The sequence below is a fragment of the Falco cherrug genome, chromosome 3 (assembly GCF_023634085.1).
Source record: "Falco cherrug isolate bFalChe1 chromosome 3, bFalChe1.pri, whole genome shotgun sequence".
In the NCBI taxonomy this organism is placed as follows: Eukaryota; Metazoa; Chordata; class Aves; order Falconiformes; family Falconidae; genus Falco; species Falco cherrug.
The window spans coordinates 29031332-30010911 of record NC_073699.1 but is presented as its reverse complement, the minus strand read 5'-3'; the positions used below and the strand labels follow the sequence as shown (position 1 = coordinate 30010911).

General features: G+C 39.1%; 11 protein-coding genes and 4 long non-coding RNA genes across 48 annotated transcripts; 6 read left to right on the top strand and 9 right to left on the bottom strand.

The window, feature by feature from the left end:
• Positions 1-53485: 53485 nt before the first annotated feature.
• VPS13B (vacuolar protein sorting 13 homolog B) lies at positions 53486-531852 on the top strand. Of its 10 annotated transcripts, none has more exons than XM_055706070.1 (62): positions 53496-53650; positions 54376-54553; positions 62142-62285; positions 103039-103162; positions 107957-108124; positions 109300-109481; positions 113614-113788; positions 123838-124106; positions 126784-126879; positions 127244-127366; positions 129369-129506; positions 130890-130977; positions 134952-135143; positions 135752-135921; positions 138621-138815; positions 140441-140565; positions 160891-161075; positions 205432-205566; positions 206422-206595; positions 264685-264794; positions 281004-281148; positions 292506-292633; positions 300060-300294; positions 309452-309672; positions 314071-314277; positions 329272-329443; positions 330448-330562; positions 332711-332852; positions 334655-335063; positions 340736-340847; positions 365962-366165; positions 374910-375036; positions 376755-376898; positions 413326-414028; positions 423268-423405; positions 434733-435140; positions 447350-447549; positions 450510-450717; positions 451063-451247; positions 467649-467845; positions 475153-475334; positions 477124-477473; positions 483551-483712; positions 493580-493735; positions 495068-495331; positions 495486-495569; positions 495736-495911; positions 496411-496581; positions 497252-497453; positions 498455-498643; positions 499060-499206; positions 500314-500597; positions 502148-502275; positions 502878-503077; positions 505588-505706; positions 506914-507737; positions 512153-512329; positions 513269-513439; positions 520094-520270; positions 522739-522841; positions 523522-523771; positions 529792-531852. In XM_055706070.1, the coding sequence occupies exons 2-62, from the start codon at positions 54407-54409 to the stop codon at positions 530035-530037; spliced, it is 12102 nt and encodes a 4033-aa protein (XP_055562045.1). In that variant the 5' UTR covers positions 53496-53650; positions 54376-54406; the 3' UTR covers positions 530038-531852. The 10 variants fall into 10 exon arrangements, 8 of the variants coding, with proteins under 8 accessions (XP_055562049.1, XP_055562047.1, XP_055562048.1 ...); XM_055706071.1 differs by having other exon boundaries at positions 281001-281148; positions 329287-329443; XM_055706068.1 differs by having other exon boundaries at positions 281001-281148.
• A 2916-nt stretch (positions 531853-534768) lies between these two features.
• Positions 534769-540744, bottom strand: LOC102059877 (cytochrome c oxidase subunit 6C). Its single transcript, XM_055706075.1, has 4 exons — positions 540589-540744; positions 539472-539596; positions 537715-537836; positions 534769-534895 (listed from the first exon to the last, which is right to left on the bottom strand). Exons 2-3 carry the CDS (start codon positions 539583-539585, stop codon positions 537717-537719), a joined length of 234 nt encoding a protein of 77 aa, XP_055562050.1. The 5' UTR covers positions 539586-539596; positions 540589-540744; the 3' UTR covers positions 534769-534895; positions 537715-537716.
• Positions 540745-553381: 12637 nt separating this feature from the next.
• Positions 553382-615968, bottom strand: RGS22 (regulator of G protein signaling 22). The gene is made up of 26 exons (XM_027814168.2): positions 615906-615968; positions 613353-613415; positions 605071-605292; positions 601217-601302; positions 599216-599381; positions 598696-598867; positions 595584-596265; positions 594863-595024; positions 592215-592395; positions 590458-590597; positions 589831-589936; positions 587859-587984; positions 586183-586284; positions 580098-580292; positions 575781-575873; positions 575095-575261; positions 571808-571970; positions 571041-571199; positions 569202-569264; positions 567037-567198; positions 563893-564072; positions 562231-562371; positions 558441-558548; positions 556654-556759; positions 555784-555893; positions 553382-553622 (listed from the first exon to the last, which is right to left on the bottom strand). The coding sequence occupies exons 1-26, from the start codon at positions 615966-615968 to the stop codon at positions 553551-553553; spliced, it is 3990 nt and encodes a 1329-aa protein (XP_027669969.2). The 3' UTR covers positions 553382-553550.
• A 15377-nt stretch (positions 615969-631345) lies between these two features.
• FBXO43 (F-box protein 43) lies at positions 631346-639283 on the bottom strand. Of its 2 annotated transcripts, XM_005445376.3 has the most exons (5): positions 639218-639283; positions 634121-635649; positions 633114-633219; positions 632050-632235; positions 631346-631960 (listed from the first exon to the last, which is right to left on the bottom strand). In XM_005445376.3, exons 2-5 carry the CDS (start codon positions 635599-635601, stop codon positions 631712-631714), a joined length of 2022 nt encoding a protein of 673 aa, XP_005445433.2. In that variant the 5' UTR covers positions 635602-635649; positions 639218-639283; the 3' UTR covers positions 631346-631711. The 2 variants fall into 2 exon arrangements, with proteins under 2 accessions (XP_005445433.2, XP_055562366.1); XM_055706391.1 differs by lacking the exon at positions 639218-639283 and having other exon boundaries at positions 634121-637693.
• Positions 639284-643363: 4080 nt separating this feature from the next.
• Positions 643364-646601, top strand: POLR2K (RNA polymerase II, I and III subunit K). Its single transcript, XM_005445375.4, has 4 exons — positions 643364-643486; positions 645078-645141; positions 645909-646001; positions 646439-646601. Exons 2-4 carry the CDS (start codon positions 645081-645083, stop codon positions 646459-646461), a joined length of 177 nt encoding a protein of 58 aa, XP_005445432.1. The 5' UTR covers positions 643364-643486; positions 645078-645080; the 3' UTR covers positions 646462-646601.
• A 1364-nt stretch (positions 646602-647965) lies between these two features.
• SPAG1 (sperm associated antigen 1) lies at positions 647966-693122 on the top strand. Of its 4 annotated transcripts, none has more exons than XM_055703982.1 (19): positions 647966-648015; positions 649364-649505; positions 650077-650236; positions 650584-650709; positions 655313-655380; positions 657541-657659; positions 658169-658274; positions 663839-663969; positions 664634-664740; positions 667131-667293; positions 673434-673859; positions 674244-674343; positions 677453-677605; positions 681890-682065; positions 684804-684945; positions 685860-685986; positions 689231-689395; positions 691378-691746; positions 691881-693122. In XM_055703982.1, exons 1-19 carry the CDS (start codon positions 647991-647993, stop codon positions 692028-692030), a joined length of 2955 nt encoding a protein of 984 aa, XP_055559957.1. In that variant the 5' UTR covers positions 647966-647990; the 3' UTR covers positions 692031-693122. The 4 variants fall into 4 exon arrangements, with proteins under 4 accessions (XP_055559957.1, XP_027669962.1, XP_027669963.2 ...); XM_027814161.2 differs by lacking the exon at positions 647966-648015 and adding an exon at positions 648033-648343; XM_055703983.1 differs by lacking the exons at positions 647966-648015; positions 649364-649505; positions 650077-650236; positions 650584-650709 and adding an exon at positions 651546-651591.
• A 7753-nt stretch (positions 693123-700875) lies between these two features.
• RNF19A (ring finger protein 19A, RBR E3 ubiquitin protein ligase) lies at positions 700876-759290 on the bottom strand. 3 transcript variants are annotated; one of them, XM_055703986.1, is made up of 11 exons: positions 758196-758312; positions 746503-746614; positions 720021-720777; positions 714488-714696; positions 712357-712501; positions 711602-711764; positions 708070-708184; positions 705822-705983; positions 705087-705300; positions 703514-703657; positions 700876-703114 (listed from the first exon to the last, which is right to left on the bottom strand). In XM_055703986.1, the coding sequence occupies exons 3-11, from the start codon at positions 720635-720637 to the stop codon at positions 702424-702426; spliced, it is 2460 nt and encodes an 819-aa protein (XP_055559961.1). In that variant the 5' UTR covers positions 720638-720777; positions 746503-746614; positions 758196-758312; the 3' UTR covers positions 700876-702423. The 3 variants fall into 3 exon arrangements, with proteins under 3 accessions (XP_055559961.1, XP_005445431.1, XP_055559960.1); XM_005445374.4 differs by lacking the exons at positions 746503-746614; positions 758196-758312 and adding an exon at positions 759239-759290; XM_055703985.1 differs by lacking the exon at positions 746503-746614 and having other exon boundaries at positions 758196-758345.
• A 33829-nt stretch (positions 759291-793119) lies between these two features.
• On the bottom strand, positions 793120-845529 carry ANKRD46 (ankyrin repeat domain 46). Of its 5 annotated transcripts, XM_055703998.1 has the most exons (5): positions 845391-845529; positions 831832-832180; positions 830368-830526; positions 809946-809990; positions 793120-809181 (listed from the first exon to the last, which is right to left on the bottom strand). In XM_055703998.1, the coding sequence occupies exons 2-5, from the start codon at positions 832140-832142 to the stop codon at positions 809043-809045; spliced, it is 654 nt and encodes a 217-aa protein (XP_055559973.1). In that variant the 5' UTR covers positions 832143-832180; positions 845391-845529; the 3' UTR covers positions 793120-809042. The 5 variants fall into 5 exon arrangements, with proteins under 5 accessions (XP_055559973.1, XP_055559969.1, XP_055559970.1 ...); XM_055703994.1 differs by lacking the exons at positions 793120-809181; positions 809946-809990 and adding an exon at positions 823731-825790; XM_055703995.1 differs by lacking the exons at positions 793120-809181; positions 809946-809990; positions 845391-845529 and adding exons at positions 823731-825790; positions 845324-845345.
• On the top strand, positions 825797-829092 carry LOC129735541 (uncharacterized). Its single transcript, XR_008731237.1, has 2 exons — positions 825797-826824; positions 827530-829092. It is a non-coding gene; the product is annotated as an uncharacterized LOC129735541 (long non-coding RNA).
• Positions 845530-846978: 1449 nt separating the features above from the next.
• SNX31 (sorting nexin 31) lies at positions 846979-877739 on the bottom strand. Of its 9 annotated transcripts, XR_008731236.1 has the most exons (16): positions 877593-877739; positions 877443-877517; positions 871026-871140; positions 869885-869949; positions 869490-869589; positions 864552-864580; positions 861632-861742; positions 858556-858646; positions 856807-856894; positions 854868-854937; positions 854228-854320; positions 853411-853665; positions 852787-852882; positions 852521-852666; positions 850884-850961; positions 847107-847166 (listed from the first exon to the last, which is right to left on the bottom strand). XR_008731236.1 is itself a non-coding variant. In XM_055703987.1 (15 exons), the coding sequence occupies exons 1-15, from the start codon at positions 877656-877658 to the stop codon at positions 847071-847073; spliced, it is 1428 nt and encodes a 475-aa protein (XP_055559962.1). In that variant the 5' UTR covers positions 877659-877739; the 3' UTR covers positions 846979-847070. The 9 variants fall into 9 exon arrangements, 8 of the variants coding, with proteins under 8 accessions (XP_055559962.1, XP_055559963.1, XP_055559964.1 ...); XM_055703987.1 differs by lacking the exon at positions 852521-852666 and having other exon boundaries at positions 846979-847166; XM_055703988.1 differs by lacking the exon at positions 852521-852666 and having other exon boundaries at positions 846979-847166; positions 853411-853614.
• A 6735-nt stretch (positions 877740-884474) lies between these two features.
• Positions 884475-901072, bottom strand: PABPC1 (poly(A) binding protein cytoplasmic 1). Its single transcript, XM_055705590.1, is given in 16 exon segments — positions 884475-884916; positions 886222-886317; positions 886607-886737; positions 886914-886998; positions 887325-887479; positions 888346-888456; positions 888636-888729; positions 888917-889189; positions 889613-889708; positions 889809-889946; positions 891536-891630; positions 892984-893123; positions 895139-895254; positions 895356-895549; positions 900300-900462; positions 900464-901072. Coding segments are annotated over 15 exon segments (1914 nt in total). The 5' UTR covers positions 900494-901072; the 3' UTR covers positions 884475-884916; positions 886222-886224.
• Positions 901073-901442: 370 nt separating this feature from the next.
• LOC114017597 (uncharacterized) lies at positions 901443-938117 on the top strand. Of its 5 annotated transcripts, none has more exons than XR_008731470.1 (5): positions 901443-901859; positions 902842-905729; positions 906797-906869; positions 914688-915125; positions 915218-938117. It is a non-coding gene; the product is annotated as an uncharacterized LOC114017597 (long non-coding RNA). The 5 variants fall into 5 exon arrangements; XR_008731473.1 differs by having other exon boundaries at positions 914688-925173; positions 927524-938117; XR_008731471.1 differs by having other exon boundaries at positions 914688-925173; positions 925362-938117.
• YWHAZ (tyrosine 3-monooxygenase/tryptophan 5-monooxygenase activation protein zeta) lies at positions 937205-965100 on the bottom strand. The gene is made up of 6 exons (XM_055705591.1): positions 964944-965100; positions 962107-962410; positions 945665-945788; positions 941796-941959; positions 941606-941701; positions 937205-938253 (listed from the first exon to the last, which is right to left on the bottom strand). The coding sequence occupies exons 2-6, from the start codon at positions 962398-962400 to the stop codon at positions 938194-938196; spliced, it is 738 nt and encodes a 245-aa protein (XP_055561566.1). The 5' UTR covers positions 962401-962410; positions 964944-965100; the 3' UTR covers positions 937205-938193.
• Positions 965101-966543: 1443 nt separating this feature from the next.
• Positions 966544-968512, bottom strand: LOC114017580 (uncharacterized). The gene is made up of 2 exons (XR_003562719.2): positions 968213-968512; positions 966544-966883 (listed from the first exon to the last, which is right to left on the bottom strand). It is a non-coding gene; the product is annotated as an uncharacterized LOC114017580 (long non-coding RNA).
• On the top strand, positions 966700-976463 carry LOC114017581 (uncharacterized). Of its 3 annotated transcripts, XR_003562722.2 has the most exons (5): positions 966700-966822; positions 967220-967372; positions 971023-971139; positions 974405-974465; positions 974595-976463. It is a non-coding gene; the product is annotated as an uncharacterized LOC114017581 (long non-coding RNA). The 3 variants fall into 3 exon arrangements; XR_003562721.2 differs by having other exon boundaries at positions 971023-974465; XR_008731474.1 differs by having other exon boundaries at positions 971023-974875; positions 975543-976463.
• The last annotated feature ends 3117 nt before the right edge of the window (positions 976464-979580 follow it).

Below are 979580 nucleotides of genomic sequence, written 5' to 3'. Positions count from 1 at the left end.
TGAGTCTCATTTGCCTAGTTAAAAGAAAAAACATACTCTAGAGGCACAAAGTTTTTAATGGAAAATTGGACTGTGATGCAGTCGCATGGTCCTGTCCTTTCCTGGGGGCACAACAGGCTGAGTTCCCTAAAATCACCCAATAAATCCAAATGAGCTGGGATTACAGTGCAGGATCGAGGGCTGTAGGTGGGGACCTCTCTGCCTTCACCCAAGTCTAGCCCTACAGGGGCAGCATTTGTTTGTTTGCTTCAACAGGGTTTTCCAACTGGGAAGTGAGGATACAGGCAGATGAACAAGTTACTGCAGGGAAAACAGGGGGTGTGAAAGTTCAGCATCTCAGCTGCTGCCAAGAAACTGCTCTTATGTATTCTTTAACCCCCTCATAAACACAAATACACTTCCCCTCTCCTACAGCGGATGAGATACCTGGCTTTTGCTACACGGTACTGCTGGGTAAGAGGCTGCATGTGGACACTTGCCACCAAAGAGACCGAGCTATAGGTTGATGCTACCTTGTCCGGCACTTAGTTGGTTGTCTCCCTAAACTCTGGGGCACAACAGGTTAATTTTCCTAAAAGCCCCACAGCAAAGACCTTAATCAGATGAGGGAATGGCACGGGAGCTTCCTTGCTCTACCGCTCTGTGGCCTTTGCCCCACAGCCACTTGCAGGCAGCAACCTGGTTTGACTGAAATTCTTCAGGTTTCAGCAACAGGAAATTGCAGATGAGAGAACGCGCTGTAAAGTGCACTTACACAGTTTCAGTCGCAAGCTGTGAAAAGTAGCAGCTCCCTGAGCTCTCAGCTTTAACACTGCTATTAATATACCATTTTTTCTAATAGCATTGAGATCAACCAAGGATCAGGGCCTCGTTGTAGTAGACAACCTCCCAATGGCGTTCAAGAAACCCCTGTCCTGCCATCACATGGTTCGTTGTCTAAGCATCCCAGCAAACCACCGAGCCCATTATGGTGTCCTAGCCGCAATGAAGAGGGTTAGGAAGGTGGCTTTATTTTTAAATCTAGTTTTGAGGGGTTTCCTCTGCCAGGCACCCTGAAATGCTCCTCACAGCAATTGTAGGTGATGTTCAGGGGCCATGAGAGAAGAAATTGTGGTTTTGGCCAGTGCATTATTCCTTCTCCCTGGGGAGCCCCACGGACTGTTCTCACACAGGTGTGGGCTGGAGTGCTGGTGAAGGAGGAGATCCCTGCCCCAATATCGAGTGGGCTTTGCAAACTGCCCCCAAGGACTTAACACCACTCTGGTTTCCATGCTGCGCTCACCAGTAATTTAGACAGTCTGTGGTAGCACAAAGGCTGGTCAAGATGGTTGAATAAACTTCCAGGGCTCCCCACAGCACTGGAGCCTGGAAATATGTTCCCCCTGAAGCAGCCAGGAAAAGGGTGGGTGCGTGGCCGGTAAGAGCAAGGGTTGGTTTCTGCCCTGTGGCAAGACAGGGACCCTTCCCGCTCCCCGGGGACAATAGGCCCCATCCCGGGAGTGGACTGGTTTCAATATAGGGCTCTCCATCTTGATCCAGTTTGGATGGGTCAAGACATGTTGAGACATGCCCTTTCAATATGCTGCATTTTATTAAAAACAAAGTAGCTGTGGGCCAGATTGTAAAACTAGGTGGGCCTCATTTGTCTGTCCCTACTGTAAGCCAATGAAACCTTCAACATATCCAAACTCTCACCTTTTTACCCATTTGAATGAAAAAGCATCACTAATAAAAGAAAATGACTCACCTAATGCTAAACCTGAGCTCTGTAGATCAGCTTTGATCAAATTCACTGACATTTGGATAACTGCATTATTATAACTAAAACATCTTTTAAAGTTTTTTTTTTCCAGACGCTCATTCTTTAAACTTTGCTTTGATCACTGTGCATATCCTTTTCAGCAGAAATTTGTCCACAGAGGGTGAATTTTTTTCATTTGTTTTTCATATGGATTCTCTTTCCTTTGTTCATATTTTAAATCAGTGAAGCTACCCTTCGAGCTAACCCTTATAATAAAAATGCAGCTACTGTGTGGCTTTTAACAACTCATTTAACCCATCTGTGTCTCAGTATTCTTGTTAGCAACCCAAGGAAACTAACACATATTTATGCAACGAGGCTGATCATGAGGCTTAATTAGATAGGCTTTTTTTGTAGGATGAAGTAAACATTTCAGAAGGGCAGAGCAGGGAAGTGGTAGTCTCTGTTATGGTGGTCTAACACCACTAATTTGTAATATGTTACAACAGTAGTGTTACAAAATGCTGCATAAAAGAATATTTCTTTCAGAAAGTACTTTTGAATTAGTCCAAGTGCTCCAGCTTCCAAATAAGAGTCACAATCTGAGACGATTAAAATTAAAAGCAGGAATGTGTCAGGACAATTACAAATGAGAAGACTGAAATCAGTGGAGCTGGAAGGGCAAAAATTTGCCTGTGTATAAGTATGTGTCTGTGTATGAAGCTCAGCTTTGAATGCTGAGGAGGGTAAAGTTTGGCTTTTTCTATTGAAAAAAAATCACACATATACGATGAAATAAAATTTAGTTTAGCATTGGAAAAATGCATTTGTAACCAATTTTTTTCTTTTGAGCATGCAGGAAGACGGTTTATGTTTTACTTTGCTAATTATCATTTATTGTAATTTGACCATCCAGCTGGGGAAGGTAGACGCTGATCGCTCATTCCCAAAGTGGGCGGCTGTCAGGCTCTAGAGTCAAGATAGTACCTATTAGTGGTTTTTTACAACATGGGCAGAGTTCTTGTTATAGCTTGTAACAGAGGTGGATTAACCGCAAATAATCTTCAAAACTTTGAAGTCTAAAGCTGTAGCACCTTTTACCGTATTCTAGAAAAAAGTGAACATGTTCAAATAACCTTTGCTGGCAAGATTCTTCCCCTGTCTCCTACCAAAGTGCAGTCTTTCATACTCGTAGGACTGCCTGCGCGGCCATTTTGCAAACACGTATGCATGTCATCTGACAGAACGAGCCCTTAAACTCTGTACGGCTTCTGTCACGAATAAAACTATTTATGAGCACACACATTTGCAGAGATCAGGTCCTGCAAACATTAGCTCCACATCAAGCTTCTTAGGGATGGCTTGTTTTCCCAAAACACTTAAGGCTGAGGATCCCTATTAATATAAATCTGCTTTAAACAGGAGATATAGTCATTTTTTAATGCCGACATTCTCTAATAATTTCATGATGTGGCTCATACCTTAATAGATAGCAGTTGTGATTCAGATCTAGCCGTATAGCCCACAGTTGCATAACATATTTGTGGTAGTAAGAACCCTTGCAGACATGGAAAATTAATACTAAGAAAATTAATGTAAGCAAAACCTTTAATGGGCTTTTGTCTGTGTGTAATGCAATTTAGCAGTTAGCAGGAGGAAGGAATTTAGCACCAGGTGAGTAGCCAGCTCTTCAGAAATCATGCTTCGCTGACCACATTTTAAGACCTGCTGTTTTGACTTAGCGCATCAGGACCAATATCTGCTTTGTAAACAACAACATGAAGCATCTCACTCAGGATCCCGCCTGACAATCTCGTCTGTCAGAATCTTACCCACAAGAAAAAGTCCCTTGGCACAAATGCTTTTCATGTTGGCGCCCTTTCTGCCAGGGGAAGTGTTTTGAAAGCTCAGAAACTTCAGCAGGGCAGGAGAGCGGATCCCTACTCAAACCCACCTACCAGTGGCAGGGTGAGAAGCAATGTTATCTTTTCATTAGCAGCATCTGTCAAGTCCTCTGGCAAAACAGAAGTAGCAGTTATGGGGATAACTGCTACTATAGCAGTTAGTAGCCTATCCTGATAGGCTGCTCTGTGTATTTATTGCATTTTCACAAAGCGTAGCGTCATAGCAGCAGGGCAGCGTGCAGGCACGGATCGGCACAACAGGGGAAGAAATCCTGGGCAGGGACCGACCTCCTCTGCCTCCCATGCCAGCCTCTTGCGCCTGCTGCCCTGACAGCTCACAGCTGCCACCCTGCCAGGGAACGCTACTGTTGGTACCAGCTTCTGTTCAAGGTGATCTGTAAAAGGCCGAGTGGTTTAGGTGTTAGGGTCTTTTGTTGCCTAGATTTCTCTTGAATCAGGTATGAAGTAAGTCTGGCATATTTTTCCGCTTTTTGCTGCTAGGAAAGTAGGTACTAACCCCCTTGATTTCCTGGGGACTGTGGACATTAGAGAAGATGGAAGCACAAGGTATCTGACATGACGTGACAGAAGTCAAGGGGGCAAAGAATTCTTGGAAGAAAAGCCATTTTTTTCAATTCAGACAGCTTGAAATTGTTTTGTTATGTTTAGCTCCTACCTAAATTCCTTGAAAATAATGCTTAGCGAGAGGAAGGTATTTCTTCGTAAACATTGTGTATTGTCTGCTGTTTTTCAAGGACTGGGCAGACTCCTAACAGCCTTCTGAGTCCTCCCGGAGAGACAAGAGTTGCAAGAGGAAGGGTTGTATTTGATTGATAAAAAACCTCTGTGTGTGCAAATAAAAAGAGCAGCAAATCCAACTCCCTTATCTCCTTTCCTTCTTGCACGCAAGATCACCTTCAGCATCAGCTGCTGATTTCAAGCTGGTCACATCGCCACCGCCTGTGGTTGCTGACCTGCTCTGGGTACAGAGCCTTGTCTTTCCAAATCCCTTCCCTTCACCCTTTCATTCCCACAGCCCAAAGGAAGTGGAAAATGAAAGTCAATTGCTTTCTGCACTTGTTCAAAATAAAACAAACAGTTCCCAGAAGTCCTCTGAACATGAAAGACAATAATTATTTTCTAAAACACTGACATAACCTTTTTTTTTGAGAAAACTTCTGCTGCTCATCCTTTTGTTACTGAGAGTGCATGTAGGTGCAGAGGACAAGGCTTGTTTTATCACAGAACCAACTGTCTTCCTGGAAATCCCAACGGATGCATAGAGGAATGTTAGAATGAAGGATCTTTCAGGATTTGGATAGCTTGTTTTACCCAGTTCAGAAATAATTTATTCTCCATAAGTAATTCAGAGAATCTTTAAACCAGATTGACTAGCAACGTGCTAATATACATCATAATCTACAATATTGGCAGTAGCTTGAGTACATTGTTCAGAAACAATATATTTTTAAAACATGCTTATAAAACATAAATATTGGTGCCATTCTGTGCTGTGCATGCCCATATCATTTATTTACATCCCCAAATATTTCAGATAACTTCATTTTGTAGCATGTGCATATGAAATATGTGCATATGAAATATGAATAATTCATAATTCATATATGAAAAGAAACAGTAATGTAAAACACTGTAATTTTTTCCCCCCCCGGAAGGCTGATATAATTAAAATCAACTACTGTTAGTTGTCTATTTTTTTTTTAGAGAGAGTAAATAACACATATATATTTGGACACATATACATTACCCACGCCCCCCAAAATATACAATGTTTTGTGACTAAACCAGTTGCATTTGTCATCAATAATAGCAAAACATGGATTCAATCCAACAGCTTTGCAGTTTTCTGTCACAGAAATGCAGTAAAGAAATATTAAAATCATATATAACTATACTCACCATGCTACAGTAGGAAGTTTTCTGTCTAGATTTTGAACTCTATGCTCATGTCCACTAGAAACCACTATTTTATCTTGCTTTACCATGTCCCTTTCTTGTCAGAAAATTACCACTTATATTCTCATAAAACATTCAGCAGACCCATAAAGGTAAAAACGTGCACAAAGAATAAAACTAAAAGGTTCTTTTATCAAACTATATAATTATATATATATAATAAATATATATAAAACCCATATATTTTATCAAAATATTTTATTTTCAAACAATACATATAAAAGAGAAGAGACCCACTTCCCTTTTGCTACCTCCACCTACATATTCTAACAGTAATCAGATCATTAGTACATCATTGCTAGTAGCTACAAGTGGCTTGTATTAATTTCTTCTCATTCAAAATGATTTTTTGTTAAATTTTTAACCATCCTTACAGCAAAATAACATGCTAATAAACATTTTAAAAAGTTGATAAAGTAGAACTTTTAGTTCTTGTCAGGTGGACCCAAAACCAAAATCACATCAAAAGAGAGGAAAATCTAAAATTTCAATTAATCTTAATCAGAAGCTCAAGCAATGAGAATATTGAAAAGGCTTTGTAATACCTAATATTCCCTGAAAATGTTTAAAATCCACATGTGAGTATAAAATAACTTCTTGCTTGACTTCGTTGACACAAAACTGTCAGTGGAATAAAAAGTTCAGTAATTCCTATAGGTAGCAAAGTGTGATTTGCTATGATTTCAGCTTAAATTATCTGTTTATCTGTATCTGCCTTTTCTCTCTTTCGGAAAGCAGAGAGGATTTGTTCGTTCATGGTCTTTAAAAGCACTGTCTTATTTTCATTAAGCTAAGCCCACTGCTGATGTAATTCTTGCATTACAAAGGTCTTAATTTAAACCATGACATAAATGCTTTTCATCAGTTGATTTTTTGTTCTTTGTGCCAAATTTCTTGCATTTTTAAAATAAAGAATATGGTGTATAATAACTGCTGCGGGACAGGCTGCTTTATTCTTCAATATGAAAGACAAATGGGGTGTGACATGCATACGTTTCAACATGCAGCACTTACTTCTTCAGGACCTTTACTTTTTCCACTGTTTTCTGAGTAGACTATTTCACTTCCTTTGAATCAGGCCTAACGATAACACTGGATTTGAAGCACGATTCTCGGCGTTGAGCACACTGACGGGACCAAGAGGTGAAAAGTGTTTCTAATCTCTCTTCTCTCCCCCTCCCACCCCTTCACCCCCTCCCTTCTCTTGCTCCCTGCCTCCCTCTCCTTCCTTCCTCCCTCCACTAAAGGATTTGGGGTCTGCAGATGATAATTTACAGAACATTTTGGAAGAAGGGTGGGGATGCATTCCTAACACCCCAAATCCTGGTTTGCATTACACATTAGGGATTTCAAAGCACACCAAGATTTAATCATAATCAGAAAGTAGAGAAATTGTTTCTACAACATTCTGCAGCATCGAGTACTTTTTTTTTTCTTTCTTTTTTTTTTTTCTTTGGTATCACTGTAACTAATATAGCAAAATAGTATCGTCATCATGTCCCACTATCATTGCAATGATCGACAAGCTATGCTAATGCATCTGGGACAACTGCATAACTTGTTTAGTTTGGATATTATTTCAAGTTTAGGAGCTTGGTTAATTTTCAGATGGAGTCAAAAGACACCAGCTGTTTCTCTACTTAAATGTGAAAGTACAGAAGAGATTTTTCTTGATTAACATTACTACAAACGGATCAAGATTACAATGGGATGGGTGCAAATATTTTATTTAAGCAAAAGTTTTAATGTGATCTACGCTAACAGCAAACCACAGTGTTAGTTGATTGATCTCCACGAGACAGTATTGTCAGATACAGAACAGATTTAGAAAATCTCAGATGAACTTGCAGAAAGAATAAAGTCTTTTCATGAACTCCGCATCTACTGCATTTTAGAAAATGTTGTCCTGATACTTCTATACTTGTCCTGGCTTTATACTTTGTCCTTAAAGAAATGCTCCTAAAAATTGCTGTAGACAGGATACAGTGATAGATAGACCTTTAGTCTGTCAAGTTTCTTGTATTGTGCAAGACATTAAATGAAATGGAAAAGATTTATTTTTTATTCAGATTAGGTATCTCTGATTAATTAATTTTACTTGAAGTAAAGTTATTTAAATAGATTAATTTTATTTCCTGAATAATAGGCATCTCAATAAAATTGAAGCTAAGGAAATAAATATTTTTGCTATTAAATACTTAGAACTACAGTATGTTGCCTATTTCTAAATAACAGACTGTATCTGTAAGGCTAGATATTATTTAGCTTGTTATTTTTTCTTTACTCCTTTATTCACATTATTGTCTGTGCAAAATTCCTTTGCACGGACCTGAGTAGAAGAGCAAAGAGGGGCTATTCTTTAAGGGTGTGTTCATCTTTACATTTTTAAAATCTGTTTTGATAGATTCATACCAGGGCTGAAGTAATCCACTCGGGACAAAGCTTGGCATCAAAACTTTTAAATACAAGCACATTTTTCTTTCGATATTTTTTTTTTTAAATATTTAAAAATCAGTCAGCATGTTCTTAAAGGCAAAGGTTTAAGTCCTGATCCATTTGAAGTCAATGGGAGTTTTGCCATTGACTTCAGTGGAGCCAGGACTTCCTTCAAATGACGGAAAGCAATTACATTTAGTATTTTCAGATGGAAAATTTGTGCTTGTATAAATTAAGATTGTATCTTTTTTTTTTGGGGGGGGTTACATATTGTATAATCTGTAGCATGAACTCATCTCTGGATATCTTTTTGTTAAGCGACTATCTTTTTTTCATTAAGATAAGTAACAGTTCAACATATGTGGTTACTTAAGAAATTCCTCAGGATCTTTAGTGGAGTCTTTTGGGATAAGAAGTGGAATCAGCCATTGTCATTCATGACAAAGATCCCACATAATTTTTTCGAAGGGTTCAGCATGGCAGCAAGAGTGGGTAAGCGTGAGTGATCGTATTTTGCCCGTGCACTTCCCATCTGAGGTTTGGATCCAAAGCGGGACTTTTGCCTTTCCTGCCCTCAGCTGCTGTTGGGTATCACTTTGTGTTTGGTGACTTACGCCTCTAGCCAGGCCAGAAGAGACATGGATTTAGCTGACTTGCTTTGCTTCATGGAAAGACGAGGTTATTGTTGGCAAAATCCTGCTCACCTGAATCCGAGGACAAAGCCTGACCCCGGAGAAGCTGCTATGGACTGCCTCCGTGATGTACCTGCAGGTGAGACCTGACGTCCCGCCAGACTCTCTCCCAGGTAAAGCTTTTAAAAAGAGATTTATCATACTGCAGACCTGTTGTCCCCTTTCACCTGGCCACGCAGCTCCAGCTGGGTTCCAATACTGGTGATACTAAAGCTATCCGAGGTAGATGACACAATTTCTGTACCACAGACAAGCAGTTCGGCCAGTCGCCCCAGACTCCCTGCCCAAGCCCTCTGACACCCCACGCTCCCTTCCCTGGGGGTGTCACCCCACATGTGGAGCCCTGGGGCCGAGCCAGGCTACTGTAGAAAGGGAAGCTCTCCCCCCAGTGCCGGTGGGGTGGGACAGTGTCCAGTTCTGCCAGTCAGTGCTGGTATTCCTGCAAGTGTTCCAGGACATTTCAGATACTGGACCAGCTGTATTGTCATGGACTGGCCTGAGAGGTGAGCCAGCATCTAAGGCCTTGTTGGGTGTTTCCTTTGGATATGAGATTGATAATAATTCTCTGGTGTAATCCTGTTTATTTACAAAGAATAAACAGTCTGCTTTCTTGAACCCGAGGAGGGACCGGCAGCAGCATGCAATGCCTTTGCCCGGAATCCCTGGCCAGCCCTTCCAGGGAGTTTTCTGCTGAAAGGCAGCTCTGCTCTCTGCTTTCTTCCCTGGCTCTGGGGCCAGTACTCACCCAGCTTTGCCCCAGCTGCTGTCCCTCTTAACACACAGATCGATGAGGACCTTTCCATTGCCTGTACACCTTGTGTTGCCTTTGCTGAGCTGCATGGGCCGTGCAGCCTGGGGAGACCAGAGCTTCCACGTGTCTCCCTCCTCCACAAAAATGCTGTGAACCTGAACAAACTCTGTCAGTGGCACCACGTTACGGCCGTGCCCTCCCAACCTGGGCACAGCTATGACAGAGCTGCCCTTGGCATGTGTACCCTGGCAGCCTGCCCTTCCCAAACACTCGGCAGAAAGCTGAGTGACAAGTGTCACCTAACTGTCCAAATAAATAGCTCCTTCTGCTAGGTACACATGTAGCATGGCCTTTCGAGCTCACCTGTGTATACTACTGTGCTCGTGATGAACAGGCAATATTGCAAAGGCTGGAAAATGCAAGTGCTGACAGTGAGCGCCGAGGTGAGGCGGAACAGTAAGTCGGACTCGGCTGAAGTCAGCAATTGCTCTGTGAGCAAACACGGAAACGGAGCCAAGAGAGCAAAACACTCAGCTTTAATTCCTTCCTCCACATATAATGTTCTTTCTTACCAAGCGCTTTCTGCAAATGGAGTCCCTGTATGCCTTGGCTGTTCTCTGCGTGTAAATGTACTATTGCAGTGTGTACCTGCTTCCACACATATGCTTCCATCATTATATTCCTTTCATCCTTTTTTGGGGAATAGCTACATTACATGTTACTATTATCAATAGCTTGTGCTTTGATAATTATATTCTTTTCCTTCTTTTTGGGGGAATAACTATGTTACACATTAATGTTATCAATATTTTTCATTGTTAGCGTTCTATCATACTCCCATAAAATTGAATAATAATTTCATATTTATAAAATATAACTCTACACTCCCAATCTGAATTTATGTATATATGACCACACAGCATTTTTTTGCTGTCTAGGTAAAACATTTTCTAAGATTGTCTAAGGCTGGTTTTTTTCACATCAGTGTGCTCTACAAAGCCTAACATAGATCCCACCACAGCTAAATGTTGCAGGCACTGCTGGGCAGCCCTATGGCAATAAGATGTTGACTTGTGCAGCTGTCTTTTGTGTTACAGTGTTAATATCACCTGATTCTTCACTGGCATAGCGTTTCCATGCCTGTCTTTAGAAAAGGGCTGTCTTCCCACCTTTGGTCTCCACATTTATGATCTAATGTGTTATGGCTATGACGAGATACATCTGGTTGATGTATTTGCAGTTTCAGTTAAATATATAAGGTGTTTATCAATGTGATGAGAACTTGTCATTGCAATTTGGGTAGCTTCTAATGTATGCAGCTATAATGCGCTTCTGAATGGATCTCCTATTTATTAAATATTGTAGCCTTCTTAGTTTGTTGCTCGGTGTAAACACTGGCCTCTGTATACCTATCCTGCTCTCCATCTGGTATTCTGAGACTGCAAGCAGTAGTAAAGGTGGGGCTACAGACATCAAAGATACTCATATGTCTTGAAACTAAGCGCTGTGCTAAACTCCCTTTAATGCTTCTGTGGGAAACTGTCTCCATATGTCATTCCATGTATTTTCTTTGCTATTTAAAGTATTGCTTAATAGTACACTAAGCTGGTGGAAAACTATTTGCTTTGTTGGGTTAGTTCTACTCTGGCTTAATGCAGGGCTGGGTAAGCACCAGAGCCGATGCACTGGAGCAAGTAGGACCAGGAGCAGCTGGGGTGGGAGGAAAAGGGACTGGGGCACCTGGCAGGCAGTGGGGGTTCCATTGCTGGGAAGCCCTCATCAGCCCAGCTGAGAGGAAAAATCCTTGGCTGGCTGGGATGTGTTCAAGTGGGGATGTAATTGGACTTGCACTTCATCAATTACACTAACTTGCTGTGAGTAAATGGGGTCTGTATCTGGGAAGTATTTTCAGACCTCTCCCATCCGCATTTCCTTAGCCTGAGTCCTGCTCCTTTTGGACTTTGGACCATCTTTGTGCTTTCTCTTTTCTCCTCAGCAATTAGACCATCCTCCTGCAGTTCTGTCCTCTCATTTCTTGTCTTCTTTCTGTCTTCTTGAGATTCTCCTAGCTCTGCAATCACTTATCTAACAAGTCCCCTGGAAATTCCTTCTTATGCTCCCCTATCAATTTTCAAAGGGCTCTTTCAGGTTTTGACTTGGATTTCCTTTCCTGGTTTATCTGCATTTCATCTCTGGACCACCTCCTCCAGAAACAGAAATGTAGAAGTCATTATTGTGCTTATGATTCATAGACCTACGGTACATCTCCTGCTTCATCCTCCTGCTTTTCACTTTCATTGCCTGCTTTCAAACAAAAAAAGCCCCCATCCTTTCCCGTTTCTTAAATCTGGGCCACCACATTAGCCGGGAACGTGGAAGTCATTAGATCAGAAACACAGTCACTCCTTTAGTCTAGTTGTTTCTCTGGGCTTTTGAGTCAACTTCCTTTAGAACCTCAGTTTTTTTAATTTGGGTTTATCCTTCCCCCCCACCCCCCCCCACCCCCCCCCGCCCCCCCCCTTTATAACTACAGATCATATGCCTTGTGAGACTTTGTCCATCTTGGAGTTCTTATTTCTTTTCACTCCAGCACACAGTGACATCTGTTGTGTCTTGCCAGCTTCTGCAGCTTTGGAAAGTCAGTGTCTGACAGATTCCCTCCCAGCTGTTTTTTGACACTGGGCTACTGTGCTTTCTTGGGTGCTGCCCTGCTTTTGCAAGACACCCCAAGGAAGAAATATGGTTGAGAGGTGGATCCTTAAAACAATATAGTAAGACTGATAAGACTGTCTTTTGACTCACAGTCCAGTTATTACTGGATCAGCTATCTTACTTGTGTTATTGCAGCAGTCAGGAACCTTACTCATGCACTAGGACTTCTCTTGTACAAGAGAGGGTTATGTTAGTGAAAGCCTTTGTAGAAAAAATTGTTCAGTTCAACCCTAAACGTCTCCGCTATGCTCTCCTCCCTGTCTTCCTGCAAGACACGATTAGAGTGCACCAGGCTGTTCGCATGAATGCTCTTGGTACAACCCTGGTGCGTGTTGCACAGCTATGCCCTTTATGTCAGTGGCTGCGCTCAACCCCACGTGCATTTTCTTGTTTACAGTACCCCAGGATGAAAAGTTAGAAGCCTTCAAATACCATTTTTGAATGGAAATAAAGGTGTTTTTTCAAAGGTGACTTTTAAACAGAAGGTAGAAAATTTCAAGGCTTCTGCTAGTGTTTAACTATAATATGGCATTGATACAGAGGCTACAGTATCAAACGGTGGTGAACTGCAATCCTAAAGGATGTGTGTGGCCACCAGTTACAGTTATTCTGAGGACTTTTTCTGAATCTTTCTGTTCATGAACAGTGGACTACTCAGGCTTGCCATATAGAAAAGCTGTCTCTCGTTTTCTCTCCCCTCACTTATATTACTTGAAATATAAAATACATGTCATAATATGATTTTAATATAAAAATATATAATTATATTTCCTAAAGACTTGCACTTATGGAAAAATAATTTTGACCATACAGAAACTGAGCACCCATTACCTGTTATCCAAAGGATCTCATAGTATTTGAGTCTGAAATCGGGTCTCACACCTCCTCATGAGGCAGCCTGTTACTGTGATGCGAGAACTGTTTTGCATTTGGGGAGGCTGAAGAAGAAGGGATTTGAGCAAGCTAACTATGTACATTCAGGACTAGAAAAATGGTGGTCCATAAATTAAAACTTTTCAGGGAAATCAAATTCTACTCATTTTGTTGCAAGTGCAACTTTGTTTCTAGCCAAAGGAACGAGCACGGTCAATCTCTCTACATTTAGTTCTCTGGGTTTGAAATTTCAACTACAAGAGAAAGTATCTCTCTGACTCTTCTATCGAGGGACCCATTTTCCAGCACTGATTTGAGAGGGGATGTACCAGCATAAGTGAGGATAGCACTTGACTTGACCCCGTGTTCGTGCTTATATTATTGCCCCTATTCGCAGAGTGGAAACTTGCTGGATTTTTTCCATTAGGAGGAGAAATTGATGATAGGAGTCAGGAATGTCTTTGGTTTATTTACAAAGCATGTACTCAGAATCTTGTTTCTCTGAATGCAGTCGAAACAAACAACAGGCACTTTTCTTACTCAGAGTTTCCAAGCTTGCTCCTGTAGTGCAGCATGTTCCTGGTAGAGCCAGGCCGCTCTGGTTTGGGCCCATAACAGGACTGCTTCCCTGGATGCTGTTTCTTACGGATAGTGAGACATGCACACACCCTCCCCATCTAACCAGACGGCTTCCTAACCGCCACAGGCCACAGTGGATTCGGCTTGAGCTCAGCCTACTTCTCATCAGGCTGTGGCATGATTTGGGTGGCATCTCGCATTGCCTCCAGCCTCCTGTTCCTGAAGGGGCTACATTGCTCTTTTCATTTAGCTCGAAAGACAGACACCTGCATTAGGTTTTCTGAGGTATGTGGTTGTAGATTAAAAAAATCCACTGCCATGAAAATTCTATGTAATACAACCTACACACGCACATGCATATGCATGCACACAGATGCACACACACAGCTTCTGAGCCTTTGGAACAGCTGAGTAACTTGTAGTATAAGAGAAGTACAAAATTGTTTCATAGTTACGTAAATAACTTACAATTCTCAGTTCCTTTATCGTAGGCAAGTTTTCACAGTAGTTTTGCAACAGCATAGCTTGCCTCAGATCTGTGGCGTGAACTTTTTTCAAAGGAAAATAAATACAAGACGGCAAAATCTTGACAGCTAAGTATGATTTCTGAATGCCTGCAACAAGACAATGTTCTCACATTTCAAACAAGTGCTAATTTTTAAGGTATTGAGCCAGTGACTCTTTAGCTCTGCTAATCACATTTTGATAGGAAGATTCAGTGCATAATGTCAGAAAAAGATTTTTCCTCCCATGAAAAAAATTCCGCAAGCATTTCAAATGAAAAAGGTGGAGACTACAAGCAGGCACAGTTCCACTTCACTGTACTTCTCAGCTCACAGTCTTAAAGCTCTTTCCCGTCTCAAGTAATATTTACTTGTAGCAAAGAACATTAGAATAGTTTTAATGTGAAGCGAAAAGCAGCTTCTCATCAGAATCCACTGTGCAAAGAGTGGAAAGCTGCTGGAAGTAAATATTCTCATGGAATTGTAACTTTGCAATGTTTCCATACTTTCTTTCCAGGACAAACTGCTTATAACCTGAAGTGCACAAAGGTTCACTTTGTCTCTGGTCTCTACAATTCCCTGATATCTGTAATTTCCATATTTTCATATGAAAAATTGATGAGAATAATTCCATTTTAGGTACATATACACTATTCTAAAACAATTTTAAAACTATTTGTAGGGTGTGATAAGCATCACATTTATCACATTTGCATCAAATAAGAGAATAGGTAAGTTTATGAAAAAGATTCTTTGAATCTGATGTTTGGCCAGTAAGAAAGGGATGTTTTCAGTGATTCTTTTCATATGTTTATTGGATACACACATTGCTTGTATTTGTCAATAGCATCGAAAGCTATGACTAGATAGGACAAAATAAACATTTTTAAACATGAACAGACTGCATTAGTAGCAGTGGAATGCATCCAGTTAACTAAAGACATTGTCCTCAGGCACTAAAGAGATCATAATTACAGTTGCAACTCCACCTTCTGGCTTATTTTGCTCTGAGGAGTCCAAGAGTTTGGATTCTTTATTTTGAATAAATGTGGATACTTCCTTCAGGGTCTGAAAAAGGAAAAATTGACAGCTACATTCCAAAGAAGGCTTAGCTGGATGGAAAATGACTGCTTGCAATACTAATGTGCTCTTTGTTTAGTGGCACAAATCAGTATCATCACTTTAAAAGTGTGTAACTAGGATAAATATTGGATATGAAAAGAGTTCTTTTCATTTCATGAGTTAAAGATTTCCATATGAAAATAAGTGTATATGTGTGAAATCATTTTATGAACAACCTTCAACACATGTATGGGAAAAATAGAGTGGAAAGCTCTTCTAGCCAGTGGTGTTTGGGCTACTTCAAAGAAACACTGTGGGAAAGCTAAGGTAAGTTAATCTAATGGAGATGTAGAGTGAAAAAACTACATCCTTGACTAATTTTGTTCAAATTCAAAGATTATCGTTGTCCATTGTTCTCTCCGTATTTAAAAAGCTAGGGTACTGCCACACTCTTCTATACTAAAGACAGTATTTTTAACATTTAGTATTCCTCTTTGCCACACCTATCTGTAGCAATTAATTTCCCATTTACTCTCAATGGCTTCAGTGCAACATCCAAACTCTTACATTCTTGGTCAGAAGGATTTTTAGACTGTAGTTCTCTTTTAAAAAAGGAACCATGCACAGATTTGGTTATAAACATCTTTCTGCATCCTTAGAAGTCAATAGGGACTGAGAGTCAGACATGGGAATTAATGGAAAAAGTAATAACCCTGTGTAAAGACAAGCACCAGCAGTGGAACAGTGATAAATGAAGCTGCTCAGGCTCCCTGGCATGTGGATTCTGTGGAGTACATTTCACTGAAACAGTTTCCATATCATGTTTGGCCTCATGAAAGTTCAGTAGTTTGGTAGAGGCCAAATCCTGTCCTCAATCCACTCTCTGCAATTCCCTTCAACCACGTTGCAGCTTTCATCTGTTTTCTTGTATCAGATTCTTTCACAGGAGTTCATCTGTGCCAAGCATCTTGAAGTTGTATTACCAAGAATGTTTTCAAGCACAAATCTCTTAGCCTCATCATTGAAGACAAGTGCCTTTGCCCAAGTGCAGAAAGGATTGCTTTGCCCTAAATCCAAGGGAAAAACTGGCAGTTTTGCACACTTTGAGCTGACATCTTGGCCTTTAAAGCTATGGCATAATTATAGGTGTTGAACCAAAGCAGGGTTTCGACTTTGGGAGAGGAATCAGTGTCAGTAGAAATCTGTGAAATGTTTCCAGGTGAAGAGAACATTCTCCAGTTTGTCCCTGGCCTGGCCTGTCTGCAGAGCTTGGGGAAAAACAGCATCTTAATTTTCTCCACTACAACCCACTTTCACAGACTGAAATTATAGCTGTGCATTGGTCTGATCGCTGTTTACACCCTCTCCCTCCCCAGGGTGTCAACCCTTTCTCCCTTCCCTCTGAGCAGAAATGAATGGGAGATCATGGAAGCTTTTGTTATCTCGGCTCTGTGCTGGCTGGGGCATTAATGGGCTAACCAAAGTGTCAAGACGTCCCCAGAGGAGAAAGAACTAACCAAAAAAATCCCCAAAACCCAACAACAAAACACTCGTGAGGTGCAAAGGCAAAAAAGGGCAGGAGTGCAGGGGCTGAGGGCTCACAGGTAGATCAGGAAGGTATCAGGGAACCACACTGAGCAGAGGACCCCCCAGAATGCCCACCAGTCCACAAGTATCTGAGTCACCACTCAGCCCTTCACGTTTCCTTGGCTAGACTGCTGCACCTTGACAAAAAGCCTTTCCTACTCCTGTCCCACATGCTCCCCTACCTCACTGCGCCAGTCACCACCTGCGTGCCCAGGGGGCATCCCCTCTGCTCCTGTCCTGCTCCCCTGGCAAAGTGCCCCCTTTGGCTCCAGGGAGGGCTGCTTGCCTCTCCCTGCTAGCCCCAGGGTGACCTGTGTCTAAAAATGATCCTGGGTGAAATGATGTGTTTTCACAATGCTACCATGTTGTAAATCCTGTTGTAGACAAACCAATGCAGGAACACTGCCTTGCCGGTGCTGGGAAATTTAGAGGGGCATGGAATGGATTTTGGGGTGCTCAAGCACATTCCTAGCTGGAATCTCTCCTGAGGGAAGCTTCAGGGTAGAGATGGGAGTGGGTGGAGGAGGCAAGGAGGGAAGCCTAGGAGAAAAAGCAGCTGATGGCCAGCAGTGAGGAAATGAGGAAGGTATTGTCTCTTTCCCTCCTGAGAATGGGACCATTTCATCTGAAGAAGAAACATCTGAGAAATAATTTTAAAATACTGTCTCATAACAGCTAGAACCAGCAGACATCAGTCAGGGGAAATCTGTCTTTAAGTTCCAGGCACTGGAACTGTATTTCTATTGTGTTTGAACCAACTCAGTCAACCCCACTTAATTTCCATTGTTGAAGGAGTCTAAAAGAGGCAGGAAAGAAAGAAAAAACCAAAGTTTACTGGAGAGATATGCTGAGAAAGAAAAGAACATTCTGAGGAGGAAAAAAGCAGAGAATTGACAGGAAGAATAGAAAATATAGCTAGTGAAGTAATTTTTTGGTAATTTTTTTCTGTAAAGATTTTGTCATCAGACTATTGTAACCATCCACCTGTATCATAACTACAAAATACACACTGGACATAACAAGCTAATCTTCTGACTTTTCTTTGCGTCACCTCTGTGGGGAAAATGCCACAAGAGAAATTTATCTGACATGTTGTCATATCTCTTTGCGTTTTAAACCTGTCCAAAATGAAAAAATGAAGCAGTTTGTTTGAGTTGCAGAAGGGGTTTTGGCTTACTCCCCATGAAAATATGATTATAAATTCCTCCTGCGTTTACTGTTGGCATATTATAAACAATTGAGTCCACTGATTACTGGGTTACATAAGAATTCTTGTGTTATTTGAGACTTAATACATCAGGCACCGTGTAAAAGTGACATACCTATTTTTTAACATCTAAAATCCAAACTAAAAGGAACTTTTTCTCTTCTGTGGGATTTTTATTGCTGGCTGGGGGAGGATGGAAGAAAACTGTGGGAGTTCTTGCCTCATACTCCCAAGCTGATTGCTTTCAGTGCAATTTTTACCCATTTGCAGCTGGGCTGTGAGTATTCTTGCCCTGTGACAGTGATGTCCCCATCCAGATAGTCAAAAATGTCAGTGTCCTTATTTAAACCTCTGGGGTTCAGCCTCTGCATTTGATTCAAGATTTTGAAAGCCTTGGCATTTATCCTGGTGCTTCTTGATGAGTTGTAAGACATGAAAGAAACTGTATTTTGACCATTCCATTTTACCTTAGCTGTGGCACAGCCACATTATCTGTCACTGATGGGAAAAAAACATGCGAATGAATGTAATCTGTTTATTGGTTTATGGTCACAAAGTCCTCAAGGGAGTGTTCCAAATCCAGAATGCTGGATTTGGTATTTCAGTGAGTTAGCAGAAAGACATTGCTTCCTATTAACTATATGCCCAGAAGTGCTTAAATTTTAAGTAAAGTCACCAGAGGTGCAGAGCAGTCACATATAAAAGTATTCGTACCAGACATTTTTACAAATAATTGATTTTTTTGGAAAAAGCTTTCTAAGATCTTCAAAATGCTATCATAGAAGAGATCATCTGTATGAGGATGATCCAGCTGAAGAACATATTTTCAGAAAACATTACTATAGCGTACTACGGAATACATAGCTCTATGCATTCTATTGCACTCTGTTGGTGTTCTACAGTATTTGTCCTATTCTGATGTGTTCTTACAAACAAACTATTTTTTTGCCTATTAATAACATACCAGGGCAAACCTAAACCTTAGGTATTTGGATAAGTGAGAGTGAGGGTATTGTGTATTTGCTTTTTCTGCAAAGCTGCTCATAGGTTAAAAGTTTCCTTGAAGAAAAAGTAAAGCATGCGCAGTTACAGCAAAATGGACTCACATTGTCCCTTAAGTTTGCTTCAGCTTGATCATGAAAGGAACCTTGATGTTAGTAAGATGCATCTTCATTCTTTCCGTTTGGCTTGTTAATTGTGGAACCAGTTTTTCTAATATAAGGACATTTTCCTAGTCAGAAAGCTGTGGAGACTATCATGTTCATTTGCTGGAGTCATGGAGCATCCAGCAGTATTTGGATCTCTCCAGGTCACACTGGATTCCCAACATACTACAAGCACATAAGGTGTTTAGAATGGATCACAGATCCCATTTGATAAAATGTGCAAGTGAGGCATAATGTGTAACTTATTAAACTGATAGCTCAGGAATCGATTACTCATTGGTAAGAGGCTCATACAGCAAAGTAAGAACATACGGATGAAGACCATCATTAAATAGATTTCTACAGGCAGGCTGTGTGGTCCACAGTGTTAAAAGAAGACACATGAAATCCTGTGTTCCACCTTTGATTCCACTATCAGCTATTTAATGGCGTTGTTCATTAATATTATTTATGCAACAATGTCACTTAGAAGCTTTAAATACAGGACCTCAGCTGAGTCATTTCATCTCCAGGGTTCAGTTTCCCTATCTCATAGTAATATTTTAGAGCTATGTTAGGAAGACTTACCAATGTTTGCTGAGCACTTCGAAGAAATGAAGCAATGTATTAAGGTATAAGGAGGGTTGTTATTTGAAAATCTTCATTATTTTTCCAAAGCAAATAATTTTGGCAAGATGATAAATGGAAGAAAGAAAGGTGGAGTGTAGGACTGAAGACAGTAAGTTCATTTTCTTCTCACGAAACAGTAAACTCTTTAAGGAACACTATATTCTTTCATTCTTATTGTTCTATCAGCCAGCCTCTTGCACTCAAGAGCAGTCATTTCATATCTGTATTTACACTTCTCAAGCCATACTCTGTGCTCGTGCTTTTCAGCACTTTATACATTTATTTAAGGATCAACTTGGAGCACTTATTCCTCTTATTAGGAAAACACGTCACACTCACACATCACAGGCTGCAACTGCAAAGCTGTTATAAATCATAAGATATCACTGACATCCCTCTTTCATCTTCTCAGTGATGCAATGCTCTTTTCAGGGGTTTTGTTTTCATTTAGGTCGCTTTGCTACTTCTTCCTTGGGACTGAAATAATTAGTCTTTCATTTCTTTTCTCAGCTAACAGATTTTTTTGTGTCCTGATAGTGCACACAGCGTGATTGTTCGTTGTTGGTGTAGGCAGGTCAATCCATGCATGTTTGGCAATCAAAAGCTATACTGCAAAAGATAACTCCTTTACCAAAAGACAATGCCCATATCAAAACCATTAATCTAATCTTCTTGTGCTCAAATTGTTACATTACGTCTATCAGCAATATATTTACTGTACATTTTCTTTGTCTTAACATTAGTTTGGGGATGAAACCCAAGAAAGTACAACTCATTTGTGTGTTGTGAATGTTGACCTTGCTTCCAGTCATTTCAAGATGAATTCAAGTAGTATAAATTAGGTCAATGTCCAGTGAGAGGAAAAAGTAATTCAACCTAAGGAAAAACACATAACACAGAAGAGACAATGTCAGGAATGGAAGGAGGCTGTCTAGAGGGGAAGGCAGTGGGAAAGTGTCATAGGCAGCCAGAAAAAGGATAAGATTTGGAGGATGTGACGGTAGAGATGCAGTTAGGATGATTAAAAAACAGCCAAACCGAGGAAGGTATTACCTGTTTAGAGCCCTGCTGGTAATTCTGTAGCATACTTAAACTTCACCCACAAGTTGCTGCTTGCTGGCTCATTAAGTCAATCCACTTGCCTTTTTAATCTCCTGTATTGCTGATGATAAGCATGTAAATGTTTTGTGGCAATATTATGTGACATTTACTTACCATCATTTAAAATATTATCTAGATCTGAAGAGAAGGTGATCGATGAAATTCCACAGCTCTTTTGAAATTCCTTGTTATGATTATGAAAAATAGAATTATGATTTTTAAAGATATGGTAATCCCTCATAACTTTAAACAAATAAGTAACAAAGAGCCTGATCTGGACAGTTTAGATAAATTCAGCTGGTGTGAATCAGTGGATAACATGACACAACTGGCCATGTGGTATTTCAACAAAGGTCTTTCTATTTTCTGCTTAAAGTCACTGTTAAGTCCATTGCTTGTTCTTAGCTATGTGATTCCTAAACATTGTACATTAGGTAAAAAGATATGTTGTGTGAATCTGGTCACAAGACACTGACTTGACTGTGCAAGAAAAACATGCTGGAGATTAGCTATTTGTCTGTCTTTCTGCCTAATATTGAAAGGTCCAACTCTGTAAATTCAGTTAAGTCAATCTATGTGGCATAGGAATTTATCTTGTTTTAAAAGTCACTTTCTGAAAAGATTCATTTCCTAATCTATAAAGGGGAAATGGGCTCTTTTTGGATTAGAAAACATTATCTTCTTCAGGGTTTGCAGGATTATGTCTCCACTGCGTGAACCCAGAATTCACACAGGATTGTGTAATGGTAAAAGTATTTGGCTGGAACAGCCAGCTTTATGATTGACTGATGATATTCTACTGAAGAAGATCTAAGTGAAGATAACATTTTCAAAAGAAAAATATTGCTGGCACTTGACTACCTGTTCTGTACAGCATTTATTCGCACTTGTCAGCTAACCAAAATAAAACTAATGCTGCCAATTTGTGACCTTCTTTGCCGTAAAACAGTGTTACTAAATCAGCACTTCTCTGCTGTCTGTGTTTGTCTTAAACCTTTCTGTGAAACAGTATCTGCCTCCTTAGAGCCATTTACTGCCCTTGCTGTGTACGCAATGAGAGTTCTGTGCAAAGATCAAGGGGACATTAGGTGTAGTTACATCCAGGTGATAGTGATGCAGGGTTTACTTTAGGGTTGCTCATTTATTAGGATACATTTTGTGTGTTCTTACTGAAGGACAACTCAGCGGTATGGGAGCCTGAACTCATTGTTCCCAACGTTTAAATGCTTTTTACGCTGAATAGTTAGGATGAGCTGGGTAAATGTTTCGAGGTTTTTTAAGGTAATGAGTTAAAGGCACATGAAAGTACAGTTACGTTTTACCAGCTTAATACAGCCATAAATTGTAATGCCTGATTTATCCTGATGAAATAATGAGAAGATGTTAACATTTCTTAGAATAATCGGTGATGAATAGGAAGTGTTTTTGCCTATGGCTATATTGTGCTAGGGTCTGATTATATCAGAGTTCATAAATAATAAAGTCAGAAGGGACCACTGTGATCATCTGGCTTGGCCTCTTTTATGATACAAGCCATGGGACTTCCCTGAATTAATTCCTGTTTGAACTGGAGCACAAAGTTTAGAGAAGCAGCCAATCTCAATTAAAATATTTCCAGTGATGGAGAGCCCACAGCAACCCTTAGTGAATTGTTTCAAGGAATAACTATTCTTGCCCTTACATTTTTGTGCCTTATTTTTATTTTGAATTTGCCTTGAATCAGCTTCCAGCAATTAAATCTTATTATGCCTTTGTCTGCTAGACTAACTCATATTTATCAAAATCATATCCCTACCATAGATACTTATGGTCTGTGATCATCTCATCTCTTAGCCTCTTCTTTCTTAAAACAACAGATTAAATTCTTTCAGTCTATTGCTATAAAACATGTTTTCAGATTTTTTTAATGAGTCCCATGGCTCTTCTCCATAGTCTGTGTAATCTATTAGCATCCTTTATGGACTGTGAACATCAGGAATGGACAGCTGTATGTCACTAGTCCTACTAACACTAATTGTAGCAGTCACATAAGCTTACACTTCATATGTGCTCCTGGATCCCTTTTGGCTGCAGCACCCATTGGGAGGTTACATTCAGCAGGTTACTGACCTTCAACATTCAGAGGCTAAGTCAAATTTTCAAATGTTATGAGTAATTTAGAAGTAAAAAAAAAAAAAAAAAAAAAGTATATCAGAAGAGATTTTAGCTTCCTTGTGTAGGATCAGATTATATCCAAGTTGAACATAGCTGGACATGGGTGCAGGGAAGAATTCCCCTAACTGTCTGACTCTCATATATGCTTATGCATGTGGTTGCATGCAACAACTTTAGTGCTTTGTGGAGCAAAAGGGCTGACCTTCAGGAGCTCCACTCCAGAGCATATCAAATGCTAAAGGAAAAAGAAGAGACAAAGCAGTGGCTCCACCCAGTAGAACTTGCTCTCAACCATTCTAGAGTGCAGTGGAGATGGGCCAAGGGGCAGGGATGTCCTGTGGCATCCCCTCCCTGAGCACCACTGGTCCCAGGAGGTTGTAAGGAGGGAGCACATGGGGAGGCAAAGCTGTGCCTGGAAGCAGATTTCTAAAAATCTACAGGACAGTGAAAGCCTGGGATCATTCAGTTTTTAAGCAAGGGTAGAGACAAGACAATTCCATAGCCTGGCAGTATTCCTTCAGCCTTGCATGCTGTCTCCTCTGAACAAGCGCCTCCTCAAAGTCATTTTCTGCTTCATTTTGGAGAATGAGTAAGCATCCTCACAGCACTTCAGACAATGTCATCAGTCATTTGTGACTTGCACAGGCACTTACATAAACCAGCCACTCACCCCTGGGAGATTTGTAAAGCTTGTGCTAAACCTTGTTCCTGTGCATAGTCACTGTCATTGCATGAAATACTTAGATTAAATCTGATGTAGGTACTGCTGCTGATACTGTCATTGTGTTTACTGTGGCAGCGTAGATAGGCCTTCAGTTCGTACATGTTATTGATATCAACCAAGAGTACAGGGTAAGGATGGACGTTTTCTATAGTAAATTACCCTGTGACAATGTTGTTATAGGGATTATGTTTATAGTAATGTCCCATTTACTGCATTTATTTGAGATATAAGTGCAAATACCATGGCCAATTTATGTGCTTAGCATCCTCTTACACACCCTTGAAGTCTTAAAGTCATCAGCATCATACATATTTTAACACACTCATGTCTCTATCTCTTTCCTTAACTGTGTGTGGGATCTAAGATATTTTCCTCAGGGCTTGGAGAGATGTTGCTTCACACTGTGCTGTAGCACAGAGTCTTGGACATACCCCGTAGGACTTTAATGAGTGTTTATCTTCTGATAGTGCCAAAAGGCTGTCTCGCATTCAGTCCTTCCAGTGGCTGTAGTTTTTTGATGTAGTGCTGATCATATCTCAGTGGAGGTAGATTTTACTACCCTTCATAGCAGTGCCAATGTCCCAGTGTTGTAATAATGTCTTGGAGAAGCACATGCTTGCTCATTGCTGCATTATATCAACAAGAATTTACTTCTTCAATGCCCTGAGTATTTTCAAGATCACAGTTTGTCCTGCGGAGATCTCCAGTTACAACAAGGTCTCCTGTTTAGAAGGCAGTTAGGTTTTTGGTGGCAGCATGTTCTTGTCTTTTCACACACACCATTCTTCCTCATCCTCTCATCACCACTAGTAACAGCAATGCTAGGGCTATGGATGCAGAAGTATGCAGACAACATCATGTGCAGCCTCAAGATGTTGTTCGGGCTCTTGGTACATGTATTTCCTTATTCAGGAATGGCTGACAATATTTCCTTCACTTTTTGCAGAGATACAGTCTCATACTGTGGTCAAGTGGTGGTGCCACCCAAATTAACACACTCCTGGGTTATGTAGGGTCTCTCATTTGTGAAACAGTCTCAATTCACAACATGCAGCACAAACCCAAAGTAATATGGGCTAAGTTTAAACTCAAGTGTGACAGTGGCAGTGCTTTAACTTTGCATCTGCATTTGCAAGAGACATATGAATACTTACTGTGTAAGTAACTTTTAGCTCAAAATTGTAACTTCTTGTGGTACATTTTCTCAAAAGGTCCATTACTACTATGCTCCAAGGCCTGCTAGGGATGCCGCAGTTTTTCATAGTCTCTTTTGCTCTTTGGACCACATTTCCCCGCATGTCTCACATCTGCTCACCAGGTTCCTGGATATCCTTGATATAGTTTGGCCAGTTTGCTGTGCCTCTGGCTCTCCAGATACAGACTTGTCTTCCAAAATGGCTCTGCTTTATTCTCAAGAGTTTCTATTTTCAGTCATCCAGCTGCCCTTACATACACTGTCTTCTATGCCCAATTCATCTTGATAGCTCCAATATTCTTGAGAGGCAAGCGAAGTTTTTCCCTGATGTCTGACTACCCTATCAGAAAGCTAGACACAAGCACTTGTAAATCTTTGTCTTGCAAAGTTTCTTTTCAGATATTTTCCAAATCCCTGCCTTGAAACCAGCTGTATAAGAATGAAAAAAAAGAAAACAATCCACTTCACACATGCATTGGGCAGAGGCTCACATTTTTTTTATCCCTGGTTAAAAATGGTATATAGCTGGATTTGCTATCTGTTAGAGTACTTCTTGTTAATTTTCTCTGTTTTCATGCTTCAGGACTGCTCTGGCTAAAGTTTAATTCTGTATATATACAAAAGTAGTCTAGTTTTGCAGTGTCAGAAGCTTTTGTTAAAAGTTGTCTATGACTTTCTGCCCTTAAACATACACATGCAACTGTACTGCCACACACTCTTCCCACTCATGTTTTTAGCCTGTTAGTAATAGTGACCTTGACACAAAAGCCATGGAATATTTCTATCTTCAGTGCAATACCTCAGTTCTGTTTCCTCATATTATATGCTTGCCTATTGGCTATAGTAATTACATTTAAAGGCATGAGTATGTTCCCTGCTAGGTGTGATGGCAGCCTCATGCTTAAGTTGTTGTCTCGCTATAGCATCTTTCTCCAGTAGCTGCACCAAGGGTTTCCCACATATTCAAGAGTCTTGGAAGAAGAAATATCAATAGATACTTCTTCTAATCTAATAAGAGAAAGGAGAGAAAATAGTATGGAAAAGCATAAACATATATGTAAAGAAGATGATAAGAATAAAAGAGAATGTAATGGAAAAGATTAGGCAGCAGTCAGCCTTCCTTCCCTTTTCTGCATCTCCTTCTGCCCACCACCACTCCTTGGGAGTCAGGTACTCGTTAGCATTGTCTCCGTGTTGAGCCCAGCAGTGATCCCTCAGCTTGCAGTGAGCCACGTCAGCAAGCTGGCACGGCACAGATGTGCAAATGAGAAGACAGGGTCTGGCAGCAGGATGGCGTAAGGCAGAACTCGTTCGTTCAGGCACATTTCTACTGCTTATCAACCCACGCTAGCTGAGGCAGAAGTTTCATCAGCAGTATAGACATGTCCTAGGCTCCTGGACTTTATCTAATGCAAGAGGCTAAACAATGTTTTTGTGGAGCTTTCTGTGAGTTCAGACCTCAGGGAAATTCTGTGTTCCTGCTTTTTCACACACATCATACAGGAGGAAGCAGCTACTATGCAGTTTTGAAACCAAAGCCATATCAAGCCCTCAACAGAACCCACTGGATGAGAGTCTGTTCTGTGGCATAACTGGCATACAGGTGAATCAGTCTGGAAACTGCTTACCATAAGAAAAATTAGGTGAGTGTAAAAAAGATGTGACATCATTTTATGCAAATAAAAACTAGTTCCTTAGAAGGTGGCTGGTATTTCATTCTGAAATGATACAAACATTTAATTGATGGTTTAGTCCAATTGCTATCAAAGACTGGCCATAGTTGGCTGTAAGACAAGCACTGGATCTCAGAGTTGCTGTCCAAGTCTATCCTCCTTCCTACTCTTGCTTTATTTGTAAGACAGAAAACACTTTGACATTCCTGGGGCACATGTAAGGTGCAAGTCTTTCAACATTGCTTGCTGACAGGCATTGAGAGCTTCCCTGGCTGGCACCATGAGCTGAGCTTACCTCTAAACTGGTGGCCCTGGAAACATTTTGGAGTTCCTGAAATTAAGCAAGCAACATATCTGCATAGGAATCCCATATTAAGTTTGGCTCTCACTACATATCACTTTCCTCCTGAGCTCCGTTGTACCTCCATTTCCATCAGAAAGAAATGCAGGCACCCTGTCCAGAAGAGAGCTGCCTTGTGTTTTAACCAAATCCCCAGTTTTGATCTGAGGAACCAGAACCCTGGGGCACACCAACCAGGATGTCTAACTCCAGTATGAAGAGCTGAATAGCACTTTTTTCCTTGTAAAAATGTCCCAGTGAAGCTGAGGAGTAAGTTAGATTGGTATTAGATTGAGTGGAGAGCCTGAGAATAGCCTGAAGGCTGAAGGCAGCAGGTGTGCATTGGAGCACACAGTTTTGCTGTGTGGTGGAGGCATTGAACAGAAGAAACACAGGGCGACAGGCAGGTCCGATAAACTTCCATCAGGATTCTACTTTTCAGTGAATCAGTGATCACCAAGGGGAAGTCTCATGGGAGCTGAGAGGGTGCTGGCAAGGGGAACATTGCAGAGGCCAAGAGTCACAGTTCTGAAGTTCTTAAGTTCCAAGTACACTTGGAAACGCTTCCTCCGTATCTTCACTAAGTAGCTGGTGTGTGCCACCTGCTGAGGCTCTGGCTCACCGGTGAAGTAGACTAAGGGCCCAGCCAGACTAAACCATGATGTCTGTCAGTGCTTGCCTTTCTCCTGTGATGTAGATTGGAAATGTAGCTGCAGTGCTGAGAGCGCTCTGCTGACCTCCAGTACATTAGGTAGACTGCATAAAACTGTTGCAGCACAAAGGCTGGAAGTCACACCTCTGCAGTGTCCTTAGCTGGGTGGGCAAGAGGAGGGGACATTACCTGGAGAAAAGTTGCAAAATATTTTTCTCCAAGTTCTGATAAAATCAGACTCTTTGTAAGGTGTGTGAGCCTGTGCCACTTTGCCAGCCCTGAGAGGGGATGGTAGTGTTGTACCATTTGCACCTCAGTCATTAGTCACATAGCAATCAGTAGTTATGGTTGTCCTTCTTTGCACTGCTTTGAGGAACCTCACTTCTGTCACAAAACTGCTCTTCTCTTAGTTTTAAGTTTCTTCTCTGACATGCCTGAAGGCAAGCACAAAAGCCTAAACCCAAGTGTGACAAAAGCATGTTATAAACACTGTCCTCTGAAAGGTTGAATGAGCTTTCTCCTAACATTAAGTAAGGATATTGGCCAAGGCCAGTTGCTCAGCAAGCTGCTACCAAAACCCTGCTTTTCAAAACAAAGATGCTACTTGTTCCTTTCAGGAATAAAATCCCCAAAAGCCTTCTCCTAGGAAAACAGGAGAGTTTTTCCAAACCGGAGGAGCAAACCTGTCCCCCACAACACTCACCCAAGTACTTTCTCTCTAACTGATACCTTATAACTCAAAATCTGAACCTCCTTAAAAGTCATCTGAGAATAGTTCAATCAGGAAAGGAGAAAACACATGAGAAGGAGGTTCTGTGCACATGTGGAAAACCAATCTAGAAGGAAGTGGGGTGCGTGTGCTGAAGACAGGTTGAACGTATGTTTCAGTAGGAGATTGTAATACAATTTCCACATAAATTGGGACTGGAATAAAGCCTATAAGCAAGGTTTGGACAGATTTGTGGAGCCTGCATGTATAAACACATGCTGGGGAAATCTGAAAGTATCCATGTATTTGTTGTAGTTTTGAAGTGCTGGTGCAAGGTGCGTGCACAGGGGAGAATGAAAGCACATGCAAGTGGGAGGAGAGAGAGAGGACAGTTTCTGTGGCGATGCCAGCAGGGCATAAATATAGAATGTGTAGTGTGGGAAGAAGCTAGTACAGAAGACCTGTATGCTGTTGAAAATACGGTGAAACATCAGAGTTAAAATATTAATACAAAGAGAGAGCATGAAGAGTCAGGCTGAGTAACACAGGAAGGAGAAAGAGTGATGGGAGTGATCCAGAGACACAGAGAGGGACAGCACACAAAAGGCAGGGGGGTGACCAGCTCTTGCACATTCTAAGAGGAAACATCTTAAAAGAGTAAAAGGTAAGAAAATTACAAGGGAAGAAATAGTGTGAAGGCATTGAAGAAATACAAAGAGCCAATTTTTAAAATTGCCTTTGATAACGTGGAGTTTTCTAGGGTGAGAACTTTCTGCTTGGGAGTTATGGCTCTTTTGGTGTAAAATGAGCTGCAGTGACAGAAAAGTATTAACAGTCAGTCCCAGCTGCTCGCTACATCTCTCGTGATTTTGGCTTTTTTTTTAAATTTGGGCAAAATTTTTCTTCTTTGCCTTGGCAAGCCCCCTCAAAGAGCAGTGGGGCTTTTAGCTGTACCTATGCACTGCCCCATTGACTTACCAAAAAAAGATTCCTGTCTCTTTAAAAGTTTCACAGATTTTGCCATGTTGTGGGAAATTCTCTGTCATTCCTCATGTTGTTTATTCTCTTCAGGCTCATTGCAGGGAAACATAAGAGCAGTTTCCCTCCTGGGCTTACTTGAGCTATTTCTATACCATTCAGTCAGGGTTTCCAAGTACAGGTGGGTTATAAACATAAAGGGTGCAGTGAAGGGGAGCACCAGCTAGAAAAGGGGAGCAGAGAGCCAGGAAGAAGAAGGATGTGGAGGTGAATAAAACAAGCCAGGGCAGTCAGGAAAGAGGCTACAAAAAGTGGAAGAGAAGAAACCCAGAATATAGAATCAGAAGAACTTCCTAGGCAGAGGAAATAAAGTGACATGAAACCTGAAAATAGAGTAAAAAGTATGAAAGGAGAAAATTAGTAGGGAAATGGAAATACAACAAAATTTGTACAAGAAATCTAGAATGGTGGTAAGAAATTAAAGGAAACAGTAGGGCAAGATAGGCAAAAGTAGAGAAAACAAACTAAGTAGAAGAAAAGCAGAATAATAAGCCAGTGAGTAATTTTTTGAAGAGTAAAAATTGACTGAAGTCCATTTATTTATAGGTATTGTTAGAGAAGAGATGCACTATATTTTACGTAAAGCCTGGGAAGTTGGAAACAAATGTTTAGACAGGCGCTCCTGCTGGAAGTTGGATTTTTCTTTTCCTTAGGCCTTTTATTAACACACTGTTAGGTCTCTGTAGCTAATTACACCACTGCATTACTGATAATGTTATGCAGAGTATATTGACATTGAGAGAGGGTGGACAGGAGGCACAATAGGTTCAGTGATGTGTATATAAACATTTCCAACTACACCTTCACAGGATAAAGTTCCAACTCTCTCTACCGAGGAAACAAGTCAAGACAATTGAGAAAGTAAGCACTAGAGATAGGTCTAAGATGCAGTATTTTTAATCCTGTCCAGCAAGACAGAAAGGGATGCTGTGGAAAGAAGTTTGGCTTAGTTTCTTGGTTCCCACTTCTATGTATAAACTAACACCCCCACCCCCCATTTATTTTACTGCAGTGGTTCAGATCTTTGGCTTTTCTTGGATTAATTTCTAACCAGAACCATGTCCAGTTACTCTATATACTTTTTACCCCAGTTTTACAGCATTATCTGCATTAATAAGTACTTAAGCATGTGCATGCGAGGATTGACTTTGTTCATGTGTGTAAGTGCTCACCGTTGCTAATAAGGCCTTCTAAATGTTTTAATTCACAGGATAAATTGCTCTTTTGGTGTTAAACCGTACTTTTTATTGGTTAAACACAAGCAGCTGGATGGTCTTTTTATGTGTTTCTATAAGGACAACGAAACTACTCTTTTTTTTTTTCATTTTCTTGTGCTTAGATTGTATTCTCATTCTTCTTATTTCCTATTTACAGTATTTAATGTAGATAGTTTAAAATGCTTATAAGAGTGAGGCAGGGAACAGTTTAACCTCTGACAAGGGCAGGATTTTAAAATTCAACTGTAAGCACTTAGTTAAGAAAAATCTGTTTCCACTTTCCTGACGGCATCCCTTTAAACAAAACACAGGTTAACTACATACAGCAAAGCTGTGATTTCAGCCTTGCCAGAAAAGGCCAAATCCTGCAGATACCTATTCACATGGGCAGGCCTTCAAATTGTGAAACTTTTTCAAGTAGAAAGGAATAATCATGCGATTTTAGGATTTGCAGAATTTGGCCTCCAGCTAACTGCTTGGCAAAACTTGTGCCTTCACAATATTTGTAGTCCCAAGTAAAACCTCCTAAGTGTTTTTTGATTCCTTTTCAGTATTAAACTCCTTCAGAAAAAAAGACTGCCAGGTGATGAACTTTCCTTGGATTCAGAATGTTTGCTAAAAATTATAACAAAACAAGTCCCTAAAAGCTGAGTCATGGAATTTAGAAAAACAAAGTTTTACAGCGGTGTAACCTAGGGACTAATGACTTCATCTTACTTCCTCTATGGATTTACATGAATGTAAACAAGGAAAAGAATTTGGCTTGGAAAAGCTGATTGAAAATTGAATATAAACTAGTCATTTTTAATGCGTTGAATTCTGTAGCACTGCTAGATCAAAATTCCCAGTGTTGTCATTTGATGTTGAAAGAGCGTTGCCTGGCTCAGGGCTGTGGCTCTGTAACAGAAGATGCCCATCCACTAGAGTTAGACTTTTTATTCCCTTCCATAAATATTTTCAGAAGTGAAGCAAAGATTTTCCTTTCCTGTGTTGAAAGCAGAGAAGGATTTCTCTTTTTCCTCTTATTTGATAAGAAGTGCTGCACCACACCACTGTCTCTTCTTGCCTGCTGCAATGACAATGTCTCCTCCTTCAGACTACTTTGTTCAGCAGATGCTTGAGAGAAATATGTGTGCTAATCTCTCCGGTGATCCTCTCGTGGCCAGTAATGTCACTTCATATGGCTTCATTACATTACAAGCCAACACAGAATGGAACTGCATTCAGAATCCTACTGGGAAGGAGAAGACAAAATCCTCAGAGCAGGCATTCCTCAAGCAAGGTTCACAGTGGACAAAAATAAAACAAAGCTACTGTAGATTCACAGCAGAAATACAACTGTTCAAAACTCCAAGGCATCTCCATTCGATTATCCAGAAGGATTTGGCAAATGTCCAAAAGGATTTATATGGTTGTCTACTTTTATGGGAAGAAACAAACTGGATAAGGTTAATTTCTTTTAGTGACAGACATCTGTGAGTTTTTACTGGGTTTGCCAATGAAACTAGTTCCAATATGCTAGAGTTAACAATATAGTCCTGAAGTACCCTGCATCTGAAAGTTAAATATTATTTTATTCTGAATGTATTTGCACTCTGTTCTGAACTCAGGCTACCGATTTTGCATGAGTCAAATTAGACAGCCTAGTAGGGAACATTTTATGATTAAGAATACCCTGCCCCACAAAATAGCTGCTCCATGTTTCATAATGCCATAATTTTGCATTCTGCTATCTCTAGAGCTCTCCCTCTCCTGCACTGTTCCATCCATTGGATTTATCTCAGATGCATCACTAAATACCACTTTACCCAAGACCTGTGCTTGTTCCACCTCTGAAAAGGAAAGGAAACTTTTATCTAGCAATTTGTATTTTTGGTTATTTGGTTCTTGATTTATTTCAGGATGCTTCACATTAGTGTCAGAGGCCTAGATGGCATACAGAGAAGAAAGCCGGTGAGACAGTTCATGATAAATGAAATTTATCTCATGAATATCAGCACCTCATTTGTGTACATGTGTGTTTTCCCCGTTGCTGAGTTAATTATTCTTGGTAATAATACTGCGTCAGACAGCTGAATGTATCATTGCAGACAAACCCATGTTATTTATGCATTTTCACTAAACTAATCCTTGCCACAGGCAAGATTTTAACCTTGTAAGGGGTTGCAAGCGGCTCATGCATGTAGTTGCTATTCCCAAGGAACAGACTGTGAAAAAATGTAGACTCATAGTCCCAGTTCATGCCTTGTTCTCCCTCTCCTGTGGGGAGGAGTGAGAGACAGAGCCACAGCTGTTTTAAAATCTCTGGCGATTCTTTGGTACAGATGAAGTTTTACGTGAAGATCATTTAAGAATAATAATCCTGGGTCGAGGAGCACATCTTTCTTAAAGTCACTGTAATTTCTTTATTAGGGACAGGAAGAAAGAAAGATAGCAGCTCTCGTTTATGATGAAAATATTCCCAGCCGTCACGCAGCTGCCCAGGAGAGCTGAGTCCTGTTTGCTCCAGTGACTAATTCCAACTAAGCAGAGCACATCTTCTCTCTGCTGGCATTTCCATTTGAAGGACCTTACTACCCAAAACCTAGTAGCTCTTTCTTTTTCCTTTCCCTCCAGCAGGGAAGAGCCCAGTCCGGTGGTGCTGGGAGCCGGGGGTGCACCTCTGTAGGCAGGCAGAGCCAGATGCTCGCTGCTGGAACGCAACGCTGCTCCAGCGCTGAGTGCTGGTGGCTTAAAGCAGAGTTACAGGCAGCAAAGTTGCTACACTAAGGCACACACTCTTACTCAACAGAGCCGTTCCCTGCATACCCTGGAATTAGAGCTGCTTACTTTTCTGACCAAGCGTCTGTTTTTACTATTGTTAGTACTGCAGAGCCATGGAGCTCTGGGAGGGTGAGCTGGCTTCTATTCTGTTTTGCACATCATCAACAAAATTGTCAGCTAATTTCCTATTGCAGAATCTTTATTACCAGCAATGACCTATGAGGCAGAATGAATATTTTTTACTTACAAATCTCAGGTGGAAGCTGCAGGTTGGCAGCTGGAAAAAAACAGATTTTTGACCTGTAAACTCAGCAAATAAGATATGGAAGTCTTAAAAAATGAAAAATAAGGTTCTTAATTTTGTCTCTGTTAAAGAGTAACTGAATTACAAATGTCTGCATGTTTTTTCTTTTCTTTCTTTCTTTTTTGTTTGTTTTATTTTCATCGGCTGTTCTTTAAGGCTCTGTTAAGTTCACTGTTTTCAAACTCACATTGAAACATACCGTTTTGCTAACCTTAAGACTGGCATCCTACAGGCATCAAAAATAACGAGATTGGCTTAAAAATCTTAAGTTCCAGAAAAAATAAGGTGGATCTTTTAAACTTCTAACCTTTTATCAAATTTGTGTTTGTATTTTCAGATGTTACAAATGTGAGGGGTAGAAACACACTTAAAGAAAAAGAAGCTTAAAACGGTCAGGGGTTCATGCACGTCCAAGTATGGCAGTTATAAAGGAAGAAGCAAATATTGAAATTTAAGATAAAATCTTGAGACTTTTCAAAACTGAACACCACCATCCCCCTAGACCAAAAGCATTTCTTATTCTGGAGGTCAGACTGTAAGTCTCCGCTAAGAAGGTAGAGCAAAAATACAGCAGAACAGTGTAATTTCTTAAAAAAGAAATTAACTTTTAAATAACCTGAAAGTAAAGCCACTTCAAGCTCAGCAGCTGGTGTGAAAAAAACCTGAAGCACTGGAAGACTTGCAAGTGCAAATTAAGGTATACTTCTTTCTCCTAGCCATTCCTTAAGTGAAGCAGTTTTGTCTCCAGTCCTCTTTTCCCAGTGAATACCCTTTTTGAGGTGAAGACAGTTAAACCCGCCTATCTCCTTATGGTTTGTTGAGGTCAACAGGAGTTTTAAATGTGAAAGGGCTGCAGCACTTAGTCCTTGTCTAGTTAGCCATTATAGCAAGACCTGTTGACCCTGCAGCTCCTTACCCTATGCTGATATTGCAGGAAGTCCACAAAAAAGTTTGAATTATTCTGAGATTAAGAAAATCATAAAGCAGGAAAGCATGTAACTAGAAAATAACAGTCCTAGGGGAAAGTGGACTAAAACTTGGGTACCAAAAGTTTTCAACTGTGCTGTCAGAAGAAAAAAACAAAGTGAGACATTTGCACAGGTTGTACCTTACAGTACAAAAACCTGTCCCAGGCAAGGATCTGGTGGAAGGGAATGTAGTGCAATTAGAATTTGAAAAAAGGGAATAAACAAGGGTTGAATTCAATTTCTAATAGAAAGCTCACTGTAGCTCTAATTCTACAGAAACTAGAGCCACTCAACATAATAAACAGCCTACAGGTGGAGATCCTAGTGCAAATTTAAAAAGAACGAGAAAAATGGAGATTATATGAATGATTCCTCAACCCCCCAAAAAAGAAACACTGAAAATAAGTCATTGGTGTAATGTGGAGTAGGTGTTCACTCAGAGAAAACATGAAAATTTATAGTTCCACAGGGTATAAGGTTCTCCTGACTAGAACTCTTCTCCAAGGTGTAAAATACGTTTCAAAGAATTACTTACCCTATTGCTCAAAAATGAGCTACTTTTGCTGATACAGAAGCTCAGGACATGCAATTTTATCAAAGGTTTGGCTGAAAACCAAATAAATTGTTCTGTGTGAACTTCTGTATTTTTATCAGCTTTGCCATACTCTGAAAAGATAAAGTCAAGATATAAGACTAATCAAACAGAGCGAGCTTTTTTTGCCATCCCTAAAGGCAGTGTACTAACACAAAGTTAGTAAAACTAACATGGGTGGAAGCAGTTTGCATCAAATTATTGTCAGCAACTTTGCTCAAAACACAAAGTAATTTTTTTCTGAGATTCGAAGTGCCTGTTACATTGCTGAGAATGACTTTATTCCTTTACTACTGCCTTTGCTCCACTTACTTTTGGCTGGGGCCCGAATGTACAGAATGGCTGACTTTCTTGTGTGCTGAGTACAACCTTAAGCCAAACCAGACATAACATTTTTGACAGCTATTCCCTTGAGTTTTCCAGCCCAGATCTTCATACTCATAAGAACCTGATTGTCGGGAGTTCTTCCAGGCTGAACTCCTGACAATAATTGCAGGGAAAACAAAATTATCATACTGTGTTCATTTTATTTCAGAATACATGACTTTTTTGAAAAAGGCTAATAGAGAAAAGCTTCAAAATAGCCTGTATTTGACAACCTTTGGATTTGTGATGCCTTTGTTGCATACTTTACCTTTAACTTGATGAGAAATTATCTGTCTCCTGAGACTGTGGCCATTTTGTTTGCAGTTGCTGTTAGGCAAAAGAGGTACACTCCATTTCCTCCAAGAACAGAATTACTTTTATTTCTTGGCTTTCATCTTGAAATTAAAACAAAAACAACTTAAAGACTGAGAAAAAAGTGGAATGTTTTTCTGTACATACATACATATAAAATATATAAAAAACCAAATACATATATATATATATATATAAAGTAAATAAACATAATGTATAACTATAGATGGTGTTATTATTTGGTACTTGCCTTCATTTTCATATACATTTTGTAGGAGAGAAGGTAAGAAGCCCTGCACAAGCAGATGTTGCAGAGCTGCAGCGTGGTGTCCACAACACCCTTCTCCAGAAGCAGTTGAATACACAGAAATTCCAGGCTTGATCCCTTATAATCACATCAGGTGTCATCATTGCTTTGCAAATCACCGGCACACATAATCTTAGTTTTAATCAACCATCCAGCTATAGACTTCACTAACGAAATGACTCAAATTTTGAGCAAAAAATTCGGACTTTGACTGCCAGTGCAAAACTACATTTTCTGTGACAGCTGCTGACTTCCAGAAGTGCAACAAGGGAAAGTCCAGAACGTGGTAGAAAAGCCCTTTCCCTGGTACCCCTATCGAGCGAGCCCATTTTGTCCTTTGCAATAATGCATTGTATGGTATTTTCTACCTTGTTTGGTATTTAGACTGGGAATTTATTGCCAGGCTTCCTGGCAGCAAGCTGTGCAGGTTGCAGGCGGAGGCTGATGGAGGTGAGTGAATTAATGTGGTGGCTGTTTGGAATGTCGTTCAGCTGCCAGGGAGAATTATGTTTGTTTGCCTTTGGCACAAGTGTGAAAGGAACAGCCATAGATTTCAGAAGTGTGAGTCTACATTTTTATATCTCACACTAATGAATACATTTTTTTGTATCCTATACATTTTGGGAAATAGTAGATTTTATTTGTAGATTTTATTTACCACTTGTGTGGTAGAGGGGGAATGTTTCCTCAGAGACCGAACTTGTACTTTAGAGAAGAAAAAGGACAAAAAAAAAAGAAACAAAGCAAAAAAAAAAAAAGAAAGAAAAAACTTGACTAATCCAAACCAGTGTCAGTAAATGTTACCTTAATTTCACTATTTTTACAACTATATCTAATGTCAGATCAAAGGATGGGGAATTTCAGCCTGAAAAGTTCTTCATGTAACATTTTTTTAGGGGGGCGGGAAAGCCAATGAAAGACATAATTTTGTATTTGTTTTCTGCTGGAATTTTATTCCTTCCAGTTGGATCTTTCCTGTACCTATAACCTGTCAGTTATTCCTACCCTAACCTCCTGTGCTATCAACAGAGGGATGATAATGCTATTTGTAATGTGCTCTGATGTGAAAAGTGCTATAGAAGATTGAATTGTTGTTGCTGATAGGACCAGAAATTTCCCCAACTAGATCTGTCAATAGCTGACACTAAAACAACAAGGTACAAAGTGCATTTGAAGACTGTCAGACACCATTGCTTTTTTGTTTTCTTTAGCAAACTATTCCTTAGATAGCTGACTTGACCTAGCGTTGTTTAAAAAGATCAAGGGCTCAGTGGCTCAGAAAAAAAAAGATGGAAAAGAATAATATTAGTTACTCTATACTATGTAAAGCCTAATGGTCTCTTGTTCCATTATAGTATGTAAATAGAACTGTCACTTACATCTCTTCTGTTTGCCTTAATAATATAGAAACAAAAACGCTTTTTGGTTTTGGTTAATTACTGAACCCAAAATAATAATCTGCAAATATTTTTTAAAAAAATATTTATTTGCAAAAAGTCACATTGTAGGACAGATTTTAAAAAAGAAAGCAATGAATACTTATACCTAGCTTCTTAGTTTGTGTGTGCAGAGATGTAACTTACACATATGATCAGGAAAATTGCAAATGAAAGTAAGCTTTGCAATTTAATTTTAATGCTTCTAAATTTATTGGTTATATGTTAATTGATTGCTGTGAAGCCTGAAATATACTATAACATAATTCAATGACTATTTAAGCAGAAGCAAATGTATTAAACATTAAAGAGAAAATAATTCTCTGAATTAATATTCCTTAAACCCTTGTTTAATTCTAACCATTTTGAAAAATATGTTTGCAACCTTGATCAGAGCCTCTTCCTTTTGAGGAAGGAAAGATGTATTAAGTGGCACAACCAGCAGGAGAAAGAAAAGTAGATGTGAGTTTGTAAGCAGGACTATTTTCTGGTAGGATGAAGATGTGAGATATCACATTGAAGATGGGATTAAGGGCACAGAGGCAGGGAAAAGAAAAAAGAAGAGGAAAGCAAAAGAAGGAAAATGGCAGGGGGGGTGTAGCTAAAGGAAATAAGAATAAAAAGAACAATAGAAAATGGGGTGTGGAGGATAAAGAATGTGACTGAGAGAAAGAACAAAAAATAAGGGTCAGTGGGGGCAGAGGGAGCACAAGAAGCCAAGGGGAAAGAAGAGAGAACTACAAAAAAATAAGCACAGGGTGAAAAAGCTAAAAAGAGAGGGAGAGAAACCTCCTCAGATGTGTGCAAAGCTGAAGGGAGAATGGTAAGTCCTTCTTGGAGCGATCAGTGCTTTCCAATTACTCACATGCAACCCCTCTGAGGCACCCTACGGTCATAGCTGTGCAGCCTTGATGCCAAGATAACTATTTGGATCTGTGGTCCAGTGGCAGAGGGAGCAGGAAAAGATGGCAGGAGGAGTCCCGTGGCAGCAAATCCTGACCTCTCCTGAAGCCGAGTGCTCTTGCCAACAGACCCAGCTGCAGCCAGCTATGGCTGGAGTCGCTTGGTGCTTGCGCTGCGAGCAGGGTGAGCCACCCAAGAGCAGCAGGGGTGTCACAGGCAGCCAGCCCTCTGCAGCTTCCCATCTTTGCACACCAGTGCCTAAGGAGGTGAGGGCAGGAGGACAGCTGGAGAACCAGCAGCAGGAGAAAGGAAAAGTAAAACCTGTTGTAAAAAGGTCACAAGAAGAGGGCAAAAGAGAGTGAAAGAGAAAAGCAATTAATAGTCATGGCCTCTGCAGAAGGGAATGACTCGTGCTCCATGCAGAAGTGATCCCTGTGTGAGCTGTGAGTAGGAGAGGCAAGGCAAGGAGCCTGCCGTCGCTCTCATGAGCCGAGTGATGTACACGAACGCACAAGAGTGACACATCTTTGTCTCAAACCCAGCCGCTCTTAAACATGGAAATACTTCTGCCAGGGCAGTTCAATGGGGTATGTAAGTATCAGTTCCTTTCTGATCAGCTTTGACCTTTTCCAGAAGGCAAGCCCGGATTTATCTTCTTTATTTATTTTGCCAACATGGCTGTATTTGTCAGCAGGATAATTAGTTGAGCCAGTAGAGCCCTGGGAACAGCCTTCCAGTTGACATGCACTCCCTCTTCTGGTTGGCATTTGCCTCTACACACCAAGATCAAGATAAAGGCAAATGTTTCTCCAGCTTTTTCAAAGCAAGGGTTTTAAAACATTCTGCTTACTCTGTTTTTATATTTATATTTTATATGGCGGTGAGATCCCTGCTGCTCATACCACGCTTGGCGAACCAGTAGCACATGAAGATGGATGCTTTCCGTCTTTCAAGACAAGAGATTTTACAGCCCACAAAGTCCATTCATGGATTTGTTAGAACGGTGTTCCTGTTGTTTTACTGATACGAGTGGGCATTAGTGCCACTTTTTTCTTCCCCACAAGGAGGGTCGTTCATGCTCCCTCACACAGCTGTTCCCAGCTGAGCTCTGGAATGCAGGGCAACCAAAGCTTGGGTTTGGGGAGCTCTGACACATGATCAGCTGGGAATTATTGCAGGTAGTCTTGCCAGATCACTTTATCTGCCTGCACATAGTGGGGAAATGCAATGCTAAAATACATCCTTGGTGAAACAGGTCAATCCCAGAATGTCTCTGAAAAGAAATCATCTTCTGCTTTGGCTGTGGCCCGGTGCAGCGCAGCCACGTGAGCAAGTACCCACAGCAGGTAGCGGAGTGGATCAGTTTGGAGAGCCAAAAAAATGGTGTATTCAGAGCTCTGGTTGTTCAGGCTGGGTGGCCTCCGGTGTGACCACCAGCCACAGGAGCTCCAGATACTAGCAGCGTGCCTAGCAGCGTGCCTAGCGGTCTGAGTTAAGGAACTAAACTCGATGGCAATTGACTCCTGAATTCTAATCCTGTCGCTAACACCAAGTCCTGGTCAAAATCTAGTTATAATCTTCCTGATTTTCTTCCATATCTACAGAGTGGGAATAATCCATACTTGTAATACTTACCAGGCACACTGAAGCAGATCTTCAGGATTTACACTCCATATCATCTGTTAAGCTGCCCCTGCTTGACTAGGTCGTGCCTCTTTGGTGCTACCACATAAATGTTAAAAGTTAAACATCATCTGATTGTTGAAGAGGGCAGCTCCAATTTTTTTTTTTTTTTGTGGAAAATTACTCTTTGAAATACTGTTTTAATAAAAAAGAACAGAAGAAAAGTCTACTTAGCCAATTCTTATGTCAAGATCTAGGACAGATTGCTGGATAGTATTTTACATTCAGACTGGAATTATTACTTTGGCCCTTAGGCAAAATGTACCAGAAACTTGTCTTGGGTCATGCTACCAACAAATGATGAAGAAAGCAAACATATTTTATTTTAAATGCAGTCTGATTTTTTTTCAAACAGAGAGAGTACATTTAGATAAACTCAGAGAAAATTTAGAATTTTTTTTCTGTTCATCAGTTTTATAACTGTCAAATTTAAAATAAGCATTATCAGCCAGTTGCTATTTCCTCTTTGAAAAAGTTTTTTTACTGGTTTTAACAGTTTCCTATCATTATCACAGTTCAGTGCTTGCAGACAGTAAAGCAGCCAAACAGAATATGCATCCACTACTATTTCCAAGTCTTTTTCAACCCACAGGCAAAGCCATATTCCATTTGTCCATATGAATTTCAATCAAGCTTGTTGAGATTTCTTTTGGGTTTTAATTACATGAAATCAATATTCAAATACATATTCAGTTAAAATAAATTATCAGCTAATGTTTGCTAGAGGTTATATCTAGCCTGGAAAAGTTAATTTTTATAGTATGATCCAAATAGAAATGTAATTTGTGTGAGAATTGCTTTACTATCATTGTCTACAACATCACTGCAGAAAAAGTCAACGCAATGTTATGGCATTATTTTTAGGACAGAAAATGCTCAGGGTACACTTGAAAAAAATTGCTGATATTGCTATTGCAGTGATACAGGTATATCTCAAATGCGTAAGTATCTCAATATGTATCTCAAAGTCTTTATCAACACTGTATTGTGTTAAAGAAATAAATCAAATAGTGCTAACTTTCCTTTGAGAGGAAATAAAGCAGAGCTGATGGGGTCCATACTCATTCAGCATTTATTTTCTAACCAAATACCATTCATCAAACACAAAATTTGCTCTCTTGGATACCTGATTCCTTGTAAACCCAGAGAAAAGCTGACACTTTTGGACAAACATTTTGCAGCTATAACACACAAACAACTCCAGTGACAGGAAATCTTGTGGCACGTTATTAAAAGCTGAGATATAAAACCATTGTCCCAGCCCTTCTGCTTACATCATTGGTCCCCAAACTCTGCTTCACGAGTGCCTGCTGAGTGGATGGTGGCTGCTCAGGGAATACCACTGGACACAGGTTTACAGAGTCCTGCGAGGCAGCAGAGTACGGCACCACGGTCTGTCATCTGCCCTGTGATAAAATACATCACATGGGTCCCCTGGCATACTCTATACCTCTCAGCTAGATGATGCTCCACAAGCAAAAGGCTTTTTGAACAGTGCTGCTTGTCCTGCTGAGAGAGGGAGGACCACAGCTGCTCACCTGAAGGTTGGAATAGAATTTCAGTCAAAATGAGGAGGAATGGCTTAACACTTGCTTATGGACACCAAATAATGGGGTAGCCAGGAAATTCATCTTGCCCAGGGCACATTCAGGTTCAAATCACTGCTGTCAGTTTTGAAGCAGTGTCTGAAATGGGGATTCACCACGACAGGTAACTAACTACGTAGCCTCAGTGGCGTGTCTGTCTGTCTGTCTCCTTCTTGGACTGTCTTGCTTTGAAAATGCACTGAAAAGTCTTGATTTCACCCTGCATCAGAATGAAACCAAATGCCAAAACCTCAGAATTTTTCACGAAACAGAATCCTTGTTTCCTGGCCAACCCTATTATTGAACCTTAATATGATACAACATGTGTCCATATTTGCACACATGGTCCACAGCCCTTACACATGTGTAAATCCTACTGAAGTCATGTATAAAGGATCAGGCTCTAAAGCTGTTATAGAAAAAGTTCATGTTTCACTGACTTTTTGGTATTCTTTGAAGATATTACATTAAGAGTAAATATAGAGAAGTACATGTTATATGCAAGATTTTCAGAGAACATTTAACTTCCACACCAGAAGGTCACATCTAAGGCAATATGGTCTTGGAACAAGTTCAAAGGTGTCACACTTGATAAAAATAGCTTAAAGGGCACATTACTGTGCTGGAATACGGGAAAACAGTGGAACATGAGAGGGATAATGATTGAAGGCCCATTACTAATTATGTACATACTTTGCTCCCATTGAAAGCTAGGTTTCCAAGCATGTATGTAATACTAAAGTTAAATAGAAGTGGACGCAATTAGAAGTATAAATTCTTCTGCATCACTATATTTAAGGAAATAACATTTTACAAATATAATTCTCTAGAATAATAGAATTTTTTTGTCAATAAACAGAGGATGCATGAACTTAGTTTCAAGTGTTAAAATTATGTTTATACCCTTACATTTTTGCATTACTTATTAATCTTTTTGTAATGCTTTCTTGAAAAACAAACCCTATATATTTATTTCACTAATATAAGAAACTACGTTCATTTTTTAATGTTTCATTTGAAACTGTTGTAATTATTTTGTAAGGAAAAGTAAGTAAAAGTTTCTTCTAACATCCTGAAAGAAGGACAGATTTACCAACAAGGACCTGAACTTTAGGAAAACTTAAATTATACTGGAAGATGGGCTTTTATAGCACAGTATGTGGTACATCAAAACCAAAGTCTACATTAAATTGCCTCTTGAAATACACACTGTATCAGCTTGGCAGTCATTAGCCATTAGGATTGTGTTCTATGTATTGGATACTTTTTAAGCCAAAGGCAAGCCACCTGATGATGCTTCAGCCATACATTTAAGTGAGCATAAAATAAGGTTCTGTAGCCCTTCTGCAAAGTAATTCACAGGTGTGAAAGTCTCACTAAAGGGGAGGTTGTTTCACAACTAGCAGGACATTCAGTAAGTCATTGGTCATATATGTGTCCTACACAGAAAGAAACACCACACATCTTCCAGTTTAATGTTTTGATTTATTGTATTGTCATCTTAATTTTGTCTCTGTAAAGAACATGTCATGCAGAGGAATCTTTTGCTTTGCCTTTGATTGAGGTGTTTGCTATATTTTGCACATACCTTTTAATGATTGATGGCATGGTGCAATCTTTGTGCCAAAACTTCAAAAAAATTAATGCGTGATGATTTTGTAATACAATACTTTTGACTCAGTTCTAGCCAGAATTACTACATGCAGGGCTCAGTCATGTCCTGATCCTGCTTACCCCAGTGAGGCTCTTAATGATGAGAGAAAACAAAATTGCTATCTTCCATGCTTGGAAACAAATTTTTTATTCATCCACTTTTTTCCCTGTAGAGAAACTGCCTCAGATACAGGGGATTTTTTTGATCAGGTTTTGTCTCATAGAAGACTAATGTAAATTACCGTGTAAGGGAATTTATTTTACAGAATCAGCCCACAAAAAGTATGTTTTGTGATGGCAACACTTCTTTTGCCATAGCAATGAAGTACTTAAGAATTGAAGGTATGCTTTCAACCAGAGGACATCCAAAAGCAGAGGTATCTCATGCCTCCAATGATACAAATAGCTAACAGAAACATTTTATGTCTTTGATGATTAGAAAATAAATGATAGGAAAAGTGCCTGCAAGGCACTCTAATGGAATGGTAGAGAACTACCAGACTCCAGGAGGTGCACTGGGCACATAGAACTCTCCATACCACTCTTAAAAAAAATGTATAACCAGGGAAAAAGGTTACATTATACTACAGCAGAGAAGCAACAATGTAATTTATGCTGCTCAGTTTAAAAGCATCACTTTTTTATACAATAACAAAAAAGCAGAGAGTCTGAGTCATTAGAAAAATACTTGCACAGCTGGTAAATTGTATTTTCTATGGACCTTATACATGTGATTCTAAGCGCTAAGTATACACATTATTAGGGTCAATCCAAATCCAGGCTGCTGAAAAATCCAAAGTGTTGGAGGATTTAGGATCTTCCTGTGGATTTTGTTGTAGCCTCTACAATCTATGCTTTCATTAAAATAATATATGTTCTAACTTCCCAGGTTCTGAAAGGAGCCTTTACAATGTTAACCAGTGCACTGTCTCACAGACTGTACAGCCGACAGATTGAAACAATACTACTAGGATATGTAGAATAATAACAATATTTATTCTGAATTTTTGTCTTTTTAGAACGGATTGACCACTGACTCAGAAGCAAAGAACTACTGTGATATGGCTTTGGCTTCTCACTCAGTTGGAGATAGTAATGTTTCAGTGGTTTTAGTGCTAACCATCTATGAAAGAGCACAAAAGGTAGCACACCCCCGGAGAACAAGATGATCAGGATCTGTGTGTCTGCTACAATGCTGTTAAGAGGGATTGTACTACTCTGTTCTTTCGTCTTTGTAAAGTGAGAGTGAAACAGTCCATCAGAAGTTTGCTCAGCTGGGAAAAGTGACACATCTGCTGTCCATTCCTTTTTGCCTCAGTGTCTGGAAAGAAGTGCTTCATTTCTTGTTGCATCTGGACAAAGACAGACCTACTGGAGGTGCTCCCAGCTCCCTGAAGTTCTAGGATGTTTTGGTTTAAACTCCTGCTCTACTCAGACTTGGGTTCATCTACTTTCCAGGTCATATTTACATACTGCTTTTCTTTTGGCTGTATTTCTCTACAGTCACTATAACCCTGCCTTTATCTAGTGTACAATTCTGAGAACTGCATCGAACAGGAAGGCTTTTAGTCCGCTTGCCAGTTCACATAGTCTGCTGCTAGGAATCCCTTGAGCTGGAAGAGCTTAGAAGACATGTAATTCTCCATAAGCCAATGCCCCCATGCTTTTAACTCAAATGGTTTTAAAGACCATCCAACTAATGCAAACTGGATTTACATTATTCCAGTCCAATGGGTTGGATCTCATTGAAAGGATTTTGCTACCAAAATTATTTGCATTGCTGCAGAGCTAAAAGCTGAACTTGGGAATCAAAGTACTATTTTACAACACACTGTAAAAACCCAGAACAAAATGGTGGTCCTTGCCTGAAAAATATACAACATGAAGGTGTCATCTGGCTTTATGCTTTCCCAAGACATAACAATTGGCATGTGTTTTGTACATCAGCTTTGCCACAGGAAAAAATGTTGCACCTAATTACATCCTAAGGTAACAGATAACATGGAGATATGACTGATGGATGGGGAGCCCAAGGACATAATCGTATGACAGTGATCCACCAGGCAGGAGGGTGTCAGTTCCCTTGCTTCTAGCTGTTGTCATTTTGGTAGACATCCTGGTGACAGTGTGTTTTGAAAAAGGAGATGGCAAAGTATAGTGAGGGTCTTTGTAGATGTTTAAAACATATTGTCTCCATGTACAAAGGACTACTTAGGTGATATCATACACAGAGCGAAAAACTTGGTGTCGGGAGGATGATTTGCATCACTGCCAGAGCAGAAGTGAGTATGGATCTGCTGCAAGGAGGGAAAGTAAGGATGATGTACTTGAAAGAAATGCAAAGCATTGAAAATTAAATCCTCCATATCTATTGTGATTAGACAACGTAATGCAGGGATGCAAAGAGGAGGTTGGTACTTTGTAGAGTAGAGAAATGGTGTAGATTTGCAGCTGTCAAGGGCTTTAGAAAAGGATGCTGTGATACCTGCGACATAAGATGGTGAGAACATGAACTTAATCTTTGCTAATTAGTAGCAGCTGCCCCTCCTTTAATGGAAAACTTCCATTAGTAAAGTTTAGGTTACCTTGATAATTACTTTGTCCAGCTTCCCTAAAACAAGTATTCATCCTTTCTCGGCATCAAATTTGTATGTCTGAAAGAAGCAAATACACTTTCCTATGAAATACAACTATTCCTCATTTTTCACACAGATTTGTTTCTTGTTGAAGAAGAAACTGTGTGAAACATGAGAGAAAGCAGAGGTACGAAGAGAAAATAGCCTAAAATGGCTCAGTTTTTCCAGGTAATTTGTGACCAGAATTAAAATCAGCAGCTGTGTTCTGTTAGGAAGAGAATATCTTTTCAGTATACTAAGTTATTAGGACTAATTTGCATTTCTAGAAATGTCATGTGTTTGTCTGAAAACACAATAAGGGTGATGATAAAACATCTGGATGTAAGGGTATGAGATCTGTTACCATAAACCAGGTGATTCATGTTGTGTCACCCTTTGAAATGAAAACTAAGAATTCATTTTTGAGAGTTCGTTCCATCTCACAGTGTCATACGTATTTGTTCTTAGGCATGAGGTATCTACCTAAAGCTTGAACAAGCTACCAGAAATGCAGTGTTCAGTTGTCACCAAGCTTTATTTTTGCAGTCTGTGTCACAAATGTAAATTACTAATAGAATGGGTTAGTCACGTTTTCTTCATTTCTCACATAGACCTTCAGAATTTCCAAGATGGAGCAAGATTCAGAAAAGAGTGAGAGCCATCACTAATAAAATTGTTTGCAATATCTTTTACAGAACTTAAATCATGCTATAAACATTTGTGTGCTTTATAAAACAGTCTCAAATTCTGGCTACCATTAATACCTGGGGTGAGTCAACACTCTTCACATCCTTTCAGGTTTTAGATTATATGGAGAAAATAATAGGTGTATACCGTGTAATTGAAATGGCAGCAAGAACACTGATTTGAACTAAAATTCAAAAAAAGTCTAAACTGGGTGGTATAATTATTGGTCTTTGGACTAATAAATGATATTTCTCTGGCTATATAAGGGCTTGCCAGAGCACAGAAGTATGGACTGGAGAAAAAAAGTCAGTCCTTGGAATAAAACGCAAGATAGGCAATGCTGCCAACACAGTGAACTTAAGATTCAGAGGAGAAATTTCCACTTCCTCCAACTTCCTTTTCATATCTGGATTAATGTTGTTAGTAATATTGAACATGGACAAAAATTTACATGAATGAAAGGAAAAACCCCAGGAAATCAAGCAGCTGATAATGACTGCCTAGACAGTAAGGGGCACTTGCTGAAAAGCAAGAACAAATCCACAGTGTCTCAAAACTTCTAACCAAAACAAAAACGTCTCAAAACTGCAACCTATTGAACAGATGGTGTATCCATCTCCTAATCACCTTTTCCAGGTCTCTTCTACACCTTCTGAGCTGTATTCACCTGCTGTGTCTTCTCAGTTTAAAACTCAATCGAATCATTAGGCTTCTGGCTTTGAGCATTGGGGCAGTCTCCTTTCTGGTGTCAAGGACGGTCACTCATTGCCCGTCTGTTCAGGCTGCCGCTATCTCCACACCTCTTGTTGTGTGCAGACAATTTTTCCCGACTCTACATGTTGTTTTTCAGGAGCAGAGAGAATCCTGAGCAGTCATTCCATCAGAAGTAGGATCCGTGCAGAACTTTTATAGCCTGTGATTTTTGGAGAGGTGTGAAACAGCTACTTAATTTCATGACAAAATACATCAAGTCCTTTAATGTTAATGTCTGTAAATTTAGAGAGAAAGAAATAAGCCTACCTAAGGCCTGTAAGCTATATGCTAGGACAAAAAGCTAAAAAATTACCAGAAGTTCTGGAAATGACAAAAAGCCTCCCTCACAAAAAAGATCCAAGTATCTCAATTATATGCTTTACACATTCTCTTTAGCCTTTTGTCTCTTTCACAGTCTGATTTCAATTTATGCAGACTGATTTCAGTGTTAGGACCCATGTTTACTTTACTATAAAGTCCAAGAAATCCAGGAGATCAGCGCTGAAATAATAGATTTTATTTACACGGAGCTGTGGCTGCCAATCAGGTTCCAATAAATAACAAAAAGAACTGGATTTTAGCATAATTTAAGCAAAAACATTCCTGAGCTTTGCCATTTCTGTGTTCTTCCTCTAAAGAACCAAAAAATGATACAGAAATAAGCTGTCAGTTACTTTTTATCTTTTGATAACATATAATATTTTTAAAATCAGGAAAACCTATAACAACAGAATGATATTCATAAATATTTATTTGATTTTTTATGGTATATCTATGTATTTCATATTTATTGAAAATTATAAGTACAAACACATGTAAAAATAAACATTTGTAAATTTTTGTAAATACAAATCTATACATATAGGAGAAAAGTGATCATTTAACTCTTGAAAAGCAGTACTATTTTAAAAGAATGTGTGCTAAGAAATTGTCATTAGAAATACATATGTTTTGCATGAACAGTACAGCAACAGTCAAGCAAAAACCTGTGTGAAACTTTCAGTGCATAAATCTCCTCATGCCTGGAGGCAGTAATAAATTACATTTTTCTTTACATACACATTTTAAAATTGTCAAACATACATTTCATGTACTGGAACCAGAAATAATATCTTCTTGGCTGACTTTTTTTTGATATATTTCATAATTAGGTGTAGAAGTCAAAGATACCTCTTTACACCCAAAGGATACATAATCCCTTTAAGCATATTGGAACAGGTCAAATATCTTTATATACCCTAAATTTTCACTACTGCAAGACAGGTAGTTGCTCCCCTTTGTTACCAATTCAACAAAAAACTTGGAAAACACTTTCGAGTTTTAACTTTCCTGGTTTAGCTGGGCACACATGTCTTTCATGATTTAACTGGAAATTATACTCCTAGAAGACCAAAACTGCATTACTTGTACATTCTCACTCTGTTCCATTCAGGTTTTCTATCTTGTCTTTCATTCAGTCTGGTGCGTGAATAAAAAAGTTCGGTACCACAGGTATTCCGGAGATGCAATATAGCCTCTGTACTGGAGGTTTAATGATTCCCAAAGCAATCTGAATATATGTAAAAAGTATTTATGTATGCAGTGTACATTTTAAAACACCAGTTACTGTAGTTAAATTCTTACATTTGAGTGCACCGTCACTGTCTGGACCAGACCCTTTCCAACCCAACCTTGCTAACTCTGCTTGAGTTGGTTGTTAGTCCATTGTGCACCCTTCTAAAGAGGGGGTTTGTCAGACGTTTGCCCTGTTAACTCAGAGCAAACACTCACGGACAGAGGAAACACTGGGGGAAGCTGGTACAGCCCCTGAGCTAGGTTAGCACCCGAATCTGCACAGATGTGCCTTGCTCCACAGTGCCCTGAGCATTCTGTCCCCAAGCTGCTGCAGGATTTAAATTTACCAGAAAGTGCTGGGAAAAGCAATTTCATAAGAAGCCAGATGAGGCAGCGATGAGCTGGGATGATACAACAAAAGAGACTTGCTTCCAGAACTTTATGACCTTCGTTCACTAAACTGATACTTTTCAGTTTTCCTTAGTGTGAACTTCATTTTTTCAACAAACTCTCACTCATTATCACAGTTAAAATTTCTAGATTTATTTTAATTTTTTGAACATTTTTTTCCATTTTAAAGGTGCCACAGTTCAGTCGATTTTCATTAACACTTGAAGAAAATTTATGTTTCAAGCTTACAGCTGAAAGTTTTTTCAGTATGATTTTCATGCAAAATTTAGGGAATAGAAGAACGAAGAAAACATCCAATAGACAACCATTTTCACCTTCAAATCTAGAATATACCTAACATCCACTTTTTTTGTTTTAATTTGGTTTTAGTTTTTCTAAATGCCAAATCTGTGTGCATTTTGGTGAACTTGAAAATAACCCCACAATAATAAAACTGGCATGGCAATTTTTGTTTCCTGTCTTTTGATGGCTATATATGATTTAATAATTAGATAACATGACAACACTAATAAGCTAATTCTGATAGTGAAACAGATTGATTTATATTGCATGCTTTTGTTGAGGAGTTTTGAAATATCTGAAAAATATAAGAAGATACATAATTTTAGTCAATTTAGTCATGAGCTCAGGAAATTCCCTTTAAAACAGAGAGGGCAAATTGTAATATATTTATAATATGTTTTAATATATTAGAATATATAAACATTTATATAGATATAAATAATATACAGTATAATTTAGTACAAACAATAATTTGTAGTAAAACCAGAAAAATGAACCAACAAGGAATGTTACAAATTATCTAGTCCAAGTTTTAGCACCTAGTGCAGGAGAGGAGGAAGAAGCCAAAGTAATTTTTATTTCCTTCACATATGTTTCTAAAATATCTCTATTAGCATTGACTATTTAGGACTACCAACTCTTTCATGCCATCAGTCTAGTGCTATGGTGCACCTCAGTAGGCTATAAAGAATCATAAAATAGCAAAGCCTTCTCCCACGTGAATAGACTGAAGGTTCCTGGGACCAACTGCCCACATCCATGCTGCTGTATCTGGAGGCATTGGAGCAGGACAGGCATAGACAGCAGTTTGCTGGGTCAGTTAACCCAGTGAAAGGATCCTATGTTAGCTTAGGGACATAGTGAAGGAGAAGGTTAGAGGACTGAAAACCTTTTTTCAGTGCAAAAAGGAGTTTCTCACAGGTTGTCTTTCAAGTCTCCTTCTCAGTAACCTCAGATTCTCTCATGTCTATTCTTTCATGTCTTGCAAACAGCCTGGACCAAACATTTAAAAATCTATATAAATGTCTCATTTCCTTGTGTTGTTTTTTTTTTTTTTTTTTTTTTCTCTTGACTGCAGCCTCAGGTAGTGAGATAGTCACTTAACCATCCTCTACCTTTCCTTGACTTTCCTCGTTTTTTATGAACTCTATTTTCCTCCTCCATTTTGCACTTCATTGATCCTGTTTTCTGTTGCAGAAAATGGCAGATCAGCCACAGCAGCCACAACATGGAAGCTAGAAACACACCAACAATCTCTTTCATCAAGATACAGTCCTCTGCAGGTAGATACATTTCCCGAGGACTCCCTTGAAGTCCTGTCCAATATTCACTTCTGGCCAAATGTTGTATACGCTTTCCCAGTCTCCAGGTTAAAATGTATCTACTTTTGTTAACTTTTAAGAGATTTGGAATTGCTCAAGTTACATGAACAAACAAAATGTGCATACCACTACATCTGCACATTTCAGTTATACATATCCTGCATGTTTGACCGAGTTGCTTAAATATCGAATAAATTGGACTAGCTCAGGCAGCTAATATTTCCAGCAGACATGCCCTCGTTGCTTTAGTATGCCCAAATTCATTACTACACACCACCTGTTACCTGCAAATTCCCGGTGTACTCTGCTCTCATCCTTTATACGGCAGGGACCTCTTGTAACTCTCTCCAGCTACTTTTGTTTCATGCCACCCATTTCCTTTCTGTCAAAGGCTGATTCCCACATGAGTCCTTCCTCCCATTTTTTTTTTTTTTCTGTAGGAAATAAATTACTCAGGGCGTCAACATACTTGAACTGAACTGAGATGGAGGTAGTTATAATGAAATGCTAATAACTGCCAGGAAAATTACAGAGCTGTTCTGAGCTGCTAGGTCTGCCAAGCAGCTGCCAGCAGCACTACGTGTCTCCCCTGCTCTTCTTCTAGTTTACTGATTTTTCACCAAAATAGGGCGTTGTTCTTCAATTACAAACTTTCAGAAAACATTCCAGTGTTGATAGCATGTGTCATTCAAAAGTAATCACATAATGGACAAAGACACAGAAGAATGTTTTTTTTCTGTTGAAATGAGGTCTTTTGATGCATGCTGAGGGTGTGCTTCAACATTACACTTATCTGTTGGCACATCCCCTCTCTTCTGGCAATGCAACTCTATAAGGAGGCTGTGCTATAAACAAGGTTGCTTCCATTAACATAGATTATTTCACTAAGCTGGCTTGCAGTGCAGACTCCCAAAAAGTTTTAGCAGTAAAACACAACACTCCCATAACTCTAGCAGAAGGATGGAAACATGCAGTGGTTGTGTAAACTCTTCAAGAATGTTAGCACTAGAGAAACTGTAAGTCAGAAGCACATCCTTAATTAAGGACCACTGATTCTGTTAAAATGTTTCTGTCTCTCACCTGCCTTCTGTCACCTCTTAGCCACAGGTTACATGCCACAGCTGCTGAAATTCAAACATATGCTCGAGTATGAGCTGCGGGAGTGGTGACTATCCTAAGAGGAAAAGCAGTCCAAGCTGCTGCCTCAACTCTTTGTGAGGTGAACGCTGTCTTACCAGCTGTGATTCATGAGTGAAGATGGCAAATCAAGCAAGGCAATGGTGTATGTAAAACGAGGGTAGGCTCATGATTAACTCAGCGTGTGTATACCAGAGGCAGAATAGGCAGCTAACCCATCAGGGGCTGGAGCCTTCAGACCTTGATTAGCTCAGCCAGATTTCAACATATGTACTGCTACAGGAGGTAGACTCCTACCTGAGAGCTCACCCCTTGGTTCTGCTTCAGAGGAACCTACCCAACACGCCATATATTGCTTTCTTTTCTGTTTTCAGCCACTTAACTACAGTGTGCAGATTCAACACACAGGATTTGGAATTTCCAGGAGGAATATATAACTCAGCGAGCATATGTCAGGCTTTTCGTTAAAACTCAGGGACTTTTGTAAAGGGTTATTCACTTTGTACATCAAAGCCATGCCCACAGGCATTGCCTACTGCACTTCAGCTTGGGGAAAAAAAAAAAAAAAGGGCCCAGCTCTTTTCCAGACCATCCACATGCCAACCTCGGCGGAACCATTAACTCACACCTTGCCAGGGCATTTCCTTGCAGCCAGGAGCAACCCAAAAGGGCTCGGGGCTGTTGGGGAGGGCTCTTCTCTGTCAGCAGCTCCTGAGGAGAGCTCTGGGCACACGGAAAGGCGAAGGTGTGTCGGAGTTACTTTCTTCTCACGTTCGAAACGGTGAAATTCAGAACCTAAGCAGAACGCCACGCAAAAGCAAAACAGAAAAGGTCCATCTTTATTAAACACAGCGGAAACAACCAAGGCGTTTGCCATCACGCAGGTGTGCCCCACACGGCCCCCCGTCGGTGTAACAGCGCGAGTCGCCATTTGGAGCGGCCGTCGGCAGAAGCCACAGAGCCCACGATAACGCCCCTCAGGCTAACGCCTGCCCTCCCCGAGCTCCTCCGCGCCCTGTGGGGAGGCGGGACGCACCCCTGCCCCCCGAGGAGGCGGCACACACCGTGCCCGGGGACCCGGCAGGCTCCGCCCCCGTCCCCGTCCCCGTCCACCGGGACCCACCTCCCCAGCGGCCACCCGGCCCCGCCCACCAGCTCCGGCCGGCTTCAGTTCCGGCTTCCGGCCCCGCCCCGGCGCTGCCGGCAAATCCTTCCGGCTGAGGCGCAAACCCCGGGACACGGGGGGCGGCTGTGGGAGGGAGCGCGCACACGCGCCGGCGAACCCGGAAGTGCCCGTGCGGCGGAGCCGGAGCGGGAGGGGCTGCCTGCGCGGGGCTCGGGCGGCCCGGCCGGCCCGGTGGGGGCGGTGGCTGGGCGGGGGGCGCGGAGCCTTCGGAAGTGCTTGGAAGGGCAGGTAAAGGGGTCCTGAGAGGGTGTGGGGCTGGGGAAGGTGTGAGGGGTGTCCTGGCGGTGCAGGCGGGGGGTGCCCGGTAGAGGCTGCGGCAGTGATGGGGGCGGGGGGGGTGGTGTCTCCTCAGGACGGCGGGGGTGCTGGAGAGGGTGCGAGAGGAGCGGTGGGCAAGCCCTGGTGTAACTTCAGCCGGGGTTGTGAAGGGTATTGCTTTGCTGAGAGGCGAGGGTGGCGCGAAGCGGGCACCTGTGCCGTGTACGCGACGCGCGAGGTACCGGATCCGGGAGGTGTATCTCAGCTGATGTCTAAGCACGGGCTTTTATCGGTTAAATGTGACAGGGTTTCTGTCAGGTAAGTTTTATATGGAATCATGGTAGGCTGTTTTACCTCCTGGTTCTCTTTTTTTTGTTTGTTTGTTTTTTGTTTTTTGTTTCTTTGGCTTGGCTTTTCTTTTGGTAGCGAGCAAGCCAGTTACTCGTTCCCATATATATGTGTGTATATATACATGTAAGCTGTAAATTCATAAATGTAAATATGTATGCTTTCATCTTTGCGTGTAGGTCATTTTAGGTGTAAGTACATGTATGTCTATGTATAGACATGTATGTTTAGAAAGCAGAATTTGAAATTCAGTTTTTCATACATCCAAACAACGTGACTGTTGCTTTATTGAAAATCAGGCTGACAGATTTGTAAGTAATATCTCACTGTCTTGTCTTTTTTCGTAGTGCTTGACCTGTAATACAGATATCCTCCAGAATGCTGGAGTCCTATGTAACTCCTATTTTGATGAGTTACGTGAATCGCTACATAAAGAACTTGAAGCCTTCAGATCTACAATTGTCACTGTGGGGAGGAGATGTTGTACTTAGTAAACTTGAGTTAAAGCTGGATGTACTTGAACAGGTATGTTCTGTTTCCAGTAGTTACAGTCTGTGCCTTTGATCTAAAAGAAATTGACGACATTATTTAGGTTGGTCTGCACAGATAAACGTTTGTTTAGTACTTACTGTCTTTCTGCTTATGCAAGTCCTTTTTTTTTTTCCCTGCAGTTAGTTATTCTTACATTCATTCCATGCTGTTTGTTTAGTAATGAATGGTAATTCTTTGCACGTTCTGTAAGTTATGGGGTGTGAAGAGAAAGGCTTTGTTGTAGACAGTTTTCTTCTTTTAGTAAGCATTATTTTACAGTACGAACACCAACTGAATTGCTTTTGCAGTCATATTTACTAATTGCATAGAGTAATTAATTCAAAATGTCACAAACTAAAGGAGGATCTCTTTTTAATTATGCATACTAAACACAGATTTGTGTTCTCTATATTATGGCTCCAGTTTTCATCATTTCAGTTGTATCTAAACCTAAGTATAATTGAGGGACAGACTTGATCAGTTGGTTTGTGTGGATTAGATCAGAGGCTCTGTTAAACAGCCTTAAAGACAAGCCTGACCAAGTAAAACACTTGGTACAGAATTTGGAATGTGTTGTCAATATGAACTGGTTTAAGTCTTAGCAGAGGGATCGTTGGTTTCTCTGCTTATCTAGTTGACTACTTATGGAGTTGGGTGTGTGAGACAGATAAAGCTGTTTTCTGTTGTGCATGGTGTAGCAAGTCTTGCCTAGGGTCCTGTGTCCAGATGTAGTCCAAGTGAAGGAGCTGAGAGAAATGCAGCAAAAAATAATGTGAGATTTGGACAATATGGCCATTGAAAGAGGAATAAAATAGACTGGAAACGTGTTTCTAATAAGTGAGATGAGACAGGGCAAGAGTTATATGGATGACAAGAAAGGATGGAATAAATCATACTCAGGGAATCTTAGATTGGATGTCAAGGAAGATTTTCTCATGTTTTAATTGGGTTATGAGTCACTAGAAGACTGAGGAGACTGCATGGTCTCTATCATGGGGATACCTTTTAAAATGTGAAATAATTATAGTTAACCAAGTATTTCTGATCCTGTTCTGGAAGAGGAGAAAATCTTTCAAGAGACCCTGTCCTGTTTTCTGTGCTTCTGTAAAGAGCCTGATTTGTCTTCCTTCAAGTATTTGGTGGCCTCTGTATTTTCTCTCAAGACTTCTAGTTCCTCATTTTCTTGGTACAGCTGATGTGGATATTAGATTTCGGTTGTATAGGGTGTGTTCCTCCTGTGAACATTCAAAATCTTTTTTAATGTGTATATTATGGAATCAAAGAAGAGCTGATCAGAAAGGAATAGATAACCTCTAGAATTTCAACTGTGCTGAGCAGGGCTGTTGCCAGCAATATGTCAGATCAGCTTGTGTTTTTTTCCAGTTGAGTCTTGAAATCTCCTCTCTTGGTTGTGAAAACCTCCTCTTTGGGTAAACTGTTTCAGTGCTATACCAGATGGAAAGTTTGTCCTAATAACAAATGATGACTTCGGGATGGATTTACCAAATTTGCTATATTACCTGGTGCCATTAGGATTTTGCTGCTGTCATCTATGTTGATCCCTTTCAGATAGTTGCAGTTTGCTGGTAGGTGATTCCTGGCTTCATCTTTGCTTATATATCAGCTGGGTACACACATATCCAGTGCAGTCTTTTGGTGTTGTGGCTCTTGTACAGGCAAATGTTGTCATATATAACTGTGCTCATGTCTTACCAGCTTGAACAGGGATGCAATGCAATGAACCTAAAATTTAGCTCAGGTGTTTTTTTTTTTAAATACTTTATTGGCTTTGTGTTTGTAAGATGCAGTGATCTTTATTTGGCTCTTATTATTCCTTGAAACTTGCCTGGACCCACAGGCTGTGTTGGGGTGTCTTTGGTTTTGGTATTTTTTATTTTTTTAATTCTTTTTTCAGAAGAGATGTTGCTTTAACAAAACTCTTTAAGTGTATGTAGTATGCAGTAATCGAACATCCCTAAGCTTTTGCAGCTGGAAGGGAGCTCCGTTGAAAAGCTAAAGTCTTAAAAATTACCAGTATATATTATTTTATTTGGGTTCTCTGCATGGGTGGATTCATAATATCTATTGTTGGTCACCTTAACTGCTCTGCTCTTCTAACATCCTTTCTGTCCTGGGCTGTTATCTTCAGCCTGGTTCCCTGTTTCTTATCTGGCATGAATGCAGCCTTAACTTCATGTTTTGGGCTTTGGATGCAAACGCATATACCCTGGATATCTTTGTCTGGAGCCTTAAACATTTTCAGAGGTTTCTAGCTTTTGTGGAACTCTACATGATTATTTGGGAACATGGGCATAGGCACCAAGCTATCTGGACAAAGCACCTTATAACAGATTTGGGAACGAGCCTGTGCTTTCTCCCCTCGCTCCTTGCACTTCAGCTGATGTTAGCATTCCCATGTCCCGCTGTGCTCTTACAGACCACCAAACAGAATCCCAGAGAACAGGCAAGATTAGAGTGTAAACTGCTGTCTGTCTTCTAGAAGATCTAACTTTATTTTTGGGACCAAGTTGGAGGCAATACCTTTTGAAATAAGATTTAAAATAGCTGATGACATAGAACTATCAAACTCAAAGAGAATGCTTTAGTACCTGAAAATACTTTGCATGCTTTTATGTATATTTGTGTACATTTTATATTCTCTTATTAAACTAAGCTGAATGTTATTGCAATAACTCTTAGCTCTGAATCTTCTGGCTTTTTTTTTTTTTTTTGTCCCCTTTTTTTATTTCAATATCAGTTCTGTAATGAAAGTACTAGTTTGTACTTCGGTTCAACCTTCTAGGTACAGTGCAGCTTTTGTACATAATTATGTCACTCTTTGAATAGCCAGTTAATTTTATAATAATTAACTTTAATTGAAGGTTAGATCTAATACAATTTTGATGTTAGTTTTTCTCCTGTCTTGGATGATTCAATTACTAGAAGACTAATCATTCCAAGAAATTGTCCATCTAGGCATAGTAACTAGCACATTGTACAAAAACTACTTAAATAAAGTATTTTGTAATTAAACTTTAAATATTTTATTTTTTTTTATGGAAAAGCCTTTTAAGTACATTTGTGTGAAGTCACTATGGTACCAGAAGTAACAGAACTACCTATGAACTTGGTAATTAGCTTGTATATAATTTTTTCTGTTAACACAGTGGCATCAAAGTGATAAGATACATGGTGAGCTCTTTTTGCTGCTAATGTATATTTCTGTAGCATTGTAGCTGCTTATGTTAACTGTTTTACAAACTCAGAAGGGAAAGATGAAGAGGTCTTTGATTGGAAGACAAAGAAGAACTTGATCTAAAGATCATTGATTTGTATCGTAGTGTGGATTTTTCCTATCTGAAATAATTTAGAAAGAAAGAAATATGAAAAATGCTGATGTACTTAAAATTATTTTAAGGAAATGAAGGAATTAAAATACCTTTACTGTAAGTGTCTGTGTTATATGCCACTGCATTACTTATGAAATACAGCCTTGAATGTGAAGAAAAGGTATTTGAGATAATACTGAGGTGGTAGAAAAAGTACTTGCCTTACCACCCCAAAGCCTGGGAGATTTTAGAGCAAGGGGAATTATGATCATCTAGTCTGCAGCCTAGCATGACATCCAGGATTTTTTCAGCCATATGGTAATTACTTAGGAGGATTTTGTAAAAATCTAAAACGTAAAGTCTAATCAGTCATGAGTACAAAAGATACGTTAAGAATTTCATGCAGTACTTAATGAAAGGGGAAGGATTGCACAAGAAAGTAGTAGGAATAAAAATGGTATTTGTTATGTTGTGTTATGAAGAAGTTACTAAATTTGACATGCACTTTCTTTATATTGTCTACTGAAATGGCACAACAAAGATTTCTGTGCAGTGCCTTAAGGAAACTTGCTCATGCAATTAGGATAGTGTCAGACGACACTGTTTCTAAATTCCTTTGAAAAAGAACCACTGTGTATTCTAAATAAGCTGTGCATTTGGTTGTATCCCCTCATTTTGAGGGAATTCCTACTTCTGTTTATTTCAATATTTACAGTTAACTAGACAGAAATGAGAATTTATTATATCAGTCCAGCAAACAGTGGAAAAAGATCTATTCTAGAATATCTTTTGAAGTAAACTCATAACATACACTTGTGAACACAAGTCGGGATCTAAATAGACATGAGTGATGATGAGTGATACGGATTACATATCTGCTAGTCAGGAAAGGGAATTTGTTTCTATGACTGTTAATAGTGATACTTTGCTGTCTTAATTCATGAAAGCATTGTCTCTTAACTTGTAATGCATTTTTGGATTGCGTGTATTTTTTTAATCATCTATTTCTGTGTCCCCTGCACAAAACTAGAGTACTTTTTCATTTTTTCTATGACCAGTGTAGCAACATCTGTAGCTAAACCGCCCAGTACTTGCTTTTCAGTGGCTTAACTGAGACTGTCTGGATTAAAATTTTATTTGTGTTGATTGTAAGCCTAAGGCTGAATTTTTAGGAGACAGGCTTTTAGCTAAAATACTTCAGTATATTAGTGAGTGAGATGAATAAAAAACACTTTGTAAGTACAAATTAACAATTTTCTTCAAACTGTTTTTATGAGAGTCTGTAACTGTCATTGTTTTGAATGGGAACTTGAAATTATATGTGGCTTTGTGTAAGCATGGTTGAGGTAGGACTCGAGTTTCCTTGAATGAGATGGGTGTGTTTCTTTTTTTTATTTATTTTTAATTTCATTAACAAAAGTTCATGAAACCCCAAAAACTAATTTACAAGCTGAAAAATGTACTTTGCAAAAATTCAGCAGTGAATATACTTCATCTACTCTTGGCTCTTGGATGCAAGGTGAAATTTTTCATAGTATCAACAGAAAGTCTGAGGAGGTATCAGCTGCAGAATAGAGTGTTCCTTAAAATTGGTCCTGTTAGCAGCTTTTGTCACTGTGATGGTGCTGGGTATTCACAGGTAAGAGTAGTTCTCTTTTGGGTGACTAATTAGAGCAGGGGTCCTCAAACTTTTTAAACGGGGCCGGCGCATGGATGAAGTGGCAGGCAGTCATCTGCGGCTGCTTGGGGGGGGGGGGGGGGGGGCAGGGGGGTCTGTAAATACCGGAGAGGCGGATTGAGGACCCTGGGGGGGCTGTATCCAGCCCGTGGGCCGTAGTTTGAGGATCCCTGAAGTAGAGGCTCTCTCTAGATGCTAACCTGTCACAGTTGCAGCAGGGTAACCGCTTGGAAAAAGATTATAGTGGCCTTTCAAAACATATCACTAAGATCTGATACAGTTTCAAGATGTTAGGCAAATAATGACATTAGTTAGCTTCACAGCAATATTGTATAGGTAGACTTTATAACATATCAAGTACTAAATGCAATCCACTTGTCGTTTTATTCACGTAGAACTTCAATACAGCAGTGATAGTTCTAGGGTCAAGTGGTGTAGGAAAACAGGCTTTCTGGATCCACTTGTAGATGTTAGAAATTGACTAGGAACTTGGCTGCCTGACCTTTGAGTTTCATGGACCTTCTCTATTTCACTTTACTCATTCATAGGAGTACTGAGTTGAAGCATTTAAGTACCTAAAACTGAGCCAAGGTGCAAAGCTGCTTAAGCCCTGTGTTGTTCAGAATTTCCCTAGCAAAACTGGCCAAAGTCCTGAACAAAGGTTTATGCCCCTAAGTTTACTAAGAAACACCACAATTGAGAACCTGGGGGTGCTGGTGACAGCAGGCTCAGCGTGAGTCAGCAGCGTGCCCTGGCAGCCACGGGTGCTGGGTCACCCTGGGGTGATCGGACACAGCACAACCAGCGGCCCCAGCGGCGCCTGTCCCTGCGTTCAGTGTCGCTGCGGCCTCACCTTGCGCACTGTGTGCGGTTCTGGGGCCCACAGAAAGGCCCAATTTCAGAAGGATGTGAAGGTCCCTGAACGCCTTCAGAGGAGGGCAACGCAGCTGGTGAGAGGGCTGGAAGGCATGTCCGATGAGGAGCGGGTAAGGGCTTTGGGCTTGTCCAGGTTGGAGAAAAGGAGGCTGAGGGGTGACCTCACCGCTCTCTATGGCTTCCTGAGGAGGGGAGGTGGAGAGGGAGGTGCTGAGCTCTTCTCCCTGGATCCAGTGACAGCACATGTGGGAATGGTTTAAAACTGCTCCAGGGGAGGTTTAGACTGGACATGAGGAAGCATTTGTTTACTGGGGTGGTCAAACACTGGAACAGGCTTCCTAGAGAGGTGGTTGATGCCTCAAGCCTGTCAGTGTTTGAGGGCATTGTCCAAATGCCTCTTAACAACATGCTTTGACTTTTGGTCAGCCCCAAACTGATCAGACAGTTGGACTAGCAGATTGTTGTAGGTCCCTTTCAACTGAAAATGTTCTAACGGCCAAAACTCTCACCCAGCTTCTAAGAGACTTAAGATTCACACCTGTTGTTCTCCGTGTTGTAAGATAAAGATGCAAACACCAGGCTATAAGCCACTCCAATCTGTTGGGTTTTTTTCCCCATTAGATTTTTAAACATCTATCCTGACATTTTTGGCTATAAGAGATCAGAAAGATAGGAAGATATATCATCATTAAAGCCTTATCATTAGAATACCTAATACTGAGAGTGCTGACAGCAAATTATGACATAATATCAAGTATTTTCTTTATTTCATACTGCAAATTATGACATAATATCAAGTATTTTCTTTATTTCATACTAAGTACTTATTTTCATTATTCTAAATCTTGGTAACTAGCTCTAGGACCAGGTCTCTAGCCTGACTGTTCTGTTACAAGCTTTAAGCTCATACTTCCCAGGAGAACCCCTGAAGCTACTGGGGAAATTGCAACACTTTGTATCCAAAGAATTTATCTAAACCTTGGCACCTTTTTTTCTGCAGAGGCGCGGCTGCATGCTGTGCATGAGCAGCTGGCTCACTGGGGCTATCCTACAGAAATGTGATGTGTAAATTGGGTGGAGTGCTAGCCATTTGTTGGGTGATCTGGACTGACTAGTACCAGTTTTTAAAAGCAGTGTGACATCCATGTTAGGCCTTGGTGAGGAGGAGTGTGGTTTTGCCGATAAAGAATTTAATAACTTTGTATTTACTGAGCAGTTTGTTGGGAATGGGGCAACAACAGGCCAATCTTAAGAGCACTGAGCTCTTGCAACTCAAAGTACTCAAATGTTTTGGAAGAAATTGCCTTGCTGTGGCTTTGCCAATGTTTAATTCCAAATTTGTGTTCTTCAGAATAATGCAGCTCGCATATAATTTTAAATATTTGCTTTCACTTCTTTCACTTCTACTTGTCCCTTGAATAGTGACACATTTTGCAGTAGCTTCATGCAAGAGAGGTGGTTTTAAACTGTCTTTTATTATCAAGGATGTGGTAATGCAAATGTCTAATTTGAGCAGACTAATTGTAATGTAAGTGTGCAAGTGATTATAAAGCCTGTTGCTGAGCCCATGGCACACTGCTGATTTGAGGGGGGAGAATAAATTTTGAATTATGTTTTGTGTTAACCTGTACTACTTTACATTACAAATATGTCTTGAATTTTGATGTTTCAGTGGTTAATTTGCCCCTCTCTTTGTTAGGAGCTGAAACTACCGTTTACTTTTTTAAGTGGGCATATTCATGAACTTCGGATTCATGTACCATGGACAAAATTGGGATCAGAACCAGTTGTCATCACTATCAATACAATGGAATGCATCTTAAAATTAAAGGATGGAGCTCAGGTAAGAAATATAATGAATGCTTTTCTAACATTGAGAGGTTGTTATGAATAATAGCTTCTATAGGTCACTTTATTTAAAACCATCTGAAGAATCAGACATGTGAAGTCGTGGACCCTTTTGTTTTCTGAGAGGCTTATATTCTTGTTCTCATCATGGCTAGTATCTTCCTTTATGCTTATTTTTAATTCTTTATTAGCTGTAGCTGTGTTCTTGCAGATGTAAAAGCGTGTTAGTAGTGCTCTGCCAGAATTTTCCTATGACTAGACAAGAAATTAATTTCAAGAGCAATATTGCATCCTGCATGCTTCCAGCAGAAGCAGTGCTAGTTGCTTGAGATAGCTGTGTGTAGCACTGCTGAGCATTGGGTATTTTTCAAAAGGTGTTATTGAAGGAGTGCTTTAAAGATCCTGGAGCATAACTCTTCCCTTCAGAAGTTACAGTACTTGCTTGAGTGTACTTGGAAGACTTCTTACACGTAGAGGTCTCAAAGGGCTTCTGGTTTAGTTGCTTGCAGTAAGTTGTCCCTTATACTGTTTCACAGGGTCAGGAAAGACCTCCTTCTGACACAATGAAGCTGAAATACACAGTGGCTTGATTTTGTTATATGTGAAACGTAGTTAACAAAAAATACTTGAGTATGTTGATGTTGAACTTTTTTTTTTTTTTGTAGTTAGGGTGGTGTGTGTTGTTTTCTTTGTTGTTGAGCCTTGTTCACATTTAAATTTCAACATGGAGTCCTCTAGTTATATTAAGGGTCGTGCAAAGCTCCCAAGTGTTTGTTAGGGTACTTGCTGAGCTGTTAACATTTGTCCTGGTTTCAGCTGGGATGGAGTTAACTTTCTTCGTAGTAGCTAGTACGGTGCTGTGTTTTGGCTGTGATGTGAGAACAATGTTGATAGGACACTGATGTTTTTAATTGTTGCTGGATTATGTTTATACTGAATCAAGGACTTTTCAGTTCCTTGGGCCCTGCCAGCGAGAGGGCTGGAGGAGCATGGGACATTGGGAGGGGACATGGCCACAACAGGTGACCGAACTAGCCAAAGAGGTATTCCATACCATATGATGTCATGCTGAGTGTATAAACTGGGGGAAGAAGAAGAAGGAAGAGGAGGGCATTTGGCATTATGGAATTTGTCTTCCCGAGTAACCGTTACACATGAGGGAGCCCTGCTCTCCTGGGGATGGCCGAACACCTGCCTGCCCGTGGGAAGCAGTGAATGAATTTCTTGCTCTGCTTGCCTGCACAGCTTTTGCTTTACCCGTTTCCCCCCCCCCTCCCCTTTTTCCATTTTGTTACTATTATTATTGTTACTGTTATTATTTTTGTCCTTACCTCTTTATTCTGTTTAAATTATCAAATTGTTCTTATCTCAACGCCTGACTTGTACATTCGTTTCCGATTCTCCTCCCCACCCCTCTGGGTGAGGGGGAGTGAGCAAGTGGCTGCGTGATGCTTAGCTGCTGGCTGGGGTTAAACCATGACAGCGTTTAACATCAATGAGGTATAAGCCATCAAGAACACTGGAAAACACTTCTCATTATGTTTGATATTGCTTGTAATATTCTTCTACAGTTCCAGAGCTAAAAGACCTTTGTTACTGGAGTAGAAATCTCTAGTCCTAGGTGTGCCATCCACAAAGTGTGTGCTTGCATTCTGTAGTTACAGTTAATCTATGTGTATACGTGCATGTGCATATACACCCATGTATGCACACAAACAGCCAAATGCTCTGTACCTTTCAATGTTAAGGTAAGATTTCGAGGTTAGATGTTCCATGAGAAATGTGTTTTAGCAGCAGCAAATTGCAACTAATTATGGAAGTTGCAGAGAAAGATTTGTAGCCCATAACTTTGTGCAACCCAGAACTAATATTTGATATTGGACCATGCAGATGGCTACTGCCAGAATGATGAGATTTCCTGCTTGCATGGTATTTGAACCTTAAATTTTGTAGTGCATACAGCAAAAGGTCAAGTGTCATGCATGTAAAGCACTTTCAAAACAAGTATTTGTTACAGATGTTTAAGATTCAGAGGCAAGAAAGGATTTTTGAAAATTGCAACTGACATTTGAACAAATTATTCAGTGGCATGTACGCTCAGGAGGGTAAAATTTGGGTCTGTGCCATTGAAGGATTATCTTTGACTAACAGGAATGTAAATGAAAACTCTTTTATGCTGTTTTCTGAGGATATGGTTTAAATAGATGACAGCTTGAATTTTATTTCTTAAATTACTATTTGAAAGTGTTTTATCAAAAGAAAATGTTCTGACAAATTCTTTTGTGTACTTGGTTAAAAAAAATTGTCATTGTGCAACTGTTAATTGTACAAAAGTCTCTTTGTAATAAATGAATTAAGAAACCTGAATGAAATAAAATATTTCTGTGGAAGATGGTAGTAAAATGAACTTTCAGTGAATTTAGCTCCAGCAGGAACTGTTCTCCTAAGAACTTCATATCAGTGAATAGGATGATCAGCAAGAAAGTTTAGTTTAGTTCTCAAAAATGGATTGGCTTGATCCTGCATTTCCTTCCTCAGGTGAAGCCTCTAATGAGCACATGTATAACTTCACCTGAGCGAAAAAATAAAGGTTTCTGACCTCAGTTTAGTGTGACATGTATTCTTTGGAAACAAGCTATTTAAAAACGTGTATTTGGAAGATGTATGGGAGTTAAAATACATTACATTATTTCAAGCTATTGTCCAGTGGACCCTGCAGATTTTGGGGAACAAAAAGCTCTCTGCCTTTGTATGTTTTTGAAGAGTATCAGCCCTCTGGGAGTGCTTTAGTACATCTGTACTTTACTGTGATGCTCTGTCATTGTTTGTTCAGTTTCAGTGTTAGTTTTGGTTTTTTTGTTGTTTATGCTATTGCAGTATCTCTTTAGCTGAGATAAATGTCTGGAGTAGACAGCAACTGCTCAGCTTCTAGTTTTATGCCACTATTCTCCTTTTCTAAGCAGAAATGTATGTGGTAAGTTCACCAGTGATACGCAAAACCCACAGTGTAGAATTAGTGGTGTTTTCAGTTAATTTTGACTTTTGAGTGTTTTGAAGGTCATTGCTTTTCCCCTCTTTTCTGTGCTTTTCTTCTTTTCCTTCTCTACAGGTGATACTAGTACTTCTAAACCCACAATGTTAAATAAATATGGCTACTTTATAAGAAAATGACGCTGAAGTGCATCAGGAATAGAACTTTGCAGTGGTGAAAGTGGTGTTCTGTTGTACGTGCTCTTTTGGTTATGAATTTGGTCAGTGCCAGTAATTGAAGTAGAAATTGGGTGTGAGGCATTTTGTATTTCTTTTTGATGTCTGTCAGCTTAATGCAACTGTGTCTGTTTTATTGCTCCTGAACATAATCCTTTGCAGCACTGAGCTTTAAGTATGACCGTTTATTTCATGTGTTTGGTACCAAACATATGGTGGTAAGTACAGTTTGAAATAAGTTCTTACACACTTAAACATGGTTCTGAAATACACTTGACTTGTATTTGTTAAGTTATAGTCATTGACTCCCATGAGGTTTTCTTTATGATTGCTATGTATTGTTTTAGAGGGTGGTTGAAGATCTATTTTTTTTCTTCTTGGGACATTTATCTAGAATTGAAATTCCAATGCTAAACCTCTGTTGATGCTCTGTTTCTTCCTAGGATTTTTCTCTTTTTTTTTTTGTCCTTAACTTTTTTTCCTATGCTTTTTTTGTTGTTGTTATATAAAGCTGTTTGAAGTTTTTTGCTCATTTCTTTTCCCCACTCCATGCCATCATATTTCAGTGCCTGAACCAGAGGCTTAAATTCAGACTGCAAATTGGGAAGGACAAGACTGTGTCTGTTTCCTTCACCTTCCTGACATCATAACTAACCACAGAACTAATCTTCCTTATATTCAACCTTGAATTCTGTGGTTTTAAGTCTTGGTACTGACGCAAATGAGGAGACTCAAGGAGAAATGTATGATCTGTATTACTATTTCACTTTGAGTCATTGCCTTTAATCAGCATATATTAATCAGCATATATTTAATCAGGAATATGCTGATGCACTATGAAGATGAAAACTCTTTCTACCCCAAGGATAACTAAGAATGGAATCGGGGAAGACTGTTAGATACAAGCACAGGGAAACCAAGAAGTTGTTTGGATCAGCATACAGACAATTAAGCACTGTTCCTTTTATGAGGCATTACAAAGAAGGTTTTGAAGGAATATAATAACTTTGTGGAAACAGTGGAGAAACAGCCTATGAGCATGCATATCAGAATAGCAGACGCATATTCTTATCTGACAGTCAGTAGAGACTGCCACCAAAGAATGCTGAAAGCAGAAATTGATCTTGACTGGGAAATGATTAAGATGGTAGATAGGGTGTGCAGGCAGGTTATGAAGGGCTTTGAAAATGAAGACAGAAGGCTTGTGTTTGAGGGTATAATTATATGAAGTTTTTGCTTGGGTGGTAAAGCTAGCTCCAGGTCTGAAGCAGTGCTTTGCTGTGTTTCTTCTCACCTGGGTTGTAGTAGTTCAACTGAATGTGGCTGTATGGACAAATGGTACTGTTTTTTCTGTTTGAGTGTATATGTATGTTGTTCAGTGACGCCAGAAGTATGGTAAGACTTAAGTCAGAGGACTAACAGTCTTTAGTGGCCCACCTTTCTGCTTTTCATTTGCTTCTGTAGAAGCTAGAGGTCTTTGTTTGAAATATTTTCATTTGGTAATTACTCATTTTCATAATGGTATCTTTAGTCAGTAAATCTGATATGAAATTTTAACACTTGTATGCAAAGTTTAAGGTGAAGATTAAAGTACAGGAAGCAAACTGTTGTTGGCTAATATTGAATTATAATCGCAGGTAAATTATGAATATGAAATTAATCATTAATCAGCCAGTTCATGCTCCTTGTATTTGTTTTAATAGCTTAATTTAACAAAGGGGATTTTGTCTGTTTCTGTGTGTGCGTGCATACAAATATGTATATATAAGTAACAAGAACAGTTTCCCATATTACTTTTAATTGCAACAAAATCCTTTGTGTAAATGGACTTGTAGTTTAATCTTTTCCGAAGGTTTGGGAGGGACTTTGGTTAGGTTTTATGCCATTTTTTTATATGTTTTCTATGGATTGTTTGATGTGAAAAGAAGTATTTTTAGGTAGGAGATTCTCTTTCAAGGATATGATCTTTCTAAGGGACAAATACCACATCCCACAAATCTCTTGCAAAAACATGTAGCAAACTTACTCTTCTAACAGAGGAAACAGTAAAGGCAGGCTGTAACAGCTGCTAGAAAAGGCCTTGCAGCATTTGGTTCAGACATTTGTTGTCTTTGTATTTCCAGTGTTTTCAGTTGAGTGGCTGAAGAGGTGATACTGAACAGTTTTGCTTAAAGCTGAATTAATATTCATATGTTCTAGCTGGGCAAGTAAGAGGGACCATTAGTTTACTTCCCCCCCGAGCACTTTCATATGAAAGACTTTAAAAGCAAGGTATTTGCCATTTTAGATTGCAGTAATTTTGCTTGCAAAAGAAGAAATTGCCTTTGTGAATTTGTTCAGAAGGTGCTTGTGGGCACATTTCTTAATACTCTAGCTGCAGAAGCCCTTCCACTTCCATTCTGTTGCCTCAACCTGAACAGCTGGCTTGCTTGCCTAAGTGCCAGTTACCATGTTAGTAATTCTGGATTATTTTCATGTGGATTTGTCAGCATATTTCTTTTCGAAGTCCTTTTCAGGGCTAAGTAATGGTGATTTCAGATGTCTGACGCTGATTATGATGAAAGATATCAGTGGTCCCACTTGATTCCTTCTGTACTTGTGCCTGGCTCCTAGGAGAGCCTCTGATGTTGGCAAGCTGCCTACAGACAAAGATAGAGGGACAATCGGGGCCTAATCCTAGTGATCAGTCAGTGTGGGCGAGCCTTGCTTATAGGTGTTCCTGCTAACAAAGACTTAGGATAGTAAGCACTATTTGCTTTCTTTTCCATGCAATACTGGGTGATGTCTTCATCCACCGTGTTGTACCTAGCTCCTAAAAACACCCATCAGGACAAGGCATGATAAACTGTCCCAGTATCCTGAGAATACATGTGATGCTTTATGTGAGAAGGATATGACTAGGAGGATACTTTTCTGAGCAGCCAAACATTGGACTGAGCAAGGCAGGGAACATATGAGTACCCATTGTAACTGAACTTTCTGGTTGTGGTAACATTTTCCCAGTCTCTTTATTGTGACAGTACACATATAATGAAGATGTATTTCCCTTCCTCTCTGCCAGCTTGTCTCCCACTGGCTGAAAATTAAATGTTTATTAGAAAGATTTAAAACTTGATGGTTTCATTCCTTGAAATATTTAGTCCTGCAAATGTGAACATTGTATGTGTTTAAAAAGAGAAGCTAAATACATTGTGTTAGGCATGTTTACTGTGGTAGCAGATTCAGGAACAGAAAAGCAGTCAAAAATGTAGTTGGGGCTGTATTCTTATTAAGGAGCTCAGATTTTGAATGCGGTTCATTTCAAGAGTGATCTTGTAAAAATGGTTGGACTTGCTCATATTAAAGGCCCTTTCCAACCTAAATGAATCTCTGACTCTAAAATCAGTCTGGTCATTGTTACAAAATGTATTTGAGATTGTGTAACACCAATGATTTTCAGTAGGTGGGTTTTGTTTTTTTTTTTTTTTTGTGCTCAAATGGATGCATTTTGCAAACTATGAAGTGTAATGAAGAGAATGCAAGGCAAGGGTATGGCTCTATGTTGGTGTAGGTGTTGCAAAATAAGGAGGCTTCCAGGAGCTGTCTCTGTAGTTCAGTTTTCCCTTCAGTGCTTGTAGCAGCTGGAGTAATAGTATCTAGTAAGTAAATGTTGCCCCTTCTCAGTGTGACTGTTGTTTTCTGGAGAAGACCTTCTCTGCGTACCTCTTTGTGGTGTAGTAAGTTTGTGCTTTTGAAGAAATCTAGTTGTCCAGGCTTACTGTTCTTTGACCTCCATCATGGGGTGGTCTCAAAACTAATCAGCTAGATATCTTTTGGGTGACACTAAAAAGAAAATATACTCTAGGCACATGCTGATGAGCTCCGGCTGCTAACTGAAATTAATGAGAACAGTTGTCTTGTGTGAGTTGTGAATAGAATGGGTACTCTGTGATCACCAGCCATGGTACGGTCTGAGATTAGGAGCATGGTGAATCCCGCTAAACCAGTTGCGTTTTTTTCAGAAGTGTTCTGGCTGTCTAGGTTCAGAAAGTCTATATCTAAACCACATTTAATCCTGCTTCTATGCTTTTCATAGTTAGCGTGTCTATGACAGTAGTCATCTCGTGAAACATCTAATTATGGACATGATGCAAGCACCACTTCTGCTGTCCCTTTTATAAAAACACATCCCTCTAGTATTTTCTGAGACTGTAGTAAAGTTATGTCCCTGTTTTCAAAGGGTTCAGGAAAAAGTTTACGTGGTAAGAAAGCAGAATCTAGCTTCCAGAATGATAGATTTTTATCACTGTTCATTTTCTAATGAGTTCAGTAGCAAACATTCTGCTGACATTCTGGAATTGCTCTCTCAGAATGCAATCTCTCTCAAACTAGAAAAAGGAAAACTGTCTGTGGTAGTCATGCAGGTCCCATATTACAGGCAAGTACCAGCACTTGATATCTATGTATTTGGAATGGAGGAAACAGCAAATTAATATATCCTACTTCCAGCAGTGTCTTCAACTCTATAAACAGCAGAATGTTCTGGTATGAGATTATTTGCCAAGAAGATTTCAGAGTGAATTGGAAGAATTTTAGGCATATGGGGATGTAGTGATTAACAAAGAAGGTAACGGACACTGGCACAACTTAGCAGCACAGCAGCACTTCAGATTGTCGTGATGGAATGTCTTTGTTAGGCATGAACAAGTCCTTATGTTCTTCATAGTGACAAACCTCAAGATATGGTCTCATCATGCATAGGCACCTCATAGTGTTGCCACAATTTTTTTGTGCTGGGAAGTACTGTGGGAACCTAATTCAATACCTGTAGAGAGTAGGAGGTTTCTACTTTTCACAATACAGAAGTCTAGCTCTAAAATCCCGTTCTCTTGCTTCTGTCCCCCGAGTTCTTTTTAAACTGATGGCTTGCTTCAGTTTGCAATAAAACGATTGAAACAGTCTTCATAATGCAGTGCTGGTAGCTGTAAAGCTATTTGGATGTGGACATGCAATCTTATAGCTGCTATACTGGTGGAGGACCACTGTTCAAAACCAGCTTTTTTCTAGAAGTAGTAATGCCTGTCAACTCTTGGGGTTTTGTTGAAGTTCAAGACGTCAAGTTCCTAGTTGCGTTGCCATGATTTGTGGCATTTCATATCTTTTAGTGTACTCATGCAGTGGATTTGTCTTAGGCGTGTGGACTAGGCTTCTTGTGATATATTCTGAATTGCTTTTTTACTTTTCTAAAACTTAAAATATATAGGATTACAGATTATTTGTGTTTTTTGTTACTGTTTGGCTATATTGGCCTAGACTGGCTCATTGTCTTTTAAGATGTCTGTTGTGTGTTGGGAAACGTGGTCTTGGCAAAGAAGAAATAAAGCTTCTAAAGTTTTAAAACATCTCATTGCTCTCCAAAAAAACAATTCAATTGTCCTTTCAATTCAAGGACAGAAATATATTTACTTATGTATAAACGTGGGTTATATACATTAAAGTTTTAATTCTTTATACATATAAGTGCACATGAACTTCATTTTAACTTCCAAATTGGTGTCCCAGGTCTGGAGGCTAAGCTCTTTTTCACGTGCTTGTGTGGTGCTAGCTCTGTATGTCATTTAATATATGACCTTTCTGTAGGCTGTTAAACAACCCTGCAGTGGCAGAGACTCTAGCTCCAATGTTCTTCCTTCAGCAGGTAAAGTCTGAGTTAACCGGGTGGTTGCCTGGTATGTGTGTTTCCAAGAGAGCTCTTTTGGAGTCCTCTCTGACTTTCTGTAGAGTCCCAAGCCTATTTGCAGAAGTAGGCACTTCACAATCTATATCAGATTTAAGGTGGTGTTAGCTTAGCACAAGGAATGTGTTTGGAGCACGCCTTTTGAAGTTAGTTGGTCTTATGTGGAACATCAGTTGAAGATGGCTGGGTTTCCCAAACAGCAAGAGGAAAGGATAATTCGGAAAGGTGTGGCACGTGGAGGAAGGCTGGGGCAGCCAAATGAATAAATAGGTTAGGTGAGAAAACATTAAAGCCACTTGATAGGTGTGGGGAGGAGGGGTGTTTTTTTGGGTAGTGATCCTTTAGGCTTTCATAGCTCTTTACAGGTAATTCCAAATACATTGTTTAAGCATGCTGCCCTCATCTGATTACATGCATAATTTAATTCATTTGCCTCGGAACACCTGACTAGCTGAGAAATCTCTCATTTGTTTTGGTGGGACCTTGTCAGGATGCCCTGTTTTGGAAAGCTACAATCCTAATTTTGGACACATTGGAGTAGTTTTCCACATTTATGAATCTTTTGGGGAATAGTGCTGAATTTCTTGAAACTGTGATAATATTTCAGTCTTAGTTTAATATATTTTCTCCTATGCTTTGAAAACTATTATTATTTTTTCTTCAGAGCAGATTACTAGAACACAGGTATTTTGTTTCATATTTCTAAAACAGATGTGGATATGGGGCTTGCAGTTTTCTGGATCAACTCATATTTCTGCAGAAATCACGGTTTTGTGTGATGCGTTTCTGATTTTGTACTTCTTAAAAGCCTTTGGTTTTTGGGCAGACACTTCATTTCCCCCTTTATTTTTGTTTATTGCCCCATTTTTTGCTTTTTATTTCTAAGGGTTTTTCTTTTTTAACTCTGAAAATGTGGGCATTGACTTCCTAATTTGTTTCCTCCTTTCTGCTTGGAACTCCTGTTTAGCTATAATTGTGCTTTGGTATTTTGGCTGTAGAAGTAGATTCCTCTTTTTGTAACCTCTTCAGTCTTCCATGTTGGGAAGACTGACAGAGGAAGAAGAGACTTAAATTCTGTAAAATAACATTTCTTAAGTTTTTGCCAAAACTGTATCTCAGCAGCTTTTCTCAGGTTTTTGAGTATTTTGCCTTGATTCTTGTCTGTCCTTCAGTTTACCTGTCTGATGGAGCTCGCTCAGTGCCTTCCATTTTGCTTCCAGCTTTAGCCTACTTCCCACATGCACTGGCATGTGTCTTACTGTAAGGAGAATTGGACAATTTGCTTATCTTGCAGAAAACAGGATCAGCCCCCATATTGTGAAGTTGCTTGATTTCTTTCTTTGTTGTGGGTTAGTATGTTGAATTAGCTTGCTGGGTGTTCCAGGGAGGGTCAAAGATGGCATACAAGGAAGTGTAGGAAAGGCTCAGCTCTGCTTAGCTCTGTTGTCTGAATGCACCCTTGTCTGATCAGTCTCATCCCACGAAATTATATATGGAGTGGCTGTCAGCTGACCTACTGAACTGACCTTTCAGAATGATAGCCAACGTTTTTTCCCAAAGAAGCTTCTTCTGGGACTAGAGAATATTCAAGACCTGCTGTCTGTTTATTGCAATGCCATGTCACTTAGCAATTTCAGCTCAACTAGAGAGTGAAGAAGCAGACCAGATCCATTTTCAAAACTGAGCTGGTTGATAAATAACATGGTGAGAATTCAGAATCTCAAAATCTAGCATTAAATCAACAAATGTTTATAAACATGTTCATGTATTTCTTCTCAATACTGTATTTGTTGATGGAAAATAATTCTTTTTATTTGCTGAAAACTGAAGTGTTACGAGCTTGTTGAATATGGGCTACAGTTTCTGAAAACAAGAGCTAGGTATCAATCTGAGACTTTCCCTGGAGCTGGAGTGTATTAGGAGTAGAGATTTGTTGGTATAGAAGCCTGGCTAAAGTGTTTCACCATGCCTTAGCTGTGGAAACTCACATATTGTTGAGAATATTTAATTGTTATTAAATAGGGTGCAAGTTAATAGTAATTTTAATCCATTTCTCGCTGTGTCTCTCCCCCCTTCCTCTTTTTATTTTTGCTTCCATAATTCTCTAAAATTGATTCTAGTATTTGACTGTAACTTGCCACTGGCAACTTATATTCTATTAAAAAAAACCCAATAAATGAGAAATCAAATTATGTATGCCAATAGCCAGTAATACTGCCTGACCCCCAAATATGCATATTTCTCTTTAGTCATGTACGTGAAAACTTATAAACCTATGCCAAATGCCAGTGTTAACAAAATCTGTATTATTTATTTTAACTGAAAGCAGGTGCTTCTGTTTTCTGTGTGGGTAATCATGTTTCTGTGCTCATCTGAGTTCTGTCCTGCAATAGTGTCACTTTAGTGAGCAGTCTTACACATTTGTGGCACTTAACAACCATAGATATCGCCCTTCTGTTGTTTTTCCCACTTTGCTTGTGGAAATAGTTCAAAAGTTGGCAGTTCAGTGTGTTGCCCATGTGGAGAGAAAGAGCTTGCATCTCAGAGGAAGCTAGTACTGCTTCTTTTACTCATTTAAAACCATAGTTCCCCATTTTCTGCTTTGTTGCTTTAGATTTCTTTGCTTGGGGGATTGTGATGTTACTTTACATGTGAGGAAGCAGCATTGTGCTGCATTGGTGTAGAAAGTTGGTTCTTTATACATGTGTGTGTGTATGTATCTATGCATACTAACGACACCGTCCAATCTGAGTGTTCTCCATTACTGCTTGGTGGTAAGGAGGAACAGTTGGGACAGGAAATATGAATAGAACATAGTACATAGATAAACAGTTGCTTCATGTATTTTCATATATGTCATATGTTACAGTCATAATTTCACTGTTATTCCACTTTTTAGTAAGGTAATGATAGCAGTGCAGGGCTGTTTTCTGACTTTTGTGGGTAGGCACTGTGACATATGCCCAGCTGATTGGTAGTCAAATGTATATTTAACTTCTTCCCTTCCTTCCCTCAAATCAACCAAATAATTTTTTTCTTCTGGAGGTCTTTCATAGACCATCTTCACGTTTTCTGTAATCACTAGAAAAGTGCAGACCCCAGACAGAGTATTTACACTACGTAGTACAGCTACATTCTAGAAAGTTTACATTAAGATTGTGAATGATATGGTTGTTTATAGATCAGATCAGCTGAATTTACTGTGTGGGGAGTGAAGGGGAGGGAGATTATGTAGAGGATTTCTACCTGCAAAATGAACTTGGAAACGATGTCAGGTTGAACCCTTGGCAAATGGTATCCAGTACCTTTTCATTGTTTTTCCCCCCTTCTCCTTTTAAACTAGCTGTGCTGCTAGGGAATTGAAGGGGTTACATGTAGCAAACCAAAATCATAGTAAGGAAATGGATGGCATAATACGTTAAATATGAGAGCTAATGCAGTGATGACCATTGTAACTTGGGTTTTAGAACTTCAGAGTACGTTTTAAGTCTCAAAGTTGTAGTGGATTGAATATGAATACACTAGAATTGCTTTCAGTGTGCAGCTTAATGTGGTATGTTTAAAAAGAAAAGTCAACAGGTTAGTAGGTAGAAAAAATTGTTAATACCTCCCACTGACACTAGTGATTTACACATGGTCATAGATTTCAGATGAGGTTACATGTGTTAAATTTAAACTATTTGCTATCTCTGGGATATGTATGAGTACAAAGAGGGTGTGTCTCTATGTACAGGAGTTTTTTCTAAAACCAACTCTGAGCGCTCATGTTGGAGAATCACAGAAGGGTCAGGGTTTGAAAGGACAACCCCCTGTAAAGCAGGTTCTCCTGGAGCAGGTTGCACAGAAGAATTGTGTCCAGGTGGGTTTTAAATGCCTCCAGAGAAGGAGACTCCACAACCTTTCTGGACAGCTGGTAAAAAAAAATTATCAAATTTATTGGTACCTCCAAAAGGTGACAGGGCTGCTGGTTTCCAGAAGTTCACTTCTGACATAGGTACCCTTGAAGATAGTCCTTTGGCTCTAGATCTCATACTTTTAATGTCTTGCACTTCAAAGTCTTTTAACCTCTAAAACACAGCTGCTTTGGCAGGTCATACATGGAGGTGTGCTAGAGTTTAACAAACTGTTGCATTGCGAATAAACTTAAGGAAACTGCTAATAGGAGTTGCTTCAGAGTGATTCTTTTGAGTACAATGACACATGCTTCTGAGCTTATTAGTCTTTCTATGATACTGCCTGTCACATATAGATATGTACAACTATATCACATCAAAGTTGCAGGGAAAATGGCACAGCATCTTGCCAGAAACTTGCATGTTACATGTTTCCAAAATCATTATGTATTAAGTATCCTGAGTGCCAACATTTAAAACTATAATACAAATCTGTCAGTTTGTTTTGGGAGACTATCTATGGGTAGAGCTAAGAGGAAGATACAAAATATCATCTATTTGAGGAAGTGTGCTATGGGATAGTCCTGGGCAGGTAACTAACCAAATCGGTTTGTGTTAGCCAGCCAGCAGACCTGTTACTCACTGTCATAGTCTATTTGCTTCCTTGAGGTATGGACTAAGGTGTTTAGAGGGTGGAAGCTGGCTTGTACATCACTGATGAAAAACCGAATTTAAAATTTAAGGCCAAGTGGCATTGCTAGCAGTTACACAGCTTGGGGTTCAAACCTGCACCAGCTGTTCTCAGAACAAGGTTGTCGCAGCATAAGTCTTCACTGTTTGTGGTGATGCATCAGCTAGAAGTTGGTTGGTTCTTTTTTGCTGTGGTTAATTTGGTGAACTGTTACTTGGGGATGATGTCATCCTATGTTTTCTTGAATTTTTTGGAAAAGAACCCATTTTCACAGGAGCAGAGACACAGTGATTGCTGCAATACTGTTACTATGGAATTAAATTTCAGAGCAGAAGTTTGGTTTTTTTTTTTTTTCAAGTTTTAAGAAAACAACCCCAAGGTTAGTCTTTTCAATACACTTGATTACTGAAAGTAGAAACCAACAGAAGTATTTATTTATTTTAATTCTGCAGGTGGGCAAGTAGATTTAAGGGTTGAAACTCAGATCCCACAACTTTGCTGATTTACATTCCAGAAAATAGGTTTACTAAGGCAGGTGCAAATACTAACATTTAAGTGGTATATTTACCTTTATCAGGTACAGAGAAACTGTTCTGCTGTGTAAATACAGGTGTATAAAGCAGAAAGATTAAGAGTAATCCTTGTACTGTTACAGATTTTAGTTAGCTTTGTTTCTGAACTACTTACAGCAAGGAAATGCAATGCCAATAGTCAGTGTCTTTGTTCCAAGGTATAGGGTGAAAGGATTTATATATAATCTTTGGCATAATTCCTAGAAGTCTAGGGTCAGATTCTGATTCAGCTTTCCCTGGCGTAAGTCTGGAATACCTCACTTGATTTACTTTGGAGTAATTCCAGATTTCTCCCACTCCAGCTGACATGAAATCAGGACCCTACAATCCAGCTTTGTTTCATGTAGTTGGGTGAAGCATTTGGATTGGTTTGGTTTAATGGGGAAAGAGGTGAGGTAATGCATTTAAAAATATTTCCTTGGAGAGGAAGTAGTTTTTCCTCGTTTGTTGATAGATTAAAGAATAGTTAAATTTGTTGGAATGTATTTTAGCTCCTCATTATAGCAAACCCTACTATTTCAGAATGTGCATGATTACAGATTTTGTAGTGGAAAAACCCCGTAATTTATCTACCTTTGGTAAAAGCATCTTTAAGTTCCAAAAGACAAAATACTTTTAATTTTTTCAAGTACAAAATGTACTCTGAAATTATAGCTTGTTCCTTTTGGAAAGAGTGGTGTTTTCTCTGAAAGGGTGTGATTCGATTATAATTTATTAGATACATTTATTGAACTTAAGCAGAAAAATTCCCTTTATTCACTTATCGCTTGTGACTTACCACTCTAAGTGCAAATGTTGTAAGGTTCCTGCTAAATAATTTTGATGAAAAACTAATGTAGATTGTGTTTTATTTTGAATGTGTATGAGCCATAATAAGCTATATCCCAGTGAGTTGTGCTTCTTCCAGAAGAATGGGGAAATGTTCAGGTTTAGATGTGTACTTCCTTTTCTCAGGAAAAATAACTTGTCTTACCTTTTTACAGGCCATGGAACCCCAGGGAAATTGTACAGTACTGCTGACAATACCCTGGGCCATCTGGTTGTCTCAGTCATATTCCTAGTTTAAGTCTAACTTTTGAAATAAACATGAATTTAACTGTAAATATTTATTTCTTTGCCTGTGGAGAAGATGGAGCAAACCTGATCCTTTTATTGAGAAATGAAATTTCTTTTTTCTTTCTTCCCATCCTCTCATCTCTTTGACATGTTTAGTGGTTCTGCCGCTGACTTGCTAAGAAGCAGTGTCCTGAGGCCATCACTTTGGCTTACTGTGGATCCTCGCTTGGTTTCCTTTAGTCGGGCACCTGTCAGCTTTGGACTGGTTGGTGTCTAGCAGAGCTATCTGTCAAAATGCAACGGTCTAAAAAGCCCAGAATGTTGTCAAGTGTTGTCCTTCATTTTCAATGTAAATCCTTATGCATTGTACCTGATTGGAGGATGAATAACGCAAAGCTACTTTACCTTTTTTTATTTTATATGCATGAATCATTCTTCTGGAAGATTTTGTCATATCAAGGGCTTTATTGATTGGATTACTTGATTTGCAAATATTTTCAGTTAAAGCTGAAAATATGTTTTGGCTTTGTGAGGTAGTGAAGTGTCTTCCCTACGACCTTTGTGTGGTTTTTTTTTCTTTTTTTTTTTTTCTTCTCCCTCTCCTATCAGCCTGTCAGCATTATTTCAGGTTAGTGTAGGATTGCCCAGAATGATTTAACAGCAGCTGCAGCAGCAGTAATATATAATCGTTTAGAACTAGGCCCAAAGATCATCAGTCCTGGTATTTTAGAATTGTGTTGATAATAAGGACTACTTTTCAAAGAACCACCGTGGTTTTCCATGCAGTTCTGTGAGGTGAGGGGTCTCCGGATCGATGCAGTCCGTGCTGCTCTGCTGCCTGCTGTGGGGAGCAGTTGGGTTCTGTTTGACAGCTCTGCGGGCGGGTGGGCGGGCTTCTCTTGGGTTTGTTTTTTATTCCCAGTGGCAGGAGAGTGTCATATTTCATGGCTTCTGGGACACTTTCTGTAGGTGAGTATCATCTGGACTGTGTTGCATCCATGTGTAGTTCTGTTGCCTTCTGGAAGCCTCTGCCTTCCTGCATCTCTATGGGATTCCAGGTGTTCAATTTCTGCCCTGCAGTTTTACCTCAGCAGGGCTTGATGAAGACTTGAGAAAGATGGCAGACAGTGTGTGCTGCTGACTCCATACAATTCATTCAGCCTGTTCCTGACAGTCCTCTGCCATGTGTTCCTCAGATGTGAACAGTGACCGGGTTGTGGGGTAAATGCATTGTTCTGGCAGTGGGAAGTGGCCATCTTTCCTGGAAACTCTTCAACCCTTTTCCCAGTGTGCATTTAAAAATGGGCTCATTATATGATGGGGAGAGATTACAAGACTCCTAGATAAAATGGTCGTGGGGAGCAGGCTGCCTGTTCCAGTGCAGTCGTCTGGTGTGCAGCTGAGGCCTTAGGAGAGGAGACCAAAGGGAACAAGCTGGATGAAGTGTCCTGCTATACTGCATATGGCCTGTGGGCTATAGGTTGTTCATGCTAGATATTTGCTTCTGATTGTGAAGAACATTAAGATTTTGCAGTAAAACTTTAGAAAAATACTTAACAGCATGAGAAAAATCTGCTTAAGCCACAATGAACTCTCTTAATTCTTTTTACCAGCCTTCCACAAGGAGGGAGCATCTGGTGGACAGAATAGATCAGAGTCCTGGGTGCATATGCTAGTGGTTTCATTGTCATCAGCAGATGTTACATTTTTGTTGATTTATTTTGTGCAACGAATAAAACTTCATTTCCTGCTCTGTTAAGGATGTTCTACTTTGCTTGACTTGTACAAAAATGAACTATGGTTGTATCCATATAAAAGTTGAAAGCAATTGGGTGGCATGGAGTTAATGGTGGACATCTTTTTTTATCTACTTATGCATATACAACAGTTCTTTACATCTGAAATTCTCTAGCTGTTGATGATGCTAAATCTGCAGTTGACTTTCCCTCCTTAGGACTGTTATCTAAAAGGCAAGATAACTTTCATCTTTTCTTTGTTTATTACATATCTAAGAGTATTCCACTCATAAATGTGGCTTATAAAACTGTAGTTTATTACCCATATACTGATTGTTTAAACACTTCTGTTCTCAGTAAATTAAAACCAAGTGAACTGTGCACATAGTTGTTGGAAAAGCTGAGGTTAACTTCTGTCAGTGTGTGTATAACCCAAATTAACGTGAAAAAAGAGCATGCTATAGCTGCTGAGTCATTTTACTCTTGGCATTTTTGATGAAAACATAATTTCTGCAAAATTGTGTCGTCTTTGTAGTGAAATTCCAGTATTGTTTTTTAGCCTCTCTTTTGTCTGGGGGAAGAAAACAGGAAACAAGATACTGAGTTTGGGAGAACACAGAGCAGTGTTGACCCTCACATTTTTGGGACTTTTCAGTGTTGAGTTATATCTAGTTAAATTGCTGCTCTGCTGGTGTGACTTCTAGCTTGGATGTCTGGGTTTCCATTCTGGCCGTGTCTCCTCAGAAGCATTACTGTCTTTTTTTTTTTTTTTTTTTTTTTTTTTTTTTGGACTGAAGTGCCTAATACAGTACAGGAGTCCTGTGGCTACAGGGCACCACCAGGGAAATGTTCTTTTGAAGGAGAGAGAACTGGTCACATCCAGAGCTAGTGTGTCTCAGGGCCACGTTTCACTTGAGGTGGGTGATACTTTGTGTGTGAAAACAGCAGAATATTTTGATGGGAGAAAAGAAAGTTGTGTTGCTTTCAGGAGTGTTGGAAACATTTATTTGAAAGAGAAATACCAAAACACAGGTGTGTTAGAAATCTGAAAGTAGACTTGGGTGCTTCCAATTAAATGATTTTCCCCCCTACCCCTCTGCCCTGACTTCTTGTCTTGATCTAGTACTAAAAGCAAGTATCAATGCAGCAAGACCCCAGGAACCTGATGACAGTGAATTGGCCAGTGTTGTAACACCTGGTGAGGGATAGACTTGATTCAGAATCGCTGGCTGGCAAGCATTCTTCTTCCCTCCAGCTGTGCTGACCTGGCTAGAGGTTGATGATTCTGGCCCACAAATTCTTAGCTTGGGATGCAATTATATGTTTCTGAGTCTATTTGAGGGTAAACTGCAGCTAATTTGAAACTAATGCTTCATGTCTTTATCCATTGTTAAACCAATCTGGTGATTATACCACTAACAAGTTCCTATCCAGTCCTGGGCACCAGTGGGACTGGTACGAATCCTTGACGTTGCTTGCTCATGGAAGATGGATGCTAGCTCTTGAAGTAATTTTTTATGATCTGCTGACACTGGTATTTCATGATTTCTGATTTAGTAGGTTTCTGAGCTGTCTTGAGCAGAGAACTATCTGATGTGTTCCTTTCTCATCTTCTGTGGAAAAGAACTGGGAGGCAGTTTGCTAGTTCCAGAACAAATGATGGGTAGCGCTACAAGGAGAGAGAAAGCTCCAGGGATTGCTGCTAGCAGTTCTGAAGAGATCCCCTGCTTGTGAGATTCCACTGTAACAGAAGCACAAAGGAAGTGTGGTCTGGTGGGATTGAGCTTTTTATGAGTGATGGTGTCCTTCCTCTTTAAACTTTGTCCTATCCTGCTCTGCTTGAAGACAGTCAGAGAGCAGCACCACACACAGATGTATTCCTTATTCCCCACTCCCTTGTGCCTCATCTCAAACTCATTGTTATTTTTCATTCACTCTTTTTTTTTTTTTCCTTTTTTTCCTGTTTGTTCTAGTGTTTTTGACTATTGCTTACTTTTTGATGCGTGACCTGTGAGGTTTTTCCCATCTGAAATATCTGGTGTATGACATCTTACATTTTATGAATATGTAATTTTCTTGGCTGTCTTCACCCAATTCAAAATCTCAATAGTGATGATACATAAATGTAAAAAATGCAAGTTTTATGCTATTGTTTTTTTCATTTGAAGGAATGCATTTCTTAGATCTGTGCAAAAGGCATATGTGTAATAATCTTGTATAGGCAGAAAGCAAGGACATACTTGAGTGTTGTGCTGTTTTCAGTGTCTGTCCCTGCCTCTAGGGAGACATATAGTGCTTTAAGCGATTTCTAAAAGTAACCTCATGCACACATTCAGATCATAATAACATAAGAGCTTCCTTAGTACAAGAGAATTTTTTAAATTATTGAGCACTGTTGTGATTAATTGAAGTGTGGTATGTTCCTGTCATCTGTGCTGTCTTGATACAGCTTCTTGCATGAATAAACCTCTTTTTGGTATTTATTTCTATTCTTGAGTATAAATTCATGTGTTCTGTCATCTTTATTCTTACTATTGAATAAGAAATGATTTTGTTCATGCAAGGCTATCTGTTCCATCTTTCTGCAATTTAAGAAACACAAGTATACTCCTAAATAAATGTTCTGTCTTTACTCTGGTTTTGGTTTTCTGCAACATGCAGCCTATTCAAAAAGAAACAGGGGCTTGATCTGTGTCCTGTTCTGCTTCTGAAAGGCACCATATTGTGTAAAAGTAAGCACTGAAGTATGGTGCTTCTTGATCTCAAATATATACTGATTGATCAGTAATGATTCTGAATGAATAACAGATTAGTCTTGCATGGTGTGGAGTTTGGGTTTGGTAGTTTGTTTTTTGTTTTATTTTATGCCTGCACTACAATTACAAATCTTGTTTTAGAAATGGTAGGAGGGCAGGCAGGAAGATGGGCAAGGGAAGCCAGGGATGCTTATTGATGTCCAGGTCAGCCCTTGCATGTAAGTTTTCTGAATGCTACTTAAGCTTTATTGCTGGAGAGGTCTCATATGTTTCAAATTTCTACTTATTTACTTTAGGTCACCACTTGCTATGCTGCAAGGTGCTGTTCTCCACCTGGGCTGTTTTCTGCTACCTGAGCTTATGCTTTGCCATTCAGAACTTCCCTTTCTTGCTCCAGCCACCTTTCTCACTTAAGAAACCCTCAGTGCTTCAATTGCTACTTCATTTTGAATGTTGATATGGATTTATTGGAGCTACTGCATCATTCATTTGGCCTTAATTGAAGGAGTGCAAGACGTCAGTTTTGGAAAGGGTTCATGTTGTGTTTTGAAGATGGATAGCATCTAAGTGTGCTTCTCATCAGAAAGCCGGACCTTACAAGCTTGTCCTGTAGTCCTGTACCAATTTCCATAAATATTTGTTTTACTCACAATTGTTGTCTAAACTAGGCTGAAAATTAGATTGGCACCTAATTTGAGGACAAAGGTGGCTTTTTATCAATGTTCACAGTGCTTGGAAATGTTTCCTAAAGACTAATGAGTCTTAAAGATTAACAGGTGCCTATCTGACAAAACCAGTTATATATGCTGTCTCTTTGAGTTGAAATTTATAAGATAAAAAAAAATTAGATTTGGGTACCCTTAGAATAGTACAATTCCTTCAACAGACTATTTGGATTAACCTCATAATTAAAAAAAAGTCAAGCAGTGTCACAATTTCTTGTGGGAGTTTCAAAGTATTTTCTTTCAGCTTGGTAAGCAGAGGCAGTGTGCATAGAATTTTCTGATATAGAGTTTTATTCTGACAGTAAAAATGCATGTATTGGTAGTCTTTATGACACTTTATTTATAAATAGAGCTGATTATAAACTCACTTGATAAAATTTTTAATGGAAAACAGTTTAGGAAGAATTGCCTTTTCTTTACTTTCTTGGGAATGCTACCCTTGTCCTGTTCTTCCATGTGTTCTTTTGGGAACTTTTAATTTCTGAAAAAATGTTATTCCGTGAACTGTTTAAATACTTGATGTTTTGTCCAAAGCTTCTCATATATGTGGGTTTATAGAATCATAGAATTATATATTTTTCACTAGAATGTCAAGCATTTAAGACTGAAGTCAGTTCATCACTGGAATGTCATGCCTCTTATGATCTGTTTTCTTATTTGAGTCATTACTTTTCCAGTCTCTTAATTAAAAATCACCCCTTCACATGGGAACATTGCTATATGTTTTATAAGTACAAATTGCTATAATTTTCATATATATCATTATGAAATACTAGAAAATAGTATATTTATTTAACATATTAGTGATATGTAATGTGTATTTAAAATACAATAACAATATAAAATGCAAACACTTTTCTACACTATTATAATTTTTGCCATAGTGTAGGAGAAAAAAATTATTGGCAGTCATGTACCTTGTGATTTGGTAGAAGGAGGGTTCACAGTATGGTTTTGGCTGTGTGGTGGGTTTTTTTGTGTGTGTGTGTGACACTGAAGATAGTATGTTCCCATGTGTTGTGAGTTAACACTATCTGCTCAGTCAGTCATTTCTTTTGCTCCTGTGTAACAGCAGCTGTGACAGACTTCTAGCAATGTGTAAGTTGTTGGGAAAAGTCCCTGATAAAACTGGTAAGTTTTTATTGAACTTCAAAAGTAGTCTCTAGTACATGTATGTATTCTGTGACACTACTCACTGGGGCTTAGTCTCTATTCTGTTGAAAGTAGCTGCCTGTTGGTGTTTGCTGTGTAGCTAGCCGGTTTTCTTTTTTGCCTGGGCCAAACACTAGGTTATGCAGAAGGCTTCTTGTTGCCACAGGGTTTAAGGTGCAGCCGGAGATCAGCTTGGGGGCAGCAGTGTTGCTGCTTCACTGCTCATGTGGTACCTGCTGAGAAGTCTGCAAAGCCCCTGACTCCCTAGGCTGGCCACCTCATCCATTGCCATCCATAGCCCTTCCCTCACCTTGTGTGTGGCCCAGTAGGTTCCCCAGCTGTCAAAACCCACATGTAGTTCAGTAGCTTTACCCAATGTGTTTCATTGCTGCAGTATGTGTTGCTCTTAATGCAATTGTGAAACCATTGGTTTGGTTGCCCAAAGATTAATTAGAAAATATTTTGCCATTTGAATTTCCTACCCGAGCAGTGGCATCTGCACAAAATACCATGTGAGTAGCAGGTAGTTTAATGGTTCTCTGGAGGGCTACATGATTCCCTGGTTTGCTACAGCTGTTTTTGCTGTACTCTTATTCAATAAAATGTTTTACTGAATATCTCATAACAAGCTGCTGTTACACAGTCATGGTGGTATTTTGTAATATATCTACAATAATCCACCTGCATGAATTTCAGCAAAAGGTGTAATGATCTGAGTCTTGCCCCACTGCTGACTGCCTCCTACCTTCCCACCCCGAGTTGGAGAATGTCCCAAACTCTACTTGAAAGGTAATACTGGGGCAAAGTAACCTGGAAACTTGGACTGCTTCCACCTGAGAAACATAGCTCCTTCCTCCAGTAGGTGGGGGGAAGGAAAAACCCCCAGCCTCGCTAGGTATGTAGAGTTAACAGACATGCCTTTCATTGCTTATCTGAAGTACTTGAACACAGTATCTTCATTCTAACTATATTGTCTTACGTGGTCCTGTTACATCGAGAACAACTGGATGTATCTGAGGTGCATACTGGCACCTACTTTCTGAACATGGATTGTGCTGTGGGGTATTCAGATGGTTTAAAAGGTAGTCATCTAAACAACTGTATATTAGTATGAGGGAAAACCTGTTTCCAATAACTTTTATAGATCTTACGGTATTTAATACACATCTAGTAATAACTGTGTATGTAATTGTCTCTATGTGATCAAAATCAATTATTGGACATACTTTTCCATTTAGATGCCAAATTAAAATTTACTGTCAAATGTGAGTGAGGTTTCTTTTTCCATTTAATAATGCTGGAACTAAGATTTACCACTCTGTGTGTAGTTCAACTTAGTATGTTGTAGCTGATTGAAGTATTGCTGTGAGATGCTTATGGGAATTTTCTCATGCTAAGTTGGTTTGGCTGTTGTTCAGAGACCCGTTTTCATAACTACTTCCAAACAATTTTGGTAAACTTAGAGATCTTACGTATAATAAGCCATTTCGTAAATTTTAGTCCTTTTAAAGTCTTGCAGAGAGACAACCACGCATTTGAGTTTTACATAGCAAAAGAGATATCTGTGAAAGGGAGTAATGGTAATGTCTGCTACTTTCACACACACCCCCACCTCCCACCCCTGCCTTGGATAAGCCAGGTGGCAGGCTGTGCTGTGACTTGCACTCTTTGATGAATGTGTATTTCTTGTGTGTTAAAGATGCTGTTTTTAAGGAGCGTTTTTGTTTATACCACTCTGCTTTCTTGTTTCTTTTGTCGGCTTTGTTGTACTATTCCACCTCCATTTCTGATCATTTATTAGTCTGTCCTTTTTGGCAATATTCAGTAGTCAATATCAGAGTAAGTAATTATTGAGAAATTTCCTACTATCCCGGATGAGTAGGCTTTTAAGACCAACAGGAGCTTTTTAATTATCTAATCTGATTTTCTTTTAAGAAGGTGTCTACAAATTACACTAGTTTTCCCTGATCTTTAGGGCTACTGTGAATCTACTGTTTCTTCCTTGGGCTAACATATGGCACCCCAAAAATTAGTTCGGTGCCTGGAAGTGTTTCTTGAGTAGACCTATGAAGGATTTCTTAAAAAAGAATCAGGATGTTTGTGGGGCTAGCAGCCCTAAGAAATTGAATATGTCTGGCCTTGTTATTGCACACTTGGAAGTACAAGAGAAAGCTTCAGCTGGTGATGTAATGATTCTGTCTGAGGTATATACTGCCACGGGGCTGGTGCTTGACCAGATGCATGCTCTGGGCTAATGGCACATGCAGCAGGGGAACAACAGAAGACTCTAGGGTAGAAGACAAAAAGACAGAGTACTTTCTCCCTTTTTTCTTTGGGGAGGATTAGGAGGAGGAGGACTATTTCATGTCCAGAACTTGTTACACAGGTTGGGACATTGTAATTTGACAAGTTTAATGGTATTAAATATAGCAGTAAACTTTAGTAGTAAACATTACTTGACTGACCTTGTGGTCTGGGACTGGTGGATATTTGGCAAAATGAGCTATGTCAGTTTTGGGTTGCATGAATGTGAGTGGGTGGATGGACTTAAATTAAGCCAAGTGTAATATTTGCATAGGAGCAGTGAGGGAGAAAATAAAGGGGGTGGGGACCAGAAAAGAAATGCCAAGTATGTTGGAGTCCTCTGGTATGTGGTGTGCACTATGTACTCCTACGTATTTGTTTCCTCATCACTGTGTGAAACATGCCAGATTTTTAGACTGGATAGGCAGCTCTTGTGTGTTGAGATTTTTTTTTTGTTGTTGTTTAATTCAACTGAAAAGCCCCACTGCTTTTCACTGCTTGCTCTTCCATTCCTGCAGTTTTCTGTCCTTCATGCCACTGATGGAGCAGTCAGCAAAAATTCCTTTTGGCAGCTCTCAGTTTGTGGTGCTTCTGAAGATACTTGAAGTTGAGGTTAGAGTTAGTTAAAATATTTTTGTGAAGATTTAATCTTGTTCAAAAAATTAAAACATAGAGGTGTTCTGTGTAAGAGAAATGCTCCTGTTGTCTTCGGTCATTTGCCCCTTGGAATAGAACCCAAAGCTACGGTGGGATGTTACTATATACTTGTTTTCTGCAGCTGTAAATGGAATTGATAAGGAAGGAGTAAGAAGGTGCAGTACCCTGAAACTGGTAATTCCCAGCCTTTTTTATGTGTGATTCTTCAGCAGCCTAAAGTGCTTTCCTGCTTTTAGGAAGGTGTGAATAATCTAAATGGTCACTATCCATAAATGTCTTGATGCAACCCCTTGAAAATCAGTGCTGTGCAACTTATTTGAACATACCAATGAAAGGCAGTGATTTGCAGGAATGAAAGCTCTGAAAGTGAAAAGCTAGTGTCTCTGTATGTGGTCTCCTCTTTAGTGTCTAATTACAGTACAAAGCTTTTATTCTAGAGCAAATCCCAGCTGGCCCTATCAAGTAGAAACAAGAGAAATGTGTTTAGAATCTTCTGCTATCTCACATCATGCTTCTTAAGTTTTGAGACATATAGGGTTTTTTATGTTTGGAGCTTAGGAAGTCTTCAGTCTGATATCAGAAAAATGTAATATTCAAATCCAAATACATGTAAGTAACTGTTTTTGTTGCGATTGACCTAAAATGATGTGGCGAGGATGGTTTGCATTTTAAAAGAAAAATCTATGCCTGTGCTTGGTTTTCTAAACCAAGCGTATTCTTATGTAATAAATAAGGTTTTCACTGTATATTTTGAACACTTTCTATAGACTAAAAAAGTCTATAATCTCTATAGGTTTTAAAAACCTTATCATACAGGCAAATGCTTCACACTGAAGTGTAAACCTGAGTGGGGGGAAATAGCAAATCAGGCAAAGATCTTTACAGAAGTAGATATGAAAAGTTATGGATGTTTATTACAAAAGTAACAGACCAAAAGTAACAGACAAAAAGTATTTTCCATGGCCTGTAACATACACCACATGCAAAGTTTTTGATTAAATACAAGGATACTTTTCTAGTAAAATATAACATTGTGAGCACTACAGATGAATACCTCTTACTTGATACTTCTCACGGAAAAGATTTTCCTACACTGTTTTGCAAAGCTGAGTACAGGAACACAGATTACTTGTGGAAAATGTTGTGCTGTATTCAGGCTATCTGTGTTTTTGTTTTAAAGACTGAATTTAGGGGAAATACTGCATAGCATTAATTTGGTCCATGCAGATATCTATGGGACCCTCTTATTTGTGCAAGTAGTTGTAAAATGTCTTAAAGTGTCAGATATAAACTTTTTCTTAATAGATAATGATATAAATATATATAGTGTGTATATCCATACACACTCATATGTACATACGTATCAGTTTAGCTATAAGTATATCTCTATATACTGTGTGTGTATATTAATTTTTTTATATACTACACTGATGAGCATTGCCATAGTACCTTCATAAAGTAGTCTTTCCTGGGAAGTAATTAAAGAATGTAAAATAGTACATTTGCACATAGGAGCAGAGGGTATATGATAGGCAAGTGTGCACATAATGTGATTATAATCCAGGCACAAAAGAACAGCAGAGGTGGAAGTATCTTTATTTTTTGAGATCTTATGCGTGGCATGCTAATTTGTAGTTGGAAATGATGTTTTAGTAAGCTGCCTCTGTATATCTAGAAGTATTCATAACTTAAGTTTATAGATAAGTTTGGCATTGACACTTGGGATGTAAAAATTTATAAGGAATTTAGATGATAACGCTGTGGCTAGTGTTATTTTTGTCAACTGGAGTTTTAATGAAAATCATAGAAGTATATATACAATCAATAATTTTACAATATTCTGTATCATGATTTGGCATGAAGTTTTGGCTTCATAATTTAGGTGCTCTTTGTTGTTAATATGTATTCTTGCTACTTTATTTTTCAAAGAGCTACTAAAATCTGCAGGTTATCTCCAGTATTGCATCTCTTGTTTTTTAACCATTACACTAAAATTGCAACTCCTTAATTGTATTTTAATTTTTATATTGTTTCTTCTATTTAAATTTATTCATCCTAATGCTGGTAAACTGTGGGATAGTTTAAAAAAAAAGACTGCATGTGGATAGAAAACAGCTGTTTATCATTTGGTAGGAATGCTTGCCTTGCCTACATGTAAGTGCCTGTGTGCTTCCACGAAGGAAGCAGGATTAGGATGAAGTTCTAACTGGCAGACCATGTTTCTAAAAACATACAGAAAGTCACAATGTAGGAACCACAGTTCAGTATATTAAAAAAGATGGATATATAGATGTGTGACTCATATCAGTATGATGCACGGTCACAATTGTGTCCTGTGGTAACTTTCTTGATATGTGGTGTATTCTTTAATTGAACCTCGTATTATACCTTAGAAACTTGTTTTGAGGCTCACATAGACATAAAAGGACTATTTAAGCGTTCACTGTGAAGTGGAGGTGTGTGGTTCTTTGCCTCCTGGCTTCTTGACCAGGAAATTTGGAAATAATGAAGTGCCAGCCTGTTAACTATATGAAGTCTAGATGATTTTTTTTTCTTATCAAGTATAAAACAAATACTTAATCTCTTAGTGCAATGAATCACAAACTTGTGTTCCCCAACAGTGAGTCTTGAGAAAACAGCTCTCAGAATCAGTTGACCACTCTTATTCAAGATTTCAGAAAAAAACGTGGCTCAAACTGATATGTTTCAGAGCTTTATCTTTCCAGAGCACTTTAACAATATGTATGTACCAGTACTTTGTGTTGAACAAACATAGTTTTTTAGGATGTTACTTGTTTATTTATTCACTTTAAGGGTGTATCATTCAGAAGGGATAGCTGCATTGTCCAACTTTGTAGGCACAAGTATGATATAGCTCAACCTACTCTGTGAAATGTAGGGTAAATATCTGGCCCACAGGCTGTCTGGGGGGGAAGGAGGGGAAAGTCAGTAGTGAGGAGACCTGCCTGGAAAGAAGTGGAGGGTGTCTGTATATGGTGGATTCAGGAGTGGATGAACTGTGGTCTGTGCCACAGGAGGGTGCTAAAGCATGAACCTGATCCCTAGGTGATTGCCATGGGGTGGACAATCCTGAATTGTTTTAATCTTTAAATTACTTGTATTACCTACAATTCACATCAAGACTTTTCTTTGTAAAGTGAGGGATTTGCCTTCTGAATAATGGAATTACTTGTTGCAACTGCTCTTCAGGACTGCAGATAAAAAACGTCAGTCGAGGAAAATGCTCTTTTCATTTGGTTTGAATGCAGTTGCACTTAAATGACTTCATAGTTTTGCAGGTAGTATGCTTTTAAGTTAGTTTTTGGAGAAGATAAAACTATCCACCGTTCCAACAAATATATACCATGTAAAATGATAAATATTGGAGAAACTTGAATGAGCTGATGACTTAATGGTGTGTTACCTGTACTCATAACAAACAAATTGATATAACATATTTCTTAACCTAAATGAATAGATAAAACCTGATGAATTATAGATTTAAGATAATATTTTTGAGTTTAGCTTTAAGTATGTTCCTTGGCCTACATTATTCAGTAGTTTTGTTACAGATGATGTTCCGTATTTTGATTTGAAACAGGATACGTTATTTTCTTCTTCCATAATAAATGCTCTCTGAGCTTTCCTGCTTGGCATTATATGAGATTAGAGGAAGTTTCCAGGCTTTTAACTTTCCCACACACATATTTTTTCCCCCAAAGTTCTTTTGAATCTTATTTCTTCACCCTGTTGTCCAATTTTTTATCTTTTTTTGCATGTGGCTAGAGTGTACAGTTGAATACAAACAGTAACAGTCCAGTCCCTCCAGCTTCTTTCAGAATATTTATGTTTTGTTCCCTTGGGCACTTAACTTCATTTCTTGCTGATGTTCATTTTCATCCCTCATTTTAAACCTGTACTCATTCTTTCGTTGCAAGTTAGATCAGGGATAAAAGAAAAAGTATTTTCCATTAAAAATTATTTGGACAGATTTTGGAGAAGGGGTTTTGCTTTTAATTTTATTCAAAAAAGAAACAACCCCAAAAACATTGTGATTAGCTTGTATCAGGGAAAGAATATTCATTTGAAGAATTTTGAATGTCAGGATTTGTGCAAGGAAGTGGCATGCACACAGCAGTTTCTAGAAGGACTAATAAATGCTGGATCCTGATAAAAAGTTCCTACTGTCTGAGAGGAGGCATGCTATATTTTAGACCAATATGATAAAAATTGACATGGTGTATTGTAGTTACTGAGTTCTTTTGTAAAACTTCAAAACAGTTACAATGTATTGTTGACAGTTACGCCTCTTAATATATAGCGTTCTGGTGGTTGTGTGTCATAGATTGGTGACTATTTTAAAAGATAAATTATTGTTTGTTCAGATTTAAGGTAATGTTTGAAAAGCTTTCTTATTTGAGAAGCGGTGCATTTTAAATAATAAAATCCTTGAAAAATAGTGTACACACATAGACTGACAATTGCAAAAGAAATGACTGATAAGTAAAAACTCCTTAATAAACATATTTTGAGTAAGTTACACCTATGTATACTTTTCCTACATTGATTAACCAGGAAGTTTTTGCAACCATCCAGCCAGCTTTGTAGTTTAGTCATTTTGTTAACTAATCTTATTTAGATAAGATGTAATTGATAAATTACATTTGGTGAAAATCTATTCTTCTGTGTAGTGGTGTTGAAGCTAACTTAGAAAGAATAAAACTAAATAACAAAATTTTAAGTGAGTTGTTACAAGTACAGTAGGACTATTAATGTGTAATTGAAAGTTTAAATACAAGCACTTTGGTAAAATTATTCTTGTTTTTATGGAAGATTTTGCTTGAGACCACTAAATAGCTGGAGATAATTGGAACCCTTCACTAACTCAGCTTCCATGTTTAGAATTTGATCAGCTGAAAAGTTAACAACTATGTAAATTAGGACAAACCATGTTTCAGCTGGGCATATAGAAGTCTCTAAAATTTGACATACTATTATACTCACCAAACAATTTTTAATTTGTTAAAGCTATTCAAATATGCATACATTGCATTAATAATACAATTACATAGTATTACATGTATGTGCATAGAATGCACAAGAAGTTTACTGCATGAGAATGACTATTGGAATAAAGTTAGGAAGTGAAGTTTTGTCTTAACATAGCACTAAAGCCATGAGTGTTCTTTTTGTGAGGATTGTGCCTAGTTCTTAAAAAAGGGGAAGTATTTTTTACTGGTGTCATGTTGATGTTCTAATCTGCTGTAGATCATACTTTACGCTGAGATCTTACTTTTTCTTTAATGAAATTCCCCATCTTTTGTATTTGCGGAATGTAATGAAAACTGTAGAGGGTTTCAGTATTGCAGTGCCTATGGCTGAGAAATCTCTTTCCTGTTTGAACCTCCCTGTACTGATAAAAATATCCTGAAAAGTACCATTCCCAGCTCAGGAAGAATTCCCTGGTGTGTGTTCTGTGGTGAATGGCCACAAGCTTAAGTCTGGCTTGGACTGATCTCAAACAGTAAGTGAGGAAGAAAGGGCTGCTAGACTAAAATCTATGACCCCAATGCTTTTCAGTTGTGTTGGGTTTTAAGCTTGATATCTTAGGGAAAGCAGATGTGCATGATTTTGTCTGTCATTTAGTTTTTTCTTCCTCTTCTGTTTTCACTGCTCCATTAAATTTTGAACCTACAGACTATTTCAAACAGTTTTGATGGAGAATTAGTCAAGTGAAGGATAATAACCTATAAATTTGTGAATATCAGTGGCAGCTGGGGAGACCCTAGTCAGTTAACTCCTTCTTCTGACATTGGCATAATAATCCACTGCCATTTCATTACCTCCTTTCCTCTCTTTCCATTCCCAGCAGCTGCCAAAAGCCAAACATTGCCCAAATGATGCTCAGCAATGAAAAGAGCTTGCTTGGACAGCAAGTATTCCAGGCAAAGCTTTGTGCCTCAGGCCTTTCCCTGTCATGTGTCAGAGGTTTGTTGTGATGTTAGAAATGTGAGACCTGGGAATTACTCAATTTGCTGGGGCCCTGCTGTAGGTATGCTGCTCAATACTGTTTGGGATTAGGAGAAAATTTGGTCTGGACAGTATTCTGCCTTCCTCTGAAGGAAGTGGGTGGCAAGGTTATGTTGTAATAAAAGTTATTACTACATCCTTGGCAGGTGCTTGGTGGAGGGAATTCTTGCACATGGGGTCTGGCTCTCTAATAAACTGCAGTAGGAAATGTGTTGGGGGAAGGTACCGCTGAAAGAAAGTGTGAAATGGAGCTGCAACTACAACCCACTTGGTCAGGGAGGGGGAAAAAAGTACCTTTAATAATGTGCCACCACAAAGGAAAGTGATGTCTTGGTGAAGAGTTTGGTGCCAGCTGAAATAGGGTTGGGGTCTAGTGGTAGCCCTTGAGCAGGTAGAATTGATGACAAGAGTGACCCGAATGGACCAAGTGTTTGCTAATAGTTCCCAGATGTTGTCTGATGTATCAGTGATGTGATCAAGCCATTCTTGGTTTGGTTTTCCTGCAGTATTCAGGACAACATAATTGATAAATGCTTAGAGAAATAGTGCTTAGCTACTCTTAATTAATATTTCAGGGGACCTGTAATAAGATGAGAGTATGTCCAGTCTTTGGTCCAGAATTTTCACAAATAGCACAGAAAAAAATGTAAACTGGCTTCAATACTGTTACTCTGCATAAAAGAAATGCAGTAGTGTAAGGAAAAAAAATAATGTTTGTGGTGCTGACCAGTTCAGTGGCTGGACCTGTCTGTGGGTGAGGTGGTCCTGTAACAGCCCCTGAATTGTGCATTAGGCTGGATGACAGCAGAACAGTCAAACTGTTCTGGAGTCTTCATGTGTGGATATAAAATGTTTCAACTTGAAATACATACTCTGTTTTGTTCAGACTTAATGTTTAGGAGAAATGTAGATGCCAGTTCTTTTAACATTCTTATCATTCTTATTAGGTTTGTGTTTTTTTTTTTTTTTTTTTTTTTTTCCTGAGCACAAGTTGGGAAAGAGTATAAAAATGTATGTCGCTTCTTGTCTCTTCTTATGTTTGCAGTCTGTTCTGTGGAGTGTGTTTCCTGTCACTGTTTCCTCCCAGTCCTTCAGGGTAAACTGTTCCAGCCACTCTTCCATCCTGTTTCCAGGCACAGAGACTATGTAGGGCAGAATGGTGCGTTTTAGGCCACATCCATCCTATATCAAGGATGCCCCATATCATCGATTTTTCTGAAGGAGCTCACGTAACATTAGTCTTTCTGCTACATCTCTTTTCCTGTCAGATCACCCTCGTGTGAGAATTACTTAGTTCTGTGCACTATGAGTTTTGTGGAAGAAACATTTAGGAGCTGCCTTTTTTGTTTCTTTTTTTCTTCTTCTCTGTTTCTTTTTTTCTTCTTCTCTGTTTCTTTTTTTCTTCTTCTCTGTTTCTTTTTTTCTTCTTCTCTGTTTCTTTTTTTCTTCTTCTCTGTTTCTTTTTTTCTTCTTCTCTGTTTCTTTTTTTCTTCTTCTCTGTTTCTTTTTTTCTTCTTCTCTGTTTCTTTTTTTCTTCTTCTCTGTTTCTTTTTTTCTTCTTCTCTGTTTCTTTTTTTCTTCTTCTCTGTTTCTTTTTTTCTTCTTCTCTGTTTCTTTTTTTCTTCTTCTCTGTTTCTTTTTTTCTTCTTCTCTGTTTCTTTTTTTCTTCTTCTCTGTTTCTTTTTTTCTTCTTCTCTGTTTCTTTTTTTCTTCTTCTCTGTTTCTTTTTTTCTTCTTCTCTGTTTCTTTTTTTCTTCTTCTCTGTTTCTTTTTTTCTTCTTCTCTGTTTCTTTTTTTCTTCTTCTCTGTTTCTTTTTTTCTTCTTCTCTGTTTCTTTTTTTCTTCTTCTCTGTTTCTTTTTTTCTTCTTCTCTGTTTCTTTTTTTCTTCTTCTCTGTTTCTTTTTTTCTTCTTCTCTGTTTCTTTTTTTCTTCTTCTCTGTTTCTTTTTTTCTTCTTCTCTGTTTCTTTTTTTCTTCTTCTCTGTTTCTTTTTTTCTTCTTCTCTGTTTCTTTTTTTCTTCTTCTCTGTTTCTTTTTTTCTTCTTCTCTGTTTCTTTTTTTCTTCTTCTCCGTTTCTTTTTTTCTTCTTCTCCGTTTCTTTTTTTCTTCTTCTCCGTTTCTTTTTTTCTTCTTCTCCGTTTCTTTTTTTCTTCTTCTCCGTTTCTTTTTTTCTTCTTCTCCGTTTCTTTTTTTCTTCTTCTCCGTTTCTTTTTTTCTTCTTCTCTGTTTCTTTTTTTCTTCTTCTCCGTTTCTTTTTTTCTTCTTCTCCGTTTCTTTTTTTCTTCTTCTCCGTTTCTTTTTTTCTTCTTCTCCGTTTCTTTTTTTCTTCTTCTCCGTTTCTTTTTTTCTTCTTCTCCGTTTCTTTTTTTCTTCTTCTCCGTTTCTTTTTTTCTTCTTCTCCGTTTCTTTTTTTCTTCTTCTCCGTTTCTTTTTTTCTTCTTCTCCGTTTCTTTTTTTCTTCTTCTCCGTTTCTTTTTTTCTTCTTCTCCGTTTCTTTTTTTCTTCTTCTCTGTTTCTTTTTTTCTTCTTCTCTGTTTCTTTTTTTCTTCTTCTCTGTTTCTTTTTTTCTTCTTCTCTGTTTCTTTTTTTCTTCTTCTCTGTTTCTTTTTTTCTTCTTCTCCGTTTCTTTTTTTCTTCTTCTCCGTTTCTTTTTTTCTTCTTCTCCGTTTCTTTTTTTCTTCTTCTCCGTTTCTTTTTTTCTTCTTCTCCGTTTCTTTTTTTCTTCTTCTCCGTTTCTTTTTTTCTTCTTCTCCGTTTCTTTTTTTCTTCTTCTCCGTTTCTTTTTTTCTTCTTCTCCGTTTCTTTTTTTCTTCTTCTCCGTTTCTTTTTTTCTTCTTCTCCGTTTCTTTTTTTTCTTTCAATCCAGCTGCCAGTTGCTACTGTAATATTTCTTACTGTTTGTTTTCTTCTTTGTATCTTTGACAGCTCTAGTCTAGGATTAGAACTTCACTGTGCTAGGTATCACACACAGAATAATCTTACAGAATTAAGATGCCCCTACCCATATTCCCCCAAACAAAAGCACTGGGCAAACTTCCTGTAACATGAGGAAGACTGAAATCTTTAAAAAACTTCTCCTAGGAGAAATTGCAGAAAAGCCATTTTGAGTTATTTCTATTTAAAAGCACTTACATCATGGTAGTTGGCCTCATAATTATTTAAAAACCAAAGTAAATGTATCAAAAACTTTACTGGATTTTCAGCTAGCAGTTTATAATATAATTTTTTTAAAAAAATATGAAGAAGATATTTGTACAAGTCACTTCCCTCACAATAACTTGCAAAGTAATTTTATTTCTTCTCTTGTCTTTGTTGTTGAGAAATTGAGGTATATTTCTGAGGAGCACTTAGTGGGAATAGCCTGTTTTATTTATGTTTGGCTCTATGGCTTCATCATAGGCTTTCAGACTCTTGACAGCTCCCTGTTGTAAACAAAAGCATGTTCCTCCCAAATACCTCAGATAATCAGCTAATCAAAACAGTAGCAGCATCACAGGGAGATGCTATTGCCCGGGAATCAATACACACAAAACACACATCCTGCAGTATCAGTGCAACAGACATACCACAGGCTTCTTGGTTTTCATTTGGGGCTGCTGTGGCAGCATTTTAATCTGTCCACAGCTTTGACATGGTTTTTTTTTAACTGATACTTCTATTTCAGAGTGCATTGTGCTATGCTAATAGAGAATTAATAAAGCTGATAACAGACTGAGAGATGTATGTAACTTCCTGATCTAGTGCAGGTATCTTAGTGTGCCTTGCTGGTCACTGCTACCATTAGTTTCTCTGATGCAACAAGATGCAAATGCCTGCTAACACCTTGTTAAATTATTTCTTATTGCTCCATTTTTGTCCATTATTCTTAACCAGGTTATCAGTGTTTATTCTCCCTACTCATCAAGGTGCTTTGCCACTGCACCTCTGCCCCAAATTCCTTGGTACTTCTTCATAGTACGTAAATTAAGGAGTTGACTTTGGACATGTGTCTACATGAAATAGTACTGTAAAAAAACCACCCTAAGTAGGAAAATAAAGACCTTGCATCATGTTCTCATCTGCCTTAGAGAAAGACGGAGCTTATCGTCTGAGTACTCACACTGAAGTATGTGTGAACTCCTTAATTATTCTACAAAATAGTAGCACAGTCTGATTTGGCTAGATCTTCTTTTCAGTATTTTTATATCATTATTTTTAAGTATGCATATATGTATATAATTTTAAAGTTAGTGTGCATTAGACTATTAACTCATACCTTCCAGAAGATTTACAGGTGTCATGTTTAGGTCACTGATTTTTCTGTTTCAGTGTTGTTATGCATCTAGTTTGCTGTTCACTAGAAAAATAATTAAATTCATTTTCTGTTGCTGTTTGTCGTTAACTCTTAGTAAAATCTTCTTTGCAGCATAACTGTGCAGTGAAATTATTGAGGCTGTATTAAGGTTGATTACTCGTTTGTAAGTATTGGTCTACCTGTGCTAGCCAGCAGAAGTGTCGCTGCAAGTTTAGACAGAGGTGTAGTATGAATTAATTTGTGTACGTGTATGTATATAATGCATATTGACAGTTGTACAGCAATGGAACATAGATACCTTTTTGAAACCAACATCTTAGTGCTTACAGTTTTAGTAAAACTTGTAGTGTAATTTTAAGAGAACATTTTTAAAAACTTGTATTGCTTTTTGTTTCATTTTTGCATGGAGAGAAATCATAGAGCAGTTTGGGATGCTGTCTGGAGATGAACTATTCCAACCTCATGCCCAAAGCAAGTCCAATTAGAGCAGGTTGCTCCAGGGTGTCACCGGTCAAATGCTGAATAGCTCCAAGGACGGAAACTCCCATCACCTCTCTGGGCAGCCTGTTCTAATACTTGATTACCCTCCTGGTGAAAAAGTTTTTGCCTTGCTTGGAATTGCCTGTATTTCAGATTTGTCAGAGGCGTACCGTGAGAAGATGAGTGGCAACAGACACAGAGTCTGGCTGCTTCTTCTCTGTACCCTCCCATCAGGTAGCTGCAGACAGCAGTGGGATCTCCTTTCTCCACGCTCAGCAGCTGCAGTTGTCTCTGTCTCCCCTGAGGGAGAACTTATGTGCCCCATCCCCCTAACCACCATGGTAGCTCTCCATTGGATTTTGGTTCTGGTACATCCATGTTCTTCTTGTTCTGGAGGGCCTTGGATGGGGTGCAGTACTCCACACAGTGTCTCCCAGGGGTCAAAGAGAGGGGAAGAATCATGACCCTGGCTTCACTCTTGCTGACACGCCCCACCACACAGTTGGCTGCCTTTGCAGCAAGGGCACACTGCTGGCTCACGTTCAGCATGCTGACCTCGGGACCCTTGGATTCTTTTCTGCAAAGCTGCTCTCTAGCAGTTTGGTTTTTAGTCTGTAGGGTTCCACAGAGTACCTCCATTGCAGGCATGGCGCTTGGTGTTCTCGTCTGGACTTCGCTGAGTTCCTGACAGCCCATTTCTTCAGCCTCTCCAGGACCCTATCAATAGCAGCTCTGGCCCTCAGCTCCTTCCCCTAGGTTGGTACCATCCACAGCCTTGCTGAGGGTGCGCTCTGTTCCATCTTCCAGGTCCTTAATAAGCCTGTCAAACACCGTGGGCTTGGTACTGATCCCTGAAGGATGCCACAAGTAACCAGCCACCAGTTGGACCCTTTGAACCCAGTAATCCAGCCACTTTTTCACCCAACTTATCTCCCACTATTCAGCTGGTGTCTCAACAGTTTGGGAATAAGGTCTGTGCGTAAGACTGTATCAAAGGCCTTGCTAAAATGAATTCATTCTGAATATTACTTTAGTCTTGCCACAGGCAGCTAACTATGTAGTCGTATAAGCACAGTCTACTAGTGGGAAATAAGTTCCTCTCTTGCGGTTTTTGCATCTTGCAACTTTAAGATATGCTTTACAGCAATAGAAATAGGTATCTTTTACTGGTTTGTAAAGAATATTAAGCTCATTGTTTTAGAAATGACAAAGGATCAGAAAAGGCAAAATTTTGTAGAGGAAGATAGAAAATGGTGATGGAGAACTCTCTGCAAGGTTGTGCAGTAGGTACTTAAGCTGGGTTTGGGTTTTAGAATTTTAATTCATAGCGGTTGGTTTTACACATTTTCCTATGTGTGTTTTTTAAGAACTCTGTTTTCTTTAACTTGATTTGATGAAAGCAGAGGGACAATATTTGCATAAATAGCTAAGTGATTCCCAAGAGAAAACATTATTTTCTCATTAAGCATACTTAAGAGGCATTTTGGAAGTCTTGCATATTAAATAGTTTATATGTATTTTAAAATGAGAAATTCTCTTTTTAAAGAGAAGAACAACTACGTATTTTAAATGTAGAAAACAGAGTAATGAATGAAGATGATAAATTCCACTTATTAGGAAAGATCATAATAAGCCTCATCTATTGTGTGTTCAGGTGTTGTCAATTGTAATTTGCTTTAAGTCTTGCAATAACTGTTTCATATTGCAGTAGAAAACTGACTGAGGAACTCGCATGTAAACTTACTAGCCTAGGTGTCTAGCTCGTTACTTGTGACTTGCATGGTTTTAGAAGTAACCATAGTGCTCTATAAAAGTGCTTCAGCTGAGTACCTGGTCAGACACATTTGCCAAAAGGGAAAAAGGAGCCTGGTTGTGCAAATTTCTGTTTGTCCCGATTCAAGGTGTATTTGTATAACACCACCCGTAAGCTGGACTTCATGTTAAATTTTTTAGGTATTTAGGCTTTACTTATGATGCAAGTTAGTGGGAAAAGATATTTTTGTGACTGTTATTTTCGTTACAAGTCATCTCTCTAGATACATCATGAGTATTTTTAGTTTTCCACTTTTGTGACTGTTGTTTGGAGTCACTCTTGTTAATGCTCAAATGAACAGGCATTTACCAAATCTCATGCTGTAACTATAGTTATTAGCACTTTTAGAATGTAACTCCCTTCCCACCCCCAGTATAATTTTGACTTCAACTTTAAAATGTTTGTCGTCTGGTGTGAGGTGGATTTATGGGAGCGCAGTAGTTTTAGTGCCTTTTGGCTGGGTGTTTCTGATGACATCACTGTGATCTAGACACAGTGTGTGACTCTAGTTGGTTCCAGTGTTAAATAGTTTCATAATTATGCTAGTTTTGGCAGTTTGCTTGGAACTTTTTCCCATCTCTTTAATGAACATGTTTTAGTTCTGGGCTTATGAGACAGCCACATGTTTGAAAAATTAATAGTGTACTCTTAAAGTTAACGTTGAGCAGAAGCGTGCAGATGCAGAAAGCTTTTGGATATACGCATACAAAGGAATGTAGTTCCTATAAGGTCGTGGCCACTGTTATCTTCTGGTGATTAAAGAATGCAATGTTTGTTTTGTAATGTATCAATAGCTGTTGTGAAAAGCGGTTGGTGTGCATGCTCAAAAAAGCTGCATGCAGCTCAAACGTTTTTAATAATTGCGTAATGTAAGGAGACGAATGGATATTGTCCAGGATGAAAAAAATGTTTTTCAAATGTGTGGTCAGGTTGAATTCTGCTTTAAAGTACGTGTGCTGTGTTATTTCATGTGGTTTAAGTCACATAGGTATATTTCTGAGATAAAATTTTGTGTTGCATTTTGGCACCATCTTGGAACATGTAAATTTTTTGTTTTGATTACACTTAGGTCCAACTTTCTCTAAATGATTGAAACCATTTTCCACCACAACAGACTTGTGGCTCAGGGAAGTATAAAAAGGTTATTGTATTGAATTTATTTCTAGGTTAAGATTTGAGACTTTCTTTCAAAATTAGCACAATCTAAGAGTTTTCTGCTCCTTTCCTTTAAAACAAACACCCCCCCACACCCCCAGCCTAGTGTGCTGGTGTGTATTCCTAACTCTTATGAAAGTGGTAAAAGCTTAAACCACTCTTACATCATATTTAAGCTTTAATCATATACAGTATTACTAAAACGTTGCATAGATTTTGCGTGAAGTTATGAGAAGATTGATTGTGTAACTACACAGATAGAAAAGTTAAACCTGAACGTAGTCAGGCTTCACACAGTCAGCACTCCAAAAATAGAACGCCTTCCCCATACCCCTGCCTGCCCTTTCGTTTTCTTATAGCCAACATAGATATTAAGAGGCAAGCATAAGTGTGATCCTATCAGATCAAATCGTTAAATAATTGCACCGCAGCATTCTGTACAATCCACAACTGAGAGGAAAGAAGGAAATGTGTTAATTGAGGTGTTTGATCACACTGATGTCTCATGTGGTTTTTTTAGTTTTTTTTTTTTAAAAAAAAATCGAAAAATAAATAGCAGTATGGTGACTCATCTGAAAAAAATATTTTCATGCTACATGTGAACTAATTTCCAAGGCAGAGGGTATGGTTAGAAGATATTTCAAAAAGTTTAGCTTAAGAGTCTATGATCTAATTCTCAGTAACCTGGAGACATGAAGGAGAGGTGAGCCTTTCTCATTAGAAAGTATACATGCTGATGAACAGACTTTCATCACCCTTGGTTTAAAAATAAAGCAAAAGCTGTTGTTATTGCTCAGGTATGCCATGAAGAAAGGGGTGGCTTTCTAATGAAATTGCACTGTAGTTAAAATTCTGAGAGAGTCTTCAGGAGACTTTTTCCTCGATGAAAAGCATCAGAAAGTTCTCAGAGATAAGAAAGCAAACAAATGCCCTCCAAACAGAGTTTATGCTTAACACCCGTTTCATTTTTTCATGCGTTGGAATGGGAAACTCCTCTATGAATGAAATGGCCAATTAACCATAAAATAAAAATCAAGAAACAGCTCATTTCAATACTGGATTGATGTCTGGAAAACCTCAAATACTTTATTGTAGCTCACCCTCCTTTAGAAGCTGTCTTCTACCCTTCTAAAGTATGAATGGGTTTGTCTTCAGCAATTTCTCCAAATAAGTTCAGTCTTCTATTCCCTCTCCTCCCCAGGCTAAGATTATCTTGCTTTTTTTTTTTTTTTTTTTTTTTTTTTGTTGTCTTAGTGAATTGGTGTTTCCACTTTATCAGAGAATTTTCCTTTGCATTCTCTTTTTCTTTACATGGAGTGGAAGGGAAGAAACTGTTTTCAAGTGTTTTTGAAGTTGTAGACTTCTACTTGAAATGTATCATTACATGTAACTTTTTTTTTGTATTGCAAAAAAAAATTAAGAAGCAAGTAATGTGAAGATTCCATTTTGTAATTTCTCTGAGATGATTTAAAATGCTAGCTAGTGTACAGGGAAACACATAATCTATCCTGTAGAAAAACACAGCACTGTAAGCTGTTTGCTTTTTGGTGGTTAGAGGACTTAAGAATATTATAGCTTCATATTGCAGTACTTGACATTTGTTCCCCAAAGCCGCCTTCTTGTGAACATGTTGCATGATCCTAATAGTGCTATGACCCAGAGAGCGTTTCACTCTTTCTCTGCAAAAGACTACATCTACTGAGAGATAATTTGGCTTGGATCAAAAGTTGTAAGAATTTGCTTCCTCTCTAACTTGCTTTTCTAAAGAATATTTGCGTTACTTTTCTTGGCTTTCTTGCACTTGAGTCTTGTAGTTAAACTGTCATTCTGGAATGTAATGGGAATATTAGTGGGGTATTTAAAACTCTGAATTCAGCTAATTAAGATCTTGTGTATGCGAATTTCAACTTGTAAGGCTTATATCATATTATCTAATTGAGCCATGTTTCCTGCTTCTGAATTCCTTAAGGTGAGTAAGCAGTATAAAAGCTCAAGATGAGCTGGTTCCCTCTGTTCACTTATCTTTTCTGGGGCCATGTTTTACTGTTTTAGAAATATGCAAAAATACTTTGTTCTGTGAACTGGCTTCAGTTAGCTATATTAGGAAGGACATGACTGATATCTTGGAACTGTCTGAGCTGGTTGCATGAGCAGGCATGTAAGCTCATAAAATTCAGTAGTTTCTCATATTTGTTTTGGTAGTCTGCAAGGCACTGTCTTTGAAGGAATGTTTCAGCAGAAATGCAACTAGATGAAATGTGTTCTGTTGAAATTAATAATTGACTGAGGTGTTTGGGTTTTTTTAAATAAAAGTGAAAATATTAATTATAAATAATTTTTTATGTTGCCCAGCTTGTTTTGTAATACTTTCTGTAGTTAGACGCGTGTACAGGATTGAATTGATGGGAAAACAGCAACAGAAGTTTCATTTACCAAACCTTTACCAAGTCATTCTCCCCACATTTATTTTATTTGTGTTTGGTTGACTCAGTTGCTTTCTGTTCTTTTTAGCAAGAAGACCATGAAAGTTGTGGTTCCAGTTCAACAAACCGCAGTACCACAGAAAGCATCAAGTCAGCAGTAAAACCACGACGAGTTCAGCAGTCTGCTTCTCCTGACTCCGATTTACCTCCAGGTAATCCGTAATTTCAGAAGCTGGATTGTATTGAAGTTATAGAAAATACCTAAATTTCATTCAGGTGACCACAGTGTCTAAGTTAAACTGCTATATTTCTCTCCACCTACAAATCACGTAAAGGTGAGTGAAATACACAAATATTATGAAATGGAACCACATTGCAAAAAACCATAGTTAATCCTTTTATCTTTTTCCTTCCATTTTGTTGAATTTTTAAATTTACAGAACTAGTTTATAACACAAGTTAGATCAGTGTGAGAAACATACTACAGGGGTAGTGTGTTGGATTTTTATCTTCTGCTACTCCGGTTCTTCTGTTTCAGATCACTCTGTTTTCTACTGCTCATTAACTGCTCAGTGGTTCACATTAAGCTGTTTCTTGTATGTTTTCAGACATTTTGTTTTGAGATTCTTATAGAGTTGTTTGAAAGGTAAGGTTCTTCCTTTATAAGGGTTTGAGAGTATTAATTCTGAAAGATGTTTCTTATAGAGGTCTTTACCTACTGGTGGTCACCACTTTCCCCCCTTACCCTCACCCTGGCCCTGAATTCGGCTCAATTGAACTTGGAGGTATTTCTATGATAAAAAAATGTCTGAGGAACTATATGTATGATTACTGTTGATTCTGAGTTTGCACAGAAACTTGGGAGTGTTTTTTTGTGTAGAAAAATGAAACTGGAGAGTACTGGGAGGAACTGCAGTTTGGCTTCTCGTGGCATGTCATTTTAGAAGGGTTACAAGATGTGACAGTTTTGTGTTAGGCTTTTTTCCTGTCTTTCGTTAAGAGAAAGTTTATACTTGCCTTGAACAAAGGAGAACATTGTAATTTAGTGTGTGGAATATTATATACTACAAAGTATCATCTTGCTTTGGAATGAGTACTTGAGGAGCCAAGTTTGGAGGCTCTCAAAGCTCTGACGTCCAATAAACTCCAGTAGCTTGGATTTGCAGGACTCTTGGCATCCACCATTTCCTACCATGGACAGCACTGCAGCTCTGCCAGTGCCTTGGCTTTGGTTCTTTGGGTCTCACCTTGAACAACTGGAATCAAAGGCTTGCCAAAGAATTAGATGGCTATGTTGCCTTCAGTGACAGTTTTAGGGTTTTGGTTGCCCAAGGTTGTTTCTGTCAGGGTTACCTGTGGACCTTCCAGAAAGGTGTGGTCTTAGTGAAAGGCTGGAGGTCTGCTTGTTGTAATGTCAACATCTGATGAAGTTAAAACATTTCAAAAGGTATGTGCTTCCACAGATCCAGATGCAAGATGTGCATTGAAAATTGGTTTGAGTGTTGTCTTTTATGAATAGTTGTGGTTCTTAATAAGTGTGCTCATATGAGTTGCACATCTTGTATTTGCAGTACCGTAGCAAATTACCAGGTCTGATGCCTTCCTATATTATTATTTGATAGATTCTGTCTATGTACTTTGTGATTCTGTGAAACTGTAAGGCAGTATCACCTCCTTCATTGTAATCACATTGCTTCTGCAGCTGTATAGACTGTGTGGGTAGGGAAGTCTAATGATTCAGAGGGCAGTAGTGAAATCTTACCTTATTGAATGGACTGTGATTTATTTTCCGTGTGGTGAAGTTCTCTAAATACAATTGGTTGTGGGTTTTTTTTGACGCATAAATAACGCTGTTTAATATAGAGGTTCTATGTAGTAAACAGCTTCCATGAGGACTAGAGGCCTCCTTATAGGAAGATTCTATTCTCTGTGGTATAGGATATGCTTTGCTAAGCTTTTACTTGCACGTCCTGGGTTTTAGTAAGATGTTGAGTCATCTGCTTAATTTGTTTGATTTCGGAGGACATAGGCGTTATGCTACTGTTGTAATTTGTTGAAAGATTTGTTCTTTAGCTCCGCTATTCTTAGAGATGGAGCTGGTTAAAGCTTAGCTAAAGATAAAGCCTTGGTAATAATAGAGCACTGCTAAACGTAAGGTATTTAGATGTGACCAGTCTGATGATATCAAGTGTAGTACTACCATGTTTTGGAGAGTTGGATCTGGAACTGCAGTTGTAGTTATTACTGTGCAGTGCAGCCTGCTGGGTACTGGAAAACTTGGAAAAAGCATACATGTGGATTTTTACCTCGGGAGAGGATTTACCTCTACAGATTTTTCTGATATTTTTAGTCACTTCATCATAGAATACCTGAATTCTAGGTGAAAAGATGGTCATAGATACTTAAAAACTACAGGAATAAGAAGCAACCTCCACCTGTTTTTTTCCCACTTGTACTTAAAACAACCCTTTTTTTTAAACACCCGTCGTCCCCCCCCCCCCCCCCCCCCCGTGTTTTACATGAACTTGTTGATGTTCTTGTTACTTTGTTTTGAATAGTAAGAATTACAATTTATATTAATTTTCTTAAAAGACTGATCCTCACTCATGAGAATCTGATTCTAGTATATTTGAAGATAAACTTAATTAGACATCTGGTACCTGTACGGTATTTTTAACAATATACTGTGCCAGTAGTTTGTAAATGCCTTGCAGAAGTGTGGAAAAAAAAAGTTTGTTTCAAATCTATGACCCCAGTTTCATTTGGAAGATATAATTCTGTTCCTTCTTTCATGCTTTTGGGCAAAAGGACACATGAAAGAATTGTTGCTCTTCTCCTACTGATAGTTTTTAGCAGTATTCAGAACTTGTTGGTTGGTTTCTTTTGGTTGGGTGTGGGTTGTTTTGCTTTTTTTTGTTTTGTTTTTGTCCCCTTCCTCCAGCTATGTTGCTGGAATTGTAGTGTTTGTCATTCACAGAAGGAAAACATAAATCAGATTGACTTTGAAAGACCCTTGAAAGTAGGATATCCAAAAAACTCTGCAGCTGCATAGGGACAGCTTCACCTCAATGAAATTAGTAGCTTGCTTTAAAATAGTAATTAAATTACTGGTTATGATTTTATAGTCACTAGTTACATAGTCTGCAAAACATTTCTATGCTGAACTTAAAAGCAACTAAATGCTTTGTGCCAGCTTCTATTTATCCACAGGTCAGTTTACACTGCTCCGGTGATGAATATGGGTCTCTTATGTCCCTTAATTATTGAAATAATCCATCTGGTTTTCTGAATTCATATAACCTAAAAATAAGTTACCATTTTAAGAAGTCGGTGAGAAAATTCCTAAAACCTAGTTACTGTAATATTTTAGGATTGATATGCAAAAAAGGTAAATTCACTTTGTTAGAAATCTGACAGTATAAGCTGTCAAAATTTTGACTTCCGCTGCATTTCTGAATTTCCTCTTTCTGTAGACAATGGTCTAAAAATTTTAGAGATTTTATTCTAATACGATTATAATCCTAGTGGGAGATGTTAAAAGGCTAGTTCTGTCCTGTTGCAAGTAGCTTACCTCAAAGGGTGATGTATGCTCAAGAACAGTATAAAATTAAGAAAGCTGAGTTACGGTAAGAAATGAGATATCTGTTTTACAATTAAGATTTTAATATTTAAATACTTTTAAAACATAGAAATGTACATGTTCAAAATCAAAATAATCTGCTAATGGTAGCTGAAAGAATCTTTTGCATTTAATAAAAGAAGAGATTGGAGGCTTTGAACGCTGAGAAAGGAAAATGTCTTATGTCAACTGTGTAAGTATGCAATTGTGGAACTCGAGGAAATCACTTAAGTAATGGTAAAATGTTCCATATACTTCAAGGTGAAAGTAATATTTGAGTGTGAAAATGATGACTATCTAGAAGAAGGAGAGTAAAATGGAAGTAACAAAGTGAGTCTGCTGTTATTGATCTCACGATGTTTCAATGTTCATTTTAAGTTTTATATGAATTGCAATTGTTGATATAAGTGAGTCTCATTTATTGCTAGCTTTTGAAAACTGTATATTGTTAATTGCCTTTATTCAGCACAGTTACCAAACTAGAACTCTATAGCATGTATTAAACACATTTTTGGATAAAATGTGAGTAATGTTATAAATTTTAAATAACAGAGATTTTAAGTCCTGGTTTGTGTGGTTTTTTTTTCTTTTTTCTAGCACAAACAAGTTAGCTTCATAGTTACATTTAGTATACGTAAAACATGAATATGGGTAGTATTTAATTTCTTTACCATATTGGTAAAATATGAATGTTTACTGCATACTGGGAGCTCACAGGCAAGATCATTTTTCCAATCACATTATGTCTGAAAAAATTTAAATTAATTTGTTCCCAACAGACTTCAGTGCAGGTGCTTGCTATTTGGGTTGTTGACAGAAACTGATTTTGTTATACCTCACAGGGGTCTTACTGAGCATGATGTGGATATATTAGCTTTTAGAGTGAGAAAAGGTACTAGGCGTATTTAATGTTTAGTTAACTTACAAAAAATAAGTGAGGGGGCAAATAAGTGTAATATATGAACACTTGAAAAGTAACCTAGCAACTGTTGTTTGATTTTTCCAAACTTATTTCTAAATATCTTCCAAGTAAAGAAGTTAGTAATTTAAATTCTTTGTCTACAAAAATCCAGAGTCTTCTGTTTTCTTAATTAGTTTGAAAGTTGATTGATGCCACCAAAAATTCATCTCTTGTACTATATTATATTCCTGGTATTTACAAATTTTTTTCCCTACAGTTTATTGCTTTTCCAGGATTCTGATAGATTTAACTGCACTGATTGTTAACGTTTTAAGTCCTGTGACTTTTTTGATAAATAAAGGACAATGATACTTACTTTATTTTGATTTAAAAAACGAATACAAGTTGGAAATGGTGACTTCAGGAATAAATGAATTTGGGACCATGTCTTCCTTACAGCTCCTAAGAATTTGTTTTGTTTTACAGGTTATGTTCAGAGTTTGATTAGGCGTGTTGTAAACAATGTCAACATTGTGATCAACAATCTCATATTAAAGTATGTGGAGGATGATATTGTTCTGTCAGTCAACATCACTTCTGCAGAATGCTATACAGTGGATGAGTTTTGGGATCGAGCATTTATGGACATATCTGGTGAGAAATTTTTGTTGTTGTTGGTTTTATGTAATCCCAGTGGAGGTACTTTTAAAATAATCTGGAAATTTGCAAGTGTAATAAAATTGGCTTTTTATGTTGAAAGGAAGATACTTTCTGCCTGTCTTCATTTCTTAACAGTTTTTCCCTTGTCCTTCGTATTAGAGTCAATTATAATAATATAAATTGATTCTTAACGCATACTTGTACAATCACATATAATTATATAGAGTGTTTTGTAGTCCTCTCTGCTCATACTTGTCATCCTTTTGTGATTACATTATATTTTGTGCTTGTGGGTAGCAGTGAGTGCTTAGGCAATCTGTTTCTGTTTTTGTGAATGTGCAGTGGCATCTTAAGGCATTCCAGTGTAATTGTTTGTGATGACCTTAAAATTCTTTAAACAGGCTGGCTAGAGAGATAGTAAAACATGCTGCACTGTAGTGAGTGTGGCATACAAAGTGCAAGATAGGCTTTGTTATGCTGCATGTTTTCAGGAAAAAACCCACCCTACTTCTTGATTTTTATCTTGGTCTGCAGTATCTGAATGTCTCAGTTTTTAAATTACCAACATTCACCTATCAGTCTAGGTGTTCTTACTGACATTTGGCAGAGGTGGAATTTGGGCACAGTAAGAATATTTCAAGATCACACGGAAGATCTCCAGTGGATTGGGGAATGTAATGTATGGTTTCCTGACCACTGGACCGATCTCTTTGTTCTGGCTAAAATTATTAGAAACTAATATGTCAAAATTACAATATATGTTTCATGTTAAGATTACTATAATAGCTCTTGTTTACTTTGGAAGATTTTAAAGAAATCTTTTGGGGAAAATATGCAAGACCTTCTGGGAGAATAATGAGAATAATATTTGGTCTTATGCTTGCACGTGAAGCAGTACTCGTATTTTATAAACAGGTCTGAGGCATAGTGAATGGATTAAAATTTGAGTTGCATGTAACTAATTAGTCCTCACTTTTAAAGTATTCAGCTGAAAAAGTCTATGATGCTTAAGTGACTGAAGACAATAATTTAATTTAAGTACTCTGCTGATGATTTAAATAATGACTACACAATTATCTTGATTTCTTTTATTCTAGATAAAATAAGTTATGCATAAATGTGTTTTCTTATGCAGTATGTTTTTTTAACCTATATACTTGTTTTAAAAGCCACCGATCTGGTACTGAGAAAGATGATCAACTTCTCTGACTGCACAGTATGTCTTGATAAGAGAAATGCTAGTGGTAAAATTGAATTTTACCAGGAACCTCTGCTCTACAAATGTTCCTTCAAGACTCGTATGCATTTTACTTATGACAACCTCAACTCCAAAATGCCATCTATTATTAAAGTAGGTATCCAAAATAATTTTTTTGCTACTCATTTGTGAAGCTGAGTTTTTCAAAATATACTTTGAAATGTAAAATGAAAAGCTAATGCAGTTTTTGTTAAAGGAGAGGTTTTTTTGATTTTTTTATTCATATGATGCAATTAGTCTATGTACAGTAATAGCATGTAAGCTATTACTGTCTAAGCTTTTCTGTTTTTCCTGAAGTTTTAAAACAGAACAATAATTATAAGGAAAAAAAAAAATGTCTGCAGGCAATCTCGTAAAGAAAAAAACGCAACCTGTATTCTTTAATATGCCTGCAATAAGATGGAGAGGATTTTTTACTTACTGTTTCAAATGCAGTTCAAACTCTTATAAATAACAAGAAGTTTCAGTGTATTAACACTATTTAGGGAACCATGTGAAATGGATTAGCAAGCCAAGCTCAGTTCCTAGTGAGCAGTGGTGCAGTATTACTCGTGGACATCTGGCACTGGTGGCATGCTTATGTTTTGTAGTGCAGAAGCAAAATTGAGGGTTGGAGGGAAAAAAAAAAGAGTGGGAGAGACTAAATATGTAAGGTTCATCTTCCCTCCGTCCCCCTCTCAATGAATGCCAGTGGTGCCAATTAAATTAGTTGAGAACTCTTAAATTAAGAGGCAGACTTCATATAGGCTTTTCCCAAGTTTTAATAAAAAATAATATTCAGGTGTGTAGTTTAGTTTGTGTGTATATATATATATATAAATTATGTATTCAAGAACTTGTATATTAAATGATATTAGGAATTCAACCATGTGCCTTACATTTAGAATCTATATGAACTCCAGTAAGGAGTCGTCATATGATTGTCTATAAGTTCATCAGTTAAGGTCTTCACGTTCTGTGGTGACAGTATGATTACTGCATCTAGACAGTAATTGTTAAAAAGCCTGATTTTTAAACTAGCTGAACAGTTCTGTGAATTTTGGAGAAGTAATCTGTACCCAGCGGAAGTCCTATATACCAGTTTTGCAGAGCAAAAGTTTGTGATCAGATTGCAAGTCTCTGACAGCACAGTTCAATGGAAATGCTGACACAGCCTTCCATATAGTTTAAAATGATACTATTGTTGTAAAAATGACAATGATTATATTATTACTTAAAATTTTTAGTGGAAACTGGCGTAAAATAAAACTCATACTGGAATGCACTGAGGCATTAGTTACTTGATTAAAATGGTATTAAACTTTTCTGATTACCTTTGTTGGTAGTCATTTATTGCCTCTGCCCTTTTTTTAAGGCATGCTTAGTTTTGTTCCAAGATGTCTTTAATCTTTTTTCTATATAGTCTGAATTTTTTTTTTTTGTTGCACATAATTTATCTTTCTTTTTGTCTTCCTTCTAAATTTTGTCTTTTAAATTTTTTCCTTACTTTTTCTTCTCTTCAATCTTTAAACATAAAATACTGTTTATGAATATATTCAGAAATGTTCTCAAATCAAAACATTTATACATGATGCTAGTTTAATATTGAAGTGAATTAATAACTGTTTGTTATGATCCAAAGAAGAATTGTCCAAAGGTAGTAATTTTTTAATCTTAAGTCTTTTGTAATATTTCACTACCGTGCCATTATGCAATAATTAGATCTACAAACCTGTTGACCCTCACAAATTTTACATTTGCTAACTTTCTGATTTGTTGTATGCGTGGAGATTGTGCACTGTGGATGATCAGGGTGCAGTTTTTAAAAAAGGCCATCTTTAAAATACTGAATGGACATAGCTCTGTTTTCTTACAGTTGAAGTAAAGACAGCTATCAGTAAATAGAACAACTTCATTAATGCAATTAATTCAAGGATGCTTCAAGCTTTTTAAAGTCTCCACTGCAATAAATTTTTTGTAGCTTCAGGGTGTCTGAAGGGTAGATCATGGAATGCCAGCAGCTTGGGTTCTGGTGGCTTGTTTCCCAGCTAAAGACAAAAGCAAGCAGCACACAGTCTTTCTCTCAAAATCTGTGAAGACCTTTATAATGAAAATTTTCATACTCTGTGTTGTTCTCTTGGTAAAGAACATCTGTTTTTCAGTCCTGAGTGAAAGTTTCCAAGACTTCCATGTTTGCAGTAGCATGTGGTCTTTTGTTTTCTTGTTAGGGACTAGAATGTTTCTATAACCTGTATAATTTTGACTGCTCTGTCTATTGCAAAATTTTGGCCAAACTGATCTTCATGAGTTTAAGTTGAGACTTCTCAAAAGGAGGGCTTGGGTACCTGGATATGTATTTGAATGCTTTTAAGTTGGTAACGTTAAGCTCCTATTTTCAATTTTAGAATGGGAATACTATACATGGGAGGAGGAGGCAAAACATATGTAAAATGATTTAAGTTTTAAGCTTTGTGTTGCTGTTCTTGTTGAAATCATCATGGTATGAGACAACCATGAGACAGACAAACTGACTTGCACTGAGGATGTCAGTCCTACCTCTTCCTATTTGCAGCAGTACTGACATTTGTCTCACCTGTCAGTCCTCTAAATCAACTCACCGTGTTGACAGAAGGCTAACTGGATGAGAAGAAAGAGTTTTCTGCCAGTTTTAGTGAGATGAGGCAACTTAGTGAGGGGCAGATGTGTTTCACTGGCAATGTAAGAGCAGGCTCACAGTGGGAGGGTAGTACCATGTAAGAAGTCTAGGAGTGTAAGATAATTATATAGTGGGTTCATTGGCTGCAGTGCTACCTAGTGTTCTGGTCCTTCACTATGAAATATGCCCCTTGTGTGACTTCTTAAAAGGCTTCTGAACAACATAATTTTTTTTTTTTTTTCCTTTCCATATTTTGAGATAGTTTTACACTCCTTATCCTTCCTGTTGTCTGTCTGCACAGACAAGTTTTATTATTGGTAACTTATAATCAACTGGCCCTGAACATTGGTATTAAAGGATTAATTTTTCATGTAAAAAATGTATATTAGGATTTTATGTGCAATTTTCTTTCAGAGAATTTTAAATAGCAGCAGAGTTCTGATACTGAAAATCTCTCCTGTAGTCCATCTAAATGGCTGATACTATATTGTGACTCATTCTGTATGAGTAAGGCTGTGGCTTTATTAGTTTACTCATATAACCTGCGTTAGCAGGGGAGTTGGACTAGATGATCACGAGAGGTCCCTTCCAACCTGCACCATTCTGTGATAAATTTGTTAGTGTGGTCTTAGTATGATAGTATATTTTTATACAATTATTTATTTTAATATTGTATTTCTACCTGCTTGTGGTTGTGCAGTACTGTTTACGGTAATTTTTCATGTTCCTTGAACCAGATTGGAAGTAACCACATATCAGTGTTGGCCTTATTATTTCCGTTATTTTAATCCACAATATTTAGAAACTGGACCTGGAGCTAGAAATATGTCTAATGTTACAGAAAGTATTTTATTACAATAATTTTGTTTTATGCAGCTCTTATTTTCATGGAAGGTAGCTTTCTTATCAAGTGTTTTTGTCATTGTGGCATGATCACATGCTCATAACAATATTCTGAAGTATTGAATAAAATAGGTAAAATATTTTAAGAAGGATAAATTTTCTTCCTAGTAATTACAGTCTTACAAAGCTTGCGTTCATTTAGAGAAAACTGCTTAATTGCATGTTTGAACTGGAATATCCAGAGAAGTCAGTTTTATGCACTTTAGTTAGAATGAATCTTTCCACACCCCAGGCCGTTACTTGTCCACTTGCAGCAATTTTGGGAGTGGGAAAGAACCAAAATGAAGGACCTTCTATATTAAAACCAGCACACCTAGGTTTTCTTTAGCATGCAGAGATTTTTATGTAACTATAATGAAAAGTTTAATCAGATGTGCTTATGTGACTTATGTTTTAGAAATGTATTCAATAACAATTGTAAAAAAAATATGTATATATACTTTTTTATATGCAAAATCCATTGCATTTGACTCTTCAACCTGAAGATCTCTTGTGTAGCGACCCAAAGAGTGTATGCTTTTGACAGTCATTGTTTGCAGCTCCATGCCTTGTGTTGTACTGCAGCTTTTGTTTTTAGAAATTAGAATGTACTTACAAAATTCATGTGTTGTTGTATGGTTTAGAAGTTGGCTTTAATGATGACAGAGCTTTGTTATAACTTGTTTTTTGTTCTCTTTCATCTTATAGATTCACACATTAGTTGAAAGTTTGAAACTTTCCATCTCTGATCAGCAACTTCCTATGTTTATACGTGTAATGCAACTTGGGATTGCTCTTTATTATGGAGAAATAGGCAACTTCAAAGATGGGGAAGGTGAAGATTTGATTTGCCACACTAAAGATATATTGGGAAATATCACAGGTAAATACAATTTTTACATTTAGAAAAGAAATGTTAAAAACATGAATTTCTTAGTTTTTAACAAATATAAGTGACCAAGGCTAGTCATTGCAAAGCATCTCTGTAGTGCTATGACATCTTTTTCATGTTATGTTCTGAAAAGTATTCTGATAGTCCTGAGTAAATTGAGTTTAAACTTTATCAAAAAGGACCGTTTTAGGACTTATGACACAGCAGGGTGCTTTAGATTTATCTGTTGCTATATTGTGCAATAAGGCAGCTGTCCTTAGGCAACTTTGACTTTATTTAGTTCAAATGTGGCTGCTGCTGGTTCCAAGTGATGTATTTTTCCATCCTCCTTGGAAACTTATTGAGAACTAGGTATATCAGCATTTGTTCTAGACAGCAAAGTGTTACTTTGCACTATATTTTCTGTTCTGTCCTTTTACATTGTTTTCTCTCCTCTGCTTTTTTTTTTTTGGTATAACATGTATTTCCTCTTCTACAATGAAATTTCACTGTAACTTACTGTGTGTGACATGATCTTTTGAGGAGCATTGCACTGATGAAAGGGGAATTCTCTTTAACTTGGTGCGATGGCTTCCCATCTGCTGCTTCCCAAATATTGTTAGGGTTACAACAGTGATGTATTTTGAGCTGTGAACCTTTCATTCTAGCCTCAATTTTATGTGGCTTTGTTAGGAGCTACCAACTTTACTATTGTTATTTTATTTTTTTTTTCCTATTTGTGTCATGTCATGTATTTGAGTGTTCAGGTTTTATATTGGGTGAATTGTTAGGAATTTGCAGCAACATAAGAAAGGCATATAGGTGTCTAGTTTATATTAAAATCTAAGGGAAATGTAAGTCTAAGTAGACATTAGAACTTAAATACTTTCCTGTTTATTCACTTCTATGTGAAATACAGACACAGAATGTTCAAGAGTCAAGCAGTCCTATTGGCTTATGTTGTACTGTCTTTTTAGTGATTGAACATCCAAACTTGAAACTGTTTGCAATCTATCAAGCACTAAATAAAAGAAGGAGAATGGACTTCCATTCAAAATTCTGAATCTTCTTGGTTTTGTGCTTTTGTAGAGCAGAAGTTAGTTCACTTGTAAAAACAGCAAACTTGTTTAGAGATTTGTGTTTTAATTTTAATCTCTTCAAGACAGTGTCTTGGATATCTTTCCAAGGTTGAAGTTGGATCTGTGAGAGCAGGAAGAGTTACTTATCACGCAGCCAAAAGCATGATAATTTCTAGAAATTCTTAGAATTATATGTGAAGGTGATGCGGCACTCTTAAGCTATGGTTATGTTCATAGTATTATGACAGTTTGAAACTTTTTGTAAACTATTAAATTCATTTTGTTCTGTATAAGAAATACATTTTCAATTTACATAATAAGTTTATATATATTTTTTTTTATCCTGTGTTGCTGTCTTCTCTGGCTTCAAGCAATAAATACATTATTGGAAGAATGGCTGCAGTGGAAATTTTTTTTTTTTTTGGAAAATTACAGCCTGCAGTGTTGGTTGGCGCAGATAACAGTTTCACTGTCATGACAGATGTAGAATTCTCTGCCATGCTCCTGCTATGTGGAACTGAGCGAGTAAGAAGTCTGTAAATAGTTCTCCTGTATTTTCTCTAAAGCTCAGTTTTCTGTACTGGAAACTATTTGCCTTACAAGGAATGTGGAGGTTTTTTGTATAAGACATATGATTAGAAGTACTCGATAAATATTCTGAAAACGCTAACTTAATTTTCTCCTGAGACTTAAAAAGCATACAGTTTTTAGAAAAATCATTAGTATGCATTGTAAGAACTCCTTGTATCTAACAGATGTTTTGATTGTGCTATTTGCACAAGAAAGGGTTAAGAACTTTTCTATGAGGAGTTGCATTACCCTTACTTTCAGAGGTTTGTCTTTGTACCATGAATATTTATCTTTTGTCCCCATCAAAGTTCACACAAATTTGGCCAAGTTTTCATACCATAGAGAATTATGATGTATTAAGAGTTGCTTGAACTTTGTAGCTGTGTTCCTGTAGCTACTAAGGAGAGTAGCATAATTGGAGTATAGGAAAGACATTGAAAGACTAGAGAAATCATATGGGTCAATATGAAAACATCTGGGACTGGTAGGCAGTGAGTTTCAGATGAAGAGAGCTAAGGATTGGAGACAAAGATTAGCTGGGTAATGAGAAGACTGGGACGACCAGCTGTAGCTGTGGAAGACTATGGAAGCTGGATAGGAGAGGTATGTGGGTTTGCCTGGCTTTTGGCTAGGGTGTGAGATGGGTGCTGAAACAGAAACACAGTTTCAGTGAAGATTAAAGTTAAAACAAAAAGCATCTGCCTACCGAGTCTTCTGCATCTGGAATGGAATTTGAGATTCTAATGTCCAAATATGAGTAAAATCTTTGGCTGTGCATCTCTTGTCATCTTTATTTCTAATGTATCTCCTCAGGAAGGTTGAATTGCAATTGCTGTTTGTAAATCTGGCTTGTATTCTTTTTTTGAATAACTATGAATGTAACTTCCTAGTTTTTCATAAAATTGCCATCTAAAAAAGAAATAATATCATGTAACTTCGCATTGATGTACCCAAGAGTTGTCAGAAGGGTCAGAAATCAGACTAAGGTTTACAATGCCAAGAACAACCAAGGAGGAAATCTGTCATTTTCTATGCATTTTTTTGTTCAACTATGCTGTGCTCAAACGTTGTCGTTGTACTTAATTATATGTTCATATCTATTTGACAGAACTGTCTCCTTCAGAACACAAAACAGATGGCAATTGTTGGGTGGCCAAGCCAGAGCTGTAGAAACAGTTCTAAACGAATTCATTTCTATCTTCACTGCAAAATGCTTTGCCACGTACAGGCTAAAACTGTTACCAACTGTTTTCCTTCATACTATTTATGCTTGTTCCCTGCATAGTTTAGTATATGTGTAGGCATGCGTACAGACCCATAAATAAAACTTTAAATTATCTAATGATTTTTTCCTCTTCTTTAGTGCAGTTAAGCAGGAGTGCCAAATTCACATTAACCAGGTTACCTGTACCATCAGTTTGCGAGTTTACTTTTTTCTTTTTCATATTATATCTGTGTATGAGAAGGAAGTAAAACCCCACTTCCATGGTGCATTTGTCATCCAAATTTCTAACCACAGGTTTGGACTTTTCTGAGGGAACTTCAAATGTGCTACTAATTTCAGAAAAAAATATGTAATCAAGTACAGTAAAAAATTACATGTATTATCTGCCGAGCTATAGGAGCCACATTTTTTCCAAGAGTAACACTTCATGAAATCCAAGACTAATTCTGATGGAATTGTGCCTAAATCCTTTACAGTTTAATAATGTACAGACCTCCTTTATAGATTATATTTTTATAACTCTTTGAAAGGGTTCTGAAAATTCATTGAACAATTTAACCCAGCATTTATTACTAAGCAGTCCCCACTCTTTCAGTTAAAAGAATTTACTGGATTCAGTAATCACTAATTCTTAGTCTTTTGGACAGAACTTATTTTTATTGTGTCATTGTTGACATAATTGATTACCTACCTCTGTCCAAGAATATTCCAGCAGCCGTTTGTTTGTTCTTATATATCCAAATGTAAGACCAAAACTTTGAGGTTAGGCAGCAGGGTAGCCTGTGTCACGAACATTTCTTTTGCTGCCTGAGTAAAGTCTGCCCAAATTCTGTTAGGCTGAAAGCATTCAAAATACACAAGTAAAATTACAGGTTAGAAATACAGGTAGAAACTAGTGTCAGTGTGGTGTGTAAATTCACTTAGTACTGTATGCATACTGGACCATGCTGCTGCTCAGGGCTGGACAGCGTTTTTGCTTCTGAGGGGTTGAGGGCTCCCTGCACTGTGGGCTTGGATGTCTGACTGTACTGGTAGTGTGAAGGAGGAAATGGATGTATTTCAGTGCAGAGAGACAGAAAAGTGAGAAGGGTTTGGGCAAGAGCCTATGGCAGAACCAGCAGTTGTAGTTGTGGTGGGCTGTGACTTGAGAATAAGCTTTTGGTTTGTGGTGGAAAAAATGGACTAATGCTAATAGAAATGAAAACAATTTAGGCATGAAAGGGGACAAGAAACCAGGATGCAAGGGAGAGCTGGAATTCATTTGGATGGAGTTGCTGAGGTTGATGATCTAAGGCTGAAATACTAGAGCTGGTTAAGTAAAGAGTGATCTGAGAGGTCTGAAGAACAGAAGAAGTTTAAGCAGAGCAAGTCTAGCACTTGCTGGGCAAAGAAAGACAATGGACTGAAAATGAGAAGTTGCATGGCTGAGGGAGGGGATGCAGGGCAGTTGAGCAAGCAGCTGGGATGGGTCCGCATGCTGATGTTAGGAGATGCTAGGGAAGAAGCTTGAGACAGATGTGAGAAGCTGGAATCATGATCAGTATGATCTACTGAGCTTCTGAGTTGTTTTACGGTTCCTGGTGCTGCCGCCACTGAATGATTGCCTTGAGATTCTGTATTATGAATTTTTTTTTTTTTTCTTTCATGAAATGAAATCCATGGCAGATGTGATTCCAGCATATGAAGCATGTTTCCCAGGTGTAAAATGGCAATATAATGGTATCCTTCTATCCCAGAGGAATATTGTGAAATTTTCTAATATTTGTAAAGCACGCTGACCTTTTCATGATCTTTACTCTCAAAAAACTAAATGAAAGTAAAGCAAGCCTTTGTGTGAATATGAGTAAACATGTTTACAACACGAAACAGAATAAAATGTTGCATAGACCCTATCAAACTCAAATTTGTAGTGGGCTGAAGTGCTCCTTATTGAAAACTTGGTGGTAAGTGCAGTAGTGTAGGGAATTTTTTTGGGATACCAATGGAACAAAGAGCAGATCAAGAGAATGAGTTTAATATAGCTTTGGGCTGAATATAAGATTTGAGTTGACTGAGAGAACGGATGCAAATAATTTGTGACAGCAAGAAATTCTAGGTGAACATTAGTTGTTGGAGAAGCAATTGACTCTGCAATATTCTGTTAGGATAAAAATGGGAGAGATTAGACTTACTTATCCATACTTGACTGAGCACCTGTGCACTGTGTTAAGGAGTTCTGGTAGAGGAGAGTTACTCCTAAACAGTGGAGAAAATGATCCCCAGTTTGACTGAAACTATGTCAGGATGAAAGGCTACGTGTGCCAAATTACACTTGCCTGTGTATTTTTCATCCGTGCACTTTTTGTCTGTCTTCTCTTGAGGTTTAAAGAGATGGAGATACACATATGATCTTTGTACTGAGGCAGATAATATTGTTTCAGCTCTCAGTGTGTTCACATGTTTTGTGGGCTAAGTGACCTGTGCAGTAAATCCCACAGTCTCTTTTTTTTTTTCCTTCCCTCTACCCCCCCCTAGTCACCTAGCTCCACTATTGGAGCTTCTTCCTTGTGTGTACATGCAGATATCCTCTCAAGGAACAGTAGGTATACTTGCAATCCATATTTCAACAGACTGTAAAGATGCAGCATAGACAGACACTTCCATAACGGGGCTTGTGGGGTCAGTGCATCGTGCAGCTGTCTTAACGGCCAGTGTGACAGTGAGTAACTTTGTTTCAGGCATCTGTAATAGCAACCAGTTACAATGCACTGAGATCCCATATGCTGAGAATTGGTATCGAGCTCATTTATGGAGATGTTCAGATTTCATTAATTTGCAATACTGTGTGTTTAGGCACATAGAATTGCTTACATCTGTTAACATCAGTTAAATGAGCAGCAGTTAAAATGAGTAGCAAATAAGTCAAGATTAAATCTTCCCTGAATTGGGGAAATTAAATTTATATTAAATATTTTTATTGTTGTAGGAACTATAACGTTTTTGTAGAGAATAAGATTTTTATGAATGCCTTTTAAACATCCATGTCATGTTATCTTGCCATTTTCTTTTTTCTTGAAAAACTTTAATACTCTTTCTAAAGTATAGACCCCCAAAAATCTGATTAAATCTTTGAAAGGCATGTGTTACAGGTGACCTTTTGGTTTTACTTATTACATAAAAGTTTAAATATCAGGCCGGTTTTCTGCTGCTGATTTTAAAAATGGCTTAATGTAGATGGCAGAATGCAAGCAAATTTTTTTTTTTTTTAAGTGCTTTCAGTAAGCAAAGTTTATTTCCAGTTGATCCACTTGAACTTGTATGTGGGATATGAAACAAAACCACGTTTTGGATTGGCATTGTAGATAACTAACAACTTCCTCTCCCTACTGGGTGTCTGCAGTTATATATCTAAGATTAATTGTCCTGTGACTGGTACCTCAATCCAGAGGCACTTGCGCTTTTGTTGTGATATTTCACATTGTTTAGTCTTCTTTGCCATTAAAATAGAAAATAAGATATCCTACCTCTTGTCCTGGCTCTGCTGTTATAAAATCACTGACATTTGTTTTGTAGCTCACCCTTCAATAGCTCATACATCTGATTCTAATTTTATTGAGGTTGGGATATTGTTTAAGTAATTGGAATTAAAATAATTGATTAGCAACCCCAAATAGTATCATAGGGAGCACTCCAGGCTAATTGTTGGTGTTATTTCAGCACTTTAGGATTGTTGTGGCATGATTCTTTATTCGGAATTTTCTTTACAAATTTGGAAGGTGATTCGATCTCTCCTTCCTGATCCATCAGTTCTTCACTAGGGTAGTTCCAATTTACAGTAAGACAAAACAGGTAGACTAGGAGTAGAAGCTTGGGGATGCTTGTTTAATAGATGGAGGCACATACTTCGAAAGAGTGGATTATCTAGAGTGAACTTGAAACTGTTTTATGTTAGTCACAATCCATATCCAGTGGACTGTACAACTCGGCAGTAAAGGAAGTTATGTTTTCCCCTCCCCCCCCTTCATTTGCGTTTGTAAGGTGGGAGCATATTTTGGTCTAGTAGGTTTCAGAGCCTAAGGAAGATGATTTCCTCAATGCAGAAATAAGACAAAACCTTTAAGTCTTACTATTTTGCAGTACTGATTCATGGCTACCCAGATCACTGTAGTGGGTTCTCTTGTACAAAGTAAGTGTGATACCTCCTAGGTGTGTAAAAGTGCTGTCACTTGAGTGTGTGACTTCTTTGTAATATTGTATTCATGCTATAATTATGATGGGATCAGATTTTCAACTACAAAGTGTTGGTGGTACACTTGCTTTCAAAAGGAAATGTGGAATACCTTTCAGATGAGAATTTGGTATGTAGGATTTTACTTTCTGCTGGTGTTGGTATCATTTCCAGTTGTGTGCAATCCCCTTCATCGATATTGCTGTGCGAGTGTAATGTCTGTGCATAGATCATGAGTCCCACTGTTTTTTAAGATGTACTGTGAAGTAAAACTAGTTAAACATAAAAAATTTAAGCTACTAGCATAGTAAATATGAGTTATCTTGTGACAGTCAATTTATTGTCTTTCTATGGTATAGATCCAAAATTAGCATCTTCTGAATAAAATGTAGTTTGGCAACACAGTCACTAAATAGTATAAACATATTAGGGGGGATTTTTACGAACATTGAACTTTTTTTTTTCCTGTATGTTAGTAATTTCTGTGCATTCCTTACGTAATAAATATATGCAAAGGAAAGGCATACAGAAAATATTTATTGCACTGAAAGCATATGTTGTTACATCTGAGATTCTCCAAGGAGAGTTCATGCTGCAAGGACAGATTTTAGGGCTATTGCATATTCAAAATCAACACCAAACCTGTTGTTATTGGCCAGATAACTCTGGTTCCTTGCAAATTTATCTGTTTGTTTGTTTTAAAACATGATTTATTCCATAAGTTTTGTATTCATAACTAATGATAATGTTTTCTTAGCTGTGAGTTTGCAGTAGTTTCTTTAGCTTATAGCAGGTAAAATATGGAAGAGGAAATGGATTTTAATACTTACATTATTTAGTGATACAAGAATGAGCATCTACAGCTGTGCTTGTCAAGTACTTACCAGGTTTCATTTATGCAGTTTCATGGTTGATTCAACCTGATGAAAATTTATACTGTTGCCAGCAGGGATGGTGATGCATTCCCTCTCTCTTAGTGCCAGCAGTTGTATTTATGTAGCCACAGGCTAAGCTGGATCAGCTTTACCTGGCTGAAGGCTAACACAGGCAGAAAAATAAATAAATACTAAGGGAGTGATTTTTCTACTGGGTTGGTTCCAGACTCATGGTGAGAGATAGCAGGTTCCAGACTCTTAGAGATAAGTATCTCAAACTCTTTAAAAGAAAAGAGGGTGACTTTCTGGAGATCAAGCTTGATTTGAACATGGAAACAGTGAGATGCAGTCACACTGCAATTCTGTAATTGATATTAAATGTGCTTAACTGGAATTACTGCCCTGCACTGTGAAGCAAGATTATTCCAGTGTGATCTCGCTACGGGTTGCTAGCAAGAGTGAATTTAGAAACCTGATGAGTAGGAGCATTTTGTCCTTTAACGAACTCATGTATGTAAAACAGGAATTTTACCCAGCACTTTGCTCATGTGCATTTGTTCCAGAGTTTGATTGTTGATTACATAACGGTTGTAGTAGTTTCAGTTTAGTGATAGAAGATACACCTATCTTCTGCTTTTTCTATCTTCTGTCGCACAGTATATAGATACCGTCATTTTAATCTAGCTGCTCTTCTATCTGATTGTAATAGCTTCCAAAACATTAATAAATATTATAAACCAAACTATTATTTGGCACCTTGTACTGCTGTCTCTGTGTGTATGCATACCGCAGCAAGTGGTGTGCTAAATGATGGCTTAATCTTATGGCTATGCTGACCCAGGTCCTACACCTCCACATGTTTTTTTTTCTCTTTTGACAGACCTTCTACCATTTCTTTTGTGCTTGCCAACAACAATCTGGGCTAAGCTACTTGAGTCATGCTCCATATCAATTCTTTTTCCTTCTGCCTCTTGGCCACTTCTGAGACTTCATGTACACCTCTTCTGTATTTCCTGTGTTTCAAGATTTACATTTGGAATGAAATCTGATCTCTGGCATCATTTTATGATGAGGGCAGGAAGGAAGCTTGCATTGCCCTTGTGGGTGGAGGTGTCCTCTCCTCTAAGCATGTGCAGAGAATTCTCATGAGTGTGTTTTTCTTTTTATTATGCTTTCTCCCATTACACAAGTGTATAAATAACTAGACTGAAAGACTAAAAGCTCCAAAACTTGTAAGAATGGGATCTCCATTTTTAAAAAAAAGTAAATCCAAATATGGAATATGCGTATTTCTGTTCTCTGTGTAAGTAATACATTCAATATTGTTCCTCTATGGGAACAGTACTGCATCCTGTACTGTCTATGGGAATTCTCAAGTGGTTAATACCCCTTGGGAGTCCAATAAGAGTAATGATGAAGCCAGATAGGCTAAGTTAATTGTGCTGTTAGTACATGCACAGTGTTACCTATTTGGATCGTGAATCTTAGACTTGTATCTTTTGTTCTGTATGCTATGTCTAGTATTTTTTTCACAAAGACCAGCATTGGTTTTTTTGCCTTACAGGTGGTGTACCAGTTTTTTTGAGCATAGATAAACCTGTGTCTTTGAATACTTGAAAAGCTGACATTTAAACAAAGGAGATTTTCAACCTTAATTTTTGGATCTGTGATACATTTACATTTTCTTTATTATGGCTTCTTCAATTGAAATCCTTTTTTATTTCATTTTAAAAATAAAAACTAAGACTGTAATATATTGTTATTTAATAGGGTTTAATTTGCAACTTCAGAAGGGCTCTAATGGAAGAAATCTTGAAAGTGTATGGTATATATGACAAATTCTGGTCTCACTGCAGATGCATGATAATAAAATGACTGCAAAACCTCTTAATATTTTATTGGAGGAAAATGTTAATGAATCAAGTGTTTGGAAACATTCAGAAATTTAGTATTTCTACTTATTTTCTATCATTATAAACCAAATATCAGAGAATGGTATGTGGAGTACTGTCCTAGTTAAATTTCACATACTATAATTTTGAGTATACTAAACTAATTTTTGAGCATGGTTGGTTTGAAATTTGACTTATTTTTTGTTTTAAAAGGCACAGAAGATGAAACAAGCTCTGTGATGCAACATTCTACACATTATATTAATCAAGATCCTTATTTGCATCAAGACGATGACCAGCAGCAAGGGTGGGTTTCTTGGGCTTGGTCTTTGGTTCCTGCTATTGTGAGTTATGATGATGAAGAGAATGATTCTAGTGGAACTGATGATGGAACAATGCTACATCAGCAGAAATCTCAGTCCCTCAAGGATCCCGTTATTTCAATTGGGTTTTACTGTACAAAGGCAACAGTGACATTTAAGGTAAGTATTTTTCTGTGTCTTATAGGATTTATTTGGCTTCTTGAGAAAGTACCTAAAGATTATCTGAGTGCTTGTATACCATTTGATTTGAGATGGAATATGAAATTAACAAATAACAACCAATAATGTCAAGAAAGCTCCTTTTGCTTCATAATGTGTTGTTAATTGCAGTGTGCATTGTTAATTGCCATTTGAGCTAGAATGTGAGTGCTAACATTTTAATCTTGAAGGGAAACCACTTAATTTACTTAGACTGGTATTTTTTGATGGGAGAGAAAGCTTAAAAAACTTTCTATGAATGTTTATTGCAGTATTCTATCCATCAAGTTGATGTAAATATTTCTATACAAAAAAAGCTTTAGCTTCATATAACTTCTGAATTGGAGGAATGCTTTTTTTTTTTTAAAAAAACCCTATAATATGTGCGAATATGAATTTAAATTGATAATGTTTAAATTATTTTCCGTGGGCTGGAACTGAATTAAAGAAACAAAGGATAAATTACACATATGCTCTGAGCTATAAACTATGTATGCAGAGAAAGATTTGAGTATTTTCTGTAAACAAATCTCAGAATAGTTGTTGGGCTTCTCTCTATTCCTTCCGTAAGCTTGCAGAAGGGAATATGAAGAGTCTGAGTAAGATATTGAGATGTACTGACAGAAAGTAAAAATCAGGGTTCTGAATTGGCAAAATACTTATAACGTGCCAAACTATATGCAAGAGATTCTTTGTGCACAACTATAATAGAAAATGTCTCTTGGTTTTACAATCAAACATATATAGAGCACAGTCAGAACTCTTCAGAACAGGAAATACTGTTTCTACGAGGAGCAGAATAACTAAGGCTGATTTTTCTGACTTTGAGCCTTTCACATTAACGCAGTAATTCCATAACCATCATAAAATGTTTATGGGCCTGATTATACACTCAATACTATTAGCAGCTTCCTGTCCCTTTATTGCCTGTTTGGCTTGTCATCTGTGCACAAGAGAGTTTTGAGGAGCATCATGGCTACTTTCTCTTAGCATTTTTTCTCTGGTGGTATAGAAGAGCATTTAGCTGCTTGGCAACTGTTAGAAAGGATGAGGCAAGTGACTTTGGGAGCTGGAGGCATTCTCTCAGGAGGTTGATGTTTTAAGCCTTCAGTCTTCTGGCACATTTCGTTGCAAAATTTGGGGACATCAACAAATATCGTGTGCCTTTGTGTCAATCTGCTTCAGCCTTCATTTAAAAAAATCCAAACAAACAAGCAAAACCTAACCAAAAAACCAAACAGCAAACCAGGCTAAAAATAAATAATGGAAAATCTTTTCTTTCTCCTTTAATTATAGCCCTGGGATACCACTTAAAAATGAACAAACAACCAAAACTACTCATTTGTCATGGCTCAGCATCTTTCTTTTGTGCTTTGTCATACTGTAGTAATTTTTTGTGCTCTTTCCTTACGTGAGAAAATTCATTAAAAATAGTATGAACATCTTGTTTTGAACATGACTGGCTGGATTTGGCTTCCCTAATTTTTCATTGGCAAGTTTATACATTTTATATTAGGAAGTGATAAAAAGTACTTAAAACGTAACATCTTATACTCTATAAATTTTAAATGTGAAGTGATGTATGATACTAATATGGTGACAATTAGGAGGAAAATAGAATTCATTGTTCTGTTTGCATGCAAAGAATGTATGGAATTAATTTGTGGTTTGTATTTTGGTTGAAAAATAAGGTCAAGTTTCTGCATTAGCATTCTGAACAGTTGATATCGTTCCAGCTAAAAATCATGCCAAATTAAATGTAGCATTTTCTAATAATGGTGAAAATTATTCTTGTAATGTCTGAGTTCTTTTAATCAATTAATTGCTTTTCCTCTGCAATAATCGCACACAGCTGAAGGGTGATCAGCGATTTTTTTTTTTTTTTTTCATCCAATTTTCTTGGGCATTTGGATTACAAATTAAAAATTTGAAAAAACATCCATGTGCATCCACTCTTGAAAATAATGGAAGTTGTGGATATTTTTATATAAAAAAATAGAATTTGAACTATTTAAGCTGCTCAACATAATAAAACATAAGTATTTTTTAATGCAAAGCATAAAACCTTCACTATTTTGTGCCTCTTTTCTCCTTTTTCTTAGCTGCAGGTTATATTCTTTTTAGCCTGTGTATTTTACTACTTTAAATTTTCATATAGAAATAATGCAAGAAATATAAATGCATATTTCTCTCAATTGCTGTGACAAGGAACAAAAATGAGTATGGTTGTAATCAAAATGTTTCCTTAATGTTATCATGATGTTTAATTATTTGCTGGGAAGAATAAAGAATGTATTTATGGATTTTTACAGCAATTTATAAGCTAATTTGATATCATATTAATAATGCAGCTGTGTATCTGTTTCATCTTTTCACATAGTCTGTCTTTAGATAAGCAAGCTAAAAATACTGAAGTGGATTTAAAACTTTCTATTATGGCATCCTTCAACCAGAAGTTAAATATTAGAAGTTCTAATATGGATAATGCATTACAGCTGTTTAACTGCACCTGTTTCCTGCTTGTTAATAAAATGTCCCATAGTTTAGTTTGTCATCTTCAGTTCCATATATTAATGACATTACTGCTGTTAAATAATAATATTGAATAATATAAGGTGTTTATCCTATTGTTTCATAGCTCACTGAAATGCAAGCTGAAAGTAGTTATTACAGCCCTCAGAAAGTAAAATCCAAAGAAGTTATATGCTGGGAACAAGAAGGAACCACGGTTGAGGTAATGTTCTATTATCAGGGTTTTTTGATTCATCGTAAATAATGTAGTAAATAGGTACCAATGAAGTATTTTGAAAATATTTCGTTACTGGTTTCTTATGTTCTGCTATATTATGTTTATTATTATTGTTATTTTTATATGTTTATTGTAACAATCAAATAGATAATTTTACCTAAATTTTTACTGCTGATCAGACACTAAAGTAATCCCTTCCTTCTAAGTGCCCTCTCTGATTAATTTGCTATTTATTAAAGCTCTAAATGTATAATCCTAAACATATTTGGGTTCACTTGTGTCCATCTTTTCTATTTCTCATGGAGTCAAATGCTTCAAAATATCACTTTTTATTTTTTCTCCTCACTAGGTCCTTATGAAAGGTGAACTTTTCTTTGATTGCCAAATAGGTTTTGTTGGTTGCCAAGCTATATGCCTTAAAGGAATAATGGGAATTAAAGATTTTGAAGACAACGTGAGTAGGAGTGATGAAGTGAGTATACTGAAATGTCAGTTGACTTGCTGATTAAACAGTGCTGGTATGCTTTACTAAAAATATTTGATTGCAAGAATTGGAAAGGCTGCTGTTCCTATGGTGATTTAAATTTTTTGAGTATGTCACTGGAATATAAAACTCAATGTCCATTCCTTACAGTTAGAAAGACAAATATCTAAGAGTTAGAAGCTGCAAAACATTAAGTTTTTTTGACAGCTCCACTACTCGCTATTGTTATGTATGTCTGCATACTTTGATCTTGTATAACAAATCAAAACAGTTGAAAACCTTTGAAAGTACTTAAATCCACTGAAGAGTGGAAGGGAAGAAAAGGGAACACTGTATGCTAAAGATAATAGAAGTGTGGCTCAAATTGAATTAGTGGTTTTTACCTCATTTTTCAGTAAGGTTGATGAGAGCAGTATCAAATGAAAGAGTAAAACAATATTAATTTCTATATTTTACATAAAAGCAAAGCTTCAATTATTTAAGACAAAAATCATGTATCCATGTGAACTACTCTTAAAATGTTTAATGAAGTTGTGCATGAAATTCTAAATTCCATAGTGAGGATTTTTGTTTTGACTATAGATAGAATAGTGTCCTAAAGTACTGGAGAACAGCAACTATTATCCATGTTTAAGTTAAAACAAATCATGCAGCCAACAACAGACCTGTTAACTTCATGTTAGTGTTCTGTGAAGTCTTAGAAAGTATTTTAAGGAGAAAAGAATATGGAAGAAAATATGAAGTGACTATATTAATGTCAAATATCTCCTTTGGAAAATGATCATATACTGGACTATCATAAGTATGACGGGACAGGTTCTTATACTTCCCTTGTGAGAGCAGCATGGCTTGGCATCAATCTTAAGCGTTTGTATACAAATATATGCAGCACAGAAAACAAAAAAGAATAATTAGATATCCTTACACAGCTGTAGAGTATGACATTGTTGGGATTATAGAGGTGTGGTGGGATGCGTACTACATGACTGGTGTGTTGCTGTGGATAGCCATTGGCTTTTCCAGAAAGGTAGGCTGGGGAGGCAAGGATGAGCCAACTGTAAAAGATGTTCTGCTAGCATTGTTAGATACAAGGGAGATATGCTGTGGATGGCAGCCTTGTCTGCAACAGCTATGAGATTGTGAGTTATAAGATCATGGGAGAAGTGATTTTTGGATTGAGGTGGGTGGGTGAGTGAAGGAGTTGCCTGTAAGCTAGTACATAAGGAGCGGCTGGGTTTTTGCTCTTGATTTTTCCGCACCCTCTAGGGTATGATTTTAAGAAAATCTCTGCTTTTGTGAGAATGGTGGTGATGTTGATACCACCTCACCTGTTTCCTTTCTGAACTGCTATAGTTGGGACTGTGCCTTTCCTAAAGCTTCCAGCTTTGTTCTATGTGATGGAGAATAGATGGCTGAAAACAGTTGACCTTGTATGAATAACTTTTTTTGAAGAAAAACTCTTGATGTTAAAGTTGTGTTGATTTCAGTAGGATAGAGGGTCTGTCATATGGAGAAGGCATGTAAATATCCAGATTAATGAGGAAGAGTGATAAGGTAGCCGACAGGTCATACATTGAAGGAACTGTTTATCATGAAAATGACAGATAAAACATCTGAAAGGCATTGGTCCGTCAGAAAAGTGGAGTATGTAATGACAAAATCGTGTGTAGTTATGAGAATGAGGCAGAATTCAGAGTAACAATGATCTGAGGTTTTTTTCTGTTAAAATTAAACTAGTATGTTCTGTATCATGGGCTATATAATATTCACTAGCTCAGGCCATTTGGAGTTTGGAAATGGGGGAGGGAGTGGACATGAGCTTCAGTGTTGTTTGAATGAAGTTATTTTAATTATCTTCATTCATAATTAAGTTAGTTCTTGAGGGCTGCTACCGTGTCATTAGTGTGTTATGATGGAATGGAAAGCACTCTGTTGACTTTAATGTATTTTTCTACCCTGCCTTATTACTATTTTCTGCTACCTCATGAAGGAGGCCTACTTCTTTAACTGTGGAGAAAATTTGAGCGCAAAAGGGATGACATACCTTACCAACTCACTATTTGATTACAGAAGTCCAGAAAATAATAGTATACGTGCGGAATTTATATTGGATGCAGCTCATCATAAGGTCAGAGAATTACATTTTTCTTAGAAAAAAATTTTCTAATGCCTTCTAATGAACTTCTAACAAATATTTAGATCTGTGTACTGTTAGAGGGCTGATTTTCATTACTGTGCCGTGTTTAATCGAATCTTACTTTGCAGATGGCCAAAAAAAGGTAAACCTGTTTGTGTTTTTTTAAAAAAAAAGTAATAAAAACACATCCAAAAGAAACCTCAAACCTCCCCTCCTGTTCCAAAAGCTGATTTTAATGCTATAGTTTCCAAAAGCATTAACTACAGGACATCTGCAGAGAAAAACAGATACGAGAGAATTCTAGCAAAAGGTCAAGCTTTACCAGCACATACTTCTTTAAAGCCAAGCAGTAAGTAGTTCGTAGTCTTCAAACTAAGAAGTGCTCTCTTTGAAACCAAATCTTGGGGAATGTTAATTTTACTGCCTGTGTGCTGTATTTGTCTACTTAAAGGAAGTCTTGCTAATTCTGCCTTTAGTAGAGGCAATCTTTCAGTCACTGATAGTCTCTGTTGTTCTAAATTGTGCAGTAAAGTTTACAACAACAGAGACTATCAATGACTGAAAGATATTCCCTGATTGTCTGCAATTATTAAGTACTGGATACGATGACCAAGGTGGTCCTTTCCAGGTGTGTTCATAGGTGGAGTTCTGTGCTATTGTACAGGTAAGCCATTTGCAATTTTGAATACATCTCTTTTCTTTTAAATTTAAATTTTACTATTTTCACCTTTTCAGTTACTGATGAAGTGTGACCCTGAAGAAACCCATAAAAAATGGAACTGATTAGTGAAATCACAAGTACTTATAGATGTTCAAAAGTTTTCTGTAGTATGTTGTAGTTTTAAGCTTTACTCTTTCCTTGGTCTGTTTTCGCTGCTTTTATGATTTGCCTATTTTTTGGCAAGAGGGGAAACAAACTTGCTGTTTAATAATGGATCATATTATGTATAAATGTCAATGATGGCATGAAGTCTTAATAAGTTTCCTATTCCTTCCTTAAATAAAAATGCAAGAATGAATGAGCTTCACTTTTCAGTGTATTTAATTAGGCAGATCTGTTGACTGCAAGAGGTAAAGTGAAGAATATTTACTCCATTAAAGGTACTAATTAACTAGATGTTATTGATGAATTGGTCACCATGTCCACTGGAATTATGGATGTGCCTTTGTGTGGCCTCAAATAGAAGTTACATTACCTATCGGAAAGGTGAATTCTTTGGGATAACCTCTGTCCTTTGTTTTGATAAGCCTTTCCGTGTGTTGATGCACAAATCCAAACATAAATATATCTCCCTCATACCAACCTATCAGTTGGTAATCTCAAGATTCTTTCCTTATACAACGTTTTCTTTGTTTGCTTTGCTTTGTTGGTAGGAGATGTACACAGAGGTAGCTGGAATGCAGAGGTTTGGGGCTTTCTACATGGATTACTTGTACACAATGGAAAGCACCAGTAGCAAAGGTACCTCTCTTCATTGTTTACCCTGTTAAATAATAGAAACAAAGACTTTTCATGCCCAACTGGTCCTTAGCCAACTGTCCCCTAACTTACCTTAGATTGACCATCAGATTCATCATTAAAATGGTTTCATCTTCATTGATGTGTTTGAGGTTAGCTGTTGATTGTTGTTCTTCCCTTTTTTTTTTTCTCTATATAAGTAATAACAATGGTATCTTTTGTAGTCAGTTGCTAAACTGAAAATAATTTTCTTGTAGCAGTGGTAAAGTTCTTAAATTATGTCTTTTTTTTTTTTAAAGTTGTCATTATTGACTTTGAAAAAAATTAGAAATTAAAACTTTTGAGAAATCCTGGTATGAAGTCAATCATATACCTCTTGCAGAAGATGAAAAGGACACTCATTTTCTCCTATGAAGAAAAATGAAAGGATGAGTGATAGTGCAGATAATTAATCTTTCAATATACATATCTGAACAACTTTTTGAGCAAATATTAGCCTAAACCATGCAGACATACATGTTGGCTAATTCTAATTAATTTTTCAGATTCCTATCAATACTTTTCTAAACCTGAGACAATACAGTTGACTCAGTGCAGTAAGTGTATCTATTTTGAGTGCTACAAACCAGGACAGAGGAGTTAATGTATCAGCAAGCAATATGTATATATTTTTATACATATATTCTTATCATGAATTGTGATGTGATTTTCCCCCACCCTTGGGAAGATTGTCATCCATAGCTGCTGCTCTGCAGTTTTATTGCCTAATAATGCTTTCTTCCCCATCTGTGTGTGTATCATCATTAACACTATTCCAGCGGAGATCTGTTTGGAACTTCTTGCTATTTTGTGACTAAATGTTTATCTGGTCCTTGTTACCTAGTCCAACTCATCTGGTTTGTTTTTTTTTTTTTTTTTTTAATGTATTTGCTCTTATGTAAGAGAAGTCTCAACTCCTAATGTTTTTGTTTTCTGGACTTGTTGGACATTAAGTATAAAGGGAGCCAGAAATAAAAGCTTCCAGTTTGGTTAGAGGATGGATCATGCAAAGTTTATGAAAAGAAATAAATGATGCTGTTGCCTTTGATAAAAGGGATACACTAGGTAATTTACTCTTCCCTGGCTTTGAGGCTTCCCTCTGTACCATGAGTGTCATGTGAAGCTGGGAAAATGTACATTAATTCAAGCTTCTGCTGCAGCCTGCTTCTGGTTTTAATCAAGAATTAACTGTTCAATTGTGTGCAAAGCTTTTTTGTAGAAAAGCTGAAGACCTAGGGTAAGCCTTACCTCCTTTTTGAATTTTAGTATAGAAATTTGAATATGCTCAGATAATTTGATCGTGAGGAAAAATGGATTTTGTGGAGTATTTTGTCTTGTTCCTCTGAATGCACAAGGAGCATAATGACATATCTTTTTCTGACTGTAATGCTTTTTCAGAAGTTGCTGAAGTTGGAAACACTTTCCCCCCTCAAAGCCAGGTTACTGGTATTTTCTGACTGCCTTATCCTCTGCCCGGCTTCTCTTCTGTTTCTTTCACTTTGTTTTCTCAGGGCCTTGGCTTTTATTTTCTGCATCAGTCACCAGGAAATCACATCAGAAGATGTAGCTTGGCTTCCTATCAAGCCTTGCTGTGTGGTTCAATTTCATTATTACTCCTCTAATTTCAGCTACCTGTCTACATACAAGAATGACTAGATTGATTATTTTTTCATTAATAATTTAAATGCTTGGTAAAGCTGTAGAATAAAGAACTTAAAACCTGAACTTTTAATTTTTTTTTTTTCTTCACAACAGCAAATGGGACGACATCTGCTAGTTATTTTCTAGCTTACTTTTTTGTATTGTGAGTCAAATATGTAATTATTAAACAGAACATGAACAAATAGGTGTAAATTATTTCTTTAAAATGAAGGTATAAATACCTCAAGATTTTGAAAACTACACAAATCTTGCTACATTTTTAATACATGGTGCTTATATGAAAGCATTTATGTATAAGTTTACATTTTACTGTTTCTTGTTTTGACATTAACTATGATTTTAGTTACAATCAGTGCACACCACCTTCCCCTAAAAAACCTAACTCAGATTAAGTTATAGGTGGCACTTACTGTGATTGTAAGATTTTTATCTGTCAAGGCAATTTTGGTTTGACACATTCTTTGCACCTTTAACCTTTCCTGAAGCATAGGATTACTGATTAAACCACAAGTGCCTCCTGGATAACATTAACCTCAAGAGTTTCATCTGTCACTTATAGAAGTGCATTAATCACTTCTAGTATTTTGAATGAAAACAAGATAGATAGTCATGCACAGTAGTCTTATTCTGAAATTCTGTCTGTCCTTCCCTTCTAATTTTTAATTTTTAATTTTCTATTTTGTGTGGTATATTTCAGTACAAAACAGTAATTTCCCTGAAACACTGTGTGGTCTGTCAGTTCCCCGATCACTGATTTGCATGACCTGCAGACCTAATGCAGCGTGCTTTTGAAGTTGTTGTACTTAAAATGTGTACCTATTTATTTTGGTGGCAAGTTCATTATGCAGCACTCTAGTGTTAAGATTTTTTTTTTTTTTCCAGTTAGAGTTAGACATAGAGTTCATGGAGACTTGAATACTCCGTGACGAGAAATTATTTTCCTTTATGCTTCTGTGAAGTTTCAAAAGTAACCTGTCATCATCTACTTCTGTAGAATCAGTAGGTTTTCTATCGCATTCTCTTTGCACTTAGTTAGAATTAAATGGAACTATTCTAGAAAGTTTTTTGTATAAATTCTGTCACTTCAGTATATTGTTCATACACATAAAATATATACAAATGGGTCTTCCCCCTCCTTCACCTTTTTGAAAGGGTAGGCTGTTATTACTTCTAAAGGCTTTTGGCCTGGATATTTTTTGGTTTTTACACTGCTTTATAGTGTTCATATAAACTGAATACTGTGTAGAATAGGAAGGATAAAAATGGATGCTAACTGTGTATTAAATAAAGCATACTATGACAGCAGGCTGTATGCTATTGTTTTTGTTTTTTTTTTTTTAATATCTTTTTCAGGATTTATTAAAAAGAGTTGTAACTTCACTTCCATTTGAAGATTTGAATAGGTTTTATAAAGTGATATCTTTCTGTCCTTTTTTCATTTGCTTTTACTTTTTCTTCTCAGAAAAGGTAAGCAAAACACAAAGGGAAGCAGAGGCTGTAGATGTTCTTACCATCAGCTGTTGTTGGGCTTTTAGGGACAAAGTTAATTCCTCTGCTGAGTGTATAGGCCCGTAGAAGTCTATAGATTGTTAGGCCAGCTCTGTGTCAAGTTTGGCATAGTCTGGGTTTATTCAAGGACCTTTCTCCTCACCAGTGCTTAGAACCAATCCAGAACATTCTATAGAGTATGATTTAAACATGAGGGAAACCCCCTATCCTTCCTTTTCAACCAAGCCCCCTTCCTCCATTAAAAATACTGTTTGAATGAGTATAGTAAAGGATGGAGGGAAAAGCGAATGTTCCCCTGAAGGGTAAAACTTCTCAGGCACCAGAAATAAAACATGCTTTCTTTCAGTTGCCTTTAAAGTAAGGTTTGCCTTGAAGCTGTGAAGCATACCATCCCAGGCTGCTTAACCACAAAGCCTCAGCTACTCAGAAGTTGACAGATCCTACATCTCTTTGACAAAATGTCTGCAGGTCAACTGTCCACAGCAGCTGCAGCTCCCGCTGCCCAGTATTGACAAGCTCAGCTTTTCTTGCCATTTATGTTAGTATGGACAGATTGTGTCAGTGAAGGAAGATGCTATAAAGAGAATTTTAAAACATGTTAAAATACATTAAACCAGTCACTGCATATTTGTTTAAGTTGCATTGGTATATTTTCTGTTTATTTATAAGCCTGATCACAGCATTTGAAACAAAAGTAACTGATAAAAAATTTTTTTGATGTCCAATTGTTTGGTGTAATTTGTTGTCATTTATGAAACTTGTTGTAGTTTCTGGAAATCAGCAAGACCTTTCTTCAGTAAAGAGTGAAGAATTTGGAAATGTTCAGGAGATGTCTACAAAAAACCTTATTGTGGGCCCACTCAATCTTCGATTGGATAGCAGTGCGGTACACCGGATAATGAAAATGATAGTTTGTGCTCTGGAACATGAATATGAGCCATACAGCAGAACTAATCCAGGTTTGTTCCTGTTGTATATATACAAATATACAGAATTAAACCAGACAAAATTCAGTTCCTTTGAATGTGCAACTTCCAAATACTTAAACTCCAGATCTGCCAGGGGATTTTGAATCCTAAGGACAAAATTTAAAATAAACATAAAATTAACATAAAATTAATAAAATCCCTATCAGTGTTGGATATACCTCCTGAGGTAATTTCTGACACTTGGGAGGGTATTTGTTTCAATTACAAGCCTCTTGCTGACTAAGGAGTGCTTATTCCCTTGACAGCTCTAGCTTGCTTTCTTTTCTAAGACTACAAAATTATTCCTGTTGGTATGTATTTATTAGTTTGAAATAATAGTTGTACAGGATAAAAATTCAGGGAAACTAGCTATGGTAAACAGGATGAGTTTCTGAGAGTGCACTGTACAGGTTTCAAAGTAAGGAAGGTGTAGTTATGATTGCATTTAGCCTTAGGTAGAACCAGTGTGGAATAAAAATATGAACTGTTTTGAAACTAACTTTCAATTTTTTGCTAGTCCCTAACTATTTCTGAAACAGCAGCTGTGGGAGATTGTTTATGTATTCTAGTCAAATATATGTAATCTTGATTTATTTTAGATATTATGGATGGAAACAGAACTATGCCAAGCTCGGAGGAAGTAGTATCATTGGAGGAATACATTCCCACTCGACTTACAACATTCACTGTTCTTAAATGTACAATTATAATCCCTGTGGCAGAATTCAATTTGCTAGACCACTTGATGCCTGTAATCATGGGTGAGAAGGTATGTATGCATTGTTTTTTGATTTGGTTAGGTTTTTTTTTAAGATGCGGTGACACAATGACATTAAATTATCTTGATAGTGTAATAGATGACACTCCCCTAGTCAGCAGATATCTAACTTGTGCTGTATTTTCTTATACAATGTGCTTATTTACAGCATGTTTATGTGATTTGAGATCATATGTGTATGTGCAAGAGTGTGGAAAATGAATGTCTTAATTTATGGTGTTACAGTGTGCTTGTATAGCCATTTTCATTGGTGAAGTGAAATACACTAACATACATAATACCTGGATCACTAGTCTCAAGGCTGCAACATATGTAAAATCTCAAGTATGTGCCATTTATTCAGTGAGTGTACTTCAGGAGTGTGTGTATCGTTTTCTTAAATTTAGGCTGCTTTTCAGTTAAGCTGCCTGGAGTGGCTGAACTGGTGACAAATCTGTTGTCTCTTGATGTGTTACGATACATTCAGAAGTTTCTAATATTGGAAAACAGGACATTGCCAGGTGCCTAATGGGAAGCATTATTTCCTTTCATCCCAGAATATCTCAGTGGACTGTAGTGCTTTTCACTTTATGGGCATGAGCAGATGGTATTTTTATAATGGAAGAATAGCCCCATATTTATTGTATATTTGGGGCAAACAAGTTGAATTCAAATGAACTTTTTGGTGGTGTGGTGGGTTTTTTTGTTTGTGGGTTGTGTTGTTTTTTTACTTGACGTTTCAATTTGTTTCCTGAGTGAAGCCAAGCCTATTTAAAGTAATAATAATTTTGAATTTTAGATTGAAAGTTTATATACATCAACTTACTGTCATATTTTGATACAAGTTTAAATAATTTTTTAGGTTCATAGTGTAATTTGGATTGGAAGAGATGCCTGGAGATGATTTCTAGTAGTCCAGCATCTTGCTCAAAGCAAGCCCAAGTAGAGCAGGTTGCTCTGGGACTTGTCCAGTGAAGTGCTGGATTCCCTCCAAGGACAGATAATTCCATAAAAAGCTTGCACATAGGCGTGCTTGGAATTGCCTGCATTTCAGCTTGTGTCCTTTGCCACGCGTCCCCTCACAGTATACCTTTGCCAAGAGTCTGGCTCCCTCTTCTGTGTACCCTCCCAGCAGGCAGCTGTAGATAGATAGCAGTAGGATCTCCCTTTGGCCTTCGGCAGGCTGAATGACTCCAGTTGTCTCAGTCTTTCCTGAGAGAAGACAGCTCATGTGCTCCAACCCCCTAACCACTTTGCTAGCCCTCCAACAAACTCACTGTGGTATGTCCAGAATCTTGTCTGTCTTGTACTAGATAGAGTACTTATTTTTCATCATACCCATTAAAAGTATAGTTGGATGTGTAAATTTTTGGGGTTTTGGTGTTGGGGGTTTTTTTTGGTGTGGGTGTTTTGTTTTGTTTTGGTTTTTTTTTAATGACATTATCTTCTGTCGAGATGTCTGGTATGACTGAATATGTAATAATATATGACAGTGTAAAGGTTAGGTCAGCATGAGTTTAGTATGGTGATAGTGCTTTGGAGTGATAAAAATGTAAACACATATTTTAGAGAACAAAATATTTTCACTTGATATATTCTTGTAGTGGGTTGACCTTGGCCAGTTGCCAGATACTCGCCCAGCTGCTCTTTCACTCCCCCTCCTCATCAGGATAATGGTGGTGGTGCTGGTGGGGGGGGGGGAGTAGGATGGGTCAAGATGATAACGAGGGGGAGATCACTTACCAATTACCATTATGAGCAAAACAGACTGGACTTCAGGACAATTTATTTAATATATTGTTAATTGATATAGATAGTGAGCAGCAAAACCAGGAATCAAAATAACACCTTTCCCCCGCCCCCTCTTTTTCCCAGGCTCAACTTCATTCACTCCTTCATTCCCTGGTTATTCTACCTCCCACCCTGCAACTCAGAGGGATGGAGAATGGGGGGTTGCGGTCAGTCCATGACAGTTGATCTCTGCCACTCCCTCTTTGTCACCGTTTCCCTTGCTCCAGTGTGAGTCCTTTCCACAGACTGCCGTCCTTGAGGAAAAATCTGCTCCAGTGCGGGCTGTCCACAAGGCTGCAGTGTCCTTCAGGGCATATCCCTCTGCTCCAGTGTGGGATGCTCCACGGGCTGCAGCGTGAATATCTGCTTAGGTGTGGTCACCTCCAAGGGCTGCAGGGGAATCTCTGCTCTGGTGTCTGGAGCCCCACCTCCCCCACCTTCTTCTCTGACCCTGCTGTTTGTATTGCTGTTTCTTACTCCCTGTCACCTGAGTCCTTCAGCCTGTGTAGCATTTTTGCCCTTTCTTAAGCCTGTTTCCATAGAAGTGTGACTGGCTTGGCTGAGGGACTCAGCTGTGTCCTGTGATGAGGCTGCTGTAGCACTGGCTGGAACCAACTGTGTTGGGGATGGGGCAGCCTCAGTCTCCCATCACAGAGGCCACCCCTGCTTGCCAGTACCTGGACATGGGTGCTCAAGGCAATTCTGGATAAAAAGTTTTATACGTGAACTTTAACCTTGAAGAAATTATTCTGAAAACATTTGAGGATTCGTACTACAATGACCATAAGACCATGGTATCTGGAGACAGCTTATTTTACATGTAGATTTGCTTGTATGTGTGTGGGGGTAAAAATATGTAGATACAGTAGCTAATACATCTGTAGTGTAATAATTGCATGTCTTTTCCACCTCTCTCCTAGAACTTAAGTGGACTGTTAAATGCTGCAAGCTTCCAGCCCCTGCGGCCTTTACCTTCCATCCGAATTTTGGTGGATAAGGTTAACCTGGAGTACTCAATGCCAATGTACGCCGAGCAACTGGTGCATGTGGTCAGCAACCTCAGCCAGCCATCTGACAACCTGCTTCATTACTGTTACTCACACTGCTATCTGAAGGTAAAAGAAGGCTTGAGATCTGTTTCTTACTGCAGTGTGCTGAGGAAAAGTGAATATGCCTAGGTAATCCCAAGTGTTAGCAGGTTTCTTGGGAGAAAGTTTTCAGCTTATCTAAAAGGACACAGAGTAAATAGAGTTCACAGGATGCTGTTTGGGATTGGTGCTTCTGACCTGTAATATGAGCAGAGAACTTCACATGAGGAAACTACGCAGACTGAAGCCTCAAGGTCTTTGTGGCAAGATTGAGTTAAAATAATTTGGAAAGAAACCTTTCCCCTCTTAGGATAACACTCATAGAATATGTAGGTTGCAGTGAATTACAGTTAGAAAATTGATAGGATATTATGAGATAAAAGCATCACTTCTAGTGGTATTGATAGAGCAAAGCCATGATAGTGAGGGTGTGCGATAGGAAACTGTTGCCAAATATTTTCATTGTTTTTATTATAAGAGGAAAACCTCTGAATGTTCTCCGTTAAAGACCCGTTACGTGAAAGGAGTTCTTATTGTGAGGTTGGGGGAATTTTAAAAAGCTACTGAAAAATTACTTTGAGATTATTCAATTGCCATCTGCTGAGATTTTAGTAGAATGAAAAAGTGAAATTTCAAGAGGAGTTTTAAAATAGGCCTTCCAACCTTTTAGGATGGGCTTAGGCTGTTTGAAACCTTTTGGGTGCTACTAAAATGTGAATATTTGCTACTGGTACTGTTAGCTTTGCTAAATTTTCCAGTTATCCATTTGCTTCCATGCTGTTATCTCAATAGAGGTTTAAACCACAAAATTGTTACTATCTGTGTAAAAAAAAGTCTGTCCCAGAGTTGCATGGCAAGCTTTGAGTTTTCTGGATGACATGTTTACTTTCTTTCACGTTTGAAGTGATTGGGGTGGCAATATTGCAAGTTATCTGTATGTTCTTCAGTTTGAGGGGATTTTTTTTCTCTTCAAAAAGTTTTTTAGCAGCTGTTTGATCAATGTTTTGAAAATGTGGAATTCTGAGTCTTAAACATGGAATTTTGATACTTAAAAGGTTTATTAGCTTGCTCTAATATAGGCTGCAGTGTCCTGTTACATAAATGGTGATACAGCATGTTAAAAAAATTGACTCTGCAACCATTTGTTTTCCATTGAACGGGGGAAAAATTATAAAGAATAGTTGTGATGAACCTTTCTTTAGATGTTCGTATTAAGAAAAAAGCTTTGAAGGCAAGCTTATAATTTCCTAAAACACCACTTTCTTTTTTTATTAGGCCAGTGTTATTATAATTACAAAAAGTGATTTTATTTTTTTTATGAAAGGCAATGTGTAGTCTGCAAATTTAAAGGACATAGAATAATGTATTATAGTTGATAAATTATAATTCAGCACTTTTTTTTAAATTCATCAGAACATAGTTAACACTTATTTTTGAACGAGGGAAATATTTTTATATTTATTCCTATTGGGACATTATTTTAGATAGATTTTTCTAGTTACATTTGTGTTTTGGAGAAAAAGAATTATTTGAAAATAATATACTTTTTAATATTTATTGAGTATATTTAAAAATGTGTATATTATAAAAGTAACTTGGAAGCGATCTAATTAAGTGATAGTATACCCTTTGACCAACTTACTTTGTTTCAGATATTTGGTTTTCAAGCAGCACTGACTTCTTTGGACAATAAAGGATTGTACTGCATGCCTGTTTCAGTTATCCCCTCATTCAGTACTGCTGTTTATGGCAAGCAGATCAAGTTTCCTAAATATTGGTGAGCATTAATTACATTAATTAGTACCTTAATGTACTCAACTGCTTTTACATTTCTAATGAATGATTTCAAAATGTCAAGCGTCATATATATCCCTAAACTTCTGTGTCGCTTCTGTCATATTCTACTCTTAAGTCTGTTATCATGAATAGATTTCTTTGTAAGGATGGTTGTTATTAAACATTTCGGACCCTTGTTTGGTTGAGAGAGCAGGCTATGCAAGCCCTGTAGTAAATGGCTTTCTTCTAGACCTTGTAGAATTCTGTGAACCGATTTCCATTCTTCCTTGAGTGAATAGAAAATATGAAGTTACATACTGATGGCAAGCTTGTTGTATTTAACTGAACAGTTAGCTCCTTCTGTTTTAAATGGAACCAAATAAAAAACAACAAAGGGGGGGGGGGAAGCAAAACACCCCAACTCCACAAAAAGGTAGCCTCTGCTAGCCACTTTTCTTTTTTCCCTGTTACTCATTACAGTAGGAGGTGTTTTTAATGTTGTGACCAGGTATTAAACTATTTATAGTTGTTCAGATTCAGATTTTAAATGCAAACACTTTTGTTCTGAAAACAATTTTGTACTTTATTATAAAATGAGCTCTACAAATTTTATTTTTAGTGACTTCAATGCCGTGGAAATTCAGTATTTAAACTTAGCTCTGCTGTTGAAACTTGTAAAGTAAATATCAGTGTGTAATTTATTAATAAATTGTATTTATAAAAACGATTTTCAAGAAAATGGGTTTTGGCAATACTTTGGGCAGGACATTAATTTTCCTTATTTGAGCAGTAGCTGTCTGCAATACTACTGTATGACTAAATCCATGCGAAGAATCTCAGATAAAATGGCAAGATAACAGGAAAACAGGTTAATGTGTTAAAATACTTTGACTTCAAACATTGTGTTGTATAGCTAATTTGTAAAATTCATTTGCTTGTGAAAGTTTAATGGTTTATAGATAAAAAAGACTACATCTAGGATTGTTCTTAGTGCTACATACAGAATATGCTAGTGTGTTTTTTCTCACAAGCTGTGATACCATGTTAAGTGTTAAGAGGTTTTTAACATAAATAGCACACCACCAGGTGGTAGCAGCCTAATTGACTTTCTCATATTTTCCATCAATAGTTCAGAAAAGTACCTACCACTTCAAATGAATTGCTGGTCTGCTGCAGCATTTTGCAAAAAAATAATAAATGTTACCATGATAACCCATAATCACCACTAATCAGTGTACTTCAGTACTCTGGTAGGATTGACAGCCTTTCCTGACATGACCTCACATTTAACACTAAGCTCTTGTTAGTGATCCTTGTTAGCAAACTCTAGAATTAGTGTTTAATGGTAATCTTAAATCTATTTACTAGCATTATAAAATGCCATGTTAGTATTGCACAATAAAATAAAATTTAGAGATGAAAAATAGTTAAAAATCTGTCTGGGAAATTCATGGTTTTCAAGCAGTAGTGCTTTCTCATGAGTGTACTGGTACTCTTCTGTGTATGCTTGTGCTTGCTGTGCTCATTCTCTTGCTTGCTTATGCTTGGTCTCTCATGCCTTTTCAGAAGCACTGTTGCATGCTTGCCATCATGCTTTAGCTCATGTGTGCGTGGTCTTGCGCTCACATTCTGTCTCTCGTGTACTGTGCTTCTCTGATGCTTTCAGTTTTGCTCACTTTCTCTCCTTTCTCTTTTTTGAAAATACATTGTATTATGATACCTGCGCAGCTGGAAAATAGAGTATGGTAGACTAATAATATAGAAAAATAAAATGAGCAGTAGTTTTGGGGAGTGGAGGCGGGGGAATGGTCCTGCCTTAAAATAGCAAGTCATCTATCAGCATTTGTTAATAGATTTTATAAGGCCAACAGTTATTGTGGTCTAGTATATTACACAATACTTTTAATACTTTTCTCCCTTATTTCTGTGATATGGTATCTTTCTAAAGCTTATTTATTTATTAACAGTGTGAAATAATTATATAAAACTAACTTATTCCAACAATTTATCTAAACTAAGCAACACCAATTTGCGGGTAATAAAGTAGAAAAACAAATGAGTACAGCAGCAGCCTGGTTAAATGAAGTGTAGTTTGAAGTGAATAAAACTCCAGATGAAACGCATCAAATAGCACTTGAACTAAATCGAAATCAGCATGAGGACTGAGGGCTTCATTGAAGTCATGCAGTGAGTGAGAATTAGTCTGGTAGGATAACCTGGTAATGTCATTAAACTTAATTTCAGTCTTCCCCCCCCCCCTCAAATTATACCACCTGCTTTATTTGGATTTTTAGATTTCGCATTCCATGGTTTCTTAAAGTACACACATCTGATGCTACATGTGTTCTTCTGTTTCTTCACAGAAAATATATACTACAGACCATACCATTTAAAAACAAAGACATTTTATGAACTGTTATGGAATCCCTCAGGTAGTATGTTTTGAGTTAGCAGTGAAAATCTCAACTTTATTTCTGACATAAATCAGTAGAATAGCTTTCTTTTCTAGTTTCTATATAATAATCTCAAAATGTATACGATGTATAAAATACTGCAGTAATTATTTAAACTATTTTTTAAAACTAGCTGATAAAAGTTGGTAGCATGTTCTAACAGATAAAATTTCAGCAATATCAGCCCAGTAAATAACCATAAATGTTACAAAAGTGTTGTTTTGTTTCCCTACTAGATTGATGTCTGTTTTAATTTCAGTTAATACACTTTCTTCTCAAAAGAAATATGTTCAAGCTCACTAGTTAACTTAGTCTTGGACATCTTTTAAATTGTATAGCTAATCTATTTTTATATGAAAGTAAAAACATCTGGTCTTCTGTTTTTGTCAAGCATAACAAGATGCAAAATACAATGTTAATGTCAATATTTTACAACTGCTTTACATAGTGTTGCATGCCAGATTGTAAAGCAGCTTTCAAAGCTTTCAGGAGGATGTCTAAAAACAACTGAGAATTAGCAGAATATGGTTAAAAGCCCAGAATGAATGACAAGAATGTTTATTGCTAAACAGAAATCTTGAGAGGAATTAGCTGATTTTTTTCCCATTTTTTTTTCTTTTTGGCTACAATATCTGTGACAACAGATGAGGTAATCTAGTGTAAGACACTTCAGTGTTACAACCATCAATCACTTATAAAATATCACTTTATTTTACTTCTGAAGAATATTAAAGTAACTTTAAAAAGATAAATACTGAATACCCTTCCTTTATTTTTCCGGTATATGGATTGATAGTGAAGGGTGTCGTCTACATATTTTGAGCTAGATATTCATCCAGTTATGTGTTTTATTTTATTGCTTTTCTTCGTTTCTTGACCAGTGTTCTTTAAATTCCCTTCCTTTGACAAGTGTTCCAGTCTCTCATTTTTCTTTATCAGATCTGTGGGAAGGTTCTCACTGTCTCCACCGGTGACAGCTTTTGAGACTCTAAACACTGGTGGAATAAGGCTATAAATGAGGATGACATGAGCTATCCCTGCATCCTTTCTGTTAAGCTTCTTGGTCCAGTAGTCTGCTTTCAAGGAGTCTGTTTCCTTGATAATGAGTCTCCTCTTTCTCATTTTGAAACCAGAACGATAGCTGCTGGTTTGCTGTCTGCAAGGAAGCCCCAGTATGGCCTTGACTGGTAGCTGGTTGTGTTAAATTTGAGGGTATGAATGAACCTTTTATGAATGAGTTGAGGACTGGCTGGGTAAGTTAGTATATAGGCTTTCATGGCCTGTACTTTAATTATTGAAAGTACAGAGAAGTTAATAGATTGTTCTTGAGTTGTTGTTCTGTCAGAACAAAAATCTGGAATAGAAACTTGCAAGTAGATGTAGATAGTTACTGGTAAATAAACCAACAAAAAAATCTTTGAGACTAAATGGTTATAATTTTTGTAAAGGTTCTTTCTTTTGAGCTTTTCTCCGCAGGTACCGTGTTGGGCAATAAATTTCAGCTTAAACATAGGCAATGTGCAAATCTTAGTCAAGCAGTTTGAGGAAGAATTCTTGACAAAATGATATTTGATTTGTGTTGGCACGGTATCTCCTTCCTTCAGTGTTTTTGTTGAAGAGCTAATCATTATTGACAAAAGCTGACAAAAGGATAAAATTTTCTCTGCTTTTAAAGTCAGTCACATCTGTCATGCTGGGCACCTCAGCTTCTCAGAGATATGATGTCACTTGTTTCACTTTTGAATGCTGTGGATTACAGTCCTGACATAGCTAAAATGTGTGCCTTTACAGTACTCAAACATCACTGTAGAAATCTAGATACAGGGATCCTCACATGGAATATATATATTTTCTGTTGGCTTTGTTTTTATGAACCCTTAAGGACATTAATATAGCTGGTTTTAGTATTTCAACACAGATTTAACTGTAAAGGTAATTATTTACTATGTCTCTAGAATCTGTTACATTTACGTTACATTGGCACGATAGGTCATAACCTCCTGTTGGCTAGCTGTTATACAATAATATTGAGAAACATACTTTGCCATCAACTTGAACATTAGCATTTTGAGTTTTTTTTACCTGACTTCCTAGCTCTTATTTTGACTTTGTCACTGTGAAGTTGCCAAATGGTTGCTTTGTACACATAATTTAGTTTAAGTTTTTAAAAATTTCTAACTTGAATATTAAACATTACAAAAACTAAGGGTTCTAATGACCTTGTGTTATTGCTGTTTAGGTTTGTGTAATTTTTGTTACTGTAGAGGTGTTTGTATTTTTATACAGCTTTACTTCCATTTTCTTCTGTCATATGTCCCCTTTTACCAGGTAGACATCCTTCTGTTAAACAATCCATGTAGTGGTGTGCCATGTGACTGTATTCATATTGATAGTTAATTGTTTGACTTTGTGTGTGATGCAGTAGGCTTATGATAAGCTCCTATATGACTCAAGATATGCACCTTGTCATGTCTGCTTTATGGGTCATCTTGAAAATCCTGTGTATGTTTAATGGTATCACAATGAATTGACCAAAGTGAGAACAATTTACGTTGATCCACAAGCAGTGTGGTAGACGAAGATCTGGCTTCTTGTATGGTAAGAAGCTCTTTAGCAAGGAAATAGGCTCCTGCTGACATGATCTTTACCAACAAGGTACTACTGTGATGACAGTGGGAGATTTTAGGATTTGCTGCTCACTGAAGAGAGGATTAAAAGTGTATAATGGGGGATCAGATGAATTACTTGTCTTTTGTTGTTACTTTTTTGATTGAAACATCTTTGCAGGGCTCATCCAGTGGAGTAATGCTGCTTAGAACTAGAAATCACAGTAGATTTGTGAGAGTCATGAGATGTAGCTGTCAAGCAGTTCAGCGCAGTTGTGCTAGTAAGAGGCAAGTGGACCCTGCTGGCAGGAAGCAGAGCCCAGATATCCACCAACTGCGAACATTAGATCATTAGATCATAAATCTAGGAAGTTTTCCAATAAACTGACACTTACACCTTGATTTTGGCAGCCTGTTTTATTGACTAGTCACAGTAAATCAAGAGTTATGTCAGTTTAGATTGGGTGTGGATTGTGTTTCACATGGGCAGTTGAGGGGCATGCTTGTTTCCTGGGTCAGAAGCAGAAACAGGTTGAAAACACAGGAAACTCATTTTGTGGCATTCAGTTGTGACTATTAGTTATGTCAGTAATTAGATATAACTGCCAGATGAAAATTCAGAATATCCTTCAAAACAGAAAAGATCTGAGAGTGCATGCCTGAACAGATGCCCAGGAGAGTTTCAGCCACATCAGCACCATTTGAGTCAGAGCTAGCACATGTAAAAAACTGTTCAAACTATTGGGGGATGCCAATGACATGGAGTGTGCAAAAGCAGACAGAAACAGTCATTCTCTTGGGTTCTGCAAAGGTGGTTGTGTAGAATTGCCTCAGATGTGAATAATCAATCAGTCTAGGGAGTTTGCTGGATTGCTTCAGCATTGTGCACTTCTCTGCCATAGCCTAGAAAATGCATCAAAGGACATAATACTAAATCAGATTTGTTGTTTTTCTTAATTTATTGGTAGCTGGTTTTGGTACAGCTTTGTGAGCAGTGGATTTGACACTTTCAGAAGTTTGGTTTACTGTGCATCTTTGTATTTGAGGAGTAGGTATGTCAATATATCAGAGCAAATTGTGAACAGTAATACAGGGTGGTTTAACAATTTTAACAGGAGAATGATGTTTCATTGATAACATGGTATAACTTACCTTTCATTATAAAAGTTAAAGTAGGCTATGCTTGTGTATAAGGATGAAGATGCTTTAGAAAGTGTTCTACACAGTTCCTTATCTGCAATGATATTAACATATCAAGTTGCAACACAAACATTTTGGGGCGCTTCTTAAATATACGCTTCTGGAAGGAGCTGTTGTCAGTCACCAATAACAATCCTCTGTCCAAGAGGGGTTTTGCATTTTGAGTACATGACTTGCAGCTTGATTGGTGTGACTACAAATTAGCTTCAGTTGGAAACCTCTAGTTTAATTTTTTTTAATCAGGTCCAGATCTAATGTTACTGCTTCTCAGCAGATGTGGCAGTCAGCATTCAGCAGATCTGTTAAAAGTGCACTTTTAATCAATGTAAATTGGAAGCAGTTGTATTTTTTGTAGTATTGTCCATGAGGAGGAAATTCAGCAGAGTTGACAGTGAAGGGTGGTCATCTGTAATGTTTCCAGTGTAGTTATTTAGACTAATGAATTGTCAAGGCTCTTCAGTGAAATTAAGCCTATTAACTAATATCTGTCCAGGGAAAGTGATTGCACGTGGTGAATACTTTTTCCTGGTTGTTTTAACTGTTGCCATCAGTATTTGCTGTCATTTGTACTAGAAACAAGCAAAGGGTATTTATTTTAAAATGTGTAGGACTTTCAGGGTTAAAGCTACATTTTGCTTTATTTGAGACTGGTGGAAATGTATGAAAAACTTACTGTCTTAAAGCTGAAGTGCTGTTAGGCAACATAAATACTAAAGAAAATTTGAATCCCTAATATATATCCCTTCTGTATTGAATGTATTTGGAAATTGTTTCTCTTACTTAAGTGTTACCACTGTCTGTAGAAAATACCTGGTTAGGGTTTCAGCGATATCCTCAGTTAGGAGGCTTTACCCGTGTAAACCCTGGGCCAGAAAGATCGACTGGTGGCCATTCTTCACAGAGAGGGTTTGTCCTTTATTTCTCCTGCATTTTACCTGCAACTGATGCCTTTTTTTTTTTTTTTTTGGCCCTTTTAAATGTATCTGTGAATCACACAGAGAAATATGGGTTCTGAGCTGGCATCCATCTATCCTACTAAACAAAACATTCAAGAAATCAGTCTGTGGCCTTGAGACCTGGTTGCCTCTTGTGGCTCACATGCCTACCTGTAGCTTTTGTAACTTTCCACTCCCCAAAGGGGGTTAGGAATTAAGGCTAAGAAGCTTGTGGGAAGAGTCCAGACTGGGGACAGCTTCTGGCATGCTTGGTCTGTCCCTTCAGCATTGTTTGAGAAAGTGCCAGCTGCCATGACCTGAGACTGGCAGGGAGCAAGCCAACAGGTAAACAGTATGCACAGCCCCAGTCTGTTACTGGAGCCGACACTTGGCCTTCCTTAGGTGGCAAATAAGCAAGTAACTTGCTTGCAACTTGCACCCTGAAACTGAAGGGCACCTGTTTGTGGCATCTCCATTCAGTCCAATATTTTAGTTCAGATACTTCTTTTTTCTGATGCAGACGAGCACCTTCTTACCTCTCTGACCTTTGTGGTCTAGATATAAAAAAAATCCCAGAATTTCAAACAACCTTTTTTTCTCTTGCTGTAAGTGCATTGTCTTCCACCAGAAGATTTTATCTATTCATGAAACAAAACAAGTAGTATGCTAAAGTATTTTCTAGAAGAAATTCACAGAAAACCTCAGCCTAACCAACTTACCTTTCTGGACAAAGTTTCTCATTCAGATAAGCTGTTAGTGTTTACTTGAAGTTGGGGTTGTGTTTGGCTCTTGCATCTTCAGCAGGGAGTTTGACACTGTGTTAGTTCCTGAGAAGATCTTTGGACTTTCCAGAGAGGAAACAAAATGGGATTTTTGTGCTTCTTTCAGTGAGTTGTGGACCATCTTCTAACAACTTTGCAGCTGTTAATAATTGCCAGGAAAAAGAATGTTTAGGCAAGTTTATCTACATTTGGTCACTTTTTTTCCTGTTTCACACAATTTTCATGGGAGTACTTAGAGGTGAGTTAAGACAATGTATTCAAAAAAGGTATATGTGAGAAATTTGCAAAGAGGGCAGTAAAGAGGGTGGTGCGCTTTAGTGTGTGTATGAGTTAGATATGAGTATTTTCTTTCTGTTTCCATTATCATCGTTTCATTCCACAACGATCTTCCTTTTAATGCTCTAAATATAATTTTATTTTTCCTGACCCCTACTTTAAGTTTCCAAGCACTTTGAAAGAAGTTAGTCATACAGCTTCTTCTCCTCACACGTGCCTTGAGTTTCTTCTGTTCTTACATTCTTCCCATTTTCCAAGCATTTTTTTGGGAATACTCTAAAAATACTTCTTTTCATTTGCGTTTTTGTTTCTTGTTTTCTTGGTGTCTCTTCTCCATCCTTCTGCCATAATCTCAAATCTATTAATTCCACTGTATTGGTTTTTTTCTTCCTTTTTCCTCTTGCCATTTGAAACCTGAGAGAAGATAATTCTGTGGGCATTTTAGTGCCGCTTTCCTTCTTAAATGACACTGTCAGCTTTTGTCACTTTGTCTTCTGTTTCTACAAGGGTTGGGAGAGTACTCTGCAAGTTACTTAGCTTATTGTGAGATGGCAAAGTCTGTGGATCTGCCCTTGTGACTGTTCCTGCTGGAAGCAGTTCCTCTTCCTTGCTCCCCAGAAAGAAGCTCCTGTCTCCTATCTCGGTTAGGCTTTACAAGCCACTGTTCCTAACTTTCAATGCTGGCTAATATCCTTGCTTTAGGCAATATCTTTAGAGGAGAAAAGAACAGAGCCTCTGTTCACCTGCATTCTTGAGTCCCTTGCTTCTGTGCTGTTTGGAGAAGGGTCAGACTTCTGGGATAGCGACTTCTCCTCTGCATAAAATACAGCTCTAAACTCAAGTTTTTTTCTCCTACAGGATAGGGTCACATCTGGTCAGCTGTGCTGTAGAAAGGTTCTCACCATAGACAGAGCCTATGATCTGGGCTGCTTTCTCATAAATGTGTGTGTAATTTTTGAACATGTTTGATAATTTCTGAGGTGTTTTAAGAAATAACAAAGAGGAAAGTCATTGCAAATTTGGGGTAGGAAAAGAGTTTGGTATTTAAAATAGAATGGAATAGACCATGAAATGAAATATCTGCAGATTTTGAAATGAATTTATTACAAGATAACTGATTTGTATTTAAGATGCTAAATTTTGCAGCTCTGCTGGGAATAAGAAAGGTAACTTGACAGTAACTTTAAAACCTTACTCATTTTGTTATTAAAGGTTATATTAGATAGAAATCTATATAAAAAAATATCCTTATTTGTGCTCCTAGTAATTCAATAGAATTCTTTTCTATAAAATCAAATCCTATATCCTACAAAAATATCTTGTATTAGCTGCTGAATTGACTGTGTCAGTTTCCCTCAGACTGACAGGACAGTTTCTGAGAGCTGCTGCTTGTAATTCTGACAGCTTGAAAAGGTGATGGAAGTAGTTGCTGTTCTCAGGGCTGCTGTAGTCATGACTCTTGCTCCCTGGTAACACCAGGTTAAGCATGGATCTCCTTGCCAAGTGGAAGCATCCTTTGTGTCCTATTCCTGGTTTGCGGCATCATGTTCAGTAGATGACTGCGTTTGTCAGTGCAGCTCTCTTCACTGAGCACCAGCCTGTTTCTGAGCCCTCCTGGCTCCCTGTTTTACCTGCTAATGGCAACCAAATGGCTCGGTGTGGCAGATTTAGAGGATTGATTTAATGGCTGTTGCTGCTCTTTCTGGGAGCGTGTGAAGGGGGAAGGAGGGAGAAGATGAGGTTGCTTCTCTGGAGAGTGAAGCAGGCTGTCCTGTGGGAAGGCAGTTCTCCAAACACCGTTCCACCCCTGTGGCTATGGAGATTGGATTACACTGGTATGCAAAGCAATGATACTGGATTTAAAAAAGCTACAAAATAATGTAACACTTGTTTTGTTTTAATAAAATAAACGCAGATCTCTGCTCTTCAGAAGCTTATGGCCGCTGACAACCTTTACATGGTTAACTCTGGTGGTTTTGGTGGTCTTGCTCATCTGCAGCTGTTCAGTTACAGCATCTCCAAGTTCCAGCTGGTTCCTCATCACACACACACCTCCATCCCTCCCCACTCCCAGGAAACTATCTTTTACCAGGAGGTAAATGATAATGATCTAATTCATTTTGACCTTGCTGCTTTCCAAAGCAGGAGCTAGTTCTCCTGAAAAGATGTAAGGCACAACTCAAATAGTAGATGGAAAAGTGCTCTGCTTCTGGTACGATTCCCTCTGTTCTACCTTCATCGAGCTAGTGGTTCTGTTTAGAAAGTCCTTGCTTCCTCCCCGACTCCTTTCTGGGTTCTTATTTTTGGTGGTGATGGTTTGTTTTTTTTAGTACGTTTTGACCTTTAGTCACTGTAATGAGTATCTATTATTTTTTCTCATGGTCCTTATATTTGGATCTCATTGAACATAATGCAGCTAAATGTCATAGCCCTTCCCTCGTCCCCACTAATATCCACAACCAATGACAATAAGATTCTTAGATCAAAGTAAAAAAGTTACAGACCTTCTCACAGAAATAAAGAATGGATGTTTAAAGTGTAAGAAAGAACAAAAGTCCTGAATTGTTATTAACTGCATTCCATGAAGAGAGTTTCTTATCCCTTGTTTTCTGATTTCCCCCGTACATCTTGTGGAGTTCTGAAGATGCAGTTCTTCAAAGATACAACTTAATGCACAGAAATCAGTTGGTTGATGATGATTGTAAAGCTAATCATATATATTAAGCACATAAAGAAGACTGATTACTATTGTAATCACCTTAGAGCAGAAAACTTGGAAGTTTATTCTTTTATAGATTGCTCATATGACTTCAATGACTCTTTCTGGAGACAAGTATTGACTAGCGATTAGAAATTTTTTTTTTTTTTTTTTCTCCAAAGGAAGAAGTAGCAATTAGTGACAGACCTCTACTTGCAATTTGATGGGAGTTCAGCATTTGTCCCATTGTTGAGCTTTTTCAAAGCCAGTAAGCTGAATTTGATCTGAACATCCTAAGTGTTTCTCTAATGTAGCTGCAGGTTTAACATTTTCCTTTAATATAGTTTCAGCAGCCTTCTTAGTTTATCATGTGTCCAAAAATAAGACTGAAAACCCAACCCCTTGTTGAATTATCCTTTGTTGGTATCAAATTTTTGTTCAAATCTGTCACATTTTGAGGCACTGACTTAAGTGGAGATAGTCTGCTCTCTTGCCTTCTTTCTTAAACTTTTAATTCAGTGGACAGAAAGACTCATGCTTGGTGTGACTAGATTAAAGCTGATGGAATTTAGGACTTTCCTACCCTCACGTTCCAGGTCTTCAGCGTTTTTTGCGGCTTTTGGCATTTTTCTCTTGGTGCCTCACAGCAGATAAAGTTACAATAACGATCCCGCTCGGGTCTCACTGTTTCTCACTTCCTTGTTGCTTAACAAACCAGTGTTATTACTTGCATGTAACAATGATTCTTTTTTAATCTAATGATCATAACTTTTGATATCCAGGTATAATGAACCAACCTAAATGATTTTAAAAACAATCCAAGTTTAGAGCTCTTAATATATATGTCTGGAGTCTTGCATTCTTTGCTTCACAGGGGTTTTTTTACAAGGTTTCTTCCTTTTAGATATTTGCATGATTTTTTTTTAATAAATTTTCTTTCGTTCTTGGAATAATGCATTATTATTTTTTACTTTGCTGTAATGCTATATTTTATTGTTCCATTAAAACACACTCTGTACTGAGAATTGAGAATGGGTAATCTCTGTTCATGTTCGAAGACATACTGAAGCTTGTACTTTGTCTGCATTGTTTTGTTTTTGCAATTGGTTCAAGGAAATCTGTGTTTTTTCTGAAGTTCACATATGAATTAACATTTAACAAACACTTTTAATCACTGACAATTTTCATTCCAGAACTGATGTTAAAAAATAATATGCAGTAGTCAGTTTTGAAATGATCGTGTTGTTCCCTTCTAATTCCCTATCTAAAATCTTCAGAAAGAAAAAGTTAATTATTTTTAGATCATTGAAAACAAGAAAAAGTTGTTGAATATGACGTTTATTGTTTTCCCACTTGTAGTAAACTGTGTGATTAGCAGTGTTTCCTACAAATAAGAGGCAAAAGCAGCTGAAGCTGCTGAAAATTCACGTGTGTAAAAGATGACATAAGATGTCAGGCAGCCTTTAGTGAAGTCTGTAGAAGAGCAGGAGATGTTTAGAAGACATCAGTCTTGGAGGTGTTTTTGGAATGAAGTGTTCCAAAGAGGGTTTAATTACTATTTTTTATAATAATTAACTTAGTCCTCTAGCACAAATAACCATATGTTGTTGCCTGAAGACTAAAAATTGTGTTAGCATGTGCAGATGTGTGAGATGACTTTTAAAATTGTGAGTAGTTGTGACTGAAGTCTTGCATTTAAAAAATATTAATTTGAAGACACTAGTGGTTAACTTCCTTTCCTTTTCTTCATCTCCTGGCATGCTGCTTTCAGAGTTTTGATACTTGTCATTAAGTAGTTAGACATTGTTTCCCTTACCTAGTAATAGTTGCTTTAAATGTTAAGAAAAAGGATCAAAATAGTTACTTTCTTTAAGTTGATAAGATCAGATAAATAGAAATATGGGTATGTTGTAGATACATAGATGAAGCCTTTGTTTGTGTCAAATATAAAACCAGCATACATTTTCTGTTTGCCTTAGAGGAAAGGTGTGCAAATGCTGAATGAAATTATTTAGGCACATAAATTACATTCAGGTTCTTCGAAGGCACAGTTGCTAGGTTCTAGTAGCAGGTTACTGGTTTTGTTATTTTGGAAAAAATGAACTAATCGTATTTTACTGTACAGGATATGAGTAATAACAAAAATTAAATTTTTGGAAACGTTTTGCAGGTTCCAGCTTTGCAGTTGGGGACTCTCTATAAACCTCTGGACCCAGCTGTTCACCACTATATTCTTTCAATCACTCTGAGGTGTTGATTTTAAAAGAATGAGTTGTGTTACTAAAGTCTACAAACTGAAAATATTTCATAGCAGGCCAGTGAACTTACATGGATTGGTTATATTGGTGCCTACGCACCGTGTATAATAAGGACCAATTCCTGTTTTCATTCAAAAACAGCAAAGAAAACTATTTTATTTAATGGTATGCCAGATTTATCAAAATATTTCAGCAAGTCTGTATTACAGTTTGTCAGCAAACTGGGTACAACCAAAGAGTATTTAAAAATCATTTAATTAGGACAGATTCATTTTCACTCCATGCCACTACACAGCAAGACTTGCTTGTTCATATTTCCTTAAATTTATTCTGGATCTTGTCCAAGTTCAGCTTTAATGAGTAGCCTATCCTGCTAGTTAGGTTAGGATTTATTTTCCCCTAGAGAAGAGTGTTAGAATTGGTAGTTTTTTAACCTGTTCAGTTAAATGAACATATGTTCAGAACTGCATCTTAACTCTTGAGTGTAAAGATTTGAGAAATAATTATTTCTGTTGTTGTTACAGTTTTAAAGTGCAGTTTAAATAGTGGTTTTAGACTCCAGCTATGTGCCATAACTGTTTTAATATGGTGATGAGTTTTGGTGTGAAGTCACATTCAGTTGCTTAATACAAATTTAATGATACAATATAGAAACACAGGTCTGACTTGGTTTACTGAAAAAAATCATTTGTACTTGTATTTTCACTTATTGCTTTGAATATATCTCTTGGGTCATAAAACTTGGTTAAATATAGCTCAGTACCTTATTAATGATGGATTTTCTGTATTAACAGGTGCAGTTTGGTAGCAAACTTGTATTTTAAGTTCTTCTAAACGCATTATTTGTGTTTCAAAACTATTATAATAAATCCTGAATTATAAATGTACTTTCATCACTAGCCAGGTCTAGTTAAAATTTCGTTTAAGCAACATTTGCTGCACACATGTTACAATACTTCCCCTGCCTTGATTTTTTTCTATAATAAAGGATTTATTTTCTTCAACTTCCCGTCCCTCCAAAGTTATCTCAATAGGACTAGTAGACTTTATTGTTATAGGATTGTTAAAGTACAATAAGAGTAGAATTTGCATATGTTAAAAAAAAATATCCATACACTGTTATTACCCATCAGGGAGTATTTTTATGTGAATCTTTTAAGTTTCAAATTTAGCATAGTTCAGTACAGTAGCTGTAATACGCATTAAATGAGTAGTCAAACTTTTCAAGTGGTATCTTTTCCACTGTCATATTGCATGCTGTGATTGTTAAAGCTCTTTACAGACACCCCCCCACCCCCCCCCACCCCCCTTGAAGTACATGAATTTGCTAATATAAATGTGTTATTTTAGGTGGAATTATTTGTGGAGTTATATTTGTCCTGAATTTTGCTGTAAAAGGTTTTCCATTTTCTTTCTTCCTTCCTTCCCCATTTTACATTAGGGAACTTGACTTTTTGAAATATTCAGGCACTTTTTACTGAAATACTTAGTTTTAATCCTGCAAATTAATATTCAGAAATAAGAGGGAAAGGTAGATGATGTAAGTTATCTGAAAGGGTAACAAAAAAGAAAAAACAGAAAGGAAAAATGTTACAGTGTACTTCTGTAATGAGTTAAATAATAAAAGGTCTCAATACATGACTTGGAAAAAAAGGAATACTAGGGAACATTCTGATTGATATCACCATGCATTCCATTTCTTTCCATGTAATGCCTGCAAAAGCTTTGCTAATATGCATGTCTAGTTTTCCAACTTCAGTTCTGCATAAAAGTGGTTTGTGTTGTTTAATCTTGAGTTTTAAAATATTTTTTTGATTTATTGTGTATATAGTATTTTGTTTTACAGGGGTGGATTTTCCCAAGTACAGAACCACTTTATATACTCCTTCAGTTACAGAACTAAAGTGCACCTTTTCTGTTTACATTGATAAATTACAGAGCTTGGACTTACACTCTAGGGAATTCTTAGAAAGCAAGTTCAAATTCTAACTTGGGACCAGCATTAGAAAAGGCCATGGTGTTGCAGTCCCTCCTGTGCTTTTCATGGAACCCAGAGCTTTTCTTCTAGTGACTATATGAATATATACACATTTATGTGGAGGAATGTCTGTGTATCTGAGGAGCTGAAATGGGAGATACGTTTTAGCTAATTGTGTCCACAAGAGAGTGATCTTCATGTGATCTCTTGTGCATGTTGTGTGCTAGAAATTGTCAGAACATGTTCCAGCCTGTTAGTTCCTTTTGGCTGTCTGTGTGAGTGAGAGTATTTTTTTTTTTTTAATTATTTTATTTTTTCTCTCCAACCAGGCAGCATCTTTCCCTGTTTGCCTGACTTAATACTGGTATTATTTTCAGCTTTTGTTTTGTCTCTCGTTAAAGTAGTTATAATTTTCTAAGTAGCTTATGTTTGGAAGTGTAGACAAAAAAATTTTTAACTGGCTTTCTGGCATCGACAGATTTCAAATGTGTTCAGATGCATTCTTTCTCAGATGGCCACATGTTGTTTGTACTTCTTGGGGCGTATGTTACATTGTCAAGAAAGGTGTGTAGTGTCTTTGAACCTCAAACTGAGAAACAGGAAGAGCTTCAGGAGTTTTGTACAGATACTTCTTTCCCCTGTGGTGACCTACTGTGCTACAGTCGATAGAGTAGTGATCTTGGGCAGCAAAACCGGCACGTAGTCTGCTCCTGTACACTAGAAACGTGTTTGCATGGCTGTCAGCAGTAATGGCAGGTAGGAGATGCTTAGTTCCCCCAAACAGGACAAACACAATTTTTCTTGTTCTCAGTTTGGTGTCAGTGACTGCTATTAAAAAACCTCACACCAAACAACAAACCAACAAGGCTAATAGAGGATTTCCTCTGAAAAGGCCTCTACTGTGTTTTGATTTTTCGTAGCCACAGGGGCTGTACCAATCCAAAGTATGATATATCCAAACTTCAAAGACTGATAGTGTCATTCAGACAGTAAACTTTTTTTTTTGTCCTTCCATTCTGAAGGAAATATCTACTACCAGATACAAGGCTGAGTTCTCTCATATAATCACAAAATGTTTTTCCTTCATCCATGTCTTTTCTGCAAATGGCATTTGAATCTAGCAGCACAGATTGTCATTAGCTTCAAATGAGTTGCAATTCAGAGGTAGTCTTGTTTCTGGATTCCTCTCCCTTCTCAACATTTCTGAGACAGGTAATCCTGATTTCAGGTTTTGAGGTTGAAAAGCCTTGGTCTAAGGAATACTGATTACTTTTACAGAAGGCTACAACATCTGGTTTTGTTTGTTCGGTGTCCTCCATCTGTGTTTACATCCATTTTCAGAGAATGTTTCATGAGTATCTTCTTTAATAGGAATCAGTTTTTCTTTTATTCCCTTGGTTTTATTTTTAGTAAGGAGCAATGGAATTGGCTTTTGTGGATGGGCTTTATCTGTGAAACTTTGATCTATGGTATAGACATCCACAGTTGAGGTAATTATCATAATCTCCCTTAATAGGCAGTGGGCAGAAATGGTGACCTACAGAAAGCAGTTCATTTAATTTTCAGGTCTAGAATGAATGGATCTCTGTTATATATATAAATATGCAGTGCTCTATTCTTTCCATGTACCTTAAAAGGGTCTATACAGCCATCTGGGATATGGATGTTTGTTTATACTGTAGATATCTTAACACTTGATGAGATAAATTAAGTACCTCGGTCTACTCAGGCCCCTGAGCTGGGAGGCAGGGATGAGGAGCAGAACGAAGTCCCCATAGTCCAGGAGAAAACGGTCAGTGACCTGCTGCTCCACTTGGACACACACAAGTCTATGGGGCCACGTGGGATCCACCCAAGGGTGCTGAGGGAGCTGGCAGAGGAGCTCACCAAGCTGCTTTCCATCATCTGTCAACAGTCCTGGGTGACTGGAGAAGATGGGAGGTCAGCCAACATGATGCCTATCTAGAAGAAGGGCAGGAAGGAGGATCCAGGGAGCTACAGGCCTGTCAGCCTGACCCCAGTGCTGGGGAAGGTTGTGAAGCAGATCATTCTGAGCTTGTGCATGTACAGCTACGGATCAGGCCCAGCCAACATGGGGTTTTGAAAGGCAGGTCCTGCTGTACTAACCTGAACTCCTCCTGTGACCAGGTCTTGCACTTAGTGGATGAGGGAAAGGCTGTGGTTATCTACCTGGACTTTACTGAAGCCTTTGACACTGACTCCTAAAGCATTCTCCTGGAGAAACTGGCTCCTCGTGGCTTCTATGGGTGCACTCTATGCTGGGTAAAAAGCTGGCTGGACAGCTAAGCCCGAAGAGTGGTGGTGAATGGAGTAACATCCAGCCAGTGGCTGGTCACAAGTGCCATTCCCCAGGGATCAGTGCTGGGGCCAGTCCTGTTTAATATCTTTATCGATGATCTGAACAAGGGCACCCGCAGTAAGTTTGCAGGTGACGCCAAGCTGGGGAGAGTGTTGCTCTGCTGTTGGGCAGGAGGCTCTGCAGAGGGATCTGGGCAGGCTGGACCGATGGGCCGAGCCCAGTTGTAGGAGGTTCAACCAGGCTCAGTGCCGGGCCCTGCCCTTGGGTCACAGCAGCCCCAGGCAGCGCTGCAGGCTGGGGCAGAGCGGCTGGGAAGCTGCCTGGGGGAAAAGGGCCTGGGGGAGCTGGCTGACGGCCGGCTGGGCATGAGCCAGCAGTGTGCCCGGGGGGGCAAGGGGGCCCACAGCATCCTGGCCTGTATCAGAGAGTGTGGCCAGCAGGACCAGGGCGGTGATCGTCCCCCTGTACTCAGCACTAATGAGGCCGCCCCTCGAATGCTGGGTTCCCTTTTGGGCCCCTCGCTTCAGGAGGGACATTGAGGTGCTGGAGCGTGTCCAGAGAAGGGCGACAGAGCTGGTGAAGGGTCTGGAGCACAGGTCTTGTGAGGAGCAGCTGAAGGAGCTGGGGTTGTTTAGCCTGGAGAGGCGGAGGCTCAGGGGAGACCTTGTTGCTCTCTGCAGCTGCCTTGAGAGGAGGCTGTAGGCAGGTGGGGGTCGGTCTCTTCTCCCAGATAGCAAGTGACAGGACAAGAGGAAATGGCCTCAAGTTACACCAGAGGAGTTTCAGATTGGATATTAGGAAAAATTTCTTCACTGAAAGGGTGGGAAAGCACTGGAACAGGCTGCCCATGGAGGTGGTGGAATCGCCATCCCTGGAGAAGTTTAAAAAATGCATAGATGTGGTGATTAGGGACATGGTTTAGTGACGGACATGGCAATGCTGGGTTAATGGTTGGACATGATGATCTTAATGGTCTTTTCTAACCTAAATGAGTCTTTGATTCTTATTCCTCTTGATCCAGAGAAAATGGTTTTCAGTTAGGTGTTTGCTGGTACTAACAAGGAATTGAGGGAGGAGATCTGTTTGTGACTTAAGGTGGATGCTTTTATGTGTAAATCCAAATTCAAGTGATGACATGACCTTGGGGTTTACTACTTGTCAACATGGTAGTTGATACATGTCTTCTGATGTTCAGTGTCTGTGTTTCCAAGCCATGTTTCATATGTCACACAGTCCTTATCCAGCGCTTACAGGCCAAAAGTGTTAGCAGCAGAATATTTGCCTATTTTTCTTCTATATCATGATGATCATGGGTCTGAGAAGTGGTGAAACATTTTTTTTCTTCACAGTTTGCTTGGTGAAGGGCTACTCTCCTAATCAGGTGCTGAATATGCAATGAAGTCTGCTACTTGTTGCCAGAGTTTTGTGTCACTTCATGCTTTTACAGATTTTTAGAGTTTGAGCATCAAGAATGGCTCGTTTCTGACTTCATGGAGCCTCCTGCAGAGTCGCTACTGCAAGAATGATCTGATGTGTGTTAGGTCATATGGCTGTAAGCATTTTCTTGCGGAGCCGAATAGGAGATGCGGTGTCCTCTTGACTGCTTGTGACAGATTCTTGGAAGGCTTCGATTTTGTGGATCTAAAGAGCCATTCACTGTATGCAAGGGAATGTGTTTACATTGTCAGTGTCTCGTACGTGTTGGTAAAGGATGCTTTTTTTCTGGGGTAGGGGATTTTGCTTTCCCTTATTTGAGGTTTTGATTCCCTATGGAACATTAACCTACTATTTTTAATTTTCATGTGGATTTAGGCTTCTCCCTAAAATCTTCTCATGGAGGAGGTTCTCCAGAATGAGAATGAACTAATCTGTGCACCAGTGATTAAATTTTGTGGACATTAGGGAAAATAATGCTAAATAGCACAAAATACACATTTCGGTGATGGAATAGGAGTCAATTAGGGCAGGAATAATAATGTTATAAGCATGCTGCAGGAAGAGGCTCAAAATTATTAATAATCTTTGCAGTTTTTGTTGAATGTAGCAAATGAAACTGTTGCTTAATTTTAGGCATTAGTATTTATAGTAGGAAGCAAAAGTAACTTGCTGACTTCACTACAGTTGTGGGTAGAGCCTTTGTGTTGATAGTGGGCTGTATTGTCACAGAATTTATTTCCAAAGAGAATGTCCTTTACCTTGTAGTACTCTCCCTTGCCTCTCCCCACGTGTTCCTGCTCCCTAATTATAAGGCAAAAGGCACTGAAAAATATTAGAATCACTTAGTGAGGTCAATGTCAGCCAACTATGGAATATTATGAGAAATGTGGAGGTCTTTGTATTTGGTTGTATGGATATTGTCTGTATGTTTTATTGGATCACTAGACATATCTCAATTAGTGATTCATTGTAAGGTTTTAAATAAAAAAAAATTCAGAAAATTCCACTTCTGAACGGATTTCTTCTGTGTTTTTAAAAACTGCACAATTTTATGAGTAGCTCTTATTTTGGTGGGAGCACTTGGGATTGCTTTTATTAAATATTTTAAAACCAAGAGATAATTAGATTAAAATACATCACTTTTCCTGTCATGTTTTGGAAGGAGATGTAAAGTTAAATCTTTTAACAGAAGTCGTATTTTGGGTGAATTTCAGTCTAAGTAGAATTAGCTCCTGCAAGAGGAAACTGAAGACACACAGTTCCAATCTTACAAACTACCAGTTGATAGTCTGGTATTCTGTGTCTAAGTTTTTAAATTGTTGTTGTTATACACCAAAATAATGATTTTTTTTCTTTTTTCTTTTCTCTCAATATTTTAAACAGGACCAAGCGAGCTCATGTCCCACTAACAGAATGCATATTTGAGCTTCCTAATTTAACAATTCAAGCAACTAGAGCTCAAACCCTTTTACTTCAAACTATTTATCAGAGCTGGTGTCATCCTGTTGGAAATGTCAGTTCGGTGGTGGTAAATGAAGCTTTACTGAATGAGGTTTTCCAAACTTCAGGTAAATATGTGATGCTTTTGGTTAAGTATGTATTATGGTAGAGAGTACCGCTAGTGAATTTGCTCACAACTATATACTTTAAATCCAGGTTTTTACTTAGAGTAGTTAACAGACAGAATGTTTTTTGTGTGTATATGGGTATTTATAGCTTATCCAGGATGTAAGCTAAGCCACCAAGCTTCACTCCTTGGCACCAATTTCTGGATGCATTTAATTTTCCCATACAGGATAATTTTTCCATGCTTCCCTCATCTGAAACATCCACCCTTGCTCCCTTATATGGTGTAATGTTGTAATTTAAGATCATTCAGAGGTGAAGCTGGATTATTAAGGGCTTTATTAATGGCATAGAATGAATTTTTTTAAGGGGCTGCAGATGTTTCTCATCCAGTTTCATAAATAAACGTTACTTAATGTTGTGAAACTGCTGAAGATACGTAGGTCTCCATGATGATGATAGAAGTAATGAAGTTGGTTACCTACCATCCTTTGGCAAAACACCCATGGATTTTGAAAGTATAAGGATTTTGATCAGCTGAGAGACCACAGTCTTCAAGTGCATAAATGTCATCCAGGAGAAAATAATATTTTTCTTCATATTTCTGTGCAGGCTAGAATGATTTAGATCCACTATCGTTTATCTGTTGTGTATAAACACATAAGAATAATTGAGATATTTTGGAATCTCCATCATTACCAGTCTTAACAGAGACGTGTGAGGAGAATCATTCATATGTAGTAAATCATAACTTGAAATAGAATGGTAGATTAGACTGCCACTGTAAGTCTTTCAGTCCTGTTTTTCTCAGTCCTATTTTCCTTTTTCAGTCCTGTAGGTGTTTTTAAAGTTGAGTCTATGTTGATCTGGTGGTGCAAAAGAACTGTTATATTTTCAGATGTGTGACCCTTGAAATAACCGCTTTAAGTGATTAGTTTTTCCTTCTTTCCCGAAAGTCCCTGATTCTCTTAATTTCTTTATTCTGTGGGGATCACCTAAGGATGAGATTGTGAGGTTTTTTTGTTTGGTTGGTTGGGTTGTTTTTTTCCAAATACTGGTATTTCTGAAGGCTGGAGAAATGTGAAAATATAGTCATTTGATGATTTCTGATGGTCTTAGGGTTTGCACAGTTCCAGACTTAACATGTTCCATCATTTAAGATGTTTCAATCCTTCGGGTCAATGAACTGTGATACCCCATGCTAACAATCTATCTATGGAATAGAAATCTGGAGCACACATTTTAAGTACTTAACATACAGTAAATGAACAGTATAGTACACTTATTTTGATCTTCTCTTTTTTGTTGCTTTTAATTTGACTTGGTAAATTTTATACCTCTATAGCAGTACTTAGCATTAACTAGCTGAAGGCAGCTTTCAGTGCAATGCTATGAAATGATTGCTGTCAACCCCTTTCTCCCTTTGTTCTGATTCTTGTCTTGGTTGATTCTGTAAGTCTACTACCTTTTGTTGGAATACCTTTGTGTAAAATACAGTATTGTGCCTTCTTGAAAATTATCCTTGTACTTAGTCAGTTTCTGTATACTTTAACAGTAATGTGTGTGTCTAAGCTTCTAAAAAAACCTGACTATAATTGCACAGAGAAACTGGAATTTCAGTGTATTAGGTTTTTTCTTTTTATTAAAGTAACTGTGAGGATAATGTAGTCAATAAGGGACTTTTCAGTAAATAAGGCACATTTGTTAATCACTGATATTCTTTTACTGACAATTCAGATTATTTTCTACCACATAAAAGAATAGCTGATGAATATTCCTTGGGAGTACATGATTTGCATTCTTGCCTGCCATTGCATGCCCCCATGTTCTCTGGGCTTGTGAAGATCAGCTTTTGGGCTGATGGGCACCTGTGCTGGGCCTGAGAGTAGCCCAGCAGGGTATTATTTGGGCTTCTCCTCCTGCCATTGGGTCTCTGAGTGTCTTTGCAGGTTTACAGATGAGCTTTTATTGTATAACCTAACATCTCATGGAAATAACAGCCTTTTTGTGAATAGCATCGTGTTTTCCATCTGATCACAGCTCATTTTTAGCTATTCACAGAAGCAGTACAAAAGTACTTCAAGAAATAGCTTTTCATCCTTGTGGTATTGTAGATTAACTGTTTCTTTGATCAGTTTTGTACAAATAATGCAACTAGAAACATATTTGCTTTATTTTCTTTTAGAGCTCTTTCCCTTTGTTCCTTTTTTTCCCCCTGATACTGTTTCTACAAAATTGTAGTGTTTTTGCAGGAAAAAATAATAATTCTATTAAAGATTCCATTATCTGCACTTTCTCCTGTTTCCCAGGGGTCTCTTTCTTGAAATTCATTGCTTTCGTTCTGCTGTTACAGGAATCATAAACTGTGTGTTTCATGAGTACTGTTGCCCAAATTATCTTCTACCTTTACATTTTCAAACTTCTAAAGCCATCTTTCTAAATTATTAGAAATAATGCAGGACAAACAGCTATGTTTTATTTAGATTAATTTCTCCCTGTTAAAGAAATAAAAAAGCCCTGCCCAGACATGATGATATTCTCAAAACCAAACCAAAACAAAATAAAAGAAAGGGCTTATGTAGTTTATCTTCCTGTTTTTAATGATCTGCTGTTAATTGGAGAGCCTGCCTACAGTCTGGATCACAGGATTTTACACATTGTTGATAAAGAGTAGAACATCATGCTTTCTTGTTCTTTGTGAACAAACTGTGCCCTCCTATAGAAATGTTCCAGTTATGTGTTACCATTCCGGATCTGTTCTGCCAATTTTGGGAATATACTGAGACTTCAAATTTCACTTCTATAGTTTACTACTTGTACGTAGCTAGTCTCAAATGGGTTTACATAGCCTACATCTTTCTCAACTGCCTGTGTCTGTATTACCGCTTTTCTGTGTGGTGATTGAAGGGAGTTTCTGGGATGAAAAAGTTGTTGCTGACAACTTTGTGTCTTTATTGAGGCTTTGTGCCAGGTGATTTTTGTGAGTGATGTGCCTCCATAACATGTTCGTTCAGTCTTGGACTCAAGAGCGATACCATGAGCCTTTGTATCCTCTCAGCATAGATCTTTTTTAGCAGGAATTATGGTCCTGCTAAAAAATAGTTCTATGTTTTTTTCCAACACAGTTATATTCTGTAGTTTTAAAACTGCATCACTGAAACTGTGCTTACAATATGAGCTGAGACATGCTATAGGGAAAGAACAGATGAATTAGGGGGAAAAAGAAAGAAAAAATGGAAAAGGAGGAAAAAAAGAGGATCAGCTAATAAAAAGGGAAGAGAGATGCAGGGGAAGACAAAGCATGGAGAAACTGGTAGAAAGAGCTGAAGTAGAAAAGCAGTAAAAGTTTAGAAAGCCAAAGTTTATTATTGAAGACAGGTACAAATGCATGGGTTGCAGGAGGAGAAGAGAACATCAGAGAGCACATGACTGTTGGCCCTTTGATGTGCTGTGAGTCTCACAAGGTATGAAGGCATCTTTGGCACTTGTCTGCTGGGTAATTGCTGATAGACTTTCTCGGGCTGTAGTTTAAAAAGGGAGCTCTGCGCTGTCTGTTTCCACAAACACAGGAACAGAATTTATAGCTAGTATCTGCGGTTCTGTCCTACAGTTTCATTCAGAACTTGCTTCAAAAATAGTTCAGTCTGAAGGTGGTGTAGGGATTCAGAACAAACTCTCAAGCTGTTTCCTGTACAAATTCTTGTTGGGAATAGATTGATGGAATACTAGGAAGGGAAAATTGCTTGAAGATAAATACTCTTAGGTCCCCCATCTATCTTCCTCCCCCTGCTCTCCAGAAACCTTTTTCTCTTAGGAGAAAAACACTTTCCTCAAATATTTTGTAGTTTGTTGGTTATTAGACTTTCTGTCTTTATCAGATAGTCTCAGAGTTTCTCTTTTGATTAACAGGTCTGAAGGTAAGCTATCTGAAAAAGTAAGTTTTGAAGTCTCAAAAGCAAGTTGTGTGTGTTTGGTTTCTGGCAGAATTTAAGAATTAAGTGCCTGTACTACTTAAAATATATATTTGTTATACATATTAGTGAGGTCTGTTATCTTAAAACAACCAGTAAAATATGTGTGTGGTACTGTGACTAGCTGATTGAGCTCAGAACTGGTGGAGGACAGGTAAAATGAGTGTTTCAAGAAGGATAAATGTTTTTTACACTAGATATTTATTGTAAATTGGTTTATTGTGCCATTCTTAGTTTAAGACTATTTAATTCTGCTAAGAACACTTTTTTTAATTAGAACTGATTTGGAATTCTAAGATACAGGTAGTGGCTTAATGAGATTTTTGAAAGCACCTAACTCCCTTGGTTGCTGTGATACCTTAGCACTTTTCTAATCCATAGTTCTAAATGCCTACTTGGTGAAGGTTCTTTTCAAATGTCAGCTGGTATTTTTAGGCTTCAGAGAAGTCAAAACAATTAAAACATGTGAGATAAATATAAACAATGAAACTTATTGCTTGAATGAACAGGCTTTACCATAACAAGTACTGGAAAGATTCATACTAGCGCAAATAGGAGTTTGTGTTTTGGTTTTATTCTGTAATCCTTTTGGTTGACAAGCACAACAATATGTTACATGTCAGTTAAATAATATGGTGGTTCTTATGATAGCACATGCTTGTGAAATATTCCAATTTTGCATTTCATCCACTACAAATGTGGAAACAAACATGAAACTGAAATGTATCATGCCTTCTACGTTTTTGCAAGTAGATGTATTGATGTTAATCAAATTCTTTTACAATTATTTTTTTTTTACAAAATTATTTTTTTTTACAAAAATAAGTGTACAAAATACCCAAATTTTAGGAAAATACTGACAGTTAAGATCTTTCAGAGGTTGAGCAATATTAATCTTAGGAGTGATTTTACTGTGTTGTTTTTCATTATTTGTTAGTAGGTACCTGAAGCACTTGGTTTCTAACCATTTCAGCCTGCCAAGAAAACATACACAGTCACACATGGCTTTAGTTTACTCTGGAAAACTGGAACTTGCTACCACTTTTTCCTTGTCCTATTCAGGTAGTTCATTATTTTGTTGACAGTTCGGTTCCATTAATCTGTTTTTTTTGTGTTTTTTTTTTTTTTAAATTGCTTGCAGACCTTACATTTCTCTATTGAAGGTGATCAAATAGGCATTTGAATCCCTCATGTAAATGATGTCTTAAAGTTAAAATAAAATCTACTTTCCAGAAAGTAACTGTAAAACTATTTTATGCAAGATTTCATGTGGGATACCTTAATGGTTGAATAATAAATTTTACCTCATAAAAATGAAATTCAATAATACAGTAGCTTTCTCAGCGCAGTAGCATCTGGTTGAATCTCATGAGAGCCAATATTTTCCAACTCATTAGGATCATGTCGTTCTGTATGTCGTCAACATTGACTTAGCCAAGCTACCTTTACTTACTTAACCGCCAAACTATTAAATAGGTCTCTTGTGGAGTGAAGTCAAATATTCCTCTTATTTTGCTTTTGCCTTGGAAGAAGAGAAGAAAATGTACATACTGGAACATTTAAACATCTGGTCTAAACCACATCAGGGTAACACTGAGGAAAGTAACAGGATTCAGTATTCTTCCCAGGTGTACATATAAAAAAGGGTTGTGGAGCTGCTGCATAGTTCTTTTAACCACTTAGGAAAAAGACTGAAATAAGTGACTTGCTTTTCTAATACCCCTGTTCTGAGAACTACTTTTTTCCTCTTTACCTGCTCCCCTGCCACCAAACCCCAAAACCCAGCAAAAGCCCAACATTTCGAAGTTTAGTGGTAATCCAGGTTGTTAAGCTCTGTCACTTGCTTGCAACATACTGACATTTAATCTTTGTTCGTTCCACATAATGTGGCCAGTTTTTGCATTCATTTTGAGGACTATGACACCAAGTTTATGTTCAAAATCAAAGTGTTAAGAGTGTATTCTCTTAAGTAATTGCTTGGGAGTGGCAGGACACAGCTGCATGAAACTTGCATAGTGTAAGCATTTTACTGTCTCGCATGGGTGATGGTACCCACATGTGTCTTTGTCCTTCCTGTAGGCTTCTAAATGCAATGTGTAAATAGTGTTATTTTTATATGTTATACATTTCTGTGAAACTGTGGTAGTTTATCAACTCTAATTTCGGTTGGAAACAGAATGTGGATAAGCAACCTAAGCACAACTGGTTCTTTATCTTAATTATTTGAGCTTAATATAGTTGTGTATAATCTGTATTTGCTCTTACCGTAGACATTTTCAGTGATACTCTTCAGTCATGAACTGACTGACTATGAACATGGGATAGGTGGGATATTTTATCACTTTAATATGTCATCAGTGGGGTTCAGCTTGTTGAGTATCTCCTTAATAAATGCTCTGTCCAAAGCAATGATTCTGTAGTGGCCCAAAATGAGGAACTAACATGCATGTAAACCAGTAATTATAGTTGCCTTTTTATTTTTTCTGGTTTAATTAATATACATTAATAAGCTTTGAAAATGAAAAATACAGCATTCTGGTGAAAGAATGGTGGTAGGCATACTTAAGGCATTTGTACAAGCTTAACTCTCATTTGTAATGTTGTCCTAAAGAATCTCGTGTACTTAAAAATACACTTGAGGCTTTTTAAATGTCTGTTGTGGTGAAAGTGAATGTATACATAGTGTCAACAGCACAGGCAAGGAGGGAAAAAAAAGCTAAAAAAAAAAGAATAGATTGTGAAAGGAATACATGTATACATGAAATTGATAGATACACATAAATTTATATGAGATTTTTAAGTTGAATTGTGTTTCAGCATTGCAGGAGAGCTCATTTCAGCATGTATGTTGAAATTAACAGCAAACTCTTGTTGGGTATGTTGGTGGGCTACCAAAACCAAGACACCTAAGCATAGAGCTATAAATAGTGCCCTTCCTCCAGAGTCTGTAGTTTATTTGCACAAATAGCAATGGAAGCTGTGACTAAGAGCACCTGTTTTATTTGTTCAGCTGTTAACTTTATGTTATTTCTTGTTCTATTAAGAAAGGTGTGTTTGGACAGCAGGGAGGTAGGCTGCCTTTTTGCTTTGTTCTAGCTGCCATGGTACTGCATCAGGTGAAAAAAATCTACAGGGAGGTTGAGGTGGTGGCTTCTTTTCGAAGAGTAATAGAGCACATTGAGACTAAGCTACTGGTATTCAGTGTTAGGATGAGAAGACTGGGAAGAACCTAGGTCATGAATTTGCTGCATAATAGGAGCTGGGCAATTTCTGAGAAGAGCTGAGAGCAGACACAAAAGAAAGCTTCAGAGATAACAGAAGGAAATGTTCTTTTTTTGGGGAGAACCCAGAGAAGTTGGTCAAATTTTTAGTGAACCAGGAAGCCCTCAGTGGTTGCTGAAAATAAGAATAAAGCATGAATCAGAAGGCCTTGGTCTGGGTTTTTTTGTGTCTGATTTAATAAAAAGGTGCATGCAGAGGTCCTGCAGCAGAAGTATTGACCCCAGTCACGCTACCGTTTGCTGAAGAAGTGCTTTTCAGAAGAGCAAAAGGGAAGTGTTTCTTTGCCCCTGGCAAAAAATAATAGGGTCACCAGAAAAACCAAGTTGGAAGGGACTGCAAGAAGTCTCTAGTTCAATCTTCTGCTACAGTCACAGTCAGTTATGGGATCAGATGGAGTTTCTTAGGGCTTTATTCAGTCAGGCCTTGAAAATCTCCAAGGGTAAGAATGGCCTAACTCCGTGCAACCTCTAACTGCTTGACTGTTCTCATAGTGAGAAAGCTTCTCCTCCTATCCAGGCAGAACCTTTCTTGTTTCAATATATGACCATTGTCTCTTATCCTCCTACTGTGCACCACTGTGAAAAGCCTGGTTCAGTCTTCACCACAACCTTCTCGTACATACTGGAAGGCAGCTAATGAGTCAAATGTAATACGGTTGTTTTTCACCTTTTCAAACATTAAAGCAAAATTGTAACTGAGGAGTCTTAGTGGTGAAACTTGGTGATGGTGCCTCTGGAATCTGTTTTGTGTTCTAATTCTCATGCGAACTAGATTTAACCTGAGCTTTGATGCTATCGGTGCATACAAGCTCAGTCACACTGTTGTCTGATTAATAACTATGCTAATGTATGACATTGAATGCTTCCAGCTCAGATGGTCACTCTGTGGTAGTTTGAAAATTATGGAAATTTCAGAAGTTGGTATCTCTTTTTTTCTCTTTTAGATTAGAGCCCTGCTTTGTAGGAGATAAGATCAATTTATATAGGGAGATATTCTGAGAAAGAAATGGGCAGGTGATACAACACAAACAAATGATCAATAATTTTTGTTTAATAATTGTATGTTTTCTGATTATGGCTTCATGGGACCTCCTTTCATATTAAAATGTAAACAAAGCTGTTGTAGGCTGCTAAAACTGCCTGTTAAAGGGTTTTGCTCACATTTCATTTCACAGGCTTCAGTAGTTGCTATTTAAAAACCTTTCGTGTGTGCTATCACGTTCTGTAGTGCTGTTTCAGTATGCCAGTGTTGGAGTGAATGTAAAACAAACAGATAACCCCCTCGCAATAAACAAATAATAGCAGATCCTTAATTTAGATTGTAAAACTGAGGTATAATATTTTCATACACACAGTCCTTCCCCTTTCTAATGGTTCTGTACTGTTCAGGTAAATGCCATGTATGTGCATTAAAATGTCAGCTATGAATTTCAGTATCCAGTTACAGTTCAGTATAAGAACCCCTTTCTATGCCATTCATCTCTTCAAACAGCGTACATGTCTTCCATTTTCTAGTCTGTTTGGGCAAATAAAAGCGTTGTAAGTTCTCTGTGGACATGGTTGAAAAATGTGTGTACGTGGGTCTTCCCCATTTATGTCATCAGCAAGTGCCAAGAATTGTAAGCATTACAAAATAGCACAAAGATAGTGACTAGATTAGGTATTTATTCCTTCTCCAAATTATCGTAGATCCAGAAGAGAAATTTCTAGGTAAGTTTTCCCATACAGATTGTTACAGTCTCATTGGATATCTTTTCTTGGAATAAGAAAACCCACTGTCCTCAGGTTTATGCATGTGGGGGAAAAAAAAACAAGGTGAGATAAGTTTGTGTTTGTATCTCTGTTTTGCATTTTGTTTGGTCTGAACAAAATAGTTTGTTCATTTGGTAATGCTGTGCAGGTCAGCAGTTTTGTTTGAATAACAGAGCACCGGGTGATTCTTCCCGGCGCCCCGCCCCCCCCCCCCCCCCCCCCCCCCCCGTCATAGGGTTAAACTTAAAAATGCTTTGTGATCCTGAAACAACTTGGAACACTTAAAAGAACACCTTATAGCGTAGCTTTCTCTTTGTTATTCAGAGTGGGAAATTTTGCAGTTTGCAAAGTCTAATTAAAGATTCTTGATGAGGCAAGAAATATGAGCAAGGAAATTTTGAATGTAATAGCCTATTAAGGAACATGAATGAAATGAAAAAAATGTAGAGAACGTACAAAATTTAAGAAGTTGCTTGTAGTAAAAATGTTTTCTGTAGTAGTAGTCCTTACTTTAGGAAAAACCCAAGTCATAATCAGAAGTAGATACGCTTAAGAATAAGCACTTGTATAAACTATTAAACATGGTAGAAACATGTTTTCTGTTTGCAAATGTAATATTGAAGGCTGACCTTGAGTAGTGAGCTTATGTAATGTCATCTTGAACAAGAAAAAGTTGCGTTAAGTTGAAATCACATCACAGGTTACAAACAGTTGGACTGCTGCTTAAAACTTATTTTACAGTGCCTATCATACTAATAGTTTACAAAATACAGTATGCTCTAAAATTACCTTTACGTAATGAACTCCAGTGACTGACATGGAAAATTAATTTCCATTTGTGGGGGCATTTTGGCTCTTGTGACAAGATGATAAATGCCAATGGTATTCTTGCCACAGAAGGATACCAGAGTATTATGTACTGCAATAGCAATTGCTAGTCTGGTGCACCACATGATTTGTTATTATTTTAAATCAGGCTTTTTAGAAAGCCACATATGTTGTCATTATTTTAAACCTAGAGATTATAGATCCAAATCCCAGTTTGTAATTACACAGATCGTCAAGGAAAAGATACTGTTTTCCAGGAATATATCTTGTGGCAGAGTTGTTAAGCTGTTGAAGTGCAGACTGTATGAGCAGTTGTCATTGCAACCCTTGTAGTAAAGAATGTTTTTCTGACGTGTCTACTCCACCTCATAGTCATAGAATGAAATTAATGCAAGGTACATGTAATAAGGTAATGGTAAGGATAGAATGTGTATCTTTACTGGAAAATAGTAACCTGCAATTAGAGCAGTGTTTTGACCATGACTTTTTTAGGACAGTATATACCTCTAAAGGTGGGCTGTTCTTCTGGAGAAAAATTCTACCAACAGTAGAAATACACAGTAACATAAAAAGATAGTAACAATAAGGCGAAGTCAGTGACAGGTTCTCAGGAAACTAGTAAGCAAGAAAATTTTTCAATTTACATTTTACAGTTTTGATTTTGCTTATGGAGGGGAATTAGAGAGGGATAAATGAAGAAAATCAGGTGTTCTGTTACAGTATTATTTAATGGTATCCAGTGTATGTCCCTTCTGTTTGTGTGAAGCATAACAGGAAAATTAAATATGGCACAGCACATGTAACTGCTTTGATCTTGCTTTGAAGTGTTGTACTATTGTACAGAAGTGTTCCTTACTTGGCAGTGTTGTTGTAGATTTTTTTTTAGTAGAGATACATATCACACTATGTGATATGTTAATTAAAAGGTCAAATTCTAAGGAGATGTCAGAGTTCTGTGTATAACCACAGCTCCTGAATTTTGGGAGCTTTGTCTTTCATAAAATAAGAGCTCCTGCATCTGCTTAACATCCTCCAAAACATACTTTGGAACAAGGGCTGCTGTTGAATCAGAGCTATTTCTAGAAACACCTTGTGTGTTTTAGTTTTTCATCTCACTTCCTGCCCCCCCCCCCCCCCCATTTGTTTGCTTTTTTTCGGGGGTGGGAGGGGTGGGGTGTCGTTGTTGTGAGGGCAACATGATAAATAAATCCAGATATTATGCCTTCTTATGCTGATTTCTCCTGACTTTACACCTTGGCTTTTCTACCCTGAGCTGCATCTCATCCATGATCTTTTCTTTCTTATACTGTTTTTATGTCAGATCCCAGGACATTTGACCCTTTTCTTCATTATTGGACTTCTTTGTTCTGATCTTTTTCCTTTCTCCTTTAGATTTGTCTCTTTTTCTGCTTTTCTTTAATAAATAGCATGAGATCTGATCAGTTGGGTATGGGGGTGTAAAGTTCTCCTGCATGGTAGCTTCAAATGTTTTTTTTTGTTTGTTTTCATGTTAAACATGCTTTTTCTGAGCTGGGGATTTTTATAATTTTTTTCCCCTGTCCTCAGTTATTGCAGGGCATGGAGAGTGACTATGTACAAAATATAGAAATTAAGAAATGCAGCTTTCAGGCAGTGCTATAGAAATGTTTTAAATCTAGACTGATGCAAAAGTTTATTTTGAGGTATTACAGTAATTTTTCAAGTTTTCCAATTTAAGACATTGATGTGTCTTTTCTCAATCTCCTGTTGGAAGAGGAAAAGCTTCATTGCTCTAAGAGGCCTGATCTTGTTAAGAAACTACATGTAGTTCTTTTTCACATGAATTATCACCTTAGCAGGAGTCTCTGGTAGTCTGGCTCTACCTGTTTTCTGAGAGAAGTGAATACTGGATGATTCAGAGAAAGATGCAAGAATCCCAACATAATAGTAGCTAGTGATACATCCTTGCACCTCTGCAGAGGCTTTGAGTTTCCTTGTTAAGTTAGATCTCTTTTTTTATTTAGCTTGTGTGACATACCACAGCTGTTGACAGCAGTGGTTTTTTTTATAGCAACTGTTTTGTTTTTGTATTAGCATTTTTCATTCTCGTATATATAATTTCAGATTTTTGATGTAGCCAAGTCATCTTAAACTAGATATGTTAGTAATTGGAATTACTGGAGATAAATGTGTAAAGAAAAGTAATAACAAATAAAAATACTAATAAACTAGTCGCATACTTTACTGCAAGCTGACCAAGAAGAGTTTCCTTGATGACATAAAGAGGTTTTAGGAGGTCAAGGAGTCCTTGAGGCTTCCATTTTCATCTGTCTTCCGCAATGTATTTTTTTATCACTTTACTGTCTCTTCAAAGACAATTTTTCCTGAAAAATCCCCTCTCTGCTATCTCTGTATCAATCTATTTAGTGTGAGCTAGTGGACTGTACTCAGAAGCTATCTGTTTTTTGTTTTCAGTTTAGATAGCAAAACCACACCCTCCAAATGTGGTAGTATCCCACTGCTTGATAGCTGGGTCCATTCAGCTTTCTGACGTTGTATTTACTGGTATGTTGGCTGTTGAAGGACTACGGTAAATGCTATTGCTCTTGTTTAACTTACATAACAACATATAATCTCAGAAGTCCAGACCCTAATTAAATCATGGGATGTGGAATTACACTTTTGTGTCGGGACCCTCAGTTCTGTTGCTGATGTGAAGAATGTCAGCCATCCATCTGCAGTGAGCCTCAGCAAAAGTAGGAGTTAAAGGGCCTGGTTTAGTTCTTTGCTTGGTAAAAGAGAAGGTTTCAAACTTTCACACTTCCAAAAGATGACTAGAGTTTGGAATAAAATAAATGGTGTTTTTTTAGAGACACTTTGGACATCACATGACTGTTGTGATTTGCTGTCAGAGCTGAGTCCGCTTTGACCCAGTAGAAGGGAGACAAGTGGCGGCCCTACCTGCCAGAAGGGAGCAAAGGGTGGTCTTCTCTTCCATCCTTCCATCAAAAGGGTACCAAAGCAAAAAGTGATGGTTTTGGTGGTGGTTGTTTTTTTGCTTTGTTTTGTTTTTTTCTTTTTTTTTTTTTGTTATGGTCTGTTACAAACCAAGGAATCAAGAACAGTGAGAACAATGTTTTTAGTTATTGTTTTTTATTTTAAATAAACCAGTTGTACTGTGTTTCATGCTTCCCAGGATTTAAATGCAGTTTTCCTATGAGTGCTTGACAGTGAGTATTTGCTGTTTTGAGTGGTTATGACCGTGTGCTTAGTCTGCTCTTGGCAGTAAATGTCTGACTGGCAAGTTTAGAATTGTAGGGTATACAATGTAAAACACCTGTTAGATATCTATTATGCTTAATCTTTTTGCAGATTCTTTTAGAGTTCTACTTAGCTTCTAAAGAACATAGTGTCTGCGTGTATTCAACAGCTTTTCAAATGGTGTGAAATTGTGTTATGATGAAGACAATGTATAGTTCAGAAAGGTGAGCTGCAGTATTCTGGGCACGGTCTTAAGAAATTGCATCTAAAAATATACTGTTTGTGCCAGCAAACCAGATCACTTCAGAGACATTAGGAGTCCATAGATATTTGCTCTTTTTAAATTGGCTGTAAGCTTTAAAGCAAAGCTTTGAGGCACTGACATAACAGCATTTGCAGTTCTGTTGAAAGTTTATATGAATGCATCTTGCTATAGCTCTCATAGCTCCTGGTTTCATCAGTTAGGTCTGTATTCTGTCCGCTGTGCTTAGATGAGGTGGTTGTGATCACCAAAGTGCTAAGCACTTGATCTTCTGTCTTTCAAGAGAGCTTTTTATAAAACTTGCTTTGATGTGTACTTCATGTCCAGGCTACTTTCCCAGTGGGATCACTTTTATGCTGCTATCTATTCATATGTTGCAGTATCCCATATGTTATCAATGAAACACAGCTTGCCAGCAGATTTGTGCTTATCACCACGATAGTACCTCTACCAGAATTAAGAACAACTATTTCTTTAATTCATAAAATTTGCCTTCTGTAAATTTGCTGAAAGCCTTGAAAAGCTCTATTTACATGTAGAGAATATTCCCTTAAATACAGGGAAAAAACCTACATGAAAAAGGGAATAGTACTGGACCAAACTACTGTCATGATCTCAGTCTTCCCATCTGATGCCTTCCCAATTCATTTGCTACCTTCATTTGAATGATTTGCCTGAGTTTGAATATATACTTTTAGGAGAGTTTCTTCCTAACAATGTCAGTAAAGAGCTGTTCTAACTTAAAAACTGGAGAAGAATGTGGTCAATAGAAAAGAGCTGGTGATGAGTTTTAGGGCATTACAGTAAAGCACTAAGTCCACACATCTGGTTGTGAGATGAAATGAGATTCAGAGAATTCACTGGAAAATTTTTTTTTTCCTAATATTTGTGTATCAAGTAGTCAGTCAGATGCTGCATTTGGTATGGTAGCATGTGATGAGAAAATTGGGCTGCAGAAAAAGAAGCTGCAGAATTTATAATGGAATACCTTGAAGCACATGTACAAGTAAAATGGATGATTTTCTAGAGAACGAAATTTGTGCATTACCTTCCCTGTTATGTTCTGAAGCCAATCTAAGTTATGAAGTTTCTATAACATTGCCCAGTCTTTTCTGGAACTGTACAAATGCTTCCAGGGTGAACATGAGACTGTTCTATTGTGCCAGGTGGTTTTGTTCTTAATCTTTCAAAATGGCGTAAGTACCTGTATGTTAATTAGTTTTTTGGGAGATTTTCTTCAGTTTTCCCTTTCTTGTTTGCTGTAATGCAATGTTTTCTGTGTGTAGAGTAACAGTTTCTCTGTGTATCTATCACATTCCTTAATTTCCTTTGCAGTCTGCTCTTTCAGTGTTTTACTCTGTTGTTTGTATATAATTGAACATATTCTGAAGAGATGTTTATTTACTATGCATTGATAGAACATTAAAAGTTTCTACTGCAAAGAATGGAGAAACTTGAAGCTTTAATATGCCAACCTAATTATATGCCCTACTATTAACTATTTGGAATTCCAGTCCACACTTCATTTATGGAAGTATAAGCTTCTGATAGATCACAGAAATACTTAAGAAGTCAGTTTGAAAATTTTACAAAGAATAGCAAAAAAAAAATCGTTTTGAGGAGTAGGATATTGAAAAGACCCAATGGTGCCAAGAGGAGATCTGGGTTTCTAGGTTTCTTCTGCCTGAGCAAGGAGTGGCAAAGGGGGATCCAATGTGGACACCCAGCACCTGCAGAGGGGTCTGACTCACTCTTCCAGGGCAGCATCCGAGGAACTTCTTGTGTCATCCTGCTGTCACCTATCGCAAGCAGTCATCCCAGGGCAGATGAAAGACTCTCTTGGACCTAAGATTCTTGAATTTGATTACAGTGGTAGAAGAAAGGCTAAGAGATGAGTTTAAGGTGGCTGATGACTTACATGTGGGAATGAGTACTGGCTCCTCTCAAGCAGAGGTAGATGCTCCTTGAAACCATGATGAAATGGTGATTGTGTCAGATTTCTTCATGTGGTGATTTAAGATCTTGTATCAAAAATGTCAGAGTTGCAATTTGTTTATTAACTTTTCTGAAATTTGAGGAATAGTCTTTTAAGCAATTCTTCTCTAAGGCTCACCCTCCTTTTCCTATCCTGCAGTGTAACTTGCAGTTGTTACCCAAAATGATAGAAAAAATAATTGAGCAGATACAATAGGTAAAATAGGGCCATAAACTATAGTATAGCTGTCCTTAACCAACTCTGACTTTGCTTTCTTGCTGTTTTGAAACTTTTTTCATTAATAATACATTGTTTAATAAGTTGTAGTCAGTAGAGCTCTTTCTAGCATCTCATAATCTAAAGGGAAAAGATATGCCTTTCATTTCTGTAAAACTTGAATTTTCTTTTATACTTTGGAAGTCATGTTCTATTTCATTGAGATAGTACTAGTACAGAGACTTTGTTGTTGTTGTTAGTCAATTAGAAAATGACTTCTTAGTGTAGTTGTACTTAAAAACATAGTTCAGAGCCAGAGTACCCTTATGGGTGCTTCCCTGTCTTGGACACAGCTTACCAGGTGGAGCTCAGAAACTTGCTGGCCATGGTGTCAGTATGCTTTCTTCTTTTTGTAAGCCTTTGAATGATTATTTAAACTAAAGAGTGAAAATATTTATAATTTCTGTAATTTACTTTTACCTATATTAAATAAACGTATACCCCTTCGGTTAAGTCTTTTTATTCAGGTGGGGAATATCTTTTCATTCTTTTGTCTTAGTTTTTGCTGATTTTAAGTGTACAAACAAAAAGAGCGTAATGCTGAGAAATGGCTCCATGGCTGTCCTACATGAGAATACTGCTGTACGTTGTTCTGACCTCCCAGAAGCCTCGAAGAACAGCTTGGCTTCTGAATGTTGTTCAAGTCATTATCTTGGCATTTGAAAAGCAACTGATTATCTTAGGGGTCATGTGGCCTTTGGAGCGGGAGGTGATACTTGTAGCAGAAATTACTTGCAAGCCTGGAAGAGTGCCTTGTAAGAGGCAAATCTACTGATATTTGAGTCAACTGCATCATGTATTCAAAATGAAAATTTTCTGTCTAGCAAATTGAGGTTTAATAAGTTCCAGTAGTCAAAACAAATTCCAGTAAAAGATGCTTTTTAATGTTGACTATAGTTAATGACTGCAGCAACTTACTGAGACTGCAGGTTTTTTTTGATAGATTAATGCTGCTTTCTAAATACAGGAGAGGAATCCTGTGGCATGTATTTTAAAAGAATTGAGAATGGATGATGACAAGGCTTCCTTCTTTTCCTTTTCATTCTGCGTTACTTGATGCTTCACAAATTATTTTCTGTTTGAAATGTTATTTCCCCAGATCCCTAACTGGACCCAGCTGATTTCTGAACTATCCTCTCAGTCAGGCTGTGCCTTTTTAATGCAGTTGACCCTTGTTAGCTTTTGGTGCTAACTGAAGTTCTGTGTTTTGCTATTGGTTTATATTTAATTTGTATCTTGTTGAGTATATGTTTTATTTATATGAGGCTTTTGTTAATTCTGTTGCATATTAACCTAATAGCTTTATCTTTAGTGAATGGTGATTGAAAAATGAAATGTTTCATCAGTATTAGGAGAATCCAGGCTTAGGCTTACAGTACCAAGTCATAGGAAAAGTTTGTGAAGCTTGTTGACTGTGCCATGTTATAGAAGTTGTCTCATCTTTTTCTTGCTTTACTTACTGTTTAAAGTACAAGGTATTAAATTCTGTTAGGATAAACTCCATTAACTGTTTGAAGTTAAGTAAGTGTAATACAGTTTCCTAGTGATTGCCACATCATTCATCAGTGTAACATTTAAAATCCAAAACCCCCCAAACCAACAAACATATTTTGTTTTATAGTGACTCAGTTATTTCAGATGTTACTGGAAACATTCTTTACCACCTTAGGAAGTTATCAAACAACTGTTGAATAATCATGTTTATATCTATTGCAGTAATTCAGAGTTATGTTGAAATTCTAGACCTTGGCAAGGATAAATCTCTATTTTTAAGTGAAGATAGCCGGTTTTCATTGTGAGGCATTTGTATTTATCTATCTCAGAGTTTTTTTGTTTTGCACAATTTCTCGTTGGCACAGGAAACTTCCTGATAAAAAGGGGCAGAAAAAAAGTAAATAGAGAATTGTTTTGGCAGCATTCTGTTTGCTCAAGTTGTTTTGTGGAGGAGATGGCTTGGGTTTGTATAATTTCAAAGATTTCTAATACGGTTGTTCATACTTTTTCCTTGCTAGAAAAGTGAACGGGTTTATAGACTGCCATGTAATGTGGATAGAAGCCTTTTGACTTACCGGTTATCCATGCGGTTGAGTTTGAAATGAGATTGTTCTGGCACTAAACCTTTGATGTTGTGAAGGTGAAATAACAACTTCTTCACTTTCTGTCCTTGATGTGAGCAATCAACTTTATTAGCTTTGGAATCTAAATGTGTCAGATGAATTCCTTAAGCCTACTTTGAGTTGCCTGTGTTTTATCCTGCTTTTCACAGTACAACATAATGTTGTGCAGGGCTACTATTTTTATACCTTTAGTTCCACACCTGTTTCTTTGTTGGAAAAAAAAAAAAAAGACTTCCAGAATATATAAGTACCACAGAGTTGTCCTGTAGATCATTCTCATCTGTGTTAAGAACTGTTTGATATTTCAGTTGTAGGACTCTGTTTCCCAACAAAAGTCATGTGACATCAGCAGTGAGGTGCAATAAGAGCTCTCTTAGGATTACTTTAAATAGAATGGAAGACTTTGGGTATATAAGGTTGTGTGGCCTTGAATGTGATTTTTATTTGATATATGAGCTGTGACATAGCTATTGCATGACTGAGATGTGCCTGTAAGCGATGTAGTGTACAGATGGGGTTTCTCTGAAACAAAGCCAGCGACTAAATCTGAATGTGCTTGTTTAAAGGGTAAAGAATACTTCATAAAACATATGGAAACATTTCTATGTTTTTTCATTAAATAGGCTTCTTACTCCTTACGCATTTTTTATGATTGTTCATACTAATGTGTCATTTACCTGTATCAAGACTGCCTGTGCATCAGTTTGGTTTAGTGACATTTGTATAATGTTATGAATATTTTATTTAAAAACACACTAAATAGCCTTTTCTGTTCCTTATTTCAGAACTTTTCATCATTTCAAAGGTGAAATATTCCTTTTCATAGAACTGTTGGGAAAAACCTTACCATCATGCATTGCAAAATATATGATTTGGGAAGAAAGTCAAATGATAGTAATAGGGCAGTTGCACAGTATGATTCGAATTACATTGTTGTTGGGATCCACTGAAATAAAATCCAGGATTATATACGTTTGAACAAGAAATATAGACCAAATTTATACAAAGAGGATTTCACTCCTGCACATTTGCAGCATCCATACTGAAGAATCATAGCAGCCCACAACTCAACAGGGACTTTCTGTGTCATGCTATGTCAATAGGAGAATTGAGAATCCAAAGCATCTGAGCTTCTTCTGAGCATATGTGATCTGTAATTACTTACAGGGATGTTGTGGAAGAAATACATGTTATTAATTTTTATGTCATTTTATGAGGAAAAAAATCAAATCCAAAATTTCTGAACACTAGTTGGTAATATTTTTATAGTCAGTTTATTTGCATGGATGCAAGGTAGAACCTGCAAATCCTAAGTTTGTCAGTCCTGCCTACACATTTGTCTCCTCATTTCCCTGATTCGAAATCCTTAGTTAGGCTCTAAGTGCTTTAAATTCGAAACATCCTTTAGTAATATGTGGTAGTATCTTATATTATGAATCAAAATTATAATTTTTTAACTTTGATGGCAAATCATATTAAATATCATGGCAAAGAGTGGGTTTAAACACTTAAATATGTTAATGTAGTAACGATTCAAAATCATTAATCTAGCACAACAGGGCCCTGATGCTTGAGGTCTCTAGGCAGTAGCTCCAAACAAATATTTACCTTTGCAAGGAAGGATATTAAATACATTAACCAGAAACAAAGCAGTGGTTTGTATTGTTTCTTTGTAATTATTGTATCACATTTGTAAGGATTCAATTTTGCTTTGTCCACCTTCAGGCCCGTGTTCACAGTGTATTTAAGCCACATTGGTTTTTAAACTATTTTTTCCAGTCTAATCATACCCCTAATGGAAGGCCTCAAGGGTTCAAGGAATAAATGTATAAAACTTGGGTCTAGTTCTTAAAGGCATAGCCTTTTTGAAACTTTGGGAGCTGTTTAGTTTTGTATACACTATTGAGGTGTTTGAGAGCCAGATTTTGATTGTAGACATTTTCATAAGCTTGAGAGAGTTTTAAAACCTCATCTGTATTGTCTTACAAAGAATGTGATTTCCTATTATTTTTTAGCTGCTGTAGGGTCATAATACTGTGTAAAGGGGTGGTCTTCCCTTCCACTCCTGACAGCAGCTTTCGCACACCTTCTGATGATCAGGCAGATATGTGAGCAATTAGTTCAGCTTGTAGATCTAGCTGGAAATTGTGCCTTCTGGGGGTTATTTTTCAGTATATTTAGTCATTTATCTGGCTTATAATGTGCCCACATGAGCACTAGAGTCAACGCAAGGCAGAGGGAATGATGGCATTTCCCCAAGGGAGAGTACCTCAGAGCTGAATGAATTTATAAGCTGGTCTTGGTATCATGCTCTAAAGCAATCTCAAGCTCTTCATTGTAATGCATCAGCTTCTTTTATTTTCTGAAAGATGCACGATCTTGCAGGTTAAGATTTTTGCATTCTTTGTGTGTTTAAAATAATTATTAATACCCACTTATTATTTGCTCTGGACTTGCATAAATTGCATAGGTTTCTTGGTGCCTCAATCAAAAGGATGTCAAAATTGATGAAATTTTACATTCTGCTACTCTGTAACGTACTTGTGGCATTGTGCCAAAAATACTTTGTGCCTTACTCTTGAGAGGTAAAACAGCTGAAATATCTTTCAATAACATCCCTACCTTGAATATTTACAAAGCAGTTATCTGTAGTCAGTGTGTAGGTAGGATTTAGTTCCTCAATTTTGAAGTGGTGAGTAGTTTTGTGTAAAGCAAAGATGTCATTTCTTTTATATACTGCTACTATTTGGTGGTCAATTCAGAAGCTGTCACTATGTAGCCAGTCTCATATGGTGGGATTTCTGCAGATAGGCTGCCATAAAAAAATTCAGCTGTTTTTTTCTGGCCCTAAAGTGGGGTTGGGGTGGGTGGGAAATCACACTGAAAGGTTGTCGTCTTCCCTAGTTTGGAGATGTAAGACAGCAAATTTAGAGTAGGAATCAAGATAATAGAAATTTTTGATTATAGGAAAGGTATAGGTGAAGATTTTGTTTGCAAAGGGATCCTGCATCGGTAAAGAGTTGTGAAGCAAGCGTCTGTACAGCTGCATGGGTATGCTGTGCAAAGAAAATTACTATTTTTATTCAGAAGTATTTTGAGCATTAATATTATCCATGGTATAAAACTTATTACAGTCTTTTTCCTAAGACCTACCACACCTGGCCTGTAAATAATTCTTGTTAACAAGAAAAGACCTTCTCATGTAGTATCATTGGAACAAATATGAATTTATTCTGTTTGGGATTTGGGTTTTTTGGGGGTGGTAGATGGGGTTAGTTTTGTTTGCTCCATGTAAATAGGTAAGGTGCAATCTCTCGGTCACTTATGCCCTAATTACAGGATTGATTTCAGTGTTTTGCTTTATTTGATATCTGTCAAAAAATCTCTGTGCATCAGGCTGTATGGCTGTATTTTCTGCAGTTTCTTACTAAAATAAGTAAATATATTACCTCATCTCCTAATCAGCTGACTGTGCCACTGATGACCCAATATTCATGGTGTGATGCTGTCACTGTTGAAGCTCAGCCAGACTCCAGGGACCTCTCTGTAATACGCTGCTGTAGGCAATTCTTAGGGTGTAGAGCCAAATACCTTTTCCCCTTGGTTTCATTTCCACTTTCATTTCCTTTGGGACTTTTATTTGCTAAGGAAGGTTGGCCTTTCCTTCAGTTGCTTGAATTTGTAAATGGTCTACCTGGTTTGTCATCACTGGGTGCAACTGGAGCAAAAGGGAGTGTTTTCCTTTGTTTTCATCTTTCTTTCTTTATATTTCTCTTTGGTATGTCATGTGTTAGTATCAAAAATACACCTATACAAACATAGTAACTGATCAGCAACACAGATGAGATGTCTTTAGCTGGCATTTTTCTAAGATACTTACAATTACTTTTTTTGGTTTTCAAATTAGTTTATACAATTGCAGCAGAAATATTTTAGACTTCTGCAAATCTTTAGGGAATGTAACAGGATTGTTAGCTTATGTGTGGCTGGAAAGCAGCTTAATGAATTACAAAACTGCTGTGTTCCTTTTTTTAAAGAGTACAGCAGATGCATTATCTGTATGGAAGTTGCTGGAGTCATTCTGAATGAGTAGGTTTCTAAAACTATCAGCAGCCTTCACTTCTAACACTAACAACTGTCTTCTGGAAAACCAAAATTTGATCACCAGCAAGATAATTCTTAATCTTTCTAATTAAAACATCTGGATATTTTTGGCTTTACCCTACAGCAATGACATACTTAGCAGAGGAAATGAAAAAAATACCCATTCCTTTTAGAAGAAGTAAGATCTCTGTCTTGTTTTCTTTTATTTTACACATTGTGTTTAGGTGTGTCCACATCAGTGTGGACATGTGAATGTTAAGTATTAGGATAGTACATTTATTTTAGCTTTGCCACCAGTGTTAGAAATATTTGCCTTTTTTTTTTTTTTTAATTTGGGTCACTGTTATGGGGTAAACTGACTTTCGCAAATCATGTTAATATAGTCTTCCGTTTCCTTGATTTCCTGTTGTAAATACTTTATGCCTTTTCTGTATTGTCTCCTATTGCAATGAAATACTTTGGGTTGGCAAGATAACAACACAGATCTTTCCACCTGTGAAAGTATTGGCACATGTGTAGTTTCCCATGATAGGATGAAGCCTGTTGAAAATTAATGTTTTTAACATCAGTTGCCATTTCATATAGCTGGTCTACACATTGCTTCTGTGTACTCTGTGAAAAGACTATTAGTTAACTGTTTCTTCTGGGAATTCATTTGAAACACATGTCTGATTATTAATTAAGCATTCTGGTGGGTGTGTTGAAAATTTTTTTTCCTGTATTTATTGAGATTGTCTGAGGTCTTGGGAACTACACTGTCATATGTTGTGTAACCACTACAAGAAGTAGCTAATACATTGTGATCTGAATGGTGGAGCTTGACATTAGAATATTTATTCTATCATATAACTGAACTTAAAGAGGAATTTGTTCTTTCTCCCCTGCTTATATGCAAGTTCTTCAAAGCACGGATGTAGTTTGAAAAGTTTCGTTATTATTCTCCATTTGCTGCATAGGAGCTTCTTAGCACTGCAAAACTGATTTCCACTCCCATATGTGAAACTTCTGAATTTGTTGTAGCAGCATAATGAAAACTCCTGAAAGATGATGCAAGGTAAAGCTTAATTTAACCTATCTTGTAGTGTGATCTTCAGGGAGAATGTCACTTAGCTCTACTTGCCTATTACTAATTCTTCAGTGACTGCTCACAGATTATCCTGTTTATCCAGAAGAAAGAATAAAGTTCTTCACAGTGAAGGGTTTAATAGCTGAGCTGAATCTGCCATGGTGAGAAGAACCACAAGCTTGCCTCTGGAAGTAATAATTACAAATGAGCAACAATACCACTGTTAAGAGACACAGTAATTTTAGTTTTATTCCATAAGCTATTACCCTCAGAGCTAAGTTAACATGAGAATTAACTTGAGTATGGATAACCCAGACAGAGACTGTAGGGTAGAATTTGATCCTCTTCAAAAGTCAGCATAAAGAAAAGCAATATTCACAGCAATTCATAATTAGCATTTTTGCATGGACCCCTTAGCTCTAACTTCTGCAATGCTAGCATATGTGGATGTGGATTCAAGATACGTTAAATTTTTGTTTGTGTGTGGGGAAGGAGTCTGGTAAGAAGTAGTGTACTGTTGTGTGTGTTTGTTTCTTTCTGGGAGGTGATTGGAGACTATTGAGATCAAAGTCAGGCAGCAGGAATAGTTAATGTGAGGTATGTGGAAATGCATGGTAATGAAGATTCAGTATTGATTTTTTTGTTGTTGTTAGGTTCTGTACATTTCTTTTCAGAGGAAGACTTATGGCTCACATTGTTAGAATATAGTGTTCTAGACATGAATGCCATCTTTCCACAACTATAGCATATGCTTGTGCCCATAGGACAAAATTAAGGCAAATGAAATAATAAATAACTATAAGGATGCTTATTATGTTCCAGTTTTTCTGTGTTATAAAAGGAGGCGATCTTTTTTGAGTGTGACATGCTAAATATTGAATTAATTTCCAAAGGAATGTCTGCTTTTCATTTTTAAGATGGTACTGTATTTAATGCATTCTAGACATGTGAAAATGATTATGGAAATGAGCGTATGTGATCTGAGCTTCACTGTCACTTTGGTGTGCAGCGGAACTTGTGTTAAAGACCACGTTATCCAACACTTCTGCTAATAAGGACAGTTTTCTGTTAAGCACAATAATTATCTCATTTTATTTTTCTTCAGGACACTTCTGTTTTAAGATACACAGAAATTATAGTCTCAGCATTGGAAGTTGCATCGAGAGTTCCACTATTTACTTTCAAATGTTTTTATCTGAAAAAAGTGGTTTGTGTGAAAATATGTTCTGTTAATGGGAAGGTCCCGTATGTTCATTAGGTGTTTTCCCAAATAGACAATAAAATGTTTCTAAGTAGCAAACAGAAGACGGTAGCTCTTCTAATTTGGGGTGGTAGAAGGTCTGTTGCCATTTGCCTTTCCTCCTACAGATTTGTTTTGATGCTATTTCATGACTATTGTCTCAAATATCAATCTCCTCACTCTACTAATGAAATGTCTATAACTAGCAAGATTGTGGCTTGATAGTCCCTGGGGAGGAATAGCGGTGGCTTCTTGCAGTAAAGCTATGTAAAAATGACCTGAACTATTGACCATCTCTGTTTACTGTTAACTAGTTATTGTAACTGGAAAAGTTTATTCGTTAACATTGCTTAATCATAAATTAACTTGTTAAAATACAGTGTGTGAAGAACTTCATTTGGAAAGCTTGAAGGACTTAGGAGAACTGAATTTTTAGATTGAGACAGCAGCTAGTTGGACCACTAGAAAGAAATTAATTTTCACTTGTGAGTGCTCTGTCTTAAATTCTGAGAAAAAACCCTATGTTTTCATAGATTTATTGATGTAAATAGGGTAATGTGCAATTCATTATTATATAATGGAGGCAGGTAGTCCTCTTTAAGGATTTATTTTAGCTAGGCTTTAAACATAGATTTATAATTAGTATGCAAATACTTAAAAATGCTGAAGACGTAAATGGGTTTTGAAGATTCATTATCTGCTTTGTTCTTCGAGACTTTGGAAGAGTAGAGGACAGTGTTCTATTTTGGTAAATAAGCCACATAATTGCTTTGTTGAAGAAATTATGCATAAAGACTGGAGTTAAAGCTTGAAAAATCTACTGCACCAAAATATGTGCCGGGAGAATTTTTTTCTGTTGAACTGTAAAGAAAGCATTACATTAAATCCACATTTCATGGACATGTTATGGAAGGAAACTACTTATCAATGCACATCTTAGACAAGTAGGTAGTATGCAAATACTTCAGCCTGTTTTCCTCACAGTAATCTTTTCCCCAGATCTTTGAATAAGGAACATAAAAATGAAATTCTAATTTTATGGGGGAACAAAAAGGAACAGGCATTTTATTTATTGAGTTATTTTGCCTTAAATAGTATTATAAAATACAGAAGAGTGGTAGTTGCTTACCAATTTAATTACCAGTAGATGTAAGAGATAAAATTTACTACAGAAAAAAGTAAAATCTCAAAGATGAAGCAGTTGTGTAGTTTCCAGGCATGTAATACAGGACACATTTAAAAAACATAAGAAATGGTTTAATTTCATTAACTGTGGTCTAATATGTTGTGCATCCCACTCTTGGTAAACCACATCGGCATTTACTGGCTATTGCTTCAAAGCACTACTGTTTTTCATCCCTTTTCATTGGCCAAATGTGTCATAAGAGCATTAGCTGAAGTCTGGAAAACAGTTCTCATGGATTTTGCTTTAATGATAAATCTAACATATAGTGCACTTGCTGATATAATCAAGTGAATGGAATTTCCAAAATCTTGACTTAATGTCTTTTAAGTATGAAGCAATAATGTTTTTATGAAGTAGCTTTTAAATGGCATTTGGTGAAGTGGAGAGCAGCTGGATTAGAAGGGTCTGTTTCTAACTGCAATCAGCAATGATCATAGTATCGTATTACAGTCACCCTATAAAAAAGCTTGTATTTTAAGAAAAATGGGGAAAAAAAGTGGAGGTAGGAATGGAGAGAGAAGTAAGCATGGTCTGTGTGATGCCCAAAGGGGTCTGGAATTGGTTACAGTTTGATAGTGTTGCTTCAGCTGTTTGGGCAACAGTGTAGCTCTCAATATAGGAAGTTCTTTATCAGTTTAGGCTTTATCAGGTTTTTAAAATGTTGTGGAGATACAGTCAATATGCTTTTTAAGATGTTGGGTAGCTTTTTAATTGTGATGTTTACCAGGATAAGATTGAACTAGAATAAAGACTGAAATTACAGAACGTTTCGCGGTTCTTCCCTCCATTTCTCAGTGCTGCAAAAAAAATTTTTTTTACTACTTTTGCATTTGCATCCATTTGTATAAATGAATTTATTGCTGCATATCCCACCTTGGTTTTGTCTCTTTTTCAGTTGATAGGCTCTTTGAACGGGGACAGTATTTTTTCTTGCTTCTTACAGAACGTTAAGTATGTTGGTGATGGTATGTTCTAAAATTTAAAAGTCACTGTTGAGACTCAAACTCAAACTTTAGTTTAGGACACCTTTGCATCCTTCCAGGAATTGTTTATGGATTCTCTTGTTCAATACGGTATATTGATTGATTAACTTAACTTAACTGCAAGCCAAGCCTTTTTTTTTTTTTTTTTTTTTTTTTTTTTTTTTTTTAGTTATTTCAGCAGTAGCTTGTAGTTTTTCTGCAGTAAGCAAGATGTATATACTTGACTAAATTGTCAAGGTCTGCTGGCTTAAATGTTTTGCAGGGAAGTGTTTGGCCTCAATGAATGAATAAAAAATTTGGAGACATGAAATGCTCTTATTGAACAGTGCTTTCATTCATCAGTATTCTTGAGTAGTTCCCAAGTGGGGCATTCTTATATGCTTTAACTTTTATTATTGGTGTAAAAATTTGTATGCTATCTGCAGCGGAAAATGTAGAAGTTGAGCAGTGCCTTTGTTCTCCTAGATTTCTTGATTTGATTTATTCTAGAAGCGTTTGATACAGTCTTAGGCAGGATCTGATTAAGGTATGCATAATATAACTGTACCTTAATTCCCAACTAGCTAAGGTGGACAAATTGTTGAATTTCAGTTTTAATTTAAAAGAAAACGAAGGTATAGGTGATCTGATTGTGAAGAAATTCTGAATACTGTTTGACTTGTATAGGCAAAAAAAAGTGTACTCATCCCTGCCATCTAGCTGTATTAGATACATCCTTCATCACTAGAATAAGAACTGTTTCCATCCTTCTGTTCTGAAGTACTTTACTTCTCTGAGCTCTATAGACAGAGTAAAGGGTATATAGCTTGGTTTAATTGTACTGGAATGCAGTTAGTCAGGATATGGGAGCAGGCTAGGGGAAACTTGCAACATAATGTGCCTAGATTTTTTTTTTAATTTTTTTTTTTCCTAATTGGAAAGGGTTGTCTTGAAGAGCTCAGGCCATACTAAGATCCATACCTACAATAAGGCCAAGCCAAGCTCCATATTTAGTCTGCTCAGGGAAGTAGGTTCTGATGTTCTGCTGGCTTCTGTAGAACTTTTCCTTTTGTGGAGCCCTCCTACTATGAGAGTGTTCAGGCCTCTCCTTCCTTGTCTTTTGTCACTTACTAGCACATTCCACCCTCCACCCCCAGTAATGGACACTGGAACACCATTTCTTTCTAATACCAAAATGTAATGATACTCTTAGAAGGTATGATTGGGTCGGTCATTTTCATAGGTGATTTTGAAACTTTCTTTATGGAAAAGTTGAATGTGAGTGACTTGACAGCAGTGGGACTGCAGTATAACACTGCAATTGTTGTGACTTTCAGTTAATCCACATAACTTTTCTGTAACATCAAGTTAAAATTATTTCTGTATACAAGCAGAAAACTTTTTTTATTTCTACATATATAGCAGTAACACTGTAATAATTCTGTGCTGTGTAGTGATTAATTTATATAATATTAATAAAACTGTTACAAAACATGAATCCTCCCCTATCTAAGGAGTAAATGCCTCTGTAAGACCTTGTCTTTCTCTAGAGAGAAATTAATGCCCAGAAGCTGAATGTTTTTCCTGATGTTGGGCAGGAAATACCTAACAAAACCAGCATTAGAACACAAGTTTCTGACGGACAGATCCCCGTGTAACCTGTTGTATCATTGTAACGCCCAGGGAAAACTAATGCCTGTCCCCATTCTCCTCGCTCTCTCTTCCCCGCCCCCCCGCCTCTGATTTCTGTTCTCTTACAGTTAGCTGCATAATATTGATTAACACTTCTGTCCACTGTTTCCTCTTATAAAATTTTTGGTAATATTCACAGAAACTGTTCCTTAAAGATTTTCTGAAAATTCAGATTTTTGCAAAGAGGGCTAGTTAGTTTGGAAAGGCACAGTTTGACTTTGTGTGATATGAGATTATTTTGCACTCTACTATGTTGTGATCACCTTTAGTTGTTTTTCAAGAAAAATGTTTTAATGTTTTTCTGAAGTAGGGCTTGCTGATTACTCAGGAGCTCTTACATGATGGAAGATAATTTTAATTAAACAGTTATTTTTTTCTTTTAAATATGGTTTGTTTGTCACTGGTATAATATGAAATTAAATTTAGATAACTTTGCCCTAAAACCATCAGTAGGTTCTGCCGTATTTCATTTATTCTTGTATCTTTAATATGGACTCTGTCTTCAGTTTACCAGAAAAGAGTAATTCCATAGTTCAAGATTTATACATGTTTCTTTTGTACGCTGTAGACCCAGGATGGGTGCTAAGTATGTATCCCTGGAATTACAGATTTTTCTTTTTTGATTTAGAAAGACAGAGCTGTTTGCATAAAAGGAATAATTAACTTTGCTATTTCCATTTTCCCTATATTCTAAATGTCCACTTGTTTGTTTTTGAAATGTTTCTTTATGATTTTGTTACGACATGTTTTAGTGGTGCTCATACAGAGCATGGCTGAGTGTTGTTCATCTCTCTTGTCTGTGGTGCCTTTTCATCATGTAGTACAAACTGCTGGGCTTAAATCAACAGCTACCTATTATACCACATCATGAAATCACTATGTGATTGTTAGTTACCTATCAGTAGTTCATTCTAATGATGAGATCTTACGTTACCATAATGTTAACATAACCTTTATGTACATTACTGAGCCACTGATAGTGATATTCTTGGTGGCTGACAGATACATGGTCTTGAAGTGTTATTAGGGCATGTTTAAGAAAGTGACCTTTAGGAAGCCCCTTCTCTTCTTTCTTCAAATCATGCAATTAATTTAATGGAGAAAGGGCAGTTGGGATGGATTCCTGCTCACAGTGTTCCCAGGTGCTGGCAAGTACTGCTGTATGCAAGGGAAAATGTGGTAATGTTCTCGGTGCCAGTCAACGTCCACCCTACTGATGTGGTGAATTGACATCTTCCTCCCTCCCAGCACATGAAATTTGAAAGAGCTGAGTGAGTAAATATGTTATTGTCAGAAAAGAGAGTTATGGGTAAAATCTGGTAAATTTTTGTGCTTCTAAACCAGGGGTCCTCAAACTTTTTAAACAGGGGCCGGTGTGTGGATGAAGTGGCAGGCAGTCATCTGCGGCTGCTTGGTTCCCCCCCCCCCCAACCCCCGGCGGGGGGGCGGGGGGGTCTGTAAATACCGGGGGCCAGATTGAGGACCCTGGGGGGCCCTATCTGGCCTGCGGGCTGTAGTTTTAGGGCCCCTGTTCTAATCAAACACTGAAAAGAAGCAAGCACAAGTGCCTGCTTATTACTTGAACTCAAAGTTTACTGTATGAAATGAATCTAGGAATTGTCCTCATAGTGTTCATAGTTTCTCATCTTTTCTGAGGCAATTTTTAAATGCCAAAATACATACTGTACACTGAACGTTGTGGATAAATAGGTGACAGATTGTTTTAAAGGTTTTATTCGTTTTCTTACTGATTCATTTTATTCTTGCTTTTGACATATGAAGTTTCTTAAAGGAAACTTGCATAAAATTAGTCTTACTGCTTTTTCTGGTTGATTAAAATATTTTTAACATCTGTATGACCACCATGAAATTCCGTGGATGCTCATGTCTTCCAGACAGTTCTGAGAGTAATTTTTGTTTTTTGTTGTTTTTGTTTAAACATTGAAATCATACTTAAACAAGCAAGCAAATTAAGTACAGTAAAGTGTTTATTCTGTACTTCTTTTTATCAAGTCGTTTAGAAATTCACCTGTGATCTGAGCAGTCAGCGGAAAGAACATAGAGATAGAAAAATGCTATGTAGTTATAGTAAATGTGACAAAGTATAATATATAACTAGTAAGAATTTTTATGATATACTAACTATAATTGATTCCAGTGATTTGTCTGTTAAAGCCAATGCAAATAATTGTAACATCTGTCAAAAACAAACCACTAGCATGAAAACCTTTTAACGTTTTGCACTTAATAAACTATTTTATACATAAACTACCTTATTGTTTATATTAAAAACTAAAAAATATTCAGTCTGTTCCAGCCATTCTAACAAAAACTTTAATAAGTAGACATTGCATAAAAATGACACAATCCAGCAGTTATTTGGTAAGGCCAGCATAATCATAAATTTACCATCCATGCTTTTCCAAAAATACTAACCCATATTGTTCTCCCTGGACCTGTTGCAGGGATGACTAATCCAGCTGCTGAGGTCTCCCTTTATGTGTTTGATGGAACACTTGGCTTGCTAGACTACAGCTGTGTGTTTATGTGCAGTGCACACCTGCAGAGGCCTGACAAATAGCTGTAGTATGCAGAGTATACAAAATTACCCTGGCAGTGCTGCAAATAAGGAAGTTTCTGTTTTGAAGTCCATATGTGTGTGAGCTTGAGATGCCAGCTGGGGTATTTATGTTGCATTGCACAGATGTAAAACTGCCAACTGATTTTTATACCAAATAAAGGCTAATCTTTTTATACATACTTGGTGTCAGAGTTATGAAGTGGTACATAAGAATGTTCTCACGACTTAGCTCTTCTAAAATAAAAGCTGACATTAAAAATGCTTGAACTCACAATATGCATAGAGGGTAAAGATAAAAATGTACTGTATTTACTTAGATATCTGCTATAGCACAGTATCTTAAGGGGTTTATTATTAGTGATGTAGAGTTATTAGCTGCACATAATCAAGACTTGATTTATTGTATGCACATACACTATACTATATATCCTTTTTTTCCAGGAGGTCACTTCAGCTCTGTGTTGAATCCAGTTTATGGGTTCTGAAATGTGAAAGCCCAATTTATATGGCTACTTAACCTGAAAGCTTTGCTTTCCTATTTTCAAATGTGTTTAAGCACAGTGATAATTTTTCATCAAATATAATACGTATTTTGAAAACTGTGTTATTGTTAGTAGACCTTGTTTGTGAAGATACTTCTAAAGGTAATACTTACCTTCAAATACTTAGGAAATTATAGTGGGAGCACTAATTTCATTTGCTAAAACTAACAAATAGCACACATGTAAATCTAGATTGATCATTTCAGTCAGTATCTTGACTTAGTATAAACAAGTTGCAAAGACAAGGTGAAATGAATAGTTTGGTTTGATGGTTCACTGTGTATACTAAAGTACTGCGTACTTAATCCTTTATAAATGCATAAAAAGACCATTTGAGGGGGGAGGGGTTCATGTGCAGATGTGGAAGTGGACAGTTTCTGTGCTTCTGACTGCACACTTTGAAAGTTCCTTAAGCACCTAGTTATATTTTTAGGCTTAACACACTTTCATTCAGTTACTTTTTTGTTTTTTTCCCCTCATTACTGTATCAAGCAATTTTAGTTAGGTTTTTAATTTGTTGTTTGAACTAATAAAACATTGAAGATATATAGAATGTTGCTGTGGCTAACTCTGTGGCAATCTGCACTTGAAACACATCTATGCTAAATGTGTAAGAACAAAGGAAATGGGAGCAACCTTGAAGTATATTGCTATAGAATGTGTCCCAAAGGACTTAAGAATTTATTTTGGTAAATGTAATGTACAGCTTTTTACACACAGAAATGACTAGCCATCACACGCAGCTCAGCAGTCTGGTGGAGCTTTTCTAAACCAAAAGAATTTCATACGTACATACATGTGCACGCACATGTTCACCCTGAGATAGCAGTCTTGGGCTTCCTGACCTTAAAATTAATGTCTGCCAATATCCCCAAGAAGCTCAGAAATTATCCAGGTTCACAAGGTTTAGAAATACAATTTGATTACTAAAATTTAGAACAGAAATTTCAGGTGTTGATATTAGTTAGTCAAAGAGGTAATGGCATACTGCAAGCAGGAGAAGGAGGTGAGCTGTAGCCCCATAATACTGCAAAGGCATGTCATCTTGGCTAACATAAAGAACTAAGTGTGCCTGTGTGATGCTGGGGCTACCATTAACTGCTGAGAACTACTCTGTGTAGCAGAGAAGGCTGGGGAACGATGCAGAATGCCAAGTCTGAGTAAAGAATGGAAACACTTCAAAAGAAGTTCTCTCTGCTAGATGAGTTTAGGAAGTCTTAATTGTTATGTCCTCTATTTAGGAAGTGTATTTAAGACCAAAAGAGCAAAATTCTATTGGTGTGTGAGGAAATATGTTGCAAAGATGGTTTCGTATTTTGTGTCGGGGCCAGCTCTCTTACAGAAGGCTATCACTTCAAACAGATTGCCGCCACTGCAGGTTGCAAACACACAATTGAAGGCTTCTAGTTCTCAGCTCATGCACAGATGTCTTTCAATAAGTTTAGCCAGTAATTTCTTCAAATTGCTCAGTTTATCAGCAGCACATGTCATCAATCCTGGAGTGGTTGCTCAAGTCAAACTACAGAATCCTTAGCTTACAGACACAGCTGCAAACAGGTGAACAGGCAGAAAGTAATTTGTGCAGCTTGGTGGCTGTCAGACAAAAGACAGACAATCTGTGTTTAAAACAGATTGCAGGCCTTGCATGAGCCAGACAAAAGGGATTTCTACAACTGCAAATAATTCCAAGGTTAACATATTTTCCTTTCTGCCATTAGGTGATTTGTTAAAATTGGAAACAATGAGCATTATAAATCTACACAGAAACTAGAGATAAGATGAAAGAGAAAAACGGGTCGCTAAATAAGTTTACATCCTTCTGTTGAAAAGCATACAACTGGCATTCATATAGGCCTCCTTTTTAGAAACTAAGCCAAGCTATAATGCCTATAAGGGTATTCAGTACATATTTGAAATTATGGTAAGGACGTCTAATTGGCAAAAGAAACAACATTGTAAAAAGAATAAGATCATAGTAATGTTCCTTTGTATTAAAAAGTTGACTTTTCTTTTCAAATTCTCCTTTGGATATGATTCCAAGATACTGTGAAGTTTTATGAGGATTTAATTTTAAATTTGAAGTCTTCTCATCCTCAGGTATTTTAATACTGGGTGGATTTATCAAGATTTACTGTACTAAGTATATCAGAGTTAAAATTTTAACTTACTGTAGTGCTAACCTAGTTACAGTAAGTTAGAAAACATGTACTACCCACTTCTCCAATCACAGATAAGACTACTTAAAATGTGTGACTATAGAATATTTATTCCTTCCACTTCTCATGGGCTCTGTAAACTTGCCTTGACCTCAAAACTTTCTGCAGTGTTCCATGAGGTACTAATCAAGCTAATGTAATATAGCCCTTCTTCCTGTTTAGTGCAGTGAATAAGTACTTGTGTGCAGTAATATTGATAGGTAATTCTATGCTTAGTTTAAGTTATTCTGGCAAATTTTAAAACTATCAATGTACAGATATGCAGATGGAAGAGGATGCAAAGAGTAACTATCTAAGGTAGCATCTGGCTTTGTGAAGATACAATTCTGTGCATAGAGAATATATCAGTCTGCCAAGGACACTGTAATATGTTGAAATCAATGTGCTTTCTGTGCATAATATAGTAATACATATTACAATGAATTCATGAATGCAATTGTATGATTCTGGTTAATCATGCAGAAGTCTTTGCAAAAATTATTTAACTTGTCCTATCAAAATTCACTGTTGTTTTCTTAAATTAAGAACAGGAGCTTACTGAAAATAGTATGTTGTTTTTGTTACGTGGTTATGCCTGTATTACATCCTTGAGTCCAATATGAATGTTGTGGTAATTGAAGAACGTTATTGTTAGGTTATTACAAGTTTAGACTTCTATCAAAATGCAGTACTAAATAATTCTGCAGGGACACCTTATGCTGAGGTTGAGTTGAAGAATTCCGTACATTTTTGAATTATAAAGTATGTCACAAGCATGTGCTATAATAAGCCGTTGCATGGAAGTACCCTTTTTTGTGCCTTTTTTTTTTTTCCTTGACAAAATGCTGATTCCAATAAAAAAATCCAAGGTTAAATTGTGTGTCCTTAGTGTATGCTGTGTTACAGGACTTCCCTTGCATTTGGATTTTCTTCACTTTTGTATCTTAATAGACAGTAAGATTTTTAATCTCTCAGAAATTAATCACACTGGTGGAGTTTTTCTATTCTTTGGCCAAAGAAGATTATATATAAGCGTCTTTTTTTTTTTTTTTTTTTTTGGTTATGCCAACAGCTTGTGTATTGCTTGTTACTTGTGTAGGGTATATGCAGTAGATTGTAGCCTGACACTGTTATGGTGTTAGCCTGTATGGGCTTCATATATTTGCTGTGAGGGTGAGATCATCATCTTTAAAGGATGGTTTTAATTTGTGTTGGTGAATCAAGTGGATACTGTATTTAAGGAGGGGAAAAACGTATACTCATGCAGGTTGCTGTCTGCAGTCCAAATTGCTGATCAGAGAGTCTTTATACACATCGGTAATGTGCTGTGCAATATAAGCTGAAATATATTCCACAAGGGAGGAAAACGGAATAGGTTACATACGCTGTTCCTAAGTGCAATGAATATAAAACTCCATTACTCACTTTAAGCAGGTGCTTTTTATATGAGGCTTTAAAGAAATATAAAACTGCTGGTGAAATGATTGGTTTGTACAGACACGACTAAACTTCCAGTACTTTGACCAGATAAAGAGGCTAAAAATATTTCTACAAACGTTTCTTTAATGATTTCAAGGATTAAAGTTAATATCCTCCTGGTGTAAGAAACTGCCATTCCAGACATTAAATGTAGTGTTTCTCCTTTAAGTCCTCAGTAGTTGCATAGAACATTTAAAATATAAACATTTTTGTTAAATTTAGAGGACTGTGCTTTTAAGTTTATATCCTAAACAATGTGTATTTAAATTGCTGGGAGGAGCACAGTGATACCATAAAGAAATGCAGTGCAATAAAAAAATCTGAGTAAGAATGATACTCCAGATAGAAACAAAACTCATCTTTAAAGAAACTGAAATCTTGTAATTATGCACATGGTAAACTACATGTGAAAGGGTAGCCTCAGATCTTTGTGTTGTTTAAAGCAGCCTGTGGTCTCTGAGGAGGGAAATCATGGGGAGGCTGTGCAAGGTAATACTGTTATACTGTATTTTAATCTTTTTCAATGTAATCTCTATTGAGTTTTACTTGCCCACCCTGTCTGAATTACTGTGTTCTTGCCATTTCCTAATCCTTGACAGTTAGTGTCCCCAACAGCAATCTCTGTTGTCAATCTTTTAACCACACAATTGCTGCCCGCCTTCACCTCGCAACTGAAAGATTTTTATTTTTGCTTCCTACACTATCCCCACTAACTCAGGAAACCAAACTGTTAATGGTTGCACCTTAGATGTTAGCTGGGTTTTTTTGTGGTTTTTTTTTTTTTTTTGATAATGCTGTTACTGAACACACCATTTTTTCAAATGTTTATAGGTGTTTGCGATTTCCTTACTTTTAAAAGAATTACTGTGTCCATCCTCTAGAATCCTCGTTTTGTTGACCTTTCTACTTGCCCATAACTGTTCTGTCCTATATGCAATTATCTCAAATTGAGCTTGTGACAGATATCGGTTGTTAGATATTCTGTCTGACAGCAAGCAGGTGACCAGGTGCCGTCTGTGTTACAGGGAAGCGCACAATCATGTGTAGGTCCAGGCAAGAGCCAGAGTTTCTTGTCTTGTGTAGTAGGTGTGTTACATAGCACTTTAAGGTTTGTGTCTGCTCTGGTGAATGAAGCTTTTTAAGGGCAGAGGAATACAGACTCATAGGAAACCAGTCTTTATTAGTTTCACAGTTGCTAAATAACTTATTTAAATAGATGTGTTTTAGAGAAATGAGCTCCACAGGTGAAACAGATGGTGATGAGATCTCAGATGAGCTCTGGTTAATCTAAGACTTCGTTCTTTCATCCCACATTTTGCTGTCCTGGAAGGCTGTAGATGTCCTTTTTCTCTAGTTGCTATGCACCTTTTTAATAAAGGAAGAGTTGTAAAATGTAGGCTTTATTCCAGAGCCTAAGATATATTGCAACTTATGCTTACTGTTTTTGAAGATAAGTTATTGACCTTGAACTAGAGTTAATAGAAACTCAGCATAGAAAATGCACTTTGGGTTTTTTTTGTAATCGTATTAGCATATATTAATGAGGGAAAGTGTTTTAATATACTTTATGTAGTGACATTTTGTATGAGCTATTGAACTTCACCTCAGATATAGCAAAACTACTGTATTTGAAAGGGATAGAAGGCTTACATCTCTAAGATGGAAGCAACCCATTGCTTGTGCATGCTTCCACCCAAAGGGTGTGTTACTAGTGGTGGAAACTGTAAGCTCTTTCCTCTGTGCATCTGTCTGTCTTTTTCAGGATTTTGCTTCAAATACTCTATTGTGAAAGTTTCTCAAGTTCTTATTTATCTGTTTTCTGGAAGCATTGACATCCATGTCACTTGCAGCATTTATCTACTGACAGTGTATAGATATGAGAATTGATAGGATATGCTTTAGGAGTTAGAAATTCAGATTCTGCTAGTGTTTCTGTGTTTTATTGGAATACAGAAGTTACTTTAATGCATTGACTTGGGCTTCTAGCATTTGTCTCAAATGCTACAACTTTATCGGAAATGCAGCTGTTGAATTGTGCAGAAAGGAAAATCAATCCTTTTCTTCTTTTTGAACCTCAGGTACAGCAGCAGGAACAGTGCCACAAAAGCCACTTTAATCTTGTGTCCTGACCAGTGTCATGTTGCCAAATCTAAAATAATAGGTTCAATTAAATATGTTTATAGTTGGCGATGCCTGAATAGCCCGAGTGTTAGCAATAGTGAGGTTAATAATAATAATTTGCCCAAAACTACACTTCTCACAGCAAGGTTGTAGAGCTATTTGCAATACTGTGTATGTTTAAAGATGAAAGGTGGTATTCCTTCTCTAACTGTTGGCTGTTCAGATCAAAAGGAGCAGCAGTCAGGCTATGCATGGATTGTCTTTCTGTACCCTACACTGAGAGTGTTTCACGATGGTCCTTGTCCTTTTGATAGGTTGTGGGTAGTAAGTCTGTGAATGTTTGCTGGCCGGCCTGAGTACAGTGGGTAGAGTTCGGAAACATTTCCTAACTCTGGTGTATTTTCAGAAAAGTGTTTTTTTTTTCACCAGTAGCTGTTTAGTTCTTCTGTGAGCATTCAAAGTATTATTTTACCTGATTGGATAATCACTTAAAACGGATTCTCATGAAGAGTTATTCAGAGGTGCTTCTGACCTAGAATGACTTAAACATACTATTCCAAGTGTTCCATGATTTCTTCTATATTAATTTTCAGTCTTTGAATCACAGCTTAACTTTCCATTTGAAGTAGGATTTTAGAAAAATCAAGAAGTTGGTGGATTAAGGCAGATGGGGACCTGTGTGAAGGCCTTTGAGTGGAGTGTCAGAACGGGAATGTAGCAACAGGGATTTGCCAGATTTAAGTGCCTCTCCCTGTAGGTGAAAGGGTATTGTTCTTTAGCAAGCTGGGAATTTTTTTTGCAATCTGTAAATCTTCATTATTAAATGACAGTCCTATGCCTGTTTTAGCGTTTAGGAAATGGAGAAGCCTTAATTAGTTTACAGGCAGTTTAAGGATTAAAGTGGTTAGTTACTGAGATTTTAATATTAATCTTCAAGGTGGAGACCAGTGTATGACTAGCTGTGTGCTTGGCCCTGAAGTCTGCTTGTGAAAATACTGGAAGTATGTGACGAGTTTAATTTGTGTAATGTGTGTGCATGCATGCGGCTTTTGCAGCTTATGTTTTGATGGCGAGATCAGTAGATACATTGGTAAATATTTTGCATTGTTGCCCAAGAAAAAAGCAGCTTGACCTTCTTCAGAGAGTATTTCAGTCTCTCAATAACTGCTTTCACTTTTCCATGCATTTACTTTTCTTTGAGTACCATAGTTGAAGAGAAAATGAAAGCAGAATTATTTTTTAGGACAGGTTTCATTTAGGTGTGGAACTCTGTCACAAGAAGCTTAAGACAGAAGAAAATCTGTCCAATTTACATTACAGGCAAAACAAGTCAACCATAATCCTGTTGTTACATCCCTGTTAGGTCTTGGGAGTGCGTGGGGATGAAATAACCGTTTCTTTGAATAGTGGTATGTAGACTGAAAACTGCTTGACACAGTTACAAGAAAATAATTATGATAATCAGAATAGCAATAGTAATGGTAAATAAAGCTGAGTTAGGAAAAAAAAAAATTAGACATGTCCCTTGACTCCTGCTTAAAATAAGCTGCCTGAATTACTGTTTTGAAGATGAAAGAAAACAGTAGCCTGTGAGCGTCTATGTTGGGGCTGCAAAATATAGTGACAGATTAAAAATGTGTAATTGTGAACACAGTAAAGATGTTTGTGGAGCTCCATCACAAAGATTTAGTTTGACTACAGAAAAAACTGAGGAAGTATTTATAACCTGGCTTCTACGTTTGAAAAAAACCCTCCATTTTTCCAATTTAAAACAAAAAAAAAAAATACCACTACCCCCCCCCCCCCCCCCCCCCAAACCACAACACAACAACAAACACTCACACACCAAAAAAAAGAGGGGAAAAAAATCCCCAACATAAAACCCTAGTGTTTTCCCTTCAAGTGCTGTGTGTGAGGAAGCACAGTGATTCAAAGACATGTTGAAGTTCCTATGCTGCTGCTGTTTTACTGCAATAAAGAACGTGAAAGCTCATGTTCCCCCAGTGATTTGAATGTGAGAAGTAGGACTGATGCCAGTTAGAGCTGCTCTTTATGGCTTCTATTATGTTCAGACTGCAAGGAGGAAGGAATTAAGTTTGGTTTTATCTTCAAGTTCCTCAGAAGTGTCATCTCTCTAACCAAGTCCAGTAGAGACTTTCCAAAGTTTTCACTGAGGGGCACTCCTTAAGCAGGGATCAAATGCAAATGAATCTCTCTCGTGAAAGAAATGACATTTCTCTTATGCTTAGATTTTCTTACTAGCTTTTCTGTGTTAGTTATGTAAAACTTAAATATATGTTTCTGTGAAAATAATTGGATTTTTTTTCTTGATTCCAGTAAGACTGAGGCCTAAATGTTACTTCATTTGGATAATAGCTCCTTGCTTTTATTCATGGATTGATCTTTTTACTGAGTTTGAAATCATTTTGACATGTATGTGACAGTCTTTTACTATACCATGTTGCCAAACCATAGTTTATTGGTACTTCATGCTTTAAATACTGAAATTTTTCCTTCTAAGGCCATAACCTAAATATGGGGAGAATTCATGTGGAGCTGCTTCTAGAAGTTTTAGTCATGCCTTATTCATTTCCTATTTCATATTTTGCAGTTCTCTCTTTTCTGATCTTTCTAAAGGATTATTTATTATATTTCAGGGGTTTGGCGGCACACAGTCCTGACTCTTGTCCTCAGAATCAGTACCACACCTCTTTTGCTGGTTTCCTGTCTTTTCTATTGATAAGTTTAGATTTTTGTCTGCTGGTTTTTCCATTAATCAATGCAAATTTACTTTATTATGAGCAAATTAATAAAAGATGTATTGGCCACTAGTACAATGACTAATTGGGTCACTTTTTTTAAACACGCCTTGAATTCAATGATTGCTTAGCATTAATAGACTTGTAAGCAGAAATGCTGGACTGATCTATAGAAACACAATTTTGACCTGTCTTCAGGCCTTAGATAGGAGGTTAATTCCCTTCTGGTTGCACATAGAACATCACTGAATGCAGGGACTTGGGGCAAGCTGTGTAGGTGGGTTATGTACATGGAGAGGACCAAAGCCATGACCAGAAAAGTTGGGGGGAGGATGTGAATGCCTGCTTTAAAGTGTGGGAGAACCTTTGTCAATGGTGTGATACTTCTGTGCATGTTTGTAGAACAGAATGGCTCTTTGCACTTGGAGTTAAAATTAAAGTAAGCTAGTGTGCACAAGGTGTAAATTTGTCAAGGCATAGTAGAATTTAAGTTTGAAAATCTTTATGCCTACTTTTGGGTTCTGCAGTATGGAAACAACAGCTTTTTAGGTCTTTGGTGATATGTTGTATTTATGTGATAGTCTCAACTGAACTAGACTGATAACCAGCTATAAATGTGGTTACATATCAGGAAGGAAACACTTGATTCTTACTGCAAATAGAGCGAGATGTTTCCAATATGAAAATCACGCAACTAAGAAATTGTCATTTTTATCTGGAAGCAGCTGTAGCTTATATTTGGTGGAGACAGGTATATGTATCTGTCTCCATAAAGTCTTTAATTACTATGTTCCTGACAAAAATAATAAATTAGCTAAAGGAAATATGAGGTGTATGGAAAAACTACCGTTGTTGCTCTCTTCTCCAGTTTTGACTACACTGAGCAACAAAGTCAAGTAAATCAGTGTTGCTTTTGAAAGTGTGATTCCAGAAGAACGAGTACAGCAAAAATTCTATTTTGTTGTCATCCACCTTGGAAATAAGGCTTTCTCATGCTTCTTTCACAGGACTTTGAATTTGGATAATGTTGCTGTTGGAAACGATAGATTTGGTTTCCCTGGTTCTTCTTTGAGTTCAAACTCAGTGTCTTAACTAAAATCTCCTGAAATGTTTGCCTGAACAACACTATTATACTATATATATTGAATAATATTGAATTTGTGGTAGTATTTGGAGGCATGGAACATTTCTAGGGGTTTTAACATCTTCCTGATCAATTAATTCCTGAAGAAGACCCAACTTTGAAAAGTTTATAAACATTGAGGGGAGGGAAGGAAGCCTTAGTCTTCACTTGCTTAAACATTTGTTTGCTGATATTAACTATGTAAGGTGTGTTTTCACTATGTGTACAACTGTTGAGACTTTGATTTTATAATGGTATTATCATAATGAAAGATAATAAGGAACAATATTTGGGAAGAACTAACATTACAGGGATGGAAACTGCAGATAGTCAGAGGTCTACGTAGGAAACAAGGCTTCTTTCTTCTGTACAGAGCAGCTTGTCAATTTGACAAATTTATGAGGGATGGTTCATAATTTCCAAAAAAGTTCAGAGACTGAAGATGTGCTGTTTCTCTATATTAAACATACTCGTTATACATGGTTCACCAAAAGTCTCTAAACTTTCTGCACTTTGACAAAGAGACTTGTACCTAGGCAAGGGGAGTCACCTTAGGTTCAGGTGTTTGTCGTCTTCATGGTGAAAGTCTAGTTAGACATCCTAAGTTCCTTATTCTTTATTGTATGTGCTGTATAGGATTTTAATATTTAATAAATGGGTTTTCTGTGTATCCCTCGGTCCAGAGCTGTGATACCTGAGCAGAATTAATATTTCTTGCAACTTCTTCTTTATTACTGTGGTGTGCTGTGTTTATCAGGTGTTAAAACTGAGAGCAGGATGTAGAAAACCAACGTAGAAAATGAGGGCCATGATTATGCTGTGTCTTCCTAATGCTTTTTTATTTTCTTTTCAAATAATTGAAAACAACTGAGAAAGCGTTCATCATATCCCCCTAACAGGTGTTCCACAAAGAAATAGCTTATTACTGCTATCAGTTACTACTTTGTATGCATTAAAAAATAATTGTTACTTATATGGTAACATATTGAGGGTTTGTAGGTTTCTTCAAGGCAGAGGCATTCAGCTTTCCTAGATTGCCATCACGATCCCTAACTCTGGCTGGGTGAAAAACAGCGCACTGGCTAGTTTGAGCTGTGCTTTGCTGACTGTCATACACATGCTGACTGGTCAGGTAACAGGAGAAATATCCATGCGTTTTCATGAAGAGTATAGGAAATAAATATCTTTGGTAACACTGCCATACCTTGCTGAAATTCAATGAGTCCAGAAGTTATTTGGTGAGGGAGTAGGACTGAACAGAAACAAAGAGGGAGCATGATCACTTGAAACTTGGTTCCTTGTTTTCAAATACAAAATGTATTTGTTACACATGTAACAGACTTGAAAACTTCTAGTCTTAATGCAGAGGGGTTGTCCAGGGTAATGCATCTAAAGGTGGACTCCAGGATATGGAAAATACTTAGCTTTAAAAGTACTTAATCTTACATGGTGAAGTGACAGAAATGTATCGGACATAACACCTTGTATTTTGAGGCATAAGAGAGTTGCTGAAATATGAAAACGGCAAGAAGCTACCAGTTTTGAGAAGACTTGAAAGATGAGGGTCAGATTATGAACTTACATTTGTTTTGCTTTGACTGTGATCTTGGCTGCTACTGACAGTATTTTATAATCTTAGTTTTGGAATAGGCAAAAGACAGGGGAAAAGACAGGGTTCCCCCCCCCCCCCCCCCCTTCTCTCTCTCTCTCTCTTTTTTTTTGTTTTTTTTTGTTTCCCCCATACAATGGCCTCTATTAGCACAAATTTATAGGAAGTATAAAGAGGCAGAGCCAAGACCAGGAAATACCTACAGATACCCTATCTGCTTTTGACAAATTCATGCGTTGTGCCTGATACCACGCCTTAGATCAAAGAGGATTTTCAGCTTTAAAAGCAGCTTACCCCAGGCAAGACTGAGAACGAGGGTGTATTCACAGAGACTAAAACTGGTAGTTGATCTTTCAGACTGAGAACTCATGGGGTATTGTAGTAGCAGGCACAGGAAAGGGTGGCAGTGCGCGTTTTCTCTGAGCCTGAAGCCTGCCTGAGTCACAAACTGGGCGAAGGCTGGGTATACCTTAAACACAGAAGACAGGTTGAATTTTGATGAGTAAGTATGGACAGAATGTGGAACCTAGTTTTCACATGGCAGTCTGGTTTACTGAATGCCATGTGTTCCTTCATATGCTGCTTCTCTCTTCCTACCTTGGAAAGTACTTTTTATTGAAAAATTATTTTATTGTCTTACCAGAACAAAACTTAAATATATATCAGGAAGTCTGCTTACCAAATGATTCTATATGCACTACCAAATACACTTCAGGGTTTAGGAACTCAAATAGGCACAGAGAACAAAGCAGAACTACTAGCTTTAATCCTAAATCTTCTGTTTCCTGTAAATTTTTAGGAATATTTTTTTACTAGTTAATATATTGAAGGTTGTTCTTTGCGTTATGCCTTCAAGTGATTGTGCAAAAAACTGAGTTCTATAAAAAAGGTACTCAGTTTCTTTAAGTATCTTGAAATACATATCAAAATGCTTTTAATTTTTTCTCTTCTGATATTCCATAATACTTGCCTTGCATAATTATGGATTTCGGAACAAATGCTATATAATTACATATGCAAGAAAACGGTTCCATTATTATACTAATGTTTGCATAACTAACAAACTGCTGGTCATATTTGCTGACAAATTCCAACTGACTTTTGCATGAGGGGAAAAAACATTAAAAAAATGGTAACTTCTGTTAGGTTTTCCTTTCATACTACTTACAGTTGTTGAAACTATTTATTTCTAATTTGCAAGTAAATTTATGTATTTTTTTCCTGCTAGGCAGCGCTGTGCAGAATAGGAGGGCTGGCTCCCTCCACCCATGCTCTGGGGCTGTTTTGGGGGCTTCCCTTGGACTCTGCCAACATATCTCAGTCCTGACTTGTAAGATCCCCTGCTGCCTGCCACCACGGTTCTAGGCAGCTCTTCAGAAGTGACTGCCAATAGCACTGGTTCCTTCCAACCGGTGTGGTAGTTTTCTGGTGTGCACAAATGGGGGCTGAGGAAAGACCACCAAACTGATTTCCACTTGTGACCTAAGGCAAGGTTTGAACTCCAGTTTCCGTTGAAAAATGGCAAGTGTGCTGTTGGCCTTCTGTGCCGTTCAGCTGCATGGATTTAATGCTTTATGTTGCTACTGAGTAAAATGTTGTTGTCTAAGCTGAAAACAGACATTTTAAGATCCTGAAACGAAAGCGTCATAATAAAAACATGAAAGAGGGTAGTCGAGGTGGCACTTATAAAGTGAAAACAAAAGTGTGTGTAAGTGTATATATCCATATTTATTATTCCAATTTCTAAGTGGCCTTGTGTGTTTTCCTCACAGTATTTTATATATATATATATACGTATTATGCACAAATATTTGTATTAAAATGCCCATATACAGCATTCTCTCATTTCCATTTAAAAACTGTGAATCACAACAAAAATGCCATAAGAACATCTAAGGTAGATAATTAAAGTATAATTAAGTTTAAATGCCTTGGTGAAGGAATATAAAAATATTTAAATTCAACAAGCTAGTACATTTGCAGTTTTCTTTTATTAGGTGTGAAATCTAAGAATCCCCTGCCAACTCTTGAGGGCTCAATCCAGAATGTTGAATTGAAGTACTGCGGCACATCATTGGTCAAATGTGCCTCTGGGACCGTGGGATCAATAAAAATTTGTGCCAAAGCCCCAGGTATGTGCAGCTGGACCATGTAAAACTTTATTGCCTGTATAGGAGAATTGGCCTTGCTTTTTACAAGGAGAGTTACTGAAACAAGAATTTACTCATTGTTCCTATGAATCAGAGAGGTTTTTTTGTATTCTGTTTTGGGGTATTTTATTATTATTGTTAAGTGTGCCAGGATGATCCAGTCTGGCCCCAGAATAGTCAATTTTTACACTGAACAAAAAAATAAAGATACTGGGGTTTTTTCTGCTGGGACAAATATTAATCTAAAAGCACCAAAGAGGCTGGAATAACTCTGCATTTTTGTATTACACAGAGTAGTTGCATTTTGCTTTATTTGTAGTGTAATTTCCATGTATTCCTTTTTATTTTTTAAAGTGTCATTTTCTATAAAGGTATAAGTATGTATTTTGCTTGTGAAGTTTTTGAGGGCTCTTTGGTAAACAGTTTTTAAATTTCTGTAAAAATTTTTTTCTCGAAGAGCATACAGGAACTTTTCCAGTCAATGTCTGTGATCTTTTCATATATGAAGGCAGCTAATATCAGCAACGTTATAAAAATATTTTTAAAAAATCACCATGAACTCAATTTAAATACACTAATTTTTTAAAGTTGGGATGGAAATTACTGTTGTAAAGAGAATTGATTACTTTATTTGAAATCCTCCTGGATGTAACGACATTTACAAGATAACATTAAGGAAGTTGTTTAATAGTTTGCATGAGATGGCTCTTACTGTTTCCTCTTTGAATTCTGTACTTACAACGTTAATAGCTGTTCTCTTTGGACTAGTGAATGTTTATCTGTTGAAAATTTATCTTGTTACAGTAAAAGCTGTAAGGAGTGTAATCTTTATCTTAGGTGATGGTGGAAAAGAGAAGCTGATTCCTTTAATTCAAGGCCCTTCTGACACCAGAGACTTACACAGCAGTAAATGGCTCAATGAGAGCAGAAAGCCAGAATCTCTCTTAGCTCCAGATTTGGTAGCCTTTACAATTCAAATTCCACAGTATATGGACTACTGCCATAATTCTGGTAAGTGCAAAACTCTTGTTAAGCTGGTATCGCGTTACATTTTTCCTATCCAATGTAATTTTCAAAAGAGGGGCTTGACATGAAATGTACCAAATGCCAAAGTATCTTTTTCACATACTGCAGACATTATAACTCTAGCTCGCTGTGAGACACAAAACCTAAAAGCAGCGTTTTGATGCACGTGTTCTTCAACAAGGAATGTTTCATTGACTTTGGTTGCCTTTCATTTATACAGAAACTTTTGTTAACTTTCTTTGGCGGGCAGGATCCATGTTGAAAATACTAGTTTAGTTCTTTCTTCCCTTCATTTGTTGAGTTCAGCTTCATATACGGAAGTTGACATACTGAATTCAAAATGTTTCATATAAATTTGCAGGATAACTTATATTTAGAATTTTTTATCATAAAATTTGTTAATAATAAAAAAGTAATTTTTAAAATGCTACAGAGCACACATTCGCTGTCATCAAACTTGGTGTCGTGGTGGATTTAAATGAAAAAAAAGTTAATATTTACAGAGTTGTTGATTTTGTGGGTGTAAATACTCTTACCGGACATTCTTATGGTTTCTTTGGGCTTTAAGCAAAACATCGGTCTGTTTTGAGCAACATTGATAAGGATGAGGTGTATCTGGTTTAAAATAAGTATAATGTAGTTTGTGAAATGCACATGAATCTAGGTTTTGCTGTCAGTATGGTGCATTCTAATGATCATGCTTTTGTGGTTTTTAAAAGTTTATCTTGTTACAATGTGAAGAGTGGAATCAAATACAGGGAAAAAACCCAATATTATGAAATACAATAGTAAACTGACAAGCGTGCATGCTTTTTTTGCCTGTAATTTTTTTCATGTGTAATGGTTGTTGAATGTTATTAGTCTGAAAAGTAACAGTGAATTTATTACAGTCTTTGTAATTTTTATGTGCATATGTAAGCAACATTTGATTCTTATGCAAAGTAAATATTTGTAAGCACTGTGCACTCCAGCAGTTGTTAGGTTATTTTTTCAGTAACTGTACTTTATGTTTCTTGGAGAGCATCATGTTGGAAATGTTTATGGCAATGTTTTTATAACAGTTATCTTAAGTTCCTGCACCTAATACGTTACTGAAAAGAAATTAATGATTCAAGTCTCTGAATTATTCACATCTGTTTTTTTAAAAAAGCAAGAATCTGTTGCACCTGTTGTGTCACATAAGTAGCTTTTAAATGTTGATATTTGTTACTTTCATTGAATATTATGTTTTCTGCCCTTTTCCAGGACTTTTTGTTTAATTTTCTGACTTCTGTCTTAGAATATTAATTACATTTTAAAGGAGCTGTGCATAGTTACCTATACTACAGAATTATTGTCTTTGTTACAGGTCACAGTGATTTCATACATTTTAGCTCATCAATATTATGGAAAGTCCGGTTAGATAGTAGAGTACTTGGTAGGTTGTGACACGAGATGCCCGTAACAGCTGAGGCACTGACAAATGAAGTGCTGGCCAGACTCACATGCAGGGACTTTGAGAGGCAGAAAATTGGTTTGTATGATCTACCTGTTTTGTAGAGGGATGGAGATATATTTTTTTATAAATATATATATATATATATATATATGAAATGCTAAGATTTTAGAACTGAAAATTTACTGGACACTTCACTCACCCCCATAATGCCTCAGGAAAGTTGTATTGAGTGTGTGCAGTCAGTGGTAGTTGCTAACGTGCATGCTCAGACTGTAGCTCTGCTTTTCTAGATCTGTAAGATGGCACCTGTGAGTGACAATTTTTAAAAATATAAATTAAACTAGAAATATTAATGTTTAAATTAACTCAGGTTCTGTACAAAGGATGAGGGAGTTAATAAAAGCCTTTGCTTTCAAAGACTTGCTGAAGGAATTGAGGCAATTAAATACAGGAGATATGGCTATCCTTTTCATTATGACTGTGAAAATTACATGGAGAGAAAGCATGAAGTGATTTGAGAGCATAAAAATGCTTTTGCTGTCAGTTGCAGTCACTTCTGGGAATTAAGAAAGCTATATTGGATAATTTGACAGCAAATTCAACTTATGCCTCGGGATTAAAAGGGTTGTTTAAAGCTGTACTACTGGAGATGATTGTGCAGTACTGAAGTAGTGCTATTTGAGCAATTTATCCTAATAATTTTGGATACGATGTTCTGGAATAGGAATTTGAACTACAGAGAAAAGCTTAGTGCAACCTGCTTGCAGAAAGAATGAAAAAAGCTTTCCAGGAGGGGTGAGAAAAATCATCCAGAAGTGTTCATTGTTACCAGATCACTGGAGATAAAGGCCGGGGTTGGCCAAGTCAGATAATTCTGCAAAGTACATATACAGTTGTGTAACTGATGCTCTCAAAAAAGCTAAGGGGGGCAGCAGTTACAGCTTGGGGAAGACCGAGTTAGTTGTCACCCAGCACTCTGAATCCTTGTATATGGGGGGAAATAACTGAGTTTATCGGAAAACTTTGCAAACTCAATGTCAGTGGAGCTGCTGGTCATACTGTGCAGTAGGGCAGGGGGGTGCACTGGAGCTGTACAAAGCTGAAGGGTTGCAAATTCGCCACCTCCATTAAGACTGAGCGATATCATTTCTTTTTGTGTGTAAAACCAAGAGAAACAGTTGCAGGAGAATTTCTGGGTGCTCTGGAAGAATCTTGGAACACAATGCCTATGCAAGTGACTTTTGAAAATGTATTGCTTATACAAAAATGAGTGAAGGAAGAGTAATTAATTTATTAGGCTTCTATGAAGTTGTATGGGAAATGGCTTGGTCTAAAATCAGAGCAGTCGTTTGGATATTAAATGCCACGGAGGAGGTTGTACAAATGGCATGAGGGGTCTTACCAGGGTATATTTACTTGGAGAAGGTAGGGGACCTTTCCTCCTGCCCTTGTTAAGTCAGCAACTGTCTACTGTCTTGTACCACTTGAATCATATAATCCATGGTTTTCACGATGGTTGTGCATCTTCCTCTTACTGCTTGTTTCTAGGCCCTGCAAAGGCTGAGGGTGTATTTGCTATTTAAGTGGTAAAGCATTTTGCACTAGTATTTTATGTTGTGCTCCTTTAGTTGTTGCTGCTGAAAGGTAGAGGAGAAAACCCCACATGGTTCTAGTAGTGCCATACTGCATTGAGTATAACCAGCAAAGGGAAAAAAACCTAGAAAATGTAACTACAAAAAGGGTTGCATTGAAGAGTATGATGTATAGCATATACAGGCAAAGTGTCATGCATAACAAGTGCATATACTGATTGTTAGTTAGCATGGGTGTTTTACTGTTTGATTACACAACATGTCATTAGCACAGTGGAAAACTGATCCACTTATGGCAGAGGAAGTATTTGGGGACAAAGAATAAAAACATGATTTTGTTCAGTCCTTAAATACAGATTTGCATGCTGGTGCTTTTAATTTTGGGTACTTTTGTTGTATGAAAAACTGCCCCAGGTATCTGTGTGCATAGCTATAAAGACTGGGGAGCATATCCACTGGTTTTTATCTAAACTGCAGCATATAAAATAAATACAAGAGAGGAGATTATTCTATTACCCCAGGGCTTGGGAAGGTCTTCTTACTGCTTCTCTGAAATAACCCTGGCTTTATTAACCCTCAGAGCAAGCTGCAGACCTTGTTTGTTTCACCTGGCCTTTCAGAGAAATAGGGAGATTTCAGAATGAATGCTGGTGTTAGTATTTAATTATAAGCAGCTGTTAAATAGATGAGGTGAGCTGATTAAGCTCCATTTGGTTTGCCATATTGAATAATCAGAGTGTGTGCACAGCCGGTGTATGGAGAGCTTTACATATATAAATCAAGAGGAACTGAAGTAAAAAATACAATTAATAAAGTTTTTTATGAGATAAGCTTAAATATTCAGTAATGCAGCAGTGAAAGAAGGGAGTAAACAAAAGTACCTGTATTAATGTTGTGCTTGTATGTGATAAATTGATACACCCAGTGGAGCAAAGTAAGAGTGAGAAGGCTCCTTTGGTTTGTGCAAGCTGCATGAAGGCTGAAGAGCCAATATTCAACTTTAAAAGATGGTATTTAAGTGGTATTTCCCTTAAACTTCCAAAGATTTTTGGATTTTTTCTCCACTATCAATATGTTGTAAATTTAGATAAGATCATGCAATTCTTCCTCCCACTCCCCCCACCCCCAGGAAAAAATAATTTGTGAATTGAAAATATTTTTAAGACTGGAGAAATCATATCGTTGACCATGAAAAAAGTGCCATAAATATAACAGCAGGAAGATTTTTTTTTTCCTATCATAAACCAGCTGATTTCTATCTGTTAGAACTTATTTGAAAGGAGGTGAGAGTTTTTACATATGTTTGGTTTTATGCATACACACCTAAATGCCCCCAACTCCCCCTTTCTTGCAGTTTAAAAAACCTGTTATTGACTTTTTTTTGTAATTTAATTTTGACTGCTTAGACTGGGGACACTGCAAAGCCTGGATTTTAAAGCTGGAACAATGGTAATTTTAAGTTCTCAGTTCCAATATAAGTGAGTGCTTGTGCTAGTAAATAAATAAAAAACCCAAACAACTTGAAAAGAGAATTCATAAACTAATTTGAAGTATTTTAGAAAGATTTGACTCAATGGATGAGTAAGAATGCTAAATATATTGGAGTAATTAAAGACAATTCGCATTTGTGGTTTGGGTATAAATGTGTAAAAATTATACCCATCTATCTTATTACATTTCCTTTCCTCTCCCTGAGGATTTCACTATGTACTTTATCTGTAATTGTTGCCAGTTTTCTATCAAGTTCCCACTGGGCTTCTGGTGCAAAAAATCTTATCCTCTCGATGACAGAGCTTGCCTGAATGATTTCATGCTCTTAGCATTTTTGTTCACGGGAATTAGGGGCAGAATGTAACTGCAGCTGAACACAGCATCTATTTTTGTAATTTTGAAGTTTAGACTCTGTTATTGGAACTAAATGAAGAGATGCAGGTGTTCTCCAGTTCAAGTCCTTTGGGATTTTTTGATGGTAGATGCTTGAAAAGAAAATGCATGTGTTTCCAGAGTCAAACAGCAGCTGTGGACAAGGATTTATGTTTTTCTCAGAACTTTGGGATTTCAAAATGTTACATTTAATCACACGCACAGAAAGGAGAGCAAATGTTAAAGATGTTACATATAAAACTAAGGGACTGATCTTTTTACCATACCAACTAGTTGTGGGAATAGAGGAACAAAGTGATCTTTAATCTTAATATGCACAATTTCAAAAGGATTATGATAGTTGCCAGGACTCTGGTCTTTTGAGAACTGTGCTCTTGCAGCACACAACATTTATATCCTCTTAATTGCTTTTAAAATCTGGGTTATTCACTTATTTTGTCTTGGAAAAAATTAATGCTAATAGTGTAAGTTACTGAAAACAGTATTAATGTAGTCATGTTGGAGTAAGGTGAATTAAAATTCAATTTTAAGTATACATTTCTAGAAGAATTTTTCTAGTAGTGTCCTGTAGTTTTCAAAATTGGATTAAAAATAGCAGTTCAACTGCCTGACCTGTGAGGCTAAACTTAGAAATTTCCCAAGTTACAGAACTTGTGGGCAGAAGTATTTTGTGGTAAAGCAATTTCTCCCTGCCTTTCTTTCTCTTTTATTATGTTGAAATTAGTTGATGGTAGTAAACGAAATGTCAGACATCTTTTAATTTTACCAGAAGTTCAAGTGGGAGACAGTACTTGGTGGTACGGCCAAGCAGTTCAGGCTGGGAGGTTGGTGTGGGGGAAGAGCAAGGTGGCAACAGTGGTAAATGCAAGTTAGTTAATACCTATCTGAGAAAGCGAAACCCTCTTTTTAAAGCGCATTTAGTCTTGTACATTTACCAGCTTGTGTGTGCTCCATCCTCCCTCATTACCCTCACAGTTCAAAATGTTGTGGGCTACAGCTAGGTTAAGCATCAAATATTTTTCCAAACCAGAATCACCTCTATATCTGCTGTCTTACAAAGATCCCAACACTTACTACTTTTTCTAAGAGATAAGTAAATTTGTCCTCAAGTGCAGTCTGTTACTGTACTGGCTCCAATTAAAAATTGCATGTCCATGGGAGTAGCATCAGGGAGGGACATACTCTACTACGGTAACTAGATTAACGTAATTTCTGGTGGGTTGCATAATTCTGGCAACCAGCAGTGAGTTCTGATTATAGAAAGGTAATTGTGCAATGCAGGAATAAGGCAGCTTGTTCAACTTCCCATCGAGTAATTCTGCAAATGCTTCTGGGCGAAGAGGTGTTTTTTATCTCTCTGTTTACATTGCATTCAGATTCTCTCAATATGACATAAATCCTTCAGCAACACGTGTACCTTAGAATTCCAAAATGGTGACTGAATATTGATTTAGTTTTGTAAAATTATACTTGCAAAATTGATACGTAAATATATATATATATATATAAATTAAAAAAAAAAAAATTGAAAAAGCTGCATTCTGTCCTATCAGTTGTTAGGAAGTCAGCCTGTGTAATTAAGTTCCCTGAATATATTTCTTCTTTTCTGTCAAGCCTGACTGACTTTGAGATGTAGTGTTCAGCTGCACTATGGAAGCTGAGTAATGTCTTTAGCCATAGAAGTGCTTTTGCCTTTTTCCAATTTCCTTTCCTTAATAGTATCACTGAAGAGTTTGGTAATATGGCAAAGTAAGAACAAAGTTTGAACATTGAAGATTGGGACTCAACTGTAAATAGCAGGAACCTGAGACATTGCACTAGGAAATCTCTGAAGTGAGGGATTTGGAAGGTCTGATTCTCCTCTGTTTATACCTTTTTCTTTAGAAACTCATTCCCTGACTTTTTCTTTTAACTCAAAATACGTGTTGTGCCTATAGATAGTATACTTGATCTTGTAGTTCTTGGGACAGGAGGTTGTGCTTCAGTACTGGCAGCTGAAGATTTGAACACTTGATTGGTGGGTAATATGGGGTATGTGCACTTTAAAGTGTATGAAAGAAATCTCCCCATCTTGTCTTTAAACAGCACATAACCTAGAAAATTCTGTAAAAGTAACATAAAAAGAGAGTTGCTTAAAAAGCCTTTTATTTTTTTAAAACTTGAAACACTTTGAATATATAAAAGTTAGGGAATGGCAGGTATGAGATTATTTCTGCTACTTTTATTTTGCATGTGTGTTCCATAGGATCTGTGTTCACTTCGGCTCCACTAAAAAGTCATATTTAAAACTTCTGGTATGAAAAAAAATAAATATGTAAATGTGGATTCAACTGATAACTTCTGTTTCAATCACAGTGTAGGATAACGTGGCTATCCTTCATATATTTATGAAAATGCATTCACCTTTTCTACTTCCAGTCCTGTTTAATATCTTTATTGATGATCTGGACAAGGGGATTGAGGACACCCTCAGTGAGTTTGCAGGTGATGCTAAGTAGGGGGAGAGTGTTGCTCTGCTGGAGGGCAGGAGGCTCTGCAGAGGGATCTGGGCAGGCTGGACCGACGGGCCGAGCCCAGTTGTAGGAGGTTCAACCAGGCTCAGTGCTGGGCCCTGCCCTTGGGTCACAGCAGCCCCAGGCAGCGCTGCAGGCTGGGGCAGAGCGGCTGGGAAGCTGCCTGGGGGAAAAGGGCCTGGGGGAGCTGGCTGACGGCCGGCTGGGCATGAGCCAGCAGTGTGCCCGGGGGGGCAAGGGGGCCCACAGCATCCTGGCCTGTATCAGAAACTGTATGGCCAGCAGGACCAGGGCGGTGATCGTCCCCCTGTACTCAGCACTGGTGAGGCTGCACCTCGAATGCTGGGTTCAGGTTTGGGCCCCTCGCTTCAGGAGGGACATTGAGGTGCTGGAGCGTGTCCAGAGAAGGGCGACAGAGCTGGTGAAGGGTCTGGAGCACAGGTCTTGTGAGGAGCGGCTGAGGGAGCTGGGGGTGTTTAGCCTGTAGAGGAGTCTCAAGGGGGACCTCATTGCTCTCTGCAGCTGCCTTGAGAGGAGGCTGTAGGCAGGTGGGGGTCGGTCTCTTCTCCCAAGTAACAAGCAACAGAACAAGGGGAAATGGCCTCATGTTACACCAGGGGAGGTTTAGATTGGATATTAGGAAAACATTCTTCACTGAAAGGGTGGTCAAGCAGTGGAACAGGCTGCCCATGGAGGTGGTGGAACCGCCATCCCTGGAGATGTTTAAAAAATGCATAGATGTGGTGATTAGGGACATGGTTTAGTGGTGAACTTGGCAGTGCTGGGTTAATGGTTGGACGTGATGATCTTAATGGTCTTTTCCAACCTAAATAATTCCTTGATTCTACTTGTGGCATGTGGAGAAGGATTTTTCAGCAAGGTGACTAGATATTTACTGATGATTGCAGAGAGTTTTGGAAACCTGACAGGCATAGGCTCTCAGCTATTGCTGGTGCACAACTTTGGATATTTAAATATGGTTTTAATTGAGGCAATATATGTTGGCCAGCATATTGGGATAGCTCCTACTTATTTTGAAAAAATGCCATGTTTCATCTTTAACTTCCATTTGGATGCTTCCCAAACATGGGCATAAGGGACTCTAACTGTTTGCTTTCAAATAATGTTTAAACTGTTTCCAAGTTTTATAATGAAATTATATTGCTCTCACTACCACTTTGGTGATGTAAATGATTCATAGAACATAGCTATTTTCCTGTAGTGAAATGCTAAATAGATATCACTGAAAATGATGTTAAAATATAAATGCATTTTGACTAGTCTTTTTTTTTTTTTTTTTTTTTAATTTTAGTAACAGTGATTAAATAGTATTCTCCTGAACAGAAGTGTGGCACAAATGATGAAAACCAGCATTAAATGAAGTATTTCCTTTTTTTTTTTTAATGCAGAAACTAAGATCTAAATATATATTTGTACCTAAATGGATTATTTTTTTTATCAGAGATTTTCATGTTTCAGCTCTGTAATAGGTTAAAAAGAAGCTACCGGTCACTCCCAAGATTCCAATGTTCTGGTTATAATACACACAAATGTGCTAAAAGTTTCAATTGTATGGTTTAGGATGCAGTCTTAAATACACAGAGTGAATAGTCAACCACATTGTCCCCTTCCACCAAAACATTACTGTCCTGAAGTTCCCACAGAAGTTCCTTTACATGTTAAAAATAGTCATTTGTGATCACAAAATAAACTTGTGCCATTATTAAGTGACTGAATAGTTGTTTCATGTAGAAAGCAAGAGTTCGCAGCCAGGATTAGACAAAGCAGGTTAGAATCTTAGCAGTTTATTAATTTTTTTTTCTTTAATTCAGTTAGATAACCCCAGTGGTGAGCACCAAACTAAGACATATACCTATAGCTGACCAAACCGAAAATTATTTTGGACAGATTATCTTCAGGGTGTCTAACTTTGGAAACATTAATTTTCTTTATGTGCTATGAAGCTTCTCAAAAACTATCTGTATTTTTATCAAAAATCTGCAAATCATATAGAAATTAGTACTGCAGGAACCATTAGTCACTTCTAGACCATTTAATCACTTCTGTGCTGTATGAGCCGATTTCATTTTCCTTTTACCTGTGCACTGAAATAGAAGTAATATGTGCATGATACTCGTGTATGTACTTGTTGTGTAAGGTGGCAGAAATACCGAAAATTGATACAAGTAAATCAGTGCATTGTGAAACTCTTCAGTTCTATTGAATAGTTAAAAATATCCTACTTATATGTCAGCATTTAGTGTTGCAAATCTGTATATAACAGCAACTTCAAACAGAAATACTGTATATTTGAGGTATCCTCACATTCTCAGTATCACATGGAGTACTAAATCTATTTGAGAATGCCGTGGTAGGATTATAGTGGAAGTATCGTTTAATTCGATAGCTAAATATTTTAAATTCTTAATCTTAATGTGATTTACACTCTTCAGTAGAGGAAAAGGCATTTTGAAAAGAAAAAAAAATGTTTTTCTGAAGTGTCTGAGAGAGAAGATTCTAGGTGTTGCTCTAATCTTGCAGCTGGTTCGGTTAGGAAACTATTGCTGGACTCAAGTAATTTGCTGACTGAAGTCCTGAGTTTCCATTCAGACAATCTTCTGCCTCATTGTTAATACTGAGCTCCATTTTACACCAGAGCAAATTAATGCAAAGTCTAGTTTTCCTAAGTGTTTTCCTAATTCCCAACGTCTACTTCATCTTGAAAATACAGATCTGGAAAAAAACCCACCAAACCACACGTGGTTCATTCTCCAGGAGATTTACAGATTTGATCTTTTATGGTTGCAAGCAGAATAGCTAATCATTTCTGGATTGTACTACCTGAACTTAATGAGAAAGTTGCATGGTTATGCATGTAGGAGTGGGGCCCTGACAGTGAGAACTGAAGAGATGTGGAGTCACAAAAAAATGTCCTTATGGTTGGCGCAGTAAGAGTCTGCCTGCATCTGCTAACTCTTCCACTCTTAGTCCATGTGTATCATCTGTTTCTGTACAGCTTCTTGGGCCATTTGCTGGCATCAGTGCCAGGCTGGAGAAGTAGTTTTGACTGTACTGCCTCATGTCCAGAAATCTTGGGAGAATAGTTGGACGTAAAAGGAGTCAGGCTGATTGGAGTTTGAGACACATCCTTTTGAATTCAGTGTTGATAACTAACTGTCATGCCAGAGGAAAAAAGACCATGTTCTAATAATATGATACAAACCATACAGGGAAGTAAAGTATAATCTGAAAATTGTTAGATACCAGAATAATCTGAATAAATCAGAGGCTGACCGCCTCTTCCCATCTCCCCCCACCCTCAAAAGTGCTTTTTATTTCTGGAGTAAAAACCACTTAAACCATACAGAAACATTCCTTAAATACGACATAAAATATAATATTAGATCTGGTGATCATAGGGATTATTTTCCCCACCCAAAATTGAGAAAAATGGACATTTTGTAAATAGAAACAATTCTCATTGGAAAAACGAGAGCACGTATGATTGAATCTAATGAAGCATTAAATACAGTATTCGGCCCAACATTAGTGAGCAGGGTTATGCAGTGCACGTGATGGATCATCATCTCTGAATAGTATTCTTCTTTTCTGTATTTGTCCATGGTATAGAGGGTAACCTGTCAGATGTATTTAATCATCTTTTAAATAAACTGGATATATTTTCCTGACTGGGCTTTGAATAAATTATATATACAGTATATTTTTTTGTTTAGTATAACTATGTTCATGTTTGGTTGTCTATAAATTAAAGGAGAATATGAATTCTCTTCTCTCTTTAATTTTGAGCTCTCTTATAATGTCCCTGCTGTGATAAGAGGAATTCAGTATGGAGCAAACCTGTTCTCTAGGTTGTGACGTGAAAATTTAGACAAGAAAATGAAATATGTTCAATATGTCTTTGTCATATTTGAAAGATATTTCAGCCCAAGCCCTGGATTAGTATTTTTCAGACATTATTGCAAAATAGTTGCTTTGTACATGTTTGATAATAGTCATTATTCAAGAATAAGGTTAAAATGAATCTATTACATTAAAATTGTGGTTTAAAACCAACTTTTGGAAAACTTGATGGATACAAATTAATTCTCAGTATATATAATTTTCTGAAAATAGATGTGTGTATTTTAAAGTGCACATATCAGTCCTTTAAGCAGTTGCATTTTTAATCTAATGAAATAAAACTTCAGTGCAAATTGCAATCAGTTGATAAAATTTAATTTAAATCCCAGGAAATAACTAAGGTGTATTTGATTGTGTTTTGGAGTTTTAAATGTATATTTATACTCTTCATAATACTAATTACTTTTCTTGTCACAAATTTTGTAATAATTTGAAGCCAATAATACTTTTTTAATTTCTTCACTGGTAATGTAACACAGAGTAAGTATAAGCCTGTGAAAGGGATGACAACACAACTGTTGATGCACTTTGAGTGAAACATCTTTATCAAGTTAATACAAGAAGCAGTCATGCCCTACTTGAATTACTCATTTATACTGGCTGAGCAGCAGCCTGGATATGGACTTTGAAATCCTGGGAAAATAGGATGCATGCATGCATTCAAATGTCTAAAGTCTTTGCTTTAGAGCAGCTGTAAAATGTTGAAGTGAGATGTCAGCTACTAGCTGTTGCCTACATTTTTAGTCTGAAGGGAGATATGCTCATTTAATTGCTAACCAAGGTTAGTGTTATTGTAATCATTGCATCCTCAGTTCAAGACTTTCTATTTTCAAGAGCGATTTGAACATTTAGGACCTAAGAATCAGAATATTTATCTGCTTTCTGCACACTTAATGCACAGATTATTCCAACTTCACTTTAAGACCTAATTCGTTTTATTATAATACATAGGTTTTTCTCTGACTGTTATTATGCTTGTAATGAGGCAGTAGTAATCCTATGGATTTGTAAAATATTCAAATAAAGCACATGTATGTGTAGCAATTTCAAAAATGCTACCTGCATACTCACTAGAGGTATAAGAGTATAATAGCTGGTAAAAGCCATGTATTAAAAGAACATCTCTCTCTGCACTGTTGGGATGTTGCAGCTTGCACAATCATTTGCAGATGAATGCCTTGCCAGGTTTCCTTCACTTCACAGCTTGATACCCTGTTTCCCTTTGAGAAAATAGGCATGTCGGGAATTAACTGTTCAATTTTTCTTCAAATGCTTGCACAATACTGAAGAGTGTGCATCCCATTACACTTCAATCAGAGGTTTTTGATAGGAAGTGCCAGATGTCTCAAGTATCCTTACACTTCCCAAGTTAACAGTACAGAAGTAGCCACTCTTTTACTGCAGGGATTGTACAACCTGCCATGACACGAGGTGAATGAGAGCAGGAACACCCACTTCAGCTTGTTGGAGTAAGTGTAAGGGCGGTGTGAACTTTGTGTTGCGCTTTGGCAGACAACAAATGTCCATGTTATATCTGTCCAGGGTATACATACATAATCATCTTAGAGCAGTCAGTGAGACTCCAGGGGTACTTAAGGACCATTCAGGAACTGGTCAAGTAGCATTTTCCTTCTCATTTCTGTTACAAGTAGAATTAAGATTCCTTGTGCTTCGTTTCTTCAGTCTGTTTCCTGGAACAGGGCATCTCTGACACACCCCATACAAACATGTTTTTTCCTCTGCAAAATCACTATCTCAGAATTGTGATGGAAGGAACAGGTGTGTTCTACACAGTGGCAGCAAATTAACCTACAGGCTCAGAGATCATGGGGAAAAAAAGTCAAGAACAATCCACCTTAAATGTTGAAGGATGATGGTTAAAATCTTCACTAATATTTGTCCAAGGCAGCCCTACTACAGGTATCTCCAATACCTCTTAGAGATTGCTCTTTGCACAGGAGTTAGCAGGGCTCATTGAAAGAGTTTTTAAACTAGATTTGAAGAGGGGAAAGGATAAAACCAGGCTCACCAGAGATAAGCTTGGGAGCAGCATGCCAGTGTTTGAGGGATGGTGTGCTAGCAAGGTCGTTCAGTTTGCCATCTTAGTGGAAGCAGGAAATGGAGATCCATTTGACAGCAAAGATGCAAGGGTTACTGATGTGTCAGCATCAACAGAATTGCCTGAGAATGGTCATGTAGGAACTGGGACTTCTTCCCCTTAAAAGGTGACAAGATCAATAGCCCAACTGAAGTGCATCTACACCCATGCACGCAGCATGGGCAGCACACAAAAGGAGCTTGAAGCTGTTGTGCAGCATGAAAACTATGACATGGAAACATGATGGGATGAGTTGCACAACTGGAGTGCTGCAGTGGATGGCTATAAACTCTTCAGAAGGGATAGACAAGGAAGCAGAGGCGGAGGGGTAGCTCTGTATGTCAGGGAGTGTTTTGACTGCCTGGAGCTTAGTGATGGTGACGGCAGGGTTGAGAGTTCATGGGTAAGAATGAGGGGGAGGGCCAACAAAAGTGGGAGTCTGTTACCAACAGCCTAACCAGGATGAAGAGGCAGACAAAATACTCTCTAAGCAGCTGGGGGAAGTTTCACAATTGCTAGCCCTTGTTCTCATGGGGGACTTTCATGGGTTGAGGCCAATTGTATGAGGTTCAACAATGCTCAGTGCCAGGTCTTGCACTTGGGTCACAGCAGCCCCACGCAGCACTGCAGGCTGGGGCAGAGCGGATGGGAAGCTGCCAGGTGGAAAAGGACCTGGGGGTGCTGGTTGACAGCCAGATGAACATGAGCCAGTGGTGGCCAAGAAGGCCAGTAGCATCCTCGCTTGTATCGGAAAGAGTGTGGCCAGCACGACCAGGGTGGTGATTGTCCCCCTTTACCTGGGCACTGGTGAGGCTGCACCTCGAATCCTGGGTTCAGTTTTGGGGCCTTCATTGCAAGAGGGATGTTGAGGTGCTGGAGCGTGTCCAGAGAAGGGCAACGGAGCTGGTGAAGGGTCTGGAGCACAGGTCTTGTGAGGAGCGGCTGAGGGAACTGGGGTTGTTTACCCTGGAGAGGAGAAGGCTCAGGGGAGACCTCATTGCTCTCTGCAGCTGCCTGAGAGGAGGCTGTAGGCAGGTGGGGGTCGGTCTCTTCTCCCAGGTGAGAAGTGACAGGAGAAGGGGAAATGGCCTCAAGTTGCACCAGGGGAGGTTTAGATTGGACATTAGGAAAAAATTATTCACTGAAAGGATGGTCAAGCATTGGAACAGGCTGCCCATGGAAATGCTGTGGTCACCATCCATGGACGAAGGTATTTAAAAGACATGTAGATACAGTGCTTAAGGACATGGCTTAGTGGCAGGCTTGGCGGTGCTGGGTTAACGGTTGGACTCAGTCATCCTAAAGGTCTTTTCTAGACTGAATGGTTCTATGATTCTGTGTAGCCAGGGAGGACACTTATTTATCTTATGCTGTTGTGCAAAGGAGAGCATTTTGAAATGGTTTACATTGCTCTTTTCCACTGAGGTACTTTGATGGGTTGCTTCAGGATGATGGAGAGATATTTACAAGAAGGATGCACTAATCCTTGTCACCTTGACTGTGGCTTGGCTGTATTTGGCTTTAGCTGCCAGTTTGTCATCTCTTCTTAAATGGTGCAAGCTCAGCTAGCTCCAATAAATGGTTTCTTTATATTGAGGTGTGAGTATACTTCAGCAAGTGATGCCAGAACATTTGTTTTTAAGAGCATAGAAATGAGTAATTAAGAACCATGCTTCAACAAAAGTAGCATGAAGTAATGCTAAGGGAACAAAATGTTTTTCATTCATTTTCTGTGAGGTCCCATAGTGAAAGACTTGCAAGTGAATGCTGTTACATTGGGAACCACTATAACTCAGGAACAGTTCCAGCAGCATTTCAGTCCTGGATTTGAGAAATAAAGCAACATCTGAGTTCCTGCCATGCTTTCTGACATGGTGCAAACAAAGTTCTGCGACTTCTGTCTAATACAGATATCTCTGCATGTTCTGTTACTTAATGCTCTTTCTAGGGGAGGATATTGGTTGATAGCATGGCAGCCAGCATGTAGGACTGCTGTTTGTGTGCTCCTGAGCCTTTGACCTAGCCTTTTTGGATAGTTGTTTTAGGATTCACACCCTACAGGGCCATAACTCCCAACAGCATTGGAACATAGAAGGCTTCCTACCTCTCTTGCTTCAGAGAAGTAGAATCAGTGTGACAAATAGAAGCATTTATTTTAATGAATAGATCTGTGAAGCTAAATCAGCTTGCAGTCCTACTCTTACTCATTTCCAGAGAATTTTGTTTTCTTAAAAAAGAGATAAAGCTGTCGTCTTGCCATACATTTCTCAAACTGGAATGCCAAAATAAGCATTTGGAATGGCCAGAGTTGATTTCTTCATTACAGTTGAAAAAAGTGGGATTACTTAATTAGTTCTTACCAGATAGCTGTCATAATTTTCCCAAATGTCTTCATGTTTATCTGTACCTGTATATAAACGTTCATGTGTGTTAAGGGTAAGGAAAGAACAAGAGATGTTCTCGTATCTGTGAATAGGATGTTTTGAGTATTGTTGAGATTTGGGAGGAAAGCTTAGAAATACGGTGTTTTAATCCACAGGTCATTGTTTGACCTACACCTATAAATATATCAGAGAGCTACAACTTGAGAGAGAGTATAAATCTTTCTAGCCCTAGATGTTCGTGTTTCCCAGAGGATTCCAAATCCAACAGGAGGACAGTTTCTGTAATCCTTTTATCAATCCCTGTGGAAAATCTCCAGTTGGTTCTTCATACTTCAGGAAGAATGCCAGCCAAACACTTGGTGGTTTTTGATGAATTCTACCTAGTTTCTGATAGTACTATTGCAGTGCAGTTGACATTGTTTTAGGGAAATGCAGACAAACTCTTCTTATATATGGTGGGATAGAAAACAGCTTGAGGGTTTTTTGATAACTTTTTAGTAGTTTTTCCTTTGTAAGATAGGATAATAATAAAATATCTTATGACATAATAGTTTCTTAATAGTTATTTTAAGAATTCCTACATGACTCCACCTGGTCTTTTCCTGCCATGAATATATAACACCCACAATATTTTTATTAGAAGTTTGCACACCACATTATCTTATACATAATAAATGTTTTAGTTCATATAAACCTGTATCAATGCTATCAATGTAACTTTAGAAAAAAAACAGTATTTTGAGCTCTGTATGGCTTATTTACTAAATCTTTAGTGTGCTTTTATAAATTAAATTATCTTCCAAACAAATAGGCTGTACCCAATAAAGATATGTGACATCCCATTAGAAATCCTAAGACAAAAGCTGTTAAGTATGGCAGCTTGAAATATGTAAAGGAATGACTTGCATCACTGGTTTTAGTGCAGTAGTTTAAGAATAACGTTACACTCACATAGAACCATCTAACATGCCTTGCGTTCAGTGTGCCAATACAAATAATATTCTGACTTTTCTAAGGCCTTTTAACATGTTTCTTCTGTGAAGTACAGTTTAATATTTAGTTACTGATAGCATCCATTATTATTGTTATGCTTTGGATCAAGGAAAAGATAAAATAGTCTGAATTACAAACCATTCAATAGCTTGAATTTTCTGCCTAAGGAATAACAAAAAGTAGCAGACTGAAGTTCAGATTTATATGGTGAATAAGTTTGAGTAGTTTTCTGTGCCATTAGCGGAACAAATTAAACTTTTGCTGGTTGAGTGCATATACCTAAACAGTGTAGTGTGGGAGGATTATCAGCCAGTTAGTCTTATTGGTTTATTGGCAGCAGAGCAGATTTAAACCAAATTTTCCCATGGCAGAGGTACTGTATCAGTGATCCCAGAAGTTTTCCTAAGAAATTTATGAAGTGATATGAAAGTAAATTACTGAAGAGCCATCAAAGCAAGTATGTTATTAATTGACAATTTATTGACCTCATCCTTACTGCTAGTTAAAAGAAAAGAAAAAAAAATTAGGATACAGCCTACACTTTGAAAGCTGCGTGAGGTCTTTAGTACAATATTTCAGTTAAGCTGTAATTAATTAACTTAATTAAACAAATTTAGTAAAAGAGTAAAAGCACACTTATTCTGGTAGATCTATAAAAATAGTCATAAGGTCAATGTAAATAAGTAATGGAAAGTGTGAATCTGGGTCTGGTTAAGGGCAGAGTGTAAAACCAGTTATCTTTGATCTTCTGAGAAACTTAGTCCTCGCTCAAGCAAGTCTCTCAGACCTCTCTGACTAATTGCTGAAGAACTGCTGGGTCTTTACCCTTCACATTAAGGTCAACAATATATTGGTTTATTATACCAGACCATTTCTTTGTGCCTAGGTTTAACGTGATTAATTCGAATAGCATTGCAACTTGCTTTTCTTGTTTATTATTTTACCTGTATTAAAAGAATGGGCTAGTGATTAAGTAGAAAGAAGCTGTCTTGGGTTAATTCCTTTTCTTCTATTGAATTACTGGTCCTGGCTAATTACTTAACTTCTCTGTGTATCATTTCTTCTGTAAATATATGTTACCATCCATGTAAAATGCTATGGGAATTGCCATAAGAATATTTTCAGATGCTTGGAAGGTATTACACGAAGCCTGAAATATTATGGTAGTAGTAGTTATGTATTAAATGTTAGTGGATATACTATAGGTTTTTTTAAGCGTCTAATCTTTGAGATAGGTATTGAATTTCCACTACTACCATGTGGAATCAGAGGTCTCCTTAAGCACTAAAAATAACCTCAAAGCTGTTTTTCCCAGATTAATCATGTATAATTAAAATTTATAGGGGTTTTTTATGTCAGTCTTGATTAAGACATGTAGATTTAATGAGAGGAATATTTTTCCTATTACTAATAGTCCCTGAAGCCTACTGCATGTAAAACATATGAACTCTCTCCCCTTCTGCCTTTTTTGATGCCTGTGAACTTCTGTTGCTGTGAATTGCTGATAAATTGTTTTCCAGGAAGGAGGGAGAATGCTTGACTTTGACTCGGAGTTGAATTTCTTGAGTAAATATCATTCTGAGCTGTGTGTCCACAATGGGAGCTATTATAGAACAGTTTACTTCATTATTGGGTTTTTCTGTCCAGTTTACCCATGAAAGCAGTCTCGTAGAAATCTGCTTAATCAGTAATACTATTTTGAAAATAAACATTGTGTAAGGATCTGTCCTTTTCTATTAAGAGCTCCAAACATTCTAAATAAATTTGGGTTTTTTTTCAGTCATCCATGATATACTTCCTTTCTTTGATATTGTCAGTTTTACCTGCTTTGTTCATGGTACTTCAACTTTGATCTCGGCTAATTGCCATTAAATTGACACTGCTTACTGACTTGGCAAGCCAGAGCAAGTTAACACTGTTCATCATAAGGAGACCGGTTACTTTACTCTGTCCCCTCTAGGCATGTGCTTGTTTGTGTAACAGCAAAATGATTTGAGCAGTTTTACATACGTTTTCCATGTGAGAATCAATTACATAGCAGAATTCTAAAATTGAAGGTTTCTAAACATGTTTATTGCTGCACTCGTAGGTATATTTAAAGATATTTTTCATGCTTTTTCAAATGCTGCTTCTGTCCCACAGCAAGATTTCCCCCAAGGTACTTGGAACTTGTCCTTGGGTCAAAGAAGGATTTTTCTCTGTTTAGTGTAAGGATAAAGATTGTTTTTGCCTGCTCAAGCTATTAAAATATATTTAAATGAAACAAATGCAGGCATTTTTCTAGAGTGATCCCCCCGCTGCTTCAAATACCAGTGACTGATCTTGCGTGAAGAAATGACAGAGTCTCCCAAGGCAGTGTCTGTCCTGGGGCATGCTCACTGTCCTCACCCAGCTGATGTTAACTTCTGGGTACTGCATAATTTACCATCATTAATGCTGATAGGGAGAAATTAGTTTATTAAATAAATGTATTTATTAATTTAAAGTATTCTAAAAGATTAAACAGTTCTGATGAAGCAAGTATGTTGTAAAAAATTTTCTCATGTAACAACTTAAGCTTTTTTTTTTTCTCCAGAAGAACTGTGTTCACTGGGAAATCAGGTAGTGGTTATCTTTATCGCCCCTATCCAGTATTGCCCTTAAACACCTATTTACCAATAACAGTTCATTTTCCCAAAGGATGTAATGACAATGTATCTTTGAGGCAAGGTATAATGACTAATGCATTATTACTAAGCTAGGAATAAACAAAAATAATGAAGTAGATTTTTATAATGTGTTGTTAAAATTACTCTTAATTTGAAACATGTATAGCAACGTTATTACTAAATTCTCCTGAAGGCAGCTTGGAAGATGATAATAGAGGTTCAAGCGATTGCAAGTATGTTCGCTGAATCTTTCAGAACTTCTTTGACCTTAGTTAATAATAAATTTTCTGCGTTGTGAGAAGAATCTTTGGAATATAATCATCTCTTTATAGGAAAAAAAAGAAAGGGGAAGTACATTTGAAAAATCAGAACGTGTTGTTTGTAGAAGAATGTAGAAGTGCTGCTTCCCTGCCCCAGACTTTCAAATGGGATTTTTTGATTCGGTCAAAATTCTTTGTGGTTTGTTTTTTGTTTGGTTGGTGGTTTTTTGTTTTTGTTTTTTTTTTAATTTATGAGCATCTATTCTTTGGTGAGGTGTGTTTTTTTGGTTTTGTTTTGGTCACTTAGTGTTCTTTATTTCCACTTACTGATACCATCTAGCGTCTGCCTTATGTCTGCAAAATTAATCTTGCTGGAATATTCTTTGGATTTTAATCTGCCTAGACCTTCTAATGAATGTTTATATAGCTATTTGGAACAGCTGAGCTGTCTACTGCAAATATTTATATATTTTAATGATAATTATCTTTGAGTTTTCATGTCCAATGTATGTAATGAATATGAACATGTAGAGGGGGAAAAGAAGTATGATGGGAAAAATAAAGGATAAACCTGAACTTGCAGTAGGGCCCAGCAAAACTGTTGTACAATACTTCTCAAAAATACTGAAAAACTGCAGTATGGTGAACTGCATCCAGATGCAATGTTACTATTCTCCATTACTTGGTAAAATGCTAGGTTTCGGTAATTAGTGCAGTTCTGTTGTTGCTGTTGTTTTTCTGGAGAGTCACATGTCTTAATAATCAGTTTTAAAATAAGACTTTGTCATGCCATTGGTTTTCAAACAACTTCACACCGCAACAGATTGCCTGTAAAGCACATACAGTGGATATCAAAGCAGAGCTCAGCCAGGTGCCAGAAGCAACGTAGCCAACGGTGGAAGTAGAAACCTCACCTGAACTGACTTGCTCTCTTCCTTCTTATATCCCACACTAAAAAGAAACAAATGCTGCTCGCAACAGTTCTGTCAGGTGGATCTCCTAGAAATTGTGGTATGAGGGCATTAATAGTAGCCTTAACATTAAAGATTTCAAACTGCTCTGCAGATGTATTATATGTTCAGGATTGCTTTGGGTTCTTAGGGTCCTTCATCTCGTTTTGGAATAGTGTAGTGTAAAATCTTTTTGTTTGTTTGTTTTGGTTTTGTGATACAGTTTTCTCATAAGACTCATATTAATTTTCAGGAAGCAGGATTGAAATAAGAGACTGTTACTTGTTTTAGTGAAGTCTGATTTCTTTCTCCAGAAGAATAAAATGTGAAGTGAGACAGTTAAATACAGTAAAAGCTGAAATAAACTGTCCAAGCTAAAATCACTAGACCACCCAGGTCTTGGACCACCCAAGGGACCAACAACAGGCGGTTGCCTGAAAGAGTTGGCCTTTTACTGGAGGTCGAGCAAGTTGTATTGAGGATCTTGGAAATATTTGGTAGTGATTTCTGCATGCAGTTGGCTGCCTGCTGGAGGTGGTCCTTATTCTAAGTTCCCACTGTATAAGCAGTGTTCCTGTGAAAATGGCCTTCATTATTTACTTATGACCTTAACCTTACAATTATTTTTTTCCTCTTTTTAGGGAAAATGTAAAATTAGTAATTTAGCAATGTGTTGCTACTGAGTAGGAGTTGGGACTTCAAGTTACTACAATGTTTGTGTAGTGTCACATGTAAATGAGATTTTTGAACGGGGGATATTTGATTGATGCCGCTTTCAAGACTAGCAATGAGAACCTAACTGAAAGTACTCATGCAAATTATTCCTACCTGAACTGCCTTCACTGTGCTTCTGTTTGTGAGAAATGGTATAACACGAAACCAGCTAACTCAGCATTAGAATTTCTCTGTTCCCAAGCTTAAGTGGCCTTTGGAAAATATAGAAAATCTCTTCTTTGGAGAGGAGCAGTTTTTGTTCTTAAACCGCAGTAAAGTCATCTGTATGAACTGTGTAAATGTTTTCCGTGATTAAAAATAGACAGTGCTTAAAATTCCCTTGCGCTAAAGTGTTTCCTGTGGCGATCATCTTTTCAAGATGGTTTCGTATTCTGTTCTTTTAAAAATTCGTTACATAAAGTGTAAGTCATATAACTTAACCAACCCAAACCAAGATTTTTATGTACATGGTTTTGTAGCAATGCGTTACAGTGTGAATACCTAAATGTTGTGCCTATGTGTTATTGTGGATATACGGGTGTGTACACACTAATTTTGATCTGTGCATTTATAATAGTTTAATTATACAATTAGTATTCTTCATACATAAATTCCACAACTACTACTTTATTCATTGAAATGCTGGTTAAGTGTTTAAATTTATACTTTTAACTGGTTAAATGTTAAATACTGGTAAGGCAGACCCCAGAATAACAGACCTAGTCTGTTTTTCTTTAATTATTATCTTTATGTTTGTGGAGTATAAGAATATATAGACTTAGGTCATCTGCATCATCAAATGAATGGCAGATACCAGTATAATAATAATTTTAAGTCAGAACAGTTCACAAAACATCCAGTCCACATGTCCTACATGCCATAAAACCTTTCCATTTTACCACCCTGTAGCAAACTGAGGAAAAAAAAAATAAATCCCAAGATAAAGTAGTAGTATACTAATTAAGCTTTTAATTTCTTTTAATAAACAATGATAGGATGAAATGTCACTGGTGATGGAGAAAGCAGTCAGCATTATTTATAGGTATAGAGATAAGTTGTGTATTTTTATTACCAACCTTTCTAATTTTTCTGTAGCTCCATAATGCTAATAATTCATTGCAAATCTACGTAAACAGAGTCCTGATGAGCAGTTTTACTGAGGGGAATGTTCTCGGCAGGGCTTTGTTAACCTGACATTCTGTGGTTTCGCCTCATAAAACTAGCAAAGGGCTCAGTGCGTGGAATGTTAATGGAGTGAAGTAATGAATGCAGGATGGGTTGTAAGATTCGAGCATGCATAAAGTCCTTACTTGGGAGTTTTGGAGGAGATCCTTGCAGACAGTAGCTAAGAGATAAAAGCATTGGGATATATATATATTTTTTTTTTTCCCCCCTGAGCTAGCAGTTGGATTTCTTTGCTGGAAAATGGGCTTTGAAGTTTAGTGGTGGTATGAATTTCAGAAAGTAATTAAAAAGTAAGCTACATAATTTTCTGTTGATTTGGTCTTGGTGAAAGAGGCAAAGTTGAGGGTCATCCCCTTGGTTTTAATGCAGTTTTAAAATTTGTTTTTATTTCAGAACATTCTTATAAATTATGTTCTTTTTAGTTGTGCAGAAATATACTATAATGAGATTTTCTTTAAGGGGAAGGTTGCTTTTGCCATACCTTTACTTACTTTTCAAAAGTGGTACTTTGGGAAACATTTGACTAAACTAATTTAAATTCCTGGAATTTGTAATTGCTTTTCTGGGGAAAATACATTCAATACCTTCCTTCATAGTTCCCAAGGACCCAAGCAGTGAAATTTTTATACAAGTCCAGTGCTAATTAGTTACATTGTTCATGCATGACCTGATCTTGAATTTGGTGTAAAGGGAATGAAAACATCTATGGATGAGCTGTTTCTTGTTCTGTGTAACAGTGATGTTTGTTAGTTGAGGGCCCAGGTCAGGTCTGGTGAAGCAGGTGTATTTATTTGTGTTACAATAAAGCCCACCCATAACTGCCAATCTGAGGATTTTGATCAGATCCCCGTTCCTTAATGACTTGGTCAGTTCGTCCTCTCAGTACTTGAGGTGCTGCTCCATCAGAATGGTTAACCTGAAGGGCTTTAAGCTCTCCCTGTAACATTACCAGATACAGGGATGGATAATTGTGATTTGAAAGAGTTGATGCTTGTTTTGGAGGGTGTGTGTGTGTCTGGTTTTTTCCATAAGAGTGTTTTTATTTCTTGCTGAAGTACAAACAGGCAGTTGCATTAAGATAAGGTTTCATGACATGGAGTGACAAGTAGTGGTACTACAGAGAAAAGGGTACAGCTTGTTTTAGGAATAAATACAGATTCAGATTGAAGGAAAAAGAAATGACCACTAAACGGTGGGGGTATGAAAAACTAAACATTTGCTTGCTAGGTAACTTTAAAAGTACTTTAATCAGTCTTAGCTGTCTGATACTAGACAGGGGCAGGGGGCAAACCTGAAGAAACTCAAATTTGCCTATTTACTGGCATTTGTGTTTACCTACACATTTGCATCTAAGATAAATGAAAGAATGGGGTGAGCATCAGTTTAGATCACTACTTGCAATTTTCATGAAGTTTTGAGAAAACAAGTTTGTAGTACTGGAAGAATACAGGTTTTGGGGGTTTTGGATGTAGGGGGTGAAGAAAAGGGGATTTAAAGAGAGAGGGGATAACCTTTGTAGTACCAGCATGCCAGTTCTAGATAAATTATGGAATATGCATATGGAATTTCATATCCATGTGGAGCACAAGTAACGCCAGTAAAAATTGCCATGAGGGAAAGTGGAATATGAGCTGCATACTTCTGTCAGCCAAATGTTGTTAAAATGTACAGTAGCACAATAAATATAATGTTGTAATGTTGATGTAATATATGTGGGCTTGTGTAATGTACCTGTTTTAAATAATGAAGTGTTTATTAAGATTATTAAAAAGACAGTTAAGAGATAGCTTCGTAATCTATGAACAATGATAAAGAAAGAGATTTTTGAGGCTTTTCAGAATCTTAGCAAGAATGAATAGTGATTCTAGAACAATTTAAACTCAGAAGTGTATTTTAATGAAGATAATGATCAGAGCAGTATGTGAAGGGCAATCAATGTGTTCTCTGTTACTGGAAATGTTAAAACCAAATGTGGGCATTTTCAGGAGATATGTTCAAATACAGCTATGTGTTTCAGGGCTAATTCAGGGAAGTTCTGCCACCTGCTTTTCAGTAGAATTAACTGATTAGGTGGATGGATCTTGTGTTACTGCTGTCTCTCACTTAGTCCATGGTACTGATAGGTTTTGATTATTACAGAAATCCTATGTGGTAAGTTAGCAGATATAGAGCCATTACTAGTCTTCATTGGAGCTTTTCTCCTAAATTCTTAAGCTGTAGAATTCTGCAGTACTTGCTCTTCCTCTTGAATTTTAGAAATAAAAAATATATGAAGAAAAACCTTTAGAAAAGTAATATGCAACTTAATACCAATAATTGTCTTGGACATTGTTTGATATATTGAATAGAAGGAAGATACATAGTCAAGACTAAGATTGCAGCTGGCTCCACCTTGTAGGCATTCAGGTGTGCTCTCAGTAAGATGCAGTCAGTTGTCTTGCGTCTTATGAGGTTCATTCATGCTCGTTTCGGGTCATTCAGATGACTTCAAAAGTTTGCGTTTTTTTTTTTTTTTTTTTTTTCTTCTATTTGATAGCAAAAGTTAGAAGTTGATTTAAATTGTAGGCTTGAACTATTTGAATTCTAACAATCTGTTGAGCGGGTTGTATACTGTTCTGTGGAACAGGATTGCATTGCACTGATGGTACCCAGCTGCATGTGTCCCCTTTGGATAGTGCCTTTGTCAGTGCCTAATGAAGATAGAGGATTTGGATGAGAGCAAGCTGGCTGAAAGCCAGATAAGATGAGGTGATGGCAGTGGTTTGAGAGAAGCAGCCGGAGGAACCCTAGGAGGTCATGTTATTCTTTGAAGTAATGTAACCAGTGTTAATTCTCAGAGCAGAAAGTGTACCGATTAGGTCTTCGTTAAGCCAAACTGGGTTAGTTTTTGTTTTTCCTCCTCCAAAAGGAGGTAAGTGGGCTTAACGGGGCAAGTTTTGCTGACAGTGATATAACAGAGCATTTTAGTGTCAGAAAATAAAGGGTGTGTAATGGCAACTCCAAGTACTATACAGTCAGGTCTTAGAATCACATAGATAGTGTTCTTTTGGGTTTTCAAATTGCTTTATTTTATTTTTTTATATTCATGTAATGTCTTAAATAAAAACATTTTTAGTCTCTGAAATGTGGGAATGTGTCTTTAACCAAGTGTTCGCTTTTCCTTCATGATTAGAGAATGAGGGGCACTGAACTTTTTTCTTTTAACTTCCAATATAATGATGCATCAGGTTTCTTTTGATGCTCTTTATTTCCAAGATCTGCTGCTTAATTAGAATATTTTTAGTACTAAACGATTTATCTGTATAATTTGCTTCTAATGTAGTTTTTAAAGTAAAACATTAGCTAGTTACTCTTAAATTACAGCTAAGAATGGAGTAAGCAGATCTTGATAATGTATTTTGTTGTCTCTCTTTGAAGAATTATTCCATGTGCTGCTTCAGGAAAAGAAAAGAATGGTGATTACAGATGAAAATTCTAGAGGTTATACTTCGCATTTCTTTTAGAAAGGTATATTTATTGCTTGGATGATGACAAAACATAAGAACGATATAAATTAGATACCTACAATCTTTTACCAAAGGGTCAATGATATTTCAGTTTATAAACTATTGTTACTTCAAAACAGAACTTAGAATGTAAGACACAAACGGACAATATTTACTTGTGTTTACTACTCGCTTCACTAGAATGAAAGAAGCAGCATTGGTTTTGACTGGTAAAACATATAAACCTTCAGCTTATATGACATTTTAGTGTTTGTCCAGGATTAATGGTTGTGTAGCCTGATTTAAAACTGCATGATAGAGCTTGTTGTGAGAGTAGAAGCCTGAAAATGTAAGTCAACCAGAAGTGGATTAGTGCTCGATCTCTAGCTACATTTAATTAACTTGAAAGTGTGGTATTTATTAATAAACTAACTTTGTTGGCAAATCTTCATGAAAGTTTCCTTCACGTGGAATTGATGATTTGAATAGCGTTGCATCATTTGTGAAGAAGCATCGTATAGATCTGTTACATTTGGAAAAAAATGGGGTGCTGGTGGGGGTGTAAAACCGTTGTACACACAATGTGATTCTTGGGCAGTGTTACAATGCCTCCACTCCATCCATCAAGCATCCTTGAGTTCACAGTCCCCATTGGCATCAATGTGTGTGTTTGGCCCTCACCAAAGTTGTAGGGAGCTTTTAGAAGTCTTGGAACTCTCACACTCTCCTGAGCACTAGCATTTGGGGAGGATGCAGAGGGTCACTACCTATGCACTCCCAAGGCTCGGGAATAAGTTATTTCCCTCCAAACTAAAGATGGTTCTTCAGCTGTTCATAGCAAGAGCCTTTCTTTAATCCTTTTCAACTTTTCAACAGGGTGGTTTTAAGCCAGTACTAGTAAAACTTATATTTGTTTGCTGAAAAGGTCATGAACTTGGTAAGACTTGGGGCCAGAAGAGAACATAGGAAGTCTCTTAATGATAGTAGGGGTTGGAAAACTAGCCCAGCAAAAGCCAGATTAGTGTGCATGTAATGCAAGGAACCTCATAAAATGAATGTTTCCAGTATTTTTCCTTTACCTCTTTCTACTGTGCTGTCCCTTTTTGCTCCTTTAAACCCAGTGATCACTGTATTTTTACCTCATGAGTATCACATATACCTTTTAAAAAGAAAGTAAGTGCATTAGAGGGTCTTAAAAGAGAAATTGGGGGCTAGTAAGAAACTTGCAGAAACTGTGAAATTATATTGCTTCTCAAATGTAGGAAGCAACCATTTAAAATTAATCATCTGAATCCTCAGGCTTGGGGAATTAGAATAAAGTTGTGACAAATACTTTATGTTGTGACTGGCATTTAAAAAGTGTTAATATACTTCGGTTATTTACATAGATCTGCTCTGATGTTTTGGTTGAGAGCATAAATTTCTGGAAGGCATTTGATGCTTAATCACATGAACTATGACCCTGATATCATAGGAGCAAAATTATCATTCTACCATAAATATTTATCTCAAAATGTGGATTTAAAGAATTGCTCGGCTGCTTATGTTTATCCTTTTTAGCAAAGCAGAGATTCCATAATTTTTTTTTGTTTACTTTGCTTTTTATTTTATTTTTAATATACTGCAAAAGGAAAAGATGTTGGAAACTGAACTATAACCATTTGAGTTTTTTGATTGTCAGAAATCAGACACTTCTCGTGTGCTTCATGTCTGACAGAATTCAAGCTAAAACTTTAGACCTAATGTACTAATTTGTAGGTTCTTTTTTTCTTGTATTTACTAGGAAGAGCCTAAATGTCTCCTCAGATAGTACTTTTCTACCACAATCCCATAATTGAAGTACTAAGGAAGTAGAAATAGTTGGATTATGTGAAGCCTTTATCTCTCTTAATAGCAAGTGGCTGATGCTGAAAATATCAGCTAGCTGCTGGTTGGTTCGCTCTTTCTGGCTTCTTGGTTTGATAACGCAAATCAGTAATAATTCTATTTCACTAAAATGTCAAAGACCTAGATCTGTCTTCGCCTGATAAAGAGCAGGCGTTGGGGCTTTAGAGCTGTCACTGTAGTCTCATTGGATTATGCAGCTAATTTATAGATTTGTCTGTGGCATAGCTCTTTGACAGCCATGTCCTTTGTTAACACCTTTCTTATCAAGCTTTTCTTTCTCTGCTGCTTATTTGTTTCCTCTTCTGTGAGGTCTGCTAAGGAGAAACTAATAGACTTTCTGCTGCTGTGGTGAGGAATGTACTCAGTAGCTGCAGTGATAGCATTATAGCAGGGTTAGGGCAGTGCTTTAAATTAGCAGCATGAGAGTGAGTTGTGTTTTATTAGGGTAGTGTGAGAAGTTTGCCATACTTCTCCAAAAATAGAAAGAGATTGCACCCTCGTAAGCACAACACTAGACATTATTGTCTTTACAGGTCTCCTCAAGAGGTTTTTAGTATGTTAATTTGTGCAGTAGTTTGTTTAGACTGCTTGTGCTCTTAAAGTAGGTGAGAAGCACAGGTAGCTTTAACCCTGAGCACAGATAGGATCATAGAATATCTCAAGTTGAAAGGGACCCATAAGGATCATAGAGTACAACTCCCTGCTCCTCACAGGACTACCTAAAAATAAATTGTGTTTATTTTTATAATCTCTGTATGACTGAGAGAGTCATCAAGATGAGTCTTGAACTCTGACAGGGTTGGTAGATTGATCACTTCCCTGCAAAGACTGTTCCAGTGACTGATAACCCATGGTAAAGAAGAAGTAAAAAGGAGGATGATCTAAAAACGTGGCAAGTTCTTTAGTAATAGTTTTACTGTGATAAGGAGAAATGTTCTATATAACTGAAATAATAATTTTTTTGGAGGGGAAAAGGAGGTGTATTTTTCTGTTTGTGAATCCACTAGTGCAATTACTGTGCATACTAGACTTGCAGACTGCAGGGCAGGCTCCTTCCAGTGTTTTTGCAGTACTGGAAAATGGCAATACTAGCATAATTATTTATATGCTTCTGTTGATAAGATTTATAAGAAAAGATACAAAACCTGGTTACATGAATGCAACAGGCTAATTTTTCTGACCACAACTTTTATTGGAAAAGAATGGGGATGCTGAACGCTACTTACTTCCTGGAGGATAGCTTTGATATTTATGACTGAAAGTATGAACGCTTGCACTGCTTTGTCTTAAATGGCAATGATGATGGTTTCTTAATTATAATAGTATTACTGGAAAGCACTGTTACGACCTGTAAAGTGATCCCACACTTGCCATCTATTATTGTGCCAAATTATGAATAGGTCCTTGGCTATATGTTATTTCTGTGAAAGTTAATCCATTGTGATGATAGAAAACTCAACCATTATTAACTCACACTACATGTGTAAACTCATACACATTTTCCAGCCAACAAATGTTTCATGAGATTGCAACTCATGAGATTGAATATATATATATTTATTTAATGGTGATAGTGTAGAAAAGTTGCGTATTGTAGTATGGTAAATACATAAGGCTAAAACAATTCTGTTTCAAAAATCTGCTGCTGACAAGATGATCAAATAGCAAAAAAAGGTCAGTTTTCTTTTAAGTGGTTGTCGTGGTTTAACCCAAGCTGGTAACTCATTTGACGCCCCACCCAGAGGGATGGCGAGGAGAGTTGGAAAGAAATGTAAAACTTGAAGGTTGAGATAAGAACAGTTTAGTAATTGAAATAAGATAAACCAAAACCATAATAATAGTAACAGTTACAGTGAAAAGGAGGGAGAAGGGAAAAGGGAGGAAATCCGAAGGGAAGGGAGAAAAGAAAGCAAGTGATGCCCAATACAGTTGCTCGCCACCTGCTGACCGATGCCCAGCTGTACTCCAGCAGCAATCAGCAGCCCCCGACCAACCCCCACCCAGTCTGTATGTCAAGCATGACATCCCATGGTATGGAATATGATGCCGTTGGCTAGTTCAAGTCAGCTGTCCTACCTGTATCCCCTCCCAATTTCTTGTGCTCCTCCAGCCCTCTCGGTGGCAAGGCCTGAGAAACTAAGAAGTCTTTGAGCTAATATAAATGTTACCCAGCAACAGCTAAAAACATTGGTGTGTTAACAGCATGGCGCTCACACCAAATCCCAAACACAGCACTGCAGCAGCTACTAAGAAGAAAATTAACTCTATCGCAGCTGAGACCAGGACAATATCCACACCTTATTCCATACCATTTATGTCATGCTACGTTTTCTGTTAAATCTTCATCTTTTCTGTCTTGTTAACATAAATACACATGTATCATTCCCATAGTCTGTGGACCATCCCTCTGAATCCCTTTGAGTTCATTTAGTCCATGATGTTTGGCTCCATCTGTTACGAGTCTTTCTAGGCAGTGTCACCAAAGTAATTCTTGGTTAGTGTGGCAATTGAAAAGGAGTCATGTTCAGATCTTCAAATCCAGAGTGGTAGAAATGGGTGCCACAAAGTGCTAGGTGTACTAATAGGCATATGGAAGTGACAATATACAATATTTTGTAACAATTAACATCACACAGTTCATTGGCTATTTTCACACAAAATCAAACTCCCTTGAGACACGTATCAAACTTCCCCATCCCTCCTGCATTACTCACCAAGTGCTCCAAGGTCCTTGAGCAAAAGCAATCCCAGGAATAGGTTTGCCTTTGCCTTGAGGCAGGAATGACCGTTTTCCCGAGCATATTTTTAAGGTGCAAAAAACTGTGATGGGAAAAGGAGTCAGGAGTCCGGGCCCTTGTCCCACAAATGCCCGACAGCGGTGAGGCCACAGTGCTGCCAGTCCCCTCCTGAGAAAGACTGGCCAATCATCCAAGTGTCTTTCAGTTTCATTCATGTCTTTATTCTTTTTAAGTTGTTGCTGTGCATTGTGTTTCCCTGTGTCCATTGAAATTCCTCCTCAAAAACCCTTCTTTGAATGGGTCTGGTAGCAGAGAAGCAAGAGATGAAAAAGCCTTGTTAGGGCACCCAGTCAGCCTAGCTGCCAGTGAAGTGAGGGGAGGTCAGCAAAACAGGGAGGAACATTTTTGAGTTTCCTCTGACAGACATTCAAGTAACTACTGGCACATCCAAACTAAAGCCCGGCAGTTACCTGTGTTTCCTGCTGAGTACTAAATGGACCTGGTCCATGTAACCATAGTACGTATTTCAAACATCATATTATGAATAAAGCTTTGGCTTTTAATAATGACTCTGAGATCTGAAAAAGAAACTGAGTGTTCATAGTAAGAAGCAAGTTCTGTGTGTAGAAGATGTAGGTAATGGATATATTTATGGTGTGTGTCTGTTCCGATTTATAAGATGGGAAAGCTTCTCGTCCATACGTGGCATCTAAAGAAGTTAGAAATGTGTCTTACAGTTGCTTGAGACCTAAGATAATAGCCACCCTGACTGGGGAAAAAAAAATCTAAGGTGCAGAGAAAGAAAATCAAGCCTAAATAAATAAATTATATGGTACATAATTATCTCAGATGAGCAATAGATTTCATCGTTCTGTCATCCTGTAAAGGCTCTGCACTGTAGATAAAAGGTAATCTAGTCTGAACTGGTAGTTTGATGCAAGTGAAATAGTTTCATGTATTTTGGGATGTATGTAATTGTTTAACTATGTAATAAAAAAACAGGTGGGTACTAGAGATTTAAAGGGCGATGATGAGGAAGTAGGGGGGACAAAAAGTTTGACCACATGTGTATGCATGTATATAAGTGTGTTTATATATATACGTATTTATATGCAAGTGTTCTTTTGTCCCTATCCTTAACTTTATATCGGAATTTTCATTTGAAGAGAATAGGCAGGTCAGTATCTAATCCCAAAGATTTGTTGTTGGGTTTAGCTGATATAATTGGTTGTCAGCAAAAGGTTTATGTTCTGATTGATCTTTGAATATTAAAGGTGCTGTGGTTAGAAGCACACAAGTTGGTTACATCCCACTGTCTGTCAGAGCAGTCCTAGGTTGGCTTAAATACGTATGTAATCTGATTGGATAATTAATGAAATCAAAGGTACCCAATAATTTGATCCTATCCATTTGAGAAAGGGGAACCCTCTATGTCTGTTGAAATAAATAGGAATGTCTGACAAGGTTCAGAGGCAAAAATCAGTCTGCATTCCACTCAACTTGGGCAGTAAATTTTACAATAGCCTGAATTACAACCTCTGGAGCTCAGGATTGATTTATTTATTGCTGTGTGCTTACAATTGTTTTTAAACTATGAATATGCTGTCTTTTAGGTAACAGCAAGCTTTTCAACCCAGTAGGTAAAACTGGCTAGTGTGTTTTGGTTCTATGTGGTAAGGGAACTAGACTCAATGACTTAAAAAAATACATATGCCAAAGTCTTTTTTTTTTTTTTTTCCTCCTGGTTTTTCTTTTTCTGTGTTTTCTTTTTCCCTGGCAACAGTTACTAACAGAAACTCAAAGAATAGTCCCTGGGACCAGTTGCCCCATTGCTCTGTTACTTAAGGAGAACACAGTATCTTCTTGATTTAAGAAGTTAGCACCCCTGAGGTTTTACCAGGAACCCCATACACACACAAGGATTAATATATGGTGATATAGTAATATATTAATTTACAAACTAATACGTAAATATAAAAATGTGTAATATAAATATATAATTAGTGTATCTTAAAATATATATGTATATATTTATTTCAGTATGAACCTGTGCACCAGGGCTGTTTCATGTTTGCTTTTCAAAACGAAAACCCTTCAGCACATCTTTTCATAAGCAAAAATAGAAATGCTAGTGCCAAATCCAGAATGCTTATATGAGAAATCCTGATTGAATAGGACAAACAAATGGCTGGGGAAAGAATTTTATCTGATGTAGTAGCTCTGCTAGTCTAGATCTCTGTGGATATTCTGGTCAGAAGTGCAATTAAGACAGTTGTTAGCATTCTCCCTCTTTGTACAGGTTCTTGGCATTAGCAACCAAGATACTCCTCAAATGGCCAGGAAAAAAATCCGTCTGCTTTAAGAGGAAACTCCCTGTTAGTTCCAAATTATGAAGAAAGCTGATACCTTTGCAGCCATAAAGTCAACTTCATGTGTAATACACCCCACAATTCCCCCAGCTGTCGGTTGGCATGATAGCTATCAACATAATCACTAGACATGCTCTGTGGCTCTGACCCTTTTCTGCCCTTTATATAGGAAAGTGTCTGTTCCGTGAGCTAATGATCAGACACAGATAATAAGGCTTTCCTTTCCTTGCCCCGGAAATCTACTTCAAGATTGTCATTCTTTTCTAAGTAAGGGTGCTGTTTAGTCCTCATGTAGTCCCTGCTTGCCTCAAAAGTAACAGAGCTCATCCCTCCTGCTTTAAAAACTGCAAGTCAAGCTTTGATTTGACGGGTTACTTTAGAAGTGACATCAGGCTATTGCATCTTGACAGTGATTGCATGGCTCCAATGTATTTATAATTATGCTTAGTGTCTTCTCCCATCCTGTTATCCATTTTCATTCCTTTGAATTCTTGAAACAGTTATGCATCACCATTGTTGGATAACATTGCCAGAAACTAGGAAGTTTTCTTCTCATTTTCCTTTCATTTTTTTACAGAAGTCTTAAGGAAGTTATCAGACATTCTGGTAAATCCTTAGGAAAAAAAAAAGGTAATCAAATCTAAGCTATCATCATAAATTATGCATTCATTTTCTACGGTGATAAAATTACACCTGGAAGTTGTGGTACCATATGTCATTTTGCAGACCTCATTAGAATTTTTCAAAGCTAGGTTTTAAACTTTTACTTCTGTATTCTTGTATAGAGAACCAAGTTATTTTTCCTCTTTTCCAAAGTGGCTGGGAGCTCAGCAAGTACATCTTGTTGATGTCAAAACATTTTGTGAAATTGTTCCAGATTTGTATCAACTACTATATTGCTTTGTAGAATGTGTCTGCATATTTTCCAGTGTGGTGGGACCTCAGTGGTATTTAGCATTTTGAGTTCTGAGATGAAATGAGTATTTAGAAATAACTGTGATTTTTGTTTGAAATACCACTCTTGGACTCCAATTATTTATTTATTTACAGTTCAAAGTTGTCTTATTTCTAATTACTTTCCTATTTGCCTCTGCTCTGTGATTTTGTGTGAATGAACAGAAGAAAAACCTGTGGATAATTGAAAGGGTGGTTGGGAGATGTTTATGAATAGCGGTGAATGAACTGCAGAAGAAGATGGAGGAGACTGCATGGTGAAGAGGAGACAAGAAGAGACTTGGCCTTGGGAAATGCAGAGTGAGGGAGAAATAGGTTTACTTTCATTGAAGGGAAATGGGAATGATTTTCATCCTGAAATGTGTATATACAGTTGGAGGCAAAAAGGCTTCCACTCAGTTTTTCAAAATTAGATGCAAGTGTCATACCCTTTGCACCTTAAATGATATAGGTTTTAGGATATGTTGATTTTTAAGGCAATCATATGATTCCTGTTGAGTAGACTCAAGATCTTTTACCACCTAGGCTGATGTATTTAGAGCCAATTAAGTGTTACATAGTTTTAGAAGATAACCTTGATACAAAATTTCCATCTCCAGTTAGCGCAGCATTAAAAGTAGTGGTCTGGAGTTCTGTTGATACGATTAACTCCACTTCTGCATGATAACTTACGCAGGAAAAAAAAACCTGTCATTGAATCTTGAACAAAATGAAGCTTTCTATTTTACTTCTTGGTTGGTTTATAACATCACAGTATATTGCAACTTGCATTAAACCAGTGTATTTTCAAACTTCTGAGTGGTACAAAGGCTGTACTTTAGATGGCCTGTTTTCACAGAGGTGCACTCCCAAACACTTTCATGACAAAAGGTTGAATACTGTTGTGCTAGGGAGGTCAGAAGGCTGTTTGGGGGACTGTAATGGTAAGTTTTAGTGAAGGGATCAGGGTAATGAACACTGTACTGTATATTTGGTTATTTTCTGGGGTTTTATTTTTGTTGGGGGATTTTTCTATAAAACATTGCAAACATTTATGCTTCCATAGCTCGTATTTGAAGAGACAGACCAGGAATAAATCATAGAGCTGGTTGCTGTGTTCCTACAACCCTTCATCTAACAATAAATGACTTCTTCCTTGTAGATTACCAGTACATTCAGGAAGCCATTGAATAACTGGTGGCAATTTAATCATCTAGTTTCATGGAAAAGTTGTGGGTGAACCGGCTTTTTTCAGTTACATGTGATGGTGGTTTTTTTGTGGCTGGTTTGGGAATGGCCTGAGGGGTACAGGATGAAGGTTCAAAGAACATTCATTTGTTGAGTCTGATGGGGCTGTTGATTCAGGCCAGCTTCAATTCAAGGGAGAAGCTGCTGCTGCTCTGAATGTGCAGGCAAAGGTTATCCCATGGAGATTCCAGCTACTCCATGGAGGGGGAAGGCAGCTGACCTGATAGAGTAATTTACATTAAGATAAAGTTCTCCTAGTCCAGGAAGTGTTAATCTGGTGACAATCCATAATAGCTGTTTCAGCACCTTGTTCCTTCAGACACTATGGACGAGCTAGGTCCTCCCCATCTGCTGCCTGTCTTAAGACAGTGCTGCAATGTGGATACTGCTTTAGATTTAGTAAGTCCAATGTGAAAATAATGGTATGTTATTCATAGGGACAATTAAATACACTGAGAAATAGATCTAGTCTCTGGATGATGAAAAGAGCAATTATTCTCTGGTAGCCCTTTAAACAGAGTTCTGAGGAGCAGTAGCCTTCCAAAAAAATTTTTTTTAGTATTGTCTTGAGAAATCTGTGTTTAAGAAATTGTCTGTGAACAAATTAATTGAGGTGAATGCTTTAGGGTATCTTATTTTCTTTAACATTACTGCCCCCATATGGATATAGTCAGAATGTACAGTGGACATAGGGAAGGGATTTTGTATATAAAGCAGTTTCAAAAATATTTTTTTTGTCAACTCTGAGCTTTTAAATTTTAACTTGCTTTTATTTGCTCGATATCCAAACAAAATAAGTTATGGCAAGGTAGGTGTTGATGCTCTCAAACAGACAACTTGAAAAGAAATGCACTTTTAAAGTAGTTACAACTGGTAATTTTGCAAATGCACCTGTAGCCCTCAAGTTTTCTAGAAAATTAACTCTACTCATAAATAGAGATTCAACCACTTAAACTTTATTTGTAAATTAAAGCTGTAAGTGCAGCTGCAAATTTTAAAAATCCATTTCAAGATTTTTAAAATAAAATTTGACAGGTCATTTCTAACGACATTTGAACAAATTCATGTAGCTGGAACAGGTAACTGAGTTAAAAGTGATTTTTGTTAAAGGTAAGCATGGTAATAAGCTGCAAGAAATGCATCTTCTTATTTAGATTACGTAACTATCACTTAAGCTAATTTTACTGCCCGAATTATCTGATTTCTGTGAATAAGTTTTTAAAAAACCAAACAACTTACTTGTTTTCTGTACTTTCATGTGGTTCTCTGTATAGTACTGAATTTTCAATCTGAACTAGTTGGATTGAAAGATTATTTTTAACGAGTCCCATGCAGGAAAATCCAAAAATGAGGAATTAATAAAGATTTACTATTGCCACAGCAGCATTTTTTTAAATGGCCATTTCCAGGCAACTAGGGGAACAGTTAAAACTGTTTTTTTTTAATCAGTTAAAGTGTTACAGGCCAAGTTGAGTGTTCTTACAGGCCAAGTCGAGTGTTCTTTATTTATTCCAAGTAGCTCATTCAGTAAATTCTTTGAGTGTCCCAAAGGGCTTTCTGTGGAAAGGATGTTTACAAGTACAAAGTCAGTGTTATACTTACACTATATGCTTGCTTAGCTCCAGTTTGTTTTAAACATACTGATATATGTTACCATTCGCAACATTAAATTTGTTCTACACAGTGACAACAATTTGTAATCTATTAAATGCAGTCAATAATGACTTCTTTTGCTGAAAGTACCCTTTTTGGTTTCTTCAGTATTTTGAGACCATTAAAATGGTACCAAATAACAAAGTTTGCTGCATACAGCAATATTTTTTTCCTGTGTTTGATATCTAGGAGATCTTTCATTCTCTTCAGCTGTATGGAATCCTTTATTTTATGTCCATCCTTTGTGTAAATTGATAAAACTAATTTTTCAAATGGAAAGGTATTATCTTGCCTCTGAAGTGCAAATCTAGTTTGGAAAGTAGGTGATAGTGTTTGCTCATTGTCTGTAGAAGGAATAGGGGATATGTAGGCATTTACAGCAACTTTTATATTTACTGTAAACCTTTGTAAATACTAGTAAATTATCTTCTCGGTAACTTTTCAGATTTATCATAAAATTGAGGCTTTCATTTGCGATCTTGGAATTAAACCAATGCAAAATAACGTAAAGACAAAGAGAAATTACAAATGTCCTCGTGTTGTAAGGCTCGCAAGCTCTGCCTGATTATTTGTTAGCAACAAAAGTATCCATTCATTCTTGATCGTACTTCTTACCAGTTTGCCTTCCAAATAAGCAGTGCTGCTAAGTGGCAGAGATCAGCAAATCATGTGCCTGACAGTGGATGTTGTTTTTTACTGTGGTGAACAGAAAAGGAATGGAAACATTTTTTTGAACTATGGAAAACAAAATGGTAGCTTGGCAACATATTATTCATCTCCTTAATAACCTATTGATAAATAAGATGTAATATGGATTAGCAGGAGTAATAGTATTTTAGGAAAGAAATTAGGTTAAAAGGTTTACTTCTGAACCCACTGTGTAGCCAGATAAGAATCAGTCATACTCAGTGGTAATGCATCTGCTGCACTTCTGTGCCATTTTAGGGCAGATACAAAAGCCAGTTGCACAGGAGATAGCAGTAAAACGACTACAGAGAAAAGTTAGCTGACATAGAATCGAGTGGAAGAACAGCTGTTGAAGTGGAGCTGAGTGACACACTCCTTGTCTTGTGCCTTATTTTCCTTCAGAGAAAAAAAAACTTTAGATCCACGTGGTCTGAGTTCACACCATTCCTCTGAATCTGAAGTGAGAGTCCAAAATGTAGAAGTTTCTTGTCCTATTATCATAACTTGTATTGGAAAAGGATCAAAATCCCATCTTAAAGGTTTTCTCACTCCCCCTTTTTCTGAATTTGTGTTCGTTTTTATTTATGGTCCAGTTAAATTTATTCAACTGAAGAATAAACTTGAAAGGTTGTTTTCAGGTTTGGCTTACCGCATCAAAATGCATGCAAGGCAGCAAGTCTGCTTTCTTATTTATTTTTGTTTAAATTTCAAATAGAAGTAATACAGACGTAGTAGGAACTTTATAGATGATAATTATTTGCTGTATGAGACCTATATATAATGACTGTCATAAAACTTCAGTTGCCAAAATGGAGTTTCAAATCAGATTACATTAATTGTCACACTGTAAAAATAAATGGTACATTCAAAAAATAAACTGTATTACAGGTTCAGAAAACTCAGCATAGGTAAGAAACAAAACCAAAAGGGTAGGAGTAGGACAACATGTATGTAAGAGTATGGGGTATGCTGACGGGTTGAAAGTGAAAACTTTAAATGTACTTGAGGGGCTACATTTGAAGAAATAAGGAAAGATGCTGATGAGAATAAAAATATTTTTTGTGTTGGGAACAATATAACATAAGAATTGCAAGAAAAGATGAGGCAGATAGAAGGAAGCTGTCAGGTAACAGTGCATGGAAGAAAAATTAGAACTTAGCAAGAGTAACCATAGTTGGAAGTAATATGATATAAAATGTGAGTAATTATATCAGTATATTAAGAACCTAAGTTAATTATGCCTTAAAAATATATTTTTAAGCTTTTCTTTTGGGAATTCAACCTGGTAGATTTAACTGCCAATACTTTTAAATACTTTGGGTGGCTTTTGAATACTGGATTTCCATTAGGACCAGCAACATTGTCAGAATTTCACATGCCACCATTTTCCATTGTTTCCTCCAAATTTATCAAAGGACCAAAAGATAATGCCAATCTGCTGCACTTAGTTGATGTAAATCAATTAGCCTACCATGTTCTTGTGGGAACCTGCCAGGTTGTTTATGTGAGAATCTCCTACATAACTTAAAAAAAAAAAGGGGTGTGTGTGTGTGAAAAATCACCCAAGCAAACAAGAAAAATGCTTTTTGTCTCATCTTCTGAAACTGTGCGGTCTACCACCGTCATCTTCAGCGTTACGAAAGGACTGACAACTTGCAACGAGTATATTGGACACAATGCATAGTGGGGCCTTTTTGTCCCCAAATGCAACCACAATTTTTATTCATTCCAACAAAGTAGACTTTGTAGCAAAAATTTCACAGAACGGTACCAATATGTGCAAATTGGATGTGCTCCTTTGTAAAGCCCCAACAGTCCTCTAACTGGAGCTTCTGTGGGGGCACTGGTCAGTTTTTCTGTCCATGTAACACAGCTAAATTTGACCTGGATCACCAGAGGGCACTGCTGGGTCTCTTTAGGGGGCCATACTGTTTATGCCTTGGGAGATAGTCGATAACTACAGAGGATTTTTTTCATAATTTATTCCCTGATAATACTTGTTTTCCTTCTTGATCCAATAACTGCTCTGGGAGATCTCAGAAGAAAATCGTAGAAAATACATTTCCTGGGTTTTGATGTGGCTGTTCATTTTATCTTTATTATTATTATTATTGTTGTTATTGTTACTGTTGTTGTTGTTGTTATTATCACTATGATCATCATCATCATTATTATTCCCTCTCATCCCTTCCTTCTTAGCCTGGAAGCCTGACTCATGTATTCTTATTTCAGGCACCTAAGATATGATTCATGGGCTGACTTTTAGGATCCACAGTTCCCTATTAATCAATAAAAACATGCACTGTGTGTGGCAACTCAATGCTTCCATTGGACAATACAAAAATTGTGTTGCCTTTGAATAGTATCTCAGTAAAGGGAGATTATAGCTTCTCTCAATTTTTTAAAAATCTAATTTGTTATTTTACATTATATACTCACCTTGTAATGAAAGAATGATGAGGAAAAGTTGCTTCACCAAAGACTTATCTGATTGAGTTTTCAGCTTAGAGAATGTTTAAAAACATTTTCCACTAACGGGAAATACTTAAAAGACACTCAGAACTGTGGGTTGCTTCTGAATGTGGCCGTAATGGCAGGAAAGTAACTTTCATGTAATAATGATTTACATTACTTTTGAGGTTTATTATTTGACTTACACTATACTGAAGCTGGAGTACTGTGAAGTTTGTGGCTAGAATAAATGACTTTTTCTAATTCCCAGTGAGATATCTAACGTGACAGAATCCTACTGTGAAAGTTAATTTTGTAGCTTCATTTCAACCAGCTGCTTGGAGGTAGTGCTGGTTTTGGTGTTACCTGACATAGGCACTTCACAAGCAGTGTGTCTGCTATGTGTTTGTTAGCAAGAGATTGCTGCTACTACTTGAGAGTTGAAAGAATGTACAGAATTAGTATGTGCCAGCTAGCATGCCCCACCAGGGCGGGGAGTCCTAGCTAAACCATCTGGGAGGAAGGGCTACTTATGCTGGAAGGTGCTGGGAGCTGGGCATATTGGTTCAAGTGGAGGTTTCTTATCCCTTTCCTGCATGTGGTGGTCTCTTGTGACATAAGACTTTGCTAGGGCTGGAGGAGTCAGTCTGCTTATCCTGTGAGAGTGGGAATAAATATGGCATATAATTTTTGAGGAGTGTTCTAAATAAAATGTCATCTCTTCCGTTGTTTAAAAAAAAATAATAAATATATATTTATATAAAAATTCTACATCTCAGTAGTGTTCTAATCTCTTATTAGAGGAATTAATGCTAAGGGTTTTTCTGATATCAGGAAGAAACTGTTAATGATTGTTCTTCCGTAGAATAATACAAGGCTGAATTAATTTCTGAATTTTTATCAGTAGATGGTTAATTGTAAATACTAAATGGCTTACCCCCATAGTGTTCTCCTTATAATAATTTCAGAGTATAAAATGTTCTGCACATGAAATATGTGATGTTCAAAATCTCATCTATAAAAGACTGTCTTTTTTTCAGTGTCTGTAACTACTTCACTAGCCACTACAGCTGCAGAGTATAAGATATGGGCACCACTACAAAAATTCAGATTAGATCCACAGATGATCTATTACATTAATTTACTTTATTCCACTTAATTGAAAAAGTCACGTCTAATAAAGAAGTGTACAGTAGGTTCTTTGATGTTAAAAATACTCATCTTTCATGTCCGAGAACCCTTTTGTTGCCTTGATTTTTTAAGCAACAATTAGTATTTGTTAAGTTGCGGTCTAACACGAAATAGATGTTTGAGGGGTTGTTTTTAACTGGTGTATTACTTTTATACCACACCTCTTGGGCAGGAGACTTACAACTTTCTTGATTTATCACGTATTATATATTTAAACGATATCTGATTTGATTGTAGCCTATGAATATGCGAGCTAGGACAATTAAAAGTCAAGGTTTAAGTAAGGTTAATCTTGCCATCTGTGTTTATCCTAAATTTTGAACTCCAGCATCTTTTGACATTGGATATGTTTGCTTACTGTATTTTTCACAACTGAGTTTCGTTTACATTTAAATATCACTTTTGTGTTTTCTTTTAGTATACCTCTGTGATTTGATTTACAAGTATCATAGTATTTCTCTTTAGTCATTATTAGAATTATTTCAAATATGGAACATCTTTTTCTTAGTAGCTGGGAGTTTGAATAAAATTCAGTTTTAGCCTGTTTTAATCAAAAACATGCATTAAACTTCCATTGAAATCTGTTATCCTGCTCTTGTGTAGCTGAACATGTTGACAAACAAGGAGAACCAGACAATCATCTATTCAAAAACAAGAATCCTTTAGGCTTTTAAATGATATTTCTTGTAGATTTGTAAATGTGCTCCAAATTGTTAAAACAGAAAATCATAATGCAGCTTGTGATAAAGGTTTGCTGCTGTGCAGGAAGATGTTATGAGTCGTGTGGTCGTGTGAGAAGGATTAGTGTGGAATTCAGCATGTAACTTCTGAGTTACAAAGACCGTGTAAGGGTACTAGGGACGGTTGCATGTAATGAAATAACTTAGGGTGCTGTCAGGTCTTCTGAGATACGACAGATGCAGACACTAATGTAAACATGCTCTCATAGCTAGCAAGCAGCACAAGCTGCACAATAAGGTGCTTGCTCACTCAGTGTACCTTGCTATTTTCATAGCAATCCATGAGGGAGCTTTTCGGCTGAGGGTACAAGAATTTAGAACAGATTCTATTAAATAATGTACTTCTAATGTGTCCATAACTGTAGCAGGCTGCTGTTGTGAGTGTCCTTGTTTCTCTCTCTGAGGCACAGAGAAAGAAACAAACACAGCCGGATTGATCTGAATAAAAGTTATTTTCCTTAAATTAAGGAGGTACCCTAAGTTAGTTACTGTGCAAACACAACTCGGATATTTCTAGCTGTTGGCGACATGAAATTATTTTCTGGCAAATTCTCTGCATTTTAAGTAAAGACAAAGGTTATTTTCTTTAAATATATCTGTAAAATAAGAACATGAAATTGAAAACTTCCAAGGCAGTCATATTAACTACTCATCTGCTTTTGCCTTGGACTGAAAACAGCTAAGTAAACAGAGTTATTTTGAACTATTTTGTCATGTTCTTCAGTGGGACACTGTTTAGCATCTAGTTGTCACTCTGGAGATAGCTGAGCGTAGATGAATATTTACGGAAAAGTTATGTGATTTTAATAACCTTTGGACTTGGTATAAACTTACATAGAAGGAGAAACCAGCTATGCAGCAATAGCAACAAAGAAGATAGTTTATTCTACGTAAAATTAATGATGTGGTAAGGAGTGAGAAGCAACTGAAATACAGCATGTATGGTACTGCTCCTTTTGTTAGTGGTATGTATCAACTGGTTTTCTCTTAAACCGTGACTTAATGGAACTTCAAGATTATTCAGTCCATGATCCAAGATGGAGTTTTGTTAGAATGACAACTGCATGCTTGAAATGCTTATCCATCAGCCGCTTTTTAAACGATCTCACCAGTTACATAAAAAAAATCATAGACACCCCCCCCCCCCCCAAAAAAAGCCCAACCCCAAAGCAAAGTATCCACTTAGTATCACAAAACATAAAGCTATAAACAGGCACAAGACTTTATAAACATCTGCATTTTATTCCAGAAATCTGGTTTCTATGTGGAGTGTTATAATCATAATAAAGGACTATGAGGTTAATGAGCTGGTGAAGAACCAGCTGGTCAGAATTATCTCCTTTAATATCCAGAAAATGAGGATGAGGTAAACTCCTCTAGCTTTTTTCCTCTTACAGGTACAGAAATTACATAGTATGCTTGCTGTTACGTTCACATCTTGTTTTTAGAACTGGCATCTCTCCAGCCCCAGCATAGAAATACAACTCCGAGATATCTGGATTAGAAAACAATTTGCTTAGCCAGTGCTATGGTTACATGGTAGGGACCATATAGGACCCAGAACCCGTGGTGTCAGGCAGAAAATTTAAAATTGCATGGAGTATCTAAAGCATGTTTATAAGTAAACATTCCTTTTAAAGTTTGATTGCTTAGAACTCTTTTCAATTATTTTCTTATTGTTTTTACCCGATTTGGCTACTTTTTTATTATAATTTTAATAGTTTGACATGTGCACTAACAAATGCAGGAAAACTTGATCAAAGTAGTTTGTAGCAGGTACGATTTTTGCTGATCTGTAAAATATGACGCAAGAGCACATACCACTCTTTTTGGAGCACATCCCCAAAAGATCTGCTCAGAAAATTAGTTTTGTGAAGACATCATGATATATTGTTAGCCATCTGCAGGAATATTTGCTTTGTAAATAAACTCGGTGTTCTTCTAATGCTTGTGCAGATGTTTTATACAGTTTACTTAACACTTTTTTTGCTAAAAATCTTAAATGAGGTTTGTAAAATCATAAAGCTGCAGTGTTCAGCTTACTGCCAAAATAGTACTAAAGGTTACATGTTTCTGTTTATTTGTAACATTTCTCTCAGAAGACGCTGTGAAAACGTGAAAGCTGGTTTCACTTAAAAATCAGTTTTTCAAGGCAACAAATTTAAAAACTCCCACTGTGGCCTAAATGTATGACAGCAGCTTTCTGCACTTCTACTAGTTAAGAGATGCATTTTTTAATTTACCTTACCTGTGATTTTCCAGTGCCCATATTGGAGAAGTTAATGTGCTTTTAAAAAACAATAATTAAAAAATAGATAAATAATTTTTTGTAAATAATAGCCAGCTGGACAGCGTTGTTGATATTTTTAATGGAGAACCATTCACTGAAGGCCAAAAGTGAAAGTAAAATTCCTGCTTTCAGTTTAGCTAGAAAGTGATTTAAAATACTAACTGAACAAAGCAACATTTTGGCTTTATTAATCAAAATGTATATAATCAATTAAATTGTAACTTGTGTTAACTTTTAAAAAAAGTTTAGGAATGATGGGAGAGGTTAAAGAATTGATTTTAAAATAGGTATGTTTACATAATAGTATAACTAATGCTTTAAAGTATATTAAGTGTAGTTAATCTAATACAGATTTCCTATAATTCAGAAATATTAGTTACGAGATGTAGCAAGCCTGTCCCTAATAAGTTCTTGATTAGATCCCCATGAGTGAGAAGATATTGATCATGAGTCTGGACAGCATTCAAGAATGCATGTTTCAGTCTAAATGAAAATTAGTTTACTGTATTAGGTGTTTCACTTTTTTGGATGCAGCACAGCTAGCTCTTCTGAATCTTCACAGTAATTTATCTTAACAGCTGACTTAATTGTATATTCGAAGTTTACAAGCATGTTGGTATTGAGAAGGATAACTTAGTTCTAAATCAGCTAAATGATTCAGTAATTTTGAAACAACTAGTAAACTTTACATAACCGTCTCTGGGTTCACTGCAGGTAGAAACGAGCAGCACAAACTTTGGCTTTGTAGTTTTGTGCATTAATTTCTGATGTGCAAAGACTAACAGTTACTTTTTCTGCTTGCTGCATTGGAGGCTGACAGTTTTGTTTCAGGCAGAAGAATAAAGCAACTTTCTATGATAAACTAATTATGGCAATCTGGATATCCTTAATGATACTCTGAATGTAAGAATTCTTTCATTTATTTTTTCTTTTTAATGATACTTTATAAAATTTATATTGTACTGTACCATGAAGATTTAAACATCACCTTTAACTCAATCCTTTTGATTATTATGCCCTCTATATGACCTGTAAAGACATGTTTTTATTATTTGTCTGTTGGTGATCATGGTAACATTCATTACATTCTTGAGAAAAGTTTTTTCAGGAATTCAGAATTTTTGTTACATTTACTTGGGAACATTTATGAATTAGAAGATTATTTCACTTTTTTAAACTACTTTAAATATCTTCAAAATTGCCCTGAGTAATAAAGGTGGGATGATCAGCAGTCTCCTCCAGTATTACTTGTGTTGGTGCTTTGTGTTGCATCCTTTCTGTCCTGTCATTTTTAACATTAAGTACTTCATTTCTGTGAAAGAACTTTCCCTTGCCCAGCTAAGAATCTACTTTAATCTGTATCTGTAACATTCATAGTGACTGTCACCATTGCTTATAGAGTCTGAATTGTTGCACATTTCTAGTAGCATAAATGCTAGTTTAGGAAGTTATCTAATTATTATTAGAGCACAAGTCATATCAATTCCTCTTTGTAACCAGTATATGGAGTTCTTCTGGAAGGGGGTAAAATTGATACCAGTGAAGGTGCAATTTTACATTTCATATAGAGGTGACTGAATCTGTGATTCGTAGTCATTGTTTATTTGTAGGATTTATGTTTATTTACAAAAGGGTTACACGAAGGAAGCTATTTATTCTGCTGAGTTTGCTAGCACCTCAGATAAAAGTTAGACAAGTAACAGACAAAACGGCAGGGAGGGGATCCAGATTGCACTACATGCATTCAGCATGCTGTTACATAAATGCAATCAGAATTTTAGGCAATTTCACAATATGCAGCAACAGGGCATTTCTCCTTGATATTTATGCTGTGTGGGAATTTTTCAGTTAGTTACACACTGTGTATCTTGTCCTCCTTGTGAAAGTCCTCCAATATGTAGTATAGTTAATTTGAAATAATATTTCTAGAATCTTTTGAAACTGCAGCGCGTTCCCAAGACTTGTTGAAGCTGGCTCCCCTCCTCTAGGTGTAAACGGCAGTATTTCCACATCTGAGATTTCACTTAGTCCATGCCTTTTTGTGTCTTGCTACAAGCATTTCGGTATATGTGGAGCTGCTCATTTGTTCTCCCTTCTTTCTTACACTTAGGTTTTGTAAGTTGAGGAAGGCGTTTTGGTTTTACATGGCAGGTGTAAGTCTATCAAAATGGTACTGTAAAGCTCAAAATCAAATGATCTGTAAAGGACTGGAATTTCATTCAAATTTGGTGTTAACCAAATAATAAGATATGATGTTGTTAAGTTGACCTCTAAAATGTAATTTTCCTTGTTTGTGTAAATTGAGCACACATACAATGAAGTGGTTTTTTTTTTTTTCTGTGTGTACTGTCATTCACAAATACAAGCCCCTTTTGAAATTATTGCCTATGCGGATGATAGCTGCAGAAATGACCATGATTGTCCATTAGAAAACCTGACCATTTGATGTTCATAGTATCTAGAACTTGTATTTCTTTCCCAATAAGTAACCAAGCACTACAGATTTCACATTTTTCAAAGCTGTTGTTTTTTGGATTTTCATTTGTTTGTTGGTTTTTTGTTTTGTTGTTGTTCTTGCTGGGTTTGTTTGTTTGGTTGGTTTTTTTTGTTTGGAGTTTTTTTTAAGAAAATATTTGCTTTCATCTTGAGCCCTATGTATCAAGTTCTGTTGGGGTGCACATATGAAAAAAAAGTTTATAGTGGAACTGCCTGTGTAACTTTACCTCTCTTGTAGTGTCACAACTTTGACAGCGTAATGTACTGTGGCTATTTTTGTTCTGGCTCATTGTTTGGCAACTAATTTATATGCTATTTATTGCTATCTTGTATCACTGGTGTAAAGCATGAAGTCTTCTTAAACAATATACAGGAATATATGAATTAATTAGGACTTTCTGTTTAGAAGACACATAGTTTCCTATTCTTCCTCTACTTAACATTTCTGCTATAGAATAGCATAATCTTCTGTGGAATTTCTACTGTAAAGCTTGCTTGCTTTCCTATAATATTTTCTTACTTCTCAACCTCTGTGTCTGTATTCTTTTAATCGAACACCTAAGAAATTATATGAAATCTTCTCTGTGTTTCCTGTTGCCTCTGGGAAGCTGTAATTTTTAAGAAATAAGGAAAGAGACCACAGCTGTATATTACTCAAATTACTTTTAAGAGAAGGCACATGAGGTATCTACTGCTGAAAAGATTTCAGTTTTATAACTGAAAGTGCAAGACCAGTTGGTATCCATAGTCACAACACTACAAATGTTCAGCTGCTGAAGAAGGAATGAAAATAGCTCCCTTGGTGCCCTGTTGCCATAGGGGAAGAATCCTGTTGCATTTCCCAGAGGAATACTGCTGTAAGAAATTGCAAAATAGCATTTTCGCTGACAATAGCGAGGTGTTTATAAATACAGAAGCTGAACTGTATTAAAAAACATCTTGGATGTTTTTAGAGCATTTGCTGGTTTTACTTTAAAACCTGTATTATGAAAGTAATAAACAGGAGATTGTATTGAAAATCACTTAGGAGGAGATATATTGAGGCATTGCTGGCTTTTAGCTATATCATTAGTTTACAATCTTTCTGTAATGTTGTGCTACAGTAGCAGAGGTGGTGTGGTAGCACTCTTACCAATGCAGTCGTAGAGAAAGGGAGGATGCAGTCCTGATATCAGTGTGCTTATGTATATTACAATGCATGGTTAACTGCCTACAGGTCATAGAAATCATGGTTTGTAAACGAAATACAGTGAAGCTTCACCGTGCTGGGTTTTTTTAGTAGAAAGTTGAGAGGGCTAATTAGGCATTCTGATAGCTTAGTTAAGGGTCATACATTTGGATCATGACTGATACTATTCTCTGCGTGAAGAGAGATGATAGCATGTTTCTCTCTTCCCTGCTGGGACATGGACAAAACCAAGTATTCCAGCAAGGATCTATTTCCCATTATTTCAGAGCCTTGGAGCAGACCTCAGCTATTTTCTGCTTTTTAAAGCTGAATGAGATATTGATAATTGTAACGTCATCTTCCTGGCTGTTTTTCTGGCCGAGAATTACCCGCTATAGATGTCTTTGTTATAAAGTGAAGAGGAAGTCTGTCCTTCAAAGACAAAAGTGAATCTGTGCTGCTTTTCTGATGTCCTTGTGCCACATCTGACTTCACAGATGCACCACAAGTCCAGGAATGGTTCTATATGACTAATACTTTCAAACCCAGCTTATTTAAATCAGCTTTGAGACCTCTGCTCTAAGTTTCTCCAGTGTTTTCTTGCTCCCTATGAGCTATTCACCTAGAACTCCCCTGGGAGCTTGCACTCTGATCAACCTTGCAGTAAACCCCGGGTCCTCAAACTTTTTAAACAGGGGCCAGTGCGCGGATGCAGTGGCAGGCAGTCATCTGCGGCTGCTTGGTTTCCCCCCACAACCCCCGGCTGGGGGGAGGGTGTGTGTGTCTGTAAATACTGGGGGCCGGATTGAGGACCCTGGGGGGCCATATGCGGCCTGCGGGCCGTAGTTAGCAGCCCTGCACTAAACTATCTCAAAATAGGGCATATAGTTTTTCAGCCTTGTCTATCCCTTATTGAAAACATCCTCATTCACAGCAAGAAAGATCACACAAGAGATTGCTTATTCAAGTCGACTATGGTCCTCGCCCTGCTTTTATGCAAGCTTTCAGCTGGAGCATGCAGGCTGTCTTTTAGATCTTGAAGATAAGTCGTTTGTCCATCAGGATGCTTTAGTTTCAATTTCAGTCCACTACCTGGCTGTTGCAGGGTTGTTTGATTCTCGCTGTTCTTGCAGTCCTGTTGTCCTGCAAGAATAAAAAGTTAATTTAGTTAAATAGGCAGTTTGAGGCCTTCCCTTACCAAGAAAACAGTCTTTCTGATATCCAGCATTCCCTCAAAGAGGGTTGGGAATATCTACATGCAGGTAGAAGTTTTTAGGCAAAGCTGAAGCTCTCTGTGCAGAAGTTCCTGTGTGGAATTTGGAGGGTTTTTTAATCAAACTGTGCTGTGGTGATTAGAACTCATTTGTTGCATATCTGGAGACCCCCGTATCTTCATCAACTAATGTCTGTGTAAACAATATTTGAAGCACAGCTGCTGGTGGTATTTACACATTTGTATGCATACTTACCAAGAACAAGACAGTCATAAAAATCTGCAAATCATATTGCGTTTGGAAAGGAGGTTCTGCTGTTGCAGTTTGTCTAAGGCTCTGAGGTCCACATCCAGATGGTTTGGACCTGGAGTTGTTCAAAACCCATTTGCTTTGGAGTTGACTGTAGTAAATAGGCAATCATTTAGAAATGAAGAAAATTACTTAACCAGTAAGCGAAACTCAAGATACATGTGTGTATACATTTTTATTTCTGTGCTCTCTGCTCTGGGATTTGGAGAATGTATAATGCTTTTGGCATGGAGCGTAGAGTGAATCAGGGAGCATAAATACTGAATGAATGGTATTGTGAAACAAAAGTTTCCAGGTCTGAATGCTTAAAACGACCCTTTTGACTGACCAGCGATGCCTTCAGTGTTCTCAGTGTCTGCATACACAATGGATTTATGCAGTGGTATAGATGATGTTTTCTGTTTTATTGCCTCTTTCTTCCTTCCTACTGCACACTGAGCTAACCCTTTTCTAGAATAAACGGAAATGTTTTCTGAGTGAAAGCAGTCAGCTCAGTTATCATTTTATATGTAAAGCTAAGATATGAGGCAGCGATATAGTAGGAAAAGTATGTTTATCTGTATTGAATCAGGTGGGATACTTTGGAAGTTCTTCGATCAGCTCTGTTCTTGGTTACTCTGCATAGCTCAGCAGGGTTGGTCACCACATTAATCTCCTGGAATGTCTTGCTCAGCTTAGGTCCCTGCAGGGCTTTACCTTCTTCCATAGTGAAAATTACTGTGTTTTCCTATCACTTGTTTTGATCCAGGTTCAAATTATTTATCTGTTTAACTTCTTCACTTACTGCTTATAAGTAGTGTAGTTTTTTCAAAAGCCTTCTATGAAACCTTGTGGAATACGTGTAGGGAATTCCAGTAGACTACATAACTAGTCTTTGTCCTTATGACTGTTGATTCCTTAGTTTTGAGCCATCATATTTCTTATTTTATAATTAAATTTGTTCACATTTCTGTTGCAGAGTAGAACATGATCCAACATTAGCACTAGATTCCTGGGATCAAATGAAAGAAGGGATTTGCTGCTTTACTCTCATTGCTAATCTCAGTCCATTAAATACAGTAATTAGCAAAATTCTTGTTTAACAAAAAATATCCATACAAACGTTTCATTCCTAGTCTGCTTGAGAAGGCATCTGTTTTCTGTAGTTCATCAGAAATCCACTTCATGTAATTACTGTGAATCTAAAAAATGGCCACCACAGCCTTTAAAATAAGAGCAAGGAGGTCTCAGCCAAATAGAGCAAATAAAAAATTAGGTAAATTGCCTCATAGTTTCTTCAGAGCACCAAATAACTTCCTACTTAGTGTCTCCTCTTCATCCACCAGATCGAGTAACTGTGAGTTGTACTGGTTCCATATGGAAGGTGAAAAGGAACAGCCGTGACATTACAATGCCTATTTGAATTCTTCTGTCACAGAGCTAAACAAGCTAAAATTCTCAAACCTCTGTTAGTGTTCTGACAACCTGGTCAGGTATGACCGAGTTAATGTAGTTTATGGCATTAGTTAGAGGTCTAAGTAACCTTTGTCATACAGGTAACTGGTGGGACCAGATACAGAGGCAGAACTGTTGGTAGCCTGAGAGCTATCTCTTCCATATGTGAAAGTATCACGATGCTAGCAGAGCAGATCTTATCCGTGAAGTTTCATAATAAACACTGTCTAAGGATGTAGAGTCAGATAGATGATCAGATTTGCAACGTCAGATGTTAGATAGCTTTTTAGTGGAACTTTGGTGTGAAAAAAGACAAAGGGACCAGGCTTTGGTAGATACCTTTTGTAATTGAAGTGGCTAGTTGTCAGAACTTCTGGGTTTCTGAATAAACGTTTGCGTAGTGCTCTCTCCAGTAACAACCTCTGCTTGGAGTCAGTTTGGGTCACCCTACATCTTCTGGATGGAAACATAACTCTGGGCAACTTGAACGTTGTATTTCTTACACACCCCCCACCCCCCTTAAAAAATAAAAATAAGTAAAACAAAGCAAGTGTTCTAAACACTTTGTGTTTTCTAAAATGATCATTTTATTCAATTCCTGACAATATGGTTTTGAAGTCGTTATAATATATCCTTTCTACGTGTATAGTCCTTTGTTTCAGTTGAATGTAAACCTTCTCATTCTCCTTATAATTACAGATTAGTAAGTGCAATGGTTAAATATAAGGTGAATATGAGGAAATGATACTTGAATGAGACATCCTTGCATTAAAAACCTTGAAGTTAAGGAAGAGATGCTGTGCAGCTCAGCATAGGAATATTGCTGTTACATTTTCATAGAGACAGTTCAGTAATCATCTAAATAAAGCTGACATTTATGTATACTAAAGCTGCCTACACAGGTGCTACTTTTCTTGATTGCTATTGCCTATTAATAGAAATATTATTATGATTTTTATTTATATTTATATATATTATGAATACTATGAACCAACGTCACCATATTCTCTAAAGGAAATTAAAGTTTTGCTGAAATGAATTTTGGAAAACAAAGCAGCCTTTCAAGATATCTTTTTTTTTTTTTTTTTTTTTTTTTCAAAAACATACAGGGAACAGGTTAAATATGAATGTTCTTGCATTTTTGTGAAAACTTGCATCTCAACATGTCATAGCGTTTTTCCTCGGTACAACAAAATACTAAGTGGAATCAATTCCATTCTTAACATCAGAGGGCAAAGATGATATGAAATAACTGAGGGTTGTTCTACACCTTGCTTTGGATTGATTTGCAGAAATGTGGCTCCTTGTACTTTACAAAAATTATGCCTGACATACAGCCCTTTGTTAATCAGTGTATTTAGTAGTTTTGTGGTTTACCTCATTATGTGATATCTTTGACTATAATTCTGTGTTATAATTCCATAAATCAGTATATGTATTGATGGAGATAGGACTTTTCTTTAATCCTAACAATGGCTTATCAGAATGTTCAACTGAAATTGGGCCCAAGTGATTTAGTTATGATTCACACCACTACATTTATTTTTACTTCTAGTTACAGTAGGTAATTGGTTGCGCACATAACTTTAACATCTGAATTCTATCCCTGGGTCCTGCTGTCCTGCTGTGTGATTTAATAACCTCTCTGCCTCACCTTCTCTATTTTTGAAATAAAAATAATGATGCTGACCTCTTTTGTTTCAGCACTTGATGCTTTTCTGCTATAAACCTCAGCAGGAGAGTTACAAGGTCATGATAGCAATAGAGATACATTCGTGCTGAATGTTTCCAAAGATCAAAAGCTTATTCTTAAAAAGAGAAACAAACAAACAAACAAAAACAAAAACGAGAACCCAAAAGGAATAGCGTTAAAATATTGTTGTGTGTATGCCTAAGTAAAGAATAACTATTGTATGAAAGAACTGTTTGATGTTACAGACCAAAGAGCCTTAGTTCATGGGAAAATGCTACCCCACTACTTCTGTTTTAATGAAATACTCTAATACTGGTCTAAGCAACAGAACTAATTGATCTTAGAGTTATTTTAAGCACTCGGTGTACATAAAACTCCATGAAAGTACAGTAGACTTGGAGATTTTTCTCTGAGATAAAATTGAGATAATGTTTACATAAAAGGCCATCTGTAATCATTCAAGTCAACCTTGAATAGGGAGACATGCAGACATATATTTCAGTAGTTAGAAAAAATTATTAACTTATTGTAGCTGGTGTAATGTAAAAATAATTTTTCACAATCACATAAACTTTGTTGTAGCTTGAAATACCTGTTTCCCTTGTCTGACTCAGCACTTCAGGATGAAATGCAGGACTCGGTCTCCTACGTAAGTCGATTATTTTCCAGGACAATCATATTGCCTTGTTATTGGTATTCCAAAGTGGACAAAAAGGTTGCAGGTTTAATTTTTATGCTGTGAAACTTCAGTCTCTAACTCCTGCTTCAGCCCTCATCATTCAGCTTGGGATGTGACTGAAAATGGCTGTGGAGCCGTAGGATAGCTAATTGGTAAAGCCTGTTTGGAATGTGGGTGAGTGAGCCATTTTGGCAGTAAGCAGAGTAGTAAAGAGCACTCTTTTTCCCTTAGTTGACTTCCAGGCTAAAATTAAACAGAGTTAGATATTTCCACATTTAGTGATTTACAGTGCATCTGTTCTGAGTCAACTAGCAGAAAGAACTAATTACCTATATACTTTTATAAAAAAAGAACTCTTCATTTGGGTGTAATATGCAGATCTGCATTTTTGCAGTATGCCTTAGTGGAAATGCCTGTCAGAACCATAAGATAAGAAGTGAAAAGATTAATTCTTCTTTCTGTTGTCCTTTAAAATAACTGAATACTAAATTAATACTAACTCAACCTGTATCAGCACCTGCTTATCATTCGCGTATCCTGAGACATCTAGGAGCCATGAGGTCAATGCTAAAATAATTCGTGGTGTGGTTTATATAGCAAGATGGTGTAATGTTTTCTTTAGTTACTTAGTTACTAAAAATACACAAAACTTGTCAAAGTTTGTTTTTATTGTAGATCATTCCCTTTGTTCATATTTGTGATCCCTCCCAAATAGAAAGTGTCCATTAACTATAACTAAATGTCAGTTTCCTGTGGAGGTTTTCCAGTTCATTTTATAGGGGAATATCTAAAATGTGTTAAAAGTTTTTACTGGAAATAGCAATATAGATGTGTTTGGATACTGCATCCACACAGAACAGAATTTAGGAAGAATTCTGCCACGGTGATCCTTTATTACATGCAGAAAAATGTATTTTATTTCTGCAGCAAATAGCAAGGCTGCTTCTCAATGTCTAGTGCATCATAGTTTGTTACTGTTTACTGTGTTAAATGTTGAGTTTTAATAAGTAAATTTATGATTGAAATGTTATCGTCTACTCTTCCTAGTAAATTTTTTTCACTGAAATGTTGGGAGTGACTCAGTAATGCAGTTTACTCTTTCACAAAATTCTTACATATCCAAATAGACAGCTGTTTTCACCAGATGTTGCTATCTCCCTTCTCCTTCCCTAAGTGCTCATCCACCTCTGCCTTGCTCTTTCAGCACCTTGCTGCCTTCATCCTTTTCTTCTGTCTCTGTGATATTTGAAGCCCTTTTGCATTTTTTCATCACTGCTGAGCATCTCTCAGCACCACCACTCTGCTGCTTGACTCTGCCTCATTTCACCTGTCCTGCCTTCACCTCTGGTCTCTTTTTTTCTGCAGCTGCACCCCCCAGGTGTCCTCTTCTGCCTCACCAGAGGAGTACCATATTCCCTTTTTGCCCCACTTACTATATACTTGAATTTCCCTTTTGAAGGAGAGGGTAGGGCTAGAGCCCCAGGCTAGCGACCCCGCTCCTCCTTGCTCCTCCAGCAGCCTTTTGCTCAGCCGTCAAGGTGGGAGGAGCTGGCGGCAGAGCCAGCCCAAGTGCAGGAGGCCCCAGGTTATCCTCTGCGAGCCTCCCCCCCTTGCCCCTTGGGAAGACGAGTGCTGTTGCTGCAGCTGTCAGCCCAAAAAAGCTTGTCAAGGAGCTTGTCTGCAGGATGAAGAGTGCCAAGCGCAGCTGTGCTCTGCTGCCTCCTGTTCCTTCTCCTCTGCTGTCCGCCTGCAGCCTCCCCTTGGTTCGTTCCTTCAGGGGACAGCTTGAACGTTGGGGTGGAAAGGAATTATTTGCCCAAACTGTGCCTGGCAGATAACACCGTGACTCTGAGGAAATTCTCAAACGTTTGAAGATTGTGTGGTGTTGGGTTCAATTCATATTTTTAAAATCAGTTACTAGATAGATGTAATAGATAACTCTGGCAAGAGCTGGGATAAGGAAAAGGAACCTAGTATGGAATGGGACTAAGGTCTGTTTTTTCTGAAATGTAAATTCAATTAAAAGGAGAAAAGGGGAGGGGAGAAAAGAAAGTTCACCACAGTCTTAATGAAATCCAGGGAACTCAAGCATTGCATTTTGTCAGAGACGAAATAGCAATTAATTTTTTTTCTTAGATGTTGAAGGAGGCTGCTGCCAACTTACAGCTTGTTCTTCACATCAGTGAGATCTTCCTGGAAAACTGGGGGGGAGGGGGGATTCTTATTTCTTGGCATGAAAACACATGTTTGAGTTGGGTTTTTTGGGGGCAATGGGAGGAGAAAGATCTGAGAAACTTTTCTTTGTCCACATAGTTATTTATTTTGAGTAAAGCTGTTACACAGAAAACTTTACATAAGTGTTTGTTGTTAAACTGTTTGTTGACTATAGTGGCCGAACAGCAAATATGGTAGTAAATTTCAGTAATTCAGTGTGACAGAAGTGGCTTGGTACAAGGCCAAAATTACCTGACAGTCAAATTGAAAGGCAAATAATATAATTGCTTATCTGACTACTTGTGCTGCTTTTTTAGTTTTTTTTTTTTTTCCCTCCCAGACACAAACTATCAAAGACAAAAGAACTGGAAAAATAAACTATTTTGCTTTCTATTTTACCGTACTTCAGAGTTTTATGGGATTGTGCTAGTGTGACTTGATTGAAGGGAAAAGATAGTTTCAGTTCAAAGCATGACTTAATTGTATTGAACTTCTTAGTTTTAGCTAATTTTTTTGCAGTAAACAAGAAACTAAATTAAGTAACGAGCATCATGTGCTACAGTAACACTTTTTTTTTTCTTCTTCTTCTTTTCAGGAGTCTGTTATAAATATGGGATTTTTTGTTGACTTTGCCTGTAGGCTGACTTTATTCCTCACTCTTTGGGAGGTCTCTGACTCCCACTTGTCACATCACATAAACATTAAACCTTTCATTAAGTATTGCTGACAACAGGCAGTATCTCTTCAAGATGCAGGATTCTCTTATTTTGGCATCCAAGTAGCTTATAAAAGTTAATGATTATAGTGTATACTTTATCAATCCTCTGTTACCTTCTGCTTACTTTTTCTAGTCTCCTCCAGATCCCACTGCAAGGCATATTCACCGCTCTTCTTGCACATTACCCCTTGACTTTATGCTTGACATCAGCTTTGTTTTAAATTGCAGATTTATTTCTAAGGTATATTACTGACATTTAAAACCATCAGATCACATAGACTAGTCTGCATATAGGAGCTCTTCACAGTGTGTGTTCCAACTACAAGCCTGTTCTAGGCAAATGAATTATCTTTGAGTATTTCTTGACTGCCATTTTCCCATTGTATTCATCAGGCTTTGCTTGCCTTGCCCCAGGTTGGTGGGCCTTCTGCCATTTGGAATTCAGCTGGTTTTAAAATCTTGTTGTGTACAATAAAGTCATAACTTCTTTTTTTTCTGTTTACAGTTTTGGTGATGTATTATGTGTTTTGAGGCGTATGTTTTTGCTGGTTTTTGGAAAGTACATTGAATTGTGTGACAAGCTTTCTGAATTTGAGTTTATGATTGAATTCAGATTGCTGTGTAATTATATTGTGTACTACAGAGTAAATATAGTATATATTGCTTTAGGAACTGTGATTCTTTGAATTACTGAACTACTGTAATTCTCTAGAACTTGGTGTTGGGACCTTCCAGTAACCAGGATTTCTGTTTTGAATTTATTTAGTTAATTTCATTATTCCATTTACTTATTTGTTGTAAAATTGCAAAACTTCTGTCAAAAGATAGCTGCCTATTACTACTCGCTAGTACTATTTTTTCAATATAATTGATACCTCTGTATTATATTAATCTATTTGCTTCTGATTAAGTTCTGCTGCAATAGATACTTTTTCTCTGCTATTAAAACAAAACTCTCACTAATATATCATCAGACTTTTAATGCAGGTTTAACAGAAATGGTGCTTCATAAATTACGTTTTAGTGTGCTTCGCTTGAAGTATATGCTAAGATTTCTGGATACTGAGAATAGTTTTTCTCCTAATTTGAGTTTTAATGCTTCCTATGTCAGTTTTTCTTCACAAGCATCAGAAAACTAGAAGTTTACTTTTAAGAAATGAAGATACAGTAGCCCTATCTTGTAATTCTAGGACTTCAAAAGTGAGATTTAAAGGAAATAAGATAATATTGTAAAACTTAGGATAAAATCCTAAGAGCTCACAGTACTGAGACCGCCAGTATTAGCAGAGTTAAAAAATGTGCCTAATTTTACCTACCTAGTCCACTAAAGAATATTTATAACCACATTTACATGAAAAATGTTTGTACTGAGCAGCTTCGGGTAGACCACTAACCTCAAGTGGACCTGTCTTTATTAAAAGAACCCACTGTCCTAGACCAAATTGTTCTTTATTGAGGTTGGGGGGAGTCATGCATTATATTCTTCTCTTTCTGTCAAGGGTCTCATTGACTTGTTTCTTGCATAATGTTATTGTTGGCTGAGAATCTGAGGAAAGGTGTTGAGTATATTTGGTTACACACACAACTTTGTGAAAACAAGCATTTTTCTTGGCAAAAAAATTGTAATAAGCAAAATCAAAATGTGATTCTCTGCTCTTTGTGTGTGTGTCCGTGTCCATAATACCGGCAGTGCTGGCAAGTTTCTCACTTTCAAGAAGTTATTGAAGTTTATGCTTTAATTATTACTCTTGATTGGAGTTTAAAATAAATATATATGTAAGTCCAGTCCAAACAAAAAGTCTTAATCAAAGATCATTTGTTGCAAGAAAAATGAATGCATATATGGAAATTCTTTAGCAGATGGTTCACATATTTTTTTCTTTTCTACCGTGTACAGGTGCAGTACTCTTGTCCAGCATACAGGGATTAGCAATTAATGTTGATCCAGTCCTGTATAGCTGGCTTATCTACCAACCGCAGAAACGAGCTAGTAGACACATTCAACAGGTATGTATTTTTGGAGGGAAACTAGTAGGGGAAGGGAAACTTTCTCTTCTGTATTAGGTCAGTAGTACATTCGTGTTCCACTGTTTTCTCTCACCCTGTATTTTATAGTTCGCTGCACATGCTGTTGATCTTATTTTGAATTATTTAAAAAGTTAACTTTTGCATATTAAAATTTTCATTTCACAATGTTTTCATTTATAACATTAAGTTAAAGGAATAGGGAGAATATTTTTTTAATGGTCGTGGTTTAGGATCAGTATTTTTGCAACTAGTTTTAACTACTGCGACCTCATAAGCCTCCTGAATCTGAATAGTAAATCATGTTTTAACCATTTAGGTTGGTCTATCCAATAATTGCATAACTTGTTACAGAATCACTGTTCTTATTAAAACACATTTTAGTGGAGATGAACTATGCAGTTCTGAAAATGATGTAAGTGAACGTTTTAACAGATTCTGTATATAATGTCAAAACACATATTTGCGTATGAAGTGCTTGGAAAAGGTACAAGAAGTTAAGGCTGTGGGTCTGTGTGGCACAGTGTTTTCTTTGACATATTGTTGACCTAAGTTTTCATGCCTCATACTCCTGACCTGGAAAGAACACAGGTTTTACTTGATTTTAAATTTATTCTTAACTTTATTTTGGCAGGTTAGTAGAATGTTCTTAAACTTAAATTTGTCATAATTGATGAAATTAGTGGTCTGTGTAGCCTGATGTTCTGTCTCAGTTTTAAGTGGTCAATTATTAAGTGGCTGATATAAGAAACTTTTGGTATTTGTCGCATAATTACGGAACGCTGTGCACATCAGGGAAGTTTCAGATGAGGCCTTGAAATGGGAGGATTAACATGATCTCTTTCTTGTGTGTAAAGAACATTGTTAGGTAGTGATTGTCAAACGTTAATTTGAGTCCTGTTAAGCTCATTCTGCACCAGCATCATCTCAAATCCTTCAGTTTGTCAATTGCTGCTTTATCATTTTAATAACTTTACATAATTTTTAAATGTGTTGAGTTGCTCTTCATTTCAGCATCATAACTAGGGCACCACAACATTTCCTGGTATATGGCTTTTTTAAAAGAGATTTATTTACTTTTGCAGTACTGTTATGTATCCTTCCAAAATGTAATTGAGCCTGGTTATTTCAAATGTTCATATAGAAGTCTTTCATTAACATTAACATATATAATCAGCTGTTACTCAATGCTTTCTCTTTTGATTGCTCTTTTATACTGAGGGACTAGAAAGGTTTAGTGATAACCTTAGGAAACCTATTTGTCCATGGTTTTGATCACTGCACCAGTGGCAAAAATTCTAATCAATTTTTTTTTTAAGTAGCTATTTTGTGATTTGTGTCATTACCTTATAGAGCCTTCTAAATTTTTTAGTGATCTATTTCTTACTAAAATTACTGTATCACATTTCTACTGTGATTTAGAGTTCCTTAGTCATTTGAAATTATTTTAAATGTGAATTTATAAATCTGTCAACATTGTACTAGTTTCACTGTTAAACATAACTGTGGTAATAGACTGCACATAATAAAAATTGCAATATCTGGAGTAGTCATGGAGAAACTTCATTTGAAAAGGAAACTATAGCTGTATTAAACTATTCTTAACCAAAGACTTTTTTCTTTATGTAATACTATAATTATACTCAGATAAGGATTTTAGTCAAAGTTATGGCTTTGCATATTGCTTATGGGAAAAGGTTTGGCTTATTACCGTGGTGTAGCTTGTATAACAAAACAAAAATGCTCTGTATTATGTTAATAATTTTTGAACATTTAATGGAACAGCTGTAAGACATGATGCTTTTGAGCAGGTGTTATGGTCAAAATTTTATCGACTGAGAAAGCTCTTTTCTTCCTTTATTCTATCCTAGGTCAGGAGTTAGCAGGGCTTTAAACTAGATACGAAGGGGGAAAGGAATAATACCAGCCTCACTAGAGATGAGCCTGGGGGTGGCATGCTGGCGTTGGAGGCAAGATCAGTTGCACAGCTGAAGTGCACCTATGCCAACATCTGAAGCACAGACAATAAACAGGAGGAGCTGGAAGCCATTGCGCAGCAGAAAGACAGAGACATCATCTCCATCATGGAAGTGTGGTTGGGATGTGTCACATGAGTGCAGTGCTGTGATGGATGGCTATAAACTCTTCAGAAAGGATAGATAGGGAAGGAGAGGCAGTGGGGTAACTATGTCAGGGAGTGTTTCGACTGCCTGGAGCTTAGTGATGGGTGATAGCAGGGTTGAGAGTTCATGGGTAAGAATGAGGGGAAGGGCCAACAATACAGATATCCTAGTGGGAGTCTGTTATAGACAGCCTAACCAGGATGAAAAGGCAGATGGAATATTCTACAAGCAGCTGGGAGAAGTCTTAAGATTGCTAGTCCTTGTTCTCATGGGAGATCCAATATACTGGATGTCCACTGGAAATGCAACACAGCAGAGAGGAAAATGTCTAGGAGGTTCCTGGAGTGTGTGGAAGATGCCTGCCTGACACAGCTGGTCAGGGAGCCAGCCAGGGGAGATGTCCCAATGGACCTGCTCTTTACAGACAGGTCAGGGCTGGTGGGTGATGCGGTGGTCAGAGGACGCCTTGAGCATAGCGATCAAGAGATGTACTTTTGATTCTTAGAGAAGTAAGGAGGAGAGTCAGAAGAACCACTGCCTTGGACTGCCGGAGGGCCGGCTGTGGCCTGTTTAGGAGCCTGGTTGATGGAGTCCCTTAGGAGAGAGCTCTGAAGGGCCAAGGTGCAGGAAGACGGCATTCTTCAGCAAGGTGGTCTCAAAGGTGCAGGAGCAGGCTGTCCCTCTATGCCGAAAGACGAGCCAGCGGGGAAGACAACCAGCCTGGCTGAACAGAGAGCTTTGGCTGGAACTCAGGGGGAAAAGGAGAGTTTACCACCTCTGGAAGAAGGGGCAGGGAGCTCAGGAGGTCTGTAAGGATGTCACAAGGTTATGCAGGGAAAAGATTAGAGAGGCAAACGTCCAACTAGAACTCAGGCTGGCCACTGCTGTAAACGGTAAAAAAAAATGTTTTTATAAATGCATTAGAAACAAAAAGAGGGCCAAGGATTATATGCATCCTGTATTGGATGGCGGGGGGAAACACTGCCACAGAGGATGAGGAAAAGGGTGAGGTGCTTAATGCTTTCTTTACCTCAGTCTCTAATAGCAAGGCCAGTTACCCTCAGGCTACTCAGCCCCCTGGGCTGGGAGACAGGGATGAGGAGCAGAATAAAGTCCCACAATCCAGGAGGAAACAGTCAGCGACCTGGTGCTCCACCTGGACACACACAAGTCTATGGGGTCACGTGGGATCCACCTGAGGTTACTGAGGGAGCTGGCAGAGGAGCTCACCAAGCCGCTTTCCATCATTTGTCAACAGTCCTGGGTAGCTGGGGAGGTCCCAGAAGACGGGAGGTCAAGCAATGTGACACCCATCTGCTGGAAGGAGGATCCAGGGGACTACAGGCCTGTCAGCCTGACCTCGGTGCCAGGGAAGGTTGTGGAGCAGGTCATCCTGAGCGCCATCACAGCATGTGCAGGACAACCAGGGGATCAGGCCCAGCCAGCATGGGGTTATGAAAGGCAGGTCCTGCTGGACTGACCTGATGTCCTTCTGTGACAAGGTGACCCACCTAGTGGATGAGAGACAGGCTGTGGATGTTGTCTACCTGGACCTTAGTGAAACCTTTGACACTCTCCCACATAATTTTCCTGGAGAAACGGGCTCCTTGTGGCTTGGACAGGCACACTCTATGCTGAGTTAAAAGCTGGCTGGACGGCTGAGCCCGAAGAGTGGGGGTGAATGGAGTAACATCCAGCCAGTGGCTGGTCACAAGTGCCGTTCCCCAGGGCTCAGTGCTGGGGCCAGTCCTGTTTAATACCTTTATCGATGATCTGGACAAGGGCACCCGCAGTAAGTTTGCAGGTGACACCAAGCTGGGTGGGAGTGTTGCTCTGCTGGAGGGCAGGAGGCTCTGCAGAGGGATCTGGGCAGGTTGGACCAATGGGCCAAGCCCAGTTGTAGGAGGTTCAACGCGGAGAAGTGCCGGGCCCTGCCCTTGGGTCACAGCAGCCCCAGGCAGCGCTGCAGGCTGGGGCAGAGCGGCTGGGAAGCTGCCTGGGGGAAAAGGGCCTGGGGGAGCTGGCTGACGGCCGGCTGGGCATGAGCCAGCAGTGTGCCCGGGGGGGCAAGGGGGGCCACAGCATCCTGGCCTGTATCAGAGACTGTGGCCAGAAGGACCAGGGCGGTGACCGTCCCCCTGTACTCAGCCCTGGTGAGGCCCCTCACTTCAAGAGGGACGTAGTGGTGTTGGAGTGTGTCTCGAGAAGGGCAACGGAGCTGGTGAAGGGTCTGGAGCACAGGTCTTGTGAGGAGCGGCTGAGGGAGCTGGGGGTGTTAAGCCTGTAGAGGAGTCTCAAGGGGGACCTCATTGCTCTCTGCAGCTGCCTGAGAGGAGGCTGTAGGCAGGGGGGGGGTCGGTCTCTTCTCCCAAGTAACAAGCAACAGAACAAGGGGAAATGGCCTCATGTTACACCAGGGGAGGTTTAGATTGGATATTAGGAAAACATTCTTCACTGAAAGGGTGGTCAAGCAGTGGAACAGGCTGCCCAGGGAGGTGGTGGAATCACCACCACTGGGGGTGTTTAAAAAGTGTGTATATGTGGTGTTTAGGGACATGGTTTAGTGGTGAACTTGGCAGTGCTGGGTTAATGGTTGGACTTCATGATCTCAAAGGTCTTTCTCCAACAGAATGGTTCTATGATTCTATAACCATCAGTCTTACAGAACTGCAATGGAAGAAAATAAAGTACAACACTTTAGAAGTTTGATGTGTGATTCAGATATCTTAATTGTTAAGATATTTTAAATTTTAATTTCTGCTTAAAAGAGGTGTTTTGCTCTGTCATTTTGAGCAGGTCAAAATTGTGAGTTTTATCTGAAAACAGATTCTTATAATGTTTTAGTATGTTTGGTTCTGTGTACACATGCTATCAAGTAATAACATTTTGAGTTCAATAAGTTAAATTATTAATTTATTTGGAACCACAGCTATAGCCATGAAAGCTTCTGATTGTCTGGCTCCTCAGAAATAGTTATGCCTTTACGTACCGGAACTTCAGATTTGTTTACCTTTTAATCATTACTCCTGGATTCTTAGGTTTATAATGCCAGTTTGGTAGTACATATAATGTATGTCTTTACTGAAATACTCACTGTGTGTAATGTAATGGATTGGTGTCTGAAAGCACTAAAAGTTAGAAATACCAGAACATACTTAACATTGTAAGCTGAAACATGATAGGACAGAAGTAAGTATGGAAGTAAATGAGTTTTTACAAAAGATGTAAATTTTCAATTACTTTTTCCATAAAGCCATACTGTGTCTTCTTTAATATTAAGGTGATGAAGCTACCAAGAATAGTAATTCTCTTTGGCCTTCCTGATACTTTATACAATGAATAGAAGAAGCAGAAAAACTGTTGTGTTGGGGTGTGGGGTACACATGGCCCAGTAAAGACTACAGCTTTTCCTTTATTACTGTTAGACTATCACTAAAATGACTCTATTTGCTTCCCAGCAGCTAGTAATTGTAGAACTAGTGTGATAGCTGAGGCCATTATGTTACTTACTTTGTACAGATGTTACTTGATACTTTCTCCCCTCCTTTCCCAACTGTGTCTATTTTGTACATTAAGGTTACAAACTCTTTAACCGTGTTTATGTACTATCCAGTACACTATGTTATGTGTCCTTATATGTTCTGAAATGGTGTCTGAAAAAATGTGATGAATGATAAATGAGGATTTAAAAGGTCTGACTAAAGGTAAACACAAAAAGGAGAGAGAAGCTATTTAAATGAAAAGTGAAGTTGGGTACAATAATCACTGAATATTAACAGGTTATTCATATATTTAGGCTAGAAGTAAAAGATTTTAAAATCCTGGGTATTAAGACTACACTAATTTTTTTTGCTGCTTCCATTATCATTAGAAGGAAATTTTCTGACTTGTTCCTATATGGAATTTTAGGTATGACAACTGTTTGCAGGAGAAGGGGATTAACATTTTCTTTAGATAAACACAAAGTCCAGAATTTGGAAATTCACTTGATATGCAACCCTTCTACATAAGTTATTTTTCTGTATGGTGTGCAAATTACATCATTTATCCTTACATTTATTTTAAATTAACTTGCAAAATAAAATTAAAAAAAGAGGAAACATTGAAAATAGAACCAGTCTTTAAGGCTTCTGCATAATTTTTGAAATACAGTGCAATATTTAGTGCCAGATGCTTTCAGCGAATGGCATTGTAGCATATTACCTTCTTGTTACAAAATGTCACTGCATATGAAAATGTGGCTGCGGTTATGTATTTGAATAATGATATGTGTGGTTGCTGTTGTGGCTATATGGTCTAGGGTAAATGGATGTAAATATAACTTGTTTTTCTGTATCCATTCTGAATTTCAACACACATGTCTAAGTTTTCCATTGTCCCCTTTGAAGCACAGAAACAATGGGAACATTGGAGTCTAAAAATCCAATGCTTGAACGGATCTGCGTATTGCTTTTGAATTCTTCTCATGCCTACTAGAAATAAAGTGGTGTAGTTCTTGAGTTTCTTTGCTGAAGTGAAAGCATTGCATAAAATAAGCCGCTTCTGTATCTATTGGCTTGTCCATTATTACCTTTTACCTAGTTGGTGATACTGGGCACAGGTCAGAATAATGCCATTCTGAGGAGCATAACTGAATTTTCATCACGGGTAGTAGCACTTCTTACAAAATTTGGTTTGGTAGAAATGAAATAATGAGTCTATATGTACAAAACACAAAAAGAAGCACAGAGGTTTATTGCATGCTTTTGATGTCCTTAATTTAACATGTTTGTTGCAAGTTTATAATTTGTAAATTTTCCCAGTAATAATAGAGGAAACTACTGAAACAGTTTGTAGTAGTAAGTTCTGTCATCTCTGTGCATACTGTACGGTATAATGTGCAGCATGTTTTCGTTAAAAGGTGATATGGCAAAGCCAGTGCTGCTTGTGTTGATATTAGTTAGGAGTAGAATTAATATCTCTCTTTGAACAGAAGTCAAAGCAAACTCTTTAGTTTTCTTATGTGTGAAGTCTGAAAAATCCTGTTAGTTATTACAGTAAGTTGTATGAGGTCTTGCTCAATAAGGAGCCCGTTCAGTGCTCAGTCATCACCTACAGTAAAAACATGATTCTTCACATTCAGAGGGAGCTTTCTGTCTTTCAGTCTGTGCCCGTTGCTCTGGTTCTGTCACTGGGCACCACACAGAGAAAAGCCTGGCTACATCTTCTTTGCACCCTCCCTTCAGGTATTTTTATACTTTGAGGTCCTCCATGAGCCTTCTCTTCTCCAGGCTGAACCGTCCCTCGTATGAAAGATGCTCCAGTCCCTTAATCATCTTCGTGACCCTTTGATGGACTCTCTCCAGTATGTCCATGTCTCTCTTGTACTGGGGAGTCCAGAACTAGACCCAGCACTGAATAGAGGTGAAGGATCACTTCCTTTGACTTGCTGGCAGTACTTTGTCTAGTGCAGCCCAGGACACCATTCACCTTGTCTGCAGCAAGGTCAGTTTGTTGGCTGTTGTTCAATCTGGTGTCCACCAGGATGATTTCTGCAAAGCTGCTTTCCAGCTGGGCAGCGCTCAGCATATACTGGCATGTGAGGTTGGTCCTCTCCATTTGCAGGACTTTGTACTCCTCATTGTTGAACTTCATGAGATTCTTGTCAGCCCATTTTTCCAGCCTGTCACAGTCCCTCTGGATAGCAGCACAACCCTTTGGCATAGTAATCATTCCTCCTATTAATGAAGATATTGAACAGGATTGGACCCCTTGTTGACCCCAGGGTACATCACTACTTACTGGAGTCCAATTAGACTTTGCTCCACTGACCACTGTGCTCTGGGCCCAGCCATTCAACGAGTTTTCAGTCTACTTCACTGTCTGTTCTTCCAGTCCCTACTTCATGAGCTTCTTGGTGAAGATCTTATGGGAGACAGCATCAAAGGCCTTACTGAAGTCAAGGTAGACAATAGCCACTGCTCTCCCTTCATCTACCAAGCCAATCATTTAATCATAAAATGTTGACAAATTGGTCAAGAATGACTTCCACTTGATGAAGCTATGCTGATTACTCCCAGTCACCTTCTTGTCCTTCATATGCATGCAAGTGGTTTCCAGGATTAGTTGTTCCGTCACATTCCCAAGGACTGAGGCTGGCTGGCTGGGTCTTCCTTCTTGCCCTTGAAGATAGAAGTGACAGTTACGTTCTTCCTGTCCTCAGGCACCTCTCCCAATTGCCATGATTGTTCAAAGAACATCAAAAGTGACCTTGTGATGACATCTGCCAACTCTCTCGGCACTTGTGGCTGCATCCCATGAGCACCCATGGACTTACATATGTTTAGAGGTATTCCCTGTCCTTGTCCTCTTCCACTGAGGGTTCCATCTTCCTTGCTTCATCGTTTCCCATTAGTCTCCAAGTAGCTGGGTTTCAAGGCTGGTCTTGCTAGTAAAGACTGAGGTGAAGAAGGCATTCAGTACCTAAGCCTTTTGCAGGCAGAAAAGCAGCTTATGAGTTTCCTGACTTCATTTCAATGTGTATTCCCGTAGACAATTAAATGTTTCAGTTGGCTCTTTTTTAGCTCTTTTGCCCTCCCACTCCTTTCCTTTTTTAAACTCAAGTGAACACAAGGAGTTAGTTAAGATTACATAATACTTATACAGCTTATACACATTTTTTCAAAAATATTTTGTGTTGATTTCATATCTAACGGCTCTGAATAATGTACAAATGGAAGAGAATACAGTTTAGTGTCAGAAAAAGGGAGAAAAAATCCTCCACAGGTTGATAACAGAGAGGGGAAGAGGTAAGGAAAAGATAATTGTTGTCATGAGAGTGTTTTCACCTAATCACCAGCTGATGGTCTTTCCAGATAATCAGCACAGCAAAATACTACATGCTGCTTTGTCTAGAAAAAGAAACTACTGGAAGATCATCTTTCCTGTTTCAAGCGCTGTGCTGTACAGTGTGCAGTAATCACCACCAGAAGAAACCTTTGCCAGCTAGTGGGTTAAAAAAAACCCCAAACTCAGAACGCCCAAGACAGAACATATATTAAAGTGGCAGCAATTGCTGGAATTGATTTTCTTAAGCTGTATTAGTTTATTATTTATAATACTGAGCTGAAATAACTTTGAGTCTTGGTACAGAGTAAGGAATAAACGTTATAAATCAGAGTACTGCAACTTGGAGTTCAAACCTTACTTCCAAAATCCTTAGGTTTTCACTTGTATAACTAGACATATCTTAAAGATATTTTACTTCAGCACCTTCTACACATGCAGCAAATTGTTAGAAAAGAAAAAGAAAAACCACAACAACCAGAGCTTGATAGAATCACAGAACGGTTTGGGCTGGAAGGGACCTTAAAAGTCATGTAGTTCCAACCCCCCTGCCATGGGCAGGGACACCTTCCACCAGACCAGGCTGTCCAAAGCCCCATCCAGCCTGGCTTAATGTATATGATAAAGAGTGACTTTTTCATGCCATTTTTTAATTAACCTATTATGTAATAGTTCAAATGTTTAATACATTGCTTCTCAACTTTTTAGTACTTAATATGACAGAATAAATTAAAAAAACCCTCCGATTTTGCTTTCTTTCAGTTCAAAACCTGAAGAATAGGTGAAAAGCATTCTGGAGGAAGTTATTGAATGACAATTTTTTTTGTATTGACATTTGGTGTGTTATACTTATGAAATGGCAATACTAAGAAATATTTAAAGATATCAGTGTTTATAAAGAATATTATGTTGGATACATGGGTAAATTTTTTGAATGTAAATGTTTTGCTCTTCAGCTCTACATTTTAAGAATCAATGCATTAAGAATAAATCTGATAAAAATCTGATTATTCTGTTTTATATACAGTCTGTGTGACTGCTCAAAGGAAAATTAGTATGAGCCAGATATGTCGCAGTCCATCCATAAGTTCCACATCAAAATCAAGTATTTTACATTATCTGGGTGTTAAAAATAATCACTTCTCCCCCCCCCCCCCCCCCCCCCCCCCGGAATTTGTTAGCCTTTTATGAAATAGGCTTTTGTTACCAACATTGTTTTTCAGTAACTGGTAGTTATCCATGAAGCTGGAGCAGTAAATTTGAAAGACATTTTACGTACTCTTCTTGATGATTGATGAACCTGTACTTGATTTTAGCAGGGTTTAAACTGGCACAGAAGTTTGAGTTGAATTTTTTTTTAATGTTCTTCTATGTTTTAGTCAAAATTGCCCTTCATTTTTTTTAGATACTTTAGTCTGTATGGATTGTTTTTGTGAAGTGTGTAAGATGTGTTAGTGTAGTATGTGCACCAGTTGCTTTACTTTTTAAGTTACAGCTTTTTAACAGTTCTTTAACTCAACGTATCTGTAATGTATGCTTAAGCCTGTTTTATTTCTTTGGTCTGAAATCCATGTTGAAAAGCTGTGCTCTTTAATGTTTTACGAAAGGCTAATTTGAACAGAATTTGGGAAAGATACCACTATGGAGATTGACCTCTGTGAATGCTGTTTACTGCTTGTTAACATTGCCTGCCTATTAAAAAGCAAAACAAAGCTACATTTAGAGGCCTTGTTTGCAGAAATTTGATATTTTATGTTGACTATTTTTTGAAGATTTTTTCAGATGTAGCTTGTTTTATTTTTGTAAATCAGTAGTGGTTTTCATATATTTACTCTCTTATAAAAGCCCATACTTAGCTTTGCACAGATAAATATTTGAAGAGTTTGTTTTCCTTGGTAAAAAAGCATTAGCTATACTTTGATGTGAGACAGTCAGGTATGTGGTACTTTTTGCAGTCAATATATAAATGAGTGCATGTAATCTTTCTCAAATGCACATTACTGTAAAGCCTTCATGGCTGGTCAATACTTTCCTTACATTAGTCATTTCTGTGAGATAAAATAACTAATTGTAGTAAAGACTAAACTATCAAAAATGTCTACCTACACTTACATGTAGATGTATAATAGAAAGATGTATAGCTGCATATTTCTGTCATTCTCTTTGGCTGTTCTGTACACATCTGTGTGTTGCTGCCTAATTTAATGAGCATTTCAGTAATGGAGTAGATGTAAACCCAGCCGTGCAGGGAGGACCTCTTTAGTGATGTACAGGAACAAATAAGGAGAAGACATTGCGCGTCTTCCAGATTCATCATGCTTTAAAGCACTGGAATGTAATACACCTAACCAATTCCATAATCCGAATTTCTCCCTTTTTTCATGAACATCTATACCATGGAAGAATGTGTATCGCAATTCAAAACCAAGAATTTTTCATCAGCAGGGTAGGTAGATTACAGAATTGGTCATTAACAATTCAATTTAATCCATTTTTTTTTCTTCAAGTTTTTTCTCTGCTCATTTTGTGTTTTCTCTACCATTATCTTAGGAATTTTGCTGTGTTATAAAATCTTTTCGCTGCTTTATGGGAAGTGCATTGTGAGCTGAGAATATTAGCAATTCTTGATGGTATGCTTTGGGCAATTCTTCAATCAGAGGTCTCTCTGGAGTGTTTGCCTAAGATGAAATAATTTTATCATCGTGACTTGGTCAGTAGATTCATGTAGAACAATTAATTCCTCAAATTTGATCTGGTTTAGGATGGCCTTTGGAATATTGCAGATTTGTGTGTCTTTTAAGAGCCAAACATTTCTGATAATGAATGGCAGTGAATGAACGACATAATGTATGGGTACATTTCAGTACCCAAATTTAAGATTTTTTCCATGTTGTAGCAAAGTTGGCTGTGGAGGGTGGAGCTGTGTTGTCCTCCTTTAGTTCTAGTTTTTCTTTTCTACCTTGATAAATAGCAGGAAAGGCTTTGGTGAAACAAGCATGTTTCTACAGTAGACATAATTATCTACTTGGTGTGCAGAAATTGTAATAGGCTTTGATTTCTGATACTGTTTGCAGGCCAAAAGCACTGTGTTTATCTCTATTGGGATCTGTCATCTCTTACCCCAAGGAACACAAAGTTGCTGAGGGACATAAGAAAGAAGTTGCGGCTTACTTGAGGAACTAAAGCTGTACGGGAATTGAACCTTGTATCTTGTACTTTCAGATGCCCCTTGAAACTGCTGATAGAATGCTTTCATCAGTTGGTGAAAATGAGGGGGTTCTTGGCTGACATCAGTCCATAACCTAAGTTGGGAAAGATTGCAGCTAGTCAGTGATTGGGCTTCTATCCTGGCAGAGCACTTTTCTGAGCATACCTGAAACTCCTACCTGAAGCTGTGTCAGAATTTCATTTGAATTATCAAGTTCATCTCCCAGGAAAGAAAGTGCTTTCATGACTCCAAGGGTTAGGCATGCCTATTCTTTTTAATTAGGAATTAATTTAATTTTAATTAATCTAATTTCATTAATTTAATTTTAATTAGGAACTAGGCTAATGCTTTTCTTTGAGTTCTCTGAAGCAATTTAGGTGTATGCTTATATTAATCTCAGAAATCAAAGCAATGAAAAGTAACTGTAGTCAAGCAACAATTGTGACTTCGATATTAGAACGTGTTGCAAGGTGGGCAAGGTTTATTCTTCTTGCTGTTGGAACTTGTTCTGGCACAGCACGGACAGTCTTGCAGCATGTTCTTCTCCGAGGCGGATAGTAATTGCATAACAGAACTTAGATGTTCATAAAACATCTTGTCTTGACTAGAACTGTCTTCTGTCCCCATTCCAAAGACTTCATTAATTTTTCTTCCTGCTTACTGGTTTCAAGCTACTGCACATCTACACATCAGTCTGTGTGCATGCAGCATCCACCATATGGGGTAGGTGGGTTTGCTGTCATGTCAAAGATGGCTGCATCTGGGCTGATGCTTCTGAATCCAACATTTCACAAACTAGCGCTTCATTTTTTCCTTTACTAATAATATTTAAGTTCCTGTCTTGGAGTATTCTTTTGCCTTTGGTTTGTTACCAGGGAGGTGACTGTATAGGCATCACTCGAAGTACAGATACTCATCTGCTCAGTTGGTCAAGTTTTCTTTAGAATGCATTTCTCATGTTCCCAGATCTGACTGCATCCTAATTAGCCTCACACTCATGGGAAGTTACAATTTGGAAATAAAATACTTAATTACTGAAAATCCCAAGTAAAATAAAATATCAATTTATTCTACCTGGGGAAAATTTCCACTAGCCCTTTTTACAGGATATTTTAGCTTCAGTTAGTTGGCGTGTCTCCACATAAATCAGGAAATACCTTGGGTTTGGTATTTTTGGCAGGTTGGTTTTTAGCTATTGTTCTGTGCCTTTCTCTGATTGTAGATCTTTATCATTTCCAAAGGCAAGTTGAGCAATCACACAGTATGAAGTAAAAAATACAATCTGTAGCTATTGATCCACTTACATGCATAAATAGTGTATATATGTGTGTGCTTTGTGTACACATACTTAACGTGGTGTGTAATGTATTAGATTATTTGTGTCAGTAAAATTTAGATGTGGAAAAGGATAGCTTTCCTGTAGTTCTTAGCCAGCATTTTAAAAGTTAATTGTAATAATTATACTGGAGAAGTAGTAAATTTTCTTATTTTGAGTGCTGTGAATTATTACTAATCTACTAGTCAGCATACAATAGCCACAAAACATTATTGCATTGATAAATCTGTGGTCAGTAATCCAGAACAGAATCTGATTTTGACTTCACGTCAACAAAACCTGATATAAATGTTGCTATAGTTCCATAACTTTGTTAAATGTTCTTTATTTATCTTCTTTGAAACATTACCAGTTAGTAACCGTAAAGCTTACATCCTAAGGAGGTGTGTTAAACTTGACTAGCTATTACTTTGTAGCTTGCTTTTTGGATTCTTGTGATGAAATGCTTATGATAACACTTGCCTGCAATGTCTCCTTTCCCATCAGATTCATCTTCTCATACAGCTGTGGGGCTCTTGTCATCTGCTATTTCACAAGCCACAATTTCCTCATCAGTTTGTGGCTAAAACCCAAATCTTGATGATCCTTTTCCATCTAGTTCGACGCTGATCTTTCATCTTCTGCATTCTTTTAACCAGAAATCTTTTGCCAAAAACCTGACAAGATTGTACTGGGTGTCATCAACAGCAACATCAGGCTTGATTTCAGTGAGCAAAGATGAAACAGCTGTTTCATTGTCCAGACCAGCACTCAAGCACTCAATATTTGGTCATAATTTTTTCCAGCTTTCTCTGGCTGCGATAGCCTTGATGTTTTTCACTATATGACTAGTGGTGTACCATTATTATTATATTTTGCTAATCCATTTCTTCAGTGGTTCAGAAATAGATACTGCTTCTTCAGACGGTATTTCCATCCTCTTGCCTTTTGTACTGTCTTGTATTGTCTGTGTTCGTTCTTCAGAAAGCCTTGCTTCACTTTGGCAAGTCAGTGTTCTTGCAGCGTTACACTGAGAACTGCCAAATCATGGCTCAACAGTTGCTGTCATGGGAGAGCTGCACATGCCTTTGCCTTAGGAAAGGTGGTATCAGATAAACTGCTAAATCTTGAAAATAAGTGATGTAAAGTGTGTGACAAAAGTTTAGAAATCTTCAGATGCTCTCTATGCATGTGGGAAGTATTTCTGTAGTGTAAAACTCTTCTGTTCCAAGCTGGTGGGGTTTTTTGTTGTTATGGCTAGAGGACACCGAAGTGGCATGTTACTGTATTCCGGAATGACTTTTTAGTTCTTTTGGAGACAAAGCTGATGCTCGTAGGTTCAGAGAGGAGGACAAATGGGAGTTCTGTTTGTCATTGACGTTAGTATTTTCCTATTAACTTTGCATACCACTGTATATATATGTTGATTGTTTTCACTGGAGTAGGATTAAATAGTTGATTGTCCTTCTTATTTTAATTTACTTTTATAGTGGAAAATGGCGAAGGCGTTTGGAAGTAATTCTCCTTCAATTAAATGATTTTTCTGTTTGTTTTGGGGTTTTGTATGTGTGCACGTGTTGCACACTGCTTGATTCAGTGATCTGTTTTCTATTGGAGAAAATTTACAAGCACATTGCCTGCCTCACACGAATTTGTTTCCCACAGAGATTCCTAATGCAACGTGTGAGGTTTCTCATTACACAGCTATATGGATTACATTTTCACTCCAATACCAACAAAATTAAATTACACAAAAATTGATTAAGATGCATGTAATCTTAGTGTCTGATCTTTACAAAAAACTTTAGTCATCTTTAAATGGTAATCCTCTGCAATATCAACAATAGAAATTTTCTGCTTTTGTCAACTAGGATAAATCTACAATTTACATAGTAGCTAATGCTACGGCAAAATGCTAACAGCCAACTGTCCAGCAAAACAGAGAATCTAATTTTTTTTAATGATTTTGTCTTTTCTAGCTCACATTAATTTAAAAAAAAAAAAGTAACAAAGCTAATAAACTGTATTCATTTGTGGACCTCTAGTTCCAGAACCCATGTGTATTAATACACTTCACTTTTCTAATCTTAAAATATGGATGCAGTCCTTCAAACTAGATTTTAATGCCTTCAGTTTTGTTTAGCAGTGTCATATTTTGAGCATTTTCTCATTTATTGATACGCTTGGAAGACAAAACAATTCAAAATCACTAGTAGTGAGAATTAAATTTTATATTTAAGATGTGAGGAACAAATATAATAATGTATAAATATGAATGTGTCTTTTCTTTTGAAGTTCAATGATGGTTGATAAATTTCTTTGCAAAACATCGGAATCTTGACATCTGACTAAAATTTTCCAGTTTCTATTGAACATTTAGATAATTGTATAGCTTTGGTGATCATCCAACTTCAGTCACGTACATTTTGATTGGCTAACAGGCATGGTATTTTAAGTTAATAAATTTTATTTCACTTTTTTGTTATCATAGGACTTTTTTTCAGACTGACAGGACTAAAATAAAGAATTACAAGTGCAAGTCTGAATGTAGCATTTCATAATTGGTTTTGAAAATATATGTGCTCCAATCATCATTTCAGGTTGTCTTCTATACATTTCAAAATACGTAGTTTAAGACATGCTTCTCATGACAGTGACATAATTTAGTATTAATGTGTTTTGGGTTTGAGGGGTTCACAAGGCTTTTCTTTTTCTAGCAGTCTGTTGGAACTGTTCCGCTTGGTGTGTCAGTAACTCGAAAAAAAGAGGATGAAGCATCAGTTGGAAGTGCACCTTTGGCAAGGCAGCAGTCAAATCAAGCCTCTGAGTATGCTAGCAGTCCTGTCAAAACAAAAACAGTAACAGGTATGATCACTTAAAACTAGCCATTCTGCCTTTGCAACCTCCATCAATAACATTCATCCACAACTGAACAGCATCGGCTGTGCAAATACTGGAACAACTTTCAGTTTTAAAGAAATGTTCTCCCATAGAATTTGAACTTTTAAAATTAAAAAAATAGCATCAAACTTGCAATTTGGAAATACATGTTTAATTTTCTTGTCATTTTTCTTTAGGTACTATCTTTGGGGTCCTGATAATTTCATGTAACACATTTTCTAAAATGAGATAAAGGAGATGTGCTTTTGATAGAACATCTGTTTTTGGCCTTGATATTTAATGTTTCAGTCCATAATTTTATCAGACTTTATAAAGTCTGATTAATCTCTTTGATTTCAGTCAGTCTGTTCACATTGCTTAAAGTCTGGCATGTATGGAAGTCAAGATTTGTGCATAAGGAGGAAAGATTCACTGTTTTCAAAATTTGTCCCATAGAAAATGCTATTGTTGACACTTTTGTTTGTGGAGTTGAAGAAATAATTAAATTGAGGAATATTTTCTGCCCACTTAAGAGTGCTAAAGTTAAACTTAGCTATCACTAATCAAGATGTTACGGCTTTCTGGGATTTTCTAGGCAATTTATTCATATAGTACCGTCTGCAAGTAAGGAGATCATCCAAAAAAAGTGACTATCCAGCTGAGACTTTTAGTAATCCTTCTGAAATCCATGGAACAAATTCTCTTTTCCTTTGCATTGATGTTTATTTCCAGATAATCATGAAGTACTTCAAGATGTTGTCTGCTGAAACTGAGATTACAATCTTGTCTGTTAGTGATAGGCTTAATTGATACTTTGAGATTAAAAAGGACTAAAACCAGAGAATCCATTTTCTGAGTGATATGTGGGTTGCCATATTATCACTGGTAGTAAAATAAGAGTAATTTCAAAGACTTCTTTCTATTTCATTTTTGAATATCCTTTGGTTTTACCATTTATCTTTTTGTTTTTATCATTCATTTATGTATTTCCTTTATTTTTGTCTGTAATGAAATGAGTACTAAGTATATTCTTCTTTTGACTATATCATCTGTTCAGCTATATCTACATCATAAATGATATGATTTATTTCTTCTTGAAGTTAATTCTACCTGTGCCTGTTGACAAAGCACAAAGGTGTAATTCACTAGAGAACTTCTGTAATGTTGAATATTTGACATTCAAAAACCAGCTATTTGCTGGCACAGGAGGTCACTGTTTGTGGAAGTAGCTTTGCACTTGAGTTTTGGAAATTAGTGTCCCGGCCTGGTACCTGCTGAGCCTGGTAGCCAGTTTTGATCTTTAGCCTTTGTTATTTTTTACCTTGAGTAATATAATGTAATCACACTGGAATAGTCTACTAAAGGAAAATGTTATTGTTCAAAATCTAGAAATGCCATGAATGCTAGTTTTGCTTTTTTTGGGGAGGTTTGTGTGTGTGAGTGCAGAAATGATAAAATGATAAATTTATTTATAATGTCCTAAAAGCAAAAGAAGGATTTCTGTGTATCTCAACTTCTTCCACTTTTTAATTTGAGGTCAATATCTAGATACAATTTCAGTTGGTTAGTACAGCACACATTGCTGCAAAACCAGAAAGTTTGCTTTTAAGGTTTCATTTGTTAGCTACTACTTACTTTACTCATTCAGTTTATCAGATGTCTGAATTAATGAAATTATTTTAAGGGATGTGGTCTGTCTGCTTCAGTAGACTACAGAGATTTCCCAGAAAGAAAGAAAGAAAGAAAGGAGAGCTTATGTCACACTGCAGTGCCATACAGGCTTGTTCTCTGTATAGCTTCCTGAAACTTCATGTGATATTAGAACCTGTGGAGTTAGTCTTGTGCCCTCTTTGTCAGTATTGGCTTTGCAGTGGAAGATTCAGGGGACAGTAAAAACCAACACATATGTCATGTCACAAAATACTGCTTCTGCTTTGTTACAAAGCCACCAGTTACAGTGGTTAGAAAAGGTTGGATGGATGCAAGTGTGAAAGGTGAGATCTCATTCTCAGAGAAGTTTCAGTAGATCCTTTCTTTTACATTTTGTTCCTTTACAGGTATATAATGTGCTGGAGTATAGTGAATGAGTGACTAGCTTATGAAACTAAAAATAGAGTGCCTGTGATTGTTCTCCTTTCTAATTTTTCTAGGTCTGTCACTCCCACAATTTTTAACTTTTATTTCATTTCTTTTAATTTCACCTACTTTCTGTCTGCTTGTTTACAAGAATAATTTCTTTCATTATTTGTCTCACCTTTTTAAACCAGGAATGCCACACTGGTCTAGGAGGTGTAATGCTACCTACGCTACAAAAGCATTCTAGGTAAAACGCCAGCAATCCTTGTAAGCCTCGTATTTCTTCATCGTCAATGCTTTAGCTACAGATGCCTTAGGTTGTCAGAAAACTGAGATTCCTGCATTGATAGCAAGCACATATGCATAGTATTTGCAGATTGAAAGAGATTGTACTTTAAAATCATGATGTTCATTGATTTCAAATTTACCCCTTTTAAGTCTAGCATGATCTCAGCAGTCACTTCCTTGAGAACTGCTAAAAACCAACCCTGTGTATTAAATGGAAGCAGTTTGTAATCACAGCTGTAAAATGATTTAAAACATTGATCTTGAGTTCAGTTTATTAGTTAATGGCTGCTGACACCCAGCCAAAAACGAAGCATGGGAAGAGCAAAACTATTATTTATATGGTATCTGTGAAAATCCATGTTTTCTCTTCTTAAATTTCAAAATGTAGTAATTTTCAATCTCCTGAACTACACAAGCTTCAAAACCAGAGTAAGTTAATATGGTTTAAATTTCATATGACATGTCTGTGAACAAGTAAAGTGATGAAGAATATTTTAAAAAGTAGTATTTACCTCAGTTCCTCAATTCACACACTTCTCCCATTCTCAGCAATTCAGCAGCTGCCTGTGAGTTCAGCGAAGTGATTTGCAGACCCATAGGTATACATAGAAATATAGCTCTTAAATCTGTATAGTGGCAAAATGATTGCTATATGTCTGTATAAATATATTTATGCATAGCTTATGTAGCATACCTATACAGGAAGATGATATGGGCTGAAGCAAATGGATAGGAAAGCCTTTCAATGCTGTGCTGTGCACTGTTGAATAATGGATGAAGCTAAATTGTCTGTTTTCACACATCCAAGATGCTCATTCATTACTAAAATAACTTGTAGATTTTGTTCATATGACATTATTATATTATTATAATTATTTTCACTTTGAAAAATATAATAACTTTTAAAGATTAAATTGGGTTTCATTTTTTTTATTGCCTCCTAGTGAGGTCTTTTTGTAGCCATTACACCGAAATTTGATTTCACCACATCTACTGTGGCAGCCAATATTTAGCAGTGCTTGGAAGTAACCATGATACCCCAGATGCAAATTTGATACTATGTTGTGAGGTGTAACCCAGTGACTATGACATCTAATTTTTCAATAGCAATGGCAAAGTAGCCTCACACATGTTCTTTGATATGAGGAACTTTTATTGAAGGCAGCTCTTTAGGGAGGCTGCAAAGGTTATTGATTTTCTTTCTCACACAGAATCCTGGTAGTTGACTTTTCTTAGCAACTTTTCTTGGTGGGTTTTAGACAGCTTTTTTCCATAGGCCAGGTTGATCAGGTCCACAGGTCAGAGAGCACACTGGTCTTTAATTTGACTACAACTTCAGTATTACCATGGAGCATCAGTCACAAGTTCAAAGCTGAGAAGAGAATCCAGTGTTGTTTCATTCTGCAGGTGTACATATGGAGGCAAAGATAGGACATGATATAATTCCAGTTTGGGGAACTCTCTTATTCGCGTTTCTGAAACATTGATGTTTTGTTCTGTAGAACTATTGGTCTTATAGAGAAATAATTAAAGAGTTTTAAAGCTTCGTAAGTTCTAAGTTACACCTAGTCTACTATTCATTTGTATTTCAAGCAGATGGAGGATAGTGTCATAACAAGAAAGTTCAAAACTCTGTCTTAGATGGCTTGTTGTATTGTCTGTCCTGTATAAATTGTCTGATTTTGAATAAAGACACAGCTCCTGTTGCCAATTTCTCCCTTCTTCACCCTGATGACTTGATGACTTTTTTTTATTTTCCCAGAACTTGTAGAAATCTAGTATCTTTGAGCTATATATCCTGTCAAATTTTATTTATATTTACCAGCAAATGAAAAACGAATCAGAGGACGAGCAAATGAGTTGCGTGCATATGCATGGAGTATAGGATTGCGTATGCCTTCTTTCCACAGGAAACCAGGGAAAGATCCCCACCTTTCCTTTCAATCAATTCCTAACATTTGATAGTGTAGATATAATAGCATGCTTAGAAGTTGGTCATTAGATACTTAATATAACTGGAACTTCTCGGTTGTTATGGGAAGTGTTAGTAATTCGATTTTGAAAGCTTTACTCAAGTAATTCCTAAAATTCCTGCAAAGTATACACATGAGATCTTTCTGAGCCACTATTAAATACTTACCCAGAGAAGTGGAGAAAAGAGGAAGCTTTAAATGTAGACGTCTATATTATGTAGAACGACTGATGCTGTGTTCGTGTTTTTATTTGAGGTTGCATCTTAAGTTAATAAACTTTCTTACAGTACAGCGTGGCAGAATATGACCTGTACTTAGGAAAAGTGGATGCACTTGCTGATTATTTTTTCTTCTCCCTAAAGTACAACTAGAATGCTGAACTAGATTCCTGCTAAAATGAGCTCTTGGAATGCAAAAAAACTGGCAAATGTGAGAGGAGTCTGGCTGGTGAGAAATCAATGGATTATCTGAAGTATTTGAATTAGTAGGTCACTATTTCTGCTCAATGAACTGAATGATTATCGTTTATTCATGCCTGCTATGAAAGGTATGACTGACGATTTATTTGGGAGGATGAATGAAATTAAATAGATGCTAAATAGGCAAAGTAAAGTACAGGAATTTAAATCTGACACACATTTACCTTGGGTGCCTGAAAATACTAGGATTTTTGTAAATGGGGTTTAGTTCCTGAAAGGATTATTTAAAAGGAAGGTTTCCAGGCACATATGATTTAAAGTAACTTTTAAATGGCTGGACTCTCACATACCTATATTGAAAATTAATTATTGTGAGTTTTCAGAGCTAGTAAAATGACTTTAGTGTTATGATGACACGATTTCTTCAGTTCATTGTGTGGATTTCAAAAATATTAGTAACACAAAGCCAATGTAGTATATCAAACATGCTTTCTGTGTGGAGAAATTCAAAGTTGAGAAACAGTGGGTGTTTATGTTTAGATATTTAAAAGACTAATGAATTTCCAGTATATTTTTAAAAAGACAGAACACTGGGCAGAATTTCTCCTGCATTTACTAGAAAAGTTTTTGCAAATCCAAAGGCTGAAATTCTTACTTTACAGTATAAAATTTATTTTTAATGGTAAAGGATATTAAGATAAATTCAGGCATGGACTTTAGATGTGAACGCACATATAACACGTTTTTGTAATTACCAATATAGTAGCTCAGTTTTGCCTGAGAACGGCTGTTACTGATTTGTACAAAAGTGTCAGTCCTTTTTTATTTTTGTTCCCAGAACTAAATAGGTATTTTTTGCCAGAAACAGTGCAGCGATCATTAAGAATATGGTGGGACAAAATGCTGACCATAGTCATTCTCTAGGCAACCCCCACTTTCACACAGAAAGATCTTTTCTGCTTGCACAACAATGTTAATGTCACATTTGTCTTTGTTTACTGACACGTTTACTCCATAAAAAGGCATGTTGAGTAAAAAGTCAAAAGCCTGTATGTTTTGACACTTAGTCTGCTGCTAATTCACCGAATGACCATTCAAAGTTTGACACTACATCTCTCTGCTGCTGTTACCCTAGGTGTAAAGGACTTGCTCTGGTTCATTGTCAGGGAATGTGTGGCTCAATTATCATCTTGATTGATAGAAGTAACGTATTATCTGCGCTGTTAATAAAGTAGAATGCAAAAATGCTTAATGCCCAGTAAAGGAATTATTTATGCTAAGACTATTCAGTATGTGGGCAAATATACTGTGTATTTTTATAAGCTTAAAAGGACTTCCTGCTGTTATTTACATACTGCTTTTATTCTCAAGCATCCTCATGAAGAGTGCAAACATTTTTACATGCAGATCGTCATAGTCTATCCTTAGAAAAAATATCTCATTATTTTTTTGATAAATAATTCAAATATCAGTCATCCCGGAATGGGGGTAGGGGAACAACTTCTCTTAAGATTCTGAAAAAATCAAATGTGAATGTTTCTGAAACAATTCTGATGGATACCGATGGTTCTGAAAATACTGGTAAATACAGCTTTGAGCTTCACCTAATGGTTGCATTGAGCCTGCTACTTAGATTTACTTTTTATTTTTAATTGGATTGTGGGGAATAATAGTATATTAAGAGAGGAAGTATTTTTAACAAGATATTCCTCAATGTTTTTTCAGTTTCTCATAGATGTATAATGTTCTAATATTAAATCATGGAGTCATTTGGAAATGAAAAATTTCCAAATTATTAGATGGAAATGCATTCTATTTTTCTTTGGCCATCATATACATATACACACACACACAAGTGTGAATCAGTTGTAATGCTTTCATATATCTATATATAAACATATATGTTTAGTTCTGTTGTGTTGCAAACATAAAAGTATGTAGACTTAGGAGAACTGGAATGTAAACCTAAGGACAAGCAAGTTTTTTTATAATATTTCACTGAATTTTTACTTTTGCACATTATTATACATAGAAACCAAAGCCCGCTGGTTTACAGAAAAGAGCAAGTAAGTTTTAAGTAGGTGATGGGTTTGTTGGTTGGGTTTTTTTGTGGGTTTTTTTTTTTTTTTTTGCAGGGTGAGGGGAGGGTAGGTTTTGGTTTGTTTTGCATATGAAGAAACCAATTAATCTTTCACAAAGAAATAATCTGTAGGCCATTTAGATTTTTTCAGAGTTGTTTGAAGTTTGAATTTTCTCCTCCACTGCATTTTAATCTCATTTATAATCCCTTAGACCCCTTGATCAGTTCCTTAATGGCATGCATTTGTTGCAGACACCTTGGTATTTTTGTTTTTATTTCTCATAAAAAGCCATATCTAATGTATGAAAACGTGAACAGAATTAAGAAATCCCAATGAGCTTTTTGACACTATGGAGACTACTTCTAATTTTAGCAGAGAAGAAAATCTTTCCAGAAAGAGCCACGTAATAACAGTATGCTTTCCTTTGATTTCTTTCTTCTTTTAAATACTATTAATGTTCATGTGTTTTGCTGTCACAGCCTCTTAGTAACTATGATTAGTTTGCAATAGGATTTTTCTCAGCTTAACTCAGTTCTGATGTGTGAGAAGCTATATGACAGACAGATGATGTGATGTGGGAAGGAAAGCTTGCCCAGCTTGTTGAGGTCATATGACAGATGCATTTTGAGTACCGTCATATGATGGAATGGTGGAGAGGGTGTGCTGCTGCAGGCTGCTGCATGGCTGTTTGTCTGTGAACCTTGTCTTGCAGCAGGAGCCCTCTGAACTTTTGGGGATCGCTGAAATGACAGGTTTTCCAGCAGCAGGATAACCTTTTCCAACCAGAAAGAAGCTGCTGCCCTCTTAATGCGTGAGGTGTCTGAGGCATGCAGTGGGCCAGGAGAAATGCATCATTTTGTGCCAGAGGGACGAGTCATGATAGATCTGTAGCACATAAAAATTAGGAATAAGGTATTAGCATTGTATTTTACCTCCCTTTAGTTCAATTGCTAGCTGTATGGAGAGAGGAGGAACTGAAAGCGTGAGGCCAGTGGTGAGTACAGATTATCACTAGTCCTCAATCCAGTAGTGGAAAAATTTGATCTGTGGTCTTTCGTGCTTTGATTTATTTGAGGAAATGTCTATTTGCCCCAAATCTTCACACTTGAGAAGTTTTATTTTCCTTTCCATATTTCTTAGGTCACTGAATATTAATAGGAGAGAACAGAACCATTTTCCCCAAAGGTCTTTTTATTTTAAAAACTTTTATATACTTTATGGATCAGACTTCTAAAGCAGCCAGTTCTCAGTAGGCTAAAAAACATAAAGGAGGTATATGTCTATATAAGAAAGACACCTCTGTCTAGAATTTTTACCTGTAAGTTCTGCTTAGTGGCGTCTTCTACAAAGAGAGTATAATTAAGATTAATTTTGCGGGATTGCCACTTGGAACTCACTCTATACTTTGACCATATATTGTGAAATGAATTCTGAAAAAGGCTGTTTCTGGTAGCTTAATCCTGATTGATCTGATCAGTCCTTTTTAAAAACTCTGTACGTTACCAGTGTGTGTTCTGAAATTGATGGTGAGGGTGGCAGCCTTTGAGTGATTGATAGTTGATTGAAATGGTTTTAGTGTGTAATCGGTATTTTTGTAAAATATATAATGTGGGACTAAAAGATGAGAGTAGGGATGTTTTATGTTCCTGTACACTGATTTTCTTAAAAACTCCACTTGTGTAACCTGAAGGCAGCCTCCCTCTGTATTTTTTTTTCCTCATCAGTTTGTGTTTCATACAAATCATATTTTCTATCTCGCTATTGTTGACTGGCTCCTGGCTTCCACACAAGGCTGATTGCAGTGCCAGGAAATGTTCCTAGGTTTTCAGTTCAGTAGTAGCTGAGTAGCATAATTATTTTAGGAGATTAACCTTCATACCGAGACAGATGGAGCTGATCCAGTCTACATGTCTACTATAGAGGACTAGCCAAACACACGATAGCTGCAGCGGACTGCTACAGTCTCTTAGCAACTGCCATCTACTGATGGCCTTGCTGACGAGGAATTAAGACATTGTGTCCCAGCATCCCTTCAGACAAAACTGTGGGACTTAGCAGTACAGGAAAAAAAACCAAACAGAGGATGTAATTTTTCTTTTATTTTCAGGAGTTCACTTTTTTTTTGTGCTTCTTTCCACTCTGAAACACTTCTTAGTACTTCTCTACTTTCCATGATTTCTGGTTGACTGGTTCCTTATCTGTTTGTTGGGTTTCAAAGCTTGCCTTTTTTTTTTTTTTTTTTTTTTTTTTGGTGTTTTGGTTGAGTATGTGTGTTAAGGTGAAGCTGTTGTCTGTGATGGATATTCCTGGAATTTGAACCAGCCTTGCGGGTTTTAATTGTGTATATATGGAGAGAAACAAGTAGTGCTTTGGACAGCTAATGTTATTTTTAATTCACAGATAGTTGTTTATGGCATTAGAAAGTTGATTCCCCTAACTGAGAGCGAATTAGCAGAGTGTGTATTTCCCGGCACACAAAATGTGGGAGACTGGAACAAAACCTAGCTTTAGATCCTGCTCACAAGGAATGCACTTATTAAATGATGTAGGATGTTGATATTCCCTGCTGATTCTGCTGTAGAATATATGAGTTTACATTGTATTCATCTGTTCATCCTGACCTGAAGCATTCCTGCCTGTGAGATTTCCAGTGTTTCACGGTGACTTTGTATACTTTTCTCACCCCTATCCACACTTGTATTCTGGAGTACAGTGCTCCGATAACTCTTTTATTTTAATATTTCTTGATACTCAAGCTGTACCTAATTGTTATCTTGTAATGTGTGTAGTGTAGGGCCTGACTACACAGAGAAGATGGTGTGAACTGAGGTAGGGTAAGAAGTTAAAGCAGAACAGCTATTCCTCACTGAATGTCTTTGTTTTAACTTAATCCATTCATAATGTGGATGGAATACTCACTGCATGGCATGAAAGCATCCACATGAGAAAATATTATGAAATAGCTACTCCATGCTGCTTCTCCATATGAACAATTTACTTGTTTGTCTCTCCAGCACAGCTGACAACAAACAATCCTGAAATGTCATGCTTTTTACATTCTTATGATCCAGTTTTCATTATTTAGCATTCTAATAGATCCACATTTGGAGCCAGGAATATCTGAGAGGACTAATTATACTGCAACCATAAAAATCCTCTTTACTCTTTTGACCACCTCTCTTTTTGAATCTTTGATTCCCATTCAGTTTAATAAAGTTGATGTTTCCTTTTATTTTCAGATCATTAAAAATACTATTTTTTAAGGATTTTGTCTAAATATTAATCAAATATGGTCTTTTACTAGCCTTGATGAGGAAAACATCACAAATTAATTCAAGTGGCATTAAGATTGCACATTCTTGGCAGAAATTCACCTCTCAGATGTTTCATTTTTAAACCTTCGCATGTTTCCTTGCATGATAAAAACTGACTGAAGACCCAGTGGTGCATATCAAAGGGCATATACTTCTGCTTACGTGATTTCAGTTGATAGCATAATTTTGTTTTAAGAATTTTTCTGTAGTGTATGCCACAGATTTCTTCTAGCTGTATAATTGGGAGACATAAATTGTCACACTTGTGCTGATTTCAATTTAGTTTACAATGAAGTTACGAAGATTTTGTAATTTATTCCTGCAGTTTTGTCAGCTTGACAACATGTAGGCCATAACTGGAAATATTAAAGAAGCTGACAATAGTTTTGGAGGGCATCCCAAAGTGTAAGAGGAATGATATTCTGTAAGAAATGATGGGAGGAACTGTGTACCACTCATGCAGTCTTTAATGAATTGGTAGTTACTACTTGATCCCTTGCTAGTCCTCTTTTGAAGTTCTATTGTGCTCGTATTCAATTAAATGCTTCTGTTACCTAAAATCTTTTCATATTTGTGTTATTAAATAACTAAAAAAAAAAGGAAATTTCTCTTTTTACTAGAAAACATTGAATTTTGCTGAAATATTTCATGTCTTTAAGCTTGGCAAAGTAAGAAAATGATTGAAATTTTTTTGCCTTTTTTTGGAAGAATACTCAGATTTTTTAGGTGAATTTTTTAAAGAAAACAAATCAAAGGATTTAATTTAATATGGGCTGACTTTCATTTTTGTGTGAGTTTCGAAAACTGAAATATTTTTTTTTTAGATTACACTGGCAGCAATGTATGTGAAAACATCTTGGATTGCTATTCCATCACAGAATAGATTATCACTCTTTGAAAACTGTCTTAACTTGCTTAGGTCAAGCGTTCTTCATAATACTTTCTTAGCAGTTTATGTTTTGAAAAACTTTAAGCATTTCATTTTATTGTGTTTCTCACCAGGCTTAACTGATACAGTTGTATTGCCAAGTTGAAAACTAATAGTAGACACACTATTATCACATCTACAGTGAGATAACAATGAGAGAAAATCTCTCTTAGAATTTAAAATAAGTAATCTTTTTCATTGCTACCAGTAAGTACATTATTTAGTTATATATTCATTGTGTAACTGAGTTTTGTTTGCATTAGAATCTCGTCCTTTGTCACTTCCTGTGAAAACCATGCTGAACTCATCTGAAAGCTGCAGAAGTCCTGAAGAAAGAATGAAGGAATTTATTGGAATAGTGTGGAATGCAGTTAAGTGCCTTACACTTCAGGTAAGATGAAAAGGAAGTGAAAAAACCCGATGTCTTTCCAAACTTTATGGTACTTTTTATGCATCCCAGTGCTTTTTATTACAGAGTTTTTAAAGGAGCTCCAAAGTTTTATTGTCTTATTTCAGTAGTTTCAAAGTCTTACAGAATGAAAAATAAAATACAAGGTTTGGGTAAATTAAGCAAAGAAGGCTTTGGTTTTAGAATATTAGTTTTTGAAATATTTTTTTTATATCTAAGGGGAAGAGCCTTAAAAAATCATATGAAGATAAAATTCTTGTCACGCTTTCCTGTAAGCTATACACCTTTTTACCCATCGTTAGATTTGCAGAATACCTTCCTTTCTAAAAGTATTTGAGGAAAGTGTGTATGTTAAGTACTTCCTTGGGGTGTATGATACAGTATGGTGTTAAACAGATGGCTCAGCTGCTTACTTATCTACCTCTTTCATAAAGGACAAGTAGATGACCGCTCAGATTAGGCAGTTTCATCCTAGACTGCTCTAGATGGTGATTGCTGATCAGTAAAAACAGTGTTTTCATGTAGCAGTATATATGGATGTGATCCACAAAAATCTGATATCCACAGCATACTGAAGTCCATTGTTAGGACTGCATGAACAAATAGTAGATGGCTTAGAAATGCTAGAATTAGGACTCTGATCTTCGAAGTATGTATCAAGTGTATATATCAATTATTACCCCAATTTAGAATTATTATAGTCTGTGCCTTTTGAACAGTACATTCTGTGAGATTGGTATTTTATGGCACACCAGCATATAGTAGCAAAACTACTGTGTTAAAATAAAGTTTTAAAAATACACCCCCCCCCCATTGGTGACAGAAAGCAACTGTTAAATGCATGTTTCTTCCTACTAAGAAATACATTTATTTATATACAGGGGCATCTCAGAACCTATGTCTGTTTTGCTGCTTCTTCATGCGCAAAGGCCTTTGGGTTCAAAAGACTAGACAGTTTGAAAGTTTAAGTTTTGCCTGAGCAAAAACTTCAGACTTAAAACTTGATTGCAGACCATACTGAAGCTGAGGAGATGCATTCTATAACTCTAGGTTGCAGCCGGCCTCTTTCATCATTGTTTCCTGAGTATTTTGCTTGTTTTCCTTTCTTTCTTAATGTTGTTGCCACTGGAGATTAAAATAGCTAGATAAGGGGAGTCAAGAGAGATAATTTGTAAACTGTGTGGAGGAAGCAGTGTATTTTTGTTATGTGTCTGGGTGGTACCTAGCACAGCGAGACTCCCTGTATAAATGAGGCTCACAGTTTGAGTCAAAATAATAATGTGGATGATGAAGAGCTGGATCCCTTATAAATGGGGAAAATGGAATCAGGACGAAGGTATTCTGCTGGTACATTTTTGAAGGTACGCTTTGTTATGTGAGCAGCCAGCAGTCCATTCGTTTCAAAGAAATTTAAGGTACCGACCAGCTAAAAATGAAGGTTGCCTGTTACCAAATAGGAGAAAAAAAAAAAAAACCAAACCCAAAAAATAAAGGTTGTGTTCAAACCAGTGGGTTATTTTGTGGAGGTGAAAGCTGTTAACAGTGATGGGCACATATTTTCTCAGAGAGTAATTTGTAGGTATATTGCTCTTCAGACATAATACATTCAGGGATCAGAGCTAATACTGGCAGAAGATTTCTACATTTGTTTACTTTCTACAGGGTTTTTTGCTAAGGTGCTCATTCTTTCAGTTTTCATCATTACAAATATGAAACTATTTTTAGGTTTTATCTAAATTGACATTAAATGGCTCTATGAATTAACAGAACAGCTTGCTTCTGGTATGTTTCATTGGTATGCTTTGATCATACTTGGTAAAGTATGTGCCAGTGTCTTGCCAGAAGGATGTTACGTGTTACCTGCGAAAAGTTTCAACAGATTCCAAGGAAGCACACACAGGAAAAGTCCAAGAATGTGCTTCCAAACAAATATGCAGTACTCCTTCTTGGTGAACTGCAAAGGATTTATAGATATCATTGCTGTGCTTTTTCTTATTGCTAGTAGTCCCTATGTCTATTTTATTTAAATATTTTCAAGACACAAATGCATATATATAGCTTTTTTCCTTTAATACCAGCCTAAATGGGAAAGCTGAAATTTGTGCAAGGCAACGTATAGAGGATAAGATGGTGAGGGTTTTGACTGTTTTTCAATTCAAGTACTGTGTATTTATTTTATTAAACATAATATGCATTTTATTAAACACCTAAATATATATATATATGTGTAAAATTCATACAGATTTTCTGTATTTTATTATCACCTGGCATGAAAAAGGCAAATTTCTGGAATATTTTGTCTGGTTAAATACTGGAGCCACTTAGACTCTAAGTTTTTTTTCTAAAGCTATTTTCATGTTTCTGGATCTTTTATTAATGATTGTAGAACAGAAAGGTCTGTAGTTGTCGTCAGATAAAACAGAACTTCGTAACTTAAAATCATGAAAGGATTATTCTTTTAGTGGAAGTTTGAGTAAGTAAATGTGTTTGGAACCAAAGTAACTGGAAAGTTTATTTTGGATCCAAAGCTGGTACTAGCTTAGCCCTAGCCCTGGCTTGCTCATGATAGAACATTGCATGAAGATTTTGTGCACTGGAGTTGTGGTAAGCTATTAGTATTTAAGTGAAAAGACTTTCATACTTCACTATAAAAAGTTGTTTTTATTATTTAGTTGTTGTAGGATTTTATATCCAGCCTTGAAGTCTTTTTGGCAGTTACACTGTGTAGGAGGGTAATACTCTTCACGTGTTCTTCATACTAATAGTTGCTAAAATAGTGGAGCAGTATAAACACAATTATTTTTAATTGGTTGTTAATGCTGAATTCCAGTGAGAACAATGAAGGATCTGTATTAAAAGCAAATGAATTAATGAGTAATGTTGCAACGAATGCCAACTAAATAAGAGTGTAATTATTACATATAAAACTTATCCAGCTATTCCACATGCCTTTAAATATCCCTGAAATTATTTGAAAAAATGAGTCTGTTTCCTGAAATTATTGAAAATAATATTTTCTTTAAAGCATATAACTTGTACAAAATTTTAGTCAAAGTGGAACACTGATTGAAAGAACAGAAATGTAAGGATGGAATTGACTGTAGAGTTCCTGTTCTTTGAACGGTGATCTTTATTCATGGGTCAGGAAGAGATTCTGTGACTTGTAACTTAGCAGTTACAGCTATCAGCTGTTATTCAGCACTTATGAGAGAGGATGATTTCTTAAGTCACTCACTTACCACAAACAGACAAAAATGAGATTTTCCATAACTAAATAAAAACTTTTTAAAACTCAAGTTTTCTTAGAAATGAATAGAAATACTGTATAGTGCTGAGACACTGTTCTTTAAGCAGTCAGAGAAGATGCAACTGATCCTTATTATACTAATTTTTGTGTACAGATTGCCTGCTGTTCTAGTTCTCTTACTTATGTGCTCTGCTTTCCATTTATATAATTTTTACTTTTTGTCTAGCTTCAAAACATGAATTTTTGGCCTGTCTTTTTAAATGCTAAAAAATTGTGTGTGTCTGGCTCAACTGCGGATGGCCTAATTGGGAAGAGCTAATTTGGATGTCAGAAGCTGAGATGTGGTTTTATAATAATGACTGCACCAGAACCCTTATGTGAGACAATCTTTGCAGTTTTGGGAGTCGTCATGAGATGACATTCTGTACCTGAAACTCTCAGAAAAACATGTTAGCCCTTCCACATAAGAGCGTATGATGGATCATGGTTAATGCGTAGAGAGGCCACTTCCCAGGAGACATCTTTATGTGAGCGTCACCTTGTGGGTCATCTTCAATGCCTCCGATTGGTTTATATAGCTATAAAATGTGGATTAGGGAAGGGAATCTCCTTATGGTATCGCTGTCATGAAAGGCTGTAAAGACTTGTACAATCTGTCCCTCCTGCACTTGTGCAGGATTATTATGGCATGTCACTTGTTTTGTTGCAGTCTCTCCTACCTGCCCTCCCCAGCTGATAAGACCTAATTCTTTTGCAGTTTCTATTTCACTGTTCTCTTTATCAAGCAATAACCTCTTTTTTAAAAAATAGGAATCCAAAATACTCTGTTTGTTCCAGTAACTTAATCCTTTCTTTTTCATATGGGAGTCTTAAAGTCATTGCCCTTTCTTAGGCTTGTATGTTACTAAAAGCTTAGAGCAATATGGTTTGCGTAACTTTTTAAAAGTAGAAGCGAAAACACTGCTTACCTCATTGGTTTATCATTAGTGTATGTTACTTAGCATGTATGGGCCTTGACATAATAGAAATGAAAATAGAGGGTTATTCTGTTTCAAGAATTTGTAATAATTCCTTCTCTTTAACACATGAATGTGTTCAGTATTGGCAAAAGAACACGTTGCTACCAAAACTGAAATAAGATCCTTGAAACAGAAAGGATGTTGCCATGGAAAAATGAAGTAACACTCAGTGCAGCTGCGAAGCATTAATGAACAGGATATTTTTTTAAAAGATCATTTGTGTTTGGTGTGGCTTGGAGGGTCCCAACCAGATGGTTTCCATGAACAGGATCTGACCCCCAGCTTGAGGACTTCTTACTGGCAGATTACTTCATTTTCTTTCCCTTGGATTGTCAGATCCTTACATTAATGCAAGATTTACTGCTGCAGATTTATATTCAGTTACATAAATCAGTCACATTTTACATTAAATTCACAATTTTAGACACACAGTTTAACAGTTATTTAAAAAGTGTAAAAAGATTTATATGATAGCTTTAATATATGCTATTGATGTAGTTTAATTTTAAGAATTTGGATTACATATATTTTAAAGCACTTTCCGATTGGTGAAGCAATCTGCAGCACACATTCTCGCTTTTGTCCAACATATAATTCCATCATTTTAGGTGCACTCTCCCATTCCTTCACTGGAACTTGTTATTACACAGAGCTCCAGATTCTGTCGGCTACATGTACATAAATTCCATTGATAGGTGTGTGGAAGCAGAATCCGCTTCTGTGAATTTCAACAGGTGCAATTCAGTTTTATACTTACTGGGCTGCTGTGCATCCAAGTGGGCAATTTCTTAAGTAATTATAACAATGGCATGATTTGCTTTGAAATTCAGAATTCTGCCATATGTTCATTGTCTGTGCCTTTGAAACGCTGCAATGATGTTTTGCAAAATTCATTTATTCCTGCAAAAACTTTGAATGAAACACGAGTAAGCAAACCATACCTGTAAGCAAATCTGTAGTATTACATATGAAGGGCCTGATGCAGTCATGTAAGCCCTACCAAAATTCATGGTCCAGCTCCCATTAAGTTGTTTGAAAATGAATGGCAAAGTAGATAAATTTCCCTCAGCCATTTGAAGGAGTGAAACTTATGATTCCTTGTATTCTTGTATTCCTTGTATTCTTGATACAGCAAAGTAAAATAAAACAAAAATGATCTGAACAACTCATTTTCAGTACAAAGCTGTAGTAAACTGTAAATTAAGTGTAAAAACTTTACTGAGTATTGAGATCTCTTCTCAAAAGTTCTTTGTAAAGCATCACTTGTAGATCCTGCTGGTGGTAGTGCGATGAAGTATAGTATCTCTCCAAGTTGGTGCAATTTTTGGATTATTATGACCACGTGGTTTGTATATCCAGGCAGCATTTGACTTTACTAGTCATGGTTATATATATGAAGAATGGATGATTTTTTATACACTGTTTACTCAGCAAACACTCTGATAAAACAAAAGTTACAAAAGTTATACTGATCATAAGTTCTTTTGTCATCTATTTATCATTATCCCACAATGGCTTGACCTGCAGTCTATTACTAATAGACCAGAAAATGATCTAATGTGTCACTGTACAAATCTTTGCAAATTGACACAATGACTAATTTACCAGTTTAAAAAAAAATAAAATCCAAATCTATTACATCTGTAACAATACACCATTGCTTTTCATCCAGTATAAATAAAGTACACTCTGTAACCTTGGATCAATAAACTACTTATCAAAGATATAATTAACTTCATTTTACAACTCAAACAGTTCTAAAACTAGAAACAAACACAGACTTCATGTAACAATGTATTTATTTTTGCAAAATTCTACTTGTATTTTTCTGCAGTGAATTCTTGTCAGTTTGTCTAAGCAAAAGGGCACAAAAATGCTGAAATAAAGATGAATATCTGTGTTCTCTTCACTAGGCTGGCAAAGTACTTATGGTGCTGGGGAATTCCAGCTCTATTGCAAATCACTATTGCGGTCTTGAGGGACTGCTAGCCTTTAGGGGAGGGTATGGAGTACAAACATTGTTTATCAGTTTTGTGATGTCTTTAAATTATGTCAGATTGAAATACTCTGTTACGTAAGTTTACAGCAAACAAATGTTCTTTTATCACAGCTACAAATAACATCTTGTGTCCAACATTTTGTACACTAGACTTTTCCAAACAATGTGAAGAAATGAACTGAATCATAGCTTGTTCTCTTTAACCAAGTGTTCAAGGGTTGAGGCTGTTAGGGCTATTTGATATCCAGGTGCAGAATATTACTCGTAAGAGCCAAGGAAGACTAACAGGCCGGAGTTTACACCACCTCTGAGTTAACAAGTCGTGATGAGTTCAGTTCTTGGTTTGGGCTCACTCAGCCCTGCTAGAAGCTCATAAGAAGATGGCAGAATGGTCAGAAATGTTTCAGAGTAACAGCATTGCTTGAAAAGAAAGAACAAAAAAGTGCCGTTTCATATAAAATTATGCGCACCACTTGTGATTTGAAATGAAAACAGGACAAAAGCTGTATAAACTTTGTGAACTGTCTTCATTTCTCTTTGTATGTATGCACCTATCTATTTATTTTAAAGTCAGTTTTTCACTAAAGTTTATATTTTTCCAAGATTACCTGATGATTAACATTTTGTACATGCTCATTACTGTTGACTGTAAAGACAAAATTTTCCCTGAAATAGGCCTTTATAGAAGTCTTTATAGAAACTAACAGCATATAAAATGTTGATTGATTCTAGAGGCTTAGCTACTGCTAGCAAAAGCTAATGAACTGCAAAAAGAGGAGGGCTTTCTCAGCTTTATTGTGAGAACATTTTCTGACTCAGTTACACTTCTTGTAAAAAGCTGTTGAAATGTGGATAGATGTATGTTCTGTTTATATGGCAGCACCTTTCTGATCAAATTTATAGACTAAAATCACACTTCTTTCCACCCGTCGAATAATCATAATTTACAAGAATATATTGTTTTCCAACATTTTGTGTCATCTTTCCTCTTAATTCAACTAAAAGCTAAAACTATATTCAGTCAACTGTGATGGATGAGTATCCTGAGATTTTTGTACCAAGTTGAATGCTCCACAGCAGGGGGCAGTGGGGGGGAAATGGTGATCTGTTTCTGAGAGATCTTTCTTGCCTTTGTTTTTTCAGCTTGAAGTGCAATCTTGTTGTGTATTCTTTCCGAATGAGAGCCTGCCTTCCCCAAGTACTATTGTATCGGGCGACATTCCTGGGACTGTGCGAAGCTGGTACCATGGACAAGCCAGTATGCCTGGCACACTTGTTGTCTGCTTGCCCCAAATAAAGATTATGAGTGCTGGACACAAACACATGGAACCACTGCAGGAGATTCCCTTTGTTGTGCTGAGACCTATTCTGGAAGAAGGTAGTGTGATAAACTCAAAAAAGCGTACTCTTTAATTTCCATTTTTTACTGTTATGGACGTGATCTTCATTTTATTTTGAAAACTACTGATGTTGTGCTGCATTTTTAGCAGTATGTTATGTATTATTGATGGCTAGAAATATTAATGACAAGGTTTGCCCCATGGAGATTAAAGTGAAACTCATCATCAAAGAGTTAGTTCTGTGATATATTTTGTATATTTGTTGAAGCCAAAACAATTCAGAAGTGCAATTTTTACCTCCACTGGTTTTGTCGTTCAAGTTACTGTGTAGCCACAAACAGTTGATTTGACACAACAGCAGGGCACAGCGAGTTGTGAATTCCACGACAGAATAGAGGCAGGTTAGGAAACGCTTCTCATGCCACCTTTGCTGGCAAAAAAAAAAAAAAAAAGACAACCAAAGCCAATCCAAAACAAAAAAAAAAAAAAAAAAGGAAAGAAAAAGCAACCAAAAACATCCCAACCCAGTCTTGGATCTAACATTCAGACTGGAAATTAGGAAAAGGTTCCTCACTGAGAGGGTGGTTGGTCACTGAAACAGGCTCCATAGGGAAGAGATCATAGTACCAACCCTGTCAGAGTTCAAAATTCACCTTAATGATGTTCTTAGTCATATGATTTACTTTTAGGTAGTCCTACAAGGGGCAGGGAGTTGGACTCAGTGATCCTTATGGGTCCTTTCCAATTTGAGATATTCTATGATTCAATGTAAGGTGAGAAAAGAAATTAATAAATATAGCAAACTATCAAAAGAAAAGAATGAGACTTCGTTGGTCATCATGATAGTCAACAACTGTGTTGTTGACTACAATCTGTAGGGATTGTAGTAAGGTTTTTATAGAGATTTCACCAGAAAAAAATTGAGGAGGTTTGAACAAGTGTTTATGGGGGGCTGCTCTTCTGCATAGGCTGAGAAAAAGTACAGTAGTTCTTGTTTGAAAAGCTAATATTTGATAGAGGTTTGAGTTGTAGACCAATTTGAGAGAAGAATCGGCTTTTAACATTCCACGACTGATTGAGAAATGAAAGGAGGGGATAAGCTGCAAAGGACCTAGCAAGTGAAATCAAGCTGTTTATGCAATACGTTTTGGTTTTTTTTTTAAAAGAGAGCCCTCAGCAATTATCAAAGTAAATGGTAAAATGGATTTGCAGCAGTATTCTGAAGAAATACTGATGTAAAAATCTTGTTCTACAGAAATTAATACAAAAAAAGTGTGTATTGGAAATAGATGAGGCAAGTATCCTTAACAGTCTTGAGTCTTGGGTTTGGTTTTATTTTAATGGAATTCATCATAACTAAGTGTAAAATTTCACAGAAATTCACAGAAGGTTGTAGTGGTTTAACCCAGTAGGTAGCTCAGCCCCACACAGCCACTTGCTCACTCCCCCTTGGTGTGGGGAGAGAATCGGAAGGGTAAAAGTGAGAAAACTCATGGGTTGAGATAAAGAAAGTGTAATAGGTAAAGCAAAAGCTGCACATAAAAACAAAGCAAAATAAGGAATTAATTGGCTACTTTGCATCAGCAGGCAGGTGTTCAGCCATTTCTGGGAAATCAGAGCTCCATCACACATAACTGTTACTTAGGAAAGCAAATGCCATAACTGCGAATGTCTTTCCCCTTCCTCCTTCCCCCAGCTTTTATTGCTAAGCACAGTGTCATGTGGTAGGAATATCCCTTTGGATAGTTGGGGTCAGCTGTCCCAGCTGTGTCCCCCACCAGTTTCTTGTGTACCCTCAGCCTCCTTGCTGGTGGGGTGGGGTGAGAAGCAGAACAAGTGTGCAAGCACTGTTCAACAAGAACTAAAACATCCCCATGTCATCAACAGTTTTCATTACAACCCCAAAGCATAGCACCATACCAGCTACTATGAAGAAAATGAAGTCTATCTCAGCCAAAACCAGTACACTGGTGTACAGTTAGTTCAGTATTGTATTCTTGAACTATATTAGTTGGAAAGAACTGTTGCTGTTTTGTGTATTCATTCGAAGGTAAGGAGAGGGAGCTGCAGCAATTGTTCCATTGCTTTTGTGACAGCATTTTCTGGGGAAGTTACTCTGTTTACTGGATACTTATTGCTGAACTGTAAACAATTATAAAGTGTATGCTGTGAAAAATTAAGTCAAAAGCACATTCAGGAGCTACTCCTGCCTTCTGAGATTCATTTGGATTTGTAACACTCTTCCCTCTCCCTTTGTTCTGTCACTTATATTGGACCTCTCTCTGTGTGTGTATATATATATATGTACGTATATAAGGCTTCTCCTCTGCCTTAATTCACAGCAACAAAATTAAATCATAGTTTTTAATACTGAAAGTCATATTGGAGATGTTGCCAACTGAAAAGGAAAAAAAAAAAAAGGAAAGAAAGAGAGAAAGGTATATGTCTTTTTCCTAATAACTTTTCGTAGGAATTATCTAATTTGCTAATCATTGCGACAGATGAAAGATAGATAAATTTTACCAAAGTCTTCAGTTGGTTTTAAACCAATGATGTAATTTAAACCGTTTATGAAAGTAAGAAGTTATTTGAGTTTTGTCAAATGCAGATTTGGAGGAAGGATCCTAGTGAGAGAAAAGAATCCTCCTGGCTGGGATAAAGCCTATGGTAAGGAATTTATTTGTATGTGGCTTTGTGTTCTGGGAATAATGCCAAACAGAAGTTCTCACAATCTTGATATTTTTGATTCTGTAATGGAGCTATTGCCTTCTCCCATGCCAAAATGCCCCCTTAAACAGGCTATTAAAAATATTTTTTTCAAAGCTTTTAAGCACCTTCTTTGTTTCTTCCCATGTAGAGGTAATTAATTTTCATGGACTCTTATGGGGAGAGTCTCTTAATTTGCATTCTGTCTTTGAACAAGATTTCAGAGACATACCATCATTCTTAAGACATGTTACCATCCCTCTGAAATTATATTTATTCAACCTTGCTTTTCCTGGAAACTATTTTTTGAATCATTCCTTCTTTTATAAAGAAGATATAAGCAAAAAGCTTGTTTACAAGGATGCATTGTAACTTTTAAGAAAGCTGTGTGCTCACATACATTTTTCTTATTACGTGGGAAAACTAGAAGAGGAGAAGGGAGCATAGTCGCACCATCATTTGGAGATATTACAGCCTTCTCAGAGACTTACTGAACTCAGCAGCTCAACATACTTTTAACATATCTCGTACAGTATCCCACAATCAGGTCTTTCCATTTGTTTTCAAACTTCTGATAGGATTGTTTTCTGAGGTAATGGTAGTTTGTAGGAATACTTGAAAGAACATTTTAAGTACAGTACTTCAATTCAGAAACGTTCCTTAGCTCAGTCATGCTAAGTAATATACAAACAGAAATGGATTTATCTATGTAAAGAATGAGATATTCTGTTGAACTTATGCTGAATAACAAATACAACTACCTAAGTTCATAAAAAGGTTCAAATCAATCAGATGATAGATCCATGAGTTAGTATTCACTGAGGGTGTTAAAATAGAAGCGCAGAATGAAAGGGCAGCCTAGGTTGGAAGCGACCTTGAATGATCATCTGATCCAAACTTTCATGGCAAAGGGAGCCTAGATGAGATGATCCAGCACCCTGCCCAGTCGTTTCTTGAAAACCTCCACATCCCTGGAGAAGTTGTTCGAGTGAATGATTGTTCTTACTTTAAAAAGTGTCTTCCTTATATCAAGATGAAACCTCTCCCAGTGCAACTTGTACCTGTTGACCCTTGGCTTCTCCATTTTGGCTTCTTGTGAAGAGGGGAACTCTGTCCTATTTGTAGCAGCTCTTCAAGTAAAACTGTTGCTAAGAAGAAATTAAATAGTTAGAAACTCAGTTTTAGCAGAACTGATTTCTTTAGAGAAGTTGTTAGGGTGAGTCGTGACTATCTGTGCATGCTTGTGTACATCCAACTTCAAATGCTGAACAGTTCATCTATATACTCTCTAAGTCCCAAGCTGTAGTGATAAGATAAAATGTGGTAAATTTACAGTCGGGTGAGAAATGTTTTATGATCAGAACTTATGGACTGCTAAGTGGTCTTCCAAAAATTTAAAATGTTATAATAGGAAAATAAATTTAAGTTATGAAGGGAACTAAAATTTTGCTTCAGTGTAAAGCACTAAGATTTAGAGTAACAAAGAGAACATTTTTGGCATCTATGAAATCTTCCTGGGTTTGAAGTTTATTTTGATTATTAATTTAATTATTAATTAAGTATTAATTATTTATTTTGATTATTTTAGTTTAGAATCTTTTCCTGGCTTCCACTCATATCCTTAAACTAGTTACTGCTTACTGCTTTTTTCAGTCTGTTTACTCTGCTCTCCCTGCTTCAATTTCTCCCCCCACCCCCCGCCCCAAGAATCCTTATCTGGTACACGTGAAATGTTCCTCTTTAGGTTTATACCAGTAACTTTTATGAATTCATCTTTGTAAAAATGTTTGGTGTTTGGTTATGTCAGATACAGTAAGATACAGATATTCAGGTAAGACACAGTAAAATACATTTTAGAAACCAGTATTCAAAATATCTTAAAATTGTTGTTGATATTGCTAGATATCATATTCATGTTCTCATATAGATAGTAGTATACTGACAATCATGTAAATCCCTGCATTCCAAATATTTTAATCTGAGATGGCTTTTGTTTGTGAAATATGACAAATTATATAACCTTTTGTACAGATTTTTGTAGCATGTGTTTGAACTCAATTATTTGGCAATTGACTTGTAGGGAAATATTAGGGCTTCTAATAGTAGTGTGTGAATTAATTAAAATGAAATGTATTGGTCATAAACTAGTACAATATAATAGAAGCATAAAGATATAAACCTGCAAAAAAGGCAGTTAAATGTTTTAAATAGAGCAGCAGTATATTGGCATTCTTAGAAGTTATCATCTTGCATTAGAAACTGAAAAATGCTTAACATCAATATAACTGAAAAATAATTTCTGTAGATTCTGAGATTGATATTTGACATTCAGATAGCATGGTATTTCACAGAACGATAGAATTAGGTTTGGGTTGGAAGGGACCTTAACGATCATCTAGTTCCAACCCCCCACCATGGGCAGGGACACCTTCCACCAGACCAGGTTGCCCAAAGCCCCATCCAGCCTGGCCTTAAGCACTTCCAGGGATGGGGCATCACTGGGCAACCTGTTCCAGGGGCTCACCACCCCCATAGTGAAGAATTTCTTCCTAATATCTAATCTAAATCTACCCTCTTTCAGTTTATTTCAGTTTATATTCATTGTCACCATGTGTAAACCATGGTAATTATTGTATTTAATTTATATATTATGGTTAATGACTATAATATTACTACTTACATTTTTGTGACATTCTTCAGTATCAGAATAGCAATGAAGTTCTGCATAAACAACTTGTTAATGTTCTGTTCAGCTGCTAGAGCTGTCTAGGAGCTGGGTTTGAGTTAGAAAAGCCTGTGTGTTTGTGCTTACATTTGAAGTCTGTGGAACTAAATTTCATCTGCTGAAAGTAAGCTATGGACTTGGGCAGAGCCCTTAGGGCTTTTGACTGGGTGCATCTAAGATTATGCAGCCCTGCAACTGCTTCCCTGTTGCATGACTGGGAGGAGACACAACAGTGACCTAACATGTAATGTTTTGCAGTTTTGTATTTTTAAACATTGCGTGTTGCATGAGAACATAAGCGTATTGGAAATCCATGTTTCCACATGCAGGGAAGACCCTGCAGTGTGGGTACAGAAAGAGAAACTAAGACAAAGCAGTCAAGATGCATTTTGAAGATTCCAAAGAACACCTTTAGCAAGCCTGGGAATAGATTCCAGATCATATGCATGACAAAGATTTCATGATCTCTCTCCTACCATTACTAAATCTAAACAAACAAAATTTCTCTTCATACAACTGTCAATGCTGTATACACAACGTGGTGTAGAACTGCCACTTCTGTGATGCGGTTTTTAAAATAGTGTGTCACATAAAAGTGAGAGCAAACAGAACAATTATTAGTAGTTATGTACATTTATCAATATTGTATGTCCTACATATGGAAAGGCTTATTGTAAGTATTAACTCTAGCTAAGAAACAAAGTGCATCAAATAACTACCAGGGAAAGTGCTTGCACATATCAAAAATTGGTAATTATATAGACTGGAAAAATCATTCAGATACTCTGTAGGAAAGAAGTATTGCTAAGCTATTGCAAATAGATAAATGTTGAATGCCAGTTCTTAGAAACTTGTCTGATGATTAGGTCAGTCAACTCCCAAAGATCTGAAAGTTGTATTTGTAAATTTTAAGACATTATCAAAGCAGTTTAAGTGTCTTAATGGATACATTAGAAACAAATATTTTTTAAATGGAGAAAAACAAAGTTCATGCATATTGATTATAGAAACGTGTCATTAGTGTTGACTTTGTATCTGATTTTTTTCCATCTATTACAATTAATATTTTATATTTCTTGGCTGACTGAACTTGGAAAAAATATAGATCGCTAACTACTTCAAAATTTCTGATCTGAAACCTTTCCAAAGTATTTCAAGTTCCTTTGGTTGAGTTGAATTCTTCAGTACGCAATAGCTTCAAAATAAACTACTCAGGTTTTCAGTTTTTTCTTAGGATGAGACACACGGACTCTTCTGATACACAGTCCTGACCATCTAAATTTATTACTGATGCCACCTGTGGAGGAAACAATAGAACTCTTACTAAAATAATATGGTACAAAGATGTTTGCATCCAGCTTTATTTTAATTTCAAAACTTTATTTTAAAGTTTCCTTTAAGTAATCACAATTTAATTTGTGCTGTTTCTTAGTGTTGTGATTTCTCAGTGGGATGGTGTTGACCACAGGCCACAGCAGGCAGCAAATACATTCTCCATATATTGTTTAAATACACTGCTTTGAATTCTTTATTGCCCTGTGAGACTTCGAGGGCCCATCCCAGTGTACCCAAAACCTGAAATAATTGTTACGCTTTTGTACTTCTAAAAAGCAAAGAACCATATCTTTCAGGTAAAACAAGAATTACCTATGTATCTTTATCTCATTTTTCTCATATCTGTTGAGCATTCTTGGGGTTTTGGCTCAGTGTCTCTTGTAGAGTGTAAATTCTTTCTCCAGGACCCAGTTACCGTATTTGGGATTGTACTGGGTTTGTGTGGCAAGGTTTTGGTAGTCGGGGGGCTACTGGGGTGGCTTCTGTGAGAAGATGCCAGAAGCTCCCCTGTATCTGACAGAGCCAGTTCCCGCCGGTTCTGAGATGGCCCTGCTGCTGGCTGAGGCTGAGCCCATCAGTGATACTGGTAGCGCCTCTGGGATAACGTGTTTAAGAAGGGGGGAAAAAACTACTGCACAACAGTAGCTGGGAGAGCGGAGTGAGAATACATGAGGGCAACAGTCCTGCAGCCCCCCAGGCCCGTGCAGGAGGGGCAGGAGGTGCCCCAGTCACCGGAGCAGAGATTCTCCCCCAGCCCGTGGTGCAGCCCCCGGTGCGGCAGGCTGGTGACACAGGGAGGTCCATGCTGGAGCAGATCCCCACGTGCAGCCCGTGCAGGACCCCACGCCGGAGCAGGTGGGTGCCCGAAGGCGGCTGTGAGCCCATGGGCAGCCCACGCTGGAGCAGCTCCTGGCAGGACCTGTGGCCCCATGGCGAGGAGCCCGGGCTGGGGCAGGGCTGCTGGCCGGGCTGTGACCCCGCGGGGACCCACGCTGGAGCCGGCTGTGCCTGAGGGGCTGTGCCCGTGGGGGGACCCAGCTGGGGCAGGGGGGAGGCGTGAGGAGGAAGGAGTGGCAGATACAATGTGTGAGGAGCTGACCCCAGTCCCTGTTCCTTGTTCCCCTACGCTACTCAGAGGGAAGGAGGCAGAGAAGGGAGTGAAGTTGGGCCAAGGAAGAAGGGAGGTGTGAGGGGAAGGTGGTTTTAGATTTGTTCTTATTTGTCATTCATCCTACTCTGGTGTTAATTGGCAATAAAATACATTTCCCCAAGTCAAGTCTGTGTTTCCTGTGATGGTAACTGCTGTACGATCTTCCTGTCCTTATCTCAACCCACAAGCCTTTCGCCATATTTTCTCTGCTGGTCCAGTTGAAGAGGGGGAGCGATAGCATGGCTTTGGTGGGCACCTGGCATCCAGCCAGGGTCAGCCCACCACAGGGATTCTGTTTCAGTTTCCATAATCTGTATTCTCAGTTCCTTTCAATTCTAGCTGGTAGAGCTGTTGAAGGTTTTCTCTCACTAAGAAGAGTTCCTGTTGGCCTTTTAAAGACCTACCCAAATAATCCTCTCAGTGGTCCTACTTTGAAAACTTCCTTTTCTTTCCCATCTGTTGACAATTTAAAGAAAATGGATTGTACCAAACTTGCAGGCATGTTGGTGTTCAGCTGGACACTGCCAATTCCTTTATGAATTATTCTTGATAACAATTCATGTTAGGCTGCAAACCACTTCTCTGGGTAGGTTCCTTCCTAAATGTAAGAAATTAAGTGCTCAGTGTATGTCTGTAGGAATTTGTTTTTACAAAATGCATCACCATTTTCTTTGTAGGAAGTTAAGTGGAGGCAGTGGAAAGAGCTGCACTGTGATCAAGGTCTCACTTAGCTGAGCAGTGCATTGGAATAGGCTTTACTCTGTACCACCACCTTGTTGAGATGCCAGCTGTAAATTTTTGGGAGGAAGAAAATTCTCCTTTTTAGTATTAAAACCTGTAAACGTGTAAGAACATAATGTAAGGAACTGCCTCTGTCATCCATATGCTGAAATAAGTGTGGAGTGGTTTGTGGATACTCCTCAGTTTGAGGAAAATCATACAAAGCAAAAAGACTTCTTTTAAAGACTGTATTGTACACATTTGTTCACAGTATGGGATTAAAATTCCCAATGGATTTCATTTTTTTAAAAATAAACTTGCAAAAATTGTGTTACTGTTGTTTAGATTTTGAGGTATTGAATGGAATTGATGATGGAATTATATTTGTGACAGTTTGAGATCAGTTTAATGGTTGTTGATTGCACTTGCTGATTTCTAAGGGGGTTTAGGATAAGGCCTTTACTGATTTTTCAGAAAATAATGGCCTGGCTTTTATTATGCAATTATTTAACTGTTTCCCTTTTTTTTTTTTTTTTTTTTTTTTTTTTAAAATCATTAGGTGATGCTTTTCCGTGGACTATTAGTCTGCATCATTTCAGTATATATACTCTTCTCGGACAACAGATGACACTTAATTTAGTGGAACCAATGGGCTGTACTTCTACTTTAGCTGTTACTTCACAGAAACTGCTTGCTTCGGGGCCAGAATCCAGACACTCATTTGTTGTCTGCCTCCATGTCGACCTTGAGTCCCTTGAAATAAAATGCTCCAACCCCCAGGTTGGTACATTTAATTGATTTATGAAAGGAAATTAAAAATAACTTGATTTAAGTTCAATTGTTTTGCATTTGGTTGAAGAAGGTCTCTTCTATCTTAATTTTTTCTTAACTGGGCCATCAAGATCAAGGTGCTTAGATTAAGATTTGCTTTGAAGCTCTCTCATGTTTTGTAATTTAAACTCTTCTCAAAATGTAATAGCTACAGTATAAATGCATCTTTTGGCTGATGGAGTGAAATGAATTGCAGATGTACCACTAAATGCTGTGGTGCTGTTCAGCTGTCACTGTGGATTCATATATTGAAGTGGTTTAATGTAATTTTTTTACCATATTTTCCCAGAACTAGCATTTCTTCGAACATAAAATGTTTTTTAGGCAAACAATGGTATCCTATAGTAAAGGAAAAAACAAACAGTTCAATGTGTGTAAACAGAAGTTACCACCTCATTTATGTTTATTGAAAGGCAAAGGTGTTGCTAGATTTTCAGAAAGCGCACCCTGTATTTTACTGACCTAAGTCAAGTTTGTTGTAGTTCCAAATAAAGCAGGTTTTCTGTGCAAAATCGAGTAATCTTGACTGCAGCTTGAATAACAATTTCCTGAAAGTTGCAACGTTTCTAGTGGTGCTGGAGAGAACACTCTTTTTGCTGGGAATTACAAATCTGTTCAGGTCTGAGTAGGGCTCTGCATTCTTATGCTGTGTGCTCCTAAGTTTCAGCTGTAGGCAAGATTTTTCAAAGGGCGTCATGGACAAAATGGACTGTTTATTGCTTGATTTTACTTGAAAGACAGGGAAGGAACACTAAGTATTACAGTTTTGATCTGATAGACAGCACATCACGTTTGTAAAGGTTTAGGGACCTATGGCCCGGGTCTGGGAATGCAAAAGCTAAGGTGGCTGATATAATTTTAATGTTATCCCTTTTGTGTGTACTCATTACAAGATGTTTCTCGGTTACATGCAATTTTCCCCTTGCCTCATTCCATGTTCTATGAATGAAGCAAGTGATTTAAACAGTGTGTTTTATCCTCGGTGTATGGTTTCCTGCCCCATTCACCACTGCCTTCTATCAGAGTTATTTCTGACTCACTTACTATATGCCATTGTCTTTTGCACTGTATGGGCTCACGCACTAGGAAGAGGGCTGGTGGAGTAAGATTGCACTCTGGATGTGGCAAATAAAAATTTACCAGCCTCAAATAAAAAAATTGACCAGCCTTAGCAAGGTCTTCTCAGACTTGTAAAGCTCTATGACAGGTGTGTTTGCACACAGAAAGGGTTGCTGCTGTGTTATAAATGTATAAATAGGAATGGACAAAATTACGATTTTGCTGAGCATTTTAAATGTTATATTTAAAGACTTTGGAAAGCTTTGCTTTGCAACTTCGTGGAATTTCCACAATGTTTAATGAATTCATGTGTGATAATTTCACAGCCTATGGAAACTTGCCTTAGTTTGTATTAGTTTTCATAGAACTGTACAAAATTCACCTTGATATAGCAGCTGTTCAGAGAATTGGTAAATATTTTGAGATGTACATGTAGCAAACCGATTGACTACTTTCTTTACTGAAGGGGCGGTCAAGCATTGGGCCAGTCTTCCCAGGGAGGTGGTTGAATCAGCGTCCCTGGAAGTATTTTAAAAACACATAGATGAAGTGCTTAGGAACATGGTTTAGTGGTGGACTTGGCAGTCCTCGGTTAACAGTTGGGCTTGATGATCTTAGAGGTATTTTCCAACCTAAATGGTTCTGTGAAATTCATGGTAGATTAACTATAAAATTATACTTTAGAGTGGTGGGCTGTATTTTATCTAAAGATTACAGCCTTAAAGTAGGTGATGCTGAATTTGTTAAGTGGCAGCAAAGGTGAAGTATTTTACTATATGGCTATTATGATGTAATATGAAACCATGTTGTGATGGTTGTATCCCTTTAAAATCAATAGATACTTCCAGCATGCAAAATTGCCAGGGTATTGTCTTTTGTTGTAGTTTTCAATTTTGTAGTAATGTATTACTTTTTAAGTATAAACTGCTGTAGCATACTGAACTTCACAGATTTTGCCAAGTAGTCAGTGGGGTCTTACTGAGTTATGTGTGGTTTTGCTGAAGAGGCAGTGGAAGCAGTGAGAAGGGGAAACTTTTTAACAAATACTGGCAGAGTTATTCCTATTTTTGTCATACCATTTTTCCTCTCTTGTATAGAGTGTACTAAAAATAATTATTGTATATTAACTGTTATGCTCAAAAGTACTTATAAAAGAAAGAGGACTTAACACTTAACATTAGCTCTTCTAATATAATCAGAAATGGATTTTCAAAATATTGAAGCTATTCACCTGAAAAAGTGCAGCCATCAAGAGAAGTAGAAATCCTTCCACTTTAATGAGTAACAAACAATGGAATAAAATTAAGTGTATTAAAAATCAAATAGATAACTTTAGCTTGTGATCTGAAGTTTTAAAATTTTATTTACATGTGGAAACGTGCCACCTTTATGTTTTAATGAGGTTTTAGTGTGAGGCTTTTTGGTATTTTCTACTTTTTAATGTATTTAGATGAATATAATCTCCCTCTAATCCAAGTGTGCCTTTTTTCTTGGTGAATTTGTTGGTTTGTCTCTGGTTTCATAGCAGGGTAGAGTACCAGGGTCATACTACTTGGCTAGCTGGTTGCTGGCAATGTTTGGAGAAATGGCTACTGCTCTCTGAAATAGCCACTGTTTCAGAGTGGCTGCAAGGATTCTAGCCTGAGCGTTTTTTTAAAAAAATATCTCTCTCGTAACATAAGTAATTATAAGCTTTAGTGATTATAACTGTTGCAACCCCAATAAGATTTAAACTCCTTAGCACTGGATCAGCTGATGACAAACCTCTCTACCTCGTGTGAGTATGTATGTAAACACAGAATTTCTTCTTTTGTGTTATTTTGTGCCATTATGATCAGTAGCATAATTAAATTTCTGGAACCCCTTCTGTATTAAGACAAGTATAGCTTAAATTATCATTTGGTTTCTTGACCAAAAAATATTTTGTGGGAGAGGAGGTTGCAAGCATGTACGATTTGGACATGTGCCTGTATCCTATTAATTTTCTAGAGCCTGTCTTGCCAGCAAAGTGTCAACACCAGTTAATGTTATATTACTCAATCAATCAGATGGACATTATTAGTTGATGTTCCTGCATTACATGGAAAAGACTCAAGAAAACTTAGAAATATTTAATTAGTAATTTAAAGGTTACCAGTGCACATCAGAGTGAGTGCTACAGACTCAAAATATTTTACAGCGTAACTAAAACAGCTTTTTACCACAGCCAGAGTTACTGTCTTCATATACAGAGCAATCTACAGACAAACAAAAAGTGTACTGAGAAGTTTATCTCATTTAAGGAAAAATTCTGTCAAAAAAGTATATGACCTGCTCAGTGTAAGCCTTGAAACTTCAAAAGAAAATCCAAGCTGAATTAACAAGTTTTTCATAAAATTCCAGCACTTCACATCTTAAGAAAGGATTGTACCATGTACTTAGAGACTTCATCACACATTCTCACGCACAAAATCAAGTACTGTTTTATATCAAAATGTAGATTGACAACAGTGTTTTTCTGCATCTGTTCTGCCCACATAAGAAGCCAGCTTCATAGAGTAGATGTGTCCTGAGGCTTAAAGTTCTTATAAATATGAGAATTTCCATTTTTTATAATGGCAAGTTGGGTATGGTATCCAGCTGTGGATCTGCTTATATATTGTTTTCAGTTTTCTCTTAGCTGGTTTTATACAGTATATTGCACTATGTTGTCATACAAATTCAGTGATTAATGCTTATTTACAAAAACTTGTGTAAATATCTTAGAACTGAGTCAAACAATGTGCAAGTTAAACAGTGCATTTCTGAATATTGGAATGACATATGCTAGGAGACTGTTGAGTCTGATAGTGGATGTTCTTCCAAAGCCAGAACAGTTTCATATGCTCTGTGGGACCATTGTTTTAATATGATTTAAATGAATAATTTTTGCATTGTTAGTATTTCATAAAGTTTATATGTTTGCCTTTTTCTAGAGGCAGTATCTGTACATACAAAATATATGATAAATTACCTTTGTTTAATTGTTAAAATTGATTTTAGTAAACGTTTTACAAGACTATGTTATTGGTTACGGTTTTATGAGCTACCTAGCATATGTTTAGACAAAACGTGGATTATTTCTATCAAAATCACTATTCTCTAACTGATGTTAATTATTTTAATTGCAATGTAGTTGCTTATCAGAACAATATATATGGTGAGAAGTTCAATTCAGCTACATTCAAAGTCTCAGTGGAGGATTTTGATTTTCCTTCACCTCATTAAGGAAAGGTTAATTCAAGGTGGGTTGTTTTTTTTTTCTTTTAGATGCAGCTTCTATATGAATTGGCTGAGATCACAAGTAAAGTTTGGAATAAAGTTCAGAGGAAAGGAATTCTATATCAGTCTTCTGTCTATACTGAAACCATGACAGGACCTGTTCCTCCTAGCTCTCCAGTTAAAAGTAGCATTGGTACCGCTCCACCAGATACCAGCACATACAGCCCATCTGCTGACATTGGGACCACTACAGAGGTAGGCTTTCGTAACACAATGTCGTGCGATTCTGACTTAAAAGGTGTGGTGGTGTGCAGCCGAGTAAGAATCAGAAAAATCAGAAAGAGCAGTAGTGTCCCTATGGAAGGTAGCTTTGCCCCAGTAAACTAATGAAGAGTACTTCATTACTCAGTTTGGTGGAACAAGAGGAAGGAGAAAAAAGAAAAATGCTTATTGTTTCTCAGTTTATGATTTGTCTGGATTGTTTCTCTTCGAAGTGAACAAATATTAACTCCTGTCAGATAATTATGGTTAGTGTTTTCAGGTCAAGCAGCATAAGCGATTTTTCAAGTCCATAATTACTGGAATAGTAACAGGTGTTTTGGAAGTACCTGTGATACCTGTGGTGCTTGTGAGTCATTCCAGGTAGCTTCAGGAGTCATCCTCTCAGGCTGAGGCCAGTCACTATGATGCCCGAGTCAGTGAAGAGCTGCTGTGTGTAGACTGGCATATTGGCAATCCAGGGAGGTGGAGGGGCAGACAAGGCTCCCAAGGCTGGCACTGCAGGACACCCAGCGGTACCCTCACCCCAGGTCCATCCGGCTATTGTTACCCTCCATCTGTGAACTAGTTCTGGAGCTCCGCTCCTTCCCCTCTCCCAGTTGTCCCATGTCTCAGGAGTGCTTTTGTAACTCTGTCACATGAGGATTTGAGTGTGCAGCTTCAAATATAAGAAAGATTGGCCACTTGGTTTTATGTATTTCTCCTTCCTTAATTTATAGCACTGCCTAACTGCCTGGAGCAGTCTGGTACCTGATCTTAATCTCTGTGTGTGCCTAAGACTGTAAAATATTATTCTGAGGCCTGGGAAGGAGTTCTGCTTCTCTGCCATACTGAGGAAGGGAGGCTAATTCTCTTATTAACATGAATACAGTGTTAAAATTCATCCATAAGTCTCATTAGCTGTGAGTCATTAGCTATGAGTCATCAGGTAGCCGCTATGTAGTAGAACGGATGGTCACAGGAGGCTGTGCAGCTCAATAGGCCTATATATGATTTTCTTAGTGCCCGTGTCAGGCTTACTAGTCAGAATAATGAGTTGGCCTTGTTTGTGCTCCAGGAGAGAGCCAAAACTGCATGAGCTGAATGTATACCAATGGTATATCCTACATATGCAATGCTTCATTCGTAACATAAAGCTATTTAGAAAGCAGGAAGACTGTTCTTAGAGACTGGGTTTTATTCTCAGGATAAACACAGTAATTTTGGGCACACCTTCTAGAACAGTTCTGGAATGCGGGCACATACACAGCAGTCTGAATGCTGAGTGCAATTACATATTCAACAATATTTGCCCAGTACTGCTTCAACCCTGTGTATGGTTTATATTAATTCCCGGGTTTGGAGAAAAAAAAATGGTGATTGCTAGTACTTACTTTTTATATGCATCACACACACATGCACAGAGATAACCGTCATTAAAATGTGTTTGAGCTAGAGTTTCAGTTCTTAAGTTGTTTCACTAAAATGTTTCTAGATTATTTGAATACCCTTGGTTTTGGTGTATTTCTATGTGGGTGTGATCTCAGTTGGGAAAAATTTTGCCATGGATGCAGAATTGAAGGTAAGCAAATGGTGACACCAACAGTGGTTTTCCACCTACTCGCATCAAATCCCTTTCTCATGAAAATCAGAAACCATCAGCTTTATAAATAACTATTTGGTTTTGACCCTCTATATAGACAGCGGTATTTGGAGTACATGCTGTACTTGGAACATTACTTGAAACTGATTCAGTAATTGTTTTAATCCATATGTTACCAAGATTATTTTGGTAATATGGGTCTGAGTTCAGTGTTCATATCTTAGCCCTTGCAAAATGTTGTTCATCATTTATTTAATTTTCTTTCTATTCTCAACAAATGTTATACACTTGCTAAATGAATTTTCCCCGATCGAAACGAAGTTTGGTGAATTAGCCAACAAAGGACAATGTTAGAATTTGTGTTCAGTCTTTTCCACTCTGAAGCTAAGGCCATATTTCAATCTTGTTAGAATAGAAAGTTCTATTAAAACACATGGCATTAATATTGGAATTTTTTTTCACTATAGGGGATTTAGAGTTGACATAGCATTTTACAACTGAGATTTCAAAACTGCTTTGAAAGGAATGTATCATTGTGCTTAGACAGGATAAATAAATTAAGAAATTGACCATGTTCTGAGGATTTTATTAAAGACATGGGAGAGGAAAGAAAAGTACAAACAGGATAAAACATTTGTATGAAGCCATAGTTCATATGACCAAAAGACCGAGGAATAGAGCTCCTGTTGGGCAGCTCCTTTCAGAGCTCTCAGCCCAATGTGTTCTGTCTGGGGCTGTGGTAGGAAGGCAGTCCAGGAGAAAAAGCCAGCACAACAGATGGAAAAGCATACTGAGGCAGGTGTCATTTGTTTAATGGAGACAGTGAGGTGGGAGACGATCTAGACGGCCGGATTTCTGAGATTGTAAGAAGTTCTTTGTCAGAAATTGAAAATGAGAATTAGAAGGCTAATTTTTATATTGTCAGGAAAAGATTCACAGAGTTGTTGAAGTAGGAGTGTAATGTTTTTGCCTCCACAGCTGAGGAAAATCTTACTCCATTTCTGATTAACTGGGTGGGAATATTAGGTATATTGAGGTGCTTAAAATCAAAACAGTATGTAAGGTGCATGTAGTATGTACCAAAACAGTATGTAGGATTTTAATCAACAGTAAAAAAAGAGAAAGGGGAAGGTTTTTAGTTACTCTGGTTGAAAAAAGTCTTGGAGAAAATCTTCGTCATGGGAAGTCAAGCCAGCGTTTAGATGCCTATAAGACTAATAGCTACAAAAATGCTGTATTGAGTTTGTGGGTACTATTATTTGTGTGAGTCAGTGTTTACACTTGAAGACCACCTTTGATATCCATCTTGTGATTTCTTGAAAAAAGTTAGTGGTACTGTAAGGTGAAATAGAATGGATAGCCAGTGGAGGATTCATCTAAACGATTTGGTTGTTATGGGATGTAACATCTTGACCTAGTGCTTTCTTCTATTTAAAGACTGAGGTATGAAAAAAACCGAACCTCAAAAAACATAATTATGCCTTCACTCTTAGAACTAATTCCATGTCAAGCTACCAGTTGGAATGAGGTAAATCACCTACTAGGATAACCAAGTTAATATATTTATTCTAGATGATGTAAACAAAATAACATTTTCCAAACAAATTTTTATTAAGCCATAGGGACAATGATCTTAAGCACTCTACCACCATTTTAAATCAATATAGTCATCACTTCACCTGATATTTTTTGCTTTTTTAATCTTTTGGTGGCCGTCAGTAAAAATAAATCTCAGTGTTTGAAGCTTTTACAGATCATCAGGTGTAAAGTAGTTAAGAACATTGCTTCTGAGACTGCATAGTCCTGATGTCTGTGAGTTGTGTAGTGCTGTTGAGGGTGGGAAAGGGAAAGAGGCAGGAGAATCACACTTAGCCAACCAGTGAGAAACAATAAAAGGAAACATACTTTCTTCTCACATTTCTAGTAGACTATTTTAGACAATATAAATTAAATAATTTGTAACATAATGGCTGGCAGTATCTCCGTAATACATTCTCTTCTGCGGTTGGTGGCTGTCTGAATTTATTCAGTGTATTTCCTAGTATCAAAGCACAAGCTCTATTTTCTTTATAAATGACATGGTTGCTATCCTGTTCTTTGTTGACAATTTAAAAATATATGTATTGAAAAATTAGCTAAGGAATCATATAGAATCACAGAATTCTCACTTTTTCTTTTTCACCAGTGAAAGCTGTTTGTCCTTTGAGAGTAATCAGTTCCTCTGCTCCTTTTGCTAACTTAATTACTATCATACCTAGCTGTAGATAGTGTGATCATGAAATTGTGCCTCTTCTTTATTTGAAGAGGGTAGGATGCAACAATGAGAGAGAGAATCTGGTCACTTCTGCTGTCTCCAGCAGCCCCTTTGAACTACTTCAGTCTGCTGAGTGTCTCAGGTATAGTCCCTATAATGTAGACTTTACTTGAAGAAAAATGACCTCCTTAGTATGCTCAAATATGCATAGAACCCCATCATAGACATGGGGGCACATCTGAGCAGCATCTGTACAGAGCTATAACAGCTATGCCTGTGCCCCAAAAGGAGGCAAAGTAAGTCAACAGGCCTTGTAGGCAAGAAATGTAAACAGATATTTTTTTTAATTGTTTTGTTTCCTGTAAAGTACAGCAGCTAGTCCTTCCTGTCAAATTGCCTAACGGGCTGCAGATGTCAGTCTGTTATACCATGCTATTTTCAATGAGGCCAGGTTTTTCTTCTGGGGGAAGACATAGTCCTCCACAGTCTATCCAAAGTATGCATCATTGTATACAACATCTATCTTAAACAGGAGACTTTTTATCTGGAGACCCTGTTTGTTCAGAGAAGCCTAACTAATGAAATCCAAACAAGTATTTTAAAACCCAATTGCATTGTCTTGCACCAAAGTACAGCTGAGGGCTGAATATTTTTCCAGGCATCTTCTGAAGAAGTAATCTTAATTTGAAAAAGTGTAGAAGCAGGGTGGGGTGTGTCGGAGCAATCTAATGCTTGTCAGCTTCATATGTCATGGTATTCTTCAAGTACTCTTCAGAGACTGGTATAGAAAATCTGAGCCGTGCAGAGGGATTGGTGGTGTTTGGAGACAGGAAGGCAAAAGTTATCTTTAATACCTCACAGAAATGGTGACTGTAGGAACTGGCATGTCAGGGAAGTTAACCAACTGAGAATAAGTGATACTGCATGGAAGCAGAGGATGGGTGAAAAAGGCATGCTTTCAGTGAACAGTAGCAGGGAAAGGGAAGGTGCAGGCAACTGAGAAGATTAGAGTACCATTCCACCATTTTCTTGAGTCTGATTTATCCCTGTTTGTGGTTTTACTGCTGGTTGGAACTGAATCACTCCTTTCCCTTCCCACGGAGTCTGAATTCCATCAAGGGAGCAATAAAAAAAGATGAGGCAGTTATAGTGCAGGCACTCACTGGCCAGGAGATCTAACACCAACAAAACCTTGCTTAATTGCTGTCTTGATAGTGGTAGGTCTGAAAACAAGTTGCAAATACTCAGAGAAATAGAAAAAACCTTTAATTTTAATCATTTCAAATACTGTGTACTGAACATCTTGACATTCGCTAAAATGCTAGTATTGATTATTTGTAGATGCATATGATGGCCTTCATAAATTTGAAGGTACTTGATATTGGCCTAATATTACTTGCAAAAAAGCCAGTGGAAGCAAACCTAGGTCCATGTTGTTTGATTTGGAAAATACCATCCTGTATTTACAAATTATAATTTCTTTTCAGACTATTGTAAAAGTAATTTTTTTAATGAAAGAAATAGAGGAGATAATATATTAAAATCAAGTGCATCACCCACAACTTCACCTTGCATCTCTATGTTTTACAGTCATTATTGCTGATAAGCAGCAGTGAAGTATATAGAGTAATTAAACAAGAATATGTATTTCTACAGGTTTGACTTTGGGAGATTTCCTAGAAGTTAACATTTTATCAGAGTCTATATTTTGTTTATATGTTCCTCTATTTTTAAATCTTGACATCGTGAAGTCTGTCGAACAGAAACATTTTGCTGTGACTAGGTACATTTTTTTTAAGTTTAGAGATTTTACAGTTAATGTGTTATTTTGTTCTGTGGGAGACAAATGATTATTTTTAAAACTTCTTTCAGCTGCAATGGGCTTGTTGTAAATGAATCTGAAGAAAGAAAACTCTTAAAACTGTTTATATTAAAGACCCCCCAAAAAAGTAATTTGTTTATGTGATCTGTGGATGATTTATATTTTAAGTTGTGTGCGGTTCTTCTCATGCTGACGTGTTGATAGTGAGCAGCAGAGTCCTATGTGAATAAAGCTACCTAGCTTACTGAATTTTAGTCTGGGTGGTGGTAAGACAGGGAAACTTGAGTAAGAGACTTAAGTACTGGAGGGCTGGAAACAGTTAATCGTTTTTACCATGCCTCCTTTGGAACAGCAAAAGCAAAGGTAGTAGGGACTTACAACAGGCCACTTGTTACTGTTTACTTAAGGACAAACAGTGGTAGAAGTGTTTAGTCCTTGGGGAAGCTTGGTGATTGAGCAAGAACGCAGAAGTTATTTTGATAAGGAATAGCGTTAGTGTGGCCAAACTGTGATCATCCCTGAGCTTTAGGCAGGCCAAGGATGAAGGCCCCATATGTTTGGATCTTCCTGATGAACAAAGATAAATTCTGCTAAGAAAATAAACTCGGTATATTGGTCAATTTGCAACAATTGGTGAAAGAATTAAATTGTGTATTTTAGGACTTGGCATGAGAAGTTGTGGGAAAATAGTTCAGGGTTTCTGACTCTGGCTTGATTTTTCTGTAGATCTGGAAACAGAGCAGAAAATTAATGCATAAACATATTTAACAATACCACGCTGGGTGCTGAAAATCCAAAATGAAAATTGAAACTGCATGAGAAACGAGAGCACAGTCTCTATTCTCTCCAGTTTCTTAGTTTTTCACTGGAAATAAAAAAGAAGACGGCAGCCACTACTGCAGACCATCAGTTTTTCATGCCCTGTGATTCTGCCCAATGGTTCTGGTTACAGCACCATTAACAGAAGGCAAAGAAGAAATGCAGTCTCTTAATTTTTCACCTCCCAAAGGATAGCCACATAGCAATGTCTGCCTTCAGAGGAGCCTCTGCAGTGCTTCTGCTACTGAGAAAGAGAATGGGCCAATTCAACTGTTTACATATCTTTGAGTGGCAGAAGAAATTTAAACAGTATGTTCACGTTGAACTGTTGAAGTAGAGGATGGGTGGAGCGAGTAACCCAGTAACCTCTGACAGGGACATGGTATTGAGCAGCAGGGGATGTCTGCTGATAAGCTCTGCAGCTGGCATAGCTGCAAACAGAAGACATTGTCACTGAAAGCCTCGCCTTAATGCAGGTTTAGCTGTACCATCAAGCCAGCTAGTCCAAGCAGCAGTACATACAAGTGACCTGGAATACTGAATGGGAACATGGGAACCCAAGTACAGAATTGCAGTGCAAACCTAAGTGAGTTGAGGCCCTGGTTAGGACTTGGAGGCCCTGTGGTAGAACGTTCCAAAACCCTGCCAATTGCACGTACAGGTGTCTGCCTCTCGGCTCTGTCCAGAGCTTCACAGTTCCTTTATTTCTGGTATCATTGTTCTATATCAGCATGTTTGAATCTTAGAAATTCAAGGACTGGTTTTCTTTTTCAATTTCATCTTTAGAAATACTTGCATGCGGAGGCCTTACTTGTGTGTTGCTGAAAGAAGTTTTGTTCTACAGCTATGCAACTGTGTGCTAGACAATTTGAATGGGATTTAATAAAGCCACCTCACATGCTATAAAAATTAAAGTGTGAGAAATTTCTGCAGATCAGACAAGCATAAACATAAAGCACTTGGAATGATGCTAGCAAAAGCTTAGCTCCAGCAATAGTAGTTAAAGCTGCGAGCACCTTGGCCTCTTTTCCTCGCCTGTGTCTTTTTTGGTTATAGCATATCAGATGCAGGATACAGGCCTATTCTATTATGTATTTATAAAAAGGAGGAAGTAGTTTCTAATGATACATCTGGGCCTGTACCCATAACTCTTTTTTTGTAAACTTCATAGACTCGGAAGTTGGTGGGGGCACATTCCCTAAAATTCAGGATTTGCTGCTTTTAAAATTGATTGCACATTCTTTAGGTAATTTCCTTTTTATATATGTCTGGAGTTATGCTAAATAAATGCAGTTCTTCAAGAGTCTCACAAATAGTGTTATAAGTAACCTTGTGCCAAAATTATAACTGGCTGATTCTCCGAGAGGCATAGTACATCTTTCAGTATCTTCAGAAGAATAAGCTTAAAGAAAAGTGTGGGAAAATGATATCCTCAGTTTTCCACAGAACTAAGTTATCTATATACTCAAACCACTAAACAAAAACAGCTCTCTGTGGAAAAAAAAAAGTTTTAAAAATGCATGAAACAACATAGTAAATTATAAAAATAAAAGAACCCCACTATAAAATCCAAAACTTGCCATGGTGGCAGTACTTATTTGCTGTTAACTATACCCCTTTAAGGTTAATTTACTATTGCTTTCTTCTTTTTTAACTGTCAGAAATTTAAACATCTGCCAAAATATTATAACAAAGTTGATTTTCATGCAAAAAAAGTTTTGTAACATCCAGTGGGAGAGTGAGGGTGTGTATGGAGGGCAAGGAGGAGACAGTCTCTCATTCCCACCCCACCACCCCCTCCATCACAGTTTTTAAGTTACAGTTTGGCAAATCAAGTGTGCCTACTCTACAAAAAGAACTTGCAAAATGGTCCAGCTGTGTAAAAAGAAGAAAAAAAAAAAAAAGAAGAATTAAAAAATGCTTTTCATCGAAGAAAAAGAGTAGAGAGCAGCAAATCAGTCCACAGAACATCAACACTGGCTTGAAATTTGACTTGAACTGTAAATGAACATATTCTCAGGTTTAAATAATTGTTGTTTCTCATCATCACCCTTAATTGGCTTCCATTTGATACCTTGTGAAATCCATCTGAGGATCTCAGGTAAGGGAAATTGGCCTTGGCTCACTCCTTCCTTCAGAGCTTCCCCGCTGAAGGGATCCCCCTGTTTCAAAATACCATTGACTCCAATGTCTCTACAACATGTGGGGTTTGAGAACAGTCATCCCAGACACAATGAAACTCCAACTCAGAAGCATCATCTTTATAGGAGTATCATTCAAAAACAAATTATGGAGGTGTGGAAAGTAGAACGTCAAAGAACCATTTGGATGAGTTATAAGAAAGAAACAAGAAGGGAATTTATTCACAGGCATTTAAAGGTTCAGAACTGATATTGTGGTGATTGCAAGTCATGAAATAGGATGAGGCTTCTCTGATGTCAGAATGAGGACTTTGCAGTAAAGACTCATTAAAAGGGGAGACAGGATTCTCAAAGTACTGTGTTTCCAGCTGTGGAATGATACATTTTTGCTCTTGCTTTTTATAACTTCACAAGCAGGCAGAGTAGATAGTTGGAGGGGAGGCAGGCTAGTGTTTGAAGAAGGTGGACAGGTATTGTTAGAGGATGTCAAAATTGTTGGGGTAGTTGTTGCCTCCTGGCTTATGCCAGTATCAATGGAGTCTGCTCTTTCAGGAGAAGGAATAAGGAGTAACATTGGTTAGAAGTGGAGAAGTGGCTGCTCTACCTGCATCCTTTCAGATGTTGGGGGACTTCCAGGCCTGATTCCAGGACTTCCAAGGCTATTTCCCAGTTTTCATTCCTTCCCCATACTTTTCTGTTCCAAGGACAAGTGCTGGCATCCTTGAAGAAACAAAACTGAGTTTTGCTTACAGTGCTGAAAAGTTATCTACTACCATGTGTCTGTCAGTGCTGCCTTGTAGGACAATTAAGTGGCACTGGAGAGAGTAGAGTTGTTTGTGAAGACAGTAGGAAACGTCTTGCAAAGACAAGGTTAGTAAACAGTACTTGGAGACAGGAGTCTTTGGACAAAAAGGTCTCATAAGAGGCAGGAAGGATTTTGCTGGGGATGCAAATAGAAAATAAGAGTTACAGTTTTGCAGAAAGGAGTTAACCTCTGCCCTGAACATGTTATTTAGCAGGTTCTACCACCCCTTTGTTTTTTCACCTTGTTGGTTGCCGTATGTCCGCTATGCTACACTTACTTTGGAGTTGGGTGGATCTTAGTGAAATAAGCTATCTGAGGTTTCTCCGAATTGATAACCTACTGTGGCAGGCATTAAATATTATTAGATACACAGCAGGAAACAGGCTGTAGTACATTTAAAAATATAAATTTGCAGACAATGTAAGAGAAAAATGGAAGGAAGAGTAAACAAAGAAAGAGGGTCATATTAAGTCTATGGCTTGGAGAGGGATTTCAGGTGTGTTTGTATAAGGAAGTTTGCTCAATGAGAACACAATGGAGAAAAAATGCTCAAAACAGGAAGGACAAGGAGGGAAGCAGGAAGGAAGGAAAGGCATAGTGTGTAGCTGAATTAAAAAAAGAACAAGTTAACTTTGAAGGTTAACCTAAGAAGGTTCTTTCTCCCATTTTGTTTATATGCTGGCTGTTACTGACTTAAACACACTGACAACTTGGTGACAGTTAAGAACCTTTCATGGAAGAAAGGATTCTAAAAGAGAGATGTTAGAGAGATGGGTGGATAAAATGGTATAGGAAAGTTTCCTTCCGGAAAGTCTGTTTGAAGGGAACTGGATGAATCTCCTCCTTTAACTCTGGTTGTCTGTTCTCTTCTATGCTCTGTTACCACCTCTCTCACCACAGACTCATCCATTCATCTCTTGTTTCTGTCACTTGTCTTCTGTAAGTGCATTCAGAATCTCACTTCTCAAATGTATTTCCTTAAGTCCCATTATTACGGCTTCCTGCTCCTTCCATCACACATGCAAATAAATATATACATACACAGACAAGTGTTCTTTCTTTTTCTGACTAATCTTGCTGATAGTCTTCTGGTCCTTGTCCAGCTACTTCAAACCAGTCTGTACCTGACTGTCTCATCTAGAAAGCACGGTGTTTCTCATCTTAGTTTCTGGGCTAATTGCACTTCTGCCTTTATGGACTCCATGAGGATCACACGTTTAATTGATAGGCCTCTAAGTACTAATTCTTTTACAGAACAAGAACTTTATTCAGACCAAGGCATAGGTGTTTGTTTTCTTCAATTTGTTTCTGCAGGTCTTGGGTATCTCCAGCTCTGTGCGCCTTTCTTCATTCATTCATTTATATTCTCTCTCTCGATCTGCCCCTTAATAAGTGATCAGGCATTTTATAGCAGACATCTAGATTTATGTAGAATAAAGACATCACAGACAGAACCCATCTAAGGACAATAAATACATAATATGCATTCTGGTTTATTACCCTTTCATATTTAAGATGCTAGCATAGATTGCACCTTTCCAGAGGTTACTACTGTCAATACTACGTGATTTTCTTACCCTTTTATTAGTTCTCCTGAAGATGAGCTACTTATTTTTTCCTGTGGGTTGAAAGTCTCTGTTGCTTTTCTTTCATGCTTTGCAATCTCATTCCTACACGGCATTCACAAATCCGATGAGTAATATCTTTTTTTCAGTCTGACTTGTACATTGTCACCTAATGCCGTGTCCATGGTTCGTTGAAACAGTGTGACTAATATTTAAGGAAATCTTCCCAAACAGAACAGCACTTGCTTTCTGTACACCAAGGAAACACTTCCCATAGAGAATGTTTTCATTGTCATGAACTCTTCTGCAAAAAACAGGCATTTTTTTCTTTGCTGATTCACCAGTCACTGCTGATTAGTAATAATAGCACTAGTCTTTAATTCCACAGATTTACAAGTTTGAACTACTTAACTTTTAGAAACAGCAGCTCTAATTCAAGTAACTGCCAAGGTATCTTTTTTCCTATGGTGACTTCTTTTAAAACAGATTTCTTTAATACAGTCAACACAGATTTGTACATAGACAGTTTTGCACGTACCTGAATTACGTACTAGCTAGTTAGATTCATAATTAAAAGACACTATTAGATGGATTGCTAGTGTTGAACCATGGTACAGTTAGAACTGGACTCATATTTCTTTGTTTTCCTCTTCAAAATGATATCTGAAGATCAAAAGCCCACCATGATTTGAATGACATTTAATAAAGCAAAATCTAATTCCTTAGATCTAGAAACAAACAGCAACATGTGTTTTATGGACTAACAATGGTGATATTTTAAAAAATTAACAATAATATTCAAATGAACAAAAATTTTAAAAATGAACTATAATCTATAGTTATAGTTAAAGCTGTGGAAATACCACTGATTTTTCTTAAAACTCAGTTGATGAAAGTAGAATATTTCTTTTCTTTTCTTTCTGGATTATGTAATTTCACCATGGAATTAACATAACAGTGCTGTATACCATCTCCCTTCATCCGTACTTAGCCTGAAGGTTTGCCTTACTTGAACTGTGGCCTGAATTTTTTTTTCCTTTTATTTGTTAACAAAAGTGAGATAAGGTGATTGAAATGTGTATATACTCCACTAAGAAACCTTCTAGTAGTAGCAGGTAACTTTTTGCACCTCTGGAGTCTAGTGGTTTTTCAAAAGATGGTCACCTTTGGCTCTATATGTAGTCTGTTCAAAGCTTTAAGCAATAATGCCTTATATAATAAATAGAAAAAACAAATAGAAATATACCGGTTTCCTTTCATCCCTTTTGATTAATGTGAAGACACCATCGCAATATGTAATTAAAGGTGAATTGAATCTTAATTTTCATTTCAACACTTCATATTACATCTGTTGTACTGCTCTAGATATTATAGTCTCGTGTTTAGGTATTATTTTCCAGTAGCATATATTAGTTAGTTGCACCAGTTCTCCCTTCCTCATATGAATGAATATCTGGAGTGGTAAGTTTTCTATGTCAGCTAGAGAAACGTAGATGGTTTCTTACCAGTTGTAGTAGGTATCACTGAATTTTTCAAGGGTAAAATTACTGCACATAGATAAAGTTCTCTGTGTCCTCTAAGAGTTTTGCTGAGACAACAACAAAAATCAGTAAATGTTAATTTGAATGGCATAGACCTGAAAGTATGAAGCAGAAGCTGTGTTTCAGCGTTCCTCTACAAAAGTGGTAAAGGTAATCATATCTTTCATTATGCAATGAATTCTAAAAGCACAATGTCAGCTGCTCCATTTGGTGTATGTCAGATAGCCCAAAGTCATAATGAATAGCATACAAAACTTTTGTAAGGTTTTTTGACCTTCCTTCTTGTCTTCTCTTATGGTTAGGTTGGTGATAAGAGAACAAGTATCCGTGATAGAAATCCTGTAATTAAGCTGTAGGCATGAGTTGATTGAAAATGTGATTTATCAGCATAAATGCTTCCATATGAGCTTGTCATTTGGTTTGGGCTAAGTTCTACCTGTCCAGAAAATAGATTGCTAACAGAATTTACATACTCAATATTCTCCAGTCTTGGACTGCAGAGTGAGCCTATTACTGTCAGATTTCTTGCCTGACAGTTAAAATGGATTCAGTCAAACTGCAGTGCTTTCTGTGTAGATCTGATTCCAGCGTGTCTTCCATAGAAATCATCTTGGTTTGTCATTAGATAAATCTTCAAAATTCCCAAACAAGTTGTTCATAATTTACAATTCCTAATCCCCCAAACCTCCAGTGAAAGTTAAGACTTTGGGCATTTATTGGTCTGTAAATCTTAGAAACAACTTGGTCTTAATGGATCAAAGTGACAATGCACTGTTCCTTTCCTTTTGTGCTTGAATAATGAAGAAAACTTGCAACACTTGGTGGAGTTGTAAGTGAAGATGCTGGTGGATTTTTAGTGGCTTCTGGTTGACATTAGTGACTTATGTGTCCACTGCATTCAGTTTAACAGGCTGTAAACACTAGGAGCTGATGAGCAATTATATGTTTGTAACTTTCCTATTTGGAGGTAGTAAATTCCAGCAAAGGTGCAGGATGAAGTCATATGGCTAGTAAATATTTCAGTTGTGCCATCAGGAATTACCAGAATGTGCCTGCAGCACTTCTCAGGATTGATAACAGGCTTGTAACAGGATTTTTAGTATAGCTTCTATATGTCACATTCTTTTCCTAAAAAATATTAACCTTTGTGTTGTCTTTGTAGAGCCCTTATTGTTTTACAGAATAATCGGAGATAATTGATGGCACAGAAGCTTCTACAAGGTCATTTGTCAACATATCATGTATTTAAGAATAATGCAAGTGACAATCTCCTTTTTTCAACAACAAAAATATTTTATAAGTGGCAACTGAAATGTTTCCAATTCTTACAAAAACCTATTTTTTGTGAAATCATTTTCCCAAGCAGTTACAGGGAAGCAGCTAGAAAAAGGGGGATAAAAACCAACCCAAACCCAGTATGTATGTACTTGTCCTGGTTTCATCTGGGATAGAGTCGATTTTCTTCTCGGTAGCTGGTGCAGTGCTGTGTTTGGGATTTGGTGGGAGAACAATGCTGACCGCGCACTGGTGTTTGTAGTTGTTGCTGGGTGATGTTTATACTGAATCAAGGACTTTTCAGTTCCTTGGGCCCTGCCAGCGAGAGGGCTGGAGGGGCACGGGACATTGGGAGGGGACACGGCCAGGACAGGTGACCTGAACTAGCCAGAGGGATATTCCATACCATATGACATCGTGCTGAGTATATAAACTGGGGGAAGAATAAGGAAGTGGGGGACATTTGGCATTATGGCATTTGTCTTCCCGAGTTTATAACCATTAGTTGTGACGGAGCCCGGCTCTCCTGGGGATGGCCGAACACCTGCCTGCCCATGGGAAGCAGTGAATGAATTCCTTGCTTTGTTTTCCTTGCGTGCACAGCTTTTGCTTTACCTATTAAATTGTTCTTCTCTCAACCCTCAAGTTTTACATTCCTTTCCGATTCTCCTCCGTGTCCCTCTGGGCTGCAGGCCAGGGTTAAACCACGACATTTCTATACAAGTGTTACGGCCGTACTAGGTGGCTCTTCATTTAGCAGCTCCAACAACTCTTTTCTTCCTTTGCCTTTCAGATATGCACAAGCCTGTTTATCCCCTTTCCCATTACATCTCAGAACATTCCTATCAGCCTGTGTTTTTTCATTGATTATAGTATTTCATTAGTGTAGAGTTAATGAGGAAAGCTTACTATGCCAAGTGGAACGAAGTCATGGAGTGTTATACTTTTACCATGTAATCTTTGCCAGAATCTATTATCTGTACGTAAGAAAAGGGGCATGTATTTTGTGTATTTTTCCCCCTGATGTTAAAAAATGGCTTAATTCCAATATACTATTGGTGAGTCTGTATATAGTTTGGGTTCTACACCAGTCTAGACAGAAGAAATAAGAGGGGCAGTGAAAAGCAATACCTGGTTTTCCCTCAGCTATTACATCTGTTTCATAGGGTGATTCTCTTCAGGGTGGAGATGATTCTCCGTTCTCAGACTCCATTACCTTGGAACAAACAACAAGTAATATTGGAGTCTCAAGTGGACGTGTCAGCCTATGGATGCAGTGGATGTTGCCAAAAATTACTATAAAATTGTTTGCTCCTGATCCTAGAAATAATGGCACAGGTATTCATCATTTTTTCTCTTAATGTACTGTTTTAAATTCCATACAGTATTTTACAGCACAGTATTAGCTATTCAGAGCATGTATTGGCAATATTAAGCGCTGTAATGAAAAAATGGATTGGATCTATATTTTAAACTAGAGTGACAAGCAGTAGTTTATGTTAGTGCATGTAATTAGAATTCAGTGTTGTACTTTGATCCTTCCACATGGAGGGGAAAGTTTATGCCATTATATCAAATTTGAAATAAGTTGCCTTACAAGTAACCATGTTTCAATTTGATATGATTTAGTAGTGTGTTTTGTGTATGTCCACATATAGACATATAGCTCTGTATTGATAATTTGAAATTTAAATTTAACATAATCTCATAGTTAAAGTCATGGGAGATTTAATAGAGTTTGACATAGAATTTTCAACTTTTGTTGAACACAGTTTGCCTTTTTATTTTTGAGATTAAATTTGGATTATAATTTGGATCGTAATTGAAAGGTATTTGGATTCTATAAGTGTACTGTGGGACTAGAAATATTTCTTTTTTTTTGTTAGGAAACACTGCTGCTTACCAATTAATATTGTTACTGATAGAAATGAGAAAAAATATGTAGACTAATGATTAACGCTGATTTTAAAAGAGTTGTACTTGAACTTTTGACTTTAAAGAACTACATGAGCGAGAAAAAATCTCAAGTACTGTTAGAGGAAATACCTTGGCAAATGTTGTTTTACATTTTGTTCAGGAATTATACTATGAACACCTGAACTTAAACCCCCATATATAAATCTCTCTACACATTTGTATAAGACGGTTTGGATACTAGGATTTTTATTTTTTTTGGTTCCTGTCTGTGTGACAGTTGAATCAAAAAGTGATTTATGAAAAACCTTTGAGTAGAAGTAGCATCATCCTATTTACAAAACGTAGTCTCAGATATATTTCCTGATTAAAAACTTGCAAGTTTCAGATTAAAAACTAATAATTTTTATTTTCTTTGACTATTGCAGAGGTTTGTGTTGTCAGTGAATTAGAAGATCTCAGTGCCTCAGTGGATATGCAGGATGTTTATACCAAAATCAAATGTAAAATAGAAAGCTTTAATATTGACCATTACAGAAACAGGTAATTCCTGAGAGTTATTTGCTTTAATTTCAGGCTGAAAGAAGGTGGCGGGTTGTTGGGTTTTTTTCCCAATTCTTAAATCAAATTCAAAGTAATTGTTCAATGTTCATGTAATGATATTAATTTGTTAAGTAATAAATATCAGAATTATATTTTCTCAGAATTATATCTGATTCCAAAGAAATACATAGAAATCATTACAAGTCAGGAGAGTATTTTTTCACACTTACTGCTCTGTTGGTCTGTTAAATGAAATTAATCTATTTTATTGAATTTTTGAATGGGAAATTCCTTAAATATTGCTTGATAATGTATTAACAAGTGCCACTATTTAATCATTTATGGTACCATGCTCTTAGACATTAAAAAGACGTTTCTAAAAAATGGAGCTGTTTATATTGCTGTGGTTTAGCAACGCCATAATGCAGGGAACTGAGCTGATACCTGTGTCTACGTGATGTGGCATAGCATTATGCAAACACACCTGAGAAAAATTTCACGAATTAATTTTAACTAGTATATCATCAATATTAAGTACATTTAGGGTAGGTAGGTAGGCAGGTCTACTGTATGTCTTGCAACTTCAGCCAGTCTTGTTAGTTGAATAGTTTGCTGCGCTAATGTGACTATGTTCATTTGGCACCCAGCCGCATGCTTCTGTATGCAGGTTGCACGTGTTACCTTCTAGCTCATATTGGCCATTAGCACGTTAGTCTTGACAAAATAAGAGAGAGCCTATATAGTCTTTGATCAGTTGGGTTAGTTTACCATTACAGATCAACAGATTCCATTATGGGAGAGAAAGTAAGAGAAAATAGAGTCATAGTTATGTTACTCCCTGAGAGGAGGAGGAAAAAAAAACCCCACAGTTAAAAGCTCCAGAACATTTTTTGGCATTGAAAATGACTAAAATATTTGGGATCACAAATCATTTTAACTTAGGAGCCAATGTCTGCAGGGTCTTATTGGACATTTATTGTTCCCTATGTACAATAGGAAGGAGATTTAGTATCAACTTAGCGAAGTTATCACCATTTCTGAGACTTCTTTTACTGATCAGTTGTCTTAAAAAAAATTTAAATTCCTGTTCTTTTGCCCAAGTTACAAATGTAGTTATTGTCTGTACAGATTTGATAATCATTTAAAAATAATTGATTTTTAAAACTCTGTTAACGTCAAGTCATGATGCTTTAAAATGCTTTGGAATCCCAGCTAGGTGCTCTTAACAAGCTTCTTTGTCCACAGATTCTATGGAAAACTTGAGAGAAGGTACTTCAGTCCTAAAAGCCTAATGCTCCATTAGAAACATTTTTTACTTCAGGGTGTTCTTGTTTGCTAAATTTATATTGAGGCTTGAAAAAGAAAAACAAAACACAACTTATGCCACTTAACAAAATTGTTACTGTTCTGACTTATATTTCATAATGCCTTTGGAGTACCTTTTTATATTCTTAAATCTCTGTGGACTAAAACAAAAAGCAGAGAATAGATAAGGTAAACATTCTGTCTTCCAGGCCAGGGGGAGACTGGCAGTCAGGACATTTTGAAGGAATATTTCTACAATGCAGAGAAAAGCTTTTGGTGAGATTTTTTTAGTAAAATAAAGTGCTTACCTGAATAACTCTTCTTAAGCAATGTATTTTTCTTTATTCTTACATATGCTAAAAAGAATTATTACAAGAACTATGGTACAAAGCACATTTTACTACTTAATAGCTTATTTTTTCTAAGTAATACTGTGATTTTGTAATATACATGAGTACGGCTTTTCCTTCACAGTTTCTTGGTTCTTGTAATTATTCTCCTCCTCATTCTAATAAAGCTATTGGCTGAAAATCCAGGGGTAAGTCCCTTTCCTGTATGCAGAATTTAAGTATACTTTTATTCTCATGTCTCTAGACCTCTGGCTGAGGTTGTCCTTTCACATAGGATTTGATGATGTTTCTTTCTTTTTTTACCAGTTTTTTGCTTATCTGATTGAATTTCAGCTTTTCAGGAAAAGATGATGTAGGCTTTATCTTGCAGTTACATAAGACTTGCAAGTTTAATGTTAATAATTTTTTTTTTTATTATAGCAGTTGTGGTTTGTCTTGGGTTTTTTATTGCTTTTTGTGTTTTCATCTTCCATGTATCATTTATTACCTCAAGCTTTGGGGAAGATTCTTGGTCTCTGGGGCAATATGGAGGTGTGTTCCTTTCCTGTACTGACAAGCTGAACAGACGTACCTTGTTGGTTCGACCCATCAGCAAGCAGGACCCTTTCAGTAATTTCTCTGGCTTCTTCCCCTCTGTAAGAATCTTTTTGTAACAAATTTGTACTACAGAACTTCCACTAATAAATGCCACTTGGAGTAAAAAACCACAACAAACTCAAATGGCTGTAGTTCCTTGTAATCTAATTATTTTTTTTTACTGAATATATTTATTGCTTATATTATGTTAGTTGTGTTATTTCCCTCTTACCCTTTAGTAATAGTTGTTAGTCCTTTTTTAGTAGATATGGGAGTGAGGGTTGATGATTCACAACCTGGTACATAACAGCAGTCCACTGAAGTTGGTGGGGTTCGTTTATATTAAAAGAGAGCACAGAGAGTAGTGTTTGGAGACCAAATATGTAAAAGCTACTACTGAATGCTGCATTTTGCTCTTATAATTCTGATACCTTAGGGGTTTAAATACTTTATATTAGTGCAATATAACTTTATGCAATCTTTTAAAATTATTTCTATAATTATGATAATGCAGCACTTAATTTCATATTTAAGTTTTTCTTTTGAATGGTTGGAACATAGCTTGCTGATTCAGAATATCTCAGTGTGAGATATTTAACCCCTTCTTTTCTTGCTTGTTTATCCTTGGAAGACTTTATATGTTATGATATTGGGCTCTTTATTTTCACAAATGTATGGCATTATAGAATCGTTTTATGTTAGTGGAAGTTCTGTGTGTTCTGATTTACTTTAATCATGAATATTGATTGATAATACTTTCTCTTATTCTGTTTGTTTCAGTTCCTATAGGAAGTTAACTTATTAATATGTTTTAATTCACTTAGTCATAACAGCTTCCAGTTTTTCAGCATTTAGGCCATATATCCTGTTTATTTAGAAAGAGTTGTTCTTCTGTTAGTAAGGTTTTAATTACATTAAATTGTTTTTAATCAATTTTAAGATGCTGAAAGAAGCAACTACTTGCAAAATGTAGTTGCTTTTATTTGTGCTTGTATGATTAAAGCTAATATTTAAACAATCTTACAGAATTCCGTCAACATGTTTATTACACTGTTAAAATAATGGTTCTCCTGGTTACTGTTTTTACATTTTTCACTCACTAAAAATGTATGACTGAAAGACTTTCAAAGATAACATGAGAACTGTACTATACATCTTCTGGGAGTGAAGCATGTGATTATCTTTAGCTAGGAAATCTGTCCAAAGTGGAAGAATCTGCTATTTCTAAAGTACAGTGCAATGTATCTTTATTTAACTGACATGCTTTAGCACGTGGTACAGCTATTCTCTTTAAATACTCAGAGGTGATAGGGCAAAATCAGCCCAATTCTTATATAGCTGACTATGGGTGGTTTATACACCCATGTTTAGATGGAGTGAAGCTATCTTAGCACCCAGGCATTATTTTAGCACCTATGATGTCTGCACATACAGAGGGAACAATGCAAGGGAGTTAAGTCTACTTTGAAAATGTCTATAAAGTGAAGAAGAAATCAAAATATATAACTCTGTGAAATGTCATTGGAAAATTTTGGTAAATTTAGACTCTTGAATACATCGGGGGTTTTTTGGCTGATTGGATTTTAATTTCATACAATATAAGTAGTCAGAAAAGAGAAAATGTTCAGCAATTCATGGTTTTTTAACTGACACAATACACGGAAGTATGGACATACTATGGGCAAATTGTCCATTCAAGAAAACGAAAGAATTTTTTTCTGTTGTTCAGAGGCAGTGGAAGGCTATTAGACAATACAGAACCATAAACATCCTAACTAACAGAAAATATGGTAGTTGATGGATGTTATATGCATACATTTTTACAGCAGTTTATTTCTTCTTTTTTTTCCCCTTGAAACAGACAACTGCAAAACTTTTAGATGGCTCACACCAACAGCATGGATTTCTTTCTCTCACTTACACCAAAGCTGTGACAAAAAACGTCCGGCATAAACTGATATCAAGAAATGAGCGAAGAACATTCCATAAGCTATCAGAAGGTCACACTGATGGTTCTCCTCACTTTCTTCATGAGATCCTTCTCTCTGCTCAAGCCTTTGATGTGGTCCTCTGTTTTCCTTTGCTTAATGCGATTGCAAGTATTTTTCAAGCCAGGTTGTCAAGGAGCCAAAAGGAGAAAAGAAAATCACCAGGCCAACCTATGAGGACTCATGCTCTAACTTCCCGCAACTTGCCATTGATTTATATCAACACTGGTGTAATAAGAGTCTTCTTTCCCAAAAATGAGGAAGATCATCATACTACAGAAGGTACAGTATTTTATGGTAGAGATTTTTCTGTTCATTATTGTAGATGAATCCTGCAACTTAGTTAAATTGCTGGCCATTGCTATGGCCTTCAGTTTTAAGGGTCAGAGATAGGAAAATCTCACATTTATGCTATGTCTCTGCAGATCTGCTGGAAAGTTGGTTTTAGGTACTTATTTGACCTTTACTTTCCCGGTATCTATAAAGCTTGCATTTAAAATGTGGTTATTAAAAAAAAAAAAAAAAAAAAAAAAAGGTCAAGAATTGTGGAAAGAGAACTTTACCCAATTCTGCCGTGGTTATTCTTGTGTCAACTCTAATTGTGCTGATACCAGTTCAGTGTTCCGTAGATGCCTGTTCCAGCAATGGAGCGTAAGCAGGAAACCTTAGCTGTTGTAGAAATTAGCACCTAGAAAATGGTGCAATAGCAAAGCAGGTAGATATTCCAGTTGAGTTTGAAGAACATTATTAAAATGTACTTTGTGATTGATGCCTAACAGATGATACAGTTTGTAATTTATTTAGCAAGTCTTAGTTGAAGCTGTTCAGACTTGTTTATGTAACAGGCTTTCAGATATTTAGAGGTGTGGATAGCATAAGCTGTTCTTTCAGACAACAGTAAGTAGCCAATTGAACTATGGATAATCTTTTTTTTTCGGTAAGAAATTGTTTTCCTTTAATATGTAAAATACATTTACACCCCTTTTACAGACATTATATGTAAGTAAAAAGATGCTGACATTAAAATTACACCATGTAATAGCTAGTAGAAATGTGATAATTTCCATTACCAACAATTCTTTTAGAAATTAAAAAAAAAAAAAAAAAGTGTTTTAGTGGTATCATGATATGATTACATAAGTCCTATAGGTATGGAGGTTTTTTTACCATGATGTGTGATAGCACAAATATAATCCTAAGAGTATAGTCTTAAGATTTTTCTCATAACCTAATTGTGAGAAGTGCAGACAGTGAGAATTTACATAGATTGTTTTTTTGCCAGCATCCTCTACAATTTTCCAACTGGGAATGCTGAAAACACAGTAAGATAAAATTAGACTGGCTATGTTGGCAAGAAAGAATTATGATCCTAGTTGGAAGGGAGTTCTAGGGCATGCTGTCAAGGAAATATTTTTTTTTTAAAAAAAGTGTTTTTATTGCTCTGTAGCTGCATACTTCATAAAAAAGAAATGATACAGAAATTATAAAGAACTTTGTCTTGTTGCTATCCCTTGCTTGAAAATGTATGCAAAGAACAGAATTGCCATGGTTAAACATGGATGTAGGAAGAAAAATTATGTATGCTTTTAAAGAGTAATGCTAAAGATTAGCTTTACTAAATGAATAAGAAACCTAGCTAATCTCCTCCACTGGAAAATTCTAAAATATTAGCACTATGAAAATCAGTACCATCCTTGTTCATTTCTTCTTTCACCCCAGATTTTCCCAAACTCATCTGTTCTGAAATGTAAAATAAATTGCTTCTCTCTTCTACCGCTTATTGTCTTCAAGAACAATAGAAATTAGAAACAGTAATAAGGAGTAAGAGTTGAATATAACCCGTGTTACTGTTGTGCAAGGTCAGAAAAGTTATATGTTGTGGAATTATGCCCCCATAAGACCTCATTCATTGATTAAGAGAGATTTTTAATCTAATAATATTTGCATTATCACTGCAGTAAAAGTAGAACAATTACCTCAGTTTTTCATCTATTCAGTCATCTGCTGTGCATACCTTGTACCTACTGATAGCTATGAAAACTATCCTCCCAAAAAAAAGCACATGTAATTGTGACTTTGTGTCAAGTTAAAAAAAAATAAAAAGCAAATCTGTTCTATATTGTTGCAATCCAAAAGTAAACTTGCACAGTGAACTGTGGTACATAAACACTGTGAAATAATCAAAATCATGGATTTTCCCCTGAGGAATTTACACACATGCATGCACACATATACCCACACAATTTTATAACATTTTAGTTTCATGGGTTTTGCAGCAGCACCAGATGAACATTTGTTTTTCTGGTGGACTTCAGGACAGTATTTTATCCTAGACAATAAGCAATACTGCTTTCCCTCAGAGTTTATTTGTTAATATATCAGGTGTGTCTCAAGCTCTGGCCAACAGCCCACACTTAGTGAAGAAGTAAAGACAACTAGATATATAAAAGCAATATATAACAAATAGAAACAAGAATTACTGCATAGCAGAACACTATAAATAAAAAATGTGAATTGCAAAAAACTGATAAGAAGTGGTGAAGACAGGGAAAATCCACATCTGGCTGGTTGAGGACAATAGAACTTTTTTTTAGTGTGTACTAGGAGCAAAACACCAGGAATCAGTAGAAAGGACATGATAAATTTGTTGATAGTGAAAAAGAAAAGGCAGCATACTGAATAAACGTATGTCCTGCATTTGTAGAAGTGATATATTCTTGTCACATGAGCATGACTCTCTACTTTGAAGTTTGTCATAACATATGGTCTGTAACATCCTCCTTGCTTACTATTAAACAGTTTCAAATCAAGAGTAACTTGTGCTCAGGGATCTTAGTCTGCTGAGGCTAATTTTTAACACGCCTTGGAAGAGCAGGTTTTAGACAGCTGGAGGTATATTTAGTAAAATGAAAAGTGTGATTTTAAAATAAAATGAAGACAGGTGCTTTTATTAGTCTCCCTCAGAGAACATAAAGGAAAAAATCAACTACAGGATTCAGTTAATGGAGAATTACATATTTGTTACATGATAATAAACATGGTTTTATGGAAAATTAATCTTGTTAAACACATCTGACTTCCATTCTTTATTATGGTTTCAATTCTTAGCTGATAAAATGTTAGCAAAGTTTTGATACGCTCTAGAATTTTGTAAGGAGTTTGACATTGTGTCTCTTGGTATTCAAATTTAAATACATCCCCATACAATACCTGTGGAAATGTTAAATGAATTAAAAATGGCCAAGTAGAAGTCTAAAAAAACGACAAAACCAAGTTGTCAGTTGGGAATAATAAGTGGAATTGGTATTTAATAATCTGAAAGTAAGTATAAAACCATTGCTGCTAGCATCAACGTATGTTGCAAAGTATTTCCAGAAGAAAATAATGTTAAGGACTCTATAGGCCATGCATCTGGATCACTGCTTATATCACTGCTTGTTGAAAATATACTGAATCTTTTAAAGCTCATGTTAAATATCAGGGAAACAATTTATGCAGAGTATTTATTCAGGACCGGAGAGGCTCTCCTGGGAAACAGTGGGTGAAAACAGTTTAAGGGTCACAGTGGACATAGTGAAATGAAATAAGGAAGGTAACTGTATTTCTGTATGTGGCAGATAATTGAATATCATGTCCAATTTGCTTTCTGTTATAAAAAATGGGTGTTGGTAAAAGTGGAGAGGGTACAGAAGAGCACCACAAACGTTAATAAAGTGCTGAAGAAGAAGCCTTACCAGGAAGGATTAAAAGAGCATAATGTTTTTAGCTCAGCAAAGAGATGACTGAGATGAGTGGGTTAAACCAAGTGAGATTCTGAACATTATTATGCTTGGTTATGTAAGGTTTTCCAAGATTGTACTTGTGTAGCGTAGAACTTCCACCCCCCCCCCACCCCCCCCACCCCCATTTTTGTAATATATTTATAATGACTGTGGTTATGTTTACTACATCATTCATACGTTTTGAAAAGCTAATGACATCATTCATCAGTTACTGAATGGAGATATGAATTCATCATCCTAAGTCATGACTCAGATTACCACTCATTAGAAACCAGCTGAAAATATTAATGCCTGTAGTGCTTTCTGAGATTGACTTAATTTCTTGACCTACAGGAAGCTGTACACAAAAGAACCATGTCCAGCCTTGAAAAAAAAATCCTAAAATGCTTACATAATAGAGACCGTGATGAGTAGTCCTGTGTTTATTTTGCTTTGCAGTGTGTGAGAGAAAAACTAAAATTCTTAGCCTAAGATATATTTTATTAAGAACCACTTCTCAGATTAAGGCATTTTCCACCTAATTAAGATGCAATTACAATTTGAAGTATATTTAATACCTTTGCTCCTAGTTCTTATGTGAGTATCAGGAAAAAAAATCCAATATGTTAAATGTACAGTGGCAGCAATTCTAATACTTGGTACAATGCCTTATGTGTTTTTTGATGTAAAAGTTGAAGAGATGGTTTCTGATTTAGTCACAAACAAGACTTTGTTGTCAGCTTAACTTTTCTACCTTAGTTCTGGCAACCAAACCATCTGTATATGGTTTTGCTCTGCTTTGGGGATCTAAAGAATTTGACTTTGCTTTTTAAGTAGATGATATTCTTTTACGTAAATCTCTTCTGTTGTGATTTAGTTGTGTGTTGGAACTTGTGTTACCATTCTGCTGCATGTTTACTGCAGCATTCCCTACAGTTGTTTCAAAGTATTTTATTAAAATTTCTGTGAATTATGTGATTTCATATATCTGTTTAAAAATATACAGATGTGTATGTATAGCTGCAAAGCATGGTGTCTTATTCACAGATACATTAACAGGTCTGAAGAAGCCATTTTTTAAGCTCATAGATTTTGCTAATTCTTTCCACACCAGGAATTTCACTCTTCAGTGGAATATTTAAACTATGTTCTGCTACTATCGTTTTGTTTTCAGAACTCAGATATGAGAGTCTTGCAGAATTTCCTTGGGCATGGGAGTGAGTGTGATGTTGTTCCGTCCTTGTTATGTGTCACGCTGGTGTTGCAGTGGACCATTTCACTTCAGATGATGAACTCTTTGACCTTGCATCACATGTTCTCAGGGGCCTTCCTAGTTACGATGCAGTCTTCTGAGCAGAAACTTATCCAAATGCTTTCTGTATGTCTGTGTCTGCTGAGAAGGAGATGCAGTAGACTCAGTCTTTTCCTGTAAGGAAAATTTACACACTTTGTTTGCTACAAGAAATGCTGGTGTTTTCTGGGCAGAACTTTTTGGTTTTCTAGTATGACTACTGCTTTTAAAACTAAGAATTTGTACATGTGGGTGAAATTTGAATATGATAGAGATGAAGTAGAAAATGGAATTTTTTCTTCTTGGAATAATTTTTTTATTGATGTGAAATTTACTGTCCAGTACTACATCTTGTACTTTGTATATGTGTCAGATTTCAGATTCTCTTGTTTCATTCCTTGTGTTTGAACTTTTCATGTGTGTTGCAACCCATACCAAATGCTTCTAGGATGATTACATCGTAATATCCTGTAGTGTTTTACATCTAAAGGACCTAGGCCCATATTAAAAAGGGTGTATGATTCAGAGTGTGTTACATGCTAATATATCAGCAGATAATTATTGGACAAACAGACAGATCACAAAGTAGTCTGTGGGATTAACATAATTTTGAACAGAAAAAAAAAAAAAAGCATCAGAGAAAATGAGAAATCACAGACCAGGATTTAGTTGCGTGATAAAACTCTGTGGGGAAATTAAATGACAGTAGCTTTGTCTTAGGTATCACAACAATGCTATTAATTTCATGGCTTTTTTTTTTTTGCACTAGTTGTTGCTCCTGAGCAGAACTGAATCCTTAGGAGACATTCTTATTTAGATTTTTATAAGAAATAGGTTTTCAGCATTTCTGCTATGTGCATTTGACTTCTAATCAAACATATTTTCTGTTCTCCTAACTACAGCTAATCCAGCAATTAAAGAAGACACTTTGGTTCTCAAGATTGGATCTGTCTCTATGGCTCCTCAGGCTGACAACCCCCTTAGTAGAGCTGTGCTCAGAAAAGACATTTATCAGTAAGTGTTGGGGGAAGGGGTTGGGTTTTAATATATGGTCTCAGAAAAATTCATTTTTGGGAGAAGTTAATTGATCAATAAAACTGGTACGTGCAGCCTGTAAAAATACTTTTCACATACAATCTTTTGATATTCAAAAGCAGGTTTTTCTGATTTTCTTCACTTGTGGGCTTTCAAATCCATTTAGACAAATCAAGTTCTTCTGTGAAGTGCTGATGAATAACAGAATTTAAATGTCAAGTCATTATAAAGCTTAAGCTCACAGATGAGAACATTTTAAGAGGCTTTTTTTTATTCAGCTACTACTAAGTTCACCTAAGAGGAAAGGAAATTTTTTGCGACTACCAAAGTGCTCAGTAGCCATATAGTGTGAAGGAGATAGATCTTAATAATATAAATGGTAAACATATATTCAAACTGTAGGTTTCCTGATGTCATGTAGATCAAAGCTGAAAAGAAGGCAAACTTCTAAGGACCTCTTTGCCAGTAAACACATTTTCTGTGAAAATGTCATGCTCTGGATTGTGTCACTAAGTATGTGCAAACCACACTAATCATATATAGGCAGCAAAACTGGTGAACATATGTAATCAACATGATAAAAGTAATATATGATCCTTAGTAGAGTTGGCACTGTTGCCAGACATGAAAGTATGGTTGCAAATAATACCAAGTGAGAAAAGTCACAGAAATACAGATGAACAAGTGTCTTATACTTCCCGTTGGTCTGTTTTTCAGATGTGGAAATATTTTTAACTACTTCATAGTGCTCTTCAATAGAAATTACAAACATCAAAATCTTTTCCCAGCAGTAAAACATTTACTGCCTAGAAAATGACAGCAAGTTTTACTTTTTGTCAAGACTGGGATTTTTAGGAGACCATGAAATATCTCCAGTTTCACTTCTGATCACTTAGAAGTTGTTAGAGAGTCTTTTTCTTTATATTTCCATGTGGAAACATTTAAATTAGTGGGTTTGGTTGTATGTTTAGTTATAGTAGTTTATAATTTATTTTATTTTTTTTAAAATGAGCATGGTATCTATTGTATGATGGGGTTTTCGTGGATGAAACCTTGCAGCCTGGCACCAGCAATCGCTTTGGATGACAGGGCCTCATCCAACTCTCAGTGCACCCACAGATAAAAGAGATATTTCCAATGTTTGCATAGGCTCTTCCTGCTTCTGCCCTCTTTGTCCAAGGAGACTCTTGGAGAGTTATAGAACCAAATGTAGATTCTGCTCTTCTCACAGCAACCAAAAATATATCAGAAAAATCCCTTATGGTAGAGTGGAAGCTGCAAGTACCAGCTTCCATAAGGTCGTTTCTGTCACCTAGGGGAACTATGCAATGTTCCTCGTATGCATGCCATAAGTCAGTGAGTAAGCAACAGAAAGGATGCAATTTAAATCTAAAATCAATGAAGCTCTGCCAGTTTATGTGTTTGAGTCTCGTATCTTTGCATCTGTGGCTTTACCTGAAATACAGAAATTCTGTGCTTTTCAAACCAGAAGTCACTCAATTGCTTAAAGATTCTGTTGTCTTTTTGCATTATGGGTTTCTGGGTCTTATATACATAAATGTCCCAGACTAGGTTTGTGCAGTCTATATTTGGTTTTCATAGTTTTATACAGTTACAATATGGTCCAGTCCTCCTTTAGAAATCAAGACAGCAAATGAGTAAGGTAGAAATAAGCAGTGGGCCACAGACATCTCTCATCTGACTGTTACTGGTTTCTTTGTAACCAGTCTCACAACCTCATGCCTCCTGTGTCTTTTTCTGAGAAATGTCTGCCATTTTCAGTAATTTCCTCTAACTGCTTCAATGACCATTCTTCTAATTTCTCAGCAGCTGTCATATGACTCAGTCTTATCTTTGTTCCTTTAATCATCCAGTTATACTAGCTTTAGTGTTTTTAAAATAACGTCGGGGCAGAGTGTCAAGTTACTTTGCAGCATTTTATGAGACAATATTGAAGTTGGTCGTGGGTGGTCGTTTGGTTTTGGGAAGAGGGTTGCTATTTTGATCTGTTTAAGCAAGCCTCAATGCTTTTGAGCAATATAAAGAAATATTTTTTAATTAAAAATATCAAGATTCCAGTTTGGAGTTGAAGTAGATGCATTTTCTAAAACATATTCTTTGATCCAGAACATACTGTAGTTACAGAAGCATGGTTGGAGATAGCCATTCATTTTCTTACATGGCAGTCACTGCTGTTAGACCAGTGGAGTGAACTTTACCATTTGTCAATTTTTCTTCAGAAAATAAGACAATACAAAGGTTTTTGTATTGTTAGGGCAGGAGACACAGTCTGTATTCAAGGAAGAAAAACCAACAGTGGGATATTTTTAACACGAGCCTGATGTTAGTATTTATTTCTCCAAATATGACAATTTTTTTTGTAACTCAATACTTACCCTTTTCAACCTGCCCACAGTAGATGGTACTAGATAGCAAAAATGTGTAACTGGAGCTAATACAGAATGCTTAAAAATCAAGTAGTAAAATGAGCAAACCCACACAATGTGTAGCTCATGTATTTTGGTGAAAGATTTCCCAGTAAATATCAACAGAGGTACAAGTAGTACAATATCCAGCGTGAGAGGCTCTAGAAAAAAAAAAGTAATTATAGCAGCCTGTTGATTACTGAAGAATTAGCTGCTACAGCATTCTAATAATCCCAACATGTCATCTTCTGGTCTTTTCCACCCTCTCTTCTCCTGTAATTCGCCGCTGCTGCTTTTAATAGAATAAAAGAAAATAAATTGTTGTCTGAACCACTGTCTTTGCAGTGTTTCTGGAGTGGGGATACAAACTTAATTTGTGGTGTCACTTTGGTTTAAACAGTCTTCTGTTTAGGTCTGAACTACAACCACATGCAATTAATGTCACTTTTGTAGTGTTTCATGAGAAAGAAGAATTTTTGCTTCTCATTTAGAAACTGTTCTTTTAGGAAAGGCAGAGAAACTTTTTCTTGGCTAAAGGCTGAATAGAATCCCCAAATATCTTTTAAATTTGTCCCATAAATTTATATGTTAAAAACTGAATATGCTCATATATCATTAACAGAATGCCAGTGCATGAAAGGTAAATCTTGTATGGCTGCATACTAAATAAACTGGGGCGCTTCTTGCCTGTAAGCTGAAGTGGCTCCATCTGTGTCTTGGTTTACTTAACTTGTAGAGGGAACTAAACTGAAAATAGAATACTGGAAAAACAATATGTCCCAAAAGTTTGGGCACAAATATTTTTTTCAGGTGATTATTGGAAGTTGGAAAGGAATGTATTGACATAGTAACTTCAGTTTTCTTATACCATATAAAAATTAGTTTTAAAATAACTATTCCCTCTAGTAGAAAATGGATTAATTTAGTTTTGACTGTTGATACACATAATAAACAAAGATGCGTGTACCATTACAGTAAATATATGGCTCCTGAAATTTCACATTTTTAGCTGGTCACAGTAAGAGACAATTTTTCCTTTTCATTTTTTTTTCTACTAAATCCTAGGAGTTGGTTAGTTTGTTTTTAGGATTTCTTCTGAATTTCTGATTCTTAAACCCCAGCTAAGGTGTGTTTGTCTTCAACAAATATGACCAGAATTGTATGTTGCCATCAAGAAATTGCTGGTTCTGTGGAGAACTCTTGTAGATACCAGAAGAACTTGGGACAGGGCACAAAATAAAGGTGTTTTTGCATAAGGATGCAAGTGAGGCAGGTACCTAGCCTGGCTAAAGAGGGGGGGAAAGCAGTTAGTTAAAACTGGAGGAGTCAGATAGTCAATGAAGTTTCTCCTACACAGTGAAGGAGAGCGCCACATTTTTGGGGGGTTTAGCTACCTGATCATATTGAACTTGGGATTGGGGGAGCTGCTGCTCGGAAACGACTTAGCAGGCTGCAGAAAAACAAGATGATGTGGTCATTTCTTGCCTTGTGTAGTCATGCTGTGTATGAACAGCATGTGTATGTTAGAACTTGTGAAGTGGCCAAATGAATGGTCAAATACATTTGACAAAACAAAGAAAGGTCTAGCAGTTTTGGTGAGGAAGAGCGCTGAGACAGGGAAATCATGTTAATGCCCTGATGGAGTGAAAGCCAGTTATTTGGTATCCGAGAAATTACATTGGAGGGACTTTTTATAAATGCTGTAACTACAGGAAAAAACAGTGATCTCTCTGGAGGCAAAAAAAATTGCATTTCTCAGTCCTGGGCTCACTCTTGTTTGGTGCTGTGGTGTCTAGTAAGATAAAAATTCCAGCTGAAGTTTTTTTCCTCAAGATCTTCATAAAACTCTTCATCTATGGACCTTTGGTACCTAACATCAAAGATATGCTTCTGCTACAGTAGTAGTGTAATGAAATTAAGAACTAAACTGCATGCCAGCTGCACAGAGACTTTTCAGTTGTGTTTGTAGCAATGCTCTGATCACTTTGGAGGACATCAGTTACAGTTTATTAGCAGTGAGCACTTCTCTAAAAACATAAATATATGGTTTTATGTGGAGAGTGCTACAAGCAGTTATGTGGCTGATTCTGTTAAAAAAATCCAAGGGAATCAAAGAATCATGGAATAATTTCAGTTGGAAGGGAATTCTCTAGTTCATCTCATCCAGCCTCCTACTCAAAGCAATTTAGATCAATTTGCTCGAGTCTTTCTCTGGACAACAAACCTAGCAGATTATTTATTAGTTTGTTAATCACTTGTCACAAGAACAGACTTTTGATGGATATAAAGCAATTCTGAGGGCACCAGGCCAGAAGGTCCCTTTCCGTGTATGGAGATGGCTGCAACAAACAGAGTAGCATCTCCTGGGGTAGCTCAAAATGCCAAAATTCTTTCTTTGTGCGTCTTCATGTGTTTTCCCTTTGTCATTTCCTTAGTTCTTTCTCTTTTAATACAAGTGTCTAGTGTAGAATATCAGCATGAATAAATTATAATGCTTTAATGAAGTGGAACTAATCAAATGTGTCTGTAGTCATCTTAACCAGTTTTCTGCCCAATTAGCTCACATTCTGTGAGATCATTTTGTCACCTTTTTAGATTACAACAGTATTGTCCTGTATATACAAACGGTGTTTAGTGCAATTAAGCTGATCATAGTTGGAATCTCTGAACACTTTTAGTTAGTGGAAACATGACATAAAAAGGACTGAATTAAAAAGTGTGTATGTTGGGGGTTTATAACAATGAATAGCACTAGCTGTGGTAAGTACCAGCAGAACTGGACGTTATCAATAGGGTAATGGCTGAGAACCTCATCACAAAAACCAGCAATTCTATTTCTCTGACTGAAAAATAAAAGGATGTAGATGCATGGCTCTGCTTAAATATGAAGCAGCATGGAGGTGAAATAGAGATGACATTTAGTTCTACTTCTGAATTGGGATAAGGGCCCTGCTATACCAAATACTGTGCAAATTGCCTGCTTGGTTATGTAGATAATTGCCAATCATCCCCAGCATGGTTGTTTTAGCAAACTGACATGAAACACTGTTTAATAGAATTTTAGGGAGTATCCATGAACAGATAGAATGAAATAGTTTTAAGGTAAAATATTGTTAATACAAAAATGAAACGACTGACAAAGAGCACAGAGAATACAGGCTCTTTGGAGGGTATTGTGAAAAGCCTTGCTTATAAAGTTCAGAATTAATATTGCTAAACTATCAAGTTCTGAAACTTTAGTTGAAAGGAATCACAAGCTTTCCTCAGCTTGGCTAATAAAAAATCTAATTATTGTCTACACTCTGGATTCATCATTTTTGAGATCCAAGGATTTCACTCATGTCATACATCAAAGCTTAATAGTCCAGGTCTGAATGTTCCATGGTCATTTTCATGTATAGATCTTTCATAGATCAAAGCATAAAGCTGTCCTTAGACTGTTTTCAATTTATGAATGTAAATGGAAATTCTTTAAACACCCCCACCCCCAAAAAAATTACATGTAAAGAATTTAATCATGAAAAGGTAGCTGTAAATTATTTCTTATTTTTTCATAAAACTTTTCATCAATACAAGTCTTTTTTATCATAAATGTCTAATCTGCTGTGTTCATCATTTTTATAGTCTACTGTTTTCTTTTGACACTCAAACATTTACAAATAACAAAACAATGTTGTTTCTCTTATAAAATATCTGCTATTTATCTTTATTTCAAGGAGCTTTATCTAGAACATGCATGTAATAATCATGTAATGCCCACAAAAGTCCTTCAGTTAAAAAAGATGAGTAATAAACAATTTTCTGTGTCTGTGCTGATAGTGCTGGAGTGAGCGGAAGGAAAGAATGATGGAAGGAGTTTATGCAAGAAGCACATACATAGCCAGAAGTCTGTGTGGAAATCTGCTTTTTCTTTCAAATGTGGTTTGGAAAATCAACTGCTTTTCAAAACTTTTCAACAGCACCCACATCTATAAGCATCTTCTCTTCAGAATATTTTTTTGTTCAGTATTAAATTGCTTTGGGACATGTTTGTATTCAAAAAACTCTATCTTTAAATTATTGTTACAAAAATCCTGGATTTTCTGTAACTGTGGTATGAGCAAAAAGGTTCGTTCTTGATGTTTTCCTTTTAAAACCAATTAACAGTTAGAAAAAAAATATCTTTTTTCATTGAAATTTAGTATTAACAGAACTAAATGTTTCCTAGACTGCAGACCTAATATGAATAATTTCCTTTTAGGAGCTGATTATTTTATAAAGGTTCTAATGGAAAAATTCTGGTTTATTTTTTTGAATACTTCCTTGAAGCTTATTTGGTACGCAAACAAGGAGTTAGCTAATGCTGAGCGACCTGAGTTTCTTTATCTTTTTCTTTGAATAAAGGCAACAAAGATAATCAGTGAAAAAATGTATGCATGTGTAGTTTTTGATGGAAATGATGAGCCGCTTAATAAAATGTGCATATATACCATAGGGGATTAGAAAAAGTGAAAGTTACAGTGCATCATAAAATCTCTATTGCAGTTTTTCTTCAATTTCAAAAGGATCAAAACTGCAGAGGTAATGTTATATAGAAAAGAACTTTTAGGAAAAAAAAAATCTTACTATTTCAAATGGAAATATTTCTTTTATTACTGAGAGGTTATAAAACCGAGTTAAGCTGGCACCATTTTCTGTTCTATTCTTCCTGTGTTAAGTAAAAAAAAATTGTAACAGTATTTTAAACTTGTTCCTGTAATTTATTTTCTAATTTTTCAGATTTCAGACCAGGATGTTTTTATTCCTCACAATATGTCTTCTTTTTTTAACAGGGTTATATCTACATTTAATTGGGATATGCAATCTTAGATTTTTTTGCATAGATCTTTAGCTTTATTAATTGTTCAATTGGGATTTAAATCAAAATGTTCATATTAAATAGCAAGTTCTAAATACTGTCCTTTGCTATTGTACTTGAACCCATGGGGTTTTTAGCATAAGGACCTTAGGAATGTCACGTATCTTCCGTAAGAATCCTATACCTCTCACTGGAACAGGGCTTGGAAGTGAAGACTTTTCCTGCTTTACATTTCTCTCTTCTTCTATCTTTAGTAGAGAGGATGAAAAAGAAAAAAGTCTGCTTAGACCTTTCGCCCAGTAAAATATTCATAAATATGGATAGCATTACATGGAAACGCCACTCCTAATTAACATTGGCATGTTTGACTCTATTGCAACAGTTATTAATTTAAAACCCTCAGTGGAAACTAATTGTAAAATAACAGCTGGAACTGCCCATTTAGTTTCAGAAATGTAGCTTGTTAATTATCTAATACCAAAAGCTATTCAAAGCTAAATTTGTATTCAGAATTCAACTTTTAGAATGTTCAGCTTTAACTACCAATCTTATTTTTACTTGAAATTTCATTAATTGTGAGTTTTACTATAATCTGCAATAATACATAACTAATTTGCCTAAATACAGTATTTGAAATACTTTTCCTTTTAATTGGATAGTCAAAATAAATTTGTAATAAGAACAGCATTTCTCCAACTGTATTTTCTATTTAATTAATCAGTTTAATTACTGTGTGGTCAATACACATACCCACCTGATGTTTTCTCTTTCACTTAGTAGCACCGAATCTGATTCTTATAGTACATTTTAATTTCTTTGTACAGTTCCTCGTAGAAAGCAAAATGAAATATGCTTTATAGAAACATTCCTGCGAGAGAGTGCTGGCATTATTATGCTATTTAAGCATCCATTTGATGTTAGTCAAGGCAGCTCTTTTGGAAACCTTATTAAATATGTCAGGGAAAAAAAATGATCAAGTAACTGTCAATAAAGAATGAATTCAAAGGAATAACCAATTCATTCAAACAGAGCAAAGGTGAAATCTGTAAAATTGTTAAAGTTATTTTTTTGAAGTCTCCTAGTAACTCTCAAACAATGTGTGTATTAAATAAAATATTAAAAATAACATCCCTCCTCAATGATTTATTGATACTTTCAATTTTGTTTTGAGAACTTAATATGCATTCTATCTGCAAAGCTTTTCCTTTTAGTTGGTAATGCTGCTCCTACTTGGCTGAGGTATTTGCACAACTGTGTTCCTCACCCCAGCAGCATCCCAGCCCTCTGTGAGGAGGAGGGGGGATGAGGTTACTTTTTTTGAGATACACAGAGATGCGTTTTGTGCCCAATAGTCCTGCTGTAGACACAGGCAGAGATTTCGAAGAGCAACTTCACAGATTTCTCAAATTCCTTCAAATTTGACCTGGAAGGTCATGGGAACTTGCATACATGTTTGGGAGGGATTCCAGTGGTGAGGTGTGATGAGGAGAAGCACTCTGAGCTTGGGCATCTTGTGAAGGTGCCCATTCTTTAGCAGTGCAGGGCAATGCGTTAGTCTCCTCTGGCCTCATGTATCAGTGCCAGGTCAATGCCTGACCAGCTATGTCTGGCTTGCACACACACTTCAGTGGGTAAATTATGTCTTCATGCTCCATGTTCAAGCCTTATTTTGGCCGTTTGCCTCACTCTAGTCCACTTGCTTAGCAGTGAAGGAGTTGCAGGAGAGTGAAGATCTCACTATTAGTGCTTAGGGCACTGCATTTAGTTTTTCTGGTAAAGCTTTTGAGTTTACATTGTGGTTATGATCGTTTCATTATTTAGGTGTAGTTCATTCTGACACCTGTGTGTGATTTAGAACTAAATTAGCGATAGGTTTCCAGACTCCTTTCCAACTGGCCTGTAGGTTCAGGTCATGAAATTCTCAGGTCAGACAGTTTAGCTGTGAAGCTGGGAGACAGGCATGAGAGAAGCATCTCTTCAAAAAAGGAGTCTACAAAGTGTTCAGTGCCGTATTTTATATAACTTATTGTAGCATGTACTTCATTTCTTTGACTATTTAATAAAGATGCTATCATTTAACAGCTTAAGGTCAGAAGTAAATAGCAGTTGTAAAGTGAAACTTCCACAAGGGCATTGCTTTCACTGTTGAGCTAGTGTGCTATACTTTGTTCTATAAAAAGGCTTCTCAGCTGTGGGTGATCTTAACTACTGTATGTTCTGCAAAGTCAAGGCGAAGGTAAAGATACGTGGCAGCCTGAACTCAGAGTTTCCTTGATCCTGTGATATTTCTTGTCTCAAACACTGGTTTAACACAGTTCATTAGTATTTGCTCTGTGGTATATATGGAGCTTGACGCATGAAGTTCATACAACTTCAGTTTTGAAATCTGTAATATGTTTATGGTGACTGAGTGGGGGAGAGATTAGGATTTCCTTTGTACTGGTTTGAAGTGCTGTTTGACATAGTTTTTTCCATTTCCTTTTTTCCAAAAAGCTGCAGTTCTGCTGTGATGAAGCCTGTTATGGTGAAGCTAATCAAAATAAATTCAAACAAATAAAAATTTGTTTTAATTTTGGTTATTTTTAATCTTTTTGAGCTTTTCATTGTATTCTATTATCATTTTATATACCGAAATGCTAAATATTTTGAACTCCTTGCCTTGATATTTCCTAATCTTTAGATGATAAGTACTTGTTATGCATAGTTGGTTGTGGGGGCTTTTTATTGAGACCTTAAGGTTATTGCACTTCTTGTCATCTTCTCCCTAGCAAGAATAATTTCTTCACCTAGTTTCATAACCTTTTGCACATTTTAAATTAACCCCTCAGAAAACTCATGTCTCTCTCTGTTCTCAACCAGCATTGAAACACCCCTTCTTCAGGGAAATCAGGTTGTGTAATGATTTGCTTCCCTTAACTCCAATAATGGCCCTTTTTCCCATTTGAAAATATTTTTCAAACTCTTAATTCTTTCCCAAATTAATTATTGATTTACCATGGCAGAGAGAAAACATGTCAGATGTTTGAAGAGCTATTTGAATAGAGAGGTCTCTCAACCTCCCACTGAAGCAACTGATGTGCAGACTAGCCATGCCCAGTGGAGGGGCTAAAGGAGTGAAGCATGGCCCTGGGCTTCCTTGGGCAGCCCAGAGTCAGGTGGGCATAATCCTGATTTTTAATATTTCTTGAAACTATGGTTCTCTTTGGGCAATGAGTTTTGTGCCCACCTAGGTTGCAAATCTAAACTCAAGCTATTCTAAGAGACCTACTTCTCTTTGCAGCGGTGTGGTCTTGCTGGTTGTAGTTGTGTATAGTGAGCTGGCTGAGGGAGCTGATGGAGGCATCAGGCAATTTTTTCAGTCAGGTCGTTGCCCTGAGCCTATTTATTGTATAGTCACACAGGCATTAGCCCTAGCAGAAGGGTAGTATTGCAGCAGCCTGGGCTTAGGTCAGTTAATCTGCCATCATGCTTGGGGCTTTTGAAATACAGCATAGAATCTGACACTATGAACAGAATTTTAATAAAATTCTCAGATTCAGTATTAACGTTATTAAACAGACTGTAACAGTTTAAAAAAAGTAAACAAAAAAAGGCACAGAAACAAAGAAAAAGAAGACATTAAATACCATTTCAAAATCCCAGGATACCTTTCACAGTTTACATGCTCAGCAACTTGAATGCAATGAAAAATTTTCAGATGAGCTGTAAAACAGGAAAATAAAAGGTAATCTGAAAGCTACAAATATTTATGTGAGTTGTTGTATGGTTTATGTTATAAAGCAACATTATTGAAGTTTTTACATTTCTTTTCTTCTTTCAAGTTACCTCTCTTTAATCATTCCTTTTTTCTAACCAAGTAGCTTTATATTTTGCTTGTTACTGTAAAATACTGGGGGGAATGAGCAGAGGTGTTTGGGTTCCTGTTAATGTGGGAGAAAATAAATAGTTGGTCCTTGGGAATTAATGTCATTTTAAGAGTTGGAGGGGTTCCCCTATGCAAGTTACTAAAGTAACGTTAAATTATTTTACACAAACTGCTTATAGTTTCTTCCCAGGATTTCCTTTGCTGATTCTTAAAATGTATGTTTGAATCCACATATCAAGGTTACTTTTCTGTTTTACATAATGAAAATTAACATCCAAAAGTCTTGGCTGTGATAAATAACTGTTGTAAAATAATTCAGAAAAGCTTTAAAACCCTTATTATTCTATACAGTTTTCTTCTTAACTGTTTTTGAGTAAATATAATTTCAATCAGATTTGGTTTCAACAAATGTTTTGTTAGTTGTAAAGTATTTTCCAGTAATATATAAAGTGAACTTTTTTCTTTGTAGTATTTTTAATTATAACAGCATCTCAAGTTAAATATAATGCAAGTTGTGTGCTTCTGTTACTGGGAAAACCATATCCCATTTGTAATGAGACATTTGTTAACTTCTGTATACAGATTGTGGTTCATTCCATAAATATTTGTGGGTTCTCTGATGTCCCTCACAGGGTTTTATCTATGACAAATTCATACCACAGTTCTTAAACTACTTTTTGGATAGAAGATTTCTTTCTTTTGCAAAACTGTTTTCCAGTGTCTTTCTTTTCCATTTAACATTTTTAAGTGTTCCTACTTTAGTTTTCAATTATTTAACAAAAAGGATTATGAAAAATATACAGAGTGGTTACATGTTATTTGAGAATATTTCTCTATGGGATACTATTCAAAGCTCCCATGGCAAAATTAAATTCTTGTTTCTGTTATCCTGAACAACTCAGATTGTATTGTTTAAGTGAGTATGGTTCCTTGCCCTTACTGAAATTCCAAGATAACTTAGTGCTCAGCCACCTTCAGTACAGTCAAAAGTCACGTTTAATGTTTCTTATGTTTAAGCTCTTACTGTGCACACTACTTTATCTCCCACTATTACTATTAAACTTGATTATGCTGCAGTAAAAAACAGATTTAAAAGTTATTGTCCTTAAAGATATAAATACATCACTGGGGTATTTTTTTTTTTGGTTTTTTTGGTTTTTAGGACTGGTTCGTATTCTTATGGGGTTTATTAGTTGTAGGACACAAAGACAAATGTAGCATTCTTCAGCCTCTCAAAACTTTTTTCATACCCTCTGATGCGTTGTTGGGTTTTTTTTATTTCTTTGAGAAGGCAATGGCTAACACTGGTATGTTAATGGCTAACACAAGTGCATGTTGAGAGTAATAAAATACAGAGATAGTATCAGGCATCTCCATTGAGTTCAGTGTCAACGATTGACATAAATCACATATACTCCATTTTTCTGGTATGATAGTGTGTGTTCTCCAGCAATAAAAATCATATAGGTGTGGGTGGAGGTGATACAAATACAACGTCGGAGTTCATAGATATATGTTGTACTTGCAGGATAAGAACAGAAGAGATTTGAACTCTTCCTGATAACCAAAGTTATTTAGCTAGTATTTAATCTTTGTATGTGACAGTGTTTCAAGGAACAGGAAGAAAGTTGCAGATTAACAAAACCAGCTGCAAAGCAAATCTGAAATTTTTCTGTTTCCCAGTTTAAGGTTGGATGTGTATATATGTTTGTGTATATTAAAGCAAAACTCAGAGGAATGTAATCCTCTGGTATGTGTTGGTTCAGACTGTCTTTCGATATTTTATTCTTCAGACAGCTTGCAATGGTTGATTTTTCCATGTTTTTGGCATAATAAAGAAAAAAATGCTTGATATATTATGTAACTGCAAGTGTTGTAGAAGTTGCTTTCTAAAAATAATTCTAAAAATCTACATGTTGTATTCTTCACACATTGCAGCTCATAAAAAATTTAAGCAACTACATTTACTAAACTGGACTCAAACTAACTACAGATGATAGAATTTGCTGTTTTCCAAATGGGCAGTGTAGTGAGCTGGGTATTTGTGTGTGTGTGGATTTGTTTCTGTGTAGTGTCCTTGCATATTTTTTTTTTTTGGCTCCAGGCAGAAAGTAATACTCAGTTTTCTTCATAACCAGTACCATTTGTATGTTTTGGATGACTCATGGAGTCGGTTCAACTACCAGACATTGCAATCTGTAGTCTTCATGGTCAATGCTGTGAATACGCGGGGATATTATGAGTAGATGAGGATGACTTTTGCCTAATACTGCCTTGTAATTGGAGCTTACTTAAAACCTCTGTTAAAAAAACATCTCTAACAAGCTTTGTGTACATGGTGAATAGTAGGCTTTAGCTGTTTTGGTGTGAAGGCTTTATATTTAATGTTTACAAATGCAGTGGTGTATTCTGTGGCTTCCTATGGCAGGATGTAGGTTTTTAAGAATATGTTGCCTCCTGCTGCCAAAAGTTACTTCAGCAACAGTTCATAATGAATGAGAACTCTCTCAAATCTGGGCTCTGCTTGTTGTCCTTTACCTGTTCTTTCTGGTTCTCTTAAGATTTTTATGTATTTTATACTCTTGTCCTAAAGGTTAGTTTTGATGTCAAATTCCTAACAGGTTTCATTTGTTCTGGCTTTCATCCTTTAAAGCATATTCTAAATATTTTAAAAAGCCTCTACATAAATAACCTTTTTTAAGTGGTGCATCTGTGCAGATGTAAAAGTTTACTTTCAAAGAGTTCAACATATTGGTATCACAGTTTAAGATCTAGCAGTAGTATGCTTTTATTTTAGAAGTTACCAATGTATTTTTCATCATAGAAGAAACAAAAAGCTACAGTCACTTCAATCTAAAAAAATTATTTGTAAATTTAAGTTGCAGTAATTTTATTTAATAATATGGAGTAATTAGTGCATTTAAAGTTGACTGTAAGAATAGGACTCAAAATGTGTGGCTTATAGTCATAGCTTGGCTACAGATTTTGAGGCAAGAATCTATGTATCAGAATTTTGTTTGTAAACTGACCTTTCAAGCAGATCTCTTGAAGTTTTGCTGCATCCTTCCACATCTTCTGGATGTTTCACTGAATGGACTAATTTTTTCCAAACATCTTTCTTTCAGTGGTGTGCAAAATACTTCTCAGTAGCTTTAGTTTCTTTTAGAAAACCTTCCTAGATTTCTAGGAAGTTTACACCCTTTGTCAAAGTTGTTAGTTCTTGAAAACTTTCTCCAGTGGTTGTAAGTTGAGAAGAATGTGCTTGACTTTTAGGTGTGGTTCGGTTAGTCATACTTTGAGAAAGAATAGAAAAAAATGTAGTAAAGAGGAGATGAGGTCTCTAGTAATAACATACCTAAAAGCTTTACTTTGAATCCCAGAAAGAAAATACTGGTGAAATACTGTCAAAAGGTGTATCATAATCTCCATGATCAAAGTATGGTGTAGTGGAGCACTTCCTTCCTCTGCTTCAGTCCTCCTGCGAAGCCAGAACAAACTGGAAAATGCTGGTGGGGAAGTGCTTTGTTGAAGAGGGTATTTTACTTTCGTAATGGAAGAGACGGATGTTCAAAAGCTTTTTCTGAGAGGAAAGGAATCCCTATAACAGATCTTATGAAAGCTGGAAGGTTTTGGAACTATGCTTTATCGGGTTCTCAAGCAGTTGACAAAAAACCTACAAAAATCTATTACGGAATAATGCAAGACAAGGGAGTTTGAGGGCACTCTGTACTTTGTTATGTTACAAGCAGAATTCTCTAAGCAGAGAGAAGAGAATACTTAGATAAATTGTGTGTTGTCCTGTGTTTTGATAACACTATCTTGATTGTTCAAGTCCTAATATTTTATAAAAAGAAGACAGGAGAAACACCAATGTGAACAATTGCCTTTCAGCTCTTCATTTTGTCTTCAGCATTTTCATTCCTTTAAGAATTAAAATGAGCATGCCTGCCTTTACATTAAGCAACCTGGAAATGCTTATTTAGGATGTAGTTGATTAGTATCAACTTTCCTCCAGAAAGAACTAAACATGGAAGTGGAGGAATCATTTTCTATATAACCGAGGTCTTGCCTGTTGGTTAGCTTCTGTCTGTGTAGCAAGAATTCCAGCCCACAGCTATGTGAACTCAAAGGTGCAGTTGTCTCTGGAAACTGAAAGTGGTAGAACCCTTGCTATTTTGTGGGCGCTGATGATTTTACATTGACCTCTGAAGTCAGGACTTATTCATTATATAGGACATAGCTGAAGAAAAGCAGTTGAATTTAATTTAAATCATGAAATGAAAAGTTCAGACTTACAGGTACAAATATTCAAGATGTGCTTTCAGGAAAAGTAATTTTATGGAGGTATAGTATATTTAAAAAAGGAGGAGGACTGGGAAGAGTGGGAGTACACCAGATTCCTTGTCTGAAAATAAAATGCAGTCCATGCAATTATTATGCAGACATGCATCATGTCGGAAAAACGAGACTTTGGCAATTATCAAAGAAAATTGACATTCGCTTATGCATCAATATCTTCAGAAACCTGTCCATTTGCAATGTAAATTAAGAGGAAAGCTGGAAAAGAATAAAGCTTGAAAACAGTTGAAATACTGTTTTCCTATGAAAGTAATTCTACATTCAGGCAAACCTGAATTTCTCAAGTAGGCTAATTGTGTTTTCAACAGGAAGTTTATAAGCTTCTCAATTGGGTAATCGAACAGTCACTTGATTTTTGCAATGGCTAGGTGTTTTTTACTTCCTTTTCTAAAGTTGTCTTGACACCTCTTAATTTTCCACGTTCAACTGCAAAAGGATCATTTCAACAGCTGGAGATTGCCCCTTTATTCAGGATTAAAGAGTCATTCTTCCATCCAGCCTGTCTTGGTGCATTCCTGAGGCAACTTGAATCTTACTTTTCATGCTGGTAAATCTAGATAAATCTAAATATTAGGATCATACAATATGTATTTATTGCATTTCAGAGTGGAGAAACAACAACGAGTCTGGTTTCAAGACACTAGCTGTGCCGAACTGGCTGCAATTTCACTTGTGAGCTGGGGGAGGTCTATTTGAACCTCCATATTTTACTCTCCTCTGCTCAGTTTTGTGTTTAAAACTATTTTAAATAAAGTGACTCTGCATTTCTGCAGAATTCCAAATTTTCTAATAAGATCCAAAGGCATACTGGAGATAAGTTCAAGAATATTCAATTAAAAAGTAGCATGCCTTAAGCGTATCATTAGAGCCTTAAAACGCACAAAAAAGTAAAGATTCAGGTACTCCCATACAGCTTATAATGTGTGTGAAAGCTGCCATTCTTTGCCTTTGGCAGGGAATGATTCGTGTGGGATGATCAGATTCGTATAGATGGCTCTGGTTTCTTCTACAACCTGATTAGAAGAAGCTTGAAACTATACTGCTTTTCTAGTCAGATCATAATCTTTTACTTTCATTTACTGCATACAAGATAAATTTTAGTTCTTTGGGGAAATGTGAAATACATACTACTCAATATATCCTTATTTTGATATGATTAGGAATATTTTCTGCCTTTTGCAGTGCTAAGAATCACTGAAAATAAATTAAGATATTTGCATCTCTTTTCTCCACGCCCCCCTCCCGAAGTGTGTTTAGAAGTAAACTCCCCTTCAATATATCTTGTTAGCATAGATTAACATTGAATTTGGAAATGCCATTAACAACAGTTTAATGGGATTTTAAGGAAAACAAAATACTAGTTTTAACATGAAAGGTAATACATGTTATAAAGAATATGGAATGAGTTTTCTACCAGGACAGTTTCCCAGTGATATTTAAAGGGAAAAAGCAGTGCAAGGACTTCAGAAAAGAATTAAAGGAGGGAATTTTGTTTTTAAGACATGGCTATTGACATATTTTACATCATCATATACAGTATTTTAAAAAATAGTTCCAGCTTGCCATTATGAATACAATGATTCTGCAAAATGAAAAAGAAAATACAAGTGGCATCTTGAGAAACTAATTTAATTAGTGTTAAAGATAAATGTGAACTGACTTGGAAAGTTAAATATTTGTGTTTTACAGTAGTTTCTTGTTGTATTATCTATACTGTAAACAATCTGTTACAGTATACACGTGCTGAAAATATGCATTTGTACACATTGTTTAATATAAAAGAAAAGATGGTATTAATGTATTTCTAACATTCTGCTCTATTTTGTATAGAATTTGATTGATGTCCAGGTATGAGTTTGATATACTGACACAACAGCAAAAAGAAATCCTGTCACATGTCAGCTTATCAAACACACTTTGGACAGTATGTCTTCTAGCTTGTACCACTGTACCAGGTTGTACCACACCATTTAGAGAAATTCCATGCATCAGTTATGAAGACTGTTCAGTGAAACTCAACCTCAGTATTTCCAGGTGAATTTATAGAACATCTGAAAAGTCTGAGGTATTGTACCACTAAACGAGGTGAATCAACTAAAACAAAGTAAAATACAGGATGAAAGCAATAGGAAGATCACAGGTTTGTTTACAATAGCTATGTGATAAACCAAGTACACATGAAATATTTGAAAAATCAATATTAAAGACCCTTTTACTCCCAAACAACATTAAGTTTTGAGATAAAATTATTTCTACCATGAAACAAAAGCATAGAAGTCTTTGGGTTACATTGTATTTTGGCTTTTTTGCTGACCCCCAGCCCAGGCTTCCACTCCACCCACTTAAACTCTTCAGGCTCTCTCCTCACTGGCTCTGTTTAGAGAAACTCTATTCCACTTGTTTTTTCTAGAAACATATGGCATCCAAAAATATCAGACAGAACTTTCTTTGGAATTGTGCATACTTATCATTTATACAGTCTGTCAACTGTATATTTATACTGCGCTCCCTGAATTTTGGTGAATGCTTCAAAACTATAACAGGATTCCTCAAACTGTCTAAACATTAAACAGGATGAAAATGAAAAACTGATCTTTAAAAATCCAGACTTGCTCATGCTGTTATATTTGCTGAGGAATTTAAACAATAAAATTACAAAAGTAATTAAACAGATGACATCTAAATGCACAGCTGCAAACTTTAGCTTTGTTTCATTTTACACTTTTTTTTTTTTTTTAGAGACTGAAATTCCTTTATGGTTTACCATACCTTACCGTCATAGGATCATTCAGACTGTTCCAGATACAGCTCTAGAAGGCAACTGTACTGCAGAAGTTCTTCAGCCTCTTTGTTGGCAATTATTCTACTAGAGCCTTTGGAACAAGGGGCTACTTTTAAATGTGGTCATCTCACAGGATATGTAGAGCATTTCCTGCTCGTAGGACTAGAGGAAGGAAGCACAGGGCCCAAATATTTGATGTGTGATCTACTGTAACTCCTTTCATGTGTTCAGTAGCTTTTATGTGATCAGTTCACTGCTACCAATCTTAACCTTGGTGTGGTCCTGTTCACTAAAATCTGACCTTCCCAAATGGTTAGCAAGTGGAATTATAGTATTACCCACCTGGCACCACCACTATAATTAATGGTAGTGAGGGGGTGTTGTGTTTTTTTTTTTCTCTGAATATATACCTACTGGGTTTCAAAGTAAAGATATTTAAATAGTTACAGAAATAGTATCTCAATTTTTAAATTACACTAGTTAATTTTTATAGGTATTTTTTTATTTTTGCATTCCTTTAGTATTGTATATCAGATGATTTTTCTGTGCAATTAATTATATTCCAAACATCATTTTGGCATTATGCCCTCAATATATATAAGTAAGCTGTTGAAGATGTTAATTTGTTTGCTCAGAGTCACATAATAAGCAAGTTTAGAGACAATAGGAATGAAACCTGCCTCTCCTGTTTTCCTTTGGTGTGTTCTAGCCTTACAGAGCAGGAAACGTCCTGCAGGCCAGCCGGTCTCCCTAGTCCCAAACCTACTTGTGCACAGCCTATGAAGACCTGGACCTGACAGGCTTAAATCGTCTGTGTGTCCATGCATCCAGTTAGGTTTGTCACCTCGAACTCTGAGACAGCATCTTCTGTTCCTTTTGAGGGTATCAGCCACTGCAAAATGCTCACGAACCACTGAGCTCAGTTCCTTAGATTTCTTCTTCCATATGTTCAAAACTAAATATCTTCTCTTTTGCATTATGAATATATGCATTGCATAGGAAGAAAGGAAAGGTGGCTGTCATTGGGAGCTCCGTTCTGAGGAGCAGAGGGCCTGATATGCCAACCAGACCCAAAGCATAGGGAAGTCTGCTGCTTCCCTGGGGCCTGGGTAAGGGACGTTACTAGAAAACTCCCTTGTCTGGTACAGCCCTGTGATTACGATCCATTACTGGTCTTCCAAGTGGGCAGTGATGAAGTCCAAATGGCAAGTCTGAGGGCAATCGAGAGAGACATAGTGAAGATCATTTCTTTGATGACTTGTAAGTACTGAGTTCTATAATTTCTCCAATATGCTTGTTCTTGTGTTACCTAAAGATCTTCATAGCTACTTTGTCGATCGTCGTCTTTAGCTTTTTTACACTTATACCAGTTTCCTCTCTTCACCGTGATGTTCATCTGTAGATATACAGAATGAAAAAGGAACCAGGGCCCCCAGTCAGACATTTATCCAACATTAGTTTAAAATAGAGGTAAATTACCCATTATACTTGTATTTTTGCTTCACTATATCGATTGTTTCAAGCAGTCTAGCATAATCAAAAGAAATCTTTGTATATGTTTCAGTCTCTGCTTGTCTTTTTTTTTTTTAACATACTGATTGCACAAGTAATTTCTCTGAGTTGATTTATGTCTATTCACAAAAGCTATAAACACTGCAAGTTGCTATAGGGTTAGAAGTATGACCATTAATGACTACAAAGTGTGTTCAGTTAGATTTCAATTAATAACTTCTTCTTTTGTGTTAGCAATGTGATGTATTTGTCCACTATATAGATGTTTAAGCGTGGTCAGTCATTCTTCTTTGGCTCATGGAGCTAGCACTGATGTTTTCTTTTTATAAGGGTCTTCAACATCTGAGGATGAACCATGGTACCTCAACCACTTTGACTCACAGGACACCTGCCATGTGTCTTCTGTAGATAAGGCTGATGTATCTGGCTGTACAGAACCCAACACAAGACTAATCATGGAAAATGTAGTTTTCATTGTTAAACAAATTCCTGTAAAGATTAAATGTAACATTAAAATGAAAAGTGACATGAGTATAGACATACAAACAAAATAGCATCACTTGCTAATCAGTAAAGCGTTAAACAAGGGAGCCCTACTGTACGCAGTTTATACTTGTATTTAATAAAAATTTGCTGGTATCCAATTCAGAGTATGCTGCCGGCAAGCGTGGATGTGGACAGTAGTTGAGTTCTGAGGCTGAGCTGGAGAGGGGGAGAAGGAACAGCTGCCAACAAAGCCAATTGTATGTGGCATAGTTCCTGGGGAAAAGAGGCAGAAACAGTGAGAATTAAGAGTTTACTGCTGACCGCATTTGAGAGCCTGCTGTACTGACCGAGACTAAAATAAACTGCTTCTAACATCTTGGCAGTCATAAACCACTGTTGGTTAAACCACAAGTAAGTCTCCCTATGGACAGATGGCAGACTGGGGAAGCAAAGCTGAGGTTACCCTTGGGGGAAGATACAGAGCTTCCTTTTGGTGTTCCTCACAAATAGATGTTTTTAATCTCTCCAGACTTGGGCAAATCCAAGTCTTCCATCATGAGCTGTGATGCTACAGGATGTTTTTTATTCCTGTTCTAAGATCATGTCTGATGTCTGTGTATGTTCTGTGATGGTGGGGAGGTTCTGTTTCTCTCCCAGTGGTTCGAGTGTTAGTTGCCTTTCTTTGGAAGGCTGATTCCTCTCTGGGGTTTTACTCTACAGCAACTCAGCATTATCAAAGGCCAGTATTGTTACCATAGATCAGGGGTCCTCAAACTACGGCCCGCAGGCTGGATATGGCCCCCCAGGGTCCTCGATCTGGCCCCCGGTATTTACAGACCCCCCCGCCCCCCCCGCCGGGGGTTGGGGGGGGAAACCAAGCAGCCACAGATGACTGCCTGCCACTTCATCCGCACGCCGGCCCCCTGGTTAAAAAGTTTGGGGACCCCTGCCATAGATGCTCTAGGTTTACCACATTTTTCTTCTGTGCCCTTCTTAACATCTACAGCATCTCACTCCAAATGGAGCTGTGGTGGATTGCTTCTGTAAGGAACAGTTGTTTCAGTTTCCCGTGTTTGATATAACACATTTGATGGTGTTGTTGAGGAAAATACGTTAGGAAACTTCATTGAAATTAATTGGGGAAAATGCAGTTATGGAGCATTAGGTCATTGATAAATATTGCTGTGATTTCTGCACTTGTTCAGTCATGTCTCTTTCACAGTGATGGTTTTTCATGCTACATTTGGGCTGGGACCCCACAAGCTTAAGCAAAAGAGAACGTGGTCCTCTTGGACAGGCCTCTTCTATCTATATCCTGGGCCAACATGGTGCCACTGGGTTTGCTCTTGTAGACTGTTTATATTGATCCAAGGTCTGTTTCCTTTTTGAATTAGAAGAGGAAGAATCCTTTACACTAGACAAAACCTTTAATAACTGGAATCTGGATAGGTTTGTTATCTCTGTACTTGAGAGGGGAAGTGAGTGCACACAGAGATCTAGTAAATGCTAACTGAAATTGCTGTTGTGTGTAAAGTCTGTGAATATCTCTTAATCATTACATAATGTATAGTATTTAAATGCTATTTTTTTGTCATGTTTTTTTGTAGGTCTTGGGTGAGCTATAAGTGAATAGATACAACGTCTTTACAGTGGGTCTCAAAATTATGCGTATTCAGCAGCATGTAGTAACTGGTTCAACGTGACCTGTGTCTTATATAAGCACGTAAAAAGCCTGAGCCAGGCTAAGTCAATTTAAAAAAAGAAAAACATTAAAGCTGTGTTTCCTGTTACATGCTTATGGTCTTCTTTGGTTCTTTATGATCTTACTGTATTATTGGCCAACCATTGTATTCTACACCACCTGCCAAAGGGTTCAGATGGGATAGTGAAGTTGTTTTCAGAAAGGGGAAGCAATTAAAATCATAACTTCTACAGTACATTTCAGCTGGTTAAACAGCTTTTATGCTACAGGTACAGAAATCATGAATTTGGCTTACTCTGTTTCTCTGATGTTACTTGCTACAAGGATTTTGAAAGCTGCAGAACTGAAAAGGCTGCACAGTTCGTACATAGCATGTATGCTTAAGATTAGGCCAATTTTGCCACAGTTTAACTTATTCTCATCCTTCTAGGAAGTATACAACTAACAAATGGGTATGCACTTAAGAAAATAGTTTATATGGAAAACCAGAAATGAGTGCTTATGTAAATGCCTCTGTGTATATAATTTATTTGGGAAAAGGCTATATTTTGATCTTTGTATAAATCTGGCAGGATATATTTTCTGAAAGTAATAACCAGCTTAGTTGAAACATCAAGGCATTAATAACTAATCTTCATATTTTGCATGTATGTGTAGAATCTGTGTTTCTTGAAATGGGTAATTATAGAAACATGATTTATTTGCTTCGATTTTAAAGGTGTGTCTAAAGGATCAGAGGAAGAGTTTTGTATTATATGTAGGAGCTTGTTAACAGTAGAAACAGAATGAACATGCAGTTTTTATATCAGCGTGAAAGTGTTCGGCTGTGATATCCCAAAGCAGTACAAACATTATCCAGTCCTTGAGATTTTACAAAATTAATTGGATCAAATAAAAAAAGATCCAATATACAAATCTTATACCAGCAATGCAACGCACTAGTACCTTGGTCTGAATAGTATGTCTGCATATTTTGCTGCACCTAAAAATGTATGCCAGAGAGTGATTTCATTGGGTTTTGCATTTAAATAAGCAGATTCATCAGGGGAAGAAAGCCATTGCCACAACAGGAAGTTTCAGATTGGTATAATACAGTCACATTTTGCTCTAGGAATTTAGTTCATAAGGTCATGGTTGTGCTGAATGAGCCTAAGGAATATAGTGCTATATGCAACTTGATGCGAATTATCAAGCTGCTCATAAAAGATCAAATGAAAAATATTCTTTACTGTGAAGTGCACGAGAGAATTCATTATGCAGGTGAAATTAGTGTAATACTTTGTATTTTATATACTAATGTGGATTTCATATAATACAAAATTTGGTGCTTTATTTTCAGTAATATTTCACAAAACATATTCCAATATTTATTTGCATTAGACAAAGTATGTAAATAGACACTGGGTCATAGAATAATCTACTGTGGTTTTTTAAATTTAAAAAAAAGAAAAAAAAATACAGGAAAAAAACCCCAACAAAACACCAGAACTGCATTCATATTGATGAAATAATGCCTAGAAAGAATAATAAAAGACACAGTTGCTGTGGTTAGATCTCTCTGTGTATAAAGTTGACAAACACATTCTTGAGTTTTAAGAAACCACATTTAATTTTGAAATACCACTACTGACATAACAGTTTTTCAGTGTATTTCTGCTAAGCATTTGAGAAAATTACAGGGCTTCTGAACAGTGCCATCATACTGTCTCACTGGGCAGTTGCCTTCATCAAAATGGCTTTCCTGCCATTTACATGCCTCTGTGGGTAGATATGATTAATTACTTAATTTTCTTAATTGCTAGCATACTCCATTGGTGACAATGGCAATGGTATTAGCAGTTTCAGCTGTGTTTGGATTTGGGCAGCACTGGAATTGCACTTTTAAGATGGTTACATACTTTATATGTTGCATACCTATACTTATATATTGCATGCAGTGCATGCATCACAGGTTGAGATGTGCTGCTTTAATCCTTATTTTTGAATTATTAGCTTTAATGATTAAACAAACTGCAGAATTAAGTTCTCTGTGCAGACAGCAGTTGTATACTGAATAATGACTCCAGTATAAGACAACAACCTAAAATGGAACAGTAGATTGGATGGCATATGCAAATAAGAAGCTTAAGCTTCAACTCAATGTATGAAATCAATAAAGATAGACTACAATTCGATGTGATCACAGATTGAAAGCAAAAAAAAATAATATTTAAGGTCCCCATCCTCCCTTTACTGGCTTATTTTGAAAAACAATGATAAGTGCAATTGTGCATTTTTATTATAATATCAAATAAGCAGTGCACATATTGTTTGTGCACGCTATCTTGTTCCCAGTGTAGAAAGGGCAAGATAATTTTGTGGAAGATTTACTAGTGCTTATTAGCAGAAGACAAGTGGTAGTAGGAGACTCCTCTGATACTGGTCACCAGTAAAACCTAATGGTCTCAGCAGCCTCCACTCATCCAATAGCTCTTGAATGGTTTGTTGAAATTGGATGTCACTGCACTGTTTCCCAAGCTTAGCAGAATTTAGCAGAATGTGTAAGTAAAACGGTTCACTCAAAAATGCTTTTTTTCCTCACTTGTCAGAAGAATTCAAATAACAAAGCACAGTACTGAAATTCCATCTTAAAAAGATTGAGATGTTTTTCCCTCATTTTGGAACTTTTTATTTAATTTTTAATTTTCGATAAATTTTAACAGTGAAACAGTTGTCGCACAATAAATTTCTTCATAATACTGATATGTAGCTGTTCTTTTTGAGCACTTGAACGCGGCATCCTTTATCTGTTCAGTATATATGAATTAGTCCTGCTACCCCATAAGGGTGCTCATATGGATGTGATTGAAAGGGCAGTGAAGTCAATGGATTGATCTCATATTGATTTTGATGGATCTGGCTAAATTTTGGCATATATTTATTTATATATCTTCTATTGAATTCCATAGGAGAGAGGCAGTTGGATACTTACAAATATGTGGGCTTAAAATAATTCTTAGAAGTAATCAAGAATGGCAAAATTGCTATCTTAATTTTCTTAATTTTGTATGTCAATGTATATCTGATTGGTCTGGCTTTGACCTTTGCAGCTGATTTTTTTTTTTTTTTCCCTTTGGCATTACAGGAGAGCACTGAATCTAGGAATACTTCGAGACCCTGGATCAGAGGTTGAAGACAGACAATATCAAATAGATCTTCAATCTATAAACATTGGTACTGCTCATTGGAATCAGTTGAAACCAGAGAAGGAAAATGGAAAAGGAGGGGTTTTGACAGAGAGTGAAAGAAATTCTCAAAATCCAGCACTTGAATGGAACATGGCCAGTAGGTAGGAAGTTTTCCTTTAACTTATTCTTTTCTAGATATACGTAGCACAAACACCGCAGATATCATTTGCGGTATATCTGAATCAAACAATTCTGTATTGGTTTTGCTTTACATTACATGCCCATTTCCACAGAGTTCTGGATTATACATTTGAAATGTATATTACTATTATTGTTACACTGTAGTTGCTGTCTAGTTACTGTGTGCCTTTGTTTCCATTATAAGCTCTCTTCAGAGTGGCTTACTGTATGGCTGTAAAAATAACTCTGGGGCTGCAACTTCAGCTTGTCTGTCTACAAGCAATGGGATGGTTTGGAGGGTTGGTTTGTTTTTTGTTGTGTTTTTGGGTGTTGGGTGGGTTTTTTAATTCTTTTGTTTGTATTTTTACAAAGCTTGACTAACACCACTTTAGACATTTCTAAGTTAGAGAACATTTCCTATTGGTTCTGAACTGTTTTTTGCACTTCTGTAACTAAAACCAGATGAATTTTGAGAATGAGATATTTCAGCTGAGTCTCCCTTATTGTGTATTGTACGATATGTGCAGGCAAAACCCTGCCCTCTAGTTAAACATGGTTGTAAGATAAAGCATGCATGCACTTTCATGGTGTTCTGAATGTTAAGGTTTTCCGATATAAAATAGAGGAGGTTTATTGGCAATTTCTGAAAACTTGACATTTTTATTTTTGTTTTAATATAGTTAAAATTCATACAGGTGGTTTAAAACTGAATTTTTCTAGGCTGTGTAGCAAAGTTCTCTTTTTCAAACTCACAGGAATAAGGTCTGATGGTCAAGAGCAAGCTTTCAAAAGTCATTTAGTGGATTTAGAATCATCTCTGCTAGAAAGATGCCTGTCCGCACGTCTATTTATTTATTTTCATTTAAGATTCCTTTATGTCTAATTCATGTAAAAACAATCCAATTTTTTATGAAATGCATGCATAATTTTATGGTCCTTGAGATAAGATTCCTTCCTATCTGAATTGAGGGATGAGTTTCTAAAAGTGATATGGAAAAACAGGGAGAGTCATAACGAAAGTAGTGAAATATTGCTGGTTTAATTTAAAAAAAAAAAAAGGAAGATGAGAAGACACTCAGATTTTTCTGAAAGTCAGGCAAGCTGTACAAAAAGAAGCTATGTGAGGATGGCATGCAGACTGAGCTTTGTTAAGTGAAGTATTGATGAGAAATCATGAGAGCAAATAAGCTCTCTGGATGAGTGTGTGCAGGAAAAACGTGATCAAGAATAAATTCCAGTTTATCATTGAAAAACAGAGGGCAGGAAAAGCTGATCTAACCAAAGTAAGAAGTGACAGGAGTACTGATAAAAATCTGAACACAGTAGTAGTATCTGTTCCTCATTTATAAGTAGTACCAGTCCTTTCCTGTCTTTTAATGATTTATTTCTTTTTTGAACTAATAATTCCATAGACAATTTTTCTTTTACATTCTTAGCCTTGAAAAAATGTGTATGACCTTCTACTTGGGCCTTGATGTTGGGCAAGTTGCCCATGAAGTTCTTTCTTACAAGACAATGTAGGGCTGCTGGCATTTCTTGAAAGATAAGATGACATTAATTTCCAAAGGACTTCTGGCCAATTTGCAAATAAAGCTAAACAGCAAAACCAGCCACTGAGGAACTGGCTTTCTTCTTCATGCCCATTGGTGACTGAAACCATATTGGTAGCACGCTTTGGTCTGAGCTTTATGGTTATAGGTTTGGGTAGGAAATTTGGTGGGATTCCTGAAAAGCGATTAAGATAATAAGGGAAGCAGCTAGTACAGATAATCGGAGTTATCTCTCTCTCTGTCTCTCTCTGGGCCCCCCCTGCTTGGACATTCTTCCTTCAGCAGAATATTATTAGAATATATTTGACAAATAAACATATATATTTTGAAATTGCTTTTGAGTGAATCTTCTGCTTGGGTTTTAATTTATATCAGTTGTAATTAAGTGCATTAGCTTTTCCTTTCTGGTAAGCAATACAGTATTTTAATTCCAGCTTGAATTTGTTTAAAGAGAAAGTTGGTATGAGTGTTTTCTTGTCCTTTTGACTTACAATTTTACAAGTTTACTACAGTTTTTTTACAGGATGTTTGCCATTTTGCTTTTTAGTTGGCAGTCTGTCTTGCCGCATCCGAATTTATTTTATGATCTGTGGAAATGGTGGGCTGAGAAGTGGAAGAACCTGCATTGAACTCTGCCATCCACTGAGATATTTCCAGCATGCATCAAGAGGGTGGCTGCATGGTGTTTTACATGGTGCTTAGTGTTTTCAGGGCGAAGTTTATCTTAAGATTTCCTGCAACTACCACAGAAGCTTTATTCTTTGACCTAGTTGTGACACTGTTTTCTTTTTTAATTCTTAGACATGTTTAACCTGGAACATAATGATTTTTTTTTTACTGAGTTATTTTAGGATTAATTTCTTTGTTTGGTTTTAATATACTAATGTTTGTTTTTACTTATGGTTTAGACCCAGTGCTATGGTTTATTAGGTTCACTGGGTTTTAAGATTCTATTTGGAGATTTCTCCTAATTTTTTAATTCTTAGGTGATATGTGGTACAGTATGGAATCCAACCTATATCCAAATATTTCATACATACTTTACAGGAAACTTCAGCATAGATACCAGCCATTCATTTTCCATTCCCATTTCTAAAAACATTGCTATATTTTTTAAAAAATAAACTGAAGCTATAAAAATTCTGGAGTAGATTATATTGTAATTTAGTTGACTGAGTGGAAATTTGGTCTTGTTTTAAAAATCAGCATCAAACTCAAATCACTGTAAATATAAGACCTATGGATACTGTACAAACAAATACTTGAAAGCTTTTGACGTAATTTGTCATCTAAAAGCTTTAACTCTTTACACAGAAAGTAAATCCTTCAAAATTTCTCACCACGTTTTCTGGAGTTCAGTATTTCTCATGGGTCTGAATATTTTTCTTACTCTTTTCCACTGTATTTTGGAAAGCAAGCAGTCTTGCTTTGACACTAATTATTTAATATTTCAAGGTGTCTAGTGTAAAACTCTTCAAGATGGACTATTGTGAAGTGCCGGTTTGATGCCTCCTGTGCCTTGCAGGTCATCCCAAGCAGAATGGGGGAATTGGAGCACTCCAGTAGGGTGGGTGCCATCTCTCAAAAAAACCATCCAAATGCTGTGCTGTGCTGAGGATCAGGGCTCATAACTCTTCCCATTATGAAATGTTTATACTTCACTGTAGATGTTATAAAAAGCTCCCTGATGGTGTAATATATAAAAAGAATACTGGAAACAGTCAGACAGTTCTAATAAGGTTATGTACAAATGAAACCTGTCCACATTTATTCCCTTTACCAAACAGCATGTGGGGAACTGGGAGTACTTAACCAAAAGAAGTTTTCTTGATTGAAAACTGCTTTTTCAGCTTGCAGATCTCCTCCTCCCTCTCCCTCCTCTCAATGGAAAAAACAACAGCCCTGAAGGAAATAAAGAAATATATCCTCTCTTGAGGCCTCGCCCCCGTCCCTGTGCAGTCCTTCTACAGCTCCCAGCAGCAACTTCTGCTTCCTGCAGCCTGAATAAACTCTGGGTTTTTTTTTTTTTAAAAAAAAAAAAACTAATTGAGCTTAAAAGCATTACTTCTCTGTGTGGTAATGAATTGAGTGTGGCAATATACTGCATTACAGTTTTGTCCTTGGCATACCACCATCTGGAACAGCTCTCTGCAACTCTCATTGAATACACCAGGGAGCCAATGATCTGTTGTACGAAACTGAACAAAATACCACTCTTGCTTTGCAAGGATCCTCAGAAAGGTTTCCTGCAGATTTTTCTTTGAATAGTTTTCATTTTCGTCCAGCTTGCCCAGTTTTAATAAGGAAGACCAGAAAAAAGTGATCTGTAGATTGATATATAGGGAAGTAGGGGCATTCCCTATGAATCTTTTGGAATAAAATGCAATACATTTGTATTCAGTCCTGTATTTTAGTCGTGCTTGTATTCATACTGTGTACTTGTACAAAGCCTTACTCAGTATGATGGAGTATGTTATTTTCTTTACTAATCCACTGCAAAGAAATGTTGCACGGCAGTCTTAATAAGATGAAAATTAGCTTTAGTGAGGCATAATTATATAACAATAGTAATTCTGTATGGCCAGATGGTGTAGGTTTGTTTGTTGTCTAATTTTCATTATTAGATAGCCCTAAAAATGTTGCTATGCTCTTTCACTGTCTCTTGATGTGTCTTTGCAATACCTCAGAGAGCTAAAAGGATGTGAACTCTTCTGTCCACTGGGAGATGGAGATCTGAGGCATGATGATGTCATTAGTAGTTATCCCAATACATTTTTGCATCAGGGATTAACTGATTTTATAACTACATGGGAAAGGGAAACCTGCAAGAGAAAAATCTTTCCTAAGTCCTAAGGTAGCATGCTAACCAACATAACATCTTCGGGTTTGCATGCCTCACACTACTAGAGAAACTGTTTGATTACGTGGCCTATTCTGTGCTAATACATGGGGGTTTTTGCTTTTGCAATTTGCAGAATTCTTTGTGAGGATTCATCTCTTTGTAGAGAGTAAACTTACATGGCATACATAAACTGCATACGTAAACTCTTTGATTGTCATTCATGTATTGAATGTATATGAGTTTCTCCCTGACCTATGTATTTTTTAAGTATATAAGGGCTCTAGATTCAGTATGGTATTATGAAGAAAAATACTATAAGGGGAACATTTCCAAGTTTCACATCTAAGTTATGTTTAGCTTTACTGGCCAGTATTTTCTGTTTGTTTCAATTAGTTTTTTCCATATAAGAAGGCCAAATTGCAGTCCTCCTTGTGCATTTTCACAGCTTATCCAGTCTAACATCATCACACCTCCTTAATTAGTGCAGCATCATCTCTTTGGCAGTCCTTCCTCCTTGTATAAGTTCAGCTGCTTCTGAATGGATGTAATCAGATACTGATGATTTGATTTGATGTAATCAAGTATTGTTGCTTTGATTACAAAATACTGTTCTTCACATTTTTTTTCTCTTTTTTTCCCAACAACATTTTTTGTCATATTATCCATTAGATATGTCTTTGCTTTCAAGGTACTTCCAGACTCCTATGTCTATCCCTTTCCCTTTACATGTCGTTTTTCATTTATTTTGACACATCCACGCTCACTGCTCATCAGACCTCATTGTACCAGTTACCAGGGCTGCCGCATTTAATTGTCAAAGTGCTTTCTTGCTCACTCTTAGGCTAACCTGTATGTTATAAAGACATTTCCTGTGATCATTCACAAAGTTATTGCAATGTCGTCTTCCAAATCCTTCAATATTTTTTTTTCCTGTTATACTGTAATATAAAAACTCATAAGACAGCTTTCAGGTTGCCACTGTACAGATATCATTATTGATGGGGCTGTTAGTTGTTCTCTCTTACTTCTTGGTCTGCAGGTGTGGTTTTTCTTATACTTACACTGTAAGCCTTTGAGGACAGAGACCATTTTTGTTCTGTGCTTTTACAGTGTGGATACATGGTCCATAACCAGAGTTCATATTATTGTGTAGATACAGCCCAAATTCAGCACTGAGTAAAAGGCATCTCCAGGCTTTATCACAACTGCTTTGCTGCCTTGTTGCTTTGTATTAGCATATGGTCTTTCAAATGTGCTGTACTTTTAAGTGTAGATGATCAACTGCTTTAACATCTCTAAAAGTACTAGCTTTTCCTTTTTTTCCAAGACAAATATATAACAGATGCATAAATGAACCATGGAATGAATGTGCTGCAGACATAGAGCCATCATTACGCTCTTCACAATCAAGTTTTTTCATAAGCTCATGTGGCGTACACCTGTGTTAAGTTAACGCTGCACTTAGGTGCAGTGTGGAAGACTTAATAATTCAACGTGGAATTTGTTTCTTTGTTCCTTTTGTGCTCTTTCTCATATCCTCTCCCTTCATTATTTACTGTGCTCTGTTTGCCTTCTGTTTGTACTTACAATTATTTTGCTAATACTTGATTTGGCTGGGCTTCACATTCACCAACTAGAAATATGGAAAGTACTAAGTAGAGCAGGACAGGGATATCGTGTAAGGATGCTTTTTTAAAAAAAAAGATTAAAAAAAATCAGCAATGTATATTACCAAAAAAAGTACTCTAAGATGTGATGTACTAGGTATCTACTAGAATAGCATTTGAAAATGAAGAAATGGGAATATGTAAGAGCTGAAAAATAATTTGAACAATGATTGCAGAGAGCCAGTTGTGGGTTTGAGGTTCAACAAGTAACTTGCTTTTACAGCTCTTTCATGTATTGAAATCATACTTCCTAGCATTTTTATGCCCCTTCAGCTGGAAGTTTTCTAATGTATAGCTGTGTGTTCTTTCATAGTATTGTTCTGCTACTTAGGTCTTTCATTCTTCTCAAAAGCAAAGGCATTTCTGTCTCATCCTGTTGAGAAGGGGAAGTAGGAATTGGGTAGGAAGTCATCTGGTTTAAATTTAAAATGAAGGTGATGGCAGCGAGAGAAGCATTTGTAGAACTGGCAAAATCTAACACCCTTTTCTTAGTTGAAGATGTATGCTAACCACTGCTTTCTGGTTTGTGGATCTAATTAGACTAGTCTTGCTCTAAAAGTCATCATTAGATACCAGTGGAGCTACAGCTGACCAAAATGTTAGAGCTTTTAATGTAAGATGGTAGTTCTAACACTCATTAATTGGCTTGCTCTTAAGCATACCGCATACTGCTTATGGTAATGTGCAGCCTGCTCAGCAGTGTTTGTAAAGGTCAGCTGAAGCATAAGTTTTTTAGAGTTGAGCTCAGTAAATAGTAGCTCTGTGCTCTGTGGCATCTGCTGTTAACTTCCGTATACTCTTGCCCTAAATAAATTTAAAAGCTTTAAGGCCTACTGTCATCTGACAGTTTATATTCCCTTATAGATCGCCATGCTTTTAACATGTTTTGAGGACACAAGCAAATTTTTAGTAGAATTTGAAGCATCAAAATTGAAATAGTTTAAGCAGTAAGTTGTCATCTATGGATTTTGACTCTTTTGAAGCTGACTGAATTACAGTCATGTTATCTATTTGATTTCTTTTCAGCCTAACTCTTGGCCTACAAACCATCACATTTAAGATCTGTTTTTCAACAGAATCAGTTTCAGAACCATTACCTTTGCTAGGCTATGTATATAGATACCCATTCCTGAATCAAGAGATTTAATTACCTATTCCACATGCAGTCCAGAGGTTTCTGCATAGGCAGGCATATAACTATAGTGTTTAATGACATTAACATGGATAATTGTAGCTGATGGTAAGGACTAATTGTCTAATTGCATAGTTCATGCGTCTGGCTCACTTGTGTGATTTATGCTCATGTCCAAACTGCTGCATCTCTGTTACTTGAGATGGTGAGATAAAGGTAATACAGGGTTACCTAACAGACATGCAGATATATCTGTAGAGTTCTGCATAGATCTGCTTTCTTCTTCTGTATGGCAGTATAGTTTGGTCTTTTTTTTTTTTTTTTATATCATGATATTTGCATAATTTAGTGTATACTTTTAACGTGCATTTTTTCACAGTTGATAAATTTGTATTTTGTAAGCACAGGAAAATTTACCTTGGACCAATAACTTTTTGATAATTTTTAGAGTTCTCCTTCGTGAAATGCAGGTATTTAGCATTTCTATAAATGATGACAGGAAAAAGGAATTATTAACAAACTATCTGGATGGAAGAGTTCTCCCAGGAATTTGAACTGTATCCTCTTTTAGGGGCTGAACACCATCTTGATCTAATTACTTCCCCCCCCCCCCCCCCCCCCCCCCCCCCCCCGCCCCGATCAGAGGTTCTTAGATGGCATTTTGTGGCAATAGTTTATTTGACCTGACCCAGAGGATTCTGGCTATTTGGAATGTGTTGTCATAAGCTATTAGTGATCCATCTATAATAGTTGTGCCTCTAGGCTTAGTATTTGGTTAAAGGAAAAAAATAAAACACAAAAAACAAAACACTCAGATGGAAAACAAATGTAATTATCAAGTTTAATGGCACAAATATTCTTGGCAAGCAAACACTGATATTTAGATGGAAAGGTACCAACTAGGAACAACCAGTGACAGAAGCAGTGGAGGAAGACTGACATTACTCCATTTTCAAGGCATTTTAAACATCACTGACAATAGTTATTATAAAGTTAATGTGCAATCCCTAGAGCTTCATGAGATTTGCTCTTTAATTTTCCATGTCTTTGATTTTTGTGTCAGTTATGTTGTGTGCAGAATTTTTTCACCACAGAGTTTCAATGCATTAATTCAAATATTATGCAAGCTTCAGGGCAGCTATTCATAAGGTGAAGGGCAAGTTTGAAAAATACCGATAATAAAGTTTTTTTTCTTTGCTCAAATGATTTTGTATAGTTTGTTAAACAGTAGAAGCAGCAATGTCAAATGGCCAACTTATCTACCTGAAGATGGGTTGAAGTCAAATATTTAGACATACATTTTCTGTGAAATGAAAGAAAAAATCTGCCATCAGGATTGGAATTAACATGATTTATAATGATGATATTTCATGCTTATTGAGTTAGCAATGAAATGCCAAACTGGTATTGAAGCAGTTTTATGCTACATGCTGGATGTAGAGAAGAATATGAGAATTTTTTGTACCTCAACAATTTATAATGTCATCTCATCTTTTCTTTTCTTTTCTTTTTTTTTTTTTTTTTTTTTTTTTAGCATAAGGAGGCAACAGGAAAGGAGAGCAATTTTAACTCCAATTTTAACTGATTTCACAGTTCGAATAACTGCAGCTCCTGCAATTATTTTTACAAAAATTGACACTACAGAGAATTTACACCCAGAGGTTAGTATAAAATGTGAACACACATAGCATAACTTTTAATATGTGGATAATCTTAATATTTTACTCTTCCACCAGTTGAAATGTCCAGTTGTGTTTCCAAATACAAAGATCGCCAACTGAAAAGAAAAAATAAATAAATGTTTTAGTCACTAGTGAAATGTTCTTCCTCTGCTGGAGAAAGCATTTGTGTATAGTATTTGATATTAAAGGCAGCCTGTCCAGAGGTAGATAAGCCTGTTTGCAATTCAGAAAATGGGAATCCTTTAATGATTTCCAGCAATATTTTTAAAAGATTTGTGATGGAAAGGTGTTGAGAAGAGGTGCTATAGTACAGCGTTACAAAACATTGTATTCACAAGCTTCTCATAAAGCCTGAAAAAGCAATCTATACACTATCTATAAGAAGAAAATTGAACTGGGTTCTTTTAGCAAGATTTTCAAGCCACAGAATGCCACAGAGCATCCATTCCCAAACCATTACTGTGAGTACTTCAAGGTACTCCAGATTTAACAATCACTTTTAGCAGTCTGTTAATGATTGGTCTGTGAAGCATTTACACAGAAAACGTATTGGCTTCCTTTTTGGCATTAGTTTGTAGCTCAAGAATTTAAAACATTTTATGTGGGAGAAATATCAGAAAGGTTTTTTTCAGCTCACAAGGAGTATTTCTTATAATGGCTACCTTCTGGGAAGAGCAAAACTGATACAGGAGTGTGAATGGTTATTAGGTATGTGTTGCATTGCGATGTGCAGTAGGTGTATATTGTTGGAAAAAAATAGCTAATGGGTATAGAAAGAAAAAATTGACAACTTCATATTTTGTGTAAAAGATCATCACAAGGGCAGATGGAAAATTTTTTAATGTATAAAAGACAGAAAGCTTAGTAGGTGGCTAAGATGCGTAGAAGTTATTAAATTAAAACAAAAACAAACCAAAAAAAACCCCACACAACCTCTGAGCTTTACTAATGCTTCTGTTCAAAAATGTCAGTGTTTTCTGTACATGTTCCATGGATGACATTCCCTGATGAAGGGAGAGGTCTAGTTTAGACTATGAAGAGCTTGAATGTTGTGCAACCTTCTCATGAGAAGGGGCAGTACTTTTAATTATTAAGCAAATTTACTGCATTATTTTTTTTCATCTCTTTATTGCTTGCCAACAAGTAATTCTGTCCTAGATAACACCAGTAAAACAGTGGCCATCCACCCAGCTTTGCCAAGGTATTAACAATGCTTTACAGGCAAAGAGAAATCAATTAAGTTGGTTATCAGTGAGTTCCAATACATGGTTTCATTGTAAGTCAAGCAGAGTTTACGTTTAACAAAAAAAAAAAAAAAAAAAAAAAAAAAAAAAAAAAAAGTACATCCTTTTCTTGGAAGGAAAGAATTGGAGTAATTGCCAAGGAAATTAAAAAAATATATAAATCTAACAGTCCACTGTTTGATACTACCAAGAGATAGAAACAAGACCTCACTCAGGAGATGCTTTTCTTGCAAAATTTGTATTAGTAATTATGCTGTTTAAAGTAAATGAAAGAATAAGCCACATCCTTGTTTAGAAGCCTGATACACCACTTTCTCCCAAAAAGACTGAATTAATACTATATACGATGTTGAAGCATTGACTACAGCAGAGAATCACAATACAGTTATATAGAAGCTAAAAATTATTTCCCCAGTAGCTGTTATCTAGTATTTTCCCTTAATTTCTCCACAGGAAATCTTGGTATGTGGTCATTCTTTGGAGGTGAATGTGACAACAAACTTGGATTTCTTTCTCAATGTAGCTCAAGTACAACTTCTTCAGCAGCTGGTACAAGCCAATATGGTTGGACTGGAACCTTCCAGTAGCACTACCGAGGTAGGTTTTTGCTTGGTGTGCAGCTGTTTGGGTTTTTTTTAGTGTACCATAGCTCTGATCATGGGTTTGTATCGTTTAGACAAAATTATATAGGTAAATTAAATACATGTTTTATTATTGTTTGGTAGGTTAGCTTTAAAATGCATTTTAGTGTTGCTCTAACAATAGGATTAGTGTTATTTTAACAAGATTATTTTTCAGTAAATTAGATTAAAGTGGTTCTGCAACAATCATATGTACAAGGAGATTTATCTTACGTAAACGATGAAGTAAATCAGTTTTGAAGTAGTTTTTTGAGGTGGTTTTGCCATTTGACTTTACCTTTCATTGAAGCTTTGGCATCTTTTTTGAGTTCACATACTACGCTATGCTTCACTAAAGCCAGTAAACACTTTCTCTGTGCCTGGTGAACATTACTCACATTAACTGTCTTCACTCAATTCCATAAGATTCAATCCACCTCCGAATATTCTCATATTTCTTCAGTAAGAATGATGATAGGTACATCATCAAAGGTCCTTCATCTTCTGAACAATTAATCTCATATTTTTTCTGTGATCTTACAGTGTTCAGCAACTATCTCTTGACTGTGTCATTCTTTATTTTTGGAAGTTGATAGCTCAGTTTACATTGAAGGCTAGTCACTGACTGTGACAGACTTGTAAATTTAAATTATTAAACTGCTGAGCTGTTACAAAAAAAGGTAGGGGGAAAGAAAGTGAAAAATTTTCCCTAAGAACAAAATATGTATTTCTTATCTTCAGAACCAGGAATCTAGTAAGGCTGACAGCATCTTTAACACAGTAGCAGCTATTGTGTGACAAGGCACTAATTCCACTAGAATGGCTATTGGACCTATTGAGAAATCTTCATAAGTAAGAAAAAGAGTTAGGCAAAAAGTGAAAGAGCAAGTCACAATCAACTATTCCTTTCACAGAATCTGGCTAATCTGAAGAAACTGTTTCCCTTCCTTTCCTGGATCTCACAGATTCAGCATGCATGTGAATCTGGATGCAAGTGAGGAATGCTCTAGAACAGCCAAACTACTTATATTCCTTTCTGCTCACCCTGTAAAAAAAAAAAAAAAAAAAACCAACAGAATTTGTTTGTATCTGCTAATCTAGGGATCACATCACCCCCAACTCCTTTATCCCTTCCCAAGGATAGAGACAAATTAAGGGCGTCGTTTCATTACCATGCTGAAACACGGAAGATGTTGAAAAGAAATGCAGTGTATCTTTCTTTTCTTTGGATACTTTGCAGACCCAGGGCTTCTTTTGGAGATGAAATATAAATAAATAAGTATGGGAATATCTTCAATAAATAATTTGTGGAGCACTTATGGAGCACTGTTTTCCCGTTGTCAGTGGAATGGATAGAATCAGGAGATTTGAATGGGTGCCAAGTATTTTAATTTTGAGTTGGCACTGTGCGGAAGTGCTGCATGTGGACTGTACAAACTTAAAAGTAATTTACTACATCATTTCAGAAAGCTTTTTGTTGATTGCATCCCAAGATACCTATTTGTTCTTCATTGGTATCTCCCTTGCATTATTGAGATCTCCTGTGATGAGTAATGGAGTAATTTCTGGTTCAAGGTTATGTTTGCCTTCTCTTTAAGCTGTAGAACTATATCTTGATTTACTGAAAATGTAGAAGCCAATAGCTGGTTACTTTTTGTCCAGTTCTTTCTTCAGTGTTCTGTAATCTCCTGTGCCTGTATGAAGTCAACCCACCCTCTAATATATGCACATTTATTATTAACCTCATGTTTCTCCTTTAGTCAACAGAGAGAAACGTAATACACTGATTGATGCTTCTGTTTTCATCTCAATGAATGAAGCCTGAAGCCTGTACGTGGCAGCTTCACACCTGCTAATTTCATTGAAAGAATCAAAGCATAATTTAGTTTGGAAGACACCTCTGGAAGCCATTCTTTTGCTGAAAAGAACACTGCTGTCAAAGTTGGGTCAGGTTTTTCAGCACACTGTTCAGTCAAATCTTTATCTTTAGGGAAGGAGGTTGCACTACCACTCTGGGTAATTGTCCTTTGATAACAAGCCTTGCTTTGGCAAATTTTTGTCTTTATATTAATTCAGAATTTTATTTAGTAGAACTTTTAACCATTGCCTTTTAGCATTTCACTATACATCTCCAAGAACAGTCTGACTTAATCTTCTTCATAACCCTGCTTTAGGTAACTGGAAACAGCATTTTGAAACCCTACCACCATCCTTAGCGGTCTCTTTTTTCTATCTGAACAAACCTAGTGCTGTCACCCTCCTCATAAATTGTCATAAATCATAAAACCTGTGAACTCTTTTGATGATCCTCTGCACACTCAGTTTTGTCAATATTTTTTCTACTCTTGAGCTCAGAGCTAGAGCGTATTCTAGATGTGGACACACAAGTATCTAATAAAAGGAAATTATCTCGCTTCTAATCTGCTGGCTATGCTGGTACTAACAGTGCCCAAATGCTGCCCAGTAACTACTTAGACTTCAACCCTACAGGGGCGTGCAGCTATCACTTGTTCAATTTGTTGTCCACCAGGACCCTTGGGTTCTTTTCTGCAAAGTTACTCTGTAGCAGTTGGCCTCCAGCCTGTATTTAGTTCGGGATTTTTCTATCTCATGTGCAGGACTTTGCGTTAAACTTTAACCTTCATGAGGTTTCTGTTAAGCCATTCTCCCATTTTGTCAATGTCCCTTTGAATGGCAACCCAACAACCCCTCAATGTATCAGCTCCCCTCAGTCTGGCATCACCTATTTCTTTGGGTAGGTTTTGTATCATTGCCCAGGTCTTTAATAAAGACATTAAACATGATCAGACCTTGAGGAATGTCACTGTGTAACTAGAGTTCAGCTACACTTTGGAACAGTGGCCATTACTCTCTGATTTTAGTGGTCCAGCGTGGGTTTTACCCATCTTCAGTCCATGCATTCAGTTCACACGTAATCGTTCGGACACAAGTCTGCAGCGGAAAAATCTGTCTAAACTTTCTGAAGGTCAAAGCAGAGGTCATCCAATTCTCTATCCACAGAATCAATCATCTCATCATAGGAGGCAACCAGATTGTGGTAAAGCAGAATTTGCCGTTTGGTAAATCCATGTTGTTTGTTTCCAGAAACTTTTTTAGCCTTCAAATGCCTGGAATTCGCTTCAAATGTGAAAATGGGTTCTGCCACCTTCCTAGAGACTACAATGAGGCTGTCTATCAAGAAGTTCCTTGTATTCTCATCCTTGCTTTTTTTGAAGATGGTCATGATATTTACTGTTTTCCAGATATTAAAGACTCACAGACAACATGTCTGTTCACACAATAAGGAGAATCCCAGCAGTGGCACTAGCCAGTTCCTCAAACACCTTTGGATGTGTTCTGTCTGATATTTTAAGAGAAAAATGGAAGTTAGGAAGCCTTCAAAGGCTTTCCTAACATATTGCAAATTACCTAGGCTGTTATGCAGGTCATAGTGATACACAGAATCTGTGCTCTGTATCTTCTGCTGCAGTGTTCCTCTTGCATTTACTTTCAACACAGTCTTATCCAGCAAGATGATTTATAGAAAGTAGATTTAAGATCTCTTTTTCCCCACAGTGCCTATTTGCTTTGCAGACTTAGAGCTTCTTATTTGATAGCATTTGAGGATTTTCACCAGTATTTCTATTAGATGCTTAAGCATGATTAGCAGAAGAGTAGGAAATAAAAAAAAAAGAAACTATATTCCCCATGGGAAAGTACAAAATGAAATGGAGAAGCCAAGACAGTTTGCATTTCCAAATCAGAATATATGAAACCTGTCTTCCAGACCTGCCCCAAGATAGCATGGCTGTGATTATTTTTTTTTAATTGAAAGGAATAGAGCATTTTTTAATAAATATTATTTTGTTATTTTTACATTAATTTACACTATTGTTTGTATTAAGTACTTGTTCAGTTATTTTCAAGGGTATTCAGAACCTATAAACATACAATGCTTCTCTTCAGGGACTCATGAATGAATGAGTAACCACACAGTAAACAAAAGTATGTAAAAACAGTGCACACAGGCATTCTCTGAATAGGAACAGGGATAAAGGAATGCTTTGAATTTCTTGAGATAACTGACTGTAAGTGAAGTTTGGTTTTATTGATAGTTATTCCTTCTTATAGAATAATGAAAAAATTGAGATACATTCTTGTCAAAGATTTTGTTGAGTATCTGTCAAAAAAATGTAGTTATGTACTGAAAAATGAACTGTAACAGAAGCTGTAGGGTTCAAGAGTTGCTTAAAATAGGAAGAGGGCACAAATGGTAAGTTCTTCACCTGTCTGTTAGGCATTGGTGCCACTTTAAAGACACTGCAGATGAGATATTGAAAGAACTTTTAGGAATGCATTTGAATTTTTACAACTCTGACCACTGACTACTGAAAGTGGCAAAAACCTCTTGTTTCTGAAGGTGTCCATTTCGCCTCTTTAAAGAAAAAACAATCCAGCATATAGACTACATCGTTCAGACGTAGTGAAAAGGTTTAGGGAAATTTAAGTTCTGAAGGGACTTTTGAGCACTAAGGCTGGGAGGCAAAAGAAAAGTTGGATGGGAACTCAGGTTATGGATAGAATTTCATATGACAGTGACTAAAGGCAATGAGTCTGTTTCACTTTCCTTTAGGTACTTCCACTATTACTGATTAAGATAATAATCTAGATTGTGTATCTTTCTTGCAGGCAAGCTGTTCAACCACATTTAAACATGTGGTGTTTCACCTGTTTTCAGGAAGCTGTTTTTACAGTATGAGGCCTTACTTAAAGGAAAAGTCAGTAGTGATGAATTGTATATTCATCTTGTATTTGTTTCCTCTTAAAGTCTGTCCAAATACAGTTATGCATATGTATATAGTTACAGTTGAATTGGTTTTAGCATACAAAGCTTAAGGTAGGATAGAATCATGGAATAATTTACATTGGAAGGAACCTACAGAGTTCATACAGTCCAGGCCTCTGCTTACAGCAGGCCTAATTAGATCAGGTTGCTCTAGGGCTTCAATCAAGTCTTGAATACCTCCAAAGAGAAATTACACAACCTCTCTGGGCAGCCTACTTGACCACCCAAATGTTTTTTTTTAAAAAAAAAAAAAAATCTTAAAAATCCTAATATCTAATTGGAGTTTCTTGTGTTCACACTTGTGTCCATTGCCTGTCATCCTATTACCAGGCACCTCTGAGAAAAGTCTGGCACTGTCTTCTCTATGGGTTGCAATCAGGTAGTTGTATACATGCCCATGGGTGCTGTCTGATTAAACTTTTTATCATCTTCTGATGTTGCTGTCTTAATCTTGCAACCATATCAGTGCCCTTTGTTGAACTCAGTTGATATTTTTTTCTTGTCCTGTGAGAACCAAAAGTGGACACAATATTCCCTATGTCATCTCACAAGTGCTGAGTAATCAAGGCAGTAATCACTTCCCTCAGTCTACTGACCATGCTTCTGCCAATAAGGTCCAAGATGCTGCTGGCCACCTTTGCTGCCCAGACCCATCACTGGCTTCTGTCCACCGGGACTGCTTTGTAACCAGCTTGCGTCATTGCTGAGAATCCTCCTTCCTACATACAGGACTTCACATTTGTCATCATTTAACATCCTAAGGTTCCTGTTTGATGCATTCATCTACCTGTCTAGGTCCATGTGGATAGCAGCACTGCCCGTGCATATATTCACTGCTTCCCATTAATCAATACTCTCTGAGCTCAGTCTTTCAACTAGTTTTATATCCATTGGGTAGTTAACCCATCCAGACTGTAATGTCCAGACTTAGATACAAGAATATTGTGGAAGTGTTAAAAGCCTTGCTGAAGCTGAGCTAAATGACATCCGCAGCTCTACCCTAGTCCACAGATCCAGCCATTTTATTATAGAAGGTAATCTGATAGGTATCTGCTTTGTGGATTCCAACAAAGGGCAAAGCACATCAGTCAGGCTTTGCTTTGTTCATCTTAGTTTTGTCACTTAGCTGTGTTCATCTTCTTTGATACTTTGCAATGCTTTGCATTTTTTCAGAGCAAATAGTTTCTACTGCTTCAGTAAATGTCCGAGTGAAATAGGTGAATATATAAAGCTCATCTCTTTTTCTGCTTCTCTCTAGCACTCTTTCTGTAGGCCTCCCTGCTGATTCTTTGTCCAGCAAGGTGAGCACTCAAGGGTCGCAGCTGTGTGGGCTGATGACAGCTCTTCCAGCAAGCAGCCCTTTGAAGCTAACCAGTATTCCAAAGAAAGACAACGAAATATTTTGGTATTCTGGGTATGATTTATGTGGCAGGGAATGGATCACAAGAGTCAAATGCGTACACCTTGGCGGCAAGATTAATGTTTTGGAGCTGTGAAGCCACAAATATTTAAGAAGTGCAAACATCAAGGATGAGAGAGAATCGTATAGAGTTGTATAAAGAATTATAGAGATATACAAAGAGTTATATAATTGAAATGAAAGAAGACATTATTCAAGTTTGGATGTGGGGAAAATCTTATTTGGTGTAGAACATTGCCAAGGGACATGACAAAAAGATGTTGAGGTGGCATCATTTCACTGATTTTTTTTCGTATCAGAAGAGTACCTGATGTGGTTTTATGATTTAAGTGGTTCTAATGTTATTTTCTCTAAGTAATCATAACAGCCCCCTATTGTTTCCGAATTTGTGTGATTTTAAGTTCAGTAAATTCTATTCATCTGCCTTGGATTTCAAAAAATAAGCCACACTTTGTTAAAATGGCAAAAAATTAGTGAACTCCATTCTCTGAAGCCTAAAAATCATTAAGCAGGTAAATCTCTTTTTATTAGATAAAAAGATAAAAGGCGGAACTTCAGTGTATTAAGACTGCCTAGGGCATGTGGATTTACCAACAGTAAATAGTTTTGGTTTTCATTAATATCAAGTAATCATCATATTAAGTCTGCTTTAAAAATAACCATATATAAAGAATTACACATGGCTATTTTTGAAACCAGTGTTTTCAAACTAGTTTACATATTTATACTTTTTAACAAAATAAAAAACATATTTAAAGGGGGCAGGGATGAACCACATTATTAAGAAAGCCAGAGATGGGGATGCTCTTTGATCTATGTATGTATTCTGTCCAGTATCCCACAGAAAAAAACCCACTCTTGAGTCATAAAGCTAATATAACATTCTTTCCTTCTGTCAGTCTCCTGACTCCTCTGTTTCTTCTCTGTCTCCTACAGTCTACTTTGTTTCAGAAATCCACACATTAAGTGTCTTAACTTCCAGTAATCTTGACCTGACTCAGGATATTCATATGCAGTCCTCCAGTCTTTTCATTCTGCAGAGTTGCTCTGGTTTAGAAATCAAGTGATAAAAGCAAGGATAAATGTGGTTTTGTCTTCTGAAATTATTTGAAGACTTGTCCTGTTTCTCACACAGAAACAAAAATCCTTCGTAATATCATGATACCGTCTCCAGTTTTTTTTCCTGAATTTAAAAGAACCAGATCTGAAGATTTTCTTTGTTACCTTATAGTTTCACTGGCAGATTTCTTTTGTTCAAAATCTGTTGGGTTTTTCCTGGGTCATCTTTTGAAAAAGATGGCATACTTACTCCTTTTGTACCATAATATCCTGGGGCTTGGGTTTTTTTGTTTAAGTGTAGAAAGCACCACTATAAATTTCTAGCTTGGTCTTCTTGTTTTTGTAAGTACCTTCCATTTTCATGAATATTTCCTGCAACAAATTCATCAGTATTTTTAACTTACTGCACAGAATGTAAAAAGGACTTAATACGAAGATTTCACACCCATTACTAGACAAATATGATTGACATGACTAGGTAAATATAGTTGATATTTAAGGCACGTGATACAGTAATTGCCATAGTGGCTTGAACTGAGGCTCATTTATTTAGTCTTACATTAGCATATGACTTGGAAACAATATAAGAACAGATATCATTGTGCACCCCTACAATATTTTTGCAGCTGTAATGTAGTATTTGCAGCTCAGGCACTTGCAGAGATAGTGGTGATATCTATATACATGACAGTCTTCAGTGGGTTTTTTTCTCATGGATTTGTTCAGTTGCCGTTGAAACTCATCCAAATTTTCATCATCTGCAATAAACTGTGGAAAGGACTTCCATGGCTGACTATATGCAGTGGGAATACCACCACCTTTTGTTTGTTTATTTGTTTATTTACTTATACTTGAATCAAGTTATCTTAGGGAAAAAAATATATTTTTAGTCACCATCTCTGGGACGTTTTATCTTACATGCTTGGATCATACTGTGTTTTCATTGTGTCTTTTCTTCCAAGTTGAAGAATCCTAGGATATTTTTTTAACTAGGATTGTTACCTATAAACTGTTCTGTTCCATTAGTTGTTTTTGTTAGTGTTCTGGCTCTTTTTCAGTTTTACAGTGCTCATTTTTGAGGAGTAAGTGAGGCATGGTCCAGAGCAGAATTGCACCCAGTATTCAAGATACAGTCAGTCACGCATGGATTTATGTATCATCACAGTGATGTTCTCCCTTTTGTTCCATCTCCCTTTCCTGTAATTCTTGATAAGAGAATTGGGGGGCTATGTCTGCTACTGATCCTTTTCCTTCTCCTGCTACCTGACTCTTTCACAGAACTGTGTATAATAAGGTTAAGAACTTCTTTTTAGGTGACAATAGTCGACTTGGAGGCTATCGTTTTAAATTCCTTTCAGTTGGTTGGGGTTTTTTTCCTCCTGCTTGCATCACTTTACATTTACCCGTATTGTATTTAATCTGCTACTTTATTGCCCTGTCATTCAGCATTCTAGGGGTTTGGTTTCTTCACAGTTGGCCCTTGTCATTATTACCCTCGATAAGTTAATATACGTAGAAAAATTTCTCACATTGCTCTTCATTCCTTTTTCCATTCATGAATATATTGAATGTGATCAGCCCTGGCATAGATCACTATGAGAGTACAGTGATAACCATGAATCACTAAACTGGCCTTGTACTCTTACTCGTAGTCGATTAATTGATACCAATTGGTCAATTACTCATCTAGGTGAGGACCTTCTTCCTTATCCAGTAGAAACTTAGTTGACTAGACACGTACACTGCATTGAGCTCTTGTTCTCAGCTACCACATTGCTTACCAATGATGGGAATAGTTTCTCTGCGGAAAAGACTTTCCTCTCAGCTACCTAAAGCCAGAATCTTACATCATACCCTCTGTATAAAGTATTCCAAGTCTGACAAGAAGACCCATCAAAATGAGGAGCAGGTTTGAAATCAGAGACACACTTATCTGTCATGAGCTTGTTGCCTGATACAATTCTGACTTTACATGAGTCTTGCTCTTAAGTCACTGTCTAAAATAGTCAAAAATTAAAATAAACCCCAACATTTCAAAATTTCATTTGAAGTTCAGCTCAGTCAGCTGATAATATGGCTATTCCTCCTATTTTCCTCTCCCCTCCAAAACTAATCTTTTTAGCAATAATACAGCCATTCCTGTTTCCAGGAATTTTCAGTGTGTGGGGTTTTTTTTTTATTTGCTCGTTATTTTTTTGTCAGTTACAAACTCTGCAGTTTTGAGTTAAATTTGAAACATTTTCACTGTAACTTAGAAATATGGATTTTTATTCTATGCTTTATCTAATTTATTTTTCCCCGGATAAACAGTGAAAAATTATCAATAGTTAATGAATTACCTTGTAATAATATTTCTCACAATTACAATTATTTTGTAATTACTTCTCACAAGTTGTATAATTACTTGTCAGTAATATAATTACTTGTGAGAAGAGAGCCTACTGCTGACATATTTGTTTATTGGCCCTGCAGCCTCAGTTATGGATAAACTTCAGAGAACCAGCAGGTTTCTCAGCACCTTCTCTCTCTGTGGCACCTGACTGGGGCTCATGCCTAGACAGCTTTTTCTTAAATGTTTAAGCTGTTTTGTTGGAAAGAAAGCAATCTTTCCATGGCTGAGTTGAACAGCCATTTGTGGCTCTTCAACAGCAGGATTTGAAGAGCTTGTTTGTTCTTTATTTTTTAAGAAATTAAATTTAAGTATCCTTTATGCAAGCAAGCTTAGTGTATTTAAAAAAAAATTGCAGTGACAGAACTGTGACATTGCTCAAGATTCCTGTCTGTATTACTTTAAGTTGAATTCTTGCTCTTATATAATTAATATTTTATTTGCTTCTTTTATGTGTAAATGAGAGTATACTGAGGAAAGAGGTGGAAAGTTTTCAAGGGACTGGATTTAAGCAGATTGAAAGCAGGTGGCTATCTACATTGTATCACAGTTTTGGCACATCGCTCATTAAGAAAACCTATGCCACTGAAATTAATTCACGCCCAACAGATGTTTAGTACCGTAAAGCGATGTGACCTGCTTGACACCAGTCACTGGAAGGAAAACATTTTTTCTTTTGATGTTTTGCATTAGGTACCATGGATATTACACATGTGTCTCACACACTGGAAATAGAACTTATTTTCTTATAGAAATTTTACATAGATGAACACTCATCCCTTCTGGTCAACCAACATAATTAATGTTTTATAGAGAAATGTAGGGTTCTCCAACAGTGTGTGGGTTCATTTAGTAATGGACATTGCATTCAAAAACAAAGTAATTTCTGTTTCAGTTTTGTCTGTATGTACTCAGCAAAGTAAAAATCTAGTAGTAATCTAATGGGATACTAGTAATTTACCTTTTTTAAGATTCATGGTTATAGGAAATTGATATTATTTTTTTTATCCCTGCCTTTAGCCCAGGACTATATGTACATGTATTCATTTGAAGTGTAAAAACTCTGATTATTAATTATAATAACAATCCAGACTTCATTATGATAAATTTATGATGTTTTTTTAAACAATCAAGTAATTAAGACTGGAAATACCCTGAGTTTACATCAGCTGGTTTTGATGTGTTAATAAACATTTGACTTTTGGAGTCAGGGAAGCAATTGTGGTTGGTTTTTGAAGATTTTAAACAAAAAGAAAGTTTGTATTTGTGCTTTTCCTCCCCCAGCCTCCTGTGGCAGCATAATGGTCTAAATTTTATTTGAAACTCAGCTTAAGAATTTTAGGTTTAAGTCTTGGAAAGGCAGTAATCCAATAGTGTTCAGTTCAACACCAAAAAAAATATGCATGTGCAGCTCATTATTTATAGGAATAACTAACTAAAGGGAACTTCATTACGTGTCTGGCTGTGAGCAGTGATGTTCTTTCTCAAAAGAAAAGTGGGAGAATGCAATGATTGCCTTTTCCCTCTATTCCTGTTGGCTTGTGGTAAATGAGTAAGAATCAGCAGTATTACAATGGATAATTTTTCAGCGCAAACTATTTCTAACAGTTTCTGTCTGGGTCTCAGTCTGGATATAAATTATGTTTTAATACTTTGTGCTATAAAACATGCATTGTGCATTTTCAAAGTACTTTACATTCTTTTGTGAGAGTCAGTTTATATCTGTAATTTAGAGTATGCCTGTCCTAAAGAATAGATATTTCTGTAATCTCTCAGTGTTTGAAAACACGATTAGAAGCTACTAGAGTAGGTTATCTCAGGTTTATCTTACTCTTGATGAAGTGCACGGGTACTTGAAGTAAATGGAAAGAGAAATTAGCTGTTTTACCAGTCCAATTAGGGCAGTTATACTCTGGTAATGTATATTGCTATATTAATGACGTTTCTAGTGCAAGTCCTCTTTGGTGCAAAGTAGGAACAATAAATTAATCTTCTCCCCTTAAAAAGCATGCAATCAGAAAATTGCAGGTCTTTGTGCCTAATAGCTTTATGTTCCTACCAATAACCTCACAAACCTGAAAAATGTAGGCCCTGTTTTTTAAAGACTCTGTGAAATACAGGAATAGAGCAGAAGTCTCATCCTGAAATTGTTTTTTAGTATAGCCAGCAAAACTTTCCTAGCATAAGTGATCATACCGTTTTTCTGTTTTTAAAAGCACGGATGCTACTTGGTATCTGCTAGAAAGGATCTCTTTGATTGCTTTTCAATTTTACCTTTGTTTTTGCAGTGTATAAAAATGAATGTTGACCTTCAAATGAAGCCAATATTAACATTTTTCTGTTCGTACAATTACTTGCTTATGCTATTACTAGGAATCTGTTGCAATCAGTTCTTCAAGGCAGTCTTGAAAACTGAATTTGAAATTTTGCTCTTTAGGCTTGAAAGGGAAGAGCTGTCCTAGTTCTTTCATGTCTCTGGGTTATCTGACAAAGCTAGACAATTTAGCACGTTTTTGATTTGACAGTATTCAGAAGTTTATTACATGCTTTTTGCAAAGACATCTGAAGACTTTTAAAAGTATTATTAATGAAAGGTTGCAAAGAACATTCAGTAGTGCAGGAAATAAAACTCTGTATTTAGATAGAAGTAGGCTCTGCCAATTTCTCTCAGTAATTAGAATTATAATACCTTTTGTAGTATGTCTGATTTTTTCCTGAAGTATTATTATAATTGGGAATGGTCTATGTATGGGTCTCAAAGTGCAAAACCAACAGACATACCTTAATCCAGTAAACTGTAAATACTCAGTAAAACTATGACTTCTCAGAAAATGTTTTTTCTTTCAATGTAAATGTAACCAGATTAATGGATCTGATTCCACTGACGTAATATTGTTTGGTAGGGCTAGAAGATGTAATACTGAGAGTTGTTAGTTTTTATCAGACTATTACAAGTAAAAATAGAATTCTGTACTTGTGGCTTGAAAGTAAGATCAGAATGCTGTTTTAAGTTGTAGTTGCTCTAGTAGTGAAATAGAAGAGTTGAAGTTTTGGCGTTGCTGAATTCCTGGAATATTTTATTATGACTGTATAACCAGAATAATAATTATTAGAGAAATGTTTAACTTGCTGATTAGCCTATTATAATCTTCCAAGTGCCAAGAGCTGTTCTTAACTTTGTTCTTTCAACAGTTTAGCATTGCAGGTTAGAATGATATTAGGTCATTGCAGGCATCTATTAAACAAATACCCAATAATTAATTCAGTAACTTAAACTGATCTACTTGCTCTTATTTTTTTCCAAGCATGGTTACATTGAATGACACTGTTTCATCAGTCGCAATGGGTGTGGCTTCATTAAGGGATTATCTAATCATCAGTGCACATGGCTTTTGTTGTATGCATCCAGTGGGCTTTGAAGGATTGGTATTGATACTGGATTTGTTCAGTTGTAGTCACTGTTGAAGGTAGAACTAATGACTGGAATTTTTACTGATTTATGAACTTAAGTAAATTAGATTTAACAAACTTTAATGAAAATATAAATTACCAAAATGAAATTAAAGGTATCAACTGGAAAATAGATAGGGGTGTCATTTCAGACAGATAAGTCATATGAGTAGTCTGAATGAGACAAGTAGTGTTAAGGCTGAAAGAAATGGCATTAAAACTGATCTGGGCAAATAAAGAGGATGTGCTTTGGAAAGCTGTCTAACATTGGAAGCAGAGCTGACAGGTGTGCTCGCTCTTCTGTCATTAGGGGGTTTTGATAATTCAGAGTTTTATAGAATCTTTGATTAAGGTGACAGTGAAGACGACTGATTGGAATTACCTCAAATTGCAAGTTTCCTTCAATTAATTCATTTTTAGATGAGACATTTTTAGATGAGAGATTTTTAAATGATTGTCTGTCTCATAAAGGATTTTTCTAAAAATAGTAAAATCATTCAGTGATAGCGAATCCACTATAGTAATTCATAACATTTTTCTAATAACTGCATCTTATTTTTTGTTTAAAAATGACAATCTGTGATTTCAGAAATTCAATAATTGCTCTTAATGCCCAAATGTCAGAGTAGCAGTCTGTGTTACCTCTTTTCCCCTTTGCCTGGAAATGATATTTGAAATAGCTAACTAGATTTTAAAGCTGGAAGAATAAACAGAAAATATACTGGATATATACTAGCTTTGAATCTCATTGGAAAAATGTTTTTCATGTATATTGAAGGAGAAAAATGGGGGGAAATGGGGGAGAAAAACAGATTTTCAGTTGTGAAAAAGACTTCACTCTTCCAAATATTTGACTAGATAAATCCTGAGGGTTTTTGAGCAACTATAAACATCATTAATCTCAATTAGGAAGCTTGATTTCAGTGAAAGTTCTTGGTAAATAGGAGGACTGAGTAATTGTGTGCTGCCTCAAAAATAAAATACGTTGTGGTTCTCTGTATTATGCTTTGATTACATAAATATAGACAGTCATCGAAGTAGCAACCTCTTGTTTAAACTTTAAAGGTGTGATATCCAAATGGACTATATTTGGTGGTTTATAGGGCAATGTTGTAAAGACTAGTGTACACAAAAATAATAAATGATGATTTATGAGTAAATATTTTTTTCTTTTAAGTGTTTTAATATTCTGTAAAGAGTTTCATGCCAGGTCTCCAGGGCTGTGTTTTTACTTATTATAAGCCCTGGCTTTACACTTTTTTATAAATTCATCTTTGATGTACAGTAAACCTATTGTACTGACTTCTTCATAAAGTATAGTCTACTATTGCAAAGAATATTGCTTTGATCTGCCTGACAGGTTTAGAGTAGGGACGCATATGTGGTGTTTGATAAATTACCTGAGGGGCAAAGAATGTTGCTGTCTTTTCGTAATTATTCACTTTTTCAGAATTAATATATGCCAAATACTTACAAGAAGAATATATAATACCTGCACATGGACAACAGAAGCAGAAGTGTGTGGAAAAGAAATACAAATATGAGCGAAGTACAGTTCATGTTCTGATTTTGTTCAGTGATACACCTAAGATTATAGGTACAATGTTAATAAAAGGGCCATATTTCCTCATTCTTAGAAGAATTAGGAAGTACTTAGAAGTAAAAGTCTTTCTATTATAAATGATAAGTAGCTTTAATTCTGATCAGTGATAGAACAGGTGAGTTCTCAAGGAGTTAATTTCTTAGTCTGACAAGTCTGTTTCCTGGTGTCCATCACTTCCCACATGGCGATTTTTGGCAAGACAGCATTTATTTGTCATGCTAGCATTTAGAAGTGGAAAATACAAGAACTCCTATTTGAACAAGAAATTAAATACAAACAAGATAAGCATCTTGCTCTACTGCTATCCAGGTAGGCACGCATGGATAACATATCTTAGTGCAAGTCAGTAAATCTTATACTCCCCAATCAAATATGGTCATTGAAGTCATTACCACCATTATTTTTTAAAAAGTACTCTTCCATAAGCTTCAGAGTAAGGCTATACATAATATATTTGCTTAGATTTACCCTGAGGAACATTACTGTCTAATAACTATCTACATTAGAGCAATACAAAGTGCAGTTACTTTATGGGTTCCCTGAAGAACTTAAAAGGTTCTTTGAAATGCTTACTTGTTCTTCACAAAATCCCTGTGAGGATTATGGCTCTAGGAGAGAAATCAATTATACTAGTGAACACAAGATGCTTTTAAAATTCAAGTCAAGTTAAATATCTGCAGTATTTTCCAGAGGATGTAATCTAAAGTCTTCACCCATTTTCTGTCTCCTGCTGCTGTATTTCTCCCTATCGCCTCCATTTCTATTTGTCAAGTTACATGATCTTGTTTTTTTATTGTCTGTTAGCCCAAATGCATGCTTCAGTAAGCTACAAGTCCATATTTATCCCATACAATCTGCAGTTTAGATAGGTAGCTGATGTACAGCATAAGCTATATCTTGAAAGAATCGTAGCCAAATTCATCATCTTTTGCATCCGTCATTCTTTTCTTATTCACAAGTTTTTAATTGCAGTAAGGAATGCAGCACTCAGCAATCACTTGTTACAAACATGGAAATATGTGCTCACAGTATCAGTAGAAACCAAAAAATTGTCCCTGTTTTGGATCCCTCTCTGACATCCCCTGGTGCTTACTGTTGTTCTGTTATTTCTGCCTAAGCAATGAACAAAGCTTCCAAAATCCTTCAGTGTACTTACTGTTATTTTATCTCTGTGTTGCTAGCCATTAGAATACAGTAGATCCTGCACAAATTTGATGCTTAAGAAGTTATTTCTTCCCCCAAAACATGTGAAAAAAGAATTCTTGTTAAAGTTGAGGAGGAACTGTATTTAACAATTGAGCTGGTGAGGGATGGACTCTAATGTACTGGTAAAATGGTCACACGAAGAATGACCTGAGACTGAAGTGTCTAGTTGGAGTTTTTATTCATGAATGATACATATTTCAAGCCTAATTTGCAGTAAAAGCCAATACAGTAGACACAAGCTGTCATTCACCTGGAGGCAGTGTTGAGCAAAAAGGGGAGTAACCTGGTATGGGTGGATCTTTGTTTTCTTTCAGAAATTCAAGGCACAACCTGCTGGCTTATGTTTTCTGCTTTTGTAATACCTGCTTCTAGGTATTTGCCTTTTGAGCACTTCACCTAGGCTACCCAAGCACTGGCCTCAGCAGTGTTCATCAGCCTGCCAGATGATATTTTGCTTCTAGACCTGGGTTTGGGCCAATCACTTCAAGTAAACCCCACCAGCAGATATGACATGTTCCATAAGGCTAACCACAGTGTTCTGATAAATTGCAAAGACAACCCATCAGCTTCCTGAATAAATTATGTTAATACTGGGGGAGCGAGGGAACAAGGAAGAAGAAAAAGTTATTTCAACTTCAGCATTTTGTTCTTTTACCACAAAAAATATTTTTGAGTCTATCTAATGTGAAGATTGGATATTTCATAGTGAGCAGAATGTTATTTGTAATCACCCCAATAATGGGAAAAGGGGTGGGGGAGTGCAATTCCTATCTGCTCAGATACCCACACAAAATCAGCAGATGGTTCCATGAGTAATGAGCAACACACTAATTACAGCAAATTGTTAACTTAGAGGTCTCCAAAAGGGAGAAGGCATAGAAAAATGCATCTGTAGCAGCTGATTCCTTTCTAGCCTAGTTGGATCAAACTGTGTACTGATTTGTCATATTAGAGATGTTGCAGTAATATCTGCAGAAGATATAAGTCATTCTCTATCACTGCAGATTAGGCTTAAGAAAGCATTTCTGGTAAATTAGACTTTGTAATATGCTGGCTCAGGAAGTCTGGAAGAGTGTGCTGAGGAAGTATTTCTGTATGCTTGCTTAATTTATACTTCTTTTTTTTTCCCTAAGCATCCGCTTATGGCAGCTGTCAGAGAACAGGAATCTAGAAGGACATTTGGTCTGACCCAGTAGGACCATTTTTATGTTCTCTTGTAGTTTATTTCTGTTTATGGAAGTCTCATCAACCTTTTGTTGTTGCTATAACTTCACTGTAAGATAAAGAACATGATCAGCAGGAGGTACATACAAAAGTGATATTACAATTGTATCACATGTAAAATTTGAAGGAATGATAGCTAATGGAGTTTATAGCAGTCTTTCTTGCTTATGGTACTTTAACAGAGCAAGCTCTTGGGTGAAGAATAATAAAACTTTAGTCAAGGTTATCAATTTATTACTTCTGTGGAGAAAGAAAAAAATCAAATAGTACCGTATTTTTTGTTGAAAAAAGCTGTAAGTTTGTTTTCCATTAGTATTTTGTTTAAAAATAATAATAATAATCAGAAATCTGGTAAAACAAGTTCCAGATAATACTACTTAAGAAGCCAGACAGCCAAAGTGTGTGAAGTGGCAGATGCACATGTTGCACAGATGTTGTGTTGACTGGTTAGCATCCTTATGGAAAGGTTGTGTAATTTGAAGTATTTTTAGTATGTTGAAACTAAGAAGCTGGCATTCTCCTTTACAAGTTTCTTTTGAAGGAACTGTTTATCTTTTTGATTCTTGAAGTCCAAGGTAATCAGTGTTAGAGAGCCAAAACAGTCTTGGGGTTTGTGTTTTATATAGCTCAGACAATTTTAGGTATGTCTTGATATCCAAAAATGTGTTGGCACATAAAAAAAGGTAATGTTGTGTGAAGATAGCTTCCTGAGGGTTTAAAGACTTTTTGCATTATGCATTTGAAATCTGTTGCAATGACTAGAAGCAAACTTTGTGTATGGTAACAGTGACATCCCAGAAACGTCCCAATACATAGGTATTGACATGAGAACCAATAAAAATACTTCTCAGGGAATTTTGTGTTTCTTGTAGTTTGCACAATTACTGATCAGATATTGCATATCTGCTCAGTTTTGCCACATGTTTTAAGCTTTAGATTTTCATTTTAGGCAAGAGCAGATCACACAGTGTGTAGTACTGTATCTTTGATATCCTGAGCTATGAGATGCTTTCTGGTGGATTAGCACTACAGCAATTGGAGAATCACAAATCTATTGCAGCAGGTTAATCTAACATTAATATAATTGTTAACAATTACATCATTAAGTGAGAAGTGTGGGCTGCAGTTTTGCATTAATGAATCATTAAATGTAGCTTCCTTTTCTTTTCATGATTGTACTTGTGAAAGCATGTGTTTTTATAAAACTTCTAATTAGGCTACAAAGTGTAAAGTTTTAGATAACAGCCTAAGAAACAATATAGAGAGACAGTAACAGAATTTGGATTATTTAGATTTGAAGCAGTTTGACAGAGGTTCTGAAGCAGCTTGACAAAGGTTAGCTTAAAATTAGGCTTGCTTATACACACTTGTGTTTATTTTATCTTTTTGGAAATAATGGAATATTTCCAGGCAAACATTTTCTCAGATCAGAAGGATTGCAGAAAGCTGTAGTTCCTAAGCAAATGCCACAACTAGATCTTCAGAGTGGCTCTAATTTGTGTCACCAGCAATAGGAGATGTCTTAAGCTTCCTTTCCTTTATAGTGAGGCCACTTCTTTGTGCTCTAAATCCACACTATACCTTGTACACAGCATGTTAATTTGTACAAGAGAACCACTCCCATAACCTAAAAGCTCACGAAGTTTTGATAAGGAGGAGTGGCATTTCTTATCAATCTGAGTGATGTACTTAGAATGTGAAAAAGGAAAATGAAGAACTAGAAAACAAAGGAAAATCTGTTTTGCTGTAAATATATGTGGTCTTTAGTGTCTGTCCTAGAACTACTAGGAAAAAACCCAAATGTTTTAAACTGATTCTTGCAACCAGAATGGCTGTATTTAAGAGATCTTCATACTTAAATTCTGCAAATATAAAATTGAAGTGAAAAAATGGTTTGTGGTCTCTCTTTGAGATACAAAGCTAAGAAAATTTTTATTTTACAATGGAGTGTCTGTATAAAAAGCTTTCTGACTTACGTAGTTGAGAAAGATCAACAAACATAGTAAGTAAGGTAGATACTAAACTTACAAGGTAAAGAATTCTTAGTATACTAAAACCAAACTTGAAATTATAGATTCAAAATGTATTTGCTTCTTGCTAGGAACAAACCATTTTTTCTTGCTAGTTTTTGATGTTCACAAGCACAGAAACTATGTGGAAGAAAATCAAAAGTTGTATCCCATAGTCATTTAAACACCATGACTTATTCAGGATGAATTTCTCTGACATTTTCCTTAACATCTTCTGTAACCGCTTAATGTGGTAGGACATTGATGCATATCAAAATGTCACATAAAATATAGCTGTGGAGGAATTTACCCAAAACAATAATCTGCAAATAAATTTGTAAATGATAGGCACACTTTCAAATCTTCCTTGTGTGGACACTCCAAGGAATATTGCTTCAACATCAAAATATGTTTTGTGTTGTTAATAAAAGGAAAAATATATAGGGGTTTCATCAGAACACTGTGAATTCTTGTATCAATAGCATTTAAAGGCTTCCTACTTTCTTAAGGTGTCACGGCACTGCCATGCTGATATACGGCTAATGGGAAAATACCTCGTGGGGACTGTTCTTATTTTCTTATTTTCGGGGTGGGGGGGTGCAGAATTATGACAGCAAACTAAAAAACTTACAATCAGAAAAAAATGAACAAACAAACAATCAAAAAACCCCAAATGCTGATTTTCCTTTATGTTCTCATTTGCAGTAATTAACCTCTCGTGGACTGGGGGGGTTTCTCTTTCTTTTGGTATTTTTCAATGTGTTTTAAGATGGAGCCTCATGGTATAGAACAATTTTTACATGAGTTTTAAGTGTAAGTTAGGGTTTGGTCCACCTTTTCCCACCTCCCCCCAGCCTTAGCCTACAGTACTTGGTTATCTGAACCAGACTTTCTTGTCTCTGCTCAATGAATTACATTTCTTCTGTCTTGTACCCTTAGTGGAATAGAAATGAACAACAGAAATGTTCTCTCCAACCTCTTTATTGCATACTCCGCCTAGCGATATTTTGAACATAACTTGTGGATTTTATATTTGTTATCAGTAACTTAAATATTATTGTTTCTTATCAAAATAAAATGCTTTTAAAAACTAAATGGTATCTAAAGTTAATTTAAAACTTTGCCATTTCAGATCATTTAATGTATTAACCAAAAAATCTGAAGTATTAATTACAGAGATAATAAAAATATTGTTATTAAATAGGTCCAAAATTCAAATTGTTCTTTAAATTATGGAACACATGCAAGAAATCATATTGGTTCATTTTTGCAGAAAAGGATTAGAAAACCAGAAACATTGAAACTATAAGAATTATTGTAGCTTTGCCATAAGTAACAAACCTAGTTGGTTGTTGAAGCGTAGGCAGGACAAAATCAATGAAGACAACACAGTGGCTCAAACTCACCCTAAACAGAAGTGTGAGAGAACACGTGCTTGGACTTTCTCACACTGTGGACATTGAATGTGTCATAGTGATGATTTGCTTAATTGTCTGATGAGGAGACGAAAGTTTGAGTGTTAGGTCACATGATGTATGACCGAGGGTTCTGCATTCTTTGATCTTGACTAATCTGCTCCTTTAAGTCATCTAACGCTAGTATACAGTAAAGTTTGACGCTGTGGCAACGTTACCTTTAGACAGCACCAGTTACAGTTTCTTTCCTGTATGGAACATCACCTGCTTGGTAGTGCGGAAAACTTGATTCTTGACAGTAATTATAAACACATGGGTTCTCTAATTCTCTTCATTTTAAAGCAAAATAATGGTTTTTTTCTTCAAGGGTAAGCTTAAAAATAAAAGGAGAAAAGATAGTTGGAAGCTGGTAGAGACTTAATTGAAGTTACAGTCAGTGGGCGGTGAGCAATTTTGATTTTGAACTTCCCTGTTCTCTTTACAGAAAGGATCCTCACACTTTTCTGGCATTCCCTCATGAGGAAGAGTCTTTTTCATGCATTTTAACCTATTTTTAGAAGTAAATAAAGCTAACATGGTCATTGTGTATGTCAGTCTTCCTCAAATAATATGTAATATTATGTGTTCTCTGCCAAATTAAAAAGCAGAATAGAAGTCTCAATGTTGATCTCCTTATTTTTTTATCTGTTTTATGAAAATCAGGTAATAAATGGTGAGAAACCAAAACCGGTGTTGCCCACTGAGAGAAAGCTGTTACTCAGTAGCTGGCAGTCAATACTGGCCACTTGTGTGGCTTGTATGGACTCAGTTCAGTGGTCAACCAGGGATAAATATGCTGCTTCATACTGATTTCTTTAAGGCCGGAGCTTCACTTTATACTTCCCTCTCCCTTAAGAATGAGGCATAATTTTTTGGTGTACTGCAATTAATAATATTAGCTGCCTTCCTACTTTTTCAACTTTTCTGGGCAGCTATAGTCTGTTTTCAGGTTCAGGTAATGCTGCATTGTCTGAGGCTGCATAGTAGAATGATACATCCTGTAACTCATGCCAGAGATTTTGGCAGGAAACAAATGAGGGTATTTTCTCAAAAACTCATTTGTCTATTCCAGCAGAAATTCAAGAACGTTTTGTTCTGTTTGAAGAGTGACATGGATATTCATGTTAAATTTTCTTTTGGTAGTGACTTTAAGCATAAAAGAGAATAACCTTCTATGTATATAAAACTAAATGGTTGCAAAGTTGTTCAAGATGTCCAGCTTATTTTATTGGACAGAATTAAGTAATGTTTACTATTTCCTCTCAAATGAATTTGCATGAGTCTGAGCAATAATATCCTGAGGCCATTTACAACCAGTTTTGTGCTGATCAGGATCAGCTACAGTCATATTATAGTTTAATAATTTTATAATGTTTTAAACTAAAAATTTTCCGATCTATGATCAGAATTCTTTATTCATTAGACTTTAGTGAAAGGATGAATCTGAATCAGTCTTATCTAAACTGCAGCACCTTTGTAAGCTGATGAATATTTACTTGTAAGGTGGCATACATTTCCTATTTCTGTTCATGTTAAAGACCTGAAACCTTGAAATGTGAAAGGAAGCTCTATGAGTTAATTTGATGTCTGTGTGGGGTTTTTTTCCAAGTACGTAATATCACAAAGATGTGTGTACAAATTTAGCATGTTACAGACACACGTGTGTATAGAATTGATGGATGACATTTACACCATGTATAACTTCATTTTCTTAGTGCAGGTTGTTCTACAGATTAATCTTATCCACTTGGGTAGTAAGTAGATTTACTAGATTTAATCCTTTAAATTGTATGAGAGTTCTTTTATGACAAGAAAGATTCTAATAAAATTAAACCCCAAGTATCTTGATGCCTAACAAACACTTTCTTTCCCTTGAGGTAGAAATATCACTGCCCTCTTACTTTTTGTGTTGTGGTTGCTGATAGTTTGACGTGTTGTGCAGGAAGTTAAAATTGATCTTTGTTTGCTTAAGTCTGATAGCATGCAATACAGTAGAATCTTATTTCATACTATAAAGACTAGGTGGAACACTATTCTAGCAATACTGAAATTGTACCCTGTACAGATTATTCCCACTTGAATGAAAATCACAGGCCAAGGAGAAACTAATCTTGAAAATCTGTAAATGATGGTTTTGCTCCATAAAGAGTTTTTGCCTCTGGTGAATCTGAAATGGGTTCATTTCACTTGAGAAAAACTTGGTGAGGACTCCTCCCTTTCTTGGAAAGGCAAAAAAAAATGTTCCCTCATCTTTGTTAAAAGTAGATAAAAAGTTTTTTTGTGTTAGATTCTTGCTTCACAATTTCCATTCAGCCAAGTTGTTTTCATTTATTTTACAAGTTATGTGTTAGTAGTTCAGATGAAGACAGATAGACTATTTGTATTATATTGGGCAAATAGACTATGTATTATTTTGATTTGCCAGGTGGTCTAGACATTATTTTGGTTTCTGTGGAGTCTTGCATTTAATGCAGTACTTAAAATTTGTGGAATGGCTAAATCTTTTGAAACATACATGACCACTGAACTATTCTGTTCATACAGTTTTAAACATAAACTTGTAGCTTGATCATGTCAGAGAGTTTCAAAAGTGTAACTTCTTGAGAATGCCAATAAAACCTCTGATCTAGAATAACTGAATAATACTTGCATCATTTTCCTGGTAGTTTTACCAGTACTTGGATTCCCATATAGCCACTTGTCGGATGTTTTCCTGAAAATAAAGTGATCTTTGGTTAGTTCAAGCACACTAGCAAAATAATGTCCTTGCCAGTATCTTGAGTCATCACCATACCACGTTCCCCTTGTTAGGAAGTTCTTTTTCATTCTGTGAGTTTGTTGCCAAAGCAGCAGGCAGATATCTTTTTGAAGGGCTGTGCGGTACTTTTTGATACTTCCTATGAGCAAACATTTTCATTCCAGTAGAAATCTAGATGCAATTCTTGTATTAAGAAAATGGCTGTGATTTTCCTAAGACTCTTCAAAGCACACATCTTACTTTTCAGTGAAATAAAAAAAAGAGGTGAAGGACTGAAGTAAAGTCACACTAAAATAGCAAGCCTTAAGAGAAGGGGTCCATTTTGGGGATATGCAGGAAAAACATGAGGATTATTCAAAAGGACATAGGCATATATGTGGATGTGCACACATGCACAGAGGTCTTGTACAGTGAAAAACTCTTGTGACAAATGCTTTGAGTTGTGTGTTAACTTGGAATTTGTAGAAATACACAATTTAGTTTTAAGCTGCAAATCTAAGCAGTTTTTAAAATCTATTTCAAATTTCCTAGGGGAGTTTCATTCATCCCCCTGCAATGCTGCACAAGTTGCATCCACAGTCACACTGTGAAAATTGAGGTGGCTGAATTTAAACTGGATGTTTTGAATGGAAGAATAGAGTTTGAACTTTATGCTTCAGTTGAGGCTTCCAAAAGTAGACAATAATTCCCTGATTAGTATCCTCACCCTGATCAGCAGCATTAATTTCTGGGTTTATGTGGACTTCTGAGCCTCTTTAAATCCCAAATATTTGCTTTTGGTTTATGCCCTGCTTTCAGGGAAGTTCACTTTCTCAGTAATAATAATTTTTCACTTACCCTGATCATTTGAATGTTGCACTGGACTTTCCTTGAACGGGGCAGAGAATGTAATAGTGTTTCTTCCCAGATAACACTGTTCAGACGGGAAGGATAATAAAGAGCCTAGCTGTATTTCATTTATTTCTAATATGATGTATTCTACATCTACCACAAAAGCCAATATAGTAAAACTAGTGTGAACTACAGTTTAGTACACTGTCACCCTTTGGTGACAAGGCCACAAAGCATGTGCATAGGTTCTGTGGCTTCGATAAGTATGATAAAATCCAGTACTGTTTGTATTCCCATTTTAGATAGTAGAGGTAGTTGTCACACTGACTTACATTGCAGAGTGATTCTGATGGGTATAGAGGAGATTAAAGAGCAGGACAGTACTCCCAATTTTACAGCTAGCTTCACTCTGAGTTACTGGTTGCTATATCAAATGGTGAAATCATAGATTATGATTGTGATGAGTCACTGACATGAGTGGTGCACATGATGCGATGCACATTTACTGAATCAGATTCAGGTTTGCAGCTATTTCCAATTACTCTGTAGTTATTTCTGCAGGTAATTGGCCGCCAGTACCTATCTAGAGAGAAGACAAAGCTCTCAGTTGTTCATACATAGTATGCAACTTCAGTGTTTCTACTATGCCTAATGAGTTTGCTTAATAACCTTGCATATTAGCAATTTTTTTCCTCAGTGCATGTTTCTAGGCAGTATTTCCAAGTTTTCTCATTTCACTGAGACTGTACCTTCCTCTCAAATTACCTGTGACTCATTGCATGAATCAAGACTGAAAACTTCATTCTTGACTCCTCCTAAGTAAAGATTTCCACAAATTTTAACTTTCTCCATCAAAGCAGAGGAGTAATAGCAACCTAGTATTCACAGAAAAGAACAGTAACATCTATTGCATATTATTGGAAAGTTGGTTAAAACGGAGAATCTATAAAACTGAAAATCTGTTTATCTTTACTGAGTAGGGATCCTGCCTACAGGTTTCATGAAACTCATACTTGTCTGAAGAACAGTGAGTTAAGGCAGTATTTTAGGAAGTCAGGCATTTTTTCTTCTAATAGCTACAGGGATAATTAGGTTTGTGTGTTTCCATTGGTTTACCTGTGTTCTTGCAGTAACTTGTATGTCTCTTGTTTTCCTACTGGAATATGCAGTCTGGTCTCCACAGTTCAGCTACTTTTGCTGATTCCTTGCCTTCCAAAACAGGGACAGAAGAGAGTACGAGAGATTCAAAATCACAAAGAAATTATCTGCCAAACTCTTTATTTTTTTGGTGGGAGATGGGCACCTAACTGATCTACATGCTCCTGAAAATTTTTCGCCAGATAAATATTTATTACATGTTGAACATCTGAGGATTTTACCCATTGTGTCTCTTGGATCCTTGGTGTTTGTACAAAGTAATTTCTAAGTTGGCTGCTAGGGGTTGGGTGTCTCATTGAGTCTTTGTGAAGCCCAGCATAGCAAATGGATTTATACCCAGGGTCAGTATGGCCCAGCTACCAGAATAATAAAAGTCAGAAAGTTATCTTGGCTAAGTTGCACGTCCTGGCTGTTTGAACAAGGCTTCATGTATTTTTCAGCAAGCTGAACCTGAATTCAGTAGCAAGTTCCCAGATTCATGTCTGTTGCATTCTGACAGACTGGGAATTCCCCAGTAGATGCTATAAAGTTTAAAACTACTTAAAAAATAAAATTAAAAAAAATCCACAACAAAACAAACCACTACATACTTTTGTACTATATATTTGTATATATGATTATATTTACACATACATAATAATGGTCATCACTCTAAACAGTTAAAGCTTGTTAGTATTTATGTAATAATTCAAGCAGAACATTACTTCTTTATGTGGAGAGGTTTTTTTGTTCCACTCATTAATTTTATACTTCTCCCTAACTTATTTTGCTGTAGGTTAAAGATGTGATTAAAAGTAATTCATAGCTGTGTCACACCACTGCATGTACTGCGGGTTTGGTAACGTAAAAAGGCTTTAGAGACTAACAGAAAATGCTAAGATGCCTTCTCAAAGATTGTTTTTGGTAAAATATTCTGTAGCAGTATAGTAAAGGATGAACATTTCAAATGACATTTGTAGATGTCATGTTTTACCATGTGTTAAATAGATATGGCAGTTCTGTCCATCTCTTGTTCGGGCTGTCTGAAGATTCCAGAAAACAGACAATAATGAGCTTGCTTTTCAAAGGTTGTTTTTTCTGTATTAGGAATGAGAACCAATGTTTTTAAAATAGTGTGCAGAAAGGGATACTTTACATAGCTATTTGGAACACTGACTTTAAGGCAGCACCTCACAAATATATTGAAAATATGGACCACAGGTGTATTGTTCTTATGCCATGTGCATTTCCGTTTACAACAGTGCATATTTTCTGCATGGCCACTGCAGCAGTTGCATAATTTTAAAAATTATGCTTAGAATAAGATTTAAGAAGTATTTTAATAACATTCAACAAGTAGGGAAAAAGCAGAAGAAAGCAGCAATTGTTTTGTTAGTGAACCAACAGGAACTTCACAGCCCAAATCTGGAAAGTTATTTTCATGAAAAAGCAGTAAATGTAAATAATATTGCGTAATATCTACAATCTTTTTGCATCTTGAATATGCCATAATAATGCCATACAGAAGCATGTAAAGGCCAGAACTGTTTTTCGTTAAGAAGAAAACTTGTCTTTGTATCTAGGCACTCCAATTGTCTTCAGTGTTGTGTCAGCACACAGTTAGATGGCTCCAGTGAAATCCTGGTTCTGTAGTTAGAAGCTGTGAAAATGGTAGACTGCTGCAGGATGTGCTTCATAATAATTCTCCATCGATTTTCCAGTAAGGTGTAAAGTCAAATTTCGGCATGGTTTGAGTGCTGGCTGCTTTGAAGCAGCCTCCTAGCATTAAGACACCAAGACCGTTGGAAGACTGCCAGGCTTGATCAGTCAGAAAGCCTGAAGATGCAGCTCCATGTGTCATCTGCTTCTGAACTGGGCTTACCGAGGTCCTGTTTCTGACCTTTCGTTCCTGTTCCAATACCACAATTCTCCTCTTTAATTATTTTTAAATGAGTTCAGAGAGCACAATTTCGGATGCAATTTTGAGGCTCATTAAGCTAATCCAAGCTGCACTGCCACAGACTGTCCTTTTCTGTCTCTGCTTTGTAGTAGTACAATGAACCAGTGCAGGAAACAGAACAGGCCAAAAAAACCAAGTACAGTTTTTCTCAGGTTTTGGGGGTTTGGTTTTGTTGGGGTTTTTGCCTCTTGGGATTACTTTTTTGATGCTTCAAGACCCTGATCTGGCTGTTTTACACAGTCATACAAGGCACAGATGAAAAGACACAAATTCAGTCTGGTATGGAATTACATACCAAGGCTGTGACAAAAAAACTTGCTAAAAATGGGGATATTTTGTGATGGCCTTGTTACCAAAAAAAGCATATTCTGGAATTCTTAATTTCCTAGTCTTTAGTTCACATACCACTTCATGTGCTTTACTTCCTCATGTAGTCTTTTTATAAGACACTCTTGACAAACTGAAACATCATTTAGTCAAATATTAGGCTAGATAGAAGTTTATTTGGTTTGATACAGGTAAGATGTAACAACCTTAAAAAAAAAAAAAAAAAAAAGGCAGAAAAGATAATTTTCCAGACATCTGGAAGCTTTAAAATGCGAAGCAGTCTAGATCCCAGCACACATTTCAGTGAGCAATCGTGTGCCAGCAGTTGGACATTTCTCATTGGAGACTCCTGTACTGTGGATTTTTCTGCTTGTGGTCTGACTCAGTCTGACTTACATTACTGGAAATAATGTAGAAGGAAGTTTGTTTAGTTGGGCAACATTTGTACATGACATCTTCTAATCTGCTGCGGATTTAGTTACTTTAATTGCCTTTAAGAAGCTGAAAACAGATAAAGGCTATAATGTGTATTAAGGAAAATATTGTAGCATTTGATTTTGGGGATAGTTCATTTAACTGTATGCTTATTTAGTTAAAGAGGCTGCAGGTAGATTCTGTATTATGAAAGTCAAGTACCAGGTTACTTCACTGCATTACAATAATGACTGTTTCCATTGTTCATACATCCTATCCTAGAAAATGATGCCTAAATGTTCATTTTGAGGCTTTGTTGAATCCTGCTTTGAATCACTGCCAGGGTGTATTTGACACTTGCTTCTGCATCTTTTCATTTATTTACGAAACACTGAATAATAGTCAATGGGAGAATATTCCAATTTACTCCAATGGGAGTAAATAATTTTGTTACATTTCTCATCTCCAGATGTCATAACAGTGAATCATCAGATATATCTGTATCTATTTGCATCTAGGAGTTCAGTGAATTCTTACTTTAAACAGTTATCACTTGAGAAAGTTTTTGATCTGTGATTGAACACCTCATAAAAAAAACCTTCAGTGTGTAGGACCCCAGATTTTTTGCATCTAAGCCCAATATTGTGGTAGGTGCCACCCAGTAGCTCTGTGATTTCCCAGGACTGGTCAGTGGCAAGACCACTTAAAAGAATCCCACTGCAGGCTGTGACATGCCAATTCCAATGGCAAACTTGTTTATACAGCCATACTGGGCACTGAATTAGGTAATTGGTCTGTCTCTGCTGTTTGAGAGCAAGCTTTCTGTTGTGAAGCCACAGCCTTAATGACTTAAAATTATAAGTCCTTAAATGTTTTTTGTTGTGGGGTTGTTTGGGGTTTTTTTTTCTCGATGTACTTAGTCACACCAGTGAATGAGAGTTAACTCAGCTTCCTGAAAGGTTCAGCTACTTTGATGAGACAAAAGTTGCTTTCTGTAAGATCAGGTCAACAGTGAACTACCATTTAGTTCAGTGTATCTTTCTGCATGAAAGTGTGACTCAAAACTGAGACTGGTAAAACTGCAGTCTTACAGTGAAATCTTAACACTGAAATGTTAGAGAATGTTGTGCAAAATCAAGCTGAAATTTCAACTACTACTTTTTAAAATGGCCAAGTGAAATATGCAAGCAACTCCCATAGAAAAAGGCTGTTTCTTGGGTTTAAAAAAAAAAAAAAAGTGCGAAAATGAACAAACCCACACCTTGTCTAAAGTAAATATGTGTATTTTTTTAATCTGTATATTTTTATATACGAGACAAACTTAAAATTCTGAAATTAAATTTTAAAATTAACACCAAAAAACCTAATACTTTTAGAAAAAATATTAATGAAAAATTACTGTTGGACAAGCGACTTTGCCAGATTTCAGCCTGCTCTTTTTAAATTAAAAACATTTCTTTAGAAAAAGAAAATTGAAGCACAAAAGTTTCGTATTGGCCTTTCATAGGGTAGCAATATAAACATACTGTTTATATTAAGATTAAAAAAAATAATTCTGTTGTGTTAGAAAGGGTTTAGCATTTGCATATACCCATGTTACAACTGGAACATTTAGCACAGCTTTTATTTATGAATATTTGGATCACAGTTTAACAAGATGAAGCCTCTCACTTTACTTTTGAGGAGCTGGAAAAACATTGCATAAAGAAGCTGAGTTTGTATTGCTTCTTGCTATCACATCTTTCACATAATTCCTGAAGTATTGTGAAAACTACAATTGAATTCCTGTCAGGAGTATTTCTGTAGGTCTGGGAGCTCATGTACACCGCTACACTGCAAATTGGTATCATTTGTTTTGCAGCAAATTTTGGTTGAAACGAAAATTCCTTAGTAGAAAAAAATATATTTGACTTTTATGTGAAATAAACTATTTCAGACATTTCTGATATTTTTGCTGCCTCATTTTGGCTTGATTTAGTAGTTTCCTTTTTGAAGGATAGCATTGGATTCATGTTATACAGAACTCTTTCTGCAGTTGGATTGATACAGGTAGAAGCAAGTCTGTCTAGATTAAATTGTAGGACTGAAGTTTTAATTTAAAATTTAGAGAAACTTCATTAGACTGGAAGACATAATTTAGCAGTCTGATATGCTTGTATGTATGTCTTTTATTATATTTTCCATGTAAGATTAATATGTCAATTTACAAAATTTTCATAATGGTCAGAATTTCAGTCAATCTTACAACTCATGTGCAAAGCAAAATAAAATTGGTTTAGTTGAAGTGTTCAGTGGAACAATGTAGCAAACTTTGGTTAACCAAGAAAAGTTTTTTCATAAAACAACGATACATTAAATAAATTTCCAAACTGTTGAAGGCTTTGATGGAGTAGATTAAGTACTTAGAACAAAGCCAGAAAAAAACTATGCAGTGTTTTCTTTGTAATTCCAGTTTAAGCACAACGGGGAGGGGAGGGGAAAGGAACATATTCCTTTTCTGTAGCTGTTTGTGCGGTAGGCAAGATTTTTATTTCCATGAAAATATGACTACTTTTTAGCAAATAAAACTAGGTCACATGCCACAGTAACAGAGCAGATGTGATTGGCACTTTGATTCTGTGGTTTCTCACTTGTGACTCTTTCCATACGTTATGTAATGTGAAGAATGATCTCATGATTGGCGGAGGGGTTTTGATCAGTTAAGGAACGGCTGTGCAGAAGGCTGGAAATTTTACTTCAATAGTGTTATTATATAACCATAATTAATATGAGAAGCTGGAAAAATTAAGCAGATGTAGATGCTTTTGATCTAGAGCAGTTGTACTTCCAAAGATTATGTTGCTTACAGTTATTAATTAAAGAATTATCCTGTAAAGTATGAGAAAAATAGAAATGCTTATAGTGAAATTTGCACATGCTTACATTTGTTGTTGAAAACTCTTGAGAGATTAAGAAAGTGAAAATATAATGAAAAAATGTTGCCAGTTGTAAAACACCTCTCTGAGATCTGGCAAATGTGCTAATTATTAAAGTATTAGGTTGTATATTTACCTGGATGGTTTTATTGCCTCACTTTGTGGGGTGAAAACTTTGAAGACACATCTCTACCCTCTACGTACTTGTATCAAGAATGGAAAATAAATGTTACCTGGTTAAGATCGCAGTGAGCTCAGATGGGACTACTTGCCAATTTTGAAAAGCAAATATATTTATTTACTCTTGATTTTATGATGTACATATCTGTGTGTGTTCTACAGGACATGCTATTTCCAGGCCCTTCTACTAGATAGATGTGTCATATGCCCTATTGAACCCAAGGGGTTAAGCTAGTAAAGTTACCTATCTCAACATGAAAAGGAAGAATTAGCCACAGTTCCCAAGCTACTAGTGTAGCTTTCAACACCTTTTCTATGGTCTCTAGTATTGATAGGATATATAACTGTGAAAGGACAAGAAAATGCACTGAGGTGATCTAAGAAGTAAACTGTCATCTTGACATGCTTTTTCTAGATATTGAAAACCTTTCCATATTGCAACTCATTCTGAGAGTGAAACTGTAGAATTCCTCTGATTTAAGTACCATCTGGTTATGCTCAAAGCTTTAAAGCTATTATCTCAGCATAAAATTTCAGCATCCTATACTTTTTTCTTCACCAAACTATCCATTTTTAAGCCACAAATATTTTTCCAGTCCTTTTAGATTTTATCTTAAAGTATATTTTAACAGTATTTAAATAGTTCTTAAACAATAACAATTTATCTTGATAGATGACATGCTGTGTTTTTTCATTTTATTTTAATTAGCCATTGTGGAACCAAATTCCCTTTTGTTTTATTCCTTTGAATACTGTTTAATTATAGTTATCATGCCAAATATCTTAAAGGTTATTTTACCAATACAGTTTCATTTAACATAAGCCATGTGGAATCAATAGTCCTGTTTCCTAATGTGAATGCTTGGAAAATCTTACATTCATATGTTAAGAGTACACATCCTTTCCTCATTAGCTGGAAAGTACAGGGATTTTGGCACAGGTTCTGTGTGGAAGCATTGTGCAGCTTTTATATGGATTTTGTTTTTAGCCTTTGATGACACTGTTTAGAATAGGAAGTATCTAATAAGTAAAGCATTTTGTCTAATGTGCTGCCAGTGTGTTTAATATATGCCTGGAGGTCTGAAACATTATCTTCTCCACTACAGTAATATGCATTTAATTCTCTGAAAGCAGAAGGTCGAACTTTTAAAAGGGACTCAAAGTACATTTTCAACTAAAATAATTTAAAACACATGGGATAGCGGACCAGAGTAATGTACAGTTGGTTTTTATGGTTTGATCATGATCATGTTAATGCACACCAGTAGCTAATTAAAGAAAACTTTTATTGTTCATTTTAAATGGGTTATGTAAAGAGTAAGAGAATTGATATAATACAGCCCAATGATAAATGTTACCATTATATTTGCTAACAGCAAGCTGATATTGCTGTTCTTGACATCTTTAAAGTATTGGCCCATTTATTCCATAATAAAGCGACGAATCTTTCTAGAGTTGTTATACTGAGAGTCATTCTCTCTCATCTCCTTATCCCATTAGAGAAATACCTAAATGATTCCCAAGTTTATTACTAGATGCATTTTCTGTTAACTGTGAAACTTGATTGGAAGGCTTGATGCTTCCTGAACTGAAATTGATGCAAGAAGTTCCAGGGGTACTTCTGCACCTTTATTTTGTACTGAGTTGTGTTATATAAAGCTGTCTTGCAAATCATTGCTCACTTGTTCCAACCTTTAATAATATATGTTGTAAGAGTATACGTAAGTCAAAGTTTCATGTGGAACCGGGTGGCATGGAAAACCGTAATAGGATATGGTGTCTTTCACCTTTCGGGCACTGGTTCATATTCCGTACTGCTTAGTACTGAGCAGAAGTTACCATCTGACTGCTGTTTGGTGACCTGCGTGATTTGATTTGGAGTCTCGGTAAAGTTTCTGTAGTCGAATGTCCGCATAACAGGAAACTCAGCAGTTGGGACCAATTAGCACCCTTGCAGCAGTCTTCACAGAGAAACTATAGTCTGAATGGGGGTGAAGGCAGAGCTACTTTCTTACCTTTCTTGAGGTGCTTTTTGTAGAGCAGCATTTTTAATAAATAATTAGAAGAAGAGGCAGAACAAAAGAACTAGGCTTCATGTCAAATCTATTTAGAAGAGAGGATCTGGTTCAGAAACCAGAAGCACTGTGCTGTCTCACTCCACTCTGTCATTCACATGCAATGCTTTTCGTCCTGGAAGATTATAATTTAGTAGATGACATTGTCTTTTCAGTCCCTCTAGCCAAGTCAAGCATAATCTAAATGTCAGGTAGCTGTAGAAATTTCTGCTGCATAGAGGAGAATAAGAGAATACCATGTGGTACCCATAAGAGCATCATTCACTACAGAACAATGCTTTCAAAAAAGATTTTTCATCAGACTGAACTGTGCTGTGGAGCAATTAAAGATTGCCAGGTTTAGCAGCATATGCTTTCTACTTTGTTTCAGGCAGCATTTCCATGAAATGATATGGCAATATTGTTTCTCAGCTTCATCCTTTCTGCCTTCTGCTTGCCCTCAACACAGGAGCAATAAAATGATCTATACCATTTTTTTAAAGTACCATCAGTGCAGGATATGGGCAAAGGACTTTATAGTTTACCAGACAGAGAGGCTGAGGTGTAAATAGCCTAACTTTGCTTGGCTATCAGGAGGAATCAGGATTTTTTGGCTCACAATGTAGTAATTCATTAAAATGGTCCTAGTTATTTTTACAGAGGCTGCATTAAAAGTGGTATCACATTTACAACTCGGTGATACGAGTCTGCCATAGAAATCAGCCGCAAGGAATTTTATTGGTTATTTGAAAAATATGTACATGAGTGAATCTGAAAAGATTGTAACCAGAACTGGCAAAAACCCTTTCAAAGAAAATCTCAGCTAGTTAATGGTTCTGTTTTAGCATTTCCTCTGTAATACTTTTTTTCTAGTATGTTCTTTGCCTTAAAGAAAAGGAGAGGGGGTTGCTCCCTTTGTTTCATAAAACACAATATAAAGGAACCTTTTAAAAAACTGCTTTTCTTTAACTCCCCGACAGCCCAATTTCTGCAGTATATGTAAAATCTATTAATGATAACACATAAAGGCCAATATTTGAAGAAATTCAGTAATTCGCTGTCCTTCAATCCTTTAGTTAAGTTGCTGATAAGTTTTCTAAGTACTTTTAATTCTTTATTACATTTTTCAAGAGGAAGTTAAGGTATGGTTTGCCCTAGTTTGTATCTCCCTTGTCAAAGATTCACTAGAGTGGAGAAGATAAAAAGAAACTATTGAAGTAGGTCCTGGAATAAAGAAATGAAATAATTGATTCAATGTGCAGTGGTAGCCAAAAAACCCCAACAAAATATGGGACATCATCAGGATGGAGACTGAGAACAAGACAGAAGGCATCATTTTACTGCTACATAAAACCATAGTGATCCCACTTCTTGAATACTGTGTAGAGTGCTCAGGAAGCGCATAGAGGAATTACAGAAGTAGAGAAGGAAAGCTAAAATGATCAAAGGTGCTGAAGCAGCTTTTTTGTGAGGAGAGACTAAAAAGGTTTGGATTTCTGTGTCTGGAGAGAAGAAGGCTGAGGGGGGCTATGATCAAAGTTTAAAAAGTCATAGCAACAGTGATAAAGCTGAATGTGGACCTGAACTTTCAAATCATGCACTACAAGAGATCAGAGAAATGCAATGGCACTTTGTTTTAAACCAAAGGCAAGAAGAAAAAGGAAAAAAAAAAAAAAAGGAACTTGCTGCCACAGAAGGTTTGGAGGCCAGACACTGTCAGGATATTCAAAAAGAAAGTGGATGAATTAATGGACAAGTCTAGGCATGGTTACTAAAACAACTACACAGGTACGTACCACTGGCATTGCAAATGCAACAGCTGTGGATGCCTGGGAGGTAGGAGAGAAACAGACTGTTGGAAATGGCCAGGATCCGTGGTGTCTCTCCACAGAGTCTCCTAGTGCTGTCAAAAACAGCGTATTGGGCTGGATGGGTCACAAGTCTGATTGAATTGGGCATTTCTTATGTTAGCTCTTGTATGGAGCCAAGCAGAAACACTTCTGGGCAGCGCAGGTGGAAGAGTTAGTTACACTATGAAAGCGATACAGGGTGAACGCAAGACTCTAAACTCCATATGAATCCACGGAGTTAGCCATATATCATTATAATTATTATTTTTATTCTTGTTTAATTTTCTGCAGGGTTTTTTTCCCAAATATTTTAGCATATGCTCCCCACCTCATCCTCAAGCTCTTTGTAGGATTTGTACTTGTTTCATAAGCAGTATGGAACGTGTTTTCTTCCTGAAGCACTTCCTTGTCTTGGATATCTCTGTATTTTGACTCAGTACTATGTGGTCCCTGGACACAGCCTTGCAATTTTTTGTTTCACACTTGCATTTCCTGTGATAGAAGGAATGTTCTTTTTTCTGTTTGAGTGGTGTATGTTATATTTTTTAAGTATTTCTATATGAAATGATTTCTCATGTGAAAGCCTGTGAATATCACTGCCAGGACCGTATGTAGCCGTGGTGAGCTTTGGTAAGCTAAGAACTTGTACCTAGTTGCAGAGCCAGTCTTTAGATAGCAATGATGTTTCCTTCAACTTTGGTGTTTTATATAAGGCAGCTGTCATTTCCATGACTCTTAAGAAAAATATTTTTTCTATAACATAATATTTATACATTTCAGCGTACAGTTTCCATTTAGTCTTGCTGTGATTTTGCAGTAGACTAATATTACATTTTATTTCATCTAATCATGGTAAAATATTTTAGCACAAAAGAGGACTTTTTGAGTATCCATCCTCAAAACTGGAAAACAATTCTGACCAGACTTTTTATTTACAATGCATTATTTCACAGAGAGATGGTTTTATATGAAGCCATAAATTTCTTGCAGATTCTTTAGAGTTTAAGGAAAGGGTTTAAATTAAAAAGAAAGAGGTAGTTTAAGCCTAGAAATTATTACTCCTTGTTTGGGTTTGGGGTTTTTTTTTTTCCTTCACATGTTCTTTTGGCAATTCATCTGTTGTGAGTCATCATTTCATTGGAACAGACACCTGCTGTGTTTCCATGAGTGATTACTGTGTTAAAGTTAGCTTGGCAGATATTTTCTTTTATAATTCTCCTTTTTGACATCATGTTTATATAGTGATTGTTTGCTGCCACTGAAATGGAAATAGTTGGGATATGGATATCAGAAGGTAATATAATATTTTCCTTTACAGGTTTCCAAACAGGAGCAGAAAAGAATGGATGTGTCTGATGGAGGAACAGTTGAGACTTCTTCCCGTTATAGTGGCGCACAGGACAGTGGAATTGGCAGTGACAGTGTTAAGATCAGAATTGTTCAGATCGAGCAGCACAGTGGTACCAGCCAGCACCGCATTGCCCGTCCTTCCCGCCAGTCTTCCATTGTGAAGAATCTCAATTTCATTCCCTTTGACATTTTTGTTACAGCAAGTCGCATCTCCTTGATGACTTACTCATGCACTGCCTTACCTAAATCAAAATCAGTACAAGATCGGAAAGATGGTGAGAAAATAAGCAAAAGCTCCTTAAATCTTCCAGAAGCAGGCTCAGGTGGCAGCCATGGTACCAAGAAGCCCAGTCAGCCATGCATTTCCTCCGTCACAGCAGATGATCTTTTGAACAGTAACATTCCTATGTCTACTGGGAGAAAAACGGGTCTTTTGTCACTGGAAAGTCTGCATGCTTCCACAAGATCGTCTGCTCGACAAGCCCTGGGTATAACTATTGTTCGGCAGCCTGGCCGCAGGGGAACAGGGGACATAGAACTGCAGCCGTTTCTCTACCTCGTGGTGTCACAGCCCTCTGTGCTCCTGAGCTGCCACCACAGAAAGCAAAAGGTAGAAATATCAGTGTTCGACGCTGGTCTTAAAGGAGTATCCTCAGACTACAAGTGTACAGGTAAAAGCATTTAACATTCACTCCTGGTGGTAACTGCCAAAATAATTGCGCATCTCAAAGTTACTAGAGTAGTGGAAAACAGCTAGAGAGACTTCTAGGGCATCTTTGAAAATCAATTGGTAAATAGACATATTTTTAGGCTTATACCCCACAGCTGAATCAACTTAAGTGTTAAAATTGTTTGACATTAATTAAGATCTAACCTTTTAGCAGCTAGTTCTTCCTGTTCTTCAATATTACTTTCTCATTACCGGATTGCGATAGGGCTTGTTGTATTAATCTGATTTCTCAATGTTTTCTAAGGAAGTAAGTGTTGTAAGCCATGCTGATTTCATAAAAAGCATTTTTTATGACTGAATATCACAATGTTTTCCTATACTAGCCTACTGATAAAATTTAAAGATAAACATTGCAGAAGCAGTGGGTGTTTTGATCATAAACTTTAAGAAAATTACAGTGATCTTCCAAATGGCATCTAATGATGTCATGTATTTTAAGTTTTCATTCAGCTGAGTAATAGGATTTTGCAAGAATTTCCTTCTCTTAATGAATGGCTTTTTTTCTTTTTTCTTTTTTGATTTCATATGGAAAGTTTATAATAAGAAATATAGGAATAACTGTTCAGTATAAAAAAATCTGAATTTTCTTTTTCTGTCTTGCCTGTACTGCTGAAGAGAGAAATCAAAGTATTGCAATTCATTTGTCTGGCAACCACTACTGAGTATAAGAATTTAATGAGATACATTATTACAGAGTGTTACCCCAAAAAAACTGTAAATGAGGACATGAAGATCTGCAGTGGGGTTTTAAATTGTTCACTGATTGAAAGCTGTAGGTAAAAAACATTGCTCGTTTTTTCTTGCCAGTGTTCGTTCATACAGTCCAGTAGTTGTGGAAAGTGGCATGGTTTTTTGTGCATCTATACCAAATCTTTAATGAATGAGATTGTATCTTTTGAAAATTGTCATCAAAATGGTGTGCTTATGCAAAAGACTAAAAATTCTGGGTTTAATAGATCTTTTTCAGAAATCTGAACTATGGTGGAATTTTTAAGAGGGCTTAAACGCTGAGGAAGATTAGAAAGCCCAGAGAGTAGATAATTAAAACAGGGAGAAGATTCATTCTCTGCCACATATTCTTTTATCATTCTTCCATTTTCATATTTTTCTGTTGTTGCAGTCCTGTCTAAAAAGAAACACAGCTGTGTCACAAATTTGATTTACTCCAGGTTCTCATGTATGTTTGTTAAATATTATATAAGATGTAGTCATTGTAGCAATTAGTATGAAAATAATTTAAAAATCAATTAACAAAGCAAAGATTGGAGGAGAATTGGAGTAGTTTTAAGGTAAAGATCACAACCTCATTAACCTAGTGTTTTGGAAAAAATGCAGTAAGGCTTATTCATTTCTCATGTCTGAGACTTTCAAGTGTGTCCTTGTACAAGCTGCCACCACGTTTCCAATAAACCGGATAAAGTTCTCTCCATTCTGCCCATACAACTAATTTCAGAAGTCTTTCACCGTCTTCATTGTTTAAAGGAGCGATTTTAGAAAACACAAGCTGTAATAAGGTCTTCCTATAAACTGAAAGTGGATCAGAGAGTACAGAAGAATGTCAAGAAGTTTAAATAATTAAGATAGTAGGAACATACAGCCTGAGAGATTCTCAGTCACCAGCAGTTGTTTAACTGAGACACAAAGAGATAGTCTTGGAGGATCAAAGATTAGCTCTACATGAGTCTTATCCTTTCTTTGGCTTTTTGTTTCCATGTCAGGCAAAGGTAAAAGAGTATGGAGGCAGGAGTGATGTTATGTGAAGGCAGAAGTTCTGATCTCATGCTGCTGCTTTGTGGGTAGTATCGAGTACCCTACTTGCGTATCAGAGTTCTGTGCTTGTTACTGAAGCATTAGGGCTCTTCTCAAAAGAGTTTGAGAAGTGGGTGCCAAAGTTCTAGTGCCTAAAACCAGCATCCTGAATATATTAATAACTTAATAAAACTAATCCACACTTCAAGTCACACACTAATTCACACAGCAAAATAGATAGTATAAAGTTTTTATTGCCTCCTGTTTAGGAAGACCTGCTGTGTTTGTAATTGCATCGTTCAGGATTAATATTGTCATACCACTGTAGTAACATGTTAGTTTTGGAAATTTCCATTTTTTATTTCTAGCACCTGTATTTGAGGGAAAATAACCATGATCTGTTTTATGTATATGTGTGTGTACATATATACACACTCTATAGATTGCATATCATATAGTACAGCATCAGCAGCTTTGCATGGCATTTTCTTTGCTGCTGCAGTTGATGTCTTCACTACACCAACTTTTTTTGATGTTGTGACTATTTGCTGACAGTTTTATCTGAAAGATGTATCATCCAAATGAAGAACAACATGAAGTTTATTTGAAAGAAATAGGTTAGCTTCTTTCCCTCTATACAATAAGTGTGCACTATATTCCTATATTTCTCTGTATATCAAGGACTGGAGAGTGGGAAGAGGGCATAAATGACGTTTAATTTACAGTGAGTGGTGCTAAAGAGCATTTCCAGTTAGACTCTCTAGAAGACTGCTGCTCTTGTGTCTATATGTATGTATGCAATGCTTTTTCCATTATCTAAGATAAGATGGGGAAAAGGACACAAGCTAAATATAAAAGCTCTATTTTAACTGGAATATAAGAGCTGATGTAGCATTTTCCCCCTTTAAAAAAAAAAATGGAAAGAAAAAAAAGCTTCAACAGTGGGACTAGGCAAGCAGGACTGATGAAAACACTGTGCACATTACATCGCATGATGGAGACAGGCAGCAGCACAGCAGCAGCTCAGAAGGTCAGGCCTGTAACAGCAAATTTCATCACAGCCTAAAAATTTGAGACTTTTCTGGGCAAAAGGAAAAATATGTGATGTTTGTTAAAAAGTTTTATTGGTACTCCTATGGGGATGGTTTCTCGTTACTTATACTAATATGATTAAGCTTACATAGTTAAGCTATATATGGGATATGTAGATTAGATCCAAAACATGCTAATAAAAACTGTCATTTCATATCGTCATTCTGTGTTTATATATTCACACCATATATGCTGCATAGGAATATTTTAGGAATGCTTTAAAGCATGTGGAAAAATTGTTTTGAATCATTTGTGTAATTCTGAAGACTTTACTATTAGTTCAACAGTAGATTCAGATCTTATGAAAAATTGTGTTATGATTTCTTATGGCTTTTCTAAAAGAAAAAATCTAGTTCTGAAATAACTTAAAATCTTGCAAGGCAAGAAGAAGCAAATACAAAATTCTCTGGTGAAATTAGGGAAGTCTTATTTTTTGGTGGATGTTCATTCAAAAAAGACATTTAGTGTAAAGAAAAGCTGGTAGAAATTTGGATCTAGTTACATATCCCATCCTTAATCTCCTGTTACTGTATTTCTAAGAAATACATTGTTCACCTGTAAGTCAACAAAGAATACTCTAGAATTTACAAATGCTTCTGACAGGTAATTAGATGAGAGTCTGTTTTATGAAACTTTGAATAAAACAGGGAAATTGTCCTGTAAGACCGCACCAGCATGAATTTTAAAGATAATAATAGTTAATCCTGGGCTGGTGACAAAATTAAGCTTACCGCCTTATGATGGTTTAATGCTTTGAACATGTGTAGAAATAATTTTTTAATATTTTTGTGAAATCATATATATTTCATTTGGGACAAGGCTTTTGTTTTTATTTTGGAAAATTTCAAGTTAATAGAGCTTAAAATTCAGATCTTGCACATTGAGCTATCACTTTTTTTGTGAGTGGGCGTTGCACAGTGGCTGAAACACCAAACTTCATCCAAAGAATTTGGCTTCTCTGACACTAGCAGTGTTATTTTTTGCTTGCTTCCTGAAACATGAAATAAATAAGAACTGCAGAATAAAATAGAAATAAATAGGCTATTTAAAACGAAAGTATGGTTACTATGTTAATTAGCAATTAGCAGCACATTTCCATCAGGCCAGTGTCTGTATGTGGGAGCATTTACCTGCCTTGGAGCTAAAGACCTGATGGTTGTGCTTTCAATTTCCCCAGTCCTTCTGTCCAACCAAGTCCACTGGCAAGTCACTTTGTAGGAAGAGACGACTTACTAGGTTATTAAAATGTTGGCTCAGTTTTATTATGGTTGTGCTAAACTGCTTTGTTTGTGGTTTTAATTATTTTCGTAATTGAACAGTTTGATAGTAATTATGCTACTGCCAGGTATAGGAACTTCAAGTCAAAATAAAATTAGTGGAATAAATATTAACTGCTTTATAACCACCATTAAAAAGACTAGTTGCTCCCTCCGTTTATTTGTAAGATTCTATATAAATAGCCTGAGACACTAAAAAACAAGCTTTTTTTATTCAGTGCTCATCCTACATTTAATAAAAAAGCATCTGCTAACCGTTAGTTTTTGCAACAGAGCATTGGCCATTTCCACTTAAATAAAAGTGGGTGCAATTGTTTTTAATGTAATCTCATAAGCCACTTTTATAAATATTTTTTTAAATCTTTATTTGCTTTGTTTCAGGTAATGTAATCCAGATACAAAATTGCCTCATTTCCTGACCATTGTGCTCTGGGCATTCTTGAAAAATCTTTTTTCTATTTGTTTGTTTGTTTACTTTCAGAGAGGAGGTTGTGTTGCTTGGTTGTTTTAAGGGAGAGAAAATTTCTCAGTAAATATCTGTTATGCATGGAATTTCTTCAACTTCCGCCAGTGAAGCATTTGCAAAAATCAGGCATTGTGAGGCCATCCAGAATTATTCTTGATTTTTTTTTTTATTATTTTTTTTTTACACCCACGCCTTTGATGGCAGGGGGTCCATGAAGAGCAGATGCAGTAGCTAAGACCACATGTAACCTCTGATCTAATGGAAAGCCCAGGCTGCATGGAGAGCAATGCAGGCTGGCTCTGGCAGGAAGTCTGATTCACTGCCTCTCTGTCAGTCTGTGCTTCCTACAAGGCAGAGAGAGGATTTAAGGCTGTTCCCTTAGCATAGCATTGAGGGAGTTTTGCTGGAGTGTCACCTGTTCCCCTCTGAGTATATTTATTGTCCAGTACATCTGCATCCATGGATGTGGGGGGTGCAGCCCCCACCCGTAAAGACAAGCTGGCCTGGGAATGTACATTCTTCAGGTTACTGTAAGTGCTCATTTTTTAACTTCCTGACACAGCACTTGTGAGTACTCTAGTAGAAATGTTTTCCCACTTGTGTTCTTTAAATTCCAGTGGAAACCATTTTTAAACAAAGACCAAAAGTTCCACTTCAGAGTTTGAAATGCAGAGATGATTGCAGTATCGTACTGGCTTTTAAAATTGACTGCAGACCAAAATATGATTCATCCATTGAAATAAAAGCATGTTGCAGAACTCATTTGGTCTGGGTAAAGTTCCAGCTGAACAGGCCAAGTTGCTGTCCTGTGCACACGCTCGGTAGCCCCATCACTCCTGCCTGGCAGCTGTTGGGGTGCTGTGGATCACAGATTCCCCCCTATTAATGCCTCCCACAGGCTATGCCCCCCTGAGCTGCCCTGGCTCTCAGTTGCAAACTGGAAAAAAAGCACATTCTGGAGAATGAAAATCTTCAAGATGTGAAATTTCTCCTGCCTCCCTCCTTTCCTTCCCCTTCTTCAGAAGGTTGGGGTTTGTGCTTTACCATTGACATAATAATGAGGGGATAGCCAGTGAAATCAAAAGCTTGCAAATTCAATTTAAGGTTAGGAAGATATTTCATAAACTGTAAAGTTTGGAGCTGAGGTCTGGGCCTTGACAAGACCAAAAGTGGCTTTGGATGTTTGGGTAGATTCAAAAATAGTTAGAGGTTATTTTTTTCTAATAATAATAAAAAAAGCTCTGTGTGTGTGTCTCCGAATGTGGACATACTGAAGGCCTCAACTTCTGTCTTACAGATTTTAAATTACGGTCTTGGTTGTCAATCTGTGATAGTTGTCTCACCATTTTTCTTTTGCTGCCACAGACAAATTTTTGACATGGTGTAGAGGATAGAATTTCTGGCCGTCTTCACTGCTCTTCACTTCTCAAGACTTTCTTTTCTCTCTCTTGGCTTGCTGTGGAGTAATTCTAGCCTCTCCTTTTACTTATATATGCATCCCTTGGGTTTTCTCCAGCATTTTCTTTATACAAATAACTGCAAATTTAAGTGTTGATTTTTGGGAGAATCATAGAAAATGGAAATGGAAATGACCTATTATAATATATTATTCAGACCAGTTCCCTGCTGATGCATAATTGTTCCCTATTGTATATTTTATAGTGTTCTGTCAAGTGTATTTTTAAACATTCTGAATGTTTCCATCATTTCCTTGAGGGAGAAGACTCCTTTTTCTAACACCTCTCCCCATCAGGAATTCCTCACTTTTCAGCCTGAACTTTCTCTTTTTCATTTGATTGCTTCTCTGGCAATTCCTGTACCCCTGGCATAGGGATCGATTGATAGATATTGTTTTATTCCTTTCCTGATCTTTAATCCTATGTAAATATGTATGCTGTTTTTTACCTTAAAAAGTATTTTAACCAAGATAGACATATTTCAGTCTTTTGACCTTTGATGTAAATGAATTTGTCTTAGCCAGATACATTTTATAGCTCCTATTTGGATTTCCCTTCAAGTTTTTGAGATATACACCACCACAGTCATTTTTTAAACCTCTGGATTTTTAGCTTTCTTCTCATTATGTAAAAACTTACTTATTAATCCCTATCTGGCATATTTCGATGTATGGTGCGGTCTGTTACCCAGGTTCCAAATTAGCCATATGCCATATGTTTGGAAGCACTCAAATTAGTCTTTGCATAATCCTTTAGGATTATTGCCTCTAGTGTAAAATTGTGTCAATGCAGCTACCCTGCTTCCAGAATTATTTCAGAGTAACACAGTTTCACTTGAACAAAAAAAAAAAAAAAAGCTTGAAGTCAGTCAGGCCAGCGCTGTGTTAAATGTAATATGTTTTGATGGACTCAGGCAAATTTTGTGCATTGAGGTTTCTTTGTGTTGTATTCCTGATCTGCAAGTTCTTGAGTCCTTCTCATTATTTGTGTATCCCCGTCCTGCAGTGCCCCAGGTAATGAAGAGGTGATGGTACTGTGCTCCTTGGAGACATGAGAGAGCAAAATAATCTGAGTGCCCCATGGTTCCTTTTTTTTTTTTTATTCTGTGCTTACATGCTGCAATTCCCAATGCCTTGAGGGCAGGGTTTGTATAGCTAATGTATTATGTCACCCAAGGATTTTCTGCTATGTAAGTTCTTTTCATCAAAGATATTTTCATCTTTAAACAGCTGCAACTTTGAAATAATTATTAGGTATTTTATAACATAAACACATTTTAGGGTAATAGGAATACCTATAAAAGTATTCTTCAAAAGAAATGTTTGACTAATTTTACTGGATTTTCTGAAAAGCCGGCAGATGATCAAGGTTGCTATGTACAGTATGTGATGACGTCTTTCAGAAATGAGACAAAATAGTGGCATATTGCAACATTTTGCCCCATATTGGTACACCTAAACGTTTATACTAATACTTCTGAAGGAACAGTAACTTAGAGATCAATTTAATTGATTCAGTGATGTTCATTGCACAATGCTGAGTAATTTTTTACAGTGCTTTACACTATATATTCTGAAAAACATTAGTGTATTATTTATTTGTGATGAGCTGCTAGCACAGAACAAGATGATATGGTATAGATCCCTAGATTTTGCAAAAGATGTGTACTTTGGTGGTAAAGATTTTTTACTATTAGTATTTTCAGTATACTAGACAAACTCCAGACACAGGAAACAAGATACTCCCTAAAGTAGTTACTACAGAAAAGGGAGTGTGCCACACCATTCTGGTTAATGTAATTAAAGGAAAGAGCTAAGAACCATAAAAATACAGAAATTCACGTGGAAAATATACAAATCTGTTGTGTGCAGTGACAGCTCTTAAATAACTGTTGAGAGCTGACTTTTTATAAATGTATAGCAGGAATAAAGGGAAGGAAAGGCTGTAATGTATATGCCATGCACTACAAATACTGCTGTAAAGTCATTGCCTGAAAATTGATCAAATAAAAACAGAAGAATGTGCTAACTTTTGATCTTTTCCATATAGATCTAAAGTCATGATCAATTGGTTTCAGTAGGTTCTTTGAAATCACATAAGGGTTCATATGTGCCAAGTTTTATATGAATCACATGATAAGGTCAAGAAATACAAATTCCAAAGCTGGCTTTATATACCCAGTCCACATATGACTGTGATACCACGATACCATATGTTGACTATAATAGTGGGTATGTAAATAGTGCTCTTGAAAGCAATCCATTCAGTGAAATTCAAATAAAGTAATTATAGTAGGTTTTAATTGACTGATAATGGAAGAGAATAACATCAGGAAAACCTCCTTAAATCATTGCAGATGAGAGACATTCCATAATTAATGTAGCAAGTCTAGATAACAAAGAATAATTGATTATTTAGAACTTAAGACCTGTAGTGCCAGAGTTGAGGACTATTATAATGAAGTTCATGAGCTGCTGAAGATTAAAAAGCTGTTTACACTACTGGTTTTGCCATTTGTAATATGTGGAAAATGAAGAATAGCACTTGGAGGAAGTTAATTTTAATGTACTATTGTAATATTATAGACTGATCAAAGGAATACAATTCAAGGTGGTATGCAAGAATAGCTACTGATAAGCTATTGAGTGAAACTCCAAAGAGAATGATACAACCATATTGTCATTATGCTCTGTTTCTGAGATCTGGTAGCATTCTGGATTTTTAACCTTTATAATTTATCTATTATTTTCTATCTGGTGGTGAAAATACAATATAGAAGTAGCAGGTTTTGAGCACAAATTCTCTTGTAAGGACTGCTTAAGTGTCATCATAATTAATGCTAAAATTGAGTGCTATTTAAAGTCATCTTGTGGTAACTGATGGTTTTTACTCATATTTCACTTGGTATTTCTGTGGGTTTCCTATACTTTGTGTAATTACAGCTTTGCCCTCTTGTCTGTGTATGCATGCATAGTTATACACATGCATCTGTCTATAGGCACAAATGTTACGTGTAACAGCTCTATTAGGAATATTATTTACTTTGTTACAATTTAAACTTTTAAATACTCTTTAATCAATTGTCTATGTATCAAATTCCTGGAATATAATTAATGACTATGATCATTATCACCTATAGATCCTGGGAAGACTCTACCAGAAGCTCTGGATTATTGCAAGATCTGGTTGCAGACAGTAGCAGGAGAGGTAGATGCTAAAAGTGGTATTCCACCTCCTTTTATCACTGTGCAAATTAAAGACTTCCTTAATGGACCAGGTAAGCATTGCACTTCAATCTGTATTTTCTAATGTAATCTATTTGTAGATATGCACACATAGACACACACGTTAGATAATAAGAAAAATGTTGCATTCTTTGCTAATGAATGTGAAATTTTCCTCCAGCAATTACCCTGAATTGAAGTCAAAGTTGAGGAATGGTCCGTCATGGACCAGTCATAGGTTTAAGGTCTAAGTATTTATTCTCTTCCCAAGGTAAATTTAGAAATTTTACTGCTCAGGAGAGCTGAAGTTGGCACATTTCCAGTGGAATGAAACCTACCTGCTTCTAGCCCTAGAACAACTGAAATTTTATTAGTTATCTTTATAAAAGCTGGCTTTTAAAATGTTTCTGAACATTTTTGTAAGCCACATTCCTATGAGTTCTTTGGCATCTGGATACCTGGCATTGCAAATTCCTATCATCTAAAGTGCTGATACTGTAAAATTTAACAAATAGTGTTATTCTGTTTCTTTAATTAGCACAAAATGTAAGTGGTGTAGTATGAATGTGTATTAGCATTTACTTAAAATAATGTGACTTGAAGTTTCACTCCTAGAGTGTCAGAAACTCCTGCAAATTGAAATGTCATCCATTCTCTATTTTGTGAATTCTGTATCTATAACTACATTACTACATAGAATATAATTGAAGTTATATTAAAAGTTAGAAAATACATTCACATTTACCTGTGCCATCGCAATTCATTTTGTTTCTGCATATTTTTTATAATTCATTGAATTGTGTAACTTCCCCCCCCAGTATCCTTACTTCAGTCAGCATGCAGAATGAGCTGTTATCAGTCATTTAGTGAGTAACTCTTCAGTACTGTGTTTCCCTATTCATACAGTCTTACAGCACACTATCTAAACCTGCCTCTACAGCAGAATTCCATATTTCCTCTGCGTTGCTTACTGCTTTAAGATTTAAGCACTACAGAAATACTAATTTACCTGTACAACCCTCCCATGGGTGATGGAATAGTATGCCCTTGCCTTTTCACAGAAGGGAACTGAGGCACAGAAATTGAGGATTTTCTTATTATATTAAGGTTACCAATTTAAAACTCACCATTTAATTTTCGGTGGTGCTTAAAATACAGAAATTTAAATGTTGGAGACAGTTAATATTGGTTTTGGGTGAAGCAGTAATCACTTCTGCGTATCAGTCCACAGGACAGCAAATTGAAAAACCAGAGAATAAGACATACATATTTACCTGCTGACTATAAATACTTCAATTACATAACTTGAAAATCCATTTTTTGCAGGTAGGCAGGCAGGAGTCTCGAGGAAAGAATAAAGTACATGAACAACCTCATCACTACCCCTTTTTTTGTTTTCTGTGCTGCCTTAGCATTATTTTAAGAGAAGATTTTAAAACCACCTGACAATGCAAAACTTTTGTATATTGATCCCTGTTTGGCTTTGTTAATAGGACTTTGAACCTTCAGACCTACTGCATGTTCTACTGCCATTTGGACTAAAGGATTAATTGATAATATTGGATTTTCATTCTAATCGTGACCAGCACAGGAGGTGTAGAAACACCTGCTATCAGTGGCCTTTCCGTTACTGCTCCCAGATTGGTTTTCCTTTACCCTTACACACATACACACACACACCCCCTCTCCCAATTCTTTTCTGTTCTCTCTCCCCACATCTGGCAGATTCCCATATTGCCAGACCCTTTGTCTGTGCATTCCCCTTTTCTGAAGATTCTCAATGTAGTTTCTTGGCGCAGCCTTTATATTTAATTTATTACACAGCTGAAGGTTTTTCCCTGATGCTCTCCTGCCAGTAGGACAGACTTCTAACTAAACTAGCAGACGTGGAAGCTGGTATAAATTGCAAAGTATATATTCACAAGTAGTCTAAGTGTCTACTTCATTCTCAACAATTCAGTCAGATCTTGAATCGATGTTAAATCCCTCCATGATATATGACTAAATAGGGATCTAAAACCCAATAAATTAATGCATCATAAACCAGTCTGTTTATTTTCACGAAGCATATCAAACTTCAGAGATTTCCTGCAGGATCTCTTCTTAGCCAAATGGCATTGGGCTTTTTTATCACCTTTTGGCTGCTAATTGGAACTACCATTACACATGACTCAACAGTAATTACTCTGAATTTTAACGAAGTGTTTTGCTGGCATAATATAACAAAACAGCTCTGGATTCCATTGCAGATTTTTCTAACCTTAGGTGTTGCCACTGTGAGATCCTCTTCAAATGAACTAACCTTTACCAAGAAGCCTTCCTTGGTGGTTGGAGGTTTCATTGGATGAGTAATGGAAGGCACTTTCCGCATATGATTGCATCAGAATGGCACATACAAAGCATTATGAAAGCTTGACAGCTCCTCAGCAGGCTACTGGAAAATAAGTTACTAACTCTCCCGGGGGGGAAAGTCTTCTAACCACAGCTGCTTCCAGAATGAGGTAGCTTGGCCATCAGCAGGCCTGGAGAAAGTGCCTACACCACCAGATCCTGACTAAGTTGGCAGTTGTTCATTGAGGATGAGAACCTGAGCAAAACTCCGGGAAGTTCTTGTGAGGTCACCAGACAAACAATATTTGTGATGGAAGACATCACAATTAATAAATTGAATAAATAAAGGCACTGCTGAAGTATGCTTATGTTGCAGGCCTCGAGGGCCTACACTTTTTGGGTGAACATTTGGCAAATAACGCTGCTGCTAAGTGGTATGTTTTCTAAGGCATACTGTGCGTTTTCATATTCATTTATGTATCTGTGTTTTATAACTGCAATAAGTAAATTATTAAAATGCTTGTTGGGTACAGCTGATATGCTGTTTGAAAGAGTCAGCACATTTTTAGAAGCTGTGCCTATGCAGACAAAAGTCTGGATGTAGCAGCTGGGTTAACTATGTGGCTTTCTGTATAGATTATGAGTGTTTAAAGTTCAGTGGTTTAATTGTAATGTCATTTTTCTTGCAAAATACATTGTTAGTGTGCTGAGGTTAAATTTCAAATATAACTATCAAACGCCTATCTTCTGTATGATGCAAACTACTATGCAAGCAGTTAAAAGAAAAAATCTGCAAGTGGTTCCAAGTGTTTGCTGTGTTAGATAAAACTGGTACTCCTTGTAAATCGTTTGTCAGCTGAAGTAGATAAGTAGATAGTGTTCCACAGAAAAATCATATGGTTTCACCACACAGGAAACCAGGTTGTCAGTCCATATTAGCTTGGAGATCAAAAAACTACAGCAAGTAGCTAAACTTGGAAACCACTAATTAAATGAGAATAACAGGATACATTAATGCACTTCTTGCCGCATGAGTTGATTATTTTGTACATTTTTGGCAACTAAAGAAAAATGACATTTCTTCCAGATTTAAGGTAATAGGATCCTAGGAGAAATAAGCATTCATCATCAGGCCTGTGGGAACAGACCTCAACTTTAACCCCACAATGTATTAAAGGACTATTCTTTCTCTTTCTACAGTAACTAATTATTTAAAATTTTTTAAATTCCATCTACATCAGTTTACATGACCCTTTCTCTTTTATAATCAGTCTGTTTCTGGATTGTACATCTAATTCTCGTCTAATACATGTAAAAGAACTATTTATTGCTTCAGTATTAGATATTATTCATTAGGTGAGGAACAAATATGACCATCTTGTTTTAATAGTGTTTGAAAATCTATTCTCTTTACCCTCTAGTCCTTTCTTTGGATTTTTTTTAATACAACTATGCTTTCTTAGCTATAAAAGCTGCCTTTTTGATGTATTCTTTCTGCATGCAAATGATACAAAACATGTTTGTGAAGTACAGCTTCATACAAATTGCCTTAAAATACTCATACATGCAAAATATAGATGGTTTATGCCAAAGTCCTCTTCCCCCAGCAGTTTCTTGGGAAGACATTAGGCTAGGTGTAAAACAGCTGCAGTCCTTGATACTTGCTTTGCCTTTTGAAATCCTTTCTACAGAAGAAACTATGCAGACAAACAAAGAAATGCCGTGTCCCACTGAAAGATGAAGTGAGACCTGGGTGACCTGGGGGATTGCTCTTTCCTGCCAGTCCCTCTGTGGCACAGTTTGGACACCACGAGGGGCATGGCACTGGAGCTAGGTTTATGGTTAAAAAGCAACAAACAAAACCGCACCATGGTACTCTCTCTGGCTTTTTTTCCCCCCTGTTTGCAGAGGCAACAACTGTATCCATTAGCAAGGTCAGTGGTATGGAGAAGCCTGGAAAATAGCAGCTACCAGAAACCCACTAGAATAATATCTCCAGCAGGTGATAGATTAGTTGGAACAAATTGGAACCATTGCACTTCAGCAATCCTGGTTTCTTTCAAGCTGTTTTAAAAATGTCGTCATTTTAATACACAATATCAGCCCTGCGGAACAGTCCACAGCAGGTTAATTTGAATCATATGATGTATCACTGCCCTCAGCTGACATGAGCTCCATTCCATGTGTGAAGCCATAATAAATCCATTCCCAACCGAGGCAAATTCCCTGTGAGAAGGTGAACTAATCCAGGCCTCACACTGGCATGTTAGCCCTCCGTAATTGAAAGCAGGGCCACCTGTTCCCAGCACAGTTAGCCTATAGAGAGAAAATTAGCATTAGATCAGATACTTAATATATTGAAAAATCATTCATACTGCTTGCAAGTTCAGCTGTGGGCTGCTTAGCATGACATCATATATAAACCTAGGAATGTGCCCACTTGATCCCAGTTTAACAGTTTTGTTAACCATGGTGTTTGTTAACTTTGAAATGAGAATTTTTTGATTTAATGAGAGCTGACACGTGAGAAGGGGAACTAGCCAGGGTGCAGACTTTTCTAATTAACTCTGGGTCATTTGCAAAACTTTTGAGCTTTCTAGTAGGTTTTTTTTCCCTTTGCTCTTTTACAAACAAGTTTTTAAAGCACTGACACTGTAGCCATGAAATGATATTTATTTGATTAAGAAGGCAAAGAGAAATATTCCAAACAGGTGTACCAGCCTGTAGGTATTGCTTTGGTTTTGACACATCTATTGTCTGTAATACCAGTGTAATAATGCATAAAATTATCAAAGTACTTTTCTGAAAGCAGTGTCTACAACACCTATTTTAAATTTAGTTTCTTAGATGGCTAAGTACTGAAAATTAAAACTGCACACCAAAGCCACATGGATAAGTTGGGAAATATTTTCTTGGTATCTTTTCCAGTGCAGCAGCATTCTTTTAAAACTTACCTCACACATTCACTCTATTTTCTGAAATCCTCTTACCCCCCCCCCCCCCCATTTATGTCTTAATGTATATGTATTATTCAGCAGCTAAGCACATCATAGAGAGTTAGTATTTATGGGTTCTTTTCTTTTCCACAAACGTGCTCCATGATCTGGAAAAATTTGTTTCATGCCACCATATTGTGCTTCAACTTCCCTGGCTCTTTGAGAGAGTTAACATTTCCCTTAATGAGTGTTTTCTTTTCATGGTCGTGGCTCCCAATGTCCCCGTTATAGTTTTTGGCCTTACCACCCAACTCTTGACACCTTTCTGTAGGTTATTTGGTAGTTGCACAATTGCTTAATTTTAGTCAACATCCTATGAACAGCAGTAACCCGCCATCATTTATTCATGGTATCTTTGGTCGTCTTGACCTACAACAATTTATTTTGGTTCAATTGTGACAATTTTTAAAAATGAATAGAATGACATCACTCTGACCCTTGTCTGAGATCTGAAACTCAGGCACTGGCTAGCTAGAGCTGTTAATGTCTTAGTGTCACCTTTCCATAATGTCAGTGACATACTAGGTCATGGAAGTAGGAGTTGTTATTGCTGGGGAACACCCTGTATGGCTCAGGTTGATTAAGCTCCCTGAAGGCTGTAGTTTGCCATATTGGCCTTAGAGAGCTGCTTCTGTAGAGCTGCAGCACACAGACAGCAGTAGGTAGAAATACTGAGCAGTGACTACCAGCCTCTTCCAGACTAATTGGCATCTGTCTCACAGAAGCAGAATAAAAGATGGACTGCAGATGGCCTCTGAAGCCTTGTCTCAAGTTTCTCCTTTCTTTTCCCTTGATCCAAATTGGGAATGATGAATTAGAGGATAAAAACAATTCATTTGGATTCTTCTTGCTTTTCAATTTCTTTTAATTTGTCTCTCTTTTGATGCCTGACCAGGGACAATTGAGAACAGTACAGCTAGTCTTTTCTTTACATGTCTCTCTCTTCCCTATTTTTATAAATTTAATTTTTGCAATTCAGCCATTTCTCTGTTACTGAAGGGCCACCCTGACTCCAAATCAGAATCAGGGCTCAAGATTACCTTTACTTTCCTCAGATTTCCTCTGTTTAAACTCCCTACATCAGGATGGGTGGCTCCCAGAGAAAGAATATTACTGGTGGTGAAATGTTTCCTGCCTGTTGTCTGCTCCTCTCCTGTTTAGGACTAGGAAATTCAATCCTCCTAAGAGTTTAGGGCAAACAGTAGTTTCTTCTATGACAGTACTATTTATTAAGAAGTTTAATATTTTACCGCCTTCTTGGGGTAGAGGAGAATGAGACCCATGTCCACGCTGAGGGAGAAAGACCTGGTATTTCTATATTAGCTATAAAAAATAAAAGTTTCACTGCAGAATGAGGGGTATGAGAAGGGAACACATTCTTGGAAGATGCCATATTTTTCTTAACTTTTCTCATAGTCTGTGAAAAGATCCCAGTCATATAAATAAAGCTTATAAATAATTTTCATGGAGTTTACTTTCTGGTTTTTCAGATTAGGAGTATACTGTGGTAGTTTATTAGTCATGGAAATAATAACCTGGTGTACATTAAGTTATGGCATATATTAGAATAAGCCCACTGACTTCAGTAAGAGCTGGGATTGACCTAAAGCAACTTGCTAGGAACTTTGTTATTTTTGCGTTGCTTATTCTTCCTTAGCCCACCAAATAAAAAGTCCTTTTGAATAATATCATTATCCGAAGTTCACAGCATAAAATTATATCTTCACAGTACAAATCTGAATGTTATGGAGAACAAGGGTAAAATACACATAACCCTGAAATTTTCTATCTGAAGCTCAAAGTAATAAAATGACAAAGAAAGAAATTGTTTCAGACAGAAGTTTCAGAGTGCTGCTCATAGGTTTTCTTTTATAGATGTTATGATTTTGTTCAAACAGGCCATATTGAATCCATTGGGTTTTTTGTAATAGATTTCAAAATACATAATAAATGTAAGTAATATGATGACTAATGGGTCAAGTGAAGTTGGAACTTTTTAAATGAGAAAATAGCTGGAAACGGTTTTCAGGAAACTATTCCAGTTGATTTTTGGTCCCCCACAAGGTGTACATTAACATAAACTCCGTAGAATCGCCTCTGGGACCCGAATTCCCTCTCTGATTTCATTATTGCAATGTGATTCTTTCCCTTCCACTCTTAAGTCATCTCCTGGTGTGGTGTGAGCATATAATAAGTGTAATTTATTTATATTTATCTAATCACCTTTTAACTCAATAGTCATTTCATCATTCTGTTTCCTAGTAGCTGTTCAGAAAGTTGTGAAGGGCAATTAGAAACTAATAATTGACAGACATGGATTTAATGGGTAATCTAAAGAGACATAGTGAAGAAATTGAGAGAGAGAAAGAACAAGTTAAATTCTGCACTCAAATGCTACACTGTAATAAAAAAAACACTGCTCTAATACTGTCTAGTTCAGTCTGATATAAACACAATCAGAAATAACTCACTTGAATGAAATCTATTTACAAACACAGTAATTTCTTTACTATTTATTTGCTGGAAATAGATAACACCTGGCAAAATAAGTTATTGCTACTATGCCTTTAATCTAAAGAAAGCATTGGGGTATAATTGTGGTAGCAAGGCACTAGCAGCCAAAGGAGAGAGAGTATCGACAATGTAATTGTCAGTGTAATTGAGAAGTTAAAGGCAGCTTTGAGCTACCTTTTTCTCTGTCATGATTCCGAGGTAATTTTGGACAATTCAAAGAGGAGTTTGTATTATAGGAACCAGTGCTTTCCTACCGGTACAGAATCTGCACAGTGCTGCGTGATTTGCTTCCCAAGGTGTTTAAAATCATCTAAAAAGACTGTCTCCCTTGGATTTTGCACGCTGGAAATTTTATTTCAGCTGCATCTAGGTGACCGTTTACATTGAAACATCTCTTTTTAGCCCATTTTGAGTGACTGAAGAAGCTGCTGAACATCTATTTTCACCAGCTGCTATGTATAGGTCTTCATATTTCATCAGTTTTCACTGTTTGTCCATCACTTAAATATGTTTTTCTTGAAGAAATGTTGAAGTTTCTTTTACAGTGCTATGTATAAATTGTAAAACGGGACAAAGACTAAAAATATTGATTGCTCAATTGGATTTTTATTTTTTGAACATTTTACTTAAAATGCCAAAGAATCTCCTTATATAATCTTTCCCCAGTTGTAAAAATAGCCTATGTCATTATGAGATGGTTAAAATATTTGCAGTGAAGGTTCCAGAATTACATTCTCTGCAATTATGCTTCTGGCTGCCACCACCTTTGGTCAGAGCTGATTCACTGGATAATAATAACTTAATACAAGCCTTTGTCAAGCTATCAGTCATGACAACATTTTCTGTGTGACATGTGTTGTTTCCAAACAGAAAACAGGGAGTTCATTTGCATTTCTCTGGTGTCCTAGCGTCCATTTTTTTTATTGCTCTCTTAGATGAGTGTGGTGGTTGTGAAAACAAGTGACTAACAGCAGTGATAAAACACATGCCCAGCACCCCAGGTGTTGTGCATGTTCCACCACTGAGCTTCACCAGCAGCCTGTGTCTTCTCTGCCCTGGCCTGAGGAAGCCCAAGAGAGAACTATTGCTCTTGAATTCATCTCCTTTTAAATCTTTCTCAATCAGTTTATTCTCTGGCTTTAGCTTTCCACCTGTTCTATCAACTTATGTCTAAGTAGTTCTTGGGTTGTGGGTTTTTTCCTCTTCTGGGCTATACTACCGTAGGAAAGTGTTGGCAATAAAATGTGCTTTTGGCAAAGCAGTTAGCTGTGAAAGCTGTCACACCAAGCAATAAGGGTCCTTTCCTCATTTATTAACTTACAGACTTAATTATGTAGCAAAGCCAAGCACATATCTTCTGTTTTACTCCTTTATTACTACATTGTTAATGGAGAAAATTAAGTTGATAAGGGACTTGATTTGAAAGTGCCTAAATGGTTCAGAAACCCAAATCCTAGTGCAAGTTGGATTTCAGACTTGGATCATTTTAAAAATGCTGCTTGGTTTGTTCGATTGGGTTTTTGTTGTTTTGGGGTTTTTTAAAAAACTTATTAGAATAACACTCCTTTCCATTTGAGTATCGTAAGTAAATTAATATTGTAATGTCACATGGGTCTCTACTTTCTTCGTAAGTCTCCTTTTTCCATTCAAATGGAGGAGAGAACCAAGGGTGTGTGCAAAAAGGCAGGCGACTCTTGGGGTGTTCTTTAGTGCCAAGAAGGTTGGAGAGATTTTCCAAAGTGTTATGACATTTTTCTTCCCTTGGTTTTAATTAAAAATATCAGTACACAAGTATTTTGAAAAATCTTCCAAGTTGATCATGTGTGAGTTTGGGTGCCTAAAAATCTTGCTTTTTTGTAACGTCCAGCTTCCTAGCTTTGATACATGCCTTTCCACTAGGTCATGTGTTAGCTAGTGTTTTGCCACAGTTTCAGCATAGAAGGCTTTAACACAAGAGAAAGTATTTTCAGAAAACCATTGATTAAAATTGTAAGTTACAATTAAAATAGTTTTTCAGTCTTAAATCTTAGTTAGCAGTGGCTAAGTTTGGGTGTTTTTTATTCAGCTATAAAAAATCTTACATGGCCATTAATAAATTTTTCTTTGCAGAAAAATTGCTAGTTTATAAATCAGAGAATTATCTATTCAGATACTAAAGCACCTAAGGTAAATTTAGAACCCCCAGATATTTTGGGAGGGTCATAAAAGTGCTTTGTCATGTGCTTGGGACTCTCTAAAGTCAGTATAAACCTATGCTTAAGAGCAGCTCTAAAGCTCTGCTCCTGCAGCCCTTTACCATTGTTGTTAAAACTTGTAATTTACCTAAAGAGTGGAAGACAAGCTCATTAAGTTTCCATCAGCATTAAAAGTAGAGCGTGATCCTGGACAAGTTGAAACTAGGTCCTAATTTTGATGAAATAGTCATTAATCTGTGTAAAACCGTTAACAGTATTTCCTATATCTATAATGAAACTTGAAACTAAGTAGTGCTGTTTTCTCTGAACGTATAATCTAGTTTAGATAAATGCACAAAATTTTACTCATTTTTTGGTTCTTGAGGGTGAGGCTGTGGGAATGAAACAGCAAAGTGAAAAGCAGGCTTTTCCCTGTGCCCAGGGTAGCTGTCTCATTACTGGATGAAAGCTGAATCTGAAATGAAACATGTTAAAAACCTAAGTTAAAGCTAGATTTCTGTAATGAAGTATAATGTACTGATAAAAAGGCAGATAGCAGCACAGAAATGAGTTTCAGGCATCATAAAATCCTGCTTCCTATCTGTGAAATAATCTTGGTAATTGCAACTTCTCAGCTACTAAAATATCACTATTGTCAATGTTTTTCATATTAGTTGTGATTTCTAAAAATTCTGTGAGAATTTAATAGTCTGGGAAGTACCAAAATCCTTCACTAAGGAGACAAAGAACATTTTTAAAATATTAGGTTATTCCAATCTTCCTGGAAAACAAAGAAATCTAAACATATCTCTGTTTTTATATTTGCTTTTTATTTTACATTTCATCTTGAAAATGCATGGAAGAATACTGCACATTAGGTGTGTATAGGAAACAACAAAATATACATGTTATTCACTCATTTAAATGTGTTGAAAATGTTCACTGTTGTCTTTGGATTTTAGTCAAATAGATCTATTGGATGTAAAACTCAAGAGAATGTGAAGTGTATTTTCATTCTGACACAAAAGGACTAATGTATTTTCCCTCCTACACACTCAAATAATGTGTGTGTCTTTCAGTTAGCTGTGGTAATCCCTGGGAAGAAACAGGGAAATAAGATTCATGTTGTGACATGTTTCTTGCTTTAAAACTGTATATAGTGAAAATTGCTTCTAGTACTTTTCATGATGTTTTGGTTCAGATTTATTCCTAAAAACAGTTTCGTGATTTTTTACCATTGATTCTATTCTTTTAATTAAACATGATAGGAATAATGTTATCTCCACTAAATTTCTAATATTTTTACTTTGCTTGAATAATTGCACTATAGCTTCTCATACTTCTTTCTCTGATTCCCTCCTACAGCTGACATAAATGTGGACATATCAAAACCTTTAAAAGCAAATCTCAGTTTTGTCAGACTTGATCAAATAAACCAGTTTTTTAAGCAAATTGTAACCACAAATGATGATGAGCCCAGGAAGGAGGCTGCTCCACCAGCTGGCATTATTCCAGATGAAGATGTCACTTCAATAACCAAGCACTCCAGTACAAAGGATTTCCTACCTGCTGCACACACCAATGCTGTGCAAAAGGCTTCAGTACAAGAAAATTTGTGGCAGGCCCTTTCCTGCTTCCAGAAGATTTCCATTCACACTGTTCAAGTGGTTATTTTGATGGAAACCATCCCACATCCCAGTAAACCTTGTTTGTTAGTCTCTTTATCAAACCTCACTGGGAGCCTGAATATTAGAAGTGGACATAAAAGTGCAGGTAAGAGTTTTTTCCAAGTTGGAAGTGCTACTGACTTGTTCAAGTGGTGGTCTAGTAACCATTTTAAAGCATGGGCCGCTGAAGGGAACTCCTCTGGCTAACTTAATAAATCTACAACAGAAAATAGCAAATACCTAGTGGACTGCATTACCTGAGTTTCCCTTGCAGTAAGGCAGCACCAAAGAGTACTTAATTTTGTAGTTAATATCCCCTAGCTTGTAATTACTAATTTATTGATGGAATTCTGGCTGGAATAGTGGTTACCAGAACCACTATTCAGGTATTCTGATAATTCAGCACATACTTCAAAGGGCAAGATTTTGACAGTTTTCACTCTCTAACTACATTTTCTTGTTAGGACCCTATACTTCTGTTAAAAAAAAAAAAAAACCAAACCAGAAATAATTGTTCAGAGCCCTGACATATGCTGCTATGTAACTATTGAGTCATATCACTATTCTCCTCCAGGCTTGTGAAGTTTTAAATTTTTACATGCTTCCTCTGCACAGCTGAGAGTCACCCAGGGAAAACGGGTGCTCCAGCCTCATTACTGCAGAACTGCAAGGAAACTTCACAGCTTGGGTATAATTAACAGGATACCAGAGACTCATTAAAATAAAGACAATTTTAAGTGTCTTTGGAAATTGTTGTATTAGTCTTTTAATAACATTAATAAGATGGTACATTTATATGATATGGATATGAGCCAGATGTAGGTAGTTGGCAGAGTATCTTGTGAGGCAAAATGGTCTTTAGCTGAAAGGAACAAGTTGTAGGCCAAGCGAGGTGGTGATTTATTTCTTTTTCATCAGAAATATTTATCCTTAGGCCAGCAAGTTTCATGGCTTCTTTATTGTTTTAAAAGTTAAAAATGAAAAATGTAAGGTTCATAGGACATGAAAGTGTATGGAAGTGCTGGAGCCTGAAACTCTTGATTTATCCATAAATAAACAACAGCACAGGCAGGAACTTTTCCAATCAGATCACAAGCCTAGCACAGAAAGCACTGCAACTGAGGAAAAGGCCTTTCTAATGTCCTTTAAATAGTTCTAGGTTTCTTTCTGTGTAATAATCCTCTTTCCTTCCATCACTTCCCCTCTATCATTTGTACATTATCTGTCTCATGGTACATTATAGTGTCTCCAGCAAGCTCTGATATATCAAAGCTTGAGCCTGTTCTGTCACTGTACTATAAAGCAATTTGGCAAAGTCAGCAGTGCATATCACTTATCCTGGAGTTTTTCATCCTCCCAGAAAGAGAATGTACCTTGCCTTGCACGTTAAGCCTCAGAAATGTTCTGCTACAGAGTTCTGTTTCTTAGTTCTTCTGGCAGTCTGAGGAAGCCAAACTATTTTTCATGTCACAAGCTGTACATGAATCTTCAGTACATTTGTTGTCTGGCAAGCATTGTTAAGTAAAGCAACACTGATGCTGAATCTAATGAAAATGGTAATTAGTTATTCTGTATGAAAAACTTTAATAACCAAACAATAAACAGACATCAACACACTTTTCACATTTTTTTCCAGTTAAAGTTGCCTTACCTTTGCTTTATAATAAGAAAAATACATGTGCATGAGGTTTTGCATGTTACTGTGACAATGCACTAAATTGTTTTAGACACACTTCCACAAAACTGATTGAAACTGGCAAAAATTCATTTAATAAATAGTTTGAACTTTTATCTAAAATTAATAATTTGAAATGAAAGTGCTAATAGAAACCAAAATGGAAAATATACCTTCAGGAACGAAGATAAATTACTCAGTGAGAGGGAAATGGTGTTATAATTTTGTGTTAAAAATACTTCAGAAGAATACCACAGTTACTAACTAGATTTGTTTTATTATTGTAAAGAAATTATGCAAGCTAACTCAATTGGAAAAAAGTGTAGTAGTTGTGTCTTTTGAGCAAGGAGTATTTAAATGTCAGTTCTTCGCTAATTTTCTTTTTACAAAAGGCTTTATAGATATACCTTTTGAGCTGAACAGGGTTAATGTCAGATATTTTTTTTACAGAATGAAACTAATACCCAAATACTTCACTGTGTCTTTGATTTTACAGTCAAATAACTATTGTGACCATCTGCAACAGCTGCATTTTACAAATTATTTGCTGAACCAAACTAAGCACAATGACAAAAGTAGTCATCTCAGATGTACTGTTAAAACAGAGGAAGAAAAAGGAGCATTACTTGCCTTTTGTACAGTATGGCCATCTGCTGTACAGATGTTATTATATAGAATGACTTCAGATACAATAATTGTAGAAAATTTTCATTAAAACCTCAACAATTTGCACTTGTTTACTTGAATCTGCATAACTCCCCAGTGAGACAACACAATACGCTTGGGGTTTCTTTGGTTCTCACTAGCTTTCTCTTTGATCCTTTTTTATGTGCTGACTTTAATAAACATAGTTAAAAACGCTGTTCAGAAACATCATGGAAAAAACTACAAAGGAACAATTATAGCAGTAGAAACTACTCTAATCCCATACTTACGCAAGCTATTTTTAGTGAAATATGTTTTTTTACACATTTTATGTGGCAGTGTTTTATAAACACTGTAAACGACCCCTTTTCCAGATGAGTTTTAACGTAGGAGATGAAGTTGGTTTGTAAGGAATCCTATTTGCTAGGAATTATTTAGCAAAAAAAAACTCACAAGAATGTATTGTCGGCATTTTTCCTTGCTTATAGGGGGAAAACAAAAGTGTGTGACCTTGTGTAATGCTTTGATTATTATTTTTTTTTGCTGAAATCAAGACAGAAGATTGCCATATAACATTTTTTTTTAATTATCAGTTTTCCCTCTAGTCTTTCTATTTAACCATGAAAACTAAAGGCCTTCAGTTTTAACTTTTTGTCTTAATTTCTCATGAAAGTAGAAGATGTAGCTTCTAAAAAACAGAAGGGCTAATTAGTTGAATTATTTCACTTCTAATGAAATAAATTGTAAGTGTTGAACACTCTCATTGCAGTTGGATCAAATTAAAACACCTCCATTTCTACATATCCTGCTGCACTGTTATACAACCCCAAACCTTTAGTGTGTCAAGGGACTTAATTTTTTGGACATTTTTCATGTTTTAATACAACAGTTACTTATAACAACATGGTTACTATTTCTGCTGGAATACTTACATTCTCCTCCATACTCCTGGTGAAATCCCGAGTATTTGGGTTTTAGTAAAGTAATACTGTTGTAGAATGTGGTGCAGTATATTGGCAAAAAGCAAACCAAAACAAAATCCCTTTCCAAAAAAAGATGATATTCATTTTACTTTAGAAAAGGCTACCAGTATAGTTTTTCAGATACCCTTAAGGGTAGGAGTTCAAGTCATACTGATGTTAAATAAAATGGTTATCTGTATTTGTTTTATATTTTGTGACTTAGAGTTACAAGTTAAAACTTGTACCCATTTCATACAAGCCGATAACAAACATCTAGTTCATTTTTGGCAGCTTATTTGTACTGTTGCCAAAAACCCCAACTTCAAGAACTATCGTTAGACCTGGTTCAGTGATTTTCATCCTGTAAAGGATGTGGCATCTTCTACAAAGTGGTTAGAGCTCCCGAGTGCCATGTACCCAGATTTTAGACTGCTTGCTATCACACTTGAGCTATGTAGCTTGCTCTAGAACAGTCACATGCTATTAAAGCTGAAATAATTTTTAGCAAGAAATACTAGGAAATAGAATGCAATTCTAAACATATGGCTTTCAATTAATTTAGGCTTGGTGTTGAAATTAGCACTACCTACCTGCCAAAAGAGCAGATAAATGAGAGAAGTTGAGGACTGTACCCTCCCCAGAGTGAAAGACAGCAAGAAGCCTGTAGCCTCTCGGTGCAGCCTTATTTTGGTCTGGCTGGACACAGGAGGGAAGTCTTGCAGTTCAGTGTCTGAACTGAGGGAGTTAGGGACATAAAATATTCCAAAGATCATAGACAGAATTCCCCAGCCCTTTGTCCTACATGCAGAGATGATTACTTTAGCATATAAATAAGGGGGGGGGAATAAACACTTGTTGAGTGTATGATAATCACAAGTATTTTTACTAAACCTGAAAGAAATTACATACTTTACAGAAGTATTCAAAATTAAATTCAGCTATTAATTGGTGTGGAGCAAAGACCAAATTTCATTCTGGAGTTAACTGACCCTCTCGAGGAAACTCTGCTAAGGCGTTGTCATAGCCTTTGGATGCTGCAGATAGGCAAGTTAGCCCATGGGGAAATAAAACATTGAATTAGATATGACTACCTAAAATAATATGCAGCAGTAACAAGCCATTTACAACACCCAGAAGACCTTTGTTACTTTTAGAAAGAAATATAAACTCTTTCCAACACTTGAACAATAGGAAATTAATTCTTTGTCAGTAAAAGCCAGAGGACAAACTAAATATTTAAATGGCCACTGAGGATTGAGGTGGAAGTGTAGCTTGTAGACAGCTATACAAATCACTAACAAACCTTAATGAATATTGGGTGTGGGCATCGGGGTGCTGTCAGATTTGACACCATGTCCCAAGTAGCTTAAACCCAACACTCAAGAAAAGGTGGAGACCTCATCAGGTCTCTAACATCTGGGATTTTATTTGTCATTTTGGCATACCCTGCAAGCGCAAAAGAAAGAGTAAAAGGGGATTATCCTGACAGTGAAATGAGTTACTGAATCTTGTGATAATGAAAAGCAGAAGAATTCTAATTCCTTTCTATAGTCCCTGAGGTGGAGGTGCGTTTATAGTTCTGCAGGAGTATAATGTAGGAGGGAAGAACAGATGGCCTAAAATCCATGAAACAGGACACCACCTAATCCCAGGACTGAGTACCACTATTAATCCTGGTTAGATTCCCTACTGATACTTTGTAACAGGGTTCAGAATTGCTACTGATGAACTAGCACCTTAACTCACGGGCGGGGGAGAAAACAAAAAGTTAGTTGTAGGTTGATTACATTGTGCGCTAGGTTTGTAGAACTGCATTTATAGTTTAAATAACTCAACTTTAAAAGGTAGACTCCAAATGAAATTTGATTCAGAACAAATATATGGTTGGTTTTGTAATCTGCTAAACTTTAATTGTGAAAGTAATTGTGTGGGTTTTTCAGATATTTTTCTTTTGTTTTGTGGGTCCCAATGCTTTATGTGGCAGTAGTAGGTGTTAGAGCATTTTCATGGTAGTCAATTCTATAGGGTATTTACATTCATGAGAAAATACAAAGAACAGTGAAAGCTGAAAGTTTTCTTTGTACATTTTATGGTTTTGTGCAATCCCTCCAGTTCAGTCTACGTTTTGCTGTGTTGAGGTACAGAACACAGAGATCAGGCATTATTGCCCAGTCTTAAGGATCAGTTCCTTAAGTTATTTAAATTGTTTACATACTGGCAACAGATCTCTTCTTTTTTCATGACAAAAATTGGGGGGGGGGGGGGGGGGGCGGGGATCACCAGCTTGCTGCCCAAACAAAAGGTGCAATTCCATAGGAAGTTTAGGTTACTGTGGCCACACATTTCCACACTCTGCCTTGTGTTAGCTCTGTTACTCAGGCAGCTGTTCATTGAGTTGAGTCAGGGCACTGATCTGTCTGAAAAACTAACCCAACAGGAAAGAAAAGTTCCCAGCAAGATCATCTCCTTCAGCTGGCTCACTGGACAGGTACACTGCAGTGACCGTGCTGGCACAAAGAGAATTCGGAGAAGTATGTAAAGGAGAGATGGGGAGGAAGGATTGAAGAGAAGGGAAGATAGAGACATAGGAGCCTGGACCTGGCCTAGCCTTAACCCTGGGGAACCACATCCCAGGAGTGTAGGGAAACCTGTCTGGTTTGTGTGGCCTGGGTATATCTGTCAATCCTTGGACTTCCACAAGCATAATTCACTGGGTTACAGAGGCTCAAAGAGCTCAGGTTCTGCCAGGCACTATCTTCAGGATGGTTTATTTATAAAGAGCAGTTACCCTCTAGTTCATGGACTCGTTTATTAAAGCAGTTGAAATCCAGCGAATCAAGCACAGAGCAGAGGAGCAAGACGCTAACACTGTAATTCTAGTTCAACCTTGTGGCAGTTATATAGGGCTACATTTTGAGAGGCATCCACTATTTTGTAATGCTTCGTTTACTGTGCAACTGTTCACTGTCTGATTTAGTAGTGCTAAGTATTACAACTTTATAAATCAGTGACAGTTCTAGGTCCTGGCTATCTCCTGAAAATAAACCAAAGTTTTCAACCAACCACCTAAAATTAAGATGTGAAATACATAGATTGTTTTTAAATTGAAGAACCTCCCCATGCCCATCTATAAAGCTGGAGTAGGAATGTTTAGTGACTTTTCTAAAAACCGCTTATATCTAGAATTAAAGTGTCTATGATACAAGAATTACATCTATGATACAAGAATTACAAGATACAAGTAATACAAGTATTACTCACATGAATATAGCACTCTGTTTTGAAAGCTGAACTCATGGATGAAAAAATGAACGCTACTTTTGTTGTTTTCCATTATGCATTTTTTCCACTTAATTAAGATAAGGTAGAGCAATACAGAGCTTTACAAATATGTTCTAAATTATTGTATACCAAAGACAGCCTTGACCAAAAATGAAAATCCCTTTACATCTTAACTTTAATATGCTCTCCCTGATCAGGTATCACAAAATCCAAAATTACTAAATCAGCAAGTGAATTGAGATTTTTCAGCTATTTAGTATGCAGTAGTGTAATGAACATGATGTACCTGCCCAGTTTTTCTTTAAGGGAGATGAGCTCATTTCAAATAGATAACCATCTTTGACTTCTCTTCTGATTCATCACTGACCTGAACTCCGTTTGAACCTTGTTAGACACAAAACAAGCAGGATTCCTGGCCTGAGCTATAAAATATAATTAAGCCCTTTTGAAATGATGTGTAAAAGAACATAGCTTTACCCCCACTATAACTACTACCACCACCACAACCAATAAAGTTAAATCAAGCACTGCCTGTAATGGATTAAAATAATAAATGTTCCTGGATTTTAGTGTTTGAAGTACTTGAAGAAAACAGGCTCCCAGCAGCCAGGACTGCTGAATGCATGGGGACATTTATTAGTGACGAATTCAAGGGTTTGGCCTGTTTAAGATCATTACTTTCTGTTTACCGTGTGTTACACATCTCATGTTTTTACAGAGCCCACATGTGTCCCCATGTAATGCTGAAAAACTCTCTTTCACCAAAGAATAGTTAATTGATAATGTGTAAATATTGTTCTCGTGGGGAGAATGAACTATCATAAGATTCAACTCGACACTAATGAGAAATCCAGTGCAGTCAGCGGATTGTTAACTAAGTCTCTCCTGGAAAATTGTCCTTTACTATGTCTCAACATTTGTTTGCTACTGCTGTTTCCAGACTTGAATAAATTGGCTGACTTTTAAATTAGCTGCAGAGTTTCCCCTGTAATTATTTTCATAGCTTTGTTACCCTTTCTTCTCAGAAGCTGCTTTGTAAAGGGTACCTGTCAACAGAGCAGTGTAACTGTAGAATAACTACTCATTACATGATGAATCTGAAGTTCTCTTAAGAGGAAAAAGTAATGTAGATAATTCTGTCAATATGTTAGATATAACATATTTATGTATTCAAAGCTGTCTTGGTATCTTTGGCAACTTCAGGCCAGCTGCTGAAGTTGCAAATATGAAAAGTGAATGCTCAGAAGCAAATATCACAGATTATCACCTTAGTAACGTGTGGCATTAAAGCAGAAGGTAGTAAGGAAAACCACTTGCCAATTAACTTTCAGCAGCCAGATTGTATCTCTGCCGCCCAGGCTCAGAGGGCCCATGGGAGAGCCTGGACTTCTTCCTTCAGAGCGCACCGTGACCCTCTGGGTGGGAATGCAGTCTGCCAGCTGCTGCGGTCAGGGAAGACTGCATCACTCATGTGCATCTTGCCCAGTTAAAACCAGCGTGGCAGCCTCTGTGCTCTGGGACACAGTCTTGCTTCTGAGCTGCCCCACACTCAGGAAAAGTTTTCTTCCTAGCACTACAAGTTGTAGCAAAGCTACTAGCTTCCAAGAGGTTTTTCAAAAGATAGCTCAAGTACAGTCCACTGCTATTTGCAATATTTATTATAATACATGTGTTTCCATTTTCTTACAACTCTTTTCCCATGTAGAAGTTTGCCAATTAAAATTGTGCTCTATGTTGTATTAGGTGACAGTGCAATGAACCAAACAGGATTTGCAGCTATCTAAGGAAGAGCAAACGCACAGAGCGTAACAGAAGGAAAAAAAACCTCCTGCTACATTTTTACTTGTTTCATTTGGAGTTGATTCAAATATCAGTATTAAAATGTTTTTGAAAACAGAAAGTCCATAGTTAATGTCAAAACATTGTCTCTCCCTTTGTCTGTGAACCAGGAAAAATAACAGAACTCTTTCTTAACACCTGTTTTGCCTAAACACTAAGTGATTGTTACTGTAAAGCAAGGTTTCTTTTAATGTATTTTCTGCATCTGTTAAAATGGGCCAACTCTTTTTTTCTCCTACACATATAAATGGATTTATGCACACTGAAGTTTAACACACACGGAGCCTCCTAGTATTGGTAAATGCTAATATAGCTATGTTATAGTTATATACAAACCCTTAAATATCTGTATTTATAGCTAAATTAGGGTACTCGGGTTCTATGAGTTGTCTTCATAAATGTTAGCATGAATCGTCTCTACTGAGTAAAAAAGAAAGATGTTAGAATATCAAAGTAAATGTTGTCTTTTAGTAAATTTTCTTCAGTATTCTGTTGTAATGATCTTCATCTGATTTCTGAACAAGTTCATTTCTTGACGTTACTAAGCAAGTACTAGCTTTTTTTCTAAACGCTCCTGTGTTATTCCCAACCATATAACAATACCTGGATATTCCTTTTGAGTATATGTCATCATAAAAGTGATCCTTCCAATGGCATCCAGAAGCCTGGTGTAAGTTGTATTTTGCTCAGTTAGTGTGGCAGCACGTTGCGGTGCTATTGTGGGTCTGGGTGGAGTCTGACAATGGAGGGCTAGCAGCATTTTTTAAACACTGTCCAAAGCAAGTGCTTCATATTTATTAGTCTCTTGGACGAGTATTTTAAAAGTCTTGAAACTATTTGTTCCTAGAAGTAAATTATTGCACGCATTGCAAAGCGTGTTGGTGTTCATGAGCAATAATCCAAACAGAACAAATTAACTTCTACATACCACAACAATCGTTTATGAAGATATATTACCTCTGTGCGGTGCCATCTCAAGTTCACTTCAAATGGAGACTTTGATTTAATCTGTTTAAACTGAAGTTAGAATTCTACAATAGAAGTTTGTGAGAGATGTGTGAAAGGACTGACTGAAAATAGTGTGTGGGAGGGAGAAAAACAGGAGAATTATTTTGCATCTTTACCTTTCTGAGATAATTAATTGCTTTAGCCATAGGAAAGCAGCTTCACTAACTGAGCATACACTTTATTAGTATGGCATTTAGCAATCTTAAAATAAGCTCACTTCTAGTGCATACTGGTACTTCTTTACTCCCTTCCCTTATGATGTGAGATTATTTCTTTTCTATTGTCATCCTTTTAGGATTTCCATAGTAATGGTACCCCGTTAAAGCTTTCCTCAAGCCCAGAGATCTTTTCATTCACTATTGGTTTTTAGGGTTTACGCATACTTGTTCTTCATTTGTTTTCCTTAAGGTTCCTCAAGGCATCATTTTGTGCAAGTTTGTCTGAATGCACTCTGCGTTATTTATTTTTTTTTTGTTAAGAGCTTAATGTTTTCTGAGAATCTCTTTATCCAAGAGGGACGAGGGTGTCATTCTTGCATATACAAGAGCAATCTGGGTTGCAGCGAGAAAGCAAGAATCTCTTATTGAGTCCCTGAGCTTTTCCTGGTATTTGTGGGACACAATCCATGGATGTGTCCTGTATTATTTCATTTATTTAAAATTTACCAACACTTTCTTATTATTAAATGTGTCTTCATTTCTCATTTTTTACATGGCATTTGAGAAAGGCGCTGCTAATTTTGAACCAGCAGTATTATGTGCGGAATGCTCACTTCTGTTTCTAAGCCACTGAATATTGTGTTTTCTTTGTACTTTCTGGAGTTGAGATGACAACAGGAAAAGACTGCGAAGCATAATCCTTCCAAGTGTAATCCCAGTGAAAGAAAACATAAATAAAATCACTTGTATTCTGGCATTCCTTTTTCCCTTTTGTTATTTCTGCAACTTGGCACATGTTCCAATAAAACTATAGAACATTTCTGTATATTGCAGAATTGTGCAATAGCTACCAAAAATTTCTCCTCTTTATAATCAAAATTGCATGTAGAGTATAAAAAAATTGAATTTCCAGATATTCCATGTAGTGCCTCTTAAAATAACTAGACTGAGCATAGCGGGATGAGGGTGAGCCCTTCCTGTAAAACCACCTCTTTTTCTTGGTGTAAGGCTGTATGTGAAGCTGCTTCATTCCACAGTTTACAGAATCGAGTGAACCAGGACCAAAAGGAGGGGCGTCAGGGTGTGTTGACGTTAGTTTTCTTGATTATCACTGAAGTTCAGTGTCGAAAAAACACTGAATAGTTTCTGTCCTATAAACCTGTTCCACATGAGACTAGATCCAGAGGGTCAGAAGCCAGCTTAAATAATCCAGAGGTTCAGAAGCCAGCCTAAACAATCCAGAGCTAAAACCCCTTTCCCAATTGGTAACAACAGACCTTTTGGTTGGCACGAGGCAAAGGTTTGTTTGCTCGAGCCCTTGATCATTCTGACTGAACTCCAGACTGCTCAAGGGAGAGATTCTTGTTTGTGGCTCCTACTTGATCTGGGTTCAATGCCGTTACTGCTATGGGGACTGTTAGCCCACCTTCCTAGTAGAAGCTGGATTTAAAAAAAAAAAAAAAAAAAATTCTTCCATTTATAAAATATTTCTCAGTATTATGAAATCTTAACTCCCAGGATGCAGACAGGCTTCTTTCTGGATTCTAGAAGAGGTTCATGGGAGAAGTTTTAATGCATGTATTCAGAACAGCGTGTTGTGGTTTTGTGGGATTTTTCTACAAGCAAAGGTATGAAAATATAAAATGGAACTGTACCTTGAGACATCTGTGTGTAAGCCTTAGGTGGTTTTTAATTTTTTGCCTTTTGCAAATACAAAGTTTGATTAGAAAATGACATCCAGTATTCAGAGAGTTGAGTCCAGGTATGAGCACCAGAAGAGAAAAAAAAACTTAACCCAGTCTCTGATACAGTATTTTTAATGTAAATATACAAAAGGAATACAGTGATATTAAGTATGGTTTGTGTTATTAAACAGTGATTTGCAGTAAGTTAAATTCACAAGAGATGTGACATTTCTAGATGGTGTTTCTTTCCTAAAAATGTTTGCATCTTTAATGAGAGTATGTAAGTTCTGTCATAAATCTAACCTGCCATTATCATTTTTATGTTTTATAAAGCTGTGTGAAGTGCAAATGGTTGTGACATGAAAAGTTTGGATTAAACTGTTTTTTTGGTAAACAGACGTTACGTATTTTGAGTTACAGTAATTGTTTTGAATTATTTGAATTCAAACATTGCCCTTATTCTCCAGCTAAGCACTCTAAAGTCTAGCAAGGCAGTATTTTATAATAACTAACCTGAACAAAAGCAGAGAGAATCGTTCAAAATACCTATTTCTTATCAGTTTAAAATATAATCAAGCGAAGCAGCTGTTCTTGTTCTTAATACACTCTTTTGAAAAAGATTTCATGGTTTAATGAAAAATGTCTCTTCTCATAAACCTTAAAATACTCACACATGTAAAAAGTCATAATTTTTTGGCAAATAGTTTTTTGTAAGGCATATGCATGAGACATACCTGCTTCGTAACTGCAACACTATAAACTGTGCTCAACAGCGTCGGAAGAGCAAGGTAAAAAAAAACAAATCACAAGTCTTGTGGCCCAACCACGATGCTCTTGCTTGGAGAGGAGAGCAATTGTCCGCATAAGTATTTTCATGAGAGTTGAGTCAGTGATGCTACTTGTGTGAGCAATTGCTTGTGGGCAGAGATTCCCAGGCTCATGGTAAAGTGAATTCAGGAGGGCAGAGATTCCCAGGCTCATGGTAAAGTGAATTCAGGAAATAAGCACATAAATGTTGGGAGAATGCCCACCCGTGGGATTAATTGCCTCTCTCTTTTCAGGAATCCATGGATCATCTTTTGTCCTTGACATAAAAGATTTCCTACTTAAAACAAGTCTCAAAGAAAGAGCCAGATCTCTGATGGGCCCTTTTTGCTGCTCTGTTAATGTGGAAGCCAAGTGGTGTAAGCACAGTGGTGATCCTGGCCCAGAGCAATCTATTCCAAAAATATACATCGATTTGAGAGGAGGACTGCTGCAGGTCTGTATAAGTTGCTGATGGTTCTGCTATTGAGCTGGACTGGCCGGATAATTGAGATTTCATAAATAAATTTGCATGAAAACCTGTAGAGCTTTGCAGCCTACAGCAGTTCATTGGGTTAGGGTTTTCTGCTTGTTTGTTTTCAGTGGGTTTTATTTTACCTTTTAAAATAAGTATCTATTCTTTCATGTGAAGCTGTTGATTGAAAAATTATGTACAGCGTTTTGTTTTTTTTTTTTTAAATACTGCTTAAGCCATGTATTGTAGCTGTACGTGTGTGTTCCCTTCAAACTACGGGATCAATTTACTAACACTTGATATCTAGGACCCTGTTCTGATGTGTGTGTGTTTGTCTGTCCATGAGCTATGTGTCTGTAATGTCTAGGGGTAGCTTTAAGAAATACATATCCTTTCTTTTTAAACTTACACCAGTTTCTCAGGAGAGTAATTATAAACTGTTGTTTGTAGCAATTAATATTCAGTTTTCCATGCTATCGTCTCCTTCTTGAAAGTGCCCACAACTTGAATCCAGTCCAAGAAGCACGGGAGTTCTTGAAATGAAAAATAGATTCTGTGGGGCTTAAACAAGTGGGCTTTAAAATATGTCTTGTTTTAATTATTTTTATTGTAGTATCTATTCACACCAAATGTTATAAAATAAATATATAAATCAAGCATATAAAACACAGAAAGGAAATTTTGACACAGTCATGTCATTAGGTCTTTTCTCAGAATCTGCATTCAAATTTCTTAAAACCACAGTGCTGGGAATAGGGCTAATTGAATAATACAAATTCTTAAAAATTATATCTTAATAAATTAAGTCAGTTTGTTTCTCTGCTTCTTTTGGATTTGTTATTCACAGGTACCTGGCTTCACTATGTGTTCTTAATAATAAAAAGTTGGTGGTTGGTTTTTGGTTTGGTTTTGGTTGGGTTTTTTTTGGTTGTTTGGTTTGTTGTTGGTTGGGGTGGGTGGTTGGTTTTTTTGGGGGTGGGGGGGTGGTTGGGTGGATTTTTTTCCAAAAAAAAAATTGTGGGGTTTTGACAAGGACCAGAAAAATGTCTATAAATCTGCAAAAGCCATTTATTTTTAGAGTATACACTGGGATAATTAGCTTTTGCAGAAAATAATTATTTGGTTTGGCAGAATAGATTTGAGAATGCTGACAAAGGCATTAGCAATTCTGATTCAAATTAATTTATTTACAGTTAATGATTTTACCAGCTCTGACCAGGATGTCATCTTCTACTACTGTTAATTTGTATTGCAGCAGGGCCTAGAGAGCTTACGTGAAATCAGTGCCTCATCTGTGAATATGGTAGTAGGAGTTCCATGCTCTCAACTTTCAGCTGCCTAAAACTAGAATTGATAAAAATAGCGGGGAGGGAAGCATTCCTCTCCCCCTTTATCAGTGGGGGACTGAGGCCTCTGGGATCAGCTCACGTGACACAGAGCTCCTCTGAGGTGGTACTAGACCAAGAGTAGGACCCTGAGCCCAGAGGTACTCTACAAACTGCAGTAGAGAAGCGCTAAGTTAGGGAGGTGACTTGCGTAGCCCGGGACTATTTAGCTCAGGACTGGCTGTAGCTGTGATTCAAGAGGGTTTTTTTTGAGTTTTTCTGCAGGTTTACATGTAGATGCAGGCGAAGGAAGAGCTTCCTTCTTGACAGCTGTACTACACTCTCTTTAGGCACCTTGTGATATTTATTTTTTTTTCGTATTTGAAAATTTGTATTCCCTAGTGAAAAGAACTTGTACTACTCTTCATGTGCACACCTGATTTGTTACATTACTCCTGCCCCTACCATGGACTTCTACTGTCTGGCGATTTTGATCTCACCTCATGCTGGTTCTAAGTCTTATTTCTTTACTAATTGCTAGTTGCTTCCTTGTCTTCCCTGTTGCTTTTGGGCCCGCTTCTGTACCTGAAGACTAAAGGACTTGTCCCCATTATTGTGATTCTCTCAAACAGAAGTTTGATTTGAGAAAAGCAGCACTGCTTGTTAAAGCTGGAAGAAAGGAATGTCTGCTTGCCTTTTATTTTGCTGTAAAGTGTATGAATCTTCTGGATTTTTAATGCCAATTTTTATTAGATATTTTTCTGAATATCTGTTTTAAACTTCAAAAAACTTTACACTTAAACCTCACTCTGAGAACTTAAAGCACATCCAGTTCAAATGCTGTATATGCTCAAGACTTGTGTTTGAGATGGTCCTTCATAGAATCATAAACCATGCCCCAAGCACTACATCTACACGCCTTTCAAATCCCTCCAGGGATGGTGATTCCACCATCTCCCTGGGCAGCCTGTTCCAATGCTTGACAACCCTTTTGGTGAAAAAATATTCCCTAATATCCAATCTAAATCTCCCCTGGCACAACTTGAGGCCATTTTCTCTTGTCCTATTGCTTGTTACTTTGGAGAAGAGACCTACCCCGCCTCGCTACCACTTCCTTTTGTATGTCTTTCTAGTCATCTTCTTGGCGGTATCTCTTACTCAGTTTTTAATGCATCTCAGAATTCCATTTTTGGAGCAACAAGCTCTCTGAACAGGTTAAACTTTGCATTTTTAAGGTATTTTTTGTCATATTGTAAACTGCAAAACCTGTGACCAGCCCTAGCATTATGTACTGCACTCAGATGCAAGTTCTTGCATATGACTTTTAAGATCTGTGCTCTTCCAGGCAACATCAGCATCCATTGTAAGTGACAAGAATTAATGCTTTCCTTCAAATGATCACCAAATTGTTTTGTAGAAATATTTTTTTCTTCCTGTTTTTTGTTGTCACATTCAGGATACTTGAAAGCAATTAAGGTAGAACAGGCTGAAAGCTGTATAAAATTCCTATTGTTTTGGGAAGATTTTTCCTTCAAAAATTACTAAATATTTGTATGTAATTGTTTGTCTCTTCCTTTATCTTCCCCCCCCCCCCCCCCCCCCCCATTTTTTTTAAAGGTTTTCTGGGGTCAAGAGCATTTGAACTGTTTAGTTCTTCTCCGGGAGCTTCTGTGGCAGTACCTTACTAATAAGAGCAGTGTAGAGACATTCATATCTGAACGTATGCACCCCACTTGTTTTTCCACGGAAAGGAATCAAGCCTCAAAAACTGAGCATACCTCAGATGATCTGAGAACAGGCCTGTTCCAGTATATACAAGATGCAGGTAAGAAGAATAATATTGTATTATTGCTCAAGATTTATTTTTTTTTTTAGTTATAAAGAAAATACAGTAGTAAGCTATTAAAGATTTCTTGCCTCTTACAGTGAATAACTTTAGGTTTTTTGGAAAAGCAGTTGAAAAGACATCTGCTAGAATGAAAAAAAAAGAATAATACTTTTTTGATTTCTTTCCATTAAGCTGTAATCTTTTAAAAGTCAGGGAAATTACTTTTTTATTTTCTCTCCTTTTGATCCTGAGGGGTTTATTTTTAACTACTTTGGTCTCATAAACCAGCATGTTTCTTTCTAGAAATTATATAACAGATTGCAACTTTCTTTCATTTGACAGAAGCACAAAAATTGCCCAGTGCCTATGAAGTTGTGTTTTACAATGAAACTGAGGATAGTCCAGGAATGATGTTGTGGAGGTACCCAGAACCCAGAGTGCTCACTCTTGTGAGAATTAATCCTGTTCCTTTTAATACCACTGAAGACCCAGATATCAGCACTGCTGACCTTGGAGATGTTCTTCAGGTGGGTAATGAGAGTTTTCTACTTTCATTAACAAAAGAAAACGTTATTGCTGTAAAGGGAATGTTTTCAAACTTAGGTTTATTAAAAATTAGCACAAAACAAATGTCAGGAGCTCTATAAAATCAATAGGAAGTAAATTCCACAGCTTGAGCACATCTTTAGTTTTAAAACTACTTGTACAAGCATTTTAACCACTTACCTGTAAAGGTTTTCCATTACATAATAAGCTATAGCCAAATTTATCAGTTCTTGTTTGCAAGCATACAGAGTTTTTATTCTGGCTTCCTATGATTTCATCCATCAGTCTTTACACAGACTTCATTTGATTTGCAACTGAAACATGTGAGGAAAGACCTGGTCTGAAATTGCCAAGATTCAGTGGAATGATTGAACTCAAATCTCCAATCTGTCCATCCTCTCCCACATGATGGCAGATGGCTGTACTTCTTCTAGTAAGATCTACAAGGTAGAGAAAAAGGGTCTTTATTCCCTCATCTTGCTTTGAGAGGGTTGAAGTGGGCAGTCCAGTTTGCCCTTCAAAGGAGGGCTGAGCACTGCATTTATGTGACTGTGCCCCCAAAATAGACCATATCTCACAATTAGACTGATCCCTAACTCTGAGAAATTTTGCTTTTTAAGATACACAATTAGGAAGTTAAATTCTCTCCTGTCTAGTGTAATTCATTTTTATAAATTCACTTACTCCTTGCATACCTATTTTGATTTTAGCTCAATTTTAATTTTGTTAATCTGTTTCCTTTTTGTATTACAAATTGTGGGGTTTTTTTAATTTCAATCTGCTTGTTAATCAGAATAGTGTTGTGAGTCAAGGGAAACAAATATCTCCCAGTTCTTCCTATTTGTTCAGAAATGTTGAATTCTATTTCATTATTGCTATAATGTTAAAAATTGCTTTTTAAAGTGAATTACTCACCAATATGCTTTCAGTTATGGATAAGTAGGATAATCTTCCTCAGATAAATGGTATAATGTTATTACCATGCACATACTGTTAGTGAGATCATGTAAGTGTCCTGCCAATTTCTTTGCCCTCTAGACAGCCAAATGTCAGCTCCTTTCAGTTATATGAAAATTAAAATTAAATGGGAAAAAAAATCAGCTCCACTTGGCATGAGGTTTGAATCAAAGATCAAAATTGTATTATTGTATGCTGTCTTGATGACCCTATTAGGTTGCTATGAAAGCCAGCAATTTGCCTTCTTTCAGGATGGTATTTCAGAGCACAGCACACCAAGTTTTTGGTATAATTACGTTAAGTTCCCATTATAGATAACAGACATCATGAGCTTAATGTATGTGCTTGTGTAATAATATGACCTTGTTACAGGGGGAATATCGGTTCTTCTTCAAGTGGGCATACCTAGCTGGACTTACAGTAGCACACACATTCTGCTGCTTTGTGCTGCCGTGCTGCAGTCCAGAGAAAAGAAGGTAGTTGCAATTCTCTTGTTTCTTCTGCAATTGCCTCGGACAGTAAGGTAGAGACTGGGAAGCACTCAGCTACCAGTGTTCAGGTTCTGTCAGCTTCTACTAGTCCTCATGTAATTCTTCAGATTTGCGTTTAATCTTATGCACTGAGCTCAGAAAACTGTGTCCATCAGTCTCATTTTAAGTTTGTGGTCAAGCATCCCTGTATACCTTCCCACCATGATGCTTTTTACTGTAGTATGCTCTCTTCTTATGGTCTGTCAATTTTATGATTAATTAATTCGTAGTAAGTCTTATATTACTACCTTGAGCTTTTAATTACAAGAGAAGAGATGAAAGATATCAGCCAGATTAGAGGACATCTATTCAAAAACTGTGGTCTTGGGCAGCACATGGAGTGCAGAAATGCCTACAGAAGGATCCACATTTTGGTAGTGGGCCATTAATTATGGCAATAACTGTTGCCTGGCTCTAGGTGGTGATGTATAACATTTTCCACAAATGGCCGTGCACCTCCTACACAGAGCAGCTCCACACTATGTAGATAAACAGCCATTTTAAACATGGATAGTATGCATGTTTTTTATTAGTCTAACATAGATATGTGGGTAGAGTAAGTAATACAGAGTTGATTTTAAAATTTTTTAAATAAACTACATTTACCAAATACTCATCTCAAAATTTAGGTTCTGATTTAAATTAATCATGAGGCCTTCCATTTTTTCCCAAGTATGGCTATGTATCTGTTTCTTTATGTATTGAGTATTCAGCACATATGGAAAATTCACAAAATATAAAGAAAAAAAAGACAAAGCAACACATTTATGCACTTCTTGACATGAAACTTTAGAGGAACATCTGCAAGAGCTTTTTTGAAAAAAAGGATCTAAATTTGAAGACAATAATGATATCAAAGTATATTAAAAATATATTTTAAAAACTTTCCCAGGATTGTGTATATGTTCAAATGCTAGGAGAACCCATAGTTTCACCTAATGTTACTAGTCTCCTTTAATCCATTACTTAACATAAATCCAGGCAAAGGTGCACTTCTGTAGTTTGTCTTGAATTAGAAGTTTGCCAGTTGCATGTTCTTTCTTTCCAAGTAAGTTGCTGTGACATTTCATCTGACTATCTACCTTTGTTAAACTTTTGGCATATCACTTTAATCATGGGTAGGTTTTAGAAGTCTCTTTGGTTTTGTGGCTGTTCTTCAAATTCCTGGAACTTGCACAAGCTTCACCAGTAAGAGAAGTTTTCTAGATAATGAAGTTGTGTGTCATCTGTTGCAGCCAAAGGATAAGCAAACAGCTTCAGATTATAAGGGTTGATATGAACTATACAGTTTCTGTAAAACCTTGCCTTGCTGCTATTTCCAGATTGTCCCAAGAGCTTATTTTCCTTGTGCCTTTACTTGTGTTGTGGCAAAGTTAAGCAGTTTCACTGATCAAGTTTCTTTCCTTTTTTACAGTCCCAACATTGTTGTTTTTATTTGTGGAGGGAAAATGAAGAACTGATGTTTCTGCCATGGCATAGCATGTTGCCTTTTCTTTAGCAGTTTTGAAATAGCGCTTTGATATATTTGTTTGAAGGAAGTCAGCAAATCCTAGATGCACTTGCAAGAAACTACATCAGGATTATATCTTGGGAGACTGAGAGTATCTGAACTTGTTCTTCCTGTTTACTGGATGTTGCAGCCCCTTTCTATTTAATTTTTCATCCCTCATTGTCCCATTTTCACATGCTACTAATGTTCTTGACCTGCTGGCCACACTTCTTTTGATGCAGGCCAGTGTTCAGTTGGCTTTCTGGGCTGCAGGCACACATTACTGGGCCATGTTGAGCTTTTTGTCCACCAACACCCCAAAGTCTTTCCCCACAGGGATGCTCTTAATCCATTCTCCACTCAGCCTGTATTTGTGCTTGGGATTGCCCTGACCCACGTGCAGGACCTTGAACTTGGCCTTGTTGAACTTCATGAGGTTTGCACAGGCCCACCTCTCAAACCTGTTAAGGTCAATCTGGATGGCATCCCTTCCCTCCAGCATGTTGACTGCACCACACAACATGGTATCATCGACAGACTTGCTGAGGGTGCGCTCAGTCCCAGTGTCCATGTTGCCGACAAACATGTTGAACAGCACCAGTCCCAGTACGTACCTCTAAGGAATGCCCACTCATCACCAGTCTCCACTTGAACATTGAGCCATTGACAGCAACTCTTTGAGTACAACCATCCAGCTAATTCCTTACCCACTGAGTGGTCCATCCATCAAATCCATGTCTCTCCGGTTGAGAGACAAGGATGTTGTGCAGGACAGTGTCACATTCTTTGCACGAGTCCAGGTAGATGACATCAATTGCTCTTCTCTTATCCACCAATGCTGTAACCCCATTGTAGAAGGCCACCAAATTTGTCAGGCACAATATGCCCTGAGTGAAGTCATGTTGACTGTCACCAGTCACCTTCTTATTGTCCATGTGCCTTAGCATAGTTTCCAGGAGGATCTGCTCCATGATCTTGCCAGGCAAAGAGGTAAGAATGACCAACCTGTAGTTTCCCGGGTCTTCTTTATTTTCCTTTTTAAAAATGGGGGTTATGTTTTCCCTTTTTCAGTCAGTGAGTACTTCACCAAAGTATGTGTTTAAAGAAAGTATGTACACGAAACCAGAGACACAAAGCCTATTCTTCTTGCTCCAAACAGTTACATTTAGGACACTCTTGTGCAGATGATTTCTATAGTAACAACCGTGCAGATAATAGATTTGTCTCAGCAAGTATTCACATGTGAAGACCTAAGGTATGCCTCAGTTTCCCTGCTTAACAGTTAACTGTGTTCTACAAGGCAACCAGCTTATCATTATGTGACAATAGGTCTTTTATTTGCTCTGTGATGTACTTGTTACGTAGCAGTTAAAGTTGGAATCTCTTGGTCGTGATGATTCTCGTTCTTGTGAATCAGTCCATAAAATGTCTTCCACTGAGGACTTCAGAGCATGGTAGCAGCCTTCAAGCAGGATATGTTTTATAAGGTATATAGAAATGTCTCCTGCAGGGATATCGGTGTTTAGAAGATACGTGAGCAACTCAGGAACAGGAAGGAGTGTGCTAGTCTAAACTGCAGAGGAAGGGCTTCACAGTCTTTCTTCTCATCTCCCAAATGATAACATTGGCTTGAGCTGGTTATGAGGACAGCTGAAAGAGAATTTGTGGCCATTTCCTCCATCCTGATTGTTCCAGTTGCTTGGGAAATATGGCATAAGAAAGAAAGGAGTAGGAGCAATTTCTAATTCCTGAAAATAGTTACAGTTATGCAGAAAATGCTACTGTCCCAGAACATAAAGAGTAATTGAAGAAGAATTTATTCCACATCGTAAGGGACTGTATTTCAGAGCTATCAAGTAAGCTAAATTCAACCATGCTTGTACAGTTCCTTGGATCAGTCAGGCTGCAGCATTTGAGAAAGGGTAAGTGGTATTTTCTGTGGTATTTTTACAATTTGAAGGAAGGAGTTGCAGGAAAAAAAAATCTGTTAGTGATTCAACAGTGACTTTCAAATTGTACAGATCCAATAGGGAGGTAGCTACATTTAGGCATTTAAGCTCAAAGAAACTGCTGTTGGATATCCGTGCTGTGTGGCTTAAAACTGTGCTTGTATGCGTCTAGTTTCCTGAAGTCTTCCTGTGGGTTCCTACGATCTTGAGAATCTCAGATTTATTTGTCTTTGCCTCTGATTAGCCTGTGGGGTTTTTCTACTTTTGTGATTTCATCTGAGCCAGTTTTTTTATATCATTTATCTTTACCAAGAGCAAGGTTGACAGGTTTAGGTTGGGAGGGGCTCACCAAGATAGGAGAGCAACTTGTATGCCATCAAGGAGGTATTTTGCTTTTCTGTGCCAGCAGGTGAACAGGACATGCCAATGATTTCCTGTACAGCTGCAGGCCTGTGCTAGCTAGTGAACTTTTTACAGAGATCTCAGTGTTTGCCATTCCATAGCAGCATTATCTTTCCAGTAAGGGATATTGCTGGCACTGCCCCATATCTCAAACAAAAAGCTATGTGTTGTCACAAGAGCATTTACACAAGTGGCCATGGATTTAAAAGGTGGAGAAAACCATATTTGTCTAATCAAATTGGTCGTATAATGTGTAATGCTCCAAATTCTGAGCTCTCTGATTTATTTAAGCTGCATCACCAACACAGACTTAAAATTCTTTCTCCTGGATTGTCATCCAGTGAGAGATGCAAGCTGTTAAAGCTTACAAGACAAAAGGAAGATAATCTATGGCATTTGTTCTTTTCTCCATATGAAGTTAAAATAAAATATCTACTGAACTATAGCCCTAACAGGTTTTTGTATTAGAGGATGTTTCCCTTGTGTACCTGCCAGGATTCCTATTGCGTGCAAGTGTAGTCAGCATTATAATGGCTGATGAAAAGATGAATGTGTGCTAAGGTCTCCTTTTTTGGCCTTTCTTCTTTATATAGTATCCTAATAAACAGAGTAGTTAGTCATGGTTTAGAAAAGTGGTGATTAAATTAACCAAATCTCAAAGTCTACTGGCAAAAATTAGGTTAGTGAGTATAGTTCTGAGGCCGCAAGGGCTTAACTTGCAGGCTTTATTAAACAATAAAGAAAGACCAGGTAAATAAAACCACTCTGGTTAAATTTACTCAGAGCATTTACAGATATGGTGAAATCTCTTTTAGGAGAACATAAAATATTTCTAACTTCAAAAGGTGATGATTCAAAAAAGTGGTCTTTTGCATTGCCTTACATGCTTATGCTATTTAAATAAAACATTTGCAAACTCTGCAGTTGGGAATCTGATTTTTTCAACACTGTCAGCCAATAAACAGTCATTTTCTAACACCTTGTGGTTGTTTTAACAGTGGCTTAAGGAAGCATGAGCTTAAAAATGACTGACATTAGACCTACTGTAAGTCATTATTCCAGGAAGGATTTGACATGACAGTCAACAGGAAAAGAATTATGATCAATGTCAAAGACATTCATTTTTCCTTTTAACAGAGAATACCTCATTTTTGGCTGGCTCTGCTTCCTTTTTACTTTTCGTTCCCTGTTGGGGCTACAGTGTTCAGCTGGGCATTTGAGAGTCTGGGAAAAGAGCTTTTTGGGAAACCACAAATTTTATTCATGTTTGATTTATTTCTTATATTCCCAAAGCAACAACTATTTTGGAAATCCAGATGATTTGTGTGTGACAGGTTAGTGATTTAAGTTTAAGTTCATAGTGTTATTAGATAATAAGCTGTAAAGTTCAACCATGCTTATTGATAAACCTGTCGGTTTGCAAATTTTTGAATCTGCTGCCAGATGCTGAAGACAGTTCAGTACTGTCTTCAAATAATCAGACTTTTTAGACATATGATGAAATAATTTGTCTAGCTGTTGTGAATTGCTCAGAAGGCAGATTTGGTGCTTTGCCTGGGGTTCTGCTTTTTAAAACTTATATTTCTTGTTAATTCTGCCTTTTGATATTGTTAAAAATGACTGTACTAGTCATACCTCTACTATACATAGACTGTATATGGTGGGTTTATGATCTCTACTGCATGAAGAGTTGCAACAAGCTTGAAACAAAATACAGAATACAGAATAATGATTGAGCATATCTGATCATAAACTAGACTGTAACAAATGCCTTTTATTCTAATATAGGAAACTGCTTTTCTGTCAGTAGAAGCAGTGTTTACATCCATGCATGTATACAAAAAAGGATGCAGGCCATCATGTAAACAACTGGTCTGAGGGCTGTAGGCTTGCATTACAGCCTGAGCCACTTACACTTCAGATGATCTGGATGTGAGCAAGTTTTATGATGCTGGGCAGAATTCTGCACATTTTCCAGAGTTAAGACTCTGACTATTGATGATAAGTATTGTCTTAATTTTCTTGCAAGGAAGGACTTAGGGGCTAAAGGAGTTGCAGTGTTACACAGTGAGTCTTAAGCAGATGTTGAAACAGAGCCTGTTCTCTTTAGGAATTCCAGCTTTAAACATTATTTGTGAACTTCCTTGCCTGAGAGCAGGATTATCTTAGACTTTACTATTTTGTTACTGTATTTTGTGTGTATAATTTTAATTATTTTGCTGTGTGATCTTAGTGTTCACTGCATTGAGATGAGACTGTATTGTTTGGCTTACAGTTTCTGTGCAGTCTGCAGGGAGTTAAGCGTAACTCGTTGGGAATGTTAATGGAAGTTGTGCATAATTTGCCTGTGCATCACACTGAAATTTACCCTTTGGGGTTACTGAGCCAGTGAAAATTCTACCGGGTGCCAGAGGACTGACGAAACCATCAGATTATCTTAATGACAGATTTACACTCTCCTCGTGTTCTGTACTTTTCAGATTTTGTAACTCTGATTTATGAAACTTTGCAAACCCAAGCCCTTCCTGCTGTATGCTGATCTTGTGGCACTGCTTGTAGGAACCAGGCTTTACTGTGGTGAAAATATGTGGTCAAAATAGCCCATATACCAAAAATTACACAGTATTTTAGGTATTAATAGGCTGCTACCCTCAATCCCAGAGGTAACTACATTTCAACAGAATAATGCTTATATTATTAATAAATACTGAAGCTTAAAAAAATGAAACACCTTCCATAAAATGTGGAAGATTTTTCCTGTATCAAAAAAAGAGAATGAGGAGTACTGCAAGAAGTAGGTAAGTCCCTAATGTAAGATCTCCTGTCTATATACTTTTGTTTCTCAATACTTGCAACAATAAATTAAGTTCCTAATAAATTAAATACTGTTGCTTTTGCTATTAGAAAAGCAAGTGATCTTCACATAAACTCAGTCTCAAGATGAATGACAATTAGTAGAAAAAAATGAGTTTGACACTTAATACTACATACATTTTCCTGTTTAAAAAGTCATGCCGAAATCTCACTTATAGCATAGCGCTCTTCTGTGCTTTCTTAAGAAAAGCTGTTAGTGTGTTTAGAGTAATTTTCCATAAAGAAAAAAAGGCAGTATCTGTGACAGATTACATTACTATACACACCTGCATTTGCTCTGAACCTGCTAGCCTGATAAATTGATAAGTTGGTCACATGTTGTTTTAAAAAGGCAAAGAACATAGTTCCTAATAAAAGAATGCTACATATTTCTTCTAAAAGGTTAAAAAACATTTCTCAGGGCTCTTAAATTACCATATTCTGATACCAAGGGAAAATAAAACCTGGGCTTAGAGTCTTGTTTGTACTTAGAGGGCTTTCCGGACAGGAAGGCAATCTTGATGCAATTCAGTAAGCCACAATACCAGTGGGGCATTACAGGTGAAAAAATTGCAGCTGTACCCCTCACCACAATGTATTACAACTGTACAGTGGAATATTTCCTGTACAGAAATAGGGCTTGGTTAACTTTGTTTCCCAAGAGTAGATCACATTAAAATGTTATAAAATCATGATTTCCTGCATTTGAATACTTGTGGTTTCTCAACTGGTTCCAATATTACAAAGGGGTTTTTATAGCTTCTATTAGTTGAAGATGTATAGAAGCTTTTTTCCAAAGTCAGCTAAAAGGCAGTTATGTATTTTTTAAAGAACAGTTTCTCTCAGAAGGCAGGAGTTTTCTTTCATATCTCTTTATTATAACTCTATTTAATATTTATTTTATGAACTACAGTACAGATGTAAATTTAAATAAAATAAATATTCTAATTGGATCATAAATAAATTTGTTAAATGTTGAAAGAGCTGAGGTGTATGTTATTACTTAGAAAGCAAAATAGTAGTTATTTTCATTATTCAGCCAAAGACCTCAATATGAATAGGGAAAAAAAATTAAATTAAGCAGATACTGCATATTCAGTTTTAAAGTGAGTATTTGTAACTTAAATGTTCTAGAGGACAAAATTTGTTAAACCAAATTCAAAGAGAAGTATAAAAATTCTGTGAAGAAATTATATGGGTAGATTTTGAAAAATTTCTCCAGGTATGGTATCTGATTATTCCTGAATGTTGAAAAGTGAGAGTGCACCATAGAGGAATAACTTTTACTGCCCAAAAATATACAGGTATGTAACACATCAAAATGGTGTCAAAGTACAGAAAACCGTAATAAAAACACAAAGGAGATGAACTGGGGGAGCAGCAAATACTTTGTACGGCTAGAATGTTTTTAATCTTAGTACTGCTATTACTCCTAATACTACTGATACTAGGCTAAATTTTTACCTCACTGTAAACCACCATCTTTTTCCTTTATTTGGATCTTCATGAAAAGGTAAAATTGGTAGTTGACCTGTGCCGGGAGAGGCTGTTTTCCACACTGATATGACACAGTCTTAGCCCTGAGGAAGGCTGAAAAAATGTTTTCCAACAGGCAGTTCAGTTTGTAGGATGATGTCACAATGTCAGTCACATAAGCTGAACAGGAATGTGGATGTTGAATTGGCCTACAGTTGTCCAAAAATATTGTTCCAGTGGTCAGATTGGATTGTGTGTGTCATGTGAACAGGCATATTACAGAGGTTTTATTCTGTTTAATATTAATTTTCTTTTGAGCGTATTTTCTACATAATAAATTTTTCTGCAGGGTTCTTTTGCGATTTTTATATAAATAATACTTCAAAATCAAATTTAATAGTCATGTTCTTGGTAGTTATTGCCAAGAATTTTTCCCTAATAAAAATTGGGATAAAGCTTTTTATTTCCTACTACTGTGACTTCTGTTCACCTAATGGCAGAATTATATTTTTAAGGCAGTTGGCCTTAAAACAGTAAAATATCCTAATAACAGAATAGCTTTATTACAGAGCAATCATTTTATTCACACTCAGGAAACTAGAGCTAAAATCTCAGCATGGGTTGGTGTCTGACACAAAGTGCTAGTTTGTATTGTATTCTGCCTCTCATTCACTTAGGTGGCCCTGCTTGGAGTAGATAAAACACACACACGCTTCCTGCCTTCTGTGTACATTTTCTTGTACAGTAATTGTTTCTGGAACAAGGATAACTTCATTTCCAAGAGGAAGCGCCCACGATCTGAGGGGCTGAGATTCAAGAAGTGAGCATTTATTCTGTAAAAGCTTATTTTCTAGCAAAAACATGAATCAAAAGGAAGCATCACTGAAAGCAACATCAAGCACATTCTGTAACCCAGCTGTTAATCTCTTTCTTTGTCAGCTGGACAAGATGTATTTTGCAGCCAAAGAGATCTGCATGTGTATAGTTAAAAGTCCATTTTTTATATTGAGTTTAAAAATTATATGCTCCAGTACTTAAATAATAAAGCAATCATACTGTTATATAGATTCATTCAGCAACCTTAAAATAGCAGGCAGATGGCTGTAGCTTTTTCCTAGAGATAAAAAAAGATGTCTGTGCAAAAGATGGGATTAGCTAAGAAATGGAGGTATTTTACTTATTTATATCCTAAATGGCAATGCCGTCTGTGTCTGGTACCTGTTCGCATTATGACAAGATGTATAGTGAATTGTAGGTATGATCAGTTATGGTAAGGTGACAGCTTGTGGAAGTGCACTGGTGTTGGTCCTCTGCTTAGCTAGAGAGCTCAGCTAGAGAAACATACCTAGTGATGTGTGGTGGGCACCCAAGGCTTTTCAAATCCAGATTAGCAAAGCAGTCTAAAGCTGGGAGGATAACATCAGGTCACAGGAAAATCTAGAAGCATGTTGTGATCATGAAAGCCTTTAAAAAGCACATATGGATCAACAGTCAGTTCTTTCCCATTGCGTTTTATTAAAGTGGGAATAAGGAGTATCCATGTGGTAAATAGGGTGTACAACGTATGGATGAAAATATTAATACGTAACATAGTGTTAACAGAGTCTGTAGTATTTCTTGACCCCTAGTTTCCAAATAGGAATTAAATTATTCTGGTACAGGTAATGTGTGACACAAGATAAGATGAATAACAAAAAACAGGACCTATCACGTTGTAGTACATTAGTGGGAATACTTTGTGTTGGTTATTAATACTGTCTTGCTGATAGGTTAACAAGCATGCAGGAAATGACTTGAAGGATGCAAATTTATAAGAAGGTTTTTGAGTTTTTGTTTGGGGCTTGGTGTTTTTTTGTGGAAAATTACAGAGGTTTCAGCTCTGCTGAAATTGAGAGCTTTTGTAGAGAGTTGATGTATGTTCACAGAGGTGATCCTCATAATGTCTGTGTTACAGTACTATGTATTCACAGAGATTCACAGAGAACAAGAATCCACACACTCCTAATTCAAAAGATTTCTGCTCCAAGGCAATTGTTTCAGCTGAGTTGTTTCTTTGCGTCCTTTACTTATAGGGGGCAGGACTGGAACTGTCACTGGGAGGGAGCTGCTTCCCTTCCTATCAAAACTTACTAACAGACCATTTTCATTCTTCATCAGAACAGTACCATGCAGTTTTCAGATCTCCCATGTCTATAGTCCACAGCAGTAATGAGAAAAAGGAGGAACCTTCAAATTCTCTGCTTTGTTTTAGATTTATCTTACTAACAGTTTTTGTTATAAATACTCAAAGTTTAGGCTCTTTTCATGTAGCTTTTCACTTCTGCTTCTGATCTCTGTTGTTAATGCTGCTGAATAAAAAGCATTTGACTGCTGTTTTGCTCTCTGTTGCCATAATCATCCTTCTAAGTAAGTGTTTGTGCCATAGTACATGGTTTTCTTGCAAAGCAGAACCTGGAGATTCTTGGTTAAATCTGAGCCCACAGTTTTATGCACATGTAAGTGACAGGGGCTGTACAGTAATGGTTCCATTTGGAGTTTACAGGTGAATAAAATCGTAGCAATTAAAACTTTCTTTGAGACCTGGGAAAGAAGACAAAAGCTTTGGAGAAGTGTCTGTTGAAGAAGCATGCTTGCTTTTTAGCAAAGAAGTTTGTGGTTAGATATGCTTCGTTAGTATTTAGTTTTATAGAGGCAGCACTAGCCGTCACATTTTCTAAGAGGTAACAATTATCTGAATTATAGCTTAGGTTTTATTCAAATATTTTAAGGTGAAAGTACCATATTTAATTCTACATATGGGGAATTTCTTGTTGCAGCTAATTCACTTATTCCCACTGCCTATGACTCAGTTCTGGCATTATAGCCCATTTCCAGGCTTTCACAACTATTATTTTTGGCAGCTAATATTGCCCAGAGCTACCATCTTTCCTTAAACTTACCCAGATCAGGCATTTGTAATAAACCCCCTAGAACAAATAAAGCTAGATATGTAGGAATCAGAAATTCTAAATCAACTAAGTCTTTTGCAAGTTTCAAACTAGAAAGCTTACAGTTTGGACAGTCCCAAAGCATGAGCTGTATTTTATATAAGCAATCACATAAGGCATGTCTGACTTTTTACTTCTAATGTGCAGATGATGCCTTAAAAGATACTGTCTCTTACTCTGGTAGATTATTAACATACTGCAACACAATTAAAAAAAAAAATCATGAGCAAAAATAAAGAGGAAGAATCTTTTCAACGTGCTTACCAGCCTGCTTTGTTAGGTGGTATATTCTTTCTGGCTACTCATACTGCTGAGTCCAGCAGTCATTCCTGTGCCTTTCCAAATTCTTCATAATTTGCTTAAGAGGTTACCATGAAGTTCCTGAAAGGCAAATACACTATGTTATCAGAGCCTGAAGAGGAGTTATTACTTCTTTATAGCATAATTGTTCTGATCATTTTACTTTGCCACATTTTCCTCAAGATAAGTTTCAATATTTCCACCACCTACTGAGTGGGTGGAAATTTTAAAATTCCTAGTTTTCTTTTTTTTAAACAACAGATATGAAGTCGGGGGGGGAAGGAGAGGGGGTGTTCAAGTTTTGTTCTGCCTTTATTTTCGGTCTTTGTTTTCAGTCTCTCTATATCATTTTCCTCTAGTCTTACTGATAGTTTTGGTTTTCGTATTGTAGTACCACTTGTGAGAGTCCTTTTTATGCTCTTTACTTGTTCTTCCAGCTCATTAATCTTTGTGCGAATAGGTAGAATTCGTTCACCTTGTTTAGCCTCTTCTAAAATGCCCGCTACTTGCTATTCTAATCCAATCTTGTGAGAGTCTCATTAGGGAGATTTCCATATTTTAAAAAAAAAAAAAAGTTTTGTTGTGAGATGTAATCTAAAAGAAATAAATATCCTAAATAATAGGATAGCTTTACAAGACTTGTTGCACATGTGTTACTCAACAACATCAACATGAAAAGGTAACTTAAGTGTTGATAGGCAATAGGAAGCACAAGACCAAACCAAGTATTCAAATATATCAAATCAGAGTCCTAAAAAATCTCCAGGTATTATAAGGACTAAGAGTTAAAAATATGCAGAAATAAATATCGCTATATGTAGAAGTACTTGTGCAACCATGAAAGGCTGCAACCTTTTGTCAGAAATTATACAGATCCTTTTGTAATTATATAATTCCAAGACTTTATGCTATAGGAAATATGCCAACTATTGTAATATTTTAAATAAAATCAAATGTTTTATCACAAATGAAGACTGTGGAGGTTTAAAAAGAGTGTTTAAAAAAGAGTGTAAATGACCACACCATGTGGTATGAAAGATAGTGGATGATGGATGTTGCCATTGGGGTTAACATAGGAGAATACCTTGGATATATCCCTAATTGAAGGTAGGGACATTGCTATGGTATTACAATTTTGACTGTTTGTCCACAGGCGTTGCAGGTTCAACTAATTGAACACTTAGAAGTTTTGAAGAAATCTAAAACTCTGTAATGCCGCTAAGAGCAAAAACAATAAATATAGTATAACTTTGAAATATGGCTACAAACACCGTAATGTAATGTTTCATACTGCTGTTGTTGTACACAGCACCATTGTAGAGTTAGCAACGCAGAAAAGAAAACAACTTTCATCGAGCCCAGCCTGCTCCCACTGGGGCAATGCTTGTTACTGTCTCCATCTTATTAACAAATCAAGGTTTTAAAAGCAGCTGTCTTGAGCACCACGGCTGTCCTTCAACCTCCCTTTTTCTGTTCAGGTTTCTAGCCTTACACTTTATTCATAGAGCAGCTTAGTTTTGACCCATAGTTCGTGTAGACCTTTTCCTCTATTAACTGTTTGTCTCCTGAGGTGTTTGGGTAGAGCAGTCGCGTTCCTTTTGTTTTCCTTCCTTTGGTCCTCAGCCCTGCACAGATCCTACCATGAGTTAATACAGTTTTAACATGTAGAAGTGGACTTGTGTGCTACGTTCCAGATGAGGCCCCACTGGTGTCTTACACAAGTCGATTAATATTTGCCCCTCCTTTTTGGAAGTATCTCACCTGATGTCTCTCAGGATGACATTTGCTTTTTCCAGGCATCATCATACTGCCTCAGAATTTTCCAGCTGACATTTACGTATCTTCACCCTTTCCAATTGAATATGCAGCTTTTAAACAAATGCGTTGCTGTCTTTACATATGACTTGTGCTTTTCTATATTAAATCAATCCCTTTTCTCAGACTCTAATCTTTGAAATTAAATCAGCACTCCTGATTGATATTGCTATGCTACTTTATATTATATACATTACTAGCATCAGAGTTTTGCTGGTAGTTATCAGATACTTTTTTCTTTTTCCCTCCATCCTGACCTAAAAAAAAAGTTGGTGACTGTGGTTTCTTTTTTCAGTCTTCAGGTATCATTGTGACTTGACAGATGTAGTAAAAGTCCATATTTCAGGCTCTGTGGTTCCACATGGTAATTCCTCCAGAATTCTTTGATGATTATATATGTTCCCTTGCCCTCCTCAGCTTGAACCACTGAGCTCCCTGAATTTTTCTTCTTAACCTTCATTCCTGTTAATTAATCCGCCTGCTGTCGCCTCCATGTGCATTATAGTCCTTACTAAGCAACAAGGAAGAATACTTACAGAGGTTTTTTTAGCTGTGCCTAGATTTACTTGCAGATCTACCACATTCTTACTTTTTCTTGGTAATTTATGTATGTATGTCTATACACAGACACGCATAAAAAAGGTAATAGCACATACACGTGCATTTTGTACTAGTTGCTTTTTGTCAGCTTGATTTCTAGTATTTCTTGACACGTACAAGTGCAGTAACTGTGGATTTCTGTATCCTAATTCTAAAATCTTCATATCTTACTGAGTTTGCATTTGTTTTAAATTCATATTCTCATTCACTATCATGCTGTTATCCCCAACCCCAAAAAAGGAGGCCTAAGACACAACCCTTTAAATCTATGCTTTTATTAAAATTTGTTTTCTATTGTCTTAAGAAATGCCTCTTAATAACATTCTCTCCAGATCAGTGATGCATCCAGGAGTAATCCAAGTGAGTTATTTACAGACTTAAAATTAGGGATGTGATTAAACAGAAGCTGCTATGTATTTATTGGGTTTGGGTTCCCAAAATCACAGAGTTGTCTATAATAGCATATTCCATGAAAGAAAAGATCATGTGATTACAAGTACTTCATGATTTCTTCCAGGATTTTTATTCATGTGTTGGCTCACCACAAGGTATTGTGTTGTCTATCGTAATTTTTACTCTGCGTCTTTGATCATTTTAATATGAAAATAAATGGGTAAATAATACATTTATATTTTGTTATGCAATAAAATTAAAAGAGCTGGTTCAAGCAAAAAAAAAAATTAATGATGATTAGAATGTCCTTGCTACCATGATGTGATGACATCTGATGGACTTTTTGGCTGCATAGTACAAATAATGATTACTTGAGTAGTCTTTGTTATTCTTGTGTACTATGGAACAAGTAGCTATTTCTGTACCTAGTAAGAGAAGGTTTGAAGTGTTATACTGCAATGACATTCTAAAAATATTTTAAGTCAAGACAGCACAGAATCTGAGTAAGGATTACAATTCTGATATTCTATATGACAGCTTACTTTAGTTTTGCACTTTTAGTGTGTACAGTAAATCCCATTATATTTGCAATCAAGCATAAAGTAATTATGCCATCTCCCTTTTATCACAGATTCCTTGCAGCTTGGAGTACTGGGATGAGCTTCAGAAATCATTTGTTGCATTCCGGGAATTCAGTCTATCAGAAAGCAAAGTCTGTGAACTACAGCTGCCCAGTATCAACCTTGTGAATGATCAGAAAGAGCTCATAGCCTCCGATCTGTGGAGGATTGTCCTGAACAGCAGTCAGAATGTGGCTGATGACCAAAGGTAATTTTAAAGGAGGAGGGAAACAGAAATGTAACGCTACATCTTGAGAAATCTTTTTCCAGATACTTAGGAAAAAAGATACTGTTTTCATATGCAGTAAGAGTAGCTGGTCTTAAATGAGATTGACTGTAGTTCATTTTCATGCGAGGTGATGGAGTGTGCACAAAAAGAGCTTTCTTTTACAAGCAGCCTGGCAGTGTCATTTCATCCATTTTCTGAATACAAGGTTTACTGAAAATTGTGGACAAAGAGGCCATATCCTGAAACCTCTTAGCTCCACAGGGCAGTAAAATTAGCTAATTATCAAAAGAAGGCTGAGGTGTAATCCATTGTATAACATAGTAGTAAACATTCTGCTTCCATGCACTCCCCATACATCACCTTCGTTCTGTCCTCAGTGCAAGTCAATGACTAAAATAAGCGAAGTGTCTGTTTTGAATGGATTAAACAGAACTGGAGTACTTCAAGAGCGTTACATAATTATTATTCATACAGCTTGCTTACTATGCTAACAGTGAAAAAATTTAATGAGTTTTTTCAAATGCTGGGGATCCATTTTTCTTCGTGTTTTCAACTGGAAACAATGTACAATGACAGATACTCTGCCTATTTGCATTCATTCAGTTTTAATTAATAAAGTAGAGTAAGAAGAAACAAGTACAAGTTCTCTTCACAAACAGCAGTGGAATTGCTTTCAAAGACTTTCTTAACATTTTGTAGCTGGAGCAGAAAACCCCACATGACCCTTTTGGATCATTGATATTTGCTGATTGTTGCTGCCTGTGTATGAACACATGCTTGAATGAGTGTGTAGCATCCACATGTATGTTACATGCAGCTATAGAATTCAGAGAAATCAGGAAATATGAACATGTCTAACAAAATCAATGAACAAAATTGAACATCTGGTTTCCATTAATAGTATCAGGTTGGAAATGATTTCTTGATGTTAATTGTGAAAGAATGCATTTTCATCATTGAGAAGTTAAGTGTTTTAGACAAGGTTAATTCCTCTGATTGTGGGACCTTGGCAAAATTGCCTTCCTGGTCAGCTTAACACCACAGAAATGTGAACTCGGTGGGAACTGAAAATGAAGTAGTGAAATTTAGTAGATTTTTTTTTTTTCATCAGGCATTTGGCACTGTAATCATGTTTATTGTTCTCTGCTCAAATAGGGTTCATCACTATATGCAGTATTTTTCATTCAGGGAGCTCTGATAAGCTAATGAGTTGTAATCCTTCAGAAGGAGGCTAGGGTTAAAAAGAAATACAGATAAGTAAAAAAAATACAGTATAAAACCAGTCTGGACTGTGATTAACATCAGAAATATTTACAGGACATTAATTAACCTGCCTAGAAGGTCTGACCTAATGATTTTCAGCTGGGAGGCTGCAGGCCTGCTCCACAATAGTGACCGTCTTCAGTAGTATCAGGGTGTTAAGTTATAAAGGGGTAGAAATACCCTAATGGCCTTGAGGTACCAGAAGACCCTAGGGCAGGCAATTGCTCTGGCCGCAGCAATGATATTAGAAGCCCTACGTCTTCCAGTTTGTGTGTGTATATGAAAAGCTAAAGCAGAAACTACAACTGAAAGAACAGGAATTAAACTGAAGCCTTAGCAGTTCACTGAATAGAATAGGGATGGCAGGAGAGGAAAGAAGGCGGCAAAAACCATGCACCACACTACTGAAGCATTTGAAGGTAAAAAAACAAGAGAAAGAGGGAAGTCAAGGGAAAGTGTCTTGAACTGACAGCTCCTTAGGCTCATGTACAGAGACTGCAGTCACTAGTCCTGACACTTCTGGTGGCCTGAGGAATTTATAATGATGTCAAGATGTGCAGTTTACACCTACATGAACTAACAGTAGACTGGGAATTTGACGATTCATGCAGGTAAGGGCAAACTCCATCCAGAATCCTGAAACCTGAGAGGGGTACATGAGGAAAACCTCTATTTTAACCAGAGAAAGGAAAGGTTATATTCCCTGTCTCAGCAGCAGTTCCAGATAGAAATTCAAACTGATCTCTATATTCAAGCAAGGCTGCACTGCAGGCTTTCTTAAGGACAACTGCAGGAAGGACTGGTGTGGAAGAAGTAGTCCTGACCAACCTGGAGTGATCCTCCTCAGAGAAAACTAACGGGTCTGAAAAGGAGCAGCTGTTCCTCAGAGATGAGGCCTTGACCGATGGTGCTTGGGCACACTGTCTTTGTTGGAAATAGAGCAAATCATACCAGTCACACGTCACTGGCTTGGAGGTTTTGAGACAGATTGGAAGCACTGAAATACATATAGTTACAGCTACAGAACAAGTTTAAAGTAACGGTTAAGCCCCAAAGGATCACATGCTGTTAAAGGGAAGCCTTGTTTAGCAGGTGGTGACAGATACTGCGGACCTGCAGAGAAGGCCAACCCTTCCAGACCCCTAGTAGAATTTAGGAAGTCCGTGCTGGTAGTAACTTTGCTGAAAATGTGACTTCATCAAACAAACATATTGCTACCGGCATGGATATTTTCTTGTTACCAAGCACCCTAAAATGTTTTCTGGATTCTACTAGATGAAAAAATGCCAAGCTTTTTTTGGTTTTGATAGAGAGAAACTGCGCCATGTCATGGTAAATTTCAGTGTTAGGCTTGTTCCTAAAGCAAGTGTTTAACGTGAGATCTTACAGACTTGTGAGAAGAGCCACAAGGAGCTGTGCTTAAAGCTAATACCGAGTAGACCAAGGAACTTCAAGGCTGAAGTATCTGTGAGTGAGAGAGAGAAGCAAAAACTGTGTAGAAGTTGAATCTCAGTTTTCCTGGAGACTCATAATGATTTGATATTAGTTACATGCTGTAAGTGTATGACTGATTAGCAAATTTAATTCATGATTAATTGTAAAGTATAAAAATGCTGTCTTGTCAAAGTTTGTTTTCTTAGTTTGATCCTGTATTTTGGGTCAGACTCTTAACAGCTGCCATATGCATGCAGCTGCTGCTCAATGATAATATTTTTTCCTTCAAATTCTGCAGGGCTTTTTTGATATGCTATTTATTAATACCAGAGAGCTGATCCTTTGTGTTTTAAGTACCTTATATTGCTGATTCCTAACATCAGTTATAAAGTATGAAACTTATGTGGCTCATGTGACAGGAAAGCAGCAAGGTTTGTGAGAAGATGTGGATCCAGCTGATACGTTGAGCAGTAGCTGGCAGGCTGAAGTACATCAATAATGAATATGGAAAGATGTCATGATCCAGATCCTGTGGTATGCAAGCTCTTTCTGAGATTGATCAGGAAATAATTAGATGTATAAAAATGAAGGAGCTATCTGAATAGGGACATAGTATATATGTGTGTGTTGTTTATTTTGTAGACCATTATTCAATGAATGTCTACGGTTTGAATGAACATTTATGAATGTTTATTCAATGAATAAATAAATCTTAAGTCCTAAGTGAAATAATTTAGCATCCCCTTGGGGATTTACTGTAATGTCTATGGAAGGAATCATATATGACATCCATGACTGTTTATGGAAGACCTTAAAATAGGGATTAAAAGGAGATTGTTTTTATAGATTGCATTTTCATGTTGCAGGACTGGCAAATTATAATCAAAGTTACTTTTATTTATAGCTCTGTTTGGTTGGTGAGACACTGAAGCCCCTCCCTGGTTTGCTTGGGGGAGGGGTTATCATTCTTTGTTTAAATGAGTTACATTACAAGATGTTTTATATATTTGTGTATCTCCTGTGTAATGTAAACAGTATTTTTATAATTACTGACATACTAATGTGAAATAGTAATTGAAAATGCCTTAAGATACAAACCATGAAACAAGTAGAAAAACTTTTAAATAAGCATTAAATTGCTACTTTTTTAAAATTAATGTGAGGAATTGTGATCATGTTTCTTGCTAATTGTTTTAGCTTTTATTCAAAGTAAATGATGTACTGGATTTTGACCTCTAACAATTTGGGTTCAGACCAGCATTTGAGTCATAAATTAAATGAGTTAAGTGGTCTCTTTCTTCTTCCCAGTGGATATTTTCCCATGTTGTGGTTTCATCACAAATGGCAGTTTTGGTTTAAATATTCCACTCTTAAAATAACAAGAATAATGCAGGTCACTGTTAAGTCATTGTTCCCAGTTGCCATATATTTAACTTGAACTGCTTTGCATGATGACTTTGAATGTAGGTATTTTCCATTTTAAAAATCCTGATATTTCACAGGATTTAAAAAAAAATCTGTTACTAAATACAGGTCAGCTTTATTTAGAATTTCCCTTGGTTTTGTTACACCCATCCCTCAGCATGTTGTGCCAAACACAAAGCAGTAGAAGCTGGTTATTCCTTTTCTCCCCAGCTGAAAAATTGTGGACAGTCCACACTGTGTTTTGTAGCTCCAAAGCAGCCAAGAGAATGTGGGATTTTTTTGATATTTTATTTATTTGATGTCCAAATTTTGATTTCACAATCAGATCTACCTCTCATATTAATGCTCCTACTATTGTTCACCAAGGCGTAATTGAAAGTTTCCTGGGTTTTCAGCTAACACCGCTTTATTTACTTGCGCACCCAGTATGTGATGGACTGTGTCTTGATTTCTGTGCTCTATGCAAGGTAAACAGAGAAAGTAGCAGTGCTAAAGGTCTGACAGAAGTCTACCTCAGCAAAAAGTTTAAGTGGGATTTAATTTAAAATTGGAGGGTCATGGTAGTGATTTTAAGGACTAGTATTCATTCAATATAATGATCTCTTATTACAGTTCTTTTTTAAGGCAATACTATAGTAATTTGGATGCTGCTTTTAGTATATTTTGTACTGTAACTGGGTTATGGACCCCTTCACAGATAAAACAGTAACACTTGAATGAAGTCTGGGCAGGTAGGAAAGCAGTGATGAAAGAATCCCTGTTGCATTTCTTTTCAGGTGATTTCTAGAAGGTGATCTCTCTGTAGAGTGACTTTGCCTTCTAAAGCATGGTATAGCCCACATTGTCCTGCCTCTCTCAGTCCTTCACTGCCAGTGCTTGTCCCTCCCTAGCATGGGAGAGGATGCAAGGCCAGTTCTGTCCCAGGGAGCAGCATTCTCCCACCCTCATTTTCCGTTTCTCTCTGGTTAGGTTCTTTAAGCATGTGGTCAGACTTTGAATTTTCTTAGGGAATCACTCCAGTGGTGGACCCTTTTGGTTTCCAAGCTAACTGTCCATGAGAAAACAAAACGCCGTTTTGAATCTTTTTGTTCCCAGCCTCTTAAGCAGTTATGAGTGAGAAAAGACAAAGGTCCCATCACAGTAAAATGCACAATCAATAAGAAGCAGGTATATAAAATTTGACTAAATAAGAATTTGGAGGGGTTTGGGTTTTTTTATTTTGTGAAAATATCCATCTTTAAAAAACATATCTAAGGAAATAAAAAGGAATAGGTTTCCAAGGAAATGAAATCTGGAATTTCAGAATAAACCTCTAATTTCAGAAGTAAATGTCCTTCCTTTGTACTGCAGTGAGTGTTATAACTGTTGTGCAAATTAAGTCTTAATTCAGAATATCAAAATGTAATTCTTTTTTTTAAAGTTCCTCATAGTTTGGTTAACATTTCTTTGCACCTCTACCCTTTTCCTATTTTCATTCCATATGTCCCTGAACTTCAGTTTCTAATCATAATGCAATGAGCAACAATTCTTAAAATATTGACAGTTATTCTGAGAGAACTAATCAGTTTCACGGGTTCAAAAGTATTTAATGGTCTAAATCAGCATATGAATGTTGGTGGCTTTTTGATTTGCTTCCGTGCTTTGTTCCAACAGTCTAAGGAATATCCATGGCAGAGCAAAGAAAAGCATCCCATAGTCCCATAGATATTCTAGTGTGTGAACACAAAGAATAATTTTATTTCCAAAGATGGCAGTTCTCAAAAGGCCTACAACACCATTTTTGAAATGAAACAGGCAATTTGAAAGGTAAAGCACAGGAAAGCAGCTAAAAATCTGATTAAGTGATCTATCTTTCATCCTTCACCGGCTTAATTCATTCTTAATATCCTGTCTTGATTCTTTGATAATTAGGTAATACAGTTGGGTTTTACTGCTACACAAGTATTTTAATTGATGTCTACAAATCTAAAGTTGAATTTAAGCTACAATATACCATACTAGCTAGTTACTATAACACAAAATAATACTGATTAGATTTACCTGTCCATGGAATTCTACACATTGGCAGCTGAACGTTTTGAGTACCCACTATATTTCTGCATAATTTTGCAGTAACACTCATGGAATTATGAAAAATTTGGTCCTAAAAGCCTAAGACATATTCCTTTGAAAACCAGTATTTGAATTTAAAATATCTTTAAAAGTCAATGAAAATCCATTCATGGTGCTTTATGAAAGCTAATTACTTTCTGACAGAGATAGTAAGTTAGCCTTACTTAATCTTTTGTTAAATTTTATTTTAAAAATACAAGCAGTATTTGATTGAGGACATGGACTCTGTTTTCTTGAACCAAATCTATGCTTTTAAACAAAAACTCTTCACTGTCAAACTGCAAAGAAAGTGAGAATAAGGAACATTAAGCGTAGATTTGGCTTAATTTAGATAGTTTATTTGTACTTCAGTGGTGTCTTAGCAACCTATAGAGTTGTGATGTAGTGTTAGTTTCTCTCAAGGGACCAAAAGATAATGCTTGGAAATTCATGGCGTCAGGAGCACAGCTACAAAAAAGACATCAATGGGGTGGCATTTTAAATGTAGAATTAATATGTTGTAATAGGTGCTAGTAAAAGGCTCCAGGCTGAGCTTGTAACACTTGGAGATTCTTTTTAAGTGATGACTGTAGAGTGAGAAGGGCAAAGGAAAGAAAGTTTACAGGGACAGGGTTTATGCATGGAAGTAGTTTAATGGCTGTGCACTGATTTCCTTAAAATAAAATGGAAAAAAAAATTTCTCTTGACCAGATTAACTTGTTTAAAGCTCATCCTTACAGCTTTAATAGTGGTAATGTACTCTGTTTAGCTATTTCAGCAATTAAAGATACCTGATATATTTTGGTTTTATTTTCTGTATATATGCTTCACTTCTGTGATTTAAGTGTTTCAGTTTATAAATTGAAAGTGCAGTGTGATAGAAGTATTGTTGGATTGCAGTCTCATCTGCTGTGCTCTGCTTGGAAAAAAATACATACACTAACATCAGCAGTTAAAAGAAAACGATGACATTGGCCATGTCAGCAAACCAACACGGCACATGGTCAAGTCCTACTGTAAGCAATAAAATCCAGGGAGTGCTGAACTACCGCTTTGTTATCTACCTTCTGCAGCTCAGAAAGTGAATCTGGCTCACAAAGTGCATGCGATCAGCTTGTAACCCCCACCGCGCTAGCAGCCTGTACCAGGGTTGACTCCTGTTTTACTCCGTGGTTTGTGCCATCACTGAGTGTGTCGATCCAATTTACCTGTTTGGAAGTCCACCTCTGCCATCATCTTGATCAGCTAGGCACAGGTACGTACTCCTTTATGTAGAAGAATAAAACCGTATAATTCATACATGCTGCTTATTTGCTGTTTTGCTGTCGGTAGTCCCCATTTCCTCATTTAAACAGGCATTCTTGAAATAAATTATCCAACAGCCAGCAGTGATACAGACTGAAAGGTAAAACTGATGACTTCTGTGCATTGAGCAAGTACATACGGTAGGCAGTGGGACTGGCTGATCAGCCCCCTTCCTCCCTCCATAGTGGGTAACTGTAGAAGCCGTCCGTTTTTCGTAGTCTGATTAGTGACAGCAGGTGCCATTTCAGTTTTGAGCCATCCTAGTGAATGAATTTGATCTTTTAAATTTTCCAGCATATTAACAGTACTATTAAAATATTTGATGATTTTGCAACTCTTTTAGTAAGAATTCCTTGGAAGAGCTCTGAGAACTGCAGGTTTAACTGTTATTTCAATTATGATGACTTTTGGAGCTACATCTGGTTTTGTTCAGTGCTCTCTGTCATTGCATTAATGGCAAATACATTCCAAGAGATCTTTAGATTATTGTCTGATTTTCAAATGCCAGGAATGCTTTTCATGGAAGATGAGCAAATATCTTAGATAATTTTGACAGGGACAGCTTTCTTCATGAGTAGTTTTTGTGTTTCTGCAAGTATTACAATATATTCATTATCAAATCATACCAGGACTGACACTCAACATCTAGCAAATAATTTCTTGTCTATTGGCTACCTCTATCAGTACATAATCTTCCTCACTATTACACTCCAATTCCAGATGCTTGATCTTTAAAATTACACGTACTGGAAAAAGCAAAAATCAGATTAAAATCAAACCCAGCTGTTTCATTTTTCAACAGCAACTGAGTTTATGCTGATGCTGTTGTTGTTCTTGTTATAGCACCTAAAGGCCTTAAGTTTTGGGGCTCCGTTGTGCTGTGTTATATGTGAAGGGAGCATAAAACTTATTGTATCCATTATGCTTTTGTAGAATAATAGGGCTTGATCCTGGAAAGTGATGAGTGTTTTGGTTCCAAATCTGTAGAGCACTTGAGCATATGCTAATTTTAAGCATGTGAGGGGTTCCAGCAACATAAATAATAACATCAATGGAAAGACTCACATGCTTAATGTTACACAAGTGGTGTACGTGCCTCGCAGTGTCTGCTGCCACAGCGCTCAGCACTTTGCAGGACTTCAGTGAACACGATAAAATCTTTTTTATTATATATTTCTCATGCTTTAGTCTCAGGAAACTGTTTTGTTTAATTCCTAGTATTATGGGGTAATATGTTGCATCTCAGTGGGTTTGTGGTCTTGAACTCTGTAATTGCAGCAAAGACAATTTTCATGGTGGAGCCTGTTACCCTGTACAGTCACATGTCAGCAAATATTATATTGCTAAATTTTTTTTGTATTCATATTATGCTATGTGTGGAGTATCATCTACATCTACTATAGCAAAAATTCTCACAGTAATATGGTCTCTGCTCTGAATAGGTGGCAACGTGAAGTACTGTGGAATGTATACATAAAGCGGTTTGGTTGGCTGGTCTATTTGCCATGAAAGGATTTGAGTTTGCAGATACTTTTTGTTTGCAGCTGCTATTAATTACAGTTCTATTTTACATCTAATAAACAGTGTGAACAGGATTAATTTCAGATTTCAGAAATGTCAACTCTTCTATGAATTTTACTTGTTTTCATCATATGTACAAGCAGTTAAAATATAATTTACAAAAACATACAGAATGTGGCAATGGTGATGTTCTAGTCATTTGTTCTTTTACTTTTCAGCTCTGCCAAAGTTTCTGCAGCCATTTTTATCTGATAAGAACATGCCATCTGAACTAGAATACATGATAATTTCCTTGGATGAGCCTCATATATATCTTCGTCAGTGGAGCGATGAGTCGATGTTCCAGGAGATACAGTTTTCAGCTCAAGCTGACTGTAAACTTTTGGAGTGCCGAAACGTGACTATGCAGAGTGTTGTGAAACCTTTCAAAATCTGGGGGCAGACTGCTCTTTCAAGCAGCACAGTGGGAAGACTATCGGACTGCACGATAATGGTGGACCCCATTTTCATCAACTTTGGCCAATATGCACTTCATTCTCTAAATAAAGCAATTCAAGCTTGGCAGCAGGTATGCAAATACAATAATAAGAAAAAAATCTAGCTCTTGTGATTAATAGCAAATTAGAATACCAACTGCATTCATTAAAAATATTGCAAGATGTAAAAGCTTTAATTGGCACTAAAAGTGTTTTTTACTAATAAATGTTAATTCCATGATAGCAATGAAAATTAGGAGACAATGAATGCTATATGTAAAGGCAAATGTAGCCAGAACTGTTTGAGTTTCAGTGAAACTACATGGATTTATATCAGAATAATCAGAGTCTTGGTCTTGAAATGCATAATATTCCATTAATTTATGAAAAGGTGAGTGATGCGTGATACGTAAGCACAGCTCAGTCTGAGCGGTAGAGCATATTGTTTCCAGCTACTACTTCTATCCTTAGTGAAGCTCAACACTAGTTTCACATTACATTCTGTGCAAGCAGCATTAATGGCCGAAGCCAGTCCTGGCATAAGGAACCTTGCTTCTGCAATGACCCCTCGAAGGCCTGTAATTCCCTTACTCCACTATAGCCTTGAAATCAAATCATTCTCTTCATCTGCCTGAAGACCTATGTGGAGCCTGGGAATTAATTACCTATCATGGCACTACAATAACAAAGCCCCCAAAAAAGGATGAAACATCTGTTTTATATCAAAAAATTCTTTTTTAAGGGCATTCCACGGTTTTCTTGTTGCAAAAGGACATTCATAAAACAAGATCTAGTGTGATTTAAATCTTTACAGCTGGCTCAAATATCAATGTGAACAAAAATCTTTGTAGCTCCAATTGCTGGTTTTTGTCATATTTTGAACAATGCTTTTAATAAAAAACAAACATAGAAAGTATAAGAGAGTCCTTGGTAGGCGTTTAAACCCAAAATATTTCTTACTTGGTACTAGTCCCTCATCTAAGACATGTGTGGCAACTACTGCAAAATGGCCTTCAGAAAGGTCAGTTTCCTCTTAGGATGGAAAAAAAAAAAAGATTGCTCAGTCATAGCTATATATATAAATAAAATATGGTGCATAAATATTTAAATGTTTTAAACCACATCACAGTGTGAATGACTGACTGACTACTCTGTGCCTTGAAGGAATATTCTGAGCTGAAAAAGTGGAATTGTATATTTGATTAAGTAGAGCCATATGTCTCATAGTATATTGCTGACAGGTACATTCTATGAATAGTTGGTACTGATTTATACATGGATTTGGCAATGTTAACATGAGCCACAGGAGGATATACTTCTGTAATTGTTGCTGTAATTTTCTCGTTTCCTCTCATGTCAAGGGTACTTGCCACCATGTTCTGATGTGGTGGGTATCTAACCCTGAGTATTTGAGATTAAAAACTTGCATCGCTTTGAAATTAGGGAACAGTTAACACACAAGTGGGTTCAGAACAGCTTATTAAATTAATTGTTACCAAGATATTTTGTATGTGGCTTTACCTCCAGGTTTCGGGGGGTGGCACATACTGCACAGGGAGGGAGTGAATTTCCCAGTGATAAGCCCTGTTTGATGTTTGCTGTTCGCACAAAATACAGTATAAATGCTGCCAACTAGAAGCGTGAATTTAATAAGCAGGAAAGGTTATTAGAATTCTCCACATATTTTTTACTGGATTAATATCTGAAACAAGTGATGTTGTAGTCAGTGGACAGACAGATGAAGCATGAAACAATTTGGCCCTGCACCTTTAGGTCAAGAGTTCAGGATTAACAGAAGCCTCTGTCAGTGTCTTTGTTTCCTAGATATGGACTGATTTTTTTATTATTTTTTTTAAGTAATGATGAACATTTTGAAAGTAGATTAAGCTTAAAAAACACCAGGCGTACAACTTGCTTTATACTTGTAAGTCACATGTTGAAAATCTGAGAGGATTAGCACTTTTTAAAAACAGTTTCCCCTTTTGACATATTTCACTGTCTAATCTGAAATACCTGTTTAAATACAAGCAGTATCAGGCTAATGCACATCTAAATGCAAAGCTACAGTCATGGTTTTAATAATCAAATAACTGGGTGGTGAACTTCCAAGATTGTTATTAATTTAGTTTTATTATTTAATAACAACATCGTACAGAGTATCAAGTGAGATAGCAAATGCATGTCTCTGTGGGGGGAGGGTGTTTTCTCCTATGTCTTTGTGCATTTAAACCTTCACAAATTGTTTTATAGCATTAGTGCTTTGTGATGTGTAGAGACACAGGGTCAGCTGAGAAAACAGCTCCCCAGGTATGGTACTAAGTGAGTATTCCTGGGAAAAAACTATTCCTTTGTGGTCTCACGATACAAATGTTTTCCTAAACCCCTCAGCATTTATAAAAGCTCCTGGTTTAAACCTGTGTTGAACCATTAGAACTTCTTTTCCTCGAGGTCCGTATGGTGCTTAACCTTTCTGTTGGCAGTTGCATAAGTTTTCTTAATGAGCTGGGATCAGTCAAAATGACATCTGTGATCACAGTAGTTTCCCCATCTTTCTACCATAAGCACAGAGAACAAAGGAAAAGGGTACCGAAAATTTGCGTGTAGCTTCAATTTAATTTTCTAGCTGATAATGTCAAGATACTGACATGAGAATGAAGTTTAAACAATCAGAAGGAAAATGTTCTTTTATCTTAGAGGAACTTCAAGGGAGATGAGAAATTGCTGAAGACTTTCTGTCCAAAAAACATTACTAGGTACTAGAGAGGGGGGGGGTGTATGTGTGTGTGTGAGAGAGAGAGAGAAGGCTCGCACAGGTCGTCAGTAGCTTGTGAAGCACACAGAGAATAACTTTGTGCGTACAGAGAGGCCTAGGCATCTATGCTGGCGGGGTGGGAGGTGAGGTTCCCAGACCCAGAAATGCTTTGAAATAGCTGTGAGCTGAGACTTGAGCAGAAAGTCCTGAGATAAGGAAAGCCTGGTGACTAGTATTATGTGGGATGTTTTCCCCCTCTCTCAATAGAATTCACAAAATACTTGAAACTCCAGTAAAGGAGAGACACTTTCCATTCCTCTCTGAGAGAAAAGAACAGCTGAAAAGTAATCTAAAGAGCGGCAGGAAATTGTCCCCCAGCAACTGACCCTATCTTTATCTTAATCAGGCTGTTGATCTGCTACTGATTCTTTTGATTTGCTGTTTTAATTCAGAAAGGGAATTTTTTTGCTAATCCACACTTAGGTGTTTTCAGCTCCTGGAGTCATCATTCAGCCCTTTAGCATTATTGCCTCACAAATGGCCCAATTCTATTTGTTTTTATTATGTCTGGTTTCTCTACGCTCTCTTTTATCGATCCAGATTTCCTCACTCCATCCTTTTGCTGGTGGGTTGTTGTTTTATTGATTTGGGGTTTTTTGGTCCCTTTCTGCTTACCCTAGAAGCTTCTGCTGTCAGACTTCAGTAGCAAATTCGGGATCCAATTCCCTGTGATGAGTGCAGGAGCTGCTGTAGCTCCCCAGGAACCAAGAAGCATGGGTGGTGCTCTGTCTGGGAAAAATCTCCTGCATTTACCACAAGGAGAATAGGAGTTGCCTCGAACCCTGCCTGTACAGTGTGTAGTTGCCATACTGAGCTAAATATCCACAAGCTTCCTTGGTAATCCTTTAGTCAGCTGTTACTGTCATGACTTGAGGCACCCCTAGCTCTCTCTTAAGCCTGGCAGCATGGAGCAACACCTTATTATGCAAATCTTGGCATCTCTTTGATTAATACTTTGGAACTGTTATAAAATTGAGCTTTAAATACCTCTTCTGCTTAACTTTGAGAAGCGTTGCTGTTAAAAGCAGTGAGTTGTAGTAGCAAATCTGGCATTTAAATCGCATATTAGTGGCAATCATTCATCAGCACCAAAATGTGTGCAAGTCTATTAATAATCCCTGATGGGATAACATTCCCCCGGTACAATTTAGAAGTTTTATGCATGCAAAAACATGGCTAGATTCTTTTCTCCCTTCAGAAGGTGCAAGAACCAACAGTTCAAGTTCTAACTTACTTGAAACTATAGTTATTCAGGTGAGAAGAAGGAAGTTCATAATCTTCTGGTGATGTTCTTCCAGTCTCTGTGTAACCAGCAAGAAAAATGTATCGGATGAAAAAAAATAATTTCTTAAATTCCCCTGAGGTTATATCTAGGTTTGACTATAACAACATGCTGAGCTCTGTGGATAGTAAATGCTCCCTTTTATAAAGAACATTTTGCAAAGCTGTAACAGGAAAATACATATATTTGTGGTAGACTTATGGGTGTGTGGGTATGGCAGCTTTACAGTAAAAAGTCATAGATCCACCACTAGAAAATGCCAAAATAAACTCTGCGCTCTGAAGTGGCACTGTAAATGTCAGCCTTTAGCATACCCAGATCTGCTACTGAATGCAATACAGACACATTGCCCTGTAATGAGTTTTACTGCTTTGAAAAAGTGCAGTTTTAGTTATACTCACCTGACTCTTGTTTCACAGAAGATACTTGATCTTATGCAGAAGAATTCAAGAGATTTGGAGAGAAGCTTTCATCTAAATGTTCTCATGCTTAAATACTCCTAGGGTTAATATTTTTGTGCACAAATGCCAACCATTCTGACATTGTCACAAAAGGAATTCCAACCTGCCTGTAGACGCACCTTAGGTTCTTCTGAAGGTAATAATAGTAGTGAACATATCTCAAAGGATGCTAAATTGGACATATCTTGCACACTTCACTTTTCAGAAAATCTGTTCCATGTATATCACCCAGCAATGTGCTACTAGCAATGTACCAAACTGTTTTTTGTGGATAATTAAAGATCCATAGGGATCGATGAGGAAACGTTTTTCTCTCTCTCACATTTGATTTCTGAATTTCTGTAGGCTTCCAGGCACATTGTTATCAAAGAACTAGAGACCCATATGATAATAGACAGAGGAGGTGCTAGCTTCATTATGTCTGTTTAAATGTCCACTGAGAGAGCAAGGAAGGGAAACAGAGTCAGCTCTTGAAGACCGTGGAGGTCCTGTAAGTTAGAGAAAATGTTATGGGAAGAAAGGATGAGAAAAGAGCAGCTGGGCTATATTGTGGAGAGAAGGGAACCAACAAACAATAAAGCGTTGTCAAAAGTATGTGCTAGGAAAGATGGGTCAGAAGGAGGTAACAGAAAGCACAAGAAGATGAATTCTTTGTTATACCCATTAAATTGCATGAAGACTATCCAAATATTGCTTTCTGGGTGTAGATGTTATGGTTACTCGGTAGTTGCTTGTAAGTGGAAGGTGCAGCCCAGCAGCAACTACGACAGAAATACACAAGAGATGATCCCCAAATCAAATTGTCAGTCACACTTTGACCTCTCCCGTACAGGGGATTATAGTTCGTGCCTTCAGGGCCGGAAGAACTGTAGCTCTGGTAATTTTTATGACTATCATATAGTCTCATTGTATCAACAGAGTGACAAGTAGCCAGATGAAAAGCAGAAAAAGAGGGATGGAAGGATGCTGCAGGCAGGAAGAAAAAGTATTGTAAAATCTAAAATACTTTTAAAACCCATGATAGTTTTTGATTTTTCCTATTAGACTGTCAAATTGCATGATGTGTTTTCAGACTAGCCTTGTGGAGCCGTGAAAATACTCTCCCCATGTCTCCTGCTTTTTCTTTAGTTATTTTTCTAAGTGTTGTGGTATCAGGAGAGAGAGACAGTCTTCTGCTGCTGACCCACAGCAACATTTCATAGTAGAAGCAGCAGCTGGGGAGGAGGAAGTGCAGCCTGTTGGCCTGAGAGATCAGTTGTCAGCCATAGAGAAGCCTCTTCATGCTTGTAGCGCCCCGTCTGCCCTACGCGACATGTCATTTCCCACTGAATTTAATTTCATTGAAATCTTTTATATGTTAGGAAATCTAGTTTTTATTGTAGTTTTAAATCTCTAAGATTAGCATTACATAAACATAAAGTAAAATATGTTAAGTCTTAGGATATATTTTGTCAATCCAAACAGTAATTTTTGCGGAGTACTATGAGACCAAAAGCTAACGGCAAGAGATCTTGAAGCACTTCTGCGTTGTAACAGTCGCCACTGGGCAGACAGCTGCCAAATGTCTTGCAATTAATCTGATGCTTACTGGCTTTCATATCCCTTTCCTTTCAGAACCAATGCCCTGAGGCAGAGGAGTTGGTCTTCAGCCATTTTGTGATCTGTAATGACACACAAGAGACACTGCGGTTTGGCCAGGTGGATACGGATGAAAATATTTTGCTGGCTAGTCTCCACAGTCACCAGTACAGCTGGCGCTCTCACAAGTCCCCGCAGGTATGTCAGAAACAACCCTTCGAATACAGCAGTTGCTGAAGCTTACTGGTGGTTTTATGTGTTGATTCGTTGGTTTTCTGTATGGTCTCAACCATCTCTAATGCTCCAGTTCCTTCAGGAGTCACACACTGAGGCTGCATCAGAGAGAGAAGGTAAACAAAGACTGAGGAAAGCCAGAAGTGTTTAGAAGTTACTTGAGGGTAGAACTGGATGTGCACGACCGCTTTTTGTAAAACTGAGCGGTTGTGGAAACTGAAGCTTCTGAAAAAAAGCAAAAGAAGATCGCTTGCCAGGTTTTTATAACTAAGTGATCGGTGTCTGTTTTCTGTGATGTACATTAGAGGTTTGGGGAATTTTTTTTAATGAATTGTTTTTACCAGAAGCATCTGTTCACTGAAATTGTTTGCAGAACAGGGTCAAACTGGACAAGTCTCTCAACTCAGCATGTGCTTGCATTAGAAAAGATTTGAAATTGTCAGAAGCACCCCACTTATGTAGTTTAAATAATGCAGTTTCTGTTCTTGGGTGTTTTTTTAAGGATAAACACTGAAACTGAAATAAAATGTTTTAAAATTATCAACAGGAAATATTTCAATGAAACCATGTTGTTGGCTGTCTTGAGTGGTGGTGAAAAATGGGACTTTTCATCTTGATTCAAGGCAGGGCAAGAATTTATATCTCTTAAAAAAGTGTTTATGAAACAGCAAAGCTTTTTAATTTTCTTTTTAATATATACCCAGCTCCTGCTGAGTGGGAGACTAGAGACCTGTGCCACCCTGCTTGATGTGCAGCAGTGCAGTGCTGAAGAGTTACTGAAATTTTTACAGATCCTGGGAGAAGTGTAGTGGGTAACTCCCCTACAGCCCTGGAAAATGCCAGCCTTAGCATGTGAGAAAGAGGGTGAAATTTGGATGGTGATTCTAAACAGGAGCTGTGCCCACTTCCACTGCTGACAAGTTTCAAGTTTCACTGGGAAGCAGGGATGGCAAATTTCCTGTGGTTTTAGTTCATATGTCAGTTGGTGGATATGCAAAACTGCTGAGTTGTACGTGAGTGCAGTAGCCTGTGCAGAGCAAATTCAGCCAGAGTAAACAGTTGCAGTTGACACTGAAGTCAAAACTTAAGAGGAAGGCAGGCTAATGAAGGACCATCTCGCCATGGCCACAGACTTGTTATAAATGTGTATGCTGGTGTAATAATTAGAGAATTTGGTGACTTTTAGAGTCACTGGAGCACTGTACATCCCTTGTCGCGTTTTCAGAAAAGATGTATGTTTTCTCATAGAAACCAAACACCAGTGATGCCCTAGCCCACAGGCGAGCAATCCAAATGGGTGATTGTGCTCTGTGCGGTTGGGCAAGTCTCAGATTGTGAGACAGGATCCCTATTCATCAGGTGACAGTAGTTGCATTTGGGTTACAACTGACGTAACTCCTCCAGTTCTGTGAGGGAGAAATAACAACCAAGCTTATAGAAAGCTAACTAAATGCGACCTACATTTCATAACTAATTATCACTGCCTTTTGTAGCAACCACCCAAAAAATCATTTAAACCTTTTCATAAATACATGGAAAAAGAAGGAAAAGTTTAAAACAATTATATATAAAACCAAAACTAAGTAAGACTTTCCTCTTAATATTTTTCTTTAATGTTTTCAGGTTATTTTTAAAATTATTCTGTTGGGGGGAACGTCTTTTTGACCATCATTCTAGATAGTTCTACTAATGGTGTAGTTCTGATTATGCTGTATTCCTAATAATGGTGTAATTCAGTTAACGGTACAAACTGGAAAGAGTTTTGAAAATGAGGATTATTTCAAGCAAAGCGAAAAATGGAAGAGTTAAAACTGTAGCTTGTTACTGATACCTTTTGTTAGTTGCAGCCAAGCTGCTAAAGACCACCAGCACAACATATGGCATTAGCCATCTGACATCTGGAGAGCTTAAATATTAAAACATTGATCTTTAGCTTGTCCTTTTAGTCACTGACTTAAGCAATGCAAAGCATTCCATTTTCATGGCCGCTATGTAAGTTTCTCATTAAATGAAAAATAGAAGTGCAGGATGAAAGGTGGAAAAGTCCAGCAAAAAAACAAAATCACACATTAGGGAGTGGGTGTGGTGACAGTAGGAACTTCAGATTCATTTTTCAGATGTTCATTCTTCATCTGAAAGTTGGTGATGTCAAAGGGTTTCCCCATTCTGTTTCGCTCTGATCAGATTCAGATTCACTGAAGAACTGGACTGATAAACAGTCAGGAGTGTCATGTTGGATTCCCATGTCCCAGGAGATGGCAAAGCTAACAGCTGACTCCTCTTGACTCAACCACGTTGCTGGCCAGCAGGCTTTTCTAGTAGAGGGGCGATACCTCCCTTGTCCCAGCCCTTGAAATAATTTCAAGAACACTTCTGGTCTTTTAACATTTTTCAACAGCCATCTCTTGCTGGGAATTTTAGACTAAAAAATAGCACTGAGGTAATTTCACCGAAAATATATGGAAGCACAGTCTTTCCACACACTGTTGAGACAGAAGCAAGTTTTCTTTATAAAGGTCCGAGAATCTTGGTATCTATATAAACTTTGTTGATTTAGTTAATGCTAAATACAAATCACTGTAAATTTAGCGTGTTTCAGAATGGCAGTTCAGCTGAACAGCGTAAACAGCACAATCCTTCATCATTTTAGATCATATGAAATAGATTTGTTTAAATATTATTACAAATGTTGTCATGTACATTTTGTCAATGATTAATAAAATCCTTGAAATTAAAATGACGACTCAGTTAAGAGATCAGGTTGTCCCTGTTATGCTGTGGCACTTTTCTAATTGTTTCCATGCAAAACTATCTAACAGCTTGTTATCCAAAGGTCAGAATAATGCCCAAGCATGGACAAACCCTCTGAGTGTCATATTCATGGAATGCTAGATGACTTCATAGTTATGAAATTATTTCATTTCTCATGATAATTCCCAACTTGCCAAGTTAGTGAATTTTAAGAACTCTGAGAGCAGATTGTAAGATAAATGTGAAATAATCCATACTTCTGGAGTCAGGGACTTCCCTCCAGGCATTAGTTCATACTTGACTTACTTGACTTACTCTTGGGGATAAAATGAGTTAGGACAAGGTCTTAGATACCACATTCTCTTACTGGGAAAGAAAACCAACTTGCACAACTTTGGCTGGCTCATGTTTCTTGTTACACAGGCACTAAGAGGCAGCGGTTGCCATGAAATACTTTATTTAACCTCTGCAAAATGTTTTTTTAGTATGGCAAGGCAGTTCAGTTAAATGAAAATAAATAGTTTTAAAAGGATTGTATTTCTTTTACATTCACATCAGTAAAATTATCCATTTTTCTTTTGCTAATTTAGCATAGTGAGAGATGCAGTAATTGACCATTTGAATTATTTAACACAACTAAATATATATGCCTAAAATAAGCTGTTTTTGTAGTAGTAGATAGTTACATATGCGTTATTTACATTTAGAATTAATTTCAATATTAACGAAGCTACTCTAGGGTATAATTAAAAATTGTTCAACTTTTTTTATGTTATGAAAACAGCTATAGCACACCAAGGATTTGGATTTATCAACTGTTGATGGTGTCCCTCCAACTGTTTGGCTTAACTTAAAGCTCCTTCCTTCCTTCATTTTTTCCCAGCCCGGATCTTCTACATTACAGGGAACCTAACCTTTCCCTTTTAACTTTCACTCTGATTCCTGCAAGTCTCGCTAGTTTGGCTAGTATTTCAGTAATAAGTCTGAGGTCTGATGCTTGCTCTTCTACTCTGCTCCATCCCCCATGTTTTCCTCAGATTTCGTTCAATTTTGACCTTCCTTAGGTATAAGACACCCCCAACTATATAGTCCCTTTCAGAGTTGTGGTAGGTTCAAAACTGATGATGTTTGAGGCTTTAAGCAATTCGAGCAAAAGTTGCCAGACCTTGTGAGTTCCTTTTGCACATTTTAATGAAAGTTAAGGGTCTGTTAGATATCGTTACAAGGCAAGAGAAGCTACATCACTCCTGTGCTCTACAGACTGTGCTCTGCTCCTGGCTCCTACGTTATTATTGGATTCAGTCAGTCTGCACTCCTTATCTTGATCTTCAAGTTCTTTGTGGGATGGGCCCCAGTTATGTCAGAAGTCATGTTTGTCTCCAAGACAGCTGTGTTTTTTAGAAGAGCTGGAGCATACGATACGTAGGGTGAAACTCTGAAGTTAAAAGAGATCAGATCTTCCTAGCAATTTACTCAGAGTTAAGGAATTCTTTCTTGCAAGACAGTAGGCAGTCGGAGGGTCCCACTAGGGATCACAGCAAATGTAAAAACCAGCTATTCATGTAAGAGTCCCCTGAATTTATTTTGCAGAGGTTGTTTGCTTGCGAATAAACAGCAAAAATATTTTATGACATGCTAGTTATTACTAGCAATTTTCCCCACACTCAAACTTCAGCAGTGTCTTCTCAAGAAGCAAATAATAATGGATTTAAATTCATTAATTTCCTTTCTGTGCAAAAAATAATGTTGCAGAGGGGAAGTCCGCATTTGAAATACCATCTCCCAAACCTTTCTCCAGTCTTCTCCTGGGGTTATGATAACAGTCCATTTTCACTTTTCACTGTCCTTAACTTGAAGCAGCAGGTGTAGTGTGTAAAAATCAGTTCCTGTGTTGATTTGGGCAATGACTTCAATGAGAATGTGGCTGAGTTACTGGTTATAACCTGAAACAGCTCTGTGCCACTTTTTTGCTACTTATATAGATTTTGAGGGAAAAGATCTCTATCATTTGTTTTTCTGTTCTCCTCGACATACACTTACAAATTCTTGAATAGATATTAGTAGTGGTTAGTATATTAGTAATATTTTCACTGGAACCCATTTAAAGTTTTTCTTCTCTTATTTTGAATAGTGTGCCTGCAAAGCACAACTTCTGCTAGAATTTTATAAACATAATTCTTCAAGGCAGTTGTAGATTTGGAAATAAATATAAGTAAGAACCTCCTCATTCTCCTACAAAAAAAAAAAGGCTGAAGCCAAATTTTCATTTATGTTGCGTCTGCAGCAGGATCATAATTCATTGTTATTTATTTTCAAGTTACCATTCTTTCAGGTATTGGGTTATATAAAATGTAAGATGATATACAGTACTCTGTGGGTTCAAACTTAGAAACTGTGACTTGTATGTCAGTTATTACAGGGATATTTTCCTGATTTATTGTTTAGGGATGTTACAGGTTCTCTGCACAACCTTTTGTACTTTATGTAGAATCATAGAATCGTTTAGGTTGGAAAGGACCCTTAAGATCATCAAGTCCACCACTAAACCGTGTCACCAAGCACCACATCTACATGTTTTTTAAACACCTCCAGGGATGATGATTCCACCACCTCCCTGGGCAGCCTGTTCAGGTGCTTGACCCCCCTTTCAGTGAAGAAATTTTTCCTAATACCCAATCTAATACTCCCCTGGCATAGCTTGAGGCTGTTTCCTCTTGTCCTATCTCTTGTTATCTGGGAGAAGAGACCGACCCCTACTTGTTTACAGCCACCTCTCAGGTAGCTGCAGAGAGCAATAAGGTCTCCCTGAATCTCCTTTTCTCCAGGCTCAGCAACCCCAGTTCCCTCAGCCGCTCCTCACCTTCCCAGGTCATTTACAGAGCAACATCAGGAAAAAAAAAAAAAAAAGGAAAAAGTATGTTATTTTACACTGTTCAGATAGTGATAAATGTATTGCTGCTTTTCTTTGGGGTCCTGCATTAAAAATCAATGGTTATATTATATTATATGTAATTGACTTTCTAAGTAATATCTGGGGCGGATAGGGATTGATATTATTGTTGAATCACATGAACCTTCATAACTTGGCTACTGTTCCTGAACCAAAAGACTTCTTTTCCACAGTATGTAATGTAAAGCCAACTTGTTCCTGCGAGGTTCAGGCCTGCTTTGCAGGTTGTATTGAGGCTTGCAACGTGTCCAGGAGCCCACAAGGGTCAGTTTGTCTGCCGAGTGTGAACTTTTTTCTACTAACCAGCATAGGGGTGATAGAAATTGCTTTCTCCCATGCTCTGTACTGGCCTTCTTTCTTACAAGGACTGATGGCATAGAACTGGTCAGATCTCTCATGTCCTATGAATAAATGAAGCCAAACTGAAATTCGAACTCTTCTGATGGCTGCTGCAGCTGGTAATTTGCAGAATAAACATTTCATTTGCTGTTTCCTCAAATACTAATTGGTTTTATTGTTGTAAGTCCTAATCCTGGTCAAGGGCCACCTTGTATCCTGAAAACACAACGAAAAAATACGTATCATTCTTCTCCTTTAATTTTGTAATTAAAAATTCATTTAGCTTCAAGTCTTAGAATTAAGGTCCCATCTCCATGTCATTGTTTCTTCCATGCTGCTGCATCATCACAGCTTTTTATTTTACTATTTTGTACAACTGCTGCCACGCCATCAACCAGGTCCTCACTTGATTTCTCACAGTCTCACAGAGTTGAGACTAATAACCCTTATTCTTCAAAAAGCGTTTTCCCATTCCACTTAGAAGACAGATACGATGTAACTACAGTGAATCCAAGTTAACTTCAGTGGATCTGCAACCAAAGTAGAAATCAAATTTGAATCACTAAGCATTCTGAGGGCACAAGCTTTAAATTACTTACACAGCTGGAAAATGCTGCCTTTTCTGGACAGGCTCCCTTCTTAGTCTCATTTTTAATCCTCCATTTTAATCTTCATGCCTTGTCATATGACACTTAGCTTTATTTACTCAGATTGTATCCTTCACTCGCACGTCTAGCTGAAAACCTAAGTAAAATTTCAGGAGTGAATAGAAACATTCTGAGAAGAGGCATGATAACCAATACAGCTTTTCTAGCCATTCGCTCCATTAGGAGCACCTTCATCTTAGTCTGCCTCCCTGAAGGCAATTTCTTTCCCTCCCAAAAAGAGAAATTCATAATGGCTCAGAATTACAAATCCAAACCTCGGCCAAGTCTAGTCAAAACAAAAAAATCTGTTATCTGTTGATATGTTTCTGTAACAGAAAATGCAGAAATCAAATGGTTGCATGAGTGCTGATCTTCTCATATACAATAGATAGTCTGTTTTAAATTCTAAGCTATAAATTGCCACTTATCACTGGATTATATTTGTTAGAATGCTTTTAAAGTCCATTGAATATTTTTGTATCTTTTTGCAATGACTTTTCTTTTCTCCTGATATATGTACCATACTTCGCTATGCTTGTTGAACTTTTTTTAAGCAGGCTGTCTAATAAGTATTTAGGATTTACTTAAAGTTTGATAAATGAAAGGGAGTTACATGGCAATTACTGTGAATCTGCAGTATTAGGTCAGTTTTATAACATCAGAGCTCTGCCTTGTTGAGTATCTGACGCCATCTATTATGACATCTTCTGCTGAAATAACACTAACAGTTGATTACTCAATTTTCTAAAATTACTTCAATTTTTATTTCCTGCCATATATCTCTGTATCACTTAGTGTCATTTACTAATTGCTTCTAGCTTTATTCCAGAAATCTCACATTTAAATAACTGATTCACCCAGAGATTCCTTTGCATTTTTATGGAATGCAGTTTCTTGGCTCATGGCTCAAAAGTAAATGTGCACAGCACCCAATTCTTATATTGTTATGTCATTAATACATATATATTAGATATCTTTAACTGATGAGGGCTGTTCCTTTGTACGTAGCATTTACTAATATACAAATACTATGTTTATAAAATAAGAAATTTCCAATATATGATAATAGCTTTTTTTTATTTTTCTTTCTGAACCATGAAATTAAATGCAGACTAATCACAGTGCTACAAAGAAAATTAGTAAGGCAGCATTTGGCAGCTAATGACTGCTCAGGGAAAGCTGACCGTGTGTTCCTTGGGAACATTCTAACTCGTGAGCAAAGCTGTTTATACAGGGTGGGAGACATCCTAATATTGGAGCTACATACAATTCCTAATCATCAATTATGGCAGTTCTATGACATCTGTCTTTGGAGTACACCGTATTTTGTGTGCCTTCTAGCTGAAACTAACCACTTAGTACCTTTTCTCATTATTCGGCTGTCATTTCCAGCTACCAAACTCCAAAGTAAACAGCTTTCTTGTTTCTCTTGGTTTTCATATGTGATGAGATTTATTCCCAGCTGCCTCTGTAAGAACCTGAACTGATTCCAGCCACTGCAACTGGAAATTTTTGTTTTGTTTTGTTTTTCGTTTTCTGTAACTAATACTTAAGAATCAAAGAGGCATGTTTGTTTATGAGTTTGAATGTCCTAGTGCACAGCTTCCCTCAACATATTCTTGAATATAAAGCTGTGCCCACGCATATGCATATCCAGATACATGCCCATGTTCACACTGGCACTTATTAGCCTTTGTGCTTCCAGCTTAAAACTAATTTGAATCTGAATGCAACAGTCATCACTCTTGCAAATTCAAAAGCCACCCACTGAATGGATGTTATTGTTCTGTGTGTAACTTGTGCTGAGGATACCACAAATTGCAAACAGGCTACTGAGTTGTAATATCTTTGAAAGTTGTTGCTGTGGTTGGTTCTTAAAACAATGAAAAAACCCAACGTCCAGCCCTTCACTAAGTCCAACTGACCAGACCCATGGCCAGTGCTATCTCTTTCTGGAAACAAATCATGGGAGAACATAATATTTACAGGTTTCAATTTTTTTCTAGTGTAAATAATCAAACTTTGGGCCTGATCCTGTTCTCAATTACTTAAATTAATTAATGACAGATGTCCAAAATCAGAGTGAAATTCAACCCTCAAGAAAGAATTCCCACAAGGCCTTTATATAACTGTTTTAAAGGACTTAAGTGATGCTTAGGCTCTGTGCTGGCCCTCTGCAAAGAATAAATTTTACCCAGAATGCTTATTGCTTTGATCCCTTATATATAACTCACATCCTTAAGTTTGCACAGCCACAAAAGATCTATACAGAGCTAAATAGCCAGATCTTCAGCTGGCGTAAATTTATGTAACTTCATTGACCTACATGGAACAGTACCAATTTTCACTACTCTGGCTTAAAGAATCTCCATGGGATAGAGGTAAGTGCGTATGGTGGGTAAATGGATGAAAGGCTCTTCAAATGATGAAAGACTGTATTGCTCTGGAAGTGATTTAAGTTAAACTGGAAAAAAGCCACTCCTTTTCCGGAATAAATCACACAGGGAGTATAATTATGCAGTTAAATTTCTTCTCATGCAGTCAAGCTTGAACTTGCCACCACATTTGTGTAAGAAATGAAATGTTTCCCATCTCTCAGCAATACGCTAAGTTCTGCATTTAACACACATATGTATGTGACCTATGCAAGTATACCTACAAATAGATTTGCATCCTTCTTTATTTTGAAGGGAAGGATATTTGTAATTTTCTGTCTTTTTCTGATGGCCAAAAATCTGGCCTGGACCTGCATTCCATATCACCTTGCTGGTAATAAAGAGGGTGGATTTCTAGAACTATTTCAAGGGCAGTAAAATCTCTTATTTCCTGTTTTATGCTCTCTAGTCTACCTACCCTTTTTTTTCTGAACAGTTGTGTGCTGCGTTTTTATCATCCTAAATACACTGTTAAAGCAGGTAATTTATAGAAATGCATGATGCATAGCCATCTTATGGTATTGTTGATTCTTCTGCTTGTATCTGAAGTCACAGAATCACAGAATGAGGGGATCATTCAGGGAACTGGTGTGCTTAGCATTGCTGACTTCTAAACCCAAGCATATTTCACTGCCATGGGAATTCATATCCTACTGCAAGGCTGTTTTTTCCCAGTTATGTATTGAAGTAGTAATTGCTTTCTTTCCAGCTGTTACACATCTGTATTGAAGGCTGGGGAAACTGGCGGTGGTCTGAACCATTCGGTGTGGACAATACAGGGACTTTTATTCGTACCATTCAGTACAAGGGCTGGACAGCATCACTTATAATCAAGGTTCAGCAGCTCAGTGGAGTGCAAAAGCAAGTAAGTATTTGATCCAGTTTTCAAAAAATAACATGAGTAGTTTAAACTTATCTATTCATGAATTAGCTACTTTACTAGTTGTTCTCTCCATCTGAGTGCAAAAAAACCAAGTATAACAGTTTTCTGGGGTCATTTTCAGGAGTTTTTACAACTCTTTTCTTCACTTTGGTATGGATCTCAGCATTTAAAAGCTCAATTGCCACCACATATTTTACATGTTCTAGTAAACATCCCTTTGTGTGGTTTCCAGTCTGAGTGCTTGTTACACACTCTCTTGCCCATTTTAAGCTCTTGAGAAGCAGAATTCTATTTTATTTTTTTAAGAAACTGTTCATATCTTATTCTGGGTTGTAATTCAGGCCTTTGTATTGTTAAAAGAGAAAGAAGGTATGACCAAATTAACATTTGAAAATGGGCTGCTGTGCAGTACTTTTTCCCATCCTATCTTTGTCAAGAGATCTGTAATAATACTGCAGTCATTCTGCCTGCATTGGCAGAAGCCAGAGCATGTGGTGGACGTAACATGTTCAGTTCATGGATATGGCAGAGCACCTTATGTTGTGCAACAGGAATATAGCTAATCAGCCAAAAACAGTGCTTGGTGTCACTGAAAGCCCTGCTGAGATTTTGCTTGGTAGGTTGTAGTTATGGTGTGCGCCCTTGTTAATGAAAAGGAAATGAAGATGGTTGTAGCAGGGATACGTGTGGAATGCTGTTCTTTGGTATCGCTTAGAAAAAGTCAGATATATGTTCTATGTTAAAAAATTCACGCATGATGGACAGCAACAACTCTGGGTCTAATTTGGTCATTTTCTAGGTGAGTGCACTTAAATACAGAAATATGGTACAGCCATTTAATGGAATTATAAGCTTTAGAACAGCAAAAATACTGACAGGTCTGGATTACTGGATTGTGATGGGAAAGCAAGGTGAAAGAAACCTTTCTTCTGAAGTACATCGCTGTGTCTGCTCAGAAAGGGCTCAGCTTTCAGAGACCATAACAGTACTCTTAAAATCCAAACCAAAGCTATGTCAGCGGTGGGCAGTACTGCTGAGTTCAGTGGGAACAAGAGTGGATATTTTACATGTTTCTTTCAAGCCCGGATACTGCCTTAGCAATATTTCAAGTGTTTTAATGCCTAGGTTTCTATAAAATTGCACATACATTTGGCCAATAAAAATAATGTTTTACCATTCACTGCCTTCAGCAGTGCTTGGGAAAACCTGAAATAGGAAGATTATTCTTTTACAGGTTTTCACTCTGTAATTCAATTTTGACCTTTCTTTTTCACAATTGTTTATATATGAGCTGCATATTTTTGTATGTTTTAGATCCTAATCTGTGGAAGACAGACAGTCTGTAGTTACCTTTCCGAAAGTATTGAACTGAAAGTGGTTCAGCACTACATTAGTCAGGATGGACAGGCCGTTGTTAAAGAACACATCAACTGCCTTGCAGCCAAGCAGAAGTTGCCTTCATATGTCCTAGAAAACAATGAGCTGACTGAGCTGAGTGTGAAAGCTACAGGAGATGAAGACTGGTCCCAGGACGTCTGTCTAAGTTCTAAACATACAGAACACAGCACTGTCATTCAGGTATGACTAAAAATAGCTATATGGAATATAGCATTAATAAAACATCAGAGTGACGTGGGGACTTTTTTGTTTAGACTGCTATTTGATATGAAATGTTGAACATCAACATCCTGAAATAATTTTAGTGTAATGCTTCTGATCTGTCTGCATACAGGTACCATCTTCAAAGAGTTCAATTACATATGTGTGGTGCACAATTTTGACTTTAGAGCCCAACTCTCACGTGCAGCAACGATTAGTAAGTACATTTAACATCTCTGAAATCTAAATGTTTATGCCTTATATGTCATATAATGAAATAAGGGCAGAATGACCACTTCAAAGATTTATTAATAGCTTTTTTCAGCAGTTCTAATACTGGAGTAGAATTAGCCATAAATTAGTATATTGTTTTCTTTTTGTAGATTGTTTTCAGCCCTCTTTTCATTGTAAGGAGCCATCTTCCAGACCCAATTATCATACATTTGGAGAAAAGAAGTCTGAGACTGAATGAAACACAAGTCATTCCAGGGAAAGGACAAGAGAAAGCACTGCAAAATATAGAGCCTGATCTTACACACCACCTGACATTTCAAGCCAGGTAGAATACTCATTTTCCTTGAAAATGGTTCATTTCTATGGAGAAGAAGGAATAATTTACACTTTAACTTCTGGTGCATTTTTTTCGTAAAGTATGGTATACACAGAGGAGATACAATAGAACAAGTATGTGTGGCCTGAAATGCTGTGATAGGAAATATTAAATTTGGTAGAACTATCCTAAGCACTTTGGCATTTGTTTGCTTAAGCAGTCCATGTTTTTGTGTTTTGCAAAATAAATTCCTAAATGATCTTGAAATGTGTTTTGAGAATACTGAAGTTTCTAGAGTCTCAGACAGAAAGATCATTGCGGTGTCATAACAAATTCAGGCGTGTCAGCTAATGCTCAGGAACTTGTTAAGACATCATAACTTGATTCATCCGTGATTACCTTAAGAGTTTTCCTACTGCAGAGTACGCTTGGAAAGCTTCATTAAAGAAAATGTGAGTGCTACTCATGCTTGATCTTGTTGTGTGACTGAATTTATTTTCAATGACAGGGAGGAAGACGATCCATCAGAGTGTGCAGTCCCTATCTCAACCACGCTAATTAAACAGATAACAACTAAATCCCATCCAGGTGGCAATGTCAGCCAAATACTGTCCGAGTTCTATGGCACTGCTAATCCTCCCCAGCCTGCATGGCCATATAATAGAAAGGATTCAGACAGGTAATTCTTTGCTAAACCTTCTTCATGTTTGTTGCATTGCCTTTTCAGATAAACTGGAATCATGTTCAAGAAGACTGTATGTGATCAACAGTGAATGTGTTTTCAGTAATTACATGATTCCTGTATATAAGCTGCAGAATCTGTTGCAGGTGGCAAAAAAAAGTAGTTTGGCCTAGGGGCTGCCCTTGATTACACTGAGAAGATGACATCAGCAAGGATTAAAAAAATGGAACTATTTTTTTGTGAATGCATCTTCTTTACTGCAGCTCTAGAAACTGTTGTTTATTCAGAAGTTGTTTGTCTCAGTACAGAAACAGGGAGTTGCTGTAGGAGGAGTTGATGAAAAAAGAATGGAAATGTGATTTTATTTTTGTAACTACAGAAGTCACAGGTTTAGTTCTGGAGGACAGTGGTAAATCTGTTAAGGAGTTTCTTTAATTGACCAAATTTAGGTTGAGTTTGTATAGTTAAAAATACATTTTTACAGCCTGCATATAGCTAGATCTGTCTGGCAGCATCTCAGTATGTTCCAGAATGATAAGGTAAGAGGAGACTGGTTTTCTATTTCAAAATCAAAAAACCGCAAATTTCTGAAAATGACAGCTTCTTATTTGTAATCTTGAATTCATTATTCCTTTGGCTTTATCTTTTTTTGTTTGTTTTTGAACAGCAACGAACAGCTGTCCCAGTGGGATAGCCCAATGCGGGTAAAGCTGTCAGTGTGGAAACCGTGTGTTAAAACGCTGCTGATAGAACTGCTGCCCTGGGCTTTGCTTATCAATCAGTCCAAGTGGGACCTCTGGCTGTTTGAAGGAGAGAAGATCGTTCTTCAAGTACCTACTGGGAAAGTAATTATACCTCCCAACTTCGAGGTAACTTTGCCATTCACGTTAACAGGCACAGTTCTGCTAAACATGCCGATTCTGAAGAATTGCTGTTAACCCAGTTGATTCCCACCTTCCAGTCACTGTATCTGTTAGTCATACAATGAGGACTAGAAATAACAACAGAAATTTGCCGCATTCACTGAGTCACCAAGTGTGTAGGACAACGTACTTGATAGCAGTGTTTGAAGAACATGTCTTAAACATGCATAGTTAAAAATTGTCTCTAAGATACTGTAGAAAGAAGACCTGCATGCCATCTGATCCAGCAGCCCTCTCGCCTTCCTCCCTATTCAGGCAGTGAATCCACAACATGGGCATAATGTAGCAGCCCAAGTGAAGTGCTGTAAAGGCCAGATAAAGACTTTGGCCCCTGCTGTGCCAGCCTGTCATCTGGGAAGTGTTTTGACCACAGTAGCAAAGCTGACAGACAGGAAGGAATGTTTGGTTTGAGTGTTTTAGGTTGAGTTGTTTCATAGCTTTATGCTACCAAGAAAGGTTTGATAATGAGGTAGGGTGAATTACAAATAAGGAAGATTCTTCAGGCTGCCTGCCTTCCTGAATTCAGAGTTTTGTGTAACGGATCTTCTGACATACCTTAGCTTGGCCCTGCATGTGCTTTCTTATCACAACCCTAATATTTTTATTTTTGTAAGAATTTAAATAATTTGACATAGCAGCTGGTCGATTCCAATTGTACAATCTGATACTTGCTGTTTATTTTACCATCCTTTATTTCCCCCATGCATGTCTGTTAAAACAAAAGGTATACCTATTAACATGTCTCGGTGTAGGCTATGGTCTTGATTCCAGCGTGAGGATCAGTCCTGTATTCACATAGTGGTTTTCTCTATTTTTGTATCACACAGAAAGAATGAAAGGGGGAAAGGCAGGAAATGAGTTTGACTTTATACTGGAAACTACATTTAACTCTAGTAGAAGTGTATCAAATTGTTAACGAGTGATAATTGGTCATTTTTCACTTGCAGGAAGCTTTTCAGGTTGGAATATACTGGGCAAATACTAATACTGTGCATAAATCAGTGGCAATTAAACTGGTTCATAATGTGACCTCCCCGAAATGGAAGGACGCTGATAATGGGGAAGTAGTAACGTTGGACGAAGAAGGTTTTATTGAAGCTGAAATAAAACTTGGTGCTTTTCCAGGTCATCAAAAGGTTAGAAGAAAATTACCATGATTTATAACTTCATTATTTAAAAATAAAGTCATATAGCAGGTGAAATCAATCAAATGTACACAGTGTGAAAGCTCCTCCCTAATTATGTTAATACATGTAAAACATAATGAGAGTATAAACAGTGTATGAAGTATAATTTCAAGAATTAGATCACCAAAAAAGTTCTGCCCAACTCATCAAGATAATACAATATCCCCTGGATAAAGAATTAATGAATTCTCAATCTTGATGGAAAACATTGACAGATGCAACTTCAAAAGTATGTGATGTGGCTCCAGTTAGGAAGTGCACCAATATAGACAGGTTTTCCACAGTCACAGAGAAAATGGCAGTTCAGTCACTATATTTCAATATGTTTTGTGTGTGACCTCATCATCGTTTTTATTATCATACAGTTGTGTCAATTCTGCATTTCTTCGATGGTTCGACAAGGTATACAAATTCTACAGATAGAAGATAAGACAACAATAATCAACGATACATCATATCAAATCTATTATAGGCCACAGCTTTCTGTTTCCCAACCCCACTCAGGAAAAGAGGTAAGGCACTGTGGACACCGGTTTAGTTTGTCCTCTGCAGTACACGGGTGGTTAGGTTTGTATGGTCTCAACTGCTTATAGCAAAGCTTGAACAGAAATCTTTAGACATAATAATGATAAATTATTTTGTACAATTTTAATTTAAAATAAAGAATCCTGGGTAAATTCAACTCCAGTAATATCTGTGATCAGAAATCTGTGCAAAGCAGGAGATTCTTGCACATTGCAGAATTAGTTCTGCCTGTTCTCCATCTGTTCAGGCACTAATGGCCATTTCTGTAAAATAAGCAGAGTAATCCGTAGTAGCTGTTGAAATTGTTCTCAGAATTTTTACTGAGTTCGCGTGTAAAAGAGGTATATTGGCCTGGCAAGCTGAAAACTTTTTGTTATCCTTTTGGGAAGATTCCAGTTATCTGAACAAAGCTGCAGAACTAGAGACGTGCCCAAAGGTTATGTATTTCAACGAACTGCATCAAATCATGAATATCAGTTTTCGAATAAACACACAGGATATTTAAGGACTAGCTTACAGGAACCAAAATGTATGCATGGTCAATATATTGTAATCAACCATTTATACATATTTATTGAAGATTACCTTTATAGTAAAATATGTGGAAAGAATTCTCAGAGTCAAACTTGCTAGAGGAGTTGGCAGATAAACAAATTTTTAAAGTTCCTTGTTTCTGTATTGTTTTCCTTCTGCATTAGTTTTCTTCACATCGGTATGTACATTTGTGCATTATGCATTTTGTGGCAGTCTTAAGGGATGGGGAATTGGAAGAATGTTGAGGCTAAAATCCATTGTTAGTTTTATATCTATAAATGGATTTTCTTCTCACAGTTACATTACAGTGATGTAACTGTTGCTTTTGGTAGGGTTATTTTATGGAACTGAGAGTGGACTGTAGATAACCGTGCTCAGTTAACTGTGTAAGTATACCTGAAGACAGAATTTGGCCAAATAACTTTTAATGCAGTGGGCTTAGTGCAACCTTTAGTTCGTTGCAGTTATTGGCTCCTGAGGCTGTTCTGTGCAAGATCAACATGAATAAACTTCTGTAAGGAACCAGCAAGTCATGCTGCCACCATCTTTTTCCTTTCCAGAGCTTCCACTCACCAGACAGTACAGTGTTCAGCATCAGTCCAGCTGGGGCACCACCCAGTGAGGGGCTGAGTGCTGTGCCCTGCTGGGACCTGATGTCGGACACCAGTTCCTTAAATTCAGGAGCGCCTCCTTCTGAAAAACGCATGTTGCTGAGTTTCAGTCCAGGCAGCTACGGTGCGAGCTGCGAGCTGTGGAGCCTACCAGCTGTCATTAAACAAGAGCTTGCTAGACAGAGCGTGGCAGTGCCCACAGGGGTTTGTACTGAAAGTGGATTTTGTACCAGGTACTGTACCCTGAACAGTCACGAATAATGAACTTTGCTTGTTGCTGTAAAGCCTCAGCTAGTAAGAAACCATAAGAGTTTAATGCAAAAGTCAGAGTAACACATGCCCCACATATGTAAAGGCAAGTCTTACTTCAATTCAAAAATTGTTATCTTCTGATGGTTTTGATGCTTTTATTATAAATGGTTTAATGTTATGACCGTGTACAAGTTGTACAATTTTTAAAATGTATGGGCTGCTATTTTTTACATGCATACAAAAGAGCATGAAAAGTTTTTATTCAAGATTATGGTTCTCTTTAATTTATGGGTAACGAGTTCAAGGACAGTGTAAAATAATACAACAGAAAAATTTGGGGTTTGTTTATAAAAGGTAAAAATATATTTTAGTAAGAATAATAAGAAGATAAACAGAAAAATCAGAAAAGAATGAAACTATTTTGAGATTACAACAAGGAAAGATTTCCAAGTTTTAAAGCTTGAAATACCCAAATGTGCATTCTGCTTACAAAAAAATCCATCCAGCTAGTTAAAAGTAACAGTCCAATGATGTGTCAGGTGCCCAACTTCAGTTCTCAGACCTGATATCTGAATCTATTCATACTTATACTGGTATTAACAAGAAACAATCTGCCGAAATTAGAGAAGCTGCATCATTATATATTACCAGTGATATGCTGTTTCTCTTGTCTGAAGTGCTTGATATCATTCAAACCCTCATACAATTCCTCTGCAGAGTCTAAGAGGTGTCATAGTGGATACCAAAGACTCTTAGACAGTCTTCAGATTTGAAAAAAAAAATTTAATGGGAAAAACAAGAAAAGGATTCCTTGTAATTCTGAGATAGACATAAAGGATTTTCTGCTCCTAACCAAATTTTCAGACTGTTTGGATTTTTAAAATCACCATGAGGTGAAGTTTTATAGAAATAGCCAATACATTTGCACAAGAAAAAAAAAAAGTTTTTGTGTTTATGCATGAAGACGTTTTATGTAGTGAATGAGCAGAACTAAATTAATTTATTTTAATTTTAGAAATTTACTTAGTGATGATCCATATCATTAGCATTTGAAAGGGTGATAGCATTGTGGATCATTCCAGTGGAGCAGTCAGTTGCAGATTTATGTATTTGTTAAAAATATATTTCATGTGTATCAGAGAAGTATGCGTGCAAATTCTTCTGGAAAATTTTAAAGATTTATGTTGAAAATTTGGGCCTACAATCTCATGTTTTTAATTTAATATAAATCTCTGCTGGCTAGGGCTCTCATCTTGCAAACACACGTGCTCAGTTTAACTCATGAGTAGACTCTGTGAAGCAATTTCTTCTCTAATGTTGCTTTTTTTTTGCTATTTCCATGTGTCCTTCTGTTTAAATACAATTCTCAGTGGAGATATGTACTTGCCTAAATGTATATAAATTGGAACTTGATCATAAAGAATCTTACAGATGCTAGTTTTGAATGTTTTTAATTGTCCAGGGTAATAATATGTAAAGATTTCATCCAAAACATGCATAATCAAATATATCTGCTTTATTTTTTTTGTAGAGCTATAGCACTGACTTATCAAGAGCATCTTGGCGTGACATACCTAACACTTACAGAAGATCCTAGTCCTCGTATAATTATCCATAATAGGTGTTCTGTTCCATTGCTTGTGAAAGAAAACTTGAAAGGTAGGTAGTGTGCAGTAATTAGAAACAGTGCACTGTTGTAGTATAAATTATTTTACTGTATTTCCAATACAAAGTTGAGTTCAGTATGTGTTTTAGTTACAACAAGAACTTGATGGCCCTCATAAAGGTCTGTCTCAAAGTGAGAGACTCTGGAAGATACTGAAGCCTGGAAGCTATTGGAGCTAATCCTGAGGTCGGGAGTATGAACTTACATGGCTCCAGGCTTTTGGGTCTCCCTGGTTCCAGCTGTCAAGGTGACTTGGCTGTAGGAAATTAGTAGGCAGTGGAGTTTTGATGACATCAGTTCAATCCCATGGAACATTTAAATCTCCTCAGATTTGCAAATGTAACACAAAACATATTGTCAATATTCCAGTTACAGTCTGTTAATGTAATGATAAGTGGAACATTATCTGTGTAAATCTTAATGACATAGAAAAGGAAAAAACCCAAATATGTAAAATTCCAACCAATAGAAAAGTAATGTTTTTATTTATTGGTAATATTTCAAACAGAAACCGTAATTTCTGTAAGCATAGGTGAGTTTTGATTTCATACGGGTTTTAGAAAGGCCTAATCTTGTATATTTTATGAAATTTCAGATACACCGAAGTTTGAAGTTTACTGTAGAAAGATTCCAGCTGAATGTTCGGTTCATCATGAACTTTACCATCAAGTCTCCAGCTACCCGGATTGCAAAACAAGAGATTTGTTGCCCAGCATTCTGCTGAAAGTGATGTCATCCGATGAATTAGTAAATGAATGGAGTGATTTTGTGGACATCAACAATCAAGGAACACAAGTAAATCATTATCAACTATTTCCTAGTTCACAGCATAAATGGTTGTCTTCCTGACCTGCACGTTATATTGTTCCTCTGCAATAAGCATATCCTTTCTGCTGCTTTTAGGGGTTTTTTTATTTAAGTCTTGGGAGCTGCCCTTCCTAAACCCCTTCCTGTGGAAGTTTTAGAATACAGATTACCTTCTTCGCTGGTTGTTTTTAAGAATAGCTAGGTCAAAAATACAGGCTTTCTAGCACTGAAATTTTTTCACTTCTTTCTAATGAACCTGGTGTTCCCTGGAAAAATCAGTCCTGAAAATTTCTAGGCCCTGTAAGCAAAGAATCCCCCAGGATCCAGGAAAATCTTTCTGTTTGGTAACTTAATTATCACAGGATTTTTATCTTTACATCTTGTAGAAATTATCACTGTCATTCTCCCTCTGTGTCTTCACAGAAGCTACTTGTGTCTTTCTAAAACAAAACAAAAAAAAACCTTTTCTTTCCTTCTGTTATTTTTCTCCTGTTTTGAGGTAAATGAAAACTGCCTTGACTGGAGTAATTCTTTTTGATGGGAATTTTTTCCATCTTTGAAGTCATTAGTTTACATGGAATCAACATAAACTGCTTGGCTCTTTGAAAGAAATACTAGTTTCAGATGTTTTCCCTGGGGACCAATCACAAAATGCTCTTGATTATTGAGTGTTATGTTATATAGCAAGTAGTTCAGTTTCATTCAGCAAGCCAGTCAGGCAATGCAAGGTTTCAAATTTCAGTCATTAATGTTATGCCAGACCAGGGTTCTTTATAAGTATCTGGCTCCTAGAAGGAATTAGATGCTAAGACAACATTTGGGGACCATTGTCTACTTGAAGAACTCTTCAAATAAAAAGTGTAGCCTTTTGTTATTGAAGTTTTAGGATTTACATGTAGAGAATTTCCCCAGGATTTCTCACTCCATCTTTCTCTTAGGAAAATGTAAATACAAGTAAATAAGGAATAGGCTAATAGCTTCACATACAACTCTCTTCCGATTGTGAACTAACTGGGATTTAGACGATCTTAAGTAATTTGTATTCTTTCTACCTAGTCACAGATAGGTACTACTTATCCTATTAAAAAGAAGAAATTATTAATTTACTAAAATTAAAGGATTTGATAGAACCATCTGAAATTGGAATTGCAATGACCAATCTTTGATTGTCAGTGAGGGGGTTTTGGAATAATGAAGCTGTATTGAAAATTCAGTAAATGTCCTTTTTTTCCCAATGCTATCATGCAGGATTGTGAATTTCTTTCAGATAAGCAAAGGATTGAAACTGAATATCAAAATTAGAAATACTCTTATGTGTAATTCTCAGAAGAAGAAGACGTAATTTGATGAACAAAATTTCATTATCTGTGCAAGGTTATTATAAATCGTGTAACAAGAATCATTTTAAGTGCTGATCCTACTGAACTTCCAAGTGCTTTTCTTTCTGGTGACTTGTTAAAAGCAGGAAAGATTCTTCAAGACAACTGTTTATTTTACCTGTGCTAGCCTATTATATTTGTGTTATTCCTTGAGTTTTACTTTAAATTATAACTTGTGTCATTACGGTCTAGTAAACAATTGTGTTGATAGTAGACCTACAAGAAAACAGAAGCTAACTTGCTCTAACAAGGACTGCTGGGAGTTTTCCAAACCTAAAAAGACTTTAATCTTGTATATTCTGGAAAAAACACAAAACTTGCATGGAAATATTGCAGAATTAAGCTCCAAAAACAATATGTCATTTCTTTAGGTAGAATATTTATTCCTAAGGACAAATTGTTTAGAATTAAAGTTTGCACATCTATAAGCAAGACACAAACCTGTTGTCAAGTTCCCATTTTCCTGTCTTTTTAGACGTTTTATGCTTTCCAATAGACTTTTCCCATTTCTGTGTGGCACCATGTTGCTTGTGAAGGTCTTCACACAAAACCAGTTTAGATGGCTTAAAAATGTGTTCAGTGTTGAGTTGTTAAGCAAGTCTTCATGAATCCAAAATGTTATTTTGTAGTCTTTATGTGGTTTGCATCATGCTATCAGGCATTCATCTAACCAGTTCTGAGCTAGGGCATAGGAAAATTAATGTCAATTTAGGGTTTGTTTTCTGGTGTAGAAGGTGGGATTTTGCAGAGCTCCAGGAGTATGCCTTTCTCCTTAATCCAAAATCACAAATCAAAAATTCCTAATTTATTCTTTTTTTCATACAATCTCCCTCCTCCTCAGCACATCTTCCTTATTTCTGGAGAAGAAATATTATTTAACAGTATTCAGTTATACAATTGAAGGATGAGATGCAAATTTCATCGTACTGTACAACCAAAATACTTAAAGTATCAGATCTGTTATTTTCTGAAGTATTGAAATCTGTTTCTGTTTTTCCTGAACAGTATCATGATTTGAGCAAAAGATCTCAACCAGAAGGCATTAATAGAATTAATTTGAATTATGACATTAAAAACAGTCATTTCAACATTCCATGTGTTTCTAACTCTCTCCACTAGATTGTGTTCTTAACTGGCTTTGGCTATGTTTATGTGGACATTGCCCATCAGTGTGGAACAATAGTCATAACCTTGGCCCCAGAAGGAAGAGCAGGACCTGTCGAGATCAACCTCAACAGGTACATAAAGCACATAAAAGATGATAGAAAGCATTGCCAAATACTGCTGAGAGGTCAGTCAGCTTTCAAAGTGTTAACCGACTTAAGAACTTTGGATTAACTGTTTGTTTTGTTTAATATTGCAGCATGCTTTATGGCATATGTTTAGACCATATGTTATGCTTTGTATATCACAGTTTAAAAAGGACAATCTAGCATCAAAAGTCATGTCACTTGAGGGTAAACACTAGATGTGTAATACAAAAAGAAGTCCTGAGTTGTTCATTAAAAATAGACACATTCCATCATAATTAATTTTAAGCGTGTTCATCAGTTTAAAAACTATTTAGGCAGGCCCTGCCATCCATAATTGTACAAGCTCCCACTAAAATTGGTAGGAAGCTTGATGTGCAAGGGCTGTAGAAATAGTCTTGCAGTCAGTAATTACCTGTACTTATTACTGCATTCACTCCTCTTTAGAAGACTTTCCCACTTCCATAACACACTGCAGCCTGGTCCTCAGCTCCATTCAAGTGCAATTATAACACTGCCTATTTCTAAGATGCAGAATGCCTGGCCTCCAGCAATGCCATTACAATTAGACTGGAATTTGTTGTACTGTTTTTATTTGCACTGTAATTAAGTATTAATCCCCAAGAAACTGGTCATCAGCAGTACATAATAGCCCACTTGCTAGTTAAATTGGCAATGGGCAGTTAACACTGGAGGGGGGGAGGCCCTCAGTGCCATTGGTATAAAAATGCTGTGGTGGCTTCACTGGAGGGCACTTGCTGCATGTGATGTGAAGTGCATTATCCATAATAGTAACGCTCAGTATTAGCTCCCAGAAAATATTGTAACAGCTGATGCTGTACTTGAATTACCAGAAAATGGTATTTGTTGTCTGCTTCAGTATCTGGCTCTGTTGCAAATTTAGTAGGGAATTACTGTATAAATAGAGATGTTCCTGTCCAAAATATCCTGTTGACTAATAAGAAAGAAAGAGAAACCTGGCATAGATGTGTAATATCTAATTTCTTAGAAGACCTCTGAAGGTGGTACCCACTGTGGTGATTAAGGCTGCTAGATCCCATTAACGTTAATGGGACTTGCACAAGGAGTTTTCCATATATAATAGAGAACGTGTCTCCTGATAGGTTTTTGAGAAAGTAAGGTGCTAGGTCATCTCAAAATACGTGAAGTAACAAAACTTTTTCCTCCTATCTAGAATTCAAGAGCAGACCTTGTCACTGAAAGTGTTCATCAGTCAGTTAAGTCTTGCTGCTTTTGATGATATTACAAACCACAAAGTGTCATCTGAACTTCTGCGTCTCACAGCAGACAACATTTTCCTCCACATGGCCCCAACCACCAGCTACCCGAGACCCCTGTCACAGGAGTTCCCACGGGATGCCATAGAAGGCCTCCCACAATTTCATAGTCTCCAAGTGTATTGTGAAGACTTTCAACTGGACAATCAGTTGTACAGCAAATCCAATTTCCATTTTGCAGTTCTGCTGTGCCAAGGAGAGAAAAATGAGACCATGCAGTGGTCCAGAGTGAACAACCTCGTTGTTTGTAACAAAGATTTGGAAAGCTATAAGGAAAACTGCTTTATAAAACTCTGCATTGTTTTTTCCAAGGAAGAGAATTTCATGTTTCACATCAATGACCTCAGCTTTGAGCTCAAACCAGCTAGGCTGTATGTGGAGGACACCTTCATTTACTACATTAAGACTTTGTTTGATACATACCTTCCAGAAAACAAAACTGCTTGTCAGTCCATGAATACTTCAGATACTACCCTGACACTGCCTGGACAAGTGAGAGAGCATGCAAGAGCTTTAGTCAAGCCAGTGAAGTTAAGAAAATTAACAATACAACCTGTTAATCTCCTTGTCAGTATTCATGCTTCATTGAAACTGTATATAGCCTCAGATCACACCCCTCTCTCCTTCTCTGTATTTGAGCGAGGACCCATCTTCACCACTGCCAGGCAACTTGTCCATGCTTTGGCCATGCATTATGCTGCTGGAGCACTTTTCAGAGCAGGTCAGTACATTTCCTTAACGTGTAACATTTTTATTAGGGACCAGGATTCTGTGATTGTCTCTCAAGCTGAATAACCTAGATGTTTGCCGTACAATTATTTTTTTTCTGAGACAGTGTTTGATAATGATATTTTCAGACACCTTTCATGTCCTGCCATGTGACAGAAGGAAAATAAAATGGCTGAACAGACACCAATGAAGATTTGTAAAGTTGTGCTAAACATTAGCCAGTTGCCTGAAGGCTTTATGAAACCCTGAACACAGCATAAAAATGTATTCTAGCTGGCTTAGGTTTTGTCATTTTATATTATAGGACTAGTCAGAATCAACCCACATTCCTCACATAAACTCCCCAAAACTAAATTTAATCAAATTATTCAGTATGTTGCTCTGCATTCAGAAGTAAATTATAGCCTTGAATGTTGTTTTGTTGTTAAAACTCCTTTTGGCTGCAGTTTATGATTAGGAATCTGTCTTTCTTCATACAGCCTTCATGCTAAACTGGCACACAGATGTTTGTTGTCCTTTGATCCAAGAACTATGAAGTTTGCTGTTACTAACTTTTTCCCATATAGGATCGATAGTGAGCAATTATTCTATTAGGTTAGCAGGTACATTCTGTTTCCCATAAATATTAATTTAGAAGTCATGAAACTTGGTCTCTGATGTGTCTAAGTGTAGAATGGAATTTGTACCTGAGACAGGAGGAAGCTTGTCCATGATCGCACACATACTACACACTGAAATGTAGAATGTATTTTCCTGCAATACTAATGGTCAGAATGTCTGAAATCCTGATGCTTCCATTTGTGCTGCAGGCCGAGCTGTGACCTGAATTCTGTGCACAGTATCCAAAATTGTACACATGCATTTCAGGTATTTATAAATCAAAGTAGTGAGATGCTGATCTGGTCTTTCACTGTATGCATACCTGACTTGCACAGCTGATTGTGGCAACTGCATACACAATTGTGCACCAGAACATTGTACACTGATTCATTATTTTCTTGCATTATTTTGCTTGCAAAATTTGCAGGTTTTTCTTTCTGCTACTTGCTTGGATTTGTTTTGCAGTCAAATCCCATAGTACAAAAGGCGAGATCTAGTTTCTTGCTAATTAAGAGTGAAACTGTGGCCAAATATGGTCCACAGCGTGAATATTTCTCCCCCCAACTGGCTCAGAGTGGTGATACAAGTGGTGATAGACTGCAGCAGGAAATTGGGGTTATACTGGCTTTTCATCTGCAGCATCCCAGGTGAGGCACATATGCTAGCTGGGGATTCCTGAACCTGGCCCTGGGTCTTTCCTCCTGCACTAGCCTTGCAGTGTACAACAGTGCACAGGCCACCCCTTGCTCTGGGCTCATGATGTAGCTGACATCAAGCAGGTTTAAATGTTAAGAAATAAAGTCTGCTTCAGTGGAACTTCTTTTCAGGTAAATACATAAGCATATATTTAGTTACTTCTTAAATCCCACTTACAGCACTAAAACTAAAATGTATTTTTTGAAAGGGGTTATCAAGATTAAAATGGTGAATTGTATCACTTAATGTTTCCTTGGGCAAAGAAGATGCTTTATTTTGAAGAGTTTGTGACACTTGATAAAAGGCTGACTGTATCAACAAAGTTAAAAAGGAAGAAGTCAAGCAAAAAGCGTTATATGGTCTGCAAACCCTGAGTCCTTTCCTCACCGACAGCTGAGTTATACTTCTTGGGTTGGTCTCTTGTGGAAGAGGACCTCACTGTCCTGCATTTTAACCACATTAATGAGCAAAATGATGGGTTGTTTGACCCCTTTCTGCTCACCGCTGTCCGACGCGTAAATCGTAGCATCTGCACAAATGGCATTCCCATACAGCTGTTGCCTTATGCTCCAAGTGGGATAGTCTCATTTTGTCCTTAGCTGTGTGCAAGACCGTTGCTGCCCTGTGGGAGGGGGCAGGATTTGCCCCAAAGCCAGCTAGTGGGGGGTGTATCAGGCTGCCCCATACATTGCAAAGGAGCGGCCAGAATCCATATCTTGTGAGCAATGAACAGGGCTGGAGAGCTGTGCTGAAATATGCTGATTAGCATTGCTTGTCTCAAATTAGCAAAATTTGCAATGGAAGTCTCCCATCCTTTTCTAATTAAGTTGGCTTCTATTTAGCAGTTAATAAAATTCTATTTAAAAATATCACTAGTCTCAGCTAGATCTAACCCTATAGTTGCCTATAAAGTAAATGCAGTGGCTCTCTGCTAATGGAGTCATAATTATTTCATATTAGTAGATCTAATTTCTAAGCATACTTTGGGAAATGGTAATTGACATGGAGTACAGTATTCCTGACTTACTCCCACACCTTCCTCCTTGGGCTGGGTAGTCCATACTGGCAGTGAGGAGCCATTTGTTTTGCTCTGAGCATTGGCCAAGGAGCGTCCCTTTTGCTGCAGGTTGCACATTCCTCCCATGCTCCCCAAGGGTGAGGACGGTCCTTCCAGAGCTTCCCAAAACCGACAGCCCACAGGCCAGAGCCAGGCTGCAACAGCCCACTCCTGGGATAGCAGGCAACACCTCAGCTTTGTGTTTAACTGGTTTCATTGCTGGTTTTAATCTGGTTTTCATTCCTGAACACACTGACTGGCCGAACAGGTGAGTGGAGTTGGGGTCTCCGGTGTCCCAGGCTGGCAGTGCCTGCTGGGGGTGTTGCAGGGCACGAAGCCGCAGTGTCGTGCAGCAGCTTTCCATACCACCACCACCTCAGGACAAGGAATGCCAAGAATACTTAGAGGAAAAAAGAAAAAAAAAAAAGGCTCTAAGGGATTATTGCAACATTATTGATCACAAAAAGCAGAAAGAGCATCTCTTCCATCTGTACACGCCTCCCCACCCCTCCAGCTTTTCATCACTTCACACAGTGGCACGGATAATTTATTAAAAATACTACAGCGAGGGAGTCGCAGGCCCAGCCCAGAGCGCTGGCTTCCCCCGGTCCCCAGCAGGGAAGGACTGCCAGGGGGATGCGCCTTTCTAGGGCAGGCATCGTGGGGCCACAGCTCTCGTTGCCACTCCGCTTGTCGCGTTGCCAGTAGTACTTGTTTTTTAGTTTTCATAGTCCATCCCACCCTCTCCCTTATGTCCACTGTGGTTCCTGCTTTTTGTACTACATATGCTGGAGTTCTCAACCTGCCAGGGCTGAAATGTGGGACAGATTCAACAAGAATAATAGATTTTCCGGGAGCTTAGAACGATAGTATGAGATTAATTTATTTCATATGAGTAACATTTTCTCTTCTGTTCAGTTTCATGATTCAGCCTTCCACAGGAGTGACTGGGAGGGGTTAATAGAAAACAAGAAAAGCATCTGGATAGCAGGAGTTTGTGGTGATGAGATGGGAATGAGGAGGGCAGCGCAGATCAAGGGCCCTCAGCGGGAGAGCAGGAGGCCAGTCTGTCCGTCTTAGAGCCTCCTGGCTCTGTCGCGCCTTGTGTCGCTCTGGCAGTGGCAGTTGAAATTCATGGTACCGGGGCTCAAGGACCAGGCGGTTCCTCTTTAATGGTTATTGCCATTTCTGAATCGCTCTTTCTGGGCTGCCGAAAAAAAAAAAAGTTATGCAGCACTATTTCCTTAATAAATCTGCTGCCAACCAGCCTGAGAAAGGCAAGACCTGCAAACAGCTTTCCAGCAACAGATTGCTGTGTGCTTGGCCATCCAGCAAGCTGCTGGCAACCCTGCGTTTATATAGGAAACCAGATCCACAGATACCTCTCCTGGGATATGCATAAGGAATACTCCCCTATGAGTAACCTAATCAGCATGTAGATGTCATTGCTGTTTACACAACTGTACTGAGCAAAAGACATTTGTCTGGCTTTCACTGCACTCTGAAAGAAAATGATCAGCTTAGAAGGGTTGGGGTGGATTTAAAATAACTTCTTAAGCACTTGTCAAAAATCTGCATCTCCTTTCCTAACACTCCATCAAGCAATTGACCTGCACACTCCCGTAAAGCAGTACATTGTATCAGTGTAAACTCCCTGTCACAATTCTATCACTAAGGATGTGAAATCACAACGCTGCCTTATAGCATCTAAAACCAACCCAGCGCTCTGAACTTGCAGCCCTGTTCCTCCGTAACTGTGAGGCTCTAGCATCCGCCTCCCTAGCACACTTTTAGCAGAAATACGGGAAGCTCCTGGAAGGAAGTCATTCTAAAGCTATTTGTGAGTTTGCCAAAAGGATTTCTTTGATTTACGAAGTATGAAAGATTGCCATTTCTGAATTCATAGTAGATGAGTTATTTCCTGTGTTTTGCTCAAAGGAAGTTCATAATGCGATGAATTCTAGTGTGAAAAAGATAATTAAGGAATAACCTTTTCACAACTGCTGCTTCTGCAGTTTTTGCAGCCGTAACATGTGTCTTGTTTCTCCGCACAGGCTGGGTTGTCGGATCGTTGGAAATTCTTGGAAGTCCGGCTAGTCTGGTGAGAAGCATAGGGAATGGCATAGCCGATTTCTTTAGGCTCCCCTATGAAGGGCTGACCAGAGGCCCAGGAGCGTTTGTCAGTGGAGTTTCCAGAGGAACAACATCATTTGTAAAACACATTTCCAAAGGTAGAGCTTTCACTTTGTTGCTCCAACTACTGCTTTGTTGTCATGCGTTGTTAAAGGATGTGTTAAAGTTTTAAACAATATTGCTTGCAGCTTTGTTTGGCTTGCTAGGCTGCAGCAAAATGCTGGGAGGGTAACAAAGCTCACATATAACATCTTATGTATTAAACAGATCACCGCTTAACTACAGTGCATAAGAATGTTTCAGAAACTTCAGAATTTTAAACCTCCCAGTGGGAAATGGAGATTGGCTCAGCCAGTATTTCATGTGATAACTGCAGAAATATTAAAGGTGTTCTGTACTTCTGCTAACCATCAGAAATTCTACACTCTGTCGCCTCATCATGTTTATTATTTTTTTTTTATTATTTTTTTTTAAAAGCAGATGCAGTTGTCATAACTGTGTAAGTACGGGGATAGATTTTGACAGCAGGGCTGGGCTGGCCTGAGAACAGGAGCAGCTTTTGTTGTGCGAAGCCTGTATAAACAGTGCCATCGCGTGGCTTCGGCCGCCCGAGAGACCCCGGCACGGCTGCCCCAGCCCTTCGCGGCTGCTCTGGGCTCCCTCAGGACGCGGCCTCGCGGGCTCCTTCTGTAAATATTTGTTTACCTTTCCATCACACACACACACACACACACATACACCTCTCCGTTTAGATTAGCCTTACAGAAGTTTGGAAACTGGGGAAGGATGTTCGAATGAGTTGTTGTTCCCACTGGCGGGGCAAACCTGTTGCAAGCTAATGTGACAGGCGTGACGTGGACCCGAGAAGCAGGGTGGTGATGCTTAACGAATAGTAAAGCATGCTACACATGGGCGACTTTTCAATTGACTTGCTGTTCTGCTCGTAAGCTCAGTATTGCAGTGAGGCATAGAACATCTCCATGTTTTAAATTAAAGCATTTTGATCCAGAACCAAATGTCTATCTCCATGTATTTAGGTACGCTGACGTCAATTACCAATCTGGCAACAAGTCTTGCTCGGAATATGGATAGGCTGTCACTGGATGAGGAACATTACAACAGACAAGAAGAATGGAGAAGGCAGCTTCCAGAGAGCCTGGGAGAAGGACTGAGACAGGGACTCTCTCGTTTAGGCATTAGCCTTCTAGGTAATGTACTATTAAATATCAAGTTGAGTGATAATACTGTTTTCTGATCTGCTCACCAGACTTTTCTACATGTGAGTTATAATTGCGAGTTATGCTTGTTTAGGTGTTTTCTTGTGAAATAGCCTCACGGTATGTATTTGAGATAGTTTCTTTTTATCAAGGTTTAGCGGCCTTTGTATATGTGTTTTGCTGATAAAATAATTGTGGATATAGAATGAGTTTGCATTCTCTTTGTGAAATAATATTTTCATTGGTACATGATGTATATCTGAGAAGAAAAGAATAATTTTGCATTGGGCAGGATGACTTGCAACCAAGTCAGCACAAAGACGTCATCACACTGATGTTTACTTTCCAGTGCTACAGGAATGCCTACTGAACCTGCTTGGTTTTGCTGCAGTGTAGATATCGGGGATTCATGGTTCTGTCTGAAAACCACTTGAACTTAGTGCAGATGTTAAGTAAGCTTTGATGAGGAATTCTGCTTTTACAAAGAGACACAGATAATCCTGTTTCACTGTAATTACATTCATCAAGTAGCCAAGTGGTTTGGTTAGAAGTGAAGATTACTCTGCCTGTTTCAAAATAGTACCTAAAGATCTGAAAACTAACCCACATGAGAAAAAATCTCTGCACGGAGTTTTGCAGTAAGGGGCTGAATTTTCTAGGTTATTTCTACTTGTCACACAGCTAAAGAATGCAAAACTGTATTGTTTGGCAGAGTTCCTCAGTACGTATTAAAGAGTATGAATCCCTTAGAGATCAAAGTGACCAAAAGCAGTGCAGTGCAAAAGGTTAGAAGAGCTGAAGCTTGAAAGGATTTGTCCTCTTTCCTAATCTTCAGTAGTGTACACAACTAAATTTGCAACCGCAACCCTGAAAGCCCCAAAGAGGAAGTGGTAAAAATGTTACAAGTTTGGGTTAAGTTACTGGAAATTATTTTAAGCAATAACATTAGATGATGTGAAGCACTGTCATTTGATAATGCCTGTAAACCGGCAAGTGAGTGTCCTGGGAGAAATGTGCATAAAGGAGAAATTTTGTGTATTAGTAGCTACTATCCCAATAGTAAGCTGTTACTGGCGTTGCAAATCAAAGGCAGTTTGGAGAACATTTTATTTTTCCTTCTTGTTTTATTGGACTAAGGGCAGTCAGGTTGAGTAGCTGGATGAAAGATTATACTTTTAGAAGCACTGTGTCAGCCTGGTGTATATGTGCTGGTGAAATGGTGTGGTGATCTTGGCTCAGTTGTTAGAAAGACAGCAAGATAACATGGTGGCTCTCCACTGACGGGCCAGAATCCTTCCGAGCTAAAAGCATGAGCTGTACATCCTGAAACTTTGTAGCTTTGGTGGTAACAAGGCAAAGCTTCTGCTGTTCAGGAAAGCTGGGGACTCATAACGTGCATGCACGAATACGCCATGCCTGTACCTCCCTGTGCACAAGGCTTCCCTTGTTTGCAGGAGTACGCCTTAGTTGAAAACAAACTGAAACAGAGTTAGAATTTCAGTGTCCCTGACTTCCTAAGAAATCAGACTTCATGTTAGAAACTTAGGGGTTCATGTTAGCATTTCAGCAGTGTTCCTCCTCAAGCTAGGATCTTGTTCTTACTCCCACTGTTACTATTTAGAGATTCCTCCCTGCTAAATACTTCTGTTCTTGGTAGTGTGGATGCAAAAAAGCACCCGGATAAATAGTCACTGTGTTGCTGGACTTGACAAGTATGGGATCTGTCACTAAGGGAGGAATCAGAAATATTCCACTGAATTTGTATCAGGCATAATTTTTTTAATATAAACCTGATTTTTAAAAAGTCCATTTTCTCTGTATACACAGCAGCATTCATGTACATTGTCTTGAGACCTAAAGTATGAATAGAACTACATTTCAGTCTTTACCAACACATCAAAAAGCCGTTTCTGTCCTGACTATTCACTTTAAAGATTATTGTGGCTTCCCCCAAAAAAGCAGTCATAGTTGAAGGGAAGGTATCACCCTGCTGCTTGCTTTCACCGGCATGTTCAGAGTAAATACGAACATGCTTACTCTGAAAACACTGGTTCTTCATACATAATAAAATGAAGTGGGGCTGCTATGTGAATTTATTTCACAGGGATTAAGAGTTCAGATGAGCACAGGAATGCTGAGAGCAAGACCCTTTGAAGCCGTAATTTCTATGACTTTCTAACTGTAAAAATGAGAAGTGTGAAAAAGATTTCTACGATACTCACAGCACTGTCATGTTTGTAAAAGCCCTCTGACTCATGCAAACAGCTTAAAGAATTGCAAAAGTAGATTTCATGCCTAGGCACAGGCATAGAAGAGCCCTCAGTTCACATACGTTGTGGTATCTATGCAGAAACAAGAGCGCATTTCTGATTTTTCTGAAAATCTGGCTCATGGTGGCCCTGATTCAGCAAAGCACTTAAGCAAGTGCTTAAGTGCTTTGCTGAATCAGGGCCAAAATCATGTACGCTTGTCTCCTCCTCAGTTCAAGTTGTTCCCTGTGGTACATTCTTAAGTGCTTTGTCCTGTCTCGTTTTAAATGACTCAAGCACTGTCAGGGTGTTGTTTGATTTGATTGTTATCTTTGGCCGGCTGTCGTCATCTTTTCTCATTTGGGGGAGACTTCTGGGTCATTTTAGTAACATTTGTGCATGAAAAGAAGCAAAAGCTTGTGATAGGTGTGGTTATTCTTTTATACGATTAGACAAAAATGCAGTCAAATTGCATTTGAAATATTTGGGTGATGAGCACTCCCCACCAAGGAACTATCTTTTGCGTTCTGCGTGATGGGGTCAAGCTTAAAATAATAATTTATAACCATGTAAAAGAAAATATTGAAACTACAGGCTTTATTTCCAACTACTGGTCCTAGTGAAAAATACCAAATTGAAGTAGCTCCCTGTAGGAAGGTGAGCATTTGTGAATAACTGAAAAGCTGACAACGGTTAGAGAAGACATTTTGCACAATGGCAAAGGTGCTCAACATTTCAGTTTCTTCTTCCTGCTTTTGGGGAAAGTGACTTGATAGTAATACTGACTGACAGTGTAACGCTGCTGCTAGAGAAGGTAAATTCTGGATTTCAGAAGTTCAAATTTTTGTTACTAAGAGTGGTGGTGGTTGTTCTTGCTGCGCAATTATCACTGAATCGGGGCCACCCTGCATTTGCATATCTACAAGCAAGATACTAAGGGCCAGTGCTAATCCTGAAAGTGTGTGCTATTCCACACGCTAATTCTGCAAATACATTAATACACGCCAACAGGTGCTCTTTTTTTTTAGCTGTGCTTTTATGCGATGTTTGCTGTGATGAGACTACGCCTCAGCTGTATTTTTGGTGTGGAACACTTGCAGCAATCCTGGAGGACAACAGAGAAAAGAAAAGGAAGCGAAAGTGGTTTCAGCTTGGCTAGCTTCCAGTCTCGTGGCAAAGCATGGCCAGTTTCTCCTGGTGGGGGATTTTTTCCAATTATTTCTTGGTCTGAAAGTTTGTCACAAGCAACCCGAGCTTTGCTAAGCTCTGTGAGCCGTGCTGTGTTCACCAAACATTGTCAGTCTGTGCATGAACCAGTTGCTGCCTGTAATCAAATTCTTCTTGAAGTAATACAGTGATATACTCTGAACTATCTGAATTTTGTAGTTATCAAAGTATCTTTTTTATGGTTACTGAGCAACATGTATTAACCAGAGTGCATCCCATCTGATGTTTAGCAGATGTTACGGTGTGGCTGGAACCTCTTTGGTCCAGTAATGGAAGAATATGTTTTTGTTTTGTTTCTTTGGTGTTTAATTTTATTGAGGTTTTCTTTATACATACATAATCTGTGTGTACATATGTGGACATGCATATAAAATTGAATGCCTAGGGTAAGGAAGGAAAGAAAAATGGAGAATGGTTTCATTAAAAAAAAAAAAAAAATATGCAAGGGACATTACAGAGAAGGGACAGCAGTAGGACACCATAGCTGTCTCTAGACTGTGAGAATGAGAGTGGGAAGGGAGGAAACTCTACATGTGGTTCCATGCTCTGCTTCCCTGATACCCTACCGAAACATGGGGAGAAAGACCTTCTGTGGTAAGTCTATCCAGCATGGTGCTCCTACCACTGACTTTATGTTAGAAAGGAAGAAGCCACATGGAGACAGGGGACATCTGCCTCGCACAGTTTCTGGTGCTTGGAGGTGCAATGAACATCACATGTGTGTCACCGTAATCTCACTGCTGTTGGGATTTGAGGTTGCTCAGCCTTTGACCTATTTTTGTTTTCCCCTTTGCCCACACATGAAGCACACAGGAAAGGAGCTGCACAGATCTGGCTCCCCGGTGCAAGGCTGGTAGGACCAGCCACTCCTTAATGAAAGGAGTAAGGTTATAGTTTATTATGTGATTTGTGGGCATGACCACAGCATGTGAATGAGTTATGTCAGTGAGCTGCAATTCGAGTTAAGAGATTACGAAGGGTGAGCAGAGAGGGGAGAGAAGACAATTGGTTGTATTTCTTGCAGGTAGAAAGACAGGACTTGGAAAGGGATTTGAGGTACGAAAGGGCAATAGCTTCACAGACAAGTTCAGAGCGTACATAAAATGGCAGAATCACAGAAAGTGTGGAAGTACTAACAACTGGCTAATTAAGCTATACGTTATTTGGGGTACTATATAAATAATCTTATATAACACAGTCACAGCAGTTTCCATTCTGTTTCCTTGTCCTCTGGGCCTAATTCCAGCTGAGAAGTGCCTGGAGCATACCACAGGTCCTTTGGAGTAGGCTCTTATTTATTATTACCTTATAACATTGCTCAAGTGTATTGCAGTAAATAATTTACTAGTGCTAGGACTTAGGTGGATTACATTTAATAAGGCAATAACTTCTGTTCTGAAAGTGCAGTTGCTGTGGATGACCTCAATAGATAGGGTGAAGGAGGTCACAGGGTAACGTAATACTGTAACTTCACAGAACACCAAGTATTGTTTTATGCCTTCAAATGCATCAACATTGTGCAAAAGAAAAGACTGGACGAACAATCTCAATTGTGTAATGCAGTGTTGGGGTATTATTTTTGTAAAGCAGCAGGAGCAGCTGGTAAGTACTAATGAAACAGAATTGAATTGAAAATTGTATCATTTCTCTGGCTTGGCATTAAGGAAGCGTCGTGGCCTTTGTGGTACAAAGGGTGGACATTCAGTTGCACGCTCAGCTTCAGTGAGTGAGCTCAATAGAAACTGGGTATCACATTAAAAACAGACCAGCATTTTCTAGCGAAATAGTGTACATTTATCAGTAAAGGATACACATGCAGAAATTGGAATGAATCTCTCCAAGAAGCATTTACGGGTGATGCAAGTTTCTTGAATTGCTGATAGATGGTATCCCAGGGGCAAGGATCTAGGAAAATGTGTGCTGCTTCTCATCGTCATCTTTTCTTTGGACAGAATACCAGCATACAATATTGGTTCTTGTTGTTCAAAGTCAGCAACTTCTCCGTTTATCCAGTAACGGTAACTAAAACCATCTGAAAACCGGTTAGTGGCTAGCTGACTAGAACATGTCACGCTGGTAAACACATGGGGCCAAATACCTCGGCTGTGATTGTCCAGATCTGTGGAAATATGCCTGGATTTGCTTCCACATACAAAGCAGAATCTTCAGAGATGTCTAGGTTGCAGTAAAAATGCCTGGTTACCGAGGTGACACTTGGTCCTGCTCCTTAAGTAATTGCTTTATCTTGACGTTTGCAGCTGAAGGTGCAAACTGAGAGCCAGCCGAGGAGCCGCAAATTTGCTTTTCACTGAGCAAAGAACCTCGGATCAGGCAGATCGTTTTCTAACTGATGTCACTTTGTCCAATCCTTGTACTCTTAGCAATTTCCAAATAGCTTATCTATCAAAATTGCAATAACTAGAGACACGTCTGTGGTTAAGTGGCTAGTGTAAACTCAAGATCAAAGAAATGTACCACCTCACATACCTGTTTACATTTAGGAAGATTTAAGTTGGAGTTCTCTGTTGATACTAAAAGCTGGGAAGGTCACTGTGTCACTTGTAAAAGTTTGACCCGTGTGCATTAAAGTAAAATATGATCGTTTTCACAAAAAAGTAACAGAAAGTCTCAAAGTCCAATTCTGCTGATCTTAGTAATATATCAAAAGTTGCATTAGCTTATGAACATTTCTGGCAGTGGAAGAGGATATAAAAATGATCTATTGAATACAGGCAGTTTTTATTCTCATGAAGTCAGTCTCAGGCTTACGTGAAAATCTCATTTCCATAGCAAGCTCAAGTCTTCTGAAACTGCTGGATTTTATTCCAAGCCCAGCATTTTCAGAATAGCTACGCAGACTGAGCTAAATTAAACTAACTCGGCAAAAGCATGTAGCGAAAGCAGTTAAAAGATGAAAACATGCTGTCAAGTTAAGTGATCTGAATGTTTAAAGAAGTAAGATACATTTTTAAAAAGGGGGGGGGGAAGTAGAGATTTAACATAAACTGAAGCTAAGGTATTGTTTAGCTAATTGGTCGCATGTTAAATAGCAGTGTAAGAAGGGTGGGGTACAGTTGTAATCTGAGCAACATTCAGATCCAGTAGTAAGATTTCCTCTTATTCTGGGATATTAATCTTCACTAATTACTGAGGACTCTTGTTTTTTCAGGTGCAATTGCTGGAATCGTGGATCAGCCAATGCAGAATTTTCAGCGAGTATCTGAGGCCCAAGCTTCAGCTGGGCATAAAGCCAGAGGGGTCATCTCGGGTGTGGGGAAAGGAATCATGGGCGTCTTCACAAAGCCTATCGGAGGGGCAGCTGAGCTCGTCTCCCAGACAGGTTACGGTGAGTTTCTCTATTTCCAGCATCTCCATTTAAATTGTAAAATGCTCTTCAGATACAACCTGCTGTGTCTTTCTTGTTCGGCTCAGTAGCCGTGTGACTTAGAGAAAGATTTAGAAATGTCATGACCAAATAGTTAAATAAATGTTGTGCTGGTTTTCTTAAAAGCCATCATGTTGTGCTTCTCTCTTGTGTTACCGATCAGCACTGTACAGCCACAGAAACATGGAATGCAGAAAGCATGAAGTAATTCTTGGAATACAGTAGAATTAGTTTCAGAAACATATGTGCTTACAAAAGAGTTTTTTTAACGTAAAAGTATTAGAGCAACGCTCTGTCCAATTAGAGCGTTATTTTGAGATTGCTTTGTTATGGCAAGGAAAGAATTGTGCTATCTCTACACAAAGAGACAGTTATGTTCCTGGGAGAAAGAAGTGACTCATGTAGTGGGAGCATCATCCCCTTTAAACTGGGGAGCTGTGAGAACACAGTCCCGTTTTTGGATACACGGGCAACCTTTTAACAACCAGGGGTGGGTTTTCCAGCTAGGCTGAGCACTTAGTGGCAGTGGTGGTGAATCCTTTCAGATCGATATGAATGCTTCTCGATGACCAAAAACTGTAAAATATAAAAATAAAAATAGACTAGTTTCTTTGCTTCTAGTGTCATTCAAAGCTGTTGGTCTGGATATTTAAAAGAGGGGAGGGGAGTCAGGGAAGGAAAGCAGGGAGACCTGTTGATACAAGGACAGCGTGTCAATAATTTTGCTTCACTAATTAAAGCAGACAAATCTTGAAGATTGAAGCCTTTAATCACTAACAATATTTACGTTTGTGATCTGTTGATTAGAATGCAAGTAGTTCTCCTAGGGCTTAAGTTTAGGATATTGTTTCTGTGCTTCCCATTAAATTCAGAACTCATTCCTTGAAGCAGTCTATTTAAATAAATAATGAAACATTTAATTATTACAGTTCTTTCAAGTTACCTTCATCTCGTTTGCAGGAGTGTAAATAATAACTGTTCTCCTGAATTACGCATCCCATAGGTGTAAAACCCATATTGGTAAAATCAGAAACTTGTGTCTGTCGTCGGCTACCTGTGTGTTGTTTTTGCTGCCCGTGTCATTATTCTTTCTAGATTTAATTCTGCTGCAGTCTTTATCAAGGAACTTGTAAAGTAGAGCGACACTTCTTCATTGCAGATACTGTATACAAGACATCATGTTTTCCGCGAGCATGTGACAAAAAGGGTTAGCCAGGAAAAAACATAAAAACTGTATCAGTAATAGCTGACAGTGCGTGAGAGGAAAACACACAAGAGTTCAAGTAACTCTTACCCACAACTGGATTGGAAGTGGGACCATGCCTCTTGGGGGGGGACCGAGGGGTGGGGGACCACACAGAAATAAACACATGTTCTCTCTTTCTCCATCTGTAAATAACATTTTCACTCACATAATGCTGAGAACCTCGGTAAGCCAACTGTTACAACTGGGATGCTGCTTTTAAGTATTACCATCAACATGTGTGCTAAAAATTAAAGCTATTTTTTCAGCGCTGATGTTTTGTTTAAGTTATTATCCATTGTGTAAAAAGGAATCTAAGTTATTGACACCCTTATGCAAAAATGCCTTTTGCTTCAATGGAATGCCTAATTAGACAAAAGAAAATGTCTTTATTTATTTAAAGAGTAACTTTACACCAAACTGCACAACACTAGTGCTTGCTGTGTAACCTACTTCCTGTCTGTCTCGTAAAAATTTTTCAAACTACTTAATTTGTGGATTTTTTGCAGCCCACTCACTCTTTCTGGTGATTATACCTCATCTTTAAAAGTTTACAAGCCATCTGAAAGCATACATACTGTATCATCTTCAGCTTTGGATAGTCTATTTAGAAACCTGTTTAACTGCTTCTTGTAGTCTCCATTCTGTGCTGGCACTAAGAAGAATTCACAATAAACCAGATGCCCCGGGAGATCTCATAAATGTATATGGATTTGTGTTTAACAGCTGGATTAAGTAACTGAACATTTAAATACAGTATCTAGGCAAACTTGCCTTCTAATTTGTACCAATTGTGACACGTATATGGAAGTATTTTAATATTAAGCAAGAAGGTTAAAAACGGTCTTGATTTTTTCTACATAAATCTTAAGCGATGCGTCCGATCTAACTCTAAGATGATGGCCCTCAGGAGTATTATGTTTCTCCTGATTGCAAGTGTATGGCTGATTCTGAGAACATGCAGTGGGGTTTTTTTTGTTTCTTGCTAATGCAAGATCACTGGGGTTAAGTGCACAACTCTTGCATTGTAATATTTAATGAATTATCTTGACTATAGCTTCCAAAGATGTGACATCATTTTGGATCTGCACTATTTTATGAACTGCTCTAAACAGATGACATCACTGCAACATGTAACTGTGTTGTAGAAAACAACTACTAAGAAACTTAAATTCTCTTACCACAGGTATTTTGCACGGAGCTGGACTTTCTCAGCTTCCCAAGCAGCGCTGTCATCCAAATGATCAACACGTTGAGCAGGCTCCAAATAGCCACGTCAAATATGTCTGGTAAAATTATTTAGACACTTGCTCATTTTTACATGCACATTGTTTATTAATAGGTTCTGGCCTTTGGTCAAGTTAACAGGCTGCTTCCCTAGGAAAGGCTGAGTTATGGCAGTTTGTTTGGGAACATTAAACACAAAGGTAGTGCATAGAAACCCAATCTGCAAATGATGGGCTGCTGATCTGCTTCCAGCTTTGGAACTACAGAGCTGATCTTTATTTAGTGGCATTCAGTGAGTTCTTACTTATTTATCGTTGCACGAAGCCCAAGAAAAATACTGCACATCTCCAGAAACAGCTGTTAGTGAAGATAGCTTTATTTTCTGCACTGAATTTGTAAGCCATTTCTCAGGGTAATTTTTCTATTAGGATGGGAAATAGGCTGACCTAGTACAGTTATTAGGCCAATTTTGCAGTGAATGATTAAGAAGTTTTGATAAGTAACAGTTTCACATTCATTCTCTAAATCTTAAGTCTTACATCTTTCAGTAATGGAGATTTGAAATATACTCCCTGGCTTAGTTTGTATTTGTACGTGATAGCTACAGGCTTAAGTAAAAACATGAGCAATCAAAAGAAGTCAATCCAACACATAACACTGACTACTTTTCTTCTTCTTCTATTTTTCCTTTTTTTTTTTTCTTTTCTTTCCTTTTTTTTTTTTTTTTTCCTTGATAATGCAGGAAAATGCTGCAATCTCTAGGAAGGCCGGAGGTCCATATGGCCTTAGATGTCATGATTGTAAGTGGATCAGGCCAGCAGCATGAAGGCTGCTTGCTGCTTACCTCAGAGGTGCTCTTTGTGGTCAGCATCAGTGAAGACACGCAGCAGCAGGCATTCCCCGTGACTGAAATCGACTGTCTGGAAGACGATCTACAAAAAGACCTGCTGAAGGTGCAGCTAAAGCAACAGAGAGTGCCTTCTGATTTGGAGGTAAAGACTTGAGTATGATTTTCATTTGAAGATAACATTACACTGATGATGATGCTTTTGGCAACAGGCGTACTCACCTTTGGGTAGGGAGACCTGTCTTCTTGAACCTCACAGCTGACGGTGTCGCCCTTTGGGTGAAAGGGACATGTCTCCTCCCTTCTGTCCTTTTATTGATCATGACCCTTCGTATCTGTGACAGCAGTTTTCTGAGGGGAAGAAGTAGAGGAAGTCTGGGTTGTCGGTAGGCATCACCTCTTCTCTGAAGAGATTCTCATCTCTTCACTACACGTGCGTGAGGTGTTCGCTGTTTGGCAAGTCAGCGTTGCTGCCTGTGCCTACAAAGTCACAGTGAGAACAGTTCCTTTGATTCTGCTGTGAATTCTGGTTTAACAGTTCAGTGGTGCTGATGCATGCTGCTTTCGGTGTCTTTCTTACCTTGCCACTTCTGATGCAGTGGTTTGCTCGGCTGCTAGCTGTATCTAGCTTAGATCTTCTGTATGCTGGCTTAGATCTTCCTGCTTCTGCAAAAGCTAACTTTAAAATGGATCAGTGCTTTTGCTGAGATTGGATGCACCGGGTGTTCGCCAGTAAGAGCATAAAACCTTCATCTTCATCTTGAAAGATCTCTAAGCCATTTGAATACTGAGGTTTTGGATGAATTATCTTCTTTTAATGGTAGAAGAATGTTATATTTCTACACTTTTGGGAAATAATGTTTTTATTGTATTAAATTCTTAAGTGGAGTCATATGAGAGATCATTTCAAGAACGAACATGCGTGTCCCGGTTGTTTTGTTTATAAAAGTGCGTCAGGTAGTTCGTAGACTGCTATACCAGAAATTCATCCGTTTCAAATATAAGAAAAGAACATGTAAAAGCCCGTGAAGTGTGCCAAAACGTAGGGGAGGCTTCAGCACCTTCAGTAAATTCCTAACTTTACTGAAGTCACTGAGGAGTTTTGCCGTTGATTCCAGCATACCAAGGACTTCATCTGTGTCTTGACGGCACTTGGATTTTTCTGTGAAAGCTTTCTTTTAGTGCTGAATTCTCTATTTACATTTATTGTCTTTCCACTAACCTCAGTTTCACAGCGCACTGTTGACTGAAGTTGCCTTCTCTCACCACAGAGCTACATGAGGCATTACTTAAATTTTGATGCAAGTGGGCAAAGCTGAGCTTTTTTATTCCTGAGTGCTGAGTGCTTGCTGGAGGCGCACATCAGACTGAATCCAGACTATCCTGCTCAGTCCAGAGCTACTGTCCTGGAGGGAAGAGGAAGATAATTTGTTCTCCCTAAGGCATTTGATGCACTCAACCCATCCTAACCCTGATTTTAACACCAGCCCAGACCTTTTTTCATTAGGCTGCAGTGCGATGGCTCTTGTCTCTGTATCTGGCTATCCACGGGTAAGGAGCGGGCTGCTGCTCTGGGGAGAGGGCTGCTTGCCCAAAGGCTGCTGCAAGAAGGTGATGAGGCAGAGGTGCTGCCTGTCTGGAAGAAGAGAAGGGAAGGGACAGGGAGCCTAATTCTAGTCCCCACTGCTGCTGCAGCTGAGAATGTGCAGGATTTCTGGGCAAGTGGCTCCCGTACACGCAGAGCCCAACCCTACGTGGCAGGTGCGGAGTCCAGCGTTCCCACATACACTTTTTGGTACATGCCGTAAATGTGACCTGCTTTGGAGGTGCTGGACCAAATAACATGGTTGTTTCTGGAGTTCTGGATAGAAATATGGGAGTTCTACTCCGGTGGCATAGCAGTGCCAGGAGCTGTAAGCCTTGAGCCACTCCACCTCGGTACAGAATCTCTTTTGCTGATGCCAGCTCTTGAGAACACAGTGAAAATCTATGGCATGATAAAAGCGGTGAGGAGTGCCTGTGCCCCAGGTGGAGCAAAGTCAGTGACGGCAACACAGCAAAAGCTGAGCGATGTTGTACAAAACAGACCTGGCAAAATATTCCTTCAGAATGCAGGTGCTGATGCTGAAAATTTGTGTGAAAATTTAAAGAAATGTGTGATAAGGAGGAGCAGTTAAAAGTAAGGCAGACAAGAGTAAGCAAGTTTAATGGTTTTTTTATGCTAAGGCACCTACACAATACAAGATTACAAAAGCTTCATAAAGTTTTTGTAATTACCGGGACTTAAGTAATATTCTTTTGCAAGTGATGTTTATTAGTTTTTTGCCTTGCTGGATTGGGAAATTTCATACTTAGTGACTTCCTTTCTGCAGCTGAGCACGTCAGTTGTGTGGTGCTTGGGGTGCTTTGTGGTACAAAGGGTGGACATTCAGTTGCACGCTCAGCTTCAGTGAGTGAGCTCAATAGAAACTGGGTATCACATTAAAAACAGACCAGCATTTTACTAGCGAAATAGTGTACATTTATCAGTAAAGGATACACATACAGAAATTGGAATGAATTTCTTCAAGAAGCGTTTACGGGTGATGCAAGCGGGCACCGGTGCTGGTGGGAGCCAGAGCCTCCCCTTCGGCTCCCCAACAAGAGCTGCTAAAAACTCTGAACGTGATGAAGGAAAGGAACCTTAGGAGCAGCAGCTGTGACTTGCAGGGGAGCTGCCTCAGGCCTACACCTAAAGAGACACGACTCATAAACATTAGTGGCAGGCCACCTTGTTGCACTGAAGATGTCCTCAGCTGAGGTGCAGGCACATCTGTACGTGTACATTAGTAAAGATGGCCAGAATTTTTAGCTGGAAAATGCCCAGTCAGGTCAACCAAAATATTACAGAGAGTTTAGCAAAATAGAGGTAATGTTACCAAATGTAAATTATGTTTATTTTTCTGATCAATTAGTCAAAGATCCTAGAAGTAATACATCAAATTGAAACATTTTGTTTCAGCATTATAAAAATCCACTTTTTTGTCTTACTGCTCAGAAAAATAATTGCCAAAAGTTTTGTTTTAGCTCTGTCCGAAACAGTTTCTCCCCTTCCCTCTCCTCAGCTTCTTGGAACTGTTAGGAAACCAAACATGAGTTATTCTACAGCTGTAATCACCAGAGATATTATAGAGCATATTTTGACTCCTTCAGCAATAGGTTTGCCTGATGGTTTGTTCATCTCACAACATATAACTTAATCCATCTGGCTAGGAAGAGCCTGGATGGATTCTTGAAAACTCCAGCACTGACAACATTGTTATTGAAAGGGAAGCATTAATTGTACTTGGATCATCTTCCAAAGTAATTGAGACACTGCTTGCTTCCAGACACATCAAACTCAAAAGGCCTGCTCTTCCAGCTGTTCTTGGTGTAGCTCGTAACATCAAGATGACAGGAAAAAATTGAAGGACCCTGGAATCTCAGATATTCCAGAATTTCTTTGTGATGATCTGCAACAGGGTTTTCATGGTAGTGCTACATGTTATCATCTCTGGAGCTGAAAACCAGTCTCTGGATTTTATAAAACAGTGAAAAAAAACCTTAAAGAACCAAATCTTAGTCGGTGCGCACAAAGCAGCCCATCAGTGCCACGTACACATCTGGACTGCACAACAAAGGTGCTGGTAGCTACCATAGAGTCAGAATTGCTGAAGGCTTACTCTTTGTAAGCCGTAATGGGAGGTGTTTTAGGACAATTCTGGAGTTCTTAACCCAAAAGTATGGCCTCCTAGCATGAAAGGACATGGTATCTTTAAGATGCCTCTAGCAGGTGCATTAAGCAGCCCTTGATTAAGGTTTGATTCATTGAATGGTCTGGCTGTTAACATTGTAGTTGTTCAAAGCAGTGGGTTAAGACACTCAGTGACAGTTTTAGGTCCCATGTAGGAAAAAACGTACAATAACAGCAATTCCAAGTTTCTGTTGTCTTGGCAATATAAGCTAGACTGAAACTGGCTGGAGAAGCACATGGTTGCAGATGAAGTCATCTGGAAGCAGGCAGGGTCCCAGTTACTTTGGAAGACCATCCAAGTGCAGTTAATATTTCCTCCTGAATAATTAAGCTGTATCTGTGGGATATAGCCTGGGGCTGGATGACGAGTAGGTGGGTGAGATGCCAGCACCCTTTCCATCTCCTTTGATCACTTGGGTCCTTTGGTCAGTGTGGAGGCAGAGCTATAACCAGCGTCCCCTGGGTTTCCCTCCCTAGAAGCAGACATCAGGAAAAAGCGTGGAGCCACCTACGTGCAAGATTTACCCCATAACTTAAAATCTGGTTTACGTAGGTGGTACATTAACGTATTTCTCTCCTTTCGAGTGGCAAAACAGATTGACTGCTGAGGTTCTTTTTCTGTGCCACCAGACTGACGACACAGTAGAGACACCATTCTCTACTGTTAGCTCTGCTGCAGCAACCTGCCTTCTGCTTTTTTTCCCTCCCTTTAAGGTCATCCATGGAAACCATGCTCTCCTCTGCCTATTTCCTCATTTCTGTTGTTTCTAGGCATAGACCCCAACCTTGAGCTTCTAGGCTTGTTCATGCAGCCTGCTTTCTTCAGCATTTTTTGTGGTGATGATTGAAAACAGGAGTGTTTCTACTTGCCGAGCAGCAAATCCATCTCCAAAGGCACAGTAAAAAACCAGAGGGGAATGTTTTGATGTGGGTGTGACATATGTCACTGTCTATCAATCATATTAATTCTTTCTTCAAATAAGCAGTGTTTTGTTTAAAATGAGCCTTGCAGTCCAGAGATGTGACAACATCTTGATCGTGAATGTTACATTGAATCCAATGGCACTCTTTCAAAATATCATCACAGGTAGTGAGGCGTGTGTAGAAGTCCCTGAAAGACAGTCAGAAGAGAGCAGTCTTTGAATCCGCAGAGCAACGTCAGACAAGCAAAGACATTTTAAACCCTGCAAAAATGAAACCGGTCGGCAGTTCTCCAAGTGTAGACAAGGAAGCCTCAGAGCCTAGCCCTAGGACAGCTTCTGCCTTTTCGTTCATTGTCATATTTTGGAAATAACTTCTATTTTGAATGACTTTGCTAGTGATATCACTTGTAGCATCCATGGTGGCATTCCTGAGATGCGTCTTTTTGACTCCATGCAGCTAGCTGCATGCCTGCCTTCTCAAGCAAGACATAGTCATCTTCAATTTCTTCTTCAGATAAAGGGCACAGCAGAGTGATCTTCCAAAGCCAGATTTGCCCATGGCTTTTCATCTAATAACCTTATCTGGTTAGAACCGTATGGTAGATGCCACCTTTCTGTTGACCGTTACTTGTTTTACTGTATTTTTTTCCACTAGAGGTAGGTTACTTCATCGCTTTAAGCTCTTGCCTAGAGCCTTGAACCTCTACATATTTCAGCCTGTAAAGAGGCATTTGTTCAGAGGAGTCCTTCCAACTCATGGTGGTGGAAAAGGCAGTTTGTGTAGACACCTGAATTTTTTCTCCAAAAACCACACACCCAAACCATCTTTAGTTTATGTTTTAAACAAAAAAATATTTTGTTTTAAAAAAATGCAGTTGTGTGTGTCCTCTGACCCAGAATAGCTTTTTTGGTTACCAGAAGCAGAAGGATATATCCTGTCATAGAACATTCACCTGGAAGTAGCTTCTAGTCTTTATTTTAAATCAAATACATTAAGGACTTAACTGCCCAGATACAGCTATGGGCTCTCTTTAATCTTATTTTGTGAGAAAATGGTTTTGCTAATTAGAATAGCTAACTGATGAGCACAGCCAAGAGCTACTGGCATTTTTCTAAAAGGGTTTCAGATGCTTTTCCTGTCTACAAAGAAGTGATCTGTTGTAAAGACCTACTTTTGACCAAGGTGTCCAGTCCTGAAATCCTGAAGAGATACTGCTTAGATTTTCTATGGCAGAGTGAAGAGCTTCTCAGAAGTGTCCAAAAGAGCAAGGGAGAGGACTAATCGACCAAGCATTAAACTATGGGAGATCGCTGTTTATTGAAACGGCCGTTAAACTATTGTAAGAAAGATCCCGGGGGGGGGGGGGAGATTTTTAACTACAGAAAGTAATGTGGAAGTTACTTCTACCTTACTACCAAATTCCATTACAGTCAGTTACTCAGTAACTATTTTATCTTCTCCGATTTCAGGCAGATGGAGCTAGAGAGAGACTATCAGAACAGCAGTACAACCGCCTTGTGGACTACGTCACAAAGACATCTTACCACCTCGCTCCCAGCACCTCCACAGTGCCAGCGTTGCAAACTGTGGCTACGGAACACCTTCCAACCATAACAAAAACGTATCAGTATGTAGTTGATCCAAATTTTGCCCAAGTATTCATTAGCAAATTCACCATGGTGAAAAATAAAGCCTTGAGGAAAGGATTTAATTAATAATTATTTGTGGTGAGTATAGTAATACCGTTTTGAAAGTAATGCTTTCTTTGCAGTAACCTACATCAAGTCGAGATGCATATAATTCTTGAGGAAGTAGGAGATGATAACAAAGCCCAAGAGCTTTTCTAATCTTGACAACATTCCTGCATTCCAGCCAAAATACTAGTGCTGGAAGGAAAGTGTTCTAGCAAATGAATACAGTGAAAAGGAACAGCCTTGGACTATAGCTCAATCAAAATCCTTTTTCTTTTCAATAACCAAAAATCAGAGAGTAAGGAAAAATTGCATGCAGACATTTTCACCACACACGCAAAATGCGCATCAATACCTACTATATCATATTTAAGGATCTGCTAGTTTCTGGTATAAAACAGGTTTATAACTCAGCTGTAACAACTTGCTCAGGCTGAGCCTTTCCCCCCACAGACACGCTCCCCCCCAACACGTACATCCTGAGGCAAAACATTTTCCCCCACTAAATCTGAAAAACCCACTTGTGGCTGTTTTAAGTTACTAGTGACAGCTGGGGTTTAGCACCACTTTAACCTTAAAATAGCTTCTTTATTTGACTGAAGTTTTGCAGGACATTAGTCCTTCATGTAAACTAGTGCCTTTGTGTGGTTTGGAGAACAAAACATGAACTACAATGTGAATTTATTTTTAAAACTGTCTGTATACAGAAACTTTATTTTATCCACCATCAAATTTTCAGAAGGATGTTCAATGTATATATGACATTGTACATTGTCTGGTCATTAGCTGGAAGCCAGTAACATGCAGTTGAAAAATTTAAGAAACAGAGCTTAGTCTCCTTAAAAACCTACCAAAAATCTATGAGCTCAATGTAACGTAGCTGGGCGGGTGCCAAGTATAGCCTGCTGATCTGTTACCACCGCACAGTATGTGGTCACTTAAGCCCTAATTCACTTTATGCTTATCATCTTTGAACAGATAAACCCAGGGATATTTAAAAACGTGGCCTTTCAAATAAGTGCTAAGCAAAATGAGGTGGGGTTTGGTGGTTTTTTTCAAGTTAATTGAAAAGCCTGGACCCACGGGCACCAATTATATTAATAGTTAATGATGCCAACACAATACGCTTATGAATATAATGTTAAACACATCAAGACACAGAGAAAGCTTATTTGTCTTATTTTTCAGATGTTTTAGTTTGTAGTAGACAAGAAATTACTGTCTCTGGGGAGTTAAGACTACTTTATAAACCAAACGTGGCTATGGCAGTTTTGTTTTAAGAAACAAAAGCTTACCTGGTTTTCAACTATGCGTGTTACTTTTCTCCCCTTTTCCATGTACTTACGGACACGAGTTTTGTCTGGGGAATCCTGAACATGGTTGGAATAGGTGACAAGAACTGGAATAAAGTCTGATCATCATTTGGAGCAGATACATATGCTTTCTAGTTAGTAACTTCTATGCATACTTGATATGACCAAATGCACAGTAAATAAGAATGTAGTAACCGCAATGTTTTTCTTGTGAGTTTGGTTTTGTTAAATGGTATTTCTAAAAGCTGTGTCTCTTGTGTACTGAAAATACAGAAGCCTGGGATTGCACTGTCCTTTTCCGACTGTGAAATAAGCCCATCCGTTATCAACATTTCATAGAGTGATTTAATAACTTAGTCACCGTTTAAATTAACACTATTTAAAAAAAATGTATATGTATATACACAAACATGCTTCATTCCTGAATATTTTATGGAAATAGTTTAATAGTTATAATTTTGCATATTGGTGGATAAATTGTAATATAATGGAATTGTTTAAAGATAATAAAGCTATTCCTGTAATACTTGGTTTTGTGAGCTATTTGGTCATTCGGTTACAAGAGAATCAACAGGTCCCCATGTACAACAGCAAGACAGATGTACAGGTGATGCAGACCCCATGACACTCCAGTTGTTCACTGGACTTTTGTCGTGTACCAGAAAATGCAATAGATCACGGCACCACTTTGGAAGTAAAAACTGATGATCAGCTTGCTGAGAAGTTTTAGTCACAAAAGCATAACTGAACAAAACAGCACGCTAGTCACCATTTGAATTAAGACTAATCTGTTCGTTATATATGTAGTACACAAACCAGCCAAGAGGATGCAAACATACCCGTAAAAAATGCGGGAAGGCAGCAGTTTAATTTCTAAAACTTTGTAGACTGCAGCCATTGTTTGAGATACATTTGTGTTTTTCCTGAATTATATTCTCCTGAAATAAACACTTGCTTAAATTACACTCTTCTTCAGTGAATTAAGCTAGCATCTTTACTGCATTAGGCAGGTTCTTTCTCCCCCTTCTGACCACATGTATGGAAACAGTGTGGAGACGGCACATAAATCAGCCTCTCCTACATATGAGCTGTGTGAACTATGAAAACAAAGTTGTCCAAAGAGCAGCTGCCTGTACTTAGCTGCTGAGGCACTCCAATGCGTACTCTTAAAACATGCCTACGCTCATAATGCTCTTTAGACCTGGAGAGCTCGCAACTTCAGATCTGTCTTTTTAGTTTGCTTCCAGAACAATCAATCATTCCTCAAACACTCGAGAATAAAGCCAGCCAGCCAAAAATTTGAAGGCATAGTCAAGCTTATGCACAGCAAAACCTTTCCCAAAGTAGTTTAGGTCAAACAATTCTTTTTTATATAGCATTTCATACATAAATACAGCAAAAAACCTTTACAGAGGGTAGGGATGGTCTCAGAGCAGACAAGCATGTTTTTCAGCTCCACATCGCTTACAAACAGCACGCCAGACCCTATCACAAGCAGCTGATGAGGGTCTCACACACAGCGGTCTTCTTTTTGTACTATGCCAAGTCCCACTCCCAATTGTTTGTAAAATGGAATTAACTGAACTCTTGCTGGCCAAGGCAGAAAAAGAAAAGAAGGAGAGAAAATAAAAAAAGGAAAATTAGGAAACTGGATGGGTTGGTACCCATTTCAGACAAGGGTTAGCCCTTCTGCCTACTACGTTAGGTACCCAGCATCGCCCTCCCTGCCCACTGCAAAGGAGAGCAAGCTACGGGCTGGCTGGCATTGCCCACCGAAGGGAAGCACTTGCTTTGCATCCTTTGTGAAACCGTAACACACACAACAAGCAACAATTACAACCCGCAGACTCTCAAAAGCACAGATGAAAAGAAAAGCGAAAGACATCTTTGCCATATGGTTAAAAAAAGCTATCGTCACTCACAAAACTCATTTCTTTAAATCATTATGGGCTGGTAATTGAAGGAACACAGACTACAACAATACCTGCTCTCTGCTATAGCAGTTCAGAAGAAACTTAGAATTAAAGTAATTCATAGCAACTGGGAAGAATGTAAGGGGGCTAGAGCTGCGAGAGAAGTCAGGTCTATTAGCCTGCACACCTAGCAGTAGCAAGTCTCCTTGCCCCTGAAGCTGTCAGTATGACTGACGACCCCTGGCTATTTAAACCTGCAGACAAGCCTGAGAAAAAGCTGGTCAGCGCTTAATGACGTACAGTGTTTATACTGTACATTGGGAAGATAAACAGGTATCATTTGCTATCGTTAAGCTCTGGTTTACATTTATAGGAGCAGGAATATTTTGCTTACTAGATGGTTTCCCCTGCACCTCTATTGAATTCCTTCTTCGCTTCAAGGAAACACTGCCTATATGGAAAGTTTAGAGACAATCCCACGTTGTGCTGTAATAGTGTTCTGGATCAAATGCATTACTTCTTTGCACGCCCTGCATTAGTCCAAACGTTGCTCACGGATACCTATTAAGTGTTATCATTAATGAGCCATTTAAAATAGTAAGTTACTCCAAACAGCATTTGAACTGAAGACCTTCAAATACAACACAGATGGCGTAATTTGTCATGCTGCTTCATACCAGCCTTCCCTCCTTTTCACACAACCAGCCTGGGCTCCTCTCCTGGTACCCGCGTTCAGCAATCAAGAGCTACAGTCCTGGTACCATCTTCAACCTGGGCAAGCGGCAATGTGCACGCTGCACTCTGAATGACGGGTCTCCTGGCAGAAGACAGAGCATCAGGTCTTGGACGACACAGCATGTAGCAGAGATCAAAACTATGCTTAGCTGACTACTTCCAGATATTAAAAAGATTGTACGTGTCTAAAAGCAGCACACAAAGATTTTTCATTACTGTAACACCCTAAAGTAAGTATTTCTTCTTTTTTTTGGTCTGGTTTTACCCTCTCTCCCCTTGTACATCAAATATATATGAACGTACCTGCAGTTCAGAGTCCATGTTCCAATCAAAGTAACATACCACGTATAAGAGCGGGCATTTGCAGTCTGTAGGTCTTGATGTTTGATGTAACAGTTCGCTGCTGTAAGAAGGCAATACAGTGATGGCAGTAGAAAAAGATAGGAAGGTTGGCTGGTATATTTCCAGAATTCCTATCCAAATTCTTTCGCCTCAAGGTCAGTTCACCTTGTGAAGCCAGAGGTAACACCAACCCTTCCAGAAATCCAGCCTCTCCCTTCCTGCAACAACGATCCTCTTGCAAATTCCCACCAGCAGCTGGGACAACCTAGCTGTAACTGCTTAGGGATATACTTGGTGATCAAATGTGGAATTTGGCCAAAACAGAGATGCAAATAATTCCTGGGGGAAAGAAAACTTGACTTGGTAATCTTGAGCAATTTATGAAGACTTACCACCACTCTTCCCAGCATCTGAGCATTTAAGCATTTCAACATTAAAGACGACAACTAAGCGCCACTGACATATGTATTTTATTTATTGAGTTACATTAGAGCATGCCATGCACCGAAGTGCGTTACACTTTACCATTCACTGAACAAATAAGGTTCGGTCATCAAGTCTCCTTAGACTGGAGGGGATCTGCAAGATGAAAAAAAGAAAAATACTAAGTTATGTTGGACAAACTTCACGCTCTAAGTAAACATATTAGTATGTATGAATGCAAAGCAATAGAGAGAAATGTTTATGTGGTGGTTTAGTCTAGAGGAATTCCCCCTGTTATTTCCTGATGCTTTAAGATTCACACACCCTTCATGTGGCAAACAGAAGTGAAACATGGAACAAATCAAGAGCTGGAACAATACTGCACAGCACATCAGATTCACTGTACATGCCACACTGATAACTGAATCAATCTTGCTAAGGGCCTGAAAGAGAAAGGAATGCAGCTTTCAGACAGGAGCCAGAGAGGAAACAAGTGGTGTAGGCAACCTACCAAGGAAGGAAGAAAACCAAATTCAAATTGCTTCTCCCCATTACCTTGAACACAATCCAAGACCAGCTCTGCTCCATGACAACAGTCTTGCAAGTGGTTAGCACCGAACTCTTAGCTTGCCCCTTTATTACTGAGCACACAGCAGAGGTACAATACTCCTTGAATTTACACTTGCACTTCGTTTCCATTACCAGTGTCACCACACAAAGGCCACGACAAGTAGATGAAACAGTGTAAATTCACCCTCAGGTACCAAGTTGCCCGCATGCCCAGCAGAAACAAACTCGTGGAGAATGCCAAGCTAACAAACACCCTAACCGAGGAATTCCCCTCCCTGCCTACCCTACCCTCTCCTTAATCTTCGGGCCAAGTACTGATTTTGGAATGAGTGTTCAATGACATTAAAACACTGTATTCACTGCCACGTACAGAATATATTCCAATAAAACAGGAGATGTAATGCATGCATGACTGCACCCTTTAGGTAACTATACCAAAAAAAGCATCAAATTCAACCTCCATCCAGCTTCCACAGCTAAGATCTAGACTACTGAGGCAAATGAAAATGTCTTCCATCTGTTCTGTGTACTTGTTCTTTTCAAAGTCTTTCCAGAACACTTGAAACACTGGCATTTTCTCCTTCTACTTAAGTATTCCTGTGCAGGCACTAAAAAAAGCCCACCTCTTTCTACTACTACGGAGTGAAAAATTTCAGTTGTTACATAAATAGGCTAAGGAGTAAGAAGCATCAGCAATTCAAACAAAATCACATTTAAAGATCTGTCTTTCACATTTTCTTTTGAGCTGGCGTAATTAAAGGATGGAATAGATGTTTAGGAAACATTTAATTTTAACAGGTGCACACAATGTGTAACTATTTTTTTTAAGCTGCAAATGAGAACATAAGTTAACCAAGAATGGAGCTCTATTTGCACTGAAAAAAATCCTGCTCATGATTCCAATTAAGTATTCAACATGCATCCTTGTTGACAGTGTTTGTTTCAAATGATTTTACCACCAGATGGTCTTTCAGAATACTCTGATGAAGGCCACCTGACTAAAGAATGCAATTCCAGTGTCTAAGAAAAGTTTGAAAGTGCCTATATATTAGCAATAGGACCAAACCAGAGGCAGAATTACCAAGATTAAAACCAGGTAAACTTGTAATTTCATTATTTTTGTTGCAGTCATAGCTAAAGAACAGAAGTTTCCCTCTCTCACAAAAAAAAAAAAAAAAAAAAACACCACACCAAGAAACAGAGAAACTGCCATATTTTTTTTCTTTTTAAATTTGTTACAAGAGCTGGAGCTCTGCATTTTTTATGTAATTGTGTTATGCAGAAACCAGATAGTTATAGATAGTCACACAAGAGAATTAAGCATTAATAGTGTTAAGTACAAATCTTTTACTCAATCTTGCTTCTTTACACAAAGAGGCTGAGAAAATCCAGCTGGCCAGGATAATTAGAGCCACAGATTATCACAATAATGATCACAATATGAAAACATTCCAAAAGAATGAAAAAGCTATCATTCTAGATTAGTTTAAATTCATTTTAAGAGAAACAGAGAACTCGGTGTAAGAGATTTGGATCAAGAAAGGGGGAGGAATTCTTTATTGAGTTGTCTCATCATAAGCTTGTGCTGTTCAGTGGGTGTGCTTATTAATAACTACGACAAGGTTGAAATCAAAACTTTTTTCTCCTGTTGTTACGACAAGTAAGGGAGAACAAAGTTTGGTATTCTTCAAACAAAAGGCAGTGTTAAGTGTTAGGAAAACAGCATTGTGAACAAAGTTCAATTCAAGCTTAATTCAGCCTGGCAAAAATCTGAATATTAGTATACAGAACTGCACACCACTGCAATTTATATATATATTTATGTATGTATGTAAATATATTTCCCCTCATGACTAGTTATCTTCCTCCTCTCACTACTTCAAGAGACGAAAGGATATGTGCAAACAGTCTCTGTTTCTTACATTAAGATGCATGCTATGAGAGAGAAACAGCCTCTCCATTTTCTCATTCACTGTACCACCACAAGACATAAGCAGTAGATATAGATCGCCTGAAGCTAAGCAGTTCAAGATGTGACAGCATCAATGTAACAGTGGTATCAGGCAAGTCTTATAGTTCAGCTTTGTCTCCTCTGCATGGCTGCGTGAGGAGGGAAAGGCCTGGCATCACTCTGTGCAAGTCTCCTATATCACACAATTAAACAAGTTACCCAAAAGGTACTCAGGAACTTTCTACTCTGCCCTTACTCTTCACTCCCTAGTTCCCCTATTTCTTCAAGGTTTTATTACCCAGTGGTCTCTCAAAGGCAGTTTGGATCTTTTTTCTTTGGGAGCACCTTTCTATTTGATCAGAAAGGAAAAGCCTCCAAACAGAAGCACAGTGTTTCACTGAAACAAATTTACTCTTGTTCTAATGCAGAGTAGCTTACTACTAAGGTGCCTTACCATCATTTGGGTGGTGCAGACTCAAACACACCAGCTGCTCTCATGGCTTCAAAGTCCTTCATGGGGTCATAGTTTTTATAGAACTCCGCATAAGCTCGCTTTCGGGGTTCAGCAACTCCAAACTGGAAAGTAACGCAGAGAAAATTAAAGCTTGCAAAGCTTTACAAACACATTTTCTATCACTGCTATGATTTGTGTCAGTGGCTGTCACTCTTAAAATCCTTCAGCTCAAATTACTAACATATTACTTTGTTACTGTTGAAATCCACAGTTCAGGCTACCTGACCATTGGTCAGAAAAAACAATGTCTGAAGTAAAACCTTAAAAAGAAAGCCCATTACAAGACAGTACATCACTCCTTTAAGATCCAGAAACACTCCACCTATATTGACACTTAAGTGTCCAATGCCCTCCCTGCTAATAGTTTTAGATGTAAAAACATGCCGGTATGGCAATTTTTGTGCCTGCAGGCAGCTGCAAAATTGTAACTCCAGATGATATGGCATCCTAAAACAATGCATTACATTTCAGCTACACTGTAGGTCAACTACAGAAGTCTGGTAAAATTTTACAAGAGTGCTAAGCCACCCTTACAGCTCACCGACATAAAAAGACACAATCCTGACTCCTTAGATACTGAAGCGCAGGGGTATGCTCAAAAAGCCCCCCAAAATGTGCAGGAAAGTCCACGGTGGTTTTCTCCAACAGTTTCTAACATCTAACAAAGTAAATCACTACTTAGATCCATGTTACTTGTTTTAAATATTGTCTTCTGCCTTACTAGTGTATTAATATGGGGTGCCAAATAAGGTATAAATCTACAGATTGTTAATAAAATAATACTGTCAGTCTGACCACAGACAAACTTGCCTACCTCTTAACAGATGTGTTAAGTAATGTTGAGCTTTAACTGTGCAAGCTTATTGTTTCTGATAGACATTTGATCTCTGAGAAGTTTAAGTCCGCTGTGATGTTTCCGTGATGAACAGCCTGAAATTAACTTAATTGCTAGTCACTTTTATCAAAGGCTTCCTGAGTACTCAAATGCTGCAAATAGTATTAGAATGAGTCCAACGGACAAACCAAGATCCAGTTCTTCCACAGAAATTCAAACTCTGTTGCTTGCTTTGTGTATGAGATCCGAGAATTACTTAGTAAAGGTGCTCAAGAACAACTACCACTCTTTTATCAGAAGTGTCTTAAGGACCACAAAAAACAAACCCCAGTCTGTAAGTGGGCTTTTTTGGAAATGTAATGCTCCATTTCCACACAATACTTCAAAAGAGAGGCTAAAAGTACCATACTAGTCTTCCCCACACTAACATCTTCAGTGTGAAGGCTGGGTTTTCCTAAATGTTTATGAGCAACTTTTCTGGGATCAGTCTAGAGATAAAACAAAGACTTTTGACAACTCTCTCAAGCCTCAGATACTGTGACAGAGAGAAACACAGACTATCTAGAGTTAACATACATCAACCGTGCAAATGATCAAGAGCAGTCTAGGACTAGGACACTCGAGGTTAAGTTGTCACGAATTGCGTGATCTTCATCACAACAGCTTAAAGCATCAGGTTATTTGTATCGTTTCTTCAAATGAAGATTAGGAAGATTTATTTATGTTCTGGAAACATGCTTACAAAAATACACTGCTAAAGCTTTCTGATGAACAGCTCAACCACATCTCAACAAAAAAATATTATGAATTCTTAAAACACTCTAATGAGTCCAGTTTATAACTGAATGACTATGGGGCTCACCTTGTATAAAGCTGCACATCCCACAGACACAAAGAATGCCCCAAACAGGTGAAACTTCATCCGCCTGGCCAACAGGCGACGCATTTGTGGCTTAGGCAACAATGCAGACGACATGGTGATATTTCCTAGAAGAAAGGAGGAAAAAAAATAGAGAGGAAAAAAAGAGAATTGTGGGACAAGAAGCTCTACTTAAATAATTTTCTGTAACTCTATTCCAGAAAATTATGTTTTTTATATTGTGTAATAATAATCTTCACAACATAAGCAACAGCACTCCTCTATTTGACTTTTCAATGAGACGATTTAAGGGACAACATTCAAGGACAACCTATTTATGATGTGAATCTAAGTAAGTTTTAATACTCCTTACATCCAGTACTCACGGAATCAAGAGTGGCCTTTGCTTTTCATACTAAATCCTTCCCTCCCCGCAGGGGTCTACCATTTCAGGCCTGCTGTCCTGGTGTTTACCTCAGAAGACATTCAGAACATTGACGACCTTTTATTCATTTCTAAGGAAAAGCACATGCCTCTTGACCTGGTTTGGGTTGTTTTTTTTTTTCAAACTGCAAACCCTACTGCATTAAAGGATGTTTTTCTGTCGGGTAAGGTGTTACTGGGGCTGAAGCAGGCGGCTCTCTCTGAACAGAGGTTGAAGGCGCACCCAGGCGGGAGCAGTCCCGGACAGCGCTGCCCTCTGCGCCGCCTCCTGCGCCCACAGGGCCGCGCAGCAGGAGCGGAGACCTGGCGGCGGCCCAGCTGTCCCCAAGGGCCTTGGTCCCCACAGGCCTTGGAGCTGACCGCAGCCCGCTCTCCTCCCACGTTTAGGAGGAACCACCACCGACAGACCCCTCTCCGGCCACGGAGAAAGCTGCCGCAGCCAGGCTGAGCCGAGCCCCGCGCAGATCCTCCCTCACAGCAGGCGCGGCCGCCCCCTGCCCCCCAGCAGCGCGCCCGACGCAGCGCCCGTCCCCGCCGCCCTCAGGGACGCGCAGAGGTCACGGGCAGCCGCCGCGGGGCCGGGGCCGCGGCCGAGGAGAGCGGCGGCCGGCAGCCCCCGGGGTGGTGGGCAGCGGGGACCCGGCCGCAGAAGCAGGGAGCGGCAGCGCGGCCTCACCTCAGCGCGGGCCCACCAACGTCCTTCCGCCCCGCCGGCCGGGCGCCCTCCCCTCTGCGGCCCCGGCAGCCCGCATGCGCGGGAGGCGGCCGCCCGGGTACGGCGAGCGGCTCAGCCCAAACGCGGCAGCGCGCGCGGCGCGGGCCCCGTGTGGCGCGGAGCGGGAGTCAGCGAGGGGGGGGCGCCGCCGCCGCCGCCTGAAGGGCGCCCGGGCAGATGCTGCGGTGCCGGCCGGAGGGCTCAGCGGGGGCCCTGCCGCCGCCTCAGGCCCGCCGGGCACCGAGCGCCCCGCAGAGCAGAGGCGGGCGCGAGCAGCGCCCTCAGCTGAGGCGGCCGGGCCGAGCCGGGCGCCGCCGCCGCGCTCCCGCCCGCCGAGAGCCCCCCGGCCCTGCGGGCGCTCGCTGCCCGCCGCAAGCCCGGCAGGCCGGGCCCTCTGCCCTTGCCGCGCACGTCGGGCGCTTTCCCAGATTTTCAGAGCGGCCATCAAACCCAAACAGCCATAATACCAGAATACGTGAAATAATAACCTACACGGGTCACCAAGAGTGATTGGCCAAGCCCAGAAACAAGCCATCTGTAATCCTTTGTAGGTATCCCTCCACCGGCTTTCCTACCTTTCTTGGAAATGAGGTGCATGTGTGCTTTGCCCATGGCTTCCACCTAATCACCACCTGCATGTGGTATTGTCGTTTTTATTCCTGGGGACCCTCAGTGGGATTTACACTAAATGCTATAAATTCCTGCCTTGAAAAAAATGAAGCCTCTCCTGTGCAGCAAGGTATTCATTCCACCCTTGCGCTCCCTTGCCAAAGCCAGCAGATCCCAATACCAAATGACAGAGGAGATGGCCCCTTAAAACTGAAGAGAAGTTGCTTTTCCTTCGATGGGATTAAAGAAGAGGAAAGTGACAGTAGAAAATTGCGGAGAGAAATCATACAGCTGTAGCTACGAGCTGGGAGAATGTTCTTCGCAACAGCAGTCTCAATAGATGTGATTTGGACAAGGTTCCTCAAATTGAAGAAAAGTTTGTTACAATAGTTGAGACCAAAATGAAAAATGTCTGTCCGAGAGTTTTTCCCATGTGGATCCACACAAAAAGCCAAATGTTAATGATGTCATGAGAAAAGAATGACAAGATGTGTCTATAACGGGGTTGTGGGGGATGTGGGGGATCTTGGGAAATACGTGGGTCCACAAGGGTGCTGCTGTTCCTGAGGTGAGCTCATGCAGTCATTCGGTGAGACCAGGAAGGAAATGGCAGGGAGAGTTGTCTAGGGGACCTTAAAAAGCTCGGCTCAACTTGCCCTTTTATTACACAATGTCAGAAAAAGAGGATACGAAATCAATTGGAATAAAAGCAGAGTGGGTTTCGTGGCTACTATCATTATAAATTATATATGAGGAATTTTCCTATAAGCGCCAGTCTTGGTGAGACAGAATATTTTGGTGGATGGACCTCGGTCTGCAAATAAAGAAATCTTGATTGCAGTTTTCAATAGCTTACTTCATGGCTGGCCAGGTCATCAAATTCTTTTCTGTGTGACCAGTTTCCCCATGTGCCTGAGGTACGGCTGGCTAGGCGTCTTTCTGTTATAGCTAAGATGCTAAACAAAGTGCTAATTGTTATTATTACTTTGTGTCATTACTGTGGAATATACAGCCAACTCCTTATTGTACTGTATAAAGGGCAGTTTGGGACTGTGCAGATAAGGGATAAAAAAGGATATAGGATACACTAGAGGAAGAGCCGTGGAAGGAGGGCGGAGATAATCAGCTCCGTTAAGTCAGTGCTCAGAGTTGCTTCCTACCACTCCGGTTTCTGAGTGGATTATAAGACTGAATGCAGTTTTGGCCTTGAGTGGACCCCATGTATCCAAATGCATCAAAGCAAAGAACCCTTCTAAAAAGACAGAGGCATGATACAGAGACAACAGCAGTTATTTCCTTCCCAGTACACCCAGTCCCTGAGGTTTCTGGCACCTGCTCCAGTTGTCTTTTGGACATGAATATTAGGACTGTTTGCTCAAAAGGTGTCACAGTTACCAAACTAGAATCTGCAGTCCTCTTTTCCTCTCCAAAATACTGCAGTGCCAGCAACAATTGAGCTTTCTTCATGGTGTCCCTGAAAGGGATCATCTTTTGAGGAGTGATGGAAGGCATTAATGCTAAATCATTTCTTCCTTGTGCTCCACTGAAATTTAAAATAAAATCTACCTCTGACTGTACTGAGAGAAAATTCAGGCAGTATATCCTTGTATTTTCCACTGAGAGTGCCAGCTGTGATACTTAGGATTGTACTTTCTGTGGTGTGGACTGGAGCCGACTCGGAACAGGACTGTGACAATCAAGTGATTTTGCACATGCCACAAAAAGTCTTTAGATAATCATAATCTGGATCAAATTAGAACCAAAAATCTACTGGAAAAAGATCACATGGGACATCAGCAATCCCCTGAACTGGCTGCATTCCTCAATAGTTTGATTTATTATAAAATCTACCTCTCTATCACAAAAGAAAAAAAATTCAAACAATGCTGTGTGCCACATATGAAAATGCATACATCTGTGCTCCTCCTCCCATTTCTGTGCAAGAAATTAACTAATCAAATACTCTCTTACCACGGCTGCATTGACATCAACCAATGGTGCTATGGAACAAAGAAAGATATTGTGGCACAAGAAGTTAACAGATTTGGAATGGCAGCTGTACAAAAAATGAGGGTGAATCAATGATTCCTAAATGGAAAATGCAAAAACTAGTAGGGGCAAGAAAAATATTTTTGTACTTCCAACAGGGCATTATAAACAAATGAGAGGAAAAAAAAGCAAAAGTTCAAATCGGAATAAATGGAGTGGACAGGGATTTCACAAGCGTTTGTTGATTTTATGCATGCTTCTGAAATAGAAAAACCTCAAAAAAAAAGCAATTTCTTAGGTTTTGTTCAACTTGTAAAGAGACAGATTTTGGTATTTTTATACACATCAAATAGTGATATAATTATGTGAATGATGCTGTGTTGGTATCATCACGAGTTCTATTGTTAACAGAGAGATTTGGCTACTTCCCAAGTTCCCGACTTGCAGGTAAGACATGGCTAATGTGCATTCAGGCCCAAGAACTAGAAAACACACCAGGTTCCACAGCGTAGACATTAACATTCATGTGATGCTTTTTTCTCCCTATTTTGTTTTCTGGAATATGGTTCTGTATTAATTGTTCTCACTCTGAGGTCCTCCAGGTTCAGAGGGCCTATCTGAAACAATCACCCTGCTTCTTTTAACAGGAAAACCTTGTTTAGATAAATGGCTTTTTAAACAAGTAACACTCCACGTATGTGTCATTCTTACCTAAAAGTTTAACTTAGACAAGTCTAACTTCATCATTTGTTGCCAGAAATGTTCTACATTATCATCTGATTTCTTAGGAAAAAACAAAAACCCACCCACAGAAGCACCTCTTTCCAGTCCCTTTTCATTGCTCAAAGCCCTTTACATGATGCCAGGATTCTTCTCTCTTTTGTGGTTTTAAATGTCATGTAGCCTGTCTGCAATGGAAATAAAGTCATCAAACCCAATGTTTTTACGTCATTCCTTTACTCCTCTGTATTTGCATAGAAGTCCCTTACTCTGAGAGAGTTTTTTCATTCCTCGTCCTTGTTTTTCCAGGAACCTGTGGAGTTAAACCACTTTTACAGACAAATACTCCAATCTACAGTTTAACCAATAGGTGCATGAAATTCTTACATGTAATTCAGTCTCTACAGTCTCTACAGTCACATCCAGCAACTGACAGCCCATCGGATGTAGGCCACAAGCATTCCTAGCTTGGGTTCAGCTCCAGAAAGTGTCCAAGGTAAGAACAGCATGGGAGCAGAGATCCTCCTTTTGAAAATGAAAGCAAGGACCGCAACACAAGGACAAAAGACCAAGTTTTCACACTCCTTTTCAAAGCACAGCTTGGTTGATGCACTGTGACATGGTTTAGTTCCACACAAGGTAAAATTCTCTGCCTCCAAACACCATATAACGTATGGAAGCTATCATATGGCAGACAATGTCTGCATGACCTGCCCAGCAATACTGGTGACAATCCTGTACACGCAAGCACCTGGTACATTTACCCGTACTTTGATCATGCACGCGTTACAGTAAGTCTGAGCAGAAGATTCATGGGTACCCTTTGGTAGTCCAATGCCATGGAAACAAGAAGCGTTCTTCATACCTTAGTAGGGTTTAGACCAGACCTTTTATTACCTTCTGTTTTTCCTAGATGTGACCAGTGATCCTCTGACTTCTAGGAAATTAGACAGTGGCCAACTACTGCTGTTCATACAACTGTAATTTGGCTCAAGGAACTAATTCTCACAGAAAATGACAGACCAACTTACCTGTGGGTATAAAACAGTGGCTCTGAAGTGGGAAAGCCTCCTTCAAATAAAAGATCAGACTCACTCTCCACAAGGCGCTACATTTGGCCCCTTCCTTGGTTAGGTTCAACATGCTTGCTCAGGGCAGCTCTCGGCTTGGTGTGCTCCTCTCAGAGGAGCGAGCTGTGTAGAGAGGAGAAGAGGCCTTGCTCAGGTTAGGGACTGCACCCCAAGAGAGTGACACCTAAAAATTTGGAGCTGTAAGATTTAACCTAGAGACATCTATGCCCTTTATTTGATTTACCCAGTACAATACAGAGCTCATTCTGACAAAAACGACTGGCCCAGGTTATGTGTAAAGTGCCACTTTTGCAATTGTTTCCTGTGGCAAGTTTTTAGACTTTTTCTCATAGGTTTCTAAACCTCTCATTTTAGACTGTTTTAATTCATGTTGAGGTGGTGACGTGGTAAGTGTTCCAAAATGTTGCCAAGTTTTGTTTTCTGATCTTAAATGACTGTCTAGAAGGAGAGGGGAGTGTTGCTTTCAGACTTGTGTCATCATACTGCAGTCACATCAACCAGATTGTGTCTGTATATGAAAAGAGAGTTCCAAACACAATTGAAAACAAAAATACAATAACAAGTACCCCAGAGATTATGTATTTCTTGACCTCTTTATGACCTGGTTAACAAATTGTGAGCCTGAAAGTTTGTCTGTTGTTTCCAAGTACATCACCTGGTCTAATAAAATATATCCCCTCTTCCTAAAAAATGCCATTGCTTTTGTTGATTTTAGTGTTGGAAGAACCTATCCATTTAGAATTGCTATGTTGTGCAAAGACTCCATAGCTTTTATTTGATATTTGGTGGTGCTGCAAATATAATGGATTTTCTTTACAATCATAACTTTACCAACACTTGAGGTCCCAGCAGTCAGGGAGCCTCTGTCTACAGAATCCCCCGTGGAGCTAAAATCCATGTTAGACTGTGGTCCCAGGTTTGAAAGGTGGGGCATGGTCAAATGTGTGAGGCTTCCAGAAAGTAGTCAAATCATCTGTTTGTGTTTTTTTAACAAACTTGTTATTCGCATAAACTTTTAAAAATATGTATACTTAAACCAGCCTGTTTTAACTTTACTGTTTTATTTGAAATAATCTAATTAGGAAATTGTGGATCTCGGGTTTCTACTGCATTGAAATTTTTGAGCTTCATGATTAACAAAACTGGCAATAGATAACAGCGTAAGCAACCTTAGTTAAATATATTTTGATTAAATGAGTTCAGGATACATTTTCCTAAGACAAATTTGGCCATGTTCAATATGGCATTACATGTAAACGTCTGGAAAAATTGCAGCGTTTTTCCAAGCAGGAGGCATGAGATTACTATAATCCATAGCCTCCACCACAGTATTAATTAGCATGGCTCACTAACCAGGGACGTAATATTTGTAAATGAAACTCTAGAAGGGCATCAGTAAGGAACAGGATGTTGAAGCCAAATGGAAAACATGAACCAATAAAAAGGCTGAACTAGCTAGAAGTGCAAGCTCAGCCTTTGAAGTTAGTTCAAGTACTGCATGCTTTAATTTTGGTGTAATCTTATGATGGGGGTACAAACAAGAACTCAGAAACAGATTTTGTAACATTTGGCCCAATTGTAGATGAATCAGTTTGTTGATGGTTACCAACAATTGCACAGCCAGAGAAGCTGTGGTCTTTGTTAAATTAGATTGAATAATTGGCTTCAGTGGGAGTTTCGGGTGCAGAGCAAATGAAGTGTCACGGCCCTTGACTCTCGTAAGATTCCTTAGCAGAGGCTAAGCTTTTGTATTCAGAAAACCTGAATATGGATTCAGAGAAAATAAGTCCCTCAAGAGTTCATCTACTCACTCCCCTGCCCCAATATGGGTCTTAATATACTTCGTCATTCCTGGCAGATGTGCATATCTTATCTGTTTTTAGAACCCCTCTGATGACAGTAAGGTTACCAAAAGCTCTGAGGGCAGTTTGTTTCCAATGCTTAACTATCGTCTCAGAATACAATCTGTGATTAGTACTATATATTACCTTGGCAAGCCCAACTAAGCTTATATATTTCTGTGCTTTGTTTTTTTTCACTTTGGTTTTTTTTAATATAATTTCATGTGGAGCTCAGTGACAAAGCCGTACTTTCCTGGTGTTTCACGGAAAAAAAATTTAAAAAAAATAAATTAAAAAAACCAAGAAAAAGAAAAAAGAACAAGAAAAAGAAAAAAGAACAAGAAAAAGAAAAAAGAACAAGAAGAAAAGAACAAGAAAAAGAAAAAGATTGCTATTTTCATCCTTTGAACAGCTTTCTGAAGGCCTACGATTGCCAGGTGTTGAGCACCACTGAAGACATGAATTAAGAGAACGAGTTCAACAAATCTGAGGATCAGGCAGACAGGAGTTAAGATGATCTTTGAACTGGAAGGTCATAACTGGAAGATGAACACCATCATACACATTCCTTTTTTAGATCAGGCATTCAGTTCATTAGCTTGAAAATTGTAAATCATTTATCGTAGTCTTTAGTGAATGGCCCAACACATGCTATTAATTACTTTCTCATTTGGGAGAAAAAACACAGAGAAAGTTAATTTTTTTCTTGCATATGCTTTCTAGAGGAAAAAGAACTCCCCAAAAGTGCATTTATTTTCTCCTTCCAACAACTGTGCAGACCTCTGGAAAGAGCCGTGTTCCACCACAAAGCAAGTGTAATGGCTCTGTCCCCTCAAATGCAAGTAAGTACAAACTCAAATGTTTTAATGAAATGTAAAGACCTTCATTTCAAAAAAATACACAGAAGAAAATGGTTAGAATATTGTATTAGGAAAAAGGTGGTATACACCAAACTTATGCACTATGTGATTTTAACAGTAAAACAGTTTACCAAACAAGGTAATATTATGCATATATGTGTGTAGTGTATATATTATTGCATACAAGCACACACAAATCCATGAAGTACAGATTTTACAGATATGTATACATGGCTGCGCACACATATATACACACAGAAAACTGTAAAGGTATAAATTACTCTTGAGGTGTGACAGATTCAGTTGCCAAAGTACCTTTTCCAGAAATGAGTGGTATTCAAAAAAATCAGGGTATGAGGTTTACAAAACCAGCACAGATCAGTTGGGTCTCACATCTGGGATGAAATCCATCAAGATGCCTACAAGTGAAAACTACGAAGAATGCTATAAGCTTGTTGATTGCATTTACTGAACCATAGGCACTATGGCCTATTATAATGAGTATTTCCAATTAAATCTCTGTATTTACTGACTTTGACAGATGGGGAATATTGCATAAGATATTGTGTCCCTGTGCATTCCTTGACTGTGATGCTGTGTCTTTTTCTTGCTCGCCTTGTCATTTGTTTCATTTAACTTTCTCATTAATGGCACAATTGCACTGCTTTGTTCAAAAATCCTTTTCTGAGAAGTGAGGATTACTTTCTTTTTAAACTTCTTGCCAACAAAAGATTTCCAAATGCATATGGTACAGAGGAATCATAGACAAGATTTTTTTAGGGGAAAAAGAAGTATCTAAAATTAAAAGCACAAATCCACTTACTACATTTCCACTTTTCCTTTGACATGAAATGAAATCTTAACGTGAGAAATGCACACAGTTCATCAGCATACTCTGAACAAATACATAATTAACATGTGGAATAAGCAATGCTGTTGTCAACGCTTTCACATATGTTACCATGAAACTAAAATATTTTAATTAGTAGAGAAATAGTGGAAAATCCAAGTAAATGCAGCCTGCACTTGACATATAAATTAGCTTGGCTCAATGAATATTAAAAGTAAGAGAATCTCATCTATACCTTGACTACCCTTACCATACTAGGACAGTTTAGTGGGTCCTGCATAATTCCAATCTGCTCCAGTGCACTGATAAATTATTACTTGGCAGAGAAGTATCCATCGTGGCCATTGTGCAAATGCTTTGCTAAATTGCTGGTAGAAATCAAAACGTGTGAGTTCATTAGCAGGCAGGTAGAAAGTGTAGACTTTGGTGTTTTGTATTAATCCAATGTACTGGACTGACCGAACCTTATTTGAAGGCTACATAATAAGAGGAAAAATAAAAAACTATATAGCAAAACCATGTGGCTTCTGATTTGGGAACTACAATTTAGCTTATTAGACATGGACCTGTTCCAAAAGTGCACATTCAAACAATCATGCTTGAAGGAGTTAGAAACACAGATGTGAATTATAACTCGCTGAAATCCTGGGAATGCTCCAAATCAGGCCATTAGAGGTAGGTTTGAACTGTGGGTACAGATCCAGATCTAAAATTTTTGTTCAAACCTGTCTTTCCCTAACATTTTTACAGCAACTACTGAATGTATTAAAACCAGCAATGTTCCATAATCTTAAAAAAAAAATACCAGTTAACCCCATCTTAGCTGTATTCAGACACAATTCACAATGACTGACTAAAAGCATTTCTATGAAAAGGCAGTAACAAAAATCATCAGTTTAATGTAACGGGACAGTTTAAACAGGTCAAATTCAAGCTGGATTCCTGCAGCTCTGTTTGCCCCAGACAACTGCACAATGATCAGTTTGGCCCCATATTTAACATCAGAAACATAAATAATTTAAGGATTTTCTGTTCCGAGTTTGGGACAGAACCTTGAAACATCTGGTCTCTTTTCATTCATTTTTACACACACACAAGCTGAAGTCAACAGTTTTGGCTGGCGCAATAGTGTTGGGTGGGATTGAGGCTAGCCATTTCACAAGCATACAAGGGGCAGAGGACAGAAGATGTCCCCAGATCCGTAATACTTTATAGGACTAAAGGCACGGAATGAGCAATGAAGGGACACTTGCCCTTTTTCAGAACTCTCAACAGCAGGAAACTGAGAGTCCCACATTTATGAAAATACCCAGCTCACTGATGCTTTTATCTGTAGACTTCATTCATGCAGGTTTTTTCTTTTTTTAAGTCAAACATATTTGCAAAGTGAGTCACAATAATCCTTCTCATGTAAGACATAGAAGGTGTGGCACAAAGCAGTCTGGCCTTGGCCACCCAGTACTGCATAACAAGAAAACCAATGACAGAAACTGGGTCTGCTGAATCTGGTCTACTGCTGTGCCTGCAAAGCACCTGTCTTTGTTGCTGATCTCAGTGCCTGAGGATTAGATACTAGATATGCACACCTTGAAAGGGACAAAAAAAATCCACAGCTCAGAGTCTAAGAATGTTCCTCATTAACAGGACTCTCAGAAACAGCCACTAAAAAGAGATCATGAGATGTACAGAAGCCATCGCAGAGCAGCATTGTGCAGACACAAATGAGAAGGAATTGTGGCCCTTTTTAAATGGCCTGGTGACCACCACTGCCACTTGTGTAAACTATTGTTAGGTGTGCACCTTAGTAACATAATCAAGCACTACATATTTTCAGGAATTCATCTCACAGTCTGGTGCTTTGTGTCATGCAATAGCAGCGGAGAAGTCAAAGTGAAATGTATAAAGCCATTTCTGAAGTGCATAGTCACAGCTAGTGTTGACATCAAAAGTATCTGCGTGAGCAACTTCAGGACCACACCTTCAAAGATAATAAAATTTTTTAATAAACATGACAGGTCTGGGGAGAGAAAAGTGAAATACCCAGTAATATCATCTAAGTGTAAATATTTACAAATCCGAATGATGGCTTAAAAACGTTCCAAAGTAGTCCCAATATGTTGCATTACTTGGGAGTGAACAAGAAAAGTAAGTCTGAATGAATATGTTTGGATTGTTTATTTTGAACACCACTAAAGTGTAAATCTATCCAGAGGAGTTTCTAGGTTTGTAGGTATCTGAAAACAGAATTGATTTTATTATCTGTAGCAGCAAACTCCACAAAGAACTGTTGTTCTGCTATAGACTTCTGAAAGTGGCAAAGTATATGTAGTTAAAATAAACAAGGAATAAAGTTTTAGTTGTCTAAAGGGAGAGGTGCTGGGGTTGTTTTTTAAACTTTAAAACAGTTCTTTAAAACTGCTGAGCTCACACAGGTGGCAGATGAGCAACTTGAGAGAGGACAGATCTCAAGAGCAAGATAAAAAGGCAACAGCAGAGCAAGCTTTCTGAGGTTGTTAGGTCTCTACACCTGTTCAGTTTTCAGGCTCTCTGCTGGAACTGGCAATAATCATTACTTGGTTTCTCGGGGTGAGATTAAAACCACTATTCCATTTCAGATATAGCACTAAATAGCATTTATGGTGAATCTACCATTGGATCCAATTAGATTCAGTAACCCAGAAATGAAAGGGTGCCTGTCTCCTAATATATTACCTGTCCAATTGCTCAATATTTCTTTAAAATTAACATATAAAATGGGCATAATGATATGACATGTATTTCTAGCATTATTAATACATGTGATCCTCCTCAGCTGCATGCTAAAGACACAGCATTTAAATGACTGTACAATGTGTATATACACACATACATACATGCATATATATTTCAGTTAACATGGAGACAGAACAGCAAACTGGATTGAGGGTTATCATCAGTTTGTGGAACTTTGAGTCGATAGAGCCAGCTTGCAAAATTCTACTCATTGAAGTACACAAAGTTCTTTTTTTTTGTTTGTTTTTGATAGCCGTGTATGGTATTAATCATAGCAACTGTCTGGGACAGTAGTTTTTTGCATGGGGGCTGGTAAGTTTTCATTAACAATTTGGCAGAGCTGCAACATATTCACAAGGACTTTTATCATCTGTGACAAATATCTGGATAATATTTTTCATTTTAGAAGTAATCCAAATACGATTCAAGTCAAAGCTACCCGCATAAGATAAGCATTGTCTATGTGTTATTTAACTGTCTCAGAATGCCATGAAATCAAGAATACAACAAAACAGAAACTGACTGCTGCACTCCAGCATTTGGTTGCGTGCACTGTACTGACCACAGCAGTAGAAGGTGGCCTTTCACATGTTTTTTAGACTGACATACATCACTGCATTTATGGCATTTCATGATTCTTCTTTGCCTTTCACATTAATGAGTGGTAGGCCACACAGTACCACATGTGCTCTGCTCACTACAAGATGCTACATTCCACTGTCCCCAGATGTACTGAGCATTAAAGTTTACTGCATCTGTGAAGTTTGGGAAAATGTGAAAAACAGGGACAAGAATTTTATGGTTTACCCCCTTGTGGCTTCCACCCAAGACATCCTTCTCAGGTAATGTCACACGAGCAAACCACCCAAACATAAAAGGAATGGAGATAAGCACGAAGCAAACTGAACTGTGGGGAAAGTAGGAACTGAACCAATGATCTCCCTTGCTCCTTCTGTGAGGATATATGAGCAGGGCAGCTATATCCATGAAAGAGTGTCTTTCTGCCCTGACAGCCTGTCTGAAGCAACTCCTGATGGAAATCCCATACAACTCTTGGTCATTGTGTCAAGAGTGAAAAGGAAAAAGACTATTAGTTGTCCTTACCTGCCAGTCCACACTGAGGAGGAAGGCACTCATGAATGGTCCTTAGCAGTGTTATCTAAGAGCTCCAAGTGAAGAACCTTTGCTTCTGACAACTGGGACAGGGCTACGTGGCTTGTTCTCCTTGTCCAAGAGGTTGGGAGGGTTAGCAGAAGACAAAAATTCCCATCCCTAACTCTGGGGTAGTCCTCAGGAACTCACCAAGCTGGAGCTCACTGATCTGCCTTTCTCTTACATGCGTTACACACATGTAGAGAAGAATGGAGCCAAACAACTTTGTGGCTGGGGACTGGTGTTTTAAGTGGTCTGAAAAATGTCGAGGGGTCTACCATCAGCCTGTCCCCTGCCTAGCAGTTAATTCTGCCCCTGCCCCCTCTTAACTCCCAAATTAATCTTTTGGCCTTAATCGCAACACATCAACTCTGCCCCAACTCTTTCTAAAACTCTTCAAATTGTGAAAAGAAACAAGAAAATAGGGAGAGCTACACAAAGGCAATGAGCTCCTGCAACCTTCCAGTGAGTAATGCCTTGGGAAGAATGACATTTTACTGAAGTTCTCAATCACATCTGTGTCCCAATGTATTTTAAGCCTTTCTTGTGGATCAAAACTCAGAAATGAGGCAGAAGGTGTACTTTGGACCAGGAATTAGACTGGATTGGGAGCAAATCACGAGAGCATCTGATTTTATGGTAGCTCAGACACATGAGTTATCCCTGACGAATAGAAGTTGTGTGAATTGCAGTACTGAGAGCATAGTGTGCCAGGACATAATGTTTCAGGACTGTCAGTTCAATGCAGATTATAAGAATTACTTATTCATTAGATCAGGCACCGAAGGACTGGGTTTGATCATAAGATCTTTAGGACCAAGACCACCTAGTTGTTTCAGTCCAATCTTACTCTGATTTGAGCCTCAAGGTGTACTATTAACCAAATAAGTAACACAAGACCCAGTATCACAATCATGTTGATATGGAACACATTTGAAGATGTTTATTTTCTACCCTTGACTAATGTCCCGTGGTTGTTAATCATATTCCAGGTTGTTACCTTTGCTCTGGAAACGTAAGGACAAACATTGCATCCACATTATTTTTTGTGTCTCCTGCTCACCTCCATTGAATGTCTCTTCATGCCCTTCCTCAGAGAGATTTTATCTGCCTGCAAAAGTTAACACAATGTCATCGCTCTGTTGTAGCCAGTTGAAATAGCCAGAACAGTTCTCCAATAAATACATCAAAAAGAGAGAAACAAAGAGTGGTTGGGTTGGCCCTCACTAGCAGCCAGTCTTCCACTCACTCCCCACCCTCCAGCAGGACAAGGGGAGGAAAGAGGAAAAACAGGAAAGAGAAAGCCTTTGGGTCAAGCTAAAGACAGGGAGCTTGCTGACCAATTACTGTTACAGGCTAAACTGGGGAAAATAATTTATTGCCAATTACAATAAATCATTACTGATTTAGGTAGTGGGAAACCAAAAACAAGAAAAAGAAGAAACCAACATTTACACACTTAGAGAAAATGCACCCCCTTTCCCAGGTTCAAGTTGACTCCAAGCACCTCTTCTCCCCTCCTTATTATCACCACAGGTTTCACTCCGTCCCTTTGGTGAGGCACTGGGAAGTCTCTTCTTCCTTCTCACTCTTTTCCTCTGCTGCAACATGGGTCCTCCACGGGCTGCAGGGAATATCTGCTCCACCACAGAACACCTCTTCCTCCTCACCCTCCTCTGCCTCCTGTGGCCTGGGTGTTCCCTATGTTGTTTTTCACTCTTTTTATTTTCTCTTCCTCCCTCTGGCTTTCCTTGCTCTTAAATATGTTTCTCCAGAGTGCCACCATCATGGCTGCGGGGCTCACCTGTGCCCTGAGGCAGGTACATTGGAGCCAGCTGTGCCCAGCATGGGGCAGCCCCGGCCGCTACTCACACGGGCCGCTGCCAGCGCCTGGGCATTTGTACCCCATACACAAAGTGTTACCTCCTCTGTAACAAAGTGGAGAGAAGCTGTCCCATGAAGAGCAGCAGCGGTCTTTTGTAGATGTCTCACCCCACCAGCAGTGATCAGATCAGTGCAGAGAACGCGGCTGAGGAGAACTGCCAGAGGGTGTCATGGCGGAAGAAGAGGAAACCACTCGAAAGCAGTGGCACCACTTGAGTTATTGGGAGGGACTGGGCAAGGCAGACAAATTTCCAGAGTGGGCTGCAACTGAAGGTGGTGGGAGAGACCTCTCAAACCGCTCAAGGCCTTTACTTCCTCATTGCGTTAGCCTGTGACACAGCCTGATGCCTGGCAGAAATGCGACTCGCGGGTTTGGGGTAACAGGGAGGGCCAGGAGCTGCTGGGCCGCAGCAGGGACTGCTGGTGCCTTGTGGGCCCTCTGAGCACTGGGGCCTGCTGGGGGCCTCTGAGCCACGGAGCAGGGCCAAAGCCCCGGTGCAGGGCGTCCCCACAGGGATACAGCTGCCTGCAAAGCACAGCTGCAGTACAGGAAGGCATACATGTGTGAAGTATAGTAACACCTGCAGAGGTGCACAAGGGCAGAGACAACTGGATGACTTTAGCTGCAACTAGAGGAGGTGATAAGGAGGCAGAAAGAGAACATGAGGGAAGACCAAGGAATGCTAGTTTTCTCTGAAGCCACCTGCAGAAAACCCTGCCACAGGAGTGTGTTCAGATACTGAGAAGTTTAGGAGGATTAGTAAAGGCAGGACACCAACTTGCCTAAAACAGCAGTGTTGCAGTATAGAATTAGAAGCAGAAGGAGGAGCAGAAAAGGAAGGGGAGCAACAGTCCAAGTTCTATCAATTTTTTAAGTCCATCTAATTTCAGCAAAGGCTTAAAGAAATAAAACAAAACCTCCAGGGGACTCTTCCATCTGCGAATTCAAGCTTTGAAGCAAAATCTGAGGGGTTTTGTCTTTATCAGATCTCTTTGCTGTCACACTTATTATTCCCATTCTAATATTTAATTGGCTTCGGCAGAGATGATCTATTGCTAGTTCTGTGTCAGGCCCTTGCCAGTAACTCCATGGGGTCTGAGCTTCCTCCAGTCATCTCATGCTCCTATTTAAAATATTTTAACTGGAAAGCTTAGATAAATGCATTTCAAAGATGACCGTTTTGCAACAAAATTCCATCTGGTCAACGTTAGGTCCACTAACCACAGTGGGAGTGAAAAATAAACTTGCCTTCATGTTGAGGCTGTACAGCTTCAGGTAAACATGATTGGAGTAACTTGCTACTAATAAGCATCAGCACTGACAGCAGGAAAAATAGCTTTTAAGAATCCAAATTTCAATGCACACTTGTTGGTCGTCCAGTACTCACTTTCTGTTTCTTAGGAAGATTTGAGTGTTTCTCCAAAATCACACTACTCTTTGGAGAAATGGTGGATTTCTCAGAGTTTCCAGGCTTCAGAAAGGACATAGATGAGGTACCTGCATATGGAAAGAAAATTATAATGACGGGAAGCTGAAGGGGTTTAATATTACATAGTGCTATTGCTAGCCCTACTGCTAAATGGAGTCACTTAATGAATAAACAGGTCATAATGTCCTTGGGGAAGACCTAAGAGGATATTCACAGCTGAAACAAGGATGAAGCAATGCCTCTTACATCCCCTGAAACTGAAAAACTGGTGAGAACGAAAGTTTCATCTCTCTGGTTATATGTAAGTTGATGAAGCACAAGAAACCAGGGAGGTGAAATGTGTATGTCAGGGGTCTTCAAACTACGGCCCGCGGGCCAGATACGGCCCCCCAGGGTCCTCAGTCCAGTCCCCGGTATTTACAGAACCCCCCCGCCCCCCCGCTGGGGGTTGGGGGGAAACCAAGCAGCCACAGATGACTGCCTGCCACTTCATCCGCACACCGGCCCCATTTAAAAAGTTTGAGGACCCCTGGTGTATGTGAACCAAATACAGTTGCCATGCCACTGCAGAATGAAGAAACGGCCATATTCCTCTCTGCAGTGGGACCTGGGCAGTAAAGGCAATTCTGATTCCCTGCAACTTTCCCTTTCTTAGAAACCTTATCATTCAGAAGAATGGTACAAAGAGCAACTCACTTGCAGACAGCATAAGGAAGGCAGAGGTTTATGTATGCAACTCCAAGGCAGAGGAAACAAAATCCTTATACTGAGAGAATGTCACCTAAACTATAAACTTGTCTTCCTAAAGTACAGAACTTGGTTAACAACCTGTAAGGAATGATGATGATGAGGTTTTCTCTAGATCTTCCTGCATTTTAAGGAGTATTCTCTCCTCCTCCAAGGCTTCTATGTACTTGGAATAGGACCAGGAAGCCTGCAAGAACCATTAAAAACCATCAGCCTCCAGACCATGTTGCTAGCAGCTCCTGATCCATTTCAAGTGAGACAAAACCCTTGTTTATGTTATATCCCTGTTATTAAATAATCACAATTATTAAGAAAAGGATTTTTTTTCATTACAATATTGGAATAATGGGAAAAATAGTATTGCTGCAAATAAGCACATCTCAAAACACCATGAAATGCAGTTTAAGCAAGTTCGACAGATGTGATATTTACATTCATTTATTCTCCATCCCTTGCCTGAGTCCTATTCTCTCTCCCTTTGTCTTCAAAACCTAAATACAACAGACCTTTCCCCTCCCAAAATATTACTGTTTTGTGCTACTGAGGACTCGATTTTATCTCTCTGCCACATCCTTCCAGTGTGTCCTTTCTCAAATCATCAAAGCTGTCATTAGCCTCACAGTTTTTTCTGCCTGCCCTCTCAGGCAGAACACTGCTACGGTTACAGGCAGATCAACAGGAGGTGTCATCCTCTTCTTTTCTAAGGAACAAATGTTGCTTTTTGTAATGCAACAACCACAGTTTGCATTCCATGTAAATTTTAGGTCACTCTCCCAAATCAGTATGGGAACTATACTTTTATTTGGGCTTTTTTTTTTCCCTACAACATGAGAAGTTTGGGGCCAATTTGTCATGTCATGTCATGACTCATGACTTCTAGCATCTTCCTAAAGCAGAAAGGGGCTTGGAGAAGAAACTGCTATGTAAAAGATGCTTGCTCTTTCTGCAATTACCTGCCTCTTTTTGAGGGCTTAGGCATATGGTATTGATATACTGGCTCACTCAACCTGCCTTTTTTTTTTTTAATAAGTATGAACAAAAGTTAAAAGGTCCATTTAAGGGATAAAAGTGTAAGCTTTACTATGCCATTTGAACTGCATTTTCATATTTCAGTGGTATTTTAGGCTGCCTGCTTCTATGTTCTTCTCATTGCTAATGTAATGTCATGGGAAGAGCTCTATGGAATACAAGCAGTGGCTGAAGTGTGATTTACTCTTGCATCATCTGACATAGTTCTGATTATGTGGTCGCATAGATTCCCAATTATGTTATGGCAGTGTCAACTCAGCTATGAAAGACCCCTTGATATGCCCAAGGTGGCATGTCTGTTCTTCCTGTTTCTCTAATAAAACTGTTACCTTTTCACTAGAGATTTGATGCATCAGGAGAGTTGTTCTGGAAGAAGTACTGAAGAGCTATTTTCTGCCAGATTTTCTATTCAAATACCTAGATTTTCTAAATTAGTTCAGCTTCAGGTTTTGACATATGAGCAGAACAGGTTTCAAATTCTTTCTGGATATGAATTTCACAAGTAATGAAAAGCTTCTTATTCCAGAATTGAACTTCCTTTTCTTCTATTTACATTTAAATAAAGATTCTTTTAAAATCTACACACCTAAAGAGCTTAATATGTTGTTATATATTAATACTACTGAGAATCTAAATCTGAAAAAAATAAATAAATAAAGGAAAAAATCACTTGTAAGGTAGGTAAACTTATACCAGCAAAGTTAATTGTGGAAGAATGAAAATTTATTGAAGAACCATGTGACAGTAGTCTTCAAAACCAAACTCCACCTTCCCATTCTTCCAAGATCATTTTATCTCTCTTGAATTATGATATCTGTAGGAACATGTTTATTACTCACCTGCCACTCATATCCATCTGAAAATGATGCAGGTCCGCTCTCCACACTGATGTTATCTACAAAAGCACTGCCTGATAGACCAATGAGTTTTGTTCCCACTTCTTTACCCTGCCAATAATAAGAACTCATAATTAGATGTAAACAATAGTTACTGAGCTAAAGTAAAAACCAAAGTCTGAGGGATTAAAAATTGCCATTGGAAACAAGATAGTGTCATACGCAGTAACGTTTTGTAATGCACGGTTTCATAATTCATCACATTGGGAATAATAAAAAATAGCAAAAGATACTGCTTTTTTAAGGCTTTTTTTTTTTTTTGTCCTAATCAAAGTTTCCTGACCTCTACACTCCTGCAGTCTGTCCTCCTTTCAGATTCAATGCCTGCTCCAAAATATAGCTAAGTGAGAGGGCAGATCTGCAACAGAATGTATTTCAAGGACAGAGAGGCCATTGTGACCCTCTAATTAGGCCTCACATATAAATGTAGAACACAGGATTTGTCATGATTAATTCCAGCTTGATCCAGTAGCTGTGAATGAACTACAGTATACATGTTAGGAGAAGAAGCAATCTGATTTAAAACATTTACAGTGAAGGACAAGGTGTTGTAACCCTTGGTAAACTGCACTGGTGATTAACTTTGTCATTTTCATGTTGCTCTAGTGTTTTACTAAGGCTGCACCTTTGCACATCTTGTCTGATGGCCCCAAGACTCTTTCTGAACATCAATCAATGTTCATAATTAACCTCACATAATTAACCCCACAACATCTCCATAAGGTGGGTAATATAACCCTGTCATGTTGCAAATGAGAAAGTGAGAATTAGAGGTCAAATGGTTCCTAAAGTCACTCAGAAAGTCCCTGAAAGATCTGGAAAAGGATCAGAATATCTTACTTCCTTGTTTCCAAAGTGCCTTTTCCTTCCTCGTCATCCCCACTTTCCTATGAACCCATCATCTATAAGTGACTTTTGGGTATAGAACTGTGCAGGCAGTGTGATGTTTATCTCCTCTCCAAGAAGCAGGCTTACTAAATTCTGTGGTATGCTCAACTGAGGGAACCGGGATGCCAAAGCAAATACAGAATTAGTGTGTGTACTAATATACTACAGTTTACATTTGCTAGCTTTCTCAATGAGAATGGTGCATTAAGTGAGGTCTTTAATAATGTCTTCTCATAATAAATTAGGCAATGTCATATCCCATGACATTACACCACTTACTAATAAATAAACTTACTGCTAAGATGCTTAAAGAGAGATGAGGGAAACATGGAAAAGGAAAATTAATGCTTATGGCTTTACCTTTCTCTGCTAAGGGCATGGAAAGAGTAAGTACAGGTCTGCAGTGTAAATTAAAACTATTTTGTATGCTTGAAAGCAAAAAATCCAAAATCTATTTTGGAGATAAAATGCAACTGTATATACAACAAATTACAAATACTGGCATCAAGGCAATCTGAAAAATTTGACTAATGATACCTTTAAAAATATGTGGCATGTGCATCTAGCGTTAGTGAATAAATCCCCAGATGGGCCAAAGATGAGCCCATATATCTGCGCCACACTAAGGGCAAATGTGTGAAAACAGAGAAGCAAACCATGCTTTCCGAAAGCAACATCTTCTAAAGCAACTATTTCAGTTCAAGCTTACTTTACCCTGTACCTTCCCATCCCTGCCTTCCAGACACTAAGCTTAAAAGAGGTCTTAGCATTGTACAGTGCTTGCATGGTGTCCCTTGCTGTCAGCCACTCCTCCCCTGTACTGTCCATTGCCAGGAAGCCTTTGATAGGATTTGCTCCAAAAATAACAAATAGGCACACACAAAAAATACTGAGATAGTCAAATAATACAAAGTCATGCAGTCAAAACCTCCTTATCTGCCTATTTTTTCCAATATACTACATAAAAATCCAACTCTTCTCCAGTCAGTTCAGAAAGTGAGGTGAGCCCAGGTAGATTGGGCATCCCAGGCAAAAATCTGGGAGGAAGGAGAAAGTAAAATTCCTCCCCCAAGACCATGATTGTTCCATTTGACATAAACCCCAAATGGCAACTGATTTGTGGTGGCAGGGGGGAAACACATACAAGAAAAAAAAAAAATTCTAACCCTTGCCAGAGCTTTCCACTCCTTCAACATGAGCCTGGTGGGGCAGAGGAGCATAGACATTATTTTAAATGCCAAGAAATCATCACCTTATACAAGCTGCCAACCTGCTGTTGCAGTATCCTTCAGGGATAGTGAATCATTTGTCACTGAGGGGACAGAAATCTCAGACAAGAGAACAGGGAATGGCAAATTCTTTAAACATTAATAGAAGGGGGAAAGGGCTTCACAAACTTATCTGTTCCACTTACTCTTTCAAGAAATTTTAAAAGGCAATTGGTTCACTGATAATTTTTTGTGAGAAATATAGTCTGCAAACTGTTTACTGATCTGCATTCTCTGCCTGTCATTTTCTAAAATTTCTTACCCTATTTCCCAGCTTAGAAGGGTAATTCACCTTTCCCATTTGTTCTCCATAAAAGCTAGGCTTTTGCCCTCCTGGCCAAGATTTGCTCTTTACTTCCTTGATCTTAATCAGAAATCTTATAGACAGGCAACAAACAGATGGAAAAAATAAGTCTGTGAAAACACAGAAGTGCATTACTTTGAAATATTGCATTCTTGCACTGTAAGTATTGCCAATGGCCTTGCCAGATATATCTGTATGGAGGCAACGTGCTTTGGAGAAAGGAACATGAGTTCTTGGATTTTAGACTTGACTTGACATTGGTGTGTGGCCTTGAGTAATGCTTCACTGGTCCTCAGTTTTCATGTGTCTAAAACAGGACAACAATTTGTACATGTTCTTATGAGCATATATGTCTTTATCTGTCCAGGTACTCATATGGTTTTCATCATGAGTAACATCTCAACACATTTGTACGCAGTATTTAAAATATGTAAAGAGCTTTTAATGCTACTTCTGATAGTTTGCATGTCCAATGATTTCTCTGCTCTTAAAGGAATGTTCTCTCCTCAAAGCTGGCTGAACAATCACATTTCGTAAAAAATAAACTTTTATTAAGCCTATAATCAATAGAAAAAGTCCAATATATTTTAATAATAAAATTCCAAGAAAAACAACTTTACAAGCAAGCATTCCGCTGTAGAGGTCACAGTTCTGTTAATGTACTGAAACTGTCTGGAAACTCATTGTGAACAGTCTAACAATTTCACTGTCAAAGCTGAGAAACACTCAAGAAAAGACAAAGACTACACAAAGCAATTAGAACATAAATATTTTTTAAAATAACGTGCAGACTTTTCAAATGCTCCTTCTGAAAAACAGATATGAAATCTGGTTTTGTTTTGCTCTGTTTTGCTTTCAATAGTGACCCAGAACTGTAAATTCTAAAATAGGACAGTACATACTGAAATGCAAACAGGTCAGCAGTTACCCGTTGTACACATGGACTGTACATAGATTACTCTTTTTTTAGTTCAGCCCTCTTTTTTGCTGTTCTCTTGGCACAAAAGATGACTAAAATACATTTTCCCCCTGCTTAATGAAAGGAGTATTCCGTTGACTCATCTGCTTCAAGTTAAACATATGTATATGCATCAACAGGATTGGGAGCTAATTGCCCTAGGACCAGGTTCCATGTAAAGCTGGAATTCTAACAACAGGATTTAGGTAGCTTTGGATCCGGCTAAGAAAGGGTTGTTTGAATTCACGAATGTTTGCTCATGAAGGAGTTTTTATGCAGTTTGTCAGCTGCCACGTGAAATTTTGTGAGCCTTACCTCTGCTGTTTTGCCTTCTTTCTTTCGCATCTTTTTTTCCTTTTTTCTCTCCAAGGCAAGTAGAATTTTGTCACTAGCCAAATTGCTTCGAAACTTACAAAATTTCGGCCAAAATTTAAACAGAAGAGCAAAAATACTCATCTGCACAGAAAGAAAAGAAAGTTGGTCTTGACTGTATTAAGAAAACCAAGTTTACTGTAAAATGAAATGTAGTTTACCATGACAATGAAATAACTATTTCTTTTTGAATACACAGCCTTGTTCCTCCCACGTACTGTGTCCTGACATTTCAGCCCAGCTTTGCTCGGCACATGCTTTTCATCAGTGTGTTTATTACTGGTGAGAAATCTTCCTAAAACACAGTTAAAAGGCACTTTCTTTTTTTATATTTCCCTAAACAATTGTTTGCATTAATGAAAACATCCATCATTTTTTACAAGTACTCTTGATAAAATATACACCAGTAGGATTGCTTTTGCACCACTGTTCTGTTCAAGTATTTCAAATATTCTGTTCATTAGGGAGAGAGCTTTTTTCCTTCCTTAAGAGAAAGGAAATACTTTTTTGCCTCTGGAAAGGCTCTTAAACCACATTACAGATCTATGAGCAAATCTTGGATAATTTTTAAATGATATAATCTCTCACAGGGTCGTTTTTGAACTAGAGTAAGAAAAACAATTTTAGAAAAAGCAAACAGAGGGGTTCAGTGAATTCTGTTGCTGCACGTACTAAGGCTTACAGTTTTCAATTTATTTAGACGTTTAATTCTCATTGAGAAACTTGGCTTCAAACGAGCCGAGCATGCTCAGCACCTCACTTGCTTCTGGCTCAACAGACTTGAAAGTGACATGTGAGTCACTGTCATGTTCCAGTCACAGCTTTTGGGCCAAGTTCTTCCCTTGGTTTTGTGCCACATATCTGGAGTTCACTGGGTTTTACACAGGCTGTATTCCTCTTAGGACCTATATGAACCCTTTTCTCTGACAAACCATTCATCTTTTGTGATCCAAACACTTTATGGACTCACAGTCAATGTTTAAATGTGTTGACAGCAATTTTATAGGAAAAGAACTAGCTTTCTTGGGTTTAGAAGGTAAGACAGAGAAGACAGTAACAAGGAATTAGAAAACAGTCTGTAGTAAAGGTTCACAAATTGCTGTTCTGTCTGATGAGTACAAAGATCAGAGAGAAAATTGTCTACAGCCATTTAATACAGACTTTCTGTAACAGAAGCGAAAGCTGTTCTGTAAGTTAAGCTGTCCTTGTGCTTTACTCACATCTGCTTTTTTATCATAAACTACAAAAAAAATACAAACTTTCTAAGTGCAGATTACTTCTCTGACATTAATCAAGGTGTAAAGAACAAGCAACTAGAAACATAGACAGAATTAATTTCTACTGCCAGAATTCCTAACACAGACCTGGGTAACACCTTTCCAAGATCAGCTAGCTGTCAGACATAGTCCAGTTACTGAGCAGTAAATATCTGAAGCTCCTCTGTCATCTCCACCATTCAATCTTCATTGAAAGGCATAACTATAGCATTCTCCTTCATGCCCAGCCTTACATACAGAGTCCAAATTGTCACATAAGCCTGTCCTTAAAAACTGGGCACACAGACTCTAGCCAGACCTATTAACAGATATTCTCCCAGCTTCTTACCTGTGCCTCTCTAAAAATGTAAGGTCCTAGTTCTTTCCTGTGCTCCAAAATCTTTTTTGCTTGTTCAGTTGGGATGTCAATCTGCAAAGCTGGGGGTATGGTGGAATTAATAAAGCAGTCAATAATAGCTGTGATCTTTTTCTGGATTGTGGCATCATCACAATGAGAATGGCACAAGTCCTGAAAGATGAAAAATAGCATTTTCAGTCAATGGAGAGACGCAAGACCCTTTACAGGGGCCCAGTGATCAAAGAGTAAAAGTCATACAAAAATAATTATACAATAAATTCCTTCAGTATGTAGGACAAAATTCTTATTGCAAATGTGCATGGTCAAAGACATAGTTAAGACATGAATGGAACTTCTGGTTTGCAAATGCAGATGTGTAACAAGCATTGCTTTTAGGGGATAACCTCTGCCTGCACATTCTGATGGAACAGGTTAGTTTTATCCTGCATTCAGTCTAAGTACGTTACTGGCAAATAGGAGGTATATGTGAAAAGAAAAACTCACCTACAGGTGTGAAATGCACTGATTTTCCCAATGAGCCTGCTATGACTAGCATAGCCATGGTACCAAGACAAAGAAATGCTCTAAATACTCCAAGAAAAGGGGGCAGTTATTTAGAGGGTACAGAGTATCATGACCAGGAACGTTGGTGCAAGAGGGGACAATTTCAGCTACCAGTAAATCATTGAAATCTAATTTCACCACTCAGTAAGATTTTCTAGTTTCCCAAAACCTCAGTATTTGAAATAACTCTGTGAGGGACAGAATACAAAACAAACCTGAATTTACAAGGGTGAGATCCCAAAGGACCACTGGGGGTTTTCCACTTTTTTTTATGTGATCCTGTTGTTCTTGTAAAACCTGTTATTACTGTGTTTTCACACTCTGAGAATGCTACCATTGGACTTTGATGGGAAGGAAAAATGATTCGAAGAACTTCCCTCACATGCTTTGAAACACAAACCTTCCATCTATACATAAACACCAGGAAATGTCTATAACACTAGGAGGTTGTCACATATATCTACTAGAGTCACAGTAAACACTCAGAGAATTTTCAGAAAAAGAGATCTTTAAATGAAGAATATGCATTTAGTTTTGGTATAGGAGGCTGGATATTCACTTTGTGAAGAAATTAAATACAAGGCTTTTCACCAGAAATGTGGTATGTGAAAGAGCTGGCTTGTTTGATTATGAATACTTTTTAGTTTTGTGAAGGAAAAAAGAGAATGATAACAGCTACAATGAGGAAAGTAAGGCAATACAAAAACATACTCAATATATCCTAAGAACATATTATGGCTTCCTTTGCTGATCTAGCATAGAAGAAAAAGCACAGAGCTGTAGTAAGAGGGAAGACAAACAAGCCATGTGATATGAAGAGAGATGAGACATGAGCATAGAGGAACAGATGGAAATGATCCACAGAGTTAGATTTCTTCATATTTTTTTAAAATAAAATATATTTTTTTTATTCTCCCAAGATGTGCTGCCACCCTGATGGGTTACAAGGAGCAATGCAGTCATTGACTCCTAAAGGGAGTTCTGTCTAAACTGAGTGCATGACAGGGCTCAGACAACACAAGTATGCACTGTGCAAAGCGCTGCCCACGTCCTTGGCAATATTCCTCCGGTTCAGCCTGACCCACAGCGCTCCTACTACTCCAGCCCTTTGCTTCTATAAAGAGCATCAACTGCCAACCATGACAAATCGCATGCTTGTAGAAATACGGTCAGATTGTACTTTTTCTTGATAAGAAGACAAATAAAATTAACACAAATGGGGGAATTGGGGGGGGGGGGGCAGACACGACACCACAAAAATAAAACAACGAAGGCTTTCTTCGGAGAGCAGATCCACAAAGAAAACAGTCTAATCTACACTCCACATTAAGCTGCAGAAAGTTTACATGTCCTCCACCATGTAGCAATGAAAAGTCACAAGTCTGAAAATCATCAAATATTTTAAGAAGGATTTATGTGATGGAACTACAGGTGCCTTCATGTCCAGTTTCTAGTCTAAGCTAGTCACTCTGTAACCCAGAGAGAGACAACAGCACCCGCAGCGAGCATTTTGGCTGATGATTCCCTGCTTGAAGATCGAAGCCTCTGTGAAGAGGGGCGATTCCCTCCTGGAAACAAAGCAGCTTCAGCTTCTAAAGCAGACCCCAAATTCAAATGCATAAAATTAAACAGTGAAAATATACCCACATGCCTGCAGAGGATCTCCAAGTGCTACTGAAGCATCAACTGTATTTACCTCCTAATTCTTGAGATTGTTAGCTAACCTCATTCTCCCTGCCTGCCATGTGCACCCAGGCTACATTTAGGAGCCCGGGAGAGGCTCTGCACTCCAGTAGCACTTTTGCATCAGTAATGTCCCAGAGACAAAAGGAATGATGAACAAGGGAATGATCCCTGGTGCTCCTGCATTCAGTCTAGGGTGCTACTAGGGGGCTGCAGTGTGATTTAAAGGCTCACTCCAGAAGTCGCCCATTATGTTTCACCCCACACAGCAGCAATTTCACATGTATGTATCTGGGAGAGAGGCAATCCCTGCTGACCTTCCCCATCATGTTTCACCTTGGCCACATCCTCAGCTGCAGTCAAATGTGAGTGCACAGAGTGCAAGGGAGCTGGGGGTCTGCATTATACATACAGGTTTTTTGGGTAGATACTATCTTTACATCTGTATATTTGACAGAATTTAAAAGTTTTCTCTGATTTTTGAGGGATTAACAACTTTGGCAACAATCCCATTATTTAACAGTGTGTAACTATAAAGACAGAATGAACATTTTAATGCTTGCATATTTTCTACTGCTCAACAGATGTATACCAAAATCTGAGCATTAGCTAGTTGGTAGTGTCCCTTTCGAGACTCAGAAGAATGTTACAGTTTGCAGAAGCCTGAGGAAATACAGGGATAATACATTCAAGTCCTTAAAAATAGCTACCCTTAAGAAGTGAGGATTTTCATTGCAGAAAAAAATAGTTTAAACGGTGAAAGAGCTTTTGCTATGAAAAAGGAAATTCTTAAGAGATATTCTTGTTTAAATTCTCCTAATATGCAGTAATGGATGCATTTGCTTACAAATTCAATGATACTCCCCTTGCTCCATTTTACCACCATACCTTATACTTCTGTACTTCTTGCCAAAAGAGCACTCCATTCTCCAGTAGGTCTCCTTTCAGTGACACAAAGTGTTGAAATTGATTTGCTGTCACTGGATTCAACAGCGCTTTGCGGAAAGCAATTATTTCACTAGATGAAGAAACCCGCTTATTGTCCACATGCTGTTGAAAGAAGAAATAAATGCACCAAATAAACTTTGTTTCAAAAAGCAATAACAAAAGCATTAGTTAGCATAAACTGTCTGATTCTTATCTTTGCACTGACCCTAACTTTCAATAGTTTATGAGTTTATGACATGGATACAATAGAATGTGGCAAGGTTTCATTTCTTTCTCTCCTTTTTTCTTTTTCTTTTCTTTTTTTTTTTTCCAGTTTGGTTTGGGCAACATTTTTTGGAAGACGTGATGGGAGAGGAAATGACTGACAATGATTTAGACCATATGACTACATACTATAAAGTATGGAAACAGCTATTGTTATTGATTATGGCAACAGGCTACTTTTCTAGAGAACAGTTTGAGTTTTGTGCAAACAAACAACAAAGAAAAAGGAACAGACAAACCACATAGCTTAAAGTTGTAAAATGCTTCTGACAGGGATCTCACCAACAAAATGAGCTTTGAAATGTGTTGCCATGATCACCAACAGAAGCCAGAGAGTTTGCTCTCTGCGGAATAAAGCTACCAATAGTAAAACACACTTTAAAGGCATCAAGGCGTTTTGGAAATCCTCATGCTGCAAAGCACAGAGCGGTAGGCAGCCAGGAAAGGGTGGAGAAATAAAGATGGCTTATGCAGGGATAGTTTGTCTGAAATTAAGCTCAGGCTGGCCTGCCTTCCTGAACAGTTATTGTGCTGCCACTGAGGAGCAAGCCAAACGACTCCTTTTTGTTATCAGATAGATGAATGAAAACTGTCTTCTAACAGTGGTATAAAACTCTTGAAGTCGTCAAGGGATGGAGTGCTGTTCAATGGTCAGCATGGGACAGAAACATTTGTAGTTGTTGCAGACAGTCCTGGAAATCTAACCTGATTCTAAGATGAAGGTCTTTCTGCAGCTTCTCTTAAAAACAGGGGTTAGGCTTAATGTCCTACCATAGAGCCTACCCTTGCAAGAGGGTGGGTGGTGGCTGTCCAAAAGGTCCTCTGGTTAAAATAAAGTCAGCTGAACTTAGACAGAAAGGTGGGATCTTCTCAGCCCTCCTCCAATTCTCCAAACATGTTCTATCCCCTGTGACCAGGATTTAGACAACTTGTGGGGAAAATTACTTCTGGGGCATATTCATGAAGGGAAGAACAAAACATTGCTCCCGTCCCTATACTAATATACGAACACTGCTTATTTTATGGGTCAACAATCTTGAAGCAGAACATGGAAAATAACCATCTTCCCGACAAACAGACAAAGGGAAAACTCAGTTAACAGAACCCACATGCACTTTGGATCCCTTTCGAGCTAATGGTTTGCATGGATAATTGGTGACCGGGTCTCCAGTTTGATTTCAACAGACAATAAAAGTTCAACTGAATAAATGTACACAACTTGTATGTTGGCAATCACGAAGAGTTCACTGCTCTTCAAAAGGAAAAAACTGGCAAACATCTGATGAAATGTATTATTATAAAGGTTTAAGATGTTTAAAATTGATATTATCTCAGTGCTGTAAGATTAAAATACAATTCTAAATGAAACAGATACTGTGAGATATGATTAAACCTGCCCACTCCACTGCATACTTCACATTCCCTTTTGTGTCTGCACGTAATCCACTTGCAATAATAAATAAACTACCAGATGCTGGAATGAACAGCTTGTCCCAATAAGTCCACTGCATGCAAAATACAGATAAAAGTGAATTAAAGGTACAATATCAGTTTGAGGAGGGTTAAGAGTGCTCCAAAGCCCAGAACAAGAGACGTTGTTTTCAAGTGTGACCTTTCCAGCCAGGAAGGGCGAGAAATTTACCATGAACATCCAGCAGGGAGCTAAAATCACCAGTAATGTGAGTAATCAGTCCATTACAGCAAATACAATCATGCCTGCTTTTGACAGCATTACATTTGGGCCTCACACTGTTAGCAGGGAAACTGTGAAGGATGTGCAAGGTCCAAACAAAAAAGACAGTGAAACCGCACACAAAAGAGACATAATAAACTTCACTTGCCTTCCACATCCTAGCTGTCTTCTCCTGTTTTTGGTGTGAAAGATCTTCAGTTATGTCCTTTATCTACATTTGAACAAAGGATTATTATTGTATTTTTTAACAATTCTTGTTTTATGTTCAGCCTTCTAATGACCAAGACCACAGTGGTAAATAGCTGATATGTCTTTGTATACATTTTTATATCTGAAACTTGTTGTGGACCCACTCTGAATGACATCCCTTCAGCTATAAATGAGCACATGCTCATTAAGACCGGGGAGTTAGAGAAGACAAGAAGCAATAGCAGCAGACTGTGCTTTCCCACTAGTTTACCTTACCCATCATGTTTTGAGGGATCACTTATATTAGGAACAAATTTGGGGCTTTTTTTTTTTTAATGAAATGTTTTCAGTTCCTTTGGACAGCTGCATCAGAAATATAGTCTTGATCCTGCAGCGTCTTTGTAGCAAAAATACACCTCAAATCAAGGGCAGATTTTCTGAATAAGGACTACATAGCATGCCCACAGTGTTTGGTCACTGTGAAATATGAAGCCAAGTGGAGAATGTCATCTGGTTTCATTTCTTCTAAAATACTTTCTTCAAAGGACCTTTTCATCCTCTGAATTTGCAATAAGAAAGAGAAAAGAGCAGTCAGACATAAACGGAGTTAGGAAAAGCTCATTAGAAGTATGTATATCCTCTAAACTGTATATTAGTGTTGAATGCAGCATTTTCCAAACTGCGTGGGCTGCTCTCCCTGCCAGTACAGTGCAGCAGGTGCAAGAAGAGGCATGAGCTAGCTTCCAGACCTGGAAGCAACTTAGCCTTATTGCATGGTCTTGTGCCATGCCTTGTAAAGAAGGCAGAGTTCAGCTAAAAACGCAGAGGGTTAGGAAATTTTGTTTTAATCACATAATCGTTATTAAAATTAAAATTTGTCTTGCCAGAACCTATACTTGTCAGATTGCTTAGTGCTCTGAATCAATGAAAAGGATCCAGATCATATGCACTTGTGACAACACTTCTGACAATGTTCTTGATGCTAAAAAGATCATGGAAAACAAGTTTTACGAATCAATGCAGTGTGCATATGTGTCTGCTTGGTGGAACTGTAAAGTTTCCCTCTGCTGTGTAATTCACATTTCAGAGCTGTTGTGGAAGTGCAAAAAAACAAGTCTATTTGCCCCTACACAGATCCCAGCTACAGAGGCACTCTCATAAAAGGCAGATGTTAGCTGCTCTGCCCATTCCCCAGTCTTTCTAATGAACCAGCAGGAGTGAAAGGCTCCTCATTCCCACTTTTCTGGCAACTTTCTGAAGTAACCAATTGGTCTAAGGCTTGCAGCAGTTAACCTCCCCACTCAGCAGAATTTCACAAGTCCTGGAGTCATTTCTACAGGCAGTGCAGCTCCAGATGGGAGAATATGGGCAGTGTAAGAGAGAGAATACAGCGTGGGAAGCCCATTCATTTGCTTGTGTTCTTGTCCCCTTGGGCAAATCCTTTACACAAAGCAGCAGTTCTTCTGTGTGCAAGTGTATGACTAGGACAAAATGGCATACAGAGAGTGCTGCACTACAGCAAAGATTAGTTTACTCCCCTGGCAGCCTGGCTGGCAATGGAGCTAACGCCAGTTCCTTCAGATTTAGGATCTAACTACTGTCAGCTAGACTAAGCCTTCAGAGGAACTGCCTTCACAATTAGCGAGTTAAATGCTTCAACCTGTACATGCTACAGCATCTCTTTCAATGACTGAATGTGAGCTGTGGACTGCTTTTCCTCTGAACCATTTTATCTGAATGGCAAATTATGAGCCAAACAAAAACAATGCCAGGATGTGTTGCTTTGTTAAAAAATTACCTTTGCTTGTCTCTCCGCCCCATGGTGTTCATCTGCCAGGAACAATGGCAGCCATTGTTTTTCTAATCTCTCCTGGACACATTGCTGAATTCCTAGCAGAACCGCTGCCGAAAGTCGATCATGAAGGATTTGTCCCCATCCTCCACCTGAATGCATTAGCTAAGTAATCCAAATACAACAACACATGACATAAACTTTTGTGTATACCAAAAGTCCTTTATCTCTCTACATCCTTGATTTAGCAAAGCATGAGCTTAACTGTAAGCAAAGCATTTAATGCATGCTTACCCAAGGCTCACATGTACTTTTCATAAAAGGGACAGATTACAATTGTCCCTACCTATAATAGAATACAGGCTCCAGCAAATAATACCCAAGCTTGACCAAGTAAATTTCCTGAAGTATAAAGATAGATCGGAGTACCACAGCTCAGACTTGCTGTCTGTGGCTTTACTGACATACTAAAATAGAAAGCTGAGACAAGTTACTCTGCCTGAAAGCCATTTTTACACTTTTTCTGAGCTGTGTTGTGCAAGCTCTGGCTGCGGCCTCAGATCAGGGTTTAAGAGAGATGTTCTGTAAAGAGAGGGGAGGAAGAGCCTGAACAGGAAGGAAGGGACCCCCACAACCAGAACAGAACCAGATGTCTGGCCAAAAATATTGGTAAGATTTGAGGAGATGGCTTGGGGAAAAGCTGGAGGAAAGCTTCTTTTATCTCAGTCACATTCAGTGTGATTGTTCATTATGAACACTTTTGCAGCTGATACCTGCTCTTGTTTTTCTCTGGTAGCTGGGCTGTTGGGTCCGAAGAAGTAACTTTTGTTTAAGTACTTGTTTTTAATGTCCTTAGATTTTTCCTCCCTTTTTTCTTTATCCTTGTGGAGCATCTTTCTGAACTGTTCAATATCTAGCCAGCACATGAGATCCATGCTACAAACAAATTTAAACAGAATGTTATTTTAATAGTGAGTTAATTTCATCAACATTCTAGGGAGTTACTAGTTTAACCACAAGCCACCAAAGTGTTCAAGTCCTAAATACCAGGTCAGATTGGACTGAAATGTTATGTCATTTTTTTCTTTGCCGGTACCATCTGGTGAGGTTGTGGCACTTGCTGAACAGGCTGATCAAACACACATCTTAGGAGTCTCATTTAGGGTCCCTTCTGGGCTACCCTGAAAGGAGTAATCTCCTCAATGTGCCACTGCTAAATCCAGCAGGGACTGTGAACCAGACCCATAGCGCAGAGCTCTCAGGCAGAAAGAAAAATTAAACAGATGAGAATCTGAAGCAGTACTGAGGCTGTGAGCCACCAAGAGACGAGTCGACACCTCTTGTTCTGCTTCCTCATCACATTGCCTGAGAAAAGAGCAGGGATGACAGCCGGGAACATCAGCCCCAGAAATCATCCCCTTCCTACCCCATGTAGGCAGAGAAAAACTATGTATGGTAAATCTTGTGTCTAGGGCGGTTTGTGGGCTACATTTTCAAAAATTACTGATTCTACTACTTATTTCATTATTCCCAGTAATGACAAATAATCTCCATGTGCAATTCTTGATCTATGTATTGTTCATAGTCTTTTGAGTGTATACTATCAATTTGTTTTAATAGGACATATATTGGTTTTGTTCTTTAAAACAGAGGACAGAATAAGTGACATACCTACAATTTCAGTTTAATTTGTATGACTGTTTTCTGATAGTATCTTACTAGCTGAAGTTTTGTGAGTATTTTAATGAGGATGTTCAATGTATTTGCAGCAGGAAGTATGAAACATTAAATTCAGACAATTCTGTTTCACTTTTCCATTCAGCTACTAACTGGCTTTTCCAAAGCATTAATCTATGAGTAAAACTTTTGAAAGCATCCGACTGATTTAAGAACAGATGTCCCCCTTTCAAAAGTATTTTGAGACCCTTACAGACCTAAGTTCTATTGAGAATGAAATTCTTTCATTTACTAGTTCCTCACAACATGAATAAGTTCACCCAAATGCAAACAATCCAAGTTACAGTTACTGTGGTTTATGGAGTTACTTCTTGGCATCTGCTTATGACAACTGATCAAATATGTCCCTTATTTAAATGCGAAATATATAATCTTAAACTGTGTTAGGTTAAACTGTTTACAGTGATGGCTTATCCTAGCACACTCTACTTTTTCTTTTCAACAGATCAGGAGCATGTGCATATTCAGTTAGTCTGGCAAGACTAACAAGTGGTAACTCACTAACCCAAAGTAACACAAATTGTCCTGCAATTGTGTGAATATACCCTATATATTTTTTAATATATTAATTAATGGAACTTTGTTTAGTTTACCAGAATTTGTGCCTAGGTACTCATCAGCCTTCCCAAAACTTGGGTCACTTACAATTGGGCAATAACAGAACCATAAATTTTAATGGAAAAGGCAAATGACACATTTGTTGTTTTTTGCTGAAATTTTCCAGACTGCGTTAGTTCTAGGATCCCTTCAGCTTATAGCACCATTAAGGATTTTTACTATAGCATGCCAGCTGGACTTCAGAGTTACTAGATCTGGACCCAGCTCTAAAACACTGTTTTGTGAGACTTTTTCAAATGTTTTTCCTCATCATTAATTTTTACAAAAGAAAATTTCTATGTAAGTTAAAAATTTCTCTGCCTGGCTCTGTCACTTAATATGATACTTGTCCATGATTAACAGAGAGGCCAGAAGTCCCAGATGCAGTTCAGCACACCTGTCCAGGACCCCATCCTAGCCAGTGACCTGTTGTGATTCCTACTGTTTCCCCAGTTAGAGAGGAACTCTAGACCAGCAGTCTCCAAAGTGGGGTGTGTGCACCCCAGGAGGTATGTGAGACAGTTCATTAGGAGGCAGGAAGAAAATATTAGAACTTCAGTATCACATTAATATACTTTATTAAAAAATAAATATGCATATATTGAGGGTTCATGCTCTTTACTGATGGGATGCATGACGAGAAAAGTTTGGAGACCATTGGTCTAGACAACTCAGAAGTCACTTGACCATAGACACCCACCGCATGAGAATCTCTATCTGAACTTATTACCTACAGTCTTTTTGTAGTCAGTGAGCAGATATAGCCGTCCTTAGAAATGATCCATCCAAACTGGTTTTAGATGTTACCTTCAGAATTAGAAGAATTGTGTCCAGAAGCATGTATTTCTCTCTCTGACTACAAAGAGAACCTATGATGATAAGCAGAAGTGATGACACTGAGTCTTGGCCAGAGGAATCCTGTGCTAGATACCCATCTCTGGACACTTTTAAAAAAGCTGACCAATATCCAAGCTAATGTAATAGCAGTGCTTGACTAGAAGCAATAGGCAATATGCAAAACATCAGCTCATGGGAACCTAGATTAAAGGAAGGAAATGACAATTTAAGGACATGATAGCAGTTACTTAAAAAGTATATTTGCCTTTTCCTAAAACAGGATAGAGATTAGTGTGGGGCTTGTGGGGGGTGATGGTGGGGGGTGGCGGCAGTTGCGGGGTTGGCAAACTGACATTTACTTCTGCTGGAACTTCTGTTTAGATCTTCATTTCTAAACAAATGGGCTCACTTTTTCAAAAACCCTACATAAACTGTATCTGCTACAAGATGATACCTTATTCTGTTCAGATCAGTGCAAACACACAGCTGCAGTTACTTTCACAACTGTGGGAATAACATGGCTGTCTTCTATTTGTACATTTTTATAACATCTAGCTTTAATCTTTAAAATGTACTAAATTAGATCTGTACTTAAAAATATAAATTTTTATTTATTATAGGCTAATTGCTCTACTCAGGGGTTTGCCACTAATCAAAGCAGAAACTGAAAGCAGAACTGTAATACAAACATGTTATGACAAGAGAATATTTACCCCCAAAATGTTAAGACAATTGAGTTGCCTGAACAATGTGCATGTGGATTTCATAAATATACAAACACATTCTTTAAAACAACTAAATCTTGTGAACATTTAGATAGCCAGGATCCCCAGCAAAAATTTCTTCTGAACTTAGAAATGGGTAAAATAATAATAACAAAGAAACGTACCCTGCAGAATGCTCATTAAGAAAAGCCCAGAACTGTTCTAACTTCATTTTGTCGTGGATCAGGTCAGATAGATTAGGACCTGTCGATTCTTTGTGAACTTGATGCAAGTGCTGATCTTCTTTGAGAGCATCAGGGTGGCATGGCAGACACGTGTCAGCAACAGTACTCTGAGGGAAGAAATTATTTCCCTTGCATAACTGCTTTTTTCATCTCTGTATTTTGCTCAGTCTAGGAATCCTTGCATTAGACAACTTTCCTCTACAACAGTTTTTGATTGCTGAGAAAAAAAATGAAGGCTCCAGCTCTTAATCAGCTTTAGTTCTATGTTTGCTTTAAACATACCAGTGTGTGTGGGTTCCATAATCAAATAAATCAATATATACCTGTAATTTACTTGAAATTCATATATTTACTCAAGAATAAGGGCCCAAAATACATTCCACAGACTTTAGTGAAAACTATCTCATTGACTGCAATTATACAGTGGTCTGATATTGATGTAACTGACAGAAGACCTGTATTCGTAATTAAAAAAAGGCTGTTAATCATTCCCCAAAATGAATGGTAGAAATCAGACTACTTGCCTCTCCAGACTGGGATTTGGTCAGTCTTTTATTGCTGATACGCAAAGTGTTAACCCCCTCTGATAGAAAGCATTTGTTTTTGTTAGTAGGTACTTGTCTTACCTCATCCTTCTTGGAACCAGTCTCTTGATGCAAAGCCTGGAGCTTTCTAAAGTACACAGAGTCCAACTGTCGAGTTTCTTCCACCAGCTCCACCTAATAAAAATAATATCTTATGTCATCCCTACAGTACACATTATAGAAAGATGGAGAACTGGTCAGGCACTTTGCCAGTGACAGTGGACAGAAAAGAATACGTTTGCCAGTAATGAGGCTGATATTTAAAAGACACTAGAAGTCACATCCTTGTGACAAACAATTCAGTTAAAAGTTCTGGTAGAATAAAATTATAATGTAGATTAATTTAATGTAGATTTCCACAAAACACCACTAAATAACTATATCTTTAAGAAAAGAACTTTGTGTTTTAAAAATTACTCAATTATATTGTGTATATATTATATTATGTATATTGTGTCAGACTTACCTGATTGCCTATACCAGCAAATAGTGTGTCAAAGTGCCACTGAGAAACACAAAAAGGTCTTAAAACAATGACTTTCAGTGAGAAGTGTGAAAAAGATAGAGTGCCACAGACTTCCAGAAATGGAAACTTAAGATGCTATAATATCTAAACAATGAAGGTGAAAGCTTTCAGACTTTCAGTCTTGGCCCCTTCCTTAGTTTTATACCAGGTAATGCCTTAAAATAATAAATTGTGCATGATTAGAATTCATGAAGTATTGGCATTTTTAAACTAAATTAGAAGCCTTATATACATAACTAGAGCCGTTCTCCAGGTTATGTGCAAACATTCAGTAACTGCATAACGGACCAACGGTTTGGTGACCCTCTTGAACCATTCAAATGCGGGTTTTAGGGTATTTAGCAAAATTGAGTCAATGTGTTATACCGATTAGCACATCCATTACAAAGATTAGAAAGCTGTGGTTTTATTATACAAGAGTTGATGTGCAAGGGAGAGAAGAGAGTTTTTAGATTAATATTCATTACACTTTTGTCTAAGTGTGAATACCACACTAATCACCGTGTTATCTGAATGCCTTCAGGCTCAGTGTAACTCTATTCCACTGTTTTAAAGTGCTTTTGGGTATTCTTTCCTTTAAAAGAATAAGTAGTTTAAAAGTAAATAGGAAAATAATTCAGAACATTTTTCATAAAGTTTAAACAGAAAGCAGAGACAGGATGAGAGTCAACAATAAAAAGGAACTCCCGTTTTCATGTTTCATTTAAAAATAAAAATATAGATACATACTGACCACGTCCCAAATAAACAATTTTGGACTCACCTAATTCTTGATAAAATATCTTGTTTCATTATGGGCCAAATATATCTTGCTGTATGGTAGAACAAAGGGGAAGAGTAGAGCCAGGGACTGAACAAAATACAAAGCAGACCTTGTCTCCTGTGCTGGGAAGGAGTGCGTCTAAGCATCAGGCTGCGCCTAGTACAAAGAGACTCGAGTGCCTCCTAGAACAGGTCGTTTTATGTCTGTGTATTATAACTCTTCAGAAACACATGTATTGTGCACTCAAAAGGATTAAGTTCTGGTTTTTCGTGCCCTGATTAAGAGGTTTGTGCTATTAGGGCACCGAGAAGTCTGCACGTAACTACACTTGCAAAGCAAAGCATCATCTAAACCGAAAAGGTAATAGATCATCCCTCTGTTAACTCAAGGAGGTATAAAATGACACGTGCACTAACTTAAAGCAAAAGTTTATATTTTCAGTTCTTACTCTGGAGGAATTCTTCCATCACTAGAAGCAATGAAAACACTCAGAGAGTCGTCAAAAGCAGAGTCCTTTTTATACAAAAATGATGTATACTAATAATCGATTGAGTCAATGACTTGACTTAGTGGGGACTGGCAATATATATTAGACAACTAGTACTGATAATACACATGGAAAATATAGATTTATGAAAGACTGTACTGTAAAACTAGCCTGAAAGTAAATAACATTTCAGATTAATGAAAGCAGTGGTCAATTGCACAGTATTCTGCAGGTCATAAGCAATTACAGCTGAAATAGCTTAGGAAAAAAAATTTATCAGAAAGCTTAGAAAAGATGCTGAAAAACAAAAATATTATTTTGCAGATGTGTTTGGATTAGTATATTTCATTTTAGTAAGTTTTTTTTCAATGTTCAAACTTTCAAAATTTCTTAAGGAAATTAAGTTATCACAGGATGAGAAGGAAAGTCCCCTTGTGAATTAATTAGAAGATAGAAAATAAAAAATAAAGAAATAAATTATGGGGTGGGGTTCCTATTGGAGTCTCACGGGGGTCTGTGCTGAGGTTGGTTTTTTAAACATTTAGAAATTATCTGGAAAAGCGGTGAGTGAGGATACAACAAAGTTTGCAAAATGATTCCACAGAGCAAAAAAATAAATTGACTGTGAAGAACTGCAGGATTTCAGGACACTTTAGCATCCGCATGATAAAAGGGCAGCTGAATTCAAGGACAATAAACATTAGGTCGTTCCAGTGAGCTCCAAATTAGGGCTTTCCATTAGTTGTTACTAGTAAAGAGATCTTGGAATCCTTGCAGTTGGCTGTTAGCTTACATTTGGCACATCCACTCAAAGTTCACCAGGAGTCAAAAGACAATTAGAAGCATAGGAACGATTAGGAAAGGAACAAAGAGCAAAACAGAAAACACAATTCTGATTCTGCCGCTGGGTAATCCTTAGTGCATCCCAGATCTCAAGTACTGCTTGTATCGCATCAAAATATAAAATAACAGATACAGATGGGGATGATAAGTGTAACTAAGGTATGGAACACCTTCTGTAAGAGGAGAGGTCAAATAGTCCAGGATTCCTGAGTTTCAAAGAAATGTAATTGAAGTTGGACACAACCAAAACACGTAAAAGCATAACAACATTGAGGATATGACAAGTTCCTCATGACATGCCAAACTGGCGTACCAGGTTAAATAACCGGCGTACCAGGTTAAATTATCAGGGAGAAGTCTGCAAACAAACTAAGGTAAGCTTTTCTTTTTTCTCCTGTTGCATGATTAAACCATGGAACCTACTACTACAGTGAGGCTGAAGATGTAAAATGACTCAAGACACATTCACATAAACCCATGGGGGGAAAAATCATCAAAGACTATTAAACATAAAAATCTGGATAAGAGCTCTGCTTCATTAGTCTTCTCAGTTGCAAGGTGCTGAAGCTGGCAATACTGCTGAATGTTTTTTTTCTGTTCTATATTCTTAAATGTTTTATACTGGCCACCACCTAAAAGGCCTAGAAAACTGTTCTCAACTTTGATTTTAGGCATCTGTTCTCCTAGTTGTTCATACATGCATGCATAATATCGTAAGAAAAATACATTGTACTACAGAACTTCCCCATTTAAAAATGTTTTGCAGGGGGCAGTGCATGCATGTTCTCATTACATGCTGACAGAAGTATCAGCAGTAAGTGATGATATTTCCTGTAAAAATGGAGATGCTTCATCTAAGGTCATAGTGGAGAAAAACAGGAACAAGAACTAACTTCCTGCGCTCCACCTCCTGATTCCCCATTGTAAGTTTCTCCTTCCATATCCAAGAGAGAGATGTTAAAGACTTGGAATTAGAAGTCTGATTACAACTGGTAACTTGCAGATAAGTTTACGAAGAGCGTAAAGCCACAGCATCCACCACTGCCTCCATCATTTCTTGTTCTTATTTGTCAAAAACAGTCAGGACTGCAGCCATCTCCTCCAATGTGCATGAGCCTGCAGGGGCTTTCTGGGATTAGAACTGAGTACACCACTGAGCCACCTACTTCAGGAAGCCTGCAGGGCACAGTTAGTCCTTACACAGCAGGGCAGCTACCTAAAAAGTATTGGGGGTACATACAGCTGGGTCACCATATCACATTTCCTCTTATGCTAAGCAGTAGCTGCATTTTCATTGTAAACACTAAGAAATACTCAATACAATTAATACGGACCTAGTATCACTGCACTGACACTCTAGAAACACAGCTTATTTTGTACTTATCATTAAAAACATAGAAGGCTTGTGGGCAATCTATCGTAAGAAAATTACTTTTTATCAATTATAAGATTGCAGATCCATGACACTTCCGGAGTGAAAGAGAAAATTTTGCCATAGCAAGATGCATTCCTCCCTAATTCACAGACCAAGAGGTCTACTGAAGCCTGACCTTCTTTTCAGATGGCAAGTCTGCTCACAGGAAGCTCAGTCTATTCCACACATTAGCTTAGAAAGGGGTAAGCAAAACATCCCATAATACTCCCTTCCTGACTATAAATGTAACAGGGTTGCATACGAAGGCTCTTGTAATTTTATTCCATGACATAAATATTTTTCACAGTATCATCCAGATCAGTTACCTTTCCATAAGTATATTTGTCTGCTTCCACCATCTTCGTCCATGGTTCTAGCAGAACAGTGAGGATATACTCTTCTGCTGGGTCAAAAAGATCCTCAAAAGCTGGGTCAATTTTCTGATAAATCATGTTTTTCTTACTCTGATGAAGTCCAATGTCCATACTGGCAGATGGGGCAATGTAAGTTGCATAAAGGAACTACAATAAAACAGAAGAAAACTGTTTCTTAGCTGTCATCCGTTCCAATGGTCACAGTCCGTTGAAGGAAAGAATGAATGCATATTTGTCCCCACTGCCCTGCTGTATATTCTGAATGTATATCTAATTACACCTGCCTTGTTTTACCAATAATACTATTTCGTCCAAAATTCAGTTATTGCCATAACTGACCTCCCTACTATTTTTACTCCTACTTGTTAAATTAGTTAGATCACAAAATAATGCTTAATGTAATTTTTGCTTGGAGGTATGTGGTTTATTCTTAATTAAATTCAGATAACCGCAATCAGTATAGCAACTGCACTATTCATGAAGTTGTATTGTTGTTTTGCAGAATATGTGCTGGGTCAGCTTGTGAGGGGTTTTTACTTCTTCTGAATAGATGGGAATTTGTAAATTTAAAGTTAAAATTAATGAAAAATTATAAGATTTCATTCTGTATGGAGATTCTCTTCCACAGTTCTTCAATATTAGTGAAGCTCCATCATGCTACAGGATCCATAACAGGAGATACCACTGCACAACTGAGGTCTAAATCCTCAGCAAAGCAAGGATTACCATCTGCTTTTTTATGAAGCACATAGTTTGACATTTAACATGTACAAACAGAAGAAAACTGAACCTGGAGAATGCTTCCTTCTCACTAGCAGCTCATTCTTGAAGTATAATTTTTTTTATTTATTTCAGATGAATTTTTTTTCCAAATAGTCCCCTAAGTCAAATTCTTGGGTTTTTAATGTTTCATAAATTGCTACAAAAAAAAAAAAAAAACCCACATTGAAAAATCAGAGAAAAACACTTTCTTCCAGGAATATCTTGTAAGAAGACATGCCAGAATATCTTTCGAATACATCATGATTCTGAGTGCAGCTATGAACTCAAGTGAAAAAGGATGCTTATGTAATAAATTTCATATACATGTAAATGTTTTCTCTTCATATTGTCAAAGTCTAGTTTTCAAATACATGGACAGGGGATCAGATTAGTAGCATAAATCAGAATTTCTCTTTAGGATGGCACTGGAGAGCCCGTCTTCACTATTTATTATCACACAGTTTTGATAATGAAGGATGCAGGTTTCTGATAATTCTCATTTTCCTTATGTTGCTAAAATCCAGCTGTAACTAGCAGATGTACAAAGCAGTAAAAAAGAAGAAAATAATACATCTACTCTGTGTTCAAACACTAATAAAACACTGTTGGGTTTAAATTTCAAACACAGTAGGAGAATATTTGAGTACATTAAATAATTATGTTTCTGTTTGTTTTGAATGAAATTCTGATTTATAAGACTCTTTCTTTCAAGCAGCAACAGTACCAGCCTACATCCCGATTGTTTTGCACCTTAAAAATTTGAAACAGACCCTTTAGACTCCCCTGATACCAGGACGCTGAGGAATACAGGGCTATGATGGCTGGCATCCATCCCCCAGTCAGAACGTGTTGCGACTACTATATTTACCATCTGTGCAGGATTCCATCCCCTTTCTACACAGATCTAATCGCTGAAAGCAAAGATGGTTTGTGGCTATTGTGGCCCATATTATCAGTGCAGTAAAGACCTCCAGGTGTAAGGGTAAGGTCAGAGAGTGAGGACATCTACAGGAAGAGTCCTAGCTGAAGAACAAGACCACATTTATCCTAAATTATGCCCTTCTCAGCAAATCCCCAAATAATTTTAGATTTAACACAGTATTAATTAGATTCATAGTGATTTCAAAAGTTGGAAGTTATTTTGAAGAACCCTAACACTACTAAATTTTCAGTTACATCATGTTCTAGTCTGATCCAAATCATTTAACGTATAAAACAGCCAAATTAGAAAGGACCAGTCCAATGACAGGGAAATGTGGCATTTTTTAAAAGAGACATTTTAAAGAGGGGGTTAACAATTGTATTCGTCACTAGGGCTACATTGCTCCACCTGCTATGACTCATAAAACCACACAGGGTGTGTGTATATCAGTGAAAAGGGTCCAAGATAGGTCCTCAATAGTGTAACAGACATTTAACCTGATTTTTTAAATGACTGCTCGTTTTTAGCATAGTTTTAATAATAAAGCTGAAACAAACACTCCACAAGTTTACTGGGAGGAACTCTTCTTTCCCCCATGATTTCATATGAAATGGGTTAACTTGCATATATTTGCTACTCTTCTTCAGAGCTGACAAAAAATATCAGCCTACAGAGTCAGAAATTGCTCAGACTAAGGAAACTTTGGCCAAACACTATTGACAAGCTGCTCACATAAACCCTGTCTTTATATATTGCCGTATCTGCTTTACCTGCAGAAGTACCCCCAGTCCTGTATAATTTCACATGCAAACCTGCAACATAGTAAAGACAGACCTTTTTTTTCAAGAAAAAATAGTTAGGGCTGGTGTGAAGCAGAATTTTAGAGTTGGTTAAGCTACCTATAAGAGTGCACTTTTCCAAACTCAAAGGACCAGCCAGACCCATAGTGCTGTAATCAGGATGGCCTCTTCAGTTTTGAAGGACAGAGATTTACAGTGTCTGAGGATCTGGCATGATGCCATCTTTTTGCTTAAATTCTTGTAAGAATCCATTGCTATGGGATTTGACTCACCGAGTAGAAAGTATCACAAAGTGAGAAACTGAATGCATGCACTTGCTGATAGGGGAGAAATGAGAAGGAGCTTTCATCCCTGTCTCCCTTGCTTGAGGGTTCAGGTGCATCTGTAGATCTGCACTGATATGAATGCAAGGACTGCAGGAAAATCAACTGGAAAGTATTCTAGACATGCTAAAAAGGCAGAAAAGTGTCAGTGTTCACAACCTTCAACAGTGGGCAATAAAGTTAGTAAGGTATAGGGGGAAAATACATTTTATCCTTTGAAAAAGAATATTCATAGCCTTTTTTGACTCCCATGTCATGGAATTCTTGTGGTTTTCTGAATCTCAGTGGAACAGTGAAACTTGCATTTGCTAATCTCCTAAAGTATAAACAGGAAAAAATAGATTAAATGAACTTAAACGTTATTAGATTCATACAAAAATTTTAAGCGTGTGACGTCAAGTGCACATCATAATTTATTTGATGTTTTGTTCTTTTTGCAAAACACAAAGAATTTTCCTACCTGCCAGCTATACCTTTTTCTATAAATCTATTAGAATAAGTGATGGATTGAACCCAAAACCCTGTCTGGAAATCTGGTCAGAGTTTGCATCTTGAAATTACATATAATGGCACAAATCTGAAGATACAAAATGCTTAGGAAATTCAGATTAAGACCTTGGTCTCATTTATGACTTTCCAAATCAGGGATTGTTCCAGCCTTGGGTTTTGGTGTGAATTTATCCCCAGATGAGGCAGCTTTGGTAAGCAATCTCAGAATGACTACAACAAACACAAAAACATTTAAGTCCAAGTGCTTGAGTGCTTATATTGCTGCCCAAAAGCATAGATATTGCTCTGATCCAAATGAGGGCCTTGTGCAGCTGCTTGACAGAATCGTATGTTGAAAGAATACAATGCACTGGTTGGTCTTAAATAGAAAGGCTAAATTGCCTTAACCCCCATCATCACTTTCCACTAACATAAATCTTGTGTCTGACCCTAAAAGTTCACAGTGATGGTAACTCCCTTTATCTAAATTGATTCTAGTGTTAAAATACTGTACTTCCTATAACTGTATTAAATTTTCTAACTCTAAATAGCTATTTTTTTATTGAAAACTATGATATGTGTTTCTTTATTGCTTTTCTTTCCCAATTTATTTTACACTTCTGTGTGTAAGTTTATAGTGAATAACCATATACGTTCCTGGATGATTACCAGTATTCATCATTGTTCTTATCCATCAGATTTCATTCTCATCATAATTTCTTTGCTTGGATGAATTTATATACACCTTGGAATGCATTTCCTTACTCTATCATAAAGCTGAAATAAAAATGCCTGACAAATGAAACAATGAGTAGCAGATAGACAGCAATCCAGGTTTGCTCTTGTTTCTAACAGGAAGCAGGCAGAACATGTACAGAATACTCTGGATGTCTCTTTCTGTAATAAATACTAAAATATATATGACAATGTGTTGTGTGAATGTGATTCACATTCTCTTAGGAGTATCTTATTGTGCCAAAGGTGAGTGCAGAATTTGGGAAGGCATCTCTTCCATAAGCAGATCCTGTAGATTGGTTGCAGCTTGACTCTTTACCGTGTTCCAACGAAAACAAGAACAATTTTTGTGTAGCCTTAAAAGGCAAGCTTGAGAATGATACCAAATGTTGCAGCACATGTGTTGATTTGTTATGTTACATTTCAGCTGTTAGTTATGCTAATGGAACAGTTTCATGTATTTCGTTTTGATGTATTTACTTTAATGGCTATGTGTATGTAGCGCTCCACAATTGCCTGGTAATACTGATTGTACAATGTTCTGCTGTCACCACCAGGCCGGCACTGGAAATAAGATAAGTAAAAAAGACCGGAGCCTTAGTTTTCAGCCATGCAACCACTGCAGAAAGAGCGTAAGAGTGTAAGTGAAATGAAACCAAATTGAAAACCATCATGGACCGTAACCTAAGATCTGTCATGCAACAAAACATATAGGAAAATGAAGACACAGTCTAGATGTGATTAACTTGCAAGCCTGTTGTGAGCAGGGTCCCTAGCCACACACAGGCCTGGGCAGATACAGGAGACAGTCAGTCTTAGTGGAGTACAGTCAGTTGGTCTCAGCCTCAGGCTGTAAGTAGAGCTGGAGAGGAAAACAACTAAATAAGGTAGCAGTTCAAGTCGGCCAACATGTGACAAGAGAGAAGGAGTCGTCCATGCCTTGGACCCTGCTTGGAGTTTCTGTACAAACAACACTGATTCAGGTGAGAATTCTGGACAAGTATGCAAAATTCTGTCACTTGTCCCAGTAAAACCTCCGTGCAGGAAAAGAAGAAAAGTTCAAGGAAGTCCAGATGCTCACTAACATAAGCTGTACAAAGATATTATTCTCCACTGCTCTCTACAGATACTTGTTCCAATGACATATGCAGTAGCTTTGCTCTATTACAGCATATATTGAAATATGCAGGTAGGATATACTCCTACACAAAGTTTGCAGAGAAAAAAACAGACCAACATTTCACAAAGTGGTTTTAAAAGTTGCTTGGTGTACTTCTAATGATATCACATGACTGCAGCCTCCTTCCCTGGCAGTATGGGACTATTTTGTGCTCAGTGACAGCCATCAGCACCTATGGGCTGTGGTGAACCAGTTCACTTTTGGTTTATTCCCTGACTTAAAGTGTATGCTCATCTGTAGGAAATATCAGTGCTGCTTGACAGTAAATGAGGCTCTAAAGATCAAATGGGGGTGGGGTGTGGGGTTGACAACTGTGAAGAGAGCATAATGGTACCCTGAAAATCAGAAAAACAGGACTGCAAACTGAAAGACCTATTTTCATGACTAAGGTCATTATCTGAGGTCTGGACTGTGAGACCTGCAAGTCTAATCCACATGAGAGATGGAAGGAAAGGTGCAGCACATTTACATGATTTAGTAAAAATATTATCTCTGATGTTAACACTAAGCAGACAGTTTCCAAATACGACAGAGTAGCAAAGGGGAGAGTAGGTAAACTGAGTATAATAGATAAGACTGGGAACAGACAGCAGAGCCTAGAAGTCAAACTATGCGTGTTTAACATTTAAATCAAGAAATTCCATGGAAACATTCCAAAGAGCTTCTTTTATTGTCCACAACTCAGATTTACTTCAGCATGAGTTGTCAAGATTTGGAAACTTTTCTAATTTCTATCTTCTTTTCAGTCTATATAATGAATAAATGTAATTGTGAAGGGAATGAACAAATATATTTGTGAAGGGAAAACACACTATTTACAACTTACTTGAGCTTGCTTGCGTATTTTACAAGGGTGAAGAGTTTCTTGGTAGAATAGCTGATGATAAGCCTGTAGGTCAAACCAAAAGTACACACTGTTCTTCCACAACTAGAGATGAAAAATATTGTAAGTTATTGCTACCCAAAAATCACAGCTTTATAAAAGGCTGACTTTCCAATGCAAGTAATTATTTAGCTCCTTGGGGTCATCATAAATCAAGCTCAATTTAAGATGGATTTAATCTTCTGTTGTATATTGGCAGAAGGACAACATATTTAATAGCATTGTCACTGTGATACTATATCTTTTATTGTATCCTTTATGCATCATTGGTCATTAAAATTGTTAATATTGTAGTTAACATTTGAAGAGTAACCACATTTCAACGGCATAAAGCCAGTACTAAATAAGAAATGCTGATAATGGACACACAGAATTTGTGCCATGGTGTAATAGCATTTTGCAACAATAACCAAAACAATTAAATATTGTGTACTTGACATGTTACTGGGGCTATCATTACATTTTTATTACATGCATTTCTGAGGCACAGAGGCTTGGCCTCATTTCATAAATTCAAACAAACATCAAAAGACCTTTCAGGAGAAGGAGTCTAGATCTTTCCCCAAGTTCTTTGTTTTAATCATGTACTTATGGGGTTTTGATCTTTAAAATGCCCTGAAAACCCCATCACTGGACAATAAAGTGCTCCAAAAAGACAGGGGCAAGGAACTTTGCTTCACAAACTGAAGCCTGCCAGATCCGGCATATGAGTGAAACAGGCTCCACAGCTGTAGACAAAACCTTAAGTAAATTTTCAAAGGAGCCTGGCACCTGCAAAGGCTAGAGGACATGTGGGTGAGTGCCTATCTCTGATGAAAAACTAAGTTACTTTTGTTTAGATATCTATCTATACACATTTAACACTTTTAGCTGAAGGTATCCAGCTTTGGAAACATTGGCTCTTGCATTCTAGTAGCCAAAGACATTTCTAGCTACTGCTGCTGGATTCTGGGTTGTGCCAGCAGTGAAACAGATGTCCATCTTGATTGCATTCACATCTCCCCTAAAGACTCAATTTTTCTGCAAAGCCACTAAACACTGACTCAGATTCATAACTTGTTCCAACCAATCCTCAATTCACACCCAGCAATGAATGATGGATCTGCTGACTGCAGAGAAGAAATAGTGCTATGTTTCTCAGAAATCCAAGAAGCTTCATGGAAGCAGAAGAACGTTTTTAAAACGTTAGAGATTTTGGACATCACTAACCCAACAAGTAAGAAGGAGGGAGATTATCATGAGTAATAGCTTAGCAAATTTTCCATCTTTTTAAAAGATGTTTTTGTGGGTTAAGGCCTCATTTTTTCTGCCAAGTTAAAGGCTAGTTTTTAAAAATGATTAGTCTTTTTTTATCCCTGATGGTACAATCAGATTTCCAATAGGTTTGAGACAGTTAAGATCTGACAGCTTGGTTAAGACCTGTCATTAGTATGAATATACACATGAACAGTTTATTATTGTTGAGGGATTGGAGTCTCACAAGTAATAAGTCATCCAGTCATCAATCTTTCTTTCTCCTTTTTTTTTTTTTTTTTTTTTTTCCAGTCTGACTGCCCTCTAAAACTTGGCATTCAGTCAATTGTGGACTAAATTATCACAGGGTAGGAAAATGCTCATACCTTATTCCCTGACTTCTCACAGAAGTGTGTGAAGTAGTAGCCTGCTCTGTTCTCCAAATAAAGAGACTGCAGCATGCTTTCCATTCTTGATCCCCTTAAGACAACACTGCCAGCAGCACTTTTCCCCTGGACAAAAAAAGTATAGTTATACAGCAAGAAACAAGAGGCTTTCATTATTTTCAAATGTCAGTACATTACAATGGAGGGCCATGCAGTGTGTTCAATTAGTATCTTCATCCCAAGAAACTAGGCTCCATTTTCTACAACATATGCAACTGATCATAGCTCTCCATACCATTTTCCCACTAAATAGTCACATCCAATGGAGTAAGTCTGATGAGTGAAGGCATGTAGAGCAGCAAAATGGCCATAACATCCCTTAGGTGGTTCCTCAATACTTCAAACAGAAAAACAAACCTGGTCTTAATTCTATCATTAACCCTTTAGCTGTGAATCCAGGGAATTCCAATGATACTAAACCATATCACTGAGCTGTCAAAAGTTGTCTCAGCTCAGCCTATTATGTTTTGAATTAAGAGAAGTTAACAGGTGGTTATTTGGTAAAGCTTCAAAACAATTAACTAGCATGGAACAAAAGATATGTCTCCTGGGGTTACACCACATCAGCAACAAAATCATGAGCATTTTAGGGGGCAAGAAATCCATGCGCTTTACTGTGGCTAGCTCCTGGAGTGTTCAAGGAAGAGTACATCCATTTTGACAACACTCACAGAGTATCCAGAGGAGGTTGCAAAGGTAAATTAGCTTCTGATTATCACAAGAGAGAAACTTTGGCTGACTTGCTGTCTCTGATAGCAGAAGTGAGAGCAGATGAGTGTGGTGGCTAACAACCAGCTTCTTTCCAAACAGTAACAGGGATGGAGAAGCCAGACTTCTAAGGCAGAGTAGGAAGATCCCCCTCCCCCATATGAAGTTAAACTATGAATCCCTGCATTCCCTTTTGCATCATATTTGTGATGTCAAATGTTGGGCCCTGACTGTAGGTTCCAGTCTAGCCCTGTAAGTGTAAATGGGTAGCATTGTCCTCCCTCAGCCAGAGGGAAACTTTGAAAGTATATGATGAAGGTGTATAAAAACGAATAGTTCACGGTGGCAAATTTCCCCTAAATGCAAAGACTAGCTTTTTCTTCTGTCAAAATTAACAAAGAAGTAAAATTATTGCAGTGAAGTAATAAACAAAGTATGATTTTGTTGTGAAAAACAATCAATCGTGCTCAAATGATCAGCAGACTCCATGCATGTGTAAACAGGCCCAGATTTCATAATATGTTGGGTTTTTTTAGTTGTGAGGCCATGGGTATCAATACCTCCATGAAAGAGCAGACTGTTTTGAGACCATTCCACAAACATGAAAGGTTTTGGATATATTTTAAATTGCCAGATCTTGACATCTCACGTGTTCAATTTGTCAGCAATTTAACCGTTATTGAGCAAAGGCTCTTCTGTGCAGTCTGTCCTTCCTGAGGCTTGCTGGATTGAGAGCCTGCTTAGCAGGCAATAATTCAACAAAGAAAAGAATAAAGTACACAAGCCATAAAGAGGAATTGTACATGTGATGCATTTTCCCCTTATGAGTTTTACTATTTTAATGACTTTCTAGGGTAGATTCAATTTTCACTGTAAGTCTGGTATACATTCCTATGCAACAATTCCACTGAAACATTTAACCAGTACATTTTCCATAATAGCCTACTGAACACATGGTCACCATGGAGAAGATCAACGCTTTCTAGTGAAAATAAACCTCTGTATGTGTGATGATTTCCTATCAAATAGTGACAGATACCACACAGAAAATGTTGATATTCTAATTATACCTCTGCATAAGGCATTGACATTCACATAATCAAACCAATTTCTCCCCATCATTGACTACTTCCCCTTTAATATTACAGAATAAAGTGTTTTAACCCGTGACTCAAGACAACTAATATTTTCAAGTAGTACTTACAGGGAGGAGCTCAGCATAGGTGTATTTTCTATGACTCTGGTATTTTGAGTCTTCAGTGTCATCCAAAGCTATGCACTGAATCATGTCTCTGCTCACTGACTTTGGCCTGGATCCACAAACAAACAAAACCTTCAATACATATTTAAGAAAAAACTAGGACTGCTGATAAAATAAACAACAATGAAGGGTCATGAGAGAGGCAAAATGACATAGTGAATAGTAGAGGAAAAAGTACATGGAGTTCAAATTTATAATAAATGCGAAAAAGTAGAGGAATACTTTTTCATGTGGCCCTGTGGAAATTACTGACACGGAATATTTTTGAGGGCGAGCACTGGAATGGGTTAAAAGAAGATTAATGTATGTAGAGAATATCAACTTTACACAAGAGAGTGTAAAACACTTGTATTTGGAGAAATAGTTTTTTTCCTGTTGTGGCACAAACAAACAAGAAACTAATCAGCCAGGGAGGAATTCTCCATGCGTGCGATCTGTACCATAACTGTGCTTCACTAAGCAGATGATTCTATTAAAGTATTCATTAAAACAGTAAGCTCTAAAAATGTTTCATAAATATTCAAAGTATGTTGGTGTGCGGAAAGATGTACAAGGGATTTTTGTACTTACCACTTTCTACTACTAGAAATGTCATCCTTTCGGGGGCTTTGACTTGATGGCAGGGTAGGTGATAATCTTGATGATCTCTTCGAAGAGAAATTTGGCATAGCTAGTTTTAATGAAGTTGTTGGTGATTTTGTTCTACTTTTCTAAAAGGCATAACAGCAAAATAAGGCAATTCTGATCATTTTTCCACCTTTGTGTTTTCTTAATGTTCTTATTAACTACTCAAAAACATTCAAGGGCTTTCAGAACTGTTTTTCCTTGTCAATCACAATATGTAAAACCACAAATTGCAAAAAGCTTCTCTGAATATCTTGCAAGATCTTTCAGCATACCTTAATATCCACTATAGCTTAAAAATTATGTTTTTAATGGGTAGAAATATGTTACGTGCATTTCTACAGAATTACAGAGGATGTCAGGTGAAGAATATGTGAACGTGTTTTGTGAATCTTTCCTAAGATGAAGTAGCTCACTGTAAGGCAGATACATTCATTCAGACTGGGAAAGAAAGGGGGCATTCTGCCACACCATCACTGACTTATTTTGAACAACATCATGCTTTGACTTTTTGGAGACAACAGTTGCATTCATAGTGTCCTCAGAAATTGACCCAGACTTGCTGCTCATTCTAAGCTCTTGCAAGCACAGTGCAGCTGGAAGACTCCAAAGTCCAGATTTCTCACAGAAGAATAAAGAAAAAAGCAGCAAGAAGAAATCCATCAGCTGATTCTGTGAGGTTCATAGGTGCCAGGTCATAGTTTTCTTCAAGGGCTGAACTCAACAGGGACTGGAAAACCTGCAGAGTTAGGATCCTGTCTGCCTGACCTGCAGCTAGTCCTGGGTCATTAGCATACCTTGTGAAGCCAGAACTAGTCTTTAAGAGGCAGCTGCTTCTGGCTCCCATTCCTGCTGTGATCAGCAGGAATCTGGCTCCTGAACCCAACTTCTTCTGAACAGGAAATCTATCCCACTGTTTTTCCTCCATTGCCTCCATGAATTAACTTTTTTACAAATAGAATCATAGTCTAAAACTATCCACCTCAAAGTAACAGAGATGTGTGTGAACAGATCTGTGGCATAGCCCACCCAGTTCTTGATACTGGAACCACAGTCTCGATTCACAATCTCCAAGTACCTTCTTCCCTGAGGCTTAACACTGCATTACTGGAAACCTGCAGCTTTTATTGCAGTTACCTCTCAAATTCAGACTTTCAAGGAGAAGAGTCAAAATTGAATTGGCCACCTGCAAGCTAGATGCTGTGAAAAGGTCTGTTTGTGTGGCTCATGGCCCTCTGAGAAGGCAAAAATCACATGTAGCTGATTGAAGGACTGTGGTGATAGAAAATGAGCAGAACTCTGCCCTTTCTACAAACATGAGGGGTAGATTCAGGATAACTGCAGTGAAGTTGTAAGGACTACTCTGTATTAAGATAAAGCTGATTGAAAGACAGAATCTGCACTGCTAGGTACTTATTTTGCAGTTCTGAGTATTTTGAACTAAAATATCTATCCAAAAGGCTTATTAAATAGCCAGAATGTAACTGAGAAGGTAATTTAACTCATTTTTTAGCAATCCATTGCATAAAATATAGTAATATTCTGTTGCATTTTTATATACAAACATCTGCAACAGACCAGCTTGCTAAATCTTGACACTCTAACAACAAAGTACCAAATTCTTGTTCCATTGAGTTCAAGGAGTTTTATCATTATTTTTGATGGGACGAGGCTTTGGTTTTCAGTGTTGTGGTCCTACTTACCTGAGGAAGGGAAGGTGTTATCCTAGGCACACAAGATTTAGGTGTAAATGGTAGAAGTGATACTATTTGTGGAAAAGGATCAATGTCCACCCTTGGTCTCTCTTGGTATGTGTGCCAGAGCTTCAGTTTTGCACTGGCAGTTTCTATTGCTGTTGAATGAGTGACACGAAATCTGGGAGCCCTAGGGAAAAAAAAAAAAAAAAGCTAATAAGTAGGACTTTCCCAAAACATTAAATACTGAGTGATTTGGCGGGGGGGGGGGTGGTGTTTTTGGTTTTTTTTTTTATTCTCCCCATGATGGTATTTATTGTATCAAGATTTACTGCATCAGAAGCATAAGGAGTGTTTTCTTCTGTCCTGCCAGTTGCAGGGAATGATGGTGCGTGTAATCGGAGGAATGCAGAGATCAACACCTGTCTCTGGGCCTGGTATCACCAGCTGAATTTTGGGTTTTTTTATCAAGGGCCAGTTTACACGGCACCAAGCCTGCTGGCAACAGACAGGGTTCACCTCAAAGCAGGAAAAGGATCCTCAGTCAGGAGTTAGCAGGGCTCATTGAGAGAGCTTTAAAATAGGTTTGAAGGGGGAAGGAAATAAACCCAGACTCGGTAGAGATGAGCCTGGGGGTGGCATGCCAGGGTTGGAGACAAGATCAATAGCACAACTGAAGTGCATCTACACCCATGCACGCAGCATGGGCAACAAACAGGAGGAGCTGAGAGCCATTGTGCAGCAGGAAAACTACGGCATAGTTTGGAAACACGGTGGGATGAGTTGCACAACTGGAGTGCTGCAGTGGATGGCTATAAACTCTTCAGAAGGGATAGGCAAGGAAGGAGAGGTAGTGGGGTAGTCCTGTATGTTAGGGGGTGTTTGATGGTCTAGAGCTTAATGATGGTAACAACAAAGTCAAATGCGTATGGGTAAGGACCAGGGGGAGGGCCAACAAGGCAGATGTCATGGTGGGAGTCTGTTAGAGACCAGCTGGCCAGGATGAAGAAGCAGACAAAATATTATATAAGCAGCTGGGAGAAGCCTTGTAATCGCTAGCCCTTGTTCTCATGGAGGACTTCAAGTTACTGGATGTCTGCTGAAGGTACAACACAGTGGAGAGGAAATTGTCTCGGAGGTTCCTGGAGTGTGTGGAAGACACCTGCCTGGCACAGCTGGTGAGTGAGCCAGCCAGGGGAGATGCCCCCCGCTGGACCTGCTCTTTGCGACCAGAGAAGGACTGGTGGGCGATGTGGTGGTCAGAGGATGCCTTGGGCATAGCGATCATGAAATGTTTTTCAATTCTTAGAGAGGTAAGGAGGTGGGTCAGTAGAACTGCTGCCTTGGACTTCCAGAGGGCAGACTTTGGCTTGTTTAGGAGCCTGGTTGACAGAGTCCCTTGGGAGGCAGCCCTGAAGGGTCTGGAGCACAGGTCTTATGAGGAGCAGCTGAGGGAACTGGGGTTGCTTAGTCTGGAGAGGAGGAGGCTCGGGGGGAACTTACCACTCTGTAGCTACCTGAAAGGAGGCTGTAGGCAGATGGGGGTGGGTCTCCCAGGTAACAAGCAACAGGACAAGAGGAAACAGCTTCAAGTTGCACCAGGGGAGGTTTAGATTGGATATTAGGAAAAATTTCTTCAGTGAAAGAGTGGTCAAGCATTGGAACAGGCTGCCCACCAGGGATGTGATGTAATCAACATCCCTGGAAGTGTTTAAAAAATGCATAGATGCGGTGCTTAGGGACATGGTTTAATGATGGACTTGGCAGTGCTGGGTTAATGGTTGGACTTGATCTTAAAGGTCTTTTCCAGCCTAAGTGATACTATGATTCTAAGAGATGATGCTATAAGTACCTAGAATTAAAAGTTAGTCTTAAAGATATTTTTAGAAATTGCACTCTTCCAAACCTAAAAGAAAGCTACACATAAATAAACTTAGGTTGCAAATTCTGCACCATTACATAGTTGCCTTTTTATGAGTCTGCAGGAAGATATACCCCATCCATCCTACAGCAAAGAATAGGAAAGGATTGTAGGTCACAAGATACAGACCACAATTCTCATGAGGTTCTGCAGCAAAGTTCACAATTGCAGGCATTTGTTTATGCCTGCAATTTGTTGATCCCCCTTAGGGAGGAGACAAGACCTTCAAAACTTTAGGTTATGTTTTGGAAACACATTAGAATTTGTATTCTTGCTTAAGCTGTCAATATGTAAAAGGCATTTTATATGACAGACATTGAACAGTAAAGTTTCAGGGTCAAATTCCATATAGATGTATATGCAGAACATCCTCAGAAACTTGAGAAGGGCAATCTAGGGAATAGGTTAGGACAGAATTGGCCTTCTGTGCCTGGAGGGGTTTCTCTACCCTGCAGCCTAAAGTTTAATTGAATGGTATCCAAGGCAGCTATACATAAAGTAACTCAGATGCTCTGGCAGTAGAATAACAAGGGCTCAATAAGGCAGATTTACCCGGCTTCTCAGCAGATCGCAGTGTATTTTAGGCTCAGTCAAAAATTCGGAGGTAACATCTGCTACTATTTATGACATTGCTTCCTATAATTGCAATGAGATAAGTGAGATGAAACAAACCTAATATGCTTATCAGAGAAAAGGAAAATTTGTAAACAATAGATTCATGTTCATTTTTTCATACCAGTAAAGAAGTAGAGGTTTCAATACTTCAGGCTGAATCAGTCTTAAATGCCTTATATTCCACTGATCTCCATGCAGTAGATCAAGTCTGAGTAACACTTCTGAACCGAGGAAGAAGTCTCCACTGCTCAACAGATAGAGTTTTTTCATCTTACTGAGTTGCCTTGAGTCAACAAAAATAGTCACATAAACATGTATCAGATGCTATGCAGAAACCAGTACAGTTCATCCTACTGGTTAAACTGTTGTCATGCAACATGTTTTTAATTGCAAGTGGCAGAAGCCAAAACAATTTTTCCACAAATTAGAGACAGGTTGTGTATAAGGTAAAACGTACAGTGCCTCAGAACAGACAATTTGAATCCAGCAGAGCCTTTCATTAAAGCAGTTTGTCATACTGAATGCCCTACTTGTGAATTTAAGTTCTTTTGTTCTTCTTTTCTTTGTGTTGCCATCTATTTTCCAAATCTCTTTCAAACAAAGCCTTAATACTACAGCAATTCTGACTTCATGTAAGCCTTGCAAACATGACTCTGCAAAAAGTTTTATCAGCTTCAGCAGTCATTCCTGAATTACCTTGTCAGAACACTCGTGATTACTTTAATTGTGTCTGTTCTATTCGAACATTACAGTTTATTATGAAATCTCAAAACCTGCATTTTCTAGCTGGGTTACAATTACGTATTAAAACAATGGGAATAACTGTTAAATAATGGAAGTACCTTTGCTGTCTTGCAGTGTCCTTAAAAGCCTTCAGTCTTTCAATATCCATCCAGAGCCACAAGTACCTCTCCCCAAGCGTTCCTTTAATTAACTTCTTGAATCTTTCAAACTCATGTCTGTTGCCAGTGTCGTAAGTCCTGTGACTGATACACCAGGCAGCCCCGCTGTCTGCCCCATCACTTTCAGAACTTAATCTCAAGCTTACTTCTTCCATATCTTGTTCTCTTACATCCCCCTTAGAGTCCAAGACAGTAAATGGAGAAGAACTTTGGGAAGAGAGTGACTCTGCAGTACCACAGACACATACATTATTTGCTAACTTGTGTTTGAATTCTTCAGGCTGTTTGTGGAAATCCACATCACCCTCAATGTCAGCAGCTGGCTGGTGGGTCAGTTCTGAAATGGATTCCTTCGCTACAAATTGAGTATAAGCTGGGATAAATTCTTCCGGTGTCTGAAAAGTTTTGCTTTCCTGTTCATTCTCTTCTTTTGTTGCATTGTCCCATTTGGGGTCTAGATAAACTCTTAACTGAGTGTGGGAAGGAGGTTCAGCAATGGCCACAGAAGAACCCCCCTCAGCCTCTCTGGATGTCTCCTTAATAATGTCGGCTTTTGCTGATACTGTCCTTGAAGGGGAAAGGAAACTCCATTGGTGGCATTCCTTAGACAGGGAACCTGCTTCTGCAATTAAATCAGAGAAGTTAATTGAACAGCCTTTTGATTCAGGACTGTTCTCTTGCATATCACATTTCCAAGTTAAAAAAACGCAACGTCTTTATATTGTGCTGCTGCAGAACAATCAGACCATGTCATACTGCAGAGCAGGGAATAGCAGAGGTACTTCTGCTGTTGCTATCTGGCTAGAAACTCAGCCCCACGACTCAGAAACCCATTCCCTGTTTCATTCCAGCAGAGTTCAGGAACAATTCCCCCTGGAGCCAATTTTCTTGTTTACTCAGCTGAGCATCCCAGCTCCTCAGCACTTCTTAAACCACCTTGTTCTGCTGCAAGGCCTGGTTTCTTCCTGAGCATTTGGTCATAGTTTGATCAAAGTCACTGTATGCAGCAGGACTGTTTTTTGTTTAGGCCTGAGGAAGCTAGTAAGTGATAATTATTTGTCTACTTATGGTGATTATTGCAAAAGACTAAAACATCGAACAGACCTCTGTCAGTTGGGTAAAATCTTGACATACATAGAAGGACAACAAAGCAAATTATTATGTCAAGGGCTCTGTAAACATTTAACAATTCTGCAGTCTGGTCTGCCACCCAGAAATGAGTCCTTTCCATTTAGAGATGTTTCATAACTAACAAGTTCAGAACAGTAACCAGCCCTGGTCTTTTGGTCTACACTTCTCTACTTAATTCCTTTTATTCGACTCCTCATTATCCCCATCCTATTAAGCATGCCCTGCCATCCTGGTCTGTTGAGAAAGAAACTTACTGCTTTAACTTGCTCGAATATCTTTTCTACTTCTGCCAGACTTTCAGCAAATCAAGTACTTCTGGAGCATGTTAGCAAAGATGACCTTGACTATACATACTAGGTTAATGCTGCTGTCACTGTACAAGTCAGCCCTGTAAAACTGCGCAGAATAACTCAGATATTGTGAACAGCAGCAGAATCTAAGTGAAAGTAAGAAAAAAAAAAAGTCATAGTTCAATTGTGGCTCAACATCTTCATATCAATCCAGTGTTTAAACTATAGAATTCTATATTTTATTAAAGCTAATATGTAGGCTTTCATACTCTGTTGTATCACTAAGACAAAACATTGTCAGTGAGGAGACTGCTACAATCTCTGCGCACATGCAGTACATAAGGCTGTAATAGAAAAGGAGCTAAAGCCTTTTTAAGATCCATTAAAGTCATATTTGTAATGTCTACATAACGCTCTATGAAGGCCCAGGCAATAAATGACTGTGGCACTTAGACATTCCTTCCAACTTGTTCTCAAAATAAGCCACTTCCAGGGCTGGCCACTGTCACAGAGAGACACTTGGATTAGGAATATGGCATAGAGATTCCCTGCTCTGCACTTACATAATTTTGTGTATAAGTACATATGGCACAATATGTTGACATTAAAATAAATACCAGTGTGATTTAAAATATCTTCTCTTATTTCTAAAGTTATTTCAAATGTTTTCACTTGACAATCAAAATTAGAGCTTCTTAACGGTTCTGTGAAACTAAACCATAAAGAATAATTTCATAAGACCTGAGGCAATTAGGGAGAGAGGTACACCGCTCTTGAGTAATCAAAAGCCAAGTGTCTCAGGGTTTTGCTCAAGATATTCATTGATAACCCTGATGCAACTGAAGCAGTGAGCAAGGAATTCAAATGGGATTGTCCAAGAAAATACCTTCAGCTATTGAACTCTTTATAATTGGCTCTGAAAAACTCAGCTGATGCCCTTTATTGCTTCTAGTGCCTGACCCCTACACCAGGTGAATACTGAGTCTAAAATGTTTTCGTTTATGAAAATGGGGGAGAACTAACATATGAGCTGAGTCTTCTCTATTCATCTTGCTATTGCCTACAGAGCAGGAGCAAGGCTATGCAATCAGGTATGTCCATATGTGCTTCTGTATGTTCTCTCAGTACCTTTGAAACCTGCTGAACAATTTCAGTTAAATTTGACAGACAGACAGAAACGTCACAAGCAACCATGTTCTATACGATTCATAAAAACTGGCAGCCAAAGGGCCTTTAAGTGCCCAACATAAATAACCTAAGAAAGTGGCTGCAGTACAAATCATACATTATCAAATACCCAAAGAATCCAGACAAGAAAGTCTTTCAAAACATATCAAATGGGGGGATGGGGTGGGGGGGGGTGGCGGGGAACCTCAGCTGAAACTTTGAGATATCTATAGAAATATGTGAGAAAAGAGGCTTCTACTACCACAACACTACTTGGCTACTAGCTCTAATTTTGATACAATGTTGTGTCTATGGAAAGAAACAAATCCCTGTCTGCAGCCTAAGGTTCCATGTGATACTCAGAAGGTAGTAAGTGGAGTTAGCAGCAATTCCTTGGAATGCCTTTTCTTTCCACCTAGTCAGAGTTATGTTATAAATACTACGGCTGAGCCCCTATTACTTACCCAGAAGGCTATGGTTTTCACTTAATGAATCGTCTCTTTCATGCTGCCCAGGCAAACGCTGAATATCTTGAATTTGACTAGAAGCTACAGGATCCGTAAATGAATCTGTAGTTTTCGTGGATTCACTTTGTTGTGCTAATGTAAACCAATCCTTTGTCTGGGAAACTGTAGCCTAGGAAAAGAAATGTCATAGAATAATCCAAATTTCTCTATTTATTGCAGTGTTTCTGAGAGCAGAGGGCTTAGTGTCTATAGGCATTTTGTGCAGTCTGTGTAGATTTCTGTAGTTATAGCTCCCAGTGAAGAGAGCTGTATAACAGTTGCTGAGCATACTGTTAACGCTGTTTCTGTTTAAGCTTTATTACAATCCATTAACCTTCTTCTATAGCACAAAGAGCTTTGAAAATAAGGGATATTCAGAGAATCAGTTGTCCAATTACGTTATGATCTCAGTTACAATAATTTAACCCAATACTTTCAGTCTCTCTTGATGTTACACCCGCTAAACATGCTTATTTACCTGGCCAAGCGATATGTAGAACTTCTTCAGAGTCAACAAGATGTCATCCTCCTCAGGAGGGGGAGAACTTGGGTCTTGCTTCCTTATCCAGGGATAGTAGTCACTATCTATAATGAAACTAATGCCAGTCTTGCTCCATTCTACCTGTGATATCAATTTAGCCAGCCTGAAATTAAATGTTGAGACAATAGTTGATTTTAGCTTTTAATCAGATAAACAGTTGATTTTCCCCAGAATAGGCAATAAAAAACATGATCAATCTAAAAATAAATTGTTAAAGAGAACTTAATGATCAGCTTTATTATTTCACCCTTCGCCTGCTGTCACATATGTAAATGCCAATGTTGTCACTCCATAGTCCACCAGCTTTACAGATGGTGGCCTGCTTTGCATTATCAAGCTTTACCAGTAAAACCGATTTCTGTCAGGATGACCTCGCATGTATCTATGCAGTTTCAAGCCCTGCCCAGAAGCCCTTGAACATTTTAATCACTAAAATGGAAATATTCTCCCAGGTTGCAGAAGCCCTGTTTCACCACCAGGCACTTTATTTCCTGCTCCTGATACAAGCAATCTTCCAGCAGCAGTGCACAGCAGCAATCATACTAATTGAACTTTCAGATGATAACAAGACAGCTGGCGCTATAATATTCAGCTGGCTGCTGTATGAGGACTTCATAGTACTGAAACGCATGCCAGTGCTACCTTGTGTTCGCATGAACCTCGCAGTGCTCAGGAAAGGCAGTCTTAGAACTGCAATAACTGGAGCAGAACTTAACTAAGAAAGCAGTACAAAACCAACCAAGGTGCATGTGAAGGGAAAAAGAAGCCTGTGCCTGAGCCTGCAACCATGAACGAATGCCCAGTTTTGTTTGTCCCCCATATTTGAGGGCAAATAGCATTTTGTTCTAGGGTTAGGCTGTCTTCACCTTTAAACGCAAGTTTTCCTTTTAGCATCTCAGTTTATCTAGATTCTGATTCAGGAAAGCACTTAAATCACTGATGTCAATGGAAATTAGGTCCATGCTTCAAGTTAGTTTTATGTATTGAGTATTTTACCAATACTCATAGGTAACTCTGCTTGATCAAAGAAATACTTTGCTATAGCAGAAGATCAAAGCTAGTGTTTCGTAAGGCTGAGATACCTGTAAAGCAGACTGCTACTAAAGGTAAAATAAAGCATTCTTTCATGGTTTGATTGTTCTTTGCGTGGTTTTCTCCTTGACTGTCCCAGACATTCCAGAGTTTAACAGAGAGATGGAGGAAAAGTGCAGTCTTTGGGATATTGAAAGTTTAAAATATTTTGAAATTTTTAATGTAGATATCTATACCCCAGTAATTAGTCTGTCGTGACAATCAGCAAACATGAGTTCTGTGAACTGCACTACCAGGCTGCCTCTTCTTTTAGGGCTTCTGAAACACACCACAACTATCAGCATCCAGACATAACCTTAAGAAATGTAGAGGCAGATCCTCCCAAAAAGTACAATAAATCTCCTGAACATCTGCTGAAAGGACATCTGGAAAAATATAGCAAGTGTGTAAATCATTTGACTATGCCACAGCATCCCACAAAGGGCCTTGCAAAAGGAAGTCTGACACTGGGCCCAAAGACACAAAACTAATAATTGAAATAAAAAGGACTGGCTGTTTTTTCCAAATAGATTTCATGGATTCATAACTTCCACTTATGTGGCTTACATATTGACAGAGAAAGATGTATTGCTACCATGATATCTCTGTGGAACAGACATTTAGAAATCAGTAAACCCCATCCTTACTCTCTTTGTAACAGTGTGATATAGTATGTAATTCATGGTCAAGGAAAATTACAGAATTATGAGTGATAAAAGTCTTTATCCAGGTCACTAGAATTCTAAAATTAAACAAACAGGACTAGAGGTGGGAGAAAACATGTTAAGAGTACTGTCAAGGTAAATTAAACAGAAGAGAAAAATGTACAAATTTAAAACTGAAAGGCAGCGTAGAAGTTTGCAATACCTGTATTCAAAGTAACAGTCACTTTCTAGGAATGCTGGAAGCCTTTCTTTCTTAATCCACTGAATTGCCTGTTCTCGGTCAAGACACTATTAAAAAGAAATGCCAAAGTTTTGCAACATTCTTGACTTTCTTGGTTTGTTTGCCATGTAACTGATTCTCTCCACCCCCCTTCTACAGAAGCTGTCTCAGGAAGACAAATACACAGTGAGTATCACCTTTATTATCCAGTTTAGCCTTAATCATGCTGGGACAATTGAGTTAATTTGCTTTCCTATTAACAGCTAAAAAGGTCTAAATCTGATTTCACCTATGTGTGCAGTTTTCTAAACAAATCATGGGTGGTTTTCCTTCAGAAATAATGTGTGTATGAATCATGCTTTTACTGTACAGTTCCAAATACAAATTAGACGCTCATAAATTTTCTGCAATAGGAAACTGCTAATTTTTCTGACTTTATCGCATGTTACACATAAACACTATCACATTTTTCCTCAATAATTCAAAGAATAAGGAATGCTTATGTTAAATTATCCCCCAGAACGAGAGCACTGTGGATATTAAAAATAAAACTGAAAAAATAAAAAGCCAATCAGTTACCACCTTTCCCACTTCCATGCTGCAGCATTGCATAACTGCATTGCATACAGTAACTATGATAGTGGAAACCTAAGTGTGTTATGAGTCGTGCCCATAACAGATTTCTGCTCCGAAGGTCTGAGTGCCTCCTCAAAGCAGAAAGGAAGATGCCTCCAAAGAGTGGTTTGCGGTGTGAAAGGGAGGTGTTAAGCAGTGAGCTACACAGAGCCAGCTAACCAAAAAACTATGCCTAGGGTCTCACACAGAGAGCATTATAAACCACAGTGATCCATAGATATTTCCCTTAGAAATGACACACAGCACACTTTGTAACATGTTTTTTAAGAGCATATTTCTTCCACTCTTAGGGGATAGCCTGTTTTATTTATCTGAGGTGCATTTTTCCTTTTAGTGGTTAAGACTGACGATTTGGAAGAATGTAGTAAGTCCCCTTGTCCATAAAAACAGGTGAAGTTTGGGCAAGGATCATGCTACTTGCTATATCAAATAATCGGTTTATGCAGATTACATTTTAAATTTTCTTTCCATGAGCTAATAATCCATTAGGGACAAGGGTTATTTCTGCCTCATATATATCTGTAGGGGATTGAAAAAAAATCTGAATTACTCAGAAAGTGGGTGGTTTCATTTAGAGAGAAGAAAATACTTCAAAATATGGAAAGCTTATGTTGGCAGTGGCTCATACAATGTAATTTGTGGAGATGGAGGCTAATTATTCCCAACCACATAGTGTATGCCTCTTTTTGGTAACAGACAAGCTTTTCTGAAATACTGAAGATTGTCTCTTTATTTTGGCATTTAATATTTATGTATTTGCTGACTCACAGCCCAGTTTTTTATCTGAGTGATTCATAACATGTTCACATCTGTACATGGCTGGTACACAAATTTATGTATAGTATCAGAACAAAAGAATCTCTAGTCTTTCTCATTGCACAGAGAAAGATGCTACATTTAATCTGATGGGGTTTGTTACCTTGGTTAGCTTCCTTACCCAGTCAGCCTTAGGCCTTGCTGGGACCCAATCCAGCAAAGCTTTTAGCACGTGTTTAAGTTTAAGCATGTGTTTAACTTCCCTTGATTAAAGTTAAACACATACTTAAGTGCTTTGCTGAACTGGGGTTTCTCTGAAGTAAGGTATGTGGGATGCCAGCCAGTTTCTTTCCATAGTTGTGATCAATTCTACCCAACTCTGCAGTTTTTTTTTCTTAATATATTTTACACCATGTTGATTTTGAATACCGATAAGAAGATACTTACCTCCATATCAATAATTTGCAATTACGCATGCACACATGCAGAGAACTTTTTCTTACCTGTAAATTTGTAACAGTCTGAGAGGGAAGTAAAATACAGAGAAAAATACCACTAGGTGTATTTCTTAGGGAAGATGTGTTTTAATTCAGGCTGTAGCCTGAAGGGCCTACTGAGATTCTCCAGTTATAGCTCATTTTCATTAGTAATGTGCCAGTGATGGCCACTCAAGGTAACTCTTTGTAGCAATGTAATGTTCAATCTCTTTAGTGTAAAGAAAGCAGTCAAATCAAACAAGGCAGCATCACCCAATGCCTGAAAGATCAAATCCTATTTGATTTGAACTGAACTACTTGATGCAGTTGGTCTGGGGTGACTTCTTCTGGTTCAGTTACAGCGTAGTACAATGAATGAAGCTGCCTTCTTTCACCTTGTGTAGTGGCAGTAACAATTTTTGGTATGTTGTTTTGCAGGCCTTTTGTTCCAGCTCAACCTTGAGATACCAAGCTGAGCTGCGTAATGCGTCTATGTTACCTGTCCAGTAAAGGAGGAATCAAAAATGAGAAATATCACCCTTTCCCCTCAAAAGGAGAAGGAAGTGTACAGAAAGGTACAGCTCCTCAAAGGGCTATCGTGCTTCCCATCTATGGAAAATGGCCCAGAGAAATGTTCTTAAATAATACAGGAGCCTTGTTGCTTCAAACCACATGAAAGATGTAAGTAATAGTGAAATTACTTTGAATTTGTCAAGAAAGGCCATTCACAGTTGCCATGATGTGATGTTATCCCCAAGAGCAAGGTTAACCACACTTGCACAAGCACATAATATTTCCTCTATTGAATCCTGAGAGCAAATAAGAAATCCAGACTAGCTTTTCTGCTTTTTTGCTCTCAAGCAAAGTATTGGTGAAAATAATTATTTGACACAGTAAGGGTGTCTGTGAGCCTTGTCTTATTGTAACATTTGTCCAGTTTAGATGCATATAATTGCAGTCTCACATTACTATCATTTTCTTAATCATCATTGCCTTTTGACCTCTCTCTCAACACTGTTTTCTTTTCTGAAAATCATTAAGCTCGCACTAAGCGAAGCAGCAGTCTGTTACAACTCCCTGCTTTTCCCTCAGCTTTCCAGCTATGACGTAATACAGAGCAGCCCCTTCTGAAAATGTAGCAAGACCTTAGACTGGCCTTGAATGAAATGAACTGAAGTCACATCGGTCACACCAATGCAAAATAAGCAAGAAAGGAATAAACCAAGTATCCCAGTGAAATACTTTTTCTCCTTCAAAGCTGTTGTTTAGAGGCAAACTCCCACAACTAACTTCACCGTCTTGTATCCTCTCATGTGTATATGGTGCTTCAACTCCTGATTTTAACTTGCCCAATTTGATACTGAAAAAAGCCCTGAAAGTAAACAGGTAAGAAAACCAAAATTGATTCTGTCTGAGCAAGTCTGAAACAGGATTTTTTTTTCTAAAATCCAACCTATCTTTCCATTAGTTTAGCCTTCTTGTTGCCAAAGATTATTTTCTCTGGCCATTTCAATTGATGCTAACCATGTAAATCCTTTGGGAATTAATGGAAGAGAGACTTATGTGTTGCCAGACCACAGATGAGCTCATAGCCACACAAGGAAATTAATTAATAAGGAAAGACTGAGATGCATTAGTTTCAGTCAATTTGCACATTCCAGGGATCACTACTAAAGTAACTGTTGTCATAATATTTTTTCTTTTAATATTAAAAAATATTCAGACCACACAACTGAATCCTGCCCTACAGAATCTTCAAAATTCTGTGCTACAGGATGTACATCTGTAATTCCATTCACTTGTCTGCTAGACACATGTGCGTTGCAGGGCATAATCTGGCCCATCATTATGTTTTCCTAACATAAATTAACATTTTTCCCAAGCTACCAAGCCAAACACAACAATAACTACTGCCAGTATCTCTACAGTAAGATCTAAATATAAAATCAGGGGCTATAAGATGCTTACCAGAGTGTTGTAATTTGGATCAATATAGAAGGTTGGAGAAGTGCTGCGCATTTTGGAGAGCTGCCCATCATTCTTTGCTTTCCTTAGAACATCATAAATAGGGTTTGGAGGTTTCTGATCATGTGGAATTTTTTTCAGCTGGCTTTCCAGGCATTGTGGGGCATCATTAACTACTTCAAAAACCCCAAAGTCAGAGTTAAACTTAACTGGCTGGACAAAAGTCTGCAAAAGAAAAGGGAACTCTTTCATTTAAGAAAGTTACTTTTTGACGTATAGAAGCATCCTATAGAACACAAGTTGGTACTACAAGGCTTCTTTCTCTTGCCTGCTGTAGCTTATGTTCAGGGTCTGAAATAGTAATTTTTCTGTATTCCTTTCTTTAGTCTCTTTGCTGTACAGCTTTCCAAAGCATTCCTACTTTTTGTCTCAGCTATGCTTAATTGTCAAGAATTTAACTCATTCTAGAACACAGACCAGTCTTTTTCACATGCAAATAATAGATCCAGTACACAAATGTTTAGAATATATAATTCACAGTGACTTTAGTAACTGTTCTGCAGGGGACTACTTACCTACGTGATCAAATCTCCAATGTTATTCTCTCATTCTTTACCACAAACAATTAAGGCTTGAAAAGTTTAACAATGAAGCTGACCTTTTAAATGTGAGATGCATTTGAGGAGGATGAATCTGAAGGTTTCCATATGTAGGAAAGGCTTTTCACCATGTTATTACTTGTAGGTCAAACACCTACCAAAACCTATGGCCTGTAGTAAGTTTTATTGTACATCACTAGTTCAGACAGGTACTGTGTAATACATGGGGTAGACCAAATTTCAACTTCAGCTAATTGTAACTTCTGTCAACTCCAAAAAAACCATTACTTGTGTACACATCAAAACAAAGCCATCTTTCATCTTTTGACCTCTCATATTAGGTATTTCCCTAAAAGACTATCTTTCAAATTCTCTTACTTGAAATGAAGAAAGAAAATACGGATGGATTTTATAGAAGTAATGGGGGATACCCAAGACAGTTATGAATACAAGATTATATACAACCAGAGCATATAAGCGTCTCCGCACAGAGCTGGAAAACAAAAGCGTATGTTGTATTTAAGAACTGAAGAAAATCCTGGCCATATCCAGACCTAGTGCCAAAATTCTTTTTGGCTTCATTCCAGACAGGATCCCACCTGGTGTTTGTACAGTTGTCGTTCCCCTGCACTTAATAAGATTATTTTATTTTTTCAAGCACTGAATTTTTCATTTCCTTGAACTTTTTCATATATCATATATACACACACATAGACATAATTCATATACATACTAGATATGCTGAATACACGCTACATATAAAAATATATTACAGGCCAGTTTTATTCTTCTTCACACCTGTTTAATTCCAAAGTAAACACATCAGTGTTAGCTATTTTGTTGCTTCTGTTTGAAGCCCCCTTGTTGATCAACGTCTTGTAGAGCAATGCCCAGGATCGAACCATGTGGCTGCAACATGTGGTTACAACATTCCCTGCTTATTCCATAACTTCCCACTGTGGAGGCTCAGCCTGGCAAAGCACATAGCATGTGAGAGCTTTAAGTGTATGATTCGTGCCTATGACATCAGACTGTCACTGCTTAGAGCCAGGCATCGAATTGCATTACTCTGTTTAGTTACCTAACTTCAGTTGAAATCATGACTTGGTTTTTGTTCTCTGACACCTTGTGCCTCTTCTGGCATTAATTTTCTCCAGGGTACTCTGCAGGTTTTAGTGTTTTTTCTCCAGATGTACTGAACAGCAGTCTAAAGAGCCTTTTATGTGTAGTGGATTTCTCTATACTTCATTCAGTCCTCCTCCCAATTTGCTATGTGTACATTTCATTTACTTTCAAACCTAATTTGGGCTGCTACCAGCTTTTAAGTGACTAAGTGCAACCTTAATAACCTCCAAATGTATTCTCATTTATTTTATGTTTTGAAGAAAGACACAGAAGAAAGCACACTAAGAAACAAGGTGCCTCAGTCTCTTAAGATTTGAAATGTTCTTGCTAGTGGAAAAAAGCAAACAAAGTCCAAATTCCAAAATATAGGGCTGCATGACTAGACACAACCAGATTATTTTAGTTCCATGTTGTTCAACTTGAAAACTAAGTGTTAGTTTATCACACACATCTACTTTTACTTAATCCTTTGTAACTTATTCTATGTCTACTTTTTTCAGTATGCTTTCTAATTAACTGAACAGAAAACATACAGCAACTTTTAACGTAGTGAAACAGATGTTAGTGGCGATTTTTAAAATGTAAAGTATATTGCTATTTTGGGAGCCCGACTACAAATCATTTATAAGACAAATGTACTAATGGAACAAAATAGCATACACTGATGGGAGAAGAACATTAAGACTTCATACGCTACATATTTGACTCAAAAAGGTGGTTCTAGTCCAGACTTCTGGGTTTTGGACCAAGGTATAATTACCTATCCCCAAGAACATCAGGAGGCATGCATACTTCTTGTATCAGTCAGAGAGCAGCCAGCAGATCCTCTTTGCTTGACACTAGTAACACTATATCTGAAATACTTCACCCAGATTTGGGTCCCCAGTACAAGAAGAATGTTCATATATTTCAGTAAGTTCAGCAGAAGACCACTGAGACAGTCAGAGGCTGGAACATTTGCCCTGTGAGGAGAGGCCGAGGGTAGAGGACTTGTTTAGCATGGAGACAGCTCAGAGAGGACCTAGCAGAAGTCTTACAGTACTTACAAAGGGGTTACTGAGAAGTTACAGCCAGGCTTTCCACAGAGGTACATGGTGGAAGGACAAGAGACCATGGTCATACACTGAAACAACAGAGGTCTCAAATGGGTATAAGAAAAAAAGGCAATTTGGGGATGATTAGCATTGTAACAGGCTGTCCAGAGATACTATGGAATTGTTTGTTGGAGGTTATCAAGATCAGCTGGAGAAAGTGCCAGGCAACCTGATCTCTATACTAAAGCACTGACCCTGCTTTGAGCAAGAAGCTGGACTACAGACCTCCGCAAAGCCCCTTCCAGCCTAAGTGATCTATGATTCTGTACCCAAATTCTACCAGATAGAGCATCTTATCAAACTATCATATAAAAGCATTTTAGAATAGTTAAAACCTTTCTGGACAAGTGTATATTACTTGCTTACTTAAGAAAACTAGAATGAGAAATCAGAATGTTTTTATTAGTATAACAAAAGAACAGGTCCTGACCTTAACTCATCCCCACCACAAAAATAAAAGTGATCATGTTATGACAAAAATCAGATGGGAACACAAAACCAAATATAATTAACCTGATTTCTTGTAGGAAACATTTTCCCAGTTACAGTACAGGAGAAAGGATCAGTCAATCCATTTCCCTTTCAGTATGTGAAGAACTTTGGAGCAAAATGCACTAACCATTCCCACACATTACAAGCCACACAAAAAAACCCTGTTCAATACTCTGTAGTAAACATAAAACCTTTCCCACTGAAGCCAAGTGCTGTAAAATCCTACAATGTTTCACAGGATAATAATGAGAGAGGTTTATGACACCACCAATATTCTAGGTCTTTGCAATAATGAGGAATCTCTTCAGTGAAGATGCCTGTGTTAAGGAGTGGATGACAGCCTACACTATAAAGGAAGGGGGAAAATTATGTGTGCCAATCTAATATACTAAGAAATGTCTTTCTTACCCCACATTTGGCAAGTGGTTTGGCTTTTTACAGACAAGTAAAATACACTAACCAAAGACTAAGTGTATCATTCTTTCTCTAGTTTGGGCCAATTTTTGATCCTTTGAAGACAGAGAGGGAAAACTCCAGAGCCAAATTATACCTCAAGATATTAAGAAAAAATAAATCAGGTTTGGCAGGAGCCTTGAAGCTTGGGCTTCATACATTATTGATTTAGCACAATAAATAGGATCAACAAGGACTTGAGAATACCAACAAAGACTGTATACAAACTATTTCACTCAGGCAGTTCTCCCCTTGAACCCAGTATGACCGATGAACTCAGTGTAGTAATCTCAGCTTCAGAAAAATTCTCCAAGCAAACAACAAAAAGCTGTTTTCAGACTGTGGTACAGCAATACTATTAAATAAACAAACAATTGCATGTACATTTTTGACAGCAAAGAATCTCTTAGCCATCAAGTGCACACTGAATATGGTTTCAGTTGAAGAATAAATAGAATACATAATTCTGAAACCTAAAGTTATACACTTAACTGAAAGGAAGGCAAATTTCTCTCAGTCCTCCCAAAACAGAAACCAAAACAGCATCCATCACCGTGTTGCCAGGATATCAGACATATAAATCTCACTGTTCTCTGCCTTAACAGTTTTCAGATATACTTCACTTCAGATACAGTTAACAAATGTGTAAATATGCTCACCACATCCCACCCCAAATAATGTAGTTTGATCCCAAGAGAAAGAGAGTGACCACAGCTTGGCCGCTTCTTAGGTTAAGGCCCTGAAAGGGTGGGAATGAATAGAGACCTCATCCAGGAGCTTTGCCAAAACTTCCTTAAGATGGGTATGTGTGTATCATAAATAAACGTCAGTGAGAGTCCAGACCAGAAGAGAATCTGAGCAGCTCTATCAAGTGCCTGGAAAATTCACACTGCACACAATGGTCAATGGCAACTCTCCCACTGACTTTAACGAGTCCAGGATTTCCCTTCTGTTGATAAGACACAAGTCACAACCACATACCACAACCTAATTAAGAGAAAGGAGAAGAGCATTTTGAGAAAAGTCACTATCAATAAGATGTCAGGAATGCTTCTTTTGCTTCCTTGGATGTCAAAGATATCAAGCAAGTTTTAGTCCTGGATAAGTCTCAACATATCATACAAGTAGAGCCTTTCTCATGTAAAAGCCATTTTAAGGGAGGTTGTTTTTGCACCTGCAGCCTCCCTCCACACAGCTGGAAAAGACAAGAGGAAACTAATGAGCACACATTCATGCCTTAAATTGATGCATTGAAATATTCACAGCCATCTTCAAAACAGAGAAGGGCCTGAACTGTGCAGCAGAGCTGATTGCTTCCTGCACTTTCCATCACCTGCTTCTCGTAGATCAGGTCTGGTTTTACTCTCCACAGCACTAGGTTTTCAGGACAGTTCTGTTTTCAGAATGACCGATTGGCCCAAACTTTGTTACTTGGGCTTTGTTTGTTTTCAGAATCATCACCTGCATCAAATCCTGGATCCCAGACTACTCAGTGGAGAGCTTTTATAGTGAGAATGACTTTCAAAAGAAGTAGTCTTCAAATCTGAAGTTGATAAAATTGTGGTTACTTGATAGCTTTGTGCTGCAAGAGAAACCCACAGCCAGAGACTCATTATGAAATGAAGAGTGTCATCTCCTGAATATGCTTCAGCTGAGATGCAGTTAGGTCTTTTATTTCTAGTGCAACCCCTTGAGGTTGCAAAGATAAGGAGTGTGTCCTCATCAAGATCACTGGTAACTGGAATATGAGGGGTAAGGCCCCAGCATGGACTTGGAGTGGAGTGAGTAGCAGGCAGCTTGCAGCGTGCAGGAGACAAGTTGACACTACTGTGCTTTCTTTCTTAAGCCTCCAACACTGAGCTGGATGGCAGTTTCTGACTTCTGAAATTTCACTCCTGGCTAAACATATTCTGGGATGTTTCAAATACATGGATGAAAGATTTGAATTCTAGGGATGCCTGACCAGCTAGAAATGGAAATGTATCCAGACCAATGTTTCTCTTAAATCTTTCATTTTAGATTAGTTACTAAGGAAGGTGTAACTTGTTTGTGTGTCATGTAATTGAATTCTGCTACTGTGAAATCACCATATTATGGGCAACAAGTGCCCTCATGAGGTTTATTTGTATTATTTTATCTTGCAGAAATACTTTCTGTACAGACTATCCTCCATTACAGTATGTAGATCTTTGGAGTACCTAGATATTCAAGTCAGATTGTATTGAATATTATTATAACAACAGAATATCTGAGAGGATATACTGTAAATCAAAGAAAAAAAAATCTGCTGCCGCTATAGCAAGTCCCCAGTGTTACAATTTTCCATACTCTATTGGTATAAATCAACACAGCAGCAGTCTCTTAAAATAAGCACACGCTACCCCTGATTTCTTGTATCAAGTCACACAATATTTTCAGTTTAACTTGTTGCCTAACTACTAGCACACCTGGGTAATACTGTTCCTAGGCAACAGTGTATAAGCACAACAAGAATAAAGCAATGGAAATTTCAATGCAGTGTTTTAGCAGAAACCTTCTGAGAAGGAGAGGGGAATTGGGAATATAAGGTATTCAAACCACAGAACTCAAGGCATTAATATAACTTAATCCTGAAGAGGGTAAATCCTCAGGAAAAGACCAATGAGAAAACAAAAGCAATTATGAGAACATTACAGGTAAATAGATAATAGAGCATCTGTTTTCCTAAATATATAGAAGAGACATCATGTGTCATGTTAAAAACCTATTAAGATTACCAGTGTAAAACCATGTTTACTCGGGAGTGTCCATGAATTCTTTTCTGTGGGCTTCCAGAGCTGTAAGGAGCACCTGGACAATTGCTGTGGTTCAGAGATGCTGAGCTGTTCCAGGACTGTGGGCTGAGGAGCCCTCTGAGGCCAAGGAATTTTGGCCTCTAATAGATATCCTGGAATCTGTGCATGTCCAAGGAGACCCAGAGACTAAGTAGGCTGAACTTCTTACCCAGTCGATCCTCTGTGATATGGGGAAAAAATGTACCATCATTTCCAAATAAGCAGCAGAGATGTGCAGGATGGTATCCCGATGCTAAGAACAACGTGGCACATGGAAGGAGATCTGGGTTTAAAAGCTATGTAGTTAGGCTCGGATTTAGGCAGACATCCTAAAGCAGCTGCAAGGGGAATAAAAAAAAAAAAAAAAAAAAAAGAGAGAGAGAAAAAACACAGTCCTCTCTCCACAATTTTCTTCCATCTGTATCTCCCTAGCTTTGAAAAAATCTGGCAGTGTGGTGAAAGTCTGAGCTCCTGAAAGAAGTCAGTATCACTGCTATGAACAAAATCCACACTGATGTAAAGTTGATACCTCCAGATTCTATTTTAAGATAAAAAAATGGGCATTAGAACACCATTCTACCATCCTTAGTTCTGCAACTCCCATTATGTGTACTTTTACACAAATCTATGATGTGGCTTAGAAAGCACATCTATATCTAGTTCAGTTTGTCTTAGAGAGCACATCTATGTTTAGTTTAGTAAGCCTGAATCTAACTGAATTTATTCCAAAAGAGGCTGCACCACAGTCTTAGGTCCAAGAAGCATCAAGAAATATTCTTCCCTTTCCTAATGCTGGTGATGGTGCCTACCAAGCAAACTGCAGAAATGAGTATATGTTGTCGTAGTGCAGTCTGTTGGACTGTAGTACTTTAGGAGGGGGACAGACTGTGGGGCAGCTCTGTGGTAGATTGGCTGGGAGACCCCACAGGAGCCACTGTGACACTGTGGAAAGGTCTGAGCAACCTTGCAGGGGAGTATGGGTGTGAGGTGTAGGGATGGAGAGAATGAAGATAGGGCCATGAATACTATTGGGTGAGGTTGCTACATTAAGGGAGCAGGATAGTACATATGACTCTTGTGAGAGTGTGGGGAGGCAGGGTAGTTTATGGGGAAAAGGAACAAAATGTAGGGCAATGGATTTAATATAGGGCACTGGGTATGGTGGTCTAACTGCAACCTGATCAGCACACAGAACACAGCGTAAGGCTACATACTTCTAGATGCAGATGGAAAGGGAGAAGAGGGAAGTGCCAGCTTTGAGACCTTCACAGCCATGAAGAGAAACTGAGTTGGTTCCTGAGCTAGAATATTTATTAATCACCGAGTGTGTTACCAGAAGAATGCAAAAGGACAAACATTTGTTATGTCAGCATGTGGTACTGGAATAGAAGTGGACTCCTTATACTTTTTTAATAAGTATTTATGCGTCTTTCATTTCCTAATTATACTGGTTTGGTGCACTGTGATTTAAATACATAAATCTGCAAGAGAAAACATGTCCCCAGAAGCCCAGATACTAGGTGTTTTTTCCTGATACTGAAAATAACATTGAGCAATAAAGAGTTGTTGCCATTAAATTACAGACATATTGTAAAAGCCATTTAACTACCCAGTGGCAAAATGCGAAATATTCTAAGTTGAATTACCTTACTATTAATCTTAGTAAGATATTTCTTGTATTTTGCAAGAGATTTCTGTAAGGCACTTACTGGAAGACTCAAAAATTCATTGAAGTAGTCCACAAGCATATCATCTGTGGCTAAGTATTCTTCCTGTAGGGAGACAAAACCACAAAGCAAGGCTTGTACTAATCTGTGCTGACATGGGTTGAATGCACTGTTGCCTCAATTATTTCTCCATGAGATATGGCATGCAAACTTTTGCAAAATGTTATTTCCCACTTTTGAGAATATAATCATTGCATCATTATAACCTAGCCATTGCACACTACTGAGGTTCTCAGCAATTTAAAAAACACATAAGAAAGTAAATCCTTTCTCAAGAAATTCACAAATTCAGTGTTCATAAATCTAACAGCTTCTAAAAGCTGAAAATCTGAGTGTTTACTCTTGAAAAAATATGGATACGCTAACAGTTTAGAAATTCCCCACATTATACCTTTCTCTCTTGCATCTGGGAAGGAGGGGAGTATAAAAGTTCACCAGAGGCTGCTTCTGCTCCCATGCTGCTGCTTGGGGATGTTTTGGGAATAAGAAAACAGTTCACTGATCTATAATCTGGCTCATCAAGCAAGCAGTGTATGCCATAGTTTAAATCTGACAGAACTGGGAGGGTTCCTGTTGACTTCATCAGAAGTGAAGGCAGCATCAGCAGGTGGTTTCATACCCTTTCTGACCCCTGCATTGTAAATCCTGCTAACAAGACTCAAAAGCTGTAGAATATAAATTATTTTTTTTGCTGTTGACAAATAAATAAGTATGGATCCCAATCTTATTTCTACTGCAGTCAACACCATCACCCGTATTCCAACAGAAGGTAAAAGTAGAACATTATTCCATTGGTCTTCAGAAACCTGTCTTCAGGAAAATGAGGACTTCTCAAAAGTTTTTAGGAGTTCCTGTTTCTTGAATATTCTATTATTTCTGTCTTGCAACTCAAGGAGAATGCACCTGAATCAAAAGTATTTGCCAATATCAACAAAAGTCTTGTGACACAAATCTTGTTTTCTCATTCTTAAGTTCATAGCACTGAAATGCACTGGTGAGGAATAGCATTAAAGAGAGGTTTGCGCACCATGTATGTCACTTGTAGGCACGCAGTACCTTGATCCAAACCTCACAGTGCCTAACTGAAATAAGAGACAGCTTGTACTCAAGTAAAGAAGAAATCTTGAGTTAATGTACATTAATATGATCTCAGGAAGGCCCGTACGTGCTGCATGACAAGTCAGAACCAGACCTGATGGTGTTTGTCCATCCTTGGTCTGCCAACATTTCTCTCTTAGCACTTATGGTTGCTGCTGTAACTGATACAGGCAGGCAAGTTAGCTCATGCACATTCCTGGAGAAAGCTAACACTGAAAGCAAGGTTTTCTGCATTACAGAGATTGCACTTTATTTGGATCACAGGTGCACAGTCCAATGCAATTGCAGTACCATGGACCTGGAGATGTTAGGACACTGATTAAATAAGAGAATTTAGCAAGGTGCCTAACTCAAAACATTTTGAAGTCAACAGGAAATGCTCTCACTGCTGTCACTAGGCAATTAGTCAGATCGAGAAATCTTAGTTCAGCAAGTGCTGAAACAACAAACAAATTCATTAAAAGCAAGCTGCAGTCTGCCTCGTGTTTGGTTTGGGTAATGCATGATTAGATCTAACACTGATAAGGATCAATCTGAAGATGGCTAGATATGATAATACCCCGTGAAAATATTTTATTGTTTCAAAAGACTTATCCAAAACAATTAATTTATTGCTGGCTGAAATATAAGCTCTTTAAGAATATGCAGGTAACATGTTTTTAATTTGTCAAGGATATAATTCTCTGTAGTCCCATATAATGGCAAGAAATGTAAACATAGTGGTCAATTAATCAATAAAATATTTATGATCTTATTAATGCAAGCTTCACTACTTACTGATCTTACTGCATCTATACACAATAGACTTTACTATGGCTTTTGGAAGTTTTTCTGCGGTTAGCCTCATTTCCATTTGAAAGCATAGTTGCACTTTCATAGTTGCACAATATAGGTTGTAGAGTTGTATATACAATACTATAGCATAGATTTTTGTGTCAGGAATCATTTTGTTTCTTCCCATGCCATCTTTCCTACTGCACAGTCCATGTTATGACTAGAAAAAGCTGCCTTACAACTGCAACTGGAGGTCAAAGTGTGCTAAAAATTGGTCCAAAACTGCAGTTTTGCCTTCATGCAATTTGTGTTCAAATAGAAATATCCCAGGCCTATCCTGATTTCTGTCACTCTTTTAACACTGAAAGGCATTTTAAAATCCTTTTGTCAATGGTATACAACAATTTCTTGGCTATTTTATGGAAACAAATCTAATGATTTTCTACCTATAGTATTTGATAGTTTTCTCTATTGCTGCCATCATGAAAAAGTACAAAACTCCAGACTAAGCAACCCCAGTTCCCTCAGCTGCTCCTCATAAGACCTGTGCTCCAGACCCTTCAGGGCTGCCTCCCAAGGGACTCTGTCAACCAGGCTCCTAAACAAGCCAAAGTCTGCCCTCTGGAAGTCCAAGGCAGCAGTTCTACTGACCCACCTCCTTACCTCTCTAAGAATTGAAAAACATTTCATGATCGCTATGCCCAAGGCATCCTCTGACCACCACATCGCCCACCAGTCCTTCTCTGGTCGCAAAGAGCAGGTCCAGCGGGGGGCATCTCCCCTGGCTGGCTCACTCACCAGCTGTGCCAGGCAGGTGTCTTCCACACACTCCAGGAACCTCCGAGACAATTTCCTCTCCACTGTGTTGTACCTTCAGCAGACATCCAGTAACTTGAAGTCCTCCATGAGAACAAGGGCTAGCGATTACAAGGCTTCTCCCAGCTGCTTATATAATATTTTGTCTGCTTCTTCATCCTGGCCAGCTGGTCTCTAACAGACTCCCACCATGACATCTGCCTTGTTGGCCCTCCCCCTGGTCCTTACCCATACGCATTTGACTTTGTTGTTACCATCATTAAGCTCTAGACCATCAAACACCCCCTAACATACAGGACTACCCCACTACCTCTCCTTCCTTGCCTATCCCTTCTGAAGAGTTTATAGCCATCCACTGCAGCACTCCAGTTGTGCAACTCATCCCACCGTGTTTCCAAACTATGCCGTAGTTTTCCTGCTGCACAATGGCTCTCAGCTCCTCCTGTTTGTTGCCCATGCTGCATGCATGAGTGTAGATGCACTTCAGTTGTGCTACTGATCCAGCCACCTTTGGGAGGTATATAGTTTATCTCTACCTGAATTCGTGTTACTTCTGTTTATGATAATAAAATAGTATCTAGAGGCTCTCAAAAGAAATAGCAATACATTTGTACTGTAAAATACACAGTTACAAAGGCATCCAAAATGTGGAAGAGACAAATGTTACCTATGCTACAAGATTTAAGGTGTCATTTCATATGGGGTAGCAAGCAAACATCTCTTCAAATGAGAAGACAAACTTCAGGGAAATCCTACAATGAACTACAAGCAAGAAAGGTAAATAAGGAGAAGGTTGTTAAACTTGTCATGTTGAACCTCTCAGTTGATTGTTTCCTTCCTTCAGCCTATCTCACTTTCCATTTCCATCCTTATTCTCCAGTTTCCCGTTACTTTTTTTTTCTTATTTTCAAGCTAGTTAATTTTTGTCTGAGAAAACTTTAAGAAAGTACTCAATACTGCATACTTTCACAGAGGAAAGAAAAGAGAAACTAGACAACAGTTTCCAAAAATGTTTTTTGCTTTTTTTGCTCTACAGTTGCATGACAAAATGAAGGATCAAAGCTTATAAAGCATACTTACAAGCACTTCTTCTGTTATACACGGAGGCTCTGAAACACAAAAACTGAAAATCATACGTTATCCAAGCAATACAGTCAAGCTTGTTCAGCTATGATTACTGAACAGAAACAAAAAGTAGTGAAGCATGACAACCTTCCTGGATATTCTGAAATAAAATAACAGCCTAAGGAAGTAAAATAAACTCGAAGAACATGCAGTGATGTTGACCCGTGCATAAAAAGGTTGACTATCACAAGAATGATTTAAAGATAATACAAGTATTATTGAACTAGATTATTTCTCATACATATCAGTTAACTTCTTTCAGCAAATTTGGTTACTTACTGTTTTTTAACAAAAATACAGATTTGTATGAAACTCTGGGAGCCTTGAACAGCAAATATTACGAATCATACAATAAAATTGAAATAAATGTAATTGTGGGCATTCCCAGCTAACCAAATCTCACCCATTTTAAGAGAATATTCCATTTTTTGTGATGCCATTTGAAGGGAGTAAAGTTCTCTCTTCAGATTGATGTATTTTGCTGGGCAAGTTTAAACCTAGCAGTTCAAAATCCCCCACTTTTGTATCACCATGTCTGTACTTGAGACAATCATCCTGGGGTCAGACCTCATCTGACACAGATTCAGTCCATCACCCCAGGTGGAAACCATTACATACCAGTGGTAAGCCTCTTCGACTGCATCCTGGATCTACATACATAAGGGCTGGCACCCCCATCTGCAGGTTTACGGCCTCATTTGCAAAGGTGAAATCCTTGACTGCAGACCAGAAGTAGAAGCTGCAGAGTTCCTCGGTCTGGCTGGGGACTGCTGGTCTGCACCGGGGCAGGCTGGCTCTGCTGTGTGGCTCACAGCAAGGCAGGGTTGCTATGGCACTGCAAACAATGCATGGGATGAGCTCAGCGCTAAGCAAATAACTTCTACTGCTGATACAAATCTCTCTGAAGTAGGCATCAGGCACACTGATGATATGGTCCCAAAAGAGATGCCTGTGAACTAGGAATTTGAGGATACTTGCAGCAAGAAATAAAATGAAATGCTCTTTTCTTAACTGACCTAGGCAGCTCTTAATCCAAAATGATACTCTAGCTTCTCCTATGTTAGCAAAACCCTCAAGCCACGTGGGATTTTGCCTTAAAAAAAATATAAATCTCAAATCATACCACTAATGACCAATGGATTTACATCATGCATCAAACAAACCTGCATCCATAAGCAAGCTGTAAGGTTTGACCCCAAGTAACAAAGTCAGTACTGCCTATGGTAGAGAACTTCCCCTGCAGTTAAGCAAGAAAACATGTGGAGCTTTGTCTTGCTAAGGCTGCGGTGAAACCTGGGCTGTTCCCTAACAGGTACAAACAGCTCCACTGTGATGTGCCAGAAATGCAACCTGCAGACTTGGTAACAGCCTTCCCTGCTTCCACCTGCTGCCCAGGCCTGGACCTAGCAGAAATCCAAAGGCAGCTACATTTTCTCCCGGTTAAGGAGAAGTTTATAAATAGCCTACGTGGAAGGAGAATAGATATTAAGAGCCATAGAACAGTCTACTCCCAGATTGTTAGTTTCTTCCCTGGCTCGAGGGGGTACTCTAGGATATAAGGAAAAAGTCACATTTCTGGTATGGTCAACAAAAGCTATGTAAAGAAGGAATTCAGGCTCCCATATGAGGATTTCAGCAGGCTTTAGGTGTTCCACAACTGTGATCTGAAAGACATCCTACGTCGCTAGTATCTGATCCTAGGTCTGCATAATTTCTTCAGGCACCTTCAGGTTTTTTGGCATGAAAGCTCCCTCAAAGGTCCTACCACTGCTTGTTTCCAGGACAGCACTGATTTCAGCAGCTTGGCATAAATCAACTGCGATCAGTTGTACAAGAAGTCATGTACGCAAGTTACACAAAGGGCTTCTTTGAGGAGCCTAATCCATCAGCTGTGTTCACAAAATGTCCAAGATGCACAAGGAGGTTCCCATTCCCAGAAGACTCTTAATATTTGTGCCCCCTTTCACAGAACAGTATAGTATCTCCAGTCATACTCTTCAGCTGTGAAAAAAGTTTCATTTTAATTCATACATGACTGGTGGAATCCATGGTCATGTAAAAACAGAACAAATGCACATGCTCAGGGACTGGACTACAGCTTAAAGTTCAGGAATTGATGACTGTCAAAAAATGAATAAGCAGCAAATCAAATATCATAGAGGCAAGAAAAATGGCTTCATCTCCCAGAAACACATGGTATTTTACACCCTCTACTCCAGATGTGCATTCCCACTCCTGGGGGTACGGCTAGTAATTACTGCTGTAATTACCAAATGCCAGAATAATACATCCAATCGCCTTGGTGGAGTGTTGTTAGCTGTCTAATTAGCTTTTTAGGGTAGATCGTTTTGTGGGGGTTTTTTCACTTAAAGGGAAGAACAATATTTCCAAAACTTAAAAGATAAGCTGAATAATATCTTAACCGATATATGCACTGCAGCTGAAAGTTTTATGTATATGAAAAACACATTCACCAGAAATAAAGATTCAAACTGAGCTGTGATCAGTATTCTGATAAAGTACTAACTATGCTTAAATTCACTGTATGCAAATTCTATCCGATATAACACAACAAATAGTAGGTTAACACTGAATGTCATACATTTAAACAATTTCTTAGTGCCATGTGTCAGGACATGTTCTATTGTGATTATGAAAATTTTCAAATATGTACACCTAATGTATATGTAATAAAAATATGCATAACAAGATAGCCCACAAAATAAATGTAAAGTAAAAATTTTCCAACAGGTAGATTTGCACTGGTTCATATGAGGCTGCATTGTCTTCTAACCAAACTACTTAATACGATTTCAAATGTTAAAACTTTGAAAAAAAGCTGATGTTCATTCCACTCCTTTTCCTCCTGCCACTTTTTCTTTCTGATGTAGGCTTAGACATAGTCTTTGGTATATAACATTCTCCTAAACTTCCCTAGCTGCTTGTAATTTTTGAAGAAAAAATAACAGAAACATGACAAATGTATTTTTTTTTAAACTAGAAGTGGAAGCCACAAGTCAGCTGAGATAGAATTCAAGTTTGGAAACGAGTCAATAAAGAAACAAAAGTCCTTTTTGTCTCCTTCTTTCATCTTGTATGTTTTGGTATAAAACTCTTAAGTCTTTGTTCTCTCTGTAGCGTGCTTTAAAGATTGTATTTTTGAATAAGCTCATCAGGAAATACACACTGTACTCTCTCATGAAGAATCTATCAGCAGTCGTTACCACTTTCTCATTATCTTAGCTAGCAACACACATTTAGGTCAAATACTTTGTGTGTGTGCATTTCAGTCCTGATTTTATATTGCCAGTTAAAAGTCCACCAGCTGGTGAAGCTGAAATATAAAGGTTATTTTCCTCCTTTTCCATCTTTTCCTTTTTCCATGCTCTTCTCTTATTTTCACTTTTTTATTTAGCCTAGCAGAACTGCAGATCTACAGAATGTTTCATAGATATAGTCAAAGCCATGATCTATCCCAAAAAGCATCTGATCTTGTAGAAAAGATAAATGGCTAGACAGGATGGAGAGTAAGTTCTAAAAAAGGTGATACCAGTAAAATTCTAGACAAGAGAAAGTAAGACTAGAAGTAGGTTTCAAATCATTAGAATTATTAGAAAATAGTAACCTAGCAGAAGGCCAGCACAGAAGGAGATCTGCACAGGAAGACAAATGGGGAGAAAACATAAATGATCCTCTCCATCCCTGCTGGCATCTCCCTCCTCTGCTTATTACTGGTAAGCCATTTGGAGAGGTGAACTTTCAGTCAATACTTTAATCTGTCATTGTCCTTTTCCTCCATACTTCTCAGAAATTTATGCTTTCAACCATTCACCAGGGAAAGTGTTTCAAAGTATCACTCAGGCAGATCAGATCAAAACTGCTGAGACAATTTTGCACGGGAAGAATCAAGGGAATAAGCTATGCCAGCCTGCTGGGTGAAGAAGTCTCCTTGTGACTTGCTCAAGTAAAGAGAAGACGTAAATTAGATTGCTTTATTAAATCCAAATGCACACTTGTGTTTTTAGGTGCTAACCTGTGTTTGATTCCTGGCAGCAGTCACAATGAAGTCTTGAACATCCCCATAATTAATTAGTCATCCAAATAGCAGCAGAGACTGTTAAAAAAATGCAGATAGGCATAGAGAGGGATCATCAAGGGCAGCTAGGAAATAATTTCCATCAATTCCCAATAGAAGCACCCCATCCTAGGTATAGGTGGATGTTTCATCATGTGATATCTGTAATACCTAAATAGCTTTACAGAAATCCAACTTCAGTTAAATGTAACTACTCTTTCTTCTTTGGATAATTGCCACAAATTTAAGTTTTTGCATCTGAAAGCAGCAATCTCATAAACAGGTTTCCTAGCACCTGTTTCCAATTTAAATATTGACAGCAGAACTGCCAAAATGAGAGTTAGATCCTGAGAGGAAAGCACATATCGATCATCAGATAGCTGGTGCTTAAAAACCTTAAATTATTCCGTTGGCAAAGTAGCAGAAGCTGCCTGTTGTGGTGGTACAGCCTGTGTGTATCGAGTCTGTTAGTTCTAGTTTATAGCACCATTTAATGCAATTCTGCTGCTGTCAGAAGAAGTTAATGCAGACACCTGAGGAAACAGCTATTGGGAATACGAGTACTCAAAAGAATTCTGGAAGGAGAAAAAAAACATTCCTGGAACACTGTCTAGGTGAAGAGAAAAAAGAAAGTACTTAAAAATAATATAGGAAGGGCCAATATCATCCTGGCTTAGTATCAGAAACAGTGTGGCCAGCAGAACTAGGGAAGAGATAGTGTCTCTTCTGTACTCAGCACTGGTGAGGCCACACCTCAAATACTGTGTTCAGTTTTGGGCCCCTCGCTGCAAGAGGGACAGCGAGGTGCTGGAGTGTGTCCAGAGATGGACAATGGAGCTGGTGAAGGGTCTGGAGCACAGGTCTTGTGAGGAGTGGCTGAGGGAGCTGGGGTTGTTTAGTTTGGAGACTCAGAGGGACCTTCTCACTCTCTGCTGTGAGGTGGGTGTCAGTCTCTTCTCCCAGGTAAGAACTGATAGGGCAAGAGGAAACAGCTTCAAGTTGAGCCAGAGGAGGTTTAGATTGGATATTAGGGAAAATTTCTTCACTGAAAGAGTGATCAAGCATTGGAACAGGCTGCCCTGGGAAGTGGTGTAGTCAACCATCCCTGAAGGGAGGACAGATGTGGCACTTAGGGTTTAGTGATGGACTTGGCAATGCTGGGTTAATGGTTGGACTTGATGATCTTAAAGATCTTTTCCAACATAAATGATTCTGTGATTCTATAAATAGTAAAGAAAGATTTGACGTAGCTTTGGTCTATGAACATTAGAAACCTTTCAGTAATGGAGAAGACTGTCAGAGGGAAGGCAGGTCCAAAGAGCTTGACCTCAACAAGAATCTCTATTTGGATAGTCACTTCAGAATATTCCTTGATTTGTCCACATCACCAATGTCCCAAGGATTCATCTAACAACTTCATTGTATCAGGACAAGGTAGAGGTGTTTTATCAAGTTTAAAGGCTTTAAATAAAGTTTTATTTCCCTTCGCTTAGTATGGGTCTTGAAAAAGATAAAGGGAATAGAGGCATACCTGGAAAGTGAATCAGAATTTGGAAGGACCACTTAACTTGTGATACACATTTGTACTCTTGCTACTTCATACATGCCAACCAACCACTTCATACTTGCAGTCGTCTGATTCCTTCAGAAATTTGTATGAGTGTACTAAGAAATAACTGCTAGAACTTCAGAATATCACGCTATCTTTTCTAAGTTTGGAAAGGAGCATTAAGACAATTGAAAAAAACTATGCAGCAAGATCATGGCAGTTTGAAGTAGTATATTAGAAATAGTCATTCTGTGAAGACAATATGAAAATCAGGAAAGAACTACTAGACCCACAGCTATCAAACCACATACAAGGTAAAATCGGCATAGTGCATGAGTTTACAGCAAGGTGGAGAAAATTTGTTTGCTAGCAGCCCTACTACAGTTATTGCAGCATAGCTTTCAACTGAAATGTAAGATACAGATCCAACAAAACTGTGACAGTTATTTATCACAGATTTTACTATCAAGGGTTGTATCCAAAATTTTGGCACTATGCACAAAAGATTGGATTGTTATTGTCTATTCTCTGCTTTTCATGCAGGTAAACTGGAGTCATGGTTTGTAATACATTTTGGTTGAGCTTATTTAAGCTTTGCAAGTTTACCACCACTTTTTAGTTGTGCAAGCAAATTGCATGACAAATTTGGGGGAGGATTACTTGTAGCTTGGTTTAAGTCAGGTCAGTTCCTTGATCTTAGCTTAACAGGTGTTCCAGCCAACTAAAAGGCTAACACAAGAAGCATATGAAAGCTTGTGCAAAGAGGAAAAAAAGCAACATACGCCAATAACGCCAAACACATCCTTTAACAAGATCATCTCCTGGCAGTAGGTGGCATATACTCAACAAGGAACACTAAACACATGCATGTCTTTCCAGTCTTGCTGTTACAATCAGATAACCCCAATTGTCCCCAAACCCAGGATTCTGCAGCTAAGAGCTTAGTTATCCACATGAGATATTACTGATGCATCAAGCCTGTGGATAGCAGCAGTGCTGTTTAAGACAGCGCATCCCACTGACCACCAGTTCCCACCTTTTTGTGTTACACTGCCATAACTGCTTGTGTAGTTGTATAATGAAGCAGACTGGGAGACTGATCCAGCTAAAAAAAGAAAAAAAAAAAATCAGGAGGAAAGAAGAAAAAGATTTCATGTACATCAGCTTCCAGAACACAGCAGTGTCAACACAACAGATGTTAAGAATGGTATAGGAATCCATAACTAATAGGTACTCCTTAAGATTTCAATAATACCTCAGAAAAGCATACAAAATTATAGCCTTCTTATTTCATAGGTATTCTGCTTCCCTATTGCTCTCCTAGACTCCAGAAATGCCTAGTTAAATAATAAAGCACACATTAAGATAAGATTGTCACCCAGTCTTCATTTAAGAGACTAAAGAAAATGCTGCCATTCTGATATTGCTTTAAAATATCTTCTGTGGGAATACTTAGCCCCTTCACAATTTTGAGTTTAAAAAAAAGTTAATGTTTTCCCTTTCTTGTTCACTGTAGCCATCAGAAAAATCAATTAAGTATGAATAAATGAATAAAATGCATGCAATAAAATATTTTTCCTGTGATCATTTTAAATCCTGGTAGATTGAGGCAGCACTTGTAGTTTCATAGTTTGTAAAACTATATTGGATTTTATTATCAAATACATTTTCTGTAGTTGGGAAACAAAATCCAGAGCATGCAGGTCCTGAAGTTATCAATTCTCAAATACTTCAACTGCAACACTTCCATGAAAGAATTAAGCTTTGTAGCCAACACCAGGCTAGCATGGAGACTGCTGGATAATCCAAGTTCGTAGGCTGAAAGAGGAGCTGAGCCAGCAAGCACTGTTTAGGCCAGTCTATGATGCTATGGTCTTGCCTGGTTGCTGTAGGACCTGGCTGTGCGCCCAGCACAGCTTCACCCTGTAAAGGAGGCCCTGGAGAAGTAATACCATCTGAATTTGCTTCCCAGGATGCCACTCTTCTCTTGAAGATTTTGGTATGCAGCTCCTGAGGGGAGGAATTATGGCCACCCTTGCTTTAAGCTATTCAAAACATTTTTCATTTGTAATGTTGAGTTAGTGTGTAAGGGTTAAAGAAATAAAACTAAATTTCTGCTCTGTAAGAAAAATCTTTGGTGCCCCCTTGTGATAAAATATTTTTATCAACAGAATGTATGTATTTAAAATCAAGCACTATTTTCAGTGGGGAAGGCAGTTCAACCCTTAAGGTAGTTTCACATTTAACTCAGTTAATTGAGCAAAGCATTTCAAGAATTAGTTTTCTTATTGTCTGTTCTGTGTTGTATTACATTCTCCCTGTGACAATTATTTAAACCAATGAAAAAGTCCAGAACACAGGACCTATCATGCTCCATCTTACCATGCTTCTTTGGCACAGAGTCTTAGAACAACTTCTTGACAGAAACACTTCCAACAGCAAGGCTGGAGAATAACTGCATCCCAATAACAAGTTTTGTACATCAGACTATACAATGGGAAAAGGATAAAGATAAACCTGAAAATGCAATATTTTGTGGGAGTGTTTCTTCTGTACAAAATTTTTCTCAAGATGAGAGAATGTTCTCAACAACTAAAATTAGCATTTAAAAGCCAAAGGTGTTTCTATTGCCACAATCTGTGTGGCATCTAATCTATCTAAATGTGCACCAGGAAAATGTGATGGATTCGTACTAGTGGAAAGCTCCATTTTGTATCCCAACGGCCTATATACAGGCTAGGTACTGAGTGCTGGCATAACAAAGCACTTCTAGGAGATGTGTTCTTCAGGTCCCAAATGATGTGTCACATCCAATTCAGTACTTAGGAAACTGTAGTGTCTGCTCAGTGAACATGAGATAGGAGTCCGCCATTTAGGTAACAGCAGCACTTCAGGATGATAATTAACATTTTTCCTGAAGTGGAAGACTACTGCACAACTGCTGACTAATTCTGCAATGAACTTGCATGTCCAAATGATAAACATAGTAAGGCTTGCTAAAAGTTATCTAGGGTGCTATTGCTTTCCAGCTAGCTGTCCCTCTTTTCCTAGGAGTTACTATCCTTAATACTTCTTCAGCTGGTTCTACTCATAACACAATGTCTTAAGTTTGAACAGCTTACAGAAATACATTTTTCACTATGATTCAGGACTGAAAAGAAGCAGCTGAAATACAGGCACAGTTTCCACATCCCATTTGCCAGAGGTTGAAGGTGCCTGCAGAATATTAAGACACAACAACCCTCGCAGAACTGTTTTCAGAATGAGTTTTAGAGCATGGAGGGGAAAAATTAGAGGGGCTTTTAACACATGAACTCCAGTCTCCAAGTCAGAAATCTTTTTTTATATTAAGTTTCTAGTATTCAGTAGTTCTCATGAGTTCATTCAGAATGCCATGCCATCCATATTTTCAGCTGAAGAGCTGTTTCTTTAATAGTCATCCATTAGCACCCAGCTCAATAAGGCCTTACTAGCATTTAGGCTTCCAACAAGTTTGGGCAGGTTCTAATACAGCACAGAGGTTTGTCAAAGTTAAGAGGAAGAAAAATGTCTTTTTGTAATGAGAATTTCAACTAATCGGAGCTCTGGAAGTAAAAGCAAGATTTGAGTTTAACTAAAAACAAACACATTTCCAAGCAGCAGTCAGATTTTGTTGGGGCATCTGACAACTGATAACAGAATCTGCTAGATGTTTTACATGGAAAAAGAATCCTGTAAGACTCACTACAAAGAATTTGTACTTATAAAGATATAATATAATTACACCAAATACTAAATCACCACGAAACTGAAGTAGAGAAAGAATAAAGCCTGAATCTTAGCAGTACAAAGTACAAGATTACACACTTAAGGTTCAGTAAGAATCTATGGGAAAAAAAGTGAGATCTTTCCAAAATTTGTGAGAGGAATGTGGGGGTACTACGCCTAGTGACTGAACTGTGAGTGTGCAGAAGATATAGAAGAAATGCTAATCTTAATATGCATTTGTCAAAATATTTCTGGTAGAGAAAAGAAAGCCCTAGTACTATTCAAGATCTTGAGGAGGTTTTACCTGGAATACTGGTTGCATTGATTCTTCTTTAAGACAGGCTTAAGTTCAGAGTTTTTTGTGAATTAAATAATGAATAAGGGGATAATTATACTACACATAACATTGAGGGGAAAAAAGTCCAAGGAGAGGAACAGATGTAATGAATAGCTATTTAAATAGCAATGCTAAAAAAAACAACTGCTTAAATGAATAGTAGCACAATCTGGAATAGGTCTCCAACATAAAGGTCACGAAACAGTATTCTATTCAGTTTTAAAACAGAGCTTGGTAAATTGACAGAAGAGCTTGGCACTAGACTCCAGAAGCCCCTTTCTAATCTAGCACTGCTGTATTTCTTCATGTGCCTATGAAAACAGAAAGAAAATGAATTATTTCTTATATTAAAGTTAACCTATGTGGCCTAAATTGTCTAAGGAGTACTAATTAATAGCCAATATATGGACTAGGAAAATAACTGGACTAATGTTTGAGCTCATTAATTTCACCAAAAAATTATCTTTTTTAGCTAGTTAGTGATAGAGCATACTAACATTCTCTATCCTATAAACAATTCCAAAGATATATAACAGGGTTTTTTGCCTCAGCTCTTCCATACTTGTCACCAAGGAAAAAATGATCAGAGACTTAAGTAATTTTAATTTCCTTCTCACAAACCACTTGAGGTTTATGGTTGCTGCTCAAAAAAAAAAAAGATTTATGAAGTACAATTCTTGCAGCAACATCTGTCAATAGCAAAAGGTTACTTTAAGAATTTTATTTTAGAATTTAAACCCACAGCACTGGCTCAAACCATTACCTTCAGAAAACTAAATGCATTCCCTGCGTATCTTTTGTAGAGAATATCATTCCTCCCACTAGAGATCATGCCTGTCTGAAGGGAAATAAGCATTGCAAAAATAAGGTTTTCAGCAGCAAATAAACCCAATATTATCTTGAACATTAAAATTAATCTCACTATCCTCATCTTCCGAAGTGAAAGACAATTCACTCCTTTTCCAATGATCTGTTGTCAATTATAAGAAAAACTCTTGAGCTGGAGAATAATCACAGGCATGGTATTTTAGGAAACTCTTGACCATCGTAATTTCTACCCAAGGACCACTTTTGCATCCTTGCATCTTTCTTCGCTGTGCTAGTTAGAAGTGTTAGTACCTGACCTCAGGTCTCTGATAATTAATTCAGCCCAGTAGAAAAAGAAAGATGCTGGGCATCAGTCCCTAAACTGCTAGACACTTACAGACTGGGGTTTTTTTTGGTGGTGGTAGTTTTGGGGGGCTGCATGTTAGGTTTGAGGGGTTTTTTTTTGGGGGGGGTGGTATTTGTGGGTTTTGGAGGAGGGGTTGAGTTTCTTTGGTTTTTTGGGGTTGTTTTTTTTTGTTGTTTGGTTTTTGTGGTGGTTTGGGGGTTTTGGGGATTGTGGGGAGGGGTGTTGGTTTTGACTTTTTAAAAAGTAGAAACCTGTGTTCTCCTTTGCTGTCTCATTCAAGTCCAGACTCCTATAGCTTAGTGGTATCTGATGGAGACTAATTGAGGGATACACTGTACAGAAAAAAGCGTACTAACAGGGACTCAAAAAAGTTACTCCGACTCACCTACCCTGCAGGCTTCATTTCTGTCAATAAAGCAATCAAATATCATGAAATAATTTTGATTCCTTTCACCCAAACTATTAGATAACTATAGCATACTTTGTGCTTTATTACAGCCGTTATCCTTTAGCCACACATCAAGTATACAACTATTTCACATCTCCCTTAGGTCAAGGAATAAAGTTAATTTAAAAAAAAAAACAACCAAAAAACACTGTCACAGAAAGGAGCATTACCCATTGGTGAGAAGTCTGGCTTTCTCACTTCTACCCACCCCTGGTATAGCAGTCAATGACAGCAGAGAACTCATTGCACCTGAACACCAGAGCATAGTTACATTTGTGATAGACTGAACTGAACAAGAAATATTTAATTCAAGATTTTTGTAAGACAGATTTAGAAGGGGAAAAATTAAACATGCAAAATGGGGGGGTGTGTTTAGAATTGTGAAATAGGATTAAAGTATTTTTTCTCTCAAGCTACTCCTTGTTGGGAGGACACCACAGATATCAAAGATACTGTCTTTAAAACCAAATACTGTCTATACCAGAACCAATTTACCATCCCTATTCTTTTGGAATTATTCAGATTTTAGCAAAAGCAAACTCTTTGGATAAGATCACACAAGTCACACAACGCTTACCAGAATTTTTTCCTCAAAAAGGAAAGGATACTTAAGAACTGATTCTTAAACTGAGTTCCCATATGGCTTTCTGTCCAAAGGTGCATCTGTTTCAGAAATACTTTCAGAACCATTGCTAAAGTTCTCAAAACAAGGCTTGCACCTCACATATTTCTGGACTGGACTGCAACCCATACATCAGGAGAGCTAAATCCTCTCACCATCTGTCATAACTCTCCCATCAATTTCAAGGATGCATTTAAAGCTTCATTCTTCCCACACCCTCTTATTTTTTAAGAGGCATAGTATATTGGTATTTAGCATAGGTAAAAATGCAGTGATGCCAATAGCAATCTGACATGCTATGATACGCTGTACTTATTGCAAATTGTAGTTACTACTATCCTCTATTTTATTTGATAGTTCAATGATAAGAAAAAAGCTAATCCAAATTAAGTTACTGTAAAGTTAAACTACATATGGTCAGATTCTTATGCAATAAAACTTCCTGACTAGAAAGTTCTTCATCATGTCAGTTTAACCTTGAACAGAAATTATTAAACATTTCTAAAAAGGTATAAACTAACTATTCATAAGAATAAGAGAACCAATCCAATAGAGCTCTCTGAACTAAATTAACTTCTAAGTAGACATTGAACACTTAGTTCCAAGCAAATAGGGAAATGCAAATATTAAACAAGTAATTTAGCAATCTTCCCACTTGCAGTCTCATCCTCTGTAATAGATCCCATTCTTCCTAAGCCAAAACTGCATACACACATACCTCTGTATTGCCTAGCTTGCCCCAAAATCCTTCCCCTCCATTGTTCCGCCATAATAGATTCTATATAAACTCCTCTTTCAATCTTCCGGTTCAAGTGTTACCAGTCTAATGTTAAACAAGAATAATGCAAAGGCTTAGGAAATACAAATATGTAATGACAGTGTTCATAGTTTTATTCATGCAATAAACATGGTATTCTGGCAGATATTGGTTCGATGCCTTCTTTAATGATACTATGTTTGGTTAATAGTGTTAGTACTAAAACTTCTATGGCATTTTACTAACCATGTTGCTGCTCCTCCTTCCAAATGCTATGTGGAGCTCCTATCCCAGAAATCAAGTATGCTGAAATTACTAACCAAATTACAATTCACAACAGTTAGAGATTAGAAATAGGAAGTGATGTCTCTAGAACATTCTGAAGTGAATTATCATGGTTCATTTGCCTTTAACATCCACAGGTTGTATGTAAAGACAGAAAAAGAAAAGTCTCAGTTATGATTTTCAGACAATGAAAATAAAAAGTTTGTGCAAACAAATATTAATAGAGGCAAATACACAGCCTATTGCTTAGTTGAAAGCTCCTTTTAATCAGACTACTTTTTAAATCTCTATGATAAGGCTTACCTACAAATACACATAGTAAAGTTACAACATCAAAAATAGAACACATAGGACAAAAACAGAGGGAGAGTGGGGAAGAAACACAGCTGACTACAAGCATTCTGCAAGATGCTTGTGACAAATTAACTCCTTGAAAGGACAAGTAGGATGATGTCAATTAGAGAAAAAAATTATAATATATAATATATCTTCATAGAGCAAATACCATGTCCACTTCCATCACCTGTATTGCAAGCTATTTATTATTGCTGGGGGGGGGGGGGGGGGGGTTGGTTTTGTTGTTTTTTTTTTTAAACCCATCACACCACAAAAATCATTTGAGGTCCAAGAAACAGACTGAATTCTTTTCCTGTGAAGGATCAGCATATTTAGTTCAAGAGCAAAATCAGATATTTCCATTAATCAATCTACAGCTAGAGAAAAAATGATTTCTAGCAGTAGATGATACTTTAATTCAAGCAGAAGTATGAAGATTATCCAGTAGCTGGAGCTGAAGTAAGGTTAGGCTAAGTATAAAGGTAAGCTCACAACAAGGGTAATGAAACAGCATATTTAGATATGTGAATATATACTGTATCACCTGAAGTTTTCAAGTAAAGAAAACCTCTGTAAAAATCAGTACAATAGAATATCCACAAAATATCAGCTTGGTTTAGAAATCATTATTATATTGACTTGCATTACAGAGGCTAAGAGAATAACAAAATAATTATACTGATGTAAGATTCAGACAACTAATATATTGCTTTTGAGGTAACATCATTTATATAGGGAGTATTTTGTGCATATGTACCTAACGCCCCACTTTAATATATGTTTAAAGCATTTACTGTAATTTAAAGTGAATAAATAAATCCCATTTAAAATATTTTTTTAAGTGTATTTCTTTAATTTGTCATTAAGACAAGAATCACATTTTTCAACATCTATGAGGTGCTGTAAGGTAGATATTGAGGAGTACATTCAAGATACTTTATTAAAAAAATGTTAGTAAATGCCTAGCTACTACAGAATAGTTAAAACAAGACATAAAATGTTTTAAAATGTTCACTTTTCAAAACCAAATATATTAAATTGATTAAGATATGTACGTGAGAAGGCATCTTGATAAGTTGTCAAAAACACATTGAACATGAATTTCAGAATGCATATATTTAGGAATAATATGAACAAGATTCGAAATTTAGGAGAAGGGGAAGAGGAATTAATATAAGGACTTACACGCCTTACAAATTTAGAGTCTTTTTAAATTTCTTTTGCTTTGGGCACTTCCCGGAAGAGCATCTTTTTTGTTCTTCTGTTTTGCAGATAGACTATTACATTCTTTTGACCCATGGAATGCACACAGACATAAAATACAGAACTCAAATGCACATGCCTCTCTGCTACATAGTCCCCATTTCTTTAACAATTGATACTTAGCAGGATATTGACATCTTGGACAGGGTTTTAGAGCTTCGTCAGTGAAAAGCGTTTTAGCAACCTGTAGCAAGAGGAGGGAGAGAAAAGCTACTTAGTTCTAGTAAATGAAAGTTTTATAACACCTGAAAGTGAAGGGGTTTAGCTACTTACTTTTATGTATTCTTCCTGTCTACTAGTTGAATGGGGAGCAGAACTGCATCTCCTGGGTTTAAGTTCAGCGTATGATGGTGGTGTTTGTGCTACAGGAGTTCTGGCTTGAGCTTGAACAGGCCTTAGAGCAGATCTACTGAGAACATTAACTCTTGTGGCAGCATCTTCAGCTTTCAAGAAATATTCCTGGTAAAGTTTTATAATTATAAAGAAAGGGAAACAAAAAAACCAAAAAAAACCAACACAAAAGCAAGCAAATTAGGGTTTTCTTAGAATTTGCAGCTATTTTTCACCTTTTTTGGTTTTCCATCTGCAATAACACATTAGAAAAGGAAATTATGTATAGTACATGTATTTCCCATTAAATGTCTATATTTATTAAGGGAACAAGAGACAGGAACCATTAGAAAAAGAGTCCAATGAGTAGGATGAAAAGCTAGCTGCCTTTTAGCACTCTCTGCTGGTCCTCACGTTTCTGAATTAGGACACAACTCAACAGCAAGCATTGAAACAGCAAACCTAAGTTTTGTCAGAATTAAAGCAAGGTTACACTGAAGTGCATATGTATACACATGTGGAGAATCTGAAAAAAATACTTTTCTATTAATATGTTTGATTTTCTAGATACCCCTTTAAAAACTTCTATATGTCCTTCCAATGTTCAGAAGTACACCATGAAGAAACTTAGCTTCAAGCATTCCTGAAAATAATCAGGAAGTAGTCTAGAGGGGGTCCTACAGCACTGCAGACTAGAGTGAAATGGAAAATAAGGAACAGCATGGCACAAAGGTATGGGTTTAATATCTAAATCCAGAATCATCTGAGGAAGAGATGCTACAGGATTCTCAGGAAAACAGGTAGAGAAAGTCTTATGTGGTTGAAAGACTAGTACTCAAACTGCAAACAGTTCAAAAAGCAATAAAAGCTATTAATTCTCCTGTTAGAATCCTTCACATATTGATGTTGGAACTGTATCAGCTGCCTTTGTGTAGCTTTACAAGAAGTTTCCTCTGACTAGTCATCTTTCACACTTGAAAAAATATTACCTTTGAGACAAACCTTACCCCAGCTTCCTCTTTCAGGTGTTGTTCTATGTACGACTTTCTCCTCTTATCTGCACTTTTATCTTGTACAATGATTTCACGCCAGGTTTTGCTTACTTTCCAAATACTGGAACAAATTAAAAAAGTATCCACTTTCACATTTCTGCAGAGTTGTACAGAAGTCATGATAGTAAGACTACCTTTTAAAGATTTGTGCATGATATCATATACTCGTCTGGTTATTTTCCAGACTACTGCTATATACTAATACAATGTATTGTTATGAAACACAGATCTTTTGTACTCTTATGCACCACTGTATAGAATAACAGAAGAGTCTAGAAAACAATTGCGATATAAATAACAGCATATTTTGACTTACAAAATTAAATAAATTTCTTGCTCCCACATAAGCCACTTACCAGGTTTGTTTCTAAAGTCGCATTTTTGATTGTTAAGTGTTCTGAAAACATCCATGCACTTACACTTCCACCTATCCTCCCATTCCCTTTGTAACTATTAACACACATGGCATTCTTAAATTCTTCAAAATAAGTGACAGATTCTATTGATTGAAAGTTAATGTAGAACATTAGTCATGAACCAAAATTCTTTGAGTAATCTTTGTACTTAGAAATAATTGATGAAATTAAATACATAAGAACAGATCTAGAAAGTGGTTTTTTGAGTACTATGCATTATTGAGGAACTTTTAATAAGAAATTGCTTTCTAGGCTTAAAGAAATGTTTAATACATTGTAAAATTGTAAGTACTATGATTTAGTTTTAAGTTTAATAATTCCCATGTTTGGCTTTTTGTTGGTTTAGTTTTTTAGTTCCCCCATACAATATATTTTTAGAACTACACAGAAAAAGCCACTTAGTTAATGGTGACAAAACTTTTTAATTTCCTCAGAAACAAAAAAATTCTATTGACACCACCTGCTATTCCAGAACTTATTCTTCTATTTGCAGAAACACATATTTTCCCCTTTTTGGGGCGGAGGTGGCTGGGGAGTAGTACTTACCTGCATAGACTTTCCACTGTCAAAGCATCTAAAACTATAGCAAGAACATGTTTTAAATTTCTGTATTTTAATTCTGTTAAAATATCTAATTTTTCAAGGCCCATTTTCTTGCCAATAAGTCCAGCAAGAACATGTTCTAATGCAAGTATTTCTGTTCCATCAATATTCTCTGATATTTGACTTTGGTCTGATCTTCGTCTTTGCAAGCAAATATCATGAACTATTTTCAGAGCTGGAGTTCTTGAGAGATCTCCATGACTTCGAACTACATCTCCACTAGGCTCTTCTTCTAAAATTAATGCATGGCCTTCACTGTCAAGGTTTCTTTCTTCTGTTAACATACATGTTGATGTAGAAGGACTGCCATGATGATCTTCTGTCTCTGACTGTGAGCCCTGTTCCCGAAGAGTGGATAACCTTCTAACTCGCTCAAGTTTTCTTGTCTTTCTCTTACTATCTAGTATGTTGGAACCTTCTTTATGTTTTTGGAAGAACTCTTGGAAAGATCCCTCATGATCAGACAATGAGTCTCCCGATTTGTCCAAATGAAGTGAATTATATCCACTGTCCTCAGGTGTTGAAAGATCTGGGTAACTTGCCACCCTGGCAGGGGGAGACTTTGTATCACATAGTTCAAAGTTAAAGTTCTCTACAAGACTGTTGATAGAAGTCACGAACTTACCCTCATTGGTCTCAGGTAACACACCTACATAAGTAGGAGTCCTAAGCAACCCACCACTAACATTCATAAGGACACTTTCATTTAATTCATTGGTGTTACTAACAGTAATATCCTTACACTGAATTGGAGATAAACATTCTGGTTCTAGCAATAAGGGGTCCTTACATTTGGACTCATCTAGCGTAGAAGTCCTTTGTTGTGAAAAGGAAAGTCTCCTTTTTGGGCAAACAGGATTAGAGTCTTCAGTTTTTGAGGTGCTAGTTGTCAGAGGTTTGTAACTTTGACCTTTTGAAGAATCTGAAGTAGTTTGTGGAAGTTTTTCTTCAGAGCTCAAACCACAAGAGAATATTTTTTTCCTGCTGCTTCCTGAAGAACTAGCTTGCCTTTCACAGCATCCTACAGTTGTGCCAGCTGGAACAGCCTTAGATAAAAGCAGCCACCTGCGTAGTGAGGAGCCTTTTCTACTCGCTCTAGGAGTTTCAAAAAGATCTACACTTCTATTTGCTTCTCTTCTTTCTGATAAGGAGATAGAATTAATTTCATTTTCACAAGAGGTCACAGGGAAAAGGGTATTTGGATGATTGGGCTCAGAATGCTCTTGTAGCAATGATAAACTAGTTACACTCGGTGCTTCTTTATGGTCTACATCAAGATCTTTTACTGACTCGTTGCCTCTGCTGTCCAAAAATACTGAAGCACAACATGTGTCATTAAAATTGGAGTATTTAAAATTACTGCTGGGAGATGTTAATCTATTTCTTTTAAGAACATTGAACGTTATTGAATGACTGTCTGACATCTTCTCCTTGGCACTTGGACTTTGTAGATGAAGACACCAATGTTATTTCTGAAACAAATGATAAAAGCAGTCACAAAAACACCCTCAGATTAGTGAGAAAGCCTTGTGTAAGTCTATCAAGCTAGCAGCCATGACAAAAGTGTTTTCATTAGTCTTAGTAGAAACAGTGCTTATACATGAACACAAAGATAAATTACTATCAAGTAGATGGTTAAAGGGAGTAATTAAAATGCATAGTATACCGTAAGTGAGGCAAATTAAAACATACATTCAGTTAGCTCATTTATCTGTCAATTCTCATCCAAGGAAAAACACTTCAAACAAGCAAAAGAGCTATTAGTCTCATTTGTACTGAAATAAATGAGAAAACTCCCTCTCATTCCACTAGAATCAAAACTTTTATTAGCATTGTGTTACTGGTTCATCCAACCGCTAACAGTTCAGTCCTCGAGAACTAGAAACTACAGTAATACATGAGTTCAGACAAATGCCATTTTCTCCTTAAGAAAAATGAGAGGATTAATCATGAAGTCACAAGTCCACAGGTATCCCTGTTATTTTGATCTCTACAGACCCTGGAGTGAATAGAATTTAACCCCTAGTTACAAAGTGAACAGTGCATTCTTACCTGCCTTAACATTTTAATGTTACTTTGTAAAGAAGCTCTCTGCTTTTGCTCAGCTCTGCCAGTAAACTGAGTTTTATGAAGTTTTAAACTCTTTAAAAGAAACTGACAGACTGACTGTACATCCTCTCACCATGTACATGGAAAGATTATTTCTTTTAAACTTTGTAAGTATAAAAGCTTTTAAGAGTTACTATATATTTTCCTAGAAAAGTTACATGTGGCTGATGCACCCATTTAAATAAGAGGTATAAGAATACGGACTTACATTTTTTGACATTCATACCCGGCAAAGTTTCTCCACCCTAACCAGTGGCAACAGGTCACTGCCTTCTATATACACCAGACACAGTAACCGTATAAAACATGTTATGAGTAATGCCAGTATGAGGGCTGTTCTCACAGAAAATGTAGCAGTTCACATCAACATTGCAAGACTTTCAAAGTTTGAATCAGCACCTTTTACTGGGGTATATTGCTGGTATTTTGAAACATAAAGCATGGAAATATTGACTGATTTCCAGAACAGACAGAAATAGGAATCTTTACAAGGTGGTTTAAACACTAAATACTAAGACACTGCTAATATCCCAATAGTCCTGAATTAGTCAAGCCCTAAGCCACCAAATACAGGTAGCGGGAACCCAAATTGCCTGTGGGTGGGTGGGTGCACACAGACTGTTCTCTGATCTTGGGTTATTAGCATTTTTTGACCCGTACTACAGGCACTTTATAAGATCATTGCAGTATAGAAAGTGTCTCGTTTTGTTTTCTGCTGTGAGGAGACAGCAGCTTACAGAAGTTCAAAAGGAACAGGATATCAAACGGCAGACTGTGAGAACCTGGATGAAGGCCTACAGAATCATGCTAATATCAGTAAGAAATCAAACAGATTTAAAATGCAAAAAAAAAAAAATCCGTCCATGTAATTTAGAAGAATTGTTCCAGGAAAGCAAAGTATAAGATAATTCCAAAAAGACAAACTGAAGTGTGGCCTGCTTCCTTTCCCTTACCTTCACATTTGTTTTCCCTCGCTGCTTTTTCTTCATTCTCTTTTATTGCTTAGCAAAATAAATGACAGTGCAAATGCAAAACACATAAGCTAGTTATTACATAAACTAGGGTAGCTTCCTTGACAGTGCAGGACCAACTCAAAGCAGTGTCTAGCCTTTTATCTGCGTCACTTTTCAACATTTTAGGCAATAAGCTGAAAACAGTGTCAAACTGGAAAATAGCGTTTAAAATATAGGAAAAAGGTATGAAGTGCCTTGGTGTAGTACACTGCTGCTCTTCAGTTGATTACTCACACTATGAGCAGAGGACCACATCAGCGTAGCTCTTTTTGTAAAAGGAGGAAGACCTATAAAGAAACCTGTAGTAACAATAAGACCTTATCTTTGTGTAATCTAAAGAAAGAACAGGTATGTGGGGTTTTTTCCCCCCCTGAATTTTGGTGAACTGCAGTTAGTTAATGAACATTGCCAGGAGATACTCCTACCAAAAATGCTGATGGGCAGAGATTTAAACTCTTAATGCTATTTAGAGACTGCTATACAAAATCCCAATCCCACCAAAAAAAAAAAAAAAAAAAAAAAAAAAAGGGTCACATACCCACGATTACCCTGATGTTTCATTCTCAGGACATTCCATGGGAGAAAATACCTAATATTATTAACAATTAAGAGTATAGTAAATTTAAAATATGACAATAAAAAAAGAATTAAGCAAACCTGTGTTTCAAGTAACGTAAAAATCACAGAAAAACAAGTTTTTGCAGCTGTAGGGGAGATCAAAATAGCAGTGTTAAAGGAGCGTTGGTAGCCTAAAAGCCGAAAACCTGTAAATACGCCAACGCCCAGCAGGTGGAGCCTGTGAGCTTACAGTATCGATTTTGAGCAGCACTTGAAAAATTATAGGGAAGCCACTGCAATTACAGACACCGAGTGAACAATGTCCATTATACTTCTTTACAGTAAATCCCAGTATACACCTCAGGTTTGTATACTTACTTTTTCCCCCCAAAACGTATTACTTGTGCAAATTAAGATTTAATTTGACACAAGGTCTCATTTTACTAACACAGTACAAAAGGGAAAGCCCTTCAGAGGTGCTGAACACCACATGATTGAGCGTCATGCTACTCATAAGAGATGCCCAATAAAAACTCTTATGACTTGTCTACTGTTTTATAAGCACTTGCTTTTTTAATCAGGAGAAAGGTTTCGTCTACTGGATTTGATACATGACATCAAGTCCTTCTCATTTGAGGATCTTGAAGTAAATTCTAAAAGTATTATTAACGTTGTTTTAGACATCATAAAACAGATGTGCAGGGAAGAAAAGACTAGTCACACAGCAAGTCAGTTATAGAGGAAGGAATAAAATCCATATCTGCTAAGCGTAGATTCTTGTGCTCTACACATTTCTCGTACCTATTATTAATTTTGTAGTTCTCAAATTGATCTACAAGTCAGCTGCAAACTTCCTGACAATTTACAGAACAGAATATTTCATATTCAGAGACCCAAACTAAATTAAGAACAGGATTTGGACGTTTAGGCAAGGAACAATTTCTGACAAGCCTAATCTTACAGAGCCTCCTGAAGTGGTAAAAACATGGGTTACTAGAAGGCAGTGTAAATAGTGCCTGTAATTTAGACACGAGTCCTAGGATAGAGTGGTGCCTGTTGCTGGTACTAATTTACATTCACTAGTAACACACACTGAACATTTATGCCTCAAACAAGATGCTTTCTGTACTTTTTTTTTTCCACTGTTCACCGTTGTTAAGAAAACAAAGGCAAAGTTTTAGTGGTAAAAGAATATTTTCTCTGGTTTAAAAGATACCAGAGTCAGTTTTACTGCAGATACCTGAAGATTCTGCTCTTTGAGCACCCAGATCTAGAACTAGAGAAGTCATCAATACTTTCAAATGTATTAATGTTGAAGATGGCATGGCTAAATCCTATCTGTAATACGTGGGTCACTTACCCTAGTTTGTGAAGCAACTCGAGATCTTCCAAAGCAAAGGTACTCTATTCAAAGTGTTGTTTACCCTACCGATAACCTAAAGTGAGAAAGGACATAGAGAGAGGTGTAAAAGAAACATTCAGCTGAGACAGTTTTCAGTTGGTCTATACACGCGTTCACTACAACGTCTAATTACCCAGAGACGAAGATAATTGACGACTACCTAGGGAGCAGCACCCGAAAGTCTCTCGGTCACCTGGGATGACGGACACGAAAGCAACAGTTTCACCCCCTCATCGAGCAGGTCGCTGGGCACAGGGAACGGCGCCTAGAGGCCCCCTACCACCGAGGGCGGCTGAGGCGGTCGGCGGCGCCCCCCAAGAAGGGGTGAAGGCGAGGAGCCTCCCTCCCCGGCTGGCTGGAGAGAGCAGGAATCCTGCCGCCTCAGCAGCTCGCCGACCTGGCTCTGGGGCCCGTTGCCCTTAGCGAGGAGCCGCTTGGCTTCTCTCCACCCACACCGGCTCCTCGCGTGCGGCGGCCGCTGCTTTCCCTCGCTTGGATTTGAACTACCCGCCCTTACCAACCGCTGCCGCGCTGCGGCCCTCGGGAGAGCGGCGCCGCCTTGGGGCGGGGAGCCTGAGGAGAGCGGCTCTGCCGAGCGGCAGAACGCGTTCCTTCGGGGCACGAACTGATACGGGCAAGGTTCGCCTTTCTCCTCACGCTTTACGCTTCATCCCTACGGCCTCCGCCGCACCCAGCCCACCACTAACAGCGCCCCTGAGTCGTTCCTCCCTTTGCTCTGCTTCTTCTCAGGTGCCCTGTGAGGGAGAGGCTTTCCCGCCTCTGTGAGAGCCCTCTCAGCTCCCTCCCGGGGGGGCGCCAGAGCTGAAGGGGGCGGCTTCAGAGGCGCTGGTCGATCACGGCCAGCCAGAGGCTTTCGCAGCTAATGAACCTCATCTGCACCACAGCCTTTAAGCTTGAGCCGTAACGTCGCTAATTAATCCGAGTTAATTAGTAAATTTGTACCCGACGACCCAGGAACAAAGCAATCACAGAGCGCTTGTCTCCTTTAAGTCAGCTGTCAATCGGGTGGGAGGTGCCCCTTGATATCGCCTAGTTTTTGCCGTGTTTTTAGTTAATCTGGATTAAAAACAAAAACACTTGGGTGCCTGTTTTTCCTGAGCTCGGTAAGGATAACGTGGGGCTACACAGGCTCACCTGCCTACCTGCTGGCCTCAAACAGGCGCGGGGGGGGGGGGGCTGCCGGCGGCGGGGAACCGGCAGACCCTTGCAGCAGCTTCCCCGGGGGGGAAGCAGGTGCTTGCTACACAGAGACATAGGAAAGGCCGAGTGAATCATTGTTTATTTTTCACCTTCTGCTGGGTATTCCTCCACCTCGCTAATGTAACGTTTACTCTGGGTTATCTCTCATTTTTCTGGTTCTTTCCCTGCTTACACTTCCAGTTTTCTCCCTCCACCGGCGCAATGTCAGGTCTGAACGAGGGATGGAAAATCTTCGTGTGTGACTCTAAGAGCAACGCCTACGTTGAAAGAAGCGAAATAGAGACTTTGCAAAGAAACGCCGAAATTAACTAACGTAATCCTCGTACGTGAGGTGTGGCATGCCTGCAGCCCTTCGGCAGCCGCCGCTCCTCCAGCCTTTCACAGCCCACCCGCTGGCAGCGGCGCCTGGCAGACTGAGAACGGCCCGAGGGGGAACACGGATTTTAGTTACCTATCCAGAGCCGGGGGAAACTGTGACATTGTTAGATAAAGAATATTGTTTTATATGACTACAAGGTAGCAGTTATGGATAAAACGAGGAAGGCTATTGGGGTATCTGCCCCTTCCTTTCCAGAAGGAGAAATCATTAGAGACTTTCTGGAATGTTATACAGGTTTTCAGAAAGTGCTTTCTGTAGTATCATCTATTTGACATGTATCAGAAGAAATTATTTTTTCAAATAGATGTATTTATTTATAAAATAATCTTTTATGTGAAATTGACATCTTGCTACCTCTTTCAAGCAGGGACACAGCAGCTGCATGTTCTGTCTCTGTCACTTAAACTCGAATGGACTTACATGACTTGGATCAAAAATATCCAAGAAATGTAACAAGTTTTAATTGCGGCATTTAATGCAATACACAGAAGCATCACACGAAAAAGCGTGATTTAACAAAAAGACTCACCACCAGAAAAAAAAAATCCCACCCAAACAAAACCCCAACTAAAGCCTGAGAACACTGCTTCTAAACAAATAAAATGAGATAAGACGGTATGCAATACACACGCTGCGCTCAGCATTTCCTTCCCATCTAAAAAATACCCCTGCACCTCCCACCTCGCCCCACAAGCCTTTCCTCACCCTTTGCTACTGATTCCCTAAGAGCTGTTTCACTGTACGGGACAGTGGACGTCTCCCACGTAGTCCTAGCCTTTTGCTACTCTAAATCCAACGAGCATCTTTAGGACTGGTGTTTATCAGCTCATCAAAATGGAGTTCCACTGTTAAAGCACACTCCTTTCGAAGGAGGTGGACTTTGTCAGAAAGGGTTGAAGTAACCGAAGCTTTAAGATCTGGCAAAACGTCCTATTTTCCCAAGGGAACAGTTAAAGGATGCCAATAATCGAGCAATTACATGATTTCTTTCTTAACAGCGGAGACCTTATTTTCACAGAATTAACTGACTTTTTCATGGTGGTATCATTACCAAGCCCTTTTAAAATTACCGGTCTGACAAACGCATACATATTTAAAATACAAAACGAGCCTGGAGAAATAACGCCAGTTGTTTTTTACTTCTGTATTTATGAGATGGTAATTACTTAGTGTGCGTTTACCAGGAGATGTAGGGTTCAGGATTGTGTGTCCCCCCCCCATCCTCAAACTCTGGGCACGCACCCGCACCTACGACGGCGCTGGCGGAGGAGAGGACGGCGGCAGTAATGGCACGGGGAACTCAGAATCGAGACGAATAGCTCTGCCTTTCACATACCGTTTTTCTTGCTCGTGCTTTATTCTGGCACTCCAATAGTTGTATTTAGCTTTATTCACACACAGCGGTATGGAGAAGCAAGGGAGCTGCCCAAAATCATCATTGTGTTTCCATTACGTTTAACTTCATACAAAATTAGGAAAACCGCGCTTCTTCATTACTCCTCACATTTATTTTAGATAAGCTATAGGTCAATGTATGAAGGTGATTTGCTACTATGAGGACAACATCATTAATTACAACTGATAAACCCTCATACATAGCAATGCAGTCAGGTGCTTAGGAAACAATTTTAACTAGGTATTCAGAAAAAGAAATACCTTTCCTTGAAATAGGGAACCTTGTGAATGATGAAGTAATTTAAATCGTCATATACACAAAACACAGTATTTGTTAATTTTTTTTTTCCCCAGGAATAAAGCAATGATAGCTGATTCTAGAGAGTGTCTATCGAAAATTCAAAATCCATACCTCCAGGGACTGAGAGCAACAAAACCCGTTTAAAATCTCGTCAGTACCATTTCACTTCAGTACGTTCGGGAATCGCCGACATTTCAACTTCTTTCATAATACGACCTTACAACAGGTAGTATCACAGCTTGTAAGTTTAGTTTAATGTAAGTACATATGATACCACCCACGACATTAAGATATCAAGATGCGGGTTTTAGGTAAAATCTTAGGTAAAATGCTTCTGAAAAGAGAAAGGGCGTTGAGGTAAAACACCTCGGCGGTTGCGAGGTCCCAGCCGTAGATCGGAGCTGGCACGGGGCGTTCTCCCCCCCCGAGCGAACAGAGCGGGTGGGGGACCGCCGGACACAGCCACCCAGGGCGCCGCTGCCTACCTTCTGCTTAGGAAACTGACGCTGCTACTCATATGAAAACATCTATTAAAAAATGCCAGCAAATATACTGCTTTTCTCCAAAGTGGTTCACGCCGGCAGCTAAATATTTATTACGTTCTCAACTGAAATTATTCAGCAGGGAGGAGGCGGGAGCTGCCGGCCGCTTGCTGCCGGGGCCCAGCCGCTCGGGCCGGGGCCCCAGGGTTCCCGCAGCTCCCTCACTCACAGGGCAGGGCAGGGCAGGGCACAGCTGCGGTGCGGTCTCCGCACGGTACCAGGGCACCGCCAGCCGCATAACGGCACGCACTGAGCTACACGGCTCAGGGCGGCACCGGGCACCGCGGGGCGGGCCGCGCAATCGGCGTCGGCGGCACCGGCCCCGCCTCCGGCGGCGCCCGCGTTGTCGTCATCAACCAGCGCCCGGGCCCCCGGAGTTGCTTACGCAGGTGGGTTGGCGGTGGCCGGGGGTTTTCGGGTTCCTCTCTTTGCAGCCGGTGGTCGCCTTGGCTTGTGGGGGGTGTGGCTGTGGTGAGCAGGGGAAGGGTCGCCCCAACCTTGTAGGCTTTTCTTTTGTGTAAAAGCACCACGGGGCTGTGGGGTGGTCCCGGTGCGGAACTGGGCTGCCTAGGGCCGCGGGGGCGGTGGGCTGTGAGAAGGGCCGCCCGCCCGCCCGGCTCCTCCGTCGCGGGGCGGGAAGGGGCGGGTTTGCCTTTCACAAGTACGTGTGGCGCCCCGGGCAGGAGTAGCGCGGCCGGTGCTCCGATGTGGTAACGGTTGCGCGCTGGTGCACGTTGGTGCATCTGTGTGCCTCTTGGCCCTGTCAGATTGGCAGTTACTTACAGTTGTAGGGTACGCGAAGGCTGTCTAAACCATGGCACCTCCCTGCAAAATACATAGCTGTAGAGCACTGCTGTCTTTAGCAGTAGTATTACTTTGCTGTATGAGCAGCACCAATTCAAGTCATTTAGTTGCATCTGTGGTCCTCTGTCGTGATTTAACACCAGCTGGCAACTAGGCCCCATAAAACTGCATCCCCAGTGGGATGGGGGAGAGAATTAGAAGAGTAAAAGTGAGAAAACTCACAAAGTAGGTTGGATAAAGACAGCAAAGCAAGGAATTCGTTTACCATTTCCCATGGGCAGGCAGGTGTTAAGCCATCTCCAGGAAAGCAGGGCTCCATCACCTGTAAGAGTTACTTGGGAAGACAAATGCCATCACTTTGAATGTGTGTCCCCCTTCCTCTTTCTTCCCCAGCTCTATATGCTGAGCATGATGTTGTACGGTATGGAATATCCCTTTGATCAGTTGGGTCAGCTGTCCTGGCTGTGTCCCTTCCCAACTTCCTTTGCTCCCTAGCCTCCTCACTGGTGGGGCGGTGTGAGAAGCAGAAAAGGCCTTGACTCTGTGTAAGCCCTGCTCAGCAGTAACTAAAACATCTCTGTTATCAGCACTGTTTCCAGCACAAATCCAAAACATAACACATACTAGCTACTGTGAAGAAAATTAACTCTATCCCAGCCAAAATGAGCACATCCTCCTTAGTTCAGCTGTTTTGGAAGGCACTGCTGTTTTCAAGTGCTAATAGGTGACTGCTTATATTTTACAATAATGTACTGACACAAAAAGACTTTAACATGGATTAAGATGCTGCTATGGTTATGATAGAGCAAAACCTTATTTAAAAGATGTGGAATTTAGTGAATTATCTCCAGTTTTCTCCAATGGAGTGGCATATTGAGGGCTTTAACAAGGTGATTTGTCAAGTGCTGGTCAGACTCTCTTAAACAAAGGATGAACTGTTTTTGTCAAGCCTATCTTTCTGTTTCCAAGACCCTAGTTTTCCTAGTTGAATTTATACTGAAACAAACTCTGAAAATAGGGAAACAATCCTTACTGTAATATTAAACAAAAGCATCTGAGAGTCATGCTCATAAAGAAGCATCATGAATGCTATTTGCTGGCATAAGGGTTTGTGTATGCCTTGAAAAATGAATTAAAAAAGAAAGCTGGTTTGCATGTTCGGTGTTTTTTGTTTAGGACATGGATTCACAGAAGGATGTGCAGCCTCCAAAGCAGCAGCCAATGATTTACATTTGTGGAGGTAAAGAGAAGACATCAGTGAATTTTTTTACTTGTTATTTGAGACTCAGTGTTTTAATAATGAAGACTGTGTAATCATTGCACTGAAGTGTACATAAATACAAGTGTGGATCCTGATGTTCTTTAAAGCTTTACATACTGATGGTACCACATATACAGGTTATATATGGATAGCCACGTGGAAGTGATTCATTAGAGCTTGTCTTGCTGTTTGGAAGGTCTCCATCTCTAGAGGATGCTTTCTCTGTGTCTGCTTGTGGTGCAGATAGTGGACCTTCTACTTAGTGCATCGCAGAGAATTTATTTTTTTTAGAATGCTATATGGTCAGTCAGCTTTTTTTGAAGTGCAGTAGTCAAATTCTCTCTTACATGTAGATAAGTCAGCAACTTAAAAATTTTAAAAATTGGTGATTTTCAATTGTCATTTCAGGAATATCTGAACTATTTTGTTTTAAGAAAGTAAACTTGGGTCTTTTGGGGGCTGAGCTGAAGTTTTCATTAGTAGACAGTCTAGTTGTATTAAGAGCGGAATGTAATCTGTGCAATAAGAATTTGGTGAGTTTAGCAAGATCCTGCCTGACCTTAATAGAAGGTAAATTTGCTTTTTTTTTTTTTGTCACAGTATCTTGATATCATTCAGCTTTTCATACAAATTCACTACAGTTATTTTCTGTTGTTTGCCACATCTTGCAATTTGACTATTGTGACTTTTGAAAGTTATCTGTGTGTTAACAATTCTGATTTTGTTTACCCACTCCATCACATCAGAATGTCATACAGAAAATGAGATAAAAGCAAGAGATCCTATCAGATGCAGAGAATGTGGCTACAGAATAATGTACAAGAAGAGGACAAAAAGATGTATCCTTTTACACGTGCACTTAAGCTGTGAGTAGAGACAAGCCATATAAGGGAAACGGAAGAGAAGATTTGAGTAATTGTAAGAATCCTTCAAGGCTAAAAATCAAGACAGTAGAGCAGAGTGTTATAGGAAAGTCTCTGAAGCGTGATTGGGCACCTTGTTTTCTTTCCTGGCACTTTCTCTTTTGGTTTTTTTTTTCATTTTCTATGCAAGATATAATAAGCTATGATAGTCTGCTGGGTGACATACTGTGCATTGTTGATATTATTCAGCCTTTTAATAAAAGTGTTGTAGGGTTCATTAAAGATGAAAGATGAGTTTGGAAATGCTTTATGTAGTTAGTTGCGACTTTAGACTTAGACAGTCTGTCTTCTCCTCCCCCCCAGCTCCGAGTCTTTTTTCAACTACATTTTTTTCTTTAACTGCACTAACCTAGTGGTGGTTTTTGATGCCCGATGATGTTTGCTGAAGACACAGTGACTTCATGATGCAGTTTAATCTTGCTGATAACTTTGCTCTGTAAATCCATTTCTGTACAAATGCATACTCTTATTTGTGTTTTAAGATATTGACATATTAAAGTTTACTGTGATACTAAATTTTGTCTATATTGTCTTCCAGCAGTAGATTTCTAAAGCTGTTGTTTAAATTGTAGTTAGAGTATATGATAGTTTTTTCAGGTTCAGTGGTAACTTCAGTGAGTTAACCTTGTTTTCATTACTCTCAACTTTACACTTTAACTTTGTTAAATGTTCTTTGGACTGCTGTGAATTGCATAAAATCACTGGTTTGAGTGAATTCCTCTGTTGCGGACGAAGTGCCAGAAAAATCATCTCTCAGAAGAGGGCAGGAGGCAAGGTAAACATTAAGAAGCAGTGTGTAAACAAATTTCCAAAGTGCTTCTTGATTTTGTTGTACCTCAAGGAATGAATTAGATCTGTGCTATAAAGCTAATCTGGGTAGTGTTCCAAAACTAAAATAGCACCTTGTTTTGCTTTTCAGGTGACTTCTCAGAGGTCTGTAATAAAAAGACCAAAGTGGTTTTATATTGATGGTCCAAAACTTTTTGCATCCATCTGTCTGGGATGTGTATTAAGTAATAATAAAATATCCTTATCATTGAAGTGTACTACAAGAAACTGCTGGATTGTGTCTGATGCTTATGTAACCTCCTTAAGTGCTTCCAATTCTCAATTTTGATGGTGTTAATGATGCTATTAATGTGAAGTGTTCAACTGTTACCAATGTAGTAAGGTGTCTTTGTTACGGACTGCATGACTGTGTACTGGCTCATAAATGAACTGCAGTGGGTCGTTTCAGGGGGTAAAAAAGCACTTACCAGATTTTGTTTTGAGGCTGTTTGGTTAAGATTTTCTTAAGTATCTTAGCTGTTCAGGCATTTCTTGCCTAGGTTTTTCCCTGGAAGCCAGATACACTCACGTAAAAATGTTATCATTTATACTGCGCAGTTGCTACCAGTTTGCTGACCAGCCTGCACCACAGAAACAAGGGGGCCGCTGCCGTGGCTGCTCAGAGGGGCGAGCTCAAGGGCCGCCCGCTAGAGAAGACAGTGCCAACGCCACAGGAGCTGCGGTGGGGGTCAGGGCTGGGCAGCTGGGGCGCTTCCTTCGACCGGAGAGCTGCGGGGAAGAGCAGCTGCTGCTGCCGGGAGGGGGCGGGGGCCCGGGCCCGGGCCTGCCTCAGCGAGCGCCGCCGGGGCCTGCCGCGCTGGCGGGCCGTGGCGTTGTGGAGACCGGTGTTGGGAGGGGAGTGGTGGTTCGAAGCTGAATGAAATGCTCCGTTGAAAGCGAACGGGTGATGTTTTACTAAACCTGTATTTCTGCCCCCGTCGCCCCGCTCAGCCCTGACCTAGGGGCTCCGCTCCCGCCCGGCGGAGGAAGGAGGGGGGCGGCAGCGCGGCCTCCGCCACAGCCCAGCTGCGCATGCGCGGCGGCCGGCGGAGCCCAGCGACGGGTGGCGGCTGCACCATGGCGGCACCGGGGCACCGGGCAGGTGGGTGTTGCAGTCCGGGCCGTCGCGTCGGTGTGTCTGCCGGCGCTGGGGAGCCTTGTACGGGGGTCACCGGGGAAGACAGCCCCGTGTGCGCGCCGCCGCTCGCCCGGGCGCGGCCGCCATGTTGTACATAGCAACAGTTGCTAGGCTGGGGCTGCCCGCGCCCCGGCCGCGCCGTGAGGGGAGCCTTCGGTGGCCTTGGGAAGGTAAATTCCTGGCTCCGCGGCGTGAAAGTTGTGTTGTAGTAGAGCTGCGCCCTGCGCAACCGAGGTGTGGTGTCCGGTTCCTAACGCCTCTGGAAACACCGGCACGGGAGGAAAGGTTGCAGGTTTGTGATGTTTTTTGCGTTTTACCCCTAATTATTTCCTGTATTCGTCTCTTTCCGTGCATGTTGTGTCTTTTCCTGTCCTGAAACCGTTACATTTTGGGGGCAGAATCCTATCCTTATGTAATACCTAATTATAACTAGTAATTATTTAAGTGATACTGTATTGTAAACATTTTTGTGCGACTGCAGGCTAATATGTGTAACTATGCTAGATGTTAGAACACAGTTATTTTAGTCAGGTTTATATTCATACATAGTTGTTAACACATATGAGCTAGCTGCTCTTACTGTACTTGTTTACTGCTTTAAGCACTATATAACATGAGGGGAGAATTTCTGCTCCATAGAGCTTGGAATCAAAATAGAAAAAGATGCAGGTGAGCAGGTCAAAGGTACAGGGAGGCTGGAAGTGCCCAGTCTGAACACCTCACGTCATCACTTACAGACTTACTGGAAAAGATGCAGGTTTAGTACAGTAATAATAGAAATGTAATAATATGTATACAATATATATGTATATCTAACACCCAATATAATATATAGTAACATAAATAATCAGAGGCCCAGAAAATGCAGTTAGTGAGGAAAGACAATTGGATTTATTTTGGCTACAGAGAAGCCAAAGGTTATCATTCCATTAGATACACTGAGTTGGGTAACATCTACGCTCTGAAAAAAATAGAGAGTCCTGCATCATCTTCTCGTTCATCCCCACCACAGTACCATATTGTGTTTAAAGAAAAATAGAGAATGCGGTAGGCAAAAATTGGCAATTTCTTTTTAAGCAGTCTGACTGCTTGCACAAGCAATAGAGCTGTACGTAGCCTTTTTCCAAAGTGTACTTTTTTCAGTAAACCTCTGTCAAGAAGTTTGTGTGATCAGGTGTTCAAATTTGAAATTTCTCTTTTGTGGCTGTAGGTCTGCTTGCATAACAGAGTTGGTTATTCCTTAAATTAATAAGCGTTGCTTCAAAATAGAACTAAGTGCCTATAGAATCACTGTATTTTTTCCTTTTAATAGGTATGGGTGATGAGTCAGTACCATTTTGGCTGGACCAAGGAACCACTAAAACGTTTCAAATACCTATCGGTCATCTGGACTACAAGTTCATTGAAAAATGCACAGATGTTAAACACCTGGAAAAGATTCTTAGGGTGTTAAGGTAAACATTGTATTTTCTTACCTTCATTACCAATTTATATTCCTGTTCTGTTAAATTTGAAGGAACTCTTACCTAAATACTCTACTTGCCTTGAACCTCTTTGTGACTTTCTAATTTAAAAATTAAAATATGAAGTAATCATGTTAAAAGTCTCCAAATGATAACGCTAGAAAATCTAAGTCCTGTTCTAACCACCCAAAAGGTTTGAGTAACTCAATGCCAGGTTTTTCTTAAATGCTGCTGCTGGGTTTTGGTTCTGTCATGAAGTCATCTTGTGTAACTGTGGTAATTTCAGATGCCGTGCCTGTTTAACTTTTGCTGAATATGACAGAAGCATTTTTTTATGAGCACTATGATAGTATTTGTGAATTGTCTGTGGCCATTGGAAAGTGATTGAAGGTTAACTCACTGGAATTTTCTGATCAAAACGTTGTTAAGTGATAGTGGAATTAAAATGTAACAGGAAAACAGTCCTCTGCAGTCACTGTGGTGACTACACCTGGAGAGATATGTGGAGGACACAGTGCAGTTTAATTCTTTTTTGTAACTTTTATATCTTTGCATTTTAAAGGTCTGGTGAAGAGGGATGTTATCCTGAACTTACATTGTTTTGTGAAAAGCGTATTGAGCATTTAGATCCAAGGAGCAGAGCTCTGAGAAAAGATAAGCCTGCAGCCACAGCTTCTGATTTCACAGCTGAAGAATGGGAAACAATTAATGATGAACTGATGGTACAGTATAACTCTAATTTATAATGGTCAGTAATATAATCACTTTGATGTATCAATCTTCCTTTTGTGCCTAAGTAGAATGTAATTATTTGATTAAATGAGGAAATGATAAAAGAATTATGTTGGGGGTTTTAAAATTTTCTTGAATTAATGCCACTGAATCTTTAATGCCCATTTTAACTGTGGGTTTTTTTAGATTTTTATTAAAAAAAATACAGTTGGTTTTTGTCTTAATTGCTTTTCCCCATTAAGAACAGTGCATTACAGGGAGAGTTGTTAGGGTCATTGTAGGCTATGAAGTCTGTCTGCTTTCCTGCTTTAAGGTACAGATATTTATTTATTTTCAGAGCTGGGTGACAGAAATGTATGAAGATGATAAGAAACCACAGTTCCCAAGAGCAGACACACTGCATGAAAAACAAGATAAATTGCCTCCTATTCGTTGTTCCAGCAGCTGTCTTCCTGCTAATCAGGTATCTCCAGTCTTCTAATGTATGTTAATTACATGTATTTCTAAAATTAGGAAGTTTTATATGCACAAATTTCTAGTCATTGAGTCTTTCTTAGTAGATTTATTTTTTAACCAGAAAATAAAACCCTTGTAGTTCCCTTGCAAGAGACCAATGCTTAAACAAAAGTGCCTCCTTAGTACTAGCATGTGTCCTGTAATAATGTTTTAATTCTGATCAAGAATTCATTTCTGGATCAAATCTCCTTAAACACCCTTTTATGTTCTTTGATTCATATTTCAAAGTAGTGTTTAAGCATATGAACTAGGTTCCTTTCAGATGAAATGATGCCAGGAGATTTCCTGTAGCTGCCAGTAGGCTTTTGTTCCATGAGCTCAGACAGGAACTAGTCCAAAATAAATACCGTGAAACACATACAGTGTGGATGTTGGAGACCCTCTGCACTGTTTCACTCTATAGCCACTTCTTCATTGGGTTCTACTGCACACATGTAGCTTTTGATTCCCCTTATTTTATACCTTAAGTTGGTATTCCAGCTTTAGCCATAAAGCATACCTAACAAATCTTCAGAACTACAGAATAAAAGGTTACATTTTTTCCTAGGTATTGGGTTTCTCATGTTTTTTTTTTCATTTATCTGCCTGCCATCTGTTTCGTCTGTGAGCAGCTTTTCTTACTCGTACTAAATGCAGTCTGTAGGAGGGACTGGTAGAAAAGTAGGTGTGGGATGGCATGTTTGTGAATTGTCCGATGTTATCATAGGTGGGTTCGGTCTGATTCTCACTATTTTTCTTTAGAATTGTGGCACTGTTACAACAGATTAACTGAAGGATTTACCTTTTTGGAAGTGTGGAAGTGAGAAATGTTATGAACGGATCCTTACAGGTCTTGTGATATTTCTTACTAATTGTTAATACGGCAGATTTTATTGGAATAATTGGATATTGGTAAATACCTGATTCATGTTCCCATGTTGTCAGAAACTACTTTTTGTCAGCTGGTACTTCAAGATCAGACCAAGACATTTGGGATAATAAGGCATTCTCTGTTATGTGGTATACAAAGAGGCTGGGTATTTCAGTGTAACGCTTTGTAAGTGGTTAGTATTGTGACCAAGGCGTGCTTTTGAGTTGGTTTTTGGGGGTTTGGTTGGTTTTTTTTTTAATTAATCTGTCCTCTTTCACATTTTGCAATGCGTGTTCCTCTTAACTATACTGTTTTGCTGAGATGTAGAGTGCCACTGTAGCTTTACTCTTGATTTATGTCTTGTGTGTTTCCTAGAGCAGGAAATGGTAAATAAATTATCATGTGAACTCAGTGGATCCAGATCAGAATATAAGCCTAAAATGGTGGAATGTGGCTTGAAATCTAGGATACACAGTTTTCCTAAAGAGTATGTGTTCTCCATTCAAAGACAAAATATTTATTCAGAAATTTTTTTTCTATTTTAAAAAATGCAACAGTCTTCAGGTCAAGTTTTTATCACTTTTTTTCTCCATACAATGTTTAGGTGTTAGCATTATTACCCAGGAAACCTAAATATAGCCTTATGCCTTATCCGTGGTATGTGATTTCCATTCCTTTTGTCCAAGCAGATGGCCTTTGAAGTGAATTGTAACCTGTCCTGGAAGAGAGAAGGGGGGCTTGAAAATGAGTGTTAGAATTCAGTCTTTTTACGTAGCAGTGCAGTTATACCACTACTAGACCATTACTGAATAAAAAGAATGTTTCTGTAGTATACACTAGATTTATACCTGTAATACGAAATCTCAAAAAAATCAGAATAATATACTTAAACAAGTGTTATTTCTTTCTTGCTGATAAAGCTATGTGCGATCTTACAAGTTTTAAACATGTTTAGCTGATCAGCTAAAACTATAATTATTTTTTGCACTGGCGTCACATAATTTTGTAGCATATTATCACCTATGAAGTTGGCATGATAAGTTTCTCCTCTCTGCTAGAAGGAAATCCAAAACCACTTCCATAATTTTACATTTTTATTTGATTAAAGACTCTTCAGATGCATAAAAAGTTCAGTAACTTTAATGAAACCAGTTGTGGAAATCCTTATTGACCCTAAAAGAGTGGATTTCACCAATGGGTACAAGTTTGGTGCATTTGTGATACAATTTTCATGCTGATACTAAATGTAGGTACAGTTTCAATTCACTACTAATAGCTTATAATTCTATGTGGTGTTTTTATTTATTTATGTGGTGTGGAATCATGGGGAAGATTTTGCATAAAGTTCATTCTTTTTCTATCCATTTTTGGAATATTTCCCTCTTTAACACAATATGAAAGTTTCTGTCTTAGACCCCTGTCTTTCTTTCAGGACAGACTGCTCAGGACTGTGAGGTTATGTCTATACCACAAAATAAAAAGAGGACTGGAGAGAGCTTCAGTTTTTCTGTTCTTAACTGCCCACATTGCTTAATTATTATTTTTGATGCCTCACTTTCCAGGACAGAACTAAAGCATGGGTTTAAAGATACTCACTTCCAAAATACTGTATTGATGGCGTTTCAGCAGAGTTAGGTTCCTTTGCCAAACTCAGTTTCCTATTCCAGAAAGATTTCTGTCCTCAGATACCTCCTCATGCTACAGTCCAGGGCATGCAACACACATTCCAAGTTTTATGTTATAAACATCCATTGTGATACTGCCTATATAGACTTCATGTTATTTTGGATACTCTGAACTAAAAAAGAATACTGGTTAGCTGGCACAGAATAGAATGTCTTAGACCATCACACAGGGCCAAGAGGAGAACCAATGCCAAATTTTGTATCACCTGAAGTCAGTCTGCTTTGATCTTTGGTCCAGAAGTTGTTCGCTGGGCTTGTAACCTTGTGGGACCCATGCGTTGTGAGTTCTGGCAAGAAAAATGACTTGGGCAGACTTTACATACCCACATACCGCCCAGTTCCACAGCATGCAAACATACCTTTTTCATTAAAGCCACTTGGATAAGATGCTCTGAAATATTACTGATTGAGAAATTACTGACTCTGCTGGATCTGCAACTTATTTTCAAAGGTCCCCAGAATATGAGACCTGGAATTTTAAAAACTGTGCATTTTTGAATCAATGGTTCTGCCTTATTCCTTAAAAGGGCATGCTGTAGTTCTCTCCCTAAATTAAAGTTGCATTAGTGTAAATACCTTGAATTTTCTTCTGAGTGTGTCACTGGTTTTGTGGTTATTTAAGTTAAGAACTTCTGGTTTGAAAAAAAAATTGATATTTTTTATATTAGTAAGTTTGTAATATATACCAGGACACATACATAATAACTGATGTTTCAGGAAGCCATGTTTGGGAGTTACCTCCTCCAAACATGTACTAATCCCTAAATGTATCAGTCAGTTTGTCTATCTTCTTGAAAGACTGAGAACATTAAGAGTAATTCTAAAGTTATATGCTATAAAAGTTTGTGTAACCTAACATTATAGGTCGTCAGAAGTGTTTACAGGAAGGGGGTCACATTTGCATAATGTAAATTGAGGTGTTTACATCCAACTGCAGAAGTATTTCCTTGTTACGGTGTCACCACTGGTAAAGCTAGTGTAAGAGGTTGCAGCTTGTTTCTTTGGTCCAGTTTATCACGTGCTTGGTTGAACTGGTACAGATATTCAGGGATTGTACTGTAATCTCGTATCAAATGGTTTGTTTGCACCCAGAAAATTGTAAATCTGCAACTTTACACTTAACATTGGTTGAACTGTCTGATGGATTGCAAGGTAAGAGGAGGGCTCAACAGCCAGGGCAGACCAGATGGGAACTGGCTGTTCTACTGTGGAATGCTCGTTTGCAGCCACACCTTGCTATTAAGTATCATTGAAGTCAATGAACAAGGAGGGACATATCAGAAATATGTCTGATGACAGAGGTAGAAGAGATGCCAAAGGTTCCGTTTGTGTAGGAGGTGGGTTGTGATGCAAGTCAGTTGAATGTGTGGTTGGGACTGATTGTTGCAGGAAGGTCCTAAGGATAAATTTTAGGTAAGGCAAACCTTAATGATGGAGCTTGTCTAAAAGCTAGAATGAGTGTAAATCATCTTGGGAGTTAGCTTGAGTATGAAACAGTCAAAAGAAGTCCAGGCAGTGTTTTGAAGTCAGACATTTATAAGCTTGTTGTGAGGGGTCCGGGGACTTTGAAAATCTGTGCCATTGCATTCTCTTGGGAATTGCAAGCTTAAAACAAAATTACCGATTCAATCTCAGCATCCAACACCTCATCACAAGGCTGGGTTTTCCCGAGACCTTAGCACAGGTTCTCTGAGTTGCTGTGTTGAAAGAATTGGAAGATGGCAGCACAAGATACTAATTAGGAAGAGCAGTCTCCTATCTGAAAGTTTATTCGGTGCCTCTGTGACATTTAACAGGGCAGTAGAGAGAGTGTGAGACTGAAGAGCTCCTCAGAATACAATGATATGTGAAATATATGAAGATTCTTTTTAGAGCAAGATGAATTAAGTAGTCAAGGCTATGCTGAAATTAGTCATGCATAGTGTTAGTTACTAGGAATATGTATTGCTGAAACAAAACAAAAAGCCTGTGAATTCCTGCTTTAAAAATTGTCTTACAGTCTGTTTCTCTTTCAGAACAAAAAATTACAAAACAAACAAAGAAACAAGAAAAACATACCACGGGATTACTGTGAATGGGACAAGTATGTTAAATCCATTACATTTAGGTTTTTATTAAATCTTACATATTTGTTTAATAATGGAATGTGGTGGTTTTTTAAAGTGTTTTCCAGAAATACAGCATTACGGTAAACGTTTCAGGGAATTCTAACACTTGGGTGAAACTTAGGTTTTTCATAGTAAATGTTCTGTTAAAATGCAAATAATGCAGTGTGGTGCTAACAGCTGAGACCAAGTCAATCTATACTTTTGTACAAGCTGCATGAAAGACAGCAAGTCAGCAGAAAATAGAAATAAAAGTGATTTTGTTTCAGATTTCATTTTTCCTTTCAATATCTAGGATATAAAATCTATGGAGTTACATAAAAATAAGGAATTACAATTATCTTAATTTATCCTTTTTTTGAAAGCACTTCTAGGGTTATTTAACATGGGCTTATAAATTTTATGTTCTGTGTATCTCAAGCCACAATTCTCAATTAAAAACACGACTGATGAATCCTTATTTCTGCACTGAGCCCTACCGACCTCAAAGAATGAGCTTGAGGCAGGTGCATCAGTTTGCTCAGATGCAATTACACATAATTAGAGGTTTAGACAGTAACTGAATATTTCTAGAGTGGATGGAGCCCTGATGCAAAGACACACTCTGCATCATGTAGTGGTGGCATGTTACCCTCCCAAGTTATGTGACAGATTGATGCCCCCAAATCATTGAACATGGAAGGGGAAATACATGTATTTCTGTGTGTTGCGTAGTAGCAGCATCTCTCTAGCTCCTGAAATCTGGAATGTGATGCTGTAGAACCAGAGCGAGGACACGTAAGTTTCCAGTGCAGTAGATGGGGAGCTAAATCTAGAGACTGTGGGGTTTGGGTAATGTAATTCTTAGAATGCTTCGCTCTACCCAAAACCCTTACAAAAACCCTGTCTGCATAAGATGCTGTTATTACAAACAGTTGTGCATATTAGTTATTTTCATGCATGGGTGTTTCAGAAATGGGGGCCTTCCTACTCAAATGTGAACAAAATAAGTTATCAGAACAACTTCTGCAACAATTTATTCTTTCATCCCCCTTTCCACTGTATCCTTTGAAGTAACCATTTGGGGATTTTGTTTACAGTTTTATATACTCTATCTTAAAGTGCTTTAGCATGCTGATAATACTATGGTTTGTGAATTTTCCCATGTAATGTATTTATTTTGGATTATATGAGTATACAGAAACAGAAATTATTTGAAACAAGTTTTCTGGTTTGAAGCACGTCATGTTTTCAAAACATCTTTGGGTTAGTTTCAAAACCTTCAAAATATTGTTTATGCAATTTCTGGACAAAATGTTTCACTTCATATTTGAAAAACACTTAATTTGAAATGTGGTTAACTTTATCATAAAAAGGTAAAAGCAAGTTAGCAAAAGGTCAGAATCAAAATGGAGAACAACTAGTCTTGCCTGAAAATGTTTTGAATTGGATAAATTTTCAAAATTGTGTGTCTATTTCAGATAGAATTCATTCATATTGTCAAGATTATTGTGGAAAACAAAGGCTGTTTATTTTTCATTGTCTTACACAGAAAAGCAGTGAATTTAGTGTTTCCAGATAGAGTAATGACCAATTCCTACACTATTTGTTTTATAGGAGTGTGGTGACAATATTTATTTGATATAAATTCCTAAACACTGTTTTGAAAAGCAGCTTTAGCGTAGCTTGGAAGTGTCTGAGACACCTTGGAAGTGTCTGAGACTATTTTGAAATCTTTCTTGTTTACCATATTAATTGTATTGAAGCTGTTTCATAGGTATTTTGGTAAAGGTTAATGGAAATGTTTGATAGGGCTGGAACTGAGCTGCCTCATAGTGTTGCTTAAGTTTTGCCTGTCTTTTCTGGGGAGATGGTGAGGAGGTGATGCAGACATTTTTCTTGGTTTGGTTTGTTTGGTTTTAACCAGAAGGGAGGAGGAAGAGGAGAGGTAAAATATAAGCAGGAGAAGCACACAAAAAAACCCAAAACACCACCACAAGGAAAGGAGATAAGACTAAACATCTTTTTCCTAGCTAGTCATGGGTAATTGAACACAACCTTTATTTCTCTTTTCCTTTAGTTTATAATGGAAACTTTTCTATTAGTAGAGGAGTCTTCATACACAGCATTACTGAATTTGTGATTTTTATTAATTTTAGGTTCGATGTAGAAAAGGAATGTTCTAAAATTGATGAAGGCTGTGAAGAAAGTAACTCAAAAGCAAGATTCTTTAGTAGGCCACGTCTACCTATAATTGAAAAGAAAATAGATGTAACTGGTAATGTCTTAGAAACATACTTTTTCTTTAATGGTAATACTGTGTAGTAGACTGTGAATGCAAACTGAAGAAGCGTATTATAGAGTCAAAAGTGTCTTTATCTATTTTTCAGGCCCTAAAGATTCTAAAAGTTATTACAAGGCCAACTGATCTTAGAGACATATTTGAAAAAAACTAGTCTTGGTGTTAATAATTTAAAATAATTATGTTGTGTTTAGGTTGAGAGCCCTAGGTGGTAAAGAAGTGAAGCATACATCTGCTATTATAAACCCATGGTAGAGGTTAGCCAGCCACTTTCTGTCTTGCACTCTGAATTGTATGCCTATCAGAATAATTTAGGTTTTTATTATAGAAAACAAAATATATATATATATATATGTATCTTTTAGTAAGCCATGTTATTTGAAAAAAATAATATACAGATTATTACATTCAAAGTATTTTAGCTGACAGTGTTTTGATTGCACCTATGCGAGTTGTTTATTGTTCTGTATATAATTTTTTCCTAGGCATGACAAAGAAAGAGAAGATTTTTATTGCTACTCGTGAAAGAGAAAAGGGCAATGAAGCCTTTGCCACTGGTGATTATGTGGAGGCAGTGACATATTACACTCGGTGAGTAAACACTATTGTGTTCTGTTATTTCAATGACTATTACTTGTGAATATTTTTAGAGCAGTGTAAATAAAGCAACTTCTTACTGAAGCAACTAGTGACAATTAGATTATTTTCAAAAGGGCAAAAAGATTTGACAGAAAAATACTTAAAGCACTGTTGCATCCTGATACTAATTTTTATTTATCAGGAAGAGAAGTGGCTAGAGAGTGACAGGATGCAATCTGCAGGTGTCACAAGCTCCATCAGATTGAGATTCAAGGGCAAGTTTGCAAAAATAAAAGGATAAGCAGTGAATTGAGAAACTGAATTATTTTAAAAATAATTCTAATTAATGATATCAGTAGGATTATCTCAATTATTAGTAAGTAAAATTGATATTCTAGATATATAAAAGTCCCTCTTCTTAGGAGAAAGAAAAAACCAGTGTGCAGCTTCATCATAACACTGTTATTGGTGGCAGTCTAGAAAATAATTGTATAAACACAAAAATAAAAAAAAAAAAAGGATAAAAAGAAAAACGAGAGAGCCTCTTACAGGTTGTGTGCCTTATTTAGTGCTCCGTGGTCTACGTTCAGACTTTTGCTTTATTTGTATAAATAGAGGTTGTTGCTACAGGACCTCTGTTGTATCTGTTTCAAAAGTACAAAAGTTGAAGGTGAATGGAATTGAGAACAACAGGAAGGGAAGGGTAACATTTCAGTTAAGGTATTTTTTGAATGCTACCTTGGCAGAACTAGGGCTTTTTCTCTACCTTTTTCACAGTGTTCAAAGATGATGTCATTTATACAAACCAGGATTTTTGGGAGACCAGCATTTGTTTCTCATTTGCACGTTACCCATCTCGAGACACTAGAGGTCTGACTTGCAAAAGTGCTCACTGCTCACACATTAAACTAACATTAAAAAACCCTCAATTTCTTAATGGAAGAATTCTTAATTGAAAATAAATAAGTTAAACATGTTTAACTTCATGCCTTGAAGTTATAAGGACTTTAAAAAAACTCACAGATCCTGGAAGTGTCAAAGTTATCACTTAGAAATTGAAAGCATCCTGGGGAGCCTTGGGGTATTAATTACCAGTGCAAACTGAGGGTAATGGTACGGCACTATGGTAAGGTGAAATATTAAGATAATTCATGGGCTATGATATTATAGTGGGATATCCTAAAAAAAAAATTATGAGAAAGTTAATGCATCTGTGGTCAGTGCAGTCAAGTGTGGAGAAAATAATGAATAGGAATAAATTGTGTGCTACAGTAATAAAATAGATATTGAATAGATAAAACTTTAGGAAGCACCTAAAGCACTGTCCTTGAACAAGGCAGGGTTTTGTAGAACAGCTTATGAAAATTTACCTGGAGATTGTTCATGTGTGTACGTGCACAAATGTATGCATAGTGCACAGGCTGTTTAAACTGAGGCATTTGTGGTAGTGGTGTTTTGGGTTTATTTTTCTTGAATTGCAGCCTTAACATCTTTCTTGGTTTTTTTAATACGTGGACGTGAATGTAAAAAACATCCATTGCTGTATTTCATATACAATAAATAAAATGGAAATCCATACTATAAAAATAAGTAAAAATCTCTGCTTTGGGGGCATAAATAAGGTATTAATTAGTAAGGATGGGCAGAATCTTTCCTAATGGAGAGTCTTTTCTTATTTGACCCCCGTGAGGCATTGTAGTACACCTTCTGAAACATATGATACTGACATTGCATGCTGTTCTAGCTGGGCACTTTTATAATACCATTAAGAATTCCTATTTTCTTACATTTAGAAATTTTTAAATAAAACATATATTGGAGTGAATTGGTAATATTCTGAAGGGGTTATTTGTATGTGGCTAAAATAGAAAAAGACTAGAGTTCTGTATAAAAAGAACCACAGGGTACAGTTATTCACTGTCTTGTGATGAGGCCTCCTGTTCTAAGGTGAACGTAGAGAATACTTTCCATTTTACAAAAAACCAAACCTCTCTTCTTTCTAAAGAGAGTCAAAACTTTTGCAGAGGCCATGCTCTGACATAATTCTATTGTACTGATGTGATTGTAAAATAAATGGGTCTTGCCTGTTTTTCTGCGTACCTCTAGTGAAATCACTGTGCTTACTAATTTCATTTACACTGCAGAATCATACGATAGTTTAGGTTGCAAGGGAATGATATTTTGGGCAAATTGCCTATCAAAGTAGGGCCAAGTTAGATTAGGTTACTCACTCAGGGCTTTGTTCAATTAAGTTTTTAATATCTCCATCCTTGGAGATATCAGAACCTCTCTGGGTAGCCTGTTGCAGTATCTACCTACTCCTCCAGTAAATTTTCCTAAGATGTCATCAGAAATTCCCTTTTTGCAAGTTGTGTCTCTTGCCTTCTGTCCTATCAGTGTGCACTTCTGAGAAGGGTATGTGGCTCTGTCTTCTTGATACCTTCCCATTAAGTAATTGAAAACAGCTACAAGACCTCCCCTGACCCTTCACTCTGGCTGAACAAACCTAGTTACCTTAGACTCTCCTCGTAAGTATTGCATGTACTGCAGTCCCCTACGTATCCCGGTGGCATGCAGGACTCACTGCAGTCTGTTCGTGCCTTTTGTGTACAGCAGAGCCCCAGACTGCACGCAGGCATTCCACTTGCCTCTCATAGGTGCTGAAGAGACGGGAAGAATCACTTCTGCTGACTTGGCTACAGTCTTGATAATATGGCCCAGCATGCAGTATGTCACCTTTGCCTTGAGAGCACACTGTTAACTCCTGTTCATTTTGTTGTCCACCAGAGCCCTCAGGTCCTTTCCTGCAAAGCTGCTTTCTAGCTAGTTGGCACCCAGCCTGTACTGTTGCTGGAGTTACTCTGTTTCAGGAGCAGGGGTTTGTACTTGCCTTTTTTGAACTTCCTGAGAAGTCTGCCAGCCCATTCCTCTGGCCTGTTAAGGTCCTTTTGACTGGACTTCTGCTGTCCAGTGTATTATTGACTGTTTCTCCTCAGCTTTGTATCATTGACAAACTTTCTGGGGGGTGTCTTCTATTCCGTCTTATACCCCCTGATAAAGATGTTTAAAAATATTGATCCCAAATGCAGGCCATTAGTAACTGGACACCGGTTGGACTTTATGTGGCTCAGTTATTTGAGCCCAGCAGCCTAGTTAGTTTTCTGTCTGCCTTACTGTCAACCTATCTAGTCCATGTTTTACCTGTTTGGCTGGAAGAATACTGTGGGACATCATGTCAGAGGCTTTGTTACAGTCAAGGTAAGCAACATCCTCTGTTCTTCCTTCCTTCACTGAGCCAGTAAGCAAAGCAAGCTATCAGGCAGGTCTTGGCGTAGTTTGCCCTTGGTAAAATCTATGCTATCTGTTGCCAGTCACCTTTTTATCCTTTATATGCCTGGACAGGAATTCAGGAAGGCTTACTTTGTAATCTTTCTGAGAACTGAGGTTAGATTGACCAGCCTGTAGTTCACCAGGTCCTTCACCTTGCTGTTCTTGAAGATACATGTGACATTTGCCTTTACCAGTCACCAGGAACCTCTCCCAATCACCATGACTTTTCGAAGATGATATAGAGCAGTCTTGTAGTAATGTTGGCCAGTTTTCCGAACACCCCATTCGGAACTCATGTATATCCAATGTATTGTTTCCTAACTTTATCTTCCAGTGTTATGGGTACTGCTTCCCTCCTACAGAATCTGCCCCTAGACTCGATGAAGCCTGACAGCAAACCTTACCAATGAAGATGAGGCAAAGAAACTGGAAAAAACTCAAACTTTTCCATGTCCTTTCTCTCTAGTTCCTCTGCTGCATTGACCAGTGGTCCCACAGTTTCCTTAATCTTTGTTTTGCTGCTGATAGATGGGGGGGTGGGGTGGGGGGGAACCAGCCAAAAATGTTTCTTGTTGCTTTTTGTGTCCCTTTTCTAGTTTCAACCTCAGCTGAGCTTTTGCTTTCTTAATTCCATCACTTGCACTTAGCCAGTGTCTCTACATTCCTTCTGGGTAGCCTATAACCACTGCCACCTGTCAAGAGTTCTCTGGTCATCCCTTGTTCTGTGCTTGCTTGACTTCCTGTACTTTGGAAAGGATCATTCTTGTGCTTTGAGGCAGCTGTCCTTAGATCAGCTCTTGGCACTCTTTGCCCTACTGGGCATTCTTCCTGTAATCCTGCCAAGCAGATTCCTCAACAGGCCAAAATCTTGCCTTCTGAAGTCCAGGGCTAGTGTCCATTTCTAGTGTTCATTTTGCTTATTTCTCTCAGAATCTTAAACTCTACAATCTCATGGTTGCTGCAGCCAAGGCTGTCATCAACTTTTGCATTCACAACTAGTGCTTGATTGTGAATAATAATTCCAGCAGAGCATTCCCCCTCATCAACTTGTTGCCCTCAATCTGCTCCAGAAATGTCATAGAATTCTGGTGCCTTGTCATTTTGCGCTTCTAGAAGATACCAGGGTAGTTCAGATCCCCCATGGGAACCAAAGCCTGTAAGTATGAGGATTTCTCTGGCTGCCTGAAGAAGAATTCTGCTTACTCTTCATGAAGCAGCCTGAAACAGATGCTTACCATGATACCGTCTTGTCAGTCTGACCTCTTACTCTTACCCTTACCCACCAGCTCTCTTGACTGGCTTGTCACTCTCTTGCCTGTTCCAAGACAAACCTTAACACATTTAATAGCTGCATAGACTAGAAGGCATCTCCTCCTCCTCACCTTCCTAGTCTTTCTAAAGGGCCTGCATGCATCTATCACAGCTCTCCAGCCACACGTGTTGTCCTGCTATATCTCTGTTATCCCACTGAGATCATAGCTGCGTAGACCTTTTATTCTTCTGTTTCCCATGCTTTGTGCATTTGTGTACGAGCCCTTGAGATTGTCCTCCAGCTGTGCTTTTTTCAGAAGGGAAGTGTGAGTCTCTTCCAGTGTGCTGTCCCCCTGGCACTTCCATATTGCCCTCTCTTCCCAGTGAACACAGTTTAGAGTTCTTCTTGCTAGATTAGCAAGGGTGTTAGCAAAGATTCTCTTGCACCACTTTGTCATATGCATCCCAGTTGTCCTTATTCCTCAGAGATGATCCTGTTGTTATAGAAGCTAAAGCCCTACCTACAGTACCAGCTACCCAGCCAGACACTGACCTGGACAGTTCACCCACTGCTACCTGAGTCTTTCTGTTTTATAAGCAAGATCAAGGAGAAGCTCGTGTAGCCTCCTGTACTCTTTAGCATAACCTTCAGAGCTCTGTAGTTACTCTTGATACTCTCAAAGGTTTCATTTGGCAGTTTCATTTGAGTCTATGTGAATGGCAGCAAGAGGTCATAGTTCAAGTAACAGATGAGTCAATCACATCTTCACTGCAACATCTCAGATCTGAGCCAGCAACAGACCTCTGAAGATGGTAAATCTGCTTGGTGGATGGTTGCCTCTGGTCTCGCAGGAACAAGTTTCCAACCACTATTGTGGTTATACTATCAGTATTCATATTGTTGTAATGCTGTTTTCAGCTTCCAATAATGAAGTGTTTCTACATTCAGGTTTTCTAACTACGAGCCTACCTTGGTCAATATTCCCTTTTTTCAGGAGTATATCAGTAATACCCACTGCAGCTGCATATAATAACAAAGCTCAAGCAGAAATCAAACTTCAGGACTGGGACAGTGCTTTGCAGGATTGTGAGAAGGTACTAGACATGGAACCTGGCAATGTAAAAGGTAAAGTAGAATACAAACTTGCCCTTCTATGTATTATTTTATTTCTAGCAAATTAAATAGTACGTACCTATTCATGTTGTTAGTTGACTAAACTGAGCTTTAGATCAAGTCCAAACACAAATAAGGGAACAGAGTAGCTCCCCAAACTAACTTTAAAAGTATTTTTGGGATCAGGGAAGTTTTACGCAGTTTGTCCTGTTGTCTGTAATGGGTATCCTTATGTGGTAGCATGGGGCTAACTCTAGTTGTTCATGTGATGACTGTAAGCCCTCTTGTATTCATGCAATGCATTGTTTCCGTAATACCCACACTGAAGTGTTAATTGCCTTAAAAGTGATATGAAAACAATGGAAGTTGCTGATTTAATCCTTTCTGAAGGCAAGAGCTTGAATGTAGCTAACTGTATTTGCATGGGAGGAGGGGAAGAATTGGAACAGGATGAAAAGATGTTTCACAATTCATGATCACTGTCTTAAAGAGTGTCATGTGAAATTGCATTGTTAAAAATGATGAAGAGAATAGTTACTACTAGTACAGTCATTATGAAATAAATGCAGAATTTTAAAAACCTATTTTGCACTTAATATAGCTAGAAAAAATAGTGTCTTTTTATCCACTTTATGCTTTTAATACAGAAATAATACACTTTCTTCCTCCTTTGTAGCTTTAATGCGCCGTGCCACAGTACACAATCAGCTGCAGAATTACCAGACAGCTATGGAGGATCTGACCAAAGTATTATGTGTTGAACCAGAAAATGCTGCAGCTAAGGTAAAGATAAATCAGTCGAATATGACTATAAAGAGGTTGTATGCAGTTGTGTAGCATAAAGTGAGTACAGTTTATATTGTTTGATTTGAATATGAGTTTTGAGGACACAGTCAATCTACTATGCCAATGATCAGTTTCCCAAGACCACGTAGGTGCATGACTGTGGTGGAAATTAGGTATTTAATGTGACCAGATCTTCTGTTTGTTATTTAATTGAGAGAACTTGTAGGCACTCAAGTCTTCTCTGTTAACATAATGTAGGTGTCTAAATAAAATTTTGCTGCTGAACCTGCTTACACTTACTAGCTAGCGTCAGCTGATCAAAGTTACTCAGGATTTTTTCTCAAAAGATCCATTGGGGATAGGTGTATTTAAGTTTGATGCACTATTTACAAGAAAAATTCAAAAGAGATGCCAAGGTTTTATTGTTGTGGTGAAGTTAACCCAAAAGGAGAGGACTTGGGATCTATCCTCACCTCAGTGTGATGTTAGAAATAATTTCTCACCTCCAGGCTAGAATGAGAAACGTTTCATACCTTCTAATGAATCTGGACCCTTCTTAGCAAATTTTGGATCTAAGAAAGCTGGGTGCTTTCTTTGGAAACTTAAGGTCAGAATGTGGTCCTTGTACTACTATTACTTAAGCTATTTAGGAGAGGATTGGTTAGTGTCCTAAATTCATTGGTATCTTCTTTAGGGGTGTTTTGTGGCTTAGAAACCAGTCCTTGCATTTGGTCTCTACATGTCCTGAGAGTCTACAGTACTAGGCAGTTCTATACTAAATTGCTCTTTGTTAATTAGTAGTCCATCATAACCCTCCAATTTTTTTTTAATATGACTTCTGGATGCTGTGCAATTGCCTCATCACCTGAATTCTCTTCAGCTCTTGTTGGCACATTCTGAGCTGCTAGCAGCTTGCTTGATTGCTACTTCTTTCTGTAGAGTTATTTGAGCACTGCTATTGCTTGCACCAGTGAGAGAGGTCCAAGCCTGTTAAGTCAAATTCGCTACATGAACATTCATCCCTTTCAGGGTGTTCTTGGAGCTCAATTCCTGTCCAGAATAGTTCCCAGGTTTCACATTATCCAAGGAATCGACCTGCCTGCCTTCCCCCCACACCACCTTCTTTTTAAACACCTCTCTCTTGATTTGAGTTCTAAAAGAGCTTTTGGTTTTTGGGGTTTTTTTGTGTTTACCAGACAGAACTACTAAATAGTTTGTGAGTCTGTGTTGACAAACTCCACAACAGTCTTGGTGAAAAGATGACCAGATAGGCTGTGCTGAGACTTCTTACAGTACCAAACGTAAGATACTCATTCTGCGTAAATTCTTCCCGAGATCTAAATACATTGGTAGCTTTGCTGAGGGATGCTTCTGTAGCTGAGAGCAGATGTCTGTGCTTTGTCCGTATCTGTGCCAGCCATTATGCCTTGGCTGAGACATCTGGAAGTCACAAGCCCTTGGCAGTATATTTTTTGAGTTGCTCTTTGCTTAGAGGATCCTCAAAACCTTCTTGGGTGAAATAGGAACGTATGGAAAACATATGGAGTGAACGTTCATGTGCAGAGCCACTAATATAAAGGTAAATTGCTTGTCAGTAACTGTAATTCTTCAAGGTACTTTGTCCACGTGAATTGTTGCTTGTTCCTGTCCTTGTTTTGTTTTTTTTCTTGAGGAAGTGAGTACTGAAATGGCACTTCCTTGTACTACTGCATTGAGTTAAATTCAGCATAGTGCATAATGTGGGGTGTGTCTTACTCTGCTCTGAAAGTATAAAATGCAGTTGGAGTATTTTTTTATTGAGTAATCAAAAAATGTGTATGGAATTTGAGGCTGTTTGATCATCTGATTTGCAGTTCTTGCAAGAAGAGCAAACCTTTTCATTATTCAACAGCATCCTTCTGCTATACTGCTAGAGAAATTGTTGTCTCTTAGTTCTAGTTCTATCAGTTACACTCCTCCATCAGATATCCATAGCATAAATTTTCATAAACAGATTTTAGGCTTTTTTGGAGATTCTGGAAAGAAGCCTTGTTTCCCGTGGCGGCTCTTCTGAGTAGGCCGTGCCAGATAATCCCAATAGTACAATCTACTTTTTTTCTTTTAAAATGCTTTTTGCTTAATAAGCAGTTTGATCAAGAAAAGTATTTATTCGTTTGTGTGATGTCCTCTGAGTTTCTGAGACAGAAATAGAGTGTTGATCTTGGTTTTGGTACTGACTTTTGGAAGAATCACATTTATTTTCTCTGGTTTTATATTGGTAACATTTATCTCAATAGTTCCTCAGGATATTACATGGATTATTTAAGAGAATGTATTTTCTGTATATAAATTACAATTTGTATACCTATAAAAAAAGGCTTCTGTTATTGCTGGGTTTTCCCTTGCAGAAAAATCTGCTCGAGATTGAAAAGAAACTGAAAAGCTTAAAGCCTGCGTCTGAGACTCATGGCAAAGGAAAAAGAATACTTATTCAAGATATAGAGGATTCAGAAGGTGATGAAAAAGGAGGGGAAAACACAGAAGAATGTGAAAGAAGCAGTGGAGATAAAGGTAATGTCATGTAATTTCTGATTTAATTTTAACCTGAGGGGAAAAAAATACTGCTTTTGATATTGCAATATTTATTTGCACAATTCATCCATATTTGCTTGCGAAGAATTTTGCCTGTTTGAAAATTAAAATTACATTCACTACTTGAAGTAGACCAGAATATGACATCTAGAGTTCAGTTTTATTACACATCTTTGGAATTATTTCTAGAAAGGTTATAACAGAGGCACATGGAAAATGTTGCTATAAATTGCCTACTTGTCTGTGTCCTGTGTAATTTTCTACCTATCCTTTTGATGTGGACCCAGCTGGGAATTTCTTCTGGCATTAAGAGAACATTTTGGATTCCTTAGCCCTTTCTCTTGCACAGCTCTCCAGCCTTCCCACCATCTCATTTTTCTTCTGCATTTTCCTGCCTTGATAGGATCAAAGGGTGCAAAAATGATCAAGTGGCATGTAATTTTGATTTTGTTGTTGTTTGTTTTGAAAACTATCAATCTCTTTTTGTTTTTAATGTAAGAGATCATCTGTGTGCTCCAAAAGTATGTATTGGAGGTAAACAATGTGTAATTCTTGTACTGTATGTAGTTTACAAGCAGTTGAAGTGCAGCTCCCATTTCTGGTGTAGCGTGTGACTCACTGCAAAGCTGCTGGGATGAGCTACTGGCATAATCAGAATACATGACTTGCAGGAGGAAGCGAGGCAGCAGGGGGCTGTTGAGGCTTGCACTGGCAGGTTGCTTTTAGATTCAGCTGCATGTCTGAACATGCAACAAGAGTAACTAACGTCCCTAGGTTGATTTCCACCCTTGCTGCTTTCTGTTTGTTCTTTAAGGTAATGTGGTGTGACAGCTGTGACTTTTGTGTTTTCGGTGGCCTATGTAGTTCTTTATCTTGACATTAAATCAGTCTGTGGGTTTTCCATCTTAAGTGTGAATATTAGACTGTACGTGTGTGTTAATAATGTGTTACTTGTATGCTACATTTTTCAAAATTGGTAGATAATCCACGAGCTCTCCTCAGCTAAAACCGTAGAAGAAAGGATGGGTCATGCCCCTAGCCTTAAATATGAGTTAATTTGGAGTTGCTTTCCATTGGGAGCATTCAGATGACTAAGTGCCTTCTAGCTCCATAGGAAGGCTCCCATTCTGTTGATGAAAGGTTAGGCTTTTAAACATAGGGAAGATTGTCAACTGACATCAATGTCACATGTGTTCATGTGATATACATAGCATTTTTGAGATTTAGGAGGCAAGCATCTTCATAGATTACTTTCAAGTATAACTGGAAACAAATACAAAGTAATTGCAGTTGTTGAATAAATTTGCGATGTTCTGTGAACCTAACAGCAATAAGTAGATTAAGCATCTTTATATATATTCTCTATACATCTAGTCATATATTCCATGTAGTCCTAGTCCTGTCATGTACTAGTGACATTTATTTCACATCCTAGTTGGTAAGCCTCATGCATTCCTACCAAACTTATCATTTAGAGATTGGAAGAAAACCAACAAAATTTTTTTTTTTCTTTAGCTCTGGAGAGTTGATGTCTCAGCTTTGAACAAAACAGTCTAAATAAACTGTAGTCTCTCCTCATTTTCTATGTAACTGAAAATTAAAGTAAATAAAATCCTTTTTGTACAATGGAGATGGAAAATTGCTTGTTCTAGAGACTGTAAAAATTAATAATTCAGGCACTGTAAAAACCAAAATTGTATGTGCTTGACAAAGCATCTGATGTTTCGACATGTGTATAGAATTTACAATCTCAAGTGATAAATATGGTTTAAAGATAAATATATTGTAAAAGCCCCTTTTAATTCATAAAAATCTGCTAAATTGTGCAGTATTTACTTGATCTGTTACAATAATTTAAAAAAATACTGTAGTAAACAGTTCTGAAATTTAGCAAATATTTATTCATAAAAAGGAGAGTGGATTTAAACAAATAACGCCTAAGTGTGCTTTAAAATGATTTTCAACCTGTTACCGCTAAAGTTGACAACAGATCTCTCTTTAAAAGATACACTTTCAAGCACATACAAGAAACCTCATAACAGACAAAATTCTGTTTTGTAAGTTGACAATGGGAAAAGATGTTGCCTAAAGAGTGTTTTCTTTGTGTATTGTTTATTTGTTACACTTCAGAGGTGAACAGAATATTCTTCTTCTGGGTAAGACCTTTTTCCCAGTTCAGGTTATAATTTTTTTTTAAAAAAAATTTTTTACGTGTCCTCCTGTTTTGTGCACCGTGAGATTGCTGATTTGGTACACTGAGACTTGGCATTGAAGCGTCAGAACGCCTTTTTCCTTTGTGTTAAATCCTTCACCTGGCTTCTGGTTTCACTGCCAGTGTGTATTAAATTTACTTGGTGCCACAGCAGTTGGCTACAGAGAATTGTTTTGTGATTTTTCTTTTCCAATCTGTTTTCTACTTGATAGCACCAAATTAAAGTCTTTGGCATTGAACACAACAGTACCATGATTTGGAACTGTTCTTAGAGTTTTTCCTTCTATCAATCCACTGTCTTGTGACTTAGTTTTCTTTCATTAGATAGTCTTTTTATGGGAATGTTGTTAGGAGCTGAATAAGTATAAAAACTCTAAGCATTCTTGATGAATTATATACTGTGTTCTCAACTGGTCTTGACCATGTATTGTGGTTTCTTTGAAGTAATGGGCTTTCTGCCCCTAAATAAATAGAGCTGTCATCATAATCACCGATTTACAGCTTTCCAAAACACATATGGGTTGATAACACACTGAATTTCTCTTGTTGATTTTCTAAACGTGTTTTATGAAACAGACATCTTCAGATAAAACTGGATTCTTTGTCTTTACATTTTTACTTTTTCCTGAATTATTCCATGTGGAATAATGAAACATTTATTTGATTTTACAGATAATTCTTCAACATATGTGTTAATATTTCACGGCTTTTGACAGAGAACAGTGAGTAAGGTCTTAGATTTGCATTTTGAAGTGTTTGATTTGTTGAGAAGCAAAGCCTATTGGGTAGGAAACAATTAGAGTTCTTTCCTACTCAAGCCATCGGTTGTGCTTGCTGTTGTATTTTCAGCATTCCTGGTATTGCTTTCTGCTCTCCCCTACCACTGTGGGTCTGAGATAGAGATGTTACCTGTTGTTTAATGCTTACCGGCTGCTCTGTATCCTTGTTCACTTGGCCTTTGTGCCGTGTATGAATTTATACTATTCAAATCTTAATTTTTAGTAATCTCTGTGACTAGAATTTTACTGGAATAGGAAGCTTCTTTGCCATCCTAGCCTTGAATAATGGATTGTGTCAGTTCTCCTTATGGTTAGAAGCTGGTCTTGTATGAGCACATTTGGCCAGCTAGTCACTCGATACAGTAGTTATTCTATACTCCTTGATCTTTCCAGTGAGCTTGTTCATTTGCTATTTTTGAATTTTTAGAATTGTAAACTCTTTGAAGAAGGAACTAATTTATAATTGTCTAACATGTAGCACAATGGGGCCCAACCTACTGTGGCTTTTAGGCTGTTGCAAGCTATCAGTATGAAAATTTAGATCATGTTAAAATAAACAGCATTGAAAATTCACTTTAGATATGCACTTGTAATGGTGAAGTTAAGAAAAATCCCTCAATTACAGTGTCAGTATAAATGCTGATCAGTAAATCTTTTTTTTCTTCTTTATAAACAAAGACTGCAGAGATCAGTTATTTGAGAAGTCTATTTGTTACACGTTCTGGCTGAGAACAATCCAGGTACCATCTTGGATCGGCTAAACCAAGAACACATAATACAAAACTGATGTTTGCTGACCGTGTGTGGAAAAAAAATATTTAACATTATTAAAAATTAATCTGTGGAGATTTGGACCGTTCTAGTTACCTTCATCTAGTCCAGAGCTGATAAGACTTGAAAATATGTCCTGGCTTTGTAATAGGTGAATTCATTGTGAACTGAACTTAGATATATTGCTTTTCATTCTGCTGTCATCTTTGTGCCATGCTTCTGGAAGATAAATACTCAGTGTACTGAAAATTAATTTTAAATGAAAGACAGCATGATCCATTAAAAAAACCACACCTTCAAATATTCCTTTTGGAGTATTCAGTAGCATTTGTTTTATGACAGTCCTTCCATTTGAAGTTTGTTATTTTAATAGTAACAAAATTCTTTATAGTTTGTATTTGTTGTCTTTGTTGTTGTTCTGGTCAAAATCCTGTCCATATGTTTCAGTACCTTTAACTTTTCTTTGGAATTTATAATATATCTAGACTTCTTTTAAAAAGAAAATTTCCTAAGTGCTGATTTTATTATTTTTTTTTTAAAGCAAAGCCCAGAATACTCTTTCATGAATACATTACTCTGTAGAGACCAGTACTGGAATATCGTTTATGTTATAAACACTGAAACTGAAAGACAGTGAGAATTAGATGTGAGAAATCCATCAGTACAGTTTTGTGAAGCATGTTTACTCAGTGCAGAATTACTTAGGCAATTAGCATATCCTGACAGCTAAATAAGTTAATTAGGAGTATTCCTGTTTTCAGGGGGACTCCAAATGCTGTGAGTGTTTCCTGTTTAATCTGGGATTGATTCTCTGCACTTCAAGAAGTTTTCTCCTGTATTCAGGAAGTGATGTTGACATTAATGACATTCGCATCACACGTTATCTGCCTTTCTTGCTTTTTCTTTGTCTCTAGCAGCTGGAATGCTCTTCAAGAGTGTTCTGCCATGTTTTCTAAAAATTGTCCTGTCACCTGTTTGCTTGTGACATTTAAAATAGCTTTTTCCCTTTTTTTTTAGTAGAAGGTATACAGAGTAATCTCTGTTTTGGTGGATGCAAAATGAAAGTCTTTTAGCATGTGTTCGAAGGAAATCATTATTATACTACTACTGTCTTCACTTACATACCCAGCTAGCCTTTTACCCTCATCCTCCCTACCAAATAGACTTTAAACCTCTTTTGCATATTTGGCACTGTCAGATTGGATGGATGAATGGATGGATTGATGTCTCAAATAGAAATAGTTTACTTTTAAGTTTTATAAAAATGCCTGTGTGGGTAGAATAGATGTATCCTATCATTTTTCCCACTGTGGTGTATGAACTTACATTCACATTTCAAAAAAGACATCACAGCTAAGGAGGCGGCAGTTGGAGCTTTTGTCTGTTAGGCACTGGGGAATCTTAATCTTTTTAAAAATGTTATGCTTTACCATACTGTTCAGTTTGATTTCAATTTGTGCATTAAAAAGATAATTTCTGTAAGCTGGAGCAGCCTGGAGTTCATGCATATTCAATCAACTTCAGAAGTTAAGTTTACATCAATTGAAAGTATCACTCCAGTATATGAAGGCATGAAAAAATTCTGTTTGACAGATGAATATGCCAGGTTAAGGGAAGGTGAAAACCCAGCATCTTAATAGTACGAAAACATAGAGTTGCCTTTGTGTGACTGGTAGTGTCAAGAGTCAGGCTTTCTGCAGAAATCTATATTTAAATATTGTGGTGGCAATCTGTTAGAAATTCAGGTGACTAATGAATAAATAAATAAGTGTATTAAACATTAACGTTTATTTATTGTATGATTTTTTGTAGTTAAATTAGTAATAATAGTGAAAGTTGAAAGATCAGAAGTGTCTAGAAAGGGCTTTTTGACGTGTTTAAATGAAGCCTTTTTGAGAATGATTTATAAGCTTTTATCCCTTCTGTTATATTTGAGAATTTTGAAGTGTGCAACATTACTGGTTTCTTAGCTGTGTGTTCTAATTTTAACATGCAAGCATTTTGATTTGGTCATGGAAAATCAAAGTATCAGTATTAAACTAGCCAGTATTTAAAGAGTAAATTGCAAGGTGAACCCTGTACCATTCTGACACTACAGGACAGGGGTTCACAGTATGCCCAGCAAGGAGAAAAAAGATTTCATAGTAACACCTTCTCAGTAATAATTGCAAGTTGCTTGTAAGTAGGAATTTTTCTGTGTTCCTGGAAGCATTTTCTGAGGCAAATAAGTCTTCATAACATTAGGCTGTTTGAAGAATTTGGTACTGTGTTCTTTGGCTGTACACCCCTCTTTTGCCAGGACAATAGTTTCTTCTGATGATGCAAGCTCTTAACTCAGCTCATTAACTTCCTTGCAGAAACTGGTGTGCCAGTAAGAGGAGAGGCAGCAGTGGTGGAGGCAGTGATGGGGAACGCGCAGAGAAAGTTTCATAGCAAAGGAGGAGGCAGTAAGGCAGGCGACAGAGAGACGCAGAAGCAGAAGGAATCCACCGAGAGTGGGTTAAAAAAAGGCACATCAGAGAATGAACGACAAAAGCATTTGTCAGACCATGAAGGTGAAGTTAATGGCTATTTACACAGTGATCAAAAGAGGGAAAGCTCTGAAGCTGAGGTCTCCAGGTCGAATGGAGCAGGGTCGCAGTCGGCTGGTGGCGGCAGTTCTACTTCACTTCCTCCTACTGCAGCAAAACTAAAAAGTGAAGGAAACGAGTTATTTAAGAGTGGACAGTTTGGAGAAGCTGTGCTCAGATACTCGGAAGCAATTGAATATGTCATTGGTCTAGGTGAGTGTAACACCTTATACTTAAATCTAGGATCGCTTAGATTATATAAAGGAACTAGAAATTAAAGTAACCGTGTCTGTTCCAGGATTTTTGGCAGGAGTTACTGTGCAGTAAATTCTTTGTCATCTCAGTAGAGGACAGTTCACATCACAAGAAATACAGGAAGATGAGTGAAATAATATTTAATTTTCTTGGGGCAGAGCTGTTTGCGTTTTATTTGTTTGAATAACTAGATATTCTAGGTGATGTGATAAAGGAAAGCTCCTTAGAGCTTTGCATTGTCAGCAAACTGCATCACTGCAGTGCAACTTAGAGTGTGCAAGTCTTTAATTCTTGAATGTCATTTTAGTAAAGGTCTTTGATTTTAATTGTAACCTCTTTTAGGAGAGCAAAGTCCAGATGATTTAAGTATCTTGTACTCAAACAGAGCAGCGTGTTACCTCAAAGAAGGGAACTGCAGTGACTGCATTCAGGATTGTAACAGGTAAATTGCAACCTGCCATGTAGAGCAATAGCATTCCTGATGATGATTAACATTTTAACTGATGCATTGCTATCGCACTTTGACTTAGAACAGTCTTCAGTGAAGTCTGATTCCCTGTCTAAATGACAGGTATCTTTGTCAGTTATGTAAACAATCACATGGAACTTGGGGAAGGAGTAACTTTTTACTTACTCTTACTCTATGAGGGCAGTCATTAGGCTTCTTGTGTACACAGAAATGCATAGCAGAATTAAAATTTTTAATATAAAGGCAGTGATAAAGGAAGTAATGTACTTCAGTGATGCTCTGCAGTAACTTACATGTAAAAGCATTGTTAAGCCAGCTGTTGGAAATTGCTTTCAGGCATGTGTATAGTGTATATATATATGTGTGTTCTCTGTGTTTGGTTTGCTGTTTTGGTTTGTTGTTTTTTTAATGTATACTTGTCATAGTTGTAAACAGTAATCACAGCTGTTCAGGAATTGAGCTAAAATCCTTTCTACTTATTGTGGCTTCTAAGGGTACAGGAGTTCAAGAAGATCAGATGCCTTCAATAACTTCCAAACACTTCCTCCCACTAAACTATTACTGTATTTCTAGATGTCTTTTTTTATATTTTCATAAATGGGGTTAGTGAGATTGAGTCTTAAGGTTCACCAAAGGATTCCAAGAAAGTTAGAAATCTTACTAATTAATCTGTTGGGGTTTTTTACAGCATAACCCAACCATTACAAATACCCACCCAAAACTAAAAAGAAAATACGCATGTACCTTTGTATTAACTAAGTATTTGACTTGCTGTATATATTCTACCTGACAGAAAAGTTCTCTAAAAATGTCATCTGAAAAAATTGACTTGTTAAAAATATTCTGTTAAAGTAGATGCAGGACCATAGACAGCTGACTGGTGAAACAAGGTGGCGTACATAGCAGCCATCACATTTTTCTATTCAGGATGTTTGAAGTACGTAAGACTTCAATTGAAATCAGTAATACAAAGGTGTGTGGGGTTGTACTCCTACCAACTGGAAGCTTACTTTCTTAATACTTAATGATAGTGTCCTTAATGTCATGCATATTTCCTGGATGCACAAGGACCCATGATGCTTAATTAACACAACAGAGGTAGAAATAATTTAGAGACTGAGAAGCAGAACTGCAAAACTGCAAACACATATGAATTGACAATGCCAATTAAATCTTCTGTAGGTAACGTAACATAAAAGATGATTTATGAATGTCACTTGAAATCAAAGCAAAAAATGGTGTAGTGCTTATATTCGTGATACAAAAATAAGTATTTAACACTTGTCTTGTATTGTTTCAGCTATTTAGGGCTTAGAAGTGTATAAAACCCCCTCTGTTGGATCTCCTTTTGTCTCAAGACTCTGATTTGGAGTGCTTTTGATTCTTGTTACAGAGACTGAAGTAGGGCTTCTGTGCACTGATGTTGATTTATTTAGTACTGTGGTGTGGTTTGGTCTCTGGCTGTATTACCTTTGCATTCTGCCCTGGAAATGCAGCTTTCCATTCCCACTGATGCTATTTGACAAACAATGTTGTCTTCCCCTGAATTTATGGCTGTTTTTTTCTTCGTTCTTGATGTTAGGAACCTGAAATTGCATTAATATTCATCTGAGTTACAGAACGTCAGGCATTTTTGCAGAGGTTTTGTAGGGATTACAATGTTGTGCGCTGTTCTGTTTTTCAAATGCATTCAGCAACATAAATGGAGTGTTGAAATATTTCTGAAATGGAAATGTTTATTCTAGAAATCACTGTTTCTCTAGCTTTAGGGGAGAGTAGTGGTGCAAAGCCAATTTACAGGAAAGGTGGCCAACAGCCTCCTGGGCTTATGAACAGGAGCACAGCCAGTGGACTGGGGAGAATGATTATCCCCTTGTACTCGGCAGTTGCTGGACAACATCTATGTTAACTATGTTGGTTTTCAGCTTCCCCAGTACAAGAAAGACAGTGGTCAACTGCAGTGAGTTCAGTGAAAGTGTCACTGAGGTGGTTGTGAACTCTGGAACAGTTGCCTGCAGAGGAGAGTCCAAGGGAGCTGGGTTTCTTCAGCTTAGAGGAGAATGGCTTGCAGGGGTCCTAAGAGCAGCCTGCTAGTACCTATGAGGAGATTATCCAGAGGATGAATCCTGGCTCTTTCTGGCAGTGCATTGTGGGAGGACGAGAGACATCAGGCAAAAGTTTAACCACACAAGGTTTGAACTATGTATTAGGAGAAACCTTTTCCTGATGACCAGTCCAGAGTATTGCAACAGGTTGCCCGGAGATGTGCAGTGATTCCCTTGGAGGTCTTCAAGGCCCAACTGGATAGAGCCCTGAGTAACCTTGTCTGATCTCAGAGCTGACCCTAGCTGTAGCAGAAAGTTGGACTGGGGACCTCTCAGCCTGAATTACTTTATGATTCCATGAAATCTAATTGGCTAGACTCATTGTAATTTCAGTATTTCAAAGTTTATTTCTCTTTAGCAAGAATAATTGATTTATAAAAGATGGTCTTTAACAAATAAAGGTTTGTGGACTGCTGTTCCATATTGCTGGAAAAGGCACTCTAACTGCATAGTGTCAGCATTTGAGCTCAGTGTTGAGCAGACACAATCAGAAGAGCAAACAGCCAAAAGACAGGCAAAAAACTAAAAGCCAAAAAAAGACAGGTGTATATTCATGTCTCACTAAATCTGTTTTTTACATGCATACTTCCGTGTAAGGAAGAACTGAAAATCATGTAGGCAAATGCACCATATACTTGAAATCCCCATAGATCTAGGCATGACTTAAGAAAAATGGCTTTTGTTCTTAAACAGCTGTCATTACATTAATCTTTTCTTGGTGATGGAAGCAGTTTTCTAGGTGGAAGATAGGCATTTGAGTAAAGTAAGTTGTAGTAAAAGCACTAACAAATTCATAACTGCATGTCTAAACCACTTAGTCTCATTTTCCTTGGTTATGTTACTGTAACGCCCATCTGAAATCACAGTTGTTACATCTAGTTGTGTATACCTTAATCAATGAAATAAATAAAATAGTTTTATTAATATTACTTCAGTTACTCTGTTTCAGTCCTGCATTTTTCTTTTGTTTTCTCCAGAGCTCTGGAGCTTCAGCCGTTTTCCCTTAAGCCTCTTCTACGACGAGCAATGGCAAATGAGTCTATGGAGCGGTATCGACAGGCATACATTGATTATAAAACAGTCCTACAAATAGACAGCAGCATCCAAGCAGCAAATGATAGTGCTAATAGGTAACTCCATTTACAAGTTTTTTTTATTTTGACTGGTATCAGAAAAGTAGAATTCAGTTTCATTTGTTTTACATGCTCCCTCTGTTCTGTATCCCTCGGAGGCAGGGTTGTCACAACTAGTGCGTTGTAACTAGAGGACTGACTTTTCATTTAGTTGTTTCTCTATAGCTTCACAGTTTTCCTCTGCCAGCAGTAGGTCACTTTCTGTTTTTAAAAATATAGTACTTAAAAGGCTTTTTTTACTGTTTCCTCAACTTATTTTCTTGCCTAACTTATATCTGATACCAATACTTCAAGGTCCATACCTTTTCCCTGATAATTGTTTCCTTTTCATATTAGCAGCCTTCCTGTTGGCAGTTGGAGATTTGTGTTAAGCAGGAATCCTTCAGTGTGCTGCAGTTGTGGAAACACGGATGTAGCTTGATACAGTAGTTGGCTACAAAGCTTAGAGGTTTAAAAAATATAATTGAATATTATTTTAACTTGTGTCAGTACTTCCAGCATTAATTCTTGTTGCCAAGAGAGCCATCTCAATTTCTATAATTTTATTTTAATAGCATAAAATTAGTGTATACACACTATTGTAATTGTATCTTATTAATATATAGTAAGTACTTAAGTGCGTAAATGATAGGATTTTCTGTTCCCTTTCATTTTTTCTTTTAATGGGGAAAAAAAGTATTAATGAAAGCAGAACAGCCATTAGTCATTGAGCAGGAACCCACATGCACGTGACTTTTAACAATGGATTCTGGTACCTTTATTTTTTTTCTTTTTTAAGTCAAGGCCACAAACACCCACATTATCACTTCATTTAAAAGTTCATAATATCTTGAAATTCTGCTTATTTGACCAGAGGTAGGCAAAGGAGATAATGACACTTTATGATCTCCGAGAAGTCTTATTACTTTTGGTAACACAACACATTGCTACTGAACTCCTGTATCTACACTGAGAATAGAGCACTGGGATTACTGAGACAGCTGCTCGTCTTGGTATCTCTGTGATTATTACACTTTTTAAAAAATCTTGGCTTATTTTATCTGCAGATACTCTTTTCATATTTCTTCTTGACTTGTAACTTGCTTAGTAATAAGCTTATTTCCCTTTTTTCCCTTAACACTCTTCCTTTTCTCCTCTCTAGGCCTTCCTTATGTTTTTAGCTTCACTGTTCATTACTCTTTCCTCCCTGGCAACCCATCACCTTATTTCAGCTGCTTCTTCCTTCTTCTCTTCTGCTGGTAATTCAGTTTTGCTTGCAAATTCTCAGTTTCTAAAGCATAGACCTGCTGCGTAATAGAACTTTAACTATAATTTATTTTTTAATATTTTATCATTTATGAATTCAACTGAAATTGTTTATCAAAGTACTCATTTTCATTTCCAAAGTAACAGGCCTTTTAAAAACTAATTTTAACAAAAATGATGGTTCTTTTACTGCCTTTTAACTTAAAGGGACAACCCCAAAATGTAACTTAATTTTTTTTAATATCAGGAATATTGAGTCTTAACAACCTGCTTTTATTGGAGGATTTATTTAAGTTCCTGTGGGACATTGGATGGTGATAGGAAGCTGGCAGGAAAAATTCATAATCTCACTTGTGTCTGAGGGTGGGTTTGATAAATGTGTTAAAGCTTGTCGTTCTGTACTTAGCTAACTAAGCAGGCTTTCCAAAATCTTGGAATCAAATGTATGTTCGGTCTGGTATTTTTAATAATTGTCAAGTAAAAGACAAGTAGGATTTTTAATATAAAGTCTTTACCTGATCATTTTGTAATCAAAAGGAAATAATTAAGAATGTAAGTACGTATTTTTATGAGAAGTAAACTGAAAACAAGTGTAAAGAGTTATTTGAGTGTTTATCATTGAATTGTGTCTTATATTGGTTATTCTGAGGTGATTTTTAGATAAAATGAAAGGACTGTTTCTTTTAATAGTGCATGCCAAGTCACAGGAAAATGCATTTCAAGCACGTTTTTAATTAGTGGCATTTTTCTAGCTTTGTGAACGTCAGTGATTTTCCTATTTTATGTATTTTAATTTCCTCTTGAGTATTTTACTATTTGCTTTTCACTTTTTTCATTTACTGAGTTGAAGTTTCGTTCCAGTTGTCTCAACTCCTTTAGTATCAGTTAGCAAATTGTATTAGATAGCTTGGGAGCTTTTATTACAAAGTCCCATGTGAGTATTGTACTGTACAAATAAATCTGTGATAAATTCCAAAACTGCGGGATTGTTGGGTCAAGTTAGGGTGTTGGTGGTAGGGAGTGATTGTGTTTGTCCCAGCTTTTTTATGAGATCTAACCACGGCACACAGGTATGCATTTTTGCAGAAGACTGTGCTTAGATGATTGTATTACAAGCAGTCGATTGATCATCAAATCGTGCAGGATTCTTTCTGTTGATTTTGATGAAATGTATCAGGTTTTTTTCTCCAATGTTTTAAGCCCATTATGATAAATGGAGAAAAAATAAACAGGAAGTCAATGGGACCCTGGTTTACTGTAGAATTATTCTGTTACTTTCTATGGGAAATACCTAAATGTAATGAATCGACTTTTTAATGAAGTGTACAGTTTTGCTCTCTAATAAAATAACCTCAGTAAAACTTAGGGCTCTTTAATTTAGGGTAGTGTGCCACATTTTTCTTAACAATTGAATTCAGGATATTATTAAAAAACTAAAGTTTTAGTAAAATTAGAGCACAGTAGAACTTGGACAAGCTACTTAGTTGGTAGGTCCTATAAAATGTTGCTTAGTAATGACACAGGCAGAGGAGAGCCCTAGAAGGGCATATGCAGCAAACCTACAGAAAAATAATATTCTTGTTCGCTTAGAAAACTTGAGATAATACTATGAAATGTGATGTTCTGTATATGAAGAAATTTGCTTTCAATTAAAAAATGTAAGAAATTTTGTTTCATGCAGCATTATGTAATACATAAAAAAACGTATTACATAGCTCTACAAATAGCCATTCTAGTCTGTATAGTTCTTTAAAAAATTTTGGTAATTTCTCTTTTATGATAAAGAATATTAGAACAGGTGCTGCTTCTTGTATTGGTTTTTCTATCAGACCCTAATGGGAAAAGAATTTGTTCCTGAATGCTCTGACTCTGTTGCAGTAGTAATATACCAAGGTGTGTGTTTGTTTGTTTGTTTTATAGCTGTCATTAAAATAATTTGAAAAAAACAAAACTGAGCAAGAAAACTCAATTGGGTAATTTATGCTCATTCTATATCTCATTCTTGATGCCCTATTCAAGGTTCTTAAGGGGTTTTTGAGGTTTTTTGGATGTGTGTTGGTGCAGTATGTTTTTTACACCTGTGTTAGGTAGAAGTGCACCTAATACACAATTTTCAGGTTTATTGGCTATAGTATCAATGTGACTTGCTTTGGTACTCAGTTCAGAATTTTCCTTTGTTAAAGTAGATATTAGACTTACCACCAGTTGAACTTGACTCAAGCTCATCTTGACATCAGAAGACATTTATCTCACTATTATTCTCGTAATTGATGAATATTTATTTGTGGTTTGTTCTTTTTTTTAAACACTACAATAATTATAATGGGACCATGAAATCTTGTATGGCTTTACTCATTATGTTTACTTAGGTCTTTCTCCAAAATAATCACAGCAGTGGGAAATTCCCACTTGAATGGATTTCTCATGTACAGAAATATTTGAACTCTGCCCCCCCCCCCCTTTTTACATTTTTCTTTGCATTTTTAAATGGGGATAAAGAATGATTGATTGACTAATTTCTGACAGTTCTGTAAAATGCAACTTAATGCCTACTTTGTGACCTGCATTGACTATTAAGAAAATTGTTGTGTAAAACATTTCATTTGACATTGGTAAATTTAGTTACCACGCTTTGTCTGAGAATATTGTAATCTGCACTTGTTACAAATAACACCTATGAACAGCTGAGAAGAGTAAACAAAACCAAACCATAATTTTTTCCTGTTTTTTATTGCATGTGGTAGGCAGCATTTAGAGCTTAGTTAAAAAATTAGTCATTTGCTTAAATATTTACAGATCATGGTGAAGTCAGCTTCTTGTCTTCTAAATGTGAGCATGAATACTTAAAGTAAATCTAAATCTTAAATGAGTGCAATACCATTAACTGCTGTCACGATCTTTTTTTGAATTAGTCTTAAGGATAATTGTTCAGTTTTTTCAAAGACTGTAACATTGCATTAATTAATTTGGGTGTAAGCTATTAAAGCGTGTTTTAAATATATAAAAAGTCATGTTGGTGGGGTTTTTCTCTTTCAGAATAACAAAGACACTAATAGATCAAGATGGTCCCAGTTGGAGGGAGAAACTGCCACCAATCCCAGTTGTCCCAGTTGCTGCTCAGCTACACAGGTGGGATGGAGGAAGCTTTACTCCAGAGAATAAGCCAAGAAGTACTACAGATACCAACAGAGAAGAACAGTTGCAGATGAATCGTATGTAGTTAATGCAAATATATGTAAAAAAAAAATAAATTGAAAAATGGAATACTATTTAATATTGTCAAAGAAACTGCTTTAGAAAATACTTATCAGAGACCTTGTGAAAAGCCAAGTTAGGTGATGGTCATTTATGGGATTGGGTTTAATGTGCTTTGTGGAGCCACAGTTATGATATATTTTTTAAAGCCAAGTGATGTAGTTTGCAGCATGTAATTTCTGAAGTTACATAAAATAAAAGAAAATATAGCAGAAATACTCATCAGTAGTATATTGAGACCTATAAGTATCAGTAGTTTCCCTGACATCGTACTACAGTTATAACACAGTTTTCTCCAAAAAGCCCACCACCCAAACACGCAACCTTGGTAACATAATGAACTACATAATCTGTAGCTGTCATTTAATTGTCATGAAAGCATTACTCAGCTCTTCAGAATAGAAAGGGTAGACTTGTAGGTGGCTAGTAGTGGTGAAATGGATTATAAAAGAACACTGCTGGTTTTTTATTTATTTTGTTTTTTGTTTTTTTTAAAGGGATTCTAACTTTGACAGCAGCCATTTAGTAGTCGCCTTTCAAAGATGTTAGTTTAGGTTAGATGGTAGTTTAGGAAACTTTCTTCCTCCTGTTTTTTTTTCCCTTCATTGCAATTCCATTTTTCTCCTCCAGTAAATCAGGTGAAGGAACCTTTCTGATTAATTTTTTATTGACATTAAACATTGTTTTTGCAGAGGCCTTAACTGTATGATTTTTTTTTTCTCAGCTGTTAATTGGTTCCCCTTTGAGTTTTATTTCCTTATAAAGAAAAGTAATGCTGAAGATAATTTCCCCTTAACACATGAGAGGCTGCAATGCATAACTGGGTTGCTGGCCAAATACGTAACAGTGGTAGGTTTATCTGTCCATAATGCATTACTGCAATAGAAAATTGTTTTTCTTTTAAGAAACATGAGGAATGTTATTTAAGCTCAATTAGATTAATAAAAATTTGACCTTACTTTTTAAAATGTCCAGTGGCAGGTATTTTCATTACAGTTTTTGTCACTACCTGTCATTACTGGTTCATCACTCTTAAGGATTGGGCAGCAATTGGGTTCAACTTTTTTTAAAATGAAGTAGAAAACTAGTATGTTGCACAGTTGCTATTAAACAGAAGTGCTTAGCTTGAAAAGCGCTTTTTGTTGTATGGATCGCACTCCAGGCTTTTTCTGTTATTAAAGAATACAACTTGTGGATTTTTATTTCGGTGTGTAACTAACCTATTTAAACCTTTGAAGTAGTAAATTTGTATCTATATAACCTTATCTAATTTTGTTAGGAGAGAGGATTTGAAGATCACATTAGCGAAAAGTACACAGATAAGTGGCTCCTGAGAACACTTGTGATTGTGTTTGGCCTGTTAGGAAAGTTAACAAAACTGACCATCACTGCCTTCATGAAGTGTGCTCTGTGGCATGTTGTTGCAAAACGTGCCTCAGTCTATTTCAAATAGTGCACTTTGGTTAGGTTTTGTTTTTAGAAATACTAAGTGAAGACCGTGTAACGAGTTTCTCGACTGAAGTGTGACTCTAAGGTTGTGGTTGCCTTCTCATGCCGGTACTAAGTCAGTGGGACCTGACAGTGATAGCTTGCACTGGAAGCATGCCAGCAATGTTCGGTCAGTCCTTAAACCTTACTGTGGGCTGACACTTTTTTTGCAACAATTGTCTGTTGTTTTTTGTATTACAAGTTGAGTTATAATTTAGTTGTGTTTCTAGCATAAATCTGTTCTAGTTTCACGTCACTAACTTTATTTTTTCCCCAAGTCCACATGTAGTTTTCTGGCATGGGGCACTGCCATGTTTTCATAAAAGAATTCACTGACTTTAATTACTGGTTAAAATTATCTGATTATATACAGTGTTTAAAACCTGAAGCTTGGCAAGGGACTTATATTCTTTAGCAAGGTACAAAAAGTAGATTTTTCCATTACGTTTACTTAGAGCTATGTTATTAATCATTGCTTGCTCACAACGGAGACACGAAACAGCGGTCAGGATTGGTTTTCCAGTGCAAACATAGCTATGATTGCAGTCTAACCCAGAAGCATATGCAACAAATGTTGTGGAGTTTAGTAGGAAAACCAATTATGGAAGAACCCAGTTATCAGCTAAAAAAAGTTTAGTTATGTGTTTCAGGTTCCTCAAAACCTCTTTTATAAATAGTTATTAACAGAATATTACTGGTGTATCACCAACCCCTGCTGATGTGATGACTTGTTTGTCGTCGTCAGTTTAGCATAGTAATTGTGATAGATAGCTGCTTGCAGAAAGAATACTAGATCAAATTATGGCTGTCTTGGTGTGATGGTGGAAATCTAGAAGGCCTTTAATCCTGCTGATTAAATCACCACCATTGTAAATAAAACTAGTATCTTAGTGGAGATAGTCATTCTTTACCAGACAAAGGGGCAGGTGGAAGGAGGTGAAGGTGTAGAGCTGTCTGTTGGCATTCCCCTTATTTTCAGCAAAGTAATTACCCTGCTGCATGGGGAAATACGTGTTGTGCCAAATGTAGATATGTTAGTTTATGCCTTTCTTAGAGCAGCAGGGAGAATCTGGGACACAAACAACAATGCACAGACTGATAAAGATACTTCAGTTACCAGGCATTTATTCTTAGTCTGGGTAGATTATTCAGATACCTCTAATGAACTGACCTTCTTATGTAACACTGTGATCCTTTTGTAACGTAGGTGAGAAAGCTGAGGAGAAGTTCAAGACATTAAAAAATGAAGGGAATGATTTTGTAAAAAAGGGTAAATACGAAGAAGCTGTAAATAAATACAGTGAATGCATGAAGTTAAATACCGAGGAATGTACAATCTACACTAACAGGTAAAGGTCCAAAATCTAACACCACTTTGTGAGATAACAAGAGTTGTATTTTTCTCTCTGCAAATAGAGATCCTTTCAGTCACTGTGGTAAAAAAAAATATCTTTTTTTTTACCACTTGATGAGTGTTTCCAATAAAAAAAATTGATTTATTTTTTTTTTTGAAACTGTGTTATTTTCCAAGGGGAACAAGTATTAATGTCACTGATACAGATCTTTAAATCTTTATATAAATAGAGTAAGCAATAGTAAAAGTTCTAATTAGCATAGCATTTTGCAGCATTTTTTGAGAATATTGGTATGATTTTAATTAAAAACTAACATGCAGTGGCAGTATCTCAAATATGAAGACTAATAATTCAGAGAAAATGTACATTTTGAGAAAGTGAAAGTAGGAACACAGTCATACAACAGCATTATTTTAAAGGTTGACCTAATTCTGCAGCATAATTCTTTATGCTGTAATCTTACCAGCTTTCACAAACTAAGAAGGATTTGATTAGGCCAGCACTTGAATAGGAGACTTCCAAGTAATAATTAGGTGCAGAAAGCATTATTGCTTATTTAACTTAGAGCACATTTTTAGCCAGAATGGACGTATAAAATCCATACTATATCAGGCCTTGTACTCTGATATTACACCTGCATAGGCTTTGCTTTTAAAATACTTAACGTATCTGCCTTACTTCGAGCATTAGTCATATGTGATTTTTGACTTTTATTGCAGGAATTGGCCCTCTTTAAATCCATCCAGTGATGTCATTAATACTTACTGTTTTGATGTACTTTAAAAAATACCACATTGAGACTGAATTGTGTGAAGTATTGTAGTTAACATTTATAAGTCAGATGCTGTTGGCACTACAGTACTGTAGAATTTACTTATATTGCAGTGTATTCTGTTTTTCTGTGTTAGAGCTCTCTGTTACTTGAAACTGTATAAATATGAAGAGGCTAAGCAGGATTGTGATCATGTTCTTCAGATAGAAGATTCTAATATTAAAGCTTTTTATAGAAGAGCACTAGCGTACAAAGGATTACAGGTGAGGAAAAAGAACATAGCAGGTATTCTTAAGCACTTCTAAATTCGCTTATCCTCTTCAAAGGCAATCAGGTAGTTGAGTCAATGAGTGAATACAAAGTATGCAGTGCTGATGATTTAGTATTTTGTAGAGCATTAGGCACACATAAAATATTATATAAATACTTTTGCAACATAAAAACCTGCATGTTGACTTGTAATAATTTGAGAAAATACAAAAATATTGTAATAAATGAGGCTTGACTGGAGATAGGTTAAGCAAGTTTCTGTTCTAATGTTCTAATATTCTTCTGGGTACCCTGGTCTGTTTTTTCTGTCAAGGTGTTTATTATATCTTTGCTGATGATAAATGGATTCTCTCCAAGTTGGTCTTCATCTGTCCAGACTGAAATTGCAGGCCGTCTTTTGGCATCTGCTCATATTTGAGTGCTTGTCATATTGAGCCAGGGGTTTAATTATCTTCATTTTCTCCCTCTTCCTTCTGTTACAAACCTTTGTCAGTAATCTACTTTCTCACTCTTTGAACAGTGCCCGTACTCAACCTTTTCTTTCCATCTACACAGTGGGTGGTGGTGACTGTATTGTGCTCATCTTACGCACAGTTTTTTGAGTATCCTTTTACCCGATTGTCATAAATGCAGACTTAACATTGCTTATATCCATCTTGATTTTGACTACAAATCTCTATAAAACTACAAATCATCATGTTCCATCCTGTTGGCTCCCCTTCTTCAGTGATACCAGTTGGCCCCTACACTTTCACAGCAATCCTTACTCTGCCTGTCAGCTTTTACCTGGTGTTAAGTCATCAGCTTCTCACTTCTGTTGGCTCATGATGGCAGCTGTTACCTACTTTGTATTACATTTTACAGGTGTCTTTAAACAAGCATCTTAAGTGTTTTCTCCCATGTTGCTCTTTGTAACTGGAGGCGATAACTCCAACCGTCCACCAAGTTTGAGCAAGTGTCCATCAAATGAATAGTTACCTCAGACCTCCATTATGTTTGATGCCTTTAACAAAAAACTACCTGATTGTGTCTCAGCTAACAGATTGCCTGAGGACAATGTGTTTGTGCTTGGTAGTGTGCTAGCCTGCTCTCATTCCGTGTTATAATTCCAGATGCAAGTAGCAGGAACCACGGGATCTTTTGTTCGTGATAAATTTGTTCCTCTGTTACAGGAGCTATGAAATTTTGAAAGTTTGCTTTGATTAATTTTCAAAGGTGAAGTGTCTTAATTTTATGTAAAATCTTTTCTGTAACTGTACCAAGCTACCTGGTATTAATAATTTGTAACCTTACATTGTTGAAGCTGATAAAAAATGAGTAAAAACATGAGCAAAGTGATTCTACCAAAAAAGGGAGATTACATACTAGTGAAGAACGTAAAGAATTGGAGAAATAACTTCTGCTTTTTTTAATACCCTAGAAAAAAAATACTATTTTTGTATTATCGAAAACATAACCTGAAACACACTGTTCATAGATTCCTTCAGACCAGTCTGACCTGGGGACTCCCAAAATGTTTTGTTGTCATTGGATTTAATGCCTTCACTATTGCTAATTCCAGGGATGTGAGTGATTCATAAAACCAGAAAAAGCAACAAAAGTCATTGGAGGCTGACAGATGACCGTAATGAAAAATTTCAAGAGCTAAAAGCATGTAGTTTGGCAAAGACCTAACTAAGCTGGGAAGTGTTATTTGTGTATAAATATCCAGATACTTAACCACAAAAGCTGCAGTGGAATTTAATTAAGTAAATGAGGGGTTTTTTTAAATAGATTTACTGAGATGCAGTTAAGGGAAGATCAGTAAAAAGGTTGTGCTTGTGTGATGAATTAGGCCTGTAACATAGGACACAGGACTTCAGACTGCATCTCCTACAGCTGATAGTCCGGTCTCTTGCTTTGCCTACAACCACCTTGCATGATTTTTGTTGAGAAGTCTGGCAGGCTGCAGTTAAATCCAGAAGGGTTAGTTGTTTGCTGACCCTTGTGATTGTTTTCAGAATCTTTTTTCCTGTAGTTGTGAATCTTCACATCTGTAATTCAGATGGTTTAGCTTAATCAGAAGCTGTTTTCTGATGGAAGCAATCTGCCCCCTTTCTGCATTCATTTGCTAAGGCTAAATAATTCTAGTTCTCTTACACTTCTTTCATGATAGAGTAGACTTCAGTTCACTTACAGACTTGCTGCAATGTCTGCACCTTGAATACTGGTCATCAGTATTGAACAAAACACTGTGTAGCAAAAAGAATATGAGTGACTTATACACTAATGTTTTTATTACAGTTGAAATGCTGAAGAAGTACCTCAGCTGGAAAATGAGGAATTTTTTCATGATGATATGCATGACTTAAGAGTCATTATCACTAACCTTATGATAGTGCTTGGGAACAGAAGAAATATTAGGTCCCTCGCACAGAGAGATCATGTTGACCTTTTACTATCTGCATGGTCTTTTACTGTTTACTGCTACATTTCATTCTTATTTTTGATGCTCCATCCCTCAAGGTGTCTTGATTTTTCCATGTGATATTCCAGTCTTCCTCAGAATTGATACTATTAACTTTTGTCTCCAGAAAATTTAGTCTAAAAACCTCATAATTTCTAATGTCAAAATTTGAAATAAAAACACGAAACAAATGACAAGACTGATGATGGAGGAACTGTGTCCTAATGCCACTCTGTCGCTGCATTTGTCCTTCTAATCCTGTTAATCCCAGAGTTCGTAACATAATCGCAATCTTCTGAAGTATTACCAAAAATTTCCCTTCTCAAACTGTAAGAAATGGACTGTTGGATTGAAGTACAGGAAGATTAGGTGTATTTTTAATTTAAGCTTAATTAACTCTTTTATTGGCAAAGCAAGTATGCAAACTGTTGATGGACACACATTATATTAATCTTGAAGAAGTGTTAAACTGTAAGCAATTATGCTTGAAAGCAGCAATGTTCAATAATCAATTCTTTGATACAGGGAATATGTTTCTCAGAATAAATTATGTCATATTACATATTTAATATAGAAATATTTAGTTGCAAAATATGAAGTCAAACTCACCCTCAGTTTCCTTGTTTCCCTCTAATGAAATTGCACTGGCTGTATTTGGATTATTTTTGTCTACTTTACTGTAAAGATCCTAGCATTTTTATTTTTCTTAATTCTAAAGGACAGTATGGTAGTTCAAATTTATTTTTCTAGTGGTGTGCTTATGAAAAAATTATATTCCCTTCTACTTACAGAATTATCAAGCCAGTGTTGATGATTTCAACAGAGTGCTTCTAATAGATCCAAACATTCTTGAAGCAAGAAAGGAACTAGAGGAGGTAACCCAGCTGCTCAATCTTGACAGCAGCACTGTAGCTGGCCATCAGCAAAAGCAAAGGAAGAAAATAACCATACAAGAGGTATACCTGTTCATTTTTAAAAGCAGGCATTACAGAAGCAACAGACTTGAAGAGATAATATTAAAGTTTTTGTTTTGCACTTCATAGCTCTATGGTTTTTGGGGGTGGAGTTGTATTTTTTGTGTAATTTTGAGGATCTACTGGGGGATTCTTGCATGTGACGTGTTCAGTGTCTATATACGTTCTATAGTAAAGCGTGGGCTGCTTTGAAGTGTATGCAGAACCACGGCAGAAATGGAGAAAGTACATTTAGATGGCACTACAGTTGAGGACACGCTCTTTGTAAACAAAAATTGGTTAGACTTTGAAATACCTGTTTTACAGAATATGGCTGACAAATAGCAGGTTTACTTTTCAGGGCTGTGCTACTCAGGAAGCCTCTGGGGCAGTGCTGGCAAAGGTTCATTGTCAGCAGGCGTGCTGGCTGTTCGGCGCTAGTAGTAAAGTTACTGCTCTGAAGAGTGAAATCCTCCTTTAAAGAGCAAGAGTATGGGTAAAACATCTCTAGGATCTTATAAAAGAAACGTGTGGTGTAGTGTTATGTAATGGATCAAAATGTTAGCCTTGAGAGTTCTGGGTAGAATTAGGCAGTAAAAGGATTTTCTCAGTCATCTGATATTTTTGGATTGTAGCTTTGCTGATTTTTCAAGAATGTTTGGGGTTTTTTCCCCTTTTCATTTAAAAATATATAGTTAAATTACATAGTTCCCAGTCTGTACAGTGATACTGTAATTTGATAATATAATTTCGAAATAGTGGCATAATGGAAACTGCAGTTATTAATACAGAAACAATGTGTTTTATTGAAACACTTCACACTGTCACGAGTTCATGGGATTTTATGTAACTGGTGTGAGTCGGGTATAGCGTTAGTTAAGCTCAGAGCTGTGACAAACAAAGGGACCTGGAGAGTGTTTAGGGCAGGTTTGGGAAGTGACTGCATTGTTCAGGGGCCAGCTAACTACATTACTGGCAGTGGTAATTTTTCTGGGGGTGGGGCAGGAAGCATTTATGTTTGCTGTCGTAATTACAGCTGCCCCCTTAGACAGCCTGTCTTAACTGCTGTAGTACAAGGTAGTTCCATGAAAACAGACTGCAAAGAAAAGTAAGGCAAATTAGAAGCTGGAATTTATCATCATTACTCCATTTTAATCAAGCTATAATTATATAAAAGACAGTCAGGATTTCTCTCTTGATACTAAGGATTGTTGAAAAACAGAGAATATCTATAAGCACAATGCAGTATTTTCTACAAATGAACTAAGCTAGTTCCCCTGTACTATGTGACACCATATCTTCAGACTTTTTGAAACACTTGGCATCCTTTGAGGAGACCCTGTTCAGTGAGTTTTAGTCAGTTTATACTAATTCCACAACTCGTGGTAGCTTGAAATAGCTTTTGGCAAATGTAGTTTGAACCCACGGTTAATTTTCTAGCGACTGATTCATGAAACTTGATACAGGCTGGAAATTTGGGAAAAGTTAAGTGGGTATTTGGGCAGTCAGAGCATGCTGAGCTTTCTCATTCCACGGCAAGACTCAAACCAGCAACCTGATAGAGCTGCTGTACACCTGTATGATTCTGAAGGCGCAGCAGTAAAGTGAAACGTGGATATCTGGTGATTTGACTTCAGTTCTGCTTGATTTCTGCAACTTCGCATCTAGAATATATGTACAGTCCCCCTTGGCTTTCTGCCAGCGGTCTTCAGTTGCCTGTCAACAGTGGAGGGCCAAGCAGTGAAAGGAAGTGTAAAATACATACTTTTGACCACAAGCCTTTAAAGATGAATTAGAGAGTTACTGTTCTGGGGGGGAAGTATAGCAAAAGAACATAGGTGCCTTTCTTTTACTTTAGAAGAGTAACATACTAACTTTTAATTTAATGATGTTATTAAGGGATATATATATGCATGCAGTTTATGAAGCTTCAGGTTATCTACATGTCCACGTGAAAACGATTTGTTGCCATTTTCTTTGTGAAGGTGACTGATGAACAGGAAGAGGGACAGCTGGCTACATCAGAAGATGTGACTGATGGTGTTACTTCTAAAGAAGCAGTTCAAAAGAGTGTGCCACTGAAGCCCTCTGAGAAGCTGTGTATTTCTGAACCATCTAATGCTTACGACTTTGGTCAGATTATAAACGCAGTGAATGCCAATAAGGATAAAGCTGCTTGTGCAGATCTTTTAACACTTACTGATCCAAAAAAATTGCCAGTGCTGCTAAGTAACAAACTTGAAGGAGAAATCTTTCTGATTTTTATCGAGTCATTGGAATATTATGTAGTTGGGAAAGATCCTGGCCTTGTATATCAGCACCTTTTCTACTTGAGCAAAGCGGAAAGATTTAAGGTAAGAACCTAGGTTGAATGTGTATTTAAGTTGCACAGAAACCTAAAGGAAACGGAACACTTGATTTTGTATCTGTCAGGTACTACGATTTTCAATCAGCTTGTGCTAATTATAAAATAATCTGTTTTTTTCAGGTGATGCTGGCTCTTCTTAGCAAAACCGAAAAAGAACAGGTTCAAAAACTGTTTGATTTACTTGCAGAAAACCAGAATAATCAGTACTCTCTGGAAGATCTTGAGCGCCTTAAAAAGGTTTATGAACTTCAAGAAGTTAAAGTTTGTTGATTGCATGCATATCGTTCATGTTCATAAGGTGGATGTATGAACTGTGCAGACTTGCATGGGTTGAAGTGGACTGTTGGATTTTATTTTGTTTTGACAGCATATGCACATTTAAAACTTGCTGCTCGTTGTTTTTCTTGTAGTTGTATCCATTTTTAATCCTAGAATTTAATGCATGTCTTTGCGTTCCATAACAGAGTTCATGTTATTTGGCAAGTGATGTTATTTAGACTGTTTTAATTGAATATATTAAAACGTTTTACAGTATATATAATTAATGCGAAATATCTTGATGGTACAATAGATAATACTTTTTTTAGTCATCACTTGTTACATCATTGTGTGAGTTGTATGTTCTTGTGATAAAGAAGTGTCTTCAAGATAAACGGGTCAGTTAGCAATAGCTTTGCTAAAACAAGTTTACAGAAAGTATTAACCTTTCTCAGATACTAACTGCTGCAGGCTATCTGTTTCATTACTGTCCCTGTTCTATACAAAACAGATTCAAATATTTCTGGTGCAATACAGCTTAGCAACAAAGGTGAAGGAATATTACATTAGCTTGTCATGGAACACTTTGAATTAAAATAATTTAATAAATAGGTATCTTTTTTACATGATTAACAAGCGAGTAATTTTTAGTGCACAGAGAATTATTTTTTTTTCTCTGTGTGTGTAAGGACTGCTGATTTGCATGGCTTTTGAAGTGACAGTGGTAAAGAGGAGGACAAGTGGCTGCACCTACTAATAAAAATGTTTAACTCTTAGTTTTGCAATCAGATTATTTAAAACACCGGCTATTTCAGTTTACAGACATGTTACAAAGCTAAAACAAGCGTGGGGTGGACAAGTATGGGTTTTTTTTAATTATTATTTCAGGCAGTACTTTGTGTTTTATATGTGATTCTGACAAAGCTCCTTGTTATCAAGGTGAAGTGTTTAAATTTTTCAAATACCCTGTTGCCTTCCTTGCACTTGTGATATAACTGTATATCAAACTCACTAGCACTGCAGAAATATCATTAAGAATGTTGTTCTAATGAAATATTCTCAGGTGTATATTAATTAAAAAAATAAAGTGGTTTTTTTTTTTTTCTTGAGCAGTACAATTATGGATTCTCCTTTCTGGTTCTACATGCAATTCTGACATGTAGATGATGAGTTACTATCTTTCCCAGGGCAGTGCCTGCCCCTGCCGTGCCTAGGCCCTTGGGTCCCCCTGTTTTGAAAAACTGTCTTTTTAATCTGTCTGTGCTCTGCCCTCAGCATTTATCACACTCTTCAGTCTCCCTCTGCCCTCCGTAAGCATCGCCTCTTCTGCTTGGTCACCAGGTTGAGCGGCTCTGCCAGTCAAAAGCAAGACTATTGAGCAGGTGGCTTTCTGTGTGGCTTCGGTGGAAACACAGGTGCCCAGATTCAGTAAGAGTGGACAAAAAGGGGGAGTGGGGTGTGTGTCTGTGTGTGTGAGATCTGTTTTGTTTCATTGGTAATTGCTTTTTACATCCTTCTGAGAATGAAGCATTTCCACTTTAGAAGAGGGCAGGAGGCTCTCAGATGGCATAACCCACCTTTCTGGCAGGGAAAGCCAAACCACAGCGCAGTATTACTCCCTCGGGCTTTTCAGTCAGCACCTGAGCATTAACACACACAAAACCTAGACCATAAACAAACCAAAACCAATACAAAAAACCTGCTTCAGGAAGAGAGCACTGGTTAGGTGATTAGGAACAGCCGAGAGAAGTGTGGTCCCAAAGTGGCAGTGAGCTGGCCAGCCCCAACACAGCACAGGTAACTGTACAGGCAAGCTAACAAGGCTCGCAGTGACAGATTTGCTCGCAGGTACAAATCCCTGTTTTTCACATGCGTGGAGGAAAAGCAAGTTTCTTTTTGTAACAGAACAGAAGGTTAGTGCCCGGGGAACAGACCATGCTGAGGAACAGGAGTTTGCACTGATGATATTTTCATCCCTTCAAAACATTTTTGAGATTTCTAGGAGATGCCAGCTCCAGGCTGAAGAGGTGCAGTTGTCCAAAGGGCAACAGTATGAGGTGTTGTGAGGGATGAATGTCATCTTGGCACAGTTGCTTTGCTGGGCAAAGAGCTGATTTACTGCCACAGCCTCACCACCATGTTTTTTTTACCCTTCCTGCGTAGTGGTGCAGGCAGCAGAAACTGGCGAGAACCCAGTTACTGGCAAACCACACTCTTTGCTCTTATGTGGGAAGTTTTTTCTGCTGATCAGAACCTGCTCTGCTTTGTGTCATCCAGCTGCACAAATAAAGGGCTACTCTTTCTGGCTGCCAGGCCTTTCAGAAGCATGCAGAGGGAAGCATTCAGGCTTGTTTGTTACAATAAACAAAATAGGTATTTTTGACCAACAGGGAACAAGACTCCTCTGCCACTTGTAAATCAGGATTTATGACCTGTGTCGGTGTAACTGCTCAGTCCCCGCACACTGCAGCTACCCGTGGGACAAAGGGCGGGCAGCTGGGACTCGAAGTGGGGTATCAAACCCCAGTGGCTGGATGAAGGAGCATTAAATGTCACTTACAGGTAAGTACTCCCTCGTTCTCTGGGTCTCTGCCTGTGCAGCACTGTTCACCAGCCCACTGGGATGTAACATGTTTCAGTGTGAGCCGCAGCCTCCAGCTGCACCAGTGCAGGGCACCGGTGTCATTTCCTTACAGCCCTGTGCTATTTCTCAGTTGCTGCTTGCTACATGCCACCCTCGGAAATAAATTCAGCAACACGAGAGTGGTTTTGCTAGTAAGCTTGAGGGATTATAGAGGGGTAAAGCGCTCGCTGCACAGAATGGTGTGTATAGAAGTATCTTGATCACACAGCCCATGAGGAAAGGGTAGCTTGAGCCATATAAACCCCCTCAGCACTGGTCTGGTGCCTAAACCCAACCTCTCTAGGTGGTTGTGGAGTTTCATGTCCTTATTGTGACGACAGTAAACAGTAAGTCCTTTTGTCAAACTGGCAGGACCTGGTGAAAGGAGAGCTGTGTCTTCACTTGTTGGTTTTGCCCACCAAAATGATTTCTGCCAGTACCTGGTGTGTAGGCAGGTGCTGAGGCAGTCACATCCCAAAGCCACCTAGTTACCTGTCCTGGCACACGAGGGAGGTGCAACAGCAGGTTCGTGCTTGCAGCAGCATGAAGCTCAAACACAAGGAGGCTGGGTTTTGTGCCAGGCAGATGCATACGTGTTCCCTCTGCTGCCTGATCCAAAACATGCCAAGGGAAGCCCAGTGCAGCAGTTCGATCACGTTTCAGGTATCAGCCTGGAGGCTGGCAAGGGGATGACGCTCTTACTCTGCTGTGCTCCCAGGAACTTCACCTCTTTCACCTGCCCCACTGCTGTGGTTTAACCCCAGCCAGCGCCTAAGTACCACGCAGCTGCTTGCCCCTTCCACCTCCGGTAGGATGGAGAGAACTGGGAAAAAGGTAACAGCCTGTGGGTTGAGATAAGAACAGTTTAATAATTGAAGTAAAATATACTACTACTACTACTAATTGGAATGAAAAGGGAGATAACAAGGAGAGAAATGAAACCACAAAACCCTACAAGTCTGTGGCACAACACAGTTGCTCAGCATCTGCTGACTGATGCCAAGCCAGTCTCTGGGCAATGATTTCCCCCCACCCAAGTCCCCCTGGTTTATATACTGACCATGGCATTCTGCATGGTGTGGAATATCCCTCTGGCTAGTTGGGGTCACCTGTCCTGGCTGTGTCCCCTCCCAATTTCTTGTGCCCCTCCAGCCCTCTTGCCAGCAGGGCATGAGGAGCTGAGAAGTCCTTCAGTTAGTATAAACGCTACTCAGCCACAACTAAAACGCCAGAGTGTTATCAACATTATTCTCATACTAAATCCAGAATACAGCACTACACCAGGAAGAAAATTAACTCTATCCCAGCCAAAACCAGGACACCCACGGTTCCCACGGAGCATGCAGTTACATGAAACAGCTGGGAGCTGGCACTGGGGCCAGAAGTGTCACACAGGAGCTTTGCACACAGGTCTGTTTGCCTGCGTCACTTGGCAGCGCTCTCATTCTCTGACACAGGACACTGCTGAGGAGCGGCAGGACGGATCTGCTCGGCCGTACAGTCCCCCTCCTCTGGGGTTCCCACGTGCCGCTGAAGTGCCAGCTCGGTGCTGTCCTGACACCCAGGCAGTGCCCAGCCCCGCCTGTGGCTGCCCCACTGCAGCTTCCTGTGCGTCACGAGAGCTGGGAGGTGGAAGCTCGGGTTCTCTGTGCTGAAGTGAATCTGAACAAGGTCACATGGCGGCCCCCCCTGCAAAGCTAGAAACAGACTTTGTCTACCTTGAACACTGTGTTTTCCTGCCCTAGGTGGACTGCAGCTCTCAGCTTGGCATCTCTGCAGCTCATCCCTGTCCCCAGCCGGCCTCCAGCAGCAGCAGCAGGGCCTTCGTCACCCAGAAGGGCCAGAAACCAAACTCGGGGAATCAAGAAGTGACACAAAAGGAAAAACAAACGAAGCATCAAGTTTTGCATGGTAAGAGCAGCCTGCAGCAGGCAAGGCCAGCAGCTCTGGAAGCAGAGGGTAGGGACCAGCACAGACATCAGGGCCGGGAGCGCACAGCTGGGCACGCTCACCAATGAGCACCTGTCTCTACACCTGCGGCTGTGGTGCATCCCTCCCTGTACCCCAGGGTGCCTGCACAGCAGCCCCCCACCAAGGCCAGAAAAGCTACCACAAAAATCACAAACTCTTTCTGAAAAGTTGTTGCAATCTCTGTCCTTTCTCGTTATTTGCTTCCTTGTGGAAAAGAGAAATACAATACACACACACACAGGTCTATAAAAAATATATATAAAACCTGGCTCCTCAGAAAACACAACTGTGTGTGTTTTCTTACTATGACACCCAAGTTGGATCTTGACTCTGAAACAACCTCAAAGACAACTCTATTGCTGCCCTAATACCCAAAGGCACTTTAAAATACCCGTTTCAATCTAATTAAGTCCATCAGATTGCTGTGTTATTCTGTTTTAGCAATAACTTGTCTGAATTTGAACCAGCCCATTTTGTCTGAGACAAGGAGGAGGTCTAGAGGCAGGCACTCACAGAAGCTCCTTCAGCACAGCCCCACAGGTTCCCTTCAGTGCCACAGGATGCACCACACAATCTAGTTCCTCTGGCAGAGGACCCTTTCTACAAGCACAGCCCAAAGGGGGAATGCTGCTGTGCACTTAATTCCAGCTCGGGTAAAAAGGACCGAAGTGTCCTGGCCAGGACTTGTCCCAGCATCTTTTCCAGTTAATATCTTCACAAGATGGTTTCATAACCCCACAGAGGCTGTTCCACCTTCTCAATGGTTTCTTTATGGCAGCATTCAAAACCTTGCAGGAAACTTCGCATCTGCTTGGAAGGATGTTGCAAAACCTTATGCGTGACCTGGTAGACACTTGCCAAATTCTCCTCTTTGGGGTCCAGGAGACTGCCTACAAGTCACACCACTCATTGTCTAGAACACTGGCAATAAACTACCCCTAGAAGTATGGCCTCTTTTGCTTCTCTCCAGGGAAGTATTTTACGGCTGTTGTTTTGTACAACTACAGAAGGGAAGATGCCAACGCATCCCGGGGCAGAGGAAGCTGAACATGTTACTTTGCAAATTCAAGGCAAGAGCATTTGATAGCGTTGTTAAGCCTCTGCACACCTCCGCACGGTAACAAGGTGTTGCTGGCAGTGCTGCAGGACCCGCGGCGCTGCAGCCTTCTTGCACGCACAGGGCACAGGCTTGTCCTGGCCTACTACCGGCAGCAGTGGCCGTTGCCAGGAGAGCTGGTGGCATTGCATTCTGCCCGTGCAGCTGACCGGGAGAGCTGGTGGCATTGCATTCTGCCCGTGCAGCTGACCGGGGAGGTCCTCTCAGGGAAGCTGGTCAGGGGGATTTTTGGAGCAACGTTACAGCTACTGACTTGCATGCGCAGGAGCGGCACGTGGTGCTCCCTCCTTTGGGGGACAGCAGCCTTGGCAGCAGAGGCAGCATTCAGAGGCAAGCGGAACAGCACGAGACCGTGTCCCTTCCGGGGGGGGGGATCTGGAAGCTCTTCATTTGACATCACATTCACCTATCTGCAGTCTATACCTTCAGTGTATGTCTCACATCCTTGATATATGATCCTATGAACAGCAATCAACCAAATCCAACCAAAAATCCAAACTTTCCTTTCTAAACCTTATTACCTTTCTTCTTTTCTGCTCAGTACCCTTTCTGCCCTCTTCCTGATACAATCTGGCCTCAATACAAAAGAATGTATTTTAACTAGACCTTTTCATAGCCTAGGACCTGGTATTACAGGTTTGACATTTTTTGCTGTTTCTTTTTCAGTGAAGCAACAAAAATTTTTCCCCTAAACACCTAAATCAAGTGAACTTTTTTTTAGGAAATAATTTTTTTCACTAACTCAGTTAATATTTTTCAACCATCTGCCTGAGTTATCCTTGTAAACCATTATTACCCATGAAAGCAATGGCATTACTAAGTAGGCAACTACTTAAATTAATTTGCATTTGCATATCAAAATGACTGGGAGACATAAGCCAGTCAAAAAATGTTTACATATCCATAATCATCTCACACACGCAAGTTTGTGACATTGATTCAATGAAAGGAAGGGATGTACGAGTCCAGATGCTTTACTACAAAAAGCATACGCAAACATCAGGAGGAAGGCTTTTATAACAGTTTTTATCTATTTAAACTTGTAACTATCTCAAGTACTCTCTAATGGAACAGATGTTAAAATTAATTTCCTCTTGAGATTCACAATCTGACATAAATTAGTCAAATTGGCCAGGAACCATGAAGAAAATTTCTGAAAAAACAACCACCATGTCGGAAGGCCAGGTGTAAACTTGATTCTTCCTGTGGTTTATTTCAGTGAAAGAAAAACTTTGCTTTATTGAATTCTTACACTGGTAGATCTGCAAATAAGAGAAGCATCTGCTGCATTAGTGTGTTAAAGGAAGTGTTGTATCTCTTACTTTTTTATAGACTCAAAACAATATTCAGTGCTGCATTAAACTAGTGAGGCAGTCTCAACAGCACTCATGAAGAATTACCTCTGAATAAAAAAAATGTTGGAAAATGAATCAGTAAAAGCTTTCTGCTAAAAACTTACCCAAAAGCGTACAAAAAACCCCTTACCTATATTTCAATGCTCCCTCTTGATGTGGCATATAAAATTAACAAAGATTATTTCAGAACGACTGGAAGCGATAGTGTTATTTGATAAAGTTTACTTAGAAGAGTAAACTCTATTTCCAGTTTCCTGCATAGCAAAACTGGGGCCCTGAGAAATTAGAGTTAGGTTTACACTCACCAAAAAAGGTCTTCAACCCCCCAATTCCCTGCTGTAAGCGTTCGATTGCGTTAGTTAGCAATGACACGTGTATCAATCATTTCAGACAAGTACTGGATAAAGCCAAATCACACATTTTCAAGCCTGAGACATCAGCAGTAACTTCGTTGCTACGGATGCTCACCTTCTGCTGCATGCCATGGAGCTATGGTGTCTGGCTTCAGATGACTAATTGAAGGTAGCTGTACGAGACTGCACAGAAATTGAACTTGCGTGTTTAGAAATAGGCGGCCTTGAAGGATGTTCACCAGCTGGACTGCATGTGCAGGGACAGAAGCACGACTGTCTCACCAAGTCTCACGTTTTATTCCTCTCTCCAGCTTCTCCCTAAAGAATCGGGTAACACATCAGTTCATGACTACAACAGACATTTCTAGACAGGCCTGAAAAAATTACATCAGAATTCACAAACTGCTGTTGTAAGATGATGAACAGTAAATGCTTTGTTCAGTTAACGCTGATCTTAATTCAATGCATTTACTCTTCAGTAACAATGTATTTTTTAAATTTTTTAGAAAGCGTTCAGGCTGGGGGAAGGAACCAACCAGCAGCAAAGCACAAAAAGGAACTGTTCCCACTAACACCCCTACAATACGGGGAGGCTGCATTTGCTTCCAGAGTGCCTGATGACATGGCAAAAATTGCCTGTACACCTTGCTGCCACTTCTAGGGTACGCTGTTTCACTCATCGGATTTCTTATTCTTTCTTTCAGCATCTGCCATTGGAGATTGTATAAATAATGCTCCAATTGTAGCTCTGGAGTCTGCCCAGCATTACAGTTATCCTCTTGTTACTCACTCAGATATAAATATCGCTTACCTATGGGTCTGGGATGAGGCACATCCAGCTACATCTTCTGTAATGCGTTCCAACCCATTTCAGTTTCTTACTTCCCAGGCCTGTCACGATGCAGGTAAGGAAGTGAGCTAAAGGAACAGGCAGTTCAGCCAAGCAAAAACCACCAGTTACCACCCAGAAACTCTGGCCAATCTGCCGTGTTTCAGAATGAACTTCATACAGACCGTGTGAGCTGAGACGAGCGTCACTTCAGATGGAGAAAGCAGAGTTTTGAGTTTAGCTCAGCCATCTGGCTGCAGCCTGTCCACTCATGCCAAGATAGCACAATTTTGTTTGAAGAGTCACGTGCTTCAGCCAGAGGTGGATCCCCTCGGAAAATCATTTACTGTCCTGCCTGCCACAAAGGCAGCTCAGATTGCTCTTCTGTAAGATGAAAAGAAATCAGGGTGAAGTCTTGTACAAAACACAACTCACTTCAGATCTTGTATTTCAAAGTATCAGAGTATTCAACTTCCAAAGCACACCTAATAAAATAAAAATGTTTAAAGGCAACAGGAGATGACAGCAGTCAGCACCTCACAGGAGAAACGCGCTCCTCCTGGGAACATACGCATTTTTATAGCGCACTAAACAAAGGACCACTAGAAGTCAGTATTTAGACATTTATTTCAGATATGCAGTTTACACGCATATTATTGAGCAAAACTGAATTGCAAATATACAAATACTGTAACAAGCATTACCAAATAACATAACTGGCACTAGTGTTATAAGCATATTACTGAAACTGGTGAGGATAAGTCATGGAAGAGGACTGCAGCTTGCGGCATTTTCTTTTTACCCAACCAAACTTCCAGTAGCACCATAATGGCAACACATGAAACACAAGACAGAACATTGTTAACCGTTATTCTGATATTCACAATTATTTTTTTTTCCATTTTAGTGAATTACATAGCAAAAAAATGTTAACAGTGCAGGTGCTTTGGCCAACTTCAGTTTGTGTTCAGCTGTATATCTTCCGTATGCAAAATAAAAAGAAAAAAAGCCAGCATATTTGGAACCCATCTTTGCACTTGGGCAGTCATTGCACTGCACTTTGATTCTGGACTGAAGATATGCACGTCTTGCAAAGAGATGTCACGTCCACTAAAGCCTGAGTGAGTCTTTGGTAGGCTAATACTTCATTATTATTATATATTTATCTACCACAGTCATTTTATTCACTAGAATTTTCTTTTGTGATCCAAGGTGGCCAAAGAGGACATTCTGGAAAACATTACAGTAAAATCCTCAAACGACCAGGCACTTCAAACCCAGTCTTTTCCAAAGGCACCAAGAATTGATGGGGCACCATTTTTCCCCCTAATGAAAGGTGACCACACCTGCTTTTCTACAATGCTTATAAATCACTGGATTGTTATTTTACAGGTTTTATACACTATAAAGTAGCCTTATCTGCTGCATGGTTGGTTGCATGAATAAATAAGTAACTCCACTGTTCTTCACAGGTGACGTCTCCATCCCACCATATATTAAGTACCAATTTCTTCTGTTTCAAAATTATGAAAAAATGCCATAACCTTGCTCAAAGTTTACACACATACAAACGCTTCTGACACAGGCTACATCCATCTGAAGATATGCGGTTCATCCTACATGCATTCTAAATACAGTGCGTCCAGTTATGAAACAAAATGATCATTACAAATATTCACTGTTGAAATACGTTTGTATAGGTCTCTGCAGAACTTTTGCTTCCCTTAAATAGAGTTCACACAAGAATGGTTTTAAGTCACTAATGCTCAGCTAACACCCATTTATCCCAAACCCCGTATTTTCCAAGTGAACAGTGCAGGACATATTATTCAATTCAGCATTTAACATCTTAAGAATTTACCAGTTTTTCTCTAAATACACCAAGTATATGCTTTCAAGCAAAGTTGTGGCAAAAATACAAAACACGGATGTATTTGTACTGCTGTAATGCACTTGGTTGAAGCCTTCATGTCTCTTCACACAGGTCTAAGATCCATATGAAGTATTTTACCTTATCAGACAAGTATATATAAAATGCAGTTGTATCAAAACCTTGCTTCTGCTGGTCACCTGAAACTTACAGAAGTCACATGTAATTCAACCAGCTTTCAGACAGGGTTCTTTAGTGGTAAATACATTTTTGCAGCGCTTATAGGCTTAAATTTCAGTCTGAATAGTAGTGCTTAATTCCACAGCATGTTGTGAATGGTTGTTGTTTGTTTCTTTCAGTGCTTCACCAACACCTAAATCTACATCTGTTGACGATCCATTATTAATGCTTTCCTCAGCAATGTAACTCAGCTGTGGAACATCAGTGCTGGGGGCTGTTGGAACAGGCACAGGGATTCCACTTGGCTGTGGAGAGTTTTCCAAGCGATCATTTTCCACCTCTGGGAGAACACTGACTGTGGTGAAGCGGGTATGATAGTCGCTGGAACCATGGCTGCAGGAAGTTTTCATACTTTCCATATCTGAGCAACTAAACTCAGAAAAATGACTCGAGTGAGAATCTGCTACAGATGGAATACTATCACTAAGAGAGGGAGAGTCAAATTCACTGGAGTTTGTGCTTTGTTGTTCCAACAGCTGAGCATCCATGTCCTCTCTCGTCTCATTTATCTTCACGCTACTCTTCTTTCTCAGTTTACCTTTACATTTTTTTCCCGCTGTTGTTTCTTTGGACCACTTGGTGGCGCTAGATTTACTTTCCGGCAAGCAGGTGGCCGAACACCCGGCGTTGCCGCGCCCCGCAGCACTGCCATCTTCAACGCTGCTGCTCCCGCTGTTGTGTCTGAATTTGGCTGGCTTTGATTCAATATCCACTTGCACTTCCATACTGTTGCCTTCCCTAGAACGTGAAAGAATCCGTGAGCGTAAGTGGTCACCTGAGACATAAGACAAGCCAGCTAGCACAGCAAAGCAAACTCTTGCTGCTTTCCAAGACACACAGCAAAATAAAGTTAGAGAAATGTTAACGTGTCTTAGACGAGTGAAGTGTTTAACCAAACAAACAGCTCAAATTAAAACACTAACGCCTGGAACGCTGAACGCTTTACTGAGCAACAGTGAAGGTGTTGCTTTTTGGAAAAAACCATGGTGAAACGTAAGCAGTCACATGTAATTCCATTTGTAACAAAATTCGTAGTTTCAAAGGCTAAGCATTCAAGAAGAACAGCTGAGGCATGCTTAGAATACCCTTTAGGAAGCAAGGCTTATTAATCTTCTTTTTTCACCACATTTCTCTTACCTGTCCAAAGGGATGTAGGAGTTCAGGATGGATCCTGCCATTGCTTTGGTACTTGCATTGTCACTAACCGTTCCCAAGCTAACTGTGCCAGATTCTCCACTCAGACTGTATCGTTCTTTCTGCACATCTGCTTGTACTTCCAGTCTTGGGAGAGAAAGAAAAACAGGCACATATACTGTTACTACAGTTAAAGCACACTAGTTGAAAATTAGTGTCACCTCACAGAGTTTTCTTCACCATTCAGTAGTTGAGTATTAGTTACTCCAGTACAGATGCACATATTTACCCTACTGAAACAGGTTCTTTCTTCCCACCATCAAAAATTACTATTTTTTTGATTAAAAACAAACACACAGAGCCCAAAGCAAAAACAGATTAATTTCCGAACAAAGAAAAACGCAATGTGTTCTGGATTATTTCCTCTCTGAGATTTACAGGAACACCTTCCAGGATTAGCTATAATTCTTTCACATATAAGTGTACTGTACTCTAAAAAAAAAAAAAAAAAAAAAAAAAAGGAAAAAACCTACCCCAATCAAAGGGTACATAAGTTCAAGACATGATAGGTCCCATGTTTCTCCAGCTGCAAAATTATTACTGATCAAGTAACAGGCAGAGAACTGCATTCTGTACTCTGCTTTATACTGTATTGTTATCAACAGGAATAACAGAAACCGGAGCAATCTTAAATTGAGCTGAGCAGATAAGCCAGAAATCAAATTATAAGCTTTTTTCCAAATGCTGTGTTTATCTGTGTTCTGACAGTGAACTGCAAGTGGGTTTTTGTTTTGTTTTCCACTCTCAGCTCTTTGAAGAGGAGGATAGGTATACCTCACTCAGTAGTCACAGCTCGAAACACCTGTCCCAGCATTAACAGTTCCCTTATGCAATCCTGCACTCCTTGTTCTATATAGCCCCAATTTCTGAATTACTCAAGAAAACGAGCAGTGTTAGCACCCAATTTAAGGAACAAATTTCACCCCAAATCCTAAATGTTAACAATCCTTTCCAGACACTCCCTCACTCTTCAGGGTGCAGGACAGCCAACAAACAGTAAGGCTGCAATTCACAGGAGGCATGGGGCACTGAAGTGACAAGAAGCTGCCACCTCAGCAAGTCCAGATGCCCAGCTGCCTCCCCTCCTGCCTAAGGCCACTTCGAATCCACACCCCACAGAGGCGTTCTGAAGGCACCGCTCGGTACCTGTAGATTACTGAACAAGTCAGCAGTTCTGACTTTGGGGTGAGATGCACCAGAGAACACAACCGTGTTAGACATGAGGTGCCTCCCTCCGACTCTTGGGTAGAGGCTGCTCTCCTGGGAAGCAAGAGAACAAGATCTCAGACCCCACACTCACCCTGAAAAGAATTCAAAATCTTCTTTGAGAATTGTGGCCTGACAGGATCTCTCGGAAACCAAAAAGTTTGTCAGAGAGAAACTGTCTCCATCTCCCAAAACCAGTTCCTTTGAATAGGAACCAATCAGAAAAAAATGAAACACCCAGTGGTATTGTACCAGCTCCTCTGCTTACAGGTAGAGCGGGATACTGTAAGGTAAAAAGCCTCTCTCTTACCTGTTAAAGCAGTTAACCATTGCACTTCCTGAGAGACTCCCTGTTATGCTAGCCCCGGCCAGGGCCATGGTACTAGCGGTTTCACTTAAGTTGTCTCGAATGGCTCCTATTCTATCCATGTGGCTACCACTTGCACTCAAGCTGCCAGTCAGTCCTCCGACGCTTCCTTCACCTATGCTAGGGTTATGACGCGCCTCTGCTACTGAAGTGGTATCTAGACAGAAATAAAAGAAGGCTTGTCAGGCATAACCATTATACAACCGTTCTGCTTCCTTAACTGACATCACATACCCAAGAGACCGAAAAATTAACCATGGACAGGACAGGCAACATGGAGCAATGGAACACAGAGAGAGCCCATCACAAAGAATATTGCCACGTAATTAAAAAATAGAAGCATCAGATCAGCATTTAGTTCCCCTTATTATAGATAAAAAAAGCCAGCCAGCTTCCACGAGCCAGGATTCTGAAAAAGCAGCATTAACTTTGCCTTACAACCTTTAGTTATGGAAAAGACTCAAGTCTGGCTTTGATTAAAATAGGCAAGAAAAGCTGTAATGTCTGTATTACAGCACAGCACAACGTGAACACAGAGAAGCTATCCTCTTTTGAGGGGTGGCCTTCAGCAACCAAAAGAAGTTATGCCTAACTGGAAGCAAGTACTCTAGTATCTAAGGCCATCAAAAGTGTCACAGAGCCCATATTTCTAGAAAATGAAACACTGAATTTTCTTACCTATAGCTGCATTTGTTCCACCAACGTTTATGTCATTTTCATCATCAAATTCTATCCTGACACCTTTTCCATTGCCTGCTGACACGCCACAGCCTCCACTTCGGCAGAGGGAAATCGGTACCACTCCGTACACGTAAGCCAGCATAATAGGAACACCAATACCTACAGAGGAAAGTGCATTTTTTTAGAGCCTTTCATAAAAGTGCTTTCATTTTCCACGATTACTTAATATCTCACACTTTAAAGAGATCAGGAGGGAGCAAAATTAAGAAATATTGGTAAATCACTAAGGTGAAATGACAGGAAAAGTACTTTCAGCAGGCAGAACGTCCTCTATCAGCCACTGGCAGGCAGAGAAGCTTAATGCTCGATGAATGAATACTTCCAGTAGGTCCCTAACTTCTTTTACAAACAAAATCAAAGTACTTCAAACATTCATATAAGCTCCATTGGGGACTGTAATAACGTTCCACCTGAGAAGCAGAAATAGCAAAGACGTGTTTCAAATGTTATTCAACTAAAAATGTTAGTACCGCTACTGATTTAATAAGGCGCTTGATTTCACATCCACTGAAGTCAGACAGGGCTTTGTTATCAATTTAATAGGACTTAACACTATTATTACTGTGGGTTCTTTCACATTTATTGTATCACACTGATTCAGTTTAAAAATTTTAGTTAAACAAGTTTTCCTTAAAAGCAAACGATTCTAGGGAGCAGGGTGTCAGGAGTTAAGTGAAAGGAAGATCGGGCTAAAGCGCACACAGGTATATACACACATCCATCCCACCACTTCTAGTGGACTATGAAAGTTACTCCTTTGGCATACGAATTAAAATGATTCTGTGTCTTTGCTGATGGAAGTACACACAAGGTACAGAAAAACAGTAGCCTGAAAAATGGCAGGCTGGCACATTCTGAAAAAGCGAGGACAGAGGCAGATCCAATGCAAGGGCTCCTCAGTGTAACCTAGAAGAAGGGTTCCAGTTATAGGAAGTCCCTTTCACCAGAAATTCCTCAGCGTTCAAGGAGGAAATCCGTATTCTCAAGGTCATTATCTTGGAAGCCATATAATGCTCTGAGACTGGAGACCATGTGTTTATGGCAAGGGTGCAAGAGCAAAAACTCCACAAAATAAAAGCCAGCTGCTTTCCCTAGAAAGTAAAATTTTACCTCTGGTCAGGAATAAGAAACAACTCAAAAGAATGAGGTAAAGCAGACGTATAAATACATCTGCGAGACTTTGTGTCCCCACTGCTTGTCCAGCAGGGATCTGACACCACAGCTACAGAAGAACAATGCAATGCAGACAGATGACAGACAACAGAGACACTTATGACGACCGTATCTGCGTTTGCACAGTGCTCCACCATTGTTAACAAGCACTTTAACGTCACAGCGTCATGGCCAATTTAAACCATCACTTGCTAAAAGCCGCCCTTGTCTTCCTGAGGCTCCTTATTCCTCTCCGAGTATTACTTCTGGCACAAGGGGGAACACTGCATATACAACTCCATGATGAATTGGATCAAGGAACTGATCCAGCTTAAAACTAAATGGTAGGTCTTAACGTGAATCAGTTATCCACGGCAGCTTACCACGCAACCGTGAAGATGCCTGTGCTCCAACAAAGGAGAAGCAAGGCAGTACTGGGCAAGTCCACTCCTTTCAAAAAACAAAATCAGGGTTTGTTTACAGTGATCTTGAAATTACATGGTAAGATGAGACAAGTATTTTGTAATACACAGCCAGATTTTCCTCAAATGCTATCCTCAATAATCCTTATCAGAAAGAACATGATAGAATTCAAACTGACTGCCAGAGCATAACAAAGTTTGTCAACCACTGTAATGTTAAGTGTAAGAGACTGTATTTTGCTTCTGTGTTGAGAAAAGTTTGATATGAAGTTATTCAAATACAAATAAGACTCTGTAGCAACAGTTTTTTCTTGGTCAGTCATTTAAAAAAGCTTTAAGTACTTCAGTTTTAAAAGCCAGATATGACAATGTGGAAACTTTGATTTGCAAGACAAAAATTACTTTTAATTCTTCATTTTAATGCAGCATTTCCCAAAGTACTGTATTCTCCATTCTGCCCCAACAAATGTATAACCTCAGACTCCTTATTGTTTTGGTTCCTTCACCTATAAAAGGAAACTATCGGACTTTCCAGATCTTTTATTCATGAGTGCTTACAGAATTCTGGTTGCAAGGTGCTACCAATACACAAAATAGTAGTATTTGCTTACCTACAGTTACTGCAGCTACAACTGGAGAAACAATTACAGATAAGGTTACACCACCTGCTATAGCCAAGTTTCGCTTGTGCTTCGAAATGTCTTTGCCTTCATACCGATTGTGAATCTTGAGAGGAGAAAAGAAGAAAGGGTTTTAGAGTATTATCATCATCAGTAACACACTGCTGCAAGGATGGCAGAACTGACTTATTGTTTGGAATCTACCCTGCTCTCTTCCAGAGAGACCACGTTTTATGTCAACTTACTCTGTATCTCAAAGAAAAGAAAACTTATACATTTCTTAATTTTAGGCAACTTTTTAAAAGTTGGAAGCCCTTCATCCAGCAACTAAGCATGTACTTTCAGCCTCAAGTTAGAAGAGCTAAATAATTTAACAGCTTTGTTTCTTGAATCATTAGTCCAGCTGACATGACTGGGAAAAGCAGACATTTTCAGGATCACAGAATTAATGGGAGAAATCACTATATTGAATAATGACTAAAGTATCCAAATAAAAATACTGGGCCAGAAGAAAAGGGATTTCAATAAATGCAGAACATTGGTAGGTTACAAGACTTGTATCTATAAAAAGAGAGGACTAGCACTTCCTTAAGAAAACTATCACAGCACAAGCACAAACTCTTCCAATGCAGAAGAGTCACAGAAAGTTGTAACAGAACAACGAAGCTTCCTTTACTGAAGCAGCAGCAGTATTAAGGAAACAGAAAGTAGGTCAGATTACTATGAATGGGTATAATGGAACAGCATGAGTGTGTCAGGACAAAATCAGAAAGGTTAAAATAGAGGAGACAAAAAGGGGGACATCAAAGTCAACAAGAAATTATTCTACAAGTACATTGCTAGTAAGAGGATGACCAAAATGGATCAATTTGCTATTTAACAAAAAGGAAGGACAGCCAGCAGATGAAACTGGAGGCCTGTTTAACTTTTTTTTTCCCTTTAGCTGTCACTAAAGATCAACTGTGAGCCAGGTGACTGGTGACAAGGAATAAGGCCTGCAGGAAAACAGCGGGTTAGTGTACTTGCATGAGACAACCTGAAAAGTATCTCAAGCAGGCCCAATTTCAGAGCCACTAATAATAATTTTTGAAAATGATCATTCATAGAAAATGTCTAAAAAACCCAGAAATCAGGAAAACTGGGAAAAGTTAAGCTGCAATAATAAAAAGGTGTAAAACAAAAAGCTGGAAAATTAAGGACTAGTGAACTGAACTTTCACTTCCCGAAAACTGGGAACTTGCAGACACTAAAGCAAATGCATGAAATAAATAAGGTCACACTGATTCTTTTCCAAGTTGATTTAGTTTTCTTCTGTGACAAGGTAACTAGCCTTGAGGATGGGGAGAAACAGTGCGTGATGCACTGACTTGAGCAACATTTTGACAATTTCTTGTATGACACTCAGAAAGATTATAATGGTCCAGACTGAAACAGAGTAGAGAAATCTATCAGCTTCATGCAAAACTGGCAGAAGACATCTAAGCTGTCATCAGGGTTTTTTACTCCTCAAATTGACACTCTTCACTCAATATTTTTTCCAAGAGATATGCCCTGGATCCAAGAGTATTCAACATTTTCATGAACCTGGAAGATGGAAGGAAAAGAATGTGTGCGTTGAATTTCAGGTCAACACAATCTGGCAAGGTTGCAAGAATGCCAGAACTAGTACTAGTCTTGAGAAGCTGAAAAAACGTCCTGAAATGACTAAGATGCAGCACTATGGTAATGAGTTCAAGATTACCCTTAGTGAAAGACTAATTGCCTAAATTACCAGTATGGTGGGGAAGGGTATGTGTTTTAGAGTACACAAAATGAAAATAGCATGTCGTTGAAAAGAGATAACTGGCAGTTACATGCACAGAATCACCCCTTCATTATCTCAGCAGCAGTAATGCTTCAGCTTCACTGCTGTACTCAAACTGGACAAAAACAAAGGTGATATGAACAACGGGAAACAAATCCAGGACAGAAGATAGGAATCAGAGGTCTAAATGAGAAAAACTGCAAGTGTTAGATTTCTTTAGAGAAAGGAATGAAAGTAGACTTTAAAATCATCAAAGATGTAAAGGGATATTGCAAAGCAAAAGGATTTCTTATGTCAGCTGAATATAGGGCAGTAAGAATATAGTGTAGGAAGAGAATTTACATTAGTGTTAGAAAAATCAATTTTACGAAGAAGAGTAGGCTTGGAGAACCTGTGGAATCTCCATCATCAGACATTTTGAAGAAAAGTGCAAACATGACGGGAGTCATAGAAAAATGACCATTAAGCAGTGGGGTGCAATGGAAATGCTCATGAGGCTGCCCTCACAGACTAACTTTCTGAGACTTTACCGTTAGTACATGAAAGGTGGCCAGAGATGGAGACCTATCCCAAAATCTAATGGGAAAACCAGAACATACAATAGTAATTTGAAAGAGGTAACTGCCGCCTTCTTCCTCTTATTTATAAGGTTCCAATGGCTGTATGGGACTAAGACAAAACATAAGGGTCAAAAAACAACCCTAGCAGAAGGTAAGAGTACTTGCTTGAAGGACAAAGATGAAAAAGAATACAATGGCAAAGCTGCATCCCTGGTCTTTTTGTCTAGCAGCAACAGCTCATGCGAGAGAGACACACTTCCCCCCTCCTCACCCCTATAAATGCAGAATTACATGTCTGTGCCATTCACTGTGAGAATCCATGCTGATAAAAGCAGAAAAATGAATCTTCTGATTATGCCACCCAGGAAACGTAACTGATCACTTATCACCCGCTGAACCAAGTCACCATTTCAAAAAGCCTGTTTTCAGAAGGTTTAGGTAACTTACTACTTTGTCCTAAATTACGAAGGGGAGATGTATTTTCCTTGCAATTTGTCATTTACTTTATACTAAAAGATATTCTATTTTTGAGAGGAAACATCAGCTGCTTTCTGATTAACATGGTTGTTTCTAGCCAATTACCACAAACAGTAAAATGAAGATAGATGCCGTCTAGCTACCTGCACTAACCACTACTCCACATGGTGGACTGGCCCAAGCCAACTACCAAGCTGCTGAGTATAAATGCTTAAACGTGTGCATGCAGAAGCCTATACTAGCAGAATTTTATACTAAAACACTCTAACTATCTGCTTTTATGAGAAACAAGAATTTCCTTTTTGCCTTCCTTCTCCTCCAAATACTGTTTAATTCTAAGGGACCCAAAGGAAACCAGAGATTAAAAACAGAACAGTTTTGAAAAAGCATGCAGGAACTTCCACGGCAAGATGCAAACATTGGAAATTGTGTAGTGTTTTGTGCTCTGCCTAAGAGGAACTTCATTCTTAAAAACACCGCTTCTCCTTCCTGTACAGTTGAAATACACCCTTAATTCAGGGGTTGGTTTGTTTTTTTTGAAAGTTGTTTGGTTTTACTGTTTTGTCTTGTTTTTTTTTTTTTAAAGGCTGGTGAAGATAGCCAACCGGACATAGTATTACCCAAAGTCATACAATGCTGAAGGTAAAACCTTCAGCATGTTAGGAGCTGTAGCACATTTTACCTTGCGTCCCACATACACAGGAATTCCAATAATCATAGCAGGAATAGCAATGCCAGCTATTAAGGCAATTCCTACAGGAGCTCCAACAAGCGTCCCTAGTTGCCACAGTATTTTCTTCTTACGGCTCCACGGTTTCTTTCCCCAGAATGTGCAACCTGATGGGCTAAGAGAAAGATGAAAAACTGTAAAAAAATTGTAAATAAATCAAAATAACTATATACTACTGAACAGTTCTCTAGTTACAAAATTCTTGTTCTTAGGGTCAAGTTACAGATCTTATGGATACTAAATCACCAGTTATAATGGCTTCAGGGTCTTTTTTGGGTTTTTTTTTGTTTGGTTTCTTTTTTGCCTTTACAGCATATTTTGCAACATAAAGAGAAGTATATTGCGTATTACCACATGCCAATCTGTGGTTCACAGGAAACTCAATCAGAGTTTTTGTATTGCTTCTTTTGAAGACAATACAGCAGTACTAAGACATCAGTAAAAATAGCAGGTATGTTCATCTAAAACACTTCACTTGTTGTACTAAGTACACATCACATGCATGAAACTTCGAAAAATATTTTAAAACAAAAAGTAACAAAGCACTAATTTAAATACGTGCATCGAAAACTTAATTCTCAGATACGGATACTTCAACTGTGAATCTCTACTCCAACAGGATGAAAGCCAGACCTACAGCACCCAGGAATCTACTTCTATATATGTTAGAAAACAAATTACCAACCAATTTTTTTTCTGAAATGTACCTTAAGTAATGTAAATCTGAGATCTCTTTCATACATAGCCAACAGAATTCACAGCCACAGACGGCACAAGTCATATGATTGCAGCTTCCATCATTCATTTTTATTATATAAGCAGCACACCGTGGGCATGGCTTTATGTCATCAGCTGTTTAAAAATGAATATTAAGATCATGTCAGTTCTTTAGACAAGCAAATTTAATCAAAACACAGACATATTTTTGGGAAAAATGATTGAATCATCTGAAAAGCAGAAGTAGTTTATTCTAAAGTTTGCTTCACAAATCTTGATTTGGCAATGACTTGATAGCTATTTGTATTTGTAAACCTTGGACTGAGTAAAACTAATGAAAACACCACATTAGATCACATTCAAGTAATTGAATAGTTAATGCATACACTCTGCAAAAGGATTTTCTAAGCTTAATGCAATATATGTTAGAGTTGGACATTAAATATGTATGTTAATACAGGACTGATAATATGGTCTCTTCAAATACATTCCTTTTTTTACATTTCATGCTGTTATGAATCTTTTACTTCAATATTCAGTCTCCACTGTTATTTCTTCTTATCTTAAATCCATCTCCTCTTCCACATTAAGTGCATTTTGTTGGCATCACCAACCTCCTCGTTTTCACAGTCCTACTTAATACTTACTTACTCCCTAGGGAAAAAAAAAAAAAAAATGTGGCAAGAAGAAAATTCTGGAGGCTCTCCTTGTTCCCAACTCAAATATTGAAAAATGCAGTTAAATGACTAGCTCTATCACTAACAAACAAGGGGTCACATTGAGCAACAGTGAAGTACTTGTACCCTGACACAACCACAGCTGCAATCTTCGTTCCTTCACATTACTGGTTAGCATCTGCACTTTGGGACAAGCTGTTTACTCACAGCAGCAGAAATAACTTGCAGTTCCTAGTGCAGAAGTCCAAGTTTACTGCCTCTGTGCTACAAGGTAGGACACAGGGCAAAGAGGGGTTATACTCGGTATAAAGAATATCCAAGGAGATGCAGAACCAGCAGAACACAGCACCTCCACCAAGTCCAGAGCACATGGACAGCGAGCAGTTGAAAGGATGCACTAGTTATTCCCAGATGGGGACAGATGCACAACCTACAGGGTGGTAACTAAACTGAGTAAGTGCTTACAGCACAGGTACGGCAGAGCTACTGCTGTTCATGCTGAGAGGGACTGAAAGGGAAAGGAAAGGAGCTGGTGTGGTAATTTATTTAAGGTTTATTTTAAAATTGATTTGAAAATAGAGCAAGGTGCCAATTTTTCAGGCAAGATGAGGTGCCTTGTTAAAATAAGCCAGCACAAACCACAAATTTAGAGACTCTGAAGTTTACAGCTGGACTGGAGAACAGCAGCTCTAAATTCAAGGTGCAAGAGAGACTTTCCCCCAAATATCTACCTTGTTTGGTCAGGCAGACACAAAAGCTGCCAAATAAATCAGTTTGATATAATTCAGAGCCAAACCTTACCAACAGCAAACTGAACTCTTTCTCTGCAAAATACTACTCTGAATAGAGTTTATTCTCTTTTTTGGGGGTTACAAACAAGCTCTATTTTAAGAGATGAAACTGTTTGCTTTCTGGTAGAAAAAAACGGATGAGCATTTTATTGAAAAACAGAAATTAGTACTAACAAACATAGATGTCAAACATCAGAGATGGCATCAGACAAATGGTCTATTCTGAAAGCAGGAAATCAGTGTTTCTCTTTTATTTTTAACAGCTGTTTTTATTAGAAGCCCTGTGAAATTTCACCTACAGTGGAGAAAATAAGTGTCCCCAGTGTGTAAGTGATACAACTAATGAAGTCAGCAGGCCAAACACACAGAATGCTGTGCAGCAAGTTCCTTTGACTTCACATTTTTCAGCTACAAAGCAAGAACTTTAAATACTGACAAGCCTCTAAGATTGAAGTCAGGTTCTCTGACCACAGAATACTTCAAATTACAACATTTAAAATTTGAACTCAAACTAAAAATTGTGTATTTTATGTTTCTGAAACACAAAGCAGCTAGTATCTACCATGCCACTATTCCGTTCTTTTCTTTTTTGGGGTTAATTGTGCAGATGTACCAAAAAGATATTTTACAGACAGTGTCCTAATCATAAATACCTGCTGCTCCAGACTCCTGGCTGTAACTAATAGATGAAGAACGAATTGTTCTCAGGCGCAGACTTTGAGCTCTCTCCTGGCGAGCAGCATCACAGGTCTGGTTGGGATGCCAAATCTGCTTACAGTGGTAGCAAAACTCAGTTCCACAGCCTTCTCGTCCACATGTAAGTTTGGGACAGCTGGCACATCCAAAAGCGATCACAGCGTATCTTGAATGATCAAGAAGGGCAAGAGAGAACTTTGTTAATAAACCCAGTTCTATCTATAGACCAAAGCAGACAAGACAGCTGCCAGAGCAGCTGAAGCAGGTACAAAGGCAGTGGACATCAGGAGCTGACATTAGGTGGCCAGCAAAGGTTCCTTATTGCCTCTTTCCACACCACTATCACTACTGCATTAGATTAAAACTGTACAGAAATACCACCTCCATCAGGTTTGCGTTTTGAAGTTCACATGATAAAAATACAGAAAATGTATATTATAGTTTATATTAATACTAGAGCTGTATATACACACGTGCATGCCTCAATTCCTACCCATTGTAATTTTTTTCCAATGATTTTATGCAACAGCTTTCTTTTAAATAGAAAATAATAATAGGCCCGCTGGTATGAACACTTAAAACAATGTATAGTTTTATTTATGTGAACAGTCACCCCTGAATAGGCTTAAACAGATTTATAAATGTAGCAGGGCCTAAATTTATGGCTGTTCAAATGAAGGTAATTTTATTTTAAGAAACTAAATTGCTTATTTCCACACTCTGCCCAATTCATAGCAGTTGCATAAATTAACTCAAAATATTCTTTATCAGTAATGACACTAAAGAATTATTCCCATTCACACAGCAGTCTGAAAAGTTAGCTATTTTCATTTTAGAATAGCTAAATCTGAAGCTCTGTGAAGTTAATGCAAATCCTATCCCTTTCATCAGTATTTTAAAACCACGTCTGAGGTTCCCCCCCCATGAAGTTCTGCAAACAAGCAGCAGTTTTCAACCTTTAATTTTCAGATGATGCAGTTACAAATAAAAATGAGATTGTTTTCAAATATTTCTTACTTTCCAAGGAAAAAATCTTGTTTCAATAGTTGCTAGACTTTCTACGTTGTTGCCAAGTTAATCAGCTCTATTTTCCCACTTAGTGCAACTGAAGAGATAATTGCTTTGTATGTACACAAAGAGACTGATTCAAATGCCGTTGCTTCAACATACAGGGATACATCCAAAACTCACTAATATTCTGTCAAGGAATCTCAATTGTAGGTCACAGAATGAAGGATCAATTTATATCCTACCTCCTGATGCTCATAAAGAGTGCATTCCTGAAAGCACTCCCCATTTGGGATTCATGTATTGGCATACCTTTAGAAAGTAACTTTTTAGACTGGGGAAAATACCAGTTAAAACTGTACAAGATTACAGGTTTCATTTCAACATTTTACATTGATTTTATAGGTGATGTGAAAGCCAGAAGTTCTTCTTAGGCTGAGAGAAGGGACAAACAACAAAATTCAAAGTAATAATGAGTAAAACAAAAATGAGAGGCAAAGAGCAAGTAATTGAAGAAAGATATACAGCCAGAAGAGGAATAAAGAATTGGTACTCTTTTGCCCAATCTGCTTTTTGCTTGACAAAGATAACATCTAGGAATCGCTGCTCTCTTCTAATAACGTCAGCAATATAACCTCAGAGGAAAACCATCAAATAATTCAGACAGAAGAAAAGACAGAACACACCTGGAATACTGATTCACTAAGGCTTGTTAAAATTACACTGGAGAACTGATATGAAGAAACAGAATCTCAAAAAATTAGTCTGGAACAAAGCCCAAGAGGTTTCCTTAACCATGCTTCTTCCCCACGGAAGGATCACTCATTTGCCAGTGTCCCCTACAAAGTCACCGCAGGCAGGCTGCAAGCCCGTCCAGACCTTTACAGTGTTTCAGGTAACAACAACAGTCCAGATGCGTTTGAGCTTGCACCAACAGCCAAGAGTGTATTAGCCCAGGGTCAGAACGACTGTGGTGCCAGTGGTATGGACCATTTCTGGCATCAGACTGCTTTAGTGCTAGAGACCTCACAGCTCACAGGCAGCTCATCCAGGGCGTAACTACTGCAGCAGAGGTTCTCCTCTAAACTAATCCATAGTTCTCTTGTTGGGAAGATCATAAGCAGCTCTCTACTGGGACAGAAGTATGTAAAAAATATTTTAGTAATACGCTTTAAGACTGCAGTTGACTTTGTTTCAAGATCCATTTAGTTCCAGCTTTGCCATCTCTAGGACCTGTTTTTACCCGCAATAGAGTGAAAGACAGCTGGAAAAAAAATTTACTTCTTAACTATTCTTTTGTTGTTTCCCGAGTACACAGGGGCCCACGATGCAGAAAAAACCAACATTATAACAGACTAATCTAGTTTTCTCCCTCTTTTTTCCCTTCATGGATCGAAGTTTTTATAATTATTTGCTCTTTACCTGGTCCAGATCTTTGTCCAAATGCAATGCACAAATCCTGAAACAATATTACATCACATGTTTCATCACTGCTGAGGAGTCAAAGTGCTGTCGTGCACCATCCACTCAGTTCCTTCTTTTATCTATTTGTGCAGAACATTTTTCCTACCAAAATGCTCTACGTTGCACCTATTTCCTATTTATTACAGGACTTATTTCTAATACTAAAGACAACTTTAGGAAATAATGTTACCCTCTGAAGTTATTGCACCTCTCCTACTTGGGATTAATAGCAAATTTTGTAAATGCATTCCATCCAGCTCCTTCATTAAGTATTTGATCCATGCCAATATCAGGTCAGCTACCATCACAACCCTAATGCACTCTGCCAGTACTGTGTATCAAAAAAAGGTTCAGAAAAAAAGCGCCCTTCGTTTTAACTGCATTTTGTACAAGTTGATTACAGTTGCCAAAGCAATTAGAAACTGCAATTACTGCTGTACCACATAACTGTGAAAGCAAACGTCTGTTGATCTGAAGTTTGTGTGTGCTGTATGTGATACCTCATCTTTAAACAATGCGTGACAGCACAGGCTGTTCAGTGAAAGCCTGAACAGTGTTTGCTTCCCTAAATCTCATGCTTGTACAATTCCTTCCCCCACCCCCTTCTATGCTCCACAACAACAATAAATCCCCTTTACTACTTTCTATACTGCTACCACTTCTTCCCACCTCCCTCTGGGTGTTTTCTCCCAGTTCCCCTGACTAGCAGCAAGGTGAGAGACCAGTGCTGCAGCAGGCTCCAGCCAGGCACATCCCACTTGCCAGGTGGTGCTAGCCTGGAAAGCCAAATTTAAAAGGTAACTGTAGCATTCACATGCAGGTATTTCTCTTGCTGGAGGCATTACTCTTTTGCTCAAGTGTTCTGTTTTTTCCCCCCCGGAAACTTCTTAGATTAATTTATGCTGAATGCTCAACCCCCTCTGTCCACTGCATTTGAAGATGCTAACTGTTTCAAAAGGGATCAGGAGCAGGATGGGAAAAAGACAAAATGTGATTGCACAAGCTCTTGTTTCTTTAGGATGACAACCATAAAGAACGATCCTGCTGAAGAGTATCCAAGTGACCAACTTCATCCAATTTTAAACTCGTACTGAGAATTCAGTGACGGGGTACCACCTGTGTATCTGTACTGGCTGCGAGTTAAAACCAGAATCCACCTATTGCTGTGACGCATTTCCCTACCACATGAAACATATATTAGGAAAAAGTTATGTTATCAGAAGTACAGTTAAGGTTGCCCATATAGCAACTAGTTTGTTCCCCTCACACATAAACGTTGGCACAGTTTAGCTGCCTGGCAATATATTGTTTTCTCCATAGGATTCCACCCTCAGAGTAAGAAGCATGCAGTAGGCAGCTCTCAAGCAACATTTAAATATTTGCTATAGACTGAAACATTGCTGTGGTCCCACATTATTGCACGGAACTAAGTTTGTTCTGAAGACATTTTATGATGATATAATCTACAGCGATCATCATCATAGTTTCTGCCCATTTAAAGATACTCAGGATTTAAAAAAAAAAAAAACAAACAACAAAACTGAGGCACAAAAACTAAGCAAGGCAAAAAGTCTCCATTAAACAAATCTGCCTTAGTCTACTTACTGAAATTCTAAAAATGTATCTGAATCACTGAAGCACAGTTTAACAGAAAACGGTTTAACCGTTCTTACATGCTTCCCCTTACGCTGTGCAACAGAACACAAAAACGCAGGGAAACTTGAGCAAAGCACACTTCTGCCTATCAAATAATGCCTTCTAGTGGTTGTTTTCTTTTGCAGTATCAAAATACTAAGAGTAAGCTGTATTGGTTTTGTCCACATGACTTTGCTACAAGCTCAGGCAACCAATCCATCTCTCAAGCAGTTTTTCCTTCTCTGCTCAAACTGTACCACCACAATCCCACCCACACTGGACCAGAACCTTTCTAGCTCCTGCTTTTGACCCACATTAGCTAATTCGATGTCATGTAAAATATGAAAGCAAAACTGTATTTCAGATGTTTCTTACAATTTAAATTTGAAAGCCTCCTAAATATTAAGCACTTGAACATTAACATTGGAATATTTAATCTACCTAATAGTCGGTATATTTTGCTTGTTCTCTTCCAACATTCTTTCTATTCTTCTTTCGACTCACTGCTCATCTGTGAGACTTTGAAACAGAGGTGTCATCTTCTATGCGTTTTTACTGGGCACTGCCCATCTGGATGGCAATCATGGCTGTAACCTTTAGACATAATGCAAACAATCTCTCTAAAAAAAAACTTGCTGAAGAATGACATTACGAGATACCAACAGCAGAAAAGCATGGTAAGCTGCTCAGTAGTACTCAGCCTACTCATGACAGAACTCAGAATGGTTTCAGAATTATTCAAGTATTAAAGCAGCGTTAAAACATTAAGTTCCTCAGATAATAAGCAGGAACAAGCCAATTATTATCTTACATCAGAATGCTGTTGACAGGCAACAAGTGGTGTCTCAACAAATCACAAGATGGAAGATATATTTCTACCGAGAGAAAACCTTCGATCATTTTTCACAGTTAAAAGGCCCAAAATATCCACTCTGCTTTAACAGACTAAGTTAAAAGTACAGTCATCAAATTTTCAATTCTCTTTAGTCTGAGTTTTGCACTGTTGCCTTGGCAGTGCAACATCTAAATATTTAGATACATAGCAACCACCTACCAATAAGTTTCATGACATTGCATGACATTCCCCCTGTGCAGAAAAAAAAAAAAAAATCCTACTTGAGGAAGGGTTTTATTTTGGAAGGCAGGTTGTAGCTTGGGGGTTTTTTTGCTTTGCTGTTTTGGTTTTCATTGCTTCTGTTTGGGGTTTTTTTGTTTGTTTTAGTTTTGCTTTGTTATTTTTTTAAAGAGGATTCTGTCTGCTACCTACTGGTACAACATGTAGTAAAATGTTAAAGCAATTCACTTTTCAAAAAGCATAATACTATGACCACTATTAATTTACACTGTCACTTTTTTGCAGATACTGGGGAAAAAAATACATACCCACAGTCTGGAGCTGGGCACCACCTACAATCAGGATCCGCAACCAGCCATCGCCTAAGCATAAACTCTTCATATTTTTCCATCAAGATGTCATCATTTAATATCAAACGAATGTCATGAGGATTAAATCGTTCTGAGCATTCTGGACAGCTAATATTAACCCTGCTCTCGGAGATTTCTATCCGGAGATACTGACGCAAGCAATCCACACAAGATCTATGGTGACAAGTCATTATCTCCGGGAACCTGTCCTTGGAGTGCCGCAAAAGGCACAAGGGGCATTCCATGAAGTCTCCACTTGGTTTGCTGCTAGAGGTTGTTCCGTTATCAGAAGAGGTACACGTGGAGAAAATAGAGTTCTTGTCTGTACACATTTCTGAATGAATACTTTCAATACTTGCAATCCCATCAACACCACCATTTAAATCCCTAGACTTGCGTTTTGTGTCTTTTTTTCTCCGGAAAAGGGAGCCCAATGAAATTCTTCTTTTCTTTGGTGCCTTTTTAACTGATGGCAAGCTCACAGAGGAAGCAGAAGACTGGAGGTCCCGATCAGAGCCCATTTGCCGATGTAAACTCATGTCTAGGTCACTCATCAGAAATGGGTTAAATTTCATACACAACCCTAATCATTTTTAAGGATCAAAATAATCAAGAGTCAGAAGATACAGGCATATTATTACGTAATCCAGTTTGAGAGTCTTCATGCAGAAAATTCATGTGTACCTGCTTCCAGCAAATTCTTCATAGAAATTCCCTATATTAGGAGGAAAGATAAAAAAAAGTTAGAACCACATCCATCACTTTTGGTTGTGAAAGGTCACAGCACTCTAATGACCTGTTATTCATATTACTAGCACCTTCTCCTCACCATCTGACCCAATACTTCTTTCTGTCAGCTTTTTCTATCCTTTACATCCTTCTCATCTTAACAAGCTTGAAATTTCCCTGTAGTCAAGGAATATCTTTATTACACTTAAGCAGTGCCAAGAACAGCATCTTCACTCTTCTGCTGTCTAAAGGGTGTGGGGTTTGTGTGTACGTGTGTAGAAATTACCATAACCCAAGGTGACACCTAAGGAAATATATAACAAGTTTTCTATAAAGCATTAGTAACAAGCTTACAGCACTGGAAACTTTTCCTTTTTCTCTACCTTACATTTTCCACATGTGCAATAAGGTCACGTACAAACCCAATATAGTCAGTTGAAAGAAACAATAGGTTTTTTTCAATCCATTTAGACTGCCAGTAGAAATTAAAATCACTGTGGCTAAACAACTCAAGATACTCTCAAAACCTAAGAGTTCTCAGAGAAGTATGCAGATGCATATTTATCATGTAAGGCACCCGAATATTTCGGGAAGCAGAGCTGCAGAGTGAGTGACAGCCAACACCGCCCTGCCCTTCAACTTCCACATTGCAATTCAAGCAAAGACTGGCGTTAAGGTGACAACATCTGAATTTTTATCATACTGATTTTTATTTTTAAAAAAAGCCCCCCAGATTGCCATCGCATAGGTACATATTCTCTAGGTACAAGATGATGACAAGGATTTTTTTTCTATTCTCTGTTGCTTAACTGAGCAGCTCCAAGAGGAGAGAGAGAAAGGTGCCTCCGAAGGAGGAGGCAGCTGCAAGAAGCGGCAGACCACCTCCAACCAAAAACTTGCCCCAAACGCACAAATGTTACCACTTCTTGGAAGCTTCACTGTACAAGAGGGTTTTTCTAACTCTTAGTGAGCTGCTGCTGCAACAGAAGAACAAGAAGGCATTTCTTACACATCAGTGCCGCATACCTGGATGCAACTGCTGCTGGCACCATTTCTTCCCTCAGCGTTTCCCAACTTGCCTCCCACAAAGGGGTGCAATGGGTTTCTACCGTTTTAGCACAGGATGGTAAAAGTCAGAAACTGGATACTAGAAGTAAGTCCAAAGGTAGAAACAAAGGAATGTAGAGGGCCACTGACGATGAGACAAAAATATAAGCTCTAACTCACACATCCTGGTATGGAGGAGACGAAGGGAGGTAAAAAACCACCTCCGAGGTGAATGCTTCTATTTACCAGAGTCCAGGCAGCCTGCACACTGGCTAGAGACCAGCTGAAAAACAACCGTGCGCTGTATGTCTCCAGGACACCATCACCAAGATGACCGGGCTCAAGACCAGGGAGTTTCAGAGGAAGACTCACCAGCAGGGGAACAGGTATACCTTCCAAAGGGGAAACACAGAAACAGCCCGCGGGCTGTCCAGCTCGCCAGAGCAGCGTGTGCAGCAAACCCACTGTTGGGCCCTCTTCAGATTACTGTACCCTGGTGTTATAGATGTACTAGCAGGTATAGTCAAGTCAAAACTACTCAATTTATGCTTCCCCACAAGAATACTACCTTCTTCAGGTGTAAGAATTTAAAAGGAGAAAAACCCAAACAAAACCACCCCCGGGTTTTGCTAAAAAGGGGTCATAGGTTTTGAGCCATTAGGCTTTTTTTATTTTTAGGGGGTTTTTTTGTTCAGTTGTTTTTTAAGAAAGAATGTAAAAGCCACTAAAATCTATTCTATTTTTTCAAATGCTGAATTATTATTAGGCTTTTTTTTCCACCACACACACACACACACCCCCGCCCCGGGAAAATCTTACCTGTGTGAAACATGAACCAGAGAAATCTTATTTTATTCCCAGGGTCTGAAGTAAAGCATATTTCAAGAACATAACATACTCTTCCTTCCCTTCTAAGGGCAAATTCTCAGCTTAAAATCTAGTCAAAAGGAGACTGGGAACAGACCTGCTTCTTTTCCCAAAACAAATTTAATACTTTTACGGCTACTATTCCTTGTTAAATGAAAAAAAACCAACAAAAAACCAACAGACATCCACTTATCTAAAGGAAAAATGTGAAACTGAAAAAAAACCTGCTCAACAATGATGACAGAAGCGAACATCCTTCTCTCCAGGATCTTGGTATGATGTTATATCATAGATACACATAGCTGGTAGATGGTATCTGAAATATGCTACAAATGCACAAATCCTATAGCCTATGGCCGATTTGTAAGTCTAAAAGTGCAAGAATAACCTTGAAAGCATTATCATAACTACATACTTACTAACATTTGTATGTTCACAGAGACACTGCCAGGACAGTGGAAAGTGCCATCCTCCAGAAGCCAGGACAGTCTTTGAACATGAATAGCAACCAAAGCATCCATTTCAAGCAAGGTGGTGTTGGTTCAGTTTTGGTTTTTTTGTTTAATAAAATACAAAAAAAGTAGGAAGTAAACACAGTAACACAGCCAAGCCCATGACTACAAGCCTTCCCCTCCTCCCTTTCTCTGGAGAGGAAAGAATGCATATTACAGCATTTTTGCCAGTTTCAACAGATGTACAAAATCAAGAAATAGCAGCTCTGGTGACGAACCAGTTGTACTTTTTTTAAAAAATAAACAAAGATTCTCCCATGCTCTAAAGAAAGAGATGAGTACATCCTATAGTTCTGTTTGCGTAACGATATCTGATAGGCAGTCTCTCAGAAATAGCAGATTGCTCTTGCAAAGAAAACAGTTAAACTTTGGCAGGATTTTGAATAGAGAAGTTGCCAGGTTTTTTCAGACAATTGTCAGTTATGCTCTTTAGATTTAAATGCATAAAGCTAGTTTTAAAAGCCATACTCTTCCTTATACAGTATTTTTGGATTGCCACTTTAGTGACGTTCAAAGATGACTTTGCTGAAGTGAAAAGATTCAGCAGATGACTCAGGAAAAGAATAATGAGGACAATTGTTACAATGCTAATAATGATCAGAGCTGTACAAAATCATAAAAGCCTTATTAGTGCAGTCTGGAGCACCAGCCAGTTCTCATGTTGCCCAACCCAACCCAGCATCTGCATGTTTTCGCTGACAAAAAGAGGGAAAAAATACTTGATTCTGTACAACCAGGGAACACAATGACTGTATTATTCCAGTAACAATGAGTCCACATGAAGGAGATACACTGTGTGAAAAATTAAGCTCTGAAATCAAGAGACTTGAAACAAGCCAAGACACACAATTATGGCAGTAATATTGAACAATCTGATTTCTAGAGGTAACATTCATTGCAAGTTCTGCACCACTCTCACTGACCAGTATAAACCCTGTCAATATACAGAAGCAGCTAATTTGACACAGCAAAGGAATAGAAAAACCACACATGAAGTTTAACTCCTAAAAATACAAGTTCACCACCATCCTCAACATTTCCTCAAAAGCACTTACTTACAGACTACAAAAAAACATGTTTCTGGCTTCCTGCCATGCCTAAAGCCCTACCACAAATCCAAATTCCAGCCGTGCTTTGCATTCTGCTCATGCTACAGACTGCCACAAAACACCAGTGGCCACAGCACAAACACACACCTTGTCATTTAAAGATCTCCAAAAGCACAAATGATGTTTACAGACATAACTCACATACAGCTCAGTACTTAACTGCTCTGTTCCTTCAGTAATCCTTCCTAAATTGTTTGCTGGGGAAAACCTAACACCCAGTTAATTTCCTTCTATAATTCTTTTTTGACCATGCTGCTTCGGGCAAATGCTATTGGTAACCATAGAATGGAGCGGGAGGGAAAGGAAATTGGAATAATCTTGCAAAGGGAGTTTTCAACTCAGAGAAGACTGCTGTGAAAAACAGCTTCTAGTGTGGCTCCCCATGACGTAACCTTTGCTTATCTCATCTTACCAATTTACAATCTTTTAGGAAATGCACTGGGGCAGCCGAGTATAATCCTACTGATTTTGCAAGAGAAGAGTGATACAGCCCTACTTCCATAAGCCAGACTAACTCCCTCATGCTCCAAACTGTCTTTCAAACACATCAGGGGCACAAGCTCAACATGCTGCCTGCTCTTCGATTACATGTTCAACCTGGTGCACAGGAGCAACAAACAAGGGAGTCTGCCACCAGGACAAGCAGCTTCACACATCTGCAAAATGAAGGCAGGCTTGAACATTTGTGCACGGAAGGAGAAAAAACGCCATAAACAGACGTACCTACCTCCTGACTAAAACCCTTAAACATTACCTCGTGTCACTTGTACTTCAATGGCAAATTTAGACTTTTCCTGTTGCAAATGAACACCCTTCATTTTAGACGTTTGCTCCTCCTGGCAATTTAACCAAGCACAGGGTTTGTGTTAGCATACTGAAAGCTGTTTCTTGATTAAAACTAAGAGCTTCCTTCTCTGACATCTGTAATTCCCAGCATCTACACTCTGTAGCTGCTTTCTAAAACGCACTGCTCCAGCTTAAAGAGAGCTGCAACAAAAAAACCCCAGAACTTGAAGGTCATCCAGTGACAAGGCATCACAGATCTGAAATACATTTCTGCCTCCCTCTTCCAATGAGCACTCCTGCCAATCACATAGCATCCTGAAATTTCTAAGCTATGATGTTCTTAACATAGAGGTATCTCTAAACATCTAAAAGAGGCACCAAAAATATGTTTACCTTTTTATTTACTCCATGGTGTAAGAACTGTAAAAATAGTGGAATAAAACGTAAACCAAAAATATGCAAAAGCTTAAGCTACAAAATACCAATGCACAGGATTAAAACAGCAATCAAGTTTCTCATTTCAATGGGCATTATTTAAATGTCAATTCATTCCACAATAGTTTTAAAAATTAGGTGAAAAAAATATTTCTAAAATAACCCCCTACTTCCTTTACACATGCCTCAGGTTCAACTAAAAATCTGGCACCTCTAAGAGTTCAAACAGTGATGACCAGTTTGAAAGAGCTTAACAATTCTGACAGTATGTGCTTCTGTAACACCATGTCCCATTAAAAAAACCCACCATACCCACTCACATCAATGCAGATGGTGTCAGAGCACGATAGGACTGTTACTTGATTTAATCACAGACGATTTAGTATAAGCAGAACTAACACTTTGCAACTTGGAAGTAAACAAATAGAAATTATGGAGAAACAACAGAGGTTCTGGCAGAACCTTTATATGCACTAAGTTGAAAAATGAAACTCCTTAATGGTAACATAATGCAGCATAGGTGAAACGCTTAATTGCGACAATTAGCAGAATGCACTTATGACTCCTTCAATGTATTTCCCCTCAAAAAATAAAATTAGGAATAGTGATATTTTCCATTTAATGTTTAGAAGACGGTAAAGATATTTAAATTTAATTTGTGGGGGGTTTTTTGGTCTCCTAACTTTGATTTCCAATAAAAGTTGAAATTAAAGGGTTGATACTATTTGGATTAAACTGAAAAGTTTATTCTATAAAAGAAAGTCAAGAAATTCTTATCAGAAGATTTCTCAAGCTTTTAAAATTAACCCAGACCTATAGACACTTATAAAACATTTACAGTGATTTGTTACAGTATGGCAGGATGCAAAAATGTAAAGACAAAGTGACTTAATTCATTTAACTCAAACTGAGCTGAGTAAAACTGCTTTAAAAATATACTCATCTAAATTTTAATTCATTATGGTTTTTCGCTTTTGAAAAAGAGGGCACTGGTGTTTAAGTTTTATGAAATTTATCCAAGTAAAAAGTAATTCTTACCTTTCAGACACTTTTGCAGGAAGGTATCTTTACTCCTGTCCTGCTTTGTTCTAGGAGCCACGTATGTGAATGCTTATCCTAAAGCACAAAGACAACTCCTTATGAAAGTTACCAGAGTTGCTTCTACCACTAGTAAATCTTTTTCAGAGTGAAAATTACTTGATCATGTAGTTAACTAGGCTCTCATTTCTTTACGCTTACGATTGACTACTGATCGCTGCACAGATGCAGTTATTTCAAAAATAGGACTCCCAAAACTTTAGTAGTCTGCCATGTCAAGTCTCAAACTTTACGTATCATCTTTAAACAACAGAAGAGCAGCTTCAGTAAAATAATTTCACTTAATCTATGCAAATTCAAAAGACTGGGAGCTGTTGCCTACAAGTACTGTACTAAGCATTTGCTCACTAATTCCACGCTGGAGCTTGCAGCAGGCTCGCTGAAGGTGCTGACAAGATCTGGGCCATGCCCCTATCGGCACAGAACTGATAAGCAGAACAGAGTAGAGCCCTTATCCCTGAATTGAAAGGAAGTTATACCCCCTGGCACAAGCCAGCTTGACACACGTAGGCCAATAGACCCATGCTGAGTGAGAAAAAAGGGATCATCCAGGAGCAAAAGGGCTTGCTTTAACATACGGGAGGTTCTATAATGCAGTCAGTTTACTTTAGGAGAGTCTTCTAAGAATAAGGATATTTTAGAGGCACTATGTAACGCCTTGTAAAATTAAACAAAAGACTAATGCTAGATACCAAAACCAGACAAAAGGCTAGAGCAATCCCCTCAACACATGCCAGCCTTTCTTTTCAGCTGTTAATCTGCACTTCAGCTGGGGTGTTCACTAAAGCAAGAACAGGACTACTATTTATTTGTAAAGTTATCTTTCAACAAACGTTAAAGTAAAACATTATGCTTTCTCTAAGCAATGTCATGTCTGGATTATTGCTCCATATTCTAAATCACATCATAAAAAACTCCTGGTATTCACAGATACTATCGTACAAGAAGTTACAAGAAAAGCACTTGTGAGGCAGAGATATTTTAATTTCTTTAAAAACGACATTATGCACTGTTACCACTTTCAGTTTATTCTGATTGCACTTCATTTTTCTTTTAAGTCCTGTGTCAATTATCTGGAAATTCTATTTTCACTTATAGAACAAAGCGATACTGTTTGTAAAACAACGAAGCAAACAGACTGACCATGAACCCGCTCGGGCTCAAAGCCCGAGACAGACTGACCAAGCATTAAAATCCAAAGATTGACAGTATTTAAAATATACAGAAGCCTGCAGAGTACACACTGCAGAACTGCCACAAGTTAACTAATATACAATGTTCTATTTTAAAATTCGCAATGGTATTCACAAATGGAACATGACAACCCAATCTTGACAGCTAGAAAAGTCTTCAACAGAACAAAAAAAAAAAGTTATGCTTCTTTCTTAGAAATTTATGTACAATACATCCTGTATCATGTGTCCATGACAGCTGCTGTTAGAAAAGGAAGTCTTGCAAGCTGCTCAGCTCATTCTGAAAGTCTCTGAACAGCCCGTTGCCAACTCCAGCAAAAGTGTTCCTCTTGCAGATCATGTTTGTAAAGAAGAGAGTGCACTTAAAGTACCTCCCCTCAGCCGGGTGGCAAACAGGCAAGAATTCCTTAAATGCTAAAGACATTAATTTTCCAAACCAGCAGCATTAAATCTGGGTATATTGAGTGTAATGGTTGACCAAAGCTAAGAATGCAGTGGGAGAGATGCTTTCTATTTGTGAATCTCCAGGCCTACGTCTGCTGCAAGTTAAAACTAACAGGATCAATTTTCCCTTATCTAACTCTGCAGAGCAGCCTTAGCTCAACCATGCACTCGCTCATTATGTCGAAAGCTTATCCTATGCACCGTGGTGCATCACTGTACGCAAATGTACAGACTCAGCCAACAGAAACCAAAGTCTTGGAAACAACAAGGGGAGGGAGAAGAAACAAATAATCACCAGAGCTTTTAACTATTTCAATTCTTCAATCATTAAAATCCTTACGCTAGCACAATTTTTTTCTTGTGTAAGTGATGGGAATGTATTCTCTTTGTGCAATGATGGGCACATCATCTTGTGATGATTTTCACTTCTGTTCTGAATATTGTGGGGAGATTTATTTATATATTTACATTGAAGTAATGTTCTGCAATATATCACTAGCTAGTGGTCTGGAAAGTAGACACAACACTAAGGATTAAAAACTACACAAGTTGCCTATCTTGTGTAAAACCAAAAAAAAGTTTTAATCTAACTGTATTAGTACTTCAATTTAAACTAAGTACTCTTTCTGACCATCAGCTGAAAAGAACATTAGCCTGTAAGAACAAATCATTCAAAAGATTGACAAATGACTGTTTGACCTGCCTGAGATAAATAAAAATTCCCATAAACCCAAAAATGTAAAAATATGTTGTAAATTCTGGTTTTAAAATCCAAATAATTTTTAAGAGCAATCAATATAAAAGACTAAATAAAATAAGGAAGTTCATTCTGAATTCAGTCTTCTGATTATACAGTATGAACAGATCCAGACACTTCATCAAAGCAGTCTAAATAAAAGCATAAAGGCAAAGAAATTATCTGGCAACAGCAAATTAGCAATTAGGAAAATAATCCCAAAGCAAGTTTTCAGAGTTTTTTAGCTCTGTATTTATTTCAGTTGAAAATAAGTGTTCTCCACTTTTGGTTTTACTCTTTAAAACTACTGCTGAATAATAATTCCTTGGAAACTCCTGTAGCTGCTTTTTATTCTAAACTATACATTGCAAAATACTCGAAGTAAATATATACACCAGTGAAATAATACCAGAAAGTTGTTTCCTGCAGCGTCACCAATCCTGCAAGTGGAAAGCATTGCAACACTCCTGAATGCTGAGATCATTCCTACAGAAAAACTCCTCCAAAATGAAAATAACCAAGACTCACAATTCCAGCATACACAGATGTAATTTCAGGTCTGTAATTCTGCCCAGTCAAACAGTAATGGCGACATACTGAATTCTGACAAGCTTTTGTTTTCAAGCAGGTTTTAAAAAGTTTGCCCTACTGCAAAAACAAACCAAGTAAAATGTACCAAGATGTAAGGTGGGACAAATACTGAAGTAGACTGATCTGAAACCAAGAGCAGGAGTTCCAGAGAGAGCACTTGGGCAGAATTTGAACAGCATACCAGAGAGACAGCAGCCTGGGGGGATACACAAGAGGTGACACATCTCAGTTTCTGGCTTCTATTGATTTTTACATTCAGTAAGAGCCAGAAGTTTCTATCTTGCACTGCGGAAAGATATTATTGACCAGCTGACTGGCAGCATCTTCCAGCTCTTTTTTTTCCTCTGGCATCAGTAACCTATTTCGGGGGGAGAAAAATAGAAAAAACAAACCCAAAATAAAAAAAAAATGTGCGCTGATCTTGAAGTAGCTTTTCCTCAAAATAAGTAGTGCTGGAAACTATTAACAGATTACTTTTTAATCTTTTGGTGCTATTTTACCAGTTTTATTAACAAAACAGATATACTTTGGATAAAACTTACAAAGTAAACTGACTAACTAAAAGGGAACAAGTTAATAAAGAATTCTGAATTCTTCCAGTGAGATCAAATTAGGCTGTTACCTTACCACAGGATGGGGTAAGTACTTGGTCACAGTTTCTGAAAGCCACTGTGAAATGACAGTAACTCGGCCCTTGAGAACTGAATAGCTACCGTGCATTGGTCTCACTTGATGCAAATCTCTTTAAAGAGAAACTAATAATTCTGTTAAATATAATTCAATATAAAACTTTCAGAAAAACTTGGGTGACTGAATGAATAATCCATGCCAGTCTATTCTAGCAGCAGCAAGTCCAGGATAGAGACAGCAACCATGAATGTCTTCTGAACTCTTGTTATGGCTAATACCATTACTGCTGAAACTGCCCTTGGGTCAGGTACAGCTACACCGGTGTAACTAACCGCTCCTGTTCACTCCAGATGTGAGGTTAGTGCAAAACCTAGTATAATGTGCCCAATTCTACTGCTGCCTGGCTTATGAATTTGTTCTGTCAGTACATTAACTGAAAAGTCCTGCATGGATGTATTTTATATCACCAAGTTCATTTTTTGTTTAGCGATAGCTCTAGTTAGAACTGGTGCTATTTCAAATAGAGACCAACATCAAAAAAAGGATGAACAACTGAGAGAAAAAGAGAGACAAAAACAAAGACAGGGAAAGGTCTAGCCAGGGAAACAAAAATACTCCGTCCTGCCAGGAACACTGCCTCTAGCTTCCAGACAGGAAACACTCACTGCCTCCAGAAAAACCATTGGCGTCAGGAAATGGCAAAAGTACCACGAAACTTATCTCGCAGCTGAACCCAATGTAGAACGAGAAGAGAACATTAGAAAAGGAAGGTAAAAATAAACTGACTACCCATGAATAAACAGATCTTTGCTTACAGATACACAAGGTGAAAATTTCAAAACTGACGCTTCTTTGGGGAAAAACAATTAGTGGAAAGGATTCTTCCAGTCCTGCTGAAGATAAATAAATAAAAAAGACCAGTCTGAAAAGATAACAGCCTATTCAGCATAGACAGGGCAACAGAAGGGGAATGATCTAGCAGCCTTTACAGATAGACTCCACTAGCATTATAAATAGTGTAAACGCCAGTTAAAAAGCACAAAACAAGAAAAAAGCTGAACGCTTGTCATTTAAGGTACATCTGGCTCTCTACCCACGCTAGAAATACAATATATGCCAACAGGAGGAGTTATTCTGCCAGCACCGTTATTCCACCTACAACAACATCATATACTGTGACAAAAAAATATGCTATGTCAGCACATAGCAGGATTTAGCCAGGTTGATGCAAGTTTTTCCAAACATTTTTTCACTGACAGCAACACAGTAACTGTTACAGACTAGGGACTAAGCAGTTTCTCTATGCAAAAAACCTGCTATATCAAATAGCTAGAAAAGTTAGTGCAAAAACACCGGCTCCTGGCTTTGAAGACTTACTGTTGAGAAATTTTCTTTGTCCTCATTGCCTTGTCAATGGCACCAAAGCACAAAGCAAGACAGGGGAGTTTGTAATCCCCTGCAAGCCACTGTGCGTTAGCCAGAGAGACCTTACAGTCCTGCACCCCAGGTGACACTCTGGGTCACACAGTACCGACAAAACCTTGGCAATGCCGTGACATTCCAGACTGTCAGAATGCTTCCCACCAAACTTTCAAAAAAACCAACCCAAAAACCTCAAGGTTCCCTGCTGTGCTTAATACATTTAACAACAACACAAAGCCAGGAGAAAAAAAAAATAAAATGCAGGAGACCTACAGTGGTTTTCCTCTGCCAGCTGAGGAGGGCTGCAGGAGCACTTGGCGGCACTCAGTGAGCAACTGCCATTTGAAAGGACAAAACCAAGTGTGGGTCAAGATGTATTTGCACTATTCCATTTACTCCATGACTTTCAAATTAGCAAGTTACACCTCCATTGCCAGGCCCCACAACACAGGGAATATTTCTGAAATACAACTCCCCTGTTCTCATGCTTTTGAGGAGGGACTACAAAGCCTCTTTCCCCTAACATTTTCCCCCTCCACACCCAATCCCACATTTACAGGTGCAAACAGACATATTCTAACATGTCTTTACATACACATTGGGTGATGGTAACTTTTTTCCTCCACACAGCATCATCTTAAACAGCTCTTTCTAGACAATTATGGAAACATCATTAGTTGGGTCCCTTTGTGCAACAGACCGTGACACATCATCCATTTCAAACAATTACAGGCACAAAAGGGAAAAAAACGAAGCAAGCATAACGCAATACCTAGAAAAGCTACTGTGCCTACTTTCTCCATTATTTAGAACAGCTAAACACTTTCTAATTATAGCCTCCAAACAAACCTGCGTTATTTCAGGTTCTGAGGTAAAACCATACTTTGTGGTTTTAAAGCAGTAACACTGGCAATGTATCTTCAACTAAACCCTTTTCAGTAAAACTTTAAAAAAACCCAATACCTCAAGTCAGATTTAAAAGCTTCCTAGACCACAGAAACATCACACTCCGTAAACAGAGTTAGTACAAAAGATGCTACCTCAGGCCAAGAGTACTCGTTAGCCTAAATCTGAGATACAGTCCTCAAATGTCAGGATGATTTTTTCCTTTAAAAAGCAGAGTAAGTAATTTGTAAACACTACAAAAGCTTCTCGTTTATTTTTTGTATCAGCTGCAATCCTCCAGCTTGACTTTGAATCCTGTCACAGTGACACCCACAGTTCCGCTCTGATGGCCTTAAATATAGCTCTCCTGAGCTGTTTGCATCCAGATAAATCTCAGATGAAACAAGTATCTTAAATTGAATATAACACACAGGCTTTCATATTTATTTCCAAGTCAAAGAAATTTGTTTAATCAGCAATAACAAAAGTAAATCCTCTTGTTAGTCTTAAAAACAAATTACCACTTTCTCCGGCAGATCATAAATTCACAGTGTATCTTTAAAATCCTTGCTTTCTTTCTACTTGCAAGTTAACCATTATGAATTTCAAATTGCAGTAGACAATTACTGATTTATTTTCTGTTTGCTTATCTAAACCTAATGTTAACACTGGCAAAAAATTCCTTCTGAAAAATATCTTCACTTGAAACACCAGCAAAGAACTGTTACCGTAAACCCAGTTTAAAGAGCTGAAAGCAATATCCTGCAAGCCAAGAACGTCAGGCACAAGTATTTACAAGATAATCTGAAATGTCTGTAATAAACAAATTGGACAATACATAGTTCGTCAAGTACATTTTCTACCCACAAAAGATATACACTGAGTAGCTGGCTACACACACCATTCACAGTGATACACACACACATACACCAGGTCCAGACTCTGTTTCAATTCCAACATGCGATTATCTACACCAGCCAGAGCGACTGAATGTGTGCAATGCAAAACCTCTCCCTAACTTCGCTGACGTCAAAGCTCTCTTGCCAACAGATGCTTCTGAAGTAGTTACATTAAGTCTCCATTGTGCTATGTAACTCAGAGGCTGGATGCCCGAATCGGAAAACAAATGCTGAAGAGCAGGAAGAGGGGGAAGACAAATGCAATTTTTCAGTCCAAGACTACGGCTGTACTGTCTCTTCATGTCACTGGCTCATCTTCCAGGCTTCAGGTAAATTCTCTGTATCGATGAGAGCCAGGAAGAGAACGAAGCAGCAGCAAGAGCCCAAGAGGTCAGCTGAAGCAACCTGCTAGGCAGCAGCTGGAGAGCAGGCCAGGCAGAGCACAGCCTGCGGCCCTGTTCCCGTCCTCGTCCCCCCGGCCGGTCACGGCAGCTCAGCAGGACAGCAGCACCAGCCCACTGCTAGCACACCTTGTCCCTCCGGGCCACACAGCCCAGCCCGGACAGAACGAGGGCAGACAGCCATGCATTTGTCTCCTTCTCCATCTTCAAAAACAAAACAGATGGCTCAAGTAAGAAACATCTGGATTACTCTAAAAGGAGTAACTGTAGCCAAAGCTAACAGTTCATATACTCTGCAAATCACTTAAGACTAAGGCATTCCTGAAACTGCCTGCAGTTCACCATGTCCGTGTCCACAACGGTGGCAGAATACCTCACAGCGGCTATCTAGGTAATTAACAATAATACTAAAAAGATCTCAAAAGTTATTTCAATAGCCTCCTCTATTCACTCAGCTTCCACAGCTACAAGGGGTCACCTCTGTTCCAATCCAACACCAATAACAATCTGAATTTTTACTCAGAAAGGCAATGCTCACCCTCAGCAAGCCACACACAAAGGCACATTCACAAGCGTGAAGGCTCATGTCACAGATCCTCAAACTCGGGTCTGTTTGCAAAAGGACATTCACAGTCAGTCCCCTCACTGCACAAAGACCTCGTGAGCCATCTTCACACCTTACTTCCAGCTACCCTCCCACATTTATAGTGAAAGGCACCCCACTTCTATCAGAGCTTCTGTCTGACATACAGCAAAAGTGCCACATGAAACAGAAGAACCCTCACAGAGGACAGCAGCAGCTGAAACATTTAAAACATGGATTTACAAACCTGCACACAAACACGCAACAATAACAACAACTAGCTTCCACTTTGCTCTTGAATGTAAAGCAGCTCCTGGTAGAAAAATGAGTATCTGACAGATAAACCAGACAAACCAGAGATTATGTTGACATCTGAACAAAAACCAGACCCAAAGAGATTCTAGTTTCATATTCACGAAGGGCTACATCTGTCTCTAGATAACCTGGTGACACCATCAAACATTAGCTGGAGTTAACTGTAGTTTACCAGTGATCCTGTTCCAACTCAATGGACTGTGATCTGGACAAACCTGTATTTGCATTTGCCACCTCCCAGCAAGACTGGCATCAGTACAAAATACCTGGACACGATGCCAGCTGCTCTTTGGAAAGTCCAGCTATCACGGCTTCCTTCCCCCCAGATTACCACACAGGTATAAATCCAAGGCTCTAGGTTCAACTGAGACCTTTCCTCTGGCTATTGAAAGAAATTAAAAAAACACAGCATTTTTTTTGTGGTTGGTTTTTGGTTTATTTTTATTATTATTATTTAGGTTTTTTGGAGGGGTAGGAGGGCAATACTATGACAACACAGGGAAGGGAACAGCCAGGGTAAAAAAACTCCAAAACTATTTCAGGTTTCAATAATGGAGTATTATCACCATTTCCATTCTTCAGGCACCACAGAAATGCCTATAGTGGAGGTGAAACACATCTGCGCAAGAGATTTTTCCCCAGGTCTGCTTTGTAACGCAGGACAAAACTTCCACAGAAGGAATAAATACCCTTGCTGACTGTTTCATATTTGATTTGAAATGTAATTCTCTAACCTTGTTACACTGCAATACATGTGTGGTTTCCTTGCTACAGCTAACATGAGACAAAAATGAATCATACATTGTACCAGTGCCAAAACAGAAATAAAACAGGCCTGATCACTGTCACTGAGGAATGAAAGTCCCCTGCAAAAAAACTGTTACACATCTGTTTCCATTGTAAGATTAACTTTTCCAGCAGTTATGAAATTTAACAACTTTAGCTGAAAAATAAGGCACAAAAAATAAAGTTCTAGTAGTCTAGAAATGAGACAGTTTAATCAGATCATCTTAACATAGGTAAATCATACAAATTCCTATTTTAACAAGTTAATAATTATTTAGAAGCTTTGAGCCTGTGATTCAAATTAGTAGATGCTTCCACAGATTTTATTTACTTTGCAAAAAACTGCTAAGTCATTTCTGGTATGTTAAGTCTGCTTTCAGTAAGGAGGACTTATATACTACTATAACCAGTTATGCAACACTGCATTAAAAAAAAAATTAAAACTGAAAAGTTAAGCAGAAATCAATTCTGAAAGTTTTTTAGCTGCTCTTTCCTTCTTTTTTTTCCCTTTTTCCTGCTCACATCTTTTAAGATCACCATTATCAATAAAAGTATTTGTGACAATTCCCTTTTTGTCCTTACTTCTGACCTTTTTGATTTGCAATCCCACTGTTCAGCACTTACCCTCAAATCATTCTACCAACTGCAAGCTATCAAATACTGCATTGAAGGAAAATAAATGATTCCTCACTCTTTTAAAGTTGTGTGCAACTACGTAAGTACTCTGCTGCAAACTTTTACCCGGTATTAGTAACAAATCCTCCTTAGAACAAAACTGTTGTCACTCAACAAAAGAAAATCATCATCTTGTAGCTATCACAGTTGTGTAACTGTGACAGCTGTGCAATGCAATTTAAGCAGGCAGAAAAGCCAAGGCAAGTTCAGAAGGATTCTAACATCAAAACAGGTAGAGAATATGAATAATAAATGTAAATAAACTACAATCTGCCAAGTCAACTCTCATGTCAAATGCTGTGTCTGAAAACAAATTGTTCCAGCTCGCCATCACAAGACTTTCATTATTTACTTCTACTAGCAAGCCTTAACTCAAATTGAAAGGTACACTGAGTGCAGCCTTTTTAAATAACTGCAGGTCAGGCTGACATTGTTCCACACTGGGAAGATAACAGTTACTTTCAAAAAGATACCGCTTTGTTTAAATTTAGACATAACTGGAGTAGTTTGTATCTGCCCAGACTTCCCCATTAGTGAGGTTACAGCATCTTCAGCTACATTTGCTGCTTTTCAATGGAACAGCAAAGAGTTTGTGAGAAACAACTAGCAAGTTATTAAAATTTAACAGCTTTCCCTGTCTGGGTACAATCCCTCTCCTCGCTATTTAACATCCTCCAAATATCCAGTCATATAGTCACCTGTGGAACCTAGAAAGGACTGTGATGTGAGACAGAAGAGGGGAGAGGAAAAGGAGAAAGACAGAAGAAATGAAATGGGTGGAGTGAAAGATAAGCTACCAGAGATGTCACAAGTGTCTACAACTGGCATATCGATGCAATATTGTTTGTTCATTAATTTCACCTCACCAATAACAATGAGGCATACTAATTACAGAGAGAAGGGAAAGGGAGGGAGGATGCGACACAAGTTGTTCTCAGGACAGTAAGAAAAATAGCAGTACAGGTTTTTAGAAGCTGGCCTTCTTTCATTAGGTAGTGTCTTAACCTGGTGTAAAATAATTGTGTAAGTGACTCCTTAAGTTTGGCTTGATAATAAAGAAGGAAATTAATATAATATACAAGTTTGGATCATGCCTGTGTTTCAGCATTTGTGACGACAAGGGTTCCTACTTTAACTTTCTATCTTAATATTGACACCTTTTAAATTTATGTCTAGAGTATCAAGATACACCAAGAAAGGTGAGCTACCAAGTCTTTCTAGCAACCAAGACAATGAAATTGTTGTATTAAGTAAGATGATGATACTCCTGTAGAATCAAGTATTTCCCATAGTGTATTTAACCATGCTACAGAAAAGTTCCAATACAGCTATGCCTGCTATAATCACATCACAAGTGCTAAAATGCTACCCTTCTTCAGCGCCCCCAGAAAGACCTTGCCCCAGTAAATACGTTACATGCTTCTGACACACATTACCAAATAGTCTATGGATAACAAAAGGTACACAAAACTACATTAAGAACTGTTTGGACATTTAACATTGCACATCTGAGTGCTCAAAAATTAGGGAAACCAGAATGCAAACTGGCCATGAAAATGAAATTCAGCATCCTCTATCCATCCACTTGATTGTGTAGTTGACGCACTGGAACGCAATGCAAGTGCCCGTCCAGTCTCAGCACATACGATGGCTGGATGTGAGCATCTGATCCTTGTCACTGCTTTCAGGGACTTTGGGACATCTCTTCCCCTGTCCACAACAGGGATCCAGCTGCCAGGGTGCTGTAGGCAGATGTGCAGATCAAGTGGGGCCAGCTGCTTCCCACCCAAGAAGCTGACTGCTTGCTACAGGGACAAGTTGCAACATAGCACCAGTAGGTGAACTGTAATAAGAGAAGATGGAAAACTGCTGTTTGTATGCTCCTCAGTGCTCTAGCAGCCACTTCCAGATCTTAGGGAGAAGGGCACCAAGCCAGATGAAAAGTATCCTAAAGGCTGGGTCTGGCTTTTGAACTTCCCGTAAGACCACACAGACATACCAATTCTTCTGCAGCTATCCTCATTCCATGGATGGCTATTCCTCATTTCCCTATTAAATGAGGACCCGTAACTTATGTATTATATATTATTTGCTTTACAACATTATACAACACGGAATTCACAAATACCACACAAGTCTATAAGCTATTTTTACCAGACTAGTGGCTTCAAAAATCAACAAATCAATCTTTAGAGTAGTCCTGTGTAATCTTCATAGTAATTCCGCAATGGAAGATTATTTTTCCAAATTTTCAAAACAGGAAACAGACACCAAAGCTAAAAGTGCCACCCAAAGTAAGATTAGCAAGATATTGTAGGCTGCCAAAGTTGTAAGGCTGTTTTGTGTCGGTATAAGATTGTATAGGTTCAAAACTCCTGCTGAGCGCTGACAGCAGTAGCTACCTGCAGATCAGCACCTGAATGTCTAAAGATGGGTATACAGGAAAACAAAAAACCTGCTGTAATAAGGGCCTTGCCCAGCACCACAAATACCCTACAAATGAAGCTACCACAGATCCCTCATTCTAGCATTTTCTATCCTAAGTTTATACCCCAGCATCATCCAAATAATGTGGTTGTTGTCTATGATTATTCAAATGTCAACAATATTTTTTTCTGTTGTTAGGGCATGAGAATGTTCTCTTAACAAATTTTATACAATTTAGTAATGTGCAGGCACCAAATGCAAAGATTTAGCTAGCATTAGCTAGAACTAGTTTCTCTTCGAAGCTTCTATCCCCGTAACAGATTTGGTAAATATTCCCCAATGGGTTTCTAAACCGGAAAACAAACCTAGAATGTCTTCCCTCGAGGAGACTACCGTCTGCTGCAGTGCTTTTTGAACTTGGGGTTATGCAATACACCTCGGTGGAGGAACACAACAAACTGAACCCATGTTCCTGCAACAGCAGACATAGGGTAGCAGCTTAGAGGGCTATCCAGGGCTAAGCTTCATGTAACCTCCCCAGGAACCAAACCCACGTAACACTGTGCTGGCCCAGATGTTGGCCAATACCTAGCAGGGGTTGAGGACAATACCTGTGAATAGTCCCCTCATTCCTTCCATCATTTTCTTTTGCAGACGATCAAGTTTGACAGCTACAAAAATACATGTATGGCAGGAAGGGAAATATATTGGGAATAGGAAAAGTTGTCATAAAAAGAAAGGAAATTTGATCTTTAAAAAGTTTAAAAACAACTGTTCCAGTAGTTTCAGCCTTCATCACCCTCAGTTCCTCTATCCCAGCGTGCAGCCTTTTCATCCTACTCTTCCTAAAGGCATACACTTAGTGCATAATCTCCCCTTTCCCCTGCTGCCTCTACCCACCACCTTTTTCTATACCTCCTCTGCAGGCACGCATCTCCCACTTGGTTCTCTGCCAGGTTGAGGCTTGAGACAAAGCACAGGGGAAGCATTCCTCCTTCTCACTTGGCTCTCTCATAAATGACTTGATGCCTGGCAGCTGGGAGCCAAAATTTAAATATCTCACCAATTGCTAAAACAGCTAAAAAAGTCTGGTTGTATGTGAAATAGTTAGGAATTTACGTGTGACACCAACCAGTCTTTAAAGAAAATGCCCAAAACCACTTTCTAAAAAATTGACATTCTTTGCAAGTTTTCACAGGGAAAGAATAAAGATGGAGCAAGGCTTCTCAAGGAAATTAAAAAAAAAGAAAGAAAATAAGACAACCACCTCCGCTGTAACATACAGGCATAACTTTTTCAGAGCAGTTGCAAGGGATTACATTTTTAAACAATAAGAAACCTTTCCTCTGCATTCTCAGAAACAGTATCTGGTGGTTTTGTTGGTTTTAATATCCTAGTTAAGCCACAAAATAGAAATGTTTCAGACCAACCACATTTTGGATGAAATATAATAAAAAACCTGAATGCCTGGTTTCATAATGTGAAGTTTTAAACCATCTTATTTATAGAAGGTACCATCAGTTCCAAGTATTGTATACACATACAGCCATACACTCCTAAAAAGATGAATGATTTGTTGCTTGTGTGATGATAGCAGTCCCAGTCAAAAATGAATACCTACCAAGACCATTTCCACTACATCATACACTTAGCATATGTGTGTCTTTCTGGATATAGTATGAATTCTAAAAACAAAGCATGTAAAAAAAGGACATGTCATTCTTATTTTACACATAGGAGGTCGAGGCAGACAGAGAATGTGACCTGCCAAACTCTCTCAGAGACAAGGCACAGAACAGCCTGACAACGGCCAGAGGAGACCATGTCTTCCTCTCACAGTTAGCCTGAGATCGCATGGTCAGCCTCCTGCACCTGAGATAGTAAGCATTAAGCCACAGTAACTTCACCACTTGCATTTATTTGCCTGTACTGTAATACACGTAGCACACCAGTCCAGTCTCTCCTCACCATGGCTCTCCTTAAAAAATCCCACCACCATTTGGAGCAGAAATAAAGAATGTTTTTTTCCTCTCATTATGTATCCCCATAGTGTCTCTCAAATATCCATGAACTATGCCAGTACAAAGAGATTATGTTTCTCCCTTTAATCCACTGTTCATTTTACAGTACAATATCCTCCGTATGACTGACATCACTGGAGAAAGAGCCCTTAAATTTTCCTTTGCTCAGCAAAACACATGGTCTGTAACAGTAGCCTGGATGTATTTAATGCCGTTTAAGAGTAAGCCTTTCTCATCCTTGAAGGACCGACGTATTTAGAAGAAAAGACAAATACTTGATAAACAGGACCAGAACAACCCCAAAAACTTAATGACATCTCCAGTATTAACTTCACAAACTATAAAAGAAAAAGGTTGGTACTTTTATAAGAAATCTTCTATACTTAAGCACCTAATAAAACAATCTACACACAGAAAAGCGCACTACAAAAAGAATTCAAAAGCTCGAAGGCCTTGCTTTTACTTCTCCAAGTGAAGTAGTCTTCTCTAACAGAGAAATAAATACGTACAAGACCAAGCCTGCTATACTATCATGCAGACTAATTCTGAAATACAAATTCAAAAAGGATTTAAATATGATACCACTGTAATCCCAAATTTAATTTTAAAAAGCCATTTAAGCAATTACTTAATTTGATTGCTTTGTAAAAGAAACTGCAAACCTCCAACTGTCTCCTAATTCATAAATTTGTGAATTACAGCATGAACCACAACTTCATTAAACAATACCCTGTTGGAAGTGTTTGTCTTTTTCCAGATACTTGCTTGAAAGGGGCAAGATTTAGCTTTTATGCAAGGCATGCTCTTTAGATACACCTTTAATATATATGTAGTAGATAAGCCCAACCTATATTTTACTCAAACATCATGAATCTTACAAGAACGTATCAAAATGTTACAATTTTAGTATGTTTCAAGGTATCGCTAACCATAAGAAAAAGCATACTGTTATTTAAATAATAGACATTCCTGACCTACCCTCAAGGTAGGGTCCCTCACCAGAACATAAGGACAGTTGCACTGATTTCACAAGTACAGGATCCTGTCTCCAGAGCACCTAAGACTCCGTGGTGTGGAGGATGGGTGAAAGTAGTCTCCCATTGGGCCCATGCCCTAATCATGAACTCTTCAGTGTTTCAGGCTGCTTTCAAATCCAAAACATAAGTTTATTTCCCTGCCAGTATGTTCTAGCCCTTTCTATTTTGCCCTCCATATAAATATCAAATCTCTCTCAATGCTGTGAATCCCAAAGAAAGCCTATGGTAATGAGCCCAACAGACTAATGAAACAGAGCTCAACAAAAAGTTACTCCTTTAAAATCAGTATTTAATTTGCTACTAACGTTACCGAATATCTTCTTGTTCTCACATTATGATACAAGAACAGAAGTTCTAACTTATCCTCATCATTGTCAGATCTGAACAGAGCTGCCTCCTAAAGAGATGTGAAGCCTTGGAGCAGCAGGGTTAGCTGGGAAAGCAAGCACATGACAGAGACTGACAGACATACCGTGTAAAGCTTTGCATCTACAGCTACATGCAACCACTTGTAATACAGTAAATTACGTATTTTCTAGATTTACAAATACTTGAAGGATACTTGTTTCTGCTTTTGTCAGTGCATTAGCAGAAAACAGGAAATGAATCAGACTGAAATAATAAACCTTGAGAAGAAACACCATGAAATTTTTTGGTCTTACATAAGATTCATTCTTTTAAAGTGACAGAAACTTCAATAGACAAACTGATCTAAAAATCACAGTTTTAACAGATAGTAGAATAACCGTGGATTGTTCAGAAAGGAAAACAAATTTGGGTCTTTTTCTTTATTATGGTATATCACAGGTCTCTTTCATAATCTTTCTGATGCATCACATTTTCAGCTGGCTATTGAATAAATGGAATTTAAGTGATCATATATAAGTGCACGGACTGACGGAACACCAGCCAAGATAAGAAAAGATGGGAGGGCTGCCAAATAAACATCATTGCCAAATTACAGCGAACCCTTCATTTTCTTTCCAGCCTTGCCACATGACAGGCTTTATTTCTAACAGCTCTGAGCCTCTGTTTTACAGATACGCTGTTGATACTGCATTTATATTCCACTAAGAATTCCTTAAATGAAGTTTAAGAAATAAGATACAATGACAACAAGAAAAATTAATCTCAAGTTCTGAAATAACTCTCCCATGCAAGTACAAAATCCTGTCATCCTTGAGCACCATTTCTTCTGGATTTTCCCATCTCATCTTTAAGAGTAGCAAAAAATAACCATGTAAAGATAGAGAGGCCAACTATTCAAGAAAATATCATTCCACAAAAACCTAAAATGGTAGTCAAAAGTCAGATTATTTTGACTCAGGATGTCACAGGGCATTTTAAGACTGCTGTCTAATTGCAGATACAGAAGAACAGAACCAGGCTATAAACCCAACTAGATACCACACTAATCACCTGAATTTCAATTTTGGACTAAAATATTTTTCCCCCCATAATCAAGACTAGACTACGGGCAGGAAAAAAAAAACAACAGAACCGCATCCTGAACAGGCATGGGTTTTTTTCTTAATAAATTTTTCAGCAAACTGACAGCACGTTTTTTTCTCATTTGTGAAGCATTATTAAACTTGCGATCGAATCCCCTTGGAGCATGCGGGATGGCTTTTGTCCGACACTGGTATCCGTTTCAGTGATTTAATCCCAGTCTCCGAATTTTTCAGCGGCCACCTGCAGGGGTCAGAAATGAACGAGTCTCCCCAACCCCATGTGTAACTTCTCTCCGTTCCCAGTCTGGGCTGGGGAAGGGAAAGGATTTGGTTTGGTTTTCAAGGCAGAGGGGAAATCCGATCTCCTCTCAATCACTATACCAGCTACCAACAAAAAGAGAGTGTAGCGGGGAATTAACAGCAGGAGTATTCTGATACTCTGCATATTACAAACATTTCTCAGATAGCTGACCAGGTATGCACAGTCAAACCAGGTACCACACTCTGGCTCCGAGTGAATTTCCTTTCTTTGTTTTCCTGTACAGCACCGGGTAAAGTAACTCCCCGAAATTCCCATATTCCCCTCTGATTACACATAACATCTAAAATAGCCCACACTTTTTATCAAAATCATTGAGTTAAAGAAAAACCTAGTATTGTAATAGCAACCCAATTATGCAAAAGAATTAGTTTTACTCTAAATCTTTTTTTTTTTCCTCATTATTTTAAATGCCTCGGAAACACATTGATTAGCTATAAACCAGTTTGTAACCACAACTGGCAAGACAGAAAATTTTTAAACTGATGCCTTGAATGTAAAATGCTCCAGCAATTCAAAGTGCTGCCTTTTAAGAAGAGTATTTGTATCCAATTTTTGGTGAGGAATGCAAGCTCCCTTTAACCTGGAACAAACTTGTTACAAGTATTAAATGAAACATAACCTTGAAGTTAAAATTTTATGGACATATAAAAATACAGTAGTATTTCAGTTCTCTAACAAATGTGTTGTTCTTCTTTAAAAAAAAAATCCTTCACAAAATACCAAATACAGGATGGAAAGCAGTGTACTTTATTACGATGTAAACATATTAGCCTATTCTAACGAATAAACAAGGTTATGAAGAAAAGCTTCCTTAAAAAAATTAAAGTTAACTTTATTCTAATGAAACAAAGTACAGTCTTATCTAGCTGTGACAGAGATTTTCCAGTAATTTAACAGCTTTGATGCTGTAACATTCAATAAGGCATCCTGATTAAAAGCAAGAGGAAGTCAGACCAATTAGAGAGCTAGGGAGAGCACTTGGTATATCAAACATAGTCCTTGTATTTACCTGTAATTCACATCTGGTCTGGCTTGTCAATAAGAATAAAATATTTCACTAATCATGGCCTTGGAAAATGAGTCTCTGAACCCACCAAAAAACTGCTGTGAAGTAGAGCTGAACTGATACGACATCTTAAAAATTATGTTATTTCCAGGAGATTACTGAAAGCACTGTTATTACAGAGCATAATATTAAAGGAGCGCACTTCAATGAAAAGTTTTGTTAATACACCAAAGCAAACTAAGTTTTTGATAATGCTATACATACACTTACAAACACGGCAAGAGTATACACATGCAGCATCCTAAGAAGATGAGGGAAAGAAGTCCTTACAGGTTGTATTTGCAGAAGAAATCAACTGTCAGTGAAATCTAAACAAGACAGAATCTCAGAAGCATTTAATACTGTAGTTATATAATAAGAACAACGAAAACAAATCTGCATCCACCACTTTTGAACATTTGATCTATGCATATACATAAGCTTACCTGAAGACAGAGTATCTGCAGGCATCCTGATTAAGCAGCCTTTACCAGTAAAAACTATTGTGTTTTAATTATACTCTTTAACTAATGTCCTGGTTAAGCAGAGCATGAGAACAGATGCTATCTAGTCTATTTTTGGGATACTCTAGGTAAGGAGTCACTGAAGAAGAAAAGACACCGCCCTGCATCATCACTGCAGAAAAAATTAGCTGTACTGTCTCTTCTCACCCAGGGAGCTCATGCCCGAGGAGAGCTTTTCTTTTTACATCACCATAAAAAAAATATGCAACAGATGAAAACAAATCCAGCAAATCTTCTCCAACACTAATTGACAGAATTATTTAGGTTGGAAAAGACCCTCAAGATCATCAAGGGTCTACCCCTCCAAATCCATCACTAGACCGTGTCCCTAACATAACCTTATTGGAGGTGTCCTATACTAATAATTCTTTTCCTGTAAAAGACCCAAGATGAACCTCCCTTTAGATTTATACACATGAATAAAAAACATGTAACAAGGTATTTTTTATTTGTTTGAGAAAGGAAAGTGAAGCTATTTCACTTTTGAAGTTCTTTGAAGTCAGGAGCTTCAATGTTTATTTGAAACCATTTATTTCCTCCTACAGTTCCAAAGAAAACAGTTACACAAATACATTAGAGGAAGCAGGTGTATAATTTCATTGAAAAGCTATTTAAGTTTCTTAAAAAGGAGCTTTATGTCAGCACAGAGGATCTTTCAAACATTTCCTTAAGTTACTTGCTAGAACATATACATTAATATTCATCTTACTACTTTACAAAAGGAAAGCAACCACAGGGTATTATTCCCAGTACTAGCAAGCACTGCTCTATCCTAAGCACAAAATTGAACAATCACAGTTCCAGGAAAACACTGATGTCACTTCCAAGTTGTAAATATATGAAGAAAATCCTCAACATCAACATCAACAGTACAATTAAATGGCTAAATATCTAGGGACATGACATTTTAAAAAAACCAAAACAAAACAGAACTTAAGCTAGACTGCAGAATTCTGTAAGATACTACATCATTTGTTTTCAGTGTGCCTTCAGTTTTAATTCAGACTTACTTCTTATTTCATAGATCAGTTATCACTTAAGCTACAGTAATCCCTGAAGTTGTTGAAGACTAATTCAACTATATATAACTAAGAAACTTACTTCAGCAGGAAAAAATATACATTTACAAAATTATACTAATGTGCAGTTAGGCAGCTTGCAGGGTTTTTAGATTTTAACATAACTTCCTCCAACAAAGCACAAAGCAACTCAGAAGCTGACAGAAACGTGGCAGACACGTTTTACAGGGACACAGATAGACATGAAGTTATTTCCCTGCATTTAAAAATGTTGACAACTAAAGGGAATGCATCTTTTCCAATATTCAGAGCAAGAGGCTCTGGTATAGAGCCGCTTCAGGCTTCACTATGTAGTTTGGGAGTCCTACAGATGAAGCCCCCACTGAACTAGCTTAACAGGTTCGAATTAGTACAAGTATTCGCCCATACCGTCTCTGTTGTGTTAACCTACCTGCAGCAGAAATTCAGAACAGGGCCACCCTGTGCTCTTCAGAGTGAGGTCAAATGTTCAGTTTAAGCTACATCTCCAGATCTGAATGGAAGCAGGGGCATTCGTTTGATGGCTGTAGGTTAGTAAATTCCAAGAGGAGGACATTAATAATAGGACGTGGTAACAGGTCTAACATTTTAAACCACTGCAGCTATTTGCTAAATTAATGTCCTTACAATAGCAGCTAAGCTTCCAAAGCAGCTTGCCACACTATTCTGTGTGACTAACTCCCAAATGGCAATCATTTACCAGAACTTACTCTACAGACCAGATAGAAGTGCATAAGAGTACAGCAGTCCTACAAAAAGCAGTAGCAGGCTTAAAGCAAGGATAGATATAGCACCTCATGGTTAAACAGCAGATGTTATGGGGGAGGAGAATGTAAGCAGTCAGTCAGATTAAATCAAATTGGAAAAATATAACCATGCTATTGAAAACAGAAACTAAAGTAATAAGTTAAATGCATTGTGATTTACCTCATTTTTACAGTTCAGTAACTCATTTATTTCAAGAGACACTAATTTCTTGTTAAAAGAAAGGCTAGTAACTCTTGACTGCCTGACACTTCCCACTGTAAGATTCTATTTCCAAAGATGTTTAGAATCTTCTCAAACTGGGCTGAAAGTTAGGTACCAAGATATTCAGCACCCTTTTTTCAGCTGAACTACTCAAGTCAATAACAAATAAAAACCCCACACTTCAAAAAAATCCAAAACACTTTAATGAAGAAAATTATCTTAGAAAAGAAAATAAATCCAAAACTTGCAATATTTTCTCTGGAAAGGTTTTGCAGTAGCATACTTTGAAGCTGGAATATGAATTCTAGCCTGTGTATCTAGGATGTACATTTTATCAGCATTCCAGCAATGTGAATGTAGCCATGCTTGCAAGTTTTTGGGAACAGAAGAAAAATATATACTCTGCTGAAAATCATCGATCATTTATCTGCTACAATCTCCTGAACTTGACCCAGCCTAGAACTGAACAGAATCTTCCTTCCCTTCAGTTCCACGTGTATAATATGTTGGGTCAAAGTACCAGAAAATAAAGCTAGGAAGCTGACCTGTCCTTTCCAAGATCCCACTACTAAGTAACAGCAATGTGGAAGATACTCCAACTAAATAGGGAGAGGACAGATTAAACTCATAGAGAGAAAGGGGGCTGGAGGGAAAGAGTAAGTGAAAACAAGAATGGATATAGTACAAACTTGCTTAGACATCATCCTGAACAACTGAAGTCAGCGGCTGAATCCTGCACCAAAACAGGACTAGGATGGCTGAACAGGCACTCCATCAGAGTGCTAGAGAGAAAAATAAGAAAAAACGGGGATCACAGAGTGAGGAGACCAACTGGAGTTGTTCAGGGAAGCAATCTGGGAACTCTAGCACAAGTAAGAGACTATGTACCTCATAAATCCAGTGAGGCAGAACTGACTGGCTGATCACAAACACTAGAGGAAAACGAGTTAACAAGCATGGGCGAAGATAAGAAAGAGACCCTACAAAGAGGAGTTGAAGTGGAAACACAGAGAGGAAGCATCTCCAAATGAGATGAGAGAGACACAATCAGGTTAGGTACTGAAAAGGATATTAATTTAGATTGGCTAAGAGATCTCCTAAAAAAAATCATGACAACTAAATGTGAACACAATTTGGGTAAAACACTGTTAAGTATGCAGAAAGTAAAAGGTACAATGCTGGTGACAAACAAAAAAGCAGAAGTGGCTTGTACTGTCAAAGCCATTCCTCTAGCGCTCATCCTTCACCATCCAAAGACATCCATAAAACCCCCTGCGTAAGTACTTGGATCATACTGTCTAGGGTTGATCCCTATAAAGCATGACAGAGTATTATTAGACACCACTAGCTCAAATAGCAGCGGTCTGCCTAGTGAGTAGCTTCCAAACCGGCTGATATGATTGCAATTATTATTTTTAACAGCTAGGAAACAGCACACAAACTAGATTGGAAATAACTTCATCAAGTAAACAGAATAAAGCTCTGGAGTTTGGAAATGAGAACTGAAGTACACTAGGACAGTTTAATTGCATGGCTTTTATCCCTTTGCCCCTGTAGAATCTTGGCCAGGTTCACACTTACCAGGTCACTACTCAGTATTTTGTTTGTTCCTACTCATCATGCGCCTTATCTTAAAAAAAATAGTAATAAAATACTGCATATAATGCCACACTGAAAGCAGAAATTGATTTCCTCATAGCCCATTGCAGAGCACTGTTATGTTAAGATTAATATTGCTGAAATACTCAAATACCATATTCATCCCACTGAGGCAGCATGGTTATTATCCCTATTTACAGATACAATATTAAAGCATATGATTAAGGATGGATTTATTTATCAGCCTCAGGTGCCCGATCTGAGATACCCAGGAACTTAATTTTTTTCAGGATATGTTACACAGCAAATTATACGTTCAAAGATACCTTCAGCATCAATTGTGTACACACACACACACCATCAGCCCATCAAACCAAGAAATACCACTGATATTACATGGTCAGGATTCAAATGCCTTCATCGGGCAAGAAGAAAATCTTTTCAGTTTTCTGCTTTATTTACATTCTATCTCCAAACCTGTTTAAATGAAACAATGCCCTAGAGACTAAGTTTATTGCAGCCCAACCTAGATGGACTCCCCAGCGGACAGGGCAAATTCTTAGGAATGCTTCTTGCAGGAAAGAAAAAGAAACCAAAAATTACCCCACAGCTGTATTATCAAGGACTGTAACTTAATAAAGGTGGGCACAAAAGGAAATCAAACTATGATTGCTTCTTCAACCTTAATTCTAGCATTTCTTAACGTTTGAGAATCTGACCTGAAACCTTAAGATGACAATAAACTGCATGCAATGGTAGAATCACTTTCACTTTTCTGACATGTGCAATCTTCCACATTACAAAACCAGGGCAAGTCAGTCACCTAATTGCTGTAGAAGCCATACCTGCCTATTTCTAGTGTGCTAATTATCATGGTTTCTGAGGAACAAAGTTAAACTACCAGCATCCTGAAGGCATCTTCCTTGTCTTCCCAACAGAAAGAGTTCTTGCATTCTACACAGTACGAAAACCCGAGCCATTCTTCACCTACAAAATGCACTGTTTTGCAGAATGCCCATTAGAGGAGTTAAAAGTTAGTGCAAGTACATATTGAGTTAGACAATACTCAAAGCCATACTCCAGTCAACTACTCTGATGACCTGACAGTCATGTGATAAAGGTGTATCTAACCACCTCCCTTTTTTGAAGGAAAGCAAATCATCAAAACAAGGTTTTATCTTCGTCACCAAATACTCCAAACCCACCCATATTCAAGTACTAGTCTACAGTAATACTGTACAAAGCACACATTTCAGAGAGCTGAACTTTAAAGGTGACTAGTTCCAATTTCAGAAGGACTGCATTTTAGAGAGCTTCAGTACCTACACCGCTTATTTAGAGACAAAAGCATCAATCTACCAAGGCTTTCCATGAAGTGTTGTATTTTTTGTTCACTGTACTGCCAACAGGAAGCTACCTCCTTTTTCAAAGTTCTAATTTGTTCTCTTACTGAATGACTTTTACCACAACAGAACTATTATTCTGCCTACTCTTAGAGGTGTGTTTTGACGCATTCCAGGAGGAACACCAATCATATCAAAATACATCTTTATTATTTTTACTTTTAATGACCAGAGATGAACAAAAGCAAATTTACAGAAGGTTTAAGAGAATCCCTTCCACAAATGCAGTATACTGTGGCTTTATGTTAATTGTGCATATGCCATTTCCATATTAATGGATTTAAAAGGCATTCAGTGCAAAGATCCCCACAGCTTGTGGAGATTGCTTAGGTTGAAACTGTGACTTCGAAATTATTTGTTACCCTTAAAACAGAAAGGTGATACTGTATGACCGTTGAGATAAGAAAAAGGATATGATTATGTAGCCCTAAGAAAAACATACAGCAGTACCTCAAACCTCCGAAACAAAACAGAAAAAAGCACCCAATTAGAATAAAATCATGTTACTTGCTTCATATTTTACTTAAACAATACTTCGTCTAGATCAAACCACGACATTATGTTGATAATAAGGACAGGGTGTAGGAGGTGGGAAGAAACAGTTTTCAGTGCTTACTGTTTTAGAGAAAAAGCTGAAGCAGTGCCAGGCAGGACTGAACAGGATGATTCTATTTCTTAACCAATTCCCCAGCAAACACCACCTCCTTCCAAAGCTTCAATTCAACAGCAAAAGATAAGTTTATCTGGCACATCATATACCTTATCTACTAAATTAACACTGAAAACAGGGGAGCTTGTTCTTCCTTTCCCAGACAGGCAAGTCAGCATGCAACCCTAATAACCTGAATTCTTGCAAGGCAGGATCTTTCTCTTTGTTTATCCTTGTTCTCTCTTCACTAGTTAGTTAATCCATTGCCTAGTTCGTCTTGGAATCATCTTTAATTGTTAATAATGGAAAGACTCAGGACTCCTGTGCTGAGCTTACAGGGTGCTCTTCTATTCTTACCCTGGCTGAATTTTTCCCTGGTGTCAGGTCACAGAAGGCAAAGTCTACTTTTCTGCAGCTACACACCACCACCACAGACAAAGTCTGAATGAAAGCGCATTGGCCCATTGCCACATAAGGAGCGTGGGGAGAAGGTGACAGCAAATAGGAACAGGAAGGGGAAGAAAGAAGGAAAGGACAAAAAAGAAAGTAACTAGTCAGATAGGAACTAAGGAGGAAAACACTTTTTGGTCACTAGATACAAAAATTCCTCAGGCCAAATGGAGATGGCTTAAAAACCATGGTGCTGTGAAATTAAAAGAAACAGTGAGAACAATAGCTTTGCAGATTTCTTCTCTGTGTTGTCCCACAAATAAACCTGCACTGACTGCGGAATCTTACACTTCACGAAAGCAAAAGCCTGGCTTCACAGGCTACAAGCACTAAAGAGCCCTTTGCTTAAAAAGGATCTAGAAGTTTGATACCTCCATCTCTGACCCTGAGTAAAAGGGCTCCTGGTCTCCCACGATGTATTTTTAGCAGTGTCATATAAAGGAAAGCTTGACTCCCTTTTTTTGAAAATGCAAAGTCAAACAAAAAGTACGAGATACAACTTCACAGGTAAAATGAAACTAAGAAGGTATTGTGGTTTCCTGCTCTTCTCAAGAAACTGAAGCAAGGCCTTCCACTCAGGGGAAAAAAAAAAAAAAAAAGTAGTAATTTTAAAGGCTTTATTCTGTTTAGATTTGACTTCAGATAGAGGAACACAAAGCCTGAGCACCTCCATCAGGACACACAGTGAAGTCTTCGATAACAAGTTATTTTTCCAGTACACATTCTACAAAATTTTAAAGTCTCTAACCTTGAACACACTTCACCTTGCAGACACATTTCTTTGCATTAATCAACATATTAGATTGCTTATTATGGAAATGCAAAAGGCAGACCCAAAGTAAGGTACTTCCCAATGGCTGACCAGAAGAAAATGTTTCTCAGCAAGCTTCACCTTTGTCAGTTGGGTCATCTTCACTATAGTCACTATTTATTCCCATGCAAATATCCTTTCCACTGTCAGACATTTGAAGGACAACTGGATGCTCCCTAAATTAAGCATTTTGATATGCAGGAGAAGTATGTTGCAACAAACTTGCATCTTCACATCATGTACAGACCCCATATAGGTGTTCAGTTAATACTTACTAAAACATTTATCGTCAAGGTACTATCAGATATTGATAGAAGGAAGAGTGGCAGCAGGCTGAGCATACGGCTCCTGATTTTCAGGTCATAGAAAGCCTGAAGCACTCATCAATGATCTAATTTGGACAGAATAAAAGCCTTTTATTTCCTTAAAAAAATGGTTTAAAAGTTTCTTCCAGAGATTGAGTTCTGACTGATGATACTGCAGATCTGCTAAAATATCCCTCCCCTTGTCTAGTTTCACTGAAATATACTGTAAGTCCTGTACACCACATAATATACTGTAAGTCCTGTGTACCATGTGCTTTTGGCAAAGGAAATGGATGAATGACACATTTAGGCACGGCACCACCAACAGTATTCTCCTCTGGAATGCAACCATTATGATGCTAAGACTTGTTTTTGTCTAAGAGCAAATAGTTAACAAGGCTACTTTTATATAAATACTTAAAAATAAAAACAAGGCACAGCAACACCAGTGCCACAATGTCATCATATCCAAAATGCTAGCCAGGTAGCACTGTAAAATCCCCATGCCTCAACTAAAACCTTCAGTCCCACCTGAAGTTCCACTGTTCAGTAGATCCCCTGAGGTGCTGTACCCACTTTGCACTCCCTACAAACCATTTCTTGAAAACATACACCAGGTAAATTTGTCTCACCAAAAGTCTTTAACAGTGGACTGAACAGTACAGCTGGAACTGTCTTACAGATTAAGCATTTTCAGATAAAACCAGAACTCGCTTAACTTGATGCAGCTTGCAGAGTTTGGTTTTATGTGAAAAATCTGATCATTAATTGAGAAACTTAAAAAGTGATACTTTTATTTAGTAAGGATATGCAGCATCAGTGAAACATGAGAACAAAGCAACTTGATACTTACTGCAGACAGCTTCTCCAGAGCTAGTCCTCTTGCTGAAGCAGTTCTTCATTCACTAAATGAACAACTGAAGGGGACAGCCAGAGGCTCCAATTTAGAATAACAGCTCTAATCTGCCTTATGGGAGCAACTAAAGGACCTATGGAAAAATGTTTGTTTAACAGTAATTTGTCTCAACTATAAATGGAAACAGAACACAACTGACATAGTCCCACAATGACAGTTTGTGCTGAACAATAACAGGATACTTGCATTAACAGAGTTGTGCTCTACTTAGGAAGCAAGAACAAGTGACTATACCAAACTGAATTGGTACAAACATTTATTTCTGCGAGATGCCCTTCAAATGTCTTGCTGAAAACATCATTATAGGGGATATGTTGGCCTCTAAAAGAGAGGAAGTTTCAATGCCTGAGGAAACACCTGTGTATATGTAACTCTTAAATTAACGCTAACTTCATTATATCTCTTTGCTAAGTTGCTTTAGGTTAAAGGAACTCTTGTACCAGCTTTCCAGACTGCTACAGTATATCTGGATATATGAAGTGAACCTGCTGGAAACTCACCCTTCAGGAAAAAAAACCCAAAACATAAATCTACAGCTATTCTCATCCTGTAAACAGCAATTACAGTTGCAGTGTGCTGGCTACCTGTCCAACGAGATACTAATAGTCACCCAGCAGGTGACTGACTCCAATCCACAGGTTAAGAGTGGAAAAACCTACAGTAATTTTTCCATTGCAAAAAAGTAATCTAAAATGGAAGCACTCCTACTTATCGGATGGATAAACCTCAAGGTAGGGTCAATTCTTCTCAGAAGTATGCCATGACTTCCATGAAAGTGAAGCAAAACACAGTCAAGGCCTTCCTCACTTGCCTTAATGCGGAAAGACCTCAGGGTGGTATCACAAATGACATCTCACAACTCAGCTATGGGGCTTTGCTTCCTTCTCTGAATTCTACTTTGAAGAACTCAAACGGCTGTGCTACAGCTGGTATAAGCCATGCTCACAACAGGAAGAAGAATCCTAGTAGAACCCTGTAATATTCTATTCCCATATAATATTTACAGTTCTTTATAGATATCCATTGCTTTGTTTGGGATCCTTGAGTCAGTGTCTGCACTAAAAGAAAAAACAAGCAACCAAAGCCAGAGAAGGACCAGCAATCAAAGCCAGGGTAAAATACAGTTCTGCAGTGCCTGAGAATTGCCAGAAATGTACATGGAACAGAGATCACTGAACAAAGAAGCCTATGCCGCCTTATGACTCAGATGAGGTAAGTCTCTTCTCATCAAATAAAAAACCAAACTTACAAGAAAGTCTGGGATAATGAGGAGAACATGAGTTTACAGAAGTTTGGAAGAAATCTACCGATCCATAAATAGCAGCAATAGACTACATACCTATTTACATAATAACTTGCCACAAAGCACTGAGAAATGAAGTAGTTTAAAACAGAAGAAATCTGACATAACCTTCAAGTGAATACTTAAGAGGGAAGACTGAAATCCTACTCTGAATTCTACTCTCTAGGTCAAACTCAGTTGTTTATTTGGACTTCTACTTCTTTCTGAATTAAAGCAGAGCACACTATCTGAAATCTAATCTATATACAACACAAAAGATGTTTGTTTTCCCTTAGAGATAATTTCACTGAAGACTTAAAGGCTAAACTACTAGAAATTAACTAACAACAGACTAAGTCACAGATAAAACTTCCCCTTCCGAGACTCAGAAATATAAGGAAGTCTCCTCTTGTGGGAAAAAGAAAAAAAAAAAAGGAAAATTAAAAAAAAAACCACTCAACTGTTTGAGGTACTGACACAGCCTCTTCCATATTCTTCCTCTGGAGGGGTAAAAAAAAGGTACACTGCAACACTACTAAAACCAACCAGTACTCTTAAGACTCCATGCAGTTTTCTACCTTCTTGGCGGAAGTCTATCTCCACAGGCAATTCAGATGCTTTTAGTAATGTAAGATCCGACACCATTCTCAGTATCTGGAAGCTGTGTTATGTACACTGATGCATTCGGCTACACATCTTCCATCAGTTAACACGGAGGGGACAAGGGAAACTTAGAGCTAAGACAAATGCAAAATGAAAAAAATCTGAAATCAACTTCTTTATGGGTAAGCCAGTATTAGAATTAATATTTTTATTAGTTTTTCAAAGAGCATTTGCTGACCCAAAGAACCAGACTGACTGGCAACTCTGCCATAAACCAGAAATCACACTAAGAAGAGCAGAGCCTAAAACATGTATCCATCAATCCATCCTAGCCAGGTATTAAAATTCATTCCATTAAGTCTGGTATGTGGTGTTTACATACAATTCAGAAAACAAATCACAAAGCTAATTATGGATGTCTGACCATGGGCCAGAGCAAACTGACCCCATAATGGGGAAAACAAGCTTGACTAAAGGCCATCAGAGGACAGTGGTGCAGAACAGTATAGTTGCATTTCAGAGTTCAAAGATCTTTCTCAGCACCTCTTTACTTGGGTTCAGAAGTCCTGCAAAAAGATTCAGGCATCCTGCTTAGTTTCGCTGGAAAGGTATGGGGGAATCCTTCTAAGGAATACTTTAGTAAGACTAAGTAAGGACCAAGAAGGCCCAAGCAAACAGAAAAAAACCCACCAAACTGGACTAGTTAGGAAGAATCACCTACTCACTGAATAAATTTAGTCTGAAGTTTTGTCGTGGGGAGTAGCAGCTAAATGCTGTTAATTAATAATAGGGGGAAAAAAATACACATTTTTAATCACAAAAGGCTCTAGCCAACCGCCAAAAGAATTCAAGGGTTTGTGCTCTTTTACAGGTTGGTAACTTCCACATAAAATGAGTTTCTGTAATGCATATATTAATGCTAACTGAGAATCCCATAGCTAAGGGAGTTGTAACGATTCATTTACTAATGGAGAGACCAGGATTTGTACACACTACAAAGGTAAACAAATACATCTGTCAAGCATCTTCCTCCTAAGCCAGAGCTAACATAATTAATCAGAATCTGATGATTGCTCTATGTAAGAAATATGCCATTTGTTTGGTAGATTTAAGGGGAGAGAAGAAAACCACACATGCAACATTTCAGCTCCCCTCTTTTAGAAATAATGATCTGACGTCCTCAAACTCAAAAATAGCTGACAACACAACACAACAGCTAGAATTCATCATTTTATAAATACTGAATCATATAAAACACAGTTGAAACTCTACCATACTTCAAGAAATACAAATATAGAAGAGTTATGCATATGTAAGCTTTTTACTGAATACATTTTTAAGAGTAACATTATTGCTATTATGCAAAAGTGAAACTTTCATTTTCTGGACCAAATAGGCCTAGTTCACATGCAAGCGAAAAAAAAAAGGTGCCTTCTCAGCCTCCTGAGAGCTTTAAGTGTTCATAGTTAAATAATGGTAAGATTTTGGGAGCTGTTAAGTAATATTACACAGCCATCATTTCTAAGCACGCAGGTTAATTCTGTCAGCTGGGCAACTCAGAATTTATACCTCACTTTGACCTGGATATTAAACTGAAAACCTTCTTTTCGAATGAACTTAGTAAAAACCATTTAATCAGACACTGAAGTATGGTTTGACTGACAAGAGGAATTACTTTCAAAAAAATTTTGAGGGGGGAAAAGTCGAATTTTTAAACATGAATTTATGATTAGTTTTGTCTACAGAATTAAATCATGCAAGTCCTATTTCCCACATTGCCCTTTGCTTTTTAAAAATAACACTGTCCTTGACAACAATTGAGATAAAGCACTAATCAGTACCAACGCCAACTACAGTATTTTAACAGAAACAAGATTTGTTGTGCTCCGCACAGGGAAAGCCAGGCACGTTTCCAATAAGCGACCACAAGGGCACGAAGGTTTCAAATTTGTATTTCTCTGCTCAGCAATAACTGCACTCTACTACAATCCCTTTGGCGTATCCCAATAACTCCACTCCAGTACTAGCCCTTTGGCAAAGCCCCACTCCTTTCTGTCAGAGAGCACTGGAGCAGGAGGAGAAAGGCAGGACACGTCCCCTGTGCCAATCATCGCCCCTCCAGCCCGCTTACACGCACGCCGGCTCTCAGACTTGTTTGTTATCCGTTTTTCCCTACCCTTGCGAGATGCGCCCGCAGTAGTTGCGATGTGTACAGTGCACTGCCAGGTGGAAAAGTCCCAGCTCTGCAGAAGGATCTGTGCAAGGGAACGCACGGCCAGCCGCCGGCTGTCACCCCCGCTCGTCCCCCCACCGCCTCGACAGCCGAGATGCAACATCCCCGGTCACTTGAAACCCCTCCGCTCCTCCGCGTCCAGGGTGGACAACGGAGCACGGAGAGGTAAACCGGGCACTCTCGGGGGGGGGTGTGCGAACCCTGTCCCCCGGGGTGCGCCGAACGCCGGGAGCTGCGTGCCCTGCTCTCCCCGCGCCCTGCAAGTTCAAGCGCCGCAGCCGCCAGGGCCCCGCCGGCAGCCCCACGCCGCTGCCGGGGGGCGGGAGCCAGGCGCCCGCCCAGGGGCCCCCCGCGGCGCCGCGGCCCACCCGGGCGGCAGCTCCTCCCTGCGCATCCCCGCCCGCCGCGCCGAGGCCAAGCGACACCCGCCCGGCGGCTGCCCCGCTACCGCAGCCACCCGGGGCGGGGGGGGGGGGGGGCAGCCCGGGCCGGCCGGGTCTCCCTCCTCCGCCGTGGCTCGGGGCACGACGGGCCCCGCGCTCCGCCAGGGGGGAGCCGAGGGGAGACAATGGGCAGCATGACTTCACCCTCCAGCAATGTGAGGAGCAGCGGCGGACGCCGCCGACTTGCCCCCGGCCGCCGGGACCCCCCGAGGCCGCGGCTCCCCGGGCCGCAGCTGGGACCCACCCGAGCCCTCTCCCACCCGGGCTCGGGCCCCCGCCCAGAGGCGGCTCCGGCTCCAAGGCTCCGCTCCACCCCCTCGCCCTCCGCCACGCTCAGGGCGGCGGCTGCCGGCCGCCGGCGGAGGCCCGAGGCGGGGGACGCCCCGCGCCCCCGCCGAGCCCCTGCGCGCCCCCTGCCCCGCCGCGGGCCCACCCCCGGTACCTGCGAGTCGGCCGGAGGAAGCGGCGCCGTTCCGCCCGCCCGGGCCCGGCCCCGCGCAGGAAGCGGCTCTGTGTGCCTCTGTGTGCCCGTGTGTGTGTGAGGGAGAGGAACGGAGGGGGCGGCGCTGCCGGGGCGGGGCGGGGCCGGGCGGGCCGAGCCGAGCCCGGCGGTGCGGGGCCGGGCAGGCCGGGGCCGCCCGCCGAAGGAAGGCGGTGCCCGCTGGCTGGTTTCCGCGACGCGCTGAGCTCAGCCGTACGGCGGTGCCGCCCCCTCGCCCTCTCCCGGAGGCCGGCGGGGCGGGGCGGCCCCAGCAAGCAGCAGGCGCCGCGCTCCCCCCGGACCCCCGCCGCCCCCCTCCGGCCGCGGCGGTGGTGGGAAGCGGGGCAGCCTCCCCCTTGCCCGCTCCCTGCCGCCCCGGGGCTCGGCGCTGGCCCGGCTCGGCGCGGGCCGGGCGGCTGCGGTGTCCGTTCCCCGGCGGCGGTCAGCTCGCTGGGCCGACGCGCGGGCACTCCGCGGCGCTGCCCACAGCGGCGGCAGCAGCGCGGTAATTATTTACTCCTCCGTGGCTTTCACACCCGTTGAAATGTAAAAGCGCAAGGCCAAGAGCGAACTACTGAGGCGTTTCGGTGGGGTCAGTCAGCGCCGATTCACTCGCCGAGGAGGCAAAGCGTGCTGTAAAACAGAGGCGTCCCTGCCTGCCGCCGCTCTCGCCATCCGAGATGGAGCCCGCCTCGGCATCCCCCCAGCGGCCCCGGCCCTTCCCTCACGGCGCGACCCTGCTCGCCGTGGCCAAGCGCGGGCAGCCCCCGGCGCCCCGGCCGCCGGCGCCCAGCGGCTGGAGCCCCGCTCTGCCCCGGCCCTGCCGTGGGCTCCCCTGGCCGTGCCGTGGGCTCCCCCGGGCCCTCTGTGGGGTGCCCCGGCCCCGCCGTGGGGCTCCCCGGCCCCTCTCGCTGCCGACCTTCGCGGCGCCTACCGCGGGGTTCGCCCCCCGCAGCCCTGCCTCAGGGGCTGCCCTCTCCCACAGCCCGCTCGCTGCCCCTCACCCCTCTTCTGGGCCAGCTCCAGATCCCCCTCCTCTGTCCTCTGGCATATTTGAAGAATTATTTGCGTACATTAATATTACATCGCTTTTAAACCGTGTGGTCGTCCCCCCCTCCCCCCCCATCTAGTTAATCATTCATAGTGTCTTATGTCATCTCTGGATTCTCTGGAACTGGGAGTTTATCCTGTCCACGTAGGTGACTAGTGATGCTTCTGTTAAGCTGGTATGAAACCCAAAAGCTTACCTGGGAAAAGTTACTAATTACCCAACCCGCGTTTAACACATGCAGATACTGTGAGATGAATAAAATGTGTCATTTTTTCCCACGGGATTTGCAATGTACGCTCTGTGTAAAGCTTGCACGTATACTTACATTTATTTCTGTGCGCAGCTCCATTTAAGTCAATAGGACTACTTCCAGTACATCAAATTAAGAGTGAATACAAGTCATTCCGCAGTGAGATACTTAATCTGAAATGACCGAGCAGGCAATTACAGCAAACAGGGAGGGGAAGTGGAAAATGACGGTAACAGCAATGAGATTATATTGGAGTTTTGATATGTTGTGTACAAATCACAGCAGTTCCTTCTTTGCTTGCAAAAGCCGGTAGCTAGGTGAGTTACTTAGGCTCCAGTACCACAAACGTAGACATGTCGCTTGAGGCGCGTTAATGGCGCTGTTGTATTCATTTGGGTAAGATACGCAGAAGAATATAACCACTTGTAGGGTAGAGTCTTGGCCGTTTTTCCTGTGTGTGAGATTTGGGACAGAGAAATGGAATTACAGAACTGAAGTTCATAAAATGAATGAAGAAAAAGGACAGGCAAGAGTGGAGGTGAATGAGGGAAAGAAAATGAAGAGGGGAACGGAAAGATCACCGTATAGAATAGCGTGATAGGATAGTGAACAGATATTGGCTGGAACAGGAACAGCAAACCATCTTACCAATTCAAACGTGCAACCATCAATAAAACAAAACCCAGCAACAAGGAGTGCAAAGCCGTGCAGTAATGTATTACTTTCTAAATGTCCAGAGGGATTCAGCAAGTCGGTACAAATATTCTGAAGCCTCTTGGCTAATGCTGGAGGACAGGAGGGGAACGGAGCCCAGGCGTTTTAAAATTCTGCACTGGGAGATTGAGCAGTCACTGTGGTGGTCAGATGGTTTCTCCTTGAAGCTGATGGGGGGACAAGCAAACCTCCAGCCAGCCACCCTCCTGAGAGCTCTGCAGCAGAGAGAGCCTGCAGCCAAGTAGGTGTTTTTCATCAGAAGCATTCAAAATAGGCAATTAACAAAATACAGAAAGCACAGGGAGGACAGACAATCTTTTCTGCACAAGCTGTACACAAAAACTCTCAGCGGTTTATTTTGATATGTAGGGAAGATATGTTTGCTTGCTTGCTTGCTTATTATTATAGAACAGGATGACAAAGAGGTATTGCGGAAAAGTTAGGACTGCCCACACCCTTTAACAAAGAGAAAATACCTCATGCACATTGCATTTTGTGAAGCACACAAGATTTATGAAAACAAGGCTGTCTTTCCAAAATGCTTTCAGGAGAACATCTAGGATTGAAACATTCTGGGCATTTAATTCAGTGACTGGCAGAAAAGTACAAATTATTATATCAGAATACAAAAATACTGTCCTCGAAGCAAAGCTTCTGGTATGTTCTAAGGAGACATAAGCACACACAACGTGCTGTCAAACATGTAAGGGCAAAAATCATATCAGCATGAAGTGAGGTGAGCAGACAGGACCGAGGAAGAAAAGCGCTATTTCTCTCAGTGTTACAGAATGGAGAGAGGATATGATGTGGAAGACCTTACCTTAATTTAGTATATACTTCCTATAATCTTTGCTTGTCTGGACTGCTGTCTTTGGTATAGTTGCAGCATTTACATATGAAACACTGCTATTTCATGTGAAAGGGTACTGTAAAATCCAGAATTTCATGTGTTTATGGTCTTTTCTTTGAACTTATGTTGGAAGAGTATCAAATATGATGGGTAAATGTTTCCATGTCTCCGATGCCACATCTGAGTCTCTTCTGGAAATCTTTATCTGAATATTCAGCCATCATCTTCAACACAAAATTGCCAAAGCCAAACCATTTTTTTTTTCTGCAGATAATTTTATATTTTCTGCAGCCTCTGCCATCGTCTGGTTTCCAATCCATCATTTATAGGGGGAAAAGAGGCATCCTCAACCTCTCCCCTTTTGACACACACACATTTGTGTCCCTGACCTTTCGTTCATCTTGTTCTGAAGAACACTCTTTGTTTGGGGATTCACCACTCTCCTCCGTTTTCCGGCTCAACTGTCTTGCTAGTATTTTTTTTTTTCCTGGAGAGTCTATTTTTAGGACCCCTGGTTTTACTGATCCGTCTTACAGTGTTGCCCCACAGATGGCTGCATTTGCACAAAAAGCATAGCAGAAGATTGATGTGGCAGCAGGAGCAAGTGGCATAGGGAAGGAAAAGAACTGTCTAGATCCATTTTGCCACTGGAGAAAATGTAATATGGAAATGCATTCTGACTTGGAGCTAAAGAAGAAAGGATAAAAGCCTTTGATGAACTAAAATATCTGCAATATCCGTTGATAGCAAAACATGTCTTTAGACTGGGCATGCAAAAATAGGCAATACTAATAAATATCAGTATACAACTGATAAATATCATATTATATATCAGTATAGCTAAGATACAAATTGCACGGGACAGGAATAGGTGTTGAATTATGTCAGGCTTCTGTTTACCCTTTGTGAAAGGTTATTTGTCATGCACTGATTGTCATCAATTGTATTGAGCACAGTAGATTAAAAATACATACTCTGTAAGAAATCCAGATTTGGATTTTCTCAAAAGGCATTATTAACCTGAAGAATAAAATGAAAGGATATTTAAATACAGGGGTACCATGATGACAAACCTAGGATAATGAATTAGCATCAAATAGAGCTAGATGATGTAGATGCAATCTCACTGATCCAAGTTACGATCTTGTGGCAAGATACCAGTAAACAATGTGCAGGTTGAGAACTTTCCAAATTATTGGCACGTCATAAAACATTAAAGATGAAGGCTTCCATAGCCATTTCAAACATCACAGATATCTTAGAGTCATACTATCTGATCTAATCTAATCGGTTTCTGTAGTAGCCAATAAAGAAAAAGCAAGGGTAGAAAATTTAAGATACCTAGAACTACAGCCCCCAGAACATGCCTACTGCAAGAAAGAAAATCTGTTTAAATCAATTAAATGGGTTTGTTTCCAGCCCCAAAGAGAGAGAATAGAAATAGTTAGAGAAATCTGGGTGCCTGAATCCAAAAAATTGCTCCTAAACACATATCAGATGTCACTCATAAGGCTCCGAAAGTCTGCAAAAGAGTGGTTTATGAGCTTAGCATCTCTTGCATGCCTAAAACTCCACTCCTGGATGTAGTATTTAAGCTCTGGAGAGTATTCTGGAAGTCAGGTGCCTAAAGGTGAGGAGCTGCAAGATGCACGTGTGATACCTATGTATTTTCTTGGAGCTAGCCCTTTTTAAAGGTCAGTTGCTATCACTGTCTGTATCCTTAAATAGCTTCAATTTGTTAGAAAAATAAATTAAAATCAGTTAAGAGTTAGTTATACTGTGAAAAGCAGCAGACTACCATTTCTGTTGCACAACACTGTTTCCATTCTAGTCCCCTGGGCTTTCCTCCTCTGTTACCCAGAACAGCCTGAAACTTCTGTTTTTCTGGGTTGAGAAGTTACGCGCTTAGTCCCTGCCCAAAGGTGAAATTGTTTCTGGAAAGCTTGAGCAAGAATGTTTTTGCTGTTTTAAGTGTGAGAACAGTGGGGTAGGGGGAAACACTGCATAAAGGTAAAAGTGCTTGAGGGTTTTCTAAATAACTTTTTTATTGGCTTCACTAGATGTGAAGAGATTAAAGTCACGGTGGAAATAACCCTGCTCAGGAAAGGCCTATACTTTTTCTAAAGTTGGTCTCAAATCAGTCAGAGGGTCCTCCAAGCAGCACGTATGATCCATCTTTGCCAGAGCCAGAGAACATTTAGACTTGCCTTTCCCCGAGTAGCTAATATCTGCTCAGATTTAGCTGTCCTTTGAGCAACAAACAGTGCCTCCATATTTTCATGGTGACACACTGACTGCACCCCAAAGTTCTACTCCACTGGTTGGCGCATTACTGCATAATCCTTCCTGGGGTGGCTCATCTGCAGTGTATCTACAGGTTCCCTCATGAATAAACTTGGACAGGGAGGTTGGTGATGGAGGTGCTTGGTGCCCATGGAGGTCTCACTTCAGTGTGCACCATGGCCACACTCTGCTACTGATGGTACGGCACCTCCAAAAGTGTGACAGCAGGCCTTGTGGCCTTGTGTCTCTGTATATGTTCATGCCACAGCCAAGCATCATTGGTCCACGCACAGGCATTTAAAAAAATGTCTTCTGTGTGACAGCGAGGGGCCGAAGGGAGCCTCTGTCACTGTGTCTGTGGGGTATGCAGGAGACAGGAGCACCTCACAGCGCCTGCTGACCTGCCTCAAGCCAACTTCGAGCAGGTCAGTGGACCTGAAGGCAGCGTGTGTTTGCACCCAGAGCAACAGCTGCCAGCCTGGACAGCAGGAGGAGGAGATTCTGGGCAGGCGTGACACCACACAACCTACTGCCACACGCTGTCACCTGCGGTCATGCCAGGTGTTGCATGTCCATCATGAGCGCATGTTGAACAAAGACAGCAAGGGAGATGTCCTCCTTGCCTGGACCTGTAGTGTACAACCTGTGACTCTCCTGAGGCCAAAAAAATGTCTTGTCAGGGAACACCACAGGCCAGGGTCTCCCCGTGGCAGCAGGACAGAGCTGGAAGGCACTGGGGTGGCCCCAGCTCTGGGCACTGGGCACCTGCCTGGGGACAGACTGAGGCCAGGCTGGAACATGAGCCCACACGTGAGTCTGGCTCGGTGGGACCCATGGTGGGCAGGGCAACACTGTGGGAGCTGGAGACTGGCCCTGCTGCAGCATCGCTCGGGCAGGGGCTAACAGCCCCAAGGGCTGAAATGGGGTCCCTGGGCAAGGACAGTCAGGATTGTGGGTGCCGTCAGGGCCCCAACACATCCTTATGGAGAGACTCCATATGGCTTTGACTATTGCTGACTTCGAGAGGAGCTCACACGAGCGGAGCTCTGGCGGGAGCATTGGTGTGTGCAACCTATTGGTGGTGGAAAAGGACAGAGGTGGGGGTCAATGAGGAGTAGTTGCCTTCAGCCCCTGCTTAGAAGGTACGTGGTTTCTGACATGATGACTAAGTCTGTGAGAGCCAACAGACAAGCAGTGGTAGGACACAGGACCTCTGTACAGGGAGAACTTTCCAGAAATGTGTCATCCTTCCTGGCCTCGCCAGGGCAGACAAGCCATTCACGGGAGAGCCGCTTGCTCTGCGTGCAGAGCTGCAAGCATAGCTCTGCCAGGTTGTCTGGCAATTCCCACTTGCAACAAAACACCCTGCAGCCCCGGCCACTGCCCAAGGGCCGAGGACATGAGCAGGGCACTGAGGCAGCCTGGTCCTCCCCAGCATCAGCAGCTGAATTCTGTGTGCTGTGTACAGCTGCTGTCCTCTGCGCTGAGGCCACTGCCAGGATGGCAGTTTCGCCGTGGCACTTGTGCCTGCCTTCCTGCCAACAGCTGGCAAGCCTGCTGTTTACTGTGATTACCCTCAGCATGACCCTCATGAAGCAGCAACTGTGGCCTTTACCTCTTGCCCAGACCAGAAGAATTCTCTGTGGTCCCTCCTTCCTCAGGATAGCCAGGAGCAGGCCTCCCAGATCTCCTCTGGGGTGAGGTGGGAACCTCTTGCCTCCCTGCATGAAGCTGAATCCAGACGCAAGTAACAGCACTTTCCCATGGTCAGGAGCATCCAGCTCCAGTAATCCCTCCAGCAGTGCCCAAGGCTTCAAGCTGCTTTTGGGGCAGTCATTGCATAGAGAGAGGGCAGTGGCAGCAGTGCCATAAGATTACCCAGGAATGGTCCATAGTTAAATCTCTGACAGAGAGCTCTAAATAGTGTTGATTCATGGTAGGCAGCATACTGAGATGTGCCTAGTTAGGCCATGATGCAACATGACTGCAGGATACCAGCTGGTCTCCAATGTCCCTTCCACATGCAAGGGAAGTATCTGAAGCAGCTGAAGGTTTTCAGTCTAGTCAGCGTTCAGACCAGGCTACAGAGAAGGAGAAATACCAATGAAGACCATTGATGTAATGCCCCGAATGTTTAATAGAGATTAGCTTCCATCTACCAAGCTTCTTCATCCTGCAGTCTAAGCTGGTGCTCACAGAAATGTACATTGTCTAGGGCTGAGCCCCAGTTCCTGACACCTCTCCCAGATACCTGAGCAGTTAGCTTTGGAGCTCTGCTCCAAGTAATGCTCCCAGGATGCAGCCTGCAAAGGGTTGAGCCAAGCCCCTGCATCCATACACAAGGTTGCAGTGCTGGCCCTGAGGGTACAGGTGTCTTCAGGAGCCATGTTCCAGCGGGCACCTGAAGGACATTACAGCGGAGGAGTGGCAACAGAACTGTCTCCACCAGTATGACCATCAGCTACAGGTTCAGCCCTGACGGAAATCTTTTCTCCTGCATGTGCAGGGAAGGAAGCTGAACTGGCAAATGATCCATGAAGTGTTTGGGCTGAGACTTCAAGGGCAGCCTCTGCGAGCTCCAGGCCTGGAGAGAGAGGAAGGGAGCACTTCCCACAAGCTTCTTCCTTCTAGGTCCATAGCAGTCAGCCTGCACACTGAGAGGGCTTGTGAGGGGTGAGATGACCACAGGAGCGTTGTGGGAGTCCTTTCTTCTTTTGGTTTGCTTAAATACCAAGTTCCTTCACGGTAAAAGGACATTTTAAATAGCTTTCTTCAACGTATTAATATTTGGTTTGGAGTCTGAAGTACCTCTGTCTACTTTCTAACTCTTCTCTGCATTCTTGAAGCCTTTGACAGCTTAGTTTCTTGTCTGCACAGAGATGGACCAGGCAGCTTTACTCAGTGGAAGAACACATGGATTCTGAATCCATGAAAGGCAAGAAGTGAGTCTCACCAGCTTCATAGGGAAGGTCTAGGGTTTTTGCTATCCATTAGCTACTTAACTACATAGTTGGCAGAACATTCCTGGGAATATCTCAGATTGGCTACAGACCATGGTACCTGGGAGAGGATCAGCTGTGCATTGTTGAGAACGGGCAGTGGGTCTTTATCCATAACAGCTTCCATGCTAACAACCTTCTGGATCAGCTGATTAATCCTCTGAACTACATCTTGCAGAGTCTTGTCCAGTTCAGCCTCTTTATCATACTCAAAACCATAGGACTAGAAAACGTATTACACAGTTTGTACTCAGGGGACTTTATGTGCACTTCCATTGGTGGCAAAGCAAGGAAAATTCTGTGACGCGTTTTGTTCCCCTGCTGTCCAACAAGGTCCCCAGGAGCTGGCCTTCCATCTGGCTTCACCTCTGCCTTGCTACAAATGGGGTGATACAGCTTTTGGGTAGTGTGCTGACTTTGCCTGTCCTTCTCAAAAAGAAAACTGAATTGATTTAAAATATGTTTAATGTATGTTTTAGGCCACACTTGTTAATTCCTAGAACCAGGTGTCTTGAGTTACCCCCTTACTTTCTTTTGTGCTAGAATTTGCCTACTGTCTTGAAGTACCCAAGGCAGGAATCAGTGGATTTGTCTTCACCCAGGACTGCGTCTGCCTCAGGTTCTGCAGAAGGTGCTCTGTGTGTTGGTGTTGCTTCCTTTTTTTTGTCTTGGCTTATCTTCACAGGGTTTCTTTCCCCTTGATTCCTTTCTATTTTTGCATTAGATCAGCTAAACACATGACACCTAAGACTTCACTCTGCCCCCTCTCCACCCCCCGCACTCAATTCTGGCCAAGATATACGGACAGAGATTTCCTCTCACCCAAGGGTAATGAGTCACAAAGTCTGGATAATTAGGAGGAAGGGTTAGGGTTTCACCTGCCTTTTGGGAGATCATTTTCTCCTTCAGATACCATTCCTAATCCTATACTCACTGCAGATGCCGTCTGCCACAAGACCTGCAGAAGTGTCCTGTCTGGAGACTGCAGTACTACTCCTCACATTCTGGAAGGTGTTTCTGCACCACATTTATTCCTAAAGGGTTAGGACTGACACTTGGCACTGAAACTTATTCAATGTGTTTTTTGTTTCGAGTTTCAAGAAAGTTTAACCACTGAGGTAGTCTAGGTTTCTATTTGAAGCAGCAAAAGGGCAGCCATACTGCTCAGCAAGCAGGCTCTCTGATGTTTTGTTGGGGTTTATCTATAATGCAGGGTATGTAGATGCATTTGGGTTAGGTCTACATGTGTTCAGCCACCTGTGCAAGCACGGAGCCCAGAGCCCAGTGAGGGACAACAGCTCACCAGCTTTCCAGGCTGAAAAGTACTCCATGATGTTGCATGCAGCATTAATGCTGGCAGTGACCAAGCTGGTTGAGATCATGAGATCCTGTTCTTGCCATTGCTGCTTGATTGTTTTCTCCACTTCAGTAAAGAATGCTGAGTTAGAACAAAGCAAAGTTTATAAGATTTAGTACAAAATTATTCCCTGGAACAGTAACTGGCAACACACATCTCTGCTTATGTGTAGGTCTTTCTGCAATGTCTGAAGTGTGTGTTTTAAGCTTTAAGTCACCCCAGTTCACCACCTATTTTAGCCATCAGATCTGGGCCGTGGAATATAGAATCTGATGTTATTGATGGCTGGAATTCCTTATTACACCCAGATACTTAGCTGACATTTACAAAAGGCTGGATGAGTTCATGATCGATAAGAAATTCACATAACTACAGAGCTGAAAAAGACAGTAAGCAAATGATGCAATTTACTAACCACTGACCAGGGAAAATTTTACACCTCTATAAGGGCATTCAGTCTTCATAGCAGAGCAGTTCCTCTGAAGCCTCTGATACTGCCTGTTGCTAGAAACAGGGCTCAATGGAGTAATTACCTTAGTCATAATGACAGATACTCCAATGCTATCAATGTAGATCCTTTTCATTGTACTGAATTACAGCTTGACATCAGAAATCTCATGACACGCTCCTGCTTCTGATTACCCACCTGCCTCGTGACAGCTGTATTGCTTGGTTACATGAAAAAAACAACATCTCTGCCTAAGAGGAAGATAAAATTACAATAAACTTATTCTTATGAAATCTTTGGATTCTTTGCCACCTCCTATTTGCCTTCTGTATTTTTTGTTTTTCCTTTTTGTGGGATTTTACATTTACTGCGACTGAATGTTTTCATTGCTTGCAACTTCCCACTGCTCTGATGTGACAGCTTTCCAGTTTGCAGTTTCTTTCTGTGTGCTGCTACAAGTTAGAATCCAGTGTCACTGTTCGCATTTTACTAGGTTGCAGTTTACGCCAGTGAAACACTACTGCACCCCAAAAGTGAGTATAAGGCAGTTGTAAAGGTATGGAGAGATGCTTGCTTGTTTCAGTTTTGTTGACAAAAAAGGAAAAAGTCTCCAGCTCACAAATTGGGTTCCTGTCATGTGGTAATAGGAATGCAGGAAGACTGCATTGTAAAAAAATTATTTATTTATTTATTTACCATAGTAAGACAAAACACTTGGAGCCTGAGCACTTGCAATTGGGGTATGAAGGATGAACCATACTGTTCTGAAGACTGGAGGTACTTAAACAGTTTATATTCTGACATTGAGGTCATAGGTTAATGTAAATATTTTATCTTATATCCAAGGCATGCCATTTTCCCATGACATATTGTAGCTTCATGTCAATTAGTTGTCTGTGAAGAACCTGTATGAATCACCTTCTGGCTGCATCTGCCTTTTTCTTTCAGTGTAGAGAAAGCACAGACTGTGGTCTTAGGTTCATGCTTACCATTTGAACAGTTAAAGTTAGGTGAGAGGAGCTCTGACCTGGGATTAGTCAAATATCAGAAAAGATATCAAATGGTCCTTTCTTCCTTCCTCCACAGCATTACTAAAAATGTAGATAGTGATTCTTGCAGAACTATTTGGTATAATAAATGCTCATACTTAAAAGCAAAGTAAGGTAATTAGTCAGTGATGATAGCTTGCATAGTTTAATTTGCAAGTAAACTCTTACTCCATTTCTAAGACCCTTAAATCAATTTTTCCACATCTGGAGGGTTCTGTCAGCCAGCTCAGAACAGGTAACTGGAAGGAAAGAGTGAGAGCTCTTTGCAAGGATTTTTGTTGCTGTGCAAAGATGTGAGCTAGCAGCTTGATAGCTTTTATTCCTCTTTATTGCACACAAAACCTTGATTTAGTGCTTATGCAGTACCAGAGGTTTGTAAGGGCCAAGTAAAAGCCATTGAGAGTGCCCCACATTGAGAGTGGGATTAAAGCATCTCAGGACTAATGGAGGGTTAACATGGGTGGAAGGAGAAAGTACAAGATCTTTGTACCTTTCTGAACTGTCATTTTTACCCTTTTTAGAGTCTGTTTTTCCTGAAGGATCCAGGACAAGCTATAAAGCTTACTCAGGGAGACAGGGCTCCCCAAAAGACCATTCGCATCTCCTGCTTGGAGAGAGGGAAGGGGCTGGCATGTGTGGGATGCAGCTGGCACGGGCACCCAGACGCAACAGTTCACAGGCATTGGCTCTGCCTGTGTAGCTGTTGAGGGGCTCAAAGCCAGCCTCAAAAGAGAAGTGATAGGGCTGTCCAGCAACAAATAAGCTGATGATAAGAGGTTTTCCATGATTCCCTTCAGTTATAGCTGAGGCTTCAAAGAGATGAATGATATAAAACAGGAGACAGAACGCTATCCTGGAGCATCTGCTCTTGAGCCTCATCACATTTCTGAGTCCAAGCCCCTATTTCCCACACAGAAGCTGGAAAAAATAGTTCTACACATATTGCTAAAAAAAAGAATCATCCTCAATACTGATAGGTTAGGAACTGCCCAGAGAGGAGAGTGTTAACATCCTCATAACACTGTGCCTGTGATGGCCTGCTTTCTTTTTGTCTTACTGCTAAGCATAATACATAAATAGAAACACTGAATATAGACTGCAGGAGATTATTTTAGCACAGTATGAAGACATGATGCCAGTAAACCTGTAATTTGAATATATATTTTTGTTGCAAGATCTAGTGTTCTTTTTTACACGGAGACACATACACATAACAAAAGCAATGAGGCTGTCAGTTCTGGCCATATCAGTAGTGTCGCAGAATTCTGAAGAAGATGACAAAATGCTGCATCCAGTTGAGAAATCAATTTAAGAAAAATGTGTAGAGAAAATATTGTTATCTATAGAAAAGGGAAAATTAAAGGCAAGTGAAACTTTGCTTAAGTATGCCCTGTTTTGGAGAAAACAGAGAGGTTCTGAGCCACAAATGAAGTTGAGCTTAAACAAGTTGAGCAATTAAACTTGTTGAGCTAATTTAATTGCAAGAAGAATAAACCATAATATCTAAATATTGTGTTTCCTGAAACTGAAATGGACACTAGCAGAATATAAGGCACTTCCATACCAACTTGCAAAGAAATATTCACAATAATTAAGGTATGGAATGAAGTAGCAGGGCAACAAGAAACCGTATGTAATGTTTTAACAGGAGTTAGGCGTATCTTTGGGCATCCAAACTGGCTGTTGCTGAAGAAAAGCACCTAGATGTACCTTCTGGGCATTTTCAATTTCAAAGTTACTTCATCTCTGTTGTCCAAGGATCTCTTCACATTAGAATGTATCAATGGGCAATTTTTTGATTGATAAATAAACCTGATCCTTTGGTATATATCTAACCCTAGTGCCATTCTCTAGAGCCAGGTAAATGAAAGACAGTTTGAAAATAGCTGTATGGAAAGAAGACTGTCTCCTTCCCCTCTTTCATATGCACAAATAGGCTTGGATTTGTAGAGAGTGTTGGTGGCATTTACTTTCCTTTGGGAACTATGGGGAGCTATTCCAAACGGCTTGGCCAGAGTTTGCCAGAGCGCAGCCTTGCCATGTACCCCCATTTCTCTGTAGCTTGGTCACTTCCCCAGCTCTTATGTCTCTTCTGATTTAATGAGATTAATTTACCTTGGTGTTTTGCAGGTTTTTCCTGTTTCTTCTTCTTCTTCTTTTTTTTTTTTTTTTTCCCCAAAATGAATAATCATATTTACTAAGATCTTACCCAAAAGGCCAAGACTTCAGTACAGCTTTGGAAATACTGCATACTGTGAACTTTCATTAGCCTGTTGTTTGTGCCTGCCTTTAGATTATTAATAGAAAAATACAGAAAAAATGTAACTTAACCCATATAATACTCTACTAAATATCCTTCCTGGCACAACTAAAGACAGTGGCTCAGTCTCAGTGTCAGTGCACAGAGCGAGAGTGAGACCAATTCCTTTCAATCTGCCTAGAAATTCCCAACTGCGATCTATGGAGAACTGCCTGGTGGTCCCCACAGACTTGTCTGATCACATGTTGCTGGCTCCTCATCTTTTCCAGCTGCTAGCTTCTAATAAAAGCAAGGGAAAAACGGTATTCCACAGAAATAATGAAAACGGCTGCCCCAGGAGTATTATGTGAATGTGTGCTGGAGAAAGGATGATCTCCACAACCCTGAAGGCAGGGGGGAGGAGTTTGCAAGACACTCTCTTTGTTGACCTGTGATCTACCATATGGAAAAGTTGGATGTTTGAGTGGCCTTTTAACTCATGGTTTGATTAACCTCTTTGGGGCCATTCTTTATCCCCATCTTCCTTCCTACAATTGCAATACACTGTTACAAAACACTTTTCCTCTGAATCTAGATCCTTGGAAACTACATGTAGGATATGATCCTTACCTCTTGAGGCAGGGCCATTTCTCTGCCAGTGCAGGACTTTGTAATAATCCTGCTCTTAATCTAATTACCTCTTCAGTCTAGTTTAAAATTTTCTCAGTTGAGGCAGAATTCAAACAAAACTGTAGGCTGTATGAATAAGCCTAGCCAAATGGGAATTCTCTCTGACTAAAGGTCAGGTCTGGCCTCTAAAGAACAGCCTGTGTAGTAATGAGTGTTTGGTTCCCTTGAAAATTGCAATTGTATGGAAATGTCACAAGAATACATGTATCTTTCTTTAAAGAACTGGGGGTTTTGTCTCAGTTGCTTAAAACCACAGCTGAGGTATTTTACAATGCAGGTCTTACAGATGACTCTGATATAACCTCCTTTACAATCAAAGGGAGGCATGGAAAGTAACAGATCTAACAGATCTTCAGATAATAATCAGTTGTGGCTGTGCTTAGGCTTGTCACTTACTTCTTTTCAGAAGATGATGTGGGTCAAATCCTGCCCTTGCACCCGTGGGACCACACTGCAGGCTGGAGAGTTGAAGGGCTCACCTGGCTCCACATGTAGCCCACAGAGGGGCTGCCTGGGGCTCAGCCTCCTGACACCCCACTCACCTCTGAGCACTGGAGTTGGGAAGAGCCCCTTTCACGCTACCGTCCCTTTCACAATACTCAGTCAGTGCCCCACACCAATTCAAGGTCCTGTTTAATGAGATTCTCTCTGTAAGTCTTCCTCTCCTGTTTCATGCCTTCCTCTCTGGAACAAATCCTGACCCTGGCATGTCCTTAGGGCTACAAGAGATTTATTTTAGCTAAAATAAAGCAGGGAAGGAAGGCTCAAGTACCTACTACTGATGAGCAAATAGCTTTTATTCCAAAAGAAAACATGATGTGAAAAAGTATCCTCCAGACAGAGGATTGCAGAGACGTATCAGTGGATGTTGACACTCAGCATGGCACTTACTGCTACCCTTTCGACAATTATCACCTCCCGGCATAACCCAGGGCTGCTGAGCTGATACAGAGCTGGCTCTCCCCCCGAGGAGGGTGCCACTGAGGTTAAACACACCACTGAAGGGGCAACGTCTTCCTGATGTGCCGCTGGAGCAGAGCTGTGGCCAGCCTCAGCCCCGTCTCAGGCAGCTCCACAGCACTGTTCTTCCCTCTCACCCCAGTGTTCTTCTCTCCCTCAGAGCTCAAGCCCCGCTTCTCACTAGTTCTGAGCAGCACATGCTTGTGATGCCAGCCCAAGTGCTGGCTAACAGCGTGAGCAGGTCCTGTGAAACAGTGCTAGACGCCGTCAAGAACATGTAGGGCACCCTACTGCGGTTATGGCTTCTCCTTGTAAATGACATCGTAGAGAGAGGAAACTTTTCAGAAAGGAAATGAAAGCAGCAAGGTGGATGGCCAGGCAGAGATGTTGGAGTCAGGTAAGGAGAGGTGGCGTTTTACATCCTCAGAAGAAGGCAATCGAAACTGCTGGGAGCGAGCACACTTCTGGCATATTGCTCCCTGCCTCCAAAGCGTGGTTGTGCAGTTGGAGCAGGAGTCAGTGAACATCTCCGCTTATTATGTGGCTATTCCTTATTTCAGCCCACCACAGGCTCAGGGTAGAATTACCTAAACACTCAATATTCACATTTTGAAATATTCTTTTAATTCCACAACCACAAAGACTGGAGATTTTACAGTTTTGAAAGTGAAAGAGAACCATACAATAACTTGGAGACACACATAATAGCTTTTTACAGGAGGTTATAGACAATTTTCTGACTACAGTTAAGCTGTAATGAATGTAAAAAACTCACACCGGCACACAAAAAAGGGAGGAAGAAGACAAAAGAAACCCTATTTACTTTTAAAGGCCTGTTGGCAGCTAACAGATCAAAATTTAGGTTTTGAAAACCAGTAGATTTTACCAGGCAGAATCTAATGAGGCTGATTTTAAACAACTTAGCACAATTACATTGATTGCAAGAGCAGTTTGGGTAATTACATGTGAAAATGACCATAATTAGTCAGAAATGAGCAAGAACCTTGCAAATGTTTCCATATACAAGGGTTTCTTCATCTTTCTGTGAGATGTTTGGCGCTTAGTACAAGTTCCTTTCTTTAAGCCAGTAAAAAGTTGTGGTTAGATCAAAGAAAGACTCTGTTGTATGTTCATAAATGATGTGTCATAATCCAGATACCCAAAAGCCTCAAACTTTGGGGCAGTTCTGAATGGTTGCGCTTGACAGTTGGGATTTTTTGGGGAAGACTGGGTGTCCGTTGTTACAGCAGCAGTGCCCAGCAACACACGGAGTGGCATTTCAGTATGCAAATGTGGAGGGGGAGGAATCGTGCATTTTGTATTGAATTTCTGCCTGGCATCATGTCAAAAAGTTAATTTCAGTGTGGTAAGAAGAACAAAGAACAATTTTAGGAAGGGTTTGATATTTTATTCATATTTAGATTAGGTCCGGAGAGATGATGAGAATGTTAATTGGTCTCTCTGAAGAGACAGACGTTCTCACCAAGAAGAAAAATCATCTCAGCAATTGGGTCTTTTTTCTTCGTTATTCTTTTTTCTCTTTTAATCTCCTCTATGTGAAGCTAAAGAGAAGCTGAAGAAAGCCAGGCCAAATGGCAAGAAAATGAGCACAGGAACAGAAGAGACTTCAACTGATGAAGGGAATTGCGGACAGCAAGGACAATAGTCAAAACAGGTCCTATATTTGTGGATATAAATGAGTTGGCTAGGGTCTTTCGTAATTGTTTATGATCTATTGTTGTTGTTGTTGTCATGATAGATCTCTAACGAGAGCGTAAACTAGCTGATGGAAATTTATGGCAACTTTAGAATTAAAATGGTGACTGCAGAAAAAATTAAAAAGCCACGTTGGGTGGTTGTAAGATTCTTCTCTATTTAAACAAGTGGTCCCAATGATAAAGGCTTCCCAGCAGAATGCTCAAAATAACAGTCCAAAGCGACTATCACTATAAAACTCAACATACTGCCAGCAGAGTTTTGTTTTTGGCAAAACTCATCCCATTGTTGATCAATGAGGTGAAGTTTCTCTGTAAAACTCATCCATGGCCCAGCTGGACAAGGTTCGTAAAATAAATACAACAAAGTAGATTAGCTTTAAAGCTTGAACCAAGAGGTGGCAAAATCAGGGGAGACTGTGCCAAAGCCCTGGTTTTTAGCTCTGACAGGCTATCTCCCAGATTAATAACAATTTTCCAATGTTCAGTGTTATTTCAGTTGGCTACAGTACTCTTGTTTCCTGGTGTTGTTCCATCTCTGTTAATGTTTTATATCTGTCTTTGGACTATTTTTTCCACTGAGGTCTCCTGCTTCCTTAGTGTTGCTACTAAACATGACACAGGAGGCTGGTAGATGTTTTGGGGGGCTGTTGACTTTGCCAGGACCTGATGCCCAGCTCTGTCCCACCATGTCTGGCTTGACCTAGCCTTGATAGCCTGAGCAAGAAGGGTAGCCATGTCATAACCTAATGTGAAATACATCCTTTTGTTATGATAGCAGAGGGCAAACCAACCCTACGTGAGCAGGCTGAGCAGTAACACTACCTGCTTTTGTTATCTTGAGGTAAAGAAGTTATGGACAAGGAGTGAAAGCGAGAAACTATTTAGCAAGCCTCCCTCCCAGGCAGGGGACTCGCTGCTCTCCCTGCACGCTGCTGAATGTGTTTCAGAATGGTGGCAGTCAAAGCAGAGCAGTTTTCAGGGGTCTGAGGAGAAGGACACCTCTGCTTAGCCCACCGTGTGCAGTGGGGGGTAGTGGCCATCTAGCCTAACACGCCTCCACCAGGAGGCAAGCCCTTATTCATCTGGGGCTGTGGGGTGACTGCTTCTCTTTGGGGAGCTTTTTCTGCTCTTCAGCTCTCCTGCCCAATAAATTTCTGTTTGGTCAAGTCCATCGGTTTGATTTTCCTGTGGAACTGTGACATGCTAGGCATTTGGGTAGGAAGAGGACGGTTTTCCTCAGAGGCTGGCTGGGGGCTTGAGCTGATGTTTCTTTGATCATCCCTGAGAGTGAGCGTGGCAGATGGGTAATGTGATGCTGGTCTCTGAGCTGGAAACATTTCCGAAAAGAATTACATGTGGTGGGGGACTGGGCTTGATGGCCTCACAAGTTCAAGCCAGTCATGTATCCTTGTCCTGTCCCGTCATCTCCTTTCCTGTCCGACCCTGCTGTAGCTAACACTGCAGTTTCTGAAGAGGCAGAACATGCAGCATTGCTGCTAGTGAGGAAGCAGTGCATTCCCTTGTGAATGTCTTGGACTGTGATGATCCACAGACCAGCATAAATTTGGGCTAAATTTGGTTCTGGCTTCTGCTGTCAGAAGAATGAGTTCAACTCATTTTGTCTACCTGGGTAGGTGTGGTGGTTTAACCCCAACTGGTAACTAATTCTACAGAGCTGCTCACTCACTCCCCCCTCACCCAGAGGGATGGGGAAGAGAATCGGAAAGGAATGTAAACTCAAGGGTTGAGATGAGAACTATGTAATAGGTAAAGCAAAAGCCCCACACGCAAGCAAAGCAAAACAAGGAATGCATTCACCCCTTCCCATGGGCAGGCAGGTGTTTGGCCATCCCCAGGAGAGCAGGGCTCCATCACACCTAACGGTTACTCAGGAAAACAAATGCTGAATGTTCCCCACTTCTTTCTTCTTCCCCCAGTTTATATACTCAGCATGACGTCACATGGTATGGAATATCCCTCTGGCTAGTTGGGGTCAGCTGTCCTGGCCGTGTCCCCTCCCAATGTCCCGTGCCCCTCCAGCCCTCTCGCTGGCAGGGCCCAAGAAACCGAAAAGTCCTTGACTTAGCTTAAACATCACCCAGCAACAATCAAATCCATCCGTGTGCAATCAGCATTGTTCTCCCACCAAATCCCAAACACAGCACTGCACCAGCTACCGAGAAGATAATTAACTCCGTCCCACCCGAAATGAGGACAGCAGGATATGATGCCTGATGATGGTTGTCTTCCATGGATACTACTTCAGTGTATAGTAAGCTGGAGTATAACATTTTGATTGAAGTAAAAAATGATAGTTTAAAAGACAATGCTTAGTTTGCCATCTCAGGGGGCGAGTGCATCAGAGCTTCGTCTGGCCCACAGTTGTGTGACTCCATCAAAGAGCTGTTACGGTACATACCAATAAAGAGGCTGGCTTCAGGGCTATGATTAATTTTGACCTGTATTATCTATTCTTACTTTACAAACGAAATGAGCCTACTCATAATGTAAACATCCGTCATGCTCCATGAAAGACCTGGGAAGCAACAATACCTACCTGAAGTGTGCTCCCACGTAGCTCAGTTTCATATGTAGGTGACGATAGCAATATTTATGGGCTGCTTAGGATACATCAGATGTATATTATATCCACATTTGTTAAAGTGCCACTGAGCCTGGCCCAGCTGTTTAAAACTCAGCCCCTGCATAGTCCGTGGTGATCATTTTCATCACTTGCTTTAGCAAGCTTCCATAACCCGGAGAGGTTCAACTGCAGTTAGCTTCAGTAGTGTAAAATTAATTACTTCTGTATATTCCTGTGCTGTAAGCACTGGCTACAGCCACTGTGCTGTAATATTAGATTAAACTGAGTACATTATTAGCTTTATCAATGATTCATTATAATCTTAATGCCAACCGAAAGGACACAGAGTACCCATTTACCAGTGCGCCTCTAGCAAACACTGCAACACACACAGGTGCTTTTTTTGGAAGTGCCTTTATCAAGGAATATAAGGTAGTAGAAATTTCCTGAGTTTGAGTACATGTGTTTCAAGTAGGTTGTATCAGAAATAGGACCCCCACCCCCCGTGTTTAACTTCAGACTTAAAGCAAGGTGCTCAGGATGGGACTATGAGCCATGTGTTCCAGGCAGCCAGGATTAATACAAAATCTGTGTGACAGCAGACAACTGCAGCCTGAGAGCTAGACCATTTGTAACGCTGATTGACAACTGTGCTCATGCGAAGGCTGGAGCAACTGAATGCAGCTGTGAAATAAGGTTGAACAAAGAAGAGACTTGCAGAGATTCTCAGAAGCATGTGGCGTGTGAATGATTGCCTCCTCTCAGCCATCCTCTCCTTGTCTTCCCCCCACTTTTTGGAAGGAGCTATCTCCTTGTTTCACCGGTCCACCAGTTTCCTACACTGAAAAGTCAATTCCTTGTTCACTCACCCCTTCATAGCAGGCCCTGAAGTAAGGGTGGGCACTTTGAGTGTTACTAATATGTAGAGAAATGCTAACTAATAACCGAATGAAGATAACAGAGGAGTCAGAGGAATTTTTCTCTTCCTTTTCCTTTTGGGTCAGGATGAGAAGGGGGATTTCAAAGAGCAGACTTTAGCCAGTACAGATGCAATACACAAGTTCAAGGCTTCCCAGTCTTTTTGAAAGCTGAGGCACTGGCCTGTGATATGCACACTTGTCAACAACAGTATATTCACCCCTGTGGGCTTGAATCAGATCCTACTACACCCCAGTTTGTCACTGGTATAACCACTGATTTCAGTTAAATTAGTCTTTATTTACACGGGTGAGCATGAAGAAAGGCAGGTTTGCTAAGTACAGCAGATCACACAAAACCAGTTTTTTTCTTCAAGGGAGGCATTAGTCACCACTGCAGGCACTTTGATTTGTTAGTCTGTACACAGCCCAAGCAGGCTTTTGAGAAAGCTAGAGTGTTTGTGTGGGTTTCCTGGGATGTCTGGCGTTCTTGTAAACCCTTGTGTTGGTTTTGGTAAGATTGGTTAAAACAGGTAGTTGTCTACTTCAGAAATTAATCAACGAAACTCCAGAAACAAAGCACACTGGAGGTTAGAAGCAAGGGTTGCTGTGTGTGAGATTGACAAGGAAATACATGTGTGCCAGGAATAGCCCACAGATGTTTATAGAGCATCTCTGCTAGGACCTGAAGGATGGGAGTAGTGCCAGGTGTCTCAATACGCACATATGATAAATATTACTCACTGGTAGCCATTTGAATGTGCCTTATAAGTCCTTCTAAGAAAATGTAGTTAATAATGATAACAAGTACATTACTGGGGTCTTTGGAACCCTGCTGGGGTCCTCTGGCCCAGGACCAGGAGATTCAGTAAACCATGAGTAAAGAAGTTACACTTGCTGTGATTAGGTGTCATTTCACTGGAGAGGATTCTGTATTTCTACTGGAAAATATTTAGGGGTTAGTGACTCAAAGATAACTGAAGACTACCTAGTACCACCTTTGCCATATGCAGATGAGCATAAATGACATTACATAAATGAGGCATCTAAATCATCAGTTAGATATTAGCCCAAACAGAACCACAGTCACAGAATGGTTGAGGTGGGAAGGGACCTCTGGAGGTCATCTGGTCCAATGTGGTGGGCTTGCATGGCAAGGTTTTGGTAGTGGGGGAGGCTGCAGGGGTGGCTGCTGTGAGAAGATGCCAGAAGCTTCCCCCATGTCCGACAAAACCAATGCCAGCCGGCTCCCAGACTGGTCAAGGCTGAGCTCATCAGCTATGGTGGTAGAGCCTCTGGGACAATGTATTTAAGAAGGAGGCCAGGGTGGGGGGTGGGGGGTGGGGGGTGTGGTGGAGCAGGGAATCCATGAAAAAAAAATGCAGTGGGAGAGAGGAGTGGGAAAACATGAGAGCAACACCCTAGGCCCGTGCAGGAGGGGCAGGAGGTGCCCCAGTCACCGGAGCAGAGATTCTCCCCCAGCCCGTGGTGCAGCCCCCGGTGCGGCAGGCTGGTGACACAGGGAGGTCCATGCTGGAGCAGATCCCCACGTGCAGCCCGTGCAGGACCCCGCGCCGGAGCAGGTGGGTGCCCGAAGGCGGCTGTGAGCCCATGGGCAGCCCACGCTGGAGCAGCTCCTGGCAGGACCTGTGGCCCCATGGCGAGGAGCCCGGGCTGGGGCAGGGCTGCTGGCCGGGCTGTGACCCCGCGGGGACCCACGCTGGAGCCGGCTGTGCCTGAGGGGCTGCGCCCGTGGGGGGACCCAGCTGGGGCAGTTCGTGAAGAACTGCGGCCCAAGGGAAGGACTCGCATTGGGGAAGGCCATGGAGAGCTGTGTCCGTGGGAGGGACCCAGGCGGGAGCAGGGCAGGGTGTGAGGAGGAAGCAGTGGCAGAAACAACGTGTGATGAACAATGTGTAACTCCCATTCCCCGTCCCCCTGCACCACTCAGGGGGAGAAGGTAGAGAAACTGGGAATTAAGTTAAGCCTGGGAAGAATGGGGGGGTCAGGGGAAGGTGTTTTTTCTGATTTGAATGATAATAAATTAAACTAATTTTCCCCAAGTCAAGTCTGGTTTGCCTGTGACAGTAATTGCCGAGTGATCTCCCTGTCCTTACCTTGACCCACGAGCCTCTCCTTATATTTTCTCTTCCCTGTCTGGTGGAGGGGGGAAGTGACAGAGTGGCTTTGGTGGGCATCTGGCATTCAGCCAGGGTCAAACCACCACACCTCTGCTCAAGCAGAGCCACCTAGAGCCAGCTGCCCAGGACTGTGTCCAGACAGCTTTTGAATGTCTCCAGGGACGGAGACTCTACGACCTCCCTGGGCAACCTGTGCCAGTGCCTGGCCACCCTCACAGTGAAGAAGTGTTTTCTCAAGCTAAAGCTCATGCATTAAGTCTCAAGTTTCATGTGATGCACACACAAATAATGTTGGAAACTAAAAAAGTCAAGGTTTGCTCTCTCTCATTCAAAACGGAGTAAGCAAAATGGACAATTTCTACAAAAAATAAGTAAATAGAAGAAATTTACAAATAATTTCCAATTTAAATGCTTCTTCAAAACATTTTCAATCAAACCTAATTAGAAAGGTAATTTCCTAGAAGCTTTCAGAAAATTTACCTATTCCTTTCACATACATTTTTGCAATATCACCACACTTCACCTTATGCATGGGGCATCTCCCTGAATGAACCTGAAAGCCCTTGTCTTTGATATGCCTCTCACAGCTTGCTGATGCTACAACACCAGCAGGAAAACCAGCCGCTCTGCGTTAGCTAGGCTGTGAGGCAGCTGTGGGAAGGCAGTGCTTCATTAAATACTCAAGACATATATATAATTCTGTGGATACTCTGTGCATATACATATATATTTAAAATGCTGAGTATTTGAATCAGTACATATGTAACATCTGTATGTATAAATGCATTTTTGTGTATGTGTGTGCATACATATACACACACACAGAGCCATGTGCATTTAAGCTTATTTTCTTTCTCCTTCATTCTCTTCCTTCTATACTTACTGTCTCCGTAGATTGTAAGCTTGCTGGATCAGATGCTGTGCCTGTACTGGCACATCTCGTCTTAAGGGGAAATGAGGGCATTCCTGTAATATAAATACTAATTTATAACTCAAACTCTGTGTTCAAAGAACACTAAAGCTGCAAAGTCAAGCAGCTAAAGATAAGAAAGACCAGGATTGGGGAGTCCTGTGTCACTTTAATTCAGACTCCTTTGCATACTGCTAATTACCCAACCATATATTCTGCTTTTCCCTTTCATTGGCTCATTCAGTGTATGAAATGTGCAATACTAACCTACAGAGCAATGAGGCAAGATGGGTTTTCCCCTGATTGTTCCACATGTGAATTTACATCCTAGTTACCGCATGCTGTTCAAACCCTGCTGCTGAGAGGAAATTGTTTCCTCATTTCTTCCTTCATTGGTGCTCATCTCTACCACCACGGAGCGCCTCATGAGTTCTGTTCAAAACATGCTCTCTTTGGTGGGAATGACGTCCATCACTGATGGCAAACTGACCTAGATTAAGGTCAGGTAGATTTGATTTAGTAAAATTGAGGTAATTAAGGTGAAAAATTAAAAAAAAACTTGGGGGACACAGTTTAAGATATACCTTATTTTTCACAGTATCCACAATCAAATAATACTTATAATTTCAAACCTCAGCTCCCAAAGATTTCAGTTTGGTGCTCAGCCCTTCTGAAAAATGAGCCCAGAGAGCACCAAGACAGACCTTTAACCTCAGATCACCGGTCCAAGCTGCTGAGCCATGGGAACCCAGGCATGTGCCTCTGCAGTTATGTTCAAGACACCCAAGAAGCAGAAGAGGGCTCTCCAAACTCTCCCCATCCTGCGATGTGGGTCCCCATATGATCTGTGGTAAGAAACTTTGATTCTGTGCTGCTCCAGGACAGTACATGTCACAGGATCCACAAATGGAGTTTGGAAATGAATTAAATATGAAAATGAATAATGCACCTTGTGCAGCGCTCCTGAGGAGACCAAGTTTGAGACCACATTTAATTTCATGCTTCTCTTAAATATTACATTGTCACTGCACTACAGAACGCTAAAGTGAAGATGCTGGGCTACATCCCAGGAGCGGTGGTGGAGGTTTTGGCAGCCAGGCAGGGAGAATCAGAGCTGCCGGCCCTTGGGAAGGTAGCAGGGGTACTGTGAGCTGTGGAACAGGTGAGCTGTCTGGATATTTCATGAAAATGGCCTCCCTTGATACCTCTCCTGGTGTTCAGGTTGAACTTACTGTCATTAAGTTTCAAAGCCAATCTCGGGTGTATTTCTGTGGGGCTTCCACTTCCCATAAAAACTCCTCAGCTTTTCACAGCCTCTAGTATGCTGGCATCTGTTTGCACTCCCTTCGGGCTCAGAAACATTTCTTGCGAGAAGCAGCAAGTTGGGTGAATTTTTCTAAAAGAAGAGGTGGATTTCTTGAGCACAGTTTGTTAGCATTGCAGAAAAAGTGTGGTTTGTGAGAAATTTGTCTCCTTTCAAGGCTTTGGGCTGATTTTTTTTTTTTCCTTCCATGGGCTCTTTGGCTCTGCTGTCTGCTCTCTGTGAGCTGTTCCCGGCTCAACAGGCACAGCCAGCCCTTGTGCGTGACTGCAAGAACCTCTGCATTTCTTGTGACCTTTGAATTCATGCCCACGCACACAGTGGTCCCTGAGCTGCTGCGTGCTGCCTCTGCTCCAGCCTTTAAGGGCTACCTGAGGTGCATTGCCGGTTGAAGAAAATCACTGAAGCTGTTTTTGGAAACTACCCACAAACACCCCATAAGTTTTTCCTCCTTGTAACTCATAGAAGAGAGGTGAGCTTGTCTGGATGGTGCCCCATGCCTGCACCTTTCTGGTACCCTTCAGTCCCATATGACAGTACAAACAAAGAGAAGGAGACGTAGGCTTCGGTGTCACAGGGCTCGCTCTCTTCTCGCCTCTGTTGGATCATCTGTGGGCCATGGAGCTGCAGCCAAATGCTCACAGGGCGATAGGGAAGGCAGAAGTCTGAAAGTGCAGAATATTGCCAGGGAAGGAGCGTGCAGGGTGACAGTGTGAGTGGCAGAAGATATGAGGGATGGAGAAGCTCAGGTGTGTGGCAGAGAAAAAATGAGGGAGGATGGAGTCCTTGCTGTGGGGCAGGTGGTGAGTGATGTAAAGAGGGGTCCTCTGTAGGAAACTGGCAACTGAGGACTTTGGGAGGGGTGAGAGGGGAGGCCAGGATGACAGGCCTGGCTGCAGGAGCAACGAGGTATACAGCCTTCTTCCCTTACATAGGGAATGCTTAAGGCTGGGGAGCAAGACTGCCAGAATATTCCAAGGCTTTTCAGGGACACATAAAAACCTCGGGGGCTCTGCCAAGTGGATGCCAGGTGATAGTCCAGCTCCTGGGCACACGGAGGGGCTGAGCAGCCTGGCCGCTGTGTGCTGTGCGGTGCCACGGGGCTGGGATGCAAGGGGAAGATGAGTATTTCCCTTCCTGTCCTGTCTGAAAATTCATACTGGCAATTAAGATGCAGTGCTTGTGGCAGTCAGGGGCTCAGCCTGATGATTCCAAGAGCCCCTTCTAGTCCTTTTTCTTTAGCTCAGGCATATATATTGCTATGTAACACCTCAGCTGGGTGCATTAGGTTCAAATAGCAAACAGCATCCCTGCCAAGCCCAGAAGCGGGACTGACTGCTACGTACGCCCTTTCTGTGTCTTTTGCTAAAGCAGAGGTGTGGACAGAGGTACATTGGTTTCCCATGTAAATGTCTTCACCTTGCTGATGGCTGTACACTGGGTCTCATGATCAGGATCTGCACTGGAGCTAGTTCTACTGATCATCAACAAAATTCCTGTTGGCTTTAAGAAGAGTGGGAGTGGACTAAGGAATCTGTGAAATTCTGATTTCAGGTAAGACTGAGTTACGTATTGTACCACCGATTAGAAACATTTCAGCTAAATGTGAAAATTAAAATATATCCAAGAAAACAGCAGGGAAGCAGCTGAACTGGAACTGGACTTTTTCCTATACGTACATAGAGGCAGGGGATTTAGTTTAATTTGTCTATGGATGAGAGAAAATAACCCCTCGTATTGGAGTTACCTGACTCCACAGCCCCTGCAGCAAATCATTGCTCTTTTTTTTTTTTTTCTACCTCACCTTCTGGTAACAAACTGGACATTTGTTACCTGGGCTTCAGGAGCAAGCCACGGGCATGACATTTACGCACCTGCTTCTCCAGTTTGTGTGCATTAAATCAGTGGTGTGGACCACTGTGAACTAATTGCCTTTCCCTTTTATGTACTTTATCTGGCTACAGCTACTTGAGACTTTTCATTATCCCAACAAGTCCAGTATTGTATGCTGACACTTTCTAAATTCTCTGCTGGACATTTGGTCATCTTGATAGCACTGAATGCCCTGTTTCACCTGGAGGCAGCCAGAGGCTTTGGTTAAGGGCCTGTACAGTTGTTGCGGAAATAATCCAGGGCAATTTGACTAGCATCTAAAAGCCGTACTGTTTATTTTTCTGTACGCATGAGCTGCTTATCGCAGCTACCTGGAAAATTCCACATATGCAGTTGCCTCAGAATGGGGCTTTGTGACAGTGCAAAAAAAATGGTTTTTTCATCTGATTCACTAGCAGTAAGTCTCCCGTAGGTAAAAGCATGTTCGGTTTAGAGTAGGAAGGCAGAAAGATGAGAGAGCGCTTTAAATGAAAATGGAAGCTTTGTTGGCATAAAAGATTAACACAGATTTCTGATGTTGGTGGCCAGAAACCTGCTCCCTTGCCACGACCCCAACTCCCACGATCAGCTTGCCTGGAGTTCTGTTGTGTGTAGGTTACAGCTGCATGGACTTGTGCCAGGGTTGTGTGTCAATACAGCTCGGTATACGGACAGTTTACATAGAAACACCCTCTCACAGGTGCAAAGAACTTGCTTTCTCTGCTGTTTATTCCTCAGCCCGGCCAAGGTGGTGGCACTGGCTCACTGGAGACCCACAGGTCTTGTGTGGCACAGAGGTGCTGGGGAAGAGGCGGGCGTTGGTGCGGCTGGGGAGGGAAAGGCAGAGCGTGCCAAGGGGAGTGCCCAGGCAGGGCGTACAGGGGATGGGCACAGTACCCAAAGGGCCCAAGGGTGTGCCAGGCTCAGCTGCCAGGGTCTGCTCTCTCCAGCTCTTTCACAATAATGAACTGGAACCCAGGGCAATAAATGAGGCTGAGACTGGGGTGAAGTGGCCTGTTCTGTGCCTGAAGCATCATGCGGGGCCACTGTCTCGGAAGCAGCACAAGCAAGAAATCACGAGCCAAGAAAGCAAGAGCTCTTCCCTTGGTTTCTTCTGGGGTACGGGTGATGTGCTTTTCACCCCTACTACATCACCTCTCAGTTCTGCTGAGAGGTGCTTTGGGATGGTTGAGAGGGCATTGTAAAACCTGTCCTGCCTTTCACCTACTCTCTTTGATAAAGCAGTGCAGTACTGTGCCTGGCCTTTCCCTTCCCCCTCCGCCTCAGCCTCCAGCCTTTTCTTGTGCAAACATGTGTAGGGTTGGAAACAACTGTAATCTGAGCGACAGGAGCCGTATGGCCATTCCTGGTTGACCTGGAGCATGTATGCCACAGCAGCTGATGCTAATAAGGAAACGGGGAAGCTGTGGCCCTTGTAGTTGTCCTTGTAATCCTGCAAATGGTGTATACGTGGGGATTTTCTCTCCCTCTGTATTTCTGGTCTGCTGCACAACCACAGTGTTAAAGAACTAAACTTCTTAACGACACATACCACCACCACTCAGATAGTTCAGCTAGATACATGTCCAGGCTGACAATCTGTATGCCAGGGAATGCAATGCAACACATTAACGCAATGAAATCACAGGTGTCTCTGGAAGTTATCCCAGAAGCATTCGGATGCCAGAAGATGGTGACTTCCCTGCAGATGTTCTGAGCCCTCCTGCAGTGACCAGTGTGCTCATAGTAAAGTTTCCTGCACTGGCACCCAGATTAGGCTTTTGCTCTGCAGTGCAAACCCCTTCACTCTGCCTTGGCTCTGCTGCCTTCTTTAGCATATTCTCCATTTTTACAACTGGTTTAAGCAGTCTCCTCCCCATGAGTTATCACATCGCTGTTATCTTCCTTCTTAATCATCTCTGACATTCAAGTGAGATTTGTTTTCTCATTTGACCTTATTTGACCTTTCAGGGGTGGGAGGACAGGGAGTCCTTGAACAAGCTTCAGCCCTAATGCTAAATACTGAACAGAGGAGACACCTTTCTTTGTGACCTCTTGGCTTGTTCTGTAAGAAGTGATGGGGAAGCCTATTACTAGGCTGAGTACCTGTGCTGAATACGACAGGACCCCTTGCCTTCGCTGGGTTCAGCAGGCATTGCCAGAACACGCAGCATGTAGAACTTGATCGTCTGTTTTAATACAAGGAATCACGGGCCTGTTCTTTCCCAGATCTCCCTCCATCCTGCTGGTAGGGTTGAGAAATGCACCCCCAGCACCTGCCACCACTTTATGAACATCTCCGAAGCTGCTCTGCCATTGCTCCTGTCAAGTCTTACCAGTACACATGCAGGAGCGGTCCACTACCTTTGGTTTCTAAAGAGATTCACAACACTGCCATTTCAAAAAGCGGCAAAATCTGAAACACCTGAAGATTAAAGGAGACTAATGCACCACAACACTAAGAGACTGCTCATCTTCATACTGACACCTCCTAGATCATGAATTTCTCAGTGCAGAGAATCCCTCTCTCTTCTGTGCTTTGTAAAGCAAGGCAGGCTTTTGTGGTGCTAGATACCTGCTGAGGGAAAGCAGGACACCTGGTCTCAAAGCATTTAGCCAGGTAAGGCTTCTCATAGCTTCCACAAATGCTTTTCAATTCCAGAAAAAAATACTGAGCAAAGCCTTCAGGATTTAGCCCATGAATTGTGATTCTCATAGCACACATGGATCCTGAGATGATTGGAACTAAAAGTTTGTCAGGGAGGTCTCTCCTCCTGCCTGTGTTCCTGGTGGGGCAATAGTCTTAATGTCTGTAGTTCTCATATGATTGCAGCTTGCTGCACAGGAAGCAATTATGGATGAGGTCTGAGCTGCCCAGCCTCGTGGCTGCCTTCCTGGGTCTCATTAAGCATCTGTGGACAACTGGATGGATGGAATGTGCTAACAAACATATTCCCCCACACCAGGCTTGCCCTACCACTCACATCAGTCTCATGCTGGAGCTAGGACAAATCAGGTGAGCCAGAAAAAGCTCTCAAGGTGTGGGATTGTCTCCAAGCAGCAAATGCTGAGGTGCACCTCTACCTCACCCCTGCACAGAAGAACTTGGGGAGGGGGGGCTGGAATATAAGGAATTTTCCTATAGCTGTCCTGTGCAGGGCTACCTTGCAAGGCAGGCTCCCAGAAGGCTGAGGCTATGTCTCCTGACATTTTTCTAAATCACTGTAAGACACTACAGAAGATGCAAGACCAGGCAAAATTGTCCAGATGCCCTAGAAGGGGGAAGCCAGCTGAACTAGCTGCAATGTGGTGTAGCCTGCAAACCTAGCCCATGCACATGAGCTTGTTTTCGGACTGGGGCATGCTGTACTCTTTTCTGAAGGCCACTGGCAATTTTCCAGGCTGTCAGTGAGGGTTTTACAAATCCCACACGGAGTGTCTGTACCAAGCAGGTTATCACTTTACCTACTACTAGGCTGTCCTGGAAGACGTTCTCATTAATTTTTTTCCCCTCCCTCTGATGACATGTTTTCTAAACCATAAAGCTGCTTTGATCTGGGCAACACCAAGAATCATGCTGTGCTGTGGGTTTTTCCCTGTAAAACTCTTGGCAATCATGCACTGGCAGCTATGCCTCCCCTGGGGGCCACTGCTCAAAGGTCCTCCAAATGGGCCGGGTGCTTTTGTACACTCTGGACCTTCACTTCTTCTTGTGACCTACATCCACAAAGGTTTTGCTTGTCCTGGAGCCTTGGCTGCCTTGTGCAGCTGCAGCTGGTAGCGTACTTGAGTTTAAACCTTCCATGTATACAGGAACGTGACCTGACGCAAGCCTCACGCTGCTGACTCCTTCCTCACGTTAGGCCAACAGTGAGCTTTTGCAACGTGGTGCTCCTGTTGCATGACCCACATGGATCAGACACAGCTGGACAGACTGATCCATGATTCATTGAAAAGCTGCCTCTGACTTAGGGTTCACAGCAGGGGAAGGGCTAGTTTCATCTTGTGTCTGATGATCCAGCGTGGTGCTACCGTGTCTGTCACAGAAGTAATACTTGGAGGTTTGCTTATTGAAACGGAGAATTTGGCTTCAGCTGACCTGGGTTTAGTCATGTTGCTGACCGAAGGGCTGCTGCTTTGGGCTTTGATTCCAGCTTTTGGAGCAGATGGTGTATGGGAGGTTGCGTGCTAGCTTCCTGCCTGTTTCTGCCTACAGCTGGATGTGGTCCTGGAATATCCTTTTGGTGGTAACCAGGAGGCACCAGCAAAGCCAAACCATTTTGCCTGACAACCTGTCTTGGAAGGTTGTCCCTGCTGTCCAGCAAGGACTTTGGAGCAGTGGTTTAAAGGCAGCAGAAATAAATCTGTTCCAGGCTGCCCGCAGGACAGCATTGCGGGAGCCAAAATGGGTTTGAGGCACAGAAAACACAGCTTTTCATGGTTTTGTTCTTGACCTCACTGGAAAGGAAGGGAAGCTTTCAGCTGTCAAGTGCTCTGCAGGAGTGTAATTGGTGGTGTCCATCCATTTCCCCCTGGGCAGTCATCCATGCAAAAGCCACCACCAGCCACCTCCGCAACCAGGCTACGTGACAGTGGCCCTGGGTCTCCTGATGGTAGGAGGCTGCCTGAGTGCCATGGGGTGCAATGTGCCTCACTGCCTCTTGTAGGGGCCACTAAGGCCCTCTGTGCCTATTACGGATCTTTGAACTGGGAGCAGCTCCCTGACTGGGCTGGTGGTCAAGAAACCTGCCTGCCCCCTCACCTTTATCATAGGCCAGCAAGTGTCAATCAAAGGACACTACCAACAAGCACTTCAGCTCACTCACTGAGAGCATGCTGTTGCTTCATGTGTTGCTAATCCTGCAGGACTTTCCACCTGTGCCTCTCCTCACTTCACCTGCTCCTTGCTGCAGCACTGCATAGAGGCAAAGTGAGCAAGTTTTCTTTCTTTCTCCCAGCCGTTGCCTGCTCCCACTCCAAAACATGCCTCCTCTTCCCTTTTTTCTGATTTCTAAAGGTTTCTTCAAACTCACTTGCTTTCCCCCCTCTTCCTCCCCTGCCCTTCTGGGCCATGCTCAGCAACAAGTGTGAGCTATGCAAATGCTTGTCTCCCACCAGGTGCGACAGATACTACCATCACTTCTGTCCAGCTCTACTGCCAGTAATAAGGATGTAAATAATTCAGGAGCTGCTGCTGGGTGAGGATCAAATATGCACAGCTGTGAGTTATTATGTGGTACTGTGCTTTAAGGTTGGTGGAAGGAGTCACTTTGCAGCTACTTAGGATCTTTATGTTCTTTTCCCAGGAACTTTTTTTCTGAATGTGCTCACAAGATAACATTTTAATTAGTCACAGTCCTTCATTTCAGTTTCTGCTTTGCTTGACTTTGTTGGTTAAACAGCTGAGGCATCCCTAGACCAGGGTCATAGCAAAGCCAGTGGAAGGTGAGTGATGGCTGTGGAGATTTTTCAGTGCGGGAGGACAAGCAGAAAGACTTCAGGTAAAAGGGAAGGATTGTTCCCATCTCTTTGTCTCTCCTCTCACTCAGAAGTGCCCTGAATAACATAGCCTATACCATCCACACCTTGGGGCCTATGGACACCTCCCTGCTTTGGCTGCAGAAGTCAGTTCACCCGAGGCAGGATGTTAGCACTGGGGAAACGAAGCGGCCATTTACTTCTCCAGAACATTTAGACTGTGCCTTATATTCAAGTTTTCATATTATGTGAAATGACGGGCAAATCAGGCACAACACAAAGCAGATGATCTCTGAAGCTATCAGAATTGTCACTTTTGTGCACTTTTGTGTTCAGCTATTACAAGTACACTTTTCTAAATCTTTCCCTGTCTTTGTTGATGTCGCTGCTTGCTTGCTGAGACACATCAAAAGGCTTGTAACGCTCCTTTTTTCTCCTGTGCAGAAGGCACCTCTGCCTCGCTGCTGCCGCATGCTGATCTGTTTCTAGCACACTTGACACATGCAAGGCAAACACTTTTTCCATTGCATCTGAGCTTGTGCACCATGAACCAACTTACACATGTGAGCGTTCTTCTGATGGCCCAGGGGGCCAGGCAGTGTGGCAAGGCAACATGGCCAACCCCCAATGAACTCAGGTCAACAAGGCTTGGCTTTGCAAATCATCTCACCAGGTATGACTCAATCTTAAGGCAGGCATGTGCTTAAACAGAGGGGCACTGTCACAAAATTTCCATGCTTCCCAGGTTGGAAACTGCAGGCAGCCAGAGTGAAATTGGAGGATCAAAGACAACGGAGATGCCAAGTTCCCAGGCTGTTTTAAAGTTATAAAGAATGTTTTAAGGTTATAAATGAGGTATTTTGGGAACAGGAGGCTGAGAGGTCCATCCTTCTGGCTGGTCCCCATTCTCCTCAGAATTGGGATAGTGTATGGGGGACAAAGCAGGGGTCCTTGGCTCAGGACACTCCTCGTGTGGGAGCAGAAGGTGAGGTTGGGGCTGCCCGTGGGGCAGGGAACAGGCCTTGAACCACGGGGTGAAGCTTGGGCACGGCACTTCTCATTCATGGCGCACCACAGTGCTGGGGTCTTGCTGAAGGCATCATGTGCAATGACATGGGGAAAGACTATTGCAATGCATAAAATTAAGCTGAGGTGGTTCAGCATCTCCTTTAGCTTTTTGGGTTATGTCACTTTGCAGTTTCTAACAATTTTTCATCTCATCTTGTTGCACATGGCATATGATTTCTGTCCCCCACTAAGTTGTTGCTTTGTTCCTAGTGGTCGCTCCAGACTGTTCTCTCAAGAACCATAACTAAATGCAGTGTCTTCTTTTAAGTTAACCTTCCTTTAGATGGACTGAGTCATGGATACTTACATTATGCTCTTCTTTGCTGGAGTATCAAGTGCAGGCTAACACGGGCACTGACTCGGGACCCAGGAAGGCCAGTGTCCACGATGGAGGGCAGGACACTGCATCCTGGAAGAAGTGTCCTGCAGCACTTCTCTCCCCAAACACGGACACTGGCTTTTGCCAGTGTGAGGGCAGGGGTGGGCAGAAGTGTGTCTCATGATGAGTGCAAAGGAATACGCATTTTCTTTAGCTTTGCAAGGGGGAGAGGCTTCTGGTCTGGCCATCCCCATCCAGGCTGCCTCTCACCACTTTGGAGGGCACTGACTGGGGAAAAAGCATCAACACCAAGACCAGTAAAAGAAAAACAGTTGGAAAGGTTATGAATTGTCAGTGCCCAAAGCCCAGGCAGGAGCACAGCATGCCAGAAAACAGAGCTCTGACAGACACTCAGGGAGGTAAAGTGAGAAGCCCTGCAGCCTGGGAGCCTGGAGATCCCCCCTGTGCCTCAAAGCCAGGCACATGAGAGAGGAGAGAGGTATCAGAAAGACATGAGAACTACAGGGAGTGCTGCTGGCCATTCGTTTGCCTTATTTTCCACCGTGTCCCTTAGGTGGGACACCCTGTTACACCATTTCAGGAGCAAGAGGCGTTACCTGGATCCTATTTATCTGTGGTCATTAAACATCCCTTTTTAACTTTGCTAAGAAAAACAATGGTCTATCCAGCACCCTGCAGTTATGTTTCATTTAGTGGCACACTTCTTCTGGCTGAAGGATTTTCATAGGTGTTTAAAACTGTTATACATCCAGCACTCCCACAGCTTTCCTGGGTGATGTGCACCAGATTATGGCACTGTGAATATTTGGAAATCCAGGCTGCGATCTTTTATAGGTTTCCTCTGCTCCACGGTGCTGCAGTAAGCATTCCCAGCTGCACCCGTGGATGCAGTCACATCCCTCTCCTGTTCGCTGACATATGGAATGAATAGCTAACAGCTTTATTGACATTTCTATACAGGATGCAACTGTCATAACAAAAAGATACCCAGGCATCCAATTTAGCTGCAAATTTACCTCTGTCATACAGACCCTAGACCTGCAATTCTGAAATGTACTACCATAACAAATACCAGATTTTTCCAGTATGGGTACGAAGAACTTTGAGTATTCCCACACACTTCTCTGCCACCCTTTCTGGCTCTCTTTTTTTTTTTTTTGTATTACAGCACATTTTGAGTCTGAAGCGACACAGGCAATCAGTAGTATAGCACTTGGGTATCTTCTACATCAATGCTCAAGAAAACAGTGTCAACACTGGAGAATAAGGGAGGGGAGCTGAAAGAGAGGAGGCTTTTAATTTCATTTAATCATGTCTACAAATACTTACGATGTCAGAAGATGAAGCAACATCATCTACATCTGGAGGACAAAAGGAAATAGTTGTAGTTCCATTTTCAAATTCTAAAGCTGATGAAGTGACAAATGGTGTTTATCCTGTCTGGAAAAAATGTTATTCTTAATTGTAATACTGTCACTGCTGCCAGCTCTCACAGCTTCAGTGTGTGGCTCATGACAAATGGTATCTTTCAAGCCCTGTTTTGATTATATAGAAATCTCAACAATGCTTTTTTTAAGCTTGAATGTATATCCCAGAGAAGAACCTGAAAGCTGAAAAAGTGGAAGACTGAGAAATCACTATATATCAATTTTTTAAAATCTCATCATTTTTAATGAAGTGTGATTATTTTCCAAGTTAGTAATACCATACTCCAGAACAGGAAGACACAATATACACACATAGAGATACATACATGTCCCTTCATTTCTCGCCGCAGTGTCTGTAGGCAGAGAATATCCTTTTGTTTTGCATTTACCATATTTATACATGCAAGCCTTGTATTTTTATACACCTATTGGACCCTTACATGTATAGAAGGTGCGAGAATATGTAATTATACTTCTGTTTGTTCACCTGGTTACATTTCCTGGACTAGTCTGGGAAGATGCACACCATAATACCCCAAAGAGTATTCATACCATAAGATCACAAGGAGAAACTTTCTGGGAGACATCTAATAGAGATACAGAGAAACTAGAAATGAAGAAAGCTCCCAGGAGATATTTTTCTGCTGTTCAAGATTGGTACGAATATGCAGGTAGATCCAATGCTTAGGTGGAGACAGTTGGTTCCTATATTTTACCATATATATTTTTATTGGACATCAGCATTAACAAGGGGAACTGCCCATCTCATAGTTTCCTGGAAGTGCTAGGCACTCATGCACATGCAGAGCAGCAATGCTTCTTAGGTACTGAGCCACCACTGACTGTCACTGTGCATCACTTTTCAGAAACAAGGGGACGATGTATGAGCAGGGAGGACCTTTCCGTCCCCCAGACAGCTACAGCCAGCTTTGCCCTGTCACAGTCAGCCTGAGGCAACACTGTTGTAGGATGCAAGAACATCTGACTGTGGAGTTTTGACATGAAATAAATCTTGGTCCAGTCTGAATAAACATTTCAGTGCTTAGCCACAGAAAGAAGTTGTCAAGATGATGGTTTCACATGCTGGAATTACAATATTTCTTGTAAATATTAGCCTGACTTTTTTCCTTTGAATGTGAAGGCGCATCACCGCGGGGGAACGCAGATTTATGGTTGCGCTGGCACTCGTCCTGTGACAAACAGAAAGAGCAGCAAAAGCAACAAACCCAAGAAGACAAAGCCAGGAAAAGAGGAAATGAGCTATGGGAGCAGCTGGGGGAGCGGGACAGAGGACAGACTCTGTGTCTGTCACCTGGACCCCTGCTGGCTGCTCCTTCAGAGAAGGGACAGGTATCCACAGGTGCTGAGGTTTGCCTGTGGACACCTCTGTGGGAGCGTAACCTGTGGGATGCTTTTGACAGCTTGGCTAGGTTTTGCCCTGAGTTTTCTCCCTGCCAGGCTGGGAGCCCATTCTGCCAGTGTGCTGAATGCCCTTGGCTCTTTCCTCATTGATGGGAGGTACAGTCGTGCATCCTTGGACCAAGATAAACAGCTCCATTACTATGGCTCCAAGCTGAGGCTTTTGATGCCTCACCCTCTTGGAAGGCCATTGCTGAGATGGCGCTCATTTCCATCTACAAAGAGCTTTGAGATCCTTGCTCGGACCATGCTGCAGAAGCTCGACGCTGGGTGAATAACAGTGTTCTGAATAGATTCAGCAGGAGCCTGGCCAGAGGGAGCTTTCGGAGTTGCTGTGAAGGAGTCCCCCGAGCAAGCTGCCCGGCTGCCCCATGGCAGGAAGCATGTGAGGGAGCACTTGGCTGCTCAGCCCCCACGCACAGGCAGCCTGCTAAGGCAGCTATTCATTTGGGCTATCCTTCACCTTCTGGGGTCAAAAGCAGCCAAATTAACAAGCTGACAGGTGATTTAAGCTGCCTGGTCTCACCCAGTTCATTCTGACAGAAGGTCACCTGGGAGCAGTCTCACCAGCAGCTCAGCATGTTGAAAAGACAGCAGTCTCCACCAAAGATGAGCAGTGGGAACTATTATTTGGTTTGGGGATGGCAGGGTACCACATGCCCTTCTAGAAACAACCATGGGATATGTAGAGGATGGGGAGTTAGTTTCCTTCTGGGATTTCAAGCAAAGGCTTGGTGGTGGCTGTATTTACCAGGCAGCTGTTCACTATGAACCAGACAACATCGATTTTACAAAGACCATAGAGCTACTGTCAAAACGCGAGGGTGCTGGGACACTGCTGATGTGTGGGATTCAGACCAACACCCTTTGGTGGCATTGCCATTCGCTCGATCCACACAAAAAATACCAAAAAGCTCCATGTATCCCTCTGTCAAGTCAACTAGCTCTTGTTAGTCCTCTTTCCTGCCTGGGCTGGCAAGCACCGGAGATGCAGAAGGGTGAATGGCATGACCGCTCAGACAGGGTGTGAAAGCCAGGCTGTGCAAAGCGGCAACACGAGGGCAAGGCACGGCTCTGCTGCCAGAGGCACTGTGCTCCCAGCCTCTGCCCAAGAAGAGCAGCTCCTTTTCTCCACACATTTGGGATATCACACTGGAAGAAGCTGAGGTCATGGTCCTGTAATACCTCCAACTGCAGTATTGTCCCTGCTCAGCCCTGGACCTGTGTTCTGGAGTGATGCCTTCACACATATGTGGATCTGCAGCAAGTGATAAACAGGCAGGTCTAGGGACAGAATAGGCATAGGTGTAAGAGCTTGGGCTGTACCTCATGTTCCCAGCAGAGCCCATCCATATCTAGAACAATTCATAGGAATCAGCAGATTCCCTCCAGATTTACACCAGAACAGGAAAGGAGAAGCTCCTGAGAAGTTCATGTTCCCAGAAGAGCTATGTACTTCAGTACAAAGCATACCCACCCTCTTCTCTGGCCTCTTTCTTTAGGATGACTCACACAGATCTCTGCTTGCAGTTGCCTTCGATCACTCCAGTGAGTCTGCTGTGATTCAGCTGTTCCCATTTTGAACTCCCTCAGAGCATCCTCAGAGTCAATCCCAGCTTACCAAGGTCGGAAACTAATGAAAACAACATGATACAATTTCCAAAGATGCTTGATATGCTTGATGCTCAGCCACCTTTCTCTGCTGAACAGTCATGCAGCTTCTCCACCGGAACATGATTAACTAACACTCGGTGGGACAGCAGGCATGGGTATGTTTGCCACCATCTCCAGTGAATAGTTCACATTCCAACCAAGTGGTTTTTACCACATCTTATGAAGAAAATACGACATGCTACACACACATAGAAATACTTAGGAATCCTATTTTACCGGGCCAGATGGTCACTGTTGGCCCCAAGAGTCATAGCTTTCTGCTCAAAAGAGGATGTCCTGTCTGAAACAGGAAGATGCAAAATCAGAAATGGTAAAAGGTTCAGCATCTCCAAAGATGCTCAGTATGTGGAGCAGATGTGGCAGAAACTCCTCTGCTTAGACCTGGAAAGTTGAGAGAGGGTCACGTCTAGGAGCTCAAGTACCAGTTTGAGTGGAGAAATAAATACAAAGGGAATCCTGAGAAGAAGAGCTGATAGGGAGAACCAGAGAAATGTGTCTACAAATCAGCCTGGCTTTTTGCAGTAAACAGCATAAATTGAACAAGACAACAAGCTGCTTTAAATGGGGAGATGAAGGAAAAGAAAAAACCAGGTTTTGTTGATTAGAAAGTCCCACTGCATTTAGTAAAAGGCTGAAGAAATTATGGGATGAGGCAAGACTTGTTTTGGGGAATGTTGCCAACTGAGCTGTGATGTTACTGTAAAAAACCTTTTTGGGGGGTTGCACAAGTATTGGGAGGCAGTTTTTAAAAATTCCAGGGAAAAGGGAAACCAAAGCAGCAAGATCTAGTGAAATCTCTTTTCTGCCTGCTTTTGTAAACAATAACAACCCAAGTTACAAATGAAGATTATTTGAGTTCAAGATTCAGCATGCTACCTTTTCATTTCCAGTGAGAGAATTTCCAGTGCACATCTGTGAACCATCTAAGAAGTCCTACAGCAAAAACAGGAAAGATGAATGATGACATTAACCAGTAAAACAAAACAAGGAAAAAAAATCCAAATACAACCAAAAAAATCCGGTTTGGAAGGAATCTAAAAAAAAAAAGGCTTCCCCCGCTCCCCTCCCTTTTTTTTTTAACGTACTATGAAGAGCATAAAGGGCATGCATATAACTTCTTCTCCTTTGGGACACAACTGCAAACCACATAATGGCAAAAGACACTCAAAACAAGTTGGCCAGATGACTGGAGCAGATGCCTGGCTCTAATGGAAATGCCTCAGCCCTCTTGCTGATCCCAGGACCTCTGCTTCTCAAGTAGAAGCTCCAGCACTACCGCACACCCATGGACTGGATCAGTCCTTGGCTCAGAAGTGACAGAACAAAAACTTGACTCCCTGAAGAACATAGGAAGCTGCTCAGCCATCTGCAGAGCCTCCTCGGCACAGAATGTGATGAGATCAGAGGAGCAATCTTGGTGTCTGCGACAAGTTCCTTTAGGGAACTACTAACACCATTAACAAAGCCTTTGGCTTCCTGGAAACAACTGCTTTTCTTTTTAGCAAGTTACTTCCTCACTGCCAGGTGACTGGATTTTGCACGCACCTCTATTATTTGAAAGATAAGTTCACAAAAATGTCTTGATCACGCGCCAGTGATCTCCTCTCTAATTGAACAATCCTGGCTTTCCCCTTAAGGAAGCTGACCCCCTCGGCCCTTTCGGTTGCCCTTCTCTAACCCGCTGAATCCCTCCTCAGACGCACAGACCAGAACCGCACACGCTGCCCCAGAGCTGGGTGCGCCAACCTGAAGCAGCAAAATGGTGCCCTCTGCCTTCATCTCGGCAGCCTCCCTAGGACAGTCGCCCCTGGCCTTCTGGCTGCCACGGCACACCGAGCCGAGGTTTTCAGGCAACAGTCAGTGGTGACCCCAAGAGCTTTTTCTTGCGTGGTGGCTGCCAGTTGTGAGTTCAGCACCATGTGAGCATGGCTTACACTATTCTACCCAAGACATCACCTTACCTTTGTGTACACTGAAGCTCACGTGCCACCTTTCTCCCCCTCCCTTTGTTTTGTTAAGTCCTCTCGGAGTTCTTCACCAACAGCTCAGCACTCCACCAGACAAATAAACTTGCAACTGACTGCAAACCTGGGCATCCCACAACACACACACAGACTCCAGGCTGCTGGTAAAGATGTTGAATAATACCAGACCCAGAACCGATACCTAGGTGTTCTGTTGCTGCTTCTTTCCCATCCTGAAAAGTCACTGTTGAGCCCTAATTTTTCCTTTCCACTTTCAAAACACAAAAGGACCTTTTCTCCAGTCCGTGGTGACTTAGTAGCTTCATAGCCTTCATGGAGAAACCATCAAAAGCTATCTGAAAAATCCAAATACATTATGTCCAATTTATCTATATACTTGTTAACACTCCCACGTTAACAGTCCAGCAGACTGGTGAGACGGGATTGTCCCTTACAGAAATTGTGTTGTCTGCTTCCCTTGACACCATGTTCCCCCATGTGTACAGTGGTCTTATGGCTCTGCTGTCTTAGGAGGGATGGAAGTCAGACTCACTGGTCTGTTGTTCCCCAAGACCCCTCTATCTGGGAGCTACACTGGCAACTCTGCCCTCCTCCAGCACAGAGGCCATTTGTAACGACAGTTGACACACCTTGGCCAGCAGTTCTTGCAGCTTCACACCTGAACTATCATGTAAACGGTGCCCGGTCCTGCTGGTTTACTGACCTCCAGCTTGTCTGTCTGGTCTGATATGTCCTGTGAATTCAGTTCAGTTTGGTCTAGCTCTTTTGATGAACTGCTACCAAGAATATGTGGATTTGGGGCTCTCCCTTATGTCTTCAGCAGGAAAGATCGGTACATAGAACTCATTGAACGTTTCTGCTGTTTCCTTGTCTTCCCTGAGTGCCCTTTTACACATCTGTCATCAAACTAGTTGGCTTCCTGCCTTTGCTCTGTAAGGAGCTATTTACTATCAGTCGTTGCAAGGCTCAACCCACATTCTTTTTTAGCCCTTTTAATTTCTGGTGTATGGTTTACTTGCTGTATTTTATGGGCTTTCCTGCTCTCCTAATTTGGGTAAGCTTCCCATTTTATAAACATCAACTTGTTGCCTGTGATAGCATCCTTAATGTTCCTATTGAGCTCTGAAATGGCCTTTTCTGATCATATTGTTTACTTTTGAAATTGTGACACAAATTTTACCTGGGATTTTAATATAGTATTTTTTAACAGCACCTAAGCTGGTTTTCGGATTGCTCTTTTTAAGGCTTTCTTGCTCACTTTTTTTTTTCCCTTTCTTTTTTAATCTATTTTGATTAAATACCTCTTGTGAAACTCAATATCCATGTGTTGAATATGCTTGGGTTGTTCTTTCCCGTTGCAACACTGACCTAACTACTGTCATTATTATCACAGAACTGCTCTCTCATTAAGAACCTACCTAAAGTAGGTGCTGTGCATCCCCCCACAACAAATCCAGAATAGCATCTTTCTGTGGGTTCTATGGCTGGGTTTTGTTTTTTTAAAAAACAATCATGTATTTTGTCTCTGCATCTCATGTTGATAAGGCATCGATCCAAATGTGGATCCCTCCGCCTGTAATCTGCCCTAAATGTATAGCTTCTTTCATCTCACTTAGCAGTTCACAGAATCACAGAATAGTTGAGGTTAGAAGGCACATCTGGAGACGCACTCATCAACCCGCACCTGCTCAAAGGAGAGTCAGCCACAGCAGGTTGCTCAGGGCTGTGTTCAGCTGGGTTCTGCGTATACCCAAGGATGGAGACTTCACAACCTTTCTGGCAAACTGCTCCAGTGTTAGACCACCTGCACAGTCAGACATCTTTTTCTTACATTTAAATGGAATTTCCTGCATTTCAGTTTGTGTCCACTGTCTCTCGTCCTTTCACTAAATATCACTGAGAAGAGTCTGGCTCCGTATGCTTTTCCTTGCCTTGCTTAGAAAGCATTCAGGTAAGAGAAAGGGTTAGCAACATGCTAACTGAATCATAGAATTATAGAATCACAGAATAGTTTGGGTTGGAAGGGACCTTTAAAGGTCATCCAGTCTAACCACCCCTGCAATGAGCAGGGACATCTTCAACCAGATCAGGTTGCTCAGAGCCCCGTCCAGCCTGACCTTGAATGCTTTCAGGCATAGGGCATCTACAGCCTCTCTGGGCAACCTGTGCCACCTCAGTAAAAATTTTCTTCCTTATATCTAGCCTAAATCTACCCTCTTTCAGTTTAAAATGATTACCCCTTGTCCTATCGCTACGGCCCTACTAAAAAGTCTGTCTCCATCTTTCTTATAAGCCCCCTTTAAGTAATTGTAGAAATGGAGTTCTCAGGGACTTCAGCACAGCCTGGTCAGGTTTTTAATTCATGACAGTCCTTCTCCTCGTAACGATCCATGTAAGGATCCACCCTGTTTAGTACCCACAAAACTGCATTCGGAATACTGTGTCTGGTCTGGGGTTCCTAGTAAAAGACAGACATTGACACTGGAGAGTCCAGTAGAGGGTCACTGAGGTGGTCACCGTGCTGCAGCACACACTGCGGGAGGAGAGACTGAGAAAACTGGGTTTGTTTAGCCCTGGAGAAGAGAAGGCTGAGGAAGGGTCTTCATGCTGCCTACATCTACCTAAGAGGGAATTACAGCAAAGACTGAGTTTTGTGCTTCTTGGACATGCATAGCAAAAGGAGAGTAGATGTGGTTACATGTTGCAAGAGAAATTCCAGCTGGACATATGGAAAAAATTTTCACCGGAGTACTCAACCAGTAGAACAGGTTGCCCAGAAAGGTGGTGGGATCTCTGTACCTGGAGGTACTCAACACCTGACTGAACTAGGCTCTGAGAAACATGAAGTGACTTCAAAATTTGTTATGCTTTGAGCAGTAATTCTTCCTCTACCCTAAGCTTTTGGCATACCTTTCCCTGAGAGCTCACCTGTAACTTATGGCAAGATAATTGCTTTCTCTTGGCATATGCATTTGTGAATGCCAGGCTTCATTACCAGCCAGTGCAGAGAGCACATTTAATGACGCAGCTGTCTCGGTAATAGAAAAGTTTGGCATCTCATAGTGCCTCACAGTGCCTGGAAACATAAAGCTGAGTGCCCCCCAGGGCAGTGAGAGCAAGCCCAGGATGAATAACTCTTCCACTGCAAGACAAGACGGAAAAGACTCCAGAACAGACATGAAGATGTTTCTTCTTTGCAGGCGAACTAATCCCTGCTTTTCCATCCTTTCATATAATCCGCCCACCACAGAAAGTTGCTAACTACGACTTGGAAAGTAAAATGTGCATTAAATGAATGGGTTTGGCAGAGGGAACATCTGTTTGTGAGTAACTTCTTGTTCTCTACATATGATAATGGTTATGGATTAGGGTGCAGAATACTGAAATTGTTTACAGCTCCTAGGAATGGTATGTTTTGAATCATTAATAAGGAGTGGTTTTAAATGCAGATTTTCTCATCAATATGAGCATTGCTGTTTTTCTCCTGCCTAAATAGGTGCAGTTCAGTTTACAAATTAAGTATCAGTGAGATTCACTTAATGTCGCTCTTTCGGCAGCCACAGAGTTCAATATTTTTATTATCACAGTCCGTTCTACTTGGTAGGTTGATATTCACGACAGTTACCCGGCAAAAACAGAACCATTTTCACATGATCTCTAAAAGATATTCCAGGTTTAATCCGACATGACACCAAAGGAAGTAGGAAATATTTACTGGGAGGGGCTAGGTCTGCTTGTTTAAAAACAAACCTGGGAAACAAAGAACCTAAAATTAAATTACCCCTAGCTCAGAATATACAGAATATATTTACACTTCTTTCTCCTTCCAGCACGGTAGTCCCTTCTAAGGGAGATGGGCTAACCAGAAGATTAATGAAGAGGACTCTTCATCTAATGCTCTGCCTTAAAGTTTTCCATGATCTAATTCTCACCCTACTCAGCTCAGATGCTTCCTTCTCCCCTTGCTTTTCACTCTGCTCTTTAGGCAGCCCATTCTGTTCTGGGGATATTGCCTTTAAAAGCAATAAAAATAACTTTTTAGTAGACGTACGTATGTGTATATCCCAGCAAATCATTACACTGACTTAAGCTCTGGCTAGTGTTAAATGCAGATTTGTAGAGTGCGGATTTGCCGAGCTCCCCGCACACAGCACATGGTGTTTGCTTATTTCTCCCTGTCATTTTCATGTGATATTGCCCCTGCCCTGATGCTTGTTTTCTCTAGATTGCAACGTGAGCCCCCTGAAAGCCGCCACTCCTGTGTGTGACTGGGAGGTCTGCATTCCAGCTCCCCATCTGAAGCCCGTCAGAGCTGGGAGCGAGAATAGTCCGTGACATATTCCAGTAGGAATGCCTTTTTAAAAGAGTTTTTTTGGCAACGCTCCAAACACAGTAAGTGCGGGGACAGGGATCTGATTTCACCTCTAATGCAAGAAATATTCATGTGAAAACTTCTGCTCCACAGAAGAAATCACAACAATAGTTAGAAGTTGTAATTAGTTTCCTAGTGTTATCTGATTTTGATAAGCGTATGCATGCACCACACCCACATGGAACCACACGCTCTCTCACAGCTAAACTAATCTGAAGGGAATCAGTCCTGTGGTTTTTTCCATGTGTCAGAGAAGATACTCAAAACGACTTGGGGATGGGCTGGACAAGTTTATCAGACAAAACAAGGCGACAAGAAAAAACATATTAAAATCACAAGAAAACTCACATGACTCTATTTTGGATTTCTTATTACTGCTTTTCCCAGTGCAGATTTTGAGGAGGGGAAGAGTCTGGCTGTGATGTGCTGCAGCCTCTGAGGAAGCGAGCCCAGGACCACTACCCACCACGATGACCTCTCCCAGACAACCTTTAAACCAGCTTCCTGTGAAAGAACATTTTTCACAAAACAACTAGCCCATTTCTACTCACCAGTTCTTGAGAAAGACCTACCAAAAAGAAACCTAGGAAATCACTTTCACCATTACTAGCTACTAAAAATTTGCAGATCAGCAGAAACCTTTCCTTCACATCATCCTGCAATGTTTCACAGATCCTTCACCCACTAATCCCTCTCAGTCCTCAGGTGCTCCCTACCTGTCACTGTACCCCCCAAGCGTATCACCTTTCCCCTTGTCAACACCCGCTGTGGCCCATGGGTGTCATTAGTTTAGTCTATTACAATTATTTTATTAAAAGTAAACTGATCTCAAAGCAATCATTCCCAACCAGTACCATGAAAATTGCAGTTTCTGTCTCAGACTTATAAAAAAAACTTGATTGGCCAAAGATTTATGCATATTTTTTGGAGTGCATAGGTTGCTCTCATGAAAAATTAAGACTTACAATCCTCTTCTTATCTGTGTCCTCAGACCTTCAGAGCTATTACAGTGGTAATAATGTCAGGGGCTGGACATAGCCACTTCCCACCATTACAGAAAGGCTTAGGCTCCTTTCTGGAACCAAATTGCTCAAACAATGAAGATTTCTCCTCAGAACAAAGGCAGAGTGGCTCCTTTGCTATCTCTAGTGGTTTCTGTGTATGTAAAAGACATGCAGACACAGCAGAGAAAAACGATAGCAACTAAGTGTCGACAAACACAGAAGTCATCATAGCAGGGAAAATCCCCCCACCCTGGTACAAACTTTTGGCTGAAAGATAACATCTTTGTTCTCAGCTCCAAGATGCTGTCACTCCTGTTCGATTTCTTCTGCTCTAAAAGAAACAGACTTCTGCACATGCTTTGTAAATGAAAAGGACTGCATTTAAAAAATGGATTATTGTTACCTTTTCTTCTTAACAGAAACTGCCTGCAGGGTCCCTCTTTTCAGCCAGAAGCTTGTCAGAAAGCAGCAGTAGTACTGTGAAGGAGTTTGATGTGTTACCTTCATCCTTATTAGCCATTATTGATCCAAAGCAAGGAGAAGCAAGTTGTACTGGATGGATGCTGGAGCATGTGAGCAGAGGCTGTCTATATTGAAACTGATCAGATATTTCAGCTTTGATAACTCTGTAGATAAAATGTTCCAAGACACCATTAAAGGGTCCCCATATAGGATGCAGCCTGCAGTGGTTACAAGCCTGAGGTGGCCTCTTAAAAAGATTAAATCTACCTCCTCTAGGGAGATTTGCACAATAAGAAAAATTACAGACTTAAAAGATAAAGCATTCCAACCCACCTTCCAAAAACAAGACCAGATATCAACGTGTTATAATCCAGTCATGCATATATATTAGAAAGCTCAGGAAGATTTCCATCCAAAAGCTCAAGAACAATAGTCTATCCATCTGGGCCTCAAATTGTTGTATAGGTGTATCTTCTGACAGGGACAAAATGTGAAACAACATGATAGGGTTGTTTTGAAAATGAGAAATTCTGAAACTTGAAAGTCAAACACTTCGAATAAGACCATCTCCTCCAATGCTGAACACTGGATAATCTACAAATACAACTAAGAAACTCACGCATCTTAAACTCTGCCATGCTCCTCGCTGTATCACATGGGTTTATTCTCTGGTGAAGACCCCAGGGTTACAGAGACGTGAAACGAGGCCACAGGAAAGAATAACTGTGTGTAATGTCAGCCCCGGGTGGCACCTACCACAAGGGCACAGCTGACTGGTTCAAACGTAAGGTGCCATGGTGGCTGGGTGCCTGACCCTGTCCTCTGGCTCCGAGCTGTAAGAAACTCTCATTATTTTAACTGTGGTTATGGGACTTATTATGTTCATTGCCACAGGCTTATCAGAAATACTGGCGTTATCACTGTGAGATAAAACTGTTTATTAAGGATAACAGTTTAACAGCTAACACCTCCCTGCCAAATCGGGTATAGCCACTCACACACAATGTCTTTCTAAACCTGAAGATTTATTAAAAGGGAAAGAAGAAATTAAAACATCAGGGTGACGGAAAGCTTATGAAACCCTTTTGACTTAAGTCGCCCCTCTGAATGTGTCTGGCAGCACATTTTCTGTCACCAGCCCCAGCAGGCAGATCTGGTGTGGGCTTCTCCTGCGCCCCCCGTGTACTGTACCCTGAGAGCACGGACAGCAGATAAGAACTGCTCCCAGCCCGGGCTGCTGCAGCACCGCACACTGCTGGCACCTTCCTTGCAGCACGCAGTGGAGGGCAGAGGGGCGAAGGGTGGCAGCCTGCTGGTGAGCAGGACTGTGCGGCTGGGACAGGGGCCTGTGTTGAACTCTTGGAGACAAAAGGCTTTCCTGTACGCGAAGAACATTTTAAAAGCTCCCTCTCATGGCCTGAGAGTTCACAAGCTTGGTAAACAGGCTTTGCTAAAGCTATTTAAAAACTTTCCTTGCCCAACTGGAACACAGTGGCCCCGTTCAGGAAAGCGATGTTTTTCTCTGGAGATACATCCTGGCTTTGGACGTGGTGAAGCATTTTCTGAGAAAACCTTTGTTAGCACCCTAGCAGGGATGTCCTGCCCCTCCACATCAACAGAGGGTGCGGGGGAGCAGCGCGGGGCAGGAAACGAGGAACCAGGCAGAGCAGTGGGATCCAGCAGTCAAAGCAAGGGTCCAGGATCCCTGTTTGAGCAGAATCAGAATCAAGACAGCAGATACATTGTAACAAAAGATTCCCTGAGATTCCCTGGGCGTTGCGGGAAGCCAAATGCTCTTAGGTCCCTTGTGAACCCCCAAATGTGCCTCTGATGGCACAGGGCAGCTTTTTTTTTTCTTGGGCCTCACCCAAGTGCCAGCCAGCTGCAAGTCAGGATGGTCAAGTTTTGCCCATCAAATCCATTCAGCATAACCTTCCCTGTATTCACCAAGCCATTTGGGAACTGGATAAAAGGGCTTCATAACATTCAGGACAATGTAGTATAACACTGATAGCTAACACACAGCATGACAGCATTGCTTTTTTTTGTTTCACATGCTCTTCCCAAATGCCCTGTAATTACCAGCAGCATAAAAATAACTTCCTCCTGGTTCTCATTTTGCTATCACCATTATCCACAGTACAACTGTGCCCACATCTGGATGGCTGGGGGTAAGTATTACTCTCTCGCTGTAGCGCCCAGGGGCCAGGAACTTGCTGTGGTAGGCACTGGTCAGGCAGGCAGAGACAATGCCTGCCCTGAAGAGCTCCAGGCTGCAATGGAAGATTAAAAAGGAAAGATAAAGTATCAGATTCTCATCTGAATGTGGTCTGCATTCAGCTGAAGAATCACAAGGGGCGGTTTTTCCCCATGTTCACTTCTCTCAGACTGGGCTGACGGGATGATGCCCAGGACATTATCATGCAGATGAGAGCGCTTTCCAACTGTAACTAACATCTCTGGCAAAAGAGGTGGTGAAAAAGCAGCCAAAAAAGATTTGATGTGATACTTAGGACAGATTTACATTTCTTTGCACAACGATGCAAGGAAGATAAAGGCCACAATTCTTATCACTGAAAGCATTTCAATCTTGTAGTTGCTCATGAAGTCTGCTCCAAAACTGGTTAGTTACCACTGGCCCTCTTGCAACACATGAAAGCATCACAGTCACAAGACGCCTGATGACCATGTGAGCTGAAAGCCTCAAGTCTCATTCCTGCTTTTTTTCTGTGGGAACTCCCTGCTCAGATCAAATATATCATTACTGCATGAGACACAAAAGCAAAGCTCTATGATTTATAACTATAATCTGTCTTAGGACCTATGTCATGTTTCAGAGGTGTTAATCCCAAATTACTGGCCAACTTTTTTGTCTTCACAATTTTCTTCTATTTCAGAAATACAGCAGTCACAATGTGAGTTTTTTCTTTACTTTTTGTTCTAAAGTTGCTGTGTGGTCCTGCACTGCAGGGGCCACATAGACCTGGTCAGAAATTTCTAACTAAATTATTCTCCTTGCAAAAATGCCTCACCCTTTTCAGCGCTACTTTTTCAGACAGAGCATCTGCTGTGCCAGGGGAGGTGGAGGGAGGCCAGCACTTTCTGGCCTGTAGATCAGGGCACTCTTCTTGGAGGAAAGAGCTCCAGGTTCAGGTTCAATTACTATTTGATTACCAAATAGCTAATCTTTTCTCACATTCTTTTAGAAAAACAAAACCCAAACAAGACAAAACCCAGAAAGGACTTGGTGTCGACCTACTAAAAGAATTTGAAAATTCTAAAATCTAAATTGTTTTCGTGGGATGGCATGAAAAGCATTTCACATCCTCCTCAACCAGTAGGTATCATATCACAAGCAATAGATTTTAGTGAGGCTGAACTTCCTCTCAGCAGCCCTTTCCTTTAGAATTGGGGTCATTTAGGTTGGAAGAGACCTTGGGAAGTCATCTTGTCCCTCCTCCCACACACAGTCCAGTGAGACCAGGTGGCTCAGGACTTTGTCAAGTTTCATGTATCTGCTGGGATACATGCTTCTCTGGGCAGCCTGTTCAACTACCTCCTGGTGAAAATTACCTTCCTAACATCAAATAAATTTCCCTTCCTGCAGTTTGTGCCCATGGCCTTTCATGCTATCAGCATGCACCACAGAGAAGAGTCTGACTCTTGTTACCGAGTTGTGGAGAGCAAAACCATCTCCCCTTGGCCTTCTCATCACGGGACTGGACAAACCCAGCTGTGACTGCCTCTCTTCAAACATCAGGTGCTCCTGCCCCCTCATCATCCTGGTGACCCTCCGTGGGTCTTACTCTGGTTTGTCAATTTCTTGAACTGGGGAACCCCAAAGTGGATACATTATTCCAGCTGCAGTTTCACAAGTTTGGAATAATAAAGAATGACCTCTCTTGACCTGCTGGCTACACTCTTGCTGATACAGCCCAACACATGGTTGGTCTTTGCCATAGTGGCATATTGCTGCCACGTGTTGAACTTGAGGTCCACCAAGACACCCAGGTCCTTTTTTAAAGAGCTGCTTTCTAGACAGTTGGCCAGGCTGAGCCGTTGCACAAGGTTATTTCATCCCAGGTGAAGGACTTAGATTTGCCTTTGCTGATTGTCACGAGATACCTGCCAGTCCATTCCTCCCAGCGCCAGGGTCCCCCTAAATAGCAGTGCTGCCCTACAGCATATCAACCACATCCCTGCAATTTGGTATCATCCACAGGTTCCAGTTGTTAATAAATGTATTAAACGTGTTGGCCCCAGTACTGGTCACAGGGGGACACCACTAGCAGTAACCTGCCACCGGAAGGATTTTGTACTGTGGATCTCAACCTTTTGAGTCAGGCAGTCCAGCCAATTTTCTATCCACTTTATTGCCACTTATCCAGTCCCATATCTCACCTTCTTACAGAGGCATAGTGGATTGTTTGGGTGTTTGCAAGATGCTCTGAAAGCTGCAGCCTCTGTGTGAAAAAAACACAATAAAATTGGACAGAAATATATTTGTAGTATTTCTGAGTGCTTGACTTTGCAAATTAACTGAGGGGTTTTTTATACAATTTTATTTATATCTATACTAAGTGGGGAGTACTGGTTTGGGGCTCAAAACCTTTTAAATGTTGGGGCTTTTTTAGTGGCTTTTTTTTTTTCTGGTAGATGCTTTGCAATCCCATGGTTATCTGCAGGATGCTGCAGGAATAACTGTGAGTGACTGTTCCTAATGAATCTCACTAACTGCAACTATAGTGACTAAGACTCTTAATGCACTGATTTTCCACAAGACTTCTGCCTGTCGTAGTGGATTACGTGGTTATTCAGGTTTCTCTCCATTTGCCTGTACAGCTCCATGCCCGTTGTTCCTCTCTGTGCCACCTGTGGTTCATGAAGACAGCTGATGCAGCTGCAACAATCACTACCCTCCCCTGCTCCCATTGCATTGGCAATGGCAGAAGCAGCACATCTGACTTCAGGACCACCCAATCTCTCCCTTTATTCCTTTCCTTCTCACATTAGGCCAGGCTATCCTTGCAACAGCAAAAATTAGTTTCATTTACAATGCTGAGAAACTTTGAACTTTATTTGAACAGATGATGAATTTACTTCACAACCATGATTCATTCCTAACACTGAATGGGACAGCAGGGGGGATGGAAAAATTGCACTTGAAGAGGGAAGGCTTTTTGCAAGGAAACTGAAGAAAACTTATCGAGAAAGCTCGGGGGATCTTTACTGGGCCAAAAAGGCAGCCAGGGCTTTTGGTGACGCTGTTGTCTTCCAAGAATAAGACATCCACTTCTCCAGAAGAGTCTTCTGTGCTAGAGGACTAGCTGGAGGCATTTGGGGCAGGTTTGGATGGTGGAAAGCCCTGCATGTTACAACAGACACACATTAAGTATTTCACTTGCCAAATGGGTCAAACACAGTGGAGTCAATGCAGCTTGACCACTGCCATCACCATCGGGACTGAGTCTTGCTGTCAGAAGAGCTATCCCAGAACGGCAGGCTCATAGCAGGGGCTGGTTTTGAAACGGTCAGGCATACTGAAATTTCTGTTTTGTTTCTGCTTAGGCAATGAGAAGAGCTTAGTGACAGCTTTCCAACAACCAAAATTAGAGAACTATTCAAGGTCTTAGGAGGCAGGAAAAGGAAATAGCACACAAGTTCACAGAAGAGCTATTTTGAGAAAAAAAAGTCTGTATCTACCCACACAGCAACTGCAGCTACTGAGGCTACTCAGTAGCCTGCTATGTTGCTTTGGATATCTGGATGAAGATGGGCGTTATCTGAGGAAGGGAAGTCTGCGCAAAAATAGCAGGAAGCAGAGTTGAGAGAGACTGATGCTTTTTTGTTGAAAAGCTCAATGGAAAGCATGAACACATGACAACAGTGAAAGAACAAACCCCACTAGACAGATGCTGGGCACAGTGCTTAAGGCATTACTGGAATGCACTCAAAGATGATGGGGATGTGGCTACTCAGAAAAGCCCATATAGAATGAAAGCTTTGTAAAATTTGGCTTGGCTGTACATTCAAATGGGTGTATCTTAGGATGAAAAATAGTTTCTTGCTTTTGTTACTGAGTTTACAACATACATTGAGACAGAGAGACCCGAGAGAGCCATGGCTTACTGTGTTCTTCCTCTGTGAGGATGATCCCCACAGCAAGCCATGTACCTGTTGGCAGGATAGTATGAGTGATGGTTATTATTCAATGATAATGCAAATATTTTTGTGATATTTAAAATACACAAATTAGAAATCAATGGTATGTTTTAGAAGAGATCCCAAAGCTTATTGCAAATTAATGCCATAGACAGGAAACAGATTGAGGTAACTTTTGGGGAGGAAAATGACAATTGTCCATACAACAAGCTTGTCAGAGAATGAGGAATACTAAGGTCAGCTCAATTGGTCAGTGTTTTTCGTTCTGTTTAGTGTGAAAAGTGGCAACTCTCATCAGGAACTATTTACAGAAAATGTCTTGCTGACTCCTGCAGGCTATGGCTCAAACTCCTGTAATGTCAGTTGGTATCTCTCCAAGAAGTAATTTACTTCCCGATGCACTTCTTGAAGATATAACCCACCCATTACCAAGCCTTGCCATCAGCAGTCTCAGCTCTAGGGTACCATGGTGATTAATACTTGAGGAATGTCTGAAAAGGGTTTGCACGCTGTGGAGGAACAGGACAGTTGGGCTATGCCTAACACAAACTGTTCCTGCTCTCAGCTGGGGAACACTAGGCTACACATTCTGCAGAACATGGACACTCTTTGTAAAATGGTGAATCATGTTCTACTGATAGGAAGAAGGCAAGAACCAGAAGACTGTAGAGAAGCAGGAAGTCACTGCTTAAGGCCAGATACAGCTTTCAGGTAAATGGATATTTAAATCCAGAGTAACTCCATCAACACTGAATCTATGTCATATTTGCCTAATTGTAGTTTGACAGAACTGGCCCCTGATCTTCCATGCTGTACTTTCCTTTTCTTTTTTCCCCTGTCCGGTTTTTTTGGTGGTTTTTTTGTTGTTGTTGTTGTTTTTGTTTTTTTTTAAAAATCCTTTCTCAAGACCCACCAGCCAGACTTGCACTGGTTTAGTCCATTCCATTCACATCCGTGTTTACATTCTTTCTGTACTTGCCCTGTATTTTTCTCAAACGTAATACAGTTAAGCACATAAATACTGTCTACTCAAAACAACCTTGTTTTCACACATCCCAGTCTCTCTCACAGCGTTAGAAAGCTCCTGTTACATCTTTTTTCCCCCAAGTCACTACAATGGTTCAAAGAAAGGGGGGCATGTTAAAACAAGCAGCACAAAGAATTGGGGTGCCTTGGTGTAGTTTCTGACACCACTCATAGCTAGTGGGCTGGATCTATTGTCCCTCAAGTCAACGACAGTCTTTCTGATAAAAGAACAATATCAGATCAGTTATACGGTGATGGTCACTGACTGGCATCCTTGCACTCAGACCTCAGGACAACTGAAAGTTTTCAGATGAGTCTAGCTATCCAAGCAGCTTAAGAACCAAGCGGCAGATCTTGCAGCTGGGGCTGCCAGCGTGCTACCTGCCACCAGCACAACCCAGTTCTACTCTTCAGGAGTTCAGAAGGTGGATTTCAATGTGGCTACAGGAATTTTTACTATTGTGCATTTCACAATCCAAAGCTCTGGTTTTGACCCATAACATTTACGCTACACAGCTCCAGAAGCTCACTGCATGCGCCCACTGACAGAGGAATCTGGGGTATGTCCTTAAAGATTGCATTGCCATTAGGTGGAACAGGAGCCAGCTCCTCTCAAAAATCCAGTACCTGCAAGGTCTCTGAAAGTCTTTTGTGATGACAACCTCATGCACATCAGCCTTTTTGGAACTACACTGCCTATGACTTACAAAGTCTGTGCTGGACTCTGTCCTTCATTGTTAGCATAGGGGAAAAAAGTTGCTGGGTACATGAATTAAGAAAACAGCACAGAATTTGTGATTTCCCTTTTTAATATCCATTAAGTAATCGTGGCAGGATAACATTTCTTTCTCACAAGAAGGCCTTCAGTAATACAATATATTATTACATTACTGTAATTTAGTCATATAAATATATTACAATTTATAATTTATTGTAATTCTAAATAATTCAGTGATAAAAATTAGGAATAAACATGGAAAGTAAAGACAAAGCCCCTGAAAACTCATGAGGCCAGGTACCAATACAATGGGGCGAGGGAACTACAGAACTGAATTCTAATTTTATTTAAAAAAGAATCATGCTTCATTATTCCCAATGTGACAGTATTTTTCCTTGCCTGATCACACGGCTTTTTATTTGGTGTAAGTCACTTGTTATATAGAAACACACATCTAGTCTGGTTCATTTAGACTTTCTGTTTTCTACTTAGCTGAGATGGCTAATCAACTCTCTCTTCCCTATGGAGGGCTGGCTTTACTTTCATTTGCTTTCCAATACGCTATGCAGAATAACTTTCCTGCTTTCAGGACTTGGTCTTCAAACCGCCTCATTACTAAAATTCCAAATAACTTTTTTTTTTTCCTGTTTCCCGATACAAAGAAAATGCATTCAGAGGTTAAAACTGAAGACGTTGCAAGCAGAGCCTAAGCGTTTTAATCAGTATTTAATTTAGCTAGATAACTGAACACTGAGTAGCCAAGTTCCAATGCATTAACAATTATCTTGCACCTCTTAGTTTTACAAGCAGTTTTTACCAATAGAAGCACTGTTGCTGAATTCCCGCGCATTAGTACCTGCACCTGCAAGGACTGAAAGAACAGGCCAGAGGCTTGCACTTATTATATAGCTCTTTTCTTAAAATTGCTTAGGAAAGCAGTAAGATCATTTGGCTGTAAAACCACCTCTTCCAAAACTTAAGCTTATTTTGGTGTTGCAGAGAGCTGAACGAACCTAAACTGAAAGAGCTTTCGGAAAGCCTCAGCCTGCTCATCAGTACAGTTCAACCAACTCTTATCATCTAGACTCACAAAGGCAGGCAAGCACCTCATCTTAGAGCTGGTTCATTAAAAAAACCCAACAAAACAACAACCCAGCTGTTGTGTGTGACTTCACACACAGACAGGGCAGGAGGCTGATGAGGGGACACACTGACTAAAATCTGCCTGAGCTGGTGATTTGTAATGGTAAAGAAATTCATTTGTTTACAAATTGTAACAACTCCTGGAAGAGTATTTTGCAAAAGGAAACAGGTAATCTCTTTAGAAGAGGAATCTACATTTTTCACAGGGTTTTAAAGATGCTTATAGTCTGCCGGTGACAGCATTTCAGCAATGTAACTCAGCTTACCCATCTCTGCACAAATTCCCAGAGTAACTGTCAATCAGTATTCCCATGCTTTTGTGTTTCTATCATAAATTATAACCAAATATTTACATGCACAGAACTGGTAAGACAAAATCCACTGGATAAGTGACCTAAGTTCTTGCTAAGACAGGATAAGTGACCTAAGGTATTGCTAAGGCACAGCAGTACCTCTGACGAACTGATGAGCTGCTCATATCCAAAAATACTTTTCTGGACTGTGAATGGTTGATGAGTTGCCTGCAATTCACACAGCTGAAAGACAGTTCTGTTTGTTAGATAGCTTTATCAATCTCTACTGATCTCTCTGTGTACAACCAGCCTCAAGACAATGAAGACGGGCAATTCCATAGTTGAAAGCTGGAGTAACGTTGCTTCAGTGGAGTTACTCCGGATTTACAGTGGGGAAAGCGAGACTGCAATCTGCACAACTAATAGGGAGTTAGCAAGTCCTTTTCTCACCTTCCCTGCCACACCGTGCCCACCCACCCCCATCCCCAAAAAAGAATGAGGCTAATAAAAATGATACTGGACCAAAAGTAAAGTGAAGTGACTGTTACACACAGTTAACACTGCACACAGTGTTCTCATAAAGAACAGGGAGTTTCCACCTGGGAAATTCCCTCAAACTCTATGTTTATCCTCATGAAAGATGAGCCAGCAGCCAAGTAAGGGAATGCAAAGGACGCAACTGATCTAAAAGAAGATGTACCTTTGATTGCAGAGGGAGAAAGATTTTTCTAGAATCACAATTACTATTATTTTTAAATTTAACAATCAGTGTAACAGATCTCTTGGTGGTCTATGTGCCCAACAGAGGCCAAGACACGAACACCCAGCGAGAGACGTTCACACTTCATCTTGCCCCAGCTCAGTGCAATAAAATCTGTGGTAAAGGATATTTTATAAAGCACAGCACAGTAGAAAATCTAAATCAATGAAGCTTACACAGGAGCTCTAAGACTGCCTAACTCATACCTCTTGTAGCTCTAAGAATGCCCTTTAGTCTGGCTGTTTCCATACTAGATAGGTGTCACTGATGTTAGCTCTGTTACATCAAGAGCCCCACCAAAATCAAGGCAACATTTCCAGGCAGCTTTTTACAATGCAGCAGCTTGAAAACCGGCATTTTGTTCCCAGAGTCCAACACTATGCACAGTGATAGTGAAAGCAATGAGTTTTGCAGCCAAAATAAAGCCTTGTAAAGTGCTACCTGCCATCAGGACCTTGAATTCCCTTTACTCTTCCTCCCTCCTGTCTCTCAGTGGATTCTTGATTGCTTCTTCTTCCCCCGCTCCCGCCCTTTGAAGTTCCCTGAACTTGTTCCTTCTGGAAACCCGGAGACATGTTGGGCCACCAGCCCCTGTCTGCTCTGAGAACAAATACTTGCCTCCTCCGTAGCTGTGAGGGGTTTTGGCACTAACCTCTACTGCACAGGACCAGGTGCTGGCAAGGGCCGTACAGGACCTGAATCAGACCTTGAAGATATGATCCTGGGTGAGGGCCTGGACCGGCAACCGAGCGAGCAGACTTGAAAATGCTATGGGAAAGAACGAAGCCCCTTTGCAAAAACTCATCTTCACCCTGTGAAAATGACAGTAACTGTGGGATTGGAGCAGTCTGAGCAAAGGAGCTCTATAGCTAGTCCAAGACACGGCTGGAGAGCACTCCCCTAGCTTCCTGCACACAAACATGCAATGTCTGGCCTGACTTCTGAGACTGGGTGCTGGATTTAGGACCTGGCCATCAAGCGCTGTCGTTAAATGATGTGCTAAGAGTGGAGAAATGTCACTGAACAGCTTCCAAAGCTCCAGTTCCATAGCTCACACATCCTCTTGCTGCCAAACTTGTTTCCAGAATGAAAGCTGATCCCCTGCTCAACAGGGAAATGCGAGAGCCCTTACATCCACCAGAAAGAAGAAAGGGAAGTGCCTTGGTCACAATCCTTCCTAATCTGCCTAAGCTGAATTGCAGCCAGAGGCACTGACCCTGGGAATGGGTTTCTTAAAAACTTTTTTTTTTTTTAAAACAGCAGACACCTGGCTCAGCTTCTGTATTTCAGTTGTCTTCCATTTCTATTATGCCTAGCTGAAAACAGGCAGGTCTCCCACACCTGGCTGCGATTCTGGATCTGCATCATCTCTGGACTGCTCTTACCCACAGCCACTGAAATCAACGGGATTTCACACACTGGTGCAGGAGTCTCAGCCGGAGAGTGATGATCTAAGATCAGAGCTTTTGTCTACAAGTCATGCATGCCTAAGAGTGCTAAAGAATAGGAAACGAGATTAATAACTGACACATCAAGGAATTATACTCCTTTGTCATTAGATTATGCTTAGAATATATTGGGTAAAATGAATATAATTACTTAAGAGTAAAAAAGCGTACAGGCTATCAGTACCAATATTTATTTTTAAATATCTTTTAATGCATATTAATGGCAACACCGCTCAAAGATTGATAGATTACACTGATTTTACTGGTGGGGAAGCAGAGGTTAAGTAAGTTTTTTAAGGCCACACAGCAAGTAAGTGCTTAGATTTATAACTCACAATCAGGCCATCAGGCCATGCTGACTCACTGTGGAATGCATGTTTCCAGCACGCTCGTAAGGGACAAGAGGAAGCAAAAGGAACAAAAGGTACAGATAAAGTAAGCATTAATTCTAAAGCAGAAATGTTTCAGCCATTCAAAAAAACGAGAGTCAACTTCTGTTGAAGTTGTCATACCTCACCAGTGCATTAGCCAGAAACAAGAGCACTAGAATAACACAAGGGAAATTGTTCTGACAGTGGTTTTAACAAAAGTGAAAGACACAACAACCTTATATCATGAGATTTCTAGTACAAAGAAAACCTAGTATGTGATTGAGATTTCACATGAAATTTATGGAGATTTATCCCAAGGTAGCTTTAAAGTTCAGAGAAGCCAGAACTGTTCCTTTCCATGCAGATCCTTGCACCCACAAGACTGTAAGAAACCAGTAGTGGTACTGTTATTCTAGCCTCTGGAAGAGTGTTTCTATGCTACTGCTCTATATCATGTAAGACTGCTCCTCAGTATCTGACATATCTGTATGTACTGGAACATTTAGAAAAAACAAACCTGTTTTAAGCAAGTCAAGAATTTAAATATTCATTTACTCCTCTTAAATATTTTAGGAAAACTAAGAATATTAAAAGGAACTGACCCTGCAATTTCAAAGATCTTTTGCCAGACATTAACCAAGATGAGTGTGAAAGCAAGTACTGATTACGTGACAATACTATAACCAGACCGTCTGGAATCTGGCTCTGGAGTGGGAATAAAGAATTCATTTCCATTCCATTAAGAGTCTCCATCCATAAAAAGTTCATTTCCCTTTACAGGTAAACAGAAGGGAGATGCCCAACCTGACACAGCTCCTGAATAATCAGACAGGGCTTGTAAAGGCCTTAAATGCACTGAGCAGTTCAAGCTGCAAACTGCCTGCTCCACGCACCCTCCTCCAACTGCATCTCATTTACGCTTATGCAGCTTATGTCATGGGATAAATCCCAACTTACTGCTGGCAGATTCAACACAGTACCCACAACAATATTTTTTTTGAACTGAAGGAGAGGTACAGACTGAGATTCAAGGCACAAAATATCAACACCCCCACACACACTCCCCAAAAGTAGAGAATACAGAACTGAATGGCCCTATTTGAACCTGGCTTTGGTTAAAGTCAAGCAGCTGAAAGAGCTCCTGATCCAATACCCACACGTAAAAAATAGATAGGGAAATCACAAATTCTGATACTTAATTTAGAACCTGACATTCTAAACTTACTCTGTGGGTAGTTAAGTCAGAACCAGACGCTACTCCTGCTGTGCACTACCATTTCAGCGCCACAGCCTTCTGAGTCCCAGTATACAGAAACACCTTAAATGATGTTACAAATAAAATTCACAAAAACCTTATCAGTTTTAGTCAAGAGGAAAACCTCCAATTCTGCTTATGTTTCTTGTTACAAAACTGGGCATGTTTTGCTCATTTTGAGTGCTCCGGTAAAATGACACTTAGGTATCTATAACTGGAAGAATGAAAATGAAAAGATTTTCTCAAAACTGTTCTTTTTGCCAGGAGCATGTCTGTGTCTGCCCAGTTTTCCTCAGAAACATCTGCAGTTTCTAAGGAAGTTGCTAATCTCTCTCTCTGAATCTTTCTCTTGATTTTTTTTGATTCATTACTTGCAGCATTCTTCCTTCATGTGCCAAAAAGTCACACTGAACCTCAGATCCTAATGCTTGCTTGCCTACAAAAAAAACCCAAACAAACCCCAAACTGAGTGAACTTACTAGCATAAAATATTTTTAATGAAGAAAACATGCTTAATCTTGTGCCCCAGTGGCTCCCACATATGGTCTGTGGCCTCCAAACTGCTTGCTAACTGCCTGTGCAGAGATAACAGACTGCACAGCACCAACTCCTCTTCCTCTCCTCCCACGGCTGTACCAGGTGCAGCCTTGTCTCATCTGTGAAGCGACAAGGCACAGCTGAAAAAGCCGAGGTATGTTCATAAACCATGCTAGATGTGCAGCTGGTGCTACCAGCTCACTGATGCTTGGCAGTAACTGGCAACCACACTGGTCTCATCTCTTAACATCTGTTTTGGCCTCAGTAGGCTCTCTGTCCTACATCTAAAGTCTTGTAAAAGAAGGGGAGTGTCTCAGTGGTGTATGTCCGCTCCAGAGGCTATTTCAGCGTCCTCTATATGCTCAGCATAAGTCTATCACAGAGCCGCAGCCAAAAGAAGGGTGGTAAACCTGGGGCGTTGCTGTATGCCCTTCTTGTGATCTGTGCCGCTGCTGTAGGCGACAAGAGTCCGGAGGCTACAATGGAGCAGAGTTGTAATGTTAGTAATAAAGCTACAATGTTCATGGAGCAGAGACTGGTCTCCATCCAGTCCCACTGTCCTCACAAGTGGTGCACAGACTCCTCATCTCCACTGACCTAAACCAAGCTCAGATTGTTCACAGGTCAGATTATGGACGTTTTCTACTGAAATCTGAAGCAATCCACACATTACTTAGTTTCAGTTAATGCACGTACAGCATTAGAGAAAGGAAGTAAAACTGAAAACAAGGTGCATACAACAAGGTTAGCTTCTTGTATCTTTATTACAGAAAAGTGTAAATTTAAAAGACAACAACTACTTACAGCAGTGACCTGGTGAATTAGAGCCAGATGATAACCCTCTCTCCAAAATACGGTGTCTTGCATCCCATAAAGAGCTTTCAGCATAGACTAGGCTAGGCAAATAAAAATACCTGGTAAAGAATGATGGTTCAAGATGGGGAACAGTGTGCTGTAAGCAACCAAGACAACAAAATGGAAAGAAGTTATAGGGAAGAAATATGTTTTATGAAGAGAATCCTTGGCCCATAAGAAATGTGGTAAATCTCAAGCCTACATGAAGCACAACAGAGGCATGGAGTGGAGGGCAGGAGATGGAACGATGGGGAGAGGCAGAGTTAGGAAGAATGCAGTGGGTGTGAGAGTAAATTTCTGGTGGGGCTATCTGGCACAGCTTCCCAATTCAGATCCTTGGGGTCAGATGCATGCTAGCACTAGTGCCCAGGCAGGGAAGCACATTGGGAATAAAGTAGCAGGTGCCTGGGTGCCAGCAGGAGGTGAAGACTGTGGCCTTGTACCCTTACGTTAGTTAAGATTTTAAAACTGACTTGCAGCTAGATTGCTTTCTTGCCTTAAAAATATGTGTAAAGTATTCCTAATTGCTCTATTGCAGCATAGCTTGTTGCCTGGAGGAGAGAAGAGCTTTCAAAACTGTACACCTTTGAATTTCAGAACATACATAAAGGCCAAAAGTTTCTACAAAGCTTCTGTCCTTCTGGAAGAGTGACTCCAAATGCCCAATGTGAAATTCCCTGGGTCCTGAAAAGCCTGAAAATGCAGGGAATAGACACCTCTCTTAAGTGCCAGATCGCCTTTTAATTCTGCAAGTGTTTGCTCTGTCTACAGAGGCTTTCCGGAGAACCAGGTTAAGCCAAGGCCAACAGTTCACCGAACTATTGTTGCATTTCACATGAAAAATGGACAAAACTACCAAGTCCTTAACTAAACAAACTGTACCATGGTAGAAAATCAGTTGCTCACTTTGCAAAGCAGACAGCGTAACTAAAAACCAAAGAGAATTGACTAACGTTTTGAAACTGAAGAACCCACTTATTATCAGAATAATGGCGCTTGGTGGGTGAAGCACACTTTTGCGAGGTAGTTAATGTCATCAACACTTCCCAAACTGTATCACTGAGACAAAGCAAATATGTCAGTAAGTCAGTAAACCGAGTGAAAACAGAGCTCATGGTATACTAAATACCAATCTGATGACAAATGACAAAAACCAGAATTCCTTAAATCAGACTTACTTCAAACTGATCTCACTGGAAGCCTTGCTTGCTATCCCTAAACCTCCTTTTGGCATAGGAGTGCACAGAGTAAGGACACACACATACTCATCATCTGTGCGGATTTGCAGGCTGTAATTCTAGTAAACATTAGATTTTTTTTTAAAAAAAAAGTTCCTTGAACTTTGAAAGACTAAAGCTTTCACTTCTATTACAATTAAAATTTTTGAAAACAGTCTTCAGTTCAAGCCCCATGTTAACCACTGGTGTTCATCAACTAAGACAAGGATTCAAACCAATACCATAAATGGGAAAAACACCAGTTCTGTAAGGAAAACGTCTGGCAGGATTGAGCAGTCCCCATACAAGTTGCCATGACTTTCAGTGGGGTAGTCCATTATTCTTTATGTCCACCACAGAAACTGTGCTTGTCAGCTTAAATCTATGATGTCTACATACCTCATTTTTTGTCGGAAAATATCTGCACCAAAACAAACCAAGCCAGATGTTCAGCCCGCAATAAGACAACAACATGAGGACAAGCATATGGCATTTCAGTTCTTACATCCTAGCAGAAATCCACTATCGTTATTAACTAGTTTTGTTTCAATATGCACGCTTCATTAAGCCAGCACAAACCCTAAACATCACTACCTTCACACCACTGCAAGGCTATGTGAGCCCTTCTACTAGAAAACTTACCTGCCAGAGATAACGTTATTTGAAAAATTCTTCATACTAAGGAATTCGGCTCAATAAGGAATTCATATTCTACAGTTCAAAACAGATTTACTATCATTTTCTTCTTGCTCTGCATTAAGAGAATATCTGTTCTTTTTTCTTTGGCCAAGGAAAATGAGGTATTATTGCATATACTTGATCCTTCATCTGGATTCCTGCCTTCTGATATTTAGATAAACATAATTTAATACACCAGAAATATTTAATGTTTTACAAAGAGCTTCTGTTCACATTTGGTAAAACTTCTTTTGCTAACCTATGTGCAGAAAGATTCTCGTATAAGAGGAACCAGTTTGGCTCCCACATGAGCAGCTGTTAATGTAGGCACCCATTCAAACATGCAGTTGTCTGAAATAGCAGCACTCTAGACGTTGAAAGTCAAGAAGGACCAGCTCAGGTTGCGGGGCTGCACAGCCACCCCTGTGAAATGGTGTAATCACAAGCCAGTGAAATGCTTCTCCTGCTAGGAGGCTATCACTGGTCACTCCTCACACTTCTTAAAAGCATTGGGATTGGCCTTTAAACAGTGATTCATGAAGGTATCACACTGCTCTGCCTCCCTTGCTGTCCGTCTTGGCTCACCACATTCACTTCCCTCCTATTTTCTGCAAACCATACATACCACACAACAAATTCTGCTCCAAACATCTCCTTGTTTTTCCTTATCCAGAAGGTAGTTTGAAATCACAAATGGAAGGAACGTGTCACTTGAAGCCACGGTTGTGACTTATTCACATTTTGACTTGAGAAGCTCTGATTTGTAGCTTTTTAGTTATGGCAATTTCCAGTAGATTCCCCATTCCCTTGGCAGCAATGAAGAACAATAGCTTTGTCTCATCACAGTCTTTAGGAAATATTGGTTGCTTAATGTCTAGTTACAACAGTGATTTACAAAATATAAATGCCTACAGCAGAGACGCAGCTTTCAGGGTTCTGCAAACAGACTGCTTCAGCTGCAACATGAGAGCGTTAGTTCTGCTTTGCATAAAAGCACAGACTAGACCAGATCACTGTCAGTCGGAGACTTCTAGTTTTCTTCTCAGATTTCTCTGGCAGCATGACCCTGGGAACATTTCGCCTCCCAGCAATAAATAGCAAAGAACTACCAATTAGTTGCATTTCCTAATACTGTGTATTTTAAGTGTTCCTCCTTTGAAGCATTTGCAAGAGCAGCATAGAAGGAGCCAGGCAACACACAAGTCAGCTGAAGTACTTAAATATAACAACAGGTGCATTATACTAACCTGCAAGTGCAGGTACAGAATTATCTCTACTGTCACCAGAAATTAATTTCATAATATTAACATAGATTCCAGATCCATGATTCAGCGGTATTTCAGCACTTACAAAGTTCACAGAGAACTGCAGGTTATGAAACTGCAAAGACATTTGAATTCTTCTAGAAAGCCCTGACACCAGCAATGAGAAATGTAGTAACAATTGGCAACAACAATTTCCATAACATTTTGGATCACTTTGGAAATTTTACAATCTACAAGGATTAATGTTGAGATGTAAGAAAAGAACACTGAACAAAGGAAGAGCATTCTGACCTAATTCTCACATCATTTAAGACTTATTCTAACCAGAAATTTAAATATTAATTTAACAAAGCACTGTCTTCAGAAATGGGAACAACTTCAGAAACAACTTAACTTGTGTGTCAGCTGAGGAAGAAATTAATTCTGTTAAAAGTCAACTTCAGATAACATGTAAGTATATGCTAGACTTTTGAAAATTCTGAATATGACAACAAACACTATCACCTTTTTTTTTTTTAGTTTGCAGGAAAGTTTTCACTTGCAATTTGTACTTTCTAGTACTACTTTAAAATGATGCGATGGAATTTCTGAATAAATTACTTAATTTGCATCACACGAATGAATTATGACCAAACATATTTTGATTAGAAAAAGAACTACCTAGCCCATCTACAATACACTGGCAAGTTGATCAGTTTTACTTACTTACGGTAATAAAAACAGCCAGAGAGATTAGTTGACTCATGCTAAAAACAAATTCCAGATCTGCTCCAGACGCAGAAACTGCCCAGATCTTCTGTTTCAATACTTTGAAGTGAAACCATGTTCCTTCTCTCACAGGAGCTTTTCATGATGATATATACCTCACAGTGCCAGATCACGTCCAGTAATGAAATACCTGTTGTATTGTGACAACCAGAAACAATACCTGCCCATGACAGTCACGCAACAGATCATCCCCTTCTACACAAAGCAAACTACCAATATGAGTGAAAACAGAAATCCTTGAAGACAAAAAGATACGCTACATGAACAAATCACTATGAAGTAAGATAGTATGATCTTGCCATGGAATAAATGTGAAACCAAATGAGAGGGACGGCCCACTGCAGAGTGGCCTATGTGTATCCATTTTACACTCTGGTCTACCTTGCACTATCTTGTCCAGCAAGCTGTTTCATGACACTGGGAACAAATCACTTCAGCCCTCCAGGATTGTTTTCTCTCTCAATTCCACATTGATTTCAGCTTACTAGTCTGAACACAGCTCAAGACAACAATCTGTCTTGGATTTTAAGAGCGCCTAGCAAAATGGAGTCCCTGGATCAAGGTATCTAGACACCAACTGCAATAATAAATAAAAGAAATCTTACTGACCTACAGACAATGTGAACTGAACTGTGTCATTATGCTGAAACAGTGAAACTCCCTATGACAACAGCTTCGGGAGGAAGTAGGCTAAACTCCTCTTTTTGTTCCTGTAAGACAGATTGTATTCCTTAAATCCCATGTACAGGAGGTAAAGTCATTCTTTAGAATCAACCTTTGAAAAGGAAGTCATTAATGTTTATAAATATATTGAAAGGCGCAGGTGTCCTTTTTCTATAACAGAGGTGTATACAGAACAAACTCCTCTTTTAGTCAGACATTTACCACGTCCTTATTTCAAAGAGTAGCAGTCATTACACAGTGAATTTCAAACAGTGCTTTGGATTTCTTTGGGTTTAAAAAGTGACACGTTAATTTGGAACATACATGTGATTTTTCGAATCTTTTCAATGCGTAGCTCAAACTGCTTATGCATACAGCATAAACTGAGTACAGCAAGCAGGAAAGGCTACTTAAGACTCAAGCTTGGTTTTCCTGGTTACATTTTGTACCCCCTCATAGGTAGTCTTAAATCTCGAGGGGTCTCTAGGTCACATATTCAGTACCTGAAGTCTTAGATAAGAGAGAGACAGCCAGACAGCAACTTGAATGTAGTAACAATACTGAAAATAAAACAGGCAAATCTAAAGAAACTGCTCTAAAACCTCATTTATACAAACAGCGTGGTTGCCATTTCTCAGGGAGGGAACCTCCCTGCTTCTGAAATGTTCATTATCAATACACAACAGAAAAATAAACTCAGAGAAATGGGGTAGCATCATTACCACCGCACTACTGTAGTAATAAAACAAAACACATTTACTACATATATTTATTTGTGGCATTCATCCATACTAAGAATACAATTACAAATTATGCAGATAATACATACTGAAAGACAACATGATTATTCAAGATACAGAGTATTATTATCCGAACTGTACTTATTTAGATTTCAGTCTATTTAGGTATACTATGAAATTTAGGTATACTATGAGTTTGTTTTTCTCTGTTCATGAACAGATGTACAATAACTGAAATATTCAGGAGTATACTTTGTTTTTTTGTTTTGTGGGTTTTTTTAAGAGGCTTTCCTCTCTGCAGCATCGCTGCTGCTAGAAAAATATCATTTCATTAACCTCTAACTTAAGAAATGAGATAAAAAATTATTCAGACACAATTTAGAATGGGACCCAGCTCACACATCAAAACTAAGACAACAACCCTCCTCACTCAAACCCATGACAAGAAAGAAAAATATAGCAGAACAGAGAGAAGTAGGTTACTTCTATCAATACTTATTGTCATTTACAATTTTATAAATGTTTGATGTTACGTAGCAACTATTTAGGAGTGGTTAAATAATAAAAAATAAAATTGATTCCTTAGGTTTGCAGTATTCATTTTGTTTGGCTTTTTCAAGGCAATGGAAACAAAAAGAGTTAGATGTCTATTCAGCATGGGAGGAAAGAATCTGCTTTCTTTGAAAACCTCCAACTAGTACCTTTCAAGCCTTCATAAGAGTATCTAACTGATTCATAGCCCTAGGGTCTTCACAAACAAAGGATTTCACAGCTAAGTACAGAATAGGTCAAGATTTCATTTCATACAGTGTTCCTAAATATTAACATTTTAAATACTATAATTCTGCATATTCAGAAAATAATTCATAAGCCTGTAAGTGCTGTCTGAGAAAAACTGAAATGGAAAACAATTCTAGAAAGGAATTCTATTCAATCAAGTCCTCTCCACAAACATGAAAACAATACAATTATATAGCTCAGTCTGGTCCTTGTGGGATGAAGAAAAAATTTTCCTTCATGACGTATTTCACAAAGACAATCACCTTACAGAATTATTATATACAGAGCAGAACACCTAAATAATTTTTTAAACACCCTTACAAACAAAGGTTTGCTTAGTAACATTTCAACAAAAAGGAAAAATTTTCAGCCTAAGGCTGAAACAACTTTACTTCCAAAGCACAACAAACAGCTTTGTTCTACAAAATTTACTTCAGGCAGGTATTAACAACATCAAATTAATCTGGGGAAGAAATACTACATTAACCTAATAAATAAAGGAGTGATCTATACATTAAAGACATAGTAAAACCAGAACTATGTCTTGTCCTTTTTATAAACTAGCAGATATAAAACTATGGGGAGGCATTAAAAGAACTATGCAGCTTGTTACTGTCTATGTATCAGAATGCATTATTATATTATTCGGATTTCTTGAGGAGGACTTTTAAAAGAGTATTTTTGTTTCAAGTGAAGCACACACAAAAAAATCCAACAATAGATTTACCTCTCTTCATGGGGAAAATTATTTCAATTTGGTTCCGTACTAAGAGATAATTTTCATGCCCAGGAATTTAATATTCATTATGAAAGGCCCTCCCTAATCATATTATTTTATCAACAGAGAGAATTATCTTTCATCTTGCTTGCAAGTCAAGGTAAGTCAGAGGTAGCTTAGGAATGCTTTAGAATTTAGTGTTTTACTTGAAATGAATTAATCCCTTTCGAAGGGGTTAATAATAAGTACAAAAGGCAAACAGTATATACAGCTGCCACTGCCTGCACCGAAAGAGTAATTCCAAGAACTCAAAATAAGATTATAACAGGGAAAAGCATGGTGCACTTCTTTGCATTTGCTTCAGTGCACCAGCTCAGGCTGGTTTTCTACAAAAGGAAGCACCCCACTAACATAGTATGCTATTCCAAGTGACAGAAGAGCAATGACAACGATGAGGAGCAGTACCCTCCAGAAGCCCAGGTCTTCCACAAACTCTTGCCATGTTGTGCGGAAACTGGAAAGAACTCCTTCACCTTGCTGTAGGTTTGGATTAAGGAGGGAATGGCTTTCCATCGCACTACGAAGGATTAAAGTTAAAAATACATCAGAGCAAAAGAATGCACCTTTAAGTATGACAGTAATCCTACTAAGAGCAACTGCAACATTCCAAGTTAAAAACTAAACCACCTGCAGATTTATAGCATTGCCTCTGCTAAATCAAGAGAAAGCAAATCAGGAAAAGACTCCTAACTTGAAACTTAATTTTAGCTGAAAGGATGTTTGATTAATCTGTGTAAAGAGAATGGTATTTGCATCTGTATAACTGCAGTAAATTTTGCAGGCTTGCCACCTGGAAGCCTTCAAAAGTCAGTCTTTAATTCCTACTAAATATGGCTTAGTGACATCTAATGAAGTATAAGCTAAAACCTCAAGGGTCACAGCTCTTGTTAATAAAACAAATTATGATTCAAAAATAAAATCCGATGAATAAAATGGAAACTTTAACCCATATAATTTAGATTCTGAACTCTGTAGTGATCTGCAAGTCTATTAGAGAGGCCTCTTCTCTAGCATAAAAATACCACAGCAAACAATAAATCTGGATAACAAATAGTTCAGAAACTTTCTGATCTTCAAGACAAGTTGGCACTGTTGTGTTTTCTGCCATATGGCGTTCAGCAACTGCTTTGATGTTTTAACATTCCACTACCAACCCATCAGGCCCCCTCAAATTGTCTGAATATAAATTAGGGACTGGAACTCTCACTTTCAAATGAGAAAGAAATACAAAATTATAATGAGGCAGTCATCTTGGCAAACCTAAGTTGTTTCATATACCGCATGGCTTCTTGCATCACCCTCCCAATTTTGCTGGTTTCACAACTGGTTTATAACAGGAAACCTTCTCTGTTGCTGTACGAAAAAGCTCAGAAAAAACAGGAAAACTTTCTCATCTCTTGATTTCACCTATGAAAAATTTTAGCCATCTGCACAGTCCTACTACTCACTTGAGTGAAATTACATACACAGGTGTTTACAGGATTGGGCTCTGACAAGCATGGAAAGGAAATAGTGAAACCAGCTACGTAACAATGATGTCAATAGCAGAAGGTAAGCAGAAAAAAACAATTTTCCCCTCCCTTCTAATTGCTTTCAGTTACCATATTACTAGATATCTCTTATAGCAATAACAAAAGAAAACATTTCAGGGAAAAGTAATGTCCAAGTCAAAACTAATTGTAGAAATGCTGTTGTTCTTAGTGGCAATTATAAATCGACAAATGATTGTTATCACAAAAAGGTCTCATTTATGAATCTAAGATTACACAACAGGAAAACTTCATGCTATTCATGTGGTATTTTTTCTTAGGAAGTACAGCCACTGAAGAATAATTAGCCTAAACTCTCATAGCTTGTTAAGTATTGCAGCATCACGTGCAGAAGATTTCTGAAATTGCCTATTAAAGAGCTTGTCTTTTTTGGTTTTTAACTGTTTTTTGCTGTAAAGCTATTTTTGCTTGCCCATAGCTGCAGGATTTAGTCATCTTCCTTGCTTATTATGATTTCCCAAGCAAAATGAAGGGTTTAATACAAGACAGCCATTGGTGCAGAACAGAACTACTCACTCATTAAGTACTAACTAGTTAATACATAACCACAGAGAGGTTAAATAAAGGTGCAATGCAGTTTAAGTGAAAAGATCACATGCTTACTCATTAAATAGAAAAGGGTACACAGAAAACACTTGCGATTTTATATTACAACCCAATTAAAATCAACGTTATTCAAGATATTTTTTCTTATCACGAATTACAGCTGCTTAAGAAATAGTAATGCAGTAATGCATCCTACAGAAGAGTTTGTGCCACAGAGCCCAGACAGATGTCGTCTTCTGTTTCCCACACAACATGGAAGTTCACATTTGGATGTACACATTTGCACTTGTGGGCACAGTCACGGGTTGTGCTGGGCTGTGTAGATGGCCACGATTCCCTGTGCTGAAAGACAGAGCGAGCTCTGCCTCCTGCCAGCACAGTGCCACTCCTCACCGGGAGGAGTGCAAAGCAAGTGAAAATAAATTGGACTTGGGAACCTAGCTTTGGCCTCTGCTTCCAGAGCAGCAGCAACTGCATGTAATAAGGAGCCGAAAACTTAAGTCAGAGACTGTTTTTAGAAAGAGCAACCATTATTTCTCTGTAGGTTCATACATAATGTAAGACAGTTGGGGTGGTGGGGGACAACGACGACAGAAGACATTCATCTAAGTGTCTCTAAAATGTGAAAATAATACTAAGAGGGAGGAGTGAAACTGTGGAGGTCTGAAAAACCAACTGTTACAAAGACATTATTTATTTACAAAGCAAACAGCACACAAGCTCGCTTGCTTTTGCTGCTGTAGGCATCTGCTATTTGTTATTTTAAAAGTAATGTATTTCAGACATTTTAAACAAGTTCACAAACAAGCTGGGTAGTGCACTGTTTATGTCTCTGTGCCTCTCCCCAAGGAGAGCTGCTGACTTCCTTGCCAAAGCAAACAATGTAACATTTATGAAGGTCAAATAACAGAAAGGAAGCTATGTTCATTAAAGGGACACTATCAAATAAAAAAATCGGAATTTAAATGGGGCTGAGCTGTTGGCCCATATGTTTAAACAAAACCAGCATAAATGCATTTCTGTGTGACAAGCAACTTTCAATACAATTTAGTTAAGTCAGAAAGGAAATATGCAAAAATTCTTATCATTTATACTCATGTAATTTTCAGAATAATATTAAATTTTCTATTTCAGTGCTTAAAACAGTCTCTCTGATGGTAGGGTCACCTGATGTGTAAGAAAGAACTTCCAGTTTGCTCACTGGGAGTATATGGCATGATTTCTGTAATTTTTGGGGGGTTTGCCTTTTCTGTTTACTCAATTTAAATAAAAAGTCCACCTACATAGTTTAATTCTCATTTACAGAACAGGCTGTGTACATTTTGACACAAACTGAGCAACAACTATGTGACAAAACTCCCTGTCTTTTGTGATATAATGTTCCAGCGGTCACAGTTCATGATCATTATCAGACAATAGAAAAAAAATCATACCTTTTAATAAATTCAGTATAAGAACAAGTACTTCAAACAATATTAGTATCCTATTTCCAATACAAATAACAATTAAAAAAACCCAAAACACCAAAACCAAACAAAGCAGTACTGGAAAGATCTCTTGCATTATTAATCTCAGTCCCACGTTCTTTCATGTTTACTGGCAATTCAATGAGTTTTGCAAGAGAATTAGCCTCCTCTGAAACCTGCAAGGCTTCTTGCCTCATTGAAATCTACAAGAAGGCTGTCTTGGAAGCTCATTGTAAAAAAACACTCCCAATTTTCAATTGAAAGAAGTATTTGTCGTTTATCTGTATTCTTTGGCTTGTGCGCTATCATTATTTTTTGTCTTCAGTTATTTTATGTTGTTCAAAACCAGTATTTCTTGTCAGCAACCATGTATCTCTCAGCCTTCACTCTGCCAGGCTAAAATGAGCTCTAGTTGCCTCCTTTCATAAGGAGACGCTCTGTTCCCTTGAGCACGGAAGCAGTGCTTTTCCATGCTTCTTAAAGGATAAATTAAACTTTTCTGAATGGGGCTAAACAGTATTATAAAATGTACTACACATCAAAAGTTACTGTTGCTTTTAACAACAGCACTGACAGTTTTCTTTATGTAGTGGAAATACCTCGTTCTGCGTTTTGTAGGACTTCATTGTCTTTTTGAGGGTAGCATCAACTCCTGGAACTGACTAATACATCAAGCCTTTTCTCCCATACTCTCATTTTCCACTGAGGAACTTCCATTTTACAGCATACAGCTTTAGGTAAATGAAGTTGCATTTTGTGCTACTGAATCACAATTTATTCCTACCAATTTCCTCTCCCTTGTCATTCCAGGTTTTTGTCTATGCCATCTGCATTTTCCTCTGGGCTGCCTGTATCTCACTTCTTAGTATCACTAACACTAACTACTTTCTATGACAGTATAATTTATGAAAAGTGTAAAGCACAGTCCCAGAACCAGGCCTTTAGGAATTCATTAGCAACTTTCCTCTAACCTAATACTTTCCTTGAAATTGTCAGCAATTTTCCTGAAATCTTCAGCTCTCCTTTAACTATCTCTTCAGCAACCACGAAATTCGTATTTTATTCTCCATCTTTTCCAGGACTACTACTGATAAAAAGTACAAATATAGGACCATATAAAATCCTTTATTCAAGTTCAGATAGATGAAAAGTTTGCTATCACTTCTTTGCACAGACAGTCCACCTTATCAAAAGGATGTTAGGTCAGCCTGTGATACTGACATTTTGCATTTCACCCCATTTTCCCCTTGGCTTTGTGATAAGTCATAGAAGTATCTATCTGGGGAAGTCTAATGGAAAATGAGTAATTATTTTTTTAAATTTCCACCATAAAATGGAAACCTCAATAGAAAAAGTTCTTTTTTTCTTACATTTGATCTGTTTAAAGAGATTTTTCCAAAATTTAAAATTTTATTTTGACCAGGCCGAATTTTATATTATCTGTTTTGAGGAATAAACAATCAAGTCAATCACAAAAACCTAAAAGCCATAAACATTATTTCTCCTAGTAATTATTTTTGTTTTGTAAATACCTTTCACTTTCAGCAGTCTGCATTGTTTCCAGCTTTGAGTGAGCTCCTCTGTTAAATCCTTTCACCTCTTGCTCCTCTAAAGATTCCAACAGTCTAATCACATCTTTATTCACGCCCCTTCGTTTTGCAAGAACAAGTGGTGTTGCACCTTGGTGATTGCTAAAATAACCCCACAAAAGGGCACAAGAAGAAAAGAAACTTTTAATACAGAAATTTTGTAACAACTCGGCATAACACTTTATCACTTTATAATTTAGTAAATCCTCAGAACTACTTTCTGTCAGACAGTAAGAAATTCCTTTCTACACAAGTTACAGTGTAATAGGCTATAGAGGAAAATCAGTACAAGTCTGAAATTGCACAATTCCTTTTCCTCTAAATAATAAAAAAAAATTCCTAGTACGCTAACCTAACTGGAATCTCTGGGTGTTATAACAAAAAATAAACAGTACACTTATGGCAATGTTCAAGTTTAAGCTTAATTTCAAGAAGGAATTGTGCAATCTGGTTCCTCAGTTCCTTTTCCATGTGGGTATTAGGACATCAGGAAAAAATGAAATAAAATACAGATGGTCCCTCTACTACTATTAAATTAACACTGAACAGGACCAATACTGTCTTTAGACCAGGGATTTTCACCAGAGTTGTTTGAAATTAGGAAAAAAACCCAACCAAGCTACAACCCATAAAGAAACTGGTCTGCCAATAACCAGTTTTGCTGAGTTGAAAACATTAATGAGGGACAGGTAAAAAAAGTGACAGTTTAAAAAACTCCCAAGATTTCAAAGTTACTACTGTTTTTTGCATTCATTGTGAATATGCAGAAAGTTCCATAAACAAAATAATTCATTTACTGCAATGAAACAGCTAGTTATTTTGCAGCTTGAGAGTTTACATCTGAGTCCTGGCATCTGACAGCTGCTGGAAGCCAGAAGGAAAAGAATATACAATATTTAAAAGAAGGACTGAGTCATAGACTTTGCAGGAGGGGAAAATACTGAAAGGAAGCATTGTTACCAAAGGAGTACGGGAATGAACTGACACACACATATACTGTATTTTCTTTGTGTTATACAGTACAACAATTAAAACAATAGAACTGTGGTGGAGGAAATTCTTTTAGAGTAGTCAATGTGATTTTTTCTTTGGTGCCAACCACCCACACCTGGCTGTCTGGCCAAACCAGGGTAGCAGTGTCATCAGTGAGGCAGAATTAGACACACCAGCACACACCAGCAGCTGCTATTTTTACTTGCTTTACTTGTTGCACAGACTAGCACAAGTGGCCTCTTACTGTCTTCCTGCCTTCTTATTTTGTGGTTTTATTGAGTGATACCTTAAAAAAGTTGAATTGCACCAAATGTAGCATTTCAGCAACAGCAGATTTACATGCAAGGCTCTGGTAACAGAAGATTAATATATTATAAAATATGTACTGTAACAAAAAAAAAAAAGGTGACTTACCAAATATCAATTTTAAGGCCATTAGAAACTAAGAACTGGATGGTATCCACATGTCCACACAGGTGAAGAGCTGTGTTACCTTGGTAATCAGTGGCTAGTAGGTCAGCACCAAATTTATGCAAGAGTTGACAGATGTCTACATTTCCTCTGGCTGCAGCAAGGTGAAGGCCAGTTCGGCCTCGGCTGTCACGAATATTTGGGTCAAAACCACTCTCTAACAGTCGCTTGGAATAGTTAAAATCTCCATCAATGCAAGCCTGCAGCAGTGGCACATTTGTCTGGGAAGAGTCGTTTACAAAAACGTAGGACATTGTTCTGATTCTCTCTGGAGCTGGAGCAGATGACTAACCTGCAAGCAAAAGTGGGAAGAAATGATGGTGAAACCAGGCAAATAAACTCAATGCAATTATTCGGAAGGTTGCTCAGGTTCCCAAACAAGAATGCGAACTAGCTTATAAACCAACTCTGAAATCTTCCTGTTGTACATGTCAACTTCATGCACTGCATTCACTTCTGGTCATATGGAAAGAGCTCCTTTTAGTCTTACACCTCTGCAGACACCAGCAAAGCTTTGTTATTACAGAAAGTTGGTAAGATCAATGCCGCAAATGCAAGACAGGTGATTAGCTTTCACCTAGTAAGAGATCACATGTAGTAGCATTGATATGAAAGGGCAAAACACTGTAGATCAGAACTGAAAGAACCAGCTTTCATAAATCAGGAAACCAAACAATTCAGTTAACAGATGCAGTGACGCTAACTGCAGTTCTTACTACCTATAAGCAAAGCTACTCCAGTGGAATTTCCACCATCTGAATTTGAACTTTAATGCACAAAGTACAGTCTGTTGCTGAAAATGCCTGATTACTATAAATACTAATTCCTTGATGCTGCAAGAAATATATTTTTCAACACTCTTTGCGGAACGTTATTTTTATTGTGCCACAGACATAGAATTTACTGAACAAACAAGAAAAGCAATAGAGACTACAGAAAACTTAATGTATTATGTGCAACTGCCCACCTGAAAGTGAAAACTGGAAATGGGTACAAGGAAGACAACAGTGAAAACAAGTACAGAGCTACTGGGGGTTCAACTAGAACCCCAATATGGAGAAGCACGAATGTAGTTTCTCTGGTTTAATACTAAATAAAGGATTAAGTCCTTTTAAGTATCAGGATGTAAAAGAGGAAGATAAATGTTCTTTCACTATGGATTTCTTGATATAGAATATTTCAAGAACCACGACCTAGGTTTTGGAGAAGAATATTTTAAAGATGAGTCAAATTAATGACGGTATGATGACACTGTGTGCTTACAGGACACAAAAAAAATTTACTTGAAAGCAATTAAGAAAAAAAAAAGAAAATGACTATGCAAGAAGGTGGTAATGTGTATGAGGCAATGGTAAGAAGAAATGAAAACATCTAGGAGACTGGACAGTGATAGTTTGCACTGTCTCGGAGAGGAGGCAAAAAATAAATTAAAAAAAAAAAAAATCATATAAACCAGTAACAATCCTTAGAAGAAATCTCAATAGAGACACGAGAGTTCAAGTGACAGGAAGGAAAGGTGATTTTACTAGATAAGCTTTGAATGGAAACTGAACTGAAATTTCTATTGAAAGAGTTTCTATTTCACTTGCTCAGGGTTTGTGTTTTGGGCTCATGATGTAGCAGTGTTCTGATTAATTATCTGAACCTCTTAGTAAGACTGCTATACACCGATTTAAATTTTCTCATCTATATAAGGTATCCTTCCACACCAGTGCAGTCAGTCAGCTGGGAGAATGGAAACATGGCCAGCAGCCAAAGAATTCGATTTAAAACCTCTCCTTTTTTTGAGAGTTTGTCATGTCTTTATTTTATAGCTCTTCCCTTGTGTTTTAGATCAAATTCGAGATCAAAGTACCTGAAGAAGTAATTTGAAAATGTTTACACACTGGTCTGATTAACAGCTGTAGCATTTGGGGCTGTTGAGGTTAATAAATCATATTTAAACTTCACTAGGTTGTATTTCCTATCTGGACAAATTCTGCTGCATGTATCAACACCATCTAGTTTCCCAGTGCAGGAATGCACAACTTTTCTTTCTTTCTTGGACACAGAAGAGGAAGAGATAGGAGTAACTTCTACATCCTGCTACCTGCATAAGGCAAGATTTTAAGCAGAGTACATTCCCCTAGGCTGCAAGTATGCTTTTAAGTAAGGATGTATCGCTGGCTCAAGCACCCTTTTCCACAATCATCTACAAGACCAAAAGGCCAGTTCACCAATGCACTGGAAAACATTTCGTGGAAGACTGGCGTCATTTAGGGCACTAACAGCTTTCTTATAATCCCACACATGACGAAAGGACAATGTACTTGCTCATATTTCTGATGAATATGTTACAAAACCCCTGGATGTTGTAAAGCTAGGATTCTCAGCTGACAGCAATTTCAAATTTCTTGCCCATTTCTGACCCAAATCATAAATGATATGAGAATTCTTCAACTCTGCTAGCCCAGCCTTTGCTGAGAAAAACATTGGGCCCAGTTTCTATATGATGTGATTGTGACCCTCACATTCCACACTAAACCTTCCCCAAAGCAAGATTATAAATAATTTTTAAAACTCCAATTATCAGCCATAGTAACAGCATATCAACAGCACAAAACCCTACTTGTACTTCATAAAAAGATCGTGATTAATTTGTAAAATAATATTTGAGTGTTTAAACCTGTTTACTAAAACTAGGTCTAACATAAATCAACAAGAGAATATTATACTCAAAGAGAGGTATGCTATTTGAGAAACAGTATGGCATGCTCTGCTAAATGTAAACTAATGTTTGTATTTTTATACCAGACATGTATGTCTGGTAAAGCCTTACAGAATTGCTCATCACTTCACATACAACTCTGATGAAACATTAGCTAATAATACCCCCAAAAAACCCCATCACCGCCTTCTCAGGAAAGGAAACAGAAAGATTAGCATTTGTCAGAAAGTGTAACTGGAAGTAATTCTGATTCAGAATTTATTACCAGTAGAACTTTTTAGAAGTGATTGCTGAAGTGCAGAGTTAGCTGAAGTAGTATTTCACAGTAAGAAAGACAAGCCCAACAAATCATCTTTTCCCAACACTTGAAGATTGTGGACTAAGCACATGCATTCACAATAAAAAAAAAATCTGGACCATCTGGTTTGATTTATCTTTGTGATTAAAAAGTTTTTTTTCTACAAACACAATTCTATTTCACATATGGCTACCTAACCTATGCCAGATACCAGCTGCATACAAGGCTGAACTATACACCATCCATAAAATGACAGTTGCCAAATGATATATTCTTGCCTTACATTTAACCCAATTTAGCAAACTTTCCTAACAAAACTCAGAAAAAATTTACAATAGTCAGCTTAATTAGATCTTTTTGAATAAATGAACTGTTTACACTTCTGTCCATAGTATTGATCAAAAAACTTATTGCTATACTGAATATCTAATGCAGTGGATTTTGAAACAAAATTCCAAAGCATTAGCCATTCTCTTTAAATCCCTTCTGAAAGGTGAATCAGAACCTGCCTAAAAGCTGGAATACCCACCATTAAGCACTAATGTCATAGGTACAAATTAGGACAAATGGACCTGCATTAGTAATAAGACACAAAAGCACTGCAAAACAAGCATTCTGAATATCCCTCTAAATTACTACTACTACTTTTAAATGGTTTTGTTTTAAAAAAAAAATTGCTGTAAATAACTTGGTACTTCCATAGAATACTAGTTTTGTGAAAAAAAGTAAACTCAAAGATGTCCTCCCATGCAAGAAGGATTCCCATTAAAAAGACATAATATAAAAATACATTTTCCCTAAACTTATACAACACTGATATAGCCTAAGCACAGTGTACTTTTATGAATAATTTTAGAAATGATGCTGTAAGCCACTTCATCAATGACACATGTGGGCTGGTCCAGGATAAGAAAATTTAACTGAACTGTTCTGTTTTCCAAAGGAACGCAGGAATGCTTACATTGATTCTGTAAGAATAATTTCCTTATTAGAAGTCATTTGTCTCTCACTGTACTGCATACAATGGTAACTCAGTGTCACATGCTGATCTGTTGTATAATACATTCACACCTGCAAAAGCCAGGAGTGATCTGAATAATTCAAACCGCAGAGCAAGATGCAAGTTCTGTTGCTTCTTAAACTAGTCCTAAATTTGCGCTAACTGTGGACAGTTTTATTTTACAGTAAATATATGCTGTTGTCTTTGCCTTCTCATCAAGTTCAACTGCTACCAAATAGCTACAGAAAAAGGAGAGAATGGCTAGACTGTGAGACAGAATCACTAATGGGACCCATCTCTCTACTATAAAAATATTAATGAACCTGACGAGTTGTAATTACTCAGTCACTGCTGCATGGGATATATCAGTTCTGCAAAACTACAGTATTTCCAAGAACATTTTAAAAAAAAAAAATGAAGTAATTGTCCCTATTTTAAAACAATACGTCGGGACAATGGAACAATATCAGCTTGCCCAGTACTTGAGACCTCAACATTAATATATACTTTAACATCCGGAACCTAGGCATCAGTAAGACTACCACTAAAGAAACTGCCAAGAAATAGAAACTAAAACAAAACCAAGAAAAAGTAACATCCCCCACCCCAGGCCAGCAAAACACACAATATGCCTGTTTTGTGGACTAAGCAAATGCATTCATAAAAAAAAAAAAAAAAAAATCTGGACCATCTGGTTTGATTTATCTTTCTGATTAAAAAGATTTTTTTAATCTCATGCCCTCATGGGCAAACGGCTTCCTCTTTCTGTGAGGCACCTTGACGGTACTTCAGTGGCAGCGGCTTGCACAGCTCTTCCTCTTCAGCCTTTAAATGGATGAGAAACATTCCAGTACTTCACACTTAAACTGTAAGCCTGTGATCTCTGAAGGCAACGTTTCCTGGTCAAATGGGATTGTTCCCTTAAAAACACTATGTGAAGATAAGCTCTCTTTGGATATACAAGATAATTTTTTAAAAAAAGTGTAATTAATAAGAAAAACAAAACCGAACCATATTATTGCCCTGCTTTTGTCTATCCTCTGAACACTGATCCGACGTTGAAATGTAAACCCAACAATCCCCTTCTAAGTAGGCTGAAGGAGAAATTCCTCGGTAAATTTTCATGCACATTTGTATTTACGCGTAAGTTACTGAGAAGTCATTCAACTGAATACATGTTATATTTAGTAAAAAACCGTATGATGAGCTGTCATTTCTGTTCAGGAAAGAACTCCGTTACCTACATCAAGTTCCGCTGAGAGCTCTGTATCTTCTGTTAAAAACCTTTACCTATTCAGTCCAACTGCAACAGTTTTATTGCACCACTAATATGGATCTGCTGCTAAAAGCAGCAGCTCAGATTCAGTACAGCATGATGTCTGTTTTACACACAACTGTATTTTGCAGCATTTTCCCTTCGTAATTTTAGTTATTTTTTCAACAGTTCCTGGATTCAAGGTATCACAGCAGGTTCATAAGCTCTACCTCTCCTTTCAGGTCTCTAGCCAGATCTGGGTAAGTGGTAATACAAGAACATTATATTTATGCCATTCGTTTTCAGCCATTCCCTTCTGCAGACATGAAACATACAGGTATAGTCTCTTGATGTCAGGACCATCCTGTAATTAGAAACTTTGCACTGCATATACATAGTGCTTTGTACATACAGCCTGCAAAGTGCTTTATGGTAGAATTAGAGTAACTACCGCTGTTCTTTTATGGATCAGCAGACAATGGCATTGGGCAACAGGGGGCTTTGCACATCATTCCACAGTACATCAACATTACAATATAAAAACCAAGCAAGATCTCAAATGCCAATCCAGGCTTGTAGAATGCTTCCCTAGATAATACGTACATGTGTTGTGTCTTTATGTACACAAAATAAAGGAATAATAGGGAAGAGATCATAGTTTTAAAACACCTTTATTGACAAGCAGATTCACAAATATTTCATCCTTACTACACTCAGTTGCATTACATGTTTCAGTGCACTTCTATCAAATACACATTTAAGTATTTTTTAATCTTGCTCATTTTTCATCTCCTGCAAAAGAACTATTTAGGAAGAAGAGCAATTTAAAGATTTCTTCAAATCATCTGTAACTATAATTCCCCACAACTGTCTCAGGTAAATCAGTAAATAACTGCACTGCTTCCCTGATCATCGTGGTCGGTTTGAATATATCTGGTTTTATATAAAGTTATTGACTTACATCAGTCATAACTACCAACCTCTCCACAAACCTTGACTCAAATTCCTTCTGTGTTTCTGCTGGGAACACAGAGTGCTAACATACACTGGCCAAGAAAATATTAAAGGTTATCGCATATCGTTTTGTCGTTGGTTTATCTGGTTTTGTTTGGGTTGTTGGGTTTTTTTTGTTGTTTGTTTGTTTTTTGTTTTCTTTTAACAGACTAGAGAGAATTCATTCCGCTTCTAATGAAGTGTTTGTGTTTAAATTTTCTGCAGACCTTGAAGCCGCCTGTATTCTGGAGCAAGAGCCAGCCAGCAGGCAAGGGGGGCCCCGCAGCGGCGCCCGGCTGAACACCGCCACCGCGCGGGCACCTGCGGGACCCCCCGCCCCCCGGCTCCTGCTACTTGCTGGCGGCGTCTGGCTCCCTGAGGAGGAGGTGCTGGAAGGCTTGAAAATAAGATTTTGAAAAACCTGATGCAAAAGAATTCTGAGAGCCAAACTGCCGCTCCCTGCGGCACGCACGGCAATCTCGTTTAAGCGCTGACCATGTATTAGCAAAGCGAGGACCTGAGTGTGTGGCTTGAGTTCTAAGACAAAGGTCCTTCCTTCAAAAAAAGCATGCATTTATGCCTGCTTCTTAAAAAACCAAAACCTAAACCCAAAACATACACACATACAAAAAGCCTTACCAAGACAAACAGTAAGTCTGACGAATTTACTAAAATGGGAAAAACTTCGTGCCCACCAGGAATCATCAAGTCAGAGCTTAGTCAGCTTTATTCCAGCAATAAAGCAAACCAAGAACATGCCACTACACTGCTAATTACTATACAGTCCATATTTCCTTGCTTTATTTCTTACAATGTATATAATAGCTTATATGCTCTGTTATGTATAACTTTGATGCCGTGGCCTTAGAAACACCTGCAACATCAAACCCAGTTTCGTGGCTAGTAAACAGAAGCAGGTCCCTTTAAAAAACAGACATCTCCTAAATTTGTAAATCATTTGTATGTTTGACCTCAAAATAATATATTGCTCTGCTTGTAGATTAGAGTTTATTATTTTATATCAACAAATAGTACCAATGATAAGACAACTAACATTGTCAGATACACAACTCTTACTACAACTGCTGGATACAGATACCTCTGCTTAGAATTTTCATGTTCACACAGCAAACCATTAAACCAGTTTATCAAAGCCAAACAGTTAACTGACAGATTTACTTCTTCCAAGTATTCTAAATCTCTATCAATACAGCACAACTTTAAATACCTAATTGTATCATGTTTGATCACGTTATGTGACATGGTAAGATGAAATGGTAAAACTATTAAGGTCGTATTTCTAACTAATACATACATATTGATGTTATTTTTCATAAATAGTTATTTCAGCATGCTTAAGCTCAAAAAAAAATTTCTCCATGTAGGCAAACCGGCAGTACCACTGTCTGCCCAACACCGTGTCTTAAGGGACTAAATCGGCAGTCTGCAGGTTCCGAGGACAACTGGCAAGTCTGAGGAGAATCGGGGAGGCCACCCTTAAGCTCCTGATCTGCACAAAGGCTGGAACTGACCAAAAATGTAACAGAAGATGACTGGAAAGATGTAAAAAGGATCTGAAATGGTTAATTATGGAACCCGAGAGTGGTGCAGCTCAAATGGTGTTTACCAATTGCATCAATGCCTCCTGCTGAGCCTAGAAACAAAAGACATCCCTTGTAAAGGGAAAACTTCCGCCTTTATGTAACTTAGTAAATGCTAGTAACTTATCCGTAAAAGACTCCATGTTCAACATGAAAGCTGGTGTCCAGACAATGAACAGCAATAGCCATGTTTCTTTGAAAAGGTCTGAGAGGTGGTAACCCAGTTCTATTTGGTAAAGGGTGAAGAGAAACCATACAGAAGAAACTCCATGTCAATTATTACTCTTGTGAGTAAGACGCCAACATAAAAGTAGTCATATTAGATCACAGCAAAGGTCCGTTTAAGCCTAACAATTTTTCAAATGGTGGCCAAATGCAAAGGCCAGGAAACAAAAAAAAGTAAAATAGGGCAAGCATATGCAATACTGCTTTTTTCATTCAAAATCTCTCGGCTGGATGGGGGTCCTGTGTATTTAGCATCCCTCAGCGCACACCACTGTGAATCTGCCCATTCTCCCCTTCAACGCATACATTTTTAATACCCACAAGATACTGTGGTAAGTTCTCCAACTCAACTAGCTGTGAAGAACCCTATCTTTTGATCTTGATGAATCAGGGCCTTACTAGCTTCACTTGTGGACCCCCCCAGCTCTCCTGCTGGAAGAACAGACAGTCAATCCCTGCCCATTCTTTTCATGCCACTCATGATCCCACAGGCCTTCATCATATTCTTCCTCAGACATCCCTTTCCAGGACGCATTTCAGAGTTCCAGCTTTCTTGGTCATTCCTCACATGGAAGGAAGTCTGCGTCTTTGACAATACTTGTTTTGCTTCTTTGAATCTCACTCATTTTTACTATATGCTTTCTGAGCTGGGAGATGGAGGAGGGGAATCACACAGGACGTTTGAGGTGAATCAATTATCGATTAAGACAGTGGCATGACAAGATTCCTTGATTTGTTCTTTACTTGTTTCTCAGTAATTTTTACTATCTGATTTACCTTTTTGACTGCTGATGAGCACTGTGGTTACATTTTCATAGAACCATTCATCATAACTACAAAATACTGCTCATTACTGAGAGCCCGGTATTTCATAATGGAAGTTCAGGTTCTTTTTACGCTATCTGAATCACTCTACCCATGCTGAATTCATGTGTCGTTATATTATCCAGTTACTCGGTCTTAGAGGGTCCTTCTGCAGCTTTTCATAGTTGACCTTATCTTTACTACCCATGTCAATGGCAAACACTATGACCTTGTTCCTCACTGCCTTTTCTAGGCTATTCAACTGAAATGCTAACAGTTCAGAATTCAGAAGTGAAGCCCGCAGAATTTAAATTCTTCCAATGAAAAGACTGATCGTAAGTTCACAAAAACCTGCTGTCCTGGATCAGATTGATCCAGCTTGCCTTGCACTGTTCAACAGTGGCAATCAGGGATCCTTCTTTGGGAGAGCACATGAGTCTGGCTGCTTTTTGCAGTCCATTCCCCAAACATACCCCAGCAGCAGTACTGTTATATTGGGGACCTCCCTGACTAGTCCTTTTAGCAGCCCCTCAACGGACCTCTTGTCCATGAATTTTTCTAATCCCTTCCTGAACCTGCCCACACTCTCTGCTCCACAGCTCCCTTGTCACCCCCACTGAAGTCCTTTCCTATATCCATCCGAGACCACTCTCCCACCAGCCCCAACAAGCAGCCCCTATTCCAGTGTTGCAAGACTGGATAAGTAACTCTCACCGTATACACTGTCTTTTTTTCACGAGTCTTGATCACGCGCCAGTGATCTCCTCTCTAATTGAACAATCCTGGCTTTCCCCTTAAGGAAGCTGACCCCCTCGGCCCTTTCGGTTGCCCTTCTCTAACCCGCTGAATCCCTCCTCAGACGCACAGACCAGAACCGCACACGCTGCCCCAGAGCTGGGTGCGCCAACCTGAAGCAGCAAAATGGTGCCCTCTGCCTTCATCTCGGCAGCCTCCCTAGGACAGTCGCCCCTGGCCTTCTGGCTGCCACGGCACACCGAGCCGAGGTTTTCAGGCAACAGTCAGTGGTGACCCCAAGAGCTTTTTCTTGCGTGGTGGCTGCCAGTTGTGAGTTCAGCACCATGTGAGCATGGCTTACACTATTCTACCCAAGACATCACCTTACCTTTGTGTACACTGAAGCTCACGTGCCACCTTTCTGCTCCCTTCCTTTTTTTGGTTATTTATTTTTTGCCCTCTTTTTAATTTTTCAACTCAACTATTTCTGCATGTATGAAATCTCTTTTATGCTCTAAGTACCAGTCTCCTCAAGAGCTTCTGGCAGGGTACATTTTTTTTTTTTTACTGTTTCCTGAAAATCCAAATAGACTGTATATATCATATCATCTGCAACTACAATCCTTCTCAGTAAACTTTAGTAAAAGCTGATGAGCATTAAATGTAGCAAACCTCTAAAAATGTATCCAAACTCAGGCAGAATCAGTCCCTCTCCTACTAACCCACAGCAAGGACAGGTATGCGTTTCTCTGCACAAAAAATGCTGAGGTGAAGACAACAGACAAGCATTCTACACCATCCACGGGAAACGCATACACCAGAAGCCTTCCCTGAAATATACTGCTGTCCTTTTTCTGTCGCCATCCATTTGCTGGTCTGACACTATGACAGAGCTTGAGCATGCTGGAGAATACAACCCCACCAACGAACATCAGAAGACTTACGCCTTTAAAGTTTATGTTATAAAATTCAGCTGATGTAGCTGCACTACTTGGATGTGAGAAATTCGCTGAGTGACGAATAAAAAAGGTTTATGCAGCTCTGTTCCACTTAGTCAACGGGAATTTTATTGGTAGAGTAAAAGAAAGAAACGTTGCTTAGAAAAGCGGTGTTGCTACATGAACTGAAGCCAGAATCTAAGTTCCATGGGCACAGATATGAGTTCAGTGAGGTACTATATGAGATAAAACTTTTTTCCACATATTTAGCGTATTGCCTTTAAACAGCAAAGCAAACCACAACAACTCGGAACATTGAACTATTTGTGCTCTTGACTTAGATAACAACAGGATGTTATATTAACAGTAAACACCAACAACTGAAATTTGGGGAAACGGGTCCATGCACTCAAGGCAGACCCATCAGCCTGTTATCTACACTAACAGCATGCGATGGTCCCTGCAGACAGCTGAATGCATCAGGGATCATGTACTGCACATAATGTGTATAAACCAATGCCCTCTGAAGTATTTTATGTGCTTATTAAGTGGCCCATCTGGATGTGGAGCATCCACAACCGAGATCATGTGGAAGCCAACCAACTGCCAGAGTGATCAAAAGAAAAATGAAACAGCCCTCAAAATTCCAGCATACCCAAATCCCTGAAAGAGCCACTAAGTAGTTCACTCCTTGGATGATCAGGTATTTCAGGTCCTGGGCTGCAAACAAGGACTTCAATGCCACAAAGTACTCAGAAATTAACTGCACAAGCATGTAAGGTGGGACAATACAGCCAACTTTAGGCACTGTTTTGAATCCCTTGCTCTTGCTGATAAGGCAACTCTATAAACAACATATATCAAAACCTGCTGAGAGGAAACCTATCATTGAGTGCAGATCGGAACTGTTTTTTATAGTTTCCTCTTGCAGAGGCAAAGTAACGTTCCTCTGGTAAGATGACGGCAGGTACACATACTACACTTCAGCCTTCGACTCAACTTACTCTCCAATACCTTCTCTTCAACTCAAAGAGCACAATTAGCCAGTGTCATTTTCTGATTGTCACCTATCCTACTATTCAGACTGTAAACATTACTATAAATCTTTTTCTTCTGAAGTACACATTTAACAAATTCTTGTTAATAGTCCATTTTACAAACAAAAAAAAGAGATCTAAAGTCTACAGATTAACACTTAACCCCCTGCTGCTGCAAACAAAAGCATTACTTTTACAAACCAGCCACATTCCATTCAAAAAGTGTTGGACTTTTGCTCCTCCCTGACCTTTCAGAAGGCTGCTCCTGAACATCAGTGCTGACAGTTAGAAATTGTCATATATTATTAATCTTAAAATCTACGTTAAAATATTAATATATAAACATCATTCTTCAGCTCAATTTATGCCCTTTACAGTGTTTACCTTGATGGTTCAATAGAAAGCATAAAAGGCCTTTATTCTGCAGAACTGAAAAAGCCAAATGCTTCTTTCAACAGACTCTTAATTTCCCTGCCTGTCCTAGGCACATCTTCCTGCAGCTGTTCCACTTTACCTTTTCACCTGAGAATGATTAACATTATACAAACTATTCTAGATAATTGTTCATGGCTAACAGTAACATCTTTTTCTGGATCATCACAGGTCAGCATTCATTCTTCCACGACTGTACATCTTGCAACTACCTAACACCTATTTTGGTTTTGTGTTGCTTTCAACTGGTAAGAATTTCTTCTGTAAATTGTGTGCTTACAGGTTTGCAGCTGCAAACCCTTGTTCTTCAAATTGTTATTGTACTTATTTTGTACTCTAGTTCTCAGGATCACCCAACTCTTTCAGTGTAGTACTGTAACCATCTTCTATATTGCCAATGCCTCCCAACTCCCCATGACTATGGAATTAAAAGTCAAGATGTCTATTAAATATTTAATAAGACTAGTCTCAAAGCAGATTATCAAAGAACTAACTTTGTAGTATTTTATAGTCAGATTTCATGGAATTTCTTTTCAATAGTCTCACCATAGTTTGTCTCTGGCTACTTCCCCATCCTCTTTACAATTCAGGTGTTACCCCTATCTTTTCAGCACAATAACTCATATTTAGCACATCCTTTGCAGCAGCTGATCAAAAACTTTAGTGTTGTCTAGGGGGAAAAAAAGCAGAACTACTCCATTTCCCTTAAAAACAGTAATTATTTTATCAAAGACAGTTTTGAGGACAAGTTATAAAAATCTCTTCTGGCAAAAATACATGTTGCCTTTTAGTTTCATTTATCTTCATTGTTTTGGCCTAAAAAGTATGTCCCAAAGCATCACGCCACAGGGCTGCACACCTACCGATGTCCTCTCCGGAGGGCAGCCGCTCCCCGGCCTGCTCTCCCCGCTCCCGGGACGAAGGCTGGCTGCCCTCTCGCTGTTCTCCCGCCCAACGCCCCGGCACCGACGGCGCTCACCTCACCGGGCCTCGGCCCAGGCGCTGCCCAGGCCTCGCGTCGCTCCTGCCGCCGCTTGCGGTGCCCGCCCCCGCCGGGACGCCCCGCCGCCGGGTCCCCGCCACGGCGCCCTGCGGCCCCGCTCCCGGCCTAGGGCCACGCACCCGCCCCGGGGGCAGCACTGGGGCCGCCGCGGGCCGCTCCTCGCCGCCGCTCCGGCCAGCGCCTCACGGCCTCGGGCCCGGCCGGGCCGTGCCGCTGCCGCAACCCCCCCCCCCCCCAGCGCTGCTCCTCAGCCCCCGCGCACCTCGCTACGGGCCCGGGCCCTCCCCCCTCCTCTCCTCACAGGCCGCACGACCGACCCACTCCTCCCCGCACAGACAGACAGACAGACAGACAGACCGACCGACCGACCGACCGACCGGTATCGCCCCTCCTCCCCGCGGACCGACCAAGGACCCCACGGCTCCCCCCGCGGGCCGAGCGGCTCCCACACGCCGCCCCCGCTCCCCGCCGTACCTGCCCCTGGCCGCCGGCGGCTCGGCACGCAGAGGGCGGGCGAACGGCGGCAGGCAGAGGCGCGGCGGAGAGGCTGCGCGCCCCCTGCTGGGCGGAGGCCACCGCCGGGCGCCCCGGGGCCGGGGCCCGCTACGGCCGAGCTACCTACCCGCCCGCCCGCTGCCTCCGGCGCTCCTCTCACCGGGAGGGACCGGGCCGCTTTGCCAGCTAGAGCGGACGCCAGGCCGCACCGCCCAGGGCAGCGCCCGCCGCAGGCCGGCGGGGAGCGGCGAGGGGGCAGGGCCAGGGCGAGGAGGCCGCTCCGCTCCTCACAGGGCTGCCGCCCGCCGGGGCCGGGCTGGGTGAGGCGCGGCCTCCGGCTCCCGCGGGAGCTGCCGTGGTTTGGATCGCTCCTCGGCTGGCGCGTTGGCAGCCGGCGGCGGGGAAATAAATCCTGCACGGAGCGAGTGGGGCGGACGGGACGCGCCCCAGCTCGGCGCCCGGGGGCGGCAGCGGGGCCCCGGGAGCCGCAGGGGTGCGGTGCTGGCCAGGCGGGAAGACACAGCTGAGGAAGGGGCGGCAGCTTAAAGGAGAAGAATCGGGACTCGGCTCTATAGAGGGGAAAAAAAAATGTCCAAAATTTAAGCAGTTGGCAGTTTTCATTAAATAAAGGAAATGCCATGAAGTTGCCCTAACTCTGGCTCTCAAGGAGCTTTATTTTTGACAGTGCTGGATGCGCTCCTGCCACACCACCACAAAAATCAGCAGATTCCTCCGCACCTGCAGCTTCTTCAGCAGCAGGGGTACGTGAACCATAAGCAAACAGAGAAAACGGAGGGAAGGGGCGTGTGTGTGTCTGTGTGTGTGAAGTAAAGTTATAAGACTTCCCCCCCAAAAAATAAGTATAGGGTTTTTATTATTATTATTTTCACTTCCTGCCCCTGCTCTCAGCACTGATCCTGCCATCCAAAGTGAGGACAGGGAGAAGAATCAAAGATCTAGTATGGAATATAGCACCCTAGTCTTCTTGCAATAGCAAATAACTTGGTGATGTGGTTAATAGCGTGCCTGCTTCTATCCAGCTACATCAGGTCCTTGTTTACCCCAGAATCATCAGTATAAACCAGCTCAATTTCTGATGTGGTCACATACATTCAACTGATAGCCTGCTGCACTGCTGTGCTAGGGAGCACAGTAATACCTTCATTCTCCAAACTGTGGCAGCTTTTGAATCAGCACTGATGGACAACAGGTCAAGAAGGGCACCCCAAGTCTGTTCCACTTCAAAGGAATGACTGGTCCGGGGAAGATGAATGATCATAGCAAATACATGCCTTCTCCAGACAATGGCTAGGTTGCAATAGGCTGCTCAGCACCACACTAATTACACCAATACTCACAGACAAACTATAAACTTATATAAATAGTTTTTCCTCCTCTAATATTGTAGCACTTTTCCTAATTAACCTTCCCCTTTCTACCTCAACAACTGCAGGTCCGTGGGGGGAAAAAAAAGCATACATACAGAATGTTTCCAGACTTTCAGTGCCCATTTGAACTGGCTCTCTAGAGTTGTAAATACTATAAAGAACACTGCAAAGGCAAGAAATTACACTGAAGATATATTTTCCCTTATAATTCAAGGTTTAACAATGGTTTATTATCCAACAATTTTGAAAGGCAGTATCTACAATAAAGTTATCACAGGTCCTCTTCTCCTATTTTCTCAAATACACGGTCATCTTCACTTGGCCTAACCAAAAATCTTTTCCTCGATATAAAACCCGAATGAACTACCTGCAAAGAAACAAACAAACAGTTACAAGAGTATATGCATTTCGATAATTTAGGTAGATACAAGCATAAGCTAGAAAACCTGATATGATACTGTTCAGGTGCAGTGGTTGATCTCTGAAATTATTTCAGACTGAACAGATTTATTTTGTTTTCCTCCTGCTGGAATAGGACACAAGAACAGATGTTTCTGCTCTTAAGATTGCAATGTACTAAATGCGGGGCAGATTGAATAGCACTTCCAGATGTGCCAACATCAATGTTATCTGGCATTACGGTCACCACAAGGACATATGTACAGGTACCTTAACTGCCTAATAGGCCTGCTGAATAGGATTGACTACTGTTAATTACACATTCTTAACTTTAACCATAGCACCTGCATAAATTATACCTTTCAACTCTACTTTTCCTAAAGGGTATCATGTACTATCTGAAGCTTCCTAACACAACATCACCCAGTGGGTATAAGCAGGCAAATTATAATGTTCCATTACATCTATCTGCAGTTTTTGGTTGTACTAGGAAAATTTATGGCACAGATTTTTCTTCTGCCTCTTGCAACATATATATGAAAATATCATGTTAAGTAAAATGTCCTGAAAAAGCCTACTAAAAGTGTGTATCACAAAGCTATGGCAACCATGCTTCAATAACTAACAGTAAGGCATTAGGAGACTGGAAGCAAAATTTGCATATTTATCTCTGTACAAGTTATTTCATACCTTTTTTTTCAGGATTTCTGCATGACATAACAGCAGAATTGCCTAGATGCAGCCACATTCTACAGCACAGCCTCACTATCTGCAGAGTCCACCTATTGCATACCAGTTAAATCATTTTTATCCATTCAAAAGATTGTTCTTGATTTTCCTACTAAATCTTACTGCTGCACTAGACTATCTATTCAAACAAGAATTTACAGGCTGTTATGCTGATCTAATAGTATCAGTATACTCCTACAGGAACTCAAAAAAGTTAACTTTTTCTTCTCATGAGTCTGCAGAAGATACTTGGCATAAGTTTTCAGAGTCTTTGGACTACAGTCATTTAAACTTTCTGTCAACTCAATGCAAAGACTTGTAAGATTGGGGATACTAATGGCAAAATTATAAAGACCCAACTCAAACTACATTCTCATTTGAAAAAGTGTTAAGATAAAATTTTAATACATTTTAAAGCACTTTGCAAAGAGAAATAGAGGAATAGGAAAGGGAAGGCTTAAGAACCTTAATATTGCAATCACAGCATTTAGAAGTTAGCTAAAGCGTGGTTTAAGATTTTATATTAATTCTGCCTAAAAACACAGCTTGCTGCATGAAGACCTAACCTAAACTGCTTCAAACTTGCTGTATGAAGTGAGGCACAGCATGCCACACTATCACTGTTTAGGCAAGTCAAGGTATGCTGTTGCATTAAACAACTCCATTTAATTATCAGCTGTACTTTTCTTAGTTCACCGAGTTTCGTATCAGCAGCCAGACACTGCATCAGCAAGACACAGCTGATAAGCTCAGTGGTTTTATGTCACCCTGTCCAAGGCTCCTTTCCTTGCAAAAATTCAGAGAGCATTCACAGTCCGCCTTGCTCCAAAGGCTTACAATTGATAAGGTATTTTAAAGTATGCTCAAGTCAGAACAATTGCCTCAAGCCCAGATTGCCAAGCAGCTTAGTCCTTGCTAAAGTTGTACCACAGTGAAGCCACTAAACCGCATCCTTCAGTCTTCACAGATGCAAGTCTATTCAGAAAATTTTGTCTCTCGTTATCATTTGCAAGTTATTTGTGAATGCTGAAGGCCACACCTAGCCTAGAATGTTGTCTCCAGCAGTGACAAGCACAGAGCACTTCAAAGAAAGGGACAAGAAAACCCACCACACAGGTTAACCAGTTTGCTTATTGAAGAGCAGTTAGTGACTGGTTTTATGCTGTTTGTAAAGATATATCAACATTACTTTTTTCTGAACTCAGATTACATTTTTGTTTTCTTTTAGAAATTATTCTCTTTTGGCTAATCACATGCTACAATAGAGGTATTTCATTCATTTTACATCATTACCTTTCTATTTACTTATCTCACATTCAGCAAATAAAAAGTTGGAAAAGCACATCTTTTAGCCATTTAACTGTGCAGGAACTATTTGCTATGAATACCGATTCCAGCAAATGAACATCTTAGACATGATAGGAAAGTGTATGTATAGATATGTAACATGTCAGACTTTCCAAATGGTTAGAATTCCCAACTACAGGGAAAAATAATTGCAAAAACAATCCCAGTGTGGAATCCAAGTACAAGCCTGTAAACTATGTCAGCAGCTGCATGTGAATATACACACTTGATCTCTGTATATATTCTGGCTTTCTGTAAGCTTCAAATGTCTCATTCAGAAACACTTGCAAAAAGCAGGTAAGATGAAGCAAGTTGTCATAAACTTCTATTCCAGGGTGTTTCTTGCCCTTTTCTTCCTCTTAAAATTCAAATTTAGTTCCTTTTCCTACCCAAAGCTCCCATTTAATTTATTAGGAGTCTCCCTAACCAGAAAGGGAGAGGTTGGGCTAAACACCACCAGCAAGCAAGACACACTGTATTTACATTTTTGAGACAATTTCTCACTCTGTAACCTGCTTTTGTTGGATGCTGTATTTCTTACCATTCTTTTGTGGATTCAGGCATCTTGATCTCATAAATGGATTGAAAAACTTGAAACTTACAATAAGCTTAAATACTCCCCCAAGTACTCTAACAAAATATGCTGAGCAAATCAGTGTTCAGTTAAACCCAGCAGAAACAGTCTAGGAAATTAACTGGCAAAGTTACTCTTCTCTTGTAATTCTGTTTTAGTCCAAGCTACCTGAGCACTACCAACAGCTGAATATTTAAGTAATGAATGTTCATCTTCATAATTAAAGGGATACTATACTTGCATTACAAATGAACTTAGATTGAAAGAGATCAGATTTTTCTAAAATGAAAATTGGTCTTTTCTTCTGAATCACTTGTAGTTTAAAGCTATGAAATAACATGCTGTTCATTGCCTCATTGCTCACTGTAATCAGCACTGGTCTAGAAGATCGCATGTGTTCCTTTCCTTTTTTTCCTACAGAAGTTTTCAGTTAGCAGACATGTAAAGTCTTTAGGTATAAGGTTAAAACAAAGGCATTATTAATGCTGGAAATTATTTTTAGATATAACAAGTATTTAAATATATTTTCATCCTTAAAGGCCTACACAAAAGACAGCAGAAGTATTTTAGCTACAAATCAGATTTTGCCTTTATTAACACTTCTATTTAAAACCAAAAAGTTTATCAGTGTGAATGTCACAGATCTCAAATCAGTCTAACATTGCAGCAGATGGAGAAAGAAAGTGAAGTGGGGGAAAAGTGAAAGCCAGAAATGGATACAACAGGGTAGTACAGAACATACAAAAATTATGCCACGAATATCCTTTATCATATGCAGCAAAAATTAAAGTCAGGGAGAAAATGCAAAACAGATTAAAACTGTGGTAATAAACCATCTTTAACATTCAGAATATTATTTCAGTAAAACTGAGCAAAGATGCACTTTTTAGTCAATTAATTCTGTACTGAAGTGTTGGAACGTGCAAGATCCTTTTCCTCAATGGGGCTTCTCTCAGCACATTTGAAAGAATGATAGAGGAGCAGGCTTATTTCTTTTAAATACAGATTCTGATACCAACGTACACATATGCTTACCATTTCTTGGCCTTCTCTGGCTGCCTTCGTCATGTGTTCCGATATCATTTTCTTCAAGCAGCTGCTGAGCAAAAAGGCCTAAAGAGGATAAACCAGAGAACATTCTGACTTCTTCTATTAAAAGATGTACTTGACTCTTCCTCCACTAGAAAATCAGAGTCCCTAACTACGGAACTATTACTTCTCCGATTCAGTTAATTTTACTCTATGCTTAACATCCTTACAGTGCACCAAACTAGCTGCGGTTTCTTAAAGCCCAGCCTCAGCGTGACTAACCCTCACAGCACTGCTCAGAGCAGAGAATAAGTATTTTTATGACTGGTTTTGTGAGGCAAGTTATTCTCTCTAGTTGTCTGTGGCTCCTACTTTAAAGGCTGCCAAATTACACCAAAGGCTAAGTCAGGTTAATCAAATGCGGCACTATCGGCATCAAAACCACTTCAACAAATGAAGCAAGCTGGAGTTCACAGCCACTCACACAGTCAAAAGTCCCCATGGTTACAGGAGACAGCTGCAACTGTTTGTAGGCCAGTTCAAGGTCGCATCTTGTGCGGTGAATATGAGCAGAGCAGTACGCATTCATCCCACATATTAGGTATCTAGCAGAGGCACCTCAGAGAGGAGGGGAGTTGTTCTTAGTTCCTTGTGCTGTCTGATGAGCATGTACAACTCCTTGGGATAATGCAGTCCAAGTTAAGGTCTTAACCGCACCCTGGAGATGCACCTCACTGCTTACTCTCCAAAAAGAAGCATCTCAGGTAGGTTGTCAAGTATTGAGAGATGAATATAAGACCAAAATATCTGATCAGTGATGGAGGGGGTAGCCATCTCTGACTAAGCTCCAAATCATCCAGTCTTTCACTTTCTGCAGTGGGGTCTTGGATCAAACCCTTGTTTCTTCCCCACAGACGCACATTTCTGACCTTTAGCTCTCTCGCGCACTTCTGAGGAAAGGGGGACACAGGTTTTCTAATCACCAAGTCACTACATCAAGCATAACCCTAATAGATTTCGAAGGAGAATTAATACAGAGGTAATTCTGGGGTTATTTTGTTCTCCAACAGCAAAGAAACTGGAAAGCTTACTGCTATGGCTCATGTTCTCATAAAACTTAAGCGTGGCAGGAAATTAACACTTACTGAACAGCTGTGTGGACTGCATCATCACCCCAGAATTGAGAAGTCATGTGTGAGAAATTAAGCATTTTGATTTTGCTTGAAAAATCCTGTCTGCTGCTGGGTGGATCTCAGAGACAAAAGCAGCAGTTTACTGGAATAACAGCCTCTGTACTTTTTATAGATGCTCCATACCTAAATTGAGACTGGTGCTGGTTTTGATACTGCAGAGTCTAGATTATTTGCTAGGCAGCATAACCACAGATGAATGACTTGAATTCCTGGATACCTTTCTCTTTAAAGAGCTGCCTGAAAATAGTGGGAGAAGTGGCACCCTATAAATAATTCCTAAACAAGGTTTTATATGTAAAAAAATTATACTTATTCTGTCACATATCCACACCCTCCATTAACCTGTGTTAATATAGCATAGATTTATATTAGAACATTAGGATTTACTGTGGAAAATGGGAGCCCTTGACCTTAGGTGAGTCTGACCAGTTGGTGATTTTGGATACTTACTGAGTCCAATAAATAAATGGCACCTCTCCACACTCCATCCCAGACTTGCTGCTGAGTGCTAGACATATCTCTTCAATCAAAAATTTCACTTCCCTTTATATTAGAAGCTCAAATGCTTTTCCCCAGATAACTGTCCCCAGGCTAACCTGCTTGAAAACAAAACCGTTGCTCTCTGGTAGAGATGGAATAATCACTTTTGAGGATCCTTTATGGCTGTAAGATTACATTTTACTCCGAGTCCTTTCCTAAAAGGACTGAAAACAAACCTGCTTTGTGTACAAAATTATCCACTGCCAAGTGCCTGAATCATTGTACTCAAATCTGAATTCTAGAGTGTCTTCTTCACCACCCTTTGTAGCACCCTGAAAAAAACCCAAAATAAACAGCCGATGAACAGAAAGAACAGCTACAAACACCATTAAGGTGTTCAGCTTTAACTCAGAATTAGTCAATTAGGTTCGTTTTATACAGTAAATAAGTAAAACAGATGAAAACGTGTTCCCTCCCCCAGAAGAGTTCTGGTACAAGTGGGAGGTAGGAAGGCAGAGTCTTTATAAGCATAAAGCTGGTTAAAGCAGTTCCTGTGCTCCCCCACAAAACTGACAACCATCTCTAACAGGAAAGGAAAGGGACAGGTAAAGTATGACACAGAATGCCAGGGAAGGGAGAAAACATAGCAGACTAAGGCTAGATGGCTTACTGCTGTAAAGGCTGCCAAGGGGATATGTTTCAGAATAGGTTTGGAGGGGAATATGGGAAAATGGGAGTGATTTAAAACAGACCACCACCTTCTCCCTAGACCTAGCCTTAGTTTTCTAGACCTATCCTAGACCAACCTTAGTTTTCAGGAAAAGAGAGTGAATTCAGATAAAAGTCAGCGAAGTACTTACAAGAAAAGTAACCTGCCAGCTTCTTAACCTGTTGATTTTAAAGCTGACCTCTTTGATTTGGTTAGTAGGCAGCTTTATGCAGCAGTTAATCTCATTATTGCCAACATAGACATCAGCTGTGCAGCCTTCTTCTGGATAGTCACACATGCAAGGATCAAGTCGTACATACCCATAGAACTGCATTTCTCGAATCAGCTCCAGGAACTGCAGCAAAAAGATAGAACTAGAGTGATTTGCTGTAAAAGCAAGTGAAACCTAGTGATTTGGAGAAAAGGCAAATTGTTAGATTGATACTCTTTCTCCTGGGAGGACACAGGTTCACCACAACATATCAGTACTGATTCTAAGTCTTGACTGTGAGTGCTGTTCTCTGAATCTTTTGTCCATTGGATAAGATGAGCTGGGTCTTCTGGATGCTTATCAGATACAATGATGATGGGAAGAGATAAAACTAACCAGTAAGAAATACCGAGAACGGCAGCCCCAGCAGTCTGAATTTCCATCTGATTTCCTAAACCCGATGACAAACCTTTACACCTGAGTTTAGCAAACAGAGAAGACTAGGATTCACAGTCAAAAACTTCTTGCTAGCCCTTGAGATCCAAGTCACTCTGTTGGGATATTTTAAAGTGCTAGCAGAGATGGGAACCTCCTTTTCTGTTTGGTGGTTCAGTATCTGACCAGGAGATGGGAGACCTGGGTCTCTAGCTCAAACCACCCCACAAAATCATGCTTATATTTAACATCACAGCCTCTAGTATCATTGCTTCAAAAAATCACTCCTTTAATCTGCTTAAATTGGTCTTAAAATTTTTACCTTTACTTTGTGTGCATTTTTTTGCAGAAGTTCAAGTTCCTGCATCTGACCTTCTGTTGGTTTAACCCAATTCCTCTCAACTTCCTGGATGGCCTTAAAAGTAGTGTTTAAAATAGCAAAAGGAGTCAGCAAAAATATATTTCCTTTCACACACAAGCATTCAAAAACACATACACATAAACCTTTTTTTAAACAAGGCCTTTGATTTTGGGACAATTTCACTCTACACTGTTCTTTTCTCCTGAATTAGTAGTTTCCAAAGCTAGCACAACTCAACACACCAACAGTTCAGAAATCGAATGCTCTCATACCATGGCAGAATGCCTACACATTAGAGACCCACAGGTACATACAGACACTTGAAAATAGAGTGGATAGATACCTAAATATGCCCTTTTTTGTGTAATACTTTTCCCATGCACAACACATAGATGAGTTAGCATCTCTAGCACATGAGTTTGAAGGGAGGGGAGTGGGGAGAGGGGAGGAACATGATCGACAGCTATACCCAGTACTTAGGAAAGTGCAACAAAGCAGTGCTAAACAGGAACCATTTACAAACATTTCAAGAATCTGTGTAAAACATGAAATTAATGTGGGGAAGTTAACGTCTAGAATTATAAGGCCCTTTCAGTTTTACCTGCATATACAGCAAATTCAGTGAAGCTCTACAATCCATCAGCAGTGTATCAAGAGAAGGATCCATATACCTTTTCCAAGCCAAGGGGGAAACAAAGTAATAACATATGAAGATATGGTTCTAAATATGGCATTTTGGTTTTTTCAGCTAAATACCATGGGAGCACAACCCAGAAAGATCCATTATTCAGATTAAAAAAAAAAAAAAAAACACAAAACCAGAACAAAACACAGTTCCTTCAAAGTGCATCCCATACTCATTCTTTATACATTGTAGCAGAATAGATAACCTGAGGTTAGTTATTTCCAGTCTCTCCACTTTGATTTTGGTGGTACCAAACATAACAGTTAAAATTCAGAACCAAAGCTTTCCTCCTCCTTTTCTCAAACAACTCAGGGTTTGTCTACATAAAAACTGGTAAGGCTCCCAGAGCACCCACTGCCATGGTGCAGCACTGACATACAAGACCTAACCTTAAACTAGCCATCTGCAGTACTAACTGCTGTAGAACTGCTGCAGGATCAGATCAGTACAGCAACAAAGCAAGTTAAATATTCAGTTATCCAAGTGCCATAGCGGAACAGCTAGCTTGAGCCATTTTATTTAAAGCAGCCTGGGTAAGTGTATATGACAGTATGAACTGTCATGGCTAGCATGGGCTTCATGGCTAGTACAGATGTATTACAGTGCACAGGCGATACGCTGCAACATTCAAACAACCCCAGGATTGTCATTTCCTACCTCTGTGCTTTAAAGCCGTGCTAGATGAAGCAGTATCAGTCACTTTGTCATGGCTTAGAACCACACAGTTCTTTCATTAGGCTGCTAGGTTCTGCAGTTTGTATGGGCACATATAGGGAAACAGAGAAAGCTTTGTAGAAGCCAGGCGCTAGCCCAGTAGATTTAAACGAGACAAATTACAAGCATCAGACAACAGGTTTCTGTATACCTTCAAGCCATGCAACCTTGCTTGCTGCCACCAAAAGGCATGGTCCATTCTTCCTCTTCTGCTCCCAACCATAGTCCTTGCTCTAGCATTCATCTGATGTAGCCAATACAATTCACTAAGCATGCAAAAATCTATTGCCCTTTTTTCTTTTTCATTGTAGGGAGGAGTAGACCAGACCACAAGCACAGCAGTGAGCCATTAGTCTGGCTCGCTATACTACCTAACTGCACCCTTAGGGCACTGTTTGACAAGCAGGACTTTGGCACCAGACTCCCTGTCCCTGGGGTTTATCCTCACCCACAAGTTAGCACAACCATTTGCTGTGCAGCAAACAAAACTGCAGGGCTGACCCAGGCTAAAAATAGGCCAGCAAACCAAATAAAGAAAAATAAACAGCCAGCAACTTATTTTTAGGTCAGATTAGCTTGCCAGTCTAGTTCATCATGTCTGTCCACACAGTTCTACCAGTGTAACTGAGGAGAAGCAACCGTGTGTGAGCAAATGAAAGGAGAATAGCGCTCTGCTGCTTAAGCCAGGCCACTTCCCAGAAGAAATGCTCAAGCTATGGCCTCAGATATTACATATATTAGCATACAGAAATGAGCACTTCAAATAAAAACTCTGCTCAAACAGAGCTGCAGCTTACAACTCAGAACTCAAAGTTCTCATCTATACTGTTTACAGGTATATTCCCATTTGTGATCACTGCATTTATGCAGGTATAAAAATCGGAGGCAGGCAGCTACAAAGCACCTCTCTATGGATTCTGAAAGAAAGAGGGAATAAATAGCTAGCTGCAGTAAAGGACACTTCAGGAATACTAGTGACAAAGTTTAAAACATGCAGGGCCACAGAAACCAGTCAATTCCAGTAACAAATTGGCCTCAGAAAAGCGGTCAAGTTGTTGAGGCTTAAAGACTTTAAGTTATTCAAGGGATTTCTTTCCCTGTTCTTAGCAGTCGTCATGCATTTTGGTAGCTTCTCGCTCACCACTTTCTGATCCCAAGCTTACAGTGCAACACTTTCATGCTCTGAAGACTCACATAAGGAAGTTCAAATTCTGCCACTTTTTTCACCACTGGGAAAAGAAGAAAAAACAGAGACATTTGTTGAGATCTAGTGAAATAACCCAGCTACTTTCATGTATCAGTGCTGGTTAGCAATGTGCTTTTGGAGAAGGAAGAGAACTTAAGTTCTGGGGTAGAGTAGGGTGACAGGTTAGTTATCTTCTTCACTTCTGAGTCTCAAGTTACATAGCTCTATTACTTACAGAACATCTCTGCTCCTTTAAACTATGCTCTTCCAGAACAGTGTTCTCTCAATACACAGCTAACCAGGACTAATATTTCTGCATTTAAAGGAAATGTGGATGCAAGTTCCAGGACTGGTGCTTTCCTTGAACAGAACACCAGAGAAGAGCAGTGTAACTGAAGTACAGTAAGAAAAGCATGACACTCTTCAGAGGTCACTACTTTCCTGCTAACTTTTTAAAAATGAAAACGTGTCTAAACACCCAAACCTGTAAACATTTATTTCTAAGCTAGTGCCACAATTTAGCAGAACACTTAAATATGACATTTTAAGCACGTGAGCACCTAAACGTTTTGGCAGTGGACTGTGGGTTATGATGTATTTGTGAGGCTTATTAGAGATGCATAGAAATGTAATCAACTGAAGAACTTTTCTATTCTATGTATCAGAATATATCACAATAGAAGGCAAAAATAAATCCATCTGCAACTGCAGTAGATTATAAAATATAACACATTTTATATATACACTGTATATTTAGATACATTTGAGACATAGTAACAGCCAGGGATTCTGTGTACTGGCAGGTACTTTTCACAGCCAGAGAGAAGGAGGCAGGGCAATGATAACTAAAATAGACACAGACGGTAAAGTTCCTACCCCACTGAGTAAGCCTGAGTTTACCAGCAGACTTTCATCTTGAAAAGGTTCAGAAGAGCATTAACATATTTATGGCAATGAGAAGACTGAAAAAAGCTAAATGACTTGTCAAGGCACACAGAGAGGCTGCAGTGCCTAACTTTAGTCCAAGCAACAGCAAAGATTGCATTCACTTCCCTGACGTGGCCAGAGCCTATCCCCATGCCAGGTCTGCATCCAGCCTCATCCACACCCCTGCCCACAGGGGAAACAGCAGACCAATGAGGACATAAAAGCCCCTTCACATTTTACAGCCATAAAGAGAATCGCAAGCCTGATTTACAGCTTGCTCAGTACCATCGTGGTCAAACTTACGTTTCTGTCACTTAAGAAAGGAAACATGTCATGATATCAAGGAAAGTAAGCCACAGACATTCTTTATAAATATAACAAAAGAGTTTCCTGTCCCATTGTTAAACTTAGCATGTGACCTGTAAATTGAGAACTGTTTTATGTAGGTATGGCCATCTGATTAAGAATGATATGCTCAATAGTTTCCATGTGCTAAACTTGCTACATGTCTTGTAAACTGAAAGGGACATAATATTCACATGTGAAAGTCTAACCTATGCACCACACTATCTATTGCCATAGTTTGTTTCCCACTACCACTTTCCAAGCCATTTGGGAAGAGGGCTTGAGGGGGTTTATCAGACAGGATGGGTCTTTCAGCCTGAGCAGATTCATGCAAGCTCTGTTCAGACTCCAGGTTCAGTAACTGCAGCCAACAACAACAACAATAAAAAAAATGCCAAGGGAGGGCTAAGTTAAGCACCTTGTAAAACTTACCAGAGAGTACTCCATCATCGTGATCTTGAAAGAAAAATAAGCTAAAGTATTTTGTTAATTCTCTTGATAGCCCCATCTTGCACAATGTAACCTTTAAAAACAAGGAAGGTCAGAAGCTTAGCTATCCATTAGCATGAATAAAGAAAAAAGTTTAATACCTGTTAACCTAAATTACTTGTTTTTAAATTTTCCCTTATGTCTCATTTAACTACCCATTTAGAAGCAAATATAACCGTTCCTATACTGCAGCACTTGAGAGTTTCAAAGTTTCATAAGTTTCAAAGGAACATAAAAATGTAATAAAACAGAAAACATTTACTGCTTCATGATGCCTTTAAGTATCCTCTAACACAAGGCATCTGCCATGTTATTCCAGATCTTTACTACGAAACCCTCAAACCCTGTTGTACAATGAGCACTGTGTGCTGAGCTAACAACATTGCTCATGAGCATCACAGATAGGGTTGTTTTTTTTTGTTTGTTTGTTTGTTTACAAGATTTGTGTATTTTCCAAGCTGATAGAATCCTCTTGTTCTCTAGGAAACATTTGCAAGCCCTGCCCCTTTATGGAAAGCACCAGTCTTACTTGTGGGGTTCTACAATTCTGTGTGAAGGCTTCTGACAAATTAAAGCAGCCATAACCCAAAAGAGCACAGTACCATCAGAGCATTCCTAAGTTCTGCAGCGACTATAAACTCCTGAAGTTTGCTCAGGAAAGTGGTGTGGCAACTGCAAGAAAACACCCCTGAGAATACTCCTGTCGTAACTTATCTGGCAGATTGTGCAGCCTGATAGAGGAGTTGTGATTTGGTCAGAGAAGCTGGACTTTCTTTGTCTGAGCGTAAGGTGGAAGTACTGCTTTTCAGTCATCTTCTAAAGAGTGCCAATCCCAAAACACTTCTAGCTCTGTGTCAGTGACAGCATTGTAAATTCACTCACCTCCACAGTTCAGAAGGGTTTTCTCACACTATATCAGCTGATTTAAAAATCAGATTATGGTTTTGTGCATGGAAAAAAGCAGACATCAAAACTAAATATAGGTTGGTAAGAATTGTTCCAAGTCAAAAACATATTCATGAAGTTTTCTTTATACTTGTTAACATCAGGGCTGTTACCGGAGAGGGCAGCAGAGCATAAAACACACTCTGTTCAGACACCAGGTATAATGGGAAGAAAGTTTAAGTCCGAACACAAAGACAAAAAAAAGTTATTAGCAGCACCATCTTTCATTCTGTCTCCTCTGTTCTAAGAAGTCCCCACAAATTACTTTTAGAAATTAGCCCACAGAGCTTCAGCGTGTTATCCCTTAGTAGCATAACACTAAGCGTACCAGATGGCATTTCCCAGAATGTCAAACACAGATCTTGGATTCAGTAGGAATTTGACTTATTTTATTTCTCAGATCAAAGCACAAGCTGGTATATGCTGCCTGAGCACCAGGATGTTCAGGAGCGATGGTTGCAAAAATGTACCTCCACTGCAAAAGAACAGTGAATGTGGTAGGCCATTTACAATGACAAAAGCGAAATAATTCCTAAAAGTCCTATCTCATCTGTAAGATAACAAGAGAAGAAATGGTGTCTGTAGCATTTCAAATATCACTGTTTCTTTGCATTGTCACATAAACATTAAACATCTATAAATGCAATATACAAAGCAACATACAACACCACTGTCTAGCTTGGAAGTTACCTCGACCCACTGCAAAACTGAGAAGTTTATCAAGCACAAATTATTAGTATTTTTTAAAGTGTATTAGCAAATCGTTTCCGTACTCAAGGTCCCTATGCAAGTCTCCTATTTAAAAATGTCTCCTTACTTCTTCCACCCTATTAACACCTGCTTCCCTCTCCCCAAATCAAAATTCATATCTCCCTGCCAACCCCAACGCTTGCTTTCAGCATCTCTCATCCCACAAGTCTCCTGTCTTAGGAGGGTCTAAGGCCAACTCTGACACTTACCTTCCCCTGGAAAAACTGGTCCTGGCATCACCTCAGATGGTGCAAACCCCAGTGGCAGAATAAACTCTTAAGGGGTTACCCTGTGTTACCCAACTCATGGCAGCTGCACAGATACTGTGTGTGCTGCAGCCAGACTAAGAGTGAATTCATGTTCAGTTTCCTTGTACCAATGGCCACCTGGGAACTATCTCCACAAACTCAGATTGCAAAGGCACAGAGATCCACACAATTTTCTGTATCATGAGATGAATTTTCAGATTCCCATGACAAAGAGTACCAATCCAGCAAGTGTGTGCTTTGTTATTGCTGTTAAGATTAGGAAACGGGAGCAATTGAGGAAGAGGCTTCAGTCTTGCTCATGCACACATGTGTAACACACAAAGTATGCTGAGCCACTGCTGCTCCTCCTCTCCTGGCATAAGAAGGGAACCTCAGCAGAAAGTTTCAATCACAAGCCAGCCAGTTGTGTAAACAACATTTGGTTGCTACTGGTTTCAAAATGTAACTAGCAATTGTTTACCGTATGTATTACAACAGCTGTTACGGACATCCCAGAGCCACAATGCTAGAACTGCACCAACACTGCAAAGGAAGTCCCACAATTTCATAGCAAGCGTTAAGGGACACAAAACAAAGGAGAAGCATGCAGAAAAAGAAGATGTACCAGCTGCACGTTAAGTTTTAACAAAAGTGTACCAGCCAAGACACAAGTCAAGACTAGACCATAATTTGTGACTAGTGGGAAGCACTTTCACCCACACTATGCTAAACCAAAGGGGTCTTTCATTAAGAATGTGTCCCCATAAGGAATAGTATGTATTTTATGATACATGAAGAAAATGTGAACTTGACAGCCAAATGCCATAGAAGCAGAGGACCCATAACATTAAGAGGTAAATTATGGACAAACGTAGGAACCAAAAAAGCTCATCTGCAAAATCAGCAATGCCCCCTACCCCCTTCACCCCTAGTACAATAAACCTCTCAAAAAACACAGAATATATTCTTGTATGTCTTCAAACAAGGATTTCTACCCTTTCCTGACCGAGTTTATCTTCATTTTTGTCCACTTCTCACAAATGGAAAATTTCAACACAATACTAGAAACCCATTACCTCTAATATTTGTTCTGCAGTGTCCGATGTCTGGATATCGAGTTTGATATTGCTGCCATCAGCGAGGTAAACATCCAAAAAGGCTCTCTGGGTTTGGATCTTAAATGTGTCCTGTTAGGCAGAAACAGAACGCTTTGCTTTCCATACTGCTGGAACCCTTCTGAAGATGCTGAACAACTGAAGTTACTATTTAGTAAACAGTAACTTACTAAAATTATTTAAAGCTTGCAGATGACAAAAAAAACCAACCCTATGTAGCACAGCAAGTGGCAAGATACTGCAGAATCAAAGGAGGGTCACTTCAATGTTAAGCTGAGCACATGCTACCTAGTGTCTCACTGTTTGTAGGAATGATGCCATCAGTGTCCTAGGGAGTAAAGACTCCAAAAAAGAGGAGGTGGATGAAGAGTTGCATGTGAATATTCAAAGTCACAATCTTGCCAAAAGGAAAAAATGCATCCCTGTACCTATAAATATGAAAGCTTCCAGTAAGAATAATGAGGCTATGTTATCTTAATATACCAGCGCCGCTGCTACTGGAATACTGCACAGTGCCAGTACCCCAGGTTCAAACCCACTGTGAACGGAGAGGGGATATAAAGAAGAAACCTGGAAATATTAATGAGAAAACAGGTCTCAAAGTAAGTGACCTCAGAGAGCTGCCTTAAATAATTAAAGGGCAATTTGCAATTTGGAAAACTGAAGTACAGAAGCCAGACCCATCAGCTGTCAGCTGACAACAGACACAGTCAGACTAGAAGTGAAACATCTTTCTAACTTTGAGGTAGCGCACAGCAATGGGGTAACCTCCACTGGTTTTATATCAAGACTTTATATTTCCCCTAAAAGACTCAAACTCAGAAAGCCCCATGCCTTGCTATGCATGAGAAGTCAGTTACTTGTTTCAAGAGGATGGAGACTAATTTGACAACTCCCCTGGGGATGCATCTGAATGAGGCAGCAGCAGCTCATCACCGCAGCTTCTCTTCCTGTTGACTCCCCTGCATCAAAGGACAGCAATGGTCCTTCTGGCATTTTTATTAATTAAGGAGAGGTACGTCCCTTGAGATTCATAGTGGAGAAAAATGCTGTAATTTTATATACTGCATGCAATATTAGATTTTAATTGCTTGTATCCACCTTTGCTAGCCTGGTGGAACATATGGGAGGCTCCCTGGGAGCCCTTAGGTTTCAAGTACTCTCAGTATCTCGCTGCAGAATCTTTATGGTACCCATGTACAGGAGCATTTCCTGACTCCTGCGATGTCAGCAAGAGAGGGTGGCAGGGCTGACATTTGTGCTGTGTGCTGCATTACCCCTCTTTTGGTGCTTTGGAGAACATGCTAGGACGTATGACTCAGACTGGTAACTTTTCAGTCAGAAAGAGCACATTTTCCAGTAAATCTAGCTTAATTAAGAGTTATTTCAAGGTCAGATCAAATGCAAACAAGAAGCGTTTTCTTCCACCGCATCTAAAAATTAAGAACATGTTGTCAAAAGTTTGTAGAATGATATGTGGGGAAAAAAGGTCTTGAGGAAAACCAAACCAAGACAATCTTTTTATTTAAATGGACTTCCCACAGATTTTCCCGATGCCCAGTATTTCACACATCTGCATGCCTATACATCTGTTTGCATGTATTAAAGAACAACAGAACCTCTTCAAGGCACTAGCCAATGCCCTGTCTGAAGTGTCCTTCTACAAATCCACACAGATTTAATCTTTATCCCCAGACTAATTTATTTCTTATCCAAGAGACAGATCTAGTTCATTCCTCTTAGTTAAAATAAGCATAACTTTGCTTCTGTACAGATACAAAAGCCCCTCTCTCTCTCACATCGAGGATCATCTCCTGTGCTTACCCCAGTACTTTACTACTTTCCTCAAACAGGAAGGAGCAGACACTTCCCCACAAATACCTTTGGCACACATATTTCAATATGAAACATTTTGTATGTGATAAAACTATATGTGCAATGTGGAACAAGCATGGGATGCAAACATCAGGGTGAGGCAAAGACATTACTGACTCAAAGGGCAAGCAGGTCACTACACAGCCTGTTTGCTACTCAGGACTCAGCAGTGCCAGGGGGTGAAGGCGAGTGCAAAGGCTCATGCAGTACAGTAAGCACTTCTAGGTGTGGGCTGCTCATGCTGAAGCTCCAATGCAGAAAGGACATGGACCACTTTATGCATCTACTTCTGCCGGATTCTCCACTGCTCCTCCTGCAGCTTTCACAGCCTGGGTGCAGGCCACCTCATCCACTCTGGCAGCCCAGGCTCAGAGACACAAAGGTCACTTTACCCTTCTGCCACTTAAAGGCAGAGTCACACCTTGACGCACTCTACCCTGCTTGCCACCTCACTACTCAGCAGTCATGCAGGGAAGAAAAGCATGATCCAAACTTTCAAGCTATTCCCAAGCAGCCCGAGTTCTCCAAGAACACCATGCAACATATTAGTAGGCAGATTAATTTGAGACTCTAAAAGAAAGGCTGTATCAAAGCAAAATCTCAGTCCCATCTAGAAAGGTCATATTAGGTATCACTGTTAAATACTTAAACCAGTGCTTTCCTAGTCTTCTTTTAAAAACTGCTTTAATTTATCTTATTTGACACTACTGAACTGCAGGCACAGCTTGATTTCACAGCCTTGGGGACAAATTCCCTACTTTCTTATCTCCAACTTTTGATTATTGTTCTCTTAATACAGCTACGACACAGCAAACCAAAAGTAAGAACTCAAATCGTTGCATTTGGGGATTCCTCCCCCCCCCCCCTTTTATCACACGTTTTTACCCCAGAAGGCAGAGGCAGAATTGTCCATGCCAGAAACTCCATACATTGTTCAATGTTATAAATATTTGTGTTTAGCCTCTTATCAGTGAAGTATTGTTGAGACCAAAAAAAATTTACTTACGTAAAAACAAAAGGAGGAAACAGTGCAGTCTGTAAGGCAGGAGAAGACAGTGCTAAGTGAAGAAATACAAATACAGACATGCCACTAAAACAACACAAGTGAATCCAGCACAAGTTAAATACAAATACAAACGGAAGAGCATTTATTCAGTGTTAGCATTAATCCATTTAGTAAGTGTACAAGGCAATCCCAACCACTTCCAAAATGGACAGAAAAATACTTTTGAAGGAAATTTCCAGCAATGAGTCCGAAGAGTTCAGATCTTCTCCCAGGCTGCTATTTTAGTTTTGGAAAAGGCAGTAAAGTCGGAGTCTCATCTACTCAAAACAGACACCAACATCAAAAAAAACCCCTGTATTTTGGCAACAGTTCATGTTCTGTAATACTTTTCACATTTCCTACTCTTTTGCTCCTGAAATTCAGGGAAGATACCATGTGACTAGAATCGGACACTTTCTTTTATCCCTTACTACTGCTTATTTGAACCTTCCCTTAATGCTGACACTGTTACCTGTGGTAGAATCTTCTCATAAACATCTAGAACTGCTGCCTAACCCCCACTAGCCTGTCCCAGTAGCTTGAAACACAGTTCAGTCAATAGAATAACACAGAATAATACAGAGCTGGTGAGGGATTTTCTTTGGCTTTTCGTTTTGATGAAAAGAACAGTTTAAAAAAAAAAAAACAACAACCACACAAACAGAACAAAAAACCCCACCAGAATGAACCCATGAAACCAACAAAAACCAAAAGTAAACAAAAACCCCAAGAAGATACTCATTATATATTTGCTCCATAGAAAAAAAAAACCACCTAGATACCTTTTTTCCTCCCAGTTTTCCATTAGAAACTTAAGTGACTTTGGTGTTGACCTCTGATAAAATAATCTGAGCCCTCAGCAAGCTCTCAATGGATTTGTTGTTCAGCTAAGCAGCATAGGACATGAAAGGAGAAAGGGTGAGAACAGAGGACCTTATTACAACATATTTGAAAATAACAGCAGGTCAGGGGACTGACCTGTATGTTAACATTGAAACAAAAATAGAATAGACATCCTTGAATAAAATTCTTCAGAACAGGCAGAAACCTTCCCCCCTGGCCAGCACACAAAAGTCTGAAAATAAGGGAATTTGCCAGCTGCACCTTTAAGTTCATAAATAAGAAGCCCAACCAGGTTTGACACTAAATAAATAATATTTTTGGAGCAATGCTGAAATCTTACTCAGCTAGACTTCTGTTTATGTCCATACACATTGGAACACATTTCTAAGTTCCTATGAAAGAATACTGAGGGATGTTACAAATGTGCCTTCCTTCATTGCATGCACATATGGTAAGTGTGTTGCGAGTGCCGAGAAGCAGAGGCTGCGTGGTCAGAGACAGGGGCTCTATTCAAGAAAATGCAGCCCATAATCAAACCAGCTTTGATTCCAGGTAACACCTGAAGATTTCTGGGTTACATTTTACCTACACTCTCTGAATCACATACACACCACAGCTTTCCTATGGTATTCAGTCCTCAGCCCCATGCTTGCTCTTCAGAAAGAAAACCACCTTACATTTGAGTTCTTTGATAAAGGAACACTTAAGAACACTGCTTTTTGCCTGATACCAGGCACTGCTTGGCTCTATTTGCTCAAGTACTCAAACTTTTCATCTGTCCTTTCACCAGCACCTGAATCCTTTTGTTCATGCTAATAGCTGTTGTTTTTTCCAGTCTGTGTTGCTGGTAGGTTAGCCTCCTAGATCACCAACTCCAAACCTCTGCTGCTGCAAGAAAATAGGTCTCAATTTTATTCATAAATGCATAGTGACTGGCTGTCCTCACAGCCACATCCTGAATACACTAAGTTACTCCATGGGTGCCCAACAGAGACAGTTCGTAGTCTCAAATTACATTCAAGGATATAGAGGAGTTGCATTAAAATGAGACTGATAGGGATGTATGTACCTGCTCACGCCATCTTTCTCCTGATGATAAAGACGACACAACACAGCCACAACAGTCATCTCAAACGACTTCGTGAAGAACTGTGCCATTTATCTTTAGGGGCTGGAGGTAGTGGGGCAGATATTGAATCTGTCTCTTCAGCGTGGTCACTGACAAAGTTTGCAGAGTTTGGAAGGGCAGAGGAACAGGGAGGTTATGTGTTAGGTTGTTCAACTCTGCTACACAATACTGTTGGTAATTATTTCAGCAATGTTAGTTTTGAGCAAGAGATCCACCGTGCCAAGCTGCTTCCCCATGTGTCAGGAGCCCTGCTGTCCCCTGGCAACTCCTCCCATGAGATTACGTTGCTGGGGAAACAGCCAGAGCATGCCTGCTATAAGGAGCAAAACATTAACAACTTGTGCAACAGGCAAAGGTGGTGCTGGACAAAGACAGGGGCCTGGAAAGCTGGGTTAACCTGCATGGGCTTGTCCCCCCTTGAAAAGTTTGCCCTGTTAGATATGATCAGGAGGATATAGCTAGTTGGTGTGACAGTCCTGATACAGAGGAGTCGCGTTCAATACTGTCAGGCAACTGCAATAAAGCCATGGTCTTGGCACACCCTTCACAATCCCATTCAGAAGCAAAACACAGGACAAGGACAAAAAAAAAAGTCTTAAATCCAGCTTGATTTTTCTTTTGCATCTTCTATTTTAGTCAGTTACATACAGAAGTATCTTCAGCTAGAAGCTTAAACGCTGCTGGTTTTAAGACAAGCCAAGAAAACGATGCAAGCACTAGCAGACTACTTAAGAGGACAGCTCTATGCTCTTTCATAATGAAAGACAGAAGTGAAGGTGAAAAAAAAAATCAGTAGAATTTTTAGGAAAAAACCACCCTAGTCTGGCAATCTCATTCACTTCTGGTTTCCCGTTTTCTCATTCTATCAAACCTGAAGGTTTCCATTATGAAAGCTGCACTGATTTTACCTGCAGACAGACCTGTGCTCAATGAACAGCTGTGGTGGCCGAGAAGTGGCTGACTGCTCCCTGTCCACCACCACCTGCCAGTTCCCCCACATTATCTGGCGGGTCACTTGTACAGGTGTGCACTAGCTCGTTTCAGGTAGCCAAGACTGACTACTCCAAGCCAGTCCGTGTCATTGACATGGAGCATGTTATTTCATCATTTCAATGACCATTTATTCATTAATCATTCTTCTTGCAATGTAACATGAACAGCAGCAAGTTTGGGGTAATGCCTGGTTTTAACATTAAGTAGCAGTAACACTGCAACCCTATGTTTTCCCTCCTAAGCAACGTGTAGGATGCAGAGTGCTGCCTACACACCTTCAACAATGGAGAAGGAGGAAAGAACAGTACAGAGGTGCTTTAAAGATGAACGTCACTCCATGTCTTTCGATCCTGTTACAGGAATTTTGTCACTCTGCCATAAAACATCTCACAAATGACAGTATACTAATAAATACTGGAACATGCACAAAGCCAGTTTGAGTGAGATTCTTTAATAGCCAAAATGAATACTTACTCAGCCGTCACTTACACCAATTAAAGGGCACTGTGCACAGCTAATGACAGTGGATGCACTCCTGTCTTTCACACAGTTATTTCGTCTCTTAGGAGTTTGTTCTTTACCAGAATGAAAGAACACATAAAGCACTATTGCTATTTGTATTATGAAGCAGTAATTTATGTAAGTGTAACCGTTTTAAGTTCAAATTGTAAATAAAAATGCTGTAGAACTACTGCCTTTGCCAAGCAGGAAGCCTAAACATTGTGTATGAAAATCCATTGTATTGTGGAACAGAAATTTGAGTTAATTTTACATCTTGAGAACATGCTGACCTTGCACTAACTAAGGTATAATTCAATGCCTACCTTGAACTCAACAAAATAACTGACTTCTTTTGGCAGCACAGTCATCAAATGCCTTAACAAGCGCACACATATGTACATAATCCAAAAATCAAGTATTATACATGTACTTACCAAATCGCCCTTCTTCACCAAAAGGGCATACAGTAAAGAAACTTAAAATATACAGCATAATTTCTGATTGTATGTTAAGAGAAAACCACAATACTGGCATGCCAAAAGACATCTTTAAACACTGCAAACATGCATTTTGAAGAGTTATTTCCTGCCAGAACTTTGTAAAAAAAAAAAAAAAAGTCATTTGACACTGTTGAGGGCAAATTGCAGGCACTCCTGATGGATTTAACTTTCTTTAGCAGACCTGTTATCAGTCTCATCAAGACTAATTAAGACTCAGCAGTAATTGTTGGGAGTAATCTGTAGGGCTGTAACAGGCATGGGATCAGAACTAGAGAGACTGGTTTTCACAAAAGAAAATCAGGGGCTTTTCATTCACTGTCTTGAGCACTTCAGTAGGTCTGAATTTAAAAGACTGTAAATAAACTGTATCTTTTTATTTACAAGGCATATAGGAAAAACCTTTCCAGAATTTGTTAGGAATATTTCTTCACACCATTTTCTATAGCATTTCTGAACTCCCCTTACATACCTTGATCAAATATAGCAAGTGAAGAGCTCTCAAGTCACAAAACAGTCCTTCAAAACATTCCCTCTCTCCAGAACAACTCATTGCAAGTGAGGTTACAACAGCACTAGCAGCATGCCAAGCACTTGCCAGAAAATTAAAGCATCATCCCCCTCCCTGAAAATGCTGTTGGGAGTCATGCTGCACACACCTACTCCAAAACACTACCATCCATAAGAGCCACAGCAAGTGGAGAGGAGGTAAGGGAAGAAAAGCGACATATGGCATCTTGCGGAATTCAGACACAAGAGCTATATCCAGGCTCCAGGCCTGCCAAAGAAAGATCATACATGTCATGGACCACATTAAAACTTATTTCAAAAGTCATCTAGGTTGGAACCACCAAAACACATGCCAGATTCTGCCCATCACTACAGTTGCAAGATAAGAGAACATGACATTTTCACACCAGTCATCAATACACTTACCAGTCCAAAGCACTGACACTACCAAAAAGCATCTACAGTTGCAAAATTCAAGAATGTGTGTAATCCTTCTATTGAGCTCTGACAAAGACTTTTCTGGGAGCTGTTTAGAGGCAAAAGATTCATCAGATATGCCACAGGATATAAAAACAAAGCAAATAGTTCTTTCCATGTGGGAAACAAGTTCGTACACGGACAAAACAATACTATTATTACTGCCACCCAGGCTTCACAGAGAGCACTCTGTCATTGGAACTCACTGCTTTACAAGACAGACCAATGCACTAAGAACACAAGGCAAGGAAGACAGCAAAAGAAGCATCAAGGAGGCTCAGGAGGTAGGATAATATTTCAACTCTTTCACAGAACAGTATTTGGCTGAAAAATTCAAAATTTACCTGCTGTAGCTTTCGGAAAAAAGCTATGAAGACATCACTGTTGGTAATATTTGAATCCAAAGTAACTGAAAAACAGGAGGAAAACAGGGAGGGAGGAAACCAAACTTAGCCAAAAGATGAGAAACATGGCTACCGTCCAAAACCAAGATGCATACAACATGACTGTTGGTTAAAACATCAGTGCTATTTTATTCATCCTTTGGTTTCTGCACAGCTACCTTTACTACCCTGTTGTTAAATCACTGAAGCTACAAACAGTGCAAAACACATGTAGTTTTGCTGTTCTCCCAAAGCAAGTCTACAGTAAGGTTCTTGGCCACGTAACTCCATGGTCATTCATGGCCAGTAACTCTAAAAGGAGCTGCTGAATACTCAAGTGAAAAAGATAAATCACTAAATAAGGTTCTAAAGACTAATCTTGCACTTCTATTTTGTAAATCTTGGCAGAAAGTATCTGAGGCCAGAGGCTACAAAACCTCTTTAAGTTCATCTTCTCACACACCCTTCTTTTTGGGTAATTGAAATAGTAATATTTTTTTTTTATTTGTGGCTCACATGAAACTCATGAGGTTCATTCTAGGGATCCTGCAGACCTGGTTTATAACACAATACATGGCACCTGAGATTTAAATTTTCTACAAGCTCTTGTTATAGCTCTCACAAGTCTGCCTAGAAACCCTTGAAGGGAAGGGGCTTATATAGAGCCCAGTTCCATACCACACTTCTACTAGTCCAAGTGCCTGTCATTTTTGCCTCCCTCTTTTTACCCACCAGCCATGAGTTCTCACACCCGGCCACATGTCAGGTCTGGCAGTTGTGAAGCAGCAGAGATGGGTGGCTCAGTTCACTGATCCAGAGGAACAGAAAACAGCCAGACTACTGGCTGCCACCAGAAGGCCAAGTTGGGTCAAGTTTAAGTGTGAAACTGTACCCTTACATTTTGGGAAAGCTACAGGAAGGCAACCACCTCAGAAATAAGAGAAACGTGATATGCTGCTGTTCTAGAGCCAGTGAACCAACAGACAGGACAGATCTGCAATGCTTAGCCCCAGCCTTTTAGATACATCCTTGCTCAGCATAGAAGGTAAAGCGCTCTGCAGACAATTGTAGACATATCCTTAAAGGTTTAAGCCAAGCTTACCGTTCTGGAGATACTGCTCCAGCTGTGACTGTCTCTCATCTGCCATAGACTTGGTCATTGCCAGGTAATACTTCGGAGGAAAAGCAGGCACAGCACTCCCAAAAAGCTGCCTGAGCTACAAAACACCCAAAAGGAAAGTTCCACATCAGTGAAGAACTATTCATAGCTTCCAAGGAGCTTTCAGTGCTCTCTTGTTTTGACAGCGAGACATGATGACCTACAAAGGGCATGGGGTACCTACCCGGCACCTCCCTGATGGCCCTCAGGGCCCACAGCAAGGGCAAAGCCTTTGACTGGGCAGCCAACAGATGACAGTCCAAGTGAGCAACCTCTTTTGAGGAGTTTATCATTCTTAGTCTTACCACTTCTGAGCTCCTGATCCAAGCCAGAAAAGTAGGATTGTATCAACCTTATTAGCTAGGTCTTACACACCTCATGGACAAACAAGATATGATTACAGAAGTCCTCTCTTCCCAATACATCCATACAGGATTGCTTTGATCTATGCTCACAAAACTACTTTAAGAGCTGGCTACTTCTGCCCTTGACTTGTGCTACCTCAGAGGTTTTTATTATTTTGTGCATGAGAGGTAGTAACTTTTATCAGATCATCTCATATTGTCAAAAGAAAAAAGAATACAAAAAACCTCCAACAAAAAGCAGAGAATCTTTCAGGAATGTAAACTATCTGAAAGTTTGATTCTTCCTCCAGCTGTATCAGCTGGCTAATAAGAGCTTAATATCTCTGTACAAACCCCCACCTCATTTATAAACATGCCTGAAAGGACTAAAGAACTGCAATTACATTATCTTATGTTAACGCAAGATAGCTCCAATATAGGCTTGGGCAGTAGTTAGTCACTTGGAAGTGTAAAAATAATCTGCTATAGGCAAATTATTTCAAGAGGAGGATAGGCTATGTTTACCTTCCCAATATGCACATTACTAAACACAGCAAAATCAGCTAGTTCGCCTGGAAACATTCCTTCACCTAAATCAAAGCAATACAGCATCTGACCAGTAAAATGAGACTCCTACAGTATGCAGAGACATTAATACTAATTAAATTTGAAACACCAGTATTCAACTCGGCAATCAGTAGCACTAAATCATATGAAAGATGACACCTTCCCCTCTGGCCCTGGCTGCTCAAGTCCTTCACATGACTCCAGCAGCTGAAGCTTGAAGATGAGAAAAGTTTACTACTGCAAGAATTAGCAATACCCTTTCCTGCCTGTTGGCTGAAAACAGGAGAGGCGCATACTCTCACAGCTCCACATTCCCTACATTGGCAACACACCGTCATTTGTAAGTTCTTGATTATTAGATATGCATGAATTGCTCCGAGATACACAGCATAAAAGGGTTAGATAACACTACATGCTTTGGTTTTATGTGAAGCTAGCAGTAATAGCTACTATAGAGTGCTGTTTATCTTCAAAGTCTCTCACATACGTGATCTTCCCCCAGGGACTGAAAAGTATTATCTCTGCTCTACAGGCAGGCAAACTGAGGAGATACAGCAAAAAAAATTGCCAGAAGTTAGAAAGCCAGAGCCACACTGACAACAAGGAGGTCCTCTCTCTTCCCTCTGTGTTCAGGCCATGCCTCACCTACAAAGTGGTGCCGCCTGTTATCATCAGTTTGCACAAGCTAAGACTCTGGCCTACTTAAAATAATTAATTCATCTCAGTGCCAGCTGCTTGGTAAGTTTCTTGAAACACAATTGTGTGTCCTCAGGATCTGGGCTACAGAGAAGAGAAACTTCTCCCAACTGATTGGACTTTTTCACATCTCAAAGAATTGAAGAAAAATGCCAATAAACTTTAAGTGCGTATTTGTGTACAGTGCTGAAAGCCCACCAAACTATCAGCCACCAGCATGAAATTTCATTCTAGCAGAATGAAACTAGCCAATATTTGTCTTCACAAACCCAACAGCCTAAGCTACATTTTAAATTCAAGTCAACAACAACACTGTACCTGGTGGTGCCAGGTGCCTGCTGCCCTGTCAGGCCAGCATCACCGTAAGAGATAAGCTCCCTACCCAAAATCTGCTTCTGACTATTTCCACCCCCCACCATGGCTCTGGGTTTGTTTCTGCAACCTAAAGCCACTCTGCAGAAGATGCATCTCAGCCCCAACCAGGGTGCCCTGTGCATTGCCATTTTCTCTGGACTGAACCTACTTGACCAGACCTACTACCAAGCCATCCTGCTCCACAAGCTGTCCAAGGGGAAGACTCCCATCCTTTGGCCTCTCTACATGCTGACTGAGCAGCTTCTTTGCAGACCCTACATGCAGCTCCTGCCAACAACACGCAGCAGTCACCTGTGCCTTCCTGCCTCACAGCTCACAACCCAGCACTGAGGCTGCACAGCTCCACTTCCAGCTCACCACCACAGAGGCAGCTTCAAGAGCAAGTAGCAGGAAAGGCCACAGGAGGCTGGATCACAAGAACAAGCTTAAATCTGACTGTGCTAGAAGCCCAGACAAGATGTTCCAGCCTGGTAGAAGAGGTACTTGCCCTTCCTCCAAAATTTCTACCTAAAAGAGAGAGAGCAGTTTCCCTAAATAGGGAGTTTTAAGCTTTAAGACCTAATTTTTTCAAAAAGGGGAGCAAAGACACATGCCATAGTTGGTGCTGTTTCTTTTTCATGTTTCTGCAATAAATATTTCCTTTCTCAGCAGGAGACATTATAATTTTTAAAGTATAGTCAACCAGAATTTATTATCTCCTACTTAGTCTAATCCCATGGGTTTGGGTTTTGGTGTCAGGTCCTGCCTATGCTGTCTAGACAAGCTATTTCACCCAGGGCCATGCTCCATCACAGGTGTGCAGATGCCGAGGTCAGGCACAGCACCAGAAACAAAAGTGCTAGCCTGTAAAAAATAGAGCAGCATTATAGCTATAAAGCTATTATGTATGGATTATATACAGAATGCACAGGCCTCTGGGCATTTCCTTCTCAGTTACACGATTAAATACTAAGAAGAGGAAGAGACACAATTTTCAGATTAAAAACACTTAAACATCTTTCATGTGAAAATAAAACTATACGTATGCAGAAACTGTCCAAGAAATCAAAGGTGTGAGACTCTTCTAGTACATGACTGGCTAAATGAAGTTTAAAAAATGTTTTCCATATTTAATTACTTTTTCCCCCAATTGTTTTATCGTGATTAACAGATTTATTTTTTTTTTTAGAACTTTTTTCCTCAACAGGCTTTCATACCAATCACAGATGCTGCAAACCGACTCAGTAGAGGTTGTCATCAGGACTAGAACCCACCAGTGCTGGATTTCACTCTCAACCCTACAGGGGGCACTTCCTGTTTACCCCCTGCCTTGAAGCAAACCAGTGAATACTTCGACAATTGCAGGAAATAATCTGTTCCTCTCAGTCCTACAACAGAACGTAGGTTTATTATGATATGTGTTTAGAGAGAGGGATGTGCTAAACAGCTGCCAAAATGAAAAGGCAAATGCAAACGTGGAAAAGGTGGAAGCCAGGGGAAGTCTGTCTTCAGCAACAGTTCAATTTCAAGGGAATCCAGTAACATTTTTAGAGCACAAACCACTGTCCAGCTAATCTCTAGCCACACTCTAGAAGTTTCTGTCACTCATATGTTCTTGCAAAAGTGCCTTGCCTCTCCATAAGCAGAATAAAGACCCGCAGCTCCATTAGGGGTGCTCTGGTCAATGTGCAGTCCCCACAGAACTAAAGCCAGAGCAGAGCATGGCTGCAGTAGAGCTCTGCCTAGCTGTCCTTGTATAAATCTAGGGCCAAAGCTTAAATCCTTAAAACACACATCCACCCGCCATTGACACTCCTGCTGATGCTGCTCACAGTCATTTGCAGAGATGGCTACACAAATCTTAGTTCTTCTGCAAGTGCAAATAAGGAATGCTGCCCAACATGCATGGCATTCATCCCAAGCAATGGGAGACTGTCCTTCAGCTGTCCATCTCCACAAGATGAGAAAGGCTAAAGATGCATTGCTCTCCTCAGCATTTCTGCCAGCCCTGCCTAAGCAACCCCTTCTAAGCGAGATCTCAGGATATCATTCTTGGTTGTTTGTACCTCCCTCTATACCATCTGCCCTGGGTGCTCAGCTTAAGGCTGAGAATCCCATTTGCAGGTAAGGCACCTAGAGGTAAGGAAATGTTGCTCAGAGTTAGTATACCGACATCTCTCCATTCAACGGTGTATTCAAAACCTCATACACTCCATCACCTACACTGCCCCTGAACAGCTGCTCCCTTCAGACAGGCCTTTTGTAGGGAAAAACTGCCCTGGGATACACCAAGGAACAGAGCTTGGGAGTGTCAAACAACAGAAGCGCTCTCAGAATATAAAGTGATGGATAGCAGGAAAGTGCACAGCAAGACAAAAAGGGGCAGGTAAGGCACAGCATCACAAACAAAAATCATGTGTCCTGATTTTGTATTACAAGTTAGGAGAGGAACTTGTAGAAGTGGAATAGCAGTGCTTTAGAAATCGCCACCTTTAAAGAGATCAGAGGCACAACAACACCACATCCAACAGGAGTCAGAGACAGATCCTCCAGAGTAATGTTCAAGAAATACCGTCAAGTATATTTACTCAGAAGTCTGTCCATGAGGGAAGCTTATTTCCAATTCACATCCTGCATCCATCACAGAATTGTTGCATCTATGGGGCTTCATTGACACCACGTGTGATCTGGTCAGGAGGGTGAAACTACTGTACCCTGGAGTTCAAGACTTCTTGTGTGTGTGCCTTTTTCTACCTTCAGAGTATTTCAAGCAAAATAATCGGAACAGGCTACAAATAATTATAGATAAGTAACCTCACATAAGTATAGGGAAGACAATTAAGGGACAGCAATACACTTGTAAGCTTGAAGACCAAGTATAGCAGCTACCAACAGCAGGAATGAAGGAATTAAAAATAAAAATCAGCTAATGAGTTGTAAAGCCCAGCAAGAGGCAAACTGTCAGTTACAAAGGATGCAGAGAAGGGAAAGGTTTTGCTGAGAGCATTAATGGAGTTAAAACCTCTTGAGCACAGAACAGTAAGCCTTAAAGAAAAAGCAAGCAAATATATAACCTGGTTTATTAGTTCAGATATGTTATCCAAAATGCTCCATTAACCAAAGCAAAAATATTACTGCGAGAGCTCCCACAGGGAAAAGAATTGTAGAGCTGGGGCACAAGAGCACACCTCAGCAAACATGGCAGCCCTGCTACTGACTCAACTGCCTTTTAGCTGTGCAGCTCCAACTGCTTATGAAGTCACACAAAGATGTGAGAGATGGGCCTCCATCTGGGGCCACCTGGCTGAAAAACTACTCCAGAGTGGTCATATCACCGCAACACAGCACAGCAAGGAGGCTGCCAAAAGAAGGAACACCTACTAACCCATTACCACGAGAAGCATTCATCAAACAGGGCCCTAAAGTAGGGCTGGCAAGGTAAAATAAGGCTGCTCAGCAGGGATGACTGCGTGCCCAGACTGACAGAAAAGCTGGGAGAGATTTTGCTTTGAGTCAAGGAGTGGCAAAAGCCAAAGAGATCAGGCTAGTGAAGAGAAGGCTGGTAGCCACGCAGCTTCCACAGAAGAGCTCAACATCACATGCTGCCTTTTATCTTCCTAAGAAAACCAGAGGAAAGAGAGAGAGGTGACCCAACAGGAAACAAAAGCAGGGGTAAACAGGCACATTCACCCTGAAATAATCCACTTCATTTAGCTGGGGCCACATGCTATCCCCTGACGCTCACTATTCCTCAGAATACTCCAGGCCTGTATTCCAGCTGTTTTGTAATTGCCTAGCAGTTGCCTGTATTCGCTTAGGCAATTCAGGCCAAGGGATCCAACACTCGGTTAACCCTTTGCTTGTCCAAAAAACCCAGCAACTGACCGTGCAACTTGCCTGCGCTGACCTCTATTCCCCTTCTACCGTTGTCCACAGCTGTTCCAAGAGCCCAGCGAAGCAGCTGCACTTCCCTCCCAGCGGGGCTCCCACTTGGAGCCCAGAACTGCCGCTGCTTGGCCGACATTTCCCCACGAAGCCAGTTTACCACAGCCCTCCTGCCACATCCCTTGGCTTTTTTGTTATGGATTTGCCTCCCGGTCGCTGCTGGATCTCACCCTGCCAACACAGGTGCCCTGCGAGCGGCGGCTGCGCCCCTCCGACAGCACAGCACGGGGGGGCCGGGCAGGGCGCACGGAGCCAGCCCTCAGTAACGTGGATTTTGGGTGAAACAACCCACCGCCCTCACCGCACAGCGGCCTGTGAGGGCCAGGGGGTCCCTCCCGCCCCACAGCCCCCTCAGGGGCACAGCCCATCGCCCACCCGCCCCGGCAGGCTGCCCCCCTCCCAGGCTTTTCGGGGTGCCCCCGGACCCCGCCAACCCCCCCCGGCCAGCCCTCACCTGCGCGTCCCAGCGGCGGAGCTGGCTGTACCGCGCCTTGCCCAGCAGGAAGCCCTCCAGGCACACCGAGTACAGCTGCAAGCACAGCGCCGTCAGACCCCCGCCCGGCCCCGCCGGACCCCGCCGCCCGCCTCCCCGCCCCGTGCCCACCACGTAGCGCCCCCCGCGCCTCTCCCGCAGCTCCTCGGCGGTGGTGATGCTGAAGTGCAGCTTCATAGCGAGACCGGGCCGGGACGAGCCGGACGGGACGGGATGGGCCGGGCCGGGCCCAGCGCCTCACGGCAGCGGCGGGGACGGGGGCGGCGCAGGGGGGAGCGGGCACGGCGCCAGGGGGCGCTGCCGCGGTGCAGGCCGCGGGCTGGGGCGGGACGGTCCCTCAGGCGCAGCCTCGGCGGCGGCTTTTATTTGCCGCCCCTCCAGAAAAGGGGCAACGTGGAGTTATTCATGGTTATTAAAGGTTAATAAGCGCCAAGCGGTGCGGGCTGGGGAAGCAGCCCGGCGGGGTTGAGCCAGGCACTGAAGAGCCGGCATTGAGCAGGGCAGGAGGCGCGAACAGCTTGGGGAAGGGGACTGCGGATAACGCACCATGAAGTGACCATAATTCACTGTTTTTCAAGGAACAAGAACTAGGGGCCATTTGGTGAAAGGGGTATGCATCAGATTTATAAGAAAAGAAAGTCGGTTTTTGACGCAGTGCCTCACTACAGGTCAAATATACTTAAAATGGCAGGTCCACCTCTGGCCTGGGGCTTTTGTTTATCACTAGCTACCAGACAGTAAAGACAAGTTACGCTTGCTGTATTTCATGGCTTCCTTAGCGTATTCCTGGTACCCCCAAGGGAAAGGCGCTGCGGGAGCTGGGCCTTCCCGCCTGAGTCGCTGTGGAAGCCCTCGCGGTCTCATGCGAGCACTGCTGCCGGAGGCGTGCAAGGAGTGCATCAGCATGGAAGTGATGCAGCTGAAACGCCTCCCTTGCCAGCTGGGGCCTGACACAAGTGCAGTACTCCGGCCTCACCAAAAGGCTTCTTCTTCTTCAGAGGAAGAAAATGATTTTGGGAAGGCCATGATTCACCAACTGACCTGGGGAAAACCCCTTCCCAGTGGAACAAGGTTTGTATGTGTTTTTCAAGCAAGAGGATTAACTGTGGGCATTCTGGAGAAAATGTAGAAGAGGAAGTAAAATAAGATTGTGTAACATGTTTGATAATTTGATTTGTTTTTCTTCTTCATTTGTGCAGCCAAATATGACCAGTCTGACGACTTCTGGAGCACCCACACAACCGCTCTCCTAACAGAGTCACCTGTGTAGCTCCTGGGGTCACAGCTGCCCTGTTGTACCTGGGAGATGAGGCACCTGCATCCTGGCGAGCTCTGCAAGAGCTTTCCTTCCACTCCTGAGCAAGGCCACTGTGTGCATCTTTGTATCCCAAGTCACTTCACAAATTCACATCTCCACTTGTAACCTGGGAGGCAAAGTGGCTGCAGAATGAGTTTGATGGAAAAATGTCAGGTGTAGGCAGACAAAAGAAAGATCTAATCTCCAGGCCATGGGCAGGAATTTTCCACTTCTGCTGTCATTCCAGGTTGGTAGTTGCTTCTCATCTGCCTGAATCTGGTTCCCCTCTGCAAAACTACAGGAGGGGAAACTGAGCTACCTTTGGTGGCAAATCTAACAGTGGCAAAAGACAGGATCAAGCAAGCTTCCACTTACAGATGTGACAATGCAGTATCTTTGTGGCCCGCTTTTTGAACTGTAATCTCTGTTTTATGTTACCTGCTGACCAAGTTTAATCTAGAGCACATGTAACCCAAGGTCCCAGTTACTGCAGTGTGACACAACCAGTTAGCCTGCCCAGAGCTTCATTTTTGTTTTCTCAGCACTCAGATATCACATGGAATGTTTTCAAGTGTACTCAGAGCTATAAAAACATATGTATGTCTGGACAGCTATAGCCAGCTGGAACATGGGATGTTTCTTCAGCAGGTTACATGGACGATAGGAGACTACTTGGCATAGAGATACTGCTTTTAGTACTTTATGTGCAACAGGCCCATTATGTTGGCCTAGCTTATAATTTCTTTTTTTCCTTAATGATTACATTCAATCACAATACAAGTGAGAAATCTAACTTTCAAATTACTTTTTGAAAATATTCTTCCTTTCTTCTTGTTGCCCATGTCCTTCAAAGAGAGCTCCAACTACAGGTGCACATCGTGGTCTTAGTGTAAAACATGTGTTTCAAATTTGTATTCGCTTAAAATGCCACATCCTAAAGATCTGTAGCCCTGCCAGCAGCATTTTCATTTGGATACAGCTACTTTCCATCACTATTGACTACATCCTACAGAAGGTAAGCAGGACTAAAAGTTTTCCTTCGCAGACACAGCCATACCACATGGACTCACAGTTGCCTAAGGCAGAGTGTTTAGGCTGCTGATGTGCTGAAATCTCTGCCAGCCTCGTTGAGGAATTTTATCTTGTGGATTGGTTTGGTTTTTTTTTGCATGGGGCATTTTATGTGCTCCTCCTGGATTGTCAAATGAGGAAAAACCTGTGAAGAAGGGAGGTGGCGAGTGAGATGCTGATTTGTGGCTCAGAAGGAACAGGATCCCAAATGCAAATCGTCAGCCAGTGGGAGTAAGTGTACAAGGATTCCCCAGATTTCAGGTCTTTACATGAGAATGGAGTTGTCCTAGACTCGCCTCTTTTGCTAGCAGCTGAGCTACAGATCCTCTTTAAGTCGGTGTGCTGCCTTTGAAACACCATCAGAGAAGACCTGCAGCATTTCCCAGCCAGACCTTGTAGCCTTCCTATGGCTTTTCATTGCAAAGGTGGTGTAGGGCTCTTAGCCCTTTACCATGATGTTGATGAGGTAGCTAATTGATGTAACTGCACATAAGATGTGGTATTTCTCTTTGTGAGAGACTAGTTGATCGAAGGGAAAAAGGGAAGGAGGCAAGGGAAACAGGACAGTTTAATTCGAAGTGCCCATTTACATCATAAAAACTAATCTGAGAGAAGAACTGGAACTTTTTTTGAGTAGCCACCAATTCCAGTAAATCCAAGCCTGTGCTGGATTTACTTGGGAGGCATTTCTACCCTCGAATCACCTCTCAGGGACAACTCATGTACATGGGAAGCTATGAAGAGTTCACTAGTTTAAACTACTCCGGCGGGGAATGAAAATGTTGCTTATGTACAGGGAGCAACTCCAGCAGAAGGATCAGTCATAGAAATGGAGCTTCCTACTTAGTCCCAAGTAGGATGGCCAGAAACACGTAACTATGGAAGCCTAGTGAATTGTGGTCTCAAGGACAAGTCTGTGGCATTCTCTAGCATGTCAGTTTGGATCAGAACTCCTGGACCTATTGAGAATGAATACAAATCCCGGCTGGGTTTTTTGGGAGTGTGGGGTTTCTTTTCAGTTTTTCCAAGCAGAATTCAGAAAAACTTTTTGCCAAGAATCCTAACCCAAAATGGTAAACGGCTGTCTTTCAACATCCAGTTGTCCATAGCAATCATTAACAATGCTCCAGAGAAGGAAATGCATTCAGGTGCAAAGACTGAAGGTATAATTCATTCCAGGGCAGACACCTCATCAGTGTAAACTGGCAACTGTAATGACATTGCCTGACTCAGGAACATCTTGATTTCTACCACCTTGCCCCCTCCTCCCCCAGGACACGGTGGAATCCCAATTTCCTAGACTTCCCCAGAGCACCAAAGAGAATGCATGCAACCCAGATTACCTCTGCGCCAAACCTTTGATTGGGTTGCCCATAAAGCCACATTCTGCTTGGGAAAGTGGACAGTGGATGTAGTACTGTTCATTCAAATTGCCATTCATTGCTGGAGCAGGCTTTTGGCTGCTGCTAAACTCTGAAGCATTTGCTGTGGTTAGAATGGAAGGCAGGGAAAGGACTGAAAGAATGAAATACCAGAGGATCCAGCAAAATCAGCTTAGTGCTGGGTGCCTGCAGGGCAGTAGAGGATCAGCGTAAGCCTCTGACAAATGCTAGAGGGAACGTGTAGCAGAAGGAAGTGACTGCCAGTTAGGCTGCCTATTAACCCAAGGGAACAATGCTCTACTGCTATTGAATAAATTGATTTTTGTGTGGTGCATTGTTTTACAGTAGGTACTCTGAAGATACATTGATAGAGGCACTAACAATAAATTTACTATCGCCAAGATTTAAAAACAAACGAAAAAAAGGACATTGATCAAATAGGCATCTGTGGTATACAGCGGGGAATTACCATGTCATCAAGAGTGGGAAGAAATAAACCCAACCAACCCAGGGTTTTGTTTTCTTAAGCCATCGTGATTGCCTCAGCAGAATTGCCTCAGTGTTCCCTTCCATCACAAAAATTACCTAGCATTTCAGGCTGGCACAACACTGGTGCTTGACACACCCACAAAAGCCTTGCACAGAACCCCTCTTTTCCTCCTTTTTCAGTTTCTCCATATATGATGTACATAACTTGCACAACCTTACAAAACATAAAAATTAGCTTGGTTATCTCCAGCAGACATATCACCTCCTACCTGGGGAAAGGAGCAGAAGTGAGGCGGGCTCTTTCCTTACTGCTAGTGCCCCGAAACCCCTGCAAATAGTGAGGTCTTTACATCATCCCTTAGAACTTCCATTAAACCTTTAGTTTTACCCAATTCTTCAGCAGTTCTATTATGGTGCTAAGTATTTTTAGGTCTTTAAAACAGTCTCCAAAGCTTTAATGTTTTTATAGTTGACACTACATAAAATTAATGTTGTACATTCAACCTCTTATATACGTATCTTGTCTGAACCACCTCCTTTGTAGGATTTACCATCCAATTTCAGAAATTCTTAATATTCATACACTTCAGCAAGATTGCAAATTAAAGGCTAACCCAGCCTGCCTCCATTGGGACAGGACTGAACCTAAGAACTGAACAAGCTTAACCTAATGCCTTTATAGTGAAGTGGGGATTTTAAATGGGATTCATTTACACCAGATTAATTTCACCCCTCTATGCTAGGCTTTTCTCCAATTCACTTAACAGAAAAATCTCAGGTCTGAAAATCTTCGCACAAGGGGAAAAATAAGGGCACTTTTGAATAGTCTTTTGGGGGGGCTTCAGAAAGCATACTGAAGAGCTGTTAAGACTTCAAGAACAGGTCCTCATACAACACGGATTTGAAAGCTTTCCAGAAAGGAACTCACCAACTCCTTCCCTGCAATTCTGTAGAAACTGCATCCTTTACATACAGCCCGGGCAGACTGCAGCAGCTAAGTCACACCTTCCTCATGACCAACAGACCTGTTCCTTTCCCCCATCCCAGCCTGTCAGGTTTTCCTCTCTTCTCTGTAAAAGGAGGACATGCCATCTTCACTGCTTTCTTTCTCCCCCTGCATTATCAATTTTGATTAAGCAGCCTACAGAGCCAATTATGGGCTAAACTGGGTAGCAAATGCCTCCCATTCTGCAAATCTGCAGAAAGCACTCCCTTAAAAGAAGTGGAAGAAAAAGCAAGGCAGCAACTGTAGGATAACCCATCTGTAGATGAACAGCTTCAATGTATCTGCTGACACAGCTCATTACTCTCTTGATTGTGCATGTAACAGTTTTAATCCTGCAAAACTCTTCACCTCGATCAGGTCCTGTAACAAATTAAACAGCTCATGTGCTAGTGTTGGCGCTTCTGACTTTTGCTGCCATCAGTCATTTGCTTGGATCTCTTCTTAGTGACTAATACACAAAGCTGACCTGAAGGTCCCATCAGCCCCAAGTGCAGACAGGATTATTTTCTATGGTATTGTATACTTGATCAGATTTAGATCAAGCAGCAATTTATTTTTAAAAGGCATACACACCTCCTTCAAATCTATTTTTTAAATGACAGTCAAATATAAGGATGAACCAGGAAGGTCTCTTTTCGCAGAAGCAGCAGATTCCTGGAGCCAGTAAAACTGCTAGACTTATTTCACCATTCACAAATTTGATAAAAAACCCCACGAAGTTTTGCACAAGCTCATTGTATGCAGAGTTCTGTGATACATTACAACTGGAAGTTGCTGAAAAGACCTTTGTAGTGAATAAGGAACAGCATTCAATTTCAGATCACTTCCTGTTTTCAAATCTGCTCATTTAAAGCACCCTAACTGTATTTTTTCAGTAACAAGTCAATAATGTAGTTACCAAAGAGCTAGCTGACTAAGACTTTCAACGTTGCCTGTCTAGAAGGATTTGCTCAGCACATTAAAAACCCCAAAATGTAGCAAAGCTAAAATGAAACTAATGGGTCTCTTACTAAGAGAGAAAAAAAGGTAACAGTAGCCATGCTACCATGTTATTAGGAAACACAGCATGAGAAATACCTGACTCGGAGGATTAAGCACTCCTGTCCACAGAAGGATTTTTACTATGTAAAAAGCATGATCTTTTGGTTACTATTCATTCAATTTTTAATACGTTACCACTCAAAGCCTCACCTTTTTTGTTGGAGGAATGCCTTGTGTTCCTATGTTGATAATTACGGAATTTTGCAACACTTGCCTATTGCAGCCAATCCTTGCTCATTCACCTCTATCCGTAACAGGCTGCCTCCATCTCAGGGTTCATTAGTCATCTAAAGATGCAGCCGGAGACTTAGCAGAGACTGTTCCTTCCACCAAAACCTGTGAGAATGCGCACCACAGGCAAGTGGTCAAATGGGATCGTGTTGGTAGGCTACACAATTCCAACACAGGCCTTTTGTAGTAACATTTCTTACCCATCTTCTCCAAGTAGGGTATTTAAAAGTCTGTTTCTACTGAGACAATGCCAAGTGCTCAGACATCATGCTATTAAGGATTTAAAACCCAGATATGGATCTAGCTGCTGTTTTCATTTGTTTTAATGCTAAGTTTGTATTAGCAGTAACAGGTGGCTAAGTGTAGGCTAATCTTCTGTAGAAACTGCTAAAACATACTGGAGTAGGGATTCTAACCTGGCATTCTGAATGACTGTATGAGAAGTACACTGTACAAAAGAAACCATCACAAGTCAGTCAGTGTTTAAGGAATTTTTATTAAACCAAGAATTTTATAATCCAAATTACGTTTCTTTGCTCAGCTATCAATTCTCACTGTCAACTAAAACAGTGGTGATATTCTGAGCTTTTCCACAGTAAAGAATTACAAAATTAAAGAAAGGAATGCTTTAAATTTTTGTACTGTGTTGAAAATTCTTTTCCCCCGGGTTTATAAAACATTAATTTGTATTTTTTATTTTACTATTTTTTTTTAAATTTTAAATCAGTAAGTAATCTAGGACTAGCACTTGTTTTACTAGCCCCGGCGTTGCTCTGTACATAAGCTTCAAAGTTTCCTTTCCTTTTTTTATTTATTTTATATTTTGCAATGTTTTTCTCAATATTTAATAGTTTTTCCATGTTTAGATTTTTTTTTTCTTCGGTGAAGCGAAGTTCTAGATTGTAGTCCCGGATCTTCCTGCAAACAAAACCAATACTGTTAGGTCTTAAAATTAAAGCAGCACCTTATGTTTTCTGACATGCTTTCTGCAACTCTAAGCCTGACAGCACTTTGTGCTTTGATGGCATCAATCATACCAAAGTTCTTGACAAGCAGTGTATTCGAGCTGGTCCCCTGAAGTAAATAAAGTACCTCAAGTTTGCGATACTTGGCAAGAGAAAAGAGTCTAGAAATAAACAGTACCCGGCACAGCACTGCCTTAGACAATGGCTAACGCACATTTGATTTGTTACTGTAGCTAACCTGACTGCAGGTCACCTCTACTCTTAAGGCCAGCATACTAAGGCTCATCAAATAACTACGCCAGCAGTATTTTCCAGTTCCAGTTCCTAAAACATCACGCAGCATACAAAGTAATGGTCTCAAAGTTTGGGCATCTTAGTTTAGGTCAGACAACTTATTCAGCGCTTGTTTATCTCCAGTGTGAAAGTGTCGCTAGTAAAAAAAGGAAAAAGAACGAACTGTGGAAAAAACATGACTCAATTTGCCTCCAAAAGGGAAGCTACAGAAATGGAAAGACCAAGAAAAATGAAAATTTGAAGTGATCAAATGTTAAAGCAAACATCTTCAACTGATAGCTATAAATGTGGAAAGTAAGTTCACAGACAGGCAAAACCTAACTGGACTCAATAGGGAACAGACTCCTGTACTATCAACTCCGTATTTTCCCCTTTCAAAATTGTAAGGATACCACATTTGCCTCTTCTTGTCATGCAACATTAAGCTACCAACCTCACAGAAGGCAGTAAAGAAAATGAGTACTTTAATTGACATTAAAGTTAAATTAACCAAAATGTGAAGTCAAGACAGTATATAGGTTAGTTTTTAATTACTGTGTAATTTCAGATATTGGCAAGTATATACAAATTATAGTGCAAACAGATACTTAATTTCTAAGGAAAAATAGGTTTGGAGTATCATTTCAAGCTTACTTCAAATCCACAAGTTCCTCTTGAACAAAAAGTATGAAGTTTGACAGAACTGCCCATTTTTGCGCATATGCCTAGAACTAATGCAGCTAAATATGCTGTTAAAAACAATGTTTCAATACCAGTTAAATATGCAAGACACGTCAGTAACATTTGCTAACCAAGAGCTACAGAACTGGATTGAGGACAAAATCTGTTTACAACTGCAACCATAGTTGCTACTTTCTGTGGCTGCAAACGATAGAGAGTCTGAAAGCACGCTGCTTCTAAGGCCATGGACTAAAAGACTATTGCCTCAGTCAACCTATAAAACTACAGTGCTCAGAAAACTTACTTATTAAACACTTGGAACCCCAGTGGGATTATTAACTGCCTTTTGAGCAGCCTCTTTAGCTTGGTGGGCTTGTAGTACGGCTACAGCTTCATCAACCTGTTAAGTAAAAAAGAAAAATCAATAAAAGGAAGCATAGTAATTTCTGTATATTTAAGTTAATGAAACGGTTTCAAATTATACATACAAATAATGTGTGCATTATTAAACATTACAGTTCCAGTTCACGCTAACATAAGTCACTGCCACCCTTTGAAAAAGGATATTCTATCCTCTTGCCCTTGGCCACTGTCACATTGCTGTGACTCCACTGTGCCAACATAAACACCTATTGAATCAGTGTAAATTTAATTGCTGATAAAGCTAGTTAAGGCAGAAGTTCACCTACCTTCGAACGAAGAGACTCAGGAGACTCGAGCATGTGGAGGAGTTCAGAGTTGTCAATCTCCAACAACATACCAGTGATCTTACCCGCCAGAGTAGGGTGCATGCTTTGAATGAGAGGAAATAGACGTTCACCTAGAAAAAAAGAAGTTAATCAGAGCAGCAAATCTCATCTGACAAACAGCCTAAACAGAAGGGAAAAAAGCACCTTGTTCTACTGGTAAAACTATTTATTCCACATTTTAAGATTGATAAAAGTACTTAGTCTGTCCTTCTGCTACAAGGCATAAAGAAAGGTATCACATACATACCTAACATCTGCTTTTGTTCTTGTGGAGGGGCAGAAGCCAACATGGAAGCAGTCAAGGGTTCCTGACCTTGCACATGGACAGCAGGCTGCAAATTAACACCATTTCACAATTAAATTCTAGTCCATAGTTAGGCACAGCTTCAAATATCCCATGTTCCAGAACTCAGCATAAACAATCCCTACACTGTCAGAAACACGGAATAAATTACAACTAAGTAAATTTAATCAAATAGTGCTGGTGTAAGAGCTGAGTGATGCTGGAGATTAGTATCAACCACTCCACTGTAGAGAGCAAACACAAGGAGAACTCAGCCTAAGGTATCAAGCAACTGGAAAATACAAAGTAACACAGGCCACCTTCCTCTGCAAAAAACATCAGCAAAAGCATGGACCAGTTCCTAAAATGACATACCTGCTGCATGGCAACCTGTGGCTGTGTATTAAGATGTTGCTGAGGATTACGAACACCTGCAGCGTATTTGTATTGTGGTACTGTGCGTACAGCAGGAGTAGCTGCAGTAGCTGCTGCTGCAGGACGTGGACCCATTGTTTGTGTTGATGTATTAGCTGAAAAAAATAACATAAATGCATACGTGAATAATTATTTTATTTAGCCTATACTGTGCAAGTTAAAAACCAAAACAACCAACCAGCCCAAACTAAATACCTAATTTAGGTATTGTATTACAGATTTTTCTCAGTACTATTGTCAACTGTCACATTGCTGGTCATATCTGAAGGTTTGAAGGTTGAAGTTCACTGGATATTACTTTCCAGTCACTTCACTAATGAATTGCTTTTCTTACAGGCTATTGAAAAAAAGATCTGTAAGAAAACATTAACTTTGGTTGAGTATTAATTTAATTTCATTCCAACCTCAAAGGACACTTGATTTCCTGAGCACATTATGTCAACAGTCATCCTAAAAAAGATGCATTCATGAAGTAGATAGCTAAAAAATACTACTGCCTAAGATCTTCAGAGAGAATTAAGACTCCATTAGAATCAATTCTGGTTCATTCAGTGATGTACAGATTCTGCATACGTGATAGTGGCTCACAGTATTCTACGACAACATACTACAAGCTAAAATTTTATCATCTCAGTATTCCTACATGCAACCTATCATTACAATTGCCACAAGCATGTTTAGAAATGGCTGCAGCTGTCATACAGTATTATTAAAGCAGACACTAAAGGAAGAAATGCTTCATGCTAAAGAGATGGGACCACAGCAGGAGTCTTTGCTGGGACAATATTTAAAGCAGTTGCTAGGAGGTGATACAACTTTACTTATTTATTTGATAAGAGCCAGAAAAGGAAGTGTACCACATGTGATATTGAACTTAGGAATGCTTTTGAGAGATCATTCTGAATCAGCAAAATTAAAAAAAATAAGCCTAATACTTAAAGTTTGCATAAATCAAACTCACCAACACGTTGTGTTGACATGACTCGTGGAACCTGTGAAGAAGCTGGTCTCATGGTACTAAACGGTGGTCTGGGCGCTGCTGGGCGGATAGCACCAGGCATGTTTTGGAATGCTGTATTTTAGGAAAAAACAGAGTTATTGTCACATGCTGAAACACCAAATAGTGAGAAAATACCACTAACATGACAAAGAGAAGACTTAAATACATTTTCACAGCATTACAGTATCAAAGTGCAAAGGTAAATGCCATGGAGTTTACCGCAATCACTGTGAAGAGGCAAAGTGACTTACGATGAGGTCTGGCACCCTGAGCAGTCCAGCGAGGACTAGGTCTAGCAAGCTGAGCAAGTTGATTAGTAGGATAGTATGCAGCACGGTTCTGAGTCTGTCAAATACAAAAACATCGTGTAACTTTGTTATCTTTGAAGGGTGCACTGAACAGTCCATCACCCTTCTGCTGTGAAATCAGAATGCTGATATTACAGACAAATGCTAATAGTTATTTTTACTGTTAAATCTGAACAGATTTTATAAGCAGTACAAAGCATTTAGTTACTAATCTCCATACGTACCTGTGGGATAGCTGCCATGAAGTAACCTGAAGGAGGTGCTGGTTGGTACGGGTTGATTACAGGATTAGGTACTGCCCTTACACTCGCCATTCTCTGCATATACTGGTTGGTGAGATGAGCTTGGCGCTCTTCTTTACGCTGAGCTAGAGCTACATATAATGGTTTAGTAGCCACAATTCTACCATTCATTTCTGTAACAGCTTTGGTGGCTTCTTCTGGTGATGAAAAGCATACAAATCCAAATCCTTTGCTGCGGCCACCTTCCATCATGACCTGTCAGTACAAAATTTAGTTTTAAAACAAGAAATTGTCATACCTGCTCAACTCACATGACTTTCTTTTTTCAGCAACATACCAGGAGTAAGATCACAGGTTTATTTTACAGAATTGATTTATAAAAAGAAATAATTGCTTAATAGCTGTTTACTGAATACAGATGAAAATCTCAGTGAAGCAATAATGAGCACATTATTGCACCAAAAAGACGTCATTTTTCTCACATGAATATCAGTACTTAGTTTATTTTAAGACAGGATGATCCTTTAACCTGAGATGTAAAATAATCAAGAAAGCATATGTCCACGTATATAGCAGTGGTGACTGGGTCACATTTGTTAAGTCACAGAAGTCACTCTTTCTTGATGAAGGATCGCTGTCCGTTTTCAGAGAAAGGACAAGCATAATTATAAACTTTACCTTTGCACTAGTGATTGTACCAAACGGGGAGAATTCTTTTCGAAGACGCTCATCATCGATCCCATCGTCAAGATTTTTCACATAAAGGTTTACACCCTAAATAAAAAAAAATACAAGTTATTTTTGAAAGCAAATTGTCTGTGTAAATCTAAAAATAGCTCAGAATAAAGTTAGTCCTCTTGAATTAAAACTGAACCTGGTATCTGGTGATCCTGTCCTGCTTCATTTGTTCAAACTTGCGCTTCAGCTCCGTCTGTCTTTCCACCTTTTTCTGAGCCCGGCCAACATAGATTTGTTTCCCATTGAGCTCTTTCCCATTCATCTCATCTACAGCCTTCATTAATAAACAACAGGTTAGCAGTGCTTTGTATTCCAGTGGTTTTTAGGCATACAAAACCCCTGTAATTAAATTCTAACAAGTTACATATGGATTCCAGAAAAAGACCCAATCCATCTAAAATATTACTAGCTGAAACAAAGTACCCCAAGACTTCCCTGCACAAAGTAAAATGGAAATTTATTTCTGAGTGTGGTTCTGTCCGGTTAAAGAGAAGTCACAAGCGATGAAAAACACTCTTCTCATATAAAGTCCGCAGAGGGGGGTGGAAATCAAGTCGCATAATTAAGAACTATTTCTCCAGCCTTATCTTGCTAAAGGCATAGAAAATAAAGCAAATTAAGATGAAAAGCTCTAATTCACACACTTCTGTTTTTAAAAGTAACATCTGAAAATATATCTACAAGGTTTTCTTATGCTGTAAGATAAGAAATGTATGTTAAGCTACAGCTGGCAGATGTGGGTGGTTGGTTTTTTTTAATTCTTAATCTTTCATTAATGTAATACTTAAAGAGTATGAAAGTAACAACTTTTTTCCTTTATGCTGTTTTGAGTTACAGCTATTAAAATGTGAAACGTCTGGCACAGATTTAGTCAATTAATTTAAAACCAGTAGTCACCAGTTTATTGTATACCTTCATGAACAAAGCCATTAAACACATATTTACTGAGGTATCAGAATTTTATGTTATTTAAAACACCCAACACGTGATTCAGACTACTGTAAGAGAAACAATTCAAAAATGAATGTATGCAAGACTGAACAATGTAGATGTAAGACAGACAGGATTTGTTCTAATCTCTTGCTTGTACACTTGCAGTACTGACAAATCACCAAAATGCCTTTTGAAAAGCAAACTTCGTTTGTTGCCCTGATTTGTTCGGTGCTGAGTTTTTGTCCTGATGCTATATCCCTACTGCCACAGTCAACTGATACATTAAAGCAATCAGCTAACAAAGAATTAAGTTATACAGCATGTTATAGATATATACACAAATTAAAAAGGACCCTTCTTCCAAAGTTACCCTTCAGAGTAAAAGCAACATCACAGGGCTCTATGACTATTTTCTTATAGTTGTGCCAAACATGGTCCATAAAAACTAATGGTTTTCCTGCTGACTTTGCAGGGATGAAGTCTGAAAACACAATCCTTTCTGCCTTGCACAAATGTTTTGTGCAACCAGATTGGATCCAATGATTCATCTGAGGTTTGCAGAGATGTAATAATTTACTATACCTGCATGTTGCCTAGCATGAATGAGTCCAAATCTCACTGAGACCTTTAAGCCCAACTACAACAGGTTATTCAATTATTCAGTATTTCTTACTTCTATACTAGTTTCCAGCTCTCTCAAGAGTATCTTGACTTAACAGGCTCCTCAAATCAACTGACGTTTGCTCATAAGAAAGCATTTTAAATGACAGAAACTATGCTAAGTCATTCAGGAAGCAAGACACCTGGTTTTGCAGTGTCCTTGACCAATTCAACACCCTTAATGAATTCACAGGATTTAAAATCACTCAATGAAACACATAATTTGGGTCTCAGTTACAGAATTCCTAAAAGTTAAGTCCAAACGCTTACTTTTTGGGCATCTTCATGTCTTTCAAAACTAACGAAGCCAAAGCCTTTCGATTTTCCACTCTCATCGGTCATAACTTTCACACTTAGGGCAGGACCTAAAAAGAGAATGAAACACTCATGCTTCGTAAACAGACTGTATTCTGAACAGGATGTTCAAAACGTGAAGAGAAGAAGAAGAACCCCATTCAGTTTATTTCCCTTGTTTTACAAAGGACTCCTGCTTCAATAGTAGTATCTAGTAGGCATCATCCATTAATATAAAATTGCTGATCTACCCTGATGCTGAACTTCAGCCATTATGCCTGAAGTCAGCGATGCTAAATTTCTTTCCTAACCTATTTTCAACCAAAATGGGGTAGGAACTTCACCTCAAAGTGAATGAAATTGTTATCTCATTAAAAAATACAACATTTAAGAAGCATTAGCATTTCCATCCTTTGAAACAGGTACTGAAAGCCAGAGAGGAGGCCTTTCAATACATTAGGTATGTGCTTCACCATTTATCCCAGTAAAAGGCCATCCCAGTTCAGCAATTCCAAGCCTTTGAAAAACTGCAGTACACAGACTCAACTGAGACAGATACCAGCAGCTAAATAAACGTGCTACCGTTTGAACCACAGAGACTTCAATAGTGGAAAGAAATTTTCTGTAAATGCTGCTTAGAGCATTTCATATGATATACTACATACTATAGAGTATCTCATATACAAGGCTTTCTCTTGCTTTACATGATATCCACTGGAGAACAGCAAAAGCATGGAGGAAAGAAAATACAAAAAAATGGCTGAGGCTGAAAATAAAATAGGTGTGCCCCAAAACCCACTACAAGAATCTGTAACTGAATTACAGACTTTGCCATTTCCTATTTCAATGGTGACACATCATACACATTATTAGATCATGATCATATATATATGCCTGCCATAATTTTGCCCTGTGCATAACTGAGGGTCAAGACTAACAGCTTGCCAACACAACAGAATAACGAAAATCGAGACAGGCTGAGTAAGGATAAGTCTGCAGGTCAAGGAAAGCAATAGCAAACTCATGTCATACTCGAATTCACTCGTAGTGAATTCGTAACATCAATCTGTACTGATATACGACACACTTCATTTGCAACTTAAAAACATGTGCAAGCCCCATTCAAAAGACTATTTAGACACATTTTCAGATTTTCAGAAACAATTCTGAAACAAACAGTTCAGAAACAAAGATGGCAGGATTATATATGCTATTGTGCCTATTTAAGATTCTGCAGTGGATATTACCATATTTTGAATCTGAAATTGGCATTAAGTACAATTTTCAGTACCTTTTATTATTTTTTATCTTTTCAAACCAACATCAGCCAGCCAGCTGATTCCTTGTATATCTTGTCTGTACAGTGCCTTGTAAGAAGCTCAGGTTCACTTGTGTTTATAAAAACTTAAAGTTTAAGGCATTACCAAACTTGCCAAAGAGTTCCTTCAGTCTCTCATCATCCATGTCTTCTCCAAAATTCTTGATGTAAACATTGGTGAATTCCTTTGCTCTGGCTCCAAGCTCTGCCTCACGCTCCTTGCGGGATTTAAACCTTCCAACAAATCTAGTTGCAGGAGAACAGAATAGTGTAGATTAAAGCAAGTCTGACAGGGTTTAAAAACTTACTTTAATCTTCTGGTATACTTTACTCTTGATCAGTCTTATTGTTCATTATAAGCATTAAATTCTTTAGAAAAAATATTTACAATAAAATTCCATCAGAAAAACAATTTCACTATCCTTTGCTACGTCAGTGTGCTTATCAGTTACTAGCATAAAAACGCTTTCAAGCCCTTTGCAAGATTGTTCACTCATAAAACAGCCTTTGACAACAGAAGCTGGGCAATGGGAAAAGAATACTAGGTGAAGTGGCTAAACAGAAATTCTAGATATTGGCATAATCCCTCTGCCATACTAAAAACTTGGCAGCCTTAAAGCAGTTACCACTCTCTGATCCAGCTTTTAAGCAAGGGGTATTTAACTAACCTCCCCCACTACCTTACACACCTTTGCAGCTTATATCAAGAGCAAGACTTCGGTTTGCTTTTGGCATTTGTTGGGTTTTTGTTTGTTTGTTTTTCAATAGCCAGAGAAATACATAGTTCAGCTTGATCTTTAGTTAAATAGCATTGCAAATTGGCTGGGAACACCAAACATCAGTTCATACCATCAGAGAAAGAACAGAAGGTGAACACAACACTCTGCATCCTAAGGATCTGCTCTAGTACAGACGTAACATATCTAACTCTGATTTCTAGTTGTAGCAGACTTTTGCTCTCTAATTTTATAGTACTGTCCAACTTTATAGTTCCAGATCTGACAAATCCAGTAAGTAGCATATTGTAATTCAACATTTTCTTAAACTCTGACAGCTTCACCCAATTTACAGTGACCAAGGATGGTAAGAATGATAGTGCAATGTGTTTAGCAGATCTTGATAGCGAGTGAAGCACTTCAATGCACTTTTAAAAGTCTAGCCTGAATAGATACTCAAAGCAAAATTAATTCTCATTATGTACTTTACCAAACAAAGTTTTGTAAACCATTTGCTTTTATGACTACATGCTGACCTCTGTTTACTAATTTTAAAAGGTCGTATAAAGATGGAAGCTGAGTAAAAACATCCACAGAATGCCAGTCAAGACCAGAACAAGCATGAAAACGAGTTTCAAAATACATGTTCTCCCTGTACGTGACTCGATCCATCCACCTCTACATGTAAAAATAATCCATGATGGTAAGCTGATGCTGATTTCTGTGATCCTTTTTCCAAACCCAAATAATCCATGATGGTAAGCTGATGCTGATTTCTGTGATCCTTTTTCCAAACCCAAATAATCCATGATGGTAAGCTGATGCTGATTTCTGTGATCCTTTTTCCAAACCCTCTCAAGTATTTGCAGAGCTATTATTTTGCAGCTATACCAAATACCATAATGATCCCTTGGGCATAGCTGTCAGGCACACTCACCTTCCCCTCCCCTCCCCGCCCCCCCCCAACAGATATCACTAACAAAGAAGCCAAATAATTTTTTTCCTACAGTATAGAACAATAATGTTTACAACATTATACTTCTCTAAGTTTTATTTTCTACTCCTATTCCCTAGATATGCCTATTAACAGACATTAATATAAAAACATCTGTGTAATCCAACCACTATTCTGGACTGAGTAACTGTAGAGCTTTAAGTTCCATCCAAAAAATGGATAATGTTGCCTACCTTACAACTTTTATAAAGGAAGTATTATTCGGAACACCTGATGGCTTGTATTTTATCTCAGACCAGTAAGATCAGAAAACCAGAGAAGTTCCCAAATCCTCATTACTGCATTGGCTTGTAAGACAACCAACACAACAATTTTTTCCCTAGTCCATTATTAGCCTTTTCTGAACTTATTCTGACTTTAGAATAGGCAGGTGATACAATTCATAGTATTCTTAGCACTGAAATTCTAAATCCTCTTTAAAACTGTAAGGTTTTATAACAACCTGTCTTTTCTAGGTAAGCTTTAAATATTTGTCTGCTGTAAAATGAGTTTCAATCTGTTGATGCCCAACTACGTATTTATGTACTTACACTTTGCGGTCATTAAGCAGCATACCATTCATTTTTTCAATAGCTCTTTCTGCAGCTTCTTGTGTCTCAAAATGTACAAATCCATAGCCCTTGGATCCATTTTCATCACACACCACCTATTTAAAGAAAAACCCTGTTGTAACACCTGTGGAATGTTTCCAGCATAAAATGAGGTTTTGTCTCAAACCATTAAACAAACGAAAAATTTTCCACTAACCTTACAAGACAGGATGTTTCCAAAAGCAGAAAATGTGTCATACAAAGCTTTGTTATCAATTGATTTGTCCAAGTTTTTGATGAAGATGTTTCCTACACCACTTTTACGTAGAGATGGATCACGCTGAGACCACATGATGCGCACTGGTTTGCCTTTAATGACATCAAAGTTCATTGTGTCCAAAGCTCGTTCAGCTGGAAAAACATCATAGGATTAGTAGGGAACGCTAAAGTTATCTTAATAAGCACACGAATAACATTTTTTACTATTTTAAGTCCAGCATCACCACCAAGATGCAACCCCAAACCTCCAGTGTAAATAAACCCCATTCTGTTTTATGCAAGTAAGACCTGGCAGAAACTCCTCAGCAAAAGCTGCACTTAGGAAGGAGCACGAGTCAGCTAACAAGCTGCAGAAATCCCAGTAGCCTAAAGGATTGGACTCCACTATGAAAAGATGGTACGGTGACAAGAGAAAACACATGAAGTGATGGCAATTATGACCTGTTCGACAGGACGGGAAGTTTTAACATCTGTGGAAAATCAGCTGGCCACTCTCACATCATGTAGATGTATCAATAAAAATGTTTTTAGGGGTACAGGTTGTGCCTGTGAGGGGCCTTCTACAAACATTAACACAAAACCTCCTAAATTAATAATACCTCTAAGCTGGCAACATTTCTTTGCTAGGTGGAGTTCAAGCCTGGTTCAGACGGCTGTTCCACACAACTCCTTCCTTAGTGACAAAAAAGATCCGCGATGGACTTCCAGGCAAGGGACAAGTGCAAAGAGATTGTAAACTAGCACTTAATTTTGAAAATCTGAAACTATATATTCAAAACTCATGATGAAATAAAAACATACAAGCTCAATGAAGGAGCAAGCATTAAAACAGCAATATGAAGTAACATGAACCAGGTTTTGTTACTCCAATGGAGCAGGTTTTCCAGTAGAACTCCATAACTAACTTTCCAAAGCCTGAATTTAAGATCTCAGTGTATTTCGTTAGGGAAGTATCAGGACTTCTTCAGTTCTCACATGTTCCTTCAAAGCAACAAGACGTGTCTGATGTTTTAAGTCAACAAGGTATTAAGCAAGAAAGAACAACAGTTCTCAAGTATGGCAGACATATTTTATCTCCTACGTTAGCTCCTTTCAGTTGTTGCTCCTGTATGTCTGGAAGAGCACTGAAAAAAGTCCCAACAGATATCTGAAGTCACACCCGTCGATATGAGCTCACTTCACTGCAGTTTGCATGGCAGAGCAATGTGATGTTAGCAAGGCTGAAATTCATTTAGTATTAGTTTAAAAACAGTAACCAGGTCAGTTAATTGCTTTTCTTAGGAGAGGACCAAGGGCCATTCACACTGTGAAAACCCTTGTTTTATGTTTTTGTTCTTTAAGTGCTGCTTTAGCCATGTTGCTGGATATCATGGCCAAAGAAAATTTGCTGTCAGCCTCTGGTTCAACTGATATACCATGTTTCACACTCTTTCTTGCCACATTTTCAGATTAAAAGTGAATTTAAAGATTATATTCTCTGAAAGGCATCTGTAGAAGTTTACAAGACAGACACCTAACACTTTCTTGTAAGAAAAAAATCATCCATTGATAGTGTTACCATATTCACATGGCAGTAGCAAGTCAACAACAGATTTAAGCTGAAGTCATGAAAAAATACAAGCATTGCCAGTCTTTTAAATACATTAACAGATCTTTCACAAACTTGGAAGGCTTTAAATTGCAAAAGAAAAAAACCAAAGATGGACAAAAAAAAAGAAAAAAAAAAAAAGAACTTTGGGTATCACACTGGCCACAGTAGAAACATGTAACACTTTGGTACTGCCCTGGAAGTCATTAGAATTATTACTGCCAGCACCAGCAAAAGTGCCAGCAACAAACAGTTCATTATTTCCAGAAGTAGTAACAGGGCTTCTTTTACCAGAAAAGAGGCTTTTCTAATTCATGCTAATTGCTTCTAGAATAATCCTGACACTTCTCAAAAATGCACGTTCCTGGACACATTTCCCAAACATCTGACTCAAAGCAGGTCCATACTAGCTTTCGCAAATGTTACCACTCTCAGCTTATAGTGAGCACGTATCTTAGACCAATGCCATTTCTCCACAAAGGCAAGGACAGCACAGAAACTCTCGCCAGTTCTCATCTCTTCTATGGAGCAGAAGTACGAGAAATTAAAAGATTTCTGCTTAACCAATGCCGCACTGTCATTCCACAACAGATTTAAAACCATTACTAGAATGCATATGCAACCAGGTACAAGCTGCTCATTAAAATTCACAACTCTTAAAACTAGCTTACTTTCATTACAGTTTTGCTATAGGTCACCCGCTAGTTTGCAGGAGGCAATTCCATTCAGCAGTTAACTTGTTACCAAGTGGACACACCTACCTACCCATGCTGTACTTTTGCTGATTCTGCTGAAGCCTTTATTGAATGAGTCACCAGTTCCCATTTCAGTCGTGAGCAACTGGACAGTCCACTTCAGTACCGATTTCAAAATCACACAGAATATACGCTTAATGCTAAACTGTGCTAAACATACCTATCAAGAGCTGCAAAATAATACACCTCTGGAAACAGCCATTTGAAAAATCTGAAGGGGGAAGTGCAGCTTCAGATTACTCAAGAATATTTCTAGTTTAGTGATTAAACAAGACTGCCTGGGTTTTACTCTGGACTATGACTCAAATTCAGAAAAGTCACAACTATGAAATGTGTGCATACCTCACAAATGTGTCATGAGGTCTAATTAGGTTTTGGAACAGCTTTGAGATCCCCAGTTTACAGACAGCCGGTAATGTTGAACACACCTTCAAAGACTTTTTCAAAACCCAAACTAGTTGTTACTAGCTGTTTAATAAGCATAGCCCGAGATGTAGCTAAGAATTAGACTAAACCAAGACAAGGCAGTCAGTTTGGAATCAAAATGAAACCAGTATTACTGCAAGAATAACCATTCATCCTCAGAGCTCCTATTTTAACATTTCAGTAAACGGACAGAATTATCTGTGGAAAAAAAAATAATCACCAAAACCACTTTTGACGTATTTGCCAAGAACATAAAGCACTAAAAATGTTGCAGTAGTCACACAATATCATTTACATATATTTTAAAGAAGTTCTTCCAGATATGTGCCAGATGCAGGTGTGATACTGATGACAAATACTTTTAGCTGAAGTGGACCAAGTGTAGAATACAATGTGTGCCTCCTGAAGTCTGAAAAATACTTGTAAGCATTTAGAGTAACAGCTTTTTTGTAAAAGGGACATTCTCAAACTCTAAATTCAAACACTGCTCAGCTGAAAAAGCTGTATTTTTCCCCAGAAATTGCAAAATAAGTCACAAAACATAGGGTTGAACAGGTTGCTCAACTAATGACAATGATAAAGGTGGCCCTTACAGAATTCTGTCATTACAAAGGAGAAGCAGCATCTGAATCACCTTCAACTTCTGCCTGACGCATCACATCACAGTACTGAACTGGGCTAACCCCTTCTTTTTCTTCTTGAGAATAAACTGTACCATAGGTTTTTGTCGAGTGAAAGCACAGTATGTTAAAATCAGCATTCAAATCGTCTTATCCTAAACAACAGTTGATTAAATTACTAGCTCTCTGAAGTGAGAGAGCTGGTAACAGGTGAAATATCTGCCTATTAAAAAGATGAGACAGTAACTTTTACTACTTACATACAGATATCATCGGTACAGCAAAGCCTGATCTGATAATGGCTATATACTAAAGTCAGTTTTGAAAGCCAGTTAATCCAATTGCTTGAAAAGTTTGTAATTCAAGCCTCTCACTTCCATACAGTTGAAAATAAAACCATTATAATAGGAAACTGTTAACTCTCCTTGAAATCAAATACATTCTAGCTGGCCGAAATATTTTTTCTTTTCATTGGACTCCATACAACTTAGAACCGGTCACATTTGGTTCTTGTATCGAAATCCTCCAAACGAACAAGCCAGTTTGCCCAACTCAACGCAGCCACGACCAGAACTATATGAAAAGTTTCTTTACTGATCCCATTTTAGAGAGCCAGCAAGACGTCGTGGAAAGCAAGTTTAATAAAAGCACAACTTGGGACACACAACGTCGGAGAGTTTACTGCGAAGAGAAAGGGATGAGAAAGCAGCTTACTAAAGGGAGAGCAAGCAGGGGGGGAGACGCAAGTAATTTCACCCCCTGCCCACATGTGACAGACCGGCCTGGTGTTTTCAGGTATTACGCCTTGGCTGGACGGCTATGAAAGTACCAGACCCTCCCGGTACGTCCTACTTCCTTCTTTTGGCCTCTTAATCACGCATACACACCCAGCTCCTGCGTAGTTGTTAAAAGGTGCTAATGACTACGGTGTTTTCTTGAAGCTAGCCTTCATCCCGGATTCCTGATGCAGCCGCGCACGGACGTGCCAGCCTGTGGGAAAGCCGCCTGCACACACACCCCCACCCCCCATCCCCCGGCCGCCCCCCTCCCCGCCGCCCCCGGGCCGGGGCAGCCACGCCGGGCCACGAGCTTTCGGGCGGGGGCGCCCCCCCGTCCATCCCCCGGCGTCGCCTGCCGTTGCGGGCGCGGAAGCGCCTCTCCCCCGCCCCCCTGCCCCGCCACGAGGCGCGGGCGGCCCCAGGCCGCGTGTCAGGCAGCGGCGGCCCCGCCGCACGCCCCCCCCGCCCGGCGCCAAGTTCGCCCGCGTCCCGGCAACACCGACGCCGGCCCCGGGAGCGCCCGGGCGGGGAAAATGGATGCAGGGCGGCGGCGGCCAAGGCGGGCGGGGGGGGGGGGGGGGGGGGGGGGGGAGGGCGGCCGCGCCGAGTAGGGGGCGGGGGAGAAACATGGCTTCTCCGGCGGCGGCCGCCGCGGCTCTCCCCTCAGGCCGCCTCGCCCGCCGCCTCCCCCGCGGTCCGGCCCCCGCCACTCACCGTCGGCGGGCTGCTGGAAGTTGACATAGGCGTAGCCGAGCGACCGGCGGGTGATCATGTCCCTGCAGACGCGAATGGAGAGGATGGGCCCGGCAGGGCTGAACTTCTCGTAGAGCATGGCCTCCGTCACGTCGGGGTGCAGGTCCCCCACGTAGAGGGAGGCCCATGGGGTAGCTGGGGGCGCTGGGGTTCATCCTGCCCGCCGTCTCCCGACGCGGGAGGGCAAGGGGGGGGCGCTGACGAGGCGAGGAGGCCGCGGCGGCCCGGCGGTCCGTGAGGGCAGGGGCCGGCGGTGGCGGCGCGGCGGGAGGGGGCACTCCGGAGACGGAGTCGAAACTTGTCGGCGGCGGGAGGCGGATGCGCGGCGGATGGAAGGGGCGGGGGGTCTGGCTCACTCCGTGCCGGGCCTGGCGAGGTGGCGGCGGTTGCTGTTGGCCTCGGCGGGGGTCGGGCTCGCTCTGTGTCCTCCTCTCGGCTGCGCCGGGTCCGGGGGCTTCGCTTCACCGGGTTTATTTTATATCAAACCGGCCGGTTGCAGAAGGTTGACGGGAGGTGGAAGAAGGAAGGATTATTTTTTTTTAAAGGTTTTTTAGGATTTTTGGATTTTTTTTGGCTTTTTAAATATTTTTAGTAATAAATGGTGCGGCGGGGGCCGGGGCCGGCGTGTCGGGTGTCCGGAGCACACGCACTGCGCACACAGCTCCGACGGCGGCCGGGGGACAAGGGGGAGGCCGCCGCCCCGGCCGCGCACTATATATACCCGCCCCGCCCCCAGCCGCCCCCCACCGCGCCGCACGCCACGCACCGACCGCGCGCACCGCGCAGGCGCCGCCGCGGGGGAAGGCGGGGGAGACGCGCGGCGCCGGCGCCCGGCCGAGTGGACGGCAGCGCTGGCGCATGCGCCGCGGCGGCCGGGGGAAGCGGCCGGGAGGGAGCGCGCCTGCGCCTGCCGACGTCACCGGGGGCGGGGGGGGTTCGGCGCCAGGGCGCGTGCGCCTACGTGCGAGCACATGTGCGCGGCGGGCGGGGGGAGCGGGCGGGTCAAAGGGCGCGTGCGCGCTGAGCGGCTCAGCGGCCCAACGGGGCCGGGCGGGCGGTAGCGGCGGGGAGCGCGTGCGGGGAGCGCGTGCGGGTGCGGTGCGGGTGCGGTGCGCCGGTGCAGTGCGCCGCCGCCGCCAGTGGCGCGGGCGGGCGAGGAAGGTCGCGTGCCGGCCGGAAAGGGACGGGCCCCGCCGGCCCCGCGGCGCACGCGCCGGAGGGCCGCTTCCGCTGGGGGTGGGGGTGTCGTGAGGGCGCCGCCGCTCTGGGGCGGTGCCGCGGCGCGGCGGGGCCTGGCCGGGCTGGGCCGGGCTGCCCCTCCCCGGTCCGAGTGAAGGCTTGGGGCACGGGTTAACCGGCGTCCTCCCTCCCTGCGGCGACCTATCGGTGCCTTTCGGGGACCCGCCGGTGCTTCCCAGCGCCTTGCCTCTGCTGGGGGCCGGGGCTTGGTCCTGGGGGCCTCAGCCATTAACATTACCGAGAGGTTTCTGCCGCCGGTGCGCGGCTTCGGGCCTCGTTCGGGTGTGTTTTTTTACAGGTTCTTTCCAGGGCTGATTTGGCCGCTGGTAGCATCACCTCACGGGCTCGATGTGCTTGCACCGGTATTCAAAAGCTTTGCAAGCCTGCCTGCTGGCTCATGAGGGGGGCGGCGGTGCCTTTCGTTAACCCCCTGAGCTGTGCAAACCCAAACCGCACCTTTTTCGGTATCGTGGATTTTGCTCAAGAAGCAATAAAAGGCTGGAGGAAAATTTGAAGCTGCATCTCTGGGAGCAGGGTTGTCAATAGACTGGCCAAGTTGGGTTTAGTGGAAACAGCATTTTAAGCTCCGCTCAGTTTATTCCTTAAGCTTAATGTATTTTGTTGCCATATTTTGCTTTAAAATGGTACTAAAGTTTTGGTTGTAGATCAAACAGTGTTGGGAATTAGCTGGCTATCTTTTTGTAGTTTTAATGTGTGTGAAGGCATCTGCCGTTATTCTAGGCAATTTGGAGGGATGCTTTAAGGCAATAATGGCCCGTTAGAAGCTTGTCAAATGCATATTGTGATTTGTACCAGGTAAAGAATATTTCAGAGAGACAGAGTGATCCTGTGCATTTTAGAAAACCTGTGACAAGGGATGCTGCTGGTTTATTTTTAGCTAGCTTCCCCAGTCCTAAAAAAATGAAGACTTTAAAAAAAAAATTCCTGTCTTTTAGAATTCCACGGATCTTTATTATATGTGTTTTAGGTTCTCACAAAAGAGTAGAATCAAATCAAATGTGATTCATTCCTGCTAAACAATTAGTACAAATGTACAAAAGAAGCCAGATCTTAGATTTGCACAAGTCTTGGAAATAACAGCTCTTTTATGTTTGATGTAGTTTTTCTTCTGTGTGGGATTTTTGTGGGGTTTTTTGTTTGTTTGTTTGTTTTCTAATAAAGTTACAACAGAAAGAGGAAGAATTGACTGCATTTTAATATCTTGTTTTATATTTTCTATCTTGTTTTATTTTTCTTTCACCAGCGTTTGCCATCTCAGGTTTAAATAGAGCTGTAGGAGGGAGTACTTACAGAATTTTGCTGTCACATGTGAAGGATTCCACTTGCATTCAGCAGCTGCTGCAGTTTTACTGCCTCTTGTTGGAGATCACCAAACCCACAGTAGAGCTGGCATCTCCCCATCTGTTTCATGGCAAAGTATGACTTCTTCATTCAGACCCACCCGCACTGGTGTTTCAAGCTGAGATGCTGAGTTTGCATTCAGAGCAGCTGACAAATGCATGTCCTCTTCTGGAAGCCCTGCTATAGCAGTGGTTACTTCTGTCGGATGAGTAAAAACAAATGGCCAGAGTCAACAGTATCTTATAGCGAGGTTTGAGACGTGTGTTAAAATTTAAGCTGGATTTTTATAGGGAAAAAAATACCTCTACTTTAAATACTGGTTTATAATGCCCTCCCTAGGATGTATAATGTACTGTTTCAGTTTCTGCTCTCACCCAGTTCTGTTCTTCAGTGCATCTCCTTTCCCCAAACTGTCCTTTTTCATACTGCTGGGTTTTTTGCACTTCTCTGTCGTTGGCACCTGGGCAAATTACGTATTTCTTTTTGCCTAGGCATGTTCTTTCTCTGTCATGTGAGCTAGATCACTCCATTTCTGTCCTCAGCATTCCTGGATGATGACAAGAAAGAGCCCAGAGTGTGGTAGGGCATTTCTTCTCTCTTGCTCAATTTAAAAAAAATAATTGCAAGTTCTGCTTAGCAGAGAGGGACTTTATGGTGATCTCACTATTAGCCTCTTACCAATCTATGGCTTCGGAGTTTTCTAACACTAAATGCTATTAGGGCAGTAAAAATGCCCTCTTAACTTCAGATGGATATCCAGAAAAGTTCAAATTTTTGCTCAAAAGCACTGGAGCGTTCTAATTAAGCATGTCTAGTATTTCTTCTTTTGGCAAAATATTACACTTCTTGGATCTTGTCTTCCTAGATTGCACTCCCGTTGCTTTGACTTGAAGCAAGGACGTAATGGTTAGTGAAAGCCCCGTACTTGCATTAAGTGTTAAACGGGAACTTTAGATATCCTTTATAAGAAAAAAAACTCTTCACGGTAGGAGGTAGGTATAATTAGCTGATGGTGCCTGAAACAATTACCTTGTCCTCCTCCTGTTAACAAACATGCTCAACTTACTTTTCAAAATGTGGCCTGAGTAATTTAGGGCAACAAGAAAAAGGAGGGTTTTGTGGCTGAGGCACAAGATTTGCATTATGCTTTAGATTCTGGTGCTGGTCCATTTTGCTAATCAATTATGACTAAGTCTCAAGGACTTAGATGATTGCATGCTTGGTTCTGCTGATTGCCCACCCAGAACTACAGTCCAGAGCCGCGTCTGAGGTTTGGGGTTAGGAAGGGGTCCTGGCAGGAGAGCCCTTATTGCGTATTACCTGATATTCTCATCTGTCTCTCTCCAAGATCTGCTTTAGCTCTGCTGCTTTCAAGTTCTACGGTGGTGGCTGATAAAAGTTACTGTAGCACACTTGGTCAGCTGGGCCTATTGCCCAGACCCGAGCGTACACCCTGTCATTGCAGGTGTTACACATGTGGCTGGGCCTAGAAGTTGGCCACCTTCACAGAAACTGCTTTTTTTGAAACCCCAGGCTTGAGATTAAGCTGGAAGACACAAGCGTTTCCTTTGTCACCTTCAGGGAACCTATGCCAAACAGGAATTGAATGAGGGGTAATAATTCTTTAACTGTAAATCTTTGAAGTATTTTGCAATCCAGATAAGATGACTTACCTGATGGACGATGGACGTGTTACTTCCTTTCGTGTAAATGTTAATAGAACTACCAAATGTGAAAAAGAGCAAAGTTTACACAGTACTTTTCACTACAGCAGTTGATTAATGTTAGACTACACAGATAGGTGTTTTCTAAACATAAGTTCTGCCAAAGTTAAAGATCCTTTGTAACTTAAAGCTCTAAGTGGATACAAGAATTTTCTTTTGTGGCAGTGGTATTATGATTTGTGAGTGCAATTGTTTTTTATTCTAGGCTGTCATGGAAATAAGGAAGTTATTGAAATGTGTTCAGACTTCAATAAATTTCCTTTTCTGTTGCCTAGGAATCATGACTTTTTGATACATGATGGATTGCACTAAACTGTTGGAAATTCTACAAACCCAGCTTTATAGTTAGCCACAGGAAACATTTTTAAATTGTACCCGAAAAGTGTTAATATTGAAGTTATTTTTTTTTTTAATTATCACAGCTGATAGTTGATTTAAAAAAAAAAAGTTTTGTAGTTCAGGAACTGCATGATCTTTTTCACATCTCAGTGTTTTCCTTTTCTGTTTAGCTACAGAGCAATGCCATGTGCTAAAATTGCATTGTGAAAGCTAAAACCTTGGTGGCCTGTGCTAAAGAGATAAGGAAGAACGTGTACCTTTTGAAGGGCGTGCTGGTTTCTTTAAACTGAGAGCCTAGCTGATAACACTGTTTGCCTTTGGTAGCCTACTTAGCCCAGATAGCCTTTTCAGTGCTAGATAATGTTTTGAGCAGAGCCAATCCCAAATTGAATAATTTGTTTAATAAGAAATAAAGAGGGAAAAAAACCCCCCTACATCAAGACATTGCAGAGCTCTGTATTTTGAATCTTCTTGAATATGGGCAAAACCAGTTTTGCTTTCTTGTATTTGGGGCTATTTGAAGAAGAGTGTTTCTTCACTCACACGAAGAACTGTATGTGTTTCCCTTACTGAACTTGTGAAGGAGCAGTCATTTTGGCAGTGAAGGAAGTGTCATTCTCAGGCAGTCGTGACATGGGAGAGGTAATGATTAGATACTTTATAACATGCCTGAAGCAAACAAAGCAAGAGGTTTGTGCGGTGGGATTTTCTCCACTGCTAAGTGCAGGTGAGGAAATGGGAAGGTACTGAGATGACTTTGGTCGGGAATATTGCAGCATTTTCCCCCTCGTATCTCCTCAAGAGTATACTCCCCCTCCTCGCTCTAAGAACTCTGGTTAAGTATTACGCTTTGGGAGACACTAGCAGGGTTGGAAATGGATGGACAGAGGAAGAAGTCCTAGAGCAGGGGCTGGGGATGGAGCTGCTCTGGGAAGGCTTGCTCTGGAGGGATGGGGACAGTGCAGTGCAGGAGCAGGTGGAGTCTGTGCCTGGCTCTCACTGGCTGCCCTGTGGGACAGGCTCAGCTGCTCCTGGTCTCCTGCTGGTTCTGGTCTCTCACCCCTTCTTCCTTTCCTGAGAGTGAGCTTTCATGCTGCTCCATCCCTATCCCTAATACAGCCACATCCTCTGCTCTGTTTCCCCTGTCCTCTTCTGCCCGGGGGAAGCCCACACGCCTTGCTTAGAAAGCACCAAATGAAGGTATTGTGAAAAACAGGTTAGGTGTTTCTCTCTCCCTCTGCCTGTTACTAGCTAGAATCCAAATTGCTTAACTCTGAGGCTTGCTCCCTTCATCAGTAGCTACGGTATTTCTTCCTTAAGAGCCAAAGTACTTGAAGTAAAAACATTTTGAGTATCATACTGCTGTTCCTGAGTGCCCTTGAAGTGCCACACAGTGACTGGTAAGTGTTGTATACTTGGGGGAAAGAATTATTGCTACATTTCTATGCAAACACCTAGATTATGACAGACTGTAGACTGTTAAAGATGCATACTTGGGGGGCTGGGGAGAAGAGGCAGGAACCATTGTAAGTGTCCTAGTCCATTCTTTCCCCAAGTGACAACACTGTATCATCCCGACTGAGATTTTTCAAGCTTTTCCATAGAAATCCTCCAAGGATGGCAATACAGCAGTCTCTAAGGCAGTCTATTCCAGGGCCTTACTCTCCTTACCTTGGAAATAATTTTTGCAGTTCCTTCTCATTCTATCCCCAGTGGAAGTGCAGAACATTTTGTTTTTCCTTTTTTTTTTCCCCCAACTATTTTTCTCCTGACAAAGCTGTGTCTCTTTTGCAGGGTATGTATTGGAAAGTGGTCATGCTGGTCTTGTGCTGCTGGCTCAGACTGGAGTGAGCTCTGGCACGAAGAGGTAATCTGTTTCAAATAGGCATTGCTGAATTAGCACATATACTTGATAGTGATTTTTGTGCCAGCATGTACCAGTCTGCTGATCCCTATTCCAGAGCAAGCTGCTATTGCTCTGCCACATGCACACCGCATGCATGATGGGGTGCCAGCCCTTTTGTGTTGCAGAGATTCTGTGCATATTCCCTTTGCAAAAGGCTGGTGGCAGCAGCATAAGAGTGTGTGGACTGAGAGAAAACATTAACTTTCACTGGACCGGCTGCGGTTAATTAATTTGCCATGAGAACTGGAAGGACCAAATCTCAAAGGATGCTTTGGCCAGTTTCTCTATGTATAAAGTCCTTTAGCTGTTCACTATGACTTGAGATTGCCCTTATGCAGGACATACTTCTGTGTTTCTGGCTCCATGAATGATACTTCACCCATAACTTTTCTCACAGGTCTTAGTTGAGACCCTTTAACCATTTTATCATAGCCCTGCCACCTTTGAATCAGTAGCCTGGCATCTTCTAAGCCAGTGCCGAAACCCTGCTGTCTCTGAAATGTCAGCCTGCAGCTCCTCTAGCGCAGCCCTGCAGGCCCTGGCAGCTTGCAACTAATTATCTCGGCTCCCATGATGAGCCAAAGGAAAGTGCAAGAACTGTTTGAAGATGAAGTACAAAGAGGGAAAACAAAAAGCAAAACGAAGCTGCAGTAGAGTATGATTAACAGACCTGTGTGAAACTGAGCCAGGCAGAGGACAGAGAGAGGCAGGGTGGCAGGGCTGGACTAGTCTCTGTGCACGGCCACCACACGGTGCCTCCTGCAGCCTGCTGCCAGTGGCGGTGGGTCTGCAGCGGCAGCGTGGCATGGGAAGGATGCTTGCTGAGGAGAGTGCATGCAGGGCATGGAGGAACAGCCCATGCACAGCACGAGTTGACTGGTGACAGCCCTTATGGGACCCTCAGAATGAGGGTCGTCCTCGAATGAGCTCCCATTGAGCCTGGGCTGGCTTGGTTGAACTCCTCACCTTGGTCCATGCCTATCAGCTCCACAATGCTGCACCCACCTAAGGACCCTGCAGATCTGCCTGCCGGGCTCCCCTCTCCTACTGCCGGCACAATTTCTGTGCTGTGCTGCTCACCTTTCCAGGGTGACTTGAAACAGTTGCATGAGGGTCTGGACAAACATCTGGAGGAGCTGGACACAAGACCTGAGGTCTGAGGGAGGAGGAGAGCTGCATATAGTAGAGAAAAATTGCAAACAGGATTGAAGGGATCTGCATTTGAAGGAAACTGGTGACATCAATGTTAAAGGGGCAGGTGGAGAGCAAGAAGGAACAAATGATGCAACCTCCTAGGTAGCTGTACAAGGTGGCATGAAACCCTGGCCTGGACGCATGATGACAGAACCTGCGTAAAGCCCTGCTGCTATGAAGTAAATCTATCACAATTGTTTGGACAAATGTGGACCACCGTGAGGAGGAGTTCGTGTCACACACTGCTTTTAACTCAGTTTTAGGACATTACAGCTCAATTTATTGTATCATCAGACTGTGGCCCTCACTTGTGAAAGGAGCCAGACAGCTTGCTCATAGCGTGATGTGGGCTTTCTAGCCAAAGCTGACCCTGTTCCCCTCTCTACCAATGGCACCACAGCAGAATTCTTCGCTCGGTTCCAAGGGATTTTACTGGCAGTCAATAACTGTCTTCTAATAATGCTCTTAACTGTAAGAAGTGGGAAGCAGGGTACTGCCACTGTTCTATATCATAATAACTGTTCAGTGCAGGTGCATTTTGTGGGATCTATGGCTTCCAATGCATTTTGGGTTACAGCTGGGACCCAACATGGCCAAACCTGGTGGTTTTGGAAGACTGGGAGCGTGGCCCTGCCTGGCCATCCTTTAGAGGGCACTGACTGACCGTTTGTGGTTCCACTGGCAGCTGAATGTGCCCGGTGACTTGTTGCCACTGAGGGGAGAATACCATTCCCCTTTCTTGGTCCCTTCTTCCCTTGTCCTCACGGTTTTCTCCCCTTCTCCAGCCCATGCGGCCCTGACTGCTTCCCTCTTAAGGGTTGATCGGTTATAAGGCGTTTTTCTTATTTTTGGCAGTGAGTTAGTTTGGGGTAGTTTAGTGACTTAAATCCTCTCTGTCAGAGCTGACACAAGATAAGCAGCAGAGTGCGTGGCCCAGGGGACAAAGGGAAACTGTTCCAGTGCTGACAAAATGTTAATTGGCCTTAACGGCTTCCTGTGAAACCATACCCTTTGCAGCACAATTCTGGAGGAATAATTAGCACTAATTGTTTGGTTTTACCTGAAGTGGGAGAGTGGAAGGGGAGAGATGAAAGGGTTGAGTGTTGGTAAAAGGATTGAAGGGGTGATGCATCAAGGGGGACCTCAGGCCCTGGGGCTGGGAAGTGATCTGATGGGAAGAGGAATTCAAGGACTGCCCAGAGGAAGGGGAGCAGACCCCCACCAGAGCAAGGTGGGGTTCACCAAGAGCTGTAAGAGGTGCCTAGGGCAGGATTTAATGTCTATCATGTTTGGCTTCTGTCCTCTTTCTCTTCACAGAAGGGCAGGGCCCAACCAGTGTGGAAAATAGGTGTTCGTCTCTGGCTAAGCACCTTGGCTTCTCTGAAGGCCCTAATTCATGTCCCAATGCTGCCATGTTATCAGCGTTATATAAAACACACTTCAATTTTTTTGTCTTGTAAGGACATCAATTTAGACTCTCAGAGCTGCCTCCGTCCCTCTTGACAGGCTACCTTCTTTCCCCTTGGGCTTTGTATGAGTCTGCAAAGAAACACAGTCAGTGAGCGGAGGAAGAGGAGAGCTGGGCTGGAAATGGAGCAGGAGCTCTCCTACCCGCCATGGCCAAAGAGCCCTGCTGGGGATGATCCTTGGCCCTCAACAGCTTCTCCTCCCAGCTTGAGAGGGACCCTGCTCCCCCTAGTATGGCAGTCAAACCAGTCTGGTCATCTGCAGTGCCAAAGGTGGCAGGTAACAAAATGCCAGGTAAAGCACAAATTAGCAAGTGACCTAACACTGCACAAATTCCCTGCCCCTCTTAGGAAAGATGACGACTCACTGCCTTACTTTGACACTGGGGGGGAGTTGAAACAAATAGGCTTTTATAGTCAAGCATGCGTTGAACTGGGACTGCTGTGGGTCCCAGTCGTCTTTGCAGAGGAGCAGAGCAAGAGCGCTGGCTGCTGGAGGCTGTGGCAAATGCTGCTCGTGGGTGGCTTGAGAGGGCATCTGAACGTTTCAGTGGTTTTCTGCTTTCTAGAAATGTTCATCCTGCTCTAAGCATCCATACCTTGGTGTCCATCCATACCTTCCGTGCGCTTGCTCATCTCATGGCTGTTTTGGTAAGAAATACCAAACCCTTAGCTGCGGTGGTGTTTTACTCCCACCCAAGCTCACTCGAGAGCATCCTTCCCTAGGCTTATGTGTTTAGTGCAGTACTGAGAGCACCAGACGCAGATGACTTGACCCAGAGAAGCGAGTCATCAGCAGCCTATTGCAACGTCAGCCTCACTTAGCCTTGGCCAGGGCTGGGTGCGCATGGGTGTCATGTGGTGCACTGTGAGCTCTGTTCCACACTGAGCCAAGGGCTGGGAGGAGAAAGGGAGGACAAAGTATGACATCAGGGCTGTGTATAACTCATCCAAAAGGGGACTGGAAGAAAGGGATCATGGAGGGGATTACACCTAGTCCAGCACTGCAGGCTTAGCTCAAAGCAAGGACTTTAAAAACAGCTGTGGTACATACAGTCTTTGCTTGGCCTGCATAATCTGGGGAGCATCCTGAGCTGCTCTGAGGCAAACTCTTCCGTTCCTGTTCCTGCCACGCTCACATACAGCCTTCCCCCCAGATCTGTACTTGCTCTATCTGTACAACTGGCAGAACCCCCTGAACAAGCACAGGACGTTAGCTGTCAGCTACCAGGGATGTGGCAGAGTCCTGTGGACAAGCGATACTGTAAGTGTGACAGCTTAAAATTAGAGGTGAGCCATTAAATTGCCCGTGATTCTTAACAGCAGTAGCTTGAGCACAGTTAAACCCAAAGAGAGAGGAAAAATAAATAGAAACAGCTACTAAAAATGTCATTGCAAAAACAATCCAAAGAAATATCAAATGAACATAGGAAAAGGAACTGTGTTTTCATGCACTGCAAGCTGCCACTTCTTCAAAGCATCAGGAAACAAGCTGTTAAGTGGTGCAAGAGGGAAAACTGGGCTTCCAACCTCTCCTGAGCTGCCTGGCCCACTAAATCTTGCTGCCAGTGATGTAGCTGCTAGGCCAGATGCAGGCGGTGGCATGGCCACCCCAGCTGTGCCCATGTGCTGAGGGGTGGCCGGTGCATGTGCCAAATGGCATGTCATCTGCTGTCAAACCTAGGTGCTACTAGGTGAGCATGGCCTTCCTTTCCATGGACAGGGTCACTGATAGAGGTCTATTCTCTGCCTGGCCACAAATTGTCAGTAGATTTATGGGAACTCCAGTATATCTGAGGCATCTTGACTAAATTTGATTGAGGTTACCTGGGGATACAGGAAAAAAACCAGGCAGACAGGCCTTGGGATTATACAGGTCTCTTGTCTTTATGAAATGCAGACTAAAAATTATTTCAGAGCACAGAAGAGTGGTGAATAGCTCTGGCTGTTGCAGGGTGTCAGAGACTGAGCCGCGTAGATGCATTCCGTGGCGCAGAGGCACCTGGCACCTTTGCCAAATGTGACACAGAGCTGTGCATGCAGCACCAGAGGGGATGTCCAGCCGGTGCAGGGACAGCCACCCTGGTGCAAATCCTCACCTGGTAGGAGTCTGCTGCTGCCGTCTTCCCCTGCTGTCAGCGTGGGCTGTGACACTTGCAAGGTGCCTCAGTACTGAGAGCAGGGGTACTCGGGTGCTTCAGAGGATTTGAGCATCAAAATCTTTGGGAACATGCACTTTTCGTTTAGACAGACAGAAATGCAAAGGCAAACAACAGGGCTTTGATAGTCATGAAGATCTGGCTTAGACATGAATATAGGCTTGTTTCTACTAGTTGGGGGTTATTTTGTGCCGGCTATTTTTCTCCGGAAGAACAAGCCTATTTCATCCAGCTGCACCTTCCAGCTCTGCTGCTGCTGTTTTCAGGCTCTTTGCTTATGGTGCACACTGCATGGGCATGAATAAGCAGGTATCCAGTACCTTGCGCTGGCAGATTCCCAAGGGATCTGCAGTAAACAGTGAGCACAGGGATCCAAAATCATCTTCCATATCATGTTAGCGAAGTACAAAGCCCGAGGGCGCTGATGTTAGTGTAGCTGAACAGGGAGGACTGGGCGAGCTCTAACTCCTCCGTGTCTTTTCTGACAGCACTGCCCTGTGGGGCTCACACCGGGGTTTTGTTCAGGAGTTCATGTGCTCCCTAGTGCTGCACTGGCTTCGCATGGCAGCAGCACAGCCTCCCTGGAGTGAAAAGGAAGATAACAACAACCTCTGCCTCCTTGCAACAGTGCCTCTGGAGCCAGGTTACTGATCTTCAAAACCAAGTTATGGCTGGTTTGTGTTTTGCACAAAAGCAATCCCCCTCCCCATCCTCATCCTCGTAAGACCTGGCTGGGCAGCTCAGACTTAACAGCTCAATTTCTCCACAGCAGTGCAGCCAGGATGTTGCTAGATTATAATCCAAAACCTCCCCAGATCCAGCTGGAAGTCATCACAAAAATTGCCACAGAAACTGAGAACAGCTCTCTGGGAGAAGTATCTGTAGCTACCCATGGGCTATGGGAATGTGGAGCTGAAAAACAGGGCTGGCTTCCCAGGGCTCTTCATTCTCACATTGTGAGTAATCTTGGTGATTTTAAGAGTGAAAACAGTCCTGTCTTCTGCTCCAGAAGGACCAACCCCTGTAAGGCATGAGCGTCCCCACACAGACCGCTCCATAGGAAGCTATGCTGCTACTTAGCTTTGGCTCTCCTGATTTTCTATATAATTCTACGTGTTTGACCCCACCTTCCATTCTTTGTGGTAGATGTAGCCTTCTGTCACTAGCCAAACAGTGGCTATCTGGAGCTGTAGCACCCTGGTGAAAGGCTTTCTTTTCTGCATTTTGTTATCTTAGAAAGGGGTTTACCCCCACGCTGTACCCGATGTCCAGTTTCCCATACCTGTAGCCCATCTCACCACTTCAGTTTTCCTGCCTATCCCCTTTCCACCTTTGTTCTTATTGCAGGGCCCCCACAAAAGCTGCCGTTTTTGTAGCCAGGATGTGACTGGGGAGCAAGCAGGGGCCCTGACACGTACCGCCTGGTTTGTCAGAAGGCTGGTTGTGTGGTGAGAAGCTGCAAGAGGCAGGAATACAGCAGCTGTGCAACTCCCTTCCCCAAAGGAAAGAGTTTGCCGTTAAGCTTAACAGAGGAAGTCAGAGCAGCCAGGCACCCTGCACTCTCTCCACACTGCTATCCCCTGGCTGTGCCGTGGGGGAAGAAAACATGGAAAGAGATTTCCTGGAGATACTGGGTCCTGGCTAAGGCAACAGGCTGCTGGCACATCGTGCAGGCAGGGCAGAGTCTCAGGCCATCTCTGAGCACCTCTGAGCAGCCTGTGGAAAGCACTTGATGCCAGCCGAAGGGCCATGGGGAGAGCTGAAGCCAGCTGCTTGGGTGGGTGAAACCTGTCGCTCAGCTCACTGCCGGCACTGATTTTGGTGCTGGGGCTCTCTACAGCCTCCCTTTCCTGCCCTTGCACTGCTCACACCACAGGCATCTGCAGATCCATGCTGGGACCAGCACTGTTCAACATCTTTGTTGAAAACATGGACAGTGGGATTGGGTGTACCCTCGGCAAGTTCGGTGATGGCACCAAGCTGTGTGGTGCAGGCAACATGCTGGAGGCAGGGATGCCATGCAGAGGGATCTTGACAGGCTTGAGAGGTGGGCCCATGTGAACCTCATGAAGTTCAGCAAGGCCAAGTGCAAGATCCTGCACCTGGGTCAGGGCAGCCCCCAGTATCAGTACAGGCTGGGTGGAGAATGGAATGAGAGCAGCCCGGAGGGGAAGGACTTGGGGCTGCTGCTGAACAGAAAGCTCAACATGGCCCAGCAGTGTCTGCTTGCAGCCCAGAAAGCCAACTGAACCCTGGCCTGCATCAAAGGAAGTGTGGCCAGCAGGTCGAGGGAGGTGATTCTGCCCCTCTACTCCATCCTTGTGAGACCCCCCTGCAGTGCTGTGTTCAGCCCTGGGGCCCCCAGCATAAGGACATGGACCTGTTGGAGCGAGCCCAGAGGAGGGCCATGACGATGGTCAGAGGGCTGGAGCCCCTCTCGTATGAGGACAGGCTGGGAGAGTTGGGCTTGTTTGGCCTGGAGAAGGGTCTGGGGAGACCTTGCAGCTGCCTTCCAGTACCTGAAGGGGCCTAAGGGAAGCTGGGGAGGGGCTTTTTACAAGGGCAGGTAGTGACAGGATGAGGAGTAATGGCTTTAAACTGAAAGAGGGTAGATTCAGATTAGATATTGGGAAGAAATTCTGTACTGTGAGGGTGGTGAGACACTGGAACAGGCTGCCCAGAGCAGCTGTGGATGCCCCATCGCTGGCAGTGTTCCAGGCCAGGCTGGATGGGGCTTTGAGCAGCCTGGTCTGTGGAAGGTGTCTGCCCATGGCAGGGGGGTTGGACTGGATGATCTTTAAGGTCCCTTCCAACCCAAACCGTTCTGTGATTCTATGAAATCACTTCATCTTCCTTTTCCCCTTTGCAAGATGGTCAGAAGAAAAGCCCCACCCGAGTTTCCTGTTGTCAGTTACCTTTTTTGTTTTCTTAATTTCATTATTGGGTTTTCTCTCTCTCAGCTTCCTGGCAGATCCCTGGCTGTTCGTTCGGGCTGTTTGGGACCCCTCAGTCACCGCCCCACTCTGCTGGCACAGAGGTTTGTGGCCAGTACGTGGCTGTGGAATGTAAACACCAGCTTGTACAGTGCCACATGGGTTGCCATGCCCCAGCCCTCCACCTGCAAGCAGCTACCGGGCCAGTGGTTTTGAGCCACAGCCTGTTTTGAAGCATTTCCTACTGTCATTGTGGAGATTCTGCATGATTTCTTTCTCTGTCACTGAGGAAATCAGCTTTGAAGACAAAACGGCAGCAGAGGGGTCTGAGCTTGGTCTTGTATTTGGTGCAGAACAACCTGCGCCCCACCAAGGGGCTGGAGCACCCACTGCCTGCTTGTGCTGGTCATGAACTGGAGCGTGCCATGCAGCCATGCCTAAGGACGATTTCCATACTGAACATCAGTATGTATCACAACCAACCTGCCAGCAAAGGTGTCCATAGGGAATAAGCTGTGTCCTGTATTTTTGACCCAGTTACCGTTTCTTTTCTGCAGTGGCTGGCAACCAGGCAGTGCTGTGACAGCCAGACTGTGCTGCAAGCGGGGTTACGCTGCTGGAGTCCTGCTGGGATATGCAACTGCTCCATACGCCCATGGTTGTAGTGGGCCAGAGGAGGTCCATATGCCCACAGCTGCAGTGGGCTGGAGGAAATGTGCTCAGCACTTTTCACTCAATCAACAAGATCAAAGTCCTTATGCCCTGTGTAGATGACCTTCACATAGGTGCTGGGGATAAAGTTTGGCTCGGCTGTGGGGCCAGGAGTGAGTATCTTGGCTAAATACTGATCTTAGGCTAGGGACACAGAATTTGAAGCAGTCAAGTTAGCAAGTTAGAATCATAGAACAGTTTGGGTTGGAAGGGACCTTTAGAAGTCATCTAGTCCAATCCCCCTGCAATAAGCAGGGACATCTTCAACTAGATCAGATTGCTGAGGGCCCCATCCAACCTGACCTTGAATGCTTCCAGGCATAGGGAATCTACCATCTCTTTGGGCAACCTGTTCCAGTGTTTCACGACCCTCAGTATAAAATTTCTTCCTTATATATAACTTCCATCTCATCTGCTGAATTTGGCCTGTTCCTGAACAAGGTAACATGTTTCAGATTACCAAAGCTGCTGAGTTTCTGTCCATCAGCCGAACCATTGCTTGGGATTGAGCTGCTGTTGTGCCGCCAGTGGTGTGTGCTAGTCTGAAACCCTGAAGAAGGTGGGAGCCTGTTTCAACTGCTCTGGAGTACCAGGCTGGGTCTGGGGGTCCGTGCCTGTCCTGGGGTGCGAGGGTCACGCAATGAAGTATTCATATACATCCATGTCTTCAACGTCTTTGAAAATATATGCAAGCAATAGGAAAGTGCACAGGCTGTTTCCTTCGCTGTCCTCCATCAACATAGCTACACTCTTGATGAAGCCCTCCCAGTAGGAATGAACAGATGATATCCTCTGTTCCCAGTTTGGTCTGAGAGCCAGCCCACAGCGGCTCCCCTGGTTCTTCTGCCTTTCTTTAGTCCAGTGTTGTAGTAATGGCACAAAGCCTTTCTCCCTGTTGTGAGCAGAGGTTATTGTAGCCAAGGCTGCTTTATACACCAGCATCTCAAGTAACTGGACAACCGGTTAAAAACAATTACCTTCTCCATCTCCAGGCTTTTCCCCTTATGCCTTTCAGCTAGTTGCACCAAAAAAACCCTGCGTTTCCTAACAAAAGAGCCTTGTTCTCCACTGCTGTTTCAGCTGGGATCGAGTGTCGGGTACGCCTGCCTGCTGCGTCCCCTGCATCCCCCGCGAGCTCCCAGCTTGGGGTCTGCCCTGCCAGAGTCCGGGGTCAGAGAACTGATGGGGAACTTCTGTCTAGCTGCTATCCCTGCCCTCGTGTGTCGCTGTGAACGGGAGCCAGAAGGAGGTGGCTAGAGGCAGCGGTACCGAGATGCAACTCCCAGGCATTACTACTGCTGCTATTTATAATTTCTCCTGTCTGTGCCATGTTGATGCGACAATAGGATAGCTGTTTTGCTAGGCAAGCTGTATTTTTTTTTTACCACTGATACTTCTTGCTTTGTCATTGTTTCCTTGCTTTAATAGGAAGCCACCTTTGTATTTTTTTTATGAAACACCTCACTAATTTCTATAAATAAGAAGGGCGAGGCACATACTGGAGAAACTTAAAATATTTGCAGTGAAAACCAGTGATACATACCAGAGGTGTATGGACTGGGAATTGACCGTGACTCACCATCACTCTGAAGAACCGTATCCAGTGATTGCAGCATTTGCCACTTGATGGCTTCTTCTTCATGGGTTGCTGGTGGCCTGATCTGGAGGGTGCTGGCCCCTTATGCTGGGCTTCTACGGGAATCTTCCTGTGCTTTATCCGGGGCATGGCATCACTTTGCTGGACTCAGGTTGGGGAACTTGATGTGCTGTATGACAGAGCCTGCCAGGTAGGGCTGTCTAGTTATTAGTTTCTCTGGCAGCAACAAGGATTGAAACATTTCAGTTTCAGTTTCAGTAAAATCCGCTAACAATCCAGAAGGGAACAAGATCCTATCTGCAGGAGCTTGCCCAGAGAGCTGAATGGAGAGTTATAGCCCTATGACACCATTTACAGAAGGTTGGCACAGGAGCTTTCTAGCTAATTAACACTCCCTGCAGTTTCATGGGCTTTGCCACAGCAATATGCTCTCGCAGGTGGTGTATGTCCTAACTGGTGTTTTGAATTCAAAATCTTAAGAATAGAGGTGCAGACAGTGAGCCAGTGGGTATTCCAAAGCGGACCATCCGCTGAGAGCAAGGAGAGAGGGCAGCCCTTCCAAAAAATGATGTCGCTGGAAACACGCCTACCTTCATACAAGGTCTGTTGCTGAGCATGAAGTGTTCCAGCCCGGCACTCTGCCCAAAACCACTGTTTTCTCTTTTGAAAAGCAGATCTATAAATTATAGGTGGGCTTGCACCAGAAGCTGGGATGTCAGAAATTGCATATGTTTCTGGAAACATCTGATTCGTGTCCAAAATCTGCTGCTAGTCTCTACTCTGCTGTATCTCAGGTTGAATGTGTGAGCTGTGTGGCATCTGGAGACCTCTCTTATTTCACCTGTACAGCCTCAGCCTGAATCTAACCCACGTTTATTTAACAGGCTGAATTTAAGCTGCCGGTTACAAGCCTACATCCTGAGAGGTCCTTTCTCCTGGAAGCGGCAGAATCCTCCCTTCAGCTCACCCCCCTGAAACAATGGGGTGAAAAGCCACGTCTGCAGTATGCAACTTAAAAAGGAGTGTAAGAAGGTTGTCTTTCCCAACTATTTGTCTCCTGATGTCTCACCATGTAGGTGACCACAGCAATTCAAAACAGCTTATTTTATGTGAAAAAGCTAATTGCTCCTTCCTTGGGCTCTCCTTCATGTTCCACTTTTTAGACAGTTAATTGCCATCCCCATTCTGTGGCAACAAATCAACGGCACACAGATCTCAGATCAGAGCCTTTACTGCTTCTCTGGCTTCCTCCCTGCTGCTTCACACCCTTCAGAGGTTTAAAAAGAAGTTAACAGCAGGACAGGGAAGCTTGTCCAGAACGACTGATTTCCTTTTGCTGACCCTGATGGGGTCGTGTCCTGTAACCCTTGTGGAGCAAGGGAGGATGCCACTGCATCTTTTAACTCACTTTATTTTCCTGGCAGTGCTGCCCCTCTGTCCAGGGAGGGCTGAGCTGGGATCCTGCCATCGTCTGCTTGTGGCACAGGGTGAGGGATGCTCTCCTGTGTTAAAATGTGAAAAATGATGGCACTTGAGGATAGCCTCACCTCTAAACCATGCAGTGCCCTGGAGGAAGGTCCAAGATCGCTCCCAGCTGGACAGGAATAACTGAATCAAAATGCTTCAGCCTTTCCCACCAGCCCAGTGGTTCATGTCACCAGGCATGTCCGGCAGGCACAGCCCCCATCTCTGCGGGCTGCCAGTGATGCGCAGGGTGACGGGGCTGGGTGCAGGCAGAGGAGAGCTGGGCACGGCTGCTGCTGTGGCAGGTGAGGGGAGCACGGTGGCAGGGTTTCTGGCCTTTTGAGGGCTACCAACTGTATGTCCCTTGTACCACACTGCTGGGGACAAGGTGTGCGGAAGCAAAGGCAGCCTGTCTCCTGGGTGCTGTGAGTGCTGGGGATACAACATGGTCACGCCTGTATTCCCACTGCCATTGTAGTGGCTGGTGGCCAGTGACTAAATAACCCCTGAGTCAATTTTTAACTTTCCCAGCACACGAGTTCCTTTTTCAGCAAGATGACGCGTCCCCCTGGGAGGCTCAGGCACTGATGCAGCAGCCGTCTTGCTGGATTTCCCCTCCTGCTGCTGATGGAAACCACCACTTCCTTCCCCACCTCCCTTCTGGCCCCTTCCCTGCCCCGTTCCCTGGAACAGATGGGCGCCTGCTGTCCTCCCCAGTGCCCCTCCAGCCCCTGGGAGAAACACCAGGTCCCCGTACCATTTCCCCTTACCTTCCCCTGATCCCCAGGGGAAGGATGATGGAAAAAGCTGTCCTGAGTGGTACATGCTAAATGCACTGAGGGGCCTCGGTGTGGCATGAGGTCGGGGAAGAGGGTTTCAAGGCTCTTAACAGCACGTGGCCATCACACCTGAGAAGCACTTGGGCACTGTCACTGTCGGTCCCACTCCAGGCAGAGGTGTCAGTTTAATTGGCAGGCATGCAGCTGCCCTCCGTCTCACTTAAATGAGATTTCTTGTTTTGTTGGGGAACATGCCCGGCTGCTTTGAAAAGGATGCTCGTGGTTTTCTGAGGGCAAATATGTTTCATGTGCTCCATTGAGATAGAGTGGTGCTGCCTCTCGCAAGTGTGTGGGGGGTGAGCCCCAATCAATCAATTAGCACTGATTAACCAGAGGAAAGCTAGCTCAGGTAACCTAATCCTGCTCCCTGAGTACCAGAGCAGAGAGTGATTCAGATCATGGTGCACCTCTATCATGGCCTCAGACACATGGGGTAAGCTGTTCCTGGCTGCTTTTAAGTAGGGAATTAAGCATGAAAGCATCAGGGCCGGGCAGGGGCTGCGCTAGGGGAGAAAAGGATGGGGAGCAGGGGTGGGAGGACAGGGTCAGGGTCAGGCAGTGGGAAAGGGTTGATGAGGCATGGTCACACCACAGGGAGCTGGCTCGCAGGGCTGCCTTTGGGATGTACCTCATTTCAGAGCTCCCTGGTTCTCAGATGTTTGTACTTAATTGCTGAAACCCAGGAATTAAAGCGATGTGAGCTGCACGGTGGCAGAGGCAGCACTGCAGCAGCCCCAGGTTTGCTTGGCTGTTTTCCATTGCAGCATTGCAAACAGACCCGGAGGTGCCTGGCTGCAGCGCGGAATCATAGGGGCTCCTCTGGTCAGAGTCTCCAGCCCAGGTCCCAGCAAATGGAGTTGCCTCTGCAGGTCTGGACCCATCTGCTGAGAGGTCTCATCAGATCCACTTTGTGACAGACTAAGGGCTGGGGATGCGGTTTTATCCAGCAGGGAGCTCTGGTGTGTTTCGAGCAGTTGAAATGGCTGGTGTGGCTGGTGGGAAGCTCCAACGGTGTGGGTGAATGGGACCTGTGTGTACTCCTGAAGAGACTCATGAAAGAACATGGGCAAAGTCGCTGTCTGCCCAAACCGAGAGGCCTCTGATGGCCACGTTTTTATCCTTCACACCCTGAGGCTTGAGTGCAGCAGTGCAGCTCAGAGCTTGCATGCGGGACGTGCATTTGAGCCCTTCAAGTCCTTAGCCAAAGCTTTACCATGCAAGGGAAAGGCAGAGCCAGAGCTTGCGAAAGTCTTTCCTGGAATGGTGGGATTTTAAGGTGGATTCAGCATTTGTGAGATTGCGCCTGGAGGACTGTGTCCAGTGTTGGGGTCTTTGGGCCAAAAGGAGGACTGATAGATGGGAGCATATCCCATGGAGACCACGGACATGGTTCTGGAGCTGGAGAATAGGATGTAGCAGGAGAGGCTGCAAGAGCCAGGGATGTCCAGGGTGGAGATAAGAGGACCAAGCTGGCTACAGATGCCTCCAAGGAGAGCACGGAGAAGGTGGTGCTTAGAGGTGCATGGAGAAAAGAGAAGAGGCAAGATGCAAACTAATACAAGGAAAAAAATCCTCATTCAGAGGGTGGTCCAGCACTGGCAGGGGCTGCTCTGACATGTGGTGTCATCTCCATCCTAGGAGAGATTCAAGACTCAGCTGAGCAAGGCCCTGAGCAGCCTGGTCTGACTTTGAACTTGTCCCTGCTTTCAGTGGGGACAGATGACCAGGTGACAGCCAGGGGTCTCTGAACTACTCAGTTTTGACAAGTCTTGGCTCTGCTGGGTGCTGAGTCCTCTGAACGTCACCACCCCCACAGAGGTTGTTAGTGCTTTGATGGTTCCTCTGAGCTGGAGCTTGTGGAGATCTCTTGCACTTCTTGGCCTGGCGGAGTGGGGACACAAGAAGAGATTTCAAGGAGAAATTCTGGTTTACCTCTCTGGTCAGAGCCAGACCAACTGTTTTGATGTAAAGAGATGGTCTGCAACGGCCAGTGACTGCAAAAGGCTGAATTGAAGCTGGCTTGCACTAGAGATGGAGGGAGAAAGGCTGGAAGGGAACAGCCTGGTATCTCTTCCGCAGTGCTTTGCTAACAGTACCGAAGTGCTTACTATTTTTTTGTTGCGGTTCCAAGACTGGCATTTTTAACACAATATTTTGTCACTTCATTATTAGCGGGAGCAAGACTTACAGCTGCTCTTGAACTCAAGAGAGATTTTGAAGCCCTCCTACCTCCAGCAGAAGCCACCTGCACCTGGCACCTCAGCAGGTGCAGCCTGCAATGGCCTCATGCAGCCCTTCCTTCCCCAGCCTGCCAGGGGTGCGGGGCTGAGGCTGCTCGGGGAGAGCTGAGAACAGCACGGGCTGTTTGCTGCAGTATTTTAAGCAGGAAGAGATACCAGGCTATGATTATCTTCCGTGTGGATGTGAACAGATGAAACGCAGTGTAATTTATGATTCTTGTGTTCAAATTGCAAGGCACCACGAGCTGCCAAGGTGGCTGAGGATTGAGCATCGGCAGCAGCCTGCAGGTTGGATTGCAGCAGGCATCAAAGTTTCAGGGATGCTCAAGGGCAGGTTCCTCTTGTTCCTCAGATCTGCATGGCATTTGGTGAGGTGTATGTGGAGACGAATGGCTTTCTTACCCCCCGTTTTCAGTGGGAGAGTTTGCCCTGGGCTTCCCTGGGAGCATCGTGGAGAGGTGTGGGTGGGGACTGAGAGCAGGTTAAAAGAACAGTCCTTGCAGTGCCTCGTGTGCCTCTGTCAGCCTAATGAAAACCTAATAATTAGGACTGCCATTCTCTTTATCTTTAATTACGAGGTAGCGCTTTATTTTAGAGGGTAAAAGTAACCCTGTAATTACCTCGTACAATTACTCGGTTATTAGCCAGTCTGTGACGCTGCAGACACCCAGGAGAGCCCTTGGCAGGCTGTCACAGGGCTATGTGGGCTGCACAGGACCCCTGGCAAAACCGATCCATCCTCTTACCCAGACCACACGCAGAGCCCGCGGGGATGAGGACAGTGTGAGGCTCCAGGCAGAAGCAGATGGCCTCTGGCAGCGAGGCACAGCCCTCCAGGAGCCTTTGGCTCAGCTTCTGTGTGCTGCTGAGGCCTCACCATCCCACGTTTAGCCCGACTGCTTTCACCCCCGGGCACTATTCTTCCTCCGGGGCAGGAGGTGGCATTGCCTCTGCCCAGGGAGTTGGCAGGCCTGCCTGCCTCGCTCGGATCTGAAGCACCAATGAGTTTACGTGGTCGCTACAGCGAGAGCCAAAGTGGGCTTCGCTGGGCATGGGGGAGGAGAGCGGTGCGCTGGCACAGGGAGCGCCTCGGGGTCAACCTGGCTGCCCGGTGCCCTGCAGGCTCACAGCCACGCTTAAAACATGCCGGATGGGTTAGCTTTTCCTCCTGCTGACAAGCCCTGGACAGGTGGAAGCCCTTTTCTCAGCTTAGCCTCCATCAGTGCCTGCTGCCTGTAGCCCCTGCCCTGCTGGGCTGTGGGGTGGTCTCTCATCCTCACTGCCCCCCACCAGGTTTGCTCCTTTAGCTGAGCCATTCCAGAGCCTGTCTGGTATTTCAGCCCCTGAAGAAATTAGTAACTGATTTATGTAACATCTCCTGCGACTGCGGGGTCTTTGCAGAGATGCAACGGCGAACGAGTACGCTACTGGCAGAATAAGAAAAAGCTGCCAAAACCCTCCCCCAGGGTTAGCCATGGGAGTCGTGTGGCCAGGCCAGGTGCCACCCCGCTGTCCTGCAGCAGCACCCATACCCCTGTGCTGCGACTGCGGCTCAGCTGTGCAGGCAAGGCCCCAGCAGCCACATCAGCTCATCCTTCCCAGTGCCAGAGCAAGTTCTGGAGCTTCTGGCCTCCCCTGCTTCCACAGGCGTGAGGCTGAGCCCTGTCCCAGCAGCACAGCGCTCAGCACCAAGGTGGCTTCTCACCCAGCACCCGTTCACGCTGGCATCGCCTGCCAGCACCTCTCCTGCAGCCTCTGCCTGGGGGCACGATGCCTAGCCGGCACAGAAGGCTGCACATTGCCAGGCCAGCTCGCATTTTGGTGGGAGCCGGGGTGCTGCCAGCTCTTGCTCTCCTCCTGGCTCCCTGCCGAGGTCTCAGTGGCCATCTCTCACCTCTGGTCATCAGTGCTTGTGGTGGGGCGCGAAGGATGGTCTCCCCATACAGGGACACTGGATCCTGCAGCACTTCCTGGCCCTCCTGGGGCTGAAGCTCTGAGCTTGGATGGTCCAGGGGTTATTTTGAGCATGTGCATGTCTGTGGGCCAGCGATGGCAGACCTGATGTCCCCATGCAGGAACCGAAACCCACCAGTGCAGCAGCGGTAGGTTGGAAGGCTAAGCAGCAGTGCCAGCTCCCCTCTCAGCAGCTGTGATTTAGTAGCAAAGTCTAAGTCGGAAATAACAAAGAAATGCTTGCAAAATAAAAATGCTTTTGATGTGAATAGAAATGTTTATAATAATCTGGATTTTTTTCATGTCGATAAGGCTCAGAAAATGTGTTTTGTCAAAGTGACATGCAGTGAGCTCTAGTAGGTGTACCCATTTCAGAATAAAAGAAACAGAAGCCACTTACTTGATGAACCTGAAAGCTTTCTTAGAATTACAAAAAGGAATAAATTACCTTAATCATATTAACTCCTAGGCGGTCGCCCAAATCTTTGTGAGCAGTATTCATTGCATCCCAAATGGTGTAGTTTTAAGACAACTTCAGATGATCTCATGATCTCTTTTTCAGCGGTGTAAGCTATTGCTAATGGTTTGGGTTTAATTCCAATATGAGCATGTCTGGTTCAGTAACCCTCAGTGCAGCAACACGGCCGCGGCTCTCGCCAGTGATGGAGCACCCCGTGGCACCAGCACGTCCCAGCAGCCTCCCCAGGCCTCCACCACGGCATCAGCCCACGGAGCATATCCCCACCGGTGTCTTGGAGAGGGTCTGCTTAAAGCAGTTCTTGCCCAAAGCCGCAGCAGCTTAGCGTGGCATCTGCCGAGCGGCTGCAATCAGGACATCAGCTGTTGAAGCTCCTGTATGATCATGCTTATAAAGAATGAAAAATGATGTCTCAATTGTACCTTTCCCTCCAGCACCGTGTTTTCAATGGTGATTTCTCAGGCTGTCTTTTGATCTCAAGTGAGTGGGGCCACTAAATCTTGCTGTACTTGGACTGGTTTAGCAGTTGTCACCAGTCTTCTTGATTCAGGAAATCAAAGCTCTTCGCCAAAGGACTTATTCAAATGCAAAATTAATTAGGCTTTTTTTATCTTACTGCAGATGTACTTCAGGAATTTTGGAATATTAAGAACCCCCAGAGACTACTTTCTTCTCTCCAGTTACCATGGTTTGTCTTGACAGGCAGCGATACCCCCCTTTGCAGGCAGCTGCTGGCCATGCCATGAGCTTTGGGGAGCAATGGGAGTGAGTGGGAACAGTCCCATGTTGTTTCTGGAAGAGTCACCGGACTCTGGGCAGCACAATAGGGTTGTGGTGGGTGAAGTGTTTTAAGAAAAAAGATCACTGGGTAATGGACACCGCATTAACTCCCCGCTCTCCCTTTCCCATCCCCTGTCCTCCAGCTGAGCTGGTAGGAGACAGCAAATGCTGGAAACTGTAAAATTCAGTTTATTCACCCTGGATCCTGGCCGTGTGCGAGGGAGAGATTCTCAAGTAAAAATGCACTGAGAAACACTGTGCCCCGCAACTACGATCTACACGTGGTCCGATACAACGTCGTGGTACCTCCTTACAGACCTCGCTTGGCTTCTGTCTCCAGCTCATCACGGTCACAGCAGCACGCTACTAAAGCCATAATCTTGCGGCAAACGTTACGAGATCTCATCAGCGCGCTGTTTACCTTCAAGTAACAACGCAACGCGAGGACGAGGTAAACTCACAGATGAAAACCCTTTATTTGAATTGTCTATGAACAGAGTTTACCTTCCCCTCTCCTCGGGGGTGGGCGTGGGGAAAGACAGAGCGATGTGCTGCTTTACTGTCTAACCTAGTTTCTTTTCAGGTATAGAAAAAAATGTAAACATTTTTAGGCTCGATAACTATTTACTTCTTACACAGGAGCAGCGAGCGTGCAGGGCAGGGTTCAGCGCTGCATCATGACCTCTGCTTCACGCAGGGGTGGCTCCTGGATGAGTCAGACCCATTCAGGTCATAGATGCCCACAAAAAACACACCTTTGCTCCACGGGATGGAAAGGCCGAGTACTGCACGTAGCCCTTGCAGGCTCAAGCTCTGCGTGCAGGCTGCGGTTTCCTAACGGGCTGTGACGAGAAAGGTGGCCCCGCGCTCTCCCAGTGTTGATACTGGTGTCTTTGTGCCCTTGCGATCAGGGACCCCAGCCAGCAGAGAATAAAAATTAGTTTTCAGCTGCATCAGTTTTCTGATTGTGAAACCGCAATAGCCCAGTCGAGGGACACAGCAGGGCTGCAAATCAGGCTGCATTAGCCATGGTACTTTTGCTTTTCAGTTGTGACACGTGCTTTCTGCCTTGCTGAGCTTCCAGTCCAGTTCCTCTGAAAGGCAGCAGCACGACCCTGTTTTTTTTGAGAAACAGCTCATTCCCCATCGGGTACGGGGCACAGCACAGCAGCAGGACTGGCTTCTGGGACTGGAGTGACCCGCTCTGATGGGCGGCTGCGCGCGGGCGACTGCGGCTCCTTCCCTTTGCTCTGCGGTGAAGAGGGGGTCAGCGTCCTGACGTGCACCACTCCCTGCACATAGCATCAGCTCGCTGCAGACAGCTTTGAATTAATGATAAGAACATGCCCAGGTCCCATTTGCAGGTTCCCTGAATACTTTTTTCCGCTTGAATACTTACTCGTGGCAGCTTTGCATGTCATTTTGCTTTAGCGTTCCGCTGGGTGTGTATGACAGGTTGAAACATCAAGGGTTTATTATCTGCACAGCTCCTCTGTTCTATTCAGAGATTATGCTTTTGGCAAGAAATAGCTTCTGGAGGCCCCGAGGTGTCTGTGGGCAGGGGGTCACTGCGGGCAGGGTCTATGGAGGGTGCAGCTGCCCCTCTCCGGCTACATAAGCACAGAAGTGAGAGAAACCTGGAGGGTTCTGCAGCAGCTCCCTGCTGCTTTCCCTGCCGCTTGGCAGCGAGGGAACCGGTTATAAAAACACTGGGGTTTGCAATCTCCCTGCTCCTCAAGCCATCGTCTCCAGCCATGCAGAGGGTGCCCTTTCTGGGAGCTGCTCGCACGTGTCAGCTCGGCAGCGCTGCTGCAGCTGCCCGCTCCCCGGGACACAGGTTTTTAAGCATATGCAGCCTGGTGTTGGTGTTGGGGAAAAGGACAGTGGGCAAGGCCATGTACGAGCACAAAGGGCTCGTACACAAAGGGGCAGCTCCTCCGCTTCCAGCCATCAAAACCAGGGACTCACTTGCCCACCAGGGAGGGGCATCTCCAGGGGATCCAATTCACCCTGCATCTGTTACAGCGGCCAGTCAGTCACCTGAGTAAAGGGTCCCTTTCTTTTCTGTTGGCTTTAGAGGGGGGGCACAGGGATTACTACCTGTATCTGCACCCTGCACATTGACGCCTGCTCCTGGAGGCAGGTGGAGGCAGCACTGCCACTCTGCCACCTCCATCTACAGTACCTAGTCCAAAGGTGAGACACTCTGGAGTTCAACACTTTGGCCCGTTTTATGGCTTGGTGCTGAGGAATACCATCCAGGGGCCTTTCTGATCAAAATGCTCCATTAGGCTGGATGCAGCGTTGAAACTGGGGAGCCTGACATCTTTCTTCTGCTACGTGACCTGGCACACCAGATGCTTGCTGTCATGAGACAGACAACGATGCTGTCCTACAAGCTAGGCAAAAAGAACAATTACAGGTACCTCTGGGCAGAAAACACATGTGTTGCCACTCTACTAAGAGAGCTCGAGTTCATTACTTACTACAGAAAATGGAGTTTCAGCATGGATTGCCCATAGCACTTACGTGCAGGCACCACGGCTTTAGTATTTAGGTCTCCGGACAGTTCTCCACTGAGTTACCTAGCAGATGGAGCTGCCAGGCAGTCACAGGCAGAGATGTGAACTCCAGCATCGCGTCCAGCCTCTGGAGGAATCCTGCAGATGCACCAGACAATGGCTGAGAGCATAAGCTCCCCCAGGGCATGTGTTCTGTTTGCCTCTGTAGAGCCCAGCCCAGCATTTGCTGCCATTATCAACAGCACAAACATCTCCTAAGAGATTTCCCTCTTCTCTCAGATAATTCTGCATTTTCTGGCAATTCTGAGAAGCAACAGACCCTTCTCTTGTTGCACCTTCCTCAGCTACAGAAGAGCCCAACGTCTACATAGCATCCTCAGGCTCTCCATCAGAGATGCAGCTAAAGGTGGGTGTCAGATAATTCCAAGCAGTAGCTCTTAAGTAACTACAAATGGTTTTCCATCAACGGCACAAACATTTATCATTTTTTGCAAGGTAGATTTTACTTCTTGCTGTAATATGCTAATAACATTGCATTAGGGTATCTGATAGCTTCTCCATCTGGGTTTTTTTTCTTTCTCTTTTTTTTCTTTTTTTTTTTTTTCCAGTTTTATCTTCAGCTGCATATGGTCTTAGCATAAGGAGTTTAAGTCTATGACACAACTGGAAGCCTTAGCACATGCCACATGAAAGACAAGACATAATTAAAGAGGATCCAATATCACAAAAAATAAAATTACACTCCATTCTGTAGGGCTAACAACTAAAAGAAAAATGTATCATCAGAATGTAACAGACATTTCTTGAATCAAGAAAGGGTCATCTGACTCACCCCTCTTGGACATCTTATTTCCTCATAAAAGATACTTAATTGATTCTTTAATTTGTCCCAGGAACCTTGTTAGGGAGAATGTGACATAGCTTTTGCTCAGTATGTGGCATTAAGTCTGCTCCAAATTCAGCTTACATTTCCTCAAAAATATCTGTGATTTTCTGTAAGGTTTAAATAACGTCTTGAAGTTTCTCGCTTGCATAATAAATACTTTAATCAAACATTTCAATTAACAGATCTCTTATATGAATTTAAGTCAAACCTGGCAGCCCTGCAGACTGAAGTCCATGCTTTAGCCAGGGAGCAGGAGCAGGAGCAAGGCAAGCAGCCACTTTGAATGTCTCTGCCAATGTCTCAGCTGTGACCCTTAGGGACAGCTTTTAAGGACCGAGAAGAGTTTAGGCTTCCTCATTATCCTTCCAAGAAAATGTAATTTCCTGTTGTCACACCACAAAACCGAGAGAGCACCAGTGACAGATGGTGTGACTGCAGATGAGAAAGAGCTGGGCTGTTTGGTCAGCCTTTGACAGATGAACTTTGTCATCACCAGTCTGCACCGGACCCCTGTGGGGAATCCATCCAGCTCCCTGGGGGTTCATCACTTGCGCAATGCCTTCTCAAGCAGAGGAGGAGCTGACAGGCAGGTGAAGCAGGTTGGTCACATCACCTTCCCAAGTTCAAAAGAACTTCTCAGGGAACCATTTTGGAATATTGCATCAGCGATGATGGGGATGGCCATAAATAGATGCTCTCCTGATGGCTCAGAACCAGCTCTCCATTTCACTGATTGACTTGTCATTCATATCATCAGCCTTGGATGGGATTTTCGTGTTCCAAAGCTTTAATGACCATAATGCGTTAACTGACTAATCTGAAAAAATTACTCGGGTGTCCACCGTATCAGCCTGCGGGGAGGAGATCTGCGTGGCTTTGTCTTTCAAGTTATTTTGTTCGGTGTTTCAGAGAAGCAAGTCACAGGTGGGCATTCAGCCCTCAGCGCGCTCCTATGTTCAGCAACAGCTGCTAAACACACAGAGCCCGGTCAGGATGCTCACGGGGCCAGGAGAGCAGCACGGCCTGAAAGGCAGGTGCAGCACAGGACAGAGACACCAAGCTCTTGAACTTCTTTGGGGAGGAAGAAAATTCCCTTTCATTTTGCAACACAACACCGTGTATGCAGTATTACCAGAAGAAAGTGAACAAACAACTCAGTAATTGGCTACCTTGTTTCATCCGTTTGATAGGGTAAAGGAAATAAAGAAGTATCTTGAAATTCAGAGACAGAAAATCCATGGTTTTTTTCGTCTGAGTAAAGTTTCTTAAGAAACCTTACTGGCTGGAACCAGCACGGCAACTTCTTCTTTACTTCCCTTTGTTGTCAGTCCTAAGGTATTCCTTGGATAAAGGAGAAGGCGACTCATGAATCACCGTGGCTCTTTGGAGGTACGAGGCCCATCCTGGTGAGGCTGCAAACTCATCACAAACTGCATGACGGTGATCACTGATAGCCACCCTCCCCCGCTGCACATACATTTTCTGCCACCACCAAACGTCCATCGAGGCATCAGTTTTAGCCTTTGACTTGACTTTCAGGTGGTATCCCTAATTAAATCCATTTTGACTGAAAGGCACCTTGGATCCATCCTTTACATTTCCATGAGTCTGGCACATGAGGTAATGCCGAAATATTTAACATGGGATTTCTTCAGAGATTTCTTCCCCATTATAACATCACTTATCCCACCATAGACTCCCCACCGCATCCCAACCATCAGAGCTACTTCTTTCCCCTCCCTGAAAACCCACCAGTCCTTTCACTTTCTGCTTGCCTCATTCCATACCTCTTTCCCCAGCTGCTTAACAGCCCTGGGAAGCCCCAGGGCCTCCTTAGGCAGTTTGTCTGTCCCGGCTGACGGGAGCAGTGGTGGAAGGCAACGCATTGCCTCTGCTCTGCCGCCGGGTGGGTGGCAGGCAGGCACGGCTGGGGATTGTCCTTGGCTCATACACACGGCAACTGGGAATGTCAGGTCTGGTTCTGATTTTGCTTTGCAAGCATATTCAAAACCTTGGGCCGGGTATATACGGCAGATTCAAAAGCAAGTAAGGTTTAGTTCTGGTGCATATTATATCACTGTTCGAGTCACTGAGGCAAGAACTCCCTTCGCTGACCAACCCCTCGGGATAATCATTCTGAGCTCCTGCAGTAATGGAAAAGGAAAGACTGTTGAGTCTGTGATGATGTGCCCCAGGGCTCATCAGGCACTGGCAGGTTTTTTAGTGAAGAAAAAGCAAAATTAATTAGGCACTTCCTTAGAACCCCTATGTGTGCAGCATTTGATTATTTGATATCTTTAATGGTGATGATGATGATGTCATTTTACAGGTTCCCCTATGACCTTAATTGCGACCTGAATTTCTACTGGGGATAACAGTACAACCAAACTCAAATGTTAATCAAAATCTCATCACAGTTTTGTAAGTAACACAGGCCTGACATACGCTTAACATACAAATTCTTGATTTAGAAAAAGGCAGGGAAAGAAGAAAAAAGATACAAGTCAACTCTGCTTTCTCTGAAGGTCACATTTATGCAATGATCCCATTTTGCAAAAGTCCAAACCATTTTTCTAGGTCACGTTCTGTCTAAAAATCCTCATTTATCAAGTCCACGTGTGAACAGCTTGCAAAACACCTCTCAGTCCTACAAAATGGCAGGGTCCCACAAACGCGCTACTCTCATCATCCTCACCGAAACGCTGAGGGCTGGCTCGGAAGCTGGGTCGTGTAATCTCCTATGTGCTTTGAGGTTAGAGTCTTGCTGCCTCACTTCCCTATCTCTCTCAACATGTCTTCTCACTTCCTTTTGCTGTAGTCTTGTTGTTAGCCTTTCCTTTGCTCACCTCCCCAAAGTATCTGTTTGCATTCTTTGTAAAATAATTATCTTCCAGAACACATAATGCCACAGACTTATTTGTCTTCCAGAATATGTAATGCCACAGACTTACCTTCCCTAATGTTTAAAAGTAAGCTATTTCTACATCCTTAGCTGTGCAACCTTGTTTTGTTGGGAGTTCAGCTCACAAGGCGTTTCAAACCTGGTAACATAGACTGGGAAAAGATGGACAGCACACAACATTTGCTGTGCAAAAGTTAGACTTCTTTAATACTACGGATGGGTAGCAGGAAGTAAAACCCATCCTTGTGCCTTGGCAGGTCAGGAGTAAAGTTCAAGCTATGCTAGAACTGCAGACTGGCCATCAACCTGCTTCATCCTGGAGGATATCCAAGCAACTGCATCCCATTCACATTGCAGATGTTCGCTGCTTTAGGTAATAGACTTACATGTCTGTTTTCCTGCTATTAAAAGGGAAGCACTTCAGTAACTGAGTAATGTTTGGTCTAGTCTAAGAGCCTGTCACCCCATCATGGCCATTGCTCGTGGATACACGGAATGATGAGAACACAGGAATCCATGAATGGTCTGGATTCACACTGAAATGCCTTACGTCATCCAGCTTGGGTGAAACCTCAGCTATAAGTGTTAAAGAGAAAATCTTTCTCTACTTTGAACAAAACTGTGAAACCAAGTACAGAAATTCTGTCAGGTCTCAAAACATGCATACAGATGTTTTGGTGAAGTTTAGTGTTTTCTCTACAAAGCCTACAGCCCGTCACCTTTGGTCATCCCAGGACACATTAACCAACCGAGGCCACGGTACATCCTTACCTTTAGTCATAAAAATTCTCCTTCATGAAATGCCACTTGCTGGAAAACCAGAGACAACCTCACTGACCTGGAAGGTTCTCCAGTTCCTTTTGGCAGTAGGTGCTCAAATTCGATATGCTGATGCTAAATGGCCTAGCATTAGCAGCAAAATAACTTAACTGCCTGCCCCAGAAGGTTAAACTATAAGAAGCCTCTTAAAAAACGCTCAGTGCAATGGATGAGCACTAGGTTCTGTGGCACAAGGTTGGGGATCAGCCTTCCTCTGTACTCGGCGTGTGGCTGTACAGCAGCAGGGAGCATCAGTGCAGGTGAGAACGTTTGTAAGTATTACCTTTGAAATGTAAAGAAATAAAATTATCAGGTTTAGATGGAAAGAAATAACCTGATGGAATTACATTTGACATTCATCTACGAATAAAGATATTCTACCACGATAAGGATTTATACTTAAGCAATTCTTTCCCCTTTAAGGAACTTAAAAAATTCAGCAGCTTGGGAATTGGTGTTGCAGATTCACACGTGTTGACAAGCTGTTATGCCCGCCTTACAAGTCACCTGGGGTCCATGGATGCTTGCCAGCCTGCCCGGGATGGTCTGCTGTGATGGCAGCTCAGGTGTATGGTATTTAGGTTTTATGTAGCTGGCACTAACGTACAGCAATAATGGCATTGTGAATGAATGCTTCCAATATGCAGATACCACTTTGCTCACCACAAATACATAGATTCCTGACTAAACGCTCCAGCTTTAAAGCGCTGCAGCACAGTTTATACAACGGACTAGGATTAAAAGCAAGTAGAAGAAAGAACATGGAGCAAAAGAGAAACAGTGAGGAGTAACTCCTCCCACCAAAATCAATGTTTCTTGTCAGGCAAAAAATGGCTGGTCAACAGAAATAAATTGCTAAGTTGCTTCAGGGAAGCACATTTCTAGTTAGAAAAAAAAAACCACAAAAAACAACCACCACCCCCACCCCCCAAAAAAAGAAAGAAAAAAAGCAAAAGAAAGAAAGGTAGCCTGTGGTTAAAAAGACTTATTTTCTCCAACTGTTTTCCAAGCCCTTTTAAAGACAAGCCCCAGACGTAATCCAGGGCATGACTTAAAGTTCTGTCCTTGAAATATTTTCTTTTTGTCCTCTCCCAGTCAGGAGTTACATGAAGTCATGCATCTGCAACAAATTACAGCATTCCAGATCTGCATCTAGCAGTTGAGTCTGGGGGCCCCGTACGTTTCAGCGTCCTTCAAGGCTCCTTTCAGCCACTACGATCTGACAATGTCTGGATGTCTTGCCAGGGCTAAGCATCCATCTAAGGAGCTGTGTTAGAAGTAGTTTCCTTAAAAAAAAAAATAAAAAAAAAATCTGCAGAACAGCTCTACCAGAAAGTTCTCCAAACATGTCTAAAACTGCCCTGCTCACTGCAGGAACCTTAGATGTTCCAAAAATGTGGGTTCCTGAGGGGCCAAGCAAAACTGCACGGCTTGCACAGTGAACCTCCAAAGCCGTTAGAAACTCCTACTTCCAAGCCATAATTGTTGCTGTATTTTGCCTAGGAACAGAATCTGAAATTGCTGTTTTAGAACTAGAGAGAAAATGGCCATTTGGTATGTAGCATGACTGACCTGGCTCTACCCCGCACGCGTTTCACTGCTGGTAACTGTTATCCCACTGGAAAACCAGCAGATGCATCCCTCATCTAAACCGTGGAGATAAGGGATGTGTAGCTGCAGCCACACCCCATGGTCCAGTTCTCCCGCACCACCCAGTGCTAAGGAGTGACTGATACACCTGATGCCCCCGCTCATCCGCAAAGCACTTCTACAGCTCTAGAACAGTTTATTCTGCTTCAAGCACCCATTTAGAGACTGCTGTGCCTTGCACCTGCTGAAGCTCCCCGTCAGCCTTGCTGAGGAGAGGGTAGAAAGTAATCTGACCCACAACTCAAGAAATTAGTAATAATGTGAAGTGCTGACTCCCATAAAGCCACACCAGCCCAAGGCGGATCTCCCATCCCGAGACCAGACCAGGGCAGCAGCCTCAGCTTTTTTGTGTTTTCAGCTGGAAAGTGAGTTACACAGGACAAAGTCTTTGGAGCGCTTTCCTGTCACTCATCTGCCAAAAGCAGAGCCTGAGGTGAGAGGGCCACAATGCAAAGGACACTGAATTGAGCTTCATTTTCTGGATTCACGTTGTGTCTCATCATTCATGTTCCTGAATTTTTTAAAAAGCAGGTAGTTGTTATGGCAATTAGCGCTCGGTGGGTTTAACTTTTTTGTTGTTGTTTCAGACTAGGCCACAAGAAGATAGAAACAAAAAAAAAAAAGGAGAAGAATCCTGAAGGCAAATGATTTTGTTACATAAAACAGCAGAATAAATGAGTCAAGCATCCTTTAAGCTAACCTCAAGAGTGGAAATGCATGCCTGGGACTCGTATCAACTAGCAGCCCCTACTACTACAGCTAGTGGGCAATACTCTTTTTTTCTGAGGGTGGGGTAGGCAAAAGAATTATTTGCTATTATAGCTGCAACATTAATGCAAAGCCTTTGAATACACCTCAAAGGCTACAGTGGTTGTTTAGAATAGTTCTCGCTTTCCATGGGTTCCTTACATGAGTATCGAGGCACCTTAATGCCAAATCCGTAGCAAGCAACTTCCCCGCTTCGAAACGGTACTTTGAGCAGCCCTTTTCAGAAAGGCTGGGGGTCCCTATCTTCCAACAACTTTTAAGTGCACCTTGGAAGAAAATAAAGCTACTTACCATAAAGAAAAAAACCGAGAGAGAGTTGGGAATAGAAGCCAAATCTTGACTTCCAATACATTTTCTTATCGATAGGGCTGTCCTTCCTTCCCTCCTCCGCTCAGAACCTGGAAATATCAGCCTGCCCGCACCGTGCTGGGATGCGAGTTACTGGAAATAAGGCAGCAGACCCAGTCACAAAGGTGGCTTACCAACAGAAGGCGCAGCAAATTTAGCTACCTGCCTTCCAACAGGACCCGAAGCAAAAGGCAGGACAACAGGCAGGTGGTAACTGGGCTGTCAGAGGCCGCTTCTGCAGCATTTTGAACTCACATCTCTGAAGTTTCTGCACTGTTCCGGAAACCTTCCCCGTCAGGAGCACACGGCTGGAGGGGGATGCTAGGCTGCCCTCAGCAACAGGTGCTTCGATTTAAACACCCCCAACCTCTTGTGTTGTTTTGCCTGTTCAACCTGTGCTGTCTACTCGACAGTTTGCAAGCATGATGCAGTTCCCACAAAAACATTCTGTATCGCAGACGTGTGCCGTGCTCATGCTGCACTGAAAGCTCCAAGAATTCCAGGCCCCTGAAAGTCTTTTCTGCTCAATGAAGCAGGAGGCTACCTTGCCACACTGGGTATGCACCGCATGGAAAGCAACGCTGCCACGTTTTAGCAGGGTTACTGATGTCAGAACAGAGACCAAAAATACACAAAAATATCCTTGTAATAAAAGGAGGCTGATCATTCCGTACAGGAAATTTTTTTCATGATCAAGTAGTGCAGATGAGGAGTGGAAGACTGAAGGAAATGAAGGAAGACTCAGAGGGTGAACCTTCTGTGATATTTAACAGATCAGCTTAGGTACTGAAATAAAAAGGTGGCTTCCTTAAGAAAACCAAACACCACCACACACACAAAAAATTCAAGGACCTCCTATGCAAAGATACCTTCATATTTTGTGTTTAAAGGCACAAGAGTAAAATATTTCTTCTACTGTTCCACTGGTCCTCATTTGATTATGTGCTTTTTAATTTTCAGTGATTACCTTGATTTCTCCAGGTACATGGAATAAATTTACATGACCCTATTAACTCAAATCTTAAACAGTTGGATTTAAAAAAAAAAACAAACCACAAGCATTTCCAGGTCACGTTATTTCACATAGCTTACATTTCAATGTTTAGAGCAAAGTAGTTTACCATGCAAAAGTTGAAAGTCAAATCCTTTCAGTAAAGGAAGTAGGCAACATCTTCATTAAAGCTTTTCTAAGTGACACAACTCACATTTGCTATGGAATAAGCTATGGTCTTCCCTTTCTGAAAGTGGATCCAACATCCCCAAAGGAATTTTTTAGTCATGGTCTGCCAATTTGCAACACTTCCAGACTGGAATGCAGCCCTTTGTTTTGTACATGTATTTGATTACTGCTTTTTCCTTTTGAAAAGTCCTTCTCGTATTAAAGAAGTCACTGTTACTTTTTTTCAGTGGTAATTGAGGGATATACTAAGGTCTCCCTTAGGAAGCCTCATTAACCTTTGCCCTCCATATTCTTCCCGTTCTTAATCAGATTCTAATTTTTATTACCTATTATAATGTATTATTACCTTTCCATTCTAGGAATAACTACTGTCCCTAACCGCTTTTTTTTTTTAGGATTAAGATCATCCTACCCACCTTTTCTATCAATCCCAATCCTTAAATTCTGGGACAAAGGGCTCAGATGCTTCTAGAAACGTTACATAATTTCACTCGGAATGTGATGTATTTTAACCTTTTAATACTGAATTTCTGAAAATTCAGACCTGTAACTTAAGTCCACTGCACACGCAAAAAGGTAAGGCAATGGAGTTCATGTTCAGTGACTCGATCCATCTTACTGTTCCAGGTATCAGATTAACCTGGTGACACCCAGGATAACTTTTATACCCAAATAAACAGTATCTAAACCCAGAAAATACTTGCACTGTGCTTAAAGGTGCAGCTCAATCAGGAAAAAGGCCACTCAAGCTTCCCTCATGTTAACTACATAAATATAAGAATATTTCAATACAGTTCAATTATTTTCTGAGAGTCTCTGTTCTTGACAGAGATGCGATACTGTTTGGAAGCAAGTCTCAGTTTCCCTGTGATTATTTCAGTTTCAAACCACATACCTACAAGTGCCAGAGTCGTTCTGTGGATACCACCAGTGCAGACCTCACTAGGCATGAGGAAAGGAAGAGCATTGTTACTCTGGGGAGCCTTTCCACAAACCCAGATGCGGTCTGTGAACCCCCTGAACTCTAAAACGCCTGCTCAGTTCTCTTTTACAGAGCCAAAAGCAGCAAGCCTGGGGTTTCCATGTAAGTCTGCTCTTCGAGAACTTCATATGCCTTTTGCCATAAGTGTGGGGACCGTATGTTTGTTAAGGTATCTCCAGTGGTCCAGCCGGACAGTCAGAAAGCTGCAGGCATCTAAAAGTTGTAAACTAATTAATTAGAGCAATCTTAACAGATACGAAGTATTAAATCTTGACTTCCCTGAAATTAACTAAATGCCTAAATGTGTAATAATATTTTCCGTAATAAAAATACTTCCCTGTTGAATTTGAGTATAACACTGCTATTCCTCTAAAAGATGTGGGAAGACAGATGACATGAAATCTACACCAAAGGTAGTTGAAAACTCCATTCATAAAACTTTTATTCCACTTACATCAACTTAATACACATGTTCTGAACAGTTATGCTTGGATTGTTCATGAAAATTTCATAAGACATTAAACAAAGCTAGCCATCATCTCAAGTTATTTCCCTGTTAACTATTTTTACAGCACATGCATGTTAGGCAAGTATCAAAAAAAAATAATCACAAAAGCAAAAAACCTAAAAAAGTTAAATACATGGGTTTTTGTTTTACTGCTGTGCTCGATATACAGTGTCATTATGGATATCAAGCGATTCGTTTTTTACTGCATCTTTACTTGTACATTTGTTCTTAGGTTGCTTAAACCATTTAAATACAAATAAAATGTGTAGCAAAAATAATGAAAGCAACAGCAGGTAACTTTACAAATAATGGAATGTGAACCGTTTCTCTGTCCTTCTCTAGAGAAAATTGCCTGGGTTATCAAACTGTCTTAAGGAACACTTCAGCTGCAATCAAAGATGTACACTTGATCGGTATATTCCACAGATTTCACATGTTGACTTGACATGCAATATCTATAGGACATCAGTTTATTCACAGCCATGCGTGCTCCAGCTTGAATACTCATGCTAACTACACCTGTGGCTGCAACTGATTATCCCTTTTTTCCATCATGACAGACCAATATGCAAGCAGTCATCTTTGCTTGACATAGAAAGCTGTTTTAACACTGGCCTTGTGGGAAGCCACAATGTACCAAAAGTACTATGCCAAACATGTAAAACTTGTATAAAAATTTCACAACCCTATATTGGCCACCTCAGATGAAAACAGGTAAATTCCCCAAATGTTAACTGGCTCTATTCCCCTAATATTAAACAAAACCACATGGGAAATATAGAAATCCAAATAGAAGTAACATAAACCTGTCAAATCGTAAACAAAAACTATTTGTGGGACAGCATGGATGACAAATGGTCTACTGTGTAAATTTCAGAATGAGGCAGACGGAAGTTGGAAGGCTGGTTAATTCTCCCCTCCTTCTCCTGCTTCGGCTTCATCTCCTTGGGTATCCGATGTCCACAACTGTTTGGGAAAGAAAAACAGAATAAAGTGTGTAAGACACTAACATTTATGACTACTAATTAGTAAAGTGATTATTAGAAAGAGAGCCACCTACTAAAATAATTTTGTAAGAGGTCCCACCATGGAGGGAGGGGAGAAAAAAAAACCAAAAGGGGGGTGGGGGAAAGAGGCACATTAACTAATATATTTCTTGGCTACTACAAAATGGAAATCTAGTTCTAGGTGACCCAACTCTGCATGGCATTTAATGAGGAAGTTCATCAACAGTCAAAACCAAAGTCTCATATCCACAAGGCTCACTAAAATATGATCACAAGCAGGCAAGAACCAGACCCACAGGACAGATACATGAGAATTGGGAACTAACAGTACTTGGTTTCCTGTGGATTTCTACCATCTCCTCAAGTGAACTTTCTTCACCCTTCTGAAGGAACATCTTCAGCAAAGGTCTCTTTCCACATCCAGCATTATAGTGAATGCTCCCTTCAGAACAGGCATCTGAGTATTTTTGCGTTTTCTTTTTAAAACAGAAAACATGTCGCTGAAATCTCCATCCCTTGGCTCTGTTCAGTCGGTTGTGCCCTCATTTAGCAACTGTTGGAACGCAGAGCTTCCTTCCTTGCCCTGCCCTCTAAGTTTGGAAGAAAATCAGGCTAAACATGCAGTATGCACAAAATCTTATTTTCAGCTCCATAAAATAATACTAAGGAGCCATATCTCAAGATTAAGTACCACCTAAGGAAACTAAGCATCAGTTCCAGAGCAAGACCCAGGGCAAAGAAATTATTTTGTGAACCGAGTATTTTGCCACGCTGACTGCTTCCAAACTATTACCAGCCCAGTATGATTTGTAATCTCTCACTTTATGAAGTTATAGCAGTATTAACTGAAATCCTTCACGCTCTATAGCGTAAGGTGATAAAACCTAAGAACAACTAATTCTCTACCTACCCACAGCATTACACCATGAAGGTTTCACGAGATGCTTTGAAAAAAAATTTAAAAAAATATAATCCAACAGAAACATTTTATCCATCCCAGGAGTACAAGACAATAGAGAAACCTCTGCAAGACCAGTAGCCTCGTTCTTGCTCTGAACAGGATGCACAGGATCTGCGCTAAGCGTTCTTTGCTGAAGGCATTAAGCAACAAGTTATTTTACTAGAGACAACAGCATACTAACTAGTCTGTTTCTAACCCCTGCACTAGATTTCATGCTGCATTATTATAGTACTACATTACTCTCAATTTCAGTGCTATTCTTATTAAGCAACAGTTAGTAAGAACAGTTTTATCAGAATTTTATCAGAGGCTTCTACCCTAAATCCTCACCTCTGGAATATCTACAGATAGGTACATATACATATATTTATTCATTAAATATCATGGGGCTGACTGCTATGAAAGGAAGATTATCAGTTGAGAGCACAGTTTAACAAATCTGCTGGGAAAAAAACCCCAACCCTTAGGCGGAAGGGATGCCTTTTGTTTTTAATTAAAGAAAACAAAACAATTTTACAACAGAGCAAAAGAAGGAATTACCTAGCAATCCCAGTAAAACAGATTTTGACTTGATACATTAAAGAACCCTCTAAATACTTCTCTGCCTTCAGTCCCTGCTGAGAACAAACACAGACTCTTCTTCAGCCATACAAGCCTCAATGCAAAAAGAATCGACAACTGAGGAAACTGCTCCTGCACATAACCGATCAATGTGCTGAATCACTGTCAAAAACCTACCTCACAGACTGTAACAGACTTGCATAACTAGCAAACCAGACCTTTTTTACATTTATGAAATTCATTGCAGTCTTTGTCAGTCACACATACATCGTAAGTTATTTTTGCCTCAACAAGTTGTGGAAAAACATGGAATCAATGCACTCGTACAGGTCACACTAAACATTTAACGCAAGACACAATTCATTCAAGAATATGGAACCCCACAGCTGCCTACAGCTTCTCCCTTGTAACTGAAAGCTCGCAATTATCAGGCCTGCTACTGTAACCCTCACGCTATGGCAGCTGAATCCAACTTTTGCTCTTGTATGAAACTATTTGCTTTCCAATTGCCATGACAAGCTTTACATTATTTTTGCTGGGAAGCTAGCAATTAAAAGCTTCTATTCTCTATTTCAATACCACTCATTCAGAGGACGGCTCTTGAGCAATCTCACTCAAGGGGACAGTACACAGACATTGAGAGCGATGGCAACCCTTCATCTGTCTCTATTACAGAGATTGAGAAATCTCTTCTATTTGTTTTGTAACCAACAGCTGGAACAATCACAAGTAGTTTTTTCAGTAGTATAAAGTTGTGATTCTAGTAGAAAAGGTTCCAAGGAACTGGGAAATAAAGTGTTAGAAACAAAAGCAGAAAATATGGCAAGTCCAATTTTATGCAACTACACAACTTTACTTCTAGTTCTGTTAAAAGAAGCCCGGCTATTTTGTAAAGGTCTCCAATATCAGATGCAGAGAGCATGAGCAAGGGGCTACATCTGGCAATAAAATGGTCTTATTTTTTCAGTTCTTGCTTGCCAAACTTCCCCACATGAAGACTGGGAAGTGAACTATGCCATTAATTACACTACTGCATATTTGCTTACATTTTACTGTATCGTTTGCTTTAGATGTTTATCTTTGCCAGTTTTAAAGTTCAAAGTAGATAAAAAACCCCAAACAAAACAACCACCCACACGAAGATTTTGATTACTGTGACAGAGCAACACAGTCTTCATCCATAACTTACACCACAGACAGCCGTGAGTCCCCAGGAAAAAAAAAACAAAACCAAGGACAGTTGTTTTACAACTGCCGTGGAAATAGCCTGGCTAACACCAGCTTCAATTTCAGCTTTACCAAAATAAACACCAAACAAAAAGATCCCCCATCAACAGGTCCTTAAATGGACTGGCTAGCTTTGTTTGCAGGTTTTCACACAGGATCTAGTTCTGTGGCATTGTGTGTGCAAGGAAAAGCTATATGAAACCTGACATAAGTTTTGAAGAGGCAAATGCGACTGTATTCTCAAATGCTGTTTAACAAAAGGTAATAGCTTTGCTAGTCAGTCCAAATTACATCGCTTAAACATGTTAAAGCCCTTGAATAAAAAAAAAAAAAAAATAATGAAAAATTTGGTCAATTTGTCATCTGTCAGCTGTGTTAATTAACATGCAGACAAAAAAAGCCTAGGCAGGAGAAAAAGAATTAGCTCAGAAACATAATGTACTGCAAACTCCTCTAAGTAAATGACAGACACAGCTCCACAGCCAAGAATGAACAGGGTAACTCCGTGTGCCACAAAGACCAATCGCCTCATCAACAATATGCAACCTTTAATGATACTCACTGTCAAGTTGTCTCTCAGTAACTGCATTATTAGCGTGCTGTCTTTGTATGACTCTTCACTTAATGTATCAAGTTCAGCAATTGCTTCATCAAAAGCCTAGTGTTATAAAAAAACAAACAACTCCATTGGCCATGTGACAAAAGGTTATGCAAATAATTTAAAATGGAATTTCCCCCCACTTTAGACTTACCGTTTTTGCAAGGGAACAGGCTTTCTCCGGGGAATTGAGAATCTCGTAATAAAACACGGAGAAGTTCAGAGCCAGACCTAATCTGATCGGATGTGTTGGCTGCATCTCCTTTTTACTGATTTCAAAAGCTTCTTGATATGCTTGTTGTGATTGCTCCACTATCCCTTTGAGGAAAAAATACACACAAAACCCACAAGTAATTCACATATTGTATTCAGACATACTATCAGGACTGTGTTCACACCTGCATGAACAAAGTAAGTTAAGAGTGAATGCCTGTGAATGAGCACTTTACCCAACAAGTCACTACTTTATGAAGATTTTATATATCACATTTTTAAATTAATTTTTAAAAAAAGAAGTTGTCATTGACCAAATCACAGGTTTGAGTCTCTCCTGTCCACTCGGTGACTACTTGTATTTACAAATGTTTGCAGCAGTTCTGTAGCACTTAAGGAATATAAAACCCACCACCCACATGAAAAGGCACAAAAATGAAATTTTAATTACACACAGGTTTGATACAGTACCACAATTTCAACGTCTTTAAACAGTGCAAAGCATCACAGATCCACATTTTAGTCCCAGAAAACACTGACGATCTTTGCCTATCATGCTGAATCCTTTCAGGAACAGTTACCTACGTATTTCCATTCAAATTGCTTGGTAAAGATAGTTGCGGCATACCTCAACCAGAATTCATTATGTATTTTTAAACACTTCCAACATAGTTCCATTCCCAATGCAGCAGGGAAAGCACTTTTACGTAACTTAAAAAGTTCTAGTACTTACGAACTTCGAAGTAAGGGAGAAAAAATAATTGTACAAGTATATATTTGTACAAGTTATAAATGCTTGGCAGAAAAAAGAACCAACTATAATGTGTATACTAAGACTGAAGAGCTCAAGAGCTTCCATTCTCACTGAATGCACTTGAACTTATGAGGAGACCATGCCTGCACAGGTCAGAGATCATGGCCCAACGCAGCCCACAAGCTGGACTACATCCTTGATGACTGCAGAAGGCAACTGAGGCACTAGACCCTGAGCACAAAGGGACCACTGTTCCTGTGCTCTCCAAGAACACTAACAGCATCTGAAAAAAAGGTGGGCAGGAAGTCATTGAATTCAGATGCAAAAGGACTCCAGTCTTAACATTTCTGGATCAAACCAGAAATGCATCCAGCATGATCTCTGCTAGAGCACCAGTCACATGTATTAAAAAAATAAAGAAAGGAATTTTAGGCTAAGGACTCAAAAATACATCAGTATTTAAGTCAGAAGTACTCAAAGACTGAATCTGAATACCAGTATTCAGGATGTCTATGCAATCTCTGTTTGTTCCCCTTTATGTATTCACAAAAATTAAAGCATCATATTGTCCTCTTCAGCGTGGAAAAGGGAGAACACTCACTGCACAATTATTCAACATTCTGTCCTCTCTATACTAATCACTAATAATGGCATGCTTTAGAAAAACCAGGCAACTGCCATAATACCTTGAAAGTGACCAGAAGTTGGTATGTTACAGTTGAAAAGAGCCAGGTTTACTGTAAATTAAATTCAGAAGTAGTGAGAAGTGTTTTACTCTTCTCATAATGGAAAAGCCTTAGAACTGTTTATGAAAGGCAAAACATGCAGCATGAAAAAACACGTAACTTCAGGGCATGAGACTAAGCGTTTTATTTTGTAATAATGTTATTTATGTTAAAGAAAAATTAACAAAAGCATATTTTTTCTCCTTATTTGAGAAAACACAGTTACCTTTTGAACAGTGATTTGGGAAACTCAGTGCAACATTTGATGTATTCCATTGCTTTTTGTATCAGTCACCCAGTACAAAAAAAGTTGTAAGATTTTTAACCTTGAATTCTTTACAAAGTGTTGTACACTTCCAAAGTTCAAGGCTAAAATAGTAGGGTGAGGTACATGCTTGACATTCCTGTCCATTAGACTGCTGTAAGAAAACGCCAGTCGATAAAATAATGACCCTGGTTTATGAAGATAAAAATATCTTCATAATAAAACTCCCTAGAGTTGGGAGCTTTATACTGTTGCTCTATTTACTGCAAAAAGCTGAAAGAATACACTCCAACTAAGCAGATGTTACTTCCTAAGCAATAATTATCAACTGTTCTTCTTCAAAGTCACAGGCAGCATACAGGAAAAACCCGCGATATTAAACACTTCGGGGGGGGGGACACGAGATAAATAAATCTTCAGTTTAGGAGCCATAGCAACTCAAGCTAGATAGGCTTTCAAACATTTTTCTTCAGCTGTAAACCCAACAAAAACTGCTCAGCCAGGAGACTGGGTTAAACAAAAATGAACTTTAAAACCACTTGAAACAAAGATTTTCACAGTCTTGATTTTAGAGCCTGCAACTTAATCCTCAACAGGAAAAGAAGCTTTGGGACTCAAAATATTTTAACTTCTATGCATGTGAACAGAGATTACAAAAAGGAAGACACAATTACTCTCTGTACAGTACCAGATCTAAAATGCTGGTTACATATGTAGTTCTGTAGTCACCAAGACTGGGTTGGTTTGCATGCAGTAAGCATCAGAAGTCAAATCAAGCCCTATTACACTAAGTCTTAGTAGCTTTGTGCAACTCCCCATTACCCAGCATAGTGGGGAAACCGAGCTACCCTATGTAGTGTTGATACAACACATGCCACAAAGCTAAAGCAGACACATCTCCGCCCTTGAAACTATTCCAAGTCTATTTCACTTCCATACCAAACTCAATCTAGTTTGAAGTCACGCAGACACCTTTCTGTATCATACTGGGAAAGCTTATTAGCTTGAGAGCAGCACATGGCTACAGGGGTGTCACATGTTCAACAGCACCGCAAGGAACCTAGCAAGTCCTACAGAAGGGCAGAATGCTACCAAGCATCAGCTGCACAGCCCAGATAACCCCCAAGGGTCCTAAGTCCACGCACTGAGATTGTCTGCACAGTCCCAAGCATCCCGTATTTCTGCAGACTGAGTGCAGACTAAGCTGAGTCTGCAAGAAAACAGCTCAGGACTAGCAGAAGTTACCAGACTGGGCTCTGTGCTGAAGTGCATTGCTCTTCAGGGCACCCTGCCACCAGTCCTAAACTGGCTCCAGGAAGCAGGTTCGCACTGTTTGCACTGAGCTGTATCTAAACATAATGTATCGTTCTGAATTGAAGGTGACTCTGCACCGAGTCAGCATGTTCTTAGGGTGTCTCTTCAACTACAGCAGTTAAGCAACCTTAAATATATTAAACGCCTCATATTAACTTTTCTAACTAAATCTAGGTGAAAGCAACTCACCTGCAATTATGACAATCTGCTTACACGAAGGTATGAGAAACTTGAGGAAATAAACATTTGGATATTAAACTACCATGGTTACGGAAGAAATTTTCCCAACAGTAAGATTACTTTTATTAATCCTTTTCTTCTCTAGGTAGTTTCTAGTCTCTTTGCTCACTGAACCTATGCAGGCTTCCGTGTTCTGCAGAAATGGCACAAATAAAACTTCAAAAAGCTACAAGACTTTGTCCCCCTACAAAGAGGTAAAAACCCAATACTCGGCCAGACAGAAGATGCACAAACCTGCACTTCAGTGATAAACCAGATGCATGCATGCCTAAAGCTGGGGCCGATTTCAAGATTTCGTGACTGAACATCTGTTCCCTGCTTCAAACAGCAGGTACACCGAAAAGTCCATAACTCATTTGAAAGCCAATGAACTAGATTTTTCTTCAGAAAACAGGCAATATATTACTAAAGAAACTTCCGTCCAAATCAGAATTATTCTAAAACTAAGAGTCACATCACCACCCCACCAAAAGCAATCTAATTTGGCAATATTTAGCCACAAGATGACATACCTTTCTTGTCATCTCCAGCAGCAACCTCAGCCAAGTAACGGTAGTAGTCTCCTTTCATCTTCAAATAGAAAACTTTACTTTCTGCTTGCGAAGCATTAGGGATCAAGAACTTTTCCAACAGAGACTAAAAAAGAAACAAAGAACACAGTGTTTTGTACATACTTACTTTTACAGTGTGCTGAACCAACAATTCAATTATATTACAATTTATTTCAAAGTCAAGACAGCTTTAGCTTTATTCTTTGCCTATTGTCTTCACATCCTACACAGCATGTTCAGTTAAGGACAACGTGTTCTGGATCACAATTCTAGGTACAAAAAGGAACGCTGCATGCTGTAACTGGATGGAGAGATGGTGGCTGTGTTAATTTAGCAGATGAGTCTCGTATGACCAAAGGAAGAGTTTCGCTAAGCCACTATATACTACCCTGACAAAAATAAGGTAATGCCTAGAGTCTGGGCAAAGGGTAAACAATGGAAGAAAGCCTGCATCCACAGAAGATAATAAAAGGATCCAAAGTATCAGCTGACAAATCAAAGACCCAAGTATCTTACATACACAGGCAATAAATAAGCCTCATTAACCTAGTTCCCATTAACTACAATGCTGTACTGGCACTGCCACCAAGAAAGTGTAAGGTGAACCTGGATTCTTGCATTTCCAGACAGCTGACAATTTGACAGTCAGCTAGTTCTGTATCATTGAAAAGGATCCTCTATCCGAGTTCATGTGCTGCTCTAACAGGTGTTTCCTGTATCTTCCAAACCAAAGGTAGCTCTCCAGAGTCTCTCTACCAAATCTTCCCTGTGGGCTGCCAGTTAAGACCAGGTTTTTCTAGATGATGCTGACTGATTATTAGATTAACATAGCAAGTTCCCAGCTGAGGCAATCATGTCATTTAGCAAGAGTTCTATTATGATGAAAAGAAAAAAGAAAAAAAAATAATCACTAGCTCCAACACATTTAGTCAAATTAAGGTACAAGCTTGTCAAATTTCTTGGTATTGAGCGCTTAAAGTCAGACTTTGAAAGAAAAGCCAGTTATCTGAAAGCCTGAAAAAGTACAGAAGTGCTTCTGAATACTCAAAACTGAATCAGCTTTCACATATACTTTGCAAAGGCCATGTAGCAATCAAATTTTTAAGAGGTTTTAGTAAGGATTTTTAGGTGTCCTTTTTTTCCCTGTAAATTAATGACTGACATCTCAGTTTTGCCTCACTTTTTAGCTCATTTCCAATGACACCACAGAAATGGACAATCTAATTCAGCTCCAACTCACAGAATGATGGCTACTTTACTATCTGCTATCTTACCCAACATACTCCTGGGACAGACATACCCTGAATACAGTAGGCTGTAACCCCTGTACTGTGACACAGACACCCTTGGCACCTGCTTTGCATACTAGGCCAACTGACATAAAGCTACAGAAAACTGTAATTCACAGAAAGAGCAAGAGTCAACAAGTTCAGTTGGGGTTTTTTTTTGTTTGTTTTGGGGTTTTTCTGTTTTGCTTTGTCCATTTACATAAATCACAAATATTTAGCCTGGTAGATTCAAGCTGGTGTGAAACTCCTGAAAATGAAGTGAGCTGTTATGGCAGCTCTCTCTTATTTCTGTCTCAGCAGACTGGGTAATGAAGAAGTCTGACTGACAGAAAGCAGAGTCAGACAACGTTCAGCTATGCCTATGCTCCGACAAGATAAAAACCTGTTAGTGGACACTCTTTATTGGTTTCAACATAACGGAAAGCATTTATTCTTTCACCTTTAATATTAGGTATTTCCAGTATTGTGGGGGTTAGTATATAGCTTCATTTCATAACCACGCAGGGAGACATAAAAAAATACTGCATGTCCTTGCTTCCCATCTGAATGACAATCCTTTGGCAACAAAGGGAACACAACACAAGCAAGTCGTCAGCAGAAGTATTTTTATGGAACCAGTCAAATGGGCTGCCAATCTGCCTCATGCCAAAGGCACCCTTCTGGAGGGCATACCACTATGTGAGGAGAAGGATTCAAAACCACCTCTGCCCTAGTGTGACTGGAACAAAGCCGAAGGCTGTAAGGTATACGGGTCACGCATTTCAGCTCACTACTTACGTGCTCTGTTCACACCATTAGAGAGCTTCAAGATTCACAGCTATGAGATTTTTCATGAGTGCCAAGAAACTCCAACTTCAGTGACAACTGAAGGTTACCAGAGACTGAGAATAAGGCTCCTTATTGGTTTTTCTCTGTAGGACTGCAATTAAGTCAGGTGTGTCAGTCTGCACCTACCATTCTGGCACCATGGGGAGCTGCCCTCCTTGTGTAGCCTCCATTAATTAGTCAGACCAAAATATTTTCAGTGATTCTAGAAACAGAAATTATCCACCATCCATATAGAAGGTTGTTCAATTAAGAAGTACAGCTCTGCTCACTCCCATAAGCAGCAACCAAACTTGCAGACTTAAAACACCACTTAGGTCACAAATGAGGTAAATTTTTTGCAAACACCTAACTGAATGGGTGAATTGCACCAACAGACAAAGACAACTGAGAAAGTCTCCCTGATTGGGTAAGATACTAGGAGGGCAGGAACAGCTTGGACAGTGCATAAACCTTCTACTGAAAGAAGATTTTTCAACCCATGTGTAACTTTGAAGACCGATGCATTAAGAAAATCTCTTTGAATAGCTATTCGTAACATACAGCCTACGCAAAGAGGCTCCGTCTCTGAGAATGCACTGGTAGCTTGCTCATACCTGGATGAAACCCTCTGTTCTATACAAACAATACACAGGACTGGTAGGCAACATATCTTTGGGAGAGTTTTATTTATGCCAAATACTTCACAAACAGCAATAACAAAACCTGAAAGCAAATTAACACTTAAAAGCTATCATGCAAAATTACTGAAAGGAAATCTCTCCCTTATTATTTATCTAGCACAATATATTCAGTTTCTCCTGTCCATACCAGTCTTTTTATTTCAGGATATATTTTCTTTTACTGGCATAAGTAACCACAAAACACTCCTTTAAAGTTAGCCTCAAGATTCAGAGCAGTCTGAATTACCCTAGACATTTATCATAGTGACTTATCCTAGACAGTGGCTGTGAAAGCCACAATCTGCATGGAGATGGTGTGGCTACAGAAAGCCATACAGATGAGATCAGTGAGCCTACTGACCTTCTGAAGTTCCATTACAGAAGATAACGTAAAATGTTAGGCATAACAAAAGGCATAACTAATCTAAAAGTTTGTTGTCTGCTAATACATCTGTTTATGGGGAATACTGCTTATCTTTCTCCTTTTTTTTTTTTTTCCAACAGCTTTAACAGCAAGGCTTCTCTAGAGCATAGGTTTTTTTCCCCCTACAAGGAGGAATATATTGATATTTAAGTCCTATTGATGGGTTCTGTTTGTTCAAAGCAGAAGAAACAGGAAGAACTGTTTCGATAGGGCTACCACCGCATGCCTACCTCCTCTCTCCTTTACCAGTTCACATGACAATGTTTAGCAGTACAGAGCTGATTGCCATACGGGCCACTGAAGTGCTAACAGCTAGTTCAACACCGGACCAATAAGCTGATCTGTGATTACTGAGTTTGTTAGGTGATCCACATAACTGTAATGCATACAACACCCTGACAACTGAAGTCCATACAGCACAGGCATATTATAGCTACATGGTATGTAACTGAGCCCTCACGCTCATTCACGACATTCCTGCCATCATGTGAAAATCCCATCCATTTTTGATATATACTAATTCACACTAACTACAGCTCTACAGGCAGTTAATTACAGTGCCTCGATCAGAATCTGGTAGAAATAGCTTTTGAAACAAAACCAAAACACTACTCCTTGTCCCCTAAACCCCACAACTACTCAGCCATAGTCATTAGAACTTTTAATTTGGCAGCAAGAAACTAACTGCTGTGAAACAAACCATAGCATTGTAATCAATTAGGCAGATGCAGCAGCATCTTAGAGCACTTTTCAGCCAAAACCTGTAACAGCTTGTACAAGCACTTCTAATACTTTTCATAGCAAAGTCATACACAAATCTTTTCAAAAAGAATCAGTGGAAAATTCTTAAACAAATAAATAAATAAATGTGTGTACTAAATTTGAATGTCAAAACTTACTAATATGCTGGCCATAGAAAAAAAAAACAAAACAACCAACCACCACCTAAAAGTAGGCTTCAACACTTCACATCTGCAATTGTGATTATGACTAAGTTAACAGCTTTCTGGTACTCTGGACTAGGAGACACAGCACATTCAAACTCAGATGTCAGCTATGTTCACACATACCATAGATAAGAAATCACATAAATTTGGTACGTACCCCTAGACCCAGCAAGTATGCACTAGAGCGTGTCTAGTCTTTGTCTCCAAAGAGGCTGCATGTACACAACTTAATTATTCTACTAGAAAACTTCAATCCTGGCTTATTTTAGACAGTAAACTGGAAAGAGATTAACCTTCTTCATTCTTACACATATTCTTTTGCCAGAGCAGGACACAGTCAACAGATGGTAGGCAACATGAAGCACAATGTGTTTTGAGCCCATTTTGATGAAATGCCCTATGGATTTGTTCCTTTGTTTTTGCAAGATGAAGTCTGAAGGTAAGAGTTAGCAGACTCAGTTAAGAGCGTGAAGGAAGCATGATGAGTAGTCATTCTGTGTAACAAAAAACCCCAACACCCAACCCTCTACAAAAAAGTCTGCTTCCTACTGCAAGCAGACATGCTTCAGTTTGTCAAGCTGCGGTGAGAACTGCAGTTGAAGACAGGAAGCCAGCCCATAAAGTCTTGAGCAGTCCTTTCCGACACTTGAAGCCTAAAACTATCCTACTTTTTAAAAGAATTTGCTTACATCTTTGGGAAATGACCTGTGTGGGCCAGAAGACTATTCCCAAATTTATTGTAAGAGAATTAAACTCAAGGCCTTAGTTTTGCCTTGTTGCTTATAGTTCTGTGCCTATTTTCCTTTATTAAAGGCTCCATCTTAGTACACGTTACTGCCTGGGAACTTTAGTAATTATTAATGCATTTGAGGATTGCATGAACAGCTCAATTTTCTATTTAAGATATTTCCCTCCTGACAAACAGGAGAAAAAGAATAAAATCACCAGGTTCTAGAAAACTGTAGTTGTAAATGAGCAGCTAATACAAAGTCAGAGAGAACCAAAACCTTTGATTTAAAATACCAGTAATTATTAAGATCCATCATTGAGTAAAAACCCTAGAACTACTGGAGAAACAAAGATACAGTTCTTGCACTAAAGAACCAAGCTGCAGAATGGCAGAAATCCAAAACAATACACTGATAAAAAGTTAGGTAACTTAAACAGTATCAGTTTTGCTTAGACCTGACAAGCAGGCCTTTTGTCTCCATGCAGTATAAAAAGATATCTGGCCTAGTTATGACATTATTTCTAGTTCTGGAGATAAGTTACACAGGAGTATTAGGTGAAGTTTAATTCACTTATCATCCATCTGTGGTATACGGCATAGGCATGAAGATGACACGGAAGAACTGTGGGTTTTAAATTCATGGAAGACATTAAAGGAACCGTGTTGGTGGTTTTTTTTTTTTTTTAAGCTCAGCCTGAAACCTGTTTCACACTGACAATGGTCTAATATTTTCATGATGTAAGCAGCATGCCACTATCTTTCTCCCAAGAGATCACAAGAACAAAGGAGGGATTGCACTGGCTGACAGGACTCTTCCGTTTGCTAACCTACTTGTAACACTGCCCAAAAGAGGATGCCATTAGAAAAATACGTAAAGAAAGCAAAAAAGTGCCATGCTTCTGTTAGCCTCCATCAATGCCTAGGGACTTCTTGAGCCAGATGTGGTTTCTTTGAATGTAGTAACCTTCAGCAGGCTTCCTGTCCGCATTCCACACATTGTCCAAACTCCTCTTACATCAACATAAACTTAACACCCACAATTCACTATAGAGAAGCAGCTGCAGATACATGACTACCTGCACATGAGGAAGTATTACTTTTGCTCTAAATCTACTTCTCAGTTTCATTAAAAACAATAATATATGTTTAGCTTAAAAAGCACTGGTACTCGAATCTGCATTTCTTTTAGAAGACTACCACATAACTTCAGATTATTTGACCGGTTTCAGTACCATTTCCAAACATCAATCAAGAGCCTCCACTTCCACTTTCATAGCATCCAGATAGCCATTTACTTTGTTCTCTACAAAGGAAGAAAGTGAGCAGCAGAAGACGGAAAGAAAAATAAGAAAGATGTAATGGATATTAAGAGGGACATCCAGCATCATGTTAGAACCAGCAATAAAATTACAGTCTATTGAATCTTAAGATTCAGCTTTCCAGATGCACTTACCAACTGCAACCCAGACAGAGAGTACCAAGCTCCTCTCATGTCCCAATGCTTCTAGGGCAACAAGCCTTCCTTTGCAGCAGGAGACACAAACCTACTCAGACTACTGTGACAATGTTGACTTGCTGTTTCCTGACTACCTGCACAGCTGTGCATGAGTATTTGAAAGAATTACACATATAAAGTATGAGGTAGACATTCAAAATATTGATTCAGATCAGTGCTTTCAGGTACACTGGGGGAAGAGCTACATGTACCTGGTTTCTAGTGGAACCCACTAACCAACCAACACAGTAACTGCAGCACAGTTTTGTTAAGCAATTCTTTTACAGACTTCTATTTTGATGACGAAGTTATTAAAGTAGGCCACCTGTGTTGGACAAGTTCAAGACACCTATCATTCCTATAAAATGCTAGCAAGTGATTTTCCATGCATGTGTTTTCTGCCTGAGCACCAGTTAGGAAAGTTATGGGGGCTATAAAGCAACACATGCAGTTAGCTGCGCTGCACAGATTGGCACATGCACTCAAACCATTTGTGGCCAGTAGAAATTTTATTTACACACATCTATCTCAACTGTTGGAGGAAAATGACAAATATTTGTATTTTAAAGGGGAATATTTTCAAACAATCCCTTCCCAAACCCAGGCTGTTTTGAGACAGGCTCATTATGCTACTTCTGATTACAGCTCTTGCCAGAGTTTGGGACAAGGGCTCTGCAACTGCTGCCTCATGGGTGACCTCCAACCCTCTTGAGGGAAAACCAAAAGGACTGCTCTGCTGCCAGCCTTCTACTTCAGCTGAAAGCCTCTTGTTTAAATTAGCCACAGATTTCTATCTACTCATTTGTTCACTTGAACAGGAATACAAGAAAATCTATCAAATACTAGCGGCTGTTGTGGCACTGGAGATCCCTCTGGTAAAACATCTGCTGAAGGAGGAAACAAACCTACTGCCCATTCTCAGTACCAGTTACTCTTTCCTCCCATCAAACTGGCTGCCCACACAAACAGGCAGCTGCAGAAATTTGAAAAAGGTGGTAAGGAAAAGCTGGCTGGAAGAGATGAGGTGAGAACAATGAGCCTTAGCAAGGGAAGAGATCAGAATTTGGGACAAAAGACCTTCAGAGAGCAGGGAGGACTTTTATTGCAGAGTTTATGCAACGGTGGAAGGTGTGACAAGCATAGACACATCTAGAGTTAAGAGCACGAAAACACATACACTTGATTAGCAGTTTTGCTGTAGTCAATCTGGTGAAGATCTAGAAAGGAAAAAATGGCAGAAATGAGGCCTGAGTAATAAGAGGGTAACTGAAAAAAGAACTAAAGCACTAACAGAGAAAAGGGATAACAGAGAGAATGGCAAGAAATTTCAGGTTATGCAAAAGAAATACTAAGTCTAAACGTGTTTCTTTAAAAAAAAAAAGAAAAAAATGCAGCATCACATATGGACAAGCAGAGGAAAACATGGAAGAGGTAGGATACCCTGAAAAATCATCTTCATGATGATGCGTATGCTGGGGGACTAGAACTCAGTAAAAGTAGGTGTATGCAGTAAAACGCCTACAGGGTGCTCAGAGGTAAGATATGGCACAACTACACACCACCAGTTTGCATCAGAAAAAGGTGGTAACTGAGGCAATGAGGAGCAGCATCTCGGTTCATACTTTCACAGCCATACACGTAGCTATCCTTGCAGATCTACCTCACCAGCTTAGGCTATCATGCCCTTTACTAGCTTGTTCCTTCTACCACTTTGCTTTCCAATTAGTATTTATGCAAGGGAAGCAGATGTGCTTGATATCAGGATATACTCTTTGAGATATTCAAAAGACTTCTGAAGTCCTTCATGCCAGTCATTACAGGTTTTTTACCAAAGTATGCTTAACAAACATGTGACAATGAAGGAACCAAATTCTGATCCACAGGCAAAAATACCTCTCCAGTTTAGCAACCAACTCTTGAGAAAACTCATGCGAAAGGCAGCAGCCAGGAGGAAAAATAATTAGGATTAAAGTATTTAATTTGCTGAGGCATTGCTGTAGACATTAATAGACAACACAGTCTCTGCTGAGGATCAAAGCCAATATGCAATTTTTACCTTTTTTTTTTTTAATTGCATCGCCTCAATCTATTTCTTGAATATTGGGAACTTGCAACAAAATACAATGGTGCCAAACCCATCAAAGATCATCACTGTATGAAGAAACAGAACAACTTCTAAGAAACATGAGATAAAACAGAACTGAAACCAATTGAGTTGGATGAGAATTTCTGCTTAGACAGGTAGTCTAAGCGATAGCTATTCTAGCTGTACTCCAAATCAGAACATGCTCTACTTGTCTTAAGGCTTTACAGTTTTGGACTTTGAAGAATTACTACTAAAAACCCCCACAAAAATGATGTAACTTTTTTTTATCCTTGACAAGAAACAGAAGTAGGAGCTATATATCTTTAGCAGCTTGCATTCCAAGCAGGGCTGAAACTTCCTGAAGTAGACTATGTATCTATTAGGAGTCCATTAGAGCATGCAGTGTTAATAATAAAGCATTTTATTAACCAAAATGCCATTTTAGCCATGTAAGCCTACTCTGCACTAGGAGAATCTGATCAGTTAGAGATCAGATTCCCATTGCTAAGTGTTTTGTTACCTGCATAATCACAAAGGGTAACAACATAAGACAAAAAAACCCGCAAACAAAACACAACAGCTCTCTACCCCATTTGAACTGTATTAAATCTGATGTTAAAAAAATAAAAATCAGGAATTTACTGTTCATCTAGCAGCAGCATGGCTTATTATTACTTCTCATTAGAAGAGGCATTGCCAATCTTCTGTCAGATTTCAAGAAAAATAAGCAACTACACAAGAGCTGACATTTAGTAAAAAACAAGTTTAAGAAATAATCAGTCTTAATGCTCTTCAATCAATTTTAACAGCACAAGCTTTCTCAAACTATTTCAAAATGGTAGTCAACTTCCACCTGAACGGACAACCAACTTCAGGTTCAGAGCCAGCAGCCGCCATGTCTGCCTACAGCAAAGAACAAATAAAGTGTTTGAGAACCTGTTTCAGAAACACGTACTTCTGTCAAGTGCATGTAACAACAGTAGTTACCAGATAAAACCAGAGATAGTATGGCATCTCTTTATACAGATGTACAGAGATAATGCACCAACTCTGCTCATATTCTAGATTTTGTGTTTCTTCCACTTAGGGCTTTCACAAGCACAGTAAATCTGGTATCTTAACAATGCAGCGTATCTACTCTTAGCCTTCTAAGTAACCAACCACTGCAACAAACACAGCAGAGCTTCACAGAATTACAAGTACACACAATGAAGTTCTTGCTTGAACATCCTGGAAGGAGGAGAATACCCGTCATAGGTGACTAAACGGATCAACTTTATTTTGCTGCTCAGAAGTGCATATCAGCAGTAAGCACATACGGTACTTGAACACTAAAGGTTGCGGTCAAAGCAAGTTTTTACTGGGGTGCTTTTGAAATGTGTAAGCACTATGTATTTTTTTTAAATCAAAGCCAATTATTAAACATTCATGTCAAGTGCAATTAATACAGCTGACTACTAGTTATAGTAAAGATTTGTCCTGTTTCCAATAAATGCAAGAGGATATACATCCAGGTATGTATGTGTATACACACGTGTGTGCATAGCTAATATAAGTACCAAAGGTAACTGCTTGTTTAAATGGTTTTTTTTGCATTTATGCAGAACACCTTAGCTGATTTTATGATGAATGGGTGCATTAAACACACATATCAACATTATGGATGCACTTCTTGCTAAGATTAATAAGTAGTAGTTCACATTTGCTCATGCAGCCCAACCACTGGTAAATTACTTCTATGTGCTGGAATCTAAAATCCTTTCAAATACGAAGTTTCATGCATTTACAAACAATTAATGAACAATCTAGGATAAATAAAAACCAACGTCAGTCATCTCATTTTTTAACTGATCCATGAAAGATGTTTAATTCTCCAAGATTCAACAGTTCTTCAATAATTTAATTTGCTTAAAAAAAATAAAGGTAATTGCTTTAGTTTAGGCAGTGCTTTCACTGCAATAAAACAAAAAAAACAAACAAAAGAAGAAACCAAACCAAAAACCCAACAGCCAAAAAAAAAAAAAAAAAAAAATTATCAAGAAAACTTGAAGGGGTGTAGCTACAATCAAGGAAGTGATTAAAGGATTAACAAAGTGAAATCATGAGGCTGATGCAAATTGCCTCAGCTTCCTACCTTCAATATATGTGAGGAATTATACCAGACAAACCCTAACTGAAAAAGCTAGACTTGGAAAGTTAATGAAAAGCTTAAAATTACAACCGCCCTGGGAAGTCAGTAAACCCTGACTACATTTTACCCTGCAATATTTAAAAGTTCATTCAGAGAAGCATTTGTGAACCCGAGGTACTCTCATATTTTCACACACACCACTAGCATATTACCAATTACCATCTTTTAACATAAATTTTAACAACTTGAGAAGACATCTTGAGTTCTATGTCTAGGTTTGGGATCCACAGTACAAGACAGATTGAAGCGAGTCCAACGGAGGCCACCAGCATGATTATGGGGCTAGAGCACATGACGTACAAGGTAAGGCTAACAGAGCTGGGCTTCTTCAGCCTGGAGAAGACCAGCAGATCTTACTGCTGTGTACAGCTGCCTAGAGAAGATTGAGCCAGATTCTTCCTGAAGGTCTACAGTGAAATGATGAGAAGCACCAGCAAAACTGGAATATGAGGAATTTTGATTACATATAAGTTATTTTTGTTGGGTTTTTTTTAACCATAAGTAAGACCAAATATTATGACAGGCTGTCCAGAGAGGTTATGGAATCTCCATCCTTGAAGATATTCAGAATTTGACTGACAAGGCAACGTGATCTAACTGGATCCGTTCTCAGCACAGATGAACTAAATGACCTTCCTTCCACCCTAAATTATTCAATCAAAACAGCTTAAAACAAGGACGAAGTTTTTCAAAACAAAGCTTAACTCCTAGATTTCAACAAATCAAATGCCCCTCCGTGATCAACATTCTGCAAATAGAATATTCTACAAACACCTCCCCTTCTTTTCTGAAAAGATCAAATGAAGGACACTGATCTCAAAAACAGAAACAAAATGCTGTCAAAAATAAAAAACTAAGCATGAAGGACACAGATCTCAAAAACAGAAACAAAATGCTGTCAAAAATAAAAAACTAAGCAAGACTGAAAGAGTCACAGATCTAGAGGTAGCAGGTTTCAGTCAGAACACTGAATTTTCTGTTAGATCACAGCACAGAAGGGCTATGGTGTAAGTCACTCGAGCTCATAAGCTATTTATCTGCTAGTTAGCACCACTCTATAGGTTAGCTGTACTGACTGTCAGGAAGGACACAATGAGTGTACGGTGGTTGACTTTAAAAAAACCTCACACATGTGCATGGCAAAAAGCATATGGCTGCCTGTATGAGAGAGGACTAAACTTTCTAACTCTGTCATTAAGAATCAGTGCAGAAATGGGTTTTATAGATGTTAAAATAGTAACCTATTAGATGTTTGCAGGCAACTAGAAAATAGCCCCACAGTAATTAGAGTATGACGGCAATAGGCATTAATTCTGTGGCATGTTCTTTAAAAGCCATTTAAATGCATCTGAATGGAATTACGCTCCCTTCCCCCCAGTGAACTCCAGCCCCATAACAGGTTACTAAACCTCCTCCTCCTCCTCCCTGCACCCTCCCCAACCGACATACATATGAAAGAATCGCAAACCTGAAGTCACTTGGTTGAGATTTAACTGCACCTTTTCTTCTTACAATTACCACTTCTAAAAAGTTAAGTATCTTTAACAAGTGCAAAGAGATCTAAATAGTACAAGCACACAAGAAGTATCATTTTTAGTTTCTGAGCACAAAGTTGGGAGGAAATAACGTGGCAAAGAAAGCAAATAATTAATCTTATTGAGAGCACTGTCAACCTACACCCTGTCTGACAAGAAGGCAGTGGGGAAAAAGTGCTGCAGAGCACCTATGTTGTAACAGTAACTCTAGAACACTGAAGGGCAGCCAACGTTTCAGGAAGCTCTCTAGACCTTAAGGGGAATAACCAAAAGGGAAAAGAAACAGTGAAACAGCGCTTGGGCACTGCATGCAAAGAAATTTACTTAAGGTACGACTGGGGGGGAATTTGGGGGAGGAAGAGACATCACCCAGAAGACTGGGCACGGCGGAAGAACATAGAACTGTCACATATGGTACACTCTGGAGGACATGCGGGGACTACTGCTGTATGTGCCTGCCTAGGAAAGAGTGTAACTGTCTAGAATTACATTCACACTGAAGTGAAGATAGCCAGTTGTCTTTTAAATTTTTAGTTTACATTTAGCTCATGCCAGAAACTGCCTGAAAGCTACTAGTAGTTTAAAGCACCTGAAAACTTCTAACATGCAAGCAGCATCAGATGTTAACTATTCAAAAAGCTTCCCACAGAATGAAGTACATTATCTGTACTTCAAATTAAATCTCTAGTAAGAGGAATATTTCAGCTAATGAGGATTCTGAACTACTTCAGTTACAGCTCCGTTTCCTATTAACTGCAAAAAGCATGTTGAAGAAAATCCAAGCCTGTTAGATTAATAACAATTTTTATTATGGAAATGACAAATAAAAGATCATTATACTGGTATTTTAGACAGAACCTCCCTTTCACTATAGAAAGTGAAACAAAATGTGAAGCACACACTTCGCTAACATGAGGAAAAGTACTCAACAAAAAGCTTAATTTCCTGTATCAATATGAAACTTCTGAGGCTGGAAATTTTCTGTAATACTCAAGTACATTTAAGATGCTAGGGTATGGCAATGTACTTCCTTACACACACACTGTATTATTCTTGAAGAATTTGGAAATTCAGTCTTCAGTAAAAGTTCCTTTCACTGTAACAATATGTACAATGTATCACAATTATTTGCAGTTTATCAGCACTACCAGACCAACTCCAAATTAAGAGTCAGTTATACACTGGAGTATATTCAGGTGTAGTATAACTGAAACAACTGGTGCTGCACCATGACATTTTAGGTGTCTCTGCTTTATACAGCAGCACTCTGAGGCTGCAGCAAACAAGAGAAGTAGTTCAGCTGTCTGTAGAGGTACTCCACGGCAGGTGTAAGTGAGGGAAGATTTAGGATGTGACAAGGCCGTAGATGTTGGCTTTTCCTGCTGCAATATCAGTGTAAAGGAGAAAAGTAAACAGTCAGATCTGAGCACATAACTGCTAACATTTTTATCGAGTCTAATAGTTACGAAGCAAAAAAGAAGTCCAGCATCAATTGCTCTTATTCACTCCTTAAGCTAGTGGAAGAACTAGGAACACAACCAGGCAGAACCTAGTTTGGTACACTCTGCTGTTTACTGGATTAAAGGAGCTATTTCTTTCAATCCAGTAGTAATTTGATTCCAACAAATGAGGGAAGAGACAGAAGCTGCAAAGGAGCCAGCTTTGCCTACATTCTGCTAGTCACAAACACATTCCCTTAATTGGTTTCCTCCCTTAAAAGCTGAAGTTAGGACACCAGTCACTTCCACACTCAGCTGTGATGTAACACCCCAGGGCATTAAATATTACTTAAGAGCCTAGCAGGCAACTTAAGACACAACAACAGCTCAAACAGATTCACAGTCTTAATAAAAGATACAAAAGTTTCTGAACTGCTTTTGTACTGTAATTGATAGGGCTCCTGACTGAGAGCTTTGAAAGTTTGTTAACACTTCAAGTCTTATTAACAGCATACTTCACACCAATCAAGATGTGTTAAGCCTTGTTTTTCACTTCCATGAACAGTTACAGACTACATATTGCTGTGCAAAAGTTACAGAGGATCTTCTGAAAAGCAAACAATCACCCTAGTTCTATGTTTGCATGTAGCATTGTGCATGCTCCTGTTCATAAAAACCAACCAAGTATGTTACCATAATTCTTTTTTCCTCTGGTAAAACAAAGTGAATGTCAAATAAAGCAATACGGTCAGTCACATTTCCAGGTGAGTAAGAATGTATGTAAATAAGGATATTCCAATGAAAATGAGAAAAGGTTTTTAAATGTAAATCTAGTTCCTCAATGCAGTTAGGAATGTCAAAGGTAGCGCGTGCCACTTGAAAGCATTTTAAAATCCTATCCCTTGAATTAAAAAAAAAGTTTTATTTTTTAAACCTAAGCAAAAAAAAAAATAGTTTTATTACTGCTAATCACTGCCTAAGACATTGTTTCTTCTGGACAGTAATTTTTCCTTAATCTATTAAGAAAAACTCTACTGGCAACACTAAAGATTAGTAAGACATTAGCTTCCTAAAAGTAGTAACATATCAAAGAGTAGTAACTTCTTTAAATCATGTATGTATCTCATTAACACAAAGAGAAATTCAAGTTCATTTTGAGATTTGGAAGATTTAAAGAAGATTCCCTCCCTGTGTTTCCCCCTGCTCCTAGATGCTGCAGCTGCCGCAGCGAACTCAAAAGCTGGGCTTTTGTTTTAGTTTTATTTATTTAGCATGCACAGTAAAAGCTAGTTTCACCTTTGGTTTCCATTATCAGAAAAAAATTAATTGTAAACACTAAATTCTTCTGAAAGGGGGTTTCTAAGCCCAATGACTCAAAATGATTTCTTAAACCCAAACATAGCCTACAGGAGAACTTCAGATCACTGTGAACTGAAAGCATCCACCTCCAAGGGCTTTCCCATTAATAAAATAATTTTAAAAAGAAGTAACAGGAAATTAGAACACCACATTTGGAGTCCTTATTTCCCTGGCTTAAATAGATGAGCCACCACTTAACAACACAAGAACTAGGAAATCAGTTATTTTCAAAGTTTGGCATTTCCTTTTTCATAGTGGAAGTTTAGAAGTTATCCTTACATAAGATAACAAAGCATATGAAACTGGGTGTGTTACAATAACCATGGAAACCAGCCTACACTGGAAGCCAAGAGACTCAGTTATCCATGCTGACTTTTACACACCCTTGGGGAACCAGTCTTCTAGAAGGTATCACTGCCTGTATCATCTATCTTACACAGCAAGCAAAATTTATGCTACTCATTGATCTCAATTTTCATTTGACATCAGATCTTCAAGCACATACTTGGCTATTTAACAGTTTCTTCATATCACATGTCATTCTGTCACCTCCAGGTACGTGATCCCTTGTCACAACCTGTGGGATGACACACCAGCAGGGTCCACAGTCCAGTGGACAACTCCACTGCCGACAGTAACATCTACCTCACAAGTGGTCACAGGACTGGACATCCATCAATCGTGTGCTCTCTGAAGCACCACAAGCATATGCAATTGAAAAAATCCTGACGATCTGGAGTAAGCATTTGGAAGAGGTTCAGATTTCACAAACCAGTCTCCTAACGAAAATATAAGGTTGGTTGTTGGGTACATGCACCTTTTAAAGTAACTACAACCCACAGAAAATGCCTTTTAGAACACCATTTTAGTATGCCACTAAAAAATGTTAAGTTTAAGAGGGTATCACAGCATTTCTACTGCCTCTTCCTGCAGACAATTTTCTGCATGGCTGAGTCATAACTAACATTACATCATCTCACCCAGGGAGGGGCACAATTTCCGTAGAGTAAGAACTACCTCTTACAACTAGAGCAGCACACTGAAGTTGCAGAAATCAAAGTGACCTAGGATACAAGTACTGCACTGAGGGGGAAAAGTAGAGGAGAAAACCCCAAACTAAACCTGTATCTAGTTCATCTTCAAAGTAGTATGTTGATTTTTCGTAACTATTACTTTACATACAATAATGTTTCAACATGTCTCCAAATTCATTAGCATTCGTAACTATGACGATTTGTTTATATTATTATCAATTCATTAAGAGGGAAAGAAAAGTTAGACATCTTTTAAACTTTGTCCTTCAGAAATAGCATAGGAGACCACAGCTTTACTGACAGACCAGAAGTAGTCCCAAAGGGCCCAGCACCATTTACCCTGCAACTCTTAAGCAAAAATGGATCAACAGTTTCAGTATTTCTCACCAGCACATCATTGCAGATGTCTCTTAGCTCAGTCTCGATTTTCTCTCTGTATTCTCGAGCCATCTGCTGTTTTTTCTCAGCACCTTCCGTCTTTTGTTCAATACTTGAGACGACTCTCCAAGACGACCTACGGGCTCCTACAACATTTTTATAGGCAACAGAGAGAAGATTCCTCTCTTCGTTGGACAACTCAGCTCCTTGCTCAGTCACAGACTTCATGCAACTTGCCATGTCATCATATCTTTCAGCCTGCTCAGCCAGTTTGGCCTTCTGCACCAGCTCATTTTTATCCATGCTGATATTTCTGAAGAGGAAAAATAGTGAGGCATTATTCAGACACTGATCAAGGACAAAGGTGTTCTAACTTCATATGCAGCACAACCATTCTCTTAAGTAGTTTGGAACTGTAACAGGTATGACTGAAATCCAGAACACAAGGCATACAAGCACCCAATGCTCAAATGCATCGATGCATGGATTGAAGAGTTAAAGTCACTGTTTCCTCCTGAAAAAATGTTAACTTTTAGATTTTTTTTTAATAAATGCAAAAAAGAGCATCCAAAGGCAAACTCAAACCAAATCATTCCTATCTTAAGCACGTAAATGATCTTAGCTCTTTGCCCTCACTCCCTTTTAAGACCTGCAGTATCAACTGCATCCAATTATCAATATAATAAAATCAACAAGGAAAATACTCAACAGTAAGTTTTTCCACAGAGGAAGACAAAATAAAGGCTAGACAAACAGTACCAGGCAACTCTTTGTGCCTTAATAAAAAAAAAAAAATCACAGTTACATGCAGAAAGACTTGGCAAAGAGATCTGCAAATCAAATCCCACACTGGATGTTAAGAGAGTCAGAATGCACCAGACAGGTATCTAAATTTCAAGGCACACACCCTTCAACAATGTTAACTTCCTTCCACAAAATGGGATATGGCAGACGCTCTGAGCCAGGCAGTGCTGCTCAGCCTGAGAGGCTACCTTTCAGGGACAAAAGGAAATTTTACTGTTTAAAAATACTACTTCAACGTCAGTATTTGAGATAGCACGATTCAGCCGAGATGCCCCATAACCCGCATCTCATCAGCGCTTTTTAAAAAAGTTAAACTAAAAAAAATAATCAAGCTCTGCTGAACAGAAAGAGTTATCAGGTAATTTTTTTTTTGGCACATCAGAAAAGACTAATCCTCCCTCAACCCCCGTGCTTTCACATATCTTGACTCGATCACTTTGAGACCCTGACAAATGTGCCTTGGGACACACCATCCTTTAAAGTTTAGGCTAGATTATAAAAACAAGAACCAATTTTGGTCACGCAGAGGGTATGTATTTCTTTATGCTCCACACACAACAAGCCAGCATCTTAAATCTTTAACCATTAACCTTTTTGCCGTTTTACGTGAAGTCACCACAAACAATAGCAGCACTGTCTACCCTTTAGGAATAAATTACGCACGTTTTAAAACATTCCAGTCACCTGAAAGGGAAAGTTTTAGTAGCTCCTACCCCCAACACCGGGGTACAAGCTCAGCGGCCGTTTCGCGGCGTTTGCAAAGGCGCGTTGAAAACTTGACCGCACCGTGAACAGCGGGGTTAAGGAGCCATTTTAAAGCAAGGTTTTGGCTACGGTTGTTTACCACCCGGCGCGACCGTGACGAGCGCGGTTAAAACGCCGGCCCCCAGCGCCAGCCTGCCGGGCTGCCCGCAGGCCGCTGCGGCAGCATCCTTCCCCGGCGGGCCGGCCGCCCGTCGCTCCCGGCGGCCCCAGGGTGGCCGCCCGCGGCGAGGCGAGGGCCGGGCGCTGCCGCCCGCGCTCCCGCCACACGCGAGGTGACAGCAGAAAATGGAGCGGCCCGGGGGAGGAGCGGCGGCGCGGCCCCCCCGGGGCGAGGAGGCACGCTCCGGGCCGCCCCGCCCGCCGCCCCTCCCCGCGCTGCGGCCACCGCACCCGCCCGCCGCGGGGACACCGAGCGCCTCGCCGGCCGCCTTTGTCATGGCGGCTGGGCTCCGGAGCCCAGCCCACTTCAGCGCGCGTTAATCCCGCTCACCTCCGCCCAGCGCCGGGGGCGGCGGCGGAGGAGGATGCCGCGTCCCCGCCCTGGCAGCGGCCGGACGAGGGGACAGCCCGCGGGGGACGGGGCGCGCGGGGGAGGGGCGGTGGCACGGGGGACACTCCCCTCCTGCCCCGGGGGAGCCGCCGCTGCCGCCCGGACCCCTCGGCCGGGGCGGGGGAGGTTGGCGGGGGGGGCTGGGCGGAGGGGAGGGAAGCGAGCCCGACCGAGGGGCGGCCCCTGCGGCTCTTCCGCGCCCGGGCAGCGCTCCCGGCGGGAGACCACACCCAGCGGCACCCGCCCGCGGCCCGCGCGCCGGGCCCCTGCCCCCCGCCCGGCGGAGGCGGCGCCCCCCCCCCCCCTCCGCGCCCACGGGCGCCGGGTCGCCCCCGCCCGCCGCGCCACGGGCGGGGCCCTCACCTGCCGCCCCCTCCCCCCGCCCCGCCGCCCACGGCCGCTCTTCCCCTCCCCCTCCCCTCCTCGCCGGCGGGGAGGGGCAGCCGCGGCCTCACCTGCGCGGCCCCCGCCGCCCCCCGCAGCGGCCCCCGCGGGACGGGCCGCTCCCGCCGCCCTGCTCCCTCCCCGCGGAGCCACCCCGCCGGCCCCGGAGGCAGGGGGGCGGGTAGGGAGGGCTCGGCGCTGCCCGCCGGCCGGCCGATCGGCCGGCCGGTCGCCCGCCCTCGCGCGGCCCCCCCACCCCACCCCCCGGGGGCGGAGGGCGAGGTCCCGGGGCGGCCGCCCGGCGCGGGGCCCGGAGGCGGGGCGGCGCGGCGGGCCCCGTTACCTGTGCGCGGCGGGAGCGCGGCGGCGGGTGTCTCGGGGCGGGTGGCCGGCGCGGACTGTGCCTGTCTCGCGGCTCGCTGCGCTGCAGCCTCTCTCCCAGCGCCACACACGGCGTCTCCGCCAATCACCGCGCCGCAGCGCACGGGCAGCGCACCGCCCGTGACGTCAAGCGGGGCCATGGCAACGGCGAGGGCGCGAGCACGAGCCCGCGCCTCCCCCGGCGCGCCACAGGGTGGAGGCCTCGCCAACAGCCGCGGGCGCCGGCGGCGCGCGGGCCGGCGGGACACGCCTAGAGGTGGCGGCCCCGCCCGCGGGCGCGCGCCTTCCCCTTCCCCCGCCCCTCCCTGACTGCGGAGCTGGGGGGGGGGGAGGGGGGGGTCGTTTGTGTTGCGGGGCTGCCGCAAGGCCGGGCCGGGGCGAGGCGGCGTCCCGCCCACACAGCTGCGGCCTCTGACTCCCCGCCAGCCGCCTCGCCCCGCCTGGCCCGGCCCGGCCCGGCCCGCTCCGGCCGCCGCCCGGCGCAGAGGCCCCTTCACCCGCGCCCCCCCCGCCTTCGCCGCTGATGGGCTGAGGAGATCGGCGGTGGCGGAGCTGCCGCCGCGCCTGTGGAAACGGGGCTCGGGGGGTGGCACCACGTAACGCGGTCGTGGGTTGTGTTGGTGCCACCCCCGCCCCGCGCCCCCCATATGACATACCCCACTCTCCGGGCTTTGTGTTTTCCAGGAGGGCCGAGTTTTCCCAGTTAACCCCCCCTTGCCAAGCCCCCGCAGGGCAGGCAGGCCGAGCTCCGGCACCATGCCCGTGGCAGGGCCGAAGCGTGCGGTCCCCCTGAGGGAGGCGGGCTGGCGGGTGATCTCCCGGGGTACTGAAGGGACAGGGTCTTTCCCGGCACAGCCTGCATGTGCCCAGCAAAGACTGGAACCGCGGGCCGGGTACCTAATCCTGAATCAGGAGTGGGAAGGAGGTTGTGGGTTGGAAAGGCCCAGAGGAGTTCAGCGCAAGGAGCCTGGGGGGGAGCCCGAGGAGTGGTGACCCGGCCCTGAGAGACCCTGCCTGGGATGGTGGGGTGGACATGCGGGCGGGCTCTGCAGATACAGTCCTGCGAGCCTCTCCTTTGAAAGGCAAAGGGGTATTTCTGCCAGCACCACCCAGATGTTGATGAGGCATCTCTCATATGCTTTCTCCTGCGCTCTGGGGATCAGTACCCTCTCACAGAATTAGAAGATGGAAAGTAATATGATGGAGAAGGCACCTCGATACATCTTTTGAAAAGGGCCAGGCAGAATAGAGGCGGTAGAGACATTTTTTTCATGCAGACACAGGTTGTATCTGGCAGTGCCACAGAACAGGAGCATCTCTAGCAGGAGAGAGCGATTCCTTCCCCAGGGGCTTGCTCCAGGCTCTCCTGCCTGCGGGAGACCCCCGCGAGCACACCACCCTATTCCATTTCAATGCAAGGTCTCATGTAAAACCTCAGGCTCTGGTCACATGGTCAGTTACTGTATCCCAGCTGTGGAGCCATAACTGGAAATCAAGCATTACCAGCTTTCTGAGTGACTCCTGCTCGGATAATCATTCAACACAACTCATGCAGAAATAGCCACAGTGCAGGACAGGCATGTATTTCTGTAGACAGAATCATAAAAATCTGTTGGTAGGGCCGTATGATGAAATAGCATAGGAAGAATGAGGTGCTTGCTTCTCAGAAAGCAAGAGGAAATTAGGAATCTGTTAGTGCTCTTGACAAATGACTGGCCGGGACCAGGTTGATAGGCTACCAGAGAAAACAGCGTCAACGGTTTCCCCTGCAGATGTGCTGCCTTCTGCCTCACGCTTTCCTAGTTTTGCCTGCATGCCTGTCTTTTCCAGGCGCTTCTGAGGTAGGTTCTCTGCACGCTCCCTGTCTTCCTTCCACCTTGCAGCGCTCAAGTGACTGTAGACCTGAGAGAAAGTGACCAGAACAGAGGTTTATTTCTAAATCTTCAAAATAATGATCTTGCCTTTTGACTAAGTATCAGAAAGGTGCTATTTTAAGCTCTGTTAAGAATAGGGCTTTTTTTTTTCATTTACCCTTAAAATTGTACCATATAAAGAACCATTAGGTTTTCTGTGGTGGCATTTTACCTATAGGATTTGTTTATGGATCCCTTACTACCCTTTCTCATGGCCTAAGATGTATGTTGGAGTTTGTCGTACTTATTTTGTCCATCTAAACTTCTGTTATCTTAGACATTGATTTAACAGTGGGGTATATTTTTTTCTTTGATTTCTTGTCAGTTCTAGTGCCTTCCATTTACTCCAAGGTTTAATGAATTTCACCTGCATTACTGTGGAATATTGCTGGAACAGTTGTGAAGAGAGAAGAAAAAAAAAGCAAAGTGGGCAATGCTGGGTAAATAAAAGCTCACTGGAATTTACTAGCTGTGTCAGGTGAGAACATCACTGTTTAATTTAAATGTTAAGAATATAACCTTCCTTTTACTTCCCCAATGATGCTTTGTTGGGATATTCAGATACAGCAGAGTTAATTTTTGAAACAAGTGTTGTAAGGCTCAGGATCATTATGTATTCCAATACACAATGCTTCTTCATCTTATGTTTTTATTTTTTACCATTATTTTCCACTTTAGGAAGCAATAGGAGGAGAGCTTGAGAACTGTACTTGAACACAGATGGTATGATGGCACAGCATTTGCTGCAACTTGCTTCAAGTTATGTTACAGAGTTCATTTTTAACATAAGCTTTAAACCTTTAGTTTGTAGAAAAGTCTCATTGAAATGGCAACCGCCCAAACATAGGCTATACATTTTCAGAGGTACTTGAATATTTTGCAGTAACATGATGAAAAATTAACTGATACAGGAGAAATTGTAATTCTTAGAAGTGCATGAAGAATCCAGACTGGGAGCATACGTTAGATGAAGCGCAAGTATGTATCGCGTTTTGGTATCTCCAGGAAATATAGGGGAACCCCTTGTGAAGTAGGCTGCAATGCTGTAGGCAGTGTTAATAGTTTTGTGGAAGGAAAACATCAGCCTTTCCATTCAGTCCTTTCCATTATTTCTGGTTTTGACGTGAATGGAACGTCTCCTGCAATAACCCTAATTGCCACTAACCATGTTTTTTGTTTGCTAACAGCCCCATATGTCAATAGACACTGAACTAATTCCTCTTTAAGTGGGGTATTTTTGCCAAACACCATTTCCACTCCTCTGGATTTCATGAACACTGCCATTTGAAACGGATCCATGGAATGAGACTTTACTCACCTTTGCATATGTCGTTTCTTGAACAGATACTCTCCTGCTGTCTTCTATTCTTACATTTCCTGCACTTTCCCCCCAGTGTGGAATGTTTTATTTTGTCTTGCTTATTGCAGTTTTGACCAGGGAACTTGGTCTCTTAAAAAGATAGGCTTTAAGCAGTTTCCCTTTTCTTCAAATGCATTTTCTCTGCTGCTCTCCACACAGCTTTTTGTTCGATGACTTGCACTTTCACTATCTCAGACTGTCAGGCGTACTTGTCAGCAGCTAGGAGCAAAAACTCATTTGTAGAGTTAGACACATTTGCATATGAAAGTACATATATGTATGTTTATTTACAGTCATTCTTACTTTACTTTCTTATATGAGAGGAAGAAATGGGAGGAGGGAGAGCAAGAAAATGATCCCAGATACCTTTTATTCTCCTTCTAACACATTATATAGTTCTTTCTTCTTCCCTCCCATCCTTTCTCTCGTAAGTGTTTAGTTATTCTTCCCTGTGCTTAACCATATTCAATTAACAGTGGATGGGTAGCAAGGCAGGGTTATGGAAGAGGATGGCAGGGGTTTTGGGGGATCACCCTCACACAGGCCAGGGAATGCAGTCCAGGAAGTCTGTAGGAATAGCTCTTAAAAGTCAGAGAATGCTGTCAGGACTGGAAGGCACAGTGGTGGTTACTCGTGGTGCTAACCAGGCTGCTGCTAGCAAATGGAGATGTTCTGATTGATTGGTTTTTTTCCTGGGAACAGGAAAATGAGGAAAGGCAGCCTAGCAAAGGGCGCTTCTCTGGAGACCAGGAGATGATTCTGCAAATCTACAGCCTGCAAGGGAAAAAAATGAGTTGGCAGCTCTGCTGTGTGCTCTCCTGCTGTCAGGAGCTACTCTTGCGAAAGCTGCTTGCCCAAAATCCTGACTGTGGTGACTTTGTTACATACCTTTCTGTGCTGATTTTCAAGGCAACATGATTATACTGTATATAGGAGTATTCTTACGCAGCCTCTGTGTGCTTCTGGGGGGCTTTGAGATTCTTGACCCCACTTAGCAAAAGCAAGAGTGTTGGAGTATTACCACCTTTCTGGAATAAACCCTTCATTAACATTTTTAGGAATATGTCCTAGCTATCTTTATTTCTTTGCTTGGCCACAGCCTGTGATTTACAAGCCAAACTTCAAGCTTTGCACAAGGGAATGAGATCTTTTATTCCTCTTCTTTGTAGCCTGATCGTGCTTTTGGATCAACTGACACCCTTCCTCCTCAGGACACTCTTAAAGGTTGACCCAACTGAGGCACTTTAGTGAGGGATAGATGCATTTTACACTTGAGACTTGACTTTTCTTTTTGTCGTCGTTCCCCACCCCCCTAGTAGTCTAAAATGAATCAGAATCTGACTTTCTGTTAGGTGCCAGTGATAAAACATGTAAGTTGTGGATAAGGCTGCTGTTTTCCGTTGCTGAGTGGAAACTAGTTAGAGCTGCTGGATCTCACATGGCCTTTCTCTTTGCCTTGTTGAAGATGTCCTCAGAATCTTTTCTAACCTGCTCACCTGCCTGTCCGTAGTCTAGTTTTACAAAAAATGATGCATTTAGCTGAAGAATCAAAGTACCAGTGCATCCTCCATAAGTAATCCTGTACCTTGGATTAAAATTCTCAAATGATTTTGTGTATGGACTGGTTTAAGTACACGTATTAGAGAGTTAATGCATGGCTGGAAGAGTCCCCACAGGTGATTCCTCACATTCAACTGTCAGTAAAATGCAAAGGTCATTTTCACAAAAATAATTTTAAAATGTTTGCATACATCTTGTCACCGAAATGACAAATGTCCAAGAAGGATGTCAGGATACCCATCAAATAAATGGCATAGAAGTGATGAATTGTAAGTTAGCACGTTCCCTGATGCTGGAAAAAAAAGTAAGGTAAAATGGCAACTTTTTTCACAGGACTTGTCACCAAATGATGAAGATAAATTGGCATTGCTCTTTACTTCCTACTGATCTTTCTCAGAAAGGAAGCTAGATGCTGTTCTTCCTTGTTTAGAAAAAGCTCTTGAAAGGTATGAAAGACTGTAAGTTTACACAGGGGTCACCAAGAGCTGAATTTAATCTAAAGAACTTTTATTTCTGACATTTAGCATATGAGATGGGGGAGAACATCAGGACCTGGCTGCACTTGAAGGGCTGTAATAACTTCCTGCAACCAATTAGCTGAAAAGAGGATTTGAGAGGTCTGGGTGGCAAGGCTGTCACATATATATAGGTCCATATACGCATCTCATTTGGTTCCTTTCATTGTAATGTTTAAGAGCATTAGTGACATACTGAATGTACAAGTGCACAACTTCTTGAATTGCTGAGAGCTTATTTTGAAATCAGGCACCTTGGCATTGCTTTGGGTGTATCTACTTTCCCAGGAAAAATTCAGTTTGTTTCTGTACCTGAGTTGATTTTACAATATTAGATGCAAACTCAAAAGATGCACGGAAGAACAAAGTTCATCACTCTTGAATATGGTTGATTAATCAGGCTATTTTGAGATACAGGTAAGGAGCATTTTAGAGATGCTGCTGCAGTCATCAGAACCGTGAAGAAATCAAATGAAATATCCCCAGCATCAGCAATAAAAAGGAGATTTAACATGAGCGTTTGAAAACACTTGGCCAGACAGAGGTCTGCAAGTGAAATATATATGGTTTATATACTATGATTTTATTATATTTGCATTCTTAACCGATTGTCCAATGCTGAGGTATTTGCTGTCTTCCAAAGACACGTGGGAAGAGCCTATCACATGTTCTCTTCTCCATTTCTCCCTACAGGAAGGATGGATGGTGCCAAAATGGGCATGCTTTGCCGTGGGATGCATGGAGGCGGTTGGCCACCCACTCCGCTGGGAGCACTGACTGCACATGGGTCCTCCGGGGCTGGAAGTACAAGTTTGAGTGAATTTAATATGGTATTGCTAAAGTAAATGTGCATTGGTCTTATTCTGATCCTCCACACAGGGCTGAATTACTGAATCCAAAGTAATTCTGTTGGTTTATAGATGAAAACAGTTCTTTTATTTTTGCAAACAATAGCCACTGGGATTTGGGAACTTGGAACTCTTTTTAGCTTGTATTCATTTCCGTTATGTGTAACTGCTCTTGAGTAAGCAACATAATAGTTAAAAAGTGTTACCAGAAGAGACAGGATGTCTTGAAGCAAACTTCAGACTAACATTATTCTATTATACCTACTTTGATTTATTTTTGCACTTATTTTTTATTTATTTGTGCTTACTAGCTAATGTTATTTTAATGTTGACTGTCAGGAAAAAGGCTCCATAATGTCTTGTTTCAAATCAGTTCTGCCACTTAATTTCAGAGCTTCTTGTCTTGTATGCATTTATCCTGAGTTTGTCTCTTGTTTTTTAAATGACAGATTATTTATTTTCTGTACATTCTTTAGAAATGCACTATTTAGAAATAGCTGTTAAAGTTGAAGGCATCAGAAAAAATGCTAGGGTGCATGTTACCCATCTCACAGGGTACTCCCTGAGGACTTCTGGAGAACCTCAGAAATGAAATAGTGTAGCTGCTATAGGATACATGCAAACTCTTGCTATAAACATTTGCCGTTAAAAGGATCAATAAGTAATATACCAAGCCTATATTTTCATAAGGTAATCCAAATAATTACTAATACATTGCATGGTGTGTTAGATGATCCTTTGAAGTTAAAAATGGAATGACACAGCACTTCAAAGTCATTTTATGAGGTGGTCTAAAACCCGACAATTTCTAGGAAGAAAAATCTCCTTAATGTCCTACTGATACCTGAATGGTTCAATAGAGGTATGGATGAAGGTGAACTTACTAATATATTTTATTTAGATTTTCACAAGCCCTTGGCAGAATTATCACAACAGGCTACTAAAGAAATTGAAGATGTAGTTTTAGAAGGCCAACTTAGCCCCCTAAATACATATTTAATTAACTGTATTCAAGTTATAGGCATTAATAGCATTTCTAATCTTGAAGGTTTGTAATGCAGTAGGAACTTATATTTTCCACTGGTAGAATCACTCGGTTCTCTTGTTTTTGCTGCTGAGCATGTGCAAAACTGTCTTGACAGCTCCAGGCTGCTAAGCCCCAAAGAAATACATAAAATAAGCATTTTCTTGCAAGTTTCCTCACAACTGCCTGTCAACTTCAGTTTTGCATCCCAGCAACCAATTTCAACTCATTTTATTTTATACTGACTACATTTATCACAATTTATTTTATATTCTTGATAGGATTGAAAGAGGCTCTCAGGGCCACAGATTGCTGCTGAAATATTAGACAACATTTGGCATGAACAGGATCAGAAATTAAAACCTGGCATTTTTCAGCCTGGTTGCCTTTGAAAGGAGGTTTATGAGATTGTGTTGTTTATCTCTCTGTACATTCAGCAATTCCCCTTAAAAACTTTGGGACCCAATTTCAACCAAATTTGAAAGATGAGCTGAAATCTCAAGATAAATAAGGTCTGTGAAAAACTGCAGCTGTACAGAGGACAAAGCGCGTAATTAAATGCCTGCGCTGTGGAAAAGGCAGGTGGAAGCCAGCCTTTATATAGTGGTTGAGAGCTGCCAGCCTGCCCGAGTATGCTCAAAGAGTTTTGATTGAGCATAGCAAGTGCCCTATACAGAGAACGGGTTTCTGAAGAGAACCTGAGGTTGTTACGGCAGAGGAAATTTTAGGAGGCAAAGAATGCAAGTCCTTCAAAACAATGAATCAAACCCCACCTTGTTTGTTTTATTTCTTGCAGAGCAACTTGATTCTCATGCCCTGCCTCTTCTTCCTCCTTCCCACCCTCAACACCGTTTTTCCTCCAAGGATCTCCAGAGTCTGTTACTATCTTTGTATTCCCCTTGGTCTCCTGGCACAGCATCAATTCCTGTAACTTAACCAGCCTAAGAATTCTGTCTGATTTAGTAATGAGGTCTCAGATATACCCTGGTGGGAGCCAGTTAATGGCTGTTTCTTCATCCAAAAAGTTCAACCAGGCTGTTAGGATGTGCTCGTGTCAATAGCTGGAACAAAACTATTTGGTACTGACCCCTTTCCATCCTGACTGGAGAATCTCCTGCTTCAATATTTATACTCATCAAACATTTGTGGATTCTTACTGTGCCCCCCTGACAGCTACCTGACATTTTAAAGACCCAGCGTTGTGTGGTGGGACTAGTGAATCTAGTTTAAAAAAAGATAATTATTTAATTTTTTTTCATCTATACACACATTTCAAGTAGTATATCCAACCCAACGTCGCAATGTTTTGAGAATACTCCTATAAGGTATGGAGACTTACAGCTGTCCCACAGGGTCTGTATTACTCTAAAAAAAGCATGTGAGAGTTGTATATTTTACAAATAAGCTCAGCTGAAGAAACAAAGAAAAATGCCTTGCCTCCTTTTTGTCTTTTCTGTCAGGTTCTTCCTCAAGATGGATACTTTATGTAGCAAGGAAAGTTTTTGTAGTTCTTCTCTGGTCAATTATCTAAACGGGACACGATTGAGCTGATGTCAAAACAAAGAATACGCACATGCATAGTGGGCTGTGATAAAAGCTGCTCTTCTGTACAACTTCTCAGTTTGTGAAACCTGTCTGGTTTTGTATAATAGATAAGCCCCAGGAAGTATAAAATTAGTGGGAGTGCTTGTAGTGTGGCCAAGTTACAGTTTTATAGTCGTTTAAAGGTCAGTAGCAAATTGACATCTACACCCAGTCAGTCCTGCAGGGTGAGGCTCTGTAGGGACAAAGCTCTCAGGCAAACACCCACAAGATTTGCCTGTGGCCATATGGAAGAACTGAGGCTGAAGAAGGGGCTGAGATCCCATGCTGCCACTTGCATGCCAGGGCCAGAGTTACCAAGCCAATCTTTCTCGTCATTTATCGAGGGCAGACTTTGAAACCCAAGCCTCCAGGAAAGATTTTTGAAGCAAAACCTCCAGCTCTAAGGTCCCACGGTGCAGGTACTCTTCCCTGTGCCGCCCTCACCCCCCGCCCCCAACTTCTGGCTTCTCTTTTTCTTGTTACGTAACCTGAAAATGAGGTTTCAATGAGAAGAAAGTTAAACTACTGAAGGAGACTACCAAGTTTATGGATGTTACTATCTTTCAAATATTTAATGTCTTACTTCTAAGTTAAATTTTTTTTCTTCCAAACTTGTCAGGCTCCTGACTAGCCTCATTAAGAGTGCAACTAGACTGTAACCAAATGATCTCTGTGATACAGTAAGTGGCACGTGAGCAGCTGTAATAGCAGTAGACTTAGCTTCAGAATGCTCTGAGTTCCTCTGAGCTTCACCAACAGATTTGTTGATCAGCTCTAGATTTTACAATGTCATTTTTCTTCTTTAACAGAAAAACTGTCACCAAGACTGGTTACAGCTCACGCCTACAAATACAAAAAGTTGTATAGAGATAACAGCACACAGGAAGACTTGCTAGGCCATGGATTAAGATGTGTACCACTGCCAATTTTCAGAGAAGATGGTTTGCACAATGAAAGCTCAGAACTCAAAAGCAAAGATTGGGTGCTTTTCTAAGGAGAATAGGTGGAGGGACAAGATCTGGGGGAAAACCCTAAACCCCAAAAACCTGCTGTAGAAAATGTTCCACCTGCTGTGAAAACGAAAAGGAAGGTGGGTAATAAAAGAAGTATGAAGAGTATCTGTTTTCAGAATGTGGCTGAAGAAAAAGAGGTAGTGGAAATCACTACTACAGATGAAATCTTCAGATGGTCTTAAAGCATGGAAAGATCTGTGCTGCATCCCACAACTAGGGGAAAGCGCATGGGGTGGGAGGGTGTAATAAGCAGGTCATAAGACAAGGTGGAGATTTGGAAGTGTCCAGCTAGAGCTATGGTTGATGTTCAGGCAGGAAGTTCCTAAAATGTCCTGAACTCCACAGAGCATGCTTAAATCCATGAGTCAGTGCAGTATACAGAATCACAGAAGATCTCAAGTTGGAAGTGACACAGAACAGATCATCCGGTCCAGCTCCCTGTGCCCTGCAGGACTTACGCTAAACCAAATCAGCACACTGCCTGCTGTCCTCAGGCTCAGGTGCTTTGGGCTACAGCTGCCAGTTTATACTGGGACAGGGACTGGGGTTCCAGTTTCTACTGGGACAGGGTGCAGCCTGTACTGGGAGGGGGTCAGGGGATTCTGTTTGTACTAGAAGGTAAATACATATATATACGCACACGTGCACGCACATGTGCACGCACACACACGCACGCACGCACGCCACAGCTACTCACCACTGACCAAGAAGCTCTCTGAACTACTTGTTTTCCCCATGTCACAGATAGCTGGTGATGAGGCCGACACGGTTCGGAGTTCTCTTTCTAACCAAAGTTTTAAGCTCGGTGCACAGCCACCTGATCTGCAATACCAAACCTACCCCTCCAGCAGCTGGACGCAAACTCAGGGAAGTTCCCTGCACGTTCTTGGGTCACAAGCCAGGCTGACGTACCTGTACCTCAGCTGTAAATGAAGCCTCCTCTGACACTTGTGCAGCATGCCACTCCCAGGAAGATTTAGGAGTGCTAGCCATGCCCTGCCTCTGGCTCATGCGGTCCCTGGCACCACTCTGACATTCACAGAAGAATGTACATCGCCTGCGTATCTCTCCAAGTAAACAAGGCTTAGCAGCTCAAACGGTGTTCAGATGGCTCTTCGATACATTCATTTGGGTACATGTGGCTCGAAAGTGCTCTTTTTCTATGCCTTGGTGCTTTGCCACCAACCAAAAATCACCCCCACCCCCCCCCTTCTTCCCACAGACCAGCCTTGCTGGTGATTTTGGCCTGCTCCTCCCTTCCCCAGCGAGCTTCTTGCTCTGACAAATTCTCCCTTGGCAACAATAGCTCCTGCTGGGTTCCTCCCAGTCTGTGGTCATGGCTACTGGGGTGTGAAGTGTTCTGCCCACCTGAGTCAGAAATGCTCGGCAGCTCGACTGACAGCGTAACAAAGGGCAAGTCATCAGCTGAATTGTACCCAGCGCCGGGACTGGCTCGGTGGAAAGGGCTGGATGTGAGAATACCTGGCCAAAACGCTGCAGTTTCTCAAATTATTTTTTCAGCTCCAACAGCCTGCAAACTGCTTCAAATTTATGAATCCATTCTGCATGTAATTTAAAAGTGCATTTTCTTCAGAGAAAAGATAAATTGCAAAAATAAAAATGTTTCTCTACCTACAAACAAGCCTGTGTTACGTTTTGGGAGTGGAAAAGAATCCCCAAACTAGATTACAACAATACACAGTATATTATTTTGATTACAGTTGTTCTAACTGAATATTTTTACAGATCTAAAAACGTTCAAAAGGATTTAAAAATAAAGGAAGCACATATTTTTTATTTGATCCTAGGGCTTTAAAATCTCAATTCTATCTCCATGTTTGCTGGAGATCCTTTCCTCTGCTTCTTTTATACTGAGCAGTATGTATCTCACTGAACAGTAAGGTACTGTTTTTCTTAGTCTTTTTGGGGGAGGGTCTTAATCTTAATTAATCTGAATTAGACACTTTGAGGGAAGGCTGGCTGCTGAGCCCGCAAAACCAGCGATACTCCAAACCCAGTGTTTGTGAGAGGTGCAGTACCAGTGGGGGCTTGTTCTGTAGCCTAGTGGGGGGCATCTTTGCTGGGCCAAGTGCATGTGCTCTTTTTGTGTCACACCTGTTGTTGTCTTCCTTTGAGCATATGTTCATTGCTGTCAAGTTAGCAACCCCGCACAGTTGGCTGGCTGCAATGCCGAAGGGAAAGTCTTTTATCAGGCTGGGGGGCATTAACATGTGGTTTCCTTGGGGAGATGAAAATGGCAGGTTTCTGCATATGTTTGTTTCTTCCCATCTTTTTTTATGATGAAGGAAGCCAAGGTCTGATTTGTTATCTATAGTGTGGTTTCGGTGTTTCACCATGCTGCTTACCGCTGCAAGGAAGGTGCTAGGGAACCCTGATACTCCTCAGAAAGGTAATCTGAGTTTATTTATTTTACACAGTAATAATCACCAGATAACACACAGAAATAGTTCTAGAGCACGGAGCAGAACCACATTTCCTCACCTTTGGCTGTGAGCTCTGGCCAGCAGACCAACAGGATGTGATTGCTTTCAGGATCAATGTTCTGTCATTAATTTTTGTACAAATATAACACATATTTAGTAGGAGCTAAAGGTCCCCTTGTGAAGCCTGACAGCGAGAAGCATACCCTGACGGACTTGTCTTCTCTCAGGTGGAGGAATGAATTGAATCTGGGTCCACTGTGTCCAGGGTGCTCTTCCCACTGAAGTACTGGGTTACAGTGATGGGGAAGAGGAGGTAGGCAGCTTTGCTCACTGTTTGAAAGGAAGACATGGTACCTGCTTGCTCGTTTCTCAGCTCCATCTTCGGAAGAAGCAATCGGCTCTTAGCTCCCCGGCAAAGAGAGTTCCTTCCCTGCAACCTGGGTGCAGGCAGAATGAAGATGCGCTGCTGGAGAGGAGGTGCAGGGGATCCGGAGGCCAGGCCGGCGTTTTCAGGAGATGACTGGCATGGCTGCAACGGGCCTGCATCGTGCACAGCAAGTAGGAGGTACCTCTCTACGTAGGCAGAGAGCCTGTCCTCCGGGAAGTACCAAAATCTTGCCAGAACTTGATATGAGGTGGGTGGGGAGGAAAGGGAGGTTTCCATGTTTTACGCTGAAAAGACATGCATATTTACAAGCCTCTGTGTTCGCGGTCTTTCTTCCTGTGCTCCGTATAAACAGGAGTCAGTCCCAGTTAGAAGGCAGTTGAGTATGGGATGGGCTGTGGGTTATTATTTCCATAACACTTGCGTGTAAAGATGTCAACCAGTGCTGAGACCCCGTTAGGCTATAAACACAGCAAACTGGAATCCCTTGGAGAAACAGAAAGGTAGATGACTTGCCTGCAGTCAAACATAAGTCAGTGGCAAAAATAGTACCTGGCCCCTGGACTAAAAAACTGGCGTGGAATCAGCGTGGTTTGTCTTGTGCTTCCCGCAGCTTGCAGACAGATGTGAATATGTTGGGCTAAACTGGAATCTGTTAGATCTAATTGAGCCTTAATTATAATACATTAAACAATTAAAATAATGAAGATCAGGCACAATCAAATTTCAAAACAAAGAGATTTAGCAAGATTAGACTGTTAAAACTGTACGGATGATGCCATTAATCTTGGAGGAGGTCCAACACAAACGATACAGTATCTAGCCAGCTGGGAAGACGGCAAACTGGAGGCAATATCAGGTTTCCAACATAAAGTGTAAGGGAGTAAATGGATTTTCCCCTTTCATTTTACAGCTTTATTTTTAGACAAGAGCAAAATACCGAACATATCAAAACACGTATATGCATGAACATATAACATAGGTGTGATGGCTGTGAGTCATATAAATTTGTGGACTGCAAGGAGGCAGGGAGTTCACAGCTTGAAACACTTGGTGAATTATATATACTACTGCACTTCCCGTTTATGTTTTTAAGAGTTATCCTGTAGTAACTTTAGCACTGAGGAAGCTGGCTTTGACTGACAGCTCCGGGAGCAGAAGTTGTTCTTTGTCCATAAGACAGGTACAGCACTTCAGGAGATGAGAGGGGACTTCGGGCCCCACACTCGTGCCTTTCCTGGCCTCTCCAGGGATCTCATCATCACTGTTGTCAACAGTAATGCATTTATGACACGCTGTCACTTCTGAGAAGCACCCGCTGTGCTGCTCGCATGAAGCCAGGCTTCCTCCAGGAAACCCGGAGCTGGTGGAAGGTCCTGGAGCCCAGGCACAAAGCCACGGGGAGGGAGTGCTGCGAAACACCCCAGAGCCGTTTGTTGGAGGCAGAGGGTGGGGAAGAACAATATGTAACAGTTGATAATGGAAAAGGAGGTAAATGTGACCAAAAGCCTGGCCTGCAGTTCACAGGTAAAATGATTTTACCAGAAAAGGAAATTCTTTTTAAAAAGCCAAAGAAAAAATACATTATGAGGCCTCCTCTGGGAAATAAGGATGAGCAATCTAAACTGTGGGTTTTCTTTGTATAATCGAACATTGCATTCCTGCAGGGATCTTTTTACTTGGTTCTTTGCTGTCTCTGACTCCTCTCGACAATGTATACAAGCTGCAGTACAGAAAATAGAGAGAGTGAACGCTGTATGGAGAGAATTTAATTTGTAAGCCCTTGTGGGACTGTGGGTAACTATGGAAAGAACGGAGGAAGATGAGTGAAAAGAAATCCTCCTAATGTCTGAATGTATTAAATATTTAATTGAAAGAAAGCAAAAGAGGCACCAGAAGGAGTTTATAATTCTTGGAAAACCTAAAAAAGAATATTAGGCAATGTATTCTCTT

Bases quoted from the DNA above. Each gene is read 5' to 3' on its own strand.
- FBXO43 (XM_005445376.3), bottom strand. From the start codon at position 635,601: ATGTCAGACAGTCATTCAATAACGTTCAATGTTCTTAAAAGAAATAGA. The intron at 632,236-633,113 runs GTAAGGTTTGTC...AAACTTTACCAG, and splicing joins ACCTGAAAGAGGAAGCTGGG to GAATATTTCTTGAAAGCTGA. The intron at 631,961-632,049 runs GTAAGTAGCTAA...CTCTTGCTACAG, and splicing joins GACAGGAAGAATACATAAAA to GTTGCTAAAACGCTTTTCAC.
- LOC102059877 (XM_055706075.1), bottom strand. From the start codon at position 539,585: ATGTCGTCTGCATTGTTGCCTAAGCCACAAATGCGTCGCCTGTTGGCC. The intron at 537,837-539,471 runs GTGAGCCCCATA...GTTACTTTCCAG, and splicing joins GATGTGCAGCTTTATACAAG to TTTGGAGTTGCTGAACCCCG.
- SNX31 (XM_055703987.1), bottom strand. From the start codon at position 877,658: ATGAAGCTGCACTTCAGCATCACCACCGCCGAGGAGCTGCGGGAGAGG. The intron at 869,950-871,025 runs GTAAGCTTGGCT...CCTGTTTTTCAG, and splicing joins GGAGCAGTATCTCCAGAACG to TTACTTTGGATTCAAATATT. The intron at 854,938-856,806 runs GTGAGCGAGAAG...GGCTTGGAAAAG, and splicing joins AAGCTTGGGATCAGAAAGTG to GTATATGGATCCTTCTCTTG.
- ANKRD46 (XM_055703994.1), bottom strand. From the start codon at position 832,142: ATGTCCTACGTTTTTGTAAACGACTCTTCCCAGACAAATGTGCCACTG. The intron at 830,527-831,831 runs GTAAGTCACCTT...GGGTTATTTTAG, and splicing joins GGCCTTAAAATTGATATTTG to CAATCACCAAGGTGCAACAC. The intron at 825,791-830,367 runs GTATTTACAAAA...AATCCTTCGTAG, and splicing joins CAGACTGCTGAAAGTGAAAG to TGCGATGGAAAGCCATTCCC.
- YWHAZ (XM_055705591.1), bottom strand. From the start codon at position 962,400: ATGGATAAAAATGAGCTGGTGCAGAAGGCCAAACTGGCTGAGCAGGCT. The intron at 941,960-945,664 runs GTATGTCATCTT...TTTTCCTCAAAG, and splicing joins TGCTGGAGATGACAAGAAAG to GGATAGTGGAGCAATCACAA. The intron at 941,702-941,795 runs GTAAGTCTAAAG...TTATAACACTAG, and splicing joins CCTGTTCCCTTGCAAAAACG to GCTTTTGATGAAGCAATTGC.
- RGS22 (XM_027814168.2), bottom strand. From the start codon at position 615,968: ATGTGGTGGTCAGAGGATGCCTTGGGCATAGCGATCATGAAATGTTTT. The intron at 592,396-594,862 runs GTATGAAAAAAT...TTTTTTCCCTAG, and splicing joins AAACCTCTACTTCTTTACTG to GGCTCCCAGATTTCGTGTCA. The intron at 580,293-586,182 runs GTAAGTTGTAAA...GTTTTATTGTAG, and splicing joins AAATACGCAAGCAAGCTCAA to TTCCTTTATGCAACTTACAT.
- VPS13B (XM_055706068.1), top strand. From the start codon at position 54,407: ATGCTGGAGTCCTATGTAACTCCTATTTTGATGAGTTACGTGAATCGC. The intron at 414,029-423,267 runs GTAAAAGCATTT...TATCACCTATAG, and splicing joins CTCAGACTACAAGTGTACAG to ATCCTGGGAAGACTCTACCA. The intron at 522,842-523,521 runs GTAAAATTATTT...TTGATAATGCAG, and splicing joins AGCCACGTCAAATATGTCTG to GAAAATGCTGCAATCTCTAG.
- RNF19A (XM_005445374.4), bottom strand. From the start codon at position 720,637: ATGAAATTTAACCCATTTCTGATGAGTGACCTAGACATGAGTTTACAT. The intron at 711,765-712,356 runs GTACATTTCAGA...TCTTTCTCTTAG, and splicing joins TCAGATTTACATTACTTAAG to CCCATCAGGTTGCACATTCT. The intron at 703,658-705,086 runs GTAAGAGAGAGG...TTCTCTCCCAAG, and splicing joins ATGGTTAACTGCTTTAACAG to ACTGGAAGTACAAGCAGATG.
- POLR2K (XM_005445375.4), top strand. From the start codon at position 645,081: ATGGATTCACAGAAGGATGTGCAGCCTCCAAAGCAGCAGCCAATGATT. The intron at 645,142-645,908 runs GTAAAGAGAAGA...CCATCACATCAG, and splicing joins AATGATTTACATTTGTGGAG to AATGTCATACAGAAAATGAG. The intron at 646,002-646,438 runs GTATCCTTTTAC...GCACTAACCTAG, and splicing joins CAAGAAGAGGACAAAAAGAT to TGGTGGTTTTTGATGCCCGA.
- SPAG1 (XM_055703982.1), top strand. From the start codon at position 647,991: ATGGCGGCACCGGGGCACCGGGCAG. The intron at 655,381-657,540 runs GTATGTTAAATC...TATTAATTTTAG, and splicing joins GATTACTGTGAATGGGACAA to GTTCGATGTAGAAAAGGAAT. The intron at 663,970-664,633 runs GTAAAGTAGAAT...CCTCCTTTGTAG, and splicing joins GGAACCTGGCAATGTAAAAG to CTTTAATGCGCCGTGCCACA.